Genomic DNA, 1,054,672 nt, shown 5'->3' with positions numbered 1-1,054,672 from the left:
CTTTGATCCCTTTTCTTTTCGACGCGATTTTTCCTATTTTCTAAACGACCATTTGTGCCGCCTCCCCGCCCCCCCCCCCCACCCCCATGCGAGCGCAAACCAGAGATTTATGAATCGGTACTTCGTCAACTGGATCAACAAATTCACGAAGATAGAACTGCGTATAAATTTCTGTTAACAAATCGCGATTGACTTTATTATTCATGAAAATCGCTACAGTCAACCAGTTCCCTCCAGTGTTAAAAGAGACAATTGATCCTTCGTCTACTCTTTTAACACTGAAGATACCGTGCACTCGGGGCAACTGGTGATTGACTGTAGCGTTTTTTTATTTATGATAATCGTGATTTATTAGGCGTACAAATTTATCCGCAGATCTTCGCGAATTTGTTGAATATTTATGGACAATGTACATTAGTTGGAAATCCTCTTCAAGTTCTGTGGATTTACTCCGTGTTATAAATAACTCGTGGACCTTCGATTTGTCAGATAAAAGAATTTGAAATAAATCTGAAAAATTCGAAAAACAGTGTTACCAGTACCTATTTCCGAAGCTGCTTGCGAGAAACTTAGACCCCATTTTTCGCTACAATTTTAACTTCTCCGTAAACGATGTTTATTATTTAAATGATCGAGTCTCGAAGCTTCTAACTATTTATTGCTTCAAAATTGATTGAACTTCAACTTAATGAGTACACAAGTTATTTGTATCGATGATCTTACAAAGAGGCAGTCGCGCAACATATAAAAAATGGTCAACTGTCCCTCGAGCTAAAAATTGAAAAAATAGATCATCTCAGAACGCTGTTGGGAATACGATTTAGCAATCATTTATCGCAGGCACCAGTTGCGAAAAAGGTTGACAGAAGCAACTCGCGACGGACGTTGCGACTTCAACTGTAAATCCGATTCACAGAATACGCAAATGGTACATCGACCCAGTTCGTGTTTCTTTCTTCATTTTTATCAGCTACTTCCACGAGACTATTCCCGATACAGAGATGCGTCGTTCCCACTTAATAAGTTTATTAAATGACAATCATCATTTTGGCCGCATTCCCGGAGTGCGACTTACTTTACAAAGCGTTAACCGTAATAGGCTACATTGACCCGCGTCTCTGCCTTCGTTAGAACCAACTATAAATCAGAGCTACCACTATTTCTAATAGTGTAACTGGGCCAATCTACTATGTTGCTTTTCTAACACTTTTTAAACAATCTCATCGAGCTCTAAAATTCGTTGACTTGGGGAAAATGCAACGTGCAACGCGCCATATGCATTACATGCTGACATTATGACCCTATTAAAATTAGTATAAGAGAAAAGCTCCATTTATGAACCGATTTCCTCTAGTAAAAATAAATAGAAATTATTATTAATTTTTGCTGTCATTCGCATTTTTATTGTGATCAACACACAATTTTGCGAATACTTAAGCGCGCAAAGTATAGTAATATGTGAGCAAAAAGGTCCGGTGCCATTTGAAGCACCGGAAACAATAATATACAATTATATATTATTGTTGTTGTTTGTTATATTTGCATTACAGAGAAACACAATCACGTTGCAATTTGCCGTACAATATTTGCTAATAATAGATAATTAACAATAAACCGCTGTTATTATACACATGGGTCATTCTTTAAGGGATGTCGCTTCGAAGATAATCGCAATGAAGTTTTAAGTATGTCTTAATGAGAGTTGCAGATCGAGGCATGGTCGTTACATCAGTTTAATCTCGACTGCAGTGTTAATTAAGGGATCTCATGCAGTTGGGAAAAATAGAGTGAACTTTGACAATTCTACGGGAGGGGGGATCATTTTTGGTCTGCGAATTGTGTAAGTTTGATGGATATATGTGGCAGCGAATTTGGCAAGGCAAACATTGTTAAAACAGTCTCAGCTATGAATGAAAAAATCTTTGCCAGTCATTTGGACTAAAAAATTTGATTCGAAACAAAATCTGAAGGAAATGTTTAAAACGTTTTTTTAGAAATAAACGAAAAATTAAATGGATGAATATTTTCGGAACTGAATAAGTTCGACAGAAAAATAAAAAGTGAATGAGATATATTTGAATAATCATTCTTGTGTTTTTTTCGTCATTCTTCTTTTATTAATTGTCATCCCTTTTTCGTCGCTTTTATACAAGTACAAAAATTAATCGATTTTCATTCTTTCTATCTACGATGTTACTTGCGTATTCGAGAAAAGTGGAAAACTTATGCACGCTGAGAACCACCATGAACAATAAGTGCACGTTTCTTGTGTGTAACAATCATAATTCTATATTTGATATAATTAAAAATATTTTGATTTATTTTTTTTTTTATTTATATTAATAATTTATTATAGAACTACAATTTCCTTCACAATGCCAAAGGCAACTTTTCCATTGTAAATTAAAAGTTAAAAATCCATAAAATTGTCGTTCACTAGTAATCAACATTATACAGAATAAAGTTAATATGCATTTCTTCAAAACAAACAATATGCTGAAGTGAATAGAATAGAAATAAAATAAAAATTAAATATATTACTTCAAATATATCTTGTTCGATTATTGTTTCTTTTTTTCTTTTTTGGTTACAGATGTCAGAAAGCAAATTATGAAAACATATCCATTTTGGTAGTTTGAAAACTACCCATAACACCTACTGTCTTTTTTTGTAAATTAAAAATTGCAATAAAAAAGAAGAAGCAATTGTAACAATTAATATTGAAATATATAAATATTAAATCTATAATATATTCATTAATTAATGTGCGTCGGATATACAGATAGATCGAGTGTTAATACTTTACTTTCTAAGCACTCGCCAACCTGAAATTTAAAACAGATTAGACAACGTTACTAAACATTGTACACTAAAAATGGTAAAATATACATGAACAAGTGCTCACATCAGGGCAAATACCAATCAACGCGTCAGCATGCGAATAAAACTCTTCCTTCAAAGATATAACAATGGTTTGCAAGGAGCTTGTCTTGTCACGTATGTAACTTGCAACTTTTCCTATATTCGTGTTGTCCAGCGCAGCATCAATCTCATCCAACACAAAAAATGGTGCCGGTTGGAAACTGTAAGCACAATACAATATCTCAATAATTATAATTCAAAACTACAAATTCTAACTTGAATACCTTAAAAAAATTAATAATTGCACAAATGGAATTACCTATGAATTGCAAACAATAAAGCCAACGCGGCAACTGTTTTCTCTCCTCCAGACAAATTAGACATTGGCTGAAATCGTTTTCCTGGGGCAACACAATTATAATTAATACCATCCAGGTATGGTTCTTCTGGATTTTCTGGACCAAGGAACGCCTGAGCAGACTGATTTTTTGCTAAACTCTAGAATACCAACAATTTTGATTTATTAATTTCATGTAAATAAAGAAAAAGGGTAATACAAGTTATTGACAAACAATAACCTTGTAAATCGGATCGATTTCGTTAGCCACGTGCTCAAAACATGACATGAATCTGTCGTGTCTCTCTTTTTTGATTTTCTCGAACTGTGTTTTTGCTTTCTTCGCCTTTTTTCGGGACTGCTCGAATTCTTCGTTTGTCTCTTGTAATTTCTCCTTGGCCAGATATAACTTTTGTATCGCCTGAAAACACCAGAAATATTTTTTGAATTCATCCTTCCGTTCCTAGTGCATTGCGAGAAATATTACCTTCATATTGGGAGCTTGAATTCTTTGAATGGTACTCTGCAAATCATTAATTGACTTCGTTAGTTTGTCGCTGGTTTTCTTGATATCGTCATCATCCACGTCCTTCAAATTTTCAGGGAGAAGACCGTAATCTATGGTGATTCGTCTTTCTCGTTCGTATTGCTGCTGAGTGATCAGAGATGAATCAATAGTGGTTTCTGTGTTGTTACTTCCACTCGTCTCGTTGGCAATGTCCTCCATATTCCCGTGGAGCATTGGGATTGCAATATCCTCCATCTAAATATTATTATTACTCTCATTAACATTTTCTTACAACTTACACAGCTACTTAAAAACTGCAATTGCATAAAATTAATTCCTGCCAGAGGTCTCTAAAGAATTACAGAAGACCTTCAACAAAATTTGAAAACTGTATATTTATTTTATTCCACGACATACCTTACACTGCATTAGTATAGCGTGACGGTCAGCTTTCTTTTGCTCAATTTTCGTTTCGATACCGTTCAACTGTTTTTGGGCAGCTTGTATGTCTTTCGCGATTGCTCCAACCTCGCGTCTCGCTTTGCCAATTTCGTCCTCCTTTTGGTCGACTTCCATTTTCTTCATGTTCCGTTCTGATTTCAATTGCTCCATTCGAGTCTCATCGTGATCTATCTCTATTTTCTGATTAGACTCAATCTGCCTTGCAGACTCGAGCTTATCTTCCGCATCTTGGACCGCTCGTTCCCAACGTAAAACGTTGCCTGACAAAAATAACGCACGAATAAATGCATAAAAATCCGCAGTCCAGTGAGAAATATCTTTTTTGTATGAATATTGTACAGAAATTTACTTACTCTCCGTGTCGCGTTGTTTTTCAAAATCTAATTGATTGTATATGCGGTTGCATTGGTTCTCAAATTCCATTCTCTTCTTTGCCCTTTCCTGTTGTGATCTATAATTCGATTACAACTCTTATTAACTTACTCATCGTGTATCATTTAGAAAATTATTATGAATAATACACACCTTAACTCTCTTTCTTCGTACTGACGAATATTAGACACGCCTATTTGTTCGCAAAAACTGGCGAATACGTCATCCTCGACATTATTCATCTTCTCTTTAATATTTTGTATTTCTTGGTCTCTTTCGGCCATCGTTTTCTCAATAGCAGTGATCGTCGGCTACACATACGAATTAGATGAATGCAATTGTTATGGCTCTAAACTTAAACGATACATAACAAATAACAAATACATTTATACTTACACCAAACATATTCAACTCATTCTGTAAACCATCTAATTCTATCACAAGTGTTGAAATTTGTTTTTGCTGTAATAAATATAACATTTAACAAAATAAACTCATTAACAAAATAAGGTAGCATCGCGTGACATTATATATTATTTTACTCACAGTTTCAAGGAAATCATTTTTGCTATACTTCAGCCGTGTTTCTAATCCACGTATTTGCGATTCAACTGTGTTCAACTCGGACTCTTTCCGAGACTTCTTCAAAGACTCGCGCAACTCTTCCGTTAATTTTTCCTAGAAAATGTTTGGAATATGTTATATTCTAATTCCGAGTGAAAAAGAAATATTTTTATAAAATCTTGCCTTCTGTGCTTTCAGTTGTGACATTTGTTTCTCGTCCCATCGTTTCGCTTTCTTTGCTAGATCTAAACTACCGCCAGATATAATTCCAGCCTTTTGATAAAACGTTCCGTCTAACGCAACACACTGTAATTGCAAATATACATGCATTGGTATCTCTAACTAAACTCATATTTCAAATAAATAAATAAGTAATGTTCATACATCGTATCTTGCTTTTTTATCCATTTCATAAGCTACTTTATTTGCATCCTCAGGCGTTTCACACACGAGAGCATTATTCGTAGCAAACAACACAGCCCTGTCAATGTCCTTCGGAGAAAAATGCAAGACATCATACAACAATTTCACATTTTTAGGTTCTTGAATGTTTCTGAAAAGAGAATATCATTCAGTACATTATATGATTTTCTTAAATAAACAAACTTAATTAGTTCAGACAAATACCTAAGCCTTTCTTTCAATGGTTTCGCTTGAATATAATCGAGGGGAAGAAATGTTTCTGGTTCAAGATACTGTTCTTTGAGGTACTGAATACACTGCCTAGCTGTTTTCTCAGTATCAACAACAATCGCCTCCATGTATTTACCAAGAACTTTAGTAATTGCGACATTGTATCTCTTATGAATAGGTTCGCACATATTATACATACGGTCGTACTAAAGAACAGTAATAATAGCAATTACAATAAAACACGTATGAGGAAAATTACACTGTCCAACAGCAATACAGTATTTGGTGCAATATTTACAATTAGCACATAAAAAATAATTAAATTTCTCAAAAACTGAGGGTAAACGCAAGATTAGTGTTGAACAGTGTTATAGAAACTTAATGTGGAATATTTCTTACCACTCCAGGGAACAAACGCTTAAAATTTTCTACAATTTCGGTTTTCTTTTTAGTTCTCGACACTTCGTGCTTATCAACCTTTGCGTCGCCCAATTGCTCAGAAATGCTTTCCAATTCGCGTTGAAGGTTCTGTATTTTATCTTTGGAAATACCAACGTCTGACTGTAAATCAGATCTTAACTTCTTTTGATCCTCCAAAGCAGCTTCTGACGTTCTAATATGTTCTTCTAATTTTTCTATTCTCTTCGTAGCTTCGTCACGCATGTGACCTTTCTGTTTGTGTTTATTCTCTATCTCGGTTTTCTTCCGTCCTTCGTTGTCGAGTCTGTCTTGGTCAGATTTTTGTTCGCGATTGATAGAATCAAGGAGTTGCAAATACCTTGCCGACTGTTTGCCTGCTTCCTCTTTCAAGCGATTGTACTCCTTGACCTTAGAATCATTTTATAATTATTGTAGCTACTACAGTTATTACAGGTGTGCGAGAACCCGAAAATATCGAGCATTCGAAGGTCAGGTGGGTTTGTCGAAAATTTCGGGATTCTCGAACATATTGGGATTATTTTCGAGTAATGGAATTTTGTTCAGAAAACGGGCTTCTCAATAAAATTCTCGACCCGACATTTTCGGGTTCTCGCACACCTCTAACATTTATATTGTAATTTCACCAATTCGATGGAAATTTATACCTGTTCGTCTTCAAGTTGTACGTCTCTTCCTTGCAGTTGCGATTGACCAGCAATACTTGCTTCATAGGCTGCTTTAGCTTCCTCCACTTGTTGCAACTCTTCCTGAAGCTCGTTTATATCTTTCTTATGAGCTTCATCCGCGATGCGAGCTTGAGCCAAGGACTTACGTGCGGATTCTACTTTCTTCTGCATATGCGCAACGCGTTCCTTTGCTTTGATAAACGTTGGTCTTTTTTTTGTTATGTCTACTTCCACCTCTCTGATGTCCTGTTCGATTTTAGCGAGGTCCCTTCCCAACTTTCCAGCATCTTTCTTCTTTTCTTTCAACAGTTCCTCTGCCTTCTCTTTCTTCTTTTCTATCTTCTCGATCTCGTGTTGTTTTTTCTTTTGTAACACTTCCAAACTCTCTGTGTTTTTCTCATTATGAAACAAACGAAACAACTGCAACTCAACTTGCTTCTCCACATATTCTTCCTTCAAGCGTTGATATTTCTCAGCCTCTTCCTTCTCGAGTTTTGCTTCTTTTCTTTCAGCGGCAATCCCCTTTTTCTTTTGATATGAAAACTGTGTTTCCTCTTCAGCCTTTAACATTTCTGTCCTCAATCTATAAGATGTACCAAGGCATGATAATTACACACATTCTATTACCTATTAACAATTACCTATAAATTCTATGTACCTTTCATACTCTGCCTTCAGTGCTCCCGAATTACTAATCTCTTCAAAAAGAGCAGTACGCTCTTTCGGATTTTTCATTGCAATCGACTCAACGGCTCCTTGGAATACAAGAAAATTTTTTGCTTTCACATTAATACCAAGGTGTTCCAATTCATTTAAGTATACCTGACTCGTGACAACCTATAATGAATACAATGAATACATCAATTATGTAAATAGTTCTTCCCTCGAAATAAACATATTCCAGTACGTTTACATAAAATCATATACAAACGTTATTATTTATTCTATGCTCGGAGGAAGATCCTTGTACAGAACGCATAAAACTTTTCTCACTGCCATCTTCCAGTTCAAACACTGCGGTTACAGACGCACTGTAAGGTAAAGTAATTCTTGCAATATAGTATATAAGGGAGACTCATTCAACTGTGCCACTCAAATTTACTAGCCACCCAAACTCCTATATAGTGCACTACCTATAGGAACCTAATAGGAACCTATAGTACACTAATTAATTTTTTTATAGTTTGCTTTTTTCTCATAATATGTAGGTGACCATGAATTTACGTTTTACATGCACATAATCACTGCATTGTTACAGTCTCATACAAGTTTACATTCTGGTGTACAGACATAGAAATACCTGCGAGCAACTGGCATTCCTATTGATGCTCCATGGATCAGCTCACTAAAGCGTTTTACACGTAAACTACTTGTTTTCTCCCCCATCACGAAACTGATTGCGTCCATAAAATTGGATTTTCCTATATGAAAAGAGTACGTGTAAAGTGTCTTCAATTAAAAGCTAAGAAATTGGTATTGGCACAATCAAAAACATAACCTACCAGATCCATTTGGCCCGATAACAGCGGTAAACGATTTCAATGGACCGACAATAAGTTTCCCTTTGTACGACTTAAAGTTATCTACTTCGATATGCTTTAAAAACGCCGGCATTTTTGCAGTTAATAAAAGAAATTTCACACGTAACAGCAAAATGGCATAATTGCCGCCATAAAGTTTTCAACACAAACAAGCACGATATATCAACAATTGGTTTTTTGATGCTACACTCTGAAATTGGTCACATAAACGTGCTGAAGAGTTCCCACATTTTTCAATATTTATGAACACGGAGCTTTTCTGGTATTTTAGAGATCATATTTTGTTACGTGTAAAAGTCGTCCATTTTATAAATATTAACAAAATGACGCCTGGTATAAATAATAAGTATGGCTTTTCATTGGTCGATCTTGTCCAGGGCAGGAGCGTATCCGTTCTTAATATAGTTGGGCGCGAAAGTATTTCATAATTTTTACTGCTAATGCACTTGCAACTATATTAATATGATTAATACATTTAACTAATACAAATACTAATTTCTAAAATATTTTATACCTCGCTGAAGCTTTTCCTTAAAACATAACGAAATAAGAAAGCGTTTGAAGAAATATTTGTATAATTATATACAATCTTTCAACACTATGCCAATTCTGTTTGTTTCATAAACACATTTTTCTACTTATATTATTCATTACAATTAATAGAAAATATAATATACAGAATAAAGATTTGAATTATCATTTAAAAATATTATTTAATATTGAATAAAATACATTGTAGTTGCAAGTTGCTAAGTTTATTACATATATGTTTGACAACAACATATCAGATCTGATAACTTAAGATGCTATGAAAATTATCATGATAAATCTACTACACAATTTTACTTTTTATACTTTAATATTTTCAGCCAAAGAACAGGTAAGTCCTGTGTTGTCTGGTTCAACGTTTAATTCTTTGACCACTCCATCCTCGAGTAACATAGAATATCGTTTGCTTCGCTTTCCACCCAATACAGCGAGATCTACGGATAGTCCTAATGCGTCTGAAAACTTGGCAGCAGGGTCTGCTAACATTCTCACCTAATTGAATGAGAGTATAATTAATAGCATCATTAATAAAAGGTTCTACATAAATACAACAAGAAATAATGTATAATTAATTCTGGATAGTACCTTGCCATCTGCCCCATGTTCTTTACCCCAAGCAGCCATAACGAAGGGATCATTTACAGATACGCAAAAGATTTCTGCAATTCCTTTATTTCTCAAGTCTGCTGATTTCTGTATATATCCTGGAAGATGTGTCTGAAATGATCAAAACTATGAACTTGTAAACTATGCACACCAAAAATTGTTTGGATCAATTGCAAGAAGCAGGAGTTAAGAAGCAACATTTAAATAATATTAGAAAATTAAAAATGTAAATTACCTTTGAACAACCTGGTGTAAAAGCTCCCGGCACTGCGAAAACTACAATCTTCTTGCCAGATGCAATTTTGGCAAGATTCACCTTGTTAGCTGGTGTGTCTTCGAAAAGGTCAACTTCAGGAAGCTTGTCACCGACCTTGAGACAAACAAGATTTGTATTAAAACAATTTTCTTTAGCACATTAGGATTCATATTAATATAAATTATGAAAATTTCGAACGAATTATGTAAATAGACCGAAACTCACAGCGATAACCATGTTTTGAGCAGATGTGCGAAATCCTTTCACGAGACAACTGAGCGACGATCGTTCGCCGACGAGGATTGCTTTGTTTATGAGCTGGTTCATCTGTTTATGTTTAGCGATCACGTAAAGCAATGCTGACCACTGTATGATCAATTTTTTTCAGCAAAATTTACGACGAATTCGGCTTGATTAAACTTGCTATCACTAGCCGGCGTGATCAACGGACCGTATTGCGCAATCTTTCGAACTCATTACATAAATATTGTTCAACCTGGAGCCTCACGCGAAATTTAGGGATATCAACTGAATTTCATTAATTCGCAAGGTGGTCGAGAGATGCTCTAGGAATTCCTTCCTTAGTGGGAGAATTGGTAGAATAGACGGTATTTGTTGAAGAAAGTCGCGAATTTAACGTTGACTCGACTTTGCATAACAGCGTCTCCATTTCCTCGGCGGTAGGTGTGAAGGTACCTATAATCCGACGAAGATGGTGTTTGACTGAGCGAACGGCTGCTTCTTGCATTCCTCCGTGATGCGGTGCGCCCGGTGGATAAAAAGACCAGTTGATCTTCAGGTCCGCACATCGGTCGCGTAGTTCCGGAGATTGGCAAGCCGTGACAAAGTCGCGCGCGAGTTCTCGAGCAGCTTCAACGAAATTCGTCCCGTTGTCGCTGGTGACTGTAGCTGGGATCCCGCGACGGGAAATGAATCTGTCGAAGGTTACCAAAAATCCTTCCGTCGAATAGGAATGGACGAGTTCAATGTGTATCGCATGAGTCGCAAAGCAAATGAAGACGGCGATATACGTCTTGTGAGCTCGTTTCCCTCGACCCACAGCTTCCCGAACTTGGTACGGTCCCGCGTAGTCCACGCCGACGTTCTCGAAGGGTCGCGATGGTCGGCATCGAGACGGTACAAGGTTCTGCATCAGCTGAGTTGCAGTTTTTGCTCGCCAACGCGCGCATTGGACGCATTTATGTATTAACCCTTTTAGTGCCGGAGGCCGATATATCGGCCCTTGCTGCACTGTCGAAAAGTGCCAGAGCCGATATATCGGCCCGCAGCTTGTAGCGCTTTACTATTCGCATTGCGAGAGAACACTATCTCAAAATAAATTTATAATACGTTATAAATGGTCTAATTTCATTACGAGAGAATTAAAATAAATAGTTTTTCGGTTTAACTTTCCCTTATATTCTATATGTTATATTACCTATAACAATTACTTGTTTCGGATGAGATAATCCGTCCGGCGCCTACCATGTACCTTGGAGTTATTCTTTATATTTGTTGTGCAATATTATTTATTTTGTTACAAAATATATTGGAAACGCAAAGTATATACTTTGTAATAAACGTTCTATATAAAGTTATGATAAAAAGATGACTTTTCGTATGTACAATTATGTTTTGAAAGAGAGAACTCAATTTTTCTTTTCTTTATGATCACTTGTACCTTTGTTATTTATGTAATTTTCAATGAATATAGAAAAATTAGCGTCACTGTTTTATTTTCTATTTCGTCCTTGATATACTGCTTTTTGAATTATGTAAATATTGCTTTTCGTTTGGTTTTTATGAGCCTTTTTCCAAACCCTAGTAAAATCGTGAAATTCGGCAGGTTATCTTCGCATAGGCACCTCTTTTTCGTCCGGCACTAAAAGGGTTAATTTTCGCGTGGTGTTTCGAATCCCGAGTATCCAGAATCGTTGACGTACGGTATGGATCGTAAGCTGCATGCCGCCATGCAACGTTGTGCGATGCGTATACGCGATTATTAGATCGGATACAATGGTCTTCGGTAAAATTATGGGATGTTTCGTATCCCACGCGAGGAAGGAATTTTGAAGCCTACCGCCCACTCGTAGAATCCCTTCTGCGTCGATAAAAGGGTTGAGCGGTAGGAGAGGGGAGCGCTTGTTAATGGGCTTACCCTTTAATAGCATGCTAATTTCCGCCGCGAAGAATTGGTTTTGTGTATAGCGAAATATAACTTGTTCCGCGTCTCTTAATTCTAACGCGGTAAGGTAAAAATGCACTGACCCGGGTTTCGAACGTAGTTTGTTTATAAACCGTTTGCAGTAAGCGATTACCCGTACTAGCTTGGTCCATCGCGAAATTCTCGAAAATACATCCCAAATTTCGACATTTGTGGCAACGTGAGACGCGCTCGACCTGTATTCCTCATTTGTGTTAACGATTTTTTGCACTGGCCAAAAAAATATCAATTATAAGAACAGGAACTTTTGAAAAGTTCGGAAGCAAATTTCAATTAGAAATTCAGAAAAAAGTTGATGGCGTTCATTGAATGAAACCCCGAGCAAGCGTAAAATAAATTCAGACACAATTCAATTAAATACACATGTTTTTATTATTAATCAGTCCTAAATTCTATTTCACAATGTAATCGCAAAATATAAATAAGCAGCTATTAGCTCGATATTATTCTCTATTTGTAAGATACTAGGCGTTCTTACAAATAGAGAATAATACCAATTGCCCAGGTCTCACCACGAGGAGGTTGCTGCACAAGAGACCCGAAAGGAAGCCAGAAGGAATTCAATACGCTTCCTTCTGACTCCCTTTCTTACAATGACGATTTACAATATTACAAACTCAATTTCGCAGGTCGCTAAATGGGAAAGATTACTTTTCCACAGGCGGAAAAGCTAGCTAAAGGTGGACCAAGGTCGGCCAGTGATGTCCAGTGTAGCTCTGGAAGATCCCTGGTCTACTGGAAGGTCGGCAAGAGTGGGCCGAGGTGGTCAGGGTGGGCCAGGGCAGTTCCAAGGTCCTTTGACCTTCTGGTCCCGGAGCACTTCCGTTCCCTTCTGAGTGCGCACCTCGACTGACTGACTGAGCGCGGCCGCCGAGACCAGTTGCGCGGTGCGCGTTGCGCCTTGAGTGGTGCGCGGTGCGCAACTCTCCCACCCCAATCAATTTCGGTAGATCTCGATCTCCGTGATAGTAATTATTGATAAATTTGTTATTTCTGGCTGTTTAATGTTTATAACAATTTCTTTTGGTAATGCTGTCGATAAGCACTCCCTTGACCATCTTGCCATCTAATTATTTGGTAAAAATAAATTATAGAAACCGAGATACAGAATAACTTTTAAGCCATGAATATTCGCACGCATTAATTTGTCGTACACGATTTACTGTTAAATTTATTACTTCTGGCTGTTTAATGTTTATAACAATTCCTTTCGTCAACTATGTCGACAAGCACTCCCTTGACCATCTTGCCATCCAATTTTTTAGTTAAAATAGATATTAAATCCCGAGTGCATTAATCTATTGGTCACAATACAATACACAACACAATAAATTTATTATCTCTGCTTGTTTAACGATTATAAGAGTTGCTTTTGCGAATGATTTATTTTATTTATTATTTTACCAATTCCTCTACCATATCGTGCGACACGAAACAGCGTAAAGTGATTGGCGTGCTTCTATATCTCGTTTGTGATATTAGTTCCACAATATTAGTTCCGACCGATACGGTAGGATGTGACACAGAAATGATAAGGAGGCTCTAGAGACCCGCGAACGTGAGACAAAAAATACATAGGGTGATTGACCTATTCTCACTCCTCGTCTGTGCTAACATTCCCGATTCATGAGTTATGTCGTTTTGTTTTGTGTGCTGTGACCTAGGTCACCAGTAGTTGGTTGTTCTGTTTGGGTAGAGTCGGTATTTCATATCGTGCGACACGACACTGGATAAGGTGACTGGCGATACGGTAGAATGTGACACAGAAGTGATAAAGGGACTCAGAGCTCCGCGGACGTGAGATAATAAAAAAATACATTCGGTGATTGTTCTATTCCTATACTTCGTCTGTGCTTAAACGAATGAACTATCGTAGATAAGTCAGTGCGCTGTTGGTAATGTTAGTTTGCCATAGATAGCGCTTTCAGTAGCAAATTCACACATGTACTTGCATGCGGCACTTTTTTATTTTATACGATTCTTTATATTTTAAATAATTATAAAATACATAGAACGCGTAGTATTATCACCAAAAAATAGCAATTAAAGGTAGAAGCGTGGTACATTGCAATGAGAAATACCAATTAAATATAAAAGTATGGTATATTATTCTAAAAAATAATCAAATTAAAGTTAAAAAAATGGCGTACATTACAAACATAGGAACAATCGTTTTATCTGTAAAAGAAATCGTGGAGGAATCATTGTGAAGGATTTAATGTGGGGTTCTTACTTTTGGTCGGTCGATGATTCAAAGAAAAAGAGAAATAAAAAGAAGGAAATAAAAGAGAAAAGCGAGTCGCAGACATCGGCGCCAGATCTCAAAGGTACGGTAATACGACACGGACTTTTAGGGGTGGATAGAAGGGGTCAAAGAATCGGGAGGAGAATTACCTTGAGATTACGAAAAGTACAGAGAGAGGGAGAGAGAAAGAGAGAGATGCAGGGAATTGAATACGACACTGCTAGGTGGAACCATTCGCATCCGGGTCATTAAAAGCGGTTCCTTCTGAACCCTACGGACACTGCCGTCACAATGCGCCGCAATGGGAATAATATACTCTATTTACAAATTAAAATATCCGATTTCAAAATATTCCGCGCGGTATTTTATCAATATTGGCCCCATCTGTGCCTCGCGCAGCCTTACCGCATTATGTATCCCCTTCTACGATTTCTCTAATTATTTCCTGGCGCTTGTGACGGTTAATTTTCTTCGGGAACCGGGCATTATTGCTAATTATTCTATCAACATTCCCGGAACATTTTTCTGAAACCTTCTCGAGCATTTCTTCAACATTTTCTGAACTCTTAGCGATTGTTAATCACTTACGTACATCGTAAATCACGTTCTACTGATTTGCTTAAGTTAACGAAAGTACAGGAATATATTAGACGAATTTCAATTAATTGAATATCAATTATTAAAAAATTGATTGAGAAACCAATAGTTGTGGAACCGGAACAGATTATTGGTTGCAAATTTCGGCTCTTGTTACAAAATCAATATTTCAACCATTTTTAAGCGTATGGGTGCCATCAATGATAAATCGAAAAGATTGGAGACTTTAATTTCGCATTGCCCAATCTTTTTATTTACGTTTCGGTAGTTCGATTACAGAAAATGGATCTAAATTTTTGCGAAAATAGCACTTCGCACGGTTAAAAAAGGTCTGGCCACTGCAACGAAAAAGGAAACTACGCGGAAGAAGGGTGTCGCTCGTTTTTTGCACGAATTTTTTCGGCCAACCTGTCGTAAAACTCCGTAAACGTGCAGTTTTTTCCGTTACTGTGACAACGCTAGCGAGACCGATTTTTTCCGTTAGAAAATATACCGTTAAAAAAAGCCATGGCCGAATAATTTACAACGTTATCGCTTTTTTTCCCTCCCCTCGGGCGACACCGAGAAAAACGATAGAAAACGAACCCTTTAGCAGGCAATTTTTGTGCGGTTCATTAGAAAAAAAATTAAAGCCAGAAAATAACAGCTAGGAAACAGTGCGCGCTCGAAAACAGACTGCCGTAAACCTAAAAAATCCGTTACTTGAAAAAAAGCTGACTTTCCGACTCCGTCCTCGGAAGTACAGTTTTTTGGCCTGCAGAAAAATACTCGTCGGAACATTTTTCGTGCTGGGATACCGTCAGTTTACGACACCCTTTTACCGTAAAAATTCTAACAGTTTTTTCGATGGAAAAACTGTCGGAAAAGGTTTAAAAAGGCACTCCAGCTTTCCGCATATTTTTCCAATCGCTCGGGCAAGAAATATGGCACGTTTTTCTTTCCTTTCTGGAAAAATTCGGTCCACAAATTCTGTCAATGGTTTTCTACAAAAACAACCCGTCGAACACGAAATAGCATATTAATAATTTTTATTGCCTGACGTTACACCACCTTCGTTTTATCAAACTATAAGACACATAGTACAGTACAATACAGCCTGACAAAAAAACAAAATGGATTTTCTAATTTTATTCGCTTCCGCCGGTCTCGTTAAGCGCAGTTCAAAATGTCCGCATCCTCTCCGTTTAACCACGCGCGTGCATTTTTCTCGCCACTTCCTGGTGCACATTATTTCCGGTTCCTCCTGGTAGAGCAGCAACGCGGGCTCCTTTAACGAGATTAGAATGTCGAGAGATCTCTTGTGTCGAGGCGGCTCTACAAATGTAATATGGAAACATTTGTATACAGAGAGGCGCAAACTGAAACGGTTGTTACCGGTTTCCACGGGTGTTCGCCGTCGGTTTCCAACGAGTACGTGAGCCCGGATACGCCCTTTGGGAACGGTACTTTCAATAAATCCCCCGGAAACTCAGAAATTTTCCGTTTATTATTTTAATTAGAGCCTTCGGGCCACGTTTAACGAGAGAGAGTCCCCGGCTCTGGCTGCGTTTACACTTTATGTATATACCCTGCAAGCCCGGCGAACCCGGCGTGACAATGGAACATGATATTATCGACTTTCGTGTAGCGTAATCCGCGGTACAATCGTGCAACAGAGAGCTCCCCGTATTTCTTATTATCCGTTCCCGGTAACAAGCGACCATTTTGCTTCTCTCTCTCTCTCTCTCTCTCTCTCTCTCTCTCTCTCTCTCTCTCTCTCTCTCTCTCGGAGAGAATTAATTGTACGCCCGGCACGCGAGGCTGAAATTCTCCCGTCTCTAAAATAAATTAGAAATATTTAAATTAGAAAGGCAAGATCGAGCCCGATCGATTGGAAAATATTTTCTGGTTTTTCTGACGGTGGAGTTGCAGCTTCTTTTAAAGCGATTATGGTTTTCCGGAAGACGTTGTCGAGGAGGAAAGACGCGGTCGGATGAAAATACTATTAAAGAGGAAATAAGGCCGAGAGAAACGTGGATAGAGACAGAGAGAAAGGGAGTGACAAAAGAGAAATAGAGGGAAGAGGGAGTAACCACGAAGAGGGGTTGGCGTTTTCATCGGAAAGGAAGGTCGGTTCTGGCGTCTCGTTACAGCGGTTGGTTGCTGAAAGCGTTGGATGACGCGGAGGTGGCGTGAGGCGGTAGATGAAAACTCCCGGAGGGTGAAGCGGTCCTGCCGTGTTTTTCGCCGATTGAATCAATTAAAGAGGAAAAACTCGCAGGGTAAAATATTCGAGACGTGTCCTTTCAGTCTTGTGCCGCGGGTATAACCATACGTGTGTGTGTATGCGTGTGCGCACGGGCTCGTGTGCTCGCGCATCCGTACCAATCGAGACGCGCGATGATGATGGCCGGCTTTCGAAATTGTCGGACTTTGTGGACCCCGGCCCGGAATTGGTTCCACCTTCGCCCCTGGGTCCGGCAAGAAATATTGCAGATATTATTGCTCGGCTGTTGCTAAATCCCTGCTAACGAGGTTACGGTAACCGGCGGCCAGGGAAACTCCTCGAATTAATTTATTAAGCGGGAGAACTCCGTCAATTTTCTCTAATCCACAATCATTTCTATCCGATCAAAAAATTTGTAAACTTGAGGATTTGACGATCGACCAGCAACCATAGAAATTCCATAAAGCGATTTATCGCTTGATAGAACTCCGAGAATTTTGTCTAATCTAGATTACTTTTATTCGAAGAAGTTATAAATTTTATCGCAGGATGCAATGTAAACTTTACCGACAAATGTCGATTTTTCCCTGGTTCGGCAAGATAAGCGGCGGCTTGAGAAAGATAGAACATGCAAAAAGGCGCGAGAGGAGAGGAGAGAGGGGCAGAGAAGTGTCAGGCAACAGGGTTTAATCTCTTAATTACCGAGGAATAGATTCCCGTGCAGTCGCTCTGAAGTCGTTGCAAAGATTAGCGGTAACACTACTCTGGTAAGCCCTTCATCCGGCTTGTTTGTTAAATAATATCATCGCTATCTTGATGCAGGAGTGCCATAATCTCTTCTGCTCTTGTACAAGGTGAACCGAACACTTTGCATCGACCATCTTTAGCTAGACGACGAGAATTTTTACTTGCTAAATTCCCTTTTGCCGTTTGCGTACTTTCAGCGTTCCCAGTAATACTTATAACATCACTAACTGGGCTTGCTGGGAAAAATTGTGTTATTGTTCTTAGGAGAACGATTATTATTTTCAATTCACTTTTATAAATTCTTGAATATTACTGCATACTTTCGATATGTCTGTTTATGTTAAGACTATTTTTAATCCGTCGAGTCATCGACACGCGCGCATAAGAAAGCATGAACACGAGGCACGTGTATTGTAACTCGACCTCGACGATCGGTTCGCTGCACGTACAGGTACGAGATATCTCGTGCCACTCGTCCTCGCGCGATGCGTTACTTCACACGAGCAAACAACTCGAACGACTCTATCTAATTGTAAATCATTCGCATAGTAGAAATTGTTTGTTCGACGCAGACACGGTTGTTTCGAAGATCCCGCAACAATTACGTCTGACATTTCGCGAACGCTATCGGAAGGATCGATTCAGCAGATATTGAAAGCGACCAACGGATTCCTAATTGACAGTTTCGCACGGTGCTGCGTCGTTTCGATGACACGTTCATAGTTCCGCTGTTTCTGGAACCGTTCGGCCAACTATAACTTCCGCGATACTACTCTTGACGACATACATACGGACCACTTGTCCACCGAACATCGCCCGACTTACAGCATCCTTAATTGCACAAATCCATTTCTGCTCTTCTTTTCATCTGGTTCGTTGAAACCACGAATTTTTGAGAAAAAAACAAATTTAAAAAATCGCAGCTCGGATATGTTACTGACTCACACGAATATTTCGCGAATACAGTTTTAATCCGATACAAGACGATAGCTCGGGACCGGCTTTCGTCGTATTTCGGATGGGGGTGCTTATGCGACTTTGCGGAGAAACTGTCTGTTTCGTCGAAATCGTGCAAACCTTACTGGCTTGAAAAATGTGGCATAATTAAACGACTCCACGGAAACAAATAAAAGTAATCTAGAGGGTTCACACTAATTGTACCAACCAGTAAAATATAAATCACGTCAGAAAAAGACATTCATTCATGGTCCCCGTTGAAAGGAAAGTACCAATATAAATAATGATGCCGTAATCCTGACCTCCATTCTCTACGATTGCGGGTTAGCGATTACCTCGCAACGAGTATCATCAAGTGGACCTAATTCAAGGAGTACAACACTGTATCAGGCCCTTTGTGACCCGGTCACAGTTCCTTTTCTTAATATCTCGACGTTCTTCCGGGAAGAACGACGGTTTGCAAACCAGATTAATGGAACAATGGCGGGGAATAGGCGACTCCTATTTTATTTTACGATTCCCGATATTCTAACGACGGCCACCATTATCTCGGTGAGACGCATGGTTCAACGAGGCCCCTGTGTTCCGTTGCAGGCCACGAGGTCGGTCAGTTTCGTGGAGGCTTCTGGGGTTTTAGGGTGAAACTCCACTGCTTTCGAATTTATTGTCGTCGGTAGTATTTCTGTCCCTCGGACTGACTCGACCATTCTCGAACCCCCTGGCCCAATTGTTGGGCCCGAGACCCACACTGGGTCAGACAGCTTCGGGGTAGACGAGCGAGTTTCGCGAAAAGGATTACTGCTGGCCGGATGTTATGGATATGGGTCGGTCGTCTATCGGGGGCACCGCTGCCATAATTCTGAAACACGAGCCACCGTATATTCTTCACATTTCGGAGAACGGCCGCGTAAAAATCGAAACATATTAATCAGCTTGTTGTTGGTCTATGAACATTGTCGCGAAACAGTAGTCAACGCTATTTACGCTTGAAACTTTGTGAAGGTTTCTTGGGAATATTTTTCGCAGAAACTGGAAAGCTTTATTTGAACTATATTCCATTCGTTAGCTTCACTTCCTTTACTTTTATCAACGTATCCATTAAATTTTTCTGATTAAAATGAGCCCAAACATGCCATAATTTGGATTATAGTCACTTGTTTAATCCGCGATACAGCGGAACCTCGATTATCCGAACTAACCGTAAGTTACGGTGTTGGATTAAATCTTAGTCCAATGAATCGTGTTTTACATGGATCGCTTTAGATCGGACTGTTTACATCGTCAACGAATTCAGACATCGTCCGTTCGGATAATCGAGGTTCTACTTCAATCCCGAACTGACCAACCAAATATGCTCCGAACTATGTCATGTTTGGACTCATTTTAACCAGAAGAACGCCAGGAACAACGCGAAAAAGTTTCACGAGACAATTAAAGCAAACGTAGCAATAAACAAAAGAGATCGATTTTCCTTGACTTGCTCCACAATTCGTCCCTAATTTACTTGTTACGCCAGACTACATTTTTAATACCTTGAGACATTGCAGCGGAGAAGAGGATAAAGAAGAAACCACTGGGTCCCCTCACAAATCATTCAGGGACGTCAAAATTTTCCGGGGCCACCGCCATATAACTTTTATAGGAGGCCAGAAATCGGCTACCGTGCCTTGTCTCTCCCGGTCGTTTCCTTTTTCCATTCTTCTATTCTCCATCTTTTTTTTTTTTGCCCTCTGCCCGAGCTTTTCGAGTTTCCTCCAAATTTTCGGGAACGTAAAAACTTTTATGACACATGCGGTAAGCCAAGAATCGTTTCGCCACTCACCGCAGCTACGGACCTGGACGACGGTTTTTTCGGGAGATCCCGAGAAAATTCCGAAACCTCCGGACCAGGACAGTAAATCATCTTCGACCTTTTTTTCAGCACTTTGTTTTTACTTTTATGGCAGGCAACGCTTTTATTCCGGCGACCGCTAGTCGGTTGCGATCCCGAATCGAGATCCCATCTCTGGTTTTGCATCAAAAGAGTTTCACTCCCATTCTTCTTTGTTTCGCCCTCTTTTTTTTTGTTGTTGTCATTTCCGTCTACAACCGAGACGCGCAGTTGCAGCTACACGTTGATTTCTCTGAAATTTTGAGAAAGTGGCTAAGAGCCAACCGGTATATACAACGTAAAAAAAACCGTGCCTCGATTATGAGAAACAGGTACCAAAATTTTTCTATCCTTCAATAATTTTGGCAAGATGAAAATAACAAATTCTCTTCAACTTTTCTCTATCTTCAATTGTACTGACACATTACTACCACAATACTGACAGGGGAAATAATAATCCATAGAGCAAAGGACCCAATTACTGTGCGGGATAGAAAAGAGATATATAACTGATTTTAGTGAAAAAATTCAATATCTCTTTCTTAACACTAGATTTACGGAGTACTAAAATCCAGTATTTTACATTACCTTATAAAAATAAGAAGAATGCGTCTATCCAAGTTTTTAGCCATTTTTTAAATAACACATACCTAAAGAAACAAATTTGTTGACTAACTCCACGTAGATGGATCTTCACAATCTCAATAATCGTAAATTAAAAATATTAGAACCCGTCATTTCGACGGGTCCCGTAAACCTAGTGTTAAGTAATTGGCACCCCCACAGTAATTGGGTCCCATACACCTTGAATGACTCACGCTTCAAGAATGTTATAAAATATAAAATTACTATTTCCACGCGACGTGGTAGTAAGGTCTCTGTCAGTGAAGCAATAAACTTGCAGGCTTAGTTTTCATTTAATATCGCTCTCGAATCAAAGGGCCCGAATGATGAAGAATTAAATAGTGGGAAAAGGGGGATCATGCGATAGATCTAGATGATAGTGCGATGTATAGAGGCGGTGTTGGACACGAGTTTCGTGCTTCTGGCTAACTTTACGTGTTATGACGTCGTGTAGACAAAAAAGGCTACGCTGGACGACGTAGGGGATAGAGGATCTTCTATGGTATCGCTGATGGTCCATGCATATGTAAAGATTTCTCGAAAGGGCTTCCTCTGTGGCAGTTCTGCTACAGAGATGCGAGAAGGGCTTCCCGTTCGCGTGTTCCCCGCATTTATTTTATGTAACCCGCGGCCGTGTCACACTGCTCCGGCATCGTTCACGATCATCCGGCAATGTTTTATATAAATTTTTAACTTGATTACACACAAGGAGCTCGCACACGCGAGGGCTCCTGTTCCCGTGCCGTTGAAAAGCTCGTTACCTCGACGATACTCCGTTCCTCGAAAATTATACGCGATACGAAAACATGTTTCAGACGAAAGTTACACAATACAGAAGGGAATACACGGTGGTCGTATTTGTTTGACATTGCAGTAACCTTGAGAAGCTCCGCAGAGATTACGATTGGAATTTTTCGCGGAAAACTATACAGTGAACTCTCGATATATGTCAACAACGCCTCTTGAGGCCTCTCGAGCTTCGTGCGGTGGTGGGGATAGTTCCGCGACGTTTATCATCGAGGACTTGGCGACATATATCGCGAATTCACCGTATTTTTGTATTAAATGTAATTTCAGCGGCAATATTTTAAAATTCCCGTTGATCGCAGGGGTGTGCCAAGGATTGTTCTCGCCCGGCGAAAGATTCGCGTCTAGGATGGATGTCCGTTTCGGAAGGGTTAAAAAGCGCAACAAAGACAGCACGGAAGTGAAAGGTGGACGAAGAAGGGAGGAAGCGAAGTGTCTTCTCGAAGGGAAGAAGGAAGGGATGTCGAGGATACGGAGGGTGGTAGCATAAGCAGCATGAATCCTGGTCCGCAGGCAAAGCGCGTGGCGAGACGCGTCCCGAACAGACCGGTACGTGTTTGGCTCGCTTTTAAGAGGGCACCGTAAATTTTGTGGCCCAACAGGGTCGTAAACTCGTACCCAACCGAACAAACGGCTCTCGCGAGGTAGGGGTGCCACCGACCCACAGGGGGTGCATTCGGTGCATCCTAGGCGCGCGCGAGCGCACGCCACGCCGTGCCCCGCCGCTTGGTGCATCTTTCTCGTGGTGCATCACGCCGCGCCGTCAACATGTCTGTCAACCTCTCTCCGGTTTCCTTGGAGAAAGTCCGCAATCGCCTTTTGTCGCCAGTAATCACGGTAATCTCCCAGTAGGGTGGAGAGTGGGGCTAAAAGTTCCGACTCGAAGTATCTTTGTTTATGGCCGGCCAAAGTTTGCCATATTATATCTCTACGTATTTAATTTTTGTTTATTCGATCGGCATACAACATGTCGAAGGCGTGCTCGCAGAAACTTGTTAACCCTTTGCACCTTAATTCTAAAACAAAATTTTTCTTCCGTCTTAGAATATTAACATTTTATTCATACGAAACTGATCCGATTTCCACATATATTATTTAAATGTTTAGTAGTCTATCAAATACAAATTTTGTAATGTAACAAATATTTTGTAATATTTTTTGTAATTTCTTTGAGATAGTGCCACAACAATTTTTAACGGCGCTTCAGAGTCGCCGCTCGAGTGCAAAGGGTTAAACCTGTTCCTCAAGACTGTGCGAACAGTGGCGAAATTAATATCGCTACAGATATAACAGTGTCGTAAAAGGATGTTAGAGCACAATGTGACAAAAATAAGCGTCCCATTGTCGGCGACACGTTCAAACTGTCTCATCCAATCTATGGAAATCTATGAAACACAAATTTTGTAATGTAACAAATATTCTGTAATATTCTTTTCAATTTCTTTGAAATAACAAGAATTTTTAGTGGTGCTTCAGAGTCGCCACTCGACTGCAAAGGGTTAATTACTTTGATCGCAATTTCATACGATGCATGAAGCTAAAGCTACGACAATGCTATATGCGTATATGGACAACTGCGCATTGCTTGCATGAGTCCGAAACATCTAACTGGAGGAGTATTTCCATGTATAGGAAAATTATATACATGCACAGGACATACACAGACGCACGTTGTTGATGAGCGAATAGGCGTCGAACATAACCGCAATCGACGCTTGCAGTTTCTTCCAATCTTCTGCGTCGACAGTCCTTCTACTTAGGCACCACCTGATGAGCTGCAGTTCAACTAAACTTGTCAGATTTTTTGCTCTATATTATCGATATCATGAATTGCGACGCTACAAAGCCATGCCGAAACGTGCTTCAAGTTTTTGCCTTTATTCCGCAGAGGATCAAGACAAAATATAGTTGAATTTGTAGCTGGAGATATTTTCTAGCGCGTGCTGCTGTCGATTTCATCCAGAAAACTCATCCAATGGCATAAAAATGCTTGGAATCCACGGCATGCACACACGTCAATTTTTGGCCTACTTCTGACGCTTATATTACCAAATATCTGCATAATCTCGACAGCTCCTGACCAGCGCGCGCTAGATTGACCTTCCTCTTTCGAACGAGCCCTTTACCGTTAAATAAAGTACCATTTACGTAAAACCATTTTTTGTCGGTAACGTAGTCACTCTACCTTAGGAAGACCTTGAAATCCCATGGACTCCACATATACTGGGTGTCCCATTCGGACTCCCTAAAAAAAACAACCTTTTTAACGTTGAACCGTACGAATCAAATTTTGTTTTGACAATCTAGAACAATTTTAGTTTACCACAACGACGTGAAACGAAATTGTGGATAATCGAGTCGCAAAATACATCTGTTAGTATTTTCTCCGCAATTCCGAGCAGTTGCAATTATCTAAAAATTTTATCCACTTCTCAAAAAAATTCGAGTCACGCATAAAATATTTATGGCAGGGTCCAACGAACAATACCAAACTGCAACGAATGAATCAGTTGTTTCATCTCTCTCGAACAAAGAGTCTCTTTCTCAGAGTATCGCTTTCCAAATGCACACTCTGCAAGTACACACACACACACACACACACACACACACACATACAGTCTCTCTGTTTGGTTAAACTGAGACGCAGCATGGTTACTCTACGTATGCTCAGTTCAATTGGTGTTGTCGACTGTGAAGCTTGTGAACTCCGAACGTAAGTGATCATTGAAGAAACTCGAAGAGAAAACCGGACATTTCTGACTCGATTCTGCGGCAGCGCACTATATTTAAATATTCACCGGAGGTGTACAGTTACTCGCAGAAGTCCACGTACGCCAGGTACAGTTGATAGATTCAGAATCGGAACGACGATTTTGCACAGTGCATCTACACAGGAAGTATCCGCGCATCGTACGCATCGTTCATGAGCGTAGCAGAGCATTAACCGACCTAGATTAGGAACAGTCGCGTTATCATCGTCCTTGGTGAATACTTACAACAGTTTTGATGCTGACAGTGTTTCAGAGTTCAGCAATGCATGTTAAACTATTTTCTCTCTGACGATACTATCATTTTTCTGATTAAAATCACTCGAAACGCGGCGCAATTTAGATCACATTTACTAGTTTGATTCGCGACGTAGTGGCACCTCGATTATCCGAACCAATCAGTATTCAGATAATAGAACAATCGTCTGGCAACAGTGCTAAATCGTCAGTGATTTGTACAGGGTGTCAAAAAATTATATGTCACGGCCACCATAGCGTGATTCTACACCTACGATTTGGTGGAAATTGACATAAAAAACTCCCCGCAAAATTGACCTTGACCTTGAAAATCAAGGTCAAGAAAACAAAAATTTTTTCTTATTTTAATCGTGTTCTACTGGTCATAACGATCGACTTTGTGAAAGAAACCATGGGTCGCATCTCAACCGTTGCCTTAAAAAATGATGTTGCATTTCTTATAATTTTTGCAGCTTCTTTATTTGTAAATTTTTTACATCCAGCACCAATATATAAGCAAATAGAGTACTATCATACAGCGGGTACCGTCAATAAGCTATCTCGTTGGGTATGAAATTATCATAATCATGATCCTCCTATTTCCCTAACTAGACTGAAAGAAAGAAGCTGCAAAAATTATAAGAACGGTTGAGATGCTACCCACGGTTTCTTTCACAAAGTTGATCCTTATGACCAGTAGAACACGATTAAAGTAAAAAATTTTTGTTTTCTTCACCTTGATTTTGAAGGTCAAGGTCAATTTTGCGGGGAGTTCTTTATGTCAATTTCCACCAAATCGTAGGTGTAGAATCACGCTATGGTGGCCGTGACATATAATTTTTTGACATCCTGTACAATGATTGTGGATCGTTCCAGAATTGAACCGTTCATATTCAGACACTAGAGAATTCGGTTACCGGTTCGGATAATGGAGGTCCCACTGTACCGCGTATTAAACTGGCGAACATGCTCCGACGCATATCGTGTTTGGACTCATTTCACTCAGAAAAGTGTCACAAACGTGTTGGTGGAAGGGAGATGCATAAAAAGTTATTAAAACAAATATGATAATAAAATAACTGAATTTTGCTGAAATATCGAGACACACGCGTTTTCCTAAAGTTCCTACGCAACTGCCGCAGAAAACCTCGGTTCCCGGCGAAGTGGTCAACCACCAATAGAGTTCGAAGTTTGAAACGCGAGGTGTGATTTGTTTTTTTTTTTTAGTAATGGAGGTGAGCAAGGGGAAAATCGATGAAAGCGTTGTGCGGGAGGCACTGCGAAATCAGTTGTCCGGCGAATCGGTGGAGATACTGAGCATCACGAACCAATCCTTCTCAGAGAAAGGATTGAACTTCCTCAGCGAGCTTCGAAAAGTGACTGTGAGGTACAGGGGAATTTCGAAAAACGGATCCTCGCCGGAGGAGCGTTCGACGGTCTTCGTTGTCAAATTGGAGCCGTCCGAGGAATATCCAAAAAGCATGGTTCACCAGCAGGATATGTTTCTCGTCGAAACGAGGTTTTTGCGAGACGTTCTGCCAGTGATAAGGGAGACGATCGATCATCCTGTAGGGCCACGATTATGGCACGGCTGCGACGATCGCCGCGTGCTGATAATGGAGAATTTAGACGAGCAGCAATTTTCAATGAAGGATCGCCAGAAAGGCTTGACCTTCGAACATTGCTGCCTAGTTTTGCGAACAATGGCGAAGCTTCACGCGGCCACCGTTGCCGTTCACGAAAAGGTTCTTATGCGTTCATATTTTTCAACAACGAAATATTGTTGTCGCAGTCTCTTGAGAGAGTTAGGGTCTCCAACGAATTGTTTAGGGTAACATTAGCCTGTTCGATCTTCGTAGAAGCCAGAACTGACGGAACCGTTCGGAGATGGTGGCATAGTATCGAAGAAATGTCCGGAAGTGTTCTTACGATTAATGGAAGTGAGTCTTCAGCGAATAGGCGAGCAGATAAAGGGTTGGTCGGACGAGAAATGCGTCAGGGCAGCGCCAAAGATAATCGAGATGGCAAAGTCGATCGGGGAGGAGTGCATCAAAGCGTATGAGCACGACCCTGATGAGTTTTGCGTGCTAAATCATGGGGACTGTTGGATCAACAACATTATGTTCAAGGAAAATGAGAGGGGCGAACCGGTTGACCTGCGTCTGGTAATATTCATTCTTAATGTAAAATTATCTAGACTTTGGCCCACGTGATGGAACATTTTCGCACAATCGAATTAACCAAATTAAACGCATTACTGCGGATTTGCATGCAGAATAAAAATTGTTTGCGTCGATTACAACGAGCAGGAGGACTTCAATCGTTTTCAGAAGCTGGGCCAAATACGTTGATCTTCTGCTTTAAATTGTATCCACTCATTCTTACCATAAATGCATAAAGTACGCAGCGTAATCATGACTGTAGAAAATTCATGCTTAGAGGAGGCAAAGGAAGCTATTGAATAACGAAACGGTAGAAAAAGCATAGTTTAACTTGCGCGCATAAAGTAATAAAAGTCTGCGAACGATGATCGTCGGCCGTCGAATCACATGATTTACAACCATAACGTTCCAGGTCGACTACCAAATGGCCGTCTACACTTCCCCGGCCATCGACTTGCTGTATTTTCTAAACATTTGCCCGGAATTCTCCATAATCTATGACAAAGACGACTATTTCGTCGAGCTGTACCTGAACACCTTGAAGGAGACCATGGAGAAAATTAATTGCGAAACGAGCCCGCCAACAATGCAGCAATTAAAACGAGCGCTGCACAAACGAAGAGCTTACGCAGTTTTCGCGGGTGTTTTTCTTCATTTGCGAATGATAGGGAATAAGGAGGACACGGAGAATTTCACTGAGGTGTTGCAGAAACTACGCGGTAATACTAGAATGGACGTTTTCAAAAATCCGGATGCTGTGAAGCTGACGATGAAAATGGTACCTGTGATGGACGAAAGGGGCTACTTCGATTGACCAACGAAAAGATTCATTATACATAAATTCCAAGAAACTGCTAAATATAGCTCGCTTTTATCTCTTGATAGTTGTAAGTTAAAAGAAAAAGGTTGTATCGACATTCCTATATTTCTTTTTTTTTGCTATTTCTTTTTAAATTTCTCTTATTCGTTTATTTTCAGGTATTCTGGAGGAAGTATTCCTGAGTAAGATAGTTTCATTATTGATTCTTTTAATGCAAAATAGTACGTTGCATTTTGCTAACAGAAGTATTGAGTATATCGAATACTTTTTAAAGTACAAGCACTAACCCAAGTATTAAATATATTAACACTGTCTCACAGTGAAAATAGCCACAGAGGCATTATATGTATCGAATGCATTTTTGAAGTAGAGATAGTCACAAAAGTATTAAATATATTGAATATATTTTTAAATACAAAATACTCGGTTAAACTTCACCTTGGCAACCCAGAGATTTGTAACTTTTTAGTATACAATTCTGTACATCTTGACGAGAAAATGCCGCAAATCGAAGTTTTCGAAAGTTCTGCGTCTTTAAAGTTCTTGACCCAGAACACAGAGAGTAATCGCTCGACTATAAACACGCATAACTTTTGAACCAGTGATTTCCCCGCCTTAAAACTTCGATTTTTGGAATTTTCTCGTCAAGATGTGCAGGAATATATAGCAAAAAGTTAAAACTTTCTGGCGTATACTGTCGTCCACGTTCCACGACTTTCGTCTGAAACCGTTTTCCGTGTGCTCTATAATTTTCGAGTAACGGAAATTCTGTCCGGCTTTTGAACGCCGTCCCTGCAGCATCCTGCTGGTCAAGGAAAACTGCCTGGCACCTAGCTCAGTTGATGAACTTTCGAAAAGCGTCTTCGAGGTCGAACGTGCGGATTCGGCGGTCTGCCGGTAGCAATTGATTTATTGTAGGGCAGTAAAGCACTAGGCTAAAAGGTCTCTGAAAGCTTCGTCTCGGTAACCTACATCGTGAACAGAGAAATTGTTGTGGCGAGCCTCGATGGGGAGGCTTTTGCGTCGGATCTTTCGTCTGTGAACGAAAAACAGGAACAACGACGTCTTACCCTCGTGAAAGAGAGAGATGGCAAGTCGGAAAGACAGAGAGCGAGAGAGAGAGAGAGATAGAGAAAGAGAGAGAAAGAGAGAGAGAGAGAGAACTCTATCTTCTGGTTCAAGGTATTCCCCGAGTTGCTCCAGCTACCCTCCTCTAGGTTTCTCACTCTTTTCATCTGTCGCTGCGAGACTCGCCCGGTTAACGACACCCTCTTTCTCTGCGAGGAAACGGAAGCTGACCTGGAGGATTCGTAAATCATAGTAGAAAGGCGAATACGAAAAATTCGGTAGTCGATCTAGCAACCTCGAGAAAGTCGGGTGCCGTGCAGAACAAGCGACGGAGAAACTGAGGAATAATAGAAAAAATAGTCGGCCCGTGAAGTATCCGGATTACTCGGTCGTCAGCGAGCGAAAATTCCGGTAGCAGACCGCGATTAGTCACGAATCCGCTCCGGGAAGACGTCCGCAGGGTGAAACTCGATTTTACTCGCCCCCATTCTGGCCCAGGCTCCGATCTCATGGTGGAGCGAGGCGGGGTGTGCTGTTGATTGCGATTATCCCTTCCCGAGGGCGACCTTGGACGTCGGGAGATTGATGTGTTAATTTTTTCATGCATTTAAAACGGAGTTTGTGGGCTGATTTTTCAGTATTTTGATTTTGGATGATTGCGAATTGTTACGTTGGTCCATGATCATGGGGAGTGGAATTTCATGAATTGCTTCTTCGATTAAAACTAAAAATAAAATGGTTCAGTTTTCAAAATTTGTATGGCTACGCTAGGATAAACCGCTCACAAAAGGTGACGATTGATTAAACGGAAATACTTTACCGAGCGATTCGAGCAGTAGAATTAATTTACAAGATAATAGTGGTGTGCTACAGATTCCATAACAGAGCGGAACGAAACGAAAGAATGACAGGATCACCGGGACCAAAGGACAGGATAAATCGTTCGAAATTCTTAAAGGGGTCACGAACTAATCCCACGATTTTTCAGGTGCTCCGGTTTAATATAGTTTTCACGACGAATTCGTCAATGTCTCGCACTCGAATAACGTCTGCTCTTTGTGCGGTTTGTCAAAGGCGATTCTGTGCCTGAGAAAATTCTTCGGGAGTCGTCAAACGCGGTTAATGAGCCTCCAAAAATTTTTATTCAAGCTGTGAATAATAAATGAACGTATGCCTTCGTCGCTGAAAAGATTTGAGCACTCCAAATAATTACAATTTACAAATTAAATTGTGAAGAAAAAGTTTGTTCGAGATGAAACTTTTTATACAAATAGTTCGTACCATGGTGTTTGCATGGTAAAAATGTAGAATGTTTCTATCAAGCCGTAGCATTGCAAAAAATACCCAGAAAATGACACTTTCCGAAGGCTGAAATAAAAGGACCTTTACAAATATATTTACAACTGTCGAACAAAAAATTTGTTCGGGATGAAACTTTTTATACAAACAGTCCATATTATGGTATTAACATACTAAAAAAATAGAAAGTTTCTATCAAGCCGTTGCATCGCAAAAATATCCGAAAAATGGCACTTTTCGAAGACTGAAATAAAAGGATTTTTACAAATGTATATACAACTGCCGAACAAGACATTTGTTCGAGATGAAACTTTTTATACAAATAGTCCATACCATGGTGTTTGCATGGTAAAAAAGTAGAATGTTTCTATCAAACCGTTGCATCGCAAAAAAATCCGAAAAATGGCACTTTTCGAAGACTGAAATAAAAGGATCTGTACAAATATATTTACAACTGCCGAACAAAAAATTTGTCCACGATGAAACCTTTCCAGCAAAATCTCCATACTATGCTATTGACATAAAAAAATTAGTTTATAAAGTTGGTACGAGGGATCCACAGTCCAAGAATAATTTGAGAATCTATTGTTGAAGAGTGAGAATTCCATGAATATTGTTGATACGGGGTAAATTGATTTGTCTGGAATCGATTAGGAAGATTCAGTAGCATGGCGTTCGGTTGGGATCTTTGTCGAAAGATCCCACGACCACCCGAACGAGGCCCGCATCTTGACATCCGCCGGTACACCATTTAGCAATAATTTACTCGAGGTCGCCACCGAATACCATCGAAAAATTCAGAACGGCGTGCGATGGTGTCGTTGACACCGAAATCGGGCTACAGATCCCACGGGTATATTGTTGTCCAATGACACGTTTGTATTTACACGTCCCGCGCCAAAATTGCATGTCCCGTCCCGGTGTAAATACGCCCGTATGCACCGCGAGCCCGGAGAATAATATTGATAAGTGGTTCCTCTTTTCTTCTTGCAGGCCGTCCTCGTTCGTGCAATACAATTCACCGGGCTGCACGATTTGTATTTCTCGGGTATCTCGATTGAATTCGATTCGAGATACGCCGCACGGAACAGGTTCACGAATTTCAATGAAACGGCCAGGGACCACTCGAGAGTGCATCGGAAAGATCAAATTCCACATGATTTATACACAATTAAGCTTTAATTCTGAATAGATATTCACTGTTTGCAAATGCAAATCATTTGGACAAATAAGCTGCAATTTTTAACAAAGATTTGCAGTCTGCAATTGCAAGTGATTTATGCACAAATAATCTTTAATTCTGAAGAAATATTCACTGTTTGCAGATGCAAATCATTTAGACAAATAAGCTGCAATTTTTAACAAAGATTTGCAGTCTGCAATTGCAAGTGATTTATGCACAAATAAGCTTTAATTCTGAAGAAATATTCACTGTTTGCAAATGCAAATCATTTGGACAAATAAGCTGCAATTTTGAACAAAGATTTGCAGTCTGCAATTGCAAGTGATTTATGCACAAATAAGCTTTAATTTTGAGTAAATATTTACGGTTTGGTAATTAGAATTGTGGAATAATCTAACATCGTACAAAATTTACTGGTTATTCTACACAAAAATGGTATTTATCAAGTACAGGAAGTTAATATATAAATATAAGGATATGATGCAACAAAAGTGTACACATACAATGAGAAAATGGTATGGAATATGGAAGCATCTGTCCGAGCAGATTTAAATGGAGCAGCTCGAGGTCTCGGGTTCTCGCAGGCGAGGAGCTTACCGTTTCCGTAAAAATTATGAAAAATTTATGGGGGCAATAGTGAAGCGTCCATGAGGATCGACCGTAGACTCGCAGTACGTAGAAACGAATATTGAGGAAGCGACGAGAATGCCGCGGTTCTACGATGTTTTGGACATTTGCGGCCGCGGTAGCATTGAAAGTCAACCGAATATTTCTCGACCGTGCTGTACATAAATCATGGTATACGGATTTATGGGTCAATTCGGTGTGGCCGGAAGGTAAAGTTGCCCATTCGGAGAGCTTTCTCCTTGGTCGGTGGCTCTTTCACAGCGTCTTTGACCAGTTTTCACGAGGACCTTGCACAAATTGCTCGCCAACGTGGTTGCAACACTATCCTTTCTCCCCAGCGGACAGATATTCGCCGGAAAATATGGCCAGGCCACCAGATGCGCTGCCGATTCATTGCTAGAACGCATAAACATTTTGCAACGCACAAACGCATCACTTTTCTGGTCTATCGCAGGAATTCTACAGTAGAAATTGGAATTTTTAAAAAATTTTTCGAACATAGAATCTGACGATATCGATCTATAAGCGATTTTCCAGATAATAAATTTAATAAAAACGTTTTTACATAGTACTATCTGTAATCAATGTAGTTTTATAGACTATCTCAGTCTGAAGCACAATTTCCATTTTCATAGCCTGTCTAATGAACAAATCTAAATTTTGTTCTAGAACATATATTTTTATTCGATTAAAAGTGCGTAAAAATCATAATATTTTCAATAAAATTTAGAGCTCCGTAATCAATTCCATGTAATCATTGTGCTATGAATCATGAAATAATTATTGTATCTATCAAATACATTACTGGATATAACGATACACAATTGAATAAAATTTTTCCACAATTAATTTCGCACGTACAATCGGACAATCGTTTACAAAAATGATATTGCAAATAATATTGAATAAAAATTAATCAAAAAATGATAATCTAAGAGGCGGACCATTTTTTCATTTATTTTACTTGGCAAACGAAACAAATTACACTTTGCTAAAAAATTATAAATTGAATGGAAACGGATGAAATTTCTGTAATTTTCGTCGGGAAAATGTATTATTATTTCAACGAATAATATCTGAATAAAATAAATACGTGTGTGCGTGTGCGCGCGCGCGCGCGCGTGAATTAGGTGAATTTTATCGGGGACGAGAGAATCGAAACGCAGAGATATCGTTTTTCCGTCGGTGAAAATAAAAATAATGAAGACAATTATAAACAATGGTCGACGTGTGCAGAGTCGATTTTTTGCCACCGCGAGCTGTTTCAACGTGTGTAGAAACGAGCCGGCGTAACGTGATTTGTGTGTTCGGACGTGATTTTTCTATGAAAGGCAGAAGCCAAACGCGATTATGATCGCTGGGGACATGAACAAGGGTGAGCGAATTATAACAAAACGAGAGCGCTGTTATAGTACTCACGTCGCGCGACACGTGGCGAATCGCGCTCTGATATTGTATCACTGTCTGCCACGTGACCATCACTTTATAAGTATACATATACACCGTATCACGCTCGGTTGGTGGTATCGAGGAACGGCTTTGAATCAAACATGACCCACGAGTATCACGGAACCCGAAACTTCGATCCAACGAGCCTTAAACAAATCACATCATCTCGATTTTCAATCATTTTCTAGTCGATATTCCTTCCACCTTTTTCCCACTTTCATACTGAAATAATTAGTAGGACTCTTCAAAAGTATTTCCTCATATTTTAATGTTCAAAAGCAATTTCCATTCCAGTGAATTAATTTAATACGGACACTGCTCATTTTATTCGGAAATGCGCCATTTTTCAGGGCATTCATATACTATGTATTAATGAAATATATTTTCATATAGTTTACTGTTTAAAGACAATTTCCAATTCAAAATTAATTTTTCGACACTGCTCATTTTATTCAGAAATGCGCCATTTTTCAGGGCATTCATATACTATGTATTAATGAAATATATTTTCATATAGTTTACTGTTTAAAGGCAATTTCCAATTCAAAATTAATTTTTTGACACTGCTCATTTTATTCAGAAATGCGCCATTTTTCAGGGCATTCATATACTATGTATTAATGAAATATATTTTCATATAGTTTACTGTTTAAAGGCAATTTCCAATTCAAAATTAATTTTTCGACACTGCTCATTTTATTTGGAAATGTGCCATTTTTCAGGGCATTCACATACTATGTATTAATGAAATATATTTTCATATAGTTTACTGTTTAAAGGCAATTTCCAATTCAAAATTAATTTTTCGACACTGCTCATTTTATTCAGAAATGCGCCATTTTTCAGGGCATTCATATACTATGTATTAATGAAATATATTTTCATATAGTTTACTGTTTAAAGGCGATTTCCAATTCAAAATTAATTTTTTTACACTGCCCATTTTATTTGGAAATGTGCCATTTTCGCTAATTTTTGGAAATCTATGGTCCACGGATTTTTTAATAGCTCCTTGAACAGCTCTAAATTCTTATTCGGTTTTCCTGCGTCCCGCAGTGGACGCGAACAATTTTTATTTTGCGTAAAGATCCGTAGTCCAGCGATCGCCGCAACAATTTCCATTTCTGTCGGAATAATCAAGTATTTGGTCAGTCGTTGGCCTAAAGTGTGTCCAGCAAAGTGTCCGTGTGTGCGGGTGGGTCGAAAGCATGCGCCATTTGGTCCTTAAATAACCGAGAAAAGTGGATCAACATGTTGAAATTGTGAAAACAGGCGAGTCACAGTGCCGACGTCGTACGTGTCTGTTAGGGGTGTCAATTTGTCCACTGGAAGTGTAGTTTGTCCCTGTTTGTTTCCAGGAGAGCTTTATTTGCAGCACACAAGGACCACGAACGACAGCGGCAGTTCAAGGGGACGGTGTGACGGGGTGTGAAGGGGGGAGAGAGAGACGGGGGTTGTACAGGGAGAGGGGGGTTTGCAGGGGTGGGCAAGAGGGTGAAGCCCATAGAGGACTGTGGAAAAGTGGACGCTTCGCGTTATAACGACGTCCTGATGCCAGCTTCTTGTTTCAGAACGGAGAAAAAAGATCGGTAACGAGGCGAGACTACGACAGAAACAGCTGTTTCACAAAAGCGCCGATCCGGGGAAACCGGGTCGCCTCGGACGACTTCGTTTCTTCGGGAAAATACCGGTCTGGACTTCATTTTTCAATGTTCTAATAAGCGGCAATTTCGAATGTTGAACATTTACATTTCGCTTCATCCACTGTTTTCTTTTTGTTTCAGCTCCGGCCAAAGTCGGGTTTACACAGCTGCAGGATGTACAGCGATATTTTTAAGTTGCATAATTGGCACGGAGTCTTACAAGTATATTTAGTCACATTTCAAGTCAGCATTTTTTGAAGAATTAATTGCTTACTCACTTTTTAACCTTGCCTTATAATGTCAAGTTGCTCAGTTTTCTACAGTTACAGCAATTTATTTCTAGCATTAATGGAATGCACAATTTTCTAAAATTACGGTGCCCGTTTAACCCTTTGACTGCCGAACTAGAAACCTCAAAAATTCCATAAAATGAAAGTAAGTTATTTAATGAAATAAAAATTGAAAACGTATGATATTGAGTAGTCCTCCAACTTTCTTGCATTTTACAGATCCTAAACAAATTTGGTACAACGAATATATTAACGTAAAAATGAATTTTAAAACTTGGACAAATAATTCTGCCACCCACGTATGGGTGACATGGCAGCCAACGGGTTAAGAAAACATTTGACCACCTTTTATTTCCTTCGGAGCTGAATAGAGCCATTAGAGGGGTCTCAATATTTTCCTTGAATCGGAACTCGACAGAATTAGCCCACAGAAATCAGTATTCGCGTATGCATCATCGGCGGCTAGTTATCGCCGGGCATAATGTGTACGCGTGACCGCAATTGCCCTTCGCAATGGTTAATTTCATTGTCGTCGAACAATGCTCGAGGATGACGAATAGTAATCATACGTGGATGAAGTTGTAACCAAAGTTGCTTTCGAAGCCGCAGGGACAAATCATTCGATGAAAGAGAGGGCCCGAGAATTGCAGGAGAGGAATAGAAAAGCCTGTTGGGGGAACGACAGCGGCGGAGCTGCCACGGGGTGGTAGTTGCCACTACCGATGCTAGGGGAATTATGCGCGTTTGACGCACGTGCGTCTGTTGCGCGCCGTATCGAGTGCAAACGGGGCACGAAACCCTAACAACAAGGGTGAGAACATGCCGCACAGACAAAATGTGACATCCGGATCGGTCAATTCCCAAGGTTTCCGAGAGAGCCATCGGATAGCCCCCTACCCCTCCACGTCCGACATCTTTGTCCGACGGAAATTGATTTTTCTTCCACAATTCTCGAAAAACCGCCCCTTGACTCTACGAGAAAAACGAGATCTAATTTTCCAAATATTTTACTTGGCTCTCTTTCGCTTCGACATATTATTATGCGACTTAAGATGGCTGCACTGATTCCCATAAATTTCCGAATTAAAACAAAAAGTGTTACAAAGCGAGGGGTTAAGGGGACACACAATTACAGTTGAAAAATTGAAAGAACGAATTTGTTTCTTTAAAAAGTTGGTAATGTGAGAGCAAGATTTAGAATTGAGGATGACAATTGGGGTTGAAGGGGGTAAACAGCGATCTCAGGCTCCGTAGGGAAAAATAATTAGAGAGGACTAATAAAAGATAGAAAAGTGGTGTAGGGGTGGAATGACGGAGCAAATGACGGAGCAAATGACGGAGTAAATGGCAAAGACGGGTAGCAGATTCGCAAGGTCCTCCATAGACGGTTACCATGGCGTTGTTTTCGTCGTGGAAAGGACAGGACAGAGAGTTTCACCGCGATTGCTGTAACAGCATCGCCGTGACGAGAGACGCGCGTATCGGTAATGTAACCAATCATCGGGGACGAGTCTGTCTGGTTTTAAAGCTTGGTAGCGTCGGTGTTGGGTCGTGTACCCTCGGCGCGAGGTTATACTCGGCGCGAGTTGGTTTAGGTTCGGCTCCCCGTAACGAGGAGTTTAATGACATCGTCGACGTCCACGTCGGACACGTGAATGTCAGGGGAAAGTTTCTCTCTCTTCTCTATTTTGATGTATCTGTGTCCATCGACGTACAAAATTTACCTCCGCCATACCGTGTTACCGTGCCCGTTCATTTTCGGAACAGGATTGCGCACACTGCTCGCCCTTATGTTCCCGTACATAATTTTTCCTTTTTTTTTTGTTGCAGGCTCCAGCGAAAGAACGAGGAAAAAAATACAATTATAGCAGCCGCGGGAGTTTTCGAGTAATGGCGACAGGTTTTTTCTAATTTTTTCACACAATTTTCACCAATATTCGGTTCACCTGCTGTTTTTCTTTCGCGTTTCTATTGTCCAGTGTTGTGTCCGTCGATTTTGTTACTTGTTCCAGTCAGGGAACGAGTAAAAAAATAGGCTTGAAATAAATTGTAAGAGATTTTCTTAATTCAATCATTTTTACAAAGAAGCAACGAGTATGAGAATATTTTTTCTATTGGGTGAAAGAACTTGTACAGTAAGGAGATCATAGTAAATTGAGGGGCATCGTAAATTTTCTTGAATTATGCTTGTTTGCTGGACAGATCAGCCTAGGCTGGACTAGTCTGTAATTCGAAAAGGATCGGTGCACGATCCAGAGATTTTTTTAAGGGCAACTGAAGTTTCCCCGTAGCTGCAAATTGGTTAGAGATACACGCAACGACATTGGTGTAGAGAAAGGGGCACGTGGCCGACGTAACAATATTCCGGACCCCCGCGGTTAAAACAGTAAAAAGATGGACGAGAGACACGCGGCTCTTACGCCAGTTAAAATAGGCACACGAGCCAAGTGACACGAGTAGAGGATGCGAACCAATGGTGCGTGCTTGTCCTAGTCGTTAACGTTCGCGAGTACCCCCTTATTTTTGTATTAAAATCACCTTCTCTCTCTCTCTTTGCACAGCATTCTTTATTACGGCCCTGACAACTGCGACGAGACTGTGACATTAAACCTGCAGTGTGATTTCCGCTGATAATTAAGTTTCATTTCTTGCATCTCCTCTTTGCTCCCTCTCAATTTTAATTAAATGGAATTTTAGTCCAGTTTGAATTTCTCTTTCACTCTTTCTCAATTTTAATGAAATAGAATTTTAGTGCAATTTGAATTTCCCTTTCACTCTTTCTTAATTTTAATGAAATAGAATTTTAGTGCAATTTGAATTTCCCATTCACGCTGTCTCAATTTTAATTGATCAGAATTTTAGTCCAATTTGAGTTTCCCTTTCACTCTTCCTCAATTTTAATTGAACAGAATTTTAAATCAATTTTAATCTCCTTTAAATAAAGATAAAAGCCTTGATGAATACTTGAAGCAATTTTGATATATGAGTAATGTGTCACACGTGTGCAATAATTAACTGGCAACTCTATCCTCGGTATTGGAATATTAGATTTCTTATGGGCATGCTTAAAAATCCTCTACGTTTTCTCGAATCGCTTTTACGACTCTACGCCCACCCACGCTTTAATGTTCGAGACAGTTTAATGGGAGTTTTAAAGGTCAATTTTGACAACATTCTTGACTGAGTAGAAGCGTGAAACGAGCATTTCTTTCAGCTGGGTGTGACCCTTTTCGAAAGACTTAGATTTTTATGAGCCTTAAATTAAAATGTAATAACAGCTCTATAAGTAGCATGTATAAATAAGTTTTTAAATACTCTGTATCGTGTTTTATGAGAACGAGCAGCAACGATTTCGAAATAATTGAAAAAAATGCTTTGGTCGTGTCTTTTTCCACGAAATCCAGAAAACCCGGAAAGTTCACATGGCTACCATAGTCGTTAAGGAATAGCGCACACAATGTCTTAATCTTCGAGCGTTTACGACGTGTTTTCTGTGACTTTCTTGGTTATTTACGAGCCGTTTTAAGCGTTCTTCCAGTTCCAATAAATCAACGTCGCTCCAGTTATTTTCAAGCTAGCAGGGAATCGATCGTAAAATTTGATCCGAGATTCGAAAACGACGGACATGCTCGCGGAAGCCCTGAAAATTCAGTGCACGTCACGAAATTCGATTTTATAGTTTCCCACACATAATCCTGTGCGCGGCTGCTGGTCGAACTGGAAACAGTTTCTTCCCCGACGTCAAAATTTTACAATAATTAATGCTGCCAAATCTTCAATTCTTCAACGAAACTTCCACAATATTAGCACAAAAGTACACGCTTTGAAACGTATATATCAAACTTTCGATAAAAAATAATTTACTCCAAAAAATTACCAAAACCCTAAAGCTGCGAAGGTGTTCCAGGAAACTAGTTTCACAAAGCTCTTTGCCAAATCGCCAATTCTCTAAACTTTTCAAACGAAACTTACACAACGTACAGTTGAAGTCACACACTTCAACATGTATATTCCAATTTTCTAACAAAAATTAATGTCCTCCCTGAAAAAATTATCAAAGTTCACCCTCGAAGTACCTGTCGAATCGTCAAATTTCTCTTCAAGATACCGACTTTCCATTAAAAAATAACTCCACCCTCCCGGGTAAAAAATAATCAAACTCCCTCTACCAGCGTGGTCCACACCGAACCAGTTCGCACTTACGGTGACCGGTCGCGTCCCGCGAAATAAAAATGGAGCAGCACCGGAGGCGCGCGAATTAGTCGAAAGTTAAACGAGCGACAAAGTGCGGGTTTGAACCGGGGGGAGGGGGAAAAAATATAATAAAAAAAAAGGTCGAACCCGCGGTCCTCCCGTAAGTCCGCAAAGTCACGTACGATCGGCTCGCCGAAAATGATATTCACTTTTATATTCAGCGGTGTTGGGGAAGAAACGGTTTTGCTCAAAGGCTCGTTAGTGGCGGGTCGGCCCGATGAGGATTGTTGTCGGACCGGGGGGCAGGTGAAAAAAAGTCCCATCCACACCGTAAAAGTCCGTTTGTTACAGATCGCTCAAAGTCCGTTTGTTACAGATCGCTCAAAGCCCCCGAACAGATTTGCGTTGCCCGCGTATAATAATGGGGCGTGCGCGCGCGTCCATTCTTGCCCATTCTTCGTTCTCCCACTCTGTTCTCTCCCTCTCTCTCTCTTTCTCTCTCTCGCACACACACTCTCTCCAGTTTCGGGTCTCTTCGTGTTCCCCTATTTTGCTTCTTTTAAGAAGCGTGCCCGAAATCGTGGACGGAAAACGCAAAGGACCTCGCACCCCGAGTTTTTAACACCGTCACCAATGACGTCTTAATAAACGACACCAGGTGATGCGCTTTTCCGGTCGCTTTCAACCGATTCCGACAATGCTCGCTCTCCCGGGTATTACTTTCGCGTTAGAGTGACCATTCAGGCCGATTTTGTCGGTCGAGGTTCCATTTTCGAGGTGTATAGCACTCCTTAAATAGTTCCTGATTTTGTCCATTGATTTTTCTATGTTTTACAGCTCTCTGCCTGGGTTTTTACGATACTTCGTGTCGACTTCGTTAACCCTTAAACCGTGAAGAGAAGACATTCGTGTCCGGACAATTTCGAGTAGCAAAATTCTCCTATTCCGTTTCATACTATCTATAACATAAAATATTTTCAAAATCGTTGCGATAATCTCAGTCTAGGACGTTCGAAGGTAATATATGAATTCTTTCAGATTTTCTTAAGAACTATTACTCACTAAAAACTGCATTGATTTGCAAGTTTTATAACATTGTTTGAACAGATTCAGATGTTTTTACTGTCGTTTTTGTATGTTGTGTTTGCTTTTAGAAAACAAAATGTATAAATATGGTGTCAGTTGCAAAAATATTAATGCAATACATGAAAATAGCAGGAGACTATCATGGTGTTTCAAGGTGAAGAGTAAACAGAGTAGCATTGTTTCCCCTGTTGGAACAATTATCGCGAAATTGTACGTATCACGCGCCTCGCCGGTAAGGGTCGAATCGTGTAAGGGCTGAAATCGAATTTGTAGGAGTGAAAATACGACTATACGGGGGAGGGGAAGTTAGGTATTTAGATGGTGGATTCACGTGGCGAGGCATCTGTCGGACAACTTAACAACTACCCTCCCTTTGTCAGCACTCTCTCCTTTACATCCCCTTTTTATATTGTAGCACTGCAGGGTGATACACGCTTGAGACGCCCCGCGGCTCTTTCTTTACCTTTTTCCCTTTTTAGTTTTTTTTTCTCTCTTTCCGCCGACAAATAAGGGCTACTGCATTAGTGTACATATTATTATGCTCCTAACGAGTCATGTAGCTACGATTCACAACCGTGCCGATGTTCCTCGCCGTCCATAGCATGCAATCTTTTTTATAGCAAATTTTTAATCGCGATTATGCGAACCCTTTCACGTTGTGAACTATAGTAATGCCAGGACAAACGTGGAGTTTAGCGGTTCATATGAAATGTAGACGCAGTATTGCATAGTGTAATAAAATAGAGTATTTTAGGAATTACTTTCCAGTAACAATTAAATAAAAATTTCATCATTAGACTGTGGATTTTTATAGAAAATTACTAGAGTCACACTATAAATTATTATTCATGCACTATGAATATCGAAAAACAATCTGTAATTCTCTACTGACGTACACAATAATTTTCTTAATCATACATTATTTTCGTTTAAAATGTACAGAGTCAAGTTATCACTAAGATAACATTTTTAAAAAATTGAAAATAGCCGTGGTTATTCTAACAAATGTATGTATTTCATGGATTAAGAAATGTGCTTTCAAAGTGTTCTAATGTTAGGCTGGTGGTTGGAATAGTTGGAAAATTGTTCGGAAAATGCTTTCCAGGCGGAGTTGGTGAAAAGGGAATTTTTTAAATTGAATCCCTGGTTGGTCGTCGTCGTCGGCGGGGGCTGGGGACGATTTCAGTGTATCTGTGAGATTCAGTGTCGCCGCAGGATTTCACCGGGCACTCTATTTAGCGCTTGTTAGCACCGACAATACGCTGCAGCTGATCCCCTTAACGAGACCGATGCTTACATTATGCGACGAGGGTGTAAGCTCACCACGTGGTCTCGCTCCTCCACGAGAAATGCGAGCACGCGACACTGACGTCCACTAAATCGTTACTTCTCATCGGTAGCTTCCTCGAAACTGCGATTCAGAAGCTGTTCCTCTTCAAGAATGCTTCTTTCACAGCTGGAAATCCTGTTTCATCCTTCCGCTTCACGCCTGCGACGCTCCTTAAATTATTATTAAAAATAGAAGCCAACAGGGCCGACCACTGCATGAACACCCGACGGCGAACGAGCATAATTCGCGATAAAACGAAAAAGTAACATTTACGATGCCCTCTTGAAATTTATACAAGTAACTCTTCAATAATTCCCTTAATTCATAAACTTTTCATGCAAGCTGTAACCGTCAAATATTCCTAGAATTGTGTAGTGTAAGTTAACAACGACACAGTTGAATTAGAATTTAATTCAATTATCCTAAAATTGAAATTATTTGGCACAGAAAACTACTAATTTGTGGAATCTGAAAATTTATAATATGCATCAAATACTTTGAAAAAGGTATTCAGTAAAATTATTTGACAGAGAATCCGAATTTTTTAGAATATTTTTGTTTGTCAGATGGGAGATCATGGCCCGATTATAGTTTTTAGAATGTACTGTCTGGAAACACGAAGCTATTATGAGATTAGGGGAATGTACCATGAACGACGAGCAAGTCATTTTCGAGCCTATTAAAATTGGTTTTAGCTGCCAATTAAACGAAAATAAATATGTAAACGAAAAGATTGAGACTCGTCGCATGGCGACGCTATTTTATTCGTCGCAGTGGACTTGTGTAAACTAATTAGTTTGCGTGAACAGACTGGAGTATTTATACCGAAAGTCACGTGTGCTTGAAGAAGCAACACCAACATTCCTGCATGGTCTTCTTGATTTTTCTTTCGTGTCTTTTATTTGATACTTTTCGTATGAGCATCCACACTTTCTGGCTCTTACGACACAAGACAAATATTCTGTACATCAATTTTCACTGTTGTATTGCAAAATAATTGGCAATATGAAAATATTCATATTAACTTTAAATATTAATTCTTACGGAGGTTTCAGACACATTTTAGTAATTCGTGAACTTTTAAAATAGGGACGCATAAAAATATCTGATAATTATTACAGTTCATTTCATTGCAGTTTAGAAGTGCTTCGGTGAGCTTTTACGAACTTTTTCGAATAAATTCTGAAATTTTATAGCTCGAGGAAATAGAGTACCGTTTCATGGTTAAGAGGTGCCCAAATTTTGCAAGCGTTCAGAATAGATACTTCGGGAGTGTCGAACGAGTTAGAAGAAATGTGCTACAAGAGCGTCGCAAGGCTCTAATAATAGTAGGAGAGGAATTAGTTGGAAGAGTTAGTGAACCCCCTGAAGAGGGAAAGTGTATCCGAACGGTTCTCTCGGAAGGATTAGCCTCGTCGGTGTATAATCGCCTCCTGGCAAGACTATTTGTAAAAACTGCTGTCGAACCGGGCGTCTCGTTTTCCACGCAAGGTGGAAAATGTCGTCCCAGTTACGGCTCGCTCGTAGATCTAAGGGATTTGTCGACGGTCCGACGAAACGTGAAACACATTTCGGGGAGGGTTGATTATATATCGGTTCCGGTTCAGTTTACTTTCAACAATAAGCCCAACGGAGACAAATTGGTCCTCCGTAATTTACCACGAATCGGCTGCTATCAGCTACACAAGTGCATATTTCCACAAAAAAAAAGTAAAACAAACAATCTTAAATGACGACACATTCCACTCCTCTTTGGGGAATTTTTACCACTTACTCATTGTCAATACTTCTGATGGTATTATATTTTTCACACGTGTACGGAACATGTAAAAATATGGTACAAATATGTTTACACTAGATTGTGGATTTTTGAAAAGTTGCCTAGTTACAAGACACCTGCGAAAATATAATAAAAATGGATTTCTTCTTGCAGGTTAAATTGTTTGAAACTGCTCGATACACAATTCTGTTTGATTAAAAATTACCAATTGATTGATCACAGAGATTCGGAAATTATGCAAGGTTGGGCAAAATCAGAGCAGGAACGAATAAACAGATTTCTCGAGACTTCGCTGTTCGAGATGATGGATCATCGAGTGATCCATAGAAGAAGGGCCTGTTCGAAAGAAAAAGTGGGCATTGTAAGGGTGATTTGCATGCGAGGCTGGCATGAATGCGATGTGATTGCCTTTGAATCGAAGAATGTCTCCATCCTGGGAACAATCTCCTGCAACTGGCTGGTTTCTCGAAATACTGTTGTCCTACGTACTACGGTGAATCTTTCATTCTTGATTTTCTGGCTGTTGTCATCTTCTGTGGGAGCGCTATACTCCTCCATTCAGCTTGCTTTCTGAATTGATTATACTGGGGGAACACAACCGGCGAAATCTTCCCATACTATTTCTTCGCTAAAATCCGTTAAAGTTATAAAAAAATAATTACACAAATAACTTCCATACACATCACTTTATAATCTTATTAATAAAAGTAAGAATATTCTATTTAATCGCATCTCCTCAACTGATGAAAAAGGGCTAATCTCCAGCTGTAGTTTTTTTTTAAAAAGGGACACAATAATGAATAAAATGTATAAAATGGATAATTTTTTAAGCATTTGCAGCAGCAACATTTTTGAAGGAAGATAAGGGTTGCGCCTTTTATGGTATGGTGTACTACCGATGGAAGGGTCGTGTCCTTGTCCATTTCCGGCAGTGCTCGCAGCAGGAAGAGTCGCCAGGATGCGATCGAGGCTGAAGCGTTTATGATGGTCATTGTGAGTGGGCGCGAGACGCTCATGTACCCTAAAATTGTGTATAACGCGACGCCTGAGGTTGGCCATTCGACTTTGCTCCCTTTGGTCCTGGTCCCTCCGGTTTCCCAGACTCCCGGCGCACCAGGATTCGCGCAGGACCAACTATAGGCAAGCTAGGAACGCCTCTTCCTGCGGACAGCTCGATTATTGCACTTGACACGCGCCTTTGACACGTCTTCCTCTGCCTCCCACCTGATCTGCGAATAGAACACATTCGTCATGCTGAATTTTTAGCACCTCGCTGTCTCAATCATCTTATCGAATTTATTTTGTTACAGGAAGCGACCGAAACGAAACGCATTTAAGCGGCAGTCTTCATAGATCGTTTTATCACATTGCTATTGCTGCAGAAAGGTCTCTTGGAACCGAATCAAAAAATAAAGTGAGTTTTTAAAGCTTCAGTTGTAGTCAGCTGAGCTCAACACAATTTTCACTAGAAAATATAATTCTACCAATAAAATTGACAATTGGTTCCAAATTAGTTTTCAGTGTTTTTCAATATATCATTTTTGACTTGAAACCATTTTTACCGTACAAAATAGTTCTACTAAAATTCGAGTAGGGGTTCCAAATTATGTCTTAGGAATTTTTAAAAAATTATTTTTCACTTAAATCCCTGGATACCTGTACCAAAAATTGACAAGTGGTTCCAAATTATTTTTCAGCAATTATCAAACCATCATTTTTGACTTGAAACAATTTTTATCGTGCAAGATAGTTCTACTAAAATTCGAGTATGGGTACTAAATTATGTCTTAGCAATTTTTAAAAAATTATGTTTCACTTAAATCCCTGGATACCTGTACCAAAAATTGACAAGTGGTTCTATAATTATTCCCCAGCGATTCTAAAAGCAATACAAAGGAAGAATCCAGTCTGGAACCGTCGCCGAAAGTAATTGTAACGGTAAAGGACCTCCGGGTCGCGTCCGACCCGGCGTTCGCACGCGAGTCTCGGAATTATCCCGGTGTTCATGAAGCAAGGATACGGTTCCAGTGGCGTACAATCGTAACACTGAGCTGCAAGGCTCGCACAGTTGCAAAGCAGTAACGACATTGGTTCCGCAGCGGCGTTTCAGGAAGTCCCATTGAAACTTATCATCGCCAGGTTCTTCCGGAACAAATTTTCGGCGACGGCTCGCACAGATGAAGCATCACGCTGAGCGGAATCGCCGGGATCTCTTGAACGTCGTCTGCGGAACACGCGTCTACGGACACGACTACATTTTCAACGCTCACCATGACCGATTAAGTCAAATAATCACTTGCCTTCTGGGAGCCTCACTTTTGTTGCGCACCGGGCTTTCTGGAGTTCCGGCCGGCCATTGCTGAACACCCGGTTCAGTATTCTTTCATTCGATGCCAAAAATCCTACTTGCCGGATTTCCGCGAACAACTACACTAAACACATACAAAAAATTATACTAATCACATGCTAACGAGGTACAAGTCCGACCGTGCAACCTCCTCGTGGTGTACCTCGGGTAGCACTAATGCCGGCGGCACGTTTTTTCAAAATTTTGGCTTTCCTGCATCCTCACACTTCTCTAAAGCTGGTTGCAATTTTCAATTCTTGGGTTTCCTCCAAAAAATGATAAAACACAAATTTTGTTTTATATATTTTATGGTATTCATAAAGATCGCTAATAAATACAATTCGTTCGTCCAAACTTAACCCTTTGCACTCGGCGCTATTTTTATTCTAAAACTAAATTTTTCTTCCGTCTTGGAATATTTTAATTGTATTCATACGAAACTGATCCGATTTCCACATATATTATTTAAATGTTTAGCGATCTATTAAATACAAATTTTGAAATGTAACAAATATTTAATGCCACAATAATTTCCAGTGGTGCTTCAGAGTCACCACTCGAGTGCAAAGGGTTAATAACATCCGAGGATATTATCCTTCTGGTGAACCCTCGGGTCACCGGAGACCCATCGATTTTGCCCAGCGCTGGATCAAACGCGCTCCAGAGCCGTGTTTAGCAACGCGGTGTCAAACAATCGCGCGAGAAATATTCACAACGCCCCGAATTTCCGTGTAAACGGGGATTTTCGCGCGAGCTGTTGGCGGCGTCGATTATATTCGTGGAATCGAACCCGTTCTAATTGTGTGATCCCGGCGTTGGAGGATCGGCGGGTTCGACTCGGCCGGCCTCGCCTACTGGATTTAATCAACGGCGAGGCTTCAAAGATCCGAACAAGTCGCCCCCTCGGCGTAGTTTGTTTATCGTCGGCTCTTGCTCGCGATCATTTCCCTTTTTTCTCGCTCGGAGAATTCGTCCGATCCAATAACTGCTCGGAGCTGTTTCCTGGAAGCTCGCCGGGCCGGTCTCTCTCTCCTCGCTCGCCTAACTGACAAGCACCAGCCCTCCTCTTCCGGGACAGCTTTTCTCGAAGCTTTTTTCGACACGACGCGGTGTCGGGCCCTTACGCACGCCTTTTCGGTAAACTTTACAGCGATTTACCGCACACTGGACCCGCTTCCCTCGTAAATCTGTTACACCGCGCCACCGTTTTCCCGAAAACTCGAGAAATTTATCGCCGCACGAACGTTTACGTCTGTCAATACTGTCAACGCTTTACGGTGACATTTGTCATTGATATACTTCCGATTTTTATATAATTTTCAATTTTTGCAAGCGAATTTTGAGAAAGTGGATTCGAATAAATTCTTATTTTCAGTAGTGGAAGACTTTGTGGGAATAAATAGAAATAGTACTGAATTCTATTGAATTTTATGTTGTAGCATTTTTTGAAACATTTTTGTAAATATGTGAATGAATTGACGCTACAGAAAGCTTGTCGATGGATTTTTTTTTAGAGGCGTTTTATGTTTTTCGTGGATGCTAAAATTGGTTTGGACGTTTGTGGCTGGTGTTTTGTGCTCACAAATAGGACATTGTTATTTGATAGGCCAAGAAATGGTAGGGACACGATGACGTTCGGCTGCAACGTTCCACGGTCCTGTGATAAAAAGATGCAAGAACTGTTGTTATTGCATCGGGAACCACTCGGATCTCCCGCGGCGGGCTTCTCGGTGCTGAGTAAACAGCAAATGGACGTCTAGTTAGTTTACACTTTGTTTTCGGAGATGTTAACAAAACACGCGGTTACTTTGAAGCGCCGCCACCAACCGCGAGTCACCAATGTAAACCTTGACGCCATTTTCTTCGCCGCGAACATCTTTTCGGTAGTCTTCGAAAAGATACAACTTGCACCCTCCTCCAATTCCTCCCGAATTATTCTGAAAGGCAGTTTTAATTTATTAAAATCAGAATGTCCACAATTCTATTTTGTCAATTAAATCGGATTCAGGTTCAATTTCGGTAAAGATTTTTGGTGTGACTAAAAATGGTAGAAATTGTCATTAGTCAATCTAAACTGAAATATAAAGGCCCTTTTTAAGCAAATTTATGAAAATAATCGGTTTAAAGAGTATAGGTACATAATATTTTTAATCACAGGCACAAAAAAAATTGAAAAAATACTGAACGTAAAAATATTTACTTACTGAACACTTCCTGAACGTAAAGTGGAATGAAAAATGGCGAAGTGGCGGCAGGATTGTATTTCCGTGTGAATTTCGAGCACGTTAAAATTGTGTGTTAATGAGCAAGGCATCGGGCAAAGAAACACTAGAAACATCGTTCGCGTAAGCACACGCTTCGATCAAATAAACCAGTGTCTATGGTTTATTTACACGTTGTTGGTCTAAAGTGGCCGCAGTCAGTAAAGTGATAGTCACCGACTGTTAGCCGAGCCAGATTTCGTAGAAGCAACGAGTCGACGGACGTAGATCTTATTCAACGGGATTAGAAGCCGAGTTATGAGTCGATTACGCACGGGACGATTAGTTGATTCAGCCATTCATTATTCTATTACAAGAAGCACGCTTACAAACACAGAATGCAAAGCGTCCTTTGACTTCTCTAAACATTGACGCGTTTCACTTTGCTCTGCTCCACATTCACATTTTTCACCGGAACCGGACCGCTAAAATCAATTTCAAATCACAATGAACTGTTCGAAACGCTCAATCATCGTATAGAATAATACTACATGGACATGGGAACATATCATGATCTAAAAATATTTTTTCCATTCAGAGTCGGCCACTGAAATTAATTTCCAATTACAATAAATGGATAGAAACGCTCGATAATCTTATATATATCCTAATGTTGTCCTATACTTTTAGCACATCTTTGGCACTCAAGGTCACCTGAAGGTCATGCCTTAAACATAGTCAAATGTATTTTTCCAGCCGCTACAAGATTAAATATAAAACGAAATACAAGTGTTCCTGACAGAAAATAACGATGACCTTGAAAAAACTGAAGAAATAGCCGAACGAGATCGGTAAAGATGGCACTGAGCAGTTCGCCAAAATCAATTTCAAATCACAATGAACTGTTCGAAACGCTCAATCATCGTATAGAATAATACTACATGGACATGGGAATATATCATGATCTAAAAATATTTTTTCCATTCAGAGTCGGCCACCGAAATTAAGTTCCAATTATAATAAATGGATAGAAACGCTCGAAAGCAGAAGTTACACGGTTTTAACGACTTCGTGTACCTAGGTGATTCCAGTTACGGTTTTGACGGAGCTATTCCCATTGAATACCGATCCGGTCTATTGTATTGGTTCGAGTGGAAAGTTTGTACCGTTTCTTCGGCGAATCGGTTGGCGAGGAACGACACGAACTTTCAACTCGACCCAATAAACGAAAAAAGAAGACACGGCTGCGTTTCCTTTTCTTTGTATCCGTGCCAGTATGCACGTGCACGGCCAATAATTCGCAGAGTGGGTCGCTGTAGCGGGTAAGCGCAAACGCTATGAAATTGTGCCGAAAGGTTTACCACTTTAACAAGTTATTCCCGTATTCACGTCTAATCTTAGCTTCCGCGGGTTCCTATGGCCCGTCTCTGTCCTTTACACCTAATGACAGCCACGCTGACAAGTAGAACAACGGGGACCATTGTAATTGGACATTTATCTACCTGGGCCTCGCAGGCTGCCACTTCGATTACCCTTCGTGCCGTATTGCACCTAGTTCCGAAGTTTCACAAATTTATATGACGGTCAGTCAAGTGAATTGGGCTTTGGAAAACTCAGTAAACATGTAGCATTGTTAGGCTGTATCTGTATTACGGATTATCCCACTTTTATTTTAGTTTTACCCTTAATTCAACCCTTCCACGACCGGTCTCCAGTGTACGACGGTTCGCCGAACCAGTAGTCGGTAGACTTCGTGTATACGTGAGCGTTCATCAAGTCCAGGCCGATTGTCAGCCGACTTTACCGAGCCATTACCATTTCGGGTCAAACTTCACCTTAACAACCCAGAAATTATTAACTTTTCACTATATAATCCTGTACACCTTGGCGAGAGAATGCCAAAATTCGAAGCTTCAAGGCTAGGAATTTATTGGTTCAAAAGTTATGCGTGTTTAAAGTTGAGCGATTATACTTTGTTCAAGGAGAAGAACTTCAAAAACGCGTCACTTTTAAACCAGTCAATTGCTCGCCTGAAAACTTCGCTTTGCGGCATCTTCTCGTCAAGATGCACAGGATTAAAAAGTTAAAAATCTCTGAGTTGTCAAGGTGAAGCCCAATTTGGATCAATTTTAATCCAATTTGGAATTAATTTCGAATCCTGAGAATCATGGGAAGATTTAAGTGCCCAGAATTGAATCTCGGGAAAGCTAGTGAAACGCCTAAATGCTTTACAGCTGACGGCGGCGTATAAACGTGGAAGCGTCTTGAACCGTGCAGGTACTGTTAACATAACGATCTTAAATCTGAGATTACGCGCGCATATATAGTTACCGAGGGCTTTCTTCTTCCCGTGGCGTCCTACTGTACCGGATCCGTGTGTAAGGAAATGATCGGATTACAGACAAAGATCCATTGTGCTCGGGATATGGAGAAAAACAGAACTGTATCTTCCGAGACATCGTCCACCGTTCGTACACGCGATATCGAATTACGAAACAGCCTGAGGATTTCCAGTGGCAATAACAAAAAAAAAAAGAAACAGTACCAATCTCAGACCAGCTCACGGACCCGGCTATAGGATACGCGTAGGACTGGAACCAAGATAACGGAGGAAAGTGCCCACAAGTGACGTCGCAAGGTAATTCAAAATTCTGTTCAGAACTATTTAAAATAATAAGGGTAAAGAACCGTGGAAGTAATAAAATATTACAGTTGCAATTTCCACAAATATTTACACAGAGTGAGACACTTTAGCTTCACGGTAGATCAACTATCCGTCGCAAAATTTACCTTCTTTTTATTCAAAACTAGTAAATTATTATTTAATTTTTTTTTTTATTACCTTAAAATTGTTTTTGTATTTTACAGTGTGACGTCATTCCTGCGTTCGCTCTGATCAGTTTGTTTCAGCTGTCAAAGACTTAAAGAATGTCGGTTTATTGTCTGGGGAATTGTATAAAATGATTATTATCACACTGGGGCGTGTTAGAGGACACTAACAGGATTAGGAAAGGAGCGTAACTGTAGACGTTTATGTTACCTCGGTACCAATAAACGGGTCGAGTATTTTGAGTGAATAGGTCAAAATTGACCGTACGCCGGCCTTAAGCCGGCAAGAAACCCCGAGATTATTATATGGAACAGAAAATCCGGTTAATAAGATTTGACTAATAGGATTAGAGTGGCTGAAACACTGAAACGGTTTACGATGTGTGCCATAAAAAGTTATGTCTCCAGCTGAATTGCCACCGGTTTATTGTTATACTGCATCGGGCATCCGCCACGGTAATGGACAGTGACCCTCGAAACTATTCTAATGATTGTTTTGGGGAAGAATATTTTATGGGATGGGGTTTCTATGTCAACAAATATCGTTTTTATTGGCAAAAGTAGACTGCAAACACTTGGAAGGTAACCCTAGTTCGTGGAAACATCAAACAGCTCTCTTTCAGTCGTAGTTCATTCGATATAAGGTCCGCTAAAAGTTCAATTTTTTGTTTAAAAGTACAATTTTATCAATTTGATTGCTACGAGTAGATACTAATGAGACGGGCCCTCATTTGTTATACTTTCTTCGCTGAGGAAAAGTAAATTTTAATCGAGCATTAGAATCGGTGTTCACATTAAAATTTAGAAATATTAAAATATTAAAACGCACCAGAGTTCACGTTATTAGCACCAGCTCGGAATAATTTTTTTTTCATCGGGATCGCCTAGGGTTCCCGGTGTTCCAATTAATCGGAGGAAAGTTATGTCAGCTTCTAACAGTTTATGCGACTCGTCCTACACATCCCCGGGAGTTCAGTAGCGGGTACGCGTATTGAGGAAAAGTGTCCGGTGTCGAGTCCGAAGCTGATCCGCGCGAGGATTAATGGCACGCTATAAATATTGACACCAGTTAGAAATGCGCCGATGTACATAGCCATAAATCCCGAAAAATATGCCACAGTATACTTTTATCGATGTAACCGAATGCCAATTATCGACGCCTCGAAGAAGAGAAAGGCGAAACCTTATAGCGCGAGGCATCGCGATCCGGATTCATGTTCGCATCCTAAGCGCAAAAACTCCGAGTCAGTCGCAATATTTCTATAGTATCGTATACGTTTTCCACCCTATACTTTATTTCCCCGAGGACCCCTATCTGCGAAACACATTCTAGGAAAACCAACCTCCCAATTATCGGAATCAGTTTGTTTGAGAAACGAGGAGCGAGCATAACTTGGCAATTTCTTCACCCTAAAATAATCTTACTCTCCATGAGTAAGGCATGTCTTGGGTCTCTCATGACCCGAGAAAGATAGGTCTGGTTAGATCAGTTTCGCATTTCCAATAATTATCTCGTAATTTTTGACTCTGCAATGGCTCGCTAGATATTTAAACATTTCAACTCACTCGGAGTTAAATTGCAAACGGAGGGAATGAAATAGCTAGAATATGAAATACTAGCATCCCCTAAATTGAGATTCCAAGTGAAAAGAATAAAATAACTGAAATTTTACGGTTCTGCAGACCCAGATTGCAGACGCCTAAATGAAATAAAATAACTATAAAATATTTCAACGTCTCTAGGATCTGCTTAGCAGTCAGATCGAGGAACCATGGATCTGTCCGATCAGTTTGTAGAAGAGTCAAGCGGATGATCTGTCGGAAGTCTCGACTTGCTGCGCGCGGAGCCTCGGAAGTCAGCAGATAAACTCGGTTCCGTGCAGCTTATGGTCTCGATAGCCGCGTGAAATACTGTTTCCATGGTTTCTCGATCCTCCGGTGAACAAGTCAAACGGATGATCTACCCCGGGAAACGGGCGAGCAGGACTTCCGAGCTTAAGCCAGCGGCGAAAACGCTGCGAGAGTCGGACACGTCTCAAGAATAAAAGACGGAAATGAGATAAAACCAGCTAATCTTTGACCGTTCCCGTGGACAAACCTTCACACGGAGATGATCCCTCCGACGAGCCGGTTCGGACCTCGAAAAAAGAGTTTTTCGAAAAAGTCAAGCCAGACTCGGAGTTCCGCGAAACCGAGGTGTGCGCTTAATGCGATTTGCCGAATTTAAAAAGTTAAGACCCCGCCCTGTCGAAAATAAACCGATCATCTGACACGTCCATCGCGGATCTCCGGTTGAAAAAAATTTACTTTCAGCTGACACCTGTAACGGATACCTTGCCCGAACCTTCGGGATCGCTGACAGTTTTTGGCGTGCCTTAATTATTATTTCGCGATGTCTGGAATATCTTACGATTTTTCTTGAGGGGTGACAGTCTTCGCAAAAATATTTTAAAATCACTGAAATTGAGAAAACCATTACAAAATTTTGAAGTTTCATGGTGCGTTTGTGCGCATCAGAAAATCAGAAAAATTCTGTGAAAAATATCAACACCTAAGAAGTCGCACAAATTGTTGAAACTGCTACAAAAATGTGAAGTCACCGAGTACTTATTTCTATTAAAGAAAATTCACAAAAATTGCCTATTTAGTTCTAGATAATATTTACAAATTCTGAATCGTGGATTTGCAAGTTTGCTAATTTTTTAGAGAAGCGAACCCAGGACCCACTAAATTTTCTAAACTATTAAAATAATATTGAGGTCGTAAAGTATTCAATTCTGTTGCACAAAATTCTAAATCGTGGATTTGCAAAATTGCAAATTTTTGCTTGAAAAGTGAACCAACGCCCAACAACTACCATAAAGATGATGAAGTGATTTATATATATATACATATATAATTTAATTGTTTAATGTTGCTTCAACATCAAAGGTCATTAGCAACATTTTCTTACAATATATTATATATATTTGTATCCTTGATATACTTGGCAATGAAGTGACTTGTTTCGATGAGAAAAATTTTGGAAAAATTGGCAGGCAACGTTCGCGAACGTTCCCGACTTTTCTGGGGAATTTCCAAGTTTTCTGCAAAGCAAACGCCGTAAGATGGCGGTCCCGATCCACTTCGTTCCGGTGTTCACCGGCTTTCGACTCGACTTTGAATGCGTTCGCTGGACCTCGGATTAGCGTAGTCGGTTCTAACCGTAATCGGGTTTGAGTTCAGCCAAGCGGAGGCCGCGGTCCAAGTGGTTTATAAAAATAATACGAGTCGAGGGTGGCGACCACGAGGAATTTCGTGAATGGCACGGGGGTGGTCTGTTGTCTGGTTGCTCCGGCTTGTCTCCTAAACACGGGGCGGCGTAGACTTTTGACAGAATTAGAGAACTTTTATATTCGGTCTCGTTTTCATCGCGACTCTTGGAAATCGCTTAGGGTCATGGGAACCCTGTGCAAACGAAACCCTTCCGTTCAGAACGAATCTGTAACGTATTCACCGTGGCCTCGGGATAAGCTGGTTAGAGTCAAAAAACCCGTTCAAGTCAGCACACTGACGTTTTCTCGTCTTTCACTATCACAACGACCGAGGGAATCGAAGGAAGCCATTGACGAGATTATTTTCACAGTCGCGACTCAATTTTCCTCTGATCTTTTCATTTCTGACAGATACTTCTCTTTTTTATTATCGAATGTTATCGCTGGATTGTTTCCGATTTTCGTGGACCAATTTTGAGAGATTGTTGATCAGAAATAATTAAAGACTTTATTAACACTAGATTTACGGAGCACTAAAAGTGGCCAGTTTGGATTACTTTATAAAAATACCAAGAATATATTCAGCCGGATTTTTAGCTGGCTTTTACTATAATATATGTTCCAAGGAATAAATGTGTGAAATAAATTTCCTATAAATGCATTTTTACAATCCCAATAATTGTAAATTAAAGAACATAAAACCCGTCGTTTTGACGGGTCCCGTAAATCTAGTGTTAAATTTTATATTTTATATTAGGTGCACTGGATCTGTGCCAGATACTTATTTATTCTCAACTGCAAAGTGTCTTTCGTCCCTTTCTCGTCAAGGATTTTTATAGTAAGCGGCAAGACCAGGTTCGCAAGCTATGCTGTCCAGCTTCCGGTGGTAACTCCGGGAAACTGCTGGCTCTATTGCGTGCATCGGTCACATATTTATGACGGATACAGAGTCCGTTCTGTGGTTTTTGGTGCGGCCGCTGGCAAACCAACCCTCGTAAAGAGAACTCCGAAATTTACGACGCTACTCTTCGGCTCGGGGATGAAAAATATTTATAAGCCCATCGACGCTCTCTCGCGGACCATTCTTCGCGATATTCCATTCTTCCTCGAGATATTTTTTCGAGTTTACCTGTTTTCGGGTAATGGCTCCGGCCACAAACGTCATCCGTCTTTCTCGTACCTTGTTGGCCTGAGTGCCGAAAAAATATTTCGAATTTTTCACGCCGGAGGCCACCATTTTACCCCCCAGTTTACTCGCCGACAAACGCTACCACAAAAATTAAAATTGCTTCATTGGTCAATTAATTCCAATCCTCCTGAAGCTCTTAGATACGAATTTTTCAAAAATTGGAGAACTGTGAAAAATTCTCTTTCCATAGATTATTGATTTTAGATCATCCTTTCAATAAAAAAGAAACTATTTCTACAAATAGTAATTTGTAAAAATTATTCAAATTTGCTACTAGAAAATTCAGGATTCAGAGTCTAAACGTTTGGAATTCCGGGTCAAAGTAGACCCATCAAAATTGACAGAACCAATATGAGAAGACGTGGAACAATGAACTCTGGCAATTTATTTTTTGAGACTGAAGAATCGCAAGCAATGTACAATAAAGATTATTTATGCGCAGAAAATTATTCAGAGAATATGTTAGATTGGCAAGAATGGTCGACGAGGGTTCGACTGTGAAGTGCGCTGCAAGAAAGTGATTTATGGTTGAAAAATGCGCTCGACGGAAGCGCATGCGTTAGGTGCAAGCGTAAACGTGTCGACAGATGAAACACGATGAATTGTTGAAATCAAAGGGACGCAAGAAAGGCAAGTGAACACGGACAAATACGATGTTGCCGGACGTTGAGCGAATTGAATCACTTAGTCGGACGACATTCTATGATCCATCTTTTGTGCGTGCAAATATTGGCTTTCTTTGGTCAAGCCGGTTGGCTGCATTAGAATCAATCGTTTTATAGCCTCAACGAGATTCGTTTTAAGTGCTTTGTCTGTCAATAGAGTTCATCAAGGCTAAGCGTCTAGTGTGGCCCACAGACTAAACTTCAACGGACCAAGGACCAATGGCTTCAGCTCTTTTTACTCGCTATGCTACTTCTTCTTCATCCTACTACTTGCAAACTATCGAGAATTTTTCTATGCAAACCTTATACCATGCAAAGGGGCTTCAATCATTTCGCTGATGGAGTAATTATAGACAATTATTGAAGACTGACAATTTTATTCGTCTTGCAATTCATGCGGCCAATTTGTATTCGGTTGTGGCATAAATAAGTTGAATTATGTTCAATCAATTTTGTTACTTCCAAATGAAAATTGCTTCTTCTCATCTACTCTATAAATGAATAAAATCCGCAGTTTAATAATCATAGCCAACAATACTAATTTATACTAATTTATAGAGCGGATTTTTACGAGAAATAAAAATTGCCTGCAGTGGATGCAAGATGCAGGAGCTACACATTTATGAAAATGGTAGAACTTTCTAAAATTCTTTAAATGCTTTTACTGTAAAATTAAATGTTTTTGTGGTAGTTCCAGTTACACGTTTGTACAATGCATGAAGACCCGCAGTCCATGAACTCGAATGACGAGTTGAGTCGTCGCCCGGTTGGAAGGTTGACGGGTCAGGATGTGCGAATTTGAGTGACTGCAGGACGGCTGCAAAAGCAGAGCATGGTGCAAGACTGGAACCCTGGGTCGAAGGGAGTGTGCCTGCGAAAGAACGCGCCGCAGAAAGAGGCACGTGACAGTCGTGGAAAAGGGACGGCCGCGGCGAGGATTTCCAAAAGGAGGCATCGGAAGAGAGGCAAAGTACGTTTTTCGGGTCGCCGGTGGGACATCTTTATACGGGCTGCTGGGCCCCCCGTCGCGAAGACGTCGTCACCCCGTGGCGAACCATAGATTTAGTTGCATCCTTGCTTGCGCCCACCTTCGCGGTGCACTCGTACTTTCCGTGGTCTTTCTAGAAATGGCTTTAAGCAGCTCGCGAAACGAACAAGCAATCGACAAGACACTGCACCCTCCCAACATTTTAATACAGTCTCCACAATTCTTAAATTCTCAGTTTTCTTTATTGAAAATCGCGAATAGAGGTCTCAGCGATGCCAAGAAATATTTATTTCACATGATTTTATGCGTATACGATCAGTACATCAAATACGAAACCTTTTGAAACACCTTTTCCCAATAATTGTATTAAACATTTATTTCAATTTTTTGGTATTGCAATATATATAAAATTTGTTTTAATGGATGACTAGGTGTTTTCAGAACAATTGGGGATTGGTGCAAGGGTAGGTTCGTTCGAAGCCGTCACTAGACGGGAAGTTCGGCACAGGTTCGGCAGGCGTATCAAATCGTAGTCCCAGAACGTTCATTACTTCATTATCATAGAAGAAATTCGCATTCGTCACAGTTTCGAAGACGAGGGCCGACTTTTTCTGTCCTCCCGAAAACTCGAGCCTACTATTTCCTCGAAATTCCTCAATAGTTGATACATCCACGCTATACTGGAACAGAATGGTTCAATTTAACCGTGGCAAATTGTTCGGTAAAAATGCAACAGACTAAACAATCGATTCCTTCGTTAAAAATACGACAGAATAAATAATAGTACAAAATATCCGTTTATTCCAACTCTATGCAAAACTCTTTCGTACATCGGTGCATAAATAATTTTTAAAAAATCTAAAACCAACAAATTACACTCAAAGAAGTTCCAAAAATTCCAAACAGCCGTTCCTCAACAACCTCAGCCTCCGAACAACGCTAAAAATCGCCAAGTAGATCACAATGTGGAGCCCAATGTCAGGAACAAAGCAATTGTTTAAACGATTCCCCGTAAAGAATTCGACTCCGGGCGAACGGTAACCGGAACTTCCGTGTCGAATCGGGGTAGTCCGAGCACTCATTGCGTCATTATTGGCAGAGTGCGCCGCGGTGGGTGCATAGTGCATTCTTGTCGCGGGTGCACCGGGGGTACGGCGACTTCCAGCCGCGTGTTCCGGGGGCCCCTGGGCCCGGGGTCCCTCTTTCACGGGGTTAGGAAATCGGTTTTCCGGAGCGTTCCCATTATTTCATCCTCTTGTCACGCAGCCGCCTTTGGCCGGGGGGCACGCAGGTACCAGGAGTGGACCAACAAACGAGTCTATTTGCTCAACAAAGCGGGGCCCTGGGCCTCGACGTCTCTCGCGAGTCACAGACTCGCACCTCGACGAATCGACGATTCCTACACGTGTCTGTCTGTCTGTCTGTGGTATATCGCAGGGAAATGCAAGCTGATCGATGAAAGTCGGCGGCTATTGTCAACCGACGCCTCCCCTTTACGCAGGGATGCACTTCTATGATGCTCGCACCGCTAACCGCGGCCGTGGATGCGACAAAATGACGGCAGTCGATGGCTGACAACCGTTTCCCGGAAACTGAACGACCCTGCGTCTCCATATTGCGGATTTTATGCGTTCACGGCAAATAGGAGAAGGCTTAACCCCTCGCCACTACTTATGCAAAAGTTTCCAGAGGGAGGAAATTGAGATTTAGGGGAGGGGAGTCGAAAGTAACAGGGGCGAAAGTGACATTGTAAATAATTCTAAATCTGTTACAGGTATCATTATGGATTTCTGATGTGCTGCGCCGGCGCGAGGCGGGTTCAGCCTCGGATTTTGATGACGTAATCGAAGACTTTGCAACGAACAAGGCCAGAAAAATTATATAATAATAGTCTACCATCCTACATAATACGTAATAATGTGTTCATAAGAAATAATTTATTTAGAAGTGTTTTTTTTTTTGGCTCGTACGATTTTTGAACCCGGCCCAGGGAAAGTTTACGCCGGCCCTGGTGATGAATAATTACAATTAAAAGAAGTCCGGGGAGTTTGACCACTGTTTAGAGAAATAGCATTGAGTGCATTGCTTTAGAAGAATGACAAGCTTGCATTTGATTTGACCATGTCAAGTGAGTTTTTAAAATTTCGACAATTTTGAAATAAAATATTTAGGATCGGTCATTTGACAGGCGTTTAGCGCGAACCTGAATTGCACAAATTTGAGATATCGCTCCGAAGGAAGCAGTGCTCGATTGGTTGTTAGTGGCTAATTAACAGTAAATTACCGTGTCGCGGAGCGCCTCAATGGCGGCGCAGCTCGTCGCTGCGATCGTTATTGTTTTGTCGTTAGGTCGTGGCGAGGCACCTTAAATTAACATTGGCGTTTAAAGCATCAATGTAGTCGCAGACAATCGCTTGCGTGGCTCAATTGAATCGTCTGGATGAGATAATAGCCACCTGTGAGTCAAATGCCCAGAGATGCGTTGAACCATAATGGTCGGCGCGTTTGATGTGTATGTGTATGCCATTTTACGGACGCGGTAGCACGCACGCTTTCAGGTCGGAGCTCGTTAATCCTCCGGAGGGAAAAAAAAGGTAGCGACGTCTCCTCTTTTGGGGAAATAGTGTCTTCTAGATCTCATCTATCGATGGGAGAATCTCCGGGGCCGAGCGCCAGGACACACAAGATGTTTCTTCTTCTTTTTCCGGGAGAGGGGCTCGGACGGAGCCACTAAAAATTTCCAAAAAGTCATCCCTAAGGATTCTTATAAAATTCAGCATCATTCTATACTCGAACGCTAAACCATTGCCGGTCCAATGACCCGTTTCCAGATTTTACAATTATTGAATTTATAAGAATGTTTCCATAATCGAGCACACAAGTGCACGTATTAATTTTTGTTACAAATGCATATCGGCTCCCTAACAACGATCAACATGGTAAATTTATGTTTCGATGGAATCAACTGAATAGATGTCTGCCTATATATGTACCTCATAAAACTCTTTTGAAAATTCTATGGGTACGGTAAACTGAGCCGGTTTAGGGTATGAAGGGTTAACCTTCGAATTCTCGACGTCACATGGGCCATAATAGGCTTCCGATCTCCGATACAATAAAGAGAATCGGTTTAACGAATACAGCAGGTAATTCGGGAATTACGGCAACGGTTCTTCTGTTTCTTGAAACGGTGAGCGCGCAAGATAGTTCTAGAAGGTCGATAATAATAAAGGGATGGAAGGGGAAGGGTGCAGGGGTTATCGCAGGTGGCAGAAACATCGAACGTCGTTTCAGTGTTGACGTATTAATCCTGTTAGGATACAATAGCGGGAAACAATGGCCATGGGCAAAGTTTATCCGATTTACCCTGGCGGGATTACCCCCTCACCTCCTCCGCCCCTGCCATAAACCACCGTCGGTGCTCGCTACCCTTACCGTTACCAATTATCCTTCCCAGGTCCGTTATTTACATGTTAATTGTGGGGAAGTCATTATTAGGGTCACTTAGACCTATTTCTTGGAACTGGCGGACCCGCTACAATATTGCTCGCCAACCTCTGGTATTGTTAATTGTTCGATGCGAGTTTCCTGAAACTGATACAATGCTAAGAACAATGCTGTTTCTCACAAGCGACATTTCTATTCCACGTTTTCACGAAGTACTTCATCCCTTGACCCCTTGCCCTGTGAGAACCTACCAAACAAGGTCAACCCTATTTCTGGTTAGCACGTATATTTAACGTAGAAAGTTAAATAATATATTAGTTATAGTAAAATTATTTTAAATTAGCTCAGTATTTTGCAGTAATGTGCTGCTCAGTAGATGGCAGCACATTAATAGAAATAAATTTAGTATGTCAGTCGTAAAGAATTACTGGTGTCGGAATAAACAAAGTGCAATTGCAAGTGAATTGTTTCAACGATTTAAGGAGAAAAAAAGTGATTGAACATCGGATGATATTTTTCGCAACAGTATCAACAATAAGAGAAGAATATCATAGTGAATTAATGACTACTAGTATAGTTAAAAGGGTAAATATTACGTTCTGAACTGAGAGTTCAACTATTTGCTTCTGTCAATATTTAGATTATGTTTAATGTGTTTACAGAAATAAATTGTTTCTGTAATGAAAGTTAGCAAGGAATTAGGTGAGTGGGGTCCTCAATGGACCCCATGTATGCATTCATGTTCCTAATATTTAGTTTACCTATGCACTTAAGGGATATTGTGAGATTGCAGTATCAGTTAGAACAGTCAAGTATTGAATAAACTAGAAAGATGTTTAGTATCTTGAAAAAGGAGTTGCCGCTTCATCCACAGATCCACAAAGTTTTTTGCGGTTATCTCGGAACCTAGCCGAGCGACGGGTACACGTGTAGGGAAAAGTTGTTAAAAATGATGCCCTTGAAATCAACAGGAATGCTGAGATCGAGAAAATAGAACATTTTCTAAAACTCCAAATCGACGCGAATCAGCGTCTGCCATTACCAGCGTTCGGAAACCGGAAGACGTCTTTCGGCGTCCCCCGTCCAGAGCGTGTCGCGCAATTCTGATAAAGTCTGAAAAGCCGAGGGCCTTATAAATAAGGCGCGTTTGCCCTAGAACAATTCGAAATCGCCCGGATCTTTACGGTTCGATCAAGTTCGGGCAAACAAGAGCGGTTAGAGCAGGAGCTAGCGTCAGCGGGAGCATCAACAAAGGGCATTTATCCCCTTTTGGTTCGCGTTCACATGTGAGCGAGCAAATCGATCCCCGCGGAGAGAGCGTCTCCGCGATCTAAGGGAGAGAAAGAGCGCTCTCTTCAGCTTGAAAGAGAGAAAAAGAGAGAGAGAGAGAGGGAGAGAGAGAAAGAGAGTCGTAAGAGGCGCAGAAATGCAGCAATCACGTTTGGATTTGTTTGTATACGCGGGCTCGCAGTTTCTCCGGGGATAGTTGCGGCTGCGCTCCCCACTGCCGCAGAATTCTCGATCGGCCACCTTCGAAATCCCTGCCCTCGCCTTAACCACGCGTTGTTTGCACTGTTTGCTGTCAAACATTGGCCGCAAAACATTATGGTGGGGGTCGCTCTCCCAGCCAGTGGAGAGCGTGCGATCTGCCTCGCGATTGGCCGGTGCCCCTCTACTCCGGCTCGTCGGTAGCCCGGTGGGCGTGACCCGAGCGCACGTATAAATACGGCGCGCGGCAGCGAGCACTGCACCTACGCGTCACGTCTTCGTCGGAGTAACATCTATCGTAGTTCGTGAGACACGCAAACCATCGTTTTTACGTGTGAGAGAGACAGAGAGAGAGAGAGAGAGAGAGAGGACTCTTGAACAGTTTTTTTTCTCTTTTCCGGCTCTTGTAAAGGTTCGTGAGAACACAGTGCTGTTGTGATTGCCGTGAACCATAACCTCTGTGAACAATTTCGATATCAGTGCTCATTCCCATCGTCACGCGCCTGGCAAAGCAATTTGCAAGGTTTCATAAACTGAAGTGACACGAAAAGCATGGTGAATATGGAAGGTTCCGGGGAGCAGCGGACGGTCGCAGCCTCGTCGCCGCCGGCGACTCCGTTGAACAGCAGCTTCAGCATCCGCAGCATCCTTCCCGAAGCGTACGCGTGCACTCCCGAACCGGCTGAAAGCGGATCGGCGTCGCCGCCGGTCAGCCACGCCGACGACAGCTCGGACTCGAGCGACCTCGACGTCACCGGCGACGGTGGCACCGAGACGCCGCCATTGGACTGCTCGACGACCGCGGCAGCCTCGGTGAACACGTCCACGGAATCCAAGGACTCGAAGGACTCGAAAGACCGCGAGAACGACGGCAAGAAGAAGAGCGAGAAGCCGCCGTACAGCTACAACGCGTTGATCATGATGGCGATCCGCCAGAGTCCCGAGAAACGGCTCACCCTGAACGGCATCTACGAGTACATCATGCGCCACTTCCCCTATTACGAGAACAACAAGCAAGGCTGGCAGAACTCGATCCGGCACAATCTCTCGTTGAACAAGTGCTTCGTCAAGGTGCCCCGCCACTACGACGACCCCGGCAAGGGCAACTACTGGATGCTGGACCCGAGCTCCGAGGATGTCTTCATCGGTGGAACCACCGGCAAGTTGCGCAGGAGGACAACGTCGAATCACCGAACCAGAATGGCCACCCTGAAGAGGAGCCTCGTGTTCGGAGGGTACCCGCCGTCGATTTCTGCAACGTCGTGGCAACCGTCGGCCTACACGATGTCGTATCTGCAGCGGGCTGCCGCCGGTTATTCCTCGTCCACTGGCGCGTACACCATCCCGACAGGCTACGCTCCCGGTCTGATATCCGGCGCTGGACCGAGCTCCTCGAGCAGCAGTCTGCCGTGCAAACCGCAACCGCTCCCAGCAACCGCGGCACCCTCGGCCCATGCCCACTACCCCATGGACAGGCTTCTGCAACCACCGATCGCGGGATACGCCACCGGCATACCCGTCTCCAGCCACTCGTACGACTTCTACGCGACCCTGAGATCGCTCGCGGCTCATCAGCAACATCACGCCACGGGGGTCATCTTCGCGCACAACCAGCACCTCAGATACCATCAGCCCACCCTCCTCGGACAGATGCCGTCCACTTCATCCCCCGGAAGCAGCCCCGAACGCATGTCTCCGCACTCGCCGCCCATCACGATATGCAACTCGCCGCAACAGCCCAGGCCCATGCAGCACTCCACTCCTCAGCTTCTGCTGAAGCCTATCACCGTGCTCACCGGCAGACATTGATTTGCCACGGTCCTGAACTGCTGCCCAGGTCCCCGGCCCGCCGAGGACCGAGTTCCAGAGGATGCTGGTGACCTCGAAGACTAGGACCTCCGGCAGTGTTGTCACGGACTCGTATCTGTCAGTGTTTTACAGACTTTGTTGTATCGTCAGTGTCTCATAACGCGGGACGCGCGCGACGGCACAAGGTGAGCGACCCGAAGTAGCGATACTATTGTGCGCCTAACCCCCGATTCTGAACAATCGAACGGTTTTTTATGTTATGAGACATCGACGACAATTGTGAGAGCGCTTGAGAATTCGTGCTAGTCATTACATCTCGGTAGCACCATAGATCGCGTGGATTTATTTGTAAGCTGAATTAACAATCGAGGATAGATAATTGACGATTCAGAGATCGAGGATATTGAGTATTTTGTTTTTTGTTAGGCCCGGTTTCCAGTGGGCTCGTCTTTGTAAATAGTAGCTTTAAGAGTTGATAGAGATTTCGAAACACTCAATACCCCGAAATGCGTACTGTGGAACGATGTGTGATTTATGCGATCATGGTAGAACAATATATATATATGTATGTGTATATATTGTTGTGTAAATATTTTGTCCATCTTAGATGATCTCTCCGGTCGCCGATCGAAGACCGCAAACTATTACAATTATAATGACGACGCCTGGTGTGTACTTGTGTAAACGCGCGATGCGAGTATCGCGAGGCTGATTTTTGTCGCGGTCCGGTGTCGTCGTCGGCTCCTTTATGCAATTCTTTACATTGGAGAAAGATTGTTATTCGTAAACGCATGGATTTCGTATATGTATATACTTATGTATATGTACATATGGAGAACGTGAATATGCGTAAGTGTACGAACGTCTAATAAATGTTCAGACCTTTCATAGAAAATTTCTGTACTCTGTTATTCAACACCATTTTCTTCGCACACCCTTCACATTCCTGGATTCTTCGTGGGCTTCAAGGTTTTGAGAAATTATATTTTTTTGGGGGCGATCTATGCGGGTTTCTTCTGTTTACTCAGCAAAAAAATTAAAATGTCACAGTTTTCAATTTTTCTTACGCCATTGCCTCCTTAATTTCTTCAAAGCGTTTCGTGCAATAACATTTCGATGATTCTCTTGCGAATATTTTTGATTCGTTGCTTGGGGATTTTCTCTGTGCAGTTTCTTCGGTTTTTATGTTTAAAAAATCGTATAGAAAAATTCTGTAAGAGCTTCTCTTCAACGTTTATGACGTCTTCGTTTCTTGGATGAGAAATTTATGTTCGAGTCAGTGTATTTTAATTTATTATTCGTCGGGCGGTTTCCTTCTGATCTTTCTTGTTCAAGTTTCTGAACCTGATTCGAGGAGATCGATCGGAGGAGATACAGATAGTTTTTGTGTAACAAAAATTGAAGTACGCTGTAGCCATCTCGATTTCTCTGCACGACTTCCTCAAACTTCTTGATTTACGAAGATCGATCACAGTGTTGCTGTTTCCGGTTTGAAAAGTTGAAGTAAACACACGCTTCAGTTAATGTTCTTCATTTCTTTCGTACGACTTCAATTTTTTCCGTATAGGAAGATAAAATAATATTTAGACAGAGAATTGAAATAATATTTAAATAGAAAATTGATCAAAGAACTTTTCCTCGCTCAGAAGATTCAAATATACTTTATTTGAATTACTATCTTGAATTCTCTTCACACGGAGGCCTTTTCTGATATTTTTTAAATCTAGTTTTCTTCGCGTGGTTTCTCAAAAAAAAAATTGATCCAATTTCAAGAACATTTGGACGATTCTCTAACCGAGCAAACTGCAGTAGAGTCACTGCTTGATTCGCTGGGATCCATCGAGCCTTGAAAAATATCTCCACAATCTTTTTTAATGAAAATCATCGAAGTGCCCGTCGAACCGCTGCTCCAAATTTTCGCCTCGCATAGTCTTCACAACGCGAACAAATTTTCATCACGCCTGTCCCTTATTCAACCAGATCGATCGAAAGCTGCCTCGACAGTTTTCTTGTTCGCAAAACTGAGATACGTTCGCTGTCCCCAATTTTCGTGCTTCATTCGAGTTTTTTTATTCAAGAAGATCGATTGGGGAACGTCTAGCCGGTTTTCTAGAGAAAATTGCTGCAATTTTCTCGATCTCGTGTTCTTCTTGGATATTTGAACCTTTCGATTAGGCCACCAAATCGACCTTCCAAGTTTCCCTCCATGCCTGAAACACTCTTTTCATGCTGAACTTTTTCCATTTGAAATAATCTCCCCTATTAACCCCCCTAATCGACGTTGAAAGAACTTTTAATATCCCCTGGAAATGTCAATAACTTTCTAAAATAGGTAGGCTCACGGTTACAACACTTTAGTCAATTTCTCAGCAGCAATACCCAATTCATTCGTGAGTCAATAAACTGCATCGAGGAGTGCTTATTCTTGAATAATTATTTTTTCCAAAATAAGATCTCCCAAATATGTATAAATGGGTTTGGTAAATGAGCAGCTCGTTTATGGTGGTCAATCGAACGTCTGATATTTTTTTTTTCTCGACAGCGATACGTATTGTTTCTGATCTTCAACGGCCGGGGCCTCGGACTCCGTCGGTGACAACATAATAAATTTCGTAAAACACGTAGCGCGAAGTCTTGTCCACGGCGATCGTAAAAGTAACAGGCAGAACCCGCCGGCTGTCAAAACACGGCCGAGAATAAAAGTTTCTCTCGGCGGAGTCAACGGATAATGGTGGACCGGAGCAGCGAGGTCGGGCCCTTCGAAATAGGAAATTGCTTTACTGCTCCAATATAACCATAAACCATCTTTCGGCGGCCTTCACGAGCATCCTCGTCCTTTGGTTTCACACAACCTTTTTCCAGTGCCTACACTCTCTGCCCCGTCGAATAAAACCGTCCTCGGTCCAGACGTCTCTCTTCGGCTTTCCGACGAAATAAACGTCCGGCGGTCGTCTTCATCTTTAACCCTACGATCGCTTCGAGATTCGGCAATCGGCGCGGACTGTGGATTTCGAAAAAAGTTAATATTATTCGGTGGTTAACCTCATTTTTAACACCGGGAAGACTCGACTTCGAGATTTGGTAAACCGTGTGGACTGCGGATTTTATCTTGTGGGGAACGGTGAGGGTTAACCCTTTGCACTCGAAGCTATTTTAACTCGAAAACGAAACATTTCTTCCGGCCTAGAATATTTCCCTTCTATATATTTATTTTCATATTATACATACGAAAATGGTGCAATTTACTCGTACAATACTGAAATGTTTAGTAATTTTTTAAGTAGAAATAAATTTAATAATGTAAAAAATATTTTGAATAATGATACAGCAATTTTTAGTGGCGCCTTACAACCGCCATTCGAGTGCTAAGGGTTAACTCCTGCGAGTTCTAGGCCTATGCCGGAGTCATCTCTGACCCACGCCGATATTCCACTACAGTTTTCATTCGATATAAGGCGATGGCTCGGGACCCGCTTTCGTCGTATTACGGATAAAGAAGAAAGAGAGAATATATTATTTATTATATCGGAATTAAATTGTACATATTGCCAGGAGCTCGCGACGGGTCACGAATGACTCCGGCCTAGCAGACCGAGGGTTGAGGGTGAATTAGAAAATTGAGATTTTCAAACAATTTTAACTGTTCCTAAACGAACAACAAATTTAACAGTAGATTTACGGGACCCGTCAAAATGACGGATTCTAATATTTTTAATTCACGAATATTGAGATTGCAAACATGGATCCATGAGGAATTATTCAACAAATTAATTTCTCCAGTTACATATTATTAAAAAATATGGCTACAGATTTTGATAGATATATTCTATTTATAAGGAAATGTAAAATAGTAATTTTTAGTGCTCCGTAAACCTAGTGTTAAGATCACGAATAATACGATAATTTTGATAGGAGGCTCCTGTGTGTCCGGAATTGCGGATCAGGTTTTTCTCGTGGGGGGTAAATGTTTGCACAGTTGGTGTATCGCCAGAAGGAACTAGGCGAGTTTTCACGTGGGCCGGAATACAAAAGTGCGCGTTGTTGCCTCGGTACGAGGCGGCCGCTTCGATATTGGTATGATGCATTGAGACAATGAGGCGTAAATAAGATAATGGCGCGCGCTCGCGTACGTCCAACGGGGGAATTTAAGCGTTTGAAGGGCCGAGAAAAGCACACGGCAGAGAGACAGAGAGGACAATACCGATTAGGATCGGTAGATGAGATTGTGACCCGCGCAGCCTCTCCACTGACAGACGCGTTTTGCATTCTTATATCTTTAACCAACATCGACGCTGCGCTTCAATCACACGGAATTGCCGCTACACCTCTTACACGCGCTGCTCTGCGCTAAATATTATAGTACGCTCCCTGTAACGTGATCAAAATCATGTTTGAAAACGCTGTGTACGCGTATTTTGCGTGGTTGCACGTGCACGGTATTTTTGAACAATTCTTTGTACATTTATTGCGCGTCTAATATTCTGAACAGTATTTGATCAATTCTCAACACTCCAATATTCTTTAAATTAAACTGTAGGCAATTTTACTTTAATTAAATATTGAATATTGACTTACAAGACTGAATTTTTCTATATATTTTTAATCCAGTAAAGGAAGCGATGCTTTTCTATTATAATCTGGACACCATTGTCATCCCCAAAGGATTGAATAAAGGTTTAAAAAGAAACTCTCTATTCTAAAATAAATAAATAAGTCCCTTTCTGGTTTCGTTTCGATTTTCATAATTTCTCTAATCATTTATACGACGGAATGGTACTTTTCCATTGTTTCTGGGTACCGTTGCTATTTCAGAAAAGTAATTAATTTCACAAATATATTCTCTAGTATGAAATGAATATATAAATTTCTTCTTCATTTAGTTTCAATTGAAAACGGTAATGGTTCGTTTGAATTGTCGCAATTTTGTCGACGATTTGTTTTCGACACTTTTCGACACGCATAAGGATCGCAAACAAGTGTTCCAAAGTGTGTCGAACGAGCGTGTTTCTTAATCGTAAGAATACGTCGGGCCCGCAGGCTACTGCGCGTTATCATCGTACCGATAACAGATGACAGCGATACATAAAGCAAAACTAAACGAATATTGCATAGCATCACGTAGTCGAAGGGGACAGTAAACACTTGCGTGGTCAATTGCTCCAAGTGGCAAGTGGTGCTATGTGCGTGTAACTTCGCCGTGCGTGATAGATATTCTTCTCTAGTTATGCCGAGAAATTGCCTTTCTCATTAAATTAGTCGCCTGACAAATCTATCGAATGTAGTTCACCTTGATCCCCTCGTAAAACTCGTGCAAAACCATCTTCGTGTCACCTCCACACATTTCGTGATCAATTAAACATTTTCCACAATCAGTAAAAAATCTTTCTCAAGACCAGTGCCCATTAATTAAAAAATTATTCTGCACTTTGCGAGCTGAGGGAACAATATTTCACGAGGGAGATTCGACGAATCAACTCTTGAAGTGTTGTAAACAATTTTTTAACTGAACCGCTTCTCTTGATTTCCAAGTTCAGTAAAAAAAAATCATTTTCTATGACAAAATTTAAACATCGTGGGAAATAACAGAGACAGAAATTGTTTATATCACTACAGGGGTTGATTCGTAATAAGATATTGTTTCCTTAACTTGAAGTGTGTAGTATAATAATCTTTCAAGTACTCACTGCACTGTTAACAAATAATAAGGGGTTTTGGTAAAGATTTGTCACTGGCTTTAAAGACGAGAATTGCCATAACTCTTCCAACTTTGAGTTTCTTTGAGGAAAAATCGACCTGTGACTCGAATGGCGGGTTAAACAGTCAGAATGGTTTTCACGATTTTGATAGCGTCGATGAAGGGTGGTTGTCTGCGGAGGTTAGCATGATCGTTTTTCAATATATCGGAGCACAGGGTCTGCGAAACGTGTAAAGATCGTAAGTGTTCCTAGCATTTTAGTAAGTAGTCGGTAACTCGCTGAATCACTTTGCGCTATTACATTATTGTCGATGTCGTCAGCGTTATTCGCAGAGTCGCTGACTAGGGTTGCCGTGATGTCTTTCAGAGCCCTTGTAATACCATTTCACTAATGCCGCATGATTGCCGGGTTATCTATAACGGTTACGCTTTAAAATCGTCGTGTTCTTGTATCGCGACCGTTGTCCTCTCTTCGAGATTCAACGTCAACATTAACCCTTCGCAGACCATGTCAAATCGTGTCTGACACGAAGACATTCATCGCAAATAATTCGCATAAACACTCGAACAACTTTCCTTTCCATTTCGTTCGGCAATAAAATAAGCTAATCAATTACACTGGCCGTCATTTACAATTATTTGAGCATGGAAAAAATGTGAATAAATGCGGAACGTATCTAAAATAAATTGTAAGTGTATCTTTACAATTCCCAAAAGGGAAATTATTTGAATCGCTTAATTACTTAGTACTTAATTTCGGCGTGGAGTTAATAACTCTAGTTTCCATTTTAAATGCCATTTTACATAGCACTGGTGCATTTCACAGAGAGACTTTAGTGCAATAGTTCCAACAACACAAAAATAGATAATTTTAAGTCCACAAATGTAACACAATTTGGGGAAACATTTTTGCAAATAATTCTGCTTTCCATTTCAAATACAATTTTGTCCCCACCACTGGTCCATGAGAGGTTAACATGTGCATGAAATCAATAGAATATTTCAGAAGTATTTCACCAGTATTTCCAGTATTAATAAAGAGAATTATTAAAAATTGACCAATGTAGGTAGTTAGGAGATAATTTTAGAAAATATTTTCCATTCCAATTCTACCTGGCCCTGATGCAGGAAGGTTCGACCGAGGACTTTGGGGTAAGGAAGCAGGATTGCTCTGAGAATGACGCGATGATTTCCACCATAGCTACGACCACCTCCATGCCGCAGACGTTGCAGGCCCGGTTGCATGCAGCTTCATCTGCCCCCTCTTTCATTTCTGCCCCTGCTCAGACGCGGACGTTTATGGAGAGAAAGGAATAGTCTGGTTTCGCTACCGAGCAGAGGGTTTCCTCTTACCACACAGGGGTAGATGTGCCCACGGAGAAGGAGAGGTGGCTACCAGGCGAATTTCTGGCCTATGGGGGAGCCCGCTCCAGCATCATGGTGGTTGATTTGCGGTTTATCCCGAGTACGTCCCGACATTTCGCTCGCTGTTCGCACCTCTTGCGAGCCACCGATTCAAAGCTGTTGATCACTTCAATTACTCGGAACGTTTAGCACTGGAACTACCTAAACGAAACCGATTCCTTTGTAGTAATAACGGGGATTAAATTTATTCAGATTTCGTAGGAATTCGTTCTCGAATCAAAAATTTCCATAGCTTCACGAATTGTAAAAGAAAAAATTCTGGAGTCCGTCGTCTTGGCTCGGTAGTTACTAGTGTTAATGCAACAGTTTCGCAACAGACATAGTGCAAACTAGTGCAAAAGACTGTGTGGATAAACATTTCTCTGGAGATCGCACCTCGTGCAGAGTACTGTGAATATTAAGAACAATTTACGTGAAATTTTGGAAACGATATCGTTTCATTTGCTTTGTTAATTCGAGGTTGTGGTATAATGGACGTTAATAGTGGTGGTGAATTATTATTTTGCGGGTGGATCGACTGAGATTGCTTGGGTTCCAAAAATGTCTTAATTTACAATTATTGACTCAATATATTCTTGTTATTTGTATAAAATAATCCAATAGGCCACTTTTAGTGCTCCGTAAACCTATTGATTATATACTCCAATAAGTTTTGAATAATTTTGATATTATGGGCCGGAATATTACTATTATTATTTCTCGGACATTTAGGAGCCCGTTGCAACGAGCAAGATGTTTCGTTCGCGAGCATTTGCGCGACGAATGGTACGAGTTCCTCGGTATTTAAAATTTGAAATAGTATGATAGTAGGCATCGGTAATGGCGCGTAGGGTATGTTGACGTGGCACTTTGATTGCGGCCAATTTCGTGGAAGATTCAAGGATAGCACGAGTATCAAAGCAGCAAAGTACGCTGTTGCTGTCGTCCACGCACACATGACGTAAGGCCCCGCGTACCTATAGTATGTAAGTAGCCGTATATACGTGCTGTCGTTCTGGATGACTCGGTTAATTTATTTAAGCGGGGAAGAAGGGTTACTCCAGAGAGAGAGAGAGAGAGAGAGAGAGAGAGAGAGGGAGGGAGAGAGAGAGAGAGAGAAGAGAAGACGCTCGGCCGCCAACAGTGCCATATTTCTCGCCACCTCCGCATAGTTGGTAGCAATTACGAGCTCGCGATTATTCGTCTGGAGTGAACCAGTTTGCGGGCTTTCAGTCGCGTCGCCTTTACTCGATGCGACGCCCACTTTTCGTCCAGCTACGTCTCGACGAACGTTTCTTCATCTCAATCGACGGGGATTACCTTCTCCGATCAAAACCTCGCCGTTCCATTCAATTCTTTCGGAATTATACTCTCCAAAAATACAAAAACACCGACTACCCCCGTGTTATACTACCTCTTTCACTCTACGAAAGCCAATGGTACCTCAAAGTACCATTTTTTAGCTCCTACTCCTCTGTAATTGTTTCTCGGCCTCGATCTAGACCAGTTATGATATCTAAACAATCAAAGAACTGATGGGTGTATCACACAAATGTACGGTACCTCAAAGTACCATTTTTTAGCTGCCACTCCTCTGTAATTGTTTCTCGGCCTCGATCTAGACCAGTTATGATATCTAAACAATCAAAGAACTGATGGGTGTATCACACAAATATACGGTACCTCAAAGTACCATTTTTTGGCTGCTACTCCTCTGTAATTATTAACCTGCTCTTAATCAAGGCGAATTATTGTATCTAAAAAATCAAAGAACTGATAAGTGGATTGCACAAATATACAGTAACCCAAAGTACCATTTTCTCCTTCAGTCTCGGTGAACAATTATTTTTTCCGATTAAAATCTTGTCGTTCCGTCTACTTCCTTCGAAATTGCACACTCTGAAAATGCAGAAGCAAGTTTCAACACTTTTTCATATTACTTCTTTGACGCTTTAGGAGCTAATGGTACCTCAAACCTTCATTTTTTAGCTGCTAGTCCTCTGTAATTGTTCCTGGTCTCGATTCAGAGGAGTGATCAGTTTTTTGATTTTGATTTTTTATATGTTACAGGTAACTCAAATAAGTATAGGGTAGCTGGAAAATACGAGAGGAATTTTTGTTTAGGAAGGGAACAATTGAGTATTGACTTTTTTTCCACGTGAATGGCCGCCGCCAGCATTTACTGCATCGCTCCACCAATTCGCTCATCTTTCCTCATTCCCTCCTTTCATTCTTTCCAGTCTGTCTTCCGTCCGTACAACAGTACACATAGTAGCCGCTCATTCATCCTACCATTCGATGACCGTACCATTCATTCATTCATTCGTTTAATACTTTTGTGTCACACGAAGATACGGGTCTTCTGTCGTGGCCGGCCCGCGCCATGGGAACCTTTTAACTGTTTTGCATAACGTGATTAATTCAATCTCGTCGCCCACTTTTCCTATAGGGCATGAATCATGTTTTGTTGAATCACATTTTCGGGCCAACGAAATATCTCGCTTTTAATTCCCAACGCTAATTGAACGGGCACATTCGTCGATATTAGTCGGAATGTTCAGCATAATGTTCATACATTAGGTGTCGCACAATGCAAATCCAACCTGGCTTTTTTTTTTAAAGAAGATAGTGCAAGAGGAAATTTATTTAATTACTGAGAAAGAAACTTTTGGGACGTAATAAATTTCTTATGTGATTTTCTATAACAAAAAAAAATTTTTTGGGACAGCCTAATAAAAATCCTACTGGGTCAATTAGACTGTCGCTGCTCTATAAACATTCACAGGCGCATCGAGAAGCTATAATCCGAATTTTTATGATCTCAAATGATTCATTCTTGGAAGGTGTCGTTCGGATAACAGAAGATCCAGAGAATAAGACTGCCAACTAGATTATTAGTATGATAGAACAATTGGACTGTTCTATAAGGTTGCATAAACATTGATGTCAGTACCGAGAAATTATAATCAGAATTGCTACTACAATTTCTTCTTGAAGAATATAGTTTGGACAACGAAAAGGGCCTACAAACCTTTGCACGAACATACAAGGTATTGCAACAAAAATGAATTTACCACCTTGACGGACTAATTCCAGAAAACTCATAACTTAATTACAGCGTTCGAGCAATTCCAGAGTGGCGAGCAGCATGAGACGGTAAATTAGCATAATGCCCATTGGCGGAGCGACGCGGAGCGACGACGTATCCATTGAAACGCAGAAAAGAGCAAACGATGCGCGTGATGAACGCGATAGACGGAAAACCGGGTTGCGGGGAGGAGGGAGGGGGGCACGGAGGAGGAGGAGACAAAAGGGAAGAGAAGAGAAGACAGAAGAGAGGAGCAGAGGAGACGGTGTTTTTAAAGGAGACGTGGAGGAAGGGATAAACGATACGGCCGGAAATGTGTCGTGTCGCAAAGGCCTAACGACAAAGACACGAGAAGACACACGAGGAAGATGTTCGTAGGCGCTTCATTCGGCTTTATTAGACGGTGGAAACGAGCAGTCCGCTCGTTTAGTTTACACACCAACGAAACCCGGCGAAACCGAGTTTACAGGGTTGCTGTACGCTCTCCTCTTCCCTCGCGTTCTCGTCCTGTGCCGTTCGTCTCCTCCGCGTCGCACCAGCTGACACCGACACGCTCGCCATGATCTTGAATGGCTTCAATTAGCTTCGTTTAGGTCGGCAATTGTTTCTTGAGAATTCCCGTAGAAAGCTTCTTCTAGCTGAACGCCGAGGAATTGCGAGAGGTTTGTTCGCCGACGGAGCGGGGGGTGGGATCGGGTGGGGCATGGGTCACGGTGGAGAAACTCTGGAATCAGGTGTAGCGAGCTTTGTTACGCTCCTGGGCTTTCTTTACGATTTTTACGGGAGCTTGGAAACACAGCATTCGCGGCAAAATCGAAAGAACAGTGGATCCTGGAACAGTGGAGAGGTTGTTGATCTTTGAACTCTTGTAACTTTGTGTACAAAGAAATCTTAGGGTATCTGGGCTCGTTTTGGAGGGTGAAGTCCTCTTGATACCCTTGAAGTGGACTTTTTCAGAGATTCTTTTCCGGATAAAAAACCAATTTGGTTCTATTCCCAATTTTATGAATTCGACTCTATGGAACTAGTACAATTTTTTTATATTTTAGTGTGATCTTATGAAGGGTGGTTTCCCCTTTAGAATGATCTCTTGGAAGTTGTCCTGTGATCTTTTTATTGTTCTCCTAATGAAAGATACGATTGTTGGTCCTTTTACTGATCGTTCATTATTGACCTGTTGAAACAGAGATGATTTACGACTCGATCGAATGATTTGAGAGAAAAGGAAGTCTCAGCGAGAAGAGGAATCCTGATCAAGACGGTGGGCAGGCAGTTAAATATTATGAGATTTAAGTAGTACTGAACGGGCTGGCCTAAATGGTCGGTCGTTAGAGGCGCGGGAGACAAAAAGGGAGAAAGTGAGAATACAAAGGCACACACCAGCCCTGATTGCACTTTAATTCACCTTCTCCTTTCTTCGTTGCCTGTGGTCTATTCCAGGGCTCGAGCACGAACGAGTCAGAGGTTTAAGCAGGAAGTTGTACCCTGAGGGAACGAGTCTCGGCTTTCATTGGCGAGAAAATTTTTTTTTTATTGTCTCGTTTGGTGCACTTAAATGTTCTACTACAGATTCAGCGTTCTCTCGTTAAGAGAAACGCATTGCGGGTCACAGGAAGACCTGTAATCTTAAACCGTTTTACTGGCCGTGGATTCCGCTGCCTTTTCAATAAGAATTAACCACGGCCTCGATACAATGGGCTAATTTGCCCGAGGATTTGTTGTCTGAAGCTGAATGTTCGTGTTACCACAATTGGGGGTTTAGTTCACCCACTTTTGCAATCGTGGATAACCAAAATTAGGTGAGCCCGGAATTTGAAAAATATGTGTAATTATAAAAATTGAATTGTAAGACAGTGATTTGATTATGGTCAACGGGTTCTGTTTGTTTCCTCTATAATTGGTAGATCGAAATAAAATATTAGCGGACGTTGAAGGATCAAATAAAATGAGATAGAACGGAAGCCTAACGCTGCGCAAACAGCTCTGCGTTGACCTATTGCGCCAAGTAATTAACCTCTCCCGCTTGGCGGCTCTTTTTAAGGTTTCCTCGTTTGAATGCTTGAATTGAAACACTTCCGACAACGCATGCAACGCGAAAGAAAACACGATGACTGTACGGGCTTTCAGCTTCAAGCTTCACGGACCACCGGCTCCAAAACTTCGATTTATCAGTTAAAATAAACGAAAACTTTCGGAGTAGGTGTATACATACTGGAAATTTACAAAAATATGTGAAAATATAGGTAATATATAAAACGGCTATTTAGGGGGTGGATACTGCACAAAAAGGAAAATTGGGAGGGGGAGGTACTATACAAAATGAGAATTTAGGGGGTAAAGAATAAATGAATAGGGGTAGGTACTATACACAATAAATGAAAATATAGGGTACTATACACAGTAGAAATGTAGGGGTACACACAACAAATGAAAATTTGGGGGGTAGGTGGGGGAAACCAAGTCGTACATATTTCAGTTTTCCATTTCCACATTTTTTGTTTCAATCGATTACTAGGCTAAAACTTTGGACTTATGGAATATATGGATGGAAACAAAATATTGGCGTAACAATATGTGGATTGTAAAATTAGGTCAGTGCACCGGAAATTCCAGGAGATCCGCAGCATTTTGTAGCAGCAATAATCCCGAACGCGGTAAGGGTGAAGTTTGCCGCGCGCGGTTCGGGGATGGGTCAAGGTAAAGGGGGGAGTCGGGAAAAATGGTCGTCGGAGAGAGAATGCAGTGGGTGGCACGCGCCCAATGCCGTTACTTCAATATATAAACGCTTAACAGGCTCGGCGTAACACGAGACACACCGGAAGGGACGTCAGCCGAGTGTCACTCAGTCATTCAGTCGGCTCCACTCGTTTCGTGCTTGCTCCGCGTTCCTTCTCTCTCTCCGGAGGCCCTCTCCTCTCTCGTTTCGCTCGTGCAAAGCGGCAAAGCAAGGCGAAATGCCCTCTGTTTGTATACGCGCGCATGTACGAGCATATTCGCGCGCGCAAGTAGGAGAACAGCGCACGCGTACGCGCACCCGCACACCCATAGATCCCGAAGGATGAGATCAAGTTCCGCGCAAACCATGATAAGAGGCCGAGGGGTCCAAGAACATGAGCCTTATCTATTCAACGCGACCCCTACTCGGCCGCTTTCTCTTAAACCAACCCCCACTTCGCGATTTTCATCCTGGATTCGGATAAGTGTCTCACCTGGTACCCTTCGGTACATCTAGTCTTCACGACTTGGAAACATTTTTCGGTAACATCTTCGGGTAACATTCCTCGGTGATGTTTCTGGTAACTTTGTCTAGTAACATACACAGTTCTCGATATATGTCAACAACACGGGTCTTGTCAGCGTCGTGTGTCGTCCAGGAGACATACGCGTGTTATGTTTACACTTCTCAGAGGCCCCTCACTATGCCCTGTGGTAGTGGGGGTAGTTCCGCGACGTTTATCGCCCAGGCCTTGGCGACATATATAGAGAAATCACAGTTTGTACCGGTTCAGCTCCGAGTTAGCTTGTTCCCCGGAATCAAACGCTAAAGTCACGGAGTCCTTAGTTCACAGGCGCTTCCTCCATAAACAGCTCCCGTCCAGTAGACAGGATCAGAAGGTTGCGGACGGCATTATTAACGCCACATTAGGCCAATTCAGTCGAGGTTCGTGTTTTCCAGAAACACAAACCGCCGAGGGGGGGGGGAAAGACCGGTCGATGCCGAGTGGGGAACAATGGATCGAATTAAAGTCACCATGGGAAAGTTAGGGGTTGGGACCTCTTTCGCTCTGATGCGTCCTGGACTATTTTATCTTCCTGCTCGTCATTACCGAAATCCTCGGTGCGTGACCCACACTGGACCACTTTCACGCGCATGCAACAATTTCGCACAGGAGAACGCTTCTTCGATCTGCGGCTTCGTGTCCTCGTATAACAAATTCAGAAAATAATAACCATTCAGGGACAATGGGACTGGGGTCCGCGGTGAGATCCGTGGATCCTGAGGTTCGCCGTGATCCTGGAGCTTGTTGGCGTTCGGAGGATAACGAAAGCAGAATTGGTAAATTTTCGCGAGCGAACGCGTGGCCGGTTCCAATTGAATCGGTCAATTCTGGAGAGAAAAACGGTGGCATCCGGCGCGCGCTGTGGGGTCAAGTAGACGACCTCGTATCCTGGGTCTTGGTTAGTCCCTTGCCTCATTGACGGCTGCGCCCACGGGTCAAACTCCTTGACTTGCGACCACTACCAGCTGCCCCCTAGACAACGTCCAACAATTATTCTTATCGCGGCTGCGTATGTAGTACGTGCGCCGTTCGCCAGCTTCATTCATGGATTCCGCGTTTCCGAGAATCACCGGCTTGACACCGAGTCCTCAATGAATGACGCTCTATGACTATCGCCCGTGCTCGCAAGCGAAAGGATTCACGGCGATGGAACGCTTCGACTGGCGAATCAGAGCCAATCTCCTTTCCCATACGATTCCTGTCCAAATAAGTCAACCAGCAAGTCAAAATAATTGTTTCTCTTAGTTCATTATCCCTACAGCTTGGAAAACGTACGAGGTACAAGTCCGACCGTGCAACCTCCGCGTGGTGTACCTTGGGTAATGCCAATGCCGGCGGCACTGTGTCCATTCGACGCTGTACAAAATGGCGAGGAAAAATCGTGGAGCAATTTTTAAGAGCTTGTTATAAAATAGAGACTTTGATCTTTAAATCCGTGGTGGTTTTAGCCCGGTGCAAAATCTGTCGGTGCCTGTAGAGTCGTTTAAACGTGAAAAATTGTAGACAAAGAAGCATCTCCAATTGTCTACCCTTCCACACGGTGGAGAATTTTTTAAAGAAAAATTCCCACACTGTCAGAAAAGCAGAGATTTCACGCTTTAAAATGAGCCTAGTACGATTGCTCCACGATTTTTTTTTCAGAAAGTTACAACAATTTTTGTTGCGAGAATGTAGAGCTGCTTGTTAACATGTGACCGGTCAATGTCCAAACGTGAGGTATGCTTGTGAAGTTGGCATGACCGATTACTCACGAGTGGAAAATGTATTCTTTGGGCTGCATTAACGGCTGATTTGCTACAGGGTCGTGTTCCGTGCAAAAGGGGTGCCGCGGCACGATCACGAAAAACGTGTCCGCGGCATAGTGAGCGTACGGTGAATGTGTTAACCCGTTGCCCATTTGAACAGCTTTTGTGACCCTTTAAAACAAACAGGACGTCGTACGCGGGAACAAAGACCGCGCGAGGGCACAAGCGGCGGAGAAATGAAAACGACAGAGAAAAAGACGGAGCGTGCAGGGCGAGAGAACGAAAAAGAGATTTATCGGGCTCAACCCTCTCTCCTCGATGCTCGATTTCGTATAAGTGGCGCGTATTATACATACAAGTGGAGCACAGCTGTGGAACAAAAAGACCCCTATTATTTTCAGGACTTACGCGACTCTTCACCGGAATTGTTCAAAAGGCCACGTTCTTGTTCGACGACAATTACGCGTGATTAGGCGAGCCTGTTGTTCCTCTCGCCAAATGAACAACTAATAAGCGGGGAACGATCGATACTGTCGCAATTCATTTCCGAAAGTGTGCTATACTTTCGACAGGAATCGGAGATCCTGTTTGTTATTATTAGACGAATTTTACGCATTTGGAATAGAAATTTTGGACTCTATTTTTTTCAAAAAATTGCCCAGTTTATACAGAAGATATTATTTTAGTAGAAATTAATTTTTCTAGAGGAACAGAGGAAAAGGAAACATTTTGAAAAATTGTCAGAAATTTTATAGATATTCCCGTAGAGAAACATTAATTTATAGCGACGGAGTGAACGCGGTAGTATTGTGGCTATTGTTTATCGGAAGACCCGCTGCGACCAGCAACGAATGACAAAGCCAGCTCGCGGATGAACGCGCGGTTAAGTTTCGATTCGAGTTAGGGGAGAGGGTGAAAGATCGACTGTGTCGTGATCGATCGGACACGGTACCCGCGTGAAGGAAGGGTGACTTTAAGTTTCGCCCGGGCAGATTACTTTAGGCATTAGTTCTGTGGCTGATCGTGAACAGAGCGACACACCCCCGCACGTGGTGGCCACTCGATTCACGGTGACCTCGAGTCTGCGAGGATCACGAACCATAACGACTTTGAATTACTTCCCCGTAGAACATTGTTGCCACTGTTTCCCTTCTTAAACAACAATTTACGCGATATCACATTGTGGCTGCAATTTGGAAGAATCGAAACGTTGTTGTAAGTATTAACGACTGTGGACGCAATATTTTTGACCTAATCAAATCTACTGTCCCTTTGGACAGATACGGGAAAATTGTTATTTTACACAATTTTTTATTTTGTCTTGTAGGGCAAAGCCAATGAGAATGTTTAACGAAGATTGAAAAGACTTCCCGACTCCGATTCATCTCGAATACAGAAACCAGCGACGAGAAAATCATGTCAATTAAGCGCCGTGAGTAATCGCATCGTTGATTCATCAATTAGACTTTCGTGACACACTGTACTCGGACCGTAGACGGTTATGGTAATTCGCGAGTTCTGACATTGATGTATGAAAAATGTAATTCGACGATTTAATACAACTCTTGTAGCAGTTACAACAACGTAAGCAGCAAATAACTGAACAGCGACAAAAATTAAATCCTACATGTGATCAAGCATTAAGGAGACAGGATATAAATAAGTAGAACAAATCACTGATTCGTCCACACAATTTTTTGAAGCAATTATTATTTCCAAAAACATAAAAGAAAAGTAAAAGAAAGAATATTCCACGTTCCAAAAATTGTTATAAATTGCTTCGTGAAATATTAAAACGATTATTGGAAGAAAATCAGGGATTCCTGGAGTATTATGCTGATATTATGATTGTCTTTAAGCATACTGTGAGATTGTGGACGTCACGTATCGGCGATGGTGTTAAAGGACAGTAGCACGTAAAAGTGCAAAAAGATCCTACTAATTTTTCTCCCAACAATTTTTGCAATTATTCTCGGTCCCGAAAAAAAAAAATGGAGAATGAGGATGGAAGTAAAAGGGAGAAGTTAGGGCAAGTAACGGCAGTGTCGCGCGTCTCGGGCACAGTATTCGAGCGCATTTAAACAAGCCACTTGTGCCGGTCCCTCATTCTCATGAGACGCGCGGGCGCACGTGGACAAACGTCGCGCCGTGCATATCGCGTGGTTATGCACCGACAACAACAACGACAACCGTCGATGACAACGACTTCGTGTAATCGTGTGCGTGTTACCGCTACCAGTGACGTCGTCGCGTGCGTCCTCTCCGTACGAGAGCAAGCATTGCTTGCTACAGCACACTATACATGCATATCCGTGTTTCCTGCGGCGGTGGCTCGCGAGTGGGCGCCCCTCCAGCAATTTCTGCGTACAAACAAAGCCTGCTGGGCCACCGTAAAATGCGTCTCCGCGCTTAAACGGCCGATCAACGGCACGCCGAGGAAATTTGTATGGCCTTCGTTCTTGTCAAATTCGTTAACGTTTCCCTTTGCCAGCGGCTCGCCCCTGCTTTCTACGCGCGTCGCCGCGCGTGCTGCGTTTCCGCTCGGCCATGCTCTCTTCCTCCGCGAACAGTGTCATCGGTGGAACAGTGTCTTGGACGTGGAATTACTCTGCGTGGTTGTAGGCATCGGTAGATTATGGTTTTTCAACTCTTTTGTAGTAGGATTGCTGATAAGGGCTGACAAAGTGGATTGTTATGCGAAATAAAATATATCTCGTTGAATAGTGAATTTTCTGAGCTGACAATTTTTGTATACATTCTTCAAAGCTTCATCTGTATATAGAAAAATCAGCACAAATTTACATTCAGCCGTTTCGCGATAAAAGATTTGCAAAATATATCTTCGTCTCTGTGAAGCAAGTTTATTTATCTAGAAAGAAGGCGTTCTCTAAAAATCGTATCTCATTGAAAATCTAATTTTCCGAGCTGAAGATTTTTATGTATATTCTTCAAAGCTATATCTACATGTAGAAAAATCGTCGCGAATTTATGTCCCCCCGTTTGAAAATAAAAAATTGGCAGAATAAGTATGTTCTCGTCTATGGGAAGTTAAATGTATTTAGAAAGAGGTTTTCAAAATATTGTATCTCGTTGAAAAACGAATTTTCTAGGCTGAAAATTTTTCTGTGTATTCTTCAAAGCTTCGTCTGAATGTAGAAAAATTACCAGCATTCTGCATTCAGTCCATTGGCAGTGAAAAATGGTTGGAACTATCAAAGATGGGTATCAGTAATATTGCAAAAATTACAATTGATGAGGGTTGTCATCGAAGCAATGGAGGGTTGTCACCACAGCGGGGTTAATGAATTTTTCTACGAATGCGGCAAAAGTGGAGATATGTGTTTCTCGGTAAGAAACGAAGGAATCCAATTGGCGGGTCGCCTCGCACAATGAACGGGGCTTAAAGGTAGAGGACTGAGCATTCACGGGAGGAATTAGCGGTTGCTTTGGAAGCGCGGACACCCCATGGTGCCATCAAAAGAGTTACAGGCCTTTCGCACCTCGACACGGGGGATTACATGCCATAAAATAAATCCTCCTGCACCCCCCGACGTCGCTGCTCTTGTGACCTTAGATTATAATGTTTTGCTCACGCATGCTTCAACGTCCATGAAGAATCTCCTTCCACTTTTTTCTGTCGCGGTCTTTTTACTAGCCGGGGAATCGAAAGCGAGCATTCGTAATGGAACTTTTCGAGTAGGTATCCTGCCTGGATGATCGATTATGATCGGTGGACTCCGGATTTTTATGCAAATACGCGTCTCCCTTTGTTTTCGACGACCGCGAACCATACCGCAAATTATTTTCTTCCGCCGAACTAAACGCGCATACAATTAGTGTCCCATGATATTTTTATTACATTGCTTTCAATTTGCACATGCTCAATCAAATGGGCACAGTCATCAAATGCATTTCATATTCTCTTATTTAATATTATTACTGTTAATATTATAACTGTGGACGTTTATGTAAAGAATACTAAAAAATTCGAATTCACTGTAAACAACAATTTCAAAAAATTGGAGTCATTCATCAGAGAAATAGAAAAATAGTCATAAAAATTCGTGCATGAAAATTGTTGTCGCTGAAAGATGAATGAATGTTGGTTAAAATTTGTATAAAAGAACGAAGCAGAAGTAATCAGTTTGTCAGTGGAGGAATCATGATTCTGCCGTTTGCGGGAAAAAGGGACAACGATGGCGGCCGGTGGCAACGGAATTCAGAGGGGGTCGTGACTTTTGTCGTTTTTAATTGATTAATCGCTCACGCTATTACGTGATTATCATGGCTTCTCGAGAAGTCTCCTAGAGGGGCCGGGGGTGGCGGCGAAGGGGGGCCGTTTTTCGGCGGACAGAAGACCGTCTTCCTGTCGCGTGGCCCCCACGTTATCTTGCTTTCTCGTCTCCCTTCGCTAGAATTAACCTCTACATTGGGATTAAAAAGCGGATATATTAATTTGTCCGTTTCTTTCTCGCTCTTCCTCGTAAAACGCCCGCGAGCTAGACCGTGTTCTTGAAGAATGCAAGCAAGAAGCCGGCTCTTCACGACAAAAAGAACATTCGCCTTTTCAAAAGGACATTTCTCTTAAAACATTTTATTGCAAATGATTATGATTTCACTCTAACCATTAAATTCTGCAAAATAAAAATCGTCTAAGTCACGTTAAATAAAAATGAATTTCTTCTTTTAAGAATTCTCATAATTTGTAAATACAGTGTAACATTTTTGAATTCATCTAATGTCTTCACAGTTTTTCATAGATGCATACAATCCACCGTCTAAACAATTCAGTCACAGATTAATAAATTTAGACATTGGGAGCTATTGTGTTTCTTCTTTGGACGGCGAAGGGAAACTTGTCAAATAAGTTTGGAATTTCGAAAATCACTGTCCATATTGAGTCATCTGTTTCCTAGTACATTCGACGTAGAAAATCACAACAGACTTTGAGACGGCGACAACTTCGAGATCAATCTCCATCGTTCCTCACAATGGAAGCGACACTTCTTCGAGCACGTTTGCGAGGGCACGGCTCACACGAGTCTAACGTGAATTTACATACGAATGTCTTCTCGTGATAAAGACAGAAAAGTTGGACGTCGTCCGTAACTAATCGTCCCGTTGCCTTCGGCTATTCGTCTCGACGAAGAACTCTTTCTTCGGCGTTTCTTCTTTCTTCAATATCGTTTCCCGTTATGCATTTGTTTCTGTTGGCGTCGCTCCGACACGAAATCGCTCTTCGCTTCAACATTCCCTTACAAACAGATAATTACATAACTGAAAACCCGAGTGCACAAAGGCATTCGATTAATTAGCGTTCGTCATCGATGAATTTAATTGCGTACTCCAATGAAAGGAATCGCGAATCTGATCAATAAAATTGACGTTAATTTTCAGTATGAAATATTTGCTAAATCTTTCCATAATTTTTGTAATTTTTCTGGTCATTATTCAAACGGGTTTCAGGGACGTCATTACTCAGAAAATGACGTGATAGGTATAGTCAACACACGTGTGTGACCTAGGTAAAAATAATAAAGTGAGATCACAACGTCCAGTAAATATTTTTCAATTTTATCTTCTTCTAAATTGAGAATGTGATAAGTGAAGAAATATTATTGAGTAGTCTGTGATTGTACGTTGTGGATGCTAGTTGCAAGAAAATGTCAGGATTAAGGTGCAATTAGCGGGAGCCTAGTAAATTAATCTCAGCCTAAGTTTCCCCGGATATTAACAGGGCGGATAAACGAAGAATGTTTGGAACCAGCTTGAGAATCGTGAATGGAGGTTGGTTCCCATTACGTGAATGGATCAACGAGGTCAGATCTCGTGGCATTTGACTTTTTCGTCGGGAGGTCGGCCCGGTCCGGGCTAAGAAAGTCATTTCTTCTGTCATTAATCGTTCCCCGAGAGCCCTTATCTAAATTGATTGAGTAACCACGAGACGAGAACCGTCAGTATTACATTACAATTTGCTACTGATTCTCATCAATCATTCTTGGCCCGATCGAATTAGTCGACGGCGACGACTTGCTACGTTTCGTCTGCCTTGGAATAAAGCTCGTCCATCTAAAAACAGGAAGTTCTTAAAAAATTATATTTCTTTGAAAAATGAAAATTATGTGCTGAAAATTTTTGCATGGATTCTTCAAAGCTTTATATGATTACACAAAAATCCCCACAAGTGTATATGCAGTTCAACAATGAAAACTTTTTTAAATAATACTTGTTTTATCTATGGGAAGCATGTTTGTCTAAATAGAAGAAGTCCTGTAAAAAATCATATCTCGTTGAAAAATTAATTTTCTGAGCTGAAAATTTTTGTGCGCGTTCTTTAGAGCTGTGTCTAAGTATAGGAAAATCGTCATGAGTTTAGATGTCACTGTTTGACAATAAAAAATTGCCAGAACAGACATGGAATAAAGAGGAAGCAGATTGGGCAATTTGCGAACGGTTCGAAGGAAACGGAGCGTCCGAGGTGTTCTCGAATGGCAGAGCGGGTCGAAACTGGCGAATCGAAAAGGTCGAAGGGAGAATTTCGAGACGAACGATTTGCTTCGAGGTGAAAGGAATCCTTGACCGCGGGAGCCACTTGTTGCACAGCACTAGATTCCTGTTGATTGCTCTCCGCGGGGCACGACTTACGCTACCGATTTCGAATGCCCTCGAGGACCGATTCCCTGTCGTCAAGCTGGGTACTGGCCTAATCGTCCCTTTATTCCTTGCCTAATCGATTCCACGACCGTTCGAATGGATCGCCCCGAAATGTCTATTTCCTAGAGAACACCGCTAAAGATCCTGTGAATCGGCCTCTGCTCGAATTCTCAATTCAACCCTGAACGGCGGCCATTTTTCGTTTCTCATACTAATCGGCCCTGTCGGATTTGACAAATCGGGATCAATGCGAAACAGGAGAACAGTTCTAAGCTAGCTCAGATATTTATTATTACCAGAAGTTTGGTCAGAGAATTTTTTAGAGTGAAGTGTCATGCAAAATAAATTTTTTATTACGAATGCAAAAGGTTAAAAAAAATTGTTTCGACTCAACTCACTCTTTTCCATCTCATACACTGTACGACGTGTTAAAGAATAGCAAAAAATGGTAAATAATTGCAAGGAATGTTAACAAAAGTAAAAAATGGCAAAGAATAGCGTAGAATCGTAGAGAATATGAAGGAGTTTTAAAGAATGTTGAGGAACGTCAGTGTATCTGCAGTTTTGATGCATCATGGGAGCAATGAAGTTACAAAATTGTCGGGAGACGTGTCTTTTTTTTATTTTCGAAAGAAATTCTACGGAAAAAAGGGCCTCCGTTTAAGAGACATAAATTGGCGTGAGGAAAACCAACATCGGTGGATCAAAGAAGCGGTGTGCACACACACACCGACGTTTATTAGCTTGATTTAATTCAATTTAGGTACCAATAATGACTGCGGCGTTTAATTGGTCCAGTAAAGATGTCACACGGTATTTTTTGGATCAGTGACATGTAATGGCTGGTTACAGCAGAGCATCGGTATCTGTTACTTAATTTACACGTCTGCTCGCCTCAAGGAGGGAGATCTGTTCGCCCATTAGAAGTGTCTACAATCTACGATAATTAATGCGATGCTATTTGTCGCGCTTAATTGGTAATGTAACGTTATTAGCTGTCGTTTGATGTGCCGTGTTACATGGGAGCTAGCTTGTAACTACTGTGTGCAGAGTAAATCGTTTCTTTATTGCTCTTAGAAAAATCTGATTGCTTAAAAACAATTTAATAAAAAATATGAATAGTTTAATTGAACATTACTTACCGGTATGCTCTTTCAGTTCCTCTGAATTTATTAAAATAAGGGACCTTTAGCATCCAGAGTAAAGAAAAGTATTGTTTAAAAAATTGTCGAAACGCGTCAACGATTTTTCCTTTACCCTCACACTCGATTGAAACGGTTGGCAGTCTCATGAAAAATTTATAAACGCAAACCATTAAACGTTTCCAGTCGGATGGATTTTCGAGATTGCGGTAACGGCTGTGAGAAAATCAGCGTCAACTGTTTTCCAACAATAAGGCGATCATGAACGGATGATTGGATATCAATGACGCCGGGGAATCGATCGAGAAACACATATCGATGTCGTGACTTCGTCAACTACCCTCCGCTCCCTTTTCAAAGAGCAAAGAGCCTCTCGACGAGCATCGATTAGAAATATTTTTTAACGATCATTTGCATTCTGCGCTTAACATTCGCACGTATCGAGTGTTTCGAAATTTCACCTTAGAAATCGTTGGCGAGGTCTTAATGTTTGTGGGAACTTGTCGAGAGAATGGCCTCATTCATTTTTTAATACCATTATTCTCTGTTGCCCTTAGTTGAAAATTTTTTAGTATATTCTTCAAAGCTATAACTAAACATGGAAAAATTTTCATAAATTTACACACTACCGTTCAACAATAAAATATTGGTAGAAAAGTGTTGTTCTTGTCTATCCGAAGCTAAATCCATCTAAAAATCCGAAGTCTTAAAAAAATCATATTTCATTGAAAAATGAATATTCGAAGCTGAAATTTTTCGTGTATATTCCTCAAAGCTACATCTAAACATACAAAAAATTGCACAAATCTGCATTCACTGGTTCGAGAATGAAAAATTTATAAAGTAGTACTGGTTTCGTCCGTGCGAACCAAGGTCTACCTAAAACAAGGAACTTTTCAAAAAATCCTGTCTCGTTATGAAACGAATTTTCCGAGTTGAAAATTTCCCGACATGATCCTCGAACCGCGATCTAACAGCGGTAAATTTTTCGAAAATTTGCAGTCGGCCACTTAGCGTCAAAAAAACCGCCGAGACAGGGCTGCTTTCGCATTCGCGGGACAAGATAACGATCGCGGGCGCGTCATTGGCAACAAAGAGGCAAGAACAACAGGCTCGAAGGCAAGAAGACCGAGAGAAGGAAGAGTGGCGGTACAGTCTCGGCTGTCAGCGTTGTTAAATAAAGTGGTCACCGTGGATCGTGCGCCGTGGACGCGACAGTTAACGGTAAACCGTGGACGAAGTTGGTTAACGCGACTCCGGCCGTGGATGGCTGGACGTCAGAGTAGAATAGACGTAGAGTACGAGAGGCTCGGGGCACGTTTCGTTAACAGAATAAAATCACAATAACCGGGATATGTATAGAGTTATTCGTTGTCTGGCGAACTTGACTCGGGATCGCCTCTTTGACGAGACACGCCGTGCCGCGCGGTGATCCATCTTAGCTGCCAACCCTTGCTTCGGTCTTGCTCCGGTCGCCATGGGACTGCAGCCAATGACTGCGATGCCACCGTCCGTTAGACCTGTCCTCCTCGATCATCTTTCGATCACACTGATTCCGCTCAGAGAATTTCCACTTGCCTCCTTCCCCATCGACACTGGCCTTCGACTCTCCTCCGATCGATTCGAATCGCAACCCTGTTCAAAATAAATGCTGCAATCACAGAGTACAAGTTGTTACAATTTTATTCGGAGATCAGCTTGATTTATTTCTAACTGACAAATATATTTTCTTCTCCCTTTCTCTTTCTGGAACTGATTCGAACTGATTGTCGAGGGATTGAAGACTTCGGTACAAAACCGGGCCAAAAGTCTAGGTTCTGAAGGCTGGAATGTTATTAAATAACAACGAAGGTAATGGACACGCCCAATTGTTTTCCTTACGGACAAAAGTCGGCGTCGAAGCTGAGCGGTCTAATCCAGGTGGTAATCGAACATTGTTGTTCTAAGTGATCGAGTACGAGAGGCAAGCTGGTGGCCAACAGTTTTTCCATAAAATAAAAATAACGGGGGTAACGGACACGCCCAGTTGTTTTCCTTACTGGTTCGACTGTGCTCCGTCGGTTTGCAAACTGACAAAAGTTGGCATCCCCATCGAAGCTGAACGGTCTAATCCAGGTCACTCATAATTAAACGTTATTATTCCAAGTGGTCGAGTATGGGGATCACGTATTCCGCGTCTTACAAGCTGGTGGCTATACAGCAGCCAGTACACTTCCGGTTCCACGAGAAAGCGAGCTCCCATAATAGCATCTGCTGGCTGAAAGAGGGAAAATCCGCTTGTCCGCGGACGTCCGAATGCGATTATGCGAAGGAAAACCTCTTTCCCGGGGGTAATTACGACAAATATTTAGCCAGCCGGTTAACCCTTCTTCCGACCGGTCGGCCACGCGAACCGGGAGATTAGAAAGAGAGGACATCCGAAAGAGAGAACCCATAGAGAGAGGAACGGAAAGGAGAAAGAGGTTCAGAACAGAATACCATAGTACAAATATGCTGGATAATATCTTTACCGGAATCTAATCGGTTCTAATGGTTGTCGACAGTTTATTGTACCGTGCAAATCCCATAAATATTTTTCTCTATATTTTGCGAAAACACTATTCCGAAGAGTCCTCGAGCTCAGAAAAGCGGTTTTGCTGCTGCTGCTGCTGCGTGTTTAATAGAGATTCTGCTGGCGGATTCAAAGGAAAATCGGTGAAAAGACTGCTTTCTGGACTGGAGAGGCGGCAAATAAACAGCGCGAGGCTTTGATGTGTGATTGGTCCAATCCTTGGGCCACCTTTATGCAAATTTAGGTTTTGCGGAGACCGATTCGAGGGGATTAGCGTTTTCCGGGAGAGAGAGAGAGCGTTGGGGAGAGTTTTGTTCGGTGGATTTTGTGTGCGAACGTTTGTTGTACATGTCGACAAATCCACTGATTATTTACGGTAGAAGAGATATTTTATTTTACATGGTTCTGGCGTTTCTTATTTTGTCGAAAATAGTGCTGTGTTCGGCAATTTTTTGCGAGGAAACAGATCGACATATCGAATTCAAACTTTCTGGGTTATATTCATAGACCTTTTTAGAGTATACAGGAATTTTTTGATAAGTGTGCGATGATCCTACCCAAAGTTATAGTGACTTTATCGAGATATGTCTTTTTTGTTTCACTTAGTTGAGGAGTTTCTGATCTCGTCTGTGGAAAATAGTGCTGCGTTCGGCAATTTTTTGTAACGAAACAGATCGACATATCGAATTAAAACTTTCTAGGTTGCATGTATGCATCTTTGGAGAGTATACAGGAATTTTCTGAAGCGTGTGCAATGATCCTACCCAAAGTTATAGTGACTTTATCGAGACCTGTCTTTCTTATATTACTCAGTTGAGGCGTTCCTTATGTCGTTTGTTGAAAATAGTGCTGCGTTCGGTAATTTTTTGTAACGAAACAGATTGTCATATCGAAATCAAACTTTCTGGGTTGCATTGATCCATTTTTGGAGACTATACAGAAATTTTCTGACGGGTGTATGATGATCCTACCTAAAGTTATAGTGACTTTATCGAGACCTGTCTTTCTTATTTTTCTTAGTTGAGGCGTTTCTGATCTCGTTTGTTGAAAATAGTGCTGCGTTCGGCAATTTTTTGTAACAAAACAGATTGTCATATCGAAATCAAACTTTCTGGGTTACGTTCATCCATCTTTGGAGAGTATACAGGAATTTTCTGACGCGTGTACGACGATCCTACGCAAAGTTACAGTGATTAGACCCGGTGCGAGTGTGTAGACTTAAAAATTTCGGGCTAAAGTTTCCAAACGACGATTAGTATATCGGATAGTGTCGGTGGTGCGGGACGGTATAGTGAAGCGAAAAAAGCGCATAGGCGGTTCGAAGAGATAAATGGTTCGGTGAAAAAGGAAGAAGGCGAGGGTGGTAGCGCGCGTGTCAAGGAGGCAAAAGACGATCATTAGCTGGTTACGACGAGATTTACTAATAGGCAGCGGGGGGAAGGAGATGTCGTGACTCTCTTGGGCCTGGTTCGATGATACGACCCGGTCCCAAAGGCGGCTCCTTTGATGGGCCCTGATGCCTCCTTCGTCCGCTTCGCGGAGCCGAAAGCCGGCGTTGCGACAGATACAGAGAAAATCTTGGCGACTTATTACTTACACCGTCCCCCGGATACATATTTATAATTCATCCGCCGAAGTATGCCTCGCCCGTTCGTGACACGCTCCCTGACAGCGGACAAACGATCCATATTATCGGCTTATGGCCGTTGCGAAACCACGGCGACGCTGTTTTGACGCGAATTTAGGAAGACGGTTCTTGAGGAAAGTTGCCTAATATGTGCAGGTACTTTTAAAATAGATCTACCTAAATGGAATAACAATTTGGAAATTCTGCATTTACTTCTTCTAAATGATTATGTTAGATTTTTACATTAATTTCTTGTGTACTGTTAAATAACCAAGAACCCTGCTCCCCGTGTTGGGATCAGGGTGTCCCCAATATGGGGGAGGTAAATGCTCTCAATTTGGGATAATGATTCGAATAGGATTTTTCTCTATTTGAAAATTTGTATTTTAAGTTTAGATTGACAGCATAGCCACCGTCATCTGGCCAGGATTCCATTTTCGTGGAAATGTATTAATAATGTTCTTCCTTCTTCTATTGTCTCCACTCGAAGACAGTTTAAATTACAATAGGGCTATTGAAACGCGGTTTAGGCGAGGACCGGACCAACGAAAGCGTATCAAAACGTAAGAACAGTGCAGCTAGATGATGCTTTCAGTTTCAGCTGATTACTATCGCGTTCTTCAGGGTATCGGTTTCGGAGTTCACAGGGACCTTTTGCTTACCCAAAGTTTTATCTTTTCGTGATCTGTGCCAGAGAGAGAAAGACAGAGAGAGAGAGAGAGAGAGAGAAAGAGAGAGAGACAGGTACCTGAAAGATCCATCAAGAATCAGGCGTATCGATGACAAAAACTAAACACACGTGTCGAGAAATTCCACAGGGAGTCCCATCGTTTTGACAGATCTTTCCTTTTAGGATCATTACGTGACAAACAACTCATCTTCGTCGGTATCGCCAGCTGCCGCGACACGTCCCCAGAGAAACGCCGAAATTGTTTCGAGACAATAGACTTGAAGAGAAACAACAAGACTGTAGATTCTTTCACTGTAAATTCCTCAAATAAATTCATGAAATTCTATAATACAATGTTTTCTGCCTAAAGGCTTCTCGATCACGTTAATAATACTTTAAATGAACATTCTGCTTAATTTTGGAAAAAGTACGAACAACATTAACAAAGTAAAAGTTTCATGCATTTAATTTCCTGAGCGAGATAAAAATTGTTTTCCTTTCTTCCTCAGAAGTCATTTATCGATACTCTTAAATTGTTTTTATCTCTCTTCCATTTCGAACCAGCTCATTTTTGTCATAAAAGTCTACTGACGATTATCATTGCGCACCTTCTTGCAGCACAATTGCGTTTTCGATGCAGTGAAGTGACTTCTAACTGGGTACTTGAAAACTAGTTAATGAAGACCCAAGTTTGGAAAGAGTGTGAAAAGTAGAAAACGGGATAGAGCAGAGATAATAGAAGCGAGGACAGAAACAGAAGAAAAGAGGAGGGAAAGGGGCTATCGGGGGACGTCGAAAAGAAGAAGAAGAAGAAGAAGAAGAGGGAGAGGAAGAACCCCCCGCGGTTGGTAAAGGGTTTACGGTCTGTCAGGTTCGCATACGCGCCGCTCGTTCTTCCTTCCACGTGAGCGTTTCAGCTGGTATCGGGCATGCAATCACACGGAGGATTAAAATGGAGGCGGCGTAAAAGAACGCTCGCTGGAGGAAAGGGGGAGAGCAGCCGCGTTCTCGCTCTCCTATATGCTCGCGTTTAGCTCCTCTCCGGCGTGGATCAGAGAGAGGAGACCCGCTGACGGATTATCCTTTCACGGCAAGTCGTGGACACGGACATTCTTCACGCACAAAAACCCTCCGACTCGGCTCCTCGGACGTGACAAAGAGGAGAAATTTGTTGTTTTCCGTTGGCGAGCGCGCCGCGCTGCCCCGGAAAACCATATGTCTTCATTATTATTGGACAGTCCGGGCAATTAGAACTCGACTGACACGGGATTATTGCATCGGCGAGGTGTTACAACCTCGAACCCGACTCCGTCCGTTGCAAGATAAAGTTTGTGGCCTTGACGGCTCATCTGCTCCCTTGCGCACCGGTTTGCCAAATTTCATCGAGCCGTGTCTCAATATGTCTTACAAACAATTCATTAGGGCCGTGTTCGTGCGGCTCCGCTGTTTGTCACTCGGCTGGAAAAACGAAGGGAATGAAATTTTTCGTCAAATTGCAAATTACACAAACTGCCCCAGCGTGACTGTTCCTTATAACTTCTTCTTGGGCTCCAAAAACATTTTATACGATCTCTGTTTGGGGGCCATTTACCCTCACGTTTATAAGAGGACCAAAAATCACTTGTTTTCATAATTTAATGAAATTATTTTTCCTTCGCTTCCAGCTTAAGCCACGCGTAACCGGTTTGTCCGCATATCGAGCAAAAATTGTAATGAGCTTAAGTTACGAATCGGGTTTTAGAAATATAGAACTGGGGGCCCAGGTTACCACATCTTCCTCGACGAATTCGAGCTCAAGATTTTACACAGACGTTTCCGAAGGGTTAAGCTGCAAGCTCCCACAAAAAAAAAAAAAAAAAAGAAAAGGAGACGATCTCCACGACGAAGAAAAAGGAATTAGTTAATTCTGTCAGAGAGATCCGGAGTCGAGTCACAAGTGTCCAAATACTTCTGGACGTCGGTGTAGAATGACTCGTTGGACAAGTGAGTCAAAGAGTACCGTCCCGATCGGGCCTGCTTATGAGGTACCGTAGGAAACACGCGATGCATACCAAGAGGACGCGACGTGTATTAAGCCCGGAGTATTGTGCGTCCCGAACAGGTTTTATCTGACAGTTTTATTGGAGCGTGAGCGAGTGTCACGCCCGTAATGGAGAGCATTGTAACGCCCGTGAACGAATAATGCTCTCCTCGAAGATCTACACGTGACGCAACCACCTCTCTCCTGAGGATTCCTCTCGTTTCGTTTCGTTTCGTTTCGTTTCGTTTAGTTCTGTTAGGCTCGTTTTCACTTGTGGCCCCCTCCCCGGCTCATAGTCCGATCGGGCATCCTCCACGTGCTCTCGCGGGCCCACAAAGAATGATGCGGGTGTCTGTCCCGTCTGATAATTCCATTAGCCTGATGTCGCTAACGCTGACAGAGCAGATTGATTCGGTATCGAGGCGATATCTCGTTCAGGGCCCCGAACAAGAAGTCGCACACTTTGGCTACGCAGGCCCCAGGTCCGAGAGGATCAATGCCTATTACGCCAATTTTCAAGGTGTCACGGCTCTTCGATAATATTGATTTCAGGCGAATCATCCCGTTCGATAAGTATCGTCGGGCTGCGGGTCTTTGTGCGAGATCAACATTTTCTGCATCGGTCGCTCAATGTAGAAATTAAAAGTCCGCTGACTGTAAAAATTTACGTCAAACATAGAGGACAGTTTCCAATTTTCCTTCCATATTCCTAGTAAAAATTCAGATAGCAAATTATCAAACTGAATATTACCAAAATTTTCTATTTTTCTTCAAATACAAATTAGTCCAAGAGCATAGAAATCCACAATAATTTTTCCATTTGTCAGCAAAGGTATTGAGGAAGGAAATTGTTACCGAAAGAAAAATTTCTAAATTTTTCAGCACTCCGCCGGCTGCGATAGATTGAAGCGGGGACTTATAAAATAAAAGTATAATTATATTAGAAGTCATTGAATCCTCCGGCTCGACAAAACCAGGAAATACTCGACGAGAATTCCAACAGGGACAGGAAAGAAAGGTTGTCTTCTGTGTACGCAGAAACTAACGTGAAACACTGGACCTGGATCCTTGACACTGACACGATCTACTCGATGCCGGCAGTAAATCGTAGCTACACGTCCAACAATTGTAAGTACAGTTATGGCAAGTCATTGGAACTTTTGTGCCTCTGCCAGTTGATCCTACAAGCCCATGGGCCGATCGTTTCTCATACAAACGTGCATTATATTGTCGACTCACCGTGCGAGTCGGTTCTAGTGGCTTCATCTGTTGATAAAACAGATAAATACGTCGGCATATTGAAGCCTACTTGAATTCAAAGTATACTCGTTGCACGCATCGACAATCACGGACGAGCTCGAATTTCGTTTCTTACAAATGTCTATTCAACTTTTCAGTCGTTCACACGTGACACAACAGTTGGAAAAAATGCTACCTCGATCGATTCAGAATTGATCTAACACCACCATCGCCAGCTCACAAGAATTTTCTCGAAAATTAAACTAATAAAAAATATAGTTCGCAATTTAAAAAACTGAAGTAAAAATTTCAATTGATGGACCGTAGATCTTTGCGCAAAATAAAAATGTCCAGAATCAATTGGGACAAAAATTGTGTGAATAGAAATTAGTATCTTCGCTGAAGGATTTGAACAAGACTAAAATAAAGTAGATTTAATCCTCCGGAATGGAGTCTACTGATTAGTATACTGATCGAATCGCTGATGTCGCCGGAGATTTTCGTAGAACGAGAGAAAAAGGAGTAGAAAGACTTGGCAAATAAAGTCACAAGCTGAACAGCAGGTGTCCCGACACAGTTTCCGGCGATCCGGCCTCGGGATCCCGAAATCACGAGGATCCATTGTACGGCGAAGCGAGAGCTGTCGTGGGATCTCTCTGTCGGCGTCTTTCATCTTTTCCAACCCCCTTTTGGACACCTTGGACGCCCTCTTGTGCACATTATGCGACAAGACACCCCCGGCTCGGTGATCAAGCGATCACTCTACGTCCTGGACGATCGGCAAGAAAAATATGTTGACAAGATACCCACGGCTACATTATCCACGGCCTTCAAATCGATCCCATTCATTCTCACGATCCTGCGCCGTTTCGATCATTATTAGCGGAAGACGGGATTCGAATCAAAGAGGGCGCAATTTCTATTTGACAAATTTTGCAAATAGCATGCAAACTTTACGGGGGAGCTAAGAGAGATCAATAGTGAGAGAATTATTATAGTTCACAAGTGCTTCTAATCAATTAGAAAAATAAGGTGGAAGTGAAATTTTGTCGAATCTTAAATTCTACCATTTTCTTTTTGGACTTTTGCTTCAGACTTCAAACGGAAGGCTACCAAAATTCGTAAAATATATAATTTAACAAGAAAATGTAACAGTACACAATTTTACACATAAATTCAAAGCAATTAGAATTAAAGAAACATTTCTAGTCTAGCTTAATAATGTGAATATAATTTTTTAAAGTTGATAAAGTTGATATAATTACTTACGGGACATATAACGAGTATTTTTCGAAGAGAACTACGTTTCTATTGTAGGTCGGGAAAGTGTGAAGCTGCACGGTGCGCAAGATTTCTCCGAGGAGAGAAAAAGTTGCGGTGTAGGAAACCTAAAGAGATGAAAACAGAATGGGGTGCTAAAATTTCCCGGCAAGCAAGAGTTCGCTCGAATAAACTTCTATAAGGTTGGGTGTCAAAGGCACCGATCCTCCACCACTCGGTTTTTTTCATAGTGATTCACGTGCACCGTCTCAAAGGACCGAGGTAGAATGCATCTTGAGAGACACGTACCGCGTTTTCTTGTGAAAATATCTTGTTCACACTCCGTTCATCACGTAGTCCATTGTATGGCACGCTATACATTTTTTTATACTGCACTGGCTCGGCGACAACTCATTTTTATCGCACTTTTGCCACTAAAAATGTGAAAGAGGAAAAGCATTGGAAAAACCAATATTTATTATTAGAAATTAATGTCTGGAGTGGGGGAAATTATAATCACGTGGACGGGCAAAATTCCGTTCTCTATTTAGATTTTTACTGCTGTACTAAATTAATTTTTATTGCATTTTTATTCGCCATTGAAATGGTGGAAAAGGAAAAGAGTTAAGCAGAGTAATTTTTATTATCATAAATTAATAACTGAGGTAGTGAAAATTAGAATGGCGCGATTAGGCGAGGTTCTATTTAAATTTAAATAAAAATCTGCATTCCTGTCGAAAACAAAATATAGAGTAACACAGAAACTGGCAGCAATTTGTAACAATTTCCACAAAAATTGTACAAGAATGGTAAAAATGGTACTGCCTCTTACAACTTCGGCACAAAATGGTTTCCTCATCCTCGAGACATTACAAGGGATCAGTGGATGATCTACATCTCCGGGAGAAGGCGTAGTGACACAGATACCAATACGGAACAGACCAAAATCAATATTAAACATCTGAACGACACCAAAATCTGATTCCAAGCGGCCATCTTTATCTCGACTCGAATCATAAATATTTCAGCTGCTAGTATCCCGATCTACCGATTAGTATGTCCGGAACAGTTCCCGTATATGGTCCGCGTAAGATTCGACCGAGTGACAAGTGCCGCGTTACTTTCTCCAGTCCGAGATCTCTCGCTACTTACATATGTAGATACCGTAGATCGTGTTCGTAGATCGTAGACAGCGGGTGGTGTCGCCGAGCCCCGATCTTCTTGTCGACATGTACGGAAAATGAATCTGTGAATTTATCGGCGGGCACAATCGCCTCTCGAGTGACTGATGATCGTTTCACGAGGGAACCGTTTTTGTCTGTCTCTGGCCAGAGAACACGGCCAGTTAGTATACCGTTTCTTCATCTTGATTGTTTCCCGAATGATCGATTTTTCCTTTGACACTTCTTTCGACTCCTCGACCGCTTCGTTCCTGTTCCTCGTGGACCGGCTAGACTTTTGGCCTTCGGACTAATTGCGTGCAACTCATTTGCATAGTTATTCATTTGTGACTGGGAGAATGTCTTTGCCGAAGAACAAGAACCAGTTATGAATATTAATACGGAACAGACCCGCAGTCTGCTTGTAATTTCAGCAAAATCAGGAATTAACTTACAGTTAGACATTTCAAGCCAGCAGAGAAATCATTAAAAAATGTTTTTAGGGCCCTCGGTCTGTGCTGCACTTTCCACCGATAAGTGCCAAGGAGGTTTTGGAGTTTCCAGAGCATCTGGATCCCACTGAAAGCCCTAATATTCCCCTCCTCGAACCTCAATTAGCGTGGACAATCCCGAAGGAAGTGCCGAGCAACCTGGCTGCAGTTTCGCAGCTCGGCGAACAAAAAAGTTCGAAAAAGGGGGAAAAAGAGGATAAAAAGACGGAGAAATAGAGCGGCATCCGAGCGAGGATCATTCGGCCGCAGGACACCGTGTCCTGGCTCTCTCTCTCTCTCTCTCTCTCTCTCTCTCTCTCTCTCTCTCTCTCTCTCTCTCTCTCTCTCTCTCTCATTGTCCCGTCGAACCTCCCGGAGAACTCGGGAACATTGTGCTGGCTAGAAGAGAAGTTCGCACGACGGTAACCTGATCGACTTATCAATAACCGCGTAATTATAGTACCAAAGAGTTGGTAGAGCTCAAAACAAGCCATAATAAGACGCAGGCATCTTTCCCACAAGTAACCTTATATCCCTGACGAAGGAGACCCGTGCCGCGCCCGACGTCTTTTCAGCTTTCAGCCTTCAGCTCCGAGAGGTTCTTCAAGAAGATGGAGGCTAGGCTCTTTCCTTTTTCCTCTATCGTCTCCCTCGCTCTTACAGACTATTTAGGTTGCTCTCTCTCTCTCTCTCTCTCTCTCTCTCTCTCTCTCTCTCTCTCTCTCTCTCTCTCTCTCTTGCTCTCTTCCATCGGAGTGGCTGTTCGGTCGAGATCGCAGTTTTGTGCCATTGAAGGTCCGTGACCCTGTTATTCCCCGTTGTTTTGGTCTCCGGGGGCTTTGTCTGCGAATTAATTTATTACGACCCAATTATCAGCGGCGTTAATTGTGTCGTACGGACCCGCGTCTCGCTCCTGCCCCATGCTGCACACGCGTTCAAATTACCGGAACCGGGGATAAATTCCGCTTAAAATCTCCTATGTTCGTGGAAAGACTGGAACTCGGGTCCGTGCTGCGACATACATCGTGCAGGGGCTAGTATTTGTTAAAAGGACAGCCCGGCCAAAGGCGCAGTACGTACCGTCGATTAACACTAGGTTTACGGAGCACTAAAAATGACTATTTTACATTACTTTATAAAAATAACACGAATGTGTCTATCAAAGTTTGTAGCCATTTTTTTAATAATATGTACCCGAAGAAATGAATTTGTTAAATAATTACTCATGGATATAATATTAGAAATTATTAGAATCCGTCATTTTGACGGGTCCCGTAAATCTAGTGTTAAACCAGTAAATACAGCTGAAATTGCCTCGTGTTTAGTGTCATTTTAATCAGAAAAACGCCACGAATAGGTTGGCGAAAGTCCCACAAAAATATAATGAAAAATAAAGAAGTTTTGTAATTGGATTAGTAGTGGTTCACACCGATATGCCCGACCCGGCTACGCAGCTTCAAGGCCCCTCGCGGGGTATGCTCCCCAGTGGAGGGGATAGGCGAACCGACTAAGATCGTGTAGGTCCGTTCGGCTTAGATCGAGACTTTACTGTAGTAGTTGATAATTATAATTTGTACAATAAAAAGGATGACTGCCGTTGTTCACACCTCCGGGCAATAGTTTTGCATTTCTCCCAACATAATGTTTTCCACCAGTGCCCGCGTACACTTTAATGAAAATGTTCGTTTTCCATAAAGATCCGGAGTCTCAGATTTGAATATGAAAATCATTCCGATTAGACGTCACGAGGGCCGCGTCGAATAAAATCTTGGGAACCGCACAGTTCGATGGTTCATCCTTGTAGAGCTTGAGTGACAACCCATGAGCCTTCGAGGCATGAGAAGACCCATCTTCGAGTCCCGCGGCACATCAAAGACGTTAATGCTTGTTGCTCTTTCTTTTTTCGTTTTGTCTCTTTTCACCTCGCGTCCTTTCCCTCTGGCACGCTGTTCCGCGGTCTTTCAGCTCCATTTAATATCCCCACCAGCATTCCTCGTCTCGCGTGCTGCTCCCCTCTACCCGATCGAATTTAGAACCGCATGCCGATATTTGCGATCTCCGATCGTACCCGATTAGACGGTACGCCTATGCGAACCGTCCTCGATTTCTAAGGATGAGTAATCCTCGAGGTGCGATTTAGAACAGTGAAAAGATTCAAAGACTTCAAGAATATTACATTGCTTTCACTGCATTTAAATCATTAGCGAAAAATATAAAATACTGGGTGATTCTGGGAACAGGGACAGGTTACTGCTATTTTTCTAGTAAAAGGTGATAGAGGACAAAATCATGTGGCATAATACCCCCTAACTTTCTATGACCTCACTTTTCAAGTGGATCCACCGATGCACACGCCAGGTGCAAATGCACTTTAGTCTTTAATGCGACCCGATTTTTTTATTGACCCAATTGATCCCTCTTATTATCCTGCGTGCAAAAGTACCAACCCAAGGTCATCGAAATGTCGATACTTCGCGAGATAATTGACATTTCTATTACTTAGCCCTTTGTACTCGAAGCCATTTTAACTCTAAAACGAAAGATTTCTTCCGACCTAGAATATTTCCCTTCTACATATATGTTTTAAAATGGTGCAATTTTCTCGCATAGTACTGAAAAGTTTAGTAATTTATTAAAAACAAACAAATTTAATAATGTAAAAAATATTTTGAATAATGATACAGGAATTTTTAGTGGCGCCATACAGTCGTCATTCGAGTGCTAAGGGTTAGTATAGCTCCTGTGTCTTGCGATTGATGCAGAAACTTTTTATTTTGCGTAACAACCCGAACTCTGGCAATGACCCAGCTTCGGCAGATTCGACTATTGTTTATTTAACAAATGAGATCAGTTCCCCGTGGCCCTATCAGTCTGTCTCGATCAAGTATTCGAAAAGACGTAATTTTCACGTACTTCGTGGCATGAAATTTTTTTAACAAATTGCACCTGTTTTACAGAGACGGGCCGCGAGTGTGCGGCGGTTCGACTTGTATAATGGAGGAAGCGGCGAGGAGGGAAACGTCGACAGTAAGAGAAACTGCTGGATAAGGGGGGAAAAAGAAGGAAGAAAATAGCGAACCGGGAGGAGCAGAACGGAGTAGCGGGACGGAAAGGCCATTTCTGTGAGAGCCAATTACGACGCGACTTGGCGTGTAAAGGGCAATCCTATTTGCATAACGCGTCGCGCGAGTTACCGCCGCGAGAGCACGATATCTCCATTAAACCCCGGTGTGTGTGCTCCGCTTCGTCCCTTTTTCCTTTTCTCTTTTTCCTTTTCTCATGATCTACCACTCGCCCCTTCCTCCTCTCCGGGCCTCTGTTGCCCGTAGATCAAGTCCCGCTGGGCTTTTCGACTCACCGGTTATTTATTGAAACCAGCCGAGCCGGGGTTAGGTCTACGCACGGTCTACTATTCCACGGCAGAATTTCTGCGAGGACACTTCGGGCCCTATTATAGCGTGGCAGGTGTTTTAAACAAATTTTTTGCAACAGTCATTAACGCTTTCGCACCGAGCGTTTTTACGTTCTTCGCGCTTCCGTGTTGGAAGAAACGGATAGAACGTTATATATTGTTCGATTTCTCTTTAGATATATTACGATTCGATCTTTATTGCGAAGTAAAAATTGTTGGGATCGATTGCGTGAAACAGTAACTATGTGGATTGATTTATTTCGGACCTTTAACACCGGTACACTTCCTTAAATCGCCGTTATCTTCGCTTCTCGAATATGCCAGCCTCGAATCAACCTTATGTAACAGTCGTTCCGAGCTCGCGTGATCGATCTGATTTTACTCGGGCCAACGATCGGATCGATCGCCGGCGTCGATAGCTACGAACAGGTATTCGTTTTGATAGAAACGCTCGGCTGTGTATTTCTTGGCATTTCAATTGCTCGCCGCTTTATTCACGATTTTCTGCTTTTTCGGAGAAATTGCTGGAAAATGGAGCAAGTCAATTTTTAACTTAATGTACAGTCTATTGAATAAAATTCTTCCTTCACGGAAACGCGTTTAAAATTTTGTCTAAAGAGTTCCGTTTATTCGCAAGTCTAATAATCACAGTGTTTAAACAGTAAAAACATTACAAGAATTTAAAAATATCAAGCTAATAAAACTGTTAGAAAAAGGATGTTGGTCCAATTTGTTGTAATTAAACTGCGGATTTTATGCATTTGTGATAAAACTGAGGTGAAACATAAAGCAGTTGAAAAACCAAGGAAATTGAAAATATATAATTACCAGTATCCAGTTACCAGTATATAATTACCAGTATATAATGTGGTCCGACAATTATAAAAATTGTATTCACATATAGTCTAATTGTGTTTTCTTCCCCGCCACCGAACAAGCAATCGAGTGTGCGAATATTTCACGGGGGGGTCGTAAATTTCGGCAGAATCGATAAGAAAATACGGAAGGATGGTCCCATAGCGGGAGAGGCCGTTCGCTAAAACGCTTTCTGAACTTTTGCGTCGAGTCGAGTACGTACATAGAACCGTATTAAATTCCATCAGATTCCCGGAGCCAATAAATCTGTTTGCAATTAGCGGGGATCTACACGCGAGCGTTGGTCGCTGGTACGGGGCTAAGGATCGAGAATAAATGACGTCATAAGAAATGGGGTCCTTGATGATCGCGACCGCCCGTCGCGAAGAACGGGCTCGAGAAAACGGATAAAAAATTCGAAAACGAGCAACGGAGTGGGAGTGCCTCGGATGACCACGTCTGTAAACAAAACTCTGCTCTGACCAATTTTCACTCACGCTTTTAACACGCTCCATATAGCCTTTTACGAATTATTACTAGATTACTAATCACTCGGCGGATTTTTATGCAAAACTGTCTCTGTTGCAAAATAGCCACTTTGAAACTGTCTTCTTTGTTTGATTATTTAAAATAATTTTCACTCCTCTCTTAATCTCTGCACTGTTTAAAACTGTAGCTACTCAATTTTGTTGTGAATACGCAAAATTCTATTGATTAACCAAGTAAAATAACTATGTATGCATATACGAATAATCTACTAATTACGTCAATTCTGTATAATAGAAAGTCATGGAAATTGACTAAGGGATCGCCGAACTGAAAAAGTAAAACCAGCATTGGTCTGCTCCAAAACAGAAAACTGAACAAAAACATTATTAGCTGAGCGAAGAGAGCAAATCAATGGTTTAATTTATTTCTAATTACTTGGCCGGGCGTGTCGATGCGTGATAGTTGGATTAGCATCTCGTATTTCTAGAAACCGATAGGGAATAGTGTCGATAATTCGCTCGGCCATTAATCGTCCGCGGAGGACCCGGCATAATTGCGTTCCCCGGGTTAATTGCGGCCCGCAGGAACTGCGGTGTGGATCACGCAGGAACTTGCAGCGTGTGCAACTGCAACGGCGGGCACGGTGCACCAGGCGGGAATCCGCACCGGATGCTGTTTCGTCCCCGAGAAAAATGTCCGGTGACCGCGGGAGCGAATCGGGATCCGCTAGTCATGCGTTCTAATTAAGATCTCACGGATCAAGCACACGCGATCCACCGCCTGATCCACCTTTGCCTCGCTACGTCACATTTCATCCCTGTTAATCATTATCCGCAGGAAGTATATCGCTATTCAGAACTCCGATACCAGAGTTTATCCGGCCGTTGTTTATAATTCTTGGATAATTACATCCGCGGCGAACAGAACCGGAAGTCGTTCTGCATACGGCTCCTTCGAGAAAATAGAAATTATCCTAGGCACGATTATCCTACGTTCGGCGTGCAATAAAAACGCGAGAAAAAATTGCAGATCGACTTTTGAGCAATCATTGTAAAGAGGAAGCTTCCTTTCACAAGACCACGTTGAAATAAATTTAGTAAAAAATTTTTTAAACTTTGTACAGTCGTTTAAATATCTATAAAATTGCTAAAGAAGGAAAGTAAGCAAGCAGCTTCAGTATTCTTTTATTTTTAAGTTAAAGTGCAATAAAACCGTGAGAAAAAATCGCAGATCAACTTTTGAGGGGCCATTGTAAAGAGGAAACTTCCTTTTACATGACCACGGTGAAATAAATTTCGTAAAAAATTTTTAAGCTCTAAAAAATCTTTAAAAATGGTAAGCAAGCAGCTTCGGTTCCTTTCAGTTTTGAACTCAAAAATTGAATTGTCGAAGTAAGAAGCGATTATTAACCTGTGTGAAATAATCAAATGTTCGAACCTCGGAGAATGAATTTAGCACGTGTCGTTCGATCAGGATGGCGTGAGGACACTACGGGACACCTTTGCACCTCGACGGTGACTCTTAATTACCTTTCCGAGACTTTTAATCGATCGTCCGATTCCACAGCGTTGAAAGAAGAAATTTTACGACGACCGAGAGGCTCATTACGTGACCAATCTCCCATTCGTACCCCGCGGCGTCTCGTGTGTGTTCACCGTTTGGCCAGGTGTCGGTCCTTGTTCACCATGGGGCCCCATGGGCTTCAACCATATCGCCTAGATTCTAGACTCGACACCGTTTCATTCCTGAGATTCTTTTTTCTTCATTTGTGCGACCGAGCCTATAAAGAATCAGACCGTATACATTAGCGCTCGCAATTATTCAAACTACTTTGACACGTTCTCTGCCATCGCTGGTCGCAACCCTTCAGTTTCAACCCCCTTTTAACCCTTAAGTACTCTAGGACGTGTGTGAGTGTGCTCAGCATTTTAATTCATATCTGTACCACTCCAATTTTAATTAATTCTCCCTCCAAATTTTACTTCAGTTTTATATCGTCCCATCTAACTAAAACGATCACTGAAAATTGTCACCGAAAGATTGAAGATTTTTCGAATTTGTTAACTCGGTGTAAAAACCTCGTACAGCATTTTTCCTCCCAATTTTGTTGCACTTTGAGCAAAAACTGTGCCGACTTTTTTCTGTTGCTATTTTATATATATTCAAATAACTGCACAGACTTTAAAAAATTTTTTCTCACATTTCTATCGATATGATCTTATAAAAGGAAGTTTTCCTTTTACAATAAGCCTTCAAAAACTGCTCTGCGATTTTCTATCGCGACTTTATAATATTTAAAAATTGTGCAGTGTCAACGTTGGCTTCATTTATTTTTATTTTCGGGACACATTCCGCCCACTTTAAAAATCGTGTAAAATATTGCACGCTCCATTTCGGACTATTTTCAATGTAACAACAACGGCGACATCTTTCTCCCACAGTTCTGAAAATCAATAGCACCCACTCGTCCATGTGATTTTTTCCAAACAGGACAGTGGGAGAACACGTGGTGTGTACGTGCTCCGAGTGCGTTTTCTTTTCGAGTATTTTGATAAGGCAGCCGACTCTTGGTCTCCGCTGGCATTGTCGTCCGCTCGCGTAACGACAGGATTTACATAATTAGTCCTGGCACTATTTGTTCAGACAACCGTCCGAAATGCCGGGATTTGCGCTCGGCACGTGTACAGTGAAAACACCTTTCGCTTTGGCGACACGTGTCGCCATGATTTTAAGTGACGGGACAACTAAACCAAACCTGTAAAATACACCAAAAATTCTGCTGATCGCGATTTAGCAAAAATAATTTCATTATAACTGAAAAAATAACTGAGAGTGTGGATTCCGAGGCATTTATAGCACATTCCAATTTTTAGAATACAAGGAAATATGTTTTATTTTATTTTATTTTTACCAATGAAGCAGTTTTTACGACACTAGAAAAAATTGTTTTTTTATCTCAATATACAATAGTTTCGCAACATAGTTTATACCAAGGTGGACACTACGACAAAATTGAGTGATTGTTTCTTGAATTAAGAAAAGGATATGGAAAATGTCTGAAAGGTTAACTTGTTATTCTCAATTAAATGTTTAACTATTATGAATTAGGCCTAACCGGGGTAGTGGTTTCCCCCCAGTCGCCAGAAACGTTGAATTCGCTCGAACATCCGCAGTGTGGTCTCGGAGAACAATAGTGTGCCATAGTGACACAGGATCCTTTATGATAAAACAAATCGAAGGGCACGCGAGAGAAAAGGAGAGAGAAAGAGAGAGAGAGAGAGAGCGATAGAGAGGAAGAGAGCTCCCTTGGTGTTCCTCGGAGGGAACTGTCAGCGTGGAGGAGCCATAACGGCATCATATTCGATCTCTGACGGTCTTTCATGCGACACCACGTGCCTAAGTGGTACCACGCCAACCTATACCCTCTTCAAGGTCCTCGTGGTTCACGTGCCAATCCGGAAACGGAAGCTGGCCCTCCTGAGGTGAGACGAGCGTGGAGGGACAAGAGGGATGCCCAAGGTATAATACCTACACGTATACGTATACTTAACCCTTCGAGACTGACAATGAAGAAGTCTAGGAGATAAAGGGAAAGCCAAACTGCCCTGGCCAGCCATATGTAGAATATATTCGACAATCACAAAGGCTCACACGTACCTGCTGAATCTCAATATTTTATTGCACTGTTATTTCTTTACTGGGGGTTCTCTATAATTTCAATTATTGCAAAATACAATCTATAAAATCGGTCTATTCGACTGGTAGTAGTAGGTTTAGTGTCCAAAGACTACCCCTAAAAAGATAAGAAATAATTCCGAAAGATCCCAAGCTCGGAGTAAATCAAATTCAAAATCTACAAAATTTGCTACACAAATGAATTTTTAACATTGCTTCAAAAAATCAGAAATAATTCCAGAAGACAATAATCGATGCAGCAACGATTAAAAATGAATTCCTCCTAAGCTCAGAATAAATCAAATTCAAAATCTACAAAATTTGCTACACAAATGAATTTTTAACATTGCTTCAAAAAATCAGAAATAATTCCAGAAGACAATAATCGATGTAGCAACGATTAAAAATGAATTCCTCCTAAGCTCAGAATAAATCAAATTCAAAATCTACAAAATTTGCTGTAGAAATGAATTTTTGAAATTGCTCCAAAAAGTAAGAAATAATTCCAGAGGACTATAACCGATCCAGCAATGATTAAAAATGAATGCCTCCTAAGCTCAGAGAGAATAAAATCCAGAATGCGCAAAATTTGCCAGAAATAAATTCAGAAGTTGCTCGAGAAAATAAGAAAAAATTTCAGAAGACAATGAACGGGACAAGAACGAAGAATGCATCCCGATGAAATTGATCGAAACATAGCTTGCGCAACGTCACGAGCTCGCGGAATTTTGTTCGCAAAGTTTGTCGGGCTCGATCAAGTGCGGTGGTAGTTTGTCAGTTGTTGCCTGGTCTCGAACAATACAATACACATAATTCCCAGTTAGCTGGTGAATACGTTGGCCACAGAACGTTGGTCGATGAAGGGTCGAACCGAAAGCGGATACACGTAATCGTTCTTTGCTCGACGTCAGCAGCTGTCACTGTTTGTTGGTTTGCGTCGGGGATTACTTGAAAATAGATCGCGGGGAGACCAGCCTGAAATCCAACACCAAACGTTATCCGTATTAATGATGACCCTCGATGCGTCCTGGATATGAGGAACGCGGATGAAAAAATATTTACCGAAATCTACGCGAGCCCGAAACGCATTAGCTGTTGACTCTCGTCTCGGGAATCGAGCGGAGACTTCAACGAGGAGAATTACTCGAATACCTGTCCGGGTGATCGATTAACCTGTTTATCAGGATCTCTGCAACAAGATCCATGGTGTACGACAATGATGTATACTATTCGAGGTGTGTACAGAAGCTGTGAATTTGGAAAGGAATTTTTATTAAATTTGAGATCCATTGCACCAAAATATGTTCTATCGAAATTAATTATTTATTCAATAGTGTACTTAAATAATACAGTTCATTTAGTTAGTCCATTATAAATGTGTGTCTGTACCTAATAAATGTTTTAAAAAATAATTATCGAAGCAAATGTAGGAGGAGATAGAACATTTCTCACGTTGAATAAAAATTAGATAGGTACGTGATAACGATCTACAAAAATTCGCTAAAGTGTCTGAACTATCCACGAATGTGCTTGCAGAATTTCACGAAGATATTTCACTCGGTTCATTAAAAAAAAAAAAACATTTTTCTAAACTATTCCTTCGAGACAGCCTAGGAAGTAAAGTAGCAGTAACCTGCTCAAAATGAAAATGGAAAAAATGGGTTTACAAATAAAGGTCCCTAAATTTTAAACAATTATCGAAAACCTTTCAAAATTGCACGTTCTCGGTGAAAAAATTGTTTTCTTCGATTGCTGAAGAGGAGCGAACTGTGGTCGCGTTCTATCGATTTTCGTCGACCGGATCGATCGAAAGATCGTGGATCCGGACAAGAAACGGCAAAAATAGGATTTCAGTTCCTCCCCCAAACCGACAATTACGTCAGTTAATCCTGATCCCGGCGACAGTTCCGACGTAACCTTTCAGAAAAGCCTCGACGGTAGCCGAAAAGCGTTTCTCCCGGGGAACAGAGGTTCCTGGAGGATTGTTGCGGTCGGCAGCAGCAATCCTTTTGATCCTGCGTCCAGAAACGTCGAAGGAGCGCGTTTCACGGGTTTTTGACTCGTTCGTTTTTTCACGTTCGTTAAATCGTTTTAGCTGTTGAACGCCGTGGATCAGCCGTGGCTCGGTGCTACCGCAGAGAAAGAAGGAGGATCCTTTGATGGCGCACCGAGAAACCACCTGGCCGGTGTTCGGCTTTAACGCGCAATAAGATCGCCCCCTAAGATTACTACGACTATTATCTCGTTAATCGGAAAAGAGTTTGACGGGGAAACCGGCTCCACGCTCCGAACCGGAACTGTGCTCTGATACGACAATATGGCCGACTTGCATTCGCAGTCGTGATCAATTAACACTTTGAACGCCCAACTAGAAACCTCAAAGATTCCATAAAATCGAAGTAAGTTATTTAATGAAATAAAAATGGCAAAAAATTGAACGTATGATACCGAGTAATCCTCCAACTTTCTTGCATGTTACAGATCCTAATCAAGTTTAGTGCAACGAATATATCAACGTAAAAATTCATCTTAAAACCTGCACAAATAATTCCGTCACTCAAATATGGGGGACGCGGCGCCGAACGTGTTAAAATGCATTCAAAACTGAGCGAAAATACAGAAGGGTGAAATACAAAAATTGCGAAGATATTACAAGAATTTTAACTTCCTTAGAGATTTATTAAAATCATTCTTACGTTTTCATCTGTCTTCTGCATTGCACGGTCAACTTTGAAAATTTGTATATCAATAACGACGGGAAGAATTGCACAAAAAAAAAATATATTTGTACTTCAAGGCTATCTGCTTGCATCCCCCAAAGGCCCGGTTCTATATATCCGATAGTTGTCCTAACAAAAATTCCTAAAAATCACTTGTTTTCACTGTGGTCGAATTCCCTCGCTCGGGAAGTTCTCGCGGTAAATTCGAAAATAAAATTCACCGCGCTGCCGTGGCAACGAAACCAAAAAGGTAGCCCGCAAGCTGCGTGAGAGGGTGCACGTCCGGGAACAGATGCCGGGAAGACACGTTCGTGTAGACGCACGAAGGAGGGGGGAGGGAGGGAAAAAATAGTAACAGGAAACGACGCGGGCCTCGGCGAGTGGGCTAATCTTACTAGCAAATATTTGGATTGTCGCATCGATGGCATTGATACATCGAGTGCCGCGTAGGTAGCCACGGTCACGCTCCGTAGAGGGAAGCCAAGGGAAACCTGAAAGGCCCCCGTATACACACCGGAGCCCCCGTGAACCTTGTGCCCCATGGACGTATGGGGAACCGGCGCGACGGCTAAACACGCGTGTTTACACGGCGTTTCATCCAGCGGAGATTCAATGCCGATCCGAGAATTCCGGTATTAAGATGTTCAGATAGAGTTGTGCCGATCGCGACGGCCGCCGGAGATAAGCTCCTTTCGAAATACCGATGATCAGCTAATGTGGCAGCGCCCCTCCCCCTCCCCCTCCCCGCGCCCCTGTTACACATGGCAGATGCAATTCCGAATGGGGAACTGGATCTGCGTGGTCGAATTTAACCCGTTCGCCCGACAAAGTGGTGTTCGATGATCCTTTGTTGCGCGGGGGGTGAACTCGGGTAATCCGAAGCGCCGTGCCTTACGACATAAGAACTCTACTTTAAGAACCAACAAATCAGTCACCTAATCTGGCAAAGTTATTTACTTCACACGATGGAGTACAGAGAACATTGACGAAGGATTTTACGAATTTATTTCGCAAATTAGTCGACGGAGCACAGTGTCTACTCGATGTATGTCCGAAACACGGGTCTAGCCAGGGACATACATCGGCCAGGAGATACTATTCTTTGTTCTCGATCTTCTTGACCCCTCACGGGGTATACCCCGCGGCATAGTTCTGGGACTTTTATCGGCTAGGCATTTCGGACATATACAGAGTAAACACTGTACAAAACAGAATTTCAAGAATGACATTCATACATTATCTTCAACGCGCTAATATTAAGAAGAGAGGAAATTAATTTCTGTTTTTGCAATCGATGCAATGTTTATTCTGCATAAAAATCCGCAGTGGACGTAGCATACTCATCGCAAATCGATGAAAATCCGAGACCAATCAGGGCCGATGGATACCGGGAGTAGTTCGCGGCAGAAAGTGCGGTGCGTGCGTTCACGAGATTGATCGAGATCGAGCATCGGTAAGAGGAAGTGTGTTCGATGACCGGTGGTTTGATGATCGAGGTTCCGTGACAAGGTTCCTTTACCTCCGGCAGCCGAGCTGGCTCTGAGAAAAACTGTCTGCCGATGTTACGGTTTCGTGACAATCGTGGCATCGGTCGTTCGTCTCCGGGATGAATCATTGATGAATTGGCGATGGGGTCGTGGGACTGTCGCAGCTGCGATCGGCGACTCTTCTATTGCAAGGTGCTCCTCAGGATGCCCCACCTTCATCCTCCCTACCACGAAACTTCTCTTTTCCCCGTGTGTAGAGCCTCTCTCTTTCTCCCCCACCTCCCTCCCTCACTCTCTCTCTCTCTCTCTCACTCTTTCTCTTTCGTCTGATCGCCTATGCAAAACACGAGAAAATTACAGCCCATTACAACAGAGAGTGTGCCGATATCCAATATTGTGCTTACGCGATGCATAGTCAGAAATCGTTTGCGATATCCACCACCACCGCTACCACTAGCCCACTATCATCGGCGAGCTGGCACGGACCGTGCTCTCCCGTGTGCCACGAGTTAATCGATACCTAACTATGGAGCAATGAAACGTTGACACTGCGCCCGAGCCGCTGTCGACGACAGGATAAATGTTTAATCGATCCGGCCCCCGTGGAAATTTATTTATTTCCAGCGAGGAAACGACTGCCTCCTCTTTTCAGGTGGTTTCACGAACAGGGCTCGGTTTTTGGAAATGGTTAAACACATTATTAACCTGGTAACCTGGGGTCGCGAGTGACCCCGACAATATTTCTCTACAAACCTACAAGTCTCCTTAACTTTATTTAATATTTTTAATTCAAAATTATTAAGATTCTAAGGATGCGTACACGAGAAATTATTTAGCAAATTTATTTCCCTATTATTTTAAAAATATTGCGAAAAATGTGGCTAGCACGTTCTTGTTATTTTTATAAAGTAATGCAAAATAGTCACTATCAGTAAACCTAGTGTTAAATTATTTGGAACATTCGAGCCAAATACAGAATGATTGAAACAGTGCTTACGATTCAGGAAATAATATATGTTTCAATAATATAACTGCACATTTTGTGGAGGACGCTGTTCAATATTATGGAGAAATATGGATGTATTAAAAATAGTGTTACATTGCTTCCTACCTGTGTAAAAATTTCCATTTCACTGAAGTTCTTCGCAGGCACAAAACGTTGTATTTTTCTCGAAACAAAGATTCAAAATTCAGTAATGAACTGGATTTTAGAAATGTAAAATTGATGGCCACGTTGGGTTCCTCTAGTTGCGAGAGTTCGGGGGCTGAATTCTTCTGCACCCTGTGGTCAGAGGGGGTGCACGTGTACTTCGACGGCAACAGACACCGAGAAAGTGTCCTGACCGAGGAACGTAGACACGAAATTAGTCGGTGACATAACCAATGAACCATTCGACCGGTTGATTCAATAAATCCGTGCTACGGAGCAGAGTTGCGCGTCGCGACCACGCTTACGATTAATTCGACTGAATTAATGTGAACCGCTGACACCGTGCCGGGAGGTTAAGTCGTTTGGTTAAAACCCTGCGGCTTAGATCAACCAGGGTTCCTCTTCGACGACCGTGACGCTTCGTCGTCTATTTCAGCGTCGTTCTGCCGAAAAATTCCACTCGGGAACCCGTTTGTTCTGCGATCGATCGATCGCGAAACGTTTTTCGAACCGCCGGGCGAGATTCGATCGTTTTTCCTCGGGTATGTCAGAAATGCCATAAACTCGTGACGATTGGCGTAGGCCGCGAGGTCACTTGATCGCTTATTGACCATTGTTGACTCGTGTTGACACCACAGACCTTAGGTAGATAAATACACCGTTAAGACGCGGGTCAAGTGGATATCTGCGCCGCGGTCGCCCACATCGGGTTCAAACTGACGCAGGACTCCATGCCCTTCGGAGATTAGGCTCGTAATGCGGTTAGGATAGCTTCCGAAAATTGATTAACGCTTCTGATTACGCTGAGCTCGGATACAGAGGCTCGGTGATGGTGTGCACGCTGAGGTTCAAGTGGATTAAGTGGATCGGATCAATTGGATCGACAAATTGGAAATCGGGGAAGCCATGTTTTTTTTCGGGGGAAAATCATTTTCCATAGAATCTAGACTCGGAATTTTATTTAGGTTTCTGTGATGAATATCAGTTTTGACGGAGAATTTTAATTTTTCAAAATTAGGACAACAGGAGAATTGTTTCAGTATAAATTTATTTCAATTCCGAAAGCTTCATATAAAATAATTTACGAACATGATTTAGTCAAAATAAAGTCTGACTCGTCTGATTCACATTTTAGGGATGAAACTATGCTTTTTCGACTTGCTATGACTGAACAGAACTATGAAATCGAAAATAATCTGCCCTCGTTAAATACTAATCTAGTAACAATGTTATTTATTATTCTGACGAAATTGTCCCCAATCTAAAGTTGCTTGGAAACTCGTGTGTTTCCTATTGAGAACATGACGTGAGTAATAATGATTTAATGACAGCAATGTTTGCTTCCCAGATGTCCCTTCGCCTACTCGAAACTACAAAAATATGTCACTCTGTTGCAATAAATTCAAGTACACTCTGAAGTATACTCATTTATGTTAATAACTCGCGGTGTTAGGGTAAATAAGAGCCAAGAAAGAGTTATGAATCAAGTGATCGCGACAGGGGCATGATAGTCTGCCATAAATATGCGCATTACTTGCACCGGTGAAATGACGAAACAGTATTTCCGATGAATTAAGAGAGATTATGCTTATTTGAATACTACTGGAGTCGCGATACTATCGTAAATTGTGTATAATCCACTATTTTGCTTCCAGCGAACCAAAAGTTAAATAAAAGAACATTCCGTTTTACTAAATTCATTTTGCAATTTGTTTTTAATTTTTCTGCACTCCATGCACTCGTTCATGCAATTTGTACGCAATGTATCTATCAGTGCATCTGATAGCAGTCGTCGGAAGATTAATCGCAGTGTACTGACATAAAATAACTATTCCAAAGATCGTAGATCGAATCATAGATCCGGTCGACGTGCAGACACCGTGCAAGACGCACGCGAGCGTGTCGTCGAAGTGTACGAAAGACCGAGCGAGCAAAAAAGCATCAATTTATTTGGATGCTTAGCAAAGAAGCAGCAGCAATTATGATATTTGTCCCCATTAGGTGAATTGGGGTGGCGACTTGCGTGACCCCAACTGATCGCGGCGGTTTGTTAACTCGCGCAATGGGCCCGGGGTCAAATAAGAGCGCTTCTCTCCTCTTCATTCACTTGATATTTTCCCTCTTCGGCAAACCCCACCTTCTTCTTCCTCTCCCGAGCCACGACCTCGGAAATCTTCGCGTTTTCCCGTGTCACACAAGCCCATTCGTCATGCCATAATCGCACGAGATTATGGTCTCCCTTGGGCGTCCACCGTGCACGTTTTCTCCCACTATTTTTCATTCTTGAAGCGAAAGGAATTTTGAAATTGGAGAATATGCATTCGCTTTTTATATTTTAAATCTTGAAATAAATAATGAGAATTTTCTTTTGCACTTTTCGAAATGTAAGAATAATTTGTACGAGGTTTCCCTAATTTTCTACGATTTATATTAGACTCAGGACCTTATGCATTAAACAATATTTTGCATCGAGAAAGGAGCCAAATAAAAAGTTCTTCTTCTCTTCAATAATTTCAATAAGTTGTGAATATTACATCAATCTTTCTAAATTCTCTTAATCTCAGTACTATCATACTGTCTCAGTCTAGTAAAAATTTCGGAAATTCGTTCCATTTTTAATCATACATATGAGCAGGTACATATTTAACCCAAACAAACAATTTCTTTATACCACGATATTAAAAATACAGAAAATTGGTAAGAAAGATTAGTTCCGAAGAAAAATTGCTCACAACGAAGCCTTGCATTAACGAAAATAAATAAATCGAGCAGAAGAAGCGAGCGGGGCGAATAAATTCGTCAGAATGGGGGTTAAATAAATTAACTGTAGGAGCAAACCTGTTGGAATCGTTCCCGGACACCTATACCGTGTCGAATTCATGCACAAGACACCCGTGGCGCTGCATAGCCCATTGATAAATTGGGTCAAACGAATTAACGAGTCGGTTAAGTGTGACGAAAGCAATCATTTAGACAGACAATTTTGAAAACACGTGGGACGTCATTAAACGCGGACACATAGTTGGTAACAATTACTATACTACTCGCGCCTCGTGTTCGCGCGGACCGCCGAGAAGTTTGCGCATACATACATACACTTTCGTATCGATTCACGGTTGTTATCGGACGACGGACTTTCTCTGCGGTGCAGTTCAACAACAGATGGGAACGTATACCTACGTAGACGAACACGCCACATGGCGGCAAAAACTTTTATAGTACCTGATAGCCTATTTATTACCTGCACTTCCAACTTTCTTAACCGTCATCTGCTCCCGGTGTGTCGATTTGCTATAAATGTGAAATGGCAGTATGTCATGGCGGTGTTTTATTCAACGACGATCACTGCGATCTTACATTGCACTATTCGAGGAGGCAAATTGCATGTACATAATTGCGCGACCCGCTGTCACAGTGTCCCGTGCAATCTTATGAATTTTTAGTAAACAAAAGTCTGCCACGGATTGCAGGATAAATAATTCAGTGCAGCTAATGTCGTGCAATCTTTCCCTTCGAATTATTTCGCGTGACTATTACTGGGGGTTCAAACCGAGATGTAAAATGCTTTTAACGCTAGGTTTACGGAGCATTAAAAGTGAGTATTTTACATTACTTTATGAGAGTAAGAAGAATTCGTCTATCCAAGTTTTCAGCCATTTTTTAAATAATATATACCTAAGGAAATAAGTTTGTTGCGTAATTCCACGTAGATGGATCTTCACAATCTCGACAATCGTAAATTAAAAATATTACGATCCGTCATTTTGACGGGTCCCGTAAACCTAGTGTTAATAACTGCTAAATGAATTAATATAACGCGGAATAGTTTATTTTAAGAAACGAAGAACAGCCCAGGTTGCAGAGGGAGGGTTAAATGAGAGTGTACCATCCCTTCCAATACTCTTAAAAAAAAAGTGAAAAATGACAAAAGGACATCCTCGAATTCCGTCTCTCCAGTTTCGCACTTGATCTACTGATTTCTCCAAAAAGTCCGCGATCTACTGATCCATGGTACAGTCCATGGTACCTATTCCGGTGGGTAGATTTTCTGTGACGAACGTAGACTTTTGTGGGGGATTGTACGTGGTCTGCGAGGTGTTTCGCAAAGTGCTGAGACCCGCGAACCGATAGCAACGCGCAGCAGTTCGCCTGCGGGTTTTCAAGATCGAGGAGGGAGCCGGCGCGAAAGACGCGGAGCAGGACTATAGTCGGAAGAGGAGATTGCCGAGGAGAGCCTGAAGAGAGGGAGAGAGGTGCATGTACAGAGAGCGAAAGAGAGAACGAGAGAGAGAGAGAGAGAGGGAGAGAGAGAGAGAGAGAGGCCGGAAGAAAAGAAGAGAAGGGTGGAAAGTGGTCCCGCCCGATTTGTGCACCTCGCCAGGGAGATACGCGTCTGATTCGTCGGTCGGAATTGACGGAGGCGGTGCAGACAGGTACCATATCCGGTATGGGTTGGGTTACCGTTGCTCTCCTGCTCACCCTCATCCTCTTCATTGTCTTCTTAACTCGGATAGAACCGTGCACGCATACACACGTGAACGTTTATTCGCTGCCCCCAGGTATTTCTCGGACGCCTCGCTCGCTCCAGATTAATTCGAGTTTCATTTGATCGAAGCCTGGCTGCGGCTTTCAGGGGTTTACGGTCTGCGGGATTTTTAAATTCTATGTACCCCGTGTCCCATTAATTTCGTCTCTGTTAGCACGTTAAACCATTGCGGACTTCATGCTGTTCAGAATTTTTTAAACTGTATGCGCTGACTGTCCCGTTCAATTTCCGTGCTTTTAGTTCTTTAATCTGCATAGTCGAAATACAAATCGGTACGCGGGACAGTTTATCATGTACTTCGTTAATTTTGTCTCTATTAGCACGTTAATGGATTTTAGTCCCAGTAGGTTCAGCATTTTTTAAATTGTATGTGCAACATTGTTGAAAGTAGAAATAGAAATTTCTGGGAGTAACACTTCTTTTCGTAAAAATTGCGCCAGACATATTATTAGAATGCTGAGCAATTTTGTGAGAACGCTAAGCAATTTGATGAAAGCACAAGCAATATTATACAATTCCTTGTACACCCACTGTACATTGACACGCGAGTCCCCCGAATCTAAAAAATTGTTTATAAATTGGACGGGGGTGCGAGCAGAAAGTAGAGGGGTGGAACAACAAATAGAAGAAAGTTGCCCGCAGTATCGCCAGCGAGTTTCGAGTAACTGCCAGTTCTTATTTGCGGTGTTTACGTGGCTAATCCCTTTAATGAGAAGAGATGGCGTGGTTGCTGGAAGGGTGAAGGGACCGTGGTGAACCATAGTCCGCCCTCTGCGCCTATTGAATAAGAATCAGGGCGGAGCAGCATTGTGGTTGCATACATTAGCGCCTGCGCGCACAACACTCATTAGCGGATTTATTACCCGTTTTCTCGTTAAAACCCCATTGACCGTGCGGCAGTAACCACGCCTTTCCCCGTCACCTGGGAAAATCTCTTTAACCATCGTGACCGGACAAGTTTTCCTCGAGGATCCTCGCCAGGAACCACTAGATAAACCGAATTATCCTTGATTCGTTCCATACCCGCTATTTCCGCATTCTCCTGCCTCCCTCAGAGCCTTAACAACTTTACACAACAACAACCGCATTGTTTGGACACATCTCCCGACGAGCTCACAAAATAACGACTAACTTTTGTGTTGTTGTGCTCGTTTGTTACTTTCTTTCGCGAAGTGTACGTCTCATATGTAATAATCATGCAATTTGCTTCCTTTAAAAAATACTCCAAAATTATTGAGTGGATGCCCCATTCGAGCACACGCTCGATCCTACAAATATTTAACTTTTGGGACAACCTAATATGTTTTAAGTAAGTACACTTTCAACCAAATGATTGGTTTTGATTTTCTATTTTGCAATCGGTGAAATTACAAAGCTAGTTCTGTTGGAAATTACTGAGTAAAATCCTTCATTCAAGCACACGGCCAACACACATTCGGCACACGCTAGATCCTACAAATATTTAACTTTTGGGACAACCTAGTATGTTTTAAGTAAGTACACTGTCAACCAAATGATTGGTTTTGATTTTCTATTTTGCAATCGGTGAAATTGCAAAGCTCTGTTGGAAATTATTGAGTAAATTCCTTCATTCAAGCACACGGCCAACACACATTCGGCACACACTCGATCCTACAAATATTTAACTTTTGGGACCAGCTAATATGTTTTAAACCAGTACACTGTCAATCAACTGATTGGTTTTGGTTTTTCATTTTATAATCAGTGAAATTGCAAAGCTCTGTTGGAAATTACTGAGTAAATTCCTTCATTCAAGCACACGGCCAACGCACATTCGGCACGCACTCCTACAAATATTAGTACATATTTTTTAATATAGTTCCTATGCACATCGCTTACTTTACAATTAGAGTTCATACATAAAATTCCAAAGAACGCTTTCCGAGCTCGCTTTTGTTGCTTTTTTGCAACAAGTTCCGAGCGACGCATACAGAAAACAAAAAGATAGTTCACAGTGCTCGAGTATGTGCTGTTCTCGTTTCGAAATGATTTTCGCTGTGTCGCAGTGAGTAACTGCATTGGCGTGGCGCGATCGATGGTTCACCTTAAAGGTGTCGGGGAAAGGAACCGTTACGGGGGTGAAGCGCTGTCAACGAAGGCAATAAATCTGCTTGCGGTTTCGAACGTCACACTTGTTTGCAAGAACGATGAAAAGCCTGTATCGCCGAGACGACGGGAGTCAGGAGGTCCTCGTAATCCGTCTAATTGGCAAACTCGCCGTATCTTCCGCCGTCGCTGGTCGTTGTTAGCGTTCACTGCCATCGCTTTCCCACCCCTCTCGTTCGACTGCCAATCCAGGCTGTCCGTTGTTCACGGAGCCGTGTATAATCGTGTATAGTTGTAATTTACGAGTGCGGTTTCCTGCGAAAGGATCTCGTTCAGTCTCCCCGGGACTTCCGGTCAAATCATAATTCGGATCCTTACGCCCACTAACCCGTTCTTCATTTTGTTTGCGGCTCTGCGGATTAGGCACGGTGCGAGGTCTTAATGTGCAAAATATTTTGGTTGGATTTTCCATTTGTTGGAGACAGTGCCTCTCAGAAACTTTTCATTTTCTTCTTAGATTCTTCTTCTAAACCATATATTTACATTAATTGTGGGAACATTTTCGTTACACGATCACGTGTTGCTTTGTTCAAAAGATAAATGAGAATAAAATATTTCAGCAGGATATACGTAAGAATAATAAAAATATTTTTAACCATTCTTTTCGAGTTTTGGAAATTTTCGTATATTGTTAAGACGACATAAGAATAAACGTTTATCATAGCATGTCTAAAATGTACGGGACCTCTTCAAGAGCGAAAGGTACGTTTCATCCCTCGTTGAGCCCATGAAGAATTCGTGTCCCGTCAAAAATTAAATGTCTGTCTCCTCGATCCCTCCAAGCATGTTTTCAAAGTAAAGATGTCATATCCGTGATTGTACAGTTGTCATTCCGGGGCAACGTAAATGACGAAGAAACCGATCGAAGGGATGGGTTCTCAGAATCGAAATCCAGGGCGGCGTTCTTCTACAATATTTCCACCCCTCGTATTCTCTACGCTATATTATTCGCCCCTGGCGCGGTATTATAAAATGCCGGTATTATGCTCTTAACGCTTCGTGTCGTTTTGCATTAGACACGCAAACGTCGTTTGCTAGAACTTTTTGCAAGTTCTTCAAAAAACTCTTCGAAAAAGTCTTGTGTTAATGCGCCACCAAACTCTTCTGCAGATTCTTCTAATTCTCTTGCAACTTGTACAAATTCCACAAATTTGTTCTACTAATTCTTTTGCAACTTTGCAGATCCCCTACTGAAAATTCTACTAATTTTTTGCTACTTTTAAAAATTCTACAAATTCAGCAGTTTCTTCTACTAATTCTTTTGCAAGTCCTGCAAATTCTGCAGATCCCCTACTGAAAATTCTGAAACTTCTACTAATTTTTTGCTACTTTTAAAAATTCTACAAATTCAGCAGTTTCTTCTACTAATTCTTTTGCAAGTCCTGCAAATTCTGCAGATCCCCTACTGAAAATTCTGGTAAAAAATATTCTTAATTCTGAAATTCCATTAATTTTTTGCTACTTTTAAAAATTCTACAAATTCAGCAGTTTCTTCTACTAATTCTTTTGCAACTTCTGCGAATCCTGCAGATTCTCCACCGAAAATTGCAGTTGTGTTCGACTATTTTTAATAACTTTCGAATGCCGCAATTAATGGGATACCAGCGAGTAATCCTCTGGGGTGCGTGTAATTCCATTAGAGTGATCTTGAGCAGCCAAGAGAGCGTGCGGTCCTCGGGGGGAAACGTTCCCGAAGCTGAAAAGAGAGATCTCGCGAGATTTGCTACCTGCGAACCCGAAAAGTCCCACGATCATGGCACTGCAGAAGCCAGGGCCCGTGAAGAATCGTTTCAGGTAACTAGCCCTGCGAGACTTGAAAACGCAGGCGAGCCATCAAGGTGTTAACACGGGGATAATTGATTAATTTGAATTCACCGCTGCGCGAGACGAAATTACGCGCGATTGAACGCGCGCCGCTTGTCAACGCCACGGAAAAACGTCCCCCGATTAAACTGTGAATTAGAAATCCCGTCTTGAATCGTAATCTTGCTGGAAACGCGTGAGCACCACTTGCGTGTACCCTCCTGTGCATCGAGTGCCTATAATAATTCCCTATTGTACTGGTGCTCGGTAAAATTGCAAAAGAAAAATTGAAGCAGCAGCATTCCTGTGCAGAAAACATTTTCAATTAAATTATATCAAACGGGAACAAAAGTTTTTCTAATGAACGAGGAGCGTAGAAATTTAATCACCTGTACTTTTGTGAAACTCTTTCCTGATCGACGTTGTACTTTTACGAAGTTAGGCTAGAAGGGCAAAATAGAAAATCGAGGGCACTTTTTCGTGACGGATGCGTTAGAGAAAAAGGTGGGAGGTTCTATTATATCTGCAAGGTGGCAGAAAATCTAGAGTTTCTCCTAAAAATCTGATCTTCCGAAAGTCTGAGTGAGTCAATTCAATGAGATTACATTGGTTAAACCTATTCTCTACGTGATCCTTTCACAAGGTTTCCAAGCACAATGCTAGTCGAAAAAAAAAAACTAAATCCATTATAGGAAAGAAAATGGCTGAAGCTAGTAAGGCGTGGAATTATATTTCTATGCGTTCCGTGCGACGTGTGTGTGTATATAACCCTTCAGGAAATCCGATTTATCAAAAATAAATACCATACACGTTTCGTATTACGAGGTTAACAGTGAAAATCTTTTGTGAAGAAGCTGCGAAGAAGCCTCTGTTCAAATAATCTTACGGTCCACATAAATTCATAGTAACATTGTTCTTTTTTTTTAGCATGAAATAGTAATCTTTTGGTACAGACAGAAAGGAGGATTGTGTTGTAACGAACTGTGCAAGTGCAGAAATAACAGTCTATTCTAGTGTCATTGTTGCTAAAATGAAAAACTATTACGGTTGATAGCACGTTGCACAGAAACTTCACACGGAAACTTCTGCGCGAAGCAATCATGAAATCGATATTAGAATCATGACATCCGGATGCGGAAGTTGACTACACAATCAAATATTCGCAGTACACTGCAGAAATGTTTGCGTTTATTTGACTTCGCAGCGCACTATTAACACAAATCCGTTGAAATTATTCATGAGAACAACCGACTAGAGTCGAAAAGTCATTTTGTTTCGATTTATGTTATTTTCTGGCAGTGAAAAGGGTGCTTAATTTAATAACAACGGTAGTATTAAAACAAAGCTAGCCCTCTCGGAACAGAATTGTCATCCAAATCATTTCAGCAATGCTTAACATCATAAAAATAATTTCAATATGTTCATATAAAAATATTGTCTCAGAACCGGAGCAACTAGGAATTACAATAATTTTCCAGTGAGTTTACAATTCAATTACGTCAAAGGGATATTCTACTATTCGTATACTTTGTAATCGTCAACTAAATTAAATCATTCAACCCCTGGGTGAATGCAGAAATCAAGTAATTCGTCTCAGCGAACCACCAAAGAATGCTATTAAAAGACAATAAAGAGTACAAACAATAAAAGTTATCGTACAAAAATATTCGTGCGCTCAGAACAGTAAGAGCTAGGGGTTGCAACAATTTCCGAATGAATATCTAATTTAATTACAGAGAAAGTCTCCGCGAGCGGCTGAAGAGGAAGAGGGACGGACGTATAAGTATAATAAAGCAGCAGCAGCTGCTCCCTCGGTGGCTCGCGTGTTGATAGCGTACAGTGCGAACCAGTCGGTGGTATAGCACCGCGGTATCATAACACCGAGCGTCTATTTGTTACACGATAAATATGTAACTGTAACACAATGTCCCTCGCCCCCGGTTCGAGGCTGCCGTGTCCCCCTCCCCTTGCCCCTGCGAGGCCCCCTTCGCCCCTGCGGGCACTCGGGGGGTTGCTCGCGAAGTGTTGGCTCCGACTATAGTGATGACTGGGAGGCGCGGCACGTAACATTAAATCATACACGCTTTTCGATGGCTGGTACACGTTTTCCACTGTGTCACATCGACGAGCCTCGTGTGTGTGTATCTATACGGGGTGTCTCGCCTAACTGCAGCGACCTGAACCATGAGAACTCTTTTAAATTAATTTCTTTATTATAATAATTCTTTTAAAATTAGTTCACGGTAACTTCCAATATTTGTACGAGCCCTGTGTCAATAACGAAAAATTTCTTTTGTTTTTCGATGATGTGCTTTACAGTTAATTTTCTTGTAGAAATGAAATTCGACTGTTTTTAAATTTGTCTCTACGAATCGAACATTTTCAGCGTCCGAAGCTTTAGGTGTGATGAAAATTGAGTGAAACATTTGGGATGCTTGATTCAGGTGAGACACCCTGTATATGTCTTTTAGATCAGGGTTTCAGGACCCACGGGGATGGGCAAGTGGGGACAGATGGCCTCCGCGAAGTCAAAAGCTCCCAAATAAGGGCCCGACTACGAAAACATCGGACAGGGATGCTGGAAATTGGCGAGCAATTGTTCTCAAGACGCTTCCGTTTCACCCTTCCGCCGGATTAGAATCCTTTTGTTTGATTCCTTTTTGCGTACCTAGCACTCCAGGCCGACCCTAATTTTGTAAACGATCGAGGGCTGGTTTTGCAAAAGTGTTTTCTTTGCTGATGGCACGAGGGAAATGTCGATGACCCCTCGGGACAACATTCGCATACGCAAAAACAGTTTCGTAAAAATATTTACGAAAATATTAGGAGCTGAGTTAATTATGTCACAGTAATATTATAAACTTTCGTAATATCCAGTTGAGATTTTCTATAATTGTTCTAGGGATGACATTAATCGGTAACAAAAATGGCACACGTTTTAAGTAATGTTCTGAAAATTTAATTAAACAGTTACATGAATGTTAATAATATGCAGCGGTGGTGCACGTCGGTGCATTTTATTTTAATAATGATTTGAAGTACTATCGAGAGTCACGAGGCAAACGGAATGTTTCATCGTGTTGCAGCATTAATCAATTCCTCCGGACAGTGACAGTTGTGTATACACATATGCATCTACTTCAATGCTATTGTTCTTATGCCTATTCTTACATCGCCCGTGAACTTTTTATTCACACCGTTACTATCGATCGATCGAAAAACTTCGCGTGCCAGCTATAGAAACTAAAGTGTCCGTACATAAAGGGATTTATGTACACGTATTGATTGTATAACAATTTGACAACAAAGGGAAGAGCAGCATCGAACCGACATAGCAGACACTTTATACTTTGTCATTACTATGCTTTCGAATACTGAACAGTACCATACCTTTCTGTCAAATGCATACTTATCTCGTCCCATGTATAATGCAATACTATAATAACTGAACGATATAAGCTTATGTACGCTATACTGCTTCAGAGAATTTATAGATTGTTACTCGTACCTTTTAAATAATCGTTACTTCAATCTTTAAAAATAGCAACTTTCTTCGGAAATGCTATTTGTGTTGCAAGTTGCAAGGAGACTTTTTTATCGAAATGAAATTACTGTGAATTACTTATGGTCACTGGATCTTTATGCATTCATGGCATTTTCCTGCGAACGTTCCGATAAATAATGCAAACAATTGCAGTGCAATCATACTTCAGTGTCCCTTCTCGTTTGTTCTCCGAAAATTGTATAATTTATAAATTTAATTTTCTTTCATTTTAAAGTAAAATCGAATGTCAAGGCGAATTTCTCGAAGAATTTTTAGAATTTCTAAAATTATGCCGAACTATTTTACAAGGTGTTCCAAAAATGCAGAACTTGAAAGGAGTGATTCCCGAGGTCATTCGAAGTAACTTTTTCCTTTGCGAAAATGTTCCCCGTGGCTTCAACAAAGAGTTATTAACGAAAACCACGGACCAATCAGAGCGCGGCCACCTGCTCATAGCCGCGCTCCGATTGGTCCGTGTTCTTCTACAATAACTCCTTAACAAATCCACGGAGAAGATTTTTGCAAAGGAAAAAGTTAGTTGAAATGACCTCGGGAATCGCCCTTTTCAAGGAAGAAAAAATCTGTGTAATAATTTCAAGTTGAACAAACAAATCGAACGGAAAACCGATCCATCGCGTGCCCGGTGAAAATAAATTGCACGTTCGAAAGTTCCAGCAAGTTGCGGATTCCCGAAACACCAACAGCTAGTTGCAATTTGCAACCCACGGTGCCGACAAGAAAATCAAAATGACAGTAATCTAGGGCCGAAAGAGTGCAAACAAACTTCCGTCGCGCACGACAGCCACGAGAACGCGCCCTGCAAAAATCTGCACGCCGATTTCTTTCGTTTTTTTTTTCTCTCTTTACCGCATATGGCGCACGGTGGTGCTTCACGGTGTATTCGTGACACAGGCTGTTACAGCTGTCAGAGCGGTATTTACAAAAGCGTCCGGTAGTTGTTTATTCGCGATCGATGGTGGAAGAAGAACTAAAGTTGAAGAAGCGTACCGTACATCAACGACACTGTTTCCGGTCTGTTATTTGATCGGCGATTGGCAAGAATTGCACCACGGTTTCGTGCAACATGGAGGCGGTGATCCCCGGCGTTCTGGCTGTGGGAAACACCCACCTGCACTCGCGGCTGAATCGTCCGTGTAATAACGACTTATCTTTAAACGCAACGTTACCGCCGTTATTCAGCCGGCTCGCATGATGTCACCGGAGTATGTAAATATCTAATACGATAATAGATCAACTACCCGCTGGTCACACCCTTCCGCATCACGATCGAGGGTGCACACCCTTAATTAACTCCCGCATGTCGACAGTTTTAAGGACTTTGTATTTAGCGGCTTGACGCAGAAATAAGTGCGGTTTTCTGACGCTTCGACCTGTGGCGCCTGCCTTGAAATCGTTTCTTGGGGATCCTTAATCATTTATGGCTTCTAAGAATGTTCACAGCATTCTAGAATATCAAATTCGCAAGAATTTTTCGCGATTTCTATTTTAAATCTCCAAAGGATACTACCAAATAATATTTTTAATTTGTCTAAAAAAATTGAAAATTATTTATGCTAATGGTTTCTGCTATCTTCGTGATGTGGTGTACAAAATTTCGTAATGTGTAATGCAATGGAACACAGAATGATCAAATATTCGCTCATATTGAGGGGTGAAAACAACCCCTAAATTTGAGGCTGAATATCTCGGAAACTATCGCAGCTAGAAAGATTATTAACCTAGCAAATTTGTTCATCTTTTAGTAAGGAATCTGGCTCTACAAGCCAATTTCCAATATCTCAATTTGTTTAAGAAATACATTGAAAAATAGCAGCCCAGATAAACGATTTTTCTGACATAAATTAGTACTTTAACTTTGAAAACACTTTAAACAAGCGGCTTCACAAAACAGCGTATATTTTCAACAAATTCCACAATCCTACAGCGAAAAAATAACCGATGTTCATCGAATGCGTACTTTCCAAGATCCAACAATTTTTCTAAAAAAAGAGCCACCCGTTTTCTCCCAAAAAATTCCCAAAATAACACACTTCGCCGTTCTTCGCAACACTGAAATATTGCGCGACAAACCGGTGAAACTATTCCATCCCGTGATTATGGTGTCGCGCGTGTTTCGCGGGGGCAAGGTAACGATGCGTATTCTTCGGCCAATGGGGGACTCCGGATAAAGACATCAATTACGAATTAATGGCCGAAAAGGGAAGGAGACAACGGACATTCTTCCCCCGGCCGCTTCATAAATCCAAGTTCGGGATTCGGCACGGTTCACGATCCCGGTCAGCCTTTCGGAGTTAATAACATCTCTATCAGACGGGGCCGCTAGAGCCCGGCGGTACCTTTGCATCATTTAATATTTAAAAACAAGCCATAAATATGTCGCCTCCGCGTGCTGGTCGTTTAAAACGCGACCGCTGGATTATAGGTGCGAACGGAAAGCAAGACGAATGCTATGTTGAAACCGGCGAGGTGTTAATGACATCGTTCTGTCCCCGAGGAGCCTGGACACAGACCTTGCGCCACCCCGTTGCGAAGTATGCGATTTTCCTCTTCCATTCCGAAAAATTCTGCAACTCCTTGTTCTATAAATTTCTAATCAAATTTTCCTGAAGAAAATATGCACGTTAATACATTTTAGAGTTATATGAATTTTCCCAACTCGGTTTTCTCATAAATATCGTTCCAATCTATGCTATTTTTTCTTCAGTAAAAATTGTGATCAACGTCCGAAAAATCGCAATTTAACCGTAACAATTAATTTTGTCCCAGACTTTATAGATTTTTTCGCATGCAAATTGGTCCCTTCTGCGCAAGTCTGGCACACAAGCGAGCTTCCATCTCGCCGAAAGAAGACATCAATTTGGTGGAAGGGGGTCAGCGAGAAAATAGGGTTCCTGCGACGTGCACCCCGCTCTACAAATGGTGGAATTATTTAGTGTTGGAAAACCGTGTATGGACTGTACCCACCGTGAAACCGCCCCGCCTAAACAGTGCGTTAACCGATGATTTACGAGGCGCTAGTTCCCTGGCCCTGGCCCTGGCCCTGTTTCTGCCACCCTTAAACCCGAACCTAGAACCCGGCGAAAAACCCTTTCTCGATCCGCTCCATATAGTAACGCGCCCATTGTTGGGATCGCCCCTGCTATCGTTCCACAGATGCCCCGTATTTATTAAAAGTCGACCTAGGCCAAGATTTCCCTGCAAATGATCGTAAATCGTCGCCAACTTCAACAGTGGGACTATCATTCCCGAACCGTACCTGCTCTTACCGTTAGCCTAACTGCAATTTTCGAGCTGGGAAGCTTTGCTGAGTTCGCAATTTTTCCCCTAGTAGAAGCATATTCGTACAAACCTCAAAAATTTTATTTGTTTACCGTCACTCCAATTGGAATTTTCGAACTGGGAGATTCAGGCGAGTTTATAATTTTTTAGAATTGGGGGCTGCAGTAATTTCATACAGACAAGTGTGTCATCACTTAATAAAAATTAAAAACATAAAGTTACATCACTGGTGGTTTTTGCTAGAGCCGAATTTGGCACTAAAAATTAAGTGCGATCGGTGAAGAGAGATCCTAATAGGGGAGGGACAAGGAAGAATAAAAGAAGGGGTGAGGAAAGGGGTGGGAAGGGGAAGGTTCGCGAGGGGGATGTGGCTGAGCACGACAATAAAAAGAAGGGCGGTAATAATATATTGTCACTGGGCAACGTCTTGATGCTGCGAGGAGAGGACGTATATATTATAGCAACCCGTAGATACGTGCGCCCCTATACTTGCATCTTATATGCAATTCTACGCTGCACATATCATCCGGTCTCCTCTGCTTTCTCGTTCTTCTCGCGCTCCGTTCTTCGCAAAGCTCTCTTACGGCCGATAATGCCACTCATAAGTCATAATGATGTATTTTTGTACGCGCCTCCGCGTGTAACGTTCTTTTATGGGGCCCATGCGAGCCCGCGCCACACCTGCACGGGCCTCCTCTTCTTTTACGCTACGATTCATAATTTTCTATCCAATCTTTTTGCCACTTTTTTTTTTCTCCTCACCTCCTACAAACTGATCATCGACGCCGCAATATTAATCACCGCGGAACCCTAGCGAGCATAAATTTCTAACAACTGCAAAAATGTTTGTTACGCTGCGAAATTGACAATTTCACCTAAACCGGCGCTGTTTCATTTTAGTTCGAATTTTTTTTTACAATTATAAAGTGGAGAATTTTATGAGACTCGATGGTGTTTTATTTTATAAGACTTCATAAATGTCAAAAGATGCATCCATTTTTTAAAAAATTATAAATTTTACAGAATTCAATGTTTTCCCATTTTTTTTACAAATTTAAAAATGGACACTATCGCAGAATTGAGTTTAACATTATTACTATTTAGAAAAAAACACTGTACCAAATTGTTTTAGAGGTCACACTGAACATACTGAAAGTCCTGACTTCGCTGTGCGGAATACTCTTATTAAACGATGCCTGCATTATTTTATTAATGCACCGAGCAATAATTCATTCGAGGCGGACACGAGATCAACAGCTGTTCCCCGTTCCATCATTGCGTATTCGCAAGCACGAGACAGGCCCCGGTGGGTTTCACAAAGGTACGAGATTATGGTACCTGTATTCGCGTAGCGTACACTTACGCGATAATAGAATAGATAGTAATCTAGATATCGGCAGGAAGCAAAGAAAAGAAGCGGGCAGAAGAGGGGAAAAGAATAAAAGTGCGCCCGTGAAAAGAGCAACGTTGAATCGCTCGAAACCAGGGTCCGATGCTCTAATCGGTTATTGTTACCATTATGCCGGCATTATAGTGTGCCTCGCATTATACCTGCAATTTTCAACCCTTATCTGAGGATCCGATCGCCTTAACTTGGAACTCGAGTCCTGTGAGAGGCGAACAACTTGCCATGACCGCCTATTATAAATACATAATGACCATTACAGGGACAGTTTTCCAAACGAGACACGCGGGCACTTTAAGTATAGTCCTTCTCGCTGGAAGTAGTTGAAGAAATTAGAAAATATCTAATTTCTAGTTAATTCATAACTTTCTGTCTCTGCTGTATCTCATCGAACTAATTAGACTTTTAGTACGCTATTATAGTCTCCGGAGATTGGCATTCGGTGCAAATATATTTTCTTTATTTTGTCCCAAAAATGTTCCATTTCCTTGAAGTGGATGGATTCCCGAGGTTATTCGAAGTAACTTTTTCCTTTGCGAAATTATTCCCCGCGGGTTCGTTAAGGAATTATTAACGAAAAACACGGACCAATCGGGACGCGACAAAAGCAGACGAATTCCGGCACGACGGCAGGTCCCGCAGATCCTTGCGTTGTCATTGGCCGAGGCGGGGTCCGTCCGCTGTAACCGCGTTCCTGATTGGTCCGTGGTTTTCGTTAATAACTCCTTAACAAAGCCGCGGAGAACATTTTTGCAAAGGAAAAAGTTTCTCCAAATGACCCCGGGAATCACCCCCTTCAAGGTGGCACAATGTTTTGGGACGCCCTGTATTTAAGCACAGAAATTTGACGTCTCTGATAGGAATAATAAAAATCAAGTAAAATTCGTCACAGTTTCTCTGTTCATCTTCCAGTTCTTTCTCACACTCTCAAATAAATTACGACTTCAACGACAGCAGGGTTAAAATAATGGAACTGTTTTATCGAAGAGGACTGAAAAGAGCAGGACAGGGTTAGTCTCGTGAATTGCTCGCAACAGCCCATAAAGAACAATTTCAAAAGACAGTTTCGAGAACGTCTGCCGAATTCTGTTCGGAGCAGTTAGGGTGTTCGGTGCCGATGTTTACCTGCCTGGAATTATGTGTTGCCCGACGCACACGCGGCCGTGTGGGAAAACAAAACGAAAGAACTGTCTGTTATTTGTTGCAGGATCTCGTAAAGCATCCCGGTATCAATGGACAGTTTGTTTTGCCGCGCGAGGAAAGCATAAAGTGCGTTCGTCGGCGCGCTCCGGAATCGACACTTCGGGATCTTCGGGGGACTTTCGGGATCGCTACCTTGGAAAAAGATACAGTTTACGACGCAGGGAACGGGAAAGCTATGTCGCATTATCCGGCACATTGCTCGCATTGTGCCGGCTTGCTTTACGAGACAGCCAGGAGCCGCGGAGAACTCGGCCTCGATTACTTCCAGCTCCTTGACCGCATTTAACGTTTGTTTCTGCTCGCGGTCTGACCTTGCCTACCTTCCGAACGAACGTCATCTCTTAGGGGATGCTGGCACAGGGGTGTCGACCGGGTTGTAGAACGCTGACAACTACCGGCGAGGCTGTGCGCCACTGCGTTTCCGGTTGACAGTGCTCGTTCACTGATAAAACCTTCGAAGTTCAATTCGACAGGTCTAACTGGCAGGCTTGTGTTCTGTGAACTCTCCTGAACAAGATGGTATAGTTTAACGTGGGATTACGAGTGGGGAAACGTATTTGAAAAATGATTAATGGGTAGGAGGACGCTGAAACTGCGAATATTCAGGTGGTTTTCAGTTTTCGGTTAAACTTCGCCTGGGCAACCCAGAAATTTTTAACTTTTTACCATGCAATTCTGTAGATCTTGACGAGAAAATGCCGAAAATCGAATTTTTAAGGCGAGGAATTCACTGGTGCAACAGTTACGCGTGTTTAAAATTGACTTTAACACTTCAAGCGCATATCGGTGGACATTCCGTTCACGCTGCAAGTAACTGGAAGTCGCGTTTTATCACGGGTCCGTTGCTATTGATCGGATAGAATTTTTTTCCAAGATGCAACTAATGCTCGTCTTCCGCTTGCGGTAGGCAGATAAAGCACAAGTTCTACAATGCGAGGGTACCAGTATCGACGAAGGGAAAGACATGTGTTAGACGTACGAGCACTCGACGGAGGGATGCGTTTGCACGCGCAGCGAGCGTAATCGAAAACGAGGTGTGTGCTCTATCTGTGTTTTATCTTTCCGCGTTGGAGCCTTGAGCAGAGGGAATGCATAAACGTTTGCATCGCGCATCGGCGAGATCATCTCTCGGATTGATTCGCATCGCGGCAGGCGTAGAAGACAAAAGACCCGAAAGACTTGTTCGCCAAAGAAACCGGGCCAGCATCTCAAGAGAATTCGCAGGAGTTCGTAGCATAATCTCCCCGGGGGATGAGCAAGCTCTCGCGGAGATAGGCGGTTCGGGATTCGGAGGAGACCAACCTCCGGATCCACAGTCCGCCATTGTGGCGAATTGTTCCGTATAAACGGCGCCGGACGTCACAAAAAGGACCGAGCTTGGCAATGATCGAGAGTGATGTATGGATCCGTGCCACGCGTTCAGCACCGAAACGCCGCGCACACCTCCTACTCCTCCCTCTTGTCCGGACTTGGCCGATATTCGAAATTTATAATTTCGATCGGGAGTAGAAGCATCGATCCCAAGGGGCGCATCGATCGAGACGCGACGTTCGAGGAATCGTGCGCTGCTGTTCGACTTGAAGAATGCGCGCACAGCTAGAGATTAGGAGATTCAACTGGAAACGACTGGCACACGTTTCTGTGGCGTTGCAGGGTTGCCTGAAAATTTGATTAGAAGTTTCTGTTCAAACTCTGACATTTTTTCGGGATTTGCACCCTTGTGCGCAAACTATAGTACTTTTTTCTTTTTTTTTTTTTTGTAGACGTTTATTTTAAAGTGGTCGCATTAACGGCTAGGTCATTGGCGACCACTTCAGTTACAATTGAATATAACAGAGAAGGTTACAGTTATTTTTACATTGTGGTGTGTTACAGCAAAAACAAATTTATAACATTTTATATATATCAATCGATTTAAAAAACAAAAGGACGTTTCCAATATTGTTCTCGTTTAAATTTGTCATGAGGTCATTTTCGATGGAAAATCTGGATCGTCGCGCTGATTTTAAGGAAATTTTATTCGTGATTTTGCTTATAATCTACATGCCCAAAGTGGGGTCAGCATCTTCGTATAGAAGGCGTGACAACAATTTTTAAATATTATTTTCCACGTGTTACACCAATTTTAACAACCCTATCAGATAGTCAAAAGCAATACGATATTGACATATAACACTAGTCACATTTCTCCCACATAATTTAAACTGAAAAATTGACGTCCAGGTCCCAGGTCTTCAAACGAATGGAAAAATTGTTAACCAGTGTCCCTAATATTTCTTGCAACTCTAAAAGTTAGTATTGTAAAAGGTTGGCTGAAATAAAAAGATGGCTGACCGGCGTCCTCGATTATTTCCCGACAGAAAGTATTGCTCGGCCAAACGAGAAGATGTTTGCACAACTCGCGGCCGTAACGAACCCTTTCTCGGCCATTTAATTAAGCAGCATTTCTCGTCCGGTTGAGTACCGTTCACAGTACAAACCGCTCGGTTGTCAGAAGTGTGACGCGGGAAACAAAAAGTGATGGTTCGAACGGATACGCGTGTCAGGATAATGAGACTCGGGCGGTTTCAATGTAGCCTGCCGGTTAATGCATGCGCGAGGCGAGGCGAGGCGAGGCGAGGCGAGGCGAGGCAAGGCGAGGAACTGGTCAGCATGGCCGCGTTTCCTGTACGCCTCTATTCAATTTCTAAGCAGGCAAAATGCCGGGTATTCCAGATCGAAGCGTAATCATTACCTGGCGGAGAAAGGGGACGAGTTAATTCCAGCCTGTCTTTCTGTCTGTCTCGAATTAAAAAAGGTAACACCTCCCCCCCACGCGACGGCCATGCTTTCGCTCGTCGCTGAAACACAGGAAGCCGTCCGCTAGCCACCATTCTTTCAGCACAATGAAAATAGGTGAGGCGATGGTAAACATGATGCACAACCATTCTACTTCCACGCTGTTTCGTCATCGTCATTTATCGCCCCCTTCTACTCACCTTTCCCGCGTGAAACTGTGACGCGAATATTTATACCTCACTCGCCAACAAATTTCGGTTTCCTCATCTTTGGAACATTATTGAATTCTTAACGAAGAGGACGAATTTTAATTTCAATTTGTATATCTTGCAATCTTTCAATTGTGAAGAGTTAACATTCTCAGCCCAGGCCATTTTCGAGTTTGATTTGTATTGGACAGGGCACAGAAATATGATTAAACAACAATTAAGGCAAAAAGATTTGAGAACTGAACGACTAGGAGGAAATTTGATTATGAGAAATGTTGATACTGATTGAAGCAATGTTAATTCGTTAAGCAGTGCTAACACTGTGCTACTTCTTTTCCAGCCGACTATAGCGACACACTGCTCGCGCGAGAAGGAGCGGCCGCAGATCCATCGATCATCGACGAGTTATTTCGATGGACAATACTGTCAAGGTTGTTTTGGCAGTGGCACCGTAGGCGGGTTCCACAATTGAATAGACACCGGCAAGACGGAGGTGTAACCAATCTTGTCTAGCAGGATAGCCCATTATGTTCCTCTAAGTGTGCATACACCAATCCCGCAGCTTCGCCAACCCCTTCGCTCGAAGATACCGGACACTTGATGGATCAGCGATCTGAATCTGTAGAACACGGATCTACGTGATCCGTGAGGAGGTCAACCGAAAAGAATGAGTGCAGAAGAATGGACCATCCGTCTTTGCAATTTCTACCTATTGATCGTTTAACGTAGCTTGTCGAACCTGCTGCAACAAATTTGTACAACAAATTTCCCCTTGCTCGACTTTCCAGGCTTCCGTGAAAAACATTTTAATCTCAAGCAGAAGAATTTAATTTGAAGTGGGAATTATTTTTGCTTCGAGCTAACTGCTCGAGTTCTGATTTTTAAGAGTGCCAGAATCCAGATGGATTTTACTATTCTCATAAAATTAATTTTAATCTGAAGCACGAGAAGTAAAGTTTAAAATCAAGGCCTCAAAACAGATGTTATTTTTGCATAATAAATTTCTTGGGTTTTCCTAGATTTTTAAGAGTGCCAGAATACAGGCGATGGTTAATAAAATTAATTTTAATATGGAGTACAGGAATTTAATTTTAAAATCTATGCTCCAAAACAGGAATTATTTTTGCACCGAGGCAATCAATTTTTTGGGTTTTCGTGGATTTTTAAGATCTGAAGCACATTTCAATTTTGAAATTGTCGTTTGAAAGTCGCATTTTTGCATCGATAAATGACTTCTCATGAATGTTTAAGAGAGCCAGCCTCGGTCAGCGAAGACAACAAGAAGAATAAAAGAACGTTGGGCCTGTCACTACGGGTGTCAAGACCCGGCCACGATTCGACGGAACTTTCATTTATGTTTGACAAGGCCTGAGATATTATCCGTGGGTATAATCCTGCAGGATGACAATATTTTTAATTCCGGGCAGGATGTAACAGGATCAGCGAAAGCCGGGGTAATGTTATATCGAACTTACCGCTAATCTACTTTGAGTCTCTCTCTCGGCGACGGCGAACGGGACATGGTTAACTTTTAATCTCCTTAAGTTTTAGGCATGAGAAGATGAACCATTTTGTCTTCTCCTCGAATTCGCGGGTAATACGTAATCCTCTTAGAGACGTCAGGTATCAAGTAATACCTACAGCCAGGTACGTTTCCTGAATTCTTTCGCAGCCGGCGGATATAATCCACACTGCACTTCGTTTTACAATATTTTTCATTAATTTATATGCGGGCCTATCGGAGACTATACCGCTTTACGTTCATAACTGTTTTAACTCCAAAACTCACGCATTAACCCTCATACGCTCCTCAGAAATGGGATGGCAATTTTTGCTTTTCACTTTAAACCTAAAAATTATGCTTTATTCATAACGTCGGTTTTTAAAGAAGTACAGTACATTATAAATCATTACATAATATGTAAAACTAGTGAATAGGTTCATTTTTACTCGAACGTACAAGGAACTCAGAAATTTCAAGCAAGGCAGAAGATTTTACAAAACATTTGCAATTCATTATGCACTTTTTTAAAATTATTCACAATTTTAAACTCAGAACTTCTGTGCGCCCCAGAAATTTTTACAAGGTATTTCTAATCTATTGTAGATTATGAATTTAAACCATATTTGCTGGATAGTGTAATTTTACCAAAATTCTAACAAAATCCGTTTATTTTCAGAAACCGAACCGAGCAAGACCGACGCAGACGAATCTCTTGAAATCAAAATTCTTTGGAAGGCGTCACCACATAAATCCTAAACGCGTGACGAACACTATATCCGAATGAAAAATCACAAATCGGTTGCTCGGTTTCCCTCTGTTTAGCAGAGTCGGTGCGTTTCGTATTGGATCGGCTGAAATATGAGAATCTTTAGTCGGAAGACTTAATCGTTGTCCGCGGCAAATAGATTCGACCGATGCCGGTGCAAACAAAAAACGAGAAGAGAGAGAGAGAGAGAGAGAGAGAGAGAGAGAGAGAGAAGAAGAGGAAGGATAGAGGGTGTTGGAGGTATGCAGGATAATCGATCGTCATTAGCGCCCCAGGGACATGCACGAATATACACACAAGGGAGCCGACTAAAAAACCACGCTTTCTTTCGTCGGCCTAAAAGAACCTACACTTTCGGCTTTCCCGTGTCGGGGAAGCATTAATCCAGGACAAACCGCTGACAAAATGGTCCGGGACCTGTCCGACCACCCGCACGATACAAATGTGGCAGTTGATGGCGAGGACCTTTGATGTTATGGATTTTCTCGATTGATCGCTGCTTTTTATCATTTTCTGGCTTCTATGCTGTTCCAGTTCCATCAAAAAGGTTTGAAACTTTATATTAATATAATTTTACCTGCAGAGCACTAAAAGTTATTATTAGAATACCTCTACTTTTATGACAAAAATGATTATGTTAACTATAACTATTAAAATGATTAAGTTAGAAAATTTGGTTTAACTCCCAGTTGTATACGAGGTAGAATACTTTTATTGTGCATAAAAATCTCCAGTCTAGTCACAATATTGTGTTTTCTTATAAAAATTATAAGATCGAATTCACGTGCTTGAATAATTCAGATAATTATAAAATTGAAAATCAGGAACCACTCCAATGAGTTAGTCAAATAGATGTGAAATAGAATTGTGAGATAGAAAATTAGAAATCTTTTAAATAGATTAATTGTAGTATTAGAGGCTATTAAAATTGAAGGTTTTGGTTTTGAAAGGACTATTAGAACATTGCAAAATTCGGAAAAATCCGAAACCAGTAGTTTAACCACCAACAGCATTTTCGAAGTAAAGTTAATGCCCCGTTGCACGTTTGGTAGGGGTTGAAAAATTTTTCCCCAGAAAAAATCCGTTTTCGAGCGACAGGTCAGGTAGCCGAACACAAGGGGTGGCCTTTTCGAAATTTATTATCGGAAAACGGTTCGACCTTCGACATCAATGGGTTGCCGAATCGATCATAAATGCGTTTTAGGTTCGCCAGGGAGCGAGATGCCCATAATTTCGTAGGTGAATTCGATTCAGCAGCTGCGTCAGGTAAACCGTATATCGGAATTACGTATTGTGCCCCAGAAAAAGATCGGGATCGCGGGGCCAGTCAGCCGTTTGATTACGCTTAATGATCGACATTCGATTCCGGGTTCCCTAGGTAACCTAGGACCACGACCTGTTCCACAGTTTTTTAACTGACGTAATTTTTCCGGACGATTTTTTCCTCCCCACCTATTCTGACCTTTCGAAAGTTTCGAGAACCGTCGCTGGTAACGACAAACTGCCGTATAAATCAGAACTACATTTTTTAATTGGGGAATACGCGACTCTGTTGCAAATGCCATTAACGGTTGCAGGCGGTGGATAATGAGACAGGAAAAGACCTTTCCCCGAAATGCAACAATTTTCGACTATTTGTTAAGAATTTATGTTGACAGACTAATGTCCAATGAGATTTAAACAATTTTAAATGTGTGAATCTTCAAGTTTATTTAGACAGTGATTCACAAAAGTGTTGTTTCTTAATCGTCTTGGTGACATAAAATTATCGACTTATTTAATGGGCATCTTGCCGTAATTGAAGTAATAGTGGAAACGAAGATGGCGTCGGGGATGCCAAGAAACCTAAGAGTGTTAGCCACTGCGTAAAAATTCAGAAATCGTCAGTTTAACTGAAAAAATTAGTAAACTACCCTAATTGTGGAAACGAAGATGGCGTCAGAGGGTGCCGAAGTGGTTTAGTAACATTATGCAGCCATTTTTCGAGCTGTAAACCTGCAAAAATCGTCAGCCCAACTGAAAAATTAGTAAACTACCCTAACTGTGGAAACGAAGACGGCGTCAGAGGGTGCGGAAGTGGTTTAATAATATTATGCAGCCGTTTTGCGAGCAGTAAAAACGCAGAGATCGTCAGTTTAATAGAAAAATTAGTGAAGTGTGCTGCTCGAGGAAACGAAGATGGCGTCGGAGGGTGACGAAGTGATTTAAGAAGTCGTTTCGAGGAACGGGGGCCGGTCTAGTTGACATTTTTCGAGAATCCACCGTATTCGGTAGCGCCCCGAGATTTTAAAGAACAATGGCGGCTCTGATGATGACAAACGTCTTGTAACACGATACAGGAACATATGTCGTCGGAAACTACCCTCCCAGTATTAATCGCGGGCGAACCCAATCTCTCCCTCTCCCTTTCTCTCTCTTTCTCTCTCTTTCTCTCTCTTTCTCTCTATGCGTGTACGCTATACAGAGGCATAGGCAAAGCTTGTGGAACCTTGCGGCCAATAACGAAACGAAACGAAACAACATGATCGAGCAACAAAAGAGGCCGTGGCCTGAAACCCTACGGCTCGATACAAATGTGCAGATATGCAGGGTTATAGAGTTACACAACGGGACCGAAGCCCTCGAGGGATGGAAAGGGCACGGCTTCTTGCGCACTGAACTTTTCCTAATCTCCATTCGGTTTTGTCGCATCGTAATTCAATTTCCGATGGGGCCCAAGCACCAGACATCGTGCTAATTGTTGATCGAATGGTCCTCGATGCAACACTGTTGTCACACTGCTGAAAATAAACATATTCGAGGGGGTGGACCAACCATTGACCATCTAAAAATGTGCTGTGTCTTCGAGAATTTTTTTCAAGGACAATTAACAAGTGAAAAATTCTGGGTTTCAAGGGATGTTAATACATTTTCCAATTCCCCTCCATTTTTTTCAGAACAAAATATTTAAAAATGGCAGAGTTTCCCATTACCAAGCACCACATGGAATAATAGAAGTTGAAATACGTTGAATATCATTTTTAATTTAATGAAATATTACAAGTTTTGTGCAGAAAATTGCCAGCGAAGAGGACAAACTTCGGCAGTACACTGTTCTTCAAATCTAACCCAGAAAAGTTTACTTAGAATTGAAGTTTTACCTGAACAATGAGTTGTTCTCGTTCCTCTTTTCTAGATTATGTTGAACAGTTGCTTGTCGACACAAGCTTCTATGGACATTGTCGTGTGTAGTCATTGATTTCCCGTGCACTGCATGGTTAAGTATAGATTAAACAAAGTTTCTGTTACGAGGACACTTAAATTGTTAGATGAGAATAAATTGTAATGCAAACTTTCTCTTCTGTCAGTGCACTCGCTGCGTTTGTTAAACAATTCATTGAATTCCCAAATGCCTAATTCAATGATGATTGAATTTCTTTAAATCTTTATTTAAGAATTTTAATTCTAACATTAACGCATAATCAACAGAATTTTTCATATCTATTCAAAAAATCTAGAATTTAAATGCTCCAATTTGAAACGGGTATACTAAAGTTTAATCGTTTTGCACCATTTCCGCGCAAACGTGCGTGTTATTAAAAATGTAATTACGTCACATACATATAGCATGAGCCATTAATTTACCATAACGATACGGGCACAGATGGGAAACGAAGTTGCTTAATCAGTATAAGGCTGCGCGGTGAATTAACAAGGCGAGAAGAAACCTTCGTGCTGATCAAGTTTTGACAGGTACGGTAAGTGTGCTCGAGTAAAAATACAATTTATTAATTACTGCGTCTGTCTGTCCGTCCGCTGTCAGGGTACAGTCCTTAACGATCCGATAATTACAGATTTCATGCGATCGAGCCGCCACAGCTGTTCAACGTTGAGCTGACAAGCTCGTTCCAAGGAATCTTCCTTTGGACAGCTTTATACTCGGCTTTGTGTGCTACCACTGCACGCGTCATCCTCTGCCGCTTGTGTTAGGAGCGCACTATGGCGATGGCCGCCTCTGTTAACATAATCCTCGCTAAATATTCTGCAGTTGGCGAAATTGGTAATTTTTCTGTTTTTTATTATCACGTTTCGTGCTGGAGTTCGGCGCCAAAACTCACTATTTAACGATTTCACTGATCTGACATTTTGCTGGGGCTAGTAGCTAGTGGTTAGTGCAAAAATCGCTATTTAGCAATTTGAAGGCAGAGTAAAACAAATTTTGCTGGGGCTAGTAGTTAGTAGTTAGAGCAATGATAATTTTTTTATTTTTTATTGCTACACTTTAAGCAGGAAATTGAGCAGAAATCTGCCATAGAAATTCCTTATTAATTTGATTGATATAAATGAACTGTGTATGAGTGAAAGTGAATCAGGTAAAATCGACCAATTAGCAGAATTCCGGATTTATTTTACTACTCTTTTGTTACGCAATTACGGGTGAAACTACGGGTTCCGTAAAACAAATAGACACGAGCGCATCGCCTGTAGCGAAACATTGCACTCGATTCAATTAGTATGGGTTCGCTTAACACAGTTCTTTGTGCTGAAACCTAAAATAACACGCGCAGCCTGTCGCATCTTGTTATTCGCTCGTTCGAAACTGTTCGAACGACCGGGTTTCGAACGGAATCGCATCATCACCGTTCTTAATAAAACACGCATTGTGATGAACAAAGCGATCCGGAAATTAGCAGTCTTTCGCCTGTTCGAACAACCGACTCCGAAAGATTTCACTGTAACACTCTCTTGAACCTTTTCTGTCTAGTGTTATTTTAAAAATTTCGTAACTGTGTGATTTAGAGTCTCTCACCCTTACAATCTCTTTTGTAGTTCCCCAAATTTCATTATTCCACTATTCATCTTCTTGCATAGATTCGACGATGCACGTGCCATTTACAGGTTGCCCATGAACTGTTCTAAATGCAGTTTCAACACTCACAAATTTCTTCATTATATTCTACAATTCCGAAAGGACCATTTTACACTAAAAAACTATACTTTATAATTGTATTTTAATATTCTTGAATCAATTCGACGGTGCACAAGCAGTTTGCAGCTTGCTCTCGTAAACTGCAGTTCTAGATGCACTTCCAGCACTCTCAAATTTTTCAATCTGACATCCCTATATTCTACAAAATTCAATTCATATTCAACAATTTAAAAATCAGCATTTTACACTAAAAAACTATATTTTACAACTTTCTTTTAATAGTCTTTATAAATTCGACGATACACAAGCAGTTTGCAGCTTGCTCTCGTAAATTGCAGTTCTAGATGCACTTCTAGCACTCACAAATTTTTCAAATTGACATCCCTATATTCTACAAAATTCAATTCATATTCTACAATTTAAAAATCAGCATTTTACACTAAAAAACTATATTTTACAATTTTCTTTTAATAGTCTTTATAAAATCGACGATGCACAAGCAGTTTGCAACTTGCTCTAAGCTGCACATCCCGTAGCAACCATAGCATTTTTCAATGTACAAACCACAGGAAAACATGCTCGTGAACACACTCTAACATGTTTCTCGCACATTTCTATTTCTGGCCGCAGCTCCTTTGGTCAGGAGAATGACCGTTTGGTCCTGGTTTTCGCGAAACAATCCATGAAAATGGGAATGCAGCTAGATAAACATGGCACCCCGTCGAGCCCGATGATGGTTGATTTATAGAGGAAGCATAGACGATCGTGGCCAGGCTCGCAAACAAATGTATCTGTTTCTCAACACTCGTTTATCCGCTGAAATACGATAGAAACGTATTCATCGCGAGATCTACGAGTCGCGCATAAATTTCCTTATAAGCGCGCAGCAGGAGCAACAGGACGCGCGGACTTAGCTTTAGATAGAGAGCTGGTTGCACCTCGGTGCAAGCCTTGCGCTGCGTAGCCCGTGTCGCCATATTGAATCGTGCGGCTCGGAAATCTTTGCCGATTGCGTTAATAACGACGTCCGGCGGATTCGTCGAGCTGTACCACGTCTTAGGACATGCATAACGTCGGGTCACCGTGACTAAAACGGCTAATCATGACAAATGCAACCGTTACTGCCTCCACAGAGGTCCGAGAAGACTTGGAAAGCGACTTCACCAACTCACGAACGACTTCGTTCCGAGGATCGGTCAGATTCGAAGCTCCTGGCGTCGATTTTGTACAGTAATGCCTCGACAGAGACTCACTATATCAATTATATTAATATAATCCTGATATATTAATTTTTTGTAAGGTCATTTTACTCGTTTTTAATCCCGTGCCAGACTTTGAACACGAATATGAGATTAAATAAGCTCCAGCGACCGTGTGTACAATTTTATTCCGATATAAGAAGCTTTTCATTTCGAAATAAGAAAATCGCTATCCCCTCTTCTTTCGCCTCATATCGGAAGAAAACTGTAGTGAAATAAATCGGCGTGGGTCAGAAGTTACCCCGACATAGGCCTAGAACTCGCAGGAGTCCGAGGGTTAATAGATTGCGGATCTTTATGCGAAATGACAATTTTCTGCACTGATTGCGAGAGGCAAAAAATAAATAGAAATACATTTCCACCGTTCTGGCGATGAGTTGCAACCCCTGCTGAAGGGAGAAACTTCTCTTCGGGTTCCTACCACGTTGAGCCGTGAACCAGACTCACTGGGCCTCCATTGTTTCCCTGAAAATTTCGTCTGACCTTCGAACCAGCAGGAGCAACAGATGACGATCCTGCCATCAGGCTATTTATTTTAACGTCCTTCCAAGGAGGTGCATCTGTGCTGAGAAATTCGATCCTAGCACGCTTTTGAAATTATGTTATTAGACTGCTGATGTTTATGCGAAATAAAAATTTGGTGCAGCGAGTAGAAATCTTTCTTCACTAATTTTAGTAATAATATCAATGTCTCAAAACTTAATCTTTTCCCTGTATTAAAATTGTACAAATTTTTATCCCAAATGCAGAAAATTCAGGATTGGTCACTTGCGAGGAAATGCGAGCATCTCTTTCGACGCTGCCATTGGCATAGCGCTCGAAAAGATCGAAAGAAAGTTCGTTGCTACTGTCGGGACCGGTTGTTTGCGAGAAACTGCCCTTATTGATTTGTTTTGTATTCCGTATTCATCGAAACAACCGGGAAACACGACACCTAGCCGCTTTGTGACGGCCCGTCCGCTCTTTCCGATTCTGAAAAGGCCAAGTCGCCCATTGTAACATTTTTCGAGCCACGGACAAAAATCGATCGCGACCAAAAAAGGAGCCAGAGAGTAAAAAATAGGAAGAGGGAACGTCGGGTCTTCATTATGAAATTACGCAACTGTAAATTGAGCAAATACAAACGGCCGTGTGCCCCTGCGCTCTCCCGTTCGGGTCTGCGCCTTTTTTTCTCTTCGTCTCCGGCTACCCTAATCTAGGTATCGTGTTACGAGCAACCAAAGTAACTGCTATCTGACGAGACATCTATCGGAACGAAAAGATTCGAATGGCCACTTTTTTTTTTCTTCTTTTCGACAAAGAAACGTCTTTCATTGCGCTAAATCAATCGGCTCGGACGTTGGAACGATTCCTGCAACTGTAATTATTGCGCTCCGAGCACGCATAACTTTTGAACCAATGAATCCCTCGCATTAAAACATCCATCTTTGGCATTTTCTCGTCAAGATGTGCAGGATTGTATAATGGAAAGTTTAAAATTTCTGGCTTGCCAAGGTGAAGTTTAAACACATTTTGGGCTGGCTATGGATATTCTCCAAAATTTGTGTTTCTTGTGTAAAATCTTGAGTTCGTATTATAATCAAACGTTTATTATATAATTAAACGTTTACTTTTGGAGACTCAGTGGTACTTATAAAACTTTTAATACGATTTTGGTATTAAAAAATTCGGTTTGGAAGAACTATACATTTTTAATATTTTACTAAGTATCAATGAGTCTCCAAAAACAAACGTTTCCACATGAAAGCCGAAAGAAAATTGCAGTCGTATGAAATAAAATACTTGGCTCGGAATTAATAACATTGTACAGAGAGTATGCAGAGAGATCGATGGCCGCACGTACCTGAAATCGAATAAATCGCGGCAATGAGTTATGGCAGGTAGAACAACAGTTCTGGAGGTTGTAAATTTTGTGCAAGTAATTGTTTATCGCATGTAATTCATCCATCTGGATAGGCACTCGAAAAGGCGTCCAGGAAGAGCCCAAAGTAGAACGTTTACACTTGAAATTCGCATCGTGCCGCGCCATTGAAGTCAGATTATCCTGATCCAGGATTACAGAGGCCCTGCCCTCGAAGGTGAAGGACATTGTCGGAGCGCTATCTAATTCTGCAAATCCACAATATCATCGACGCCCATGAATAACCGTACAATGCTCCATTTAAAGCTAGCAATATCCTCGATGCAGATAATCTCGCGGCCTTTCTGCGATTCTCTGCACAATTAATTCCGACGGTTCCGGTGAGTGCACTTTCACGGGATCTCGAGCGAAAAATTAGGGATTTCTTCATGGATCTCCTTCCATTTATTTATTTATTTATACATTATTCTGAAAACTATGGACACTTTTGGATATTTAATTTTCTCTTAAGGGAATAACTTTGATTTCCAATTTTAAAAAACGGAGACATTTTCCCCTTATTTAATGCGCGTGTAATTATATTTTTCATTGATTTTATTGAAGTTTAGATTCACTATGATTTGACCGAAAAATTCATGACGAATTTCCCTTTTTCATGAATTATTTTCCACCGTTTCACTAATATTTATTTCTTCTGAATTTGTCGTGAAGAATAAAGTCGGTACTTGATGAATATGAACTTTATAAAATAACGTTAGGATCGTTAAAAACGTGCAACAAATAATTCTGCATTTAGGAGAAAGCCTACAATAATCCAAAAATTGCAAAAATAATTGGAATAAAATTGCCGGGTGAATTAGTGCCTAGATATCCAATAAAAGCAAACAAATGTTATGAAATCGTTAAAAATATGCAAGAAATAGATATTAAAAAGAAGAGAGAAGCATGTGTATCGCTTAAAATGGAGAACAAGAAATAAAATGACCCGTTTAAAAAATCCTCGGCAGACCAGAGTCGAAAAATAATTGGATCGAAATCGGTGTATAAATAAAAATAGAAGGTTGCTAATAAAGTGGCTCTCGCACAAAGGAGGAATATACAATATCAAAGAACGGAAATCTGGAACGGGAGAGGCCGGTGGGGTTTCGTATGACAGCGTTTCTTTCGCCATTGTCCCCGTAACTAGGAATGACATGCGAACGCGTCCCCCAAGACTCGTCGCTGGACCCCGAGCGACTAATTTACCGAACGGCAGTGTAGGATAGCCTTATTGTTGGATACAATTGTCCTTCGTATTGTATCGGCACTGTGACGGGTGACAATTGAGCCGCGTCCCTTTGTTTGCTTGTTTGCGGCTTGTTCGGAGATCCGAGATCCAAACGTTCGCGCAATCTGTGAATGAAACCGGCAACGGGATACGTGTCGCGGTTGTTAAAGTCACTTGTTCATGCTAACATTCCTAATCCCGCCGTTTCAATTCCGTGCGAGGCTGCGAAACGCTCCGATTCAAAACTAGATCTCTCACCTTTCACCGAAATCGCTGGAGCTTCCTTTGATCCTCCGAATTGCGGTTGTGTTCGCGCTAACATGTAAAACACTTCGATTCGAAACTAGATTTTAACCCTCGGACTTACTGCGAGTTCCACGCCTGTGCCGGGGTCGTTTCTGACCCACGCCGATTTATTTCACTACAGCCTTCGATACAAGGTTCGGGACCGGCTTTCGCCGTATTTCGGGATAGCGATTTTCTTATTTCGAAATGAAAAGCGTCGTCTTATACCGGAATAAAATTGAAGGTTATCCCCACCGCGACGAGTTAACCCTTAGCACTCGAATGGCGACTGTAAGGCGCCACTAAAAATTGCTGTATCGTTATTCAAAATATTTTTCACATTATTGAATTTGTTTGTGTTCGAAAATTTACTGAACATTTCAGTATTGTACGAGTGAATCGCACCATTTTCGTATGCGTAACACGAAAAAAAGAAATACATAGAAGGGAAATGTTCTAGGTCGAAAGAAATGTTTCGTTTTGGAGTTAAAATGGCTTCGAGTGCAAAGGGTTAATAAGTCCCGATTATAATTTTTACAGTCCAATTACTCCCTCTCGTTAGAAGATAAAGTGATTTTTTTTTTTTTGTAGACGTTTATTTTAAAGTGGTCGCATTAACGGAAAGTGATTTTGTTGCTGAATAAAAATTGAGAATAAATCCACAGAAAGCGGTGGAGATTTTTTGGAGCAGTTGACAAAACGGAGGAACAGCTACGAGTTAAGTAATAAATAAAAAACCTAAGGAAATTTTCTGATTTGCACAGAGCAGATAAAAAAAAACAAAAAATTCTCAAAAAATCCTGTTGACACGTTGCAGCCGCGTAAATTTGCGTAACGTGACAGCGCGCCGTCGTTAATAGCGATCCGGAGGTATAAAAACGTGGGTTTATCGTCAGAAAATTGATTGTCAAAGCACAGAGCGTGGAATAGGGCTGGGATTAATTGATTCAGCGGCGCGATGCATCTTATTATCGACGCGGCTACCAGAAGAATGCGAAAAGCAATAAAAAGTGTGGCCGGCGGTGTTGAATGGAGACGTTGAACACCTCTGTGAACATGCTCGCCGGCATGGGCCGCCTCTAACTCAGGATTGCTGGTGAATGCCTCATTAATCACACGGTGGGTACCCGAGTCTCCGCCACGTCAAAGATGAAAGAGGGCAGAAATAAAGGCGGAAAGAGATCGTGGCGAGCGAGCGGCGGCAGCTAAAAGACGAGTTTCCGTGGCAAGGGCCACCATAATAGAGATGTAACCGTGAGGCGAGCTCTCCCGGCTAATGGCAATAATGTTAGAAGCTGTGTTGTAAACCGCACGACACGTCGCCGGACTGACAGAAAGGAGCCGCGTCTACTATCAACAGAATTCGAAGCTCGACGGTCGATGACTGTTTTCAATCGACCTTTCGGGAAATTCAAAATTCGAAGAAATCGCTCCCGGCAAATTCGGGACCCTGGTGGCAAAATCTGGCGAGTGCCGATCTTCGAATAAAATCGGCAAGGTGTTAAAATACGTAAAACCTCGACTCAATTTAACCTTTACGATACCCGAGTACGGTAAAGTCTTGATCTAAGCCGAACAGAGCTACACGATCTTAGTCCCTCCACTGGGAGGTCCTTTTCTACGCGGTCCCAAGAAAACGGTACACGATATGTGTCACAGCAAGGACCCGAGGACTTAGAAATTTTCTTAGCACAATACAACCCCTGACAAAGTATCCTTTGCCTCAGTTTTTCTGAGCAGGTCCTTAAAAATCTGTACTCGCATAAATCTCGACTAATGACTGAACGGCAACTGCAAAAATAATTCCTCCGTCTGAGAACCTTCTGCGGAGCCCCAAAGCAGGGCGAGAGGTGGTTGATAAACAGCGCGGATGGTGAAAATGAATTCGCAACGCCCGAACGGGGAGGAGAAGCATGAGAAGGGAGATCGGGAAGAACGGTGTCGATGGATCGAGACGTCCTGAAGGAGAAGTAATTCGGATTTATCGAACGATAGGCAGCGCGCGGTTGACAGAGGAGGAGGGCTGCCAGGTGTGAAGCCGGCCAGCCTCGACCTAATGGAGCCACAAATCAATGACACGATGGGCCATCATTACATTCGCTAACAGAACGTGTTTACCACACAGAAAACCGATGCCAGCCCGGGCAGACACTGATCCACCACTCATCCCCTCACGCTCAATCGCTCGTATTGTGCCGCCCCATGTAACGCCGAACAAAAATCATTTGGCGCTTTCTGTTTGCTCCTTCATGCTAATCGAACGAGACTAAAGCTGACCCCTGCTTTCTCCCATAGACGTGTCTGCGCGCGGTATCCACGAGAGCAGCGAATGCTAACGTTCCGGGAGCACAACGTCGAACAGCGAAAGGAACATTTCACCTTTCACATTTTCATGCTAATCTCGCGGGCGAACGTGTATGCGTGGCAAAGATTGTTCTTCGGAAATGGATCGGAGACAGGCACGCCAAATGACTCGGGAACCCTCGTCATTAACATCTAAATGCACGATTGAAACGATGTGCGTACCATTGTGCAGGATTCAAACGCTGCGGGACAATGTGCGATTAAAGCGATGCCGAATCGTGCACAATTAAAATTATGTACAAGAATGTTCGATAATGTAACGCAACACTTATGTGATATAAGCTACGTGTACAAATATTGTACAGTAAATTCTCGATATATGTCATCAACACTGGTCTTGACAGCGTCGTGTGTCGGCCAGGAGACGTACCCGAGTTGTGTTTACACTCCTCGGCGTCCGTGACCCCGCGGTAGTGGGGATAATTCCGCGACGTTTATCGTCCAGGCCTTGGCGACATATACAGAGAAATCGCTGTACTTGCTAAATAAACCACTTGGTTTAAAGCTACGATAAATAAATAAATATATATTATGATGAAATGGAATAATGTACGATTAAAATGATGTACATTAACGTACGATGGGAATTAAATACGATAATACACGATTAAGACGAGCTACAATTAGGTGCGATTAACATTGCACAATGATGTACGATAATACGCAATTTTTGGACAATACAGAAAAAGATGTAATTATTGCAGTGATTCAAACTAATTGTACCCAGGGCTCTCAGGGTGTTCAGAGAAGATCGGACCGCTTCGGCATAATGTTACACGACACAATGTCGTTAAAAGGAGAAGAAGGAGAAAAGGGACCAGATGCAGCTAATTTCAATGATTCACCGTGACAGAAAGCAACCTTCCGGGGATTTTTCCTTGAGTTCTTTGGATACGGTATTGAGCCTGCCATCAGGAGTCGGTCACACTTGTTACGTGGACGCGTTTCCAAGGAAAGCTTCATGCACGTTGTACGACAGAAACGTGTATTACAAAAGATTAGATTCAATACTGTACTCCTCGAACGCTAACACTTCGGTTTAGTCTTTGTAAATTGTACCGAGGAAATTTGATTTTGCATCAAGACCTTCTGATTCTCTATGTATAATAATAGTATGTTAGTTCTGTTCTGTTGAACAATTTTGGAAACATTTTTACAGTAGTGTTAGAATAGGAAAAATATAGGAATTTTGCAAGCATAATCCACGCTCCGATTCGCACATAGAAAAACTGCAGTTTTAGCATCCAGAGGCGAACCGAACGCTACCATAGTTTAGCTGGGACAACTGAACTAACAGGGATCAACACTGGATACAATGCATCCTCTTTGCTCAATGAAAACAAGCCCTTTCGACGGACCAACTTGGGATGACATGTGGTATTCAGACGTTTGACTACAAAGGAGCAAATACTTGGCCAAATACTTTGAATATTTATGATTTTGTTAGCTATTGAAGTGCACTAAATGAAACTGAAAGGGCCCGGCAGAAAGTTTGCATGAACATCCACAACATACCAACAATGGAGAAAGTCTTTTGCAACCTTCAGTCACCAGAAAATATCTTAAACAAATTTTATTCAAGAAAAATGGTCACCTAATCTAAAACTAAAATAACAAAACATTCACAGTGTAGTATTCAATATAAAATTCTAAAAAGAAATATTTTAAATACAGTAAATGTATAAAGAATTGTTTTAAAAAACTGTGCATATCACAAAAGATACATGCATAGTCTTTTTTAACACTTTGAATGTCACAATTTCCAGGAACAGAAGACAGGATTCATGACATAAAAATCGTGGAATAATTTACAAATTTTAATAACAATTCGGAAATTTTGTCCAGTACCTCCAGTACCATAAATCTAGAAATTCGTTACTTTGACTTTATGGAACTTGTTGAGGCTGCCAGTTCGGCACTGAAACTGTTAAACAATTTTTTTACCACGTGAAAACAGAAGTCCACCGCACTCCTACGAATCGAGAAATCGAGATTCGACAATTCGGCAGAGATAAAAAGAAGAATGGTGGCATCGAGACGCGAATAAACATGTCGGGGGGGTTCCGCTAAATGCCCATGGTGGTCCCCGGTGTCTTTTTTTCTCGGTCCCCGTGTCTCCGCGGACACCCCATAATCCGAAAATGGCCTCTACCTGCGCGTACAGGCTCCTGGCGGCAGCTGTTCTCTAATTGAATTATCTAGTTTCCAATTCGACGCGGAGATTCCGGGGCCCGAAAGGCCCGACGAAAAGTCATGATGACTAAATATTGAAAAACATGCCAGAGTATTGTCGGCGTTTGGCCCCCGGCTCCTTTCTTCTCGGGGGCGGGGCTGTCGATTTGTGAGCGCTATTGTTTGTGGTGGTCTCGGGCCCTTTATCCCGGATCCAGATGCTCGCTCTCGGAAAACCGGCGATCCCGATGACGGCGGCGATGATGATGACGGCACGGCGGCTGCGATGGCCCCACGCAGAATATTCGCGTCGGCCGTTCGACGCTTTTCAGGAAACGCACCGTGGAGAACAGGATGAGGAATGGCTTTTCACAGATTTCTTATTTAGGCTCGGATCGAAACGTTCTTGCGTGGAACGACTGGACGTTTCTGGTACGCTCGTTGACACGCCGACTGCCGCGTCGCTCATGTGCGAATCACGGTGACAACATTTTTGAAAAAATTTACAATCGGTCGGAATTACCAATTGTTGGAATGTGAGCTTTTCATACTCTGTACCGTGACAATAGCCAACGCGAAGGCGCCCACCGATTTCATTAATCGGTGTGCTCTCTTCGTTACTTTTTTGTTTTTGCGAGGCCACCGATGTTTCAGTTTAAACTCTGAACAGGCAACCGACACGACGTGTTGCTACTCTATTTAACATTTTTTTTTTTTGTGTGTAAAGCGGAAAATAAACCACATTATTAAAATATAAACGCGTTATTTTCAATACCAATTACACTTTGAAGGGATCAATTTCTAACACTAAAACTACCTACCCCGTCAAAAGAATTTCTTTCTCTCTCGCAATTCGTGAAGTTATAGAAATAGTTTCTTGGAAAATTGTTTAGTACACTTCTTGATTGAAGTGCCGTGAATTCTCGATATATGTCAACAACTCTTGCCAGCGTCATGTATCGTCCAGGAGACAACTTCGAGCTTCGTGGCCCCTCGCGGGGTACACCCCGCGGTAGTGGGGATAATTCCGCGACGTTTATCATCCAGGCCTTGGCGACATATATATAGAAATAACTGTACCATAAAAATCCTATGAAATCTGAATAAATACAACCCTGTTATTACCCTGAATACTGAAACTATTCTATTTCAATTTTCACAAACTGGAGCGAAATAGAAATTAATTTTCTTTCTTAATATATGTTGTATATTGCAGGTTTTACTCTAGTCTATATATATATATATATTGGACGTTACACTTCAGCACCGGACTAAGTAAACATAAACGACTTTCCTTGCACGCGTCTATACACAGAGTGAGGGATTCTCGGTTTCCTCGCGTACGCTTTGCTACATATATTGTTCCTTAATACGGAGACGGAGATGTCGCGATTACAATTACGATCGGTAACGCAGATTCCTGGTTTCCAACAATATATTTAATAGGTCGAAAATAGCGTAACAGTATTTTTAAATTCCTCTAATGTTTCCTCTGCTTTAAGTTGCGCCTCTCCATTTTTGTCAATAAACGCATAAAATCCGCAGTCCGATCATAAAGAAATTTAGGTATCGGTCTCATATGGCTCGGTAATTCCAGCGTTGAGTTTCGCAACGGCGCGTTGACGTCACAGGCACCGCTGCGCAGTAAACGCACGGAAGATCCCGAGCCAGCAAAGAAAAAATGCGGCGAAACGGTAAGTAACACGAAGCTGGAACGATCTTCGAATTTTCCCGAGGCGAGAGGGCAGCGGCGAGGATGCAACAAGGTCTCGCAAAGTGCATAGAACCGGAGACACACGGAAAAGTCGGAAGAAGTCGACGGGTGGTCAAAGACTGGGGTTGTAAATTACTGATGTTCATTGCGTCACGGTTAAACGTCCCGGATCTATGGAGGCTCGCTCTGGAAATGGAAGACTACCGGCTGCCGGGGGGGTGGGGGGTGGGGGGTGGCGAGACGCACAGTTTCCTGGCCCTTTGGAATATCCCGGGAACAATGGCGGACTAGATCAATAGCGATCTCTCTCGAGTAAACGACAAAGTCGCATTTTTTTGTTCACTCTCCCCCAGAAGAGTCGCATGGCCGGCAAACACCATGGAATCGTCGCGCGTATACCCGGGTCCCGGGCATTGCCGTGCAGACGGAAACGGATTTTGAGTGACGCCCGTGACGACACGGATAATGAAATGTCGTAAAACACTAATATCCTATCATGACGTGACTTTCTGCTCTCGGGATCTCCGTCCTCGGGAATTCCCATTGTCGGGCACAGCTACGGATCCCGTGTCCAATTTAACGATCCGTTGCAATTGCACGTAGGCAACCAGACGAAAATCTGTACCGGCGACGGCGGACGCTTTCGGGCGTTTCTCCTGCTTTCGCGACACAGAATTTCTTTGCGACGATATCACCAGCGTGTCCGCGACGTTTTTCCGGTTAAAATGACACCCAACACGATGCCTTTTCGATTTACGGTGCTTGTTTAATCCGCGATAGAGTGGCACCTCTGCTATCCGAACTGGCCAGTGGGGACGTTAGAGCGTTGCTCTATAGGTGCATTGCCTATTCTGAATATGAAGAATTTATTTGTGATACTTTTACCAGCATATCTGTGACATTTTTCTGCTTAAAATGGTGCTCAACGTGATCCGATTTTGCTATTTGTCTGTTTAGTATACAACAGAGTAGAGTGTTCAGATAATAGAACAGATATTTAGTCGGAGTTTTGGATCAAAATTTTGCTGACTTGTACAACGAATTGTGTTGCGCGTGGATTGTTTTAGATTGAGCCCTTCACGTATGAGTCACCGGAGATACTACCGGTTCGGATAATCGAGGTTCCACTGTATCGTGGATTATTGAAGTAATTGGAATCCGAATTGTATCGTGCTTGGTGTCATTTTAATCGGAAGAATGTCGCGGATATGATGGTAGAAGTTTCATGAAAGAATAGTTGAATACAATAGAGTTCTACCATGGAGTTAGTATTGAAACGGATCGGTATGCCAGCTTCCGCAGCTCCAACGTTAAAAAACAGTTCCACCAGCAGCTGAGGAAGCCTCTCAAGCTGTAAGAGCCACGATACACCAAGCGATTAGGTACGCCGCCGCCGTCGTTTTCTCGTTTGTTTAACGTTCAAGTGGTGATAATAACCAGAAGCACCGAGAGCCATAGAAGCGTTCTGTTTTCCAACAGTGGGAAATTCGGAAAGAAAATATTTGAGGACCCAGCTCACTCGGAGCTTCTTGGTGTTCTAGAAGAGAGAGAGAGGGGGGGAAGAGAGGGGAAGAGAGAGAGAGGGGAACAGAGAGAGGATACGTTCCCCGAAAGAGATCGGTGTCGGCGAAAAGGAAGAGGAGAGGAGTTTTGGTGGTCTGGGTGAGGGCTCGTCGGCGTTCTCTGTAGTTCGATCGTGGGCGGAGCGTCGCGGCGCGCGGCGTCGTGTGTGAAGCAGAAATTGTCAATGGACGGTATTGTTAGCGGGCCGGTGCGTGGCGGGAAATAATAAATGGCCGGGCTGCCATGTTCCGGGGGCCCGCCGTTAAAAACGCACGACATTGGGCGGCACCCTACCTTTTTTTCCCCCGTCGATACTGTTAATGGGCAAAATCTTTGCACCGGCGCGAGCCTCTCCCTTCTTTCCTGTCGGCCAACCTACCGACACCTCCGCATGCTCGATCAAAATGGAATCTATTCAACGGATCAGCCCGGGGAAAACCGATCTCGATCCTTTCGCGCGTCCTTTGAGCCCGCCCGAGCCCGACCAACACCCCTTCTCGATCCTTTGCCTCGACCACCGATAATTCGGCGTTGTTTCATAGGTAGCTGCACTCCCACTGACAACTTCTTTCTGTTCGCCTTTAAACACCTCTACAACAAATATTAACCCTTTGCATCGAAGGGCCATCCCCTCCCCAAACATGTTATCAACACTAAACCCACCACCGCCGGTCAAAATGGCCGGTTCCAGATTTTTCTGGAAATTATAAAGATGCACAAAATCCAAATACAGTGAATTCTCGATATATGTCAACCGCACGGGTCTTGCCAGCGGCGTGTATCGTCCAGGTGACATAACCCGAGCCGTGTTATGTTTGCACTCCTCGGCGTTCCCCTCGCTGGGTATACCCCGTGGTAGTGGGGATAATTCCGCGACGTTTGTCATCCAGGCCTCGGCGACATATACAGAGAAATCACTGTAGTTACTTTGACAGCTCGGTAGGTTTAGTGTTAATTTCCTTTCAACCGAAATAAAATTCTATTTTGTTGCAAATACGTAGATATATGTATAAACTTTCTTTCTTCGTCGTGCATACAGAGCGCTCGTCCTCTGGACCCTAATTGCGATTGTCTCTCGCATAAAGAGGGAGCCTAAGAGGGAACAGCCGTTCCCAAGTCGGAAATTCAGAGTCCAGGACTGAAGTATAGTGCGAAAGGCAAGACACCGGCCGGAAGAGACTGTCACCTTGCCACGGACATCGGCGCAGCCTCGGAAAATAAGCGCTCGTCGTAAATCACGAGCACGGTCCCGGTACTTTCACGGTATTCTCTTACCCGATCTCCGAGTCGCCTTCATGCATTGTGATCGTTTACGACTTGTTTGATGATAGGCGCATTGTCGAACCCGGTTAATGTATTTATTACTTTACGACGAGGCTAACGTAACGGGGCACCACGCGACACCTCCTTACAGAAAATACAACCTCGATGTTTTCACGTCAAACAAGCCTAATCTTCTCACTTCCTTCTCTCTCTCTCTCTCTCTCTCTCTCTCTCTCTCTCTCTCTCTCTCTCTCTCTCTTACTCGAGAATTACTCGGCTGTAAAGCTTAAAGGTCGACTCCTCTTTCAACCTGGCACTTCGTCCGTTCTGTTGTCGTAATGCCATGTAAGTGTTTACGGTCATTTCAGAAATCAATGGCTCCTTGAAACTACGAATGACTATGTCCCCGTCAGTCAAGGTTCAATATTAACGCGAGACTTTACTTGCCGGAGACCTGGCAATTACAGCGAAGTTGTTAACATTACTGCGTTCAACATTCAATAAACTATTCTACAGTTTGTTTCGAATTACGGTACGCGAAATCCTCTTTGCAACCCTCTTTAAATATATTTGTTCTTGTTGCAGGTACCCTTGGAACACCCCATTGATTATACAGGGTGTATTGTCTTTTTTTTCTGTATGGCAATTTTTAGAAATAAGCGTGAGTTCGTGAAGGTTTGAAATGTTTGTGGAATATTAGAAGAATAGGGGTGTTGAGGGTGGAATGTCTGAAAAGAGGGCGGATTTTCGCGATGTTTTATTTTATACTACTTAAACAACGATGTGCAGTGGTGTGGGGGGATGAAAGGTTTCGCGGAACACACGAAGAACCCTTGCACCTCGCTCGTGCTAAGGACAATGGCGCCATATTGTGAAAATATTGATTACGATTCGCCAACAATGGAGACAATGCCGTCGACTTCGCTGCCGTGGCGACACTTGAAAAAAGAGCTTCTCAAGTACGTCTTGTATGCCTCACGGCGTCGTGTTTCGCTGAAGTCGAATCGCCTCTACACTGAATATGTATGTACGTATAACAAACTATGTACAAGTTTAGTCCAGGTGGCGAAAATACTTACAATCACAAGCTTCGCGAATATACAAGCTTCGGAAATATTCCAACCTCCCCTTGGCAACTTTTAAACAACTCTGTGGCGATAAAAATTTCAACAACTATGTCACAAATTCTGCAGACCTTGGTAGTCCTCTTTAAGCAAATTTATTGCGACCAAAATTTGGAAATTTAAACACTTGGAAATTTGGAAACTTGAAAATTTTTTAAATTGTAAATTTGGAAATTTAAAAATTTGGAAATTTAGAAATTTGGGAATTTAGAAATTCGGAAATTTTTATATTTGGAAATTTGAGAATAAGAATATTTGTAATCTGATAGCTACAAGAGCGTGATTGAAGCTATAAACTGGCAATTAATTGAAATTGCACTTCTGTGGTAAATGGTTCAAAAAATTGGAAATTAAATGATTGAAGGTGTTGGATGTGTGACGAATAAATAAAGCGCCGAGGTTTAGATGCAAGGTGTGTGGAAACGCGTCGGCTATAAAGGAGCAGCGACAGCATTTAAATATTTTTCACTCTCGAGAGATCAAATAGATAGGTGGGCGATTCGCTTCGTGCCCGCCAATAAGCCGTTGAGGTACTTGAAGAATTGTTCACGTGGTTGTACGTGTCCAACTTAAAATTGCTGACGTGCCGGCGGGCATCCTTGAACGTTTAGAAAACGGGCAGCGAGATGCTGCGAAATTCCTCCTCAGTCAAACAGACAACAAAGTGAAAACGTTTAGACACCGTTCAATTCGTGCAAACCGCAGCTCCGCAAGTGCATTTCATGAAAAAGTGCTAAGATAAAAGTTATCTATTTATTGCAACGCCGCGTCTTAAGGGCTCAATTATTGCTTGCACTAGACCAGCGTAAAATTCTTCGATATTATTGTGTCTCAAAAGTCTCTGGTAAGTGTCCATGAAAACGTGTTTGCTAACAATTGTAAAATAAAGAATCTGGGATCACTTTGGCTGGCTTAGTAGCGTTCTAAGTTGAAAGGCATCCGGTGCAAGGCGAAGGATGATATCCGCGTGTTGTGCGTCCGTGTACGAAAAGTCTGACGAAGGCTAACCACCGGAAAATAAAGGCCCGGGGAATAATGGGTGACGAATGATGCATGCACGATTTTTTTACGGCGATTCTCTCGAATGAACGAGCCATTACGAAAACGGTCGGCCTCCTCTCCTCCCCAATGCCGACAACAAAACGCCTCTCCTGGGCTAGCGAAATGCTTCTGAATCGAGCGAATTTCGAGCGGTCCGTGCCCCGTGTATTCGCGAACCAACCACACGAGCATGAGCCGAGGCGAATGTTATATGCGCTCGCTCGAGAGACTAAATTGATCGAGGCCCCGGTTTTGTTTGTGGTCACTCTTAAAAACTCGAGCGACAAAGAGAATCCGTGCGCCCCTCGCGCCGATATGTTCGTTTTCGAGGCTTTCGATTTTTTTCTCTCGGCCCGCTGCGCTAGCTCCGGTCCCCACCCTTTTGTTAACTTGCCCACAACTCTTTCGCGCATTTCGAAAACCGGCGACCATTGTTCAACGATCCTTCTAGCCGCCGAACCATTTCTCTCTCCTTCAACGAGGCTCCGTGCGTTCCACATTCGACGTTTTATTATCTCAACCCTCGGACACCAGCGAGTTCTAAGCCTACGTCGGAGTCATTTCCGACTCGCACCGATATTTCAGCTCTATTCCGATATAAGACGATGCCTGGGGACCGGCTCTCGTCGTATTTCGGATGACTTAGATGCGGCTTGACTTAGTTGGCAATCCTTCAGCAATATTCATTCGTTCATGATATTTAATAATTGAAGAAGCTAGAGCGAACCCTCAGTAACGATACAACAACAATTTTCAATAAATTCAGTTTTCAATTAATCAGTTATTATTAATTCCCTGACACTACGCAATAAATGACATCAATTAACACAGCAGTGCTCCTATTTCCTATTTCCTATAATTCCCAAAGCATAATTGTGCACTTTTATGGTCGGAAAAAAAAATAGCCCGAATCTCGACGCACCGTCTCCTGTAATTTTAAAATAGAATTCGTGCGTAATTAATTAAATATTAACGATTTTCTAAATGTTTCATCGTTCCTATATATACGACCAATTAATCCGTGCCGCTCTTCCCATAAGACCCAATGTAAATTCCGGCAGGAATTATTTGCTCTTCCTAAACGTCCGTACAGCGCCAATCCGTGCAGCGGCAAAACGCTCAAACTGTTAGCCAAATGTTACCGACAGAGCAGAATTTTCTGCGATAGTGGCGCCACTAGTGGCCAAATCCGGAAGCTCTGTCAGTGGTCCGTACAGCGCCATTTCGTGCAGCGGCAAAACGCTGAAACTGGTGGCCAAATGTTAGTTCCAATTCTACCGCTAGATGGCGCTAACGGTAATTTCCCGTAGTTACCGACCGTGCACTTACCTGTCGGTAACATTTGGCTAACAGTTTGAGCGTTTTGCCGCTGCATGAAATGGCGCTGTACGGACGTTTAGGAAGAGCAAATAATTCGTGCCGGAATTTACATTGCGTCTTATGGAAAAAGTGGTAAGAATAATTTGCTACAGTAATAAATATTCAATACTCTTTATTTTGCAACAATAATTTGGCTTTGTCGGATAGGACGGACGCAGAGGATTCCCCAGTACAATCCCATGCTTCCAACTAATTTTTTTAGCCCTTGAATGACAATTTCAGTTAATATTTTACCGTTCACGTTCACCTGTCAATAACGCTTGTCTACTCGGTGTGCTTCATGAGAAAATGTATTCCTCTGATTTTGACAGTTGACGTAATGTGATGTATGTGTATTATAACATTCTTGAAGGTCGTATAAATATATGTAAATAACTTTTAAGCGTGGAAAGGGGCATATAATTAAATACTGAACCTGGGATGGCAGAAAAATCTGATTGTTCAATGAAACAAACCTCTGACATCGCCAATGAGGTTACAAAAGACAAAGAATCCGATATCAGTCGTTATTTCGAGAATGGATCGCGAACGATCTTCGATGAGATCGTTCCTTCAAAAAAGAATGATTTTTCTGACGTACAGGGAGGTGTATGCAGAATGCCGGAATTCGAATTAATGGGCGATCGTGCGAACGAGTTCCTAAAGACCAGCACACTGTTCGATAATGAATTGCTCGATCACAGTACAACAAATGATACTCATAGGGATATTTGGATACCTTCCGAAAAAACGAGGAAAGTGTTACGTAGTATTGCCACATCAACCACAGGAAGTAATTCCCTTGAAAGGGAAAACCTAACGATGCCAGGGTTGGCGATACAAGGAGATATGCAAGATTTAATAAAAAGTGCTGCCATTCGCTGCTTAGGAGAAGACGAAAATATTCACAGAAACGTGCGTACAGCTTCAGATGTAACACAAGACGAACGTGGCTTGAGGAGTTTAATACAAGCCGGTTGTTACAAAGCAGCGATAAATTTGTCAGGGAAACTTCTAGCAGTGTATGCCCAAGGGTATGGCAAGATAAACCAGCCTAGCAAACATACTCCACATTCTTTGCAGTTATGGTACACAAGGCTAGCTTTATTGGCCAAACTCAGGCAGATAGATGTTCTTGAGAACGAATCAAAGCCGTTTGGTAATCTGGATAAACCTGATATGTATTTCACATTTTATCCTGATTTATATGGTACCAGGCCAGGTTCTATGGCCTCATTTTCCTTTCGATTACTTTTAGCAGAGATACCGTTGTACTGCGGTAGACCCAAAGAGGCGTTGGATAATCTGTACAAAGTTCTAGCCACTGTACATCAGATAATAGCAAATTTTAATGCTGGTTACAGTGGAGATGGATCTCGCGTTACAGTGAATGCTACAGAACAAGAGGATGCTGTACGCTTATGGAAAGGAAGGAGGTCTAGAGTTTTAATATCCATTACCAATTGTGCAGTTAGCATGAAAAATTATGTACTGGCTATAGACATTTTAGAAAAATTATGCAATTCTCCAGATTGGACTCCTGAACAATTAGAAGCATTAAAGGCTAGCATAGGAAGATTACATCTGTTTTTGGGAGATGTTGCAACTGCAGAGAAGTTGCTTATCAACGAGCACAAGCAGAATGATAGTCTGACTGTTAGAGAATGGATGGATAGGGGTCTAATGGCTGTAGCAAACAATTCCTTTCAGGAAGCGTACAAATGCTTCCAAGCGGCAGCTATGTTGGATCCTTCCAACGTCGCGTTAATTAATAATATGGCTGTTTGTCTTTTGTACACAGGCCAGTTGAAGGAGGCCGTGCATTTATACGAAAGTGCAATTAAGAAGAATCCTGTAAAAAGCTTGCAGGAATCTATACTATTAAATATATGCAGCGCGTACGAACTGCATATGCATTGCGAACAACCGAAATTGCAACTTTTGAGTCAACTAAATAGGTATAAAGGGGATGCTGTGGACATACAGTGTCTGAAGCTTGATCTGTAAAATTAACGCTGATTTTATTCGTCCATGTGTAATGTGTGATAAGAGAATGGAGAGATTAAAACTTGTTATTTAATTACAATAACGATTGAATTGAGCAGCATGTAAAGTTTATTGAATAAAAACTAATTTCAATCGAGTTAAATAAATATAGTATTGCTTCAATATTTCACATTTTCTGAAACATCCACAACTCAACTGCGTAACTTAATGGTCGAAAAAGGTGGCCTGAATCTCGACGCATCTCCTCAGATAATTTAAAAATAAAATTCGTGCGTAATTAATTACATATTCACGACTTTCTAAATGTTGTATCGTTCCTACATATACGACCACTTAATTCGTACCGCTTTTCCCATAAGACGCAATGTAAATTCCGGCACGAATTATATGCTCTTCCTAAACGTCCGTACAGCGCCATTTCATGCAGCGGCAAAACGCTCAAACTGTTAGCCAAATTTTACCGACAGATAAGTGCACGGTCGGTAACTACTGAAAATCACCGTTAGCGCCATCTAGCGGTAGAATTGGAACTAACATTTGGCTACCAGTTTCAGCGTTTTGCCGCTGCACGAAATGGCGCTGTACGGACCCCTGACAGAGCTTCCCGATTTGGCCACTAGTGGCGCCACTATCGCAGAAATTTCTGCTTTATCGGTAACATTTGGCGAACAGTTTGAGCGTTTTGCCGCTGCACGGATTGGCGCTGTACGGACGTTTAGGAAGAACAAATAATACGTGCCGGAATTTACATTGGGTCTTATGGGTAGAGCGGCAAGAATTAATTGGTCGTATATATAGGAACGGTAAAACATTTAGAAAATCGTTAATATCTAATTAATTACGCACGAATTCTATTTTAAAATTACAGGAGACGGTGCGTCGAGATTCGGGCTATTTTTTTTTCCGACCATAAAAGTGCCCATTAAGTTATGGAAACTATAGAACATAAGAAATAATGCGAGCACTGTTCATTTATTTGATGTCACTGGTTGCATGCTATCAGGGAATGAATAATAACTAAGGGGTAGTAACTAATTAATTATTAAGGAGGCCAATGTGAAATTGTAGTGAGAAGATAACAAGCAGAAAATATCTGTTTATTTAGAGATTTTTATTTCGAGATTTATCTTGTAACCTTGTATAACTGTAAAATATACACAATTGAACACTTAAAATTTCTAGTCGGACAGGTAATGCGATTCTGAAATAAATTAAATGTCAATTAAGATTTTAATGTGGCGCGATCACTACAGAATCAATCTGTTAGTACACTATGTACACTCTGGAATAATATTTACGCAATACGATGGCTAAACGGAGATTACTTCTCAAGGAACTATTATTTTTCGATGAATAGCATTGTTGCTGGTATAATAATGACCAATACTTAAAACGATGGCACAATCTGTGTTATTAAATTACTCAATCGATTGCTGTGTATCGAAGATTGTTCAGTAGTTGACACTTTGTTTTTCACTGTAAATATACCCACACACAAGGATTATTTCATTTATTTAATGCAATTTAAAAAATAAATACTGAAGCTGTCGAATTCTAAAAGATTTAACGGCAAATAAAACCGCGCTCTCACTGAAAGCATTCACTTCTGAATTAATAATAGTAACATTAAATCTTGCACGCGTGTCGACTACTCAACAATCCGAGATACCTAACGCAACACCAACAATATAGTAAAAAAAGTGCTTAAAATATCGACTAAAAGTAGAATAAAAGTAAAAACAAAATGGGAACATAAAAGTTGTCATTCTGACTCTTTCGGGCGAAAATTACATTTAAAAAAAAAAGGATTTTTAAAATACGATAAGAGAGGATTCTTAAAATACATAAACATAATGGGAATACAAGTACTTCCGATATCACGAACTAGCAATAGTGGCAATTATGTTTGCTAATCCATTACAAGTTGATCCTATAGCGACATGGAATCATGCTTTTTCTTACGCTTTTCCTCTTCTCCGTCGCATGTTTTACTGTATGTAATTGTGTGAGAATGATGATTGATTGGAAGTAAGATCGTTCTTAATATTGTTCTTCGTACAACGCTTTTGGGTGGTTTGGTAACGACCAAAAATTCTGATCTTTTCCAAATTCCTCGCCTTGGTCGATGGTCTGAGGAAGATCGTGGCCGAGGGTTTCTGGCAGGAAAACAACAGACATGGCGCCCAAGAAGGCCACCGTGCTGATTATCAACATTGGGAAGCCTTCCCATACTTTTGCCTGTTAAACCGAACAATTAAACAAAATTATTTCTTATTTATATACCTATATCCCCTGTGGACATTTTCACGTACGAAAATTAACGATATTTTATAAATTGCTTACCGTGTCGATGATGTAAGGGGCCAAAGTATGTGCAACAATTCCGACAGTGTGAATCAGCGAGACTCCTTGCGATCTAACAGGCGTTGGCAGTAATTCGACAGCGTACTGGAGGCCAATATTGGCAGCCATATTGAGACAAAACCGTGCCATCACCGACATTGTTAACTTGACAATCGCTGCAAAATAAAATATAAAATAATTAGCAAACTATCGGAACCTAGGTTACCTAGTGATCAATGGCTTATGAAAGTAGAGGCTTCACGTTTTAGGATGGGGCAGATTTATCGTTGTACGATTCTTTTCCACGAAATTACAACGATATCAGGAATTTTCAAAAATCAGAAATGTAGTGTTACAATGCTTCTCGGAGTAACTTTACAACACTTACTGGAAGGTAGTATTAATTCAGCGATGCTTAGAAGACAGGTCACTGACAAACTCAGAAATCCGCAAAGTCTGCGACCCCATCGATCCAAGAGAAGTGTCAATAGCAACCCAGCCGGAAGTTCCGTGGCACATGCGAAGGAAAATGACACGAACACCGAGCTCTGGAGCAGCTTCAACGAATAAACGTGGCCGTCGAATGCGATCAGGGTGAAACACCTGCAAGACAATTCTTGATCAGTTAACTCTTAATTTTTTTTTCGGATGATTTTCCCATACTTGCCAAAACAGAACCAAAAGAATGGTGTTCTTCGCTAGTCTGGGCGATCTGAAGAGATCGAACACGGTTGCTGATTCGCGTTCTTTCGTTGCATCGATATTCGCCTGAAATAATTGTCACGTTTATACGGATTGGACCAGTAAAAAAAGTACAATGATTATTAAATATTATACTTACAATTCTAAAGGATTCGTAAATATGTGGATCCGGCTTCTTGCGATTTATCCTGGCTATCCTCTGCAGTTTCTCGATAACCTTGTCCATTCGTCCGTTCGAAACGTACCATCTTGAAAAAGAAATTAGGTGCTGGTATTTACTCGTCATAATTCAATTAACACTGTGATGTATAGGCCTAGAAGTCGCAGGAGTCCGAGGGTTAATATAAATAATTTACCGAGCACTCTCGGGAAGAATCCACGGCGTGATGAAGACAGACAACAACGGCAGCGCGCTCATATAAGCGAAAATCCTCCAGTTTGCAATATAATAAGCCATCCATGGCAAAATGGTGCTGGCTGCGGCGAAATATACACCGAACGCTACATTTACGACTATAGTGCGTTTCGATACTGCCATGTACTCGAGAACTGTAAAATAATAAACGTTGTATTTAAAAACTAAATAGACTGATTTCTCTATATATGTCGCCAAGGCCTGAATGATAAACGTCGCGGAATTATCTCCACTACCGCGGGGTCCCCTTGAGGGACCTCGAACGCCGAGGAGTGTAAACATAACACCACGGGTCGATTATGTCTCCTGGACGATACATGACGCTGGCAAGACCCGTGTTGTTGACATATATCGCGAGTTCACCGAGCCGTTCAAACCGAACGTGTTAAAGTAGACTCAAAAAAGTGCAACATCCTTTAAAGAAAACTGAAACAAAACCTTTCTGATCGTCCATGTATATTTTCAAAATAAAAATTGCCGCGGAGAGCTCTCATAAACGTAAAAGCTACGTCGACATTTCAATGAGTCTGCAAAAATGATGTAAACAACGATTAGCCGACGTGCGCATTGAACTCGAATTAATTTTAGCCGTTATCTCTTACGCAACCAGGCTGATTAATCATCGGTTGAACGTATTTGCGAGGCTGTTCGCCCCTTTCACGAGGATTTCATTCAAGCTCACCGATTATAAGCGGAATATCGATGCAGTTGTCGAAGGCCCATCCGGTGAAGAACCTGCTGGCTGCGAACGACCAAAAACTGTTAGCGTTTGCGGTGGCGATTGATCCGAAAAGGGCTAGGACGTTGCAAACCATCAGCGCAGGTATTCTCCCCTTGTGATCCGCTATCCATCCGATCACGAAACCGCCGCAGATCGATCCGCAGAAGAATATCGCCTGGGCTGTTGACACGAGGTATTCTCGCCCGCATACCCAATCAAGCTAATTACGAGGCGCGAGGAGTCATTGACGGAGAGAAGCACTGGACAATTATTGTCTATGGGTTCTTTGAACTCTGTGTCCCTCTCAACTTTCACTCTTTTTAATCTAACGATAGCTGGATCGGGGTGGAAGATCAATGATTCAGTTCTCGGGCTCAATTTCGCGAAGGAGCTTTCAACTTTTGAGAATTTTTTGCGCTACAACTATAGGAACGATGCGAACGTTTTTTACGGGGAATCATTCCGTAGAGTCTCCCAAGCAGAATGGTATTTTTTTTTTTTAATAATATTAGCACCGTTTGATGATGTTTAAATAATGTTTGAAACGTGTGGGCAGTGTCGCCAGATCAAGACTTGTTCCCCCACTCTAATTTCCCCTTCCACCGCGGCCCGGTCACGTGACGCGTTTCGTCCAGTACTGGCAGAGAGGGGGTAACCTTTTCCCCTCGATTCGTGCTCCCTCTCCTCATCCGTTGACGTACCGGTTTTGTCGGGTCACGGTGACCGACTCGAACATTATTTAAACGTTGATAACGCCATTGAAAAATATACCATTCTACTTGGGAAACTACGGAATCGTCTCACGCAGGAATTGTTTGCACAGCTTCTACGGTTGAAGCACAAAAAATTCTGAAAGCTGAAAATGTGACTTTACCTCTTTACGATTGTATTTCTCAGAAAATAATTATTATACGAGTAAATAAAAATATGTAAAAGGTACTTCACCTCGGTACCGATGCTGGGGTATGGAATCTGTGTGAAATTGTATTCCCAGCTGGAACATTCGACAGTTCGATTGTTCCATAGTTGATAGGACCGTGGGTCATCACCGGATTGCAATATTCTTGTGAAGTTTAGGTCCTTTCGATGACAACGATCGTAATAAGGGTACTCGTTCGACGATGGAATTGCTATTTGTACCCTGAACATTTCACATTGTATATGAAAAGAAAATAAATAATATTAGAACTATTAGAAATATAAAAAATATATATAGGTAAACAAGCTAATCTAATCTAAAGCTTGGTCAACCTGAGAAATTTTGTACCGTTTACTTTCCCTATCTGATAAACGATTAGAATGAATAAACATTTTCAATTTTACTAATGTCTTCTATTTTCAATAAAAATACGACATCAAAGGAGGGACAATGGTATTTCTATTTTTTAGACTAGTCAAACACTGAATAAAATTAATTTGAACCGACTAGTTCGGATAATCGAGGTTCTACTACTTCGTGGATTAAACAGGTAAATATGATCCAAATTGTGTCGTGTTTGGAGTCGTATTAATCGGAAAAGCATTGCGCATGTATCGATAAAAGTTGCATAAAAATTGGATCAACAATATTAATCCAATTATTGTCTTACTGTAGTTAGAGTTTCTTCAGAGATTGATCGTTTTAATGGAAAATCGTCGACTTAAGCAAATGGTTCGTATACCGCTGCAAACCGTTAAATAATTATCCTGTGTACCAAACGCGACCTATTTGTACATATCTCACCGATAGTAAATTCGATTAGGTGATATTTACCTGTCTTCCTGAGTGTAGTTCACAGTCAATAATTCGTCTATCTTGCACCAGTGCTCCGCGGGAATGATGCTTATGAAAAATTGCGAAAAGTACAGAAAAGCGTAGATAACAGCATAAGGCAGTAAAGCAAGCAAAAGCAGCCACTGGTATCTGCCATAATCTCCGACGTATGGCAACACGTGGTCGAAAGTCTTCAATTTCGGCCTCAGTGCGGTCATCTCGGTTGGTTCTGTAGAGTTGTTTAAATTCGTCGAATTCTTCATTTTTGTTTCTGAAAACATTAACAACTCAAGCGATTATTGCACCAAAAAATTGTTTACGAACGTGTATAAGAAGAACGATAGAATTTTTCCAAAATACAAAACAAAGGAAAAGGAATATAGAGAGAGTATGGAAAACTTTCTGAAAATTGACAGCGGCGTAAGACAGCACAAAGGCTGCCACAGTAGTGTTATTAATTCTGGAATCGAGAATCAATTAATGATATTTCGCTGTAACAATTATAGTCGCACAATGTGTAACGGTCGGACCAAATCTAGATCGGTTTATTGAACCAATAAAATAGATATGAGCACGCCTGTGCAGTGTTTCCAATGCAACATTGTAGGCTTTGAGCATAAATCTTCGTTGGACAAAATTAAATTGCTTTGAATTTATTCGTAGGCTGTTGCTGTTTAAATGGTACCTACTCATTTTTGCAACTTGTAGACACGAAATTGAATCTGTTTCTTATATTAATTTCCTACACGTATATTTATTTTCTATAATAATGTTTTATACGTATATGTCACGATATACGAATAAATTGTGTAATGTAATATATATTGTAATAATTACAGCAATAATAAGCGGATCGTCGATGTTTACTTGAACGCATTCAGCTCGAGAATACGAAACGAAATCGTTTGACGCGAACCAATTTGGTCAATTGTGCCTAACAAAGGATTAAACGTCCCTCGGCCAACACTGTATCTACAATTGTCAAGAAACCGCGAGTTTTCATGGAAAATAAAATCTGTGCACATCATTTCCAGGAATAGAAAGTTACACAGATTTCTTCTGTTGGCAATTTTTAGTTATTCTTATTGTTATTAAGAATATTAGAATTCTGTTACACAATAAATTACGTTTACATGTAGAGTGGCTAAACAAACCTCGAGAAATGATATAATTCAATTTGTCAACGATTCTTCTATTTCATATGGCAGAGAATTTTGTGTATACGATGTTCACAAATTTAGTGCACATTAGAGACGATGTCGAAAATTTAAAATGGAGGAGCTAAGTTGTTTTCCTTCTGAAAGTTACTAAATTAATTATGAAATGAAACAAACTTTCGATAAATTGGCACGTATTGAAAGACTAATAAATAATAATATTTTCCTGCTGTTAAGGCAATAAAATTACAAAAACCAATGTTTACAGAAACTCATTCAATTACCTTCGGACCAGGAAATCAGCCCCAGAAGTCAACGTAAGCACGCGTGTAACGTCCCGACCATGAATCCCGAACTATTTACACAAGTACGAAATAAAACTGTAACGGCGTTACAAAGCAGTGAACGAGCATGATCGAACAGACAGAAGCGAGAACTATGCCAGCTTCGACCGCCACCGTTCGGCAACCGGCACTGTTCGACTCTCACCGAAACGACTGGCATTCGACGATCGTAGACAAAGAGCCTAACCGTCCCGGCGGGAAGACGGGACCACGTGACACGCAGGTCAAGGCGAAGTACAAGAAAACATCGAAAAGCTGAATCCGAACCTGATCGAGGATCACAGAAACGCCACCGACGATCTTCCTCTGCGGTGCTGTCGAACGATTAGGCTTCCTCGGGCGTCGTTCGAAGCTCGATGGACACTGGATTACGTAACGAACGGCCGGGAAACATTCGCGATCGCGATCGTGCGCCGGCTTTCTTCGAAAGATGACAGCCGAGAAAGGCGTCGCTGACACAATATCGGTGTCAATTAGATCAACGAGAAAGGTCCTTCGGCGATCGGTTCCCGGTCGGTCGAGGCTCTCGTGGAATATTTCTTTCTCGGTCGGCCGTCCCTCATGCGGGACTCAAATTTGTCAGATAAGTCGGACGATAGGCTCGTTGTAAAAAAAAAAGAACAAAATTCACTAGGCGACTGTCACGAGGCCTTGCGCGGATATGAAAGGGAAAGCAGCTCGAGTATCGTTGAATATACGAGCCTGCTTCGGATACTCGATGACACGTGTTTGCAAATACAGAAGCCAGCCGGGAAAGACGGAACGACGAGAAATAGAGAATTAGAGAGAGAGAGAGAGAGAGAGAGAGAGAGAGAGAGAGATAGAGAGAGAGAGAGCGTATCTGGTTGGCCGACCGGCACGAGGAATTTCGCACGCTTCTCGTATCGCGACCCGCGAGGACACGTGCTTGCCAATGCCACCGTTCGATTCACTTCTATCCGACCAAATGTGCCTTATTTCTTTCTATTCATTCCTTTCCCACAGCCGTGATTGTTAAACAATAAAGGGATGAAATACCTCCAAAAAGCGGGGATCTGAAACTCTCAACGCTGCACAACAGGACTCATGAGCCACTTGTGGCTCTTTCTACCCTCCTTTTTCGACAACAACCCCCCCTATGACGTCTTCCGGCAAGCTAGATCGTCACAGGGGAAAGTGGGGTCGTAGGTCGTAGCTCATTCTGAATTCCTCGAACCGGTCGGCCCTTAGACCAAAGTTGGATGACCAATCCGTGATAATCGCCAACTCCGCGCTAGCCTAATGACTCAGATGTTTTCGAGCATTTTCACCACTGAATCCCCTCCGAACCCTGAATCACGACGGTCAGGGTTCAGCTCTAAGGCTTGGTCATCCTTGCCCTTTCCCTTCCGCTCTTCTAGGTACAAGTACGCGATCCCTAGAATTAGCTAGCTTTATTTTTCTACGACTCTTCTGCGTGAAGGTCTGTCATTTTGTTTCCGTGGAGTATCCAGAGCTGTACATCTGAAACGTCCGAAATATATTTGCAAGTGTACAAATCGGTCTCTACGTTTCTCACCTGGATCCCAACACCATATACAGTGACTGCCACTAATATTCGGACGCTCTTAAAAATCGCATGACTTTGTCAATACTCCATACTCGAGCTGTTTTCCCTTTCATATTCATGCGAGGCCTCGTGACAGTCGCGACGGGCCTCGTAAATTATTTTGCTCTTTTTTTATTTATTTTTCTTTCAACGCGCCTATCGTCCGACTATCTGTCTCAGTTACAGATAGAGGAGATATAGATTATACTTTGCACATATATTGAGAATACAGTGTACATTATTTACTCAATGTATGTCCAAAACACGGATCCAGTCAGGGACATATATCGGCCAGGAGATACTATTCTCTGATCCACGCGACCTTACACTCCTCGGCGACCGAGGTCTCTCGAGCTTCTCAGCCCCTCGCGGGCCCGCGCTAGTGGGGACAATCCCGCGACATTTATCGGCCATGCCTCGGCGACATATATAGAGAACTCACTGCATGTCCCCGCTGTGTCACTTGACTGCTACGTTCTGCCGAACATTGCAAATTATGCCGAGAAAACGCTAGATTTATCTTTCATCTAACGCTTTTGACCTGGGAAAAGTCCCATCTCCGCATTATTAACAAATGAGACCTGGAGTCCCTTGCAAATCTTGTGTACGTGTGATCTAGCGTGATCTAGCGGTGTGGTAGTAATCTTTTTCTTTTCAGAAAAATCGGCCACCCCCGACTGATCCTAGCGCAATGACAACGCACGGCTGGCTGAAAAGTGTAAACGAGAAAAAACCGATATAATCTGTTCAACTTTGATCCAAGATCAAAGCTCTTGGTCTTGATCTTCTTGGCGGCGATAAAAGTTTAGCGGCCGACGATACTGATAACGCAAGGACACGGTTACAGAACCGTTGCCGAGTATTATTTCAGCAAGTTTGGCTCCGATACTTGTGACATTGACGCGCGACTCAGATATACGATCACATTGTTCCGTGTCTATAAATAATTTTGCAACTAGATAGAACCGGAGCCACGCCGCGCTATTTTCATCGACGGTCCACGCGGCACCGAATTGTCGAAATCGGAGTATGCCGGTTCTATTTGGCACATTGACCTTTTCCGAAGCGGCCAATCTCGAGCGGCCATCTTGTCAATTATTAACTCTCATAAAGAAAATGTTGCTAACATCGAACAACCTTAACCTCGACACCTAGGTGTCCAGGTGCCTGCTTAAACAAATTTTTTAATTTCGTTAATCTTCTGAACGCTGTTTAGAAAAACTGTCTATCTCCTGTGGCAATAAACGCACAGTAAATGTACAAGACAGTTTGTTTCGTGCCAGTAAATAATTTTAGATATTTCTATTCTTAATGTGTTATTATATTTTGTATCCTCAGAAGGAGAGGATGTAGATTTTACGTCAATTTTGCAACATTTTAAGTTACTTTCTCGTAAACGCTGACGCTATTTCACACGCCATCTTGCACGATGTGTGGTTCACTTGCTTATGCTAATTTGTCTGTGCCTATTAGCAATGTATATTAATCATTTACGAATAGCATATTTACACTGTAAGGAGATATCGATACATTCACAAAGTTGGTCTTAATGATTAAGATATGCAAATACAAACGTCTAAAAATAAACTTCCAACGATTGAGATCGAATATTTAAGTCGAATTGTATTGGCAGTGGAAAAGCTGTCTAACAGTTTCAAATATAGTGTTTACAATGAATTCACAACACTTTCTTACCAGTTTCTGTGCACTTCCGGTTTGGGACAGGTGTCAGACAGATCGTTAGCAGCTCGAATGATTTTCGTCGCTTTTATTACAAAAATAGCCGCTAACGGCTTACAGTAACATGAAAAATACTCGAAATTACTACTCGGAGTTCGTGTACACTGAAACTTACTAACGTAAATCTAATAATGTTCACGGATATACATACATATGTACAAGATCTACGATCAAGATCAAGGGCTGAACGCGATCTCGATTCAGAATGTTTGTCCTTCAATTTACAGAAACTATCCTCGAGCTCGTCGAATATCATAAAAATGAACTAATGATCATGCGCACAGCCGATGCTTCATAATTACCGATTTTTTTACACGTGTAGAATGTATAATACTATAAACGATTAAATACAATACTCGTACAAAATCTACGAACACGCACTACCTAATATACAGGTAAACATCTTTATAATTCAATGAACGAACAGCAAAAACACATTCGTCTTCGACTTTACGAGACATCTTTATCAAAGACTTAAACTGACTATCACGTCTATGGCCTTTTAGAAAACAATTATCACCCGTCTTCTGTCTGTACAAACTTTACAAAGTGGAATGATCAATCGAAGGAGTTAACTATTAACGTTTCTGGTTAATTAGAAGAATGTTGTACTTCAATTGCGAGATATAAGAGACAGAAATTGATTTCTTAGATTAATTGGTACGGTACTCTTAAAAATTAGTACTGTGCTGACGAAAAGTCATTGGTCACTGCATCGTTAATACGTCAAACGTCGATTTACAATTTAGAAAACATTTTTCAGAGTATTATCGATCAATGTTAAAATAAATCAACTATTCTTCAACTGGCCACATAGGGTTGCTTCTCTCAATTTAATCAATCAAAATCAGCCATGAAAGTATCGTACAAGAACTAATCCAAACGAATTCATTGAATATCATCGATCTCGTAATTTCACGTCATTCACACGAGCTGCTCGCGCCTCGATGATTCGAACGACACCGGCTCCACGCGACTTTCGAAGGTAACGGATCTCCTGATCGGCACCATAGTGACTGAAACGTCACTGGCAACGTTTCGCTATAATCTTTCCACTTCCGCTCCCGGATTGGTGCTCTCCGTCCTCGATTTCACGCTTGACCTTCGAATCATGCTGCTTCTCAAGGTCTCACCGCGAAGAGACGCTCTCATCGAGTTCCTCACGCTGCCTCGGGAGAAGGTTTTGAAGGTCGGCGGTGCTTCCTCCACTTCCGGTTTCCTGAAAAACAAATTTCAAATTAATTTCACTCACTGTGCTTATTCAGATGACTTCACAGTAATCATTATTCTATTATATCACAGCGTACACTGTTTTCAGCTCTATAAAATTATTCAGACAAGAAATAAACGTCTACATAGCTTCTGCAACTTGCAATTGACAATTTTAAGATACTGCTGTACTGTTTTTAGCTCTAGAAAATTATTCAGACAAGAAATGAATGTCCGTGTAGCTCCTGTAGCTCGCAACTGATATAAACAATCTTTATTTTGTAATTTTCAATGTCCAATCTTACTACGTCCAATCTTCTATATATCTTCTATCTATCTTAGGCCCAATCATTGTTCCATCTCGACGGATGGGTAATCGATTACCTTCGTAGGCAAGGAACGTCCCACATTTTCTGATCCCTGCCAAAGTTCTCGCCATCCTGCAATGTTTGAGGAAGGTCCTTGTCCAGCGTTTCCGGTAGAAACAATGTCAGAAGTCCACCAGCGATTCCGATGATGCCTAACAGCAGAAGCGGCAGAACCGAAGAGACCACGTCGAGGTAGACGACGAAGGGAGCTAAAATACTAGCGACGTATCCCATAATGTGTATCAAGGCCACACCCTGCGCCCTGACCACCGTTGGCAGCACCTCTGCCGCGTACTGAAGCCCTATGTTGTACGATATGTTTATCCAAAATCGTCCGAGAATGGCCAATGAGGCTGAGTATATATCTGGCAAAAAGAAATGCTCAGTTGTAAATCGTAAACGTTCACGATCCATTTAATCATTAAAGTACATATGGATCGTTTTGGAGAATAGATATCAGATCGCATAACGGAGGTTCTACTACAACGTGAATTAAACGGGCACCTATGAACCAAACTGTGCAGTGTTCGGACTCGTTTTAATTAAAAAAATGTCTCCAACACGTCAATAAAGGTTTCATTCCAAAGTAATTAAAAATAAAAAGGTTGTCATTGGGTCAGTTACTGTTCGGTGCTGTGCCAAATAAATTTCTGATAGGAATTAGAAAAAAAGTAACGCAAGTTGGACACGAACTATTCGAGACAGCGCAAGCCCAGATGCTGAAGATCCCGGAAACGACCAGCGAGCCACACGCCAGCCATCTTCTGCCCCATCTGTCAAGGACGACAGTGAGAAATGTGTCAGCGGGTAGCTCTGTCGCTGCGGCGATCGTGAACGTGATGAAAACGTTCAAACCTAAATTATCAACGTTTCGCACGTGGCCATCGAACACCAAAGAGATCGCCATCCTGGAAACAAAATTATTGTTAAAAACTGTGCGTAGTCTGCGAGTCTTCATTTCAGTTTCTTACTGTGTTAGCAAGTAACATGTGAACCGAACGATGTTGCAACAATATTGAAAGTGAAAGTGATCACAATAGAATACGCTTCATTGAAGTTTCGTTTAGATCGAAGCCAGTTTAACCCTCCGTACGCTATGCCGGAGTCATTCGTGACCCGTAGCGGTGGGGATAACCTCGAGCGACCGTCAATATCTACAATTTTATTCCGAAATAAGACGACGCTTTTTATTTCAAAATAAGAAGATCGCCTCTTCTTCTTCTTCGTCCGAAACACGACGAAAGCCGGCCCCGAGCCATCGCCTTATATCGAAAGCAAAACCATAGTGAAATATCGGCGCGGGTCAGAAATGACTCCGGCACAGGCCTAGACTCGCAGGAGACCGAGGGTTAAATTGAATCAGCACTAAAATGTGTCAGAAATTGATTGCTTTAACATAGAATTTTTTCGGAAATATAAGTCAACAATAAGATAATCTACTTTAAACAAAATATCTGGGTATATACCATATAACGATAAACAGGATGGTGATGTTCCGTAGCCGTGGAGTTTTAAACAAATCCAGCACCGAGTACGTCCTCTCGGCTTCCTCTTCTTTGCATATCTTCGCGCAGGTTTCCTGTTGTACAGAAAATTATAGTGATATATTGTACTTTTTTAAGCGCGAGAAGTAATTGTTTACTCACCCTGAATCGTTTGTACACGTCGTCGGGCACCTTGGTACCGTTTATTCGCTCGAATTTTCCTAGGATAGTGATGGCCCTGTCGATTTGATTTTGACTGACGAGCCATCGAGCGCTCTCCGGTATCAACCATGGCGTCGCCACTGCCAAAATGAGAGGAACCGACGTTGCTATGCAGGTCATTCGCCAGTCTGCTAGGTAATATGCGATCCAGGGTAGCACACATGCGGCGAACGTGAAGAACATTGCTATGGACATGTTTGCGACGAATGTCCGCCATTTTGGTCCCACGTATTCGAGCACTGGCCAAAAAATACCAACATTGTATCAGTACATTACGTACTAGCTTATATTTTCATATAATATATTACATCCCAGTATGTTACATTAAAGTTGAAACGTTAATTGACAAAGGCTGACGCTGAGCGACAAAATGGCCGACGCCGAAGGCCAAAATCGCGCGATTAAACGTTTTAATAGCGATTGCAGATCGTCGAGTTATGCGATTCGCGTCAGGAATTCTTAATCATTTTCTCTCGATGACTGCGAAACGACCACTCAGCGACTATCATAGTAAGCGATTGACGACTATAAGCAATATTTCGTGTCTGAGGATCTTGATTTCAAGGCAAGGAGGCGCGTCACCTTCGATCCTTATTCCGGAAGGAAGCGAGGCCAAGACTGAGCATAAGCTTTTACGATAACCTCGAATGATTAAAAGTAATCGAGTGACTTTCACGTGGCGATACAAAGGGCACGTGACCATACCCCGCCTCGTGGTTTCAATTCGACGATTGTGTAATGCCGCGAGCGTTGTAGGAGACACAAAGAAATTTCGTGTCACGGAATTACACGTCTATTTATACTCCCCAGAAAATGGAGAATAATTGTTCTTAACGAAGCCGCAGTGTTGGACACTTAACGAAGCCTTGTTCTGTAATTCAGAATTACCTTTAATACGTCGTAAGTGCATCGTTCATTGGGAACATTGTTCCTCCCGTATCATGTAACAAACTTCGCGGTTTCTCTTCGGGAATTGAGCGGGATTAGGCGCATTAGAATGAGCTCGTCCACAGAATTCATTTTGTCATTTTTGTGGCGTTTGCGGCTTAAAAGATCATTACGATTCAAGAGACGATTCAAGAGTATTAAAATATTTAGCCAAGAAAACAAACTGGTATGTAAATTTATGAGAATGATAGTGTAGTATGCATTAGTACACTATGTACAGTATTTTTATATAATCGGTTAGAGAGTGAATTATTATGTAAATTCTTATCTCCAATGATTATTATGTAAAAGTCAGAAGGACGGAAAAATAACTTGTATCGGTGCATTATATAAAGTAATTATACATTGCAAAAAAGTACAAAGTAACGGTACAATTAAATCCATTTTTGTTAATTTACACTTTTCCTTGTGTCTCGCAAGCTTGCGTGCCATAAATGCACGAAGATAACGCCGCAGAGATAATGAAAAAAAGACATTTGAAGATTGCGGACGGGTTATTAAATATCGAAGCTCTCGAATAGTTTTAGCAATTTATTTGCCCGTCTTCTGCTCCATTCAACAACTTAAGTAATCATCAATATCAATTTGCTTTCTTGCGCACAATTAAATGTTCGATTAGAATTGGCCCATACATCATGTCCTGTCAACTGAAATGAATTCAACAACGCGTCACAAATGCAAATCCTTTTTGCACTGGTTTGCCCTGGTTTGCACTTGTTGAATTGAACTTTATTTCGAATCTTTACGATCCGAGGATTTTTATATCTTCCGTGAGCAATTTTATAAAAGATCAGTCGAAAAATTGGCTTCTCAATTTCCTGGATTAGATTTTTAATTATTTTAACACATTTTGTCCTGATTGTGTTTCGAGCGACTCGTTCGGGTTAATCATTGTTTAAACAAATATCCACCTGCATCATGTAAACTTACACTACATGGATATATTCCGGAGAGTTTATAGAACAATTTTATGTGAGAAAAGAACCACAGAATTCTTACTAACAAAGCGCAAAAAATTCTCGAACATGAAAATCTGTATTTTTGAAAAATCATTAAAACTATTTAGAAATCCGCGATAAATGCCATCAGAGATCAATCGTGACGATAGTAAGCCATAGATTGAAGAGCTAATTACCAAAGCCCTCGAGGAAATTAACGAAAATGGCTACCGTGATCGTTTCAAGGGTCTCCCAGTGGTTATAATTTTTCGAGAGAGGTGTTCTCTTAACGCGGTCATAGAAAAATAATAAACAACAGTCTCGTTGGAACGAACGGAGCACCTTCTCCCGTCGTTAGCTTGATTCATCGTTTGCTATCAAGGTTTATTGCCTCCGAGGCAATACGTAACTCTTTCAGAAGCAGGACTCGCTTTCCTCGCGGTCGTTTCCTTCGCCGTTCGCGGTGAATACTCCGCTGCGGGCGGCTTGTCCATCGGAGGAGCGTTTTTTAATCGATCATTTAGCAAGCCCGAGATTAACGCACACGGTCATAACAACGGGTTACGCCTTGTTAATAATATCCGTGGAACACAAAGCGAGCTCGATCGATCAACGTTCACGACGGGCGACGCAAGGACGCCGGTTTACGTTTCGAAATGATGTTACAATAAAGCTGCGTTGCCCACCCGACAGTAAAAATCGTAGCTCCAAAGTTCACGCTGTAGCCCCAGAGAAAATATTATGATATTTAGTGTTAGGCGAAAGCCACGTGGAGACGTTTCTAAAAGGCTCAAGAGATTTTTTGGGAATTTTTTTCTCGACAAATTTGAGACCTTGGTCGAAGATTATTTTTGGATTTGAAATGGTTTAGTTTAGAGAAGACCTCGTAATTTTTTTGTGTAAACATATATATCAGTTACGAAGTTATGGCTCTTTGCTTGGCTCTGGAGGTTCTTGTGGCAGACTGAGAAATAAGCAGTTTTTGGGAATTTTTTTCTCGAAAACCGAGAGGTCTTGCTCGAAGATTATTTATGTGTTTGAAATGGCATCTTTCAGAGAGGGTCTTGTAATTTTTTAATGTAAAAATATGTAACGGTTGCGAAGTTATGACTGACTTTTCCCGCTCTCGTTAATTTACGATTGTTTTTGATCTGCTAGTCCGCGTTTGTGGAAAATAAGGAAGGGAATAGTCGTGCCGCAGAAAAGCGATTAATTAGCAGAGATCAGGATGGAAGGAGAAGGTTGGGTAAATGGAAGTTCGAGGTTTGGAAACTCGTTTCCTTGATCCCGCGGCAAATTGGCTGGCGAACAACATTCCAGCAATGAAAAACGAAGCGAAACGCTCTCATGAACCGTGACTCGATGACTCAAATCGGAGACCCGGAAAAATCTATGACAGACTCGACTGATTCCAATGGGAACTGGGCCAAGTTGACGGTGGCCGCGTTAATTGTCAAGTACTCCGGTTTCTTAATTGTCAAGGTGACTCGTGCGAACGCGATCGATCGCCTGCTGTACGCCCTTCCCCTTGGAATCTGCGAAATTAGGCGAATTGCTAAAATCAAAAGATGGACGTCGCAGATTTTTGTAATGTTGTTAACAATTTACTGATATTTTCTAGCAATACTTCGAATTAAAATGTCAACGGCGTTTGCGAAGAATTTTTAAAGACAATTAAATTATTAGAAAAATTATTGGATCCAATAACGAGGTCTACGTATCTTGAAGTAAGCATAATCAAAAATATATCTAGAAAAGGAATAAGTGACTAAGCCCAGATTTTATCCATTGTTAACAATATCCTCGTGAATGCCTTTCAAGCGTTAAATGCACCCGATGTTAGCACAAACCTAAGAAATGGAAAGTTTGTAGAGCCATTTAGCAAGAAACTGAAAAACAGCATTACCTAATATGTACATCATGGTGAAGCAATTGTCGAAAGCGAATCCGACGAAGAAACGGCATAGTGTGAACTGCCAGAAACTTTGGGAAAATGCAGTTGCAACTCCAGCTAAAAATCCCATCATATTGGCTCCAATCAATGCTGGAATTCTGCCGTATTTGTCAGCTATCCAGCCAAAAATCAATCCTCCAAAGATGGCGCCGATGAAGAAGATACTCTGCGCTACGGTTGGCAGAGCACTGTACTCGCAGACCCATCCTAACTACAGAAAATACCATAATTGTCGAGCATCTTTACGGTGTGCAAAATATAAAACAGTCGTCCCACTTATTTACAAAAATTTTCAAAGGCTTACAAAATGACGCTCTAGACCAGTTATACGCCCCTCTTCATGGAACTATAACTCCCGCAATTTTGGGTATTTTGACTTTAAAAAATTCTATTGCATAGTTCAAGTAATAGAAAATATGTATGCAAAACCTCGATATAAACCACTCGTCCGATTTCCTTACACAAATAAGGCGTACAAAATGACGCTTCAGACCCCCTGAAGTTTCTTCGAGGACAGTTTTCCGTAAATCTTACAATCGAATTCTCTAATTAAATTGCGATTAAGAGGGAATATACTAATGTCTTGATGGACGTGAAAGAGATGCGCAGGGTATTTGTGAAAAATTTAGTCCCAACACGACAGGGAGAATCCCTCAAGGAGCCACGAGTATTAGCGTACCGGTGAGACAATAGTAATTCAATGGCATAACTTTTTTGTTTCCAATTATTTTTTTATAAAACCCTCGTCAATATAGTCGTGACACTTTTCCGATTAAAATGAGCCCCGACACGATGTACTTCGGAGCGTATTTGCCTGTGTAATACACGATTTACTGGGACCTCGATTATCCGAACCCCTTAAATTGATGCGTCGAAGGAAGTGCATCCAGTTTCTCACCTCGGTCGCCACGGTTGCATAAGGGATGTTGGAGTAATCAAATTCCCAGCCGTGCTGGCAGCTTTTCGTCGGCCACGAAGAATCAGCCACGTGGTTTCCATTTAGCAGGATCTGCGTGTAATTAACATCATACATGCTGCATCTCGAGTAACCTTCGGGGGTGATTGGCACTGCCAACGATCGTCTGAAATGTGAGAAAATGGGTTGGCAGGTGGACAATAATTAACTGTGAATCTCTATGCAAAACAAACATGTTCTGCGTCAATTTGAGGAAACAGACACCGAACAAAAACTTCATTGTTCTCTTCACAATTTTTCCTTTTCACAAACAAATTCTAACTAAAATTTTTAATATAAGTTTTTGCAAATAGTATATTGACAGTCTTGAATTTTTGTCATCCTTCTACTAGTCCAAACTAAGGATGAAAGATGAAGCCTATGAAGAAAATTATTTTCATAAAGAGAAATTCCATTATTGGATATATTTTAATTGAGGATTTGTGTGCTGTCGTGCGTTTTCGTTGTGCATTTCCGCTGCTGCGTGCAGGTGGCAACTGTTTATGTTAATTTAACATAAGGTCAGGAGTGATGTATGTGCATACTGATTTCTAGACAGTGTGTTTTACACGCGATTACATGCGCGATCACGAAAAGTGTATTTAAAGGTGCACAATAAATAAATAAATTCCTAAAAATCAGATACTTCTCAAATTTCGTAGAAATATACTATGAAGAACGTCATTAAACGGAAGATAGTGAAACTGCGGATCTTTATGCAAAATAGATATTTCCTATATTGATTGTAAGAAACAGAAGCTAAATAAAAATATATTTCTCCTTCTAACAATTTGTACGAGTCGAAAATAATGTAAAAATAGTTTTCAATTTTAATATCTACACAATTTCGTATCTCAGCTGTTCATCCTTATCAGGGACGCATAAAATCCCAAGTCTGCAGATAATCCCGCAAAGAGCTGCATTCCGTTGCACCATTGATAAATGAAACTGGTAGCTGCATAACTTTCATTCGATTTCCTAACGTCGATTAGCCTAGTTTATGCGGCGTTTACTTTTACACACGCTATTAATCATATTTCTTTCCACCGTTTATACTAAATTATCATACTGAAACAATTAATATCACCCGAGCCAGCAGATAATTAAATTGATTTCGCAACAATATACACACACACACACGCCCGGAATTTCCACAATAGTCGGAGCCGAATTCGCAATTCCGATCACGATGACTGATAATAAATATACTACGTGCTGAAACAGTCTTTATTACCGAGGAGTGTAATTAAGGTAATTATCAGCGGGAGATCATTATCCCGGTTTCAGGTGTATCCTTAATTTCAATGGAATAGCAAGGTGATGTCATGAAGATCGTCGCTGGCTGATTCGAACCGACTCAAACCACTTACGTTCTGCCGTAAAATTAAGAGAATGCTTTCTCGAGTTACACGCGTCTATGTTTTCGTCATTGCGCAATGAAAATGGAACGGGGTGGTATTAACGACAATAGCCGCGGCAACGTTTCCAACGAACGCAATTTCAAGCATCCGGCGCAAGTCAGATTCGCTTTCTGATATTGTTAATGTCGTCGCCGGTATTGCGTAAATTTATTTTTACAAAGACAACATACCAATATTTTATTTTATTCCGCCGGTTTCATTCGAGTAGTTCATTTACTTTCACGTCTTTCGTCTTTAGAAATTAGGCTTAATGACGTGTGTGAAGATCATGCATGTGTAACGTTAGGGAAAAAGTTAATAGACAGGGATATAATAGTATAAAAATCATTAATAAAAATTGTCTGTGTAGCGTCATCCACGAAATAAAAATTATCTGCATCAGCACCAAAGAACTAAAAGTAGAATTTTAATAAAATCGCGATTAGACTGCGAAGAAAGGAATTTCAATATGGCTCCCGTTTCTTACTCCTGCTCCTAATCATTCTCAAATTCTTCGAATGTTTCGCGATTGTGGCGGAACACCCTGTATTTCTTTATGGCAACAAGCTCGTGCAGGATCGAGTGTTACGAGCATAATTTTTCGCGTTCACGCTCTCATTATTTGTACGAAGGCTCCGCGCATAGGTTCGTTGCATATTTTCTGGTGAATGGCCGTGCTGCAGACGACAGCAAATATACTATCATGTAGAACGAACACTGTTGCGACATTCTACTGTTGAAGAGGAGGCGGAAGAATTTCCATTTCGAAATCTGGAACGGCTGTATCCGAAAGCTTCTCCATCACGAATTTTCGAAAATATCACGTAGAAATATATTTTTATGGAAAATAAAAATTGTCTGTATTAACTGCAAGGTACAATAGACATATAGGCATCTATTTCTTTATCTTAATTTAACTAGTTCGAGATAACACAACAGTATTTTAAATTCTTTAAATATTTTTACACTTTTCTACTTTACTCATTGTTATCGTGAACGCATAAAATACACGGTCAAATATTTTGCATGCAACTTTGCACCGGTTACCCTAATAAGGAAAATCGATAAGCATGAAAACAATCACCATAATGCTGACGAAAAATGCAGTTACATTGCGTCTGTCTCGGCAGACCAGTTCTGTTACATTCATGAATAAAATTGAATCAAATTACACAGTTGCAGCTGATTGTCAACGGATGTTCAAATTAAACGCAGTTCTTCTGTGTTAATTATCATACATTGTCTTCGCGAGTACACAAAATGAAATGAATAGGTGGAACACAAAACTGCGGAGCCATTAAAACAATTTGAGAACTTTATTATATTGTTTTCAAGGGAGAGCACATTTTCAATTAACGGTTCTGGTCCTCACGATGAATTTGGAAAGTTTTTATTCTGCACAAAAATTCGCAAACTAATGATGGCTCGTTTGATACTGATCAACAATAGGAGTAATGTTTTAATGGCAACATTTGCAAACTATGGAAAGGACATATGCATAAAAGATGGGAGTGAAAATGTTAACTGTTTTCAGGTTTATCCAGCGCGAATCTTTTCGAGTATCAGCAAAATTAATCTGCGGTATGTTATTCAGAAATTACATCATGTTTGAATACAAAAAACTTGGACAGTTTAATATGCAACCATCCGGTATTAACAATGTGATCTAACGGTGATACCATGTTGCCATACATTTTGTTGTTTTTTTTCTGGGAAAATCGGCAATTAGAAGAATTTGCGAATAGCGTGCAGGATATTTCTTCCTATTTTTTTTTATATGTGTGTATCACGTTTGTATCGCATAAATAGTACGAAATATTAATAATATTTATTATTAGCGATATTTATATATAAATCATGTAAGATTTAAAATACCCTTCAAACGTATCTATTTTCGACACAACAACCCCAATGCTACTTTGTTGATAACAAAGAAACGTATCGATCAATATATCAAAGAAGTTCATACTTTCCCTGCATACTCACGGAAGATTATAATCTTCCTTGAGAATGTAGCGATGACCTTGACACGTTACAAACGGCTGCACTTTCAGACGGATCGGATGATGCGCTATTCGAGACGAAAGTGTTCGATTCACTGCTCGAACAATTAATCTTCCCTAATGGAATATACTAATCCAACAACAAAACTGTTTTATTCTTTTTTTTTATGAAACTTTTATTTTTGTGACATTTCTCTGATTAAAATGAGACCAAACACGGTACAATTCGGAGGTAATTTGCTGATTGAAACCACGATATGGTAGAACCTCTACTATCCGAAACTAGTCAGTGGGAGTGGGGATAAATATCGGCGTGGGTCAGAAATGACTCCGGCATAGGCCTAGAACCCGCAGGTGTGCGAGGGTTGAACAAGCAATGGCGCCGATACTCGTTTGTTTACTCTCCTTTCGACCGAAAGGGTTCAGTTGGGAAAACAAGAGAAGCGCAAGGGTCGAAAGAAGATATATTTGTCCTTCGTGCATCGGAGGGTCGAGCACGTCCCGATTATGCGAGCACCCAGTATGCATAATCCGGAGAGACCGTTGTCGTTCGCGGCGCGGCGGTTTCGCAAACGAGCGAGCGCGCGGGCGCTGTCTTTCCCGCGCTTCCACGTTAATTTCCAGCGAAACCGTATCGATTGCATTGTTCTGCCAGGGCGAAACTGGCGCAAGAGGCATCGGCAAAAACGGACATCGCATCGGCGACTATCTGGGAAAGTTGTGGAAACACTGTGACGAAACGAAGGTGCAACCCGATTGCAGCTTCGCCGTTCGGTTACGCGCACTGTCGTAAGCCGCGGGTTAAGAACCTTGCTGTTATTCAAATAATGTTACACCTCGATCGAATAAAACGCGTTTCGCCGTAGCGGGTGCCACCGCTCGGTTCCTTTCCTTTTTCAATTTTTTCTTCCCCCCTCCCTCCTCGCCTCGGTCGAAATCTCCGCGTTGCGTAACGCGTTATAAATTATCGCCGCTCATTTTCGCGGGACGCGCGCCGTTTCAAAATGGCCGCTTCGCCACGGAAAATTAAATCTGCCGTTTTTTCGTTGCACAATCCTCCGAACGTGTTCTCCTTCTCGGTGGCAATTTTTAGGAATTTCTTTTCATTTCTTTTTCAATTTAGTATAGCATAGTATAGTATAGTATACAAATTGATTTTCACTTCTCAAACTCAACTTGGAAATCCACTGAACGATTAAAAAGGAAGTTGTTCCATAATATTTTATCATAATATTGATATAAAAATATCAATTATATCAATGTATGAATTATATCAATTACGATATTTTAAATTGATATAAAAAAGGTATTTTTGACATAAAGAGAAATATTTTTGTGAATCAATAAAGTTTAGGGTATTCGGCCCGCATAAAATTCGGAGCGTGACTAATGCTCATTTATTTCACTGGCAGGATTATACTGATCCGTCAACAGGAAAAACTTGAATCTCGCCGTTCGATGCTCATCCATATTCATTTCGAGTCGCAAAAAAAATCGTGCGTTCGTGGTAAGCATAAATCTCCAACACTTTCTTGTTAACGAACGTGGATTATTGTAATAAACTGGTCCAGAACTGGATGCAATTGCATTTTTCATTAGAATCTCAGCGACAGCGTTCGTGTATCTGTTCATTTCTCGATTTACGTGTGTGCGTTTATGAAAAAAATGGCGCGTAATGATTAATAGAGAGACAGACGTTCGTGTCTAGCCGTCTAAAAACTGAATGTTAAAGTGCAAATTGTTTAGTAACCGGCGGTGATGATTCACCGGTGATGATAGGAAGCAACAACAATGGCCCGCGTGTAATTAACAGCTGTAATTTAGTGAAACCTGGAAAATGTTTCCAAACGTATATTGCAACAAATCTACACTGTATCGACGATCCAAATAATATTTCTAACAGGTTCAATGATTTTGAAATGTGAATACAATAGACATACAATACACATCTTTAAATTAAATATATGCATCAATGACAGTTGAAGAAAATGGGAGCAAATATGAAGGATTAGAAGAATAAATTGCGACCAACGCTGTGATTCTCTACATGCGTCTTGACGTTTGATAAGCAGTCAGCTAAGTAGCCGAGTCTTTTTGTGCAAGTATGCGTTCTAAATCAGTAAATGTTTCAACATAGACAGTAATTACCGTTCAATTCACGCTGTTCTCTGTTTACCATGCGATTCAGATTGCTAAATCCGAAGTACAGGAAAGCGGCATTCCTTTTGCACTAACTTGGTAAAGGAATAATCAGTACGCGACCGCTACGTATAACTGTCATTGACGTCAGAAATAACTTTAAATTAAACAAAAACCGCTCGACTACCGGAACAAAAATCCCTCGAGCCCAACAATAAGATTGTTCGCGTCGCTAACGAGTATGTTCACTTGCTTCATTTGAAACATTGTTTAGAACAACAGGAATATTGCGCACGGACATCCGTGTTTCATCAACACGACCAATCTTTAGCTATTTAATATTGCACACTAATTTTAATTGGCAATTCTCGAAATAGACGCTCTGTAACATCCTGTATTAATTTTAATCGGCTCACAAACCTAATTGGTCAACAACGTAATAAAGATCGGTTGAAAAGAGTGATTTTCCCCGGGAGCCGGCTATTATTTCCGCGAACTACCGTGGTTGTTACTATTTATAAAAAAATATTTCTTTGCCCACGATTGGAAAAACTTTGACGACAGAAGAACCGAATGATGTTATTGTATTATCGTCGAATTCTTGAAAGAGTCAAAAGAAGAAATGCATTTTCATTTAACCTTTTCATTTTTTACTTACTTTTTCATTTAACTTTTTTATTTTTATTTCTGTTTTCGTTTTTTTATTTTCTATTTTATTCTTATTTTGTTTTATTTTTTATTTCTTTTTCTATTTTGCCTGCAAATCATTGCACCAACGACTCCAACAAAAGTGAATGGAATGCAGCAATTGGAAATGTAGCAGGTGTTCGTAGACTTTCGTGACCGACTCTGTATCTGCGGGAGCGATCACAATGAGAGATTTTTTCTTAGATCATTGCACACGATATACGTTGTTCTTTTATATCTAGTGCGAACTGGTATTCGATTATCTGCGTGCATCAAAGAAAAATACGAATCTTGACACTGATATTATTAGAAGTCCGTACTATTCTTGCAAGAGAAATTTTGAATTTTATTCTAACAGAGTAATTGCAATATTTTGTTGATAGATTTAACGCGGAGTGTTCCTACGAATTTTTAGCTAAATTTCATTTTGACGAATCAGACTTCATTTGATTTTAAACGATCTATTAAATATTAATTTTGTGCATACCAATACAAAATAAATATTTTCCTATCAGACAATCGATAGTAATATTAATACTTCCTATGCACAAACCTAAAAAAATATAAATTAAAAACTACAAATTTATTATTATTATTATTATTGGTAATTATTATTCATTATTACAATTACTCACTAATTTATCACTATTAAAATTGTTACTATTATTCGTTATTCTTTATTTGCTTTGCTCGATAATTCCAGTGGCAAATAGACTAATGTTGTGTTCAAAGCGATAATGTGAGCGCAATTAAAGATGCACAAAAACAGTTTTTCTTGATCACTATCGTAACAAACATGATGCACAACAATTTAACATCGGCGTAAATGTAAATCGTTGAAATGAGAGGATTCCAAACAAGTGGAGAGAAATATTAATTATCGCATATAACTTACGTGAAATTACATGTTAGAATTTAGGATTTAGATTTCTATATTTGATATAACAAAAGCATAAAAATATATTCAAAATTGTATTGAACAGGGGAGTCCTCGCCAAAGAGGCAAGGCGACATAATAAACAATAATAAATAGATTTTATGCGTTTACAAAAAAATCGCTCAGATGAAATTTAAAACATTTAAAACAATTTAAGAGCATCAATACCATTATCCATTAGTCCCTGTTTCTCGCAACCGACACAAAAGATTTCGATCTCGCATGAAGATCCGCGCTCTAACAAATAAAAATACCAACGAAAAATCGATCAAAAACATACCTCTGATCCACAGTAAGATTTTCGAGTTCGGGCACCCAGCACCAGTGTTCATCGGGTATCAGAGTGATGAAGATCTGGGAGAAGTAGACCCAGGCGACGAACGAGGCGAAGGGGATCATCAAAATGAAGAGGATCCTCTGATAGATCCCGAATTCGCCGACGTAGGGTAGCAGTTCGTCGAAGTCCATGTCCCTTCCTTCGTCCTTCTCCTTGTTGTCCTGCCCAGGGACCTCCAGGTTCATGGTACTTTGGCAAGCCGCCGCCGCCGCCGCACCCTCGCCCTTGTCCAGCTGGGTCTGGAACTTTTCCTGAGGAGGCATCTCGATCCTAGGCTCCAGGACTCGATCGCAACCGGCCAGAGAATCCTCCGAAGACCTCTTGGAACCTCTCGGTACCCAGACAGACCCTAACTTCCACTGTGCACGATCACTGTTCCTCTGCGAAGTCTATCGCGCGGCCGAGCATCGTCGAATGCATCGTCTTCGGGTTTCTTCAGAGCTAACGCGACGGGTTGTCACAGGTCTGTCTGTTGACGAACGCATTCGCCGCTCCTTATCTGATCGTCCTAAAGATCCAGAGATACCGATCTCTCGGCTGTTTACTCATGCGGACGTCATCGCGCGGAGACGCTAGAATCGGGAGAGCCGGAGTCTCGTGACCCGATATCGTTGTCCAGGGGTAAAACTGGACAAATATCCTAAGTGAGGACTTCGAAACTGAAACGATCGGCCCCGTAGCCGGCTATATAGCTACGGAGGCACTCCCTCTCTTTTCCTTTGCGTGCAGAATTCACCGGTCTGCGAGTGGCATTGAGCTGAGCGCGGATCGTGTCAATCATCTTCGTCACCCGTCCACGGCGAATTTCTTTCCGTACGACCGCTTCCCTTTCTCGAGTATGGTTGTTCGAACGATCCAGGGTTAATACAGTATGTACCTGTTGCCCAACGAAACGGTTATGGTGTACGACCGGAGGATACAAGCGTCGCTATGTCGCATTGGGCTTCGGAAGATCGCGCGCAGATCAGCCAGGTTTAAATTTAGCGCTAATCGATTGAGGGAAACGAGCTGTGCGATGAAGCACGGATCTGGTAGAGTGACGAATTCCGCAGTTTCTAGGAATTTTCCTGAACACGGAGTTGAATGGAACAGGAAGTCCGTGCAGACTCTCTGTTCCGTTTAGGTTCAACGGGGCTATTCTGGTTTTCGAGGCCGTTTTACCGCGAATTTTTAGGAATTTTTTTCGGGAAAACTGTCGAACCTTCCGCATTGGGATTTCGCACACGTGTTCAGCGGTATTTGAAGCACACGTGTGATTTTTTAGAAGCAGAAAAGTTGAAAATTGACCTCGAGAATCCGTCAAGCTCGCGCGCTTCACATTTGTAAGTAGAAACGGTAGGCAGTGGTCAGACGCGATTCCAACTGGATTTTCTCGAAAATAAAGCGTCGTGTGAGAAAATGTTATTCTACATTTTCGACTTATTTTTTCACGTGAAACCCTCTTGCAAACATATTTTTGAATGTGCTCGAAGAATTTGTGGAAGAATATCCCCTTAATTAATCTTTGGCGAGTTCTTGACATAAATCAGACGCGCGCGGGCAATGCCGAAGAATAAATCAATCGGGACTTTTTTTTCAAAATGACCTGGGGGAAATGATCGACAGAGAACGCGTCAACTTGTTTTTTTTCCCCCCCCCCCCCGTCATTGAAACTGAAACGATCCGGCTGATACTGACTTCCTGATCCTGTCAGTAATAAACCAAAACCTTTCTACATGACTTTGCAACTGAGCCGAGTCTCATTCTCTTTATTTTATGAACACACCTCGCGCACCGACGTTCAGTGTTAATTTATAATACGCCTCTTAAAAGCAGAAGATAATTGCGAACATTCCGATCTTCTGTGTAAAGACGATTAACTATCGAATTAGTTCGCTGGGAGCATGCAGTTATCTCGTGTACATATTTGTTGTGAATCCTATTGCGAGAACAATAACAATTCTACCATCGGTTGGTGCCGTAACTCTTGTCTCGAGGTGTGAAATGCTAACAATAATTTATGATCTTCCTTCTAAAAATGTTTAAATAAATGCAAATAAATGTTTCATGCAAACAGTTTTTCCGAGAGATCGACGGCTTTGAAAAAGTCTATGGAAAGTTTATTTTAACAAATGCTCGCGCACGAGCACCTTGTTTGTCGAATTATGCTTTTTAAAGAGTAACTTCCTTGAAGGTCATCTCAAGGTCAACGCCTCAAACCTAGTAGAATCTTTGTTTTCATCGGTTAACTAGGTACTTGCACTAATCAGGGCCCGCTTTAAAGAATGACCTTGAAATATCAGAAAGTGCGACCTTGAGGAAAAAAGTCCTTGTCAGAATAATTTCTCCAGTGAGACAAACACGTGTTTTTCATGACATTTTCTCGTGATGCTAAAAGCAACGGAGATACTTCAGGTGAAAATGTTAGGTGACTCACACCTACTCTCTTTACGCAAGGTATGCATGTTTTAAACAAAGTGGCGAACGTTGAAAAATTCCATTGACCGTTCATGAACAATAGATTAAAAGGCCACGCATTATGAAAAAGCGACGATGAGTTGTCCGATCGTTTGTTACATGTCTGCATTATAATCGATCGGAAAGATACTCTCGGTAACAATATACGTACGCCTGTTCCCTTCTCGTATGTGATTTATTTTGAATAATTTTTACTCTGACATTTTAACAATAGATTGATACATTTAACATTGCGTTACATTCCTATAATAACATGTACAATTTATATACTTAAAATTTACGAAGTTCCTTCAATGTACATAGTTGATAAACTGTGTTCTATGTATAGGTAGGTGCCCACTCGATCGTCAGGAGTGGAAGCATGAGAGATACGTTTTACATACGTAGCCAGTTTTGTTAACGTAACACAGACACATGCGTACCCTTCTTTTTTTTTCCTTCTCCTTTTATGCAACTTTATTCGTCTTGCCTAGTATACGAGCCGCGAACGATTATAATAGCAATTTCATTTTCCATAGGATACAACGTTCTGCCGTTGAAATCTATCCTGACATTTATTCTATCGAGTACTGTGTGTACGAGTCGAAATTAATATTAGTGATTATCGAAACGAATCGTGCGCTCGCATTTACGTTAGACAAAGTATACAAACGCCTCGAACACTCGGGACCCGCGGTTTCGTCGAAATAAATTCAATAAAAATAGTAAAATCTTAATTACAATTCAAGTGGAACGGTAATAATTATTGTTACCGGGTGGTATCGATTAATTAAATAATTACGTTTGTTTAGCCACGGCCACTTATTTCGGTACACGGACGCTACACGTTCTTCGATATTCAAGTATGAACAAATCATTGTGGAATACTGAAAACTTACGGTACCGTTCACAAAAGTATACTCCTTGCGATATAAATCTTAAGAAATGAAACAGTCATTGTTCGTGGTAAAAAACTTGCGAAATCGACTCGAGTTTTCTATTTAAATATACCTGACTGAACAACACCACGGTTAAACTATACTAGTAAACGAATTTTCAAATATCGATTGACTGACAAAAAGTCAGAACACCTGAAGAAAAGTTCATGTTCATCGGTCCGGTGATGATTTGTTGATTATATTAATCGTAAGTCCACGTAATTGAAGGCATTCAAGTCGTCGTATAGAACAGTAAGAGCACCAACTCGTGTGACTGTTTGGAAAAACATACGAACTCTTTTGCAGGATCATTTTCAATGTAAAATTGATTTCATAGTATAATTATACAAATTTATAAAATAGTTAGATCAGACTGTGGATCTTTATGCAAACTCCCATTTTCACACTTGGTTTGATGAAATAAGAAAAATATTTCTAGTAGTCTAAATATTATTAATTTTTATCAATATACACTTTTTCTTGTATCTTAGACATTTGAATATCCTAAAAATGCGTAAAGATTCGTAATGTTTAAATAAAAAAAGATATATAAAGTAACAATTAAAAAATGATAAGTAACATACACTAAAAGTTAAAAAAATGTGACATACAGTTCTTCTAAAACAAAATTACTATAAATCACTTTATTTTCAATCTGTTACACGAGTTGCTCCTCTTGGATTCATAGTCTATTTTTTGAAAGGAAAGGTCTGAGATACCACTGATAATCGCAGTCGGCAATCAATTGATAGTGATTGTGGGAGAGTACACAAACGTCGCGTCTCTTCTTTCGAAAAATAGGATATAATACCCGTGATCATTGTAGCTCGGTACATTTTTTCCAAACACTATTGAACGGTTCTGATTTCGCTACAGCTCATTCGTAAAACGACTCAGATAAAAAAGATTCGGAATACATTCGGTACGGTAACATCGTTGAAACTGATCAATTCACTTTCTGTGTTCGGATAATGGAAGTTCGGTAACAATAGATTTGATTGCAGCTTCCTACGTTTCAGTGTCGTTTTGATTACATTACGATCTAAATAACTTTTTTTACAATAGACTAATGTAATATACTGTACAGTACAGTCAATTATCTTCTACAACAGTTTTCCGTTACCTTATAGAATGAATGGGAAAGGTCCAAAATATTCGTGTTTGTAGTTCGTTCAAACTGCTTTTTATCCTTTGCGAGACGAGTTTCCAACTGGACAAGTATCGATAGCATTTTCTTGGAAACAAACCGACCTGTACATGCGCTACCACAAAACCTGCATTTCGGAACCTGATATTATAGAAAATAGTCGATCCATTTAATTTGAGTAATTTGTAACTATATCTGACTTAGCTTCGCTAATTAGGCTGAACACAGGTGTGCTTAGTTAATTGAATAGTCTCTCGATTTGTTAACTTAGTGGTGGCTGCGTCATACAGTTTCTCGTCTAATGATACATTCAGAAAATCACGCAAAACGCGATACTTACTGCTAACTCGACGCGTCGAGACGTTCCCCGACCGCGCTAATGTTCTTTTCTTTCAGTATAAAAATCAAGGGCATTTATCAGATATCTTCTCTTTGAAAAGGCATCTATGTCGTTTGTACAAAAAAAAAAACAAGTAAAAATAGTCCGTTTCTTTTTCTTTCTTTTTTCGCTCTTTTCTCTTTCTATTCGATTGCAAATACACTTGGTGAAGATAGTTTCTTTTCATTTTTATATAAATGTTGAGAGCGGAGTCGAATTATAGTTATTGATAACGGATTACAAAATTACGCTGCTTATAGTTAACGTACTGCTGAAAATAATTCTATGTAATACTACTGCATAATAGTGTATACGTAATATACATAGATATATTACATATTATATATATATATTACACAGTAGCATCACATAGCGTACTGACAAGAGTATGTGCTCAGTTTAGTTATACTTACTCTTTAGAATTTTTCTACGGTATTTGCTTATTTGTTCATTATGCTCCTTCGATTTCTGACCTGACTCTCGACAATTTTGTTTGTGTTATTAAAAGCCTGCTTTACCTATCCTTTAAGAGAAACTTCGGCGTTCAATTTCAAAATAGAAGAAACGAAATGCATTGTCTCGATACCAGAATCACCAACGAAAACCTCGTGAAATTTTTATAGATACACACATCCCTAGAATTATTCAGATACGCGTTCGTTAAAAAGCTCGTTTAATATAAAAACTTATGAAAATTTTACATAGCCTCGCAGGGAGCTTACTTATATATCAATATGTAGTGTTTAACAGTTTCAAAAATTATTAAAATACGTTCAGTGTATATAGACTTTATATTGATATAGCACCCAGTAGAATTGAATAACACATGGATAAAATACTTTTGTATGAATCTTATTAGTTCACGTTCTTTTCTTTCCCTTTCGTAACTGAAACAAATGATGCGCAATGTCGGCAATGGCTTCGAAAATTTCAGCAAGTAACATATCACCTTCTCGTTGTCACGCATAATAAAACAGCAGGATACGAAATGTCGAGAACACTCTTCGCTACATAAACTAACTCGTGAGATTGTTATCATTCGAAGCGCCATGACGCGACAAATCATCGAAAAGAACGAAATACAAAATTTGAATATTACAATAAACGCACAATGAACAAATCTAACGTGTCTTATGTACAATATTATCATTAATACCCACGAAATGGATACAAGGATAGAATAATGTTAAAACAAAAAACCTCGCCTACAGCTCCAGGAACTTAGTTCTGTTCAGTTATCGATATTTTTGATTATTCACAGTAAAATTGGATACACCAACATTCATAGTAGCGTCAGAGAAATGGTTTACCCATGGATAGGATATCTTAAAGTGTTGTTTTTTTTTCTTTTTAAAAAAAAAATGCGAATATTACCTGCTCGTATTTAAAAATGAAAATAGATGGGTAAAATCGACCTTAAACTATGCGGTAGCGGCAAGCTCCTTGGGTAGAAAAATTTCAATATCCACCCGACATATAGGACAGCGTTTGTTAGTGCGCAACCACTGATCGACGCAGTCTATGTGAAATAAATGCATGCATGGAAGCCTCCTGCGGAAAAAAAGATGGAAAAATATTTATAGAGATTTTGTAGTTTGCTTAAATAGCTTGTAACAAGATATTTCAGAACTGCTAGTACAGATCAGCAATTATTATGCAAGATCTTTTCCTACTTGAGCTGCTCAAATTAGGTGTAACATGTGTCTTCTTGTTAAACTAATTCTACACACGACAACGCTGTTCGATACATTCTGAAACATCATATCATCGTATAGAAAATATGTTGTACCTGACACATTCGCAGTCTTCAAATTCAGACAAACATATAGTACATTTTTCAAGAGCACTTTCGCCATTCTCAATTTTCTCAACCTGCAGACAAGAACCGGCAACCGATTAACAAAGATCACATAATAATATCAGATATAAAAGAGATTTTGTGGGAATATATTTGGCGGTAATCTCAGCATTACTAATCTTGGGAAACCTGTGTGCGCATATATTGAATGATTCATTACCCGTTTGTACTTGTGAGGGAATGTATGCCTTTCAATAGACTCCTGTGTCGCTCCGCAGCTAGTATGACTCATCCGTCGTAAATCAACGAGGCGTATGTAATCTTCAAGACCCGGTAATGGTGAAACCGGAGACATCAAAGGTGCCAATGGCATCAGCATATCGGGTGGAGCAAATCTTTCCTGGATGTTCAAATACACGTATGCATCACACAAACTATAAAAAAGCTAACAAACTATAAATAAAATAGCTTCGCTGAAAATATTCACGAAAATTTACCACATTCTGAAGACCGATATTAACATGATGCAGATCGTTGATGAGACGTTGCCGATCGTTGATCCTTTGCTGCTGGATGTGCTGCATTTCGTATACCGGATGATTCGATGGATGAAAAAACATCGACGGCATTTCTGGTCGTCTTGGTTCCACCACAGCAAGCTCCTAGAAAAAGGAAATTTAACGCTACTGCAATCAATATAATTAGAAGATGTATTTGTAGCAGGCTTGAAACGGTTCCGAAAATAACTGTTTAAAACTATTATATAAAGGTTTTTGATTGAAACAGTTATGAAGAACTGTTACAAAAAACTGAAACCGACATTATGACAGTTTTCATGCCCTGATTTGTAGGTTTCTGATGGAATAATTCAAGTACCATTGCTCGTAGCAAAGGGCAATTTGGGCGAGCTCCTGGGTCGTTATAAACGGTTCGTCGCGGCGACGTTGGTGCACGGTATGAAAAATATCGAGATGCCACACTTTCCGAAACGTTGCAGCGATTGTTTGGAGGATTGGCATTCCCGTTGTTGCATATGTGTTGTTGGTAGGCCGGCTGACGCATGTGCCGGCCGCACGGCATGGTGTTTCTAAAGATCATTACGAGAATTACAACATAATATAGACTGTTGAATTTTTATCATTATACTAACGCGTGATGCGATGAAGATCCTGCGTAAAAGTATCGCCTGTGCACCTCTTGTATGTCTTGTTGAATCCTCCATAGTTCTTCTTGTCGAGGATGCATGCGTCTTCTTCGTATCCCACTAATAGCTGCAACAAATATTTTTCGCGTAAACAAAACTACACAATGAAGCAGATACAGTATGACGAATCTAATTTAACAACTTAGGTCTTACGTAGCATTGGGCTATGTATTACAGGTATAACTGGTGGGCCGTGCATACAATAGAAGTTGTTCTCGCTAAAACAATTATTAAATGCAATTAATGGAAGAAAATATTCGGTAGGCGTGTATGCAATAAAATATTGTATTCCATACTTATGTACATAATCTGCTGGTCGTGGATTTACTACGGGAGTTGTTGATGTAGACGGAGCATGTTCCTCGTCAGACTCCACCGTCAAATCAACCACCGTTACAGGACGATTATTCTCTTCGTTATTTTGTACAGAATTCTGCTGAACGATCATAGTTTACATTGAATACTTAACGTATTAGATTGTTCTTATCTGATACAGGTTTATTATACATCATTTTAAGGTATAAAACTGATGACATTTTCTTACCTTATTACTGTGATTTACTGTTCCAAGAACCTCAACCGAACCATCTTCATCATCGCTACTAGAAAACCAATCTAATTGTAAGTCTGGCGCTGATGGTGCATCATCGTTACCTAATGAATAAAAATTAATTATGGTATATATTATTTTGAATTTGATTAAAATCAACTCTATGAAATAATGATTTTACTTATTGGGCGAGTAGAATATTGTTGAGGATTAATTGCGTTTGGCAAAATTTGATGATAATATGAGTTGGCTTCATTGGCACTATCATTTTCAATATTTTGTGGAACTCGATTAAAAATATTTCCGATGTTTGTTGTCGATCTAATTGTGCTAGAAAGGGAAAATAACATGAAAGAAAGTAGAAGTCATTGATTAAAATGCGATTCCCTTGTATCAATACTTCATACCTATTAGAAACAAAATCTGACAATCTAGATGGGCCAGCTATACTTAAACTATCACCATGTTGATCGCTTATTGACTTGTGCATCACACTACTGCATTTTGGTGAATTTGGTTTGTGTAAAAGTCTTCTATAACACTTTCCGCAACCTCTTCCACCATATATGTCTCTTAACTGTTGCTTAATAGGATTAATAGGATTAATGTCAGGATTAATAGGAGTTACTTCAGACTCTTCTATATCACTTTCTGCAAATAAATGTTCATACTCCATTTCATTTCCTGCAAAGAATAAAAATCATTGATTAGCATACTATTATATGGTGTTTCATTTCATTATATTCCATATAAATGGTATAAACCTGTACTAAATCTTGGCTGAGGAGACGGATCGACTGTAGATGTAAATGCTGTATCAAATATATCTGCTAAGGAAGTGGAGTTCGCTTCCATTGATTGCGTTGCAGATTCTCCAGGATACAAACCACTCTGCTCTTCCACTTTAGTCTTACACCAAACTTTTTCGGAGCTTGCACTTTCCTCCATCCTATTTAAAATAATTAATTACTCAATGATCTTGCTCAAACAGATGTAAACAGTATCTCCACACTGCAATTAGCAATGATTCTTAGACATGAATTCTCGTTTAATGAACTGATTATAATAGAAAGAAGTAAATATACAGTCGATTAGCGAGTAATTAATATATAGTGATAAACATATTACGATAAGAAAGTGTTACAAATATAGGATATTGGAGCAGGACGAAAACGAAGGAGAATATGTCCTAAATACATACAATGCACATATATGTATATCAGTACGTACATATCACGTAACGTATAATAATATATAGAAAAATTCTTTTTATCGCGCGAGTCAAATAACTCCGATTTCGAATCTTATAAAAATGTACATAACGATTGACGTTTCAGGGAAATGTTCTTGTTTCTTCCTCGAACACTTGATGCAATATTAAAATTAAGGGTTAAGAAAGTGTAAGTAGGTACTTACCTTGCAATTCCTTCGACGGTTTCGTAAAACGATAAAGCTTTCTTCACCACGTCATTTTTATCGAGATATTTATTTTCTATACATCACTGTCATTATGTAGCACTATCTATGCACGTCAATATTGGCTAAATAATCCTATCACTTGAAATTTTTACGAAGGTTTAATACATATAAAAATTTCGATATAATTAAATTCTTTTCTCAGTAATAAGAATAAAGTCGAAGAAGAATCTACGTAGACTTTCTTTCGGTAATCTACATTTGGCAACTATGATACCATCAATCGTAACTTTCATTAACTACGCTCAATTTTGGGCAGTCTCCGTTGATTATATAGTATGCTACCTTTCCGAGACACAGAACAATCGTTACGTTAGTTCCGAAATATTCTACTAACTGTGTAACACGCCTTCCTTCACAGAATCATTTTTATTCTTACACTGTATGCTTTTATTTATAAAATAAAAATTTTCTGAATGAAACTACGATACGTTTCATGTATACAGGGTGTCCCAAAAATATTGTACTTCCTTGAAACGGATCATTCCCGAGTTTTGTTAAGGAGTTATTAACGAAAAATACGGACCAATCAGAGCGCAGCTTCAACTAAACGCGGCATTGGCATTGGCCGAGCCGGAATCCGTCCGCTGTAACCGCGCTCTGATTAGTCCGTGTTTTTCGTTAATAACTCCTTACAAATCCGCAAAGAAAATTTTCACAAAAATTACTTCAACCAATGTTACCTCTATCAGTAGACCGGCCGTAAAACTCGGGAAACTGTTCACCAAACATTTTTACAATAAATATCCACAGAAACAACTAAGTGCATTTTGTACATTACCATTTAAACGTCTATAATTTACACTATAATGATTTTCACAATAATATACTGTACGTACAAGAGATACAGAGACCCGACTGACCCACTATTATTGGCAAAATTTAATAATTAATAATTTTAAATTAAAGACTGAACTACAAGTTTTGAAGTTATGAATTTTATTTCTGATATAGTATTTTATCTGCTAAAAATTTCTTGATATTCATTATTTTATGGTGCTTAAGATTATTATCTTAGATATCGACCTTTTGGATTAGGTCATCGAAGATAAACAAAATTGTAAATATTTTTTTTTAGCTTACAGAGATTTTTTAATGATTTATCAAGCTGTTACCGGCTGTTATTTAGTTTATTAAAAAGTGTCTTCATTGAGAACCGGATTGAAGGAAGAGGTTCACATTCTGTCCGACCAATCAGTTTCGTGCTCAATGTTCCTGTCACTTGATAAGTTCGTAACGAATTCGTAGAAACAGATCCTACATGCGATAACTGCACTTTGTCCGTGTATTTTCTGTCGGACTAAGCCTTCTCGTTAGTCCACAGAAGTTAGTCCTCTTAATGGTGGTCCTCCAGTAATTTAATATTATTCGTTAACAATTTTTAACTAATATATCAATTAAAACCATGGCTGTGGCTGTCAGAACATTTTCAAAATTCACAGGTAATATTCGAACGATTTTCTTGTGCCCTGCGACCTTAAGATTACGCCCCTCTTGATTTTTAAATCTATAAGTACGTGTTTGTGGAAATACTGTGAGATTTCACTACTGTACACGTGATTCCTGTCGTTATTTCAGAAACTAAAAATACACCTGATATCCCGCGTTTACGTTCATACTCCATTATATAAGGACACGAATAATTATTCGTAATTCATCTTCATAGGGAAGAGTGCTTTTAATTGATTAGCTTGTCAATGTAAACTCGTTCCAATTGAAAAATTAACGAATGATTCAACAATTTTCAATCGAAATCTTGCTCTTTCCGAACATCTATTACTGAAATACAAATTTGATTTTATATTACATTCACCCTTTTCTTCTTATTCAATCTTTACCATATGCATCATGTTCTTCTTGCAAATACTACTTTTTGTTCTTACATCGTATGCAATGTTTTACATGCATATTTCTGTGACAATTAATTTTTCCATCTGTCAAATCAAATGTCATACCGATCAATGAGACATCATTGGATGATGTATATTCAATGAACCTTGACCCAAAAGGAAAGATATTTGATAGTGTCGCTATAAATAACATCTGGCTTAAACAATACTTATGCGAAATATGTCTATGTCATAAAATAATATATTATTATAATACCCATTAAAATATATTTCAATGAAAGTTCCATACTTTATAATAAACTTGTGCACATTTCATCATAATGAATTATTTTCTTTTTCATTTTTAGTCAGAAATTGTGGAAACTTATTACGTACTCAAGTAAGATTCAATTATTCAGAAACTAGGAAAAATTTAAAAATCGATTCCAATACCAAAGTCATATGTCAAGGATTCACTGGTAAACAAGGAACATTTCATAGTCAACAGGCTATTGATTATGGTACCAAAGTAGTAGGAGGCGTTAATCCTAAAAAAGCTGGTACAGATCACCTTGGGAAGCCAGTCTTTAAATCTGTAAAAGAGGTTTGTTACCAATATTCTTTTGTACATGTAGATTTTTTGGATACTTTGTATATCATAACATGGAACAGTGGACGTAAAAATATCAATTATTGAAGAATTCAATTAAACTTATTCTTTAGGCTAAGGAAGCCACTGGAGCTACTGCAACAGTCATCTATGTGCCTCCACCAGGTGCGGCGGCAGCTATCATGGAGGCCATTGATGCTGAAATGCCCCTTATTGTATGTATCACAGAAGGTATTCCACAACATGATATGGTCAAAGTGAAAAGGCGACTTCTAGAGCAGAACAAGTGTCGACTTATTGGACCAAACTGTCCAGGAATAATAGCTCCTGAACAAGTACAGATATTTTAAATCCCTAGTAAACCTATACACGTACACAATTACTTCATTAATTGTTTTTTGTTATCCATTCTTTTAGTGTAAAATAGGTATTATGCCAGGGCATATACATCAGAAAGGAAAAGTTGGTATTGTGTCAAGATCTGGAACTTTGACATATGAAGCAGTGAATCAGACAACCCTTGTAAGTGAATAATATTTCCTCCGAATATAGACTGTTTTATAATTAATTTGAAATCCAGTTTACATTGAAACATGATGCACATAATAAAGAAACATATTATTTCCAGGCTGGTCTTGGGCAAACACTTTGTATTGGAATCGGTGGAGACCCGTTTAATGGGACTGACTTCATTGATTGCCTAGATGTATTTCTTAGAGATCCGGATTGTGATGGCATCATAATGATTGGCGAAATTGGTGGAAGCGCAGAAGAGAAAGCAGCAGAATATCTCATTGAAAAGAATACTGTTGGTTGCTCTTCCGAATTATTGGTACCTTGATCCCATCCTATCCTAATAACTAGAGGTGTGCAGGAACCCGTTAGGTCAAGAATTTTATTCGAGATCGGAGCGGGTTCTCGTACACCTCTACTAATAACCCGTCGTTGATCCTTTATCAATCCTAGTACTCCAAAAGAATCTACCAAACTCTTGAAAGTAAAAATTATGAAACTACTGACGGTTGTGCAAACATATTAACTATTCCATGTTATTTCAGGGAGCCAAAGTTAAACCAGTTGTATCATTCATTGCTGGTATTACTGCCCCACCTGGACGAAGAATGGGACATGCTGGTGCAATTATTTCGGGAGGAAAAGGTGGCGCGCAAGATAAAATCAATGCACTAGAAAAGGTACCTTTCTCATTTATTGTACTATACTGTATCGTCCGAATATTCTCGTTATCTTTTGTATTTTGATTATATTTGAGAATTTACTATTTTATGAGGAAAAAATTGATTTGCAGGCTGGTGTAATAGTGACGAAGAGTCCTGCACAAATGGGAAACGAGCTCTTAAAAGAAATGACTCGTCTTGGTTTGGTCTGTAATTAAAAACACATGCCACTATAAACATATGTAGTTTGCCTCATGTGCATGTATCTTCATAAAATAAATTGAAAGTATGATTAATTCATTAATAATCTAAAAAAAAAAACGAAATCAAATAATGCAGTAAAGCATACAAAGCTATTTGACCATTACAATGCCACTGCTTGTAAAAAATGCCAAGCTATTTTATTCCTGACGATCGAATTTAACAGGAAAACTCGCAAACATTGTTTTAAAGAAGTGAATTAATTTTAACACTGTACAGTGTTGATGAAATATCAATGTAGCTTTTATTTCAAGAGCAACAAATACCCAGAGATAACATAGAAAGGAAATGTTAACTGCCATCAATCTGTCACAATTTTCCTTTCCCTAAAATGATAAATTTTTCTATGCTATTACTACTTAATAGATCGGAAACCTCCTTTTAAGTTTTCATCAATAACTTGATATATCGCGTCCCTTCCTTGAATCTCTGTAGTTCCAACTGAAATAAAATAATTTGTCACTATTTTAACATATTTATTTAATTAATATCGTGTGGGTATTATACCGAAATTTATGAATGTAAACATGTATGTAGTAATCTTACTTCCAACGAGAGGCATAATATGGCTACTTGAAAGTTGAACACTTTGCATTGCACAAATAGATGAGAAACCACACAAATTGTAATCAAGTATATATATTTTTAATTTCAGGTTATTAGCTAAAAGACGATAATGTCAACATCATTGAAACTAACCGTGTACTACCACCATAGATGAAAGTTTATGAGATTACTTCAATGAGTAGTTCTTTAACTGACAGAGGAGAGGACGCTCTAATCATTTTTTGTAGGGGCCACGTGCGTTTCCGCACCTTGCCGCAGCGCTAGCGTCGCCGGCACTAGCCGCGTGCGAGCGGCAAGAGCGAGTCGCCCCTCTAGACTCTGCGTGTTCGACGAATGTTCAACTTTTACTTCAGCGTTATTGTTCATTTTAAACTGAACCACTGATTTAGTAAAATTCATTATTACCTTTAAGTAGTAACTGTTCATTTCGTTTGGTTTTCGTAGAAAAAGTGAAGTATAATCTATATTAAATTACTTGCTTTATTTAAATGAGTAGAAACGGATTTGTATATAAAATATATTATGCTCCTATAACTTTAAGTAATCGTATAATTAATAGTAAATATACCTAGGTCTGAAGGATTCAAAGCCATGGCCTCCACCCTCCATATGTGCGGCCTAGAATATTTAAATCGATTGCTTGATCCAGCAAGCAGTCGATCTAAAAATATCATTAATATAACAATTCAATAATGATAAAAATAATTTTGTATGAGGTGCCCACCTGTCCAGCCTTATTAAAATGATGGTTTTATAACAGATCCGAAAACTTTTTAATATCTTTTTCACAGTTAATAGGGATGAACAGGTGGACCCTCTTGTATAAAGATTTACCTGTTCCTCAGGACTGAGGCCATCATTCTTTATCGTCGCTCGGGGTCGTTTAACATCATCTTCTCCATTTAGTATAACGTAACATCGATCAAGATATTTTCCCTCGTGTTGCTCTTTCAATTGCTCCCAAATAATCCAAGACGGTTTGATCCCGTTCAATTTTTTGGTAACGGCTTTGATCTTTTTCTTGGGCATCCATTTAACATCTGCGACGTCATCTTCGTTTTCCTGTTGTTTCTTGTTGACGTGTTCGGTCCAATTCAGGGGCTCGTGAACGAAAACATCCATACAAGACAGGATAGGGCCTGACTCGTTTCTGAGTGCTCTTAACGTGTGCACCATTACCGCTCGTAGAAGATCCTTCTCGGTGAAAGGTTTAAGCAAGCCAAGAATTTGATTCGTTAAACGAAACGGCATCAATTCAGGAATTCTTAGATCAACACCGGCGTCAAAAGCTAACCCAAAATCGATGCCTAAACAACGACCCGATCCAACGGCGATCAGAAGATTGCCGAGATGACGATCACCAATACCCAAAATCCAATGAGCAATGCACATGGTGGCATAAGTGGTAACAAAGTTTCGTCGCATGACAACGAAGCTCTCTACGGACGGGCATAACACTGTGAACGTTTTGCGCAAACTATCCCAGCTAGTTTTACGCATAAACTCGCCCATTTTAGCGGTCACTTTCGCAGCGCTGTATTTCATTGTCGCCTCTTTGTATCTCTCGAATTGTTTCTTGGAGGGCGCAGCACTTTGAATCCACTGTTCATATTGTTCACCTATCGACCCCCAACGTTTCTCTTCTTCCTGAGATAATGTGAAGCGTATAAATTCCTGCAGAGACCTCGTGTTGTCTATCCATTGTATCAGCCCCACCGTTTTGGACAAAGGAATCACCTGTACAGAAGCATAATAATCATTTTTTATATTCTAACAAGGGAATATATTTCCCTAACAAGGGAAAAATTGCAATTGATCGCAGAATTGCAGAGAACTTTCCTTTGCAAACTCACCTGATAAGTGTCGATAGACAACTGTCTCTGCTTGCAAGCAGTGTCGATACGCAACGTCTTGTTCATAACAGTGAACAACTGTTGCAGTCTTTGGTCCTGTCTCAAATCTTCGCCGAATTTCACTAGGAAGGGATACTCCTTCGCGTCATTGCCAATCATAACCATTTGAATGGGTTTGCGCAGGGACTTGAGTACCTTCACTGAAGGTTCTATCTTCATGATCTTGGCATGATACTGTGGCATAGGCTTTCTGTCGCCTGTGTACTGTCCAGGTATCTCTATGTCCTTTTCAGAAAACCTGTGCAACCATGGACTGTAATCCTGCAAATGTAATTTATCTTTGCGACTCCCTAAGGCGTTCTTCAGTTTTTCGATAATCTTATACGCATCCTGCTTAATCTTTTCAGGCTTCCACGACTCCCATCTCTTTATCTGATTTTCATAGGCTCTAATCTCATTGAATATCGTCCCTGGTCTTAGATCCCGTTCGATCTCACCTTTATTTGGATATACTTTCTTCAGAAGCGTGCTCACAGCTGTGGCGGAGCCCAACGATAAGTTTTTCAAGAGTTCAAGCAGGTAATACTGTAAGTATAATTCTGGCTGGACGAGGTATTGCATTGCCAGTAGAAAATGATCGATTTCAGATCTCTGGTAAAGTATTTTCCGAATATCATAGGTTCTGGCCTCGTTGAGAAGAGCAGGGGTGGTTTCCACCGTCAAACGGAACGTATACATCACAGCATTTGGATAAGTTTCGACGATGCGTTTCAGGATTGGTATGATCAACGGTGCAATGGCGGTCCCTAGATGTGAGAACAGCTGGGCTTGCCAAGACAGGAACAACCAAGTTTGGATCCCCTCGCTCTCTTTCAAGAAAATATCCTTTGTCTCTGCGTCCTCGAAATATTCAGACTTCAGTAAGCAAGGGAAATAATGAGCTGCTTCGAGAGATCCGTAGCTCATCGCTTTCAACGTAGACCGCACGAATTGTTTACTTATTTCAGCATCATTGCTATCGCATGATAATTTGTCGTAACAATACTTTGAAAGAGTGTAGTAGCACTCCTTGATGCTCGGAGATGGCACAGTGCAACACTCTTTTAGTTGATTCAAGCAATAAGCATTCAATGACTCTTGAATAGCAGGTACATCGTCATTCGCAACACTAATCGCATCCAAGATCGCAGTGTTCCTCGTTAGCAAATCAGAGAACGTTGTATCTTTCTGACTCAGCTCTGCGATCTTCGAAGCTATTTTACTGATTTCATGCCGGACATGCACATTTATCATTGGATCGAGATCAGTCCTCTGCAGGAGATTGTGACAGTGTATCCAGGAACAAGCATAGTTGGACAGCTTCTTCTTCGTGTCTGTTTCAATCTCACCATTCAAGTACTTCGTCTTCGCAACAGCCAAGAGGAATTGGTGTTCCATGTGTACAGAATAATCTGACATATTTTTCTCCAACTGGTACAAGTATTTCTTCGATATGTATTTATTCTTCTGGCCCAATGCTGTCTCGATCATTTTCAGCCGCATGCTGAAAGCTGCTGTAGACAATTGTTGAGCAATCCCTGCTTCTTCCTCTCGGTCTGGTACGCTTTCTGAATCTTGTTGAGTTTCGTCCACGTTCCATTTCCCCAATTTGTTTCTTAGCGGCCCGATGACGAACTCAATTCTATAGGATGTTAGCTTCTCCCATGGGATGATGGCGTCTTGAACGGACGGTAGACTATTGTTCCAGAACTTCAAGATGTCTTGCAAGTCGTCCGGACTCTCCGCTGTTTTTAAAACTTTGATATACCAGTTTACGTCATTGATTATTCGCAATTTCTGCATCATGTTGACCCGCAACTGCGTAGAGAGTGGATAAAGTCTGATCCACTGTTCTCTCATCCCGTCCAATGTACTAAGCGTCAAGTCACGAGCAATTTCTACTTGATCGTACAGCCAGAACATGGCCAATTCACTGCCAAAGGATCGTTTAATATACTTCATTTTCGCATCGTCGCCTAACCAAGCCTCGATAAGCTCCTTCGTCTCGAAAAGTGAGTCATTAGCGTTCGCGTTTGTTAATCTTCTTACAAAAACCTCGAACAACCATGGGAGCATCCAATCTTTCCACGGATCGTCCCAAATCTTCTCTATGCTTCCATCTGATTTTTCTTTTATATGTTCGTCGATTTTGTCCCAGCGACACATATTGCTCAAACACTCGAACAAGCCTTGAAGACAGTGTTCTTTGACCAAGACTGAATCTGTTTCATAGGCTTTCTCGTAAGCCGCTTTCGCTTCAACCCAATTGGTAGCTGTTTGAGCAAACGATGCGTCCTGCAATTGAAAGCGCACTTTAAAATCATGTTCAGTCGTTTCCTTAATAGGATCAGATCCTATGAAGCAACTTAGCATGAAACAACTCAATTTTGGAAAAAATACAGCAGTTTTAAAACGGCTAAGTTACGCCCACCTGGTTAATTGTACACGTTAATTGAGACTACATAGTTCAATAAATGAGCACATACCCGTATATCCTCATTTGTAATATGATTCTGGAAGATGCTGAGGACCACGTCAACGTCATTGATGGACTCGTAAAGATTTGCTAATTGCAACCATTCTTTCTGCAGACACTGTTGCGTCGTTGTGTCCTGTGCATCACAGTTTCTCGCTCTCTTCTTAGGCGGTTCGACATCGTTTCTACGGTAAATTAAATTTTCTTCTATAACAAGTGGACCGAGGAAATTCAAACTATTTAATCTCGAGACCCTAGCGACGACCTCCGGCGAGCAATCAGTAACGCGAGTAGCCTGTAGTATCTCCAAACTCACAGCTACCATCGAATTGCTACCTCGTTCTCTTTCGACGATAAGTTTCAAGCTATCTACGACGTTCTTTACAAACTCGTTATCTCTGCAGTCTCTCAGAAACGCGCAGACAATAGAAACCGTTAAGTCCTTACAAATCTGCGAGTCTTTCTTCGCCAGCTGTTGCAACGGTTCGATCAACGCCGAGTGGAATATTTCGATGTCTGGAAAATCGCCTATTCTATATTTCCTGTACAATCTCACACTGCTTCTTTGGCGCACGGCGTCTTCTTTTATCATTTCAGCACGTTGTATATTCTTCTTGATCTCTTTTTGTCGAAAGTCCGACGAGACCTCGACAGAGCTGCTCAGGAATCGTTTCGATTTCTTATTGTGAGCAGGCTCCGGCACCGCCGGAATTTTAAACGTGTCGTCGAAGCTATAATGATCCAACATCGATGTGGGTTCTTCGTTGACGAAGGTCGGTTCGAATTCTGGATCTTGAGTGGCCTGAAGATCGAAATCGGTATTCGAGTACGGTCTCGTGTACGAAGAGTCAAACGTATCTGTAAGAGTAGCGGTCATTTGAGTGAACGTCTGATTCATTTTGCTGGCTAAAGACGGGACGAAAAGTGGCGCCTTCGATCCCAGATTCTTCGTTCGCCACGAAGGTGTTATCTTATAATCTCTGTAGGAGCACTCGTGCAACGGTTCGTCGAATATCTTCTGCATATAATTCTTCGACTTCTTAGTGAGGTCCAGGATCATGAGAAGCAGGAACGGTAGAAAGTTGTTGCAAGCACCAGGTTCGTACGCGTTCAAAGTTTCCAGCAATCTCTGTTCGCAAGTGCTCCTCAAGTGTGCACTTTGAGTCCAAAAGTCTAGAATCTTTTCTTGTACCTGTTCAGCAGGATCTAGTATGCCATTGAACAACATCTCTTTGCTAATGTGCATCAGCTTTCTCACGTCTTCATCGTCAGACGTATCCACGATATACTTCTTATAGATATCTATAAATATGTTATAGGCACATTCTCTGTATTCGGAAGAATCGTGTTTCGTGTACGGAGTCAGCAAAACGACCAGAGACAACAGATGCGACGGAGAGAGAATCGAGGCCAAAGTATGAATAATCTGTAACGCTATCTTCTCGTAAGGTAGCACTTTGTTTTTCAAGAGATCGCGAAATTTTATATATTCTAATTCCTTCAGCACTCGTTCTGTGTCGAACCTCGGTACACATTCCAAGAATATTTCCAAGCAATACGATTGCCCCATTCTGTCCACCCTGAACATGTTCGCGGTAACAAATTCGAAATAAATGATCCCGGCGTCCGGGTAGCTTTTGCAGAGCGCGCGGATGCATTTGATTTGTCTGGCCGCGAACGACGTTTGCATCTGCCTTAACACGCTTCTGATCAGCTCGATGATCTTCCCCTTTTTGTCCGAGGGACTGTCGTGCTCGTCCAAGTGCTTCAAAGTCAAACCGAAGCATTCGCAGCACTGCAAAACCGTCTCCTCGTCGTCCTTCCAGTTTCGCAGAGTTTTCTCGAGAAACTGAAAGACATCGTCCCTCTCGAGCATCTTGTCGATCATTCCGTTCACCATACAAATCAATATCAAGTATACCGTGGCCCCGGGCGCGTCTTCGATTTTGCTACCTAAATTCTGCGGCAACTCCAAGCAACCACGCCACATTTCGAGGATCACTTTTATCATGTACATGTTGTATTTATAAACAGCTTTGGTGATATCGTTCCTCTTGTTCACGACAGCTTTCTCGATCATGATTTCCCATAACTTTTGCGCGATCGCTTTCTCTTTGGTCGTAACAGGCCGGGCTACGTTCTGCCAGTCTATCAGCATCTCTATAACGTCAGCGATGACATAGTTCAACGGATTCCGTATTAAATATGAATAGGCGGCATGTATTATTACCTGCAGGCAATATTTTGCATACGGCTTGAACACGGTTTGCATGTTCAATATAATCTTCAGTTTGAACAGTCTGACATTGTCGTTGCCAGTCGGGCCGCAGAAGCATTCCAACCATTTTGGTATCATGATATCCTCATCAAGATTCCCATCAGGTGGTGTAGAGATATGTGTCGATATCATATGGTTCAACACACCGCAAATGGTCGCCATGCATTCGTGGTTATTCAGTTCGTCACTTTCGAGCAACACGCTCATGCTTTCTTCTTTGGTGTCAGCGTTGCTGCGGCTATCCCGCACAACGGCTTCGTTATAATCATAAGCGTGTATGTCTTCGTTCAAGGTGCAGTTGGACAGATCGTAGCTGTAAACGTAAGAGTTCTGCCCAGAGTTCGTCTGCTTTCTTATGCTTTTTCTTATGTTAACCAGCTTCTTATAGTACTTCGGATACTCTTTGAAAGTCTGCTCAAGATTGTACGGTCTCTGGCAATCCACGATGTTCTCCCAAATCAGCTGCTCGTTCTTTCGGTTCTCGGCGAAGATGCTCTTGTAGGTGTCTTCGTCCGTTTTCAAGGACACGATCGCTACGGAAAGATTGTACGCGGAGCAGTGCAACAGTCTCATCGTCTCTTTCTGTTCCGGATCAGGCGTCTTCAACCTACGTACCTGCAGCGTGCTCTTATACAAATTTCTTAGGAGTTCTTTGCCAGTTTCCACTTGGTCGATAGCATTTTTTGTGATGACGCTGTCGGGATTGTCGATTTCATTGATGTCCACCTTCGCGAACATGACCGCAACGAGATCGTAGCAGCCTATCTTCGATACCATCAGTTGACTCATGTCCGAACCGCTCCCAACTATTGCTTGCTCGATTATGGTGTATATCTCACGGATATTTCTCTCGAAAAATTTCCTGATTTCGGCAGTCTCGCAGAATTCGAACAACGGTAGAAGAAAACGCCGCAGTATGTCGAATCTCTCGTTTGTCGGCATGTTCAGGCTCAAGAACAACTTGTACGCCGCCTCCAAAGAAGCTAGAGCATTCGCAGGGCCGATAGAACTGAAGTATTTCTTTAGATTCTCTTCCGTTTTTACGTCCCACAAGTGTTCAGCGATCCCAGCAGCGAATAGAATGATGGACTTGAATACTACAATCGATTTAGTCACGGGTAGGAATGTTAACAGCGTTTGGAAACAGTTGATGACTTTCAAAGCTTTCACGTCCCTCTGAGAGAAATTGTTTGGACACAGGGATATCCTGTCGCTTCGCAGAGTACGTAGAATGGCAAGCAATTCTGGCTGAGAGTCGGATGTCTTGTCGGTCAAACATACGAGGAAATTCTGGAGAATCCTGATCTTGTGATTCACGTCATGGCTCTCCGTTAATTGATCGAGTATCCACGCGTGAAAGTCTTTGTTCAGAGACTGTACTTCGATCGGCCTTTCCTTCAAGTGCACGACGACCCCATAAATGCTTATTATCTTCTCTTTCCTATCCTCTTGATTGTTCACGACTCGTTCGAAAGCAGAGAATCTTCTAATCATAGCGTCCGCTAAAGATTCCCTTTTCTCGCGTAATTCATTTCGGTGTCGTTGCACAAACAGGAACAGTTGCTCGATCGTTGTTAACAAAAGAGACGCATTTGCTTGCAACAACGTGTCGAATACTTCCATAGTCTTCTCTGCGTCCTTCAGCATGTATTTAAATATCTTGTTTTTAAACAGACGTAGAAAGTACATGCCGTGTTCAATTTTCTTGAAGTCCCAGTCGATCATTGTATCGTTCCCAATTAATGTAACAAGTGTTCTCGTTGTCGATGTCTGCAAATAATTTTACGTTTCAACGGTTCAGTTCTTGATTCGCCAACCCTGATCATTTTCACGTAACGTACCTCGTAACGACTAAGGAGCAATTCCATCAGAATTTGCAAATACTCCATTACTGGCGTTTTTATGGTCACACAAACAAATTCGCCCATTCGTTCTCGTGCTAGAACACTAAAGACTCGCGTAATTTTTTCGTCCGGTTGATTAATCGTATAAATCCCCTTAAAAAAGAAGAAAACATAGCAATTAGTGTATCTAATGATCATTGATGCAGAATAATCGAAAAAATATTATCAACGAAGATTACATTGTACATCTGACTGAGAATATTATGTTGCTCCAGAAAACTTAAACCGCGAACATATTGTTTCAGTTCGCTGCAGCTACATGTGCTGGAAACAATCTCATCTAAATCAATGAAATTGTTTATATGTTTTTCCACGTGCACGGACAGTTCACGTTTTATAGAATCTAGCATGGCGTCATCGCCCTTTTGTATTATCGATTCCATTAGATCATGCAGAATCCGTGAAAGTGATTCGGTGCTTTCAAAATTGATTGTCTCGAATCCTACAGCTTGAGGACACATTATACATTTTGAGATTAGCTCGAATAGATCCTTACACAGAAAGAAATCCGGCACATAATTTTTCTGAAATTGAAATTGTTTTAGCACGACAATCTTAAGACGATATCAAGAAACAATTTACTCACCTCGGACTTGAGAAGAATTTGAGAGAAATTGAGTATAGTTACTATTAGCTTGCACTGTAAAATTTGTAATTCTTCTGACTCTTTCGACAGCATCACCATGCTGTCATCATCTGTTTCGTTTTTGATCTTGTGGACTACAAAAATGTAATTCTTCGCGCTATTGAAAAGTATTTCGTTCTCGGTATTCGAATTTGCAAATAAATACTCCATCGTTATCAGATCGTTTTTCATCAGCCAAATACAACAATCCAAACTCCTCAAGAGAGGCAAAATAATACTGCAAGTAAGACTCTCTATCTTCGAGTCTAGATCTTTAAATATTATTGCATTAAACTCTTTTTTTCCGTAGACAGTAATATAATTATTTATCATTGTTGCAGCCGAGTCGCAATTACTTATATGTTCAGAAACTTTAACCACTAGGTCCATGCACTTCGCCCTGCAAGAAGAGTTTACGGAACCGCATTGAGTGAGCAGCCAGTACACTGCATCCGTTAGAGTGGCTCCCTCGAATTCAGTTGGCAATCTACGTTTTTTGTGATTCGCATTCAACAAATTCTTCTTTGCGATTAGCACTCTTTCAACGTGATCGAGTGCAACGAAAATCGTGGGATCGTTGCAGCCATCTAAACTCTTGACGAAGCAATACAAAATTTCCAACCAGTATACGGAAACAATTGTTTCGTCTTCCCGTAAGATAGTGTAAAGATGATTGAAAGCTGTGGCGGCTGCTATTCGTTTATACGTAGACGGATGTACCGCAAAGTTCATCATTTTGTGTAGAACCTCGTCGATGTTCAATTGAGTTCCTCTGTCGTTGTTAGACTGCTTTATAGACCATTTAGTAAATTCGGCTAAACACGCTCCGGAAAATTCCCTGAGCGAAGAGTTCGAGTCATTGCTCAAAGCTTCGAATACTGAATCTATGAAGCACGTGGTCGCCAGAGATTTGAGCATGAATTTCGAGCTCAACCAATGCATCAGCTGCAGCATCAAAGGCTGAAAGATTTGCCTAGCTGCTTCATCGAAATCGCAGCCTAAGTTCAGCAAAGCTGGGCATATTATATTATACAGAGGTGTGAACTTATCCAGATTCGATTTCGACGTTTTTCCCAAGATCAACATTATCACAGAATGAAGTAATTCGCAGGCGATGATCTTCGTTCGCCTGTCCCCAGAGTTTCGCGCTAATTGGGTCAGCCTCGGCAGGATTTTGTCAAAATAAATATCCACTTCTGCATCGGACAAAGACAGTGAATACTTGAGTAAATCTTTCTTGTCCCAAGTGGCTCCTATGTTCATGGACTTTTTGTACACGAAACTCATTAACGCATCGGTGTCGAGCGATGCAACGAATAATAAAACTCTCATCTGAAATCTTTCCAATGTTTTCTCGTTGTCTCTGAGCACGATACGCTTGATAACTTTCCTCTCGGAATTAATTATATCCTGTGACATTTCGACGTTGCTCTCTCCGCTGTTTAAATACGGCTCCAAGAATGGTACAATCTCTAATAAAAATTTACTTTTTTGTTGACCGTTCGAACGGCTCGACCATCTCTCTAACGTGTTTAATGCGGTCCAAGCTACTTCGAAATCACTTAATCCCACAGTTAAAGCTATCTTGAACGTTGGAATCGAACTGTCCAGAATGCGCTCTATGTACATGTCTGGTACATTTAGAATTAGGGATAAACAAGTAGTCAACAATTCACCTGTGAACGTGGGCATCAAGTTCAATATGTTAATGAAGTATTTGTATAACAACTCCAGTGTTTCTGTTTCAATCTCGTCTTCAGTTAAATTGGAAATATGTTGGAACGTTGCGTAAACTAATTTATAAAATCCTGATACAAGAGGCCGCTTGTAAGACATATTGATGAATTTTAATAGGAATTTGTGCATAGTCCTCGTCAATAACGATGACTCTAATTCATTGATTATATCAACGTACAAGTCGACGATGTTGACGTACATTCGAAAGTCTGCCGCGTTCTCGGCAATTTGAGAAAAGCTCGCGTCCGAGAACACGTTATCATCGTTCACTCTCGTGTTCAGATTTAATTTCGTAATTAGCGTGATGCATACGTGTATCGCCGAATCAACCACGTCTTGTACAATGTACTCGTACTTGTGTTGTCTATACCGTTCTCGTTTCAAAAGTTGTGACCACAAAGGTAAATAATTTTTGTAGCACATCAGTCGCTCGTCGAGATGTTTCAATTCCCGTTCTAATTCTGCGTCGACGAATAAAGTGTGCGAACAGGTCCATATTATTCCGTTATAAACTAAATAAAAAGAGGAATGTTATTGTGTTTAAATAGATAGTTAGAAATCATATAAATATACGTACTTAAATTATACAGAAATTCTTCTAACAAGGCTTTGCTAACTGTCCCAATATTAACAATCGTTTTCGTCAGCGAAAAAATTGCAGAATTTCGATTAACTATTGGAAGTTCGGGAAACCTTTTCATTAAAATAATACTGAGCTTTGAAATTATGTTTATCTGATCGATCGACAGCTCCGACATGTGCAATATTATTTCAGACAAGGCTCCTAGATAATCGCAAATACTTTCCAGCTCTAATCGTTCTAAATTTTCTCTGCAAACATTGATGGCAGAAGTTTAATAAAGTTTGTAAATTATATTACTCAATTTATTAATGTATGAAATAACTGTTTAGAGGTGTTGTTAAGATTATTGAAGTATTAAATGTTTAGCTCGTACCTGGAACAAAGTGGCAAAGCACAATGCGCAACCAAAGAAAACATTTCTCTAACATCATTATGCGTGAGGTATCTTTTACATGGAGCAGCCATCTGACTGAAGCCATATACTACAAAACGTATATTTGCATTTACCTCTGCATTGTTTTTCAATTGTTCTTCGAAAAAGTTTTTAAAATACTAAAACATAAAGGCCACGATTATCACAATGATTCTATTCAATTAGAATATTGAGTATTTAAACGAAAATTTTAAATACAAAATTTACCAAAAATACAGTTTTGTCTTCCTCGGAAGTTTTGTCCTTCAACATGTTTCCAATAAATTTATAGAAGCTTTTCAAAGCACGTTGTCCACATTCACTGCATTGGGTATTTCTGCTTTGAGCAAGATCGATTAATAGTTTATACCAATAGTCATAATCAGAGTAAACGAATTCACGGAACAGTTCGATATGATGGGACAACAAGTTGACTGCAGATCTCATCACAACTCTCTTAAATTGATATCTCTCTGAATGACTGAAATCTTTAACCCAGCCGTACAGTTCTTTATAATGTTTTTTTTCCAGCACCTCTGAAAGTTCTGTCAATAAGTCCGAAAAAACATCCAAATATATTTGAAATATATCATTTGACTGCTGTGTGTTTTGTGGATTATACTAGAATCATAAATCCAAGAGTAAAAATTTATACGTTACAGTTATTCACTGGTATTGTATACCTGCTTTATAAAGTCGTTTCTTAATTGCCGGAAAATCGTAGTTGCATTTACTTGTATTTCTGGTTTATGCTTTATGATTTTGCCAATCACGCAAAACCATATACTTCTCTCTGGAATAATAAATGAATAACGTTTACATAAAGTTACTTATGCAATCAAATTCTTAAATTAAATTCGTATAATAAAATTAACTTGTTGAATAATATTCTTTTACCTTTTATATCTACTATAGTGAACGACGATACCAATTTTTCTATAGTTTCATCTAATCCCATTTCGTGTCCACTAAATAATTCGATTAACTTGTTAAAAGTACTGCAAGCTGCTTTTTTATTTAATGAAGCGCATTTTATTTCGAGCACCTTTTGACATATGTTCTGTAACAAACTAAATTTATAATGTATCCTAATTATATTGTTTAATATATAAAACATGATACAATACTTTAGTGTCAATGATGTATGGCAGATATATTTCAGAAAATTGTACTATAACAAATTCGAGAAGATGAAACGCTTCCTTAATTGCTGTATCAAAGCCTTTCTGTGGCTTTGATTTGTTAAATTCATTTTGAAGGAAAGAGAGGATACCATTCTGTTGATCGAAAAATATGGATAATGCCAATTCTAGAAAAGAATAATATAAAACATTATGAGACATTGACACACTATATTTTCGTTATAAATTTATTGTAAAATAAAATACAACAGGCAGGACATTATAATAGAGTAGAAGACAAGGTAGTATTAACGATTCATGCATACCGCTGTCATCCTTCGATAATTTTTGAAAATACGTTCTACTGTTCCTCAAAATTTCTATAAGATCGTTACTGTTTCTTTCTCTCACAGCTGTAGCAAAAATGTTCATAAACGTTCTAAACGAATCCATATTTTACAGATCTGTTAAATACAATATAAAAACACGTATAGATTTTATTAACTTGTGCATTACTTATTTGAGTACAAAAAATACAAACACAACCCTAGTGCAAAAATAATCAATGATTATTTAACAATATTTTCGATAGTATCGTTTGAACTATTGCCGACTTGTTTACAAAGTTGCAGCGCATCTTACTGCGGTGAACTTGACAAGAAACGAAACCCTGGCTGGTTTTTTGAAACTCAATTTCTCACAAAGCATTCCTGTCTTTTTTTTTTAATTATTGCATGTACCTTCTGTATATGCCTATACAAATGTATATATAGAACTATCCACGAATCTGGGACAATGACGAAAACAATTTTTAAAATAAAATTCAGTTTATCAAATTCTTTATTTCCCGCGTTTATAATTTTTGAATCTTTGCATACGACCACAGACAAAGTATAGGAGTAGACCAACTTTCGTTTCGTCTCTCACGATCTGAAATACCGACTTTCATGTCGTGCGACACGAAACAGCATAAGATGAGATGACTGAACTGGCCTATTCCTACATCTCGTTTGTGATATTAGTTCCGACCGATACGGTAGGATGTGACACAAAAATGGTAAGGGGGTTCTATATGGTTCTTTAGCCCCGCGGACGTGAGACAAAAAAATACATTGGGTGATTGGTCTACTCCTGTACCTCGTCTGTGGTGATCGACGTCACTCTCTGTTTTATCGATTGATCCATAGAATCCACAGACAGTAGTTGTCAAATTTCCCGATTGGCGAAAATCAATTTCTGTCAAAAGTTTTGCTTCTGATCAAATACTTACTCCGTGCCTAAAGTTTCTGTTTCTTGAGAAACAGATGATGAGGCATGTTTATGAACATTGGAGAGATAGGAAACATTTCATTATATTATTGCATGATCCAGATTTATCCGGTAGATGTATCACGTGTCAGAAGCCAGTAAAATAAGCTGTTTTCATAACCCGAAGATAAGACATTGCGGGGGGCATGTTATCAGCGCGTGGACACATCTCATTTCCTAACAACAACATTTTCCTTACACTGAAACCATAAACACTCAAATATGTAGATTTAGCGTAGAAAATAATGCGTTTCCTTTACTTTACGACATTATATATAATAGTAAAACAGGAAACAACAATGCGATCGCTATTCAATAATTTCTACCACCCAATTGATAATAGTCTTCGCGCGCATTATAATTTTAGCACTAGGTCTACGGAACCTGACAAAATGACGGGTTCTAATATTTTTAATTTATGATTATTGAGATTGTAAAGATGCATCCATGAGAAATTATTCAACAAATGGAACGAACGGATGGTAATTTAAGTAAATTTCGCAGCTTGATGACAGAATGATCTCATCGGACGACCAATCAATAATTCTGGTGCAAACCTGCTCAACAAGTGTCTTGTATCAAACAAAACAGATTGAAATAACATACCGAGCGGTTAGAGATTGGTATTCATCACGCGCGTGAGTGCTTTTTATTCTTTTCCCAGATAAATCACCGGTTACATAAAGAGATTATTAGCGAAGTAAAATTGGCGAGAGAAAGTGAAAGAGACGGTGAATGGGGGAAAATTTTTTCTGAAGCGGTCTACGATTAAATAGATCGTTTGGAAATCGCAATTTTTCGTGAACACGTTGCAACATGTATCAATAGAGGGGGAAGAATCTGTACAAGATAAAGTTGAAACATTCACAAAGAGATAACGAGACTTGAATTGGAAATCGGCTTCTCTACTAGATCTTTAGATCAGTCTCTTCGTGTCAGCCGCCGAGCACGGTAACAGCGTTTACGATGACCGATCAAGTCATGAACCCCGTCATTAATTACGGTGCCGGACCAGCCAAGCTTCCACATGAGGTACAGCGAATGATTTACTTTATTTACTAATTAATTTATCTTCTATAAAAAAGAAATGATAGTGGAATAATTATGAAAATATTTTTCAAATATATATAGAAACAAAGTAGCGTTAAATTACCCCGCTTTTTAAATATATACAAATTAAATTAAATTTATATAAATCTCCTATAAAAAAGAAATAATAGTATAATAATTATGAAAATATTATTGGAACATATAGAAGCAGAATAGTGTTAAATTACTCCGTTTTTTAAACGTATACAAATTTTATAATATATATATTAGAGAAGTGATACATTCTCAGAGTGGAAACGGTTTACGATTCGCCAGTTTCACGAAATATTAAGTATACTAACAGTGGATTAATGGCGCAGAGGTCAAACTCGTTAATTCAACCATCGCGTGCGTCACTTAATTAACAATAAATATTAAGGTAATTATATATATTTGTAGGTATTAAAAGAAGTACAGAGGGACCTTCTCGCGTATGGCAACACGCAAATCAGTATTTTGGAGTTGAGTCATCGATCGAACGATTTCAAAAATGTTGTCGAAAATGCTCAGGCGACTCTGCGGGAACTATTGTAAGTTAAGACGAAGAATAAGTTATTTAAAATAATTTAATTAAAAACCAAAATTGATTGTTTCAATTTTTCAGGCAAGTCCCCGATAATTACAAAATCTTGTTCATGCAAGGGGGTGGTACAGGACAATTTGCGGCCATTCCTTTAAACATGATGACTACCGGGACTGCAGACTATATAGTGACTGGTAAATTCCACAATTTTAGGGGATTCTCAATAATCGTAAAAAAAATCGAAAAGAAAGGATTAACTTATGTTACCGAGGCTAACTGCTAATGGATTTAAATAAATAAAAATAAAAAATAAAATTTAAATAAATTTTCAAGGATCATGGTCGGCTAAGGCAGCAAAGGAAGCAGCGAAGTATGGAAAAGTGAACTTAGTTCTGCCAAAAACAACGAAATACACCGAGGTGCCGGATCCATCTACTTGGAATTTAGATCCAAATGCATCATATGTTTATTATTGTGCCAACGAGACGATTCACGGTGAATCAACAATAATATGATTAGCATAGTACGTCTGGTTTATGATTTATTCATGCAAAATAATTGTTTCAGGAATCGAATTCAATTATGTTCCCGAGACGAATGGGGTACCCCTTGTTGCCGACATGTCGTCGAACATTCTATCGAGACCTGTCGATGTCTCAAAAGTATGTGTCTTTTAGAAAAACCTATTCTTTTTAATGGTTGGTTTTTTTGTCAGGGTGTGTAGCAATAATATTATATTTAGTTTGCAGTTATATTCGCTGGTGCCCAGAAGAACATTGGTCCGGCGGGTGTGACGCTCGTAATAGTGCGTGATGATGTTCTTAATCATGCCACGAAGGTCTGCCCAACAATACTGGATTACACTGTTATGGCAGCTGATAACTCCTTGCACAATACACCGCCAGTATTTCAGTAAGCATTCTCGATAAAACCACCTTATCAACAATATTTATGTCTAAGCAATGAAAAAATTATTTTGAATTGCTTAGAATATACACAGTTGGATTGGTATTCGAATGGGTCAAAGAGCACGGGGGTGTCGAGGGAATGGAGAAGCTGGCAATCATAAAAAGTCAGAAAATATACGAGGTGATCGATCAGTCTAAGGGATTCTATTCCTGCCCGATAAAGTATGATGTAAGGAGTAGGATGAATGTGCCTTTTAGAATAGGCAAAGATAATGAGGAGCTTGAGAAGAAATTCCTACAAGGTGCAAGCGCGCGCGGGATGCTTCAGCTGAAAGGTCACAGGTCAGTGTGACTTGAAAAATAATGCAACAATAAGGCCATTGATTGAATAAGACTCTCCTTTCGCTCTATCTCAACAAATTATATATCTGTTATTATTTATTGCAGATCTGTTGGCGGGATTCGAGCATCTTTGTACAATGCTATTACTTTGGAGGAGGCAGAGGAACTTGTGGCATACATGAAGTTGTTCCAGCAAGAGCATTGTAACAAAGATTAGGTATATCGTAGGAGACTTAACAGACATAGACTTTGTAAAAAATATTCTGTACATATGCATCAGGTACATAATATTCTTGCAAGCTTTATATGCAATCATTTTTTATATGATTTCCTTTTCATTTTTTTAAATGTCAGGAGAGTTGGTATTTAATGACGTTCATTATATTGTTGAGTATTATACAATACCAAATTGCTGTCAATACCCAGAAATATACGTTTTCTTTTTTATACTTATTAAATAAATCTTTGATGTATCAATTAACAGGCTAGGTAGTCTGACAGTGAAATTTTTTTACATCCACACATTTCCCTCTCTTTAGCTATTCGATTTGCATATATTAAATCTAATTCTCTTTCTAGATTAAAATTAGTCTTACGACATCCATCTATCACAGCTTTGGCCCACTGTAATTTAATATTTGGTACAAATTTGTTTAATAAATTTCATATCATTACAATACTAATGGAGATATTTACAGAGACTATTGTATATAAATTACCTTGTAATATTCTTTCACTCTTTCTGGTGTCCATCCTTTTGGTGTGGATTTCTCAAGATCTCTTAAATTATACAATTTATCTGCTAATTTAACTAGTTTAGCTTTGTAACTTGCGTTAGGAGCATTTTCTATTTGCAGCCGTTTACGTTCTGCTTTGGGCAAACTTTTGTCATCTGTTACTTCTTTAACAATGTCACAAACTTCTTTACCAAACTCAGCTTCTAATAGATCGAATGTTGTATCTGTGTCTTCCACAGTATCATGTAACAGAGCAGCCAAAATTACAGCCGGATCGTGGATATTACCCTCTTGAATCAAAATGTTTGCAACACCTACAGGAATTCCGAACATTTTTAAGATTAATTACAAAATTAGCCATCAAAGGACTTGAAAAAACGTGAAAATATTATCACATTTTTCTGCCGCATGTTTGCTATATGTATAATATATATATATTTATATATATTTCACGTTAAAGAAATAAAAGTCACGAAGTTTTAAATCAATTGTTCGAGAGACTAATAAGGGTTAAAGGGTTACGAACCTATAGGATGATTTATGTATGGCGTTTCTGCCGGATCCTTCCTTCTTTGATCCTTGTGTTTTATCGCTGCAAAATTTACGCATTTCACCAGCATAGTTATCAGTTCTGAATTTGGGATTTCTGCGACACATGATTTACAAGGCCCAGTTCGATTGAATAGGTTATCGTCAGAGATTTCCAAAATATTGTCTTCCATGACTAATTCATTCAGCGACACAAAACCCTGTGCGTACAATGAAAGATTTTTGTATTTTTTAATATCATGATAACAAGAAATGATAAGCGTATCAATTTAAATTATTCTAAACGAATAAATCATATTTTTATCAATTTTCAGCTGATACAGACGCTTATGCTGGTCCCAAAGTTTGAACGCAGAGTGCACAGCATTCGCATTGCATGCATGTATATATACAGGTACGGTTGGGTACGGTGCACCCAAAACATAACCTAAAAACAAAGAAGTGCATCTGTGATTTGAGAGTACAATTTGCGTCTCAAAATGTCACTCAAACGGAAACTAACGCAAGATGATTTGCGTAAAGCGATGAGCGAGCATAAAAAGAAATTGGGCGTTGTCAAGAAAATTGAATCGCCGTTAGCAAAATATCCTTTTCATTACTTTTTAAATATATTTTTAGGTTAAGAGCTACGTCTTTCTTTATGTCAGTACGGAAATTTATCAAGTATATTTAATAACTATTTCGAAATATTTCATGCAATTTTGTTAACTTTTCAATGGATAATCGACATGTCAAGTGTCAGTTAGAAATATGTACATAGTCTAAAAAATCCTTAACCATGGTAAACACATATACAGATGCAGGACAGCTAATGTGTATTTTATGTAAAGCTGCTGTGCGAAGCGAAACAGTTTGGCCAGTTCACTTGAACTCGAAGAGTCACAAAGAAAACATCGAGTTAGCAAAGAAGACTAAACTAGAAGCTGCAACAAAGTCTGCAACGCACACGTTCAAAAGGCCTGTCTCTCCTTCCCAGGAGTCTTCCGCGAATAAAAAAGTAAGGGGGATATTGAAGAACCCCCTACCACAGTCTGTACAAATAGCGTCAAGTTTGCCACCAGACTTCTTTGATAATCCTAAGCAATCCAATGGCTCTGCACCTACAAATGCATCGGTAACAACTCATAAGTCAGAGAACAAAGACACCGCCAATGACAAAGACATGAAACACACGGAAGCAGAAGAGGAGAAGGAAAAAGATAAGAATAAGGACACAAATCAAACTGTTCTACCAGAAGGATTCTTTGATGATCCAGTCTTAGATGCCAAAGTAATGAACCATTATGAAATAAGTCTAATAACTAATAATGGGCTTGATGTTTATAATCTTCCTGGTCTTAGGTTCGCAACGTCGAGTACAAAAATCCAATAGAAGAAGAATGGGAGAAGTTCCAGAAAGAAATCAAAGAAGAAACAGCACAGTCTGCACAGATCATTGCAGACGATCAGGAGGAAGCAACTACGGAGAGACAGTTGGATGAGATAGAAGAACAAATACGGCATTGGTCTAGGTAATTAAATACAAAATTAAGTTTTGCCTGGTATCGTTAACAAACATTTCATGTTTCAACAGGGTAATGGATCTCGTGAAACGTAAGGAACAAGTACAAGCAACAGATAGGAAACAAAAGAACACGGATGAGGATGTCTCGAGCGACGACGAGTCCGATTTCGACGAGTTCCTCGACTGGAGAGCTAAAAATTCTTACAAATAGGCCTAGATCTTACCGTGTACAGTATTTACAGACTGTAAATATTTAAAAGCCGTACGTTTAAGAGTATTTTACATTTAGAGTGTCGTTATGACGATTCATCCTTCACACAGAATTCTGAGTATTGTTTATATAAAATGGCAAAACGAGGAAACAGTGCTTGAATATTTATTTGATCCTCTTATTTCTGTGGCTCTAAGGCAAAGCGAAACGAATTTCATTATCGAGATATTGCTAATTAACGCTTTGTATCATTAATGTACGTTCAATATAAATGTACATAGAAAACGTAAGATTATTTATATTGGACCAATTTTCGTGTTAACTCTTTCACATAATATATTAAGTTTTCGAAATTACAGAAAAGTGTTTGCACACTGATGAAGTTGATCTAGTTTAATTTCATCGAGCTTCAAGTAAAAAACATAATTCGCCGATTTGACTATAATCACATTAAACTAGTAAACGGAGCATGGAAATTGAATTGGATAAATTTCATCGTGGGTTACTATATATTTATTTGCCCTACATGCAAGAAGTGAATCTACGATTTTCATTTCATCTCGCTCTTATTTTGAAAAACAAATCTGACGCATTTCCATTCAATAAATATAAAATATTTTAGAAAACTTACACTGTTTTACCTTACAGACATAGATATATCCTCTGTTCCCCTTCTCCCTGAAATTGGCGGAGGAAAATTGTACGACCAGCCGGTACAGTGTAATAAGTTTATTAAAATGAATTCGAAGAGTTAGAATATAATTAAGTTTCAAATACAATCGTAATAGATCATTAATTATCCGTTATAAGCTATAATATGAAATGTATAATATAAAGGTTACAAGGTAGGCTAAGCCGCTAATAAAATAGTGTGGGTAGTATATTGCTAAAAGTTCAATGATATTAATATATAACATACGTACCTATACGTGCCGTAAACAATACGATACGTATACGATACGTATCCACTTTCGTCGCATACCGGACACGTTATAAAATATTGAAAATTGAAAAAATGAGAGACTCGCATACAATTTTACCCGCACCCATCCACGCGATTATCTAGGATACTCTAATCGCTACGCGGTATCCTCGCGTTTGAAGTTTTCTCTAAATATGTTTGTCTCGATACATTATAATCTCTGAAAAGTATATATATATAATGTATGTATGTATATATATAATCTCCGTAGATTCCAAGTTGCTGGCTAAAAATCGTATCGTTAATAATAATAACAATAATAATAATAATAATAATAATCTTAAAAGTTATATATATATAATATCAACGTAGCGCAGTAATTGATAGAGCTTAATCCTTACGAAGTTACGCCTTAGAGTCGAAAGCGGGGCTACAGTTTTTCACGAATTGCATCATCGCAATCATTGCATTGCATTTCCGTGGTACATAATGTAATGCCTATGTGTGTTGTCTCCTGCAACTGTGTGTGTGAGAGAGAACCATTACGCATATCATAGATGTGTCGTCCCGAGTAGACGGCAATTTGTTAATATCATTTGACGCTATAGTCGAATCACAATGTTTCACCGACCCGCCAGTCGAATCAAAGAGGACGGATCGGAATTCCATAAAACAAGCGGAGTTACAACGGAGACTTACTATATTATACTAGTCCCCGGAGAATCCTATATATATATATATATATATAATTATTATATCTTCGAAGCCGTTCGAGTTATCATAGAAAGCAAGCGGCGTGAATGATTAAATAACAAACTCGTTATCCGATCTCGAAGATCGAAGGGGGACGATCTCACGGTGCTCGAGTCGAAGGGTTTGATACGGTGAGACACGCAGGATATATATACACACACAAAAAGGAAAAAAAAAACAAAGAAACAAACAAGAAATCTCGCGAAGCCCGTAGATCGCTGGATCGTCAGATCCACACGGGCTGTCGCGATCTACGTCGAGACTTGATCACCTCGAAAATTGTCTTGGAAAAGACGTTCTCGAAAGCGGCTTCGTATTCGTTACGGATCTACGTACTGTGTGTGTGGATCAAGGGAGATCGTTGGCGGGATCGACGACGGTAATCCAAACACTTCCCCATACTTGGATTACCATGTCGTGCGATCCACGGCTGTCCCCGAAGGATCGTTGGCGAAAGATTGAAAGATTCGTCGTGGTTCGACGGGACTTTGTCCTCGGCGACCTTGAGTAACTCTGCTCGCGAAACCCGCGAGAGGTGTCGTCGAATCGGAAATACAATGGCCGGAGAAAGATGATCATCCGACGAACCCTACGATCCCATTGGCGGGGCACGAAGGAAGGAGAGGTTCTACCGGAGAGAAAACAAAGGTCGAACATTACCTAGTCGCGGCTGACTTCCGGTATCACGCTACGAGAGGTATGTACCCGGCCATCTACGGCACGGCAGAGTATTTAGAGGCGTAGAAAAAGTGAACGAGCGTCTTTCTTTCGACGAAGACGAGGCACCCTGCTTGTTTCAATTGTGTGTGTGTGTGTGTGTGTTTTTTTTTTCTCGTATTTTCTTTGTCCTATTCGTAAGGGTGGAGGGAAACTAACGACACGAAGCGTCTTAAAAATCGACATGTTTACCTTCCTAGCGGCTTTTTGTAACGTTAACTCTATAGTTTTGTTTCTTTTAAAGCGGACGATTACTTTCCACGGCTGTGTGTGTGTGCGATGGTCGACGACCCGTTGCCGAGAACGAAGAATTCTGGACACCGGAAGGAACGTTCTATCCGAAAACGGAAACCTTCCCCGAATTTCGTTCGCGGATCAGACCGACTCCTTCGGGTTTCCTTCTTCTTCTTCTCTTTCTCTCTCTCTCTCTCTCTCTCTCTCTCTCTCTCTCTCTCCTGTTACGCTGGATCCTTAATAGAGCTAGAACCTTAGAGCTTTTACCTAGAGCTTAGGGTGATACATTCTTTAGCGTAATCGTTGAAAAAAGAAGGAGACTCGTCTCCCGAGTGCTATACAAAATCGGCCAGGTGCGAAGGGGTAGAGAGCGGGCTGACAATGTTCCGTCTCTGGTGCGGGACGATAGTAAACTAAGCGAGTCACGCTTATGCACGATCCTCGAACGCCTAAAATTACCCTATATATCGGTTAAGAATAGTAACAACGACGGTAGCAAGAAGAATGCTGTATTTTGTAGCTGTACGTTGCACATAGATCACAGAAGTGGATACGATCGCTAGGCGTTCTCGAGAAAAGTAATCCTACAAATAGTGCAAATAGTCTCGTGAGACCCTAGTTTGTCGTCATGTATATGCGTGTATATATATATTTATATACTGTATATATATATAATAGATTCCTCTTTTTTTTTTTGTATCTTTCTTGTACTGATAGTCATATATAAGATCTGCTCTTTATATTATGTACATACGTCTCGTCTCCGTTTACTTGCATAAAACGCTATACACGCGAGAGCGCGAGGCACTAAATTGCTGAGATACAATCGTACCGGAATATCGATGATCCTCCCTTTTCGTAACGTCCACGTGTCTGTCTGTCTGTGTGTGTATGCGTATGTTTGTGTTATACACGTATATATTACTCCCGTGAGACTCGAAGAGGATGAATTTCGATGTGTAATATATGTATATATATCGGTGCGCGGTATGAAGTGGTGTTGAGTCATATATAACAGAGATCGATCGAAGCTTTTGAATAAACGCGCGCGTGTGAGTGTGTCTGTGAGAGAGATCTTGTGCGATTCGATAAGAGAGCGCGTCTTCGACGCGGGTATCGTCAGCCTATCCGCTACGTCGGAGCATAGTCCGAGAACCTGTGTCCGACGTTAACAATGAGTCCACTAAGCGGAATCGCGTTCATCGACGTGGAGTCCGATGAGATCCTTGGAAAGAGAAAATCGTTCAAAGCGTCGGCGTCGGCGTCGTTTTCATCGGAGTATACACCCGAGGTGAGTGTCTCCGTAAGTGTATGTATGTAATAGCAAAACGAGAGCCTACGAGGAGGTTCATTATTCAAATGATCCCGTACGGTCGATCGCGAAGCGACAATGAAAAAACAGTCGATCTAACTAGCGAAGCTATCTCGTCACTCTTCCCGTTGCCTGGATTCGACGCGGCGGCTGTGTTACCAAATCGATCATCAATATCGTGTACCGTGGATAAATACAGATATAAAGCTACTTTGAACGGTGCTTAAGAAAAAACCGCGCGAGTTGGTCGCTACTCCCAGGATGTCGTCGGTTCAAACGCGTTTTTGTCGTCTGGTCCCTGTCGTGTTGGCTTCTCGGAAAAAGCGGCGCGGATCTATGAGAGAACGTGGATACGCGTGGATACAGGATCCATGTGCCGCGTATTCGATCGAACAGCAGAAGATTCTTTCCCGTTCCGCATTTGGCTCGCTATCAGACCTGCTGACGAGCTCGATTTTGATCATCCAATCGCACAGCTTCGGGGACCCTCTTCGAGGCCGGGAGCCCCTTTTCGCGAAGGTCCCTTCCGCTTCAAGCCAGCCCGGAGGCTTCCCGAACGATTTTTAACGCAACGGTTGCACAGGCAAACGCCGTTATCTTCGCCGGGCGTAGAACGACCGATTGAACTCGTCCGTGCGTCATATCGTTCGTTCGTTTCTTACGTACCTAGAAGAATCAGCGTTGAAGCGCCGCGCGATTTCGTTTTGGTCCGAAACCGTGTGTCGCGAACGATTGCCGAAGAAGTTTTTCGCTCGGGATCGTTCCCACGACGGAATTCCAGAACAGCGAACGAGAACGGTTCGAATAGATTTTTTACCTAACCTTCCTTTTCTTCTCTTTTTTTTTTGGTCGTAGAAAATTGTACGGGTTTTTCGTTTTTTTTTTCTCTTTCTAGAAGACAGAGGAATTCTGCGACGACCTACCGAGTTCAAGGTTCTCCTGGCACTCGAAAACACGCTCGAGTCGAGCTTCGATTTTGTATATAATTTCAAAATTACCGCGAGCTTCCGGCGCATCCTGATCCGTTGCTCTCCGTTTCAGTGGATCGGTTTGAAGAGTGATTATCTCGGTAAAGAATGATTATCTCTGGTGTGTGGTCTCCCTCCTGATTATCGTCCGATAATCATCGCGCGCAACGAAGCTCTATCGCGGGTCGCTGTACAGCATTTTGTTCGGAGTAGTTCGGAGGAGATTCGCGCGGTAGAACGATGAACCGGAAGCTAGAATAGAAAAGAAAGGAGCGCGCGGGTAGGTGAACGTTTTTTTTTTTTTATTATACGGAATAGAGAGCTTCCTGAACGGTCGGCTTCTTCGGACGAGGGGTCGGGTTTCTCTTTTCGCTTTCCCGTTAGCCTATCTCGGATCTACGCCTTCGCCTCGAGAATTTCCACGGTGACGTTATCCAAAACGGTTTCCGTCATGTTACTCGGCTGGTTGTTCGGCGGCGACTTGTTCGACTTTGTTGAGACGGCCGACGCGTTTCCGCTGCTGCCTCGACTCCCGCGTCGCGATCCTGTTCGTGACCCTGGCGACAGAGATTTTTTCGCTAAAGTATCGCGTGCTTTGGCTCGACAGCCAGTCGACATCACACGAAAAGCCAAAGTAAAACAGTTTTAGAAGCGTTGTAGAAACCGTTCTCGTGCCGAGCAGGCGCTTTGGTCGACGGTCCGAAACGTTGCAATGGCGGCCGCGATTCGGTTACCGATTATCTCGTTGTTTCTTACCGGTAGACTGCGGATCTTATCAACCGTAACAATAGAAAGTTCAAAGGAACTTGAGAATATCGAGAAAATACTTGCAACTCGTTAGAACTAACCAAAAGAGTAAGAAATTCGCCCCTGTGGATTTCCATAGACAGGAACAATTTTTAATTTGCACAAAAATTCGAAGTCTAATCCTCGGGTTAATTAAATATCTTATACGTATGATAAGTACTATTAAATGAAGGATATCTACTCGTTTGAACCCATTGAAATGCGTGAAACGCACCGGGGAAATCGTATTGAAATTAGGTAATATTTAAACTGTTGTAACTTTGAAACTATTGGAACTATTTTGACGAATCTTAGACTGTCGGAGAGCGCGAAGCCTGCTCTTTAAAATGGCTTTTGTTTCATTACGATAGGACGATTCGTTCCCGAGATATCGGCGTGTAAAGAGGAGGGTAATTTTTTAAAATTCGACTATCTCTTTCTCGTTTACACCGTGTGTCTTTCTCTCTCTCTCTCTCTCGTTCTGGTCACTGACCTACCCCTACGCACCGTAAGTTGAGGCAGGTCAGTGTTTACTATTACTATTACTTATTTATGAATGGGCCCCCCCACTCCAGTCGTCTTACGAAAACTTTGATCGCCTATATCTCGAGAACGGCTTGAGATATCGAGATGGGACAAAACGCATTGGAAAGAGCGTCGACTCTACTATCTCTCGCGTGTATCAACGACGATAATTTCTTTGTTCTTACGGTTGCGATATGGTGTGGGTCAGACAGTATTAACACAGGACAAAAATTTATTTCTCACCATTGTCATTCCCATTGGTCACCATGATACTCTCAAGAGGCCTTTCAAGCTAGTGGGGATAATTCCGCGACGTTTATCATCGAGGCCTTGGAGACATATATAGAGAAATCACTGTATTTCTCAAACCTACAAACACATGACTTTTCGTCCCCGGATAATTTCCGCGGCAGAAATAAAATGTAAATTAAAAAAAGAAAATAGAAATTGAATTACGAATTTATAAATTTTCTTATTGTAGCAATAATTGTCAAGCTCTTTCGCAAGACCCGTGTTAATTAAATAAAAAGACCCGTGCATCATTCCCGGCCACCATTGCGTGCGCGTGCATGCAGTCGACTAAATTGAAAAAGTGCTCGATGAGTGGGATTTCAAAGAGTGTATGAAATCCCGCTGGGTTCGCCGGGTTCTCCGGTAAAATTAACAAGTAAGAAGTACCAAGCCGCGCTTGTTTATCGAGCATATATATGCGAGACCGTGTATCGCTAAGTATTGCGTGGCATGCGGGGACCTTATTATTCATTTCCGGCGAACCCGATCGATAGTCTAGCTTACCGTGTAATCGAGTCAATTGGCCGAGTTGCATTCCATCGAGTGCAACCCGGCCCGTTTAGAAACTACTTCAGAACTCCGTGCGATAATGGAAATATGTACTCGAGTGTGCGTGTTATCCTTTCTCATCGCCGCAACTCGTGTCTCGGAACGCTAATTGCTAGTTGCTCATACTACGCGGAGGAAATAAAAAAATCCGCTCGGCCGTATCGCGTCGAACGGCAACTATTTTTCCGAGCTGTTCGCGAATCCTAGATCGTGTTGCGATCATCGACGCGATCGTTCGGATATCTGATCGTTTCGTCCGCCTTCGCGAATCCCAAGGTGCAAGCTTGCAACAAGTTTCTTTCATGTTCAAGCAGAGGAGATCGTGCAAGAGTAAATGATCCAGCTATCTGATTTTAATTGCAATAGTGTGTGTAGCAAGGGTCGATACGGTAATTTTAATAGTAGATGGTTGACTCGTGAAGTATACTGCAGACAAATGCATTTTTTCAATTATTTTTCTAATCAAATTTTCGAGAGAATGCTACGTTAAAACCTCCAGAGAATTCTTTTATTTTCGGCATTTTCTCGTCAAAATCGGGAGGATTGTATGAAAAAAGAGTGCGAAATTTTTGGTCCCAGAAAGTGAAGTTCAGCCAGCGAAAGAAAGCCCTTCTTGTGCTTTAATCATAATTCCGTATATTGTCAGAAATCTCACCTTCGACGAACGATTTCCAAACAAACTGACATTTACGAGCACACAGCCGTATCTACGAATAAAAAAATAAAAATTGGTTCTAGGATAGAGTCGAAGAGGGAGGATGGCCTGTTTATGATTGTTGATTTTTGCGCAAGTGGTTTTCGAAAGCGAAATTCAGCGAGGATGGCGTACAGACTGACGGAACGATCGGATAATAACTTTCTTATTCCCTCCTAGATTGATCTATCGAATTCATGTATGTAGGTTACGTTTCTATAGTCAGGACTGACTATGATTCGAACGCAATCTCTCTACGATAGAGACACAAGCAATGTTCTTTTACTGTAGCAAGCAACTATAGTCGTGATCCTCGAATACGCTGGGTTGGAGGAAACTCTCTGGTCTATAATATTCGACAAGAATATTCACAGGCTCGTATAAACAAAAAAATATATATATAAAGAAAAGAACGAACAACAGACCGACAAAACGTGAAACACTCGAAGTTCTGACGTATCCGAAAGAGGGTAAGTACCATCGGTGCTATGAACAATTAACAACACAACAGAACACGCTACACGATACACCGTAAATACATAATATTAATATTAATGTATATATAGAGTAAAAAGTGTCTGGTAAGTAGTTATACGAAACTTACCCTCTTCGAAGGACGCGTCAAGTTTGAAAAGTGTTTTTTTTTTGTTTTTATAATAGAGCACCTCATAGGTCCACAGTACAGTATGATAATCAAGATTTAACGGTCACAGACGGGATCATTAAACAGACTACTGCTATAGATGGTCGACTGCAAAGAGAGTCAAATTAATTGACTTAACCATTAAAAGAGAAACATGATTATGGCGAGAGGGATGCATCGTTCTGGCGATCCTTCGATCGAGATCCAATTAGCCGCGACATACCCTCGAAATTTTCATTCAATTGTCTACCCTATTGTTCAGAGAATCCCGTGATCGTTTATTTAAGATTAAATAATATTCCAAATTATTTAAAATTAAATAACACTTTGACGCTATTCGTGAGCTGTTCGCTGTGCGAGAGAACGTTTCAGATAAAGGTTGCTCGATATCAAGGAGGTCGCGTGATGAAACAATTGTTTATTATTCTCCAGTTTTAGATTTTTAATACAGTATCAAAAGCTGTGCAAAGTTAGCCTACGTCGTATAGTGTGAAAATGCTTTTCCAAAATTCTGATATTTAGGAAAATGTTGCAATAAATTTGCGGAGAAAGGGACGAATAGCTCCGCCATTTTGCAACATTCTGACCTAAAAAAAATTGGAAAGCAAAGCTACAAGTTACAGGTTCTCATGCCTAAAAAAGTCGGAATTTGTTAACTAAGAAATGTCCACTAAAAAAATTGTTCTATCTCGGTAACTCATTAATTTTCCAACTTCAACTCGGAAACGCTAAGCTAATACTAGCTTCGTATTTCTATAAAAACGACGAACGATAAAAAAAAACGAATAACCGTATCGCGTGACCAGCTCGATAGCGGGTAAAACTTTGTTTAAAACATTTTCCCGCGCAGCGAACGATCGCAAACAAACAATTCGAAGTGATCGCGTTAGGAGACTGTACACTGTTCTAACGATATTACTTGAGGGGGGGGATGGTTCGAGATAGTCATTCACTTACTAATTAACGCAAGGTGCAATTGGTATTTACATTTCTCCTGTTACAGGTATAATCTACTGGCCTTTACTATACAATGTTCCCCAATGAACTTACGGTTTCTGGGCGCGATACTTGATCCTGTAATTTCTGTTTCTGAAAAATCAACTGACTGTAGGAACAGCATTTTCCAATGTGAAACCGATTGTTTAAAACGAGTCTACGGATTTTACTATGGCGGGACGTTCGCCGAGTGCTACGGCACCGTGAAACTCTGTTCAGTCACAACGATGCATCCGAAAAATTGCAACACATCGATCTCGATGCACGCTCGCGTTGTATAGGATGTGTTAGCAGAATTGTTATATCTACCCTCTTGGCAGGCAATTGTGCATGCGAGAAATTCAGAAGGATTCTGCGCTGAACAGAAGGTCTAAAGTAAAGATAGCAAGAGTAGGTAAGTCACCTACTTTATGTACTCGGTATCTAGATTATTGTACATATATGGGATGTTCTACGGAAATCGATAGAATGGGAGACAGCTATTTTCGACGCCGGCTGATTAGAGGAATGGTTCGTCACCGTTAATCGACTTTAATCGACCACGGTTAGCTATCGAATAGAATCTGAAAATATTAATCGCAAGCATTGCCGTTAACGTTAACGTTATAATATCTACAATCTACTCGTTCGTTAAAACAGTCTATCGTTTACCCTGAGAAGTTACCCTGCGAACACTAATATCGAGGTTCAAAATGGCGAAAAGTATTCAACAAAGTCGAAAAATCGAACTGCACGAGGCATTGCGGATTATTGAAAGAAATTGAATGCATATTATTGCTTGTTTATGTCGAAAGAAAACTGAAATATGTGGGTCAGAAATGACTCGGGCAGGGGCCCAGAACTTGCGGGAGTCCGAGGGTTAGGCATAGTTTTCGTATTTTAAAAAGTCCAGGAGCTAGTAAAATTTCTCGTAAATGTTACTACCGATCGATTGAGTGTTTTTCCGTGATGTGTAATTGTTCGTGGATGTTTAATGCTCGAGTCCTTGTTCGAAGCAATTGTAACTACATCGAATTTAATTCGTGTATACTCTACGATCGATGATTCCGTCAAGTTCTACAGATACTTGTGACAAACAATATTCTCTATCCTACGCGCATTCAGATCATATTTTAATCATGCTCGTACAATACATTCATTTCAGGGATGTTCCTGGATACACATACAATTTCTCCAATAGACCACAATGCATTCTACACACTGCCTTAAAATCTTCGAACTACCCCTACTTCCGTTGCTCAAAAGCTGCTCCGACAAAAGGAACGGAAAGAAAAATACAATACTTTTAATTAGTCAATAAATATATATATGTGTAAGTAAAGATTAGCTATTAAAGAGATTGATTTATGGTCCCTTGATTATTGGCGGTGACGATGGGGGCGCCTCGATTTCCATCGAACACCCGATATACACCGGCTTGTAAAAGAGTTGCTTGTTTCGTTTTTCAACGGGACACTGTATAACAAGTTGCTTGCTTAGTAAGTGAATGAATAAAAACCCGTACGGCTCACTCTGTGCTGTGAGTGCTGAGAGTGTTTCGCACCTTGCGAGGCGTTCGGCGAGTAGGGGCGTAAGGAGGCCATCGAGGGTTGCCTCGAGGGAACCCGTACGCTCGACCTTGAACCACGTCTCTCTTGCGGGTGCAACAGTTTATTCTCCCTCAGCAACGAGACGTTCATCAGACGGGCGTTAGGCGTGTTGAAGATCGTACGATTGTCGCGCCAGCGAGCCCTGCAACAACAACAAAGAACATTTCGAAATCAACCCTATAATCGACACACCCTCCTTCGACGTCCCCTTCGGCTGCTAACCTCTTCTTCCAGCATGGGAACTACAGTAATCTCTCAAGAGGTTATGCACACTTCCAAATACTTGAATAATCGGGTTTTAACCATTTTTAGACAAAAAGAATCGTATATTTATTTCCAAACATTAACATACGGAAGAGCAACATTTGCAGCATATTTAGTAATTTTTTTAGGGATGTTCCCAGATGATAAGAAAGTAGTTTTTCAAAATTATTTAAAATTTCCTTGAATGATTCTATAGACTACCAAGTATGACAGTACGATTTTTTTTTTAGCACATTATGGACAGTTAGACACGTCCACACAAAATTCAAGAGACTCAAAATCTTAGAGCGAAATCTACCTCCGTAACACCTGTTAATATCTTAAATTAAGAAACATTAAATTATTTTCTTTGGACCTCCTCCTTTGGTGGACTTCTTAAATTGGACAGACAACATTGGAAACTCTATTGATAGTGATAGTGCCTCGTCTTAGCACTGTCAACGCAGGCGCAGGGGAAGCAATCGTCTGATTGGACGTCAATTCATTTTTTTCATCTGCTGTGACGGTGTGTCGCAATTATCGATCGAGAAAACGCAAATGTGAAAAGAAGAAAAATAGTAAAAAGGTCACTATGACAAGGTTTCTAGCGTACAGTATGTTATCCAGATATAGAACAGCTATTTCGTTCAACTGACAAATTATCGTTATATAAATCCGAATAAATTTGTTCGGATTGAAAGCGGCGCCATGGGATGTAACATCTCGCTTTTTGTTTTACCGCGCGTGGTACGAAAGGTGGAAACATTAAATTCACATTAGATACGCGACAGTGGGAGTCCATTTTCCGGTGGAAATGGTTTTCCCGGCGAAGTAGGTCGGCAAAGTTTCATCGTCGAGTTTTCAGGAATTGGTAAAGTTCAGAGTTACCGCGGTAAGGATAAGCAAACGAGTGACTTACTTGCTGAAAAGCCTAAGAACCACACAGATGATGATGAACATGAGGGCCATACCAACGAGGACGCCAATCATCGTCGCGTCGACGTATTGCAGATTGGGTTCCTCTCTCTGCTCGGCTGAAACAGTGTCACTTATTGTTAATTAGATAATTGGAACCGTCAGAAAAAACATGGAAAGTTCTACACTTTCCAAATTCCCACCATTCTGTAATATTTTTGGATTCCTAACGTTAAAACTTGCATTTTCGGGATTTTCTCGCCAAAATCTGCAGGATTACATAAAAAAAGTTAAAAATTCCAGGTTTCCCGAGATAAAGTTTAAACCGGTTTGCATCGATGCTTTCTATTGCTGAACATTAATATTTTCTCAGTTTCATCTTTTCGACACGAAAAGACAGATACATTCCCACAAATAACTGATAAGTTAACTGGTCGATTCTCTTCGACGCGAACAATATTTACAAGAGAATTAATATTGCAAAGAGGAATCGAAATTTTGCGACATCTAGGTAAAAATACTTGACACGACTAGTTCTATGATACATTGAAGTTCGAAGACATGAACTACATTCGGGAATGAGCCCTGGGACAAAGGGACCCTGGATGCGGCTCGTCAAGCAACTGACCTTATTCTAACTTCTTCCTTTATATTCTGAAGCATCTGAGTTTGAGCCTCGCGGAATAAAAAATACGGCGGATAGCTAGTAAAAGGGAGGCTTCAATCCCCGAGTCTACGGTAAATTCAGTCGTGAAAATAATATTCCACCATTGTTGCAGACGTTTTTATAGCTTGCTCGAGAGAAAACGGAACTGGGTAACTGAATTCCATCTACTGTATCGTGCGTAAAATTTTTAGAAAATAATAAACAATGCGCTATGAAAGTAGAGACTTCAGCCTTTAAAATGAGTTTAGGTTTATCGTTGTGCGATCCTTCTTGACGAAATTATAGCGGTTTAAATTTCATGTCCCAAAAATCGGAAATATGGTGTGTCAGTACTATTTGGAGACCTGTATTTCGATTTTTTTGGGGCCGAGGGAGCATTATCCGCTTGGCAAAACTCGGGGAAAACCGAGGCCGAATTTTCGCTTGAAATTCCGCGTGCCCCCTCCCCCACCATCGACGCGGCGGGTTTCGATTGTTTAATCGAATTCTGCAGTTCGAGCGGGCAAGTTCGCCGCGTGCGCGGCCGCTTTAATTGATCACAAGAGACAGCTGACGAAGTAATGAAGTCTGCGAAATTGTAGGCCGGAATTCCATTAACAGAGAACACGTCTCATTCTCGCGTCCCCTGGCACGTCGGTGGAATCTCATTAAAAAGTGCGCGCGGAACTCGCTGCAACCCCCCACCCCTTCTTGCTGCACTTTCCCTATCTCTCTATCCATGCCTGGTCTCTCATCCCTCTTTGTGTTTCACCCGCATCCTTACCGACGCATACTGTCACGCCGTCCGGCTGTGTCATCGGGATCTTCTCGAAGATGCAAATGCACCGGCCGTCCCTGCACTCGGTTTGGCTCACCTTCGCCTCGCATTGTTCGTTAAAAAAGCACGACTCGTTCACGTTCACCGCTGCGAAATAAAACAACCATTAACGGCGACTCGCCTCGCGCCGGAGCCAAACGATTTTACCGTTACGAGCATGCTCGCGGAATCACTATACTCCCAAATTATTCCGGGTTTACGAGCTTCCTAAGGGTTGGTCTCCCTTCGATGCTATTTTTCGCGGATGGTCTCCAATGCACATAGCGTATTGGGTCGGATCAATTTATTTTCGACTTTTGCATGATGGAACACCACAGTCAGAAATATTTATACATCCTGGAATCACTATAGCAATTTTTGGTTGGTGGTTTTACAAGTTTCAAGTGTACCGTGTCACGAGGTAAACTCTTTTGGATTTTTAGATGGTGGAGTACAAGAACATAGTCAGAAATATTTGTTTATATTTTAAGGGGTTTTTATTTTATTTTTTTAATTTTATTTTAGGTGCTTGCAAGTTTTGTAGTAATTATTAGGGTTTCGAGGCAAGTAACGCTTGTTTTCGTCTCTGTGAGAGAAAAAGGGAGAAACGCCCCTAAAGTGAGAGTAGCCCTTAAAATAGTGTTGCCTTATCGCAGACACGCGGAAGGTGTGTCATTGTTTGAGAGATCGTCGATATGCCAATCAATTATCGTGCGATGCCCCGATGCCCTACCATAACTTCAGCATTGTTTCGCATCGGGGTCACTTGTTATTTGATTAATACGAAAAAAGATTCTCTCCCTGTGTCAAGTTCATCCAACAACAACCCCGAAGACTTTCGACCACGTTCTTTGGTATTAACTTCGTCCGACAACATTCCTGATCCTCTGTGATCGATAACTTCCTGTTGTCACGAACTGTTCGAATGAACACCGCTAAAAATGTTTACTCACTATGACCCAGTTTCCAAAAATAGTATATTCAATGTTAGCTGTACAAATTAATTCGTCTCCCTCTCTTCGCGAATTTATTGATTAATTAAGAACAACTGAAATACGTTCTAAAACAATCTCTGTCTACGCATTTACCAAATCTTACAAGTAATTAATATAGTGGTTGGAAGACTCGAATTCAAAATTGTAATTGATTAATTATAACAGGGAAGCTACTAATTTATAATAATATAGAAAGATATTATTATAGTTTGCTCGTTTTTCGTTAAAATAATACGTTAAAAATCGACAAAATTTTAGAGGAGGAAGTAGAGCGAAGAATAAAATGTTTAAAATGTTTCTAAAGCATCGTTTAAGTGACGGGAAATTCCTCACAAAATGGGGTGACAGCCGTGAGCTTGTGGCCGACAGCGTGCAGCCAGTATTGGCATAGCGAGTCTGATCGACTGATTATACACCCGCACTGTCCTCAATATATCAACCACGAGCTTGCAATTAGGAGAGTGGCTTAATAGTGATCAGCCCTTAATCCTGGATCAAGTTTGCTCTAGCCGAGAGATTTTTCCCCTGTCGTTGACCGACAGGTACACCGTGTCAATAAATAACCGGCACCGTGAACAATTTCTAAAACCGACAAACTAACCAAGAGAGGCTGTCAGAAATGTAAAAAATAAATTTTTTTTATTAAAATAGACAACTTCTATGCAAGGACAGCCAGAAATCCGGAGAATAAAATTGTATTACTCCAACTGGCAACTTCTATGAGAAAAATCAAGCCATAAATTGCTGTAAAATTTTTTTGAAAAATTTTGGTAATTTCTACGTGGAAAACTGTGTCGAATCTATAGAATACAATTTTTCAATAGGAGGCTTCGTTTTCGAGAAAATCGAGCTGGAAGATTCATCGAACACGCACCAGTAGATACAGTAAGTCATGGTCAGACACATTCAATAGCACATACGTGCTTCACGAATTTTCGAACTTATTTCTCTCGAAAGCAGAGAATGAAGAAATTGTGTTCTATAGTTCGTGTTCACGTGTGTCTGAGCATGACCTACTGTTTCTACTTGCGATCGCTTGATGAATTTCCAAGTTCGAGTTTCTCTGAAACGAAGCCTCGTATCGAAAAATTGTGTAGTATATTTTTGCGGTAGTTCTTTGCGTAAAATCTAGTAAAATAATATGGAAAAATATGATTCCATTGTTAGACTGATTATACACAATTTTCGGGCGAAGAATCCAGAGGAATTGAACCGAGAGAAATTCGGTGAATTGCTTTGAACTTCCCTCGAAAGCGGAGCTTCATCAAAGAATTTCGTTCGAAACTTTCAACTTATTTTTCTTCCGTGAACTGTCCTCAAAGTGTCTGTTCACAATTCACTGCATCTACTTTCGCATGCTTGCCGAATTTCCAAACTCGATCTCCTCTAAAGCAAAGCTCCACATAAAAAGAATTTTCTCCTACGCTATCAACACATTTTTCTCCACAAGAATTGTCCTCTTTTGCAGAAAGTGTCCGTTCACGACTGACTGTATCTACTGCCGCGCGCTCGACGAATTTTCGAACTCGATTTCCTCGAAAACAGAGTGGAGAAAAGTTTAATTTCACGTTGCCGACTTATGTTTTCCGAAAGATTGCTTTTTTCTCGCGTGTATCGCGAATGCAGGTGTGCACACAGTATTCGCTCGAAACGGACCGAAAATGATGGCATGAATAATGAATCAGAGATAGTGGCACGTATAATTTGATTCATCGAACACTCCTCGGATCCCATTTATAATTTCTGACGATACCTTGGACCCATAAAGGCCGGGCCGTCGTTTAAATTCTGCGAGGAGATGCCATAAGCTGCGATCCTTCGGCTTCCATATCGCTCCGATCGTAAAACTCGTCTCGAAGGGAAAAACCTGGTGCCTCGGACGTGACTAGAACCGAATCGTTCAGGGCTACATAAAACTATCCGCGAACCTGCTATTTATAGTCGCACCATATCATCGACGTTGTCAATTTGCCTCACAATTATGATTGCTCTGGACGCTGCACTATGCAAACGAGCGATCATTCTAGGAGGGACGAGCTCACAAATCATCTTACGATACTCGTAATTACGTAGACAATTTTTATGCAAAATAAAAAAAAAAGGCAATGCATACAGGGTGCCCCAAATGTGCTTCCTCAAAAGGGTTAATCCCTAATCATTTGAAGTAACTTTTTATTTTTTTTTTATTTTTCTATTTAGACGCTGAATAAGTTGAACCTAAAAATGCAAGACCATAAGCCTTGCAGTAAATATTAGCAGCTAATTTTTACTCTGTGTCTACAGAGTTTACTCTCGGTGCCATGAAAGTTTCAAGGTGGCACTCTCTGGAACTTTGTAGTTACGCGAATTTAAAGTGGACTGCACGTCATAAAAAAAAGTTCAATTTAGAAGACCATCCGGAAACTATTATAAAAACATCGCTCACAAACTTCACGAAGAGCTCTTAAACTCTTGTTTGCATTAGTACCCTAATGAATAAAAATTAAACGGAAAGGTGCCCCTTGCTCGACTTCAATTTTGTTAAATAAATGCAAATTCAAGCCTGACTATTCTCAATAGACATTTCGGAAGATGCAGAGTCAATATTTCATCAGAGTCAGAAACAATAAGTAGTAGACACCCATTTGTTCGTATGGGACTGTTCCAGCTAGAATTCGTTTCAGTGCGCGTTGTACATTATTCCGTTTGGCTTCGGCGCGCTTGGAAGTATACTAACTTACGGTGTCCACACTTGTCGATATGATTCGTAGCCTCGAATTCCTCTTTGCACGTGCATTTGTTCTTCTTTGGCTCGCAATACGAGCCCGCGAATCCGCAATCGCGATCCTCCACGCATTGATCGCCGAATTTCTTCGGTCCCCTTCCGCTTAAATCTGGAACACAAATGCAGAACAATTTGTTAGATGAAGCAGGAAGTTGGTAGTCTATATACCAATAATAATAAATTAGCATTTTTGCACTCGTTCACGAATGAGACCAATTTTGCTCAGGCACGAAGCAGTAAAGGGTGATTTTCGGGAATTATTTTCTCCAAAACTGTAAGACTCACTAAAAAAATTTTTTCCACATTAAAAGTGGTGTATTACAGAGAGCCTCTCACAATTTTTTTATTCGAAAATGTTTGTCAACTACGAAGTTATGGCTGATCTAAGTTGTACCTTGTATTACTACTTATTGTGCACAAAGTTGTCGGAACAGCTTTTTTTCAAAGCTCAATAAAACGACCAAAAAAAATCGTACATCAAGTTTCAAAACGTCGTTGCAAAGAGGAAGCTTCAATCTTCAAATCTATGGTAGATTCATTCCGGAAAAAAATTTTTTAACGTTGCTACAGACGTTTGTAGCATGCTCGAGAGAAAGCTCATCTTCGGAGAGGAACTGGGGCACTGAATTCCATCTGCCGTAGCATGTAAAAATTTTTCAGAGAAAAATGAACAATGCACCCGGAAAGTAGAGGCTTCGAGCTTCAAAATGAGACAAGATTCACCGCCATACGATTTTTTTAAACGAAATTATAACAATTTGACTGCCATCGATCTTCTGTGGAACAGTTTGAACATCGAAGATCGGAATTGTTGGAATATTTTCTGGAGCGACTGTATATCGCCGTATAGTGTTTGACCAGAGCGAAGCGCTTCGTCATAGTGAACGCGGGAGGCTGAGGAGAAGGTGGTCGGACCCTCGTCAGATGATATATTTGCTTAGCGTAGGGGTGAATTACGGTCTGGTTACGGGATGTGAATCCGTCGCGAGCCCGGGTGTTCGATTAATCGCTCGGAATTCAATACTCGATTACGCCGTCTTCGGCTGGATCTAATCGCGTAAAACGAGCGGAAACCCGGCGTACGAGAGCGGAACAATCAGCTTTGTATCGGTAACTTCTCGATTTCCTCCGATACTAATTCCTTTTTCCAGTCTCTATTCGATTGCACCCTCGCTGCACAATTTCCTACGCGTTCGCAAAAATTACTCGCGAATATAGTTTCTTTATCGGCTACAATTTCTCAGGAAGAGAGAGCGTCCATGTTCGTTATTATGTCCACATTAATGAAACAAGACATTCATCCAGACATTTTTGCCATAAATGCAGTCCAATCATTAGACCGTGGTCCTTCATGCGAAATAAAAATTTCCTATCTGGATTGCAACAAACTGGTGTGAAATAGAAATTTATTTTCCTTCTTATTATTAGGCAGCTGATACTTATCCAAACTAACAATTGTTTACGTTCATTGTAAGGCGTAGGAACATTTTTAATCTTCCTACTGTTTGAAATCATAAAATCCGGAGTCTGCTAGTTACGTTTAGTAGGTGGAAAATAGTACAACACTATGCTCAAATTTTCCTGATACTTTTTCCCGTTTTAGATTACATCCAGTTTCGCCATAAACGCGTCAAATCCGCAGTCTGATCCCTGTACAGCGAAATTGAACGAGCCAATTGTCCAGAAAAATCATTATTTATATATTCGTGAGGACAGTGTCGCGAGAATTCCAAGGAGATTTGCATCTATCTCAGCTCGCCAGGGGCGTACGCTATAGCCTCCTTTCGTGTTTAAACGGAGAACGACCGGCAAGATAATTTAAAGCGCCGTATCGTAAATTCCTTTCTCTGAATTAAAGATCGAGGCGCACGGAAAGCGTTCTAGACAAGCCCCGGGGCACTCGATTTTTTCAATCGCTAAATTAACACCCGGCCGAAGCGCTGGGCTCTCGAAAGTTCAACAGACCGTCGTCGTCGTCGTCGTCGTCGTCGGGGCCGTTAAAGAATTTTGAGAGACGGCCATTCGCAAAGTCGCGGAAGCAATCCTTTTTCCTACAAGGCAAAGAGACCCGGCTTGATTACTGCATTGTCGTTGCATAATGGCCGTCTACTCGAATACGATCGTATTCATGCCCGGCGAAGACGAGCCACTGGGCTTTTCAATCTCGAACGAGCAGGGATGACGATCCGCGAAAGACACGGTTCCCCGGCTCGTTTTGCACGTTTGCCCGGACAAAACGGATCGCGAAAATAACGCGCTGAAATCAATTTCGAGAAGTGCAAAATAGGAGAGAGCAGCCGAACTTTGGACCGGCGCCTAATTTGCAAATCGTGGACAATTAGCGTCACCGGGGACGCTGTGTTTTCTTTCATACGGTGCCAGATAGGGTCCAGAATATTGTTTATAAATATTTTAGTTTACCGAGACCGTGGGTCCTTATGCGAAATAAAAATTGCTTCCATTGATCGCAGGACATGGGAACCAGTAGGAGTTTGTTCCCCTCTTTTTTTGGCTTTATTAACGCATTTTCTGCCGGAGATTGTTTCCTTATTGTTTTAAGTGTATGGTCCTTGAATGAGGATTTTTTCGATGGAATTTCGATGGTGAGCCTACGACACACACACACACAGTAATATAATCTAATAGTTTTGCTCAGGATTATCATGTGAAATATGATTTCAAAGCTTCCTTTTGGTACAGCAGAGTTATTGAAAATTCTATTAATAATTCTACTCCACGAGTCTACAGAACACGTTTTTTAAATTCTCGGTACAAATAAAAAAAATCTGTGAAAAGCAATTTTTCCATGAATTAAATATCATCTAGTAAACTAATGGACGTAGCATGGCAGAGAACCTGAAGTCCACTTGGTCCATTTATAAAAAAGTTATTCCGACTGAAAATGTGTGCCATCAACTGCGAGTGGACTGCGGATTTTTATGGCAAAGGCTCGGCGCAATTAAAAACAGTAAAAACATGAGCAGAGTAAAAAATACTGATAAAATAAAGTACTAATTTTCAATCATTTTCAACCTATCAAGAAAGAAAGTAAATTTCTATTTCACTGCAGTTTGCGGCAATTCCGGCCGGAAATCTTCACTCTTCGTAAAGCTGTCTAATTACGAGGCTGTGAAAGAAGTCGCAGGACAAGGGGTTGAAGCGTCTCCAGGCCCGGAGGTGAGAGGCGAGGCGTTTTCGAAAAACGTGGAAAGCGTTGAGAGGCAGAAGTAAACGTCCTCGAGAATCGAGTGGAGGGGGAGGGATGAGTAGATCGGTACACTCCGTGTGAAAATCCGGGGGGGAGCCCGAGTTTGCTACCCTGTCACGACGGCCCTGAAGATGGTTGCTGGTGTTCAGACTGCAGCAGGCGTGGGACGGCACGCACGTGAGATCGTTGGCAGAGTGCCATAGCAAAGTGACCCACTTTCGACGCGTAGATTGACCCAAGTGTCGCCATTTTTACTGTGAGCCACCGAGTAGCTAGAGTTTCTTGCTCGCGAGTAGCCTACGTGCGTTCGCCCCCTCTATTCCCCTCTCACCCCTGCGCTCGATCTTTCCTTTTTTATTCCCTCCGTCGTACCCTTCTTTTTTTCAGGTCGTCGCAAGGAGGACAGATCGTTAACTGACCACGCAATTATGCGCGAACAGCCGACCAGGCTTCTTTGAGGTTCGAGCTTTCGAGTTTGCCCGAGCGGCTCGCGCCGGCTCAAAGCGGAAATTGCGAGTCGCAGGCAACCCCTTTTACTCGCGCATAGTTTCCTACAGGACTTGTAGATTTTATTCCGTCGTCTAGCTCTCTCCAGGAACTTGATCAATTCCGCAGCCTTTTTACGCGGAATGGCACACTTCGCTGGCCGCGCTCGTACCTTTTTACTGTTCATGGGGTGCCGGGAAATACAACCCCTAGTTGTTAACGCTTTTACGAGAGCTCGGTACAAAAATAAAAATTAGTGGTAGTTCAGGGACTCGGTGCTCTTGATCACAATATTTAAACCTTCTAACTAATATACCGAGTGCTTCCTAGGTACAAGCGCCTGGGTGGTGATTCTACATGCGAAAACGCGTCGAAAAGAAGCAATAACATTTTTTCGTTTGACGCCCTGTTTTCGAGAAAAACGAGCTTGAAAATCCGCCGAGTTCCAGGATTTACGGGCAGTAGATCCGGTCAATCGTAGCCAGACGCGTCATCCAGTTCGTCTCTACTGGCGCGCCTACTCGAACTCGATTTACTCGAAAACGAAGCGTCGAACGAAAAATAGTTATTCTCTTTTTTCGATTTGTTTCTGCATGGAGAATCACCACGTATTTCGGAAACGCCCTGTGTAATATCGAAGTGGTAGATAGAAATGCAGTGAGATGGTGAAATTCCATCTAAATCCACAAATAATTATATTGGCCCTCGCAACCCTACGAGTTCTAGGCCTGTGCCGGAGTCATTTCTGACCCACACCGATATTTCACTTTTCCTTCGATATCAGACGTTGGCTCGGGACCGGCTTTCAACGTATTTCGGAAGAAAAGCGATTTTCTTATTTCGGAATAAAATTGTACAGACGGTCTCAGACATAACATACGAAGGATTAAATAATTATAAGAGTGGGGTTACTCAGGGATTAATAAAATTTTCAAAATCTGGATTTAGTGAAGATTTTCAAATACTTTGCCACCGTCGTAGACGCAGGGTTGGACTACAATAGTTTTCTAAAAATCGGAATTAATAGTTCGAATTCCTTTAAATCGGTGCGATGGCGTGGAAGTCAGTGGCGCGGAAGGCGAGAATGATTACGAATGGTCTCTGTAGATATAGATCAAGGTAGAACAGCCTTGGTGGCACTAGCGTCTGCAACGACGTATATGTTTCTCTCTATTTAACTGCAACGGGCGCCGTCTCCATTTCCGTGACAATTAACGAGCATAACTGAAAACTATCGCAGCGTCGTGGAAATCTCGGATGGTGATGGGTCACGTTTTCTGGCGTGGTTAACGAAGATAACCTGGCTAGCCTGAGTCGCACAGTTGACTTTTGCTCGACGAAAAATCGGTTCGTGATTCGGCTATCAAAGAGGCTTTCTCAGAAATAGCCTAACCGTCCGCGTTCTCTCGTACCAGCCGGGAAACCAGACGAACTGGAACTGATATCGATTTTGCCCGTGCATCCGCAATTTCTAATTATCGAGTGTATCTCGTTTAACGAAAACTTGAAGAAGCCCTATCCCCCCCGGCCGACGCCATTTTGCTAATCATGATTTCGCATGCCGGATAATACCGCATCAGCCGCCTTGATGTACAGTCTGGCCAGAAAGCTCGCAAGGCTCTGTCAGAATTAATATAAATCATAATCAAAATTGCCTGATCAAATATAAAACTGTGAAGACATTAATAGGCATTAAATAAATTATTTTCGTCTTCCCACAATTTTTAGAAGGGGAATACATTTTCATTTAATTTCTATTTCACATAAATAGTAATTTTTATTGAAATTATTACTGAATTAGACTAATTTAAATTTCTTTTTATTATCCGAAAAGTTGTCTCTTGAGTAAGAGAGTGTCAGAAAACATTCGTTCGAGAACTATTGTTGAAACAAAAATATTGTTTGAGCCACTCTTGAAACAACACAGTCATCGAAAATGTTCTGCGCTATTATTGCAATTTGCAGCGATTAATTTAACAAGCACCCAACATTATTCCAAATAGTATAAATGGGAAGCTGTATTGATTAACAAGAGAATACAACAATAAATCCACATCTCGATTCTGTCGACCGAAAATGTATTCACCCGAGGGTAATTAATATTAAACAAAACATTCGCTGTGGGTCAACGGAATAAATTATATCGCACGGAACGAGGAAGAATATTGCAAAGCATTTTCCATAACAAACAAGCCCAAGAAACCTTTTATTCTATGAAAATGAAAATGCATGACCCACTATTTCAATGAAAACACCAACAATCAGCTCGCTAAACAAATGAAAAATGCTGCTTTTGCATGCGTGGCTCGCTACATGTTTATCACGCCTCGGGAATAAAATTATTTCCACTCATAATTTAAAAAATTCACAGTCTCGAGATCACCTGAAAAAAGATAATAAAAAGAAACCAGACAATTATTTCGTATAATGAAATCTGCAGAAGCGAATTCATCGTCGTCGTTCTGCAATTGTCTTTCTCGGCCAATCAATGAGCACAACGAGACAAAGAGGCTTTGTTTCTCTGTCAATACCTCGCGTTTTGCCATAATTTGTATGGCAAGGCGGACAAAGACGAATCGAAAAGAAAACTTCCAAGGAAAGAACGCTTTTCGAGCACGGATTATTTTTAGATCGACAAGCTTTTTAATTACAAATTATGCGCTGTTCTTCTCGTCGGCGTTCCTTGTGTCCATTGTCTGCGGCGGGTCGATGTAATTGGAACAAAACACGAACCAATTACACGATTCCCTAGACTCCGATGGGACTTTTCGAGGACGGAATTCCAACGAGCCTCGTGGAACATTCTGATGCTTAAGTATAATACTGTGTCTTCGGTCATTTCAGCAGAAGTGTGTCGCGTGAGCAGCCACAATCTCTTTTATCTTCGCAAAGTTCTCGGAAACGGAGTCTCACATTTTACCTCGCCGGAATTGATTCCCGGATTTTTATTCGCCTTTTAAACGTTCGTGGAGCAGATCCTTCTTTCAGCGCCGCACGTAAACTTAAATAAACTGGCTCCACTGTAGCATAGTTCGTGCATTTGTGCGAACGATGCCTTTGTCTAAAGTTGCACCCCTTAACATCTTTCTTCACAAATTATTTACTTTTTAGATTTCCTTGTAGACAGTAATTTTTAACATTTTCTTAAAGTGCCCAAACTAATTGAGTATATTCAGGAGGAAATATTTCAAATTCTTTATAAATTTTCTTCCAGATAAATGTAAACATTATTCGTTTAAAAATATTCGTGGGGTGCCAGACACACTCTGTTCAGGCACTTGAGGTTTAACATACATGATAATTTAATGAATAATTTGCTGCAGCCATGAAATATTAAAAAAATTTCCGTTTTTGAACTGTTGTGATACAGAATAGCGATTTTTGCTTACATCTTTTATTAGTCCCGTAACTCATTAAAATTGTCGCAACAAATGATCAATACTGACTGTACACTACTGTTGTATTAACTGAACATTAATCATGAACAATACAAGGTGGTAGCACAAAATAAAAGCGCAAGAAAAATTAAAATAATTGTCAAGCGGCACGCATCGGTTCACATACCCGTTCGAGTCGACAGAAATAAGAAAATCAGGGATGTAGAACAGCCATAAACTATTTAAATCCGCGGTCATAGATACTTTCAGATGGCTCGATAGCTTCGATGCTTATCTGCGGCTCAAACGAAGACTTTATTGTATTCTTTCACGCGACGGAAATGGCCGCTATTTACGTCCGAAGCGGCCGTATGCTATTTCGTCAACAAGATTTGGGCTAATTTTGCAAATTGGATAGAATTTGTATTGACCTACTATCTTTCGAATAATTATAGTGGTAATTTCGATCTGTATAGCCCGAACGACGGAATTTCGAGATCCTTTTGCATCATCGACCCGAAACCCATGACGCATTTGCGACGATACGAAGAATTTCTGATTGAAATCATTCTAATAGCGGCGAAGATGTAGGCGCGATTATAAAGAGGTCGGCTAAGCGTGTTGCAGGAACGAGAATGCTATACATTTAACTGACGTATCGACCCAGTTGGAAATTCATTCTGCGGTTTATAGGTGCGAATGGCCACGGCTAAGCGACCGGAGGATCATCTTTCCACCCCTGGAATTTTCTTTCTCCCCGGGAGAGCAATAAATCATTATGGCGGCTGTTAGAGAGGCCATTTTCGAAGCAGAAAATACCGTATAAATTTCGCGTTTGACCCGCCTCGCCTAATTGCTCTATGGCCGATCGAAGTCGCCGCTGAACGGCGGATTTTTACGCGTTCGCGATGCACACGAGATTTGAAAATACTGGGACACCTGTTTAGATCAATGCGCAGACTAAATTTACTTCTAATGCTAGCTTCCAAAGTAGATATAAAAATTTGTCTGCAAAAAGAAAAGAAAGTTAATCGGTTGTAGCAGTTAAGGGTTGGAAATTGAAAGTTTTATGATTTAGAGAAACTGGTTTATTTTCTGGGTTAAGAATTCCAATTTTTTTAGAGAATTATTAGAATTTTTTTATAAGCAATAATTGTACATTTTATATAACGACAGAATCAATTTAATTTTCTCCACGTAAAATATGGTCATGGCTCTCATATGCGGAGGCTGCACGCGACCATTTTGTAAATGAATTTCCATGCGTGGAGCTTCAAAGACGAGTCGAGGAGAGATTATTATGTCGTTCCATTAAAAATAATACATTTACTATATAATAGTATATATGAACGCTAATTTAATAGCGGTTCTACGAACCATGTAGCAAAGTGGGAACATGGAGAGCGAAGTCTGTATAACATGTCAATATGGCGGCGTGGCAATATCGATCTATTATGTCTTCATGAGGATCCGACGTTAATTGATGAATGGAAGACTGTGGGTATCGACATATCTGTTTCGCGATATTAATAAATGATATAACAAAGTCGTAGGTATAATGGACGTAATACGGTTATAGTGTACAGGGTGTCGTAAACGGAAGTTCGATGCACCATGCGGAGATATAGTCGGAGAAGAATATGCATCATTATTAAAAATATAAATGCTACTTTTTTTATATAAATATTCAGAAAAAAGTCACTATAGTATTCGAATAGAAATTTTTATTTTATTGAATTTTTAACATAAGTCATTATTGGTGGATATTAATTCAATATAAAAATTGTTTACGTCAATTGAAAGAAACTGGAATAAAATCAAAATTTCTACCATTCTTTAACAATTTTAATAAGTTGGGAATAATGTACCAATATTCTCAAGTTCTTTTAACGTTTACACTGATTGGTTCAGTGCATTTTGTGCACAGTTTGATCATCACTAACAGTATAAAAGTGTAATCGAGTAACAGTAAACAGAAATATTCTCCAACTGATAAGTTAATGGAAGGCCAGGCGAAAGGACGAAAAAAAAACTAATCTGATAAAAAATAATGAAAAAATCTGATTAAAACCGTGCGCCGGTAGTTAATTCAGTTTCCCTCGCGAGGATTTAATTCCGTGCACCCACGATCCGATTGGTGAGAGCTAGTATTTTAAGAGGTCCCTCCTCCTATCTTTTGTACTGATAACGAATTTTCCCCGTCGATACGTCGAGTGCGACTCTTGTTTGATACTTGTGGCGAAGGGTGGCCGCGATACTATAATAGATAACGAAATGTCAGCCGGATGGCGCCGTTCTCCTTTTCTAAATTCCTCGACAGCATGAAACAAACATAAAGCGCGATAAAATAATAAAATAATCGATTCGGAAAGAACTGAGAAACACGAATAGCAACGGCGATTAACAATATTTATCTCTGCTAGAAGTTTTCCTACATTCCGAAGAAGATAAAAATCGAATTAAACATTTTTAATAATTTTTCTGTTCGTTATTTACACGATCAAAATTGCGTCGAGTGTGCCGATCTAATGTATGCTTGCACTATAAATAGATTGCAGATTTTTACAAGACTAACGATCACGTATAACAGCAAAAATTAGCAATATTTATTATTTTATCGTTGCCGGAGGGCTGCGAGGTATATTATCTTCGTTGAAACGTGACCTCGGCTCAGGTCGCCGCGCCGCTGTGGTTAATGATTGTAAAAAGTATCTGACGTCGTTGGAGTGGCCAGCCAGCGGACTGATTAACTCTTGTTATTTTTACGAACACACAGAGGAACAAGGTGTCGTGCTTAACGACGTTGGCGGTTTCATAAAGATCGATTTCCAACAGGGGTCGGCGCGGCGCGGTGGTTTTAACCCCGATCCACGATCGACGTGTTCCTCGCGTTCGTAGCGCAGCCAGCACACAGTCGCCCCCGGCAACTCGTGTGAAAAGTCGCATAATAACGATAATGGCGAAAAGTACAGCGGGCCGTTCACAACATTGCGTGAGGACGATAGGTATCGTCGCATGTCACCGTCGCCGTCACGGCACGCAACGACCACTCGCCCCCGAGAAACTACCCCCGGTCGCTGCCTTTCACCTGGAAAATACTTCCACCCCTCCACTTAGGCAAATGAAAACGCTTCCTAATATTTCTGAAACTTTCTTTAATCAATTCCTCGTGATTGGAATTTTACAAGCCCTTTTGGCCTTCAACCCCCTTCTCTTCACGCCGTCTTTCGGTTTGGAAAATATTTCCACCCCTCCACTTAGGCAAATGGATTTTTAATATTTCTAAAATTTTCTTTAATAAGTTCCTTATGATTGCAATTTTTAGACGCTTTGGGTCACTGCTTTACAACCCCTTTCTGCCTTCAACCCCCTTCTCTTGACGCTGTCTAGGGTTAGTAAAATTTTCTTTAATAAATTCCTTATGATTGCAATTTTTAGACGCTTTGGGTCACTGTTTTAAAACCCCTTTGGTTCCCAACCCCCTTATATACTGTTTTTTTCATTATTAATTGAAACTGTGAGCCACAATTTTAGAATCCTTTAAAGATTGCAACCCCCCTTTCAACCTTCTAACACTCCTGCAAGTTATATTATGTATAAATACTTCACTATTACATTCATTAAATCTGTAAGCCACGGTTTCACAATCTTTTAAGGGTTGCAACCCTCTTTTTAACCTTTCGATATATACACACAAGGAACATAATTAATATTTTTCCATTAACAGTCTTAACACAATTTTAAAATACGGTTTTCTTTTTTTTCGTTTCGCACACCCCCTCTTCAACCCTCTCGATGCACAAGGAATAAATGCCTTCTAAAAAGTGCAAATAAAGGAAATAAAATTGAAAAGTCTGCTGAGTACATTTTTCAACATTCATTTAATTTCCTTTTATATCAGAAAGGCTTGACATTTTATTTATTCAGCACAGTAAATTGACTTTGTTAGTATAGGAGTCGTAATTAGCACACAGTGAGTCACGAGAGTCTACCTACACTAATTGTGAATGCTTGAAAGAGGAATAAGGATTTTAAGCGTTTTATGAATGTTAATTAATTTTATTTTTTATTTACCAACGCTGAGGAAAATTCTAAAATAATTCTGAGATTTTTCACCTAATTTTAATGCCTTAATACCTAATTAAGATGTATCGCAATGACGCGTCTTTTCACTTAGACAATCTCCTTCGAACGATCTGAAAAACGGGGACGGATTTGTCCTTTTAACGAGAGCTCTTCGCAGATAGCTTTACGGACTATATGGTATTCGATTACTGTTAATGGATCCCAGCAGATAAGAAGATTTCGAACTCGAGTACTATCGATTATCTAAATAGAATGTCGCCGTAGTATATCTTCTCAGCTATAGAAAAATCGTTTTATAGACTCGCGACGTAGTGAAATACTCGTACGGCTCACCAAAGCAGTTCTTCTTCGAGTTTTCAGTTCGTCGTGTAATGGAAAACTTTACGTTTCAAAGTTGACACTAAACTTTTACTTGCTACTACGTAATTTGTTGTTCGACCGACTTATCTTTAAAATGGTATTCAGGTCGCCATTTGAATTAATGAAACCATGAAAGTGTATTAATAGAACTATCTACTCGAACTCCTTTTACTAAAGTAATTAGTAAAATTACTATCTGAACCCTTCCTTTCAAAATAATTAGTAGATTTACCAAAAGATCATAATTAATTTAACCTAAATGCAATAAATCATGCAATTTCACCAATTTATAATATAATCAATTATTGAGACAGAAAATGTTGCAGAGTTTATTATTACAAACAACCTGATCTCCTCAATAAACCAATCTTTATAAATTGATATGCATCCTGTCAAGAATTTACAGTAATGACATTGCAAAACTGAACACAATTTAGTATCCTTCGAACTCAATATATAAAAATCATCGTTAGTATTGAGCCAGACGTAAAACGAGAAATTCGCTTCGTGTTAAATTGCACAAACGCGCGGAATGCAAATCACATGCATCCTGTATGCATTCGGAGCGTGTTGCATCGTGCACAAGATTCGTAATTGATGAAAAATGACCGGCGCTGCGAGGCGGGTTTCATGATACTCGGGTGTTTCGCCGTTTGACAAATGACTTTTATCGGTGTATCTGCTTTTCATTTTTTACTCGATGGTTAAAACATCCCATTAAGCAGGAGGGTCGCGGGGAAATCTTATGCAACAGATAGTTGCGGTTGTTGCGGTGTGATCAGCGCGCACTCGTCCTCGTGGTTACATCGAAAGCCACGACGTCGAATAAATCGAAGCACGGTATCGCACTTGCGATTCGTAAGGGGGAGCTCTGGATGCAAATATCTTTTATGCAAAATTAAAATCGTCTGTACCATTCGCTAGAATAGTTCAATGTTTTTCCACAGGAAAAAATGTTAAATAATATCGTTCGATATCCTCTCCGGCTGAAAACCGGATTTCTATTTTCCAGTGGAATCTTCTTCGGCCAGTCGTTGAATATTTCAATGATTTCGTAGGCGAAGAGCAATGAGGTCATAAATTATTGATGTAATTATTTCGAGCAGCGGATTCGCACTCTGGAAGACCAGGACTACGTCCTGAATAATTCGCGCAACTCCGTTTCGTCTCGTTCCCGCAGAAACGTTTCATGTTGTTGTCGTTGGCAGAGATCTAGACTTCGATAGTACACGTTTCCGAGCCGCACAGCTCATTTATTTCTTTGGTACTAATTCCCCTGTATACTTGTTTCATTGTTCGTAGAAGTTTATTCTCTGTTGTTTCGACTGTGAAACTGTACTGTCATTTGTCAAAATGCTTCTAATACGAATATTTTCCCAGTACAACATTCGAGGTTGAACTTCACCACGGCAACCCAGAAATTTTTTATTTTTTACTATATAATCCCGTACATCTTGACGAGAAAATGCCAAAAATGGAAGTTTCGAGGCGAGGAATTCACTGGTTTAAAAGTTATGCGTGTTCAAAGTTGAACAGAATAGTTGTTAAGGCACAGTTTAAGTATTTTCTACTCAAGTAGAATTTTATTTAAATGAAGAAACAGGTACTCTAGTCACCAGTTATATCAGCCAGATAGATAACATTATTTGTTACTGTATTCAAATGTTTTAATGAACTCAAGTAAGAAATTATTCGGAGCCGATTCATATAAAATCAGATAAAAATTTGATACGGTCCCTTTTTGTTCCATCGAGACAAAAATTAATTATTTCAAGTTCGCCGGCGGAGCACGGTTTTGAAACATCACTGAAAGCAGTTCTATTTTTTCTTTCGGTACCCAGCGCCGCTTTGTATATCGCGTACAGCTCCCGCTGAATGCAATGATAGAACTTTCCCGGGGATCTCGCAGACTCGGATCAGAAATGAGTCCCGGTAATTCCATTTCCGCGTGCAATTCACTTATTAATAGCGAGACCGAGCGGTTTTCGTGTTAGTTTTCCGACTGGTTGCCTTTGTCCGCATTGTTATCAGATCCAATTGTTACGTCGGTACCGTGACTCGCGGATGCTCTATTTGCGAATGGAAATTAAATGATCCGCCGCGGATACGTTTGGCCATTTCTGCGACATCGGCAGAACTTCTGACAGAAGCGAAATAGAATTTTTTAAATCGGTGTTCACGTGTTACAGAATAACAAAAAACTCTAAGCAAGCTTTAACGACAAAAATATTTATTGGAGTCGATCTTTCTGAAACAAGTCGCACAGTTTGTTCACTATAACATGGTACAGTGTGGTACAGTGTGGCGATATCGCGATCACGATCTTTCTTCTCGTTTTTTTTTTGTTCTTCGAACGATCACGTTTTTCGATATAAATTGCCAGGGGATTGGCCTTAGCGTTGTTTCACACGATATAGGACGTCGAACGACCATAAGTTCCATGCCTACGGGAAATTGATTGCGAAATCTCGCAGGTACCAGTCGTGGCATGATGTATGGTGCCTGGCGGACCGGTTTCGAAAGAAGTTTAGTATAAATATTTTACGACTAGTGTTAGGAAACACGACGTTCCGTGTGGTGGGATATTTAATTGTTTTTTAACACGGCGATTGCCGTGTGACAAGCTAACTTCTATTGTCATTTTTACATGAACAAAGCTCTAGTTTTCCACTCGTGTGAACGTTGCTATTTTATTTAGTAAGATAATTTAGCCAAATTTGTAACATATTGAAAATATTGAAGAATTTTGTAATTTTATTGGCTGAAATAATTTTAGTGTGACCAAGCTGAAATGATTAAACCATTACTTCCAGTTAACACAAATGTTTCCTTTAGTTTGCCCAGTTTGCGCACGCCACAAGCACACGAAGATCCCCGGTATAATGATCAACACAACTTCATAACTTTCTGTAATGCAAAAACGGTATTTCCACCGTGGATAATTACTCTCGCGTTCGTTGTTATGGCAGTTAATCAAACGAAGCATTTACCGTGACTTGGGAATTAAAGACTGCGTGGAATTACGAAAAGAAAATTATCGTGCCACTTGAGTAATTGAAAGTGCCCGCCATATTTTCTCACAGAGAGGCAACAAGACGGTTCTCTCTCCCATAAAGGTGAAGGAAAACTTCACCTCCATTTTGTTGCGTCGCTTGCACCGAGCGCTCTTAAAAAAAGAAATTAATTTCGAGGATGACTAACGAACTGTTTCTAGATTAATTTACGGCGTCGTTGGTCCCGCTATTATATTCCGTGCAACAATGTCGCAAATCTGGTAAAGTGACGGTGTTACGCAAGAAACGCATTACATATTGATTACGTAATTTGGATCAAAGTGATTTCGTTATCCCTTGGAGGATAATGCACTTCCTATCAAAACCCAATTATTGCATCATGTTATATAATTTAAAAAAAGTTGGGCTCTAATGATTTGAACAGTTCGCATTTTTTTTTAATTACTTTAGAAGAAAGCAAAGGACTCGTTTAATCAACGCACAGTGCTTAAGTTTTAACGAACAGTGGTTACTGCAATTTTATTGGTCGACGAGGTGCATTCAATTCCGAGTTGCGATCGATGTTCAATTCCCTTCGAAAAGTTCAATCAACACGAGCACCAATTGTGCTCTTTCTGCGATGAATATTTAGGTATTTAAATCTGTGCCCTTTATGTGTGTACTGTAACCTGCCTTATTCATATTCATAAGTATTATTGTACCGATTGTTGACTCCCTTTATTTGTTAGATGAACTTACTGTGGGAGAGTATAAATCTTTTGTGCACACGGTGAATCTTACGCGAACTTGCAAGTATATGGTGTTTCCTATAATTTACAAGATCGCTTCGAAAATGTTATTTCAATTTAAAAATTGTTCCTTTGGAAATCCCTCCGTTAAATTTTCAGTTTTGTCCATTCTTTATACGAAGCTCTGATAAAAGTGTTCTGAGGTAAAAGGATTTTCCCACGTTTTAAAAGCTTTGTTTTGAACGTTATAAACGTCATCTAACTATGATTTAGAGATGCATACTGACCCAATATTCGAGGGAGCATGCTGTACCGGGAAAAATGAACCAAAAATGTAGAATAAAATTTTTTGATACGAGGTTTCGCTTCCGAGAAAAACTATGTTGAAAGTCTACTTTGTCTGATCATGACTTACCGTTTCTACTTACACTTAATGAATCTTTAAACTCGATTTTCTCGAAAACGAAGTGTCCCATAAAAAACTTTCATTTCTCATTTTTGACGGATATTCTGATGTAGAATCATCCCTCCTTCGCACCATAATAATTTAACACTGGGGTACCGTGTATTAAACAAAATTATTAAAACATGATTTTCTCAAGGACGAAGTCTCATTTTTATTCCATCATTTTTCACGCAATATCCATTACCTTCTGTACTAAACAAAATTGAACCTCGCATGATAATCTATTTCTATTTCCAATTAACTTCTACATTTTTTGTTGATTCTTTCAAGCAGAATCGTTTGAACAGAGTCGAATAATTGTTGCTGGAAACGGTAACTTTATCGACTCGTTCGCAGCCGGTTGCTATGCAGTGGCGAAAGTTTCTGTGATTATGTTGCAAGACTTCCAGGATGCCAGACAGTGGAAACATTTGGTCATTTTTGCGATGAAATCGTGCAACTTCTAATTGCATTCAAACAGACCCGTGAAACTTTCTTGATTTGACATTGAAACAAAAATCAATTTTGAACCAGATCTTTTCAAACAAGTTCTACTTTTAGTCAAAAGAATGATTCGAGAATTCTATTAAAACTATAATTTCTAATTTTAGAAAATCTAAACAGAACATTTTTTGTTACGTTAATTTTGTACTAAAAAATTATTCAGACAGAAAATAAGTTTCCTCGTGACTTCTATATTTAACAACTGCCTCGGAAAATTTCTATTTTACAGAAATACAGTTACGAGTATAACAAAGAAAGATTAATGCTCTTAAGCAGAAGTTCGCACAGCGTTGAAGGAGTTCAGTTCGATGCTCGGATGAAAGTAACAAGTTCTACGACAAACGTTTGCGTTAATTGAAGAATTCTTATCCGGGAGTGGCCGTTGAAGCGGCCCGCGGCCGCAGAAAAATGCATTTCTTTGTTATATTTGTCGGGCGAAGCGTTCGTTAGGATTTTCCGTCGGGTTTAATTTAGCGGAGCATGTCCGAAAACGCCGACTCTTGTTTGCTGCTTGTTACAGGGTGAACGATCCGTGCAACAGAGACGCGCATAAAGACACTGCAGTCTGCACTGCGGACTCACGTGCAGTTAACTTTCCGCCGAACTGTGGCTCTGGCTGCGCTGCTCGCCTGCACCTTTTCCGCAGACTTGAACTAGTTTTGAATTCCACGTGATAACAAACAACGACAGTCCGCAGCGCACTAGGAATCGTTCGGTCATTTTCATGGCACAATCGTCCAACTTCTGACGGAATTACGATACGCCGATGCAACTATTACTTCTTAATTAACGCGGCCCCTTCTCCTCCGTTTGTTTCACCCATCTACCTCTTTTAAATATTTTATCGATGCAACATAAAATATTAAAACAATTCAGCAGAAGAAAACTATTCTGAAGAAACATTTTCTGAATCAATTCCAACAACCTGGAGTCACTTATAATTATGTACTTCTTCAACGAATCGTTTTAATAATTTGAAAATGAAATATAAATGTCACAAATGCGTGAAATCCAATGTTTTAAAATTTGCACAAAGAAAATGCTAAATGAAACCTCTCTTCCACTGAGTTCATTCATTATTAAAGTAAAATGTAATTCTCTCTCTTCGAACCACATAAAAAGGGCATGTCCTGAAAATCACCATTTAACTTGACATTTTAATAATTGAGCTATTTAAATGTCTACATTCTGCACAGCTAAAATGACCTACTCCCATAAATTCTACAGGAAACGCAAATGCAGTGCTTTCAGCGAACACCGAAATCCCATTTTAAATGAAAAGATTCGTATCAAAACGACCTAACTGACTGTGTATAGACTAAATAACTAATGTTTATTTCTGTATACTATGCCGGAGCCGTTCGTGATTTTTATTTAAAAAAACTCTCATCCGAAATACGGCGTAAGCCGGTCCCGAGCTATCGCCTTATATCGAACGAAAATTGTAGTAAAATATCGGCTAGGGTCAGTAATGACTCCGGCACAGGCCTAGAACTCGCAGGAGTCCGAGGGTTAATTGATTTAATATAATGCACTCCTCGCAGGAGTCCGAGGGTTAATTGATTTAATATAATGGTTGCATCTGTTGCAACTGCAACGAGCTCGCCGGAATAGCTCACGCGATTGATTAGAGCTTGCGAAACTTTTCCGACCTATCAGCAGTTTCCAGATTAGGATAGCTGTCGACCGAACGTTTTACCGCTTCGCGATTTTACCATAACGGACGAAAATTTACTGGCCGACTTTCGATCATAAATTCAGTTCCGCACTCCGGAGCCGGAGTGTATTAAATTTCTTTTTTTTTTTACCTTTTTTAATAAATTTTACACGCTCTCCGATTTTCATTTCTCGCCCTCTTCCGGCGGCAGAAAATGTTTCATTCCGGATTGTTTGGTTTTTAATGCACCGGTGGAGAAATGTTATTCGTACTGTGAAAATGACATAAAGTCCGATTCCTATTTTATGTCGAAAAGCGACGATTTCATTTTTGAACAATAAAATTACGCGAGCAGACATCGACTTCGGTGCACGTGAAGTGGAATTGATTTATTGCGAAATTTTATCAAGTGCGGTGTTAAAGAATATTAGATTATTATAAACATCGTTTCCTTAATATCTTCATTGAGCACATAATTGGGCACAAGTTAATCATGCTGGTCTGCTGGCGAACTTCTTAAATGGTTCTTGATTAATTCTTCTTCGGACCTACTTTCACTCTTTTCACGTGATTAATAGACTGTGAATTTTGTGCAATTATGGCAAAAATGGTTGGACGAAATATGAAACTGCAGAGAACTGTTAGCGGAATATAAGAACACTGTTACATCATCATTAATAGTGGAAATACATTTTAATAATTAATATCTCTGATTTTGGTTAAACTTTACCACAGGAAACCAGAAATTTCTAACTTTTCTTTATGCAAGCCTGCAGATTTTTACGAGAAAATTCCGAAAATCCAAGTTTCAATCCTAGGTGATCACGTGCCAACATGGCGGCGCCCTTGCTTGTCAAAAACGCTGAAAATCGCACATCTTTACACACGTATAACTCCTGAGCTAGTGATCTCCTAGGATTGAAACTTGGATTTTCGGCATTCTCCCGCCAAAATCTACAGGATTCCACAAAAAACAGTTAAACATTTTTGGTTTCCCGAGGCAAAGTTAAGCCCCAATTTTTAATTTCTCTAATTGATCTTCAGTTTCTAAATGATTTTATAAAACTGATGGAAAATACGAAGCAGAATGTTCTCGTGTAAAATGAATTCCTTTGTGCTGCTCTTATCACAGATAACCCAGATTGGGAACGCATTCTGCATTGAAACAATATTCATACCTTACCAAGGCGAACCGAACGCATTTCGTATCGAAGCCATTGAAGTACGCGGAAAGTGCTTCCTATATTTATTCAACGGTATTGGGTTGACCCATAACTTCGTGCGGATCTCTCTACGCGAATGAAATACAATTTGTTTGTAATGAAAACAAATTTCATCCAACAACACACGTACATATTTGCCATCCTGTTCGACGAGATCTTCCACCGTTTCTCGCTTTATTATTTCTGTATGAACTGTATCTCGTATCGGAAATTGTATACCGGGTGTAACTGGTAACAAATGGGTAATTCTACATTAAAAAAAAAAGTAAAAAAACGTAGAATAGAATTTTTATACACGAAGCTTTGTTATCGAGAGAATCGAATTTGAAAGTTCAGCGAGCACGCGTGCCGTTGAATAGAAAAATCGTCTGACGCGTCTGGTCACGACCTACTGATTCTACTTAGAAATGCGAGAGACGCGATTCCAACGGGTTTTCGAAGTCGATTTTCTCCGAATCGAACGCGAAAATTCTATTCGACATTTTCGACACATTTTTTCATCCGGAATCATCCTCTTTTTCCACCCTCGGTTACACCCTGTGTAAATGGACAAAATAACTGTGCCATTCGTGGCACGGGTCAAATTTTCTTGTGAATTTTACTTTTCTTTTTAAAAATCTGCCCTAGCCATTTTCGATCTCATAAATCTTCTGAAGTTGACATGTTCTAAATGGAAATACTTAAGTCGGGGGGGGGGGGGTCGAAAATCGAGCGAGAGGAGGGCTCGCGATTCGCGCGAAACTGATAGGGCCGGCAATTACCGGGAGAATTTTGAAGAAGGTGCCGAAGCCCGGCGCACTATGCTCTCTTTATCGCTCATTGTCAGAACGGCAGCCTCGTCCACAGGGCCTTTGTCAGCCGAGGAACGCCGCCTCCGCTCCTCGATCGTAAGAGATTTATTTTCGGGCAAGGAACCCACGGCAAACGGGTCGCGGTACTTAATTACCCCGGATACAGGCTTTTGTGCAATATTCTATGTGTTGCGGGGCCACTCTTTTATCAAACGGCCCGCCGCGTAATTAGAACACACCCTAAGGCCGGCCCTCCCGCCCCACCCGTTTTACATTACACATGCAAACACCCTCGTGCGCTCTTATGCCCCCTATTCCCATCGGCGGATATTTGGGTTATGGTTAATGTTTGCTACGCGGAAATCGACATCGAGACCCCTGCCGACCGGTAATTAAAACAGCTATTTGACCCGACTGTCGTCAAGCTATGTACACACTGTAGCAACATCGGGCGACTTTTTGCCGCCTCTTGTTGCCCTCTGCTTCCTTTATTCGATAACGTGACGACTTTTTGCAGATACGCAATAATATCTTGGCACTCGTAAAAAGACGATAACTTTTTACTGCACGGCGTGGAAAAGAAATTTTTGACAAAAAATGCAATTCGTCGGAATTACAGGGAATATACTAAAAGTTTACAACTGGTTTAGGTGGACCTGAAAATTTAAAAAATACATTTTATTTACATCTGTGTCAACCAGAGAATTATAGGAACTGTATTTATTAAATGCTTCAAATATTTTCTCCGTTTTAATAATAAATCGAAGTAAAATTTCGATACAGGCCCGCCCGGATAGACAACTTTTAGTATTTTCTTTACAATTCCGACCAATTGCAATTTTTTCCAAATTCTTGTTCACGCCACGTAGTGTCCTGACTTCTCAAAAAATCCAAGTATGTTAAGAGTGTCTGGATAATGTTGCGAGCGACTACAAAATTGTCTCGTTGCTCGTTGTTGCCGCAGTGTGAACATAGCTTTATGGTTTATTTGGCTGCACGCGTTGTTTCCGGCTCTCAATCTTGCTCGATGGCTTTCTTACTGCTGCGTCCGATATCCGTAATGGGTTCCTCAATATCCATTATGAGAAAATGCGCCAAACATCCTGACGGTTGATGCAGCGTTAGCTGAGATCTGCGCGATTACATGACTTGGCATTATATGCGTACTGCAACTACGTTTCGTAGCTGTCTTGTGTCTGTGTGGACTGTAATTAATGGTGTTGTGGAACATACAATTTTTCCTTACTGTGTCTTTTAAATCGAAAATAATGTTATAGCATTTTCAAATTATTCTAATACTTTTACTGCTTTAAATGCACGAAATGAGCAGTCTAACACTGAGAATAAAAATAAAATAAAGTGTCCCAATATTTTATACTAAAACGCAAAATATTGAGAATACTGAGAATAAAAATCCTAAGCATATTTTATATCAAAATATGGAGAATAAAAATAAAATGTCCCAAGCATATTTTACGCTAAATTGCAAAATATTGGGTAACTTTGTTCGAAGTGTAAAAGAGAATCAGGCTAGTTTCGAGGTATGCAAACGGTCCAATTACCCGATGCAAATTTTCGACACGTTTCCAAGACGCGACAATGGAAGCCTAGGCATTTTCGGAGAGCGGAATACACAAAGGTATCGAGAGAGGGATTCACAAGGTCTGATATATGCCAATAAGAAAACCGAGGATACCTACGTTCACATGCGCAGCCTATCAAAGCCCGCGTCATTCGATCGCATCCCCATTTGCATTTTGCGGACCGACGCGAAATGGAGCGTGGAACATTCGACCATTTCTCAAGTTTAAAGCGTACAAAGTACAAAGAAACAAAACCGGCGGCCCCCGGATCGATCGATCGCCGGTACCATCGACATAATAATATACGACCCAATAATATGCAACCCAAAGTGTAGTCAATTGTTCAGAGACAGTTATAAATCGGTCCACCGGGGAACATGAAAATTGCTGTTCATTTGATACCGCGAAATCGGAGAGGCAGACGTTTAAGATCATTCCCTTGACATATTGAACGCGTCTGGCCAATTTGACTTGAGCAGTATCAAAACTCGCCTGGATCCATTTCTGGAATTTGTTGGAAATAAAATTAATTTTTTCTTCTTTTTTTTAGATTGAAACTAAAATTCATAAATATCTCAAAAATAGTTCGGGCGGGCATAGTCAGTTCTAGATCATCCACGTTGGATTTTCTTCCCTGGATATGTCTTAAAAATGTGAAATACTGTTTTCTCTCAGGTAGACTTAATCATTTTTTTTTTATTAGTTTCAATTAACTAATTTTTCTGAAACTCCGCCGCATTATTGCAACTGCTATTATCGAAAATAATTGACTAAAGCTTCAGCAGTTGAACTGAATCCTTGATTATTTCTTTTTTATTTTTTACTGAATGTTGATTTCACCGCCTACGATAATTTGTCAGAGCTCCTTTTCATAGTTTATTTATCAACTGGGCAGTGACCGTTTCGTCTGGCTCATGGGATATTACCCTCGATAAGAAGCGATGAATCACGTTTCACGATTATAAGTTAAGAATCATACTTCATGACGTGTTAAGGGTTCTGAGAATGCGATTCCGAGCTTGGAACAATGATCACGATACGGAGGTTGTTCATGAAAGATTGCGTCGCTTTATATTTTAGAGATACAGCCGCCGCCGGCGTCGCCGTCGTTCCCTCGTTGTAAGCACGTAGAATGGGCCCGGTCACGCGACTATAGTGAACGTTGGTCAGAATTACACGCTCGTTTCGTCGACTGTAAACTTTTACTTGATTTTTATGTGTTTTCTGCTCGTTTCGCCGAGATTCTTCCTCGTCGACGCGTCGGCGACACTGGCGACGATCTATTATGGTTGCCGCAGCAATCTACAGTGGATCCAACAAGCATTTAAACACTATATTCTACGCGTTATTCTTCAAGCACAATGAATATTTAAAAAAGAGATCTGTAACATAAATATTAACTGATTTCAATGAAACAAAAATTCAATATCTCTTTTTTAATATTTATTACGCTTTAAAAATAAGTGTAGTTAATATAGGCACAGTAATTGGGTCCCCTACCCTAGTGAACGCGATTTTTCTAGTGGATTTGCGAGAATATTTCGAAGTAGAAACCAAGTGAAAAGTAGTTGTTCAAGTGTTGGCAAAATGGCGAGCCCTCGAATTGTTTTCAGAGCAAACGAAAACACACGGAATGTACCTTCGACGTCGCATTATTTCCTCCCTCTGATAGCTCTATCCGATGCGCACATCATGATACTAAGAAGGTTATATCGATCGTGGAACGGAGAACGGTTTGTGCCCGTAACTGCCGTTCCCGGTTCTTGACTTTCTTTTTTTCGTTTTATCTTAACGGTCTATTTCGATCGATTAAAACGTTGAAAGCTTCTCCGAGCGAAATCAGGACTTGCAACAAGGACATTTTCAACGGGCGCTAACACTATTATACGAGATCGACGAAACCGAGCAATCCGAAGATCTTTATGCGTTTAGCACGTTTAGGATTCTCTGATACGCAATTTATTCGTATTTCATAAATTCCTGATAGGTGAGACATAACATTTTCTCTCGACTTTTATGTATTTTCTTTAGCGTTTTTAGCGCTTTCCAAAAGCGTTTTCTTTGAAAATAGATTCTTATCGGGGTCAAGTATTCCAGCATCTTCAGTTTTATCGCTTGCGAACAAAGTGGTGGATTTTACTTCGATAATTACGAGCGGAATTATCTCTTTAAATACGGTTCTTTTAATGTCTTAATTTTGGTAATTTCTGCACACGAGTTGGACGTGATTTTTACTGGAATAGTTACTATCAAAGTTTTATCTTGAAAGGTTCTCAATGTTTGTGTCATTACTTTCTGTGGGAGTCATTTTTACTACCATAATCATCGAAAAATTTAAAACGTTGTTACTACCTCCCACACGAAGGGAAAGGGACCCAATTACTGCGAGGGTACTAATTACGATGCCAATAGTAATTGATGATTTTAATGAGAGAAATTGAATATCTCTTTGTTAAAAATAAGTGTAATTAATAAAGGCACAGTGATTGGGTTCCTTACCACAGTTTACAAATAAATTTTCTGTCTTTCAATAATCAAAATAAAAATCGAGATTTAGCTCTACCTTAATAATTGCATTCGAAACTTCATCGCGAACAGTTTTGTTTTACTATCTCGGCTATATTGTTCCCCGTATATAATTTAGAAGCGAATCTTTCTTCAACAAATATATTTAAACTCGGTCGTGGAAACTTTTAATGAACCGAACTTCCATCATCAGTTTCCCAGGAAGAAAAATATAAATCTATCTCCGACTTTCTTCACATTCTTTACCGAACAATAGACAATTCTCAACCAATAAATTCGAAATTGCCATTTCAAGATGGTTTTTCATCATTTCTGGTTCAATTATTTGCACTTTCGCACAGAACAAACATTAATCAATACTTCAAACAAAGGTGAAGCACAGTGATTGAACGTTCCAATGATAGAATAATAATTTACGTATAATACGATTAATCCGACCGATTTGATTTCGCCGAAATTTGAAAATTGCTCCGGACAGTAATTTCGTGAAATTTCGCAACCGAGGCCACGATGGACCGAACACATTCGATAGAATTATATGAGATGTGCAGTTTCAATCAAAATATAGTTTCCTGTGTGTCCTGCTGTCGTACAATGGCTGCCATTACAGCGGGCGCGTGTCTGTATAGCAGTCTCTGTATAGCAACCGGTACATTTACAAATTGCGCGGGGATACAGAGGTTCGCAGTTACCGCCGCAGTGAAACGTTGAATTTTATTCGCTCCGCGGCCTAATGTTGCTAAGCTGTACAAACGAGATCCTTAATTAAATGCATGTAATCCCTTGGACTAATTGTTTCAGCCTCACCGGCAGCATTTGGGTCACGGAGAAAGTGTGTTTAGTCAGTCGTTATGCTAAATCATTCTTTTTCCCCCGTAATGCCCGCGCATTTATTGTCATTACTACGGTTCATTTAGACTTACGGTTGAATCACTGTGTAACGATCATTAACGGAAATAATGAATTATTGACGCGTATTGTGCAGTTCATTATTATGCACATTATTAATTTGCCCATCGTTGGCTGTGCAATAGATTGTCGAACACATATATCCAATGCTGTGTCTTTCCAATCAGCGTTTTAATTAATTCTCTGCTAAGCTAGCATGCGGAAAAATTTCGCGACGTAGTAGAATCGAGTAGGTCGCCGGATATAGGGGATAGTCCCGATGATTAAATTTTAACGAATGCACGATAAAGCTCTCGGTTAGGTTTTTGGCAAACGAAGACGTTCCCGAGTTATTACTTGTTTTTCTCTCGCGAGGAGTTACAGCTCTCTCGAATTTTCATGTGCCCCTGCAGTTGTGGCACATGAGGGTGGCTTCATGCCAAGTTACCCTAAACAAACCCTAAGCAACCTCGTATTGGCTGTTTCCTCAGGTATCGATGCAGAAGCATCAGGTAGCGAATACATATTCAACATCGCTTTATCAGTCGCAACGCCGAGCCCTGACTAATAAGAATTAGTCCAAGAATAATCATTCTTATTATTACAAGAATTATTATCAGCCCATCTTGTGAAGCTCTTTTTTACAATTTTATTCCGACAGAAGACGACATAAAATAACATAAACGTTTGCTGTATTTCTTGGTCACAATGTTAATTAGCATCGACGAAAATTGCACGAATTTTATGCATTTCAAAAATGGGCAGAAAACACACGAAATAAAATGATTAAGAAAGGAAATTTTTATATCACTCCTGAGGATTTCTAAATTCTGTAATTCATAATAATTGTGTTTGTAAAAATGCATTTACAGGGAATTTATTTAGCACATTTATTCGAAACATATATTATGGTGAAACCTGCTAAAAATCTGGCTGAATATGTTCTTCATATTTTTATAAAATAATCCAAACAATTTTAGTGGCCCGTAAGCCTAGCGTCAAACTGCACCGGGAAGCTGTGTTTCTAATAATTGAAAATAAATCTTCCGGTGAAGTTGGCCCGAAGGTGTACAGGTATAGCAAGCGAAAAATCATTAATCCTCCGGAAAACTACATCGAAGTATAGCAACAGCCGACGGCGGAGATTTCGCGCGGCGAACATCGCGGCGCAATTACACAGTCGGAGGGTTCGGAATATTAATTCCATCGCTGCCACAATTAACCGTGAAGGTATTGTGCGCGCAAGTACATGTTCACGGTGATCATTTTAACCGTAAAATCGCCGGTTCTGTTGCAATCGGATACACGTTTTCAATTATAATTGCACCGGAAACGCGACGCGCTAATCCCGACGCGAGCGTCGCCGTTGCTGGCGACGCCGGGCGTTACCGTTTTGACGGCGGGTGCGTGCCGGAACGATTGATCGCGTCGATTCTTGCCAACCCGCGGGGCAAGAATTCGCCTGATCAATAGAAAATTATGTTACGAACTGCGACAGTAGGGCACCCTTGAATTTCTGCGACGCAGTCGCGCGGTCAGCCGCCGCCGCCGCATTCAGAGTGCGTTTACCGCATCGGCGAATTAATTGCGAAGCTCATCCGCGTGTGCGGCTCTCGGCTCGTTACCATCTCGGCCCAGGGATTTCCCTCGTTTATTTATTTATTAGTTCCCGCAGTTTCGCACGGACGCCCTTGAACAGTTACCAAGGATTTTTAACCGTTTGATGTTCTTTTTCTGTTCTATAACCACCCAAATACTGTGGGGCTGCCAATTACTATATTAATAATACTTGGTTTTAAAGCATAATAAATACTAAAAAGGAGATATGAGATTTTTCAATATGTCATATATCTCTTTTTTAACACTAGGTTTACGGAGCACTAAAAATGACTATTTTACATTTCCTTATGAAAATAACATGAATATATCTATCAAAATCTGTAGCCATTTTTGTGAAATAATATATACCCAGAAATAGAAGATCAATTTGTTAAATAATTCCTCATGGATCCACGTTTGCAATCTCAATATTCGCGAATTAAAAATATTAGAATCCGTCATTTTGACGGGTCCCGTAAATCTAGTGTTAATATTTAGTACGCTTTAAAAATAAGTATAATTAATATAGTAATTGGGCCCCTTACGCTATTTAACCGTCCGGATGCTATGCCTGAGTCACTCGTGACCCGTCGCGGTGGGGATGACCTCTTCTTCTCCTTCATCCGAAATAGGACGAAAGCCGGTCCCGAGCCATCGCCTTGTATCGGAGTAAAACTGTATTAATCAAATATCGGCAGAACTCGCAGAAGCCCGAGGGTTAAACTATTATAACCTAGTATACCTAACACAATTTGTTCGAAACGATGTCACTCGTGCTCGTAACAAGACAAAGTTACAAATGACGGAGGGCAATGAACGAATTTCTACAGCTAGTAAAATTTCTTCCAAATTATGCCACTTCCGCTCGCAGTAAGACAAAGTTACGAATACCTCATTGAGTGACGGTCACGAATTAATCTGTACAGCTAATGCAATTTGTTACTCGGAAATTCCCAAAGCCGCGGCATTGAACGAGGATCGTTTCGCCGCGGCCAACAAAAGCGACAAAAGTAACAAGTTATGGCAGCCGTTTCTCATCGGGTAACGGGTTCGCAGTCAGATAAGCAATTGACCGAAGGGCGGGGATCGGAAACGACCATAGTACGTTTCCGTTTAAGCCATGCCAGCGACTATCGAAGAAGGGGGTGGGGGGAGTGGAGGTTAAAGGATTAACGCGGGATCGGCGAATCCTGGTTGTTGGTGTACTGTTGCTGCGTCTGAGGGGATGATTTGCTCGGAGATATTGTGCAACGATCGGAGAGAGAGAGAGACGGCTCGGGTTTCTTCTCCCTGGGAAATAAGGACGCAAATGAGAACAGAAAGTTGTTGGAAACCGGAGGAGGAAGGGGTAGGAGGTTGAGGGCGAAGAGGGAAAATAAAACGAGCCTCTTGAACGGTCGATTGGAGCCGCGAAATCTGAAGAGGAGCATTAAGCTCGGATGACAATCTACCCTGAAAATTCCACGGATGCCATGTCGACGGCCGACTTTCTTAAGACGTGAAAATGAAACGGCGGGAGCAGCGGGTAACGTCTGCGAAAGTTTGCCGAGTGTCTTTGAACCGTAGCGTCGCGACGCCGATACTGTGCTTGCACGTCCGTCAACGCAATTTTTCGAAGACGTCGCCACACCAGGTTTACGAGAACATAACCCTCGACCTCATGTCAATTCGACACAGTTTTCACCGGTACGGTGATTCTGTCGTTCGCCGAACCATTGATCTGAAACTTTGCGACTTTTACTTTTGTCAACGTGAAACATACTGGGAATAACAACTAAAGTTTTGCAAGCTGTTTCTCTCAGAATCTAATGAAGATATCCGACTCCATTCTTTTCAGTCGAATGGTTGAGAGGAGCTAATATTTTAGTGTGTATGAAATTGTTTTGGGGTAACTTTTAGTTTGTGCACTGTTACAGAGTTGCAGCGAAAAATTACTAGTACTGGTCGAGCATGTTTCCCGAAACGGACTCTATAAGAAAATATATTACTCGTGTGATTTTGATTATTTTTACTTGACAAAAATCACACGTGTACTTCGAATGCCAATAAACACGTATGCAAAATCCTGATGCGAAAGGTGTGCTAGTTTTTCTGAGAAAAATTAGTATCGTGGCAATCGTCGGCCCATGTTTTTCAAAACATGCTGTATAAATAAATATATAGCTCGTGTAATTTTGATTATTTTTACTTGAAAAAAATCACACGTGTGCATCAAATACCGATAAATATGCCTGCAAAATCCTAATGCAGAAGGTTCGATAGTTCTCCCGTAAAAAATTCCTGAAGTACGCAAAAACAGATTCGAAAACCGGAACACATAGACAAAGCATATCTAATCCTAAATAAATTAAAACCGCCTAATAGGTTTCCTAAAAAAAATAAAGGTCTATAGAACTTAAAGGAATTTTCCATTGGTAATTTTAATCTGGCAACAACGTAGCAAAGATTATTAAAACTTTTCCGTGACCATGAGCCCTTAGGGTGCCATAGCATGGAGAATGGAGGCCATGCCGAGGCTTAAAAAATTCATAGGAAAGTAGTGCATGAAAAATTGCGCTACCTTACAGCTCACCCTTTCGATCAGCACCGTTAGCACATTATGTTCGCATCTTGTCACATCGTGCGACGACGTACGTTACCCCGACGCCCGTGGGACCTCGCTGCCTAAACCCGACGCAAAACGACGTCTGTGCACGTTGATATCGATCGACGCCGCTTTTACGATGTCTGACATAACACGTCCGCCAAAACAAAGCAGACCGGGGTACAAAAAGAAAATAAATAAACGGAGAAAATATTGCCGGGACAGAAATCGGGCCCAGGTTCGATTCGATCCTGGACGCGCATCAGGGATTATCGGATCAGAGACACACGGTTTGAAAGGTCGTGACACGTACTGCGAATATGGGTCGACCGTAAATAAATAGCGCACTATTCGATCGCAGTGGAATCCTTTATTCGATGAGAGCGTATGCGTTTTTACTGGACCGGGATCATGCGGAAAATTGGGAATACCCTAACGCCGATCGATATCCTCGGTTCGAGAGCTCGGGGACTATGAAACTGCGGGTTTTATGCGCTTCTGGTTGTTCACGTTGCCGATTGTCTCCGCGTCGTAACTGTTCAATAACACGTTTAAACTTCGATCGGTAAATTAGACAATGTCGATTTTATGAAAACTTTGCAGAAACGACCCGCGGTTTTGAGTTGGAGAATTTTGCAGGTGGTTTGATTAGTGTCCTTTGGTGAAATTGTTCAACGTTAATCCTGGATTATTAAATTGCTCAAACAATGAAAGTCTGTTTTGTTCGAATGAAACATTAACGATTCTTCGCACACAGTTGTTCATAGGTTAGAAATGTTTCCTTGAAAGTTTTCCTGGGAGATTTACGGCGCAATGTTTACTCTTTTGTGCGAGAACATAACTTTTTTGCTCCCTTTCTTCCATTACAAGATGCTGCACAGAAAGGATTAAAATGTAGTTCCAGGGATGAGACACTTTGCAAAGAAGTTATCCACCCTGCGTGCTGCATGGCATTAGCATATTCCAAAGTTTGGACACATTCTATGCATACCTGAGCACAGCTAATCTCTCGGAAGTGCAAAATATTCCCTCAGTGGGCTATACGATTCGTTGATTACCGCGGAATGCAGTATCATATGAAACTTTGCGCGTCTGCGATTTTCAAAACAACATATTCCCAGACCTCCGTTTTTTAAAGTCTCTGTTCTTTAAAATTAATCATTTTTTGTAGCTTTAACAACAGAAATTTTATTCGAAGCCTCTATTTTAAGAATTGCAATTAAAAGTGCAATTCAAAGCAGAGAGATTAAAAGAATTTCAAAATGTGTAATTTCAAATGTGTTAGTTCGAGCCGATTGAAATGATTAAAGAAAGAATGAAATTTCCATTTGGCTCCTGTGTTTTGTAAAATTTATGCAATTTTTATTCTGCATAAACATCCGCGGTACACTATTACTCTTAGATGTTTTTGTCTGGGGAACTGAAACGTCTCAAAAACATTTTTCTTTTCTTCTGTGATTGAACCTAACATAGATTTGAAAATGGAAGCTTCCCCTTCACAAACACAACACCTTAAAATATGGTGTACAACTTGTTTTTGCCGTTTTATGGGACAAAAGAGGATGAGCATGATCGCCTGTAGCAAGCCCTCGTGGTGTGCCGTATACTATCGTAAAATTGGCTGTATACGTTTCACTGAAACCTCAATAAAACGACCCAAAAAAATTTGCATATCAAGTTTTATCGGGTTGTTGTGACGGGGAAGATTCAATCTTCGAATCTGTAGTAGATTCCCCCACGAAAAAAATTGTACAATGTTTCGAATAACAGCCTGCAATTATGGTACTGGCGAGCTTTAAAATTTCTGTTTCAATTCAACCATCAATGCTATTTAACAGACAGATGGCGGAATTACAAAAAGGATTCATTCTCGAAAAATGGTCGATATTTAAATTGCGATAATTTCGTAAAACCAAATAGTACGACCATAATCTTGGACTCATTTCAAAGCTTGAAGCCTCTACTTTCGCAATGCGGTGTTCATTTTCCTCCGAGATATTTTTGCATGATTGAACAGGTGGGAAACCGAGGACCCATTTTTCCTAAAAAAAATGCTGCAAATTCGAACGTCTCGAAAAACTTTTAAAAATTTTTCTCGTAAACGAGACTGACGTAGATTTGGAGATTGGAGTCTGCCCTTTACAACAACTCGGGGATTATTATTTCCATAAATGATGAACAAAAATAAATACATTCGAGTCGCCGATAGATGATGTAAGAAAATAATTCCAGTGCACAGAGTTACAAGCATTATTACGTTATTGAAACGTTACCTCTGAGCAGTGTTAGTATTCAACTAGAAAGGCTTTGGCATCAGACCGTGCTCCCGGATAAGCTGGCAACGAGTACGTAAGAAATGGACTGCGGATCTTCATGCAAAATAAAAATCGTGTGCACAGATTGCAAGAAACGGGGGCTACATGCATTTCTTTTCCTTCTTGACACATTTTACGCTGTTGCGTGCCTGAAATCCTAATTTCTACACGTCGTTGCAAATTGAGGAATAAAATAAAACTTTTAAAAAATGGATAAAACATTAATCTTCGTAATGTTGTCAATTTTTTTAATTAACTGTGGATGTTTATGCCAAAAATTGCCGCAGCCAATTGTGAAAACCCAAAGGTTCAGGAGAAATGTCGAAAATAATAATTATTCATTAAATTCTACCAACATCTTTCCAGTTTTATATTTTACCTATCCAGTTTTGTCGTAAACGTTTAAAATAACGCTTGGAGAACGGAAGACGTCAAGTGGCGTCCCTCACCAACAGCGTGTTAATAATTTTAATAAAAACAATATAATCGTATCTTCAAAATCATTCATATTCGCGCTTCTCCCGTAAACGCATAAAATGCAACAGCGTGGTAACAAACGTCCCAATATCCTGAAGAGTGCACAGGGGTGAAATACCGATCGCAGTTTCGAAAATTGGAAATTTCTATATGATCCCGAGGAACGATTGGAACTCATCAAGGTGAAAGGTGTGTTAAGGGAAGTCACCCTCGACGGTGGTGAGTCCTAAAGGGGTCGGTCTCGGTTAGGATATAATTAATTCAATTTTATTAGATTTCTGAGGAATGGTGAGAATTTTTCCGAATTGTGCACGGGGGTGAAATACCGAAATCAATTCCGAAAATTTTTGTAGGACCCGGAGGAACACTTGAAACTTTCCTGAAGGGTACACAGGGGTGACAATTGCGAAAATTTATGTAGGTTCCTCAGGAACAGTTGAAACTTTTCTGAAGGGTACACGGGGGTGAAAACAGAGGAAAAATTTCTAAAATTCGAATAGGTAGCCGAGGAAAAAGTGAACCTGTCCTGAAGAGTGCACAGGGGTGGAAATTTTGAAAATTCGTATGGGTACCCGAGGAACAAGAGAAACTGTCCTGAAGAGTGCACAGGGGTGAAAATGTCAAAAATTTGTACAGGTACCCGAGGAGCAAGAGAAACTGTCCTGAAGAGTGCACAGGGGTGGAAATGTCAAAAATTTGTACAGGTACCCGAGGAACAAGTGAACCTGCCCTGAAGAGTGCACAAGGGTGAAAATGTCAAAAATTTGTACAGGTACCCGAGGAACAAGTGAACCTGTCCTGAAGAGTGCACAGGGTTGAGAATTTCGAGAACCGAAAATAGATTCCCGAGGAACGATAAAACTCAACAAGGTGCTGTTTCAATAGAACTCACCCTCGAAGGTGGTGGTTTCCGGAGTGTCGGTCTGCCCGAGTGCCAGGTGGTCGTTGACGATGAGCCAGGACACGATGAAGACGCAGACGAGCCTGGCCACGGGGTTGGTCCTCCCCGATCCCTGAAGAAAGGTGGACGGCAGGTGTGTCGTCGCTTGGATCCCGTCGACGTGGTGCATCTTCACGGTTGGCCCTTCAACACGCGGCAGCACTTCACCTCTATCTCCTCCCTCTCTTCCTCTCTCTCTCTCTCTCTCTCTCTCTCTCTCTTTCTCTCTTTCTCTCTTTCCCTCGGCGGCTTTCACCCTACGTCGCGTGCACGTATGTACGGTGTGTGATGTACGCACCGTGTAGCACCTGCACGCAGGTCTGAGCCTGCCGTAGTTGCTTCCGGTATCACATATCCGAGGGATCAGGCCGCGTGATCGATAACACGGGCATGTTCCCGCTTCTCACGGGGGACAACGCGCACTGCTCTTCTCGCTCTCTCTCTCTCTCTCTCTCTCTCTCAAAACCAAACGCAGACGACGCAGACGACGAAGACGACGAATCGGCAGAAGAACAGGCGGGAGAGAGAGAGAATGAGAGAGAGAGAGAGGGGCAGAGAGAAAGAGTCAGAGTTTCCAGGTCGCGTCCTCTTCGACCCCTAGCCTCAGATTCGGTGGGGGTGGGCGAACGGAAGTAGGTTCATGGGAGACGATCGACCTGTCCTGCGGCAAGCAACCAGCAGCAACCACCCCCTCTCTGTTTCCCTCTCTCGTTCCTCCTCTCGCGAAGAACAATAGGGGATGTACCTGTGTGTGTGTGTGTGTGTCTGTTTGGTATGTAAGAAAGAGAGAGAGGGGGGAGAGGGAGGGAGAGAGAGAGAGAGGAAAACACGGTCTCTTCTCTGTTTTTCCTAACCGGAACCAGCACAGCAGCGTCGTAGATCCTCGGGGCGGTTTGTTGTTCACGGATCGACACCAGAACAGGTCAGAATCGATACGATTGGCGCAATGCACGCATATCTCGGCGATGCGTCCGCGAGGCACGACAAAAGCCGTTCATCGATGGTACCCCGTGAGACGATCGGGGGAGGGGGGAGGTTACAAAGGTTGAACACAGAACGAAGAGGCTAGAGACACCACTGGCCACGATTCTGGATGATGCTGTGTACACGCCGGCCCGAACCAACTTCACGATGTGGAGCCAGCAAACAACGACCGGATCGCAAAGGGGGTGGCCGCGACGCCAGGGCGCCGACGTCCTGCGCAATGCACGCGAGATACCCAGCACGCGTTGCACCCCCGACCTCCTCCTCGTCGACCCTCCTCAACGTTCAACGTCGTCGTCGCAGGGGCGCAGAGCTTCTGAGTCATTCCTCGCGAAACACCCGTCGACGTTCCGCACCGCCACGTAAATATGCATGATCCTCTCTACGTGAGGAACAACGTCGTCGCGCAATCCCACCCTTTCTGTCTCTCTCTCTCTCTCTTTCTCTTTCTCTCTCTCTCTCCCTCTCTCTCTCTCTGTACGCGATGCCTACGACCCCTCTACTCAGACTTGCCAGAGTTTTACCACCACCCCTGGCAGACCTCTGTCACGGCTGCGACGCATACGAACCTAACCCTCGCGGTGACTATGCCAGCGAGACAAGGCTGAACGAGAGCATCCGGTGTGGATCGAGATCGGAAGGGTGATCGAAGCCTGCCTCGATGGGGAGGGCAAGGTGCGGAGGGAATTCAGAGGGTTTACCCTCTTCGTGGTAAATTGTGTCGAGATGGATGAGGTTCGAGCTGGCGAGTTTTTGATAAGACAAGTTTTATTTGTTTGCTACCACCACCCCCCAACCGAACCCTATCACCACATACAAACCAACCCCTCGATAACTGTGTCACAGAATTGTTTCAGAATTTTTGACAATTATTAAGGCCACGGATTGTTTTATTTCTTGCTACCACCACGAACCAACCCTCCAACCCCACCGAATCGATGAAGAATTGTTTAAGAAATTGTTTCAGATGTTTAACACTAGGCTTGCGGAGCACTAAAAGTGACAAGTAACAAGAACGTGCTACGTGAATTCTCTATATATGTCGCTCAGGCGTGGCCGATAAATGTCGCGGGATTATCCCCCGCGGTGGAAGCTCGAGAGACCTCGGTCGCCGAGGAGTGTCCCGTGGGTCAAAGAATCTGCTGACCGATATATGTCCACGGCTAAACCCGTGTTTTGGACATACATCGTGTAAACGCTCATACCCAAAGAAATAAGTTTAATAAATAATTTCTCACGTATGCGTCCTTAGAATCTTAATAATTTTAAACAGAAAATATCAGAACCCGCCATTTTGCCGGCTAAACCTAGTGTTAAGGGAGAACGTTCTTTTGCCGTTGCCTTAGCGACACTTAAACGAAGGGAGAATCAATGGATCGCGATGGGTTAATTAATCGAAGGTTGTTTGAATGGGATGAATTTTATGAGGGTGGAGTGTTTACTGATGGTGAACTGTGTTGAGATGGATGGGATCTACGGGTAGAGAATCTTTTTATAGTGATTAAGAAGACAATTTCAATGTTTTTGCTATTACTACCCCTGACTGAACGCTGTCGCAGCTACAACGCGTACGAACCAACCCCTCGATGGCTCTACTAACGACGCAGCTAAGCGAACCGAGGATCGGGTATATGTGGATCAAGATCGGAGGGATGATCGAAGGTTGCTTCGACGGGGTGGGTTTTACGACGCGTATGAGGGTGGGAGGTGCGGAGGGTTTACTGATGATAAATTTGTTGAGATGGATGAGGTTTGAATTTTCTGCAATGATTATAGAAAGAGATTTTTTTTCGTTTCCAGCAAAAACCATCCCCAACCACCAACCCCTCAATGATTCTTTGAGCGACGCATCCAGGCGAACCGAGGATCGAGTATTTGTGGATCAAGATCAGACGATCGGAGGGATGACCGAAGGTTGCTGGGAAGGGTTTTATGGGGTGTAAGGTAGAGGGAGGTACGAAGGATTTATGGTTATTGAAAAGGTTCAGGTAAGGCAGCCCTAAGGTTGAAAATTTTTGATTATGATTAATGTCTTCATTTCTTGCTACCACTACCCCTTGATGACTGCACGAAAGAGTTGGGAAAAAACGATCTGATTAACTGACTGTCAGTGTTCGTAAATGTCACGCAAAATTAGAGCACACTTATTTGACCCTCGCATGACTGATCGTAGTTGCCGGTGTCTGGGTCTCGCGTGACCCACACCACTCAGAGATAAAAAGGTAGTCGAGATCCACACGCATGTCTTCTGCCACCGCAGACCCAGCCATCGTCATGCGAGCGTTAATAATAAACGAATAGGAAAGACAGGATTTACTACAGCTTTACTACCACTTTTGTAATCTTTTTAGATATCGTAGAGCATAAACAAGTTTGGTTTACTTAATAAATTGCAATAAAAATTAACTCTCAAGTTTAAGTTTAATTGAAATACTCAGGTCGTGTATTAAGTATAAAATTGTTAATATTACCAACTAGAAATATTTCCTAACATATCACCAGACAGTATCATGTCGAACAATCATCGTCCAATCGCGAGAGGAAGGCTGCTCGGATAAAGCATTGATACCTGTCGATCGAAACTCGCGATACGGGATCACGAACTTTTTATCAATGTTTGTCGAAGTATATTTCTACGCCGCCTCCAACCATAAATTCCCAATAAAGCCAGTCACAAAAAATCGTTCTATTTTCATCTTTACTTTTACTTGACGATCGAAAAACGAATCTATTGAACACACTCCCTTATTTAAAATTATGTTACAGCACTGCGTTGGCAGCACGTGCCATGCAAACTTGAAATATTGCTGTTATGTATTAAAAATATCACTTTAGATTAGTTGGAACTTTTTCTATTGAAACAGCTATTTTTATTTCTATTTCTACTTTTCACTTCAGAAATTCGATCCAATCTAGAACATTTTATAAACAGGAAAACGTGGAATTTAAAAAAATTTTTCACAATTTGTTCAGCACGAAAGGATTTAAAAAAGTGAAAATTGTTTCGAGTTGTATAATAGTATAGCAATTTTAGCTGTGAAGTTAGGTCTGACCTCTTTGGCACTTCAGGATCAAGTCAGCTTTTCTCAACTGTAAAATCGAAATAAAATGTTGAAAATACGCGGTCCAATCGAAAATGTTCCCATAACATAAATCCTGCTAAACACTTAAAGAAACAACTGAGAGAGAGAGAGAGCAAAATTACTATTTCAAAAAAGTCGAAAAGTCGAAGGGCTTAATATTTTCGCCATTTCACATTAATTCGTCCTAAGGGGTTCAAATCCCCGCGGCGATTAGGCTGCGCTAATGCCCGAACGAAAATGACCAAACCACCGTGAGAACACGTGTTTCCGCAACAGACACTGAATTATGGCACCGACGAAGCTCGTTTGACGTAATTGTCTATCGTCCCGCCCCGCAACGCCGCGAGCGTAAAACGTGACTCGCGAGCAAATATCGTCCAACCAGCTAGCTAACTAAACGAACCTTTTACTGGACGCGATAGCGACGACCCCCTAACTCAACAACTGACCGCCATGCTACACGATTGTAAGCTGCTGATAGTCATCCGATGACCCTTGTATTGTGGACGTCGACACTATTGCCTCCGAGAGCTAGGAAGCACCGGTATCATCAGCACGAGGACCATCCAGTCACTCGTAGATCCAATAGTCGTGTCAAAAAAGTATTGCATTATATTTTTTAAAAGTATTGTAAATGTATATTACAGTTTATTTGTAATAATTTTTGTAATCGTGACGTTTTTCTGATTGAAATGAGTCCAAACATGACACAATTTGGAGTACAAATACTTGCTTAATCCACCATGCGGTGGAACCTCTCCGAACAGTTCGGATAACAGAGGTTCACGACTATTTCTTTATGGGACTTTTACCAACATATCGGGGGCATTTTTCTGATTGAAATGAGTCCAAACACGACACAGTTTGGATTGTGGGTACTTGTTTAATCCACCACGCAGTGGAACCTCTCTGAACAGTTCGGATAACAGAGGTTCTCGACTATTTCTTTATGGGAATTTTACCAACATATCGGGGGCATTTTGCTGATTGAAATGAGTCCAAACACGACACAGTTTGGATTGTGGATACATGTTTAATCAACAATACAGTGATCACTCTCTGGTTCGTTCGGATAGCAGAGGTTCCACTAAATCGTGGATTAAACGAGTAAATATTATCCAAATAGTATCGTGTTTGGTATCATTTTAATCAGAAAAATGTCAGGAGTATGTTATTTCATGAAATATGCTAATATTTCTTCACCTATATGTTTTAGTTCTAAGCGATCAACTTTGGACCAGGAAGGATCAAACAAGCTCGCGTATCTATAATCATGGAAAAGGACAGTTAATAGGGCACCAGCTTTGAATCGCATTTTCTCTCGGTACATTTTCAGATAAACACACACAGGTGGCCAAGTGATCTAGAGTGAAAACCCAGGTTCGTGCTAAATATTTCTAACTGTTGCCTCTAAAAACGACAGGAAGGTTCAACGTCTGCAGGCCGGAGCACGGCCTCGGGGTACATTCGCAGGCTCTCCTTATCGTCTCCCGTAGTCGACAAAATGGAGGAATTTAATGTATCGGAAGGGAACCCGTTCGATCTCGGCTGGTGTTTAAGGAGCGCGATTACTGGTCCCATACTGGGACATGTCGACTGATACGGTAAAGGCGAGTCGCAGCATGCTCCCAAAGGAGGTTCCGACATTTCCTCACCGGATGCCGTTAATGGAACCCAGCACGCTTCTACAAGTGCAAAAGGATCGCGAGACAGGGTTACGTAAGTCCTCGCTATGCCTCGCTATGCCAAAACTGGGTCATTCTCATAAGGGAAGCTTTGGAATTTTCAAATCAACTCTTTCTCCGCACTGATCCGCGAGTCTGTCCGCGGAGAGGCGCTGTACTCCGCAATTCACTGGGTCGGTATTGTTTAAACAATCTGTTGGCCAATGTGTTCACAAATGATTGACAAAGGGTGTGGCCGGATAAGGAGAAAATACTTTGTGCCAATTTCCAACCCTCTGTGTCGATGTGGGGGGTAGCAATGGGGTGGGTTTTGCCGTAATTTCTCTTGCTCCCTTCAATTGAAAATTCTGAAAAAAGTCAGGCTTATTTTAGCTATTTGTATGCACATCTGTGAATTTTTTCAGAATTTTTAGCCTCGAAGCCGAATTTTAAAAAATAAAATAGTTTTGAAATGCTGATTTCTCGTAGAAATTACGAGATGCTGAGTTTATACTTTTACCATTTCACGAGGCTGAAATAAATCAAAATTTATTATGCTGTTTAGAAGCATCAATTTGAAAGACGGCTTAATCACGACTAGCGAAACCGAGGGCCATTCCTGAGTGCCATTCTCCGACTTGAGGACTGTCTCAAAGCTGAAGGAATCCCATTTTTACTTCCCCTTTGTTGTCAGCGAATACATTTCCTCCGTCTGCTTCCGGGCAAAGTTTCTGTTAATAATTAATGCACGGGGTTACCACGTGGATCCTAGTTACCTTGGCGCCGGAGTCCCTTAAGGATGCACCGGCGCATGTTTGATGAAACTGAACCGAGAAACTTTCGTATTGTCTGCCAGAATTTATCGTTGTTGGTACTCGAACATCGTGCTTGGATTTCAGTTCTTAAAATTGCCGTAACAATAATCATCAGTCAGCGCTATTCTAATTGGAATTATTCTAGATAGCATCATCTGGCTTCCCCAGTGATTAATTTTATGGTTGTGCATTAGGTGCAATGAGACGAACGAATCTCAATAAAATACCGTTAAGAACGTGTTTTAACAAACGTATGAACTGAAATTCAAATGAACGTTTGTAATTGAAATTGAAAATAAGAATTAACGTTTGCGATGTACAGAATGGAGCAGACCGTGAGCCATAATTAATTTAGAAAGAAACGTCCATCGCTCCGCACTCCATCTTTTCACTGGAATCGATCCCGGTCTACTTTTTCTTCATTAATATGCGAACAGTGAAACTTTTCACGTCCACCCCTCTCTCTCTCTCTCTCTCTCTCTCTCGCACGCTCTCCCAGCGGATCGAATATTACGCGATTATGGAATTAAAAGTTGCCTTAGGCGAAACGTATTGCCGTCGGTGAACAGGTCGCGTGTGATATATGCTCGAACGATCAATCGAGTGTTACGCAACTGCATCTGACAGATCGAAAACCTTCTCTCAACTATGCGAGAGCTATGCACGTTGAATGTAGAAAGTCACTTCAACGTGAACATGAATTTTTTCTTTTTTTTTTTCATTCGCAGGAACGTGAACCTGTGAAACTACAACGGGCCTTGGATCGTGGTTCGCTTGACTCACCTTTTGGCCCGCTCGAGCCATTCGGAAAGTAATGTATAGCAACTGAATCGAAGAATTATTAGAGCCACTATATTGCCGCATACGTGCGTTAGCAATTTCCAGACATGAACGCTGCATTCAAGAATCAGACGTCACTTCACTTATGCGATACAAATTGCCTTGTTCTTTAAATATTTTTTATTGTAACGTTATAAATGGGACCACAATATAAACTCAAAACTAGTGGGATATTTGTAATCGTGTTAAACATTAACGTTCGTTTACGTTTAAAATTATTGGGCTGTATAAAAATGTACATTAGATGTTAATCTCTACGGTTCATGGGTTTCTCGAAGGCACCGCCTCTTCTCGAAGATCTGCGAATCACAGTGTTCTGAGCCTTAGAAAACCTAGACTGAGAAATATCATTTTTAATTTAAACTTAAATGAAAATATCGTAGCGATACATTAAATGTAAATTGTACATTGAATTGAATTTAAATCACTGTGTTAAAATATAGTAGGAATAGATTATGGTAAATTTCAATCGTTAGCTAATAATTTTATAACGATACGTACATAGTTGCTTATTGCCTAGGTGTGGCTACCACGTGGGACCAGAAGGTGGCATACTCCTTCAAAATGGTACCGCTTCAAACAAAAAAAAACAAGCTTATTATTTCAGTTTAAATTAATTCAATTTATATGTGAATCTCCTATTGGCCTAATTTTTAAAATATTTACAATTCACACAATTCATCCTGAAAATATGATATTTTATTTTACCCCCACAGTAATAGGGTCCCTTACCCCATGTTTAATAGCTCCAAAATATTGTCACAGTATTTCTAAATTCTTCTAATGCTTCAATAAAATTCGCTGTCTGCTTATTATTTTCAGTCATAAAAGAAGAAATTAGAAATGAGCTCAATAAAAGAAAAAATAGAAATTAGAGACAAGTCATTTTGACCCATCCGGCAGTTCTGCTGTTGAAAATGGTACAAATGGAGTGAAAAAAATCGGACTTCTCGGTTGATACACGTGGCGATTTGGCCGTTCGAAGGATCTGCACTTGAACGACGGGATAACGCGATAAGATTAATTGTGCCGCGTCGGTCGACGGAAATAATTGCTCCTGCCGCACGATCGCTCGCGAATTGAACGCGCTCGCGGTAGGCTTGCTAATAAGCCAGCGAATTTCCCGAGAACATAATAGGTCAGAAAGTTCACGTGGCGGCCTGAAAGGAACCGGCTGAATTGCGGAATAGCTCGTTTGAATCGCGAGCCCGAACAGCAACTTTTTTTTTCCACGGAAAAGCCGACCGGACCTGTCTGCTAAATTTCCTCCTTTTTTTTTATCCCCCATTTTCGCCCATTCCGTATCCGTGTCACGCGTTTTGTAAATCCTCCGGAAAATCGTCGAACAGATTCAACTGCTATTTTTTTTTTTTTTTAGTACACTTGTCGGCGAAAATGTTGAAACAAGCCACGAGAATGTTAACAATTTATTCAGACCGAGGACAATTTGCACTGTAGTGTGTGACGAAGGAGGATTATTAAAAAATTTTGGTGACTTCGGTAATCGTAAATGATCAAATCAGAAGTAAATCATTTCGACAGGGAATTCCTTAGAATCTGAGAACGTCGATTATTTTTAATTTACCAGGGTCATTAAAGAAAAGAAAAAATGTGTCTATTGATGCAGAGAATTTATATTTTGCGTAACGATCCGCAGTGAAATTATGGGAGTGACTGTACGTGTGACGGAGGTAATGAACACGTGAATAAAAAATGAAATTTAGCCATGAAATCTTGACGGACCTCGTGCACGCCTAATCGCGGACAAAGAGGTTGTTACTTACGTGAAGTATACTCTTCCGTGCGCGTTCGGCGGTGCATTCCAAATAAGTGTTGCGTGCTGTTTTGCATGTGGATCGGCGTGTGTCACGGCGCTGCATTCAGGATGGGTGTTCGTGTTCTCGGTTTGAGCCCAGGAACCGATCCATTTGTCTGTCTCAGGGTCACGTGCCTGCAGGAAAAATCCTTTGAACGTCGAGCCGCTGATGGATACTGCAACGAAGAAAGAAATTCCGTTCTTCATTGTCAGTCTTCGCTACATCTTGGTGACTACGGAATGATGAAACACGCGAACACGTAACTTTCCGGCCGAAAAATAAAACCAGAAAATCCATACCGTTAAAATACCGGCCAAATCACTATTGGATACGTAACTGTCAGGTATAGTTATGTTAAACATTATTTTAAAATTGTTTCATCATTTTCAAAAATTTAATTATTACAACTATCAAGAGAGCTGTTGTAACAGACTGGAGTAAGATAATTTATTCCCTTTCTTAGGTAGAAAATAATAGAATGTCATTTTTGAGCTAAACTTTACTTCAGGGAACCAGGAATTTGTAACTGTTTTTTATGTAATTCTGTATATTTTTGCGAGAAAATGCCGAAAATCCAAGTTTCAATCCTAGGAGATCAGTAGTTCGAAAGTTATGCGTGCGTAAAGATGTGCTATTTTCGGGAAAAAATTCCTAGATATCACGTTTCTTTCGGATTTGCTTTTTGCAATGGAAAAATACTATTTTGCAGAAGGATCGGCCATCTTCTCTGAAGCAGACTCTCTCACCGACTCCCACAAAGTTGAATTACAACTTTCCCTTTCGCGATCTTCCAAGGAGTCTCATTTTTAAAGTAATTTTCCGAAAGCAGTTCCGAACAACACGCAACTTTCGATCGTTGTTGCCTTTTTATGCAAATAGCGAAAGAATGGCTAGAAGGTTCTCGCATAATTAAGTTCGAACCCCCGAGCAATTGAGTAACTTGAAGAAACTTCGTTCTTCGAAAGTTTCTCAAAAAAAAAAAAGGAATCAGGCGTTCAAGGTTGTTCTACCGCGTTATGTCACAGTCATTCTTAACCATGCGCGATTCAGATTAGTTTCATTTTATGACTGCTTTTACCGAAATGAATTCTGCGCTTAATTTCCATCTGAATTAGCCCAGCTATCGATTAACGATTAACGTTAAAGAAATTTTACTGTGCAACGATTGTCGTCAAATAAAATTTCCAAGGATTATTGTTAAATAAATATAATTATCTGCTTCAAGGATTGTAGGTCAATTTTTATTGTGCCTAATGATTGCCGTTAAATCAATTTTATTGTTCGATTATTATCTGATCAAGGATTATCGCCGAATAAATTTTATGACCAAGGATTATCGCGAAATAAATTTTACTATCAGAGACTGTCTGATCAAGAATTGCAGTTAAATAAATTTTATTGTCCAATAATCGTCGTTAAATAAACTTTATTATCTCTTCGATAATTTTTATTTACGAGTGAAGTTTAAAAAAAAAAAAAGTCTCCTTGCAAACTGCAAACAATATTGCATTTTTACAAAATATCGAGAGGGCTTAATTTAATCGAATAAAAATTGAAATAAAACAAATAAAATGAATTTAATCGAATCAAAGTTTAAATAAACAGAATTAAATAAAATGAATTTAATTGAATAAGAATTCAAATAAACAGAATTAAATGGAACAAGTAAAATTGGAACAACTAATTCGAAATTTTTGGTGTAGTAATTGATTATTAAGCTATTAATAATTTCGTTTGTATTTTTTGGGGAATTTCCCGGTGGCGTGTAACATCGTTAATTTCTTTATCTTTCTTTATAACGAGCTTTAATAAGCGAGCTTGTTTAATTAATGCTGGCGTGCTTATCTCGTGCAATATTGGTGTTCGAACGTGTTCCGCAGTGTTCGTACTGTGTTACATTTTCATTATAATTTCCGATCGATACGCAGCATTAGACTCGGTATACAAAAGCGACGTCCTAAAAAGAACATAAAGAGCATCGCCAAAAGGGAGACAGTCACAGTTCGATCCACGCTTCCTTTCGGGACACAAAATTTTCAATTTACGACCATAATATACCATAGTTTACGAAGTATCTATTCTGTCGCCACTGCCAATAATAAATTTCAGTCGCACAAATTTAATTCCGCGTCGCATATTATAGTAACAAAATTGTACATTTTGCTTTAACACTTCTGCACGATTTTGATCACAATAGTAAACAATAAATGAAAAAAATGATATTGCTGTCTTGTTAAAATTATTAACGATTCTATTAGTACTATGTTTAATATATTTTTGATTATTTTACTTTTATTGTTCAATTTTTAAGTGTAGATTATGGTAGTAGTATAGTAGTAGTAGTGTAGTAATGGTGTAGTACTGCAGATTAAATTAAGTGTACCATAGTAATAAATAATATTTATAATAGTAGATTATGAATGAAGAAATCTTTAATCAGTCACCTCCCAGTGAATTTAGTAAAAAGATTTGTTTCAAATATCAAGAAAAAAATGAAAACAATTGAAGTGCACAGTAAATGAAACTTTTTGTCGCAGGTTCTAAAATAATGCCATACTGCACTGTATTATAGTTTACGATACCGCACCGCTTACAGTTCTAACCATTGCAATATTCAAGGACCAGTTACACTTTCAAATTTTATTGTGTAATAAAATATTTTCTTACTTCGCGTAGCCAATTGCAACGCGAAACGTTAAAGTAAGGACAACTGTCTGATTGTGTATTTTATGTGCCCAGAAAACATGCACATTGACATATGAACTTTGAATAAAGGATTGCGTGGGTAGGCTACGCTGCGTAGTGGAACGCATTCTGCATTGTTAGATATAAATAGAGAATGCTAAGTTTGCCTTTCCCGTTTTAATTGGGACCGCAACGATGTTAATTTCGCTCGATCATTGTACAGCGTGCTTAAAAAAAGAGGGGAAAAAATTGCGAACGTCCAAAAACGCATTAAACTTGAAAAAAGATTTTACGAGAGCGTAATTATGAATAATTAGTCCGTGACGAATAATATAATTGGTCTCGCAACACCGAATAAAAAATATATATGCTGTACGATACAGGACAGACAGGAATGCAAGTTTACGTTCAACCAGAAGGAAAACACATTTTTAACTCGTAAATATGCAATAAAAATTTTATGTTACACCCATAAGGTACAGTACTTGAACTCAAAATTGCACTTAACACTGTGTTACGCGTACAATGTAAGACGAGGAAGGAATGCAATTTTATGTTCGAATGAAAGTACATTTCTCCGGATCTCTTAATTAAGATCAAAACTTTATGTATCACATTGCAAGGGCCTGAATCGACTAAGCGTTCTTTATTCCTCTCGACGAATCCTATTTTACAGTCTCGCACTTCTCTTAAGCGCCCTCGCAAGCAACTTCTTCAGCTTCAACCGCTCCCTTAAATGTATTCATCTACCAATTAATTTACAAGTGAAAAGGTTAAAAGGAAAATGGCTCGAAGAAGCTCGGCTAGCTTAAAATACGGAACACCGGGCTCGCAGAAACCCGAGTAGGTTGAATATCGTCTGATAAGAAGTCTCAGGACTGAGAATTTCGTGTACCTACACAATGACCTAGTACTCGTAGTATTACAACTGTAGTTTCAAAGAAAAACCAAATCTAGAATACATTTTAGACAGACATCTTGTCTGTTTAAAAATAATTTCCATTTCATCGAACCAATTTTCATGAAACGCAAGTTACAGAAATATATTAAAAATCGTCCGTGTTCAAGAACCGCAGAAAAATAATCGTGTAAAAAGAGACCGAACTGTATGGCTTATTTGTTTCTTATTCGTTTATTCATAATATTTATTTTTACCTGCGATACATGAGATTTCGTGGTCGAGTGAATAGAGTGAAATTTGTTCGTACATCGCCTTTGTTTTTCGAAAAAATGCTACTGAAAAGTCGCGAAGCAGGAGCGCCGTTGAATAGGCATTGTCTGACCATGGCTTGCTGTATCTACTGACGCGTGTTCGATGACTCTTCAACCCTCGTCCGTCCCACATCATTCAACCTTTTTTTCTCGAATTTTCTTGGCGATATAGTAGCAAATCAGACAAAAATAAATATAAAACCTGATATGATGAAATAAATATGAAACGATGGTTTTTAATATCTAGTAAAAATTATAAGAGCACGATTGTTGATACGAGTTTAATGATCACACACAGAATTGCCTTCGGATAATAATCACACACAGAATTGCCTTAGGATTTCAATAATTTATTTATTAGGGGATGGAATGTCTACTGTGCGTCTGATCACGACTTACTGTTTCTACTTGGACTCGCTTGGCGGCCATTCTCGAAGACAGAGCTTCGTATTAAAAAATTTTATTCCACATTTTTGACTCGGTTTTTTTCGCAGAATCTACTGTTTTGCCAGTCGCATCGTTCCTGCTGGAACGTCCAGTATAATAGTGCCTACCGAGACGTACGTACACGCGAACGGAATTCTTTCTACCGGCAAATCTCGCGCTCGCTATTATTCCGTCGATTGCACATGCAGAACCGAGCCCGCGAACCGCAGAATGCACGATTGTTAACGTTTCGGAACCGGGGTGCCATATTCCACCGTATCCACGCTGATTGGATCGATTGTTCCACGCCGACCTCGGAATGCGTTCTTCTTTTTCACGCCGATCATCCCGTCATACCGATAATTTCGCCACGGAGGATACAAAACGGGCTCGACTGACACGGAACACCTAATCACCTTTGCCGATCCATTGTCCAGGATTCGCTCCAGGCTCCGCGGACACCAAACTCCCTCTTCCAACTTACAAAATACTTTCGACAAGACAGTTGCAACACTATGCACCCCGGGGGGCAAAACTAAGTGGACAACCTTTAACTTTTTCCAAATGAACCACTTGAATTTTTTTCTAGATGTTAAAGGAATTATTTTGCCAGATGTGAAACATTTTTTGAAATTACTATTTGCTCGGAATTTCGAAGGAAAAGGTGAAGGTCGCGGTTTTTAATTTTTTTTTTTTTTTTTGATCTGTGCCTATAATGCAAAATTTAGAATGTATGCCTTTAAGTAGATATTAAGATTAAATGGTCTATATGAATGATTATTTATAAGTAAATTTGACCTACTGCTTATCTGAGAATTAGGACTGTATTGCGAGGCCGAAGCGGTGAACTCATAAGGGTTGGTGTCCAAGGGTTGCGACCTAGCTTGGCCGTGATTAGGCTCGTTAGGGCGAGTCGGTTTCACGCAGGTGTCCACAGGTGCTCCATCGGGGAAACAGTCAGCGAAAAGGGCCAAGGAAGCCGCGATTAGGCTGTAGATTGCTAAGCTTCTCGTAGTCAAACACATTCTTCTCGAGCACAAGATTTCCTCTAGAATGGGCGAAATTAATTAGGGGAGCACTTCCAAATTCAATTAAGAAGCTCAGAATTATACTATCTATCATCGTTTGAAAGAATCAGGTGGCTAACGTTGGGAAAATTCATTGTCAAAATTATACTAAAGGGGTCTCGGACTTCTTCACAAAAATCAGTTCAAAGGGATGATTATTATTATTTATTTATTGCTTTAAACTATATAAAGAAAAGGGATGATTAATTGTAAACGTTGGACGATTAATAAAATCTTTTTGCGATTCCTTTAATTGGAGTGTGGATGTGTGTTTGCTCTACGAGAACTTAGCACTCTCGTTGTTCGAGATTGTTGTTTCTTCAGCACTTACAGTAATCAAACTGATTTGAATAAAAAGAATTGACACTGAATTCGGAGCTGTCGCGCAGGACACAGTTTGAAAGAAACTGAAAGGATCACCAGAAAGCTAGTCAAACGTGGCGGGATCCCACCATGGAATCATAAAAGGCTAGTTCAATTCACTTTTGCTAATTGTCACTTTCACTCCAATCCCTTCGTCGATGGTTGAAGCAACGATTGCGTGTCGCGTTCTGATCTTTGCCATGTAACAGCTTGTTAGCTATGTCAATGTTACCAAATAGCCACGGTAAAAAAAAACTGGGAAACTCTACATTCTAATTACTAATTTTTTTTTTTAAAGGATCACTACTTCGACTATTTAATAAAATGAATTTTAACTGACAATGTTTTTATTTATTTGTCATCCTTAATTGCAAACATTCGTCGCCTAACTCTATCGCCACTATCTAGAATTGAAATAATGTTTCAAGTAAGTATGAGCTTTAACAATCATAATAAAAAAATCTTTCCAAAACTCTATTTTACCGTAAATTGATACCCCCTCCCTCTGTCGCGTTTAAAAAAAGAATGTATATCCATAATGGTTTCGAAGACAACATAAACAACAGTTATAAATGCATGTTCTCTAATAATTTATTAAATTATATTAGACTGTGAATTTTATGCATTAATTTCGAAAACAGGTAAGCGAAACGCTTCAGAATGATTGAACAATATCTCGTGTTAGATTTGTTAGAGCTAAGAATTATTTGTCGCATAAAGATCCGCAGTCTAACGACGATCAGCTGACTGTAATTAACAAATGCAGGTTCGTTAAAAAATAGATTAAGCTCGGGTTGCGTGTGATTCGCGTTCGAATGAAATGGATTCAGGGAACACAGGAATGTGCATGAATCACGCGTTACACGCCGGTAATTGTACGTCTGTACGAAAGCATGGTGTGTTACTTTTCACAGTGTTATTGATTTTCCACGAGCTTCCAGGGCGACGCAACATAAAGCAGAAAAGTTCACTGTAGCATGAACGGCTGGTACGCTGTTACCAGTGAGCCGTTCATTCGCCGATTACAAACTGTTGATAAAATCGCACGTGCTGATGGGGTTTTCGAGTGACCAATGTAATCATCGATCGGTAGACTATTGCAAATTCATTCTCTCCTCTTTTTCTCTACATGAATCCGAGAGGCGTGTATCATTCAATAAATATGTACAGTGGACTTAGTTCTATTTAAAATATATACACCCGCGAGTGTGTAATGAACACAACAGTCTCCGTCTAAATATACAAAAATATGAAAAGGTTTATTCGTTACACACACTCAAAGACGTAAGTTACACATCGAGTAGTAAAGATATATTAGGACCTCTTTCTTTGTGCTAATTCTTCTCGTTTTATGAAATTCCCGGTTTCTCGTTAGCACAATAAATATATACCGGCCGGTTAGTGCCTCGGCGTTTAATCTACGTAGAAGTTACCGCGCGTTTAAATTATTCAAACAAGTAGAAACACTCATCCGTAGCCAGAGGCTTGCATACAAAACGCTAGAGAAATATATCATCGTCCGTACAACGACAAATCTATAAATACGTGTTAAAACTCTACTTGTTCAGAAGGAATGTTTCAATTCGATTTCGCGGATGATGGAGAATACGCTTCGTTCTCGATCATCTCGATCGCACAGGTACGTGGAAACCAACCCTTCTGGCGTGGTTGCTTCTCCTTGTGGTCGTCCTCTTTCCTTTCCCCAAACAACCAATACCTGTAATTTTTTAAGAATTTTTTAGCACCCTTAACGTGTAATCTTCAATACGTATTCAATATGTTTTATTCGATTGAAGCCAATTTCACTTGATTTTATTTTATTCAATTGAGATAATAATATAATAATGTTGCATAAATTTCAGGTACGTACTTCCTCCACCGTGTTACAATTACAATGTCTCCGATACTAAGTTTAATTCGGGGTTCATCAGTGCAAGGTGGATGGAAAAACACTCCCCAGCCGTGTCTCCATGTTAATCGTGATCCAGAGAATTCTTCTACGACTCTATAAGATTTGGCTTTCTTCCGTTTGTCTTTCTTCTGAGCTAATTGTTCTTGCTGAAATATGAAGTCATCAAATTTTAAATCCACTATCACATTCGACAAATAATTCTACTTGTAATTATATAAACAGGAGAGTACCGTTAAGGTATATTGGTCACATCCTTCGATCACAGGCCAGTAAATTCCATTTCCGACTGGTGTGCAGTCCCATGTAAGAACTTGTCGAACATTGAAACGCCATCCTTTCGAATATGGGTAAATAAATTTATCTGTGCTTCCAAATCTGCGATAATGAGCCTTCTCGGTAATCCAAGCTTCGATTTCCGTTCGATTTTTAACGATAGCCAGCATCTGCGTGATTTTGATAAATGGTTATGTATTTGTTCAAATTAGATGGGAAAGATTCTATTCAAGTTTTACCTGAAAATAGAGTAACGTCCCAACAGCGAATACAACTCCAATCGACAGACCAATGCTGACGATTACTATTATTAGAACAAATACGGAAGGTGGAGGAAATGCTAGTGGTTTCAAAGATAACACGGTCATCACCCAAGAGATTAAAGTAAATGTGGAAACGCAGCAACCACTAACTGCACTCGCCAGAAAAGCTGTAAAATGCCCGTGATTAAGATGTCCTACACAATTGTTTATCCATGGACAGTGATGGTCCATTTTCATTACGCAACGACCACCTGAAAATCAGAAACTGAGTAAGCAGACTCGATTGCATTTGCGATAGATAGATTCGTGGTCTACAGAATCTCACACTTTCTGCAGTGATGAGATCTCGGTGCTTTGTAGCCTTCGCATACAGAACAGTACTGTAAAAATTGAATGTCTATAGCTTTTTCCTGAAAAGGAGCAATAAATTAATTTAATATACACATGTAATATTATGATATGGAGTAACATATATGACTATCATGGTTGCACACTACCGGCATCCATTTTATAGGGAGATAACCTGGCCCTTCATAAATAGAAGTGATGAAATGGAAGAGTGTAGATCCACTGAGACAAAAGAAAAGCATGAAATTAATTGTTCCAAACAAACTCTCCTGTGGTGGCCAGCATTGTCTACTACAATGTACCGTCATCAAAGTGATTATCTTTATAATCCCTGAAAAACATCAAGAATTATTAACGAAAGTAATTTACAAGTATCTACATACTATTGAAGCGTTTATAAAAATTTGAATTTCGCGCGCTCTTATCGTAATTTATACAAAACAAAATGGAAGCTGTCATCTAGCAAGTTTATGTAGGCGATACGATTCTGATTTATTTCTTCCAGGCACGAGAACGGGACTCGACCAAAGTGTTAACATTTCATTCGAAATCTTAACACTTCGCTGGGTCCATTTAAACGAGGATAGTCATTCATTATAAACGCAATAATACATCGAAGATTATATCTCGAATTCACCTACCGAGAGCAGTAAGCGGCCCCCAATGGCATATTTTCTTTAATGGATTAACACCCATGCCGTCACCATGAAACTATCGTAAATTAGCTCTTAATTTCTCGTAATCAGGTACCCAGTGTGATTGTTTCGAGCGAACAATTCTTTCGATTCTTTATTAAATCTGTATTTAGAAGTGTTGTCTCGGTGACACATTCCGTTACGATTCATATGCCTCAATGTTGGCACCAATGTCGAATATCCTTCGAACATTAACGATTTATTTATTCTCGTTCGATGGAATCATTTATGTGCGTTATTGGTTACATATTCAAGAATGTATGAATTTATTAAACGACATTCTTTTTAGTACAGACGAACCATGCGAGAGTGTTCAACCACAGACACGGTGCAGGATAGGCTACTCGTCGTGGAGTCTAAAAAATATTTTCAACGACCCATACATAGTACAGAGGATCTTTATCATGAGAAGATTCGACAAAGAAAAGGAAATAATATTATATCAAATCATTTATTAACTGTATAATGCCTAAAGGAAATAAATTAATAAAAATATAACGAGCGAATGGAATTCGAAATGATTCTTGCCGCGTTGGCCGTTGGATGCAATGCAAATTTCGGCAGAAATCATTTACTATATAAAATTTGCATTTAGCGCCATTCCTAGCAGCGGTAAAACGCTCAAACTGGTAGACAAATGTTATCGACAGACAAACGAACACCGCCACCTACCGATGACACCTGGAAGTAGGGAATGCAATAGTAAACTCAACAAGCCTTTAAAAAAAAATTAATAACTAATTAATCTGCCACGAATATGGTTCGAAAATATTAGGGGGGTATGCGCGAGAGTCTAAAGTACCTACGGCAATTGTCAAAGTACGCCAATCAATTGTAGAAAATTTATAAAAAATTAATTATTAGAAGACCGTCCACGGTGCGACCACAGCGCGACGGTGGCGCCATCTATGGTGGCGGATTTTGGAACTAATTTCCCTATCCCTGCAATGAGTAAGACAAGGACAGAGATAGTGTGCGACAAGGACAGCAGATGTCTCGCTCGTGGCCTTCCTTTCTGCCGCACTGCTAATACCAGGAGAGGTATCAGGAGCACATGACGAGCAAGGAGGTATCCGACAAGGATAGACATAGGGATTTACCGAGAGAGAGACAAGGACAGATATAGAGCTGCGGCGTAATCCGCCGAGCTGAGGGAAAATTAATGAATATCCTATTTGTTATTAAAGATTCATAAATATTTGCAATTGGAAAATATAGAATAGACCTTCCGCTACTTTCACATACAGTTTTTCATCAGATGTCATACAGAATTAAATAGTTATTAACAATTTTTCAAACACTTGTCCGAAAATAAGCTCGGTTAATTTGACAGGTCTCCCGTAAATAATTAATTTTATAACTTTAAGGACATAACGGATACATTTTTGTGGTCAAAGAATATAGAATGAAGTCGTGGCTATATTCCCCTGAGGTTTTGTGCGGGTCTGATGCTTAATTAATTAGTTATTAACAATTTCTGGAGTGGAGGTATTTCCTATGTCTCTGTCCTTGTCGCACACTCTGTCTCTCCTTGTCTTACACATGGCAGCCATTAGGTAAAGGAACGGGTCTTCGAAAAATTGTTAATAACTACTTAACGACAATCTAAATCAGTCTATAATTGTGGTAGGAATATTACTGGGGGTCCATTATGGTTTCTTTAATCGTAAAACAGCATTAATTATAACCGTAAAGTATGGAAATTAATTATTTATGGGAGACATGTCACACTGTTTGAGATTATAACAGAACATGCTTTTGAATAATCGTTAATAACTATTTAATTCGAACCCAAATTCCGATAAAACACTACATGTGAAAGTTGCTGAAGGTCCATGCTATATTTGTCGATTGCAAATGTTTCTGAATTATTCCTAATTAACAAGTTATTAACCATTTTTGGAAGGCCAGTTCCGTTACCTAATGCCGGCAATGTGTAAGACAAAGAGCGATAGAGTGTGCGACAAGGACAGAGACATAACATATACCTCCTCCCGAGAAATTGTTAATAACTATTTCATCACGCGTCAAACCTGCACAGAACCTCAACAAGAACGTTGCCAAGACTTCCTTCTAGATTCTTTGATCACCAAAGTGTATCAACTATGTCTTTAAAGTTGTAAAATTAATTATTCACGGGGGACCTGTCAAATTAACTTTGGTTATTTTCGGACAAGTGTTTGAAAAATTGTTAATAACTATTTAATTCGGAACGAAATCTGATGAAAAACTTTATGTGAAAGTAGCGGAAGGTCTATTCTATATTTTCTAATTGCAAATATTTATGAATCTTTAATAACAAATAAGATATTCATGAATTTTCTCTCTGCTTGGCAGGTTACGCCGAAGCTCTATATCTGTCCTTCTCTTTCTCTCGGTAAACCCCTATGTCTGTCCTTGTCGGATACCTCCTTGCTCGTCATGTGCTCCTAATACATCTCCTGATATTAGCAGCGCTTCAGAAAGAGAGGTGGTCGAGCGAGACATCTACTGTCCTTGTCGCACACTATCTCTGTCTTTGTCTTACTCATTACAGGGATAGGGAAATTAGTTCCAAAATCCGCCACCATAGATGGCGCCACCGTCGCGCTGCGGTCGCCGCGGAGGGTCTTCTAATAATTACTTTTTTTTTTAAAATTCTGCAATTGATTGGCGTACTTTGGCAATTGCAAAAGGTACTTTGGACTCTCGTGCATGTCTCCATAATATTTTCGAACCGAATTCGTAGCAAATTAATTAGTTATTAATTATTTTCGAAAGGCCTTTTCGTTGCATTGATAGTTGTAATATGTCTTTTAGTTTGGGCATTTCGCCGCTAGATGGCTATAGCGTTTCTGTGCCCGTTAGGAGGCTATTTTTGAAGAAATTATAATTAGCCATATATATGACAATCTATGGGATCAGTTCGAAGCGTACAATTATTAGAAATATTTTAAGCCTGAAAACATTAATTTTGAGCAACTAATTGCAGAGATATTACATTTTCCCGGTTGCATGTTTTCACTGGTTAGTCTAGCTCTATTTAGCATACCAACTTCCTATTTTTGCAAACTGCTAATTATACATGTATTTACTGGCTTGGTACTTGGTACTTCCCCTAACAGAGATCAGCAGAAATTACGTCACATTACGCTGTGTATATACGTAGTTCTTCGAATCATTTTCTGTTGTGTTTAGGTTATAGGCTAAGTAATGAATCAGTAAGCTATATAAATACATACGTTTAACGAGATGTTTCGGAATATTTATATTTAGATTGCCTGTAATAGAACTTTCATATATGTATAACCGAATTATGAATTCGTACAAAGCAATGTGATCGCGCAGGTTATATGTACTAATACGCTACACGCAATTAATCTCATTGAAATATAATATATCCATGCTAGTATTTATGTTTATACTCAACAAGTGATCTTTCCATAAAATAATATTCTTTAGTATTATGTTGCATAACAGTAGTATCACATAGTTAAGTTGTATAAGAAGTTCAAATTTTAAGAAATTCTACAAATTGATAATGTTAATAAAACTCTACGAAGATATTGTTACCGAAGTGTTCAATTAACGATATCGAAGACGTTGCAAACATGAATGATTTCGACGTATGTATATTTACGTAAATCGAAACAGTAGTTGATGATGAGTTTGAAATGGTTTATGGTTAATATTATTATTTAAGTAATTAGTATAAAGAGTTGCATGTCAGATATGTTGTTGTATGTGTTTGAAGTGTCACTAAAGAATAAATATTTAAATAATTGAATCTTTTCCAGCTTAATGCTTCAGTAGAGCTCTCTAAACCACCTGTTCCCAGAGCACGACAAGCTCTAAGAGAACATAATGTATCTTCAGAGAAAATTACTTACCGTTTGAATAACTCTGACGGTGCATTGATAACAAAAAGAATGCAAGACATTAAAGAGCAAACTAAACATTTCCTTGATCATGCTAATGATTACGATGAGTACACCGATGATGAGGATGATGACCAAGTCGAAAATAACGAATCATTTAGGCATTTCTCACGAAGCTTCACACCAGAATGTTCTTCTTCCAGTGCATGCAATTCATCTCTTACGACACAAGTGCGGGAACGAAGCTATCGAAGTCTGAATACAAGTCGATCTGTTAATACTACTAACAGTTCACAGTCTCAAACTCAGTTGCATATCCATCATAAAAAGTCTTGCATAAGCTTATGTAATTTCTTTGTCTTTAGTACCATTACTGCTATAATTCTGTGCACAATGTTCAATATAATACCTATCCATGAAACTACTCAGGAAAAGAACATATCAGAAGTTAATGAAACAAGCACTGTAGATTTAGTTGCAGTAGATAAATTATTAGATGAATCGATGCAGATTATTCGAGCACAATTTCATCACCAGAAACCTACTATCTGGAACGACATAGCATCTGGAATATATGATGTAGCTATGTATCCTCAGAAACCAACAATCATTATATTGTTTGGAAATGAAGCAGATACCTTGAATTGCATGGCACAGATGGTTGGTGAATTAAGCAGTACAGTTTTAGGAAGCAATGATTATTTAACTTTAACACCAGCAGATTTTCCAAACGATGTTGGAACAACTATTTACAATTTGAGGGGAAAGATTGCACAAAAGAAAGTAGTAGTGAGTATCTTGTTCAATGTAATGTGGATATTTATTTAAATTACAGTTGTGTTAGACAAAATTGTTATCGGTATTCTTTGTTTTAGATAGTGCAAGATTTACTGAACGTCAATGCAGAAGCAATGAAAGCATTTCATAATTTCTGTGATAGACAAAATCCATTGATTAAGAAAGCTATTTATATAATGACAATGATTGTCGATGGATACAAACCATTCCAAAATGAATTACGATTCGTTGACACGCAACTATCTAACAAATTGTCAGGCAAAATAGATAAAGATATTCTGCATCCTCTGATAACTAGGCTCACCGACGGAGTCATCATACCAGTATTGCCAGAGTCGGAAAAAAATTCGAATTCGGAATTCGGAATTCAGAATTCGGATAAAACAGTTTGTACACTATCTACACCTCCAAATAAAAGGCTGTGATTTTCTAAATGAGTGATGGAAAGGTGATTACAGCATTCTAATAACATTCGAAATCAAAATGAAATTAATTTATACTGATGAAATGAACAAATGTACAAATGGTTGTATGCTAAGTATAATTATGTATTACACGTCGAATAAACAAGATTGCGTATACATTAATATTCAACTTTATTTCGTTTCGTCAAATGACAGTACAGAAAATCAACATCTTTCGATAATGATACCCGATGGTGATTTAGCGATTTCTACAAATTTTCAAAAAATATAACAACAAGATCAATGCCTCTGGCATAGTTTTCAATTTACACTTTTGAACGACACGTGTCATTAGCTTTCAAATAAAATACAATGAGTGGTTTCACATCGTACGTTTCTGTTATTGCATAATACGTCGATCGGTAGTCAATCTGTTGTGAGCGTCTCAAATTGCCAATTTACAATGCGTCTCTGTCGTTAAACGGTAATCCCCGTCTTCATTTACACCGGTATATAGTTCAATCTGAAGGAAAAGAACTTCCAAAAAATTTCTTCAAGGGACTGGTGAGTTCCACAGCAAAACATTTGATCGAATAAATTACAAAGTCATCGCTTTTCATATAGAGATTCGAGAACATATCCGAAGTAACATTTGCGTACATGCAACAAAGGAAAATCCAGAGAATTCACGAATGCGATTTGTACAATTGAGTTCGATACACAGGGTGAAGCGCGAATATTAAAAATATAGTAAAACCCGTTTATATATAATATTATTTCGTTACCCTTTTTTCTGGACTTTAAAATTGCAGCATAGCTATTCAAATGTTTCCGTACCTAGCAAGTCGCCGTGTATAATAAAGGTTCCGGAGATAATTTTATCACATTTTATTTAAGAATAGCGTGCACAACATAAAATGACAAATTCGTTTCAAATATGCTTATAGTCTATTTTGGTAAGCATTTTATAAATTGGCAACAAGTACTCGTACGTACGCACCTTGCTAAAAATGGCGCGATTAGCAAAGTGGTCGATCACGGAATTCTTATAATACAGTCCTTCTCTGTCGTAGTAATTCAATTCAGTAACTAAAAGTAGGTAATATATATTTATATTATCTTGTATAATATAGTATGGTACCGTCAAACCTAAATAATAAATACATTTTATACAGTCACAGACCTTTTATACAGAATGTCCAAAATTTCGTGTGCTGTACAATCGTGGTACGATCAATCTATATTTTTTTATAATTTGCTCAATTTTTCGGTTTTAACAAGAGTAGAAATATATTTTCAAAAACAAAGGAAGAAAATATATATATATATATTGTGTGTGTACGTGTATATATATACGTATATATATATTTTTTGTACAAGCATGAGAAATGTCATCCGTTATCTCGTGAGCAAAATTGAGTACGATATCGTTAGAGATATTTTGTAATTTCGAATTTCAACGCAAGTCGAAACACGCTCAATTCTTGCAATACAATTTTTCATCAATTATAATACACTTGCCGATGTGTCCCGACAAGTTGTATTCTAATTTAATAAAAGAAAACGAGATTGGAAAAGAAGTGATAACCGATAATTCGACTTAATTGTTGCTTCGTTTCTTAAGGGCACTCTGTATAGAATAGCCTTAAAATTACAAGATACGTATTTACAGTAAAAAAGTTTAATTGGTCATGTTCCTACCTAGTGTAGTAAGGATGTAAGTACCGCGTTGCGTAATGTTGTCCGTGTTGGCTACGTAGTCGCGTACTTCAGTCGTTAGTTGTCTTGCTGGTTGTGCAAGTATTTTTCATTTCGTAATTCAGAGTCAGTCATAATGTCGTACGAGGCACGAGTCTACCCCGATAGTAGTAAATCGTCTTGATCACTGTTTCTGTACTTATCTGTTTCTACTTAAGCGCTAAAGATATTTGTTAGCTTTTTTTTTTGTTGTTGTTGTTGTCCTCAAAGATAAACTGAACATACTCCGTACTAAATACGTATTACGAGTTTTCTGAAACCGATAAACTGAGTGCTAATCTTGTGTCCGAATCGTCTTCAAAGCATGAATGAAAAGCATCGTTAGAAATTTGGCAATAGATTATTCGCATTCCGATAATGAACTTAACAACGTCGATCGCATGCGGTGTATAGATAAAGAGTAAAAAGAGAAAACCCATACTTAAAACAACTGTGTACAAAGATTTCTTTTTATACTGATTTCTCATCACCGAGAGCAGACAAAACGGATCACCTCGAGATATTTACTGATATTATTCCATTTCTTTTCTTTTCCTTTTTTTTTTTGCGGATACAAACGAATTCAATGTATATGTATAAATATACCACTCTTCGCGTCTGATGATCGATTCTGCAATTTCAAAGATTGTCCCGTTACGAGAACCGGTTGTAAACGCAACGAACGAAACAAGGATCGAATCCGGAAATACATTCGGAATTTCAATTAAAATCATCAATCGATTAAAAGTCGAAGCCTTCGAGTGGTAGCTGGGGCGAGTCGGATGCTTCGAACTGAAATTGTTGTCCCTGCGAGTCGATGTTCGGCACGATCCGCGCGTCCTCCTCCTCGGAACCGAAGTATCGTTCGATTATTTCGAAGGCCTTCTGATAAATTTCTATGTTCAGATGAGATTGCAAAAATTCTATTTTGTTTAGGCCTGAAACACATCGTAACGCAAACAAGAAATTTAGTTTTCACATTTCGGGCGGTTTCTCTGGACATGCTCCTCTAGTTTCAACCGCACACTCACCGAAACATTGCTCGATTAATACCGCGTACTGGTTGATACCACTCTGCAAAGCATCCTGTTCTCCGAGGCGAAGGATATTGTCTAAACCGTTTAATGCAACTTGGACGATCTTCGTGTCCATTACTGTCAATAAATCGCACAACGGAGGAATGCATTTTTGATCCACGAGGTAACGGATTTGCTCAGGTGTACCGCCGCTGGTAGCGTTTGTGATTGCCCATGCTGCCTCTTTTCGTGTCTTGAACTCGGCCTTCCCCAGAATGTCGATCAGAATTGGGAATATTTGGGCATCGATCACTGCCTGTTAATCAAGTATACTGTTAAACGTACAGTTTTGATCAAGAAATACTCCTACAGCCTGCAGGCTTATTATTAGACTGCGGATTTGATGCATTTATAACGATTCAATTCAGGACGATCAAATGAAATAAATGTGTCCTAAGCATCATCAATTTTACAGCTATAAAAAAAGGCCCAGTGTCCGATGTTTCTGTCAAGAATCATTTAATACGCAATAATCTAATATTTTCCTGCGGAGACACCCCACAAACCTGAACTTGAAGAGGATTTCCCGCTGTGATATTAGAAACTGTCCAGCAAGCTTCCTTACGGACTGGATCTCGAGGCGAGTTTAACAAATGCCGAAGACAGGGCAACACAGAACAGTTCAGAACGATTTGCGTTTGTACGTCGTCTCCCGTCACTATGTTTCCGACTGCTCGAAGCGCCGCGCTTACTACGTTGTTTTGCTGGTGCCTAACAATACAAATTTTCATCAAATAGTGTAAAAGAAGTATGAACTTGCTCGTAGAAAAGAACCATTTAGCAAATATTTTCATTTCGATTGTTCGGAGTTGCGTAATTGGAGCCGTATCGGATCAGACTTTCTCCGCCCTGTGTACGGTGATTTACGAGCGAAGAACTTACATAAGTAATTCTACCAAACGTCTGCATACACCCGCGTCTATAACAGCTTGAATCTTCTCGTTCGGACCGTCGCTCAAGTAAGACAGAGTCCAGCAAGCATCGGCGAGAACGTCGCCGTCCGTATGATTAAGAATATGTGCTATAACAGGTAGACACGGTGCGACTTTCTGGAAAATCGGCACCGGATTCTTGCCTCGACAAAGATTTGATAATGCCCATACTGCGTTACGTGTCATCGTCAAACGTGTTGGTTTCGAAAGTAGTCTACAAGACAAGCAGCAAGTTAGGTTGACAGAATAAAACAGAGAAAGAACATCGCAACTGTTACAAAATACTTACTGTAGGAGAGGAGCGAGAATTCCATTGTCTAATACATGGTCTCTACACTCGGGACTATCCCCTGCAATATTGCCCAATGCCCAAACAGCCTGTTCCTGAACGTCCTCGTATTCCGAGCTAAGTAATGATATAAAGGTGGGCACAGCACCTGCCTCTACCACTATACGTGTTTGCTGAGACGTTCCGCTGGCTATATTTGTTAAAGCCCAAGCAGCTTCAAACTGAAATCATCATTGCACAGTTTAGTATAGCACGCAGTACCATTAAACATTGCTGTGTAGCATCGTCTGAAGCTCGCACACCTGTAGAGTACAGTTTGAGTTGTTTTTTAACAGTTCAACGAATCTAGGTACAATTCCTGTTTCTACAACTTCCTCTATCGGCGGATTCGGTTCCCTCGATAACATTCTTCTAAACTTTTGAGTAGCGGCCAATTGTTTCTCAGGATCAGGACTGTATAATGCTTGCACTATTTCGTGTGTGATGGTGGAAGATTGCTGCAAATCGGGAAATTTCTACAGTTAATACGATTCTATATGGATTCGGAACGTTCTACTCGAGTATCTATATTTTTCCAGAAATTACCATCTGCGATGACGTAACTAAAGATTCATCCGTCGCAACATTGTCGTCGTCGGCGTCAATGTTGGGTACATTGCGCCTCTTCGACAACTGTTGCTCCCGTTTTTGTTTCCTTAACTGTACGCCTTCCTCCTCCCTACGTCGTCTTAGTTCTTGGGAGTCCAGCCCCGTATTTTTGTAACGGTATTTATGTGTAGTGGCAGTTGACATCTGAAAACACAGACGAATACATGTAGAAGCGTGAATAAAATACAAGGGTGCCTTCAATTTTTCAAATGGGATAAATATTGATCGAACGTTCAGAGTATTGTACTCATCGACAGAATTATATAAGATTCCAACTTTGCGAAACACTTTTCTGGCTAGTGTCTGCATTGTGTAAGAGTTTCCTAGTGCCATATACTAGGCACTTTGCTGTCCTTTCCATTCAGAAGGCGGCAAGCAATCAGCGCCGCACTTAAAGTATTAAGACAGTACGGTTGAATGTTTCAGCCAATAATAAGAGAATACTCTCAATTAGTGAATATCTTAGAAGCTGTTACGCTTGATACTCTATTGGAACTCGAGAAAAAGAGTACTGGGTATCCTATTTAAAAAACTGAAGGTGACCTTCCTATCTAAACTAGAATATAAAGTATCGGGGAACTGATTGTTCCTGTATCCTCCTTGGTACCGCATAATTTTTCGTTCGAAATACTTGTTCGCACAGTTAACGACTTATGAGTAAATCGAAGTCATCGAATTAGGTGTCTTGCTCTGTATAACACTCATAGTTCTGTAACATTAACAATCCTATAAAAATCAAATTCAAACTACCAACGGAATAACAATAAATATATACGTTACTATTATTATTCACTGCATAAAATCTAGAACATAGCTCAAGCACGCAAACAAACTCTCTGCGCTACATAATTTTAAGGAATTCACTGTCCATCCAACTATTAGACGCTGAATCATATATGCAAAGCCAGTCGACAAAGAACAGTATTCTAATCTATAAATACATTCAGCTTGTTACTGTACTGAAACAAATTTGCGGATACAACATAGGATACCATCAATGGATACATGGTACCAGTGAGATGAAGCAACATTAGTGTGGAAACGAGAGGACGAAATTTGACATGGTACAGGTTCGATCGGGCGAGTATATTCTGGGTTGTGTAACTGAATCGCGAGTAAACGCGTGAGCGTTTCCTGGGGTTGGTACACGGTTCCAAGAATACCTTGAAACTGCTTGACAATGGACTGTTGAGGGTTAGGTATTAATCGGCGACGATGGTTCGGGGGTGGGGTATATCTTCACGAAGACACAGGTCCCGGAGGAAGATACCGTGGGAACGGCATTGCCGAGCGATTCCGCGGATTTATTCGCGAGAGATTCGACCCTCCATAATAGATCAGCTAAGCTAGACGGTTCTTGGTGAAGACGAGGGAGAGAGCAGTGACGTTCGTCGGGGAATAATCTCGATCTTTCGGATCGCACGCAGCCAGTCGTACGATTCCCCGTGGGGGCGATCTAATGGCAGATAAATCGAGTTCCTACTTACGGCTGTAGAAGGAGTTCGTTCGTTAAATATAAGATTTCTCATAAAGAATAGCGAAGCGAGCACCGCCACACTTTTCACCTCCTCAAACTACGACAACCGATCGGAAAACCTTGGTCCGTACTCGAACGCGCAAGGAATCACGGGCCACGCTCGCGAAACGCTGATAGGTGCGTTCGAACAGTCATATTTATCCAAACTTTTCCAATTTCACTCGGCTAATTTCGCCGCGGTCTCGACTAGCTTTTAAATCGATTTCACCGTACCGTTCGCGTGAAATTATAACGGCGCAACGTTTCGATGGAGAACAGTTTCGAGAAATATGATATTTAATTCGTCGAATCCATCGAAATTCGCAAAACCTTTTTAATGGCGGTAGTCGAGTGCGTTCGAGAAACGCTCGATTTAATGCTCACCGCGCTTCTGATTGGTCGAGCCGCGCGAGTTCGAAGATACGCGAACCAGGAGACGAATCGATGCTTTCGCGAACGCTCGACCGACGAACTACTGCGTGATTCAACATGGCCACCGGAAGTCAAGTGGATTACTGAATTCAAATGATGTTGCGAAAAATAAATGAAAGGACAAAATATTTGGAAGCGATTGAGCTTCGGAAAACAAGGAAGAACTCCGATTTTCGTACATTTTTCTCTTATACGCTTTGTTGAAACGTGAATTTTTATTGGCATATGAAATTACTTGGCTCCTGTGACTTGTAATTGATGCAAATAATTTTATTTTGTACAAGAATTCATATTTTAATAATGAATTAGTAAGGTCCTCAATTTTAATATGTAAAATGTACTTTATTAGCAGATACTACTATTAGGAATACATAATATTCTTGATCTCCTAAATTTCGATAGAAAAAAATGTTTGGAAGAGCTTTAGTTTTAGTTTCTTTTTATCCTAAAACATTCTTATCCTAAATACTTGTTTAAACATGTAAAATAAACATAGTAAAAGACACAAATATCTGTAATTTATGTAGTTCTACCCCAATTTTTACCCTATTGATAGCAATGATTATTACATAATTATAATTATTTAAGTGTTTTTAGTATAATGCCAATTCTAATGATACTGGTCATGTTCACGAATTTCTGCGATTTTCCATTTTGACTCGCTCAAAAGCGCGTCGTGCTTGCGACTCATTATACCGTGTACAATTTAAAGTTCGAATGGTTTCAAACAGTTCGAAGTTTGAACCGTTTCACAGTTTGTCGGCGCAAAGTACACTACAACTTTGCCAATGTTTCGGATTACATTGGAACCAGAATAGCTTGAGAATATAATTTTGTTTCCAATCAATGAATTTGTGGAACCATTACTGTTCTCTGAGTTCTATTTCGAATCAATTTTACTGTACCTCCTGAGCTAATCAAAATGAAAATTATTTGCTTAACTATCTTCGAATACAGCTGTAAATACAGGTACACTCTTACAACCCTGCGGAAGAGCCCCATACAAATTTTCTTCAACATTAGAGTTTCCGAGTAATAAATGTGACTGATGTATATTGCTTCGTAACAATTGCAATACAATTTTTTCATTGTAATATATGCTTCAATTATACATTTTACAATGTAAAGCATAATTTTTGCCACATGTTAATATCTGCACGGCACTTGTGTGAACAGACTCAATGAACAATGTTATTGCACTGTTATTCCTATGTTTACATAACACATTTGTTTACTTTCATTTCTGGAACGCAATGGCGTCGTTCAGCGGGGAAAGCCTATGGCGTCCCATAAGTGATAGGGAAAACCTGATGGCGTCCATAGAACAGGCTGTTCGGTGGACATGATAACGGAGTTTTAAGCCGAAACAAGTGGACAGGTGGGTGGAGCTTCATGAACAGCGGGGACCAATGATTGCCGCACCTGTGCGATCATTCGCCTTCGTTTCCCTTTACCTGAGCCAGAGACAGGTGGTTTTGTGCGAACACAAAGAAACTCAAAGGTCCTGCCACGCAAAGTAAAAGACAACCCCTCGAGCTTCTACTCAATTGAGGTTCGACCCTCCGTCAAACCCAAGAAGTTGCACCCCTTGGTCACGGGGAAAAGACCAAACGCCAACATGGACCCAGAAATTTTCCAAAATTGTTCACTGCGGCACAGCGTTCTTTTGTTCGCCCCTTTTCAATGCAAACTAGGATTTAGGAGAGAGCAGACTCTATCCTGCTGGCTATCAGGTGCACCAATTAATAATTTGAAAGTCTTAAATGTATCTCGAATTTTGAGTTCTTCTAAAAATTGTTTCTAACTCTTTTGTTTTTAATAATTTGTGTACGAAACTTTTTCCAGCGTATGCGTGACACTTTTCTGGTTAAAATGATACCAAACACGATGCAATTTGGATCATGCGTGCCCGTTCAATCCACGATATAGTAGAACCTCGATTATCCGAACTGCTGATTGGACCAAGAGCGTTCGAACAGTAGAGCAGCTACGGTGCTAGATTAAATTGTTTATATGAATCATGGCTCTATATGGATCGTCTATCTTACTCATTTTTTTTTTTTAGTATAGAAATGCCTGCAGCTTTCGCGAAGGGGTTTTTTTCACGATGATTCGAGAACAGAGAGAAGTTCGACGAACACGGTACAAAGAACAGACGACGCGACGGTGAACCCGACAGAAAGTATTTAGCGCGCATCAAGGGGTGGACCCACGAAGGACGAAGAGGGTTGAAGAGCTATCGGCCGTGAATAATGCGCGGCGCCGTCCGTTCCTTAGTCCGTAGGTTCGATTCTGCCTCGGCTGGATGGATTGATAAAGATTAAAGGTAAAGGGAGGTGGCAGGGTCCAGGGGTGTTTTGGAGTTAGGCGACAGAAGTCAGCCAGCGAAACGAATCAGCCGCACACGTATGGAGGGGGATGATGTCATATAGGGGATCCCCCCCTTCGACGTAAATACATACAGATGCAAGCCGGACTGATGCATCAGGGCTTGGGTACAGTGACGTAGACCGAAGGATTTTCGGTGAATTTTGACTTTCGACGACCCTCGGTCCCTATCCTTCCACCACGAAGCGAGAGAATTGTATTTCGATGTTTAACCGCAAGAGGTAACATTCGTATTTAACATTCTCTGAAGGGTTACGAGTTGCGCCACCGGTAAATGTTTATATACACACATTGCTGTTATATATTTTCCAATTAAAAAATTATTACACGTTCCTCGAACGCGTGACAAATTGTCATAAAAATTTCGAGTAGAACCGCTTCATAGTTTCTTGAATAAAAATCGCAAGAGTTAGCCTAGTTTTCGCGTTCTGAGTGCAACATGATGAAATAATGTTGTTTTTAATTATTTCTCTATGAAACTTTTGTAGAATCATTTGTACATTTATTTGTACAATCCAGGATTTAGTAGAACCTCGATTATCCGAACGGATATCTGCCTTCTCTGAACAGTTCGATCTAAAGCGATAGTCTTCGAGGTTCAGCGCTGCGGGCGAGAGATCAGAAAACAGCAACTGTACACGGTACAAATGGGATTTCCAAATTTTCACGGGGCATTATAGTGTGTCTTATTCTTTGAGGGTGCCGTACCATCAGAATTGATGGCGATCGGCCGAAATTCCGTACAGACCGCCCGCATCCAGCATGTGTTCTGATGATTCCACGACGAATTAATTCGGGTCGAACGTCACCAGGTCCGAAGCCGTGTGACCGACTAAACGACGCTGCCAAAGACCGTCTTCTTGAGGGTCGTTGCTCGTTATGATCGGCAAGAACGCGGGCCAAAAACACGCTCGTCTCGGTGACACCGAGCGCTCCTTTATCCCTCGGTGAACAAAGGGGAATCGTTACGCGGACGCCGTGGCTCGCAATACCACGGGAAAAGCAACTCGACGAAACGACCATTTAAAATGAAATACAATTCCGCGCGGGAAGGACCGTGAACAGAGAAGAATGATCGACGCCCGGCGTCTTTCGCCGGAAAATGGAACAGCACCGCCGGCGAACGACTTTAAATTACGTACCGTAGTCGTAGAGACGATTGAAACACCGCCTTTTCTGCTTCCCCCGCGACGAATAGGAAACGACCGAGAGGTGTTTTCGACTTTGAAATGGGTGTCGGTTCTGCGCCAACTGCTCCTTCGATCGGTAATAGCGGATTTTCGAGCGGTAAACCTAATCTGCTTCGGCGGAGCCTGCATCACTTCGCAAAATCGAGGCTTTTTAATTCAACTGTGCCCTGTTCCTTTTCACTATTCGTCACATTCTTTTCAGTTAATCTATTGTATTACTTTTTATATCTTCATATTTCTTTATTTCTATATTTCTATGTTTTTATATTTTTATATTTCCATTTTTCTATATTTCTATATTTCTATTTTTCTATATTTCTATTTTTCTATATTTCTATATTTCTATATTTCTATATTTCTATATTTCTATTTTTCTATATTTCTATATTTCTATATTTCTATATTTCTATATTTCTATATTTCTATATTTCTATATTTCTATATTTCTATATTTCCATTTTTCTATATTTCTATTTTTCTATATATTTCTATATTTCTAATAGCATTAACTATTTCCAGCTAATGCTATCACTAATTCTCCACTATAACACAAAGACCAAATACAATATTAGAAAGACAGTCGAGTGCAAAAATTACAAAAATTCTGTCCCCATTTAGGGGTAGTGGTAATTTTGTCACAAACAAAATAAGCCACTTCATACTCCTTTTTCTCAGCAACCATTCGACCAGTCGAGTTGAAATTTCATATGCTTTCACTACTAAGGGTAACACACATTTCAGCCAAAGATTTTTTTTTAACAATACCTTGAAGGCAAGAACAAGTCCGCACACTGATTGTACAATTATTTCTATTCGGTATTTAAAAATTCTCATCGGCTAAAATGCGCACTTAGTACGATACTAGATGCTCCAAAAATTTAGAATCGCTAGCCATAGTAGATTCTGAGAGAAAAAATGCCCATCCCCCTTGAGGGATCAATATCGTAAATCTCAAGTTCCCGGTTTTCGTTTTATTAAATAAATTGCTGTGCGTCTATCTTATTTTTGCGAGTGGGCGGATAAAATGTTGAGAGCGACCAGGAATAAATGTGGCATAGAAATAAATTCGTTCGGAGGGTTGGTCTACGCCAATGCGTCGGTCGGATGACTCACGCGATCTCTCTCGCAGCTTCCTTTGCACGGTCCCGTATGGTAGTCGTGCACAATGGAGAATAGTAAACGCGGTAAAGGTAACTCCCAGAGAAGGATCAGGGGGTTGGTGGGTGCACGGGGCCAGCATCCCCCTGTGTGCGAGTACCCGCGAGTCACGTGCACGATTTTCACCCCCGTGCACGACTGATTGCCGGTTTGAGTGTGTATCTGGATCGCACCGACGCACACCGTGATATTCCCGCGATCCAGGGGCAAGATTGAATCCCGATTACGATCTAGACATTAGAAAATATTTTCTTATTATTTGACAATTATAAATCTATCGTCGAGCCTCCATCAGAAAATATATAGTCGCACGGAAAGATTCTTACACCGTTGCAATACTAGAAGGACGCTTTTGGCAATTTTATGGTAACCATACATTGCCTATATAGTTAGGCAGACTAAAGAAAATTTACTTTAATTTTACTTTAGAAAATTGACTTTAGAAAATTTCTCAATTATAAATCGATGGTCGAATATTCGTTTCGTCAGAGAATGTAAATGTTACAGTGCATAGACTGACGATTTAATAAGTCTGTTATATAAAAATGTATTTCTTCTTTTATTGATATTAATTTGTCCAAAGTAATGTAATGCTATTCCGGGATATTGTTAATATTTTGTCTCTTTTGTACGTTACCTATTCGTTTTCGTCAATATCCACAGCTCGGTAATAATATTAACCTTCGCATAAAGGATCGTACCTTGCCGGTGGCTGGGTCTCGCGTGACCCATACTAGCGATTACAATACGTATAGGTACTATTGTATGTTTGCTAGATCCTCAATAATGTTGTGGATCACCGCAGATTCAGTCATCGTGATGCGAGGGTTGATCTCGTTAAAAATGAAAGCTTTTTGAAAATGTCCGACGTAACGCGTTTAAAAATGTATCACGCGCGGGAGAACCTTTATGTAGAACAGAGGAATAAGACGAAGACGAAAGTAATAACGTTTTCACAGAGCGTTGACAATTCATGTGCCGCGTGTTTATGCATAACAACGCGGTTTTCGCTAATTGAGATCATCGTTACGATCTTCCTTAGTCTGGTACGCGTTTCGCTGTAATTTTCTCGCGTTTCTGGCTTCCACCGCAATGGAGTTATCATCGTTGCTTCCACGTTTGCTGCCAACGTGCTCTCCGAGCAAGTCATTTCGAATTTCTTGGTCGACGTTCATCCCACGAAGAATTTCCACCCGCAAACAATTCACTTATCAGACTGTTCTTTATCCTCGACCAACAAATATAAAACTAACATTCCCATGGCACTTGTATTAAATACGTGATACATAAATAAACAACAAATAAACAGCATGAAATTTTATATATTAACTAAATGGTACAGCTCCTGAAAAAGTACAGCTTGGTGAATTGAAAATGTAAATTATTCGATACAACTGTTTGCATTCGGAGCACAGTTTTTGTTTTCAAATAAATTTTGTCAGACAAGCCTAAATAACTTAATTCTAGATAACTCAGGATAGCTCGTTAACAAGAAAAATATTTTGATATTAATACTTCACACAGAAATGGGACGAATTACATTTAATATTGAATTTATGAAACCTCCAGTATTTTTAAAATAAATGGAGAACTGTCCAAGAAAATAATTGCATCAAAAATGTCTCGTTCTCTTTAATGCACCCTTTTCCTCGGATATTTTTCAATCAATATCTTTTTTTTTTGTAAAAATTAAACAGAGTGAAAAATTTCCTTCGAGAACAGTCAAGAAAATGTGGAAACCTTCGAGAAAATGCATGAACAGAGAAAGGTGGTTCGAAGGTAGAAAATTTTGAACGAAGACCAGCAGAAAGCTTCTCACGGTGAATTAGGCGTGAATTGACATTATCACGGATCTAAATTCGACGACCGGCCTCCCGTGAATTACAATTCCGTCGATTGAAAGTATTCTATGTGGGTCCACACGTGGGTACCTGATCGAACGGTTCACGCTGCTTTCATCCACCTTAATCGACGTCCACGTAGGTGCGCGGGAATCATTCTTAACGAGCATGCGGGCTCCACGCTGGAAATTCCGCTCGGTTTAGCAGTAATTGTTTAATTGAAGATCCTCGCCGAGACGCTGGACGAGTTAATTGGTGACGCGTACCGTGAACACACCACCGTTCAACCACGAAAAACGTCGAGGCACACATTTCCCTCAATTTTCTTCCTCTGTCACCTTGAAACCCTATATTCTCGAGCCTAACACGTTCTGCATACAGAATTAAACTAAATGTTTTCAGTTCGAGCACTTAAACCTTATCGTTCATTCTTCGGACAATGTTACCGAAAAATAAAAATTGTTTGAATTAATTGCAAGACACGGGGGACTACTTAACAATTTCAATAGATTGGAAATAACGCAATAGTACCTATACTCAGTTTAAGTATTTTTTCTTTTGCATCCGACCCACCCATTTTTGTCACAAATGCATTTGTTTTGTCACAAATGCTTTACAACTTTATTTTTGCGAATTTTTTTCCGCGAAACTATGAAGCGACTTTTCTTGAAATTTTTGTCGTCATTCATCTCGTGCTTAAGAAATATGTGCTAATTTTTTCATCGACAAAAATGTGTGGTAGTACATTTATAACGAATCGTACGAGCCAATCAATTTTTATATATTACTTGTCACGCAAAAAGGAAAAACCTGGTTTCAGTATTTCGCATTTATGCGATCCGCTCGTTTGGCGAATAATATTCAGCTGCAGCTTACCGCGGCCTTACCTTTGCCAGTTGCAAACTGTCGATAGCACTATCGTTTTCTGTCTTCTGTTTCCTTCCTCGACCGCAACATCCTTTCATCTGTTCCCTCAGGTTAACTTGGCTACACTAATACAGCGTCAGGTTTCGATAATAAACAAGGGAATGAGTCAATAAGGGAATGAGCTAATATATAAGGTGTACAACATTAGTTCGCGACCCTCGCAATAAATGGTAGCTCCTAGATTAAAATCCATCGAACTGAAGCAATTACTTCTCAGATTTTATACATTAATAAATTTACTGTTGCGTCCATCTCAGCTTATTACAATTATTCAAAAAATGGAAGTCTCTGTAGCTTCTGAAGCTTGAAATTGATGCAGACAATTTTCATTTTGCATAAGAATATATTTATCTACAACATAGAGTCAATTCGAGAAGAAAAGGCTACGGAATAAATTTGTACAGCTAGCAATATAATAATACTAAGTTAATTTTTTTAGGCCACGAAAAGGCAGTCGGTTTGCAATAATTTTTCCCTAACGTCCAACATAGCACGTCCCTTCCACACACGTCCTTCGAGCCCAAAATTCCAAGGTCAAAATAAACGAAATAAATCCTACTCCAATAGAATAAAAATAAATTTGTACAACTAACATATCCTCTTTATTTGCTTCGCAGCCGGGCAAGATTTCTCCGGACAATTTTTGCAAATTGAAGGACCATTCGTTTCTCCAGAAAGCGTACTAACAGGATGAAAAGGAACGATACATCAATCGATACCGTTAGGTACAAAAGTGTTCCAATGGAATACGGAAAGTGGAGCATGGTCGAAGCTCGCGTGCATTTGCGTCGGATACAAAATCTCAGAAGGTACAATAGATACAAACTCATCGCCCTCCCCCACCCCTCACACACCCCTTTTCGTACGCACTTAAATTTGCCGACAGATATTGATTTTCGTGAGGTCAAACGGGAGCCAATGGTGAATACGAGAACGCATCGAGACCAAGGGCTCTGCTCAAATTCTTTGCCGCGGTGGTCATTTATTATCGCGGAAGTCTGCCCGGTTGCAAATTAAATTCAGGCGGCCGCCGTTGTTGCTGCAAATCAATATTGCGTTTCCGCAATAACGTGCAACTCTGTTTTCAACAACAAGCGACAAGCCGAAGATTGATTGTCCGCCATTTTGTTCTGGGACAATGGAACTTTCTTTTATTCGAAATAGTAAATTCACGGATGCACTTTCTATGAAAACACTGCACGAAAACGAAATACGTATTCGTAAGTCGGGAAACTGGGATATAATTGAACATAATTGTTCAGAAACATTCACGACCAGGCTGTAGATTTTTGTGCAAAATAAAAATTGTCGATTGTAAATAGTGGAAATATAATGAAAATGAAGTTTCTCTTCGATTGATTCTAATCTTCCGGCGATTGTTCCATAATTTTTAAAAGTCTGCGTCGCTGGGAGTTCGTTGCAATTCAGGTAGAAAATTTTTATTTTGCATAAAGATCCGCCGTCTGTTTATAAGAAGAACGAACTGTTCAAAGGAGAATTTAGTCTCTACGTACAGGAAGGGTTGCAAAGTAATTTGTATTCCTAAAAATTGCCGGAGGCGTCCACGTTTGTACGAATAAATAAAAAAGAAATAGAAAGAGATAGAAACTAGTAAATTGACCATACCTGTAGGGCACAGGGTAGAAACCGCCGTGCGACGCGGCAGGGGGAGGGGGGTGGAATGGCAGTAGGGGTGGCAGACGATACTCTCCCAGTCAAACACGGAGAAAAAATACAGGGCAACCGAATGAATGAATGGCTTCCAATCTGTTCCATCCCTTTGTTGAAGAGCGGCTCGTGCCGCGTGTGCAAATCCACCCTCGTCCCTCTCTTTCTCTCTCTCTCTCTCTCTCTCCCTTTCTAGCCCCTCTGGCCTTTTTCTCCTCGGCCTGTCCACCCCCTGCGCACACGCCTCACACCTGAGCACAATGGGGACCCGATTTCACCCCTCGTGCACCACCTTCCCATCAAGCGTGTTTAAATACTGACGTGCGCCGTAATATGTGCGTCTGAGCATGCTCCGTCTCGCTCTCGGAACCCTTCGTACTCCCTTCTGCACCCCCTAAACGTACGAATCCCATCCCTCAACCTCCCCCTCAACCCCCTTTCGCGCCCTTTGTCAACCCCTCGTTCATCCGACTCTCCGATTTTACGTGACCGTAAACTGCCGAATGTGTGTCGGAATATGACTTTTCGCCGGTTCCGTGGATCCTCGTGGTTAACCTCCGCACGAACCCGATTTTTCGAAATCAATCAGGCGATTTCAACTCATTTTCTATCACGTCCGATCGGTTCGATCAATTGCGGGATAGCAAAATTCATTGGTCCAACAGTTACCAATTTTTCTGTCTATTCAAACACTATTTTCTAATCGAATTGACTCCGTAACCTCGTCAGGAACGATTCTGATTAAACGAACAGGATTAATAAAAATAATTGGATGGAATTTAAAACAGGAGATAGAACAAAAGAGTTTAAAGAGCACTCGTCCCACCGTACAAAAATTATTAAGCGAAGAAAGAAATTTCTGCTTGGCTCCTGTGGTTCGAATAATGGTCCGCAGTCTGGGTATAAATTAATTTCTATTAATTTGGCGCCGTTAAAATCACGCATTGTTGGGAAGAGAGAAATTCTGACATTTGTCGGCCTGCGAAATGGATTCGAATAATTATGAACGGTACTGTACAGATCAACGCACATACCATAACCACTCGGACTATGCCAGGAGGGTGAATCCAGCGGGGCTTCGAGCCCCGATTCCAAAGTACCCCGAATATAGTCGGTTACGTTAAAAGGCTTTTAATATGCGTGCTCGTTCACTTACTCGATTCTCCCTGGTTCGATCTGATCGCAGAATCGGAACCATTCCCGAGGGTTTCTCCTCCCGCAATCAAGAATATTCCGTGATCTCCGATCGACGCGATTCGATCGGAAGATTTGTTACGAACGCGTCCCACGTAAATTCCACATTTTCTCTCATTTATTTTACACGTTCACTGCCGAACAATCACTTCCCCCTTCCCCCCAAAACAATCCCACAAAATCGAGGGGATGACTCTAATTAAAACTGTAAAGTTACAGCGATTACTTGTCGAACCTTTTTGTTGCATTCTCCTCGCCATTATTAATTGAGGACCATATTTGTATGCAAGTGTGAATGCAAGCGTGTAAATATGTAATTGAATGCAGGCTGAAGTGATTAAATTAGTAAGGCAATTTTTACTTACTTTCACTAGATAACACTAACAAATCCCCACTGTGCAATTTTGCACATTCGCATAATTTACAGAAATGGAGCATCAGATTTTCTTATTATATTTATTCATATTGGTCGAGGAATTTACTGCAGTTCGTTTAAATTAATTCACGGTTTGACAATCTTTTTTTTTGCATTTTACTATATCTTGTAATGTTGCGTTGTACTATATCTATGACTGAATATCTTTTTTTGAGCTGCGCTGAAACGATTTTTGCACGCGGGGTGTGCAATTATGAACAGTGCTGTGTGCACCTACGTGTCCGAGGGTAGACACACGAAATCAGAGAGGGATAAAGAAACCATGGGGGAAGAGGGTGGCCGGGGTTATGTTCTTTCCGCCTGCATACCCATCTATTCAAGTTATTGCATTACTGGCTTAGCTTTGGCTACCCCGTAGCTCGTGCACGATGCGCATCCAGCCACCTCATGGTCTATATCCAATATCCATCGACAACACCGTCGCTGCATTTTGCAGTGCACACCTTTCCAGAAAGCGTAACCGCAATCCCTTTAAGGGCTGATTCTCGTATAACAGCTGCAAATGGGACTTTCGTGAATTTATTCCCGGAAAACCGCGGGCAATATACGAACGAACATTTTTGGGATGTGAAGACACATCCCTGAGCTACATGAAAATATTTTTTCCAGTTGCTTTTGTTCGTTAGTTTCTTGAACAATTGGACAAACGTATCGACCCGTTCGTTTACAGTAGACGCCTGCGTAAAGCGACAAAATATTTTATAAATTCGTTATTTGTGCAAATTTTGCCGTAAAATTTTGTGAGCATATTTTCGAAAAATTGTACCTTCGATTTATACAGGGAAAAAATCGATTGTTTAAACCTGTTAAACAAAAATCCTCCCACAGTCCATCCAAGAGAAACTAGCCTAGTCTACAAAAGTGAGGTGGTTTTTGCAAATTTTTTTCTAAGAAACTATGGAGCGATGCTTTCTGAAACTTCTGGCATAATTTGTTTCATGTTCAAGGAACATGTACAAATTTTCTCATTGAAAAATACGTGGTAGGAACGGATATATGTGTAAACATTTATGTAGATTTATGCAGCATTGCGATGCGCTTCGGCAAGCCTAGTTAATCTTGGCGATAAAGGATCGATCGATTTATCTGTGGAATCATTTTGACAAATGCGGATCATCGAAAAATCAGAGGGGCCGTTGCGGAACGGCTGCGTGCCGTGAAATACCCGATCGGGTAATAGAAATCGGTAATACAAATCATTTCTGCAAACAGTACGGCGCGCGTGTATGCGCACGCACGGCCCTCCCGTTTCATTACGCGAAAACCGTCTGGCATGCTGTGTATACCTGCGACGTGTGCGTTCTCAATGATGGGATTTTACGTTGCCGACGGGGAAATTTGGAATGAGCCAGATGCTTCAGATCCTTCGGAATTAATTGTTTAGTCTGGCCTTGGATAATGAAAGAATTGCAACAACCGTGCAATCTGTCGCAAATTCCCACACTAAAATCAAACGTTCCTTGCACATTTCATCACTTTTATCAATGTTCGTTAGAATCAACTATAGAATAAGAATTTTATGCGCTTATGACAGAAACAGATCACATGCAAACCGATAAAAACTATTCTACCGTTTTCTAATCAAAATTATTTACAGAACAAATAAAGTAGCTCCTATGTACCTTGCAAATTAATGCAGACAGTTTTTATTTTGCATAAAAAGTTGCAGTCTAGATATTATATTTATATTTTATTTAATATTGCGAATATTAAAAGAGTCTAGGAGTATCGATACATTAGTTTCTTACTAATTTGTTTCAGCCGATTACAAATTAGCTAACCAATTAAAATACTTGAAAGAGGATGGAAATTTCTCGAATTCAGTGCAGAAAGCTTTTATTGCGCAGGAGGACCCACAGTCTGCTGGCGATAAAATCTGAAAAGCGAGGTCGCCGAGGTGTGCAGCAGACTATTCTTCGGCAAACAGATCTTATTGGTGGACTCCGAGCACCGTGGGTGGAAATATGATAAAATTACCGCGGTAAAGCGATAAACCGTTACGTCAACGAAATCCAAGTTTATCGGGACACGCGTATGCCAACCGATTCGTCACGTATCACGGGGGAAATCTATTCTGCGATGGCTGTCGAACGCGATAAAACACGGCTCTTGTCCATTTTGACACGGCTAATGGGCAGATTTATGGCCGGTTCGCACCTCGTTTGAGCGCCCTTCCTATTATTACCGTTCCGAGCAGTTTTAATTACTGTAAAATCCGCCGGCACGGCGACTCCGTGACCGTCGGCCATCGCTTTCACTTCCTGAACGTCTTATTCGAACGGGAACGTCATTTCAAAATTCCTGTTTCACTGTGAAATGAAAACTAACTTACAGTAGGGACGGGATAATATCCTAGTCATTCAAAGTGAATTGTTTACTTGGAAATTGTTTAAAATTCTTTGGTAGATTTTGGCCGAAAATAGCTCGTTCGGTAGCCTACCAGGAGAGAAACCTTTCTGCCAAGTTTCATCCCTGTACCTCCCCCGTAAGGGTAGTTACAGAGGAAAAGGGAAAAACCAGTTTCTACCCCATTTTCCTTATTTCGTCACATCTAAAAATTCTAAAAAAATATGTGACACGTTTAACACATCGAACCACGTAATCGAGAATTTTTTCCGATTTTTCAGTTGCAAATTCTGGTCGTGAAAAATGGAGAACGCGGAGAAATTCGGACCCCTCTGGATATTAATTCAATAACAAGGTATCGCTATCAGGACAATAAACATTTGTAGTCTAATAATTACGAAGACTGTCTCTAACGACGCACAGTTGTCCACTGGTATTATTTTCGCAATAAAATATGGTCCAGTGGTTCTATTAACGTTCCAATGACGCAAGAATTTCGCGAGCTATTCGATTAGGTGCAACGGAAAATTCGCGAGCGCCCGCGGCATAATCCGCCGACAAAATGGCGCAACAGACCCGTATTCTTGCAAATTGAATGTCACAGGCCAGACGTGGCACGTTTATCACGAGAAAAGCTTGTTTCTCGGTAAAACGTTAAATTTCGAAGCGTCAACGTTAAAGCGTCGCAGCACCGATAAAACAGAATTAGCTAGCGCGAAACACGTTTCCCCGCGTGTCTCCACGTCCGCACAACCTTCCAATGGATGACCCGGATAATTTTGATATACTCCTGCATCGACGACGGAACAACCATTGCAAATGCGTTGCGGAAAAAAAAATAAAACCGGACCATTCTCGCGAAAACATCGATAACTCTTCAACGCACCCCGGGAACATGCACGATTTTATTCGGCGAATGGATAACGAGCGATGCACAATTGATGCGATCGAACGGCTGCGTTTACGGCCTGCATAGGTGCCGGTGCATCACGAATTATTGCCACATTTGGAATCTTGCGTTCAGACGATTAATTTTTAAATGGAAATTTACCCGTGCTCAGTTCGAATAATCTCAAAATAGTAAACTAGAATTCCAATAATTTCGACAAAACCTTATTCGAAAGCTTCATAAAAGAATCTTTCCTCACCGATTTTAGTGTTCCATTTACTCGCTGTTCTTTTCCATTTTGAACGCCAGCGGCAAGGTATCAAAGACTATAGTCTCTACACGATATAAGCAACATTTCAGACCCGAATTGTTCGCACGGATCGGGATACTGTTGCGGATATCGGCCGATGCAAATGCGAAGGAGGACGCGTAGGTCCAGGAGCGTATTCGGGAGGCTTCCTCGTGGGAACTGGGTGTACTCGAGGGTGCTGGTGTGCAGACGTGAGCCTGTAGTTGAATTTATCGATGAGTCAGACGCGTGCGATCTCGCGTCGCCACGTTTTTGCAGAATCGTTCTCCTGGAGGGGAATCCCGAGCGAGGCCAGCCCTTTGCACGTATACACGTACGCGTGTACCTAGGCCATAAAATCTGGCCCGCATAAGGGCGCCGGGGGAAAGACGAAGAGGACAGACAACGCGCGAGAGAGAGAGAGAGAGAGAGAGAGAGAGAGAGAGAGAGAGAGAGAGAGATGAAAAGGAGAGGAGAGGAAGGTGCGCGCTTGGGTTCTCTGGGCCCTCGGGCTGTCGCCCATATGGCGACCATCGCCGTTATTGCCACACCGAGCCATAGGTAAACTACGTTCACGGACACTTTTGTACTTTTTGTCTCAAGAGAGAACGCTCTGCGCTGTCCCACGTGTTCCGTCGGGTCCACCTTCCCCGTAGAACACGATCCCGCTCGCCATGGTCTGCCCTCGCACCATTACCTTCCCACCGATGCGCGATGGTCATTACACCGGCCTGTGTAATTCTTTTTGGATGGCTCCCGCAGCATGGTGCTCGCCAACTCGATTATTCCGGGTACTACCGGCAAAATGATAACGCACCCAGTAAATAAAAGGACTGCGCTGAAAGTACTGCTCCCCGTACCAACAAAATTTAATAATAAACTCCACAGATACACATACTGTTACTTTTGATTTAGTTGCGTCGCAAAGCGCATCACCTGGTGAGGCGAGGATGAGGTCCTGCATAAATGTTCAAATACACCCACTCCCACCTTCTATTCTTCAACGTAAAAATTCACACACCATCCTTGAATATCATCGAAGCTGTTCTAAAAATTTCAAACTTGTCCGCTTCATAGATTTTCAGGAAAAAATTCGCAAAGATCACACTTAGCCTGTACCTTTATCCAAATCAAGTTGCTGCCCTAAGCGTCTGTTTATTCAAATTCAAATCGATTTATTTTTTGCGCGTAAATCAAAAGTACAATACTTCGGGAATATACTCCCGAAGTTTCCCGGTCAAATTCGCTAAACTAACGAAGTTGTGTCCACTTTTCACTCGAAACCCAATTTTCCGAGTCTGCTGTTGTCTTATTATGACTTACGTTTTCAGGTAGTCATAATCGCGGGGTTCGACAGGGTCTCAACTGCAAGGTAAACACTCGTTCTGTTTCCGGTAGCACGGGAGCCCTGATTGGCCGTCCGAAATACGCGCAAGAGGATGGAACGGTAGCCCCCCCTCCCCCTGCACCGAGCTATCTTATTTTGCGACGGCACTCTCATGGCAAACAGAAATCCGAACGTAACAAATATTTGCCCGCTGGCCCCGTGATACATTATACGCCGATGCTTAACTTCGTTCGTGCCCGGACATACTAGCCACGACTTATCCGTGGCATGCATAAAAAAAAATCGTCCGCTTGTACCGCGACGATAACGCGTTATGCTAGTCGACCAAGTGAAGTTATCGATTGCGACGCGAGCTGATGGCGTTTCCTCGATACACGTTGCTTACAATTAGTAATCGCGCTAATCGCTGGACGATCGCTTACGGGATGTGCATGAACAACCATGGTCGATGGGAAATTCGATCGACGAACAGTGGACGAACTGTAACCGGTTGTTTATAGACTGATCTTTATGCAAAATGAAAAGAATTTCTCGGCCGATTGTCGGAAGCACGAATCCAGTAAAAATGCATTTTTCATGAATCCAATAAAAATATGATAATATTTAGACGTCGTAAAAATGTAAATTTTCCTGGTTGCAATGTTTATAAATGAACCCATTAAAAATTTCTATTTGTACAAACACTTGCAATTTCCCTGTAAATATTAATCTGTTCCTTTTATAAATTCTCTATATTTTTCGCTGCTCCACAAATTAAATTATACCACTACACGCTGTTTAAATTTACAAATTTAATTATTCATCTCCCTATTGTATTTATTTTTTATCGTGCCAAAAATGGGGGATTTTGTTCGTTCCCAATCTTTTTAGTTTGTATTGTAGATAATTGAAATAGAAGGAACTCGGTCGTTCTAAAAATTGTTCGAAAACGTCGCGTAGAATCGAATGAGTATTTTCCCCGTCGGAAGGAAAATTGATTTCTTTTTTAAAATTGATCATTCACATAAAACGGGGCAGGGGGAACGCAGGGATCGTATTTTAGCGCCTGTAATTCGAAGCCGGTGTACAGCAATTAGATCAGTTTTCATAAAGTTGCCCTTTTTGTTGCAGCATGGCCGTCCAGGTTACTCTGTAGAACATGCGAGCTCGTAAAAAGCGACACGTTAACTGCTCGACCACGGTACACGCCCAACCAGCTCCGTTTTGTTGCTTCCATTTCGGCAGCGTTACACACTTTCCTCATTTCTCCATCCTTTTTTTCCAGAACCACGGTAAACAATCACTGTTCCGTTTCTTTGCGGCGTTGTTCTTGGAAAATTCGAACTGTCCACGCTCAAACAAAAATAAAAACGACTCGAATCAATATAAACAATACTTTACAATTGCTAACGCCAAGCAGAGTACAACAATCTGAAATTTTTAATTCGTCCACGATTTAACACTTCGACTGCCAAACTAGAAACCTCAAACATTCCATAAAATCAAAGTAAGTTATTTGATGAAATAAGAATTGAAAAAAATTAAATGTATGGTATTGTGTAGTCCTCCAACTTTCTTGCATTTTACAGATACTAATAAAATTTGTTACGGTGAATATATTAACGTAAAAATTCATTTTATAACCTGGACAAATAATTCCGTCATCCACGTATGGGTGACGTGGCAGTCAACGTGTTAAAGAAGTGCATTTTGCAACAGGAATTTCGTTAAAGAAACGCGCATCATGCGGCACAATGAAGATCCCGCGAAAGAATGAACGTCTGAGGTGTGGTCCGAGGAACGAATAAATTAGTGAATGGAATAAATAAATCGTGGAACGTTCAGGTGGCGAGGTATCGAATTACAAAATCGACAGAGACAGCCGGCCGATCGATTCGAACGGTGTGCTCCCCTCGTGAGCGCGATCGTCGAAGATGAAAATCTCTTGTTACGTGGATCACCCTGTATATAGGTGTGGAGTATAGAGACACAGAGAAACTCGGCCGGATCTGTAAAACTGAAGGCTCGTGGACAAAAACCTGACCTCTCGAACAACTGTGCGCCATGTGTGCGCCACTTGCGCGCTCTCTTCTCCCCATTCTCTTTCTTTCCAACGGCCTTCTCTCTCTCCTCTCCCTGGCGATCTCCTCTCGTTTCTCCCTGAGCGCGTGTTCGCCTCGCAGCCATTTCTCTTTCACAAACTTCCCGATCGCGATTAATCAGGTAAAAGCGGGTACGCGTCTCGCCAATGGAATCCGACGCCGATGGAAAACGCCCTTCGTCCAGCATCCTGCGCGAGAGATTCCCCATGGAAACGCTCTTTCTGGGCCCGGAAGACCCATCTCGGCCAGCCCGTCCAGTCCCAAACAGTAAAATAAATAAAAACTGAATTTTCCAAACGGTAACTATTGTAAATACCTTTTATATCCGCGCGCAGGTCGTTTGGACACAGTAGACGCCCCCAAAATGCGATCAAAAAATTATTTAGGGGAGTTTGAGGGGGTTTGTTTTCGACAATAGTAATTTTTTTACAGCTATCAAACTTTTTGCATTACGATTTTTGTATCTACGGGTATTTATTTACGAGTTATATATTTTTGCGTAGAGATCCCGCTTTCAGGTTCTACTTCAAGGTCTCCAGTTTCAATGATTGTAAAATAAAATATATAAACTCGGCCGTTTGACCTCTGAACTCCACCGTTAACCCTCGCACGACGACGACCGGGTCCACGGTGATCCACAAAGCAGAAAATTATTACTTTTTGTAATACGATTAACAGGCTAAAAATAATAGAAATACATGCACAAGATCCGCAGTCTAATTATAAGTTTCAGGGAAAGAAACGGAGGCGATCGATGAGCCGAGCGAAAACATACTTTAATTATCGTCGGTCCGGTTGCTGGGCGCTGTAGATCGTAGATCGGGATCGTCTTTGCCGAACCGGGATTGGAAATACAAGTTCGGTAAACAGTCGTATGAATCATCCAACACGCAAGCGAGTTCGTTGGTTGGTTGCACGTATACACGGGACCAACAGGGACGCGCGGCGGTACCCATTCGTCCTGACAAATTGTCGAACGAACGCTGGCATTTTTCGACCGCTTTTGTATAGGTAGCCCGGGCTAAAGGTTGTAAGATACGGTGAAATTCGAGCGGACCCGGGGAAGAAAAAAAAACACCCGAGCTTTCCGGGAGAAACGATAAACCGTGTGTTGGAGACGATAAGTCGCCCTCTCATCGTGAACATCTAACCTATTTGAACGAACTTAAGGAAAAAAAAAACGGGAAGAAAAAGAGAAAAATAAAGCCCAAAGGGCACAGACACAGAAACGGTATGAATAATCAGGCTCAGAAGAAACGGAGCTGTGGATGCTGCGAGCTTGAAATATTAGTCGAGTTGAAGTCTAATCGGAAAATTGCTCCGGATTTATTACAATCTTTTTGTTTTTTTTTTTAGTGAAAATGATAAAATACTAAATATTAATACGTTGCTTTGAATTTTAAACACTCGCTGTATCTTCTTTTTAGATTAAACGTTTCGTGGCACAGCTTTGCAGAAACAATGGAGGAAATGTTTATCGTTTTAGCATTATTTTTAAGAAAATGCAAGAATCACTGGACGAGTATTTCCAATAAGTTACTAATTGCAGCAGAGAAAGTTAATCTGAAACTATACAGTAGAGAAATACAGTAGAGCCTCGCTTATCTAAACTAATCGGAGCGACGTGGGTGTTCGGATAATAGAACGGTCAGTTAGTCACAGTCCAAAACACACAAAGACATCTTTTGTTACCACAAATTATATTGTGTACCTAATTCTCTAGCTTGAACTGTTTACTTCTATTCAAGTATTCGAGTACAGACATTGGACGTTCGGATAATCGAGGTTCTCCTGTATAGTGGTTTAAACAGGAAAATACGATCCAAACGGTATCGTGTTTCGTCTCATTTCAATCAGAAAAACATCAGGAATACGCTAGTAAACCTTTCATTAATAAATAATTACAAACAAAAAATTTGTACGCGATTTTACCGTCAAGATCAATTGTGTGGCGTTCTGTGTTGGATTTTGTAGAAATACTTCCTGTTTAATTCCACTATAAACTGGTAAAAAATATTATAAACTGTACATAGATAATACCAAAACAGTCTAGACAATCTACTTCGCATACTTGTACTATTACACCTGTATTTTACCAACTCAAAGAACCGACGTGTCCTATTAGAATAACCAGTAGAGGAAGGATCGACAGTCTCCGAATTACGATCGATATACTAGCAGCTTCCCGGTTCTTGTGCCTAAGTCAAAAATCATTTTCCACGCCGAAGCGGCTCGACGGCTGTAAAAACGTGTACGGGTGGAATTGCGTCGAATTAGACCGCGGCGGTGAGGGAAAGGTCTGGACCACGCCAGACGTTTATTATACGTATCTCTGTTGATTAATATATAGTCGGAGATAAAGGCGGGTTCGGACGCGATTACGTTGTGCTCCGAGTCGGGGCACCAGTCTTTAGAACCCGATAAGTCAGATAAATTCCTTTCGAGTCAGATAAATTCCCCTTTCCCGAACTCTGGCCGAAAACCTGCGGGAACAACGGACCGTCACAAAACTGCTAGAATCCTTTCTATCCTCTCGGTCCTCTCACTCTATTGTCTCAGTCTATCGTACTTAGAGACCCCAATGTGAATTACTTTTTGCCCTCACCTGTGTGTTTACGGTCAATTTACATTTTGTGGCTGTGCAGGAAAATTTGTGCTCCTTCAACTGGTAGTACGTAAATTTATAATTCGGGGCTGATGCTTATTATTTTTATTTTCTCATCTAATAGAGAGATTAATATGGGTTTGCATATTTTACCGAATTTAGGGCAATTATTCCAGCAGTCGGTCTTACTAATTATTATTAATATATAGTCAATTTTATCAATATTAACCCCTTGCCATACTTTGACGAGTCTGAGAACTGATCATGAGAATTTCGAACCAAACGTAAACATTAACGAGTCTGACTCGCATTCAAAAGTTCGAACCAAACATGAATTGGCGCTTGGGCCCGAATTCTTCCGAGCTAGAAGGTACGGCAAGGGGTTAAATTACTTTTAATATGCTGTCTTCTAAATGTTTTATACGAGGACACGATTACTAAAATAATGTAAGCAGTAGAAGGAGCTAGGACCTAGCAAGGTATTAGTATAGATAATTATTGTATTATTAATCCTTTGCACTCGAGTGGTGACTCTGAAGCACCACTAGAAATTATTGTGGCATTATTTCAAAGAAATTGCAAAAAATATTACAAAATATTTGTTACATTACAAAATTTGTATTTAATAGATCACTAAACATTTAAATATTATATGCGGAAATCGGATCAGTTTCGTATGAATAAAATGAAAATATTCCAAGACGGAAGAAAAATTTAGTTTTAGAATGACAATAGCGCCGAGTGCAAAGGGTTAATAATGAGCAGTCGCGTTTCTCGACCGCGAGGTCGAAATTGAGTACAGAAACGTATACATATATTTTGGACAGGGGGGCAGTTATCGAGCGGAGGTCGTTTTCGAATAGGTGGCTCGGAATTCGGAAAAAAATCAGATCAATACAGAAGACGTAGATAAACATCCCCCGTGGACTCGCGTCTCTTTCAGATTTCATCTGGGTCCCGCCCCGGCCCGCTGGTCGTCTACAAGTCAAAAGACGAACGTGATCGAATGCGTGGCCAAAATCGGGATCACGTCGATTATCTGGCCGCGTACGTCGGAAACCCGTAGCTTTCGCGTACCTACGCCCGGTGATTCACTCTCCTATTGTCCGGATCCGTTTGCGAACGAACAAAAGAGAGAGATAGATAGCTAGAGAAACAGAGATAGATCGCGAGGGAGAGAGGGGAGGAAAGAGAGTGGAAATGGAGGGAGATGGAAAAACCAGGGTGGAAAGATAGGCAAGAACGTGTGCAGTCAGTCGTTCGTAGTCTAGTCGAGACTCGGCTACGCCGAAGATAAAGAAACACGGTTGCGAATCACGCCGCGGTGGCGCCTAATGGGCGGCAACAAAAAGGGACACGGTGTGGTCATCACGCCGCACCGGTGTCGGGGAATTCCCCTCCGTCGAAGACGCATCATCCCCACCATCGACCGCCCGAGACTCCCACTCGACAAGCCTCGGACGCGCTCGGACACGCTCGGTGATCTCCGCGTCATTGCTGGACCCGCCACGCCGGAGATCGAGCAGGACCGTATCTAGCACCGTTTGCCCCTTCGCTCGATCAAAAAAACATGGACACACTAAATTTACCTCTACTTTTAACCCTTAGCACTTTATTCGCTTTTTGCGAATTTTGCGACAATGTAAAGCACACCGAATGAGGCAGGACCAAAAATATTCTTCATTCTTTTTTTGTTTCACTACCGAGCCCTAAACGTGACTTAGACTTATCCCTTTCTAATAACAGCAAGATTGAATTTGCTCAGGTTTCATACGATTTTTATGGTAACATGTACTCCAAAGAAGAGATACATTAAAAAGTTTCTCGTGGAAACGTTTTCATAGTTTCAGTAATCGTGAAAGAAGAAATCGTCCACCAGTCATTTTGACTGGTTCGGTAGTTCTAGTGTTAAATAAGTTATTTTTCTTTAATGAAGCTTTTGAAGTTTCTGGGAAAGTCTGCACGATTTGTGATTGGTACATCCGGTTGATTGAAGTCTGATAAATGAACACAGAGAAAAATGACAAGCTTTCTTCATAGTATTTTTTGTCATAAATGTGCCAAGGGGACGGTACGGAGGCAACAGAAGGATATTCTTGCAGCGTCGAGCAAATTCGCGCCGTTTCCTAAATCGCAACACGGTACAATCGTATCTTTCCCAGGATACGTTCCCTAAATTATGCTGTTAGAAAAATGAGTAATAATCTGCGGCACAATACCCGCATACTGGAACCGTGCTGAATGTCCGACATCGCGTGTAACGACCAACACGGTTGCCATGGCGACAAGCAACGCTGCCAAAACGTTAATGCGAATGTATATCATTGTAAATATCATATATTTGATGTAAAGATACGCATAGCGGACAGTTATCGGATCTGATAACAGTTCGGACGCGAACATCCCTCTTTCATGCCATACAACCCTGACAAAAATATTTTCATTGACTATTAAGACAAATATAATGCTAAAACTTGTCGCATAGTATACAGAAAATGTTAATGTAAAATTAAAAATGACTGTGCTTGCTCTTCTGAAAGAAATAGGAGTTTAAACACTGATTTGAGGGTTCAATCAACCCTCAAGCGTCGAACATCCCTCATCATTCACAGTATCAAAAAATGTTAATCCTATTCTAAACTAGGTCATTAAGTTGTCTTGTGCTAAGACAAACGCAAGGATGGGTGCTCAACAAGTGTACATTTTTCCAAAGACAGCCTAACGAGCGGAAAAGTTCAGTTGCGAAACGGTCCAGTAAACCACAGAATGATCCACGGTGTAGAGACAAGCGTTCTCTTTCCACGATTTTTCTCATTCTCATCCCCCCTACCCCTGAAACAAGGAAAACGTTCAAGCTTCACTGATGACGCGTCAAGTGTTTCGATCGGGGAAGCGGGATCGTTGCTCTCTGTGCAACACAGTGGCACCGTGTAGCAAACTGTGGCAGCTAGCTGGACAAAGCCCAAATTTTCTGTTGGTACAAAAATTGCCCACGGCCACACCTACACGATCTCCATAAGCAAACGTCCAACAAATAACTTTACCCAATTTAATTCCAGAGCCCATTCGTTGATACAGTCCATTCGTTAAAAAAATCTTTCACTTGGTACAGAAAATAGTTAGCTCCAAGTGATACGTACGATCGTACCGAATTCCCTATAAAATGGCCATCCTCCGTAGGAATGCTTGAAGACGTCATCAGGGTAGCCTACTAACTTGCCCAGTTGCCATCACGTTTCGAGATACTTTCTTCGCGGTAATAGCGTTGCTACGAGAATATTCTTGACGCTAACTATTCCAGCAATTGTTGCGCCCAAGGGGACCCAGTAGAATTCTGCGTGGATGCCGCAGCACGAGGAAGGTTCAACTCGTGAGATACCAAGAAATTCAACACCTCGAGACGAGACCTTTAGGAGAGAGGGTCGCCATCTATTGGCTCTAATTGCCCGGTACTCGTTGAATGGAGATGGTCCCGGCTATGCTTTCGCTGGCATATAAGTCCGAGTTTAAATGATCGCAGCCCGACGCTTCTCGTTTAGTATACTTGTACACAAGAAAATTGTGTCCGCCGAACACCCTTTCGTTCTTGTTCGCACGATCCTCCGGTATCAACATCGTCTGCCTGCCACCCACCCAACAACAAAGTTACAATCTCCGACCCTTCAACCGCGACGGCCGGGTCAGGTTTGACCCTGAGCGTCGGAAGCCTGATGCTTTCCTATTTTTAGCAATTCTAGACGATTATTTGTGCCGAGTTAAAAGATCTGACAGGGTTAAACATTGACGCTACAGTCAACTCTCCTATAACACGGTCAGGTCTCGGTTAGTTAGGTTAATTCGGACCGTGTTGTATCGAAACAGTGTTCAGCTAAAATTGGAAGTAATACAAATGAGGAGAATTTTTGCAGCGTGTTATATCGAAAGAAAAATTAATCTCGCCGGCAATTTTCAGCAATCCAACGAAAGATTAGTTGGTCTGATCGATGAGTCGGCCGAGCGTTAAATGATTTTCAGTTCTGTAACCGAGCGTGCGAGACCGCGAGCTCGTGATAGATGACTTTTCAAAAATAATACATATCGCCGTCCGCGATAAATCCTTTCGCCACCTCGGCAAGCCTCGGTTCGCCTAACTGCGCGTTATTTTCCTGCGAGCATCGCGACGCAGTCGACCGATGCGACTTCCAGGTTCGATTGAACCTATCTCGCGAGATTAACGAGAACGAATTCGCACTAATTTACGAATCAACGTTGCTGTCGATACGAGGCTCGCATCGCAGCTTTCGTTTCGACGTGCACGCGCGCCTGGCCCTAAATAATCGGCTGATGTCTAGCGATGGCTGCCTGCGCCGTTCGAGCAAGGTTGCACGCATGCTGGGAGACTATGTGTATTCCGATTACACGTGTCCGGTCCGTCCGAAGTCTCTGTCTCTTCTGCGATGCGTTCGATCACGTAACATTCCATCTATAAAATCAAACATAGATCGGACGTGTTGTGTCTGCGAGTTTATTCTTCGAGAGGCGGTAATAGGTGAGACTCCGGTCAGAGGTAACGACTTTGGACTATGATCGCGCAAAGGTTATTGCGTTAACAACGCAACGCGTAGCTGTTTGGGCATTATCGGGCCGCAGGGGTTTCAACTTCGTTTGAACTTGTGCGCATGTGTGTTCGAGCGCGTTCGACCTGCTCGCTCGTGGCCTGATCACTGCCGCAGCCTCCGGTTGCAGCGCAGCTCCCGTCTCTTTCGGACATTGTTTCGAACCGGGCCCTTCCCTTTCATTCAGTAATTCGCAGGCAGCTGCACACTAATAATAGTATCGGACACTGCCGCCAGTGCTCTCGCCGTCTCTGCTTTCGTCGCGACCGTACGCACATTAACCGTCAATATCGTCGTTTCCGACGATAAGCTTACCTTGCCTCCCCCGCAACGTCTCTCTCGTTCCACGCTCTTCAAAACAACGGTGCTTACGAAAACGTTGCTTCATTCAAAAAAAGAAAAAGGCCCAGGCTTTAAAGTTTCTTCGAAATTATAACGATACTTAGGGGTTGCGAGAAGACTCAATCAGGGGTTGCTCGTTTTCGGAAGGTCCAGCTACCGCCCGCTCGTTCCCGTCGCTATTCCAGCCAGGAAACCGGCGATCGAATGGAAAATTTTACTGATATACACCGTCGGATCGTTCGCTGCACACATAGGTTGCACGTTGCATCGCGAATAAGAGCCGCTTGTCTACACCGAGAGCGTGTTACATACCTCATGGCGGTGAAAAGTCAAGGGAATCGAGCAAGATAACCGCACGCGCTACGGAACGTTATCTGGCTCCCCCTTCGTCCGCGAGGTACGCGGATCAAGTGTTTTGTTGCGGAATTACTCTCTCGTGATCTTTAAACACTCCGAAACGAGTCACTGTTCGTGGAATCCACGGGGCATTCGAAAACATTCAGCGGCAGCCCTGATTCCGCTAGCAGCAGCGCCGATCTTTAAGCTGTACTCCTTGTACAAGTAAAATGTATTTGTATCAGTGGTAATCAAAACTTTTCTAGTCCCTGCCAATCTGGATAACCGTCCCCTATAACGAGTGTACCAAAATTATCGTCTATTAGACCCTCCATACCCGAAACATTGACTACACAATAACTCGAAACAATTCTTACATAATTTAAAATAGACTGATCCTAGATCAAGATTAACCCTTAGCACTCGAATGACGACTGTGAGGCGCCACTAAAAATTGCTGTATCGTTATTCAAAATATTTTTGACATTATTACATTTGTTTGTATTTAACACTAGGTTTACGGAGCACTAGAAATGACTATTTGACATTACTTTATAAAAATAACACGAATGTATCGATCAAAGTTTGTAGCCATTTTTTAAATAATATATACCCAAAGAAATCAGTTTGTTAAATCATTGCTCATGGATGCATTTTTACAATCTCAATATTCGCAATTTAAAAATATTTGAATCCGTCATTTTGACGGGTCCCGTAAATCTAGTGTTAACAAATTACTAAACACGTCAGTATTCTACGAGTAAATTCCACCATTTTTCTATGCATAACCCGACAAAAGTGTATAGAAGGGAAGTATTCTAGGTCGGAAGAAATGTTTCGTTTTCGAGTTAAAATAGCTTCGAGTGCAAAGGGTTAATTCAAGGCCTGTCCGAAAGAGTTTCCCTAGGTCTGGGGTACTAGACCTAGTCTCTTGAATAGGTTCTGCTAGAACAGCAGACTTGGGATACACTTTAGGATAAGCAGACCTAGACTATAGCTTCGACCACGAGGGGTCACAGGATTGACTCCACCTGATCAACCGTTTGGATTCAATTTGAAACCAAAATTGGAGAAGCAGAGACTCCGGCAGCGGAGGATGTTTGTCGACCAGTCGGAAGGTGGCGGAGGCACGAACTCTCTTTTCAGGCAATTTCCAGCAATTAACGGAGGCCCGTAGAGCGGCCGGCAGAAGGGGGAAGCGGTCAAAATAAGTGCAATATCGGCGCAGCTCGCATCCTTCCTTTCGGCCAGATAAATAGCGGGGCAATCACGTTCGTGAGCTAATGGGTACGAAAGATACCGGGTTTCCGGTGAACGTATGCGTCACGATAAGAAGCTCCGCGATGGTCCACGAGCCATTGCTGCTGGAAACAACGGCGGCGCGGCGGCGGTCGTCTTCTCTCTCTCTCTCCCTCTCTCTCTCTCTCTCTCTCTCTATCTCGTTGTCCCTCTGTCCCCTTTGTGTAGCCGTCGCGGTGTGGCTTGGGAATCGATATACCGTGGGGCTCCCAGTTGGCCGGCTACGTTCCTGACCTTGATTGCGGCCGACGCACACGCCGAGATGCGACGCAGGTAGGGGATGTTGCGACGCATGGGCAGACGAATATATAGTACGCACCGAATCGCTCGAGGATAACATCTCTCGTATCCCAGGGAAGGCTAGCGCGCGGCGACTTGTGCCGATCGAGGGGTAGAGGGGAAGGGGTTACGGGCGAAAGAAGGGGGTTGCGAGGGGAGGGGGCGGTCGAGAGATTGGTGAGGAAGAGTGGGAGGGACAAGGGAAGCGGAGTTGGTCGCGGAGAGAAGAGGGGGAGCTCCAGCGTGTCCGTCATAATGCCTAGAGGGGAGAATAGGAGAACGGTTGGAACGGTTACGGGGTTACGGGGTGGGGGAACACACTGACGGCGGTTAGGTGGAGGGAGGAGGCAGAAGAGGTAGGAATAGGTGGTGGGGAGGGTCGAACAAGGCGAGGGAGATGAAGGAAGAGAGAAGAAGCATGGGGGCGGTGGCTGGTTCGCTACGGCCGCCATCACCATCCGTCCCATCCTATAGTAAACTCCGAAGCAGCAGTCCCCAATCTGTCTCCATGTGTGTTAGTTAGGACCGTGTTTTACCGGTGCTTGCTACTCCAAGCTGGTAGTAACACCGACATTTCTGCCTAGCCCGCTCTCTGCGATGCCCTAGCATCGGCTTCTTTCCCGACACCGTCGCGGCTCTCTTTCCCTTGTTCCTTTCTTCTCTTGTCCGTCTTCTATACTATTCCCGCTCTCTATATATTCTTTCCCGTTGTCCGGTGTGCTGCGTGTGTTCTCTTTGCTCTTTCTCTCTCTCTGTCTCTGTCTCGTCGGGTGTGTGTTTTGCCTTCCGAAGTGCGTGCGAGAAACGCGTGTACGCGAATGAAAAGAATCGGTCGAGAAGAAGGAGAAGGCGGCGACGGAGGCGGAGGTGGAGGAGGTGGTGACGGGAAAAGAAGAGGAGCAGCGTATCGCTTTCTGCACGGCCCGTTTCCAAGGATATAACCGGTGTGCCGAGACCCGTCTCTTCCTCCCTTTTTCGACTCGCTTCCCTTCTTTTATTCCCACCGGGTTTTCTCCACGACATCATCATCATAGTGTGTAGTGTGATTAGTTGGGTAGCCGCCAGTGCATCGCATCGTATAATAGGTTCCTTCGATATACGGTGGACGCCACGGATCACCGAGACAGCCCGAGAGAGATCCTTCGGTACACACGGACCGACAAGACAAGATAGCTAGAGAGAGAAAAGAAAGGAAAGGAAAGGAAGAAAGAAAGAAAAACGAAGCATCACGCACAGGGACCATCCGGAGAAGGAGAGCTCTTTGTGCATAGAGATCGCCTCTGCCCTCGAAGCGATCGCGAATCAAGCGGATGTACACGCGGAATAAAAACAGAAAGGAGAATAGAGTGTGCGTGTGTCTATCGTTACCGTTTGTCGTTCCTGAAGAGTCCACCGTCGGGAGTCCTCGCGATCCGCTAAATCTTCGGTGTGCCAGCAACGGACCTAACAGCAACGGATAGCCTAACCAGAGAGACGCGTCCCACCCGAACGGTCCTCTCGAATTATCGTCGCGGAGTCGTCACTTATCGGACGAGGGGAATGAAGGAACGGACGAACCATCCGTGGACCTCAGCGCTGCCGCCCGCTGGAATTCCTCCTGTCGTCGTCTGTACATAACCTCTCTCACTCTCTCTCTGTCCCTCGTCCCTGCCGTCGTCGGTCGCCTCCTATCCTCTCTCTCTCTCTTTCTCTCCTCCACGCACTCTCTTCTCTCTTGCTCTCCAACCCTGTTATCATTCTGTCTCTCCTTCTCCCTGTCCGTCGGCCACCGACACTTGGCTCGCTCTCCTCTATTTCGCATCGAAGAAGAAACGTGATCAACATTCCCGTGTTTCGTTGAACTCGACGTGCGCGCAAGTGACACACGGTTGCGTTTGGATGCTGGACACGCTGGAGCCGATCTACCGCGATCGAGGAACACGGTGATAAATTCTCTCGATCGTCCCCGTCGATCTTTGTTTGCACACCACGGCTACACTAACGATGATCAACCGAACACCGGAACGTCCACGGACCTGAGGGATCTCGGCTCCGGTTGGTCCACCGGAATAAGGAACGGTTTCGAAGGCGATCGAGAGGCGGATCTTTTTGGTGGAATTTCTCTTTCGGATCCGATGCCGGAACGAGCGACGTAACGGCGGCTAGTTATCGAACGGGGAAACGACGAGCAAGAGTGCAACCATGCGTCGCTGCACCGAGAAACGTCACAGATCACGCTGGACGAACTCTTGAGCGGGATCGCAAGACGTGTCGCAGCTGCGGGGACATTTCACCTGGCGTTATTTCAACGATTACCACGAGGAGCACACTGGGTCGTGCTCGAGTGAATATGAACATGACTCTCGTCCGAAATACGTTCAAAGGTGAGTCATTCTTTCTCTTGTTCTTTTTCTTGATCTCTCTCTCTCTCTTTCTACCTTTCGCTATCTTTCTCTCTCTCTCTTGTTCGCTCGCTCGCTCTCTCATAACCTGTACGCGTGTGCATCCGAAACGTTTCTTCGTTTCTCGCGGTACGCGCCACTCGCGCCTGCGCACTGCCCGACAGGGAATCGTTATTTCATTAAACGGTGTCTTATTTCGAGACTGCGGATTTTTCTGCGGTTTTATTGGGCCGAGATGATGTTCCTGGACTCATGGTTGTGTACCTGTCCGTACCGGAAATTCTTTCCATTCTGATCGAAGCATGATTGAGGGTTGGGGGATGAAGGGTTGGGATTTTAGTGGGGGCGGTATTTTTTCAAATGTGGAGCGGAAGTCTCACGTGCGCACCTTCGCTCGGTGGCGCGAACCGACGGATTTTTCGAAGTTTCGTGTCACCATTTTCGGATATATGCAAGAAGTAAACAGTTTTATTAGGAATTAGGCTTGAGAACTTTGTTGTTTCATCGATTTAGAGAAATTTGGTGACGGAGTTGTTTGGAAATGGTGAGGGTAGTACAATTTATAGTTTTTCTCGAGTTTTCTTTCACATAATTCGATTTCTGGGAATTCTGAGAAAGTATTCTGACCGTGGGCGTCCCGCAGTCAAGAGCGACAGAATTTTTTGTAAATGTACCAGACATATAAATAGTGTGTTTACTTGCTTTTAAATCTCATATGAAAACATGCTATTTTAAGGTCAGGTACTTTAAACTACACCTTGCACCTTTTTTTTTTATTATTTTTGATCGGTTATAAGTGCAATTATTGTAATAAATTCGTTTGATTTATAAACTGTTAATTTCGCCTTATATGAGGCCTTTTAGGACAAAAATAACATAAAAATGTGTAATACTTTTTGTTTGAACACTTTGTAAAGATAGTTTACGGTATCGTATGGAGTATATCCGTACTTTGCTACGTTTTTATCACTTATCAGCGGATTTATATGCATTTGTGAGATATGCAAATCTCTGAAATGCAGAGGGACGCGTATATTAATGATGATTAATGATACTCTTATTGTATTTAACCAGAAACCATTTTTTTTCCTTATTTCGGCTTCATAAAACTAACTTATCGCTGATGAATTATGACCACGCACCGGATGTAAAGTTACATTTTCTAAAACTGATGATTGAATGGAAACGTAATTTAAAAGTTACTACGTGTGAAAATTGAGTGCGTTATGTAACAAATTTAGGAAACAATATATTACTAGATAATTAATATATTAGCAATAACAGCCCGATTACTGGAATAATGATGCTATTCAAATTTTCATGGTCGAACCTGTCCAGGACCGTGTCTCGATCGTTTCTCTGTCTCGTGCGGAATCTCTCGATTATTGGACGGTGCACTTTGACCGCGCGGATCGCGTTTAAAAACGTAAATCCCGTGCATCACGATGACGCTGTCGGTTACTTACATATTGTACTTTATCGTTGTCGTCGTATCGTCGACGATAGAATTGTTCGTTTTTGGGCCCCGTTCTCTCGAGTCGCAGGCACCTACACGTGATTCCTGCGTGCTCTTCGTAAATACCTCTTCGTAAATACGCCACGCGATGCGCGCGAACTCGTTAGAGCACGCCCGAATACGCGTTGCATTTAACGCATGCGGTGGTTTCGAGCATGCGCCTCCACTTCGCGAAAATAGTTTTCCCCAGTTTTTAGCGAACCAACGTGCACCGAGCCGATCGTGCGAAATGCATTCGATCCTCTCCATCACGCTGTTTTATCGCGATTCGATGCGCTATCCGCATCCTGAGCGCTCGAAAACAATTTATATACAAAATAAAAATTTCTTGCATCGACAACGGGACACTGGATATTTAATTTGCGGATTTATAAGAAAACTGAATAGGTGCAATTTAAGGTAGTAGACGGATTGAAAGAATTTCAATAATCTCAGTGTCAATCATTTCTGTGAATTAGCAAACATTTGTAGGCATAGTCCTTAGAAAATTTTGTTCGGTTATAGTCAGATTGCGGATACTTATGCAGTTGCAGATTTCCTGCATAGTGCATTTTGCAGAAACTAAGGGGAACGTTTCATTAATATTTAGAACCTATTTTATAAAATTTTATATGCAACTGATATTTCTCTCAGTGGAAAGAATCCTGGCAGTAACAACGAAAATATCATTGATTTTTATTACTAGTATCCCTGCATTCTAGAAATTCGCGTAAGAGCCACGCACGCATAAAAATGTCCGCAGGTCGGTTAGAACTGATTCGGAGATCCGTTACCATAACTGAAATTGGCATTATCGATCGCAGCTTCCGGGTTGCAAGTTTATCCGAAAGAAGTTTTATCGCATCGTTTCGCCAGCGTTGCAACTGATCATCATTATCAGTATTCAGGCCAATGAGGAAGCGAAGCGCGTTAGTATGAAATTTGGACGGTAAAAGACGGAGCACTGAAACCGGCTATTTTGCATTACTTTATGAAAATAACAAGAACGTGCTACCTACATTTGTAGCAATATTTAAAAAATAATATATACCCAAAGAAATAAATTTGCTAAATAATTTCTCACATATGCGTCCTTAGAATCTTGACAATTTTAAATTAAAAATATTAGAACCCGTCATTTTGACGGATTCCGCAAACCTAGGATTAATAGACCGAGGATTTTTGTGCAAAATAAAAATTCTCTGCATTAATTGCAAGACACTTCCTTTCCCATAATTCAAGTAATACTTTTTTAGATTCTTTAAATATTTTCACATACATTTCTTTTATTTCGTCTAGTCATCTTGCACCGCCTTTATTTAGCACGATATTCGCAGTCTATTTACGACAATCGTTTGCGAGCAATTCGGCGGGAACGTTGAACGTGTTAACTCCGGCTCTGGCAATCTGTGCAGAAAATCTTTATTCTGCATAAAGATTCGCGGTTTAACGACGACCGGTGTACCAAGGGTGCGTCGTAAACCGTTCGCGGAACGCCTCAAACAGCGCGGCGGTTCGCGCACGTGCGCCGGTCGATCGCGGTGTTAGCCTCAAAAGTATTTTTTTACTCACCGCGGTTTATAGGGTCTCTCGCGATTTCCCGTCGATTGCGAGCACGCGTTTGTTCTTTATCGGCAGAACGTGTCGGCGCCGCGTCACCTAACAACGATCCCCGGACCCGTTTTCCGTGATTCACGGATCCGTACAGTCCGTCCCGATGAACTTTAGACTCGGTCCGCTCTGTTCCGCTTTCGTGTCTTCGAAAAGCAAATTCTCGAGCCGCGCGACCGGACTCCACGTTTCACACCGTTTCCGAGCGGAAAATCGCGGCTCGTTTCGATCCGGGACTGTACTCCTCCGTTGTGCGAAACAATGGAGCACCCGGACCTTGCTTTTGTCTCGGTTCGCAAACTTGTACGCCTTTCTCGAAGCAAATTCACGTTTTCCTGGATCGTTTCGATGGGAATCGGAAACGGAAAATAATTTGTTCAATGTATTAAGGTAGGGGACTGAATTATTGTGGGGGCACCAATTACTGTGCTTATATTAATTATTTTTAAAGCATTATTAATATGGGCACGGTAATTGGTACCCCCTTAGTAATTGGTGCCCGCAAATTAAATGATCCAAGCAAGGAATTTCTCAGAAAATAATGATCTAAAATTTCGTTCACCGTGTAATTCGGGCGAGGCCAAGATCAACCGTTTACACTCGAGTCAACAAAATGGAATACGGGTACACCAATGTCGGAGGCATTATCGAACAACGGGACACGGAGATCGTGCGAAAATATTTACCGATCGGACGTTTCCGAGCGGCGAAAACCGCCGGTTCTATTTTTGCGATATCAGGTGGGACGTCGCGACGCTCCCCTCCCTCCCTCCCTCCCTCTCTTCTCCTCCATTTTCGCGAAAGAATATCACGGAGGAGGATTCGCGACGGCCACTCGATCGGTTCGCAGCTCGCTGTGAATCGCGAGGCCGTAACTCAATCGCTCACGGCTTCTCTTTAATCGATTTTCCGGTAAATATTTACTCAACTGCTCGCTGACCGTTGTCCGGGGACTTGATCCTGTTAATGGACCGGAGTAGTACTGCAGGAATTCGAAAAAAAGTAGGGGAGTCCATTCCGATGATCGATATCGATCGGATAGCTATATTAATTAGGGGTGTTGATTGTTGGTTGATGTAACAGACCACGGCGTTCGGTTCTAACACCTCCGTGGGACTTTTTACTATTGGGAAATCGAGTGTGATCAGTCGCACTATATATTTTTAAATTCTTTTAAATTTTCTACTGCTTTTAATTCTCGATTTAACGATAATCACTGTGAAACTCATCGCTGTGAAATTCATTTGTACTTAGTCTGCGTACCGAGCAGAAATTTCTTTCTTCGGGTCTTCACTATATTAATTTCTTTTAATTTTACTGCCGTTTTAAGTTCCATTTATTTCCCCGAGGAGGGAAGGAGCAGAAGCCAAATAGAAATTTCATTCTTTGGAAAAGAAGAATCACCAGGTCACAAATAAACATAGTAAATTTAAAAATTAGCCATGTAAAAGAAATTACATTATTCCTATCCGAGTGAAATATAAAAAATATCGAATATTATTATAGTATAACAGTGAATTGCGACTTTTGTAGGAGGTAAAACTATACAAGTTTTTTTTTAGCAGAAACTGAGATCAGTCCAGGAGACTGCAATTTGGCTTGTCATTTAACAAATAAGATTAAACATAAATATGTGCCCTTTTCACCCTATCTCAATGAAGTATTAGCTCACGAAAAAAACCTAGCGTTAGCTTATTGTATGACACGAGAATTTTTTAATTGATTCCTACCTATTTGACGAAGACGGCCCACTGTGCGACGGTCAACTGCACGCTCCGCGGTTGGTACAGTGCCGTCTTTCATCTTTTCCGCGGAATCTTATCTGTCGAGGAAGAACAATATAGCCTCCTCGCGTATGTAGAATACGCTCTCGTAGTGCACAGGATGGATAAAAGAAGCCCACGAGTCGGGGCCAGGGAATTCGACGCGACCAAGGAGGAAAACGAGCGACGCACGGCGAAGATTTATTTCGAGACCGATGAATTTCGCAAACCAATCGATATACGATTCATAGGACTCTCGGGGACTTTCTTGGCACGGTCTTAAAACCGCCTGCGCGAATTCTGTCTAAATCGACGGAGCATTGAGCTTTGCGGAACCGGCTGCTTCGGAATGTTCTATTCTTCGGAGCTTGCTAAATTCGCTGTCGGAATATTTTTGTAGACTCCTGTCACCTGTAACAATGAAACCTCGCAAAAATGACTGTTTAACACTAGCTTTACAGAGCACTAAATGTGACTATTTTACATTTCAATTACTTGGGTACTTTATGCCCAAAGAAATACATTGTTGTTGAATAATTCCTCGTGGATGTATCTTTAGAATCTTAGTAATTGTGAATTAAAAATATTACACCCAGTCATTTTTACGGGTCCCGTGAACCTAGTGTTAAGATTGTTATGTAAAGGCACTGATAGAACAATTTTATCACACCGTTACTGAATTTTCTAGCCTCTCGATATTGTTTAACCCATTTTACAGAAACATATTGACTGCAAAATAAATATAATTGTCTGCAGATGTAGGAACCTAAAACTTGTCTGCATCAATTGCGATTTAATTTTTGAATAATTTCAACACGTTCGCGGTAACAAAGGTTCATTCTTCGATTATCTGAATTGTTGTTCCGTTTTAATTGAAGCAAGCTATTTCGTCGAGCCGAGCGCATTATTTTTCAGTATGGTAGCAGCTGGTCCCGTTTCCTCGTACCCGATCGCGAAAGATCTGTCCGCGTTAATTTCGTTGTTCCGCAACTGCTATACCCGGTGTCCTTAACATACACGTTCGCCTGTATTTGCGAAGTTCCCAAACACGACAGACGACAAAAGAGTAATTAACTGTGTTCGGCGGCACGCGGTCGCCCCCTGTAGCCCCGTGTGTTTGCTCGGCTGTTTCATTTTAGTTTGTACCCAGACGCGTTCCCGGCCTCCTGCGCTTCGCATTAACTTCCCACTTGTTTCTCCACCTCCCGGCCCGTAGAATTTGTTTAATTAAATAGTTTTTTAATATCTCCGACCAACTCATTATCCGAAATCGGCGACGCGTGATAACGCGCGCGAATTCATTAAAACTTTTGCTCGGCCGACTTTCGCCGTCCGACTGCGACGTATTCGCACGTTTTCGCGATGGCCGGCGGCTGGTTTATGCGAGCTGAACGCGAAATTGGTTCGATAAAAATGTGCGAAAGTTATATCGCGCCGTAGGAAAAACCGGTGGGGAAATTTTCGTTTCAGGGAGTATTTGTTTCTTTGGCTGCAAACTTTGCGATACTGAGCAATTAATGGCTTTAAAATTCTCCCTTATTTAATTTAAGTACTACACAAATTCACCGTGTTTTATTAAAATTGATTGGTAATGCGAAAAATTAACTAGGTATATTCAGTAAAATTCTTTAACAATATAAAATTTAACTGCTTCGAATTTTCCGTGAGATCAATTTTCAGAACTATACCAAACTTTATTGACCCTGAGACGGCGGGAGCTGGGTCAATTTTGTTCCAGCGTTATGAACGTTCCAAATTCTGCTTTTTCAGCAGTCTTCTGGAATTATTAGCTATTTATATTGAGTCCAAAAAGAAGATAAACCACCACCACCGCCATTTTTCCATGGAAAAAGATTGTTTTTTAGACGATTCTATAGTATTGTTCTAGGAGACGCGATTCGGTCAACTCTTGAATAGATAGCTCGACTAGAAAAATGCTGACGAAGCCAAAGACCTTCAGAATATTGCAGAAGACAGAGATCGTGTATTGAAAAGTCAGAACTTATTACACCAAGGAGGTTCCAGACAATAAAGACATATTAAACAGTTATTACGCTATTCGCGCGTATCTCAGAACACGTCCAAACACATAATCATACTAGTGTCTCGTAATTGTAGGCAATAAGCATTGTTTCTGGCAAGGAATCTTGCTCGATGAATCACCGGTGGCCCGGACTACGATTTCGAACGCTTTTCTCGGTTTCGATATCATCAGATCTCATTTAATCTTCAACTATTACTCAGTCTGGCGTTGAATTAAACATTTGACACATTAGTCAATGCCAACTATTTAATTTAAACGTAGTTGAGAAGTTACACAGTTGAGAGTTTCTTTAAAAATTATCCCGCGATAATGGCAATTTTAATGATGAACCAAAAAACCACAAAGATAGCAAATCATTTCTTTCGGGACGATTTTCGAAGAAAAGAATATCAAGTTCTGGGCATTAGAAATGGTTGGAATTTATATAGATTTATATTTTTATATCAATAATTGTAAAATAAGAAACTTGAAACATTTAAATGGCACGGTAGCAGGCCTATTGTCAAAAATTAGTTTTTGCACTGATAGAGTATACTGATGTTGTTGTCTTGTAAACATTATTTTGATTTTAGCTAGGGGGCTGGGGGTTAAAGGAGTAAAAAATTTGAATCGAGCTTCTTACGATTTTCGTGTACCGTGCGGTGTATTAGTAGGATACTGTTGCGCGCATAGTGTTTTCCTTAGTGTGAAACGAAGACGGGGTTTTCGAGCGTTTCTCTCGAATTAATCAACGAAGTTGATGCGACCGATTGCTCGGCATTTAGCCTGCGACCAATTGGCGCGCGCGTTCCATTGATTGGTTGGTGCTTGCGCATAATACCCGCGGAATAAAAGTGCCATTCGCGTTCAATCCCGAACATTGTCGAAGATTTACGTCGTTCGCTGCTTCTTCGACCGCGTCGTTTTCCGAATGATCTTTCCTCGTTGCCAGAACCGTAAAGGCTGCCTCGTCTTCGAACGATCCTAATCTGATGCCATAACCGAAAGGAACTCGCATCGAGAAGCAAAAGATAAATTACATCGACATTACGTCGAAGCACAATTTATTTTTCTGTTTTTGCCTCTTATCAATTATGAACACTTGCTGGACAATTATTACAAATAAACACAACTGTACGATGAAGAATGTAGGTTTCCAAATTTTTCAACACGCTTTGTACTTTGACACCAAACCTACCAAGCCGTAAATTTTTATAATTTCTGGAATTGTAAAATGAAAAATCTGGAACCGGTTACTTTCGATCGGCAAAAGTTTTGTACTCTGACACCAAACCTACAAAGCCTTAAATTTTTATAATTTCTGGAATTGTAAAATAAAAAATCTGGAACCGGTTACTTTCGATCGGCAAAAGTTTTGTACTCTGACGCCAAACCTACCAAGCCTTAAATTTTTATAATTTCTGGAATTGTAAAATAAAAAATCTGGAACCGGTTACTTTTGATCGGCGGTGGCAGGTTTAGTGTTAAGTGTCGAACAATACAGAGAAGGAGCGTGGCTCTCGCACGAGTCAGAATCTGACCGATTTATTAACACGCCTGGTTAACGAACACACAGTTTGCAGCAAGGGAAACAAATTACCGAGGTGATGATTTTTATTCGATCGAATTCCAGCGGCCGGTGTGTTCGCAACGATTGATCGATAACAAAAATAATTCGGCCGGCGTAAAGAACACAAAGAGTGGCCGGCTCGCAAACAAGAAAAATAACCCGTCGCGATTCTTCCGGCCGAGTGTTTCTGCTTTTCAACGGGGCGTACTTTCCTACCTTTCAGCAACGCGTACCGTTTTTCACCCGGTGTCTGGTGGGGATTATCGCGAATAAAAATAAAATACACGGCGGGTGTCGCTGCGATTCGCGCGCGACTCTTCGACGATACTATGAAAAACCCCTATTCAGTAGGAAAGTAGGTTCGACAAGACATAACGTCACCGTTCAAATTGTTTATCCGCGAATAGTCCCGGCACGCTATTTTGCATTTTTCCGATTTTTGCGACCACTCGGTTTTTCTTTCCTTAATTTATTCGAATCGATTTTCCCATTGGTCGTTTCATTATTCCAGTGAAACAATTTTTGATTTTATCTCGTTTTCTGTATAAATATACATTGGAATTGGAATTGTTTTGTCGATTGCTTTCGGACGAAAGTTTCTCTCGACGCTACATATCGTTGCGAAGTGAATTTCAAGAAGCAGTATACATATAGCGTATCAGAGCAGACGTTTCCTGAGATTATCGTATGAAATAATAGTGTGTCGATTGCCGCCGGAAAGTGGGCAGCCTTTAGGCACACGGAGATCTGGTCAATTGTCACGAGAGCTTCTAGGAAATCCGAGAAATCTCGGTTGCTTTCCAGGCGAGGTTCTTTGAATTTCAAACGGGTTCGTTTCCAGCCATTTTCACGAATCTAACGCGATTCCTCAACATTCAAAAGCCTGAGGGATCATTCCTTGCCCTAGAAAAATTTTCTACATAAATAAATAAATAACTGCCGAAAATCTCCTGGATTCCTTAAAATTCGCGACGACTTCCGCGATTTAGGTGAACCTTTTATGCAATGAATTTTGGAATACAGAAAATAATTATTGAACGATAAGAAGGAAAATTCATTTATCAAGCTTTTATATTTACTTTTAAGTGTATTTATCGCAAAGGAGCTTCTTTAACTTTTTAGAAATTTTCGAGTTCATAGGCGTAAGTAAAATATGCTTCGAGGCATTTTAGTAAATTTTTCGAGATATTTTTGCGTGTTCTAAACCCGAGAAAATTGATCTATTTTGACTCGATGTTTCTTATCTCAAAGGGACAATGCAACTTTGTAAGCAGATATACAAATAGAAAACAAGGAAGAAGAAGGGACGTCTCGGCGATCAAATTCCTCGTGATCAAAACACGAAACGTTTCATTGCCCCAGTGCCATATCATTATCTTATCGCGGCGTAGGAAGGATGTTGCAAAACACGCGAATACATACGCTGGCGATCCATTTTCGCGCGATCGTGAACGTTCGACACGCTATACGTCCCGCGTTATCCTGAGTGTCCTTTCAACATCCTCATTCTTTCACTTCCATTAACTCCTAAACAATCCTTGACTCGCACTTTATTAATTATATTTATCGCTCCACTCTTTTGCACACGAGCACACGATAATCGCATTAAACAGGATCAGTCAAACAATAAACATTTTGTCCCAGGTAATAATTGTCAAAATTACAAATTATAAAGCCAATCTTACAGGAAATAATCTTTCACAGTTGGATCAATAAAAATTCTAAAGGTTGCCAAATAGCTGAAAAATAAGAGTCATATCTACATAAGAATCACCCAAATAATTTTATCAGTTGAAGCGGAAAAAAATGGTGAAAAACCACCGTAAAAAAATAGTTAAAAACTTGACATCATTCGAAAGGGAAATTATTATTAGAAAGGGACTTTCAGGTACGTGTAGGGCGCATCAAGATCTACGAGAATCGCCTACCTATTATCAAAATTGAAAATTGATCCTAGTGGGGGGGGGGGGACGAGCGTCACAGTGCATTTACCCCGGCCAGGTTTCGGAACGGTTTAAAACGATTTTTCTTCGGCGAACGGTCGCGTGGGCGATGAAAATCAGCCCTTGGGGAGTCGCGTGGCAGTTTCATCGTTGCGGAAGATGGCGGCCGCGCCCTATCAAGCTCAATGACCTCCTCGACAAATCGTTTACTTCTCGCGCGGTACCAGCACGCTGCGGCGTCAGCCGGATCGCCCGGCTGCGTCGGCGTCGTATCTTCGGCGCCGTGCGAACAAGCCTTTATGGCTTGATCCACCGTTCCACAAGTGACGTAAGCTCGCTCATCTCTCTCTCTTTTTTTTTCCCATCTCCGGTCGTTGAAGGTACCGACCCACTGGCAATGGGATCAAGTTCACCACGTTACGTGCTCACCGGCCACCATTCACTGGCGTTTCGGTGGAATCGAACGAAAATGAACGAAAAAATCTGCTATGACGATCAGTATACCAGAGCATTGCAATTGCACCATTACGTGTACTCTAAGTCATCTTAGTCAGTGGTTTAGTCATCCGGGACGTAGACTACCGATTTCTCATGGGAAATACCGAAAACTGTACCTTGGTGAGCCTAGCTCCTCGAGATTAGTATGCCTGGTCTCTAACTCAGTATTTATAATTTTATAAACTGAGGATTGTAATGGTTGCAACGATTTGTTATAGTTTTGTTGACCCTCCTGGCAAGTTTGGTGTTATTACTAAAATTAAACATATTCTCACCCCTTCTTCGGACCCCGATTTTCATTTTTATTTTCCGGTACAGTGTTAAATTAATAGCGCCATTTTTTAACAAAAAAGTATATAGTTTACCCCCACATAAAAATTGCTATCACCGCTGCTTCTATGCTAGATAAGAGAGTGTACACCGGATTCCTTTTTTACGAATTTTTTAAGGCATCTGGTATCGTTTTAAAAATTCCGTCGAAGCGCTGTAAGTACAAAATGGACACCGGTTTTCTACTGGTCGTAGCTATGTAGAAACGCGGTTTAATCATGAACGACGACCAAGACGAGCGACGTAGCCACCACCGCGAACGAATTTCAGATTGCGTGATATCACTTGCAATTTGCTATGCTCGTTTCTGCATTCCACTGACGTCATTGGTGGCGCATCCCCTTCCCTCGAGGACAGCGCGAAAGATTCGCATCTGCACACAGCCTCCGTAACTTGGACGTTAACCTTTGCTCGAGATATTGTCCATTCTAGCCGAGGACCGATCCACCCTTCTCACAGATGCCGCTCTCTCGGTGACAAAGTGGATTTGATGCTGTGTTCCCGGTAGCCATAAGCGAATCTTTGCTGAAATCAGATCATCAACACGCGCCGCATTCTTATTCCAAACTGTCTTACTCGGAGCTTGCGTCCAATAAATCAAATCCGGGATTTTTGAGCTGGTTTTGCAGAATTTCCAACATACGATACTTTGCAAAAATGGGAGCACAATGAGTCCAGAGAAGTCTACCGAAGACTTAGGCGATTGCCTCAGATAGGCTTCTCGAAGATTTAGATGATAATTCTTAGACGATCATCCTGTTGTCTCTGAGGTGCATGAGCTCTGCAATTATTTATCTGAATCTAGAGATAATTCTGCTATGAACGTTCTTCTAAACAAATTGATTAAATTGTTCAATAATTGTTTACAATGAAAAGACCAAGGTATCTGGAAGCTGAAGTGTTCAACAACATGGTTCTGTAAAATTGGTAAACGGGGATTGAACCTAATCATCATGAACGGCGCAGTTATCGTGATCGTTCAATTCCTAAGGATTGAAAAGAGACACACAGGACTATTGTCAGCACATTGACTATCGTTCCAACATCCAACATCCAGAGATGAACGTTCGATGATCATTTTTACAATGATGGGGGGCGAGGATCGGCGAAGAAAGGCGTCCGAGGGGGAAAACCGACGAAAAGAAAATGGAAGTCGGTGCGCGCGGAGAAGCACACACATAATCAGCTCGTGCCGAGACTCGTGCACCACGAGGCGAACTTTGCTCGCGGTGTACTCCGATAAAACGTCGAAATGGGTCAGAGCCGTGACCTTTTCTGCCTTCCTACGTGCCGTGGCGAGGATGTATAGCCGTGTCATGGATCTACGTTGGTTTCGACGTTGCCTTTAAACGACGACATACTCGGCGATCGCCGCGCGACGATAATACGACGCTTTCGATCGCGTTGCGACGAACATTACGAAACCCTCGCGAGCAATTACGCGTGTACCGCTAATAAACCGACGGAAAACACGCTCGCGGAAGCTTGACGGACCTTCGAACATTTCGGCCATTAATGGTTCCATCCTCGTGAACATCATTTCGGCATAATTGACCCGCTGAAATCGCTTTTCTTATTTTGTATCCAGCAATCTGGAGATTGCGAATTTTTGTGGAAAATAATTTGTGTAAAATTGGAGCCAATCCTGCTTTAGCACTAGGTTTACGGGACCCGTCAAAATGGCGGGTTCTAATATTTTCAATTTAAAATTATTAAGATTCTAAGGATGCATACATGAGAAATTATTTCTAAAATATTGCTAAAAATATGGGTAGCACTTTATTTGTATAAAGTAGTGCAAAATAGTCACTTTTAGTGCTCCCCAAACCTAGTGTTAAATACTCATTTATGTCAAGTCCAATAAGAGGATTATCCTTACTCTCCAACAGAGTGTACGAAAATATGTAAAATAAAATTGATACTCGAGAATTTTAATAGATTTATGGTTGCTGCTATGAAATCGTCGAAAGTGCAATTTTTCGCTCGTTTCAATTTTGGAAAAGTACTCGTAGCTCGGGGAAAATGGGAATCTGCATGAAGATTCGCTGTTCAGATAGGACAGTGACTAGGAGACTGGCTAACACATGTCACCCTCGTGACCAACAGGGGGTTAACAGGTTTCTCTGGACCCGAAGAGACCGAACGTGAGAGATTAGGCTTCACGGTCGGTCAATTTGTTTTATGACCACCGGGTTTCTGCGACTCGGGCGTCCGGCACACGGGCACCACGTGTGCCAGGTCTACGAAACGACGTTTTCTTGGCTATAAATCTCTTCGGCAACCGAAACCCGAGACAATGGTGTAGATTTTTAGTCACAAAATTCCATCCGAACAAACCGGGACGCGGAACGCACATGGTCTCTTCCTGCCTAACGTAACGGTGTGGACAAAAATGGAAAAAACGCGAAGATTTCTGTGCGAACTGCATAATTAAAAATTTGGAAAAAGATTTTTGCTCGAGCGTCATAAATCATGCTTATATTTACCTCATACTGATGGTTCTTGGATTCACCAGATTGAGTCGTTGTTGCGTCAAAAGTATGTGTTATTTCGAATCCAAAATTTGCATAGATTATGCTCAGAGGTCGACAACGATATTGCGAAAAGATCGAAATTGTACAGTGTTATTTTCACTTTGAAGAAATTCGGGGAATTGTAGTTTCGCGGTTACGAAAACGCCGAATACCCTCTTGAAACAGCTCAGACGCTCGAACTCGAGAATCACTCGGTCTCCGCGATCCTTTACGGTCGAAGTGGAAGCGTTTCCTCTTAAAAGACGAACGCCACGTGTTCGGGAGACATGTGTTGCGGGACGGGTAGATATAAAAGGCGAAAACGCACGTCGTGGTGCAGAAATCTTCGACGGCGTGTGACTCACGACGAAATTTTATACTGTCCGGCGATTTGCCAAACGTCGAATCGTCGCTTTCCCTCGAGTTGAACGTTGCTTCTGCTTCTTCGATTCTTCAACCCCCTCTTCCCGGGCTTTTCTGTGTGTGGTTTCGCTCCAGTCTGAAATCCAGGTAGAAATTTTTTATTCTTGTCCTTTGATTCCTCCATTTTCTGTATTCCCTTACTAAAAATATATTTTTCTAGTATCTCTCTGAATGTCCTATCCACGTATTTGCTACGAAGTATTACAGAGGGAGGCTAGCGCTCGATCGAGCCGGTCTCCGCCAGCTGGAAATTCAATTTTTCAGCAATGTCGGGAAATTCGAGTTAGTGCGGTGTAAAATCCGTGTCAACGTTAACATGGCCAGTTAACCATGAGACAGGTTTCCAGCTCGAGGAGCTGGTTCGGTTTCGTATCGATTGCTCGTTACGAGCGGTGACTACGCGTGGCTGAGGTCGCCGCGTGTTTCGGTTCACAGAGGTGTGCGAATTCGCTCGTCCGAATCGTTCCGCGATACCGATTGGTTAACTAATTTCGTCTGATGCAATTCACCGGAGAGAGCGAGAGAGAATCCCGGACGACGATACACCAGATTCAGCGGAATCGTTTCCCCTGGCTGAGAGAGCATTCGAGAGAGAGAGAGAGAGAGAGAGAGAGAGAGAGAGGGGCCGCGATCTTGTTCCCGGTATCGAATCGCGTGCAACGAACACTGAGATTCCGTTGATCGGCCCGAGGATAAACGGCCGAAGAGGATTCACCTAAATTGAATAGTTACCCACGCTTATTTTCGGACGAAGCAAACCAACGAAATTGTTCGAGCCATTTCGCAGACGATTTTTCGGTGAACTCTCCTTCGCACACTGTTTTTTTACAGGATTTTCCGCGAAGGTTGTTAAAATTTTTGGGTTTCAGCAGTTTTGGGATGCTGTGGATTTTTTTTTTTTTTTTGAGGATTTAGACACGTTCTTGCGTTCATTTTTATGTTTTCATCGAGACTTTTACTGTTAAGGCGAAGTGTGAATTGTTATTTCAAGAATACAAGCACAGTCGTGAGCATATTGTTCCTGTTTTATCGAGGTTTTTATTATTGAAATGAAATGTGAATTTTTCGAGAGTACAAGCATATTTGCATTTTTCCAGTTCCATTTCTCAATTTTTATCGAGCTTCTTCTCCTCCCGAAGTGTGAATTTTTAACTTTGAGAATATTTTGCATTCTTCCTGTTCCATTTCTCAATTTTTATCGAGCTTCTTCTTCCCGGAGTGTGAATTTTTAACTTTGAGAATATTTTGCATTCCTCAATTTTTCCAGATTTCTAAATCTTCATAAAAAATAAATGAAACTTGTACCTAAGCTAAATTACACGAATCTTCCCGTACAAGGAGGAATTATTTGGTCAATTGCTGAAGAGTTTTGGCCAAATAAGAGACGTTCAGATAACAGAGGCATTGCTGTTGTATTTGCGCAGCGTGTTTGCACTCGAAAAATTTCTAGTCGATATTTTTCCGGGCTGTTTACTTCGCGAAGAGGAGTTCAGGCTCTTCGCAGTTGTATATTTACGAAAGTCCACTGAACGACGTGTGTAGACCGCGCGGACTGTAGTGGTTCTGTCTTCAATTGGGTTCATGTTCGTTCGCGAAGATATTCGCGTCCCACGTTTCGCGTTGATCGGATCTTAAAGCGGCTTACATTCTCTGCTTCGACGTCCTCGAAAATTTACTTTATTCCCTCCCGAGGTTTCGATCTCTTTCGCTGAAGCTTTTGTTCAACTGAAGAGTAACACCAGAAGAGTAACAGCCATTCGAAGCCTGCGATAGCCTACTCGCCACCAGTATATGTCCTAAGGGTTGTTATTATTAATTTCCTAAATCTACCTGATGGGGGCCGAAATAAGCCATACCCAATCAGTCTCCATAAAAATAACAGACTCTCTGCTAACAAACTCTTGCACATTTGAATGAGAATTGAAAATTGTAACAATATCATATCCTTATATAAAAATTCCTGAAATATTAACCCTTTGCACTCGAAGCTATTTTAACTCTAAAACGAAACATTTCTCCTAGAATATTTTCCTTCCATATATTTTTGTTCGTGTTATACACACGGGAATGGTGCAATTTCAAACACACAATTTTAAAACATATCTTGAATAATGATACAGCAATTTTTAATGGCGCCTTACAGTCGCCGATCGAGTGCTAAGGGTTACACTTAACACTAAGTTTACGGAGCCTTAAAAGTGAGTATTTTACATTACTTTATAAAAACAAGAAGAATGTGTCTATCCAAGTTTTCAGTCATTTTTTAAATAATATATACCCAAGGAAATAAGTTTGTTGAGTAATTCCACGTAGATGGATCTTCACGATCTCAATAATCCAAAATTAAAAATATCAGAACCCGTCGTTTTCACGGGTCCCGTAAACCTAGTGTTAAAGTCGGCTGACCACCGAACTAATTACCCTACTGAGTAGTAGGCGTAATCCTACCAGAAACCGGGTAAATAAATGACGCTGTGTGTACCCTGGGTCAAAATAGACCGGGTCTCCACTAATTACCCTACCGAGTAGTAGTCGGAATCCTACCAGAAACCGGGTAAATAAATGACGATGTGTGTACCCTGGGTCAAAGTAGACCGGGTCTCCGCAGTCGGAGGATTGAAAACGATTTAGTCGAATCGGTGGAAGAACGAGGATCGATCCGCGCTCTCGGTCATCCCCTGTCCCCATAAAATCATCGGTACGCTTGGTGTGCATGCAGCCGCGGACATAGAGCGCGGTCTGTTATTGCTGCGCTATGTATCTATAGCGAGAGGTGTGCGAGAGAGAAAGAAAGAGAGAGAGAGAGAGAGAGAGAGAGAGAGAGAGAGAGAGAGAGAGAGAGAGAGAGAGAGAGAGAGAGTAGAGGGAGCAGAAGGGCGGACAGAGGACGTTACGGAGGGAAAGGGGGACGCGCGGGGCAAAGGGGTTGGTGGCGAAAAAAAAGAGGGTAGACAGAGGCGACAAATAATGATGCACGTGTGGCCCGTGTTTCAGGTTGCAGCGAGGACGAGGCAGCAGGTGTCGTGAACGCGGAGGTGGGCGGAGGTTGCGCGGCCGGGGCGCCAACCACAGGAGGTGCTGTTGGAGGTGGTAGCGGGCCAGGTAGCGAGGCTGTCAGTGGCGGCGTCGGTGGTGGTGGTGGCAGTGGCAACGCGGGGGCGGGTGGTAGCGAGGGTGGATCGACGAAACAGGGTGGCGAGAGGTGTCCACAGTGCGGCATCCTCTGCCGGGACGTCCACGTTCTTCAGGTCCATCTCGAGGAGCACAAGACCACCTACGCCATCGACAAGAACGATCTCAACGCTCAGTTCCCCCAAGTGGTGAGTGAAACGAACGTCAAGGACGAGGGACACACCGAGACTCCATTGTTCTACCCGGCGTATTATCGATCATGCGCGACCTGCCTACTGTAGTCCCCCTCCCCTCCCCTCCCCCTTCCCTATCTTGTATTTACCTTTCTATCATCATCTTCTTCCTCTTTGCTCCTTCTTTGCCCTTCCACGACCACGTTGGCGGTTGTTTTAGGTGATTTTGTCGCTCTTCGCGCACAGGGTGGATTTGAGTGGCTTGGGGGTTGGGTGGAAAGTGGTTGAACACTTTGTGATTTTTGGTAAATTGTTGATACAGCATTGTTGTCTCGAAGAGATTCAACTTGAGAGAAACACGCCCGGCCAAATTTAGGATGCTGAAGAGGATACCGATTTTAATATTTAGTAATTTTAGTGATTTTGATATTTAACTCTTTTTAGTATTGACTGAGAGAGGGAACTTGAGAGGAACGTGCTGAGCTGAAATTTATGGTCCTGAAGAGAAATTTATAAATTATGATAAGATATAGATTCTAATGTTAGAATAATTTTCGGGTCCTAATATTAAAACAAAATAAGATTTTAATATTATTTAGAAGTCTATAAATTAGTATAGAGCAATCACTTTCCGCAAGTGCTCTTTCTTATATTTTTTAATAAAATGTGATTTTATATTTAAATGTGATATTAAATGGATACGTAGATAGTAATGGGTAGAAGAATATTTAGCAAAAATTTTATGACTGTGTGTACAGTAGACGCAACGCTGTTTTAATTGTTAATATCTTGTAAACAATGGCCAGCGGGAAATGATACTTGTGTACTCGGCATAACGAGTACCGAGACCCATCAAGAACTAATGAAAAGAAAACAAGGACGCAAATGATATTTAACAAGAGTTCATTTCTGGGTTAACCTTGACTTAACCTTTGTGTGCTGTTGTACTAATTATTACATTTAGTTACTGAATAACGCCGAGTTGAAATAAGACATGATTATGATTATGGTTGTTGTCTCTTCTCCGTTTTATTACAATATTTATATATAATAAAAAAGGAGTGAAGATAATTTTAAAATATTGATGTTCGGTTGAAGTTCGTTGAAGGTTACCTACAAGGACAAATAATTGACTTCAGCAGGCTATTCGAAAGTAAATAACAGGCAGAAAAAATTTTCATTCACAAACAGTCGAGTAGAGAAAATTCGTTTTCAATGTTTATAAAGTTTAACGCCTGTATTAGTCATTAAGCTCGAAGAGTCAGTTCACACAGGTAGTCAAGAATAGTGGCGATAGTATTCTAAGATTACTTTCAAATTTCAATCTCCTTTTGTTGCTTCACGTTGTTTACAGCTAGACCGGAACCGAAGCCACGTGGTGGTTGCGTGGGTGCTTCGAATAAAGTAGACTTTAGCATTTCCCGAGTGAAAAACGTGATTTTCCGATCGCTTCCGTGGTCGATGTCTTTATAAAAAGAAATTGTGATATACCTCGCATGAAATTGAGGCCAGTTTAAGTCATCACTTCACTGGTCACGAATTTGTTTTTAAAATCCAGTCCTTCGAACGTTTCAATTTCTGCCGATTTATCTTATTTTATTTCATAAACTTGCGTGACCTCTGACCGCTATAACTTTGACAAAAATGATTACTGTTTCTTAAAAAAATTTCGGTAGACTCTAAATGTTAGTTAACAAGCCTACCAAATTTCTTTTAAACAAATCACAAAAATTAGTTTATAATCACAGCGTTAATCTAGGGGCACTAAAAAAACTAAAAATCATTTTCTTAAGAAAGTTTGAGTGGGTTTTTCTTTCAAAAATAATTTCTAAAAATTACTTTATAACTCATAGCGTTGGGAACAACCCCCGAATGGTCACTCTGCGAAGTGATCGATTAAATGAACGATTAAAAACCGAATGAATTTGTTGTTCCAGTCCTGCAAGGTGTGCAACAAGACCTTTGCAAACGTCTACCGACTCCAGAGGCACATGATCAGCCATGATGAGAGTGCCGTGCTTCGTAAGTTTAAGTGTCCCAATTGCGAGAAAGCCTTCAAGTTTAAGCATCACCTCAAGGTACTACGAGTGCACCCTTATTTTTCATTTCTCATTCGTACATCGTTTCGTTGATTTCTCTTTCACGGTCTCTCTCTCTCTCTATCTCTCTTTCTATCTCTCTCACGCAGCACCGCCTGAATCGATTACACATTATAGTTTATCCTGTAACCGCTCGAACGATTTTCTTTTCAATAGAATTTACGTTCTTTCGTTTCGCTTTTCGAATATATACGAACATACACCCACGTTTGATTGTTGCACGCCAATGCTTTCTTCGAAATCATAATTCTCGAAACGTCATACCTTTAACGATCCGAGGAGAACGTGCTTTTTAGGAATTTTTTCTGGGAGAATTAATGGACTCTTTTTCGAAAAAAGGCACCTCATTTGAAAGCACGGGTATTGTACTGTTTGTAGCAATTTTTTATCTACGAAATATTAAAAAGTGTCGGTGTAATATTTCTATATAAGGTACTTCTCTAAAAAAGAAGTTTATTAATCTTTCCAGAAAAAATTCCTAAAGATCATGTTTCTTAGATTGTTAAGCAGGCATGACTACTTAAAGAAATTTTTATTTTAACATCGTTTGATCAATACTTCAGTTACGATTGCATTAAAAAATCACAATTTTCAGTTTCGAAGGCATCGAACATTAATTTTTCACTTTTCCTTCTCTATAGTTTGAAAGGATAGCAGTGCGATTATGAGATTAATGAAGCACGCCCCTCAATTTTATGACAGGAATCCGTGGGATCGAACGAAAATGTGTCCAGTTATTTATTTACAAATATTTACTAACTTTTGCGCATCGCGTGCAACAATCTGCGTAACGGTATGCATCGATTGATACACTTGCATCGAATGAGCTGGTCTGTTCGTTTTTTAGTTCTTAGACATTAGTTACGTTCACATACACACTGATACCCGTAAGTTTGGCACAACAACCACAAAATTGTCATCATTGTCCCGGTGTCCCCTAAATGAAATAAACAATATTCAAAAAGACAAAAAGCGAAGCACGCGTGCCAGACTTGCGGGGATCAGTGTACACACACGAACTCGATGACACATTGGCAAAAATACGATTGTTCTACGATGGTTCGTTTGTTGGTTGACGCAGGAGCACCTTCGCATCCACAGCGGTGAAAAGCCATTCCAATGCAACAATTGCGGCAAACGTTTCTCTCACTCTGGCTCGTACTCGAGTCACATGACGTCGAAGAAGTGCTTGATCGTGAACCTGAAGAAGTCGAGGCACGCGAACGTGACGAGCGTCGATCGCGGCCCGAAAAAAGCGCAACAGCCTCTGCCGCCTTTGAGACGCGAGGTCGATTTACTTGCCGCGAACAATAACACTTTCCTCCCCATTCTACCGAAGCTATCGCCCTCAGACTACCAGGAAATACAACGAGAAGGAGCAGGTGAGCACAACCCCCCAAAACTTTCCAAACCAACCCTCTCCCCATCCCCTTCATCCCCTAAGTCCGCAACTCTATCTCCCAGGTACGGCGCGCCTGGCCGCAACTCTGCCTCCCAGGGACGGCGCACCTGGCCGCGAAGGGCACCAAAGCCACTATAGTGGCGTTAGCGTTCAAATCGATGCTTTCCACGGAAACCACTATAGTGGCGTACCGTTCAAACCGATGCTTTCCACGGAAGCCACTATAGTACTTAGGAGGTTAAAAAGAAACAGCCCTTGGCACACCTAATATTTTTCAATTTTCTTCCCAACAACCCTATTATTTTGAGGGCTTGTTATTGCCTAAGGCGTCATCTTGTAGGCCTTGCTGACCAACCCCCATATTTGTTACCATTTTCTTTTCGGTGCTCGAGGTCGCACGAAGGTCGTGATCCTCAGTATAGTAGTTAGCGTTGCGACAAAGATTTAATAGAAGAACGGTGACTCCGTTGCAGGTATCTACGACATACCGACCCTTCTGCCTCGAATGATGGCCTTCGGCAGCTACTTCCTCCAGACGTCCCTGGGAAAAATGCTAAATCAGCTACATTCGAAGAGATTGGACGAGGTAGCCGAGCAATTCGAGTCTCATCGGGAGCTGATGAGCCCATCGACAGCGGATTCTGAAGGCACCGAGGGCACGGAGGGCACCGAAGGCAAAGAGTCCCCTGCGCCGACTGATTCTCAGGGGTTGGATGCGGTCCGACGGATCCTGGAAACGGTGAACACCTCGGTGACGAAACAGCTGCTGGAGGCGAACGTGCGGAAACTGTCGACTTCACCGGCTACCATGAAGAGGGAGTTCGAGGATGATTATCAAGTAAATCATCAGTTTTCTGTCAGATGACAACCCCTCAAACCTTGAACCACCTACTAACAACAACACAATACTCTTCTAAGCAGTCATAGACGTGATTAACTCTCTCGCAATTCCTCAGGGTGAAAGTTCGCCCATTTTCTGTTTCGTAAATACTGTAAAAATTCTGATTTGTTGTCAAGATAGGTCTCTTAGAATTGAACAGACATATAAAAATAATATAAAACTTCAAGGAGTACAATTTCGCTGAAAAGTGGACTCGCCTTGTCTTGGCCCGAGCTCCTCAATTACAGACCATAATTTGTTGTTCCAAAGTGTTGAGCAGAAATGGATTATCCTAGGATCAGCGGTATTATCCTAGGAAGCGATACAGTGTTATCCTAGGATCAGCTATTGTGCAACTATTCCTGAGGAATCAGTGAGGGTTAACGAACGTCCAAACGTCAGACTCGCGATTTGGAGAAGTTGTAGAGCAACCGTGAGGAACGTGATTTAACACAAGTGTTTTGTAACTGCTCAGGATCAAGATAGCGAAATGTCCAGCGAGATGGCTCACTACCCGGACTGGTCGACGGCGGATCAATATGATTCCCAGAGCGAAGGTTTAGCGGCGAAGCTCGAGGACGTAAATCAGCCGAGCGCGAAATCGAGCCGCAAGAGGAAAGCCGAAGACAGCTCGGAAGTGGACTCCGAGGACGAGGAGGATGCCACGCAGACACACAACGACAACGGGAGGAGGGTGAGGGCCAGATCGTTGATAGACGACGAGCAATTGGCCGTCCTGAAAGGGTACTACGCCATTAATCCTCGGCCTAAGAAGGAGGAGATCATCATGATCGCGAATTACATCAATTTCCCCACTCGAGTCGTACAGGTACCATCATGATACTCAAGTGCCAAGTACTCTTCCGTAAACTACCTTCCTCATTTCTACCCTATTGTTAAAAACTAAAAATCAATTTGTTGAATAATTCCTCATGGATGCATCTTCGCAATCTGAATGATCGTAAACCAAAAATTTTCACCGTAAACCTAGTGTGAAATACTAGGCAGGGCTATCCTCATGAATTACCTTGCCGGCCAAGTCGACATTCTGGGTCCCAATAGACCCGAGCGCCACTCCCCAAGGTTTACCGCCGTAAATTCGCCCCTCTATTAGTTTATAGCCTCCCGTGAGAGATTGGGTATGCTAACAGAAACTCGTGTCCAGGTATGGTTCCAAAATTCCCGAGCGAGGGATCGACGGGAATCGAAGATCCCAGCCCTCGTGCCGCTGACAAATCCAGCCAGTCAGACCGTCATCGAGCAACCCTTAGACCTGTCGAAGAAGGAGGCGCTCACGCAGTCAGCGTGCAAGGAGAACGACACCAGTTGGGTCAAGGTGGCGACTTCCTCACCCGAAGAGCCGAAGGTCGACAACCCCCCGTCGCATAATCCAGACGCGGACGACCTGGAGGACTCTCCTCTAGTCATAGACGAGGAGACCACCACCGACTCCGTGGAAGCGAAACGCGCGGCTCCAACTCCTGCTGGAGAAACTGTTCCGAAGGCAAGTGCATTGTCGCTGTTGCTACCACCGGCTTGACAGAAAGATGAATATTAACGACAATTGAACGGGTTCATAGTGAAGACGTGATTATTTATTGTTTTGTTCGAACAGACTCAACCTCAGGCGAACGTGAAGAACGAGAACGAAAACGCGAGTCAATCGGAGGCGACGCCAGCCGCTGAAGTCGAGCAGGGTGTCTTCTTCTGTGATCGGTGCGACAAAACATTTTCCAAACACAGTTCCCTAGCCAGACACAAATACGAACATTCCGGTAAGCATTCCACAGTCAACCTCTAGGGTTGAAAAAATTCTGAAGGTGATCTTTCCCAAAGCTGAGTCCCGGCCGCTGGTCGGAGACTTATCGATCGATGATCGACGTCCTAACGAAGTTCTGTACATTGTCCGCAGGGCAAAGGCCGTACAAATGTGTAGAGTGCACAAGGGCATTCAAGCACAAGCACCATCTGACCGAACACAAGCGACTGCACAGCGGCGAAAAGCCTTTCCAGTGCTCCAAGTGCCTAAAGCGCTTCTCTCACTCCGGCTCCTACAGCCAGCACATGAATCACCGTTACTCTTACTGCAAACCGTATAGAGAATAGAAGAACGCTATTTCCGTTAACCCGAAGAACACGAAGAAGAAGAAAAAGAAGAAGAAGAAGCAGAAGAAGCCAGACGAGAGGACGAAGTTTCCTCGCGGGTGTTAAGTTAAGTATGTACGGTCCTCTTCATTCCCATACCCGGGACTCGGCATTTAATTTTGCGAAACGAATACCAAATAGAAAGCAACAAAAAACAATGAAGGAGAAAAGAAGATAATAACGAAACACGTATACCTCGCGATTCGTCGCGCGTGAACATGATTAATAAGGGGTTGGGTTGGGTGGGGGGTTGGGGGATCGACGAGAAGATGTCGTGATTATGATACTACTGATACACGTGAAGAAAAAAGAAAAAAGAACTGCGTGAAACGCAGCCAGAGAACAATTTAGCGCGTTCGAGAGTAAATAGATATTTAGCCGAATAGACGATGCTAAAAGAGATAAAATGGATCACGGACGGATGAACGATACGGCCTCGAGGATGGCGGTCGAAAATGGCGGCCTCGAGCGGTGTTCTTGAGACGTCCTCGAGTCGCATGATCGGTCCCAGATGTTCTCGCCCGGGTTCCTCGGGATAACTGTTATACAGAGGGGGAAAAGAAAAATCAGGCGAATAAAGGATCCCGCGCGAACGCTTTTGGGTCGACGAGTGTGGAAAATGAAACCAAACAATACGCAACGGTACCAAAAATGCATAATGCAATAATCTATTATATATTATATATAATATACATAATATTTTAGTATTTTTATTAACAAGATTATTATATATACCATGACAATAATAAGGAAACTAATTAACGTACAAATTTGTTAGCCACGTTCGCAACGGGGCACGCGATATTCTGTCGCAAAATGGCGAAGGGATGAGCACGTTTTCGAGTAGTATGGTTTTCGCGCGTGTGCGATCGACGACATTCCTTTTTCGCGGTTTCGAGACTCGCACTGGCTCGAGTTCGATTCGGTTCTGCGAAGACTGCGGATTTTTTTCTGCGAATTCCGTTTCTGCTGGAGATTTCCTCGGATGAGCATTTCTTTTCGCCTTTGGGACAATAAAATGAAAATGTTGTGTTGGATTTCTTCGTGTCATAATTGCATGGAAATCCGCAGTCTATTATCAAGGTAAATGCCTCCATTACTACTATTTTATTTACTTCCTCTTCGTTTAATTCGGTAAAAAATTGCAACCCTCGTTGAAGCTAGAACCATCGAACACTAAACATGAAACTGGTCGACGTTGGTTTATAAAAATTGGCAGGACTGTGTTTGTTTACAGAATTTTTGCCTGAAAGAAGAAATATTCAGTCACATTTCTTAACCCTTGTGCCATGACATTTAAAGTTTTCTATAACGTTCAATGAAATTATACTTGCATATTGCGAATGCGTATTTTGATGCCTCAAATGTGATTCAATTTATAATTTATAATACAAGAAAGTAGCTGTCTATAACAATTTTTCCATCTATCAAAGAGATCATTGAGGAAATTATAAAAATTAATTGGGAGAAGGTAGCTAGACACCTTTAACAATTTAAATACTTTAGGTACTTTTCATAAGGGTTAAAAATGGTCAATAAGGGAGTGATTTGCCTTGATAACAAAAGAATTACGATTACGAATACGTCACATTCTTCACAAGTCAATCGTAATTCTTAATCGGTTGTCCCGAAAGGAAATACGATGTTTTTTATTTCTTGATGTTGAAAACACGATGGAACTAAAACAAGATGGACGATTGGCATTTCTGAAAGTCGGTGGCACGCGTGCAATTCGAAACCACGCGAGATGATCGAAGCACCGAGAGAATGGAGGATGCGTTTTGAAAAACCCGCTAAACAGAGAGCTTAATTGCGAATTCCGATATGCACCGCCGAGAACGAAACGAAACCGGAAGTAAATAGAATCTTCTCCTAGAACGATTCGCTCGTTTCTCAGGATCGAGCGGCTCCTTTGCTCGATCCGATCGAGATCCGACCGAATTATGATTACTACTGTAGCGTCGTTAATGTTTCTCTGGGCCTTACTTGTCGGTAATCGATGCCATAATCTTTCGATCATCGTGTACTTACTTCGAATTCCGAGTCATCGTGACGTCGGCGTTCGCGCTATGCAACGCGTGATACGTGAGAGATTCTGGATCATTATAAACAAATGAATAGGCAAGGTTCTACGCAGCACGTAATTTTATCGTGCTTATGTTAAATCAAATTATTTTAAATCGAATTATTTTAAATTAAATTATTTTAAATCATGTATTTTTGTATATTTTGTTAAATCGATTGCGAAGTTGAGTGACTTCTGACTTTTAAAGTTTGAACTTCGTCATTTTTAGTTTGTTAAGGAGAAACGATGCCAAATTTTTTTTCTAACGAATGGAAATATGTTTACATTATAATGCTTCCTTTGCAATTTTTGTGCAATTATTATTTCATAGAAGGGAAACGATGCCAAATTTATTGTGTAGTTAATAAAAACGCGTCCTTAGTAATTTTCTCATTTAAAATGATATTTAGGTTTTTGGAATGGGAAAGGAACAGTGTCTTTTGTAATTTTAATTTGCGTCAGAGAAGAACGACATCGAATTTATCGTATACTGAAGGAAAATTTGTCTATAATTGCTCAAAGTAAACAATTTTTGTATTTAAGGTGATAGTTGAGGTTCGAAGTGGCCGGAAAAAATTTCTTTGTAATTTTCGTGCAATTTTAATTTCATTGGGGAAGAACAATGCCAAAACAAATTGCAATTCTCCTCGTAATTTGTTTGGACCAATATGGAAGTTTTATGTACACATTTGATTTCCAATATTGTAACACTAGAACTACTAAGCGCTGAACGTGACTGTTAATAATAATTGATTAGTAATTAAATCGCACCATTTTTATTTCAATACGTGCTTGAACAGAACAATTTATTAAAAAATTTCTCACCAGAGTATTTTTATAATTTCAACAATTCCGGACGAAAAAATTAGAAACCTTTCGACCTGTCTGGTAGTCCTAGCGTTAAAAAATCCTCGTTCGCAAAGGTTAAAAAAATCCTCGCCTGCGAAGGGTTAAAAAATTAAATAATATTGATCGACCGAACGCTTCTGTGTACATTTTAATTTTCTAACTATAAACAAAATGAACCGAATCTCCACGTATCACCGTGTCCGAAGGCATAAACGAGTAAAAAAGATGTTGGTCTAAAAAGAAAGAAAGAAAGAAAGAGAAATGTAGGAAAAACAGTGACGCGTCCTAAAACAAAAAGTATGCCTTAGACATTCCGTGTGAGAGTAACGATAATATCGGTACCGGCGTTATCCGTGCCCCATTTATTTATCCGTTAGAAGAGAAGGCCTCTGGTACTTTCTGTGTCCGCGTGAATGGCATCGAGAACCTCGCAATAAACAAATTGAAACAGACACGAGCACGCACACGATTGAACAACAAAAAACCAAAAAAAAAAACAAGGAAATCCCAGACTCGAGAAAAACCGAGAGAGAAAAGAAAAACGAACAAATAACGTCATCTGTCGGAGATGAAATCCCTTCACCGAGATCCGGGCCCCGAATCGTAAACACTAAGTATAATATTAAAATGCTTCCAATAACTGTACTATTAAAATGGCGAAAAACAAAAAAATTGCAAAAGAAAAAATGATTATTACAACATTTTTATGATTTTATTCGTTCGGACGCGTAGGTAAGCGGTATGATATATGATATATATATTAATCTACAGATCGAATAATACTCGAAGAATGTATTTTATAACGGTTTACGCCTCTTTTTATTTACACGTACCACGAGTGACAAGTGATCTATATACATATATATATGTATATCTTATATGTATATGTATATGTATATTTACGTATGTGTACGTATAAATATGCATATATATATTATAATATATTATATATATTGTTATCGATAAAAAAAAAAAAGAAAGAAAGAAAGAAGAAAAGAATAAGACGAAGAGGATGAGCAAAAATACTAAAAACGACGACTTATATAAAACGGGGCGAATTAATTGCTGCGCCACGGCGAGTATATTATATAAATAAGCGTGTAAAGGGAATAATTAAGGAGCGGGAGAGAATGTTTATAAATGATTAATAATAATGATAATAATGATAATAACAAATGCGGCAAGTGCAGCGTCGCGTTGCATTTTTCCTCCGCGTCTAAGAAGCTCCGGTTATCCGCGACAGGCATCGTGTCCGTACTATTACGTGGGAAAAATGGGAATTGTGAATGGGAGAGAGGGAGAACACTCCAGAATATGATGCTTAATAATACTCATTTATTATAGTGTTAATAGTTAAGAAATATATTTTTATATTATTATAATATTACGACACGATATATAGTACTAAAATCGGTCGCGTTGCGGTACCGTGAACCCGCGACGAGTCTGTTCCTTGGCTCTTGGTACAGATACGGGAGATGAATTGAAAGACCTTTTATTTTACTATGTCTCCGGATTATGGCTGCTCTGTCACGAGAGAGACTATACGTTCCTGTGCAATCGCTTTCGTTACGTCGCCGTTGTTCCTTTTTCTGTTCCGGTTTCTCTGTTCCTTTCCTCTTCGAACGCTTTGGCTGCCGAAACATCCCCCCCCAAGAAAACCGTCTGTAATTTCAATTGTTCGCTTAGAGCAGCGATGGGCACGGTAGGGGCCCCTCTGACGCCTGCTTCTCCCACCAACCCCTCTCTTTCATACAGCGCGCACCTTCGCTCGCGCAGTGTCGCCATATGAGGGGTGGGAGAGCGAATCGAGGGGAAAAAGTTACCCTCTCTCCGCCAGTAGCGGATAGAGAACGCGTCACGTGACCCGGAAGTCTGGGGCATAGCGCGGTAGAAGGGGAAATTAGAGTGGGGGAGCAAGTCTTGATCTGGCGACACGGTAACGAAGCGTGCTAGAGAGGACAGTGGGCGCTGTGGTGGAGACGTCCCTGTCTCAATTAACACAAAAAGGCCCATCCCTGGCTCAGAGTGACCATTTCAAATGATTTTGTACGTGGAGTATTGTTTTCTAACTCACTCTACATTTTTAATTGTCTACACTGAATTTTAGAAAGCATTTTCTCTGGGTCTATTTTCACCCAGAACAACAAAATTTCCATTTCACCAATAGTTCTCTTAGAAGCAATAGAAAAATCACAGTGTCTGAGAAAAGTAATTTGATTAAAAAATGCGTTTGAAAAATTGCTAAATAAAGCTGTAGATTATTTTAAACATTGTCAACCACGTCATAAAGGTCCACTGTCCAAGGTTCGGTGACGCAAGAACAGGAAAATCAAGATTTACTACTGTGTCTATCCTCTAAAATTTTATTAATTTAATGCGTATATGTTAATTTTTATTCTGAGTAAAAAATGTTGTCAAAATGTTATTTGTGTGTGGGTGATGAGGCAGTCAATGTGTTAACACGTTCACTGTCAGAACATCTGTGCTGATATGTAGATAAACGTTCGATTTTGTGAATCACTTTTTAACAAACCGGGAAAAGTCACTCTTTTGGAAATTGCAAAATTAGAAGCAACAATGAGCATTTTACCGACAAGTTCGTTACTATTTTTCCTAGGTAACTAGATAAATATTTTCATAAATTGATTTTATAATTGACGATTGATAATGATTGATTCATAATTAATTTCATTCGAAATAGTTATCGACTTAATCTCTTTATTTCGAATCATCAGCACAAAGGACGGTAAACGTGTTAATTTTGTATTGTATTGTTCGCTCGCGATAAAGATAGACCAATTACCAGTGATATACTAACAATGATGAACCGACTGATCGAACCAGTATGTTTAAGTTTGATATACTCAATCAGAATTGTTAATTAATGCAATATTTTTACCTGTTGTAATAATAACTTCTTGAAAAGATTTAAACAAAAGAGTCGAACTAAAGAATCGCATTATTTTCAACCGATTGAAAGAGGTAAAATTTATATATATTATTTATTTAAAAAAGAGGTAAATATTTATGTAGCTCCAATATCTTGCAAATAATGCACACAATTTTTATTTCGTATAAAAATCCGTAGTCTAATTATATTTTGCACGACATACTTTTTGTTATTATCGAATTCCTTGTCTTTAATGAGCAATGCGATAATCGAGTAAAATTAATAAGAGATTAGGTAAAATTGGCACCGATTATGTTTGGTTGTTGCATAAATCCTCTTATGTTTCAATAACAATTTTACGCAAATCTGGATCTATCTTTAACGCTGGAACACTACATCACCAACAATTTCTCTCGTATGCAAACCATTCCCTTTTGCCACCAGCACACCTAAGCTCCAATCTCATAATTTCCTAACACGATTCTTCCGCAAATTCGAATTCGTTCTCCTCCTTTTCGTTTCCCACGTGGAAAAAGAAAAAAGAACCTCGATTCTGTACTTTCGAATAGTTTCACGACCAACGGGTTTTTTCGAACATCAGGAAGGAAAAGCAGGAAACTTTTACGAAGACAATACTACATACGTATAAGCGACTATAAATGAAGGATAAAAGAAAAATATATATATAAATATATATATATATACATAAATATAAATATAAAATATAAATATAGATATATTAAAGATTAGAGATATTTGCTCCGATTCGAGAGTATTCGCAACCTGCTCGCCTCGATGTATGTACGTATGTATAACTAACTAAGTAAACACAGACTACAAGCGTAATAAATAAATAAATTCTTGCCAGCTTTCGCGCCATCGGCACAACCAGTTATGTCTCCGATACTTCCTAAAGAAAAAATACGAAAAAATACACACTATTACACGAAAGCTAACGAAAAAAAAACGTAAACTAAAGAGAATAGGTTTTAAAAAAAAAAAGAAGAAAAGAAAAAAGGGTACTCGTGACGCAACGTACGAGACAAAACAATAACAACGGGTGTGGGGAAATGGAACAAAAAAGAAAAACGAAAGGTGTAGAAGATGAAAAGACGACAGCGAAAAATAGGGGAAAGAGAGCGAGAGAGTGAGAGAGAGAGAGAGAAAGAGCGACAGAGAGAAAACGAGAAATACGGAAAGGGAAATTGTTAATGATTGTTGATGCAACGATTTAATGAAAAATAAAAAAAAATATTGAGCACCGTACGATGCCTTCCGTGAACGACCGAGCTTGCCTAGTTAACCGAGAAAATAAAGTAGAAAATTCAACGATCCGATCTCGAGGTGAATTTTCTCGTCGAAAGTAAACGTTACCCCCGTGGATGCTACCATAGTCGCTCGTTTCCCCCGATGAACCTGACAATAATAATAATATAAACGCGAAATACGCTGCAAAATCCACGTCGCGCGAGTTTCACTCCGTAGCGTAGCGCGTGGGAGCGGCTTCCTATTGGCCGGCGGCTCGGCCACGCCCCGCGGGGCGGCGCCTAGACCGCGGGGCGGCGCGACCGGCGCGACCCTACGGAGGGAAAGCCGCGTGTCTCGTTCTGGAACGTGATCCCGTTCCGAGAATTCCAGACCAGTTTGTGATTCGATCCAGCTGGAAGCGACGCGGGGGTGATCATGTTCGCTTTAAGCTGTACTCGACGAACACCGGTGGTTTTGCCGTCGAGCTTTCCATGACTACATTATACATGAGCATCCGATTCGTGCGTGTGTGCGTGTAGAAGCTGCGGTATGCCTGTAACAACGTGCGCAAGGGAATTCAAAATACTCGGGACAAAGAAAGACAGAGAGAGAGAGAAAGAGAGAGAGAGAGAGAGAGAGGTAGGGAGGGAGCGAGCGAGAATAGAGAAAGAGAGGATTATGGCAGGACAATAACGAGAGCACCGTTTCTTTTAGAGGATATAGAGCGTAAGCATTATACAATAGTCTATACTACGTGATAAGTGTGACACACACGGAGACACGGAGATTTCGTGAACGAAAGGTTATGCACTCGCCTCGCGTTATGCGCGTGGAGTATGCACACGGCGCGCGCAATTTGTGTTGCGTGCGTGCGCTCGTGCATGCGTGCGTGTGTTTGTGTGTGTTTCTGTGTGGGTGGACGTGTGTGGGTGTACATAGGTAATACATTCGTAAGGTTACATTTAGAAGCCAGGAATAACGATGTGCTGTAACGAGACGTAACATTACCGCGGATATTCGGGGAGAAATTCGAGCACGGTGGAGGAAAATAAAATGGGAGAAGACCGGAAGTCGATGGCTGCGTAGTGGGGGCGCAGTGTGTGAGCTGGGGATGGATGATCTTGATCGCAGAAAGTTGATTCGGTGACGGGGTTTGGCATTTCTTTCGGTTAGAGTCGGTCGAGAACTTTCTTTCTTTCTTACCTTGAGGCAGCGATGGGCACGGTAGGGGCCCCTCGAACGCCTGCTTCCCCCACCAATCTCTCTTTCATGCAGCGCGCACATTCGTCGCGCAGTGTCGCCAGATGAGGGGAGGGAGCACGAATCGAGGGGCAAGAGTTACCCCTCTCACACGTCAGAGACGGAACGCGTCACGTGACCGGGCCGCGGCGGGAATAGCGCGGTAGAAGGGGAAGTTAGAGTGGGGGAACAAGTCTTGATCTGGCGACACTGGGACAGTGGGCGCTATGGTGGGGACGGTCCTGTCTCAATTGAGACAAAAATGCCCATCTCTGCTTTGAGGAATATATCCGCGAATCCGGCTCGTTTTATTGTGACGAAACTGGGAGTTTGACCCTTCGTGCTCGGTAAATGATCATGGAACTCAATCATTAGGACCTTTTCTATAACTATATCATTAACGATGCTGAACCAGTCGATACGAAATACTCTGTTTTTTTTTAAGAAGAAATCAGAATGCTTTGTATCGATTTTTGGCTTTTACTTGTACCTTTAGAAATTTATTTAACACAAACAAATTCAGTGGTAAAAGAATCGAACAGCACTTCGAGGTCACCATTCGAGTGCGAAGGGTTGACATCGATTATTTGACAACGTCGACGTTCGATTAACATTCATATTTCCTTCGATTGTAAATATTCACTGTTCAAGAAAGGAAGACGTTCCTTTGTGTCAGGCGTGGGCGACAAGCACAGATTTGCTCCTGGGAGCGCTCTGAGTTTGCCCCTGGGAGCACTAATTCGGAACAAACGTCGACAAACGAAAATAACGAGTGATATTGGTCTCTTTCCGTAAAGTGGGCGTGGCTTCGTCGCTCCCGTTCTGCCCCGAAGCCCAGCTCACTGGCCCGGAGGGCGATCCCTGCCCACGCCTGCTAATATGATTAGATCAGCTCTTAGTATTGTAAATGTAACGATTCTAGTAATGACGATCCTCTCGGAAATTCGATCGTTGAGAATGGGCATTCGACGTGGAAAGGAAATGAAGCGTTAAAACGCGTAAATGATTAAACGACTAAATAAATAACTATAATAGATAGATAGATATATATTTGGAGAGTTGTCGGCAGTGATCGAGCACTGCGCGCACTATGCAGCTGGCTTCCGCAATGCACGAAATCAGGTGAATTCGGCTCGGACGATGACATCGGTGACTCCGAGCCAGTGTCGCCAGATGAGGGGAGGGAGCACGAATCGAGGGGAATACACAGTTACCCTTTCTCCGCCAGTATCGGATTATGCAGAAGTAAGCGTGGGGGACTAGCGCGGTGGAAGGGGAAGTTAGAGTGGGGGAAAGAGTCTTGATCCGGCGACTGCGCATGCGCGACAGAGACGGAGAGCGTCACGTGACCGGCCCGTGGTGGTAGCGTGGGGGGAATGCCGCGGTAGAAGGGGAAATTAGAGTGGGGGAACAAGGACTTGATCTGGCGACACTGCTCCGAGCTGTTCCGAGGCAGTTTCCGGCAGCGGAAAGACACAGAAAAGAAAAGAAAAGGAAGGGAAAAGGTTAAGGGAATGGGAAAGGGAAAAGGAAAGGAAAGGAAAAAAATTAAAAATAATTGTATTGTGACGAAGTTCCATCCATAATAAATAAATGAAAATATTATACAGTTAGGCCGACTTTTCCGCCAGTTCGTGCCTTTTTTCTGCAGGGATAGAGAGTGCAGTTTTGGGATCGCGATCTGAATGTGTATGCTACATGTACCCGCTTATAGGTTGGAGAGAAAGAACGACGAGAACAAAAGGGGTTTCGACGGGCCTGAGACGTGTAGGTGGAAACGAATATACGGGCGGACGGGAAGAGGGATTAAGAATCGATTAGGCGAGCAGATCGGGCAAAGGTTTTGCAGTCGCGAAACGCAGATTCGCGAAAACAAGCGCCGATTTCTCGCGAGAGTGTGAACGGAGACGATACAGCGAAGGGAAGAAAAGAGGTGCGAGGCAAACTGTAAGCAGATCAACCGAGTGACACGTACGATGCAAGAATGTGTATATGTGTGTGCGTGCGTGCGTGTGTATATGGGTCTGTGTGTGTGTGTGGAAATGAGAAAGAGAGGGGGAAAGAGTGAGAGCGAATAGAAGAGTGCTTGTATACGTGAAAGTACGAACGAGTGAGCGAAAGAGAATTCTAGAAATTGTTGAACGTTCATTAAATTGTCCTCGTTTCACGATGTAATAAAGGCTATTTTACTTTGATATTGATGTTTCTTCTTCTGGTTGCGTTCCTTCATTCTTACAGATATAGAAGACAATGGCACGATTAATGGTATGTATAAAAACACGTTGATGTTTGTTTTTTAATGTTTTATTTAGCCATGATTTGTTAAGGAATGGTTTAAGGAATGGTCATGTAAGAATCAACAATGAATAAATAAAGACAACGTAATAAAAAAAACGAATCTGCGTATGTAATTATTGAAAACCCTCAATTATGCCCGAACGTCCGACTTGTCGTTGAGTTATACTACTGAATCTCGGAATTTTTCGAATTTTCGTGCCACCTCCTTCGATATTATATTATCCTAATACAAAGCTTGATTTTTCGAAAATTTTCGACTGCCTGACTTGTCGTTGACTTATATTACTGAATTTCGTGCAACCTCATTCGATATCATATTCTCCTAATACAACACTTAATTTTCTCTAATTTCAAAAATTTTGCTGTTCCCGAAATTACAAAATGTAACAGGCGCTCAGAATATTTTTTCGCGCATTAGATTTGCCATAATTAATGTTTTTCCTAACCCTTGTAGGTTCCTTATAGAAGGCGTTTAGTTCGGGCGTTTCACCGCTACGCGGCGCTAGTGTTTCAGACCCCGTAAACAGCCTATTTTTTTAAAAACCATAACCAGCCACGATTATGGTAAATCTGAGATATACGTTCGATGCGCATGATCATCACGATCAGTTTAAGATCAAGAACGTCAATTTTGAGCCACTGTTACCGGAGTTATTTGAACTTTTCTATTTCCTTAGTTCGGGCGTTTCACCGCTACGCGGCGCTAGTGTTTCGCACCCCGTAAACAGCCTATTTTTTGAAAAACCATAACCAGCCACGATTATGGCAATCTGGGATATACCTTCGATGCGCATGATCATCACGATCATTTTGAGATCAAGGACGTCGATTTTGAGCCACTATTACCGGAGTTATTTAAACTTTTTTATTTCTTTAGTTCGGGCATTTCACCGCTATGTGGCGCTAGTGTTTCGCACCCCGTAAAAAGCCTGTTTTTTGAAAAGCCATAACCAGCCACAATTATGGTAATCTAAGATATACGTTTTATGCGCAAGATTATTATGATCAATTTGAGACCAACAACGTCAAGTTTGAGCCACTAATTACGGAGTTATTTGAAGTTTTCTAATTATTTAGTTCCAAGTTTCACCGCTACGCGGCGCTAGTGTTTCGGACCCCGTAAACTGCTTATTTTTTGAAAAACCATAACCAGCCACAATTATGGCATTCTGAGATATACGTTCGATGCGCATGATCACCAGCATCATTTTGACATCCAGACCGCCAAGTTTGAGCCACTAATTACGGAGTTATTTAAACTTTTCTAATTATTTAGTACGGGCGTTTCACCGCTACGCGGCGCTAGTGTTTCAGAGTCCGTGGATGCGCTATTTTTGAAAAAATCAATACCAGCAAAAATGATGGAATTCTGAGATACACGTTCGATGCGCAAAATCATTAGGATCATTTTGAGACTAAGAACATCGATTTTGATCCATTGATTCTCAAGTTATTTAATTTTTCCTAATTCCTACTTCAATTAATATTTTCGTATATATTTGTTTATTACGCGGTTTTTACTATATTTCGTTGCATACTGTAGATATGTAAGAGCCTGAAGAATAATATACCACGTGCAAACTATCTTATTATTGCTTATTGATTTAATAAATGGTAATAACATGTCGCAAGATGTCTTCTGCCTCGGTAGATCAACACGTGAAAAAAAGTCATTCTTTACGTAATATCGTATTTATTAAACGAATCACATTATCGCAGATATCGTTACACAGATGTTCTGTACAGTAAACTAACTTTAAATAATTCACGTATATACAGAGATAAATGATGCCGGTGTGGTCTCGACCTCGATAATAAAACAATAGTTCGAACGGAGTCCCCGTTAGAATGGACACGTAGGGCTCGCTAAATCGTTAAGCTAGGATCATGTTTATAATACAACCGACGATAAAAAGAACTATATCATCGAGAAAAATAAGGAAGCTGCTAACGTCGGCGCGGCTGGCGCATCGTTCTCCGTCGCTTTCGTTCTCACAGTCGTTAATTAAGATATAAAAATAATAGCCATCCGCAGTCAGCGACTGCGCTCGCAACACGAGAACAATTAATTAATTCTGAGCATTTTTCCTTCATTCTCCGTCTCGCGCGTTCACTTTCGCCTAACGCACTGAACCGTTCTCCTTCGATTTTGGTTTCACGTTCGCGTTTAATTATATATTTCGACTCGCTAAAATAATAAGTAAAGTCCGTCAGTCCTATCAGTTCAGCTAAGTTAATCACATAGTTCGCGCGGTTATTCTTTTATACTAGGATCACAAGTTTAGCTCTGTGATTAAACGTACGCTCGATAGTTTTACAATTAATTCGCCGCATCCCTCTCTTTCTCTCTCTCTTTCTCGCTCGCATTCTCTCATCTTTTATTATAAATAACGAAATTGGTTGAAGCAAGGAACTGTATGGTACGTAGTAGTTTTCGTCGATTTACCGTACGCTTTACGATTCGACTAATGGAATCCGTAAAATGATCGACACTAACGTTTACAATAAAAATCGTGCACGCTTCTCGTAGTCTCCTTCCTTCAGTACAGAAACACGTTCTCTTTTCTTCGTTGAGTACGAGCTTGTTTTCCGATTGAAATGTATGTATATTAAGAAAGAATACATAAGATTATTTTTTCAATGCTTCGAGAGATTTTGCGGATCGGTTTTTTTGGAACTGGATTGTAAATTTTTTGTATTTACAACGTTCACCATTTTTTCAAGTATATAGAATTATTCACATAAATAAATGGTAGTTCATAGTATCCATGGTAGTTCTAATTTAGTTTTATTTTAAGGAAAGTTTAGACATTGCACATGTACATCACATTTGTATCAATTGCTCGATTTTGCTGTGAATTTGTTTAAACTTTAACAAGTAATATTTTGTTAATGATTTATATTTCGTACAATGCCTAATACTTTTGGTCAATTCTGTATACCGGACATCTCTGTGTCTTTTAATATACAGAAACGTTGAGAACAACGTCATCTATGCAATAAGAAATGCAATAATTTCAAAAATATGCACACAATGATTCACAAAAATACTTGTACACGATATCAAAGTTAGTTCAATCTAGTTTCATCAATTCCTCAATGATTCCAAATAGTTTAAAATAAAGTATCATATCGAATTTCCTCGACCGAGATCGTTACCATAAATAAATGCAGAAATATTGCACAATAATATTACAAAAAATTAACGAAAAGAGTTTGAATAAGCCTAAAACAAAAAGGCACGTAGTGCCAAATTATTTCCATTATAAATATCATTTTGACGCCTCTCGAAGATTTAAAAAATCCATTACAAACCAAAGTCTACCTTTCCAAAAATTTAGACGTTCAGCTTGACTCAATCGAGAAAAGATTTTACAGCTTATTATTGATTTTGCACAGTATATTTTTGCGTGGCGTTTAAGTATATTGTCAAAGACAGGTCACCACGCGTGATATGTGTTTCCGGAAAATGCTATTCGCATAATAGAGCAGCCTATTTTTTGCGTATCGTCCGCTATCGCGTGGCTCCTTGTGTCTTGTGTTCAGTATTCGTCGAGAAAATAACATTTTTTTTCTCCGAGTAATAATGAATGTCGCGTCGGTGTTCCTCGCTACGAACGTTCGATAATAGTCCCCACATTTCACACGCATACACAAATAAATAAATTCTATTAATTACAACGCAACGGTTGAACGAAAGGTACAAAAATTCTACATGGAATATGAGATTGTGGTTCACCGAATTCGCTGCATGGAATGTGCTATAAAAGATTCTCACTGTTTCGCAATTCCAAATTACAGAAACTACACAATACATTGACAACGCTTAACAAAATCGATCATTCATCATTGCGATTGAAACAGTTCAGTACAAATTGCACTTATGGATCAAATTTACAACTTAACTGACGTAGAATTGCAATTGTTTAAAATAAATATATAATCGTCAATTAAATTTTTTCATCACAAAATAAATAGTTGAATTTTAATTCAATATCCATTCAAAATTAACAAATAATACTTGTAATTGTATGATAAGATTATAATTATAACTGTATTTATAATATTATAATATCAATGCATAACAATCGACGATTAAAATTTATAATCAGCAATTGATAATTAATTTTATCAATCGATTAAATCAATTGCGATTTTTGACGATCAATCCTTTTCAATTAAATTGAAAATTTTTATCGATTAAATGCCCAACTCTGTATACAATTAATATGTTCAGTTGCACATGATTCTTCTTATGAACATTGAAAATAGATAAAAATGAAAAAGAATATTGCATTCCACTTTGCACAAAAAATTGCACTGATTAACTTCTAAAGTACATCGAAAAATCAAATGTTCTTCCAATATACATGAACAACAAAAACTCGAATTAACACCAGTACGAAAAGATTAATAAATTTCTGTGTCTACATCAGCATAAAGAATACAGTCTTAAGTTTGATGAACAGAATTATGCACGAAGTAGTCTATCGTACAAGTAAACATGATTGTTTAGTAGATACAAACTATAAAAGTGTGATACAAATGATACTTATGAGAAAAATACTAGAAATCTTGTACTCACTGAGTCAGGATTGAGTGAACGCTTCTTTCGAAATTCATTTTTAAAATCAATATTGATTAGCAGTAAACATGAATTAAAATTATGACACTCAATTCTAAAAAATAATAACAATATCATTCGATAGATTCTCTTGACATTTTGAGAGCATTATACATGAAAGTTGTTATACTGAAATAAAGATAATCAGGGATTCATACGTAACGGACATATACAAACCGATATCTCTTTCAATGAAATTTCATGTTCAATTCATTCCTGCATTTTATAAAAATCATTAAGCTTAGAGAAGCTGAAGTATTGGTTCCTCGTCACGTGAAAAGAAAACAATCAGATGTACGATCATCGATGATACATTAACCGTCGACAAGACGCGTGTCTGTCAAATCAATACAAAATTGCGTCAAACGGATTACAAGATAAGAAAATTTCATGTAAATCCTTCGAACACACATCGGTGAACCTTGTATAGTTTCAAATTTCAGCATTCGAAAACACGTCCCTTCCTGGCACAGCTCGATGACAATTAAGTTAACTAATCTGTTTGTTAATGACTGGGGATAATTGTGCAAAATAATTGCAAAGAATTAAGAGGGTCATTCTAGTGTGAGACATTTCACAAGAAAATTGCTTAACTGATTCTTCCGAAACTTCAATATTTTACAGGTCAGTTACTATTAACTGAATTATGATCGTTGATGAATACCAAAAACTTCGTTCTTAATTTTTCAACCGTCACAGTGGAATATACCCTTGAATAAAAATGTCTTTCGTCCCTAAATAACACGAATAATGTGTCGTCGATTCATGTTTGCCATAAATGCACAAAATCCGCAGTATAATTATGAAAGACAATTCCATAGTGCGCGAGATGCAAAGTACAGTCTGGTATCGCGTGGAATAAGTTTGCAAAAATGCAATCGGAAATGCAAAACGAATGAGTCTGGTGCAATGAGATGACACGATAGGCTACTGTAAAAATAACTCGCATACACACGGTTCTCTCCGGCCGTTGGTTTCTCTTTATGCGTATAAAAGAATGTCGGTACCTTGGATCATTCTCAATAACCCTCAAAATATCGATGCCTCGTTTCTAGCAAATATTTCAGGTTGTTTCGTTTGCAGCGTGAAATAATAAAATAAATGACTACGTCTTCCTCTAAAGAGAATATTCGACAAGACAAGTCCGTCTCAAAATATGAGTGATTTCCCTAGCGTTCTTTTATCGTGATGCTATAGTTACAATGCTTAATAGGCCATGCGTTGCTTAGTTTTACGCAATAAAATTAACCGAAGCACTGCGCGCACAGAATTATGCACAGTGTCTTGGAAACTGTGATGTAACTCACGAGGAAAGAATTTTCTACCGATTAACCCCTTGCCTTAGGATTTCTTTTATGGCTAGATGATTCGACTGATTAGACTTCCTTTGTTGTTTATAGATTCCTAGAAGCGAAAGCTAATTTATCAGATGCATGACTATATTTTTTTTACTGCCAAACATATGTTCATGACGGGAAAATAGAATTTTATTTGTGAAAAAAATAAGTAATATATTCATTTATAGAGTTTGATTTGATATGGTAAGGCAAGGAGTTAAATAAATGGAGAAAATAATTTCTAAGATGAAACTATTTTTTCTAAAACGCATGTAAATTATAAGAATATAATGCTAGAACGGTTGCAATAGAATGTTTTCTGTCTTTACTGCAATTAATTTTCTTAATAAAAAGTAAAAAATTGTTCTATAGGTTTTGAGTAAATGCTGACCTTCGGTTTCCAGAAGGAAAAACATTCTGTATATGTTTTACCATTGATGAAACCTCGTCAAAACTTCTAATTTTATAAAAGTGTGAATTGGAATAAACACCCGCAGCCTAGCGATGATCGCAGTACACAAAAGGCACTGATCAGGGTAATCATTCGAACCTAGTTTTCTCGTCTTTTCTAAAAGTCTTCGATAATACAGTTTTCCCTCGTTAGCGTCTCGCGTTTCATTTTAAAGTCTCCAATTTTACAGTGCTAACATTATGAAACATTTTAATCCGGCAATAATATTATATCTGCAGGTATGTTAACCATTATCATTCCAAGAATATTAAAGCACATTTGTCAGTTACACTGTTAATTTCAACGTGCTCTAAATTTTAGCAGAATATTATATTAAATAATTACACATTGAAATCTGTGCTCTAATACGTATAACGACTAAACTGCAGATTTTTATGTACAATAAATATTAATAAAAGAAGTATAATAAAATTAAACATAGTTTCCAGTTCGACAAAGTATTAGAAATAAATTGTCGACCAATTTCACCTTTCATAAATTCAATTTTGTATTAAGTTCCGCAGTTTAATAATCATGTACTGACAATAGTGCTACCGATTGGTGTAGAACACTAGATAACAGTTTACTGCCCAGCTGGTTGGAGTGATAACGATTAAATACCATTCGTAAAGCCCAGAATCCAATCCTGGAAGTTCAATCTGAATTCTTTTATTACATACTACATAAATTAAGATTTTTATTACAACGACCGATAAGAAACGATTGAACCTCGAGGATTACGTCAAACAATTTTATAATCTTCGCATTTCAAGGATTAAGATAAACAATTTTATCTCCTATAATCTTTTATCGCTTCGAAGCATTAAGTTAAACAATTTGATCTCTGTAATCCTTGCACAGTAAGGATTAGTTAGACGAATCAAACTTTCTTATATATTAATACTTTTCATAATTTTCCGTAACCAGTGGCTATTATAAACAGTGTCCATGCTCCAATAACGTCTCGTTAATCTACCAAGCCGCCAACCAGGGAAAAGCTGTAGCAAATCTTTGCTTCGTCTACGCAAAGAACAAAGAATCGTCACGGTTCGCAGTGAAATCATCGGTGATCAAGCTTTCCGGCATCGCGGTGGAGTCGATGCTGTCGAAATATCGATGCGGCCAGACAGAGCTCTGTCTGAATCTTCTCGTAGGCGATCCGATGATGAACTCCACCCTGGTGGACCCAGTAACCGATGAAGTTTCCTCGTTCAACGAGTCCGAGTACAAAGAGGAGTCGCTGTGCCGGAAGCTGCCGTTCGTCGAACACCAGGAACTCGGTGGCTCGGTGCAACTCTGAAAAAACACCGGTCTCGTTAGCGTTTTCTTGGACTTGGTCCTTCGCGGACAAGGAACTCTCTCCCTTTTGTCGATTGACTTGCAGCTTGGTACACGCGGCTGCGATTCAACCCCTCAGAGGCAAAGTACACAAACCAAACCCCACGATAGTCAGTGCTCGTATATACGGTCTTTTGATGCGCAGACTGTCGAGGAACTAATGGAAAACTAGAGCTCCGGCTCTCTGGGAAATGCTGGATTATAATGTTGGTTTATAACAATCTTCTTTTAATTTTAATTTTCTCAAAATTAATTTTCTTTTCTTTATTTTGTTTGTATCGTTTGGAGAATCCATAATATTCTCAGTACAATTATAACAAATGTATTAATGAATTTTATTCTGAAAAGAATTTTACTTTGAAAATTTTCTCAAAATTAATTTTCTTTTCTTTATTTTGTTATGTTTTTATCGTTTGGCGAATCCATAATATTCTCAGTATAATTCTAACAAATGCATCAATGAATTTTATTCTGAAAAGAATTTTACTTTGAAATTTTTCTTAATTTCATTTTGAGAATTAGGGTTCTTCCAAATATAGTGGAGAACAACCTCTAGCATAGATGTCCATTATTTCCTCGACATTCTGTACTGTGTATAGTGATAATGACTATACCTGCTGTGCCAGCAATTTATGAAAAATCAAAGATCAAAGGCGTCAGCATAATCTTATCGTAATGAATCACAATCACGGTTGGACGCATTTGCAATGGCGATAGAATGCTTGGTAATTATGCAGATTGGGAACTACGTGATTGGTCTCGATGACCTTGAGTCGTCGTACGACTTTCTATAGTGTGTAAACTCAAAACATTAAGTATATAAACACATTACACGATTTAAAACATGGTCTCATTTATAGAATGACATTTTTTTAACTGAAAAAGCGAAACTTTGAACAAAAATTTTCTACTTTTCACTCTCAACTTTAAGCAAAAATCATGCCAAACACGTTAATCGATTCTGAAATATCAACTTTCAACAGTTTCGGTAAAATACGTGATAAATAAAATTATCCGAGACATTGACCTTCACACTCTATATCAAGGTCATTGAAGTTGCAGTAGCTCCTGCTCTATATATAATCACCGAAGTTTCTTTTTAATTATTACTTCTTCTTTTCATAATTTTCAAAATTAAGCTTGCATTGAATATTTCAAGTGCCACGTTCTATCGCTTAACCCTCGGACATCGGTGTTTGGGTCTATCTTGACCCATATATTCAAGGTTCTAACTCCTCAGCTATTGCTTCTAGTTTTTTATTTTATTTTCTGTACTGTTTCTGTGAGAGAATAATCATGATTCTTTTTATCTATATTAACGATCTCGCTCAAAATCAAATACGACAAATACAGAGCTTCGAATTTGCAACTCTCCATTCTTTTTGAGACGATGAAATAAATTGTCTTACTAAATTCGACGTTAAGAAGACAAAGTTTAATAGTTGCTTTCAGTCTTTGACACTAACAATGGAACATTAGAAATGAGATTGTCAACACCTTCCGCGGGTTAATGCGTATCGACTGGACAGCTATCTTGTTTCTCCGAGTTTCTCCAATTTCCATCGCCATTTCTTGCTGATCTAATAGGTCAATTGAAACCATTTTTTTTTCTTTCTGGCCTAGAATCGTCTCGATTAATTGGAAAAGCGATTGTCAGTTCTGGCCGACACCGAAAACTATCACAGTCGGTGGCCGAGATCGTGCCGAAGAGACATTAGGCTTTCGACATCGTAAATCAACAGTTGATTCGGAGTAACACGCAGCACTGGACACGTGAGATGGATAATGAACCGCAAGGCTAAGCAGGTAAGCGTGTGGTCGATTCATTTTCCTTTGCATCAATCATATAAAGTGCGACTCCGAGCCACGCGTTTATGGCTCTCGAGGTTACACGTCCGCATACAAGCAACGCTAGCAAATAAGATCAAACTTGAGCAAATGAAAGAGCGAACAAACCGAAAGATTAATGGGAGGATCATACTCGAAAATAAAAACAAAAAAAAAAAATAGAGGAACAGGGGTGGCACTCTGCTGACTAGCAACGGTGTGACAATTTGCGGTCGAAATATATCATTCGTGTTTGGTGGTCGTGCGTGTTAAAGTCAATTGATCGGCATTTTCTTCTGTCCCGACCTTGGTATTTAATTATGGCAATCAGGAGGGAGGGGCGAGAGGATTGTCAAAGGGGTACATCACATCCCCCGTCATGTCCGATAAATTATGCGCGAATCCTGTGACTTTTATGAAGAAGGAGTAATCGTTCGATACAGGTTGTCCCATTTCAACTTTTACACATTTAAATTTTTTTTTTTTTTTGAGAATTACAATAATAATCAAATTTTAATATTTTACCTACTGATCTAGCACACTGTTAACCCCCTGTTAACATCCGTATACTAATCTCAAAAATTTTTGAAGACGGAAAGAAATTTCTGGAAAAGAAAACCAGTGAATTCACAAGATTCGTCGAAATTTAAACCAATCCGCATGCACTTGTCTCAAACATGTGTGACACTACCAAAGGTAGGAACAACAGAAATTGATTATTTCCACTATTGAGACGGAAGGAAATTTACCGGAAAAGGGTAAGTACTCAATAATGAAACTAACAATTCCGATTACACTAATCTCCCGTAACTCTACCAGTAACCGGGACACTCTCCTGCTACTCAAACTTCCATTAACCATTCTACAGGATCACTCCGAAAGACCAATACTGTGAGTTCACCTCGTTTCATCCACTCAAAGAACAACAATTAAAAATCAGCATGAAAATCCAGGATTAGAATCACCCATGAGGAACGCCACAGAATGATCTACTAAAAAAACAAAAAAAAAACAATAACAGTGAAAATGTCCCAAGAATTTAGTTGGTTTTCAGTGGGAAGCTGACTACGGGGTGCGTGCGCATGCCAAAAACTCTAAGGTGAGAGGATACAAAATTCCTACTACGTTTAAAAAAAAAAAAAAAAACAAAAAAACAAAAAAACCAAAACAAACAAAATACAGGGTACGACAAACCAGGATATAATAAACAAAAAAGATACAGGCTAATAGCTCACCACATCCAGGAAGAAGCATCGAAGCAAATGATAATAAAAGAAGCATAACTTACGAGAAAAACCGGCGGCACGCGAGAAGGGGCCACACATTTTCTTTATTGGACCGCCGCCGGGGACGGGCTCGAACGCACGCTCGCCTAAGCTCCAGAGATCATTTTCGGTAGTGGATCGTCGGGCGATTTTTTCGTCGTGTGTTTTAAGGCAATAGTTTTTTCTCTGTCGTTACGTCAGAGTTCGAACCACGTGTCGAAAACGGTTTTTGTTTTTGTTGCGAGAACGACCATCGTTCTCGCAGGCATCGATGCGTGTGTGTTTGTCTGTGCCATTGTTATTATTATTATTATTTTTTTTTGTCGTTTTCACGCGTAAACAGGAGCCCACGAGAGAGAACGCCGAGAAGAAGAGACGCAGGATGGGTCAAAGAGGAACTGATCGTGATTTTTTTTTCTTTTTTCTTTTCGTTTGTTTGTTTGTTCGTGGCGGTGAAATCGGAATTCGAAATTATCAGTCGTGATCGATCGGTTATACTTGGAGACCGATGCCAGGGGACTAGCTACCGATTTTCTCGCTGCTGACCGCAGCAGCCTCACTTCCGGTCTAGTTCGGCCGTCCTGTTTACCGGGAACACTCGGCTCTGAGCACATGTCCGAGCGCTGGGGGATTTTTCAGCGATCTAGCCGGGCAAAATTGAATTTCGCTGGATTAAGTCACATTAGAAAGCAATTACACCCATTTCATTAAACAATTTCAAAGTTAGTCGAAAGAACAGTATACAACCGGGTATCAACTCTTGCATGGCGGGGCTTGGGTTGATTTTGACCCGCGGTTTGAAAAGATCTATCCACGTTTCCATTTTCTAGCAGCCTGTTTAAGAGACTGGCTTTTTCGGTTGATGAACTAAAAATTTCAATGGATCCAGCATGTAGATTTTCTATGTTATCTACATTTTCTGAAATTTTAGAAACGAATTAATGTAATTTATATCAGATAATTGTTGATCTCGGAGGAATAAGCATCGTGGTTTCGATTTTCTATTCTATTTAAATATTTCAGAATTTTCTGAAACAGCTAGTTTGAATGATTCAATTTAATTCTATAGTAAATTCAATAAAAAAAAATCAACGTTGACCTCAGAAAAATATGATCCAGAATACGTATAAGAAAATTCATATGTAAAATTGATAAAATTGACGGTCCGCCTTGCAAGGGTTAATAGCATTTATACTTTTGAAAGAAGAAACCTGATGTACACTGATTGTCATAATAGCTGTCCACTATGTTCGTTTCAGTTCACATTTGTAATGGTTGGAATGGACAGCTATTATAATTACGAAAATATCTGATGTGTGTGCATCATTCCAGTGTTTAATACTGATATTCGTGTACGTGCATTGTTGTCTTCTATTATTCAAGATACGTTCACAATGATTCGATCTTTTTTTTTAAATCGATGTTTTACTAGCCTTTTAAATCTTCGTGACAATTAACGTGTAATTCAACTTCTACTTTAAACTATAATTAGATGTATATGTTGTACGAAGGTTCAAAGAGGCTAATTCGAATTATTGGAGGAACCAATTAATTGACTTAAATTCGACTGAAAATTATTTACATGACAGACTACGGTGACTTGCTACTCAGACTACATGTTAACCCTTTAGTACCCAGAGATAGGAAGTCTTTTATGTGTATTATCGTTAAAAGAAAATACACCTCTTGTAGCTTATGATGAAGTCAGCATTTCATCTCAAAACACTACTACAATAAAAAAAAAAGACACAAATTTATTCACGCTATTAACCAAAAAATGGTTAAATAAGTTAACATTCCCTTCACGGGTCTCACAGGCCCAATCAGTGCACTAGAGGGTTAAACAATTTCAAAAATGTACAGGAAGTTTCGTGTCGCATGATTCTATAAAACGAAGCCTTCATAATAAAATTGTCATTCTTTCCCCATTTCAGATCGTCCCGTTTAGGTTCCACCATAAATAAGCTCCTCATAATCAAGTCAGTTAAGACTGCGAATTTGATGCAAAATAAAAATGGTTACAACCAATTACGAGAACCAGATGACAGATCAAAATTTCATTTCCTCTTCAAATGACCTTATTAAATTGAAAATCGAGGTCCTCGGACTGTTTTGAATTGCACACAAGAAGCCACTTATACTCCTTTCAAAATTCAATTTCCAACAAAAACAAAAAGAACTTATTCACGTCAGAACCTCAAACAATCCTCCCTCAAAACATCTAACGCACCCTCGAAAAGGGTGATCTCACGCCCTGTACATCATTAGAACATAAAAATCAAACATCGAGTCTACAATAAAAATAAAGGAATCTCTAAAAACCGTAAAATAAAAGAGAATATCTATCCTTCCGCAACAACTTTGTCCAGCCAAATCGCCAAAAGTATCGCGCAGCGTCGAGACAGGAAAGGATGATGAAGGGGTTGTGGACTCGTGGGGACGCGTATCGAACGAGGTGTCCCTAACAGCGAGAATCGTCCGTCCAGGTGTGTCGGAGGTGTGTCTACTAGACGGGGCCGTTGGACAACGACGACTTCAGCCAGTTGCTCCAAAAGTATTGCTTTACGGGTCGTACCTTGCCGTTCTCAGAGTCAATGGACGTCGAGGCTCGGGCCAGGCTGTAGGAACGGCGTGCGGGGGCGGGCGGTCTTCGCGGAGGAGTCGTCCCCGGGGATGAGGACGTGCCGAGGTTGTTAGACGACTCCAGCGAGTCTCGGGCTCGGGACAGCGAGGAGGATTTGTTTAGGGAGTCTCGGCTGGAATTGTTACGCGGCAGGGACCTGTTCAGGGACTCCCTGTTCGTTTCCTTGCTGTTCCCGTTGGTTCCGGTGCTGGTCCCGCTGTTCCTCGTCAGGCTCTTGTTCCCGAGGGAGTCTCTGCTAGAGTCCCGAGCCTTCGACAGAGACTTGCCGCCGTGACTGTCACGACTAGAATCGCGGGGCGGTCTCGTCAACGACTTCAACGACTCCTTGCTGTCGTTACGACCGTGGCTCGGTGGACGAGGTGCTGCTGGTTTTGATGTGGATCCTGGTAGGGGTATACGACTAGGTCGCCGACGAGGTGACGGCTTCACCTCCACGGCTTGGTGGTGGTCGCGAGCGGACTCGGTGCTGCTGCCTGGCTCTAGGCCCGGTTGATCCCGAGGCTGGTCCCCGTTTCCGTCGGGGTCCAGCTCCGTCGGAGGACGTTGCTGCAATCTTTCCAGCACGCGGACTCGCGCCCGCGTGCCTTCCAGCTCGATGTTCCTCTCCTCCAGCTGGAATGGAAGTAATAGATTTTGGTTAGCGTGGTTGGAGATGACTGGTTGGAATCACTTGGTATTATAATTACCTGAAAACGTAGGTCATCGTTCTCCTCGCGCGCCTTATCTAACCGTTCGGAGAGGGTTTCCGTGCTTTTCTGTACTTCGTCTAACCTTCTCCGTAGGACCTGCAACATACCGACACAGATTCTGTTAGACAGATCAATAAAGTTTACATATCTTCTATCGTTATTAGTTTAGCACGGCTAGAGTCGTGTATCCTATAAATAGAGTATTCCCAGCTCACATATCTCTAAACTTTAAAAATTAGCATGTCAATGGCGACTCTGAGGCACCACTAAAATATTGTTTAGCTTATTAAATTTGTTACAGTAATCCTTTCAAGTTAGAATAGCTGACAACCGAAACTCAGAAAATCTGGTCGACCTCACCTGATTATGGACGGTAGTGGTGATTAAATGCCGCTGCAGCTCGAGGGGAGAGTGTTCGCGGAGAATGGCAGCAATTTTCGTCGATTCGACGTCCTTGACGTGGGCAACCCTGGTAGGCGACACAAGAACAGAGTCCAGAGCCCCTAGCCTCGCTCTTCTCTCTTTCACGCTCGCCTCGACATCGATATCCCTTAGCTCTTCGTTCCTGGCAGCGGTGACATCGAGGAGCACATTCTTTTCAATGGTCCTCGTCCTGAACCGGTTCTTGTGGGCCTTGGTGTTCGTCGCGACAGACGCGAACGCCGAGGACTTGCTCTTAATATTACTAACATTGTTGCTCTTCGGCGACGAGAGAACAGGTGCGATCGGTTGCAGCCGTTGAGCACCGGGCGTTAGGATGTCCGAGGACGAATCGGTCAGTCCTGCCCTCAGCCTATCCTCAAGTCCCGTCTTCAGGGCTGACAGAGCAGCCAATTCCGATTGCAGCTCCTGCGCCCTGGCACGGCTGGATATCGTCTCGGCCTCGAGTTCCGCGACCTTGTCCAACAGCTGTTCCTTTTCTCTTCTAAGCGCTATCACCTGGGAGTTCCTCTCCGAGTCCTCCGTGCCGTCTTCGAGGTCGACCGTTGTCCTGTCGCCGCCAAGGAACGTCACGTCCTTCACAGCGTCTAGGATATCCGTCGCGGCCAGATCCTCGGGCGCGACGCTCTCCAACCGACCCTGAAGACACTCTACCTCTTCTCTGAGCCTGATGCCCTTCCGGTGGATCACGTTCAACAGATTCCATAGCTCGTCCTCCGCCTCGTCCAGGATCGCAGGCCTAGGACTGTTAGGTCTAGGCGCTATCGCCGTCGAAGCGCTGTCTTTCGAGGACGTCTCCGTGCTGAAGCCAGAGTCCTGCACCGTGGCGCTGCAGTTGTTCTTCGTGCCACCGCTGTGCGAGTTGCTGCGACTTCTGGGCAACGACGAGGACGAGGACTCGCCGCCTTCCCTGGGTACCCGTCGACGGACCTTACCCGGCTCCCACTCGTTGATCCTCCGGGAGGACGGGCTCGACAGAGGTAGAGGGATGTGCGAGTTTTGCGCGCACGAGGAGGACATCACGGACGCTCCCGCGGACGCCGTCGCGGCCATCTTGTGTCGCAGGTTTGGGAACGTCTCCATGACGAGGTCCCGGAACTCGAGAAGGGCGCCGACCTCATTCTGCAGCTCCTGCAGGGCCACCAACGACTTGGCCTGCTCGCTTATCAGGTAGTGAAACGGGCCTGGACGAAGGGGCATGCAGTCCATGCCACCGCCGCTGCTGCTGCTGTTCACGCCGTTCACGCTACCGATCACACCCTCCGTGGAACCGGCCCCGCTGCCACACTGCCAACAGAAAGGACAAACGAGTCAGTCGGTGGAATCCTTGCAACGACCTTCAATCTTTATATGTCACTCTTTTTCGTCAAATAGAAATAAAATTGCCTTTGTCTCTATACAGGGTGCGCCGCGAATTAGTCCACACGGTTTCTCAGCACCTTCGGGTGGTCGGACAGAAAAGTGTTTCGTACCAAAGTTAGTATTTAACCGACGAGAAATTGCAATTTTTTACATAAAAAAAAATCAAGGTCGTTGTCATATCTTTTAATGGAACTGGTATTTTTAACTTCATAATATTGTAGACGACGTCGCGACGAATTCAACGACCTGCTATACGATGACTTTCAGATGACCTTGAAAGAAAATATTGCCAAAATATTTGAAATATTTCGACGGTACATAATAGCAACGCCTCGCATTTGGAGGTAAACAAATGAACGTAAACATTGCTTCAGAACTTAACTCACAAAAAACCAAATTTACTATTAGCGTACCGGTTCATTGTTATAAAGTATCTCACAATTTCATGTAATGAACTAACAGATCTTGCGACACAAACGTTGAGGAAATGAGCATTCACAATGTTTCAATTAAAAGATATGACAGCGACCTTGATTTCTTGTTGAAAATCGATTTTTTTAAAATTTAAAATATTGCAATTTCTTGTCGGTTAAACACTGATTAACTTTGGTAAGAAACATTTTTCTGTTCGACCATCCGAAGGGGCTGAAAAATCGTGGGGACTAATTTGCGCCGTACCCTGTATATGTCGCCAATGCCTGGACGATAAACGTCGCGGAGTTACCCCCACTACCGCGGAGTATACCCCCTGAGAGACGGTTTTATTTTTTGCAAGAAATTGCCGAAGACGAAGATACTCTAATTCATCGTAGCAGTGAAATATATATTATTGGACATATTATTTCTTCCTTTAATAATTGCAATCGGTCGAAAATATTATAACAATTTTTCTAAATATTTGTAATGTCTTTACATTTCTGTTTTTCCTATTCCCTCTTTCATAAAGTTTCGTTGACCACGAGATGGTGCTTGCGTAAATTAACCCTTAGCACTCGAGTGGTGACTCTGAAGCACCACTGGAAATTGTGGCATTATTTCAAAGAAATTACAGAAAATATTACAAAATATTTGTTCCATTACAAAATTTGTATATAATAGATCACGAAACGTTTCAATCTTATATGTGGAAATCGGATCAGTTTCGTATGAATAAAATGAAAATATTCTAAGACGGAAAAAAAATTTTATTTTTATTTTACAATTGAAGTTGGAAATTTTGTTAAGTTGCAGAAAAATCCGTCCGATTCTTGGAAGTTGAATGTTTCGTGCGCAACAAATGGATGCTGCGTCTGAAAAAAGTAGAATAAATCGCGTTGCACCGGATTCCGTGATGCAACGCGCGGATACGCGAAGCGGGCTGCGTCTGGCACATAATTACTGTGCGAAATAAAGTGTTTTCCGCGGAGTCACTTATCCGCTAATCTAGAAACGGCAGAAAACACACCGAGAGCGTTTCATCAGTTTTCGCTCTTTCTGCGAAAGAGAAGTCGGCACCGGGAGGAGAGATGCAACAGCTCTCGCGGCCGGATGCATCTGCGGCCAATTAATTAATCGCTAGAAAAATCGCTGCGGCCGTGTTTCACATTTATTGCACACTGGACCGAAACAAGCGGAAACCTCGCGCCGAGTTCAAATCCTCCATCTCTTTGAAAAATTATGCAATTGCGTGAGTGCTCGTGCGGTTTCGCTGTTCGCGACGAGAAAATACGCGAACAATTTTCAAGAAAAATTTAAAGCAACTTTGGTGATTGGCGAGTCCTCGAGAGGCTTGGTTAAAGTCGAAAAAGGAAAACTTCCGATTTCAATCGGCGCCGGTTCGAACGATACTGAAATCAATCTCCATTTCGGAGTCATCGAACTTGTCGAATAGGCGCTCGACACGTCATCAATTCCAGCGCATTATGCAGGAATTAATAATAATCCCCGGTTCCCGGCGTAATTTCCTCTTTCAATTTGTTATCCGCGGCCATAAAAATCGGCGAGACGCAAAAATCGTCGCGATTTGAAAGCCTCCAGACCAGCGGAAGCGGTTTGTTCGCCGCTCGCGAGAGAAACGGATATTAGGTCCTAATAACCTGATTCTCGTCGCTTCATTCTCATCTAGCGTGTACTCGGATACGTTTTTCAGCGTTCCGTAGGCACACGTGTTTGGAGGCCATCGCTCGTTCGCCTGATGCACTCCGATCCCGAACCATAAAAACCTCGACTAAATCCGTGGCGTCTCTTAACCATTGTACGCTCCTATATGCTTGCACAAAAGACACTAATATTAGGTTTTAATACGAATTCTACGTTTAACGATTTCATTTAGACCGCGGATCTTTAAGCAAAATACAAATTTGCGTCCACTGCAAGCCATAGGAGCCGAGCAGGAATTTATTCCTCTTTTTAATAGTATTATCAAGTTGCAGGAAATGCATTGACACTCTTAAATTAAAATACTCCCACCGATTTTATGCATTTTTCACAAAAATGCGTAATTTTAAACAACTCCTATTTGGTTCATATCGCCTGGAATTAATGAAAACGATTTTTAGATTAACACTAGAACTACCGAACCAATCAAAATGACTGGTGGAAACTATGAAAACGTTTTCACGAGAAATTTTTTAACATATCTCTTCTTTGGAGTACATGTTACCATAAAAATCGTATGAAACCTGAGCAAATTCAATCTTGCTGTTATCATAAAGGGATAAGTCTAAGTCACGTTTAGGCTCGGTAGAGTTCGTGTTAAACTTCACCTCGAGAAACCAGAAATTTGTAACTTTTTTAAAATGTAATCCCGTAGATTTTGGCGAGGAAATTCCGAAAACCCAAGTTTCAACTGTAGGAGGTCACTAGCTCAAAAGTTACGTGTATTTTCTGCGTTTTTGACAGGGTGATTAATATTTCTGGTTTCCCGAGGTAGAGTACTAAGTTACGAAATTATTTCTGATTTGTTATTTCTGACAAGTTATGTGTATTTTCTGCGTTTTCGACAGGGTGGTTAATATTTCTGCTTTCCTGAGGTAGAGTACTAAGTTACGAAATTATTTCTGATTAATTACCGAAAGAGGGAATAAATTTTTATGGAATCCCTGTTAGTGGAGCAATGAAGTTTGTTCGCACAAAAGACGAAGGACAGAGTCGATTGGCGGTGTCCCCGAAGCGGAAAGCGGACGTTTCACCGAGTACGGCATGAGTTTGCTTCCGTGTCGCGCACTCTTTCGAAAATAGTCGTCGGCGACGTAGCGCGTGCTGATCGTTTCCGTTAAAGGTTGCGGCATTGCGATGCGTGGCACGGCTAGCCGACCGATGAAGCAGGAAAGTAAGAGAAAACGAGGCTTTTGTGTCAAAGCGCCTCTTGTAATAATTCCCGTGACGAGTGCGGGCCAAGAAGAAACACGGGGACTCGATCGACTGTAAAAATCGACGGACCGGAGCCCTTTCTACAATAGTAATCTCGAATATCGTCCACGAAAAAACCCGAGTCCCCTTCCTCGTCCGCTACCGCTGTGACGGAAACATTCTAATCCAAAAAAAAATACCTTCATCGAGCACTATACTGTCCAAATCATTGCGTAAGTTTCGACATAACTGGAGCAAGAATAATCGGAGCTATTACAACAGTCTGTAAAAAGTGATTCTATATTTACGCTCTCTGGAAGCTGATAAAAATCTTTTTCTCGAGATCCTGCTGTAGACGGAGCTGCAATAAAGTGCAATAAAACAGCAACGGAAAATCGTGCAACAATGTTTAAGGGCTCGTTGCGAAGGGAAATCTTAAATCCTCGAGTCCGTAACAGTTTGATTCTCAAAAAAAAATTTTTAAGCTCCACAGAGGCGTTCGAAACAGAAAAATGTGAGATTTTGTCGGGAAACACTGTGTTCATCTTCTGGCCGATTGTCTTGTATGAAAATATTTTTAATAAAAATAAACGTTCGGACACGGTGAAAGTGGAGACTTCGCGGCGTGTAACGAGCGCAGGTACGTCGTTGTGGGATTTTTTATCGCGAAGTTACAGCAGATTAAATATCATATTCCATTAAACTTTCGGTGTTCTGTTGCTCCTCGAAAACTTTTACTTTAGCCGTGAACACCGCGACGAGCACCGGTCTAATAAGGACGCGCAGTGGTATCGCTGGTTCAATTAGCGAATCCTATCCCTGCGCGTACGCTCATTATAAAGTTCAATCTCGCGGCGATAAAAATCGTCGGAGTAATTGTTCAATTGCACATTACAAGATGAACACGGCCGGAGAAAATGTCGGGGAACTTTCACTGAGGTGAAACCCTACATCCAACAAACGTTGAAGGGCTGTGATTAAACTATTACTGCATTACCACTCGGCAATTACCCTATAATATATACGTTGACTATTCATTAGAGGAACGGCCGTAGAATTGTTTCACGTCGACTGCCCGGGGCTCGATGAATTACTACTGGAAAAGAAAAGGTTTTATATATATGTATATACGCTATAACCGGCAATTATATTGTTAAATTACAGCCTTCCGATAGACTTTCGCAACCATTTCGGTAACGCTCTCGATCCGAATTCTGTTGCTGCCTTTGATGCGGCGAAAGTGTCAGAGTTCGAGTATTATTTTTATTATAGCACAAATAAGCAGTGCTGAATGAAGCATTCTCTTTACTTAGACTACACTTAATCTGGATTGTTAACACTAGGTTCACGGGGCACTAAAAGTGGCCACTTTGGATTATCTTATAAAAATATTAACAATATACTCTGCCAGATTTTTAGCAGCTTTTACCATAATATATGTTCCAAGGAGTAAATGTGTTAAATAAATTTTCTAAATTATTTTACGTAATTAATTAAGTCGGTTGCACTGCCACTGCAACGTTGCGTCCTCGGGTGCAGCAAAGTGCGCAAGTTGGACTCTTATTTTTAATTATAGCAGAGGTGCTGGTATTAAAGTAAGAGTGAAATGATTGAGAGTCACTGGCTTATTGTCAGAGGCTTATAATGATCAAGAATGCAGTAGGACGACAAGGTTGATCGTAGGCAACTGATGTGCAACTTCCGTTTCGGTGACATTTCCTCCGACTTTCTACGTAAGATGATAATTAGTCGCTTCAGAACCTTCGCAATTAGACATCGGTCGAGTGAATCATCTTTGATTGCTTGTAAACAGCGTTTGTTATAAAATGTCTGAGTTCGGAACGAAGATCGACCATATTTTTATCGTATACAGTGTTCGCCGATCAAGGACGATCCACCAAAATTAATTAATCTCATTTGTCGACGAGAATAACGAGGCCCAGTTTGTGAAGTTTAAATCGAGTCAAAAGTTAATATTTTATTTATTTAAAAAGTACTCGACTTGTCAGAAATGACGGATTCAGACTTATTTGAGTTAGACAATGTTGGAACTTATAATTTTATGTACTCTGGATATTTTAGCAAATGTTGACAATAATTTTGAGTACAAAGAAGTCCTATCGACTGATTCATGAGAAATTTAATTATGCTTGTTGCATCCTATTGAGTCCCGTATGTCACACAAACAGGAAGTTCACAGTCTACTTATTACGTTTCCGGTATTCATAATTAGAATTAATGTACAATATGAATACAAAATGTTATACAAGATCATAATTTACAGTCTACTTGTAACGTTGTCAATATCGAAACATTACAATTGCAACGTAAATAGCAAAAATCATCGAAATATGAAGTTCACGATGTTTCCAATATTCTTTTAACCACATCATGAACAATGTTGTCCAAAGTGCTGCTAAAAGTGCATTTATAATTTTCAAGCATCACAGAAAAATAATTACAATTCAGTATGGCTGACCTTTCGTAGAAAAATTGTATCGTTTCCATATAAAATTACCAGTTGAGCAACTGGTGCTGTCTATTTTTACTGAAAAAAATTGTCAACCGAAGCAAGCGGTTCCAGGAGAGTTCAATCACCCGCCACAATTAATTAGAGGACGAACACAGGTGCAACTGGACGCGGCGCAACGCAGAGGTCGCTGGATCCCGTGTAGAAACGAAGATGGGTAAAAACAACGTGGCTCGTAACTTAAAGAACTGGAGGAACACTCGACCCTGAATGAGATCAACGATCGAGTTCAGTGTCAGATCGCTGGAAAAAGAAAACGGGCTGCGAGAGGAGAGGAGAGGAGAGCAGAGGACGGATACCGCCTAACCCGTCACGCGCGCCTGGAAATCAGAGTAGTTGCCTAGCCTCTTGCACTATAGCAACAAGGATTTCCTGATCCAAACCGAGCCTTGCACTTTTCTGCATCGAACACGGTCACTCGAACCGAGCCCTGAGCATCGCTCTATCCTCCAAATATTTCGGGAACGTCCTCCCAAAAATATTAATTTCTCTTCCACTATTTTTCAAAACGCATATTCTCGAGTGCACTGCGGATTTTAAGCATTTGAGACCAAAATAAAGCAACATTTATAAATATTCACGCTTTATTCGTGGTCTCAGCTTGTTTTTGTTGAAAGAGCAAAGGAATTTTTTAGTTGGCTTCTATTTTAATCGAGGCAAACAATTTTTATTTCGCATAAAAATATCTGTGAGTGTGCAAAAAATGTGAAATTTTATTGGATTTTTGTTTAACTTCTTCACAGAGAAATTAAATGAAATTTATGTGAGCAGAGACGGTATTTAGTATTGAGCTTATCACCTGTGTAATGCATCTGAAATGCATCCTTTCAGGTGTGCAAAAAATTCAAGGTTCTGAGATTAGATTGGGTTAATGTTGAATTTATTCGCATAGAAATTAAATGAAATTTATGTGAGCAAAAGACAGTATTTATTATTGAGCTTATCACCTGTGCGATGCATCTGAAATGCATCCTTCCGAGTGTGCAAAATACTCTTATTTAATTGAATCGTTATTCCAATTTTGAGTCTGTCGTTTCTGTGACTTATATAAAGGTCTTGGTGATAAAACAGCCAATGTTATGTGCACTTTCATAAGTTGAAGATCACAAAAGTCTGTTGAAAGTTATTGCAGTTCCACCGTCGAGGAAAGGATAAAAATACAAATGTTAACGTGTCACTCGACGTAAAACGCACCGCTTTGTGCGTTCCATCTGCACACAATGCAATCGTTCGAAACAGCGCAGCGCCGACGTCAGACATAAACACCGTCGTAAACTAAAACGAAGCCGCGCGCTATGTTCGCATAACGCATTCCCGATGGAACAGATAATCCGAAATTAGCATCCCGGCACAGTGCTTGTTGCATAATCCGACGAGCATCTCCAGATCATTTCTGCATAAATTCCGTATAATCGATCCAATTAAACAAGCAATCGTTCCGTGGCTGTTTGCGCGATGTTCGCGAATGTCGGAAAAGATTGCGCAATTAGCGTGTCCCCCGGACTGTGATCGTTCGCAAAATCACTGTAATTTGTCACTTGTTGTTCATTATTACCGGATAGTATGCACGACGAGCAACGTAATTGGATCGTCCTAAATATCTCATAACGAACAGCGAAAAATGTTCACAGGAAACATGCATCATCATTCAAAAAGTCACAGAAAATTAAAAATTAATCTTAGATCTGCTTAAAATGTTTCTTCCAATCCTGTTGTGTTGGTAACGAAGTTTCGATGCAAACTGATAACTCAAAAATGTGAAATAAAATAATTTTATAATTTTCGAGAAGATCACATTCGATAGCATTTTTCTCGGAAACGGTGCGTCACGAAAAAAATTGCATTCCACGTTTTTCGTTGGTTATTTCGCAAAGTATTGTCTCCTTGTTGGTGTTATTTTTTGGGGACACCCTGTACAGCAGAAAGTGGCAAAACGAGATTGTCAGTTACGTAAATTTGACCGATGGTTTACGGACAAGATCCGACCCGTCTTTTATTTGGAGTAATTGCAATCTTCGGATGACGGAAGAATCATTGTACTTTCACTGTGCCTTGGTGCGCATTGCCGGATACGTCGCGGAGCCAATAATAAATTGCAACACGCCTCATTCATGCCGGGTAGAAAAATCGAATAGACAACGAATGGTCAGTGATCTCGCATTCAACTCTCGTCCGCTCGATAAAACGGATGAGCGCCGCTGCGAAACCTCGGAAGTCATGATTTATATCGAGTATAGTAGTATTTTTACATTGCATTCCCGTTCTTCTATACCGTAACTCTTTCGCGGAGACGCGCGAAAGAAGCATTAGAAAATCGTTCTACTCTGCGGAGTAGAAAGCACGCGTTTTTCCGATTTTTAACTGTTTATACGGAAAACGATTTTTCTAGAGCAAAAACCCATTGGCGAAACGCTAACGATTCTCTGGAAAAACCATCTTCGAACATTAGCGGAACGAATCGATCCCATGCTGTGCGATTTCTCGCTTCGATTTTAATTAGGAACGTTTCTGCAATTTCAACGGACCCGATCGTGATCGAATTTTACGGTACAAATTGACCGTGTGAATCGCATTAGCAAAAATATCAATGTTAAACGGATTTTCCTCGTGTTTGTATTGTTGGAACATTTTTGCAATTTCTAATAAATACTGTGAAAAACCTATGTCCTGCAGCCTTACATTTAAAAACTCACAAAGATGTAGAATCATGAATTACACGATGAATTGAACAATTTTTAAAAGCATTATTGGCGAAGGAATGTTATCGAAAAATTTTCTGTGTGCAACTCAGTGTTAAAACTGTCCCCGAAAAAAATCTTGAAGAAAGACAAACACTGCAAGGATGTGAAAAAAATTATCTCTTTATTTAGCAAATTTATTTCTTTGTGTATATATTATTTTAAAAATGTGGGCAGCACGTTCTTGTTATTTTTACAAAGTAACGCAAAATAGTGATTTTTAATGCCCGGTAAACCTAGTGTTAAGCAACCTGTTAAATAACCAGACCTTCCAGGCAGTTGGTAGCTCGATGAGGAAAATAAAATCGAGCATGCGCAATTAACAGCGTGGCCAATGGGGGAATTTCATAGCGAAGCGAATGAGAATGAGAAAAGGAAATATTAAGGAACCTGATGGCCGATGATCGATCAAAATCACCGGTCACGTAACGCAACAAATTATCGAGCAAGACAGAGATGTCAGAGTTATTGGTAGCGTTAATAACGGTGAAGGAAACCGAGACACTGTCTGTCGAGAGAGACCGGCATGAATCATCGCACACCGGCAACGGTGGGATCCGTTTCCTCAACTGGGACGGATTATGCTTCCAGGGGAATTACAACACGGTTTAAATGCCGCAACCAGGTGACCGTGCTTGAGAAAAGACAAACGTTGCGCGATCACTGAATTCCGGTTGGTCATTTCGTTCGTCGGCTTTCCCAGGGAGTTCAAGGAACCTCGAAACGTTAGAGCCCGTCTAGGCTCTTGCGAAATGCTGGCTTATGCCTCCAATTGTACCATTGAATTCTTCAGTTTATTCTCAGAAACTCAATATGCATTTGAATTGTGCAATTACAGCGAGATCGCTTCGCTGAGTATCTCTTTTTAACTTAGCACACACAAAATATCTCTCACATACAGTAGAAGTTTCAAAGCACAGGAAAGTCTCGATCTAAGCCGAACGAAGCTACACGGTTTTAGTCGGTTCCCGCCACTGGTCTCCAAATAATCATATCTCGGTAAAAAATACAGTTATCGAGCTAAAATTTATTTTTTTTTTGTATCCTTTGCAGTATCCTCTACATGCAGTAAAAGTTACACGCTGTTACAAAATTTTGTACAGGTTACATAAAATATAATCTGCAGCCTAAATCAACGTCACCTGGTCAAGAAGGTCCAAGAACAAGTAACCATATCTCACTGACAAATGTACTTAGCAAGCTCAAAATTTTTGTATAGAACCTTCAAGTCACCCTCTAGATACAGTAAAATTTTTACAAGCGTACAGCCAACCACACAACAATTAAAAATTCTTGAGGACCAGCTTCCCCGTATAATTCAACCTATCAGGGAGGTAGGTATGAAGTTCCTAAAATTAAAAAATCTCTATTCTCTACTTCTCTGTGTGTATTAGTGGAGGAATTGCGGCGTATCGTTTGCCCGGCTTCCGCCAGGCAAACGATACGCCGATTCGCACCCGGGGTAAATCGGTTTCTCGACGAGATCGGTCGGCGCCACGAGCTGCGCATGAGATGGCCTCGTGTCTCAAGGACACCGGTTAACGCATCAAGGTTCTCGTCCCGTACGAATGTGTACTTGTTGTGTCCCGGTGAACGGTGCCAGACACGCAAACACCTGCAAATCCGCGGGTCGTTCGTTCCGATCCGGCGAGTTCTCTCCCTTTCGGAAGCCCTTTACGGGTCCCGACATTATAATATCGGCCCTGACGAGAGGAGATATAGCTACGTTTATGGTCGAGGGCAGGATGAATCGCGGCCGCTTTTAGCAACCCCGGGGAAAAATTTCATTAGCTCCCTTTGCCGCGCGCCGACCATTCTAATGGAAATACGCGGCACCCTGCGAATTAATGCGAACTACGTCCCGCGGATTCTTATGCGCGCTGACATGCCGGGAATGTTGCCTTATGCGGACGATTTTCTGCGGCCTGCGAGCAGAAACATGCGTGAGCTATGCTTTAAATTAGGGGAGCTCGATAACTGCTTCGTTATTGTGGAAGGTTGAGCGCGCTTTCGGTCGGGCAAGGTGATCTTGAAGAATTTCTCTCGCGGGGTATACTCCGCGGTAGTGGGGATAATTCCGCGACGTTTATGCCTTGGCGACATATATAGGGAAATCACTGTACCGATTCGAGGATCTTTCGGATGGGTGACGACATTGATTTCGGCTGCAGATAATGAGCAGTTGAACGTTTTGTAATACTGTGTACCTTCTGCTATTGTTAGATGTTTTGAAAAAATTATACAAAATTTTCCAGCTTAAAGAATTTACAGACATAACAGCGACTTCGATTTTGACTGCAGATCCGGTCTTAAATAAAAAACGGAAAATTGTGTGACCAAGCGTACAAGAAATTTGTGAGCTTTCATTTAATATATGTAACATATTTTTATATCTCTTTATTTCTGTATCGTTTCTTTTTAACACTAGGTATACGGAGCACTAAAAATGACTATTTTACATTTCCTTGTAAAAATAACATGAATATATCTATCAGAACCTGTAGCCATTTTTTAAATAATGTATACCCAGAAAAATCAATTTGTTAAATAATTCCTCATGGATCCATGTTTGCAATCTCCATATTCCTGAATTAAAAATTTTAGAAACCGTCATTTTGACGGGTCCCGTGAATCCAGTGTTAACGTTGAGACTCTTAAAAATCGTTTGCAATTGTAGAGTGAATATTTTATTCGCGGTAGATACCACATTTTGCACACCCTGTAGACCGCCCTCTGACCCGTCGATACCGCCATGAAATCCCCATTCAATTGCTAAGAAGCATCATTAACCGGACAAGATTTGAATGCCCGGAGAGGAAACGTTCCTACGCGCGCGTCCATAGTCTGTACCTACACACGTGCCGCGTCAAGTTCATGGCCCTTCGAAGGAAATTATCAGACAGACCATCTACAGTCGACAATATGTGGGTGCCAGCATGACGAATCAAGAGAGAAAGGCGGTGTTAAAGTTCACGCGAGGATTGCCTCGATGAACTTGTTTCCAGGCAACCTTAGACACACCTTCTAAGAACACTGTGGCCTAAATAGGCCACCATTTTAATACGTCTCCGCCGCTATTCCGCTTTCCTAAAATCCCACGAACTCCTGCGCAACGTCTACCAATTATTCACCGACACGTTGTCACGCAGAAATTAATTAACACCTCGAATTTTAAGAGGTAAGCAATTTTTACTCTGTATGTGAAGAAATCTGTGAGTCTCTGCAAATTGTGATAGTTGTTGAAACGAAAATTATTAACTTTAGGAAAATGAAGCCTCCAGAGTTGGAACGTTGGAATAGAATCTGTGAGTAATTTGTAGTAAACATTTGGTAGCTATGGGAAGTATTAAATTTGGAGAAAAAGGAAGCCTCCAGAGTTCAAAAATTGGAATAGAATCTATGAGTAACTTGTAATCAATATTTTGAAGCCCTGGGAAGTATTAAATATGCAAAAAGGAAGCCTCCAGAGTACAAAAATTGGAATAGAATCTGTGAGTAATTTGTAGTAAACATTTGGTAGCTATGGGAAGTATTTTTGGAAAAAGGAAGTCCCCAAACTTTAAAAATTGGAATAGAATCTGTAATTTGTAATAAATATTTTAAAGCTATGGGAAGTATTGAATAGATGCCTCCAAAGTTTAAAAATTGGAATAGAATCTGTAATTTGTAATAAATATTTTAAAGCCACGGGAAATATTGCATAGAAGCCCCCAAAGTTCAAAAATTCGAATAGAATCTGAATTAGCAACAAATATTTTGAAACCATGGAAAGCACTTTTGGAAAAAAGAAGTCTCCATGAGAAACAGAAATAGACTGAGACAAATGAATATGTAAACGAAGAAAAGTGGGATTGGTCTTGACAAGTCTAAGTTTAACTGACGTGGCCGTTTGATTATTCATTATCGGTAGGTAAAAATTAATGAAGCATGAAGTCGAGACAGAAATGTTAAGGTCGACGGTACGTTGACGTACAACGCGCATCCTTTTGTATTCCTTTCGTGACGAACGACAATTATCCGACTCAGCTTGCATTCAAAATGATCTCATTATCTTACACGAATCTCCTTAAAAGGATTAACAGCGTTACTAATAAATGCACACATCTTGTGCGTAGGTTTTCGCATTAGAAAGAACACGAACAATCGTCGTTCACCGTTGTATCCACGATTATATTTATCGATCCAAACGAGTGATTCATACCGCGGTATTATTACCCGTGTCTTATTGCGATAAGAAGGTTAGTTTTTAATTAGAGAGGGGGGAGAGGGGGGGGCAGAGAAAATACCTATGAGGGTCAAGGTGTCCGACCCGCGGAGCTTGGAAACTGATACCGTGAAAGACCTGCGAAAATTTCACTAAACTTTCCCATGCCATTGATTCCCATGCGCTTATCAGCGTCCCATAAATCGTTTGCTTCATGCATGTTTTATGAACTCGATGTCGGGGGCTCGTGTCACGGATTTTTTCAAACTGGAAGACAAATTCGTTGCCTCGTGAACGCAACAAGTAACCATAAGCTTCTCCGCGCGCACAGTGGTCTCAAACAGTATTTGAACGCTCGACACTTAGTTTATCATTTTTGCGCAACTATCTGGCATTTAAACTGTTACGTAAAAAACAGTCGTAGAATACTAAACTCGAAGTGTCTGCTTCCGTGTGCCATTGTGCGACATTTTCTGAAAATTCTTTTCCTCATACACTGCGTGGGAAAACTGGAGACAAGTTTTGCCGCGAAAATCGACACACGTTCATAATTTAGTATCACAAAACAGTTTCAAAAAATCGTACATCAGTGTTCAAGGACTCGTTGCAAAGAGGAAGCTTCAATCTTCAAATCCGTGCTAGATTCGTTCACGAAAAAAATTTTCCAACGATTTCACAGTCGTTTCAATTTGCGGAATTTTCGAGGAAAAGAACGTACATTTAATTTTCCCAGCGGCTATGTCATGCGAAAAAAAATTTTTAAATCAAGGGGAATAAGGAGCGGAAGAAATGAACTATGAACGGAAAAAGTAGAGGTTCCAAGCTTTAAGATGAGTCGAAGTTCACCGTCCCACGATTCTTTCTCACGGAGTTATAACAGTTCGAATGTCGACACTTTTGGAACCGACGGTATTCAATCATAAGTGTTTTTCATAAAAAAAAATGTGGCTATTGTTTACCGATACGATTCCGGGTATATCAATTAAGCAGCATATCCGCGGATATCGTGCAGCCAGATCGGCGATACGCAGCGGATCGCCGCGGGCGTTTAATTACACGGTCGCATTAATCACACCCACGTTGCGCAAAGTCTCGGGCCGCTGTCCGCGTCGATAACCGGGGATCCTCTGTTTTCCAATTACGCCACGACACTCGGTATAATAAGCTTAAGCAGATCGAGACAAATACCCCCGGCCGTCCATTAAGTTATTTCGCCTCGAAGCTCTTGACCTTCGACATTCGATGGAATGCTCTTCGCCGCAGGAGGACGATGATCCTGAAACCGCGCGCAGACCTTGACCCAAGCCGCTCGGACTTCACACGGAGTTCGTTTCATCGAACTTCTGATCAACTGGGGAGGACGGAGTCATCGAGCCGCGCGAGCTGTCGACGGAATCATCGAAAGTCCGCGAGATCATCCGCGGCGGAAAGCTTCCCACGCGACTTCCCTCCACGCTTAGACTTCCTGATTGGAAATTGATTGTGTGGATCGATACACGTTCGCTCCCAGTTTTATACAGGCTGTCCCGAAAAACATCTATCCACAGCTTCAACGATTATAACTTCAGTTTTTATTCACGTGTAATTAACCCTTAGCACTCGAACGGCGACTGTAAGGCGCCACTAAAAATTCCTGTATCATTGTTCAAAATATTTTTTACGAGTACGAGTAAATTGCGCCATTTTCATATGTAAAGCATGAAAAAATGTATATAGAAGGAAAATATTCTAAGTCGGCAGAAATGTTTCGTTTTAGAGTTAAAATGACTTCGAGTGCAAAGGGTTAATATCTAAATTGCAAGATAATCTACATTTTTGGGACACCCTGTATTTCACGTAAAGAGAATTGAAGTAATTTCGTGCATACTTGCGATTATTAGCTTAAATTAAGGTGTCAGAGGATTTAGCAATATCGACGTGTATTAGGTTTCAGCCTACTAAAATTGTATAATATATATACTATCGTATAACTTTTGAACAAGTGGACTCCGCGGTTTGAAACTTGCATTTTTTGGAATTTTCTCGTCAAAACCTACAGGGCTGTGTCAAAAAGAGTGCAACATTTTTGGTCCCAGAAAGTGAAGTTTAGCCATGTTTCTTTTTTTAACTTTATTTTGTGCTCGCAGGTCCAAGCGGCTTGTATAGAATTCATAAACGTCTTCCATAGGATAAAGGAACATTGTTTGTATCAGATAGGAAAAATGCCTATTAGTAGAAAAATATTTTTCAAGATGATAATATTTGAGGTGTTTGCAGAAAATCGTAGGAAAAACGCTTGACTTGCAGCAGAGAGTGCAACCGTTCCTGCAACGGATCGCCACTCCTTGGAACAGTTCCAGCAAATGGAAACGCTTTCCAACGGCGTTCTCAAAGAGCCGCTTAGGCGAACCCGATTTTGATCGAACAGAATCGAACAGAAGCAAAATAATGACGACTGATGGAACGCGCTTTCCTCAGCGCGCTTCCTTGCGCAGCTGCGATTCGTCTTATTCGCGCGTACGATCAAAAGGCGTTTACGATATTGACATATATTTGTCATAAATAACACTTTCTATGCATCTCATAAATTCGATCCGTCGGCGAACAGTTCGGTTTCTTCGATCGCGGACTTTCTACTCGTGCCGAGTCGAGTTTCCGACGGGTAAGATGATATCCAAAGAAATGTTAAAGAATCCGACTTTTTTCTCTTTCGAGTCGGCAAGATCGTTTTTTTTTTATCCTTTCAGTAGAAATCAATGTGCACTAATCTTCTTGTGTGCATCGTTGCATAATACCGAGAAAGTGAGCGTGTGGAAAATTTATTGCGGGCTGCGGCTCGTGCCGTTTTATTTTCTTATAAAACACACCGGGGCTTGCAGATATAATTTTATGCAAAATAATATTTTATCGTAGTCGAATTAAATGGTCGTTTTCTCGCGAAAATAAGGATCGCGTAATGCGCAGATTTCCGTGGAGAATAAAATTTTCTTGTAATTTAAGTGAACTGGAATTAAATGGTTATTTTCTCTAGCAATTATTTTCAATAAAAATTTTTCTTGCAGTCTAGGAGAACCGAGAATAAATAAGTGGTGATTTTCTGTGGCAATTATTTTGAATAAAAGTTTTTCTTGTAGGCCATTTTAATATGGCCTAAATTAATATTTTCTTGCAAACATTAGATCCTGTAATATGTGGACTGTGAATGATCCAGCGAAATAAAATTTTCTTACCGATCCAATGGAATTAGATAAACAGTCATTATCTACGGCAATTATCTGAATACATGATCGTGAAATTGGAACAATATTGAACACGATTATACTTTGATACTCTGTATGTTCTCTATGTCAGTACTCGATATACCCACGAATGTGCTCGCACACACGAATGAATTGTAGCCAATCAAATGTTATTGACAGTTTGATGGCCGTTTTATGGAAAACAATTATTCGCAGAGAAAGTAGTGTTCTTAATAAATCAATATACTTAAATTGTATGAATCGCATCCGTGTGTACAGGTTTCTGGGTCAATGTGTGCACATAAACGTCCACAGTATAGTACACACATACAAGATGAGATGTAGGATTTCTAATCGTTTGTAACTTGATCGTTCAGATGATTGATTAACTAGCGAAAAGTTGTATGTTTCTACGTGTTACCTTACAATTTATTCAATTTTCACCATCAATTGCTACTGCCACCTGTTTTCAATTATAAATACTTGTGAAAAGTTTACAATAATAGTGTCAAAGGAAAGCTGAAATTATTTACTGTTGTAAATTAAAGTGAAATTTTCAGTCGACGAAATTCGACGATTAAGAACGCGTGATAACAGCCTATAATTAAAGTACAGTCCAAAAGAATGAAACAGAATAAACGCTCTCCTCACGCATGAACACTTATCGACAACCATACAGTAAAGCTAAATAAAAATTCTAAGATATTCCACTACTTTCCAACTTTTTAAAAGAAAAATCGCACACGTGTTAATAAGCAGTGTTAACCTGTCTATCGTTGAATATCGAAATTATTTGTTCATCGTTTTCCCGAAAAAAAGTCTTAGAACCATGGCAATCGTCGATCCACATTTCTCAGAACATGCTCTATAAAAGAAATATATATCTCACGAAATTTTGATCATTTTTACTTAAAAAAAATCAGGCATGTATATCAAATACCAACAAACACCTGTGTAAAATCCTAATGCAAAATATTCAATAGTTCTTCGGGAGAAAATTCGTGCAAGGTACAAATTAGCTTCGATCCGTTATGGGGTCCAATTTATTAGCAGGTGGCTAATGGTTCGTCCATTAACGCGTACTAACATTTACGTCGGTAGATAACGATTGCTCGTTTTTCCCGGCTCTATCAATCTGTCGATAATTAGCGGACCGATCGATTCAGAAATCGGCGGCGCTTTAGCGTAATCAATGATTCATGGCGGCGGACTACTATTGTGAAAATGCGGAACCATTACTTTAATAACACAGGTGTACTTAATCAACGGCCTGCCTAATTGAGAGGCAACGGAACCACCGAGAAACGCCACGGGGAAAAAAGAGAACAACGGCCGAGCAACTTTCCACTTTGCTTTACTCGCTGTCTCTGCACGGTCCAGTGGCCTTAAGCACGGCCGATCCTCAAAAAATCATCAGAAAGAACGAAACTTCGGAGCCTCTGCTGGAAACTAGAGCGAAACAGATCGAGCCTGCGTCCTCCGACTTTTGCTTCTAAGATCGTTCAAAATAAATCGAGACAATCCCCGTGTTGCGATTAGGCGCCGAGCACAGCGACAGACGTAACTTTCTCTTAATATCTCGTGATGTTATTTCAAATTGGAACGATATCCTCCGGGACAGTGCTCTGAGAGACTCCTCGACGGATTTCAGTTTCGATTAGAACTCGCCGAACCGGATCGATCGACTGTTCGATACCTCGTTTCGCGTTTACCGCACTCTGCTCGGAATCGGCGACCGAACTCCTTCGGTGATAAAATTATTTTAAAAAATCGTAGATTAAGTTTTATAGTGTCGTTGTAAAGGGGAGGCTTAGAGCTTTGAATCTGTGGTGGTTTGGTTTACGAAACAAATTTTTTGGAATCTACAGAAATCTTTGAAGTTGGGAAGAAGAAAATTTGAATTTTCTGCATCCTCGCGTTGATTCCGAATTTTTTGGCCGGCATAATTTTTTTTTTTTTAATGGGACCTTCTGCACGTGAAAGTAGAGGTTTGGATCTTTAAAATGAGCCCACGGAGATCATTTTCCGATTTTTTTGCACGGAGTTATGTCACCTTGAATGCCAATAACTTCTGCACTCGGTGATTCTTTAATCGGGGGAGTGTTTGTTACAAAAAAAAAAAAATTATTTAGAAATGAATATTTTTATCTTCTACATACGTTCTGCGATAGATGCACTTAATCATCCTGTTTGTTTAGTATGGTAGGACTTTTACCTGAAACACATAAAAAGATCGCTATTATCAGAGGAGATAATTAAAGCACCTTTGAAAGGAAAGTAATTCCCAATCACGGATTCAAATCTAATTGCCAGTATTTAACGGATGTAATTTATTTTTCGGAGAACTATACTGCACGGTATAATTGCCGCAGCGTAACTTCCGGTTTTCTTTTGGATTTCCGTGGAAGATAATCGACTTTGTAGTGGCAAAAAGAAGAGCAGTAAACATGCTACTTAAGCTTAATAATTATTGCACCAGGAAAAGAGTGGCCAGCCTGTTTTGTAAAATAAAACAGGATAGTTTATACGATTCTAATTTTCTCTATACAATTCTCCATGATTTGGCAAATCTTTACGAAGTTGTGTTTAATATAATAGTTCGAATGACTCGAACGATTCCAGATAGAAATCACCGAGGTCCCCGGCGGGTGATCTAGCGAAGGATCGATCGGCTTGATCGCCGTCGAAAAATGAAGATCGAAGGCGAATCAGCAGCCGGTGATCGCGAAACTCGAATCTTGATGATTCGGTGACCCGATTGGCCAGTCCCCGAGGGTTTACATAATACTCTCGACCGTGTCCTGTTATGGAATCTATCGATCACTGCATCGATATAAGGAGATACGAGGACCAGTTGTCATCTCGTCTCTGATCCTGTCCCTGTTCTGACCATGGACCCGTTATTTAACCATGAACCCGATTCCACAACCCCCTTACATAACATTAATACGAACTTCATGCTCGACCAGCATCTTTTCGGGCAGATCGATCGTCTCCGTTGATCCTTTCGTTGCGGGAATGATTTCCGCGAGGTGCAGCTCGTTCCGAATCATTGCAATTCGCGATTTTCCAGTTTTCTGTCAAATTAACAGTCTGATAATTAGATCGCGGTTCTTCGTGCAAAATAAAAAATGGTTCGAGTCGATTGTAGGAAACTGAACGTTAATGGAAATCTATTTGCTTTTTTAACCATCTCAAAAAGTAAAAAAAAAAAATATATCAGTGGCCTTAAGTTCTTCTAGTATCGGTCCAATTTTTCAGTAAGTAAAATACATCAATAAATAAGTAAACTATATTTTTTACTGCTTATATGTAGAAATGTCTACGAAAAATGTCTGGCGAAAATATCCAGTAAAAATGTCTAATAAAAATATTCAGTAAAAATATCTAGGTAAAAATGTCTCGCAAAAATGTCTTGCCTAAACAAAATAAATGGCTTACTAAATTATTCAGTTCATTTTTGGTTCTCTCCTAAGAAGTTCGTCGTCGCCAGCGCCATTGTTAATTGTATAATCGTTCTCGCGCATTCTCGAAAGCAAACACCCTCCGCCGCCTCGACTCTAATGAAAGAAGAGGAAGCTCGGTCACGAATTCGCGATCTTCTAATTATCGAAGAACACGAAGCTTCTGGGTGCAGTCGCCCGGGACGTAAAAGCCACGCCTAAACGAGCACACGTTGGCGGCCCACAATTGCTTAGCCTCTAATTATTAATCGCGGTTTGCCTTGCATTTACCCAGTTTATTATCGGCCACCGGGTGTACCGGAATCGTGTACTATTTGCACGCTTTTCCTTCCTGCAGGCGTATCATGTTTCCACTGTTTACTTTTTCCGGTTGTTCGATGATAGTCTTTGCATTGCGCAGGAACACCGAGTATGCGAACAGTGTACGAATCCGGAATCGAAGGTACACTGGTTATTTATGGGATCGAGTGGATACAGTGTTTTCTCGATACATGTCAACGACACGGATCTTGCGGCGACATATATCGTCGAGGAGATACTATTCTTTGATCCACGCTGAACGTCGTACCCGACCCGTGTTATGTTTACGGTAGCGGGAATAGTTCTGCGACATTTACCAGCCAGGTAATTGCGGTATTTCTCGACATATATCGAGAAAATCGCTCTTCTTCTTTTTTGTACAATTTTATTTTCAAGACGACGCTTTTTATTTCGAAGTAAGAAAATCGCTATCCCCTCTTCTTCTTCGTCCGAAATACGACGAAATCCGGTCCCGAGCGATCGTCTTATATCGAACGAAAACTGTAAGTGACGTATAGGCGTGGGTCAGAGATGACTCCGGCACAGAACTGGCAGGAGTTCCTAGGGATAATATCGTGTTTGCAAAAGTCGTCGGCGACGCATCCGTTACGTAAACACGGTGCTGTCATAGTGAAATGAACGGCGAGCGGAAATGTTCCCTCCCACGTGCCACGATCGAGACTACGATTATTCCCCGTTAGAGGCGTTCCTTCCGCATGCGGTATTTAATTTATCGATTAATCGGATACCGTTCTGCTCCGGAAAGGAAGGAAACCATGGAAGCGCCGCGATAATTAGGTTCGTTCGAAACCGCCATTCGTTTCTTAAGAATTCACCGGGCGTCTCGGTGCGCCGAAGAAGAATCGTCTCGTCCGTTTGTCTTCAGCCTTTTCGCGCTACGCTTTTAATTCGCTTCCCCGTTAATTAGAGCCGCGATACACATGCAACCGGACCGTTATGGCAATTACCATTTCTTCATTGTGGTCAGCTATCTTTGCTTTCCGCCGATGCGTCGTTGAACCCACTGATTGCGGGGGATATCGCCGGGATGCTTTATTGGAAAGTAAAACGCACGTGCGAATCCTCGCTAAAAAATTCGTTGCCGGTGCACCTAAAACGTGCAATGTTTATCGAGAATGTTGAACCCCGAACTGGAGTCTATTTTGACTCGGATTTTGACAAATACTACACGCGGCCTTGCCCGGAGGGGCGTGGCTTCGTGCCCGGAGGGGCGTGGCTTCGTGCCCACAGAGGCGTGACTTCGTGCCTGCATTTCTGAATTTCTGCAATAACTTCCACAATTTTTAATCACATGGCGTGTAAAAATTCATGCTACTGCTTCCGATATATACGAACACATATGCAAAATTTTAGAATTCCAGGTTGAGTTGTTTCCTTAAAATTAATTCGTAAATACTGCACTAAAGGCTTGCATCTAGTCTAGAATACCTTTTTTAGGAATTTTTTGGAAAAGAATTCTAACAACGACCACTTGATTTTTCATTCTACAGAAAATAACGTTCCGATATCAAAGCACCGAGAGAAGCATAGAAGAAACCTGTAAGAGTCAACAAATCGTTCTCGAGAATTGTTGAAAAGAGGTTAACAAAACCTGAACCCGATTTTAGATCTTGCCACACAGTATGCAGCCGAGTTTTTTCCATAAAATAAATCAACTCCGCAGCTGTCGAGAACCGCAACGGCCGGTAATAATGAAATAAGCCCGTCTTTTCCCATTGCGTCCCGCATTACGGCGATCAAAAGGTATTTGAGCACCTCCAATTTTATTGTTTCTCGCCGGCGAAAGTGAAATTCTACGTCATGCCTACACGGCTCTGTACACGACGTCTTCATTTCAAAATAATCGTATTCGAGATGGCCAATTTCAGCAAGACTAAGTGGGCGATACCTCGAGCCGATCCCCGTAGCTTGACAGAAATTACGCTGATTTAAAACACGACTTTCGTCTGTGCGCGAGAGTAGGTGCTTGTACTCGGAATCGTGGAACGAGACGGAGGCCTCGATCTTAGGGGAACCGATAAGCCTACACTAAACGAAAATTGAAATTGTCTGGTCGTTTGTAGCGTTACATTAAAAATTCGAAGTCAACCAAAATTTCATTTCTTAACTGTGGATTTTTAACTTTTTGCCGACTCGATTTGTCACGAAAATTTCATAGTCGACAGTACATTCTCGATTTCTGCGAACCGTTCACTTCACCAGAATGCACTGCGGGTTCGAATGCGTTTATCGCACGCGCAAATTTATGAAGCGTACGCGAATTAACTTCGTACCGACAAAAACGAAGTTCGAGTTCATTATTAGGAGATCTTCTAATTGGAGAATGTTTTTGTCTACTTATCATTATGTAAATATTCTCTGGTACGAGTTACTTCAATTTGTGCATTCACCGTTTTGTTCACTCGACTTAGAAAAATTGTAATTTTGCATGGAGATTCGCGGGATAATTGTGAAGCACGTTACCGCGGCAGTAATGTAAGATGTTCGCATACGTTGACGCAACAGAAAGGAAATATTTCCAATGTTTAAGAAAATCCCGACGCAATTCGCAAAGGTACAGCGACCCGTGCACGTTTCCATATTTTTACATAATTGAGGAGTTACGCTCATATTGGGATTTTCTAATTCCTCCGTGAATTCCTCGGCGATGGTTTCTCAATGAACATGGATATAATCTTCGCGGCGCGACCATGAGAAAGTAAGAACACGTGAAAAGTGAAAGCAGTGCGGGTCGATGCCAAGACAAAAGGATATCGTGGTAATTAAGTATTTATTGCGGCTGAGCGTATGCGTCACCGTGATTTCAACCAACGAAAAATTAATAATGTCGTGCGAACAATCTCCTCCCCAGAAACGTTAACATTTGGGTCAGTGGTTAATTGGCAGTCGTACTACGATTTTAATTAGGCACCTGGTACACCGTGTTAGTACGTTTCAGTAATTTAAAAAATTCATTCAACGTAGACTTTCATGGGTTATTTTAATACCGTAAAAATAAACTACACCGAGCAATGGTAATTTTAAAACTGAATTAAGATAAGAAGTTTCCAACACGGGGAAACTTTCCTTCGCTGAATAAAAGATAAGAGTAACGTAATTTGCAGAATAACAAAAAAATATACGTTTCTTTGAAATAATTCTAAAGGCAACATAGCATGATACAAGGAGATAAGCAGGATCATTTTAAGATTATGTTCTCTACAATTGAATATATTTTTTAATGCACTGAACGATGCAGTTTGCGATTTTGCATTCTAAATCAACATGTGAATTAAAACTTGCCACCGGAGGAGGTCCTATAAATGTTTATGTATATAAATTTCTGCTACATATTTTTCTACGAAAAAATTCGTATATGTTCCTTAAACATGTGACAACTTGTCCTAAAAATTTCAAATAAGTCCGCCTCGTAGTTTCCTAAATAAAAATTACAGAAGTCAAGCTACTTATAGTAGTAACGAAAGTAGAGAGGCGAACTGACTAAGATAGTATAGCTCCGTTCGGCTTACATCGAGACATTACTGTACTATTTGTTTTTACGAAACGATCACAGTTCAAGTACAGGCAATTTTCGAGAATTTCTCCCACGCTTAAAGAACATGTACTAATTCTTTTAGCTAGCTGTGCCAATATTTTTGTTCATGCCCAGATTGCGAATTTTATGGGCCTGTAATAAAAGTGTGTAAATACGAAACTGTCGTTCAAAAATTGTCACAATTTGTTACAATGTGCTCGGTGAAACATAAGTAGGATAAAATTGTTAATAAAATGTTCCAGTATTATCTATAAAAGATGAAAGATTCCAGTCGGCGCTTTTAAAAAAATTATGTACAGGCGATATTAGGTGCGTTTACCCTACAACGAGCCCCTATAGTACTCGCTCGGCGACAGTCGAACGCAGCGTTGATACGAAATGTTTTATGCTGCAATAGGTCGCGAATTGGCAATCAGCTGCATCCTGCAATCTCGTTGGTCTCTTTCTGGACCGGTCGGCTCTGGCTCGCCCGCGATCGTGATAACAAACACTGAGTTATGATTTACTCTTATTCGAGGACGATGAGCCGGCTCCAATGAGAATTTATGTCGAGCGTCTGTCGTGATCGGTGGAACGATCGTTGTTGCTCCGCTCGCCGTCGACGTTTATTGATCTCCTCGATCCTCGGGCTCTTATCGATGCCGATTAAACGGCAGAGGAAATGGGACGACACGTTTTCCGCGATTTTCATTAACGGTACCGGAGCCTCGCGAACTATAATTTTCGAGCGAACCCGTCCCTGTCCCGACCAGGAAGATTAGCTTGTTCTCGAAATCATGGCGACGGATCCACGAACGGATGTTTATGCATGCCTGGAATTAGGGGCAGACTGCTGGCTGAAGTAACCAGTTATGCAAGTGATTAGATCCGAATTATCGCGGTTGGCGACCGTTTTGCGAATACATCGACTCGCTAATGAATTTTCACTGGACGTGGATTTATGTTATGTGTGCGTGGTTATGGTTTCTGGCTTCAAAGTTTGGTCGTTTGCTCTGACAACGTGTACAGTGTCGTGTTTTAATCAATTTGGGGCGTCTAGGGAACTGTTGGCGATGTGGAAACATTTTTTAATTCGCAAATTAACTCGCAAGTGAATTACTCTGGAGCCTTCCTCCTGAAATTTACTCTCATATCTACTTAATGTATTCAATGTATTCAATACAGGTATTCAATATATTCAATGTAGGTATACAATATATTCAATTTAGGTATTCAATGTAGGTACTCAATGTATTCGATGTAGGTACTCAATGTATTCAATTTAGATACTCAATGTATTCAATATATTCAATGTAGGTATTCAATATATTCAATTTAGGTATTCAATGTATTCAATGTAGACACTCAATGTATTCAATATATTCAATGTAAGTATTCAATGTACGCAATGTAGGTATTCAATGTATTCAATGTAGGTATTCAATGTATTCAATGTAGGTATTCAATGTATTCAATACAGGTACTCAGTGTATTCAATGTACCTAATGTATCTATTTGTGGATTTAAATGAAAAGTTACTATCTCGCTACGTTTCTATTCACCATTTCGATAGAGATGAATATGAAGTATAATTTAATTGGATCAACGCATTTTCAAGTAAATTTTGAAGGCCCATTTAATGATTAAGTAATGACTTAAATGAACCGCAAAACATTAGAAGTCTAGACAGAATACATTCGAGCGAAATCTACCAGTAAATAATTCACGTATTCCCGTACAATAATTTCAGAAAATTGCTACGCAGATGAATAAGTAAATGCTGCTCTTTATTAGACATTGTACGAGTTCCTTTCTCTCTAATTTGTCCTTTGAAATATTGAATACACGAGCATTCATTTCTCGTTACCACGCGGTGTCACGCGTACGTGTACATATAACAAAAGCAGAGTGGTTGTTCGTGTGCTGAGTAATTTAATAAAAAGATAGGACGAAAACATGAATAGCATGGTGTCAGTCCGTACCATTGCCGCTGTCATCGAAGTCGACCCATTTTTATTCCATCGGTGGCCAGCCATAAGTCTTCAGGCCTACAATGGCCTGTTCGAAAATGCCGTGACAAGAAATCGTTTCGGAGCACCCTTCGTGAACAAAGCGGCTTAGTCGATGCCGCAATTGTTACCGAAATAAGTAAGCTGATGGATCAAGCGACTGAGTAAGTCAGAAAACTTCTACCTCCAACAAAGCAGACGATTTTTTCATTGACGATCCATTCGAAATTTTTCTGTGAATTTTTCAAGCTTCTTAGTTCGATATTACAACTATCAAAAATTTCTATACTGGACGCAGGTTTCATGCATTTGCAGCAAAAACGAGTAAACGAAATTTAATTTTTCGAACACCAAAAGCAAAGGGAACATTCACCGAACCCCTTCGATCGCACGGTATACTGATCGCCGTTAGCGTAGACAGGCTTTGTTACGGCGGCGTTAATATTTTATTGAATCTTCTTGCCTCTATTCGCGTTTGTCCAATTGGCGAGTGTCGCGTCTCTTTCATCCTTTAATTAGCAAGACCGAGAGTTTCTCGGGCGAGGAAGAAGAAAAGAGACGGGGACCGTAATCTGCGAAACTAATTTCATGATCGAATAAACGTATGGTCACTGACAGCCAATCTCTCGAGGCAGTAAAAAGATAATGCTCGGACAACGAAACAAGAGGAGCCCGGGCACAGAGGAGCGATAAATAATTTTTCACGACACAATAAAACCATTTTTGTCCTGCGCTTGTGTTGGCAATTACACGAGGAATTGTTTTTTTTTTATGTTACTTAATTAGCTACTTAATTAGCGTAACGCGAACTCGGATTAATTCAGCTCCGAGCTGCATTCGAACTACATAATTCAATGGAGAAGAATTCATTCCTGTAGAATTTCTTTCTTGAAAAAATATCGAGTTCTGGCACTCGCACTTTTAACCATTTTCGTAAAATATTTTCATGAAATCATTATCGCTAGGCTTTGACGCATTTATGATAAAAATGAGTAGATAAAAACAGTGACAATATTTGAGGCGTTTTCAAATACTGTTGTATTATTTCCAACCCATTAAAATTATTAAGAAAATAAAAGTATCTGGCAATTAATAAATTTTTATTTTGCAGAAAAATTCGCAGATCTAAAACGAAACTTTCGATACTTATCGTACGCTTGTTGTTAGTTTACGAAACAATGTAATTGGCAAATTTTATGGTGCAATATTTTATGAATTTTAGAACGAAAAATGCGAAAGTACAGTGTTTAGTTCCACTGAATTCTGGGAGAGCTTTCTTCGTACGCGAACGTTACAGTTCCGAATTAATTTCAATCACTGCGGATTTATAATGAGAATTTATTAAAACAGCTAATTACGGTTTCCACGATTTTCATTATGTGCCACTTTCTTTCCACCACAATACAGCGTGCCACAGTTAGAATTATTGTTTAAAAATTATAATTTGAAGATTGTATCATCCTCGATGATAGACCTCTCTTCTATATTTTGTAAATTGTTCTTCTTGAAATTGTTCCCCTATTCTTATCATTTATTTAAAACATTTACACAGTTTCTTAACTGTTGCTATCCAAGCATGGAGCAGGTTTGAGATTGAAAATTTGCATGTCTATTTTATTCTGGAATTAATATTGTCGAGTACCCATCGGCGATGGTAGATAAAATTAATTAATAGGCCAGTGCCCGACGCATAAAAATGCACAAGTAACAGCTATTGAAAGTTGGAAATATGCGTTGAAGCATGTAAAACTCACGTTATCTCGGAAACCCGTACAATCTCGCGTGCTTCTCGTGAACTTCACGCTTATCGAACTGGAGCTTGCCGTCATTCATAAATGCCAGCTCGCGAAGTACGTTGACCTGAACGCGTAGCACAATCGCACGACAAATTTCCAGTGTTTCTATCACCTTATGGCTCATGCTGTCCCCGTCACGAATTTCGCAGTCGATAATAGAACGACCGTTGTCCGATCCAATAAGGATAACGCGTTGTGTCACATAACTTTGTACGTGATAAAATGTGGTAGGGTAAGGGACCCAATTACTGTGGGGGTACCAATTACCAAGGCACCGTATTAAGTATACTTATTTTTAAAGAATAATGAACATTAAGAAAGGGATATTAAATTTTAAATCTAAAAATAAATTTTTTTTTGTTTTATATATATCTTTTTTAATATTCATTATGCCTTAAAAATAAGTGTGATTAATATAGACACGGTAATTGGTACCCCCACAGTAATTGGGTCCTTTACCTTATGAAAAATTGTAGATACCTCACGCGTACGATGAAGCATGATCGAATGAAACGGGAGCCTAAATTCGCGAAGGTGTTGTTGTATTTTTAACGGGTATTTTAATAAAAATGAGATTGATAACGATTAGACAGAATATTGCAGACGTGATCGGAAAAGGCCTCGAGATAATTACCTAGACGATTTAATCAAATTGATATAAATGAAAGTCACAAGAGTATTGTCCGGGAATTTAGATGTTGAACGAGCTGAAGAATTTTTGATATTCTGTGGACATTAATTTATTTCTTAGATCCATTTAGTTTTTACGATTACGATTTACTCTGATATTCTAATATTAGAATAATATACAAATTAGTTTAACGGAACAAGTTAATTAAAGCGGAAATATTAATATTCATAACACACATGTTGGTGTAATATAAACTACAAAAAATGAACATTTCTTATTAATTTAATACTCGTTGTACACGAGATATGATAAATTTCTGAAAACACGATATACAGGACCTAATCAATCAATGATAACGCCTGATAGAGGCAACGGAAGCGATAACTAGGTGCATTAATAAAATGATTCCTGAATATTCCTGTTAGCTCATAAGAATAAATTCTAAAATTGTTTCATCATTTTCAGTTTCTTTCTCCCCCTTAAAAAAAAATTAAAATAAAATAAATTTATTTTTTCCATTTACCATAACGACAATATAAAATATTCTGAACAAAAAATAAATATTCATGTAAATTTTAATTTTTCTCTATTTCAGGTAATATTTGTTAAAATATTATTTGAAATGTTACAATACAGACATTCTATATTCTGCATACAATCGCTAATCATTAATATTGTCCTTTTCAGTCTCTTCCAAATTTCATTTTTTTAAATATTCTTTGATTTCATTTGGTGCTGTCATTTTTCTAATTTATAACAATTCTGTCGATTTTCCTTTATCTCAAACAACAGTGACTGCGAAATTGCTATCTCAATCACCTTTCTGGCTTCAATTGAAACATAGGATGCATGCACCACGAGGTAGAGATATTTTGAGAAACAAGTTTTTTTTTTAGAAATACAGTAATACCGAACAACTGCTGCGCAGTATCTAGAATGATCTCTCTTGATCTTCATGAAGTGCTACTTCGCTGAAATTAGATCCTCTCATCTGGCCCAAGTAGCAACCACTAAATTACTCCGATATATACCGTACACTCTGCGTTCTAAATCGAATTACTAACCCGTAGAAATTAATGTTGCCTCGCGATATCACTAATTGCAAATAACTGTTCCCGAAATTAGCAAGTGATTGTTTCATTATAACAGCAATTAGATAGGATTTTATACGAAAGCTCGGCTCGCTTTAATTGTACAGGTCGCTGGTGGGCAGTTGTTCGTGCACGATGCATCCATACTAAGTGCCATAATTCATTAACTCGTAACAAAAAAGGAACAGGATCTCCTTCTGTTTCCGCAAAATTTATCGTCAGACACTGAATTTACAGTGTGAATGCGTTATTCATAAAACTAGCATTGTTCATATATTCTTTGGCAATTTTAAGTAAATATTGATTCACAGAAGATATTTTATTCACATTAAACATTAATTCAATTTAAAGGCAATAGAATCGTTTGCATACTTTGCATAATGCATATTAAAACTGATTTGAATGAAAAAATTTAATGTCTCTCTTTTAATATTCATTATGCTTTAAAAATAAGTATAATTAAGATAGGCACAGTAATTGGTACCCCCACAGTAATTGGGTCCCTTGTCCTGGTTGAAAAGTGAACACTAACTTCAATTTAATAAATATTGATTACCTGTCAGTTCAACTGCGATATAAATATTTCTGACCTACTGCAATTAAATGCACAATTGTTCAGAGAACCGACAACCGGATCGTGCAAGAATAGTGTACTGTTATACACCCAATTAGTTTCCCCCCGTAATTTTCAACGTGCCACGACAACTTTAATATTCAACATTGTACCGTTCGCGTACAGATTGGAAAATAATATTTCACGATGAGGTTGCAACAATTAAAGAGAAGACGAACGATTAAATTCATCGATTAAATCTCTAAACCGCCTCCTCCGGCATTATTCCGTGATGAATAAAAAATCGGGTATCCTATCATAGTAGCTAATTAATAAAGGCACATTTCATACCTATACTTTTGTAAGAAATCCTGATCAACGGCGTATTGTGGTCACAGCTTGCAGCGCACATTACCATTTTCTTCTCATTACATAAAACGACGAGAACACTTGCAGATTCTGACGGGCAGGTGTTGCTACAGGGAAAGGTGGTTCGCAGCTTAATTAAAAATCGCACGATCCTCCCAATGCGAGCCGGTGATCGCACAGCGAATTACAAAATACAAATGGAATAAAGCTTGTACAAAACTGTTGAACAGCGTCCAGCATACATATAAATTTTCGTACAATTAACCCTTCCCAAAGAACCGAATTTTTAACAAATTTACAGACCTGATAATCAACCTTTATCAGCATGGAATTGGCACAAGAAAGACCAGAATTCTCCACGAATTTCAGAAGGGGTTCGACAAAAATTAAAATACAAATTTTACTATTAAAAATACAAATACAAATTTTAAATTAAAATACAAATTTTACTGTTATTAAACTAAAATTCTGAAGACTGTCCCACCATACTGAAGCTACAAATTTCCTTGAAAACCTGATAAATGATCTTGCATCTCGCCGAGCGAATATACGAACTGTTGCAGAACATATATCAATTAACAAACATTAAATGCAGACATTTCGCATACAGCAGCCTAATACGTTTCTTCTTATTTTTAACGTCTTCGTGGACTTTCTCCTCGTAAAGAATTCCGCGGTGCCCGCGCGTTACCATGCGCACAGTGATTGATTTTTTCCCCGATGGATGATTGACTCGAAACGCGGACAAATGTGACACACATTCGATGCATCCGATCATGCTTCGCGCGCTTATGATGGGAAATCGTCTGTTTATCGCGGCGGGGTACGCCACGGGAAACCCAGATTTCTTCTGAGGGTCGCGTTTCTATTATCGACGGGTTTCGACTTTTCACTTCACAATGAAAGCTGGAAAAATCGTTTCCAGCCGCGTTTCATCCAGAACGATCGTCCAAAGAGATTAGGCCGCGGATCTTATGCGCAAAAATTGCCCTCGTTAATTGCGGGACACTGAAGCCACCGTTTCAACAATTTAAATGAAAATTACATATATTCAGATTTTTCTAATCTCTGTTTTAAACTTCTGCCACTCAATTTTCTCATAATACTGTAGAAAAAATGGAGCCCGTGAAGATTAAAAATTGGAATAGAATCTATGATTTATAATAAATTTTGTTTGGAGCCATGCAGAGAATTAAATATGCAAAAAGGAAGCCCCCAAAGCTTAAAGATTGGAATAGAGGCTGTAATTTTTAATAAATATTTTGAAAACACGAAGAGAATTAAAATTTAAATGTAGATTTTTGGATTTTTGAGTTTAAAAATCTGAATAAAATCTGTAATTTGTAATCAATGTTTTAAGACCACGGAAAAAATTAAATCAGAATGATTTGTGTTTCGGCGAAGTTCGAAAATGTGTTTCCCCTTTCGAGAACCAGCGAATTGAGTTCGATCATCGAAGATGATTGTGCGTTCGGAGTGAAGAAGCGTAAATTCGCCTTTATCTATGGATTTCGACGCGATTTCACTCTGGCCTGATCGCGTTCCCATCATCCGCCATCTGCCACCTTCGCAGAACACCTGTTCGCCGGGAGTTTGTCCTCGCAAAACCGCTGCCAACGCGCTGCACTTCCTCATTAAATCGCTCGGAACCTGGAGCACTTGAACGGCGCATTGTGATTCACGCGAGATACGCACCCGTGCGGCATGCATAGCAATCGATTCGCTTTGTTTTATGTAATTGCGATTTCACTCGGTGCGCAAGCGATCATAATTGCTAGAACGACGGAGGGTCCGCGATTCACGCAGATCTTCTGCGCTGATTGTTCGATCAAAGCGATTCGGTTAATCGTCTGTGGGTCGTGCGCTTTGCAACCAACTTAATTTGTCCTTTGACGGCAAATTGACATGAAACCTTGCTACGATGGAATGCGAAATAATTCTGTATTTAGCTGTATTTTCCGAATACCTTGAAATCGCTCGACTGTACGTGCGTATAACTTTTGAACGAGCGAACTCCGCGCTATGCAACTTGCATTTTTCGAGTTTTCTCGTCGAAATCTACAGGACTGTATAAGAAAAAGTGCAAGATTTTTGGTCCCGGAAGGTGAAGTTTAACCGAAACATTTATATTCACTTTAATTTGCAGATTACATCCTCAAGTAAAATTGAAATAGATGTATGAATCCTCCATTTTTGGTTAAGAAATGTTTTTCGCGACAATGACACACAAATTGCACCGCAAACATAACAAAAACACACGCGTCGCGGAACAACTGGACGTTACAGGGCCCGCAATAACAAGCAGCGACGCCCGCGATTGCAACAATAATGACATTTTCGTCACCGTCATTACAACGCTCCCTGTACCGTGAATTTCGTCGAAACGGTCCGATCCGTTGCAAATAAAACGGCTGAAACGCGCGCACGCATCGCGCGCTGCACACGCGCTGCATCGCGGTGCATCGCGGCTCGGCATACGCATTTTCTCCGTTGATTTGTAGAGCGTGTCTAACGTTTTATCCATGGTTAGCCAGCGAGCAGCCGCTCGTTATTTGCAAGAGATCAAAGCAGTAAGGTCGTCAATTTGAATCAATTTCGTTAAATTTGAAACGGTAATGAGGGTTCCGGCGCCGATCTAAACACCTTCCCGCTTCTTGATGCACGGTTATTTACGATAACGTTCGGCTCGGTTTGACGAATTAAGCCTCCTTCGCTATCCTTGCCCCGAGGCCGAGAAAAGGCGTAACATATTCGGGTTTACCGGTGCGTGCACCCGTGATCGTTTCACAAGACGAAACGCGTGCGCGTTCGGAACGCCGAGCGCTACGATTTCGAACGGGTCCGAACGGCTTTGGCCGTTAATCGACGTTACGTGGCCAGTTAGGTCACGAAAACGTGATCGTATGCGCCTATTTGCACGAGAAATATGCGGAAGGCCGCTAAAATGATTTTCCGAGACACGTACGACCATTTTAATACGTATGCATTTAAAATGTGATTTTAACGTCAATATTTATTATTTTGATAGAATACCCATAATACGTCAGCCATATGTGGCTGACGGAATTATTTGTGCAGGTTTTAAAATGAATTTTTACGTTGATATGTTCATTGTACTAAACTTAATTAGGATCTGTAACATGCAAGAAAGTTGGAGGATTACTCCGTATCGTACATTTAATTTTTTGCAATTTTTATTTCATTAAATAACTTACTTTGATTTTATGGAATTTTTGGGGTTTCCAGTTTGGCGTTCAAAGTGTTAATTATATGACTCACGTGGACTGTGGTGCTTGTACGGGCATGGAAAAGGTACAAAAATAGCGGTTTTTAATTATTTTAACTATGTAACCCCCGTTTGAAAAATCTGAAAAAATTATATGTTAACCACCCTACAGAGATGCCAAAACTGTAAAAATATAAACTTCGTATCTCATAACTTCTACGAGAAATCGGCAGTTTAAGATTGTTTTTATTTTTTGAAATTCGGTTTCGAAACTGAAAATTCTGAAAAAATTAACAGGCGTACATTGTAATTGCTAAAATGTGCACGATTTTTTTCAGAATTTTCAGTTGAAGAGAACGAGAGGAATTACAGAGAAACCTGATTTTTTTTTCCTTGTCACCCCATTACTACCCTCCACGTCGGCAGGGTTGTAAATTGGCACAGAATATTTCCTTCGGATAAGCTATCGCACGGCCTACTGCAAATTCGATTTGCTGCACCCTCTTTCAGAATTAATCCGCGGAAAACGGCACAGGCCAGACGAAGACTCATGCATTATTTTCACGCGGACGCGCTATCTCGTATGAATACACGATTCCGCGCATTAATTTTAATTCGGCGTGATAAATTACCCCCCGGGGGGGGGGGGGAATGTTAGCACGCGCGTCGCTTTTCGTTTCGATCGGAATAAAAGTGATTTTCCGGCGCGGCACGAAACGCGAGTTCCAGCAGAATCGCATCTCCGGGCAGAAATTCGAGAAATGTATGAATGATTCATCGCTGTGTGCGAATCGGTGATTTAGATTAGTCGAATCGCGCGGATAGAACGTTCACGTTGCCGGTCTGATATTAGGCAAGAATAGCAGCACGCGCCAGATTAACCGTTTCCGGAGCGCAGTTCGATAAAACGCCGGAGAAAAGTGCATCGAGATACGGTATCTCGCCGCCTGGTAATTAAGTGCTTGCTACCGGTGCGAGAGCCACAAGACCGGAAATTCCAGTCTTCCGATGCATCCTTTAACCGGTACGCGATAATTATGGTGATGAAAAATCGCCTGGAAGATCGAGAGGCGCGCCCGATTTAGCCCGCGCGACTAAAAGTAAAAGTGCACCGGCGACGAGCTGATATCGCACGTGCAGTCGAATTAGAACCACGAAAAATTGTACTTTAATTAGAATTACAGTGAATTCTCGATATATGTCGACAACACGAGACATACTCGAGCCGTGTTATGTTTACGCGCCTCGGCGTCCGTGGCCCCCGAAGGGTATACCCCGCGGTAGTGGGGATAACTCCGCGACGTTTATCCTCCAGGCCTTGGCGACATATACAGAGAAATCACTGTATACTTTTTCTGTGTCCTTGGGGCGAACCTCAACTGCATCTAGAATCACTTGCAGGTGCAATCGATGCAGACAATTTTTATTTTGCGTGAAAAAATAGTTGGCACAATATTTAACAATTTATACGATCGTTAACACTGTGCAATTATTTCCTAATTTCATATTTTGGAACTTATATTTGATCATATACTATTACTATTATTTTAAATAGTGTTTAGGGATGAAAGAACTAGCAATTGATTATTGTAATGTAGAAGAATATTGAAAAATCGTAGCTAACGCATTAAAATGTGGAACGTGGAACTTTGGGTAACGATAAAATTGAAACACAGAAAGTCTCGCATGTAATTTGCTGTCCACCGCAAAAGAAAATTCAGATTGGTTTCTGGTCCGTTCGGCAAATAAGTTGCTCGCCGGTGCACTTTTCGCGAACAATTACAAAATCTCCGGACGGTCTGTTTAACGAACCGTCAAACGCGGCCGAAGCATGAAATTCATACCGCTGGCTAGAAGAATTGTCGCACGCGATGCGGAGAGCACCTTCTACGTTTGTTTCCGCAACCGCTCCGCAATTTCGATGCGAGAACACGGACCCCCGCGAACTATCGCGAATTTGACATCCTGACCGTGCAGAGAGTTGCGGGAACATGGCCCGCACGGAATCACGCGAGCTCTGCGTGAAAAATGGAAGCTCGTTCGAAACTGCTTCCGTTTAACTGCGGGCGTACAGTTGTAACTAGGATTCAATTACACCGCGATCCATCCATAGCCTGAATTAACATCTTATTCATTACTTGGAGCAGTCCACGAAAAATAAATTTTTTTATCAAAGTACAAAGTTGAATTTTCTACATAAATATGAAAACATAAAATTGATTCTTCTCCTATGTAAACATGAAAATATAAAACTGATTTTTCTCCTATATTAACATGAAAATATAAAATTGATTTTTCTCCTATATAAACATGAAAATATAAAATCGATTTTTCTCCTATATAAATATAGAAATACAAAATTGATTTTTCTATATAAATATAAAAATATAAAATTGATTTTTCTCCTATATAAATATAAAAACATAAAATTGATTTTTGGGGCACTAAATTGTCCTGCAACCTGCGCAACGTGCAGCTATGCAAAGCAAGGTGTGTGCCGCGTCGATCCGCGCAGCGAGCACGTGTGTGCACCGTGCGCCGGTGGATGTGCAGCATGGAGTTGCATCCTCGCAGTACTGCACGCGTGTAGCGCGTCGACGTTCCAGCGTGCTGTTGCACACGCGGTTTCTGCAGCATATACCGACCGGCTAACACGTGTTGACATTGTATCTGAAGTGCATCGCGGAACAGGGACGTTTCTCGGACTGGCTTCCTAATCCGGTTAAACGATGGCTGAGAGAGAGAGAGAGAGAGAGAGAGAGAGAGAGAGAGAGAGAGAGCAGCTCTCCGGCTGCGGCTCAATCATTCCTTTTCCACGAGAAGATGTTACGAGGCCGTTCAACCGACTCCGCGAGGAATGCACCCCGACTATCTGTACCCACTGATTTTGCACCGATTAGTGCTACTGCATCGCCGCGGCCCTTTAAATCCTGCATCTGACGTGTGTGCCCGGGCAGATGACGTGCCCGCATTCTGATCCTTCTTCGCGAAATTGCACTGAATTTCCTGCACACAGCGAACCATTCTTTTCGTTCTTGCACGTTCCACCAAGTCGAAGGTTCATCAATTTGTTTTTGTAAAATGTTTTTTAATTCCTCTGGTACTAAGTGTATATCATCTCAGCATCCTTCTATGCGAAATTGCACGGAATTTCTTGCACAGATACTTTTTAATTCGTCCTCCTTGGCATGAATTCTCTGGTTTTTATAAAATGATTATAACGTTTGTAACAATTTTTACTCGCAATTCGTAGATTAAGAAATTTAATATAATCCAGGAATCGACAGAAAAATTAATTTTTAGATCTGTACTAAAAAGTCTATCATGCTTTTAGACTAAATACTTTTTTAATATTTAAAAAGCTGTATATTCTATAGATGCAATCTGTTAAAATGACGAAACCGCAAATTATTTGATCAAAGTGAATAGATAATACGAAAGATGGAAGATCGGTTTTGCTGATCTAAATTCGCGCATACATATGCAGATATATTTAAACGAACCGAAATTGTAATGGTTGCATTAGTACGGTTTCGCTGAATCATTTGCTTTCCAGTACATTTGCATCGCATTAATGCAAATGAAAATTTCGGAAAGAAAGTTGTCCGAGTCTATGTGACGAATGAATAAAATATACGTCTTATTGCCAATCAAACTGCCAATCTCAACAAATTGTGCAACTCTATCGCGTCCGAAAAATTTCGGATTAGAAAGGTACCTAACAAAATGATTTAACAGAATTTACCTAACATGCTTGGACTCTTATCGGCAAATAAATTCATCCAAACAGAAAAGAAATAAAACAGTTTTCAGGAAATTCATGCGAATATCCTCGACCCCTATATTATCGAATAAAACGATCGAAACAGAAAGCAATGAAATAAAGTTTCGAGGAAATTGATGTGAACGTCCTGTCCTATTTTACGCGATAGAACAAACATAAAAAAAAGAGGTTTGAAGGAAGCGGTTTGAACATTTTACGCGATATAAGTATGAGTAATTGGAGCACGGTGCTCGGGATTTACGGAACAGGCATCGGAAATGGTGGATTCTCTCCGGTCGCTCCGAGATAGTAAGAAAACACAGTGTAGCTCGTCCTGAGCGGGCGTTTTGCCGTGGAATAATGTCAGCATTCGTAAAAAAAAATATAGGTTTCTTGTTTAACATGGAACGGTACCCGGAGAAGTTGCTTCGGTCTTAATAACGGCGAAAACGTAGTAAATTGTAAGATGGCTGGAGATTACTGTGCGATGCGTTATTCTTTCGTCGTAACGGGAGTTGAATTGCTGTGCTGCAGGTTGCGTGTCATTCTCATTCTGCTAATTCTGTTCCATTCACGGCGGAGGATCCGAGTTTCTTCGAGTTGTGCAACTTCGTTGGACTCTAATCAATTTTTCGTATCACTTCTCGACCAGACTACTTTCCACCGAACACTCGTTCATATCAATCGCGTTGCCAGACCACAGTTTGAATTAAGCTTTGTTGGGAGCATGGCCGTCGATAAATATTACGTATACTAAGTTCTCCCTTGAAAAATATCTATTAGAGACCTGTATACATAAAACCTTCGGTTAAACTTCACCTTCCGGGACCTACAATTTTTAACTCTTTTCATACAATCCTGTAGATCCCGACGAGAAAGTTCCAAAAGTCGATGTTTCAATGCTAGGAATTGGCGGGTTCAAAAGTTATGCGTGTTTAAAGTCGATTTTAGTGCAAACTTCGCCTTCTGGGACCTACAATTTTTAACTCTTTTCATACAATCCTGTAGATCCCGACGAGAAAGTTCCAAAAGTCGATGTTTCAATGCTAGGAATTGGCGGGTTCAAAAGTTATGCGTGTTTAAAGTCGATTTTAGTGCAAACTTCGCCTTCTGGGACCTACAATTTTTAACTCTTTTCATACAATCCTGTAGATCCCGACGAGAAAGTTCCAAAAGTCGATGTTTCAATGCGAGGAATTGACGGGTTCAAAAGTTACGCTTGTTTAAATTCGATTTTAGTGCAAAGGTTTACTTCCTCTAACTCCCATTGGGTGTTCGGATAATAATGAGTCACAGTGGGTGCCCGAATAATTTTTCGGGGCACTGTACCGCCGCGAATGTTTACCCGGAGGCGACCGAAATATCGCCGGTGAAAAAAAATCAATCGTTTACACGATTGCGTCGCGGTGCACCCCATGTGCGCCATGTGCTCGTGCCATATGCGCCGACTATACACCCGCGACGGAGCATAGTGGTTCGTTCACCACTTCCGCGGACAAGTTCATTTGCGTATCCGCGAGGCGAACGCGCGCGTTTGAACCTCGTCCCGCATTGTTCTATTCTCGTCTGCCCGGTTTTATTGTTGCACCGGGGCGGGGGTTTCGTTGAGGCAGCTGGCAGATAGGGTTGAGCACCGTTTTCGCGATGCGTCGACGTTTCATCAATTAATCGGACGCTCGAGTGGCCGCGATAGCCACCGGACAGTCCCGAGAAAAATCGTACAAGGGCTGAATCGTAATTGAAGGCGATCCGGGCGCTTGAACCGCGGTGACCTTTTCGTCTTCCGATCGATCGATCCTTCCGGCTCGCCTTTTCCGGTCCGCCGAAATATTCGATATTATACACACGGTTGTTGCCCCTACAGCTGTCCGCTCCGTTGCAAAGCGTTGCATCGTTCGATGCGATTTTTGCAGTGCTCCCGAAAATTTTAATATGCACGTTTTTGAGCTGAAGGGACACGCGTACATCCGGGTGGCCCTTATTTACTCTTGGAGAAAATTTTTTACGGCACCCCCAGGATTGCTCCAATTAGTAAAAAAAAATCTGTGCAAAGTTTGAAATCGGGAGAACGTGCCCTTTGGCCCTTAAAATAATTAATTAAATGCTCCAAACATTGTTTTTATCGAATATCTTCTGAATTAGTGACTGTATCGAAAAATATATTCGACAAAACCTGTAGATCTGAACAGACTGAGCCTTTTATGTCCTATTACATTTTTTTGAAAACAAATGGTTTCCGAAAAAATGGAGAAAAATGTTGGAACAAAATAAGACAAATTTTCTGATATTCGAAAAGTGAGCTTTGTGCTCAGTTTCTTTTTTTAACTTGCGGAACTTACTGATCCGCTAAAGACAAGAAAGAAAGACGGGCATTTTCAATTTCTCGTCGGGTCGAAAGAGAAAAGTGGTTAGAGCAAAGCCGTTTTCGAGGTCGTTAAACTGCATCCGTCGCGGGCGATGCTCGTAGACGGCTGCAAGTACATTTATGTAGTGCAACAAAATTCCATTATGCCACTTTTTACATCGATGTACCAATGCGCAGGTGGGGAAAGGAACAAGAGGAGTGGAAGGTTGAAGAGGTCAGCGAAGCGTGCCGGCGAGCATCCGCTTCCGCAGGATGTACGATTGTCATTTTCTTTTTTTAGGCTTCGACCACTGTGCGGACCATTGCGATTCATTCGGACTTCATTTTCCGAGTCCGGAGGAAATTAGGTTCGGCGAAAAACTGATCACTTGTCGCTCGAACGCAATTGTTGCTAGAAACACAATTTACTGAAATTACAAGTGGGCTACTTCCACGTTACTGTACGTTAAGTTCATAATTTGTAAAAATGAAAATTTAGTAAATTCTTATCTTAAGGGTTCTATTGTATCTATACTAATTTATGAATGTTTCTAATAGATCGTTGATGAGTTGCAATAATTTTTCAGAAACGTGCAATATATGCCTTTATTATAATTTTAATATGTATAATTTTTTTATAATTTTACTGAAATAATCCCGAGACATGCACCTTGCTTCCTTTTTATTGGAAGAACTGAACTCTTGTTTTAAAAAATATATATATTTTTCTATCGTCACCTGCCTTAATTAATTTTAATCAGTTTATACGTACTCAAGAGTTTCGATGATATGTCTTATCAAGATTTTCTCGCAACTGAATTAAATCTGTCGGAATGTAGCCATGCGAATCGTACTTTTCGAATGAAATTTATCTGTTTGTCTTTGAAGAAGGGCAATACGCATCGTTCCGAAGAACATGCAGAATGCAAAACGATACACGCGATCGAATTTCATCGGCAGTACACGATGCATGATTATCTTGTCGTAGTTCTAGATGTACACCATATCTAATTTACTGAGTATCAAACAAGTCAATTTAAGCGAACATTTCTTTGTGCGCACTGGGCTCTTAATTCTCGCAATACGTCACGTCATAATCGCTGCCATTGATCCATCATTTCCCTATTGTTTTGTGAGAATTAGGACATTTTGCTGCTTAATATTCATTATCCGGTCGAAGCGATAATGGCAAAGAATTTTTCAAGATACGCACAGGCAAGCTCCCGATAAGATAAGAAACTGAACTCATTAATTGAAAAATGAACTAAAATGATAAATTAGGCACTGTGTATTATTTTGCGTTACTGCTTATTATTGTAATTATAATCCACTGTTCTGTGAAATATTCGCCACTTGAACACTGTTCTTTTAAACTTAGTTATCCCCTTGAATACTGCTATTTTTTATATTTGTTAACCCTTTGAACACTGTTCTTTTCAAATTAAATAGACCTTTGAACACTGTTTTTTTTTTTAATTAGTTAGCCCTTTGGAAACTGTTCTTTCAAAATTAGTTATCCCTCTGAACACTGTTCTTTTAAAATTATCCCCTTGAATATTTTCGCTACATTATTAACTTACGTCAATCGATAAACGGTTACTACTGAATTGCAGATTTTATTCGCGATAAAAACAGGCAAAGAATATTTTAACGAATGAATTCTATTACGTGCAACTTACTGGTATTAAACGGAGATACAAATGTGCATGGAAGTTCCTATCTGGCGATCTCTGCAGAAAATTTTTAATATCCGCCTAGGTATTACCAACATCTGCGCGATCATCTACTCAACTTACAACCATTCTAATCACGCAGACCAAAAGACACAAACGACCCAATAAACAACGGAAAATTCCCAGAAAAATCCTCCTTTTTCCTCGTTCCCCACATATTCAAAATTTTACATTAGCGCAACGCAGAATCTATGCAAACCGGCCATACTAAACCGCAAGCTTAAGCAGCTTCCACTCGGCACTCGGGATCTCCGGGCATGCTATCAGCGGATAAATAAACCGCTTGAAATATAATGCGGGGAATTTCTTTAATTTTCACCGGGCTCTGTAAGGATACGAGCCTAACAAGCTGCGCTCGGTGCGAAACTCCTACGTGCGTTCCCTTCGGTGCAGTCTCGATGCAGTCGATGCAGTCTGCGAGGGTTCTCTCGCTTTGTGTCTTCTCTCTCTCTCTCTCTCTCTCTCTCTCTCTCTCTCTCTCTCTCTCTCTCTCTTTGTCTCTCATTAACGTTGAAATTACTCGGCGAGATGGCGGGCCTTGTAAAAGGCCGGTCAAAGCGTAGCGAAATGTCTGTCGCCTCGCTTTATTAGGCGATCACCGATCTACTAGCACAGTGTGAATGCAAACGAGCCTGCTCTCCCTTGCCTCCTCTCTCGCGTCTTCCTCCTATCTCGCGAGCCTAACTCGGGCCATGCTTGCGAAACTCGTTCCACCGTTCTACGACAACGCAGACACGGTTATCGCGACGCGACGCGAAGATAAAACGGAGAAAACGAGCCCGTGGCAACGGATCGGCACGAGACCAGACGAAACCAGACGGGACATGGTACTCCTCGACGTGAAAATATAGTAATCAGTCCATCCTCGTGTGCAACTCCAAAAATATTCACCCGAAAAAATTCCCGGTTGATTTATATTTCAATGTCCAGTGATATTCAATGTCGGAAGAGCGAGGCCGAACGAGACGGGAGGTTCTATAAATTTTCCACGCTGCCCTATCCGCGTATTTTTCAACGAAAAAATTCGAGCACGTTCCTCAAACATCAGCGAAATCGTCCTGAAAATTTCAAACAGCACCGTTTCATAGTTTCTTGGATAAAAATTGCAAAAGTCGTCTCGTTTGTAGCTAAAGTTCCAAATTCCATCAGGATCGGGACCCTCGAATAATTGTTTATATTTAAATTGCCGTAATTCCGTGAAAACAAATAGTACAATTATAAACATTCGCTTGTTTTACAGATTGAAACCTCTACTTTTGCGAGGCGGTGTTCGTTTTCCTCTAAGATTTTTTTACCGGACGTAGCAGGCGGAAAACTGGAGACACATTTCTCCTCCAAATGCTGCGTCTCCGAAACATTAAAAATTTTTTTCGCTAATACAACTGCCATTTATTGGAAAAATTGTTAATCGAATGTGGAAATTATTGTATGTCGAACGCATTAACGAACCAGGTGTTTAATCGCCTTCGTTCATAGGTACTGGATTTTTAACGGAAGCCTTGTACTCTGGATTTTCGTGTCAAAGGAATTCGAAATCGGATAGTAGCCTGCCCCGAATGAATTACTAATAAATTCCACTTTCCTTACAGGCGTCTAGGATACACTGTAATTACGTGGAACAATTAGTCCCGTGGCCTACATCACGGTGAACCGTGCTAACGAGGAAACATGTCAAGTATGAAGCGTACGAACTCGCATTGTACGCACCGTGAAAATTCGCGTCCCGCAAAACCGACGAAACCATAACGATCGCCGGTCTCTGATCGGTACTCGAAGACCGAAAGTGAGCCGGTTAATGGCGGTAGCTGTTCAATTATACACCAGCAGCTGTATTGACAGGAGCATGACAACCGCGAGCTGAAAGATGAAGGCATAACGAGAGACCATGTAGGTCGCCAGCTTTCTAGAATCTATTTTCGCACCAGTTTCCGAAAAAAAAGTCGCCACCGTTTACCCGTGAAAGTATTACGACAAGAAGAAGACTATTAGTGGAAATAATGAGAACGATTTATGCCCCTTTCGCGTACCGGTTGCCGGACAATTAGGAGCTAACGCGTAATTACGGGAGCCCGTAAATGAAACGCCGCGAATGAACAGTTAATCCGTCGACGGATCGGAGGTGATCGATTGTTGAACGCCATTATTCATGGTGCGATATTCAGTTAGGAGAGAAAAAAAATATCCCGGAATTGGAAGAATTTTATTCCCAGGGTTCGAACCGCATATTTAATAAAAAATAAAATTCGTACCAACTTGAAGACTGCGAGTCACTGCTGATGCCATAATTTTTGGGATTCCCCGTGCGAACATGATTGTATTAGGCAGCTGTGCGCGGACGTGCATGATTCACCGTGTGTCTGGCAAGTCTTGTGCAACCAACCTTGTGTCTCTGAGAAGTCTGCTCAGTAAATTGTAGCTCACGCGAATTTTTTGTTCAATTTAGAAACCGCCACGACGACGCAACAAAATGTAGAAACAGTGTACAATGCCGTTTCAATTTTGAAACAGTATTCACCTTTTATTTTCAGCGATAATCAGTTGACATCTACCGGTTATTTCATAATTTTTGGAAAGTTTACGGTCCATGCCTAATGACTTTTTAATAGGTCCTTTTTAGGGGCCCTCTCAGAAACCTAGTCTAATGATTTTGTTTGCAATTGTTATATGAAAGATCATTTTTAAGCTTCCTTTTACAGTAAAGCCTCGATTTAGGCCGAACGGAGCTACACGATTTTAGTCCCTCCACTGCTATAAGTAGGATGACTTTTGTAATTTTTATTTAAGAAACTATGAGGCGGTCCTGTTTGAAATTTTTAGGATAAATTGTCGTATGTTTAAGGAACATGTACGAATTTTTTCGGTTGAAAAAATATGCAGTAGAAATTTATATACGTAAACATTTATAGGACCTTCTCCGGTGGCAACCTATGTCAGATTAAGACTTTACTGTAATAAAATTCCATTACATAAAGTGTTAACTTACAATATATGGGTAGAGTAATCTAGGTCTTACCCACAGGTAGCACTGATTGAAAACATGTAATCCTGCTTACCTGAAACATACAAAATGAGTTGTATAATTAGATACGATTTTAAATGGGACAAAATAGTATTAGACATCTTTCAACGAACAGTTACGACTGATTTCCTTTATCTGTTGTAACTGTACATTAACGCTGTCTGTTACCGCTTCCAGTGCAATTAAACGCCGCTATAAAGTGTTCGGTGAAGACATCAAACGCGAAACACGGTGTGCAAACAATTTGCAATCGAATGTGAAATAACGCAGTAAACGCAGCATGCAATTCTCAGAACGTCTCTCTTAGTTACAGTCGAGATAAATATTAAACCTTGAAATTGAAAAACAGAGAACAGAAAATTTACCTGCATCAAAAGTTCTATGAAAATTAGATATAAAAAAAATCCTACGCTACAATTTAGGTTGAGAATAAAAAAAATTGTTCATTTCAGCTGTTTCAATTTTCGTCAGCGAAGGCGGCCATCCGGTACCAACAAAAGGCTGCCTCGAAAACAGGGAATAACTCTGTCAATGTTTAATATTTTCTTTTAAAAAAATATGGAGAATAAAGCTAAAAGTTGTGTTAACGTCACTGTAAAAAGCGGGAATTTTTCACTCTTTAGTGATCCTTAAAAAAATTCCCGAAAGTATCCAATATTTTCAAGCAGAATCACAAAAATTGAAAATGATCGGCAATTCATTTAGAAAATTTAAAAATCGCTAATGATCGATACCCTGCATAGGTACCAGTCATCGGACGATCGAGACTGAAGGCTGAATGGTTTGCAAAATGGCGGAGTCATCGCCTAGGAGTTCTCGAGAACAATGATTCGAAGCGCAACCGTGGGTCGAAAATTGACGAGTTTGACTTGGCATCGCGTTTCGGTCGCAGCCGAGATGATATAGGAGCCGCTCGCCAATTTATAATCCATATAAATCATTCGGGGTGGGCGTCGAGCGAGCACTTTCGAGAAGAATTTTCACCGCGAGCGGGTCAACGATCTAGAAACGAACGTCGATCCCTCTCGCCTCTGCGCGATCCTAACGAAACGCGGTCTCGATACGGAGGAGAACTTCCTAGATCCCACTCGCCTTTATTAATCCTCTTCGGGTCCGTGATAGTGCCGATTGTCGCTGATAACGTGTACGTGTACGCGATCAACGTGGCTTGTTCGGAACGGCCGCGTGATAAGTGTCTAGGAAATATTTTACATCGGCGAAAAGAAAGTTAGAAAGCGGGAACAAACGAAGACGCCGAAGAGAGAATGATAACGACGAAAAAAATGTGTGCAAAGCGGAATGGCCGTTGGGAAATCCCGTTTCTACGAACTCGCTATGAAGCATTTAGGACAACATAGAGTCAGTCCTTGTTTCGAGATTTCATCGAGGATCGAGATGAGACAATAGGTGGATTCTGATAACTGATCAATCGTTGATAAAATATGTTGTAACTCCGGGGAAAGAAATCGGAGAGTGTTCTAATTAGGCTCGTTTCGAAGGGCGAAGATCTTCTACTGCCATCACCCTGAAGATGAAAAGCAATGATGGACGAGAAGAAGGAGACGATGATTAAGCACCGGGAGATATCATCTGGCTAGAAAGATCGATACAGTTCTCGAGAGTGGCCAGCTGACACCGGGTGGTGCATCGGTGCAACACGTCTTTCCCGTTTTGCTTTGTTGCGAATTCTATCGTGGAGCTATGCAGTTCGTTTAAATCTCACGTGTTGATCTTGCAGGGCAGCTGAAACCGACATAGGTTTCCGTAACGATCGTTAGATAACACGATCTCGGAACGCGTTAGACGCCGGCTCGATTAATCACGCGGACGTAATCTAAGCGTGATTGTTCGCAACGCATCTTTAAGCGGAAAACGATTCGACTCGGCCCGTTCTTGCCCGCTGAAAGTGCGGAAGAACCAATCAGCCCGTGGCCGCGTGCTCTCGAGCTTTCCTTCCAAGTTTTGTCGGAAAACTCTCCTTGTGAACAGCAGCGAGCTGCAAAAGTGAAAATCTGATAACACTTTTCCAAAAAATTGCACATTTTTAGCGATATTTTTGCGACTAATACACGATTTCATTCCCATTTTTCGTTTTTGTCATTTTCTGTAAACTGCGGATTTACTGTCAAACTATGAAAAATTGATAGAAGAAAATATTTGGTCATTACATAAATATTGCGATTTTTAACATATTTTTGGGTACAACGCAGAAACACAATTCCTGGCAAAAACAAGTAAATCAAATATTAGGTCACTGCATAAATATTGCGGTTTTATCATATTTTTGGGAGGTACAGTACGAAAACATAATTTCTGAGAATAATAGACAAATATTAGGTCATTGCATAACTATTGCGACTTTTACCATATTTTTGGGTGAAACGCAGAATTTCTGGCAAAAATAAGTAAACCAAATATTAGGTCACTGCATAAATATTGCGGTTTTTATCATATTTTTGGGAGGCACTGTACGAAAACATAATTTCTGACAATAATAGACAAATATTAGGTCATTGCATATATAGGCGACTGTAGTAGTCAGAAACTCTTACCTAAAATTTCACAGACGTGAGATTCCCGGTACAATAAATTCCACGTCATTATAACTGAAAGATATTACGCGACACCCGCGGGAAAAAATTTGAGCTGGTATAAATTACTATGTAGAAAATGAGATTCCAGATTCTTCGTAAGATTATGATTCAAACTGACGAGGAAGAATAGAATGGCAATTGTACTATCGAATTGCAGTGTGACTGAGTTGCTTAGAGTGGCTGGTTGTTAACAAACATGGTGGAACCGTGAATGAAAGTCGATCATTATAGTGCGAGGATAGTTATCTATTGAGGAAGGCAACTGCATGGCACGCATTCGATAGCGATGCTCAAGTTGTTGCAACCAGGCGAGATTAAAATCGATTAAATGCTAACCATTTAATACCAAAAATACTCACCACCAATGATAAAATTAAAATAATAAATACCAATATTAAAATTGTAACATAAATCGTACAAAATTGGAACATACTTTAAATTTGGTCTTTCTAATCTAAAACATGAAATGGAGTACTTTAATCTTGAACAATTTTCTACATTTAAAATTCCACTTGCAATTAACAGGAAAATAATTTTAAAAAATCTCCAGACCGAAGGAATTCGACCATAATTTTTACACGAATCTGACGATAATTATAAAAAAAGAAATCGCATGGTTTTCATTGTCTGATCCAACTTTACAAGTCAGTGGTATACTCAGCTGTGTGCTGATGTCTTCGTAATGTCTTCATTCACGAGAGATGCGAGTTAAATCGCGTACCGGCGAATTTATAAGAAAAGGGGAAAGAGGTTTTTTGTTCGGAGGATCGGTCCTTAATTACGAAAAGGTAATTATCCAGATTGGGCGGTTACCACTGCCACTCGCGGAAAAGAAAGCAGCCGGAGCTCATTGAGGAAAAAGTAAAAGCACGTTAACGTGAAATTTTTCATCGTCGGACGGTGTTTCCTAGTACGCGAGCTATAATAAGAGGATACGTTAGGCTCGTATCGCGGTTTTCGATGAAACTGCTCGTTTCCGTTCTAATGCGTGCCGGCGGACTGGAAGTCGAATTATCCAGAGAGATTCTACATCCGTAAATTTATAGATTTTATGTTGTTGTTTGTAACTGTACCGGGGATCTTTACAATAAATTTCGTTTTAATCGTGACGCAGATGCGATCAGCACGACAAAAAAACTTGTTCTGTGTACTGTGCTCACGGTAAAATTAAAGCGATTAATTAAAAATTATTGATCAAAGCTCGAGTAAGTTTACATTTTATTATTTGGATTTTTACTTAGTATGGAATTCTTTTTATCTAGGTTATTCAGGTTATTTTGTATTGAGTTAAAAGTGTTTGTGATTTATATTTATTGCAACGTAATAAACGTAATTGTAACAGATCGAACGCTGACGTCGACACGTTTCGATCGGGCAAAAAAAGAAGAGTGTAGGTTAATCATCTAATAACAGGCTATAGTAATCGTTCGTCCTTCTGCGGCTTGTTTTCTGGCCTCTCGGTTTCGAAACTCGAAGTCAACGCAATGTTACGTAGAATTACAGGAAGAAAAAAAGGGCAATAAAGATGAAAAATTATGCAATCGACCTCTCGAGTCGCAGAAGAATTCCAGAACAATACTTGCAACAAAGGACCGTTGTCACCGGTAGGAAAACATAAACATTTCCGATCTTCCATACAAACGAAAAATGAAATCTGCATTTCATCGAAACTTTTACCGTTTCGAATTTTTAATAACTAGGATTCCGGAAATAAAAATCTGAGAAAATTCTGGGGTGTATATTCTAATGGCTGAAACGTGACAGAATTTTTTAAAAATATTCCCTGGGCAATTAAACTTGCAAAATGACCTAAAAACCTGTTAATTTGATTCTTTTTCTTGTAACAACCCCTCTGGTGAAAATAAATTATAGTAAATAATGTTATTGTTTGGCAATGGTACAGGTCAAGTTAAGAAGATTTAAAAAATGTTCGACTACCTCAACTTGCTATAAACATTAATTAATTTTGTTCTGGGTGCCTTTGTCTATGGAGTCTTTGCGAAATTTTTCCAGTCGTTTCTGATTGCAGCTCTTCTAAATCTTTTCGGCTCGCAGACCTCCATTCTTTGTTCGGCCGCCATAAATTCTCGGTTAAAAGGTTTCTCCGAAGATTCTAGCGGTCTTTAACTGCCGGTGAAATTGTTGTCCGTTGGTTTCGCAATCGCAATTGCGGTTCAGTCCGCCGCACGGTTTTGCCAGCCAGCTGCAGACATGTTCCCCGACCGATGGGATCAATCGCAATTATAAATCGACACGGTAGCTGTAATAAGAGATCGCTTCTTCGACGATTCGAAGAGATGAAGAGACCGTCGTCGCAATCGTTCATTTTATTCGACGATTTTTTCGACGATGCAGCGGGCAATAAACTAAACTCGTTCTTTCTCGAAAATGCTATGCATTCGAACGTCTCCAGAAACTCTGAAAAATTTGTTTCTTAACCGAAACCACCACAGATTTAAAGATCGAAGCTTCCTCTTTACACCGCCGTTTGAAAAATTGATGTACGATTTTTTTCAGTCGTTTTATCGAGCTTTGAATGAGAGGTGTACCGCGAACTTTACAACAGTATGAATCGAACTAGTTGCCCGTTTTTGTTTCATAAAATAGTGAAAAAAAATCATACATCAATTTTTCAAATGGCGTTGTAAAGAGGAGGCCCCAGTCTTCAAATCTGTGGAAGATTCATTTAGGAGAAAAATTTTTCATAGTTTTTGGAGGCGCTTGAATGTGTTACATTTTTGTAGAAAAATGGGTCTTCAGTTTCCCTCCTGATATATCTTGCAAAAATAGATAAAAAATAAATAAGAGAAAATGAACACTGCTTGGCGAAAGTACAGGCTTCAAGCTTTAAAATGAGCCCAGACTTATGGTTGTACTATTTGTTTTGCGGAATTATCACAGTTTGAACATTAACAATTTTTCCAGTATAGGAAATGATGTAAATACTTTTTGGACCGGAGTGTAGGCTCATAAATTCAATTTTAATTCCGAATATATTTAAATGGAGCTATTTTATTAGGACCTTTAGAATGCAAAAGGATTAAAGCACTCACTGTAACAAATTGAAACTTTCTACACCCGATATCGCTAATTGAACTGCTTCGATTTTCTATAAATTTATGGGACTGTTATCCGACACTTGAAGCGTTAACGAACCGTTCATCGCCACGCCTAATATTTCAACAGACCCGGCAAGAGAGCTACCGAGCTACGAGTCATCGAAGCAGCGTGTAACGATAAATAAAAATCATCGACGAACTCCTATAAACTACTCCCACGCGACTGTCGTCGCATCGAAAGGGGACGTCCGACGCTTCGTGCTGTACATGGGCCGTTCTTGTAACACAATGTGCAACATTTATAATGTGCATTATTCATGAGCCTATCGCCAACATTAGGAACGGAAGTAAGTTTTAGGGTATATTCTAAAAATGTGACTGAGAGACAATGGACACTGCTGTCAACTTCGTCAAGATTAAATGCGGTTTAGGTGAATGCATTTTCCGATCCGTATGAAGCGCAGCAAAATTGTAAAAATGCAACAAGGTTGCAACGAAATTGCAACAGACTCTGCCGAACGCGAAAACGCGTTATTAGAAATAATTAGGAATTGTTAAAATTGGAAATTGTTCATCAAATTCAGTACCTATTGCTATTATTAATCTCCGTTTGATCGCAAGCTGCGAGATTCAATTTCAGACAATTTTTCAGAACGTTTTGAGGACATTATTCTCCGATGGAGGACAAAATCTCGCATTAAAAAGACGCGCCAATGAAACAAGTAGATCGCGCGACCTACTTATGTCGAACCTTGTTAGCAAAGAGGACATGCTTGACTTATGCGTACGCTGCTACATTGTGCGGTGCATTCTAATTTATAAGAGCCGCGAAGTCTGATGGGCTCGCTCGGGAGGACGAGCGAATCGCCATTTTGTATCGGTGACATTTACAGAATCATCGATCCTCTCGTAACTCCGGCGAAACGTTTAATTCGACGGGTCGATTGTCATTCATGTATTCCGCGATCTCACATTTGGATCTCTGTTCCTAATGAATTCCTCGTTTATTCGTATGCATATTTTTTTAGTGAAAAAATTCTCAAATGTTGGTCAATACATGCGCATTCGGACCGTGCGTCCACCGAACCGAAACGAAATTTATGCGCGTCAGGAAATAATTCAGAAAGAATACAATTTCGGACTCTCGTGAATCATTTGAAACGCGCGAGACACATGACCGGAGAACCTAGCGGGCGTTGCCGGGAAGCTTGCTATACCTCCGCTATACCTGCGCAGACCGAGTCCGTGATACCTGACTGGCATACATTATCATAGTTCGCTCGCTGCTCTATCTTCGTCCACGACCTCCGTCTGCGCGGGGTCGCGTGGAACCGAGCTGGATTTCTTTCCGTGCAATTAAATCGGCGACCACTGAACCCTGTGCCACCTCGCCATTTGCATAATGCATATACGGGCTCTCGAATGATACTTATTATTTACACCGGTTACGCAAGTGTCGCCGGAACGAAGCCCGGCGGGGATAGATCGTCCGATACGGGCGACAACAGGAAACCGCGTCCTTCGAAACGGTTTTCGACTCCGAAAATGGCCGTCTTTTCGAGCGAGACCCTCGCTGTTTGGTCACTTTTTTAACATGAAAGCGTTCGGGCTGGGTCGTTGGATTTCGTTTTCAACAAATAAAATTGCGCCTTAGTGCCATTTTGTACCAATTAATGCCATTAGTGCCATTTAATGGCCAGGACTCTCCACAAGGATACGAGAAGTCTTTTGCACTCAATTTTATTGAGACATTTTTGTGTGTAATATTGTGTATTGAATATCGAGTCTGTTGGCAGATTTCTTTTTGACAAATAAAGTTGCCCCTTAGTGCCATTTAATGGCCATAAAGGTCTTATTTCTTTTGACATTCAATTTTAAAGAACAGCAAATTCTCCACTCGCATACAATGCACAATTAAATTATTTTATGCATAACGGGTATTGAATTAATTTATACATTTCAGCAACAAAAGGTCACAATTAAAAGTGTACCACGAATTGTCAAGAAAGAAAATTTGAATCCAGTTTTAAAATTCAGTTACCGAAACATTTTAAACAAAAGCTCGAGCTATAAGGAGTGTCCGGAGAAGTCGGAACAATCGAACAATGACAATTGCAATTAGAGGGAGCAGAGTAGATTCGCGTCTGCTGAGCAACCTCGAAATCCCAGCAATCGATCGATCGAGAACCTTGATCTTGCCGAGCGAAAACCAGTTTCGCAACACCACCAAAGGGGTTACGCCTTCGCACTTCCGTATTACCGATGCAGATTAGGCGTTCGCGAAAGATATCGTGTATGCCATCGCATAATCGCCAAACAAGGGAACACGGCCATTAATGACTGGGAGATTTCTTTGAAAATTGGCGCACGAGCAACTCGAAAACGATAAGAAAACACAATAGCAGTCGCTTAGCTCTGTTGTTTCCTGTGAGTCAGATTTGTATTGCGAATTTTTACGAACGCAAAAAACACACCAGAATATGTATACAATTCGATAACAGTTAATCCAATATTGTTCCCTAATTTGTTTACTTTAACAATGGAGAAGTGGTCGAGGATTAAGCAGAAATTTTCTTTTTTCTCGATCAAAATAATCTGTGGCATTTTTTATTAACAAAATGGTACGGTCAATTAGTTCTAAATTTTACACATGTGTGTAAATCTGATCTCACGAACAATTCCGGTTTTATAAAATTTGCAGTTCAATGTTGAGACAGTAGGAGACCTCGTAAATGTATACCTATAAACTATTTCTAGAAAATTTGTTTCGATAGTTTCGATATACAGGGTGTCCCAAAAATTTACTTCCTTGAAAGGGGTGATTCCTGAGGTGATTTAAAGAAACTTTTTCCTTTGCGGAAACGTTCTCCGGGGCTTCGTTAACGAGTTATTAAAGAAAAACACGGACCAATCAGGACGCGGCAACGGGGGACCCATTGCAGCTCAGCCGTAAGTCCCGCTGAGCGTGGCGTTGTCATTGGCCGAGCCGCAATCGGTCCGCTATTGCCGCGCCCCCATTGGTCCGCGTTTTTCGTTAATAACTCCTTAACGAAGCGGCGGAGAACATTTCCGCAAAGGAAAAAGTTACTTCAAATGACCTTAGGAATCACTCTTTTCAAGGAAGTACAACATTTTGGGACATCCTGTAATATTTACTATTAAAATATTCTGTTATAATATTATTTTAATCTATCCAATCATTCCTTCATTTTTCATACTTAAAATTGTTCGCATTATATCTGCAACAGGTGGCTGCACTTTTCCAACTCTTTGGAATGCACGGAATAAGTATAGCCGCAGAATCGTTTGTGCATTTTTCATACTTACAATTTTTGCATTATATTTGCAAGAGCTGGCCGGACTTTTCCAATTCTTTGGAATCCACGGAACAAGTAATAGACACGGTATCATTCGATTATAATTTCGGAAATGATTCGAGCATGCCGCGCGGATGCTTTCCGCGAATTCCTCGGCCGAGTGCATGCAAAAATTCAGCAAGATGTTTCAGTATACGAAACTATTTCTGTCCTCGCCTCGAGCCGCGCTGGTCGAAGGTAAAAACGATCTGACATTTGATTCGACAGGTAGCCAGGAGAACCGGATAGTGAGTCAGTGAGACTCCGAGCGAAGGTTATCGATAAAAATTACGCTTTTTCCTATCGAATTGACTGCGAAATGAAATCAAGGACGTTCAACGGGGCGTGGAATACCAGCCCGGAATCCGAAAAAATTCAAACGGCTTTAGTCGGGCTGAAAATTTCATACCGCCATGAACAATTTCAGATTTCTCGGCGTGTATCGACGTTAATCAGTACGTCGGATAAGATTGCCTCAATTATTTACACTGTTGTGTAACGTTGCATTGAATTATTCAACGTATCGTCGGCGCCACTGTGGCAGTAAGTACTTGCGTCGATATTTTCGGACTTCCAATTTTATTTATGGCAAAAATGCTTGTCACGAAAAACTGTAGACTTATTTATTTCTTTTTTCACTATTTTACTTTCGATTTATTAGAATTGTGGGAAGAAGATATTCAGACTAAATTTAAAATTAAAACAAACTGCAATAATTTACTGGAAAAATAGCTATTAAAAATCGCCTTTTTAAAACTTTCTAGCTTTTAGAATTTTTTGAAAACTAACGAAGATAATTTACAAATACATTACGTGGAAATTTGAGAAATGTTAGAAATATTAATTTTTTTGATAAATTATAATAGTTCTTTAATTGACTGTGTTTAATTTTCTTGCATTGAATTGCTGGTGTTGCAAAATTTGCAGTTGCATGCCTTTTATTGCTTACCCTCGAGCACAAAGAGGCCCAAGAAGTGTTTCCATCGTTATCACGTAAATTCCAATGTTTCCATAATGTTAGATAAGAAATTGCGAAACGAGAGTATGAATCACGTTAATCTCACTCATTGGTAGGTCATTCATTTCTCGAATACGACTTCCGGCTAACCATTTATTTGCTCTAGCTCGTATCCATGCCAGTCTAACAGAATTCCAGTGATTTTCGCGCAACTGCGAAACACAGAAAAGACTTTTCATTTTGATTTTCGCGAGGCATTAGCCAATTCTGCAGAAAAGCTTCACGCATCTTTCGCGTCTGAAGAGCCTGTGATTTGAAACTTAATTTCTGAATGCACAATAAAGATATCATCAAAAAATTACAGAATCTACAGAATTTGTAAACGAATGTTTCTTTTCGATTTTGTTACAGAATTTTATGAGAACAAAATGATGCAGCCGTAAGGTGCACGCGTTATGATGACCTGCCGAGCTGAGGTGCAAATTCGCGGTGTTTTGTCCGATAGAAATAGCCTTTTAACCAGATGAAAATGTCCGCGGGCTAAATTCGTTTCTACGATGTCTGCGGCCCGAATTCGTGGACCAAATAATGCATCCCTGACGAACTGTCCTCGATTATGGGATCGTTAAGGAAAGGAAACATTTCCTGCATCAATTCCAAAAAACAAGAACCGAACAGAAATTGAATCGTTTCCTCGGCAATTTTAACAATTCAAAAACAGTGCAAGACTATTTTTAAAGATCTTCTTTTATTTCCTGTTCCTCTCATTTGACCCTCCTATGCCGGGGTCATTCGTGACCCGTCGCGGCGGACATCAGCTCGAGCGATCGACAATATGTACAATTTTATTCCGACATAAAACGACGCCTTTTATTTCGAAATAAGGAAGTTAAAAAAATTGTTTCGCGGGTCTAACCACCGCAGATTTCAAGATTGCAGTATCCTCGGTACAATGACCCTGAGACGTGAGACCCTGAAAACTGAGACGTCTTCACAATAGTCGAAATCGGTGAAACAATTAAGGAAAAATTGCGTACGAATGTTCAACATCGTCTTGGAAAATGTAACAATCTAATGGAGTGAAAGTAGAAGCAGTTCAAAGTGAGACTGATTATTGTGTCGTACGATTTTTTCTCACGAAGTTGTAGCAGGCTGAATACGAACAATTTTCCTCGACCAACCACCTGATTATCAAGGCTGATTATGCTCGCGGAGAAGGTAAATTTCTGCACGTAAAAATTGAACAAGCGATTCGAAGATGTACACAAAACCGCGAAACGTTAAGCAGTTTCTTCTGCAACCTGTTTTCCGACTGGTTCGGCGATCTCTCGTCAAAGAATTGTGGTTCGGCATTTTTGCGTCCGGAAGTATGTCAAATATTGATAGGTTTTCATGTTGCTATTCGATGTCTCGGTAAGCGAGAAAGTGCAGAAACCGCAGATGTCTAGAACAGAATTTAATGTTCCGTTCTGTGGGCACTAATTTTCTATGTCCTCGAAAGGTCTTCTTAAAAATTCTTGCTACACCGATTCGGCGGAAATAGTGAAAGCTGACGATTCCTTTTTTGCCATATTTCCATATAAAATTCTTCTCAATTTATTCCTCACGAATGCAATAATTTAACTTTAACTTTCCCGTTTGCTCCAAATATTCATTTTCGAAGAATTCAAACTGCGTGTTTTCAATAAAATTAATAAAAACGGAATTGTTCACGAGAGCAATTTTAAAAAAATGGCATGCACACTTAATAGCATGCTCCACACACGTGCAAAATTTGAAATAAATCGACCGCGCCGTTTCGTTACTAAAAAATGCGAAAGTCGACCATTTTGGCTAAGAACGTTGCGTGATGTAAACACGCTCGGTCCTTCTTTCAATGTCGATGGTTAATTGAGAAATTAGGTAACAATACGAGATGCATTGCATGCCATTGCCGAATGCAGTGCTCTATCAGAAAAAGACAGAATAATGACCAGAGCTGACAGGCTTCGCTCAGAATTTCTATTGTTACGCGTGTGCACATTCACGATTTAATTTCGTTCCGCGCACGTGCATTCGCACCATAATAGCACTCTCTCTCGAACGTCCCACAAGTTTTAATGCACTAATAGAAAAACCAGGTCTCCTCGACAACCCCTTCAGGCCTCTATTATTTCGATTGAGAGCCTTTTAATTACCGTACGAGATTTCGATTCACCGATGCCTTCGGAACACTCGAGCGATCGTTCAGAGACGAAACCAAATCGAATTTGCTCTTCACAATACCGCCAGACTCAAAAGTTTAAACGCACTTAGTTTTCCTATCATACGAAACGAGTATGGTTAAAATTCACCTTCTGGGACCAAAAATTTTGCATTTTTTTTATACAATCCTGCAGATCTTGACAAGAAAACGCCAAAAATCGAAGTTTTAATACGAGGATTTCACCTGTCACAAACGCTTAAAATCGCTCAACTTCACACGCGTATAACTTTTGAACGAGTGAATTCCTCACATTAAAACTTGCATTTTTGGAATTTTCTGGTCATAATGTACAGGATTGTATAAAAAAAGGTGTGAAATTTTTGGACCGAGAAAGTAAAGTTCAGCCGAAAGTATATATAGTTCCCATTGAACAGTCTTAACTGCGGTATTTATTTTTCTTTTTGCTTTAACATCGCAACAATCATTAGCGACTACTTGGTTATTTTCATGAATTACAGTAAATCATTTTGCAGAGACGTTTTCGAAGGCATCGTTTAAGGAAACAGAATAAAAGAAATTGATTGTTGCTGAAATTATAGACCAGGATAGCTCCCCGTAACGGAACCGTGTACACAGTCTCGTCGTTGTCGGTGATTACAGAAAGATGACCAGGTTGAAAATGTTGAACTCGGCCGAAAAAAGAAAAACGCTAATGCGTCGGTTCGTTAATCTCGCAATAGACTTCCGTCTATTGAATCGTCAGTCATCGTTTAATGACAGCTGATGGCTAGCACACTTTCGAAAAATGAATTTCGCAACGCGCTACCCTAATGAGTTTGCGTAGACATTCAAGCAATAGAATGCTGGCCCGTGTGCGATTCAATTTCTACTTTCGAGCACCGCGTCGTTTCACCTGATTTAGTGTTGATAGCGGGTGCCGATGGTTTCAGTTAGGCGAACGCTAATTGATATTTTACATTACGCGTTCTCGTTCGCTTGATTTTCGCGCTGAAGCCTGAACAAACTGGGCACTTAGTAAATATTAATAAAACTTCGACGACAATAACAATCGAGGGACAATAACAATCTAACACGACGATACTTTTTTTATTGCTAAGGATTTTTCGATCAAACTTTCACCAACACATTCCTGACATTGTTCTGATTAAATCGATACCAAACACGACATAATTTGGGTAATGGGGAATTCAGTCATCATCGGTTCGGATAATCGAGGTTCTATTGTATCGTGGATTACGCAGCCATGCATGATCCGAAGTGCGTCGTGTTTGGTATCATTTTAATCGGAAAAGTGTCACGCATATGTTGATAACAATTTTATAAAAAAACTTGATACTTTGTAGGTCTTGTTCGGAGTAAAACTTTTGCTTTCTCTATCTGTTCTTATAGAGATGTCTGATGTTAGGACAATTTTTAAGTTGACACATTCTGGTTTGCAGGTCCACTTCAAGGTCAACTCCACGGTCAGGTTAGGCTTGTTCAATCTCCGTGACAGAGTTGTCGCACCTTGAAGTCCATTTAGAAGGTCCGTTTCGGGGTCAACAGAGAGCACGCCACCGCGGAACCGAGAAGAAACGCGAAAGTGGTAATTATCGGGGTAGCGATTAGGCGAAGTTTGACACGAATTCTCTCGCGGTGGGGGGTGGGGCGTGGGACTAACGGGAAAAGTAAAAGGTTCGGTCGCACGAGCGCGTGTCTAGACTCCAGAAACAGGGAGAAGATGCGTTGCGACGGAGACGCGTCCATGGCCAAGGACAAAGCCCGAAGATGATGGAAAGCGAAATGTCTCGGTAGCGATTCTTTGGACAGCGGTCGGCGGATCGGTCTCGGCGCTGAGTTTCACCAGTGAAATGCAAACCGTGAACCGCTGAAAGTGCCGGTGAAACCTCCTAGTCTTCCACCAATAAACACACTATGTAGCGCGCGCGTGTTCACGGTGCACACACTCGTCGTCGTCCTCCTCGTCAAGCAAACCAAATGTGTGTCGAAGGGTTGGTCCCCGGGACAGGATGTCTACTTTTCCTGTTGCACAAGGCAACGGAACTTTCTTCCCCGGTAACCCAGATTATTCATATTTATCGCCACCGAGTTTATTTACTCTTGTCTAATAACGTGGCGAAACTAGTTCCGACACGGCTAGAACGACAGAGGATTTCAGAGTTGCTCGCAAATTGTGCCGGGGCTTATCTCCCGACGGAAAGTAAACTAATCGAAGCGAGAGTTACTGCCACTATGTGTCCAGGCTGATGCAAAAATAATCGACGGCTCTGCACTGTCAATTTCGTGCCCGCAATGACTCTACGATTGCGTTTTGCATTCGTGCGGCGAGCATGATCGTTGCAGGGACCCCGGAGCGAAGTCTGTCGAAAGTCGGCGCTGATGTTGGTCATTGGAACGACCATTTGTGGCCGGAATCGAGACGCCATTGTGCGTGCAACTGGCGCACCCTTTATTTTGAATATAATTTTTAAAGGGTTGCTTCAAGGGTGAGTTCGCAATTACAAAATTCGTGCAGCGCTCAACGTGTTATTAACACTAGCTTTACTATTTTTAATTTACAATCACCGAGATTGTAAAGACGCATCCAAGAGAAATTATTCAATTTGTTTCTTTAGGTGCATAAGAAGCAATTGCTAAAACTTTCGACTAGATAAATTGCTGTTATTTTTATAAAATGATCCAGAATGGTAATTTTTAGTGGTCCGTGAACCCAATGTTAATTAAACCGTTGTCACTCATTAATCGAACGGTCCCATAAATGAAATGGTTGCAACTTGTACGCGAAATTTGTGGAGCACTCAACGCGTTATTTGTTATTAAATATCAGGAGCGCTATTTCGAGCCAAGGTGGATGCACCAAGCATTAACAAGGGGACCGCTTTGAAACATGGTCTTGCTATTTAAAGTTCCCCGAGCGAAGCTTAGGTTACCGAAAAACACCTGTACAAACATGCTCGCGACGATTTACGCGACTCCGCGCTCGCGAGAAGAGTTTTATGAGAAACGGGTCTCGCGTGTTGGACGATTTATCGATCACGGTGGTGGCGGTGGTGGTTGTAGATCGTAATTCGAGCGCGATTAAACTTGTACGTGTTTTCAAAGGTGCGAGACAAAAGGCTCGAGATCATTGCCGGCGAAACGAACTCGGCTGACCTTAGGCGAAGTTCCACTCGTGAACCATGGCGCGGCGTGACACGTGAACAGTTTTCAATGCCAACAACTCGTTTCCTGTGCGAACAATGCATACAACTACGCAACGGGCTGCACCCTATCCAATGCTCGACGTCATTCGGTTCTGTATCGTTGATTTTGTTTCGATGCGAAGAACGATCCTGCCGCGGGATAACGCCTTAATGACTCCTTCACAGCCTGGACGCTAACAGATCATTCAATTCTGCATTAGTCGTACATTCATTGGGTCATTCTGGAAATTCTTGTGATCCTAACTCGTTCGTTTCTAAACTTATAACAACTGCAAAAGAATAGTTTCAGTAAAAATAATTTTCACAATATTGGATATGCTTTACGCAGAGTTTAGATGCATTTATTTGAGTGCATCGGGCAATTATTATAAATTAAAATGTCAGCAGTGCAAATTGGGAAAATTGCAGACACTGAGCTCGTCTTTAAACCGTAAACGACACCGACGACAAATTAATTTTTTACTGAAATATTTGTTTGTAGCTTTTCCAAAAGGGATGGTATAAAACTGTGGAAATTTTGTTAAAGAAATGAACTCCAACTTCTAAGAGAGTAACTGAGCTATAACAATAAATAATCTCAAATATCTAGCATTTCTTTGGCTACATTTTACGAGAATACTTCGAAATTAATGAGTGGAAGCGTATTTGAAAAATTAGTGGAAGCAAGTGTTCGAGTAATAAATATTCAGCCACATAATTTCTAGTCTCCTATGCCGAGAAATATTACACAGCGTACATATGTTTGTAGCGTCCAAATAATAAATAAGAACAGCACCGTACACGGATAGAAATGTATAATAAATTAGAACGTACATACTACGAACATGATAGATTAACACATACACGTATAACGAATTGGAAAGCAGATCACAAAATTATTGGAGATACAACGCATCTTGCGAGACGTGTGAAATTGAGCGTGCAGATTCTAACGCGGTTGTAATTACATTTTAAACGAAATGATCGCGTCGAAAGTGCGGACTCATTAGAGCAATTATTACAAGAACCCCGAGAGAAATATCTAGGACTGCCATGAGTTCACACATTCGATCAATAGTAATGATTTCACACCGTCTACTCTAACGAGACACTTGGTCGACTAGGAGAAACGTGAAACAGAAGTGGTGCGCCCCGAACAATTAATTGAAAATTAATGAACAATAACCGAAACACAACACACACGAAATCGTACCTAAGCTCATTTTAAAGAGTGAAGTCTCTACTTTCACTTGCTCCGATTGTATTTATTTTAAACTACTTTTTTCTAGTAGCAAGGGTGCAGGGAAAGCGAAGGTGTACCCTTCGTGTACTATGCCGGAGTCATTGGTGACCCGTGGGGATTTTATTATTTAACGCTAGATTTACGGAGCATTAAAAGTGAGTATTTTACATTACTTTATAAAAATAAGAAGAATGTGTCTATCCAAGTTTTCAGCCTTTTTTTTAAATAATATATACCTAAGGAAATAAGTTTGTTGAGTAATTCCACGTAGATGGATCTTCACAATCTCTTTAATCGTAAATTAAAAATATTAGAACCCGTCATTTTGACGGGTCCCGTAAACCTAGTGTTAAGAAAATCCGACCGATCGCCTTATATCGGAATAAAACTGTGCCAGTATCGGCGTGGGGGTCAGAAATGACTCGGGCATAGGCCTAGAACTCGCAGAGTTGACTAATTTCTAATAACTGGTACGATAATTTTGCACTCTCGCGATAATTTTACGCGCGTGCGCTGTCTCCGCGCGGTTTTTAACGCCGCCAGACGCGACGATTCGAAAGGCGTCCTCTGAAAGTGCAAACAATAATCGAAATGCAAATACCGAGAGGCAAATTCGAGCCGGGTTCCTCGCTTGTGTCCTTAAAGGATTTGAATAGACGATGATTCGAAGCTGTTAGCCGGGGCAGTAAACTGAAAGTACGGACTCTCCAAGGTTGCCCGATGGTTTTCAAAGCTTCAGAGCCGGAGTCGGACGTAGGCGTGCATTGTCATAGTTCGCGCCTCCCGTTGTCCGAGTTTGAATGCAACATCGGTTCGACGATAACTCGCCGTTAATACGGCGAAACTTGGCGCGCGTTTCGCGGGTGTACGATATTCAAAACGACTCGCAGTCCCCGGCTCGAAGCCTGTTCCGCCATTGTCTTCGCCGGGCCTCGTCGAGTCGCTATTTTGTACTGTCCAGCGCAAACACAGCGCGTTAATTCGCGCCGACGGATTTTTGCGACACACGCGAGGCGAACGAGCTTCTTTCTTCGTCGCGAAACCGGACGAACTTGCTAATCAACTCTTTGACTGGCGAACTATTGCCTAGAAAGATTCTACTAATTTCAAGCCTCGATTTACGTGAAAATTTTTACACCGAAATCACTTATATCGTGTACAGAGGCTACTAAAAACAGCGATTTTTGTTAAAAACTTTTGTGTTCTTAATGATTCTTTTCTGTAACATTTACCAGTACATTCGTGACGTTTTTCCGATTAAAATGATACCCAACACGATACAGTTTGAACCATTTTTGCTCGTTTAGTACGCGATATAGTAGAACCTCGATTATCCGAACTCATCGCTGCAGTTTGTGGATAATACAGTTTTAATATTTCACCGATCGGAAGCCTATCAATAAGATTTTAAACTATGTGAAAAGGAAGTGATATGGGTTTTGTTTGAACCCTATCGTCGGTTCGGATAATCGAGGTTCCACTGATCCGTGAATTAAACAAACAAATATGATCCCAATTGTGTCGTGTTTGGACTCGTATAAATCAGAATAGTGTCGCAAATATGTTCACGGAAAAATGTTATCAATTCGAGATTTAATCCTCGCATAAATATTTAGTCATTCAATTTTAGAAAACTTCCGAAGTATTTCTCAATAGAATAACCGAAGATAAATCCCTAGTTGAAGGCGTGTAATTGTGATATTACAGGAAATAATAAATTTTACAAGAAACAAATTGACGGACTCACGAAGTCGGCATTAATTTACGAAATATTATTACGTAAGTTTCACAGGAACACAATGATCTTTATTGTAAGTACATGTGCACGTTTATGCAGTGTGAATTTCACACTTGTTTCTATTAATCCTCTTACGTGTTACTTCACACAGTTCCCGTTCGAGTATCAACTTGTCTCGATTTGTATATCAGGATGATTGTATATCATGAATAATTATTTGCTGCGTGCTGTTACCGGATTATAGCATTCGCGCAGCATCAGTTCTAAGAGAGAATTTAAATCATTGATTTTCCACCTGTTCATTGAATTTGAACCTTTGCTTCTAGTATCCAATGTTTGATCAAACGATTACTATTCGCAATTTTACCTATTCACGAACGAGGAACAATACCTACATTTTTAAACAATTTGATTTCTCTGCACTTGCAAAGTACTAAAATTAACTGTTAAATATGAAAAGAAGTTATGAAAATTATTTTCACTTTTATTAGAACAGATGCTACAGAAATAAAATTTATTCAATTTTCCATAAACGTGTTTTCACACGAAGAAAACGAAAAATCCGTAGGTGTCGAAGTTGAGGTTTATGCTAGCCATGATTGAGACGTACCCATAAATGGTCATTGCGCAAACGGCTCGCGGAAAGGCGCACGGAGAAAATTGAATTATCGCAGTCATCGCTCAGTATTGGTTGAATAATGGGAGATAAACAAAGGTTCATAATCGCGTAACACGCTTTCTAATACCTGTGTATGGTATCGTACGAACATCCATCCAGTCGCAGCCCGAAAGTGGGACACGTTCGACTAACGCTTTTTAACAGTTCTGACAATGGGTATAAGCGGGTTTATTGCATCGTTTACATTGAACATATTTTTTTTTTCCTTATGGGAACCTGAGTCATAGTTTCTTGGAAAATGGTGCTGCGCCTGAATACCACGGTAACGACTCCCCTGCGCTCGTAATTATTCAATATTCTCTCCTCTGTTGAATCAGCTTCGACGATCGCTAATCTATCTTCCAGGAAATGCAAAAACATGTGGACAATTTTATGGTAAAATAATTTCAGGAGCTCCGGAATTCTGCGTGCATTGCATCTCATTATTAAAACAATTTCGGTGATATTTGTTACACTTTTAGTGTTGACCAACCTCTATTTTTGCTTCCCCAAACTATTTTTTAAAAAATATTTCTGCATTAAATAGTGGAGCAAAAACTGAAGATTTTTCTTGAAAATTTACGAATTTAATTGTTTCTGTAGATCAGAGTTGTTGAGCGTCTGCCCGTGCGGGCACCGAAGCCACGCCCCTGCGGGACGAAGCCACGCCCCCGCGGGCAAGGCCGCATGTAAAACTGCGGTTGCATTGCATTATGGGTTTCTTGAACGCGCTATCGCTAAACAAAATAAGAAAGAAAAAGAAGAAAAACAAGCCAGTGGTCACGAATCAGATATTAAACATTATTGTACAAGAAAGTAAATTCTCGGGGGAAAAGCGCGGCAGTAAAACCGATGTTTAGGATACATCAACCCGGTGGATAATTACGAAATTAGCATAAATTAGAAAATCTGTTGTTCGCGGAATTTATGCGTGGCAAATTCCGTTTTACCGGCGCGATTCATGAAGAAACAATGCGCTATTAAAAGCGCGTCTTCGCGATGATAACGAGTAGGGCATCGCTAATTGCATGGATGCCTTTTCTTCGGTAACCAGCGATGGCGAACCATAGAGAAACCTTAAAACGCCCATCAAATGTTGCATGTGACTAATACCGCAAAAATGCTCGCGCAGAAACGAAGAAGAACGTTCTAATCAATATTTACAGAGATCTTACGGTGCTGTTAAAAGATGCAAATAAAAGTTGAAAATACAGAGGATGCTTTAACAACAATTAAATAAAAATTAAAATACGAATATTAAAAAATTTAATAAGCCAAAAATGTCGTCTCGTCTTTTTCCTTTGTCTTCGCATTTTTGTGTTTTGCACTTTACTCATAAAATCCGCAGTGCATTACCAAAGAAATTAATTATAAAATTCCAGAAGACAACTCGTCCATGAATACGTTCATCGAGCACATCAGATTTTAATATCACACGTTTTTTTCAGATTTACTGCTGCTTCCTGTTTTCCAGAAAGACGTAACGTATTGTTAGAAGATGGTTCAATAGTGTGAAAGGCATTTTTTTCTTGTTTGCCCGTATATAGCTCGCCGCTACTCATTAAGATGACGCGCATCTTCTTTCTTAAGTCTTCTTCCTGCTGAAAAGTAACTTCCGCTCGCATGTTCCTGCTCACGTTGCTAACACAAGCATCCCGCTTACCACGAATTAATTATAGCCATGCGCATCGAACCAGTTTAGTGGTAACAGTACTTCGTGGATCTGCTCAAACATGTTTATAAGCTGCATATGTTGTCTCGTATTTTTAACGGTGCGCCACGTGCCGGAAAACGAAATTTCGAAATCTGAGTTTCAATTTGAGAACAATTTCAAGTACGAACAGTCTCTTGTCATCGAAGTTAAAAGGATTTTGAGATTGGGACTGCCATAACCGCGATCGAACTCCTTAAAGTCACCCACCATGACTAGTTTCGCATTTTTTATTTTATAATTATTGAAATCATAATGATGCTTCCATTATAAATCATTAAGTGAATTGATTTAATACCTCTTATACAAGGGGAAGAATACGTGTTTCCCTGTAACAAATGAACAACTCTCCAAGTGAAATTGGAGCTCGGATGCCAAGAGCAATAATTAAGGACCTAACTGGCCCAATTAAAAATTAACTGCACCAAACAGCAGCAATTGGTTTTCCTTAATTTCTAATCTCATAGTTCTCATTAATATCTCTCTCACGCATATAATGTTACGGATTTTACAACTTCCCGTAGAAAATCGAACAAAGCATCACTTTCCGAGCGCGGCCATAAAAATTTGAAAAATCGCCCATTATAATCAGATCTTGAAGACGTAGGTTTCTAACGCTGTCGGATTAGCATCGGAATCATGGGAATCCAGGCCTGCGTTTTCGCCGTGTGAAAAAACGATGTATTTTCATTCAGAATATTAATTTCCCGGGTCGATTTCCGTGTTATACAATACCGACAACCCAGATCGCATAATATGAAATATAAGAAAATAATGATCGTCGCGAACTTACTCACGACCGTGTCGTAATGGCGGTGTAATTATGCCACTCGCCGAAGTCGTCGAAGTATACTGATGCAACATCTTCGTTTTCGTCTGGTTCGAATGTTACTGCGTTCCCGATGCTAATGACTCGGAAAGGATGATTTAATAGTGATCGTAACCGAGCATAAAATATGGTAGAGGTTGTTTTATAAAAATTACACGACTGAATTTGTTTCGATTTTTCTTGTAATTTTTATAGCAATACGTTCGAGAAATTTATTTAATAATTTCTAATGGAAGCACCTTTGATTAATTAATTATTTGAAATCGCATCATCGTTTAATGTGGCGTCCTCTAATGAAATTTCACTGCGAGCGTTTCGCGTCAAAGTGAACTGTGCGTTAAATAGAAATTATTTTTCCTTGGTATTTTTACACTCCGGCGATTTTGTAATTTGATCTATTATGCAGCACTTCTTCTGTGCAGGATTGCGTGGTACGCGTAGCTTACGAGACACGAGAGAAAATGCTGAAGCGAATAACAAATTAAGTATCAAATTGCTTAATTATATCGATATACCGGATGGTACGTTGCGTAACAAATATTTATTTCATCTTAGAGTACAGCGTGGTTTATTTGATCACCAGACTATGCTGCGAAACTAAATTAAATTATAAATATAGCTTGAACATTGGAATTTTCCTGCAACGGACTAATTAGCAATGTGAAATATTTGTTCAATATAAAGGTACCTTGACTATTGGTTTCTTAATGAACGTACTATATAATTGTCTGTTCGAACATTTCAGATTAGTACATTTTAATTTCTAACGTCCTGTGAGCAATTATTTATTGATACAATTAAGCACAACCTGTCAGACTGGAGCGACATGCGGTTAGGGGTCGTAGATTTATGGTGACTAATATATCGACGGTTCGTCATCCAGTCGAAAAAGCGGTTTGCGTGTTGTCATAATCCACGACATATCAAAAAGCAGCGGGGGGAGTGGGTCTTGTCCTACTCTTCGGCTTCGCGTTTGCGTTGACGACGGCTCGCTTTCGGATATGCTGCTAATTTCGCTCCTAATTTCAAAAAACTCTCATTACAATCTGTACAGCAATTTTTCACAATTATTCTAAGAACATCTAAACGAAGACAATATTAATTTAATGACAATACTTTTTTATTGTTAACTCTTTTTTTTTTATAAAACCATTGCCGACATACCCGTGACCTTCTCCTGATTAAAACGAGTCCAAACACGACATAATTCGGAGCACGCTTGCTCGTTAAATTGCCAATTTGGCAGAACCTCGATTATCCGAACCGACCATTGTACTCTCCATTTTCCAAAGATGTGAAACAATTTAATCTAAAACAATTCATCGATTCATCGTACAAAATTAGTAAAGATTCAATCTAGCACTGCAGCTATGCAATGCGTGTTTCAACGACGAGTTCGGATAACAGAGGTTCCACCATATCACGTATAAAACAGTTAAATACAATCCCAACTATATCGTGCTTGGCATCGTTTTAATCGGAAAAAGATGGCGAACGCGTTGGTAAAAGTTCCGCAGAAAAATAATCGAAAACAAAAGAGTGTCACCACTTTTTTTGCCTGTACACTATGTTAGTAAGATTGCGGTCCCGAATTTTTCACAGGTATTTAGGCATTAGAGTAGTTGTTTCACCAATTATGTAAAACCAACACGTGCCGTTGATATTTTCCAACAAACGGACTCAGAATCCGAGCACAATAGTTCGCTATCGTCGAACGAGAAAGTGTGGGCATTTCCACGAGAAGGAGATCACCGTCGGAGATAACGATTCAACGGGCCGATGATGAAGAAGAAGACGTTGACGGCGGGGATGCATGTGCCCACACACATCGCAGGGAAAAGGCTCGCAGGACGAGAACTTTTACTTTCCAAAGCGACGAGTATAAAACCGTGCGTGACCGCGGCTCTCGTAGACGCCATAGTGTGTTTACGCATCCCACTAAAGAAACCATACGCCGGCGACCCGTGTGATAAAAATTTAAAGAAAAATTCCTTATGCCCAGACACGCCTAAGCCCCCTGCACAACATCCTCGCGAGACTGAATTGAATGGTAATCCTGCTTGAAAATTCTATGCGGGAGTCCTAATGGGGAATTAAGCCTTTAATGCTCGCAGCGTGGGAGATGCGCGTGTTAACTATCATAGTGGCTTCCAGAGATGGTGAAATGAAAGATTCTAAGATACCTCGTTTAAAAAATTTTGCATCACGAATTATACTGAATTCTTGTGCTAATGCTCAGTGTAAGGAATTTGTTCCATTAACATCAAGGTCATTAGCGACCACATTCTCGTGTTCAATTACAGGTACGGTGTTTAACAAATTTTACCAGGATCTCCAAAGTGAAAATTTGGTAGGGTTTAATTTTTATTTCGTTAAATATTATTTGATTTCATGGGATTTCTGACGTTTCTGAGTTGACAAAGTGTTCAACGAACAAACTATTTACACACTTTTTGGATCGACTTTATATTTTAAATTTTAGTGTCGACAAGGTGCTTTAAATTAATACGGAATTGATGCCATAGAATTGAAAATTATGTTCGCGTCCGTGCTAAGCTGAAGGTGTTTAAAAATATATTTGAGTGAATATTATTTGCCACGATTTGGCGGAAAGGTCGCAACAATGGCGGCGACATTGACGCTGTTATTGCCGCGTGATTCATTTTATGGTACTAACATTTTTTCGCAGTTCTATCACAGGTGATGCGCCTTGGAAATCTCGTATCGCGTGTCTCGAGGTACGTGGACGTGTGCGTTTGAATTTATGATCGATCGCCAGGTGGGAATAATGGTAGAACGCCTTTGCAATTATGCCACGTTTGCCTAAGTTTCGATTAACGGTTGATTAACTATGCCTCGGATTAATGTTCGGCGCAAGTGATTCATTTGCGTAATTTATCAATCGAGTTTCCACGCGGAATGATCGATACCCGGAAAAATTGATTGTTCTATCCGACACCGTTAACACACTTTTACCGTGTCATTTGTTAATACGACGAACCCATTTATATCAACAAAATTGTATCGTTATCGGAAGAGAAATAGCAAAGCCACGTGCCTTTTCCAAGCACTACTCTGCCAGCGCTATGTTTGGTCAAGCACTATTATCCGAGGCGTTCAAGGTCAACGACAAGCTCCCTAGAAGGTAGCTTCTTCGTTTCATCTTCATCAGAGAAATAGGCTCTTGCCATTTCACGTTAACGTCCATTCGCATGAATATTCATTTACGAGCTGGCGTACCGTTCTCTACTGTCATGATTGATATCTCTTGTGTGACGAGGCAGCATGATGACTGCGGACAAACTCTTTCCCAAGTGATCAGTCCAAAAAACGTTGTTTGCCAGCCACTGTCGTGATTAACCTATTGGTTAACTCGCCATTCGTGTTAGTTACCTCGCCGACAAACAAATTCGTTTAATCATTTATAATGGTTACTCGATATATGTCCAAACCACGGAATCTAGGTACGGACATGTGTCGGCTAGGAGATACTATTCTTTGATCCACGCGACCTTACACTAGGTCTCTCAATCACTACCCCGCGGTAGTGAGGATAATTCCGCGACATTTATCATCGAGAGCTCGGCGACAGATATCGAGAATTCGTTGTATTTTAATAAAATTATCAGAGTTTAGTAAATTTTTCGAGTGCAGTGTTTATGTATGTTCCAAAAGCCTAGTCGATAAAAGTCCCTGAACAATCCCCACTGCCGCGGGGTATACTCCATGAGGGACCATGAACTGAGGCCTCTAGGTCAACGAATCTCCTGGAATCTCCTCGAATCTCAGTATCTCCTGGCCGATATATGTCCTGGCCAGACTCGTGTTTTGGACATATATCGAGTAAACGCTGCGTTGAAATACTTCTCGGATCCTACTTATCCCTTCGACCAACGAGAAAACAGTTCAAACAGCCTTAAAAAAAAAGAAGAAAAATAGCAGAAAACGACAAGGATAACGTCCAAAGGAATCGCATCGCATAAATCAATCCTCCCGTAGAAAGTTCGCCCGTCGAAACGTGGTTGCGATGGTATCAGCAAGTTCAGGAGCAAGCAGAGCGAGCGCGCGCGCGCGCGCGCACTGGCGTCTTGATAATCTAATTTTCCATTAAAGCTCTCCCCGTATCGTCGTGGTTCTTTTCCTGTACGCTCGTGACTGGTCCCGGGTTTCGTTTCGACCTCGTTGCAGTTCGTAAAATTCTTCGCGGACTTAATTGAGCCTCGCGGAATCACGAGACAGCGTCAGCGCGCGCGGTCGCCGCTGTTCCTCGCCGTGCTTAGTATAATGGAAATTTTGCGAACCTCACCGCCGGCACGCCACGGTTGCCCGCAACGACCAGACTACAATACCCTTTCGCGCCTATCCTCTATAACTGTACCAGAGAATCGACCGAACTCGCCGAATCCATATTCCGTGCCAGGATGCACCTGCCTACCTGACAAATCGTCAAAGTTATTCCGCCCCTCTTCACCTTCTACCCCTCCTCCTCCTCGCGGCCTCGCGCTTTCATTAGAACCGTGGAATCTCGGTAACAGGAAGTAGGTGGACGGAAGGAGAGGAGCTCTCCGCGACCCGGTCGCGTAACCGCAGGTTCGGGCTAACAAGAGAAATTTCTCCCCGTTTGCTCGAATTTCTGTCCACATAACCAACGGAGAAAGTGCACACTTTTTTTTCGCCAACGTTGCCCGGCATCGTTCCATCAAATCCGTCATTCCCGAGGCTCTTGCGCCGGGAATTATGCCGTTGTGCAAGATCAGATGAAATTTCTGGTTACGCCGAACACGCCCGAGGAGGATTTTAGGATTTCGTCGGAACGTGGGAAGAAAGAGAATATCTTTTCCTCGGGAGATCAGCTACGGTTTTCTCTCGGTAACTGTCGTAACTTCGGATCTGCCCAGCGACAGTTGTAGAGCAGGCGCTACATTTGTAGCGCGTCGAATGTAGAGAATGATAGAAATTGGTAAAGAAGGAGGGTGCGTGGCAGCTCGGTCTTCCAAATTCAAAAATTCCTTATTTTTGACTTTTCGTCAATGAAACTTTGATCGTCGTATTCGTCTCCTTTCCCCGATTAAAATGACACCAAACACGATACAATTGCGATCATCGCTTGCGTAACAAGGGATCAAAGTTTCGGACTTGACATTTACGGTAGAGGTGCACGTATTCTTAACTTCGCCTGTTACGGAAGTAATTGTGATCGTAACTGTACCGTGTTTGGTGTCATTCTCATTGGAGAAACGAGACGAACGCGATGGTACAAGTTTGATTCGTGGAAAACCAAAAATAAATAATTTTTGAATTTGAAAGGCTGAGCTCGCGCCAGTCTTACACGAGTAATTACATCGTGTTCTGTGTCATTATAAATCCGGTGTCATTATAAATCTGGTGTAATTATTCGGTTTGTGTCTATCGCTTTCGTCGAAATTTCGAGGTCATCTCTGATTCTTTTTAATCGAAACGTTTATTTTACCATTTTTACAGTACTCCATAGAAAAATATATAACTCGTGTGATTTTGATTATTTTTACTCGAAAAAAATCACACATGTACCTCAAATACCAATAAATATGTGTGCAAAATCCTAATGCAGAAGGTTCAGCAGTCTATCAGGAAAAAATTCCTAAAAGTTCATGTAAAAATGGCCCAGGAACCGGAATGCTCCCTTAAGGGTTGAAAAAAAGATGTTCATAAACAAATTGGACGGCTGAAATAGGAGGCTGAGAGGGCATCCGAACAAAACTGGAGAATAAACAATTGTAAACAATCGCGGTTGAAGATCCGCCGCATCCTATATATGGAGTCGTCTTTCGTGTCAGACACAATGGGCATTCCTCTCTCGGTATAGACAAAGAACGCTATAAATAACAGATGAAATTTATATTTCAATGTGCATTACCTCACCTCCACTTTCTCAAATGAGGTGATCGATAGATACAAACGTGCCCGCATACACGCGTGTTCGTACGAAACGAATGAGTCACGATCAGACGTAACCACTGCTCGGTAGAACGCAGGCCTGTAATCAAATAGGATCTCCGTACGATCCAGTGAGCAAGACGCACACTCGTGAAAGTCCCAGCACCTCGCGTTACGAGCAGAACTTGTTCAGTTACACTCGACCCCCTGAATATAATAAACCCAGACCTAACGCCGATGGAAGTTGCTGATCGGTCGCGAACCGTTGCGAATTGCAACATGCGAAATCGCGGAATTATCAGAAACGCGGATAACCGTCGATCACCGCTCGATACAATAATGCTCAGGGTATAGCCGGATACCGGGGTCAAATGTGACCCGAAATCAAATTGATCTCTCCTCGTACCGTCCGTTAGGGCCGTCCGGTACCCCTACCACAAGGGTAGCTTTACAAGGAGACCAGGATTTAATGAATTATGCTCGACTTCTCTCGTTCTGCTGAAAGAATAATTACGAAAAAATTCCTGAAGATTCCAGCCAACAGCACACGCGACTGTGAATTTTTCCGAATTTTTGACTGCGAAATCGATCTTTTAAAAATTCCAGAATCTTCCAAATCGCTGAATTGAAATTATCGGAATGATACATATATATTATATCAACGCATTTGCTACACAGATAACGATCCGAGACTATCAGACACATGTCAAGGCAAGAATCATAATTCCGTAAAGGTACATCGTCTCCCACAAAAACGAGTGTAATTGACACAGTCTACAAAACCCAGCGAGTTCAATTATAGGCGATAATTTTGCAAATAACGCTATCAATCCTCCAAGCCGCGCTAAATTTTGCAAGTAACAGTACATTTATTTCGGAGTCGCCATAATCACTCGAATCGCGGAAAAAGTGTCTAACAGTAATAGCCATTGGAATTGCCAGTGTCAGCTGGCGGCCCCGGGAGTTTCGACGGAAAAATAACTATAACGAGCCGGCTCGCGTTAATCCGAGGTGAAAAGAGCGGCGATGACCGCGCATTCTAATTGCTTTCTTCGGTATATTCGGAGGAAATGGATCGTAGAAACCTTTAACGAGAAAAGAAAAATATTGCGCGCGGAAACGTGCTCGGCGATTTCCAATGATTTTTCCAGCAACCACCGAGAAAGTTCGAGAGACACACACTGTTATTTCTCGCGAGCATGATTTCCTCCTTCCTGCGTCTTCGAAAGGGTTCGTCGTGGCTTTACTGTGCTCTGCTAGACGACCATAGTGTATTTATGTTCTTACGAGGAGCGGTTATCGGCGCTCCCGCTTCCTTATTGCAGTCGGAAACGCGTTAATTGCGGGACCGGCATTTTTACCGCACACTTCGCGGTCCATTCGATCGGTTGCGAAAAACGGCCACGCGATTTGTAACCGTTCGAACGCGCGGCGCGTTGCACGGGTGTACGCGAGTTTCGCGGGAGCACGGTTAGGCTTCTTGGCGCGGTGAAACGGTAGCCGAATTGATGCAACGTTTCGCGAGCGAAACGACCACGATCGATCATTTCACTTTGCCAAGGATACCCTCCTTTCTATTGCGCGCGTGTATCTGCCGAGGGTTTCGCGTTTTGCATTTTGGTCGAGTGACCAGCAATTGTTCCACACTGCTCATTCAGTGCTCCCGTCGATTACGTTTTCGAAAAAATACAGGGTGGCCCAAAAGTCGCCGTTCGAACCGCGAACTTAACATTTTTAAAATAATATATACCCAAAGAAATAGATTTGCTCAATAATTTCCCGCGTATGCGTCCTTAGAATCTTAATAACCTTAAATTTAAAATATTAGAACCCGCAACTTTGGCGGGTCCCGTGAACCTAGTGTTAATTATTAAAAAACAGCTAGATATGAAAAGGAAAAGTGTTATTATGTTTTAAAATGTTCTCTGTCGAGGGTGTCCACGTCAGCCTCTTGTCTAATTAAATATTTTGTCTACCAGCAAATATTTCCACGGTAACCTAAAACTGTTCCCGTGTCATTCGAACCCGGTGTCATTCTATCTCCAGCGACACCGTGTCTGATTCATGCACCGAAACAATTTTCTAGACCTTGCCCTACGTCGTAGCCCTTGCTTCTACACGGAAACCCTTCAAAAGCTTCGATAATTCCAACGAAGGGAGTGTTGGACGTGTAAACACTAATTTGTCTTGATTGTGAGCATTGCGTTTCGAGTGGACGCAACGCAAACGTGCATTAAAGCAGTGATTCAAAACGGAAGTACACACGTTGAACACAATGAAGATATTTAGAGGGTTGAATGTTGTAAATTTCTATGGCGAAATTAAATTCGGAAACATTTAAGTGGCCCTCAGTGGTTAATTCATAAGCGAATTTAAATACTATTAGATATGTTCGTAATTGTTTTAACGCCCGATATACTTCAGATCAGGGGTTTATTTGTGCGTGAAGAATAATATTTATACAACAGTGAGCTGAATGTTTGTAATTTCTAAATGTAAACCGAGCCTATCAGGAATAACATTCCTACGTTTTATCAGCACCCGTAGCTTGACCAGCTGTTTGCTGATACCGATAATCCTCACTATCAACGTCTCCTCGAACTTCTGATAAAGATGAATAACAAATGTTTATCGATCCCAGTACCGTGGTACTTGACACGGTCACGTAGGAGTTCACACAGCGTCAGACAAAATTCGTTCCTTTTCTCGTGACCCACGAAAATATTTTCTCCGGGTCTTAATAAGCGACCTACAATTTTGGAAAAATTACGTGAAATAAAGCTAACGTGCACTTATTATTTCCATTTTGATTCGTTTAGATACCCTGTAGAGGAGCCGGGAAACACCCTTGCAAAGTTAGGGGTTGCAAGCTAGGATTTCAGAAAGAATAGACGTCATATGCCAAATAAATTATTTTCTTCCACCCTTCACGAGTAAGCAAAAATTTTGAAAAAATGCATGAAGTAAAGCTAACGTGCGCTTATCATTTGCATTTTAATTTGTTTAAATATCTCGTATAGGCATCGAGAAACACCCTTGCAAAGTTAGGAGTTGCCAGCTGAAACTTTAGAAAAAGTAGTACTCAGATGTAAAAATAAAATATTTTTTCGCACCCTTCGCGAGTAAGTAAAAATTTTGAAAAAAATACACGAAGTAAACCTAACACGCGGTTACAATTTGCATTCTGATTCGTTCGGATATCTTGCACAGGAGTCGAGATAAACCCTCGCAAAGTAACACCAGTGTGATCCCCGAGGTACGGTACAGATCGTTCTTTCCAAAATCTGGCAAGCCTAATCGCCTCGTCGGCGAGCTTTCGCTCCGTTCCTGAAGAAGAAAGGTCCCCGGTCATGGTCGAACAATCCGCGTCGGAAGTTCAGTGGTCTGTGTCGCGCGCGCCATAATAAGGGTGAAGAGGATCAACCGTCCGAAACCGTTTCCGGCGTCGTCACCGAGAGTGTCTCTCGACGTCGGACGAATGTTACCGGCAACCGCAATGTAACGATACCGTTAGCGATTTTTTAGCGCGGTTAGCGCGCGAGTAGGTTTATCGAACGGAGCCGGCACAATGCGCCGCAATCTTCGGACTGGTTCGCGGCGGCTCTACGCAGTTGTACATTCGATATCTCCTCTGCGCGGAGTTGCGGGCACGAAGTGTGCTACGAGCGCGAAAGCCGGAGCTCGCCGAGTAAAACAGTACGCGTGCAACGACTCACCGCAAGTATTAAGTTGAGTAATCAGTTTTGAGGACGCACGTGCAACGGAATCGGACGCTGCGCCTACCGCCGCGGCAAAACTTGCGAACGGAACAATGTCTTGAACAATGCTAAACCTACCAAACTGAAATTGCAAAACGAACAACCACTTTGAGTCTCGTTTCATTCAGAACTTTTTCAACGATTCACCACAGTCGAGGTCTAGCCGGATAACAGGATCTCCAGAATAATTTATGATTAGAGAATCTCAGGTTTACCAACACCTGTGACCGCACAGGTCGCCCGATTGTCAGCCAGGTGGTTGATCAAATGGCGATTGGAATGAAATTGTAGTACAGTTCTCGAGACTGCAAGACGCTTACCCTATTGTACTCGATCTATTAAATCCGCTTTCACTGTTTACAGGGCCTTCGATATAAAACTGCTGACGATCTCCGCTCTGGATGTACACGAACGGGATGATCCGAGGATCTTCGTCACTAAATCTTTCCGTCTGCGTTCTAGAAGGATCAATTACCGTGACCTATCTCAATGAACGTTCGTGGACCTCTTAAAAATTTAATAAAAGCAATTCGGGAGTAAGAGTAAATTATAGACCCTCTTTAGACGGAAATGATAAGAATAAATAATCGCATTTTGGAGCCTATTAATAAGCTTTTCAACGACTAAAAAGCCTTTTAAGCCTTTTAAACCTTTAAAACCTTTTAAAAAATAATTTCTGTCCAAGTTGTTACACTATTCTGAAAATTAGTTGAATTACTAATGAAATTGCTTTTGAGCAATTTACCGAGAAATTCTCAACAGTTGATGTTTGGTGTTGAAAAGATTATTATGTTGACGAGTATTAAAATAGATACTAAGTCTCGCCGTTAGCCTCGTCACATATCGACTCGATTTTACCCTAACAGAGTCGACAGGGCTCCAGTGAATTCTAGAACGCTTCTCGTTACTGTAGCAGTCCGTGTTAGAACGTTCATGAAAAGTCCCTCGGTCGTCATTGTTTCGGACGTGTTCATGGAGTTCGAAATCGTTTCAGGCTCGGTTCCGGATACCGCAGAAGTTGCGACGTGGATAAGGCGATTCGCAGTCTGATCTTCACCTGCAAGGAAACCCGGCCTATGTAATTCGCGGTAAACAGTATGCATGTATACGTGCCATTATGCACTCGAGAATCGATGAACCTTCTTAGACTTTCTATTTGATGCGACGGCGCAAAAATAAACTAACTCCGTAAAATTAGAACCAGGTATCCCAGGGCTTATTTTTACCTCCCAGCAAAATCCGATTAACAACCAAAGCAAATCATTATTGATAAATACTGTACACTCAGTATATCTTCCAAACTTTATATTTTTCTCTAAAACATAATCCACAGTTTACTTGTTCCAGAAGAATAGACTGTTATCTTATCAAAAAAACGAATCTCCCAAGCTAAAGATTTTTCTATACTGTAGGAAACACTGTGCAAATTTTTGCTCAGCTAACTATTAACCCTTTGAACTCGACTGGTGACTCTGAAGCACTACTAGAAATTGTTGTGGCATTATTTCAAAGAAATTACAAAAAATATTACAACGTATTTGTTACATTACAAAATTTGTATTCAACAGATTACTAAACATTTAGATATTATATGTGGAAATCGGATCAGTTTCGTATCAATAAAATGAAAATATTCCAAGACGGAAGAAAAATTTAGTTTTTGCAAAGGGTTAAAAATTCCCAAAGAGGGGGCGGGGCTTATCCAGCGAATGATTGAACATGATCCCCGAGCCGAAATAAATAACGTAGCAAATTGCGAGTTAAACCAAGTCGCTCAACGAGCCCGCATAGAACAGTCGTTACCATCGGAGGCACCCTCATAATCAACGATTCATAGTGAGTGAGTATATTACCGTCTGCGTTCGAGGCGGAAGGTTCTTCAGACTCAAATACCGTGAAATCAATGGATGGGTTACAAGCGGCGTCGTACCACTCTGGTTCGACCATATGGTTTTCTATCCTTTCCCCGGAATCGTCTTCTTCCGATTGGTTTTGCGCGCCGATCGTTGTCGCTGACGAATAACATGTTGTCAACGGTTTCACCGTGAACGATCGCGTAAACACCGGAAGCTGTTTACACTTCGAAGGGTTTCGGATAGTGGGAGTAGGTATTGCGAAACATTACCACTGGCTGCATTCGATATGGAATGATTGATCAAGCTGTTCACGGCCTCGATGACCTCCGATGAACATCCGGTTGAGTCTTTCGAGCATCTAACATCCGACTTCGATCGCATTAATCGCTTCAGGAATGAGATACCCAGGATTCTTGATCTGAGCTGATCGTTGGAAAAACACATTTTCGTTGTTATGCCTCGCACGATGGAAGTTGGGTCTATGTTGACCCAGGGTATTGACACTGGGTTTACGGAGCACTAAAAGTGACTATTTTGCATTACTTTTGTAAAAATAACAAGAACGTGCTAGCCACTCTTTTAGCAATATTTTTAAAATAATGTATACCCAAAGAAATAAATTTGCTAAATAAATTCTCATGTATGCATCCTCAGAATCTTAATAATTTTAAATTGAAAATATTAATATTGTCAATTATCAATTGCAAACATTGAACAACTGCTGCTCAGTCGTAAACGATCGTTAGACTAATTGCAAGACAATAAGATAAATAACTGAACGCACAGCTTCGTCGCTAATTAATTAACTGCAAATGTTTACAGTGATCCATATATGCTGGCCTTGTAAACAATCGTTGCTATTTTGAAAATCGTCAAGAAGTGTTACAAATAACGTATATGCTGAAACTATAGCTACAAAATACCAACTAACCTGAACAAATAATTGTAAAAATTCAAATTCGTTCAGATAAATTTCCTTCTCGAAAAAATTCAAATTAAAATGAAAATTGAATAAAGATATCGACAGCACATTTTCGACCCTTCTCAAATATGCCAATCTGCATGTTATAAATATTCAAATTCGTTCAGATAAATTTCCTCCACGAAATTACTGTGGGGGTACCAATCACTGTGCCTATATTCATTATACTCATTTTTAAAGCATAGCGAATGTTAACACTAGGTTTACGGAGCACAAAAAGTTACTATTTTGCATTACTTTATAAAAATACCAAAAAAGTGCTACCCACATTTTTAACAATATCTTTTAAATAATCTATACCCAAAGAAATCAATTTTCTAAATTATTCCGTCATTTTGACGGGTCCCGTAAACCTAGTGTTAAAATGGGGATTTATAATATACGTATTACCTGACTTTAATGAAAAAAATTGTAAATCTCTTTTAATATTGCTTTAAAAGTCAGTGTTATTAATATAGGCACAGGTACGCCGGTATAATTGGGTCCCCGCCATAAAACTGAAAATAGAATGAAAATTGAATGAAAATATGGCCCACATGACCACGCCACAAAAAACCGTTGAAACCCCCCGTTCTTATTGCTGCCGGTACACGACCATAAAAATCCTTGTTTGCTCGAAGGGTCGAGAAGAATGTTACAATCTAACCTTCTTGGTTAAGCTACTCGCGGTGGATAGTTTCAGGCTGTTAGCGTCCCTATCTAGGGAGGCACTCGAGTTTAATGCCTCCTCGGTGTTCGTCGTAGGTATTTCATAGCTGGACACGTTACTCCTCGACGAGGATCCATCGTTACTCATCTCCACGGTTCGAATGTCCACGATACCCGAATATGCGAAAGCCCTTCGAGGTTACTTGTCAATTTTCACATTCTCGGAATTGACACGTTCGTCGCTCCCCGCCGACCGTCGCTTTTCCACTATTTCCGTTGTTTTTCCCCGTTAAAAAAACTCGAATACACACCGTCGCAATTCAACGGTACACTTTCCGTCGAATAAAAACAGTCATAGCTCGCCCAACAACGTGTCCTAACCTCTGCACATACTCGAAAAGTAAACACGACATTTAATCGGAGTTAATATTTATACGAGCGTATGACAACTGCGGTTACACGGTGACAACCGAGTTTATAAATTGACTAAATCGATCACGATTTTTGACGGTCATCGACCGATCATACATTATTCGTGTCTATCTTTGTTTAAAAAAATTGTCCACAATTTTCGCAGCAGCAAGTGTACATACCTTTCAAACTATTCATTTACAAAATACATGTACGGTCACCTTAAACAGTTTTTTGACCGCGTTTGACACGGAAGTCTATGCGTGAAGGTCGACTTGTACTGTCCGCACAGACGCGGAACGGTTCCGTTTCGGTGTAATACAATACTTTGATAATACGTTTTCTTAATATTGAGTTTCAAATGCGTTAAACAATATTTGTCTAATCGGTGCATAAATCTGAAACTGTTCGAATTACGAGATCACGTCGTGCAGTGGTACGCTTGTTCTTTTTTTTTTAAGCTGCGTCACACGTTCGTGTGCAACGCGGAAAAAAAAGAAATAACAAAAGCATTGTTACCGGAAGAAACTGACAATTCAGAGTGGTGGTTAGGAAGATGGAGGAGACAATGATTGCCGGGCGTGATCGCATGGCAGCGTATTCGCCGGCTAATTATCGTGTAATGATCGGCTTACCTGATAGGTGTACGGTGCACAGGAAACTAAAAATTCTCTGCTCATAATAGAGAGAACTGGTCGCGACGGTAAAATCCAGCTGACGGATCTTGGGCAAGTGTCAAAATGCCGGTGGCGCCATCTTGAACTCGGCTGGAGTCGAGGTCGTCAAGCTGTCACGAGGAAAACGTTTCCCGATTTCTCGGGAGAGCTCGATCGCTTATCCGTCGATTCTCCGACACGGTGAGGTCGGATATCACTCTCGATACATCGATAATGTGCGCTCCGTTCGAGCCTCGAAACGTCACGAGGATCGCGAACACATCCGCTGTCAAAGCACAGTACGAGTCACCATCACACAACACACTTTTCACGCTGCTATCGGGAAAGAATGATCCATCGGGTTAAATCACAAATGCTGTTGGCTGGACGGTATCGTTGCGAGTGCGCCGTTGGTCGACTATCGAACACTCGAACACTGGTCAGGTGTGCTTACACGGTGCGTTTATGCATGGGAATATATTACGGGTTACGGCATTCTACCACCTTGCTACGCCATTTTCAGTGGGCAGTTTTCAATCGAACTGCGATACGAACGAACCACCACTCGCGTCTACTGGCAAGTGCCGACTGCCGCCAATCACGATCACCAACCGGGTAATAATCATGGCCACCTGGTGTTTGGCGCCACTAGCGCCTCCGTTCGAATCGTTTGAATCCCTGCGCCGCTGCGGTCGGTAACGTCGGTCTCTCTATTTTACTGCTCGAATTTTCACTTCGACCACGCCGCACAGTGGGCAATTTGGACGAAATCGGATTCAAAATCAAAGAACTTTCGATAGAAATGAGGTAGAGCGATGACATTTTTTTTAATTAAAGCTGAAACTTTGTAGAATATGGGAAAAATAAGGAGATTATTAACATCCAATCATTTCAACGAAAAAATGAATTCATTAGTTTTTGAGAGTGAAAAAATCTATGGGAAATGATGTATAGCATGTTAAAAAAAATTTTTTTCCGCGCGTGGTATTGGAAAAACCAATTTTCTTCAAATTGTGCAAGTTTAACGAATTTTCTCAAGGTTAAAAAGCGTTCGTACCATAATCTCCCTATTTTTCCCATATTCTACAAAGTTTCAGCTTTAATTTAAAAAAAATTTCATCGCTCTACCTCATTTCTATCGAAAGTTCTTTGATTTTGAATCCGATTTCGTCCAAATTGCCCACTGTGCGCCGTTACTCCCCTCTGTCAACATTGATTGACAAAAATTATTTTAAACAACGAAACAGATTTTACACCGCAAAAATTCTTTTACCATCGAAACTGTACGAATATTTCTTACGTAAAACGATTTTATAAACCCTAAACCGGTACATCATTCTACATTATAAATATTTACGCATGTTTAATAAAAGCTGTGCGACCATACTTGCCAATTAAAAACAAAATCCCTTCTTTACGGTTTCCGAAAAAAGATTATTCTATCTCGTCATACTTTCAAACTTATGTTCAATTAAAGTAAATAGGAATGGCCCACTGGTTATCGAAACGCAAAATTGTGATGTTCGATAGTGTTCTTTTCCATAAACCACAAACGAGATATAGAAGTAGACTAATCACTCAATGTATTTTTTTGTTACGCTCACATGAGGATTTGGGGCCCAATTGCCATTCTTATGTCGGTCACGACATTACCGATAATTTAGGATACACCGCATGGTGATTGGTCTATTCTTATATTGTCTGTGCATTACGTTATAATGAAATAAATATTTGAAGTTGCCAAATACGTATTCTCTTAAAAATGAACAATGATCAGCAAAATAATATTGACGATCAGTAATTGCCAACTACAATTTCATCAATTGATTAAATCGTTCGCGATTTTCGATAATTCATTATTTTACTTGGAAGCATTAATTAGACAATCAGATGAAAAATTTCCGAGAAATACTCAACTACGTTTGTTGTAATAATTACTGTCGCAGCATGCAACGAAATACGTGTCGAACAACTTCGATCAGCTAAAAATAAACCTAATGAAAAAGATTCTGGACGACCTTGAAGATGTAAAGAGTTACGTAATCTGCATACTTCTTTTCAATTTCACTGTGTAAATATGTAAATACAGTTTCTAGCACGGGTTCCTTATATCGGGATCTGTATTTACGTGAGAAAATGCGATATAAATGTACCCGTCTCTTTTCATGAATAAAACATGTACATAACTTCAATATTACATTTCTCACCATTAGAAACGTATAAGATAAAAATTCTTCAAATGTCTTACATTAGTAGCTGTTTGTAATATTATATCTCTATAGAGATACGTCTATATCTCTAATGTTATCAAAACCGATCTATTTCCAAGAACCAGCCGATCTCGTTCCACTATCCGTTTTCTGACAACATCTTTTACATTTGGTGCACCCCATGCTTGCCAACCCTCGTGGCGGATACTTCGAGGACGGGTGCTTCTTCTTTTTCTGCGACTCGATCACTATGTTTTTAGGTATCAAGATATCGTCCCACGGGATTTCAACGTCATCGTCGGCGCAAGCTTCTTCCGACGACGGTTGTATATCCATTGGTTTCTCGAGCACGAGATCGTTCCACGGGATTTCTAACGTGGAGTCGCAATTTTCGGGATCGGCGGCAGTCGACTGTACGGTTTCCATGATTACCAAATCCTTCCACGGCAGTGCCATGGTGCCCATAGACTCCTCTTTCGTGGGCTCTGCTGCAACGTCGTCCTCGCCATCTCCTTCGTTGCCATTTAAAGGAGTTAGCGAAACATCTTGACGAATTTTCATGCCGGCTGCCGGTAACGCGATATCTCGCCACGGTAATTCGATTTTCGAATCGCACAACAGGGACACGTCCGAAAATTCCTTTCGCAATTCCCTCATGTACGGCTCGTGATACATTTCCTCCTCCGGATTGTACACCAACGTCTGCCTCTTTCGTTTGCACTGTTCCTTCTTCTTTTGTTGCTGTTTCTGAAATTTCTGCCGAATGCAGTAACATCCTTTCACCTTTCTTTTCTCCTCGGTCATGGTGGCCGGTTATTGTAATATGGGTTTATAGGGTAAATATACGTTACTGTGATACTTGGTAATTTTATGACGTTAACTAACCTTGTGCTGCAATTGGTTAGTTGCATTGTTTGTTTTGTTTTGACACACATATATGTATACGCACATACGTATCTATAAGATGTATGCTCTAACCGCCATTTTTCAGGTACCTTCGATAAGCGGAAAGAAAAATGTTTTCAATCAGAATTAGTCAGTCTCCTTTTAAATCATTCCCAAAAGAAATTTTTGGAATGAAAAGTCATTTTTATTCTTTTCTGAACGAAACTGTATGTTTTTGAGTTGTAACTGACGGCCGAACAAATTGAACAACCATACGACGACCTTCAGGTGACCTTGGATTAAAAAATTCGATCAACGGAAACGTTACGATAAAAAATTATGTTATTTCAGTCAATATGACTGAGACTTTTGATCTAATAAGTTCCTCAAACAAGTAAAAGTAGTAAATTCAATAGTAATAATTTCGTTTGTCATGATACGCCAAGTATAGTTACAAAATATGTGTTTCTCTTTTTAACGACTATACGCTTCGAACACATAAATATATGATTTCGTGACATAAAATTGATTGTAATTGTACAGGCATAACGAAGAATACAAGCTACATTCGAATCTCCATTAAATGAATAAATACAGTTCGATGATCTTGGGAATGTTTGAAATTCATTTAGTCATCGTTGAACTAACGAACGCATAGGTTCACGTATATACGTGGTGCAATCAAGTACAAATACAATGTGTTTCAATCACGCAATTGACGAATCGCTTTTATACTTTCCGTCGCGACATCTATCGACGAGCCGCGGTATAATGTCAAAAATTCACTAGTTGCCAATAAAAGGAAATCCGTAGTGACTCTGTCTTGATTTCACGATATAAGATTGAAGGAAATGTGCGAGTCCAGTCCGTTCGTCTCGTGTGTTCGCATTATAAAATTCAGCGTGTAAAATAACCGTGACCGGGATCGTGAAGTAACCAGCTTGACTGTCCGAACAACACCGAAGGAATCCTTTATGGTAGTTGGTTTGACGAGCGCAGTAGGACTACGTTTAGAAGGCAGCCATCTTGCAATCCCTAATCAAAGATCTTCGGCTAGCGGCTATCGCTGTCTGGTTTTCAGCCAGTTAATATCAACACACAGTTCATCAAATGGCTTTAAAACGAATTAACAAGGTACGTGGATGGTCGGCGGTGTTCGCTTTGTACAAAGACAGTCAGGTGTCGATGTGATGTGTGCCGAATGCGGTTGAACGCCCTTAACGATTTTGCAGTGAAGCAATGTGAGCCAGCATTGAAAATCATGTTGGCTTTTCACGATTTTTTTCCCATTCTCCGAGTGTGCTTTGATTTACCTCGCGTACGCGATTATCTCGAGACGGTGCATTGCGCACGCAGCACAGTGCCACTTTGTGCCAGTGGATGTATCTAAGGTGACAGTGAAATTCTAAAAAAAATTTTAAGTGGCTAACCGATAAATTACCGGAAGTAACGTAAAACCGTGCGTTACATAGATCTTTATATATCTATATGCATATGTATATACATATGTATCTATATATGCATATATATATATATATACATACATATATATACATACGTATATATATATATACTCATATATATATGTACATATATATACATATATGTATATATGCATATACACATGTATACGTCGAGCTATAGATAACTTAGAAATTACGAAAATTTCATTAGTGCACTCATAGTCCATTTATGGAAAGAGTTGGGGCTCCCCCCATTTTCTAAATGATCACTGGTATCTGCCTGAATGTGTAACGTGATTATCACCATGTGACTGTAAAACACGTTCACACGAGAGAACCAGTCGTTTAGGATCAATATATATTTGCATTTAATGCATGCTGGGGATCTTGCTCAGTTATATTATTCGTTAGTTTACACCGCCATTCATAGAGGAAAGACAAAAGAATTCGTTGCATCAAATGCAGCACCGCTCGAATGGGCACATTGTACAATAAAAACTGCTACATTCCGACTCTATTATAATGAAGCAGACAATGATACAAGCAGTTTGTATGTACCGGTGTATGATCTCAATGTATGCACTCGATTTCATTTACTTGAACCGCTTCTTATCATTGTTATCACCATTAACACGTTGACTGCGGTGTCACCGGTATACGGGTAACACAATTGTTTGTAGAGACTCAAAAATACATTTTTACAGTTCTTGTTTCTGCACTGAATGCGTTAACAATACTCCTTAAAGTGTAAGATTGGAGATTTCCTTATTATATACTTCTGAAGAGATAAGATTTCTATATTGCAATGCTACTTTACTCTAAGTAATAGCCTTATATGTTGTATGTTTGGATGAATCAGTTTGAGCTATGTTTTCATGTTGTATACTATAGAGAACATGGTAGAACTGCCTTCGATACATCTACTGTTACTACATGATAATATTGATACTTATATATTTTTCATGTATAGCTTTATTTACTACCTCTGTTATATATGCTTTATACACCAGCTAAATCTGTACCTCTGCAGAAATCATACTAATCTATGATGCAATACATGAAATAGGTGTTTAATTACTCCCATGAGTTCTTACTCGAAAGAAGACTCACGATACAAATTAAGAATACCGAGTAATACTAGTGACTCATACTCAAATTCTGGTAATAATTAGAACAGTACATTTGTTTTGATTTCATTCCGCTAGTACTGTTAGTGTGATCATGAACGAATGAGTTGATTTCTTAATTTGCCCCACTGGTGACTTACAGATTTCAGTAATGGTGAAAGAAAAAATGAATGATTATCACCCATGTGGTAGATCAAATATTAAAGATACATATGAATTCTCAAAAATTCAAACTTTTTTAATCGAATTTGTTTTCTTCTTTAGGAGTTACAGGATCTTGGGAGGGATCCTCCCGCCCAATGCTCCGCTGGTCCTGTAGGCGATGATTGTAAGTTTCCTCATCATATCTTTCATGCTCATTTGTGGTAATTAAACTACTGCAAAATTATGGTTTTTTTATCTTCGTTCCCATAATAAGAATGGTTGTTATTCATATATTTAGTTGTAACTCACTGTTATGTTTTATGCTTATAATATCACATAATGAAATATTATTTCTTGATTTAATTATACAATTGCTTTCAGTATTCCACTGGCAGGCAACTATTATGGGACCAGTGAGTATATATCAATTTTTAATCCGTGGTTCTCATGAATTAATGAACTTGGTATTTATAAGTTGGAAAACATAAGCTTCTTAAAAGTTTCATAGTAATATAAGTATAAATATAATTTGTGAGTATTATTTGCAAGTATTTTCACCTTTGCTCTGATCATTGAAGGTAATTTCCAAATAATGAACTATATGTTGTACTAACTACAATATGATTATTTCGAAAATGTGTGATAATGCATGTAGTATTTAATGCAATAATTACACGGAGATTTCACAAATATGTTCACCTCTGTTCGTGTGTACAATACTGTTATATTTCGCATATTTCATTATGGACACTTGTTTCTGCAGTTGCATTGTCTAATTATCTCTATCGACTACTTTTATCAGTATTATAAAGCAGTTTTTAAAATACAATGTAGATAGCATTGTTATCTTGTTGTAATAGTTAATGCAATGCGAAATATGACCTTTTTTTGTGAAAATTAGTCGAGAAAGTGTATTACTCTCGATATGATAGATATAAAATTGAATTAAAAATTCAGAAGCATATATTGTTTTCAGCCTGACAGTCCATATCAAGGAGGAGTATTTTTCCTTACAATTCACTTCCCCACAGATTACCCATTCAAACCACCTAAGGTACGTAAAATGATATTAGAAAAACATACCACTACGACAGTGTATACATAGCAAATTAATTCGATGATGCATGTTTATACAGGTTGCTTTTACAACTAGAATTTATCATCCAAATATTAACAGTAATGGAAGTATTTGTTTGGATATTTTAAGATCGCAATGGTCCCCAGCACTCACCATATCAAAGGGTATATAAATTTACGAATATAATATCATTGAAGTTACAAAAAAAAAAAAGAGAAAAGATGATCGAAGAATTTTAATAACAGAATAATATCTATGGGGTGGTTGTTTCATGCAATTTGTTTCTTTTTCAGTCTTACTATCAATATGCTCTTTGCTCTGCGATCCAAATCCAGATGACCCTCTGGTACCAGAGATAGCAAGGTTATACAAAACCGACAGGGAGAAGTACAATGAATTGGCACGTGAATGGACGCGCAAGTATGCCATGTGATGCGCCAACCTCCGTTGACTTCAACATCTAAAAACCACCAACAAGCAGCCCCAGCCTATTGCCACTTATGCATCAGCACCGATTGAAATTAGTTATGGCTCGTCTACTTTTAAACTTAAGCCAGTACTTGGGGTCGAAGTGTGCTCAGACAAACGTGGTCGATCTGAAATTCCCTTCGTCCTGAGAGGCCTGCGAATATTGAGACGTTGCCACCAATGGCAATTGAGGCAATTTAAAAAGGTGGTCACATTAACATTATATATATATAAATCAGGAAAAAACAGAAAAAAGAAATATGTCCGCTTTGATTTTCATAAATAAAAAAAAAAAGAACAACAAAATGGAAGTAAAATATAGGAGAGTGAAAGTAGGATTTGTATTTGAATTTAATAGTTTAATTTCTAATTATATATGCTTATGAAGTACCGTAATATTATGTACCTACTTTCTCAGTGGAAAACGAAAAAAATACCTTTGAACTGACAGCACACCAATTGTTAGTTTTAACGCAAGTGAGCAATGTTTGCCCGTCCCTTGGAACGATGCAGTCACTTTTTTGTAAGACTGGGCTATATATAAATACTACTGAAACTATACCTGTATGTTTTGTTCAATTATTAAAATTCCTTACCTATCTAACAAATTCTACGAGTAACTCGAAATTTTGTGGTTTGGTTCCTGTGTGTGTGTAGTAGTTTAATTATGCATATCGTTCATCGATAAACCGGACTACGAGAGAGGAGAGACAGGGAGAGAAATAAAGCTGGAAAACAAAATTCAACAATTATGCGACTAGTGGAAATTCGTTTTAGCGATTTCGTCCGCGATAAAAGCATCCTGGGCCTGTACTATGCTAACTAACGAAGTTAAATCACGATCTTTTACCACCCGAGAATCTCACGAGCCTCTCGGGCTTACGATTAGCAACTATGATGAAATGTAGTCGTCGACGTCGTCACTGTTTATCGATAAATGATGAGAGCGAATTACAATTTTGTTTGAATTCTCACGTAAAACGCGTTAGAAAGAAAAATAGAAGACGAATTGTTTCAACGAGCCGTGGGGCTTTGAAAACGGACGGATTTATAAAATCCATCCGACTTCATTTTATATTAATGCGTCATTTATATTATCAGCAAAGTCATGCGTCGTACCTTGCGAATTCACGATTCGCCTGTCGCTATATTTTATTTGAATCAATGCGTTTACTATTGTTTTGCGTGTAAATTTTTTTTCTCTAAGCGATAACTTTTTATTATTATTATTATTATTACTACTACTACGATTATTATTATTATTAATATTATTACGATTATTATTTAGAATTTGTCTTAAGTTTCCTTGTCAACCACAATATAAAAACAACTATACGTACCTAACACTATTACGATCTTTGCAAAGACCTCTATCACCGCGAGCAAAAAAGGACTAACCGTGTTTTACATTAGGTATAATACTTTTAGTCTCTCCGAGTATACCAAGATACGTTTTCTCAACGCTATATATTTTTCATATATATTGTGGCTGTAAAGGATATCGCAGTGAGATTTCAGGACTACACTGCCTAAATCTAAATACATTCTATGATTAACGAGATGATAGAGCGAAAGAGCGAGAGAGAAAGAGAGAGAGAGAGAGCGAGAGAAAGTACGTTGTCAACGTAGCAATGTATCCGTTCGTCGGTTAGTTCGTTTTAAAAGTAATTATTTAAATAAGCATGATGATTGCACCGTCGTCTCGGTGCTAGCGATGTTTTTCGGCTTCTAAATCTAGATAATCAAATAAACTAATTGAGATAACGACGCGCGGTCACTTAATTAGACAGTAAGCAAACAAAAAAAAAACAGAAAAGAAAATGGAGAAAGTTGAAGAACACAACAGAAGTTTTTGTCTTTTGCGAGCGCATTCTAACGATAAATTTTTCTCTGTAATCGGTGCTTATAAAGGGTACGGGCAAAGCTCGCGGAGCGAATAACGAAAAAGCCTAGAAAAGACAAATCGATTAGTATGTAAGACGGCGTATCACACTTGTTAATGTCGATTTTGTCTCGTACGAACCTGTATTCGCTGTGTAATTTAAAAACTTAACGAACAAAACGAAAAGCAGAATCGCCCGCGGCGGTAAAAAGGCAGGTATTCAAATTTTGCCACGACGCGTGAAAGGATGGAACAGAAACAAAATAAAAATGATAATAACAATCGATGATCGTTCGACTTCAATTAGGAAGGACAAAAGAGAAACTACTCATGTGTAATTAATTATTACTGTCGCAATAATGAACATTTTTAATAACGTATCTTGTGTACATTTTAGCAATTAGCCCTTTATATAATATATAATATATATATATATATATATATAAATTCCACGTGATGATAAGCGACTCGCCCGTGTCTCCAATCACTTGTAATCTACCGACAAATCATCGGCGCATTCATTTTGTACTTGGAACGATGCATTTTATTGAATTCGCTGGAAGCATTTTCTTAGACCGTTGTCCTCTCGTCCGCGGGTGTTCTTCAAATGTTCGAACTGGCTAAGTATTCGATCGTAGCAGCATTTTTATAATACAAGCGTGCGTTTACCCTAACCGTAGCCGTTCGGAGGAATGGGAGCTCGCGGCGAAGTAGAGTCATCGCCAGCCGGTTCGGTCGATTAGTTATGAGCGTGAACGTTTTATATCGAATCAATTCCAGGTAAAAGTAAAGAAACTTCGAATGACTGGCACCTAGGACTTGGGGTGTGCATGTCTTTGTTAGACTTTCACGAAGGACGACGGACTATAGTATCCCGCGTAGAGTCATAAGCCGAGTTGGAAATGACACACGGACCGGTGAAAGTGGCGAACGTCTTCCTCCCTTCGCCCTGGTTGCTCTTGACCGCTGTATTTTACCACGTTTATTAACGCTCGGTCCGAATCTGCTGAAAACAACGTGGCCAGCGACGGATACGAACGTACACCGAGTACCGAACAAGTCGCGCCACTTCTATAGAGGAGGTTTTTAGACAGAAGCCTAACTAGACGCTATCCGCATGTTTGAAGTCACTCGGACAACACGAGATTTCGATTTCACGTAGCTGTTTTTCACCCTGTTCGCATTGTTTTCACTTGTTAAGACGGTCACGATTCATCGATTAGGGGATCGTTAGTACTTAAAAGGCTAATCCGTAACGTCTCAGGAGATATATTTTCGTTATCCGGCCGGTGTCCTATGCTAAAGAAGGGACACTTGTATGGAGGTCGTCAACGACCGTTTAACCTACTTACGAAATTCCGTTGCAAAATGTATGACTTGCATCTTGTGTGATTGTAACGAATTCTTAATCTGCAGAAAGTAATAAAGGTTAATTTAAGATTGACGTTGGTTAATAATATGTTACATGGTTCATTACGAATTGGTAGTCCAAGGTTTCTCGAGTTTTTATGGAGTACGCGAGCATCGGGAGTGCCTACGCTTATCTCTGATCTTATAATGAAAGCAGTAGAAAGTTAGGCTAGTCTACGTGCTCGCATCCGGTTTTCAGGAATAGTCCTTAAACGCCCCGTTAAAACAATATTAACCGAGTCGGTTGTTGAGTCAACAATCATTCGGTTTAAACGTTTTTGGTCGTATGGAAATTAGGCGACCGATGATTTCTGCGCTCGGAGATCGCGGAGGACTCGAGAAGATCCGTGGAATTTGGCATACTTAGTTTTTGAGTACCGAAACTATTATTAGTACGAAAACAATCGGGTTTAAATTTATCCATCGGAATCAGATTATTTTTTAATTTTGACTGCTTTCGGCGGAGTACACGAATTAACATCAGTCGTAGAATAAATAAACTGTGACCCGCCATTTTGTCGGGTCTGGTGGTCCAGCGTTAACCATGCTGTACAATATACAATATTAAACAATTTTAATAGTATTGAAGAAATAAAATTACCTATGAACGGCTTGACAATGGGGCGACCATTTATTTTCAGGGTGAATTCAGCACAAAAATAGAAATTGTTAACGATTGTAAGCTAATATTTATGTGCAGTCCTTTAGCGCAAGCGAGAGAAAAAATTCAATTTAGATTGCCTACAATAATTTCCTAAAACTCCAGAAGACTGGTAATATATTAATTAACTCATATATTACGTTTGATAGTATCTGCAGAATAATTTTAGCATAACTTTTCCAAGGTACAGGTTCCGCAACCGGATGAGGTCCGAAATTATTAACATTTTTAACAGTAAACCTACCAGAGCCTTAAAGATAACTGGAATGTGTTTCCTTATATGCAATAACAAGATTGAATGAATTTATTCGATCATTTCTCTGTAAAATTTAGTGTTAATAAAAATGTCAAAACCAGTAATTTTCGTCTTACCCTTTCAAACATAGTATCAGTGGATTGTCGAGCTTCTTCTAATTAAAACGAGCCCAAACACGACACAAATAGGACTACTTTTAAACCTAATGTAAATAACAAAATGGAGGACATATGATTGCCAGGTACGAAGTCCATAAAAGTAGATCGATTCGCGTCATGCGTGGACTCATTTCGATCGGCAGAATCTCAGCAACCCCTTGGCTCCGCGTTTGAAAAGATCAGACAAAAATTACTCAATTTTAAATTTATTGTTCACTACACATAGACCCGTATTTTTATGCACCCGTGTGAGTAGATTCAAATTCAAGACAGTGGAAGAGCTTAGAAAGTCTTGCCCCCGACTTGTTCAAATTATCAAGGAAAATTTTATAACTCCTGTATCTTGACAGTTTTCATTTTGCACAAAAATCCGCGATCTAATTATATGTATTCTTCTGTCGGGCTGGAGTCAACTGGACGAGAGACGCTACCCTGTAACGCAAGCATTGATGATTCCAAACTGCAAAGCGAGTTGCTGCTGCGGCTGATTCGGACCGTTGCGGCTCGAACCCATCACTAGCCTGTAGTACGGGGACGTGTTTCGATCTATCGAGCGGCGCTTGGGACAGTCTGGTCGCGATGCGGCTTATTCAGTATCAGTACTGTTCTCGGCACGTCCGGCGATCGAGGACGTCAAGGTGGCCCGCTGGTGAATACGCGCGAAATACCGTCGCGAAAATGAGTCGATAGATCGCCGATCGACCAACTTCCTGTCCGTGCCGCGACCTTCTCAAAAAGCGTCTCGCGAAAATCCGCCCGGAACCCTTCGGAACCTTCGGCACCTACACGTCGCACCCGAGTGGTACGTAATGCTGCAAACTAAACATTGTCGACCACGTTGTCAGTCATTATTAATTTACCGCAACATGCCTTTCTGCTACATCGTACCGCTTCACCAAAAAACACCCTAAACCACCGTTCGGAGTTCAGTGACAGACGTGTCTCATCAATCTTGTACGATTATCTGGTCTTGACAACAAAGGAATTTTATCGAAATTCTGATAGAAACATTTTTCAAAAACAACCATCTCACGAGTTCTCTTGTTCGCCTGAAATTTATCTGTAGATCATTTCTCTGTCGTTTTCTTTTTAAATGAACGTTTAGGAGAACGTTTCTTTGGGAATCGGCATCGTTCGGAAATACTGTGCGTTTTCGATCGGGAAAATTATGTGTCCTTGGGATCCTGTTTTATGTGCTTCGTTCTTCTCTTTTCTGAAATAAAGAGCACTCGTTTAAGTCAGGAATTTGTATAGTTAATTTAGAGTTGCTGGCACGTTCGAAACCTGATATGTCCTGACGATCTCGTTTCATCCCTTTCGTTTCCTTTATTGTAATATATAAACTCTTTTTATATTGAAATTCGGACGATCTTGTTTAATATATTCTCTTCAAGAGCGGATTCTTTTCAGTCAGAAATATCTGTGTCGTTAATTATGAATTGCTCGAGATTTTTTCTCTTATTAAACGAAAAGTCAAGAACCTGAAGCATTAATTAGAAATTCGCTGTTCGTCGCGCATTGATAAAATGGAGAGTCGTTGAACTTCTTCTCTTCCTCTAAAAATTGCTGTTTAAAAAAACTATATGGCGACCTTGTTTGGCATTTTCTCCTCCTTTCTCCTTTCGAACGAAGAGCAGCCTCACGACGCAGTTGTCAGTGTAGTCAACTAAAAATTACCATTCATTGAACATTGAAAAATGATGTCTTAAGAATCCTTTCAAACGCGTTACCGCCGTTTCCAATTTGTTTGATCTTGACGCGGTATAAGTGTCGCTAGGAACAGGTGACAATTACGGCATAGTACAGTCTTTGCGCCGTCCCCCAGCTAATTCTTTCTCTCGCTTCTTCAATGGAGAACGTTCTTTTATATAAGAGTTAGCATTACGGACTGAGAATTATTATTCGCCGTACATTAAATATATAATAGTCTTAACGATTCTGTTTAGCACTTTCTCTTCCTGTTTCTTTGTAAACGAAGCGGTGTATACTGACGACTAATGATATGTTGAACGCGATGTTGGATGATGTATTGCGGACACCTCTCAGGTTTGGACTAACTTTCATGTTCAAAGTAGTTCCGAATTTCTGTAAATTGAAATGTTCTCCGCACGCTTTCCCTTGCGGGATTATGCAAGAATCATTTCCTGCTTCCTTTTACCCTGCAAATGATCGCGGTTCAAAGCAGTCGCCGATACTGAACATGATTTCCTGTGTAACACGATACGTATCCCGACAAATTCGAACAATATACTTGGTATAAAACAGGATACGGATTCATTGTCAATGTCCCCTTTGCCGCCCTTTTTTGTTATAAACTATAGCGACAAAAGAAGCACTATCTCGCATAATTGCATCGAAAGCGATGACATCAGGTTTTTAAGAATTCCATGAAAAATTTCGAGGTCCCGTTCGCTGCTTTTAACATTTAATCTGTATCTACGTCAGCAACAAAAAATTAAAAGCCTGTATATTTATGCAGAGCTGATAGTTAAACAAAAGTAGCATAGATATGGCCGCTGCTTTAAATTTTGAGTACCCATCTTTATCATAAATGCATAAAACTCGCAGTTATCACTCTTTTCACTAGCAATGGACACTGGTGATGTGACAAGCTTCTTAATTATGAATGATGAATAATTTCTAGTGACGGAGTAATAAGTTTGTCTACGTAGGGCTATGCAAAGTACCGTACCGCATTTCGACTGCAGATTTTATGCATTCGTAGCATACGTGAACTTTCTTGTTTTTCCTGTTTCTTACAGTAGTACGTTCGGAACGGTAAATATGCAATGACGTTTTGTGATCGTTTTTCGCGATAACATCGCGTATAATCATGTCGAAATATATTGCTCTTAATTTACCTCGCTAATTTCAGGAACGATCTGTTAGGTATTGCTTCTGTTAATGCATTTCCGCGATTACTTCCAAATTAATGCGACGTAGCACGTCACGTATGGAAAACTAACTTTATTTTAGTATTCAAAAAAGGGGAAACTGTTCAGTCCTCAATAACATAGAAAAATTGTCAATGTTCACGATGGACTCGGCCACGAAAAAAATTTTTCAAAGTTTTCGCAGACGTCTGAATAGGTAAAATTTTCGAGAAAAAACGCGTCTTTAGATTCTGAAAAATCTTGAACTTGGACTCATTTTAGAAGCTTCTAGTGCCATAATCCATCCGTTCATTTTATCCTCAGTCCAAATTTACCGTCGTACGATGATTTTGTACGAAATTGTCGCAGTATTCATTCGTAATAACAGTTTAAGAAAGATTGACCCTGCGTATGCTGTGACGCTTTTTGTTTCGAAATAAGAAAATCGCCGTCTTCTTCTTCGTACGAAATACGACGAAAACCGGTCCCGAGCCATCGCCTTGTATCGAAAGCAAAGCTGCAGCGAAATATCAGCGTGGATCAGAAATGACTCATAGGCCTAGAACTCGCAGGAGATTGCGAGGGTTAATAAAATCGAATTTTCCCGTGCAGAAAGATAGCAGTCGAAGCAGGAAGCAATTGCAATCGCGGTACAAGATCCGAATGGCATCTTGCGTGCGAAAAGCATCGGAACGGCGATACTCCTGCGTTTTCCCCGACGCATAAAAATCCGCGAACGGCAACCTGCTACAAGACGAGAGTAGAGAGCACGCTGGCAGACTTTTCTTCGCGAACACACGGCTCTTTAACAGGTTCCGAACAGCGGCTTCAACTTTCTCGTAGATTAAACGCGAAAGATCGTTCATCGCGCGGAGAGAGTGAACAGAACGGCAGAACGCGAGCCGAACGCCTGAAGTCATTATACCGTCCGTGAAAAAGCCATTTTTTTTTAATTGACGGCCCTCATGCCGCGGGTTTTCGAACCGAAGAATTTTTAACGTTTATCCCACAGTGACACTCGCATTCGTATTTTCTCCAATTTCTCTTTCAAAAGCACACTAAACGACCTGGATATTTTCGAGAAGTTTACTACACGATGCGGAAAAAGAAATTTTTGAAAAATTCCAATTTGTCCGAGTTGTGCGGAAAGTAGTAGAGTTTTCAGTTGAAGCCACAGCGATTAAACACACTCTCCGAAATAGAACACCTTTTTGAAAAATGGTAGAAAAGCTAGAAGAGCTAGAAAAGAAATTTTGAAAATTTTGCTGTTGGTTGAAATCGTGAAGGAAGTAGTCAAAGTTGTTTTTCAAAACTCTTTCGTGCGGGTTTAGTTATGTCGAGAATTTATACTAATTAGAACACAGTGAATCTAAAAATCAAAAGATCTTTCCACTCCCACTAATCAGAAAATAAAAACCCGTTGCCAGTATTTAATTTCTCGGTACTAGAACCAGCTGAATCGACGGTGAAAGGGTTGCAAATAGAGAATGATATTATCCCAACAAACGCACAGCTTCCTTGAGAAACGCACGGTTCGCGGAAACAGAGAGAAGCCGAAAAAAAGGTATAAAATCTGCAGCAGGTTTTTGTACGCAATGCGAAATTCATGCCGCGCGGAAGGAGCAGGTTAATCGCCGGGACTGCATAATGCAATGAGAAAATTACGCGGCCGCCGCGCCGCGCCTGTGTAAACAACATATTCTTTTGTTCTGTTCAATTGTTAGGTCGTCGCATAACTCGGAAGTGTTTTTCGCGTGGAAAGGGAAACTGATCGACCCCAACACACTTGTACACGGTGACATACCGTTGCTTGCTCTTTTAAGCGGCACAATGTTCACTCTGATTACGAAGTATCATGTTAGAGATTTTATAAAATTATGTATAAATTTTCTCAGGCACCATTACGGAATTTAGGAAGTTAAATGATACTTGCAATTATCGTAGAGCACAGTAGCGAAAGTTAGTGTACAGAAATTTCGTCGGGGTCATGGGTGACCCCGTTAATACTGCGGACTTTTATCCAAACGGAGATCTCCGCGACCTAATTCGTACAAATTGAAATGAAAGAAACATTTCTGTAATTTCTGTAATTTCTGTAATTTACTTTTTGAGAGTTCCATCACATTTCAGAGAGAGCGATAGTTTACGTCATCGAAAATTTCGCTGTATCGAGCGTAGAAATCTGCGAGCACCATAACCGCATAAAAATCCGCAGTCCGGTAATCGAAGATGAGGAATTGTGTCATTCTGCTGGTTCAAACCTGCGCAAAGAATGTGCTGACATACTCTGCCGCCCATAAGTACTCTAACCACGAAATATAGAAAATATTTCAGCGAAACAGTATTTTTCTAGTGATTTAGAGGAATTCTAACAATTTAATTTGAAACTTAATTTTCGGCAGATTTTCAAGTTTAATGTAATTGCAAAAGAATTTTCATAATCTCATGGGAGAAATTTAATCACGAGCTATCTAAGAAGCTTGATTTTGCAAAAATTGAAGAAAAACATCGTTCCTATAAAAAATCCGCAGAAACTCTTTTGTTCCAGTACATTTCACTTTTCTTTTCGGCACAAATGTGCCAAATCTCTCGGCCGGGAAACCGTGGCACAGATCTCACCTACATTCTAATTTCTTTGTTTGCAGACCCGACCCTGAAGAGTGACTAGTTTCTCCAATGATGAAATTACTGGCGGGCGTGGAAGAAGTGACCGAAAAGAAAGAAAAGCAGTCCGAGGATGACCAGCCGTGCAACAATAACCACGAGATACAGGCGACAGCCGAGTTCGCCCAGGAGACAATCAAACTGCTTACCGGCGAGGTAAATTATAGTAAAATCGGTGAACGAACCACCGGTTTCCGTTTTTCTTTCCTTTTTACCGGAAACGAAACCGTAGACCGTCGACTTTTCTCGGTCGACCTTTTTTGACGAAAATCATACGGCTCGGACTTTCACTCTGCGGCCACGCATAATTGCTGTTAGATCACACAGTTGACGTGCTCGGCGATTGTTCTCGCCGTGCTCCATTTATGCGTCTCGACTGTTTGTTCACCTTTCGGTAAAAATGATGCACTTGTGAGTATCTAGGTTGATCACCGACGTTTCCGTTTCTCTGTTTCTTGTCGATTTATTAAGGTTATGGAGATTTCTAATTTGAGAAATTTTTCTGGAATCTGTTCCGAAAGAAATTGGAGAATTTAATGATTAAAAATGAATCCGACGAGAAGTTACTGTCGCCTGGACACGTGCCACTCAATTGAGAATCAATGTTCTCGGTGTGAATCATGCAAGCGAAATGACAATTTCCGTGATTTAATTAAAGGTCTCGACTACACGTGCATGCAAATCCACGTGTATACGCGCGTCAAACGTAGCTGCTAAAATATTGCTATTTATAATTCCGCTATCGCGTTGCTTTTAAAATATTTTTAAACGGAATGAGAGACAAAAATAAATTGGAATTCAATTAGAAGTAAACACGGTGTTGCTGTAATGTTTTGTCTGCGGGGATTACGTGGCTCAGAGTTAGAGCAGAGGTAAATAGGTGGCTGTAGCTAGCGAACCGGAAGTGAAAAATTGATTTCGCTGGCGAAAGATGTGAAGGAGAAGAAGAAGAAAGCCCCGCCGTATAAACTTGACATACTGAGATGAAAGGCAAGTCCCGTTGTGCCCCACTTTAACAGCTTTCGTATCTCGAGATAGGTGTTACACCTTCACTGAAGCCTCTCGAGTGATAGCATTATAATTGACCTGATCAGCAAACCTGCTGCCTGCGGCTATACCAATCAGGTAGACCGTGCAAAATAAAATTTGGAAGGAACGCGGATTAAACGAAAATTTATTTCTTCCCTTAATAATTCGAATAAAACGGGAATATATTTTTCTATTTTATATTTCTGATATTTCATTTATAATTTTGCATGGTTTATTTTGTGTTCTGCGTCTCTGCTTATATTTTTCTAAGAATATTTTTATCGTTTTATATTTCTACTTGTATTTCTCAAACTCATTTTTGTCAAAAGTGAAAATACAGTTAATCTTTTAGTGATCGAAAAGTTAGGTAACTTTGTGAGGGTCGCTTGCGATAGAAGTTCCAAGGCAAGAGGTTAATGCATCAAAGCAATTTAGCATAATTTAGCATAAATATTACATTCCAACAGCATCGCTGTTGGCGTTGGTTGATGCTACGGTATAAATAAGTACCCTAATTTAGTCCCTCCCCTCCCAGCCCTATATTTTTAAACGCGTCTACACATGCCTATTGTTTACAAAATACAATCGTTCATTCTACACGAAAACAATAAACTAAAAACATATAACGAAGTTCGGTCACGAGGCTTTGTGTTTGAACAAGGGGATTTAAGAATTCGTAAGGTACACGTGCTATTGAATAAATATGAGCTAACGTGTCTGTTCATGAATTACTATATCCCCTTGCTTCAAAATGCTAATGCAGTGTACCGAGCGAACACTCCAACTCGATTTTCTCGAAAGTAAAGCGACTTAAAAATTAAATATTGATGACAGAAAAACGGTACTACAAACGTATCGTTTTCCCCAATTAAAAATAAAGTACTACTTCTCTAGTTATTCTTAGTTAAAGTTAAGATCAAATTTTACTTGTTCTGGATAACATAAGTAACATATTTATTGCAAATATATAGGGTTAGGGACCCAATTACTGTGCCTACATTAATTATACTTATTTTTAATGCATAATGAATATTAAAAAAGAGACTATACTATACTATAGATACGATACTATACTTTACTATAGATACGATACTAGACTATACTATAGATACGATACTATACTATACTATATTATAGATATTATACTATACTATACTAAAGATACTATACTATATTACCAAGATAAGATAAGATACTATACTAGGCACAGTAATTGGGTCCCTTACTCTACTCTGAAGATCAAATATTCATGAGAGTAAAGTTCAGTTGAAATCGTAGCGGTGCATGTGTGGCGCTGCTTGCGAACGAGTTAACAATAAAAGTAATTTATCCAGACCGAAGAATGAATTGAAAAATGAATAATTGAGATTCGCAATTTTGCGCACAGGTGTACCGGAGGGCCTCCAAGAAATTGGAAGAGTCGCCTATCAAAGGTAAAGTAACGTCGCACGATGAGGAGAAAATGCGACGTCTTCTTTGCTATGAGGAGGCACCAGAGTATCTTCAACATAATCCCTACATTCTGAGCGGATACCGGGGATACCTCACTACAAAATTATGCCTCGAAAGGTTTGTGCGTTGCCGTCATCGATTTCCTTCCGGTCATCGCCGATACTTTTGTTATTTTATTAGGTTGTTGCATATGAAATGTTCAACTTTAGAACGAAAATTGTTCTGAAGCGTTTTGCTCAAGAAATAATCTTACAATACAAGAATCAATTCGTTGACAAAATATGTTGACTTACTATGATCGGACATTTCATGTGCAATATACAGGCTGTCCCAAAAATGTTGTACTTTCTGTACGTGATTCCCAAGGTCATTTGAAGTAACTTTTTCCTTTGCGAAAATGTTCTCCGCGGCTTCGTTAAGGAGTTATTGAAGAAAAACACGAACCAATCAGGGCGCGGCTACAATTGACGGATTCCGGTTCAGCCAACACCGACGCTGCTCTCAGCTGTAGCCACGTTCTGATTGGTCCAGGGTTTTCGCTAACTCCTTAACCTTCAAATGACCTTAGGAATCGCACCCCTTTTAGGGAAGTGCATTTTTGGGACACCCTATATTACGTGTATACTTAAATCTTTTGTTGGAAAGCATTGAAACGTTGTTTATTTCAGTATATTTTGGTGGACGAATGAAACAGTGAATATATGGAGCCACATATTTGGCTGGATGTTATTCTTTGGTTTGACGCTATACGATCTTTGTCTATTGAACATCCATGCTCCGATGGGTGACAAAGTAATCGTAGCTCTTTTATTAATCTGTTTTCAGGTAAAAGCACATTGGCATAATTTTACTAGACTATGTAGTTTCTTGATTTAGAGAGTTCTTAGACGAGGCGAGATTATTTAAACGGAGCCTATCGACACATTCTAGAAGTCTTTAGATCTCTGATCACTACGCAAACTGGCGAATTAATAATTACAGTAAAGGCAAAATTTCATTGTTTTAGGCTTGTATGATACTGTCCTCGGTCTATCACACGTTCTCCTGTCGAAGCGAGAAGGATTACTGGTGTTTCCTTTCGTTCGATCTCTTTGGCATTGCTTTAAGTCTTCTGTCGATATACATGTCTGGAGTGTATTACGCGTTTTGGTGTCATAAGGTGAAAAACTCGCATATTCCTACCGTTTAATCAATACTGACAGCGTAAACCTCCTTAACGAACTGATTGTGATTCTCAAATCTCAAGGCTAGCGGTATAAGCGCGATTTATGAATATATGTCAATGATTCTATAGCGTTTGTTCTCAAGCAACCGTATTCTTAATGTGGCTTTAACATTTCAAATCCGGTATTCATATAAACTTCAGTTGCATTGAATTCTTATTATTTTGTAATGTAAAAAATATTAGAAAAACATTGCTACAAAATTAGACGCAGGGTTGAAAATCTATTGTTCATAGCTCTCCTAATTTTGTCACCCATTATACAGTCATAATTTGATCACTGGACTGCTAATCTTAATGCAAAATAAAAATTGTCTGTACTCATTGCAAGTAACAGAAGCTGAATAAAATAGTAATTTTTTCTTTAAAAATTTCAACAAGATGATAAATATTAAGTTCTTCTAATCTTAAAGTCCGCAGTCTGTTGATCAGAGTATGATTTGCGCTGTTTATTTCTTGTTAAAGTACTTTAAGACATTCCAGGGTACTTGTACGACGGATTTGAATAATTGATTTTTTAATACAGGAACTGCAAAGGTTCTACTTGATAACAGTGCTGGCAATTTTCGTGTTCGCGATGATACTTCAAATACCAAAGCTGAATGTTAATGGGAACGTGAAGCTAGTCGTATTTGTCGCTTGGGCGGCTTATGGAGTCCTGCCAACGCTGCATTGGAGTATCGCAATGGGCGGCATGGACAACCCGATCGTTAGAATGTTGCTTCCAAGGGTACTAGGAATGTATGTCATTAGTGGTGCCGCGTTTGTTATTTATTTGACCAAAATACCGGAACGATTTTACCCAGGTAATCACTCTACCGTCAATACCTATCGTTACACCCTTAGACCTCAAAACGTACCGTACGGCGAAAATATCGCCTTGGCGAGGACTCCCCTTTAATTTTATATAATAAATAAGAAAATCACACTATTTATTCATATTTTTGTAGATCTTAATTCCGAAGAGAAATTACTAGCTTCCAGATCCCGTTCTTTCACGAGAAATATTTTTGCCCCTAATTTTTACACGTCCAGCAACAGGTGGCATGATCTGCGCTTAGTACTGTATCTATGAGAAACCATCAAAATTATTATCAAACTCTGGGACTTTGGAATGAATTCCTAATAACTAACTACAATTTTGATAACTCGAGATTTTAAGTTTGTGAAATGAAGAATCCTAAACCTATCACCGCGCCGGTTCCAAATTGTTCATCTCATAATTATTGAAATGATAAAAATGTTTCTGTGGAAGTGTATATTATAATAAAAATCGGGCAAGATCTAAATAAATTACCTTATTATTTTGGTAAGGTAGCGCATAACAGCCACTTTTAATGCTCAGGATTTTCAGCGTTAATTGACTTTCACGACCTAGGGTTTCGCTTTATATCATTAGAAAGTCTACCATAAGACCACTGGAGCACCTTACGCAATTTCGCCGGTGAGAAATGACTATAATTCGTTGATGTTCAAGGGTGGGTGGATTACATCGGCTCCTCTCATCAATGGTGGCACGCGCTGGTGGTGTTGGCACTGTATTATTGGCACAACACCGGGATGCTTTACGTGGAATACAGAATGAACCATGGTTGCCCGAGCAACATCAAATTATTATGACAGACGGAGTCTGACGACCATTCAGGTATGAAAATCTGTGCCGTACAATCACCAAATTTTAATCCAAATTCGCATATTTACAAGAACTGTTCGACCGCTAAATAATTCTCGAGAAATTGCCTGCATTTAGACTGCGATAATTTCGTTATAAACGATCGTACGACAATAAATTTGGACTCGTTTTAAAGCTGGGAGCCTCTAAAAATTGATGTACGATTTTTTCCAAGTCGTTTTAACGAGCTTTGAATGAGAGGTGTGCCGCCATCTTTACAGTAGTATGAGTTACATGAGGGCATCACGCGACCGAGTTTCTTGTTGCTCCGTGTTTTGTTTACGTACGATGTTGTATCATAATTGAAATTTCAGCACCTGGTTTTCTCATGGAATGTGCTTGCGCTATGGAATTCAATGTTTGGTCGTCGGGATACCACAACAAGCCACCGTTTTATGCTACCGAGAGCAAAACAACTTGCGCAATGGACAATCCACTATGGGCGTATGTCCGCCAGCAAGTGATCTAGTTCAGGATAGCGTGTAACATAACGTGAAACTTACTTTAAACAAAAAAAAAAACAACATCCACGCGGTAGTTTGAAGATATTTGTTGTCCTGGCGTTCATGATTTTTATTTATTTTGTATTTATAAACTCTGAATAGATTTATTATATTTCCTACTCCCACTATCGTGTCTCCCGTTCTCCTATTCAGTCGAATCCTGCAAGCGTACGCTCTATTACCTTTTTCAAAATATCGCTATAGGAAGACGCCAGATTTAAAAATCTAGTTATTCCATTTTTCATAGTTGGACTGCGGATCTTTATGCAAAATAAAAATTGTATGCATCGATAGCGATATGCAACAGCTATTTTACTTTTTTTTATTATTAATTTTTTGATATATTGCAATACTGTTTTAAATTTGAACCAATTGTTGTTATATTTGCATAAAATCCGCAATCTACCCGTAATTTAGCGAGCGGTCAAGATTTGAAAAACGCACATGTACTATCCACCGAGTTTTCTGCACGTAAAAATTTCTTTTGAAATTATAGGTACTGATTTGTAAATAGCGTGACATGGTGTCTCAATTTTCTCCACCAATTTTATCAGACTGGTGCATATCGAATCTGAAAGAATAACTGTAGAAAAATATTGTTTCTAGGAACTGTTAAATAAAATCGATTCTTACAAGTCTGCCTCCATTCTCTCATTTTAGTGGTTTTGCAGCGATTTTATAATGCATTTCGTAGAAAAAATGCAGATATGACGACGCTCGTAAATATGGGGCGCATGAAATTGCGCCTCGGCATTAATTCTTCCGGTAGTATTCGATTTACATACAAACAGTGTTTGTTTAATAAATTTATTCGGTTGAAGCATCCCCTAAACTGCAACCATTTTGTCGAAGCTACCAGTAACTAGGTTTGCGAAGTTTTCGATATGATTTCGATTCTATCTGTAAACCTAAATGAATCTATCATTAAGAGCAATTTTCCACCGTTAATTCAAGCTCTCAAAAGTTCAAAAATTCCAGCGCGACCACATTCTAAAACCGCTTCGAACAGTCAACATTGTTAGGGTTCACATACGCCGCTTGGTGCAGCACTATACCTACGCACCAATACCCCGGCATGAACACTGCCATTTCCTCTTTGTTAATTTAAAAACGTTAGCAGAAACAATAACATTTTATTCTTGTTTTGATCCACTTTATCATAGTCATTATCTTATATCTTTTATTTGCATATCCTGGATGCGTATATTCTGCATAATTTGAAACGTTTCATTCGCTCGCATATTTGGACATATTTTCGCTGCATAAATATCTGCGTAAATTACTTACTAGATAAAGATGACCTCGGAAACTGCAATCATTAATGTACAACATCAAAAACAATCTCACGCAATTTAAATATTGTTTTTCTCATGGTTTTCGTTGCTTTCTCGCATTTTCCAGAATCCATTGCTAATCGTGGAATACAACATTACAAGAGAGTGTTCGCATTGTTGAATCTTGATGTTCCGAAGTTTGCTCGATCTGTTTCGGCCTAAATGAAATAATTCGCACCGACGAACGATGGATTGTATATTCAATTTTTAGCATCTTTGTATTTGCCGTTGCAATAAAATTATTGAAAAAGTAATGACGCTGGTCGTCATGTGATCAAAATGATCAGCGAGTGTGCAGGTCATCGTTCATGGTCTCTACCACAGATATCATTGTCTATGGCCACTCCATGAGGTGCAGAGTGCAGATTGTGCAAAACTCGTTTTTAGAGCATCGAAATTATTGTCTTTCGTTGTCAGAATCCTCTGTGTAATTACTGCCCGACTGTGATCTAGCAAATCAATATGCCGAAAAATAAGGGTTCGTAAACAATTCTATCTTATCGTGTTTTCCTGTATTTCCGAAAAGTGTAAATATCTATGTAGAAAGTAATGTAACTTTCAATGTGCAATGTGGTTAGTTGTCCTAACCTGTTAATGTCAACCTTGCTCCCGAAATAGTTTAACGCAGAGTAACAGAAGCCTGTTTTTTTTTTCGTTGTACGTTTGCCGCCCGATATTCTCGAAAATATTATGGTTTTAATTGTTTCTGACCAGGAAAGGGAGGTAAAAACAGGAGAAGGGGTAAGAACGAAAACGAAACGGAGAAACGAGAGTTGGTGTTCAAAGAAGACGGACAAGGTAAAAATTTCGCAACGAAATTTCGAAATGTTTGCACAAGGGGTGTTTCCAAGGTTCTTCCTCGTTTGTTCGAATCTCTTTGAAGTTAATAATACATTTCTTCATCACTATTGTGAAGCTCTGTTTACTTATTGATTAAATGACAAATTTCTGGATCCTTGGAAGTGTCCCACGTACATATATATATATACATATATATGTTGAATTTCGTATTTTTTACGATTTTCTTCAGAATATGCACAAGTTACAAAGATGCTTGGTAACGGGAGACTAGAAGCAATGTGCTTCGACGGTGTCAAACGACTGTGCCACATTCGAGGCAAGTTACGAAAAAAAGTATGGATTAATCAGGGTGACATTATATTAATTGGTTTGCGAGAGTATCAAAACGCGAAAGCCGATGTTATTTTGAAGTATACATCAGATGAAGCTCGTAACTTGAAAACGTATGGCGAATTCCCTGAGACTGGTAAGTTTAAATGACCAATGTTGTCGTTAAAATAGTGTGGACATTACACTCAATCGAATTTTTCTTGTTACAGTACGTATCAATGACACTGTCACCTTCGTCGAAGACGGTTTCGACGAAGATATTGAATTCGGTGATGAAATTAGCGATGATGATGAAGATGACGTTGACAATGTGAGTTCTTATTTTCGATATCATATGTTTTTGCATGCTGAGAAATGTCTTTAAAGAATTTTTTCGACTATTTAGCCGAATATAATAAAATAAGAATAAAATATTTTCCATGACTTACAGATCTGATGACCTTCAGTATAATCATACTTAAAAGGTATGGATAAAAAGTACATGGAAACACCTATTTGTTTTACAACGTGCTATCATTTATCAGGCAATTAAAATATTGAAATCTTTTGGAAGAAGTAGTCAATTTTTCTGTATCTATGAATAAATTTCGGATTGTGTGCATAATATTGTATTCCGGTCCAGCATTATTGGACGTTGAATTTCCAGAATTTGTAAATTCGATTAGACTAACAGTATTCGCTATACAAACTGTTGTTTACTGTCATGTGATTTCACGACGAACATCTCATTCTTCACATCGACATTTCTCTCCAAAAAATATGTTTTAAAGATTTCTAATCTCAAAAGAATTTTTAATAACGAAACTTTTATCGCAAAATCTCATTGCACATAGATAGTTAATATTGTTCATAGTATTACTCTATTGTCTTTATAAACAACTTTTTCTTTTGTATATTTTTTCGTTTCATATCGAACGATTATTGCTACAATTTTAAACGGGAAAAAAATATAGTGAGCACTATATATATCACGGTAATTCAGTATCTATTAAGACGATTCATTAAATCATCTGGTGTATAACATAATAATGCGACTACACAAAAGTTGTTTTTGTAATTGTATTTTATAGACAGCTGAGTATAATTTTAAGACCAGAATTATTAGTTATGGATATAAAAGCAATATATATATATATATATAACTAACAATACAAGTGTAATAAAATTCCATTTAGAAATACTCGTAAAAACGAAATAGCAGTTCTCCTAATTAGAGGATGAATAGGTTTCAGACTTAATTTTACTTTCTCGAATTGAATTATATTACATCTTTAATTCTCGAAAAAATTCATGAATACTACCCTTTTTATTTCAATAGATGGAACACGAAAAATTCAATGGAATATACAGATTACAACTGTTTTTTGTATAAAACAATGATTCCATGAATGTGTACTAAAGAAAATTAATGTCAACTGTTAATAATGAATAAAAATCTATAAAACACCGAAGTGTTATTTATTGGAGCATGTGTGCACACCAGTATAGAATGTTTGACGATTTGACGTTTGTTGTTAACTAATTTTTTTTAACGGCATCACCAACTAATCTCTTCATTATCAGTCAATTTGTAAAGCTCACAAGTAACAAAAATAATTGAAAAATAAATCGGGGAACGAGGTATAGATCCTTCCACGTCTCACTCCCTTTTTTGTTACAAGTATGTCGTGAATTGTAATGCAACAGTTTATTTATTACATTGTCGTTGATAACTCTATCACATAATAGTATATGGTAAAATCATACTTTTTTCCTTTCCTCTGTTAATTTTTGATATCGTACGCCATACAATGGCATTATAATTTTTTAACGTAACGTCGTGATATTTACGAAGGTTTTCAAGCATAGAGGAAAATTGGTAGCCGCATGGCGTGTACGCGTTAAATTCACAGAACAGACCAACACATTGTAGAAAAAATTACATTCAGAACTAGAAGCGTACTGATGCGATACTGAATGTTAAATACCTCTTAATTCGAACGCATGTGAATGAAACGACATTGAAATCATCACACACCATTTTCGTCTTTTTACAATAGTAATATAGCTAGCTGGAGGAAACGGTTGGCAAAGTCAGACATAATCGGAGACAACTATAGTACACGTCTCCAATCGATTATACATATTATTTCTGTTTAACAATTTTTAGCAATAAATAGCGTCTTTATGAAATTAGTAAAGATCAAATGTAAAACAAGTTAGATCTCTTAATGTGTTTTTATACAGTTCTCGTTATAGGAATCAATGAAAAACTTTCATTGGAGTATCGTTAGTAGAAAATTTAGCGTTAAGCGAGTAAAGAAATTATGGGCTCTCAGAGTTTTTCATTCATATTACATTTTACCGTCACAGAGAATTGAATAATATAGGTGTTATCGTGCTCTCGGACTGAAAAATACAGTAGCTGTTCGGAGAGAATTACAAAATGTATATTTTATTCAATGTAACGTTACTGGCTTCTAGCAAATATCACAAATAACGTAAAAAGATACAACAACCTTTAGATAGAAGAAGATACAAACTTCGTTATTCTGCATTGTACAAAAACTACCACTTAGCAGAATGTAACGAATTAATTTGGCTATGTACAATTTACTACAAAACGTTCACGAATCGAAATAAATAATTTCGTATAAATAAGGGCCAATATACATAATAAGATCTCCAATAAATAATACAAATAAATTCTCTGCAAATACAAAAAAAAATATATATTTTCGTTATCCTATTGGTCATCGTGCTTTTGTCAAATCGAACACCAACTACTAGTTAGCCAGTAAAGTTACCATGGTCGACTTTCAATATAGCTCGATTCGCGCGTCTCTTTATCAACGTACGCGACATAGTAAAGATAGTAGTGACTCGTAAAAAATGTTACTAACATACGGGACAGAAATGACGATGAATGAAAAAACCGTTTCGACTTTACAATGTCTTCTCTCGTCGTTATTACAAGTGGCTTGGCGGTTGTTACGTATCGTAGAAGGGGGGGGGGAAAAATATGTTTCTCGTTTCGTTTAAATACAAACCATTTGTTTCTTTTTTTTGTGTGTATTCGTAGCAGTCGGAATATTTAAATGCCAGTATCGCAACGCCTGCAATCGGTTCACAATAAACGTTATACGACAGTACATGGGAGCATAATGTTTTATTCGTTTTTTGATGCGTGCGTGATTGTGCCTTTGGTCCTTAGGTCAGATAGGCTCTAGGCAAAGTCTATTAAACATAGAATAACAGTCATTATAGATAATAATTTATAAACTTCAGATGCATAATCATATCATTCTTCAATATATTATACATTAATAGAATACCTTATTTAAAGTATATTTTGTTCTGCGTTGTGGGCTGAGCAATGACGTTCCTTCGAAGCAGCCTTCAAAGAGTGCTTTCTGCTACGCTCAGCTTTATACGTTCAATCAATTACAACTGAGACAGTTTAGATAAAATAATTTCAACATATTATTCGAGTAGAGGAAATTCGCTGGACAACAAAGTGTAGATTGACCGATTCTATAAAACTTCATTCGAGTTCTATAATTTAAACTCGCATAATATAAGACTGGTTCATTTTTTACCAGCAATCTTCGAGCAGGTCCTTACGCAGAAGTAGAAGTATAGGTCTTGGTACTTACTTATCGCTGAAAGATTAACTCGTAATGTTTATGTGTGAAGTTGAGCAAGATAGGAAGCATTCCTACGATGCAAATTGGAAGCACGACCATTGTTCAGTCCAGAACCATTCTGTATTCTGTTATTTTTTGTCTTCTTTCATTTAAATACATACTATATGATTCCTTTCTGTGCCGTTTTTAAAACTGTGTTATACACTGAAAGCTAATGCGGCTTAAACATTAAAACGTATTCTCTCGTAATCGTTTGAACGTCTCGAATAAACACACATTTTTTTCCCCTATAGTCGTCGCGTCGTGTTCGCCGATGATTCGTTAAATATTCTCGATTTATTTTTGTTATCTTTTTTTTTTCTTTTTGATCGTTCGCAGTGGTCGCAGTATAATTTACATGATCGCAACACACACGTTCGTCAAACGTTCCCCTCGATCCCACGATTTCGTTTGACTTGTCACTAACAATTTGTCCCGATGGTTGTCAGCTATATAAATAAAATATCCGTGTTATAATATTGCAATTATTACAATTGTATAATAGGTACATTTATATAGGTTACGCTAAGAAATTATTATATATACAATTAAAAATTGTTAGGAAATATTGTTGTTTCTTTTAAATAAGTTAAATTTACATATTGTATCCCGATTCATAAAAACGTTCGGTCCCACGTAGCGATCCGGTTCGCGAGTCTCTCGATCTTCCGGATCGCAACGAGGGATTCGCAGTTTTTCTTTTTAGAATCTCTTTCATATATCGTGTGTCTTCTCCCTCTGTGTGTGTGTGTATGTTCGTGTATATGTTTATCAGTGTGACTCAAGTGGTATTGCAGACCTATGAAGCGCGGATAGATATACAATCATCCTAAAGCTAAAAACGAACGACTCGGCCGATCGGCGGAGTTTCGCGGGTTCGTCCCGCGAGATCTATCGATCACGTTCGTTCCGCGGGTCGTTTACAAATCTAGATACCGGCGTGGAGTTGGTCGAGCCTGCATGTAGACGCGAACGAGCCCTAATTTCATCTTTCTGTTCGCGTTTTCCATACTGTTCCAGCGATTCTCATTCTCTCTTTCTCTCTCTCTCTCGCTTTCTCACTCTCTCTCTCTCTCTCTCTCTCTCTCGCTCTTTCGTTCTCTCTTTTCGCTTGTCGAACAACTCGAGAAAGGCGTTGTACATGGACGGGTTAGCTTGGCGAAGATTAGCGGATCACGCCATCGATCGGTGGATCGCGATTAGCTAGTCGATCGCAAGTGTTCGAACGTAAACGCGTTAAGGCAACAGAATCGTAACCGAAAAGGCAAGCAAATGTCGAAGCGTAGGCCATGAGTGTGATAGTAAAATTGTCGTGCATGCTTTCTTTCCATCTCTCTCTCGAATTCGGACGAAAACGCTGCAACGATTTCTCTGGTGATCGAAGAGATCGTTTCCCTTGATCTTCGGATCGAGAGGCGTGACCGGCTGGACGCTCGAGGACGCGTCCAGCTGGACTCGGCCGGCGCGCTTCGTTCTCGAATTAAGTGCTACGGAAATATTTCTTGAAATTGTCTCGCGGTTCTTCGTCTTCTTCTTCTTCTTCTTCTTCGTCTACTTCTAGCCGAAAGATCCGATTTCGTCGCTCCCGTGCTCGCCGGTTCACTGATCCCGCCTTTCCTCCATCATGAACTTCTGCATCACGTCCCGTAGATCTTCTGCGCCGCTTATGGCTCCGCTGGTCGTTGTGACTTGAGTTACTGGTCTCGTTATTCTGAAAAAGATATGTCGTTTGTATATTTTTTCTTTTCTTCAGTTGGAACAATGGAGTTTTGTCGATCGGTACACCGGGATCAGAAAAATTGTATAACAAATTTGTATATGCAATTTGTAACTTTTATGCTTGCACTATAATTAACCCTTAGCACTCGAATGGTGACTGTAATGCACCAGTAAAAATTGCTGTATCATTATTCAAAATATTTTTTACATTATCGAATTTGTTTGTATTCAATAAATTACTAAACATTTCGGTATTGCACGAGTAAGGTGCACTATTTTCGTATGTATAACATGAAAAATATATATATATAGGAGGGCAGTATTCTAGGTCGGAAGAAATGTTTCATTTTGGAATTAAAATAGCTTCGAGTGCAAAGGGTTAATCCTGTGAATTTCAACGCGCCGAAGCCGAATTTGAAAAGACAGTTTTACTCATCCTCGGTGTATTCAGAAAATTGCTTTCGATAGGAAACTCTCCGGGACGACAATCTAATTTCTGTCTGCGATTATGGGCGTTTCTGTTCGCGTTGTCTCTCGTTACCTTTCCTGCGTGTCAGGGTCCACCTCTGTCGTTGTCGTTTCCATGAAGGATGGCTCACTGTGTTGCAAAAAGTCAGATTCTGCGTAACAAACGATAAACTGGTCAAAATCCGTGCTCCTGAATCGGCGTGATGCGTTTACTCTTACTATTTTAGCGGTTCACATAGATACAAGTACCAATTGTATAGATCTCTCAATTTTACATCATGCCCAAAACAAGGGGTAATACTAGACACATATAAAAAAAGTAACAACATCACTATACATTTGACGATACAAAATATATATAATATATATATATATATATATATGTATAATACGCATTTTCACTCAATCAGCCAACTATGCAACCGCTTTTCTTACACTTCGCTTATCATTTCCCCGCGAGTTATCGCGAAATTCGTTCAGAAACAAAAAAAAAAAAAGAAATTCATAAAATTCTCGCGATTCTCACCACGATTGGACGAACAAACTGTACCGGCGATGAACACAATATCGAAACGTTCTATCGTTTGTTCATCGCGTGTAAGTGTTCTGTTCGAACGATTTGAATGTGATCTGAATTCGAATATCCGGCGAAATCGGGTAGAATTTTGAGTACTATGCACTAATAGCAGCGCTTGAGAGTCGCACTCGATCGTTCGAGAGTCATCATTACCGAGGCATGTTCGGAATCCTTGCGAGAATGATTTCGATCCACTCGGACGCTCTTATTAATGAAAATCGGTGCACTTTCGACGGTAATCAAACGGAAGACGAAAGAATGGAAATGTGACAAACTTATGCCCGTGTAATTGTAGTGGTGAAATGACCGGAGGTAACTCTATAAAATATATATAAATCCTCTATCAAGTTGCGACGAAGATAATTGATTTTCCGGAGGATTTAGAGACGAAATTCGAAAGAACATGGTGCCGCGTATGTTCGGCCCAATTACCACGAAAATGTCGAGATTCATTAACAGAAGACTGTCGAAGGAAACCGTCCTCGTAGGCGGGACTGTGCTGCACGCAGCGAGCTCGTGTGAAGCGCTGATAAAAGCTACTGAATAATAAAGCGTTTAGCAGTTAGTCGTTAGGTAATATTCTCCGATACAACAGAAGAGTATATTGTCTACGGTGAAAAACAGAAAGGGGGTTCCTTCGGTGGAAAACGAGTAAGGACGGCTCGGAGTCTAATCGCTAAAACAAAAAGAAAAAGAAAAAGAAACCCCAATAAAAATCAAACGAATCAAAACAAAAATGTCTATATACTCGAGGTCTCGCAAAATTGCTAAAACTACTCAAAAATGGGGGAATCGTTCGAACTTGCCGTTCAAAGAAGGAACAAAATTACGCTACTGGAACGTGTACGCTAGATTATTTTGATCATTCGACGAAACAATATGGTCGGTAAAGAAACCGCTAAAAAGAACAAGATCGACAAAAGTATTAATCGATTCCCAACGTCTATGAAAAACCAAAGAATTTTACGAGTTGCACAATGTTATGCATACGATACGGTCAAACGATCATTATATAGGTTCGAGATAGTTAATAATATCTGTTCTCGTGTCAACAGTTGCGTACTTACAATTTTCGACCGAGGAAAACTGTCTCTGGTTTTGACCGTAGAGCTCATTGAAACACCCTGTGTATTATAGTGGCAACAAGTTTAAAGGGGCGCGTACTAACTACCATCAGTTAGTGTTGTTAGACGAACGGTCAAGTATCGCTGAAGAATTATTAACTGCAGAGGTCGTCCGATTGTTATAATTGTTAGCTTGTGCTCCGAGGGAGGGAGAGGCCTGTCGTTTCTTCCGACTATACTATACAGCATGATTTCAGAGAAATTGTACAACAATTTATTGCGTGGTGGGTCCTTTCGAGGTTTCCCGGAAAATTCGGTACTTTAAACCACCTTTTTTCAGATTAGTATACATTTGTAAAATATTTATGTCCGTTCGAATAGTCTCTGAACCTAAGAGAAACAGTCCCTCACCCTTTTTATTTAAATAACCGCCTCATAAGTAGACTATGGATTTTAATAAATTATTGGCTTGTTGAGATTGTTGGAGAAAGAAACAAATTGTATTCGGTATATTCTGGAATATTATAACCAAGTCCATTTCAAGGCCGAGAAGGCTGAAATTAATAAAACTATTACCAGTACAGTGTCTACTCGATAATTGTCCAAAGCACGGGTCTGACCAGAGACAATTATCGGTTAGAAGATACTACTCTTCGAAAGGCCCCTGGGGATAGTTCTGGGATAATAGTATTTCAGAACCTCGAAAGGACAGAGATTTATAACAATTGTTCCGAAAAGACTCGATCGGAAGAAACAATTAATTATTCGCAACGCAGTGCAAACTTGCCGGACAATTTGACATAATTCATCCGCCAGCAAGTCTCTGCCGCCGGAAGTGATGGACAGAAGGAGCGCTTCTCTCGCCATGATCGACGAACAAACGATTAGAAAGAAAGGGGAACAATCAGGAAAAAAAACAACGCTGTCCTAAATTATGGCGTTTTGCATTGACAAGCTGCGAACGATTCGGTACCGTGGTACACGTACGTTCCGAAAGCGAATGAGAGGTATGATCGTGGTCGAGATATCGAATGCACAATCGTTTCGATCATTTTTGCATGGTGTGTATGGGCACAGGGTAATCTCGTGTCGACACGCAAAATGTATAAATAGAGATTAATAAGATAGCTACTTACATGACGATTCGCCTAACAATCCTAAACTGTCTAAAAATAATAAGATTTGTTGGTCCCTCTACACTTTAGCTTTATCTTGAGTTGCTTATTGTCAGAAGAGCTAGAAAGGGTAAAATAGTGAAAAACTAGAATGAAACCAAACGTGAGAAACGAGGAACTCTTCTCTCTCGGTTTTCTCATTTTTTGTTTTTTTTTCTTTTTTGAGGGGGTAAACGTGCATCAAGCGAGAAAAAAAAAACAGAAACGGTGGTTTTTGATCAGTCGAGGGAGGTAAGTAGAACGATGGAAGAATAGAAAAAAAAAAATGTAGACAGATCCAAAGAACGTAAACATCGTCGGCGTGTGAAAACGCTGCGGGAGACAACAACTTGAGACTTTGACAGACTATAGATGCAATTTTAGGGTCATGCAAGGTGTCGATTATATCAGTAAATCATGCAGCACATTCGCTATCACGGTGGGATCGATCGAACCTGTTTAGAAAAAGAAAGCTTGTATACGTGACGTCCGAACGGATCGGTTCCGATCGGTTCTTCGAGAATTCGGCAACCGATGTTGCTCCGAGATCCCCTCTCTATTTACACTGCCCTAACTCCGCGCAATTATTTGGTGTCTTGCCATAACAGACGCGGTAGAATTGACCGTCGATTTTCTGGGACACTGCATACCTTTGCGAACCTAAGACCGCTATTACACTAAGCCACCAGCATTGCTAGAAAACCAATTGACGTCAAACGACGACTTTGACAATTTAAACTAAAAGAAAATTTCGCAAAGAAACAATGAATAACATAATCCTTTCTCTTTTCTTGAAACTAGCATCGGATGTATATGCATTTTCCGATTCCCTCTCCTCCTCTCTTTCAATGACAAAGCAAGGAGGAGCAAAGTATCGTTTGATGCCATTTTCCTCGTGCAATAGCGCAGCATAGCGTTGCATCGATAACGGAAATAAACGCGTTTCCTGTTACGGTGGTACTACCAGTTTGCGCCACCAGTGGCCTAATCTAATAGCGGCCTAACTCATGTCGAGCATGTTTGCCTGAAATTTAGGATTCTCGAGTTGCGTTCAATTGGGGATTGTATAATACAGTGTGACGTGTGTTGAATATTCCTAAAATGTTTGTCGAAGTTCCTTCTACGTTTGAAGATCTTTCCTTAAGTTTTTAAGTTAAGCTCTTTTCGGTTTTGAGATTTTAGGAAATCAGTCCACCGGAAGGTGTACTTGCGTAAAAATTCACGGTCCGACGATCGTGATAGAATTTAGAATTGTTTAAAATTGTTTTAGACGCGCTAGCTTTCGTACCGCCCCATGTTAACGTACAGTCAAACATTTTCGGAACATTAAAAGTCGTCTGTGTCGAGTGATGTGTAAGTATCTGACTAGATAGCAAATTTTGGGCATGGGACGAGTGTTCAGAGCGTTACATGGTTGACCAAACGAAACAGCTTACGGCTTGTTTTCTCTTTGTCTAAAAAGAAATAAATAAAAATGAAGGGTAAATCGTACCCAGCTTGCCTCGGGTAATTGTTAGAGAGGGTGTAGATGGCACGTTGGAATGTTTGTGGCTCCAGGGTAAGAAAAATTGCTAGTAGGACCACCAACGTAGCGGCGGCTACGCTCATCCAACATGCGCAGCCTGCTCTACCGGAAGTCTTCGTCCTAGGCGTTCCCTCAACCGTGCTCGAGCAAACTGACCGTATCGAACTGTCTGTTTCTGTCACTTAAACATTACGCCTCCTATGAAACTATGCTCTATCCGGTTCGTGCCGTTTTTCAAGCTTTTCGCAAAATTTCTCACTGAACCGCGTTTGCCCACGCCGTGATTAGTATGAAGAGACCAGCGAGATACGTGGTCCGACTCACCCCTAATTGGTTTGCTTCCGTTCACATTAAACCCACCGAGCCTCGAATGTAATATTTAGAATATTAATACCGAATTTATTTACACCAAAAGTAACTGGTATATACTGTCTTCCAACATCTAATTTATTTAGCTTATAATCTTTATAATTTAAATACTTCTATGGTAAAAAATCTAGAACTAGTTATTTGACCGGCGTCGGTAGGTTTAGTGTTAAGCTGCCACTCTAACTGCCAGCAAATTTTCGTAAAGTAACAATTTATTTAATTAATTTATAGAATGAAATCGAAATTGAAAGGTTAAGGTGTACAATGCTGAGTACTCTTTCAACCTTCTTGCATTTGCAGATTATTCGCACAAAATTCAGTTGTATTGTTATAGCAGCTCCACTATAAACAGAACGAAGAACTATTTTGAAGCTTTTATCGTCACTCCGAATGATATTTTCATAGCTTTTATTGTAATTCTAAACTACCAATCCATCTTTTCCACGCTGTATTCTTTGCAACCAGACTGTTCTCAAACATTCTACAACATTTGCAATTTTTACGAATTTCATTAAAAGATTTATTTATCCTCCACAGCTATGCTTGCAATTTTTTATAAATTTTTGAACACATGTTTATAGATAACTGCGTGAGAAAATTTGCGATTAAAAAATGACGATACCCAAACCAAATTTTGTCACCCTTTGCACCTCATTAAAACGATAATAAAAATACTAGAATTATCTCAATTGATTATTAAATCTTCTCAGATTGACGAAGAAAAATGAATATGTGAATACTTCCTTAAATTTACTCAAATCAAAATGTTTACTTTTTGGGAAGTTTGCAGATAAAAATTGCAAGATACAGTGCGGAAAAGATTGTTGCAACTGCAGTCTCGTTAAGTATGAGTCGGACCACGTAAATGAAGAGAATAGCAGGTGTCGAGCCCCCGCTCGAATGACTTGCAGCGATGGCGACTGATTTTTGATAGTCCGAGACACATGACAGAGGCTTTCGTCCAGAATTTTGTGAATAGAACACATCGATAGCCCGAAAGCTGGGTAGCCTCATTACTCCTGATGTTATTCACGAGATTCATTACTCCGTGGGATTAATCATGGATAGTTTTGTGGATTAAGTTCAGCCCAGTATGAAGCTTCGCTTGGGACAGGGTTGTAGAACATGTAACATTATGAAGCCGAAATAATATTTCTCTTTTCTTTTTGATTGAGCACTCCTGAGGCTTTTGGAAAGGTTTTAGTGAGCTGTTACAAGTATTTGATAAATAATTATGTTATAGAAGTATAACCCATGTAATTTTGATGCGATTTTCGTCGAAATAATTATTTGTTTCTCACGGGTTTTTAGGGCCAGGGGATTTTCATTTGATCTTGAACGAAATGAAAGGATTAGGGTTAATCGAATCGTCTATGCGTGTAATCACATGTATTAATTGAGTTCCATTAGTCTCCTTTTAATATTGTCACCCCTATTACCTCATGATCTCTGCATGTGATACACATGTGTAATCATGAATGCTGTATGCGATATACCGGGTGTGTTTAAAAAGAAATATCATGCTTCCGTACCCTTATATCTGGAAAAATTGCTTTCAAACAATTTATTCCAACGTTCTTGAAATTCTAAATTATCTAAATAAAGATATTCCACTCCATGCAGCAGATTGTTAAAATAGAAGTACTTTATTTTATGCATGAAACTGTAGAAATAAAAATAGTTAATTTCGAAACTGTTAAAATAAAAAACACTATGTTATTTATTTCAAACGATGAAATCTTTGGAGGAAATATTTTGAGCATTACTCTTTGTAAATGGTACTTCTATAAGATAAATAATTATTGTCCCGACTATTTATTATAGGAAGAGAGGAGGAGGTATGCAGAGCAAAGATATTTCCTTTTGACCGCAGAGAATGTTTTACACGCCACATAAAATGTCTAACCATGGATGAACGTCAGTGAAAAAGTATGCTAGTCCCAGAAGCCCCTGATTCGCAATTTTATCCGTCCAACCAAGACCAAACGGGTAGGCAAAATAAATAAAAAAAAAAAAAATAGAAAAAAATAGGGGGAAGAAGAAAATCTTCCTTTCGAACGAAGCACATTGAACTCGATCACCAAATCACCCTATGAAAATGACAGAGATCTCATCCCCACGGTAAGTCCACGAAGAATCAGAAACCACACAGGTACGCAAATTTTACGAAACTGCCTGTCACAAGCTTTGTTTTTCTTTGCGAGTAGTTATCGTTTTATAAATATATATATTTTTTATTCAACATCCTTCCACCTTGTGCAGGCACACCCAGTGTCGCCAGATGAGGGGAGGGACCGCGAATCGAGGGGAATACAGTTACCCTCTCTCCGCCAGTAGCGGAGAAACGCGTCACGTGACCGGCCCGCGGCGGAAGTGGGGGCAACAAGTCTTGATCTGGCGACCCTGGATACACCTCAGAGTTATAGTTTTGTTATGCAAGCTTGAAGTCATGCAACGCCGTGTGCAAAGAATATGTAGAAATTAGGCCGAGACTGTACTATGGTTGTGATCCTGATCCAAGGAAATTAGGTTCGGTTCTTTTCTGCTGTTAAAAATTCATTTAGGGTATTTATCAAGAATTGTCTATTGTCTAAGCGAGGGTTAGTCGGAACAAGATTAGTAGAACGTTACAACACATATAGTGGGGAAGTTTTGATTCGTTATGATATATCGCATTCTATTTTGTCCAAATAGAATTTCAACCGAGAGACAATTTGTTTACCAGCAACTGTGCAACTGGAACTATCGATCACACTGTTCAACAAATTTCTATTTCTTTCTGTACCGTTTGTTCTACATGTATAAACTATTCAAGCAGTATATTATAACGACGTCATAAACAGTATCTTGGCTATACTCTATAAATTCTGTGCTGCGAACTCGAATTTGCAAGTTTTCCAAATTTGAAGATGCCTTGTGTTCTGATGGTAATAGTCACACAATTTTTATGTTCAACTATTCTGTACGCATTTCTGAACAAAACGATGGATACAGTTTAACACGACTGCGGATTTTCTGCCTTTATGATAAAAATGTTGTATCATTTTCACCCGACCACAATCAAAACAAACGTGTACAGAAAAATCCGCAGTCAATCAATATCGGTACAAAACAAGTTATGTTTCATAAAAATTGATGATTCTAGAGCACAGGATGCCACAAAATGGCTGCCAGACCTGGCGAAGGGTTCGCCACCACAAGCCACCGTCAAACTTGAAGCGCCATTGAACAGTGTCACGACTCTAATCACCAGATCGCTTCCTCCCGAAACCCAAGGGTGTCGCCGTGGGGGGTATGCTACGGCTAGGGGATAGAACAGAAACAATAAAACAGATGGACAAGGGTTCTACGTCATGCATAAGAAGCGAGATTGACGATGAACGCGTCTCGGAACGGCTGGCCTTTTAGTTCCTCGGTCTCTAACCGCCTCGAGTAAGAACGTTGGATAGCGGGATATGTACATTGCTTACTTAGAAGGTTAGCTGTGAGTGCGGTACCTTGGTCGTCCTCCAACGGGGACAGCTCCGCACCTTCGTGCAGTGCTACATCAGACCCGCTGGAACTGCCCAACGTACGCCTCTTGCTCGGCGATCTTCTCCTCGGCGGTGGCGAGCCGTCGCTCTCAGTGTCGCTTTGCAAATCGTGCCTCGAGCTACCGTTTTTCGGATAGGTGTCCCCGTTCCCGGACCCGGGGGACGTGTCCTGGGACAGCTGGCTGTCCCATAGCTCGGCTTTCTCATTCGAGCGATCGGCGATCTGCCGCCACGGCTCTGTCACCTCGGCCACCATCGCTCTGGCCTGATCGAGAACAATAGCGTCCTCGCCGGTGGCCACCGTTCGGATAATCTGCTCGACTTGCTCGGCACCGAGAGTCTCGCACCGTACAGTCGTCACAGTCTTCACCACGATCTCCTTCGACGTCAGCTCTTCCGTTCGTTCAGTCTTCGAGATCGTTGTTGTGCGAGTGGTCGTCTCGTTCGTCATCGGCGAACCGATCTCCAGGATTCTAGAACTACCCTCGATACAGTCTATCATTGGATCGCCGTCGATCACGTCACCGGGTACTATACTGTGCGTCATGGACAGCTCTAGCTTCGTCAGGTCAGTCTTCTCTCGGACATCGTCCATCGGCTCCTTCTCGGGAGTCCTTTCAACGAGATGATCGTGGTCGGGCGAGATCTTTGCGAGCGAGTCTAATCGTGCGTCCTCTTTGATAATGTTCTGCGTTTGATTGTCCAGGGACTTTTTCACTTTGACCGGGATCTTGCTCTTGGGGCTGGTCTTCTCCGAAGCGCGGTCCTCGTGTTGCAGCTTCGACTGGTCCGTGGTCTTATGTTTGGGACTGTACGGCGTGTACGAGGTGTCTTTCAGGTCTAGATGAAAGTCTGTTTTGATGGACGACCTGGTGGAGTGACGCGGGGCGGGAACAGGTTGCTTTGTTGGAGCAGAAGTAGCATGCCTCTCTACAGTCCCATCAATCTCAGCCGAATCATGCCCTGACCCATCCAAAAGGACATGGACAAGAACAGGAACAAGGACATAAAGCACATTGATACACACTAAGAATTTCGATCTCTAGCCCAGCTGCGACAGATGGACTCGAAAAAGATTCAGCGTGTCTGTCTCACATTACCGTAACCGCGGCGCGTGCACGCGACGACACATACACGGCGCAACGTCGTTGCGAATAGGCTAAATTGCGCGCGTGCACACGCCGGTTCTTCGTGTAGGGTTGGTATTCGTGTGTTTGGGCGTTTGACTGCGTGTCCGTTTACGTCAGCGGTGGGCACGGTAGGGGCCCCTCGGCTGCCTGCTTCCCCCACCCAACGTCTCTTTCGTGCAGCGCGCATCTTCGCTGCGCAGCGGTGCCTCGTGTGGATAGACAGCATAAGTCGCGCACAGGAGGCACCGCTGCGCAGCGAAGGTGCGCGCTGCGCGAAAGAGACGTTGGTGGGGGAAACGTTTCGCCTAAAGCGGACATACGTGTCCATCGCTGGTTTGCATGTTGGTCTCTTTCTGTGTGTGTGTGTGTGTGTATGTGTGTGCAGAACACTTTCTACATTCAGTATTTAGTTAGTATCAATACTGCAACAGGATTAGTTTGTTTATAAAAAGAAACACTCAGTTAAATGGTGTCTAATTCGTGGCGCCTGAGTCTTACTAAAACGTACCCTGCGCAGCGACAACGGTCGCGCAGTCGTCGATGGTCGTTCTCGTTTGCGGGGAACAATTCGAATAAGCGTGGCTCGGCGTGGCGATCGTCGTTCGAAGCGATTGAGATCGATCTTTACAGCGACAGAATGATTGCGGAGTATGATCGAAAGACGTATGCTACAGAACTAGGAGAGATAACAGAAGGACTAGGCTACGTCGATTCAACTAAAGTTTCCTTACGCGACACTATCCAAAAGTGCCATTGCTCCTTAGGTCCTCCGCGATGATGGGAGATTAGGTTTAACAACTTTGCTGACCAATTTTATCCGGCTCTGTAGATCGCAACGGGCGCTACCAGCGATTCAGTAGAATAAGAGACATAATTTTTAGCAGATATATTCAAAAAACTTTTCCACTTTTAGTTGGTCTTTTGTGAAACCTTTATCGACGCATTCGCCGCATTTTTCTGATTAATACGAGCCCAAACACGGCATGATTCGGAACATGTTTGTTTGCGCAGTGCACGATTTAGTGCAACCTCGATTATCCGAACCGACGATGTCTGGATCTAAACTGTTCTTTGAACAGGTCAATCTAGAGTGATTCATATGAGATTTATTGTACAAGACATAAAGATTTAATCCGGAATTGTGACGATATAACTGTCCCTTTATCTGAACGTTCATATTTTACTGTTCGGATAATCGAGGTCCCGCTCTATCGTGGATTAAACGAGTACCTGTAATCCAAATTGCGTCGTGTTTGGGGTCGTTTTAATCGGGAAAATGTCACGAACATGTTGGTGCAAGTTTCAAGAACAAATGATTAACAAAGAACAAAGATTTTACCAAATTCTACCAAACGGTTTGTAACTCGCGTTGAGACAATCGCAGAGGGATGAAATTTGGCAGAAGATCTGCAAAGTCATCGAACGTCATTTTCCACCGTTACGGAGAAATTGTCAGAGGTCGGTGTCTTTTCGATAGCGGCGCGTATTATGAAAATAGAAATGGATGTGAGAAGGTGTGTCGCGAGCGGTCGATATTATTGTACAAATGTAACGGCGCGTTTCTGACAGTCTCGCGTCAATGCCACAAACGAGGTATCTATTTAGTAAGAGACGTGCGCACAATTAATTAGTCAGTGTGAAAGCGTCGGCAGGTGCTAACTATGGAAGATAAAGCTAAATATAAATGAGGGCACCAAAATAGAATCTGCTAACGTATTGATCTTGGGCCTGTGATCTGTGTATACTGTGAACTTTTTCTTTTTTTTTTCTCTCTAGCTCTCGGCTGACCATACGTTACCTGCTTTCGACATCGTGTGGGCCTGGTCTGCCAATGTCCTCGCCCTTCTGGAGGCCTCGTCGATGACATCTGAAAAAGTCATCGAACAGGTACGTGAGCACAATATGGTAATCGCTTGGTGAACATTGAAAGCAATGAACTGACAAAGAGAGATTAGATGAATGATGGTTTTTCCCTGCATGGCATACCTCGGTTCATGCTTCGCTAGCCGTGGGTCTCCTGTTAATTCAATGAGATACAGTTTTCTTTTTTCACCGTACAAAAACAACAGATTAATCGTGTGTATGCGACGGTTCTATGGATAACGTTTACACGCTATAATTAACAAAGAAAAACGGATAAACGGGGAAATAAAGGTAGCCGGTTGCCTGTTCTTCACCGACGTGTTACAAACAATCGGATCTAATGTATACATATACATATACATATATGTATATACACATATATGTATATACGTATATCGAATGTTAAAAAATAGCGTAAAAAACCTGAAAACATGCATTAAAGAAATGTTAAGAGAAGTTAAGAACGCACAAACTGAAAAAATAAGAACAGCAAATAAATCGAAACCATGGGTTGTACTTTTTCTTTTTTTCTTTTTTCTTTTTTCTTTTTTCTTTTTTCTTTAACGTCGTTTCTACGCTAGACGTGTGAAAATACGTGTGTCCTACTCGCGTTGTTACACATTCAGAGATACATTTGTCATACTATAAAGTGAGACGTTCAAGATAGTACATGGATTCACTGTTATAGTAAGTGATTGAAACATAGACAATCTTCTGGAGTGGGGAGGGCTCTGTCCCCGAAAAATGTACAGAGATACAAGACAAAAGAAAAAAAAAAGGAAAGAAAACAACGCTTTGTAATTCCACTTTATAGTACGGTTCCGCGGTACGTCCTCGTCTCGCGAGAGACTGGCGAGAAGAAATTAGTTAGATACACTAAAGTAGTGAAACTGATAGATAGATCAGAAGTGTTAGGAATTATATTACGAATGACACAGTGCAGTATGTGGCCGGGCGTTATCCCGGCCACGTTGGTAAACGACTACCAATAAAACTTAAGTTACAGAAAAGCGTCAACTTAATTAATCATGTTACACACAGCTGGTATGTAATATGTATAACGCAATTGTTGCAAGATACCTTCGATTCTATTGTCAGTGTACTCGGCGAGACTGGGTGGTGGGGTCGCCGCCGTCCGCACAGACTTTCTTACGACTGTGGTGACGGTTTGCCGTGTGCGAGGCTCGAGGTGCTCTACATCGCTAGACGTCGTGGTTACCCTAACGGAGCTGTCCTGCGAACTACCCGGGCTAACTATCGTCTCTACCGAGCTAACTTTCTGCGGTATGCGGGACACTTTCGCCGGCTTGACCTCGGCCAATCGAACGTGCACCGAGTCGCCGGTCGCGGCCAACGGGTCGCTCGGCTGAGGGCTCGAGCTGACTACGGTCTGCGTGACAACAACCTTAGCTACCCTAGAGGGCTCGGCGCCCTGTAACCTCTGATTGTCTAACGAGAATTGGTCCAACGCGGCGTCGCGTCTCAGTTCATCCAAGAACAAGGTCGTGTCGCTTTTCGAATGGTCCACTACCCTCTGTCCAGCCGAGGACCCCATGTCCTTCGAAGGACCCACAGCCTTCACGGCTAATCTGTGCGTCCTCTCGACGGTCTCTTTCACTTCGTCCGAGGCTTCGTCGCCGGAGTGTTTGCCACCCTTGAACAGGCCCGAGAGGAACCCACTGCCCTTCTCCTTCGCCTTCTTGGCCTTGTCTTTCGCTTCTTCAGCACTGTCAGCCGCTACTTCCAGGCCCGCCGACAACTTCTGTTTCGTCGCATCGGCTCCGTCCTTCACCTCCTTCGACAGTTTATTTTTCTTCACCTGGACAGTCTCGGCTACTTCAAGGATAGCGACTTCAGCCTTGCCTTCAGCCTTCTTGGCACCCTCTGTTAGTTTCTCTGCTGCAGACTTGCCAGCTTCGGACGTCTTCTGCAAACCCGTGGTCACCTTCTCGCTGACCTTGCCTGCTGTATCCTTTACAGCTGCGGTGACCTTGTCTTTTGCCGCTTCGACGTCTTTCGCTTTCTCGGCAGCGGATTTCTCCAGCCTAGCTTCCTCCTCTTCTGCTTCCTTCTTGGTCTCGTCGAGGAAGTCTTTGACATCCTCGGTGACCTCCTCGGCAGCGTGCTTTGCACCCTTGATCAGCCCGGAGAAGAACCCTCCGCCCTTCTCCTTCGCCTTTTTAGCTTCCTTTGCAACCTTCTCCTTGGCTGCGTCAGCGCTTTCAGCGACCGCGCCAACTCCCGATGACACCTTCTCCTTTACCAAACCGGCGTCCTCTTTGATCTCCTTGGAGACTGCGTCTTTTGTCGCCTTGGCTTTGTCCTCGACCTGCTTGGCCCCCTCGGACACCTTCTCGGAGACGAGCTTTCCAGCGTCGGACGCTTTTTGGACTCCCTCGGCGACTGTCTCGCCGACTTTGTCCTTGGCGTGCTTCGCTGAAGAGGCAACCTTGCCTCCGGTTTCCTTCAGTTGGCCGACTGCTTTGTCCTTCGTTGCCTCGGCGTCTTTGATCTTCTCAGACCCTGCGTCACGGAGTTTAGCCTCCTCTTCGGCTGCCTCCTTCTTCGTCTCGTCGAGGAACTCTTTCATGTCTTCGGACACCTCTTCAGCAGCGTGCTTCGCTCCCTTGATCAGGCCAGAGAAGAAGCCGCCGGTCTTCTCTTTCGCTTTCTTCGCCTCCTTCGCTGCTTTGTCCTTCGCAGACTCTGCGCCTTCGGCAACCGCGGCGACTCCAGATGATATTTTCTGCTTCGCAGCATCTGCGTCCTCCTTCGCTTCTTTCGACACCTTCTCCTTCGCCGCCTTTACGCTCTCGGCCGCGTCTTTGGCTGTCGCAGCCGCTTTGGCTTCAGCTTGCTTGGCTCCGTCCTTCAGATGCTCCACCGCGGCTTTGCCAGTGTCTGCTACACCTTGCACCCCATCGGAGACTTTCTGCGCTACCTTATCCTTAACGTCCTTGACGCCAGATAAGGCTTGATCCTTAGCGGATTCTGTTTCCTTCAGTTTCTCCGCAGCTGCCGCGCGGGCTCTGGCTTCCTCCTCCGCTGCTTTCTTCTTGGTTTCGTCGAGGAAGTCCTTAACGTCTTCGGAGACTTCCTCGGCGGCGTGCTTGGCGCCCTTGATGAGGCCAGAGATCACTCCACCGCCCTTCTCTTTTGCTTTCTTAGCTTCCTTAGCAGCTTTGTCTTTCGCAGCCTCCGCGCCTTCTGCAACTTTCTCCACTCCCGAAGCTGCCTTATCTTTCACCAAGGCTGCATCCTTCTTGATCTCCTCGGACACCTTGCCTGCTGTTTCCTTCACTCCGTCTGCCAAGTCTTTGGCTGCTGCTTCCGACTTAGCTTCGGCCTGTTTAGCGCTGTCCACAGCTTTCTCAGCAACGGTTTTCCCAGCGTCGGACACCTTCTGCACTCCAGCAGCTGCTGTGTCACCGATCTTGTCCTTGACATCCTTCACAGCTGTGGTAACCTTGTCTTTAGCGTCGCTAAGCTCGCCAGCTGTCTTGTCCTTCATGGCTTCCATCTCTCTAGCTTTTTCCGCGGCCGCTTCGCGAGCTCTGGCTTGCTCTTCAGCCGCTTCTCTTCTCGTTTCCTCGAGGAACCCTTTGACATCGTCTGAGACATCATCAGCCGAGTGTTTTGCACCCTTGAACAGCCCAGAAAGGAAACCACTGCCCTTTTCCTTAGCTTTCTTGGCTTCCTTCGCTGCTTTGTCTTTCGCAGCCTCTGCGCTATCGGCAACTGTAACCACTCCAGACGCAACCTTGTCTTTCACGATGGTGGCATCTTCTTCGACTTCCTTCGAGACTGCGTCCTTCGCAGCCTTGGCTCCATCGACTACCTTCAGGGCTGCTGTTTCCGTCTTGTCTTTGACGTCCTTTGCTCCGTCAGCGATCTTCTCGCCAGCTGCTTTACCAGCGTCAGCCACTTTCTGCGCTCCATCATGAACTTTGTCGCTGACCTTGTCCTTAACGTCCTTCGCCGCGAGGACAACGGTGTCCTTTCCTTTCTTTGCATCGGCCAGGAGCTTGTCCTTCGCGGACTCAGCATCTTTCGCTTTCTCCGCTGCAGCTTCCTTCAATTTCGCTTCCTCTTCAGCAGCCTCCTTCTTCGTCTCGTCGAGGAACTCTTTCATGTCTTCGGACACCTCATCGGCTGCGTGTTTTGCTCCTTTGAACAACCCAGAAAGGAAACCACCAGTCTTCTCCTTCGCTTTTTTCGCCTCCTTTGCTGCTTTGTCCTTGGCAGCCTCTGCACCTTCAGCAACCGCATCCACTCCGGACGAGACCTTGCTTTTAACCGCCTCAGCGTCTTCCTTAACTTCCTTGGTAACCTTCTCCTTCGCTGTCTTGACATCAGCGGTCACCCCTTGCGCCGCAGTCTTTACTTTGTCTTCAGCCATTTTGGTCCCCTCAACTACCTTCTCGCCAACAGCTTTACCGGCATCAGCAACTGTTTGCACACCTCCTGCTACTTTGTCGCTGACCTTGTCCTTAACGTCCTTCGCCGTGGCGGCAATTTTGTCCTTGGCATCTGTGACATCCGTCACTGCCTTGTCCTTCGCTGTTTTAGCATCTTTCATTTTCTCCGCTGCAGCGTCTTTCAGTCTCGCTTCTTCCTCAGCAGCCTCTTTCTTCGTCTCGTCGAGGAATTCGCCGACGTCTTCAACAACTTCGTCGGCAGTGTGCTTTGCTCCTTTAAACAGACCAGAGAGGAAGCCACTGCTCTTCTCTTTAGCTTTCTTAGCTTCCTTGGCTGCTTTGTCTTTCGCAGACTCTGCACCATCAGCAACTGCAGCCACTCCAGACGCAACCTTCTCTTTCACGATGGTAGCATCTTCTTTGACTTCCTTCGTGACTGTGTCCTTCGCAGCCTTGGCTCCGTCAGCTACCTTCAGGGCTGCTGTTTCCGTCTTGCCTTTGACGTCTTTTGCTCCGTCAGCGATCTTCTCGCCAGCTGCTTTGCCAGCGTCAGACACCATCTGAACTCCACCAACGACCTTCTCGCTAACTTTATCCTTAGCGTCCTTGACAGTGCCAGCCACCTTATCGGCAGCAGACTTTCCTTCAGCTACAACCTTGTCTTTCGCTGCTTCAGCCTCTTTCGCCTTCTCGGCAGCTGCTTCTCGGAGTCTAGCTTCCTCTTCAGCTGCCTCTTTCTTCGTCTCATCTAGAAACTCTTTCATGTCCTCGGACACCTCGTCAGCGGCGTGTTTTGCGCCCTTGATCAGCCCAGAAAAGAATCCTCCGGTCTTCTCTTTCGCTTTCTTCGCCTCCTTCGCTGCTTTGTCCTTCGCAGTCTCCGCGCCATCAGCAACTGCACCGATGCCCGATGCAACCTTCTGTTTAACAGCGTCTGCGTCCTCTTTGACCTCTTTGGACACCTTGTCCTTTGCAGCCTTGACACCGGTAGCCACATCTTGCGCCACTTCCTTGGTTTTGTCCTCGACATGTTTGGCTCCCTTTGCTGCCTTATCTTTCGCAGCCTCCGCGCCATCGACAACTGCGTCCACTCCCGAGGAGATCTTCAGCTTCACCAATTCTGCGTCCTCTTTGACCTCCGTTGCCAATTTGTCTTTCGTCGATTTAGCGCCGTCGGTGGCGTCCTTGACAGCTTCCTTCACTTTAGCCTCCGTCTTCTCACCAGTCTCCGAGATCTTCTCGCCAACAGCCTTGCCAGCGTCCGTCACCTTGTCAACACCTTCGGACACCGTCTCGCTGATCTTGTCCTTGGTATGTTTCACCGCAGCTGCAGTTTTGTCCTTAGCCTGGCCCAGGTCCTCGACCACTTTATCTTTCGCGTGCTCCACGCCGTCAGCTACCTTTCCAGCAGCCATCTTCGCTTTGTCCTCCACAGACTTCCCAACCTCGGCTGCCTTCTGGACTCCGTCAGTCACTTTCTCGCTGACCTTGTCCTTGGCGTCCTTCGCGGCACCGGCAATCTTATCGGCAGTGTCTTTTGCGCCAGACACTGCTTTATCCTTCGCTTTTTCAACATCTTTCACTTTCTCAGCAGCCGCGTCTCGAAGTCTAGCTCGCTCTTCGGATGCTTCCCTCTTGGTCTCATCAAGGAAGTCTTTAACGTCGTCTGTGGCGTCCTCGACGGCATGCTTGGCTCCTCTGAACAACCCAGAGAAGAAGTTACCGCCTCTGTCCTTTGCTTTCTTCGCTTCCTTCGCGGTCGCGTCTACACCGTCCGCTGCTGCCTCCATTCCTGAAGAGATCTTCCTTTTCACGGCTCCAGCGTCCTCTTTGATCTCTTTCGACGCTTTGTCTTTAGCTTCCTTCAGGCTGTCGCTAACGCCTTTAGCGGTGGACTGCAGAGTGTCTTCAGCATGTTTAGCTCCTTCGGTAACCCTTTCGCCAACAGATTTACCAGCGTCTGCTACCTTCTGTGCTCCGTCACTCACTGTTTTAGCTACCTTGTCCTTGCCATCCTCTGCTGCGACGGTAATTTTATCTTTCACGTCTTTAACATCAGCTACTACTTTATCTTTCGCTTTTCCAAGGTCTTCCAGCTTCGCTGCGGCAGCTTCCTCGGCTGCAGTCTTCTCTTCTGATGCTTCCCGCTTCATCTCGTCGAGGAAGTCCTTCATGTCATCGGCAGCTTCGTCGGCGGAGTGTTTAGCTCCCTTGAACAGTCCAGAGAAGAAGCTAGTGCCTTTCTCTTTAGCCTTCTTTGCTTCCTTCGCTGCTTTGTCCACTGCAGCTTCAGCTCCATCAGCAACTGCGCCCACTCCTGAAGCAACCTTCTGTTTAACTGCGTCGGCGTCTTCTTTGACCTCTTTGGAGACCTTATCCTTCGCAGCCTTGACACCGGTAGCCACATCTTGCGCCACCTCCTTTGTCTTGTCTTCGACCTGCTTGGCTCCCTTCGCTGCTTTGTCTTTCGCTGCCTCTGCGCCATCAGCAACTGCTGCGACTCCAGATGCAACCTTGTCTTCCACGATGGTAGCGTCTTCCTTGATTTCCTTCGCAACTGCATCCTTCGCTGACTTGGCTCCGTCAGCTACCTTCTGAGCAGCTGACTCTGTCTTGTCTTTGACCTCTTCAGCTCCATCAGAGATCTTTTCGCCAACAGCTTTGCCAGTGTCGGCCGCCTTCTGCGCCCCATCCTGAACCGTCTCACTGACTTTGTCCTTGACGTCCTTTGCAGCGGTGGAAACCTTCTCCTTGACACCCTTAACCTCATCCACCACTTCGTCCTTCGCTGCTTTGACATCCTTCAGCTTTTTGGCGGCAGCTTCTCGTGCTTTCGCATCCTCTTCCGCTGCGTCCTTCTTGGTCTCATCGACAAACTCATGGATGTCCTCGGCTACCTCGTCAACAGCGTGCTTTGCACCTTTCAGCAGCCCGGAGAAGAAGCCCCCACTCTTTTCTTTGGCTTCCTTAGCTTCCTTCGCTGCCTTATCCTTCGCTGCGTCGACAGAGTCGGACACAGCTGCCACTCCGGATGAAACTTTACCTTTCACCACTTCAGCGTCCTTCTTCAACTCCTTCGACGCTTTATCTTTCGCAACTGCGACACCATCGGCCACGTCCTTAGCGGTTTCTTGAACTTTGGCTCCGGTCGCCTTCGCACCAGCTGCCACTGCCTCGCCAGCCGCCTTGCCAGCTTCTGACGCCTTCTGGACTCCGTCGGTCACCTTGTCAACGACAACATCCGAAGCTCCTTTGACAGCAGCAGCTGTCTTCTCTTTCGCAGCTTTGGCATCCGCAATTGCGGCGTCTTTTGCCTCTTGGGCCTTGTCTTTCACCTTCGCTGACTCTTTCTTGGTCTCATCAGCTAGTTCTTTGACATCCTCGGACACCTCATCAGCTGCGTGCTTTGCTCCTTTGAACAGTCCAGATAGAAAACCGCTGCCTTTCTCTTTAGCCTTCTTGGCTTCCTTGGCGGCTTTGTCTTTCGCAGACTCGGCGCCATCGGCAACTGCAGCCACTCCAGACGCAACCTTGTCCTTCACGATGGTGGCATCTTCTTTGACTTCCTTCGAGACTGTGTCCTTCGCAGCCTTCGCTCCATCGACCACCTTCAGAGCTGCAGTCTCCGTTTTATCTTTAACCTCTTTAGCTCCATCAGCGATCTTCTCGCCTGCAGCTTTGCCAGCGTCGGCCACCTTCTGCGCTCCATCGTGGACCTTGTCACTGACCTTGTCCTTAACGTCCTTCGCGGTAGCTACTACTTTGCCGGTACCAGATTTCACGTCGTCCACAATTTTGTCTTTCGCAGCTTCAGCATCCTTTGCTTTCTCCGCTGCAGCTGCCTTCAGCTTCGCCTCCTCATCAGCAGCCTCCTTCTTCGTCTCGTCGAGGAACTCTTTCATGTCTTCGGACACCTCATCGGCTGCGTGTTTGGCTCCCTTAAACAAACCAGAAAGGAAACCACCAGTCTTCTCCTTGGCTTTCTTCGCTTCCTTCGCTGCTTTGTCCTTGGCAGTCTCTGCGCCATCAGCAACTGCACCGATTCCTGACGCAACCTTCTGTTTAACTGCGTCGGCGTCTTCCTTGACCTCTTTGGACACCTTGTCCTTCGCAATCTTGACACCGGTAGCCGCGTCTCGCGCTACTCCCTTTGCTTTGTCTTCGACCTGTTTGGCTCCCTTCGCAGCTTTGTCCTTCGCTGCCTCTGCGCCATCGGCGACAGCTGCAACTCCAGCTGCAACCTTGTCTTTCACGATGGTAGCGTCTTCCTTGATTTCCGTCACAACTGCATCCTTCGCTGACTTAGCTCCGTCAGCTACCTTTTGCGCTGCAGCCCCTGTTTTATCTTTAACCTCTTTAGCACCATCAGTGATCTTTTCACCGACAGCTTTGCCAGTGTCGGCGACCTTCTGCGCTCCATCTTGGACTGTCTCACTGACCTTGTCCTTCGCGTCAGTTGCAGCTGATACGACCTTCTCCTTGGCCTGATCCAATCCCAATAGTGCCTTGTCTTTAGCTTGGGCTGCACCGTCGACAACGTCCTTGGCAGTCGTCTGGGCCTTCGCAGCGGTTTCCTTGGCAGTCTCGGTGACCTTCTGACCAACAGCTTTGCCATCGTCAGAGAGCTTCTGCATGGCATCAGAAGCTTCCCGAGTGACCCCGTCTTTCGCATCCTTCGCGGCGGACACCGCTTTGTCCTTGGCCTGTTTCGCGTCGGTTATCGCGCTGTCTTTCGCAGCCTCGATGTCCTTCACCTTCTTAGCGGCCATTTCGCGTGCTCGAGCTTCCTCCTCGGATGCCTCTTTCCTCGTTTCGTCAAGGAAATCTTTCACATCGTCGGAGACTTCCTCGGCAGCGTGTTTTGCTCCTTTGAACAGCCCAGTCAGGAAACCGCTGCCCTTTTCCTTCCCCTTCTTCGCCTCCTTCGCAGCTTTGTCTTTCGCAGCCTCTGCACCATCGGCGACAGCGTCTACTCCCGATGACACCTTGCCTTTCACTGCCTCGGCGTCCTCCTTGATCTCCTTCGACACTTTGTCCTTCGTGTCCTTGGCGCCGTCCACTAATTTCTGTGCTGTTGACTTTGTTTTGTCCTGGACCTCCTTGGCACCTTCAGAGATCTTCTCGCCAACTGCTTTGCCGGTATCCGACACCTTCTGGACTCCATCTTGGACTTTCTCACCGACCTTATCTTTTACGTCCTTGACACCAGTGACGACTTTGTCCTTAGCGTCCTTTGCTTCAGCTACTGCTTTGTCCTTAGCTACCTCGGCATCCTTTGTTTTATCGGCAATTGTGTCTCGCAGTCTGTCTTTCTCCTGAGACGCTTCCCTCTTCGTCTCCTCAAGGAACTCTTTAACGTCGTCGGATGCCTCATCAGCAGAATGTTTAGCTCCCTTGAACAGTCCAGAGAAGAAGCTAGTGCCTTTCTCTTTGGCCTTCTTAGCTTCTTTCGCGGCTTTCTCCTTCGCAGTTTCGGCCCCATCGACGACTGCTCCTATTCCTGATGCAACCTTCTGTTTGACAGCGTCGGCGTCTTCTTTGACCTCTTTGGACACCTTATCCTTCGCAGTCTTCGCACCGGTAGCCACATCTTGTGCCACCCCCTTGGCTTTGTCTTCGACCTGCTTGGCTCCCTTCGCTGCTTTGTCCTTTGCCGCCTCTGCGCCATCAGCAACTGCTGCGACCCCAGACGCTACCTTGTCTTTCACGATGGTGGCGTCTTCCTTGACTTCCGTCACAACTGCATCCTTTGCTGACTTAGCTCCGTCAGCTACCTTTTGCGCTGCAGCTCCTGTTTTATCTTTAACATCTTTAGCTCCGTCAGAGATCTTCTCACCAACAGCTTTGCCAGTGTCGGCCACCTTCTGCGCTCCATCTTGGACTGTCCCACTGACTTTGTCTTTGACGTCCTTTGCGCCAGCAACGACCTTGTCCTTACCAGCTTTCAGGTCGTCCACAAGCTTATCTTTAGCAGACTCAGCGTCCTTGGCTTTCTCCGCCGCGGCTGCTTTCAATTTCGCTTCCTCCTCAGCAGCTTCCCTCTTCGTTTCATCGAGGAAGTCGGTGACATCCTCGGTTACCTCTTCAGCTGCGTGCTTCGCTCCCTTGAACAATCCAGTGAGGAATCCACCGCCTTTCTCCTTCGCCTTCTTAGCTTCCTTGGCGGCTTTGTCCTTTGCACTCTCCGCACCATCAGCGACTGCGTCCACTGCGGACGACACCTTCTGCTTCGCCGCTTGAGTACCGTCCTTTATATCCTTCGACGCTTTCTCTGTCGCGTCCTTGACATCGCCAGCTGTCGTCCTTGCTTTATCTTCGGCCTGTTTCGCAGCCTCCGAGATCTTCTGTCCAGCAGCCTTGCCAGCATCGGAGACTTTCTGCGCTCCTTCGGACACTCCCTCGCCAATTTTAGTCGCAGAGTCCTTCGCCACTTCCGCGACCTTGTCTTTAGCATCTTTCAAGTCACCTGCTACCTTGTCCTTCCCGGCCTCCATTTGTTTCAACTTATCTTTCGCAGCTTGCTCGGCTTTAGCCTTGTCTTCCGCCGCTTCCCTCTTCATCTCGTCCAGGAAATCCTTGACATCATCGGTCGTCTCATCGACAGCGTGCTTGGAACCCTTGAACAGCCCAGAGAGGAAACCGCTGCCCTTTTCTTTGGCTTTCTTAGCCTCTTTTGCAGCCTTGTCCTTTGTAGCCTCTGCACCATCGACTACTGCATCCACTCCGGACGAAACCTTGCTCTTCGCTATCTCTGCGTCTTCTCTGATCTCCTTTGACACTTTGTCCTTCGTGTCCTTGGCGCCGTCCACTAATTTCTGGGCTGTTGACTTTGTTTTGTCCTGGACCTCCTTGGCACCTTCAGAGATCTTCTCGCCAACTGCTTTGCCGGTATCTGACACCTTCTGGACTCCATCTTCGACTTTCTCACCGACCTTATCTTTTACGTCCTTGACACCTGTGACCACTCTGTCTTTAGCGTCCTTTGCTTCAGCTACTGCCTTGTCCTTAGCTGCCTCGGCATCCTTTGTTTTATCGGCAATTGTGTCTCGCAGTCTGTCCCTCTCCTGAGACGCTTCCCTCTTCGTCTCCTCAAGGAACTCTTTAACGTCGTCTGTCACCTCATCAGCAGAATGTTTGGCACCCTTGAACAACCCAGACAGGAACCCACTGCCCTTCTCTTTGGCCTTCTTAGCTTCCTTGGCGGCTTTGTCCTTCGCAGCCTCGGCGCCATCAGCAACAGCGTCCACTCCAGTCGCAACCTTCTCCTTCACAGCTTCAGCGTCTTCCTTGATCTCCTTGGACACTCTATCCTTCGCAGTCTTTACACCATCGGCTACTCCTTTAGCTGCGGCCTTCGTCTTGTCCTCAACCTGAGCTGCTCCTTCGGCCAATCTCTCGCCAACTGCTTTGCCAGCGTCTGCTACTTTGTGAGCACCCTCAGCCACTTTCTTATCCACCTTGTCCTGAGTGTCCTTTGCCGCGTCTACCACTTTGTCTTTAGCATCTTTCACATCCGCTACGACCTTGTCTTTCGCCGATTTAGCATCCTTCGCTTTCTTAGAAGCTGCGTCCCGCAGTTTAGCTTCCTCGTCAGCTGCCTCCCTCTTTGTCTCATCAACGAACCCTTTAACGTCGTCCGAGACATCATCAGCCGAGTGTTTTGCACCCTTGAACAGCCCAGTAAGGAACCCACTGCTCTTTTCCTTAGCTTTCTTGGCTTCCTTCGCGGCTTTGTCTTTCGCAGCCTCTGCGCTTTCTGCAACTTTCTCCACTCCCGAAGCTGCCTTATCTTTCACCAAGGCTGCATCCTTCTTGATCTCCTCGGACACCTTGCCTGCTGTTTCCTTCACTCCGTCTGCCAAGTCTTTGGCTGCTGCTTCCGACTTAGCTTCGGCCTGTTTAGCGCTGTCCACAGCTTTCTCAGCAACGGTTTTCCCAGCGTCGGACACCTTCTGCACTCCAGCAGCTGCTGTGTCACCGATCTTGTCCTTGACATCCTTCACAGCTGAGGTAACCTTGTCTTTAGCGTCGCCAAGCTCGCCAGCTGTTTTGTCCTTCATGGCTTCCATCTCTCTAGCTTTTTCCGCGGCCGCTTCGCGAGCTCTGGCTTGCTCTTCAGCCGCTTCTCTTCTCGTTTCCTCGAGGAACCCTTTGACATCGTCTGAGACATCATCAGCCGAGTGTTTTGCACCCTTGAACAGCCCAGAAAGGAAACCACTGCCCTTTTCCTTAGCTTTCTTGGCCTCCTTCGCTGCTTTGTCTTTCGCAGCCTCTGCGCCATCGGCAACTGCAGCCGCTCCAGACGCAACCTTGTCCTTCACGATGGTGGCATCTTCTTTGACCTCCTTCGAGACTGCGTCCTTCGCAGCCTTGGCCCCATCGGCTACCTTCAGGGCTGCTGTTTCCGTCTTGTCTTTGACGTCCTTTGCTCCGTCAGCGATCTTCTCGCCAGCTGCTTTACCAGCGTCAGCCACTTTCTGCGCTCCGTCATGAACTTTGTCGCTGACCTTCTCCTTAACGTCCTTCGCCGCGAGGACAACGGTGTCCTTTCCTTTCTTTGCATCGGCCAGGAGCTTGTCCTTCGCGGACTCAGCATCTTTAGCTTTCTCCGCTGCTGCTTCCTTCAATTTCGCCTCCTCTTCGGCAGCCTCCTTCTTCGTCTCATCGACGAACTCTTTGACATCTTCGGACACCTCATCAGCTGCGTGCTTTACTCCTTTGAACAGTCCGGATAGAAAACCACTGCCTTTCTCTTTAGCCTTCTTGGCTTCCTTGGCGGCTTTGTCTTTCGCCGACTCGGCGCCATCGGCAACTGCAGCCACTCCAGACGCAACCTTGTCCTTCACGATGGTGGCATCTTCTTTGACTTCCTTCGAGACTGTGTCCTTCGCAGCCTTGGCTCCGTCGACCACCTTCAGAGCTGCTGTCTCTGTTTTATCCTTAACCTCTTTAGCTCCATCAGCGATCTTCTCGCCTGCAGCTTTGCCAGCGTCGGTCACCTTCTGCACTCCATCGTGGACCTTGTCACTGACCTTGTCCTTAACGTCCTTCGCGGTAGCTACTACTTTGCCCGTACCAGATTTCACATCGTCCACAATTTTATCTTTCGCAGCTTCGGCATCCGTTGCTTTCTCAGCTGCAGCTTCCTTCAGCTTCGCCTCCTCTTCAGCAGCCTCCTTCTTCGTCTCGTCGAGGAACTCTTTCATGTCTTCGGACACCTCATCGGCTGCGTGCTTTGCTCCTTTGAACAACCCAGAAAGGAAACCACCAGTCTTCTCCTTCGCTTTCTTCGCCTCCCTCGCTGCTTTGTCCTTGGCAGCCTCTGCACCTTCAGCAACCGCGTCCACTCCGGACGAGACCTTGCCTTTGACAGCCTCAGCGTCTTCCTTAACCTCTTTGGCGGCCTTATCCTTCGCTGCCTTTGCTCCGTCAACCACTTCTTGACTGGCTGCCACTGTTTTGTCCTTAACATCCTTGGCTCCATCAGAGATCTTCTCGCCAACAGCTTTGCCAGTGTCGGCCACCTTCTGCGCTCCGTCGTGGACCTTATCGCTGACTTTATCTTTGACGTCCTTGGCTGCAAGGACAACAGCATCCTTACCGTCCTTCACGTCAGCTAAAACCTTGTCCTTCTTCGTCTCGGCGTCCTTGACCTTCTCGCCAGCTTTCTCTCGAGCTTTAGCTTCCTCCTCTGCTGCCTCCTTCTTGGTCTCATCGAGGAACTCTTTCACGTCTTCAGACACCTCATCGGCGGCCTGTTTCGCTCCTTTGAACAACCCAGAGAGGAAACCAGTTCCCTTCTCTTTCGCCTTCTTGGCGTCGTCCTGAACCTCCTTGGACAATTTACCCGCCTCCGATTTCCCTTCTTCAGCAACGCCTCTCGCAGCTTTGCGACCTTCATCGGCAGTATCCAGAGCAACCTTCTGCGTGTCCTCCGCGAGCTTAGCACCGGTCTCCCGGAGAGCCTTGTCCACAGACTTCGGCTCTTCCAGGGGCGCACTCTTCTCCCTCGACCTGCTCCTGGACTCTCTGGACAGCTTCGGGCTCCTAAATATCCCTAGGATCCCACTGCCCTTGTCCTTGTCAGCGGGCTCCTCCTGAGACACCTTAGCAGGCCTCTGCGCGTCCTCCGCATGATCCAGAACCGCCGTGGTCGCGTGCCTCAACTCCTCGTCGCCGCTGTCGAAGGACGTGTCCTTGGAGGAGCTCTTCTCCCTCGATGCGCTCCTCTTCTTGCTCTTCAACTTCGGGCTCTTGAACATGCTGAAGAAACCACCTCCCTTGTCCTTCCCCTCTTCGTCCTTCAACCCTTCGCCCTCCTTCTGCGCATCGGATTTCCCGTTCATGTCCTTCCGAGGCGGCCGTTTGTCGATCTCCGACCTCTTCTGGATCTCTGCGATGTCGTACGAGTGTCCGTTCAGCCGGTCCCCGGGTGTGTCGTCGTACTGGACGTGCGAAGTGAAGGTGTGAACCTCGTCCTTGACCACGGACGACTTAGGGGCCGACTCGTCGACCTTGGAGGTCGTGCCCTCTATTTGTTTCCTCGCGTCGTCCAACAATTTCTCCGTGGCGATTTTCACCTCTTCGTCGCCGCTGTCGAACGAGGTCTCTTTCGACTTCTTCAGCTTCTTCTCCCTGGACCTGGGGCTCTTGAAAATGCCGAAGAACCCGCCCTTCTCCTTCTCCTGATCTTCAGTCGTTGCAACAGCATCGGGCGCGTCCGTGCTGATCGCTTTCGCCTCGTGCTTCGCGTCCCGCTGGTCATCGGGTTGCGCGACCGTCATTCTCCTCGCGTCATCCAGGAACATCATGGTGGCTAGTTTCGCGTCCGTGGCGGCGCTAGTAGTCTCGCCGATCGCGAAACCTGGTCGCGTGTCTTGCGACGCGACTGGCGCAGGCGCTTTGACCTCCTCGTCTCCGCTGTCGAAGGACGCGTCCTTCGAGCCTGTCTTGCTCTTCTTCTGCTTGGACCCTTTGAAGATCCCCGACAGTATACCGCCGCTCTTCTCCTTCGACTTCTTCGCTTCGTCCTCCGCTTTGTCTTCGGGTGCAGCGTACCGAGCGGTGTAAACGCCCTCGTACGCCGAGACTTGCTTCTCGCTGGGCTTAGGCTCTTTTGGAATGTGTTTCGGTTGCTCCTGATCGTCCTGCTTCGCTTCTTTCGCTCGTCCCGGTGACCCCTTGACACCGTCCTTCGAGGGACTCGTGGGCGAGGTCAACTTCTCGTCGATCTCCTTACCCTCCTCGGACATGAGCTCCTTCTTGCTAGCTACAGTCTGTTGTTTGCCGTTCGAGACCGTGATCCTCGGCATGGTCTGATCGACCTCCTTCACGGTGACCGTTTGCGTGATCACCGGCGGCTGACCCGTCTTACTGTCGATCACCGAAACCACGGTTTTCGATGCCACTATAGTCACCGCCGGGTCGCCCTTTCCGTCGCGCACGTAACGCTGTTTGATTATGGTCGGCTCAACCACCGGCACCCCCTGAACTTCCTCGGCAACGGGCTTGAACCTAATACTCTTATCTTTCCGCTCAGTGTCGCCTAACTGTTCCCTAACAAAACTCTCAACTACAGCACCTCTTGCCTCTTTACTGTCCCGCGCATCATCATCATCATCATCATAAACCACCGACCACCCTTCCTTCGCTAACTTCCCCATCTCTTTCTCCGCGTCTGCTATTACACCTGTTAATTAAGTATTACATATTTTAGGCATCTGTAAACGTGGCAAAATAAAAGGAACACATTTTGTATTTTTTTTTTTGTATTCAATTTTTTTTTTGCTTTGATTGATTGATTGATTGATTGATTGATTGCTAATAAAGTCATTTCGGTCATGATTAGTGTAAGCCAGCTTTCTCGGCATTGCTGTATAGTTTGTTTGAGAATTCAGCGGTTAGACTCTCGTGTGTGGTTTTGTGCGTCGAGTGTTTTTTTTTATTTTGTGCTGTGGAGCAGCTATCCAAGATGTTTGCTATCGTTTCGAGAATGGTTCTCGTGGAAAAGAAAAATTCGCGCGGTCGCACGGCGATTTGGAAATTCGATTGTTCATGGTTTTGTTAGCCCCGAGCGACCAGATTTGTAATTCCGAATTTTCAGAAAGAGAAACCAGCGAAACGGAGATGTTTAAGGGCTATTCTTCCTTGGAGGGGTTAGAATCGATTTTTCTACCGCATTTTCGATACAGAAATGCTTTTTTCGAAATTTTATGCTCGAGTTGAAAGACAAATATAGTGCAGGGACGGGCATTTTTAGGCGTTACCCTGGGGGAAACGAAGACGCAGGCCAGTGTTGCCAGAGGAGGGGAGGGAGCACGAATTGAGGGGAAAAAGTTACCCTCTCTCTCTGCCAGTACCCGAGTATGCAGAGACGGAACGCGTCACCGTGACGTAAGCGTGGGGAACAGCGCGGTGGAAGGGGAAATTAGAGTAGGGGAACAAGTCTTGATCTGGCAACACTGCGCGAGACACCAGAGAGGGGTTAGTGGGGGAAGCAGGCGTTTGAGGGGCCCCTACCTTGCCCATCACTGCTATGGTGGTTACCATAACTACATTCTATCAAATTTTCATATATCAAGTTTCTTTTATATATTTTTTAATCCGATTTCCCGAGTTCAATGTTCATCCTTTTTATTGAAACTAGATTATTAATTTTTAATTAAAATGATCTTTGATTTTTCTGTTTCAGATGAACACAACAATGAACTGCGGAAACCATCGTAACGATATAAACAACAACAAAAACAATTAGATACAAATTACGCCGAGTATTCCTGGAATATATTAAGTGACCCATAGTAATTTGATCTTTTCCTGTTTCAAAAATCGTGTTAAAACGATACCTCCACGGTAGAATATCCCTTAATTAAAAACGAAATTACCAATATTTCTGTACGAGACTCTAATCGTGAACAATTAGCGTGTTACTCCAATTCGTGAAACTTTGAGAGCTGTTCCGTGTGCCCGCACAGTTAGGCCACACATGTCGGCCGTTCATGCAACGCCAAAAAATTGCAGCGAAACCTTTATTGCTGAAACAAATTAATGGGACGAAGAGTGTCGAAGAAGTAGAAAAGGCTATTAGTGGGTCATTAAAAAAAAAAGAAATGAGAGACACAGAGAATCGCAATTATAATACAGTCCAGTATGAGTAGTCGCATTTTTTGTTTAAGGCGCAAAAATAAATAAGTAAGTAGTATCGTTACGCAATTAAAAATAAAAGCAAGCTGAATCGATTCGAAGAGATCCGCATCGGCGCTCCAGAACCTGTGAGTGAAAGATAGAATAGATGATATCAAAATGTAAAAAAAGAAAGTAAATGTTCTAGTGCCGACGATCCTCCATAAGCTAAGAACTTTTGAACGCTCGTGAATCGTGTCCAGAATCAGTTTGCTGTGCTATAGTTCTAAAGGAGACAATCATAGTTGAACGTAATGGGAACTACGCCTGTGAACCGTTGCCACTGTTGCTAATTACTACGTTGAAGGTTAAAGGGTAAAGTAGTATCGAGAGATACTACTACTGTATTGTTTAATATTGTCCTGTATTGTCCATTTAGCTGTACGGTACAATGTAAATATTGACAATAAACATCTGCTTCTTAAAATTTGAATTTCGCGCCAGTCTTCGTAACTTCGAAATGCTCAAACTAAAGGAAAATCCCCAAGTTACAAGAATAGGAAAACCTAAATAACTCAGAAACCAGTGGCTCATAATTGTCGTTCTTGGCCTTAAATTGATCATAATGATCTTGCGCATACAACGTATATCTCAGAATGCCATAATCGTGGCTAGTTATGGTTTTCCAAAAAATAGGCAGTTTACGGGGTGCGAAACACTAGCGCCGCGTAGCGGTGAAACACCCGAACTAAAGAAATAAAAAAGTTTAAATAACTCCGGTAATAGTGGCTCAAAATTGTCGTTCTTGATCTTAAACTGATCGTGATGATCATCCGCATCCAATGTATATCTCAGATTGCCATAATCGTGGCTGGTTATGGTTTTTCAAAAAACAGGCTGTTTACGGGGTGCGAAACACTAGCGCCGCGTAGCGGTGAAACACCCGAACTAAAGAAATAAAAAAGTTTAAATAACTCCGGTAATAGTGGCTCAAAATTGTCGTTCTTGATCTTAAACTGATCGTGATGATCATCCGCATCCAATGTATATCTCAGATTGCCATAATCGTGGCTGGTTATGGTTTTTCAAAAAACAGGCTGTTTACGGGGTGCGAAACACTAGCGCCGCGTAGCGGTGAAACACCCGAACTAAAGAAATAAAAAAGTTTAAATAACTCCGGTAATAGTGGCTCAAAATTCACGTTCTTGATCTTAAACTGATCGTGATGATCATGCGCATCGAACGTATATCTCAGATTGCCATAATTGTTGCTGGTTATGGCTTTTCAAGAAACAGGCATTTTACGGGGCGCGAAACACTAGCGCCGCGTAGCGGTGAAACGCCCGAACTAAACGGTTTTTATAAGGAACCTGCAAGGGTTAGGAAAAACATTAATTATGGCAAATGTAATGCGCGAAAAAATATTCTGACCGCCTAGAAATGTTGAGAAGACTCCCATGCATCGATTCCATGAAAGAACCATCCACTAGAATCACGCAATAAATAAATATTTAACAAAATACTGAATCCAGCGATAAAAAGTGAATCAAGAACTACAACACCAAATAATTCTTTCCGCTTTTTATATTGAATCTTATGGCTGAAGCGGCACGAATCATTTGTCACTGGAATCAATATTGAATATTCTGCAGTTTTGCAATAACAACTGGATTTGCTTGATTGGAATTGATGCAAGGGAGTCTCGTTAACATTTCTAGGCGGTCAGAATATTTTTTCGCGCATTAGTTTTGCTATAATTAATGTTTTTCCTAACGCTTGCAGGTTCCTTATAGAAGGCGTTTAGTTCGGGAGTTTCACCGCTACGCGGCGCTAGTATTTCGGACCCCGTAAACAGCCCATTTTTTGAAAAACCATAACCAGCCACGATTATGGCAATCTGGGATATACGTTCGATGCGCAAGATCATCGTGATCAATTTAAGACGAAGAACGTCAAGATTGAGCCACTAATTACGGAGTTATTTGAACTTTTCTAATTATTTAGTTCGGGAGTTTCACCGCTACGCGGCGCTAGTGTTTCGAACCCCGTAAACAGCATATTTTTTGAATAACCATAACCAGCCACGATTATGGCAATCTGGTATATACGTTCGATGCGCAAGATCATCGTGATCAATTTAAGACGAAGAACGTCAAGATTGAGCCACTAATTACGGAGTTATTTGAACTTTTCTAATTATTTAGTTCGGGCGTTTCACCGCTACGCGGCGCTAGTGTTTCGCACCCCGTAAACAGCCTATTTTTTGAAAAACCATAACCAGCCACGATTATGGCAATCTGGGATATACGTTCGATGTGCAAGATCATCATGATCAATTTAAGACGAAGAACGTCAAGATTGAGCCACTAATTACGGAGTTATTTGAACTTTTCTAATTATTTAGTTCGGGGGTTTCACCGCTACGCGGCGCTAGTGTTTCGAACCCCGTAAACAACCTATTTGTTGAAAAACCATAACCAGCCACGATTATGGCAATCTGGGATATACGTTCGATGTGCAAAATCATTATGATCATTTTGAGATCAAAAACGTCAATTTTGGGCCACTGGTTTCTGAGTTATTTAGATTTTTCTAATCTTGTAACTTGGGGATTCTCCTTCAGTTTGAGCATTTCGAGATTACAAAGACTGGCGCGAAATTCAAATTTTAAGGTAATACGCCCAGAATATTCTTTCCCCTTAATTTGTCAAATTTGACTTTATTAAATTGAGAGTTTCGCTACTAAGTAAAACTATGCTAAACTCAGATTGTCGAAAGCAGATGATTCTTGTCAGAATTTCTTTACTTTATTTAATTTTATTGCACACTACATATTCACGTTTTATTTGTCATTGCATATTATCAATGTTATTAATAACTTTTTTATAAATGTCGTTGCATACTCTTGCTTCCTTGTCTTTCACGTTAAAAGGATTGGTAAAACAGACAAGGTCTTCTAAAATATTTAATAATCAATCAACTGCAGCCCATTGCAATCTAGCATTTTACAAACAGGTTCACCAAGGTTCAGTCTAGCTCCCTCAATTATAAAATGGCAGTAATAAATTTTCTAAAAGAAACATTAAATATTAGAAGCCACTGACTTCACCACAAAATGTTTAACATTTAGGGCAAGTAGCAACAACTGTGATGCAAGAATATATAGAAAAAGGATCTGCAAAGTCATCAGTAACTTAATAAACTTACTTCTCATGAGTACTTCATAAACGTTTGCGGTCGAAGAGTGTGAAGCAGTAATACAGGCAACCACATCACACTTTTCATAACAATTCATACGTTGTATAGGCTCAAACTTTTATGAATAATTTCTCTCATTAGCCCTTGCAAACCGTCTAAAAAATGTCTTGCCAAGTGCAAAGTATGGAGACGCATTACTACTAAACTAGAAAAGAAAAACACAATTGAACATACGATGAACTATAACATAATGAACACGATGTCACTAGAAGCGAGATCTTGGATATAGAGCCATGTAGCACTAGGCGATTCAAATCTGATCGTCGAATGGTTAATAATAAGTCGTTGTCCTCGAACCAAGCGTGATGAATATTATCGCGTTAAGTTCGTCATGCTGCGTACTTCCGATGGTAAGAGCATGGTAAGACCGCTTGTATGGATGATTTAGATCGCTGCGCCCACCGAATTGATCTTTGCAGCTAGATATATTTGACAGTGCACAGCTCGTCGGAAGCGCGGCCCCTCAACCCACCATTTTTACTCAGCAAAGATGCGGAAAACCACTTACCGGAAACTATTTGGTTGGCTTGCGAGGCCACCCTTTGTCGTCTCTCGTCTTCGCGGTCTTCGTCGACCTCGTCGCGTGACTTTTTACTCATCACGTCTGCTACACGACATTTCTGTTCGAGAAACTCGGCCATTACGTCCCCAAGCTCTTTCTCGTCGCTCGCGTACTTATCTTTGATGGGGGTCGAGGTTCCGTTGAATGCAGTGCCGTTTGTGATCGTGACATGCTGTTTTGCTGTTCGGTGCAACAAACAAACAAGAAAACAGTGATTTAACACGCGTGATCCCAGCCAGCTTCCGACTCAATGTTGCCGCTCACCGGAATAACACGAACCGTCCGATAAGTAGCCGGCTATCACACACCTGAAATGTCCGACTTTTGCCAAATAAAATTACAAACGCAACGATAGTTTCCCATTGGGAGTTCTTTAAAATATTTAGAATACTTATCAACTTTTACTTTAACAGAGAAAAATATTGAATATTTCATATGTGGAAGTTCCATATGTGGAACAATGTCAGATAAAGTTCTAGTAATTCACTGACAGAAATATGTAAATTCTAATTACTTCGTTTACTAAAATTGATGTCTTTAAAAATAATCTCAGAAGTCGGACATTTCGAATGTAATGATCTAAGAGATCGTGATTCTATGCGTTTATGACACGTGCAGATTACAGTACAATGACGGAACAGAATTTTAGCTGCAATTTTTCATACTTCAAAAAATCATTTCGATTCGATAGAATCGTCTACGGAAAATGATAACAGAATTTCTGCTTTACTTCGAGGCAATGTACAAATCATGTGGCATGTATAGTTTGCATGTATCGAACGTGTAATATTATATGTACAGCTAACAGAAAATTATTTCAATATTTATACTACTGCATTTGAATTATGAATTCATATTTTCCTGTTGAAATTGAAATGAAAAAATATCGATGTGTATGAATGTCGCCTGATAAATGTCACAAAAACGCAAAATAGTGCACTGTCAGCAAATGATACTATTATGCGAGCAATCGCGGCAAATGTATTATACAAGGCGTTACAAGAAAGTGCTTTCGAAGAAATGTCAACTCGGTCTCTTATGATCTAACAGATTTTTCTTAGCAATGACAGGAAATAAGGCTGGCTTGTTATTCACAAGAATAATGCAAGCAGTGACGTCATATCCTTTATAGAAGTGTAGTCGTGTGTGTGTGTGTAGTCTTGAATGGTATTCCAATTGAAGGATAATCGTTTGCACATTGTTGATAAAGATCCAATAAAAACGAATAGTAAAAGTTGACGTGACAATAGGATGTACGTACTTGGTGTCTTGTGCTTAGTCCCGGTAATACTGAGGTCTTCCACGGATTCAGAATCCTAAAAAATAAAATTCACCAATTAACAAATGCTCGATATCATTAGGCATCATTGTTTTGTAAAAATATATGAATATTACAAACCTTAGTTCTATTGAGTTCGTAATCAGGATCCATCTTCGGATCCATTTTCGCGTCGCGTCGCAACGACGTGTCCCTTGAAGGTCCCAATTCTTCTTTCAAAGAATCGAATCCAGGTTGATCTAATCGAACTCTGGCAACTGCTTGCTCCACGTCGTCGGTCACCAATTCCACGTTAAATATACACTTTTTCACGATGTCCTCGCGGCCGATCTTATTCAACGCCTTCTCTATAGAATTTCCTGCACACACAAACATAATGTCACTTTTAAAATTATTCACAACAATCTGGAAACTGCAATTTTCTCATTAACCGACTCCTGCGGGATCTTTGCCGGAGTCATTTCTGATCCACGCCGATATTTCACTATTTCTTTCGATATAAGGCGATGGCTCCGGACCGGCTTTCGCCGTATTTCGGATGAAGAAGAAGAATTTTCTTATTTCGAAATAAAAAGCGTCGTCTTATATCGGAATAAAATTGTAAATACTGCGACGGGTCACGAATGACCCCGGAATACGGAGGGTTAATTATTTCTATCCCTCTAAAAATAATATTATATTTTTCTACGTAATTTTTATTCAAGAAAACTTGAGAAACGAGCTTGTTTAGCCACTCTTCGAAGAAGCTATGTGGAGCATTGTTTATCCACTCGGTTATCGCTGGTTTCATTAACCTTCTCGCCTCGAATTAAGCATCGTTAATTTTAAACGTCTTCTTCAATTAGTTTTGGAGATACTCGAATCAGACATTTCTAAAAAAAATTCCGTTTTTCGGAGATTACAGATTTTATCTCGGCCCGTTCGTAGACTTCGGCACGTTCACGACTAATTAAAAATGTCATACAATTTTAGAAACCTGATCACGCTTTTGCACTTCCTCTTCCACAAAAAAAAAAAGATATGTAGAATACATTTCAATAAGTTGTGGTCATCGTAAATTAGCTATTAAATTAATCTCTTCTGTGCAGTTCTTAAAGAAGAAAAAGAACATAAAGAAGAAGATAAAGATGCAGTTTATATGGCGTCTGCATTAAAAATGACAATGAAAAAGAATTTGTTACGAGTTCTACGATTGAATTTTGAAAAACATTGGAACAAATATTACGTGCTGGAACCAGTATGGAGAATAATTTCAAAATTTTTTAAAATTGCAAGGAATAATGATTTAAAAGAAATTGGTCAAACTTTTCAAAAATAGAACAGAACTGCTACAAGGAATAATTAGAAAATGTTTAAAAGTTCCAGAAAATATTGATTTAACAGAAACTGTTTAAAAATAGAACAGAACCACTACAAAGAATAATTTAAAATTCGTTAAAAATTCCAGAAAGTATCGAATTAAAAGAAACTGTTTAAAAATAGAACAGAACCGCTACAAATAATAATTTAAAAATCGTTAAATATTCCAGAAAATATCGAATTAAAAGAAACTGTTTAAAAATAGAACAGAACCACTACAAACAATAATATAAAAATCGTTAAAAATTCCAGAAAATATCGAATCAAAAGAAACTGTTTAAAAATAGAACAGAACCGGTACAAAGAATAATTAAAAATCGTTAAAAATTCCAGAAAGTATCGAATCAAAAGAAACTGTTTAAAAATAGAACAGAATCACTATAAAGAACAATTTAGAAAGTTTAAAAATGCCAGAAAATAATGATTTAAAAAAAAGATTTTATTTTAAATAAATCAATATCGCCGTAAGAAATGCCTTTCCAAAAAACTTAGAAAACCACAGTACAACAGAAAAATGGCTGAACTTCGCGTTGAAATAAAACAAACCCACTGAAAAATCGGTTAATTATCCACTTCCGGTGTACATACACCAAAACCGCAAATCTCACAATAATTTCCAAATTTCCTGGGACGCGTGCTAATCGCAAGACACTGGAATCACTCCAATAAGGCGAACATCGTCGAAAAGACGATAGCCTGGTTCGATAAGGAACGGATTGCTGTTGTCCGAGCGTGAAAATGATCACAACTTCGCAGAAGTATATCTACGAAACGACTGGAGCGAACTAGATGACCGATGTGTCCCTAATCAACAAGAAGCATTCCAAGTCATGTTCGCGCACACGCGTGATCCGATTAAACGATATACCAAATTCCTACAATTTCGTAAACAACCCTTGTGATGCAAGCGAGTGGAACATTACCACCAGAAAGAGCACACACAAAAACACACAAATATTTTTTTCGGATCGTCGAAAAATTATCCTCTCGACGATACGCACCTGAGCTCATCGAAACATGACATCTCCGAACAGGTGACCTCCTAAAAAGCAATGACAGCTCGCTGACGTAAGTGTTAGTCCTTTCGTTCTCGTATTCTTGGTACAAGGATATAAACATTCTCGCTGCCAAGGTCGAGCACGATTAAAGGAAATTGATTGAGACAATTAATTGGAGATAAACAAATCCACGGAAGACGCACGAGATGCACTGTCACTTTCACCGTGGTCACGACACGAATGCGACACCCAGTTCACTGTTTACTTTAAACGATTGCAGAACTGTACGCGCGCATTACTGTCCTGTGTCAGTGCCATTAGTATCGGGCAAAATGGAGGGGGAGAAAAGAGTCCATAGGTTTATGTCAGGCATAATAATGCGGGGATGAGATCACCAACTACGTTGCTCCTCAGATTCCACAGGTCTTAGTCAAACGCGCGCGTCTGATTAATTGACCTTGCCGAGAAACAGGTTTCTTTTTCGATTTTTCGCTATCTGCTACTACATCGAGCATTCTGACAGAGAAAAAAAAATTCTGCCAGGCGTCTGAACCGTGTTTTTAATTTTAGCGACGCGTGAGTCGCATACTAATGACCCCGAACGCACGACACTCGACTCTAGGGCGATCAACCCTCTGCGCCACGATTTTTATTTTTCATTTTTCTTACCCTATTCCCTATTATTTTAAGTGTTTTATCTCAAATGCATTCCGAAAGATGCGTCCTTGATTTTTGCTGATTTTAAACAATTCTAGAAAATTTAGGCAATTTAGGAAAATTGTTGGCTCATAGATTAGACTGCAAAGGGTGATTCATTTTCTATCCACATTTATTGAAATTAATATCAAAGTTCAATCAAAGTCGGAGTAATTAAATTAAATACAGTTAGTAGACTGCGGATTTTTATGCAATATAAAAATTGTCTGTGTTAATTCCAAGATGTATGTAGCAGATACTTGGGTATTGATTTATCTTCTTAATAATTATTGGACAGCGAATTTTGATGTAAATCAATTCTCTGAAATAATTCTGCAAAAGATTCTTAGTTAATATTCACCCGGTTTGGTTTTCTACTTTGATTCGAACAATTCTTTGTAATTTTATATTTTGAACAAATGCACCAACTTACAACGCAAAAATAGAGAAATAAAAAATTCGACAATATTTGAAAATGAGCACACTTTCACTCGAGGTGAGATTGTTGCAAGCTGTCGATTCATTTGATCGATTATGCTAATTGCAAGACGAAAGGGAACGTCGAATAACTGTTACTATTACCGCGGAACGTCTTATGCAAAATAGTAAATAGAAATGAATGTGTGCTTCGCGGAATTTCAAAGTCAGATGATCCACAAGCACACATGACGCGTCGCTACTCATTGATTCGATAGAATAGTGAGTAAAAGGCGAGAATACTATGCTTCATGGAATCGCTTCTGACTGTGTTCCGCGAGCGTATTTGCGACGCTGATATAATAAGCGCTAATAGTAGTGTAAACATGGTAGCATGTTTAATATTAGGCGTGATATGCAGGGAAAGTATATGTAAAAGTCTAGGCGTACGCGATTGCTGATTCGAGACACACGAGATTAATTTGCATTTTCTTCTCCTTCGCATTGTGTAATCATTTTTTACCTATTTGCATCATCGCTATCTCGAAGGATTTATTTTGAAGAAAGGCTTCAGGAAATTATTAATCATTGTAGGGTAAGGGACCCATTACTGTGGGGGTACCAATTACTGTGCCTAAAATCTCTTCATTAGTATTCATTACGCTTTAAAAATAAGTCTAATTAATATAGACACAGCAATTCCCTTACCCTAAGTCTTCTTCATTTTTTAATAATATTTTTTACGGATAACTCAGGATTCTAGCAGTTACGTAGAAGAATATAATAAATTTTCAATATGGGAAATTTTTAAAGATTCAATTTTTTTGCAAGATATTCCAGTATGCGAATTCTTTGAACAGGGAAGTATGTTGCACAAGAGTTATGTAAAGCATAATACACACCTGTAACTTTGTTCCCATCCTTCTGCCATATCTTCAGCATCGCCGCGGCTTGTTGGGCCGGTTTATTGGAATACTCTTCCTTAATGGAGGACACTTCATTAGGCGGAATATTTAATTCCTCCGCGAGCTTCTCCCAGTCCGAGCCCAACAGGTTCGCGATATCGGTTATTCTTATAGTTGCTCTGTGAATAGTGTCTGGACGACCTAAAGGAAGTAATTAACATTGGGAACAGTTCCACGGATTATCCGCGGAACGATCTGCCGCAGCGTTTCTCAACCTTTCGGCCGCCCAACATACTTATACTTTTAATACTACCAGCACTCCAATTACAATCTACATTTCTCAAAATTAATTCAAAGTTAATTCACTTCAGCATAGCTTCGCCATTTTGACATTTAAAAAATTGAAATACAGAGCTCAAAGTCTCGTTTATATGTCCCTAAGAGTTTAGAATTTTTCGTTTAGTATTGCTTACACAAAAAATTCGCGAACCTAAGCAACTCTATTTTTGATCGTTTTAGGGTAGCTCCCCCTTAAGTTCCTTCACAAGGGAAAATCTTCTGAAATTCAGAAAATTATGGAATTTTGAGAAAATTCACTCCAAGGGGTTGAAATTAACCCCTCACTGTTTCGACTACTTTTCGACTTTATTTTGCAACTTTGGAAACATTTTACTTCTTTTAATTACGTGTAGCAGATTGTAAAGGTTCCATAATTTTCAGAATATTCGAGAAACGGTTGAGAAACGCTGTCTCGGCCCAGGATGCGTACTTATGCCACCGTCGCGTAGAAAACTATAATTCTTCGAGAGCTCCAAAAGATCGACCTCCGATACTGCAGTGTCCGGTGATATCTTCTCTGGCAGTAGGATATTCAACGTGCAAATCGGTGTCTGGGGCAGTTCACCCTTAGGAACCTTGGGCTCGCTCATGAACATTATGCGACCCATCATGTCCGCCGCGTCCGGGTCTTTTACTCTCGCCGTGAACGGAACTCTGTTCTCCTTGAAGGCCCTAAACGGCAGCTGGAGTTGCTCTCCGCTCTTCAACACTGGCACAAGGTTGCCCGAAAACTCCATGTACTGCGTCTTTCCCTCCAACACCTGCAGCAATTAATTTCAACGCGAAAGTTGATCATTATACTGCCAATCACTCTGCTCAATAAAAAGTTTCTTAGGTCAACTACTGAGACGTTAAGTAAAATTGTATCAATTCGTTTAACCCCCTGCATTTTTTCACATTTGCAAAGTTACTATATTTTTTTCATGGCTATATCGATTATAAATCCTTTACTGTTAATAAATGGGTTCTGAATTTGAGAATTTTTGTGCACAACAAAAATTTTCTGCGTCGATTGCAAAAGATTGAGACCAAATAAAAAGTTAATTCTTTCTTTAACTTTTTTAATTTCTTGAAGGTTTTTCAATGTCTTCAGGTTTGTATTTCACGGACTATTCGCGAGAACGAGGTAATTACGTGGAATAATTTCAGCGTGTGAATCCGACTTCTAGAACTCCAGTTGCAGAATAATTATGCTGGTTATTATTACAGTGATTCAGCTCATTGAGATGCTTCAAGAGTCTATGATTCACGGCTTGAGATTTCTTAATCATTTTTCTAGTGGCAGTAGATAATTTTAATTGTGCGCTAAGAAGTTGTTCGGTTACGCAACCTAATGGGTCAGAAACTAAACAAATTCAGTGCTGTGTCCAATGTTTTCTTGTACTAGGAAAATACATTGCATTTTACATCTGAAAGTAGAAAACGAACGAATTTGATGAATTTTTACAACAGAGAATCGTACGAGGATTGACGAATAAAATAAGAAGGAACTACGGGAAGCATTTTTTAATCATTTTTTTACCGAGTTGAGTGTTCGATGAACGCAAGTGCGTACTAATTATGTTTCTGGACTCACCTCGACATCTCGACTCTTCGCAACCTCGGTGAAGTGTTCTTGATTCTCCAGAGTCTTGTCTTCTTTGTCATCGGTCATACAGAAGACACGCAGCCTCGCTTCCAATGGATCTACTCGCTTTGCAAATACTACAAATCTGCGGACGAAATGCTCCAATAATTTTTCATACTTAAGCAAGCTTGTAATCATGCAGGTAAAACTGCGGTTTGCAGCGAGGGATTCATGTATTCGGAAGTTTCGCATGTTACACGCAGACGTTGCTATTAATCTCGCCACTAGTCATCTCAACCCTTATACATCAATTCTGTAAACTTCGCAAAGTTAGTACAAAATATTGGACTAAACTTTACCTCGGGAAACCAGAAATTTTTAACCTTTTTTAACGCAATCCTGTAGATTCCGGCGAGAAAATGCCGAAAGTTCACGTTTCAATCCTAGGAGATCACCGGTTCAAAAGTTATGCGTGTAAAGCGTTGAACTAGTGGACTCCTAGGATTGAAACTTGGATTTTCGGCATTCTCTCGCCAGGATCTACAGGATTACATAAAAAAGGGTCAACAATTTCTGGTTTCCTGAGGTAAAGTTTAGCCAACTATTGAGTTTGGAATATAGCAGACAGTATTTCAGTTTAAAATGTGAAGAGGTCACAGTATGTATCTTTTTACAGTTATGTTAAGTAGAGGGTAGATGAAATTGAGAAAAGTTCTTTTGTTCTTTGGGAAGAGTTAGCCAAAATCTCCGTGTAATATGCGAGCGAAAATGTTCTACCTGCGATTACGTTCGGTAATTAGCACTCTGTACTTTTGATAGAATTTTTCGGAAATAAGAAATTGAAAGTGAGTGATGTCAAAAACGTACTTAGCCATGAAAGGTACGTGTGTCGCATGTGTGTATAGCTCTGTAGCCATTTTCGTGGCTTCGGATATATTCCGACAATCCATTAACCAGAAGCGAGCGGATACTGTGGTAGTAAAGGAAACGCAATCTTTGACGAACGTGAGCGGCGTCGAGCCTGTGACATCCTCCCAGACTGCCCGAGACTGACCCCCTGAACGACATATATACCAAGTCCAATAACATTATTAAAATATGTCCGTGTTACGAATACAAGAATCGGCAGAAGTGATTATGTGTGGGATTTGAATCCGATGCGACCGAGATTAATTACAAATTAGGACGACATTCGGCCCGCCCCCATTTCAGTTTTATCAGTCAACGTCCTTTCACTGCTTTCTGTCTTCAACGAAAACTACAGGGTGTCCCATCGAATTTCCATTACCCTTACGGTTTATGGAAAAATGTGTCGCGCAAAAAAATTCAGCTACATTCGCCTGTAAAAAAAGCTATACAATAGCGCAGAAAACGCATTTTTGGTAGCACTTTTTTCTATATTTTTCTTACTGGAGACACATAGAGAAAATGTGTAGATTACAAAATTTGTACAGTTGAATTTTTTTGCAACGTATTTTTTTTATAAAGATCCAGGAAAATTCGTGATAACGATGGACGTCCTGTATAATTCTCTGAAGCTATATATCTTGTAATATCGAAAGCTAAAAACGCTAAAAATATTTATACTATTAGAACAACATTGCCTATGAAATTTGAAGGTATTAAGTGTCTAGAAAATGGTTTAAAAAAGCTGGTAATTGTTAAAAGTTCACGTTAGATGATCACAATATTTAATACATTTAGATTTTAGGAAAAATAAGTTCATTTGATTCCAAGTATCAATTTCGAGAACAGCATACAGCTTCAATAATGATTTATTGTAAAACTGGACCGAAGTGATCATTTTGAGTAAGAAACGTTTGTAAGTTCGCACAATAAAAATATTTATCTATAGTATAGTTCAAGAGCAAGTAAATTCGGAAAATAATATTGCACAAAACAGCAAATCACTACTTGGCTACTTAATAAATTTTAATAAAGTCCTAAAAAATATTTGCGTATTCTAACAGGAGCACTACTGACGAGAGTAAAATGATCGAAAAATATTGTATAAAATTATTCCTGTCATGTCCTATGATTTTAGAAAATATTAACACTTCATTTTTATTAATTTACATTTCTCCTTCTATTGTTCATTAGTAACCACAGCTATGAAATACACTCGAATTAGTTTAAATATCAAAATTGTTTCAAGTGTAATTAATTGTTGACATTTTAAAATTTCAAGCAAATTTCTTGAGCCTGTTTCGTTGAAAAATTCATGTAATAAACAAGATCGATGAAGCCTGTATTTAATATCGGTCACCATAAGTGCGTTCATGTTACGTGCTGTATCGTGTGTGATCAATAACAAAACAAACGACGACCGAGTAATAATGCTTGCTAAATGAAGGAAAAGCGCCATTCAAAGTAATCGCGCGAAAGCAAATACGCGAGTCGTGTGATTATGCGATTGAAAGAAACAAGCGAGAACAAACTGAAAGTATGTGAAACAATACTAATTCCAATCGCGCTGTAGTACGTAAGTCGGGAACAAATCACAGTGAAGTCTTGATCTAAGCGCAATCCTCGGGTCCGTGCTGTGACATAGATCGTGTAGGACTATTATGTTCTTCTGACTATTATGTTCTTGGGTCAATTAAATACAGTTCAAATTATATAGTGTTTAGAGTCATTTTAATCAGAAAAATGCCACGAATAAGTTGATGAAAGTCCCATAACGAAATAATGAAGTTCCATAAAAAAATTAATGACTGAGGCAGTATGCCCCCCAGTGGAGGGGATAGGCGAACTGACTAAGATCGTGTAGATCCGTTCGGCTTAGATCAAGACGTTACCGTACTCGGTTCCGCGGGACAAAGAAAGAATCTTTAACAATAAACAGTCTTCAACTGGAAATTCACAAAACTAAACATAAACGATTTTTGTCGAGAAACAATTATACAGTATCCGAAAAACTCGGAACGAAATTTGTTGATTAAAATTTGGTGATATTGTTGATTGAATCGTAAACCGGTTAAAATACGAACAAAACACTGTACAGCATGGCTGCAACAAATTGTAATAGATTAAGTTGAACGACAATAATTGTTAGTATTCGTATCAGTAACGTGGCGTATGGATACATATCAGAATGATCTATTATAGATACACATATATATACATCTATATATGTATATATCGTATAGATCGTTAAAGTACACAAGGTTGGTAAATATTGTCATTGTATATATATTGTATATATAAATTACAAGCCTAATTATCGAAGCAGTTACCAGTCAAACGAATGTGCTGAAACAAAAACTCTGAAATTAACGCTTACGATGAGCTAGGTAATAAAACTTTATCTACGTTAATTAATAATCCATACCTAAATGACTCAATCCTAACAATATGCAAGCATTAACAATGAATCACAACAAGATATGTATACAACAATGGTACTCAACGAAATGTTTCTATGAAACATGCAGCTACCATCTCCCTTTTAAATCTCTATCCGAAGGTCTCCGGGACGTGGATACACAATTATTTCATTTTGCAATCGATCAGCTCATTCGATTTCGTCATTTTTCCGTTACATTACAACTGTGGGTGGTGTCTGTTCGAAAGCATCCTGCTCCTCCTATGATTTCTCAATTTTCTTTGAGTTATGCTACTCGACGCTCTTCGTGGCGCGTCGAACTCGACTTCAAAAATTTATAACTTTTAAAGGGTTGGAGCTAGATCAAAATTTCTTTGTGCCTTAAAGGGGGCAATGTTTCTTTTAACTTATAGACAAAAGGTTGTATGAAGACACGATTTGATTAAACATTGTGCACAATTATTGGAAAAGGTAACTTTGATTGTCAACTACGACGGTGATTCTAAAGACTATACCTTGGGACTAGGCTCATTTTGTAGGTAGAGCTGTAGGGAGTATGACCATATTTTTTAAACATTTTTATATCTTCTATCTTCAAGGTAAAATTTGTATATTTGTAATCGTAGCGTGCCTTTGCTTATGAAATTCATTATTATTTTAATAATGTAGCACTGTATTCTGTAAACGAACTTGAAATCAGCAAAATGATGACTTAAACTACCCCTACAATGTATCAACAAATTACAAAATTTTCTTTAAACTGCTTCCACTTGTAGAGATGTTCACAGACAAGCATGATTTTTTGCGTGGTAGTCTACGACGTATGATACTACAATACCAAGTTCACATCTGAACTGTAAAATGCAGTGTCCTCTTTTGGTAAATAAAACTACTTTTACTAATAAATTCTATCATATGGAAACTTCAATGATTTTACTAAAAAGCAAAAAGAAAATGTGAAATGTATCAAAGGAATTATTCAAGAATAAACTTGCCTACTGTATATAATTAATTCCCGATAAAACCTTGACTCAACAACAAACTTGTAGAAAACATTCTACACAATTGGAATTAAATCAGCAATACTTCGGTATGAAACTTAAAAGTTTAGTTATCATTTCGGTTAACGATTATACTCGTTCAGCATTGAGAAACAAATGTTCCGATTGAACTCCTCTGTCTCCAAGCGACTTAATTACTGGAGAAAAAAATATAAAACAATCGATGGCAACTGTGCGGCGGTGTAGTTAAACAATGCATCGTAAATCTGCAGTCCCGACGACCTGGGAACAGACGACAATGGCTACCGGGCCGGCGTCATGCCTGCTAAAACTACGGAATTGATCATCGAATGCGACAGTGATGATAGATCTGATCGTAGAGCAAAAATACGTGTAACGTAGATAATATAATAAATATGTATACACGAAAGGCGGTTTGGCGGCGTATAACAGACTCAGCGCTTATCGGTAAGAGATTCTCCAGTAAGACGGTACGCTGCTCTACAATGTTACGTGCAAGCATATATTACCAGTTATGCTGCACAGAAGTCGCAACGTCGGCGCGTCTCCTGAATACTGATTGATCATGCCTTTGTTGGCTGCCTGCGGCACTGGTATCGTTAAGGTTATCGGTTTGTGGAATTTCCTTCGTCTTGGTTCAACGGTTACGATCGGCGATACCGCCACTCTGTTCCCGAGGAGCTTCGCTACCAAATCGGCTGGTATCGGGTGTGCCTAAACGCAAATCATTATAGCTCGTTATCCGTTACACACTATTGTCTATCATTATTTCGGCACGCGGTAGGAAATGAGATCACTGTTAATGACTAATGACTAATCGAATTTGTAACAACCGAGATCCTTTGAAACGATATATATCACTGCTTCTTTTTTCTTTTAATTAATATACGTGACACCCATTATTTTTAGACTGCGGAGTAGGATCATTTTAGAGAATGATGGAACCTCTAGTTTAATTCCCTTGGATTGTTTTTTGTTGAAAATGTATTTTTCCAATGCACTTGATGATTTTGTTTCAGAAAATTTTACTTGTTTCAGACGTCTATGGGAAAAAGTCTTCCTCGATGTAGATTACAATGGATTTGAAGATTGAGATTTTCTTTCTTGGAAATTGCGTGCTAATTGCACAGGACTGACAGCCTGGTCGGTGTTGACGAAGGAAATGTGTGTACCTGGAGACCAACTCGGATTTTTTTGGTAAGGGCTGCCGGTGGAAAGACAGCTTGAACTTGCGGGACAGCCGAGGATGATACTGTGCCACCTTCTGGACCAACTGCATGAACCTCTTGCCTAATGCGAGACACTACCGCGAAGTAATGTGGGAAGTCGGCAGTTAGTATCCTTACGATTCGGGAAGTTTGGAGATCCTCGAGCTGGCTTAATTCTGCAAGAATAAAAATGTCACGCAAAATGTCCATATTAATCCCATTGATCAACCACATTTTCTAGGGCCTTCTACTATTAATTCACAACATAGCCAGCAAATTTTTATTTTCTCCTGGCTTTTTTAATATTGAAAGATTTTCTATCTTTTTAAATATAGGCTTTCAGAAGTATTGGCCATACCTTGCTAAATATTTCATTAATACTGTCAATGGCCAACGCGTGCTTTTTAAATATATTTTTGTAGAATACTCGTTGGTTGTCAATGTGTATCAGAATAGAGAAAACCCAGACGTTAATGTGTAATAAAAAGAGATCGTACCTTCTCCTTCAAAGCTCTCATTAAGCACATCCTGGACCGCCTCCTCGCTGGCTTCCAAGGTGTGCTCACGCCAAGTTTCTCCGTTGTCCGACCGAAGTATTACTATCTCTCGTTCTTTTCCTCGCAACGAAGCAAAATGAGGCACCTCTATAATCACGGGCCTGTTCAAACAAAAACATTTTACCCCTTTCAATCACACAAAGCAATCAACAACTGCCAAAGTAAAGCCACGCGACTAACTTGACAAACACATTTAATCAAACCTACACCTGACACATAGATCTCGAAAAATGATCTCCAACGATCCATAAAAATAATCAGCAAAAACTCAATACAATTCTCCACTAAAAATGGTCAGGATCTATTACAGGAAACAAAAGAACCATTAAAATTCCTTTTCTTCTTTAATGACCCTAATGAAAATAATACGTCCAATAAATAAGTAGTGGGTCCAATAAATATATAAGTAGAACATATTATATAATAATTACTGCCCGGGTACGCGAGATTTCAGGTTCGGGTGGGGCTCGGGCGGGTACCCGCATCATATGAATGCTCTGGTAGCTCGACATTTCCGGCAACCATAAATTCGGGAACCCGCACGCCCCCAATAATTACCCAACAACCAAATACAGTCTCTACTCGATATATGTCTGAAATATCTAGCAGATAGGAGTCCCAGAACTATCCCCACTCCCGCGGGGTACCGCGAGAGGCCGAGAAGCTTCGCTCTCCTTTTCTACGTTAGGTATCGAAGAATAGTATATATCTCCTAGTCGACATGTATCCTTGTTGCGGACATATATCGAGTAAACATTGCAGAGTAACGACGATGAACGTACCCTAAGAACTTGGCGCCCACAGGTCCGAGTTCAAGAATGCGGCTGGCCAGAGCCTCTCCTTCCATCAGAGGCGGCGGATTGGTCAATTTGTCCCTCCTCAGGTATCTGCAGGTGACTCTCATCGGCATCGCGGCCTTCCTAGGAGGAACGATTACGCGGACACCGCTGTGCCTGCACCCCCGCATTGCACCGCCTCGTGCATCCACCAAAAAGGAAACCAGGAAGCTGTCATTGTGCACAAGACAACATACTTTACAAACCCCGTCACATCGACATCGATCGCGACGAACGAAAATATTCGGCTTTAGCTTGGAGGACGTTATGGCAACGCCGACAGGCTCGGAAAATAAGAGCGTTCATTCCATAAAAGGGCTAAATCACTTAGAGACACGTATAATAATAATAATAATAATAAGAATAATAATAAGAATAACAATAGTAATAATAATAATAATAATAATTGTAGAAACAGTTTGTTCAAGACTATGACAATATATGAATGTATGTGCGCACACGGATATAGAAAATTATTCGGCCTTTTTGGGAGGTAACATGCCATTCGCTCGAAAGTAAAACCAATTAACAATCAAATAGAAATAAACGATGCCTCCGGCTGGTATATTTACAAATCTTGAGAAACTATGGCGGGGGATAGTCCCCCGGGAAATTATACACAGTGAAAGCTATTTCTACGTTCGACAGACTAATTTATTTCTGAATAGATAAAGGTACTTTTTTTCTTATTTTTAACTTCGTTCGGAAGGCTTACCGGAGAGTTAAAGTATTAAAAGCACGCCAAGCCGAAAAGCAATTTTTGTGGAAAAGATTTTCATACTAAAAGCGAGAACTCGTGGATTGCGGGAACAGTTTTCTTTTTCGGTTTTCTTTTTTCGGTTTCTCATAGTCTTTCCAACCCGGGTATTATTGACAATGGGCGGTTACACGTAATGCTCCGATCGTCGTTCAGGTTTGCGAAAATATTGTTCGCAGCGGCTCGTCGTACGATGGAGAAATGAAATTAATGCGAGAGGTATGTAGTCATGGTGCAAAGATAAATTACATGAGAGATGGAGCAAAATAAATTGTAAAATGGAACAACAATGGCCGGAGAAGACGGCCGGTGCCAGGGAGTTGCTGCTGCATGAACAGTTTACGGCTGCAAAGCGTGAGACTAATCGACACTTAGGTGTTATGACAACAAACGGTGGATCGACGCGATCCATCCCGAGTACATATTATTGACTGATCGAGGTGCCGATGGATCGATTCCCGCGTGAACCTGAGGATTATTCACAGAGAAGTTGCGTGTGATGCGTGCACAGTGAATATAAAATTGACGTACTCGAGCACGGAATCGAACGAGCTCGTTTTGCCGAGATCTGCTTAATTCGCCCGTTGTTGAATTGTAAAAATAACCGAGCGAGCAATAATAATCGATTGTTTTTTATCCCTGTACCGAACAGTCTAAAAATATCGATCACGAACAAATTCCGCGATGATTGCTCAACGAGGATGATGCAATGGCACCATTCATTGTTTGTCATGCGTTTAAAATACATTATTACTAGACTGTGAATATTTATACGGACACACACGGACAAATTCATGAGGCCGCCGGTAAACATTGCTTGTGCGAGAACGAGAATTCTTGAGCAAGTTTTTACGGTTGTAAAATGATCGTGCTTTAATTTGTTTTCGACGTGTGCAAATGGTCGAGTGATTTTCATTGCTGTGGAAAATTGTTTACACAAAACTGCAGTGGAAATTTCTTGTGTTTTTGCAGGATGTACCCAGAAATGGTCCATTCGGCATAGTAAATTTTGCTTCACGTTTCAAGACACTCGAAATAAATGGTATATGTAAAATTGCAAACAGTTGTGACGTTGTGTGTCAAAATGGACGTACATCAAGTCGAAAGTGATCGATCAGTATGTTTCCGGCGAGGTATATTCATTGTGCACAGTGTACTATCGATCTAACTATAATTGAGCGTCTACGGGCATTGTGCAGCTATACAGAAAGAATATAAAAAAAACAATATACAGAGAACATAAAAATCATAGTGAAGAGCGATACGGCGAGTAACAGAAGCTAAGATTCAAGAGAAGATCACTTACTTTCTCCATTGTGGAATTCTGCGAGTAGCGCAAATAAAATAACAGAGGATCGGGAACAAAATAAAAAACGCGTTAGTATCCATTCGTTCATAAGACATGATTGATGAGTGATGACGACATAAAGAAATGGTGTCGAGAATCTGAATCTAGCGCAACTTTTACAGATTTTCGAATACGTTGTCTTTTTCGTATAATGGTATTTCGAATATGCAGTTTTGATTATTTTTTTTTTTGTTTTGTTTGGTTTTACTATAGCACGTGGGCAACGGTGTTGCAATTTGCGAAAATTTTATTCTCCGAGTTTTGTCAAGTATGCTTCCGTGCCATGGAGAGGGTCGCTTTTTCCTTTGTTTCGGTTCTGGTATTTTTTGTTGTGTTTTTGGAACTTTCGAAAACCCGCAATCATCACACGCAAGCCACTTTTAATCTATTCGTACAAAACTACAAAACAGGATAACAATAATAATTATGTATTATAGTAGAGACGCAACGAGGGCACACCACTCACACTCTGCGGAAAAAAGATATACGTTAGGACAGCAACGGAAAGCAGACCGTATCGAAATCTGTTCGATTATTCATTAGTATGGCGCGTTTTATCATTGATAATCGACAAAGAAAAATTTAAGTGCTCAACCCTCTCGCTGTGTTCATTTCACTACTATTTGATTTTGCAAAACTGCGTCCGAGGTACAAAAATATTGTTGAAAAACTTTGTGATAGGTATACTCATCTACGTACAGTAGAAAATCCTTTCTCGTACAGACACGTAAATCTTTTGATGTGGTAACTGATTACTATATTTTTCTGTATCATAGAAAATTCTTGTCTTGTGTGCTAGAATGCAATTATAAATTAATAAACTTTTTCTATACATTGAAATTTAATCTCAAGTTGTTACAATTTTGTATACATATATTGCACATTTTCTTGGACATATTTTGGAATACAATTACAGATTGATATATTTTTTTACAGGTATTAGAATGCAATTACGGATTGATAAAATTGACTGTATATACATTAGAATGCAATTACAGATTGATACATTTTTTTACAGGTATTAGAATGCAATTACAGATTGATAAAATTGATTGTATATACATTAGAATGCGACAACAGGTTGATAAATTTGTTTACATATTAAAAGACTCTTTGCCATGTACAATAATGCAATTACAAGCTGATAAAATTTTGTACAAATTGAAAAACATATTTCTACATATTGGAAGGCAATTATAAGTTGATAAACATTTTCATACATCAAAAAATCTCTTTCTATATACAGCAAAATATGAAATTGACAAGTGTTCTACAAAATTTATTTACAAATACATTTCTGGTAAAGACTTGAATATACCTTATGGGGTTAAAATGACAAAAACAGTATGAAGTTTGAAACTTTTCTCAAACATAAACATTATTTCACAAATTTCGCATAAACATCTACAGCAGTGACAAATAACTTTCCCCTATCTCTGACGCGAAAGTTACAGCACAAACATAATTATCGACAGATTTCGGTACGTGTGCGAAAAACTTATGGCTTGAACTTATTACGTAACGGGGGTCAACCGAACGAGCAACAGCCACTATGAGGAAGACATGTGTGTTCAACATAATTAAACTGTCTAAAAAGACGAACGATTCCTTTCCCCGTATTTACACGAGCATGTTCGATAATCATCTTATATGTACACAGCTTATATTTACCGTCTTATCAGTGTGAGATAATTAATTTCAGGAGTTAGTGCTATCTGTAGTGTACTGTACTATATATGCACATATTAACTATAAATAAATGTGTCTTAACCTATCCAATGAAACATTGTCTCCTTTAAATGTTACTTTTCGGTGCTCAGAAAAATAATAAAACAAACAGAGAAACTAGAAAAATGTACACAGCTTGTGTTTACCTTGCAAGATAATTAATTTTATATAATAGCTAGTAGTATCTGTAATATGTCTTAATCTATCCAATGAAATATTTTATTATTTAACAGTGCTCAGAAAAACAATAAAACAAACAGAGAAACTAGAAAAATGTACACAGCTTGTGTTTACCTTGCAAGATAATTAATTTTATATAATGGCTAGTACTATCTGTAATCTGTCTTAACCTATCCAATGAAATATTTTATTATTTAACAGTGCTCAGAAAAACAATAAAACAAACAGAGAAACTAGAAAAATGTACACAGCTTGTGTTTACCTTGCAAGATAATTAATTTTATATAATGGCTAGTACTATCTGTAATCTGTCTTAACCTATCCAATGAAATATTTTATTATTTAACAGTGCTCAGAAAAACAATAAAACAAACAGAGAAACTAGAAAAATGTACACAGCTTGTGTTTACCTTGCAAGATAATTAATTTTATATAATAGCTAGAACTATCTGTAATCTGTCTTAACCTATTGAAATATTTTATTATTTATCAGAAAAATAATGGAACGAAAAAAGATAAGAAAAATCTATTCAGAGAATTTGATTTGAACAAGGAGACGCCTGCACACAGAAAGGGAAAATAATAAAAAGGGCATATGTTGTACCTGTCCCTCCACATTCCTTGTCCTTTCGACATGGTACCAAAAGCTGCCAGCGACGCGTTTAGGGACTCTAGGGACGGTCTAATCTCAGAACAAAATCTGGTATGATTATCGATAACAATTTCATATCATGCGCATGCTGTTTCGTATCATTTCGTGCACTTGATCACACAAACTCTCTATTTAGGTATCGTTCTCTCTCTCCCTTTCGCACTCGTTCGCTCTTTCCGTTTTCCAGGCTCTCTGGTTCTCTTCCTTTCACTATCGTTCGGCCCCGGAATGTTTTCTCAGGAAGCGTGCGCGCCTCGGAAAAACCGTAATACAATTTTAGATGCAAGCGGTTGCAAACACGTGGCGCTCTCGCACGAGGAAAACGTTTAAAGGCCACACGCCGAAAGATCTACTTCTTGCCAAGAAGGTACCACACGGTAGAAAGGTAGAACCCGATCGTTGTTCCTGCAGTACAATGAGTCTGTTATTATACCGAGACCGCGGGGAGGGGGATCCTTGTAAATAGATAACACAAGATCCCTGTTTTTACTAACAATAGTTCCCTTTTTTTTCGTCGAGGATTTACCAATGATCGATCCAGGCCAATCGATGGATTCTGAGTCGGCTGAGTTTGTTCAGTTTTCCATTTGAGCAACAATTTTGAATTTTTATTTACTTCCCCAGGAAGCTTTCTTCGAGAATTCCTTAAAGGTGTTTTCTGGGTTCGTGTAGTATAGAGAAACCTTGAAACTTTGCTTAAGGAAACCAGAAATTTTTAACTTTTTTTAATCTAGTCTTGTAGTTTTTGGCGAGAGAATTCCGAAAATCCAAGTTTCAACCCTAGGAGATCACTAGTTCAACGCACTACACACGTGTAACTATTGAACCGGTGATCTCCTAGGATTGAAAGTTGGATTTTCGGTATTTTCTCGCCAAAATCTACAAGATTAGACTAAAAAAAGTGAAAAATTTCCGGTTTCCTGAGGTGAAGTTCTGAGATGAAGATCATTGTACTGCAGACTCGAGGTCTCTCCGCGAGACAGCAATTGTTTGAATGGCTAGTGTTAGACAAGGCACCGGATGGGCTCGCATTCCGTCAAAGAATCGTTCATCCCAGCTATACGTCAATGAACAACATGCTTATCACTATGTAATCACTATGTAAAAACTGCTACGAGCAAATAGACGACGTAAACGTGGCGCCAAGCGATTGATTCTCGGTTTATCAGCCGGTCAACCGGTTACATAAAAAACGTCAAAGCTGTAACACGCATTCGGAGTATAATAGAATGAACAGGGGGAGGGGGGGGGAGGCAAAAAAAAGGAAACAAGAAATCGAAATAGCGTTGCTGTGAGAGAGAATCATGATGGACAACGGAAGACTGATTAGTACGGTAGTTACGGATTTGGTTCTCGTTGGCTCCCATTTAGGATCGTTTCATGCGACGCCTTCGTAACGGTAACAACGTAACCGTTGCGCTCCGCGTTAACGCGTTCGTTATGCAGATTACGTAACGCGCGGCGAATTATGCCGCTTATTGGGAAATGTAGTCTAACAACCTTTTGTCGGTCTCGACGGGGAAGTCCCCGCTATAAACAACATAGTTAGTGCGAGCGAGAGATGACTTCATCGAATATAATTAACCGCACACCGACGCAGATATCGTACTACCATCGAAATTTCAATTGTCTCACCGATGGAGTTAAGATTGTTAACTGCACAGCTGTGATCATGCTATCATCGGTATATTTATGCGGCTCTGTCGACCCTTTGTGTGTGCGCCAGTGGACAAAATTACTGAAAATTACTCGGACAAGAGATTCACGCTTCTTTCACAGGAAATGATTGACAATTGCAACACACTGGAACCAAATAAAAATTTGTTTCTGCCTTTAATAATTTTAATACGTCGATGACGAGTTTGTGAAACATGGTTTTTGTCAAGTTGCAGTATCATTATTTTGTCTTGGACACAATTTTCAGTGGTAATTTTGTATAATTTTGTTTAAATGAAGCTCTACTATCTTCTCTTAAATTAAAAGTGTCTTGGTGCTGGTTACAAATGGCTTTATATCTGATAAGTTATTGTTTGATACAGATGTACCATTGAAGCCCTCATCCTCATAATTTTTATGTTTTATAACATTGTCCACTGATGCACGAAGCCAATCAAACGTCAATTCGAAGGTCTGCACTTCGGGTTGCATTCCAGTATAAATTCAAAGCTGATTTTATGCAGCTCGTGTGAGTATCGATTCCCACGATCCAGTATCACGTTTCGATCGTTATTGTGTCAGCCAATAAATCTATGGGGTTAATCGTAGCAGGAGTCTTGCACACTGTGTCACACTATAATACACAATATTATTGTTCTCCGAACTTTTCATAAAATTTTACTCTCTTTTTTTTTCTTTTTGTTTGTTACGCTGTCACTGGCGTGCTTTGTGCTGTCACGTTGTCTGCCCCGTTAGTGCTCCTTTATCGAATCCGAAAAATTGTTCAGTAGCTACGTTCGATTGAAAATTTTGTACGAAATTGTCTCTTGAAAATTAAGTTCTTGTTGTCTTCATCAATTTCGAATGTTTTTACAATGTTTAATTACAACGTGGTCCTCTCGTCGTTGGCGAAGAGAATTTTAGTAATTATACAATGTTATACATGGTACAAAGTTGCATTTCAAAATACTCTGTGTTAGGAGTCCAATAAACTTCGTTCAGTAAGCGTGCAGTATCAACACATCGATAAACAGATTCACTTTACGATCGAGATTCTCATCGCAGCTGAAACTTTTGTTACACTGTGCGATTCGCATTGTACTCGACAGTTGCGTTCTGATCAAATCCCAAAAAAAAACAAACCATGCAAATTCGACGATACACAGTCTCTACTCGATAAATGTCCCTGGCCAGATCCGTTTTTCGGACAATTATCGAGTAGACGCTGTAATCCGAATTTCGCGCTCTTTCGATTCAATCCGTGGATCGACACAGTGCGGTGCAGCGGAGAATAATTTAGAATAATAATTTAGAAACGAGTATTCAATCTGCCGATTAGAACCGAATGCAATGTTTTCTGATGCACTGCAGATCGACTTTTCTTGGAAGAAGTATTTAGAACGCACAGATGTTTCCAATACTCTGAAATACGTGTTTGCGTGTGGTTGTAGGGTAAGTTGCACAATCTTCGCAGAGAGTTTGCAAATTTTGTTATAAACTCAAATTTCCAGCAAACGTTAATAATTAATTCGTTCAAGCTTAATTTGCTGTTTAATTTCATCAATTTTGCAGTGAAATTTCCAACGAAACTTACAATTAGCAATTAACCTGTTAACTCTTCTTTTTTATTTAGTCACTGATCTTGCAATTTACTATCTCAATGTCCATATTGATACAAATATAGTATAATAATTTTTGGAAGCGTTCAGAAATCATTGAGTTAACAGATCGGAAGTGTTGATGTGCAATTATGGTTAATGGTACAACCTACCCTAAATCATCGAACTTTCCGGCTACTCGGATGAATGAAGTTTGCAAAACAACAATAAGAATCCATTTGCGTACATACCCGACGTGCACTGGGTGCCTGTTAATGTCAACGTTGTCTGGCTTGAGATTGGCAGCGTTCGATCGGTGGTAATTCTCTTTCGTGATCATCTCGGTTATGGTCGGCGCTACAAAGGAGATCCGTACGCATTAATCTTCCGATAATCACGCGAATCACTTTAAATTGCTGCCATCAGTGTCGCGAGAAAATCGTAATGCAATTTTATCCAATATTATCCCGTTTATTGAAATTACTGACCGCGATGAAATTTTCGAAATTTGCTAAAATATAAATTTGCACGTGCTGAAAAAGAACCGAAGAAGAAATAGATGTTTAGGTTTTTGGAGAATCAGGATTCTAAAAATATTTCTAGACTGAAACAATGAACACAGCAATTTTTTGTGCACGAGAGAGGCAAAAATTCTGATTATGCAACAAATAAATATTCAATTTTCTCGGCTTGTTCCGTCGAGTCATTTGGCAGATCTAACGCAGATACGCGGCCCTAACTTCCACCAATTACTCTTATCGGCAAATGTCATCAGCTTGCAGCGAAGCAGGTCGCGAAAATGAACTCGGAACCGTTGTATTCTACGACTGGAAGATTACACGGCACCGCGTCGATGCTGACTTACGATTAACGCATGACTTTATGCTATTCCGAGTAACCTTTCATTAGACTTCGTTGAACCGAACAACCACTACTACCGTCCTGGCAATAAGGATAAAAAACCGGCACACTACTTATAGAGGAATTGAGACGGCCTTGACACCACTTCCGCGTTTCCTTGTGCAATTATTCCTTTACATCTTCCTTGGTTTGTTTAACTTTGCAGAAACACGCAATCATTTACGTATCACTTAAAAACCGGAGAAGCTAATGTATACCGTATACTAAATAGTGAATAATAGAACACATCATTTACTAAATGGGAATCGTAAAAATAAAATTAATTACGCGTTCACTGTTCGTTTAACTAAAATAATCTCTGGATCATTAAGAGTATCCTCTAACTAATTGATTTAGCTATTAGCCCAACCATTATTGACACACGGTGTCGAGATGTATCCTTGACGTGATCAAACACACATCGTCAAACAGAATTATGGCACTCTAAAAATCACCTAACTCGGAAATCTAATATTATCTTTGTATTAAACAGTGTTGCATGTGAAAGAATTTTCTATTTCTTTTAATTCTGTTCAATCTTTAATACTGAAGAGTTCTAGTACTATTTGAGAATAAAATTGTTAATTGATCACAATTTGTAAAAAAATTGATTTGCAAAATTCCTCCGGACTTCCACTTTCTTGAGCAATTATAAATAGATTTATATTTGGGGCACAGAAAGAAAATCTGTAATGCTGACAAAATGAAATTCCAGCATTAGGTAATTTTCCGAGTTCCCAAGAGCGTCTTCGAAGTTTGTGCAAGTCAGTCAAGGATTTATCGTGAATAAATTAAAAATCCATTAGCAGATGTGCTACGGTGTGCTTTACGAGCGGATCGCCTGAGAAGTGAGCATAAACGTGCAAACAATTTTAGAGCATGCGGGATAGATTGTTGCTCACCACCAGAATGTCGATTATCCCTCTCGTCGTCCGTCACGTTGACGCGCATCGAATCATCCCCCATGGACTTCATATCGTCAACAGTCATGTATCGATACTGCTGTTGGTCGCTGAGCATCGGATCTTCACCTGTGATCAATAGAAAATGCAACATTTCAATCACTGTAAATCAAACAAAAGAAAAAAAAACGGTGACGACGACGACGACGAAGACGACGACGACACGTACAATTATTGTAATAGTAATCAATTTTACGAGATTCAACGAGAGAATGAATGTAGAAATCTAAGAGTATAACTGTATAAGTTGAAGTTGCATGGGCAGAATGAACGTAGTGAAACGTTTTGTTATATGCACCAACGTAAACAAATGAGTAATGAGCTTTGCAAATCAAGAGAAAAATCATTGCCATTGAAATAATCGTCTCGATCAAGCCTGAAGAAGCGAGATAATATTAAGTGTCGTGTCGTTTATGTACTCGGATGTGTTCGGTTTCTTTTTTCGCTCTGGTTAGAGCTGTGTGCACTGACGAGCATGACGGGTCGATGATCGTTTCGTGACTCCAAGTCACCAGGAATTACGTTTTCAATCGAGCTTTATTGTTTTCGCTCCAAGCTTTCGGTCCGCGCTTTGAATTGCAGAGGAATTATTAATATGCGACCATAAGGAGAACTAGAATGCGCTCGGAAAGTTTGACGCGAAAAGATTCGGTATTAACGAAGTTATGGCAAGAAAGAGCCTGGATATCGCTAGTTTGGTTGAACTTCAGCTTGGCGACCCAGAAATTTTTCACTTTTTAATATATAATCCTGTACATCTCGACGAGAAAGTTCCAAAAATCGAAATTTCAAGGCGAGGAAATCACTGATTCGAAAGTTATGCGCGTTCAAACTTCAGCGATCACACTTTCGTTCCGGGACAAGCTGTCACCGAACACTAATTAAAATATACAGGTCGTTGGGAAAAATAACGCTCGGAAACCTCCTTTTCTTTCCCCCAGGAAAGAAGTCCAAATATCAAATTAGAGTCAGATGAATACCACTTTTGATAAAATAATAATAAAACCGATGAAACCAAAAACTCCAAAGCGAATTGACAATATTCAGACCCTCATCTTGAAGAATTAACTAGTGCGAAGTTCTGATTTTGAACTTCACTGAAAGCCTCACAGCGTAATTTTTCCATGACAACGTTCGTATCAGAAGACATTGAGAGCTTCTCTTACTGATAACGCGCACTATTATCGGCCAGGGCTGGAACGCGGAAGCGGATTCACTTTTTAACGAACTCCAGACTGTCGAAAACAACTGTCAACGCTAATTAAATGTTTCGCTGCGTCACTTTCGGATCACAGACCGATCGCGTGAAACCTCGCGAGGACGTCGCGAGAGGCGAACTGATTTGTTGGTAAATCGAAAACCGAGAGAGAGAGAGAGACACGATAACGTCTCAACATTCTTACCTGCTTCCGGCTATAATGACTACAGGTGATACACGTGCACGCGAGAGAGGGTCGCGGGAAATATTTGGTGAAACGTAGGAAACGAACGCGTGGACACGGTGTCGTGTTTTTCACGCGACTGACGAATCGACACGGTTATCCAATCAGCTTATTGAATCAGCCAACGCCGAACACGGCTTATCAGATATTCCAAGATTATAGAGTACAATTATTTAATAAGCGGCCGCGACGAACAGCGCCACGCCATAATATCACAAAATCACTTTGAATTCAATCCACTCTCCCATTACGCTTACGTTTCCTTATGGCACGTAAATGGCGCTTTGTCACCGACCAGATTAGGTTTCCTCGGCGCAGTTGCTTTGGGTAATTTCATGTTTATCCGGGGGCAATTATTATGCTGGGATTCCGTTTCATCGATCGGGAATTGCTCGGGATCGTAGATCGCTGTTTTCAGTAGCTGAATTGCGCTGATCGAGAAGTAAACGATTGCCAGACGGACGTGTTGTTTGCGAGTGGGAAAGATTATGGTTCTATTTTGCTTAGAGTGTCACTTAAGAATTCACTATTTTCTTGATCTTATTATTGTGACTAAGAACTTTTGGTTTCACGAATGAAATTGCTATCTCCGTTGACAAATGAATTACGAAATCCTTGACTGTTAATCTGCTGACCGAGCTCATTCAGCCTAAATACCTCAAACGATGTGACACAAGGTGAACAAAATTAAGGTAACACCGTTTTCGCCGCAATCGACGTGTGAATGCGATTGTAGTTCATGCCAATTTGGGTGCTATGTGACACAATGCATCAGCAAGTGACATACCGGGGTCATTCCGAAACTTCCAATTGCAGAGAAACACGTGAAATAAAGTTTGTAAGTGATAACAATTATTTCTCGAATTTACAGACGATCAAAATTCTGTTCCATTTTACGGTGAACGAGATTAAACTTCAGCTTGGCAACCCGGAAATTTTTAACTTTTTAATACATAATCCTGTACATCTTGGCGAGAACGTGCGAAAAATCGAAGTTTTAAGGCGAGGAATTCGCTGGTTTAAAAATTTGTAAGGATCTCTGACGCATCCGGGGGAAAATGCAGAAGGATTTAAAGGAAGAGCTCCAGGATCGTCAATATCGAAGTTCCAACAATCGAACGTTAGGAAATGAGCGATATATCGAGGGTAAGCTGTCGGACACCGGTTACGGATCTTTCTTCTCTATAAATAAACGACGGCGAGCGAGAATCGCAATTTTTCCGGCTTGTGCGCGCACAGGGGAATGATGTCATCGTTCTCGGAAGAGCCTCGGGATTAATGACATTAAAAATTCATATAAACAGAGAGGATGAACGGGCAGCGACGGCAACGCACGCATGGAGAGACTGTACCGCACCCGGCGTATGTGCTCGGATCCTCTAAATTTAGCGTGTGTTCAAGGACACGGTCCCGAAGCATTTCAGAAACCACCACGCTTCTAAGCTACCGTCTACGAATAGTTGACCTCATAGGCAGTGACCTATATCTCGGTCGAGAGCGAGCGCGTTCTACGAAAGCCGTGTAATCACGTCGAATATGCTCTCGTTGAATGTAGTTAAACCGTCGGGTCCCGGACACGTCACGGACTAGAATAGTACAGAAACTCGTCTCTCGTAATCAGAGAGTCGCTTAATTTGCTTCGCGCGCCGCATCGGCGCTAATCAAATTCCGCGTCTGTCAGCGCGGCTTCCGATCGCTGCCAACACAATTCAACACTGAACAACTATGGATCACGTGCGGGAACACCACTGTCCCGTGTGTGCTCAAACTTCCGCGGAAATTCTTTTTCTATTCTTTGCATTCTTTGCGACCCCTTCACAATTTAATTTCGAGGCTTCGGAATAATTTTGGGGTGACCCAAACAACATCATACAATTAAAGACTAGACGTCACTGGATCGTGTGCACTTGGTTGCACGCTCAAACTTCGGCACAAGTTCTTTCTCAAACCTTTGCACTCGAGGGTGTTTCAACCCCTTGCTTCGCAATTTAATTTCGAGGCTTCGGAATAATTTTGGGGTGACCCAAACAACATCATACAATTGAAGACTAGACGTCCCTGGATCGTGTGCACTTGGTTGCACGCGTGTTCCGTGTGCTCAAACTTCGGCACAAGTTCTTTCTCAAACCTTTGCACTCGAGGGTGTTTCAACCCTTTGCTTCACAATTTAATTTCGAGGCTTCGGAATAATTTTGGGGTGACCCAAACAACATCATACAATTGAAGACTAGACGTCCCTGGATCGTGTGCACTTGGTTGCACGCGTGTTCCGTGTGCTCAAACTTCGGCACAAATTCTTTCTCAAACCTTTGCACTCGAGGGTGTTTCAACCCCTTGCTGTACAATTTAATTTCAAGCTTTCAGAATAATTTTGCGGTGACCAATACAACACCATACAATTCCGTGTTCCGTGTGCTCAAACTTCAGTGCGTGTCGTTTTCTACCCCTCTGCACTTGAAGGTGTTACAACCCCTTGCTTCACAATTTAATTTAGAGCTTTCAGAATAATCTTGAGGCGACCAATACAGCACAATTCAACGCTAATGTTTCAAATCTAGATATGTCCTCTGGATCACATGTGTCCCGTGTGCCAAAACTTCAGTGCGAGTATCCTTTTCCACCCCATCGCACTTGAAGGTGTTTCAACCCCTGATTTTGCACTTTTCCCAATTCCTTACAATTGCCAAGATTTCGGGTCAAGTGTGACCATTGAATGAACAGAATTCTAAAGATCTTTGACGGATCTATCTCGCCTAAAAAATCTGGCGTAGTGTCAAACGAAAAATGCGCAAAACGAATAAATTTCTAATGGACGAAGAGAAGCACCCCAGTGAATGGTAATTACACAAAGAAAGTTATCGTAGGACTGCCTCAACGTACAAAGTGTTGATCTCTCGATAACAATACTTACTTTCAATTCGATGTCGTTCGATTAACTACTAAACAAATCAATGTCTAATAGGTTATAAAAACAGAAGATCTCTCTAGAGAGACATCTGTGAACTTGCAATAGAATTACTGTGTAAAATTTGAACACGAAGAGGGCATTCGCGAATGTTATGCTCTCGTTTAATGCGAATTATGTTCATTCAGTGGAAGATGTTCATTCACTGGATAGGTCATTATATACTATGTAATATACGTGGCGTTCAATGCGAGAACAACAAGCCACTATGTGGCTTAATGGGTCACTATAGTGTAGCGTCGTGCTAGAAGATGACGTCGACGGAAGATAGTATAGTGACGTGCATAGAGTGTCTGAAAGGTTGAATCCTTTCGTGTAGATGGAGTTGAATGTATTACTTGTACAGTTTGAATTGAATTTCTTTTTGACTTGAGTTATTAACAATTCCTTTAAAAGAAAGGCTCAACAATTTCCTTTTTAATAATAAATTCAGAGCTATATTAATTCTAAAAATTCGTCGAATGAAATTGCTGTCGCTTTCGAACAATTTGTGGAAGTGCACGATCGCGTGCCAACGCACGCGCAGTGATGCATCGTTGCAGGCACTTTTCGCGAGTCTAGCCAACGATAGGTCGTTTTTCTATGCTCAAAAAGGATTAGTATAGTTTTTGCCTGATCACTAAGAAGACACTCACCGGGAGAAAGCTCCCGAAAAGAACGTTCGAAGCGTATTCCGACGACTGATCATCATCGCCAGGCTTCGTCACTTTTAAACAGTTTTCGCGTGAACGCGTCATCCGATTTCTGTTTGCCCGCGGCGTCCCAGCGATTTGTAATTGTAATAAAGCTTTGATCGCCGAGCCACCCCTGCCACGAGGGGCGCACGTTAGTCCACCGGACGCTAAGAATAGCGGAAACACGAGAATTCGCGGAAAGAATCGGGAAAACCAGCGGAATCGCGAGTTTTCGATTCTGATTTCTTGTTTCGCTCGGTTTCGCTGGCTACCGAGAGCCTAGGAATGGCTTCGAACGTCTCGCGAGCTTTGAACAATTGTACAAGTCGAACTGTGACTTTTCTACCCAATTTCTGAAGTTATGACCTCTTCCTTTCAGTCATTCTTCTGTTGCGAGATTTTGGGAAATTGGGTAAGTCGAGTAGTGATGGCACGCTTCTTAAAATATCGATACTCTGTTAAATTTAATCGATATCTATAACGGAAAAATTTGTTTATGGAATCAGATATACATATCAATGGAATAAGTTTCAACGAGTCTTTGTACGACTCATACTTTGTTAAAAATAGCACCTAGTGTTCACCTTAACTAACAAAATACAACTGTAATTAATAATCACTGAGTCGATTGCGGAGCGCATTGTTTAAAACCTCTTGCGGAATTCTGAATGCTAAGGCTGTTTTTCAAAAACAGAGGAAATAATGTTCGTAATAGCGCTCCATCCCACTATGATTACTTCATACCCTTAACACTTTAACTACCGGAAGCCTGCTAATAGACTCTTCAATGACTGTGCCGTATTTAAAAGAAGCTTAATCATTTTCCTTCAAACGGGTCGCTCGTTTGCCGCATCGATTAATTATCCTGCGAAACTAAAAGCACAATTTGGATGATACTGTTCAAATCCACGGTTTAGTAGAACCTCGATTATCCGAACTCGTGATATTGATATCGACTCGTGACACACATTTACTGTACAAATCAGTAAAGATTTAATCCACAACTGAGCAACTGCTATTCGACCACTCATATTCCCCTGAACAGTTCGGATAACAGAGGTTCCACTTTATCGTCGATTAAACGACCAAACATGGTCCGAACTGTGTCGTGTTGGGTATCGTTTTAATCGGAAAAATGTGAGGAATGTATTGGTAAAAGTCTCATAAAAAAATAATCGTCCCTCCCTCCGCAAAAATATTTTTTCCGATGTCGTCTGCGTACCGGGTTTAAGTTCACGACTAATTTCTTTACTGTTCTGAGCTTTCAAAAAATCTGAAAAAATTCTGGAACACGTACTGAAGTCCCTATTTTAATATATAATTGTTGGAACGCCAAATGGTTGCCCACCGGGGAGGTTAAAAGTGAAAGGGTCACATGAAAATTGCATTTATCAGGATTTTTCCAGTGCAAATCGAGCCCGCAACAAGAATGACCATTGAAACCCAAGCAGCTCGGGACAGCCATTCTAGACCCGTGAAAGAAAACTAGCATGTTGCAACTGTCTCGGGAGCGCATATCGAACTTGATCCCATTGCTGGCGAACACACGAACCGGCCGTCCTTGATCGTTGCCCCTCCAAACAACGTGCGCGATATCATCGTTCGCCGCGCGTCTTATGTCATTGATTCCGTTCGTCTCATTGTTATGTCATAAACAGGGGGGGAAGGAGAAGGAGTTGGAGGTTCATAGTCACGTTTCTTGTGCCGCTCAATTAAGCGACCTGACCACAAAGGCTCGTCCCTATGCGTTCCACGGGCGTCCGACGTTCCTGATCCGGTCTCGCTTTCGACACGTCCACGAGCTGTTACGGCTGCATTAGGCTCCTGAGAAGATGATCGTCTCGATTCCGGCCCGTGGGTCGGGTTCGTCTCGCGACGCGAATAACCAATGCACTTCCTACGTTCGCCGGGTCACGCGCGAAAGAAAATCCTCTGCGCGGGAGAACGGAAACGTTCGTGACGAGACGCCGACAGATATGTAACGCGCGTGCTGTTGCGTCAACAAACGATAGCAGTCGCGGCCGAGAGCGGGTCTCGAACTGGCGAAACCACCGGTCAAACTGATTGGAACAATGGTGCGACGGCAACTGGCGAAACAGTTTCATGATGAGCCCGTTTGATCCAATGAAACTGCACGAACTGATTGAAATAATGAGCACGCTTGGATTCGCGGATCATCGTGCGTTTACGATTTAAGTGGGCCGCGAACTTTTCATGCGAAATCAAAATCGGCTCGTTGCCTGATACAGGAGCTACGTGGACATTTTTTTTTTTTTTTTTTTTTTGTTAATGTAAAGAGTGCATATTAATCACTATTTTATGATTATTCTCGGGATATTTTTGTGTCTTCGGTTTTTGAGAAAATAATGAATACGAGAAGCTGCGCGAAGGTCCTCGATAATTACCGAATTAATGGAGCAGTTTAATGATCCTGTACCGGCTATCGCGAGATCTCACGCTCCTATTGCGGTATTTAGGTTTAGTGCGCCGGAAATGGCGATGGAATTCGAGCGTTGCCTATATGGCCACGCAGTATTCGATCGAGTTCAAGGAAACGTTTCAGAATTCCAATGAGAAGCTTCTACGGAAGAGCAGACATTCTGCCAAGTCGTGATAGTCAAAGATCAGGGATGACTATACTATTTTATACAGTAGTCCATTTTATTCTAGGTCGCACGCAACATTAATTCCACGGATTTCTGGAACACTATTTTGAGACGGTAAACAATTCACTTGATTTTAGACTGTGTGCGCAACTTTGAAACTAAAATATTCTAATATATGCAAAGTGGTTTTAAAATAGATTAACACAAGAAAGAAACAATCTAAACGGCGGACATTTTTTAATAATATTGCTTTCGTCGTGTATAAACAATTATATTTGAACTAGAAATAAATTTAGTCTGTCAGATACCGTCTTCCTATACTGTAATCGCTTTAAAAAAACACTTTAAATATATATATTTAAAATAGATACAGCATTACGAGTCACTGTATGCATCAGGCTATTAAAATAAAAATATATTTATTGCATGCGTCAGCTGGTTAAAGATATTTCATTCATCGAAATGTTATTTATTATACCTCTGTACCTTGCACCTTAAATAGTATTTTCAGTATTGTGTCCTTCTAGCAAAGTGGAACATAAATTATTAGACTGCTAATTTTATGTATTTTACATAAATGTCCAATGTTCAACTTCAAACACTAGAATGATCGAAATAATGTAAAAATATCAATATACTACTCCCAACTTACTAATCTGATTGAAGAAAATAAGTTTTGACTTGGCTCCTGTTTTTTGCAATTAAAAGAAGTGATGTCAACGTTAAGTACACTTTTCATTCAGGAAATTAGAAACGTTGATTACTTCCAGAATATAAACGGAGCTTGATGATGTGTACTCGAACATCAAGCATAGTTCCGACGACGGGGACTAGTGACGTCAGACTCATTGCAATGAAAAATACTCGTCGTAAACACGACCGTTCCAAACGGGTTATTCCGGGAACAAAAACGTCTAAATGCGACGCTCAAATTTATAATTGCAAATTTTTCTGTTACTACTGCGTCTACGGCTATCCTAGACCGCTTATCACTTGGTATAACGATGCATACGCGATTTCTAGAGTTTCAGTTCACGGACGAAAAATTCTCCCATGGTTGTGAACATGGTTTTGCCCGGAACGAGACTAAAACGAATGTTTAACGCGAGTTAACACCTCGGAGCCTCGGGAAACAAAGTCGCGTGGCGAGTCTCTTATTATCACTTCGCAAGCATTCGTTATCGCTCCTAGGGTACGGTGATAATCACTATACAAAGACCGTTCTCTTTCGCGAGTTACCTCGTACATTTTTCCTACAAAACACTTTTTGTTCGACGAAATATTAAATTGTAAATTACAGATGTGATATAAACATGTTCTAAGTTTAAGAATTAGCTCATGATTTATTATAAATTTGTGCAACTGTGGCTAACAAGATTAGGTCGCCACTTGTAGACTTTCTCGCAAAAAGGTCCCCTTTAATGTGGAAAGAGATGACTAATTAACCCTCATTAGCTTCGCGTATAGTAACGGGTTAGGCTCGTGTTGAAGACTTCAAGCAGAGGCCATTTTGTTATCAATATTTAAACAGTGGGTAGGGGGCCCAATTACTGTACTAATTATACTTATTTTTAAAGCATAATGAATATTAAAAGGAGAGATATTACATTTTTGTATTAAAATTAGTTGTATATCTCTTTTTTAATTATGCTTTAAAAATAAGTAGAGTCAATATAGGCCCCCTGGGGTCTTACCCAATCGGGTCCCTTAACCTACAATAAATATCAATCTTCTGCGCCTACAAGTTCTGGTCATTGCAACTGCGAAAAGAGTAATAAATGGAGGGGTTAATAAAAGGAATATTATGTATGTTGCGACCTAATGAACTAGCCTGAGTGCATCGTTTAGTCAATTTTCTGAAGTGAATAATTGCTCTTGATTGGAAAATCGACTGCGAATTGATTAAAAGTGTGGTTATTGATCGTAAAAGAAATAATGAGAGATAAAAAAAGAGATCAATGTTCGTTCTGGAGGCACTAAAAATCTATTTCGATCTCACGGGGCCAGGAGTATACGGGAGCTGTTTTATGCTCTGTAATATGACGGGCATTAGAGCCACGTGACGAATATAACATTTGCCAAACATCTGGCCTTCCAGCAAACATTCTCAGGTAACTTCCCTGTAACGCTCGAGCGCCGTTGTACCATATGAATTAGGGTATGAATTTTTCCTCAAATATTTACAGCATTTCATATCAACAGTACTTTTGTATCGTATAAAGATCGTTATATGAATTATGCCAACTAATTTAGCTAGATTGCCAACCAACAAAAGTTCCATTCATTTGCCCTAGATCACAGAGCCATCGTTAGACAGTAGATCTCTATATAAATTGTCAGTTTTGTAAATCGCTTTTATAAAAATAGGAATAAGTCAAAAACGTTTTCCCGCCGAGCCGAAAGTTTGATATGATCAAAATAAAAGAGAAGTATTATTAACTTTTACGTATCTCTTATAATGCACAAACTTGCAGATGCCAAAATGCACAAAAGTCTAATTGATAATTAACTCTCTGAAAGCCTGACATAGTCGACTCGTCTGGTATCTACCGTTGATTTCTAAATTAACATTTTATCTGCCAGATAATTGACATTAATAGTCTTTTAATAGTCTTTTCGAAGATAAAAAAATGCGGGATTTCTAATGAATTGTTTCAGACTTTTAAATTAGTAAACTATCGCGAGTGATATCGTGTAACAATATATTTTAGAATTTCTGAACTAAACAAATTTATTGCACTTCCCTTGGAAATAACACAGTCATGGAGAGGCCTATTAACCCCAGATAACAGAACTATGATACGCAGAAGTAGCGTCAGTTAGGAACACAGATGTTACATTTGGTACTGAGTTTGTTAATTAAAAGATTTGCTGGACGAAAACCTCTGGAAATACACATATTTGTCGATGTGCACATAAAATAGGAAACATTCAAATTCCTAAAAAGAAACCAAGAAAAAACCCTCTCCTGGCGGAGACTGGGTCCATTCCGACCCAGAGTATTCAGTTTCTGAATTAATTAAACGAACAGCTGCGCTATTCGGAACGATAGAGAGATTAACGTATGCTACACAAGGTTGCTTCAAAAATATATTTTAAAAACTTAATAAATCAAGAATAATAATTATAATAATAGTTCGCCGTCTGAGGGTTAAACAGATCATTTAGATTCAAAGAGAAATGCGCAAAAGACTGCCGAAGCCACCCTCCCTAAAATCAGCCACCCTCCCACAATTAATTCCCCCAAAATCCTAAAAAAAACATTTCTGAAATAAGACCATAATTACACATAGTGTCGCTGTTCCTGCTGCTCGTACACCCGCAGCACGTCACCTTCTTCGATTCCTTCCGCTTGACTCGTCCCTTGGCCATGCTGGCAGACCTCCGCGCGGGAAACACACAATTCAAAAATCGCCTCTCTCCTTCTCCCTCTCCCCCTTTCACCTCCGAAAATACAATCTCAGTGAAAATCCAATCACGGATCAAAAGAAGCCCGGTCTCCTCGAGCAGTCACACCAGCGATCACACTGTTATCAGCCGCACGAAAAGTTTCGTTCACGGGTAGCTACTTTATCCTCGGCTCGGTGAACAGTACTGACGACGTACGGCTACCGTACACAGGACTAATTACATCACCGACTGAACGGACAGTAGACGATGTCTGCGCTGGTGGAGCTAGGTCGCACGAATTCCAATTAGCGCGAGTTATCGCTACGCGTTCATTGATGACTCGCCTTCAATCGCTCTGCGCTCTTCCTCCCTTTCGTCACCGAAAAACTCGAAACCTGCGCGGGTACTGGTCAGGTACCAGGTGCGGAATAGTGACGCAGATTAGAGTTGGTTTGGAAAATTGCAGTGCCCTGCCGAGTGCAATAATTGCTCCAGATTAGGGCCTCCTCTTCTCTCTTTTTCTTGACCAAAAAATTCCAGAAGGTACCGGTTTAGGTACTGCTAGGTACCTCCAGGTGTGGAATAGTGACGCAGGGCTGATTAGAGTTGGTTTGGAAAATTGCAGTGCCTAGCACTCGTCTTCAATTGCTCCAAATTAGGGCACTCTCTCCTCTCTTTTTCTTGACTAAAAAATTCCAAAAGTTACCGGTTCAGGTACTGCTTAGGTACCTCCAGGTGGGGAATAGTGACGCAGAGCTGATTAGAGTTGGTTTGGAAAATTGCAATGCCTAGCACTCGTTTTCAATTTCTCCAGATTAGAGCCCCCGTCTCCTCTTTCTTTCTCCACCAAAAAATTGCAAAAGCTACCAATTTAGGTACTGCTCGGGTACCTCCAGGAGCGGAATAGTGATGCAAGGCTGATTCGATTTTTCAAACAGCAATGCCCAGAGCACTCGTCTTCAAGTTCTCCTACTTAGTGCCCCCGTCTCCTCTTTTTTTTTCTCCACCAAAAAATTCCAAAAGCTGCCGGTTTAGGTACTGCTTAGGTACCTCCAGGTGCGGAATAGTGACGCAGAGCTGATCAGAGTTGGTTTGGAAAATTGCAATGCCCAGAGCACTCGTCTTCAAGTTCTCCAACTTAGTGCCCCCGTCTCCTCTTTCTTCCTCCACCAAAAAATTCCAAAAGCTACCAATTTGGGTACAGCTCAGGTACCTCCAGGTGCGCAATAGCGACGCAGGGCTGATTTTTCAAACAGCAATGCCCAGAGCACTCGTCCTCAAGTTCTCCAGCTCAGCGTCCCCTCTCCACCCTCTGTCTTCACAGAAATGATTCCCAGAGGAACCTCTTGTTCAGGTAGCTCCAGGTGCAAACTTGTTGCACCAGTTGTTGCTCGGTAGTCCGGCCGCAGGGATACGATTTGAGAAACCACATGGACAGGTTGCGTCTTCGTGGCTGCTCTTTCCCTCTTCGCCGAAAAGCTTGGGAAAGCAACCTGTTCGGTCAGCTCCAGACGCGAACTCGTTACGCAAGCAGCGGCTCGGTTAAGTCCGGCTGATTAGATTCGATTTGGCAAATTGCATTAACGAAGAGCGAGCACGACCGGGGAGGGAGCTTACGCTTTTCCCTTGTTCCGCGGCGTTTCGTCGCGTGCCAGCACCGGCGGGGTCAGGAACAGCGACTGAAGATTAATACACAAGTCCGAGGCGAGTTCTCCACCTAACAGCTAAACGTGACCTCATTCCGTGAATCACCGATTTTATAATAGTGTAGCCGGCGTCCAGCTTTTCCGCCGCCTTTATTTACATTTCGATCTGGCCGCGCGCCTACGTCCCTAGGATCCAACGCGGGGGGTGAAGGGGGTGGTTTCGATCTCGGTTTCAGAGATCGCGGAGATCCGATGGGTGTCACGGACATATACGTACGTACACGTGTAAATACGGCGCCGTAAAACTTTTACGTTCAAACGATTTCATTGGCCGGTCGCGGAAAACGGTTGTCGGCGTTTTTCCGATCGGCGCGTTTCCCGGGAAACTGGAGCACGCGCGCGCACGGTTTCCGATCGAGTATGCGAGTATCCGATAGGACGACGACGGGGAACGTGCCCTCCGAGCGGAGTGCACGTCCCATTTACGGTGTAACGTGATCAATTAACGTTAACTGGCGTCGTTAGTTGATCACCTTTTTTCTTCTTTTTTTTTTTCTTTTTTTACATATTCTTTTCCCCGCCCTTACGCGACGATCCGCGAAAAACACGGTGACAAATTTCGTGGAAGCGAATTGCGCACCGGCTCGCGAGGGAAAACGCCGAGGAAAATTGTTTAACAAGAGGCCGGGCGAATGGAAAAAAAAAAATATGCGCGTTATATAAATTGTGGTATTTTGGTCGTGAATCGTATTTGGCCGGGAGCCAGGCCTAGCACGGGGTTAGGCTAACTGCACGAATAATATGGTACAAGACGCACGCCGGCTGTTGCATAACGGTCGAGAACCGGAGTGCGTGTAGGTGCGGGAGAGGATGATACGTCAAAACAGAGCACACAAGCCCGCGTCTGTTCCTGCCGACTGGCGTAATGATCGCACAACTCGTTATTATGCAAATTGCATTAACAGTAGCTGCGCGCCGCCCTACTTCGCCGGCGCACCGTTTTCGCGATTTCGTGGACGAAACGCGCGCACCGGATCGAGGGATCTAGGGATTCCCGCGAGACGATTTTCGCATTTTCCTGCGTCCTTTGGATCAGGACTTTGTACAGGAAGTTAGGCACGGAAGCGATAGATACTCTGTCCGATTTTATAATGATCGTATCGAGCGTTTGATAAAGAAATGCGATTGTCTGCAGATGCATTTTGTGCCACTTCCGAGCCCAGAATTTAATTTTTGATTATGTCTCTTTCGGTCTTAGTCAACCTAATTTTTATGTACCATTCTTTTACGCTATGTCGGGTATTTTAACCATTAATATTGTAAAGATTTTGACAAAGAATTCCCAGAATTTAATTTTTGGTTTCGTTTCTTTCAGTCTTAGTCAACCCATAATTTTTATGTATCATTCTTGCGCACTGTGTCCGGTATTTTAACTATTAATATTGTAAACATTTTGACAAAGAATTCCCAGAATTTAATTTTTGCTTTCGTTTCTTTCAGTCTTAGTCAACCCCTAATTTTTATGTATCATTCTTGCGCACTGTGTCGGGTATTTTAACCATTAATATTGTAAAGCATTAGCACACTGACTTTAATCAAAGTTATTCAGTTAAGCAAAGTAAAGATTTAGAGTAGAATTAATGTTTAAAAATCCGTTTCGAGACTGATGGAATAACGGTGACTTGTTTGAAAAAGAAAAACTGCTTATTCTATAAATAAATATAACTGCCACCTTTAACCAAGTGGAGAAAAAGATAATTGTCACCTCTCCACCTGTTTCCTGCAAAAGTATCATCGAAAAGAAAAACAACTTACGTAAGCCAAATCGGAGATTTCACCGTTTAAAATCAGCCAATATAGACTGTTCTCTAATTTCTTTGACAAAGTTGCAATAAATTATCCAGGATGAAATTAAATAATAATTTTACTAGAATTTTTACAATACAAATTCCTTCTCGAGAACGACAAACCTTTGATAGAATTGTTGCTAAAATTGTCCTGTCGTTAGGGTCGACATGCTATAAATAATTCGTTCTTGGAACACCTAAAAATCGCAAAAAGAAAAGCAACTGCGATAAACAGATAAGATTCTTACAAATCTGCCAACTAACAGTACAGTGCAGTACTGTAGCAAAGCGCCGAGTCAGACATAATAAATGAACCTCGTATATTCAAGTCCGACGAGTAACGAATCGATGATAATGATCTCGTTGAATTACAAGTGGCAAGGATAACGCCACTTCTATATATATACACACCTACTGCGTATATTTGCGACGCGCGCGCATATCTGATTTGTAGCTGCTTTACCGAAACTCGTGACAACAAAAAAGGAAAGAAGAGATTCTCAACAATTTATTATTCTCCGTCGACTGCTTGCATAAAAACGAAACATGATTCGATCTTAATCTTAAAATTCTCATTTTCCGGATGAGATTTGCCGGTGGAAACTTTGACAGATTTTTTTCGTGACCGAAACCACCATGTGTTCAAAGATTGAAGCTTCCTCTTTACAACGACGCCTCAAAAATTGATGTACGATTTTTTTTAGTCGTTTTATCGAGCTCTGAACGAGAGGTGTGCCTCAACCTCACAGTAGTATAAGTTAGTCAGGCCCGGACAACTTCTTCCCCGCTGTCGCTTCACGACTCCCACTCAGTGTCTCCGGATGAGGGGAAAGGAGGGGAAATAATTGAGGGGAAAGAGAGTCACGTGACCAGGCCGTGGTGGAAGCGTGGGGGATAGCTCGGTAGAAGGGGAAGTTAGAGTGGGGACACAAGGCTTCCCCCACTATCAACCATTTCATACTCCACAGGAATGTGGTGGGGGGACCCAGGAGTAGGGAGAGAACCCCGAGGAGGAGAAGGAGGGGAGTACAGAGGAGTAGGGAGAAGAGTAGTGAGGAGGAGGTTCACGCGACCGAACTTGGTCCTCGTTTTTCCTCCATAAAACAGTTAAAAAAAATCGTGCGTCAATTTTTAAAGAGTCATTGTAAAGAGGAGGCTTCAATCTTCATATCAACGGCAGTTTCGTTTAGGAGAAAAATTGTTTAAAGCTCTCGCAGGCGTTTGAATTTGCAGTATTTTCTGTACCATGTGAAAATATTTCAGAGGCACACGAACACTGCTTTGCGGAGGTGGGGGCTTTAATATCAGTCCGGACTCATGGTTGTACTGTTTTCAGTATGTCTAGAGATTACTATGGTCGTGATCGAGAGTGTCGTTCGAAAACGAGCAACAGGTCCTGAACGAATATTCCCCAAACGAAGAGAGACGAGATGGATGATCCGCATCGCGCGTACGCAAGATTCGTTCACGTACCTTGAATGCGCTGACAGATGTATTTAGGGTATATATGTATGTATATATTCATATATATATATAAATATGTAGAGAGAGACAGACAGAGAGAATGTTCGCGCACGTGTGATATGTGAAAGAGTGACAGAAACAGAGTACAGACAACTTACGGGTGTAGGTCATTTGGCCCTGGTAGTAAGAAGGAAGGTACACGTGTTGCGCGTGTGGAGGCTGCCCGTACACATTCATGGCTGCCATGCCGATTTCATCACCACCTACATCGTACGCCGTCGAGTAAGGTAATTTTTCTGATCAAAATGCTAGTTTCGCACCATAAACACTGTTTCTAAATTTCGCTATCACTGGGTTGTTATACAGTTAGGCGGTCTACGTCGGCTCGGCCGGGTCTACAACTGTCGAACAACTTGCGGCCACTTAGGAGAACAATACAACACCGTAAATGGTCCCTGCTTGAGGACTAACAATTTTTTGGAATTTAATCGATTGACGAAAAGGATACATTTCCTTCGTTCGAATTTGGAATTTCAGCGGTGCTCTCGTGGGTGTACTTAAGCGCGTATAGCAAGCTCAATTTTTACTTTTTCTTTATGTAAAAATTTGTGGGTATTGTTAAGACAATAGTAAAAATTTACACGGAAGTCCCATATCGAAATAATTCATGGTTTCATGGTAAAAAAATCTTAAAAGTTTGGCTAGTCTCAGGAGTCCCCAAAAAATTGATAGGAAAGAGAATTGAAAATAAAATGTAAATTTTGGATTTCCGTTTGTCCAAAAATTCGTGGTCATTCCCAAACCGTGTACAAAGCTTTACACAAAAGTCCTACAACAAAAAGTCCTGTACACTTATAGTGAAATAATTTTTAAATCATTTTAAAGTCTATTCTAGTCTTAGGATGACCTCCTTACCAAGTTTGTGGAAAAATGACGAATAAAATGGAGGATAAATATATGAATGAATCCGTGAAAAAAGTGAAATACAAAATTCTCTCTGCTGAGACCGTTCCCTGCGAAAACCCACGTTTCCATTTTATTTTTAAGCATGCGGACAAGTTATCGGCGCTCGAGACGTATGAATTAAACATGTATCCTTTTCGATTTCTTCGGGCTGTTCGCATAAGCATTCGCTTGTATGATTTGACGGTTCGTTGGCTCCTTTGGTGCATACGTTATTCCCATAAAATTAAATCATCTTGATTTCAGGCGCGCCGTTATACTGATGTAGACCCGGCGCTTAACGTAGCGGATAAGATAAGCGTCGGTTTGTTCGCTTGCTTCTGATTTTTTGAGATCTGTGTACGATTAGTAAGCAATCTGAGATAGTCTAATTAAGTTTACACTTTCTCTGCGATTAACACAAGTGAAATTATCGATTAGCACAAATGACATTCTTTATGCCCTAATCAAAATTAAAATTAATTCGAGAAATAATACATCAATTGGAGCGCCTAAATTATCAGAAATCCAAATTCTTAATTTTTAGAGCTTTGTTTGAATTTTTGGTCTCCCATACACAAATTTATATATATTTTTCAAATTACGAGAACTGTATTTATTACAGTCACAGTGGTTGGTCTAATTATTATATCCGCTTTCAAAAATTTTAATTATTTCCATTTATTTTAGAGTTTTCAAGTTGTTCTCATTAATTTTATTTTTTAATTTAGCTCCGCTGGATTCCGATTATTTTCAAAAGACGCTCCAACTGACAATACTTCAACTCACAGTTCAACGAATGTATAATAAATTCTATTCAAAATTAATATTTATTTTCCTCTGATTTGCACTATTCAACGGAACAGAATTGTCGAAACAATTTCATTGGGCAAACAAACAAACCTGTGGAACGTATCTCTCATGGTAAGTAACCTCGACCCACCTAATTCAATGTAAACGGAGGAAGAATGCGTTCTACGGCGTATGTATATGTCTATACAAAAAATCTTACACAGATAACTCTAAAATACGAGACGAATATTACTCGAAAATAATATTTGCATCTGGGATCACTATTACCTGTGTAAGGAGGTGTCTACGTTACTGGCATGGCTGATTGTCATCCTAAATCATTGTTCTCTATCAACAACATTGTAACGCTAAACGTTCCAGATAGTTTTTGACCTGTGCTTTCTGTATACGTCTAAGAACTATGCGTCCAGATGGGAGAGTTCAAATATATTCCTCGACGTTAGCAACAACCCAGTGAACGTACTCTAAAACACATGCTCTTGCGAAATGAATGGAAACATAAATGCAACAAGACAAGCAAATAATATCACCATCTAGCACTTGGACTTTGGAGAATTTCGACAAGTATCTCTGCTCCCCGAAATGCAACGCGACAGTGTCTTCTTGAAATACTTATCGGAGCGTATATGTGTGTCTGCTGTCAGAAAGCCAGTAGTAGGAATCATTATGACTCCTTGTGTAGGATGCTAACACTAATTCGGTAAAACGACCGGTATAGTCATCGAACAGGTCTCAAACAAAACGATTCTCAACTGTTCGTGTGCAGCCATACCCTAACTGCGTGCAGTTTTAATCGCCATTCTAAAGTGTAATTACACGGACAGTGCCACTATAATGTTCATCATATTATTCGATAGCTCTCAGTGCAAACCGGACTGTGTAAAACTGCAGCTTTCCATGCAATAAACATTTCTTGAACGAAATGCTATCGAAACGTACAAGCTCGCGAGACTCTGATCAAATTTGTTATCGTCACAATGCTTCTTGGTAGCGTCAAAACGCAGGAATTTTTCAAAATATGTCACAATTTTGTACAGTAAGTGTTTTCAATATTCGTCTAAGTGCATTGGCTCGAAGTTAAAATTCTCATAAAACTGTTTCAATTCAAGTCTCATGCAAGAACTCCTAAACATCGATAAAATTCGGATAATCTAATCTAGGAACACTATGAGAGCGGTTACGACTATAAGAAGCGCATCACAACCATATCCGCAGGCTGCTACTCTGCCTATGAATGTTATGTCTAGTATCCTAATGAACGACTGCCTACGTTAGCAAATACTTCACCTTAAACGTAAGTATTATATAGAAAACATTAAGTTAGAAAACATACAATATAGAACAAAATATCGTGAAAGAGTCTGGTGAAGTTAGGCGAGCACTTACCGCCTTCGTCTTCGCTATCGCTCATGAACGTTTCTTGCATCGATTCCGGAGCCTGGACTTTGTATTTCTCTTCTATGGTGATCGTGTGGGTGGTTGTGATTACCGTTTCGGTGACTACTTTCAGAGTTTCGATGACGCTGATATAACCGAGCTTTTGTGCTATGTCCAACGCCGTCTGGCCGTTCTGTAAAAATATTTCGTGATGAGAATAGTTGTTCAAATTGTATAGAGAGAAGTCCAAAGTACAAGAAGAACGTCCATTATCTGAACCAATAAAGAGACAAACCTGACCATTCATTTTTTGTTTAGGAGAAACAAATTTGTGAGTATTGAATAGTGAAGAAAACTATTTTACTTGACTCCTGTGTCTTGCAATCAATGTAAACCTTTTTTTATTTTGCATAAAGACCCACAGTCCAGTCAAAAATTCAATGATTTAGAGCTTAACTTTGACTACATTAATAAAAGTAAATGAAACATGTTAGAAACTATGAAAATTAATTGCGCAAAAGAACTGCTATGTAAAAAGGGAGCCAGAGGTAGTCTGGATGCAAGACTCATTTTGCAGTATTATAAACAATTGGGATCGTCGGTGTCCAAATAATCAAGGTTTCCTTTGGGCGACGTTCAGATAATCGACGTTCTGTTGTGAATTGTTTTAGAAATTAGCTCACATTGGTTGTAGTGTTCGGTTTGGCTTTTCCCTCCAACAATAAATTAATTACTAGCGTGTGACCCTGCTGCGCAGCTTGGTGCAACGGTGTGTATCCTGCATTTGTACTACTATCAACGGCTGCACCAGATCGCAAGAGGAATCGGACCATAGCTGCTTGACCAAAATGAGCTGCCACGTGTAATGGAGTATAACCAGCCTGAAACGAGAACAAACCGATTTCCATCATAAAACAAAAATTTTAATTACAATACCGCGATACCGTTCATACTTAAAATATTATTTTCAGAAATAGACCGTGCAATCTAATCTCTTAAGCCACGAGAAAATTTATGACAGAGAACTGAACGTTTTGACGGAATAGAAGGTGTAGTTTCGAATACGTACTTTCGTTTTAGCATCGATCTGAGCACCATTTTTGACAAGGATCGAGGCAACATTGACTTTATCCTCTTGTGCGCACAGGTGAAGCGGCGTGAGGCCATTCTGCAATAAACAATTATTATTTAATAAGAATCAATTAACACATCGACTGCCGGGCGACACAATTATTCGTCTAGACTTCAAATTAACTTTTGTGTTGATATACGAGTATGAATTTTACATTAGAATTTCCGAAGAATGCACACTACTGTTCAATTAAAGCCTCTGAAAAATTTATTTCGCATAAAGATCTGCGATCTAATAATTACGAATCTTGACTTTCTAGCTTTTGTTTCGCTAAATAAATTGCTTTGGCTTTATGAACGTTCTGAGGTCGCATTTACCGACAGTCAAAGTGTAGAACGAATTGCAACGATACGGTTTGCAACGAGGTTATACTTTTGCTTTGTGATTTGTATCTGCTTTGTGCTCGATAAGAAGCGTTGACATATCGGTGTGGCCTTCTTGCGCGCTCAAATGTAGCGGCGTAAATCCTGCTTTTGACTCTGCGTTTGCCTTCGCTCCGTATTCTAACAGAGTGGTTGCAATATCCATCTGCGATCAAAGAGAACAACGCGTGTATTAGTATCTTGAAAAAATTTGATCTATTCGATGCCTTTATTTGGGCACCACTTACCTGATTCTTACGCGCGGCAATATGTAGCGGGGTGTGACCATTCTTGGCCATAGCATGAGGCGAGGCACCCTTATCGAGTAAAAGTAACGCTACATTCTGATGATCGTAATGAGATGCCACGTGAAGCGGAGTTACTCCATTCTGCGTTCGATTAACACGTTTAGTATTTTATTGAAGCCACGTCTGACGTTAACGCGCTACGTGCCTCGTGGATGTTTAATTAATATTGTTAACACACAACACATTGTGATGCATGATGACCAGACTGCGGATTTTATGCATTTATAACGAAATTGAGCGAGTGAAATAACAAGCAATAAAAAAATTAAGCGAATAAATAAATTTTTGTATGACTCCTGTATCATGCAATGTTTGCAGAAAAATTTTCTTTCGCACAAAGTTCCACAGTCTGATAATGATCCACGTGGCCTGAATAGAAAGTTAAATAATTAAATTTGGTCTCACCTTTCCTTGAGCGTCAACGGGTGCGTCCTTCTGCAATAATAATCTTGCTACGTTCATGTTACCATATTTAGCTGCCAAATGCAACGGAGTGAATCCTTTTTTGGTCGTCGCGGTAAGCGATGCTCCATTTTCCAATAACACCGATGCAACCTATAATTCGTTTTTAGAATTCTTGTAATTTGTGATCATTAGTTGTGGGCCAGTAAATAATGCTAAATAAGGTCCAAAGTGTTGGTAATGGCAGTCAGTCACAAAAGTTCGGAATGCTTGAAGAGAACAAATATTTTACATATTGTTTCTTTAACCAATAGACACTTCTGAATATTGATAATGTATTTAATTTGTGACTGCCACTAATGCCAAAAATTGGAATACGTGCCTCTTCTTGACCCTCTTTGGCAGCAATGTGAAGCGGTGTGTACAAATCTTTTGTGGTAGCATCAATATCTGCACCGTGTTGAAGTAATAGCATTACAATGTCAACATTACCCAATCGGGAAGCAACGTGTAGAGGTGTTTGTTCTTCCTGCAACGTTCACACAATTTTCAAACAAAATCCTAAGAATACAAGATTGCACGTAATACCGATAATTTGAGAAAATATATATTGTCATTATTATTCCGAATTGTTCTAATAAAGAAATCGAGAACAGAATGCAGAAAATATGAAATGTGTTGATCTTTACCCGTGCTCTCGCGTCAACTTGGGCACCATTTCTAAGAAGTATCCTGATAATATCAGTCTGATTCGCTCTGGCAGCTAAATGCAAAGGCGTTTCGCCCCTTACAGTTGGTATATCAGGACTAGCTGCATGTTGCAATAAATAAATCACTATGTTCATGCACCCCATAAAACTTGCTACGTGTAGGGGCGTCAATCCAGACTAAGCAATAAAATAAACCTGGTTATTACTAAGAAATCATAACATTATACTATTTATATAAAAAAATTCATTATTCTTAATTATGTCTCCCTCCTCTATGTGTACACTATATCGTTAAATCAACTCTAGAACCGCATACTGCCACAATCCTCGCAGAAATAGATTTATAACTACCTCAAAGTCAATCAATTTCACTTTTCTGATATTTAGATTGTAGAGGTATTCTAGCCTAAATCACATTGTAAGCTAACTTTGAAATTTTTTAATCACCAAATTATGAAACCTCTATGTAATTTATGTACGTTACAATCCAATAGGATCAGGATAATTTCTGTTCGGGGTCGAGGCAGTGTGCCGTTATAAAGCTAACAGTTTCGGCAGTGGCGAATATAGTGTGAACAACTATCAGCTTAATAATATCTATGACGTAACTTACTAAAGCTACTATAAGAGTGGAATGCGTAAACGCGTATAAATACCTCCGTAGTAGCCTCGATGCTAGCTTTGTGCTTTAAAAGGAGCTCAACGACCTTCAGTCTGTTCTTCTTACAGGCGATATGGAGTGGAGTGAAGCCGTTTAGAGCTCGTGCGTTTGGATCGGCATTTCTATCGAGCAGAAGTTTAGCGACTCGTACGTGTCCGCAATGGGCTGCCACGTGTAGCGCCGTCAAGTAATCTACCGTCACTTCGTCTACGGGTGCACGATGATACAATAATATCCGAGCAGCGTCAACATGATCTCCTTGGGAAGCCATGTGCAACGGAGCAAGACCGTTCTGTCAACAGAAAACAACGGGTCAAACCCGATACCGACAAGTCCTCCCCGGAAAACCCTTTTACCTGTTCCCGAGCGCAAAGTGCATTCCAAGAGGGGACATGCGCATCGTGCGTTGCCTTTGCGCGACTCACCTTTGTTTTCGAGCCGATCGGTGCACCCTTCTCTATCAAAATGTCCACTACCTCGTGGTGACCTGATCGCGCCGCGCAATGGAGGGGTGTAAGGCCGTCTCTCGTTTTCGCTTCGATATTCGCTCCCTTACTCATCAGAAGATTCACCATCTTGATTTTGCCCCATTTCGCCGCCACGTGCATCGGCGTAATATTGTGCTGTTAGGGAAAAAAGAAGGCACGGTCACATTGGCTCCAAGCAAAATACTAACTACTCTGGACCCAATTACCGTGAGGGTACTGGGTAACTGATTTAAATGATACAGTTTTTGGTACCCCCGCTGTAATTGGGTCCCTTACCCTACTGTTTCAAATAGTCTATTCTATTTGAAATCGTACGTGCACTTTTGAAAATTTCATTTGTTAGAAAACGTTCTAAAGAACAAATTTTAAGTAGTGTTTCTGCTACTATTAACGTCTTTCGTTCCAACCCAACATAATGTCAGGATCTTCTATGAAGATGCGTCACCTTTGCAGCAAAATTAACATCGGCGCCTCTGTCGTAAAGCAAGGAAGCAATTCGGTCGTTGCCATAGTGAGCAGCAATGTGTAGCGGCGTGAATCCGCTCTTCGATGTTACGTCGGGATTGTGATCGTTCTACAACAGAAAATCATGTTCAGAATGTCATAAGCATCTCCGATTCGCCGAGATTTCGTTCGCGCGATCGCCCGTCGGATTGAATGTAGGGCCACGGTAACAAATTATTGCGACATACTTGTAAAAGTAGGGCAGCCGCTTTGCAATCGTCTTTCTTGGCAGCAATGTGGAGGGCGGGCAATCGAACTTTACCACGAGTGTCATTTTCCAATAGAACTGCTACCACCTTGTCGTGGCCCTGTTGCATCGCTACTGCTAGTGGGGTGAAGCCGTCCTGCAAAACATTCGTTCAAACCTGTTATTATAGTATCTCACATTGGCAGAGTTTATTTCATTTCATGCTCGAACAGTTCAGTTGACTATTGTATGGTCTTTTCTCGCTCTGAGTTTGATTTTCCATGAATTTTTCTGTGAATTTTTCTATGAACTTCCATGAATTTTATTTTAATTTAATTTAATTATTCTCTGAAGTATACTACAATATTCGTTTACGTTGTTTGCGTACCTCGGTGGCCAATGTTTGATTAGCGCCTTTGCTCAAAAGGTACTTGACTACCGAATCATGGTTTTCCTGTGCAGCCATATACAGTGGCGTGAACCCATTTTGTGACTGTGCATTTACAGAAGCACCTCGTTGCACGAGCAACTGTACCACCTCCTCCTGTCCAGCTGCAACAAAATCCATAAACGTTATTTCAACCACTATATCCACGTAGCATGTAGCAATTATCTACTTTTTGTACCCTCAACTATAGAAATCTAGGTTTAACCTTCAGCGAGCCGGATTGGGTTAAATTAACTTCTCTTTAGTAGCAAATTTTTGTTTTATCTCAACGAGGAGATTAAGCAGGACTAATTATACGAATTAATTCGTGACCTCTCTTCATAAATAGTTCATTTACAAATAATTAAAACATATTTAAATCTCGACAATAACTCCCATCATTTTCTGCAGATTTACAACTTCTGACAACTGATGAACCCAATAAATTAAAATTGATTACTCCGGAGGATCAGGAATTAATTTAACAATACATTCAACTCGCTTGCAATTTAATTGCGCCTGCAACCGACGCAAAAAAAATTATTTCGCAGAAAGATACACAAGTGGAGTTGTTGCAGCATCCTTGCCCCACATGAACAAAGAATTGACGAACAAAAAGAGCCGTCCACTCACCAAGAGAAGCTATATGCAACGCCGTGTTTCCCTTTTTGGTAGCGGCGTCGACCACTGCGCCACGGTTAAGAAGTTCTCGGACGATTTCCAAATGTCCATCTTTAGCTGCCAGGTGTAAAGCGTTTAAGCCATTCTGCAATTAATGCATCATCACATCAGATATTTTCCACTCAGGAGGCCGTCATCAAGGTTACGCCGGTTCAGGAATAACGCGATTTAAGGTGCATCTTCGCGCAGCGAAATATATCGTGGACGATGAGCCGGTGTTCGATGACGTAAACAGGGAGAAAAAGCGGTTGCAGGAGAAAATTAGCATGGCGAGCAACACCATAGAGAGGACTCGACTATTTGTCCCGGGAACCGCTAGGAACGGGGACAAACGTTCATTCATCTGGCTAGGTTCACAGTTCAATAGTCCCTTTTCGCGTGGCCTGCGATTCGCAGCTGCCAGTTACCCTACTCTAGGGGAGCAGACGGGCGCAACCCCCGAATTTCTTAAATATATCATACGCTTCCTTTATCCCATTGTTAACTGTCGCCCGGAAGCGTTACCAGTTTCCCAAATATTTTTCGCTGCGGTAGCGACGACGAAAATTGCCGAGAAATATTTATTGCTTTGATTAAATTTATCCTAGATCAGGAAACATTGCTCAGAGCTATCACCAAACGCAACCCCAAAATTTCAATTCACTCAGTTTTCTCAAATATTTTTTCGTAGCGAAAGAAATATCGAATATGTTTTACAATATTTCAATTGAGAAATAAAATTTACAATTTCGGATGTATGAAACTGTGCTTTCACGTAGAGTAGCAACCCCCGAATTTGTGAAGTATTGTAAAGTATTTTTGGAAGGAGATCACTGGTCCTAAATATTTTTAAAAAGGGGAACCAAAAGTTGCAAATTAATATTTCTCCATGTTAGCTTGCCGAAACTAACAAAATTCAAAATTAGAAATTATTGCACGCGTAGAAACACGCTGCTTACGAGTTCGAGAATGTGTTTAAATTGTGCCAGAAATTAATCGTGACAGAAAATTTCTTCCGAGAAACGTTTTGCATAAATAGATTAATGGTTCGCCCCATGAGGTCACCCCGAGAAAAGTCTCGATGACGACAGACGTCATTTAAATAAATACAGGATAACGAGAGGTGCATTTCGAGCAGTAGAAAGCCGCATTTTGATGGCTCGTTAAAGTGATTAACTTACAGCATTCGAAGCGTTAATGTCCACTCCCGACTCAAGAAACTCCAAAACTTTCTCCAATTGTCCAGCACGAGCTGCTCTGAGAAACGCTGTACTTGGATCGCTCTGAAACAATCGAAAGCAAAAGAAAAAAGTGAAAAATCGTAGAATCGAACAAAGAGCTATTACAAAAACAATTAATCTCTTGGGAAATCGTTTAATTGCCGTGAAACTCGATCGAAGAGTCGTGTTTGATGGAATAAGAGATATGAATATGCATAAATGCAGCGAGGATTGCAGTAAAATCCCAGCTGGCGGTCGATTGGTAATAACAAAAAAAAAAAAAAATAGATGGCGGTTAATTGATATCGGCAGTCTGCTGTAATACACCTTCTCTCATGGTCACGTGTCGCAGGCATGTACGATCATTTCCTGCGGTTGCTTTGTTGCACATGAATCGGATGTGCTCAACCGAGCGAAAAATTTATGAACGCGAGAGAGGACACTTGTTACGGATTCGTTAGTGCAATTCCGAACAACATTCCCGACCACCGGGGCTGCCCAATCTGTTTAAAAAATACGGAAACCGAAAGTGCAACCGTGACGTAAGCCTGCATAAGACTGCAGTCAGCTGTTTTGATGCTCTAGTAACCGATTTCGAGCTAAAAGCACAATGTCTCGTAACGAAGCACTATTATAACAATGGCTGAGTCATGTGCCTCGCAAAACAACAATATTCGAATTCCTGCGAGTTCTGGGCCTGTGCCAGGGGCATTTCTGACCCACGATACTTCAGTTTTCCCCCGATATAAGGCGACGACTCGGGATCTGCTTTCGTCGTATTTCGGATGAAAATAAAATTATAATACTCCACAGATTTAATCCTGGGATTCGCAATTGACCCAGATTATTAATACAGAAAATAATATTGTTATTGAACCTCGGATTTTCTTTTGCTGGTGCGCATAAGGATCTCCGAAATAGCAGCTCGATTCTGAAAAATAGTAGAATCGTGTGTAGATCGCGAATTATTTATCTAAGCCCCGGATCAAATAAACGACGCTGCGGCATTGAACGTGTTAATCGGACTGGCCCGACCTTCATTGTGTCGCGTTGTCCTCGCCGCGATCGAACGCAATTGGGATTAATCTAAAAAAGTAGGTGCGTCACGCCATGCTGTTTATTTCGAATCAGACGGATAAGTAATTAATATAGAGAACGTGGGGCGCCGGACTGTCTGACGGAATGAGATGTCACAGTGCCTTTCTGTCCCGCGCGTTCTCCTTCACCCTATATTTTTCGATCAATCTCTCCGCCTCTCCTTCCATCACTTTGTCCTCCCACCCGCTCTGTGATTCCCAGTGGGGGAGAGACCGTTTGCCCGCTACGGATACAACTGGTTCTACAGGGTGTTCCGCGAAACCGGGACAAACATATCGAACACGAAAATATTTCATTCAGAACATGTTTGATCATTGCGGATTTGAATTGTGACAAAAATGGGTAGGTGCAATCCAAAACTTGTGAAAATTGGGAGAATTTAACAACACCAATTAGTCCCAACTTGTTAAAATTATTAGAGCAAAGAACTTCGTAGCTTCGATACGAAAAGCACACAAAAATTTCATCGGCAGAAATTAATTTTTTTCTATTAACACGTTCGGCGTCCAACTAGAAACTCAACCTAAGTTATTTAATGAAATCAAAATTGCAAAAAATTAAATGTACGATACTGAGTAATCCTCCTCCAACTCTCTTGCATGTTACAGATCCTAATCAATTTTACTACAATGAATATATCAACGTGAAAATTCATTTCAAAACCTGCACAAATAATTCCGTCACCCAAATGTGGGTGACGCGGCGCCGAACGTGTTAAAAGCGTAATACAATACCAATGCATTTAGGTCAAATGTTCGAATCCTTCCAAGGATTTCGGAACCATTATTATTTTAACTACACATTTCTTAACCGTATATTTTTGTGTACTGACAATTTTCTATAGCCTGTTTTAATTGTTTCGTTGAAAGAATAACGGAGTTTTCATTGGGGGATGTGTCCTAACGTGGGACACCCTGTATAACGACGAACCGTTGCATCTTCAGCCTACACACGAGCCAGCGACAACATAAATATGTCTGGGAAGGATATTGTTGAAGCTCGCGATAACTCCCAACTATTTTTACGAGTTATAGGCTGCCGTGGCGTATTTTTTCTGGCGTAGGATGAGCCATTTAAATGGAGACCACGGGACACCACGATTTTTCTTAACCATTAACTAGCTTGCAATATAGAAATTGCAGAAATGCATTTACTGGAATTTTTATTGTAATGTATACACGAAAAGTGTTTTTACGATTTGGATAAAAATACACAGCCGGTACTATTGTAAAGAAATAAATACGGTAAGTTGTAGAGACACATGGAAGCATTAGCACTCCGAGTTCCGAGGCTCCGGCATAGCAAATTAATTAGGTAATCGGTAAGAATCGGTAACGCGAGATGCGAAATCCCCTCTTTGTTTTGCACGGGCGCGGAACGTAACACGGTTCCGAGAGGTATTCAGCCGGTGTAAATGTAATTTCTCTCGAGCTGCACATGTAACCGTATCCCCCTGGCCATCTACGATGTATTTAAATCCGTCTGTATGTATCTTGTATGCAACCCGGGTGCAAAGAACCTCCTGTGCTTGCAAAGTCCTCCGTCATGCTTTAAATAATTCAGCGGACCGTTACTCCGACACGTGGATAGTCCCTTCTGTGTCTGTCTTCCCACCGTCCTCTTTCACTGTCTTAAACTACCTGCCTTCATCCCATTTTTCTTCAAGGTGCGCTGGCATCCTCCGTCCACGGAACGCCGACAAAAGCCCCGGAGACGAACGGTCAATGCACTCATCGCTTTTTCGCCATTAGAAAGTCGCTCGGCCCCGGAAATTTCTAAACGCCGAGCATTTTGCAACATGTTACCGCTTTTTTAATCGTATAACAGCTCCTCGGAGTGTAACACAAAATTGAGTAGATAAGCCATTTTAATTTTTTCGTATTTTCTTGATTTTACTATTATTAAGATTGTTTAGTACTTTTCTAAGTTAGTGGATGTGTTTCTAATTTATTTTGGATTTGTTACAGTCGAAATTGCAGTTTCACTATTTCTATAAAGCTTGCAAACTAGTTTTTTTTTATTTCTTGATCTTTTATTTCCTGCAGTCTCGTTCAATATTGAATAATCATCAATATTAAAAGATTTCTGATGAATTTGAACTTATTTAACCCTAAACTCATGACTATGTTTGAAAATAAATAATTTTATGTGAGTCATAATTGTTCAAAATTTTAATCTAATTGGAAACATTACTTGAACTTGAAGAACGTGTTTGAGAAATGAGTCCAGCTTATAGTTGAGCAGAATGTTTATACCCAGGTGCACAAACGAATAAAATTTTGAAGGAAATTACCCCAGAACATATTTAATTTTTTCTCATTTCATTCACTATGCGACCGTTTTAAGAATTAATTCGATACTTTTCCGTGTTTTTCCACGTAAGACAATGGAGACAGTGTTGCCGGACAACACCGCCGTCCTGAATATTCATACGCAGGAATTGTTATGTAAATGTATCGTTACTTGGCCAGATAAGACGCACTATTTGTCACGTTAATTTAAATATGTATATTCAGCGAGGCATCTGCATATGTAAATGATAATTAGAGGCGCGGAGATAAGGTTGTACTTGAACAAAGTAGCGCGAAGGGAAGTTCAAGCGATAGAGAGAACCAAGTTTTGGCAGGATCACAAGTGAAAATTCGAACTCAATTAAGAACACTTTTCTTTAACGTGGAAACAGCTAGTACCAACCAGGTCTTCAATTTACTTTTCCTCGCTCGAACTACTTGTCCCGGTGCAAGGGCTCGTTTCCAATTACGGGCATGTGAGTGTGGTGCGAGTGTGTCCGTGTATGTATGTATGTACGTCTGTGTCGCAGGCGTATTTTGCTTAAAAGGTTCACGTTAATTGGATACCTTCGTTTGCATGCGTAAAAGTGGCCATATCGACGCTCGTTATGAAAATAACTGGCGAAATGCGAGGAAATGAAACGGGTGTTCCCTAATCTTCTTTTTTTTTTTTGGCGAATGCACTTCGCCTATTTCTTTCAACTTTTTTTTTTTTGTCGAATCCACTTCGTCTACTTGTTGTACTTAAAAATCTTTCATCAAACGAACTCCTCCTTTTCCTTGTAGTTAATTTTCCTCGGCGAATTTACTTCGTCTAGTCATTATATTTAATTACGGGCAAACTTTGTTTTGTCTAGTCATATTTAATTTTGCTGGGTACATGCATTTTGTTTATTATTGTATTGAATTTTTGTGTGAGATGTAGTTGGTCTATTTGAATCCTGAGGTGATTTGAAGAAACTTTTTCCTTTGCGAAAATCTTCTTCGTCGCTTCGTTGAGGAGTTATTAGCGAAAAGCGGGGACCAATCAGAGCGCTGCTACGGCGAACAGATTCTGCTATAGCCGCGCTCTGATTGGTCCGTGTTTTTCGTTAATAACTCCTTAATAAAGCCGCGGAGAATATTTTCGCAAAGGAAAAAGTTTCTTCAAATGAACTCGGGAATCATTCCCTTCAAGAAAATACATTTTTGGGACACCCCGTATACCAAATGTACTTCTATCTATTTTTTGACAACAATCTTCGCTGATGCTGTACTCTTTTTTTTTAATTGTACATGTGCACATATGTAATTTACATGTGTTTCAATAAAGCAGTTGTTTTTTCTGGCGTCAAATGAACATACTTAATTGCAAAATAAACGGACTCGTGCAGCAATCATGTTTGCCGTCTAGACCAAAGATTAATTTATGAAGATTAACGTGATTATAAAGCTTGGGGAATATTGGGTTTCCTGGTGCAACGAACCGAAATTTCGTTCGGCATGAAAGACAGGCGTTTAGGTATTACATGCGATCTTTTCCCCCCCAGGGCGAAATAATTGATCCGTTCTAAGAAAACCGTCGCAGCTAATGACTTACACGCGGGTGAGTACCCTCCTCGTACTCACTGTCTGGCCAGTGGCGCTTTAAGGGTTTCTACAATCCCTTGGGGAAGATGAAAGGAGTCTAAACATAGAACGTCGGCGTTGTTTAAGCCGCGCTATCAAACCGGTTTCAAAATAATATATTATCATCCCACATTAATGTCGACGATAAAAAAAAACCCTTAATCGATACGCAATACCTATCGCGGAACCATCATCGAACCGATACTTCCGGCTGCTGAGCATCGTCGCGTACCATCACTCGCGTAATCGCAAACTACAGGCCCACGCGTTTTAACACTACATCCAGGCAACGCTAAACGTGACTATCTCGCATTAAAAATAGTTTAACTTTCGAACCAGTGAATTCCTCCCTTTGAGACTTCGATTTTCGGCATCTTCTCGTCAAGATGTACAGGTTTATGTAGTGGAAAGTTAAAAATTTCTGGGTTCCCAAGGTGAAGTTTAACCTATAAAAATAGCGGGAGCTTCGGGCAAGTATTTATTCAGCTTATTGGCCATTTTTATCACGCTTTGTAAAACCTACTATGTCCTCGCGTTTTACCTAGAAAGAAAAAATGAAAGAAATTTGCAACACATGCAAGATGACCTTCCATCGCCTAGTCCTTGCAGGAAGGACGTCAGAAGCGTAGATTCAAATGAAAACGGCATAATTTTCCGAGTGTTTTCGAATTTCCCCCAGTATTTGGACACTGATGGCGAGTTCCGTTGGAATTCGCGGCGTCGATGGTCTTCACGGTTCCAAAGTGTGTTATGACGGTGAGCATAATAGCTCCGCGCGCGTCTCGCTGCAATTTCTGGCCGTGTACCAAGCTAACTATAGCTATTCCCGTGCGTCGAAAGCCGACGTCTGTAGTCGTAGAGCGCGTACGAATGACCGGCGGCCGGGTTCACGTTGCGGAGCACCAACCGGAAATACAGGTTGACGCGGAATAATCTGTGCAGACGCCGATATTGCAAATTATTCGCGGCCGTGACCTCGCGAACTATGTTTAGCCGGTGACTTTCTTTGTTTACGTGTACGCAAGTAGGCGTGCCATCTGCATATTCATCGCGCAGATAAATTACCATCCGAACCGTAAACGGTCCAACCGAAATTTCAAACAATTCAACAATCATTTCCCATTGCTTCCACGACCTTGCTGCCATAATCGGGGTGACTTGAACTCGATTTGTAACAACGTGTTCGGGACGCAATGTTGACAGCCATTGTTGATTTAGGCGAAAAGTAAGGACGTAGGAGAATTCAAACATTTTTTGTGGACTTTGTTGCTATATACATATTTTTACTAATGAAGCTAAATATTCGGATATGTGTTCTTCCATTAATAATAATTTGGAGAAAATAGTTCAGTTCGATAGTTACGTGAAAATACAAATTTTTGGGTGAAATTGGAAAGAGGATAAAGATTAAAATTAAGTATTAGTTTCAGCTCATCATAGTTTAATTTAATTTTGCAAAAGGATTCGCAGTCGCGTGATAATTACGGCACGAATGGATTGTAGAAGATTGTGTAAACTCCGGGGTTGTGGAAAAATGAAAAAATAATTTTTCGACGGATGAGAATCCCGAAATTAAATTGTTAATATGTTTTCACTGAAATATTTCATGAATGTTCAACCAGCGGAAGAGAAACCTTTCACGTTTGCAGCCACTTGAAATATTGGAATTTTTGTCTACACGCGGTACAAGCATCGAATACCATTTCCATTATCCAATATTGACTGTGTATATCAATTTAAGACAAAATCAATAGACACAGTCTCAGCGGAAAAACTGGACATTTCATTTTTCGCGTCGGAAGTATGGTCAAATATTTATGGTTGGCAACGTGCACAGCGCATCTACTATTTCGGGAGGGTAGAACACGCGATTTAATCATTTATGGCGAGTACGCTGCGAGAGCGTGTATGTTAATGAGAATTCTACTCGGCTGGTCAAGGAAATATTTATTTATAATCACTGCGGTTATTCGTGCAGTACATGTGTTCGTTGATGAATTTGACAAATTAAATGGTTACCCTGGGGAATGGATTTGGGCAATAACCATCAGAATTTCTGATATTGCAACTTGATGGTACAAATAAATAAAATAAAACTGGTCTAATATTACAGTACACATATGGTATAAATTAATACAAAATTACGCCCTAATAAAAAGATATATCATCTGTATTAAATTAGAAACACTACACCAGTGTCGCCAGATAAGGGGAGGGAGCACGAGTCGAGGGGAAACAGTTACCCCCTCTTGGTCTGTGACACGGAACGCGTCACGTGACCGGCTCGTGGCCGGAGGGTGGGGGAACAGCGCGGTGGAAGGGGAAGTTAGAGTGGGGGGACAAGTCCTGATCTGGCGACCATACATCACTTTCCAAGTATGCAGAAACCCTCAATAAAACAACTCTTCGCCGGCAGAGAAAATTCAACTGCTCCAGAAAATCGCATTTTCTCTGCTCTCGAATTCCAGAAGCGCGCCACAGCGGTTTATGCGAATCTCCGCGAAACGGACGTTTCCGGAGCAGTGTGGAGAACCTGTTTTCCAAAACAGAAAAGATAGTGTTTCAAGCGGAGAATAATAATTTGTGGGTCAGGAGGGTACAGCGATACAAATAATTTTTCCGGTGAATAGGAAGAAGAACCGAGAGAGAGGGGGGGGGGGGGATTTCCGCCATTTCCGCGAACGAGAGACGTCGGCTCGGCTGAATGGAGTCCGCGAAAATTGAAGTCGGCAACGGCCGGGCCCGAAGGACACTAATCAGGACCGCGACAATGGAAAAAGGAGGCCGGGTTCGTTGACTGTGACGACAGTATACTCGGATAACAGGAAGCTGAAGAAAACGGGCGCAAACAAGAGACCTAGAGCGAAAACGAAGAAGAGGCGGGGAGGCTTCGTTCGAAGCGTAATCGAGTGAGCAGCCAATCAAGCTTGCAGCACGTCCGTGATCCGATCAATGATTTAATGTAACGGAGAATTGCTCGCGGTATCGACGAGGAAACATGTCGACGAGGAAAAAAATGATCGAAGCGATAAAAATATACCGGGGGTATTCGTTGATGAATGTAATTATGGCTGGCGATCGTTTTATACCGATTTCTCGTCGTTCGCGTTCGGTGGTTCCTCGGAGTCGGAGGACTTCCGGTTCAATGATGACGGTGAAAAATGGCCAATTGGAAAATAGTTTTAACGCTGTGATGGGCCCAGAAGTTGTTAATAGGATGCTTAGTGGTAATTTGTGGGGAAAATGGTTGATTATTCTCTGTTTAATTATTATTATTGAGAGAGATTAGTGGATTATGTTGTTCACGATTATTTGGGTGGTTTGTGGGCGAAATTGATGGACAAAAATTATGAATTAATTCAAGAAATTATGCTCCAGTGACGTTAACGTTGAGAATATTATTTGGAAACATAAAAATTGTCTGAATTAATTGCAACAGGCAGGGCCTGCGTTTACTTGTTATTGGGTTTTTCATTGAATTTGGTGTTTTATCTGGCAGATTTTGCTAAATAATATATTCTCGTGCCACTTAATCGATGCGAGGAGCGTACTATAGTCTTAATGATCGTGGTCATAGTAATGATGCTACCGCAGCCACCGTGTCAACAAACGAAGGGGTTTGGCAAGTTCATTGTTTGGCTCCGATAACTATTTCATGAAAGAGCTTGTCGGCCGTTGGCACCGGTTGTATAATTAGTAATGGTTGTAGTAGTCTTAATAGTGAAATGTCAGCGTGGCTAGTGGTGGTAACAAATCGCGAGTATGTATAACGTAGGAGGAAGAGCCTCGCATAGCCGCACATTAAAACAATAACTTCATTCAAACTGTTTTCGTGTGCGTGTGTGCGCGTGCGTGCGATGTGGGCTACAACTCTAAAAATACCACTAGTCTCGTCACAGTTCGTCGGCGCTAATTAACTATTGTAATTGGTGTCGGCGAAAACAAACAAAGCTTCTTCGATAGGCGTCACGAAAATATCAACGATTCAAAATAATGAAAAGTGCTCGATTTTCGAAAACAAAAAGAACCTCAACTCGTACCTCAAATCATCAAACTCGTATTTTTTGCAAAACAATGTAATTATTCCCACTTGTTAAGTAAATTAAGAAATCGTGAGAGCTCATTATACCCAAGTTTTAATAATTTGCTGTATGAATTAGGAATTCTATAATCATTTTCAGATTATTATTTATGTTCCTAGTATATTAGCCCTCGGACTCCCGCGAGTTCCTATGCCGGAGTCACATCTGACCCACACCGATATTTCGGTATAGTTTCCCTTTCCCTTTCGGCTTTCGCCGTATTTCGGATGAAGAGGAAAAAGAGGGGATAGCAATTTTTTATCCCCTATAGTTATCGCTTTAATAACCATAACTTCCGTGATGAGGATGCCCGAAGGAGGCAGTGGGCAAGAACAATTTCTCGCGACCACAGCAACTCTGAAGTTCCTCGAATTTTGACGATGGAATGTTTCCATAGTGTTTCAGAGATACGTCTACCGTATCTCCGTTCCCAAGGGCCGGCGCTCGTAATACGTTCCAAGCATTCCGTCTTCATTGATAAACAGCATTAACTCGCCGGAGATCATTGCCAAAGATATCGTTCGGCGAGCGGGGCTAGTCCCGTTCGTGGGAAGTTTTTCCCCATAGGATTCGCGGGAACACCGTGGCCTGGGGATTCTCAGCAACGCCGATTTCAATTTAATTAGAGCCGCGAGGGGTGCCCTTCACCATGAAAAAATAAAAAAGAAATTTCCACGCCTTATTTTCGACCCTGTGCATTCACTGAATTCTCGATATATGTCAACAGAATGGCCATGTTCACACTCCTCGGCGTCCGAGACCTCCCACGGGGTATACTCGGGCAGTGGGGATAACTCCGCGACGTTTATCACCCAGGCCTCGGCGACATATACAGAGAAACCACTGTACTATGATAGCTGTGGATTTATTCAGAGAAATTTTATTTCTTTTTAATTAATTGATAATATTCCGCTGGGATTTCAGCAACTGCAAAATAAAGCGGTGATCAAACCTTGTCGGATATAACGTGGAAGATAAATTGATGACGACTCGAGTAAACAGTGGATTACGACTCGGAGAGCGTCCTGCAGGACGATCATGCTCGGCAGAAACTAGAAGCTTGCAAACACTCGAAACGAGCAATTGAAAGGGCACCGCTAACCACGCTCGTCCAATTAAGCAAGTCTCTATCAAACGAATTCAACGAAGACCGGAGCTTCGCTTTCGGTTGTCCCGGTACGAATGCACGAGAGCCGCCTCTTGCATAATCGCGATACATTAGAGTGGACAAATGACATCACGTCACCGAGCGTTGAGGTCATCAGGTGCCGACCGCCTCGATATTACAGGTTTTTACGATGATTTCGCCTCGACCTCGCCTCGCAAGATGACGACATGTATATCTCTAGATTCCTGTCGTTTATGTGTTGCACCGTGCGCAACCGAGTCGGCCGATTTAGTGAAAAAGCTGATACTCCAGGCAACCGTTCGCAATCCTGTATAAAAGGCACGTTCCCTTCATATCCACGTGAGAGAGAGACCCCGATTACGCACTAACAACGCGCTATAAATAGAGTGCGAGACTGTGTCTGGAGAAATGTTCACGGATTCGCCGTTTATATCGAGCAGCCACGGCCACGGTTCACTCGAACATGTGCTCCGTTCGTTAGCGAGTTAGAATCAACAGAAGTTTGCCGACTGCTTCTGTGCTTCAAGTGGGAAACCTTCTCCTGCTACCGGATATACAAGAGTCTTCGTTAAAATGTGTGAAACTGTACGTGCTTCTGGGTCTTTCCTGTATTTCAAATTGTTTTGACCCTTGGTGGGGACGGGTTCGGGAAAAAATAAAATAAAATTCTATAAAATTGTAGAATTCTAAATTCTATACAATTCTATAAAATTCTAGAATTCTAAATTCTATAAAATTCTAGAATTCTAAGTTCTATAAAATTCTAGGATTCTAAATTCTATAAAATTCTAGAATTCTAAGTTCTATAAAAGTCTATAATTCTAAATTCTATAAAATTTTGTAACAACGATAATTTAAATTCGAGTATATCCGATACGTGATATACTATACGTCAGTACATAAAGCCGCCATAATATTTAATTTTAATGATTTACATTTAATATTTAGTATTAATTTACAAAAATGCAAAAACCGTTTACGTTTTTAATTTTGTGGATTCAACCATGAAGGAAACTATAGGAAAAAATAATTTATATCCTAAAAGCTTAGGTAGCATTTAGGAAATATCAATTTTTCGATTCCCTCTTAATCTTTCACAATTCAGAAAGCAGGATCACAAAAGTTAAGGTATAAAATCGCACATCGGAGTGGAAATAGCAATAGTAAAGGTGTCGAATTTAGCGTGCTGATAAAATCACTAAAATGACTCATTTGTCAATACGGTAACAGCTTTTGCACCGAAAAGAAGCGTGTATATTGTTCATTCGCTGCGCGTTAAATTATTCTGGCCAGAGCAAACATATCTCACGGTTTTAGCAGTTTCTTTCTGCCGGTGAATGTTTTTGCCCCACCCCCCGATAAAACATCGAATGCAAAATACGGAAAAGGCAGTGAATTACTCACCGCTGCACGCAATATTTTTAATCCGGCGAGCACAGTGTAATTACCCAGGACATCGAGCAGATATACCGCGATGTATTATAAAAAGCAATAACGTTCAGCTCGTAAAACACGTTCCATCCTTCCTAGCCTTAATAATAGGATGCTCAAGATTGTATCGTTACCGTTATAATAGTTCAAGCGCCGGATACGTTCGCTCAAGAAACACTCACTTCCTCGCTACCATCACTGACACACAGTCTACCACCGAAAATTTCGTATCCTCTACTTTTGATCTATGACCTATTATTGTGTTGTGGCACATATTCTTCTGTTACCGTGTTTAAAGCATAGCACAAAAAATTAGTGTGATGGTTCATGTGTTCAATATAGCATGAAATAAAAAATATAGCCATAATTGTGAATCATACTCGAGTGTATCGCAAAAAGGTTTTTGGTCCTACATTGTTCAGTTCTCTTGCAATAAATTGTTAAAGAGGACCTATTACTGTGTTCTGGCACATATTCTCCTGTTTCCGTGCTCAAAGCATGGCACACAAAATTAGTGTGATGGTTCATGTGTTCGACACATCATGAAATAAAAAATATAGCCATAATTTTGGATCGTGCTCGAATACATTGCAAAAAGTTTTTCAGTGCTACATCATTTAGTTTTCTTGCGATAAATTCCCAAAGATGACGATCTCCTGTGACGAAAGGGTACTTTTAAACGTGCAGGAATTATTTTTGTTTTCTATTGAAATCGTTGGTTAAAAAGCAGTTAAATGTTGTTTATCGGAGTCTGAAGGTTGGGTGAATTCCCAGATGATAAATGGTACGATTGTAGAGGATAAAATGGTATGATAAGAGCCGATCAATGATCAAGATGATGGTGCCCGTCTGTCCCATGCGAGCCGGGCGGAAGCACTCCCGTTAAAATGGTTAAATGTTTCCTCTGTCTCCTGCCGTTCGGTTCGAGGTGATTGTGATTGACGGAGATAGTAGCATAATCAGGCTCGCATTCACCCAAATATTCGGTTCTCCCGCGGCACGGCGTGAAGGTGAATTACGCCGACATGGTGCACGGTGCATCGGCGACGGTAACGTCGAGAATTGGGTCACGAATTGTTGTCTGCTCTTTGTCCCGTGTCCCAATTTGTTAACTTGTCCCCGTGCGCGATGTGTATGCAGCCATGAGTCATCCGGACGTCGCGTAGGATCGTCGGGGATGAAGAGATCTCGAAAATATCGCGCGACCATTTTCACCGCGCGAACGTTCCTTTTGGAATCGTGCGCCACCGCAAACGTGTCGATGTTTTCAACTGTAAATCGCATGAAAAAAATTTCGAAAATGCTCCTTTTCGTCGGGGAAGCTCGGTTACTCTTCTTTTCCATGGGACGAAGATAATTGCATTTATTTGTAAGCGTGTTCTCGTCGGCGACCTGTTTCCCGCTCGTGTTACTGAAAATTGCAAATGATCTCGCGAGCTGCAGGGATTTTTGCATTTTTATTGGCTTATTGCTGATTGTAAAAAGTACAACTCGCGGATTTCACATTCTGGCACACGTCCACGGAGATACTAATGAAGAGACTGCGGATTTCTGTGCGAAAGAAAAATTGCCTGCATTAATTGCAAGATATAGGAGCTACTCGTTTCACCTCTTAAACATTTGATTTAGTTAGAAACAATAGAACGTTTCAAATTCCATAAACGGTTCACTGTTTTGTGTTTGACTCATTTTTTAAATAAATACATTTGCGATAGTGGGCAGTTTTGCGGTAGGATAAATTGAAAGCGCGTGTTGAATAATCAATGAGTAAAAAATTTAAAAAATGCTGCAGAGTTTCCAAGGTCGATGATGCTTTAATCCGATTATTGCTCGTGATACCATAATTTGCCGAATAATCGCGTGCAACGTATCAGGTGAAAATGTGATTTACAATCTTTCGTAGAAAGTCTGCAGCAGCTAGTTGCAAAATAAGCATTTTCTACTTCGCTCTACGACGAAACGTGAAGTTATGAGACCGATGGGACGCTGATGTCAAACGATTGAACCATGAACCTGTTAGGTATATCGTTGTACGTATTACGCTGGAGGGCACTGTGTAACGGTGGTACACTCGATATAAAGCAGTTCACCATGCGGCACATCATTTATGTAACATAATTTATATTAGAAAAGCCTCGGGAGATTTAGCGCAACGTTCAAACGCCGGATTGTTTGGACTAACGGTGAATAATATTACTAATAACGTTAATAGTGACATTACAATAATAATGTAACGACCATTTAGAGATGAATGCTGGATCGTTTCAAACGGCATTAAACAATATTAATAATGTAATAATCGTTCCAGAAATTAAGCTGCAGCTATTTTAAGACATCTATTTGTAGTACGTTGCGTTATCTAGATTAATTGTTATCTAGTAATGCGTTATCTAGTATTAATTGTTAGAAACCAAAATCGTTTTATAGGAACCAAATGAAAAAAAAAATTTCTTTCCGTCTTTAATAGTTTTAGTAAGTTGCAAGCTATATGAAATTTAAGGAAATTATTTTCCGATTATTTTAAGGGTTCTGTTATTTGAAAAATCAAGAACGATGACAGGATTTTATAGAAGGGAATGATCGTCACTTTCCCAACTGTAACTAACCAGGACTAACAATCGGAAGAGGCAACGATTGTTCCGCAAGCGTCACGTTGAACGAGCAGCAATTAACAGGTGCATCGATTTCGATGCATTGTCGCCACCGCCTAATTTGGAGAAACAATACTGTTATAATCCGCCCTGCGAGACCTTGCGAGACACTCTCATTTCCCAGTTCTCGGATACGTTCCTTAATTAGGTCAAACTACCCCATGCTCGATTTTAGTCGACATAGAAATATCCAACTTGGTCAGGCAATAAAATGCAAGATATTAAAATATGAATTTTGCCACTGGGAATACAAAAAGAAACATTAACTTTCGCAACTGCGAAATACGAAGTAAAAATTGAAAATATGAAATTTATGGTATTCTGTGCTCTTTCGAGTTTCTTGCATTTTTGCAGATCCTGATCAAAGGTGACAAATTCATGTTTACTCATAACAAAAAACGAGATCAAATTCAAACAGTGAAAATATTTCGACTTTAAAATCAGTATTATTTTCGACTTACTGGGAACGATTAAGAGCAGAAATAATTGTCCAGTTCCTGTATCTCGTAATAAATTTTTATTTTGCACAAAAATCCGCGGACTACATATTACCAAATATTTACAGTCTCGAGCTGTAAGATTACGAATGAAAAACAATTGACAGAAAATCAAAATATTTAAAATATGAACGACAATTTGCTAAACAATTATCTGGGTATCTTTTACGCGGCTATTTCAGATCGCACGAGGATGAAACAATGGAAAGAAAATTCTGCAGGTGTGGCCGGAGGGCGGCTACAAACTGCAAAACGTAATTCCGAAGTAATCCGGATTTTCCTGTTGTTAGCATCCCCTAACGATCGCGGGGTTGAAGGTAGCCCAGAAAACGATTTCCCCTGGTAACCGAGGGAATTTTATCGATAGCCTATCGCGGATCCCATTTGGTTTAAGGGCACTTTTGACCCCATTACCCGCCGCAGCTACCTCCTTTTTCCCGCAACAATGGAGCGTCTTTCGCGCGACGAAGGAATCTGTTTTATTTCCGCGACTGGGACAATATATATATACATGTATACATATATACACATGTCAGTTGACTTTAGCCGGTAACGTAATCTGTTCATCGCCGTCGACACGTCCTTTTCATTGGGGCTTAATTAAATGTACGGTCGACACGCCGGAGGAAACGAGAACAGGAGAGCTCCATCTTTGACCGAGGGGGACCAATGAAGAGCGTGGATGAAAGGGTCGAGGTCGTGCGAGCTGCGCATGCGAATTTCAACAGAACGGGTGGATATTTCAGAATTTGTCGAACCAACCCAGGCCAGACGGTGTGTGCGTCGCAGAATTATTTTACACGGAATAGGTTCACTCGGAAATCTCCGTGTCGGGAGACAGGTTAAAATTAGGTTATTTCTCTAATAGGTTATTTCCAACCCTATATCGTACAAAATTTTAGAAGAGAAATTAGAGAAAATAGAAGGTTTAAATAGAGACCTTAGAGAAAATAGAATTTTAGAGAAAATGGAAGGTTTAAAATCAGTCCACGTTTATTGTTGTACTATTTTTAACGAAATTATTCAAATGCGCACAATTTTTGAAAAATGGGAGTACACTTTGCGGACCCGCTATGTTGACAAGATTTCAGTATGTACAGTGTTTATATATGTCCCAAATGACTGGGCGATAAGAGTCCCAGATGTCCTTATTTTTCACTATTTCCTATTTTCACTATCGCCCTTTTCTCCGTGCATCAAAGTATCTCCTATCAGATACATGTCCCTGCAAGACCCGTGTTTTGGACATATATCGAGTAAACCCTGTTTTGAAAGGACTCTTTGTCGCAATTTCAGTAAATGAAACGAGTCGAAAGGGTTTCGCGATTTGAATGCATTCGATGAATTAAAAGCAAATCCACTTCGACCGCTCAGTGGTTCCGTCGTTTCGCAACTACAGCATCGGTTTAAAATAATTCCTTTCCAATGTCCTCTGTTTCTAATTGGAAATCGTTGTTCCTGCAGTTTTGACCTACTTCGTCCGCCCCAATGCGATGATTCCCCATCTCTCTCCCCTGTCATTAATATTATCTCGCGGTTTTGGTTCCCCGACGATCCAACTACCGGGCGCATTGATTTTTCGCAACCTTGCGGAAACATCATTAAAATTCCTCATTTCATTAAACCCACCAGCACGAAATGATATCGCTCGGAATAATTCGACGAGGCTTCCAGGGGGGGAAACAAAAGGCGAAGATACAAATCAAATCGTGGATGGAATGCATAAATAAGTCCGCTGTATTCTTTCCTCTCTCTCTCTCTCTGTGTATGTATGTATGCGTGTTCGTTTTTTCCTTCGAAAGTAGGCTAAGTAAATAGGCGGTGTATAAAATTGACGAGCAGAGAGAACGATTTAGCTTCACCGTTAAGAACTTCAAAGCTCTTTCTCTCTTTCTCCCTCACTCGGTTCGAGATTCTGTTTTTAAAGTAGTATAATCCAGCCTGCGCGCCTCGCAAACAGTATATCTGTCTGCGGCGCGCTCGCAATTGCCGTACAGCGGAGGGTATCAAGGTAAAGTGTTGCATTAATCATTATATCGGCCGGTTGCGAGTCTTTACGAGCGACTCTTACGAAGGGTTGAGCATAATACGGACACGTCAGAATGCGAGAATTATCGTCGCCATTTGTCTTGGTAAATTCCGTTTCCGGTTTACCCTGTCAGGATCAATTATCCCGTGATCGATGACACGGTCGATGGTTCACTCGTTGGACACTTGGCCTCGGTGACCCTAACTTCGGGACCAAACGAGATTTAAACGACTATGCTCTGCCTTCTAGAAGCGCTAGAAACAGCGTCGCCAGATCAAGACTTGTTCCCCCACTCTGATTTCCCCCTCCACCGCGCTGTTACCCCCACGCTTCCCTCGTGGCCGGGTCACGTGACGCGTACTGGCAGAGAGAGGGGGGAACTTTTTCCCCTCGATTCGTGCTCCCTCCCCTCATCTGGCGACACTGGTGATTCTTTTGAGAACAGCGCCTAGTTGATATTGCTGTTTTGGTTTTTCAATTTTTGGGATTGCTCTAATTTCGCTCTCCACCGCGCTATTACCCCCACGCTTCCCCCGTGGCCGGGTCACGTGACGCGTTCCGTCTCCTGTAGTGCGTATCCCGATACTGGCAGAGAGGGGGTAACTTTTTCCCCTCGATTCGTGCTCCCTCCCCTCATCTGCCGACACTGGTGATTCTCTTGGGAACGGCGTCTAGTTGATATTGCTATTTTGGTTTTTCAATTTTTGGGATTGTTGGAGCACGGAAAATCTTCCGCATCGATTACGAGAATTATGATTTAAATAAATATTTGTTGCCTCGATCCTCGAAAATTTGTGCTTATGAAAATATTATTTAGCCGATATTGTGTGTCCCCCTTTGGTTTTTCAATTTCTGTAATTGTCAGGGAAAGATCGTTCTGTCCAGCCCCGCACTGAGGATTAACGCAAATTTTCTCTCGCTGTTCGAAAGTAATCCCCCGAATCATCCCCCTTTACAGCGAATTAGTTACTAATCCTTTAAGCCTCGACTGAGATGCTGAGGAGATCTGGCTGGGACTTCCAATTACTAGCTTTTTTTTTCTTTTTTGTTCGAATCTCTCGGGCTCCTGCGAAGCAATGCCAACGGAGACAGCATATTTAGGTGCAAAAAGCGGAAGTTCCACCATGTGTACGTGGCAGTGGCTTTTTCCTTTTGGCTGCGGTATAGTCTTGCTATTTGTAATTCTTGTGGAACGTCAATTTTTTCTTCTCGTACATCTTACATAAGCGGAACGGGTCACAGAAGTACTGTAAATTATTTGGCAGGTGCTTTTTACTGTAAATTACTTTACGTTTCGTTTTTCAGCTTCTTCTGCGTCTTACTTATCTTCCTGCAAGCATGTGTTTGTAATATTGAACGTATTTAGAATAGAAATTGTAACGATAATATATTACCGGCCTCGAAGGGTCCAAGATTTATTCATACGAGTGTCTATAGCAGTCTGTTGTTCCTCATGTACTAGTGTATTCCACGAACCTAAATATAACAAGCATTCTGGGGAATTCTGAGAGCGTGATTTATGAGTGCTATGAACTGTTATTCTAGTTACAGATTTTACAAATACAATATTCTCTTACACCCAGCGTTTCTTGTTCTCACTGCTGTGCGATCTGTAATTTTTAACAAAAGCTACGTTCAACAAAAATATCCACGTTTTCATCGTTAGATTCGCAATTTCAGTGCCTTGGGACTGAAAACTGAAAACTTCCTTCAGAGTAAAAAATATTCAATTCTGCGAAGATTAAAAAAGATCTACCGATCCACTGATCTACAGCGGCCGTATCCATTAGGGGAGCCTCCGGGTGCATTTATTTACAATTAGGTCGCTCCGCGGATAATAGTGTGTACACCAGCACCGTTTTTAGTTGTCACTCGCCGGCAGAACGTATCAACAAAAGTATCGATTGACGGGTTATCGTCCTTCCTGTTACATAACACGATCGAAGGGTTAAAAAAAGCCGGCGAACACAAGCGGCCGCGACCAGTTACAATTCGTTTTAATACGTTTCCGGTGGCCTCTCCCCCCCGCCCCCGGTGCTCTCGCAATTTTTACAATCCATTTCCATTCGCACAGATTTGCATAATAGTCCCCGGCGCTGCAAACAGCCATTTCCTTCATCATCGGACGCCTGCCTGTCTCTCTCCGAGGGCGATGCGATAAATATTGCATTCCGATGCACTCGATTATCGTCGACTCGCTATCGACCCGCGAATTTTATAGAAAACGTTCTGCGTCAATTTCAGACTCGACACTGATCAGACAAAATTTATGACAAATTTTATATTCCAATGGACTCGACAATTTTTTATCAAATTAGACGACGAATCTGAAAATAATATACTCAGAATCTCAAATTCTTTCAGTCTACTCTTTTTGAAACTGTATCTATTCAATTTAGCAGAAAATCCGCAGTCTAATTATTTTAAATTTATCAAAATTATTGCAAGGAACGCATCTCAGGAGAGTATTCATTTTGCAGGAAGATAGCAATAATGCAGGTTCTACAAATAAAAATTCCCGAGCCCGGTCGAAAAATGGCGTCGCCCATCACATGAATGCGGAGGCGAAGAGTATAAAATTAATTTGAGCGTCGAACGGTCTGCATTATTTCGATCCGCCGGTATCTGCCATAAGCGTCGAAGCAACGACGTCGCGACAGAGCGCGAACGCGGTGCGTCATCGCAGCGAGTAAGAAAAAAAAGGAACATGATTTCGCCTGAATCTAAGGTTTCTCGGCGCACCACAAGAGACACCTAGAAAGTCGGAAGTGTAATGTATTCCGGTTGGTATTCGCAGTCATCGGACGACGGGCTGGCGTTAGAAATCGGTGTATTGTATGTCGATTCCAGACGGTTGCAACGAGACACTTGCCCGGATAGCACAGAGAACTGGTGGCGGCACTTGGAAAGAGAAGAGAGAGAGAGAGAGAGAGAGAGAGAGAGAGAGAGAGAGAGAGAGAGAGAGAGAGTGAGAGAGAAAGGTAGAAAAGGGCCACGAGGGATAAAAGGCAAGAAAAAGCAGGCGAAAGAGGTGGAAAACACGGACAGAGAGGCGGCGGACAGGGTGTCTGTGTTTTCTATGTACGCGGCCGAGTAATAGGCGCTTGTATGTACGTATATACCCGCGGGTTACATGGGTATATGTGGGACAAGCAAGATGGAGCCTGGAGGTTTGGGTCGATATGAACGCGGCAGCGCTATTGCAGCAAACCGCCCCCTATTCCTGTCGTTCCGCTTACCTCCTTCTTCGCTCGACGTCCTTCCACATCCACGAACCCCCTTATCACCGTCGTCCGTCTATCGCTCAATCGCTATCGACACCCGTGGCTTAATTAATGCCCCTGATAGCGTTAATGACCGCGCGCCGCTTAGAAATCTGATTCTCCTGAAATTAACCCTTGCCGGAGAAACCTACTCGCAGTAGTCATCCGTCGCATTTTTCCGACTGGTTTATTGTCAAATAATTCGAGGAGTATGTGAGATTTTTTTATTAAATTTAGAAACACAGAAAGCGTTAATTAGTACGCACGCCGCTTAGAAATTCGATTCTCCTGAAATTAACCCTTGCCGAAGAAGCCTACTCGCAGTAGTCATCCGTCGCATTTTTCCGACTGATTTATTGTCAAATAATTCGAGGGATGTCTGAGGTTTTTTATTAATAATTTTAGAAACGCCCCTTTAGGTATTAGATTTATAAATGCCCCCGAAAGCATTAATTAGTACGCACGCCGCTTAGAAATTCGATTCTCCTGAAATTAACCCTTGCCGAAGAAGCCTACTCGCAGTAGTCACCCGTCGCATTTTTCCGACTGATTTATTGTCAAATAATTCGAGGGATGTCTGAGGTTTTTTATTAATAATTTTAGAAACGCCCCTTTCGGTATTAGATTTATAAATGCCCCCGAAAGCATTAATTAGTACGCGCGCCGCTTAGAAATCCGATTCTCTCGAAATTAACCTTTGCCGCGCGAAAAAACCTACTCTACAGAATTTAAGAACTTCAATTTACATTAGTCACGGTTTGTTAGAAAGAAACTTTTTTTAGAAGAAATTGCTGATCTCAAAGTCGAAACTTTGTTCGTTTTATCGGCCCAGATATCGGGAAAACGATTAAGTAGAATAGTCCTTGGTGCTGACTGATGGTCAGACATGTCTGCTTAAACTTCCACTTACAAGTAGATAGAAATCTGAATAAATGAGCGTTTTTGAATCTGTACGGAAATTTTGGTAAAACTGGAATGATCATTTTCCAGCAAATATTTTTCAAATTGTTGCTACGTTTGGTACTACAACTATAGTAAATGAAAGAATCCCCTATCTCTCGTACGTTTTCCTTTGAACATTTCTCGTTCACCTAGAATACTTGTTGCATTGTAATCAGCATTCTCGTTGGCCAAATAAATTTTAAATAAACAGGAGATTGCAAGGAAGCATTAGCAATGAGTCACGTTAATGGTGTTTCTATTTAATTTCCGTGACGAGGTTCTTTTCGTGGGACAAAATGAATTTTTCTCGTTTTCACGTGAAAATCTATGGAAATGAAAATCTCTAGCAGAAGGACCCGCCTGCTAATCGTTCCGCTTCGCGAAACGTGTCCGAATGCGAGATGAAAATATTTGTACTCCGTCTCTCGCATTTTTTGAAATAAAAATGCCTCGTCAGATTCGGTTTTAATATCTCGCAAACTCGCGGCCCCCGGGTAAATTTTCGCCGAAAAGACGTCACTGTGACATTTCGTCACTGTTAATAAAAATATTCTCTCGGCAGCCTCGATTTGCCAATGGCATTTATGCACGTTTTAGGCGGCACGAGAAATTCGTGAAATCGGAGAATCGTAGCCAGCGGTTTCCGCTTTCCGTTGTCTAATATAATAAACAAGCTTGGAGTCTCAGATAACAATAGATTAGCGGATTATACGGGCTACGGATATCTGCGGATCGATATCGTGTTTCAGAACGTCTGCACTGGTTTCGTTCCCGGGAACAATTACGCAGACTTGCGTGGAACGAATATGCAAAAGGTAAACAAAAACATTTTGCGTTTTGTTTCTGGGAAAAAAAAATTTAGATTGCAAGTTTGCGAAGCACATAAACAACCGATAACGAACGGCTAACGTGTCTGTCTATGGCTCGTTGTTTCTACTTGGTTTCTAATAGCACACGCCTGTTTGATGAGCTTTCCGTTTTTTTTTTTCAAAAATAAAGCTCCCTACCTTAATATTTTTTTTCTATTTTTAATTAATTCATATGGAAAATTACCAGCTTCTAAATTGTGTTTTCTGCATTTGTCTATTCATGAGCTTCAGAACTTCGTTTTTTTTTTGCCAAAAATGAAGCTCCCTATAAAAATATTTTTTCTCCTATTTTTATTGAATTTCTAAGGAGAATTAGCAGCATGAAAGTTGTGCTTTTGGTTTGCTCGTTCGAGGAGCTTTCAAAATATTGTTTTTCTATTTTCTGTTTAATATTTTGTGGAGAATTGTCAGTTTGTCTAGCCTGTATTTTATTGCAACATTGTTTAATTGTGAGAATAAGCGTCTCTATTTTTAAAGCGGTGGAGGAGCAACGCCACAGGACAAGAATTAATTAGTATAAACAGTCTTTGAACTTCTTTTTTTTTCTCAATTTTATCGATTTGAAAATTTGCTTCACGCTCCAATGGCGGGGGTTAATAACGCATTATCTCGATAATCTCCATTAAATACACTCATTGGATCGAAGAAAAATAGCCGATCTAAACTTCTACTCGATAATCGATGCAGGTTATTGCTCTAAGCGAGGTCTAACCTCACCTACGCCAATCAATCCAGGTTATTGAACAGACTAATGCGAACAAATCCACAACGATGCTTTCTTTCAATCCTAAGAGTATAATTTAGCCGCTGGCTTTACTAGCATTACTATTAAAATATTGAAATTTTATAGTCATTTCATCCTTAGCATTAATGTCAGTTTCTACTTTCTTTTAGAACACTGCAAATTAATAGCCCGCTTATCTCTACGAAAAATAAAAATTTTCTGCACATCAAGTGCAAGAATAGTTAAATAGAAATTGATTTCCTCGCTTAATAGTTTTAAAAAATTCAAAATAATCTATGTTGTATTTCACCTACTCACTTTCACAATCATGAAATCTAATAAACTATAGATTTCATACATTTCCAGCAAACATTAGTAAGCGTTCGAAACAGGGAATAATAAAATATTATTTTCAAAATTACCGAAGAAAGACAAAATTTTTTTATGTGAGTCCTGTTTGTCGCAATCGTTGCAGAAAATATTTATTTCGTATAAAGGTCCGCTAATATAATTAACAACGCAAGTTTCTATGTTTTACCACTCGCGCAATGTTTATTAAAATTTTTTATTAAAGGAGCACATAGTAACGCGCTGATGGAAAGGAAAATGAGCTGGAATGATTTCGAAGGTTTCGAGCACATTTGCTCTCTGAAACGCGAAACGAGGAACTGGAGCGACTATGATGGATTCTATCAAAACTGTTTTCTCTTTGTTTTCTCCGTGGCAGTCTTTTATCTCCGAACCGGCTGCATTCAACCTGCCATTGACGAATAGGCGGTGATGCCTGCCATTGACAAATTGTTGGTAAACGTTCAATGAAGATACTGAAAGCCACGTTACCGCGATCAATCACGCGACTCTGAAAAGATATCCACCGATGTCGTAATTTCTGCACCATTAACCGCGCCGGCGAAAAACTACGCTTTGTAGAATAAACAAATGCGCTCGGCCAGGCGACATTCTATTTAATTAAATGTCACTCGCGGGACGAGCCATTGCGAGCTGAAACGCGCCGCTGACTGCCATTGTCTTGCGGAAAAATCGCTGCTCCAGTAATCTTTGCCATTTCGCGACAAGCATGTCCACTAGACGCAGGGGATGATCAAATTATTGGCAGAAACTGCTAGCATAAGTTGATGAATTTTGCATTAATCAATTTTTCAATTGAAATTTACCTAGATACAATTTTTTTGTGAGGAATTGGTGTTTATTGCAAATGTGCATTTGGAAACGCTGTGTCTTCCCTATGTCTTCTCTATCAAAAATAATATCTTCGAATAGTAAAAATATTACTTTTTATAAATTAAACTGTCGACAACGAAAATACGACAATAAAAATTAATTGATTAGATCACCCACCGTAATGGAAAACTCCCGAGTAAAAATTCGAAGCTTTGTAAATTCCCGAAAATATTGAATTGCGAAATATAGAAATTTTCATTATCGATGTTTCGACGTTAATAAATTTCTCCGTATATCGAAAATAACATGGAATTGCACAAATGTCCCAGAAATTTAGCACAACTTTCACGAGCTGCATTTCAGCCAGGATCCGTATCCTTTCCGAACAGGTTACATTTTCTTTATGTTGCGATAAATTTGATAGTTCGACCACAAAAAAAAAAGAATCCCAATTGAATTCGCGTATTCTACGTCGAGAACTTAAAGAGCCGACTGATATAGTAAGTGGAAAGAATCTTTTAAATATGTGCTTCTGAAATGTATGGAAAAAGTCGGCGGAACAATTTCTCTTTCGGTACCATGTTTGTTTGAAACAAGTTCGGGATAGTTAACTTTCTCACACTTTTACTCATACTTTTCCCTCCGGGCGATGCGTTCTTATAATTAGATAAATCGAATCTATTTAATTTTTTAATGCTGTGTCGACTGACTTTTTTCTTTGCTAACAAATATCCCGTCAATTGCACATCCTTGTGCTGTTGAATTTTTCCGCATCGGAAAGAATTTTGCAATGTTTATAGAGCAAGGTCTCTTGATCTATGAACTATATTTGTTGTAACATTTTCAAAATATGAAAAGGTTCTGTTTCGGTAAGTAATTTTCCCTGTCATACATCTTGCATTCCGTTCAATTAAATTCGCCATTTAATCAACAATAATTACTGAGCCGTAACTTTCTTTTTCTCTTCCAAAATAAAAAATCTGTTAGTTCTCGGTTAAAATAATAATTCTAGCTAAAACGGCGGGGAATTGTCAGGGAACAAAAATTGAAGAAAAAAATATTCGCAGAGGCATGATCTCGTTTCTACCATGAAGAGCCCGGTCGGAAGAAATTCCTCGTCAATTTGGATTCTTTTTTTCTTTCGGCGATGAAATACTTGGGCGATTAAAGGCTCCGTAGGTGGGTAGCGTGTTCGTGTCGGACAATCAGCTGCGATGTGTCATGAGCATGGACTAATTTAATTATTAAATCGTGCCGGCCCCGATACGCTGTCTTCTTCAAGTAGCCGTTTAATAGAGCCGGCTCCGATGGAGCGTGACACTGTTCGCGATCATTCGCCGCACACAACCCTAAACCGCATGATCAAAAAGTGGTGCAGCGACCGGTTAAGGGGGTCTCTCCCGGTCGTTTTTCTTTTTCTCTCTTTTTCTTCTCGCCACTCAATACTTCCTCCTTTCGTTTCTTCTTTCTCTGTCGCGTTTGTCCGACCCGGTAACCCGACTGTCACCCTTTCTGCCGACACTGCCGCCGCTAAACTAGGGTTCATGACACCCCAGCGTCATTTAATTTAGTCTCGAGGGCTGGCAGAGGCGAGACACTCGTGGGGAGCTGCTCTCAAACGATTTTCGAATCCTCCCGCTTACCCCGCAATCGTTAGACCGCGGATCTTTGTGCAAAATCAAAATTTCGCTGGTGTAAGGGTGGTTTTTGAAGCAGTGTAATAATTCGACCGAGGATTTCTCTGCAAACAAGAGCTCGTTTCCCGCTTTTTTGTTGGTTTATTAAAAAAATATATCGACAGCGCCAAATTCTTTTAATCTACTCTTTCAAATCACAGCCGTCCATCCAGCGGATTTTTATTGCGAAATAAGAATCGTCTGATCTCGATAATCTGTAACAAATAATCCGAATATATTTTCAAATTCTTTAAATAATTTCCAAATCGCCTGACACAGCGTGAACGAACAAATGTAATAGCTTTCTATGAATAAATTTATGTGGCTTGCAAGCACGTACGGGAAAATAGATAATACCTTTCCGGAGAAGTGAGAAAGGTGTTCCTAGCTTCGGGGACTTCTTTCAAGTCCGAAGTGCGAAGATGAATTAAACATGACGGTGGAACGGGAACGCGGTACGAAAAGTTCGTACTATGCGCGTCACGGATAGCATTATCTACAGTATTACGAAATGTGTATGTGCAACTTGCAAATATCAATACCTCGTACAAGGTAACAAGAATTCAGCATGGAAATCAAAATAAAAATTAATTTCCCTTCCTAATATGTATGATATATTAATTCTTCTAATGCTTTTGTAATTCTTCACTGGAGCAAAATCCACTGGTCATTTAGGTCGGTTAAACTTCGCCTCAGGAAACCAGAAATTTTTCAATTTTATTCATGCAATCCTACAGATTCTGGCGATAAAATTCCAAAAATCCCAGTTTTAATGTCAGGAATTCACTGGTCCGAAAGTTATGCGATTTTAAGCGTTTTGGACACGCACGTTTCGATACTATACCACAGAGATATAGTTATAATTGTGCTCTCCCGTGTAAGATCCTCACAATAGCGCAGTCCTGTTGTATAAATAGCATCTAGGAGATTAAACAAGGATTTGCGAATTTCTACAGATTGAAGTGTCCCGCTATGGTACCTCGAATCACGGGGAAAAGGTGTTCCCAGCTCCGTGGGACTTTTTCGAATTCCCTGGGGAGGATGAATTAAACATGGCGGTGGAATGGGAACGGTTCCGGTCCAGTCGGGACCACGTGGACGCACGTGCGTGCAGCAATGTTCGTCGAGTGTAAACGGAGCTTTACGTGTCCTCCTGGCCAGGCTCGGGCTCTGTTGCCATAACTTGTCCGAGGCGGGAGCATTTATTTTCAGTCCACCTTCGCACCCCACGAAAGGAGGTTCGCAATAAGTTCGCATGCGGACCATCGGCATCGCGTGCGCGCCTGCGTCCACGCGTCCCTTTATGCGGTTTCGCAACCCAGTTCCGCGCGGCTGGGAATCGGCAAACAGAAAACGAAAAACGCCGCCTTCATGCCACTCCGTGAATCCGATTAGGTATACACCGGTGGATAAACGAACGGCCCCGACTAATTTAACGAGCGAGACACCCGCGCGCGCGCGTTCGCGTGTCCTCTTTGCGAGTCGTTTCTGCGGTTTTGCGCGTCTTTCGTTGCCGGGCTCACGGATGGCTCGTCATGGGGTCCCGTAAGTAAAGGGTACCGAGTCCTTGTATTTGCCATTCGGAGTGCCACTCCCGGAAACGCACCCTAAGTGCTCCAACCCCTCCGTTCCAGGCCTGTTCCGGAAATTGATTTATTTGAAGCGGTGCCTTGAAGTCGCGTATCTAGGATTTTGTTCGAGTAAATTCGCCGTTTAGTTAATGCAGAATAAAAATTGTTCTGTATCAGTTTCGAGTTATTAGAATAAAAGTTCGTTTCTTCCTTCAATAATTGTAGGACGTTGGTGGTGGTACAAGGGTAGTATTGATTGTAGTGGAATGCATTTTTCTTTCTTCCCTGGAGCTCTGTATTTTTCAGAATTAATAATCTTGAAAGGATCGCCGACTGTTGTTTTGTCGATCAATTTTTCACAGTTAAAAGTTGTGCTATGTTTGAAAGCATGGTGACTGGTTAATGACACATTAGGCTAACATTGCGGGTCAGGAAAGACTTCATACTCCAACGCATGCTTGTCGACTGTTAGTTAGAGAAACATGAGGTCCGGCGATGTCATGCGACAGCAGCACGCTATGCCAATTTAATAATGGTCACCTATTTATCTGGTTCTTTGCAACAATATAACACATTTGACCTATAATTATGGAAACCATTTACCAGCCAGCATTGATTATTAAAATCAATTTAATTATTCCTTGACTGAATTTGTCTTTAGGACTTTCTGCATCTTCTTGTTGAAGAATAAGTAAATTAACCATTAAATTGTCTGGCAAATTAAAACTTTCCGCGTGTTGTCGGAGAAAAGTTCAATTAGCGTTATAATTGTCTAGCACCATCGAGACAATTTGTCTTCGAAAGTTTTTGTATTTTCCATTTGAAAAATATCTAGATTAACAACATAACTCTCCGACACCGGCAGGAGGACACGCCCCGAAGGATTTCACGCAATTACGATCGTTTCGAGTGCTCCAGGACCTGAAGCCTTCATCTTAAGCCCCCGCGGAAGCGGTAGGGTGCAAGCCGCCATCAGGGATGAAGAAGTCAGATAAATTGCACCCTTATAACAGGTTCAGGCAGCTGGGGTGCCATAAAGATAGCCTCTTCAAACCGCAAGAATATTTACCCTCCCGAAACGCCGTCGGCTAAATGGATATGAAAAATGATTTATTCCGAACCCGCTTCAAGATGGTCAGTCCTTAGCTGAGAACTTGTACACAGTTCAGGGACGTCGTCCCCTTCGCATCGTTGACTTCCTGGCCGCCATGGGAAACGCGTTCTACCGGACAGGTCGATTATCTCGCGACAATCGGAGAACGGAAAACGAACATGCTCGAAATTAACCGGCGGTAGTAGGGGAACGGGTCATTTTTGATATTGCAACGAAGACGTTCAGCGCAGAACGAAGTGCGTCTACTGAATTTATTTGCAGGGAAACAAATTTACTCTTGCGAATTAACCCTCAGCACTCGAATGGCGACTGTAAGGCGCCACTAAAAATTGTATCATTATTCAAAATATTTTTTACATTATTAAATTTGCTTGTATTCAATAAAGTACTAAACATTTCAGTACTCTACGAGTATATTGCACCATTTTCGTATGTATAGTATGATAAAATATATATAAAAGGGAAATATTCTACATCGGAACACATGTTTCGTTTTAGAGCTAAAACGGCTGCGAGTGCAAAGGGGTAACATTGCATAATTTGCGGTACCCCCATAACGATGGGGGTACAAATACGATCTGGACGAATAAAATAATTTATATTTCAATATTATAAGTGCATATTGTTTAGGGGACTCACTTGTCGATGTCAAATGTTACGGAAAAGAGTTTTTAGGATTAGGAAGCCATATCTTACTTTTGTCAGAGGTGCAAAAATGACTTATTTCCCACATGTTAAATCCAATGAAATTATTTTTGTAACCTCGTTAGTTTGGCTACTTTTTAAGCAAAAATTCAACATTTTAGGAATACCAATATGGAGGGCACTACCACCTCTTTACCGCCATTACCTTCCTGTATAGCGAACAGAGATATGTGTCAAGATTACGGAGACACGTACGGAACATTGTTGTCCATTACGCAGCGTGCATACGCCGGTTTCATGCATCGGAATGCGATGATCGTGCGTCATTAACACGCCGCGGAGTGATCCATGCGCATGCGGGGAATCGATAGACATAATTGCCGTGTTTATTAGCTCGCCTCTGGAACCTGTATCTTACGTTTTCGAGTTTACACGACGAGGATACTTGAGAAATAGAAGCTGAATGATAGCCTCTCTCGATTAGGCTTATGATGTAACCGTCAGATGCAATTTCTAGGGTATCTTTAGCTTTGGAGCGTACGCTGTTTGCAAGAGTGCTCACTACCACACCATAGCCCTGGAGAACCTAATAAAATCGAAGTCATTTAGCCGGCGAGACGGAACATGCAATGTCAACAACAATTCTACAAATTACAATGAAATTAATTTTTGTAGCTAGATCGATTCTTCGTGGACTCTAATCTAGAAAATTCTTCAGTAGCAATTATATTCATAAACCAAAAAATTGTCTTGACTAATGCAATGTAACAGTTTCTTTTTAGATTTTTAAACAGAAATAATTAACCTTCTTTTAATAGGTTCTGGAGGATGAAAGACTTTTTCCCAGTAGCTGAAGAATTAATATTTCAATGGAATAAATTTATTTACATTGAATTTAATAGCAAAAATAATAACTTTCAGAAGTATCATTTAATCAGAACATCCAGGCCACTCGCGCCATTATCACTCTAATGATCTTACTTGGATGTTAGTTTAGAAGCATGTGCACGGTTCCCATTTTGTCTACTTCCTTTGTATAAAGAATTTCTCTTATTATAATTGCTCTTGTTATAGTTACTCTTATTATAATTTCTCTTATTACAAGGCGGAGCGATTAAATCTTTTACACGAAGGAATACAATGAATTTCACGGAACCTGAATTTCAGAGAAAAGTTGATCAAACGTACGCGTACTGTGAACCCTGCTCCTTCCAGGATGATCACACCAATTACGCTGCATGTTTCCTAATCAGTTTTAAGAACCGGATGAGAGGTAACATAAAAAACGTATGTACTCGCGACGAGTGTGGGCTTATGGTCGGCATAGTGTCGCATTGTAAGCAATCAGATGCGTCCCTCCGACTCATCCTTATGCGTTCGTGTTCATGACTTCACGTATCAGGAGACAATACGCGAATGAGGTCATTCATAAAAAATTTTAAGATTACGATGCACTGGCGAAGCGATTATCATACAAATTTGAATGTTCGTACATTATTTTATCGATGTCAAGGCGAACAAAAAATTTGTTTACTGTCCGTTATAAAATTTAATCAGTTCCAAATGATATGAGCAACCTTCGTTGCAAAATTCGCAACAGTATCATTCAATTATTTATTTAGAACAGTTGTGAAATACCGTGGGCTTTCATAGATTTTTATAGTTTCCTTTTCCTTAATTTTCTCTTCACATTTGGTTTGCAAAATTAACGACTAAAATTATTATTATTATACACGCTGTAATTATGCCTGTTACGGAGCAAATATGGCATAAATAAAGCAATTGTTAATAAAACAAAATGGAGTATCTGACCGTATTCAACCTAGGTCACGAGAGGGTAGCTAAAGTATGTCACGAATCGAAGCTAATTAATTAGGAAGCCTCGGAGGATCGTAATAATTCGTGGGCAGCTCGGATCCCAGTTAAACCGTTAAACAATCGTTTTGTAATCGAAAAGGGAATGTGGGAATCGATCGGTGACGCTGACGAATAAAAAGTTACGAAATGATTTGATGTAACGCGCGCACCTACGCGAAAGGCACGCTCTGTTACAGCTTTCACGGCGCCTGGATGTATCAGAAGCAACGAGACATAATTACATGACGCACACGAAATAAAACATCAATGACCTACATTCGCCGTGGTTAATGGCTGCATGGCCATTACGCTCTTTATCCTTCGGCGAAGCAAAATTGAATGTCAAGCGGCACGAAATTCATTCGATAACGAGCAAGGGGCAAGCATGCATTCATTCGCACACGTTTTCAATCGCTCCGACGAAGGGAGCGACGACAATGTTATGTATTGCATCCGTTCAGATTCATATTAACTCTCCGGTACGCTATGGGGGTCATTTCTGACCCGTACCCTAAGACGACGATTTCTTTTTCGAAATTTAAATACAGTGTTCTCTCGATATACACTGATTTCTCTGTATATGTCGCCGAGGCCTGGACGATAAACGTCGCGGAATTATCCCCACTACCGCGGGGTATACAACCGTGAAGGGTCATGAATCTCGAGACCTCAGACGCCGAGGAGGGGCCCCTCACGGGGTATACCCCGCGGTAGTGGGGATAGTTCTGTGACTTTTATCTGCTAGGTACTTGCGACATATATCGAGGAAAGACTGTATCGCTATCCCCTCTTCTTCTTCAATCCGAAATACGGTCCCGAGCCATCGCCTTATATCGAAAGAAAACTGAAATCGGCATGGGTCAGAAATGACTCGGCCTAGGAGTCTGAGGGTTAAGACTCCACTCGTGGCAATTGCGTGGCAATTTTTCGGGTTGTGTCCTAATAGTCCTGTGCAGTACTAATAAATTTTAAATTACGTGGCATGCTACTAAATTTTAGTTTTCGTACCTTCATCTGTAAAAAGTTGTATAAAGTGTGCCATACAGAATCATTCCACTGGAACTCATCTTTGTAACGGTATGTAGATAATTTTAATTAGCCTGATACAGGTTCTTCTAATTACAATGCAAGTATGCATAGGTTTCCACTACTAAATTGCAGTTTTCTTTTTTCACCTGACAAAGAGAGTTGAGATGCAGGAATAATTTCCTGTGCTTTTAGAATCGATGAAGATAAGTACGTATGTAAATGGATATAATTGTTTAATATATTATTGCTTATAGGATTTCGATGCAATCGTTCCCGTTGCTTCCGAAAAAGGTAGCCGCTCCGATTTCGCTTTTCTTTTCAGACACGTCTGCAGAGGACCGTTCCAAAAGCGACACGAGAGGACAACCATGGTCTCGTGGCACGAATCAAGGCCCATTTACGAGGATCCGTTTACAAGGTCCATTCCGATGTGGTCGTGACGTAATCTTACGTGAGCCGAAAGTGTGCATGCCGAGCAGATAAACGATGACACACGTTGGGACAAATCAGAGATGCTAAACGGTACGGTAATCAAAGTAAGTGACAACTATGCAGAACTGTTTAGCTGTACGGAGAATTCTTACTGGTATAGTTCGTCCGCGACTTGTCAAACGTAAAAACAAATTTGTTAAACCAACGCTTAGACTCAGGACTCGCGATCTTGCAAATTTGAAAAAATTTGGAAACAGTAAAAAGTCGCGAGGAATTTGAGTGTGTCGATATATTGTTAAAATTTAGAGAAAATATTTGTTTTTTTTTTAAATTAGCAAATAACAAAATATTTTATTTAGTTTGAAATTTCAAGCACAGTTTACGCAGAGAACTGGATAAAAACTAAGATGTTTAAATTATCTCTCTTTAATGTTAGATTTTAAAGTTCGAGCTCCCGCAGATAAAGATAGCAGAATTAATATTAAATTATGTTAAATTGTACAAATAGTATGCCACTAGCAGATAATACATTCAGAATGCTCGCTACAGCAGCACAGCAATTTATTACGCAAACAAAATACGAATTAAACATTAGTACGCGTTAGTTCACTTACACTTCGCTGATCCTACGCTTTCCGCTTTAAAGACTCTGTTAATAATATAAGCAGACTATAGATATTTTTTCTCGTATAGCCACGCTTATTAATAACATCTTCGGGTGCGATAAACCGCAGGATTTTATTTATACAGCAAAACATCAGACAACATCGACGGTGGAACAACCTTGAAAACAAAGTACAGTATCGAGAATTTAGCATTGTTTTCAAGTATCAATGTAAATATCCGCAACTCGGAGAGCCGGGACGAACATTTGGCAAGTATCCACAATCTGTTTCTTTTGCGTATTCGTAAGCAACAACTTTTTTCTGAAAATACACCTTGACTCCGTGTGAACGACGGGAATATATTGTAATGTACACTTATCAAACTGCGAATAACGAATGTCGATGCAGTTCTGTGTGCATCTTACTACCCTGTGGTAGTGCCAATAAATATATCCCACGGTTCGTGCAAAATTTGGTGAAAAATTTGGAGAATGGAAAATGTGGTGTAAAATTTAAAAAGACACTCGGAACATCAACAAACAAAAATTTGAAGAACACACGCTTGGACATCAACGAGTAAAATTACAAATTCACTGGAGCGTGAAATAATAAACGTGCCAATAAATACCTTAACAATTTAAAATTCAAACAGATGTGCTGCTAAATACCTCACCAGTTTGAAAAATAAAATTACTAATTCACTGGAAGGTAAAATTGATAATAAAATTAATTTACTGTCATATGCCTTAACGGGTTAAACAATAAAATTACAAATGCAATAGAACCATAAAATAAGAAAATAGACCTACTATCAAACACCTTAAGGATTTGAAAATATAAGTTTGCGAGTGCAGTGGAGCATGCAATAGTAAAACAGATGTGTTATTAAATAGCTATTTAGAAAATAGAATTACAAATACAATGAAATTTAAGGACTTGAATCAACAGATGTAATAGCTCGGCCACTTTTACGACTCACGTACCAGATTAGCCATGACCTTTGAGCCTGAAGAATCATTCAATAGCAAGGTAACCGTATGAAATGTTCTGCAACGGTCTCAATGGAGGCTGCTAGGTAGACAAGGGAACCATAAAATATCGAACACACATGCAACGATTTGTGTGGGCATTAGCGTAAGCTCGGCGTCATGAATAATTCATTTTTCCGAGTCCTTTTGCGACCTTCGTACAATAGTATGTTCGAAATAACTATATTAATTCCGATGTCGAGTTCATCGTCGATATTGCTAGCGTAGAGAACGGGACAACAGAATGAGTGACGCGGCACTAAAAATAAAGCGAAATGTTGATGCAACTCCTACTAATGGAACAATAAGAGGCATGCTAAACACGCTGACGCTAGTGATTAATGGCTGAAATTTAGGAAATCCGGGGAAAACAGTCCCTGGCTATAAAATATTTTCCATATTTTCACCCTAACAAATATGCATCGGGTAATTAATATTTTTCTAAATGGAACGCCCATTTGTTTCAAAATTGTGGGGATTTTGGTGGCAATTTTTCTGAGGATTCCCTACAAATCCTACAATAAAATAAAAATTGATTTGAGTTTTTGACCATTTAGAAAAATTATCTTCATTATCTTGCATTTTCTTCTTGTTTGTCAGAACTTTGTAAGAGCTTGAGCAACTCTCGAATAGTGAAAACTGTACAAAAGCTGTCCCAAAAATTACGAAATCTCTGTGGAACGTATTCCGTAATCAGGAAAAGAAAAGCTGCCTCAAACTGGTTAGGTGACTCTCGATGCATCCCAACTGGTTCCTACGTATTTCACGCGGTAACAATTTCAACATTATACTAAATCGTCTAAGATAACGCGACGACTATAAAGAAACGGGTAACGTTCACGTTTTATTTGCAACGCATATGGCCTAATAACAATAAATAAGCTTGCAGAGTAGAAGAGTGATCCTTCGAATCGCTTTCGATTATCCTTTCAGGTTGATTAAATTATATTTATAGTAGGTATTTGTTGTCTTCAACGACGCGTGACTTAGCTCGCTACTTAAAATCCTAATGACCAATATACGAGCTGTAAGCACGTTAATCATACAGGGTAAATCCCGCACGTAATAAACAAATTCAAACAAAAAAGAAACCTGACGAATCGGTTAATCTATTTTTCTGCATTCGGCTAGGAGTTCGCAACTGCAAGAGCATTTACATCGAGATTAAACCGTTACACGAAGATTATGCTGCACACGCGATCTCCAATTAGGACATGGTAATAAACAAGCGAACCAAAAAATCCGATTCATTGATTTAGAGGACGCGGGGATCAGTGAAAAGTAATCCCGACCAGTTATCTGCCTGTGAAGTGTATAAACGAGGCTCGCATTAGTGCACTTCTGAAAGTAGAGCATTATGCACGGATGGAGAGTATGCTGCATGGTGGTTCGGTTTGAATTACGAGTCACGGCATGAAATTGTCACGGATGGACGAGCGAATATACTATTAGGACCTGCGTATGCGAGTCCTGTTACTGTTACTGCACCGCGAATCGGTATCCATCGATTGTCACTGCAGTTAGATGCGCCGCGAGTGCGCCTATACCGGTGAACAAAATTATGAGCTAACCAATTTAATTCTCGTAAAAAGAGAAACGTAAGGGGGTACAGTATAGTGTGCACCGCACCGGTGGCAAACCAGATACACGTCTCCCCGAGTCGTCTTTCCCCCTTTCACGGATATTAAATTACCGCGTTTCATCAAAAACCCCCGCTTTTCTAATCTCTCTTTCGCGAGGCAAACTAAAGGAAGATGCCTGTCCGTCTCCCTTGGCGTACCGGGGCCGTTATGTAATACGAAACCGCGACGATGTGCCGTTAAAACAGCAGGAAAACAAGATACACGTGATTAACGCGTGTAATAAATACACTGCGCGCCGTGTCAACCTTCGGGCACAACAACGGGACACACGGACCTTTCGTAATTCCAATCGGACGGATTCTGGACACCGAGGAATATTTCGTGTGCTCATGAATTATTCATCGTTGCGCGACCGGCCGTTTGCCGTAAGTCAAAATTTCCGTGGGTTTCTGTGGACTTTAAAAATGACATCTCTGAATCCTGAGCGGCGGGGCCAGCGGCGGACCTAGGCGTGGGCTTTGTGGGCTGCAGCAACAAAATACGAACCATTTAAATCAGAAACTTAAGAAAAAATGAATTATACAAAAATTTTTGGTACTTCATTCAATTTGGGTAGGCCGCCAGCGTTAGCTCAGGACCTGGAAATTAACGGTGTGTGAGGGAACCTTCTGTGTGATCTATGGTATCCTTTACTGTTTACCTCATTTACACTCCCTTGAGGAAATGGGCTAATTTTCCGTCATGCGAACGGAGAAGGTAGACTATTTTTGGGACCGTTTTCTACATTCTCGACGATCACTCGTGGGGTTAAATTCATCCCTTGCTATCCTAACAAAAATTCAAAATTTCGCACCTCATAATTCATTAACTACATAGAAGCAAAAGTTCTAAAAATCGTAATCCATTTTCTGCAAATCAATTTTGCAGAATTCCTCGTCTGTATGTAAAACTAAGCATAAAATTGAAGCAACTGGTACCATTGCTTCTCAATGTGACAATAATAGCTCCAACACGTTCTGAAATGTTAGTGCGGCAGCCTGATGTAGTAGGTCGGGACAATCGATCTGTTGTTCATAAATCGACAGCAAAACCCTTCGAAAATATTCTTCAGAGAAATTCAGTGTGACAAAACGGTCCTAAAATGTCCAGAAGACTGGGTCAAGCGGTTGGTTACAATAAATTCCTAAAATTCGTCCATTGCAAAAAATATAATATTGAAATACTTCACTAGTGTGGCAAAGTAGACCTAAAATTTCAAAAAGACTGGTTCAAGACTGGTTAGAATGAATTCTGAAAATTTTGACTACATCAGGCTGCTGAAGAAAATCGGTAGTCAGACAAATTTACCTGTCTGCCAGAGCGCGGCAGCGTCTCCACGTTGGTACCGCCGACGACAGGCGCTTTTTCCGGTCCTCCATTCTGCTGGCTGACATTTATGTTGGCATTAACATTCGCGTGCACATTGGCGTTAAGATTGTTCGCGTTGTCGGCGACGTTGGTGTTGGTGTTGCCACCACCGGCAACCCCGCCGGTACCACCCCCGTATTTTCCTTCCTCGCCCGTCATCGCTTCTTCTCGGCTACCACCCTCCTCTCTTCTTCCCTCTTCTTTTCACCCTTTCGCGTTCCGCGCCCCCTTCGCTTCCTCTCCTCCTTCCGTTCACTGATCACCAATGTCGGTCCGCTGGCCAGAATCCGGATATCTGCTCGAACGAGATGACGAATTCGTCGATCAGCAGAAAACGGGTCAATCGACGGGATTACCGAGTCGACTCTCTGTCCAATTTCTAATATCGATGCTTCGACCACAGAAAGAATAACTTCCTCCTCGTTCCAAGGACCAACCCCATCTACGACCTTATTCTACAAACTGACTCTGCACCACTTGTCCTCGACACTTTGCGGCTCGGTCCAGGGTTCGTTGGAGATTCGAATCGATATCGACAAGAATCGAACGATAAAATGATACTCGATTAGCTACTCTATTCACTCCGTTACCTCTAATCGAATTTCCGCGCTATGGTTATACAGTAAACGTGGGACTAGTTAAACTTCGCAGGTTCAACTAGCCCCACCGAAGATTCGTATCGATTCACTCAAGTATCGATAATAATCGAACATAAAAATACTGCTCGCTTTGCTACTTTATTCGCTCCATCAACTCTAGCTGGATTTTGACCCTACTGTCGTACAGTAAATTCGAGTTTATCCAAACTGCGTTAGCCGATTTGACCTTATCGAACATTTGAATCGATTCGCTGGTATATCGACTTCGAAAATCGAATGATAAAAATGTTACTCGCTTAGCTAATCTACAATCTGTTAACCCTAGCTGATTATGTACTGCCATACATGATTCTTCGATATATCGATGAAAATCGAACGTAAACATACTACTCGCTTAGCTACTATATTCATTCCGTTAACTCTGAATAAATTTCACTATTCGAACTCCATTACTCTCGTACAACAATCTCGAGTCTCATCAAACTTCGCAAGACGATCTAACCTCCTCGAAGATTAGCATCGATCGACTGCTACACCGACGAAACTAAACGACAAAAATTCTATCAATTTAACCGCTCTATTATCCCCATTATCCATGGTTGAATTTACTATTCAAACTGCACAACTATCATACAGCAATTTCGAATCTCATCAAACTTCACAGACCGATCTAATCTCATTAAAGATTGAAATACGATTCGCTGACATATTGACAAAAATGATCAATCATTTAGCTACTCGTCTAACTTCATAAACTCTGATTGAATCAGTTATTAAACCTTTACTACTGTCACACAGCATATTCGAAATTCCCTCGAACTTCATAGATGGAACTAGTTTCACTGATGATTCAGAATCAATCACTGATATATTGGCAAAAATAGAACAAGCGAATGATAAAAATGTTGAATCAATTTTGTACAACACTAATCCTGTTAATTCCAGTTGAACGTAGTATTAAAACTTACTAGCGAAACCGCACTACTGTCACACGGCAAGAGCCTCCTTGAACTTCGCAGATCGATATCGAAGATTCGAATCGAGAGGCCGATATATCGACGAAAATTCAGAAAATACTCGACCGTTTAGCCACTCTATTAACCCTATTAACCCTGGTTCTGCTTACTACAATATTCTGAATATTTCTTATTTATTATTCATCGCATGCTAATCGTACTAAAAATCCAATAATTCGTACAACACGGAAAACAATACCGATACAAAAGATTTAATTGCGGAATAATGACATTGGCTTCCCAAATCAATTATATTCTCTGTGAAAAGAATATACTGGACACTTCTAACTGGCCGTACGGTAACTATGCATTGCAGTATCGAGAGAAAATATTTAAACGTCCTGAATAATGACGTTGGCATCCCAAATAAAGTATCTCGTCTAGAAAATACAGGACATTCTTCTAACTGGCGGCACGGCCATTGCATTAAAAATACCAAAGGGAATTACTTTCGTTCTGTTGTAGTCGCTATTTTTAGGCTTCTGGTCGCGCGATACGGGTGGTATAACGGTAAATGACGAGCTAGCTCGAGCACGTTGGAGGCAGACTTCGCGAAGCACATGCCGATCGGGAACTAATCAATTACAACTACAGTTTGCACTCGATGACTGGAGTCATCGTTGCAGTCTACGCGTTTCATCCTGCGAATGACATCCGCTTTGGACCGCCGGTTTAATTTTAGACGGTCTCACACGCCGCACAGTGGGCCAGAATCGCAAAAAGCCGGACAAAATTCTCTGTCTCTGTTAATCACACATTATCAATTACGAGCAGAACGGCTTTGGTGGTAGAAGCTAATTCTGACATTGAAATTATTAAATTGAAAACTGACTGGGAGGGACTTGCACCTGACTGTTATTTATTTAACAAGCGAGATTAGATATAAGTCGGCGTCCTTCTCAGTCTATCTCGATCGTGTATTAGCTTACGAAAAGGCCTGATTTCCACCTATTTTATTGAAACAGCCCCACTGCGCGCCGGTCTCGGACGTTGCCGAAGAAACAGGCTGTGTAACGAGCAAGCTGGTGTAAGATCGCGAAAAACAGTGGCGTCGGCAGAAACTGGGAGAATTGGTTTCCGGTGACCGCGAGGGCCTCGAGGAATCATGCATGTAGTATCGTCAGTAGTGGAACCAGGGAAAATCGATTCGGCCGTGCCCGTTTGAGCACTGCGCGCCTCTCAAGTGTGCGAACCGCCGCGGAACTCTGTGTTCCGAGATCCACAAGTTAAATGCACAATCCTCGGGAACAATGCTCGAAAGGGCCCCGGAGGCACGGCCACGGATTAAAGGCCACGATACCGAAATAAATATCGCGAAAAGCGCGCGACTCCCCCTCCTGCCCCTTCCCACCACCGGGGAGAACACACACGTAAATGTCATCCGACCGAAATATATCGTGTCTCGCATCCCCGAGGTAGAACTCGCATCGGAAACCGAGTGTCCTCCGTGCAAAATGCTGTGAACACGCCTTCCCTATGTGTCAGCCGAAATCAATTTGGGAAGCCTTTGAAACCGTCCTCCCCGACTCGAGCGAAAGGTGTCGGGAGTCGGGTTGGATCGATGATTTTGATCGGGACCACCGCTAAAAATAATGTAAACGGATTTAGTATGATAGCGGGTGGCCGATACACGTCGACCCTTTAAACTTCGAAGCGGAGCCTCTGGTCCGCAGGCTATTGCCCGAGTCACCGTGTATACATGTAGACTACACCGGTCTCAATTTTTTCCCAGCTAGAAAATGGGTTGTTACATTCAACGATGAACACTGCGAAGCCTTTTCTCTCATAGTCTCGTTTGAATCTGTCTTCATGGCGGAGTAAGCACAAACCTAAAATCTATCAATTCGCCGAACGAGTTAGGTGTAATCGAAACCTGATGCTCCGGAAAAATGACGCGACTAACCCGAATGAGAGAGAGAGAGAGAGAGAGAGAGAGAGAGAGAGAGAGAGAGAGAGAGAGAAAGACAGAACTATAGGGTGATGATACTTAGGATTCCCGAATACCAACCACAGGATACCGAGGCACTTTTTCCATCAAATGTTCCTTCACTGTCAAATCACACGACGTCCCGTCATTTTTTGTACGTTTGCTCTCGCGCGAACCGAACCATACACATATAGAAATATATAGGCGTATATATGAATATATATGTATGTTATTCGAAAGGATTCCCGTCCGTCTAAAAAAGTTCCGAGCTTAACGCGACCGCCCTCCTGGAAACTCCGTACGGCTTTGATCGGTTTTATAACATCGATGGCGACGGGTGCGCTCGGAGCGACACCTGGCGATCATGTTTTAGATGCTACCCCCCTCTTTTCAATCGAGCTTCGCGATTACCGCCACTCGGACCGCACCAGAAACTCGATCTTTTGTCAATAAAGCACCGTCCAGACAACAAATGATGAGCGAAACTGGGACCCCGTGAAACGCGGTCAGAACATTTGCTATACCGCTCCTGACTGCTCCCTTGCAACCGAAAAATGATTGCGTCAGAATTAACCCTTGCGTGGGCTACCAAAATATACAAATGATCTGTAACCCTCTGCGGAGAACAACCTTTTAAATTAAAAATATTTTTTGCTCAGAGCGTTTTGAGCACCATCCAGACAATTAATAACGTTGCCATTTCCCCTTGCAAGGCGACCGAAAAATTGTTACATCAAAATTAACCATTGCGTGGGTTACTTAAATTGAAAATATTCTCCTCAGAGAGCTGAATCATAAATACTGCGAGAAAGGTTAACGCTGCAAGTTTCTTTCCACAAATTTTTATTTTGGAATTATAAATCGATGTATATAGTCGTTCGTTTTGACAAAGAGTTACTTACATCTTATTAAAAATACTAACTAAATTGCTATTATACATATACTTTATGTTTTGGCTTGTTTTTAACCGATAACTAAAATGATAATACTATAATCTTACACGTACATAACTCCTATTCGTAATTAGAGAAATGGACTATCAAATAACATGATTTAAACTTAATAGGAAATAAATGAAAAATTTGTTCTTAACTGAAACTTCGCTTAAAATTTGTTCTTAACTGAAACTTCGCTTAAAATTTGTTCTTACCTGAAACTTCGCTTAAAATATGTTTTATGTTTTCCTTATGTCTGTATACAACGTTGATAGTTACAGTTTTATGTACACGTTAACTACGTTTAATTTGCATCTAAGTAAATTTATCTCCTACGTATGATACAAGAAACATCAATTCCATGTAAGAATGTACATAACAAACGAGTATTGTCCTTTGTCTGTCCAAAGAAAAAATTAGACAGATTATATTGTTGAACTCAAAAAGCTTAAGAAATGATTATAACTCTCCCATTTTGTTGTGTACATACTTTTCTTCAATTGAATTATTTCATACTTCTGGCTTAACATTGATTCGTCTACACTTGAAAAGCTCTCAAAGTATATCACGACGCCAGATTAGAATCACACGTTACCTTATTCAGTGAACGTCGAACAGGGTGAGTTTTTTGCATATGCTTATTAAAATACGATTTAGCAGAGTATGTTTTCTTACAAAGATGACAAGGATATCCAAGCCCATAATGGTATCCTTCGTGTCGAGTTTTCATTTTATCAGTATATGTCACATCACATATAGGGCATACGTATTTATCATGTTCGCTATTGATATGATTTTTTCGAACTGTAGTATTGCAAAAACGTTTATCACATTGAAAGCATAAATATGGTATTATAGGATTATAATGCTGTGTACGAACATGCTCGTCAAAAGCTGTGTAAGAACTGAATGTAGTTGTACAGAGATGACAATCTATTTCTAGAGGTATGTCAATAAACAATTTAGCTTTCTTATGATCACACTGATGGCTCTTCCACATATCAATATCAGGGAAAGTTGTATCGCAATATCCACATATTAATCGTGAATGTGCCTGATGCTTTAAAGTATGGACATCGAGAGCCTTCCGAGTGTCGAACAGAGTTCCACAAACACAAATATTTTGTTTTTCAATTATATGCGATTCGAGAAGACTTTTAGGTGAACCTTTTACATTAGAAGTTATTCGACTATATCTACTTCTTCTTGTGATTGGCTCACTTTCTTTTTCCTCAGACTGATTTATCAATTCATTCGTTAAAAGATTATCTCTATTATTATTTTTTTGATTACTATTACTAATAGTAGAACCGCTTTGTGAATTTTCTTCAATATCAACATCTATATCGCTGTCTTCATCGATTTTCGCAATTTTCAAAAATTTGTGCTCGTCACTGTACTTGGATGATCCTGTAATTTCATTGTTCTCTTGTTTATCATTTTCAACGTCCTGATCGCATGGATCTGTTAACGGATCGGTATCCTTGGCGGCATCTTCCAACTCTTCTGGTTTCTCACGCTCTCTACCAACAATCTCATAGGAATCATTCCTTTTCTTTATTTTTATGTTGATTTTCGCCAAAGAATTTTCAACTGTCTCTTTGGCACTCCCTATAGCATACTCTTCCATTTCATCATTTTGGAACTTACAACTTCTCTTATGTACGTACAATGTGTAGGGATTACGAAACGATCTTCCACAGGAACAAGTAGTATTGCCTTTACTATCATTTATCCTATAAAATTCGTTCCTCTTCCTAGGTATTCTTTTACCTTTTTTATTATTTTTAAATAAACTAGTTGAATTACTTTTATCTCTGTCCTCGAAACCACTAATATCTGAAGGGTCTGAATAATTATAATTAATCAAGTGGAAATTCTCTTTTGTTTCTCCACGATTACGATGACCTACCAAATGTCTCTTAATATGGTGCGGCCTGTACAACCCAGAACAAATTTCACATTGATAACTGTTTACTTTGGAGGTGTTATTGTCAATTTTAAATCTTTTTTCATGGCGTGTGTATGAAACATTCAATTTTCGTTTTTCATTTCTTTGAAACTGCTGCTTATTGTTACTGACAGGATCGTTTCTCAAAGAATTATTATTATTAGTATTACCAATATCGTTCTTCGACTTGTTCACTTTCAACACAGTAGATGTTTTTTCCAATTCTTTTAACATAAAATCAGTAGCTTGAATTTTATGATAATCAACTAAATGTTTTCTTAGATCCTTTACGAAGTATTTGCACAGGATGCATTCTTTGCAGGCACTTGAAAGTGTACTATTTTGACTTAATTCTTTACGAGATATTGCTTTCTTTTGATCCTTTTTTACATTTTCACTATTAATTAAGGTGTCTTTGGTGTGCATTGATATATTTGTCTTTTTTCCCTGAGACTGAGAACTTGAAACAGACTCCTGATTGGATTCGTTCGTATTTGATTTCGCAGATTTCGGTGAAGGATTAATTTGCTTGGTATGACTTCTCTTCAAATTGAGCTTTTTAACCATATTTTGTTCTGTTTCAGCAACACTAGTCTCTTTGTCTTTAGAAACACTTTGTTTTCCTGGTACGTTGTTTCTAGGCCTGTCTAATGACATAAAAATGCCATGTATTTTTGCTGAGTGGTGCCTTAAATCTCGTTTATGCAAATATGGCTTCCCACAAGTTGGGCATGGATACAGTCTTTGAGTACTTTTTACACACAATTTAAGATTCGGCAATGTAACATTGTTATTACCCAATACATTTGGTTGATATTTAATGTATGATTTATGATTTTCATTCTCCAATGATACTGAATTCAATGTATTAGTACTCTTGCTACTTTGCACATCTTTTATTAACTTTAATGTCTCCCATATTTTATCACACTTCTCGAGGAGAATAATGGGATCCTTAATTTTGTATGGCGTAATAAAAGGAATTGCTGATCCGATTAATTCATCCTAGAAATAAAAAGAAATATATATTCATTCCTAATATATATATATATATTCATATTATAGATACTGTATGTTGAAATAAAATTCATGCTTCCTCGCTGTTACATTTTATTAAGACTATTTATTACAATATAAGGAATATATACCCATAAAAATTAAGGTTAATAATGTATAGCTCATTAACATTGAAAAAGAAAAGAGTATAAAACTTATTCCATATTTTGAAACTTATATTACAGTATTTCGTCTATAACATGCTTAGTAACAAGAATAACATACTTTAACCTAAAAAAGAAATTTGAAATTCCCGCCAAAAAACAGGTAGGCAGCAATTGCCTTTTCTCACCAACTTTCACTAACAGACACATGTCACTTTGATAAATCGAAATAAATGTCGTCAGATAGCGTTGTTGAAATAAAACACACATAATACCATCAATAAATTTGCTTAAAAATTGTATGTTTACACGGAAAACGAAAAAAAAACAGCAAGTACATATAATATTTTGTTGTAAATGAAAGTTTAGCTGATTACCTCGAGTACTGAGAAAATATGTAAAATTAGGCAAACATTTAAATTGTTCAAAAATTATACTCACTGTGTTCAATAGATCTTCGTTCCAATCGGACACACTGTCATAACACGGTTCTACTTTCGGTATACACACAGTGACAGGAGATGGCATTCGCATACTGCATTCCGTTGCTTCGTCTTTATTAGTATCCGTGCATTCTTCATTTGTAAATCCATTCCCAACCATCGTAATTACAGACGTGGAAGACAAAGACCTGCATGCAAGTTCCTGATCAGTACGTTCTAAAGGTGGCGGTATGCACGCCGCTTGATCTGTAGTAGACATTTTGCTTTCCTTTCCACTATTTGGACGCTACTGCTACCTTCCCCCTCAACAAGTACTTGACGCGTCGGTAATTGACTACTGGAATTTGCTTGCCCTTTTACTATTGCAATTTGACTAATGTATACTTGAACTTAGATTGTAGTACTTAGTACTGTATTCTAGATTGCTTTATTCATAATATTATTTTTTAGCATGATAAGAAACTTACTTGACCACGGCAATCTTAAAATAAACTATACTTGGAGGGTTAGGACGTTAGGACATTCGAAGTTCAAAAGAGCATATGCTAATTTATAACCTCGAAAATGATGAATACATCATCGCTGTCGACAAGTTTATAATATTTTTTTTTCTACTTATTTATCTACCCTAACCTCTTTAGTCGATTTGTGTGCAGCGATAATTTAGAACTTAACCCTTTGCACTCGAAGCTACATAGTTGGACTCCAAAATCCGAACATTTCGTCTGATCTAGGTCATTTTGGTTACATACGACCTTTCTCGTTTTTTATTTATTACGCTTTAGGCCAGAACTGGCCTACCGCATTTGAACATTTAACAATTTATTAGAAACAAAGACATTCGGCATTGTAGGAATTGTTTTGAGTTATGGTATAATCATTTTTAGTGATACCTCAGAGATAAAGTCGAGTGCAAAAGAATAAAAGGAATAAAAAGATAATTTTAAACATCTAAAATCAATATTTGACGATTGAATTCTTTCTCAAATAATTGTAATAAAAATTTGCACACATCAACCATTATTAATCCATCCTACGGCGTCGTTTATTCGTAATGCTTGCATATAAAAAATTACCAAATATTTTATTCCTTATTGATTGCAATGAAAATTACATTTTCGAAATTGGTATATAAGAATTATATCAACGAATATAGCATTTTGAGGTTAGTTTTGTCTGGCGACTACAGTAAGTCTTTCTGACCAAGAATTTTAATCTTATGCTATAATTAAACATATGTTACAAGAACATTAAGAATTATTTTCATTCAAGAACATTTAAATTCTTGCACCCATATGGAAAAACATTATTGTATGTAAACACAATTAATTCCTACATGATAATCTAGATATGCAGTCTTTTACCAATTTCACCTAACAATCGATTAAATGTTTCATATGTCGTGATTTCGAAACAAAGCAATGTTTCTAAGCATGATATAAATTCATTTTGCAATATACATAATTCACGAAAAGGTAGTACACATTTGTACTTCGGTACGTATCATTATAGGCGTGTAGGTATACAACCAACAGTCCGAAATATACCGTAATTATTCAATTATTAAGGCAAAATAAGCAATTGTAGGATTTTTTCATTAACATTATACTTTTCTTTGAAATGAAATGATATATTTAATAATACACATGATTACACGATGTAGTTGCATGTCTTTTTCGAAATGAACATGGAGAAGGTAGTCCTACATCACGGTTCGTGACTGCACAAAATGAAAATGGAATTCTGAATAATTCATTTCGCAATAATTTCTTAAGCTATTCTTGATGTACTGTAACTGGGTGGGCTGTAATTAATGATTAAACTTGTATAATATTTATAGAATATGTAGAAAGAAAGCCACCCACAATAAGTAGGCTGACAATGAGTTACACCTAAATGCAGATATTTCAGGAAGTCCTTATTGTATCAACATTATTTTTAAACCATTACCACAAACAGGGAGCTTATTGCTAAGACATGGACATAAAATCACAATAAAAATGATTTTCATATATAAAATCCTTTGGATACAACTTCTACAAAAGGTTTAGGGTATCAAGGTTTTGCAACCACAGAAAGCTATTTGCAAGGTTAAACGATATTTAAACAAATACAATATTCTGAAAAGATCAGTGAATGAAGCAGGCTCAAGATCGCATAGCCACCAATAACACGGCCGAGAGAGTCCATGTTGAATGACGCAGAACATTTTTCGGGACTGCTTGACAACAAGTGATACTGCACAAATAAGATTCACTACGGGATATTTATAAAATGAAAGTTCAGAATGCAATATCATCGGATATGTCTCCCTTTCACCCATTCCCATGATTTTTGCGAAATATTAAGGTTACATTCGAGGTTACAAGCGTCTCACAAAAGCAGACATCTAACCTAACAAGCTACGCAAAGTGTTTCAGCCGAGAATATAAATTTCCCTAGCTTTAATAGTTGAAATTATTGATATACTGTTATTAGAATGACTTACGTAGGTACTTACTCTGATTGGATTTGTGAGGTCGACGATCGGACATCAACCCAAGTTAGCGGGCATGCTGACATGTCGGGGATGCATGCACAACAACAGGGGTTTCTGAGCTACTGTTAACGTTTCTTCGATCAAAAATCACTTGGAGACTTGCTTCGACTGAAATTTGAGCTCGGAATCTGTAGCAAGCTTGAGAAATTCCTGAGCGCGTGGCGTTGGACGACTGGTCTATTACATGTGGCCCAAGTTAGTGACCCGCCTGCTCCAAGCAGCCTCGATGCTGCGTCTGACAATGAGCCAGCTAGCTGCGAGCTTGCTCAATAATGTCGCGAATAATACCCAAAGAATCGTTGTCCCTATCATTTATTTATCGCTAATTACGGAATCGTCGCAAAGAAATTCTATTTTCATCCTAACAATCTCCCCGAATCATCGAAACATCGAAAATATTCAACTCATCAAATGAAATGCTAAAGGAGGCTTAGCTCCCATTTCGAGAAGGCTCAATCCTTTATGGGGCAGTACTTTTGCCTATAAAAATATGTGTTCTCAAAGGTTTTTCCGAATGAGGACAAAGGACCGTAACAAAATTGTTCACTCCGCATATTGTTTGTTAGCTCTAGAGTCCACTGTTGTGTTAAAGTTGATAGGTAATTGACTTTGGGTAGGAAAAATAGACTGTGGTCTGTAAAGTAGCCACAATCTGTAGAGGATTAATTGCATAGCCGAGTAAGGCTATGTTGCAACGACACAATAATCATTGCTCCGTACGAAATTAAATGAATTTGACGATCTACAGGGATTTACAACGTGGATAGCGACCAGCCAACTTCGACGCAACCAAAAGCTGTTTAATTATATAACAATCCCAGTATTTTCATATAAGGATTCAGGCTCGGGTAGGGTTTAGGTTGGGATCAATATATTTGTGCGACATATATTTCACAGTACGAAAATCCGCTGCTACGATGAGATTCTGTCTTTCAACTGAAGCATCACCATAACAGCAAATAAACTGTCTGATATTCCTTTGACCTATGGATATGTGTTTGGAAATAGTTAAAATCAATAGACTTTTGGGGATTCGGCTGATACGCGGGTAGCAAGCATAGCGATGTCATACATTTAGAGATTATGGTCGTGAATTCACTGTTGGGGTTTTAGGGACATTAATCCTTACAAAGAGGAGGTTTCATACTATATCTAACTGGGTCCATTTAGACTCCCATGTGTATTCTAGATATACTTTTAACCATCAGAAAACGGACGATTCTGACTACTGGCATGGTTGCTCATGCTCAGGTCCATCTACTAAATTTTTAAAACAATTTCCCCGTTGTATATTGCCCTATCGTCACAGATCGAGCAGTTTGACGATGGGTTTGAAAGGCTGGGTGAAAAACAGCGTTGCCAGTTTACAGACTGTACGCTTCTCTCTCCATCATCAAATTTCCCTCTCTGCACGGGGAAATTTCCCTCTCTCCGTATTAGTGACATGAGGAGATACATGACGTCACATTATTCCCACTACGAGGAGAATCAAGCCGCATTTAGTGGTAGCCATTTCAGGCTTTTCTCCAAATCTACCTTGCCCCTCCCACGAAGTCATTCCCCCATTCCCCGGCTGCGCGCATTCTTGCGCTTCCGCCACGGATTGGTCACGTGACGTGATGCGGGCACCTGATTCGCGTTGCGTCTGCGCCTGCGTCGTGACTAATCCGGTAATGGCCGAGAGAGGGTACCTGTATTCCCCCTCAATTTCCCCTATCTGACAACGCTGGTCAAAAATGAACCCGACTGAACAGTTGCACTGTTGGGCAAGGATTAACCAAGCTATTTGGAAATTGATGTCGATCCCCTATTAGATCTAAAGCAAATAACCCCAAACTTACGTCACGTGCTGAAAATCAGGGTTCTTAGGGCTAACCCCCAAAACGAACGTCCTCCATGATGACCCTGGGTCTGTTCGATCCTCTACCCTTATCTTATTCTGATTCACGCGAGGCTGCAAATTGAGACAGACCCTGAGGCTTGAATCAAAGCAGACCCAGTCACCGTTAGTTCGAAGGCTGGAGGATTTACCGTTCGAACGCTTACGCATCTTCGTTTTATCGTACCCGATGTCCATTAAAATGATCAATCATCTCAGACTATTGTCTAAGTCATCTCATAAGTTTTCTCGTTTGAAATCCGTATTGCACGCCAAATTTGTACTTAACAACGGCCTATTACCATCCTCATGTCCATTTACTATATAATAATCTCCTCGGAATGGAAACGGTCAAGGTCGTCGCTATTCAATAGGAGTATTGTACTGAATTTTCTTGATTCTTGATAAAATTGTTTTTCTAACGAGCATTCGTTTCCGGCAGAATATATATAAAGGCGAACATGCTTCCACGCAGATCAGTTCTGCGGCGGAAAAATGAGATTCCACATTGTTCTTTTGCTACTTGCTAGTTGTCAGCAAACGACGTTGGCAGGCATTTATGTTAGAGGTATTTCGTCGATTCGTTTTATTTATTAACAAACCCTGGGGGAAATGGGAACCAAGCAGTTTTCTAGCCATAGAACACTATGTAGCCTATCAGGATTGTGAATTATATTCGTTTACCACACAATTTCGCAAATTCGTTAAATTTCTGCATTTAATTTAGTACCGTGTCCGTTAATGTTTTTAAGCAACAGTTGGTAGTTTAAACGGTTCCGATTGTATTGCAGAACATAGTAGTTTGCGACCACTCGTTCAAGGTGACCATTTTTTCCGGGAAATCGGAGATTGGTTCGGTCGCCTGAAGGAACGAGTTTACGAGAAACTATTCGGACAACAAACATCCACAGAATCATCGGTGGACTCTTCCGTACCAGACGACGTATTGGATCTGGACGAGTTTCAATTGAGAAGGAAATTACGAAATCGTGAATGGCTTCGTGTAGACGTGTGTACGTAGAAAACCATAATATTTAACACGCTATTTACTGCACCATTTCATATCACTCGTACAGTAGTCAGTGTGGTAATATTAAAAATTTGCTGAACTTTTGTAACCTATTTTTCCTGTTACAAAATACAGCGACCCTATCTTTCGACCCTAACCGAGATTGGGGCTTTCGTGTTGGCAATTGGTACTTCATCCGAAAGGACTCCAAAAATGTACTCGAAAAGGATAACTCGGACGAGTCGGATGTTCAAAGACGAATTACCATTCGACCAACAGAATCATTTGGAACCGAAGGGACTCTGGATAACGTTGATCTAGAAAATGTGGACTCTTCATCAATCGCACCACCTACAATACCATTCACAACGGATACCGCGACGCAATCAATGACGCAACAAACAAGCACAGGCACACCAACGCAAACTAGCACGCAAAGCGGTTCATCTGAAAATCTCGCATCAACAATAGAAAAAAATATAGAAGACAACGAAGCTAATGACTATTTGCCGCGTAGAGGATCCGTAGAGGTCCTGATGGATTGATAATGTATTTGAAAAAATAATTACATCCACGCCACTTCTGTGAATCTTGTACATTTATTAAAACCTTCCGCACATTCTGGAAACATCCTCAACTTTCGGTACATTTGTTTATAAAATCGTTGCTTTCCTATTTAACATGAGGTGTGAAAAGAAATTCCGTTTGTTTATCAAGAAGAGTACACGTTTATTCCGTAAAACTTATCATAATCGTTATTTTGTAGCAATATATTATTATAATAATTTTTACGTCGATGTTGAACAAATCGTGGTCTTCATGATCTTGTGGTTTTACTGTAATAGAAAAAAGAAGAAAAAAATCGTCAGTAACGTAATTAACTCTTAATAATAGCCACTCTTGCACACGACATGCACAAATGCATCTTGCACCTAATAGCACACGAGAAACAGAAGATGGAGAATCTATGAAACCAGATGAAGTGAAAGAAATAAAGAATTTAATGTCTATAAAGAATTTCTTGAATGAAATACTTTGTTGAAACAGGCATGTATAGGTTGGGCTTAAGAGATATAGGACCTAGTGGAAGCAGACTATTTATGTTAGTCAATAGCCTAAGAAAATGTTAGGGCATATTTTTTATATACTCATTAGTTTATAGGATTAGAATTTTCTATATTACACACTGTTAATTGGTAGTAGCAATATGCGCTACACAACTGCACAATGTTTTCAAAGTCCTTACTTTCAATAAATAAACTATTCAACAATGTTAAGAAGCAATTAAGGTTTCTGTTAAATGAAGAGACTATACTGTTGGTTGTAAAGGTAGGAAAAATAAGGGAATTACAGAAAAGGGGTAAACGAAAATTAGAAGTTTACATGCTGACCATGTATGAACGTCATAATAAAGTTCCCTCTTGAGGCTTGTAGTACAAATGATGAGCATTTGTCTACTTCCTTCCCTAGAATAAAAAGCGTATACCACCATATACCATGCATATAGAAGAAAGAGTACGTCTTTGTGTTCTTGTTATAGAAAATGTGAATGACATTAATCATGCTACTTTGAAGTAAATGATAAAGTTTATGAATAAAATTTGAAAGTGAGAGAAAAGCTAAAAGTATTAAAGTTTGAATAAGTTTGCATTGCATGTACAATGTGGTTTTTAATTGGGTACAAAGATATAACATGTAATCAGTTGAAGATATGAAAAAATTGCCATAGAGGAGTACATTATCTACAGTAAATAGTTTGTTTGCAAACAAAATTGTAGAAGACATTTCAAGGCTAACTGAATCATATTAAAGACATACTAGCTCAGTCTTGGAGCATAGATAAACAACTAAAAAGACACATTATACATATAGTATAATATTAAAAAATATTTAGGTATAGCATGTTGAGTAAATAAACAAAAATAAAATATTTTAAATGATTAGAAACATAAATTTAGAGCTCAGCAATGATTTTTGTGATTATTAATCACACGTATTAAAATAAGCAGCATAATAAAGAATTTATAAAATGTAATTAAATATTTACTATTTATAAATAAATAATAAGTGTTCATGCAATGAACATTTCTCACTTTCTTAAGAATCATATTATAGAATTTGATATAGAGAAATGTGAGGAATACCAATTACCAGCAAATTTACACATAGATCACCACCAATGAAACATTTTGTGAAACAGGGATAGTATTGAGAAAAGAATGATTTGAAAGCTATCACATTTATCTACATCGTAAATTCAGAATCCCAGAATTATATACAGCTAATAATAGATTGAAAATTAAAATAATATTGTCATACCTTTTTAGATGCAGCTCCTACTTTACTCTTCTTCGTACCCCTAACTTTCTTCATTCTGTTCTTACGTTCTTTACGTTGTTTCCTTGTTTGTTTCTGTTTTTCGAAGAGTCCATGCCTTGCTAACCTGTATTTAGGTTCGAATTTCTTGGCATAGTCCAGTGTGTCGTAGACCAGTGCAAATCCAGTTGATTTGCCACCACCGAAGTTGGTTTGGAAACCAAATACAAAAACTACATCGGGTGTAACTTTGTACATCTTAGCTAACTTCTCGCGGATTTCTGTTTTGCGTACTGACGGATGGCCAGGGTGAAAAACATCTACGACCTATAACATAATAATAACGTATTAATCATCCAATCAGGTTTATAACCATGACCATAATTACTACCATTACATTATGACCATAATCATTTTAATGTAACTTAAATATTACAAATTTATTAATGTACTTACCATTTGTTTCCGACATAATAGCCGATTGCTCATGAACTTTCGAGTTCTGATCGTAACTGTACCTTCCGTCTGTAAATAACAACGATAACAAAGGTTAGATCTTATGTTTTGTTCAATGTATTGTTATCATAATTGTATTATATTCAATAGAAAAATGGTATATCAAGTAAAAATCATTTATCTCACGATTGAATCGTGGAATATAATAAAATAAGTATATATGCTACTGTACTGACATGTTAGCAGCATGTATACTCTTGGTTAGAAGATTCGTGTCAGAATAATGTAAGTTTTATATATTGACAAAAATATTATTTGCAAATTATATTCATAAAGGCCGAGCAATGGTGCATTTTTTAGAGGGTTTCAATTCAAAAAATCATTTTTTATTCAGTGATTATTTAACAGTTTTGGGATACAAAATACATACCATTTTGCTTGATTATGGTACCGCCAGCAAAAGGACATTTACGGAAACATGAAGCGCTATCTACAGTGAAAATCGGTACTATAGATGAAGTCCCTATGGTGTTATAATGAATTTTTATTCATTTCTAGCCGATACCACGTTAATATCGCAACTTCTATATTTACATAGCACTAAATATAATTATAGCAAATATTTACATACTTCACACGATACAAAACAGCTGTAATTTAGAACAAAATCGTTTCATACTTACTTCTTCCTAGGGACCTCATTCATGTAACCAGAAATTTTTTATGTTACCTGGTGTTATTTAAAGTTTAATGAAAAATTATATAGTTGTTTTAAAATAACATAATTTTTAAAATTCTTTGATCGAGTTTAAATTTATAAAATATATATTCTTCTAAATAAGGCAAACGCAAGAAACATTGATGAATACTTTTATTTTTGAAGTGAAATATTCTTAGAGATGATCGTACAGTATCGTTGTATGATTGTAAGTATAATTATAACTAATACCAAAAATAATATTTGACTACTTTTAGCTCCAGCTTATTTAGCTTTTCATCAATTACGTGTTCTCCTTCCGAAAATAATCTTTCTATTGAGACATATATTTCCACGTTGCACCATGACTTTGAATAAATAATGTAGACATCAATAATTAAATTCGTTGTAGAATTTCGATTTCCACAATATCTATTCTTTCTAATAGTGTAGTACTTTTAAGTACGTTTTCAAAATCGCCAATAGCTACTGTTCGTTGCTGTAAAGAAGGCATCTGTAAAGAATGTGGGTCTGATTGGTGATTAGGTACACATCATTTTGTTATTGGCCCAAGTGCCAATATCAACGAATCAAATTATGAACAGACAGGGTCCTTGCCCCTGTGCTATCAACAGTTTAATCATCAATTTCGATCGAATCTTTATTCATTCCGAATGACCTCAAATGTACATAAATCTCAATAACTGGAACCTCTCTACCTTGATGCATAAAATTTCCTTTTGTTCCGTTGTAAAAATCTCTACAAGTAAACAATTGTATTCGAAACTTGTTGAATAAAACTGAAATATGTGACAAATATATAACTTTTATGCAACGATCATTATCCTCTTTGTCTCTGGCAATGAAGGCAGCGCTGTCGTAGCAGCGAGTCGTCAGCCAACCAGAACAAAGACAATCTGTCCCTGATCTCCCTATCGTCGCGCTGGCCTCCTCCGGACTGCGCGACGTTAAAGGGGTAAAACGATATTATCAGCTGAGTGAAGGAGGAAGAACATCCGAAGTTCTGAGAAAGACCGTAATTATATTTAGCGCTGTTTGCAGCGTTCCGGCTATCTGATTGGTTCTCTGTCGAGTAACGTCCATTACTCTCCTAGGAAGTTTCGAGAACGGGTACGGGACGGTAATATTGGTGAGAGTTCTATGCGTTTACAACAGTTCGTCAAATACTATTACGTGGAGCAAAACGAGCGTTTACAGCACGCGGATATTTCTCACGAGCGGTTTTCTTTCTGCTAATACAGGTAAGGCGAAACCACCGTACAAGCGTTTTAAAGAATATATTTTAGAAAATGTGCGCAGACGGAATAGAATTTTCGTCATTGAATTATGTGATCGATCAGAGGGGCTCATGAATTTTCCCTGGGACAGGAATTCGCTGTAGCGTTAACACAGTCGAGCGACAACGTTAGAACATTTAAAGATATTGTTAAATATTAACGCGATTTTAACGCGGCTTTAACCGTTGTCGGATCCGAAGTGGACGTTTGAAGGTTGAATTATAGATCTATGTACGCTTTAGCATATTGAATATTACGAAATACGAGTCAATTAATTTTATCATAGCTGCCGAGCACTTGTGCTCACCCATGACTCGCACTTTAACGTTGAAAAATGGTGATTGTTCCAATTGCCTAACCCGTGTCACGACGAAACGCTGTTTGATATTGGAAATTCTCTGTCAATTAGAGGCTTAGAAAGTACGCTACAGATCCGTGTTTATTTTTGCTGCGTAGAGTCTAACGGAAGATGTACTTTTTACTCAGTAACAAATAAATTACTATGTATATGGCAGCTCGCGGATTTTCTTGCTCGATTTGCAACCGGTAGAGAAGCCTTCGACTTGTGTACAAGTATCGGTGTGTACGTATGTACGTTAACAGAAGCCTCTAGAAAGTGTGATGTTCTTTGTTCATAATACCGAATAGACGGTGCGTTATGCCGAAACCACGTCTTCATTTCCTGTTCCGTATCAATTAGTAGCATTTTGATATTTTAAAATGATTCTCGTCGCCATTTTGAAACCGAAGACGCACATGGATAGAATTTGCTGGAGATTTCTCAGAACGTACCAGTAATGCGCTTTGTACCTTCCTGTATTGATTATGGAATTTTCGTTTTACGTAGATTGACTTTTGTGTTCGCGACAGATCATCAATTTTATTGTACACACGCCGAAATCCATTGTATCGCAATTCAAATTAGAAATACGTGAAGTTCAAGGTCGTACCTTATAATTCCATTTTTGAATCTTGTGTTTGCGCATTTAAATACTCGATCTATTCTGACGTCGTATAGCGATACGAATGACAAATCAGTTTTTTTTTGTCATGTTATCTGATTTGTATAACGCAGCTTATGTATTGTATTTTGTTTAACTAACCGTATTTGTAGCGCGCACTTTGTTTAATAACAATTTATACGGGTACTATTGTTTTCATAAAGGATTCTGAAACGAATCTCCTTGTCCTTTATAATGAATTCATAAAATTTATATCCTGCTTATTACTAAGTGGACAATTGATTTATTTAATAGGCCAATTATATTTCAGCCTGTTTTATTCACAAGATGATTGCAATTTTTTGTGCTGTTTATCATTATACGTATAAAACATTTACAACATTTTATATGTATAGTTCACAATGTATTTTATTCATATTTATGTATACATTACTATGTAGCATGTGTTTTTAACATTAAATCTCACAAAAAGAAACAATATAGAACATAATGGTTTGAAAACAAAAATTCAGTCTTTTGTAATCTATTGTTAATGACTATTTTCTTTGTTTATTAGTAATATATGGTTCAGTACTTGCTGTTAATTTAAATGTAATTATTACCACATTTTTCTTATAATTTTGTTATTCGATTATGTACATGCCATGTTGATGACAACAAAATTCACGAATATCAACAGCGAGCCATCAACTTTAATCTAATCTTCATTTAATCTCAATGATCTCAAAATGTACATACACCCGAACTCAGTAAATTGAACATTTTTACAATGCAACAGTTATCTTAATTTCCTTCTGTTCTACTGTAAGATTCTGTATAAGTGAAAAGTAAAAAAATGTTAGCTCTTTCATCACTATTCGAGTTTGTTAAGACTGTAATTTAATATTCTGATGTATCAATTACTACTTAAGCTTATCTGATTAATTTTCGATGAGAATGCATGCATCATTTTCTGTTCGCTTAGTACAAAGCATAACTGTTCTGAAATTTATATGATTTGCTATGCATAGGCAAACTGAAATATATGAACTATAAATTTCGAAAAAAAAAACATAGCGCATTGTATTATCACACTTTTAACAAGTTTGTACGCATTTTGCTCAAAATACAGTTTGGTTCAAAGACCAGCTATAATAACAGTAACCCCTTAACTAAAAGTAACAGTACACTATGACTAACCGTGTACCTATGTCTCAGAGTGCTTCAATGTGAAAGAGTTCAGGAACCTTGGATTTTAATTTTCAAACAAATTAAAATCCAAATAATGTTTACATTGTATTTTTTTCTATTCAGCAGGGACAGTCCAATAATAACAGTAGCAGTCGGTCTCTTCTCTAAGAAATAGATTATAGTAAACATGGTGAAGGAAACATTATTCTATGATGTACTGGGCGTAAAGCCCGGATGTACTCGTGATGATCTGAAAAAGGCTTACAGGAAACTCGCTCTGAAGTATCATCCTGACAAGAATCCCAATGAAGGAGAAAGAGTTAGTAAAATATTGTGCGACTCTGCTTCAAATTCTTGTGATCGAAAAGTTCGTTTCATAAATCTTCTTCTTGTTACAGTTCAAGCAAATCTCACAAGCATATGAAGTATTGTCGAACCCCGAAAAGAAGAAAATTTACGATCAGGGTGGAGAGCAAGCTCTGAAAGAAGGTGGCGGAGGAAGCGGCATGTTCTCTTCACCCATGGACATCTTTGATATGTTCTTCGGGGGTAGTTTCACTGGTAGACCTGCTCGAAGAAGAGAGCGCAAAGGACAAGATGTTATACATCAGCTGTCTGTTTCACTGGAGGAGCTCTACAAGGGCACTGTACGCAAATTGGCTTTGCAGAAGAACGTTATCTGCGATAAGTGTGAAGGTAGATATCAATTGGCAATTGCCACATACAATATTTGGATCGGCACGAGATATAATCATGATTTCGTTTAGGGATCGGTGGTAAGAAGGGTTCTGTCGAGCAGTGCTCAACATGCCATGGATCAGGCATGCAAGTTACAATACAGCAGCTAGGACCGGGAATGCTGCAGCACCTGCAGAGTGTGTGCTCGGAGTGCAAAGGACAAGGAGAACGCATAAATCCACGAGATCGTTGTAAACAATGTGGTGGTAGGAAGACAATTAGAGATAGGAAAATTTTGGAAGTTCATGTTGATCCAGGAATGGTAGATGGACAAAACATCATATTCAGTGGGGAGGGAGATCAAGAACCCGATTACGAGCCAGGTGACATTGTTATTCTCCTTGAGGAGAAGAAACACGATGTTTTCAAGTTAGTATTTTAGCGATTATTATGGCTTAAAAGTAATACCAGGTGAGTCATCCAATGTGGCGACTTAAAAGTATTTACAAATTATACTATTTAATGAATTTTAATTCTTTTTTGCATTATAATCACAATAGCCGATTTTTATAGATTTTGCAGAAAGGTTTACCGTGGTTAAAGGCGTCTTGTTCTCTTTAAATATTGTTTGAACATGTTTAAATACAGTAGAACCTCGTTTATCTACTGTAGTTATAATGTTATGAAAAATTTACCGTTGTATATATGTTATTGATATAATGAGACAAAATATTTCAACTGATACTTAAACGAAATTCGGGACAAAGTATGGCTAACCAATTTAGGAAACTGAACTCATGTTAGATGACTCGACCTGTAGTTCGGAAGTAATGCGACGACACGTATTTATTAATCTATTGCTTTTAGGCGTTCACGTAACGATTTAATCATGAGGATGCAGTTAGAACTCGTAGAAGCCCTATGCGGATTCCAGAAAGTGATTCGCACTCTGGACGGAAGAGATTTGGTAGTGACATCACTTCCTGGAACCGTAACGAAGCACGGAGACTTGAAATGTATTATGAACGAAGGGATGCCGGTTTACAAGGATCCTTTCACACACGGCAGACTTATAATCCAACTAGTAGTTAATTTCCCAAAAACCATTGATATTGAGGATATTCCAATGCTTGAACGATGTTTGCCCATGAGGGAAGAAGTTATCATTCCAGAAGGCGCGGAAGAATGTATACTTCAGGACTTAGATCCAGAACGGGAACAACGACAGGCGTATGAAGAAGACGAAGGAGGTGCTCCTCGAGTCCAATGTGCCACACATTAATTTGATTACATCAATGTCACAATAAATATGGTCATTCTTTCATTTTAAACTTTTGTCCCATTCGCTCGATTCTGAATCGCATCTATTAACAGAGGAATGAAAAATGCGGACACAATAGAAAAAAAAATGCAAAGTTCTTCGAGACGAATGAAAAGAACTTGGGAGGAAAAAAATGTCTAGATATATGCACGACTATGAAAAAAAAAAAATAAACTGTAAGGAATCACCAACGATTCTTATGCAAAGATCATACTTAACACTCGATTGTATAGAGATACCGTTGACACTATTGACTATACATTTATCATCGCGCCTGAATTACAACTATAAATTTTGGTGAGAATTAGTAAACTGATTATGATTAGTTACTCGCTTGCTGTAGGAAAGTATTACGACAAAAAAAAAGATGTACTTATCATTAAACAGAGTGATAAGAAAAGGTGAACTTATTCAACATCTAACGTAACATTGTGTAACGTTGATAGTAAATACAAACATAATCACTTGTATCATGCAATAATGTTGAACATTCAAATTTCTTTCTGCGCCTTACGAGCATACTGATTGCTAGAAATAAAGTTAGACCGTCGAACGATACTACTTGATTTCTCTGTCTACATTTGTAATTCCCTAAGATTCTTTCAACAATTAACAATTGACTACACGAGCTTGTCGAACTCAACTCAATGTCTAATATTAGTGAACACGATATCAATTAAAATAGTAAGAAGTCTGTTGGTGGACGTACAACTCTGATGGAAAAAAAAGAACAAGTGAAGATTTAGTAAAGTGTTTCGTAGTTTGATTACAGATCTCTAAATCGCTTTTATTTTAATGGTACATTATTCCATTATATGTAGTCTAATCTTTTTAAGAGCTATGCTAGCGTATGACGATATTGACAAAATTATTTTAAAATTTGTTCAACAATAATACAATATAAGGAAAAAAGAAAAATGTGGTTCCTGTATGTGTGAGTGGACTGTTGTGCGTATTCAGAAACTATTATTTATTGCTACAAAAGGAAACAAACCATTCCAGGACTCGTTTACATTCACGATCCTGCGAAGCGAAAGTAAAAAAATTATAATTAATTTTTGGAATCAACTAATATACAATAAATAATCAAGAGGCTGCTTTGTATATCTTTTCGAAAGGAACGCATCGTTACCCCTATTATTCATTTGTAACTAAAACTTAGTAATGCGCATGAACAACTGCCCATTTTAATGATCATGAGTCTGTTATGTATTCAATTAAAATACGTCTTCGATACATTCGCATAATTTACTGTACACAAGGTCGCGTACTCGTCTGCAGTTACTATAGCAAATTTACATAGTAATGTATTGTAATCTTATTTATTATAGATAAATTGGTGATCAGTTAGTACTTTTTTGCGTCGTCAAATAAATTGAACAAAGTATAATGTGAAGTCGAGAATGTTTATTGAACCCTCGACCCTTTAGGATTCACATCATACTGAAATTTCCGTTATATACGTTCTCTATGTTTTCAAATGAAATCGATCAGGCTTGAATTCTTGCGATCGGGTAATTTTCATTGATACAAATATTTCGCTGTGAACAAATAGATGTTGACGGTGGTTGATTTTGTAAGGAAAGAGAAAAAGGTGCTGGAGGGGGGGAAAATTTATTGAAACAGGTATAAACTTGAACTAAATACGCGCACACATTCGTAATTGGGAGTCATTCATGAGCGGTAACAATGTTAATGTGCCTTCGAGTTACGTCGAATAGCCTAACGATGGCGATATAATCGCGGCCAGGGTCGATGTTTTTGTAATGTGCGTACACACAAGTGCCCGAAAGCCAGCAGTCGAGATGCCGCAAAGGTTTCTGGGTATGCGGAGGGAGCCATATTTTTCCAATATCAGTTATGCGAAAACAGCGTACGCATAGCATCCGCAGTATGGAATTTCGTTCGGTAGCCAGCGTTCTGTCCGTGTTGCACAAGAGGAATTGATATCGGGAAGCAGACGACAGCGGCTGACGACGGTGGACAGCGGAGACGATTCGTGCTGGCTAGAAAATAATAAGCGTGCATTTACACGTTGATCGACGGGGGAGCGAGGTTCGGTGAAAACGACGAGAGCGCGGGCCGCGCAGGTGTTCGAGTCGAGAAGAGGGTTAGTTAACTTAACCCGAGTTCGTAACCGCGACTGGTGGTAGTGGTGGCAGTACTAGTGGTGGTGGAGGCAGTGGTGGTGGTGGTGGTGGTGCTACTGCTGCTGTGACGATGACACAGCGTCATAACACGACGTACGTCCGTCCGTGCGATTTAACGCGAATTGTTATGGCATTATAAAGTGGTATTTTTGTTTTGTTTTTTCTTTTTTTATACCGGAGAGTGGATTCGCGCCATTACCGATCGAACCGAGTGTCGTGTCTCGGTCACGATTAACCCGTGCGGGAATCGTCGGTGTCCCGAGGTAAAACCGCGAGGGAGATGGCTTTCTTGTTTAGTGTGTGAACCCCCGGAGTTTCGCGAAGCTGCGTCAAGTATAATTTTTTCAGTGACAGTGGCACACGATGACATAATTCAGTTTCATTCATCGTTTATTCGTCGAAAAAGTGAGTGCGTATATGTGAAACGGAATAATCGGGGACTGGCCGACCGCGAACGAAACGAGACCGTGGCAATGACACGACCTCGACGCGTGGACTTTTTTTGAGAAAAAAGAAAACGTCGAAAATCGTCCAACCGGCCGATTCCGCAAGCTCTCGATAGTTTTTATTCTACGTGAAACGCGGCCAACGATATCCGTGGTAGCCGATGTTTACAAAGCGACGTTTGTTTGCGACGCTACTGCTGCTGCTGCTTCCTCGGCGTAGCGTGCACGCATTATGAATAACAGCATGCTCAACAGTCTAGGTTAGTTCGGTGCTTAGCCCCATTCTGTTGTTTCGACGCGGCCGAACCGGAGTGCCCAGACAAATGGGCGAGCTGTCGTTTCGCGGCGCGACAACCGAAACATAATTCCCGAGCAAACACACAGATACACACACACACACATACACACGATCACACTGATTCGCGGCGAAAATCGTGGACTGCTCTCTGTGACCTTGTGTTCTCTACGCCGAGAGATCTCGCGTCTCTTTCACCAAATCCGAAGAAGAGTATATATATATATGTATATCACGAGTAACAAATTTCCTAAATTCGAATTTATCTGTTCTAGAAAATGTATAGAATAATGTGAGAGAATCCCTGTCGAAGGAAGCGAACGAGAGAGAGAGAGAGAGAGCCTTAGCGAAATCGCAGTGCTATTTTCCTACGATTTTTTTGTCACCGTACGATTAATTCCCCGATGGATCGTGATACATCGAGGAACTCCGAGACGTCGTAGAGGTTAGACCGGGCATTGACCGGTGAAAATAGCGCGTGTCTGTCGTCCGTCGGCTGGTCGGCGGATTTTCGAATACTTGGCACCGGTTGTTGCCGTTTGAGATATCCGTCGGTCGTCCTTGGCGGCGTAAAAGAGAGAGAGCGCGCGCGCGCGCGCACAGTAGAGAAAGAGAGAGAGAGAGAGAGAGAGAGAGAGAGAGAGATAGCGAGTTTGTTTCTCCACGGAAGAGCAACGGGGAAAAGCGAGGAGGAGCAGTCTCTCGGTGAGACCCCGGGGTGATCAATTGGTTTGGCATGCCGCACGCGGTGGAGCCGAGGATGTCGAGCGGCGAGACCGTGCTGGACAGCTGCGAGATTCCAAGTTTCGGTGAACGCGCGTGGCCAGGAAGGAGGACCGTGAGAACGTAGTTGGTTATCGCCTGGTGTGCAAGGCACGATCGTCCCGGTCTCTGGAGGATGCGGCAGGACCTCGAGGTAGCTCGATGTAGGCGTGCTAGCAGCGTTCCAGTGATGTCGGTGTCGGGGTTACCTGCAGCGCTGCTGGACCTGGACCATGGCCGGCAAGCCTGAGCAGCCGTCCACACACCCTGCTCCCCCAAGTCACAGTCATCATCACCATCATCATCATCATCATCACCACCAGCAATCGCATCATCAGCCGGCGCAACAACAGCAACATCATCATCAGCCGCATCATCACCAGCCGCAGCATCACCATCAACAACCGCCGCCGCCTTCGCAACAAGATCAAACAGAACAGCAGCAGCAGCAGCAGCAGCAACAACAACAACAGCAGCAACAGCAACGTTTGCAACAAGCAGCGGCGCATGGGATCCAACAGAACAGCGTTTTAGTGTACGTCTCGGGGGAGAATTTCGCGTACGCGACGGCGGTCGGTCAGAATGCCGCCGCCGCCGCCGCTGCTGCTGCTACCGCAGTCGGCTATCAGTCCCCGCAGCAGGCGACGTACACCGGTATTCTGCCGCCGCAGGTGGCGACGGCGGCGGCGACGTTTCCCGCCAAAACCGCCATATACTGTAACGATAACGCCGTCGCCGCCAACAACTGTTGCCGACTGAAGCCGCTCGAGTACGTCACCGATGGGGACACGGGCAGCCGGTCCGTGCGTACCCTGTCCGCGGGTAACGTAGAAGACGAGGAGGATTACGGGACGATCGTTTCGAGCAACGGTCTCCTGTACAGACAGGCGAGTTTCGTTCAAGCGGTAACCAGCACCGCTGCCAGCACGACGATGACGTGCGTGGTGTCGGCGTGCGATAACAAGAACGCGGTTGTCGGCCGTGGCGTCGGCGGTGGTGGCGGTGGTGGCGGTGGTGGTGGAGGTGGTGGACAACTGGAGAACGACGGGGCCGTCAGCAACGAGGATAACCTTGCGGAACAACCGATCGGTAGGGTGAACGGCGTCGAGATGATGCCGAACAAGATGTTCCCGTCGAGATCTATGCACGCCGCGGAGATCTATCCAGGTCGATTGCAACCGGATGGTTCCTACAACGGTAGGATCGCGCAGGGGAATCTCGGGGAGGGTTGCGTCGGGCTTATGAGCGACGACGCGTGTGTCGCGTACGCGCGACAGGGAAACGAACCGACGCAAACGTCCGCGAGTGTGTTCCAAGCCGACAGCGTCGAGCAACGGGTCGACATGGACGAGAAGAGCCGGCAGCAGGACGCATTCCAGAACCAGGCCACCGGCTCGTCCATGTCGTCGTCGTCGTCGACGTCCTCGTCCTCGTCGTCGTCGTCGTCATCGTCATCGTCGAACGCGTCGGGCATCGGTGTCGGTGTCGGTGGTGCCGGTAGTGGTGTTGTTGTTCTTGTTGGTAATGGTAACGGCGGCGGTAGCAGCGGTGCGGTTAGCTGCGACTCTGTCCGCTCCGATACCGGCGAGTCGTCGACCTACAGCAGCTTGAGCAGCCCCGAAAGTCAAAGTCAATCGGCCCACGATGGTTTAGCGACCGGCGCAACGGTCAACGGCGGCGGCCCGTGCGCGCAGCAGGCTGCGCGTCAGGCCTCCTTGTCCTGTATCAACAACTCTAACAATAATGACAATACCGGCCAACAAAATGTAGTGCTTACGATGAACGGTAGTGCGATGGTTACGCAGCAGCAACAGCACCAGCAGCAGCATCAACAAGCGATTACAGTGCCACGTGGATGGAAAAGGATATGCACCAACGGCGTCATCATTTACATCAGGTGACTGTTGCTCATTCTTTTAACTCGTCGCCCGGCACGTTCGCCGGCCCGTTTATTATCGTTTTTTCACTTATTCGTTCTTTTTTTTTTATCAATGCCATTTATAGTTAATTTTTATACGCCCAGAATTTCAGTATTACGTTGTCAGTACAGTGAGGAGAAAATGCACTCCGTTTTTAAACATTTTTATATGTGTCTTTTTTGTGTTGGATGATGGGTGTAATATAGTATATTATACAGTAAATTGTTGTTGCAAGTTGATGCTGTTCATGTAACGTTGTGCAAGCATTGTACATACGACGTAATCGTTGTGTAAATATTATTGGTGCAACATATTTGTCGTGTAAATATCAATCAAGAAATAAGTTGTGAATATTTTGGGTTAATCTCTAAATTAATAAGTGGTATTATTCCACCGAACGTAATTTATTTGATGCAATCGTAGTTAGCAGTATTATGCATTTTATTATCTGCATCAGATTCTTCTTTGATTAGTTCGTCACATGCAGATGTGAGTTCGTTTGTTTTATCACTGCTTAAAAAATTGTGAAGGTAGTAAATTATTTCAATTTTCTGAAAACTAGGATTTTCTTCGTTCTTCGACACATGTTTTTAGATTTTATCCTACAGCTTCCATTCATGCATTTTTAGTAACAAATAGAATTAGAATTTTAGAAATTCACAATGAAAAATAATGCCATTCTTTGTTATATCCAAACAGAAACATTTGAAAATGTACAAAATTAACTTTATATTTCAGTAATTCGTACACAGTGTCGTTCTTATGGAATAATTACGCTTATAAATAACTGTTCACGTCAGTACACCGTGTTATCTAAGAAGGCAATGTGCTTTGGCAATAACAACAAGGAAAAATTGCGCGCGTATATCCGCTAACAATGCAAATGGTTTAGCAGTGAAATATTATTAGAGGAAAAGAATTTCTAGAAGTGCTCGTCGCAATGTTTCTTATCATACATTAACAATTGAACTTCCGAGAAACGTCCTGTTCGAAGGCCCCGCATAATAACGAATTTAAAGGCGGCTATGTTTATTGCAACTAAGCACGGCGCGATTGCCATGATAGTATCGACTCTCGCGGCCTTAACATTCGAACGCGTCGTAGCACGTGGAAAATCGATTTGTATTTTTTGCTAACGCGTTATTCGGAATCGACGTGTTCGCGTGGTTTATCTTGACGGTTTGCCGGGGGTGGCAGCCATCGATCCGCAGTTAAACGCTCTGCCGCTAGAACTTTAATTTCGCTAATGGAATTAAACTGCGTTCAGTCGAGGCAAATAAGATTAGCCAGCCTGGGAGGAGGGGTGAGACGGTAGGTAAATTAGGGTAAAGACTCTCGGGGACACACAACAGAGCGAGAGATTCTGCCACGTGGACGGTGGAAAAATTTTTTGGAAATGGTTACGACTGGCCGGCCCCGATAATAAAACCCAAGGGCGGAACAAGCACGAGAGGGTTTTCGTCGCCTGAGCATCAGACCGGGTCGGCCCGATTCCCGGAGATCTTAAAAAGGTTCTGTCCCCCTCGCGTCCTTTGTAATTTTTCCCGGTCGTGCTCGGCTAAAAAAGAGGAACACGAATTTTCTAGGCGAACACGTTGAAAGCCCATCCACCACGTGGAAAACGTAGGAGGGCGGGCTGCGACTAAACCCTCATTGTAGTTTTATAGCTCTTTTCAAAGTCCCTTTCGAGGGTCACTTTTGACTTGTCTACGGCGCCTTTTTTACGGCTGTCTTTGCCAAGATGCCACACGTTCCTCTGCCCTTCGAACGTAGGCACTTTCATCTTCCGAAGGGGGCCGTTTGTCTTCGCGGCGCGCTTACGGTAGAAATCGAAATCGATCGGATTTTACGACGCGATCGATGCATATTTTATGGGGACCTGCGAAGGGTTCGATAATTGCGGCAGATAAAGAGGACTGTGTCTAAAACTTAAATTTATTTTTCGGTGGGTGGCTGTCCCGTTGAATCACGCAGAAATATGTAATTTTTAGGATTTTTCCAAAGTTATTTTATAAAATTCGGAACCTCGTTACCTCGAGTGTAGGAGAAGAAATTCTGCTAAATTTTTCAGAAAAATTCGTGACGTAGTTCTCTTCCGAGAGGCAAAGCAACGCGCCCTATGTTTTTGCCCCCGACTGTAGCATCCAAACCGAGCACGAATTTTCCGTAGCAGCTGGCACGCCGAGTCGCATTCTCTATCTCTCGTTGACCGTAGGAAGTAGATTTCTGGAGGAGCTAGCAGGCTCAAAGGGCAACGCCTCGTGGCGTAATCGTGCCTGGCCAGAAGAGGCCTGACCTGGTCTGTCCCAAACCTCGTTAAAACGATCCCTTCTGGCCTGGCAAGAATCACGGCTTAAATGACGTTTAAAGGGCCTCGACAAACAATGCTGCTCCCCCAGTCAGCAACGACTGACCGCGTACCCTCGTGGTCCAGCACCTTTCCTTTTTCGAATCCACCGGGGGCGCATGCTGGTCATTCGCTATGCTTCTTTCTGCCCATGAATCCTGATTTCTATCACCGACCCTCAGATTCTGTGTTTAACTTCTGCGTAGGGGAGAAGAGCCAGAGTCAAAGAGAGTGCCGCATCAAATAAAGGAAATTTCAAACTCGATCATTTTTGTCCGACATTTTCAAAAATGGTGCCAACGGATTGTCGGGATTTTCCTGATTAAAACGAGCCCAAACTCGACCCAAATCGGACCAGTTTTATACTTAACATAAATAACAAAATGGAGGACACACGGACGATTTCCTTGCACGAAATCTACAAAAGTAGACCGATCTACGTCGTGTTTGTACTCGTTTCAATCGGAAGAATCTCGGCGATCCGTTGGCACCATTTTTGAAAAGGTCAGACAAAAATGATCGAATTCGAAATTTTCGAATCGCGTCTATTTTCACTTTCGCTCGATATATCTGTTAGTTCGTCGAGCTGTCGATACTTGGAAGAGAAATGCGCTGTTCCGTAATGGAGAAATTCGACTTCTGGATCGCAAACTTTGCAAATTTGAGCACTACGATTTATGGTCTCACGCGGATGCCTCATACGAAGGTTATTAGAGCTGAGAGAGGAGAGAGAAAAATCGTAGCGTGGGAGTGGACGTTGGCGTGATCTAACGGAGACCATATGGCAGGAAAAAGTCATGCTGTTTGATACGTGGCGGGAAGGGGGAGGGGGACGAGTTACATAAGTCAGGGGCAACGGAAACTTTGATACCGTGGACAAATAGTTTTTGTCGTCTCGGAGATAAATCTTTGATATATCTCGGCCAGGCCGTGGGCTCTAGGATTCCTTCAAAGATTCTTAAGGTTCGACATCCTCTGTCCGAGGGTACGTATGGGGGGGACAGATTCTTACATCGGCTCGCGTACAGGAAGCGCTGGTATGGGGAGGAACGAGCGAACGGGATGGGGGGGCATATACGGAGGGAAAAGGAATTTCGTTGAACCGCGCTGTTCGTGCGATCATTGATTTACGATGGTACGTCGTAAATACCATCGGTGATGTACGACCCTGCCCCCTCCCCCATACCCTCCCCGCTTTACTGCACACCGTACCTACCCCCCTCCCCCCTTTAGCTCTCTCGCCCCTACATACCTTCCCCTGTCTTTCTTCGCAAGTTTCTTCTTCACTCTTCTTTCGCCTCTGCGCCACCGACGTTCCTTTTACGGGCCTCTTCTTGATTTATAATACCCACAGGCCCGTTGTCTCTCTTCGTTTTCTCTCTCCTCGTACATACCTACTAGGTAGACGGACTTCGTTACCCTAACCTCCTCGGTCCAGGCCAACAACGTTGCGCCCTTCTATCAGACTAGACTCGGCTCATCTCGTCCCTTTATTTTGGGCTAGACGATTTTTCCTGTGGAAGGGCCGGGCTCTGGAGATCGTTCTTACAGTTTAGTTCATTTATTTTTACTCTGTGGAATACAATGATCCATGTAGAACATTTTTAATGTTTTTTTTTCTTTTTATTTGGATTCTGTTGGATACTCAATAATTTTGTTAATTTATTTTCATCAACCACAATGTTTTTAATTTCTCTTGGGATGAGTTTAGCTGAAGTTAGAAAAAAGTGTTCACAATTTTGTGGATTTATTTTTATTTCATTGGCCCACACTGAAATATTTTTAGCAATCCGTTTTAATGTGTAGAAATATAACTGTTTAAGGATGTTGGTAATCCTGTATTATCTGTTTCCAATGTGGCTTGGAAAAATTAATTTTTTCAAGTATAAACGTTTCTCCTTTTATAAATTCATTAATTCAAAAACACAATTTTTCCGTATTACTTTTACTGTAAAAAAGGTTAACCTAACCGTGAAACACATTTTTGGGATTATAATGGTCTTCAAATATTTACAAAAAAAGTGGTTGAAAAATGTTTGCCATTGCGACAGTTTGCAAAAATTAACTTCGAAAACGACTTACTTCTTCGTACGATTATAACTGTATAAATGATTGATTCAACGTAATCGGCGAGCCATCAAAGGAACACGCAAGGTCGATTATAATTTTGTTAGTATAATTTCAGTGAAAGCATATACATGTCAGAGTCCCGTGACAATTTACGACCCGTTAGATGGATGTTGCGTCGCGTTTATTTCTATTTAAATTGGCGCTGTCGCGATGTCGTCTGCGGGATTCATAGATACTCGGATTTGCAATTATTCGTGCCGGGGACACCTTGAATATTCATTAGAATACTTGCGTTGCGCGGTGCCAGTGTTAACTACCACCGTGAAATGTATAATTGTGTTAGGCTAAAGGATTACTTTATTCTGCTCCGAGATCTAGAAGCCGTTTCGAACGTTATCTCTTTACGATCGAATTTTGTTTTTATCTTTCGTTCCTGTCGGTGACTGTTCGTTCGATCGTAAATATGTCGTTTATGTTTCTGGGAAAGAGTGACTAACAGAAACGTGAATTCTAGCAGGTGTCTACATTGTGATGTAATGTAACAGATATTGTTCATAGTCCGTCAAGTTGAAGATTGTAATAAATGACTTCTTAAGTCGGGAGACAGACACATTATGTTATAAAAAAGAATGCTTTGAAATCATTTGAATTAACAAAGTTGATCAGGAAAAATTAATTTCCTGTAGAAAAATCATTTTGAAGACTGTACAGATTGTCGATAAAGTTAGATAATAAAACAAAGATTTTTACATCAAGAGATACATTTTTTTATTTTCTTGGATAAATTAATTTCACAATAGTAGATTCAAAAATAATTAATTTTGGGTCATTTTGAGTATTCGCCATTTTTGGTCACGGTGTTAAGAGGATTGAAAATACACGGGACTTGCTTGTCACTGAAATTCTTTTGTAGTAGCTATCTCCGGCTGTCTAATTAGATATTCAGTTTTAATAACATTGTCGAAATACGTGTCGAGTTTGAAGCGACACGGTGAGCACTCACCGGAAGCGCCGCGATGCCAAATAATCTCGAAGCGTAGTTGCATAATGGCATTGTAACAAATCATTAACCACGTAGACACTTTCGACGCAATGCTTCATCGTGCGCAAACAGAAGAGCGAACGTTTCCAGCAATTGTCATCGTTCGCTTTACGCGGACAAATGTGTCCCACGTTACATTTTGTTGCAAAATTATTCCAGCAAGAGTATTCCTCCGTTTTACCAAAAGGGGTAACAAAAACCTTAACACGAACTCGAGACAAACTGGTCCTAATAAACTACCGATCCATGTCAATTTATAGTAATCTTTATCTCAACGAAACTGAAATGCTTGTTTACTGCGCGCGACTTGAAATCTCATTTTGAGCAACATCAACTCGAAGATAACATCAGAGCTGCAACGTTGCACCTCGTAAAATTGTAACATATAATTTTCCACATCTCCCAATCTCTTCCACAACGTTTATCGTCGCATCTCACAGTCGTTTGCAATTATTTTACAAAAAAAAAAACCTCGAAGAACTAATTTTATCTATAACACCAACCCATCTATATCGATTTAAAGAACGCTATACCCTATCCTAATTGAACCGTGTAGGCCGGAAAGGTTTCAAAATCCCATTTTAAGCAAAATGGCAACACTTGCAACAGTTGCGCCTTATAAAATTGTAACATGTAATTTTCCACGCCTTAGGGATTATCAACAAATTGCAGAGGGATTTGCAATATAGGCAGCAGCGAGTTGGCCAGGAAAAGCAACTGTGTCGCGAGATCAATGAAAATCAATCGAAGGAGAACCGGCGGGTCGGAAAGTGGTGGTTGTGGGGGGGGGGGGCACGGCGGAGAAAAATTAAGGTTACCGGCACACAGACGATTAGGCTGCGGGTTCTGAAATGACAGAAAGGGGTTGAGGCGCGGGGTGGGGGTGGGGGGGTCGGATCAGGAGGAGCCGTTGGCCACGGGAAGTGTGGCGACGAGGGGTCATTGGGAGAGGAGACGAGAGGAGAGGACAGAATGAGCGATAGTTGCGCAACCACACCTCCACCGCCGTCGAGCGGCGATTACGCAAACGTGATAATTAATTGCCAGTGTTCTCTGTTTAATGACTCGTCAAGTCGTTTGCTAAACACGCCAAATCACCGGTACGTCACGAAAATCGCTATACAGGTGCATCGTTGCGTGTCGAAGCTGTTAATTCTGCGCCGCGGTTGCGCAACCCTCGCGGAGACAGATACCTAGTTCCTCTCTTTTTTTTTGTTTTTGTTTTTCTTATTCTTCTTGCTTGCGTTCCATGGTTCGCGACGCTCATCCTTCTTCGCTTTGTTGCCATTCTCGCGGGACGCTTCGATTAGGACGGCAATCTTCGACACGATCTTCGCGCAGCATAAACAATTTTCTGCATTGATCGTCTGAAACGGGTGTTCAATATGAAACGATCTCCCGATCGTTTTGATAAAGAATGATATGACACTGATGTGATATAAATTAATGAAACCAGCATTCGGTGACCTTGACTGACCTTGAGCAATTATTGTCACTGAATGAAGGAGACTATTATCGTAAGAACGGTATCAAAAAGGGATGGTTCCGTTTAGGAGACGGAAGGTGACCTTGAGATATTTAACAAACAGAACATGAAAGCAAATATTTTTACGGTACCGTGTGAACCCCAACTTTGCCCTTTGCAAAGATATTTGCGGTGCAAACGTTGGGCGACTCACTCTCTATACTATAATAAAAATCACGAGAAATCTGGAGGAATGAAATTAATTTTATTTTTATAATTTTTCATGCTGCATAAAACTAGTGTAAACCACGACGAATCGTAATCACCGGTCGACCCAGTAACCCAACAGTCAAAATAAGACCTGAACAGCCCGTAACGTCGGTAGCGTAACGGCAACCCTCGCCGACTACGAAACCGACGGTCGCGGGTTCGAATCCCTTCGGATTCTCTCGGCTCCTCGCAGTTTCTCAGAGTCCTCTGCGAAAAATCAAATTCGGTTTTTCGCCGACGATTCTCGACTCTCGCGATTCGACAACACTTCTAGCACTCGGGAAACCTGGAAAAAAATAAATTTCTGTCGTCAGAACTTCCAAAAAAAAAAAACTTCAAGGAAATCGCCCAATGATGAATTCGCAGAAAACAGTTGGCCGGAGTCAATCTAGCAGAGGGGGGTGTACGTGCTTAGGGTACTTGGTTACCGCGATGCTCCACCTCGGGAAGGTCTGAGACAAAGTCAGCTCTCCGAGAAGGTTTATAGAGGTTCTTCTCATACTCCTCTCTCGGAGAGGACGCTCTAGAAGGGCGATCCCGTAAATGGGATGCGAGGAAACCAGAAACAGCGGTTGAACCTAGCTTCTGTCGCCGTGGACGCCAGTGTTTTCCCTCCCTCGTTCCACTGTTTCCATCCCTTACTCTCATTCTCACGTCTCTTTCCCCTTTGTCTTGTCTGCCCCCTGATTCCTTACAGAAAGAGAGAGGGTCCAGAGGAAAACTGGCAGAGGTTTGCTCGGTCGTACCGATGGAAATTCCCGCGACTCGCAATTTCAGTACAATCTGCAAGCCGCCCCATCCACACGTATCCACGCCTGTATATTTCGTGTACGTCCGTGGCCGGGGCGGAACTCAATTCAGACTAATCTGACTCTGGCCCGTTTAATTAAACTGAGGGCGGTTTCTTTTGCAACCTTCCGACTCGCGACTACTTTTCCGCGTTCAATTTTCCTACTGTTTATCATTGCCGGGTTTCTCTGGTCCCGCGACACAGGCTCTGCGATTTTTGTCGTCTGGCTGCTGCGGGTAATTAGCAACTTGAAAAAATTAAGGGAATTAGGTAACGTGTTATCCTCGACTTATTACTGTTTTTTGAAATTAATGTACAATATTTTGCACGAAGTGCAGTGATTAGTTTTATTTTGTTTTGGTTTTACCTTCTTGTTTCATACTGTAGCTTTTGACATTAAGACAGAAATTTTATGTTTGTTGTCGCATACTTCATTTGACACTACAACCACCGAGCCCTAAACGTGACTTATCCCTTTATAATGACAGCAAGATTGAATTAGCTCAGGTTTCATACGATTTTTACGGTAACATGTACTCCAAAGAAGAGATATATTAAAAATGTCTCGTGAAAACATTTTCATAGTTTCAATAATCGTGAAAGAAGAAATCATCCACCAGTCATTCTGACTGGTTCGGTAGTTCTAGTGTTAATTTTAGTTGAACTTTTCAGTGAAAAATTTTGATTTTGAATATTTAATTGTATCACGGATTTATTTTGTCTTGCGGGAGATAGTTAAATGCCAACGAACAATTTTAGCACAATGAGTTAACTCGCGCATTCTCAGAATCTCGTGCTGGAATTTGTTTCGCGAAAATTCCGAAGTGTGTGCCAATGTATTTTGATTGGCGAACAGTATAACGATTGAATCTCGGATCACAAGCGTCACATTGTCTTCGTTCGGCCGATCATTTTCCCGAGACGACCCAATCGAACGTTATCCGTCAGTCTGATCGAAGTTTCGTGGAATAACAAACGGAGGAGCCAGTCGCGGCCCTATTTTCGTCAAGGTCTGCTGCCACTTTCGACGCATTTTGTATTGAGTAATGGGCTAATTATAGTTTTCGCTTGTTTAGAAACTCTAGTTGGCATCGATCCGTCGTATACCCGCCGAGAACTTATCGAGTTTTGCGAAGTTCTAACATTATTTCTCGCTTTGATCGCCGGTCGAATCGCGCGTTGATCGTTGGCCGAGCTCGACTCGCAATCTGTTGCGTAACGTAAACAAAATTTTTCCGAGCGCGAAAATAACGTAACCAAGCAGAAATATACCACAATTCTAATTTCTGTTACGCAATTTACCCTAAACTCAAATTGCAGGTCACCGTGCCCCGTGATCAATTGCTGAATCGAGCTCGACTAGTACTTCTCATTTTCATGTCCGTATATAAATCGTAATTTCAATCGACGCTCGCTTCAAAATTGTTTAAACATTGAATTCAGGCCCAACAGCGTTTCCATTTTAGACTTTCACAGGATCTAATATTTATTTTCGACTCCTCGTTAAGTACAAACGAACTACAATTTAAATTTACATTGCAATCTATGTTAAGTTTAAATTAGGATCGATGTCTAAATATCGATGAATAATTCATTTCCTAGATTAACACCTGCCATAAATCCCGTCATAGTTACGCCGAACTGGGTCGACCAGTCTTTCCATTCTAGTATATCTAACTAGACGTAAACAAAGTATAATTCTAACGCGCGCTATAATATGCTTTCTGTCTAAAGTACAATTTAGCAATTAGTTCTCTTATTAAATTTCAAAGTCCTTAATGGACGCTGTTGCTGGAACGTTAACTGTTGAAATTCGGATGAAAATAGGTCTCGCATTACCAAAAGTTCGTAACGAACAGTTAGATGAATCAAGATAATTAATAGATTAGAGTGAATGGTGTGTGTTTATCAGGGTACGTCAATTTTTTGTTATCGACGAGAGGGATTCCCGTAGATGTAGACTTGCGTCAGCTGTGTTCTTTCTTTGAGCTCGTTTTTCGGTTTGCTTCCTGTCGCGGAAGATCTACGCGTAAGAACGCACGATGCTTGTAATTTATAGCCACGCTGATTGTACGCACTAAGGCGCCGCGTGGCGTGTTTCTCAGTCGATAAGCATCGGGAATACTCACCCGGTTGTATGCCTGATGCGTGTAATCGCGTTGCCAACGTTTCGCTTTTATTAAACAAAGATACATTGTAAACCTTGTTGCGATAAGTCCACGTTAAACACTTGCAAAACCTCCGTTTGCTCGCGATTAACGGCAAAAATCATTTTCACACCATTCAACCTCCTCCAACACTGTTCCTTTTACGTCGTTCTGCTTCATTTGCCTGACATTGGAATCATTAAATTTGCCTAAGTGGCTAATTACGGTTTTCGGGTCGTGGAATTAGCGAAATCCTCGAGATATTCTTCGGGACAATTGCTGCAATTTTTATAAGACATCACAAAACTCCGGTTACCAGGCGCTGCGCCATTTCTGTAATTTTTCATAAGGCAGTGTAAAATTCCTGCAATTTCAGAAGCCATTACAGAACGTTTAAAATTTTCGTAAGGCACTACAAAATTCCTGTAATTTTTATGGGCCCCCGTGAAGCGGAAATTTTTATAAGGTACTCTACAGCTTCTGTAATTTTTATAGGGCATTACAAAATTCCTGTAACTTTTATAGGGCATTACAGAACGTTTAGAATTTTTATGAGGCACTAACAAAATTCCTGTAATTTTTACAGGGCATTATAAAAGGTTTAGAATTTTTGCGAGGCACTGACAAAATTCCTGTAAGTTTTACAGGGCATTACAAAAATCCTGTAACTTTTACAGGGCATTGCAAAGCGTTTACAATTTTTATGAGGCACCAACAAAATTCCTGTAATTTGTTTGAAAGAACAACGAAGCGAAAAAATTCTGTAACTTTTATACCACTGCGTAGAGCTACACGAATTTCTGTAACGAGGTTCCCACAATTTTGATCATTCTTTTCCAGAAAACCAACAAAATTGACTCCTCAAAAAATGTTCGAGGTGCCTCGTCGAACGATCGAAGTATCAAAAATATTTTCGCTTCGAAGAAAAAGATATCCGTCAGAATAAAAATATTTGCTCGCCGATTGATCTCGGATCGTTATCACCGATCCCGGGCAATTACGGCCGTCACGTGAGCATTATTGTTGCACACTTGGAACTACATTAAACGCGTAGGAGCAAAAGGTAATTTACGCTGATAATGAATCACCCACACAAGCGCGGTCTCGCTCGGAAACAGAGGCCCGGCGCTCGAATAGTTTGCGGGCCCGTGATCGTTTCTTAATTGCATTACTGATTGCTCGACCATACTCGAAATTTTACGTCCACATAGAGGTTCAGGTGTTCCAACGGAATCCTAAAAGTAAACCTGCCTATTAATCAAACTCAAGATAATGAGCTTACGTTTTTCTGAATGATAACGAAACTGGTTTCCTATCTATAATTTATCACTTACAGGTTCGCTGGCGGGCTAGTTTTATACTGATTGGAACACACGTTGAGTGGTAACGATTTTAAAAATAATCGTTTCCGACACCATTTAAATCAATTAAGAGGCATTATGTACGAGGTACGAGTGCACTGGGGATCTTGCGCGTTTATGACGGACTGTAGGGAACAAACAAGAAAATTAAATCATCGAAAGACTCCCAATCGAAATTAAAATTTTTTATTATTATTAATTATTTTTCTATTAGACTTTGACCAATATATTGGAGGACTTTTTCTGATCAAAACGATACCAAATACTCCTCGGCGACCGAGGCCTCTCGAGCTTTGGGACCCCTGGGTTATACCCCGCGGTGGTGGGGATAGTTCTGGGACAATTATATGCGAGATGTTCGGGACATTTATCGAGTAGAGACGGTAAAATTAAAATTTAGTATTTTCGCCCGGCTAAGCCAGCATTAGCTCCTTATCTAAATATTTAGTAATATTTGTAATGTGTTTATAATATTAGGAATAATTCATAATATTGGGAATATTTCATAAATTTTGATCGGCGTGAACTGATCGGGGTTTACGGCGAAGATGGCGGGGCGGTCCGCGTCGGTTATTGTAAACATCGATTAGTCGGGTTTATACGGCTGGTTTTAGACGCGCAACAGGGATTATTCGGACCTCATCCCTCCCGGAAATTAATATCCTCCGACCACGAATAACCCGTATTACCGATTATCATCGCCTCTAACTACGTTTGCTCCGTGGCCGGATATATGTTCGCGGGATTAATTTTAAACGGCGTACAACGCCGAGATCTTTGATATATCCGAACTATTTATAGGGGTATCAGCTGGCCTCGTAAAACTTGTATGAGCTCCGCTTTAACCGAAGTTCAGATAATGTCGCTTTTAATTTTAAAGCGCTTTTAGTGCGACGGTAAAACGTTGCGCATCGCGCGCACGCGCTCGACACGATTTACACCGTCGAATCTTTTACGTTTACTTTGTAATGCCCGACGATTTTATGTCCGATTTATCTTCCCGGTTATGCGAATCGCGACGTGACGTCACCGCTGCCTCCCGTTGTTCCCCGGTTCTCTCTTCTTTATCGTTCTCTAGATGTTCGATTTTCTTCGTGGCTATGGAAATTAGGATCCCTTTGGAATTCATTTTCTTAATGGTACCGCCAGACGAGTAAACACATTTCTGTCTCGGGATTATTCGGATCGTAAAGACAGCGAATGATTGATGTCATTTTTCCCGAGGTACCGTTTTCTGTTAATTTTGCAACGTGCAATTTTTTATGTGGGATTTTATGTAACAATGCGTACGCGCACGCGCCGCTGCACCGCGTTTGTTCTATGTATGTTTCGCCGGTTGTTTTTCCCTTATTATTCTCCGTTGATTAAATATGTAGCAGATAACGCGCCGACGAAATCTCGCGTTCGCGAAACAATACGCGAACCGTGTATAATTGGGATCATTTTAGCCGGTGAAACGTTGCTAATTCGGAGGCGCGTCGCAGGTGGGGCGTAATTGATAGCGCTGCCACAGTGATGATAATTTGCAGCGAATAGAGACTCCATAGTGATCGAAGAAGGGCTTGCTGTAATAAGGACCTTCGCAAGTTCGCGCTTCGACTATGGACCATTTTTGTAGCATATAATTGACGATGGGACTTGGGACCTTTCACAGATTTATTAATTTTTTTAAATATATTTTTAAAGATATTTCGTGTCCGTTAGTCTCCTCGATGGCGCCAATGCCATTGCTTTAAACGAACCCTCGGAGTTCTAGGCCTGTGTCATTTCTGACCCCCGTCGATATTGACATTTATTTCTATTTATTTCTATAATTTTATAAAATTGAAAAAATTGTTTCTAAATTTTTCGAACGTTTTTACCGGTTTGCATTTGATCTGCTCAGTGTTTTAGTGTTAAAATGTGTTCTGTTTTCAATAAACGTTCGTATAACTCTTTCGATAATAATGGTATTCATGCTATTCACGATTTTGATCGAATATTTTCTGCCAGGTGTACACGGAAAATATATTTTGTGCGAAATCATGTGGAACTACTTCGAAAATAGCATATTTTATTCGAAATCATGCGTGCAACTTTGAAACTGAAATATTCTATCTGAAATCGAGCGTGCGGCTTTGAAAATACAATATTTTATCTGAAATCGTGTGTACAATTCCGAGAACCCTTTTATTCGAAATCATGTAAATACGTTTTTAAAAAAATATTTCTACTGAATGCAGAAAAATTGTAAACACGCACAACCATGCATAAATTCGTATGATTTGTAACATTTTCCTCGAAATTTTATTCACCTCTGTAGAAAACGGAAACTGTTAATTAATTACCAACATGTGCTATTATATCAGATGTTGATTCGCGATACATACGAAGTGTCAGAGAAATAGTTGCATAATCTTGTTTCAATGAATAGTTGCATTTACAACATCATGTTCTTTATTTTACCATTGTTGCTGATGTATGAATTGTAATTGACATTTTAAAATTGATTTTTTATTGCTGTCACAGAGCCCTTAAAATTGAGGGTCGATTTTTCGTCGCACTCCGAAATTAATTTACCATAAAAATTGTATACTTTCTGAAAATAAATTTAAGTAATTTACTTAAAAAAATATACGAGAAACAGTTAAGTCTTTATAAACTGTTTCAATAAATTGTTAAGGTACGGGTATTTTCGAAATACCTGTTTCAATTAATATTCGTTAAACAAGTAAAATTTCTGTGGAATGGGTCACGGAGCGGTAAATGCATAAAATATTTGTTTAGGAATATTCGAGCACGCGTAAGCATTATTTTCGGAGGGGGTCACAGCCCTAATCACATTTCGTTCCGACGATGTTAATAGATCTCGGTTAATTTATGGGTCTAACGGGTATAAAAGCCAACGAGAGAGGGCGAAGCGGTTTTTATCAGGAGATAAAGCACGATGTATCCTGCTAGCTTTCTACTTCCACGATTAACGTGGGCCCCCGGTAACCGATGACAATCTTTTTAATTTGTTTTCTCAGAAAAACGAGCACCTTACGTCACCGTAGCGTGGAAAGTCGCATTAGCAAGAACACGGAATAAACCGTTCAATTACCGGCATTATGGCCGCGAGATATCGACGCGAACTTGCCTTTGAAGTTTCGGATTACACGGTTTCCCTGATGCAATCGGACAATCTCGTCGTTTCGAAATCCTACGGAATTTTAGAAAATTCCGAAAATCAGACACTGGCTCGAAAATATTTCACAAACACCGGAACAATATTCAACGAAATATCTGACGATTATTCTCTCTATATTTCCGTAGGTTCACAATTTTTACTTCAATTATACTGAGATATTATGTTCTGGAAAAGGGAAAAAATTTAGAAAGAACTGTGCTTTTTAAAAAATCTCACAAGTCTTCTCTTTATATTTTTAACTTTTTTTATTTCAATCATACTAGTGGTATTATTAAATATCATGTTTTGGACAAATTAAATACTGAAACACTGTTTTATTTATTATATTTTTATCGATTAACTTGTGTAAATTCTGCAATAAAGATTCGGAGCCTAAATGAGTCGAGAATATTTTCTAAGATAATTTTCCAATTATTGGGAATTTTAAGGAATTCGTGAACGACGTAGAAATTAATTGAAAAAGCTCGAATTGATCACGAGCCAAGCACACAGGCGAATTACACTGAGAAAACACACTCGGTGACCTATCGTTTAGGTTGACTCCGAGATCCTTTTGTTACATCCCATAATTCCTCTGGGTAAGAACGAAGTTGTTAGCTACCTTCGGACAACATATCGTATTTCTGTTTACCAGAGGGAGCCCAGAAGTATTTAGGTAATAGATTCAGGGGATTAGTCCTTACCTGTTCCCGAGTCCCACCTTCGCAACCCGTAAAAGTGTTTGCAGTGGTCCGTGCTCAAACAGTTGCTCAGTCTCCTTTGTCCGATGACTTTTATTTTATTTGGGACCCTGTACAGTATATGGAAATACCGAGTTTAAATTGTCCAGTATACTTTCACCGGAATCGTACGTTGATAATTTCGAGCATTTTTAATCAAATCGACAGGTTGGTTACCACGAATATTTTTAATTTATCGCGACAATAAATTTCGTACTTAGTGTCACGGACGCGTTCCACTGAAATTATTTCAACAAACAAAAAGTACACAGAGTTCTTAAACGTTTCATACCTGTTTCTTTAACAAATGATCAACTGTAAATTAATAGTAATAATTCAGGACGTAAATACATAGGTACTGTGAAATAATTTTCCAGAGAATAAAATATTTCGTTGCCATGATATAAAATAAAATAGTTTGATATTTCTGAGATTTTCAGCTTAATTTCGTTTGTAAAATTACTGGACGCACTCGTACCTTAAGAATTTCTGCAACTCGTATTATTTCAACAATTTCAAAAAGTAAGAATAATAATTTAGAATTAAATTAAAAAAAAAAAATGGGCAGACAAAGAATTCAGTGGAAGAATGGATGGGAAATCACTTTGAAAACGTTTGGTATTTTATGTGAAGGGTTACAAGCTTGATATGAAACGAAATAAAATAAAGTGGACTGTCCAGAGCTAGTGTATTTGCTGGCGGAAGTAGTATATTTCACCCGGTCATTTTTCCAGTGGCATACACGGGATTCAACGTTATTTGTCTTGCATTTGGAATACCGAATAACGGATTCCCATGGTGTCTACGGAGAATTGACTTTAATAGCGCGGGGAATGGAAGAGAAATATTCGGTGACGACAGGGAACACGGATTTATTCTTTCGGAGGACAGTTTTTACCGGTGCCGAGCGAGGATTTATTCCGTTGTTGACGCATAAATTCGTTCGTTTACGTAGTCGCGTTCCACGGCTATACAAATTGAAGGGTTTACTACAATAAGGCAGCTCCACTTCCTATACATTTTTTTTTGTTGGGTACAGATCTCGTTCCATTAAAAAAATTTCATCTCTCACTCGACGCACAATGGAGCCCAGCTACGGTTAATAAATATGCTGGTTTCGCAAAAAATTACAGCGGGTACTTGCGACGCGGCTTTTTACGGAGACGCGCATTAGCGCAGTCGCGAAGTGCGTTTACATATTTCGAAAAGCATCGGGGTTTTCGAAATTGTGTCCTAACACTTTTCTCATTCAGAACAGAATGTTAAAAAATGGCTGAGATGGGGACAATAATTTAGAAAGTAGACCGCCTTGACTGAAAATGTATACTTTCTGAATTTTTTTAAAGACAATTAGTCAGTGTAAAATTCCGGTTCTTTGCGGTGATGTTGTAACTGTTAATTTTATTCCCCATTTTTTCGAGAACAAAATATCAAAAAATGGCAGAGTTAGGGACAATAGTTTGTAAAGTAGACCGCCCTGACTGTCTAAAAATGTACACTTTGAGAATTTTTTTAAAAGACAATTAATGAGTGCAAAATTCCGGTTTTTTGCAGTGATGTTGTTATAACTATTAACTGTATTCCCCATTTTTTCGAGAACAAAATATCAAAAAATGGAAGAAATAGAAGGAATAATTTATAAAGTAGACCGCCTCGACTGTCTAAAAATGTATGCTTTGAGAATTTTTTTAAAGGCAATTAGTAAGTGCAAAATTCCGGTTCTTTGCAGTGACGTTGTCGTAACTGTTAACTCTATTCTCCATTTTTTTCGGAACAAAATATTAAAAAATGGCAGAGCTATTCGCCTTTTGTTGATACATTTTTAAATATGTTTGCGATATATTTGGAAATTGACGATTGCAATGCAGGCGTTTTTAGCACTGTCATAACAGAATTGTTTTCACAAGCGATCATCGAATCCCGTCGCGCGAAAGTTGGACGGACGACACACTCTCGTCTCCATCTTGGTTTCTTCTGGCCGGGCGAATTCAATTTCGTTTCAATTGCCGCAAAGTACCTCCGCATTTCTCTTCCACTGTTCCGATTACCGTACGCTCAAATTGGAGTGGACTGCACACTGGTTTGCACGGGACGGAATTTTACGCAATTTAGATTTTCGTGTGCCACCCCCTCCACCCCCGTCATTCCTTTATGCACGATCTCCGGCGGACCGGTATTTAATTATATTATCAAACCGAATGCCATCATTGTGTCCCGCTAAATGCTATTCTATTAGCAGTTCTGTAACAATTAGAGAACGTCAAGGGAGTTTTTCCAGGGTCCAGGCGAGCCGGAATTAATGAAAATATTCTTCGAGCGGGGAATTTGCTAAATTAGAAATCGGCCAGGAACTTTCTTAATTTGACAAATTTGCAATTTGGGGAGCGAACAAATGTTTCGCCGCTGTGGCGTAATTAAAACTTACAAATATAAATTTTGATCTGCAGATTTATGGATAAAGGTAATAACAAAGAAATTTATTTACCTTAATCAGGGGTTTAAATACAAAATTTTATTTCTCTTGAAATCGAAATAATTTTCGACAACGTTGACAACTTGAAATCGGTGCTGAGAATAAGAAATATTCACAATTTTCAACAGTCTTTTGTGATAAAAAATATCGTAGTCATCGCGCTACACATTTGAATAATTCAGAAATACAAATGATCGCCGAGAGAAGAAGCATACCTTTATTTTCCCGTTTCGAATTCTCGAGAAACTATCGTGGACGATACAGACATCATAAAACAACATTTTTTATTGAATCACCGAAATAACAGAAGATCTCGTCGAAGAAAAAACTTGCATGATATTCAGATGCCTATAATAGTTTCCGAAGGTGAAGTATTTTTTGAATTTTCAGATCGAAAGATTTAAATAAAGAAAGATTTAACAGCTTGTTAATTCTATTTTTATACACTCGCCTTTGGACAGCTCAATTAATTACAGAAATATTTTGAACGGGTAATATTAAAATTGTTTTTAGTGCGGTGAAAAGTTCAATAACGATAAAGCATATTGCTAGTTTACTCGACAACAAAATAATTATATTTTACTATTAGTAATGCGATATTTATGCATGAAGATGGAAAGTTATCGCTCGCGCATTTCCTTCGAAGCAACGTCATCCGATGTTAAAAACAAATTAGTCGCAGGCCATTAAAAATTGGTCATCAAATTTATCTAACAGTTTATATAACTTATGCTGTATACCAGGGTCGAAAAGGTCGCACACAATTGCACGACAGAAAGTAATGTTGTTTACGACGGTTATTTTAATCTGCTGTTTCAGGAAGGAGACATTTTTCACGCCGAACTGATAGCGATTAGCATTCAACGGGGCTTTAAATATTTTACTGTCGACCCACGCGGTGACACACTAGATTTCTTAATCTTCCGCTTCATTAACAGCCCATTTAAAAACTGACAGATTTTTCAGAGCTTCCAAAAATGAAATCTTTCAAACCTTTTAAGCGACAATATAATAACACAAATTTCATCAAGTCAAATTCAATTGGTGATCGAATTAATGTTTTTAATAAGCTAAGAAAAATCCTTAATGCAACTTAAAAATGTTAAAAAATTCCAAATCCAAAGCTCCAATAATTAAATTAGTTTTACAGCTGAAATTAATTTCCAGGGATCTTTATAAATAACAAAGCACAGCAAAAATGTTGTAAATTTTCACAAATGTATAAAACCGAAAAAATGAATAAATGGCAAGATAGAAATAATTGAATGAAATATTCCTCGTGGAAACAATAAACTAAACATCATTGACACCAATGTTTCCTTGTATTTTGCCAATTTTCGAACACCGTAAATGCGCAAAATGGTATTGGATAGTCGGTTGGGTGCCAGAAATAAATAAATGGAGAACAAATAAACAGCAGTCGATTTGTCGCGTAACTTTTACGAGCACATTCGGTCCAGATATTCCCGGACAGTATTTGCCGAAGGTTATACCGGAGGGTCGTGTTATTTAATAACCGGAAATAACTATGTAAAACTTGAGCATGGCAGTCCGCCTGTCGGGGCTCACCCTCGCGGCAACTTCCGACTTCTCACCCTCGTACCTACGGCCGCGCTTTTTTCTTCGAAGCAGTTTCCTGGGAACTTTCGACGATCGTGACATTTTCAAACGGCGCAAACAAACTTTGCTCGCGGAGAATGGTCTCGGAATGACGCCACTTGCGAGTATGCATTACCCTCGGAGAGTATTGATCGTTCCGCGATGGAAAACTTGGAAATATTGAAATTACAAATAACATTCACCCGATCCGAGGGGGTTCGGAAAGCGATTCGATAAAAACGAACGATCACCAACTCCTGTTATCCGAGCAATCCCTATTTATTGCGCATTAGTCCGTGGAAGCAAGAATTTCTCATTTTTCGAAGGGGGTGAAAACTACCCCTAACGTTCTCAACTAATACCTCGGAAACTAGACGGTGTGGGAACAAAATCTTTTTTTCAGACAGCGTGATTTGAAGTCTGGAATTCGATAGTGTTCAAAATTGGAGTAGAAAAAAGCATTTGTTTAAGCAACACATTAAAAATTCGAACCATCTCCTCATTAAGTGGCAATCCACTCGCGAGAGTTGTCTTTAGATTAAAATAGAGGGAGTATGAAAGATGGAGAGTTTCTGAAATTTATTATTTCATCTCTGATCGACTACCATTATTAAATAAATTTTTCCCCTAGCATTTTATGCTAAAAATTAATAGCTATTGAATATTCAGGTGATTCCCATTTCTTCGTAGCTTCCAGTCGAATTTAAATTTTTATTGCAACCAAGTTCAAACTTTGGGCTGAAATATCAATTAGAGTCTGTGATAAACACTAAAATAATAAGAGATTATGCCAGGAACTGAAGCACAACATTATTGAGAAATCGGCGGTGGGTTACAAAATAAAATCGAGGAATAATTAGGCGCAGCGGAAAGTGTAACGAACGTTAATCCGTGTCCAATATTTTCGTTCTGCAACGCAACGATCGTCATTTACCGGTGGGGCATTGTTCGACAGGGAGCGGCGCGGGCGCCGATTAAATTCGCCGCGATTATTATCGGGTGAAAATTGCGATTCGGAATGCGCCGCGTTCTAAGACTTAATTTATACTGTACACGGTGTTGCGGTACAGTCGCGGTCCATTCATAGTCCCTTCGAATCCCCGTGTAATTTGCTGGAACGTGATGGGAGTGTGAAAGCCGCGTTAACATTCGAATCGTGTGGTTAAAACCGGCGGCGATACACGCGAAGCACACAATTTTCGCAATAACCGGCGGGGGCAAAGTAACGACGCCGTCGCACTCGGTGTCCAGTCGGTTTCAGCGCGATTCGGTTAAATTAATAGTTGAAACGGGCCGCGGTTCGGTTCGCGATCGACGAAACCCGATCGATGATTTGAGCACGGAAGCGGGCTCGTGCCGGGGCAATTCCACTTTCACGTTGCACCGTGAGAAAACGCTAACCTTCCCGCTAATAATCAACATTGTACAAGCGAGAACGAGGGAGGGGACAGAATTACTGGACCCGGGGAATAATAGCAAACCCACCGGTAAAATTAGTATCGCGACGTATGTAATCGATCCGGGAAATCGATCGTTCGAAACGGTTACCGAGCAAAACGGATTCGAACTAATTGGACCGCGTGATTGTTGATTTATCGGGAAAGCTAGAAATTAAATCTTCATTGTTAGATTTCTGTATAAAAATTGCATCAATTGCAAGGTACAGGGAGCTACATCTGTATTTATGTGTTGTACAAGGTTTATTTCAATTTTTATTTTAAAGGGAATTTTTAAGAACAATGTACAGTGATTTCTTTATATATGTCGCCAAGGTGTTCTGGACATATATCGAATAAACACTGGGTATATAACAAGTCATCGGTCTTAAGGGTGAATCTACATCTCTGGATCGGTGGACATTTGTCGACTGCCGCAAAATTGTCTACACGAAGAAAATTGTTGTTAAAGTTTTTCTTTACATCAACACCGGCAAGCTTCTTCGACAAATGTCCACCGATCCAGGAGTGTACCCCTAGGACGAATGACCATTACTTTCTATACATCCTGTGTACAGTGCTTACTCGATCTATGTCCAAAACACGGGTCTAGCAAGTGACATGTATCGGGGAGGAGAAACTGTTCTTCGATGCACGTCACGGGGTACACTCCGCGGTATATTTCGCGGGATATTTCGACGTCGTGTCTGCGCACGATATAAGTCGCGTTTAGGTTTAGAAATGTCGGTCATAGAGGCGGGGATCGAACAACAAGCTCCGGTTGAACGATCGAAGTAAAATCCGCGAAATTACCGGGTAGGATCTTTCGCGTTGAATGAACGCCGGGTGAACAAATGCCTCGGCACGCTATAGCGCAGCACCCTCGGCTAACCAAGAGGAATTCCATTCGCGGAGGATCGGGTAGAAGCCACGCGAACACGCTCTTCTTCGGCGTTTTAACGCTGGCAGACCGTAAAGTGGTCAAATCGCGCGACACCCGACGAGCACCACCCTTCACGGCACGTGTGTGTGTGTTCGTGTGTACGGTGCGCGCACGGCGTCAATGCGCATCTAGCGTACAGGTGTACAGAGGCATCAGGTACGCGTGTGAACCCGCGTAGGTGTGCACGTGAGATACAAGCCAGCCGACCTTGCACCCACCCTCGCCCACCGACAAAGCCGGTCTGCCTATTGATTGCGGGGGCACACGCTTGCCAATTTATCCGTAGGCAGAAAACAACACGCGAGCAAGCCTGTACGTGACAATGGGAAAGCAGGAAACCCCGATTTCATGCAATCAATGAGCACCGGCGACGCCGAGACCGGCACGGATTAATCTGGCTTTACGACGGATTTTTTGTTCCCTCTATCTCGTGCTCCTCTTTCGGATCCAACCCCCTCCTCCTCCCCTTCCCACCTCCCTCCGCCTCTCGCTCCTCCACCCCTTCTCCGCACCCCTGCAGAACGCTGCGAACCACCCTCCCCGCGGACTGATCGCGTCCGCTTCAATTTTCTCGCTGCCTCTACAACCCCCCGCTGCCGTTCCGTCACCCCCTGATAGCGCGGGCTCTGCATCGAAATACCGCAGCGCATTAAGACCGTCTTATTTCTCTTTTTACGTCGCTGCATTTATTTTTTAATGGCTCGTCTGCTCGCGCTTCTTCGTGTCTTTTTAGAAGTTTCCTTCCGTCGCCGGCGATTACTTTACCTGGGGGGTAGTAACCGGGCCCCGCTATTTCTCTAATTCCTGAAATCTGATTGAGAGTTTTAATCTAGACGAATTTTTGCTTAAAATATGGGAAAATTAATAATTTCATTGAATTTTGTGTGTGTCAATGGATGCTGTGCATTTGTGACAAATATGGGTGGACGTAATTTCGAATAATAAAGGGATTGCTAGAATTTAAGAGCATCAGTACCGTTTCTTGCAACTTAATAAAACCATTAAAGAGGGGAATTAGTTTCTATTTTAGTTTCCAGGTTTTGCAATTAATGCAGACGATTTTTATTTTCCATGAAGATCCCATGTTTAGCGATCAGTAAACTGCGGATTTTTAAGAGAAATAAAATATTGTAAGAAACTGAGATTAAATAAAATTATATTTTCCCTTTTACTGATCTGAAAAAATCTTAATATCTTCGATTTTGTATTTGTCGAACTCACTCTAGCCACAACTGCATAAAGATCCGGTCTAGCGAATTATCCATACTTGCGACTACCACACGTGCGAGAACAAAGCATTTGATTCTCGACGAGAGCATCCTAATTTTGTCGATAACGTAATAAAAATCCGCGGCAATCGAGCATATCAACGAGAAACCGAATTTTTCTTTCCGTTCCGTGACCATGCGAACACTCGGTGCATCCCGGACGAGCATGTGTGCCATCAGCATAGTCTGCCACGCACATCACGCTTGCGCTCGTGTGTGCAGTCTCGGAATCACGTGTACACGGGACACAAATCACCGCGCAATCGCGTCGCGTGCGAACGTAATGCTCCGACGTAATCGCCGCGACTAAAGATCCGCGCGCCGATCTTTGCAGGGCCTCCTCTCACGAAGGGAAAGGATTAATCGAGAGCCTGGAACTCGAATCCTTCGGTGTATGATTGCCTTCGCGCGCGCTCGCGGGAAATTGATCTGTCCGAAACGAAACGCTTCGATGCAGTACACGATCCCCGGAGATTTTTCATCGACCAGTTATTTATTGCGACAGAGCCGCCGTACCTTGTCTCGGGGCGAGCATTACATTATTCAACCGTTGCCAATTTTCGTATCGCCTGACGGTCTCTTCAAGTTTGTGGCAAAATCGGCGAAAGAAAATAGCACAATCGAAAATGACAAAAATTGGAAACCAGAAAATCAATGGTAGCGCCAAGAGTAGTTTAGAGGCTACACCGTGGAAGCTTAAAATTGCAGTGAATTCTCGATATATGTCGTCATCTCGATATATGTCTTGCCAGCGTCGTGTATCGTACAAGTGACATACCCGATCCGTTTCATGTTCACACTTCGCGGCGTCCGAGGCCTTCCATGGGGTATACCCCGCGGTAGTGGGGATAATTCTGCGACGTTTATCGTCCAGGTCTTGGCGACGTATATAGAAAAATCACAGTACTTTGTTAAAATTAAAAATTTAGTTCTCAGTAATTGTTAGAGATAAAATGAAAATATCTTTTTAGGGGATATTTGGCTTTACTTCACTTGCATATTTTTTTTACTATTTAAAATTACAAAATGGCGATGTTATAGATAGAAATTTTGTGCATCAATAGTAAGCTATAGGGACCAGAAAATCCTTTCTTTCTTTAATAACTTCGTCAAGGTAAAAATAACACATTGATCTCTTCTTAACCTATTCACTATTTTAAATTGTATCTACCCATTTTTGCCATAAACGCACAAGATCTGTTTAATCATGTTTGTCCTTCTTAACACTTTGACTGCCAAACTATAAACCTAAAAAATTCCATGAAACCAAAGCAAGTTATTTAATGAAATAAAAATTGAAAAAATTAAGTGTATGATACTTTCTTGCATTTTATAGATACTACTCAAATTCAGTACAATGAATATATTAACGTAAAAATTCCTTTTAAAACCAGGACAAATAATTCTGTCACCCACATATGGGTGACATGGCAGTCAACGTGTTAAATGGCGCCTGGGACCAAAAGCTATTGAAACATGGAAGTCAAAACCTTTTAAATTTGATCAAGAATAAATATTTTTCAACGAACCGTACGATTTTTCAACAATTCAAAACAGTAAGAAAATGGCTTCGAAGAATGCAATCTTTTCCCTTAAGAATAACTCAGTGTAGATATTCCAAAAAATTTTCCAAAAGAACATATCCAAAAGATATCGACCCCATTTCTAGTTCCATTTTGCCGGACCTTAGTTCCAAGAAAATTCCGCCGAACTTCCAGTAAGAATTTCCAGAATTTCGCAGGAAAATTCCACCGAGCTTTCGCTAAATTTCGAATTTCGTGTCGTCGAGCACAAACAACCGTTCCGAGTGGCCTAATCATCCGCCGAACAAACTTCCATTCCCCTCGCTCGTTCAAACAGAAATTCGCTGTAACAACGTCGAACACTGTCTCTCGGCGGACGGAGATACGCGGCGCGGTCTGTTTCGAACAGAAAAATGCGGATGCACGATATGATAAGTGTAACGTTATCAGCATTGGCAGTCTTCGAAAGCGGACGGTTGGAGGACGGATCCGATTCGCCGCATAAAAATTCGCAGCCCTGTGGCACACGGTATCGGGGATTCTCCGGGCGAGTAAACGCGACTAGGATGTCTCTGTGAAAAAAAAGCAAAAGAGAGAAAGTGAGAGAGAGAGGGAGAGAGAGAGGTGGTAGCAGTTCAGATGCATCGGCCCGTTGATTACACGCGATCCCCGAAAATCTGGAGCGCGCAGCGTGTGCATCTGCAATGTTGCGGCGCGGAGCCGAACGGGGAAAAAAGAGCGGATGATCAATGTCCGCGGCTGCGAGATGCACACAACTGCATCCTCCCCGTCGACCGCACGCGGTTCTCTCTCACCCTTTGTAAAGTTTTCCCGATCCATCGTTTCTAGCCGGTTTTCGCGGCGGGTATCGCCCGACAACCCCGCCTAACCGAAACGTGACGGCTACACGTGATGTAAATACGCGGTGTACGCAGCCGAGCGCGTCCACCGACTCTCTGTATGCACGCCTGCATGTGCATACACGTCCCCTTCCCCCCACCCGCCGCCCCTTCTCTCCCCACGTGCAACGCGTACCTCGTACATCACCGCCCGAGTTTCAAAGTTCAGAAATTAAACTACGAAAATCTGAGCATCTAACCGCGATTTACTATTCGCGTTTAGAACAACGTGCATCCCCCGAAAAATTGCTTTGCTATTATCGGGACCGGCGATCTTTGCGCGTTCGTGCATTGGCGAGACCGCGTCTGGCAGGCCAATTTTCCGGTTTTGGATTTTTAATGAACTACGTGGACTAAATTGTCATGGTTATAGTAATTGGTAAGACATACGAATGTCTGATTACAGTTGACTTAATGTGGTAACTAGACTGCGGATTTTGTGCATTTATGACAAATATGGGTAAGCACAATTTAAAGCAGTAGAGATATTAACCCTTTGCACTCGAGTAGTGACTCCGAAGCACCACTAGCAATTATTGTGGCATTATTTCGAAGAAATTGCAAAAAATATTACAAAATATTTGTTACATTACAAAATTTGTATTTAATAGATTACTACACATTTAAATATTATATGTAGAAATCGGATCGGTTTCGTGCGAATAACATGAAAATATTGCAAGACTGAAGAAAAATTTAGTTTTAGATTGAAAATAGTGCCGAGTGCAAAGGGTTAAAAAGATTTAAGGGCACCAGCGTATTGGTGTTAGCTTGATGAAATGATTAAAAGAAGAAAGAAATTTTTATTTCGCTCGTGCATGAAGATCCGCGGTCTAGTGATAACAATCGAGGTATTTAATGGTATTTTTAATACATTCCGTGCTGGTCAACCAGCCGCATGGTCGGGGCAGGTAGACTACAGGCACGAAGAGTACGGTAATGTCTTGATGTAAGACGCACGGAGCTACATGATCTTAGAGGGTTCGCCTATCCCCTCCACCGGGGGACCGAGAAGCTTGGAGCCGAGCATAGTGAACATGCCGCGTAGCAGGGCCGGGTATATCGGTGTGAACCACTACTAATCCAGCTACAAAACTTGTTTATTTTTCATTATTTTTTAACAAGACTTTCGCCAACTTATTCGTGAAATTTTTCTGAATCAAATGACACTAAATTTGAACGACATAATTTGAACACTCGCTGGCCTTTTCTACATTCGGCGCGATCGACAATAAAATAGTAGTCCTACACGATCTAGGACGGATCTACACGGTCTAAATATCGTTTCAATTTCTTCCATCAATATCTCTCCTCAGTTTACCCTGTAAAAATCGATAAAATTCCAACCTCTTCTCGAATAGGAAAATATATTTTCTGAAAATGCTTCAGCGTCGAGTTTCGCGGTGTTTAGCAACAATCAGTGGGTGGGGGGTGGGGGGATTTAACCGTCCCGAGGAATAGCGAGGAGACGAGAAAGCCCGGTAACGGGCGAAAAAGCACGGCGGCGGCCGTAAAAGTTCTAACAACAAATTTCTCTCGGGCGACAAGACGCGGTCGATCCCGGGCCATATTTTAACGTCGCGGTGGCGTGAGAGCGTGTTTTCATCGGCGTCGGCGGTAATGCGAGGCATTTCTAAAAGTAAATGTCGCCGTTGCTCTACCGGGCCGCATAAAGATCATATAAACGCGTGCCTCCGGAATGAAAAATATTTCCGCGACCGGTGCCAAGTCTTCAATAACCGAGCGTCGCGTAAATTTCTCACGTTTATCGTTGCCGAGCATTTCGCGAAATTTATTTGCTCGCGAAAGAACCCCGGTGCTATCCCTCCCCTCCGCGTTCCCGCGGCTCCCGATTCCCGACTGCTTTTGTTGATCTTTCTGGACGACTTTCGTCGCCGATCGCCTCGTCACGCGACATCGGCTGCGTGATGCGACTGAATATTTCACATCCCCGTGGAAGCAATTTCAGTCGGCAAACTGTTACAACGGAATTCCTCTTATTTTATCAACCGCCGCGTGTCCCGCGCCAGATAAATCGAAAACTATCGCCGGCCACCGTGGCCTTCCGCCTGAAATTTCTTATCGCTCTTAGGCGAACGTGGGAATCCTGATTCCCTAGATCGGGAGTCGGTTTTTGTACTACGTTGCTCGCAATTGACAGTGGAAACATAGTCGAGGACCCAAAGTACACCCTACTTTTATTATGTACAGGTAGCCCTCCTACAACACGGTTTCGCTATAACACGATTCATAAATTGCGGGAACCCTCCTACAACACGGCTACAATTAAATTAAAGTTGCGTTAAATTAAAATAATATTTTTTGTTTTGTATTGTACATACATTTATATTTTTAGTAAAAATTAAGTTGTTCATGTAGGATTAAAAAAAATATTTGTTTTTAATGTTTTCGGATCGTGACCCCCCTTTTTGTACTGGCTCTGGGTCTCATACAACATGGCATTTTCTAGGAACCTGTCTATCGTGTTATAGGAGGGCTACTTGTATATACAGTGTTTTCTCTGTATATGTCGCCGAGGCCTGGACGATAAACGTCGCGGAATTATCCCCACTACCGCGGGGTATACCTCGGGAGAGGCCTCGAGGTGTGTAAACATAACTCGGGTATGTCTCCTGGACGATATATGACGCTGGCGAGACATATATCGAGAAAACACTGTACAGTGGATCCAAAAAGTGTTCGAGCACTAAACTTCTCAGTTCCGAGAAATTGAAAAATTTGATTTTCCGTTGAAATTTTCTTTTGGCGAATAAAATTGATTTGTGATTATACTTTCTTTACGGGCTCGAATAAAAAGAGTTTAGAAAGTGCCCTTTTAATTTTCTCATGTACTACTTAAAATTTTCTAGAAATCTCTTTCGCCCGTCATTTAGCGAACCAAATATGCTTCTAATTGCTCTAATCAGGTCGTTTGGTGCAATTGTGAAACATTTATTCCGTTTTAAAGAGCGTTTTTACTGTGTATATACTACACATCGCCAAAATTTTTTGAGTTTCCGGGTTCGGGATCGTCGCTGGTTAGCCACCCACCCGTCAATTCCGTCAGCGGTAATCCCGGAGCATTGTTTAAAAACTGACACGCAGATTCGCGGTGTAATTTGATAATTCAGCGCTCCTCCATTTTCCGCGGGGTAGCGTCGCGCAGAAATTCGCAGACACGGTGTCTCGGGTTCTTTCAGCGGAAGCATTTACATAAGCCCGGAGCGTGATCCCCTAGATAAGATCCGCATGAAACTCATCGTCGGGGACTTTGAAGCGCGCCGTTGACTCCCAGTGTTTTTTAAATTCACTGCATTTCTCAGTCTGCGGAGCTGTGTTTTTCTTCTCTCTCTTGCTCTCTCTCGCTCTCTCTTCCCTAGTGTTAGTGGCGGCGGTGCGGTGTCGTCGATGCACTCGACCGGGTGCAGGCGTTGCACACGTATATCTCGAAATAAATGTAACGTTTCGACACGCGTTCCCGTCAAAGTGCATTCATGCGCGCCGGCCGGAATCCATCATGCCCGGCCATTGAATCCAAATCCGCGCTTTCGCGCCGACACGTCGATGGAACAAAACCGTCCCCGGGTCCCTTTTAATTATAAATAATACAGTCCTGCTACGAGCGGGATTTTTCACTCGGTTTTTCCGCTCGCGCTCGCGTGCCAATGGCAAAGCTCCCTCTCCCTCTCTCTTTCTCTCTCTCTCTGTCTCTCTCCCTCTCGGTGTACAATATCGGAAACGCAGCCGGTTTTTCCGAATTTTCGAAATGGAGCTCACGCGCTGCCATACGCGCGACGAATTTACCGTAAATTATTGTCTTGCGCTGCCACGCCGGTCCATGCAAAAAATTGCGAGCGCATCGACCGTGCAAAACACCGGGACTCTCCCCGATGCGTCTATATTTTCCGCGTTGTTCGCTCGCGCAGCGGTTAATCAAATTATTATACTCTGCTCTTTTTCAGAGGGGGAACACGGCAAAAGTCGTAATTGCTGTACAGAGCAGTCTTTTATGCAAGTCCAATTTCGAAAAATATTAGGTGCGCGAATTAACCCTCCGTGGGCCGAATTTTTGTTAGAGGGGAAAAACAGCTCTGTATGGTATATAAAAGTGTCTCATTTTTGTAAATTATACATATTTTCTTTATGCCTAAATTACATATTTTATTTCCATGAATTACATATTTTCTGTGTATAAATTACACATTTTATTTTTGCATAAATTACATATTTTATTTCTACAAATGACGTATTTTCTTTGTATAAATTACGTGGTTTATGTGTATGGTATTTACGTGCCGGTGATTATGAAAGTAGTGAAAGTGAATATACCAGATAGATTTTTCTGCTTGTTATGTCTTACGTTATTTGATTTTTACCACTAATTATAAAGTGAAAAATTATATATTATGCATTATGTATTATCACGAATGTAAAATATTTTTTTACCGAATCGGACAACGACAGACGTCCATCAAGCACACGCACAAAGCCACCTGATAATTCAATCGAACTCGAAACACTATTTCATTTCCGGGATCGTCTGCCCCGAAATTGATCTACGTGTCAATATTAATCGGTTTTTTTTTTGGGTGTCGAGTCACGCGTTTTCTCCCTAGTGTTGTACACACATAGTCGCGCTCTAATCATTCGAGTTGTTGGTAAGGATATTACACCGGGAGCAATTAACATGCACCTAATGGTCTCGTTCCCAGTAATTCCGCGCAAAGGAATGTTTCCAATCCAATCATGGAAGAAAACGATTAAACGGCTTAACATCGCTTTTATGGTGTAGCAATTCAATTATTTGGCTTTTACGATACGCTCTCGCCGATTTGATAAAATTAATTCGCGGGTAATCAAAATCTAGATAATTCCCTAACGACCGTGCGCCGATTCTTTACTGACTTTTCCGTCGTTTTGTTTGTTCCAGGTAATGTTCCGACAATGTTTATTGTTATTCCGACAGTTTACTGCGACAGCTAAGGATACTGGCATTTTGGTGCTGTTATCACTTCGATAATGGTGAGATGCACTTTTCCTATTGTTCTCTATATGTGGACATGCACTTTGTGCATTTTTTAGCAAAAATATTATTGTAACCTGGATATTCGGCTCACATGAATTCGACGAAAACGATAAAATAGATGAATTAGAAATTTCAATTATTATCGAAATAATGAATCGCAAAATTCAATCATTGTTGATAGGATAAATCAGAGATTTAGTGGACGAATTAGAAAAATTCAATTATTATTGGAAGGATGAAGTAGGAATAGAGCAGATGCAGCGTCAACGTGTATATTTTACAAGTCAATAATTTTCTTCACTTTGTGCCAAAATGGCAGCTACAAGTTGAACTTCCAACTTCAATTTTCACAAACAAGGCACACAAGAATAAGCAACCGCACAAAGCAGTTTACATTTGGCTAAATAGGGGGCTAGATAAATAAATACACCAGCTCATTGTGCAAGAGTTAAATTGTATATTTCTTCAAATTAATAATTTTTCTCACTTTGCCACAAAGTGACATCTACAAATTAAACTTCCTACTTGAATCTCCTCAAACTGGCACACGCGAATAAGCGTCCGCACAAAAATTGGCATTCTATGCCTTGCTAAATGAGGAGCCAGACAAATAAATACACCAGCTCATAGCGCAATAGTCAAATGGTATATTTCACGAATTAATAATTTTCTTCAGATTGGTCCAATTTGAATCTCCACAAACTGGCACACTCGAAAAAGCATCCGCGCAAAGATTAGCAGTCCGTGCCCGGCCGAACGAGAAGCTGAGTAAATAAATGCAACGGTAGGATAGAATGCAATTCTGGGAGAGTTGAACTATGCATACAGAGAGAGATCAGCCGGTTTTTAGCGCGGGCAGAGTCGTGTTTGCCGTCGTAACGGGCAAAAAGGCAGAGAATTTGCATGTCGGCTCCTAGAGAAGGACGCCGGGGGTACAAATAACACGTCCCCGAGCACGATTATATTGTCTCGATGAGAACGCGTTCTCGGTGGAGGGATAAGCCGCTGAATTACCAGCGAAGGACCTTTCAATAGGGGATCGTTCCTTGCGAATGCACGTACCGTCGGCGACCTTTCAATGCGATCGGGCCCGCGCGCGTGTCGGCCGAACGAAACACGATCTTTCAGCCTATGTACACTGGTGTAATGCGATTCTCGTCGGGAAGATCGTGCAACGAGATGCACCGCGTCTCGTCGTCGCATCGGGTCCCGTCTCGTCCCGTCCCGTTGCATCCCGGGTTCGAACCACGGAAATGGAATACGGTCATTAGCGTGGCGACGAGGGCGAAATCCAATTAGTCCCTTACACCGAGGTTTCGCGTGGATGCCAAGGAGCCGAAGGGCCGGCCCTCTGTTCCCAGAGATAGCTGCTCAATCGACAAAACTGTGCGGTAATGTCTCGATAGATGCCCAAACGAATCGAAATTTCACTTTTATCGTGCAGGGACGTTAATTATTCTCTAACGAGACGTTCATCTGTGTATTCGTCACGTTCTTACGATTCAAACGAGCACAAACACGATGCACTTCGGATCGCCTTGGCCAGTTTAATTCACGATTTAGCGGAACCTCGATTATCCGAACTGGGGACGTTCGAATCCGTTTTAACCCCTTAACTTGTACGCTCGAGTTAATTCGTGCGCGCTAAACAGGCCGAACTGTGCACACTCGAGATCATTCGAGCAGCGATGTATTTTACGCTGCTATAATTTTTCACACTCGAATATAATCGAGAATTGAAAATAACAATGTGAAAGCGAAGAGAAAAAATCGTTTTATTGATGTTTATCATTTACATGGGATTGTAAGCTGTAACACTCATTTATTCAAGAATAAAATATAGCCTTTTTCCATGGAACAAAAGCGCAGTATATCAAAAATTGATTTTTTTTGTATGGTTTTTAAAAAAAAAACTGTGCGTTAAGGGGTTAATAGCTTCAGAGGGCCGAGTGAGATTTCGTTCGTTGACGACTCAATTTTTAAGGATTACTAGGGTGTAGGAAAAAATTGTATAAATATGTTCTAATTGCACAATATACAGGGTGGACATTTTCCCGTGACTGCACTGGTAACGACGTGATCGGATTTTATGGATTTATTAGAAAAATGAGTAACCACGGTGTTGACCGAAGAAAGACATTTCTGAGCGGCTTCTGTTCTGACACAGAAAAATCCGTGGTTAATTTATAAACTGAAAAAATCGCGTGGACCAAACGAGTTAGCGGAGCTTGAAACGGTAGAAAAGAGAATGATCCGGCGTCAAGCAGCGTCATCATCCCCTCGCGATTATGCGAGCGCATTCCGGCGCGCATAGTGGCGAGCTTGTCGGTCGCGCAGGCGCTCGGCAATAAATATTTATCGACGTAAGACGAGACTCGGGGAATGATAATAAAAGGTGTGTGTGTGTGTGTGTGTGTGTGTGTGTTTCTATCTGTTTCGCTTGTTCGCGATCGGCTCTCTCTCCCGTTGCACTTTCTGCATGCACCCCCGCCACAGTGTCTCTCTCTCTCTCTTTCTCTCTCTCGTTGCACCCCCGATGCATCCGCCCCGTTGTCGAGCCGGGGTCTGCACGTGCGCGCGCATCCTATGTACGTGTTTATTGATGTAACTCGAGACGGTCGCACGCAAGTTAACAGCCCGTAAACAGAGAGAATGCACCGGGAATATACGAGTGTTTTTCGTGCTTGCCTCTGGGCGCATCCCACTCGGCGAGCCGAGGAGAGAGAGAGAGAGAGAGAGAGAGAGAGAGAGAGAGAGAGAGAGAGAGAGAGAGAGAGAGAGAGAGAGAGAGAGAGAGAGAGAGAGAGAGAGAGGAGAGCGCCGCTCTCGAGATTTCTTTATAGCATTAATCCTGAAACGTGTATCCCGAGCGCCGCCGCGATGAGCCGCGCAGAGCCGCGCCGAGCTTCTTCGCCTCGTTGCAGAACCTCGTTGCAACGCGTTGCAACCGCGCGTCGCGCCGCTCCTTTTTTCCCCGCACAGTCTCTCCCTCCCCCCTCTCTCTCTCTAGCCTGATATTGAATCGGGTGAATTATTTAGCCACGCGCCACGGCTAAAAGCCCCCCGGAATATTTTCCTTACGGCAACTTTTAATAAACTGCTCCTCCAGATAAGAATTACCGGCTCGTTGGCTCGTTAAAGTGGCCGATACCCGTCGAGAAGCTGCGAGAAATATTTCCCGGCGCCTGCACCCAGGGTGAATAAACGTTCGCGAATTTACCAGAGGGGTGGGGAGGCAGAAGCAGCCGTTGTCTTCGTTAAATCTTACCTCGCGGAGTTTCGAGCTGATCGCACGCGAAATGAATAAACCCGCCGCCACGCGTTTTAGTGTCAGGGGCTATTTCGATACCGGCTGGAATAGAACGGATTCTCAGGTTCGCACCAGCGTCTGAGAGGTTTAAGAGCTTCGGGATTTATTGACACGGTTCCCGGCAAAAGTGACCGCACCTAACACCTGATTTCGCCTCAATGAAACATCGCGGAGACACGACAGAATTCATTGACGTCTGTTCATTATGCGAACGTTTAACCCTTCACGGTCCGGAGGTATTTCAAGTTTACTTTCAGGTCCAAGCTATTTTGCTTACGAAGAGAAACTGACTCGACATTTTTATCTCGAGTATAGAAAGGAAAGTATCTATATTTTTTTTCATTTTTGCCGCGGCATTGGACCCAGTAATTAAAAGTGCCATGCCGCTTATGTGGCGGCATCGGTCCGCTAAGGGTTAACACTAGAACTACCGAGTAATAAATGTGACTGATGTGTATCAAACGCCATACCATTTTTATTGCAGCGTGTGCTCAAATAAAGAAGCTCATTCAAACATTTCTGGTGAAAACATTTTTATAATTTCAGTAACTGTGAAAGACAAAATTAGGAACTAGTCATCCTGACTGGTTCGGTAGTTCTAGTGTTAAGTAGCTGGAAGTTATGGTAAAAAAATGTTGAAGAAGGCCCGGACCAGGCGCGATAGAATCGTTTCCGAATGTCTTTGCACTGTAGGGGACCGAGCTTGTTTGTAGCATGATCACATATACAGTTCTTGGAACATGTTTTCAGTATTGTGCTGTTCTCGCTTGTTTCTGGTGGAAGAAAAATAAGTGCTGGGCCCCCCCTGTGAGATTCGTCAGATGAGCTGTGAAATAGTTCATCAACTTGAAAATTTAATAATAAAAGGGGAGAAATTGCAGGGGGAAATCATGTTAGATTCTTAGGCTGGATAAATTGCTCTTTACAAATAAGAGCTGTATGCAGTCCTTTTAACAGGAATAAAATAAAACAAAGTTGGTAAATTGAATTTGTTCCCCATCTTGGTTTTGTGAAAATATCAGTCGACTTATTAAAATGATTGAAAGTAGAAATAAATTTTTCGGTTCTAACAGCTTGCAATATCGATTGCATCAATTGCAGTCTAATAGTATGTCTGCATTCAAATATTGATAATAGAGAGATCAAATTTGATTTCGACGACACTGTCAGCACCATTTTGTTTGGGGACGATTCTGCAGGAAAGTTGAGCCGAACAAAGATGTGCAGGGGTTCTTGGGGCGCGAGCACAATGGCCGCGATGTGAACGGTAGCCGCGGGTATAAACGAGTGATTTAACACCAGCTTAAGCACCGTTCACCCCTTTTCACCCCTGGCAAATATTCTTGTTTTGTCTATTCGCCGGTGGATCCGCGTTTACGCGTGTATCCCGTTCGTTCCCCGGCTGCTCCGGGGGGTTCACTGATTCGGATACGCATTGCAAATTCACATATGCCGTTCACGAGGCTTGTGACGTGACGCGTGCATTGCGTACGCGGTGATCTTCACGCGACATGAGCGAAACTTTGCGTAATGGGTGGCTGCGAAACGTCATCACTGCGCTGCCAGTGTGCACGCAATTATTTGTCCTTGTGGCCCAACATTCGGACGCTGAAACCTCCTACAAATTAGTTCCCCTAATTAAGTATATACTAAATATTAAATCTATTAAATATATTAAATATGTATTAAATATATTATCACTAAAATTTTTCTGTTGGAACCAAATCAAAACTTCTACTTTCAACAATTTAGAAATTTCTACTGTTCTGTATTTCCAGCTAACCATTTCTTTCATGAATGTTACACTACATTTTATTACTACTGAAATAAGTGAACTGTATAAATTTATTTTACAAATTAAATTAAAATTGGTTTTCAGAACGCGGAGTCGAATCCAAAAACCTAAAAACACACTCGTGTAAGAATTAGCGAGGAAATGTAATGCAATTTTAATATGACTATGGAACGCGTTAATTTTTCCCGGGATTAGCATGAAATGACACGGAATGGTGCACATCTTCGTCGGTACCGCGATCGGTCGCCGCGGGCTCGCATTATCGGTGGCTAATTGCAAATTGCGCGGGAACACAGTGTTGCATAATTATTCGGGTATTTACAATCGTGCCGGAGGAGCTGCAATTTCGCGTTTCCCCGGGTAAGTTCATTATTGAATGTTATCGATACATACGGCGTGCATTAGCAACTCGCATGGCGGATCGGCCGCTATGAAATTTATCGTGATTCGAGGGAAAACGGCGAGCAGAGCGGAGCGGAGCGGAGCGGAGCGCGAGGGGATCGGCGGGTGTTGTTGAAAACGAGCAACTTCTCGACGAGATCAATCGCGGTAGCTAACTTCAAAGCTCGGTTAATTGGCAAAGTGACTGCGCCTCTACATCATAGCTATCTCTATGAGCACGCTATACCCAGGCGGCCGGTTCTCATAGGTCACGGAGAGTACGATTGACCTCGACATTACCAGTAGTACACTTCTGCGTTCTAACTTCGCTCGGGTTCAGTCGAAGTCGCTCGATCGAGGCCTCTGCGATCGCCAATTATGCGGGCGGTTATGCGGCCAATTCTCGTTTTAACACCTCGTTTTATTCAGTTTTCCGGTTGCAACTTATCGGAGACTTTATAGCCTTTCACCGGTCACAGATTGACAGTAGCAATTTTACTTGCAAATTTACAATCTTGACACGTTCTTGGGGATTTTTATTTTATTGGAAAATTCACAAATCATCTTGGGAAGCTTGGCGTGTTCTTACGGGGATACTTATTGCAGTTTTAAAAGACAATAGCAATTTTATTCCCAAGTTTGACCTAGTTGTCTCAAGAAATATAACTTGTTTACTTATTTTCGGAATTTTTTGTACGTTTTCAATGCCAATTTCGTTTTTTGCACATCAACGAACTATTTTCAGGTAGATTGTCAATTTATTTTGGGATTTTCAACACATTTTTAAATAGCAATAGAAACAAACTATCATGAAGAGCATATTATTAATTCATTTTGGGTCTCTTCGAATACATTTTTAAATGGTAATAGTTCTTAAATGGTACTTCAGTGCAACATATCTTTCCATAAAAGTTTGTAAAGTACAAGTACGAATGTTTCCTGAAAGCAACAGATAAGTGTCCGTTCCAACTCCCCACGCGGATATCCGAGCCCAGAAATTGCTCGAATCGCGCGTCCAGTTGCCCGGAACACGAAAAAATGAATTAATCGACGCGATAGTACGCGTTCGGTCCGATCGGTATCTGCAGAAAGGTAGATTAAACAGGGAACCGAGCCGACGCGCAGATAAGAATAAGCGTTTGATTTATGCCTCGATAAACGCATAGACAGTGCGCGACGAGCAGACACACGGCAACGGTAGAACATACGAGGCGGCGCTTTATTGAGCGTAATACGTTCTAGAAATCGCGGCGTTGCGCTGGATACATTGTGAGTCGGCCCACGTACGACCATGTTATTTTCTAACGAGGAAAGACAGTTTCACGCATCGATCCGAGTTGTAAAACAGCTCTATCGCTTAGGACTCCTTCATTCCGGCGGCAATGAAAGGCCATTCATCGCAATTATTATCGCAGAAACCGCGGAGGTAATTTCACGGGGAACTCTCGACGCGCGGTTTAAGTCTCCGCGAGCGTTGAAGGAGATTTCCATGCGTTCGGAGAAAATTGCCACTTACATCAGATAACCGGCCGAGAGAGGAGTTCGAGAGCCGAATGTATTTTTATGCTCGGCATTAATTCGAGCACCGGATGGAAATCGCATTCGAAGACTTTCGAAACTTCGCGAAACTACGACGACGCGCGGTATTATTAGAGCTGGTTTTACAATGTGGTAATAAGATCCCGTGCGCGCCACTTAATTAGCCGATTCCGTTCGCCGAAGTACGTTAATCGCGCGCGGAGGAAAAAAAACGAAGGTACAAATTGACGAAGTAGAAAGTACCGATACGCTCGATCGTGTTTTCCAGTTCCCAGTGTCGCCAGATTAGGGGAGGGAGCACGAATCGAGGGGAAAGAGTTACCCCCACTCTGCCTGTAACGGGCTAGTCACGTGACATTGTGACGCAGAGACGGAACGCGTCACGTGACCGCGCGGTGGAAGGGGAAGTTAGAGTGGGGGAACAAGTCTTGATCTGGCGACACTAGGTAGGTCACCACCTTTGTATTAAACTAAATCCGTGAAGCCTATGTTTGCGAAAATTTGTTAGTTCTTCAAGAAACAGGGAATTCATATTTTTCTGATTGTAAAATGAGAGTTTCTGCGACAGTCACAATAGTGAAAGGAAAAATAGAGAATTAGAAGAATTTTAATTCAAATTTAAATATTTAAATTTTGTTGACACTTGTTTTATTGGCTGTGCGTGGAAGAAACTATAGCAGAGCAACTTACTGTATGTTCACAGTAATTTACTGCACATCGGTCTCTTTTTAAGTTGAGAAACCGTTTGTCATTAATATAAGATCTATCGTGCAGCTGGGACGTACCAGGAACACGAGAAAGTTGTGAAAGTACTTTAAACATTAGCAAGAATGCACTGCAACGAGAACGTTTTGTTTCCTGGCTCTCTTCGAGTGTTTTTATTGAGAAGGAAGTCATTCCACTCGGCGCATTTTGTTATATAATTTTTCTTATAAACGAACCGAAACCATTCTCGTCCCTCGCTTGTTTCTATCAATGTTTACGTAATTTCGCATTTTATCAGTCGGATGCATCTTTATTTTTACAAGTCGTTCGAAATGTTTGCGTTCGGAGCTATTTTCAGTGTGTAATTCGACAACTTTGTTGAATCAGCTATTGCATAAAACATTTTATTTTCAATCGAGAAATAGTGAAATCGTTTCTTACATCACGCTTAAGTTTTTAGAAATTTCGTAATACCAGAAATGCGAAAACCGTTACGGTCAAGTAATTTTTTGGTTCCCAGGTATCGCAAAAAAAAAAAATGGAAATTGTTTTCTCAGACAGTACTTCAATTTTTAACAATGTATTACAATACAACCGAATTTAGTACCGAATTTAGATTTTAAACGCATTTCCTTATATCGCAATCGAATTTTTATCAATTTATTCCATATAAATAAATTTAGCGATGTGATTACTGCTTCACATAACGATCAAATAATTTTTAATAGCGCCTAAAGGACAGCAAAAAAATGAAATGCAGGCCACTTTCTCGTGCAACATTGAAATTTTCTATCATTTCGTCAATGCGGACAAATTTAACGACGTGAAAATTGCTTTAAATAATGATCGAGTAATTTTTAATGGTGCCCGAGGGTCACCAATTAATGAAAAAAAAAAAAAAACGAGTTGAAGCGTGCGAGCAAAATGTTTCTGAATTTATTACAGACAAATATTGATGCGAACGCTGCTTCAAATAATGACCGAGTAATTTTTAACATCTCCCAAAAAATCAAAGAAATGTCCATCAATAGAAACAAACGTAATGATGTGAAAATTCCTTGGAAATTCATACAGTAAAACAATGTTTACTACGCCCCAGGTTGTTCACCGAACTACAAACAAAAATTAAACCGACGAGAAAAAGTTAACACTGCGTCGTTCACCGGTGCAACTTCTACACATTTTCACTTCATCGTTCGCTTCCATTGCGTAACGCAGAAGTTACACGAAACGCGCGGAATCACATTGCAAATTCGCGTTTCTATAAACCCGCGAGAGTTTTATTTCCATCGGTAACGGTGAATTTCAATTTCAGTTAGGTTCCCGCGTCGATATTATGAATTCTGGCCCGTACGCTTATCCTTCCCGACGCCATATTTTATTTTCCTCTCGCCCCTTGCGAAGTCGAAGCCAGAAGCCGCTATTAAACGATTCGCTAAATGTTAGGAAAATGTTATCGCTGCACGCATGAGAATAACCATTCAACCAAGTGGCCGGGATCGTTCGACGCGCTTTTCCACCCCCGCGACGCTTCCCTCAACCCCTTTGTACCACAAGCCCCGTTTGCGCCTGTCGTTTCTGCATATTTCTCCGCAATAACCGAGAAAACTTAGGAAGCCGCATTCCGCATCCGCGGATTTTCGCGTTTTTCATCCCCCCGGTAGTATCTCTTCCCACGTTCTTTCATTCTCAACCGGAAATTAGGAAGACTTGCACCACCCCCCGATTTTATTTTCCTCTCGGCTTTGCTTCACGCAGAACACTGGATTCCGCCAGTTTTATTTATGCGACCGGCTCGCTTATATCGTCACTGCGTGTAGAAATAATTGTTTCAAACATGTCCGGAGCAACGACCCTTGCGGAGGGTTAAGGGTTCCTTTTCTCTGGAAGTATAAGGGGTGTCTTGAAAAAATTTTCTTTAGTGCTCTTGGTTCCTAGCACACTTGAACCGATGGGTTTTAACAAATTTTTCGAATCTTTGCAAATTTTCGGTCCTAAGATTGTGACGAAATTTTCAGAATATTTAAAAAAGCTCCAAACAACTTTTTTTTAGTATTGTCGCCGTAATTCCGGCCAATTGAAATTCTTCCAAAATTTGTCTTCGCGTCTAAGAAAAGATCAAGGTGGTATGGACCACTATAAGAAAAGCTGTAGTCCTTTTAACACTCTGATCGCCAAACTAGAAACCCGAAGAATTCCATAAAATCAAAGTAAGTTATTGAATGAAATCAAAATTGCAAAAAATTAAATGTACGATACTGAGTAGACCTCCAACTTTCTTGTATGTTACAAATCCCAATAAAATTTGGTACAATGAATATATCAACGTAAAAACTCATTTTAAAACCTGCACAAATAATTCCGTCATCCACATATGGGTGGAGTCAACGTGTCAAAAGTGTCATTGACTGTTCATACTCATGCCAGTATCCTCGAAGAGTTTAAGCAAACCCACCCCGGATAGCAGACCAAGGAAAAGAAAAATGCAACAGTGTCCTGCGGAGAAACCGAAGGCCACGCTCCGTTTGGAGCGCGTTGGCACCGAAGCGGGCGTCTTCGAGACAATCGATAGAACGGACGACAAACAAAAGACGGGGAGAGAACGAGCCGAAGAAGAAGAAGAAGCAGGAGGGGTAGGAGAATAGCCCAGGTAGTAGGAGAAGGAGAGGGTAGGAGGTGAGGAGTAAAGAGCGCCGGGGAGTAAGAAAAACTATCCCCGTTATGTATCCGCGGCTTGCTTGCCTGCGAAAATAAAATTCGTTTCCCTCTTTTCCCTGGTTTTCCGCCGGTCTCATCTCCCATCCCCCTGGCGCTGCCCCATTCCTCCGCGTCCCATCTCATCTCATCTCAGCTCATCTCATCTGGAGGCTGCGCGCTTGTTGATATTCATTTCGAACGTCACTTCTACCGCGGTAACCAGCCGGTACTTGCAGAGAGGCTGCGTTTGGCGGCAACGATTCAGTCTTTCTCTCCTCTCCCACCCCCTCTCGGCCGTTTCTCCTTCATCCCCAATCCGCTCCTCGGTTGCCGCTTCTCTACGACAAGCGCAGCCGTAATGCCGGCGGCCAATGCTCGCGAAAGGCTGACTCAGGCACCGCCGTATGGCCGGGGACGGTGCATCGATCGCTGCACCTCCTTGCACCCCCTCCCCCCTCCCCCTCCCTTCCTCACTCTTTCCCTCAGACACCCCCGCGAGAGCTTGTTCTTCCTCTCTTTTCCCGGCTACCTCCGCCACTTTTCTTCTTCGCTCTCTCTGTTTCTTCCCTGTCGTCTTTACCTACAGCCGCCTCTACATCCCCCTTCCCCCCTCCCCACCCACCACCACCTTGAGTTTGTCAATAGCTCGCCGCACTATTTATTGGAAAGATACACCCCTTCGCGGCAGCGTTAGGCAATATTCTATTCGGATAACGAATCAAATTGTGGTCCTCGCTGTCGGATAAATGTTCAATCAAAGTGGAATTTGTTCGGATAAGAATTTATCCAGTTCGTGTGTTAATTTATAATATTGTGCCCGCCTTCTAGAACTTCCGGGCTTTATTTAAAAAAGAAAGAAAGGCCCTTCTGTTTGGCTCATGCCTACAGAAAATCTCCATTTCGCATAATGTATTGATACAGTGTTTACTATATATATGTCCCAACTGTCTAGCCGATAAAGGTCACAGAACTATCCCCACTCCCGCGGGGTATACCCCGTGAGGGGCCATGAACCAAGGCCTCTAGAGGCGTGGATCAGATAGTGGTATCTCCTGACCGATATATGTCCTTGGCTAGACCCATGTTTTGGGCGTGCATCGAGTAAACACTGTACTCTTAAATTCCGTTAATTGTTTTTCCGTTTGAAATTGCAAATACCCAATTTTCTCATAAATATTACTACAGTTTTCCTTCGATATGAGACGATTACTCGGGACCGGCTTTCGTCTTATTTCGGACGAAGGAGAAAAAGAGGGGATAGCTATTTCCTTATTTCGAACTGAAGAGCGTCGTCTTATATCTGAGCAAAATTGTACATACTGTCGAGCTTATCCCCACCGCCGAGGGGTCACCAATGACCCCGGCATGCTCCTTACGATTAACTTGAACAATACAGGGTGTCCCAGAAAAATGTATACACTGTTCAACGGGTCATAAATTTCTGATTTTTCTTTCTTCACAGGGTGTAATTAAGTGAACTAATGGTACTATTGTTATACATTTTTTGGGACACCTGTACACGCATGAAGATCCTCCACAAAGTGTAATCGCGATCAAACTTTCTCAGCGTGCCACCGCCGCTTATGTACCGAATCGTCGGTAAAAGCGAGTTTAAACGCCGTCAGCTCTGAATGCGACTTCGCTAGTCCGGCTCCTTTGATTGGCCAGAAGCGCGCAAGGCCGCGTGGATATCGCGTCGTTTCAATTACGGACGCGGGTCACGAATTTCCCCGCATCGTATCGGTAGCGCTTGCGACGGGTATCAAACGGCGGGTATTGAGCTCGTTTTACGGGCGCGCAGTTGCCAAAACACGGTTCCCAATATCGCGTTGGTTCCGGGGTGGTCGCCGGGGAGGCAAGGGGGTGGCTTTCGCGATCGATTCGACTCTTTCAATTCCGCGGATCCGGCCGCACACGCCCCGGCTTTCTCAATTACACCGGTGTTCTAACCTCTATTGTGCCCGGGCACTAATATCGGGTCGTTGCAAAAGTCTTGGTACGATTTTGCAGTACATAACCCTTACGGCTCGGGGGGCGACTCTGGGGTGCCACCGAAAATTACTATGTCAATATATTTTTTGCGTCAGTTTCGTATGCACAAAATGAAAAAATATCAGGTAGCTGGAAATATATATGGTTTTCGAGTTAAAATCGTTCCGAGTGCAAAGGGTCAATTTCTCTGAATTTTTCTCCGTTAAACTATCGAACCTTTTGCATTGGGATTTTGCACACGTATTTATTGGTATTTTCCGCGCATCTGAGATTTTTTTCAAGTAAAAATAATCAAAATTACGCGAGTTATATATTTTTTTATGGAGCATGTTTGGAAAAACATGGGTCGAAAGCTGTCAGGATTCTACTCTCTGTATTGCTCCGAAATTAAAAAATGTTTGTTAATAAGTATTACTGTGGTTGTGGTCCGAAGCAAGAGAAATTAAAAATCTTGTTCGTTTAATAATCGTATTTGTTTAAACATCTTGTTTTGCTTTTGAAGTCAAATCAGAGACTGTTTCACATTTTCGGGCTTTAGTGCGATGAAAAGAAAAAGAAAAATCACCGTGCGTTGAACGACATCCGCGGATGTTCGAGCGATATCCGGACGTATCGGCGGCGGCTGGTTGCGAGCGTGACGGCCCCGCTCCCGGCCTCCTAATTGCATCGGGATAGCGCATCGGGGGAAAAGCTGTAGCTCGAGTTCTCCGGTTCGATCTCCGCTGCTCTCGGTTGCAATTGGTCCAGAAGGGCTCCGGAAAGGAAACGGTAGAAAGGAAAGGTGGATGGAACGGTGTGGAAGGTGGCGGGCCAGCCGGCTGGAATGGGAACGGGGATGGGAACGAGGAAGAGAATGAGAAAGAGAGAGAGAGAGAGTGAGAGAGAGAGAGAGAGTGAGAGAGAGAGAATCGTACGAGAGTTTCGAGCGTGGTCGAAGCGGGAAGAGCTCCGGGCTCGGCGAGGAAGAGGCGCGGGTGGGTGGAGGGGGGCAAGCCAATTAATTTTACGATGGCAAACAGTGAGACTGTCGCAACGCCGTTTCTGCAGTTCACCGAAGTAATTAAAGTTTAAATTGTTTTGAAGAACAATAACGCCCTCCCTCCCTCCGCCGATGCCTTTCCATCGGTTTCACCGGCTGTCTCTTCGGCGCGCATCTACCCACGTCTACGACGTTCAAAGAGAGAGAGAGAGAGAGAGAGAGAGAGAGAGAGAGAGAGGGAGAGAGAGAGAGAGGAGAGAATAGGAGACGAATGGCTCGGGAACCGGGGCGTGATGCCTCTGCGATTGAGACGCAAACCGGAAGTTTGGGACGCGGCCATTCTGCTCTTCCTCTTGTTCCTCGATACGTGGTGCGCTTCAGGGTTTCCTGGACCTAGCTAACATACCCGTTTCAACTCTTCCCCACTGCTCAGGAGATTTGGGACATTTGTATCTTCAAAATTAAATTTAGATACGCTTTTGACTTTTAACTGAGAATAGGTATCTTCAAAACTACCTATTACAGTGAGTTCTCGATATATGTCAAAAACACTCCTCGGTTATGTTTACACTCTTCGGCGTCCTCGCGGTAGTGGGGATAATCCCGCGACGTTTATAATTCAGGCCTTGGCGACATAGAGAAATCACAGTACTTCCTAATTTTCCGGAAACAGTTTTCCATTTTCATACATAAATTAAACGAAAATTGAAGAAAAAGAAAAGATAAGTTACAGAGAAGATATACGCAAAGAAATCGTGTGCAAAATAGCTCTAATATTCTATTGTATCGGCCACAAGGGATCTCCTCAGGGTCGTAAAGTGACTGACGGAGAAAGAGAGAGAGAGAGAGAGAGAGAGAGAGAGAGAGAGAGAGAGAGAGAGAGAGAGAGAGAGAGAGAGAGAGAGAGAGAGAGAGAGAGGTAGAGCAGTGTACTAATTGCAATTCTATTGATTATCGGGGCGCATTCGTGAATATTCGATCGGAGTATATCGTCGCAGAAAATTGAGCACGTTGTGGGCGACACGTCGACAAGAGTCTCCCCGCGGCTCTAATACTTTTCTGCAAGAATAAAAGTACGACGTAAACATGTTTGCCGCGACCGTTCACGGTAATAGCTCGGCTTTTATTTTGTCGATGAACCCTAGCCCGGCATCGATTAGCTCAGCGTCGGCCTGGCTGGCGATAATATCGGCTCTGCTTCGTCCATTACACGCCATCGCTCTAATTATTACCCCGTTGGAGATCGAGTTCTCATCGATTCGTTGCGCCCGCGGAGCAGAGGGTGATTGAGGTTCAAATGAATGTGACGAATCGCGAGAAATCAAGATTAATCGGCGCGCACGGAGAACGAGAAAGCGCGCGCGCGCGAGAGAGAGAGAGAGAGAGAGAGAGAGAGAGAGAGAGAGAGAGAGAGAGAGAGTGAGAGAGAGAGAGAGAGAGAGAGAAGTGGACCTATTAAATCGAGGAAGTTTTTTTCCCCCATTCGACAAATAAAAGGAACCGTACGGGTTACTTCGGTGTTTAATTGTCCGAAGTCGCGCGAGCCTGGAGCTGCAATTCTAATGTAATAAAACGTTTGGAAACGAGCGCCGAACGCGTGCTCGATTAGGGATCGCTGTAATCAAGATCCCGACGGTATTATAGTAATTAAGCTTTTCTTCTCCAATTAAAAAAATCTCTAATTAAGATCGAGCTGCTGCTGCTGCTGCTGCTGCTGCTGCTGTTGGTTCTCCGGTTGCTGCTTGAACGGTAATTGAATGTTGCTTTTGGAATTGCTTTGAAACGGATGTGAACACTGGAATTACGCTTTCGGGGGGAGGACAGGCGTTTCTTTCGGTGCGGAATCGCTCGTTGGCGGAATCGGCATCCTGTCGTACCGTTTTACAAGCTCGTTCGCAAAATGGTTAATTTTTAATTCGTACCCGAGCCCTTTTAGACTCAAAGATTTCCGCAGATAGTCGTAATTTCAAGTCAATTATAGTATTCTATTTTCTATTGTTATTCCTCTTTCAAATTCGGCCTTAGAATAGGAAACAGTCCAGGAATGACCTAAAATTGTTAAAAAAAATTTAATCCAGAAGTTCAACAATTTTAAAATACCATTACACTTCGCAAGAGACCAATGGAAAGATTAATCTGGGTATTCCGTCGTGTCACGAGATCCCTGGATCGCCAGAATTGTCAGAAACTCTAGATCTTCAATTTTTGGAGTAAAATTCATATCAAAATCGCAGCTCGCAGTAATTCCGAAATTACTCGAAAGTCGTTAAAAAAAATGAGGCGCACCAGATGAACACCTGCAGCCATTGCATATTTCGCATCATCGAGCAGAAACGATCGTGACCGCGTCGTTCTCGTAAACTGCACCGTGAAATGCAGCTAATGGTGCAACTGGTACCAGGAGCTCGAGAAAACGGTCGGAAAATAGAGAACCAGAGAGAGGGAGAGAGAGAGAAAGAGAGAGTGAAGTAACTATGACGAAAACCGATACCGAAAAAGCTGACGGGAAGACTATGTCTATTCAAGATGTCCCTAATTACCAATGTCGGCTTGCGGGGGACTAGCTCGGCAGTGTAAGCCGGCTCGCGTGCTCTCATTAACAATTACCTGTACAAGGAGAGTTAATGCGCGGCATGATTACGGTTATAATTAGTGTCGACAGACGCGAGACGAGAGGAGGACAGGGGGAGGTCGGTGGAAGGGACGGTGAAAGGGATAGGGTAGGGCTCGGTACAAGCCTCGGATAATGAGTTTGCGAGAGCAACGGGCCTAGCCAACTACTGATTCTCCGCTGCAGCATAAGCCCCCGACAACCTCGATCAACCGGTCTTCCGCTCCTTTAGTCGCGTCAATGCCGATAATTAGTCATAGTGCGGTTTACCAGCCGCGTTGCCTCGCTTAGACCAAAGGAGACACCTGCGCTCGATTTTTACTACTCCAGCTTGCACTCGAGCCGATCTCGCTCCGCTCTATCGCTGCCTGGTTGCTAGGGTGCTCTAATCGATAATCGGTGGACCACAGACTATATACGTTTATGTCAAAAATGATCAAGTACCAAACTCTGAAGCCGTCAGAAAAATTCAAAGCTGTTGATGACATATCCCCCACTTAATAAATCTATTAAAAGAAGGACACCTGCCCTAGATTTTTGCCCCATCGCTGCCTAGATGGCTGACCACAGTAAAGCCTCGATCTAAGCCGAACGGAGCTACACGATTTTAGTAGGTTTGCCTATCCCCTCCACTGGGGGCAGCGAGGGGCGCCGAGCAGTGTACACATACAGCATAACCGGGCCGGGTATATCGGTGTGAGCCACCACTAATCCAACTACAAAACTTCTTTATTTTTCACTATTTTTTAACAAGACTTTCGCAGACTTATTCGTGGCATTTTTCTGAATCAAATGACACCAAACACGATATCATTTGTTTTTAGAGTTTAAGGTCACAAGAAAATAGTAGCCCTACACGATATATGTCACGAACCGGAGGATTGGGGTTAGATGAAAAAATTGCTGTAGTTGGTTGGTTGCAGACTCCCGTGCATTTGTGACAAAAATGGTGAAGCACCAGGCTTGTTATTATTTTATTCCCAATTTAATAAATCTATTGAAAGAGGAAATTGAAGGGACACCTGCGCTAGATCGTTGCACCTCCAGGTTGCACTCGTACCGATCTCACTGCGCTGCCTAAATGACCGACTAGTTGGTTAGCCGGTTGCTACGGTGCTCAAGCCGCTGGGAAAATTACAGTGCCTGACTCACCGCATCCAGACGCCAGATACTCGAACAGATACGATAGACGTACAAACGAGTACAACTTAATTAAATACAATTGAATGGAAACGCGAAGATCCAACCGACCAACAATACCCGCTTCTGCCAGCTCGCGCCGTTTAGCCGGAAAACATAATGACACGAACGCGATGCGAACAATTATTTTTCGCTTTCCCACAGGCACCGGCGGATCGCGGATGTTTATGCAAATGCTCGGCTTTTTGTCGAACGCCGTTTTGCTACTTTCCATTAACCCTTTAGACTCGAAACATAGACGTCTGACCTAGAATATTTTCTTTTGCAAAGTATCTTCTGTTTTGCAACGTGCCAATTTTTGGCGATTTATTAAGTACCATTTATTGGCAATTTATTTATTTGGATTGTCTTCAATTGCTATGTCATCAGTAGAGATATAGATACAGATTTTATTATAGATTTAGAAAAATAGAAATAGAAAAACGATTTGCACTCCCCAAAAGAATGCAACTGTTATAGAATCCTGACTTATTTTATTATAGATTTAGAAAAATAGAAATAGAAAATCGATTTGCACTCCTCAAAAGAATGCAACTGTTATAGAATACTGACTTTAAAAATTAGAAAATTGTAAAATTCATTTTATAAAATTCGTGCTCTAATAATAACACAATATGAAATGGGAAAATTGACAAAAAAGGACAAACAGTAATAAATTGAAGTAATCTGGAGAAGAACCAGTGACAAATAATTTGTTAACTATTTTTAGAGCAAGTTCTCAACGATGTAGCACCGATCTCCTCAAGTTCGGAGGTATGCCTGTGTTGCAGGAGATTAGGCTCGGGAATAGTCGCGAGCAGACATTTTCGTTTGCGAAGCCGATCTCGTCGAGAAAGTTGTCTAAAACGTTGCCGTGTCGAAAAGTTCGGAAGATAAAAGTTTGACCTACTGGCTGGTGTTCTTTTGTATCGATTGTACATAGTTCCTCGGTGTAGTCGCGTGATCAATGCGAGCGATGCCAAACGTTTGGCACGCCGTGATTTCAGTTGCTCTATCGGGTTTCTCCTTGACCCAAATCTAATCGTGCCGATACATTGTTCGTCGAGCCGAATAACAGTGACCTCTGCGAACTCGTTCTTCTGCGGTTCGCGGATAGAGTCATCCGAGGATCATTAATTTTCGCGAATCCGCTCTTGGACTTGCATTGTCCTAGGTTGCATCAGCAAAAATCAGGTGTGCAACACTGAACACAATATTATCAATTTTGGACCTTGTATTAACAATATTTGAAATTTTAATTATACCCTACTCTAAATCACTGTATTCTTGAAATCTCTCTATTTATTTTTACCTCTTTTAATTGTTAATTTTAGTCGAACTAGGTCCCAATTTTTTGTATTTATTACAGTATATATATATAGTAATAAATAGACTCTGAATTTTTATGCAAAATAAAAGTATTATTATACTCTTCTTTGACTTTCAGTTTGTAAGTAAGAAAATTTTATTTCAGAATAAATATTGACATATTTTGCATTTACAACAATAATATACATACAGTAATAAGTAGACATAAATAATGATGATAAAATAAATGGACCTTTATCGATATGAGACGTAACATTCTGATTGGATAATGAAAATATTTTCCCCGCAGTTTCCAAGTTAGAACAACCGAGAATCGTTTCGATTGTTCAGCTGAGGAAAACAGACGCTGCGATTCGAACAGTGAAGCAAGACATAGTAACACAAAGAAAAACAATTTGCATATTTGATTGCCGTAAATACGTGTATTTACAGACCAACGCTGGCCGCGTTACATCATCAGCTCTTTTTTCAAAGTATAGTGTGCTCGATCTAAGATCCAATTCCAACCATCTGTTGTTCATCGTGTCGGGTTGCACGAGTCTGTAACGTGAATCTGCTTCGCGCTGATAAATTGTTACGACCTTGTTACGGTCATTAATTAGATCCACTTAAGTACCTTCTTTAATCTGATCTCGTTTAGAGATCGATTCGAACGCTGCACGCAGTTTCTGTACATTTTTCCTCGTTCACAAAAATGCTTACTCTCGTTTCATTGCGAAATTAAAGAATTCATTTTGCCAAGGATAATCAACTAAAAAAAAAATATCCTGAGATTGACGGCTGTTCGTTTAATTTCTTCTACGTGAAAATTATTCAGAGTGCGCATGTACCACCCCCGCATTGACATTTGCTCTATAACGAGGAAAAGAGTGATCGTGACAGAGTCCGATCATGCTAAACTCTGCATCGATGACGCACGAATGACGCGCGAGCAAAATACCATTAAGTTATACATATCCAGTCCCACGGAATTACTCGTCCTATCTTGCTTCGATTTCCCACCCACCGTTCACCTAATTCGTTGTTGATCAACAATCCCGGAATACCTTTCGAAATATTTAATTTCTTACCAAACTCTTCCTTCAATTTTATTTTTACACCAAGTATTTGCACTTGAATTTGAACAAAATTTACACATTTGTACATTTTACAGTAGAATGAGAATAGCTTAAGTTTCTAGGTTCAGCATTTAGAATAATTTTATAGCTTCAGTATTCGCCCGCGGGCGCCCGTGCGGGCACAGCTACGGGCAAGTGACTTGGCGGAGTGGGGGTAGACCGTAGTACAGTCTTAGTTTGCCGCGAAGCTGTGGCAATGCGTGCGACAAATACATGCAGCCTGGAGCGCAGGGGGCGTGGCTTCGTGGCCGCAGGGGCGTGGTTTCCTTGCCCGCGCGGGCAGACCCTGAACAGCTGATCAGCGTTTCGAGGGGACGTCGCGTTGAAATCGCGACGGGGTCGAAACTTGCGAGCATGATCGCGTATAATTTCGACCTTTGCCCTCTCCGGATGCTCCTCGGGCGATCCGGGATGCGGGACCAAGAAAGAACAGTGAGTGAGAAATGCTGGTATGTGCTCGATTCTAATATTAGCGGCCGTATGGGCCGTCCGATCAGAAAATTTCAGCGTCATGGCTTTTAGTACAGAGAGCAGGTCTACTGCACACGCCAACACGACGATAATCAGCGCTAACTTGGCTCTAACTATTCATAGCACGCGCGCAATGTTGTGCCCGGCACGTTGCCCGGATCAGGCGTCAACTCGTAATGCAGTCTCTGATATCTCTCTCTCTCTCTCTCTCTCTCTCTCTCCCCGTTTGGGTACACGTATCTACAGAATGACGCATAGTGGTGCACGCATCGGCGGTGCATTATCGCGTCGATCGTTGCAACGAGATCCGTCCGGACGGGATTTTACTTCCCGAATACTTATCGGTAGCTACGTCGAGCCGACCGGGGTGTCGTTAATTACAGGTTGTTAGAGAGGCGACGTTCACGGGATCTGATTTCATTAATTTTGCCGGGACCGATCCGAATCGGCGACGATTGATATTAAACTGCACCGTCGCGCCACCGTGTCGGTGCATCGCGCGTTATGCAACCGGGCGCGTTGTTTGCGAAAACGATGCGAACGGTGATCTTGCTAATTACCGGTCGTCCGATGAAACGGTGACTGGCCAAGTTTCTAATCTCCCTGTAACGAGTATTCTTGACAAACATCTCGTCTATTGTCATACTTCTACCCAGGTTTTGCTGCCATTGATCCGATCATTTTCTGTCTGCCGGTGAAATCTTGTCTAATAGAGAATCACTAGCTAACGATTATTGCATCATTCGACTATCATCTTTGGATAGTTATGGGTACGTTTTATGCATTTATGGTATATATCACGGATTTTCTCATACGTTTTATGGGCATTGATTTTCATTTTTTATGGGCTAATTTAAATAAAATAATGCGGATTTTATGCATTTCAAATAAATACGACATTAAAGAATGAAATACAAAATTTTAAAAATTTCTGTCTAGTATTAATATTAATATAAAACAGGTATAGGATGACTAGACTGCGAATTGTGCACTAATGACAAAACTGAACAAGCAACATTTATATATAAGCAATATTACAATAATAATAAAGCAAAGATTGAAACTATAATATACTAAAATATAATACTATTAGATTAACTATACTATCAGATTAATATTAGACTATAAGAGCTTTAACAAATTATTTTCAACTCGGAATCTTCCACGAATTGCTCGCAATTTCCGCAGAAAATTTATACTTCGCGCAAACATGACAACTTCACCGACCAACGGTGTATCTGCTCGATCTTCTCGATCACATTCGCGATCCCACGTCGATCGGATCACGGGTACGCCAGGTCAGACCTTGTAGATCGTCGTAGAACCGCGAGGCGTTAAGTCGTGCCGCGATAACGGAAAAAACAAAGAAGAAGACGAAGAGGAAGAAGGTGAAGAAGAAGAGGAGGATGGTGAAGAACAGGGTAGACGAGGATGAGATACGTGACGCGTCGGTGCAACGCTGCAGCGAGCAGGCCAATTTATTTAATGATGACGCGTTTAACAATAATAAGAGTGCCGGGAGCCCCGTGGATGTTTTGCCGCGTGTGCAACGGGCCTCGCAAGTGCTACCACGTGTGCAACACGTGTGCCCGTCGGGCCAGCACAGTGTGCTACGTGCGCGTAAACTCATGGTTAGAGTGGCATGCGCATCAAGGTGAGCAAATTGCGCTGACCGGGGAGAGTCGCGATGAAAACGCGCCTGTTTCTGTCGAGATAAAACAGAAACGGCCGCGGAAATAAAAAAGGCAGACGACCGTACAGGACTCGTCTCTCGAGATCCTGTGTCCTGTCCAAGGACGATCGAAAGGGTACGGTAATGCCTCCGTAGATGTGCGAAAGATACGCGCGATATTTGTGCAAAATTCACGTGTGCACCTAGACACTCGATTGCCAAGTTTACGATAATTCGATAATAGACGCGGGTAATTTATTGACGATAACTTTTTTGTTTTTAATCGTTTTGTTGTAAAATGTTCACTAGCATGTTCGTCACACTTTTCTGCGTAAAACGATACCAAACACGACGCAGTTTGGACTGTACATACTTGTTTAATCCGCGATAGAGTAGAACCTCTATTATCCGAACGTATCAGAGCGATTCCGTGCTCCATTCTCGTATAAATTCGAAATTAATTCTTATTCCACTTTCACTAGGAGGAATCTTCCAGGAAATGAGATACTCCTTTATTTTCAAGAAAAAAAACTTAAAAAAGGAAATAAAAATTTACTTAGTCTACTGGTTTCATGGAACATATAATAGAAGACTTACCTACTTACAGTGCTAAATTGTACAATAAATAGAGTTTCGTACGAATCGCTTGAACGCTTCGGATATCATCGGTTCGGATAGTAGAGGTTTCGTGGATTAAACGAGTAAACGCGACCGGAAGTGCGTCGTGTTTGGACTCATTTTAATCAGAAAAGTGTGACGCACGCGTTGGCGGAGGTTTCAACGTCGACAGATAAAGTTTTATCGGTATTGTTTCGCCGCGTGGTTCTTTCGCTACGTAGCAGGCTGGCGATTAAAGAATATTATCTGCGCACGATGCGAGTGACATTCGGGTGTGAAATTCGCCGGTTTCGAAGCATTACGGTGCAGGAAAATTCGCTGAACGGCACCACTAGTCGCTGGAGCAACGCGTGATTTACCGTCGTTCTCAAGGCGAGCAAATTGCTTTCGCCGCGAGCCGGCGCGAGTTTCTCGAAGACAGGATAATGCTCCTTTTTCCAGGGGCCTTGGCAGTGAGATTGATCCGGTCTAGTCGCCGCGTTATTAATTCGTACGGTGAAGATTTATCAGCTCTCTGTCCGGAGAATAGGTAATGGCATCGGGGGATTAATGACGGGAGCCGCCGCGCCGCGGACAACGCACTTTTATTTCCGTTTCTGCGGACGATAAATTATCGAGCGCTCCCGAACGGCTCCGGCTACGGGAATCGTATTAGTTCGTGATACCTTATATCGTTACGCGTAATGAGAAATTGCTGTTTTATTTTTCGCACGGCGATTCAGCCGCACCGATTTTTTCCCCTCCGGATCGAAACTGGTTCGATCGAGCGGCCCGAAGAGGGCGTGGCTACCGTTTGCCCCGTGGAGCGCTGGCCTGGCCCCGGGAGCCACTAGGCTCCGCCCACGCGGCCCGTTCACTGAAGTTCATTTATCCCTCGGAACTTTTTGAAGAACAAGTCTATAACAAAAGTGTACTATAAAAACGGCTGTGTAGATAAATGTTGAAACATTAAATCCGTGTTCAGGCAAGCAAAAAGTTGGAAAATCCCGTTCTAAATATCATCGGTCGTGTCTGCTCTATCAGATTACATTTGATCGAGCGAGCACGCATCTGCTCGATCCCAGATCTAGCAGATCGGCCCGCGAAATCCTGGATTTGCATAAGCACATGCAATCTAGCGATTACTCTGTCGGGTGTTGATGCGGGCCGCATTAACGAGGAGAGCCCCGGATTGAGCAACCAGTTGAATTTGACGCGGGTATAATAAACGCGCGCGGCGCGCATAATTTAATTTGAGGATCGGAGGAGCCGGAGCTAACGACGCGGAGGTGCTTAAGCAACGGATACTACATCGTTGCGTGAAGACCGGATAAAAACCCGGGGACCGGGGGTTTAATAAGATCCGCGGACCGATAGTTATCGTTCGAGCACGTAGCATAACGACGATGCTGTGCGTGTAAGACCCCCGGCATTATCCTACAAAGTGTCGATTAGCCGTGACAACGATATCGCGCACGGAGTTAACCGTTCGCCAGCTCGCAAGATGTTTGCCCAGCGGGCGGCTCGCGGGCACCGCGGGGGAGGAAAGGAGCGTAAGCGCACCACGTGACCCCGCGCGACACGTATTCGCCCTTTGACAGTTTTCGCCACGGGCCGAGAACGCTTTTGCACTTTCGAATGCCCGGGGACCCGATCGAACGATGATACGCGCAATCTGATTTCTCGGGATCGGGTTTATCGAGGACCTCGTCGGGCTTATGGCTTTGTCCCTCCGACCAGTCGGACAGCATAATGCTGGTCATTATAGGCACCACGGTGAACTCTCGATATTTGTCAACAACGTCGTCCGAGGCCTCCAGAGCTTCTGGGCTCCTCACGGAGTAATGCGGTAGTGGGGATAATTCCGCGACGTTTATCATCCACGGCGACATATATGGAGAAGTCACTGTATATAGATCTCCGCAAGAGATCAGAATTTTGTCGAGCTCTCTCGCACCCGATTCTATGGGAATACAATTTTTCGATTCCGTTCCATCTTTAGCACCCCAAATTCACCCTTGCATAAAATCCACCCTTTTGTAATTCGGTTACACACAGGTTTCACTGTGTTTCGCAGAAATTTATAAGTCCATAAATCTCGGATGAAAAACTCCAAGGAGGATAATATGGGAAGTGGGGGAAGGTTAGGGGAAAACTTGCGGAATCGAAGTAATTCGCGTGGCGGGTGCGGAAACCACTCAAGAATCTGCGAGGACCCACGTAGAGTTATGCTAACGAGGCCGGCGATTTGCGTTCCAGTCTGTTTATCGTGGTGTTGCAGCCCCCTCCACCCCCCCTCTCCCCCTCACCCCTTGAGCAGTCGACGCGCGATTGGCAGAACGAGATTAGAGCGCTCGCGAGCCGTCACGATAAGCCCATTGTTGCCCGGTTCTCGTTCGCTTTTAACGGCGGCGCTCAAAAGTGCGCACGATCGTGTGCCGCCGCGCCGCGCACCGCTTTTGCGTGCGTTCTCGCGCGGATTCCTCGGCGCAGACGCTGCAGAAAACACCGAGCCACAGTCTCCTTTGTCCTTCGCGGCTTTTCACCGATTTTCTGCGGGACCGTTTAATGACGCACGTTATCAGTTAACCGAGCTCCGGCGAGCTCGTGTGCGACATTTATCGAGCAACCGTAGCAACTTGTTAAGTGACTCAGTCTCTCACAATGCTTTTTTATCTCCTCTTGGACTGAACTATGTTTGTCGAAATTTGTAATTACAGTTGAGAGGTCCTGTCTAAGAAACACGCGATTTTTGCGATTTAAAAAAAAAAAGCTAATGGAGTTTTGGGGAAAAGAAGTCTCTTATTTGAACATACGTATATTGTACAATTTTTAGGAATTTTTGTCGCAAAATCTTCGAGAAGATAAAAATATAAAAAATTCAGGAAAATGATGTTACTACGTAATTCTATTTAGTAGATGGACAAAAGGGTTTATTTATTTTTTGATGTTTAAATTTTTCTCGCGAGTTACAAAAAGAGTTTTCATTAAAAATCCATTCCTTCTTTCACGGGTTCTTTCCTTCTTTTTGTTAATTTTTGCAGTCTTGGTAAATTATTGATTTTAAATATCACCAATTTTTGAACATTTGTGCTGTTTCCATGTAAATCAAAATCCGCTCAACACACTGTCGGCCAAATTTTAAAAAACCCTATTTTCCAGCACGTATAATATAGAATAATGTCAATTATCCGACGCAAACTAGAAAAGATGAACCGGAAAGAGGAAATGTAATATATTAAATATGTGTAAAGTGTTAGAAAATTGATTGAAAATAGAGCATCGAAATTTTCACGTTTCTTGGACTTTTCTGGCTGCCGTTAAACACGCTTTCGAACGTTCGGTGTTATTTACTTGTGACGGATACTTTTTGTCGCCGCCGGTATACACGAGCCGCATGCAATTATCTAGGTTTCTGTCGAATGGTGTCATGGTTCGTTGACAAACGTGAATGAAAAGATGTGAAAGCGCACGGTGACCCGATTGTAGGTATAAATATGATTGCCACATCCACGAGTGCTTCCTGACAACGAGAAGTATTCGAAAGTTAACCGGCGGTCTCCCTGATCGATTCAGATCAATTCTTTGTTCGCAGGAATTATTCGAACTAGAATTATTCGAAATAGAAATTAACCAACCAACGAACTAAAATAATATGAGAATTAAAGATAGTTGGTGGTGCGAGCGTATTTATTTGCGAAAAAACGAAGAAAGCCTGAAATTTTTGAAAGTGTCACGGCAGACCGAGTCCGAGTCCAGTTACAAACTTCGCGATGCATATGTATTTACCTACTTTATCATTTGCCGGCGCATACCGTGCGCCGCTCTTATCACCGTTTTACAGCCAGAAAAGACAGCTAGAATAGTACCGGCTAGAATGAAACGTGTTGTACAACAATAAACGCACCTTTGTGTTTAAATTTAGCTATTAAGGTTAAGTTTTATAGCCTGAATGTTATAGGCGCCAGTAACTCGAAATAACTACATTCACGCGCATATATTATTACGGCCGCTATAAATATACTGCTCTCAATAGACGGTCGCTAACTTCTATTATCCCCGGTGGGACGTTCAATGCAACAAAAATATTTAACCGTTACGAAACGGTATGAAATTGTAAATGCGAATTGGTGAAGTTGGCCAAGTGAAATGGTTACGAAATTGTAGGAATTCATTCCACTTATACAACATTTTTCTACTAATTCAGAGGATGGCAAAATTCACTATATAATTTTCTTCCTTTCTTCTACGGCTGCTGTGTTCGCTTTGAAACAAATATTTATTGAAGATATTTTGCCTATTGAAACAATCAAGAGCTCGATATTTGATTAACATCTACACTGTTTACTTTATCTATACAACCTGACCTGAACTAACTGTTCCAAAAAAGTGTACATTGAAGCACAACACAGTGTCTACTCGATATATGTCCAGAACCGGTCTTTTGTTTTGCTCGCCTAAGCGCTGGTGTCACCGATACTCGAGTCCTCGCTGGTCCCAAGGGGAAGTTCCCCAGTGGAGGGGATGAAACTTGGACAGTTACGGTAGAGACCGCCTCGACAGTTACGGAGACAATGACGTAGTTGGATTGGGGAGAAATTTTGTCGGATGTTTACGAGCGCGAGGCAATTTCCTTGGGGGCGTGGGGCAAATATTTTCTTTGTTATCAATCGGCCGGTGGCATCAATCTTGTTTTCCCGCGTGTCCCGGCGCGCCAGAAGGAAACGTACGATTCCGTTTTTGCGGTCTAGCTAATGGTTTCCGCGATACGATCGAAGGGATCGGCCCCGAGGTCGTATCTTTATAGCGCGTGCAATGACTCCTTTACCCTGTACACAGTGCACCGGCATGCAACTGCCCTCATAAATCCGTCAACCAAACATCATTAACTCGGTGTTATTGGTGCTTGGCCGCGACTGGCGCAGCAGTCTTGCCCAGTTGCAAACAGTCCTCGCTATTCTCGACCAGCACGAGCGTGTACGAGTACCCGCTGATGAATCAAGACGGATCCTCTCGGGTACGCTTGAAAACCCGCGATTCCATCGTAGGCGAGAGCAACGCTCGATCTAGGCGATATATAGTGTTCGTAATTCACTGTAAACACGGAACAACGGGGATACACCTTTGATACGAGGCTGGGTGCACCTTGATCGATGTCCCTGTGCGTGCACCTCGACCTTTTCACTGATGTTTACAATAAACTCGACGTATTTTTGCTCCGCAATTTTTCGAATTTATTGCACGAATTTAACCCTTAACGGTCCGGAAGAATTTCAAGGTTACTTCCCACCGGGTCCAAGCTCTTTTTCATAGGAAGAGAAATTTTTATATCAAGTATAGAAAGGAAAATATTTATATTTTGTATATATTTATATTTTTTTTTTATTCTTGCCATATACGCGGCATTGGTCCGTTAAGGGTTAATGAACCTCCTGTGGAAATTCTTCTCAAACTAGTGAAAACATTTAAAGAATTTAAAAAGTATTGTTGTACTATTCTCAACTCGATAACATTACTAAAAGAGGAAACAAATGTCTATGCAGCTCTCGTGTCTTGTGAATAACACAATTTTCATGTTGCACAAAGATCCGCGGCCCAGATCTGCAATTAACCCTTTGCACTCGGCGCTATTTTCATTCTAAAACTCAATTTCCCTTCCGTCTTAGAATATTTTCATTTTAATCATACGAAACTGATCCGATTTCCACGTGTAGTATTTAAATGTTTAGCAGTCTATTAAATACGAATTTTGTAATGTAACAAATATTTTGTAATATTTTTTGTAATTTCTTTGAAATAATGCCACAACAATTTCCAGTGGTGCTTCAGAGTCACCACTCGAGTGCTAAGGGTTAATAACAACGTAAAAGAGTTCATACTAGAATGACAATCAATTGAAACCTCGATATACTCATTTTCCTTATCGATACATGACCAAACAAAGATTATCTTTCAGTTAAGTTTTGTTTGAAATTGGTGGGTACTTTGTAGCATGTACAGTTTATCTTGAAAGTACAAGATTATATAAAATTACGTATCGTATTATGTCATATCACGTTACCTAACATTGCATAAGAGCGAAGAGGATTTTCCTAATTTATGTAATAAAGTGGAGCCACTTTGATTTGCTCGATGCTTCCAGTGTTAATTGATTTTGGTTCGGGCATTCGTTTCGAGAGGATCGCTCGATCTAGCATAACCGATCTCTTGTGCATAATTCACCGTAAACACAGGACGCCGCGCGGATACCTTTGATACGCAACGATGCTATAATCACGACCATACACTTTGATCGATGTCCCCGTGCCTGCAGCTCGTCATTCATACTGATTTCCTCTCTTTTCTGCTTTCAGGTAAGCACCGAGTCGATCATACACACGGAGATCCGTGTGTGGACGCTTTGTGACGACGGATGAAAGTCCACCGAGTACGTATGTACGCTAAATTATCATTATACCGTGCATCATTGTGCTCATTGTCGTTCTCGTCGAGTATTTCATAGAAATCCGCGTGGACTAGCTGGAATTAAATTAATATTTTAACGCTATGTACAGCAGAATAATTTTTTTAAGATCGGACCAAATGAGGCGAACTTTTTTGGGAAGTTAAAAAAATTAGACGACAATTTATTGAAATTTTTAGCAAATTTCTGTCTGGAGGAATTGTGGAGAAAATAGAAGTAGGTGCTTTTTACAATTTTATCTCGGCCGTAAAAAAATATATATATTGAAAATGTATATAAGTATATATATAAAAAAATATAATTTTTACAAAGTATATATTGTTAAAATTATATTAACCCCTTGCACTACAATTTATTTTACGATTACAATGATTAGAACTATTTTGGTGCCTACAATCTACTAGGAAAAATAGAAAATTTATATTTTTTCTGTGATGGCAATTTAAAGGGAAATAATATTATACATATTTACAAAATTCTGTTCGAAGCCTTCGTCACTGATTCGATATTACAGTGCAAGGGGTTAAAAAAATAAATATATATCGTAAAAATTTTATTTTTTAAAATTTTTATATGTAAAATATATATATATATTTTTTATGTATACGACGGGTGCGTTTTTCGACGTCACACTACATGTCTAACACGCAAGCACAAGTGCTCAAGTTTGCCAAAGTACACGGAGATTCGTGTCGAAAGGCTCGGCTGGACAATTGACTGGACGACAGCTGAAAATATATCCTCGGCGTATCGATTTCGAAAAATGGCAGGTTCCAGCGGTCGGTATCGTGAGCCGGACGGTGTGAAAAAATGGCAAAGGACACGTACTCGCGGCGTAACAGGCGCGTTTGTGGGAAAGTTAGCCGCGGTCGGCGGCGTCGCAGGAAATTGTAATTCACGGTAATCGATATCCGGACGAGGGGAGTACGCCGCGACAATAAACCCGGCCACGGCGTAATCTCTGCCGTTGGCGAATTATTTTAATGGGGGACTTGTATATTCCGTTTCGATCCCCGGATGAGTTTCAGCTGCTCATTATCGGATCGCGTAAAATACCTCGGTCGTTTAGAAATTAATACCCATCCCGCTTAAAAGATTGCCGCGTCCTTCTTTGCCCTCGAAATTGGTCCGCAGAAAATGTCAAATTCAAAACCCCAACCGGGTTAAACTTCACCTCGCAAACCCAGAAATTTTTAACTTTTTAAAATACAATTCTGTACATCTCGACCAGAAGGTGCCAAAAATCGAAGTTTCAAGCGGAGGAATTCGCCGGTTCGAAAGCTACGCGTGTCTGAAGTTCAGCGATTTGCTTGTCAACAATTTTCTACCTCGTAGTGGTGTACTCGCGACAGCTGTGTCTGAGCTACTCTGACTGAAAGAATAAAATTATTCACGAGCGGTAAAGGGGGCCGTTTCAAACAAAAGAGAGAAAATATGCTTGTTCTAACAAGCTCGGTGATGTCGTGGCCGCCAACTCGGTTGGCTGTCAACGGCCGGAGAATCAGTTGACATGTTACGATCGGTGATAAAACCGCAGATAAAGTCAGCGGACGTCTCCGGGCGAAATCGCGAATGGAAGTCAAACACCGTTGGACATTTTACGGTTCCAGAAGGCGTTCTCGAAACGCGCGTGTCACGATGATGCACCGCCTCGCTGACAGTTACGCCGCTCTCACCTTACGCGTATGCGTCGGTGAATGCACCATTTCTGTACCCGTCATTGCAGCTTCTACGAGCCAGATGCGCGCGCGTTTAACATTTTAGTGCCCCGAGAGCCTCAGGTATCCGCTGCGTCGCTCATGCTCGAGAGCGCAGGTTACACGGGGGGGGGGACTCCTCTCTGTGTACTCGAGAAGGTGTTGGGTATTTGCCGATCACGATAGCGACAGTCACCGGTTACGTCTGTATTTCCCGAACAATTTTTATTTCACCTCGTCCAGCTGAATCATGCGAACGGCTGGCAGCCCGACGCGCTTCGAACCCGACGTGGGAAGATTTCGATGCGAGCATGAGAAAACCGGGTTTTCGAACTGCAGTTTACACATGGCTTTGCTATTTTTATCAGGCTCTCCTCTCGGCTGATACGCGCCTAGTGAGTATTTCAGGTATTTCTGAATTTGCCAATATTTACGGGGGGTATATTTGAACATATTCTCCGCGAAGCGTCGTAATAATTGATGGGAATGAGTAGGGGAAATTAAAAGCTGTAGCATCTCTGATTTAGCAAGATTAGAGTTAACTTTAACTGAGGAAATCAGAAATTTTTGACTCTTTTTTATGTAGTCCTGTAGATTCTGGCGAGAAAATGCCGAAAATCCAAGTTACAATACTAGGAGATCGCTAGTACAACGCATTGCGTACTCATAAGTTCTGAACTAGTGATCTCCTGGGATTGAAACTTGAATTCTCGAAATTTTCTCGCCAGAATCTGCAGGATTGCGCAAGAAAAAGTTGAAAATTTCTGGTTTCTGGAGGTGAAGTTTAAGCTTTTAGCTCTCTGGCTTCTTGCAATTGCTGCAAAGTGTTTTACCGCATTGATCTCTGTTCGTGTTCCTCGTCGAGCGTAGTATCTGCGAATAATAATTTTGTGACACGCGTGCCTTATTACAGAGAGAATATTCATTTCGTTCGTTCAGAAAAAAGCTATCGAAAAAAGGAGTATCGCCGTGTCGAAGTATGCTAGGCCCGTCGATCGGCGCTACCGAGAATTTGCCTCTCTAATAAGCGGCTATCGAGTGGAAACCGGGATAACTCGTGTGAGTGAAAGCTAATGATTCGTTCCGAAGGAGAAAGTCGGAACTCGGGGACCGGCCGGCCAATGACACGCGTCTCTTGTCAGGTCGGTTCGGTCTTGTTGCACGTTTCTGCAGTGAAAAATCGTGTCGCGTGACTCACGATCCGAACGCCTCGCAATCGCGAATCGTTCGCCGATTCTATGAAATCTGCGGCACCGACGAGCGATAACGCTCAACATTTTCCATTGTCGGCGACGCCTTCTTATCTAGCTTCGATAACAAACAACCGGGAACAATATCTTTATTCCTGGTAGAACCGGACTTTTTGTGGGACACGTTTGTTGTCGCTGCTTTCTCACGATATACATGGCTTTGCAGATTCGAGTATTGATCCCAGGGGAAATGATTAATATCGGTTCGAACAATTTCCATAAAATTCTGCGGACTGCGAATCTTTATGCGAAATAAAATAATGGTAGGTTGCAAGACACAGGAGCCAAATAAAAATTTCTTTTAATTATTTTATTTTTATTTTATGTCTGCTGCTTTTATTGTACGTATCCAGTTTCGTTATAAATAAAATCCGCTGTCTAGTAATGACTACACTAATTACAGTGAATTCTCGATATATGTCAACAACGCGGGACTGGCCAGGGTCTTGTATCGTCCAGGAGACACACCCCTAACCGTGTTATGTTTACACTCCTCGGCGTTCGAGGCCTCTCGAGCTTCGAGGCCGCTCACGAGGTGTACCCCGCGACGTTTATCATCCAGGCGTTGGCGACATATACAGAGAAATGACTGTACCAGGTAAATAAAATAGTCAAGGGTTGAACAGCTTTTGCGTCCTCACGAGTCTCTTCCAAAAAGCAGAAAAGAATACTAAATAAATACCTGCAACATGAATTCAAAATTCTGAATAGAAAAAAGTCAGGTTTTGAATTTTGTAGTAGAGTTTCTGGTGGAAAATGGAGGAGGTTGCAAACGACTTCAGCAGAACGCAGCGTGAACGCGCTCGAACAAGCGGCCCTTGATAAGCGTTTGTTCTCCGGCGGATTTTTTCGCCGGAATTATACCGGCCGGTAATTTTCAGTGGTGCTCACGATAATAACATCGTTACCGGTACAGCCTGTAACAGCATAAATGTCACTCGCGCCGCGTGACGCGCGGTGTTACCGTTGTTCGTTCGTTGGTCGGTTCGTTCCGCAGCTATATTTAATACGGTGATTAAAATGAACCGGGTGTTCATTAACACCGCATTCAGCCCTCGAATTTTTTGCTTCATTATCAATTTCCACTCGGCCGGGCGTCGTTCGTTTCCCCGGGCTAGCGGTATCTCGCGGTTTTCGAATAGAAACGCGACACAATTCCCGTGATTTGTTGCTCGATTAATGGAACCATGCACGCTCGTTCAATCGATCCAATATTCGCACGCTCTCCACGCCCTCCGGTTTCCCCTCTTTCACTCCCGTCGCTCTCTTTCTCTCTCTCTCTCTCTCCTCTCTCGATTTTCACCGGTGCTCTCTCTCTCTTCTCGCTCTTCGTCGTTTTATCACTGTCTCGCTCGCTTTTAGTTCCTGCTCTCCTCTCTCGATCTTTCCTATCCTCTTTATTCTCTTTCTCCTTTTTCTCTCTTCTCACTTTCCTCTGGCCGGCATTTTCTCCCTCGCGCTGATTTTTCTTTCTCTTTCTGCTCTCCTCTTTCTCCCCTATCACTTTCTTCAAGCCTATAAAAATATAGGAAACATAAAAATTTCTTGCGAGATGTGAAAAGAATATTAGAAACGAACTTTACTTAGACATAAAATTGTAGGCGAGACCCTAGAGATCAGCTCTGTACCTTGAAATGACGTATAAGGTGTGACGTATGAAGGTATAGATTGTAATAGTACCACCTCTCCTATAACTGTCGCTCGACAGACCCGGAAGTACGACAGTTACGGAGAGAATACTGTAACGTTAGTGTTCCACTCAACTGAAAAGAGCACAGTGAATTCTCGATATATGTCAACATCGTATGTCTTGTATCGTCCAGGAGATACAGTCGTGTTATGTTTACACTCCTCGGTGTCCGAGGCCTCTCGTGCTTCGTAGTGGGGATAACTCCGCGACGTTTATCATCCAGGCCTTGGCGACATATATAGAGAAATCACTGTATTCCACAAACGCGTTGACTGACATTAAAACAAACTGAAGAAAATTGAAGGTGAGACTCTAAGCAGCTTTGTGTCTTGAAATTATGCATAATGAATCTATAGAAACGCTGCATAATATTTTCATTCTAAAATCGGACGTTTTAGAACACGTTAATTACAAGTTGATAGCTTTTCTCTTTCCCTGCTAGCTCGACTATCTTCAGCCTATTTTCCACCTAATTTTTCTCTCTATTTTCCCTTCGTTCCAGCTTACCCCTTCTATCTCTTTTTCCCCTCATTTCTCCAACTCTGCTCTCTCATTCTCTTCGTCTCTCTGCCCTCTCTCTCCTCTCTCGGTCTCTCGGTTCGGTTCGCGTTCTCCGCGTGGCCCTCGACGTCGAATACGATATCATCGCTAATAGCAGCGACGTCGTTGCTGGCGGCGACGCGGAGATCGCTTACGATATTTTCTCCGGAAGGTTGTAAGCGAGTCGCAGCCGAGGCTGCGCGGATCGATCGCCGGATAAACCGGCCGATAGACACAAAGCATTGTGGGTAGGACGATGCAACGGCATCCGAGAACGGCGGCTCCGGCTCTCGGTTCGCTTGCTCGCATTCACCAATACCTTCTCAAGGCAAACAAAACGACGAACAAATGCTCGATACCATACCGATCCGCCGCGCCAGGGACGCGCCTAGTTCCTTGCCTACTTGTCCCGCTTCTTCCTGGACCCTTTCACTCTCTCTCCCCGAAGAGACGACTCTCTCCTCTCGCCGAACTGTCTCCGATTGATACCGATTCGATTTCCAGAAACGGCGACGCCAGACGCGGACAAATTTTCCTGTCCTTAAAATTCTACGGAAAAATTCTCACAATTTCAAATGGAATGAATTTTACCCTTTGCGCTCGAGTGGCCATTGCGATTAAAAATTTCTATTTTGTACCCCGTTGAATCTGAAAATAAATGACCGCAACCCCCCCCCCTGGAAAATGTGTTTCTATTTCTTTATTTAGAAGATCAGTTCTACGGGAAAATTCTGACAATTTCAAATGGAATGATTTTACCCCTTTTACCATTGGCCATTGTGAGTAAAAATTTCTACGTTGAACTCCCTGGAATCTACAAATAAATTCCTGCATCCCCCCGGGAAAATGGGTTTCTATTTCCTTATTTGGAAGATCACGTCTACGGGAAAATTCTGACAATTTCAAATGGAATGAATTTTACCCCTTTTACCCTTGGCCATTGTGATTAAAAATTTCTACGCTGAACTCCCTGGAATCTACAAATAAATTCCTGCATCCCCCTGGGAAAATGTGTTTCTATTTCTTTATTTAGAAGATCAAATCCATTGGAAGGTAATGTCTTTATTGAAAAATAAATTTTTCCCATCGAAAATTTAGAAACTCCTGCCGCACCCCCAGGGGTGCACGCGCCCCAGGTTAAGAGCCGCCGCTCCTGACGTCTTGAAACACAATAAAATTCCGATAAGGAACATTTTAGTCGTGTTTTAGCGGCCACTATGAGCAGTCAGCGTGAACCCCAGGCGAAAGTTGACAACTATGAAAGGCGTTGGTACATGTCGAGCGCGACGAGTACAGGGAATAATTCAGTACACTTTTGGGACAAGTATTGCGGCTTCTGCGGTCATGTAATAAGTGACGGAAGCACATTAGAGGCTCGCAGACCGCAGGGATGTCACGCACCGCTGCTTTTAAGAGTTTAGTGTACTCCTCCCATATGTGTTCGTCGCGTTAATAAACGGCGAGCGCGCCGGGAACACAGCTCGAGTTGAAATTATACTTTTAAGAAGGGTCGCGGATAGAAAAAAGAAAAAAAAAAATGATTCACGACCAGCTGCTGCCCCCGGAAGGGCAATCAGCGTGGTTCAGAAATAGCCGATAGAGAATTAAACTTATCGATCACCCGTGCGCCGTGCGATTAACTGTCACTCATCCCCCTGTCAGCAGAAATTGTACGGAACCCGAGCATATTAATGTAACATCACTGTCAGGTTGGACTGGTCGTGCGTTTCTCATGCTAACGTGCAGAATGACGAGACCGGCTCGCGCCTTTTGTATTCGAATACCGTTTGGCGGTGATAAATTTCCTGAAATTTGTCCGGTTTCGGGACTACCGGGACCCCGAACTCCATTGTGGCTCTGCCACGTAATAGTTGCGTCACAACTTGACTGCGGGTCTTTCTGCAAAACACATTTTACGAAACTAGGACGAAATAAAAACTTTATTCCTTCTCCATTTTAACAAATTGGAAATGGTTCCTATATTCTCCTTTATACTGTTAATATATTGCATTAATAATATATATTAATAATATTTTAAATTGTGCGTATCCGGTTTTGTCACAAATAAAGAAACTCCAAGCAACTTCGATAAAAGGGCCCACAGTATACAGTATAGTATAGTATAGTATAGTATAGTATAGTATAGTATAGTATATAGTCCAGTACAGTATAGTAAAGTATAGTATAGTATAGTATAGTATAGTATAGTACAGTACAGTACAGTACAGTACAGTACAGCACAGTATGGTCAAGTATAGTATAGTATAGTATAGTATAGTACAGTACAGTACAGTATAGTATAGTCCAGTATAGTATAGTCCCGTATAGCATAGTCCAGTATAGTATAGTGTAGTACAGTACAGCACAGTATGGTCAAGTATAGTATAGTATAGTACAGTACAGTATAGTATAGTCCAGTATAGCATAGTCCAGTATAGTATAGTGTAGTACAGTGCAGTATAGTATAGTATAATATAGTGTTGTACAGTACAGAACAGTGTAGTATAGTATAGTATAGTGTAGTAAAGTGGCGTTTCGCGTGATCAATAATTTTGTACTGCAAAACGGCCCATAAATTTGATTTTTTAGAAATTTCAGCGTTGCCTGAACAAATGATTGCACAGGTTATAGTGAATCGTTGTGCAGCAGGCGCAAAGGTAGCTAATGATGGAAATTCACAGAAAACTTAATGAAAAGGAGGAATTCTTTTATAGCAATGACATAAGTGCTGAGGACAAACCGTGTTTGATGGGCAAACAGTCATAAAAATAGAAGATAAAGGGAACAGTATTATGCTTATCACTCTTGAATCATGATGGCGTGAATCAGTGAGATCGAGCACGTTTGTACAACGCAGCTATTAAATCGAACGCAATGTTTACTATACTGGACATAGACATTGCGTCATCATGCTGTTACAATATTGTTGCATCAGATTATGTAAAACCGTGACAATCTTCTCCGAATGAAAATCGAAACGTTCAAAAATTATTTAGGATTTTCCGGACTGTAATTAAAATGCCGGATTCGAGTGAGTTTTTTCAAAGAATTTTCTAATTCAGGATTCTCGGACTGCAAGTTCAATTGAAATTCAGTCAAATATTTTTAGACCAAATCCGAAGCCATTTGTTTTAGGACGTCGTTTACTATTTGCACCTATTATTAATAGTATTTTCAAGTGATGTGCGTGACATTTGGCTTTGCTCTAAAAATAGCCAAGCACTACAAGCGTCACGTGAATGTCACGTGGTGGGATTTAGAGCTATGATAATTATTGGATTAGGCGGTAGTCCAAGAAACAGAAACGTATTTCGAAATAATTCCAATAAGTTGGAGACAATATACATCTTGTAGTATTTCCAAAGCTTATAAATTTATGCACACTCGAAATTTCTAAATTATTGTTCGACCACAAAATACACATAAAAATCAATTTACAGTTCCGCAAAGTCAGTTCAATTATTACCTGTCAGTGATAGAACAAAATGGCGAGTCCCGATGCATGGAGGAGAGACAGTTCCTCAATATTTTCTACTATTCCGTAAGTGTGAAAAAGCTGAAGGTTTCTAAATTAGATTCCAAACACGAGAAATGAACAATTCAATTATTACCAGTCAATGGTAGAACAAAATGGCGAGTCCCGATACATGGATACTATTCCCATTCCGTAATTGTAAAAAAAGCTGAAGGTTTCTAAATTAGCTTCCAAACACGAAAAATGAACAGAATTCCTCGATTTACAATTTCGTGCGATTACAAACTGAATCAAATGCAAACAGAAAGAGCGGTCGGACTGTACATTTTATCGAATCACATTTATCGAAAACGCAAAAACTCCGCGGTTCAATTATTCCCAATTATTAATGCGAAAAACCATGGTCGTAATCGATAGACGGAGGGGGTGGATGGATCGAGTTGCGATATGATCCGAGACGTGTATATGCAAGCTGCAATCAGTAATTCAGCAGCGCGGAGGAAATCGCGGAGCACTTTGACCGATCCGTTCCTGCAATAGAGTCCACCTCGATACCGGTGCACGGAGTGCATCGTGCATCTCTCCTCCCTTCTCCCTGTCTGCCGCAAAACCCGACTCGTCCCATCCCCCCTCTCTCTCCCTCACCCCGTCCCGCTTCCTCTCTTTCTGGTCGGTCTCTTCGTTCTATTCGTTCTATTCCAGAGCTCGTTATTGAATTTGTGCGTCGGGCGAACGAACCGACGATATCGCCTTTCAATATCGCTTCATTTGGCTCACGTTCATTCGATTTGCGGGAATATCTCTGACTGCACCCTCGCCAGCCCCCCTCCCCACCATCAGCCACCCGGAGCCTAGCCGGTCGTGGCTCTCTTCAGCAACGAGAGAACCCTCTCCAGAGCTCCTCTCTTGTCATCGTACACCTCAGACTAATCCTTTTTAAATATTCCAATCGGAATCAAGCGGAAATTAATCGGATCTTCGGGCTCGTCTCTGCCGGTTTCGCCCGCGGCCCCTCCTTCCCTTAAGCTTTGTTCACCGGGTCCAATTTGCTCGGACTGGAAAGCGATGCCGATGTACGTTCATTGAATCGTCAGTTAATTAAACGGCTTGTTACCGATCAGCGATACGTTCCTCGCTGATAGAAGCGAATTAGATTCCTTCCTTTCCCCCCACCCCCGTAGTACCCGAAACGAGACGCGACCGTGTCGGCCAGTTAATAACTGTTAATTGTCGCGAAGTCACAGGGAACTTTTGCCCCTCCGCTGTGCAAATTTTACTGGGGAAACATCGGGCAATGTTGGTTTGCTCTTTGGGAACGTCAATTTAATCGTAGCGTTCGATAACCTGATAAATGTACATGCTATGACTCTTTATTTTTGCAAATTTCTCAGTTTGTGACGATGCTTTTACGAAGCTCTTATCAGCAGAATGTTCGCGACATTTTTCTGGTTAAAATGATACCAAACACGACCCAATTCGGATTATATTTACCGGTTTTATCCACGATGTTGTGGGACCTCGATTATCCGAACTACTCGCCGGTCAATTTTGGTTTTGAGCATGCGCTTCGAACTGTGTCGTGCGGGGGCTCGTTTTAATCGGAAAATTGTCAGGAATGTGTTGGTGAAGGTCTCATGGACGTCAGTGTTCGGATAATAGAACAGAGTCTTGCTACGTTGTTGGGTTAAATCATTTATCCAATGAATCGATTTAGATTGCAGGATAGTAAGGAATTTGGAGATACCATCGATTCGGATGATCGAGGTTCTACTATAATTAAACAAGCGGGACCTGTGAAAGAAAAAATAATGAAAGCAGCTTGTTTCGCCCGGTTACTCTACGTTAACAGTCCCTAAACGATACCGCGAAGCTTCGAACGATCAAAAATCGTGTAAGAAGATCGTAAACCATTTAAAACGTAATAACAGGTGTTCGTTTCGCCCAGCTCACTCTATTTCGTCGTGGTTAGCTCCGGTACAACAGCGTTGAAAGTAGAATCCCATAAAGTTTTGACGACAAATTGGATCCGAGATAATAAAACTGGTTACACAGGCTACAATTTCGACAGTGCGCGCCCGCGATCGCGCGCACAATGCCGAAGGCATTAGGCATCGCGGAGATGTTGTTGCAAAGCAAGAGGCGCATCATGCCGCGGCATCGTCAGCACGCCGATATGTAATTAAGATAGGAGATCGTCAGGTCCGAGATAAAATAACGTCGGAGTCGTAAACCGTGTTCTATATCTTTCGAGGCATTTGAAATGCGTTCGGCCAGGTGCAACTCTCACGCAACTCGTCGGAGATTCGAGTGTCTTCCTCGAGCTCCGCCATTGTCTTCGGCAACTTTCCCGTGTGCCAATCGTTGTCTCCGACGCCGATACTCTGCGATACAGCGAACAACACTTGCTATAGCTTTATTATAATCCCGCCTTTCCACCTGTTACCCCAATCAGCTTCAACTGTCTTCTCAGAACAATTTTTGACGTTGCAATTCGATTGAAAATTTCATTCAGACTTGCGAATTTTTATGCGAAATAAAAATTGTGAAAACAGTGTCAGTATTTTTAATTTTTTTTTTCGTAAATAAATAAAATCCGCAGTACATGTTACAGAAAATCAGCATTAATTGCACGACGACTTTCTCAAAAACTGGTATGTAGAAATTTTGAAGTGATTATAGTGAATTTTCGATATATGTCAACAACACGGGTCTTCCCAGGAGGACTCTCGAGCTTCGTGGCGCCTCACGGGGTATAGTCTGCGGTAGTGGGGATAATTCCGCGACATTTATCATCCAGGCCTTGACGACATATATACAGAAATTACTGTATTAGCAGATTTTACGCACTTCTGAGAAAAAACCTTTTCAGAGCGGGAGTCAGTAAAATTTTCCGGAGAGTTTAAAAATTTATGAGAATCGATTCCTGCATTTCGCAGCATCCTCGGGAAATCTAGATCCCGCGCAAAGATTGGCAGTCCACTTATTACCAATCAGACCCGCATTCCTCCGCCCAGTCATCGTCCCGTCTCCGGCATAGCACTCGCGCCGGAGACCTGCGCCTGAATAAAGACAGCGGAGCGGCTTTGATTAGCCTCGGACAACGTTTGATTGTCGTCGATCTATTAGATTTTACGTTATTACTTCCCCCGTTATCTCGGATCGCTGATACGCCGTGTTGGATTAATGCATCCTGCGAATCGAACGGCTACGATCGGATTTGCTCTCTTTAAGGAGGCATCATAATTTCGGGAGAAAGTAGGCCGCTCTGTCGAAGGGACTTAGAGGAGGTCACGGTTCACACAGAAGACAAGGTGGGAACCCGGACGGCGGAAACCTTCACTCGGAAATATGAATGCTATACTTGTGCGCTGCATCGGGATCGGGAATTCATTGACCTAATTAAGTGGCCACGGTGCTAATTAGGTCGCTGGCTACTGCGAATTAGATATTCCCTTCCTCGAAAACCGTCGGCTCTATTAAGTTCGAGGATTGGACAACCTAAGTGCAGAACAATTCTTTAAACAAAACTTCAAAAATTGATTAATGATATAGATTAGTACTCTACTCGCCGGATCAGGGGAATTGAGGGGAAAAAGTGATCCCCTCTCTCTCGGCACCGGATTAGTCACGCGACATTGTGAAACTGGGTGCGTCACGTGACCGGGCAATGGCGGAAGGAGAATAGCGTCGTAGAAGGGGAAGGTAGAGTGGGGGGACTAGTCTCAATCTGGCCACTTGCTTGGTCAAAATTCAAAGCTGAACATTTACAAAGCTGAATAAATAATCCTCTCATTTCTGGGAGACGTGGGACTCGGGAAATCTCTAAACGGCTTCTATAATTGCAATAAAATAATGGAACCAGCGAGTTCCTCGCCTTAAAGCTTCAACTTTTGGCATTTTCTCGTCAAGACGTACAGGATTACATAACAAAAACTAAAAAATAACTGGGTTGCCAAAGTGAACTTTATCCGAATAGCTTCTGTACGCTCCAAGCAGGTTGCGCAACTAAAACAAAATTTTCCAATAATAATTCCTTGTGGCATTTTTAAGGGGATTCTTAAGGGGGTGTGGCATTTTTAAGGGTATTCATTTATGAGTTTACACAAATGATTCCTTGTGGCATTTCTAAGGCGAATCAGAGTGTTAATTGAGCGTTCGGACGCGCAACTCGCGGCTCTGTCGCTCTCGCAACGGAGTCGCCAATTACCCCGCGACAAAGGAGATTCGCACGCATATGGCCGGACTCGAAGCCGCGGAGGATAATGAGAAAAGCCCGTGGCATATTTCGCGCAAACGTCGCCGGCCATATCCGGAGGTAATGGGGACCGTAAAAAGTCAGGGAGCGGTTGTTTACGATCGGGAAGACAACGTTCGCGTTTGCCAACTTGGAGCCAGGCGATCGTCGGACAAATCGTCGGACAAATCGGGGAACGCATCGACGAATTTAGGGGCCAGTAAAAGGACAATAGGCGGCCGGGAAAAGCTCGAGGAACGTGGAAAAGTTTGGAAAGCCTGTTCCACGGGGGGCAGAGCGAAGAGCTCGCAAGCTGTCCACGCTGCTCGGACATAAACGACCGAGCGTAAGCTTTCTCCGCGGCTGTCAGTCCGTGATTTCACCCGTGATCGTACGATCGTGATCACCGCGTATTTCATACCTACGCTGGCATAAGCTGTCCGTCAGTGGGTAAGATGCGAATATGAATTACAGTGCCGTGCAGCGAACGATTCTTCCGTGGATTTATTGATCGGTTGCGGTCGAAATGCAGTTTACCGTTCAAAATGATTTTATGAATCAGCGATGAATTAATCAGATGCAGAATCAATTTTATTCTCACAGTATTACAATTATTACAGCACAACTTTCCCCCGTTTGTTTCTTTAAAAATTACGAAATAAACAAATTTTGTTCTGTCTTGAACCTCGTACAGCAATTTTCCACTATTACCGTCAACGGATGAAACGTTTATTAAAATAGTCGATTTCAGAATTTTAATCGATACAACGCTTAACGGACTATTCTATCATCAATAATTTCAATACTGTGTGTGTATGTCGATATGCATGTAGAATGCAACGCTCTCGTGCATCAGTTTCCAAAAAACGTGGCGGAACAATTGAAGTGCACTTGTTGAATCCTGCTTCGTCCAATTTGTTCGCTTCGGGATTCCCAATGAATTATTCGAACCGCTGGATGGGAAATATTTTAAGCGTCGCTACAATTAGTCTGTTATTTTTGGGTTGTGCATGTCTAAATGGAAAATGTATTTTCCTCTTCGATGGAGCGTAATGAATTATTCGTGACGGGCAAGTGAAAGTTTGAATGAACTCCTTTGGTCGTGCTATAATTATCTCGTTAATATACGAGGCTCTTCTTTTGCTTCGTTTTATAGATTGATTAGCGGTGATCGAACATTTTTATTGCTCGGGTAATGGCGAGACGTAAATCAATAGGTTGATAATGAAAGTTATTAAACTTGAACGAAATTAATTATTATGTTACTAGTATTGTAATCAACATTTCAGCGAATTTATCGAGAAGATTTATTGAAATCTTTCAGTGAAGCTGTGTTGATGATCAAATTTCTTTTATTGAAATTGTCCATCAGAATTTTCTAGTGTTTATTAAAAAATTTTATTCAAACCATTAGCATAAGGAGTACATTTTAATTCACTTTAGAATGCCTCCTGTTAAGTAGCGTGCTATACTGTGTGTACAGATTTTAAAGTAAAACGAATCGGATTACACTAATTGCTATCCGCAATTTCAATTTTCCACAGAGTTCTAGTTCGTTATTAGGAATTAACCAAATCCCAACGAAATAGTTAAGTATCTGTTCGGTCGGCTGGAAAACTTGGAAATAGTTTAAAGTCATCGACGGAGCCTCGCGTGATATTTACGTTGGCAGCGTAATTAAGAAAACACGTGGTAATTAGTAGCCGGCGATAAAGCGAAAAAAGTGTCGGCTAAGAAAATCGGTGGAATTATGCAAGCGTTCAAGCATTCCACCCGCGGAAAGATTGCCGGTTTTTTCCGTGGAATTATTGGAAAGGTAGGGGAGGGGGATTGTGGGTGGCGGAAGGGGGAGAGGTTAGGCAAGAAATCGTATTGCGATGGGAGCGCATCGATGTATCTATCGGCGGAGTGCATTCGTTAAATAATTGCGCTCGCTCGATGAAGCTTGAACGTTGGGAACGCGAGTCGCAAACTCGGGAAGCCGTGTACGCGCGTCCCTTAATACGTTCGAATCCAATTTATCGGGGATATACTGCGTAATGGAAATAGCAGTTACGCGATTCTTGTTCGATCGCAAATGTCAGGCAAATGTAAAAGCACATGTCGACCGTGCACGCCTGACACGAACGTCCTGGGAAACCACGCGCGCGCGCATCTCGTCAGATGTTCTTACATCGTTCCCGAATTTGCATTTAACATGCTTCGATTGTATCGCGTGCCTTACCAGTCATCCCCGAAACCGATCGATCTACCCGCTTAATATCCCTTGTCGAACCATCTTCTCGCATTTCGTAACCGTCACCATTTTTCCTGTTCAAATGCCAGTCCGTTCCAACTTGGAAGCCTTCATTGCTTTATCATTTCTGCCAATATTTTAGTGGAACATAATCCCCACCCCAGGAAAACTAGTTACAGATTTTCTAAAAAATTTTAGCTATCCTTTTATATTGTGTTAGTTTTATTTTGAATAATGTTAGTTTTACATATTGGATACATATAAAGAAAAATAAATACGCGCGCGTCGTACAAGAGACAAACGAAAAAGACACACACTCTCTGAATACAGCGGTCAAAAACAAAAGAAACTAGAACGAAAGAAGGTCCACGAATTTTCTGGAATGGCGCATAATTTGAACATTCCAACACTCCCCCTAATTCGTGGGCCGACGCAGAATAATTCTATTCGCAAGGTACATGTCTTACAAATAAGCTTTAAGCTCTCAATTACATAGTTTCAACAATTCAACGCATTTTACATGTTTCAGTTTTGGCAGTGATTTCGTCAGTATATCAGCTGCCATGTCATTCGTAGGTTTATATTCAACCTTAATATGCCCTTGTTCCTGGGCCTCTCTAGAAAAATGAAATCGTATGTCGATGTGTTTACTTCTAGCATGATATATATTATTCGTACACAACGCGATTGCACTTTGATTGTCGCAATATACTTGTGTCTCTTTGGAAACAAATTTGGACTGCTTCATATGCTTCAATAACTCTCGCAAGTATACAATCTCTTTCGTTACTTCCGAGAGGGCTATGTATTCCGATTCCATGGTGGAAAGCGCGACACATTTTTGCTTTTTCGTCGCCCAGCTTATCGGTGCTCCACCCAAAAACGTCACAAATCCGGAACTCGAATGTCTATCCTCAAGATTTCCACCCCAATCAGAATCTACATACGCTTGTAATAACTTATTTGTCTTTTCGTACTTAATACTATAATCACATGTCCCTCGCAGATATCTTAATACGTGCTTTGCCATTTTCCAGTGTATAATTCTTGAGTTTTCGCAAAAACGACATAGAAAATTTACCGCAAACATTATATCTGGTCTAGTTGTATTTGCTAAATACAATAAGCTTCCCACTAATTGCCGATATGGTTTTTCCTTCATTTCGTCGATTTCCGAATCTGTTGGTGGTTTCAAATCTTTTACCTGTTGGTTCACATTAGCTTCTAGAGGTGTATTCGCAGTTTTACAATTTTTCATATTAAATCGCTCAAGTAAATCTTCTATATACAAACTTTGATTTAACTTTATCTTACCCTTTTGACCTTGTCTTTCAACGCGAATGCCTAAGATATTTGATACTGGCCCTAAATCATTCATGGCGAATTGCTTCTTTAGTAAGTCTTTTACAACTTTTAACTTCTTAAAATCAGCAGAGGCTATTAGCAAGTCGTCTACGTAGATTATTATTATAACATCACTTCCATTTGAGTTATCAACGTATACACACGGATTTATTTCGGACTTAATAAAGTTAATACTTATCATATACTTATTTAATTTACTATACCATTCGCGACCTGCCTGTTTTAATCCATACAATGATTTCTGTAACTTACATACTTTATCTTCTTGTCCTTTCCTTACAAATAATATTGGCTGTTCCATGTATATCTCATCGGACAACTCAGCCTGCGTATAGGCCGAAACGACATCCATATGATGGACAAACATTTCATTTTCAACACTTATAGCCAAAAGTGCTCTCAACATCTCAAATCTTGCTACAGGCGCAAACGTCTCGTCATAATCCTGTCCTGGTATTTGTTGGTCTCCGCGTGCAACTAACCTGGCTTTAAATTTTTGAATACTTCCATCCTGGTTTCGCTTTATCCTGTAAACCCATTTATTCTTTATAACCTTTTTATTCGACGGTCTACTTACCAAACTCCAGGTATTGTTGCCCTTTAGAGTGTTGAACTCAGACTCCATAGCTTCTAGTCAGAATGATTTTTCTGACGAGCGCATCGCCTCCTCAACCGTTTTCGGTACTTTGCATTCGTGACATTTTGCAACATTAGCGCTATGATACAATTTTCGCGGTCTACCACGCCGTCCGGTTCTTTCCAATTTCGGTCGTCCGCAACCTCTGTTTCGTGGGGTAGGTTCCAACATTTGATTAATTTCCTGTTCTTCTCTTGCTGTTTCTTCCTCTTCTTCTTGAGAATCTTCAGGATCATCTTTATAGTTGTCTTCATTTATCATTTCATGCTGCTCTTCTTCCTTGTCCAGGTCCTCATACATGGGCTCTTTCGAATTCTCAATCATATCGTAGGTCAAATGTTCCAGTTCAGATTCTGGTTGCTTCTCCTTTTCGAAGTTCGTTGATTCTGGAATTTCTTCTATGAAACGTACATCTCTTCGTTTCACTACTTGGTTTGTTCCCTTTTTCCATAATCTATAAGCTTTTGCTTCCTGAGAATATCCGACTAAAATGTATTCTTCTCCTCTTGCTGCGAACTTGTTTCCTCTGTTATTTTTATTGAGTGCAATAGTTCGGCTTCCGAATGTTCTAAAATATCCTACGTATGGCTTCCTTTTGGTCCATATTTCAATAGGAGTTGCATCGTTTAACGCCTTGGTTGGGCATCTATTCCTAATGTATGCGGCTGCGCACACCGCCTCAGCCCACAACTCGTATGGTAAATTAGATTGCAACAACATACAACGCGCCATTTCTACTAGCGTCTGATTTGCGCGCTCAGCCACGCCGTTTTGTTGCGGTGTGTATTCCACACTCAACTCTCTTTGAATACCTTCTTGTTTTAAAAACTCATTGAAATTGCGAGATAGGTATTCTTTGGCATTGTCACTTCGAATCTTCTTTATTTGACGCCCTGTCTGCTTTTCAACGCGAGCTTTATACTCTTTAAATGCTTCGAAGATGTCAGACTTTTTCTTCAAAATTGCTACCTCAATGTATCTACTTTTGTCGTCAATAAAGGTTGCAAAGTATTTCGCTCCCCCTAGCGAACAGGTTTTAAATGGCCCACAAATATCGGTATGTATTAAATCTAAGACGTCGTTTTCTCTTCTTGTTGATTGCCTGAAAGGTTGCTGATGAATTTTTGCCTTCATGCATACTTCACATACTGGGTTTTCATTTTTCAAACACAATTCGTCTCTCAGTCCATCTACAATTTCTTTCTTTTTAAGTTTTCTTAAATCCTCGAAATTCAAGTGGCCCATTCTTTGATGCCATTTCATTAGATTCTTATTGCACTGTTGAGAGATCATAGCCGATTGCACTTGCTGTTCTTTTATCACATACAAGCCATCTTCCATCGTTGCTTTCATTACTGTTGATCCATCTTTGCGTCTCACGAGTGCATGATTTTCATAAAACACCACAGAATATCCATTGCTTGTAATACTCGACACAGATAATAAGTTGCTTTTAAATTCTGGAACATACATTGCTTGCTGTAATTTGATACTTTTTGTTTCTTTGGGAGTTTTTATATTTATGTTTATTTCTCCCTGTCCCTGCGAATTAATGCTATCTTCTGCTGCTGTATAAATTCTCGTTTTCTCATTGTTGTCCAGATTGTGGAACTTCTTTTCATCGTAGCACATATGTGTACTTGCTCCGCTATCCAAGCACCAAACTCCTGCTCTTCGTGTGGTAGTGCTGAAAGCAGTGGCTGTAAATGCATCCTGTGTCATTCTCTTATTTCCTAATTTTGCTTTTGATCTGCAATTTCTAGCAATGTGTCCTACTTTACCACATGTAAAACACTTAACTTCAAACTTCTTTCCTTGTTCATTGTGTGTAGTGCTTTTGTGTGTACCTTTCTTATATGAATTACCTCTACTCGACAGTAGTGCTTCTTCTGCGCCTCCTTCGTGTTCCCTTGTATTCTCAGCTCGTCTTGACTCCTCTTCGAGTATCTTGTTTCTTAATTCTTCTAAGGGTGGCATTTGCTCTCTTGATTCAATTGCTATACACAAAGTTTCATATTCATGAGGCAATGAATTCAACAACCAAATAGATAATAGATTTTCTGGCAATTTTAGCTCACATTCCTCTAGTTGTTCCGCTATGTTCATAAATTCATTTATGAACTGTGTCATGCTTTGATTTGAAGCTTTCTTTAGACGGTACAACTGCTTAAACAAAACGCATTGCCTCATTGGGCTTTTAGATTCATATTTTTCTTTCAATACTTGCCATGCATCTGCAGAGGTTTCTGCCCTTTTGACATAGTTGTATTGGTCAGGTTGTACGCTGAGGATAATCGAATCCAGAGCTTTCTCATCGTTTATAGTCCATGCCTGGTAGTTCTCTGCAGGTTTTGTAACGCTTCCATCTACGTACCCCCATAATCCATTGTAGCGAAGTATGCTCTTCATTTGGATTTTCCATGTATCGTAATTTGCAGAATTTAATTTCTGAACTTGGTCTACCTTAGCAATATTCATTTTCGATTCTTTTTGTCGAACACGTGGCACGTAGGATAACCTTACTTTTTTTTTCGGTCACTATTCGCACATTTAATTACTCATATGTACTACCTGACTTTGAGTCTTCAGGGTCTCCTGGGCCCATAACCTGTTAGTTTTATTTTGAATAATGTTAGTTTTACATATTGGATACATATAAAGAAAAATAAATACGCGCGCGTCGTACAAGAGACAAACGAAAAAGACACACACTCTCTGAATACAGCGGTCAAAAACAAAAGAAACTAGAACGAAAGAAGGTCCACGAATTTTCTGGAATGGCGCATAATTTGAACATTCCAACATATTGAAATATTAATTTTTGGGACGTGGAGAAGCACTTTCTTAATTATTTTGGGAGATATTTCAGTGGAGGATTTTTGGCTCAAGGTCTGCAATCACTGCAATTTTTTAAATATGTAACTCTAGCTGCCTTTTTATATTGGAGTAGTAAATATTTTGTTAGACCACTTTGTACCCTAAAAATTGAGTTAGAGAAATTTCTAATAAGTTTAAAGTATCCTTCCATATTAAAATATTGAATTTCTGGGGAGTTTAATATTAAAGCATTTTTTAAATTATTTTGGGAAATATTTCAGTGGTGGATTTTTGGCTCAAAGTCCGCAATCACTGCAATTTTTTACATATGTAACTCTAGCTGCCTTTTTATAGTAGAGTAGTAAATATTTCGTTAGACCACTTTCTACCCTAAGAATTGAGTTAGAGAAATTTCTAATAAGTTTGAAGTATCCTTCCATATTAAAATATTGAATTTCTGGGGTTTAATATTAAAGCATTTTTTAAATTATGTTGGGAAATATTATACTGGAGGATTTTTGGCTCAAGGTCTGCAATCACTGCAATTTTTTAAATATGCAACTCTAGCTGCCTTTTTATATTACAGTAATAAATATTTTCTTAGACCACTTTCTACCCTAAACATTGAGTTAGAGAAATGTCTAATAAATTTGAAGTATCCTTCCATATTAAATTATTAAATTTCTTAGAAATTTAATATTAAAGTCTTTTTTATTATTATTTTGGAAAATATTATAGAGGAGGATTTTTGGCTCAAGCTCAACTCTAGTTCCCTTTCTATATTACAGTATCAAGTAATATAAAATACTAGTAATAAAATAAAATATTGCCTGATATTGGCAAAAATTCGTTGAATTTGCCAAGCTTTTTGTTTCATGTAGAGACAACTTCCCACTAAAGTCCTTATTGTAAAAGTAATGTTAAGCTATTGTAAATTTGAAGCTTGCTGCGTTCCCGCGAGGCGTTCAGTGTTTGCACGGCATTCTTTCCCGCAATTTATAGGACGTAGCGCAGTTAAATCGTTTAATTTGCAGACACCCTTTAGACTGTAGGTGCAACGGCTCTGCTCCATAAAGCGATACACCGTGTGCATGCACTCTGCTCGGAAACGCGACACGCGCCAATAAAACGTTTTCTAATCGCGGTCGGTTACGTCAGCCATCGAAAACTATCGAGAACCGCGGCACAGGGCAGAGTTAATGATTTTGCGAAATAACGCAAGCAACCGCCGCCGTCGCCGGGATCCATGCGCAGCAGTAATTGCCATGAAACACGAAAGTTATTAAGCGGCAGATTTTTCCTGCTCGCGTATACCCACTACGTTGATAACTTAATAAAATACGAGCCGGAATAATTTGTTGTTTTGTTCATCGTTTTGCCCCTCGTATAATTTTTCACGATTTTCCCCCAGGATCTGTTATGTTCAGTTTATGAATCGAACCTAATTGCCACTCGGGCGAATGCTAGAAAATTACACGTATCTTGATGCAATTCGAAAATTTATAGAGTGTTTAGTATCAGATAATCGCGGGTATTTCCTTCGGCAGTTTTAATTAATTTTAACGACCAGAATTTTCTGCAACGAGCAATTGAAAAATTAGAAATCTTTAATCATGTCCCATGTTCGACTCTTTGCTATAAATATTTCAGTCAAATAAGTTTAGTATTGATTTTTCAAGTTTTATTGTCTTGTACAAAAGCCTAGAAAAATTAATTGCGGTAGATCAATCGTGTTTGATTATTATTTGAAAAAACTGAGCGCATTGCAACATCATGGAATTTATAGATCGCGTGAAAGGTGGATTGCAGATTTTCATGCAAAATATCCGTTCGATTTGAACGTAGTTTTATGGAAAAGTGCAAGTGCAATACGGCATTTAATCGCGTTTTATATTCCATTGCGCCCGTAACAAAAACGGTGTGTACGAAGAACGAAGTATAATTAGAAAGTTTGCCACTCGGACAGCGTGTTGGTATTTAACTATCACATTCATGCATCTTGATTGGCACTACTGTGTTTAACGCCGGAATTATCGAGCTCTGAGCACGGTCGGTTTATGTTTTCTGTAAATAATAAAATTCTTATAAATAACGAGTTTTATTGTGATTTACGGTCGAATAAAGAAATTTGTTGATCTCTTGCAACAGCATTTTCACAATCCGAGCAGTTGCGTAGTAAAAGGTCTCTGGGCCACCATTTTGGAAACATTCACGGTTGGACGATTTCCTACAATTTAACTGACAGATATTTCAAAAACTATTTACACTAAAAAATTAAAAATTCTACAGAAATCAACTTTTTAATGAACAACTTAATTTGAAGAATAACAAATGGCTGCGCGGAAAATTGTTCGCAGTTCCATTGCGATTTTCGCGGAATCGTTCCGGGAAGTGCTCGTTTACCTCGAGCAGCGTTTGCGGTTGTCATTAATTTCCTGTACGCGCGAGAGTTAACAAATTTTTTCCTCCGGCGAGTTGACGGAGTGCCAGATTGTTTGTCTCGTTCCGGAGACACCCAGTATATCGGCGAAAGTGGGCCAGAGTTATGCCCGGTTCTTTGACGTCGCGTCGCCGCTCGGAATCGTTAGAACGATTAATTCGATACGCCGTTGAAAAAACGATCATCGCCGGGGCTGAAATACACGAGGAGAGGCTCGGAGCCCGACGTTCGACCTTCGATTTTATTTTTAAGCCGGCCGACGGATCCGATGGATCGCTTCGAGAACCGTTTTAGCGATGAAATCCGCCGTCGAAGATTCCTCGCGGACTGGATTCGCCCGATAGCTGAAAGATTATCTTCGCAGCGTGCCACGCGATTTGTTAACCGTGAACCGTAACTTGTTCCGCGATGCTCTGCAACATACCGCGCATTTTTCCCTTTTAAACAAGCCTCGCTAGTCGCGCATTTTTATTTGCGAAACGAGTGTATTAATACAGTTGCGTTTGACGCGGAAATATTAACCCTTTGCACTCGAAGCCATTTTAACTCCAAAACGAAACATTTCTTCCGACCTAGAATATTTCCCTTCTATATATATTTTTTCATGCTATACATACGAAAATGGTGCAATTTACTCGTGCGGTACTGAAACGCTTAGTAATTTATTAAATACATACAAATTTAATAATGTAAAAAATATTTTGAATAATAATACAGCAATTTTTAGTGGCGCCTTATAGTCGCCATTCGAGTGCTAAGGATTAATACCTACACCATCTTCTTGAATAACTATTTATATACAACCGGAATGCAGCCCACTCTCCAAAATATATGCATTTGTATGCATTTACTATGCCTTGAAAGAATTAATTTTATTCACTTATATTTTCATAATGCGCAAATATTCCAATAAAGTGGCGTTGGATGTGGAAATATTAATTCGTACAGCATCTTCTTGAATAATTATTTATATACAACCGAAATGCAGCACACCCTCCAAAATATATGCATTTATATGCATTTACTATGCCTCGGAAGAATTAATTTTATTCACTTATATTTTCATAATGCGCGAATATTCCAATAAAGTTGCGTTGGATGTGGAAATATTAATACCTACACCATCTTCTTGAATAATTATTTATATACAACCGAAATGCAACACACTCTCCAAAATATATGCACTTATATGCATTTACTATGCCTCGGAAGAATTAATTTTATTCACTTATATTTTCATAATGCGCGAATATTCCAATAAAGTTGCGTTGGATGTGGAAATATTAATTCGTATACCATCTTCTTGAGCAATTATGTATATACAACCGAAATGCAGCCCAAAATATATGCATTTACTATGCCTTGAAAAAATTAATTTTATTCACTTATATTTTCACAGTGCGCAAATATTCCAGACAAAAAGATGAATTATAGAGAAAAGTAGAGGCTTAGAGCTTTGGAACGAGTCGAAATTTATTAGTGTACTTTTTAACGGAATTGTGACGTGTTAATTTCCCGAAGAATTGAAAAGCTGAGATACGTTTTGGGCCCGGTGTAGAATTATTTTCCGACCGTAAAATATCCTGACAAATGAAAAAGTGTGCGGCTAAAAATGGGGACGGGAGAGGGAAGTTTTAATGCAGAAAGTGGAGAAATGAAATCCCCCCTCCCCGGGGGTGGCAGAAGTTACCGGGTAATTCGAACAATGCATTTTCGGATCTGGGAATGGTTAACTTTCCGGAGTATTTTCATCTGTTTCGTGGGCAGAGAGGCGGCGGCGGCGGCAGCTACGCGTAATTTCATATTTCATTATGGATACACACGCAGGCGCGGGGGAAAGTTTCGCAAGCTCTGCGGAGCTCTCGGAAGCATCTCTCTCTCTCTCTCTCTCTCTCTCTCTCTCTCTCATTTGGATGCTAGCGGCGGAGCCCGTTTATTTTAGAATTTCGTAATTCGGGACGAAGACGAATTTATTCGATTGCTGAAACACGTAGTACGCTCCCGGCTTGTACGTGTCGTGATAATGCAAGATTTGTTACGCCAATAAAACTCTTAATTTACAACCGGGGGTCCGGCGACGTTTGTATCGAGCTTCGCTTTATTTAACGCGACGCGAATAGTGCGCCGTTATCGGCCGCGACAGGTTTAAATAAACCCGATCTTGTTTAACATACAACTGACCGTGGAGACAGAGAGACGCTTCGTGAATGAACTCGTCTACTCTGTGACGGGATCCGATCCGCGTGAACATTCCTCCGGCGGAAGTAACCACGTCACTTCTCCTCCGACGGTGACTGCAATTTCTTTTACGATTCGATGCTAAAAATTCATCAGAACTCCGTGGCAAACACGTAGAATTGCATTATTTAGTTGTACCAACCACCAAAGAGTCTACAATCTTTCCGGAATTAAAAGCGCGCCTGAACTTGACTTCGGGAAACCGGGAATTTTCCACTTTTTTTAACGTAATCCTGTAGACTTTGTCGAGAACATGCCGACAATCCAAGTTTCAGTCCTAGGGGATCACTGGTTCAAATGTTATGGGTGTGTAGTGCGGTGGACTAGTGATCTCCTAGAATTGAAACTTCGATTTTCGGAATTTTCTCACCAAACTCTACAAGATCAAATTGAAAAAAGTTGAAAATTTCTGGTTTCCCAAGGTGAAGTTCAACCAAAAACACTGGAAATAGTTGAAATTGGATTGATGGTTAGATAAGGCTCACGTTTAAAATTCGTGTAATAAAGTCGACATTCTCTAGTCGCACAGCGAAAGGCGGAACTGCGATGAATTATAAATTTAACATCATCATTTGCGCAACCGAATAAAATCCGCGGCCCGTCAGTCAGCCTGGTCAATTCGATCCGCGACGCGCCGCTGTCAAAGTCGTCGTCGGAGCGGTTGGAAAGCTTTTCTTTGTACTTTCTCGGATGAAACCCGCGAGAGCGCGCACGCGGGCAGCGTGTGTGTTTTCGCGCAAATGTCAGTCTCTGTTCTCGGCGTTGTTGCGTGGCTCTCAGGGCGCATCGTATCGGTGCGCATAGTGCACACAGCGGTTGCACAAGCCGCGCTCGCGAACGAAGCGAACGGGGAGACGACGGGGGACGTGAATGCAACGCGCGCTGATTGACTCGCGGTTTCCTCCTTTTGTAATTACGATTTCTCCGCGCGAGCGATACGAATCGGGCCCGCGTTTCACGGGAAAATTAACTCGTTAATAGGAACGTTTATCTGTCCCGCGATTCGCCAGAGGAAGCCGCTCTTCTTCGCAAACATGATCGAAACTGAAGAAACAATTATCTCTCCTGCGAGACGCAACCATAGTGCACGTGGAGAGCGAGAGCAGCTGTGAAATGGAGACATTTTTGTGTGACGAGTAATATATATTTTTAATTATTTTTATAGTAGACGAGGATGCATTCGGCTGTGAAATAAATATGGAAGTCGCTTTTCTTGCCATACATGTTCATCGAGTGCATACAAATTTTTATTAACACGTTAACTGCCACGTCAGTCACATATGACTGACAGTGATTTTTGACTAGGTTTAGAAATTCATTTTTATTGTGACATATCCAGATAAACCGAATTTTATTAGGATCCTTAGAATTCAAAAGGGTTAAGACATCATCCCCTATAATACATTTTAAATTTCTAGTTTCGGTTTCATTAATTAAATTACACTGATTTTGTGAGATTCTCTGGGATCGATTTTTGGCGCATAACGTGTTAAGGAAAGAAAAAGAAATGGAAAAATGAGAAAAAGAAAAATGTTACTGTTGAGAGGCAGAAGGGGTGAATATCGCGAACGGGGTGGAAAGAATTAAGGGCTGGTCCACAGAGGGTTAATGAAATACCGAAAATAAAATGGACGCAACCCGTTAAAATTGCGCCCTAATAAATCCTCTTCCATAACGCGACAAGTAAAGGGATGATGCCACGAGCAATTAGTAACGGCGCGGAGGAGGACAATCTCTCAGGTGTCCCCGAACAAAAGCGACTCATCCCTTGTCCGGAGAGAAGCCTCGAAAACCGGACGTTTTAGCGTCGGCTGGGAAAGCATCGGCGTCAGTTCCGGTGCCGCGCGAGGGGAACGGAAAAGTATTCACGCGCAGAACTTTGTTTATGGATCACTGGCTCGGTGTAGATCCACTCGACCGTGATAGACGTCGATCCCCGATGTAGCCAGCGCGCAGACCGGAGCCATAGAGCAAAGGGTAGATCGGGCTTGCTCACCTTGCCCTCGGTGTGTTTCCATTATGCGAGCGAATCCGTCATGCGGGGGCGCGAAAGGGTGCTGGCGCCAAGAAGGGCAACAATGCTGTCAGAAGCCTCCCCTCGGCTCTCCACCCCTGCACCGGTTCATCCCTTCTGTCTTCACGCGTCCCCCCCCCCACAACGTTTCATTTCTCTTTCTGTTGCACGCGGTGCTGATAAACCGCGTATCTTGTTAAAAAATCAATTTTTCAAGCTGAAAATTTTTCCACGTACTCCTCGAAGCATCATTCAGATACAGTGAAACTTGCAAAAATGTACATTCAGCCGTTTAGTAGTTAAAAATGTCTAAAGACGCGCGATCTTCACGACAATTAGATTGAAGATTGAAGACGTGTATGGAAGGCAATTATTTCACAAAAATTGCAACCGAGAAAATTATTATCCCTCCCATTGGGGTTCCCATAATACTCAAAAGAATATAAAAATCGCAATAAATTTTTTAAAACATTTTACCATACCGGGGATCTATAAGTTCTCCATACAAAAATTAAGAAAGATGAATGTACGTTGATAATAGATTCAAAAATTAATTTTTGTACAACTGCTTTGCAGTAATCCGTGTGTATGCTGTTGGCATTTATCATGTTCCGTCAAAGCGTCGTTCTCGGATCACACTGCGGCGCCGGGAAGAAGGGCACGTCGCCTCCATCAGAAACCACCCTTCACTGCACGGTGGCATTCATCCTTTCTGTCTTCGCAGGCGTTTTTTTCTTCTGACCGTTTGATTTCTCTCTCTGTCGCACGCGCCCCCGGTTCAGCAACCCCCGTTGTTTTTCCTATCCCCAATGGTAAACTGCACCCTGCTTGCCGGTTCGCGTCAGTATCGCTATAGTCGTTGTTCCGTTCAGAGCCCTCCTTCTCGCAGAACAAGCAGGAAAGTACGCGTATCGGGCGCCCCTTTCGCGTGCCACTCGAGCACAAAGTTTTTTCAACAACAACGGCACGCGTGAAAAATGCCAGCGATCATGCACACAGCTCGACAATGCTTCCTCTCTCTCTCTCTCTCTCTCTCTCTCTCTCTCTCTCTCTCTCTCTCTCTCTCTCTCTCTCTCTCTCTCTCTCTCTCTCTCTCTCTCTCTCTCTCTCCGCGCCATGCTCGCAGCCAGCTCGTGGAACAACGGGGACCGAAACGTACATTGTACGAGGACGTTCGAGCGAGAGAGGAGAGATTGGATGAACGAAAACGTCCGAGGAAAGTGATATTCCTCGAACGCTCGGCTCTGTGCTCTCTTTCTTCCCGATTCCACCAGCCGATCCAACCCCTCGCTTTTTATTGTTGCGTAAACCGGGCCCTTTGACAACGACCCTTTCCCCACCTCACCAGCTACCATTCTCCCAGACAGACGATTCTTGCCAGAGTCAACTTTTACTCCCCTTTCTACGCGAACTCTTCTTTTCGAGCACCGTTGCAGGTGGAGACGCGCGTTTGCGCGAAAGTAACGACGAGGATGGCTCGAACTGCCTTTCGGTGGATGCTGGATGGTCAAACGATGCTGCTCGATGCGTTCCGAAAACCCTTTGTGCTGCTTTTCGGGTGGAATAATGGGTTCATAGTAAACGAGGTTCAATTATTTAGAAATTTCGGAGCACTGTGATGGGACACAGTTTGGAAACTTTGATTGGCTTATTCCTGACGTTTTTCTGGTTAAAATGAGCCCAAACACGGTACAGTTCGGTTCGTATTTGCCTGTTTGATCCACGATACTGTGGAACCTCGATTATACGAACCGACGATGGTCGAATTTTGATTTATTCGTTGTTGGCTACAGTGTTACATTAAATCGTTACCGATTGGTACAGTAAATCAGGTTATATACAAATCACTTCGGATTAAACTGAAGAATTTCAAAGTCAGTTCGGATAAGCGAGGTTCTACTGTACCTTGTATTCAAACAGAGATACATAATCGAAATCGTATCGTGTTTGGTATCGTTTTAATCAGGAAAATGCCACAAATGTACTGGTGAATATTTCATAAAGAACACAAATTTTTATGTTTATCTTAATGAACAAAATACACGTAGGAGTAAATATATTAAGAGTAAAAATATACAGAGAACATTAAAAAAATATATATATATACTTTAGGAACATCCTCAAAAATAATGGATCTTGTTCGGATTCGCAGTTTCTCCAATATCCGAACGTTACCGTTTCCGAATCCGTCGATTCTGAAGAGTACAAAGTATTTTTTTGCGGGTGAAAACTATAGGAAAAAATTGTAAGGATTCACGAATCGAGAGTTTCTGTGTCGGATGCATTGTTTCTTTGATTTTGACGCGAGCGTGCCAGTCCGGCCAATAACAATAAAGCCATTTCAATTGGCACATATTACACATGTGTGCGCTCCTGCGCGCGCGCGCGCGGTTGAATATACACACAGACGACGGTTTAACGTGTGTGGTCACGGTTGGTTGTACGCGATCTCATTGTCCGCGGCATGATTAGCGAAACCGGGTCACTAGCAGCGCTGCACAATACAATCATTTCGCATGCAAACTAATCTTCCTACCACCCACACACTTATCCTGCACGTTCGACTGGATCTACTTGTGTCATCGTCGCGGGGGTGCTTTTTGATACTGTGTATTAATCTTGCGAATACACTGGCGAATCGATACGCGTCTGTGCGCGTGTACATGTGTGATGAATTGTTCCCAGTTATCGCTATTCCAACGCTATGACACTGATTTTGACGAAGAAGTATTAGCAATCTGTGCTGAAGACAGAAAACATTTCCTTTTGAAAGTTTTTAAACAAGTTTTCAAATTTTTTAAACGAGTCCTCGTAACATGATTATATCTTGTTAAAAAATGATTCTTCCAAGCTGAAACTTTTTTTACGAACTATCCGAGGCATCGTTCAAATATGGTAAAATTTAAAAATTTTTACATTCGGCCATTTAATAATTAAAAATTTCCAAAGAAGCACGATTTTTATGGTGATGAAGACTAGAGGTCTTCGTGCAGATGTGATTCATGGATTATTTTGGAGGTGCTCGTAAAATGATTATATCTTATTAAAAAATGATTCTTCCAAGCTGAAACTTTTTCTGCAAACTCTTCAAAGCATCACTGAAATATAGCACAATTTAAAAAAAAATTACATTCGGTCATTTAATAATTAAAAATTTCTAAAGAAGCACGATTTTTATGGCGATGAAGACTGGACGTCTTCGTGCAGATGTGATTCATGGATTATTTTGGAGGTGCTCGTAAAATGATTATATCTTATTAAAAAATGATTTTTCCAAGCTGAAACTTTTTCTGCAAACTCTTCAAAGCATCACTGAAATGTAGTAAAATTTTCAACAATTTACATTCGGCCATTTATTATTAAAAATTTCTAAAGAAGCACCATTTTCAGAGTGACAAGATTGCAGACATACACGTTCAGAAGAATTATTTTACAAAAATTGGACCCGAGAAAGTTATTATTCCTTATACTCGAGGTTATGCAATATCCCTTAGAATATATAAAAAAAAAGGAAATTTTTTTAAACATTCTACCACATCGAATTAGAGAGTATCTCAAATATACAAAATAAAGCATACAGTCCTTAGTCTAGAGATTCCGAATAAGAAGCTAAACTAACTATACTACAATTTTGCGCATTCTACGGATCCGAGGCTGGCATGAGCCGCAGAGGGTAGCTATCACGGAATCAATTTCAATCATATCTATCCGATAGCGAAGAAAGGGAGGCATGCCGTACCGCTATTAGGTTATTTCCCTTTTCGCGGGTTCCCTACGGTTGACGTTTACTCAACACGCATACATATACGTATATGTACATCCCCGTGCTCGGAGCCCTCTGTTATTTTTTCCGGGCTTTGGTAGGAAGCTCGTAAAGCGTTATCAGCCGGCGGAGTAAGCGTCAAAGATACGTCCGAACGTCCACGATGGATAGAGGACGTCTGTCGGGGCGGGGGACGTTGCGGGGATAGCTTGGAAGAAGGTTACACGCAATCTTATTCGAAACGGGGAACCAACCTCTCTCGGGGATGAAGATAAGACACGAAGCGCCACGTAGGTAGGTGTCGGGGCTTATTTGCATACAGAAGAACGAAAACCCCGGGATAGAGACAAGGAAAGCACGAGCTGCGTGTACCCGGGCCAGATGCACGGGGAACCGTTCTCACAGAAAAGCTCATTAGATTCCGCCATTGTAAACGCCCTTGCGATAAAACGACGAGTATATGGTAATACGTAATTGGAAGATTTTTCGCCGAGACCCCGCGAAATTATTTTACAAACTTATCTTTCAGTCGGTGCTCCCCAAATCCCCGGTCTCCCGGTATCGTGTAAAAGTGCCAATAAACTTTCACATGGGCTCTCCGGTCTTTCGAACTTGCCGTAGCAAAATCTTTCTCGGCGTTCAGCAAACTTTCCAGTTTCTTCGGAGTGTGTTATGGATGTACCCGATTCGGCATTTTTAATTATTTCTTTCGGAAATTTGATTATTAAATCTAAAACGCGGTTCATTGTATGAGCGACATTTTCCCGATTAAAACGAGTCCCCACACGACACACTTCCGAGTACGTTTGCCGGCGCAATCCACGATTTGGTGTAACCTCGATTATGCGAACCGATGTCGTCCGAAATCTAAATTGCACGTGTTTCGAAAGCGATTTATACGCAACGGGATTCACCATTGATTCAAGATTGATTCAATCTTCCACTAAGCAACTGTTCTATTAGATCACGTGTCACTGGGTAGTTCGGATAAGCGAGGTTCCATTATACCGTGAATTCAACGAGCACACATAAACCGAATTGTATCGTGTTTGGACTCGTTTTAATCAGAAAAATGTCACGAACATGTCCACAAGAGTTTCATGAAAATATAATTAAAATTACAAACTTATAAACATTGTATCGACTGGATGTTCCGTGCGCACGATGCCATTTCGGAAATTTCCCAATCAGTCCAGCCTCGTAATTAATATAATGAACTGTTAATGCTTGTTAGTTTCGCCGCTAATCTTCCCAATTAAAATAAAAGACTTCTCTCGAGCCTCGTCATGAAAGGAACAAAATCTGTGGTTAACCACGATCGTTGTCACTTCGCGAGTGCAGTTATGGCTTTTCACGAGCACGAAGCATGACGCGGGGTATGAAATCGGCGGCAGGGAGAGGGGGGAGAGGGTTCAGGCATCTAACGTTGGAAGAAACAGTTGCGTCGTCGGTAATTGCGCGGGGCTTTAATTAACAAAGCACAATGGAGGGAACATACCCATTGCCACCCTCATTGTCTTTGCGTTAGGTCCGTCCTAGGTGTGTATAGACGACGTGTCCCCCCAACCCCCCCTGGTATGTATATATATATATATATATATATATATATATATATATATATATATATATATATTTTCTATATACAATCCAGAGAGACAGCTATATAAAACGCATACACACGAGAAGCCTCGTCTCCCGTGCGATTATGTGTGCGCACGTAAACGCGCACTTAGGGTCTGTACACACGTACTCATTGTACAGGGTGGCGGTTTATCCCGGAGCCTCTCTCGGTCTTTCCGAGCGACGCGGTCGATTATTTAACGCAATTACCCCGTCGTTCCATCGTGAACTGCTCGCGGTGTTCTCCGTCTTCAGGGTTCTCCCCCACGTTCCGGGGGATGGGTGGGGGGAAGGGGTGCGGCCGCCATTGTTTCTTCCCGGTCGTATCGATTCGAGATACTGGTTCGACTGGTTTCCTATCCTTTCGGGACGAAAAGCGGCCGCGGCGCGAAACCGAACAGGGAAAACGGTGTTGCACGCGGCACGATCTTTTCTCCCCAAGGTGAATTTACGACCCGGCACGATCGATTAACAGGGGTAGATCCCGGGCGTCTTCAACGCGATCCACTGTGAAAGCGTTTCGGTGTTCCACTGATCACCGATCCGATCCCCGCCCTCGTTGACGCACCGAAAGGAAGAGAAGGCGGAGAAATGATCGAGGAGACCGCTTTCTCCGCGAGACGATCGAGAGATCGCGATGTGATCCTGCGATCTTGCTTCTGTGCCGCTTGCTCGCGGCTGCTGGTTCTCTTCACAGTACGGGTTTGTCTTTAATTTAAAATAATTAGGATTCTACGGGTGCGTACGTGAGAAATTATTTAGCAAATTTGTTTCTTTGGGTGTATATTAGTTTTTAAATGATGCTATCAGTGGGGGTAGCACGGTCTTGTTAGGTTTATGAAGTATTGAAAAATAGTCAGTTTTAGTGCTGAGTAAAGCTGGTGTCGAAGAATCGTGTGCCGGGCTGAGGAGACGATTTTTAACACTACGCGTTGTTGATTAATAATGGATTTATGGCGAGAAATTAGTAGGTCCACCGGGGAATAGAAGAAAATTATTAAGAGAATAAATCAATTTTTGTGGAACTCCCCTTTCGGATAGGGGACGCAGACAATTTTTATTTTGCGCAAAAATGCTCAGTCTAATAATCATAATTGCAAGATACGGGGTTTATGGAGACACCCATCTCCTTTCTCAACAATATTAATGGGTTAGCAGTAGAAGCTTTAAATATTTTCTCTGTTCCGTGTCTGATCTACCCCTCTCTATCATAAAATCCACAGTCTAGTTACAAATCTCAATTAATCGACCCAAAAAAAGAAAAATGGCGCATCAAGTTTCAAGGGGGTGTTGAAAGAACTTGAACCTGTGCTTCGACCATTAAATCCATGGGTGGTTTCAACCACGAAAAAGAGTTTCACCAATTTCCTTAAGAATGAATCCGGCTATTATGAAATTGTTCGAGTCGCCCACATTTTGCAAGGGTTAACCTAAACGTCCTCTCCGTCGGAAAAAAAGGACGATTCTCCTTCCGTTCTTGGCACAGTAGAAGTCAGAACGCTTAGCATCTGAAATTTTCACCGGAATCTCAGGTTCGTCCCCCGAATTGCCAGGTCCGCTTGGGAATAACCGCGTCAGGGACGGAGAAGAAGAAGGGGTCGCCGGATTCGCTTCATGATTGTTATTCACTTAGATGGGGTTGTTTTAAAGTTCCCGGGCACAGAAGGACTCGCCGTATTCCCCCGTGATTCCCGGGTTGTGGATAAAGGAAACCTGCAAATTGTTGTTGCTGGAATCGAGGACACTCAGCCGCAGATTCTCCTGACAGGGGATGACGGTAATAGCATTAGGGTTAGTGGCGTATCTCGAGTGGTTCGAGTTGCCGCCGCGCCGCGCCCCGTGAGAAACCCAAGTCCGAGACCCGATTGCTATAAAGAACCGGGGAAACAAAAGTCAAACGGCAAACTACAATAAAACTGGAAACCGAGTCTCATGTGAGACAACCCCCACCCCTTCCACATCGTTGATGTACGCTCTGCAGCAACACCTCGGGTCGTTCCAGCTCCTAGATTCGTTTTGAAAAATCGTACAACTTTTCTGAACTCGTTAGAAAGACGAGACTTCGATTTACAAATCGGCAGAATTGTTTTTGCTGTATTGGACATGTTTGAAGTCAGAAGGAAATTTTAGTGAAATTTTCGAGATAAATTCTTATCTTTTATCGGGTCGCTGGTATAACGGCAGACTGGGGGATTTAGGGGGATGAAAAGTAGAGTCACTGTGCTCTTTAACATGAGCCCAAGTAATTTGTTTTAATCAGTTTTTTTTTGGGAAGTTACAAGGGGTTGAATGTGTGTCCTGGGGTTTTTATAGACTTAGCAATTTACGGATTTTCTTATTGATATTATTCGCAATGTATCAGAACTGTTTAAAAATAGAGGAGCGCATTTGCAGTTAACTCCTGTTGAGTATAAATTATTGTAGACTGCTGGTTCTTAACCTGGGGTGCGTCCACCCCTGGGGGTGCGAGAGAAGTTCTACATTTTCCACGGAAAATTTATTTTTCAATCAATGAATGAAATAAAGAAATGGAAACACATTTCTCAAGGGGGTGCGAGAACTTAATTTTAGTATTCGAGGGGGTGCTGATTTAACATTAAACCTACCTGGTATCTGGTAAATATTGCCTTATAAAAATGGCAACCCTAAATTTTGGACAAGGAAACTTATTCCACAATTCTCCATAAATAATTTTTCATAGTTTCAATAACTCTAAAATATAAAACCGGTCATTTCGACCGTGGTAAGTTCAGTGTCAAAGGTTAATCACTGACGCAGACAAACAGACGATGTGTTTTCGTTAAGGCGGGTCTTTCGGGACAGCAAATTTACGAATTTGGATTTAGCGGGAACGATGTCAGGTTTGTTGGATCCTCCGTAACGTCTGGGAATCGACGTCGGATTAATTCGGTCGGGATTTAAGTGGCCATCGTCGGAAGCACGGTCCATTAAAAATGATAATATTTAGACGGCCGATTACTCTGGTTGGATCGTTCCGGCCACTCGATTTTTCCCCTGTAAATTAGATTTCCCGGGGTGGAGAAGTCGCCGGCGCCGGGTCGGCCAGTGGCGCGATAAGAGAAATCTTATTGACCTTAAAATTGGATCACGGGGAGAGAGAGAGTATACTTTCACGGGGGGGGGGGGGGGGGGGAGAAAAAAATTGCCGGCAATTCCATCGCTGACCCTGGCCCGATTTTTATTCGGTTCGGTAATAATTCGCGGCGATGCTATCGGCGCCGTTTAATGGCGGAAGTTTCCGCGGGCTTGTATCCGATCCACGGGAGAATTTTACGAGGTTCGTTATAGTGTAACGCGCCGCTCCGCTTCTTCTTCTTCTTCTTCGTCTTCTTCCTCTTCTTCCTCTTCTTCTTCTTCTTCGGGCCGAGAATTGAATTTTATTGCGGTCGGGCTTGTTATTACGGTGAAAGAGGTTCAACGGAATCTTAAAATTGAATTTCTTCTCTTACATCGGGAAACTCGCTAAACCTTACACCGCTCGAGTTATTACGTTAGATTGGATGGGAGGAATATCGGGACGGAAATCTCTCTTGCCTCCTAATTGCCCGCGGGTTTATTTCGCTTGGAGAGCACACCCCGTGCGCCTCGCCGGGAGGAGAAAACGGCCCCGTTCGTTAAAAATCATAATGCCTCGCGGTGTATCCACGGTTACCTCCTTTCGGAAATTGCAAGCTTAGCTTTTCTTTCGCAAATCAAATTTCAAGGGTAATGGGATTACGCCGAGCGCGGATCAGGGGCCCTGCTTATCGCGAAATTACAGTTCCTCGCCGTTCGCCGCAGCAATATCGCCGGAAAGTTCCCTGCAAAAATAATCGCGGCGCTATTGCTCCTCAATTTTTAGTGTGTACGCATTTTTTCCGGTATTCGTCAATTTTAACTGCGCACCCAGTCGCCGTTTTATCATCGATTTGTGGCTCTTTTACGACCTCTCGAGATAGTATAATCAAAGTAAAATCATTTCCTTTATGGATTGTTGAAAATTTTGAAACTTTCGGTAAGAGAATTCATAATTTTGTAGTTTTTCTTTTTCGATTTCAATAAACTCACGAAGGAAGAGCGCAGCGAATCAACCTTTCGCACTCGGAGCCATTTTAACTCCGAAACATTTCTTCCGACCTAGAATATTTCCCTTCTATATATTTCTTTTTCAATATTATACACACGAAAATGGTGCAATTTACTCGTACACTACTGAAATGTTTAGTAATTTATTAAACACAAATTCAATGTTGTAAAAAATATTTTAAATACAGCAATTTTTAGTGGCGTCCAAGGGTTAACCCTTTGCACTAGAAACCATTTTAATATTTCCCTTCTATATATTTCTTTTTCATGCTGTACCTACGAAAATGGTGCAATTTGCTCGTACACTACTGAAATGTTTAGCAATTTATTAAACACAAATTTAATCTTTTAAAAAATATTTTAAATACTGCAAGTTTTAGTGGCGCCCAAGGGTTAACCTTTCGCACTCGAAGCCATTTTAACTCCAAAAGGAAACATTTCTTCCGACCTAGAATATTCCCCTTCTATATATTTCTTTTTCAATATTATACACACGAAAATGGTTCAATTTGCTCGTACAATACTGAAACGTTTAGTAACTTACTAAGTGCAAACAAATTTAATATTGTAAAAAATACTTTGAATACAGCCACTTTTAGTGTCGCCTTACAGTCGCCATTCGAGCGCCAAGGGGGGTCAATTTCCCTAATAAAATTACCTGCATGGGAACAACCCCCTTCAAATCGCTTCGCTTCGAAATTTTAGGGTTGGCGCTCGGCTTAACCAAATGAAGGTGAACCGGTCGATTTTCACCGGCGATCGTGCCGAACGAATTTTCCCGTTGACCAGGTGGATCTTCGATCCGCGGGCGGAGCCGTCGATATGAGATCTTAAAATTGAAATTCTTTCCTTTCATCCGGAACAAAGGAGATCTCCGGGAGAAATTACGGTCGTTCCCGGGGACGCGTCGCTTCGTCTCGCGCGATATTACGCGGCCGGTCCGATAGGCGACGCGTCGCGATGAAAATCTCTTCCATGATCGTTTCCTATCCGTGAGAGAAAGAGAGAGAGAGAGAGAGGGTGGCTGTAAACAGGACGAGCTTATCTTTCCCTTCGGCCGAAGGGCGGACCCTTTAACCGAAACCAAGCAACCTCGTCGATAAACCTTAAGTTCCGGGAGGGAGAGGGTTGCTGGTGCGCGGCGCTCCCGAGGTAAAACGAGAACAGGAAGGAGACTACACGCGTGCGTGTGTCTCCCTTTTTCGGCCCCGCGTTTAGGGGAAGAATACTCCGTGGCCTAACTGTACTCGAAGTATGAGTCAACGCGTGGACTGACTCTCTCTCGCTCTCTTAATCTACCCGGCCCCATAACTCAATGCAAAGCTGTTCCCAAAGCAGCCCGTACACGGCGCGCGATTTATTGTACGAGTCCCAACCGATTACTCCGGCCGAGTTGCGCGGCAGTTTTCGCCATATTTGTAACGAAATGCTGCTCAATGAATCGTACCGGAACGCGCTAGACTTCGGGCCCTCGAATAGACTCTGTCGCTATCGATAGCAACGTCCGGGGAGCTATTCTCGCCGTTTCTACCCATTTTTGGGGACCATTCGGCTGGCCTCCACGGCCAATTTTGCGGCCATTGCTATGGATCGTGGGCGATTTATGGCTGATTTGATTGGGACGTTTGCGTCGCGTCGTGTGGGAGCAATATACCGATGCTTCTCTTCTCTGTTGACTCAATGGAATTAGGAGGAAGTACTTGGTATTTTTATTGACTATTATTGGTTTGTCTTGAGAAATTAATTTTTCTCGTAATAGGGTGGTGGAAATCAGAGTCCAGTGGGATTTATGCGATCTGAAAGGGTTCCGGAAGCAATCACTGTGACTACTAGGCCCTGAGCCATGGGGCCCTAGGCCGCTCTCTGCTAGTCTATGATTTTAAGTAGAATATTATTATTATTAGTTTGATTTTGAGGGATGCAAGGAAATTTTTCGTAACAGAAGTCAAAAACAAAAATCGCAGTGCAGAGGGTTGACTCCATAGTCAAGCATCGCATATCAAGGAACAGAACAAAATTGTTTAAAATCAGCACTGTCCAAGGAACTTTTAAGGTAGATTCTAAAAAACAAAAAACCATGTAGAATGGCAGGAAATTGTTGGTAAGAAAAATTGTGCAGAGGGTTGACTCCGTAGTCAAGGATCGCATTTTAAGAAACGAAAAAATTGTTTAAAATCGGCTCTGCTGAAGGAACTTTTAAGGTACATTCTAAAAAAGAAGAAACCACGTAAAATGACAGGAAGTGGTTGGTAACAAAAATTGGAAACAAAAATTGGGAACAAAAATTGTGCAGAGGGTTGACTCCATAGTCAAGGATCGCATTTTAAGAAAAGGAAAATTGTTTAAAATCGGCTCTGCTGAAGAAACTTTTAAGGTACATTCTAAAAAAGAAGAAACCACGTAGAATGGCACGAAATTGTTGGTAACAAAAATTGGAAACAAAAATTGTGCAAAGGGATGTCCCAGTAGTCAAGGATCGCAGATTAAGGAACACGAAAAAATTGTTCAAAATCGGCTCTGCTGAAGGAACTTTTCAGGTACATTCTAAACAAGAAAAAACCACTTGAAATGAGCGGAAATTGTTGGTAACAAAAATCGTAGTGCAAAGGGTCGAAAAGCATCTAAGGATCGGTACCGAAACCTCCCAGTGTAAATCCCGTTATCTCGCCATAGCAGGTTCTTGTGGACGAAGGAGCAGCTCGGGCAGCAGAATCAGAACAGTTCGTGGCAAATGGGGTAAGGTTGTCGTTCTCCAAACAGAATAAAAATTCGCCCCATCGAATCAAGAAAACTATTTGCCCTGGCTCGGCGGCTGTAGGGCATGATTGCCGGTTAAACATTTGCTTCTCGGAACGGCGACCGGAGAAAAAGCGAAAGAGAGAACCGGAGCGAAATGGGGCGGCCCCGAGAGTGCGACAGAAAGAGAGAGAGAGAGAGAGAGAGAGAAGCAGGGAGAGAAGGTTAGAAGCGTGCCGCAATTTTAGCCTTTTACCCTTTTATGAATTCTAGAACTACCCCGACGGGACCGGGGTCCGAGTTATGCGGTTATGCAAAAGCTGAGTCAAGCGCGATCGGAATTACGCGCGGCGGCGTCGGCGGCCGGCGATAAAGGTATACAGAAATTGCAGTTTCTGAAAGTTCCCCGACGTGATAGGAGCTGCACGGGGGAGGAAGGGGGTCGGGCACGGGGGTGCGCGCGGAGGTCGAAGCCTGCGGGGTAGGAGGACAAGGGTTTAGTCACCGGCTGCGACCCGGGGCTCGTCTGCGGGCTTTCTTTGTGCAAGCTTATACGCTTCGCCGGTAAAAGACTCCGGAAATGCGACTGCGAGGCTCGAAGGGCTGCAGGGCGAGCCTGGGCGAACTTCGAAACCGGAGGGCTGACTCTCCTCTCTCGGTGTTTTTGTATTCCAACATCGATCTCGATACTGAAACGCCTCCCCTCCTCCCTCCGTTAGGTTTGTTCGAGGGAGGGTCTCCAAGCGAAACTTCACGGGGGATGAAAGATTCGACAGGAATCCCTGATTTCGCGAATCGTGCTAAGTGATTCAGAAAACGAGACGCCTCGCCGGCGAACTGCCAATCCGCGTGTATCCCTGGCACGCTTGCTGTAATTTAATAAATATTCACACCCTACTGGCAATTTGCGATCGTCGCGACACCTTGCCTTGTCATTTTTTCGGACGAATGCAAATTTTTTCGCCGAGCTATTACTTGCAGCGCAAGGGGTTGGATTAACGGTCCGGAAGTATTCCAAGTTTACTTCCCACCAGGTCCAAACTATTTTTCATGCGTAGAGAAACTGTCGACTCAACATTTTTATATGAAGTGTAGAAGGGAAAATATTTATATTTTAGTGAAAATTTATTAATATATATTCGGAGTAATAGTAGGATATCAAGATGATTTAAATTTGATTTTTGCCAAACATATACGCGTCATTGGGCCCAGTAAATAAAAGTACCATGCTGCTTATATGGCGGCATTAAGGGTCCGTAAGGGTTAACGCTAAACCTGCCACGGTCAAAATGGCCGATTTTCTATTTCACAATAGTTGAAAATATAAAAACGTTTTCATAGAAAATTACCTGACTTCTTTATCTAAGCGCAAAATCGTACAAAGTCTAAGTAGATGCAATCTTCTCCATTCTATAAGACGTTTCATTTTCATATGTTTTGTGCCTGGTAGGTTTAGCGTTAAAGAAGAAGAGGGCTCGTTTAGCGAGAATTTTCGTACCGATACAACGTCGCAAACGGTTAAAATCATGATCTACATACGGGAGAACCGAAAGGGAGAAAGGGCTCGAGCTCCCCCGTTTGATCCGATCTTATCCCTTCATGGTTCCTTCGCGCACCTCAGAAAATCACGCGGCGACGATCCCCATTAAAAAGAAGAAGATCTGACACGACACACATTGACCGGCTCGGTGTGTCGCGAGATGTTCGCGAGATGCCAGTCATCCCCTCGGACGTTTTATAGGGTTATAGGTAGGGCCTTTGGTTAGGGGCGGAAGAACGAGAGGGTGACTCTGTCGCGAGGAGTTATTGATTCCCTAGGCTTGGGTCTGGAGAGAGAGAGAGAGAGAGAGAGAGAGAGAGAGAGAGAGAGAGAGAGAGAGAGCTCGAGAAGAAGAGATGAGGAGCCGAGAAGCGTATGCGAACCTGGCCTTAGTTCGTTGCAGTTTCACTCTCTCCCTCACCCCTTTCTCCCCCTCTCTCTCTCTCTTTCTCTCCGGTCTGTCTGCCAACCTTCTAAGAAAATGAGTAGACGAGAAAGATTCGGCCGGGATGTACATTCCGAAATTGCCGGCCGGACTTCCGGAAATAAAAAGAGGACTCCGGGCAGCCTCGGTATCGACGGACGATCCCGTGATCCAGGATAGGATCGTTCACGGAGAGCCCGAGACCGTTCTGAATCACTTTCACTCGGTGAATCAGCTCCGTGATGGAATGAATCACGATACCGGAGTTTTTGCGCGATGCTTTCACGCTGATCTCCGAGGCTAATGAAATTCTGCTTTGACGTATCTAACAAGAAGCTGTGGATTTTACGACGTCAGCCAGACTCCCGTGCGACCAAAAAATTGTTTAACACTAACCGAGCCTTAAAACTAACTGAAACACGTTGTCTTACAAAAATGACGAGAGTGAATTTATTTCGATTTTGTGCGGTTCGTGTTATAAGCATCTTTATAATTTCAGTAATTGTAAAATAAAAACTCTGAAACACGTTGTCTTATAAAAATGCCAAGAGTGAATTTATTTCGATTTTGTGCGGTTCGTGTTATAAGCATCTTTATAATGTCAGTAATTGTAAAATAAAAACTCTGGAACCGGTCATTTTGACCGGTGGTGCACTGTTAAAACGACTGCACACACGTGCATCTTCTGTGGCAGGAAGTGTCCAGTCGTTTCAAACAAATTTTCACACATTTTTCACACGAAATAAATCAAGAGACTTTAATCTATGCCCTCGGGTCCGTGCTGTGACATGTATCGTGTAGGGCCATTGTTCTCCTGTGAGAAAAGCAAAAATGGAAAAAATAAATGGCGGAAACAGCGGCCGTTCGTTTAATTAGTTCCATGCAGAATTCCCGGGCGAAAGAGTTCCGTTGTCGTTCTGTTAAGAAAGTTTCGAGGCGGTATCGCGGAGTCGGATTCGCATCGAGCCTAATAAATTACACGGCGGAACGGCCGTAACTAACGCGAATATTCTATTCTCTAGAGAGCCCGGGTCGCGGATAGCTATCGCCCGGTAATTTATAGCGAATCAACGGTATCGTAAAACACAGAACGGTGACCGTGATACCACCAGCACTGTGCAGCGACCAGGGCCGTAGGGGGGCAGGGTGGAGAGGGGCGCACTCGGTTTGCACGAGAGACAGAGAGAGAGAGAGAGAGAGAGAGAGAGAGAGAGAGAGCGCACGCTCGCTCCGCGAAAATGGAGTTACACAGGCGAGCGAGTAACATCGCTAATTTATTAGATTCTGGAATGCGCGCTCGTAATCGCATCGATCGATGTATTTGTCCAGCCGAGTGCACCCGTTAATCTTGCGCAAATGAAATAATGGTTTCAAGCTTTATCGACGGATAATGAATTTTAAATCGGATCAGTTCGACGGCATTAATTCCGCGTTCGCCGCGCGTGATCCGAGACTGGATTGCAAATTAGATTATCTATCTCGGTCCTCTGTCTCCCCCCTCTCTCTCCGTCTTTCCGTGCCCCGTTTCTTTTCCCTCCCGGTCCGTTTCCTCTCCCTTTATTTATCCTCCTTTTTTCCCCACCGGATAGACACATATCTGCCCGCGACTCGTAGCTAAATGGCACGATAGCACGGAATAAAGGCGCGGCCGACGCGCCTCATCTGCATAATAAAAGTAGAAACCGCCAGATACCGAATCTTAAACAAACCTAACGTGCGCGTCTTTCAATCGCCGCGAGGAATCTCGAGCCCCGTTCACACGTCCGAAACAGGAACTACGTCGGCAGTGCCAGAGCATTTTAACATTGGAATTATTGAGAACCGTGATCTCTCTCTATATATGTCGCCAAGGTCTCGATGATAAACGTCGCGGAACTGTCCCCACCACCGGCGCGGTATACCCCGTGAGGGACCACGAAGAGAGGCCTCGGAAGCCGAGGTGTGTAAACATAAGTCGGGTATGTCTCCTGTACGATACAAGACGCTGGCAAGACCCGTGTTGTTGACAAGTATCGAGAAGTAACTCGGGCCCCAAAACTTTTCACACTTATCGTGGCGCAGACGCGATTTGGGGACATCTAAGACTGGGAAATGTAATACAATACGAGTTAGGTGTATCGGTGAGCCAACGCTAATGCAGTGAGAAAACATTTTTGTTTTTTATTATATTTTCTAGAAAACTTTCACCAACATTAATAATTAGACTGCGGGTTTTGTGCATTTATGACGAAAATGGGTACGCGTAATTTAAGTAGTGGTCATATTAAAGAGATTTAAGGACGTCGGTGTATCAGCTTCAGTTGAATAAGATAATTAAGACAAGAAAAGATTTTTTATTTGACTCCTGTGTCTTGCAATCGATGCAAACATTTTTTATTTCCGCAGTCTACTAATAATAAGTAATTTCGATCATATTAACTTGTTCACTTCTTTGGAACATTTTGGATTTTCCATCTTAAGGTCTCATCAAATTTTTTCGGATTTTTGGGAAGGTCTCCTGATACTTCCTAGTCTGAATTATAGTGACACCACTCCGGGGTTAAGAGAGACAATTTTTGTGTTACCTTTTAAAAGTCGACGAAGTTTTTAAAATAACTTTAGTGTTCCAATAATTCAATCTCTTCTGAAATAAGCGTATACATTTCTGTTTGCGGTACAAGCCAGCGATAGGGAGGGTGTCTTTTGTCGCAAAAAAGAGAACTATCGGGGATCGTTACAAGTCGCAGGGGGAAAATCGTTCGGCGAACCGTGGCCCGGCACGGTGTCGTCGGATATTCACGGGAAGGGACGCGAACAGGAGACAGTTTTCATCATAGAATGGAAATCCTAGACGTCGTATATTCGATTTCGCGCGATACAGATATTACGAGGGGTGGGGGTGGGGGGTAGGGGGGCCGTTAGGATTCCATATCGCGACGCTTGACACAGCTTTCGTGCTTTACGGCCCAGCAATTTTGCGCGCCGCGATCCCCGGGTAATGCGAATTTACGTAGCTGTCTGGCACCCCTCGTAAGTCTGCCGTTATCTTTTTCTCCCTCCGCGTTACGTCCACCGACAAATTGTTCGCACCTAACGATTGTTTAAGAGGCTTCGGAATTCCTTTCACATGCAATCGGAAAGACGCGTCCTCCATCGGGCTCCATCACGCCGGTTCTTCTTACGAAAGATTCATAACAGTATAATCAAATACCACGGTATTTTTCACAATTTTTTTTTACTATCTGTTTCTTGCTTTCATTGGTTTCTGTCATGTCCCTGATTTACAGTATAGTTTCTGCGAATATCAATTTTTATGGGGTAATTATCCTATTAGAAAGTTTATTGTACTCCAAAGGAGACAAAAAGTGTCAAACATTTTTGTTTGACCAGGTTTGAAGAAGTCTTCTGTCTACTATTATTTTTTGTGTATAGCTTGCGGTTATTTCTACAAATATAAATTTTGATGGGCTAATTCGAAGGACATAAAAATTTAATTAAACTTCGTCAAACATTTTGTGTGACGAGGTTTGAAGAAGTCTCCACTCTACTGTACCGTACCATTTCGTTATATTTTATTTGTACATTCTTCCGCTCTGTTGAAACGTTTACAAGAAACATAAAAATCTAATTAAACTTCGTCAAACATTCTGTGTGACGAGGTTTGAAGAAGTCTCCACTCTACTGTACCGTACCATTTCGTTATATTTTATTTGTACATTCTTCCGCTCTGTTGAAACGTTCACAAGAAACATAAAAATCTAATTAAACTATGTCAAACATTTTGTGTGTCGAGGTTTGAAGAAATTTCTAGTCACAGACTGTTTCACCGTTCTTTACACAAGGAAAAACCTAGTTCCAGTTCCTCGAAACCTGTACAGAAAATTTTTATTAAAATTAAAATAATTTAAGAATACGAGCAGATGAAAATGAAGGGAATGTCTACGTAGTAGCGATTCGTTGCAACCGGTGTGGAAAATTTTTCTTTCGCACAAAGATTCACAGTCCGTTGATAGCAGACATTGCTCGATCTCGTCGGGGAACACGGGCGTCTTTGTGCGTCTAGTCGAGCTCCGGAGAGTCTACCTAACGAGAGAATTATTGCGTTCGGCCTGTTGATGGGTTTAATCGAAGATGTCGAAACCCCGAGCAGCTGTAATGCGTTTAGCGGCGGCTAAGTTTCGATTGGCAGCCGCAGCGTCGGGCGTAGTTGCTTGGATTCGTATTGTGAGACGGGCGAATTGACGGTAAGTGGAATGGTAAGAGGATAGAAGAGGATGAACGGGTCACGTTAACCCAGTTTCTGTCCGAGTGATCGATACAGCCCACAGTTTGCGCGCCGTTCTAGCCATTTATTCGTCTTGAAAAGTTCAACGTTATTTGCTCTCTCCGCGGACAGATAAATGTTATTTCGTTTACGCCCCGGAGAGAAACGGGGACCGAACTCCGTTGCCACGTTGTTTTCGTTCGGTCTCGAGCAGTCGTTTTCCACCCCATTATCATAATAATTGCCGGCAGTTCTTAATTGCCTTTGTCAATATCGAGCGCCGAGTCTGCGTTCGACGTCTTTGCGGGAAAACGGGGCTGAAACACGTTTGCGCTCTCCAGTTTGACGAAGCTTGCGATGATGTTTTCGGTGGGACAAGGTGCGCGATCACTATGATAAACATTGCTTTATTCCGACCCCCTTTCACGTATTTTTCATTAATTTTAGATACTGCATTTTGTGGCAGCTTTGAGTATTTTTAAGTGATGACCTTCGGGTGACCTTGAGTATCAAAAATGTGATAAAATTGTAGATAAAGAGATTGTAGTAAAGGAGATATTTAGGTGGCCCCCTTTAACTGAGACACCCTGTATAATACCAGTTTCTTTACACAAAAGATAATATAATAATAATTTTTTTTTAATATTTTTTAAAAATTGAATTTTGTAATAAGGCATAAATGCAAGATTTGCAGTCCAATAGTGACAGACAGAAATCAAGAAAAAAATTCAGCCGAGCATCTGATATTTCTTAATTGAACTTCCACCAACATCACGGGCCGTAATTAAGCATTCATTCTAATCGTTTTCGTCTTTTCTGTTACAGGTACGTACACAGCGCCGGTCGATTAATCATTTCCGCAGAGTAAACGGAGGTGAGTGTTTCCATTATTTGTGTGCCGGGCTGAAATTAAATTAATCGGTTTTTTTCCTTCCCGAGACCCTAGAAGCAAGAGGTATTACCGCCATACATCATATTGTCGTAATAGAATTCTCAACTGTTCTCGCGAGTCATTGGGAAACCGGTTACGGCTCGCTACACCGAATTTATTTTTTATCGTCCGCCCGATCGTGAACCGTTACCGGGAACAACTTATTTGGTAACACACCGACAGTTTAGATTCTTCGAGATCTTCGGCTTCGATGATTAGGGGAGTCACCGAGGTGGAAAGAGAGGATTTGCATGTGTAGTTTCGAGAGATATTTGTGGAATTAATAGGGTTTTGGGAAGAGTGTTTATGGGACACCGGGAGATGCTGTTATGGGAAGTTGTTGACACAGGGGGAACCATTTTGTAACTCGTTGAATCGATTTAATGCTATTTACGTTGCCGTTGTAATTGTTCACAATTATATTGTAGGAGATAATCCGAATCGAAAAATTTAAATCTCTCCGGCGCCCGGGTCTGCCTTGACCCAGAGTATCAGAATTCTCATTGGAGATCTCGATTCCTGACGATTAAATTAAATAAATGGTTGTTACATTGGATACACTAATAGGAAGTACAGGTCATTGATATGTAGCTTCAAAAATTTGTTACAAAAAAATTTATAAATGAAGTTGTGGATGGTCTTGAACATCCTCGATTGTATAGTTGTGAAATAGAACCTCCGTACAAGGGTTAACAAAAATATTCAGTTCAGAGGACCGCTAAAGATCACCAAATACAATTATAAAAAATATTGTATTAGGGGATGATATGTTAAAATCAGGACAAAGGACAAAGGATCCTATTGGGGTTATTCAAGAAGGAGCTAAGCAAGAGATTTTCATTGTCCCCCAGAATTATCAAAACGTTGTATCACTTAGGGGATGATTTCCAAAATTCGAGGAATTTAGTCCCTACCAAAGATGTCCTAGGAGCTAGGTGATAAAATAAAATAATTAAAAATCCACTAAATTCCCCAAGAAACAATCTCAACCAATCGAGAACCCGCTTCACCCCCCACTACCAATCTAACCATGACTATCCTAAGAAAAGGTCCGCCATCGAGCATCGCTATCCCCAGTTTCCCGGCAGCCAATGCTCGCGAGCTCGAAACAATAACCATAATCCGGCGCGCGTCGTTCAGGCGTGCCATTGAAAATTATTCCGCGTAAAGTGGGAAACATTATAAAGAAAGGAGAACAGAGTGCGGAAAAGCGGGCGGCGTTTGTGCGTTCGCGACGACGAGCATTGACGCGAGCGGAGAGGAGCAGAGCGGAGCAGAGCGGAGCGGAACAGAGCCGCAATAACAGTAAAACGGCAATATTGTTTCCCCGGCGAGAGTGTTCGCGCGGAATGCATGCTCCGCGGCGTGAATCGCCGCGCATACATCACGCCGAGCGGTTACACGCTCCGAGCGAACGCTGCGCAGCGAAATCACACCCCCGCCCCCCCTCTCTATCTCTCTGCGGTGCAGTTATCGGCGTCACGCGCAACTGCGTTATCCTTTATTTGTTCGTCGAAGGAAACCTCCCCGACAGCCGGAAGGGTTTCGCTCCTTTTTTTTTTATTCCTCCTGAATGGGCGCCTACGCGGGTGAAATAAAGGCCCCCGCGCGTTTACCGCGGTTTGCTATGGTTTGCTATGGCTTGCTGTGGCGTGACGAGTCTTGAAACGACGCCCCGTAAACTGGAGATGTGGTCACGAATTATTGAGACGCTGTTGGTGTCTCATTGACACGTACGGAGTACTTGTAGTCAGAGTGTGTAATTTTAACGAAGATGCTTCCGGCAATTCTCAGATTTGTTCGTTTGTGGCTATATAAGTATGTTCAGAAAGTGATTGGGGTTCTCGAGACAAAGGCACAGTGGTTTTTCTCTATATATGTCGCCAGGGCCTGGGAGATAAAAGTCGCGGAATTGTCCCCACTACCGCGGGGTATACCCCGAGAGAGTCCTCGGACGGCGAGGAGTGTAAACAAGACCCGTATTGCTGACATATATCGAGAATTCATTGTGTTGTGGAAACACAATTACGGAGAAGTAGTATTGCTTCGGGCATGGTGCACTAAAATTCTAAAAAATGATAACGTTGATCATCGGTGGTCTAAGTAAGGGTTGCGACAGGGTCGACGCAAAAACGGACACGTGTCGAATCACCAAAAAGCGCAAACGTACGAATTGATTAACGGTAATAATTCTGATACGACGAAGGAGTTCCTCGAAACGCGGGGAACTTTGATCTCGAGGTACGGTCTCTTTGCAAAATTGCTAGCTAGTTAATAGCACGGAGGTTGGTATAATCCTCGGCGCGGTTGGCGCTGTTCTTCCACCACGGCTCCATCTAATCTGCCTTTGACTCTCAATGACGGGTCACGACTCGCCGGGTTTCCAGCCGGCTCCGTACGAAGCGGGGCAATCATTTTCTCATGATCTCTCCGGTGTCCGGTACAAGACCGATCACCATCGTGCGCGCATCTAGATGCGCACGAACACGCGTGTTCCCGTGGAACTCCTCTATTTCGCCGGGCGCACGTTCGACAGCCGTTGCATATTAACGCCTCCTTATGGCAGGATCCATGGCCTCCATGGGCCCTCTACGTTCACCGTGATCAACGCCGCGCCGGCCGGGATACGCCGCCGTGACAAGCGGAATAAAGGCGAGCCAGAAAATTGCCCTTTCGATTTGCTAAACAGATAATTAATTAATGTGATTGACGGACCGTGTAACCGGCACGGTCGTATCGCGACGTCGACAAGTGGCTCGAATCCTCGATCACAGCTGCCATAATAACGGCGAAATATGCTGGCGATGGTGTGCCGGTTATCGTCGCCTTTCCTCGAACCTACAGAAATTTTCAACTCGCACGATAAATCGAAATTCTAATCAAATTTGAGAATTGAATCGGAAAAGGTACCATTTTGTTCGGGGTTATTGCAGAAATTTTTGGGCACGCATGACAAATTGAAATTGTAATCTTTGAGAATTGAATCGGAAAAGGTACCATTTTGTTCGTGGTTATTACAGAAATTTTTGTAAATTCAAATTGTAATCAAATTTGAGAATCGAATCTGAAGAGGTACCATTTGTTCGTGGATAGGACACTGTGAAGTATTCTCGTGACGTATTTAGGACGATACAACGATCAGTAATTTTGTTAGAATGTTCTTCCACCTTTCGCAATCACCGGTAACATCGCTAATGACCAGATAATACCTGAATTCTAGATACCGTGTAATCTATCTTCCCAAATCTATCATTGAGGGATTGAACAGCACAATTCCAAGGTGGGCGTCCTATGTAAGGCAAGCAGGGCTGAATCAAGCCTAATTACTGTCAGACGCAGGCATGTCAGGCCTAGTCGTAACCAAGCAACATCATCGGGTTACAAGTTGCCGACACTGTGAGCCAATTGTGTCTGCTAACTGAGCAGTGGTTGGTCACTTAGTATGTAGCACACTGTATCCCTTAAAAGTGTTCTATAAAATGCCAAATTTTGGAAGAATTGACGCTAGGATTAGATCTGTTCAACACAATAGATGTAGAAGAAACGCTTTTTGACGGGGAAAATATTGTTAGACTACCTTTAGGAGACTAACACGTAGACCAGAGCTGCTCTGCTAGATCAGAGCTTGCCTACTAGCGGGCAAGGGCGCCCGCCCATGCCCGTGGGCACAGCTATGGGCCAGAGACTTAACGGAGTGGGGGTAGGCCCTACACAGCCGGAGTTGGCCACGTAGCTGTGGCAATGCGTGTGAGAAATACATGCGGCCTTACCCGTGGGGGCGTGGCTTCATCCCGTAGGGGCGTGGCTTCCCTGCCCGTGTATCATTAATTGCTAGACATTATTAAAAGAATTTAAGAATACTGTTATTAAGAAAGAAACTCAATTTCTGTTCCACTTCGATTAGTTGCAATTGAGATAGAAAATTTTTATTTTCCCCAAAGCTGTCTGTCAATTACAGTAATGCCTGTAGTGCATTAAGAGAAACTTTTCCAAAAATAAGTCCGACAGACCGCTAAACCAAAATGTCAAAGCCAGTACAGATTACTATGAACGACCCACCGTAATTCGCCACCTAATCGACCAGAAGCAGTTCCCCCGGATCCATCTTCCGTTCAGCAAGAAAAACGCACGAACGTGACTGCGGTCAGCAATGACTATTGATCTATCAGTTCGACAGCGGGATGGTCGCGTTCGTGAATGACTGTGGCGCCGTAGTACGTGCACGCGTGCACCGGGTCGGGCCGGGCCGGGCCGGGCCGAGCCAAGCCGGCTGCTTAAGCGAAGAGACTCGTGTGTGCGCTTAGGTTGCAATAGGAGGACACCGACGTGCATGCGCCCGTTGCACCGAGGATAGGTGCACACGTCCTCGGCCGAACGCGCTGAAGCCAATTAACTGTAACCCGCGGGATCTGCTTGCCAAGTCGGGCTTACCAGAGTAATGCCCTACGAAGCCCTTCGTCGGGCACGGGGGGGACCTTGCCAGATGAAACGGCCAGACAAGAAAGCGCGCGTATGGTTTACCTTTGTAACGCGGTAAACGCGATATATCCAGGTAACACCGTCAGCATCGGGCCGGGCACCGTGAATTTCATTAAAATGCACCGCAACCACAGATACCACCGACGACCCCTGAGCTGATCACCGGCTCAGGCAGGATCAAGCTGCGGCCTCCGCGGTATTATAATTGCCATGAGCGCTCGGGCCCTTTCACGTGAATCATCCGAAAAGTGATTTTCATGAATTTTTTCCCGGAAGACGATCGATGATACAGAACTTATATTTTGGGGGATGTATGGCACACCCTTAATCTACAGGAAAATATTTTTCTAAGCTGCATTTGGTTAATTGTTTATTGCAGAGAATATATTGATTTGTGTCCTCGTGTGACAGCTATAAAAGTGATTTTTATGAATTTTTTCCCAGATGACAATTGATGATACAGGAATTATATTTTGTGGGATGTATGGCACACCCGTAATCTATAGGAAAATATTTTTCTAAGCTGCATTTGCTTATTTGTTTATTGGAGAAAATATAATTATGTGTGCCCTTGTGTAACAGCTAGGAAAGTGATTTTTATGAATTTTTTTCCCAGAATACAATTGGTGATACAGGAATTAAATTTTGCGGGATGTATGGCACACCCTTAATCTACAGGAAAATATTTTTCTAAGCTGCATTTGGTTATTTGTTTATCAGAGAAAATATATTTATTTGTGCCCTCGTGTGACAACTAGGAACGTGATATTTAAGAATTTTTTCCCAGATGACAATTGATGATACAGGAATTAAATTTAATCTACATGAAAATATTTTTGTAAGCTGCATTTGCTCATTTGTTTATTTAAAAAAAAAATACAGTCATGTGGTAACACGTTCATTGTGTCGAGCGTAAACGCTGAATCGGTGATGGATCGGACACGGAAAGTTGTACGATTAAAACAATTTTCCAATTGCGTTTAAATCCCCAGTTACAACAAATACGCAGTAATCGTACATGATGATACCATTTTAGCAAATAAAGAATGAGATACTGGAAGGAAATGAGCGAAAAGATGGTTAATATACATGATCCCGAGTCCCGCATCGACGCAAGCGACGATCCGATGCAGAACTGCATACATTGCCATGGGTATTGCAGGGCTGAGTCTCCGATGCATGTTTTGATGCGTCCGGGGGGTTTAAGGGGCCCCATGGGAATGTTTCTCGGGCGGATTAACGTCGAAGCAGAATCCTGAAGAAACGGGCTAGTATTTGAACGGGCGTTTACACGGTGCTTCGCCGCGGCTGTTGCTGCGCCCCGGCTCTTCACGCGCGTTTATCACAATTTAATTGAATCCGTGGCAACACTTACAAGGCTTAATCCGGAGCGCAACGTTTAATTTTCCGGTTAACCAACCAGTGTAAACTTCGGCGCACCGCCCCGGCAAGATCATTGCGCGGTCTCTCTAATATTTGTCGAGCAATCGAATGGGCGCACCGTCGGCCAACACTGCCGCACGATTATATCAACCGATAACATACGCACACGTTGCCTCGAGCAAAACGCACTTTTTATGCAAATTAATTGGCAACGTTTTAGAATAGTCGCACACAAATCGGTAAGATTATACTGCACGTATTTACGTAGATTGAAATCTCGTCTGCAATATAATCTCGTTTTCAATTTCGATAGAATCATAAAAATGTACGCGAAGATTTAAAATTATCACCGCAATCTCGAAACTTATATTGCAGATATTTATACAAATTTTAATTTGGTTAATTCAAGTATAACTTGAAAAATTGGCCCTCAGAGTTCCCACCTAAATCTTCGAGCTTAAATTGCTATTACTAAAATTGTGAATATTGACTTAAACACTCCCTAAAAAAAAAAGTTAAAATTGCGGATATTTCCGTCGCCCGGAATCTGGTACAATCAATTCGCAATTGAGATAATGAAACAGCAACCGATAACTAGCAAATCAGCGTTGGAACGCAGCCGAGCTCTTTTAATCTGTATTTTAATATTTCATAGTGTAACCAAGATTATGATACCAGTGTACCGAGAGTAGCATTAATAGACGGTATTAATCCGGCAATTGAGCGTGTTGCCGCACGCGCTGCCCTTTTCCATCGCATCTCGTCGTAATTGTCAGGCAAACACAGAGGCCCGCCGCCTCTGCATGCCAAGCCGAAGTTTGCATTGGTTGGTTAACTGGAAAATTAGACGTTGCACTTTCGGTTAAGCATCTTGGGCACACAAGTGCGCGCGTGCAATTACGGCAGTGGGCAACTATGAAGCGAGTGCTAGCCGGCTATCCGTTCGCTATCTACCCTATATGTGTGTATATACATATATGAACCTCGGTCAGGATATCGCGTGCGGACAATGATCGCGAATTAGTGATTGCAAATTATTAACCGAACCACCCAGCAAGACGTGATCCTCGGTAAAGTCATCGTCACTTAACTGCGTTCAGGTTCAGGAGCAACTGCAAATTGCTGACCATTACACGTGGCAGAGATTGTTGTACCACTCTTGTCGGCAAATTGCAATAATCGTGCAAAAATTCTCGTCCTTAAACCCCCACCCAAAAATCCAGAAACTATAATTATAACATGAAAATATAAACTCGATAGTATAATATCGGTGTAGAAATTGATTTGTAGCCTTCACATATGAATTTGTGGTGATTTTGTTTTATATTCGAACTTTTCACTGGGTTCATCGGACACGTGGAATAATGCACAGAATGTGCAGGGAATTGTTTTTAAGGATTTGTTTAGATCGTTTGTAGACGAGTGACGAGATAAAGGCGCCTTTTATTTCGAAATAGGAAAGTTCCCGTTTCTTCTTCTTCATCCGAAATAAGACGAAAGTAGGTCCCGAGCCATCGCCTTATATCAGAACGCTTCCCCCACCAACGCCTCTTTCTTGTAGCGCGCACCTTAGCTGCGCAGCGGAGCCTCCTTATGCTGTCTATCCACATCCACGAGGCACTGCTGCGCAGCGAAGATGCGCGCTGCACGAAAGAGACGGTGGTGGGGGAAGCAAGCAGCTCAGTGGCCCCTGGGCCACCACTGTCTTATATAGAAATAAAGCTGTAGTGACATATATATGTCAGCGTGGGTCAGAAATGACTCGGGCATAGGCCTAGAACTCGCAGAAATTGGAGGGTTAATTCTTACACCTAATTCTACCCAAATGAAAAATTTCAACATTTGCCATTTTTTCAAAAGTTTAAAATGGACCTACACCAGACTAATACAATTTTTTGATATTTTTTCTGCCGGAAGAAAGTGCAATTCCACTTGCTTAATTTTGAAACGTGTCGGTAAAAATTCTGAATAGAGGCAGTCAGGCCTATAGCAACCCGAATGGCGTAGAGTGACGTTCCCACAGAGGGATGAGTCAGACAGCAAAAGCAAACATATTCATTAACGAATCACGGCGGGAGCATCGCAGTTTATTGTGATCGAGGCGGCCGACGCTGGTTCGCCTGATCACGGCCGGTCTTTCGGCCTCGTTAGAAAGGGAATTATTTTATTCGCAGAACGACGCCGCAAATACAATCGTGGTAATGGACAGTGAACGATCAAAGTGCACGGTCGCAATGCACGCGGCACGGTACAAAGCGACGCGAGAGAACGTTCGCGCGCGAGAACCCCTTGGAATTCCTCTCTGATGTCTGTCAGTCACTCTTAATTTACGACGATAGCGGAACGCCGCGGTTAGACGGGCCACAGGTAACCCTATCGAGGTGCAACGATGTCACGACTGAATATCTCTCTCTCTCTCTCTCTCTCTCTCTCTCTCTCTCTCTCTCTTTTTCTCTCTTTTTCTCCCCTTTGGATGAAACGCTAAGTACCGCGGGGAGAACAGCATCGAAGGGGACACCCGCGTGAACCGCATCGCTAATCTGCAAAACTCTTGGTATCCCCGCGATCAGAACGCGGCAACAATCGACGTTAATTAACCGTCGCATTCCGCCACTCGGGAATCGGCCCTGATTACCAACAGACGACTCGCGCCGTAATCTACCGCGAAACAAGAGATCCTTCGCGCATGCGCGCTAATGTACCGTGCACGATCAATTTATCAGGCTACCGATACGAAAAGTACGTTCGCAGTACGATGCCTTGCGCGCCATTTACAGCAACATATTTTTGTAACGTACTTTACGTCGTAATTATTTCTTTATGGAACTTCGATCAGCATGTCCGTCACATTTTTCTGGTTAAAATGAGCCCAAACACGACACAGTTTAGGTCGCATTTACGCGTTTAATGCGCGATATAGTGGAACCTCGATTATCCGAACCGACGCTGCGTTCTCCGTTACCCAGTCTGAAAGAGTCCGAATTCGATATACAAACCAGTGAAGATTTCACCTAACACTGTAGCTCTATAACTGTCCTATTGTCCGAGCATTTGTTTTCTACGGCCAGTTCGGATAATCGAGGTTTCATTCTATCGTGGATTAAACGGGTAAATATGATCCAATCCGTGTCGTGTTTGGACTCGTTCTAATCAGGAAAATGTCTAGAATATGTCGACAGAGGTTTTACAATAAAAATCGACTAGGATTAGGAACAAGAAAATGTTGGTAACAATGTTGGTGCACGGTGGTAACATATAGTTTATTTTTGCAAATTCCAAGAGTTAAAATATGATATCTTCGCTGTCCGAAATGAAATAATGTTAAATAAAATTATATAAAATCCGTGGTGATTGTTCTCCTAGTACTATTCATTCAGTAAAAATTGAGAGTAAAGGTTTGAAAAAGGTGAAAAGCCTGAAAAATCGAAAAACTCGGGGAAACAGATCGGTCAGTGACTCTATCGGCGTGTACGTACATACATGTGTGCGCTAAGGTAAAGCGATCGGAATAGATCTACAGCTAAGAGACCGGTAAATCGCGTTTGATGTTCCCCGGTCGGTTTCACCGATCACCATTCCGGATACTTTCTTCCCGTCTATTGGTCAATGGCTCTGATATTTATTTCGAGCAAAGAAAGCGGATCGGCGCTGAGGTTCGCGCGTGTGTGTATGTGTATGTGTGTGTGTGTGTGTACGAATCAGTCCGGTGAGATCGAGTGGGACGGCGAGAGACGGCGGAGAAGAGTAAGAGGCCACGTAAGGTCGCAAACGGCCATTATGCAGCAACAATAGCCTCATTGTCCACTGTTTGCAATGTGACATGCCTAAGAGCCTAGCTAGGCATCTCAGATCGTATCGCGCGATAATATTGTCCTGTATACTGCTCACTGCCAGCTCTCCTTCCTAACCTTCCGGCTATATTCCTTTCCCATACAGAGAGGGGGAGGAGTGGAAGAGGGGAAGAGGGGAGGGGAGGGGAAGAGGCGTCCTCCTGTCTCTTCCTCCTGTGTTTCTTCGGGGTCTTTCCTCACTTCCACAACCACGTGAAATATTTTATGGAGGCCCGTTGCTTCGGAACGTGCCGGATATCTTGCCACCACCAACCGCCTTTCCTTTACGGTTCTTTATTTCTGTCTTTTTTCCTTTTTTTTCGACCGAGTAAATTGTTCCCCGAGCGCAACCGCCCGGAATTCTGTTACGCCTCAATCGAACCTCTTTCGAACCACGATTTTTTGGCACTTAACCCATTTAGGCACCGCCGTGTACGGTTACTATGTTCGTTGCACAACCGGTGTGCTCGCAGACTTCGAATATGCATCAGTCCGCGCGAATGCATCGCGATGGACTGCGGATTTTTATGCAAAATAACATTTACAGTGTTCACTCGATATTTGTCCAAAAGACGGTTCCAGCCAGAGACATGTAACGACCAGGAGATCCTTTTATCGTTCTGGGACTTTTATCGCGTAGGCATTTGGGACATATATGGAGCCAACAGCGTACTTCTCTTTTTAATAATTCTGACGAGTTGGAAATTGTGCGTTTTAAAATTCCTCCTAATGTCTTTGCCATTTTGTATTTAAGCCACTCATTTTTGTCATCGTTGCATCACGATGCGGAATTTGGTGCAAAATAACAATTCTCCGCATTAATTAGAGGACGCAGGAGCCCCATAGACATTTGTTTCTTTTCTTAATAATTTGAACCATTCGGAAATACAGTGAATTCTCGATATATGTCAAGAACACGGGTCTACTCCTCGTCCGAGGCCTCGCGGTAGTGGGGATAATTCCGCGACATTTACAGTCCAGGCCTCGGCGACATATATAGAGAGATCGCCGTGACGAGTTTTAAAATTCCTCCTGGTGTGTTCGCTGTTTCGTATTTGAGCCACCCGTTTCTGCCGTAAACGCATAAAATCAGTAGCCTAACGATGGCTGACCGGTTGGTGAACATGACGACGTGTCTGTATCGTTTAAGACCGGCGTTCCGTCGCGCTTACACGCGACGATCCACGCATTAGCGCGTACTTAGCCGGGTATATCAGTTGCCGATAAGACTCGGAACGATTTCGCGTCAATCAGAGCGACTTCCGGCTCGAAAGCATTGGAAGGGTCGTTGATCGGTCACTTCCTGTACGGACTGCATTCCGATCGGACTCCTTTCGCCCGGCTCTATGCGCTCCGGAGTTATTAACCGCCGGTTGGGGGAGGGGCTCGGATCGGCGGAGATGGAGATTGCCGAGTTTCTCGGCTACTAAACGAGATCTAGATTTTCCTGCGCCTCGGCACAACTGTCACGTAGGAATGCCATTTCGCGGAACTGCAGCCTTTAGATCCCCTTGATATTCTATCCTCGAGGATTATTCGCCAGCTCGCGCGCGCGCGCTCTCTCGAAATCGTCAGCGTGCGCGATCCTACCGGACTGTTCCGCTGAAAATCCTCGGGGAAAAAAGCAACCATCCCCACGGGACATTAGTAATTCCAATTGGAGCCTGCAAAGTGATCTCTGATTCGACCGTTTAACCTCGTTTGGCCATTAATTTTGCACAATAGAAAAATTCCTAAAATTTATTGGAGTCTAAAAGAATGTTTATTTTCATATTGAGCAGCCTCTTCAAACCCAGCAAATAAAAAATGTGAATGTTTCTTTCGTTTTACAAAATTATTTATCGTGTCTTCAAATAACAAACAATATTCGGTTTAATTTTGCTAGCCACCCGAGCGAGAAGCTCCTCGAACCCACCGAATGGGAAATAAGTAATAAATAGACTGCGGATCTGTGTGCAAAATAAAATTTTTATACATCCATTGCAATCTATAGGAGCTAACTAAAAATTTATTTTGCTGATTGATAATTTTTATAAAAATGGTGTATCGACATTGTTACATTCCTTTAATCTTTTTACGGGTTTGAATTACATCTACCAATTTCTGTCATGAATGCATAAAATCCGCAGTCTAGTACCAGATTGTACATTCAGTGAACATTATTATTTATTTACATTCAAACGTCCAAAGCTACCAAGCACAAAGCATACAAAAGTGAAACGTCTTTTCAAAGGGGGAAGATTGAATTTACTTAAACTTTGCACGATTTTCATTATAATACTATCTTAAATGAAGAAGTCGATTCAGTAATTTCCTATGCAAACGTTTCTATCATTTCGATACTTCTGAAACAGAAAACCGGTTATTTTTTGTCGTGGTAGGTTTAGCGTTAAATCAAACCGGAAATATTAAAATGAAACGGTACATCTGTCCGGTTTAATTTCGCTGAGATTTCGCCGGCAAGCTTGAAATTACCAGCGAGGTTGCAAATCCTGCGAGATTGAAAGTAGCCGGTGTAAATTTCGGCGTGGTTTCGCGCGGCCGTGGGTGTGGGTGCGAAAATGTCCACGCGGAAAGAGCGCAGTCGTCCGGGGATCGGTTGTAATTTACCGTTAAGGCTGCCGTGTGAAACGGCACGCAGCGAAAAGCATCGTTGCCTCCCGCTTTATCTGATCGTTGTCGCGCGCTAAAAAAAAAAAAAGGAAAAAAGAAAAAAAAACATTGCCATTTGCAACGACTCTCTGTTCGTGCCGATTCCCGGGAATACATTTTTTATGGGGACGATTGTTCCGCGTTTTTTATGGAAATTGCCGCCGTGTTTCGAACGGTTCGCCGGGTTCTAGCCTAGATTTCGCTGTTACGATGCCTGTCGACCTTCTCTTTCTGCCTACTTCTTTGGATAGCGATCGTCGTTCGTCTCGGCGGCTGTATCGAGCCGGGATCGTAATCAAACTCTCCGGCGTTCGCTTCATTTGCTTTCGAACACGAACACTGGCTCGCGTTTCCATCCATAATAATGTCTCCCCGCTACACCGAGAAAATATTCTACCATTTACCGTTCCGCTGTGTCTTCAATCATTTCTTAACCCTTCCCGCCGGTCCTACACACCGATATTTCACTGATACAATTTTCCTCCGATATAAGACGATCGTTCGGGACCGCCTTTCGCCCTATTTCGAACGCAGCTAGCGACGCAATCCCTCAGCGACATCTCTCGATGGGAAATAATAGATCGTGACCTAACCTCTCGGTCTGGAATTTATGTTTACTTCGAAATAACTTCTTTCCAAATTGTTCGTTGGACACCCGTTAGATTGTGACGTAACCTCTCGTTCTGGAATTTAAGGGGTGTCCAGCGAACAATTTGGAAAGAAAAAGAGGGGATTTTCTTATTTCGAAGTAACCAGCGCCGTCTTATACCGGAAGAAAACTGTACATATTGACGGTCGCTCGAGCTTGTCCCCCGTAGCGGTCTACGGGTCACGAATGACCCCGGCGAAGCATACTGTCGGTTGAATATACATAATTATGCACTTTACTGTATACTTTGGTGTACTTTTAGTGTACTTTTTTTGTCGATCGTTCATTTAATTTTTGCGATCGCGTCTGGCATATGGTATTGGAAAGATCGTTAGTAAGTAGATCACCCTAACTGCACTGTAACTGCACTGCAATTTTTTTGCTATAGCAACGGGACTTCGGAATATCAAACTTAAATGTACAAACGATGATAAATAATTTTTTGAGAATTTTTCGCCCAAGAGAAACAGTCCCAATTTAACCCTTTGCACTCGAAGCTATTTTGACTCCAAAACATTTCTTCCGACCTAGAATACTGCCCTTCTATATATTTTTGTTTTCGTATTATTAATGGTGCAACTTACTCGTGCAACACCGAAATGTTTAGTAATTTATTAAATACAAACAAATTTAACAATGGAAAAAATATTTCGAATAATGCTACAGCAATTGTCAGTGGCGCCTTACAGTCCCCATTCGAGTGTTAAGTGTTCAGAAAGAAAATAAATTTCTGCTGCACTCCAGTTTGTTGCAATTCAGGTAGAAAATTTTGCCTATGGTTCGAGGAGCCCTTCCCCTTTGGGAGTGGTTGATGCCGAGTGATCGATCAACAGGAAGACAATTAGAGACGCGTTTTTTGATTTTGATGATCGATTTCGAGCAGAAAGGCTTCACGGTATCCACAGAGAAAGTCACTTGTCACACCGTGGCGGATCGCCTGATCGATAGATGCAGGTATATAGGTGTCTAGAGGTGTATCAGGCGGGACCTGTAAAGGTCTTCGGAACGGCCCATCGAGGGAAAGGAAGAAGGCGAGCGATTGCACCGGCGTCGGTTGCAGCATTGTGCAGGGCCCGCGTGTGCGCGCCGGATCGAGCTGATCGGACGGCTGTTGGTGGGCGATACGCTATTCTAAATAAGTTTAGCTAGCTGGGTTATTGCCCTCCGGTGAACCTAACGGCATGGCCGGCCGGCTAGCATTTGTGACATTGTGATTGCTGGTGCACCGACGAAGCCGCCGCGAATGCATTGCGGTCGCACCGCGGCACTTCGCGGTCTTCCACCGGTGCACCGCTCACACCTATCGAGTGCTACTCGCGATTCACGGTTTCCTGGACTCCTCGCCACGGTTTTCATAACCGTCCACTGATTCCTGGCTGCGATGCTCGAAATAACGCGACGTTCGCACCATAAACGCCAGAGCGATCACCGCCTCCAGCCCCCGTCGATGCGAAAATCGAATTTCGAGGAAAATCCTGTGAGAACTCCGCTGGTTTCGACCTGCGCACTATTTTCTAAAAGAACAGAAAAATTAGTGTTCATTCTCTAATGGACTCCTCTAGTTATATGTCGACTCCTGTACTTTCGACGCGGTCAAAAATATTTTTAAAACTGTTGCGCACAATGTTCACTGTACATGCATCTTCTGTGGCAATCTTTCCAATACAGAAAATTCGAAAATATTTGAAAAATAATGAACGAAGGAGAAAATTATTTTATCATGATAAATCTTAAAAATTATGTACATTTTCACACGCACACATTTTTTATTTATCGATTTGCGTTTCAGCTGCATTTTACAGCAACGTCACAAAACGTGAATGAGCTATGAGTAGATTGTAACGAGAAAATTATTCATCAATTGCCTATAAAAATGTATTGATGTACCTGGACATTCTTTGGAGCGCTTACTATAATAAAACAATTTTTCCTGCATTAATCTCTCCGCGTAAAACGGCTAATAAAATTAGGAGGCGTGCACAGTAAAGACGGTAATATTGGAAGCGAAGAGTTGGAGTTTCGGCGCGCTGCAGTTAGGCGACCGGACACGGGTCCGGGGATTTCTGGCCGATTTAATAACGGATTAGGTGAACGTATCCGCGTGCGATTTAATAAACCATATACCGGTTTCCCGCGCGCATCGGTTTTCGATAATTAAGACTCGGGTGCACCGTAAGTGGGCGCATCGCCGGTTCGCATAGACGCGTCCGGTGAATTCAGGGTTCTCGGCGACCTCGATCGACCGCAAGAAATACCGCAGCAACGGCCGAGCGCGTCCGGTAACGCCAGGAAATTAGCACCAGCCCGATAATAAACACAATTATACGACAAAGCAAAGGTGCGCGCGCCGGCAAACACTAATTTGCGCCGCAAACAGATCTCCTCGTCATAAGACCCCGGGATAAACGCCGACTTCCACCGGCCTTATCCGAGTTAATAACTATTACGTATCAGTTCGCGAGTTGCTCGGCTCTTACAATACCAAAACTGTTTCCCTTCGTGCGCTGCTGCGCTTCCTCGCCGAATAAATACCGAACTTAACTGTATCGTTCGTAACGCCGAGATTGCGCTAACGTATACGCTAAATTCGCGTTTTTTCCGGCTAACACGCAGCCACAATACTAATCCATTACGTGGAGATTCAGTCTGTGCACGCGTCTCTCTATGCTCTGTTTCTGTTTGTTGTAATTCAATCAATTTAGTCAGCAGTTGCGTTTCAAGCAAATACATTCTATCTTTTCTCAGAGGCAGTGATACTAAATTTTTTTTAAACGTTCCTCGCTTTATTCTGTATTTTTAGTTATTGTATATTAGAGCAGCAACTTCGTAGTTTATGGTGATATTTTTATTTTCGCGTATCAATGAGCTATATTTAAATCACCACAGAAAATCAAGTGGCAAGATTTATCTCGTGAATGTGTCTACTGGTAGGGTATATTATTTAATTTTTTTTCTGGCGTTGTGCACACTATTTTATATTTTTAGCAATTCTACATTAGAATACAAACTTCGCAGAATATCGGAGTATTTTTATTTTTGGGTATCAACAACGAGAAATATATCTAAATCACTACAAGAAATCCGGTAGCAATATTCATCAATGTACGTGTCGTAAAAGATAGTGTTCCATAATTTTATTAATTTTGTGTCCGGGTGTCAGCATCATAAAGCACAGTACAGTAAAGTCTTGATCTAAGTCCAACCCTCTGGTCTGTCCTGTGACAAGGATCGTGTAGGGCTGCTATTTCCTTGCGACAGTGGAAAAGTAAACTCTAAATGCTCTGTTCGAATTATTATGAAAGTTCAGGTGGTCTCGTCGACCTCCAACGACTAGCGCAATAATCCGCGCGCGCGTAAAAACTGGCAATTTACAAGTAAAACCGAGCATGCAATAAATATCGCAGAGCCGATACATCGGAATTCCGGCGGAGCAGCTCAAAATTGCATTCAGCGAACAGCTCGGCCAAGAAATGAGGACAAAACCGAGCGACTGTTCCGTTGCATTCAAACTATGAAAAGCAAAAATAATTCGCAACGGGCCGTTTCCGACGGAGCTCGGCGCGGTCGTGTCGCGGAATGTTTTTTAGCGGGGACGATTTATGCGAAGGAATTTTCGCGACTCGTATTCGCGTGGCTCCAATCGGGCAAATTGGGGGAGCCCCGGTTGATGGAACTTACGAAGAGGCCAGGAAAGGCGCAAACAAAAGCCGCGCTCGCGCGCGCGCTGCCCTCTCTCGGTGTAACGAGTGTGTGCGAATGAGACGGCAGAAAAGTGGCCTGAAAATGGGCCAACGAATTCGCCTGCTAGTAAACCCAGATTGCGAACGTGCATTTATTACACCGGCGCCCCGGAGAGGTTTCGCGGGGGCGGGGGAGAAAGGTGACGGGACAATAGGGAACCGGAGTTGCCTCGGTCCCGGCCGCTTTTCAGTATCGAGGTGACAATGTCATGTTGCAGATTACCCATCCAACTATGCTCCCCCTCTCTCGGGTGTCCCACAAACGATGCGAGACGATTCCCTAGACGATTCGAAGTAACTTTTTCCTTTGCGAAAATGTCCCCCGCGGCTTTGTGAAGGAGTTATTAACGAAAAACGCGCATACCTTTCGAACCAGTGAATTCCTGGCTTCGAAGCTTCGATTTATGGCATTTTCTAGCCGAGATGTGCAGGATTGTATTTGAAAAAGTTAAAAATTTCTGGGTTGCCATGGTGAAGTTTAACCGATTTTAGCGCTCGGTAGTATGTTCGGCGGTAGAATTGCGTCGGGGCACGCACCGTGGATTCGTCGAGTGTCGAGGATCGCGTACCGGTTTAGGGTCTTTGTATCGAGCTCTAACGAGATCCCTTAAACAACGAGTCTGCGACGCGATCGCTGCAAAACAAAGCAAAGCGGTCCGCGTAAAATCCTGCGGTTGCACATCAGCCGGTTGGAACGGTAATTGAAAGTGACCGTGCTCGTACGGTCGAGCGCGTATCAGCCAGACAACCACAGAGAGAAAGAGAGAGAGAGAAGGAAGGCATCAGAAAACGGCTTCTTTCGCGTCAAATAAAATCCTTGCGGTTTTCATGCCGATTTCACCCGGGGCGCTCGATGAACCGCGGTGCCGCACTTCCGCATTCCCGCGTTTATCTGGCCGCGTCGCGTCTCGAAAAAAGAAATTTACGGCCTCACCTGGCTCGCCTGGTTCACCTGGCTAGATTAGCCGGCTATTAACATTGTTGTCCGGCTGCGAGACCGGTAATGATATATTCCGGCCTCTTTTTCTCCCATCGTTTCTTCGGGAGAAGCGCTTTCACCATGGACCGAGTGGCCCACCCAAGAAAAGCCCCATAGAGATTTGATCGTAATTTATGGGACTCTCTGGCCGCGGCGAGGCGGTAGCCCGGACGATGGCTACCAGGCGGCTCTTTGTAGCGGCTCCAGTGCCGGGAATCCTGTCGATTGTTTTTCGTCAATAGAAACTGTTAGGCTAAGTAGAAAATTGATACAGTTGTACAGAGACTCCGGAAATATTTTTCTACGAATTTTTCTATCTTTAACTTTTTTCGTTTTGGGCCACTGAACTGCTACAGGGTGGGGGACCCTATTACTGTGCGGGTACCAATCACTGTAGAGGTCCCAATTACTGTGCCTGTATCAATTTTACTTATTTTTAAAGTACGGTGAACATTAAAAAAGAGAGATGTATATATAACGTATTAACTGATTTTAATGGAACAATTTTTATATCTCTTTTTTAGTATTCATTATGCTTTAAAAATAAAATATAAAAATATAAGGGGCACATATATATATTTTTTAAAATATACGCACAATAATTGGGACCCCACAGTAATTGGGTCCCTTATGAGGCTTATGGAAAAAATTTAATATCTCCTTTTTAATATTCACTATGCTTTAAATATAAAATATGATAATATAAAGCACATATATATATTTTACTTTAAATTACAGGCACAATAATTGGGACCCCCACAGTAATCGGGTCCCCTATGCGGCTCATGGACAAAATTTAATATCTCCTTTTTAATATTCACTATGCTCTACATATAAAATATAAAAATACAAAGCACATAAATATATATATTTTTTTAATTCTAGGCACAATAATTGGGACCCGCACAGTAATTGGGTCCCCTATTTGGCTCCTGTAAAATTGTGTCTGAATCAACATCCCTTAGCTCCTTTCGTGTTAATTTTTGTTTCCTAATAATTTTAGTAAATTACAACGGTATCCACTCTTTTCTCTATATCGAATTTGATCAATTGATATTGATTTGTTGCCGCAATCAAATCCGCAATCCAGTGATCGCACACGGTGTCGCGTCACCTAAAAGTCGAGCCAACAGATGCAAGACGCGATGCCAGGCAACATCGCACGATCTAAAAACCATAAGGCCCGTATCCGCGTTGTAAGACAGGATCATTACCGATCGTCAGCCTCGATCCGAAGCAGGAAGTCGGTTCGAAACCTTTCGAAACCTCGGCACAAGGGAACCGCGGCGGGATAACCGTGCTCTTTCTACTTCCGCGACAAGGGAAATCGACTCGAGCCCGAAGATTATGAGTTTCGTGGGAGATGAAACGATGATCGGACAGCTGCGCGCGGTGCCGGGATCGCGAAAACCATTCCTGATACGATTGAGGGATACGATCGTTGCACGATCATCCGCGATGGTGATCATTATTTTCAACACATCCCAAAATAGTCTCCTTTATCTACAAAAATTCCACTCGAGGGTTCAGGCCAGTGTTCGGGATTTTTTTACTGGGAAACTATGAGAGCTTTCGTTATGGGACTTCCTGGGACAGTTTTGGCACTCTTTCGGTAACACGCAGGAATTTTTTGACCCGCGAAAAGTCAAAATTGAACGAGCCATGGGCGATTGAGGACGCCCCTGACGCGGGGCATAATAATAATATCGCTTGAATTGACTTGTGGGATGGTTGATAGCCGTGTGTGTTACACGACACTCTAACTCTAGTGTCTTTGCCATAAATAAATAAATTTATTATTACCAGGCCCGTGGCCGGATATGGTTATCTAGGGCCGAAAACACGCGAACGGAAACCCGAGAGTGGCGAGAAACTTGATCGGCGCGAATGACAGTGATCTCGGCCGATTTATGCGCCGCTAAAACCGAGACAGAGCTCTCCGATTGTCAGTGAAACTGGGCTCCCTCCCACCAGATGACATTGGATCGAAGGTCCCAATCGTGGCCCTCGTGTCGTTCGTTTCCCTCGGCCCACAGACCGAATTCAGGTCATGGTGCGAAGCGATACGCATTATTCCACGCTTTCCATAAGGCCGCGCCAAACCGCTATCTTTGCCATTCTCCGCGATAAAGGTGCCGGTCCTCCTCATTATCCAGAGACGCTAACCGTTGCCCCAATACACACCCACCTAACCTGATCAAAAAGTTGTTTGAGTAAAAGAAATACTGCATACAGTGAATTCTCGATATATGTCAACAACACAGGCCCTGCCGATGTCATATATCGTCCAGGAGACATACCCGAGCCGTGTTATGATCTCTCGGGGTATACGGTAGTGGGGATAATTCCGCGACTTTTATCATTCAGGCCTTGGCGACATATACAGAGAAATCACTGTGTATATATCTTTTATTGGAGAGTGTCTTTTTAAACAATTTAAACAATATTGTCGCACGAAATATATTATTATGAACACTTCAGAGATCAGCAATTGCGTCAATTTTGATCTAGAATTAAATTAAAAATACATTTTCTTCTCCGTTATGAAATATATGGGTGGCCTGTGAATGGACACTTAAGCTGCAGGGCGGTTGAAACCAGTATTCTGCAAATTATTATTTAATTTCCCCATTTCCATAAGAAGGCATTGTCAATAACTTTGCTACAGCTTGTGTCAGAAATTCTGTCGATTATTCCTAAATAAATTCTCATATTTATATTTTATTTTTTAATATTGACCCGTAGCAGTGAAGATTATTTTCCCTCATCCGAAATAAGACGAAAGCCGGTCCCGAGGCATCGCCTTATATCGAAAGAAAACAGAAATATCGGCGCGGGTCAGAAATGACTCCGGCACAGGTCTAGGACACGTCGAAGTCCTGATGATCAATGTGATTGGAATATTATTTAAACACAATGAAAGTCTTTAATTGTTAGAGACCACGCATCTACCGTCGCAGTAATTCACGATCTGACACTGACTCGTTCAAGGCATGTCCATTGTTTGACTGCACAGGGGATTCACTATGAAATCAATTGTCCGATTGAATTATTTATCGGCGTGGCTTTGGTTGTCAAATACCTTAACCGGCTGAACAGTGAATTTACAATGTTGTCCGTGCGCTTACTTAGATTTGCTTCGAGCACGATCAAGAATTAACAGCTCTGTAACCGTGTCTGTGCCGGCTATAGGTGTTATTATCGTTGTTGGTGTTGAAGCAGAGGTAAGTTATAGCCGTAGATAAACAGTACTGCTATCTGAATACGCGAAAGACAATTGCTGTTACCGTGCACTGTGGAGTAGTTGATTGGTACATTCACTTAACAACGTAACATGTTCATTGGCCGGTGTAGGCTTATTATTTATTCGCGCTCGGGCAAACTGCCCGCCAGTGGAAATTGGAGTTCGTGAAAAATTACGCTGAACAATTGTTAAACTATAGATCAGGGGCTCCTGGAGCTTTCGAGATAATTTGCAAGTGTGCACAGGTGATTTTTCCAAGCCAACATTTTGCTATTTAGTTCTATCGGTCGTGATGCAATAAATATATCATACAAGAAAATTGCATTAGTTAACTCGAACGAATTGTTTATATTAAACTGTGGTTCATGGACTCCTGGGACTCGAGAGGATAAACAAGTGTTCACAGGTAATTTTTCGAAATTTGATTTGCCATCTAATTTTACTATGACTAATGCAATAAATATTCGTGGACAACTTGGGACTTCGGAGGAAGTCATTTCAGAGTGTAGGTAATTTTTTTTTAATTTATATTTCAGTTGTTTCATTTTATTATGAGAAATACATACAGTAGCATGCGAGAATATTTAATATAGAAAACTTAAATGTTATTATTTATACCAGTAATTATTAAACTGTAGTCTGTGGACCTTTGGGGAATCGAGATTTAATATTATAGTGTCTTAAAAGAATTTTTCCAAACTGAAAATTGTTAGCATAATAAGTGTCTTTACACCTTTAACTCAATTGTTGAAGAAGAGTAATCCGAGAATTGTTTAGCAACGGGTAAAAATCCGCAAGTAATGTCTCAAATTACAATTTCACGTGTCATCTAATTGTATTAGAGAAAAAAGCACCGTAAACAACGTGTCACGCGATTCAGCGTAACTCTCGATTCAATTTAATAGCCGCTCGTAAAGTCCAAGAAGCCATTAATTTGCACGATAAATCATACTTGATTTACACGCTTCTCGCATTGCAGCGATTATCATAAAGAACAAAATGCTTTGAAATTGATAATCTAATCGGTATATATATTTTGCTTTTGAATCCGTAAGTGATTCGAACGTCTCACGTGCCGCGTAATGATTGATGGCTCTCAAGTTCAGCGTGTCAATAACTAATAGATAGCCTCAAACTGGAGATATCTTGTTTAGATACGAACAGATCAAACACATTTCCAACGCCCGTAGTTTGTTCAAAGTCGTTATTATTAACTCCGACGTTCGATTCTACGTCGAATCAGACGGATTATTTGCAAAATTAAATAGTTAAATAATTTTCGACATATAAACCCCTAAAATAATTGAAATTATAAAGAAAATATTTAGAAGAAACCCTTTGCAATAGAAATAAATTCTCAATTCTGTGATTCTCAGTCATTTTCAGAGCTCAGTAGATTTAGTACACAGTGCAAACTACTGTCTCAGTATCAGATGAGGGGAGGGAGCACGAATCGAGGGGTAAAAGCTACCCTCTCTCTGCCAGTACCGGACTATGCAGAAGTAGACGTGGGGGGCTAGCGCGGTGGAGGGGGAAGTTAGAGTGGGGGAACGAGTCTGGATCCGGCGACTGCGCATGCCCGACGGAGACTGAACGCGTCACGTGACCGGGGCGGAAGAGTGGGAACTAGCGCGGTGGAAGGGGAAATTAGAGTGGGGGAACGAATCTGGATCCGGCGACTGCGCATGCCCGACGGAGACTGAACGCGTCACGTGACCGGGGCGGAAGAGTGAGGACTATCGCGGTGGAGGGGGAAGTTAGAGTGGGGGAACGAGTCTAGATCTGGCGGCACTGGTGATCCTAACGAGATACACTTCTGTACTTTCCGAGCTTGGCCAAGCGAAGAAATATCGCGGACTTTTGCGAGCGACTGTACTCAAAGAGATAATAGTTGGTTCAGATAGCGTTCCGATGTAGTCATAGTGGCGCGGAAACCTGCACAATGTCGCGAGCGCAAGACGCTGATGCGAGTCGTAGACGCTCGAGAGGGAGAGAGAAACGGAGCACACGTCTCTTTCGATATTTATAACTTGTTTAGAGAAGCATGCACCGAGCTGAAGTCCTCGCGGAGAGTCAACGTACGAGCCACGGCGTCGCCGTGAAAATATAATGAACGATTGTCTTCCTCGAGCCGCCTCAAGGATCGCCGTATAGTCGCGCGCTCGCCAAGTCGTCTCGAATCTAGAGTAGAATCGTAGAACGCCAGGGCGCTTAGGCCAGCGTGCTTCTATGTGTTTGCCGAGGTTTCTTCGTCCCCCTGTACCCGTTGAGTTTTGCCGGTCGGATAAACGGTATGGAAATAATATGCAAATGGACTACAATGTTGTCTCGGACAATGTTTTATGGACCAAAACACAGTCGTTGCATATTGTCCTCGACGCCGGAAAACTGCGCATGATTTCCCCGGTATACTCTCCGTGCTTGTGTACGTGTGTGTTGTGCACGCCGGTCGCGTTAGTTTGCTTGTAACTATGGCGAGCGTACTCGCGTAATGTATCACCGTTTCGTGTGCACAGCGATGCTGCTCGCAATCAGTTTTGCTTTGCAACAGGACGCTGAAGGCCATCTTCTTCTTTGGGGACGACTAAGTATGATCTTCCGAGTGTATAGCTAGTGATTACCAGGCTCCATTTAGGGAAATTTGTTTTCTGCTTTTTCGGAAGGGGAGTATTATTTTTGTAAAAGATGCTTCAAATAATTTGTCTTCAATCGTTTTGAAGGATTTATTCACCTGGCACCAGGTTGCTTGATTTTTAAAAATTTATTTTGCATTACATTTTTCAACTTTAATTCTTCTTTTGAAGCATTTACTAATCCCAAAGTTTCTAGTATCCTAGCATATTATAGTCGGTAGAAATATTATGAGTAGTTGTGGTAATAATATTTTAGTTACGGCATTAATATTTATTCTAGAGAGATGTTTCCTCCCTCTAGAAAAAATTACATCCCCTGCAAATTTGATTAAAATCGATGTACAACGCCCGAGTAAGGTCAATTAGCAGGGCCTGCAGTGGCAGAGCGTATAATTAGATATTAAATTTGAGGGGATACTGAACGACCGGGGAATAATCTAGGAATGATCTAGGAGCGATCTAGAAATTTTTAGTAGGCGATTACAGGGTTCCACGGTGGAGAAATGAGCCCATTCAGCCGTGTCGGAGCAGAAAATTGAATTTATCACGAACAGCGAGGCGCGATCGACGCGGGAACCTCGCGAAATTGGCGAATTGGACTTTAATGGCGCCAGTTAGAATCTCTGAATTCGCATTCTGGGTCACGTGTGTGTCGTACTCGCGGAGGTGAAAAGGGCTCGAGAGAGACTTGATCGTATAGCTCTATTAGAAGCACGCGATCACCCCGGGTCTCTCTTCCTCTAAACGAGAGTGAGCGAAAGAGAGCGATCGCCGAAGCGGGAGTGAGAGAGGGAGAGAGAGAGAGAGAGAGAGAGTGAGAGAGGGAGTTGGAGAGGGGAAGAGAGGGAAAAGTGGCAAGAGAATTAGGCCGCTGAGATCGTTGGGTATGTTGTCGGACGGGTTATCTTACAAATGTTCGGTCGAAAACCTGCCCGGGTAGGTTACAAACGTGTTCTGTAATGTCGAGCCACGAATTCCTGCCTCACACGCCGACGTATCTTTCTGCCCTTAGAGGGACAATCGAGACTTGTCGAGTGTGTGCGTGATACGGGACCTAAACACACCGCTGGAGTAGCCTACTGAACCATTGTTGCATTTTTTCGCGTCCCAGTGACATTATTCTTCTCACCTTTTGCAGATCTATTCTGTTTACTGCTTCCTCGCCAGCTGTTATATTTATTTTCATCATTATTTTTCCATTACATCCACCGACTCCTCCAGTTGTTCCATTCATTATTTTTGTATTCGTTCTAATAGTAACTATTTATGTATTCACTCTATCAACTATTTTCTTGGCTGTCTTCTTTCTTTTAATATATCATTTATTTTTGGTTTAGTCTATCCACTATTTTTGTGTTTATTCCGTTTACTATTTTTCTATTTATTCTATTTACCATCTTTTTTGAACCTATTGTACAAACTGTTTGTGTACTCATTCCATACATATTTTGACGTCTACTTTATTACTTATTTTTCTATTCGTTCCATTCGCCATCTCTTTTTGAATTTATTGTATTATTTTTTCTTTTTAATTGTATTAATCTCTTCCCTCGTGCATATCAAAACCGGTTTCCTTTCGTAATATTAATAAACATATCGAGCAGTTAAACTGACCGGATTTGATTGTGTAAAAAGAGTTATACAAAATAGCATTTATTTAGATTCAATAAATCTGTACCATAAAAATTTCAAAAATGTAGGTTACATTAGTTTACATTTAGCGAGTCAATCTATGCAATATTTTATCGTACAAATTACATGTATTCAGGCTTAACGAAGCCACATGTCGAATAAATTCGCACAAAGTTAGCTTTTCGCCTCGAACACCGAACCAAGCACTATAAGAAGATGGTTCCCGCGGGAAACGATTGAATAAATGTCTGGTTTCGTGGAAAATCCGTTCCGAATTGAATTTCGTAATTTTTCTACATGCCTCCGGATAGATTTATCGCGGAGCTAGAAACGTCGGGCTGTCCAGGGCGCGCTCTGGTCGTTAATTTTTGTTGAAGAGTGAATTAGTACACCTGTTCCGAGCGTTTCGAATAAATAGATTGTAGAACGGCCGATGCACACCGCTGATAAATGAATGTTAACGCGGAGATTAAATTCCTCGGCGCAGATTGAATCTGCGGCCGCGAGTTAAACGTTCACGTCAGTAAAGCAGCTCAACGCTCGAATTAAGCTTTAACGATGATCCGACGACCTCGGAATTCGTAGACTGTGACGCCCGTTGCGTTTCAGCTATGAAAGAGCTCGATTCTCGGTTTCCTCTGTTCCATTAGAACGCGATTACAGGAATCCGTAAAAAGAGGAAGACGAATAGGGAAATGGATTCTGCCTCGAACACGCCGGCCTGTACCCGCCGCCCGAAGCACAGAAATACCGTTTAATTATGCCAAAGAGAATCTCATGCTTCGCGTTGCGTCATGCGATCCTCACGGCCGGATCCTAATAAATTTCCACCGAGACCGAATTCTCAACAATTTCGTGAATCGTCGAAGAATTTCATTTCCTAACCGGGAGATCCTATTCTGCTAATTTTCTCCATTTTTGTTCTGTCATAACTGCGGATCTCATTGTCATAAGTACGGAACCCGGTCAAATAATTTATGAACGTTGCCGCACTGTTCTCGGCTCGTCCGAATTACTCAAACAGGAAATATATATATTTGATTTGTGTTCCTTACAGTTGAAATTTTTATTTTCTACCTCGATTGCAAGAAACTATTTATTTTCTTTCTCAACCCTTCACCTACCTGGTAGCCTAGTAACAGATTTTTCAATAATTTGGCTGCACCATAAGGAAGCTTAAAAATTTTAAATTCAAATTAAATTAAAATTTAATGGCTCAAATTTCTCAGTCACAGGCTTCCAAAAATTACCGATAGGTCGAAACTAACATATTTTAAAATTCCTCTAATATTTTTAAATACCGTTTTAAATTGCACCAACGAGAAAAAGTCATGAAATACTCTCCCAAAAATCCTGTGTTTCCATATTTCGACTTTCACTATCGGCACGAAATTCGGCCCCTCGATCGAGCCCGGTCCGTTGAGATTCCCCGTCGCTTTATTAGGCTACCAGTGATTATGGTAATGCTGTTCGATCGACGAAAAAAAGCCGCGTGGAAGAAGAAGAAGAAGAAGAAGAAGAAGAAGAAGAACTGGTCGATCCTGTCGGTGCAGCGTCAGGCTCGATATTCAAATCTCGGTGTGGATAGCATCGATACGTCGAGAGGGATGCGTAGATCGATACCGTCGATAGACCCGGGGATCGGACTCGGTCGATTTGCGATAAGAACGTGAGCGGCGCGAACCTCTCGGAGTCATAAGTAATTTCGAATGCTCGCCGCCGCGGCGAATTGGCGAGCCGACCGGGGATCTCGAAAATTGCACGGTTAAATGCTTGCACGAGTAATTTTCCGTCCATCTCTCGACGCGATTCGGAAGGATTCCTCTCCTCTCGCGGTTTTCAACCGAGCTAACGACCTGACGTCGTCGTCTGCGCTTCGAAATGGAAATGGAATGCAAATCGGATTCATTGCATTTGGAAATTGATGAGTTTCTAGCCTTCCCTGAAAGGGGACCGGGCCGTTCCGTGCTCTCGGCGAATTAATAGGAACAAGCAGCGTTATTAATAGAGATACTTTGCGCCGCTGCGCCTGCCCTCCATTACATAATTTCGAGGAACGATATCTTGATTCATGAACCAGACGGCGGAGCTGATCTGCTTCGTTTCCTGAACCACTGCTACGTACATTTTTCGAATTTATTAACCCCTTACGATTTATTTTATAGCGATTACTACTTCTTCGTCGTCCACTATTCCTGGACAGCGAAACAATGTGGCATAAATATCGGTATAATTTTTTGCGAAAGCAATGTATCTACGATCTTCAAGAGGCATCCGAAAGTAGAGATTCCACGCTTTCGAACGACTTTTTAACCGTGCCAACATGATCATTTCCTACGAAGTTATGGCTCCTGCAAGATAGGTCCAATTTTCGTGTTCATAGAAGCAACTTTCACAAAATAATAAGAATTTCGTAATCTGTATAACTTCGCCTAAAAATTTGAACTTTGCAGGTTTAAAGTGCACGGTTGAAGCAATTTTCCCAAATTTTTTCGGAATTTTCCAAAAGCCCCATCGCGTCCAAATTTCAAGAGAACCCGGTGCGCTTCTGCGGGATGGAAAATCGAAAGATCGAAGTAGTCTAGAAAACACTGTCATATAAATATTATTATAACTTTTCGGAAAAGCAATATATCTACGCTCTCGAAGACGCATCTGAAAGTAGAGATACCACGCTTTCGAACGACTTTTTAACCGTGCCAACATGATCATTTCCTACGAAGTTATGGCTCCTGCAAGACAGGTATAATTTTCGTGTTGATGGTAGCAAATTTCCCCAAATAATAGCAAATACGCAATCGGTATAATTTTTCCTGAACATTTGAACTTCGTAGGCTTGAAGTGCACGGTTGAAGCAATTTTCCCAAATTTTTTCGTAATTTTCCAAAAAGCCTATCGCGAACAATCGATAATCGATGGGCAGCCGGGGTACCGGCGCGCAGGTACACTTTCATCGTTCGCGTATCATCGTAAACCGAGAGAGTCGACGACACAGGGGAACCAGTAGAACCGGAAACTGGTTTTGCCGGCGGACGATCAACGTCCAAGGTCCTGTCAGGACGCCGGGACGCCGGGACGCCGCCCGTTAAACGAAACTCGCACGCGAATTCGTGGTCGTTTTATAGTCGCGGCCGGGATCGATCGAGAAACCCTAACGGAGAGAGAGAGAGAGAGAGAAAGCTCCCGTGAATCCGAGAGATACTCCCGGCTCCCGGGATCGGGAGGAAACGATCGTGCGACATCCTCGAAATATTTCGCAGCCGGCGGACACGCGCGACTCCTTTTTTCCCCTTTCTCGTCGATCGGGACGATAATTTACCTCGTGGCAATTACTCGGAAATTGGAGCGAACGCGATAAGATTTACACTTGTTTGACTTCCTCGGAGAGGTAACCGATTACGCTTTAACGCTGCCCCGGCTCTCTCTCTCTCTCTCTCTCTCTCTCTCTCTCTCTCTCTCTTTCTCTCTCGTTGGTTGTGCTTCGTCGGGAATTGCCGACGGAAGAGACCCCGACGAGCAGATGCTTGTTGCCTTTGATGGAGCGATTATCGCGTGCAGCCTGCAATTAGCACCTTTTCGAGTCGGGCAGAATTCGATTTAATTGGGTTTATCAATTTTAACGGAACGTGTTCTTTCGAATTCGTCTCTTCGGGGTTCCGTTTAATGATCGGGGGGTCCGCGGGCGATTATGGCTTGTTAAAATTTTATGAAGCCCGGAATGTCTTCTCGCGCGCTTCGCTGTTTCCGGGTGAAATTCGACGTGGTTCAACAAACTCGGCTTTGTTCATTTCTTCCCGTGTCCTACAAGCTCCTGGATGAAAAGTGCAGCTAGCAGAAAAATCTGGAAATTTGCAAGCGTCTCCGGCCGCAGGGAAACTTCTGGAGACAGCGTGGGTTCGCCTAACGTTCTTCTTCGTTAGGGAAAACCGCGCTGGGAGGGGATACGGTACGAAACAATTAAGAAACCCCGATAATGAACAGAATTGCCGAGCGGTCCGCGGATCGTTTCGCATGTAACCGAAAGGAAAACAGGATAAAGCGGGTGCTAAATGGGCCAATTATACGCGGGAACGGCAAGGGTGCGAAAAGTGGACTTCGCCATGGTCGGTAATGCCCGCGACCCTGGCCAAGACGAGGCTACGGTTTCTCCTCGGAATAGCCCCGTGGCCTAGGGGTGGAGAGGTTTCTTGGCGAGCTTTCCGACCCGAAAAGTTTTCCCCGTCGCCGTTTACCACGCGTCGCGGGTCGCGTCGACGTCGACGGGAATCGCCTAACTCGATTTCCAGGCCCTTTCCGAACCCTGCTCGTGTAAATACGAAACTTCACCGGGCGAGCACGGCGCTATTTTAATTACCAAGTTGTCGGACCGGCATGCCCCGAGACCTTCGCAACGCGACTTGCGTTATTAACCGCTTCTCGAGCGATTTAACAGTCGCGAGGCTTGCGGTGGATCGATTTCGATCCTGACGCTGAAGGTTTACTTCGCGATGTGTATATTTCACTCGTTATACTATTTGCAATCTTTAAACCTTGCTCTCACATCGAGCGAAATCCAGATTGTAGCAGTTATACATTTTTCTCCGGGATTTTACGAGTTTGGGTTAAACTTTACTTCGGGAAACCAGAAATTTCTAACCCTTCTTAACGCAATCCTGCAGATTTTGGCGAGAGAATGCTGAAAATCCAAGTTTCAATTCTAGTAGATCACCAGTTCAAAAGTTACGCCTGTGTAAAGGGGAGCGATTTTAAGCATCGTCGTGTTCCCAAAATTTGTCAACATTAACCGCATTCGAGAAATGGATAAAGTGCAAGCGAACCATGTCTGATGCAGTCTGTCGAGCGGAATGCGCGCCTGAAACAAGCGAGCCGAACTGCGGAACGGTAGAAGAAAACCAGCATGGATTTAATTTACTTAGGTAACCAAGTTTTATTGCATCGATCGCAAGAAATAGTCTCTCATACGGTTGATTGGTCACCAATTAACGAATTACACGAATCCCCCGCTATTTGCATGTATTTCCCAGCTATGTTTTCTTGCTACTCTCAAGGTTCCCCGCTGTACTTACAGGCCGCCAATTAAATGTTTTTGTCGCTTTCTTCTCGTCGCGAAACTGGTATCAATCTACTTCTTACCAATTAAGGCGACTGAAAGTAGCGAAATACGGACATGCATCTGCCACGGCCGTTGTAATAACCCTCGGCTGCACCCTGCAATTCTCCTGTACGGTTGAGACAATAATCAATAGCGAGCGAAACCGGGTATCGGTAACATTCTCCCGATCTTTCTTAACCGCTGCAACGTTGCAGTTAGACGCGGATATTTTCATGACTAATCAACTGGAACGTCGTCTTGAAATACACTCACAGGTTAAACTTTGCCTCGGGAAACCAGAGATTTTCAACATTTTTTAACGTAATCCTGCAGCTTTTGGCGAGAAGATGCCGAAAATCCAAATTTCAATTGTAGGAGATCAGCGGTTGAAAAGTTATGCGTGTGCTCAGATGTGCGGAGTTAAAAATTCCTTCGAGGTAAAGCTAAGCCCACTCGTGTGTTCCTCATAGTGTACAAAACCGTGCAAAGAAGTTCTTTCCTAATGGTATAAAAAAAAAACTTAAAAATACAAAACTGGTAATATTTTTATATTCTCTTTTGTAACCTTCTTTTTAACCGCGTGATGCAATATTTCAAATCTGAAGGGTTTAACATAATTTTAGCACGGTCTCCGTTATCTGTAAGGTATAGAATATAATTTATTCTGCAAGTGAATAGGGGACTGCAGCTGCGAGTGGAAAGCGCAGAGGTTTGGAGAGCCGTGTTCGAAAAGTGTGATAAAAATTAGTTTCAGTTTCGCAAGACCGTGTTCCGCGGCTGAGAAGGATTCAACGACCCCGAAGAACGCGAAACAGGCAACGATTCGCTTGCCGATCGGTTCGGTTCGGTTCGGTTCGGTTCGAGCGAAAGTGGTTCGGCGTCGGTTTCCAGACAATTGACGCGGTTTAACAAGCCAGAACTCACCGACGTTCTTCGTTCTTTCATTTTTCGAGAGCGCGCCGCGGCGCATGCGCCGTAAAAATGTTAATTCGCGAGTTAAGCTCGCACGGGCACGCATCGGGTTCGAAGGCAGTTTCATTTACCGGCGGCGAGTCTTGGCCGGCCAACAGGATACAATGTAATATGGTAATTTTATATCTCGTTACGGCGCGCGGTATATCTTCACATTGTAAATTAATTACAGTGCATAGGTGGCGGCTCATCGACGTCGGGTCCGTCGTTTCTCGATCACAGGGGCGCGGCAGTCTTTTTCTTTTTTTTTTCTTTTGTCTTTCGCTGGGAAAGATCGTTTTATCTCTCCTCTCGTTTCCGCGCGAGCTTCCCCGATCATTCGCGAAGGGACGAATACTAATCAACCGAGAGAGGGGCAGAAGAAGAAGAAAAAAAAATGGCCACGCACCTGCCTGGGGGACGTGTCTCCGACGATTATCCGCGATATAGCAATTTGTCGAATTTTTTGTTGTTCTTTTCTTTTTTGTTGTTGTTGTTGCTTAATTCCGCCGTTACGGGAGTTTTACGAGCCGGCTTCGGGAAAACGAGCGACTCGCCGTAAACGAAAGTGGACGGCGCGGAGTCCCGAGTGCGCGAGGAAAAGGTAATGGCCACGCAAACGAGCCCATTCGACGAGAATTCTCCTCTCGAGCCGGTCGAACAGAACCGGGGAAACGCCGCCGCATAATCTCTCGCAACAACTGGGAAACGCGTTCTAATAACTTAATTGAGCCCGGATGGGAAACGCTGCTCTGCTCCCTCGGCTTTCCAAGAGGCGCCGACACGGAAACGCTCGGGGAGCTGCGCAACGATTAAATAAAGCGTTACACGGAGATGAAAGATTGCTCGCTTGTTGTTTCCATCGTTTTGCGAATTTGTTCGACACACGTGCGAAAAAATCGGCACCGAAGTGTCGCTTGCGTCGCGTACAGCCACGGTTCCTTTCACGTGGCAAAACCGCCTCGGTGTTAATTATTTCATTACGACACTTTCGCCAACGTATCCGCTACATTTTCCCGATTAAAACGATACCCAACACGACACTAGTTGAACCAGGTTTGCTCGTATAATCCACGATATAGTGGAACCTCGATTATCCGAACTGGTCAAAGGCACATAAATTCTCGAATAATAGTCGCCAGATCAGGGGAATTGACTCGAATTGAGGGGAAAAAGGGTTCTCTCTGCTTGCACCGGGATTAGTCACGTGACCGGGCGGAAGCGTGGGGGAACAGCACCGTGGAAGGGGAAAGTAGAGTGGGGAGACTTAATATTGGCGACTCAACGTGTAGGACAGAGAGGAAACGCGTCACGTGATAGGGCCGCAGCGGAAGCGTGGGGGAACGGCGCCGTGGAAGGGGAAGGTAGAGTGGGGGGACTTAATATTGGCGACTCAACGTGTAGGTCAGAGAGGAAACGCGTCACGTGATAGGTCCGCGGCGGAAGCGTGGGGGAACAGCGCCGTGGAAGGGGAAAGTAGAGTGGGGGGACTTAATATTGGTGACTCAACGTGCAGGTCAGAGAGGAAACGCGTCCCGTGATAGGTCCGCGGCGGAAGCGTGGGGGAACAGCGCCGTGGAAGGGGAAAGTAGAGTGGGGGGAATTAATATTGGTTACTCGGCGTGCAGGACAGAGAGGAAACGCGTCACGTGATAGGTCCGCGGCGGAAGCGTGGGGGAACAGCGCCGGGGAAGGGGAAGGCAGAGAGGGGGACGAGGGAAACAGTGAGAGGAGGGGAGGGGTAGATGACTTAATCTGGTGACTCCTGCTGTCGGAGCCCAGAGGGAATACCGTAGTAGAAAGCTATTGAAAGATTGGTTTCCGGTGATTTCGACGGATGGTTCCGCCGTGAAGCAAAGCGAAGACGACGAGGATCTCTCGCCGGCAATTAACTCGCCGCGGATTATTACGATTGAGAGGGAATCGGTGTCTATCTCGCAGCTATAGGCTGTCCCGGCACCGGTAACTGTCTCGCCGGCAGATTAATTATTATCTGCTCGGATTATTACGGTGCTCCGATGGGTGGTCGGCCCGTACTGTGGCACGAACATGGCTCACGCGTTGTTCGACACCATTAACGACGGCGAGCACGCTGCCGCCGTTATCGATTCGACCGGGGGCCCAGGGGCAGGTGAACCGAGTCCAAAAACCGCGCGGGCTCTAGTACACGCTCCGATCCGATCCGCTCGGCTCGGCTCGGCTCGTGCGTGCAGAAAACGCGTGTGTGCTCACGCGTGCGTGCGTGGCTGCGTGCGTGCCGCGAACGCGCGCAAACGATCCGCGGCAAAAAACTTTTTACGACGCCGCCCAATAAGTGAAACTTCCCAACTAATAATAAGATATGCTAATGAGCCCGGCCCTGAAATTACGTCGCGCACCTTGTTCGACCTGGGCTTTTTTTTTTACATTTTTTCTTTCCACGGGCGACCCTTCGTAAACAATTTCATGGGCACCGCGACAACGCGAAATTGCCGACCGGGGAATGCGACGGTTGTAATGATCGAGTGTCTTCGAACAATCGACGTGGTCCTATTTTGCGCGAGGATGATCCTTCGTTCGACGAGCTGTGTGGCTCTTTGGTTTTTCGTTTAATTAGGGCACGGTGAATCTGACTTGTCGGTGGTTACTGGCGACTGTATTAATGACTGCGGATCTTTGTGCAAAATTAAAATTTTTTACTGTGACAACGAGTCTCCTAGATTGTAAAAGAATTTTAAATTTAAATTGATTTTGTTAATATTTTCATGAAGTATCAAAAATAACTTGCACAATTCTTAGCATTTAAAGTATGATAAAAGTGTCAAAAATAAGTGGACAGCTCAAAGTATTTTATACAGCACGATACTTTGTAAAATTTAAACTTATAAAAATATTGCTAAAATTAAGGGAAAATTTTCTTTTACAGATTTCTTGTAGCAGGAAAAAAGGGTGCACTTTATCAAAATATTAATCGAATTATTGGAAAGTTTTTACAGTTTTTACAATTTTTCTAATTGTACAGATAACGTAAAATCGAATTCAATTATCGAGCCCTTAACAACCGCGTAAAGCGATCAAAACATATTTTTAGTTTAATTATCCTGTAGAAAGAAATACTGTTTCTTTCTCCAATTAAATGGTTTCAGATTGCACCCAGCCTCTCGAAGGTTATTAGCAGCCTCATCACAGCACCGGGAAATATTCTTTGTGCTTAATTTAATTATGTCAGGTCGCATCAACTTTCCCACTGGCCATTAGCAGCAACGTGCCCGCATAAATACGTTTTTCTCTCGGTTTAATTACTCCAGATTGCATCGACCCGCTCCATCGGTCATTAATAACTGTCTAATAGCACGAGGAAATAATCTTGTCCCGAAGATTCGAACCGGGGGTTTCTCTTTATCGCAACACTTCCTGGGAACTGGGAATCTTGTGGAATGTGTTCTTCAAGTTTTCAGATGGAGTTCGCGAACTGGTCGAAAAGAAAGTTTAAGAAACGCGATGTTTATCCCGCGTTTCGACCGCACGAAATCCCGCGAACTTCGAATATTTCTGTTCATTGCGATATGCTAAATTCGTGCTGGCTGGAATTTCGCGATCATGCCCTCGTATCGCGGAAATTCTTTTCGCACAAGCTTTTGTGGCGGAAAGTACAGAATGCTTCTAAATTAGGTTTGTTCGCCGTGCGATAAAGCGTATTCTATATTTTTTCCTGTGTGGACAAAACGTGGTAAAATTCAGTTAGCAAAAATGGTGCAAGTCGAAACAAATCATTGGAAAACTAAATTCAGTTAAAGTTCTATAAAACACAATATAATATCGAGGGATGTTACCTTTGCCTTATACAGGCTATGTTCAATCTACAAAATCGTCCATAGCACAAACTATATATGCTCCGAACTATGCCATGTTTGTACTCATTTTACTCAGAAAAAGTTCACGAATACTTTACGACGACAACACACAAATAATTCTTTACATTTTACTAAATAAATAAACAAACTGAAGCCAGCGTCAGCAGGATTAGTTTCCCGAATGAATCTCGATGTCTCCGAGCGAAGAAAACAGTGTATTTCGATTTTTCGAGATGTACGGATTAAATGTCACCGGTTCGGATAACAGAGGTCCCACTAAATCGTCAATTGCGCAAACAAATGGGCTCCAAACCCCGTCGTGTTTGTACTCGTCTTACTCGGAGAAATGTCCCGAACAATCTGCACTATAAATGCGTAAATAATTCTTTACGTTTCACCGAATAAACAGGTTGCCATTAAAAATCGATTCTCGGAAGAGGATACATTGCTGCGAGCGAAGCGCAACAATGGAGAGTGCGGTTTCCTGAGATGAACACATTAAAAATCATGTCTGGTCGAATCTCCGACACCGCCCGAGGTAGTATCGATGAACACTGTCAGCCAGAGCGAAAAACAGTGACGAGGATGGGAGGGGTGGGGGAGGGAGGCAGTTGGCGAGGAAGTGCTCACCGGTAGGAGGAAAAAAAAAAAGATGCGCATCTGCCGACTGCCGGCTCTCATAATGGCCACGGGTGTGATTACGTGCAATTACCGTGGAGAGGCCTCGGAGATCGATGAACGCCGTTTGGCGGAAGAACAAGAGACGTGTTCTCCCGGCTTCGAAAGATGCAGGTGAACGGAGCAGAACCGGCGAGAGGAGAAAAAGGTGCCGAGAAGAAGAGCAGTCGGCCGAAAGGTGGATATTTGCGCGATGCGATATCCGAGAGTGGCCGTGTCTGCTGTCAAGACCGTGACGGTTGAAACATTTTAAGCCCATTGACCTTAATAACAGGTCTACGGGCACCGGTGATTCGGCTACCTACCAATAGCAGTCCTCGCACGCAGTTTTCTGCTGGCTCTCCTTTGTTTTCTCTTTCCCTCTCTTCTTCTTCCTCTTCTTCTTTCTCGATGTAACTCTCCGTCTTTTTCCTGGGATACTTCGAGCGCTGATTATCTCTTTCGGCGCCGAGCGCTTTCGACAAGTGGTCCCCGCATGTTCAAATTCGAGAGTATTGAATTTGTACATGAATAATGGAAACCTGGCGATTCTTGCTGGATGCCGCTTGCTCCAGATTCGATCACGTGCGCCGTGGCACGGAGAATTGTTTTTTTAACGAGACCAATGGCACTGGGGAAAGTGAGTATGTTAAGCTGCAAACCTACAAACAATTTCCGAACCTACGAAACGACGCTCGAGACTAGCTAAGTGCGTCTAGACTAGTCACATGCCTCTATTCAAGGAACTATAGCTCCTACAATTTTGAGTATTTTGACTCGAAAAAATTCTACTACGTGGTCCACATAATGGAAAATATCTGCACAAAACCTCGATACAAAATAGTGATTTTATTTCTGTACAAAAATTTCTAAATCTGCAAAATACCCCTCTTGACCAGAAGACCCCTTTATATACTCCCTCTAAAAATAACTATAACTCCTGCGATTTTGAGCATTTTGACTTGAACAAATTCTATCGTCTGGTCCACATAATGGAAAATATCTGCACAAAACCTCGATACAAAATAGTGATTTTATTTCTGTACAAAAATTTCTAAATCTGCAAAATACCCCTCTTGACCAGAAGACCCCTTTATATACTCCCTCTAAAAATAACTATAACTCCTGCAATTTTGAGTATTTTCACTTGAAAAAATTCTACTGTATGGTCCAAATACTGGAAAATACATACGCAAAACCGCGATAGGAAACTGTGATTTGATTTCTGTAGAAAAATTTCTAAAATGACGACTTCTTACTTTACTGGTATATTTTCTAAAAATCTATAAAAATAATAATAAAAACTATAAAACCAGTCATGGTTAGTATGGAAATTGGTGCTTTCCAAGAGGCCTAATACAATCCCACAAAAATAACTAAAACAATTGCCTAAAGACAAGTACAAATCTCCACAATTCAAAAACAGCATACTCGTCTGAAATGGACGATAGATGAGCATTGAACCATTGACCTCTGATACGTCCGGCAACGTTTCCTCGTTCGGAGAAGATAACAATACGAGCATCCAGAATCCGAGCATTACAACCGTCGGATTCCCACAGTGGAGTTATGATGACTCGACGGGGAATATCGTAAACCGTTTATCGGTAATAAGAAGTCTACCGATAAAACCCGAAGAACGACGACGCGAGCTTAATTCAATTTCCTAGTAGCGCTCGATTTAAATGATCGCCTCGGTCCACCGAGAGACCGGAGGAGGATCGTTGGCCGATTATGTATGCGGTTTGATCGTCCCGGGGATCGCATTATACCGGACGATTATTTTGACGGTTCGTTTTCCTCGGCGGCGCGGCGAGGGAGCGCCGGCATTAAAATGGCTACCAGTTCTTCTCGAGTGGCTCCTCTCGAGGAGCGGAACATCTGTCGGAGTGGCTTCTTTTGGCCCCTTCGAACGTGTTCACGAATCACGCGGACGCCCTGTGACAAGCTACAGGATTGAAGGGCACGAAAAGGGATTGAGGTTTCCTGTCGTTCACGAGCGAAGATTAAAGTCCGCCCCCGCGCTCCCTCGATTTCGCAGGATCCTCTTCCTCGCCCTATCTGAAAAATTCAGTTCCGGGGATCGCCTACACCACGATCCTGGGAATATCTGTTTCTCGGGGGGGGGGGGGGGGGGAGTCGCTTTTGTCGACAAGATTCGCTCGTTTATAAATAATGCATTCCGATACCGTAAACTGGGGACTGTCGGCGAGCTCTTCGGGAATTTTGACGGGTTATTGGAGAATTAAAATTCCTCTTTGAGGAACTATAACTCCTACAATTTTCAGTGTTTTGTCTTGAAAAAATTCTGTAATGTGGTTTAAATGATACGGAATATGTGTGCTAAACCTCGATACAAGACGGCGACTTGATTTCTTTTAAAAAATTCCCAAATCTACGAAATGACGCTGTGGAGCAGAAGACCCCCTTATATACCCCCTCTAGAAATAACTATAACTCCTAGAATTTTGAGTTTTTCGACTTGAAAAAATTCTATCGCATGGGCCAAATAATGGGAAATATGTATGCAAAACCTCGACGCATAACAGCGATTTGATTTCTTTCAAAAAATTCCCCAACCTATTTACGAAATGAGGCTCTAGACCAGAGGACCCCCTATATATATCCCCTCTACAAATAACTATAACTCCTACAATTATGAGTATTTCGACTTGAAAAAATTCTATCGTATGGTCCAAATAATGGGAAATATGTATGCAAAACTTCGATACAAAACAGCGATTTGATTTCTTTCAAAAAATTCCCGAATCTACGAAATGACGCTGTAGACCAGAGGACCCCCTATATATACCCCCTCTACAAATAACTATAACTCTTACAATTTTCAGTATTTTGACTTGAAAAAATTCTATCGTACGGTCCAAATACTGGAAAATATCTACGCAAAACCTCGATACAGTACAGTCGTCCGATCTCTTTGAAAAAATTTCCAAAATGACCTCTCGAAGCGGATCTAGAGAAGACTAGAGAAAAGTGAAGGACTACCTGATTCGTTCCCCTCCCGTGAGATCGATCACTGGCTTAATGTCCTGATAGGAGATCAAGGACATAATGACACCCAGCGGACAGGATGATAAGACGCCTGTGCTGCCCGAGCTTCCAAGCAGCTCCACACGATTACCGGGTTTTTGTTGCCGGAGGTTGGATCGGGGATAGCTAATCCTATTGTAGGGGGTATAATTGGATCGGTTCACCCCCGTTCGCCTGTCCACTTCATTCGTTTCCCCGTGTAACCAGCACCGGGGACAATATAGTCCGATGGAAACTCGTCTTTCGGCGGCGATGCGCTAACTGCCTCCTCGTCTGAGACCTCGACAGCCTTGCTAACTTTGTTAGACGACCTTTCGGGATCGTTCGCGTATCACAATTGAACGAGGGCGGCGGTCATTGGTTAATCAATTTCCAGGGGAGGTTAGACTGGTCCCTCCCTTTATCTTCTTTTTTGTCCCGCAGACAATGAATGATTAACTGCACAGAAGGAAATTTAATTTGAAATGTTAGCGGTACCCACAAGCAAGGTCGTTCCTTCATATTTGTATAAAATTTTCTTTCACTTCGCGTTTAGTACAGATTAATTAATCACAGATCAATGCGACAATACGCTTAATCAGGTGCTAAAAAACGACATTACTTATACCACCAAGTAAGTAAAAATAGTAAGAAATAAAATTGTTTGCACTAACTTCAGGATACAGGAGCTGGATATACATTAACCGTGTTTACTCTATATATGTCCCAAATGCTTAGCCGATAAGAGTCCCCCACTTCCGCGGGGTGTACTCTATGAGGGGCTAAAAAACTCCAGTGACCTCGGTCGGATTGAAGAATAGTATCTCTCCTTGTCGATATATGTCGCTGGCTAGGCCCGCGTTTTGGACAAATATCGAGGTACCCCTGTATTTCCTTTTTTAGCATCTCCATTCAATTGAGACTAGTACAACAATATTTTTTAATATTTTACCCATTCTTATTGTCATAATGTATTATGACACCCCTTGTAGAATACAGATTCCCCCACTCACGCGCAAGTAGTATTAATCTTAACAAAAGTTGTAACAGATCCAAGCAGAAATTCGCAAAACGCGACCGTACCGAATCGGTCGGCCGAGCGTGATGCTCGCGAGCGCCAAAACGATCGCAATAATAGCGATTTCGGGCGGCGTGTCCGGCCAGTAATAGCCTAACTTAATAACAAATTCCGCGGGCAATTAATCTGGTTACTCTCTCGAATCTATTCCGGATCGTTTCGGCGACGTTCAAACAACACGGCGGCGACTGCATTAACAAAATAAAGCGGCTGATCGATAGCGCGGTAGATGTAATACCGCTGAAAGATAGCATTCGACATTAATTACACATTACGGGTATTAGTGCTTGAACCGGAATGGATACTCCGTTATTAATCTTGTTAACCGATCTGGCCGCGTCCCGGGCTGTATCGGGCCGCGCGCGCGCTCGCTCGCTCGCGTAATTCATAAACTAAATCTCGTATAACGAACGGGAACCATAGTCAAAGCGGAGCAAAGCGGCGCGGAGCAGAGCGGAGCGGAGCCGAGCGGAGCGGAGAGCCGTTTTACAACGTCGTCCCACTATAACGAGCCACGGTTTAACTATAAACACCGTTAGATAAGTTATTCTCTATGCTCCCTGACCCGAATGCTTGATTACGGTCTCGTTACGCGCTACTGTCGTCGTAAAAGCGAAACGAATGTAACCCAATGTCGCAATAAATCGTAACGGACCGACTGTTACACGATCCCCGCGCGACCACTATAGTAAATCCGCGCCACGGAATTATCTCTTATTCCGCCGGCGATTCGGAGGAATTCAATTCGAGCGATATTTTTAATCGGCGCCGGACGATCGATCGATCGGATCCCCACGGGACTGCGAAATCCAGGTCGTTCCTGTGTTTATTGTTCGATGCGGGAGAGTCAGCCTTTGGAAGACTGTGTTATTCGATACTATAGCTCGGTCTTCAACCATTACACCGCTCGATGCCGCACGAATTGTATGCGTTTAACGCGAGCTTCAACTGTTTCGAATCGACGGAGTCTCGTATTTTTAATGCACAGTAAAGCCTCGATCTAAGCCGCACGGAGCTACACGATTTTAGTAGGCTCGCTTATCCCCTCCACTGGGGGGCCCGCGAGGGGACGAGCAGTGTAAACATGCAACATAACCGGGTCGGGTATATCGGTGTGGACCACTACTAACTCAGTTACAAAACTTCTTTATTTTTAATTATTTCTTTATGGGACTCTCGCCAACTTATTCGTGGCGTTTATCCGATTAAAATGACACTAAACACGGTATAATTTGACCTGTATTTGGGGGCAGCTTCTCGGCCCCGTGGAGGGGATAGGCGTTTTGCTTAAACCGTGCCGTTTCGGTGTGCTTAGATCGAATCTTTACCGTACTAACGGTAAACTCCGTTTACGGAGCGCTAAAAGTGACTATTTTGCTGAAAGTAATATAATATATACCCAAGGAAATAAATTTGTTGAATAATTTCTCTATGCATCCTTAGAATGTCAATAATTTTGAATTAAAAATATCAGAACCCGTCAATTTGACCCAGTGTTAATAAACGATACAGTTTCGGACCAGATCCGGTCTCCTGCTTGAACAACGCGTGCTGACGAAATTATTTTTGAACGTGGATATTTGTTGCTAAAAAAATGGCATTCGCGTTGAGGGGAAAATTACCGGCGAACGATCCCGCGACAAATTCGCAGGTTTTTCGCCGCGCTATTCGCGCGCCGTTTACAGAGCCGATTACGAGGTCCTCGTCAGCCCGGGCCGCTCGTATTTTATCGTTTGCCGAAAATGGTGTGCCGTCGATCGATCCAAATAATATCTGATTATCATACCGATGCCGGGGCATAACCGTGGCTCGATTAGCTCCGGGCGACGCGTTTACGTATAAATTATTCGTCACTGCCGTAATTATTTCTCCCGTGATCGTGCGTGTCGCTTCCATGAACGGGGGCTGATTTGAATATTTCGAAAGTGGTCTTTCGTTTAGACGACCGACACGTAGTTATTAAAGTTATATACCCACCCCTTCGTCCCCCTCATCCCTCATCTCACCTGCACACCGATGTACCAACAGAGAGAGAGAGAGAGAGAGAGAGAGAGAGAGAGAGAGAGAGAAAAAAGGGATCGCACGGGAATAAATTACAGAGTACAAGGGCGCGGATCCTTGACGCAGGCATCCGAAGAATGTAAATTGTTCAATTGCGTTTTGCAATCGAACGCGTATCGGGAGAGAGACTGTCAACCTATCAACGAACCCGGTTAACTATGACGGACGCAATCCGCTACGGGCACTCGGAAATTACTTAAGCGTGATTAACCCATTAACACGTTTGCTCGAAGCGACCGGCAATCTCTGATCGCGTTTAGAAATTCATTTTTCTGATTTGCCCTTCCTGGAAAAACAAACTCGCATTATTTATGAGTAGGTTATACTTATTACCAGCGGATTTTAGGCATGTATGAGAAAAATGGGTAGGCAGAATTTAAAAATACGAGTTTGAAGAATTCAAGAACACCAGTGCATTGTTTTCAACTTACCAGAATTATTAAAATGGAATTTTTCATTAGCACCAGTTTCTTAAAATCCACAGTTTTATTTTGCACGAAGATCCGCAGTCTACTCATGAGCAAACTGTGCGCAGTTCGGTTAAAATGAATTTGTTAATTTTTTGTTTGCACCTTTTTACTTTGTTCTTTTCTTAAACACGATTATTTTATTCTGAGATTTGCAAATATTCTTTAGTTTCTTTGTTATAGAAATTCTTTGGATAGATGAGACAGAAAAATGTGCGAACATATAAAAATCGTGGAATATTAATATTTTCTCCGACTCATAGAGATTACAAAAAGAAGAAAAGCATTGTGACCCCTGCGTCTCACATTTAGGCAATTTTTGATTGAACACGAAGATCCGCGTTCCAGTTATTTTTTTTTTAACAAATTTGCAAACGTGCAGCGCGTATGAAAGTTCAGAGAAACGCGTTAATAAAGTGAATAAATACCGGTCCGCGTCGAGGTTAATTATGCGGGAATTCCTTAATTAGATTATTCCCAACACCGCTTCATTCCTTTCCAGATTGTCCATTCTCGGGGACCGCCTATGGCGACTACCATAATTGATGGACCGGAAGGGAACTATTTAATAAGGTTGCTTAGGCTAAACGAGCAGCAGTAGTAGTGGTGGTAGTAGTAGTAGTCGGTTTCACATTCCGTAGAGGTTTCCCAAGACGCTTTCCTTGTGTCGTATCTTTCAGTATCCTCTCGGCGAATGGTTCCACGCTTTTGTCAAGATTTACTATGACGTATATTATTTACTAATTCTCTCACATACAAAATTGTATACTGCGGACGTTACCTCCAAACAACAATTCATTTTTACGGTCCCTTCTTGGTTTAGACACTTTCTGAAAATGGGGTTTGCGCAGTGGATCGTTTTCTAGACTGTGCTCGTTATGCGACTTTTAGGATCATAAATCATTGGTCAGTTTCGCTTAATTTTCATATTGCTTCCTCGTGCACGTCGTGTATACAGTAAATAATTTCCTCAATAACATCAGTCGATAAAAATTTGCTTTCAGAAAATAAAAATGTACGTCTTATGCATTTATGGAAAAATGAGTAGGTAAAATTTACAAATTTTTTACAATTCAAGAATCTCGGTAAATCGTTATTGACTCTAGAACATTTTTAAAGGGAGACATTTTTGTTTGGCTTCTGTAACACTGAGAAGAAATAAAATAAAAAATATAAATATTTCTAAAGCAACGGGCAAAATGCAAAAGGGGACAAACCAATTAACAAATTCGTCTCGAAGAAACTGCCTTTGATAAAAATCGAATATTTCGTCATGCATTCACCGAGCCCGTAATTAAACGCAACATTTAACATTTCTGTTCGATCTGTGCGATTCCGTAGAAGAAATTTAAATGTAAATTTGCATAAACATTCTCGGCTCGCTATCGGACATATTTTTTCCCGACGTATCTGGCAAGCGCCTAATCAAGATCGTCGGCGAAGCGTAGGCGGCCGGCAGTGGAAAAGCTTTTCGAGTTTCGCACGGTTGGAAAATGGTTGTAATTGTTGGCCGATCGAGTTTTCATGTAACACGCGAACGGAAAGAGCGGGATCGTTGTTCGTGTCACGACCCGAAGCCCGTGTTCCGCGTCGATAAACCCGGCCCGGTTAAAAGCGCATTATGCTAATTTTCATTTTACATTCTGTTAATTAATTGAACGTTCGCTTTCGTCGAAACGCCGCGGTTATTTACACGCTCGCGCCGCGAATGTTTTTACCCCCCCCCCCCCCCCCCACTCCCCTTACCCGGTCGATCTCTATGCTAAAATTTGTTGTTTGATAAAATCAACCGATCGGTTTCATCAGCGTCGTTTAATGGAATTGTACCCGGCACGCCGGTCGTCCCAGTAATTTTCTCGCGAAACGCCCATCTGCGTGTAGAATCGTTTAATACTTTCGTATTAATTACATTGACCATGGCCAGTATTTCCGGAATTAATTGCGCCGACGTTTGCCCGCTTGCGTAGAACGCTTCCGCTATTTTTGTTGATTTTTTACGGGAGAACTAGTGGAAGGAAAATATATAGAACGCGTTTAATAAACATTTGCGAAGAATACGATTATTTACGCATAATTTAATCTAAAATAGAAGGTACCAATATAAAATTTTTGCTGCGAAATAAAATGCAAAATATAGCAAATGTAAAATACCTAATACCAAATAAAATATTCGGGTCCGTGCTGTGACATATATCGTGTAGGGCTTTTCTCGTGACCGCTACTATTTCCTTGTGCTATTCGAGTAAAGATTTCCAGTGATAAATTCTTATGATTCATGCTGTTTGCCCGACATAATTGTTTGGCCAGTCGCAAGGAGTCTGTTCACCTATTACGCACTGCCACAACCGCATAATTTTTCCATATACACGACTGTCGGACAAAACTCGCTTGTAGCAGTCTACTAGATACGTATCTACGCTGGTGAAGGCAGTCATTTGTATTAATTAGCCGAGTACTCGATTTCCTAACTCGACCTTGATTGCCATTAAACGATACGTGTTAACTGTCACCGGTGGTCTAAGTGACAGACTGGAGATTTCCAGTTTTTGTGGTAATTAAAATATATATGTCGATACAGAATGTTTTGAAGCAGCGATAAAACTGGCTTTTGGTTGCACAAAAAGTGACAAGCGAAGAAACGTATTCCATTTTATAACATGATATTATTTGCATTTATTTTAATATAGCACAACTCTGTGCTATATGATTGTGTATTGTGCCTTTATCAACAACATCATTTTATTCTAATAGTTGTACTAAATTTATTTCTATTCAATCAATGCACATTCGTGTTTAAACAATTTCAGTTTTACTTTCGATCCATTGTGTTCAGACAATTTTATTAATATTTTAGTCAATCCGTTTACATCGCACATAAAATATTTACCCGGTACTACAATCATTATGCACAAACCTCCACAACCAAGGAACTCGATTAGCACCGAATAAAAAGAGCTAAATAATAATTGATGGATGAAGTACCAAAAAAATTCTCGCAGGTGCACAAGCACATGCGTCGCGAGCGTACAGGTGAAATTGTCGTTGGAAAGAAAAAAAAAACTCATAAATAGAGACGTGTTTCTGCACGATTCCGAAAGATTTGATTACTCGTATCGAGTATTAATCAATGTATGTAATTACGTCGGCGTGGAGTATCTACTAGCAACCGTTCGTTTATTATTACTGTTATTTGTTCGTCCGGTCTCGGCTCGTAGCCCTGAAGGATTAAATTCAGGTTGCCTTCTGATTCGCAAGGTCAGTCTCATTCCGTGCTGTCACTCAGTTATCCATTTATATCCGTCCAATCATCCAGAGGTTCTCACTGTTTCACGTTCCCCGTCGCACCACGCGAACACATCTCAATCAAGCCCCGGCTCTCGGCATTAGTATTTCTGGTGGCTTTGTTATTAATAGTGTCCTTATTAAGACAGTGGTACACCTTGATCGCGACGAATGCCGTCTAGGCCGATGGCGCTCGATCCCTCCAAGGGTTTCCCCTTGTTCGCTTCATTTCATACTCAACTGCATTATTCTGAAGCTTTTCGAAAATTTAGGGGTATTCATATGCTGTTTTAAATATTAAAATTCGAAAGTGGTTCATCTCGTTCCACGAAATTTGGAGAAAAAGGTTCAATTTTATTTCCCAGGAGCGTACAGGTGTTAGGCAAGTATTAAAAATCCCTGAGCATCGACAGAAAACCGATTCCCCCTCTATTTTTCAATATTTTAAAAAATACCTGGTTAATGCGATTTTCATAAATTCGTTTCCCAAATTCCCACGATAATGTGTCCCACGGTGAATCAATATTAGACCAGAATATTATAATAGATTCGCATCGATATTTCGCTAATACAATTTTATTCCGATACAAGACGACAGCTCGGGGCCGGCTTCCGTCGTATTTCGGACGAAGAAGAAGAAGCGTCGTCTTATAGCGGAATAAAATGGTACACGTCGACAGTCCCTCGAGCATTATCCCCACCGCTATGACTCCCGGGTAGCATAGCAGGGTTAAGAATAAAATCATCCGAAAGGAGCATAACGTGTCCACGCTCTTCCCACCGGCGAAGCAACGAACAAAACGCAGCGAGATCTGGAGAGACACGTTCCCGGAGCAGGTAAAAACTGTGAAAGAGACGGCAGCGACAGGAAACCGCTCTGGAAAAATGCCGCGCGCTATAGCAACGCAAAAGTAACCGGCGGCTCGTATGCAGAACACGCGACAAACAGTCCGGCGATCATCCTTGGCGGATTCTCCATCGAGGTTCCCGCGAAGCCGCCAAGGCCGATGGATCTCTCGAGTTACCGGCGATTTTCCGCCATTACGGCGGACCTCCAAAGTAAATAGCGGCATAATTGCAGTCATTATTAAACGGCCGAGAGGCGAACGAAATCGGGGGGCGGAGAGGGGAGGGGAGGGGAGGGAAAAGATGGAGGACGAGGAGGTGTGCTGCAGGGGCCGAAGCTCGTTTAAAGTTTCTCTTTCGTTGTCAGCGAGCCGACGATCACCGGCGTTGTCGCCTCGTCCGAGATGAAGAACCGGGCGAGGGGAGGGGAAGGGAGGGGGGTTTAAGGTGTACACACGCTCCGACCGAGAACGATGCAATTACCCGGGTAATGAAGGAACTTTCTTGGGAAGGTTATCTTTCGCCGAGTCACGGCTGCCAACCCCGAGCGTGCCGAGGACGATGACAAAAGGGGGGCCATTCGAAGTTTCACGCCTTATCGGCGACAAGTATCTTCGCTCCGACACTGACAACCTTTATTTCGCGCGCGGAAACCATCCTTACCTTATCTCATCCCCTACCACCCCCCTGGAAACCCCGTTCGCTGATCTAGGGGACGGTTACTCTTTTTTCTGCCGAAAATGACCGATTTTTGCTCGGTTTTCCCAAGTGTGTAAAAATTGTAGAAATTTTTAAATAATTCATTGACAACATAGAAGTTATTGACCACCCTCTGGAAACCCCATTGACAGATCCAGGGGACGGTTACTCTTTTTTCTGCCGAAAATGATCAATTTTTGACCGTTTTTCCCAAGTGTGGAAAAATTGTAGAAATTTTTAAATAATTCATTGACAACATAGAAGTTATTGACCACCCTCTGGAAACCCCATTGACAGATCCAGGGGACAGTTACTCTTTTTTCTGACGAAAATGATCGATTTTTGCCATTTTTCATCAAATGGATAGCTGGATATGGAAAATTAATGGATTAAAAATTGTGTCAATTTTTAAACAATTCAATAACAATGTGAAACTTCTTAACCACCCCCTGGAAACCTTGTTGACTGATTTTTTAGCAATTTTTTGAAACTGCATAGTTGTAGCAAGCTTTCTCCTTCAAGATGTTTACAAATATGTTTCTGGATTTGTAAAAGTAGAATTATCAACGATTACAATGCAAAAAAATTTGTTCGGTCAATCAAGAAGCCGGTATATTTAAAATAAAGTGATATCAATTTTGTACCCGCATGTTATTGCGAGGTACCGTGTGCTTAAGCAAATTAAAACGAGAGTTCGACCGTATAAACAAGTTGATAATTGGTGTTATCGCCGAGGCGATACTCGTGCATCCTTTATTAGCCGCGAGCTATTTTTGATCGAGCGTATTTCGCCTAAACGCCGAGTGATCCGTATCGCGGAGTTAATCGAGGCTCTCTCATAATTCGATAGGAGTTCAATTAAATCTATAATGCGATGCGTCTGTATTTTATAAACGCGGATAGTTAATGCTCGAGATACCGGGAAACCGGTAATAAATCGGAAAAATCTGCATCTCATTCTGCTGTTCAAATTTTTATTATTTCGCTGCAACATTTTCTTGGGAAATGATGTTATTAACTATATCTAGATTGCAGATCTTTTCCTGAATTTACAATTTTGTGGGCTCGTAAAAACTAAATTATAGCTTAATGATGGAACTAGGAAAATTAAGACTGCATTATCTTGCTAAAAATTTGATTTTAATTCCACTTAGTATTACACTTATGTGAAACAGTGGCAACACATTTTTAAAACTTGTTGAAACAAAGTTGCATACAAGTGCAATTTTCTGCTAAAACGCTTTGCAGTTTTTGTCCCAAATTATGCACAATTTATCAAATTGTTGAAACCAGTTCTATAAGTATATAATAAAAATTCTGTTCAAAATTAATGTTGCATTAATGGAAAGAAATACTGTAATGAATTTTAAATTTAAAAATTAAATGTACGAGTAGTTGTATAAATTGGATTGTTGCAAGATTATGTAAAGACTGTAATGAATTTTGAACTTTATTTGAAATGAAATTAGTGAGGGGTTAAATAATTCAATGTGAATTAAAATGATTTGAATACCAGCGTGTTAAAGAAACTTGTTTATGTAATTTTCGTGCAGTTTAATCTGACAAGTTCGGAAAATATAAATGGCTCGTTTCAGAAAAAAATTGCACCCACGTATAGTCGCAGTTTTTAGAATAGTAAACGACCTATTTGCAGCACATGCAGATATCGATGGTCGAGGCTAGTATGCAGCATACATTTAACAGCGCGTTTCCATGCAACTGGTTCAGGTTTCATCTTCTCGAAGCTATTGCAGAAAATGATATGCATATCGTATCGGTCAGAAAAACTGGTATACGATCGGACGGAGCAGGTATGCTATACAAGGTGTCAATCGCAATTAGACAGCATCGCGACTGGATCCGTCCGATAAAAAGTTGCAAATTAAACGGGTTTTATGTTCTACACCGTGTTTGTATTCTATTTTTGTCGTTGGACGTCGTTATCCTAAATATAGTAATTGGAGAATTTACCATCCTACTTAACGGTTCGATTTACGTGGAATGCTTAACACATCCACTGGCTATATAAAACTGTGGCATAAATACTATTTAAAATTAAATATACTCTAAATGAATTCTCTTCGAATTTCCGAATTCATTTAAGGCCGAAAAAAGGGTTCTCTGGGATAGTGGGTACACTTTCGTCTATTATCAGCATCTTCTAATTATAAAATTAGAACAGTTGCTGGAAAGTATGGCCTTTCATATGCGGAAGGAACTGTCGTGAAATATTTGCAGGCTTTTTAAAAAAAAATTCGCGAAGATCACGTTTCATATATTGTTATACAATCCAGCTCTTAATAGTGGGATAACAGCAAGTCTAAGATAAATCATATCTTTGTCAATTATTAATATCTGTTAATGCAAAAATCGGGGTAGTTTCTTAAATGTATAGTCTTTCGTATAGAAAAGGATTTATTTGGAAAATTTTACAAGGTTTCTTAAAAAAAATTCACAAAAATCACGTTCCTAGACTTCTGGATTCATACAATCTGTTATAACTCCCCAAGAAGGTAACCTCCTCTGGAGTATTGAGTATATCTTCGTCAATTGCTAATATATGTTAAAGTAAAAATTCGTATAGACACTTGAAAGTATGGTCTTTTACATAGAAAAGCAACTATTCCGCTAAATGCATAAGTTTCCTAAAAAAAAAATTCCCAAAAATCAGAAGTTACGTTATCCAGCTCCCCGAGACAGAGATCTTTGGAAAATTGTGTACATCTCAATTGTCAGTATATTCGAAAGAAAAAATTCGTACAGTTGCCCGAAAGCGCAATCTTTCATATAAAAAATTATTTATCGTAGAAAGTGTACAAGAATTAAAAAAAAAAAAAATTCATAAAGACGATATTTTCCTCTCGGTGACCGAGCGTGATCTAAAAAAAATTGTGCACGGTTAAAAGAGCAAATATCGGGGCACCAGCTACAGTTTCTCGAACGAGAGCGATTCTATCGGCAGCGTAGTCGAGCGCGTTAAAACGAGGCATTCGAGCTTTCCGCGGTGTTCAAAGGAATCGCTTTAGCAGAGAGCGATAGAGAGGTTAGTGTCCCGGTGTTCGCGCAGATCGTGCGGATCTCGGATCCGTCGATCCAGTGATCCCCCGAACTCGCTATCCTTCTGGCTCGATCAATCGGCAATGGCCGTTTGAAAACCCCGGGTTGGCGTAGAGCAGCAGTCCGCAAGGATCCGTGAACACCTCTTGGCCAAGGATTTGGAGCGAAGCCAGAAAGCGATACCTGGAAATCTGTCGGACAACTCGATTTCGTCGAGAGCACGCCAGAGAAACTTGTTTACCGGTCTGATAATGGTATTCTGTCGGTTGCACCGACGGCCCTCTCGTGTTTCTGCGGCGCTGTTAATGGACTTACGACGAATCGCCAGGATTTACACCGGATTACAAACGCATTTACGACTAATCTCTTCGCGTGTGACCAGCCTGTCCCTCTGATGCCCTCTTTCTTTGCTCACCGTATCCCCCCTCTCATTCTCTGTCTCACATATTTTCTCTGTCTTCTTCGTTTTCGCTCCTTCTATGCTTCCCTTATTTTCAATCTTTCTGTTCCAGTCTCCTTCATTTCTTTCCGCTGTGTGCCACTCGTTTCGACCTCTTCCGTTCTTTAATTTTCCGCTTTATTTATTTTCAACTCGGTATTTCCCCCTTTCTAGCTCTTCTAACTTTTAACTCTGCTTCTACACTTCCCTTATTTTGACTAGCCAGTCGCTCGAAGAGCAATTAGTATTTTATAACGTTTTATAGACGTCAGGGAACGTTTATTTCACTGTTCGAAATTGTCTCGAGCAACGGGAATCTAGAAACAATGAGACACATACCTTCAATGTATGTTTAATACTGAACCAATACATCTGTGTGCTTTCTCGGTTTAAAGAGTTAGCAATCGACCCAATATATCTGCTCTCCGAGGGGCAAATCAAAATGAAAACCGTACGACAATAATTGCCAGGAAAAAAATGAGCTAACCATAGCCGAAGGTGTCCACCGAGAGGATAAACAATTTAATTGCACCCGAGACGAAACTCGCTCGTTCCTGAAGTCCGATTCGAAGTCCCACGGGTGGAATCGAAGAACGGCGTGGGTCAGCGAAGCGTAATTAATGGGGATAATATCAGGCTCGCGAAAAAGTGATGGAACCCGAGCGTAAGAGCGTGATTCTATAATTGCAGTGTTTCGAGTCTGTTCGCCACCCAACGCGTTCCCAGCAATAGCCCGCAATTATCCCCAATTAAGATTCGTTTCAGACGAGCCGGGGCGCGATGCATCGCCGATGCAACTGGGGGGGTTGCTCGTCTCAATTCTCATCCTGCACCGGGCTTCTAGCTTCAAAATCAATCCAAATTTATCGGTCTTACCATCATTTCTTCTTTCACAAATAGATGCAGTTTGAAAGAGTGCAAAGATTGACAGAATTTAAGGGTCTCGGTATGTAGACAACTTTATGTTGACAACACCAGAGTCATCAAATTGTATAGATTGCCCCGAAAATATGATTCCCGAGGTGATTTGAAGTAACTTTTTCCTTTGCGAAAATCTCCTCCGAGGCTTTGCTGAGGAGTTATCAACGAAAAACGCGGACCAATCAGAGCGCGGCTACCGCGGACGGGTTCCGGCTCGGCCAATGCCAACGCCGCGCTCAGCGCGACCTCTGTCGACGGGGCGGAACCCGCTCGCTGTAGCTACGCCCCGATTGGCCCGTGTTTTTCGTTGATAACTCCTTAACGAAGCGGTGTAGAAGATTTTCGCAAAGGAAAAAGTGACTTCATATCACCTCAGCAATCACCCCCTCCAAGGAAGTAAATTTTTGCGACACTCTATATACAAATAACGAAGAACTAAATCCAGTTCTCCATTTTCTAAGTCCGCGAACGACACAATTAAAAACGCGAGGCATAATTGTTCCGCGTCGAAGGCAACGATCGCGGCCACGAGGAAGTGAAAGATCGTTTCTCCAGCGAGCAAAAAACATTTGCATTATTACCGGGGTGATTACAGGTTGGCAGCGCGCGCTCGATTCGATACACCTATCGATCGTGGGCCGGCAACGAAACTTTCACGAGCGGAGAGCCACACGACTCGAACAGCGTTTTCCGCTTAATTTCTTCATCTCGATCGCCGCCCGATAAGACTGTCCGCTTCTGGTGCCCGGTTAAATGCAGTTAACCGCTTCCGTAACCGTGCAGGTTGCAGGAGTTGCCGGCCGGTTTGCATTATCAACGACTCATTGTGCAGGTTCCGAGCGCCGACAGAAAGATCCGCGAGCGGGAATATTCAATCGACCCGTTGTACACACGGACACGTTCCACCTGACCGACAGCGACTTCCTCGACAATGTTTACGGTCGACGCTGCGTTTCCCCAAGGTTTCGCACTACAAATTCATCCCTTTGCAACTCAAGTTTTTCTACGAATTTGTTTCCTCAAGCTGCTTCAACAACAAAAATATCCGACGTAAAGATATTCCCAGTAAGCAGTTTGCTCCGGATCTGCTATAAATCTGCCGACAAAACTTGTCGACAAATCCGTGCCAAATCCATGCCAAACCTTGTCGTCGCGCCGACCTTGCTCCAAGAGTAAATATCGACCAGAGTTTGTCGACAAGTTCTGGCGGCAGATTCGTAGCAAACAGGGACCAAGTTCTGCTGCCAGCATGGTCTTGCCACCAAAATGACCGCCTTTTTGACTATGACCGTACAAGTGCACGGATTGAATGACAAAAACCGACGAAATGACATTGTATTATTTCCCTTTCGAGTGACAAGACGAGTGTGATTTGCGACAAACGTAATTTTCTCACAGGAGTCTACCCGGGGGGCCGATCAATTTCCAGAGTATAGCATATGGTGTATTCGATCGTGGTCTCGTACCACGTCGCACCGAATTATCGTTAATAGCCGGTATAACTCGGACGAAGGTTCTCAACCGAGACTAGTGCGTGGGAGCCGCGCGTGGGCGTCGCATTATGCAAGCAAATTGCCTGATCGCAGAAACTACCGCTTCTGGTGATACAACAAGGCTGGATGGCTTTACCATCGAATAAACGTCGCGACAAAGTCGCCGGCTGACCGTTTCGGCACCGTGCCCGAGCCCGAGTCAGAGCCCGAACAATTTATGAACAGTGTCGTTGAACACTTAACACTGGATCTTTATGCAAAAGAAAAATTGTCTACCCGAATTGCAACAAACTGGGGTGAAATAGAAATTCATTTTGTTTCTTAAGATGTTTAATTGGCTGGAAATATTCTTTAAAGTCTTCTAATGTTTTTAGTGTCTTGTTTGGTAGTAGTGATGTTTTTAAAATTTCATATTTTAACCACTCATTTCTGCTATTTAGAATTCAGGAATTATGAATTAAAAGTTATGATTTTGAGGTTTCACTTTCTCAGATGTTATACCAATTACCACCATAATGAATTTTAAGCATATATAATAATTCTAAAACTACTATGATAAAATATTTCAGAGCATTAAATAAGATTTTTATCTCCCCCAGATACTTTACAAAGTATAATAAACTAACTCCTTTTTTTCCTATTCCAATTCTTCAAGAAGATAAGAAAACGTCTAGTGAAAAAGTTTCTGAATGAAAAAGTTTAATATAATCATAGTATAAATATACATTTTGAATATCAGATTAATCTGAATTAAATTTCGAAAAACACGAGAGCAACAGCACAAGAATATATTATATGCGCTCGAGGTTTCAACAGGACGATTATTATAAATATTCAATCTGAATATCTCATTAAATTTATTCAGCGCTAATTAAGCAATTACCTACGTCGAGATTCTCTAAAATACCATTTACATTATCTTATATAATGTGTACATAAGTAATGCTATTAGATGGGGAGAGATAAAGATCAGCCGATTGAATTGTTGGGCCGGGATTCGAACCCGGATGCTACATTCGCCGCATGACTACTCACGCTAATTGAGCTAACTACTTTGTTCACGGAGGCCTTTAGACGCAGCTTCTTTATTTTCTGGACTAGCTCTCTATCTTCTAGAGTTACCTAGTTATAATGTACCGAACACGATTACACCGCTTCCTTTCAGGAAACTCGTTTCCTTTTTTAGCTAACATTACTTTCCAGAACAATTTAATTGCAATACACACGTTCGTTCCGTCCCGTGGCGTTTTCTTTGAGAAAACACTTATTGGGAATGCAAGAATATGAATCTTACATTTGTTACAGTTTTTAGAGAGTATTATATTTTTTTCAGCAAATCTCCATTTTTGTTATCTCCAATGGTTTCAATTTTTAAAGCCTACTTATGTAAAAATATGAAAAAATCTGCCATTTTGTGAAATTTTGCAGCGAGAAAAATTACTGCAGGTTCTCCAATGTGTGTACTTTTAAGGAAGGTATTTGTTAAAGAAAAATGTCAATTGATTGGTTCAGAAAAAATTGCTAAAAATCAGATTTTTGGAAAAAACTCCTGGCAAAAAAGTGGCTTCTGGCAAACCACTTTTGGAAAAGAAGCTTTCACTCCACCATTTTGCAAGATTTTACAGCGAAAAAATTACTGCAGGTTCTCCAATGTATGTACTTTCGTATAAGGCGTTTGTTAACAAAAAAATGTCAATAGGTTTTTTCCGAAAAAATTCCTAAAAATACCGTTTTTGGACGCTATTGTCTAGAAAAACATCTTTTGGAAAAGAAGCTTTTACTCCGCTATTTTGTAAGATTTTGCAGCGAAAAAATTACTGCAGGTTCTCCAATGTATGTACTTTCGAATAAGAAATTTGTTAAAAAAAAATGTCAATAGGTTTTCTCAGAAAAAATTCCTAAAAATCACGTTTTCGAAGGCTTCGGGGAAACCTTGACACCCGGACGGAACAACCGCGTGAATCAGCGAACAATAAACCTCCGCGTCACCACGTGATTTCTCGATAGAATACTGTGTAAATGCCAAACTTCATAAAGCGTTTATTGCAATCCGTGACCATTAAGAAAGAGGTTGATCGGTTTTCGCAAAGTGGCATGAAAAATAAAAGGATAATTTACGACGACGAGCAAGCGAGGGTCCGATCGGGAGGGGGGCCAAAAAATGTCGCGTTTCTTTGTGCAGGCGGTAAAAGATGGATGGGTTATAAAGTCGAGATTGAATCTCGCGACGAATGGGAGCCGCATTCCGCCCGGACGCCAGCTAGTCAGCTTCCTGGTATATTTCAAAGGATTCGCGTCGCGAGGCGACAATAGAGAAAAAAGCGCACGCACACCTTTTGTGCGTCGTGTCTATTATATAATCCCTGGGTATTCAAACAAACCGGGCCGAGCAAGAGGGAGCCCCGGCACGCCGGAGGAATTGCAAAACACCGATCGTCAGAAAGGGCTCGCCGCGGCGGCTGGTTATATTCCCAGCGCGAGAACACGCATCTCGTTAAGTGGGAACAAGCGGCGCGAAGAGCTACGCGGCGTACCTACAATTCGCCTTACGACCTTCGACGATGAAGCCCTAAACGAGTTAAGGGGGTCCGTGTCTGGCCTGACCGGCCCGCGCAAGAACCTGATTTTTGCCAATTTTTCCGGTGGAAATTTATGGGCCTCTTCCTTCGACGATTACCTTCTTCGAAAGTGCAGGTAGCGCAGAATTTGTTGTAACTTTTTTTCCCCGTACAAAATGCTTCATTTAACCCTTTAACTCGTATGGTGGCTATAAGGCGCCACGAAAAATTGCTATATCATTATTCAAATTAAATTTTAATGAATTACTGAAAATTTCAATATTGTACGAGTAAATTCCACCATTTTCGTAGGTACAACATGAAAAAAAATGTATAGAAGGAAAATATTTTAGGTCGGAAGAAATGTTTAGTTTTGGAGTTGAAATAACTTCGAGTGTAAAGGGTTAATAAGCCTAGCCTTGTTAGGGACGAGAATCATTTCCATGATAAATCTTATCAAACAAACAGCATCCTTTAACTCTCGGACTAGTTTTCCTTCGATATAAGGCGATGGCTGGGGACCGGCTTTCGCCGTATTTCGGAAGAAGAGGGAATAGCGATTTTCTTATTTCGAATTGAAAAGAGTCGTTTCATATCGGAATAAAATTGCGTTTGAGTTTATCCCAACCGCGACGGGTCATGTTAATTCCCAAATTGTCAAATTACTCGCTATCTCTATATCACTTTCAAATTCCAGATATTGCACGGGATGCACTTTCCATCGACGGGACAATAAGTAAATATATAAAGAGTAATAAATAAAGAGTCGCGTCTCGTGCACGGCTCGCGTCATTTATCGTGGATTTCTATTTTCTATACCGGCGAATACCGGTTACCGTCCGAAACAATTCGTTCTCTCCTCTTTCTTTCCGGCGGGATCAACAATGTTACACCCGCTCGAACATAGATGTCTATCGCTTTATGGTTCGGACGGGGCCTCGATGAAAGGTGAATTACTTTGACTCTTTGATCTTTATTGCTACAAGTATCGCTTGTGCGTCAGATTTCACCTTTGTGAATTAGAAAGCGGTCGAGAGGTATCAACGCGCCGCGCGGTGCCATACTTTGATTCACTTCAACGCTCCGCTGCCGGAAATTCATGCGCGCCAATCAATAACGTGACACAGTCCTCGATCGCAAGCATTTTGTTTCCTCATTCCACCGGCAATTAGCAACACCTGAAATTGGAAATACTCGAGACTGTAATCACTCTTCCGAAGGATTGGTTCGAACATTTTTTTATTTCCTAAATGGGTACAGCGCGAGCGCAATATTTAATAACAAATTAATTTCTAATAAGCTAAACAACTTTAATTTCTTTCCGAGCAGAAGTTTCTTTTTTGGGAGATACCGGAATTTGGGAGTTACCGGAATTCGGGAGTTACCGGAATTGGGGAGTTACAAAAATTCGGGAATTACCGAAATTCGGGAGTTACCGAAATTTGAGAGTTACCGGAATTCGGGAGTTACCGAAATTTGGGAGTTACCGAAATTTGGGAGTTACCGGAATTCGGGAGTTACCGGAATTCGGGAAAAAACATAGGGCACCCCACTCAAAAAACTGAAGGCCCCCCAAATAAAGGAGCAAAGTAACAAAACACAGATTGCAGCACTCTCCCCCGTGGGACCGATGTTTGTTTGCAAAATTGGCTGGTAGAAAAAACAACTGGTGAGGTAATGGAGGTGGTCGTGTTGCGAGACTTGGTCTGTACATATTCGATTCTAAACGCAACATGGTAACAGCGACGTTTCGCGGCAGCGTTAAAGGGTTAAGCTGCCCGGCACGCTATTAATAGTCTTCCGGTAGGCAGAGCGTTAAAATATGAATGGACAATCGATCATGGTGCCTCGTTGATAAAAATAGAATGGGAATTAAAGGGTTGTTGAAAGCGTGAAAGAATATAGGGGTCCTCGGGCCGGCCTGTCATCCCCCTAACCTCGGGTGCTCGAGGTAACAGAGAGTCGATGTTGCGTTTATCGCTCATTCCACGGCCTAACTTTGAATATTCAGTGGCTGGCCGGGGCGGAGAGAAAGAGAGAGAGAGAGATAAAGAGAGAGAGAGAGAGAGAGAGAGGAGTGGGAATGGAAATGAGAACGAGAAAGGGCCGCGGCGAAGGAAACCCAGAGGGGGATAAGCCGGCTCTAGAATCTGGTGTACATCCCCGTTTAGCAATTAGCATCTTGTATTTCAAAGCCAGCGTTTCCTCCCGGACACAGAGTGCCGCAGGAAGAAAGCGGGCTGAGTCACACGGAGAGCCGGGGAGGGAGCCCCTTTTGCTTTCCTGCCAGCCAGCCGTCGGAATATTGTTAGCTTCGGTGAATTTGATTCAGTGCTCGTAATTTAGAGCGCATTAGCGATGTTCCGCGTCGAAATTCCCCGGACTCCCACGCTCCTCCGCGATCCGTTCCTCCTCCTCGACTTTCCTCACCCCCGGCGCGACTTCCTCCGACATGTAACAGTGGACTGCACACCGATCCCTTCGAGAGTGATAACACCTCGGGGCTCCGGAGTATCAATAGTCGCGTGGACACTATTTCAAGTTTTGCCGAACAGAAGGTCAGCGTCGACGACGAAGAGACTCCGAAGAGGCAGCTTGCACAGTTTAAAAAGACGTGATGCAAATGGTCAAGTTTTCTTTATTTTTTATTCTTTCTTTACACAACTTCTACCGACGTATTTCTGTGATTTTTCTGATTAAAATGGGGCTAAACACGGCACAACTTTGATCACGTTCAGTTATTTAACTAGTGATCATAACGTCGCTATGATGTAAATAAATTATGACACGACTTTTACCAACGTATTTCTGTGATTTTTCTGATTAAAATGAGTCTAAACACGGCACAACTTTGATCACGTTCATTTATTTAACTAGTAATCATAACGTTGCTATGGTGTAAATAAATTACGACACGACTTTTACCAACGCATTTCTGTGACTTTTCTGATTAAAATGAGTCTAAACACGGCACAACTTCGATCACATTCATTTATTTAACTAGTGATCATAATTCGCTATGATATATGTGAATATAATTAAAATTCTATCGAGTTTGATTTCCTTCCAATCAGAAAAATCTCGCAAAGTGTCGTACAAATAGATCTAAAAACAAAGACATAACATTACCATTTTTCCGATGATCACTCCCGGGACAGTAGAAGCGAATTTTGACCGCTGTCGGCGACGAAGGTCGTTCACTAGGTCTTTAGATAGACTATGTCTAAGTTATGTTTACATCGTTCACTTCTGGAGCAGTAGAAGCGACATCGCGTGAGTTGATGAAGAGCTGGACTTTCTCTTGTAACATTTCAAGAATTTTCTGTGTTTGGTTGGAAAATCGTACAAAATTTCGAATATCGACACCGAGGGTGAAATGGATATTTTTTGCGAATTATGAAATCCCTTCGCAACCCTTGGGGTGGTTGTCGATCAGCCGGGGTAAACGAAGCCGCAGCTTCTCCTGCGTGGAAATTTATTTTGTCCCGGCAGCGAGACCAGACGAAAGAACGCCGAACCTTCTGCCACCCTCTACCTTTCAACCCCTTTTTTCCATCCCGAACGGCAGGTCACGGCAAAGTGGAAAATCTCTTTTGTAAGCCGGAGCATGTTTCCGCTTCTCCCGCTCGTTTATTTTAATATTTGAACGGGCCCGAACAGCTCTTCAGCAACGGGGAAAAGCGTTGAAAGCGACGCTAAAAGCGACGCTTTCAACGTCGCGGAGCGTAGCGAGCGTGTACACTACACCGTTTCCCGTTGCGCGAGAGTATCGTTGTATCGCTAATCAAACGCTCGCCGATTCGATTATATCATCTCATCCACGTCGGCGTGTTTCATACTCTGCCTCGGAGCCGCCGGTATTTGCCTCCGGGGAGCTAAGGGACCGACAATTCGAACGCTTTTTCCAAAAAGGTATACTTTTCTTATGGTTCTTCAGGCTCAACTTCACCTTGGCAACCCGGAAATTTCTAACTTTTCACGCATAACTTTCGATCCGGTGAATTCCTCGCCTCAAAACCCCGATTTTTGGCATGTTCTCCTCAAGATGTACAGGATTATGTAATGAAAAGTTACAAATTTCTGGGTTGCCAAGCTGAAGTTCAGCCCCGATTCGTTTTCCTTTTTCTGTCGATGAAAAATTCGTCTGTACGAAATTTATTTTACGAAGCACTCCAGGACCACACTGAAACCGTCAAAGTCAAAAGTGTAGTTTCAATAAAAATTCGGACTAAATTCATAATAATTCAGAAGCGATTATGACGCATAGTAGCACCGCCCGAGGCAAACTACGAGTGACACGTCAGACACGACTCTGCCATACAAAAGCGCACGATGATTAAATCACTCGGACACTTGATTCAGAGAGGGCACACCGACGTACACGCACACCGTTCGCACACACGTCTCCGGAATCATCGTCTCCCTGGCCGGACAAGGTGTGCGCACGCGCGCGTGTGCGACATCGGCACGTGTAATTCACAATTCATGGAAAAACGGGGTCGTGGGGATGGAAAGCTCCCTCGATCGGCCTTTCCCGCCGGTATAGTGGTGCCGGTATAGTGACCGGAGGGAAAAAGCGCGTTCCAACCGCAAAATCGATTCCACGTGACAGACCAAATGTCGCGTTTCTTTCCGTGGCTGTTCGGCCGCGTCGCATCAAGGGGTTGAAAAAGTGGTCAAAGGGTAACGAGATTTTCCGCGTTCGTTATCAAACTGGAAACGGTCTCGCCAGCCATTTCTCCACTAATCACCGGCAATTCTACACCGTTCACATCTTTGCGCTTGATAATACTCCCTCGAAACAATGCCTGTAATCGATGCACAAACCTCCGTCGCGATCATTCACCCCCCGAGCACCATGATCGACCTTCTGCAAACGGGTTTGTCCTCGAAATCATTTTTAATCCATCTTTCTGCTCGATTTCATTTATCAGTATTTTTAACATGGATAAGAAAGGTTTTCTGTAATCAGGAAATAATTTATATTTTATTGGGACGATCGTGCTAGGAAATAATTTAATTTCTTTTGTAGTTAAGGAGGACGGGATAGAAATTCTATTAAAAAATTTGGGTACCCTCGTCTTCAATAAACGGAGAATTTATATTTTATTGTGTGATTATTGTTGCATTTAGTTTTATTTTCTTTGATAAGTGAGAGGCAAAGAATTAAAATTCTGTTTTTAAACGATCGCTTTGTAAAATCTGAATGAAAATTAAGAGGATTAAAATTGTTTGGATTGTTAAAACCTGGGGCCGGTTCAGACTGAAATGTTCGGTAACGATCTTTTAAAAATTTTCCAGGAATTGTATAAATAGATATGTGGTGGAACTTGTAGGCTTGTAAAAGAGTACGCGGAAAATTTTGCCGGCTAACGCACGCGGAAAGAATGTCTCGATCGCTGGGCAACACGTGCTGGTTCTATTTTAAAAGCCGATCGCCGCGTCGATCCCAGCGTTTTGCGTCATTTTATATTTGAATTAACGATTCGTAGAACGATGCAGCCCCGTAAACTGGTTTCCACGGAACGTCAACACGTTCGAACGATTCGATGATATTTCCGTTTTCCCTCTTACTCAAACAACCTTTCGGAGGATAAGTAAATCTGCCTCTTTGATGTGCAATTCGCATGCGAACACGCCGAGCGGCCGGATCATTTTTGTTTGTTTGTAACACAATTTGCGTGTCTTTCCTGGCGGATAACTCTCCGCGACATAAACAGACCGCGGAGTGGGTAATTTATTTGTAGGCAGCCTGAAAGACGATCGAACTCCAAATAATTACTTCGAGTTCTATAATTTTTACTTTAAATATAAAGATTTTAATATGACCATTATTATTTGCCTTAAACAAAGTTAAAAATAATTTCTTTTCGTAAACTGTTTTATAGACAAACTGGAGAAACATCTCTTCCGTCGGTGAACAAATTTCTCGTTGCAGAAGCACAGTGAATATAAATGTATTTCATTCTAAAATTCAAGTTAACATAAAACTGATGAAAATTCTAAAGACCTCGCAAACGGATCTTAATTGAAACTAACGTGCACGTAGAATTTACACATAATTAAGAAATGTAATTTAAGATGTATCTTCGGTAAACCGTGTACAGCTGCGCGAGCCTCGCTTACAGGTTCAACAGGCTTAAATAAATCTACTTAATTAAGAAAAAGCTACTTCGCGGGGAGCGAAAGAGATGTTCTAAAGAAATTAAGAGGCGAGGCTAATTATAAAAGCGGGGATAAAACCGGCTCATTAGCGCTTTGAAAAAAGGAGTCCAACGTCCATTCAGCCCGGGCAACGCTCATTGTCTATGAAACTGTAAAGACCACGCCGCTGTCGCAAAAATGCACACCGTCGGAAACACCGGGCGGTGCACGTTGCAGCGCGCGGTGCATATTCCGCTCGGATAACGAATCGCGTCTCATTTGTGAAACGGATCGTCATCGGGGCCCCGGGGATAATAATATTAAAATATCACGTGTACCCGGTCCCGGTTAACGATAGAGTCATATTTAACGTTTCTTCTCTTTTGTGTTGCAGGTACGTTCGACGCATTTCTCAGCGGCTCGGAGCTCGGCGATCGTGCTATTCTCACTGCGATCACGTATGTATCTTTGCACACGTGTGCAGCGTGTCGATATTAATAATGAATGAAGCGCTGTTGCATATACAGTTCGTCTCGTTCGTTCGAAATTCGCGCATGATTTTACCCTTCCCCTCCCCTCCCCGCCGTCGGTCGGCTGTTGCCGCCGTCATAGCCGCCGATCCTTCTCTCCCGTTCGCGATTATTATGTGCATATTTCATTCGTTCAACCATGCCATGGAAAAGTATCGTTCCCATGCCCGGGATAACGCAATTACGACCATTGATACGATTTCCCGGTCCCGCCAGAACCTTCTTCTTCCAGCAAATACGTCCGGACACGGATTATGCAAAATTCACGATTTTTCCACCGTTTTCGCGACACGGTTCACCATTTCTCCACGATCGAGTTACCATCGACGTTTCTTTCGATAAACGAGAACATTTTTTTTTTTTGTACTCGGTTCACCGGGTTGTCCGATTCAAATGACAATTAACCCTTACACGTCAACCCACGCTGTTACACGCGCTGCCCAGCGACAAATGCAGGCAAGTAGAATACATTTTGAGAGAAAATCGAAAGTGTCTGGGTACTTTGGAAATTTAAGTGGTTTTTGGTAGATGATTAGACGTGATAGAAATTTTTCACAAAATTGCTTAAATACAAGATTTCGAGAATTTTGGGGTGTAGTAGGATGAAGAACCACTTTATTACCTAGTAATAGTACTTTTAATAAAACTGCTCAAATAGTAGAAGGTCCTGTAGAATTTTTTTATAGTATTTTTAATCGTGTCACTCAGAAAATGGATGATTTAAAAAATTCTCAGGAACTAATAGTACTTTTATATAGTACTTTTAATAAAATTGCTCAAAGAGTAGATGGTCCTGCAGAATTTTTAGTACAGCCTTTTTAATCGTGTCACTCAGAAAATAAATAGTTTAAAAAATTCTCAGGAACTAATAGGATGAAGAGTGGTCACCTTATAGCAATAATAGTACTTCTAATCAAATTGCCCAGAGTATGGATTAGGATTTTTAGTATATAATGGTATATTTCGAATCGTGTCGCTCAAAAAACACATGATTTTTGGAACTCTCGCGTAGAGCTGTTTCTTGGAGAAAAGAGAAATGCCCAGGGATCAATTTGCATGCAAGTCTCTCAGGTGAGCAGCGACCCCTTATTTTCGCAGAATTCGATTCCCTTATCAGTTTTATCCGGTTACGCGACGCAGAAAATCAAGATGAAACGAAAACCGAGGAAAGGGAAATCGCTGTGCGGTGATTTAAAACGATAGGGGGGAGGTTGGCGAGAGGTGTGAGAGAGAGAGAGAGAGAGAGAGAGAGAGAGAGAGAGAGAGAGAGAGGGAAGGAGATTATAAGTGTCTCGTTCCATTCACCACTCTCTCCTCCAGCTTTATCCAAAGAGGTTTTTACGCTCGACTCGAGCTCCGCTCCGGGCAATATCCATAACAGAATCCGTCGGTCCTCCTTGTCTGCTCATTTTCGCAGGGACCCGTTAAATAAATCGGCCGTGAAAGAAAGAAGCAGTTTAGCTTAAATTCGAGGCAAATTGCCGGAAAAAAACTGCACCCCTGTCGACGCCTTTACATTAAATATCGCTTAGAAGAACTTTGCGCGGTTTCCCTTTCAAGTTCCTGCGAGCATCTTTCGCGTTCAGTAGCTCTCAGGCCAGAAGACGGGGAAGAAGGCTGTCAGCAGTCTTCAGGTATTAAGATCGATCCTCGGGAAGAGAAGAAATACTCTTCAACACTACACTTGGTACCTGCTACAATCACCTGCACACTATCACTCGACCTGCACACGAAACGGCCCTTACCATGCTACATTTTAGTCCTATTTTGTTCTATTTTGTACAAGTTTTATAGTGTAATTTATTTGGTAAGAAATAAAGGATATTGGTTGCAACAGTTAACGTGTGCTACTTGACCCATCCTGAACATGAACATTGAATTTTAGAATTAAATTAATGTCTTCGAAAATTTCGGAATCAGCAAAATGGTTGAAATTAGAGAAAATTAAGTGTTGTATCAGGAGAATATGATAGTAAAAGAGGTGGCACGAAATTTGGTGCCACCTCTTTTGCTGTCATGTTCTCCTAGTAGAAATCCGAAAATTCCGAAAATGAAACTTTGTATTAGGAGAATATAATATCTAAGGAGGTGGCACGAAATTTCGTGCCACCTCTTTTGCGATCATGTTCTCCTAGTAGAAATCCGGAAATTTCGAAAATCGCGAAAAAGGAACTTTGTATTAGGAGAACATGATATCGAAGGAGGTGGCACGAAATTCAGTAGTACAAGTCAACAACAAGCCAGGCGGTCGAAATTTGTCTAAATTTTTCGTAAAATCGAAATTTGTATCAGGAGAATATGATATCGAAGGAGGTGGCGCGAAATTCAGTAGTACAACTCAACGACAAGTCAGACGGTAGAAATTTTCCGATATTTTTCCAAATTTTTCGAAAAATCGAACCTTGTATCAGGAGAATATGATACCGAAGGAGGTGGCACGAAAATTCAGTAGTACAAGTCAACGACAAGTCGGACCGGCGAAATTTTCCGAAATTTTTCCAAATTTTTCGAAAAAATCGAACCTTGTATCAGGAGAATATGATATCGAAGGAGGTGGCACGAAATTCAGTAGTGCAAGTCAACGACAAGTCGGACCGGTGAAATTTTCCGAAATTTTTCCAAATTTTTCGAAAGCTCTTACTTTGTATCAGGAGAATATGATATCGAAGGAGGTGGCACGAAATTCAGTAGTGCAAGTCAACGACAAGTCAGACCGTCGAAATTTTCTCAAATTTTTCGAAAAATAGAGATTTGTATCAGGAGAATATGATAGTAAAAGAGGTGGCACGAAAATTCGCAATTCAGTAGTATAACTCAACGACATGTAGGACGTTCGTGAAGAATTGAGGGTTTAATAATTAAATACGCAGACACGTCTTTTCATTTCATTGTCTTTATTTATTCATCGTCGATTTTTACATAAAATGATTGTGTTAAAATACAATACAAATGTTTACACGTGCCACCAGCGAAATGATGACAAACTACCCTTAATAATCTACGTGCTGTATTGTACAGCATTTTGAGCAAGTTTCTGGAACGTTGACTGCCAAAAACTGATGAAGTTCTCGTGGAAAGGCGACGATATAGATTTCCAGAGCGAAGGTTCGCATTTTCCGTGGAGGGTTCATCGGCAAACGTATCGCCGCGCACATTTGTTTGTTTTCCCTGCGCGGACACGTAGCCGGCAAACATCTAAATTGTCTAAGTAAACGTCCGGAACAAAAACTGGCTTGTTCTCCGCGGGTATTATCCGGGGGATGATCAAAGCACGCGTCCGGCTTCCTCCCGGAGCCCTTTTCGGAATGGTTTTATCTCGTCGGTCTGTCGCTGGAATCGGGCAACCAGTAGCAGCAGCCTTGATCCGTATTTGTCCTGGCTGTTCCTGTACGTGGTAGTGGCTTCCACCAGTCAGCCGGAGGTGGTAATGCACCTCGGTGGTGGCTCGAGGGTGGCCGTTCCGTCGATCTTCTCCAGGGGGGTGAAAGTGGACGGCTGGCAAAGCTTTTACGAGGGCGTCTCTGTTTTTCTGTTTACGCGGAACGAGAACCGCTCGAAGGAGCCGAGGGTCGCGCAGGATACACCCTCCGTATCTGCTGCGGTAAATACCGAGCTTATCTAGCCTCTTCCGAGGACGTTTGTGTTGTTCGCTGCCGTTGATCAGCCACGCGAGACTCCCCTTTCGACGCTGCCACCATCCTCGCTCAGTTGTGCACACAATCCTCCACAACTTTTGCGCGTCTTTTCCCAAACGTAAGTTCGTCGGTTTTGGCGCCGATGATTGTTATCCTTCGTGTGAAGTGGCTGGGTCAGTGTGCGAGCAACTAGGATATCTATATTGCGCAGATAACATAGTGTATTATATAGTGCAGACAGAGGGTCAACCAATTAATTTAACGACGAGAAAGTTAAATGGTACTCTTCATCAAATCGATCAGTTTTTGCAGTTAACAACAAAGGATTTTGTTCTAAATACAGTACAACTTAGTACATGCATAATTAGGGGTAGTTTAAGTCATGATTTTGCTGATCTCAACATTGTTTAGACAATACAGATTTTACAATTTTTGCTGATTTCCGTGAAAGTTTTTATTAGAATCATTTCGCGTCAAATCGGTCAGTTCTTGCAGTTAACAACAAAGGATTTTCTTCAAAATGCAATATAACGTAGTACACACATAATTAGGGGCAGTTTAACTCATGATTTTGCTGCTCTCGAATTTGTTTATAAAATATGGACCATTGAATCTTTCAATTTTCACCCCCTTGCACGAAAACGTGCCTATACATTTTTATCTCGAGAACTATTAGCCAGACCGAGTTAAACTTTTTTCTATTTTAATACCGAAGATGTGGCCTGTAATCATTTTATTTTTAATCTACAAAATTATTTATTCTGGGTTACGAGAAATAAAATCAAAAATCTTTTGTGGTATTTGTAACATACTGAAACTCACCTTTGCGCAAGAACATCTTTCGTCCCTCGATGGCAGCCACCGTCCAAATATGATCCAGCACGATCAAGCGATCGACGGATTCGGCTCTCGAGTGAAGTTCTTCCGTCTCTGGATCACAGGTGTCGCCTGGGCGTGTAGGTAGCCGGTCGAAACGTGGCGGTATGAAAAAAGTTCGCGATGATGTAAGGTGGTCTTCTGGTGGGTGGAGGGGGGGAGGGGAGTCCTGATAGAACGTTAAGTGCATTTGGCCAGGTTCCAACCGAACGACGACTTGCACGGCTTTCCTGGGCGTGAAATCACCGTGGCACACACCCTCCCCTCCCCCCCCCGCCCCCGGACCCCACCCACCTGTCTCCTTTCTTTCTTCGATCCCTCCGGCACGTCTGTCACGATCCTGCCGCCGCGTCCAATCCCTTCGAACTTTTCTCGAAACCTTTTTCAACAGTGTCTCGCCTACTTGAATTCCCCTCTACCGCCCGGTCGTCGCTTCCTCGTGGCGATATTCCCTGTCGCGGCCCCGGGGGTGGCTCACCCTTCTCCGAGATGATCAAGGGATTCCCCGTGAAATTCTGTATCGGGGAAAAAAACGAATCGATGCCTCGGATCCACGACATCCCGAAGCCTCCCTTCTCGGCAAACAGTGTGATCCTCGAACAGGACCTCGTATTCCGTGTGTAGAAACACGTTTGAGGATTGAGGGGTTGATTTTGTACATCTTTTTCTGCTGTCGTCAGTTCTTAAATAATGGAGCAGCTTCCGATGCCTTTCTCGACGGTTTTCGAGAAAATTTATTTGTTCAGCAAACCCTTGTTTTATTATTGAAAGCTGAGGAATAAAGTTGGACGTGTGATAAAAATTTCGATTAACAAGGGAAATAGAATGTACGGAATGCAGGACGAGTACGCGCGTCTCCAGAAACGTCTGGTGATTACCTCCTGATTTTTCCGGGTCGCGGGACGTGCTCAATTTCCTCGGTGAGCACGAGGACGCAAATTGGGGATCTTTGAACGAACCTTGTTCACCGAGGCGCGTTCGTACCAACGCTCATTCATCAACGTGTCTTATCCCGCGACTTCTTTCATGTGTCTCCGTGACGAGGTCGTCTAACGAATCGTCCGTCAGGGCTCCTCCGTCGGGGGACACTGTGGCAACGTCAAAGCCGCTTCCCGTTCGTTTGCTTTGAATCATCGCGAGACTCGTTGGCAGTCGTGCCTGGTCGGCAGTCTGCGGAAACACCCGACGGTGTGCGCTCTGCTCCGGATCAAAAGAATTTTTGGCACGTTTCGCCGAAAAGTCCGCTTCTTCGAAACTGTGTCGATTGCACCTAAAAATAAAGAACACTATTCTTTCTGGATAATGCCCTTGTTCCTCACCTCGAATATTCCAAGTGAGAAAGTACTGACTGCAATGTAGAAGATGGGGACAGTAAAGTAATAATAATATGAGAATGAATGAGACTTTAATTTTATTAAGAAATGGAAAACAATTGAGGCTAGAAAGAAGAGACCTCCCTTCAGGTCTAGTAGAGTATTACTTACCCTCGGATAAGTGTCGAGTTCGGAGAACCAAAAAGAAAATGTTCCACGCGAAAAGGTATTGGCAGTAATGTAGAAGATGGGGACAGTAAAGTAATAATAATGTGAGAATGAATGAGACTTTAATTTTATTAAGAAATGGAAAACAATTGAGGCTAGAAAGAAGAGACCCCCCTTCAGGTCTCGTAGAGTATTACTTACCCTCGGATAAGTGTCGAGTTCGGAGAACCAAAAAGAAAATGTTCCACGCGAAAAGGTACTGGTAGTAATGTAGAAGATGGGGACAGAAAGTAAAAATAATACGCGAACGAATGACACATTAATTTCATTAAGAAACGGAAAACAATTGAGGCTAGAAAAGAGACCCTTCAGGTCTAGTAGAGTATTACTCACCCTCGGATAAGTGTCGAGTTCGGAGAACCAAAAAGAAAATGTTCCACACGAAAAGATGCCGACTGCAATGTAGACAATATTTATTAGTATTCGGATTAAATATTAATTTTACTTTTACTTTTTAATTCAGAGACCCAAAGTACTGTGAGCTTGAGCTAGCTCCAGATAAGTGTCGAGTCCTGAGACCCGAGAAGAAAATGCTCGAAACGTAGATGTAGACCGTGAAGTAAATACTCGAATGAATAAAACATTAATAAATAAATCGTCTGTAAAAAGCATAGTGCCTTCAGACCTGCCACGGTATTTTGAGCTCGGGTTAGCCGCAGATAAATGTCGCGTTTCAGTGCGCCAAGGAGAGAGAATGTCCGAAATAAAAAGCTACAAATAGCGATGGAGACGAAGGGGACAGTTATCCGTGCCCCCGTTTCCCTCCGAGGTTCCGGCAGCAGTGTACCACGTTTGGTCAGAGTACACCGAGCAGAAGGGTCGAGCATTGTAAGAAGAATTCGTGTGACGGAACGCGAAGGTGCGCCGCGAAGGGATGCGAAAAAGCTTGCCGAGACACATTAGTCTCGGCGGGGGTCAACGAGTGAAAATAAATGGGCCATTACTTCGCCGAGAGAAAGAGCAAAGAAGGGGGTGTTGGTGGTGGTTGGACTATAATACAATGTCCTGTGTGTGTGTGTATATCGTCGGTCGCTTTCGTTCCTGTTGGAATTTCACGGGGCAACGATATATACGAGAGCCCCGGGCCCCGCAGAGAATAATAGAACGTAAATACTGCGATGAAACGATAGAACCTGTTACGCCGTTATTATCGGCCCTCGCGGGTTCCTTGTTCCGGCTGGCAAGGGCAACCCGATCGATGACCATTCCTTCTGCCCCTTTCCATTTTCGTCCTACCGGCCGGATCCCACCCACCATTCGAACGATTCAATTGGGAAATACGTGACTCATTGTTTGATCATTTTCTTAGTTCTCCACGGCCCCGCCGAGACCGAGTCTTTGCACTTAGGAAATGATACGCGTACGCCAACCCCCCTAATCTACCGATGCCTCGCGAAACGACACTGATCGATGGCCCCTTATTGGTTTTCAAATGTTTGCTCGGTGGGGGCTACCGACCGGTGATTGTTTTCTCATTATTTTGTAATTCCCGAGGATTTCTCTGTACATGTCGCCGAGGCCTGCAGGATAAACGTCGCGGAGTTGTCCCCACTACGAAGAGTGTAAACATGAAACGGCTTGGGCGTGTTTCCTGGACAATACACGACGCTGTGTTGTTGACATATATCGAGAAGTCACTGTATATCCCCTCGTAGTGGGGACAATTACGCTGGAAAGTGTTGTTGACTTATATCGAGAGTTTACTGTACTGACGTGTCTTTAACATTAAGTTTACGGAGCCCTAAAAATGACTGTTTTACATTACTTTATAAAAATAACACGAATGTATCGATCCAAGTTTGTAGCCATTTATAAAAAATATTATATACCCAAAGAAATCAATTTGTTAAATAATTGCTCATGGATGCATTTTTACAATCTGAATATTCGCAATTTAAAAATATTAGAATCCGTCATTTTGACGAGTCCCGTGAATCTAGCGTTAAATTATTTTTGATTTTATTGTAGGATTAATTCTATTTCGTTTTCTAATCTCATTTGTTAGATTACTGTTTGCGTATCAGGAGCGAGGAAGAAGTAATTGAGACCGTAGATTATTTTACGTTATTTTTACGAAGTCCTCGGATTCTCTGAAAAGGCCCAGCCGCGGACAGGTTTAACCGAGCGACGGCTAAAAATCGACGAGCTTGTCGTTTCGTCTTTCCAGTGGCAGTGAAATTAATCGGCGAGGCTGTCTGACGCGTGCCCGGAATCACTTTCGCGATTCTTTTTGTCCCGGGAACCAGTCCCGATCGGAATCGCAGCGCTCGCCACGGGGATCCTTTCGAATTCTGGTTCCGATCCGACGGAGGACAAAAGTCCTTCGCGATCGTTCTCTCCCCCCCCCCCCTTCCTCGGATCCTGCGGAGTGTTTAGGATCGACCGACTCGGATTCCTGCGATTCCCCTGAATCGTGAGCAAGCAGAATCGGACATCACAATAGAACGACCGGGAGAAAACCGTATGGGGCTGTGGGTCGTTTATGGGACTCGCGTCTAAAGATGGATATTCGACGCTGCACCTCGCTGAGTTTCTAACAACTCAATCGTTATGCCGCATACCAGTTCATTTTTACACACGCATAACTTTCGAACTGGTGATCTCCTGGGATTGAAACTTGGATTTTCGGCACTCTCTCGGCAAAATCTGCAGAATTACCTTAAAAAAACTGGAAAATTTCTGGTTTCCTGAAGTAAACTTTAGCCCTCTTCTTCTGTTTCAAGCTGTAGCTGCTCATTTTCGTCATAAATGCATAAAACTCTTTAGTGTTCGAATACTTTCTGGATTACGTACCACACTAAGTTTCTCGCGCAATCTCCCAAAAGCTCGAAGATAAAAAAAAATACTTTTTAATCACCGGGGGGGGGGGTGGACGGACGGAAATTTATCTGCTAAGTTGCTCTCGTTCGTACGTTATTGAACGATTTATTTTCAGATTGAATTGATGATTGGATTCGAAATTGAACAAATTGTCGGGGGACGCAATTAAGGGAATCGATGCTACCGGAGTAATTAATTAGACAGGCAATTCATCGGCGGTAGATTTCCCGGGGTAAAAAGAAGAAAAGAAAATTCGATCCTCGACGGACGGGGCCTCGGTAAATTAAAATACGAAAGAGAGAGAGAGAGAGAGAGAGACAGAGAGAAAGAGAGAGAGAGAGAGAGAGGAAGAGAGGAGTTGGTTCCGGCTGCCCGAGGTTCGGAGTTATTTATTACCGTCAATTACATAAACGTTCCTGCGCGAAGATAGCCGAGAATCTTTTTATATCGGTGAATGGAGGCCCGTCCTTTTAATAACGACGCCGTGTATCGGCGCGTGATTGACGTCTCGCCGATGCGATGCCTTGAATGAAAAGCGAGGAAAATCGTGGGGGGGGGGGGGGGGGGAAGAGCCGCGCACCTCGGCTACAGACCACGCGTTTACTTCCGACAAGCATTCGTTAACACCTTGCAACGGCGCGCCGCATTAACGTCCGCGGAAAACAAGACCGCGCCTACGTGTGTTTGCTATACATTTTTCAAACGCCGCCGTACCGGTGGATCGAAAGTTCCGACACACTGGCTTCGTCGTTTTGCAATTATTCAGAATTCTACGCTCCGAAACTTCATCTCCTCGGCTTCGAGAAATTCATTCACCGTCGTGCGCGCACTGCTCCTAAATATTGTACAGTTTCTAATTTCGCTCCGACCATTGGGTTGGAACGAAAGTTCGTAGCATTTTTAAATTAAATTCGACACAAATCAGCTTCATAGGAGGGTTTATTAGTACAGCCCTTATTTTCAAAATTCTAATTTTTCTTGCGCTGACCTCAAGATTGTCCCAATTAATGAACAAAAGTCTGTGCAGAGTTTCAGCTGAAAATCAACGAAATCGTTTCCGTCGAATATTTCCTACATTATTTCGAAAACCGTTTGTTCTACGAGAAAAAGTAATACCACATGAAAGTCGCAACCTGTCCGGATCTACAAGTTTTGTTTAACATATTTTTCGATCCAGTCAATATTTCCGAAGATATATTTATAATGACCCTTAAGAGCTCACAAATCTTTTTTTCCGTTATCCAGTTATTTTTCATTTTTATTTATTAATTCGAACAATCCTGGGTGGTGCCGCAAAAAATATCGTCTTCAGGCTTAACAGGCTACCTGTTGTAATTAATTGATTCTGCCATTTCCCAGGACATTTTTCCGGCCCCGCTAATAGAATAAGAAAGCCGGACACTTAACTGCGGCGAGTTTAGTATTAAAGCAGCCGAGCAGCAGTCATCCGGGCGCATTCGAAGGCAGTTTCTGGTGCAGCGGAAATTAAGAAACTTGAAGAGGCCCGGCGCATTGTCCGAGCCGTTAAATGAAAGAAAAGTTTCTTGTCCGTGAGTTTCGGGGAACAGCGATCGCGGGTGCTGGGGATGAGAAGAAATTCAGGCGTCGCGGCGTCGTCGGCGTCGCCGCCTTAATTACGTTAGTCACATTATGCGACGTTTCTCCCTTGTTTCTGCGTCGTCGCCATGAGATCCCCGGTAAACGACGCCGGGCATCGATGTCGGTATTGCGCCAGCTCAGCGTCGTCGTCTCGCTGCCACTATGCGAGAACGTCGGATCGACCTGTCGTCGCTGATCCCCTCCCCTCCCCTCTCCTCCTATGCACCTATTGCAACGGACGCCCCTGTGTGTGCAGCTTTCGAGCCGTCCGCGTTTCTTCCCTTTGTTCGGCGAGGCGTTCATTTTCATTCGGCCGGGTGCAACATTAATTTTAAAGCCCGCGACGCTGTTTTATTAACCGACGAATCGACATTTAACACTCCACCTATGCGTGTTGTACGACACATTATAAACATTTCAATTTTCCTAAGCAATATTTAAAGGGAGCGCGATGTCTTTGGGCTGCAAATTGTCGAAGTCGACAGATCAGGGGAATTGACTCGAATCGAGGGGAAAAATTTACGCCCCTCCCACTCCCAGTGCCAGATCAGTCACGTGACCGGGCCGCGGCGGAAGGGGAAAAGAGACGGAGCGCGTCACGTGACCGGGCCGTGACGGAGGGGGAACAGCGGAAGGGGAAGGTAGAGTGGGGATGCGTTCTTAATCTAAGGACACTGCTGCCACGGTGTTCCTATTTTAACACTAGGTTTACGGGACCCGTCAAAATGACTACGTGGAATTATTCAACACATTTTTTCCTTTAGGTACATATTATTTAAAAAATGGCTACAATCTTGTACAGAAGTGTTCTTCTTATTTTTACAAAGTAATGTAAAATACTCACTTTTAGTGCTCCGTAAACCTAGTGTTGAGATATCAAGCTGAAACGTTCTGCAGATACTATTCAAACGCACATATTCAAAATTATTTTATAAATAAAAAAAATTGCTTACCAACCGCTGAAGAGTGTTCGGTCGCCGTCTAGATTCAAGCTCCCCGCACAGCTGCATAGGGCCGCATACAAATCCGCACAAGCTCGACGAGGGCACCACCTGCGCCTTAATCATCTCCTGGATCATCGGATCCGACGTCGTCCGTTATAATCGCGCGGACCCGTCGAAATTTCCGTGAAGTCTCGAGACAGTCGAGAATCGAGAATCAGTCGTCGCGTCGCTTCGTGTCCCCCGGCGGTTTTTATCGAGCACGGGGTTGTCGCTATTGATTTTTTCCCGTCGGTTTCACACGGACAGGACAAACACCGTGTGTTGCCCGGATGTATCTCGGCTGATCGGGGGCACGGAGACCTTATCTTGTCCCGGGTCTTGATCTCTTTTTATCAGAGCGCGGCCACGAAGAACGACGTTCGACACGGGGAACCTAAGGGCCCGGGTTAGGGACGGTTCGGCGAAGGGCGGAGGGGAAGAAAAGAGGAGGAGGAGGACCGGCTTGCGTGTAAGTAGGTAACGCTCCGTGCATGCCAATCGTAGGTCGTATATCTCGCGGTACTTAGGCTTGATCGTATCTCGGACGACAGAGGGCGCGCTTGTTCAGCTGCGCCGGGCGAAGGACTCCGCTCGTAGCCTTGGAACAGAATGCATGGGCTCCATGGTCGCGGAGTATCATATCGTCGGGATACAAATTGCGCCTTCAGTTCGCGATGATCAACTACCGGGCCCCCCGATCTGTAATCCCAATGTTTCGGTGGGGATTCCAGCTTCCATTCAACAGGCTGACCGGAGATCCGCTCGGTTAGCCTCCTTTGAAACGTTCACCCCGATTGCTTAGGGCATATCTGCGAGGAATCGAATTGTTGGACAGTTCGTGTCATTGTTTGCCGAGAAAATTTGGTGGTTGATGGAATTTTATGGTCATTTGTAGTTTCCTTGGTTTCTGTAGAAGCTGTAACTTTTGAACCAGTGAATTCCTCGCCTTAAAACATCGATTTCCGGCATGCTCTCCTCGAGATGTACAGGATTATATGATAAAAAGTTAAAAATTTCTGGGTTGCCGAGGTGAAGTTTAGCCCGGATTGCAAACCATGCACCTTAAGAAGGTTTTACAGTAGAATTCTACTGATAGATTCTACGATATTACCTTTGTAAGATCATATACAGATAGAACGTTCACGAATTTTCGCGTTGAAGAAACTGTAAAAAAATCAGATTGTCATATACGGTGAACCGAAACCGAGGAACGACCAAAAAACTTAAGTGACCCGGCGCGAAACGAGCAAGACCGCAGGCTTGCGGGCAAGGGGACGGAATCATACCAGATTGTAGTGGGCTTTAATTAACGATTATAGACCGTCGTTGGGTCATAACTCAAAGCACGGACCGATGAGTGTCCAGCAGCATCGTTTACCCCTTTCCATGGCCAACCGTGCGGTCACTTTAGCTTCCCCATGAACGTCCTTTTCCTTGCGGCCGCCGTTTGTTCTTCCGCGATGGTTTTCATGCTGCGGTCACACCTGCAACAAAATGTTGATCAGTACAACGCACAGTAACCCTTTCGTCCAAAAATAATTTATCGAAATAATTGAATTTCACGATTTCCAACTACAGTGAATTCTCGATGTATGTCAGCAACACGGGCCCTGCCAGCGTCGTGTATCGTCCAGGAGACATACCCCTAACCGTGTCATGTTTACACTCCTCGGCGTCCGAGGCCTTTCGAGCTTCTAGACCACGAGGTATACCCCGCGGTAGTGGGGATAATTCCGCGACGTTTATCATCCAGGCCTTGGCGACATGTATAGAGAAATATGCGACTTGTAACTGGTGCGGACAATTTTTATTCCCTCAGTCTAATGATCATTACGAGTTTAAAATCTCACCAAGTGCAGTTCCAATTAAATTTTTATGAAGTTTTTATTTCGAAAAATCGAAAAGAATTATAGAAAAGATTATAGAATTGACCAGTGCGCGGCGGTTTCATTCGTTCGGCGACCATAAACGCGAGGTTCGGGCCGGGTCGGGCCGGGCCGGCGCTGATAAATTAACCGAGAATCCGAAAGATTAAAAATGAATTTATTATGGTGGAAATTCCCGGGAACAAGGCCGGCAGAGAGAGAGAGGACGGCCCTTTTCTCTCTCTCTCTCTCTCTCGGGTGGGTGGGCACGTACGCGCGATCATTTTTGTTCGCCGCGGACGGAGATTTATCGCGGCGAAATTAACGTAAGAGTGGCATGATTAATGCGGGACGGGCCGCGTTCGGGCCGATGAACGGCTTCGCGGAAAAACCGACGGACGCGCACCGGCCAACAGCACGCACGACTCCCCGCGTATCGGAGTCCCGCATCGGTCTCGCGTGCACTCGAGTTTGTAAAACACACCGGGCACACCGACCCGATCGAGCGAACTCTTAATTACATTACAAAGAGAAAAACCCGGGGAGAGACGGCCGTGACTCTTTCATTTACTTGTCTAGCCTGTACCGGGTCTCCGGAGACCCCTATCCTGAACTCAGTCTCTGACAGGTCTTGCTTAACGGTCCGAAAAGAAAACGCGATATTTAGGAATTCCTTTCCGGAGGGGAAAATTTATCGATCCCTCTTTTTTAACCCTTCAGTGCACAGGTAAACTAAATATTAGGAACATGAACGCATACATGGGGTCCGTTGAGGTCCCCACTTACCCAATTCCTTGCTAACTTTGATTACAGCAACAATTTATTTCTGTAAACACATTAACCATAACCTAAATATTGACAGAAGCAAATAGCTGAACTCTCAGTTCACAAATGGCGCGGCTAAAAATGTTAACACAAAATCCACCACTAAGGGTTAACCAGTTAACTGTGTTTGACGAGTATACTCGTCATGAAGAAATGGCAATATTTTGTGTCATGACGAGTATACACGTCGAAACAGCTATAATTCAAACAGCGGTTAATTTTTGCGACGCAACTTAGGTACACATTTTTCAAAGAGGCGGCAACAGCTAACTGGTTAAACAAGTAGCTTATTTAAAATTACATGTTCTGCTTGCAGTAACTTCCATTCCGCGAAATTTTGAAAATTGCCTGATTGACAATGTTCTACTTTTGTCAGGTTCATTTTTGGTCAACGATCTGAAAAGGACGTGATTTTCAGGAATTTTTCCTAGCAAAAAGAATGTATCTCTTTTTCTGGTCTTGTTTGAGAAACATTGTAGGATCTGCAACAATCGTTTAAATACAAAACCTTGAAAAATGCCCAAGCCACAATATCTTTAGAATAACAATACACAACGTGTTATAACCTCGTCAATTTCTGCAGCAATTAAAATTTACAGGATACCAACCAAAAAAAAAGAGCGCATAATCAAATAAATCGCTTAACACGTTGAACGCCACGTCAGCCATACGTGGCTGACGGAATTATTTGTGCAGGTTCTAAAATGAATTTTTACGTTGATATATTCATTGTGCTAAACTTAATTAGGATCTGTAACATGCAAGAAAGTTGGAGGATTACTCAGTATCGTACATTTAACTTTTTGCAATTTTTATTTCATTAAATAACTTACTTTGATTTTATGGAATTTTTTGGGGTTTCTAGTTTGGCGTTCAAAGTGTTAATTGAAAAACCGGCCTGATCATTTGGAAGTCGTTTTCGCCCAGGGACAGTGCAATGATCACAAGTGCCGATGGAAGCCGCGCTGCTCGTGCGACGCGATCTATCAAAACGAGATCAGGGGGATCCAGGGGGGATCGGGGTGGTCTGGGAGAGTTGGGGAGGGGGGAGGGGTAGGGGGTCGGGTTAATTTATTCGCGACAAGTGACGGCGGGTCGTCTGGAGGTTGAATTGCGTCGCGTTCCGTCGCGACGTGTCGGTGCTGGCTGAGAGAGAGATGGGCTCGTGCGAGCCGTGGCGGTTCGCAGACATAAAATGCGGGTCCCCGATGTCGGGAGTCAAGGGTACCGGGTGTGTACCGTGTACACGGGGTATACAGCGACGTGCGCCAAGAGTGTCTTCGCAAGGCCTGCTCGTGTTCGGGCCGCGATGTGCTCGCGGGCCGTTTCACCTTGAACGATTCGCGGAGTTTATGGGTTACGAGCCACGCGTCAGGGCTCTCTTTCTCGGACGCGTGGGAGTCGGCCGGCAATCGGTGAGAGATCTCCCAAGGTCCGTTCTCGGAAATCATTCTTTTCGAAAGAGTCGCAGCATACGCGAAGGCCTGCCGGGGCCCACGTACCCGGAGAACGCCGAGAAAACAGCCGGTGTGTGTGCCCCGCGGAACGATTTATGAATTCCACCGCGGCCACGGAAAGATCAAGATTTATTCGGACCCCGCCATTGTTTCGCTTTCACGCTGCACCGGGACAAGTATTAATTAATTTGACGGCGCGCTGTGGGCTTGCCTTTCCATGGGAATCGAATACCCCGTATCGCTAATGGAGGCCCCGATCGCGGGCCCCGCGTCCGACTGGACCCAATTAGATCTTTCTTCCGACCGACAATTATGTTGTCACAACTATATTCGTTATCCTCAAAAAATAAAAAAGAATATTCCTACTGATTCTACAATGTATGTACTCTTGCACAACCCATTTGTTGAAAACCACAGGCTCCTAATTTTCACAAGAAAAATTCCCAAAAATTACGTTTCTCCTAGGTCGTGAAGCATGCACGACTACTTAACAAATCTAAAAAAATTGTTACTGAGGTATTTGGTAAGAGTTGGCAACAAAAATATTCCTGCTAATTCTACGATATATGTACTTTTATACAACCCATTTGTTAAAAACCACAGGCTCCTAATTTTCCCAAGAAAAATTCTCAAAAATCACGTTTCGCCCATATCGTGAACCATGCACTTAACAAATCTAAAAAAATTGTCACTCAGGCATTTGGTAAGCTTAGGTAACAAAAATATTCCCACTAATTCTTCAACATATGTACTTTCAAACAGCCCATTTGTTAAAAAATATAGGCTCTTAATTTCCCCGAGGAAAATTCTTAAAAATCACACGTTTCTCCTATATCGTGAACCATGCACTTAACAAATCTAAAAAATTGTCACTCAGGCATTTGGTAAGCTTAGGCAACAAAAATATTCTCACCAATTCTATAACATATGTACTTTCAAACAGCCCATTTGTTAAAAACCACAGGCTCCTAATTTTCCCAAGAAAGATTCTCAAAAATCACGTTTCTCCCAGATCGTGAACCATGCACGACCACTTAACAAATCTAAAAAAATTGTCACTCAGGCATTTTGTAAGATATGGCAACAAAAATATTCCCACTAATTCTTCAACATATGTACTTTCAAACAGCCCATTTGTTACAAATTATAGGCTCTCAATTTCCCCGAGAAAAATTCTCAAAAATCACGTTTTCCCCAGATCGTGACCCCCGACGCCTAACAAACGCAAAAGATATGAATCCTCTTGGCGGTTAAAAGTTTTCTGCCGGCAAGAACAGACAATCCAAGGGCCAAGGGGCTCGGTTATGGCAACGTTCGCGATGGAACGGTACCGTGGCTCTCTCAGACCGGATGTCGCCACGGTCTGGCCGTCGCCCTCGGCCGAAAATGAATTTCGAACGATAAAATTCACGGGTAAAGAAATTCCGGGTCTCCTATCCGGGCGATGATAAATTCGCGGTCCGGGTCGGCCCGAAGCGTAGAAGAAAGAAAGAAAGAGGGGTTCTGCGAGGGAGTATGAGGAGGTGGAGGAGGAGGAGGAGGAGGAGGGGCGGGCTCCCCGGCGAAATCGAGGGAATAAAAATGTGGGAAACGAATCGCCGTCCGGGGAGAATCAGACCGTGAACGAGTACGGACGGGATACACGAAGAAGCAGGCACATTTGGCCGTCGTGGGTACTGACATTGCCGAGCCAGCGGACCAGCACAACCATCTGATAGACACGACACACCGTGCTCCGTCTGGAGGTTAAACCGTGTGGCGAACCAGGGACGATGGCGACCAGCGGGAGAGGCCTCACGGACACGGACACGGACACGGACACGGAACACAGTTGGGTCAAGGATTCCTTGAATTTTCATGAGAATCGGCACACAACAGACCCGAGGAATCCCTCTCCGGAACGGGCCGAACGAATGCACGAATTGATACGCTTCTGGCAAATTTATTACCGGCTCCTTGATACACTAGAATGGGTCGTTGATCGTCCGAGATAGAGGATCCTGCAATCTTCCATATTGCGGAGTCGCGTTTCCTGCTTTTAACAGTCTTTCGTGGCGCCGTTTCACCCTGCTGTGCTTATTTCCTTCAGTCATTCTTATTTTCAACAGTTAATCAAATATTTGCGATTTTTCCATCAGAACGACGATACACTGAGACAGCTTTTATTACGCTTTGTCATGTTGTAGAGCTCTGTTTCCCCATTTTGTAATATTTCTTTTGTGGTTCATTTTAATCCTGCTACACTCCTCCGGGTCTATTTGACCCATCCCTTTTTTTGTCTCTTCAAGGAGCAAGAAGGACGATACACCGAGATAGCTTTTATTACACTTTGTCATATCGTGGAGCTCTGTCTCCCCATTTTGTAATATTTTTTTCGGTCCGTTTTAATCCTGCTGCACTCCTCCGGGTCTTTTGACTCATCCCTTTCTCTCTTCAAGGAGCAAGAAGGACGATACACCGAGATAGCTTTTATTACACTTTGTCATGTCGTGGAGCTCTGTTTCCCCATTTTGTAATATTTTTTTCGGTTCATTTTAATCCTGCTGCTCCCATTTCTCTTTTCGATTCTCAGCCAAAAACGCGACTTTTCATAGTTCCTTTGGAAGCAAATGAAACTTGCAATCGACACAGCAATTTCGACCCCAAATAAAAATCCACAATCCATTTGCGACATTTGCACTACGCGAGAAGACACAAGAAACATGTGCTGATGGAACGCATTCTTCTGCCAACAAACGACGAACGATTGAAAATAAAAGAGAGCTCGCCGTTCTGACCAGAAATTCTCCCCGAAACATTTGTCACGTTCCGCAGTGATTAATCGCGTCGACGATGGAAATCCGCCGAGGGAAATGCTAGAAAAACCGCGAGCATAATATCCGTAACTCGTCCGGCGCGCATTCATCGATCTTCATTCGGCGGTGCGGCCGGCGAGGCTCGTCACTCATTATCATAATATTAGCATCGACGAATTCGTGGAAGCCGGTGATTTACATTTCTAGCCCGGCACACGTTCCAGCCGTACATCTCCATCGAAGCCCCGGCGAGTTTCGCTGACTATTCAAGGTCAGCCAGAACTTGCCACGTGGCGGGGACACGCGCGTTTACACGCCCGGGCCGAGAGGGCCGGAGCCGAAGAGGAGACCACCTCTCCGTCGCGAATCCTGTGCGTCATCTTCGCGCGCCGTTCCCATATAAAAGATTTTTCTCGCCGGTTTTTTGCTCGCGGCCGCCTCGTGTGCGCGACGATCGAATCGCTACGAGCAGCTATGAAAGTCTCATGCTCTCCGTGTGCCCGGCCTTCGAGTCGTCTTCAATATTTCCAGCTTGACGATCGAAGTTTCCTGCGAGAATACCGAAACATGCATAATCAAAGAATCACTGAATTTTAAGTGCAGAGTTGTGCGCGTTCAAATTGTTGTAACTTGGAGACAAAAAATCGTACGGCAATGAACCGGAGCTCGTTCGATAGCGCGAAGACTCTGTTTTTACCGCCTCGAGGTGATTTTTGGCGGAAATATTTTTTCCTGATCTTGTAGCGGGTGTGAACGTGAAGATACCCTTCTATTTTGGAATAATGGAACTTTACCGCTTCAAACTTTTCTGCGGATTGGAAAACGTTTTTTTCGTGAGTGAAACCACCGCGGACTTCAAAGTTAAAGCTTTCTGTTTACAACGAGCTTTTTAAAATTGTTGTACGATTTTTTTTCACGATGCTGTGAACGTTTTTCGTTGATGCCAATTTTTCATCGGACCGTTTAGATTAGAATAGGTAGGATAAATTTTGAATAGACGATTTACGATCATTGCAGAATGAACGATTCGCAAGTCGAAAATTGTCTGTAATTCAAGGTTGGAGATTTGTTTGCAATTCGAAAGGGAAGACAGTGTTTTCTGTCTGGAATCGCGTAGCAGGAAAACACGAATCTTTGTTCAAGATAATTCGGACGGTCCATGGCATTAAGGAGCTGCGAAAGCTTGTCGCTTAACTTTTATCACTTGTGTGCGCTGTAAATATTAGCTACTTGCATTTAGATAGAGCGAATCTACAGACCGTAATTATCCGAACGATAGTGATTTCACATTTTGATTTGCATTTGAGAGGTTCGCGTTAAAAATTTTGCAGTGGATGCTTATAGTACATCATTTCTTAAACGACCATTTCTGACCAGATCTATCAATTTTTGTAATACTACACTGACGTATCATGCAGTATACGCGGAATTGAGGGGGGTTTAAGTCATCATTTCACTGGTTTCGAATTTGTTTGTAAACTACGATGCCTTTAAACATCACAATTTTTACCCATCTTCGTGGACATCTATACAAGACTATTCTACGAGAAATCGATCAAGTTTTCTGGGACGACGTCGGGCAATTTCATTCAAAATCCACTATAATATAGTTCATATGAAATTAGGGACAGTTTAAGTCATCATTTTGCAATGATCAAATTTGTTTACAAACTACGAGCTTCCGAATCTTGCAATCTACAACCATTTTCATGGGAACGAGCAGTACCAATGAATTTTTATCTCGAAAACTATTTGTCGGATCAAGTGAAACTTTTTTTTATCTTAATCCCGAAGATGTATTCTACAATAATCTCATTTTTAATTGAACCAATGACTGTTGCCTTATTATTAAAAACAAAGTCAAAAGAAAATAGTCCTTTTCCCCGTTCCCGTTTCTACGAAATAATTCCTCGAAACCGGGGTTCGCACGAAGATCCCGCGGTCTAATAATAAGATAAGAAAAATCTGAGTCGGAAAGTTCACGAACGGTTGGCATCATACCATTACTCCATCAATTTCGGGAGTCGGCGAGTGTCTGCGGATCCGTGTGTACCCATCCTCATTCGGGGAAGTTTAATCTGCCTCTTTTTCCCTTAAATCTGTCGGTTTATTCATCCGCAAGCACGTCGAATATACCGTCTGGGATTCCTCTGATCGATCGTAACTCCCGCATGCATTTACCGATGGATGAACTTATAAAAGTTTCCGTAGGGCCAGCGCCGCTCGATCGTAAACTCAATCGCGATAGGCGGACGAGTTTCTGCCGGATTGTACCGGCGAGCGAAAATTGCCAGTTAGTTCGAAACGTGCGATTGCGCCCGACGTTTCGCAAAATATCCGTCTCTCGCGACCGCTCTTTGTCGGGAGAAATCATGCGCTTTTTCCCCGGGAAACTATCAATCGGCTCGGAACGGTTCCAGATTTTCTAGATTACATTTTACTACAGAAAGTACTTTACTATCAAAAATTCCATATTTCTCACAAGTTGACTAGTTCCCTCAAACAAGCAGCTCCTGAAAAAAAAAAAACAAAACAGTAATACTTTATGCTAGTTTTCCCGCAATCGGCTCGGAACGGTTCCAGATTTTCTGAATTACATTTTACTAAAAAAAAGTACTTTACTATCAAAAATTCTATATTTTTCACAAGTTGACTAGTTCCCTCAAACAAGCAGAAGAAAAAAACAGTAATACTTTATGCTAGTTTTCCCGCAAACGACATCCTAATTGGCAATTAGCATAAATATGTGTGGTCCAGCAATTACACCCAATTGAAGCGATCGCGAGAGAGTAATTGCTACAAACCGGTGCAAATTGATGATGAACCGTCGGCGATTAGAACCACGGCAAAAAATAGATTAGCATTCGGCGCGGAGCAGTGAAATCCGGGAATAATTGAAATATCTCGCGTTTCGTCAGGTCGTCGGTACGAAATTAGTCGGGATCTTTTATCGATTCAGCGTCGAGAGCCGAGGAGGGACTATTAAATTGACGCAAAGACGAGCGACGTGGAAAATGGATGAGACGCTGTCTACGTGGCTCAATGTCAAGCGTCAATCAGCTACTGATTGCAAGCCTGCTCCGGCAGAGATCCAGATGACGAGATCCGCGGCGCTCGTGGATCCTCGTGCTCGTCGAAGTGAGATGTCGTTACCTCGGGAGTGATCAAATTAATTAAACTGCTTCGGATACGTAAACTGAATTTCGTCTCCCTGTTTTATTTGGAGCAGGCCGATCGAAAATTACGTTTCCCGTGATTGATTCGAGCCTTCGCACCGAATCTATAGACATTGATGTCGAGTTGGACATTGAGTTGGATAAAATAACATTTTAAATCGTAGTCTAGAGAAACAATTTGTAAAAGCTATTTTTATAGCTGGCACACAAGAGTCACACCAATGCACACAGAAATAACTGCACCGAACTAATAACTAAACAAATACAACTAAAAAAAATATTTTCTCGTACTTCAAGGATGTACCCATAAATCCCCAAAAAGTTTATCTCCGTAGCACCGGTAGTTTTCTAGAAAAAAATTCGTAAAAATCTCTCCTCTTCGAAGCTGTTGCGCAAGAGTTGCATCAATACAATTAAAAAGAAATAATTCCACCGAACTGAGAACTAAATAATATCGACTAAAAAAAATATTTTCTCGTACTTCAAGGATGTAGCCATAAATCCCCAAAAAGTTTATCTCCCTAGCACCGGTAGTTTTCTAGAAAAAAATTCGTAAAAGTCTCTCGTTTTCGAAGCTGTTGCACAAGAGTTACCCCAGTGCAACTAAAAAGAAATAATTGCACCGATCTGATAACGAAACAAATGCAGCTGGAACAAAGTATGTTCTTGTAGTTCAAGAATGTGTCTACACATCCCAAGAAAGTGTGTTCCCATAACGTCAATAGTTTCCTCAAGAAAAATTCGTAAACAAAGGATAGTGAAGGTGCACCAAGCGAGATAATTTTCTCGAGAACAAAGAGACTGACGGATCCGAGGCTACCTTCTCTGCGGATTCATTCGAACACGAAGAAGTTGCATAAGACGAAGAAGATCGCGCTCGTCTAACGCTAAAGGGGCGCACTTACGACGACATTATTCTCAGTCACGGTTCCTGCAGTCATTCCCAATAAAAGAAACAGTTATCGTCCTGTGGATCCGGAATTAATTAGAATTCCAGACGCGATGTGCGTGTTCGTTTCGCCAAATGGAGATGGAGGGGGGAGGGAGGGTGGGGTATAAAAAGAGATAAAAAGAGGGGAAAATAAGCGAGCTGCGCCCTGTCGCACAATATAACTCGTCGAATGCTATTTTCGTCGATCCTAACGCGATTCTGTCCACGAAGAAAGGGAAAGGGGTGACTCATTATTACCGCAGAGGTCACGGGGAAGACAGTATAGACGAATTATGCTCTCCGAGAACCGTGGAACCGTCTTTCGAATAACCTCGTCGCTCTGCCAGAGGTGTCCGCAGAAGAACGTTCTTTTATGTCGTCACGCTAAGAACCACCTCTTCTTCAAAATATTAATTATTCCTCGCCTTGAAACTTCGATTTTTGGCATCTTCTTGTCAAGCTGTACAGGATTATATAATAAAAAGCTGAAAATTTCTGGGTTGCCAAGGTGAAGTTTAATCAACTTTTGCGATACGATCTCGTCACACATAAGTTAAGAGCCAGATCTTTTTCAAAATATTAATTACCTCTCGATTTAATTCTGAAACTATAAATTTCCAGAACATTGCACGATTAAGGAAGAACTTTCCTTCATCTTCACAATTTTGAATGCTTTTTCGCGCATAAATTAACGTTCTCAAACCACGTGAATTCATTTTCGAGGAACAGACCCATTCGCAAGTGATTTACTGCACTCATTGATCCATAACCCGTGCGTTGATCACACGACGTTGATTTCGCCTTGGAAGTTTGTAAATCACGTGTGACTAAAGACCGCGAATACTATCCGCATAATTAATCTAAATAAACGCGGCCTGATCCGGAGGAATGTAGATTTATCGCGGGCCATGTCGGTACACGTGTAGTTGTGGTACACGAATACTGGAGCATAATGTCGAAAATCATTATTTTTGCGTCAACGATCCCGCGCGAGTTATCGCCAGCGAACGCATTCATAATTTTTGTTTGACTTTCCGCGCTGCTACGTTCGTCAGTTGCATAATTATGCTAATAGAAAAACATTAGCAGCTCCTTAACGTCGTTCCGCGGACAGTGCTGTCTATATATACCGACATTCCCCGGAATCATTATATTACTGTCAAAGTCACAGCGTTAAAGTCTAATCAATAAAACCGTGAGCGTTCGTGCGAAAGCGTACTGCAACAAGGTACGTATGTGACTAGCACACTAATTAAATAGGAATTTACTTCTTCCACGGCCGATTTCACTTCATGGGAACTACCATAAACGTGTGCTTAAACTTCGATAAAACCTTTTATCTCGCTAGGCTTTGCATATTCGCATACTTCGCAGTCACATAAAATCTGTTTACACGTTCACTTTCTCTGCACGGCTGTTCTGAAAATTTACAAATGATTTTGTTCAACTACAAAATAGAATTGTGGCGTGTCAAATCTTCCAGTATTAAATAAAAAAAAATTTAAGTCGATTCGCTAAACAATTCCTGAAATAGTGATTCGTGAATACGTGTTCTATTGTCTGTTTGGGACATGACAGAGTTTGGGGGTCTGTATTTTATAAAGAAATTGAAAACTAGCAAAATGGTGACTTAAACTCCCCCTAATTTCACATGTACTACATTATAGTGCAGTTTGAATAAAATCGTCCGACGCTAACCGAGGAAACCTAATCAATTCGTCGTAGAATAGTCTCATACAGACTTTCAGGAAAACAGATAAAAATTGTGATGTTTCAACGCCCCGTATTTTATAAACAAATTCAACGGGAGCAAAATGATGACTTAAACTCCCCCTAATTAAGCAAGTACTACAAGATAGATTGCTTCCTCGTCGCAAAAGTTAATTAACTCCGCGTGAAATGTCTGTTAACAAAAATTCATGTGTTCCGAGAAAATGGAACGAGCAAAAATGGTGATATTCAGGGGTCCGTATTTCATAAACAAATTCGAAGCCAGCGAAGCGATGACATAAACTGCCCCTAATTTGCCGTGTACAACATGATCTATCGCTTCGTTATCGCGAAAGTTAATTAATTAGCCGCGGAACGACCTTTACGTAACGCGAAAGTATGACGTACGAACTTCTATTGTGCGAACTAATTTAGCCGGTACAGCACGAGAGAGCGGGCGAGCGGGCAGAAAATAACATTCGCAAACACGCGCAGCGTAAACGAAAGAATAATATGATTAGCATGCTATCACGTACACAATGTACACAAGGTAATTCACGCAACGGGGATGGGTTATAAATCTTACCGCTGCTGCGCAGACAGGAAAAATGATGGTAGAAAGCGGTTGCGGGCGCTTCAAACCCGTGGGTGCCTTTCCACGGGACGCACTTTTATTTTTTTTTTTTTTAAGCGCGTCCACATGTTTTCCCGATGCTAATAAATCTTCGCGATTATTTCCCGCGCGAAAGCGTTTAGCTAATGGGAAACTAAACTGTTGTATTGAAATGCAACCGGTTCCAGCTCCATGAATCAATGCGCGCGTAACGTAAATATTGCTCGAAAGTAGACAGCGGATTTTATGCACTTATTAACTGCTGACCGAACTGTACAGTGGAATAAAACCTTTGGGAAAACCGTCGGCGCAGCATTTTTAATACGCGATCGGCGGCTACATGTTTTAGTGTTCATAAATTTATTATTATATTGGCCGAGCCGTTTAAATTGACGCAAATTCTATATAGCGCTTCGACGTGTTCAAACATTGTAAGCACACTTTGAGGAGGAACGATGATATTCGATGGATGTTTATACACTTCGGTGTACCCCACTGCACTTCGATGCACTTCATTATGCACTTTTCAATTACGTTTTTATTTTGTTTGACATTTAACACAGCCACTGGCGGAGAAAACACCGTTCTGCTTGACAGTTGTCTTTCTCAAATTGACATACCGACGGCACCCCACTCGGTGCACACCTAACCGTACAGAAACCCCCGTTTTCAATTACGTTTCCATTTTTGTTTAAAATTTAATGCAAGCTTTGCTAGAGAAAACACAGTTGTGCCTGACAGCTGTCTTTTTAATATCGACATGCTAACAGCACCCCATCCAAACACATGCTCAGTGTACACCTAACCGTACAGACACCCCCCTTTGCAATTACGTTTCCATTTTGTTCAAAATTTAATGCAAGTACTGGTACAGAAAACAGCGTTGCTCGATATCCTTTTCTTAAAATTGGCATACCGAAACAGCACCCCCCATCCCTCCACCCTGTGCCCAATATTCAAATTTCTCGTCGTCATACTAAATCCCCCGGAACCAATCAGTTTTTCGTCCCCGCGGGCTCATGATCAGCCGTGCTGCTCGCAGGATCGCCTAACCGGCTCGGTATCGCGTCGAGGAGATCCCGTGTTGCGCGAGTTCGCGTCGTCGTAAAGCAAAAGGCGGCGCGGCCCGACGGATTAAACGACGGCCCGATAAGAATTTAATTAACGCGTTATATATTTGCGAGCGGGCACACACGAGCCCGGCCCGCTTGTAACCGCTTAGAGAAAAGATATAGAGATTCTGCGGGGCGCACAACACTAGCGGTTCGTGCTCTCATGCGCAATATCACGTGCTCTCGCCTTTCTGCGTGTGGTTCCCCTTTCAGGGCCCCCCTCATCATCATCAAAACCCCCCTGGCCCCTTCTTTTTTTCCCGTCGGCTTATCGCGGTAAAGATATCGCGCCGTTGGCATTACCATATTATCTCGAGTTCACACCTCGCCTACGGAGAGAGAGACGCCGGTAGCCGGAACCGATACCGATCGGGCCAGCACAAGAAGCATTTATAATCGGCCGGGCAATTAAAGCGGTTTTCTTAGATCCCCCCTCCTCTGCCCCCGGTTCGTTTACGGCGTCGCGCCGCGTTACTTTATGTACCCGACCGGTCACTCAATTATGCTCTCCCGGAACACCACAGGACGATGTCATCCGGACGACGCGGTTCGAACATCCACGAATCCTTGTACCAGGATCGTGTTCCGCTACTCCCTAACAGCAGTCTTCTCTTCATTTTTTAACCGAGAGACACGCTCGACCGGGCCACGGGTTCGACGTAAATACGAGCGGCTAATTGGATGAACGGGCCCGTAGTATTTTGGGTATTATAGCGGCCTAGAGATCCCTAGGTTCCATTGGATCGGTGATACTGACTTGTGCCGTAATTATCGTGGATTAGTGATGGCTGTTTCACCGTCTGTGGGCCTGGGAAATTTTTGTTTGATTTCTCGACGATACTCGTACCCTCCGAAAAGGAATTTTTCTGTGATAGCTACGGGGAGATTTTTGCGATTTTTTTCTGCGGAAAGTATCGACGCTACGGAGACAAACTTTTTTTAGATTTATAGGCACATCCTTGAAGTACAAGAATATATTTTTTTTTGGTTGAATTTGTTTAGTTATTAGTTCGGTGCAATTATTCTTGTGTAGTTGCTCTGGTATGTCTCATGTGTAACAGCTTCGAAAGTAAGAGATTTTTATGAATTTTTTTCCAGAAAACGGTCTATGTTACGGAGACAAACTTTTTTTAGATTTATAGGCACATCCTTGAAGTACAAGAATATATTTTTTTTTAGTTGAATTTGTTTAGTTATTAGTTCGGTGCAATTATTCTTGTTTAGTGGCATTGGTATGTCCCATGTGTAGCGGCTTCAAAAATAAGAGATTTTTACGAATTTTTTCCCAGAAAACTGTCGATGCTACAGTGACAAACTTTCTTGGAATTTATAGGTACATTCTTGAACTATAAGCAACTATTTTTTTTTATTTCCGTTGGTTCAGTTGTTAGTTCGGTGCAGTTATTTTTGTGTACTGATATACTTTGTTTAGTGACTTTGTTTTTCCAATTTGAGGTTAGAGTATGTACAAATTTAGGATTGGAGTAGGCAGAAATTTTTCTTTCATTTTCCGGGAGACAGTGCAGGATAAAATGGAGCGGTCGTTTGTATTCCAACGAAGGAATTTTCTTTGCAAACAGAGCCGACAGAGGTCGGTAGTAATTTCAACAAGATTCCAGACGTTTAGAAATGCTGAAACCCGTCAAGCTTGATACAGGAATGCAACAACGGTTCTTGGATGTTGCAGTGACTGGATAGCTGCTGAGATGAATTACTGTTGCTACCGTTACCCTGCAACTGTGTGAACTGGTCTCGCCGGACGAAGAATGCCGAATCACTTCCTTTCTTTCAAAGAACACCGTCGTTACTTTCAGTCGCGTAGAAATATAACCGGCTCGAAAGAAAAAAAAAACTCCGATACTTAAAAATTTCTCAACAACAATCTTCCACATTTATCGCTTTTATCTCAGGCATTTCTAAAAAGAATAATTTAGTTTCACAGCGACAATATTTTTACTCGTTATTTTGCATCCGAATCACTCAACAGCAATAATATCCTTATTTCTGATTTTTATTTTAAACATCCACGAGGAATTTAAGTTCTAGTAAGATGCAATTATATTACTCTGTAACTTATGTTACCTCTAAATTACTCAAGAACATTAATATTCCTATTCGTCGTTTTTATTTCGCACAGAGGACAATTGTAACAATTAATTTCTCATGGACTGCTGAATCACGATAAACGAGGCTCCAGCGAGCTGCGATTAAACTGCACACAAATTATCCAACGATTGCCAACGCAGCAGCAACATGTCGCAACCAACAAACAACTACATCTTCATTTACTAATTTCATTTTAAACAGTCGCTAAGGGATCCTCTCAACCGCCAATTAATCCCACATAAACAACTCAATAGCGCTCAACGAGACGCTAATATCCGCCAACCGGGTTACTCAACATCGGCAATCTTCGCGCGACTTTAACTCGGAACAGGCGCAATGACTATAATTCAAGCGGGATCCAGCCCCCACATCAATGGCTGCCAATGATACCGGTGTGTGTACACGTCGCACCTAAATTACCCGGCTAGCGCCAATATTTTCGCTGATTATAATTTTAAGCAGGCACGGGGGAGACAATTTAAGTAACAATTAAAGCCCACACACACACACATACACACACACCGTTCGCCGAACAACAACAACATTGCAATGGGAAAACAGAGAGTCGCGTTGCAACAGAGTGGTGCAATTTGCGCCGGTCGCGTATAATTGATGTCCCGGGAAGGGATTAAACGGTTTCGATAAATTATTTACGTGCAAATAAGCACCGGGGCGTAGGAAAAGCGAATGGGAAGGTGCTGTCGCGGAGAAGAGAAAGAGAATTGCGGTGGACAAATTTTTACCGGTCGCCGGGCAGCCAATTCGATTCGCGGATTAAATAAGGCGGCGTATTGTTCTCTCCCCCCCCTCCCCCTCTGTCGGTTGCCACCCACTAAACGGATCTTTCCATCCCGGTTTTCCAGAAAAAAATACGCCGCCCACGCGATACTAAAAGACTCCGGGGTGCTAATCGACCACGGTCTTGTGACAAGCCGACCGCAAACCGGCCACTTAGCGAACCGTCTTTGCGGCCAAAGCAGTTTTACATCGGCCTCTAAAAAGCGCTCGTTGCGCATAATCCACCCGGGGAAGCTGTCGCGGTGGCTCCGTAACGAATCCGTTTCGGAAAGCCTAATAGAGTTCATTATAACGGGTTTCTCTTCGACGGCACCATCCAAACGGTGGAATTTACTGCTCGCGAAGAAACTTCCCGGCTTAACTTCACCTTGGCAACCCAGAAATTTTTAACTTTGTGCTATACAATCCTGTACGTCTTGACGAGAACATTCCCAAAATCGAAGTTTCGAGGCGAGGAATTCACCGGTTCAAAAGTTACGCGCGTTTAAAGTAGAACGGCTCTTCGCCCCCAGATGACCTGATACCAATCCCCTCTCTTCGAGATCCCGTGTACGATTTCCTATACTATAATCACAGTTCCATGACAGCTTGTCCCAGTATAAAGTATAGTCGCTCAACTGTAAACAGGTATAACTTTTGAACCAGTGAATTCCTCGCTTCAAAACTTCGATTTCTGGCACTTTCTCGTCAGGATATACAGGATGACATAATAAAAAGTTAAACATTCCTGGGTTCCTAAGGTGAAGTTTACCCAACTTTTGCGACAAGCTCGGGAATGCTACTTCTCTATTAACGTCTCGAAGCAGTTTATTCAGCAGATATCGTTACGTCAACGAAACTGCAGAACCACCGCACAGAAAGTCGCTTCTAATTCCGCTGGTCATTGCGTGTGCATTGTGACCGTTAAAGCGACCGGTGTCCGTGAGCGGGCCGGGTATATGGAATTGATTAGAATGTCGTTGGATGGCAAACGCACGAGGCAATCGTAAAACATTAACGTCTTGGTAACTTGTCTCCCACATTCTCGAGTCGGGCTTGCTCGGCCGCGTTGCCGGCAACACGTGCGTTTCATTGTCAGTGTTAAGGTAACAGAGGAAGAGAGAGAGAGAGAGAGAAAGAGAGCGATCAACGTTAGTAATACAGTCCTCCAGGGTTGGCGGTGTGTGCCCACGCCGGTCGAACCTTAGAAATATTCGGACCGCGATCCTTCGAAGGTTATTTTATGGAAGCGAAACGAGCGACGCCCACGCTCCGAACGTCGGTTTGCTCGGCATAGCGTGCGATGTGCCAGATGATACTGACGCCGGTAATACCTACGTCTATCCATCCACGTTCGGCCGCCGGTATATATCTTCCCATTAGTCTCTGCCCACGTCGGGCCAGCTTCTCTCTCTCTCTCTCTCTCTCTCTCTCTCTCTCTCTCTCTCTCTCTCGGCGGCACGTGGGTCGTTGACTTTGACTGACTCGCCTGCTACACGCTCTCCATTCCTATCTTTCATTGTCTTTCCTGCTCGTTTCGCTCCTCTTCTTTTTTTTTTTTTACCATTCCTCGCCTGCCCTTCGTTATTGCCTTCCGACGAGCGGAGACCCGCTACGAAACCTCTTGGCTCCGATCTTTTTGCGGACGATCGACCGGAGAGCCGGAGTTCCCGCGGCCTCGATCTCGAAGATCCACTGGTCTCTGGAATACCATGGATCGCCGCTCGGAGGCATTTTCTAGCTCTGATCGGACGCTTCGGCTCCGTCGCAGAGTTGCCTGATGAGGGGAGGGAACCCGAATCGAGGGGAAGAAGGTACCCCCTCTCTGAGTGACCCCCTCTGAAGAGTGGGGGAACAGCGCGGCGGAAGGGGAAGTTAGAGTGGGGGAACAAGTCTCGATCTGGCGACACTGCGTCGGGGACGCAACATTTTCGAGATTTAGGACTCGACATCAGTGCAGTTTTCTTTCGATACAAGACATTTCCATGTATGACGATCAGACTGCGGATTTTGTGCATTTATGGCAGAAATTAGTAGGTGTAATTTTAAGCGGCAGAGATATTAGAAAAATTTAAACATACTGTTATATTATTTTCCATCTGCTGAACGTAATAAGAAAGAAAATAAATGTCTAGTTCACTTCAGTTCGTTGCAAGTCGGGTAAAAATTTTTGCATAAAGATCCGCAGTCTAATGACGGTATATAAACTGTTTCCCCCCTCTTTTGAAGTCCTTAACCGTTTGACTGCTACGCGGCGCAAAAGCGCTGCGTTCATTTGTCTCGAAAACCGCGACGCAGTTTCGGATCAATAAACTGCGAGTTTCAGATCAATAAACTTTAAGTTATCTTTTTATAAATTTTAATTTTCAAAGAAAAAAAACAATTTAATGTTTATTTTTTCTTATTCACGATCACAATTAATATTGTTTCTTTATAATACGAAAAGAATTATTAAAATTGATCGACGTTTGTCTAAATGAGAGTGTTTTATTTGACAACATCGAGTCAAAATGTGTCCCGCAGTTTTCGTGCGTTCTTGCAAGAATTGCTTAGCAGTCAAACGGTTAATACCAGAACGATACTCCTCCCCATCGTCTTACATCGAAAGAAAACTATGTGTCGTACTGACCGAGGAATATTTCAAAATTTTGTACAGGTCAGATTATTATGACCTTCGAGAAGTCTTTGTAACGCCTATGGTAGTTGAACATTTGCACGGTGCAGATAATAAATAGAAATAATTTGGAGGGGAAACGTCCTCGAAGCGAACGGTTCGAAGGGAAACGTGATTGTTGCCGGTGAGGAACAGTTGCAAAATGAAACGCGAGCTTTCTATTATCCGCACGTGTTCCCTCGGAAAGTCCTTCCCACTCGTTCCCCAGTCGCATTACTCCTCCTAAAACGTACGAGCCGTGCATTCTCGAAAACGTTCGAGGAAAGCGAACGCACAGGCGCGTTCGGACGCAAATTGCAACTAAATGCAGATTAAAACTGAAATAAACCGTGGCTCGGGCATTCCGTTCAGCGCGAGGGACGCAAATTGCTACTCGCGGCGAACAAACGACGGTTCCACGGACATGTTCGTAACGGTTCAACGTCGACGCGATGCCGACCGAAGAGATATCCTTAAACACTCGACGGACGTAGGCTAGCAAACTATGCTCGAACTGAAAATGGTCACTCGAGATCGAAACGATCGCTCGAGGAGGATTTCATGCATTTATGACTAAAATGAGTAGATCAATTGCTAAATAATAGACATTTAACACGTTAAGCGCCGAACATCAACCACGGAGACTCTTACAAAATCAGAGCAGTTTAATTAATGAAACCTAAACTAGAAATTTAAAATGTATTACAGTGGACGTTGTCTTTGAAAAATTCCAATAAAATTCAGTTTATCTGGATTTCACATAATAAAAATCAATTTCTAGACCCAGTCAAAAATCACTGTCATAGACATTTAAGGAATTTGAAAATACTGCTGGCAATGTGCATAATAAGCAAGATAAAAATTGTCCACGCCAATTGCAAGAAACCGAAGTTAAATGAAAATTTTCTTTTTAAATCGTTTAAAAAACTCTAATATTTATTTATTTCTTGTGTCATATTAATTACAATGCAAACGAGAGATCTTTCACTCTGGGAGTTTCCAATTAGAATCTCTATGTAAAATAGAGAAATTGTCAATCTATTTTCCAAATTTGAAATTAAAACTGTATTTTCTCTTTAAATTGTCACAAAAATTCGAAAATGATGGAACATGGTGGTTCGTCGAGGTTCGTCGGAAGTTTCTCAATGTACTTGTTTCCCCGTCGAATAATTTTGCAGCCCGAAGAATGTTAATACACGTTTTTCGTATCGTCCTGCCCCCGGTACTCTCCCCCCTCCCCTCGGGCCGCGGCAATTTCTTTCGGGGGCCGACGAGAGGAGAAACTTATCGATGCGGCCGGCATTAATTACGTCGGCGCGCGGACCCGTTCGGGGGAACTTATTTCGCGGCCGAGACTTTACGTCCTCCCGCCGTTGTAAAACTGTACGTATGACGGCGCGAGGGGGTGCTCGCCGGACGTCGGTAATTTATGCGCCGGATTTAACTCCCGCTCCCGCTCCCGCTCTGCCCGTATACGAGGAACTCAAATGAGTTTCACGTACTCCCAGGAAATCGTCGAAGATCGTTATCGCCGTGATCTAGCCTGCCGCAGTGCTTTCGCGATGGACGAAAATCGTTAAACGTTTGACCAGACGATAGCCCTCGTTAAGGGGGACAATTTTTCTCCGAAAACTTTTTCCCTATCTCTTATATAGGGGCCCACGGAGATCACCGACACCATTCCTGATCGATATCAAACCATTGACACAGTTTGCTCTCGATATAAGACGACGGTGTTTTGTTCGCAATAAGAAAATCCCCCTTCTTTTGACATTGTCCGCTCGACGCAAATACAGTGATTTCTCTATATATGTCGCCGAAGCCTGGGCGATAAACGTCGCGGAATTATCCCCACTACCCCGGGGACGCCGAGGAGTGTAAACATAACACGGCTCGGGTATTTTTCCTGGACTATACACGACGCTGTGTTGTTGACATATATCGAGAAGTCACTCGTAGTGGGGATAGTTCCGCGACGTTTATCGCCCAGGCCTTGGCGACATATATAGAGAAATCGCTGCTGAGCCGACCACTTTATGATTAGCCAGTCACGTAACGTAGTGGGACAGATTGTTTATTTATTTGGAAATTAACTAATGCAATTTAATTTAAATATCATGTAATATCGTACAAAGACGTGGCAATGTACATATGCATACACATTTCCCATTTTGTTATCGGTTGACTCCACGCGTTAATGGTTGTCCCCCCAAATTACGATCGAATTAGCAATGAAAAAATAGGTTCGCACAACAAAAGTCATCTGAGGCTTCTATTTTGCGAACGTCGCAGTCAATGAGCTGTCCTTCGCGGCCCCGACACCGATGGGCCGAACTAATTTCGACAAACACCGTCCGATAATGAGTTTCATCGGTATTGGACGATCGAACGAAGCTGTCTCGATCGAATTGGATCCGTCGCGGTAAAAAGGAGCAACGTTCGATCACGGAGGACATGGGAAGGAAAAGAGGAGGAGGAGGAGAGGGGGCGATGACTATACCGTGGCGTGCTCGATCCACGTATACGCATAACAAGATACAGCCAGGAGGTGAACCAGAGAAGCCGAGCAATAATTTATCACGTAAAAGGCATCGCCTTCGGGTCCCGATAAATGCTCGCCGATAGGTCACGCCTGTCCCAATGAGAGGCGAAACACGGCGGCGCATACAGCGCGCGCGCGCGATCGCCTAACAGCGCGAGCGCGACGCTTAAACAGACCCGTCGGAGACACGTGAAAACGTTGCCGATCAAACTCTTCGGAGAACTGGTATTTCTGCTCGTTACGGATTATGCGCCGATTATGGCGCACCGCGGACGACCCGTCTTTTGTTACGTCGAATTACACGTTTCGCGAGGCGGTTATTCGCATAACCGCGAGTCGCGAAAGGTCGACAAACTCATCCCGCTTCGTGAAATTATTGAGCTGCAAGCATTCTCGCATGTTTTATCCCGTTCTCGCGTTGGCGAACAAATTGTTGGGCACCGTTCACATTTATGGACGATGTCGCGTTGCTTCTTTTAGCGACCAGCGACAAATAGGGAATAGCAGAGACGCCACTTTACCAACTCATCTTTTTTTTCTAATTTTATCTAACAGAAATGAACATTGTTTTTGCTTCTTAAAGTATGTGGTTGGTACCACTGTACTATCGTACATTGTACTATTCGATATATGTCAACAACATCGGTCCCACCAGCGTCGTGCATCGTGCAGGAGACGTACCCCTAACCGTGTCATGATTCCTCGGCGTCCGAGGCCCCTCGCGGGGTATACCCCGCGGTGGGGATAATTCCGCGACGTTTATCGTCCAGGCTTCGGCGACATATACAGAGAAATCACTGTAAAACGTTCCACAATAACAGAACTCATCTCCAAGATCACCACCACGGTGAATCTCGCAGCTTCGTCCAGAAATATTGTTTATTCGCCCAACAACCAAAAGCGATCGAGCAACAAATAAATAGTAATCGGCGCGCGTGCTCGGGTGGACAGCACGAACGGATTTAAAATAAACGAAATGCCGAGGGTAAACTCAAATATTCACCCTCAATTAAGCAGACATAGTTGCTCTATAAACCGGAATCGGCCGCGCACGATAAAACTTTAAATACGAGCGCGCGAACGGGTAATCCGATTCCGAAGGGCTACTTTTCGATACGAGTTCGGGAACCTTTCACCGTGGGATTATAGATATATGCTAATGGTACAAATGCTAATCGCGCCGCACTTCGGACGGTAATGCAAATGTCCCCGCTGCTCCCCGGGAAAAAGAGAGAGAGAGATAGAGACTTAATTAGACAGATGTAAATCGACATTTGATAACGTTCCGCAGTCGCTAATTACCCGGACTTGCCCGACAAGTTCGGCCATCGAAAATCAACCTCGCGCACCATGTAATATTTGATCCGGAGTATGCGAGCCGCCCGCTTCGGGCCCCGAGTTATGTCAAATATCCTGTCTTTTTACATTCCGTGGCTGCTCGAGACAGAAAATTATCCTGTTCCACTCGGGAACCGGGACGATTATCTCTTTTTGCGCGGCGTTTAAATTGGCACAGATTTAAGCAGCTGCTTTAAAATAATAAGAGGCAATTTGTATTTAGAAAATGTCGATAATACGAAATTATCCACTTACGAGAAAACCCGGCAGGTGTAATTCAAGTTTGCAGACGGATTAAACGGGTTTGAGAATATCAACAGAATCTCGATTTGGCTCGAGTCTCTCGCAATCGATGCGGTTTCGGTTAAACTTCACCATGGCAACCCAGACATTTTTATCTTTTCGTTACGCAATCCTGTAGATCTCGACGAGAAAATGCTAAAAATCCAAGTTTTAAGGCGAGGAGATCAGGCTGTGCACAAAAATTACCAGAAATTCTGTGCCATAAATCCTCGCGTCGGAGCGTCGCGGCGTAAACGTTGACAATTAGGGCCCGCTTGCGTCCGACACCGTTGACCCAGTGGAACAAAAGAGTTTTCCCGAGCGAGCCTAACAGCGATCGGCAACTCCACTTATCCCGGGTTCGAGAACCACCGGGTTTCATTGTCCGTCGCTCGCTCAAAGGTTCCCGTAGCTATGCTGATTATTCGCGGATCAGGTAATCCCATCGGACAGGCCGTGAAAGGAGCAATTTGTTCGTCGTTCGCCGATTACTATCTCGTGTTACCTCTTTTTCTTTTCCCGTGGAACAGCAACGCTGTGACACCGAAAACCACTAAATGCCGCTTAAGTCATTCGATGTACAAGCTAGCCGCGGAGGGCCACCGGCCCCGTAATTGCACGACATTCCTCTCTTCAGGAACGGGCGGAGGGGAAGGGGGCAAGGGGGCACCGTCATTATACAGGTGGGGCACGGCAATTCGCCGTCGCAGCGCCTCCTGCGACCGCCTTTTTCCCCTTTTTATCGGTTTCGCGATCCTTTCTTCGCGATCCGGCGCATTCTGCCGATAAAACTCCGTGATTCTTGCCCGTTCCCTTTGGGACCAAAGGTGTAATTGGGATTCGGAGGCCTCTCCCTCTCCCTGCCCCCATCCCCCTAGATCTCCCCTGGATCTCCACCTTCGATCCCCCCACCGCCAACCGCCCTTCGATTTCGAAGTTTACGCCGATGAGTTTTCAGAATTTCACCGACCATCGCGCCGCAACTTTTTGCTACAGTATGTGTTAACGGATACCATTCGATTCTTCCCCTTTGCGTCCACGATCGAGCAATTGAAACTCGATCGATCGAACTTTATCCTTCTGGGCGTTTTGAGGCGGTGCACAATGCACTCCGACGCCCGTTTTCTCGACGAAATTTATTACTACTTTTTTACTTACTCACCGCTTAGTAAAACAGTTCTTGGAAAGAAGTTATTCTTTAGTGACAATCAAGTGTGCTCGTATAAACTGAAACGTGGAAGAGTTTGTTTAAAGTTCGTAGAATAATTGCATTTTATATAACACATTTAAAAAGAGAACTCGACAATTCAAGAAAATTTCTGTTTCACTACCAGATTTCTCTTTCTTTTACATTTTATTGGAAATACGATAACGTGTACCGTTTTTAAAAATTTTCCCTTATTAAAATCCCTTCAATCTTAATTCCCTTAATTTCCTTTATTTTTACTTTCGACAAATAATTGCACGCACACTCGTCGCAAACATTTTCCCTGTACTCTACAGGATCGAATAAGATTTTTGTCCTGTGCTTTGCAGGATCGAACAAGATTTTTGTTTGCGACACTGTTACAAAAATCGAGTTAGAATGGCTGGATAATGGCCGCGGCGCCCCTAACTCGTTCTCCTCGCGTTGCCGGGAACAATTAAGATCGCCGAGCGAAATCTGCCGGCTAACGAGCATTCTCCGTTCGCGTTCGCCCGTGGCTCGTTATTGTTGTGTACTTTGCTCTTTTAACGACGCGGATTTATCCCGCGATAATCGATCAAGAGGAACACAATGGAGTCGATTTGCTGCAGTCGGCGCGGACCATCGTTGCGTGCCCCGGTGTGTCCAACATCGGCTCGTTATTGCGTTATGCTCGTCTGTTATCCTTTCCTATTTTGCATTGCCGCCATCTTTCAAAGAAAAATCGAACCTTTATACGGCTTACACAACGTGCCTCTGCAAGCGAGAACAATACAGTATTCCGTGGAAAAATGAATCAAAGCTGTCCCAAGTATTTTCGCTTGCAAATGAGTTTGTCTCGGCAACGAACAATTTAATAGTTAAATAAATTTTGATCATTATTCTCTTTAAAATTAAATACAACACTTCCTACACGGAGAGATACTGTACCTAGGAATTTATTTTCAGACTTTATCACGCATTAATTATGTTTGATAAAAGAGAAATTGTACGAAAGGAAAAATAACAAAGCGGTTCTTTTAATCTTTCGAAGCTCCCAATCCGCGAAATAAAAATCCAAAGAATAATTTTATCTTCATAAATAACAGAGGCTTCAAAAATCGACAGGCAGTAATGTAATTTGAAAAGAAATTCCCAGAAGCAGCATCTCCTTTTAAGGGAAGTATTATGATCGATTGGCTGACGTTAAAGAATGCACCCGAATTGCATTTCTTTGCCGGATAAGTCTCGGAGGGTTCGTCATTTATTTAGCGAAACAAACAACGTCGTCGGGTCCGCGGAGTCTTGATTACGAAACTGATTAATCAAATGTTTGATCATTCGGTCCGCGCGTCATCCAATTAGTTCGGATAATCGAGATCCAACGTTTCGCCCGTGACGTTCCGTGTGCACTCGCGTTAATTATTGCGCCGGTGTATTATATAAAGCTGCACGTCCGCGCGGAATGGATCTCGTACGTGGCTAGAAGCGCGCGTCGCAAAGTAAACTTTACACGATTAGGAAACAGAGTGTATTATGCGTCGGCCACGCTTATTACGTTGCCTTTGTGTGCCGGAAAATCGATGTTAATTGCATACACGTCCCATAATTCGCAATTTCGTGTACAATTCTATTAAACATTTACGGCCCCGCCGTACTTGCCACTCCATTTCCGGAGCGCCATTTCGCTACGCCGCCGTTTCGTCCGACGAATATCGAAAAGTGCAATTCTATTTTGAAATGCATTTCGGCACAAGGTGTCTCACACCGATAGGTTCACTTTGGGATTTTTTTTTGGCACGAAACTACGCGAGCTTTCGCTACGGGACCTTCTCGGGTGATTTTGGCGCTGTTTCAGGAATATTCGCAAATTTTTTCGCATAAGAAAATTCAAAATTGAACGTGCTACCAACTCCCGACTCGAGCATAGTGCACGCGGTACTTTCAGTGTGAAAAATTATTATTCAACGCGGTGAAAAAAATTGGTGAAGCAAGTTTCCGAAAGAATTCTCGGAAATTCGTAGGTTCGGCGTTATTTACAGTCGCCCGGTTCGAATAACACGTATTAATTTCGTGTTCATTACAGGGCGTGCGCGAGGTACGCTAAGGTCACGCTATCGCCTAGGTTGCATCAATGAGCGGCAACGTGTTATTTGCATTATCTCGCAGGAAAAGCGTGTACCGTGTAAGGTATAATAATTTTCCTTCGCCGAGACGAGTCGAGTCGAGTCGAGTCGAGCCGGAGCGAACGATATTCGCACGTGCGCCCGTTTGCACGCAGCCGATGCATGCAGATGCACCGGCGGCAACAACAGCCGCGCACGGCCGTGATTCACGGCTCCTGGGCTTTGCACCCTGTGCATGCGCCGCGAGCATTAATGCCATGTTAGCGGTGCACTTTTCCCCGGAGTTAATGCACCAGCAAATTCGCATTTAAAGTATCCATTCACCGGTGCCGATGTCGACGTCCGTTCAAGCTTGAACGCTGTTTAACGACGTCGTCCGCGTCGATGTTCCGACGCAAAACAATAGAAATACCCCGCGGCTGTTCTTCGCCGGGGGAACCGGCTTCAGAAGTATGCCCGGAACCTCTGCCATCCGAATTACCGGCGAAACAATCGCGTTTCGGATGCTAGATGCCGCGCAATTTTATCGAGAGCTCGTCCAACCGGAAGAAATTGAAAACTAAAAATCTCACACTGAACGCACCCACAGTAATGTTATAATTATCAGCAATTTTATTCCGAGAACCACTGTTAATTTAATAGTGCAGCCATGCGAATATTACGAAAGCAACTTTACACAGCAGTGGAAAGCATTAGACAATTTTTTAATACTTTGGAGAATGAAGATAACCGTGCTTGGGGCTGATTGAGCTCTTCTTTAAATCATTGCACAACTTTCTTATTTCATGTCGTATTAAAAAATTAACGTACTTATTTTTATATTGAGATTTTCTTTATATAGGGCAAGTTTTATGCCTGCATTTGTTAAATATTGTTAATGACGTCGAATAACATCAGCAAATTGTTGGAACAACCTGTACGCATTGACGCATCAATATGTAAACAGAAATTGATCAGTGTATGGCAGTCAGCGTTGTATAATCTTATTGAAAATTCAGTATGATATAGCACATGCAATATTAGGGGGAGTCTAAGTCATCATTTTGCTGACTTCAAGCTTGTTTATGAATTACAATGCTTTAAACTCGACAATTTTTGCTTATTTTTGCTTTTCCTTTTTGAAGGAATTTCTTTTCCTAGGTGAAAAGATCAACCTTTTTGTTACAAAATTTTATGTCTAAATTCTTCAGAAACGTGTCCACGTTAAAATTCATATTTTCGAATTTATTATGAAAAGTGCGATCAATTATTTTAGTAGAATAAAGTATACCAATTCGAACGGTAACACCTTCACTAACAAAACCTTTTTTCTCTGATTGCAGGTGAGTCTCGCTATCGAGATGGGCAGGAGGACTGCGCAATGGTTGAAAGTTCATCCCGGAGGAAGTTCCCGGAAAGGTTATCAAAAACTTATCGATCGGCGAGCCGTTTCAAAAGCTCGGGCACGGTCAACTTTCCGAGCATACTCTCGCAATGATTGAATCACCATAGCGTGCTCCTCGGGCGATCGCCGGGGGCCACGGTTGTTTCCGAAACAAGGATTTTCCGCGTTCATGGTGTCCCGTCGGCCATTAAAGGGATTTCGATCGTGCCCGTCAACGTACCCGCCCCTCTCCCCATAAATCGAACCGCAGACGCGACGTCGGCGCGTTCGTAAAAATATCGTTATTACCGAACCAGGAACCACCCCCCGGGGTGAACTTGCGGGGGGTAGGGGTGGGTTCTACGATATCGCCCAGAGGGTTGTCACGTAACAGTTTTAATTACGGTTGTCGGCACTAATGTGCTTACCCAAGCGACGCGAGCTGTTGTCGCTTGCTGCGGTGCACGCGACACACCTAGCACCAGCTGTCTTCCGCTTTTCCCACCTACCGCCCTCTTTTTTTCTGCCTTCCGTCAACAGCGACACGTAAACCGGCCTTTTTAACGATCCAACGAACTATTAAACACCTACTATAGCGCCGGATGATCGGCGTGATTAATCGCCGCGACGCGGACGCTCGAATAGACCGTTTTTCTCCACAAAAATTACATTACTTTAAAGTTTTATTAGGTACTAGCACACGAAATGATCGATTTTAATGTTAGTCTACAAGTTTATTGTATAGGGTGTCTCCAAAAATTACTTTCTTCAGGCAGGTGATTCCTGAGGTGATTTGAAGCAACTTTTTCCTTTGCGAAAATGTTCTACGTGGCTTCGTTGAGGAGTTATTAGCGAAAAACACGGACCAATCAGGGCGCGGCACCAGTGACAGGCCCCGCGACTGGGCCTGCTGAGCGTAGCGTCGGCATTGGCCGAGCCGGAGTCGGTCCCCAGTAGCCGCGCACCGATTGGTCCGTGTTTTCGGTTAATAACTCCTGAACGAAGCGACGGAGAACATTTTCGCAAAGGAAAAACTTGCTTCAAATCACCTCGGTAATTTTTTGGAGAGCCTGTAGATCACTTTGAGGTACGAAGCTGATTCTCAAGGTTCAATCTTCTTAGAATCTTACGATCTCCATGCGAAGCACGAACGATCGCTAATTGCAAAAATAATTCAGAATCCATATTAGCGACCGGGCGAGTCGCACGGACGAGAAACACATTTTCCATAGCGTTCTACTAATTTGATTCGCGTCCACTTGTAAAAAGCGGTGCCTCGGCAAGCCCAACAATACAATGACGGTGCAGGCTAGTTACGGGGACGAATCACGGAGTCAAGGGGTTAATCCGCCACGGTCGCGAAATGACAGTAATCAAAAGCGAGTCTAAGGGAGCGTATAACGATCGTGCCAGTTCGGCGTGGTTGCGTCGCTCGAAATTGAAAAAGAAAAGAAAAAAAGAAAAAATTAAACGCACTGAAGAAAGACAGCGACAGCGCAATTTGTCTTGTCATTATATCGTTTGTTCGCGTATCTCGGCCCGGTTATTTGCTTGTGGCCGTTGCGCAAATTACCGAAGGGAACTAGTTTTTCGTCCAGGCTGGCAGGCCAGGCAAAAGCAGACCGGGCGAATTGCGCGAGGAGGACAATTTATAACGCGTGCCGATTCGACGCTCGGCGTCGGCGACGATAAGCGGTGCCGACGGCACTGATACAGCCCCGCAAGCCTGATCGCCGCTGATAAGAATTGACGCGGCCACGCGCGTTCGAATGCAGCCGGCAATGCGTCACGATAACTCACCCCCTGTTTTGTCGCCGTTGCACTCCGCGACGACCGGCCATTACGCTCCTGCTGCTGTTGCTGCTGTCGCGTGAAACTTTATTTTTCATCGCGATACCACCGAGCCTCGAAGCGAAAGTTAAGCAACACTCACCGAACCCACCCGGCTCTGTTAATTCACTCGGCCAAGTTGACCAACTCATTACCGAACTGCGAATCTTTCCGCGCAATCTGGTTTATTCGCCTAACCTCTCGCTTTTCCTCGAAACGGTTACCGACCCTCCAACCACCGACCATTCTTCCAACTATACTGGGTGTCTAGGTGGTACAGGTGCCAGACATCACTTTTATGCCAGATATTACTGTTTGTTTCGTCGGTGGACGCGTCAAGGACTTATGAAGGTCAACTCGGATTTTTTTAATGCGATAATCCATGCAGTTTCTTATTCTGTATAGAAAAGAAAAAGGATTGTTTTATTAGCTCTTTTTGTGGATGGACGCGTCAAGGACTTATGAAGGTCAACTCGGTTTTTTTTAATGCGATAATCCATGCTGTTTCTTATTCTGTATAGAAAAGAAAAAGGATTGTGTTGTTGGTTCTTTTTGTGAATGGACGCGTTAAGGACTTATGAAGGTCAACTCGGATTTTTTAAGAGCACTATTCCATGTAGTTTCTTATTCTGTATAAGAAAAATTATTGTGTTGTTAATTTCGTTTTGTGGACGGACGCCTCAAGGACTTCTGAAGGTCAACTCGGATTTTTTTAAGAGCACTATTCCATCCAGTTTCTTATTCTGTATTAATAAAATATTGTGTTATTAGTTCTTTTTGTGGATGGACACGTCAAGGACTTTTGAAGGTCAACTCGGATTTTTCAAATGCCCCAAGCGATGCAGCTTTTTATCCTCTATTAAAGAGTATTGGAACCGTGTATGTCGAGAAATAACTAAAATATCAGGAGATATTTAAATTTAAATATTGCTTCTGGCTAATTCTGCAGCATTAAATTGTTAACTTCGAAGAAATTTTCGGAAAACTTTCCAAGTGTTCAAAATTGAGCGTATCATGAATGTGAATTACACTTTCTGCACTGTAAATGCAAATTAATATTTTTTTAAATTATTGAAAAGAGCGTGGTTTCCGTGTCTCAGTTTAAATTTTGCACGAAAGTCAGTCCAATTATAATACGACGGGTGTGGCCTAAGCTTCGGTGGTGGTGGGGGGTTATTTGTCCGAAAGAGACAAGGAGTGAGCTTCGTTTTGTTCCGCTTTGCGCCCATTTAACAATCGACGGAACGATTTTCTACGACGCCGAGGGTTCGAAAGAGGAAAAGAGGGTAGCGGTGCGCGAGGGCGGCGGCGGAGTTGCTCGGCCGTAGTGAAATTTAGCAGCTCGCGTTAATTGGAATTCAAAGGGCATTAGCAGTATTTGTTTACGTGGCAGGAGCTCCGTTTTGGGGCGCAGCAGACTGCGGCTACGAGCCGAGAATAATTTGCCTGTTGGCTGTTCGTCATTGATATCTACGCGGTCGGGCTTTATCTTTTCAATGTATTAATTAGCTTCGGGCGCGGCGTGCCGGTTGACGATTAACGCTTAGCTGGCCCGTGTAATAGACTGGGATTTCGCTGAATTTCGGGCTACGCAAATAGATATCTCGACGCGCGGCCGCCGCTGCGAATCGGCGAAATGTAATGCGTCGGCCATTAACTTTTCAATGCGCGGATTCAATCACGTTTCGAACGTGCATCGACCGTTCCCTGTTGCGTCGATTTTAAGTGGTCTAAATTTACGCGGGTTCGTCGTTCACATGTTATTGAATTCTTCTGCCAAATGCTAACAATTGGATTATTATCACAGTTCAATTTATGTAGGCAGGTCATATAAATATTTTCTTTCACGTTTACTTACGTTTACTAACATGTAAAATTGAAACGTCTTATAGAATGGAGAAGATTCAATTTACCTAAATTTTGTAGGCTTTTTATTATAATATGTGCTTAAGTCAAGAAGTGAACTCACCGATTTCTTATGAAAACGTTTTTATAATGTCAATAATTGTGAAATAGAAAGCCGGTCATTTTGACCGTGGTAGGTTTAGTGTTGAAAATATTTTACCAATTCTCCTCTACTAGATGCTGATAATTAGTCATTGCTATTCTATCAAAATATTTCAACTCTATCATTGTGGTTGTACAATACTTTTTCAATTATTGGACGACTTAATCTGCACTTTGTCAGCTCTCTGTGACCGCGATTTACAAAATCATACTAATTATTCTTTCTTATTTTATATTTAAAATATAGTTACGGAAATGGAGCATTCATTTAAGTTCGATACCTTCGTTCTGTATAGTGTTACAATGTTGGCTTAATTTTCAGTATTACTTTATTATTTATTTTCGAACTGCATGCAGTATATAAACCCGGGAGCGTTTAAAATTAGCACGACGAATGACACAAATAACACACCCCTCGGACAGAAAACACCCCCTTGACAAATTACTTCCTAGTGACTGATTTTTTTATCGTAACGTAAACTAGGACATCGATAGCCGCTGTTTTACGTAAATAAAGTTCAACGTCTCTCTCTTGCAATACCACGAAAAACTTTACCCTTTAATTAAAATCTAACAAATTCAGCTAGATGTTCGCAAGAAGTTGCGCAAGATATAATATCACTTTAGACAGAGGTTCGAAAATGAGATTTACAGTTGAGAAATATGCGAGTATGGCAACCAATGCCCCTCTCCCTTCTGAAATCGACAGTTCCAGTGATTCATAGTGTTCTCCGGGTCGCGCCGCGAACGCGGTCAGTCGTATTAAAGGAAAGTTTAAAAAGAGGGTGACTCCCCTTCCGACGTATCAATTGTTTAGGGAGGAACCGGCGGAGTTTCTGTTCCTACAGAACCCTCGAGACGCGCTCTCTACATACTAAAACTTTCACCCGAGGAAATCGGGAGGGTTCCGCGTTACAAAAAGGACAAGATTCCTTCTCCTCGGTCCACATGGGACAGATTCCTCCTGTACATAAAGCATGTTCCTATAATATAGATCCGACGTTTATCTTCCCCGGCTTCTCCGCGTTCGAATATGGATGTCGTCCTTCCGAAAAAGTGACTTCATTTATTTCTTACCCCATATTTCACCCGTGGAACCTTTTGTCGCCTCTATTCGACAATTCCAGCTACTTTTGGCAAACAACACTAATTTCCTTCTCCACTCGACCCTCGAGAAACGAACTCCCAAGAAGCGAGAAACGAGCAATTATCAAAAAAGAAATGAGAACAGTTGAGAAATTCATTTTCAAATTGGATAAGATTCACAAGAGATGAGAAATGGGCAACTGAAAAATAAGAAATTCATCATTTTATTTACAAATAAAAATACGATTTAAAATAATTACCTTGTGCATCAGGCCCCCAATAAAATACTGCAGCTTCTCGAGAAATGACAAATCGGCAATTGAAAAATAAGAAATTAATCTTATTTACAAATAAAAATACGATTTAAAATAATTACCTTGTGCATCGGGCCCCCAATAAAATACTGCAGCTTCTCGGGAAATGAGAAATGAGCAATTGAAAGATAAGAAATTAATTTTATTTACAAATAAAAATACGATTTAAAATAATTACTTTGTGCATCAGGCCCCCAATAAAATACTGCAGCTTCTCGAGAAATGAGAAATGGGCAATTAAAAGATAAGAAATTAATTTTATTTACAAATGAAAATACGATTTAAAATAATTACCTTGTGCATAAGGCCCTCAACAAAATACTGCAGCTTCTCGAGAAATGAGAACAATTGAGAAATTCATTTTCAAGGACAGACAAGCCTTATCATAATTCTCTGGCACACGAGTGGCCTCGAAGAATGGCGCACCCTTTCCGGGAACGAGTTAGAAAATCTCTTATGGAGCTGCTAAATGCAATAAACGTACGTCTGGAGAAATAATTTGCGAGCAGCGGTCCACCAGAACGAATCCATCGAGATCGTAATGCCCGGAGCAGCGACGAAAGAAAATACACCTGTCCCATAACGAGCAAAACCGTCAAATTACACGACCGAGTCCGACAGAGGGTGCGGCGAAAAAACGGGAATATCAAACCGTATTTCGGGGTAAAAAGTACAAGATTATCGAATAGAGAGAACGGTCGCACGGAGGGTCGGGAGCCCAGTGACAGCTCGCAAAAAAAGGGCCAACTGTTTCTTTGAAGACGAATCGTTCGAGACACTTGTCGAGTAGAACCCGGCCCGGTCTCCTCTCCCGTGAGATTAAACCTTGCTTCTCCACCTCCTTCTTGTCCCGTCGACGCCTCGTTTCGAATAAAGGGAGGGAAACTCGTCTCGTCTCGGGCTGCGATAATGGTCCGGCGCATCTCGCCGATAAATCTCATTGTATTAAGGCCTCCGGCTCGGCCAAAGTGTCTTCAACCCTCCGCGACCTTCTCCTCTCCTTAGTACGTGTCTCGAAGCTGCAGTCTCGAGTCCGCTCGAGTTATCGCACATATGTTACGGCCGCGGCCAACTCGCTCGCCTTATCGCCGAACATCGGATTTATCGGCTTCATGACTCTCCCCCGGACGGTAGCCGCATCGATACTCTCTCATTTTATAGGGGCAATTAGCTGCCACCTAACCGTTACTCAAAATTTGTCCGGCAGACCCACAGTGGTGGAGCGATCCGGCCCAGTAGTCGGACACTTAAACGGCTATACTATAAAAAATGCCGTTTCGGAATTTTTTCTGAGTGAATTGAGAAGTGGAAAATTCTGGACTTTCACGGTGTTATTAACGGAACTCTTAACTGTATTCTCAATTTTTTTCAAAACAAAATAATTAAAAATGGCAGAGTTGTACGCTGTTTTATAAACGGCTTTTAAGGGGGTAGATCACCTTGACTATTTGGAAATGAGCGGTTTTCGGGAATTTTTTCGAGGACAATTAATAAGTGGAAAATTCTGGCATTTCACGGTGTCATTAACATATCTCCCAACTATATTCTCAATTTTTGCCAAAACAAAATATTGACAAATGGCAGAGTTATTCGTCGTTTTCGAAACGGCCTTTAAGGGGGTAGCCAACTTTGACTTTCCAAAGATGAGCTGTCTTCCAGAATTTGTTCAAGGACAATTAATAAGTGAGAAATTCTGACTTCTCACAGTGTTACTAACATATCTCTAAACTATACTCTCAATTTTTCCCAAAACAAAATATTGACAAATGGCAGAGTTATTCGTCGTTTTCGAATCGGCCTTTAAGGGGTGGCTCACCTAGACTATCCAAAGATGAGCTGTCTTCCAGAATTTTTTCAAGGACAATTAATAAGTGAGAAATTATAACTTTTCACAGTGTTATTAACATATCTCTCAACTATATTCTCAATTTTTCCCAAAACAAAATATTGACAAATGGCAGAGTTATTCGTCGTTTTCTAATCGGCCTTTAAGGGGTGGCTCACCTTGACTATCCAAAGATGAGCTGTCTTCCAGAATTTTTTCAAGGACAATTAATAAGTGAAAAATTCTGACTTTTCACAGTGTTATTAACATATCTCTCAACTATATTCTCAATTTTTCCCAATACAAAATATTGACAAATGGCAGAGTTATTCGTCGTTTTCGAAAGGGCCTTTAAGGGGGTAGCCAACTTTGACTATCCAAAGAAGAGCTGTCTTCCAGAATTTTTTCAAGTACAATTAATAAGTGAAAAATTCTGGTCTTTCACAGTCTTATTAACATAACTCTAAACTGTGTTCTCAATTTTTCTCAAAACGAAATGCTAAAAGAAAAAAGAGTTCCGGATAAATCTACCCGGGTGTCGAACGCGTGTAGCAGTCCTCTTATTTTCTCCCGACAAGGCGAACGTTATTCTGCCGCATAAATTCCGCTCGCTTTAAATCTTTCGATTAACGTGTAACCGTCCGCGAGAGCCGCGGCCATTTACAACGGTCATTTACGTCGCTTACGATGGGGAATCCTTCGGAAAATAAAGGCGGCATTGTTCGCGAAATTGCCGGTCGACTAAAACGACCGCGGATTCTCTCGCGCGGCGGAACAATAACGATCTTTGGCTTGTTGTTTGCACACGTGTCTCGAAAATTCCACCGGGGGCTCCGCGGAGCTCTTGACACGCGAGCCTTCACAGAGGCCATCGAGGGATTTATTTTCGTTTCGTCTGCTATCGCTGTCGCTGTTACACCGACTGACAGTGCCACTGGCGCCGAGGATCCACACTCGACGACGCCGTCACGACGACAAGGGGCTTCGCGAGATTTTACTAAAAATAACCTCCGAACGAATTATCAACCTGGTGACTAATGTTCGGACTCCTTTTCCCTCTCGCTTTTCGATTCGTCAGTGACCAGCGACGAAAACGCTCATGAATTATGGCTGGAACGCGGCGGGCCTTACCAGTTCCGGGATGGTTTGAGTCATTGCTGGACTCTGAGTCATTATGCAAATTATTTTATTTCAGGAGGCAGTTCTTTTTTCCGTGGGGATCAGAATCTATTCCCTCGACAAGAATCTTGGGCCTCCTTGCATTTAATTGTCACTAGACTGACGGTAATTCTTTCCATAGGTAATTTTATGCAAATCAGAACGAGGGAAAATTTATATGAAAGCTATTTTTCAGTGTTCAAAAAGGCTTCTGTGTTGCACATTCTTGCACAAAAATCATGTGATACTGCTCCAATAAAATTGCTGCTTTTGAAGACATTTTCTGAATAGTTTCTGGCAAAAGGAAAAATAATCAAAAGCCATTATTTTATTACCTAGTGTTGGGACTTTAGTATTGACATTAACTTAAAAATCGTGGGTGTTTCAAGATAGATATAATGAAAAAGAGTGACAGATGCCAAAATCGAGATTCAGCAGATTTCAATCATCCCTGTCACATCGAATATTGCAACGAATCGATGCCAGCCTGTTCGATAAGCGGTACGATTTAATCATCGGTCGGTGACACATGTTCCCGGAAATTTTATTAATTTATGCATGTTCGAACCGCGGGGACAGTCATTAATACACGACCCGTATTAATGCTTCGCGCGGCGCGTTTGTGCGAGTGTCATTCACGCGAGATAAAAGCGGGCAAACGGTTGCTCTGCCTGTTATAAATTAGAAAGTTATCTGGTAAACCAGTCGATGCTACAATTCTATACGTACCTGGTTTAATGCAATTTTATACGTTTAAACCCGTGCCGATTTATCGGGGTAAATGAGCTTACTCTGCTCTACCGGTAATTGAGAGAAACTGCTCTCCCAAGTATCCAGGAAGCATTTAATTCTGATAAAATAGGAGAAAGTCCCGCTGCGCCATTTTTTACTCGGAACAATACTCGGGGAAACGCCGTGAGTAAAATGCGAGCTGTTTAGAAAACAATTTATATTGTGAACGCAATAAATACGTGAATCAATTATCGATTCATGAATCATTCAGCAATTTACATTTACCGTTGACTTTCAAGAAATACTGTCTGTGAGATCACATTGTATTTTAAATTCATTTAACGAAATTATTTCAATAGTAATTGCGTTCGAAGGATGCGTCCGATTTTTCAAAGAGAAAGTAGCGAGTTAAGGGAGTAAGGAGAAAATTATATATTGAAAAATTATTGAAATTATTTGCAGGAGAATTTTCAGTAGAAAATATCACAGAATTGTTGAAACAGAATATCGACATTAAAAATTATTTCCATAAGAGCTTCACTTAAAATGATAATACAAAAATTTTTAACAAGTTTTTAAGAAAAAATATTCAAATATCGAACTAAATAGAAGTTTGTTTTCTAGGAATTATTAAAAATTAATTCCACTTTCAATTTCCACTTTCAATCCATAAAATTAGGGACTGAAATGAGTGTCTTCAGTTCCCCGGTCGCAGATCGTGCAAAAATCTCCTAGACAAAAATGATCGAATGGGCGTCAAAAGTAGAGGCTTCGAGCTTTGAAACGATTCCAGGTATAATATTCTACTATTTTTCTTAACGAAATTATGACAGTTCTAATATCGAAGAAATTTGCATAACGCAATATTCCGACAGAAATCGTTTCGCCGTGGGGTAGTAGGTATTACGGGCCCCGTGTAAGCGATTCCGGGGCCCGGTGTCCCGGGGCCCGTCGTCGAAGTTGGCGAAAAAGTCGAGCGGTTTATTGGCGGGCATCGGGCCGTATCGCGTGCTGCGAACGGTCGTCCTGAAAGTGACTGCAGGAAGACCGTAGGAGAGGCTCATTAGCCGCGGACAATTGACAGAACAAAGCTGAATTGTTCTTTCCCCCCTTCTGCCCCTCCCCCCGTTGATCCCGAGGTATCAGGCTTTAGTCCGGCCGTCATCTGCCGTCGGCGAATTAAGGATCGACGGTTTCGATGTCAACCGGCAATCCAAACCAGGTAAGCGACATTGTCATCATCGTCCGCTACCGATGTTCCTCAATCGTCCTTTCTCTCCTCTTGTCCGCAACCTGCTTCTCTTTTTCGTCCAATCCTGCATACGCGAGTGTGTGTACGTGTGTATGGTTTCCAGGAGACGGCCTTTCACGCACAAAAATAGCAGCAGCTTTGTTCCGCGCTCGCCACTGCTTGCTAGCACGACCTTTTTCCGTTCCTCCGGGTTGCTCCGAGGTCTTCGTGTTCTCGTTGCTCTTGTTGCCTCGGTCTTAACTCTTTCAACGAACGCTCGATCCTCCTCGAATGCGATCTTTATGGGACACGCAGAATACCTTCGGAAGGACACGTTAACTGCTTCGGGATCTTTGGGACTGACGATCTTCAAACGAGGTGGACATTTCTCGTTTCTCTAAACGCTCTGTTTTAGTTCTTCAAAATTGACTTCTGTTAAGAATTTCCAATTAATCGGAGATCGAAAGAGTTATGTAATTTTTTAATGGGCTCGATTTGAGGTGTATACAGGACTCACTTTAAGAAACTTTAATCCTCCGTATACAGTGATTTCTCGGTACATGTCGCCAAGGCCTGGGTGATAAACGTCGCGGTATTATCCCCACTGCCGTGGGATATACTACGTGAGTGGATGCGAAGTTCGACAGGCCTAGGACGCCCAGGATTGTAAACATAATACGGCTCGCGGGTATGTCTCCTCGGCGATATATGTCGCTGGCAAGACCCGTGTTGTTGACATATATCGAGAATTCACTGTACCGAGTCATTCGGGACCTGTCGCGGTAGCGGCAGTGTCGCCGGACCGAGGAAATTGAGGGGAATACGGTTGCCCCCTCTCTGCCGCTACTGGTTTAGTCACGTGACATTGTGGCACATGCGCGACAGAGACGGATCGCGTCACGTGACCGTGGCGGAAGCGTGGGGATGCTCGCCGCCGGAGAATGGGGAAATGGCGTCGTAGAAGGGATAGAGTGGGGGGAAAGTCTCGATCCGGTGACACCGGGCAGTGGTGGGGATAACCTTGAGCGACTAATATTAGTGAAATATCAGCGTGGGTTAGAAAAGACACCTGCATAGGCGTAGAGCTCCTAGGAGTCCGAGGGTGAAAAGAAACATGAAAGAGAACTCTTTTTAACCCTTAGCACTCGAATGGTGACTGTAAGGCACCACTAAAAGTTGCTGTATTATTATTCAAAATATGTTTCGCATTATTCAATTTGGTTGTATTGAATAAATTGCTAAACATTTCAATACTGTACGTGTCAATCGCACCATTTTCGTATGTGTACAATAAAAAAGATATACAGAAGGGAAATATTCTAGGTCGGAAGAAATGTTTCCTTTCGGAGTTAAAATAGCTTCGAGTGCGATGGGTTAATAATTGGCGCAGTGTAAGGAACGGTATAAAAATAGCGTGTAAATGAAATATTCGTTTCGCACGCCCACGAATTTCCGCGCGGAATATTCGCGAGGATCGAAAGGCCCCGTCTCGGGAACCGGTTCGCGCGATATATCGGCAGTTCTCTCGAGCACGCAAATCGCGAAACTAGCTGCCGGCAGCAGGCGTTAACAACCGATTCAGCTGCAAATAGGCGTAATAACTCTGCGGACTTGTTTATCCATTAAACCCCGGCGAAGAAATAATTAAACGGACAGGCAGTCCTGGGCGGACAGAGAACGCGGCGCGACACGAGCCGAGGGGGTGAGAACACGTGTTTGCACGGTCCGCGTGTGCGCTCGAAAAATAAAAAGGGGGTAGAAGTGTTTCGGGAAATAAATATAAGCGTCGTGTGGTCGTCGAGCCAGGAAGTGATCGGCACCGACGATAACGAACGGAACGAAACCGTAATATTGGGAAAGGAAAAAATGTAAAGCAGCGTCGTAGTCGTAGTCGTCGTCGTCGTTGGCAGCGGGGTTGGCAACGAGGATTCGCGAAGAGATCGGGGGGTCGCCGGACACGAGGCGATCGCGTGAGATTAGGCCCTTTCATGTGTGACTCATGTGCCCAGGGAAAGTAAATGAGTGCGACTGCACTGCCGATACCTCTTTCTTTTTTTTCCTCTTTTTTTTTTTTTTTTGTTCCGACGGTCTCTTTCTTCTCCTTCCATCGGCGCCGACACCCGTTGACTACCCTCTCTCTCTCTTCCCCTCACCCCCCCTGCCATAGTACTACCTTTCACTCTCTTCACGTGCGGCAATCGCGGCACTAACTTATCGCCGGTCACACGCACGAGGTTTCGTATCGGGGGGGAACGCGAACTTATTCTTTCTTTTTTCTTTTTTCTTTTTTTTCACTTTTTCTGAACTCCGGTTCGCCCCCTTGCGTTCGCACCAGGCGCGGAACGACGTCTGTTCGGAGCAGAGACGTCTGCTCGCTGAGACATTTTATTTTTCCACCGATGCCCGTGCCGAGTTCGACACGTTATTTGACACCTTAACATCTCCGAATTTGATGATCGTAGAATTTGATTTTTCCAAATTTGTTTATTTTTACTAATTTTTACCGAGCTTTCCTTACTGATCTTCACCGGTCTGTACAGTAAATAATATTGTACACGCGTCAGATGGAACTTCAGGTGGAACCGGTTTGGATTCAGAAATCGTCGGTTCGGATAATCGAGGTTCCACTGAATCGTGCACCGCGCGGGCAAATACGAACCAAACTGTGCCGTGTTTGGTATCGTTTTAATCAGAAGAGCATCGCCAATGTGCCAGTGAAAGCTTCACGAGAAAATCATTCGAAACAAAAGAGCCCCATCGCTGAATTAATATTGTCTCGCCGCAACGTTGGTGTCGACGGTGTGCTTCCCCGCTATTTCCACATTTATGTGTCCACTTCCCTACGAGGAAGGGATTATGGGATAGTGTCTGACCACCGTATAATTGACACTGCGGTCCCAAAATTTCCACGTACATCGACCAATTACCAAAATAAAAATGTGCCACGCGTTTCCCTCGCAAAACGCAACGGCTCGAGCCGAGACGAATCGAATCACCGTCAACGTTCGAATTATTAGCAACCCCGGTGCAGAGTGTCCCAAAATCGACGAGGAGCAAATCACATCCACGATTTGCTCCAAAACCAGTGGTGGGGTGGGAGGAGGGGAGGGATGGGAAATGGTACGAGCGAAACGGATCGAGCCGCGCTCGGAACCAATAATTTCCTGTATCGATTCGCGTCGATCCGGCCCAGGCATGAAATCGAAAGGATTGCCCTAACCGTGGGGAACCACCGCGGCTAAATGAAAACGGTGGCCACCGGCTCGTCCCGTCTTTCGGCGGTGTGCGCCTAAATTACCGGTTGATACACCACGGATCTCGAAACTGGGAGAAAGAGGGGAGGGGACCGCGCTCAAAAAACAGACCGCGAAGCATTAATTATGTGACTTCCGCGCCGTAACTCTCCGGGTAGCCGGGCTCCCCGGACCTCGATAACTCGAATATGCACCGAAGGGATACGCATAAATTTGCCAGCCCGGCGAAACGAGCACGCACACACAGCCCCCATCGATTTTCCACTCCTTGTACGCATCGAACGATTCGCGAAATTGATATACAATTACTCGCCGCGCCGCCAGCCCGAGCGTGTCGCTAACGGTGTGTATTTAATTAAAACGCGAGCCGCCGCGCAGCGCCGCGCCGCGCCGCTCGAATTCGAGATACGAGATTTCACATCTTTTGCATATGCACACGCCGCCCGGCCTTTGTTCGTTCGTACCTACTCCACGTGTCGATAGGGTAATCGGCGTTTCGTCGAGGGCGGTGTTTCGCTTTTAGACGGAACGCAGCGAATATTTATCAGCTCGTAGCAACGCGAAAAAGGCAAGAAGAATCGGACGTCGGAAGAATTTTCTGAAATTACATTTTTACACTGCCCTTTCGATCTGCTGATTCTCTGTTTAGAAGGAAAATCAATTTCCAAACTCCTGCTTGTCGAAAGTAACACAGTCCACAATTAGCTTCTTTCTGCTTTTGGTTAAACTTCAGTTTGCAAACCCAGAAATTTTTAGCTCTTCGATATATAATCCCCTCTATCTTGACGAGAAAATCAATTTCTAAATTCCTGCTTGTCGAAAGTAACACGGTCCACAATTAGTTTCTTTCTGCTTTTGGTTAAACTTCAGTTTGCAAACCCAGAAATTTTTAGCTCTTCGATATATAATCCCCTCTATCTCGACGAGAGAATGTCATAAATCGGAATTTTAAGGTGAGGAATTCACCGGTTCAGAAGTTACGCGTGTCCAAGTTAATTTTTGCTTGTAAATCGTTCGAAACAATTTGCCAAACCGGAACTTTTCCTTTTAAATTATAAATCGAAACAATTTGCCAAACCCCAACGTTTGCTTTTAAATTATAAATACGTTCGAAACAATTTGCCAAGCCCAATCGTTGCTTCTAAAATACATTTCAACCCCCTTTCGACGAACCCCATCATTTTCGCCGATTAGACCGCGCATTAACTATCCCTTTGTTTCTCTGTTTCAGGTAAGAACGGAATCGCAGGTGCACGGAGGGCACGGGGGCCCGGGATTATTGTTTATTCCGCGGGGTAAGGTAATCGAGTGTAATTACTCGGCTCCGGTTAACCGGGGAAAATTGCTCGTTACAGCTGGCCCGCGTTACACGATCGTTTTCGGTCTAAACAAGGCGGATTCGATCCTGAAATTTCACTCTTGTCGATCGAACGATTACGCCTCGCGGGAGTTGCCCTTTGACGATGCAGTTCAAGGGCCCCTGTCTCCGGTAAACGCTGCAAAATTTAACAATTTTCACGCAATCCCTTTCAGCGCGATCTTTACAATTTTTATCCGTAATTGTCTCAGCTACACTCTAATTAAAACGGTATAGAAATAATTTGTTCAAATTGTTTCTCGATCGGTAGACAACGGTTTCGTGCATTCATGAGAAAAATGACCTAGGTGCAACATAAAGTACTAAAAGAATTTCAAAATAATATTGTATTATTTTCAACCTATTAACCCTTAGCACTCGAATGGCGATTGTAAGGCGCCATTAAAAATTGCTGTATCTTTATTCCTAATATACTTGACTTTATTAAATTTGTTTGTATTTAATAAATTACTAAACACTTCAGTACTGTACGAGTAAATTGCACCATTTTTGTACGTATAACCTGAAAAAAAAATCTGTAGAAGGGAAATATTCTAGATGGGAAGAAATGTTTCGTTTTGGAGTTAAAATGGCTTCGAGTGCAAAGGGTGAAATATATTGAAAAAGAAATTTAATTTCTATTTCACTGGAGTTAATTGGAATTCAGGTAGCACATTTTTATTTTCCGCATAATGGATCCGCAATTCAAGTCAAAATAGAAATTTTCTAAATTTGCAAGAAACAGTGCAAACAAACAGCACAGAGAACCAAATAGTGCAGAGAATTTTTATTCCACAGTCTGCTGCCTGTTTCCAGTCTAAAATTTTGGAAAATTATTTCTAAGATATTTCTAAAATCTGCAATAACAAAATTATATTTTTGTGATCGATCTGCGCGAGACTGGCCGCTTAATCCTTGCCTAATATTAATCGAGGATTTATGGCAGCGCGAGACGCGGCCACGCTCCTACGGTAATTGATTAATCGCGAACCGATGGGAAATTCGTGTATTCCGAGCGACTCCGGGAAAATCTGATTTGTATTTGCGAGTCGCCGAACACTGTTAATATCTAGATGAATTATTGCTAACCGCTCCGGTGGCGAATATTTAATTTCCCGTCGATGCGATGTCTGCCCCCACCCCCCATCCCCTCTCCGCCGATCGATTCTCGATTAGCTGCCTCCGGATTTCGGGGTTCATATTTGTTGCACGAAATTTCCGGATTATCCCGCAAGGTTGCTAAGTGGTGTCAGAAATGATAAACAATGGCTCCATTCACCAGTCCGATTGTAATTGTTACCAGCGATATCGGAACACGGTTTGATTGGCGAACGCTTCGCTTTTTGCGACTGTGTTCGATCATTCTCCTCATTGTCGATTTTGTGAAACTCGTCGATACTCGTTTCCGATGAATCGCGTATGTTTAACGTGCTATTAAACGTTTATGTCAATGCATAGAATTAATGGATTATTTCAATATGAATTTTTGCCCGATTCTACTCGCGAGCATCGATAGCGATGCATTTTGTGTATTTATGTGACCGCTAGGACCGTGGATTTTTATGTAGTAATCAACGGATTATTACGATATTTATTTAACTCGTGCTTCCCACAGTCGACGCAGAACAGAAATATTTGCAGTACACTGATTGTAATAATAATGTTTTAGGATTTAATCAGTCGCTCGCATTGATCTGTTAATTGAGCGAGTTTAGTTAACTCGATACGTGTGCTCGATTATTTAACTAATAGGTCGCATATTTGCTCGTGCTACGGTTCTAATATTGACATATTGTGCACCTCCGTGGTCACCGTAGGCTATCAAATTGTTTAGAAACTCCGGTGACAGAATTGCAATGAAAATCACTGGAATAACGAGACATTTGTCTCTGTCGCGCATGCGTCCCAGTGTCACGTGACTTACCGGCAGAGAGAGAGGGGGTAACATCTTCCCCTCAATTCCCCTGATCTGGCGATTCTGGGGAAAAACTCGAGACGCAGTTTTCTGGAAATGATATCTCAAGAACTACTGCACCAATCGATCCCAAATTTTGCACACGTGTTCAGCACATGTGTGACTATCGTTACTATCACAATCGAGGCAAAACAAATTTTTTCCTGTTTGTTATATTCTCTTAAACACAGAAATACGTCGACAAAAATCGAAACTCTATATTCAAAGTGGCCCGATTTAAAAAATGATTAACAGATACCGTGGAAGCAGCTTTCACGGCCGAAGTGTCGAGATACAATTGATCGGAGGTGTATGTCACTGTTTATTGCATCATAATCGGCATCGAAACGATTCGACGAAAGGGACCGGCTCGGAGGAGGGGGACAGGGAAAGGGAAAGGGAATGTGTACACATTGTGTATCGAAAGGTTTCTATCAGCGGCCTCTATCAACGGGCGTCGATGAGACAGCCAGCATGTCTCTTTCGATACGGTAACACCTGTAGTGGCAGTAATAGCGGCGATAATAGTAACGCTGTCGACGCGTCGCGTCGTGTGGCGTCGGCCTGGTCCCGGCGAGGCGGGGGTATGTTTCCTGTCCATTTTAATTGGGTTATTAACGGGTGCGAGCGTTTCCTGCCTCCTATGACAAACCCGGGCCCTCTCTCTCGCAGCTGCCACCCCGTCGGAAACCAATCTGTTCCGTTTGTCTTTCGTTCCTTGCCCCGTTTCGGCCGCCGCGACATAAATATGCATCGCGCTACTTAAATATTGCACGGTGACGGCGTACCCGCTGCGCCCCGTGTCTCCTCGACCGTGTCTAGCGATGGGATTGAACACCTCGCGAGCAAATTTTGTTCCAACACTGTTTTCTTCGCGGGAAACTTTTTGAACAATTTCTCCCGCGACCGAAACCACTGTTCGAAGATCAAAGCTCCCTCTTTACGACACAGGCTAGGCTTATGGCTGTACTACTTGTTTTTATGAAATTATCTCGATTTATATATCGACAACTTTTCGGGGATGGGAAATGTGCTGGACTTTCTGACTTTTTGCGGCCATTGTGTGTGCAATTTTAATTGAATTTGTTGAGATGTGTATGACCGACATTAACTTCCAAAAGTTACCTTTTTTTAATTTTATATGTGTTATTGGGATAACGAGCATTGCGTGTGCGATTTTAATAAAATTTTTTGAGACGTGTATGACTCAGATAAACTTGCAAAAGTTACTTTCTTTATTGGGATAACGAGCATTGTATGTGAAATTTTAATGAAATTTTTTGAGACGTGTATGACTGACATGAACTGGCGAAACCTATTTTTTTTTTTTTTAATTGTGTATGTATGTTCTTGGGGAAAAACGAGCATTGTGTATGCAATTTTCGAGATATGCGTAGCTGACATAATCTGTAAAAGCTATTTTTTAAATAATTCTATACACTTGGAAAAAACGAGCAGTGCATATGCAATTTTAATGAAGTTTTCGAGATATGTATGACTGACATGAACTGGCGAAACCTATTTTTCTTTTTTAAATTGTGTATGTATGTTCTTGGGGAAAAACGAGCATTGTGTATGCAATTTTCGAGATATGCGTAACTGACATAATCTGTAAAAGCTATTTTTTAAATAATTCTACACTCTTGGAAAAAACGAGCAGTGTATATGCAATTTTAATGAAGTTTTCCAGATGGACGTGTCTAACTGATATAAACCGGGTAAATTTATTTTTGAAGTTGTACACGTATGTTCTTGGGGGAAAAACAATAAGCTTTACTAGCGCATAGAATGGCGCGCAGCGAACTGCATATTCAGCAGTATTTGCATTCCATCTTGGCAAAACTGTGACTGAAGCCAGCGAAATGATTTATGCTGCCTACGGTGCAGGAACTGATAGCTCGTTCGTCTGAAATGCATTTCTATTGAATTCTCATTCCGTGCTATTGATGCGGAAAATTATTTTGCTAATAGACCCGCAGTCCGCTAATGAGTAATGGCTTCCTGAATGACAGTGCAAGGAAAGTTGTTCGTCCAGTTCTATTAATAATAAAGAAGGCTGATTATTTAACGCTGTGTGTGTGTGTGTGTGTGTGTGTCTGTGTGTGTGGGTACGAGTCATTGAATTACTAAGTGGGTAAACTTCGTACAATTTGAAATTTAAAAAAAAGAGACAAACAATTTATTCAACATTTACTCTAGTGCAATGAGTGCATTACTTACTCGTTATCAAATATTTATGCATTATTATTCGACTGCGTGTCTTTATGCAAAATAAAAATTGTCCGAAACCGAAGTTAATTTGAAAATAAATTCCTCGAATTCTTCTAATGTTCTTTCAGTTTTTCGTTGTATTCATTCTTGTCATAAATACCATTTTATATTAATTATTATATTCGCGTAAAATTTGAGAATATCTAAAAAATATAAATTAGATATAAAATATTCGCATAGTTTTCAAAGACGAGCTTGTCAGGTCACAAAATTGCATGATTGTGCATTTACAGTGTCGGTGCCTAATTTCTAAATAATTCTGTTTTTTAATAGAGTAATGATACTGTGCATAAACTCGCGGTTAGAGTTGCGCATGCAAACGACGACGACGCGACGTCGAAGAATGCGCGGAGAGCAACAAATAAGCGTGTTGTTTTTAATTTTTCATTTCGAAACGATTAGTTTATCGGACACATGTTTACCAGTTGGTTAGCCATCTATTTTTATAGACCGCGATACATATGCAAACGGTATGCATGTGTATACATCATCCTACGAAGATAGCTCTTGGAATAATTATACCTCGTTCCGCGTTACATAAAAAAAATGTCGCCGTATACACACACAGACACAGACACACACACACAGTGAAGTCACATGGTCCGAGAACGGAATCATAATTAATTATTCGAAATGCCACTTTTATCCGTCTGTTTATCGACGGCCGCGAGGTTATCGCAGCAAAAATTATATTAATGGAATTCGTAATTTTTTTGTTCCTCCTTTTTTGTTTTATGCCCGCATAGAATTCGATACAACAACGATCCGGGGGGAAACAGTTTTCAGTGTTTGTTCGAGTGTAATATAAATGCAAATATAAAATGTAAACTGGCGGCGATACGTACGGTGCTTTATTGCTTGGCGAAACAATCATTTCATAAAACCAGATGCGCGAGGAAACACTGTTTAATTCAACTACGTACTTCGTCGACAAACGAAATCGTTCCGGATTATCGATTCGTTCGCAAATTAATTTTCTACCGTCCACTTTATTTTTTGTAACGCGGTAAATTAACTCCGGGGGGAGCGGAGACAATTTTTTTTTCTTTATGTTTCAGCTGTACGGTTTCGCCGTTTAATTGAAAATTAATAACAATTTGTCCGGGTACGCGAGGAACAGTCTTTCCTGTTATTTTTACTTTCTTAACAGACAGCGTGCAGTAACACGCAAATAAAAATGTATTAAATACGTTGGGCAATATAGTAACTCGATAATAAGTACTAAAAACGAGATATTAAATATTTTCCATTAAAATCAGTTAATATGTATGTTATGCATACCCCCACAGTAATTGGGTCTCTTACCCTAGGTTGTGAATCTTCTTGTAAAATGAAAACTTTCTGAAGCAATTATGAAGAACAAATATAAATAAATTTCATAAGAAAAAATATGTAGCCATTTCAAATTTTCTGTAATAATTTTAACAAGTTAGAAATAATATCTTAAATTATTTTAGTCTTCCTGCAGTTTTAAATTACATGCACTCATTTTTACCACGAATGCATAAAATCTAAAAATGACAGTATTATTAAATTTTTTAAAAATATACACTGTTCTAAATCTTTTCAAATTTAATTTAAACTCCCCATTTTAAGTACTTGTTCTACATGTAAAGTTCATTAATGAGTTCATTCGAGAGGTATTCACTGTTGCACATATGCAAATACGGTTTTCAAATATGATTAAGTTGTATGAAACAAGTTTTGAAGAACAGCTTATAGCCCGAAGATGATTTCAGAGCCAATAGCAATCGATGATCAAAAACTGGGAAATATGGATGCACAAGTATCGGTATGAAACGTTAATTCGCTCTTGAATAGTATCGAGTATCAACTCGTTCAACGTCGAGCGCAAACGGGTATTAAAAGTATCGAAGATAATCGAGCGCACGGTATCAGATTTTTGCTATCTCGCATCGAAAATATCTCCGGCGCATAATCCAATAAATGCACTGCAATTCGCAGCGTCGTTAAATAACGGTTGAAAAATTATATTGGACAGTGCAATTCCTCTTTCCATCGTCGATAATACTTTTCTTTTTTTGTAACAATACGAAAAATAGTTCCTCGGCATCCTGTTTTAATTAAACCTGTATCGCAAACGTAAAACTATTTTTAACGAGCGGAGAGCTTGGAGCAAAAAAGAAATGTACAGGCTAAAGAAAAAATAGAAAACACCATAATATTAAAATAAATACTTAAAAGGGTAAAACAAAGTATTTGGGAAAGGTGGCAAGGTTAACATGTTCTACAGATACTTGACAAAAAATTACAGAAAAAATTCGTCAACATTCTACCTAATGGCACACACGTCTGTAAATTTTTTCCAAATTTGGCAAAATCTCCAAAGCCATGTTCAGAATTTTTTTCTGATTATTTCACAGAGTGCGTTAATGAAATAAAAAATAGTTTCCGATGTTTTCTTACTTTTTTGCAGGTAGGCACAGTGTTTACTCTATATATGTCACAAATGCCTAGCCGATAAAAGTCTCAGAATTATCCCCACTGCCGCGGGGTACACCTCGTGCGGGGTCAAGAAGGTCGAGAGACCTCGGTCGGAGTGTATCAAAGAATAGTATCTCCTGGCCGATATATGTCCTTGGCTAGACCCGTGTTTAGGACAAATATCGAGTAAACACTGTATACTATATTGAGCACTTCTATCGCGTTATTTGGGACCTGGCAATAAATAATAAATTAAAAAGAAAATGGAATCTCGAATGTGGTCACAATAAGGGGAACGGAAAGGTTAATAACGGATTCGCGAGCATGATTGCATCGTCGGACCATAAGCGATCGGGCGTTTCCCGAACTTGGTCCGCGACGCTCATTTTCCTTCCAGCCGCTTATTAATTGCGCTCCCCCACCCCCCGGCCTTTCGTTTTTTCTTCGAAGACTTTCTCGATTGGCGAGCAGTGCGCGCGCCTTTCACCCTGTTTCTCCTCCCGTTGTCTGGAGATTAATTAAGGGTAAACACTCTCCTCTCGCTTCCGCGAGCACCGGCGACGTTCAAGTTAAATTTAATTACATTGATGGTAGGGAGGCGCGGACGGGGGGGGGGGTTCGTTCGGTTTCTTTTTCGTTTCGCTGACGTGCCGGCAAAGGCAACGATAATGTCGATTACCCGGGGCCCCGATACGAAGAAAAAGTAAACGAAAGTGGCTGCGGAATGCATTGTCCTTTGAACGCGGCTGCTCGGAAAATGGCAGGCTGCTTCGGCGGAGTTGAATCGAACGTCGGAAGTGAAAGGAATATGCGTTTCATTTATCCGATTCGGTTCGAGCCATTATTAATCGGTGCAGAAATTAATTCGTGCCGCTTTATTCGCGAGGTGTATTGTTCCGTTACAGAGAAACACGTTCGAGCCTTGAAAATAACTATTTTCCACACATTCAGTGCAGATGGATTAGACCGATGCAGAATGATTAATGATTAGACCGCGGACTGCAAAACAGCGAAATAAAAATTTCTTTCTTCTCTTGATTATCTTACTGAGCTGGTATCAACACACTGATATCATCAAATCTTTTTAATATGTCCACTGTTTCACTCATTTTTGTCCGAAATTCATAAAATCTGTCTATTGATAATTAGTTGCGAGGACTTTGAATTTGTGCATCTAATAATTGCTTACTTGCACGTTTCAGGTGCTTGCAAAATTTGTTGTTTTTCTTCCAAAGAAATTTTCAGGATGAACATAATAATTAATTTTCTGTCGATTAATTCGTCTGCATCGACTGTAAGAAAAAGTCCCGATCGAAGCAGTCATATTTTCTATAATAATTGCAAAAAATTCTTTTGCACGTTTAAAATATTACCTGTGTGCTCGATGTTGTCCTGAAATCTGCTGCAGTCTGTCAATAAATAACACAGAGTGTCCAGTAACACAAAGCAGGCTTTCACTTTCGCGGAAACAGCTCGGCGCCCCGGTAAATTTCGCGGCCATTAATTGTCGCCGAAACAATTTCTCCGGGTCACGTGGTCAGTTTTCAGGTCGCGTGAACGCATTTTCATTTCCCCGGCGATCTATTTCCATCTCGTCGAGTTATTTCGACTCGTTCATAAATGATTCATGCTCGCCGGTATTAATATCGTCGGTAGATACAAACGAAAAGAACGAACGCGACGATAATGGGGGGGGGGGGTGCGGGTGCGGGGGTTGTAGAAAAAAAGAGGGAAAGAGTCGACTCATTCCACCGCATTCGTTGTTTATCTATAAAGCGAGTCTCGATCGAGGAGAACACCTCGGCGGCCAACGTCTCTCTCTCTCTCCTCTCTCTCTCCTCTCTCTCTCCCCCCACCCTCCCGACGGCAAGAACAAAAGAAGCAATTGGCCACGTCGGCATCCTCGCGTCGAATTCCCATGCATATGGATTAAGACGCTCCACATCTCGCCGAGCCAAGGTGCAGGATACGTAATCCTGCTGGCGCGCAAGCAAATCATGTTTATTCAGGAACGTATACATAGTAATCGAGGGGAGACGTTTCTCTGTATGCGTGCTCTCTCTCTCTCTCTCCCTCTCTCTCTCTGTCTATCTTGAGTGTATGCATGCACCGACTCGGAGGGAAGATATCGCGCGGGATGAGAGTTCGAATATTCACTTACAGCTCGGACGATGATGAGGCTCAAGGTCGACGATTGCTACTCCGAAATATTAATCTTTCAAGCTGTGTATGTACCGCGCCGTGCAAAAGCTGTGGCCCGTTCTTTGTGCAGTGCTCCGTTTCTGCCTCTTGTTGCTTACCGAATTGGATATAGTCGGGTCGGTTAAACTTCGCCTTGGCGACCCAGAAATTTTTAACTTTTTATTATACAATCCTGTGCGCCTTGGCGAGAAAATGCCAAAAATCGAAGTTTCAAGGTGAGGAATCAACCGAGTCGAAAGTTAGGCGTGTTTAAAGCGCATCCTCGCTGTGTTAACACTGAACGCCAAACTAGAAACCCCAAAAATTCCATAAAATCAAAGTAAGTTATTTACTGAAATAAAAGTGGCAAAAAATTAAATGTACGATACTGAGTAATCCTCCAACTTTCTTGCATGTTACAGATCCTAATTAACTTTAGTACAATGAATATATCAACGTAAAAATTCATTTTAAAACCTGCACCAATAATTCCGTCAGCCACATATGGTTGACGTGGTGTTTAACGTGTTAACCCTTTCACGGTTTACTAAATTCAGAACGTACAGTCGAAAGAGAGAGAGAGAGAGAGAGAGTTAGCGTGATGTAGTGTACTCAGTAAGTAGATCCGGTCAGCCATGATCAGACTCTCTGAATTTTCAATCTCCATTCTCTCGAAAACGAAGCCTCAAACGAGAAAACATTACTCCTTCTTTTCGACTGATATCTTCATGTAGATCGACCTCCTTGCGTCCTCGCATTTTTAATTTCACGTTTTACGATTTTGGGGCAAAATCAACTTTATTTAGTATAATTGCGAAACGTGAAAGGAGTAACGCTGAAAGTGCGCCCTCTGGAACGTTTGCTCGGCGAGCATCGAGCGACAAAAGCGTTTTAACGAGTGCGTCGAGTGGCCTCGCGAATTCTCCTTTCGCCCTTCCCCCCACCCCGGATCATTAATTAGCTCGACCGAATCGAGAAAGAAAAGAAAAAGCGAGGCGAGGACGGAGCAGCGCGCAGGGCTCTCTCTCTATTCGTGGCCCGCGATCGACAATAATAAAGCGGGGCAATTAGCCACTTTTAATAACATCGTCGGAACGGACTTGTTTGTACTTTCTTCGTTTTATACATCGGCAGCCTTGGACCCCCGTCAATTTTCTTTCGCAGACCGCCGCGGCCGGTCGCTTCTTCTCGTTTTGGACGCGAGCATCCTAATGATTTCGCGCACGTGTCGCCGCGCCGCGGTAATTGCCGCTTAATTGACCTAATTTTCGCGTACGTGTGCGGTAAAAGGACAGGCTGAAGTTCGCGGGCCAGAGCGACTCCAGGAATTGTTGCAATACCGTTTCTGCGATTAATTGGTGGAACGACGACGCGCGATGCGAATTGAAAGACGCGTTTCGAACACGGCGGACAGGTTGCTCGGAAACTTGCACGTAATTCGTGTCTTCGTTAGTCGCTGAGAAATGCTGCCCGATGTGGCCAAGTCCTTTTTAATTGATCGATACACACGGCGAATTAATATTCGACGCTCTTGAAAAGACTACTTTTTCAATACTGGGGACCGTATGACTTCAATCTTTTTTTAGAAGCTAGAAGGATTGGTAATCTAGAGGCTAGGAAAAGAAATTTTGGAAAAATTGCAATTGGTCGGAATTGCAGAGAAAATTCTAGAAGGTGTATTTTACTAATTTTTTATGTGGGCCTTTATTCGGAAAATTTAAAAACTACGATTTGTAGAGCTGTATCAATTATACATATTCTGAAAATTTCATTAAAATCTAGAGTCGTTTTTGTAATTTTAAAAATTCCCAAGTGGGGGAAAACTGAGTCCAACCGAGTCCCCCAGTGTGTGAGTGGTCAGTACCAAAAACAGGACGTTGAAAAATGGAATTTGGAGGTGTGAAAGTAAATTTGGGTGCAGAGAAAATACTAGAAGTATTAATTATACATATTCTGAAAATTTCCTAAAAATCTACAGTCACCCTTATAATTTTAAAAATTCCCAAATGGGGGAAAACTGAGTCCAACCGAGTCCACCAGTGTGTGAGTGGTCAGTATCAAAAGTGACACTTTGAAAGATTGAATTTTGGGGAGTTTAAGTACTCGGCCTTCAAAACGAACAAAGGCGGAACATTTTTCCGCCGAAAGTTGCAGGATTGACAGATGAAAGATGGACAATTTTTCGCTTACAACTCGTGCACACAGGACACAGCACAGAGGCTACAAACAGAGAGCATTTTTTTGGCAATTTCGTCTACGTTTCCGGGCAAATTGACCGCCGTGCAAACACACCACCTGTCCCCTCCTGCCATTGTTCCCTTCGTCGCCGTCGCACGCACCTACACCTGCGGCAATCCCTGTCTGTCTCCTGTACCTTTGTCTACTATCGATGTCCCCCACCCCCACCCCCCGGGTTTCGCACCGTGCGGTCCTCCGGTCTGCATTTTCTAGCTGCGAGCCTACACAACTTTTCCCTCCCGCCGTTAGGCGAAACTTTCCTGCCAGCCGGAAACTGCTGCGACAGCTTTTCGCATAACTCTGTCTTCGACCCCCTCGGCTTTGCCCCGAAGCGATTCGTGCGACGCATCGAATGTGTTTAACGAATGGATTAAACTTTAATCTGGCGTGTAGGCGAGCGCCTAACTCCCAGGCACCTGGCGACGTTGATAGCTCGCGTTCGTGCCATAGTTCTCCTTTCCGGTGCGTGGATCCTCCCTTCGGTGCTCCTAGAAGAATCCCCCATTTTTTAATTCTCCGAACAGGACAATCACACCGAATCAATGTTTATTTATCGACAGAACTGTTTTGTACTCAGCACGCTACATACCGGGGATCGTTTCCTAATTTTTGGAAGTCTGAGGATCTTTTGTGGTAGCTATACAACAATTTCAATAGTGAACCTACAACACACGTAACGTAATTTAATAGTTTTCCTCAGGGTTATTGCAGAAAATGTGATTTTTAAGCCTCCTAACAGACTTCCGGTGGCTAGAGTGTCGATTATTTCTCTATGAAACTTTCGCCGTCATCTTCCTGACATTTTTCCAATTAAAATGATACCCAACACGACACAGTTTGGATTGCATTTGCTCGTTTAATTAGCGGAACCTCTATTATCCGAATCAGTGCTACAATTTAGCTACAGTGTAATACTCAGTCCTCATTGATTTGTGCAACGAGTATGCACCGCTCGCGATTGCATACTAGACGCGTATACATCCAGATATCCTCGGTTCGGATAATCGAGGTTCCACTGAATCGTGGATTGCACAGCCAAATACGCTCGGAGGTATATCGTGTTGGTACTCGTTGTAACCGCAAAACTCTTCCGCGTGTACTGACAACAATTTCACGAGAAAATAATGAAGAGCAAAATAGTTCTGAGCGTTTAAAGGAGTATACCTCGGCGTATCGGAGGAAAAATTGTTCAGAAATATCGCGCGGATCTCTCTCGCATGTATCGAGACATTACCGGTAACAGTTCGTCGATGTGTTAGCAGCGTCCCCGGTGCGTTGTACGAGCAATTACGAGACACCTTGTATATTTGGAAGTTATTATCGCGGCGCAGGAGAATATACACGGATATCGGGGACACGAGGCTCGCAATCACGCTTGGACGCGGGGTAGGAAAAGGGGCCTAATTGTCGGCGAGTTATCGATGATCGATGATAACGGGTCGTGTTTCCCTTATCGGGGTCGGCCGATGTTCCGCGTAACAGGAGTCCTCGCGTGCAACGTTAAGCCGCTTACATCGTTGCGTTACGTGTTTGGAAATTTTGAGAGGCCTCTGCCTCTCTCTCTCTCTCTTTCTCTGGCATTGGCGAATAATCACGCATCAGGCTCGACGTCGCTTGGTCGTCTATATTTTACGATCATGCTACAACCTGTACGCAAACTGTCCGCTTTCGGGATAACGATATGCGCTCGTCACGCTACCACGTAACTCGATTACACGCGCTGCCTGCTAATATTCCACTCGAGGCTCGTCGGCCGTGTAAAACAGCCACCTCGCCACGAAAGGCAAATTTATCTTTTGCACCGGTGGAAATTGAGACGAGAAAACTTGGCTGTCGCCGCCGTTGAGAATGCTCTCGCCAGCCAATGGGATTGATTTAGGCGATTAGTATCCTCGTCGCGATTAGACCGGCGAAACGTGTGGCCGGTATCGATGAACGCGTCTCCCAAGAGAAACGATCATTGGGAACGTTCCTAGCAAATATTCTTTATACCTGTCGCTCGCGATTGCCTCGTTAGACTGTCCCGAACGACCACCGAGGACTCATGTCTTTGGAATCATGCGCGTGTTCTGAACATTTCTAAAGATTCTCTAATTTTCTAAAATTAAATTTTACTCACGAATTTTTATCGTCGTCTGCCGATTTTATGGATTTGTGACAGGATTGGGTACACGAAATTCGAAACAGTGAGAATTTTAATTCGGTAAAATTGTTTTAAGAAAGACAGAATTTTCCATTTCGAGTTTGTTCGGCGCGAACCGACGTTTGTTTTTTTAAAAAGGACTAATCGTACCAGGCACAAATTTCCATACGTAACATTAATATTCCCGCGATCCGAGTCACCGAAACGATTACGGGATTGAGCAATAAATATATCCCAAACGCATTTTTGCTCCCAGCGTGTAATTCCACTGGGCGATTTCGCAAAAGGTAACGATCGCGGGGCAATAAATCGCGGTAATTTAAGATTGCGAGGATATTGGCAAAAGCGAAAGTAAAATCTCTCCGGAATCATGGCGGCCGCTCGTGTTAATAATATTTGCAGGGGGGTCCGAGTCGATGATAATGAACGCGCGAACCGGGCAATATTTTTGAAACTCATTTCGACCCCGAATCAATTATCCTGGCCGAGACCACGCGTTAATATCTCTTCACGCGAGCATCGTGATTAAAGGTGCACTTTATCGGACTCCCAACGAGCTCTCACCCCCCACAGAGAGTTAATTACCACAATCCATATCAATAAGACCGCGAGGAGGAAGATGAGGGACGACCGGCGACTTGGGACAATTTGGAAAGGAAGTTTTTAACGGCGTTATCGCTAATAAAATTTTCAACGAGCGGCAACGTCAAAAAGGAGCCGCCGCGTAATTACAACGATGGCCCCGCCGTTGAACAGTTTTTAAATCTTATTAAAGCGGTCACGCAGAAGGAGGATGCGCTGCCCTGTTAAACTGACAGTGTCCCGCCGCACGACCGGATTAAATCACTATGTTACCTCCGAGTTCCATCCACTAATTTCTTAGCCGCGCTGTCGTGAGAAAGTCGCCGATTGTGAGTTACGCTTAACGGGGGCCATCTTGGTTATCCGAAAATGTGTCTCGGGACACATTAAATTTTGTTTCGGGAGGGGGCCAAAAATCATGTTGGAAATTACTGAATATATATGTGGCTATCTATGTAGATTGTGGACAAATTTTTCTATGCAGAAATGGCGACGCAGCACGAAGTTATAGCGAATTAAGCGGAGCTATACTCTCATCACAGAAAATAGAGAAATTACAGACTTTTCGGGAATTTTTTCAAAATGAATGCAAAATTCGGATCAATTTGAAATTTGATGGACGTGTATTAGCAATCTTTATGGATTGTCGACAAATTTTTCTATGCAAAAATAGCGACGTTGTACGGAGTTACAGCGAATCGACCATAGGCAGTTTCACTAAACAGAGAAATTAGACTTTTCGGGAATTTTTTCAAAATGGGAGCGAAGATCAGATCAACTTGAAACTTACTGGATGTGTGTAGCAATCTTTGTGGATTGTGGACAAGTTTTTCTATGCAAAAATGGCGACGTAGTACGAAGTTATAGCGAATGAGTCGAAGCTATACTCTCATTACAGAAACTAGAGAAATTCCAGACTTTTCGGGAATTTTTTCAGAATGGATGCTAAATTCGGATCAATTTGAAATTTGCTGGATGTGTATAGCAATCTTTGTGGATTGCGGACAAATTTTTCTATGCAAAAATGGCGACGTTGTACGGAGTTATAGCGAATGGACCGTAGACAGTTTCACTAAATAGAGAAATTAGAGACTCTCTGGGAATTTTTTCGGAGACAAAAATTCTGATTAGAACATGTATGCGGAGAAATTCTTGCACGTAAAAAATGGCGACGTTCTACAGTGGTACGAATGTATATTAGAAAGGGAATAGTCTTGTTCCCGACGAAGCCGGAAGACCGGAAGGCGAAAGGTATCGGCTCCCTTTCGCCTTCCGATTCATCAAGCGGCCGTTTAACAAAATTGTCGGGCTTTTGTTCGTTTTTAATCGACCGCGGGATTATATCCCAGACAGATCAAACATTTGAACGGGACCAACGTTCCTAATGAAATTTCGCATCCCGCAAACGGTCGCCGCTGCAGCCGGGCTTTCTCTCTCTATCCGCGCGGTGGGGAACTTTCATCGTAGCTTTTAATGTTTACAGAACTAATAGTTTAACATGCTCCTCTCGACGGCGGCCGGAATTTTCAGCGCCGCCTGGGAACCCTTCGAGGGATCCAATAAAATTTCTCATTTAGCGGGAGCCGCGGTGTTGACTTTCTCCGCAGCTTTCGCCTAACGAGAGAGATGCGTCTGTTCGACAGTATCGCCAAGGCCGGCGCGCGTCTCTCCTCGTCTACCGGAACGACAATTCGCTCGTTAATTAACGGTCAAACAAACTCTGCCTCCGTCTGTCTCGCCCCGGGACAAACGGACTCGTCATATTTCCTCTCGGCTGTCCGAGGAAATGACCCTCCGTCGTCCCGAATCTGGATTTAGGCGGCTCTCAGAACGATCATAAGTTTCACAAAAGCGGAGGTGTCCAAATGTTTGTCACTAATTTTTCACGATTTAACGCGAAGCAGAAAATTAAAGAATATCCCCAGTAGACTTCCAGATCTCGATTTCTCCATTTTCTTTAACGAGAAAATTTGCTACTCCATACATGTCCGAACACGGGTCTTGCCAGGGACATATATCGGGCAGGAGATACTATTCTTTGAGCTACGCTGAACGTAGAAAAGAACAGACCTCGGACCCTCACGGAATACAACCCTCGGCAGTGGGGATGGCTCTGGGACTTTTATCGGCCAGGCGTTTGGGACATATATAGAGTAAACACTGTATCGGGCGATATTGCGACGCATAGGTTCAATACTTCAAGAATACTTCATAAATAAAAGAAAATTTTCGAATTTTGCTTCGAAATTATGCTTACACGATATATGTCCAAAACACGGGTCTAGCCAAGGACATGTATCGTCCAGGACATCTTCTTTCGGTTCGTGGCGCCTCACGGGGTATATCCCGCGGCAGTGGGGATAGTTCTGGGACTTTTACCGACTAGGCATTTGAAAACAATGTCCAAAAACCTTTAATTTCTCTATTTTCTCTGGTTCACAGAGATTGCCCCGATTAACTTGCTACAACTTTGTACAATATTGCGGCATGTTCGTGTAAAAAATTTGTTCGCGATCCGAAAAGAGTGCTGTGTACGTCCAGCAAGTTTTCGGGTGGCTGCGATGTTCCCCTTCCGTGTGCAAAAAAATACACACCCGAAAAGTCGCGCCCCGTGTTTCGTCAATCGTCAAAGTAGAAAAGCCCTCAAAGCGCGCCGACGGGAAACGAGACACATAACGTTGTGTAGGCGCGTATGCACCACGAATAATGCATGTTCATGAAGCGTCGTGCATATTTACGAGCGAATGTTCGCCGGGATCCGTGTCACAACTTTACAACACTTTCGGTGTGCCGTTCTCTCCCACAAAGGTGAGCCCTGCGCTTCCTGTTCGCGTAGCCTTTCCCGAATCTAGGACCAGCTGCGTAGCTAAATCGGCCTTGCTAATTAAGGAGAATCTCTCCAAATAGTTATTCAATACTAAATAAGAGAAAAACTAAAAAAGACAAATAGGAAAATTAACAATTATCGAATATTAATAAAAATGTACGCGTATATTTCAGCATATAGCTATCTGCAAATCGAGATCAAGCATCCATCTTTTTCTTTTTTAATGAAAAAAATGGCCTAAATTATGATTATTTTTTTATGATCCGAGGAATTTTTCTTTGAACAGTGATTAATAATACAACTACGGTAAAATAACTACAAATCTATAATTTTTATGAAAAATAGCTTACTAACAATAATTGTCAGAGTGTTTGTAAAAATGTTTGAAAATTCTAAATTGAGAAAATTGATAATTTTAAAAGCGTTTGATCCTCAGTCTTTTGCCCTGTAAAGTGAGAAGCCGGTCGGAGTGGTTTCATCAGGGTAATTTTTTATCCTAATTAAAAATTGATTAAACAATGTCCTATATATCAAGAAATCTGTAAGATTGGTCTGTGATGGCGTACTAGCGTTGTCGCGGGTTTTGTGATCGTTTTCGTGCGAATTGACCGGCGTTCGGCGTCGCAGTGGCGTGTGCAATGATAATTCGTCAAGCAGAGTTCTCCTAAAAATTACACAAAGTGGCAGCCGAGCTGGTCGGCCTTGAGAGCCCGGCAATTACGTGTCTGCCGCGTATAAGCGGAGACGAGGCATGACATCACGGTTTTGTGCGTTCGCACTGTACACACGTCGAGGGACCGCGCGTCACGCGCGCGTCCCCTCGTCTGGAATTCATGCGATCCGGATCGTGGATGCGAATCCGATGACACGGTTCCTGCGAAAGTTTGTTGTAAAGACAGTCCGGTGCTCAGGGTGACGCGTAATTGCACCGGCAAGAGCATAATTGCCGTGTGGAAAGTCGAGCGTGACGCGCCAGCCACCGTAATGGGCCACGAAAGTGTTTGTGGAACGATGTTTATTTACATTTCAATTTTGTTGACGCTTTAATCTACCGTTCTTATCTTGAATACTTCATTTCCAATTTTATTCCAGTTATTGAACGCCACGAAACAGGTTCGAAAAGAGAATTTTTAGAACTCGTCCAATAGGCATTCCTATTCGAGATCAGTAGAAACGGCAAGCAATGCGCAGACCGACTACTATCGAATAGTATGAAAACCTAATTGAATCTCGAGCTCAATGTTTTCAACAGCGAACCACGGTAACGTCTTGATCTAAGCCGAACGGAGCCACATGATCTTAGTAGGCTCGTCTATCCCCTCCACTGGGGGGATCCCCCCCGAGCCGAGCAGTGCAGTCGGGCTTATCGGTGAGAACCACTACTAATCCAATGACAAAACTTCTTTATTTTTCGTTATTTTTTTACGGGACCTTCGCCAACTTATTCGTGGAATTTTTCTGATTAATCTGACACTAAACACGATATAATTTGAACTATACTTAGTGGTTTAGTGGACGGTACGTAGTGCTGACGAAGACTTTACCGTATTATACAAATATTAATTCTCTTTTATAAGAGGATTGGAATAATGCCAATTATACTTAATCTATCAGTATTGTTAACAATAGATTTACGGGACCCGTCAAAATGACGGGTTTTATGTTCTTTAATTTACAATTATTGTGATTGTAAAAATGCATTTGTAGGAAATTTATTTAACACATTTATTCCTTGGAACATATATTATAGTAAAAGCCTGCTAAAAATCTGGCTGAATATATTCTTGGTATTTTTATAAAATAATCCAAACTGGCCACTTTTAGTGCTCCGTAAATCTAGTGTTAAAGGACCAAAAATTGATATTTTGCTCCTTAAAATTGCTGCACAAATATTTTATTTTGCGATAATCCGTGTATATTTAGTTTCGGAAATTTTCCAAAATGTTTGCACCGTTTCTAACTTTTGATCTGGGTGGAAAAAGGCGATTTTCATTGAACGGAAACCTCGATGGTATAAACGCGGAGTGCCGTTATATAGTTAGCGCGCAATATCCGAAATTGTTTGCCGGAAACAAATGTCCCGGACACGTGTACTCACTCTCCCGAGCAAATATCATCAAGGGATTCAATTTCGTCAAGAAATTGAAAACGACCGTCGAATTTCGATCCTTCGGGCCGAAAGAAAACGCCCGGGATTTCCATCAAAGCTTCCATCGGCTCAATACCAGCCGGCAAACAAATTACGTAACTGCAGTTGCAACAAAAGCACGAAGAGCACGGTTCGAGTCGTGTGACAGAAAGGAGAAACGTAATAAAATCGGCTCGAGGCCGACTCTATTCAGCGGACGATCAATGAAATTACAGAACTAATGTACCGGCGTGCACCGTTCGCGAAAATAAATAGAAAACACGTGCACTTTCCACCTTGCGTTTCGAAAGAAAATTCGCATTGTCTGCGTGAATGTTTGTAGACATAGTGCAGTCGTTACTGTCGTTTTCTTCCTGTATCTCGTTGATCTTACATAAACTTTACTCGGTACGCTAGCACAAAAATTAATTTCTCAATTTAGACGGATGCATTACTCGTGTACATTTAGCAACTAATGTTGCTGCAATCAGAAAAAAAAGACGTTCGATAATCGCACCACTCATTTCGCAAACAATGTTGACGCAGTTATCTATTTTTTGTCATGATCTCGAGTGAAATAAACTTAAAGTGCGATCTTCCAACGTCTGTTTGCGGACTTAGAAGTTGATAAATTTTGTCGGAGTACATTTCTAAATTGATTTGAAGTAACCTCGTAAAATCTGATCATTTTGTCCATGCTACCAATTGGGATTTATCGATTTTCCCAGACGATTTAGAATTTTTCTCTGAAACCTAAATGAGTCTATCACAAAGTACAATTCTCCAGCTTTAATGTGAGCCCTTGAAAGTTTAAAAATTCCCACGGGAATTAATTTTAAAATAGATTTGAAGTGACCTCGTAAAATCTGATTATTTTTGTCCATGCTACCAATTGGGATTTATCAATTTTCCTACACGATTTAGAATTTTTCTCTGAAGCCTAAACGAGTGTATCACAAAGTTCAATTTCCCAGCTTTAATTTGAGCCCTTGAAAGTTTAAAATTTCTCACGGGAATACATTTTAAAATAGATTTGAAGTGACCTCGTAAAATCTGATTATTTTTGTCCATGCTACCAATTGGGATTTATCAATTTTCCTAGACGATTTAGAATTTTTCTCTGAAACCTAAACGAGTGTATCACAAAGTACAATTTCGCAGCTTTAATTTGAGCCCTTGAAAGTTAAAAAATTCCCACGGAAATACATTTTAAAATCGATTTGGATTAATCTTCTCCGACCGACACTCTCGCATTTATCGCGTCTCGAGCGCAAACACAGTCTAATTTGCAGCGCATCATCGGTACAGAGCATCGTTGCAACAAAGCATCGCCGGGGCAGACAAGAAATCCATTGCGGGCTCCATTAATTTCATCATCAATTACATTTCGATCGCAAATTGCGAGCGTCCGGCAACAAATTGAAGGGCGACGATAAACCATTGCGCTGAAACGCATTCCACTTGTCCTCGGCGTGTGCATCCGTCGCCAAATGCATAGAGCGAGATAGAGAGCGACCGAGAGAAAGATAGAGAGAGAGAGAGAGAGAGAGAGAGAAAGAGAGAGAGAGAGAGAGAGAGAGAGATTCACGTGCGCCGCCGAAACGCAAAGGAATTCCGCGCCGATTCCTCTTGTCAGCTCCATCGACGGCTACATTTCGATTTAACAGCGAGCTGTCGCGGGGCAAATTGTCGCTCGCGAAACGGCCCGATAACGTTCTGCCCGTTAATAAATTAAACGACACTGATAAACCGGTAGCGCCTCCGAAGCAGTCGCTTTCGCGATCATGCGACCGGAGCAAAAACCTGTTCCCTCCTTCGAACGCTGCTTATCTGAATCGGTGGTATCATAACTGGAATCCCCGTGTGCGTGTCCCTGTGCAAAATGAATTTTCCATTAACCGAACCCGTGAGCTGATTCACGAGCTGTACACGCCTGCTCGCGTCAAATCGCGTGAGCGCTGACGCCGACTATGCTTACGCGGGGCACATTAACAAGCCGTGGTAGAACACAGTAGTTTTTTTTTTCAATTAAACCTAACTCGATTTTTTGAAAAGCTGGAAGAATCATCCCGATTTTATATAATTAGTATTTATTTAATTAGTAATGGATTGGTCAAATAGAAAGCTATGGAAACAGAAGAGTTTAATGATATGGTTATTGTCGAGTTATTAAAATTATTAATAAAGGAATTTTAAAGCCATTCGAATTTTATTTTTGTTTCTTACAATTCTCTTGGTTTCCTTTCATTTTGCATAAAGACCCCCAAAGGTTAAAGGTTTTCAATCCGGGATAAATATCCAAAAAACTGTATTCTTAAATTGTAATATTTACTTCAACAAAATATAATTTTAAACGGTGATATTTAATTTAAGAAAATATAATTTTAAATTGTAATGTTCCTCAAGTTTTTTAAAATATGGGGATTGCTTGTCTCACGCGATAACGTTCCGCCATCTTGCAGCGCGTTTGCTTATTTCCAATTCAGTACAATTCATTAATTACAGCGGCTCAGGGATAATGCATTCCGTCAATTTCTCACAGTGATTGTTGCAACCCGTTACACTAAAATAAATGCCTTTTTTGCCGAGATCTAACTGCACGACAATTATGCAACGTCCCATGAGCTGCTCATTTCGTTCGACACGTAACCTCAAGATATCGAACACCCACCATTCATCACAATAATGCATAGCACTTCCGAACATGTTAGTCTTGATTCATTCATCGCTCGAGTCTATACAGTAAATCGATCCTGTATCAATGAGGTACTAGATCGCGCGATCGTTCAACAATTTATTGGCGCAGATGGTCGACTGAGTGCACTGTTGCAACAAGGTGCGACACGTTGAACGTATCACTTAATAATAACGATCTTGGAGTGATGTATTACCTTGCTCTTGAGTTCGACAATGGATTTATTGGTTTCCTTAATTGTTCTGCTTGAGCATTCGCCTGAGCAATCGAAATTTTAGAAAAAATATTTCACCGTGTTTAGCTATTGCTCCGTATTTCAATGTTCTCACAAATCATTTCAATCTTTCGCACTTTGAAACTCGGGGACCCTAGTCTTTCAATTTCAAATTTGAGAATCTCGAATTTAGAGGATTGGAAATTTAAAAAATTGCAAGTTTAACGCGTCGACTAGACAGCTCAATTCTTTACCTATTTCTTTAGGGATTTGACCTTTTATTTATATTTTTTGAACAATATAAATTTAACTAAGCGGCCGAAAAAAGTAAACTTTTCCCAACCTTTCATAAATAGACCATGAAGCAGTGATGGGCACGGTAGGGGCCCCTCAAACGCCTGCTTCCCCCACCACGGCTGGTGGTCTTACGTCATCGTTCACTGGGAGGAGTCTCGATTCAGACAAAAATTCCCTGCCATAAAGCATCTAACATTAACACTAAATTCACGGAGCACTAAAAATGACTCTTTCGCATTACTTTATAAAAATAACAAGAGCGTGCTACCCGCATTTTCAGCAATATTTTAAAAATAATATACACCAAAAGAAATAAATTTGCTCAATAATTTCTCATGTATGCATCCTTAGAATCTTAATAATTTTAAATTGATAATATTAAAACCCGTCATTTTTACGGGTTCTGTCTTCTATATCATACAGTAAATAATAATAACAATTTAACTGAAAAAAGAAGCACTTCAAGACAATTACATCCCAAAAAGTCCTAGTCCCATATGTCCAACAATTGTATTGAACAAAAATTGTAAAAATCACCTGTTCCATTTGCTTTCACGAGAAGCCATAAGTGTTCGCTATTTCTCGACCTAACCAAAAGGAGGGTATAGGGCGTGCAAGAAATCGCGATCGCAATAATAATTTCTCAGCGCAAACACGAGACCCGGTCGGCACAAATCGGCCGGGGTGAAAAGTATTTTTTTCTTCTTTTCTTTTTTCTTTTTGGTGAATGCGCTCGATACGGTTTCTCATAGGAAAGCGGTATTAAGCCGAGTCACCTCCCGGTAGCTGGTGCGCTATCACGAGAGTTCGCGATTCAGAGGTAGAAACGGTTTGTTGCCCGAAGAGAGAACAATCGTCGGCCGGGCGATATAGGAGAACGGTTCGCCGGTTCGCCGGAGTTAATGGGGATCTCGTCCCAATTCCGATACAATGTGCTCCGTCGAGCAAAGAGGCCAAACTCCGATCATGCGAAACGTACCGGATTCTTTTCGCAATCTGCTCGGATTGGTTAAAAGAAAATCGGAAATACGGGAGAACTTCCGATGAAACGGCCCGGACTGAATGCAAACGGAAATAATTGATCGCATTCGGTGCGCGCGATCCCGTTCATCGATCTCTCTCGTCCACCTTTTCACCGTTCGATCGCGAACGTTTAGGCAGACGTGACATGTACACCAAAAAAAAAAAAAAAAAAAGAATTCACATTCAAATATTTGTCGCGATAATAGCTGAAACACAATAATATGAAAGAAGTATTTTATCGAAGTGAGTGCACAATTTTTGACTGGCGATTGCGCACGACTCCTACCAATTACTCGCGAACATTAATTTTTTAAGCTGACAATTTTTTATTATAACATACAAAAATTCTTACGCTGTTATTACACAGCCCACCGAACCAAGCGGTACAGTTCTTACTCGATGTATGTCCAAAACACGGGTCCAGCCACCGACATATATCGGCCAGGAGATAAGTAAAATGATTAATAAAGGAATTTTAAAAGCATTGGAATTTTATTTTTGTTTCTTACAATTCCGCCAGTCTGTTGGCAATGCAGTAACGATCCTAGAAATTGTTAAAAAATACTCTTGACAAACCTGTTCCGAGGTTAAAGGTTGTCAAAATATTCAAAAAATAAAATACTAATATAATATAATACACCGTTGCAGTTGCACACGGCAGAGTCCATTCATGAAAACGGCTCGTCAGCGTATAATTTCCGTTTGAAAGTAAAAGTAATCGCCGAGTAAGAATCGTCGACACGCAATTAAATTCCTTGGTGTCGTGAATCTGTCACTTTCCGGTTCGAGTCCCGGTCAACGACAGGTTTCGATATAAATTGACTCGGCTAACTTTATAGTTACGTGACAGTCCAATTACTGTATGATAATATTTTGTAATAACCGTATTCTCGCGGCGTCGGACTCGCGAGGCGCCGGCCATTTAACTCGCAGGGAACCTCGACGAGGTTGCATAATGAAGGCGACTAGGATACAGCGTAATGAATATAAACCTTAAACACTGTAATATTTTTCAATGTAACACGCCTCGAGATACATAATTTCAGATAGTCGAAGGACGGCTGTTTCCAGCTAGTAGAGCTGTTTCCCGAAGACCTTGATTGTCCCCTCATCTTTCGCTCTAATCGTGTTACGCGTTCTTAATCTTGCCCCGCGCTCCGACGCGGCAGGTGCAACAAACTGACAATAAGGCGATACATAATGTAGATAATGGCAACTAATGTTTTCTCGTATCTCGCGTAGAAGAAAAAATAACAGCCACAGTGAAATATTACTGTCCCTGGAAAAAAAACCTTTACTCATTTTTGGTTTATAATCGCACCTCTTTCTACACGTTTCTGATCGTATCTTCTTGCTTTACCGTGGCACGCTTTTTTATTACATTTTTCATTAACTTTTTAACGGTACTCTGCACATTAGCTACATTATTTCACCTCGAGTGTTGCTTGCGAAACGTTATTCATTTTTTCATTTATCTTGAAATCGTTTTTCTTACGCTTGGTAAGCAGTGAAATTTATTCGAATAATTATTTGAGAAGACTAAGCGCGTTCAGCCCGTCACTTATTAGAATAACTATTTTCTTGCAGTAAGGAAGATATTTATAATGCGGTTTCCAATAGATACAATTTATAGTTATTTCATAAAATATAAGCTAATATAAAATATATTCACGAAAAGATGTTCAGTAATTTTTTTAGTAATTCACCGGAGAAATTAATAGATCCAATGCAGCGCGTATGTTGCATAGCTGCAATACTTGCACAGGAAACTGCACAGCATCACAAAAACCCGATTATCTCGGTGTAACACGAGCAGCAATGATAGTAGCAATGATAATAACGATAGAATCGCATTATTGTGGTAATCGCGAAACCGTTTAATACGCAAAATGACGATGTAACAATAATCCGACGGGCCAATATTATTTTCGCGCAATAATATCGTTGTTTAATGATCCAACGAGAATTATTATTCAATACGCAGAGCTAGTCTCTCTTCATCCCTCTTCCGTCTCTGCCCTAACCCCGCGAGAGTGTCATCAATACAAAAACTATAGTGCACCAGCACAAACGAATACAGTTAACCCCGATTTAGCTCGCGCGTGCGCGCTCATCGACTATTAAATAATAAATCAATAATGCAAGCTAATAATACGCGGATTTGCCAAGACTCGCAAATGAAGGATACACCCAAACAATGGGTTAATTAGCTGGTATCATGTTCTGGATCCAAATTTGGATTCGTTAATTTTTTAAAAATTATATTGCTTTATGATAGAGAAAAAAAATAAAACAAAATAAATAGATTAAGACTGCCTTATATGGTTTAAAGCAATAAATAAATAAATAATATATTAAGAGTGTTCCATATTTGTATCCCTTTTTAGTAGAAAAGTGAAACTCAACACGCTATAATGTTAATCACCGAATTTCGCAGTTCAACAAACGCGAACGGCTAAATGGTTTCGTATAAACAATACCGGATCGCCAGATGAAAAAGCTGCTCCGCAAAGAATAAAAGTCTGCGGCCGGTTCCGTGCATCACGCAAATTGATCGAGTCTATATTTTTTCAAATAACAACCGCCCAGAGAGAGAGAGAAAAGGGATCAAAAGAGAGGAGAAAGTTGCCGGTTAATTAATATCCCGCGGTCCGTTTGCAACGGGTAATGATATATCCCTGCGCTTTTTTCTGGCGGCGGTCGCATTTTTCATCGGTGCATAATCACCGCGGCCGACGAAGCTCCAGATAAAGGGAAAGAAGAAGGCCGGGGTTATATCCCGGTGAACGCGGTTGCTGGAAATTACGCGAAATCAGCGAACTGCCGATATTTCACGAACGATTATCGCTTTTTCCCCAGGCCGGATATTACCGAACTGCTGATTCATGAATCGGCGCGCTCTGTGTATCATTAATGCGAAACAACAGATGCCGACCGACCGATTTATATTCACGAGGATGCCTCCGCCGACCGGACCGAACGTAACGGAATAGAACCGCTGCAATTTCCTGTTTCCTTTCCTCTAATTGATTTAATTAATGCGCCTCTGCTCGGAATGTTTCTAGCAACAAGGACCGCCGCAGAACACCTCCCCTCCACCGAGGAATCGAACGACTATCGGTAACCGGTTCGATTCCTAAATCGGATATATTTTCCTCTTTTTGTTTCTTCATTCGGTAACTTTGTCGAGAATAACTTTGACTTTGTTGAAAATTAAACCGGGGAGAATTTTGAAAAAAATTTAATTTTGAAGCTTCGAGACGCTTTTCTGGTCCAAAACGTTACGGAATTGAAACGTCGGTGAAAAAACGTCCGGTACATTTGCACGAAATTATTGAGTGAATCGCTAAAGTCGTGTCGTGTCTTAATTTACACAGTTTTATCATTCTCGAAGGAAATTATATACCTGTTACACTTTATCTAGTCTACAAATTATGGCACAGTTTTAAGTATAGGTGCTAAACAAGCAAGTTGCAATTTATGCAAAAAGGGGCGTCACACGTAAAGTGTTAGTTTTACAATTGTTTCAGTGTACCGTATGCGATTACTTTATAAAGTGTATAATAGTGGACATGTTCCGAGAATTTTCAAATACTGCTGTACCATTCAAGACCTTTCACGGGACGTAGATCGCGTAGGGCTGCTGTATCAGAGTACTACAATAGACTACTACTATTTTTAACACTAGAACTACCGAGCAATGAATGCGAATGACGTATATTGCTTTGTAACAGTGACAAGACTGTGCCCATTCAGACTTCATACAACTTTTATTGTAATATGTGCTTAAATGCAGAGGTTCAATAAAAAATGTCCGATGAAAAAATTTTTACAATTTCAGTAATTGTGAAAGAAAAAATTAGGAACCAGTCATTTTGACTGGTCCGGTGGTTCTAGTGTTAAACCGCTAAATACAGTTCAAACTATATCGTGTTTAGTGTCGTTTTGATCAGAAAAGTGCAACGAATAAGTTGGCGAAGGTCCCATAAAAAAATAATTAAAAATAAAGAAGTTTCGTAATTGGATCGGTAGTGGTTCACACCGATATACCGAGCTTCTGGGCCCCTCGCGGGGGGCCCCGAGTGGAGGGGACAGGCCGAACCTACTAAGATCGTGTCGCTCCGTTCGGCTTAGATCGAGGCTTTACTGTAAAATGATTAGGGAAAGCACCGAGTGTCCTCCTGCAATTAACGGCAGACAAGTTTTATCATTAAAATCCTCGTTAATTACTCATTCCTAGCCAGTGGATCTGTACGCAAAATAAAAATTGTTTACCTCGATTGCGCGTAGCAGGAAGCAGAATTCTTTTCTCTCTTCAATTCCTTAACAAGCTGGAAATAATACGTTCTCAAACGGTCTTCAGTCTTTCCATTCTTTGCACCTGTCCATTTCCATCACAAGTGCATCAAAATCCGGTAGTCCATTACAATGATATCGCACACCTGTCTGTCTTCGCCCTCCTCGTTCTTCCTCCCACCACTTCCTCGACTCTAACTTCTCCATTTGCTTGCCGTGAATACTAAACAGATTAAGAATCAAGATACTACGTTCGAAGAAGGATACACATTAAGACGTGCCGCAAACGACAATTACTACACCCTTCCGTAAATTCCACGGCGTAATTATACATCGCCCATCAGACGATTCGCCGCGGATCCATAAAATTTGTCCCGCTTGCCAAGAAGATGAATTTTCTGTTTCACTGTTCAATCATTTCGATTTGGTGGGAATTTTTCGAATATTCTATTCAGTCGCAGACTCCACTCCACCTTATATTTTGTCTCGATTCTCTGCGAAATAAAGCCAAAAACTTGAAGCACGTTTCTGGCGTCAGAATTCATAATATCGATAATACAGAGGAAAAAATGTGACAAGTTTAATCACAGACTTAAGACCGGTCGGATCAATACCAAGACGGATCTTAAGTCCGTGTCTGGAGGCTGTGAATGAAAATTATACAGCAGTTACCGACCTGCTGACTCTGAAAAATTCACGTGACTGTAAGAAATCAAAGGAGGCGAGCACGGTGTCGATAAATAACCGTAATGATACTGAATTTCTCAGCGTGGTTTCCCACATCGGCTGTTAAACGGTTCTCGCTGCGGATCCATAAAATTTGTCACGGGGCGGGCGAGGGAGAGAGAGAGATGACGGGGCGTCCGGTTAAATTCGTGGCTAATTTGCAGGATCGTTTGTTGTAATTCGAGGCGAGCACGGTGGTTTGCATCCCGAGCGATTGATAAGCTCCTTTGGTACAAGAGGCTGACGCATGGAGTGGTTCAAGCACCTGTGCCCCGGCAGTCGTAAAGTTGGCAGTAAGCCTTGTTTATTGGCTACGCCGCTGGCAGAAATCTCTTTTATTTGAAGCACGCCGCGCGTTCCCTCCCTTCTGCTCCCCCCCTCTACCGCTTTCCTCCGCCGCCAGTGTTTTCCAACCCTCGCCGCACGCGCGCGGGGGGTGGCACGCAGGGAAATTCCATTTGCGGCGAGTAAATAAAGCCCTAAATTTTCGCGGGAATTATGCCGTTTTCACGCTTAAGCAACTCCGCCTTCCGTTCGCCAGAGAATTATGTCGGCTGGGGTGCCAGCCGGCCCGTGGCGTGCTGTAATTGAATCTCTCGAATAAAATACGACACCGTCGCGCTCTCGCGTGTCCTGAAATTAGTTTAATCGCGTGTCGCGAAACGATCGCTGATTCGTGTTACCGGCGCGCCTCTCTGCCCCGTAAAAATCACTGGAAACGCCGTCGACCTACAAATCGAAACTTGCTTCCGAGAACGATTCCACCGAGAACGCTTCCTGGTTAAACTTCGCCTTCGAAACCCAGAAATTTTTCGATTTCTGTTACGTACTACTGTACGTATGGACCAGACGATTCCAAAAATCGAAGTATCTAGGCGAGGAATTCACTGGTTCGGAAGTTATTCGGGCGAAATAAAAATTATTTGAATTAATTGCAAGTCGTAGGAATCAAATGGGAGTTTATTTCTGTCTCTAATGGTCTTATTAAGTTCTAAATAATGATTCTACCTTCGTAAACTCTCTCGGTCCTTCCAACATTTGAAAACACGCTCATTTTTGCTCTAAATGCACAAAGTTCCGCAGTCTGGTAACTATTTTATGGAATATCGGTCGTGTACTGTTTTGTGAGAAACGTCAGTAGCGTAAAGTTTTTCGAAAAATAGGAAAATCGTCGGAAAGAGTATATCTGGTGATAAGGTGATCATTTTCTGGAATATCGGTCGTGTACTATTAGGGGTAGCCATAAGTAATCAATTATTTGCAAAGAATTTGTTTCGCCTTTGGTTCTGTATTGAAAATTTGCAGGAAACATGGCAAACTGTCCTTGATAATGATGGAGATGATATAATAAATACAGAAATAAAAACTCGAATTTACTACAAAGTTTATTTCAGATTTCAAAATAATTGACTACTGGGTCCCTCTAATATTTTGCACGAAACGTCGGTGGCGTAAAATTGTCCAAAAAATAGGAAAATCGTCAGAAAGAGTATATCTGGTGATAAGGTGATAATTTTCTGGAATATCGGTCGTGTACTATAGGAGTACCCATAAGTAATCAATTATTTGCAAAGAATTTGTTTCGCCTTTGGTTCTGTATTGAAAATTTGCAGAAAACATGGCAAACTGTCCTTGATAATGATGGAGATGATATAATAAATACAGAAATAAAAACTCGAATTTACTACAAAGTTTATTTTAGATTTCAAAATAATTGATTACTGGGTCCCTCGAATATTTTGCACGAAACATGAGTGGCGTAAAATTGTTCGAAAAATAGGAAAATCGTCAGAAAGAGTATATCTGGTGATAAGGTGATAATTATCGGGGAATATCGGTCGTGTACTATTAGGGGTACCCATAAGTGATCAATTATTTGCAAAGAATTTGTTTTGCCTTTGGTTCTGTATTGAAAATTTGCAGGAAACATGGCAAACTGTCCTTGATAATGATGGAGATGATATAATAAATACAGAAATAAAAACTCGAATTTACTACAAAGTTTATTTCAGATTTCAAAATAATTGATTACTGGGTCCCTCTAATATTTTGCACGAAACGTCGGTGGCGTAAAATTGTCCAAAAAATAGGAAAATCGTCGGAAAGAGTATATCTGGTGATAAGGTGATAATTTTCTGGAATATCGGTGGTGTACTATTAGGGGTAGCCATAAGTAATCAATTATTTGCAAAGAATTTGTTTCGCCTTTGGTTCTGTGTTGAAAATTTGCAGGAAACATGGCAAACTGTCCTTGATAATGATGGAGATGATATAATAAATACAGAAATAAAAACTCGAATTTACTACAAAGTTTATTTCAGATTTCAAAATAATTGATTACTGGGTCCCTCGAATATTTTGCACGAAACATGAGTGGCGTAAAATTGTTCGAAAAATAGGAAAATCGTCAGGAAGAGTATTTTGCCAACTGCAATCAAGTTGGGAGACCAGGTTTGAATGAAAAGTCGTTCGTCGGTTGACGAGTGCGGTCCCAGCGACGTTACAGACCGTGGAAAAACAGGCGCAGAGGAATTCAAGCGAGTTTCACCGAGAGTCGTTCGATGCGTCGTTCTCCCTGCAGCTCGTTGCAATTTGCGGTTTGCCCGATCGGCTCGCGTGATCGTTTGTTAAGAGAGACCGCCGCGCCGTTTCGCAGTCGCGGCCGCGTCTCTACGGCTGTCGTCGAACGATTCCGTGAAGTGACGTTGCCTTTTTGCGAGGGTATCGGTTGATCATCTTATACCGATACTTTGTAAGGCGTAACTCTCCGTACACGGGCCGCCGTTTACGCTTGTACTTGCAAATCGTTCCCGCTATAAAACGTTCATTCGAATGGCAAATCGAGCGGAGTGTTTCCACGGTGAAATTGCCCCATCGAATTTTATCCCGATTCCTTTACACAGCTCGTACCGTGCTGCAAAAAACATTTCATTCGACCGATATTTATTGACTTTTGTGCAAGACAAATTTTATTTTGAGTTCTATCGAGTTTCTCTTTATTTTAAATTTGAAAAAATATATATATATACTAAATTATATTGCCGTGTTGTTAACAACAACGTGACTGTACAGACGTTCCAGTATTATAAAATTGAGTTTACTGCCTACACAAAAAATTTTATTTATTTATTTAGCTAGTAATATTTTCTGTAATTTTGTCCCACTGAGTATATGCTTTCGCGATTCATTCTGCGATGCTGGAATTTACGAACCTATTTATTCTGATAATATCTCTGACAAGAAAATTAATTTTTTTTTCTCTGAAATTAATTATTTTTAAAATTTTGCATTCAATTTCGAGCACAGGTTGTTTTAATCGGTCGCAGCTGTTTGTCGAAGTACGAATCGATGTGGAAAGTTGCGATTAAATCGCGAAACGGTCGATTTGGAAGCGAGGTGTGTTAATATCGGGAGGAAGCATTTTGTTGATGATAATTCATCGTCTCTTTTGTCGGCAATCGATATGTAAACAACCGAGAGAGTGTCCCTTATAGCATCGCGTTTTATCTGATGTTTAACATTTTCGCCGGGGCGAACAACACGCGTTTTATTGTCGGAACGATACTATACTTTTTCTCAGGGCGCTTGTTTATCCGATTATTGTAATAAATTGCTCGACACGCTTGTTCCCCGAAATTCGTTGTGTATTTTCATTAATTTTAATTATAAACGTCCCGGATAAAATAAATAACGCACGTGAAAGTTCGCTTTTGAACAACACCGCGTCACGTTTATTTGTGCAAATCGCTCTCCGGCGGGGGGTGGGGGGGAGGAGGAGGAGGAGCAGAGAAGGGAGGAATGGTTAATTGCTCTTCTATCTCTGTAAATAATTACTTAACGCCGACGTTTGTTATTCACGTTTCCCTGAGCGAAGTCCGCGTTCGCACACGGAACTATGCAAATTTATGATCGATCACCATTATAACTAACATTTTCCATGCAAATGTTAAAGCTACAAAACGGACGCAGCCATTAAAAACTATTACCCGCTCTCTACCGTACACGTATCCTTCTCGGTTAATCGTTATTATTATCTCGATCTTAAGTGCTTCGAGTCGCGCGAGCACGAAGACGCAATTTTTTAAAATTATTACCTTATAGAAAAATTATCGCGCACTTGTTCGGCTCACCGGTCGTTTTTCTTTATTTTCGGAGAAACGAAAAACTCGTAAGTGTTCCCCGTTTATCTGCTCGATTATAGTCGACGCACTTTTATTTTTCAGTGTTACCAGTTTATTACGATACAGGAGTAAGTGCTGCGAATAAATAAATACAATGGGAAGCTGTCGAGCTAAATGGGCAAGATATGAAAATTTAATTTAGTCGGGGGAAACGGAGCAAGAAAGGAAAAACAATTTTTGAGCAATCCGAGATCCTAATTTTTGCTTCAGACGCAGAATAAAATAATCAGAAATGTTTTGGACCATTTCCCCCATTTTTATTCAATTTTCTGGTCACTCTGATATCTCAATTTTTCTTTTAGGGACAAGGTGAGAGTTTTAGAAATTTTTAGAATCGCTTCTCCTAGTTTTATTTAATTTTCTGGTCAACCTAACGCCTTAATTTTTATTTCATATATAAAATGAAACGTTTAGAAATTTTTAGGATCGCTTCTCTAATTTTTATTTAATTTTTTTACCACCCTGGCATATTGATTTTTCTTTTAGATACAAAATGGAAGTTCTAAAAATTTTTGTGATCGCCTCTCTAATTTTTATTTAATTTTTTTACCACCATATTGATTTTTCTTTTAAATGCCAAATTATATTACCAAAAATTTTTGTGACGGTTTGTCCAATTTTTATTTAATTTTCTGGTCGACTTAATTGTTCTTCTAGATATAAATGTGTTAGAAATTGCTGGTACGTGTTCCACCATCTTGAATTAATTGTTCCCAAGTCTTGATAGAGGGAAAAGACGTTCATGCTAGCTCAGCATGCACATGGCTCCACTTGACTCATTGTTTCATTGTTACCCGATCGGCAGCGAGGCGTACAAGGGACGTGCATAACCTATGCCTACGTCGAACAAGAATTCTTGCTATGCAGTTTTATCAACGAGGCTCGAAACGTAAACCCGATAATCTTATCAGTTAATGCGTACATTGTCGTTGGCAGTCGTGGCTCGCTCGTTGCAAAAAGTCACAGGCGATATCGTGGCCGCAGAGGAAGCGAACGCGCTGACTATCGTAAATTGCTGTGCGAACGTTTGCAGATTTTAATTATTTGTTTGTATCTCTGCCTGGCGAGAATCACGCAAACCTGTTTCTAATATTCCTCAATCGGATTCGCGACGATCTCTTTTATTTCTGCCCAAAGATTTGCAATTTCTATTCAAATTTTTATTGCCCCACCATCAGCATTCGTCAATTTTTATAATTACGTGTTTGTAATTAGTAATACACTTTTATTCAAATTTTGATATTTAGCATTAAGCGACGATTTTATAGAATTTAATAAAGCAATCAAAGGAGAACAAGTTGAGGAAATATTTTCTCTTTCGTTTACGGCTCCAACAAATTAGAAATCAAATGGTATTTTATAATATTCCAGAATATTTTTGTAAACGCATAAACATCAGCAGTTTCATTAACTCTTCGTTAAAGTAGTGTAATCGAGGAAGTAGATATTCGTATTTGGTTAAGAATTGAACAAACAAATCAAAATTATTGCTCAATATTTGACCTCACTGGTAAAACGCGTTTAAGATTATAATAAATGCCAAATACATCAAGTAAACGTTCACATAATACAACAGCGTCGTCTTCCTGTTTCTGACAGTTTATGTGCCTGCACGACACATGAAATTAATGAAGCGGCAAACATTAATTTGCATTCTTTCTTGCTAAAACATTCATGCAAACGGAAACGTAAAAATATGTGCATTAATTCCGCCAGTCGAACTAACCTTTGAATAGCAAATGTATAATACCAATTAACCGTATTCGAGGCTATTCGAAGACTTCAGGAATTTACTAAAATTTTCCACAATAATAAATACACAGTGGCGAACAATAATCTGTTTGTTGTTCATTATTTTCGATATTTTCAAGGACAAATTCTTTACATTTTTCCGATTAAAATGAGTCCAAACACGACACAATTTCGACCATATTTACTTGTCCAATTCACGGTATAGTGGAACCTCGATTATCCGAACCAACCATATCCAAATTTTTCATTATCCGAGTGCTTGTTCGCATGCAAACAGTTCAATCCAAATAAATTTATCATACAAATCAGTAAAGGTTTAGCCTAGTCATCAGAACACTTAGCGATGTTAGTTCGGATAATCGAGGTTCCACTATATCGCGAATTAAACAAGTAACCATGATCCAAAGTTTGTCATGTTTGTACTCGTTTTAATCGGAAAAACGCGAGGATTATTTTAGTAACGGTTATACAAGAAAAAAAATTAAATAACAGTAAAAAAAAAATGAAAAACAGCAAGTTTACTCGCTGGATTAGTAATGTCTCAGCGAAGTTATCGCGCCGTATCTCTCGGAACTGTTGAATAATAAAATTCGTTGGACAGCCGGGTAAATTGTTTGCTTTTAAATGGTAAAATAATCGATGACGTACACCGCGCGGGCAATCCGCAGGGCGAGACGCGATGATTCAATTCGTGCCGATAATCGCGCCGAAATATTGTCGAAGTAGCCGATCGCGGCCGGCCGGTTCGGGCGCAGGTTCGCATAATTGCGCGAGCAAACAATCGCGCGTAGGTGAGTCGAAGTGAGAGTGCAGTTGGCCGCAAATCGAGCGTGCGCGAGCGCCAGGGAATCGCGGATAGAACCGAAACGAAGATCACGGGGGTGATAAATCGTCGAAGGCAGGTCACAACGCTGGAGATATACCGAGGCGTACCAATTCGAATTGGCTCGTAATTCGCGGCCATTCCGACGGATGGCTTCGCCCCGATAATTACCGCTCCGCGATAAATTTATGACAGCAATAATTTACGCGGAAACTGCGGCCGACTGGCTCGATAAAGACCGATTAACTATAAAACGAAGCCACGTCGGCCGATGCTCCGAAGCGGTACACCGCGACAAGCGCCTGTCTCTCGTTTATACGCGATCAAACTTTAAATCGTTCTCGCTGCTTCCATAAACTGGCACACCGGCGCATCGATCGATTAGGTCAACGGCGAAATTTTTATTCCACCCCCCTGCACCTCATTTGAATTATTACCAGCACAAATTAATTCGTGCCTTCACTTTCTCAGCAAGCTTATCCATTATTTGGATCAATATACAGTGTTTACTCTGTATATGTCGTCAAGGCCTGGACAATAAACGTCGCTGAATTATCCCCACTACCGCGGGGTATCGCGAGAGACCAAGGTCGCCGAGAGGAGTGTGTTTAAATAATCTCCTGGCCGATGTATGTCACTAGACCCGTCTTTTGGACATGTATCGAGTAAACGCTCACAGTTCGAGAGTACCGTAAAAATGTTTACAGTAGAAGGATTAAATAAAAATGAAAAGTTAATCGCCCCCTTCAAGAAAATTCAAAACTTTTTCTATACTCCAGTATAAAATCGTGGAGGGTGAGCTAAGCCTGCGGGGCACAGAGGACGTTTTTCTCGACGAAAGGTCATTCTGTCATTCGCAAGACAGTAATCGAAAACAGAAATTCGTATCGGCTTATCAGTGGGACCCGACCGACCGGCCACGGCAGGAAATTAGCACGGAGCCGCGTAAATCAATAATCCCATTCGCGAGATCGTTCGTGCTCGATCAATTTCAGTGTCCATTACACCTCGAAGAGAGCGGTCTCTATTCCGAAGCCAGCCGCCTGTGGTCCGATTTAATGACGGGCCGGGGAGAGTAGACGAAGCGGTGGAGGAACGGCCGAGAAGCGGTATATGGCCGAGCTCGAATAATTTTCGACTACGAAAAGTGAAACGTTAACGGCGGCCGATCACGAACCGCTCGTTTCCTTCGGGTGTTTTGCACTTTTGTGCATGCGAGTCTCGATCGGCGCGAGAGGTAGAGAAGGAGAGAGAGAGAGGGAGAGAGAGGGAGAGAGCACGGCAGCAGCGAGGCGATCGTCGAAAAAAGGAAGAAGAGGACCGTGGAACGATTTCGCGAGTTGGATCAAGCGCAGATTGCAGTCATTTGCCGACATAAATTGCACGGCCGGTGTGCGTCTCGCGCGCGAAACAACGAGAGAGCCGTTCCGCACGTCGAAAACGCCCTGGATCGAGCAAAGATCCCTGTACCCCCTTCCCTACCCCTCCCTCCGGAGGAATAGCGTTTTCATTGTCTTTTTTACCGTGCAAGAGCCTGGCTGTGGGCCGCGGATCACCTGCGGGAGAGATCCCGATCGATGCCTTTTTGTGTGTCAAGCTTCAGCTCGATTCAGCGATCATCATTTTCAGCAACTCTGAAGACTGCGGAGTTTGGGTCTATCTCGATCTGGAACATGAAAAAATTGACATTTAATCACTCGGCGTCTGGCGACTGAATTAAATGGACACCCGTTACATTAGGGACAAAAGGAAGACCAAGGTGTCTACGAGAAGTACGACATATGTTTCCAAAAGTTGACAAATAAAGCAGTGAATATAGTCATGAACGTGACACATCAATTTTTTCTTTGTGAAGAACTTGATCTAAATTGATCCATAACGATCTCCTTATTTTTTAACAATATGTAGGTACTACGTACGTGGGTTTGAATTTCTAGATTTGTAAAAATATCCCACGGGAAAATGAACAATGCTGTGCGTAAAAATATGTGGTGCCATATAAAAAGCCATCTATGACCTCCAAAAGACCTTGAAGCCCTCTTTAACATTTTCTTCTACCTAACGGGGAAATATTCAGGTGTCCCGTTTCTTGTGAATCACCCGGTATACATTGAAGTGTCTCATTAAATTTTTACTCCTCAGTTTCAATTTTAAACTTTAATTAAAATTTTTAAAAAATTTTAATTTTCAATTTAGTTCACGGTATTGGTGTTTCAAAACACAATTCACCAATCCCGTTTATCGTCCACGCGTTACAATTTTGTCTCGTGGGGCACTGTCGAACGGAATTCGCTCCTCGCGAGGAGTTCCTGAGGAAGATCGAGCACGCTGATTTAGGGAACAGGTGGGCCGCTTAGGTTCGGGAAACAAGAACGATCGCGCGACCTCGCCGGGAAAGGGGTGGGGGGCAGACGAGGGGCGGGAAGACGCCCCGTAAAAGCCTGATGTCGGTTTCGTCGCCGGCAGATTTGCTTTACGAGGACAAGCAGCTTAGCCAGGCCCCCTCCAGAACCGATATAATTCATCCGACGTGTCTCTTTGCTCTGCGAAACACGCTCCCGACGCGCTTCGCGTGCTCGCAATGGAAGAAACTCTCTCTCTCTCTATCTCTCTCTCTCTCTCTCTCTCTCTCTCTCTCTCTCTCTCTCACACGACCCTTATTTATGGAATCACAGCTGCAAGCTGGACCTGGTGACGTCCTGACGCTGTCGGGCGAGCTCCGCGAAGCTTTCCTCGAAATCAATCGCGCGAACACGAACCGAGTCTCGTACAATCGCAAGTCACCACATCTTTATGCAAAATAAAAACTCCACGGTAGCAAGTACTAAATTATATTACGTAGGACGTTTTTAATGAAACAGCAAGGCCGAAAGCAAAATAAAAATTCAATAAAACTGGAGATACTGAAATATGTATACTTCCTTGAAAGGGGCGATTCCTCAGGTCATTTCAAGAAACTTTCTCCTTTGCGAAAATCTTCTCCGGAGCTTCGTTACGGAGTTATTAACGAAAAACGTGGACCAATCAGAGCGCGGTGACAGCGACAGGCCCCGCGACAGGCCCCGATGAGCGTGACGCTGGCATTGGCCGAGCCGGAATCCGTCCCCAGTAGCCGCGTTCCGATTGGTCCGCGTTTTTCGCTGATAACTCCTCGACCATGCCGAGGAGAACATTTTCGCAAAGGAAAAAGTTGCTTCAAATCACCCCAGGAATCACCCCGTTCAACGAAATACTTTTGCTTCGCTCCTGTTTCCTACAATCGATGCAGAAGATTCTGCATAAAAGTCCAATATTATTAGGACAGAATTGTTTAATCTGCAAGAAGCCATTAAAATTTCTTGGCCAAACGACAAAACCAAGATCAAAATAAAAATATCTACCGAATCATAATAAGTCAAGTAGAATTCGATACATTGAATAAGCTTATCAATTTTTTAGCGGAGCAACGATTCGCTGAAAGAATAAGAGATAAGAAGAGAACCTGTTACACTTTCAACAGAAATTTCATATTTCCGCTCGCGAAGCCGGGAATCGCGTCAGAGGCTCCCTTCGCATCTTTTTTCCCACCACCCTTTTATCGGGACCTCGAAATGCAAAATCCTTGGCGATGTATCAACATTCGCGGAGCCATAGAGCCCCCATAGTCTGCCAGCCGGTTCGCGGGGGAGAGAAAAGAAAAAATAAGAATTCGAGGGTGGTGGTTGGTGCTCGCATACTCCCGGTTTAGGGGGTGGAGGGTCGTCCCGCGGTCGTAGATAATGCCGCAACATTTTCGGTGGAGACGCGCCGAAGAAGAAAAAAAAAACCAACCGCGGCCGAATGTGAAAACATGCATGCCATTCGATAAATAATGTAGGCGAGGCGAAAGCTTGCGTGGGCTGAATGTTTTGAAGGGACGATACGCACGGCTCCTTGGGAAAAAATATTTATGCGAACTACGAACGGGGACGCTTCCGGCTGTGGGAGCAAGAGGAATTGCTATGGCTTCGTTCCCGGCAGTTTCGACGAGCCCCATAACAGTAAATGTTAAATTTTGTTATTCGGGTGCCAGGTGTATCAACTTTTTCACGTCCCTCTTTTTGACACCCTATTTTCAATTTCACCTTTTTGTTACAATAAATGTACAAGTTGTAGTGTGCCTGTTTGATCAAACGCAAGACCGAGAACCATGAATTCATGATGTACCACGAGGTTGCATATGTTACTATAAATTATTTATTAGTGCAGTTAATCTCCTGCTTTGCGATACCGAGTCATGCTTACGATAAGGATTTCGAACAGACCCTAGTTAATGCTATTCATTTATTTATTTGTTGCTTTAGACTATATAAGGTTAGATATAACTGCAAATACATTATTTGGCAAATGCAATATTGTTAGACGTAAATTCTTTATAAATTCTTAGGGAACATCGTTTATGAAAATTGGAAATTATTTTCAGGTCTTTCGTATCAGAATTCATTTATTTTAGGTCGTAGTAAAATTGCTAAATATTCCAAAAATGATTTCATTTTTTATTTCTATCATTATTGAACATAACAAGAGTTCATCTCGATAACGTATCGATCGTTTTTATCGCATCAAATTAAAGTGAGGCGAGAATTCATTTCAAAATGGGCGAATTCAAAGTAAATTAACATTGGTTGCAAATTGATCTTAGCCGTAGAGAAAGCAGCTATCCGAAAATTTAGGTAGTTGATCAACCCACGCTCTTAATTACCGTTAGCAACTAGTACTCGCACAGATAACTGATAGCAACAGAAGCTCGTGTTTCGCCTCCGCATCGCATCTCTCGATGGTGTTTAATTTATAATGGAATTATGCATACAGCCAGTTATAAATTCCCGACTAGTACTGGAACATTGCTTTTCCCTGCTACGCAACGCTAATAACATCGAAAATGTAATTCGAAGTGGAACGAAGCCGGGGATAATTTATTGAACATTAACTACGGGAAGTCTTGTTCTTGAAAAAGAATTACAGCACGTGTTCCGGAAATAAACTGCTCCCATTAATAATGCAAACGTTCAAAGACGAAATACGCGTATCGCCGACAAAAGACATTTTACCGATAACGGTGTCCAATAAATTATAAAATTTTTCTGTTATGCAAAATGATAGCTGAGTCATACTTATACGATGTACAGTCTTGCTCGTACAACCGTGAACATAAATATCGGTCATTATTTCAGAATATCAGTCATTTACTGCTGTATTTAATTATTCATCGAATATATATATTAGCTCTTTTTTTTTTTTAATTATTTTCAGCAGCTGATCTGTGCAGTTCAGTCTCTGCAGTAATATCTACAGATAGATTTTAAGAGTAATGTGTTAGCTTCGGTAATATATTTACAATTTTCTGCCGATCCAAACTACAGTAATGTCTCGATCTAAGCCGGACGGAGCTACACGATCTTAGTCAGTTCGGTGTGAACTACTAATCCAACTATAAAACTTTATTCTTTATTTTTTCGTGGCTTTTTTCTGATTAAAATTACACTAAACACGATATAAAAAAAAATTGTAATAAATTGGGGCTTTCATGCATTTACGACAAAAATGGAAACACGTCTTGTGACATAACTTTCTAGGACAATCCAAGGAGAGGTAGCATTTTTAATGTCGAATTTGTAAAATGTACTGGTACAATTTCCATTTTGCATAAAGAGTCGAGTAAATTCGCCGAGTGAAAGATCTCGCTCGTTTGCATCATAATTAACACATTCCTCGCGGTAACGAAGGTAACTGATGAAGGAGAGCGTTCTTTCCGGTGCGGCGCAATTTCTCGCGATTTCCTTTGTAAAACAAATGTTTAACAGCATTAACACCGTCATTTGCCATCGAGGGCAGGTTCCCTCGAACCTCCTCCCCTCCTCTGTGAACGTTGCTAATAATCCGCGGCTAACGCGCGACGAAGTGGAAATATGTATTTCATAATTCACGACGGGTGCTCACAAAGGGAGGAAAAGGGGAAAGAGAGAGAGGGAGGGAGAGAGAGAGAGAGGGAGATAGAGAGTTATGGGGTGAGATGGCACCGCGGCGAACAAATCGAATCCGGCGCAAATTAGCGCGAACGCGCCGGTACACGAATTCGTCTTGTTGTCATGAGAAATAATTGCCGGGAGAATTCCTATGGACCCGGGGTCGGGACGGGAAAGGCGAGCCTTCCCTCGGGGTTATAATGCCGGGATGAAGCGCCCGAGGTTATTAGTTTAGGAAGCTGCAAAGTACCCCGAAACAAAGTCTCTCTGTCTCTCTATAGGGTAATCAATATACAAGCACCGACCCTGCCGCCGTTTCACCTCGTTGATTCAACCTGAATCGCCAGGCACGAAGATCCCTCCCTCGAATTAGTTGCTGGTTGCTGGTTGCTGGTTCCTGGTTCCTGGCAAAGCATCGCTGTCGGTTAGTCGACGTCGGAGAGCGATAGGTGATAAACTGTCATCGCGCCGGTCCTAACTCTCCTCCCTCTTCCCCCCTCTCTCTTCCCATCCCCCTCCCTCTCCGTCTGGCGTTCCAACCGTGTTTCAGATTAATTACGAAATTTCAATTATTGCCCGCAACTTGCCAAATAGAAGGCTACGGACATGAAAGGTGCAACTGGAAAGACAACAACGCGTTCTAAGCAATATGTCAGGATTATTAATTAACCCTTTGCACTCGAGTGATGACTCTGAAGCACCACTAGAAATTGTTGTGGCATTATTTCGAAGAAATTACAAAAAATATTACGAAATATTTGTTGCATTACAAAATTTGTATTTAATAGATTACTAAACATTTAAATATTATATGTAGAGATCGGATCAGTTTCGTATGAATAAAATTAAAATACTGTAAGACTGAAGGAAAATTTAGTTTTGGATTGAAAATAGCGCCGAGTGCAAAGGGTTAACTGTAGCAGAGAGTCCTTAAGAGAGAAATTTACCTCCGAGGATGTTTCTGTCCTGAATCTTTTCAAATTAATTATTTCAAAGCGAATCAGAAGTTATTGAGTTTTTTTGTTCGGTCGAGCGAACGACAGGGATGATTGAAGAGGGTAAAAAATGGATTAACTTGGAAAAATAGTGTCGAGTTTTGTGGTAAAATTGTTAGCAAAGTTTATTATTAAGGCCGCTTCTGTTTCACGTCGTATGCATTTTTCAAACTGGGAAATTATTGTTGAACCTTTTGTTCGATTAAGTGAAAGGGATTGCGAAGGACTGTGAGAGAATTTCTTAAAGTTTACAAACAATGAGAAATAATTAAGCTCAGAGGGATTATTGGAGCGGATGAATTTTAATGCCTTTGGTTAATTAAAAGAATTGATATGAGAGAAAATAAATTTAACGTTGCACTAGTGTGAATAAGACACTGAATGAGTATAAAAATGTACAGTTTCGCGATTTTACGAAACCCGTTTCCGCTAATAGTAGCCGCATTAAATGAGCAATTTAATCGCCCACAAAACGTGCCATAATGCGCACGATAATTTCAGAAACGTGTAATAAAATTTGCTTGTGGAAAAGCCGCGAGTCAGGGGGAGTCACGTTCCAAGGGGTTAATAGTTAATAATTTTGTTACAGTCCAAGCAGTACAGCGCTGGGTTCGCTGGATCAGCTGAAGGAGTACCTGACGACAGTGGGAACCTGCAAATGCGGACTCGAATGTCCGCTAAAACCTGAACAGGTCTTCAACTTCGACCCCAAGGTATGTTCGCGGTCATTTTTATCACGGCCTGGTCACGATCGTTTCGTGTATTTCGTGTCTAGGAAAATTACCGTAATTACGGCGTGTATATATATATATGTACACGAGTGCATATTGAATATTTGTATAATACTCGCAAAGAAGTATTACCAGGGGGGAGATTAACTATCTCCGGAGAGTTGCAATCATGGATAGGTATGGTCACGATACGTATCCCCCAACTTCCCCGCAAATGAATATTTATTTAAAACGTACAGGCTTTTCCTCTTGAAAAACACGCTGCTTTGGAAATCCGTGCTGCGTTGGGAATTCGAGGCAATTATTTCGCTTTTTAAGTCACTTCGCGGCGATACTACCGAGATTATGGCGAGAACGGCAGATTAGTGTGGTAATGTGTGCTTGTGAGCTACATGTTTTAATTAGCGAAAGCATAGGATTGCATGTTCGGGATATTATATAGATGTTACTTATTGTAATATTTCATTTCAAATGTGTGAATCCGGAATTCGAGCGATTTTTACAATTTTTAGGCATTCTATTTTCAGACATGTAAGTTTTCAGATTTTCTCTGCAGGTCCGTCTAATTTCGATATTTCCAAAATTTTCTTCCCGTCTTGAAGTATACAATAAATAATAAGAATTTCTCTAAGAGAAAAAATACATTTGTAGTTCCATACTATCTGCTTACATCCCGACTAGTCGCAGTCCCGTATTTGCGACGGTTCTCCTGAGAAAAATTCTTTAAAAACACCTGTTGTGCATTAAACAAGAACCCCGTTAAATTCGTTCCTGCCTCCAATTTCCATCGTTATGTTCAATTATCCTGTCGCATTGAAGCGCCCATTTTTCTCTAGAAAAATTACATTTCTAGTTCGACACAATCTGCTTATATCCCGATTAGTCCCAGTCCCGTATATGCGACAGTTACTCTGAGAAAAATTCTTTAAAAACAGCTGTTTTCCATGAAACAAGGAGCCCCTCCTTAGTTTTGTCTCTGCCTCAAATTTCCCTCATTACGTTCAATTACCCTGTCGCATTGAGGCGCCCACTTTTCTCTAGAAAAATTACATCTCTAGTTCGACACTATCTGCTTACATCCCGATTAGTCCCAGTCCCGTATTTGCGACGGTTCTCCTGAGAAAAATTCTTTAAAAACACCTGTTTTTCATGAAACAAGGAGCCCCTCCTTAGTTTCGTCTCTGCCTCAAATTTCCATCATTACGTTCAATTATCCTGTCGCACTGAGGCGCCCACTTTTCTCTAGAAAAATTACATTTGTGGTTCCATACTATCTGTTTACATCCCGATTAGTCCCAGTCCCGTATATGCGACGGTTCTCCTGAGAAAAATTCTTTAAAAACACCTGTTTTTCATGAAACAAGGAGCCCCTCCTTAGTTTCGTCTCTGCCTTCAAATTTCCATCATTACGTTCAATTATCCTGTCGCATTGAGGCGCCTACTTTTCTCTAGAAAAATTACATCTCTAGTTCGACACTGTCTGCTTACATCCCGATTAGTCCCAGTCCCGTATTTGCGACGGTTCTCCGGAGAAAAATTCTTTAAAAACAGCTGTTTTCCATGAAACGAGGATCCACCCCTTAAATTTGTCCCTGCCTCGAGTTTCCATCGGCAATTTCCATCTTTACGTTCAATTATTCTGTCGCATCGATGCGACCACAGGCTGAAAGTACGAACAACGATTCTCGCGTTCGTCGGGAAAGGCCTACGCAAACAAAAACCGAAGGTTGAAATGTTTTAGCGCTGGCCGTGTCCGCGGATTTATTCCAATAGGAAGAGAGTTTGTCCGTAGGCTCCTCGAGAGGAGCATACAAACGTCTATAAGAAGACAATCGGGGATTTAAAGCCATCCGGCTGCGGGCAGGACGATTTAAATAAATCTCCCGCATAGTTCCCCGGTACAAGAACTCTGAATCGGGGAATCGAGGCTCGTAAAAACCTTTCGGAGGTTTGCGCGTCGCGTCGCGTCGCGTCGCGTCGCGTCGCGTCGTCGCGGCCGCTCCGCGAGTAAATTGTTGGCCGTGTAGCAAAACGACGAGCGCGTGTTCCTGTCGTAATCTGCCCGGAGAAATCTCCGGTGTGTCGGCCGTGCCTCGTGCAATGAGTCAATACTCTTTTGAGCATTTCACTCATACCATCGCCGCGTCGCCGTCCCGGTGCTCTATGTGGCACGAGCGCGCGACGACGCTGAGAAAACGCATGCATCGGGCCCCGGAGCGTGCACAGCGTGCACAGCGTGCGCAGCTCGCGCATGATGCGTTTCCCATTTTTCTGCGAGACACCCGTGATCCCACGACGCTGTCTACCTCTCTCCGCCCGGTGAAAGTTCACCGGATGGATGATCCCCCTGTGAACCGGCACGTCTAATTACGATTATTAGCCGAACGACCGTTCCTTATCGATTGTCCTCGACTTCGCGAGTCCTCCGTCCGCGAGACCGCAATTACTGCTGATACGGCGAATTTGCATTTTTGTTACGGAGAAAATTTGCACCAACAGAAAGGACAATATGAACAGTTTCGTGTTGTTTAGTATAAATTACTTTGGGAGAGCTTGTATTACTCAACAATGGGACTGAGGGATCTGTATTGTATCTATACTATATCTCCTAGGTTCGAAGGATTCCCGAGGTCATTTCAAGCAACTTTTTCCTTTACGAAAATCTTCTCCGCCTGTTCGTTCAGGAGTTATTCACGAAAAACGCGGACCAATCAGGGCGCGGCTACTGGGGACGGGTTCCGGCTCGGCCAATGCCAGCGCCACGCTCAGCGGGGCCTGTCGCGGGGCCCGTCGCTGTTGGCACGCTCTGATTGGTCCGCGTTTTTCGTTAATAACTTCTGAACGAAGCCCCGGAGAACATGTTCGCAAAGGGAAAAGTTACTCGAAATGACCCGAGGAACCCCTTTCAAGCTTCTCCGAAATTTTTGGGAAATTTCTATTTTGCACAAAGATTCTACTTCGACGAATAGAACGAATAGACGTTTAGTTGGTTGCGCGGCGGTCCTTCAACAGCTCCTCGGACAGCAGCATTGTCGGAGCCGGCCGGGTTCGAAAAAAGGACGCCTCGGACACGAAGAACGAGCCCGGCGAGCCCCGGGCCCGCCAACAAACGATTACTCCGCGGCGAGTTAACCGGTTAACCGAGCGTAATTATCATTGACGCGCCAATAAGCCCGGCGGAACGCGCAGGTTCGGCATTAACAACGTTAATTTGGAGGGTGCACGCGGCGGCGCATCGGCGCGCAAATTAAAAATTCACGAAACCGCCGAGAGAGACCCGGCCGGAAAGAGAAAAAGAGAGTGAGAGAAAGCGACTATCCATCCAGGCCGAAGCGAGAGCGCACCGCTCATCAGTTTTGCTTAATTATTCCGGTAGCATGCGACGATATAGGAGGAAAACGTATAATTATCCGTGCACCTGCTCGCTAACCGCTCACTCAGCCCCGCCGCTGCCTCTGCTTGTCCGACGCGTTTCTATCCGCGGTGCGTTAATGCGATCCTTAATTAAACTTTATCATCGGGCATCGGTCTACGAGAATTCATGGCGGCCATCGATCCCCCCGGATCGTCGGCGACGACAACGCTCGACGTGATAATAATTAATAATCATTTGCATAACGTACACCACGGCGGCCGGGACCCACTTACAATATAATCTCCGGGCACGCCGGTTTATCGTTTCATCGGCCAATTATCAACGGCTCGGAGTCATTGTCTCCGTGACGATTTCGGCCGGTCGAGCATTATCATCGGATCTGCGCGAGAGGATTAATTTCGCCTCGATTAAACGCGATTGTCGAACGTGTTCCGATTAACGTGTGATCGATCGAGGTGGCAATATTTTTCAAAATTTCGGACGTTGCTCACTACTTTTTTATTGATATTCATGTATGTTTTGCTTTTGCTGTGTCCGGCTCGCAACGGTTCGCTTAATTAATGAGAGCCTTATGAGGAAATCTGAGATGTTCAAGACGGTTGTTTTTCGGCCGCTTTATTCCAAGAGAAAGTTTATCGAGTCTGTTAACAGTATATATTTCGCCCCTGGTGCATGCGAATGAGTTTTTGGTATAACGATTCTCTCGCGAACCATAAATTCGGTGTTCTCAAGTGATTCGTTATATTTGTGAAAGTCATACTGTCGGTTTAAATCGAAACTGCGAAGGAGTTTGAACGAGTGTCTCGCAACAAATTTATGTCACGTTGGAGTTACGCGATCTGTGCAAACATTATGAATAATGTCCGGTTTCAATGCAATCGTTTCCGTCCATTTATGGGAAAGTTATTCTGATTTAACGGTAGAACTACCGGACGAGTCAAAACGACTTAATTTTTTCTTTTAGATATATTGAAATTATAAATATGTTTCCATGAGAAAATTTTTTGATACATTTCTCTATCGAGAAAGAATTTTGTTGTTATTACAAGGCAATGTATGCTAGTTGCGTTTAGTGCTCGGTAGTTCTTGCGTCAAAGCGTGCGCCATTAATTGTGACTACTCAAAACGACTTAATTTTTTCTTTTAAATATATTGAAATTGTAAAGATGTTTCCATGAGAAAATTTTTTGATACATTTCTCTATCGAGAAAGAATTTTGTTGTTATTACAAGGCAACGTATGCCAGTTGCGTTTAGTGCTCGGTAGTTCTAGCGTCAAAGTGTGCGCCATTAATTGTGAAACGGACTGTACATCCACTCCAGAAAATTCCGCCACGAACAACAAAAATCCCAGGCCACCGTGCGATTAACAAAATAACACGGTCCGACAAGAGCCGTCAACCAATACTGGAAGTTCCCCAATAAATAAATTATCCGATATTTATGGCGGAGCCGAGGGCCGAGCGGTCGCATTAAAATTGTTCGCGGGACTCTCGGTACACAAATGAGTGATGATCACGGTGCCCCCGGCCGACAAGAAACCATCATAAATTACAGTCATCGATATATTTCTCCCGGTCGTGCCGCGGACGTTTCGCGAGAGAAGTATTCGCGTCGCGTACCCGCCCCGTATAACCAAGATGTCTCCTCGCTTCTGGCAACAGTCCGTCGTCCGCCGATCGTATCAGCCAAACGAATCTGCAATGCAAACTGCCTATCTAGCCGCGCGGACAATGAGGCTGCCGGTCTGGACATCGCGCGATTTCAACGAGGGGTTGGGGGGTTGGGGTGGGGGGAAGAAGAAGAAGCGCTGGAGGCCGGAAGGAGAATAAGAAAACGGTGTACGTGGAGCGAAATCGGCAGAGAACCGAAGCCAGGATGGCATCGTCTCGAGTGGGCCGGGGTCGATATTGAATAACCGAGGGATTAGCATAATCGAGGCCGAAGTTCCTAGATCGCGAAAACCACTGCCACTTGAAACGCGCCCTGGGCGTCGAAGGGCGACCTTTCGCGTGAAAAGTGATTTCTAAGAATTTTTTTTTACAATAACTATCGGACTTACGGGAGTAGGCCCTTTGTGGGGTGTAAACGGGTAGTCTTGAAGTACAAGTGTGTTTTTTTTTAGTTAAATTCTACCCGTTATTTACTGAATAATGTCGCATAATAGACGTCTCAACAGTTATGGCAGTGTAAGCGTTGCGAGCAACACTCACAATTGTTTTTTGAAACGGAGAAAGTGAGAAATTTTCCTAGTAGAGGGACGGGAACACTAAGTGTAGCGTCAAGGACAACTATAGGCATTGATCAGTGTTGCCGGATCAGGACTTGTCCCCCCACTCTAGCTTCCCCTTCCACCGCGCTGTTCCCCCACGCCTCCTCCACGGGCCAGTCACGTGACGCTTTCCGTCTCCGTCGCGCATGCGTTGGAATGTCACGTGACTAATCCGGCACCAATAGAGGGAGGGTAACTTCTTCCCCTCGATTCCCCTAATCTGGCGACTCTGTATTCTTCTAATGTCTATAGATTTATCTTCGATTCCATTTTTGTTATAAACGCATAAAATTCTCTGTTGATTATATTCCCAGAAAACTAACTCCTCAGTAAAAAATTTAAACAGTCCACTACCGGAAACTACCCTATTCTAAAGGGTGTGTAAACATTTTGTTCACTGCCCATGTATATTAAACTGTTTCAAAATCGACTACACGTCTCCAATATCACGTCAGCATGATGCACAAGCTCCCCAGTTCGGACAGAGGCGTGTGCCTAATTTATCAATAATTTGTCGCGTGTATCAAGCCCTCGCATCTCCGTTCTCAGCGTGAACAACGTGATTCCAGCGAATTCCGAACTTCCTCGAGCGGGAAAAAGAGAGAAACATAGAACGATAGTCCTGGAACGAAAGAGAGAGAGAGAGAGAGAGAGGGAGAGAGAGAGAGAGAGAGAGAGAGAGAGAGAGAGAGAGAGAGAGAGAGAGAGAGAGAGAGAGAGAGGGAGACAGAGAGACTGGAGGGGTTTCCCTCGTAGTTCTACGGGAAACAGAGAAATCGCTCTCCGTGGCTCGATGATTCCGTACGGTGTGCACGCAACAATAGGCGGAAACGTCGAGCGTTACAAAAGGAGCGCCGCGCGCGAGGTAGAGAAACGCCGGACACAGGAACACCCGCGGTCCGATAAAGAATCGGTGCCCCGAATCAAATGGTTCCCGGGGGAAAACGGTTCGGGGTTCTCTGTCTCCTCCGCGTTTATGGCACTCCGAAGATCGTCGCGGGATAGTTACGGTGTCTGGCCATTGTAATTGGCCTACACACACTGTGCGAAACCTGTTGCCCCGCTCTCCCGGATCGATTCGATTTTTCGATCCGCGTGGCACGCACGGCTTCGCTCCCGGCACTCGCAAAAATTTCCAAGTCTTTATTCCCGTTCGACGCGCCCCGTTTTAATTGCATCGACTCACTGCTCTCGTAAATGGACACGGCACACGACTAATTGGATACGGACACGGACACGGGCTGCCTTGATTAACGCCCGGAATCCTCTTTCGGCGAGCTCTTTTTTTCCCCTGCTCTGCACCTCGCGCCCGAAACGATCAACGAATTTCGCGACTATGGTCGTTCATTTTGTAATCGCTGTTTCCCATCGATAATTTTGTTACAACGCTATTGTTGTCTCCAGGAGAGAAAAAAGCACGGTGATATTAAGTGGCCAGGGGTGGGGGTCGAGAAGCGATGGCGGGGAAGAAGTTCCCCCTCTACGTCGGAGGTTTGCAAGGATAGAGACGATCTAATGCAGGCCTGGGCAACTCGTGGCCCGCGAGCCACGAGCGAGTCTTCTTCCCACTCTTGAGACACCCCCACCATGCTCCTATGGATTGTGGGAGAGGGGGACGCCGGGCTAGGAACCTATACAGGAGGTTGTCGTCTCCAGGAGAGATAAGATCACGGTAATATGAAGTGGTGGGGGATCCTTTACACTAGTGGTGGGGGTCGAGAAGCGATGGCGGGGAAGAAGTTCCCCCACTACGTTGTAGGTTAGTAAGGATAGAGACGATCTAATGCAGGCCTGGGCAACTGGAGGCTCGCGAGCCACGAGCGAGTCCTCTTCCCACTCTTGAGACCCCCCACCATGCTCCTATGGAGTGTGGGAGAGGGGGACGCTGGGCTAGGAACCTATACAGGAGGTTGTCATCTCCAGGAGAGATAAGATCACGGTAATATGAAGTGGTGGGGGATCCTTTACACTAGTGGTGGGGGTCGAGAAGCGACGGCGGGGAAGATGTTGGCCAGGGCTGATCTAATGATTGTGCTAGCGGGGAAATCACATTCGAAGCGGGTAACAAGTTCAATTTGTGGCCGTTTGGGTTCGCGGCTCGCGAATATTCGCAACGGGACATATTTACACCGGCCTGGGAGAACAGTCGTAAAATTCCCGGGTACTATTATCAAAGTCGAACGACGTCGCGATGTCTGGCCGGTGATCTTCATCCGAGACCGTTTGCCGATTACAAAAGGGATCCGCCGGCTGCGGAAACCGTCGGCCACCAACCCCGAGGCCGTTCTTTTCCTCGGCGGAAACTTTGTGGCTCGCCGACCGAATCCTTTTCCACCGAGACACCGTACAAGATTACTTTCTTTGTAGAAGCGAAGTTCGTTTCCCTGCCGATGGCTCCGGTCGATTACAAAGACCGCCGTTCGAAAGGCCGGTCTCCCTTTTGTGTCGCGGTTTCGTCTATCCGCGAAAGTCCTGCCTCCTCTCGTCCCCGCAGTTCCTCGACCACTTTCTTCTTCCCCTCTTTCTGTCCTTCTCCTTCTCTTCCCCTCGTCGCCGATCGGAATTAATCCCGCGCTCGATTGGAAATTAAGAATCGAAGGGCGGGACAAAGTTTCGAATCGTTCCTCAACCCATTGCCTTGGATCTTAATTATTATTTAATTACAGAATTTAAAATTCTTTTTATCTTGGATCTACCAAGCCTGTACCCATTAAAACTAGAATTTTATTTCACGACACTTAAAATTTGTCCGTAAAAATTGGAATTTGCATAGACGGTTAAACTTCACCTTGGCAACCCAGAAATTAAAAAATTTTTTAAATATAATTCTGAAGATCTTGACGAGAAAATGCTAAAGATCGAAGTTTCAAGGCGAGGAATTCACTGGTGCAAAAGTTATGCGATTTTAAGCGTCCTTGACAGGCAGGGGCGACATAAATCCGAGCTCGTTCGAAGAAGCGATTCTCGAATAGGAGACATAGCGGGCGACGAAGGCCCGACGATGCGAATTCATTAAAGCAAATTACTTAGGCTTGGGTTTAAACAAGAAGGGCTCGATGTAATAAAAGGGTGCTCGGTTACCCTTTGTTAACGTCATGGTGCAACTCGTACGTTCGCTTAAGCAGTCGCTAATACATCCGCCGAGACAGAGAGAGAGCGAGCGAGAGAGAGAGCCGAGACCATTCGGTGATAATGAATAGCGACAACTCCATAAACTAACTTCTCTCGAGAGGCGCTGCGCGTGTGCACTATGTGTGCACCGTGTGTGCACCGTGTGTGCAGCGTCGAGCGCGAAACGTCGAGTTTTCGACGCGGCAATGACGAGGCACGGTGCACAACGGTTGCATCGCCCGCGAAACTGTGAGATTAGAACTGAACGGCGGCGTTTACATTCCGGCCAACTACAATGACTGCACAGAAATGCAATTCCCCGCCGACAATGGGAGTACGCGATCCGGATAAGCGACTTTTCATCGGGCCTGCAGGATCCCGGAAACTACTCGCGAAAATAATCTAATGACGTGCGTACATCGCGATACCAGCACGCTCGGAACTCGCAGAATTTCTGCGGGAATTCAATTCTCGTGATTCCCCATGCTCCGGAAATGTTATTTTCAGGGGATCTCTAATAGCGCGTGCACAATTTTTTAAATACGCGTGTACGAACACTAATCAAATCTCTATGCTCGTCGTTAGGAATTTTCTAGTTCGCAAATTGTAACTGTTCCGCATAGTGGAGCTGAAATAAGGGTTGTTACCCCTTGAATTGAAAACAGGCGTGCTCCTGGGATGATATCGCTGGTAATATTTGTTACTGATATTAAACAATATTTTTACGCGCCTAATAATATAAAGCAATGTATGAAGTATCGTAGACGGGGTTAAATCTAGGGATTAAATAGAAATACAATAGGGGTATCAAGGGGTTGAATAGAAATACAGACGAATATATTTGTATATCAAGGGGTTGAATAGAAATATAGACGAATATATTTGTACATCAAGGGGTTAACTAGAAATTAAGTTTTCGCTTGACAATTTTCCCAAAAAGCGTGAACATATGACAACTGAAAATTTCGTTCTAGCCCCGTTTGGAATATAAATTTGATTCTATTAAAATTGATTAAAATCGTCGGACAGAAAATAATTCCAGGGGCGTGGAATATTTTTATCGGGCTCAACATGGTCGACAACTCTTCAACCACCACCACCACCACCACCACTTGGCATACTGTACACACGGTGTACAGATATCCCGTATTCTCGATAATTCTGTGGATAATTCGATTTTCTCCGAATTGCCGGGCTCGCGCCGCTGCAATTGAATTTCTATTAATAAAAACGGATATTGGTCGCTCGTGTATATACCCGGGCTATACCCCACCCCCTTACCTTCTCACCCTCAGTTCACCCTCTGTTCACCCTTTCCGTACCAATATTTCCGCTTCCTTCTTAATTTCTGCAAGCTCCCCTACCAACGCTATTTTTATTTTCCTTTCCAATTATCGTTACTTGTTACCTCTTCGCCAATCGAGCTTCTATTTCCTCCATTTCCACACCCCACCCCCACCCCTCCGAGGTTTTCTCACGGTCTCTCGTTTTTTCGCGTACAATTCTTAAACATCTTTGTGCCTCATCGTTCTAACCCCTCGTTTCTTTTTAATCCGGAACTTCCCGGCCAAAATAACTCGTTTCATTTTCAATTACTTCTTCTTGTTGCCTTTTCTACGTTCATCTTTTGTTCCTGGCCGCACACGTTCCTGTACAATCGCGAACAGAACGTATTGGGATATTATCGAGAGATCAAGGAGATCTGTACTAGCCTTAAAAGTGATCTTTTACAGTGATTTATAGTGATTTACAGTGATTTACAGTGATTTTTCTATATATGTCGCCGAGGCCTGGATGATAAACGTCGCGGAATTGTCCCCACTACCGCGGGGTATATCTCGTGGGGGGCCACGAGCTCGAGTGGCCTTGGACGCCGAGAAATGTAAACATAACACGGCTCAGGTGTATCTCCCAGATGACATACGACGCTACTGACATACATCGCTGCTGACATATATCGAGAATTCACTGAATTTGAACTGTGAAAATTCTGCTAAAAAAAAAAAATAGTAAAATATAGCTGAGCTCATTCTAACACTACCAAGCATTAACAGTAACTGGTAAATATTGTCTTACAAAAATGGCAACCCTAAATTTATTGAGATTTTACAGTTTCCATCATTCTGAAATATAAAACCGGTCATTCTGACCATGGCAAATTTGCCACTAGTAACAACCCGTTGAAACTATTAAGAAAAGAAACGAATATCTAGGCTAAGGGACCCAAGTAACTGTCGCTGTGGTGCCAATTACTGTGCCCATATTAATTATATTTTATTTTTGAAGCATAACGGATGTTAAAAAAGAGATATCAAATTTTTGTCCATTAAAATCAGTGTTATATCTCTTTCTTAAATATTCGTTACTCTTTAAAAATCGTGTAATTAATGTAGGCACGGTAATTGGTGCCCCCGAGGTAATTGGGTCCCTAACTCCTATGTAGCTCCCCCGTGTGCTGCAATTAATGCAACGTCCGTTTTGCAGAAAAATCGACGGTACACCGACAAGTCGCTGTGTAAACAGCTTGTCCGCTCGTAAATTCTCCGGCAGATTTTCATAATAAATAAGTTTGATAACACGCAGCCCGGCATGCGAATGGCTCGATTAATTGATCACGGCGGGACGTGTCCGGCTCGTTCTTTTTCGATAATCGGTGCCAGTTCGAATGTCAGTTTTGCCGTGGGTATGATTGAGATCAATCCCTTATTGGAAAATTGTTGGTGGAGATCGACAGCTGTGGAACCGGTGGAACTAGTCGGCTGACAAATCACCTTGTTACCATCGTGGAACCCGATAGTTTGTTTTTCGGAGCAGCGGGAAGGGGGAGGGAGGACTCTAATTGGTTTATTATACTCGACTCTAACGTGCTCGGTTTTTCTCAATTTTTTTTTCTTTTTAAATGAAATGATTTCAGCGTAATTGCTGGCTACAATTTCGCGCGTAATTTTGTACGATTCGATATTGTTACCGTTTCCATAATTAATTATAGGAACGACGGAAACAATGGTGAATTTAATACCGTTCGGAGCGAGAGAGTATTGTGTTGTGCCCCTGGAAAGCTTAATACGGGTGATTAAACAGGTACATGATGGTAATTAGCGTGTGCATATGAATAGATACACGTGCTAACGTCTAAACTGTCTTAATGGAGCCAGCCATTGGTTAAACTAGTTATTCGACGTGCTTTCGTAAATGGATATTACAAATTTCTGCGATTAGTGGGGCCCGTCGGCAAATTTGCATAAACTAATTTCGAGGTAGTCGAATTTATCGATATATTGTTTCCCGTACCAACAGTTACGTCGATGAAAAATTGTTGTCGAGTTTCGTGTTTTATCGTTTTCCGAAGATCGTGTTTTGTTCGCTGTGTGCGTGCAATGCACTGTAATTTCGTTAATTGTTTTCTAGTCGTGATAACAACGATGATTGCCACGGCGGTATTAAACTCGGAATAGGCGGCCGTGGTGGGCAAAAACCTGCCGAGATCTTTTATTAACCCCTTCTTCCCGCAAATTAGCCACCATCTTGTTTCCCTAACTTAAAGCAAAGTTTGATAGCTACGTGGCAGCGCTTCCTGAAACGAAATGAACCGTGACGGAATCGTTTATTACCGCTCCAACTGAAAACCACTCAGCTCGACGGTTTTTCTGCGATGAGTAATTTCCTAATGACTTTCCTAATCATCTGGCCTGCTGGATCTCAATTTCATTAAAAAGAATTGAATTATATTATTATTTTTACATAACATATAGCATAATATAATATCATATTATATGTTATATTATAATACATTATTATTTATATAATTATTCTTAATATAATGTAAACATAAATATGATCATGAATATATCAATATAATATGTTTAATATAAACATGAATATAATATAAAATATAATATACGCCTACATATAATATATCATATTACATATTATATTATATATTATATTATAATATATACTATTGCTTATATAATTATCTTTCGTTAAATAAAATATTCTCTAACATTATTTCCGTACAAAATCGTACATTATTAATTCGGTAAAAATTGCCAAAAAATTGATTCCTGACCTACCAAGAGCAGTCCAATTAGACCCAAAAAAAAAAAATAATAATAATAATAAGCCCACAATAAAAGATGTTCGCGTCGCAATTCACCTGCAGGCGGAATATTCGTGGTATCAGGAAAGAGGGTAGAAGAGCCGTGCAGAGACGAAACGCGTAAAACGAGACAATAAGAATCCGGTCGTGGAAAAAGTACTGGCGGCGGGTGTCTCGTATGTCTGAGGACACGAACGCCGCCGCGGAGCTAGCATAACCGGCGTAGCTTATGCAGCATGTGTGTAGAATCGGCCCAAGGCGATATTCCCAGCTCGTCTTCCTCGGATCTCGCTCGTCAGATGGGATTTCCTCGGCGGAACGTCGCCGTGGCGGCTCTGCTCGCATCGCGTGAGCGCGGTTTTATTCACCGCGGCCGCATTAACGTTCATAAACTTTGAGCGTACCCGATGCCATATTTCAAGTTAATGAGCGCAATAAATTTATACGTCGCGGTAGACTGGCAGGGAGACAGGGAGATTGAACGGCGAGAACAGGGTGGCTGGGTTGACCCGGGGAAAGAAGGAAAAGGAGAGAGAGAGAGAGAGAGAGAGTGAGAGAGGGGGGAGAGGGAGAGAGAGAGAGAGAACGTCGACTGCGCGCTGCAAGTGGGCGTCCCGAGAAAAAGGAGGAAATCAGGAGACGAGAGCCAGATAGGAACCGGGTGGAGTGCAGGAAAACGCCGGGGCATAAAGATCTTAACAAAGAATAGAGGGGAACAAGGACGGGTACAACCCGGCGCAGAAGTACCGCCGCTACTACCTCGCGAAACGCTGACGTTCCTCTGCAATTCCGTCACTCGAGTCAATTTGCATACAGTCGCCTCGGAAAGCAAGTTGACCCTCGAACGGCAGATCTCTTTTTTCAATACTGCCCAATTAGCGATGCTTAGAACCGTAACTTTAATTACATTCGTTTCTAAACTACGGTGATTTCTCGATATATGTCGCCGAGACTTGGATGATAAATGTCGCGGAATTAGCCCCACTACCGCGGGGTATACCCCATGGAAGGCCAATAAGCTTGAGAGACCTCGGACGCCTCTAGAGCTTCGCTGTCCTTTTCTACGTTCGACGTGGATCAAAGAATAGTCTCCTGGACGATATATGTCCCTGGCTAGACCCGTGTTTTGGTGTATTCAGTAAACACTGTGTTTCCAATGATTAGCCCGATTTCCAAGGATTTACCATTGTATTTACAAGGGTACCGATTTCTTCCGAAATAAGACGATGTTTCTCTCGAAACAAGCAAATCTCTATCCCCTCTTCTTCTTTCGAAGTTCCCGCTCTCGACGCTGCGCGGCCGACCACTTCATGGTCTTCCGCTCTCTGTCGGTCCGCTCGAGGACAAAGTCAAGTCGCACGGGGGTACCCTCATCCGAAATACGACGAAAGCCGTCCCCGAGCCATTTTCTTATATCGAAAGGAAAACTCTACACGTCTTATAGACACATTAGTCTGTCTACTGTTCCCGATACAACACCTTTTCGGTCAGCTTCACTACCAGAATTCTAGTTCGCTATTACGGTCAGCAAAAATTGGGGGGTGTAGTTTGAAACAATAAAAAGATCGCAAGAATTCCAGAGAAAATCAGTACATTACTCGCAACCTAATGAAACCATTAGAGAGAGGAATGAATCCCTCTCTTCGGTTCCTATGTGTTATAATTTTAATCCCCCGCTCCCCTAAAGAAACGGGACAGGGGGGCCTAAAGAGAACGGCGTGCGAAGGCGGTGGCAGCGAGAGAGTGACCCGCGCCGCGATCATTAATGCGATTGCAGTTCCGTCGGGTTATCTCGTGGCGGGGGTGGTTTGCAGTTGCGCGGGGGAGAGAGGGGTGTGAGAGAGAGAGAGAGAGAGAGAGAGAGGGTGGTTTCGCAGCGGCGCGACAGCAGCCTGCGGCTGCACCGCGAGGCGCTGCACGTCGCGGCGCATTGAGAGAGCACGAGTAGTAGAGACGCGACGAGGGGCGGGGGTGGGGGGGAGAGGGTACAGCCGGGGACACTTGAGGTGAATGTTTTGCGAATGGTCGGTAGATGTCTGGTTTGCTCGAGGCTGATATCGACCTGGGTCTCGGAGTCCGGAGCCGCCGCCTTCGACCCCCTCCAACACGTTGGTAGCCCCGGCATCGAGCCGGCCCGTTGGTGCACCATCACCGATCCACACCACCAGAGAACAGACTGACTCCGGCCGCACACCACCATCGCCGAAAACCACCACCACCACCACCACCACCGGCACGGACATCAAGAGGCTTGTTCTTGCGCCCCGCTCAAAGTTCATGTCCGTTTCATATGTCTCACCTCTCGCTCCTTCACGGATTCTTACCCCCGCTTCACCGACGATCTGCACCCCTCACCCCCCGTCGCTCCCTTCTTCCTACGATCCTCAACCGCCACCCCTCCCTTCCTCCCCCGTCCACATTCCCTGTCCCTCTTCTCGCGGCTTTCCTTCATCCCCGACGTTCCGCTCTCTCGCGTACACCGTCTGCTCCACGTCGCTCCTCTAAACTCCCCGGGACTTGCTTAGGCTACCAACCCCGGCTTATCGCCCCCTACCACGGACACCTAAACCTCGGGGGCTGGCCTGCTCGATTTATCCCACTGTTCCGCGGGCCCGGGGTGCGGAAACCAAGTCGATACTGCGAGGCTGCACCAACGGGTTCTTGGATGACGGACTCTCGGGAGGAAAGATGCGTCCAGGTGGTCAGGGGGGGGGGATGGTCGGAGGGTTCTTCGGGAGTGGGACGGGGTAGCTAGCTAGGAGTTTAGTCGGCCGGTTCGGACACATTGATTTTCGAGATGCTGAGCTAGTTTAATTGGGAAGCCCGGTCTCCGGATCATTAGTCCCGGAGAGTGTCGATATCGGAAACTGAACCGGGCGGTTGGCAAGCTGTGGAAGATGCTTGTCTGTGAACCGAGTTGCCAATGGACCTTGCACGTGTGTCCTTTTTGGTAGCGAAGCGGACCATAATGGCGCGCCCTTATAGTCCCACCAGAGTGACATCGACACTTTGTGGACGCGTCAGAGAGCGGGAAGAGGGTATGGATTTAAATTGACGTTAGGGATAATTGAGTAACGAGGCACCGAATCTATTTCCACACCTAAATAGTCAAGTCTGATCTAGTTGCACCCCCTAGATAAGAAAAAGTCCCAAACCGCCTTGGAGTCCTAAACGTCTACAACTACCCCGGTGGTTACTTAGTTTAATTTTTGGTACTGAAGCAGATCATAATGACGCGCCCTTATGACGTCACCCACCAGAGTGACATCAAAACTTTGTGTCGCCGTGGACGTGCCAAAGAGCAGAAAGAGAGTATGAGTTTAAACTAACTTTGGGACCAATTGAGTAACAAGGCACCGAGTTTATTTGCACACCCAAATAGTCAAGCCTGATGTAGTTGCACCCCCTAGATAAGAAAAAGTCCCAAACCGCCTTGGAGTCCTAAACGTCTACAACTACCCCGGTGGTTACTTAGTTTAATTTTTGGTACTGAAGCAGATCATAATGAACGCCCTTATGACGTCACCCACCAGAGTGACATCAAAACTTTGTGTCGCCGTGGACGTGCCAAAGAGCGGGAAGAGAGTATGAATTTAAACTGACGTTAGGAACAATTGAATAACATTTATTTTCAAATTTATTTTCAATCTATTTTCAAACCTAAATAGTCAAGCCTGAACAGTGTGGACCCCCCAGATAAGAAAAAGTCCCAAACCACCTCGGAACCCTGAACGTCTACACCCCGGTGGTTACTTAGTTTAATAGCTCCTCGAGTAAGCAATCGATTAATAGAATCGCCCCGTCGGACCAACGTTTCATCCCTAAGACGGTGTTTAACCGGATCGCTGGCAATCTATTCACCTAGGCGAGTCAACAGAACCGAGTCGGCGAGTCGATCGAGCGATGAGCAGGTACGAAGAAGGAACGTTGGACCCGGGTGAACAAACCGGGACACAGGGTGGAAAGTTACGGTCTGGTATAGGATACTGGTAAATCCTGTCGGTGGCCCCCGGCTCGTCCGTGTAATTTATGAGCCCGAGACCAGACCGAACGGGAAACAGAGAGACGAACCCGTAAGAGGGTGCGAGTGAGATCCCGGGCCAGGATGGAGGACGAGAGACAGCAACAGTAACAGTCTGCTTCCTTCCGTGAAATATAATTCCCGGGCACATTCACGGTTGGATAATCCACGTTCGCTTTGCATGAAAACTTATTACGCCGCCGGTAGCTCCGCTAGGACCGAGCCCATTGTCCAGGCTTTCCCTCCTGCGGCTCTCTCTGCTCTTCAGCGTCGAGCATGACAAGAGCAATTACACTTTTAAATTACGTTACACGATATTAAGCGCTTCCTTTTCTTTTCCTTCCATCCCTTACCCCGTTCCCGGCTCCCGCGTTTCCACGTGGTCCGCTTCCTCCACCCTCCCACCCCCCGCCGGTTTATTTCTGCCTAGTTTATTCGACTTCCTAAATTCTCGAAGCTAACCCGACAGCATCCCCCCCCTATTATTCCCTCACGAAGATTTGTACAGCGCCCGACGGCTTTATCCCGATTCACTCCCGCGGGATCAGCCCCGCTTCCCACCCGTCGACACATTTTCGCGCGCCGGTTCGCTGAGTTTTCCCTCATCTTTGCCCCACCGTCTTGTTCACATCCTTGGTGTTGTTTCTCTGATCTCTGTGTTTCTTTTAATCGTCGGAGGTTTAATTATTTTTGCGGCGGAATTGACGTTTTGGAATTTTAGGCGCCTTTCGAATGCGTGGAAAAAGGACCTACCGTATAAACTAATTATATCTTTGAGAATAGTCGTTATTTCTTTATGAGAAAATTGTGAAGATTACTCGGCAATATGGTGTTCCAGATGCGAAAAGATTTGTCCTGTAAAGTTTATTAGTTTCAATTTTAAAAATTCCCAAATTTACCATTTCCCCATTTCTAATCTACTCTAGTAAGTTACTCCAGTAAAAGGACCTCCATTGAAATTGCCACATCTCCGAGAATAATTAATATTTCTTCACGGAAAAAATGTGAGAATTTCCCGACAGTATGTTGTTTCAGAGGCAAAAAGATTTATCCCGAAAAGTTTATTAGTTTCAATTTTAAAAATTGCCAAATTTACCATTTCCCCATTTCTAATCTACTCTAGTAAGTTACTCCAGTAAAAGGACCTCCATTGAAATTGCCACATCTCCGAGAATAATTAATATTTCTTCACGGAAAAAATGTGAGAATTTCCCGACAATATGTTGTTTCAGAGGCAAAAAGATTTATCCCGAAAAGTTTATTACTTTCAATTTAAAAAATTGCCAAATTTACCATTTCCCCATTTCTAATCTACTCTAGTAAGTTACTCCAGTAAAAGGACCTCCATTGAAATTGCCACATCTCCGAGAATAATTAATATTTCTTCACGGAAAAAATGTGAGAATTTCCCGACAGTATGTTGTTTCAGAGGCAAAAAGATTCATCCCGAAAAGTTTATTAGTTTCAATTTAAAAAATTGCCAAATTTACCATTTCCCCATTTCTAATCTACTCTAGTAAGTTACTCCAGTAAAAGGACCTCCATTGAAATTGCCACATCTCCGAGAATAATTAATATTTCTTCACGGAAAAAATGTGAGAATTTCCCGACAATATGTTGTTTCAGAGGCAAAAAGATTCATCCCGAAAAGTTTATTATTTTTAATTTAAAAAATGTCCAAAGTCACCCTTACACCACGTTGCCTAACCTTCGAAACGGCGATTTCTGAGTCTCGCTTTTGGAAGATTTCGTGTTTGCACCTGGCGATAGTTTTCTCGCGTGATCGCGACATGTTGAAAGCGCCACCGCCGGAGCATTAATTACCCTTGTACCTCCCACGAACATCTTCCCCAGGACCTAGGGTCCTCGAGGTTTCACGCAGGACACTGTTCCCTTTTCTTGAACTCAGCAACGTTTTCCGCCGGTCCCGTCCCCTCGGCCTGACAGACGGAATAATAATTACCTTTTCGCTGGCGACGCGAAGCGCTATGAGAAAGGGACGTTTTAATTATTTTATCGCGTGACCGCCGACCGCAGCCTTTCCTCTCTCGCCTTCTCTGCGTCCCTTGTTGTTCGAACAGCCTCGCGGAATTGGATATTACGATACGCAAATGTGACTGACGTTTCATTAATATCGCCACATCGACGTCTTTTTCATTTTAATTACAAACCGAAACGACGTCGGAGGCACCGACCGACCGCTCCGCGCGGAAACTGCGGATCGAGATTTTTCAACGGAAGGGACAAACAAACGAGCTGCGAATTCGATTTCCGCTCCCTAGAGGAACCCTGCTCGCCAAGAATTCGAAGCAATTTCACTCTGTTTCCTCCGCATTGTTCGCGCGACCTTCAGTGACCTTGGAATTGGTGCTAGAGGACTCTGAATTTGTCATCGTAATTGCTACTGCACGGAAATTAATTAGACGAAGTTGCCCTTCCTCATTTATTCACCTGTCGTAGCCACATAGAAAATATTTCAACTAGGCAAACAGTGAATGAAAATAAATATTTTTGCAGCTAAAACTACATATTTTGTCAGGCAATTCTCACACAATTTTTTCCATAAAGAAATATTCATTATTCTCGGGGATGTGGTAATTTCAATGGAGGTCCTTTTACCAGAATAACTCTGCGATGAGAAACGGGGAAATGGTAAATTTGGGAATTTTTTAAACTGAAACGAATCAACTTTTCAGACCAAATCTTTTCGCATTTGAAAGAAAAAAATATTAATTATTCCCAGAGATATGGTCATTTTAATGGAGGTCCTTCCGTATAGTTGCTTTGTGACTCGGACGTCCATAAAGACTTAGTGCTTTAAATGGATTAGTTTGTAAAATTATTAAATTACGTTACTGGGAGTGACATGTTGGTTTACTATCGAAATCATTATTGCTGTCGAAGGATGTATTTAAAGATCGTTAGTAGACCCTGTATAGACTGTATGGACGATAAACCTATAGAACACTTTTAATTGCAAAGGGCTGAAGAACCACGGATTTTTCACGATCGACGAGGCTCCGAAAAAATGCATGGATCTCGTCCAGAATCGAAGGTTCGAATTTCCACATTTTCGCAAAAGAATCGGCAAAATCGGCACGGGTGGTTTGCCAGCGACGATGGCAGACAGGGAGGAGGATAGTGAGAGCGGGTTGCAGGGTTTCTTTGACGCTCCCGGCCCTAATAAATCAGGGAGAGATCGAGCTGGATACACGAGGGATGCATGCAACGGGTTATTCGTTGGCTCGTTCCGCCGGTATTTCCGCTAGCTATTCAATTTGCGGCCGTTTCGCGCCCCGGCGACCCCTTCGTCCTCGACAAATGATTTCACGCTGGAGTTGCTCCCTCTACGGGTCGTAGATGTGCCGCGTTTCGGGTAAATTTTGAATGAAATAGTTGGGAGAGCCTCGGGGACACGCGTCTAATGATTGATCCTGCTCAAGGACGCCATTGAACCTGCTGATTCCGATTTAACGACTGCGAAGAGTTACTTAGAGCGGTTAGGGGTAAACTAACCGAGTCCTTTGGTAGTCAGGCAAGGCCCGGTGTGATCCTCTTCTGTGATCCTTGAATGGGAGTTTCTTGAATGGGAACCCCAATTTCTGTTTCTATTTTTTTTTTTTTTATAAAGCTGATTTCAATTTTTTAACTATTACAGAAAATTATTGAGTGTTCTCGGAGTCCTTTGATAGTTGGGGTGAGCTGACGGGTGTGTAAAATTAATTCTGGGCCTCTAGATGGAATCCCTGCAAGCTCTTATGCGATCCTTTAACCAATTTCTGTTTATATTTTCTGGATACAGCTGATTTTAATTGTTAACTATTACAGAAAATTATTAATAGCGTTTTCAGAGTCCTTTGATAGTTGGGGGTGAGCTGACGGGGGTGTAAAATTAATTCTGGGCCTCTAGATTCAATTTTTGTAAGCTTTTATATGATCCTTGAGTAGGAATTTAATCAATTTCTGTTTTTTTTTTTTTGATAAAGCTGATTTTTAACTGTTACAGAAAATTACTAATATTGTTTTCAGAGTCGTTTAACGAATCTGGTCCGGAAAGTCGCAGAATTAATTTACACGTCAAATGTATGCATCCCTCTTTTTGGAATTATCTTCCTACAAGGAACCTAAATTTGCAACACGTTGTTAAGGGCTCTCGTAACTCTTTCGAAATTTAATCGGTGCAAGATTTGGGGCAGGATAGCACGCGAGAACTGTTCGGCCAAAATTTATTGTACCGTGTGCCGGTCGAGTTGCTATACTTCGCCTGGAGCTTGAAATACATAACTGTGGTTCACTTATTGGATTATAACCAAATTGGTGATAAGTAGGCTTTTAAAATTTATTGCTTGGGGCCTATATTGTAACAAAAATTCCTCGAAATGTAAAATTAAAATTATATAAAATTCTTATAAATATAAATGCGCATTTTTCTTATTTTTGTAAAGCGAAGAAAAAGTCTTTCGGTGATTTTAGTAATATTAACAATTAGGAGACAGACTGTTATCTTTGCGGGTAAACTGTGAACCGTGACTAAAAAATTAGCGCTACCGAGGACTGCATCGCGGTTGCATACTGCATACACTTTTTCAGAAGTAACTTTTTAAAATCACAATTTCTTTCAATTTGAGCCGCGAGGGCCGGGAGGATCCGCAGTAATTGTTCGCGGAAGGAGGTTAATCGTAAAAAACTGTGCATGGCGCACAGGTGACAGGAAAAAACGCGTCCGCTGGCACGAGGACAAATAGTGTTCCGGTGTTCGCAAGAAAACGCAATTTGTACACGGAGAGGGGGGGGGGGTCGCGTTTCATCCGCGCGGTAAATACGAAAGGCTTGTCGCCCGTGAAATCGGCGATATTTGTCATATCGATGCGGATGAAAGGCGACAATCCGGTGATCCATTATGAACACGATTTCTAAAGATCGCTTTGTCCGAGAAGTGTCGATGTGTCGTACTCGCCGAGAGCGACGATTTATAATCCAATGATATATCGATCATTCGAGCTGGACACTACCAGACGGCTCTGCAACTCTACAGGATTCGATGAAACGCGCTCCGCACCGTTTTCTGTAGAAATCACGTTTTTGGATGTCCAAAAATGTTGTACTCGAGAAGGGTGATTGCTGAGGTAATTTGAAACAACTTTTTCCTTTACGAAAATCTTCTGCGTGGCTTCGTTCTGGAGTTATCAACGAAAAACGCGGACCAATCGGAGCGCGGCTACCGGGGACCGACTCCGGCTCGGCCAATGCCAGCGCCACGCTCAGCGGGGCCTGTCGCTGTTGCCACGCTCTGATTGGTCCGCGTTTTTCGTTAATAACTCCTTAACGAAGCGGCGGAGAAGATTTTCGCAAAGGAAAAAGTTGCTTCAAATCACCTCGGGAATCGCCCCTTCGAAGTAAATAAATTTTTGAGACCAATCTGTATTATCTAAGTATTGCTACATTGTAGCCAATTAGAAATTTCTTTCTTCCTTTAATAATTTTAATCGGCTCAAACTGACATTTTAAAATTCTCATTTTCGTCATAGATGCATAGTTTTTGGTTCCAGTACCTTGCAACAAATGCGGACAATTTTTATTTTGGGGGACACACGTCTGTGAAGGTTTTGTACATGAAAGTTGATTTTTCGATTTTTGTCCATTGTTAACGCGCTGTCGTCGGTACCGGAATATTTTCCATTGGAAAACGTCGCGCCGGAATATTCCATTAATCCGACCGTAATGAAATTTAATAGACGAGAACACGCCCCGGTTTTGTATCGCACAATTTGTGCCCGGCGTATTTGCGCTGTCACGCCAGAGGAATTATCTGGCCATAGACACATTCGTGTTACATTAATGACAGCTTATTAAGGACGAGCGCGTGTTCCGTGGCACGTTCGCGGGCTGTTTTTAGTTCTGCCATTCTATTTGAGCTTCTTTCACACGATTACCTATACCCGCGGCTTCCCACATTATCGTTACAATGTGTAGTTAGCCGTACATTAGCGGAATTACCGATGCAATCTTGCGGATAGATCCGAAGCCTGTTACCGGTGATCAATCAAGCCGGTTCAAGGATTTTTCAATGCGGGAACAATTATGGAACTTGGCTTCTCTCTGTTCTGGGAAAAAAAAACTATTTGCTTCTTCTTCTTAATGCTAAACGTGTTACAAATTTAGCATCCCCGTGGAAAAACGATTCCGAAATTAATTCTAACTAGTCGGTTAATTAAAATTAAGTTTTACTAATATAAGTAAATTAATTCTGTGACTTTCCGCAAGTAATTTTAAATTGATTTTCAAGTTTCTCAGTGATACAGAATTTTTATTGCACAGCCACGACACGGTTCTAAGTAGTCTAACCCCTTTTAGTCAGACTGGACGTACATTGGGCATCATTCTCTTTGTATTTATGGCATCCCAAAATGTAAGGAAAATTGTTAACAAAAATTAACTTCCGTTTCTATTTTCAGTTGATTTTTACTACGGAACAAAATTGTTGTAATTTTAATTTTTATAAGATAAATTGTGAAAGCAGAAATTCGCATAAAAGACCATTCACGAGTATAGGGTTCTTCTTCCTCGTAGAAATTGAAAAAATCCATCACTACAAAGATTTACTGTAGATTTCGAAGAGCCTAAAAACACTGTTATATTATTTCCAACTGATTAAAATTAAAAAATAAAGGAATAAATGCACCTCCTGAATCCTGAAATTACCGCAATTTTCTTAATTTACACAAAAAATTCGCAAATAACGTTCTGCAACGAATATCGCATAAAATACGTACGCTTTTTACAAACAATAAAGCACAACATAAATTGAAAATTCCATTTATCTGGACACAATTGCACACGATTGTATTCCAGAGCAATGTCTCCAAATTTCTATCAATTGTTTTTTCCGAGCAGTGAAACACAGTTGCCCGAACCGAAGTTGAAACAAAACAATTTTTTCGAGCGTGCCAACAGGACGTAGAATCAAACAACAAACCGCATAGATATCTGCCACGGGAATCCCCATTTTTATCGCGCTTGTTTACACAGCGCGCATCTTTCGTCGCTCACGTTTTCGCATTGATCCGGGGGAAAAAAATGCGTTCGAAACGAGAATTTATTTATTTATTTACTTTTTCAACTCGAGAAAAATATCTGGTCGAACTGACCCGCGCGAATAACAATGGAAATCCGCCGAAAGGACTGCTAAACGGAAAGAGTGTCGTAATTATTATGAATTCCCGCGGAACACCGCGAGACAAAGATCCCCGGCGAATTAAACCGCGATAAACGGTTCGATTAAACAATGACACAACACGCTCTCCCCGTTTCGTCCTGCTCCTCTTGCCGGCGGAGTACAACTTATTAAACGCGGAGGGGGGATTCGACCGACGGTTTTTAATTAAAATCGCGTTCACCCGGTGTCGCCGCCGCCGCAATTGTCGCGCGGATAAGACAATGTGCGTTTTGCTTTGTGCCCGGGCATAAAGTAGGACTTTCTACGCGTTTCATTCCATTGAACCATTCCCGCTTGTGGCTCTCCCCCACTTTTTTCTTTCTTTTTTTGGTAGATATTTCCCGGGCTCGAGTGCGCCATTCTTTCTCTTTCGAATCGAATTCGCCGCGTTTCCACGAATTCGTTTTGTTTCTCGGATTGAATGCAGATCGTCGGACGCGCGACGATCGGCCGGAAAGATTGGCGCACCGGGTCCTATTCCCCCTCCCCTCCAGCTCACGTAAAAAAGATTATTGCGTCGTCGCGTAATAGGGAAGCTGTGGCGAAAACGGGAAAAGCGAAATAAAGTCGCGGACGGGATTGCTCGGCCCACTGTAATCCGTTCTGTAAACCCGGAAAGGTCGTTGGAAAAATGCATAAATTACCCAGCAGGATAATTTTGTGGCCGCGCGAATTTATGCGAGGCTGCAAGCACAGCAAATTCCGAATTTTGTTCCTTTGGAACGAAATCGAATTTTCTCTCGCGAATTCTCTTTCTGCGGGTTTCTTTCGCGTTGGAAAATAAAATACACGAATTTGTGTGCACTCTTTTCACAAATCGAAATTTTCTGCATGTTTTGACAAATTAAATTTTTCTGCATGTAAGACACAGGATATTAAGATTAAGAAACGTTTGGTCGACTCAAATTCCGTATACTTTGCACGGAAAATGTATACTTGTCTTTATCTGCACAAAAATCCAGTCACAATATCGCTCAATACATAATTTCAAAATTCCAAATTTTGTTCCTTCGGAAATGCAAATTTTCTTTCGGGAATTCTCTTTCCGCGGTTTTCTTTCGCGTTGGAAAATAAAATACACGAATTTTTGTGCACTCTTTTCACAAATCGAATTTTTGTGCACTCTTTTGACAAATTGAATTTTTCTGCATTTAAGACACAGGATATTAAAATTAAGAAACGTTTGTTCGACGCGAATTCCGTACACTTGGCACAGAAAGTTTACACTCTGCACAAAAATCCGCAGTCACAATATCGCCCAATACATAGCTTCGAAGCAAAATTTAAAAATTTTCTTATATTTAGGGAACAGTTATTACGTTCGACACAGAAAAATTTGTGTATCATATATTTACAGTTGCAAAATATGAAAGAAACCCTTGTATCCAATGTTACACATACGAATGCCAATTCCAGAATATAAAATACTAATTAAAGCACACTTACAAATTTTTCAGAGTCATCTGTTCCTCCGTCGGATCCTCAGAAGACTATTATTGACTCATTATTGACTCATACGTCCGAGTAACTCTGTCCGCCTTTCGGAGCCAATTTTCCAAGCAGGAACAACCACACTTCTACACAACTACTAAACCACGCACAACGTACTTTATGAAATCGTGACAGCGAAGGAGAAGAACTTTCCCCGACCACGTTCAAAATAATACTGCGATTTTAACCGCTCCCACGGACGTGTTAGGGTCAGATTACACTATGGAGGTCAGACGCGGAGGGTGTATAAACGCTACACAAAAACAGGGTAACCAAATTCAGCCGAGGCAGAATTTGTTTACCCTGTTTTTCTATCCAGCATTCGTATCCCTCGCGTCTGACCTGCGTAACATAATCGGACCCTTACCTCGCGACGCCCGTACTGTTTGTGTAAGGTCACAGGCGTGTCATTCCCGCGAATAAATAATAGTCTGCTGTGGATCCGACGGAGAAAATTCTGAAAAATTTGTAAGTATTGCATTAGTATTTTATATTGTAGAATTAGTATTCGTACGTGTAACATTGGATACAAGGTTTTCGTTTCATGTTTTGTAACTCCAGTATTTTATGATCTAGGATTATTAATGGTACGTATAACATTGGACACAAAGTTCTCGTTCATATTTTGTACCTTCAAACGTCGTTTGTCTCGCGACACGCACACACTTAACACTTTGAACGCCAAACTAGAAACCCCACAAATTTCATAAAATCAAAGTAAGTTATTTAATGAAATAAACTCCAACTTTCTTGGATGTTACAGATCCTAATTAAGTTTAGTACAATGAATACATCAACGTAAAAATTCATTTTAAAACCTGCACAAATAATTCCGTCAGCCACATATGGCTGACGTGGCGTTTTAATTTTCTTTTATTCATGCAGAACCTATGATCAATCAACCAGTTAACTGCGAGGTTTAAAAATCCCTCGCTGGGCGCGGAATTAGAATCAAGCAATGACGAGTATACACGTCGAACGCGCTTAACCGGTTAAAAACCACCTCCCCAATTTTATTGGGGGTAACTGTTACACGTTGCCAATGTTCCCGATCAATTTTTATTCATCTTGGTAACCGGTATTCCCAATATGCCGGCACTTCCGTCGTCCTTTCAGGGGCCGTACCTCGAATTAAAAATCAGTTGCCGGTAGTTGGGAAACGGAGTCGCGTGGAAAATCCAATTCCGTCCTCCCGCGGTCGAGCGGAGGGAACAATTTTATCTCCGTTGCACGCCCATTGGGCGGGCCGAGAGACTTTTTATCGGCGATCCGCTTTCTGCCTCTCTAACGTCCCTCTCCGGGGGTCTCTAGCCGTTCGAGCGGCGGCGGCGAGGAGATCGTAAAGGCCCCATAATCGGAAACTGGCTTCGGAAACGGGGGCTGTCGTATCTCGGGGAAAAATAGTGCATCGTATCGCGAGCGTCGAGCAAGCGCGAAAGGCCCCCCAAAAAATAAAGAGTGTCAACGAACGGAATGAAAAAGCGGGCGAGAAAGAGACCATCAAACAGAGAGAGAGAGAGAGAGAGAGAGAGAGAGAGAGAGAGACACACGTAACTGCTCCGTTCGCTCTCGCCCGCTTTTCCCATTCGTTCACCTTTTTTCGTTCTCGTTTTGTCTCGCGCGAGCTTCGCGTGTTGTCGAGCGCCGCACAAACGTCGTTCGCGAATGTCTTTCGCGCGCCGTATGGGACACGCGCGCGCGCGCTCACGGAAAAGCGCTGGAGACCGTTTGCATACATTTCCCCCTCCACCTCCCCGTTTTCCCCGTTCTCGGAATATCTCCGAGGGAAATAGATACGGCGACCGTGATTTTCCGAGCGGAGTCGCATCGACGCGATGCAGTCCCCGTCCCCCGTGCACCGGGTCGCTGCAATCGGGTCGAATCATTCGAGATTGTCCCCGGTCTCGAAAAGGAGGATCCGTAAATTATTCGAACGCTAATTTTCCGATTGACAACATTTTTTTCCATTTTTTTTTACGGACCAGAAGCCCTCGGCGGTGTACCCTTATGCCACCGTAAAGTACACCTCTCATTCGAAGCTCGGTAAAACCATTAGAAAAAATCGTACTTCAATTTTTGTGACGTCGTCGCAAAGAGGAAGCTTCGTTCTTCAAATCTGTGGAAGATTCAGTCGCGAGAATTGTTTTTTAAGGCTTTTACAGACCCGTGAACTTGTACCATTTTGTCGTAATATTACGTCGTCGGTTTTTCGTTTGCTGTAACGTGGAAAAAAATCTCAGCTGAAAATGAATAGCACGCTGCGAAAGTAGAGTCTTCAGGCTTTAAAATGAGCCCAGGTTTGTTGCGGTGCTATGTTTTTTAACGGAGCTAGAGCGGTTTAAACATCGACAACTTTTCACAAATCGGAAAGTCAGAAAAGGCAACCTGATTGTACCTACTATTTCTAAAAATGCATTATTGCAATTTTAATAAATTGCACCGACTAACATTGGAATGAGAAACATTGAAAATCTGACTAGCCTCCTTTTATTTAATAAATACTGTAAAACGTAATTTTTTCCTAGTGAACATGAAATCTAGAAATTACCGCATTTCCAGCTGGCATACCATCTCGTTCAGAAAATACTATGCTCGTTTATATCTACGCCTGCTATTGTAAGTTTCTTATCGACCGATTCACATCAATCAAATCAACTAATGACGCGTTTGACGTGTGCGCCGGAGATAGGAGACCAGTTGTTGTTTTAATTCTCTCCGGGATCGTTTGTTGATATACAATCTTGCTTTTGATATTTGTTACTCCGGAGGAAAAAAAAAAAGAGTGTGCGTGACAAGAGCTTTGATGCTTCAGCTGAAGAGGCCCCGCATCGATAAGTGTTAAGTACCAAGAATTTTACAACCATTTTATCTACCCTTACAAATCACTGTCGGGAGTTACGGCTCGTAAAATGGGTTTCTTCTTTCAAATACGTGCTTCAAGAGCACGAGATATTTCTCACGTGAGTAAAGCGAGTTTCCACTTAATTTTTTATAGTGAAACGCTAATGAATCGTGCTTTTTACTGGGAATCCTCTGAGTGCAATTTTACAAAGCGTTTCTTCTTGTTCGATTGCTGTACAACATTAGAAAAGAAATTATTTCACTCAGACGTTTTTAAAGATTACACCTTGACGAAATTTTCACGAATTGTACAGTCACTAAGGTGCTCCTTAAAACTTAAAGTCAATCCATTTTTTCGAAAAGAATTCCGTAAAAATCTACCAGATAAAATAGTGTATATTACCGTGTCCTTGGAGAAACGCTGTACCTCAGACAATTTTCAAAGATCATCCCGTAAAAAAATTCTTATATATTGTACAGTGTATGCAGTTAACGTACCCGCTGAAAAGAAAAGTCAGCTTAACTTCAGCTTGGCAACCCAGAAATGTTTAACTTTTTACCACATAATCCTGTACATCTCGACGACAAAATGCGAGAAATCGAAGTTTCAAGGCGAGGAAACCATGCTTGCGGTCCACGAGAACCGACACGCATAACTTTCGAACCAGTGAATTCCTCGCCTCGAAACTACGATCCTTGACATTTTCCGGTTAAGCTGTACAGGATCATCCAGTAAGAAGTTGAAAATTTCTGGGTTTCCAAGCTGAAGTTTAACCGAAAAGTCTGCTGTCGATGCGATGCTTAGCGCGTTTTCAACAGAAGAGGGAAGCACTGCCGAGGCCGCAGTAGAAATTTCATAAAAACGTCGTCTATCGAAGAGCAAAGAACTTTATCGGGCGAGGGATTGGCGAGAGTCGGGTAAAATGAATTCGAAATGCAATTCCGGCGGCAGCCGTGTAATATCAAGTTATTCGGAAGAGGAATATCAGGGCTTTTTCATTGGATCGTGCGGTGCCCGCGCGCGCTCTCAGTGAAAAGCAGCCGGCAATCCCTCCGCAGTATTTCGCAGTATTTGCCGAAAGCTGGATAGACTGGGGAGTATTTCAATATGTTTGTATGTTGACTAGTTCATTGTATCGGAAATATTGCCAGGGCTTGAGACGGGAATAGGGGAAGTGGGGGTTCGTCGGAACCCGTCGGTGAACGGCACAGTGCCGTATCACTGTTTCCGATGCCTGCGGCCAGTCATCAGTCTTTGTTCGCCGTTTCCTCTTCGCGAGCGATCGGCTAATGGCACTTTAAACGGCCCCGACACCGCGTGCTATCGCTCTCCGAACCACCGGAGAAAATTTTATCACTTCTGGCCTGGCCGGCCGGCGACCGTGGACGTCTTTCGGCGTCAACCCTTTCGATCCTCCTTCTTCCGGGGAATTAATATTACCTTCTCAGCAGTGAGTTCGCATAGAAAATATAGGCACTACTATTTCTGCACGATTTTGAAATAACGCAAAAAATATCAATTTAATACATTTGTTTTGGCGACCACGCGAAGGGGGTGCAATCGGGTCGTTGATTGCTTCCGAATTCTCCGGAGCAAAGATCCGGGGGAATGCGCGGTGCGAAAAACATTTCGTCGCGGAGAGAGTGTGTTTTCGCGGGTCCAGGGGTGGCTTTTCATCCCCCGTTGCCACCCCCGCGGTTCCGCTGCACGCGACGGGTATTATTAATCTCGGGGAGGACAATGTTACATTGTGTCCCAACACCGCTGCTACAGTTCAATTAATTCGAAATGTACGTGAATGCCGGATCGCGGGGTGGCCGAGGGGGAAGGGGAGGGGAACCGACGACAAAGGGGATGGCGAGAGCGAAAGTTGCAAAAACACGGAATGCGACCATTCGAAGCTGCCGGGGACAGACCGGAGGAGGACCACCGTTTTCCATAACGCTGGAGTTCGACTCCTGTCTCGTGACTTTTTGTTGATCACTGGTTTCGACAGACCTCGAGAAGTTTGACGTAAATCGGCCGCTAGGGGGCGGGGCAAAGCGTTCGCCGAAACGCTCTCGTTGCGAAAGTCGCTGGTTGGTCGAAAAAGTGAATTTTCTCAACTGCAATCGAAAATGTGCCCTCAAACTTCTTTGAAATTTTTATGGAATACTTTTTGGATGAATCATATGATAGATCGTCGATTGACCCTCTCTGCCCCCAACAACCTGATTCCAACTAGCTTGGGTTATACCTTCTCTTAGAGATCCCGTCTCGTCCAAGTACAAAGTGTACTTGAAACACGCATAACCTTCGAACCAGTGAATTCCTCGCCTTAAAACTTCGATTTTTCGGATTCTCTCGTCAAAATGTACAGGAATATACAGCAAAAAGTGAAAAATATCTGGGTTCCCAAGCTGAAGTTTACCCGTTTAGAAGAATGAGGGTAAAAATGGTTTCTCCCTTCATTGACTTTGATAAGCTGGAAATAATACATCGAGCTGTGTTTAATCATCGAAAATCCCTCGAGAGGGACAATCGATCATCGGCCTGCCCTCCCACCGAAAAAATCCCGGCAGAAGGTTTTTAACGAAGTGCTCGCCGAGAAATCGATTACATCCGCGAGTGGCCGGACGACAGCAGAAAAAGCGGGCACCATAATGCGATTGAATTGCATCATCGAAAACAATCGAGCCCCGGTCGCCGATGGGAGAAGAAGTCAACGGGGGGACCAGAAGAAGAAAAAGAAGAAGAAGAAGAAGCAGAAGAAGAAGAGGAAAGAACCAGCCGGAGAAGAGGGTGGGGAAGAGAGAAAAAAAATGAAAAGAAAAGAGGAACGAAGAAATTCGCGATCCAGCACCAAGCGCAAGACTCACCGAGGCCGACTCGTTGCACTTTACAGCCCGAGAGAGCTTGACCACGACACGAGAAAAACGTCTCAGGGCCGACCGGTCTCCCTTTCCCTCGAACCTTGTCGTCCCTTACGGACTTCTCCTCTCCGCCACTCTTTCCTTTTCTTGAATGAGCATTTATTATCGGGGCAAGACTGTGTGGCAGCCTGCCAGGGCGCACTTGATCTTACTCCGTGCGCCTTGTAAAACACCACTTTCATACCTCCGCAAAGCAATTTAATTCAACGGCTCCCCTCGGCCCTCCTCCTCTCAGTCGCCCTTCCCTCCCTCCTCTCGGCTCTTCAGCTTCTCTTTTGCGCGGCCAGCGCGCTCCTCTTCGGCCACCGCCGCCGGCCGCTTATATTCCTCCCGGAGCGTATCCGCGCAGATTCGTATCGCCGGCGAGCAGCGCGGCGTTATCAGCGCGGATCTGAAGCCCGTTTTAATCCCCGCTTTTCCATCATTCCTTCGCACAACGATTCGCCAACGATTCGGACCGGCCACCGGCTTTTATTGAAATGTTAATTCCAACCACCGATCGCGCTCGACCAACCTGATCGCCGCATACTAAGCGCGCCGAGCCCTTCGCGCTGCCCGCCGAGGTCGAAACTACCAGGAGGACGTGCAGTAGATTTTTTGAAATTTTTCCTCGTCGTCAATTTTTCCTCTCGTTCTTCAGCGCTGTAGGAAATGACGTGAATAATTTTTACATTCGAGCTACTATTATTATTTATTCATTGCGGTATTGTGGGAATTTTCGGGACTAATATTTGAACGTGTTCAATGATATTTTTAAATATTGTAGACGGTGCAGATTGTTCGAAGAAAATTACCAACTCGCTTTGGGGTTGTTGGAAGGGGCTGTCAAGCTGTGATCTCGATCCTGCGAATTCAAAAAATTTTGGAACTTTGGGGACATGTACGGTGTTTACTTTAAATATGTCTCAAATACCCAGCCGATAACAATTCCAGAATTATCCCCACTTGCCGAAGAGTCCAAGGTCGCGTGGATCAGAGAATAATATCTCCTAGCCGATCTATGTCCGTGTTCAGACCCGTGCTTTGGACATGTATCGAGTAAACCCTGTAGTTCCACACGTGGTTATGTCAAATTCACTTTGAGGGGGCGAAATCGACTCGCGAATACGTTGCGCGTTCCAAAACAAAAATAGCCGAATTTTCTAAGGGTAGATTTCACCCCCCAGAAATTCATTTTGGCATCAATAAAGATTCGCGTAATGCATATTAAAAAGTTTAATAATTTTATACAACTCCCGGGTTCGGCAATCATCCCCTGTCGGTATTATTTAACTTTTCTATTTCCATTTCGTTGAATTTGATTTTATCGGAATTATCAGGGTTGTTGAAGTGTGTAAAATTGAACAATAGAGAGTTGAAATTCGATTTTCGCCGGAAAATTTTCCTCGGATCGACTGCGGCCATGCTCTCGGGCCGGTCCGGCGAGCGATTCGCTTAATTACGACTGGAGGGGTGAATTTTGCGACACGCGATTAACAAGCGTCGTCCCGGAAATTGTCCGGCAGCGAAATAATATATTTGTTGGAAGCGTTTAGGCACAGCGCAGGGGCGTTCAACTTTCGTATTTGGCTTTTCGCGGCACCCGAGCTGTTTGCGATGCCCAATTTGGGGAGCCATGAATATTTAATGGGGCCGCCTTGTTCGTTGTTTCTTCGCCGGGCGATATTGAATTCGCCGGTGCCGCTCGTGTTATAATTGCCTGCGCGTTAATTCCATTCGTAACGGATATAACAAAAATATTCGCCGCCTCGCTCTGCTCGCTTTCGCGACACTCGCAAAAAGAACGTTCCGACGGCGAACGAGGATTAAAATATTTTAAGCGTCGTGCATGCTTCCGACGGAAGCCGAACTTTTGCGTCGAATGGGTTATTCACGCTCGAGACACCGGGCGAAATCATTTTGCGCGAATTTATAATTTTTTTGCCGCGCGTTTAAAATATTAGGAGCCGTGCGGTACGGGGTCGTGTTTCAAACGAAATAAATTAATTCACTAAAACGAATGAAAAGCAGAATTTCGGGAAATTAAATATTCGCTCGTTCGGGGGGGGGGGGGAACGACTTATTAGCAGACTGCGGATTTTATACTGAAATAAATAGGGGACTGCATTTATGGCAAAAATAAATAGGGCAAACAGAAAACTGTTATGCGGTAGAATTTTTAAGAGAAGAAATTTTTATTCCGCCTCAGTTTTTATTTCGCATAATCGAAAACAAATTGTCCCTCAAATGAAAATTACATAGGATTCATTTGCTCAAAACTGTTATTTATTATCTTTGCTTCCAACGAAACGTGCAGTATTTACGTTCTAAAAATCCATTGCCACAGGACATGCTATTTCATTTCCATAACCGCAGTTGAAAAATTGAATAAATTAGTATTTGCTCTCTGAAGTAATGTTCAAAAAATTCCGTAAAATGTTAGAACGAATAACAGTTCGATTTGTTGCACGCACACAGGGATTTCGTTCCGAAAACGGACAAAACAGCAGGCGAAAGGTAGCCGAAAGTGAAAAACGGAGCTCGCGGACCGAACTAACGCGCTCGGTTTCCCCGGTTCATTAAAGTTAGGCGAGCTGTCCAAAGAGAGGAACGCGATTCGGCCCGTAACAAGCGTAAAAGCAAAACTCCTTGCGGGAGAGGAAAAAAAAAGAGTCTGCAACAAATTGCCCAACAAAACGTACGATCGACTTTAAATCTATCGAACCGGCGAACGTGTTAAATAAGGATTGGTTCGCCGTAACAGGAGCGTCTTCACGCTTCGATTCGTGCTGCGTCGAGTTCCTTTTTCGGTTCGAGACCTGGTCGTCTATTGAGGAGTTATGTCTGATTAACAATCCGAAGAGAACGCAATTTTTACGATTTTTCTTCCCGGAAAAATAATCCCATACTCTCCTTCCTAGCGATTAATTAAATGGTACATATATTGTACCTCTCCTAGTAATACTTTCACTGGAGGATCTGGGACATGTAATATTTTATTTAATTAAATGTAAATATTTCCCTCGCGAGACGATAATATATGATTTTATCAGAGAGATTTCTTTTTCCAAGAAAAATTGGTTTTAATTCGTAAGAAAAAGTTCAGCCTTTGAAAAATTCCATTTTTACGTTAACAGTTGATCGTATATTAATAATATAATATTTTCATGGATCTTTTGTTTCCGACGATGATCCAGCTCCGATGAAGCAAGTTGCACGATATAAGTACATTTAACTGGGACATTTGTTTACCAAAGAAACTCATTAGTTCTTTGAGAAAAAATTCCTTTCTTTCAGATTGTTAATTTTCTTGGACGAGCGACGTGGTGGTGTTCGCATTAAAATGAAAATGAACAGAAGGGTGTCCCGTTATCGAAGGTTAATCAACAAACCGGCAGGATTCGGAGGTAATAACATTCCCAGCAGGCACGGTAGCGTAACGATTGTCGGTTTTTCTCATGGGTGTTAATTCCACCCCCATCGCACGCGAGCCCCACCGGCAATTTCTGCCTCGATTCGTTTTCTCGGCGGCGCAATTGTTTCCGATGCGCCGATTTAACGAGCTTCCGATACTCTCTCCTCTCCTCCCTTATCCCATTCCCCGGGACCGTGAAATCGACGGGGAAAAGAACGGTAAGGAACACGGGCGCCATGCTCGAATTAATGAATTTACCTGGCCGATCATTTAATTTCCTCTCCTACGGTCAAACGGTCAAAATTGCTGGATTCGGTCCGGCCACCCTTTTTCCCCGTCGTTCCCTAACCGCCCGCGTTCTTTCTCGCTTGCGGTTGCTCGATAAATCGATTCGACGATTCCCGGCGTGTGTCGTTCACGCGCCTCTCGTTCCGTCGCGTGAAATCGATCAGAACCGATCGAGTTTTCGAGACCTCGCGACTAGTTAACGATCTGAAAGAATTTTTTCGAAATTTCCTCGGGAAACAATCAACAGACGTTTACGAGTAACAGGCGTTGTTAAACGTGCCGTGCATCGTGCAACTGCAGTAATTTTTCTGTGACACAATTTTTAAAAATCTCTAAGCAACAATGTGTCTCCCACAAGACAACAGAATTTTTGGAATTATTTCTAAAAAAAAACTGAATGGATTTCTTGTTTCAACGAGTATCCTAATGAAAAATACATGGATTATAGAACCTGTAGTAATTGTTCTATGACACAATGTTTAAAAAACGTCGTGAGTAACAACGTGTCTACCACAAGACAATACTTCATGAACTTTTGGAATTATTTCTAAAACACTGAATGGATTTCTCGTTTCAAGGAGTATCCTAATGAAAAGTGCATAGATTATAGAACGTACAGTAATTTTTCCATGGCACAATGTTTGAAAAGGTCGGAGTAACAATTTCCTGAAATAGAAGCCGCTGCGCTGTGCGGTGAACGCAATTTTGAAAAAATGTTTTACACAAAATTTGTTCAACAATTTATACTAAATAGCAATAGAAAGAAACTAGGAAAGAAGGTTCCCAATCGGTAAAACAATAGAGACCACGTCAATTGTCATTTTTTCTTCTTTCATTAATCGACACAGCGAGTTCTCGACATACGTCAACAACGCAGCTCTTGCCAGCGACATATATCGTCCAAGAGACATTCCCGAGCCGCGTTATGTTTACTCTCGATCATCTTGGCCCCTCACGGGGTATACTCCGCGTTAGTGGGGGTAATCCCCCGACGTTTATCATCCAAGCCTTGGCGACATATACAGGGTGAGTCACCAAACGTTAGCACCTCAAATATCTTTGTTGTTTCTAAAGATACGTAAAATATGGTAAGGACAAAGTTGAATGGTACAATGGGGCTGACACGATGCAAAAAGAAATTTTGTTTTTATGTCATTTTTCTGGAGATATCAAGGTCACCTTAACTTTTTCAAATGGAACCACCCTTTTTTAAACACCTACAATGATAGTCCCTTTCATTAGGAATTCAGTGACTATAATTAGTCCAAGGTCAATCAAGGTCAAGGACAGAAGAAACGTATAAAACTAAAATATGGAAGCAGCCTCTATATAGATACCTTCGTGTCCCCTTTAACAAAGTACGAGGGGTCAACAGCGGAGAATCGGATTCGTTTAAAAAGTCGTTAAAATTGCTGACTGCCATAAGAGTCCGAACATTGTACGCGGCGCGGCGGGGGCAATTTTCATACCGATTCGGCCGATTAGGGTTAGGGTTCGGGTCGGCTTTCCGACGGAAATTACGAGGAACGAGCATGTACCGGGCTGCTATCAGATACTGTCTTGATAAAGTCAGTCGCCGGCGGGTTCGGTAGCATCAAGAGAGAGAGAGAGAGAGAGAGAGAGAGAGAGAGAGAGAGAGAGAGAGAGAGAGAGAGAGGGAGAGAGAGAGGGAGAGAGGGGGGGGCATGACGAGCCGATTCGTAGCTGTTTATGCTTGTACGAGCGATCACCTGCGAGCTCGAATTGATTGGTGGAAGAACGGAGGAATCGGATCGATCGGTCGTCTGTCCTGGCCGTCGGCCGGTCATCCGCCCTCTCGGCCGCCCACGCATCAATTCGTCTGTCCATCCGTTTGTCCGTCGTTCTATCGGACGATCGGGTCTATATCCCTGGCAACGTCGGTGGTCCATCCGGCTCCCAGGACAATTTTCACCGACAATTAGATCACCGCCGTCCCCGTGTTTCGCCGCGATGTACACAGGAAAATTTATCGCTCGATGCGGACGCTCCTGCTGCTGCCATCGCGAGAGAGAGAGAGGGAGAGAGAGAGAGAGAGAGAGAGAGATCGCCGGGGTCTTAGCTGAACGATTCGACGGGAATTTGGCGACATAAACGATCGCCGAATTCGGTGGGCTACACGGCCGAGGACGAAATTAAATGGACACCCCGTACAATCACCTGGATCGCGAATCTAATATCCTCCGATATTCTTTCTCTGTGATTCGGACCAATTGTAATTTTCTTTTCGCAATTTTTCCACGTCACGTGGTAAAATAATTGTCCCAAAAAAAAAAGATCGTACGTTTCAACGTTTTAAAAGTTGACATTTAAAGTATTAAAAGCCTGCCGGAGATCGTTCGAATGTTAATAAGACTCGCCCCGTACGCCGCGAAGGCGCCACCTACTGCACCCGCAGATTTGATCGTTACGGTTTTACGAGTCGAAGGGAAATAAACCGGCGCGTATAAAATTTCAAAGCTGTCTCCCAATTAATATGAATTTTTACGACGCTTCGGGGGCGTTTATTCATCGGGAGATCCAACAGACAAAGATTACGATCGCACGATGAAATTTCACACTGGATAATAATCCAAGCCTTATCCGTCGCCTGCTCATAGATCCACCGTTGGAGAGGGTGCGCGTGTGCGTGTGCGTGTGTGCGTGAGTGTGCGGAGAAATCGCGCGAAATCATCCCGCGAGATTAATAGGACGCGCAATTATCCGGTACTATTTCACCGTGTAATCGAGCGAGTGCCATAGAAAAATCTCTGCATTAATTATCGGACGTTTCAGCGACCGATTACCGGGGCGTCCCGGCGTCGGTTTTGCGAAACGGCGTTCTACGTGTCTGCGAGAGATGCGCAAACTCATGTGTGCGACGCGAGGGGCGGGGGAGGCGCGGGGTGGTTTCAGGGGGATGGGGATGGACAGCGGAGGCCGGGATCCATCCGGTCAGTCCGCATTTAATTAAACTTGCACGATATATCGCGAATATTCGATTATAGACAAATTAGTTTAGTCCCTCGAGCGCGGTTAATTTCACGCGAGACGAGACGTGAGCGGATTGCCGTACACACGAAATTGACAGGAAAGTCGGACGGGAAAAGTTCTCGTCGAACGCTTCTTACTCGACGTTCCCATGGGGGCACATGGAAATACAGAACCGCTCCGCCTGACGTCATCAGCGTTCTCCGAAAATTCCCGAATGTTTGCCGATCTTTACAGACGATTTCGGACACGATTTAAAATTTTTTAACACTCTGGGGTAACGATGAACCCTCCAGCTTAATGATTTCTCTCGCAATGTCTGCATTGAGGAACTTTTTATTCATATTTTCTGGGGCATTTGTACTTACATAAATAGTTTAGTTACTAATTGAAATAATGAAGATAGTATTTTCACTTTTTATTTATTTATCTATGTTTTCTTCACAGGTAAAGACACAATTTTGAGAGAGAATTTAATCTTCTCCGGGCTTCAAAATAAAAAGGTGTGTTGTATCTTCGGTTCGGTTTTGCATTGTAAAATGATATTTAGACTGCGGCTCTTTATGCAAAAATATGTTCCCCTATTAAAATTGCAGACTGCTACGACCGAATCAGATTTTATTTCCTCCTTTGTCGATTTAATTTTCTTTTGATGTTCCTGCGTTTCTATATATTTTACACTTTTCTGCTGCAAATGTAGAAACTCTTGGGGGTATAATTAACGCGTAATATGTCAAATTGAAACGCGTTCGAACGATCACCGACCTCAAGGTGCGATCCCACGAACGCGATCTTATTGTTCCCGGGGTACCCTCTTCATTTGCAACCGTCGATCCCTCCCTCCCCCCGGGCTTCGAACAACCCGTTTTCTTCCCCAGGACCAATTAATCTTCACTCAATTGCACGGTTAATTAATTACACTGTAACATCCCCGCAACCCCCGTCCGCCACTTAGCTTATTGTCTTTCCGGAGAAATTATTCGGCAACTATGAATCACTTTCTTGCGCCCTCGACTCGCCTTATCCTCTCTCCCCTCCCCCTCTCCCACTCGATTCCATTATTGGAGGCACGTATAATGACCGGCGGATTAAGTTCACCATTGCTCACGGCCCTGTTCCGACGACCCGGTTTATTAAGCGCCGCTTTGATTGAGCTCGATATTGTTCGGCCCCCGAAGTGACGGATATGCGATGCTTGCCGCGTTTCGAGCGCACAACCGTGCCGGGGCACCGGTGATGCACTTAAAGCGAACATAACACGGAAACATAATCGCGTACGAGATTGAAAATTTCGAAACCCCCCGTTACACCGCTCGACCAAATGGAAGCTTTTTAACTAGAAAATGTAATTTCTAAAGGGTGTAGCCGGAAACCAAATTGAATTTGCCATAATTCGATAGCTTATCCGAAGAAAATACTTCGTGCCAATTTTCAACCCTGTATGTCGATATGGGGGGTAGTAAAAGGGTCACAAGCAAAATTAGGGTTTTCCGTAATTTCTCTCATCCTCTTCAATTGAAAATTTTGAAAAAAATCAGGCGAATTTTAGCTATTATAATGCACACCTATGAATTTTCTCAGAATTTTTAGCTTCGAAACCGATTTTTAAAAAGTAAAAGAAAACTTTGAAATACCGATTTCTTGTAGAAGTTATGAGATATTATATTTTTACAGTTTTAGCATCTCGTTATCGTTAATTTTTTCAGATTTTTCGAAGCGGGGGCCCATTATCTTTTTCAGGAAAAATTCCCCCGAAAAATCGCGTTCTTTTTGGATTGTTAACTGGGGACGGCGAAATGGCGAAAAATATGGCATTTTGGAATAGAATACTGTTGATCATCCTCGACAGCGGGTCCGCGCAATTTCTCTCGGAAATGGTGGTCGCGTGTTTCAATGAATTAATTTGATGGAGCTCTCGGGGCGAGCTAAATTGCGATTTCGATGCCGATGCTGCCTTTAAACAACCGTTTCATTATTCGCCGGGAAACAGGGAAAATATGATTTCGTCGCGGACAGTTGAAACGATGAGACAGAGAGAGAGAGGGAGAGAGAGAGAGAGAGGGGGGGTGGTTCTGGCCAGACCACATAGAAAAAGAGGGGCGGCCGTAATTATAAAGAACATTATGCACGCTCGGAAGCTGGAGTTGAATAATAATAATCGCTCCAGTTTATGGATTTTCAACGATGTATACTTTCGTGCTTATTTTTAATCCTTCTAATGAAATTGCAACGCGAGACGCGTGCGCCTCGCCGCGCTTTTGCACGTTGCGGAAATTTTTCTTGCCACGCTCGCGAAATTTTCTGCAGTTTCCGGATTTTCTGCTCGCCCGGGAAAATAACCGTGCGAGCCGAAACGATACTGCGAGCGATACTCTTGCAGGAAAATTACTTTGTAATTGCCGGCGGGAGTAATTATTCTCCATTCATTTTTTAAGATTTTTTAGGACAGGAATATCTCGTTCGAGCAACCGAAATGTGTTTCTAATTATGCGCAAACCTTTTCGAAGGTGTGCAGAAATTACACAAGAACGATGATTTTATTAATATGCAAGATACAAGTATAGTGGGTGTAATCCAAAGTAGTAATAACATTAGAATTTTAAAATTCATATCACATCCAGCCTGTTAAACATATCACGACAGAAATTCAATTTCTACTTTGGGTTCTAATTCGGGAAAATTTTTATCTTTGCAAAAAGATCTACCTATGAAATAATAACTATAGCCCAGAAAAATAAAATAAGAATACGTGCCAATAGAAAGACTGTCGAATAACAAGACAAAATAATTTACAATACATTTACATTTTATAATCTTCTTCTTTCAATGATCTGTAAAATAGAAAAAGAAATACAGAATCAAAAATTTTATGTTACCCTTGAAAAAGGAAAAAGAAAATGGTGACTGCCAGAAAAATGTTCCCAAGGCTAAGCAGAGCACCTCCATCGCCCACGAATGATAGTTCGCTATCGAATGATCTCGGCGTATCCAGCAATCGTCATCTCGCAGCACGCACGAGGGTGTGCCTCGTAGGTAGCAAAGTGTTGCGGCCGTCAGACAAGTTCAATGCTGACGACGTTGATGATGTATATGTATATGTTGCACGGCGGTTTTTATCCGTCCGACATGGCGGAGAATATGTAGCGTCGAAAGGTATAGCCAGTGATTGATCAGACGTAGTTAGGGTAGAATGCGTGGCTGCAGGTATGATATTACGTGTTGCTGATGCGGCCGGTTATCGGGATTGAGTGCGAGCCCGATCTCGGCCCGCGTTTGGTCCTCTGGAAACGCATCCACCGTTGCAGCAGCATCTGCCCTTGATGCATGTAATCTTCGGGTTGCATCCGTCGTGCAACGATGGTTGATGCTGGCTGCAGTTTTTTTTATTGTGGTCAATATTCTCCGTTTGGCTGCGCTCTCCCATTTGTGGGCTATGCAGATCATGGTACCGGGCGACATCTAATTTTTTTCCCCCCAAAAAGAAATTTGCCACATCCCTAATTGCAATTCGTAATTTCCATCCCTGCGACGTTATTTGTTCTATCAGAACTGTGAAAAATGAGGAAGCTGTTTTTTAGAGAATATTTTCATAAAATTCACTTTTGTTTAATTAAACAGGTTACTTGCCCCTCTTTTTGTCATAAATATACAGGGTGACCCAAAACATGTATACACAGTTTGAATCTTGGTCCACTCATAATTTCCAATTAATTACGCCCTGAGAACATGTGCACATTTTCTTGGGACACCCTGTATGTAAATCCTAGACATTTCGACAGATTTCCATTTGTGTCAATTATTTGAAAAAAATGTATTTATATATTTCTGAGGACCCCTATGACGGAAATAAAGTACAGAGGTCGTTAAATTACGAATCTCCACGAATTAAGATGATCATTGAAAATTCGAAACAGGCAGCGGTTAAGTGTCAACGAAGTGCGTTGTGTTTCGACGAGATAAAAGAATTGGAAATTGTTAAGGGTAGATTGAAGCGTGAACGAAATGGTACAGCGTATTAATTATTTGAATTTTGTTGTTGCAGGTGAGTGTGGCGGACGGTTCTCTATCGGACACAGTTTTACAAAGGTATTGTGCACACACGATGGAGAAGCTTGAAGGGTAATTCCTAAGGGGAGACAATGAAATCCCTAGTAGGATTGGAGGGTTAGTGGCGCCGGGGTTGCAAGGCTCACTCGAGGACCAAAAGCACAAGTGGCTTTCCCTCCGCTGCCACCCCCTTCGCCCTTTTTTTCCCTACGGTTCTTTACTTCGCGAGCCGAGACGATTAGGCCTCATGCGTACACTTCACTTGGAATTTTCATCCCTTTGTCTACTTTCGAGGGCGTCCCTCCCGGGGGGCTTTGCTTATCATTAATCCCTTACACTTCCAGACCGAGAGCTTATTTTGTCTCCTGCTCCCGCTGATTTCTTGACTTGCTTGCCTGTTCCACGGCAAACGAGGTAACGGAACTTTGACTCTCGTTCGACGCCTAATTTTCCACACTGTCGAGCCTCCTGTAAATTTTTATGTTTCCGGAAAAAATATAATAGTTGAAAAACCGAGAAATTTATTACCCATGCGTGATGAATAGTTAAAGGGTTTTCGAGAATTTTTTTTCCGTAAACCGAGTAACATAAATTTTTTAAATTTCGCAGACTTGTTTATGCATGTTTAAGCTACGTTCATGAATTTTTATAGTTTGTTATCATCGATATTGTAACAGGTATACATCAAAGAACAGACAGGTTCGAAACAATTAAAAAGACGTACGTGCTCGTATTTTTCAACAGTGTTACAGTTCCGATAGGAACCTATAAAAATTCATGAATATAGTTTAAACGTATATAAACAAGTCTGTAAATTTTCACGAAGACAGGCTATTCGCTCGAGCCAAATCAAATTCGCAAAGTATGTATACCCTGAAAATGGACTGTAATGGACCTTGAGGAAACCATTTGTGCGGTTCAGGATTATGCAGTTTAGTCTCTAACACACCATCGTACAGAACGTTGTAGTTGCATGGTTAGCACTCTGTAATTTTCCTGTTTGCATTACTCTTTAGCGATGATTAATAATTCATTTATATTGTGATACGTTTCATAATGGACACAATTTCTATTTCGATATATAGTCGTTGAAGTAGACATGAAGTTTCTGAGTTGTTAAATTAGTGGTTATCTATGCTATACTAATATCCTGTTAGAACGCTACGTTAGAGATATCATTGCAAACTGGTAGAACACACGCGTCACGTATCGTACACATGTCAAATTGCAAAGAATATTTTGTTGAAAGAACTGCGAGCATTGTGTGGACATTCATTCGTCGTTAATCACGTTAGATATTGAGCAACAAACTGTGGCAATGTTTGTAATAATTAACAAACAATAGCAGCACCAAAGGATCTGAATATAGTTATCACAGATATACTAAAACGTGTGCAATTTATTATCATAAAAATGCCCATAATAATAATTAATAAATCAATACAAATAAATTTTCAAATAAATTTTGCAAAGGTAACATAATCCAGCATACAAAATAAACAATTATTGACTAGACCTTGCAGATTTTTACGCAGAATAAAAATATCTAACGAAATTATGACATCTGAAATATTGATAATTCCTGGAGAATCGGAAATTCAGAGTCCAAATATTTTTTGGTCCCACTGTACAGCGATAAATCCATAAAGTCCACAGTGCATTAATTAATATCACCTAATGTGTATTATCGAAAACATTTTCAAATCTCTGCCACACTGCGTTGCTCTAGAATCTTGTTCACAGGCTTTCCGGTGGACCCAAGCCAACAACCATAACAGAGTTTCGTGCACGCGGCACAATTGGCACCCGCGCGCTTCTCCTCCCCATCTTTCAATGCATTTGAAGCGTATCAGGTGTGCGCAGACTTTCCCGAGCGGACCGTGCGCTCCCAGGAGCCCGAAAAAAGAGCACGTCGGCGCAGAAGCCACAAATCTTCTCCATAAACATGAAACAGGATGCAATTCCGTTCGCCGCGTATTTTCGACGGTGGTCCCGGCGCGGCGGGCGCGAGCGCTTCGATGCAACGCGGTGTCGAAGCGGCCGGCGCTAATAGAAATTCATTGAAACGCATACAAACGTTTATATTCGCCGGTAGACTCGCGTACTTGCAACCGTAGCCGGAACGGATCCGCATCGGAGACGAACCCCGAGGAGTATGGGCGGGGATGCAGTCGGAAAAGCTTGCCGTTTGCGCAGCAATACGCGTGCGTGTACGCATATATGCGTGTCTCGATAATAAAATTACGCCCGGGCCCGTGCTTCTCTGCACGGAATAATGTCGATAATAAAATCTCGTTTTGCGGCCGCGAGTGCATTGCGGGCTCGTCAAGGGTAAGTTGGCCGCGGAAACGCATCGAATTTATATCGTCGAGCGGGCAATTATTGGCAGTTAGTAACGCTTCATTGTCGTGGATTGATGCAAATCGTGCAGCGGCATGCGTCGCCGCGCATTACGTTTGTCCCCGAACGTGTTCCGGCCCGGGGTTCTTGATTTTCGGGGCTTTTATTGCGATCGCTAAGTAACGATCCACCGGTTTTCGGCATTTTAAACTGCGCGGCGGAACACGAACGTAGAAATCTTTTCAAATATTCCTCAGAATTTTAGCGGAAAATGAGATTTCTTAGGTTCGGTTAAACTTCACCTCGGGAAACCAGAAATTTTTGACTCTTCTTTACGTAACCCTCTAGATTTTTGCGAGAAAATGCGGGAAATCCAAGTTTCAATCATAGGAGATCGCTAGTTGAAAAGTTATGTGTGTGTGTGCGCGCAGGTTGCATAGGGTGCACGGGTTCAATCAACAGAATCGAGTTTCGCGAAGTATACAGTTCGCAGAAGCCGCACTGGATTCTGATTAACAAGACGTATCGGCGAGAGAGCGGGGGTTCGAGTAAATCAATCGAATAGTAATTAACCGGCAAACGGCGCGGCGCAACTCCCGGCGCGGCGCGGTGGCTCACGGGTCTCGAGTTTCGAACGCAATAGCGCAGCGCGCCGCGCCGGCAGACAACGAACGGGATTTCGATAGAAATCATATGCCTCGGTTTCTGATTCGTCGTTGCGGCAATTGTCGTTCGTTAATCAGCGATTAATTGTAACGGCGAACGTGACCGGGTTTCGCGTTCCCGTTGTTGTTTCAATTAAACGATAATTATCGCGCGACGCCGCGCCGTTAGTGTCGCGAATTTTAAATCGCGCGCGAACACCCGAAACGATCTCGCAATTTGTCTCTCGCTGTGCCGCGATTGTGTCGCCGCGAGCTCGAAATATATTATTTAACTTTCATCGAGTGCCGTTGCATTATTGCCGGTTTTATTGCTCGCGATCAATTTTAATGCCACTCCGATTTCGAACGATTTGCTGCGAGCAGAGGCTGTTTAAAAATTCGTAATTTAAATTATTGCGCGGAGTTGAAGTAGATTGATCCGATCGGCGACGAATTGTTCCAGCAGTAATTCTGTTCGCAGATTTGTTATAATAAATGTAACAATGATATTGGATGTTGTTGTGTAGGTAGTAATATATTTATGTATTTCAATTTTATAAAATCGACATTGTATTGGTAAAATACTAATCGAGGGATCGAAATTTATCAACAAATTGCTTTGGGTATATATTGTAAAAAGATTAATAAAAATTCGGATAGACCTTGTTGACCTTTATAAAGTAATCAGTAGTAGTCACTTTTAGTGTTTCCTAAGTGTTGGAGAAGTTCCTGATGGTGGCATTTCTCACCATAAAAATTCCATGGGGACAGATATTTTTCAAAATGAAACTGTTCGTCTCGATCTCTGCATAATACTAATCCAGTAAAGTCTTGATCTAAAAGTCCAATCCTAGAGCCCGTGACATACATCGTGTAGGGCTACTATTTTCTATACCGAACATAGAAAAGGACAGCTCCCAAAACAATTTTTGGATACGAAGGGAAACTGTTGGTCTCGATCTCTGGATAATACTAATACAGTAAAATCTTGATCTAAAGGTCCAATCCTCGAGTCCGTGACATACATCGTGTAGGACTACTATTTTCTATACCAAAACAATTTTTGGAAACGAAGGGAACTGTTGGTCTCGATCTCTCGATAATACTAATACAGTAAAATCTTGATCTAAAGGTCCAATCCTCGAGTCCGTGACATACATCGTGTAGGACTACTATTTTCTATACCAAAACAATTTTTGGAAACGAAGGGAACTGTTGGTCTCGATCTCTGGATAATACTAATACAGTAAAGTCTCGATTTAAGCCCAGTCCTCGGGTCCGTGCCGTGACATATATCGTGTAGGGCTACTATTTTCTATACCGAGCATAGAAAAGGACAGCTCCGAAAGTGTGTTAGCCCAGGGGGGCCCAAAATTAACGGTCCGCCGGTGAGTCGAGCGATTTCCCGAAAAATCCAAGGGATTTTCTCTGCGGCACGAGACAAAAATCCGAAATCCGATTGAAAGGATGCAGCGAATTGTAACCGTCGGTCCGTGGAAAAGGACAAATCTCGAATAAAAGTCTGGCTGGTATCAAGCCGGTCTTTTTCGTTCCTGGAAATGCAGCTTATAAAAAACACCGTAGACGTTTGCTTTTGTCCTGTCGCTGCCTCGGGCTCGCTCCGGAGACCGATGAATAATAAAAGCACTTTGCCGCATTACGCGCAAGCTCTCTTCTCCCTCCCCCTCTCTCTCTCTCGGAAACGTCGAGATCCGAATCTGCATAATTTTGGGATCAGATTTTCGCCTTTTTCCCTCCCGTCTACGAAAATGGATTTTTGTTCGGGCTTTGTTGGTCGTCTCTCGGGGTCATTCGTTATTCCGCGGCCGCAACGTTGCTCGGGGAAACCGGAAGTCGCAAACTGGAGCCGCGAATTATTTTTTTTTTTTTGCACGCGCGCACGACGATTCGAAACGACTTTTTTTCGAATTTAGTATCCGCTCAACGGTCCCGTTGCTCTTTTGTGCGGAGAAATGCTGCCGGTATCGAAGCCATTCGTGGCGAGACAATTTTTTTGCAATTAACTAAACGAGCTTTTCGTTACCTCACAAATTGTCACGATCTGCAGGTCTGTATTTAATTTAATAAAATCCACCGCGTTGTCCACAAAATAAAGTTACAGTTTCTTCGCGTGATTGTGGACAGCACAATAATATTTCTACAATGAAATATGCACGCGAAGCTAAATTGTGCAAAAATTGCCATGAATGTGAAAAATTATAATATGGATGACGAAGCAAATCGCATAACCTCGCACAAATTATCATGAGATGTGCAGGCTAAAAATTATTTAACTTAATAAAATCCACAGTCCACAAAATAAAATTACACAGTTCCCTTATACACCTTTCAAGATCACAATAAAATTGCACAGCGTAAAGTATGCATATTAAACTGAACTTTTCGTTTTCTGTATCCCCGTGAATGTGCAAATATATAATACGGTTTAGTATGAACTGTGACCTTCGCACAGTCCCGTGCCAAATACCTAAGTTGTTGCGAAGTGCAGCGGAACTAATTACGCGCGCGCGGATAAAACCAGTTAATTATCAGCGGGTGGATTCCCGCGGACGAAATCAATGAACTTCGACTGAAAGTACCGATGGTAGGTTAATGGGGTAGTCACGACAGCGTGCCCTTTTCCTATCGCGGCTGTATCCTCAACACTTCCAACTCCGGTTCCGCTTAGATTATGACTCCGAACCGGGAATGTAAAGCTCGCCTTTCGAGCGGCAATCACGAGCGGAGGAACTCGTGATTCTGCAAATTGCATCGCGAATTATATCGTTACTACCGTCCCAGCAGTATTTTCCGTCTACGTTCTCGGAATAAATGACAGGCGGTTTCTCTTTAACGAGCGTTATTTTTATTACTGACGTAAACTGAAAACTCGGAGAATGTAGATCTCGGCCAATGAAACGCATTACTGCCGCCTACTTGTTCCCCGTTGCTGTTCAGCTTCCGTTGTTATTCCGCCTTACTATTCGGTATTCCATTAATAATAAAAAGAAAAAAGAACCTTGCCGTTCCAGTATTATAGGAATCACTTTTATTGGTAGCCTCGCCGTTAATATCACCGCGATCACGAGAATTGATAATAAAATAAACAGAACGTGTATTTCAAATAATATTACAGAAATGACTTTTATTATTAGAGTAGTGACACAAACGAAATTAATCTGCACAGTTTCCAGGAGTGTTGCTGGCCGACCGAGGCCTCTAGAGCTTCGCTGTCCTTTTTTACGTAGTATAGTGTTTAGTCTATATATGTCCCAGGTACCTAGCAGATAAAAGTCCCAGAACTATCCCCACTACCGTGGGGAATACCCCTGCGAGTTTGAGATCGCGTGGGGAAGAGAATAGTATCTCCTATCCGATATATGTCAGTGCCAAGACCCGTGTTTTGGACAAGTATCGAGTAACCGCTGTGTTCCATTTTTTATGGATGTTTAGAGCGCCATGTTTTGATCCGAGGTCTTGATAAATGGGATTGTGTGGGGGGTTGATGTTGCGTGGCTATTTATATAAAACTGAATGGTGGTCGTCCTGTTCTCATTACGCTCGCGAAATTCTTGCCGGGCGTTTAATTGCTGGAGCCAGACTGCGTCGAAGCCGCGGCGGGGCCCGTTCCCGGAAGACTAATTTCGTCCGGTGGTCTCTTAGAGTCAAGTCTTAATTATATCGACGCAGTTGGCCGGGCGTGCATAGAGGCAGGTCACGATTACTCGGATACAGGGAGAGAGAGACGACAGGACCGACGAGACATGATTGGAAACTGCGGTCCGCCATTGTGATCCCATTTACGTGGGTATTAGTACGGTGTCAGGCTGCAACGGCGTGCGAAATTAATCTTGGCCGGCGACAGAACCCGGCGATCCCTCTCTCTCTCTCTCTCTCTCTCTCTCTCTCTCTCTCTCCTCTCTCATTCTCTGTGTCCGTGGGGACAATCTCTGCTTCTACCGGCTGTAACAATGCGCCACAGGTTACCACCAGTTTGGAATCCCGCTATGAATTCTCGCCCACGCGCGGATTAGATTTCCACCGACGACAGACTCTCCGGCTCTCTCTGACCCCTGCGAGAGACTTCATGGTTTTTCGAATCGCGGAACTCCTCCTCCTCCTCCGTCACCCTTTTCACTTTTCTCCGCTCCCATCCGTCCAGCGTGTAACCCTTCGCCTTTAACCCTTCGCGCCCCGTATTTTTCCGCCATTCCGTGTTCCCTTTAGCGATTTTACTCGAAACGTACGGCGTGTATAAAAAGTAATGGCCGTCCGTCCTGAGGTCGATCTCCTTACGAAACATTTATCGACATATTCGCGACGCTTTTCCGATTAAAACGACACCAAACACGATACCATTCGGATTATATTTGCCCGTTTAATTCACGATATAGCGGAACCTCGCTTATCCGAACTAGTCGGTGAATCAGTGGATAGTGGAACCTAGGTACCTAGTTCCAGATTAAGTCCCCACCGATTCGTTCAACAAGTCGTATTATAGATCTATGTCTGCTTTCGGCGCAAGTACCGTCGGTTCGGATAATCGAGGTTCCACTATGTCGTGGATTAAACCGGCACGCCTGAACGATGTCGTGCTTGGGCTCATTTTAACCGGAAAAGTGTCGCGAATAAGTCGATAAACGTTCCATAAAGAAACGATTAAAAACAGAGGAGCTATCATCGAATTAGTATCGTTTCTCCGGCACGCTGGTGCTGTTGCTCTTTTCTACGTTCGACGTCAGCTGCAGAGGATCACGGAATAGTCTCCGTACATGATACAAGTCACCCTGCTCGGTCCGAAAAATTTCCAAATACTTGTCGCACATAGCTAGAAAATGATACACAAGAAAGAATCGTCTTTCGGTATAAGGCCTGCGCGTTCGAACGTTGCAGTTTCGGCTGAAAAATTCGAGATTCAGTTTCGAGACAAACAGAACGCGCGACAGGATGACGGCATCGACAGCGAACTGCTCTCGAATAAGATTCGACGGATATACAGGGAGGAACGGAAACGATTTGCCTGCCAGGCAGAGAGAACTCCCCCTTTCCACGTCAGGGAAATCGATTACCAGCCTTTCTTCTCCTCCGGGCTGTTTCAAGCCTGTTTCTCCTCCTCCTCCTCCTCCTCCTACTCCTCCTCTCCCCGCGGATAGATTGGCATCGAGTTCTGTCGCATAAATAGATAAGGTATCGATACATTATTCGCGAGCGGTGGCTGGCTCTCTCGCTCGGCCGTAATACCGGTGACGGGGAAAGAATGAGATTTCCCAGCCAGCCCCCGAAGATACACCCGAAGACGTCTTCCCGAGGAGCCCCGGCCGCCGCTCGTGTGGGAATTTATGAAAGGCAAATCGATGTTTCGCTTCTGCACTCGCGATCCCGCGCCGAACGCTACAACGGAAATAGCTTCCGCGCTCCGAATACAATTACCGGCGGGATTTTATTATTGAAGCGCGCCCGTGCCGGCCGGAAAGCTTTTCCTCGCTGCATTCGGGTACCCAACCGGTGTCGCTTTTCCGAACGTGCCTGTGACGTCAGCTTAACCATTCATCGGTCGGCTGTTCCAGGATCAAACCCGAATTCCAGATCGTTACCTATGCATGCGCGGATACCTTGATATCTTGCTGCCAGCGAATCGTCCACCGGACACCGTACTCTCTAACAATTTATTTGCGAAACAATTGTCAACTTATTCGTCACGTATTTCCGGTTAAAACGACACCAAACACGGCAGAATTCCGGTCACGTTCACTCGTTTAATTCGCGATACTGCGGAACCTCTGCTATCCGAACTAATCGGTAGAACCGAGGCTAGTCTGACGTGTACTAAACTAGTACAGTGAATGCTCGATATATGTCAACAACACGGGTCTTGACAGCGTCGCGTATCGTCCAGGAGACGTATAATTCCGTAGTGCGTATAATTCTGCGACGTTTATCGTCGAGGCCCTGGCGACATATATAGAGAAATCACTGTAAATATGCTCCGAATTATGTCATGTTTGGACTCGTTTTAATCGGAAAGATCTCGCGAATACGATAATAACAATTTTCTGGAGAAACAATTCAAAATGGAAGGTTCACTTTTAGAAAAACTGACCTCAGAACATCCACACACACGCACTGTATACGGCGTCTCACAGATTCGTGCGGCTGCAAAGCTGTGCCGTATTTATTTGTTCGGAACGAGTGTGCGTTAATAATTTCTTTTAGAAAATATTTATTTTGGCCACGGTTTCGCCTATTTCCGTCCCCCGATAGTCTTTCCTCCGACGGCATAATATTTGTCGAGGCAACCGATCACTATCGCCGGGAAAACACGGGACGAATCATGCTTCGAACGCTGATGCATTCCCGTTTTTTTTGCAATTCAAGAACTGCGATCAGACAGTCTCCACTCTCTCTCTCTTTCTCTCTCTCTCTTCTCTTTCTCTGTACATCGGTACACTCGAAACATCACGATCTTTTGATTCCGTTCCATTGTTCGCCGGAATTCTTTCGATGCACGCGCGCGTCCACGTATGGCTTCGATCGATTTTAACGGACGACGATGAAAAGCCATGAAACACAATTGGTCCCGGAGAATGGCTGTCGTCGAGTTTCACTGTGTGTTGCACCGTGGTATGATTGTATCGGCTGACTCGGGAAGAAATATTGGGAAATTGTTTTCGCGTTGCGTCACCAACAGAACGTGTGCACCGGCGACGCGGTCCTCGCGATAATTGCCACTGAATTCTGCATATTCAGATCAATTTATAATGCTGTTGACTCGTCGATTTTTCTTTGCAATTTCTATCGTTCGCTTCAATCCTGATCCACGGGTTCCAGCTGATTAAAAAACGTATGAATTTAGTTTTCGCTTTAAAACAGCAATGCGTCTCAAAGAACGCGACGTAATTAAATTCGTATTTTTACATCAGTAACAATTTTCAATATACAGTTGCGCTGGAATAAAAACCTTGATGCAAATAATATAATATTTATGGCTTACAAAAATGTCCAACTTTGAGGGACCAAGAATTTAAAATGTGAAACTGTATTATAGGAATTTTATTCTACCGGAATCTTTAAACAATAAAATAGTAAGACTATTTAACTCTAATTTTTTAAAAATGTTTCTACTAAAATTTCAATTGGTACAGACATCCGAATATTCACACAATAGTAGTTACTTTATCGGGACTCTCATTTCACCGCACTTTTGAAACATGCTGTAAATATATGACTGGTTTGCAATTTTAATATTTCTTTTAAGAATAGTTCCACAGAAAATGATAAGGAAACTAATTGCTGAGATTGTTCACGGTTCCTCCAGTGTCCTACGCGTGATCTTAATGTCATGGTGTCCCGTGTGGAACTGGGACACAACGAAACGAATTCAAAGCCGATGAGCGATCAGGCTAATGAGCGGAATGTTTTATTCGCGAGGTTTCCGCGCGGGAAGCACGTGTGAATTAAAGAGGCGAGTTGAGCGCCACTACGACGACATTCCATGGTGCTGTTAGCCCCATCGTGTGCATCTATGGTGTGCAACCATAGTGCCCGTGCACGTGCACGAAGGATTCCGTGTACCGAGTCGAAATCCCGCGGACGCATAAATGCTTGTGTATTTACTGAATTCTTGCGTTCTGAGCGTTCAATTGTCCATAATTAATTTTTGACTGGTCAGGTGGTCAACGAAGTGTATAGGTCATAGACCTATTTTTCAATCTACCTATTTTTTTTTTTGGGTCACTATTTTTCACACTTCTCATTTTAATATTTTTACTAGTTCACGTAGATACGTAGAACTTTACATCTGTGTACAAATAATTGATTCAAGTACAATATAAACACAATATAAATCTGGAATAAATAATACAAGTATAATATAAATCTGAAATGAATATAAAATAAATAATCTAAATATGATATAAATATAAAGTTTAATATACTATTCAAAAATATTTTAAATTGTGAACTAAGAAACTGTGACTGTAGCTATTTCTTAAAAATGTTTCACTGTTCACTGGTTATCAAATTTTGATAAAACGGAGGGTTAAGGTATACTAATCCTAAATTATGAGCTGAGGAACGGTGGGAAAAATTGCATGTAAAAGTAGGCGTAACCAGAAAATGGAGTTTGGAGTGCTGACGCGAGCCAGACGAAAGAATAGCGTCTTGCATAATTGCTAAACGATCATTTCCGATTAACAAACCCAGCCCATTCGTCGTCTCGTCAAGGAACAACATCCGCTGATGTATCGACTATTTATTCAACTGAATAGAATTCATTTCTCCGTCATTTTTTGCCCGGAGCACCGCGGCGCGGCGCGGCGCGGCCAAGCATAATTGAACTTTGTATATGTTTGCCGCGGGAAGGATGAATAAGCATTGTTGTATAGAACGAGAGTATCGTTCGAGACGGGTAGGAATAACGTGTGTATGGGTTGACACACAGGTGTCCGTGTGTAAGTTCAAGGATAAATCATGCCTTGAAAACCAGTTGTCTCTTATAATGGTCTCACAGTTTAACTCTCCGCGGCGACCTTGCGCGAGGTACAAAGTGGCCATTGAAGAATATACCTTATTCATAAGGCGACCTTTCGAAATCAATAAAAATTGTCAGACACTGCCGGAGCTGTGTGCGGCGTTTCTTTTTATTTTTTCCTCTCTCATCCGCACGAAGCCGCACTCTTTTGTCGAAGAATGATGGCGGTCCCGGCCGATTGCGTGAAACCATCGGCCACGGGCAATCTGCACATTTTTATGGCACATCGGCCATGAATTATTCAGCCTATTTCGCGAATAACGATTACATTGTTATAGATTAATGGAGACATTAATACGGTGCACAGGTGTCGCCGAAATAAATTAAAACGACGCTTCGGGCTCGTTTACGACATCTAAACTTTTCCGTGCTTCCAAGTTTCGCTACCGAGTCGCGAAATAATTGCAAAATGCGAAATTCCGTGGACCCCTTTGCGATTTTATTACTGGACTGCGGATAAATAAAAATTATACAAAACAGGATTCTTGATTTAACGATTTCAATCGGCTCGAACTAGCGCACTGACATTTTTAAATTCTTTTAATCTGTCCATTGCATTCAATGGGGTGAAACTTCACCTTGGAAAACCAGAAATTTTTACCTTTTTAGTATATAATCCTGCACATCCTGACGAGAAATTGCGAAAAATCGAAATTTCAGGGCGAGGAATTTACTGTGGTTCAAAAGTTATGAGATTTTAATACGTTAAGCGCGGAGCTGGTGTCTATTAAGCCTTTTATTGCACTTACTCATAAATAATAACGTATATTTCGACGTGCTTTAGTCAATTTTTATTGAATTTTTGGAACGACCTCCCTGTGGCATTTTTTGTCCTCAAACTGAAATAATAAATATGAGATAATTTGATCTTAAGAATTTCTCGTTCACATTGTTTTATATTTGTTCAAGAGAGAGACCTCTTCCTTGTTAAATCCAGTTTAATTATTCAGCGATAAGGAGCTTCCAAGGAATTAAACTCTAATTTTCAGTTTGGAACGCTAACGGAATAACAACGTTGCGAGTAAAAACTGTGTTAATCCATTAGTTCGCAGTTTTCCGAGGCATTCTTAACAATGTTTTCCATCTATTTATCGCGGGCAAAGTAACACGCGGATATTCTCGGAGGGAGCAGGAATTCTTGAACTTTTTCGAGCGTTAATTAGAGTTGCCACGTTCAGTAGTCTGTCCGAGGAAAGAAGATAATGAGAAGTTGAAGCGGCGAGATTATGTCCGGTAACTTTAATCGCGCCGAGGAGAGCGCGCGTTCAATTACTATAGCGACGGATATTTAGTCAACTCGGATTAGAAGCCGCGCGTTTCACGTGGACGTCGTTAAGTGTCTATTGAATTATGTTCAATGAATGCCACTTAGGTTTTTACACGTAATCCTCTTGCGTCGACTAAATGAACGCTTCTTCTGTCCGATCAAATTTTACTATCGTCGACAAATTTATTTACATGCTTTCCTGAGCACATTTCTAGCAATTGTTGAGAGTGGAGATTCGAGGCTCATGAAATTGTCAATTTAACAATTGGAGAATCGTCAAATTTTTAAATTGCAATCTCATAAAATTTAAATTTCATGAAATCTAAGATTTTGAGTTTGGAGACTCGGAGAATTCCAAATTTTAAAATTGAAATCTCCTAAAATCTAAAATTTTGAGATTGAAGACTCGGAGAATTCCAAATTTTTAAATTGAAGTCTCCTAGAATCTAAAATTTTGAGATTGAAGACTCGGAGAATTCCAAATTTTAAAATTGAAATCTCCTAAAATCTAAAATTTTGAGATTGAAGACTCGGAGAATTCCAAATTTTTAAATTGAAGTCTCCTAGAATCTAAAATTTTGTGATTGAAGACTCGGAGAATTCCAAATTTTTTAATTGAAATCTCATAAAATTCCAAATTTAAAAATTGGAATCTCCTAAAATCAAAAATTTTGAGATTGCAGACTCGTCAAATTTGGAACATCAGATTCACATATTTATTTATTTTAGTACGCAATCAATCAGGAAACTTGGTGTACACAATTTCATATGCTTGCTACGCATATACAAATTCGCAAAATGCAGTTCGAGCAATGCACTTTGATGCATCTCGAAGTTCTCGAGACATGTCCGAGCAATGCGAATCGGGCCCGAATCGAATGAAATATTCCGACGTGTCGAATTTAATGTGTACAAGTGTCCGGTGGATCAGGCGACAGCAAAGTGTGCATCTCCGGCCGGATTCGTCGAAAGCGAGTCGCCGGCGGGAAAACATGATTCACCGTGGATCTCCGAAGAGGAGATTCAGCCTGTTTCGAGCCTCCTCTCTCTTTCGATCGGGTCCTCGCCGAGGTGTCCGGGGTCTTCCTCTTTTTCTACCGTTGTCAGTGGGGACTGGTTTTGCACGCTTCCAGCCAATGGACTCTCGATTTCGAACGAAGACCGGACGCGAAATAGAAGAAGCCTGTCGAGAAAACCAGCCGGCCAACAACCGGCACTTGTTATGAGCGTGTCACGTGCACACACCGTAGTAAGGATCACTTCGTGCTATCAACAGTGATAGCCTATCAATTCCGTGTTTTACTACTTCTTGCTCCGCGGATAACACCGATCCCTCTCCCGAGGGAGAGCAGGATTTAATAACACGGTGCACGCATAACCGTTCGATAAACCTGTGATATATTTTCCGAGAATCTGCACCACGCACTCCGGACAATTTGCTTTTGTTTTTCGACATGATCTCGATGAGCATTAGGCCTCGCCGTATCTGAAATCACCGTTTTCATGGGCCGATTTAAGTGCAATATATTCCACGAGATAATGATCTTTATGGAAATGCGTATCGTATGCGCACGCTTGGCCGTTGATTTTTAAGTGGAAACAGTATCAAGATAAATTGTGGTTAACGGTGTAGCCATTTCGGTTTTAAAGTGTCAGCCGCGTTTCGTGGAGTATCACGATTTTTATGTAAATTGCAAGATTTGTGAACGTGTGATTCGAGCTATAAAAATTGCAAATTTTAAAGAGGTCCGATCTAATGTTGTATTCCACGCTAGGCTCGGTATTATAAATATTGGGGAATCGGTATTCGTGCTCAGTGTCGCCAGAACTGACTCGAATCGAGGGGAATACGGTTACCCTCTCTCTGCCAGTACCGGATTAGTCACGTGACATGGTGCACACGTGCGTGACAGAGACGAGACGCGTCACGTGACCGGCTCATGGCGCAGGCGCGAGGGAATAGCACCGTGGAAGGGGAAGGTAGAGTGGGGGGAAAGTCTCAATCTGGCGACAAAGGGCGTGTTCGTGCTCAAAGGGTTAACCCTTCTACTTTAAACATTTTTACGGTACCCTCAAATTGTAAAGATGGGTCTTCCCTGAAGCAATTGATACTGGGAAATAATTTTTATAAAAAATTCAGGAAAAATCACATTTTGACAAATAACTTGTCGAAGTATTTTGTATTGTAAATAACATCGCGGATCGTATTTATCGGAATGCCCGCCCTTTTGCGGTTTGAAGATGAAAATGCTGTCCGAACGGATAATTGTAAAACGATTTCCCACGAGTGCGGTTCCGCAGCGCGCCTAATCGCAGTCGAAGAAGTATCCTGTAATCCCAACGTTGGATCATTCGTGTTCTCCCCAGCGCCGAATGAAGTTGTAGATCGTTGTTTGCCGGTTGTGCAGCGAAGATTTCCCGGATCGTCGGCTAATCCGTGAAGCCGTTCGTGACTTATTGTTAGTCCGCGATGAAGAAAGGTACCCGGCGTGCCCCGTAGGTGTGCGGGAGCTGATTGGGATTACGTTTGGCTTCTCGTTTTATAAGGGAATGCCAGTGACAGCGGTGTTCCCCAGCGTTCCCCGCCGCTTGAATAATTCATTGCCCCTTTGTAATCCCGCGATATGAAAAATGCGTCCCCTCCCCTCCTCACCCCCACCCACCCCTCCCGAGGAACACGCGGTCGCCTAAGAAGAACTTTACGATTCTTCGGTTTCAAACTCGTCCCCGGGCTCACGGCGCGTTCTCGTGCTACGCGCGCGAGCCGACACAGCGATCTCGTGTTTCCGCGTTTATTATTTTCTCGGCGTAATCAACGTCGTCCGACGTAAAAACCCGAACGCGCGAAAACACGGTCGACGAAATTTTTGCGGGAGAACACGGTTCTGAAAATATTTGCCACACCCGGAAAATCGTATCGATAGTAATTCCAATAATAGAATTTTCAAAAAATACGTTAATATTTCTCCCGTATAAATTATAGTGACTATATTTAGACACGTCCACCGTGTTTGTGATGTTATTCCGATTAAAATGATACGAAACACGACACAATTTGGATCGTGCCTGCTCGTTTAATCTACGATATTGTAGAACCTCGATTATCCGAACCGATGATACACATATTCTGCATTATCCAGTTCGATTAAAAACTGTTCAGATAGAATATAATTTATTGCACAAAGCAGGGAACTTTCGCTGTTCTATTATCCGAACGTTTTACACTGAGTAGTTCGGATAATCGAGGCTCCGCTTGTATCCTGGATTAAGCAAGCAAATACGAGGCAAACCGTGTCGTGTTTGGACTCGTTTCGCTCGGAAAAATATCACGAGTTTGTTGTTAAATGATTCAACGGTACGAGAGGCATTAATATTCCTTCATAAATCATAGCGTTCTTTTTCGTCGACTGTACCCTACCGGGGCCGGAAAAAGCCGGCGGCTCGTTCGGCTGAGTTATGTTCGCGCGATCTCCGGAGATCTTATTCCGCAAAAAGCAACCCGGCGATCCTGAATGGAGAACTGACCGACCGACCGACCGACCAACCGACCGGCTGAGTGATATAAAGTAACTGTTTCGAGCGAAACCTTCTCTCTCTCTCTCTCTCTCTCTCTCTCTCTCTCTCTCTGCCCCTCTCTCCTCCTCTCTCCCGCGACTCGTAAATCCCGAATTGCTCGGTCGGCGTAACCGGAGCTCCGTTCCTACGGCGAACAAATAAATGTCGAATCGCGATAAAAGGCATGAGCCACGGCGTATATATCCGAGACGCGTTCCACATTACGGTGCAACGAAGCGTGCCGGATCCATGGACCGCCGTTTAAATATTCGCGGTTCACGCGGCTACAAACGACGCTCCGACACGATCGAACCTGCGGGACACTGTGTGCGACTCGGACTCGTACAGGCTGCAACAAAACTGGTGGTCCGTCATTTTTTTCCCCGGTCAATTTGCTCCTCCGGATCGGCAGAAGACCTTGGAAAATCGTTCGCAGAAATCAAACTGTCGGAGGTCTTCGCGCGAAGTCAAATTAGTGGATTAATGTCAGCTTTGTCTGGACACGAGTGGAAACTTTTTTATGTAACTTGTTGGTATTTGATTATTTTTTTTTGTGGCACTATTACCGGCGCATCGGTGACAATTTTCCGAGTAAAACGATACCAGACACGATACCATTCGGATTACATTTGCTCGTTTAATCCACGATATTGTGGAACCTCGCTTATCCGAACTAATCAAGGAAACAGAGTTTTGGGCGGCACGGTGGATATGTAAGGTGAGTCGCTTTAGATTGAACTGTTTACACGTGTAATACGTATTTGAGTAATGGTTTTACATCGGTTCGGATAACCGAGGTTCTACTAAATCGTTAATTAGTATTCGTAAATATGCTTCGTACTATGTCATGCGGGGACTCGTTTTAATCAGAAAAGTGTCACGGATATGTTGGTGATGGTCTCGGTGAAGACATAACTAAAAACGGAAAGGGTGAAGAAAATGGAATCAAGTAAAATCTTCTTTTCCGTGGTAGTAGCCTAAGTAAACTTTCAAACTTCCAAAATGTCACAGTACAGTAATCACCGTGTTAAAATCTTTAACTTCTCAGTCCCGGTTTTGTTAATTAAATTACTTTGATTTTGTGGGAAGCTTGGAATTCTCACGTGTCGTTGAGTATTCTGAAAAGGGTTTTCTCCAAGTTACCATTGAATTCATTGGAATCATGGGATTCACTGTGGAATCATGGTCCCCCAGTTTTGGAGCAGGCGGTACCCGTCCGCAGCCGATCAAACAGCCACAAACACGACGAAACGCCGGCGAACGTACACAGGCGCTGCCGGTGGAGTGAGTACACACGAGTATACTTGCGCGGGTTAGTTAGGCTCTGCCGCCATAAAATTCTCCTCCCTCTTCAACATCCTTTTCAGCCCCCTCTGTTTGGTCTCTTTATACCCTCTCCTCCTGTTTCTCTCTTTCTCCCTTCGCTTTTTCATCTCGTTCGGTTCGTACTACTCGCGGTGTGTTCTGTACCCCAGCTGCTGCCATTTCTTCCCGTTCTTCACCTTTCTCCTCTTCTGCGTTTCCTTCAACTTCGTCCTCGTTCCTTCCTCCCTCTGTTCAGCCGTTCTTTTTGCCTGACACTCAAACGGCTGCTCCGTCGTGCGTGACTCAAGGTCACCGACACATGCGCCGTGCATCAGCACCGCCGATGCTGCAGCGACTGCATCCACGGTGCGCGTCGCCGATGGAAAATTCACGCGTGTGTTCAACCGAGGGTACCGATTATGCGATCGCCGATCGGAGCGCATGATAGGACCCGCGCGTAGAACAGTGGGACTGCATTCATCCCGATTCGTCATTGTCAGAGTCCTCAAGTTATGGAGCTCAAAATTTTGGAAAAAATGCAGGATGCGGAGCCGATGCAGACTCATCATTTCCTTTTCGATTCGTTCGCATACTGACGGAGAAATAAACAAAGCCTCCCACAAGACTAGAGGTTGCAAATTAGTAAGACTCTGAACTATTTTCGGAGGAACGATCGCTGGGGGTTGAAACAAATAATTTTTTACCGCCCTTGAAACAAGACCCAAAATTTCGAAAAAAATACCAGAAATAAAGTAAATGTAGACTTATCATCCCCTTCTTGTTTCATACGAATATCTTACATATTAGTAGAGATATACACCTGCAAAGTTAGGGGTTGTAAGCTGGGACTTCGGATGGACCGAACGCTAGGCGTTGAAACGAATAATTTTTTTCGGCCTTGAAACGAGACCCAAAATTTCGAAAAAATACCAGAAATAAAGTAAATGTAGACTTATCATCCCCTTCTTGTTTCATCCGAATATCTTACATATTAGCAGAGATATACACCTGCAAAGTTAGGGGTTGTAAGCTGGGACTTCCGAAGGACCGAACGCTAGGCGTTGAAACGAATAAATTTTCTCCGCCCTTGAAACGTGACCCAAAATTTCGAAAAAATACCAGAAATAAAGTAAATGTAGACTTATCATCCCCTTCTTGTTTCATCCGAATATCTTACATATTAGCAGAGATATATACCTACAAAGTTAGGGGTTGTAAGCTGGGACTTCCGAAGGACCGAACGCTAGGCATTGTAATAAATAAATTTTCTCCGCCCTTGAAACGAGACGCAAAATTTCGAAAAAAATACCAGAAATGAAGTGAACATAGACTTATCATCCACCGCTAGATTCATCCGGATATCTCGCATACAAATGAAAAAACAGGCTCGCAAAGATTCCGTCCAGCAGTCTCGCAAGACTCTTCCGGACGTAAAACGTTTCCGAACGACATTTCGGACAGAAGAGCATAACTTAGGAACGGCAACCATTAAAGTTAGTTGTCCGCCCAGTTATCAACATGCACGGGCATCGCCATCCTTTACAAGTTTAGATGCACGATATCGAATTGCTCGCGCCCGAGGCGTGATAAAGGATAACCGGTTCGAATAAACAGCCAGCGCTCGACGATGCTCGCGATGCGAGATCGTTTAGGGAGCGAATGACGGCGGAGTCAGTGACACGTGGTCGATTGATCGGGTGGCATATACGGGGCCCGGCTATTAGCAGAATCGCCAACGACATCCGTCGATAAAGCAGTAGTCTTGTTGGCGGGGCCCCGCGGTATGCGTGGCTCGCGTTTTCTCAAGTTAACAAGTCGGACTCGTTAGACGCGCCGATAAGATAACGTGGAAATTAATGCGCAGCTCGGTTCGCCCATGGCGATGGTTAATGTGAAATATAACAGCGGCCGCGTATCTTGTAGCCATTAAACGGTTCAATGGTAATGTCGTGGCCTGGCGGAATGTACGATCCTCTCTGTTTCAAGCGCGGGAGGGGGCGGAGGGGGTGGAGGGGGGGGAGGCTTCCTTTCGAGTCGCGAAACGATCGCCTCCGAACCGAGCCGAACGCCGTTTTATTTAACCGCGCGAACTGCTTAACTTAACGGCGAAACCGGTCGAACAATGAATTTTCATTCGGCAACCGCGGTAATTAAGCAGCCGGCGCACGCGCACCGTAGGCCAGGCCTGTTAATTATTTGTAACAGGTGGCACCGGCCGGCGATCGCTTTTCTTCGAGTCCCGCTGCCATTGTAAATGAAACGCCGCCGATCTAATGACTTCGGCCGCGATGACCGTGAGCGATAACGAACCCCCGACGATGATATACGAATGCAAAGCGAGCATAAATATCTGCTGCATTGTAATTAGCGTTGTTTGAATTGTATAAACAGCTTTTGATTTTAATAAATTACCGGGTATCTGATCTCTCGCGTTGTTTATGTCTTCAAGGCTAATCTCTTTTATTTCGTTGGTACAATCTTTTTAAACGCGCTCTTCAAGGCGCGGGGATGTGCACGTTGAAAACGCTTTTCCTGGTGTAGGTGTTCGTTGAGTTCGCCAAGCGAAACGTTGCTGTTGAAACAATTCATTTTGTCGGTGGACTAGAAAACAATCGCGGGCGATAAACTTCACCTCGGCGACCCAGAGATTTTTAATCTTTTCAGTATATAATCCTGTACATCTTGACGAGAACATGCGAAAAATCGAAGTTTCAAGGCGAGGAATTGGCTGGTTCAAAAGTTATGCGAGTTTAAAGTTGACCGATTTTAACAGGTTAAACGCCTAACGGCCGGCCCTCTCTCTGCCCCCCCCCCTCCCACGACCTAATCCTAACCAACTTGGATTACTGTTCAGCTCGTCCCAGAACAAAATGTAATCAACTCAACTTTAAGCACGCATAACTTTTGAGCCAGTGAGTTCCTCGCCTTGAAACTTCGATTTTTCGAATTATCTCGTCGGGATGTACAGGATTGTGAAGTGAAAAGTGAAAAATTTCTGGGTTGCCAAGGTGAAGTTAGGCCGAATCTCGGTAGTTAATTGACACATCCAGCCCGACCGACCACGGGACGAAACTGCGCGCAGAATATTATCCTGGGTTCCGTTTGGACCGTTCAGCGAGCATATCCGTCCCATAAACCACCGCCGGTAGGAGAGTGGACCGGGTGAAAAATTACCGTTAAAGAAATTTATTTTGCCTGTAGAAAACTGGGAAACAATTGTGGCAGCGGATGGAAATCTCGTTCGAGTGCCGGGATTAAAAACGTACACGCGATAAATCAATTTGGAGGACGTTGTGCGCCGGAGTGAACTCGCCGAAAACAACACCGGAGTTTCCCACACGTGTGTTAACATGGAAAACGCTGGTCGCGGCGGGAGAAGCGTCACGAATTAGAGGGCCAGAGTGCACGGGCTGTTTTATTAGATTCATCACGCCCTCGTAATTCTTCACGATACCGTTGTTGGCTCAACGCCGTGCCAAATAAATCAGCCGGTTAGGAAAGGTTATGCCCGTCGCGGTGCAATCTGCGGCGCGCCGTTTAAATGTCATTATAACGGGCCCGCTTGTAAAATACAGTCGGAAACCGGGCGACACGTTCCGCGGGACTTGGCTTCCCGCGATCCCGTGGCGATTCCCGACCCTTCCGCGTTCACTCAATTCAACAATAGACAGCCGGGAGAACCCTAACAGTGACCAACACTGTCTCACGAAAATGCCAAAGTCGACTCTTTTTCGGACTTGAGCCGTTCATTGCACAAATCGATTAACTCCATCAAACAAAAAGGTGAGAAATGCGATGAAATAATGTACATTGTTTTTTAAAATTCCCTTTATAATATAAATCCAAATAAATATTGTAGAATGCATAAATACAGATGTAGCTTTCATGTAACGGTATGTAAAATTAATAAGAAAGAATAGTCAAAAAATAATCGTCAGTAATGTTACAATTTTTATGTGACTGGTGGAGAGTTAATCGATTTGGCAAGTGAAAAAAGTAATAAAGTTAAATTCAGTGTTTAAATTTTTAAGTTTTTTATTACAGAAAAAGTTAATGATTATATATTTTTATTACAGATTTTCCATAAAAATGGATATTAACAGTTCTGTTATAATATATTATTTTTGATTAATTCATCAGCAATATAAATGGTCTTCTTCGTCAGCTGTATGTGAGGACTCGTCATTTCGATTTGTTGTCAAGTGTTTATAGTAATCATGTTTAACAGGAGGAATGAATTTTAGCAAGTCCATCATGTCTCTCATTTTTCCCCTTGTCACAGTTCTACCTTTAGGATATAATAAAGGCTGATCTACATTTTTCTAACTTTGTGGTCTACCTGCCACAGATTTCCTTATATTAATGGCATTCAATTCTGAATCTTCATTATAGTCACATTTGAATTGTATAAGGTGAGGTTTGGACCTTTCTAACTATTCAGCGCTTGCTAGTGCATTTTAATTGCATTATTGCAACGATTTACATTAGAGTACGGAGTTAATCAAAATGGCCTCTGAAATAAATTATTTATTGTTCAATGGCCAAAAAAATGTTGTCGTTTAATGGTGTTAATCTTTATTATTCAAGAAAGTTATCACAAATATAAAAAGTTATGCTAATACCGTGTGCTTTGACACTTAAATTTAAGATTTTTCAAAAAGTGGAGTTAATCGATTTGTGCAGTGAACGGCTCATTTCACAAAATCGCGAGAAGACACAGAATTTCATTTGGAAAAGTCGTCACTCGAAACAGAACAGATTTGATTTAGAAAACCTTTTCGAGTAAAGTATAAACTTAAGGGGGTGGTTGCACGGTTAAATTTTTAACGAGACACCCCGTATAAAACGACTCGAAACTTCTCTGAATAGAGCACATCTCATAATCGAATTGCAGCAGTTCCAGTCATCGAAACTGTTCGGGGAAACAAGAGGCTTCGGATAACTGTCCGCCAATACCCCCGTTCTGTATTTTCTCTTAATACCGCGAGAACGAGGGTTTACAAAGAGATTCTTTTTTTGTAAAATTATATTAAAGTGAAGAATCAAGCGACGCTTCAATTCGAGTATGAAAAATTGAATAATTGTTCCGTTTTTTTTTTCCCCCCGATCGGTTGATGCGACTATCTCGCGCGTGCGTTGGGTTTTCGTGTCGGGCACAGCCGGGGGGCGGAGCTGAACGGTGCAAATGATCGCGATGTTATTTAAGCATTAATATTTAAACGGGAGAATTTATGAACCTCGTGAATATTCATCCGCGAGGCGTGTAAAGACACGACGTTAATCGACTTTAATGAGCCACGCGAATTCTGCTGATCCAATAATTGAACTCGGGTTATCAGATCGAAACCAGCTTCGTCGCCTCCAGTTACACAGCCTCTGAATTTCTCTGAGTTCGCTCTCGTTTTATCGTTCGCCCGGGTGAAATGTTCACGGTATATTGAACGCGTGCCGAGAGTGTCTGTACCTCGCGCGACGGAAAAATCATTTCATTAAAATTCACTTCTTCCCGAGATTTTAACGGGCCGACCAATAATCTCGCCGACGCCATTTACTTATTGACCACCTTGTCCCCTTTCCATAAACACATATATATTTCTTCCGTATCTCTCGGAAATTCAATTTACAGATTTCGTAAGCTGCTGTGCGCTGGGAATGACATACGGATCGTCAGGCCGCATTATTCAATTAAAAAACTAATTAGTTTTCAACATGTATTTGCCGGCGTACGCGATACTAGTAAATTTATAAATTGCCGAAGCTAATTGAACTTTTTTAAGCTCTTTCGCATTCCGCGACCGGGGAGAGTAAATTGTTTTCACGTTGGAGTATCGTGTGGTTATTTAATTGTTGGGCAGTTGTCGGTGAACATCTTATTTGTGCAATTTTTACACAGTAATTTCACTTGTTTGTGAAATTTTTATATCTCACTCTCTTCGAACCTGTTTTACAAGGTAAAAGATTTTAATTAGAATGCCGAGCAGTTCTGTGATTATTGCAACGGTCTAAAATCTTTCTCGTAAACGAAGCCCCCTCTTTACAACGTTCTTAAAAATTAATGTACAATCGTTTTTCACTGCTTCATGGAATAAAAATGAGCAACAAATTCGGCCGGTGTCAACTCCTCATGGGTGACTTATACTACTGTAAAGTTTGACGGAACACCTCTCGTTCGAAGGTCGATAAAACGACTAGAAAAAATCGTACGTCAATTTTTTAGGTGTCGTTGTAAAGACTAAGCTTCGATCTTCAAATCCATTGTGGTTTCAGTGGCGAAAGAAAATTTTCAAGATTTTCACAGACGTTTGAACGTACAGCATTTTCGTCAGGAAACATGTCTTCGGTTTCTCGGCTTCTACGTTATGGAAACAAATGGTAAAATAAAATGAACAACGGATTATGAAAGTGGAAGCTTCTAGCTGTAAAATGAGCCGAAGTTTATTGTCGTATGATCATTTTTTGCGAAATTCTCACAGTTTGAGTACATTTTTCGAGGGTCGGGTGTTTAGCGTTCAAACAGTTCTTGGATCCAGTGTAATACTAATCAGTCGAGATCAGCCTAACGAGGCTAATGCGATCTGGACGAAACTAAAACACCGGAAAATCGCTGTACGACCGTGGCCTGTTTTGAAAGGGAAATTTCAGTTTGGCCTCAGCCAGCATCCGTTTAATTGCCGATTAAGCGATATCAATCGTGAATACGCTTGACAGCGAGGCGCGGGAGATTATTCGACGTAATAACTTAATTATCCGCGAAGTGTCTGATCGCGTATGTGCATCTGTTTTATTGGGCAATTAGGCGTCAAGGAGGACGGCCAAGTTTAACCCCGGGAAGGGGTCGTGGATTATCTGATAAGGGCGTGGGAGATCTTTTATTTTTGTGAATATTGTCTTGATCCTGATTAGTTGGATTTTAAATGCTCCGTAGATCGGATGCGTTTCGAGAATTGAATAACTCAGTTTTAACGCTTCGTATGGCGATGAATTAGGCTACTACTTTTTGTGAGATCGCAAAAAAATTGTGGGGGTGTAGACCACCGCCTTGACCATCTGAAAATATGCTGTTTCCAAACATTATTTTAGGGATAATTAATGAGCGAAAAATTCCAGTCTTTTACGCTGTTATTAACATAACTCTTAATTATATTCTACATTTTTTCTCGAACCAAATATTAAAAAGTCGCAGAGTTATTCGTAAAAATATTATTTATAAGTAAGAAAAAATATTGGATATGAAAAAAAAAACGTACATTTTATAGTGCAGCTGTGTAATTATTTGAAACGAACGATGACAAAAGTGATCACCCAACCGCTAATTATTTACCCACACAAATAAATGAGTCTTCATAAATTAATCCGCTGAAGTAAAAGTTTGTTTTGCGGCCATTGCTAAATCGTAATTAAATTGTCAAGTGCAAATTGGTTTCTCGAAGCGGAAGCCTTCGTTATTTATTTAAAATTGAGCATCCTCTCGGATTGAAGTTAGTTGGCATGATCCGTCATCGCCCGAGTAAAAGTGGCTCGCCGCTTCGAGAATATTAATTAAATATTTTATTAGCGCATAATGGAAAGTACCAGACGATGCAGTTTAATTACCGGCCGTGCTCGAGGTAACAATTATTAAGTTCAATTTATATCTCGGAATGGTCTAGGGAAGAGACACGGGAAAATTAAGATTTTCATAGTTTCACTCGAATAACCGCGCTGACTGTTCAAGGTTGGAGTAATTATTCTATTTATGGAGATACCGAGCGAGCAATGTCCGTGACGCCATTTTATTTCGCTCGTAAGTGGAACGTCTGAATCGCGAACACAACGAGAGACTCGAACTGCACATCTGTTTATTACTTTCGAAACGGAAGAGGTTTCAATAAATGATCGAGATAAACATTCGCATCGATAATTCATCAAACACTAAATAATCTGTACCAGTCTCGGCAAGTAGCTTGTTCAATTAAAATCCCATCAGAGATCGTTCAATTATAAATGTGAAAATAAAATATTTAGAAATCTCCGAATATGGAATTTTGCGACAGATATACGCAAAGCAAACAAAAATTATTACCTTCCTCTATCGGCTGTGCTTGATATTAGTTATTCAAATAAAGCGAAGGGCCCCGACTATGTTCAGGATACGCGAACAATATTTTTACCGACTCGCGGCAACAAAGTGTTTGAAATATGCATTATCGCGAGCGTGCGTTGCCTTGCTCAACTTTTAAACTGGGCCGATATAAAAATACGTTGCACGCTTCTTTCATTTTTCATCGAAAAACGGGTTCCCCGGTTTTATGTAAACTTCGTTCTGCACTTGATGCATCTCGCTTGTTATTCGCGTGTGCTGAAAAATTCATGGAAACACCGGACTGATGAGTTTTAAATACTTTTATGATCGCCGACATTGTTCGATAAATGTATTTGTTTGGACGTGTATTATTATTGAGATCACCTATAAATTTCAATAAATATACATGCAATAAAGAGACATAAATGATTTTGTCTATGTCTTGTATCCTGAATAAATACTAAATAATCTTACGCAAACGATAAGCTCAAGAAATAAGTGTGATGAAATTTTGTCAAAATTTGAAACAGGTGTCAAAAGGCTGAAGTAAAAAAAAATGAATTTATTCATTTATTTATTTGTTTGGACGTGTACTATTATTGAAATCACCTATAAATTTCAATAAATGTATATATTGTATCCTGAATAAATAATAAATAATCTTACGCAAACGATAAGCTCAGGAAATAAGTGAAATTTTGTCAAAATTTGAAACAAATGTCAAAGGCTGCAGCGACAAAATTAAATTTTCAATTCGACTCGCTTTTCCTGCAATTGACGCAGGCAAATGTCATTTTAAAATCCTTAGACTATCGGTAACCGTTCCGACCGAGCACTGATTATAAATATGAACCCGGAAAATAGCATAAATTCTCGCAAAAGGAAAAAAGAAAGAAAAGCGCGCGACACAAGCGTATCGAAGAGCCCGGAGGGATCACAATGGAAAGTGGCATTTAAATTGAAATGTTCCCCCCGGACGGAACGCGAAATGGCAGCGATGCGGATCGGGCCCCCGTAGGCGTGTTAATAAACGCAATGCTAAAAAAACGCGCGGGTCATTCTCCTGACCTCCGCGAAACGGAGATGATCGCGGGGACGTTCAAGAGCAGGCCAGTTATTGCATTCGTGACAGGAAGATATTAAATGCATCGTTTATTTTAATCTGCGACGCCGTAATATCACCCTGTGCACATCGCGCGGATCTCTCGGCGTGCATACGACCGACTCTCTCTCTCTCTCTCTCTCTCCCTCTCTCTCTCTCACTCTCTCTCTCTCTCTCGATCGAGCATCTAGCAGCGGGGTGCATTGCATCGTAATGCATAATCGCGCGAAAGGACATTCGCTGAAAGTGCGAAATGCATTGTCGGATATTTCTATTAAACGGACGAGCCTCCTCCGCTATCCATTGTTTAACCCTCCGTACGCTGTGCCGGAGTCATTCGTGACCCGTGGGGATAAGCTCGACCGTATGAACAATTTCATTCCGATGCTTTTCATTTCGAAATAGGAAAATTTTCTTCTTCATCCGAAATACGACGAAAGCCGGTCCCGAGCAATCGCCTTGTATCGAAGGAAAACTGAAATATCGGCGTGGGTCAGAAACGACCCCGGCACAGGCCTAGAACTCGCAGGAGTCCGGAGGGTTCTGCCCTCCTGTTGCAATTTCATCGATTGCAAGTTTCTCACCTGACGAGTTTATTGGAACAAACGCAGTTATTTCATATAATTGTCGTAGTATAGTATTATACGTGTATGTCATAGTAATCATGGTATCATGTTTACACTCCTCGGCGTCCGAGGCCTCTCGAACTTCGCGGCCCCTCACGAGGTACACGCCGCGGTAGTGGGGATAGCTCCGCGACATTTATCACCCAGGCATTTGCGACATATACAGAGAAATAGATATTTTCTCATTCTCTTATTTATCGCTTTTCAATATATGGATAATATTAAGCGAACTGATCGCAATGATAAAACGGAAGCGCGTGTAACAACGATGATAAAACATAAATTCTTTGTTAATAATTCTTCGTATTTGTTTTTGATTGTTTGAAAAAGGTAAATTGCCGGATAAATATCTCAGTAGGATCGCGGAGTGCCGCGCTCGGTGCAATGGAAGATGCATTGGAATTCCATCGACAGACGAAGTGTTGAATCATGCTCCGCCGCGTAAACAAACTCTGCGACTACCGCGGCTCGTCGAAAAATCAGGGGGAGTCGGTCAATAAAGTGCAGCGTGTTCCCGTTTCTTCGTTTTTTTTTTTTTAGTTCAACTTTTTCGCATTCGTGACGGTGCAAGCCAGAGAAAGAGAGAGACACAGAGAGAGAGAAAGAGAGACAGAGAGCGGGAGCTTTACGCGGCGCGTCCGGAGTAAAACAAACGGTGCAATAAATATCCATCCGACACATCTATAAGCCCAATAATTGCACCGGCCTTGACGGTCCGAGCGACTCGCGGAACGACTGCAACCATCGAAACGTCAAATTTATCCTCGACGAGCTGAAAAACGAAACGAGCCGCTGCTCGCAGTTGCGAACGTCTGTCCTGACTCTGTTTTTTCGACGTACGAACAGCGGTCCCTTTGAGAAATAAACATTTAGAACAGTGGAACACTCTCCGAGCTAATCGAGCATAAAATGCCACCCTTTTGTCCATTTTTCTTGGTCCATTTATTTTTATTGCCCTTACCGGGAATTATCTGTGAAGATCCCTCTGATGGTCCCTTCAAGTCAAGATTTATTCTGATAGAGCTCTACCGTAATTGTCACTCGATCAAGGATCGAGGCTCTACTGCGATCGCTAGACTGCGGGTCTAAAAATTGTTTTTGGACACGCGGGAATCGAGCAGAAATTTATTTCTCCCTTTCGAGGGCTGTCAATATCGGACAATTTACGACGTCAAAAATTATTATATTATCAACAATTATAGTCCACGTGTTTCAAAATTGCGTATACCAAATTATTGTATGATAGAAACAGCACTCTTCATACAGGTATCGTATAACGTAGAGATACCTTCATCCTGTGAACTAGAATGACGCACAAAAAAAAACAATTTTTAACACTAGGTTTACGGGACCCGTGAAAATGACGGGTTCTAATATTTTTCATTTACGATTATTGAGATTGTGAAGATCCATCTACGTGGAATTACTCAACAAACTTATTTCCTTAGGTATATATTATTGAAAAAATGGCTGAAAACTTGGATAGACACATTCTTCTTATTTTCATAAAGTAATGTAAAATACTCACTTTTAATGCTCCGTAAACCTAGTGTTAACAAAATGGGCTACATTAAAAATTCGGTGTACATTTCTCTTAAAAACTGACTGTTCCGACAGAAACAATATCTGCAGCTAATCATTCGATTACCCTCGGTAGAATCAAAGCCTCTTGAAAGAAACTTTTACAAACCAGTGACTGCAGGGGAGTTAGGGGGTGCTGTTGGGGGTCAGCAAGGACCCGGGATGTTAGCGGGGACCAAAGGTACGAGCAGCATAAATATCGACGATGCATGTACTGCGGTACGGCCGCAATTAGAGACAGAGACGCGAGTGGAGAAGCCTTGGACGAGCGAGGCTGAAGGGGGAGGGGGTGAGGGGTGGGGGGTAAGAAGTCGACGATGAGCTGAATAGTACCAGCAAGTCGTGACCCATGGTCGGAATATAGTTATCGGCTATGGACCGGCTGCTGGAAAGCCATCCCGCGGCAGCGTGGATCTCGAAGGCGTAAATTGGTCGAGGGGGTCGTTTTATTACAAGAGGGGGATGCTCCAATGGGGAGGGGGGCGGGGAGGAGGAACGGTCTCCGGACATGAACTGGACGGTCACTGTGTTGCCTTCTCCTTAGCCTCTGTCTTTCTGCACAGCTTCCTCCATCCCTTTCACCCCCCCCTCCCCCTCCCCCAACCCCCTCGGAATCCGCGTTTTATTTGTCGTGTTCAGCGCGCGGACGAGGAGATGCCAGGACACCGTTGTGCTGTACCATGGTACACCATGGCAAACCGTAGCAAACCGCGCCGCTCTCTGTGCCCCGTGCCCGTGGAATCTCGCTCGCTGTCCAGGGGTTCTCATGGCACACGAAAGTGAAATTGTTTTCGCTTTCCGCGTGCGACTTTGCAAGAATTTATTTAAACGCCTCGTGGAACTTCAAATCATATTCGGGACGCCTCTGCGATTAAAATGATACCAAACACGACGCGGTTCGGATTATTTTTACTCGTTCAATCCACGGTATTGCGGAACCTCGATTATCCGAACTGATCAGGGGACCAGTAGCGTGCTCGGGTAACAGGACAGTTGCTCAGTTTGACTGCTCGATTAATTTTTACCGATACCATGCGCACAACGAAACGCAATTGAGAATGTAAATATCATCGGTTCGGATAATCGAGGTTCCACTGAATCGCGAATTAGACGAGCAGACGTGCTCCGACTCGTGTCTTGTTTGGGCTCATTTTAATCGGGAGAATGTCACGAGTATGCTACAATTATTAATATGCTAAATTATTCATTCTTTTGTAAAAAAGTTTGCCACTTGAGGGTATAACCTGAAACGGGTGAAAATCGAGTTATCGGTGGACCGTGGATTTAACGCATTTACGACAAATAAAGAGGATTTAAGAGTGTCAGAATATCATTATCAGTTAAGAAGAGTTATTAAAGGAGGAAATAAATTTTTATCCAATTCCAGGACCTCGGAATTGACGCAGAAAATGCTTTTTTTGTATTTACAGTAATTATGCAAACTCCTCCAGCAGCGAAAATTCCCATCTTCCGAACATTGAAGATTTTAATAAGCATCAACAATAACAATTCAGAAGGGGAATCGACTGGGTTAATTGTCATGATTGCGTCTCATAGCCTGCGGACAGACTCTATGGAAATCGGCGTTCGCCTGTGGGATCGGTTTTCTATAATGCGACTAATAATTCTCGTGTTAATCAGAGTCGCCCATTGTGCGAGACAAATGTGCGTCGGCCGATGATTGGCCGCCGTTAAACGACGGACAATTAAACCCGTCGTGTTCCGTGTCAATCCATCGATATTAATAAATAATATCGTCGGGAATCTTCTAGTCATCGGTGACGAGTCGGTGGGGTCCACCGGTTCTCGATGAGCCGGGCGCGAGCGCTCGGCTCGATCATTGATCGAGATTAATGGACGACGGGTTAGAGCGCTATTCATTGTTCGCGGGCTGACCTTGGATCATGCCGCGGTGGAACAACCAGGATCGTACGTGCGCGCATTCTACCGCGAGGAGGTTCACGGCTGCGCTTCGTGTCCCATAAATATTCCCGCGAATGCAACAGCCCCGTTCGTTACTGCTTATCGGGACCCGACTTCGACGATTAACCGCGTTTAACAAACGAAATTATACGAGTATCCACCGAGCGGCTTCGGTGCGAGCCACGGTTACAGTGGTGCACACTTAAGTGTCCACTGGCACCCCCAATTAAAAAAAGAGAAAAAAATCGATTAAAACTTGGCACGGATACGTGTGCCGAGTATTATCTTATTCACGCACATCCTCTCTCTCTCTCGTTTGAGTTGAAATACCGTAGAAGTCCCACTTAAGTGTCCGCGTTCGGTCCCGGACCGGGACGACCGATTTACCGGCAAGTCATTCCATCAAACACAGTGCATTTACTCTCGATCCAGAAACAATCAACATGATATTAATCCAGCAATTACCGTGACAACGCTCGGACATATCACTCAACGAATTCTGCCAGTCACTATAGCGAACCAGACTATGAAGCAGCGTAGCGAGACTCTCGCGTAGCGAGTAACAGAGGCGCGACGCGACGCAGAAACGAGTGTCTTCATTTACAGGAATTATTTAACCATTTAGCAGAGTGCTAACGGAAAATCCAGGCGGTGACAGCGGGGAGCTCGGGCGCGCGTTTAACGAAATTAATTTCGCCTCCGGGAACAGGCCGTAGGATTGCGCTAACGGAATGCAATTTGCGGAATGTCCAAATAAGCGGCGCGGAAGCGAGGGCACGCTCCTCTCTCGTCGCGATATCGTCTCTCGTCGCGAAACGTTGAAATCATTCGACACAGGCGCGTAAACGCGACAAAAGGGTCCCGCCGCTTCTCGCGGCCCCCATAAATATTCGCCGGGTTTCGCACCGGTACAGAGCAGAAACGCCGGTCGCCGATGCACGCATCGCTGAATCCCAGTTATGTGCAGACGTGCTAATAACGAGCCGATTCTGCTCCGTCGCGAATTCCAGGCTTCCATTGCACGACACCCCGGCCGCCCCACGATTTATACACGACGCGGCCCGTCCTCTGAATCATGCTACCGACCGACCAGATGTACTGGTTCGGACGAATCTCCGACGAGACGTATCGGTTCGGCAATATTCTAAGTATATTTCTGAAGGCACCTCTCGCACAGTTCCCCGGATTTTTATGAAAAATGAAAAGTTCCTGCATCCGTTGCAAATGCAGTTCCCCGATCGGAGCGAACAATTTACTTTTACAAAGCGGAAAAAGTTTCTTAACCGTTAGCACTCGAGTGGTGACTCCGAAGCACCACTAGAAATTGTTGTGGCAATATTTCAAGGAAATTACAAAACATATTACAAAATATTTGTTACATTACAAAATTTCTATTCAATAGATTGCTAAACATTTAAATATTATATGTGGAAATCGAATCAGTTTCGTGTGAATAAAATGAAAATATTCTAAGACGGAAGAAAAATTTAGTTTTAGAATGAAAATAGCGCCGAGTGCAAAGGGTTAATCTCGAACAATCTAATGGTGGCTTGCATGGTCGTCAGGTGAGGGGAGGTAGCACGAATCGAGGGGAACAAGTTACCCTCTCTCTCTCCGCCAGGGGAAGGGGAAATTAGAGTGGGGGAATAAGTGTTGATTCGGCGACTGTGGCTTCTGAGGAATGCGCGTGCAATCCCCACCGCTAATACCAGCAGCTCGAACGTCCCTCGTGGTGGGAGGCGCAACGAGCGAGTATCGCGTGCATCGAGGTTGCTACCGGCGAGGTTGTACCGTACTGTTTCCAGCGGTCGGTAACAGCGCGGTTTTCGCAGCGTGGAAGGAAGCCGCTTAGGCGAATCGTTGGTCGCGAAACGGGCCGATAAAAACGCGCGGGGTCAGCAGATTTTGACCCCAGGAGAATAACGATTTGACTTCGGTCCCGTGGGAGGAGCCGAAGCGGTTTGCCATCCGGCGTCGGTGGCGTTGATGGGCCCGGAGTAAAATATAAGAATTCTTTTTTTTTTCTGCCCAGCGCACGCCTCCCCGGGCCGAACAATTACCAAAGCACGTTCAAAGCGGTTTTTACGAGAGTGCCGGTGCACACGGCCGGGGCCAACAATGCGCTCTCTCCGGTCCAGCGGCTGTAACGTTTGCGCCGGAACAGCGTACACTCTTGCACACACCGGCGCGCCACGGTAATCGTAATATAGATCGTACGGAGAGCACACCGTGCTTTCCAAGTATTCTATAAAGTCGGCTAACTGCCGAGCCAAAGGTTCCGTGCAAACGACGCCGAGTAAATTGATCTTGGAACTATCCCGCTCGAGACGCGCGGAGAACGGAAGCGACGCTCGGCACCGATATATACGCCTCGCGTTCCGCTTCTGCTATTGCTCTCTATTTACTCGAACACGATTGAGTAACAGAATTAGATTTACCCGGAACCTTTACGGTCCTCCGGCTCTTCTTTTATCGCCGGCTTCGATCCCCGATTTCGATGCCGAGCGAACCAGACGGTCACACCGGTTTCGAGAAGCCATCTTTAGCATTTTCGACAGAATTCCGAAATTTCTTTCGCATTTGCATCTAGTAAAATATCTCTTCTTGCTGCTCGAATCGATTTCAATTTGGTCATTTTTCAGTTGAGTTTGATAATATTCTTTACTATTTCCCGTGTACAGATTTTTCTCGATATATGTCAACAACACGGGTCTTGCCAGCGACATATATCGTCCAGGAGATACTATTCTTTGCGACCGAAACTTTCATCGTTCGTTACGCATGTAAAAATTCCACGAATATGTTGGTGAAAGTCCCACAAAAAAATAATTAATAACAAAGAAGTTTTGTTATTGCATTAGTAGTAGTCTCCTGGTTTTATAGTTTTATTAGTTGTATTATGCTTACACTCCTCGGTACACCCCGCAGTAGTGGGGACAGGTCTGCGACTCTTATCAGTCAGGTATTTCCGATATATATCGAGAAAAGACTGTATTCAAAGATCTGAAGGTCATCTCGAATTTTGTAAACGGGACCACCTACTATGACAATTGCTCGAGGTCATTCCACAAAAGGCGACCTTGTAATTTCTAAAAAAAAAAAAATAGTTCTATGGCATTGTTCTCACAATTAATTTAGAAAGTTTTTATTTTGCACAATGATCCACAGACTAGTTAGCTAGCTGGTTAGACTAGTATAATGAATTTGAACTCGCATGTGTTGGTTTGGTTTCGCAGAATTTCTGCGTTCGGACAGTGAACGCGCGTCAGTCAGAATTTTCGGTTCGTTACGAATGTTTAACAACATGATTTTGACAGACCGGTACAGACAATTCCTGGTTTCGACCATTACCGAGTTAGTTTATGTCATAACTACCGCGAGGTCAAAGTAATTCATTCGACATCGAAATTGAATAGCAGCTCGTAATAATTACTGCTGCGCAGTTAGGGAAATCGATAACGAAGTGTAATTACCATAGTTAAGCGGGGCGTGGGATCTATTGTAATCGGTATTGACGTAGAATGAATAGTTGCGCGAGAGCATTACGATATGTAATTAAATACTTTGCGACTTCCTTCCAGTACCTAAACACTCGTGAAAATGCAACTCGAAAAATAGTATAATTCATAATTATAAATAATATATTTTTTATTTTATTATAGTTTAGTTTGGTTTTCGCGTTTAGTGCAGGATACTGCGAATGCTCGAAGAACGTACTTCGGCGAACCAATAACCTATAACATAGCTGCTCTTCCCGGAAGTGACACCATGTTCTCGGTATATTCACCCACAATTCCATAAAATATTTATCTTCCGCAAGAAGCACTGTTATTATAGTTAGAAGAAGCCGTTCTATCGATTGGCAAAGTTAATTGAATTCGTGGAACGATTAAACGAAGACAAGGACCGCGAAGAAAAATTATAATTTACAATTAAATTTCACCAATTTAAATTTATTTATAATTATACCAATATAATTAAATTTATTTATAATTTATAAGCTAGTACACATTCATGCTTTAAGTACCTCAAATATTAAAACAAAGTTATATTTGACCCTTGACTGGCTTGACCCAAGGGTCTATTTTGACCCAGAGTGACAAAAGTACTATCTAAATTTTAATTGTCCCGTATTTAAAATGCAATAAAAGGTCTTAGTTGATTTCCAAGGAGCGTATTGAAAACTATACAAAACAGTTAAGTGAAAATTTATTGATTCCATAACTGTTATAAAGAATTATACCGATTAATTGTAAATAACGAACAGGCAATTCTCTAGAGACATTTGGAACAATTTCTACGCGGTCTGCGCAAGCTCGTGAACAACGAAAAATGTTCTATCGATGTCTAAACAGTGCGGAAGGCAATTATTTGCGTTGGTATGTTTAAATGTTTGATTTTAATGGAATCGCGGGAAAAAATGTGTATCAGCGTGTCTCGGCTCGAGGAATTTCTTGCGGCGCGGTTGATCGGCACGAGATAGGTTCGTTGGTCGCAAGCCTACAAATGCTTGTGTCGCCTTAGCTGCCATAACTCGCAGAAAAACTCGTCCATACATGTGGCATCCACAATTTCGACCGCAGTCAAAGGGGGAGAGACGATTTTATCTGTTGAGCAGTAACTAATACCGGTTTTTCGTTCACATGGGGTGGCTGTTGGATTTCTTGCCAATCAGCGGCCTGGTTCATGGTTCGACCTTCTATTTGGAATCGATTAAACCCACGGATAAATAAACCATGCCCCCCCTGATGCCGGCTGATTTATTTTTCGCATTACCAAACCGGATAGAGAGGATGCTCTCAATTGTTAAGGATCTTAGAAACACGGTAGCTTGAATCGCTTTATGATTTGCTCGTCTCTCGTGACAGCTTTTTCCATTTTCATCCGTTCGTTAAAACCGGAGAGAAGTGGATTCAGTTCGTTTAGTAACTTCTTCGAACGTTTACGTGAATTTCTTCTTGATAATATCGATAATTAATGATACAGTTTTATTGCATGGAAGACTCTACATTGCACCGATCAGTTTCAAGCATTTCAGACAGGGGAGATATAAATAAAATTCTATCCATCTATCCATCGGAAGAAATTGAAAAATTAAAGGAATTGAAGAGTACCTATATATTACTCTCGACCAATTAAGATTATTATCTTATAAGAAATTTCTGGTTGAACTAAATAAAAAAGAAGATTATTCTAGCAAAAAAGAAATTCCCGTTTGTTGCAGCAAAAATTGCAAATTCTGTATGATCTACACATTGAAAAACTCTGCTGTTTATAATTATTTCTTTATGAAACTTACTACCAACGCATTCGTGGCATTTTCCCGATTCAAACGAGCCCCCACATGATACAATTGGGAGCATACTTAGTTGTGCAAATCCCGATTTAGTACAACCTCGATTATCCGAACCGATGTTATCCAAATTCTCCATTACTCGAATACATGTTTTCGGGACGATCCATATACAATATGACTCACTGTACAAATCATCAAAAATTTCGTGCTTGCAGTTAGTCAACTCTCACGATCCACTGATTAGTTCGGATAATCGAGGCACCGCAATATCGCGGATTAAACGAGTAAAAATCATTCGAATCGCATCGTGTTTGGTATCATTTCATTCGCAAAAACGTCACGAATATCATCGTAACGGTTTCGTGCAAAACTAATGAAAAACAACAAAGTTCTACAATTTAAAAAAAATGGAGAAAAAGTGTCTCTCGATATAAGCGACATATCAGTCCCGAAACTTTGACATACGTCGAGACACTACTGTACCTGCACCGTTCGCATTTAATGATTGGTGTTTCCACTGTTAATTCGTGCCGGAGAGTGCACTCACTATACTTTGAATCACTCTGTACGCTATACATAGCGGAGCGTGACGGCCATTCATCACGTTTGACGAATGGCGAAATTGAGTTGCAGCAATAAATTTGAAATTCTGAGTCGGCGTTAAACGCGGCACACCCGGTATACAAAGAGGTATGCGGGCCGTTTCGCATAGTTGCTAGAAGATTTAATCGTCGTGTATCGGCGCGGAATAGTTACACAATTGCTGGCATCCCGCGACCGTATAGAGTCACGTGTGCCAGTTATGCGAGGGATCCGCGTTTTTGCCAGATCCGGGGAGTTCTGGTCTCCGTTGATTTTCTTGCTCGGCTCTTTTCAACCGATCCGAACCGATCGTCGGAAGTTCCGCGCGCCGATCGGTAATTGATTTTAGGTTTAATTGAATACAGGACCGGCATGTTTCTGCTAGTCACGATTTATAGTAATAACGAGATATTTCTTGCACAGGCTCCCTTCTCGCGCACCGATGAATTAGATCGGTCCTATCGTCGTTCATGCTACGATGGATTACGCCCGAGCAGTTTTTGCGCCCGGAAATAACAGTTCGGCCGGCTTCGTTCTGAAATAAGAGTCGCTCGAAATATCCCGCGTGACAATTAAATAAATCGTGCCCGGGTACTATTGGAAATCCGGTCGGTGAAATGAATTTTTATTGGCCGTTGAGGGTTTATTGGATTAATAATGTAAATGCTGATGACACTAAAAACAAAAAAAAAAAAAAAGAAAACAGTCACTAATTAAAAACAGTTCAATAGATACTCTTTACCGACCATTCTTCACGCTACCAACCACTAACCTATTGTAATCACATGATTAATTAAGCAATTAACCCGTTAACCCGCAATATTCGTTTTTTTTTCGAGATCCCCGCGTGTAATTATATGCTAAACAAATTGTAATCGCATTCGCAGTCGGCTAAATCGCGTCTAGATCGCCAGGTATCCTCGATCAAGAAATCAGCCGATCGATTGGTCGCTAATTCCAGTCATCAAATCCACGCGGCATAGCTTACTCGAGATGAAAAAGCGGGACAGATGATCGCGTCGGATGAGAGTGGCAGGCTAACTAGCAAGCTATCGTACACTCGCGGACAAAAATGATTGCTACCTCTAATTTCTTGAAGACTACGTCGAATTTTTCAACGAAGCACATCGCAGTCGTTACGAAAGAGAACTAGGAAAGGAAACTGCAGGATTTCCATTTTTCTTCTTGCTCGAAAAGCGAGGTTTTCGGTTTATTAATAGGTAGCCTGCATTAGCTTTACTTCGGGAAACCAGAAGTTTTTACCCTTTTCTTATGTAGTCCAGTAGATTTTTGTGAGAGAATACCGAAAATCCAAGTGTTCACTCTAGGGGATCAGTAGTTCAAAGGTATGCGTGTGTAAAGATGTGCGGTTTTCATCGTTTTTGACAGGCAAGGGCGCCGCCATATTGATATGTCCTCGGACATCGTCCAATCAGCTGACTCGCGTTACGTTACGACATCACCACGTGCTTGCGCTGCCATCTAGCGGCTCCGCTCGTTAGACGACGCGCGACGCACATCCCAACATGGCGGCGCCCTTACGCGTCAAAAACGCTTGAAATCGCTCAACTTTGAACACGCATAACTTTCAAACCAGTGAACTCCTAACACTAAAACTTGGATTTTGGCGTTTTTTCGCCAAAATCTACAGGACTACATAAAAGAAAAGTGAAAAATTTCTGGTTTCCCGAGGCAAAGTGTAACCCCGCGCGCTTCGTTCGGAAGCTTCGAGAAATTGAAGATAGCAACCCTATCATTTTGTCCGGGAGTGTATCGGTTGTGTTGAACGAGCCGGATCATGCTCGGTTGGAAATCCGTATCGCGGATAGTCCTGCTAAATAGCTCTATAAAAAGCACTCGGAGAGATCCCACGCTAACCTTCTGGCCTAACGACCACGAACTCGCCTCGGCAGCTCCAACACACATGCATACAGGCATGAACACCACCGGGAACATGATCGGACACCGATGTCCGGGGCACACGCATAGTTACTGGAAGATTTAATCGTCGACCATCGGCTCGGAATACTTACATAATTGCTGGCGTCCCGTAACCGGTATATGGGCTCACGTGCGTTGCTTTACGAGGATTTATGTTTTTGCCGCGGCAGCCAACTATCTTTGCCTCGGCCTCTCTCTCTCTCTCTCTCTCTCTCTCTCTCTCTCCCCCTCTCTCCCTCTGTGTGTGTGAGTGTGTTTGCAGTTTCGTTCGACTCCGTCTATCCGCGATTAGACGCTCGCACGGAAGCGACATACACGTCGGTAATTGATTTTAGATTTAATTTAATTAACCGGCGATGCGCCGGCTTTCAACGCATTTGCTTGGCTTTTAGCGTCTGAACCGGCGAACGCTCGTCAACGGTTTTATTGGCGTTCGACTCCCAGGAATCCGTAATCGCGTCGGGATGTCATAAAACTGTTTACAGAGAGCTCGGGCCCGGATTTTTCCCGACCGATCGCATCGATTCCCTATCGAGATCCGCTGCGATTCGCCATCGAGATTCGCGGCGATTGCTGGCGCAGGATATCAAATAAACTGTATTTGTTGCAAAGAGGAAGCTTCAATCTTCGACTCTAGAACACATTGATTCGCGAGAAACATTTTTTGAAAGTTTTCGGGGACCTCTGAATTTGCAGCATTTTTTTTAGGAAAAATAGGTCTTCGGGTTTCCACCTCTTATTCGAAAGTAGAGGCTTCAAGGTTTGAAATGAGCCCGGGCTTATGGTTGTACTGTTGGTTTTTACGAAGTTATCGCAATTTAAGTATCGACAATTTCTTGAGAGTCGGAAGTGGAATGTTTCAGTATTTTTTGGATCAGTACTCGAATTTTCTGATACTTTCAATATTTTTAACCTCTTAACCTTTTAGAAATGACGAGCTAATTTTTATTCGAGTTCGCTGTCAGCTTTCAGAGACATTTTCCTTTAATTCGAGGAATACGAGGTTGTGTCGTAGTGTCGATATTGGTGTGTTTATTCATATACAGGGCAATCGATAATTTATGGTACAAAAGTGGGTGATTCTACATAAAAAAATGAGCCGAAAATGTGGAATAAAAGTTTTTCGTACGAGGCTTCGTTTTCGAGAAAATCGAGTCTGAAGATCCAAGTTTGCGTGCTTAGCATTCGTAAGTAGAATCGGTCGGTCGTGATCAGACACGTCAGACGACGCGTGTCGGCCGAATTTAAAAACTCGATTTTCTCGAAAACAGAGCCGTATATGAAAAAGTTTCATTCTACATTTTCGATTTATTTTGTTATGTAGAATCACCCCCCGGTTCACCCCCCACTTCAGTTGTCTCCTGTATAATATTACTATATTATTTCTAGGCTGCCGATCTTTATCCAAAATAAAAATTGCCTGCCACAATTCCAACAAACAGGGGCAAAATAAAAATTGTCTTCCTCAATTGCAACAAACTGGAGCAAAATAAAAATTGTCTGCCTCGATTTCAACAAACTAGAATAAAATAAAAATTCATTTGCCTCGTCAATAGGTACAACAAGTTGAACATAATGCAACAGTTTCGTGTTTTTATCTTAAATGCATCAACTCCACAGTCTAATTATTATTATAAGTCACCCCGTTGAAAGGCTAAAATTGTCTCTATGTCCCTGTTGAAAAGTAACAGCAACAGATTTCTACTTCCTCGGATAATTATTCTACTTCCTCGGATACAATTTTATTGTACACCGTTATCACTTCTGGCTAGTAATAGCTTTCTCGCAGGAGTTACTCATTGTCCAATAAGAGCGAAAGGCAGACGTAGAGATATGCATAAATAATACGCTTTTCATCGATTCGGTTTCCGTACTACTTACGACCAGGCTATAGAGCCTTCTACACCTGCGTAACAAGCATAATAGATAATGCAGAGCTGCTGCATCGAAGGAGTTAACGCGCGTGCATGCCAAGGAGCAATTGACATTTTTGTTGCAACACCTTGTAATTTCACACTGAAGATAAAACACGATCCTTCACAGTGTTCACACGTGCGTTGATCCATTCTTCGCAACACTAAATTGTACAATAGAATTGTTCTATTCTAATCATACAAATTTTTTACATTGTTAATATTATTGGAAATGTTTTGTCTTCCGTTGATTAGAAATTAATTCTTTCAGTTCAAAATAATACAAAATATGCAGATATGAAAAAATAAGTAATTTCTAGTTTCACTTGAACATTGAATTTCAATTCTCCGATTGTTAGGAGAGGTCGGTGTTTAGCGAAACAGAAATTGCACGAGGTCGCGTAAAGGTCCGTAGCCTGGATCTTGGCGAGTGTCACGCACTGCAGGACAGCCTTATGCATTTTTAGCATCGGATAAACGCTAGGCGGTGCACCGTTAGGAAGGAACGTTCGCAAATTGCAACCCCGGCGACGGCAATTTATTTCAGGCCGATTGTGTTTGATGCAGCAACGGTGCCGCGGTAACGTTCGGAAACGATCGGCAAAACACACATCTCGATCGGCGTGTAATTCCACGGCGCAACGACAATAGCCTGTACGGTGTGCAGTGTATTACGCCCAGTTTTATCATTCGTATTACGCTGTCAGCGCATAAACCATATTGAACCCGTTGCACCGCCGCCGCCCGGAGGTGAGCCATGCATTACCGTTCGCCCATTATCGATTACTCTGACTTTCTGTCCACGTACGCCCGTGACAAGACTACTTTCTGCTCGCGAACAGAACTGAAACTCTAAGTGTTTCCGTTCGGTGTTACGCTTGCGCCATTAGAACTGCGTTTCGGAGTTTGGCAAACGGGCGACGGGCTACAGACTGTGCCATCGTGACCATTTTGACGTTCTCTCGAGCATTTGAAAGAATTCGAGAATCGAAAAGAATTAATTAGAGAATTGAAGAATTAAAAAGAATTTCTTAAAGAATTCAGAATTTATTAAAGACTTAGTCTAAGAAAATAAATTTCAAATAGTGAAGAAATTAAGTCTTTAATAAATTCTGAATTCTTTAATAAATTCTTTTTAATTCTTTAATTAATTCTTTACACTTTTATCCATCTTTTATTTTCAATTGATGTCCGAACACAAAATAAACTGCCATCATTTTTATTATATTAATAATCGAAATTGGGGGATGAATTGGCACCATGAATAATTCTACCATTATTATCCCAACGATTTCAATCCTATGGGTTTTCAATTTTATTTTCTAAGATTGAAAATTTTTGGTTCATCCTCAACAGAAAAATGGATTATCATTTGCGTTGCTGGTATTAATAATTGAGATTGTTTTGACAGACGGTATAAAATTCGACGATTTTCCCCAAGGATTTTAATAGTTTGCTATTGAAAATATATTCTCTGAGATTACCATATTTGTTAATTTTATATTTGACTTTTTCGTAGCTGTTTGAACGAAGAATAAATTGTGTCATTCGAAATGCAACATTTTGCGAAGACAATTAACATGTAAATTTTCTTCTTTGTTGCCTGAATGTTCCTTAGTTGAATGCGGATATTGATAATTAAATTGTATCGATTCCTGGGTTGCTATGTTAATACTTATGTCACACTCCGCATAATAAATTACCGGTAATATCAATAATTTGAATAATTGAAGTGGATCGATTCCGGAACGTCAGCTCTTAGTTGTGTAACTAACATTATAACTCACTGTGCGGCGCAGTTAATTACAAGAGAAAGTTTTTTTGCAATGGATTGTAAAATTACTATGTGTATTCTGAGCTTGCTGAACGAGTTTACACTAAATTACACGCTAGCAACTTTTTCTATATCGATCTTATTAATGAGATCTATGCATGTGCCTATATCTCGCAAAAATAACTTACGTTGCGCAATCTGTGCTCCACTTTTTATGTTTGTTCTTTTCTGCTGTGTCTTTCAATCATCAATCTTTACGCTGAATGAGCACAGAAGAAAAAAATACACCATAATTGAAATTTATTGCTTTAAAAGTGCAGCTATTGATATTTATATGCAGCATTTTTGATATAACGTTACCACTACCCATCGCAATATAAAAATTGTTGTCCACTGAAATATTCCTTATGATTAAAATATAACAGAGATATAATTTTATATAAGAGTATAATTTTTAAAAGAGTGAACAATATCTTTTCTGTTTTAAAAAATCATTTCTCCTCTACCCCCTCTATTTTGGTAACAAAGTATGTTTCAGTTTAACATTTTGAAAAACATTAAAGCCGATGTGTTTTTACCTGGCAGTTTCTCATAAATAAATTAAGTAAATTCATGCAGACCGCAGATTTGAACGCATTGAAAAATCGGCCAAACATGCAATCCATTCAACTTCGTGCAATACTAATCAGCAACACACTGAAATAATTAATGTCGACGTGTTATTTCATAAAATAATAATCGGAGATAAAGTCCATGCTTAGCAGTCGGTTAAAAATAAAAGTTACCGGGAATACACGCCGGTGAAAATAGCGTCCGTTGCTCGGCGGCGTCGGCGGTGTCGGCCCGTTCGAAAATTGATTTTCCCGCGACATTTATCGTAAATCAATGCAACATTCCAGCCGCGGTGAGCTGCAAAAGTGTCCATAAAATTCGGGCGTTCAGCCAGATCGGATCGGTCGGGACGGTGAAACGGGCAGCAGTTTCAACCGATATACATTATTTCTTGATGCCAAAGCCGCTCGAGATGTAAGGGGCTCGAAAATAGTGAATCACTAGGGAACTCGATTCCATTATACTCGAAAACACTCGGCGTCCCTCGCGGCGCATCTTCCTGCGAAAACAGATCACTTGCATTCCTAGGGACGGCAGATATAGCCTTCCAAAAATATTATACATTATAAACGCTATTTACGACGCTATTAAATACGAAACGTGCAATTCACGGTCAAACTTCACCTCGACAACCCAGAAATTTTTAACTTCTCAACCTATAATCCTATACATCTTCACGAAAACGTGCCAAAAATCGAAGTTTCAAGGCGAGGAATTCACTGGTTCAAGAGTTATGCGTGTTTACGGTTCGTTCTGGGACAAGCTGTCATTGAACAGTAACCCAAGTTGGTTATAAGAAAAATGAGGTATAGAAACGCGTTGCGGTTGAGAAAATCTTAATTTCAAGATGAAAAATATTTTTAGAAATGTCCCGAATATTTCGGAACGGTGATTCAGACAGCTGTTTGCAAATGATCGCAATTAGCAGATCGGCAGGAGGGAATCGCGTCCCCGGGAAAATGAATCCGGGAGAAGCTTAATCTGCCGGCGAAATCGCGATTTCCGGCGAGGTCCGGGACAAGGAGCGATCTTTATGGAGGGCTGGAGAGGCGGAGGACAATCGCGGGCCGTTTCTTCAGGGTTCGTTGAACGGCCAGGATCGAAAGGAGGATGCCGCTGGGTCGGAGGAAGACGGAAAAATGTTGAAGGCTGGAGTAGAACGGGGGCCATTTTTCCTGGCCGTGCATGACTTACGGCCCGTATTATCGTTACGATCTTTTTTCTGGACGAGAAAGAGGGGAAGTCGGGGGAAGGGGGGAGAGGAGGGGGAGCGCCGTTCGATAGCGTCATGAAAGTGAACACCGACTTGGCTCGGCCGTCTTTTATTGAATTCGCCGGGAAACCGCTCTTCTTCGCTCGGTTTTACAAACGAGCCTCAAAAGAATCGCCTTCGAAACGAACCCATTATAACCGGCGCCCCTCGGGGGACCGTTTTATATGGAAACTCGATCATTCGAGCGACGATTAACGCCTTTCAATTATCACCCTCGGACCCTTTAATTGGCTTTCCCTAATTACTTGTTTACCGGCTAATCTTGCCCACTATTTTTATCTTTCCGAGTCGTATAGTCCGACTAACCTTTACAGATCGACGTCATTTACTAATTACGTAAGTCAACAACGTCGGTAGATCGACGTCATTTACTAGAGAATATTATACAAGGACATTGGAACATATTACAGGGAATGTTATAAATTATTATACATTTATTTTCAAAAACGTTGTACTTCCTTGAAAGAGGAGATTCTTCAGTTCATTCGAAGTAACTCTTTCCTTTGCGAAAATCTTCTCCGTGGCTTTGTTGAGGAGTTATCAACGAAAAACGCGGACCAATCGGAGCGCGGCTACGTGAGAGGTCTCCGCCAGTGTTGCTGGATCGAGACTTGTTCCCCCACTCTAATTTCCCCTTCTACCGCGCTGTTCCCCACCCTTCCGCCGCGGCCGGGTCACGTGACGCCGTCCCTGCCGCGCATGCTCCGCTACTGACAGAGAGAGAGGGGGGGATTTTTTCCCCTCGATTCGTGCTCTCACCCCTCATCCCGCGCCGCTGGGTTCCACCGAGCGTGGCGTTGTCATTGGTCGAGCCGGGATCTCTCCGCTGTAGCCGCGCTCCGATTGGTCCGCGTTTTTCGTGAATAACTCCTTAACAAAGCGGCGCACGGCATTTTCGCAAAGGAAAAAGTTGCTTCGAATGAACTGAGGAATCACCTCTGATTCATTACGGAAAGATTGAACTAAAAACATTGATGTACTGATCACATAAAGGGGCCCAGCGCTGAGAGTAACACTATTTAAAAATTGAGGAAATCCGATAAAAATTGCCAATAATAAATTTCTTCGAATGAACTCAGAAATCACCCCTGACTCGTTACAGAAAGATTGAACTAAAAATATTGATATACTGATCACATAAAGGGGCTCAGCGCTGAGAGTAACACTATTTAAAAATTGAAGAAATCCGATAAAAATTGCCAATAACAAGTTGCTTTGAATGAACTCAGGAATCATCCCTGACTCATTACAGAAATATTGAACTAAAAATATTGATGTACTGATCACATAAAGGGGCCCAGCGCTGAAAGTAACACTATTTAAAAATTGAGGAAATCCGATAAAAATTGCCAATAATAAATTTCTTCGAATGAACTCAGAAATCACCCCTGACTCGTTACAGAAATATTGAACTAAAAACATTGATGTACTGATCACATAAAGGGGCCCAGCGCTGAAAGTAACACTATTTAAAAATTGAGGAAATCCGATAAAAATTGCCAATAATAAATTTCTTCGAATGAACTCAGAAATCACCCCTGACTCGTTACAGAAAGATTGAACTAAAAGTATTGATATACTGATCACATAAAGGGGCCCAGCGCTGAGAGTAACACTATTTAAAAATTGAGGAAATCCGATAAAAATTGCCAATAATAAATTTCTTCGAATGAACTCAGAAATCACCCCTGACTCGTTACAGAAAGATTGAACTAAAAGTATTGATATACTGATCACATAAAGGGGCCCAGCGCTGAGAGTAACACTATTTAAAAATTGAGGAAATCCGATAAAAATTGCCAATAATAAATTTCTTCGAATGAACTCAGAAATCACCCCTGACTCGTTACAGAAAGATTGAACTAAAAGTATTGATATACTGATCACATAAAGGGGCCCAGCGCTGAGAGTAACACTATTTAAAAATTCAGAAAATCCGATAAAAATTGCCAATAACAAGTTGCTTCGAATGAACTCAGGAATCATCCCTGACTCATTACAGAAATATTGAACTAAAAATATTGATGTACTGATCACATAAAGGGGCCCAGCGCTGAAAGTAACACTATTTAAAAATTGAGGAAATCCGATAAAAATTGCCAATAATAAATTTCTTCGAATGAACTCAGAAATCACCCCTGACTCGTTACAGAAAGATTGAACTAAAAATATTGATATACTGATCACATAAAGGGGCCCAGCGCTGAGAGTAACACTATTTAAAAATTCAGAAAATCCGATAAAAATTGCCAATAGTAAAATATTATTAGGAAATAAAATTCGGTGTCGCAGCAAAACTTTCTCACGAGCGCGGCAGACGACCGGCGCATAATTGCGAACTGTATATCCGGGGATAGACCGTGCCAGGTTAACAAGACGAACCGCGAGCTCTAGCAAGTATGATTTCTCTGAGCTGTCAGCCATATAAGTATAACCGAAAAAACCCGTCTTATTTTCATTAGCCGTTCGTGTGCCGAACGAGTTCCAGCCGCGGCCGTAGTACTGGTGGCAGTCGGCAGTTAGGCTTGATATTTGAAATTGCGCGAACCTGCGCAAAAAGGGAGGTTGGCGTAAATAGGCGAGGGATGGCGTGCCTCGCGTTCAAAAAATCATGTCGAACGACCGGACGCTTAAGGTCTCAATTTGCAAGGTGCGCACGTCGGTCCAAGAAGGGAAGAACGGGAAGTCGCGATAAATTCCAGGTACGAGAATTAATGTTCGAAGACGGGGGGTGGGGACAGGGGGCGGAGAAAAGAGAGAAAGAGAGGGAGAGAGAGAGACATTTGGTCAGGGGGCGACTGCATCCCCTATTCTACGACGGGGTGAATACGCACTGCATACTGAGCGGAACATTACCGACGTTATAAATGAGAATCGTAAAATATTATGTCACGTTCCTCCCTTCTTCTATTCCTCCTTTTCTACTCGCGCTGTCCTACCACTGCTTGCGCGATTTTCTGCGAGATGGAATTTCCGTGACGAACACACCTGGCCAGATGAATTTTCTAGCTGGCCCTCCTAGTGTGTATTTTTAAGTTTTTAATTAGATTTCTTAGGGGTAAGCGGCGGGGTTGGAGCTAGACGCGTGGCGAGGCAATATTTGAGAATTCATTTTGAGAAAACGGTCGGAGATAGTGAGATGGAATTTTGTGGGCGTGTTTGTACATGTTTGGAGTGATAGTGTGAATTTTTGCGAGACCTGCAACTGTGTTAGTATGCTTAAAATTATTATTTTTCGGAAGACTGTTTCGCCGTCTCTGAGGGTAGTAAAATTGAATTATTGGGGCCCGGCGTTAATTGGTCGAAGGAGTAGGTAAATTAGCCCACAGGTGATTTTGCACGGAGGTATTCGTTAATAGTCGATCAATTATAGTCGACTCGATGGTGACAGGTTTGGTAATTTTATTCGAACGCATGGCTTTGGTATGTCAAAGCGAATCGGTCCGAGTTAATTATTGATGACCGTGTGTTCCGGGTGGTAATAAATCGTTGATTGCTGATGTTTAGCGAACAATTTACTGTGATATTTTATACCCTATTTTACGACTATACTCATTTTATTAACATAGAGCGAGTAGCTACCACCGTAGCGTACCGTTTTGGAAATTATTCTTATTAATAATTTAATCTCTGGACGTGATCATTTTAATCATTTGGACACTTGGTTGGACTCTGGTTGGACATTTTATGAAATATTTCCGATAATATTCTGTGTTTTACGATTGTCTTACATGTGTCATATGTCGAGTCCATAAAAGAATTATTATAATAGCGGTGTCAGTTTATGGCCTCACTTAACGTAGATTAATTGTAAATTAGGGATAGGACACTAAAAAGAATATATTCGGCAATTGGAATTTATATTTCCGTAGGCGAAAATATTGTGACAACCTTTTTGCTGTACTCCTCATTCGGGAGTTCTCAATTTTTCGAAAATGATTCCGAATTTTTCTACAAACCTAAATAGGCTTGTCCTAAAGGGCAAGCTTCCAGCTTTCAATTCGGTTTTTAAAATTCCAAAAATTCCAACGGGAACACATTTTAAAATTGATTCGAAATGGGCCATTAAAATCGAATAATTTTGCAATGTTATCGGTCGGGAGTTTTCAATTTTTCGGAAACGGTTTCGAATTTTCTTACAAACCTAAATGAGCTTGTCCTAAAGAGCCAGCTTCAAGCTTTCATTTGAGCCCTTAAAGGCTAAAAAATTCCCGCAGGAATACAAGTTTTTTCAATGACATGACAGTTAAGAGATTGCGTATTTCGCACACACAGTTACTGAATTGTATACAAGAGGAACAACGTGGCCCTAAAATTGTAAAAACTCGTCACTCGCAATCAGGATCAAGAGAAATCGGATCTTTTTACCGAAGAGTGTCCGGTGCGCCAGTTTCGGCCGGTTTAAATCGGCATCGTTAGTGCACGCGACTGGCAACGTCGTCGTGAAAATATTATGACACCCTTTTTGCTGTTCTCCTTCTTCGTCTGTCGGGCCCTTCCAGCTCGCGGATAAAATTACATCGCCCACGCGGTGACTTCTGAATTATGGTTTCTCCTCGCAATTCCCGCGATCTTCTCCTCTCCCCTCCCTCCCTTTCGGTGCACACACATACGCACACGCACATACACACACCGGTTGTTTCGCCCGTGGCTTTCCACCGTGTCCGTATTGTGTTCGACGGTACGATTCGCAACCGGGTCGAAGGCAGACATAATTAACGAGCGTAACAGCGACGACCTTAAGAGTTTCGCGCTCGTCCCGCGCCGATATTTATGTTATTCGTTAGCGAGCGCAATTTAGGCAGCCCCGGTGAAATTAATTACACGCCGGGAGGATCGTGCACGAGGAAAGAAAACGAGTGAGAAAGAATGAAAGAAAGAGAGAAAGAGAAAATGGTGGAACGAGGAGAAGGTTGCCGGTCAATCATGCTCTCTCGGATGCGTGTATATCGGCGAGGGACACAACGGTGATCCGGCGTTCGCGGACACGTGAAACGTGGGATTGACTGTTGCGGACGGTTAACTTATGGCTCGATAATTGGTATAATAAGTTGTGGGTGAAGCTCGAGAGCCCGGCGGCTCGTTAGTCGTAATTCCTTTCGGCGGCGGCGATTATTTATCGTCGCCGATTCCGATTGTATCATCGCAGTGGGCTTGGTAGCTGTTATTGATAGCTGGCCAGAGAGAGAGAGAGAGAGAGAGAGAGAGAGAGAGAGAGCGCTTGATGCAAATAGTCGGCGCTCCAGCGAGCGTAAAAAGCCCGATCGATTGCTCCCTGCCGGTGACGGCAGTTATACTGAATCAATGGCCGCGGCGCCCTAAGACGAAACGCTGCGATCATGCGTTCCGCCGATTTTAATTGCAGCCGGATACAGTGCACCGGGCTCTGGACATTTTATTTACTGCCTCTTGTATTTCAGAATTGCTCTTCGTCCGATACCGGGCTGCTTGGCACTGTCGAAAAGGTAGAAAACAGATGTGGTGAAATCTTCACCTTGGCAACCCAGAAGTTTTTAACAATTTACCATATAATCCTGTACACCTTGACGCGGAAATGCCAAAAATCGAGGTTTCAAGGCGAGTAATTGGCTGGTTCAAAAGTTATGCGTGTTTAAAGTTGACGGATTTTATGAACGCTCAGTTACGATTACGTGGCACAAAAAATAATTTATATCTGATGTAAAAAAAGAATGTAAACGTGACGATAGTCCATACACAAGAAAAAATTTAGAAATTGGCGGCAATCAGTGTAATGCTTGTTCATTCAGTTCTTGGCATCGCAAATTTATGGAGCAATTACGCAATTAGAAATTAACTTCTGTTAACTCTTCCTACCATTACAGACAATAATTGCGGCAGAATGTTGGAGCTAATTAGCGCAGGATTTAATAGCCTCGGTGGTTACGTGTTAAATCTAAATTGAGCATAGATAAGATGAAGATTTTTTAAAAATTTTGCAAAGTTATTCCATGCGTAACATTAAATTTGTTAGGATTCAGATTGTCACGGGGAGATCAATACAGAAATAACAAACTGCAGACAACGGAAAACGGTTTAATAACGAGAGAACATCACCGTGAATGCAATATGGAGAAATAATTTTCTGTCATTGAGCGCGATTAATGATCCCCTTTCGAACCGCGCTCGTGCCGCTAAATTTATTCATGCGTCCAAATAATTAAATACCGTTTCGCTTAAATCGATCATGGTGGAAGTTAGAGATGGAATTAATGGTCCGATAGCACTTCAACAATTTCGCGTTAAAATGCTTAATGAGAAGAATGGAAACCGATCAAATTTCCAGTCGCCAAATGCCCGTTAACGTTTTATATCAACACGTTCGCCCGTTGATATCAATAATAACCGGCCTGGGAACGGATAACGCGATTGTTCGAATTCATAATAAATATAATACGCGCGTATTACGTATTGAAACTCCTGACCAAAAATGAATTCCTCGTTCCGCTTTCCCCTGTCAACGAAATCAATTTTCTATGTCAAAAGTGGTTCACAGAAATCATTAAAATCAGAAAATTATTGAAAATAACTTTTTAATCCTAAAATTTTTATTTTCCATAAAAATCCGCGGTCTAGTTAGAACCATTAATCACTTACTGCGAATTTTACGCATGTACCATAGAAATTGAGTAAGGAAAACATAAAACAGTAGAAAAATTAAAAAAGAATTATCACCGTAGTACTTGATCAAATTTATAAACAAGAAGAGAAAAGAATATTTTGCCCCTGGTGCTCTACAATTAATGCAGGAAATTTTTATTTTGCATAAAGATCCGCAGTCTATAATCTAATCTCGAAAATGTAGCAATCGAAGGACCAGTAAAATTCAATTTCCACCATATAAAATATTGTACTTGCTAAATGAACCACTTGATTTAAAGCAATGATAAATAAAGAAATAAATAAATAATAAAATCAATGAACTCATTCACGTCGATTACTTGGACAGTGCTTGCTTGGACAGTTTAGTTAGAGAAAAGTTGTTTAACGTTACCGTTCAATTTCGTCCGTAACAGACTATGCGAGAACCCACCAGAAAATCCCATAACACTTCCGAGCCTCGTTCTAAACCGATCCATGGGGTATTCGCGCGAGTAGAATGCGCCGACCATAGCCGGACACAGAAAGAGCACGGACACGGGTAAATATCGCCGGCTATTTTCGCAGAAGGACAACCGGAGTCGCATGCGAAATTTCCCACGGCGTTGCGCTCGGCGCTCACCGTTCACAGCGCTCGCAGCGCGACCACGGTGCAGCGCGCTCGGCGCAGCGCTGTGCAATTGAATCGCGGGGCCGGCCCTGTTACGTAATGCGGAGCCTCGTTCGAACTCGAAAAACAATCGGTACGCGAACGAACACTCAATCAACATGTGACCCGTCGAAACGTTCTTTGCAATCGAGCATACACGGGTTTAATTGGCTGCAGGACCGACCTGCACGTACGAAACGCCCCCCTGCACCCCCACCGCTGCACCATTGTGCACGGACGGTCCAATTTGCGACGCGGATTCTCGCTCTGATCGGCTGTCACAATTAAAGTCGTAAAATCGCGGACTAATGGTCTCGTTACATTAATTCCAGCCGGCGTTGCGCCCCCCAGGGACGGCGGAAAAAAAAATCGAACGAAACACACAGGAAACGCGTGAAACGCCCCCGATAGTTTGAACCCGCGAAATACGCTACGGCAGTCATGGTTGTTCACCGATTTACGAATTTTCGTTGCGGTTGGAAACCATTTTGGGATGAGGATCTTTGTTTTTGAATATTCAACATATTTTTCGCAGACAACTGCATTGTGCATCTGTGGGTGATACTGATGGGGCTAGGTAATTAAATTGGGTATTTGTTCGGATCCGAGTTTTCCTGGAATTCTAAATGAACCTATCGCAATGTGCAGTTTTACAGCTTCAATTTGAGCCCTCGAAAGTTCAAAAATTCCCGCGGGAATAGATTCTAGGATCGATTTGATGTAACTCCTTGAACTCGAGTGATTCTTCTCCCTGCCATCGGTTGGGGGTTTTCAATTTTTTGAAAATGATTTCGAATTTTCCGATGAACCTAAACGAATGTGTCGTAAAGCGCAAACTTCAAGCTTCAATTTGAGCCCTCGAAAGTCCCGAAATTCCTACGGAAACATATCTTAAAATTGATTCGAAGTAACCCTAGAAACCGAATAATTTTTTCCGAAATACCAATGTTGGAATTTATCGATTTTTCAAAACGATTTCGAAGTTTTCTGCAAACCTAAACGAATGTGTCGCAAAGTACAAACTTCGAGCTTCAATTCGAGCCCTCAAAAGTTCAAAAATTTCCGCGGGAATAGATTCTACAATCGATTTGAAGTAACTCTTTGAACTCGATTGATTTTTCTCCGTGCTATCAGTCGAGGGTTTTCAATTTTTCGGAAATGATTACGAATTTTTCTGGCACACATAAATGGATCTTCAAGCTCCAATTTGAGCCCTCAAAAGTCCAAAAATTCCTACTAGAAATCAAGTTACATTAATTACATGTTACGTTCCAATTAAGAGTGCGTTTCCTATAGACTCTTGCTACGATAGTATAAAAATATAAGGAGAAATATAGCGATCAGTAGAGCTAACAAATTATCACAGATAAACGATGCCGACGTCGCATTGCGACCAGACAATTGTCAAGAGCCCGCGGTAGCCTAACGCGAGCAATCGAAATAATTCAGTGGCCAAAGAACACGGTCTATAAATCCGTCGGCTCTAGATCCAATTTCCATTAAAATTTATGCAAATCGCGGACAGAAATCTGCGGGCAAAGAAATCTGGCTGATTTGTATGCCGCTCCATCGGAGTCACGTCATCGAGATACAGCCAGATGTCAACGTATAATTTCGCATCGATCGCGACGCGACGAGACGCGACGACGGTGTCTCCTCGTGTCTTTTCTTACCGTCCCGGCATACAATGCGAGAGACCCGGAGGAAACTGTTTAACTTTGATCAGTTTCCGTTCTCGCCGGTTATATCGTAATGTCCCCGACCTATTTCGAAGCGAGCTCGTTAAAACAGAATTTATGTCGCCCCGAAAATGTCTGGCGTCTTGCACTTGCACCGGGTAATAATGCGCTCGATCGAACGCGGTCACCGTGCATTATTCTGTTCCTCCGATAAAGTATCATACTTAACGCACGGGCTCTCATACGTATGTATATCTATCATCGCGTTATTAATTTTTCGTTTATCCTCTCCTCGTTTCCGTTTATTAAATCTCGGGGCGTGGGGAGGAGGCGAAGCAGAACGAATTTATGGTCCCCGACGAAAAAGAAAAAAAAAAAGAAAGAAAGGAACAACAGCAAATGCAACAAGCTTGCAGATAATTCCAGTTTTATGTGTCGAAATTAACCCCCTTTTCGGCTCGCAGAGCTCATGTTATATATTTAACAAAATTACGTTTCAATCGCTGGCATTGATTAATGCGCTGTTATTATTGCATGAAATGCTGAATTTATGAAAATTGGATGATCGAGGAAGTTGTAAAGCGAATGGGAAAGTAAATTGATCGGGCTGACGCTTTTATCGGGAACTTCCAATCTTTTTTTTCTTTTTTCTTTATTACTATGGTCCATTATTATTATGTTCTACACTGTGTTTAATATGTATCATTCAATTTAATCGAACAAACTTCTTCCAACTTCTTTGATTCTTTTTTTCACTTTTTCGTTAATTGCTTAATTTTCTTCGAGTTAATTGATTTTTCAATGTAGTTGTTCTAAACTCGTCCATAATTGAAAGTTTCTCCATTTCGAATTTTTTTTTTGAACAAAACTAATACATATAAAAATTTAAAATTTTCGTGGCTTTATTTGTCGATCTGTAAAGAATATTCAGAAAATGTTCTGTGCATAGACAATCACTATGTTCGAAGTCATGGTTCCAGGTCCGATTTCCTCATTTTCATGTGTTTAAAGAATAAAATCAAAAAGTAATTGATTGTATCATTCTAAAATTGTTCTCCCAGTCCGCGAGAACTTGAAACAAAAATACATAAAACGCAAATTGAGTAGAAAACAAATGAGAGGAGCAGAAGGATAACACTGTGACGAGAGAATGAAGGTTTAAAAAACGGAAATAATGACCGGGCGACAGCGAAGTCAAATGTTATTTTAAGAAAACCTTCGACGACCGTGTCGTGTCGCTTTCTTTTCGCGCGAATCGGTCCATGAAACCGTGAATTTGCATTAACATCCGCGGTGTCCCTCTCTCTCTCTCTCTCTCTCTCTTTTTCCCTCTCTGTCTCTCTTAAAAATTCCGTTTCTCGTGTTACTTCGACGTCGTTCCACGAGACGCGCGAAAGTGGCGATAAGCATAAGAGGCGTCCGCGTCAAGTCCCGGGCAGAAACGGTTAACAACGTTACGTCAATTAACGTCCGCGGAGAGAGCCCGTCATGGAATTAAAGGAGCCCGTTTTACATGATAATTCCGTGCGTTTCGCGTTCGATACCCGAGCCGGGCAGAACGCGCGCGTACACTTCTCGTAACTATTACTCTTCCGCTTGAGCGTTCGTTGAACTGTGTCAGGCTTCACGCTTTTAAATTGTTACACCAAATTTTCGCATCACTTCACGAAAATGACAAACTAAAATAGCATGAAAATCGTATATAATACAAGATATATAAAATTGTTAATGTTCTACTAATCACAAATACGGAGTGCATCAAACGCTCACCGAGAACATCTAGACCCGTAGCTCCCCCATAAAAAAATGTAATCCCCGTTTTCGGCTTACAGTTTTCCCATAGATCGTCTCCTCTATCCTATCCTATGAATCAGAGTCACCAGATCGAGACTTGCCCCCCACTCCACCTTCCCCTTCCACGCCGCTATTCCCCCACGCCACGAGCCGGTCACGTGACGCGTTACGTCTCCGTCTCCGGTACTGGCAGAGAGAGGATATTCCCCTCGATTCGTGCTCCCTCCCCTAATCTGGCGACTCTGGTCAGAACCTATGAACCTGTCTCCCCCACTCTACCTTCCCCTTCCACGACGCTATTCCGACTGATTCGCGTCGTTGTCACAACGTCACGTGACTGATCCGGCAGAGAGAGAGAGAGGGGGTAAATGTGAATTCCCCTGATCAGCGGCAACTCTGCCACGAACACCAAAGAACACGGGGCGATCGTTTCATGTTCCCATCGGTTACCAGGGTTCTTTAATTAGCCGTTCTTTGTTCGTCGCGGATCAACCGTCAAAGGACCGATTGCGTTTCGTTGTGCAACAACGACGTCTTGCATCTCGCCTCTCAATTATTCGGCCGCGCCATAAATGGCCGAAACAGGAAAAACACAAGGGGGGTCGGTGGGATGGGTAGAATAAAAAGGAACCGGCGTTTGTCCCTCCGCGGCCGGAGAGGTCGGGCAAAAGCCGAGGTTGCGAGGCATCAAGGTCAGCGTTCCTGTCTAGAAGCGACGTCTAGTTGCCCGGTAAAAAGGATTAAATGGCGGCTCCGCCACCGTCATGGCAGCGATCCCGTCGGTCCCCGCGAACGGCCGGGCAAACGAGATATAATTCCACGGGAAAACGAACCGTACCGCCTTGCCCCCGGGATTCTCTGTTAATGATTATCTAGTCTGCCCGTCATTCGAGATTATGCTACGAACACAGCCCACACGCTACGTACACGTAGATACACACGCGTGCGCGAGCGCGCGCGCGTCGAACTTTAATCGCGGTCGCCAACTCGAATGCTTTCGACCTCGGTTTCTCGCGCTTTGATGGTTTTCATTTCCAACGGTGCGTGCCCCGAGCCGAAGTTAATTAAAACAAAAATCGATCGGACGTTAATAATTGGACGGGACGAAGCGCGCGCGATCGCCCGCGCTCTGACTCCGGCTTTTTCTTTCTCCCGCTCTTGATCGAGATCGTTCAAAGAATTTCTAATGCTTCTCTGATCGAGAAAACAAAAATCGAGCGCATCGGTGGAACCGACTCGCCGATCGGACGAATTGGAAATTATATTAACCGGCATCGTCCGGGATCGGTTCCAGTCGGAAGGGAATCGGTCGGAAGTTTTGAATTTTTCCAAAATGATTTGGAATTTTCCCGGAAACCTAAACGCACGTATCATAAAGCGCAATCTCCCAGCTTCAATTTGAGCGCTCAAAAGTTTAAATATTCCTACTGGAATAAATTTTAAAATCGATTCGAGTTCCCTCGAAATCAAATAATTTTCCTCCTAGCTGTCGGTGAGGAGTTTTGAATTTTTCCAAAATAATTTGGAAGTTTCCCGAAAACCTAATCACACGTATCATAAAGCGCAATCTTTCAGCTTCAATTTGGGCGCACAAAAGTTCCTATATTCCCACTGGAACAAATTTTAAAATCGATTCGATTTCCCTCGAAATCAAATAATTTTCCTCCTAGCTGCCGGTGAGGAGTTTTGAATTTTCCTAAAATGATTTGGAATTTTTCCGAAGACCTAATCACACGTATCATAAAGCGCAATCTTTCAGCTTCAATTTGGACGCTCAAAAGTTCCAATACTCCCACTGGAATAAATTTTAAAATCGATTCGATCTCCCTCGAAATCAAATAATTTTCCTCCTAGCTGTCGGTGAGGAGTTTTGAATTTTTCCAAAATGATTTGGAACTTTCCCGAAGACCTAATCACACGTATCATAAAGCGCAATCTTTCAGCTTCAATTTGAGCGCTCAAAAGTTCCAATACTCCCACTGGAATAAATTTTAAAATCGATTCGATCTCCCTCAAAATCAAATAATTTTCCTCCTAGCTGTCGGTGAGGAGTTTTGAATTTTTCCAAAATGATTTGGAACTTTCCCGAAGACCTAATCACACGTGTCATAAAGTACAATCTTCCAGCTTCAATTTGAGTTGTAGAAAGTGAAAAAATTCCCGCTCGAGATCTCGATTATATTGTTCCCAATCGACAGCAAAGTCCTGTAATGGAACGAGCTGCGAATCACGCGAGAGGATCGCGATCAAATAAAAACCGATCGGTTATCCGATCGGAGACAATGACGGTCGGTCAGAGCCGTCGATGAGCTGCGACGAAACAAGTCGCAGCGTGGCATCGGAGCACTGGCAGGTTAATTAAGAACGACCTGAATACGACGTCGAGATTGTACGTATTCGCAGCAGCAGCCGGCCTTGGCGTCGCGAGTCGACGAGTCGGCGTATAATGACGTATGCCGGCGGTTAACTCAATCAGAACGTGTTCCGTCCGACCGGTCTATTATTCATTCTCCTTCTGGCGAGCCGCTCATCAACGATGATCACCTTAAACGCTATTCTTGTTCACTTATGCGACACGCCGCGCTACGATATTGAATAAAATTGCGCGCCGGAGCACCGCGATCGTGGTCCTCCCCTCCCCCTCTCGGCTCCCCTCTCCTCAACGGTGTTTTCTTTGAAAAAACCGTGTCGGCCGAACCGACGATTGCTCGCTCCGGCAATCATTGGGACCGGCTTGTACGAATATCGAATCGCTAATGCTGAAATTTATTGCTATCCTTGGGCGCAGTCTGCGACCCCCTGAGACGCGTGTCCTACAAACGCGTTCTTGGTGGCGATTACTCCGCAGAAAATGCAATGCGGGTTCGATACTGTACCGTCAACGTTAATGTTCTGCTATTTAATAAACAACCGAGAAGTTAACAGAATGGCAAAATGCATTTTCAGATGACAGTAGAAATTATTTTGGTGTCCCAAAATGTACTTCCTTGAAGAGGGCGATTCTTGACGCCATTTGAAGTAACTTTCTCCTTTGCGAAAATGTTCTACGAGGCTTCGTTGAGGAGTTATTAACGAAAAACACAGGCCAATCGGAGCGCGGATACAGCAGGCGCACTCTGACTCAGCCAATGCCAACGCTGCGCTCAGCAGGAGCTGTCGCCGGGGCGTGTTCCCTCCGCTATAGCCGCGCTCTGATTGGTCCGTGTTTTTCGCTGATAACTCCTTAACAAAGCCACGGAGAACATTTTCGCAAAGGAAAAAGTTGCTGCAAATGATCTCGGGAATTATCCTTTTCAAGGAAGCACAAAATTTTTGGGAAATAATCTCTTTCTTACTAATACAAATTTATGATTTGTGCTTTGTCAAGACTGGTATTACTTTTCCATCAATTTCCAATAGGAAACAATTTTACTATAAAGCTCAATTAACTTCAATAAAATTTAGTAATAAACGTATATTTGGCCCAGTCTTCGAGAATTCGTATTCGCACAAAAATCAGCACTCGAATTTTTATTGAGCTTTTTTTAACTTTTCCAGAATTTTTCTAAAGTATTTAAATAAAAAGTTTGAATTTTCACGAAGGCCTAATTTATTTCATGTTCATTCTGTTTTAATTTAACTGGGAATATAGACAATGGTAATTTCCCGGTACAGTTGACTGAAATTCTTGTTCCTTTCATTTTCACAGTGTGCATACATCGCGTGAACGAAGATTGAATTTTAGCAGAAAAATGAAGTACGTCTTTGTCGCATATATTTTCTCGCATAAAGAGGCCGTGGGTATTTACAGCGAATTTAAAGTGTTACAAGTTTGCACGTCGCAGATTTTTCCCTCGACCGTTCAATCTCCGCGCGTAAGTAATTGCACGTTATTCACTTCGACGATGGCGTAACGTTTTTGCAACAGAGTAATTCATCGTGCCCGGGTATCATGGACGAAGAAAGAATTCATAAATTTTCTTCCGGCGCGCTGGCACTCTCGGAGCCTGTTAAATGAATTATGCAAAATCTTTGATCACCCGAGATATATATATGTATATAGGTATATACGATGACGGTGCAAGGCTTTATCAAATTATTATCGCAAATACCTCCGGGGCAGACTTCTGTTTTTGACGTTGATCAGATTAAGATAATTAGAATTTATGAAATATTGGGCATCCTTGAGAATTTCAATGAAAACGACCACCTAGGTCGAGAGCCGATTTGCATGGGATACTTAATTTCGCTCGGTTCCTGGTTGCACGCGCTTTCCAATCATCGATAAAACATCTCCCCAATTGTATTCGCACGGCAACAATTTAACAACGTCGAAAACAATTTTTCTCGAGCGGTGCGAAATTAATGTGCACAATTTATTCCGATTTTTATTGCCATTGACGATTCTACAAATTAATATTCTTAATAACTGTTCATTCTTCTTTTCAATCGCTATTCCCAATCACTATTCCTACTCATAAATTCCCAAAATTTGATTTACTTAATCCTATACTATTCAAATGTTTTAAAAGATTACTTGATCTATCCTACAGTCTCTTCAACAATATTTTATGTTCACGGCGAAGCATTATAAAACTGGTCTGAACGCCTAAATTTTAACATTTTTCAAGAGAAATCTGCAAAAGTGTGCTACGCTTTTAAAATGAATTAACACAATCTGAAATTAATTGGTAGAATGGAAAATGAGTCGACACGATTCATAGTGAATTAAAGCGATTCAAAATGAACGAGTACGCTTTAAAACGAGTTCACGCAATTTGTGACGGATTAAAACAATTTAAAACGAACGAACACAATTTAAAATTCTATGTGGATTAAAACAATCCGAAACGAATGAATGCAATTTAAAGTTCGAGTCGATACAATTTGAGATGTGTTAATAAATTAATTTTATACCCCGTTAACACTTTATCCACACCTGAATCCTATTAATAGGGGTTTCAGTAATTGTACCAAAATCTTCTTCTTTTACATTCTAATCTGGAACGACATTTTTAGATGATGTGTCGCAGGGGATGAAATTGCAATTGTTCGGCCTGTTGGAAGATGCACCGAAAAAACTCTTTAGCCAAGGACTTTTAAAAATTATGAAATAATCGTCGCCGGGGAGGCAAAAGCGTTGAAAAGCGGCGATTTCGAATTCCGAACGGCGGTAAAAGTTCGCATCCCCCTTGGCCGGGCCTGTTTCACCGTTGGCCCCGTTCGTTGGCCCTTTTCGACATTCCGACTCGCGTTTGCGTAACGGCGTTCGCCAATTATGGCCAGACAGCCGCGGCAGCGAAATCTCGCCGGGCAAACGAGCAGATTATCTGGAGTTTTAGCCAGCCCGAAGGTGGTCCCAGGCTTTTGGAGGCGCTTGCGTAACAAGCGTCCCCCCTCTCCCCCTCTCTTTCTCTCTCTCTCTCTTTCACTCTCGCAAAGATACGGCGACGAGACCACCGTTTGTCCCGAGGATTGCGAGATCCTTTGCGGACGCGCCTTTATTGGCCGGCCTCGAGGATCGTCGATGCAACGACACAACGACAACAGGAACGAAAACCAGGAGAATAAAGCGTCGGGGGTGGTGCGGATTTGCATAACCTGTCCGATTGCGGGGCGATAACGCGGAACCCGGCCCCCAGGCCGGTATTGATATTTTGATGCGAGCCCGGCTAGTTTATATTCACGCTCTTACAACCGTCTAATCACGAGAAATGTATCTTTAACCGGCTACCACGCTTCACTGCGCGATAACTTTCTGTCAAAACACGCCACCTTTTATCGCACACCGTGCGCCACTGTGGAGTTTGTCAGCGTCGCGTTCGATTATGCTTGTCCGATCTTTATTGTGCCTTTGTTATAAAGGAAGTTCTAAAAAGGATGAAAAGGTTGACAATTCCCACGGAAATATATTCTAAACTTTTTTTTTTTTTTTTTTTTTTTTTTATCGTGAGGAAATGTTTTATACATACCCCGACTCCCTGGGGGAAGCCGGGGTTATGTGGGATTCTCTCCGGGGGGCGGAGCCCCCGGAGACTACCCACTAAAACCTCACGCCCACCTAAGCTACATGGGAGGTGCCTGGATCACGCGAGTACTCAACAGGACACCTCCCAGCTAATACATGCCACCCCGGGGGAGGGGGTTAGCCTCCCCCACTGCCTACGCTATAAGACCCCGGGCGGAGGGACCCGCCCGGTGTCCCCATCCCTGGAACCTTCGGATTGGGCTTCCCGAGCCCCAGCTCGGTCCACCCACAGCTCCCGGAGTCCTCGTGCCCCGCTCGGGGCCAGTGTCCCGAAGGAACCAGCCCCGGCCAGAGCAAGAGGACGCCGCCACCGGAAGGAAGGGCCGTCGGAGGCGCGATCCGGCACGCCCCGACCCTTCCTTTCCCCAAAAACCCCCCACGGTCCCCCTCCCCTATCGGGGGGAGGGGGGACCGACACCCCCCACTAACCGGGAAACTATCCCGGGGGGTGTCGGCCAATCACGGGGGGAGCTACGCTCCCCCCCGGGGGCCCGGGTCAGCTCGCACCCCGGGCCCCCAAATTCAGCGCCCCCACAGGTGGGGGCGAAACAGGGCGCGGGGATACTCCCCGCGCCAAACCCCCTCCGCCCCCCACTCCCGGGGGCAATGGTTGACGCGGGGGAGACCCCCGCGCCCTCCCATCCCTCACCGCCCCCCTCGTGGGGGGCACACGCCGGCGCGGGGGTCGTCCCCGCGCCCACACCCTCCTCGCGGAGCCCGGGTCCCGTTCCCGGGCCCGCAATATATTCTAAACTCGATTCGAAGTAACCCCTTGAAATCAAGTTATTTTCCTGCGAGCTGTCGGTCGCCAGTTTCCAATCTTTCGAAAATAGATTCGATTTCTCCGGCAAACCTAAGTAAACCCATAGTAAAGCGCAAACTTCAAGCTTCAATTTGAGCACTCAAAAGTTTGAAAATTCCCACGGAAACATGTTGTAAAGTCGATTCGAAGTAATCCCTTGAAATCAAGTTGTTTTTTGCGAGCTCTCGGTCGACAGTTTCCAATTTTTCGAAAATAAAATTTATTTTAGATTTTTCTAGCAAACCTAAATAAACCCATCGTAAATCGCAAATTTCAAGCTTCAATTTTAGCCCTCAAAAGTTTGAAAATTCCCACGGAAACATTTTCTAAACTCGATTCGAAGTAACCCCTTGAAATCAAGTTGTTTTTCTGCGAGCTCTCGGTCGACAGTTTCCAATTTTTCGAAAATAAAATTTATTTTAGATTTTTCTAGCAAACCTAAATAAACCCATCGTAAATCGCAAATTTCAAGCTTCAATTTTAGCCCTCAAAAGTTTGAAAATTCCCACGGAAACATTTTCTAAACTCGATTCGAAGTAACCCCTTGAAATCAAGTTATTTTCCTGCGAGCTGTCGGTCGCCAGTTTCCAATTTTTCGAAAATAGATTCGATTTCTCCGGCAAACCTAAGTAAACCCATAGTAAAGCGCTAACTTCAAGCTTCAATTTGAGCACTCAAAAGTTTGAAAATTCCCACGGGAACATATTCTAAACTCGATCCAAAATAACCCCCTAAAATCGAATAATTTTCCTGCGAGCTGTCGGTCGGCAGTTTCCAATTTTTCGAAAATAGATTCGACATTTTCAGCAAACCTAAATAAACCCATCCTAGAGCGTAAACTTCAAGCTTCAATTTGAGCACTCAAAAGTTTGAAAATTCCCGCGGGAACATATTCTAAACTCGATCCAAAATAACCCCCTGAAATCGAATAACTTTCCTGCGAGCTGTCGGTCGGCAGTTTCCAATTTTTCGAAAATAGATTCGACATTTTCAGCAAACCTAAATAAACCCATCCTAGAGCGCAAACTTCAAGCTCCAATTTGAGCACTCAAAAGTCTAAAAATTCCCACGAGAACACGTACTGAAATCGATTCGAATCACCTCAGCGCATAAGACCATTCACTAAATGGGCAAATGATCTTTTCCCAATAAACACACCGCCGCGTTTTCAATCTCACGAATTCCCCAATGAAACTCTCACAGTTTACATATAAAAGTACGTACTTTCAGACGTCAGTACCAACATTTCAGTGAAAAATGTTGTCTCGTAAAGAAAAATTGTTCGGAGCCCTATAGTCTGTCCGCATGGTCCGCGGTAACAAGTAAGCAAATGTTGCAAAGTGCTCCGGCCGGGCATCGCATGCAACAAAGTGGCTGTCTAACGGCGCTGTCTTTCAGACAGTGTCGCCGGAGTGTCCCGTGAAAGGGGGCTGGGATAAAAACTGCCATCGGTGGGACAGGAATTAACGACGTCCACGCACGACGTCGGACGCTAAAAAGTCCGGGGCTGTCCCCGGTATAAGGCTGTCTCCGCGTGTCAGAGCCCGGCGTCGGCGTCGTCATATTAACGGGTTTTCGTAATGGCACTATGTACGCAGTCGTAAATTGCTGCGGAACGTCTCACGGGCTGACACGTAACACGGTTGAAGCCCGGGACGACCATAACCGGGCATCAGCCCGCGGCCTTCCAACTTGGGCACGCTCGAACCGTGCACACGAGCATATATCGATCAAGAGATGCATCGTACCACCCCCTCGCTCACCCTAGCCCCCTGCACTCTGTATCGCACCGGCCCGGGGGTTGCAGTCGTTCCAAAAATAACTGTTAATAACTGTTACATAAAGATTCCGGGGAGAAACAGTTACGAAGAAACCGAAATGATGTAATAACGGAGCCACCCGCTGCTTCTTTCGCTATCGGTTATGGCCCCGCAATCTGTTCTCCTATCGATTCCGTGTCGCATCCGCTCTACACAGACACCCCTACGACGATTTCACTTCGATTGGTACTGAGAGTTCCGAAACAGGGAAATGAAACTTTTTTTTCATCATTTTTTGACGCTCAATGCTCGAGGAAAATTTTTATTCGCGTGTACCAGGTGTAATTTTGACATCACAATTTTATTTTTCAGCTTTTAGATAGCAATAGTGTCGCTACAGATTACGTGCATTTATGAGAAAAATACGCAGATCGAAAGCAAAACTATATTTCTTGAGAAAGGACGATTTGTCCATTTGCTGTATGGTCTCGTGCACTGAGGGTACAGAAAAATGAACTTCTGTAATTTTTTCTTGACAGAAAATTTGTTTGCATCGAAAAATCAATATACACGTCTGAATGTGCATACTCTTAAGTATAACTTGTGTAAGTTTCATTGAAAAATTGATGAAATTCAAGACGTGACAGTATATTCATTCGGAAAAGACAAGTGATCCATTTCTTAAATGGTCTCGTGCACTGAAGACGTGGAAAAATGAACTTCTATCAATTTTTCTTCACAGAAAATCTTTTTCTATCGAAAAGTCAATATATACATCCGAAAGTGCATACTTTCATGCGTGAACTGTGTAATTTTCATTGAAAAATTGATGAAATTAAAGACGTGACAGTATATTCATTCGGAAAAGACAATTTGTCCGTTCATTAAATCGTCTCGTACACTGAAGAAAAAATGGCATGGCAAAATGCGATTGAAAAATTCTCTTTACTCATGATTTCCTTCGAATTTGACCATAAATTCGTCAGTTCAAAAAATTTCGAAATATACTCTTGGAAAGATATTTTTTAAATCCTATTCATGAAGAAAATGCTAACGAAGTACAGATCGTGTTCGAACCTCTAATGTGAAATACTGTTTCAAGCCAATTCAAATTCACGGGGACAATAGGCCGAACAAAAACGAGTTTCTCTATTCTCTAGAGGGTGTGATGGACGCTGTATAAAATGAACGGCGTGCTCAGAATTTTCATGGACCGTCGATTGAATTGTCAAAGGTTGGATTCGGTGTCGGGTACGTAAGAAACAGGCGTGACACGTTCCGTGGGTAGTTTCGGGGATACAAAGCGCAAAGTTTACAGAGGAAATAACCTTTGGCATTTGTTCAAGCGATCCCGGGGTACAACCCCTGAGACACGGATAATGGAGATTGACTGTACGACCGCGGGACATTGAAATAAAGAGGCGGAATCACGTAATGAAACGAATATTCTGTCTGCAACCTACTTTCGCGGCACGAAACGGACACACACACACACACACACACATACACACAAGCGGTTGCTCGCTCGCGTGCTACCGTGCGTATCCATTGCATTAAAGCGACGCCACTGCATTATGCACAGAACGCTTAAATTCCGGTTATTGGAACAATTTGCCGAACGCTTCGATAATTAACCAATCACGTATAATTGTAGCCGCACACGTGCGCCACTTTGTACACAAATAATTCGATTTTGCAAACAGCTTTACGCCGCAGCCTATGCGAATCGGATCGCTATTCGGAAGACAGTTAACTGAGTTTTCACGAACGCGAAAATATTACTTCTGCTACACAGAAAATGCTAGAAAAAGTTTCGAAAAGTTTCTCTCTAGAGGATACGTCACAGACGTGTAACAGTAGAGTCTTTAATTTCATCAATTTTTCAGTGAAACTTTCACAGTCTATGCATGAAAGTATACACTCTCGGATGTGTCTATTGATTTTTCGATAGGAAAAAATTTTCTGTCAAGAAAAAATTATAGACCGTTAATAAAAATTAGAGACCGTTCAATAAAAGGAGAAATCGTCTTTTTCGAATTAATGTACTGTCACGTCTTTAATTTTATCAATTTCTCAACGAAACTTACACAAGTTATACTTAATAGTATGTACATTCAGATGTGTATATTGATTTTTCGATGAAAAGAAATTTTCTGTCAAGAAAAAATTACGGAAATACCGTTTCTCCATATTCTGAGTCCAACTTGTTTCCATACGGCAGAAGGACGAATTCTGCCGGGCTTTTTGAAAATTTCCGGACTTTTAATGCGTCGAATTGAAGCTTGAAGATCGTACACAAAACGTATGCGTGAGCTTGCAGAAAAATTTGAGATCATTTTAAAAAATCGGTATCTCAAAAACATGAGAAAACTCTTTCCCGTAAATACAAATATGTTGACAGGTTAAGAATGCATAATTTAGGCTAAGAAACCGTGCGTTGGATCATGCGGTCAGCTTCTCGCGTGTGTGCCGTTTAAAATTGCCGGAGGCTCCGATGCGAATCGATCCTCTTTCGACGGTGATACGCTGGGACGTATAACGAATGCTACGCGTTCTTGTTTCAGGTTGCGACACGACCTTGGAGCCCGGATCAGGGCAAGACGCGGGAGATGACCAAGCTTTGCAACCATAAGAGGAAACTTTTGCTGCCAATAACGGCGGCCAGCAGTCCTGTTGCATCCTGCACGCAGGCGGTCTCCTCGTCGACTTTATCCTCTGGACCGACTGTAACCGCGATTCACGTGAACGCAGACTCGCCCACCTCGCCGGACAAGGCCAGGAAAGGTAAGAACGCGACCTTGCCAACCATACTCTCCTCTGCGACTTCGTTAATTTCGTTCATTGTGCTATTCGCTCCGTACACAATGACATTGCACCCCCCATCCCCCTCGCGGATGCGCAAACAGTATTTCGTAGATTCTTTCTTCCCGTGTCATTCGGTGTACGCAGAGTATGCTTATTGCTGACGTGAATACTAAAAGGCACTTTATGGTACTCCATAAAAATAGTTATCGGAAGAGTCCAATTTACTTGAGATTTTTTAGTGGAAATAATTATCGGAAGTATCGAATCCAATTTAGTTGAGATTTTTTTATGAAACTAATTATCGAAAGTATCGAAACCAATTTGTTTGAGATTTTCATTACACGCGCCCCAGGAAGCAAATTTATTGTACCATTTTTGTGACCTTAATAATCGCAAATTTAAACGTTTCAAATCCGTTTTTGACGGGACCCGCAATCTTGGAACATATTCCCGACATTTTTCTGATTAAAATTACATCAACACATAATTTGAATGGTGCTCGTTCAATTCAAGCATGTCGTGAATGAAACGAGCAAATAGGGTCGAAATTGTATAGCGTTTGGTGTCGTTTTCATCAGAACAATGTCGATAATGGTTCACGGTATATAGTAGAACTTCGATTGTGTCCTTCGATATCCGGGCTTGTTTGTTATGCCAGTACGTTTAAGTTAATTTACTGGTTGCACGTCCACGTGTACTGGAGCAGCACACCGATAAAACGAACCCCCGAAGGATGAAAGATCAACCCCTGACACGATACGTTCACACGTGGTTGACCCCCAAAAACCGTGAAAACTAATCCTCCCTCAGTTGCGAGGCTCGAGACAGAACCGTATCGTCTTAATTAGAAAACATATTCTCCTCCCCCTCGGGGTAATCTCGCTACGTGAAATCGCTCGGAAGGAATTTTTCCACCGAGGAGAGTCTCCAATCGATCAAAATCAGAACTCCCCTCCGGGGAAAAGTTTCTTGCCGTTCTGAAACGAGCCACGAATTCGTCGAACCCGATCGCATTATACATACTCGCCAATCAATCTCACGTACACGTTCCCGGCCGCGGGCGCCCACGCACTCACCCACACCCGTACAAACACATAGAAACACGCGCGCACAGAGCGCACACATACAGCTTTGTCCGAAAGAAGTTTTCCCATCGATCCGTCGTATTAACAAAGTTCCGACGGTAGCCGGAGCGGCGCGCCATAATCGCCCGGGAACGTTTATTCGACGTCCTACCAGAAAACACGCGGCCGGAAACTTTTATTGGAAGACGACCAAAAGTTTTTCCTGTTTGCGGGGCTGGTTTTGTCGAGGGCACGGTCCTGGTCGCGATCATTAGACCGGGAGAGAAAAATACCAACGAATAAAATGCTCCAGACTATGGGAACGATCATGATTTACGAGGACAATGCGTTTCATGCATCCGAATCGTTCACCAACACACTCGTCACGTTTTTCCGATTAAAACGAGCCCAAACACGACGCAGTTCGGTCCACGTTTGTTTGTTTAAATCCGGGATATAGTAGAACCTCGACTATCCGAACTGACCACTGCAATCGGAGCTGTTAGCTAGTTAGTGTTGTCTAGATTGAATCGTTACCGATTTGCGCAACGAATCATGAATCCTTTTCGATCGGAAAATGGATTCATAATTCGTTGCATTTTGAATCGGATATAATGGATGTCGGTGGTGTTCGGATAATCGAGGTTCCATTGTATCGCGAATTAAACGAGCAAATACGACTCGAATTGCATCGTGTTTGGTATCATTTTAATCGGGACGATGTCGCCGATACGGCGAACTATATTTTGCATAAGAACGCTATGATTTGTTCCAATATTTATAATCAAATTACTTAGTATTTCCGATCGGGAACGGTTGTTTTGCCACCCCCTCAAGAGGAAGAAGGGATGATGGGAAGGGGGAATGATGTATCACCGGTGTCGGCTAATCTCTCCGTCCGGATTTCATTACTAAAATCCTATAACCGTCTTTTTTTTGCTCTTTTTCTTCCGCTTTTTCCCCGGCGCTCGTTTCTTCGCCTTTCTTCATCGAGCCGCTAATTAAACGGGCTGTTATGCCGAGCGAGCTGTTATTCCTCCCCCGCTTATGGTTCCGGGTGTTGGGGAGGCGGGGGTTGGCGGAAACAATGGCCCGGCGACGGTGAATTGAAATTCGCCGGAGTGTATTTCGGTCCACCGGGCTTTACGATTTAAAGAACAATCTTGCTTACCTTCGGTTACCTACTTGGCAAGTTTTTAACTGCGGCCCGAGTGTCACCCGCCGCGATTTCTAGTTATTTACGGGGCTGCGCTCGCCGAGCGACTTCAGGTTAATAGTTGCCGTATACATCCGCCGAGTGAAATACGGATCAGGTGTTTTAATTGCTCTTCTTAATAACGGCCTGGGTGGTATAAATCGTTTTTAATCGGTGGCTGTAAAACGGCTCCGCGTTCTGCAGCGTGGATCAGAGTTCGTTCGGGGATGCTCTGGTAAACGGATGCTGAACTATGACAACCTAGGAGTCGTGATCTTTGAACTCCTGTGACCCCGACAGGGGGTGAAACGGCACACCGATATATTCTGATTCGTTTTAAAATTTTATCTTTCTTCTTATTATCAAAATTCCACACAATCTAGTACCATTTTTATAAGATTCTATTTTATTCCACTTTCTCATAAAATCTGTCCACAAAAATTGAAACATCCGCGGTCCGCGATCATGCTCGGTTAACTCTTTGCACTCGAAGCTATTTTAACTCCAATACAAAACATTTATTCCAGCCTAGAAAATTACCCTTCTATAAATTTATTCGTGCAATACTGAAATGTTTAGTAATTTATTAAATACGCATAAATTTAATAATGTAAAAAATATTTTGAATACACCAATTTTTAGTGGCGCCTTACAGTCGCCATTCGAGTGCTGAGGGTTAAATTTACATCGATTCGAGAGCATCGCGAGAGAATAGTAGCCTTGTGGAAATTTAACCGTGCAGATTTCAGTTGAATTTCACCGAGGCACCGTTGGCGCTGATAATTCCCCGAAAAAAGTGAGTGGCGCTGAAACGAGTCACCCGGTATATGCCGCCGGTGTCGCCAGTGTTTCTGCGGGGCTTTATAGGGCCGTTTTAACATCGACGCAAGCGTTCGCGCTCACGGGCGTCGCTTCGATTCCAATTTTCCGGTGATATAAAACGACGTAGCCCGAGAAAACGTCGTCGCCGCTATTTCTCTTCTCCCCCTATTTCCCCACCCCTGCCCCCCTCCCCCCTGCGATTTCCCTCTTTCTCGGGCATTTCAACGGCACGCGGAGAGGTAATACGTTCGCGTGCTGTGCAAACACACACCCCCGCCGAATCCGTGGCAGGGGGCGGCGGTGGTGGCTGTGGCCGGGGAGGCTGCGGGGTCGGGGGTGGTTGGGGAAATAAAAAGAATAATCCACTGGCGGGACGAGGGGAATCGAATGAATCTTTATCGTCGTCGCTGTTCCACAAATACGAATCTCAATAACGAAAGTCGATTTCATTTTTCCACCCCCGCCGGTTCTTTTCGGTTTTACTCGATCCGGCGCGACGGGGGATGGGAGATGGAAGTTTTATATGTCACCGCTCGCCAAGAAGGAACCTCCCACGGCCCGACAGTCGAGAAGCGAGACCCGATCGACGCCATTGATGGAGGTCCAACGGTTCGTTACTCGCGTCTGAATTTACTCCCGCTTGGTCGATATGAACGCGCAAATAACGTTTCCGGAATTTATTTCGCGATTCCGCGGCCGGGCTTTGTTGACTGCCGGTCGCGGGGCGCGCCACCCCTCCACCGTGTATCAACCCTTCGCACTCGGAGCTGTTTTCCGTCTGCGGACGCGGAAATTAATACAAAGGATTAGAAATTACTGAAATTATTAATATGAATTCATATTAATTAGTGTCCTCCTTTAGTATCTTGCAAACTTTTTACTCTGCACGAAGATCCGCATTCTAGACTATTTTCGACATATTGAAATTATTAAATGTAGAACTACACACCGTGTCGTTTAGCTTGTGATCCTTACAATTGATATAGAAAATTTTTATTTTCCATTAGGATTCGTAAAAAAAACTTACACAAGTATGTACTCAAAAGTATGTACATTCAGATGTATGTATTGATTTTTCGATATAAAAAAATTTTCTGTCAAGAAAAAATTATAGAAGTACATTTTTCTATACCCTCAGTCCACGAGACCGTTTAAGAAAAGGACAAATTGTCTTTTCCGAATGAATATACTGTCACGTCTTTAATTTCATCAATTTTTTAATGAAACTTACACAAGTTGTACTTAATAGTATGTACATTCAGATGTATGTATTCAGTTTTCGATAGAAAAAAATTTTCTGTCAAGAAAAAATTACGGAAGTCCATTTTTCTATACCCTCAGTCCACGAGACCGTTTACGAAAAGGACAAATTGTCTTTTCCGAAAGAATATACTGTCACGTCTTTAATTTTATCAATTTTTTAGTGAAACTTACACAAGTTGTACTTAATAGTATGTACATTCAGATGTATGTATTGATTTTTCGATAGAAAAAACTTTTCTGTGAAGAAAAATTCATAGAAGTTCACTTTTCCACGTCTTTTCCGAATGAATATACTGTCACTCCTTTAATTTCATCAATTTTTCAACGAAACTTTCACCGTTTATGCATGAAAGTCTGCGCTTTCGGATGTATATATTGATTTTTCGGTAGAAAAAAATTTTTATTTTCCATGAGGAAGCGCAAAAAAATAAATCTGAGAATTGTATCAAATTGTGGAAGGGTAGTTTTCTCGTCTTGTCATTAGAGCGCAAAGGGGCGGTAAATCTCGTGTATTCTTGATCGTTCTGCCGAGTACTTTTTCTTGTGCCGAAGAATTTTCCGCGATGAGCAAATTCCCCGTGATTCTATCGATCATGGCGTTGCGGTGGCGCTCGCCCGTACGCCCCGCGACGCTGATACTCCCGAGAAAACAATTTCACAGGGATTGCACCTCTATCCACCGTACCGGGGCGAATACCCGCAGCTGCGCTTTTATCGTCTTCTCGCGCGCGCTCCGAGCTTTTTCGTAACTTCGAACCGGGTTTGCCGATAAACTGTGCTACACGAAATTCTCCGAACTTTCGAAACTGCGGTGCAAACATTTTCCTGAACGCCTTTCGCAATTTTAAAACTGTAAGAAAGCGATAAATACGAATTTATTCTGCGACGGCAACGCTTTATAGAACAACGTAGCCGTTCGTAAATAAACAAAGTACTACTTTCTAAATTCAGCTAAATCTAATCTAGGCAGACTTGTATCACAATTTTCGCACCGTGTTCTATCGAAACCGTGTCTCCTACGTGTCGGAAGCGTGTCGAAGGTTAAACTTCCGCTCGGGGGACCAAAAATTCTCGACTTTTCCGAACGTAACATTACTCAATTCGACGGAAAAACGATAGAACTTGACATTCCAGTGCGCGGAATCCAAGTTTCGGTATGCAGAGTTCAGTTATGCCGACCTAAGCAACGCCCAGGAAAAATCAAAGAACAGTGTCGTGCTTGTGCTCCACCTCGCTCAACAGTTAATCACGGCCCGTAATAAAACCTATTCAACCACCACCACCACCGACATTGCGACAATCCGAAAATTGACATTTACCATCCGCAGTCTCAATCATCCTTGACGGGGGCAGGTTGTCGGGGATTGGGGGTAGCATAGTCCGCGAGATGTCCGAAAGAGGAACCAATCGGCCGGGTCGTGTCTTCTTATCGTGTCGGCGCGATCAATAAGTCCCGGGAGGAGGAAAGAATCCGCTCACGATTCGCTACCAGCGACGTCAACGCGACGACGGCAAGTTTCGAGGGTGGTGGGGCATAGGGGAATAAAGACCGCGATGGTGGTGGCAGACGTATAGTTGATAAGGGTTAATTTCGCAGGAAGGAGCAGCAGCCAAGCTCTCTCTCTCTCTCTCTCCCTCTCTCTCTCTCTCTCTCTCTCTCTCTCTCTCTCTCTCTATCTCTCGCTTCTCTCTCTCTTGTGTGTCCGGCTGTGATTCTTGCGCCTGCCCCGAGTGATGTTCACCCCCGCCGACACTGTTTCAAGCCACCTCCGTTCAAGCTCGTCCTCAACGAACGTCCTCTTATGGTCGCGCACGCGCATTCCGGCCCGTTTCCTTTTAGTTCGCATCAACGGCTCGACCAGGTCGTAACGTTCGCTCTCCGCGGGTATCTCGTCCTCATCCTCTTCGAGGCTCGCTCGCGAAGAGAGTATCCCTCGACGGTCCCCGCCTCTGAAACGAGTCCCGAAGCGTTCACAGATCACTATAATTACGGTCATCGGCTCACCAGGACCCCGGTCCTCGTATCGACACCTGCTCTCTTCAGCTATCTTCGGTCTATCGTTTCAGGATATTGAACCATGGGAACCATTTTCGGTTAGCGCTCGATTTCGGTTATTCTGTGATTCTCGGTTCGGATTAGCGAGGCGCTACGATAGCCAGACTTTGTGAACAATTTTTGTTCAACTCCTTTGTTGTTTATGCGTGCGTACCTCACGGTTGACGCGGAAAATTTTTATTCACACAGATCTGCAACTTGCGATTTGATGATTATTACGGAATTATTGCTCGGCAGTCGTGACGTTGAACAATTTTTTAAATAATTTTCTCCCGTATCGGAAATACGTGTGTAGACTTCTTGAACAATTTTTTCAATCGTTCCGGAGTCTACGAGAAATCAAGGAATGCATTGTTAGAAATATAAAATATTAAAGGAATATGTTTATCCGACGATTAAACGATCGCCCCCCCCCCCCGCCGTTTAGAGCGATCAAACTCGAAGTACCCTAACCGCGAACCATATTCTACCGTTTTCTTCGTCATCGTCCGGTTTAACGAGGGTAACGTTTATGACCGGCGGGCGGCCATTGACTCCAGATTTTTGGGGTGGTAGAGGGGGGATGCGAATTTTACGCGTTCAACGGAACTTCCCCCACCCCCATTCCCGGAAGTCACAGAATGGTCGGGAAGATTTTACGCGAATCTTCCTGGACCCTCTGCCACCCCCTGGAAAATCGGGTTAAACTATTGTCATTGCAGACAAGTTGCCTTGCTCCTGGGTGGATTCGTTATTATCTCCTCCTTCCCCTTTTCTCTCTCTCTCTCCCTTTCTCTCTGTCTGATCCTTTCTCCCACCCTTCCCCGGTTCTCTTCATTTTCCATCTCCCACTTCCGAATTATCTTTCCCCATTGAAACTGTGGAGAATAATTATCCGCTGTAGGCTTACGGATAAAAGACAGCCCATTGAAAACCATCCCCCTTCGGTACCCTTTTACCATCTTGCTTTTTGTTATCCTCGTAAATCAAGGTAATCTCATAGTGCGAACGCCTGTTACGGTCGCTGCAGGGCCATTATTTTCAAGGTCTCGCCGCGGTTTTAACCCACCCTAGTATAAAATCGTTACCGTTCGTTGAATTGTAAAAACAACGCCGCAATAATACCCGAAAAATGATAAAACGTTTGGGAGCAATGAATTTCCAATCATTTTTTCCCTGTTCCTATTTTTTTTTTTAAATCAAACAATGCGCATTGAGCTGTTTTTATTCCCAACTATTTTTTACACACACATACACACACTAAACTGAGTTTCGATGCAATGGGTCCAAATTGATTGGCAAACACAGACGAAGTTACACAAAATAAAGCTCGATTTTTATGAGCAGACTGTGGGCCTTTGCGTAAAATAAAAATTTTCTGCAACAAAAAATAGGAGCCGAATAAAATACGGTTTTGCTTTAATAATTTCAATAAGTTGGAAATAATAGGAAAAATTGACGATCCTATATTCCTGTATAATATGGTTTTACCGTTTTTTAAGTTCACAGTTTATTTATGTTGTACAGGGTGTGGTCGAAAAATCATATTTATTCTTTCGTAAAGAAATTCGAATTTTATCGATTTATTTATAAATAATGACAATTTCTCTGTGAATTTTCGAAGCAAAACTTGTTTTTCAATGAAACCAAACTATTTAACTTTGACATTCGATGACCTGTCTGGTCTCACGATTCCAAGATGCAATTATGTACAGCGAAATACTCGCCCGGGAGTTAATTGCGTTAAGTCAGATAATTAGCGAATAACGGAGCATGAACGAACCCAGGAAATGGTCTCTAAATAGGGCTTAACCTTTGGGCGAAGCTTCGAATGAAACGCTCGTCCCTAAAGAATCCGAGAGCCGTTGAAATAATGAACAGAGGATCAAAATTACAATTAACAGAACGAGTTCTGCTCGAATTTTCTACGATATAATTTGTCTATATTTTCATTTTCACATAAAATGTACGAAACGGAAAAAATATCACTGTGCTCTCTTAGATTTCACTGGTCAAAATGATAATCGAATTGTTTCGTTAATGTTTATGTTGTTCAATGTTGCAGATGGCCTGAACAAAAAGAAGAAGAGAAAATTAGGCGGAATAGGAAGCATTTTTTCCGGGGTTTCCGTTTCGCAACTTATGGCACAACGGGAAAGGGCTATTGTTGCGGCATCTGGAGTTCAAGGTTCATCGGTGCCAAATGGATCGCAGGTAATGCAATGATACTGTACATTAAGTTTCAACGAAATCTTACTTCCCAGCGACTCAGAACGCTTTGCTTTAGCTGTGTTGTTAAATTGTTGACGTGTGAGGGATTCCACACATCTAGCAAGATTAAAAAATATATCATAACAAAATTCACAAAATGATATCATCCCCTAATCTCTTCTTTCCTAAAATTTTGATCTAAAACACGAATCTAAATTTTGTACAGTTTTTGTGATGCACAAATTAGCACACTTTTTTTATATTTAGCAATTATCGAATAAAATTTTCAGCGTATACAGTCGAACTATATTTTATAGTGCTAACACCTAAATTGCAGATTTGATACATTTATAGCATTTTTGGGACTTTGAAAAGTCGATTTGATGAACATTTTTATTTGCTTATTAAGTTTTCATAATAACCAAATTTGCTTATTGCAACAAAATGCACGCTGCGCCCACGCAATTTTGTTTATATATAAAGCTGACATCGTAAATATTTCCGTTGCAGGTATGGCCGATCGCAATTCCGAATTTGCAAGTCCAGCAGAGCAATCAGCAGATCTGCCACCAGACACTAAACTCGACCTCGCAAAACCAAGATGTGAACGGCTGTGCAACAAGAAATCCCCAGCAAAGGTTAGGTCAGCACAATATGTCGGGGATGCTAATGGGTAACCCGCTGATCATGAATCAGCCAGCTGCAAATTTCAACAACATGACTCAGCAACAGCAGCAGCTGCTACAACAACAGCATCAACAGCTCATATTACAACAACAACAGCAGCAGCAGCAGCAACAACAACAGCAACAACAACAACAACAACAACAACAACAACAACAACAACAGCAGCAGCAATTGATGCAACAGCAGCAGCAGCAGCAACAACCACAATTACTGCCGCATCATCAACAAATGCAACACATGCAGATCTTACAGCAGCAAGAGCAACCTCAGCATCAGAACACTATTGTGAATCAACTGACCCAACAACAGGCTCCCCACTATCTGAATCAATTAAACCAGCAATCGTTGCACGTGATGCAGCAGCAACAAGAGCACATAAATCAACAGCAGCAGCAGCAACAACAACAACAGCAACAGCAACAACAGTTGCACATGCAGCAGCAGCTACAGAAGCACAATATGCAGCAGCAACAGCAACAGCAACAGCACTTGCCACAGGAAGTCGACCAGCAATCAGGAAACTTCAATCCTCAGCACCAGTCTGAGAACTATGTGCATCACATGCAAACTGCACAAGTATCATCCCAGCCCGCGCTGCATCCTCAACTGCATCAGCTCCATCCGCATCAGATGCAGCAACAGGCGCAGCAGCATCAGCCTAATCAACACGTGATGCAAGTCCAGCCAGCGGATCCCTTCCAGATGCAGATACAGCAGCTACAGCAGCAGCAGCAGCAGCAGCAACAACAACAAGTACCTCAGGTGTGCGTCCAGCCCCAGTATCCTAATCAGCAGCTAAGCCACCACTCCATGGACGTCATGCAACAACAGAACCCGGGTTCGGTGATGAACACGATGAACACCGCCGAGATCCAAACCAGGCACAACCGTACGCCGTCCGTGACGGACGAAGACATGAACGCCAAGCAGATGCAGCAGCAACAACAACAGCAGCAGCAGCAGCAGCAACAACAACAACAACAACAACAACAACAACAACAGCAACAGTTGTTGTTACAGAATCATCCAATGCAACGGCATCATGTTGTTCAGAACGGGAACATGTCGACCAACTCGCACGAGAACGTCCAGCGGATGTACGCTCAGAGCCAGGTGCAGTACCCAGCGAAGAACTTCGACGCGTCGAAGGGGAACGCGGCCGACGTGAAGCATCAGCAACAGTACGCGCTGTCCAACGTGGCGGGAAGGAGCCCGAACACCAATCACGAAGCACAATCCGGTATGGGACCAAATGGGCAGCCCGGCAACATGCATTTCACCTCGAGGACGCCACCCTGGCAGCAGAACCGGCCAACGTCTGGCTCCCACCAGCCTCCTCTGGTCACGGTGCAGAACATCACCTGTAACGCCTTCGACCGCGTACCACCTCTGCATCATCACATTCCACAGGCGACCACCTGGACCGACGAGGTGGCGCGGAAGAAGGCGAAGCCTAGCAAGGTGGTGGTGAAGAAGCAACGCCAGCACAGCGTCACCGAAGTCAGGAGCAACAGCCTGGACCAATCCGCGCCGAGTCCGATCGACGAGTTCAACGACAAGTCGCACCAGAACAGTAATCAGATCGGCTCCACGGTGAACAGCAGTGGACCGTCGTTCTTGGAGGATCCTAGCGGCTACCTGGCCCAGCAGACGGCTCTGTTGAACAGCACGATATCGCGGCAGACAGGGGTCAGCAGTTCCCAAGTGGGTCTGGTGGTGAACAACTCGAAGACTAGCCATAACTCGCACCTGGCGAACAACGCCTATCTTCCACAACCAAAGCCTTCCTCCAGTGTCAGCCCGACGAGCACGTCGACCTTCAACTCGGTGAAGAATCACGCGACCTCGCCGGTCGTCGTGCACAGCAGCATGACGCCCACGTCGAGCAACGGTGGTCCCGATTCGGAGAGCAGTCCTTGCCAAGGTTGCGTGACCAGCGCCGACACACAGTCGTTCGTGCAGGACCAATACAAGCAGCAGATTCAACGACAGTACCTGATGCACTCGGATCAACGCGAGGACCCCGTCACGTCGTCCACGCTTGGGGAACAGTATCAGAACAACCAGGCCGACTCGAGGCCCATCCAAGGCGGCACCGTGAGCACTAGTCATGGATCCCCGATCGGTACGAACAGTCCAGCGAACTCGGACACACCAGCCTCGTCCACGCCAGGAATCTCGCAGCCTGCCACGCCGCAGAGTCTCATCTCGTCGCAGCCATCGACCCCGCACAGCTACTCGCAACCGCCCACACCTCATTCGCACGCCACGTCAGGCCAGGTGCCATCCCAACCGCTAACACCTCAGGCTCAGCAGCCGTCACAGTCTTCGATGAGCACTGGTGTTCAGGAGCAACGCTCCGAGACACCATGCTCCGCAGCGAACAGCTCCAGCGGGGTCACTGTTTGCAATTCCTCGATGCAGACGTCCTCGTCCATGACGGATAACATCGCGCCCCAGGTGGTCAAAAGGCAGACCATGAGGCAGACGTCGTTGGATGGCTACCAGCCGCATCCTCATACCGTGAACGCCGTTACCAGGGTACCCATGAGCCACTTTACAGGAACCTCTTCAGTGATCACTACCATGGCCAGTGGACACACCGTCAGTAGCAACACCATCACTTCTGTGCTTGCTGGGAGAGCCAACACTGCTACGGTTTCTATCAACACACCTTCCGGCATACCGAACCCCGCGATACCAGACATCCTCTCCAACAAAGCTCAACATCAAACGTCCCCTACTTTAACAAATGTCCCGGTGACTTCTGTGACCTCTCATACCTCTCTACCAAGCAGCCAGCCGTCGATAGCGATTAGTGTAACAAAGTCGCCGCTGGAGATGGTCCAAAGCGTCGTCAGCAGCATACAAGTACCTCAGGCCAGCACCAGTTCGCCGGTGCAGCCGCAGAATCAGCCGCATCAGCAGCATCAAACGCAGCAGCATCCTCAGTCCAACGTTCAAGTCCACAATGTTCTCACTTCGGGCGGAATGCTGAAGCATCCGGCAGGGTCCACGTTACCGCCTGGTCATATCCTCGTGTCCAGCGGTGGCCAGTTGATCATGGCTAGCACTGGCTCGGGTATCAATGGCGTGATGGCTCCACCTCCGCCGAAGATCATCTCGAATTCCAGCTCTATGCCACCGTTATCGGTTTCGCCGATGGTCACGAGCGTAACCGGAGCAGTCAGCCAGGTGATCCCAGCTGTCGGCGTGGCTCAGCAGGTGATAGGTCAGCCAACGGTCCTGGTGAACACCATTCAGACGCCTGTACTTATTCAGCCTGGTGTGATGACGATGGACAGCATAGGCCAGAACGTTCAGATCCCTCATCTGACGGTTGCAACCGGAAACGTGATACAGAACGCGCAGTCGATCATCGACGCGAATCAGGACGTCACCAGAAACGTGAACGCGAACCAGGGTATGGTGAATCGGCAGCCGGCTCTGCTCTCTCCTGAGTCGATGAGCAAGAAGAAGGCGTACAAGAAGCGAAAGGGCAACCCGCAGACTGTGGCGTCCATGTTGCACATCGCCTCGTCGCAGCAGAACGCAGGAATGCTGATGCAGTCGCAGTCGAACTTCGCGCAGCAGAACTTCCAGACCCAGAGCATAGGTGGTCCCATGCTTCAAGCGTTGACCATTGTCCCGGGGAAAGGAGGTGCGCCAGCACAATTGGTTATGAACGGACAGGCTGGCACCACGTCGGCGCAGTTCAACGCCCAGCAGATCATCACGAATCCTCAACCAGCTCAGCAGATCAATCTTCTCCAGCCGGTGAACTTGTTGAACGGCGCGGCTGGGATGGTGCAGAACTTCCCGACCATCCAGCAGTTCATTGTCCCTGGTATCGGCAGCATGGTCATGTCTGCCGACGGGACCGCGACCTTGCTTCAAGACACCGGGAACATTGGCATGCAGCTGCAGATACAGAACGTGAACGGTCAGAACGTGTTGACCCCGGTGCAAAGTCATAGCGGAATATTCAATCCCAGTCAGAGTATCTTGGCAGCTGGTCCTGCGGGGATGGTGATCCGAGCACCGCAGGCCACCGGTGGGAAAATCATCCAGCAGCACAGTCCAGGCGCACAATTCCTCTCGCCTAACAGCGGTCAGTTCCTGGTGAACGGCACCACCTCGTTCGGCAACCAGCTCAGTCCCATCGTGGCGAACGTCAGTCCCAATCAACAGGTGACCTTCAACACCTCGCAGGTCAGGCCATCGAACATGCAGGGCCAGCAGGAGTTCATACAAATGAACGGGCAGACCTTGATGGTACCCTGCGGAACCGCGCAGAACATTGCCGTCTCCTCAGCTTCGAATCAGCAGAATACAACGTTTGTGCAGCAGAACACCACCATCGTTCAACAGCAGACCACCATGGTGTCGAACAATCAGATACCGAACTTTCAGTCGGCGGCTCCCAACGGGACGGCCGTTGATCCTTCGTTGAACATCGATCACAATCAAAGTTATATCTTGAGCTCCGGCATGATCCAAGGGAAGGCGCCAACCTCGCCGAAGAGTAGCGTAAACTCGCCGTCTGCGGATCAGAATGTCGAGCAGCAACAGTACGTTCTTGCTACCAGTAGCACGACCGTCGTTGAGAAGGCTGCGCAACAGAGCGAGCAACATAGCCCGCTGATGGCGAGACATTCGGTGTCCACGCAGACGGCTGGCAACCAGGCGAACATGGCACAGTCTGCGATGATGAGGCAGGGCTCGCCTCCGGACACCACCACGCTCAGTCCTGGGAACAGTCAGAGATCCAACAGCCCTGCTGTCGACACCACCACGCACGGAGCCGCTTCGCCTGCACCGCCGATCACTGCTAGACATCATTCATCGTCCACGGTAATGCTTCAGATTTGAATATTCTTTGATCCTCTTCGATGTCCTCGTGACCACCGTGTCTTAGTGTGTCCCCAAAGCTAGCTAAGTGTCTTGCAGCTAGCTTCATCAGGGGGGTCGAGGACCCAATGAGAAAGGGTGTGCTCAACCCCCTGACGAAGCTAGTTTAGCTAAAACCTGAAAGCCTCAACAGTGTTGAGACATATGGAGTCCCATGACAGCCTCGAATCCTTTGCCTAGAGCAATTGATATTAAAATGACCACGCGTAGAATTAGAAAAGTAGAAGAGGACAATTGTTTGATGATTGATGTATTGGTTTCCAGCCGATGGTTCATTGCGTGTCGAGCAGCGAACCGGACTCGGGCGACGTTCCGGTGGCGTCCGAGGACTGGAGGATTCAGGGTATCACTACGAAGGAGATAACGCTTAGCCAACCGGGTCTCCACGGGAAGACGTACGTGGAGTCGACGGTGACTACTGGGATCCAGGTTGGTACCCATGTAGATCAGGTCAACCGTCATCTAACTCTAACAGACATGCACCAGCCAGCCGATACGACACACCCTGAAAACACATACGCTGACTCACAGGAGCATATGGACACATCATCACCAAATCATTCCATATATTCAGACACAATGGACCACTCCCCCTTGGAAGATCAGATGACCGTCGATAACAAAGACATGACGGATCTCTCTTACACAGAGATGGACGTCAGCGCGTTACCGGTTGTAGGTCACGGTCACTATCAGCCGATCCTCTATCATAGCCAGCACTACGTTCCAAACGCGAACGTTTATCGACAGCAAGCTTTAGTGCCAGACCACGCGCATTACACGATGCTACCTCAGAAATTAGACGACAAGCATAACGTCGAACAGAGCCAAATTGACTCGCAGATCATGCAGCATATCGTAGACCAAGACGTCAACGCGCACACTTCCGAAGAGAAGTCGTTGGACGAGCAAACCGTCGGCGTCTCTTATTGTCCCGAGAACGAGAACTATCAAAAATTTGTAAGCGTCGGCATCGCCACGCCACCCGGCCTCTATCCACACTTGTACAACTATAGGTCTGATCCTAATGGCATTGCTGTCGTTAATTACTCGCCCAACAAACAACAGGCCTATATAAACCCATACATTTACAATCCGTTCGTCTATGCGCAAGAGGTCGACGACGGTGATGACACCGACGCGTCGTCGGATGATTAGGATCATATTTTTACTTTATTTCCGTTACGGGTTGATCGATGCCGATCTTAATTTTGTACATTTTCAAATCGTGTGGCATTACTTGACATGGCATTAACATTACGCGTTTTTATCAATTTTTATATATATATACTTATATATATATATATACTTATTAAGTTTGTAATTAGTTTGTATTTAACGTTATCAAACTTTTCGCTTGCAGACTCTTTTTTTTTTTCTTGTGGGGCCAAGTTTACCCGAGGCTCGCGTTTTTCTTTTTAGCGTTATTATTTAATATGTACATTGCAATAATGTAACTTTGTACGCTCGTCCGTGTGTCGAAACGAGATGCCAACGAAGAAACGAGACGAAAAAAAAAATGAAAAAAAAATTGCAAAAAATAAGCACCCAACAGGCATAGGGAAAAAATCGTCGTGATTCTTTTATAAATGGCAAACAGAGAAAATAATAAATTTTTGCTGAACAATATCTTTCTGTTTGAAAGTCGTCTGGTATTACAATTATTCCTGAAACAATTGGCAAAAGATTACCTTGAGATGAGCATGCGTAATCAGAGTTTGGATTTCTCGTCTATCTTGGTACCACTTTTCTCGTTTGCATGCCGCGAAGAATGTCCAATTTTTTTTACAACGCGAACAGAATTTCTCGGGTCGGCCGTCGGTTGCGCGGGGGGCGCGCGAGTTTCACGGTATTCCCTCGATCGATGATCACATTTTTGTAAAAGATTAAAATTATTCGAGAACACCGACGTATCGTTCTCAGCTTGTTAATATTATCAGATTACGAATGAAACATGGCTCCTATCTCTTGCAATAGTTGGGGCAATTTTGATTGTTTAGTCTATTTATTGCATTAGTGAAATAAATAGACTGCAAATTTTTACAAAGAATAAAAATTGTCTCTACGTCTTGCAAGAGATACGAGCCATATATTTTACTTAATTTTAGTGTTCCCTGTAGCCTTAATACAAAATTCAGAAACTATGCGAAGATTTTATTTTAGTTTGTGGTAATTGAATCGTTAATATTATTAGATTAAGAATCAAGTATGGTTCCTATCTCTTGCAATAGGTAGACACAATTGTTATTCTTTAGTCTATTTATTGCATTAGTGAAATGAATAGACTGCAAACTTTTATACAGAATAAAAATTGTCTCTACCCATTGCAAGAGATAGGAGCCATATATTTTACTTACTTTTAGTGTTCCCTGTAGCCTCAATACAAAATTCAGAAACTATGCGAAGATTTTATTTTAGTTTGTGGTAATTGAATCGTTAATATTATTAGATTAAGAATCAAGTATGGTTCCTATCTCTTGCAATAGGTAGAGACAATTGTTATTCTTTAGTCTATTTATTGCATTAGTGAAATGAATAGACTGCAAACTTTTATACAGAATAAAAATTGTCTCTACCCATTGCAAGAGATAGGAGCCATATATTTTACTTACTTTTAGTGTTCCCTGTAGCCTCAATACAAAATTCAGAAACTATGCGAAGATTTTATTTTAGTTTGTGATAATTGAATCATTACTTTTATTTTTATTATATTATAAACTCCGGAAAAATCGAGCCGAAAAAAATTCTAGAGAATCGCATAAAGTCTGTGTTTTCTCGAGTTTCTCCAGTTTTCATTGATAGAGAAATTATGTTTGTTTGGGGACCGGTTTGCTCGCGCTCGCCCACGCACGGTCGACGTAGAATGATGAGGATCTCGCTGGAAGTATGATATTAGAGGGGTCTTTTGAGTCGACACAGATACGATTTCGGCGGTCGTTAGATTGAATTGATATAAGCATGCGATTGGTAGGCTTGTGCCTGAGTTGATCGAGTTGTATTTGACAGATCTATACGACAGAGACGTTGAAGCAGACGGAAGGTGTGGTGAGCACAGTGAGGTGCGAGGGCAGGGAACATGCCCTCGGCCGCGGAATCAAACGAAAACTGGACTCCATCCATTCCATGCATTCTACCCTGCATGAAGACCAAGATGGTCAGTATTGTATGGTATACTTAGACGTTTATCGTGCACTAGTCGCATAAGTAGCTCAGCTAAACGACATTTCTGCCGACCAAAATCAAAATCCAATTTAATCGCAGTCTAAAAAGCTTTTCAAATCATTTTTTGCAAGTAATATCCACTTGAAATTGTTGTCGACGTTATTTCGACGAAAAGCAATGGCGAGACAGATGGCTGTAGCAAATTTTAACCATTTTGTGGAAAGAATTATCTCGCATTGCTGTTCGTCACGTACGGAATTGTCGTCGTTAAGAGTGCTTCTGGCTCTAGCAGATCGTTAGAAATAGCAATACTTGAAGGGAAAAAGAAAACACCGTTGCCATTGACTAGATTTTTCCTATTGTTTTCCGTAAAATTGTCGAAGCATGTACATTGTGTGTCAGCTCGTTAATTTAAGTTCGCGTGCGTCGTCTGCATGGTTATTCTTTGTTTTCATTTGCTGCTGCATGTACATAAACTGGCACACGGTTGCGTATTACCGCTTGTTGCATGCTGATTGCTTTGGTAATGCTTTTTACATGAGCGCCGCGGAGTTACGTAAAACGCGACTGTTTCTGCGCGGTGTACCCTCGAGCTTCGAAACGCCTTCGTTCGAAACGAACGTGATCGAAAATTACTTTTGCAAAAAGGAATCGAGGGGAGAAACATTTTGTTCGCATCCTTTCTCCAAATGTGGAACAATTGTTTACGGTGCGGAAGAGCAAGCAGAGCATCGACGAGTCACCGGGGTATTTGTTCGTTCAGTCTTTTGGTAATAATTTTATACAGGGGACTGTTCAATTAATACTAAAATTTGTATATTTTATTATAGAGAAAAATGATCTAGTGAGAAAATGTGACATATTTCTTGTTTTATACTCAATCCATTAGATTTTACACAGTGATGCAGTAAAAATAAATAAATAAATCTCTTGCAAGTGGGTTTTTTTATGGCATTTTCACGTAACAAGACTTAGTATAGGGAAATGTTTAAAGAAAGATAACATTTTCATTGGACTAAAGTCAGCAACAAAGTAAAAAAATTCATTTCGATGCCTTTTCTCTGTAAAATTCCCCACAAAAATTTATGTTTGCATAAAACTCTTTATTCACGAAAATAAATGGAAAAATAAATAATTGTTTGCTATTAAATGCTTTTGTCACGCTGACTGAGAGTACCAAAATCATTTTCGACAGCATTACAAGCTACCACAATTTTTAAGTGATTTCATTATTCTCCATAAAGAACTGCCAAGAAAAAAAAACCGAAGCTATTCTGTTAGACAAAATTATTATCAAAGAATCGAATGTACAAATACTCGGTTAGATCCGTTGTAGCTCTCTCGAAACAACGTTCGAAGCTCTCCAAGCAAAATCCTTTTCCGCAACCGGAACGAAACTCTCAACCATCTCGCGTAATTGGTTTCCCATCAATCGTTTAAAAAAACAAAAAAAAAAAAAATCCGAAAGACCGATGTGTCGAAGAGCGATCACTTACAATATATCCCCGAGGTGTTCTCAGCAGGTAAGTGATGTCAGTAAGCATACTAAACGTTTTCCATTGGCTGAACCAAAAGAGGAGACTCGATGCTTGTTACGAAAGCAGGTGTTAACGACTGACTCGTAAACTGGCGAATTATTCCGAAGAGGATTTGTTGCGTTTTGTTTTTCCTACTAATTGGCTGTCAGGTTTGTTAATATCATTGTCCACGTGCAGTCGTCGCACACGAATCATCGAGAGAAAGAGTGTGCGTGTGTATGAGAGAGAGAGAGAGAGAGAGAGAGAGAGAGAGAGAGAAAGAGAGGGGGCTGGAGAGGGCTTCGCAAGTCATCGGATCATTTTCGGCGCGGGTGTGGCTCACCGGTTTATTCACTGATACTGCGGAACGGCTACCTGCAATGATTTTTGTACACGTTGTAAATCTGAACACTTTGAACAACTTTTTCAGAAAATTATATGTATCGTGTTTGGTATCATTTCAATCAGAAAAATTCCACAAATATCTTGGTGAAAGTCTCGTAGAAAAATAATTGATAATAAAAAAGTTTCAATTTTGAGTTAACACTAGATCTACGGGACACGTCAAAATGACGGATTCTAATATTTTTAGATTGCGAATATTGAGATTGTAAGAGTGCATCCATGAGTAATTATTTAACAAATTGATTTCTTCGGGTACATATTATTTAAAAAATGGCTACAAACTTTGATAGATACATTCATGTTATTTTTATAAAGTAACGTAAAATAGTCATTTTTAGTGCTCCGTAAACCTAGTGTTAAAGCCCGAGCTCTCACGCTTAGTAGTGTGAGAGTATTCTCCACGGAAGTGGGGATAGTTCTTGGACTTTTATCGGCTAGATACTCGGGACATATATCGAGAGAAGACCGTATCTCGGGAAACGAGGCCGCCGTTGATACGCGAAGGAAAAAGTTGTTGAAAATACCGGTTTCTACAACGTGTCCAAAAAATAATCGAATTCGGAGGGTAGCTGTCCCGTGCAGCATTTTCTTGTACATAATCACCCTCGCGTTTCGCCCTCGCATGTGTATAATCTTCGGGGGGGATCGTTGTTCCGGGTGCGCCGAACCCGTTGACCTAAGCCGCGTACGCGCGATAATTTGTCGCGTAAATCTGCGAGTTTATTGCCGTCCGTAATTTCGCGGTTCGAAACGAGTGTCCGGAAATTTACGTCTCGGTCGCCACGCGAATCCGTCGAATGCCACGGGAAAATTATGACGAGAGAGACCTCCGCCCGGTCGGTTTACGACCCCCGGTGTATTTATATCAATCGGTTAAACGAAGCGCGACGTATTTTTCGCGGAACATGCCGCGATCGGAATTATATGACGCGCGGAGCAACACGCCCGCGAACGCGCGCTGAGAAATCGGTCATGACGACGAGTCATTGCATGTGCTCGACTCACATCCGATATATATTTCATTTTGCCACTGATCTCGCCTACCACCATTTGAATGAAGCTACTAATCATTTATTTAACGAGCACACGCGCGAGCAAGAAGCACAGTTGGAAAAAACTACGGTTCGATGACAGCGGTCAGACGACCTTGGCGGAAACTGTTCGATCGAAACTATGGCGGCTCGAGTGTAGCACGCAAGGTGTCTTGTCATTGGCTGGTGAAACCGGGAAAAAATGTGTGAGAATGTAATGGATTGGATAATGCAATTTTTTAGAATTTTTTAAAAAATACTTTTCCGCACGAAAATCCAATTGTTTCATGAGCCTTGAGATTTATTTTTTTCGATTTTACCACCACGCACATAACACCCTAAACGAATACAGAAAAATTAGTATGACGCACTAGCAAATAAAAATTGTACAATATTTTTTAGCCTTGCAACTAAATATTGTCGATGCATTCATGCAATCTTGAATTTCTTTCTGGAAATGTTAATTTCCAAATTAGATTTGAAGATTTAAACATTTTAGTTTGCACTTCCTAAAGAGTTCCTAACGAGTTCCGTTTCGAGTTCCTTTTTGGACGTACATTTGTTTCCGACGTGGTTATGTTTGTCCCTAAAGATGGTTAATTTTGTTCGATCGAATACTTTCAGTCGGAGGAAGTAGTTAAACAAATGAACTGTTTCGAGGACCGTTCCATTCGCAAAGCACGCACCAACAGCATACAGCATTTCCGTCGTTACGCGTTGCACCTATTGGCCAAAGTTAACACACAATTTCATAACAGACGGAGGCTCGTGGGATCGTAAAACAATGCTTTTGTCTCTAATCGCTGCGGTACGAAACATTCGTCAAGACAATTGTGACATTCTCCTGATTAAAACGAGCCCGAACACGATACAAATCGCACCACATTTGCTCGTTTAATCCGCGATTTAGTGGAACCTCGATTATCCGAACCGTCGATGAATTCTTCATTATCCGAATGCTTGCGTGTGTCACATGAAAGCATCGTGACGTGTATGGATCGCCTTTGTGTTCTAATACAATCCATATATACGTCGTACACGTCACGATTCAATCTAACACTGCTTGAACAATTGTTCTATCGTAATGTTCCCCTCACTAGTTCGGATAATCGAGGTTCCACTAAATCGCGGATTAAACGAGCAAACACGGTCCGAATTGTATCGTGTCTGGTATCGTTTTGTTCGCAAAACTGTCACGAATATGCCGGCGAAAGTTTCATGGAAAAATAATGAACAACAACAAAGCTATGTTAGTTTAAACGATCAGGAAATAGCGTTTTTACACGATTTAAGCGACATTTCTCGTTTTCCCATACATGAAAATACTGTCTGGCAAGAGGTTAAGAACATTTAACCCGTAAAATTAAACAAACTACTGAAAAGAAACGAGGGAAAATTTTGAAACCACGATCTCACGAGCTCGTCGTGCTTGCCGGCCCGAGCTCCGGACCATTAAAAATCACGCTGACTCGCCACCATGTTTCGGGCCCTGAGTTCATTAAAAAAAAATCCCAGCGAATCGAGAGAAAGAGAGAGAGAGAGAGAGAGAGAGAGAAAGCGAGACGAAATCGAAAGAAAATCTCGTGTGTTTGGACCGTTTAGTAACCAAGGCGAAATCAGAGGAGAAGAGCCAGAGGAAACTGGAAGTGGGTGAGCTAGTGTGGGGCGCCGCAAGAGGAAGTCCGGCATGGCCGGGCAAGGTCGAGTCTTTAGGCCCCCCGGGGTCTATGACAGTCTGTGTCCGTTGGTACGGGGGCGGGGGCGGTCGGAGCCAGGTCGAGGTCAAGGCTCTCAAGTCCCTCTCCGAAGGCCTCGAGGCGCACCACCGTGCGCGAAAAAAGTTTAGGAAGTGAGTCGCACCACCCTCGTTTCGCGAATTAACCAGTCCACGTTGCTAACGAGTTCTCGATCACACTTACGGGTGATACGCACTCGGGGACCAACGATAGTAACAAAAACAACCCCAGCATACTACCGCAAACATCCCTCCAGGTGTGTCAGTTCCAACGTGACCTTGACAGACCTTGATCTTTCACTCTTTCGCTACTACCGGTGTCCACACTGCGATTTTTCAGATTTCCTTGCAATCTCAGCACTCAACCCTTGGTTTAACAATAGTCCTTATTTTTCTATGCAGAAACAGATTTTTATCTTTTTATCACCACCCTTTTCGGTTGTACAGATCATCTCTTATATTCAAAGAAACAGATTTATCGAATAATCAGTAATTAGGAATAATTAATTAATTTCCCTTCAATCTTCGTAGTCTCAATCAATTTCTATTATAAATTTTGATAGGTATTTTGCCAGCTTTGAGAAAGATTATTTCCTATTTGAGTTCCCTTAAAATTAAGTATGAGAATTTTTTTAAAAATTTGCAATCCCTTTAGGAATACAAAAGAATCTTTTTTTTTTATCTTCTTTAATCTCCGATTTTATAATTTTTAATTTCCACACTCGAAAGGCTTAGCGAAAGGGTGAAACTTGGGAACAGTTTTGAAAGCAAAGTTATTAAGCTTCATGGACGAAGGTTAAAATCAACTTTTTAGTTTCTGAAATTTGATTAACGTCAGCCAAAATATGATACAATTGTGTAATGCAATTCTGTTTATTATTTTACTATCGTTTGTCCGCGTCTGAGACCTTGTGATAGTTTTTAAAAAGTCTAAAATGAAAGAAGAAATTTTTGACAAATTTGATTCAGGAAAATGCATACGCCTTATTGCATTATGCGTTCGAAGGTCGATACTTTTGTATTTGTACGAGTATTGTACAGCATACGGGTAACAAACCAGCAGCCAATGATATCGAGTCTCTGTTACATTTAACAAACGTCTCGCGTAGCTGCGATTTTTGTATCCTGCGAGCATTAATTTCTTAATGTAGAACGCTTCTTTTTTTTGAAACTATTCTTTTAAAAGCCTTTTCTCGAAAGACGCTTTTACTCTAATTCTGTAATCGCAGTTGCGCGTATTAGGCGTGTTTTTTTTTAATCTACACTCTATATAGATATGCGCAATCTTTTATTCTGCTTAGTATTGCTGTTTAAATAGAGCTATTATTCTGTCTTTAGTAACATGTTCTTTGTAGTATAATATTCGTAGAACGTATTACAACGTGGAATTTCATTGACGTCGACAAAATGGCAATCCTTTGTTCGATGCAATCAATGTACACAAGTAAAAATTAAAAAAAAAGCATACAAATTATATTTATACTAAAGAATTATACTCTCATATAATTAATATCTTTTAATTGGAAGTATCTGACGGAACTAAATTTTTCCAAAAGCGATAAACTAGTCGGGTGTACTGATCGATATACTGGTGAATCAATTAATTATTTTTAATGAGAGTTTGGGAAAATATTTGTTCAAAATGAAGTCATTAGTTTTTTCAAGAATTATGATGAACTTAGTGGAAATCGATAGAAGTAACGAGCAATCGAGACTTTTATATCAGTTTTACAATACATCACTAGCACTGAGATCAATTTATTGGTATTGAAATTGCTGAAGATTATTCACAAAAGTGGCAACAGAAAAAAAAACAAATTCATATTGTTCATTGGAACTTTGTGTACATCAATCGATCAAGGAACGTTTCAAGAGACTCGACAATATTTCTATGTAATTTACATCGTAAAACTGCAGATTTTTATGCAAATATCAATTTTCCTGCAGTGCTGTATGCAACCTAGAAAAATCAATATTACGTGTACCTCGGGTATCAATCAGTCGAAAAAATTAAAAAATTAAATGAAAATCTTGTTAACCCTCATTTGTCTCTCACTTTGAAATCAATATTTAGTACTATTAGTTGTTCAAAGTCACTGAAAAAAATATATCAAATTGATACAGATGAGGGTTAAAATTCAGTACACATTTCTTTAACCCTTATGTCAATACTTAATCAACACTGTGTTGTCGATACTGTTGTTCTTGACAAGTAGCAAAATCGTTTCTATTATCTCAGAAGTTTGTAGTTGTGCAGGGTTGTTCGACGAAAATATGCGCCGAGTGAATTAACATTGAATAAACCTGTAAAGTTTGTGTAATTTAACCAGTGTATATTTAATCAGCCCCGCGGAACTACAAAATTCTGACGACCTTGAACAATTTATAATTATTCACAATTCTATAATTTCATGCGGCACAGTAAATATTAAAAACACAAAGTACAACGATACTAAACGCCGCAGAAAGTCACATTTCTCGACATAAGGGTTAGCCATAGCATACGTTGCATACACTCTGGCACCGAAAACGCATAAAATCCGCAACGGAACCCCGTGCCTCCAGAATCAATTTTGCGTTTCTGAATCTCCCAAAGAGAAAAAAGATCCAGCAATCTCCAGAGACCCAAAACCGATTCTGGTCGGTGGAACGACGTTCCTCGAGCCTAACTTCGCCAAGTAGTGTAGCGTATCGCATCCTAGACGTATCACGGCTTCGCTGTTACCCTCTTGAGCCTGTCCAAAAAAAAAAAAAAATCAAGTAGCCCTCGCCGGAGTTCACCCAGAGGACTAACGCCACGATTTTCTCGTGTCCCCCCGTTTCTTCTTCTAGAAGTCGTAAATTGAATATGCAGCTGGAAAACGCGATACAGGAGGCGATGGCTGAGCTGGACAAGGTGCCAGAGCCGGGCAAGGACAAGAAGACAGCGGGCGGCGGCAAGCCCTGCAGGGCGCAGGGCCCGAAGGAGCCCGGCGGTTCGAGGTCCGAGGGCAAGAAGTCGTCGAAGAAGTCCGTCGGTGCGTCGAACCCTGTCTCGTCCGAGCAGAAGCAGTGTCGATGACCTTCGAACAACCCGTCTGCTTAGGCCAACACTACATCTTCTAACCTGAAAACAGCCCGTGTAAAAACAACAGGTGTTTCGACGACGAACGGCTCTCCGGTGTTACTCGCGCGTTCGTTAGCATCCTGTGATCAAAGGTCGACTTCGTTCTACCTTCTTTTTCGCTACCCTAATCTACATGATACGATTGGCGATGGAACAATTTTTTACAAAACCTTCACCCTGTCACCTGTTGACGGTACGAAAACGACGTAGAACGAGAGCCGAACGAACCGTTCGCATACGTCTCTCTCTCTCGTCGAGAGACAACCAAAAGAGGAACTTCCAGTATTAGAGGTACAATGGAAAAAAAAAACGGTTCTTTCGATTCGTTGTTATAGAAGACGGTTTATCCTATCTGACGACGATTCCCTGTAAATACCGACGATTTCTTTCGCGTTTCTCCTGGCGTCGCGATTCATTTCTCCTGTGTATATAAGTCAACGAAAATTATGCTCCGAGTTTCTACAGACCAGAGGTCGCCAACACCTGGCACGTTGCGACCGATTTCCTAGAGCCACGCCCCCTTCTTCGCTGGCCACGCCTCCGGGTACGCCCCCCGCGTATCAAATGCGCGTGGCGTATCAGGGCGACGCCCATGTCAATAAATTTCCACATTACCGAGGAGGTACTGTCGACAATGTGTTTTTTTGTTGTCAGTGGTACCTCCTTTGTAGGCCTATTTTACTATGTCGAGAAGATAAATTTGGAAAATAGCTTTCAATTTCGTCGCCAATATTTTATTTAGATATGGAAAAACGTTTTCGCGTGGATTTCTGCAAAACGATTGGAAGGAGAAATCCTGTTCGAACTTTCGCGCTCCGAAAGTTATATTCCAAATTTATTTTCTATATTTCTTTTCCGAGATTATCATGCCACGTGGTGGAGTAGGCTTACAGGGAACACCACTGAGAAAAATAGAATGCATTGACAATAGTACCCCCCTCGGTAATGTGGAAACCTATTGATACAGGTGTCGCCCTAATGGGCGTGGCGCAGTTGATACGGGTACGCGCCTGAGGTGGCTCGAGAACTATGACGTAGCAGGGGGGCGTGGCCCGCGAGAGTCGGTCGAAATGGGCTCGCTGTTGCCGACCTCGGCTATAGACGGTACAGATCGGAAAATGTTTCGATCGAGGGCTGATGGAATTACGGGGACCTTGAAGAGTCTGTCCGGCTCGAGACGTTCCTTCGGTTCGTTGGATAATTCGTCGTTATTCACGGTAATTCGTCTCTGCTACGTAGGCGTGTACAGTTTTAGAGCGGAAAGCGATTTTTCCTATTGGTGTTCGAGCGTCTCGACTAACCGCAGAATTAACCTAATCGTATTTAAATGATCGCGGGAGGCGTGTACGATCCGGTTGTATATTCTTAATTTGTTAAGAATATTTTACAAAAAAAAAAAAAGAAAAAAAAGTTTACTCGACGCGTTTCTGAAACGATTATTGTTGGATTGTCGTTGCGTGCAGACACCGATGTGCACGAAAATATTTTTCTTTAGAGCGAGGACCGCGCGAGAATGAGAAAAAGATTTGTAAAAAAACAAAAAGAAACTTTGTTGTATCGAGCCTTCGTGCGCTATAGCGCGCTATAGTCGCCCGCGGGACCTTGAAGTTAATCTGTTCGACGCACGGCAAATTTGTACAGCATTGTTTTCGCGTTCCTTGAGAAAATTATAAATCGTCGGATATCTTGTAATCTTCGGAGACAATTGTTAAAGTTGGCTGATTGTTTCCCAGCGAGGGCTGGTTCTACGAAAAATTTCATTCGAGTTCGTTTAATTCGTTTAAAGAGCAGGTGGGCGGGGTCTCGGCTAGAAACGCGTTTTCGTTGGAGGGTGGGTGGGGGGGGGGGTAAGTTTTTTATTGTGAGGACGAAACTTTAACAATTTCTTCCGAGGGGGCAAACAACTTTTTCCTGCTCGCGAAGGACTAAGATCAACGACGAGTTGGGAAAGTTTCTTCTTGTGAAAAACGAAAAAAGGGGAACGGTTAAGTGTCTCGATTAACGAGTTTCTGTTGAGCGTAGTTTTTAGCGAAGGCGTACTTACATCGCGACTCTTTCGAGCAACAAGCGTCTCTCGAGTGTTACATTAACATTCACGGACATACGCGGCCGTGAGACGTCGAAAAAGCGTATCTCGAAGATGAAGAAGTAGATGAAGACGAAGATGATGACGATGAAGAAGAAGGAAGAAGAAGGTGCCCGGTGAACTATACTAATCCGGGCGTGTTCCATTTTGAAACACAGTTTTACGCGACCCTGAATTTCTTTTTTAAAATGTCGACGATGCACGAGAATTAGTATCCGCGACGGAACAGAGAAGTAACAAAAGAACAAAACACACACACACACACACACGTACACACGCATCCACACAAAAGACCGAGAACGAGCGCAGGTAGTTTTTAAAAACGATATTTTTGCGAATGAATCAACGTCACTGTACCTACAGAGAGATACTATTCTCAATCAATCATTTTTTAGATGGCTATACATAAATATACAAGGTGTAATTCTTTTACCGGGACGTCATCGTGTTGGATCGCGAGGATATCGAGTAGAAACTCGACACGCGTTGGGATCCTTTTTAAACACGGCCGGCGACCGGGTCGGCGTTTTTTGAAAACCCGCGTAAAACCAACTTTTGTAAACGTTATTCCGTAGACGATAAATGAATACGATGAGTACGACGATATTATAGCGTATTCGATGCGCCGCGGACACGCGAAACCGAATGGGGTTTTTTGTACATAAGACAGGCCAGATTGATTCAGAATTGGAAGTCTCTGCGAGGTGTCTTGTCCGGGCTTCGATCGACACACGCTGGGATCCACTTTCAACGAGATTTGGGGCTTTCGGGTAGCTTGAAGTAACGTTTCTTTAAAAAATCATCGGAAAACCGCGAGAGAAAAAAAAAGAATCACGTAGACCGGGGTACGGGCAACGTTTCGGTGGAAACGAACTCGAATACAGCAGAAGAAAGTTACTATAATGTCCAGAAAAACGATAGTTATCTGGATATTACTGTATCTACAGCGATCGTTCGATAAGCGTCCGAGTTCGGGGCTTCAGGCGTTCCCAGGCCCCGCCTCTTCGCTGAACGACTAACCGCGCGCGAGCTCTCCCCACCGCTGCGTCAGCTGTGGGGCGAGGAGCGCATGCGCGTAAGCGGGGAGGCAGTCCTAACCGCCTCCCGAGCCCCGAAGCTCACCGAGCGTCCGCTGGGCGGAGTGTAAAGAGCCCCAGTGGGCGTGGTTTAGTCACCAGCGCCCTTCACAGGGCAGTTCTCTGCCCGTATCCGGAATAGACCGTCGAAGGAGATTCGAGAGATGCTGCTCCGCCTTGTTTCAGGTGATCTCGCTACGATAAGGAGGAGTACCTCGTCCTTATTTTTTTATCGAAGGAAAAACAAATTCAAAACGACACAACACCATCGTCGCACAACTTTAGCCCCAAGACACGAGAAATGTTCCTTTGCATGCACCACGCATAAAACATGTACAAAACTTACAGAGTAAATCTTTAAAAGTTAGTAGTATAGTAAAGGACATCTTGCTCCGAGTATCTCGGTCCCGGGGAAAGCTTTCGATTCGTTGCTTTGTTATTCGTGAACATACTTCTTCTCTTTTTTTTTCCCCGTTTACATACTTGTAAATTCTGTATACTCTTGGACTCTACACCCCTGGGAAGCAATTGTATTTAAATAACGATAACGAATGAAGCTTTCAGTAGATCTGAACATACACTCTAGACAGACAATAAAGAACAAGTATCAAAAAAAGAAAAAAGAAGAGAGAAATCGAAGAGGATCGCGCGAATTCGTTCGTTGTGCAGCACATGTACGCTCTCCTGTACTCGTCAATTTGCGAACCGTTGATTATTCGTTGCTACGTGAAACCGCCGAGAACACGGGGGACGCTCTGGGGGTACGCTTTAAGGGATCTCTTACTGTAACTCGTAACGATTAAAATATCAAAAAAAAAAGGCACACAGTGGACCAACACGTCACTTTCAGTGGACCGTCATTTCACGAAATACTTTCGACACAATGAAATTTCTTCAATTTCTTTCTATTCGCTTCCGCGTTAGTTGCACATCGGTAACAGTTTAGAGCACGCTGTCGATGGTTTTCGAACGAGAACAAACTTGAACGGTGCGCGGTCGTCAACGTTGATCTACCATCCGTTGAACCAAATACGTAGTCGCATCGAGTTCAATCATTCAGATCAAACGTAAAATTCTAAATGCGAGGACCACTATTTACGGTAAATGCGCGAGCGCGTTGAACAGTTACCGTTTCACGCAGCTGTAGCAACGAGTAATCGCCCCATGGCCGCGATGGCTGTCGATCATCTGCACGACAGTGGTGCACAAGTGTCGCCAGATCAGGGGAGGGAGCACGGATCGAGGGGAAACAGCTACCCACTCTACCGGTACCGGATTACGCACAGAGGCGGAGCGCGAGTGGCCCGTGGGCGGAGCGTGAGGGTATAATGCGGTAGAAGGCGGAGTTAGAGGCGGGGTCACGAGTCCCGATCTGGCGACACTGACTATGCAACATGTAGTGGACTCAGTGTCGCCGGATGAGGGGAAAGAGTTACCCTCTCGCTCTGCCGGTGCCGTAGTACGCCCAGTGGCGGAGCGCGAGTGGCCCGTGGGCGGAGCGTGGGGGAATAATGCGGTAGAAGGCGGAGTTAGAGGCGGGGACACGAGTCCCGATCTGGCGACACTGACTATGCAACATGTAGTGGACTCAGTGTCGCCGGATGAGGGGAAACAGCTACCCTCTCTCCCGGTACCGGAGTACGCACAGAGGCGGGGCGCGAGTGGCCCGTGGGCGGAGCGTGGGGGAATAGCGCGGTAGAAGGCGGAGTTAGAGGCGGGGACACGAGTCCTGATCTGGCGACACTGGTGGCGTCACGGAGTCGGACTAGCTTTTCAGTGTTTTTGTTTTCTTTGTTCGCGAATCACGCGCCTCTCATGTACGACTTTCACATCAAAGCAAATCAAAAAGAAGCTCGAGAGAAAGAACACGGACGTGTCGACGGGTCTCTCCTCGTACTTATAGTGAAAAATTTCAAAAAAAAAAAAAAGAAGAATGAAGTCTCGCTTCCTTCCGCGACACGACGGGAAACACACACGGACACGTTCGGGAACGCGGCGTGTTCGTGTCGCAGATTCGTAGATTTCCGTTATTCAAATGAATGCGTGGCGAAAGACATATCACCATGTGCACGGCGATTTCCGAAACTGAGCCCTTCCGGTGGCAAAACACAGAGAGAGAGAGAGAGAGAGAGAGATAGAGAGAGAGAAGAAAATAAAGTAACCGAAAGAGAACGAAAGACGAACGACCGCCGAGGTTCGTGCGAAGGATAAAGCAGAAAAAGAAAATGGGCGAAACGGCTGGCATCGCTGTATACAAAATGGGACCGTTTAAAGATAAGACAATTCTAATTTTATCCGCTCGATATCCTTCGAATAATAAACTACTAGGCCCTTCCTCGCCTAGTTTCGCGTGAGATCTATATAGATCTATAGATCGATCGCCGGAGGGAAGCGTTTTTTTTTTGTCCTTTCTCCGCGGAAGGAGAAGCGAATTCGTGAAACAGTAAAGACTTACCTCAGTAAATGTAATGTACGCAAGAATCAAACGAGAGTACGTATATTATACTGTAGTGCTGACGTCCTTTGTATATTTTCCGTACTGTACATAACTATACATACGCCTTAACGATAATTATTGCTGTACGATAACCGTCGACGTGCGCGTTATTTAATATTTATGCGAATCTTGGGACGAGGGTCGCGAGGCGAGCTCGCGGGGAAAGCGACGCCCGTCGGAACTGTAACTGTAATTAATATACTAATCTTTCAATCACCGGAGAAACTTGCTATCAATTGTACAGGGTTCGCTCCTTAATTTTAATGTATATTTTTAATCATCGACGTGGCGTTCTCAAAGTGTATATTTATTTTTGTAGCACCTTTTTATTCGGGATCGTTTTCTTAGTGGCAAGTTGTGTTTTGATCGTTCACCTGTGGATTTTCCTTTGTGTAATGAAATTCTTTAGAAAATCGAGTTGACGGACGAATAAAGTAGAGTCGACACGTGCGTTCTATGGATTTTCTTTTTTCGTTTTCTTTCTTGATCGGAGAGAATTTGCGTTTCAGAAATCGCGTGGACGGAGGAACGAAGATGGCGTCGACCGGCGCGTCGCTTTCTCGCGCGGGATCGACGAATTGCGGAGAGAATTGCGTGCACGTTAAATGTCTGCTATCTCGGACCGTGAAGAGGCCTATGTTAGTCGACAGTTTGTTGCGCATCGTTCGTTCTTTTCCTTTCGCGAGTACGATGCGTTTAGGCGCGGCCGGGAAGAAGCATGGTCGACGACGCGTTCGGCCGAGGGGCGCGAATGATCGGGAGGGGCAAACAAATTTTTTTCGAGGACTAATTATTAAACAGGTCTAGTTATCGGGGTGTGACTGAGGGAAGCGCGAGTTTCTACGGCAGATATTTATTAACCTATTATTATTTATCGAAATCGGGGGGGGGGGGGGGGGAAGAAAAAATGAGAAAAGAAGCGTAGTTATATTTAACGGAGCGTTTCGTTCGCTTGTTATGTTTTGAGAGAGATATAAATTAAACAAATTGTGCGCGAGGCGACTTTTGCTCTTTGTCGCGAAACTGTACAGCGAGAATGCGAGAGTGTGACTGTGTGCGTATGCGTGTGTGCGAGAGAGAGTGTGTGTGAGAGAGAGAGAGAGAGAGAGAGAGAGAGAGAGAGAGAGAAGAATGATTGAAAAGCAAAAGGTAAAGGGAGAACGAGAACCAGATGGAAAGAAAAGATACAAAAAAAAAAACGAAAATGCAAATTCCGACGGACTAATAATGTAGTTTTATGAGGCACCAAAAATGAAAGAAAACTGATTAACTCCGTAAGAGAAACGATTCAACCGTGATCACGTGAACTATACCGAGTCAAACAAATTTAGGAAAACAGCGACCGAATGCACTTTTTGGTGTACAATATGGATATTAATGCAGATAAAATAGCTATATACATAATTAATTACATCAACTGTCAGTGGTATTACAATAAGAGATGATAATTTTATATTTACAAGATAGAGAATCGTTGAATCTAAATGAGTGTAATATACGTCTGTATTATGAAAAAAGAACCCACACATATACCATACGCATACTCTCCACTCACGATTTACCCCTTATGTGACCCACGAACCACCATTTTCTTCACCCCCTACCCCCTCCCCACCAAGAAATTCCGAGTTAGGACGAGAAAAAACTAGAAAAGCTAGCTTATTTAATATTTGGCATAATATTCGTATATATAATATATTATATTATATTATTATATTAATACATATATAATATCATATATTATATATATAAACAATTATAAATATGATTATAAATATGAATATAAATAAAAGTATAAATACAAGATATAAATATATATATATATAAATATAAATACATATATCTATATATATATATACAACCCACAAACGCAGAAACACACACAGACACATACACACATACACACACATACACGAGAGATAGAGCATAAAGTAAACAAAAAAATGAAATAGGCTCGGGCGGCAATATTTGCATGGCCGAGGAAAAGTATGAAGCTATGTGATCCACTACTACTAGTAGCTTTTAGCTGTAAAGACTTATACTTTATTTTGTAAATTTTGTTTATACAATGTTTGATCGTTCACGCATAATACTATTGTATGTGAAAATAAGTTAATAAATCATTAACATGTGAAGTTACATGATGTCGTACATTGATTTCTTGTGCCCTTTTACTACTGCACTCCAGACAAATGATATACTTATTGTATTAATTTTATTGTTGCGCATATATACAAAATATTAAATGTTTGTTCCGAGCGTGAGACCTCTCTGCTCCTAATATTTATAACTCGAACAAAAGATTCTTGCCGAGTCTTCCATAAGGCGCTGTGTAAATAGTGGCACGAATCATCTGCTGCGTAAAATCTCCAAATAGCGCCACTCTACGTAGCGGTAAAACGCTCAAACTGGTCGACAAAATTACCGGCGGTCGATAAAACCCACTTGTTTCTAGATGGCGCCACCAGTGGTATCCTAAGTGATTATCGACCGTCGGTAAATGTGTCTATCAATTTGAGTGTTCTAACACAGACGAGGTATAGGAGTAGACCAATCACCATATGGGGTTTCGTGTCTCACGATCTGAAATACCGACAGCGTTAACAACAACTAGATTTCTTACGCCCTCTACTCTGACGAACGATAAATCTTGTAACTAGATCGACGAGAACTTTAGCCCATATACCTATGATAAATGATGAAGATACGACTCTGAACCCAATACACGACCGTTCACGCACACGGGTGAAAACAGGTGTAAATCTAACCCGCTGAGGACAGCAAACCTAACACTAACCTAACACTTGCTCAACAGGGACAAGCTAACCCATTTTCATTGAATAGAAAGGTATTCAGAAACAAAAACAGCGTGTTTCGATTAATAATTGAAAGAGAGCTGCCTCGAAGGTGAAGATGGGCCAAGAGTAAACAAGGAGTGCATTGAAGGACCTTCGGCTCATCCCGAGGTAGCCTAAAGTAAATTCAGACACAATTCAATTAAATACACAAGTTTTTATTATTAGTACGTCTTAAATTTTATTTTAAAATGTTATCGCAAAGTTATAAATAAGCAGCTATTAGCTCGATATTATTCCCTATTTGTAAGATTACTAGAAGTTCTTACAAATAGAGAATAATACCGATTGCCCGGGTCTCACCACGAGGAGGTTGCTGCACAAGAGACCCGAAAGGAAGCCAGAAGGAATTCAATACGCTTCCTTCTGACTCCCTTTCTTACAACGACGCTTTCGAGTTTTACAAACTAAATTTCGCAGAGTATGTCGAGTAATTATTGCGGATAAAAAATGTGTGAGTCGGAGAAGAAGTCTCCGATCCACGGTGGGTGAAAAACGAATCAGGCAGAAGGCTCTGATTCTTTCGAAGAGAGAAACAAAACCGAACCAGAGCAGAAGGCTCTGGATCGAGGGTGACGCGACGCGTACAATGCTTGCAGAACCAACTCCAGCCAGCACCGATACCCGACGTGTCATCACGAAGAGCGATGGCCGAGAGAAGCGTTCAAACGATACCCATTTCCCCCACCCACCTGTCGCCAGGCAACGACTAGCGTTGAGGCGACTCGGGTGGCCTTACAGCAGAGAGGATTTTACACGAGTGAACAGGTCTCTCGAACATCCCTCTCAATGGATCTACGCCGAGCACCGGTACCAACCGGTCTGGTACATACAAGCAAGGTCCGACACAGCATAAGGCTGTGTCGGAATCAAAAATCGAACCGAGCAAAGTGAAGTTACGGCAATAATTACTCGACATTTATACAATACTAATAAACAAGCTTAATAACTAACGCGCGCACTCGAATCGAGCAATTATTGTGAGCCAAATAAAAACTAAATCTGACAAGTCTCTGAACAATTCCAGAGAAAATAAAAATGGAGCAGAAGGCTCAGATTTGCGAGAAAAAAAAATGAAAGAAGCGAACCAGAGTAGTAGCCTCTGGTTCGAGGGTGACGCTACCAACTGGTCACAGCAGAAGGCTGTGACCCAAATCAACAAGCGAAACTAACAAAGTGAATCTAACACAATAATTGCTCGAGAACTAATACGAACTTATAAATACTGTGAAGTCTTCTTACTATTCGTTGTCTTCGTTCGACGATGATCATGCTGAACTGTTGTGATTTAACTGAAACAGACTAATAATAATTAGACACAAAATGGAGGAACACAGAAGTAATCGAAGAAGAAACGAGTCTTCGTACGATGCGTTGTCTTCGTTCGATGATAAATTTCTGCAACTGTTGTACTCAATCTGAAACAGATTAGTAATGATTAAACACAAAACAATGGAGGAACAACGAAGTATAAGAAGACGATGAAATAAAGACAAAACGATGACCCCGTACACGAGTACGGCCTACCTAATATGCACACGAGTGCAAATCTACCAGCTCACGAGAGCCAAACTAACCCCGTACACGAGTACGGCCTACCTAACATGCACACGAGTGCAAATTTACCAGCTCACGAGAGCCGAACTAACCCCGTACACGAGTACGGCCTACCTAACATGCACAAGAGTGCAAATCTAACGGCTCACGAGAGCCAAACAAACCCCGTACACAAGTACGGCCTACCCGACAAGAAACTAAGAGTAGATGAAGACAGAACTTCAATCTACTGAGGTGGCGCTTCGGGGCGCCCCGGGTTCGCCAATACCCGTACTCACCCACAGCAGTGAGTCCCTGAGGGACCTCCGTTCGGAGGAATACCAATTTAAAACCAGACATATAAATTTTAGAATAAGAACTTTTGAAAGTTCAGAAATAAATTTCAATTGGAAAGATGAACAATTCCAATCGAAAATAAATCAAACGAAATTGGGACGCAACGACATAAAGGCTGGGGTCACAGCAGTTTTAAGAAACGGAACTTTTAAAAAGTTCAGAATCAAATTTCAATTAGAAATCCAGAAAAAATGTACGATGTATATTGAATGAAAAAGTATTCCGAAACAAGAAGTGTGTGCTTCGGTTAATAATTAAAAGGAGCTGCCAAGAAGGCGTAGGTGGGCCAAGGGTAAACAAGGAAAGCGAGAAGGAAGGCAGGAAGGACCCTTGGCCCATCCCATGCAAGTTTAAAATAAATTCAGACACAATTCAATTAAATACACAAGTTTTTATTATCAGTCCGTCTTAAATTTTATATCACAATGTTATCGCAAATTACAAATGAGCAGCCATTAGCTCGATTTTATTCATTATTTGTAAGATAATAGAAGATCTAACAAATAGAGAATATTATCGATTGCCCGGGTCTCACCACGAGGAGGTTGCTGCACAAGAGACCCGAAAGGAAGCCAGAAGGAATTCAATACGCTTCCTTCTGACTCCCTTTCTTACAACGACGCTTTCGAGTTTTACAAACTAAATTTCGCAGCGTATGTCGAGTAATTATTGCGGAGAAAAAGGTGTGAGTCGGAGAAGAAGTCTCCGATTCACGGGAGATTAAAAACGAATCAGGCAGAAGGCTCTGATTCTTTCAAAGAGAGAAACAAAACCGAACCAGAGCAGAAGGCTCTGGATCGAGGGTGACGCGACGCGTACAATGCTTGCAGCCCAACTCCAGCCAGCATCGATACCCGACGTGTCCTCACGAAGAGCGATGGTCGAGAGAAGCGTTCAAACGATACCCTAAGTTTCCCCCACCCACCTGTCGCCAGGCAACGACTAGCGTTGAGGCGACTCGGGTGGACTTACGGCAGGGAGGATTTTACACGAGTGAACAGGTCTCTCGAACATCCCTCTCAATGGATCTACGCCGAGCACCGGTACCAACCGGTCTGGTACATACAAGCAAGGTCCGACACAGCAGAAGGCTGTGTCGGAATCAAAAATCGAACCGAGCAAAGTGAAGTTACGGCAATAATTACTCGACATTTATACAATATTAATAAACAAGCTTAATAACTAACGCACGCACTCGAATCGAGCAATTATTGTGAGCCAAATAAAAACTAAATCTGACAAGTCTCTGAACAATTCCAGAGAAAATAAAAATGGAGCAGAAGGCTCAGATTTGCGAGAAAGAAAAATGAAAGAAGCGAACCAGAGTAGCAGCCTCTGGTTCGAGGGTGACGCTACCAACTGGTCACAGCAGAAGGCTGTGACCCAAATCAACAAGCGAAACTAACAAAGTGAATCTAACACAATAATTGCTCGAGAAGTAATACGAACTTATAAATACTGTGAAGTCTTCTTACTATTCGTTGTCTTCGTTCGACGATGATCATGCTGAACTGTTGTGATTTAACTGAAACAGACTAATAATAATTAGACACAAAATGGAAGAACACAGAAGTAATCGAAGAAGAAACGAGTCTTCGTACGATGCGTTGTCTTCGTTCGATGATAAATTTCTGCAACTGTTGTACTCAATCTGAAACAGATTAGTAATGATTAGATACAAAACAATGGAGGAACAACGAAGTATAAGAAGACGATGAAATAAAGACAAAACGATGACCCCGTACACGAGTACGGCCTACCTAACATGCACACGAGTGCAAATCTACCAGCTCACGAGAGCCGAACTAACCCCGTACACGAGTACGGCCTACCTAATATGCACAAGAGTGCGAATCTAACCGGCTCACGAGAGCCAAACTAACCCCGTACACGAGTACGGCCTACCTAACATGCACAAGAGTGCAAATCTAACAGGCTCACGAGAGCCAAACAAACCCCGTACACAAGTACGGCCTACCCGACAAGAAACTAAGAGTAGATGAAGTCAGAACTTCCATCTACTGAGGTGGCGCTTCGGGGCGCCCCGGGTTCGCCAATACCCGTACTCACCCACAGCAGTGAGTCCCTGAGGGACCTCCGTTCGGAGGAATACCAACTTAAAACCAGATATATAAATTTTAGAATAAGAACTTTTGAAAGTTCAGAAATAAATTTCAATTGGAAACATGAACAATTCCAATAGGAAATAAATCAAACGAAATGGGGACGCAACGACATAAAGGTCAGGGTCATAGCAATTTTAAGAAACAGAACTTTTAAAAAGTTCAGAAATAAATTTCAATTAGAAATCCAGAAAAAATGTACGATGTTTATTGAATGAAAAAGTATTCCGAAACAAGAAGTGTGTGTTTCGATTAATAATTAATAGGAGGTGCCAAGAAGGCGTAGGTGGGCCAAAGGTAAACAAGGAAAGCGCGAAGGAAAGCAGGAAGGACCCTTGGCCCACCCCATGCAGGTTTAAAATAAATTCAGACACACAATTCAATTAAACACACAAGTTTTTATTATCAGTACGTCTTAAATTTTATTTCACAATGTTATCGCAAATTATAAATGAGCAGCCATTAGCTCGATATTATTCTTTATTTGCAAGATAATAGAAGATCTAACAAATAGAGAATATTATCGATTGCCCGGGTCTCACCACGAGGAGGTTGCTGCACGAGAGACCCGAAAGGAAGCCAGAAGGAATTCAATACGCTTCCTTCTGACTCCCTTTCTTACAACGACGCTTTCGAGTTTTACAAACTAAATTTCGCAACGTATGTCGAGTAATTATTGCGGATAAAAAATGTGTGAGTCGGAGAAGAAGTCTCCGATCCACGGTGGGTGAAAAACGAATCAGGCAGAAGGCTCTGATTCTTTCGAAGAGAGAAACAAAACCGAACCAGAGCAGAAGGCTCTGGATCGAGGGTGACGCGACGCGTACAATGCTTGCAGAACCAACTCCAGCCAGCACCGATACCCGACGTGTCATCACGAAGAGCGATGGCCGAGAGAAGCGTTCAAACGATACCCATTTCCCCCACCCACCTGTCGCCAGGCAACGACTAGCGTTGAGGCGACTCGGGTGGCCTTACAGCAGAGAGGATTTTACACGAGTGAACAGGTCTCTCAACCATCCCTCTCAATGGATCTACGCCGAGCACCGGCACCAACCGGTCTGGTACATACAAGCAAGGTCCGACACAGCATAAGGCTGTGTCGGAATCAAAAATCGAACCGAGCAAACTGAAGTTACGGCAATAATTACTCGACATTTATACAATACTGATAAACAAGCTTAATAACTAACGCACGCAATCGAATCGAGCAATTATTGTGAGCCAAATAAAAACTAAATCTGACAAGTCTCTGAACAATTCCAGAGAAAATAAAAATGGAGCAGAAGGCTCAGATTTGCGAGAAAGAAAAATGAAAGAAGCGAACCAGAGTAGCAGCCTCTGGTTCGAGGGTGACGCTACCAACTGGTCACAGCAGAAGGCTGTGACCCAAATCAACAAGCGAAACTAACAAAATAAATCGAACACAATAATTGCTCGACAACTAATACTAACTTATTAATAACGAGGAGTCTTCATACGATTCCTTTTTTTCGTTCGACGATGAACATGCTGAACTGTTGTAATTCAACTAAAACAGACTAATAATAATTAGACACAAAATGAAGGAACACCGAAGTATTCGATGAAGAAATGATGACCCCGTACACGAGTACGGCCTACCTAATATGCACAAGAGTGCGAATCTACCAGCTCACGAGAGCCAACCTAACACCAGCTCACGAGAGCCAAACTAACCCCGTACACGAGTACGGCCTACCTACATGCACAAGAGTGCAAATCTAACCGGCTCACGAGAGCCAAGCTAACCCCGCACACGAGTGCGGCCTACCTAACATGCACAAGAGTGCGAATCTACCAGCTCACGAGAGCCAACCTAACACCAGCTCACGAGAGCCAAGCTAACCCCGTACACGAGTGCGGCCTACCTAACATGCACAGGAGTGCGAATCTACCCGGCTCAGGAGAGTCAAACTAACCCCGTACACGAGTACGGCCTACCTAACATGCACAAGAGTGCAAATCTAACAGGCTCACGAGAGCCAAACAAACCCCGTACACAAGTACGGCCTACCCGACAAGAAACTAAGAGTAGATGAAGTCAGAACTTCCATCTACTGAGGTGGCGCTTCGGGGCGCCCCGGGTTCGCCAATACCCGTACTCACCCACAGCAGTGAGTCCCTGAGGGACCTCCATTCGGAGGAATAACAATTTTAAATCAGATACATAAATTTTAGAATAGGAACTTTTGAAAGTTCAGAAATAAATTTCAATTGGAAAGATGAACAATTCCAATCGAAAACAAATCAAACGAAATTGGGACGCAACGACATAAAGGCAAGGAGCGCCCGGGTTCGCAAATAACCGTACTCACCCACGGGACCCACCCGTGAGTGAGTCCCTGGGGGACCTCCGATCGGAGGAATACCAATTGTAAGTCAAACATAGCAATTTTAAGAAAAGGAACTTTTGGAAAGTTCAGAAGCAAATTTCAACTAGAAATCCGGAAAAAAATTGACGATGCAATAAACATGAAAAGGTATTCCGAAACAAAAAGTGTGTGTTTCGATTCGCAACACAAGAAGATGAAGGTGGGCCAAGGGTAAACAAGGAAAGCAGGAAGGACCCTTGGCCCACCCCGAGCAAGTTTAAATTAAATTCAGACACAATTCAATTAAATACACAAGTTTTTATTGTTAGTCAGTCTTAAATTCTATTTCACAATGTAATCGCAAATTATAAATAAGCAGCTATTAGCTCGATATTATTCTCTATTTGTAAGATTACAAGAAGTTCTTACAAATAGAGAATAACACCGATTGCCCGGGTCTCACCACGAGGAGGTTGCTGCACAAGAGACCCGAAAGGAAGCCAGAAGGAATTCAACACGCTTCCTTCTGACTCCCTTTCTTACAACGGCGATGTACGATCTTATAAACTAAATTTCGCAGATCGCTAAATGGGAAAGATTACTTTTCCACAGACGGAAAAGGTCACTTTACCATTTAGCGTATGTCGAGTAATTGTTGCGGGGCAAAAGGTGTGAATCGGAGAAGAAGTCTCCGATCCACAAGGTATCAAAAGCGAATCAGGCAGAAGGCTCTGATTCTTTCAAAAAGAGAAACTGGGTGACGCGACGCGTACAATGCTTGCAGAACCAACTCCAGCCAGCACCGATACCCGACGTGTCCTCACGAAGAGCGATGGCCGAGAGAAGCGTTCAAACGATACCCTAAGTTTCCCCCACCCACCTGTCGCCAGGCAACGACTAGCGTTGAGGCGACTCGGGTGGACTTACGGCAGGGAGGATTTTACACGAGTGAACAGGTCTCTCGAACATCCCTCTCAATGGATCTACGCCGAGCACCGGTACCAACCGGTCTGGTACATACAAGCAAGGTCCGACACAGCATAAGGCTGTGTCGGAGTCAAAAATCGAGCCGAGCAAAGTGAAGTTATGGCAAAAATTACTCGACATAATTACAACGACGATACATAAATCTTAATAACTAACGCACGCACGCAAGTCGAGCAATTATTGTGGACAAAAAACAAAGGAAACTAAATCAGACAAGTCTCTGAACAATGTGAGACAAAATGAAAGTAGAGCAGAAGGCTACGAGTCGCGAGGCGACAATGAAACAAT

The 1,054,672-nt window shown here is 41.8% G+C and overlaps 30 protein-coding genes and 6 long non-coding RNA genes across 74 annotated transcripts; 19 read left to right on the top strand and 17 right to left on the bottom strand.

Annotated features, from left to right (window-relative positions):
- Positions 1–2,088: 2,088 nt before the first annotated feature.
- Positions 2,089–8,728, bottom strand: LOC143360288 (structural maintenance of chromosomes protein 1A-like). Its single transcript, XM_076799002.1, has 19 exons — positions 8,347–8,728; positions 8,145–8,265; positions 7,776–7,875; positions 7,503–7,681; positions 6,824–7,427; positions 6,138–6,566; positions 5,733–5,944; positions 5,490–5,658; positions 5,289–5,411; positions 5,088–5,219; positions 4,938–5,003; positions 4,695–4,852; positions 4,523–4,620; positions 4,125–4,429; positions 3,687–3,962; positions 3,441–3,620; positions 3,182–3,360; positions 2,906–3,083; positions 2,089–2,825 (listed from the first exon to the last, which is right to left on the bottom strand). The coding sequence occupies exons 1-19, from the start codon at positions 8,456–8,458 to the stop codon at positions 2,757–2,759; spliced, it is 3,690 nt and encodes a 1,229-aa protein (XP_076655117.1). The 5' UTR covers positions 8,459–8,728; the 3' UTR covers positions 2,089–2,756.
- A 350-nt stretch (positions 8,729–9,078) lies between these two features.
- On the bottom strand, positions 9,079–10,263 carry Prx5 (Peroxiredoxin 5). Its single transcript, XM_076799010.1, has 4 exons — positions 10,022–10,263; positions 9,776–9,910; positions 9,520–9,651; positions 9,079–9,426 (listed from the first exon to the last, which is right to left on the bottom strand). The coding sequence occupies exons 1-4, from the start codon at positions 10,121–10,123 to the stop codon at positions 9,235–9,237; spliced, it is 561 nt and encodes a 186-aa protein (XP_076655125.1). The 5' UTR covers positions 10,124–10,263; the 3' UTR covers positions 9,079–9,234.
- A 14,436-nt stretch (positions 10,264–24,699) lies between these two features.
- LOC143360182 (uncharacterized) lies at positions 24,700–28,403 on the top strand. Of its 3 annotated transcripts, none has more exons than XM_076798793.1 (5): positions 24,700–24,786; positions 26,306–26,823; positions 26,938–27,243; positions 27,653–28,127; positions 28,219–28,403. In XM_076798793.1, the coding sequence occupies exons 2-4, from the start codon at positions 26,308–26,310 to the stop codon at positions 28,052–28,054; spliced, it is 1,224 nt and encodes a 407-aa protein (XP_076654908.1). In that variant the 5' UTR covers positions 24,700–24,786; positions 26,306–26,307; the 3' UTR covers positions 28,055–28,127; positions 28,219–28,403. The 3 variants fall into 3 exon arrangements, with proteins under 3 accessions (XP_076654908.1, XP_076654906.1, XP_076654907.1); XM_076798791.1 differs by having other exon boundaries at positions 24,780–24,911; XM_076798792.1 differs by having other exon boundaries at positions 24,780–24,911; positions 27,653–28,145.
- Positions 28,404–50,916: 22,513 nt separating this feature from the next.
- LOC143360444 (uncharacterized) lies at positions 50,917–59,435 on the top strand. The gene is made up of 3 exons (XR_013083275.1): positions 50,917–51,195; positions 57,186–57,464; positions 59,257–59,435. It is a non-coding gene; the product is annotated as an uncharacterized LOC143360444 (long non-coding RNA).
- Positions 59,436–61,935: 2,500 nt separating this feature from the next.
- Positions 61,936–65,121, top strand: LOC143360281 (uncharacterized). The gene has a single exon (XM_076798990.1). It carries the CDS (start codon positions 62,970–62,972, stop codon positions 64,224–64,226), a length of 1,257 nt encoding a protein of 418 aa, XP_076655105.1. The 5' UTR covers positions 61,936–62,969; the 3' UTR covers positions 64,227–65,121.
- A 26,797-nt stretch (positions 65,122–91,918) lies between these two features.
- On the top strand, positions 91,919–364,673 carry LOC143360565 (uncharacterized). Its single transcript, XR_013083302.1, has 2 exons — positions 91,919–92,157; positions 361,904–364,673. It is a non-coding gene; the product is annotated as an uncharacterized LOC143360565 (long non-coding RNA).
- On the top strand, positions 134,349–154,038 carry LOC143360568 (uncharacterized). The gene is made up of 4 exons (XR_013083306.1): positions 134,349–134,603; positions 138,833–138,963; positions 139,060–139,265; positions 153,660–154,038. It is a non-coding gene; the product is annotated as an uncharacterized LOC143360568 (long non-coding RNA).
- Positions 157,556–159,560, top strand: LOC143360260 (trafficking protein particle complex subunit 12). The gene has a single exon (XM_076798954.1). It carries the CDS (start codon positions 157,849–157,851, stop codon positions 159,412–159,414), a length of 1,566 nt encoding a protein of 521 aa, XP_076655069.1. The 5' UTR covers positions 157,556–157,848; the 3' UTR covers positions 159,415–159,560.
- LOC143360252 (carcinine transporter-like) lies at positions 160,514–167,428 on the bottom strand. 2 transcript variants are annotated; one of them, XM_076798941.1, is made up of 10 exons: positions 167,117–167,428; positions 165,349–165,619; positions 164,541–164,736; positions 163,557–163,815; positions 162,816–163,008; positions 162,599–162,707; positions 162,425–162,525; positions 162,146–162,360; positions 161,758–161,933; positions 160,514–161,652 (listed from the first exon to the last, which is right to left on the bottom strand). In XM_076798941.1, the coding sequence occupies exons 2-10, from the start codon at positions 165,609–165,611 to the stop codon at positions 161,455–161,457; spliced, it is 1,710 nt and encodes a 569-aa protein (XP_076655056.1). In that variant the 5' UTR covers positions 165,612–165,619; positions 167,117–167,428; the 3' UTR covers positions 160,514–161,454. The 2 variants fall into 2 exon arrangements, with proteins under 2 accessions (XP_076655056.1, XP_076655055.1); XM_076798940.1 differs by lacking the exon at positions 167,117–167,428 and adding an exon at positions 166,790–167,090.
- Positions 170,163–186,606, bottom strand: LOC143360734 (organic cation transporter protein-like). Its single transcript, XM_076799849.1, has 8 exons — positions 185,681–186,606; positions 178,178–178,361; positions 177,232–177,490; positions 173,380–173,678; positions 173,200–173,312; positions 172,427–172,641; positions 171,750–172,098; positions 170,163–171,375 (listed from the first exon to the last, which is right to left on the bottom strand). Exons 1-8 carry the CDS (start codon positions 185,998–186,000, stop codon positions 171,198–171,200), a joined length of 1,917 nt encoding a protein of 638 aa, XP_076655964.1. The 5' UTR covers positions 186,001–186,606; the 3' UTR covers positions 170,163–171,197.
- LOC143360735 (uncharacterized) lies at positions 182,997–185,669 on the bottom strand. Its single transcript, XR_013083336.1, has 2 exons — positions 184,448–185,669; positions 182,997–184,415 (listed from the first exon to the last, which is right to left on the bottom strand). It is a non-coding gene; the product is annotated as an uncharacterized LOC143360735 (long non-coding RNA).
- On the bottom strand, positions 191,993–196,140 carry LOC143360733 (uncharacterized). Of its 2 annotated transcripts, none has more exons than XM_076799846.1 (13): positions 195,606–196,140; positions 194,954–195,138; positions 194,597–194,873; positions 194,371–194,519; positions 194,184–194,293; positions 193,936–194,075; positions 193,793–193,857; positions 193,586–193,706; positions 193,312–193,522; positions 192,933–193,097; positions 192,656–192,835; positions 192,427–192,509; positions 191,993–192,188 (listed from the first exon to the last, which is right to left on the bottom strand). In XM_076799846.1, the coding sequence occupies exons 2-13, from the start codon at positions 195,135–195,137 to the stop codon at positions 192,059–192,061; spliced, it is 1,815 nt and encodes a 604-aa protein (XP_076655961.1). In that variant the 5' UTR covers position 195,138; positions 195,606–196,140; the 3' UTR covers positions 191,993–192,058. The 2 variants fall into 2 exon arrangements, with proteins under 2 accessions (XP_076655961.1, XP_076655962.1); XM_076799847.1 differs by having other exon boundaries at positions 193,936–194,072; positions 195,606–196,139.
- Scsalpha1 (Succinyl-coenzyme A synthetase alpha subunit 1) lies at positions 196,882–199,605 on the top strand. 2 transcript variants are annotated; one of them, XM_076799524.1, is made up of 7 exons: positions 196,882–197,107; positions 197,863–198,098; positions 198,218–198,439; positions 198,522–198,626; positions 198,733–198,936; positions 199,163–199,297; positions 199,411–199,605. In XM_076799524.1, the coding sequence occupies exons 1-7, from the start codon at positions 197,071–197,073 to the stop codon at positions 199,495–199,497; spliced, it is 1,026 nt and encodes a 341-aa protein (XP_076655639.1). In that variant the 5' UTR covers positions 196,882–197,070; the 3' UTR covers positions 199,498–199,605. The 2 variants fall into 2 exon arrangements, with proteins under 2 accessions (XP_076655639.1, XP_076655640.1); XM_076799525.1 differs by having other exon boundaries at positions 196,888–197,107; positions 198,733–198,912.
- Positions 200,428–213,768, bottom strand: LOC143360550 (DNA-dependent protein kinase catalytic subunit). The gene is made up of 14 exons (XM_076799505.1): positions 213,462–213,768; positions 213,142–213,323; positions 212,912–213,074; positions 212,698–212,807; positions 212,243–212,635; positions 211,976–212,154; positions 211,597–211,850; positions 209,244–211,531; positions 208,837–209,181; positions 208,595–208,750; positions 204,486–208,523; positions 201,961–204,294; positions 200,942–201,844; positions 200,428–200,768 (listed from the first exon to the last, which is right to left on the bottom strand). The coding sequence occupies exons 1-14, from the start codon at positions 213,586–213,588 to the stop codon at positions 200,691–200,693; spliced, it is 11,550 nt and encodes a 3,849-aa protein (XP_076655620.1). The 5' UTR covers positions 213,589–213,768; the 3' UTR covers positions 200,428–200,690.
- Positions 214,882–217,786, top strand: LOC143360556 (phosphoserine aminotransferase). Its single transcript, XM_076799521.1, has 8 exons — positions 214,882–215,475; positions 215,932–216,062; positions 216,137–216,249; positions 216,389–216,550; positions 216,623–216,717; positions 216,798–216,967; positions 217,045–217,305; positions 217,411–217,786. Exons 1-8 carry the CDS (start codon positions 215,410–215,412, stop codon positions 217,520–217,522), a joined length of 1,110 nt encoding a protein of 369 aa, XP_076655636.1. The 5' UTR covers positions 214,882–215,409; the 3' UTR covers positions 217,523–217,786.
- On the bottom strand, positions 217,770–219,057 carry Mesh1 (Metazoan SpoT homolog-1). Its single transcript, XM_076799537.1, has 4 exons — positions 218,917–219,057; positions 218,569–218,791; positions 218,025–218,356; positions 217,770–217,929 (listed from the first exon to the last, which is right to left on the bottom strand). Exons 1-4 carry the CDS (start codon positions 219,013–219,015, stop codon positions 217,783–217,785), a joined length of 801 nt encoding a protein of 266 aa, XP_076655652.1. The 5' UTR covers positions 219,016–219,057; the 3' UTR covers positions 217,770–217,782.
- LOC143360560 (zinc finger protein 830) lies at positions 219,070–220,669 on the top strand. Of its 2 annotated transcripts, none has more exons than XM_076799535.1 (4): positions 219,070–219,174; positions 219,381–219,861; positions 219,933–220,102; positions 220,165–220,669. In XM_076799535.1, exons 1-4 carry the CDS (start codon positions 219,071–219,073, stop codon positions 220,304–220,306), a joined length of 897 nt encoding a protein of 298 aa, XP_076655650.1. In that variant the 5' UTR covers position 219,070; the 3' UTR covers positions 220,307–220,669. The 2 variants fall into 2 exon arrangements, with proteins under 2 accessions (XP_076655650.1, XP_076655649.1); XM_076799534.1 differs by lacking the exon at positions 219,070–219,174 and having other exon boundaries at positions 219,306–219,861; positions 220,165–220,340; positions 220,417–220,669.
- Positions 220,746–222,178, top strand: LOC143360567 (uncharacterized). Its single transcript, XR_013083305.1, has 2 exons — positions 220,746–220,803; positions 220,955–222,178. It is a non-coding gene; the product is annotated as an uncharacterized LOC143360567 (long non-coding RNA).
- Jus (EB domain-containing julius seizure protein) lies at positions 223,110–271,797 on the bottom strand. Of its 8 annotated transcripts, none has more exons than XM_076799529.1 (8): positions 271,311–271,797; positions 270,409–270,600; positions 237,622–237,774; positions 233,874–234,014; positions 232,448–232,562; positions 231,201–231,427; positions 229,751–229,789; positions 223,110–225,769 (listed from the first exon to the last, which is right to left on the bottom strand). In XM_076799529.1, exons 2-8 carry the CDS (start codon positions 270,584–270,586, stop codon positions 225,609–225,611), a joined length of 1,014 nt encoding a protein of 337 aa, XP_076655644.1. In that variant the 5' UTR covers positions 270,587–270,600; positions 271,311–271,797; the 3' UTR covers positions 223,110–225,608. The 8 variants fall into 8 exon arrangements, 7 of the variants coding, with proteins under 7 accessions (XP_076655644.1, XP_076655643.1, XP_076655642.1 ...); XM_076799528.1 differs by having other exon boundaries at positions 270,409–271,201; positions 271,311–271,796; XM_076799527.1 differs by lacking the exon at positions 271,311–271,797 and having other exon boundaries at positions 270,409–271,260.
- LOC143360250 (putative defense protein 3) lies at positions 277,757–285,874 on the bottom strand. 3 transcript variants are annotated; one of them, XM_076798936.1, is made up of 5 exons: positions 285,470–285,874; positions 284,785–285,030; positions 279,627–279,834; positions 278,344–278,415; positions 277,757–278,179 (listed from the first exon to the last, which is right to left on the bottom strand). In XM_076798936.1, exons 2-4 carry the CDS (start codon positions 285,005–285,007, stop codon positions 278,352–278,354), a joined length of 495 nt encoding a protein of 164 aa, XP_076655051.1. In that variant the 5' UTR covers positions 285,008–285,030; positions 285,470–285,874; the 3' UTR covers positions 277,757–278,179; positions 278,344–278,351. The 3 variants fall into 3 exon arrangements, with proteins under 3 accessions (XP_076655051.1, XP_076655050.1, XP_076655052.1); XM_076798935.1 differs by lacking the exon at positions 285,470–285,874 and adding an exon at positions 285,381–285,458; XM_076798937.1 differs by lacking the exon at positions 285,470–285,874 and adding an exon at positions 285,381–285,458 and having other exon boundaries at positions 277,757–278,174.
- LOC143360249 (palmitoyltransferase ZDHHC6) lies at positions 286,005–289,229 on the bottom strand. Its single transcript, XM_076798933.1, has 7 exons — positions 288,850–289,229; positions 288,358–288,539; positions 288,186–288,270; positions 287,837–288,111; positions 287,555–287,767; positions 287,283–287,470; positions 286,005–287,129 (listed from the first exon to the last, which is right to left on the bottom strand). Exons 1-7 carry the CDS (start codon positions 288,902–288,904, stop codon positions 286,991–286,993), a joined length of 1,137 nt encoding a protein of 378 aa, XP_076655048.1. The 5' UTR covers positions 288,905–289,229; the 3' UTR covers positions 286,005–286,990.
- On the top strand, positions 292,377–294,139 carry Torip (Torsin interacting protein). The gene is made up of 3 exons (XM_076799520.1): positions 292,377–292,508; positions 292,680–293,549; positions 293,636–294,139. Exons 1-3 carry the CDS (start codon positions 292,494–292,496, stop codon positions 293,981–293,983), a joined length of 1,233 nt encoding a protein of 410 aa, XP_076655635.1. The 5' UTR covers positions 292,377–292,493; the 3' UTR covers positions 293,984–294,139.
- Positions 294,138–335,162, bottom strand: Kap-alpha1 (karyopherin alpha1). 5 transcript variants are annotated; one of them, XM_076799516.1, is made up of 8 exons: positions 335,021–335,162; positions 298,582–298,788; positions 298,299–298,493; positions 297,997–298,217; positions 297,658–297,921; positions 297,282–297,486; positions 296,731–297,031; positions 294,138–296,637 (listed from the first exon to the last, which is right to left on the bottom strand). In XM_076799516.1, exons 2-8 carry the CDS (start codon positions 298,786–298,788, stop codon positions 296,441–296,443), a joined length of 1,590 nt encoding a protein of 529 aa, XP_076655631.1. In that variant the 5' UTR covers positions 335,021–335,162; the 3' UTR covers positions 294,138–296,440. The 5 variants fall into 5 exon arrangements, with proteins under 5 accessions (XP_076655631.1, XP_076655633.1, XP_076655634.1 ...); XM_076799518.1 differs by lacking the exon at positions 335,021–335,162 and adding an exon at positions 333,252–333,270; XM_076799519.1 differs by lacking the exon at positions 335,021–335,162 and adding an exon at positions 320,585–320,588.
- On the top strand, positions 328,195–364,673 carry Zfh1 (Zn finger homeodomain 1). The gene is made up of 10 exons (XM_076799513.1): positions 328,195–330,166; positions 347,348–347,673; positions 349,596–349,736; positions 350,839–351,139; positions 351,633–351,997; positions 352,515–352,868; positions 353,205–353,543; positions 353,655–353,814; positions 353,952–361,878; positions 361,910–364,673. Exons 1-9 carry the CDS (start codon positions 330,133–330,135, stop codon positions 354,143–354,145), a joined length of 2,214 nt encoding a protein of 737 aa, XP_076655628.1. The 5' UTR covers positions 328,195–330,132; the 3' UTR covers positions 354,146–361,878; positions 361,910–364,673.
- A 6,225-nt stretch (positions 364,674–370,898) lies between these two features.
- Jvl (javelin-like) lies at positions 370,899–461,001 on the bottom strand. Of its 3 annotated transcripts, none has more exons than XM_076799510.1 (6): positions 460,873–461,001; positions 460,348–460,804; positions 379,312–380,679; positions 378,949–379,047; positions 378,194–378,874; positions 370,899–372,484 (listed from the first exon to the last, which is right to left on the bottom strand). In XM_076799510.1, exons 2-6 carry the CDS (start codon positions 460,390–460,392, stop codon positions 372,209–372,211), a joined length of 2,469 nt encoding a protein of 822 aa, XP_076655625.1. In that variant the 5' UTR covers positions 460,393–460,804; positions 460,873–461,001; the 3' UTR covers positions 370,899–372,208. The 3 variants fall into 3 exon arrangements, with proteins under 3 accessions (XP_076655625.1, XP_076655626.1, XP_076655627.1); XM_076799511.1 differs by lacking the exon at positions 460,873–461,001 and adding an exon at positions 398,934–398,989 and having other exon boundaries at positions 460,348–460,843; XM_076799512.1 differs by lacking the exons at positions 370,899–372,484; positions 460,873–461,001 and adding an exon at positions 375,845–376,261 and having other exon boundaries at positions 460,348–460,843.
- LOC143360562 (uncharacterized) lies at positions 445,601–457,022 on the bottom strand. The gene is made up of 3 exons (XM_076799538.1): positions 456,674–457,022; positions 456,136–456,273; positions 445,601–447,160 (listed from the first exon to the last, which is right to left on the bottom strand). The coding sequence occupies exons 1-3, from the start codon at positions 456,916–456,918 to the stop codon at positions 446,998–447,000; spliced, it is 546 nt and encodes a 181-aa protein (XP_076655653.1). The 5' UTR covers positions 456,919–457,022; the 3' UTR covers positions 445,601–446,997.
- Positions 461,002–464,258: 3,257 nt separating the features above from the next.
- Positions 464,259–468,304, top strand: Eff (ubiquitin-conjugating enzyme E2 eff). Its single transcript, XM_076799541.1, has 6 exons — positions 464,259–464,597; positions 466,318–466,381; positions 466,579–466,610; positions 467,174–467,251; positions 467,334–467,439; positions 467,569–468,304. Exons 1-6 carry the CDS (start codon positions 464,574–464,576, stop codon positions 467,706–467,708), a joined length of 444 nt encoding a protein of 147 aa, XP_076655656.1. The 5' UTR covers positions 464,259–464,573; the 3' UTR covers positions 467,709–468,304.
- Positions 468,305–472,694: 4,390 nt separating this feature from the next.
- Positions 472,695–484,160, top strand: LOC143360557 (progestin and adipoQ receptor family member 3). Of its 2 annotated transcripts, none has more exons than XM_076799522.1 (8): positions 472,695–472,912; positions 477,629–477,803; positions 480,064–480,245; positions 480,797–480,953; positions 481,135–481,287; positions 481,877–482,156; positions 482,828–482,995; positions 483,337–484,160. In XM_076799522.1, exons 2-7 carry the CDS (start codon positions 477,660–477,662, stop codon positions 482,968–482,970), a joined length of 1,059 nt encoding a protein of 352 aa, XP_076655637.1. In that variant the 5' UTR covers positions 472,695–472,912; positions 477,629–477,659; the 3' UTR covers positions 482,971–482,995; positions 483,337–484,160. The 2 variants fall into 2 exon arrangements, with proteins under 2 accessions (XP_076655637.1, XP_076655638.1); XM_076799523.1 differs by lacking the exon at positions 472,695–472,912 and adding an exon at positions 476,920–476,942.
- A 1,018-nt stretch (positions 484,161–485,178) lies between these two features.
- On the top strand, positions 485,179–488,982 carry Eif1a (eukaryotic translation initiation factor 1A). 2 transcript variants are annotated; one of them, XM_076799540.1, is made up of 6 exons: positions 485,179–485,337; positions 485,574–485,657; positions 485,890–486,126; positions 486,200–486,300; positions 486,421–486,454; positions 487,309–488,982. In XM_076799540.1, exons 1-5 carry the CDS (start codon positions 485,322–485,324, stop codon positions 486,424–486,426), a joined length of 444 nt encoding a protein of 147 aa, XP_076655655.1. In that variant the 5' UTR covers positions 485,179–485,321; the 3' UTR covers positions 486,427–486,454; positions 487,309–488,982. The 2 variants fall into 2 exon arrangements, with proteins under 2 accessions (XP_076655655.1, XP_076655654.1); XM_076799539.1 differs by having other exon boundaries at positions 486,421–488,982.
- A 969-nt stretch (positions 488,983–489,951) lies between these two features.
- On the bottom strand, positions 489,952–615,536 carry LOC143360548 (uncharacterized). 7 transcript variants are annotated; one of them, XM_076799504.1, is made up of 37 exons: positions 615,300–615,536; positions 611,617–611,971; positions 574,895–574,996; positions 573,687–573,819; positions 573,015–573,178; positions 572,628–572,783; positions 572,381–572,509; positions 571,873–572,070; positions 571,443–571,739; positions 570,766–570,963; positions 570,459–570,605; positions 570,080–570,229; positions 569,615–569,755; positions 569,377–569,532; positions 568,942–569,040; positions 568,556–568,753; positions 567,882–568,065; positions 564,899–565,003; positions 548,647–548,775; positions 547,096–547,201; positions 543,543–543,620; positions 538,872–539,096; positions 538,030–538,190; positions 537,497–537,708; positions 536,834–537,038; positions 532,845–533,034; positions 531,987–532,122; positions 530,841–531,171; positions 530,069–530,272; positions 525,817–526,055; positions 525,679–525,733; positions 524,364–524,597; positions 504,138–519,164; positions 502,993–503,061; positions 500,029–501,027; positions 491,916–491,994; positions 489,952–491,366 (listed from the first exon to the last, which is right to left on the bottom strand). In XM_076799504.1, exons 2-37 carry the CDS (start codon positions 611,833–611,835, stop codon positions 491,255–491,257), a joined length of 21,567 nt encoding a protein of 7,188 aa, XP_076655619.1. In that variant the 5' UTR covers positions 611,836–611,971; positions 615,300–615,536; the 3' UTR covers positions 489,952–491,254. The 7 variants fall into 7 exon arrangements, 1 of the variants encoding a protein (XP_076655619.1); XR_013083293.1 differs by lacking the exons at positions 543,543–543,620; positions 564,899–565,003; positions 567,882–568,065; ... (14 more) ...; positions 611,617–611,971; positions 615,300–615,536 and adding exons at positions 496,130–496,343; positions 540,989–541,006; positions 559,681–559,963 and having other exon boundaries at positions 491,210–491,366; positions 500,002–501,027; XR_013083297.1 differs by lacking the exons at positions 543,543–543,620; positions 564,899–565,003; positions 567,882–568,065; ... (14 more) ...; positions 611,617–611,971; positions 615,300–615,536 and adding exons at positions 496,130–496,343; positions 540,989–541,006; positions 555,514–555,532 and having other exon boundaries at positions 491,210–491,366; positions 500,002–501,027.
- A 519-nt stretch (positions 615,537–616,055) lies between these two features.
- LOC143360608 (uncharacterized) lies at positions 616,056–622,952 on the bottom strand. Of its 2 annotated transcripts, XR_013083312.1 has the most exons (4): positions 622,208–622,952; positions 619,706–619,895; positions 616,369–619,109; positions 616,264–616,310 (listed from the first exon to the last, which is right to left on the bottom strand). XR_013083312.1 is itself a non-coding variant. In XM_076799623.1 (3 exons), exons 1-3 carry the CDS (start codon positions 622,267–622,269, stop codon positions 616,719–616,721), a joined length of 2,643 nt encoding a protein of 880 aa, XP_076655738.1. In that variant the 5' UTR covers positions 622,270–622,952; the 3' UTR covers positions 616,056–616,718. The 2 variants fall into 2 exon arrangements, 1 of the variants encoding a protein (XP_076655738.1); XM_076799623.1 differs by having other exon boundaries at positions 616,056–619,109.
- Positions 619,470–625,719, top strand: LOC143360610 (uncharacterized). 2 transcript variants are annotated; one of them, XM_076799624.1, is made up of 4 exons: positions 619,470–619,671; positions 624,568–624,693; positions 624,917–625,138; positions 625,270–625,719. In XM_076799624.1, exons 2-4 carry the CDS (start codon positions 624,621–624,623, stop codon positions 625,677–625,679), a joined length of 705 nt encoding a protein of 234 aa, XP_076655739.1. In that variant the 5' UTR covers positions 619,470–619,671; positions 624,568–624,620; the 3' UTR covers positions 625,680–625,719. The 2 variants fall into 2 exon arrangements, with proteins under 2 accessions (XP_076655739.1, XP_076655740.1); XM_076799625.1 differs by lacking the exon at positions 619,470–619,671 and adding an exon at positions 619,797–619,916.
- A 119-nt stretch (positions 625,720–625,838) lies between these two features.
- On the bottom strand, positions 625,839–628,410 carry Rps24 (ribosomal protein S24). Of its 2 annotated transcripts, XM_076799626.1 has the most exons (5): positions 628,337–628,410; positions 627,907–627,975; positions 627,454–627,777; positions 626,526–626,600; positions 625,839–625,970 (listed from the first exon to the last, which is right to left on the bottom strand). In XM_076799626.1, exons 1-4 carry the CDS (start codon positions 628,337–628,339, stop codon positions 626,589–626,591), a joined length of 408 nt encoding a protein of 135 aa, XP_076655741.1. In that variant the 5' UTR covers positions 628,340–628,410; the 3' UTR covers positions 625,839–625,970; positions 626,526–626,588. The 2 variants fall into 2 exon arrangements, with proteins under 2 accessions (XP_076655741.1, XP_076655743.1); XM_076799628.1 differs by lacking the exon at positions 626,526–626,600.
- Positions 628,411–629,701: 1,291 nt separating this feature from the next.
- Positions 629,702–635,136, top strand: Droj2 (DnaJ heat shock protein family (Hsp40) member A4-like). Of its 2 annotated transcripts, none has more exons than XM_076799549.1 (5): positions 629,702–629,865; positions 632,160–632,352; positions 632,432–632,729; positions 632,801–633,140; positions 633,579–635,136. In XM_076799549.1, the coding sequence occupies exons 2-5, from the start codon at positions 632,221–632,223 to the stop codon at positions 633,991–633,993; spliced, it is 1,185 nt and encodes a 394-aa protein (XP_076655664.1). In that variant the 5' UTR covers positions 629,702–629,865; positions 632,160–632,220; the 3' UTR covers positions 633,994–635,136. The 2 variants fall into 2 exon arrangements, with proteins under 2 accessions (XP_076655664.1, XP_076655663.1); XM_076799548.1 differs by having other exon boundaries at positions 629,703–629,865; positions 632,157–632,352.
- Positions 635,137–637,553: 2,417 nt separating this feature from the next.
- Positions 637,554–1,045,082, top strand: LOC143360551 (uncharacterized). Of its 5 annotated transcripts, none has more exons than XR_013083300.1 (10): positions 637,559–639,582; positions 904,753–904,876; positions 1,013,150–1,013,369; positions 1,021,835–1,021,983; positions 1,022,491–1,027,521; positions 1,027,843–1,028,007; positions 1,030,585–1,030,732; positions 1,035,296–1,035,542; positions 1,038,261–1,042,964; positions 1,043,336–1,045,082. XR_013083300.1 is itself a non-coding variant. In XM_076799507.1 (9 exons), the coding sequence occupies exons 1-9, from the start codon at positions 637,919–637,921 to the stop codon at positions 1,038,487–1,038,489; spliced, it is 7,977 nt and encodes a 2,658-aa protein (XP_076655622.1). In that variant the 5' UTR covers positions 637,559–637,918; the 3' UTR covers positions 1,038,490–1,045,082. The 5 variants fall into 5 exon arrangements, 3 of the variants coding, with proteins under 3 accessions (XP_076655621.1, XP_076655624.1, XP_076655622.1); XR_013083299.1 differs by having other exon boundaries at positions 1,043,157–1,045,082; XM_076799507.1 differs by having other exon boundaries at positions 1,038,261–1,045,082.
- LOC143360566 (uncharacterized) lies at positions 768,395–862,311 on the top strand. Of its 2 annotated transcripts, none has more exons than XR_013083304.1 (3): positions 768,395–768,509; positions 807,189–807,252; positions 862,283–862,311. It is a non-coding gene; the product is annotated as an uncharacterized LOC143360566 (long non-coding RNA). The 2 variants fall into 2 exon arrangements; XR_013083303.1 differs by lacking the exon at positions 862,283–862,311 and adding an exon at positions 847,574–847,824.
- Positions 1,045,083–1,054,672: the final 9,590 nt, after the last annotated feature.

This window comes from Halictus rubicundus, chromosome 13, assembly GCF_050948215.1.
Source record: "Halictus rubicundus isolate RS-2024b chromosome 13, iyHalRubi1_principal, whole genome shotgun sequence".
NCBI lineage: Eukaryota > Metazoa > Arthropoda > Insecta > Hymenoptera > Halictidae > Halictus > Halictus rubicundus.
Note: the sequence above shows the minus strand (reverse complement) of the source record. Positions and strands in the feature narration are given on the sequence as shown.

Coding starts and splice junctions, on each gene's coding strand:
- LOC143360288 (XM_076799002.1), bottom strand. CDS start 8,458: ATGCCGGCGTTTTTAAAGCATATCGAAGTAGATAACTTTAAGTCGTAC. Junction 4,430..4,522: donor AAAACAACGCGACACGGAGA/GTAAGTAAATTT, acceptor TATTTTTGTCAG/GCAACGTTTTACGTTGGGAA. Junction 3,361..3,440: donor AAATCGATCCGATTTACAAG/GTTATTGTTTGT, acceptor TTGGTATTCTAG/AGTTTAGCAAAAAATCAGTC.
- Prx5 (XM_076799010.1), bottom strand. CDS start 10,123: ATGAACCAGCTCATAAACAAAGCAATCCTCGTCGGCGAACGATCGTCG. Junction 9,911..10,021: donor CTCAAAACATGGTTATCGCT/GTGAGTTTCGGT, acceptor GTTTGTCTCAAG/GTCGGTGACAAGCTTCCTGA. Junction 9,427..9,519: donor AACATGGGGCAGATGGCAAG/GTACTATCCAGA, acceptor TCATTCAATTAG/GTGAGAATGTTAGCAGACCC.
- LOC143360182 (XM_076798793.1), top strand. CDS start 26,308: ATGGAGGTGAGCAAGGGGAAAATCGATGAAAGCGTTGTGCGGGAGGCA. Junction 26,824..26,937: donor CCGTTGCCGTTCACGAAAAG/GTTCTTATGCGT, acceptor CGATCTTCGTAG/AAGCCAGAACTGACGGAACC. Junction 27,244..27,652: donor AACCGGTTGACCTGCGTCTG/GTAATATTCATT, acceptor ATAACGTTCCAG/GTCGACTACCAAATGGCCGT.
- LOC143360281 (XM_076798990.1), top strand. CDS start 62,970: ATGGTGAATATGGAAGGTTCCGGGGAGCAGCGGACGGTCGCAGCCTCG.
- LOC143360260 (XM_076798954.1), top strand. CDS start 157,849: ATGGCAGAAAAATCTGATTGTTCAATGAAACAAACCTCTGACATCGCC.
- LOC143360252 (XM_076798941.1), bottom strand. CDS start 165,611: ATGAAGAATTCGACGAATTTAAACAACTCTACAGAACCAACCGAGATG. Junction 162,708..162,815: donor ATTCTTCCCGAGAGTGCTCG/GTAAATTATTTA, acceptor TTCTTTTTCAAG/ATGGTACGTTTCGAACGGAC. Junction 161,653..161,757: donor CCCCTTACATCATCGACACG/GTAAGCAATTTA, acceptor TCGGTTTAACAG/GCAAAAGTATGGGAAGGCTT.
- LOC143360734 (XM_076799849.1), bottom strand. CDS start 186,000: ATGCCTCCTCAGGAAAAGTTCCAGACCCAGCTGGACAAGGGCGAGGGT. Junction 177,491..178,177: donor ATGCAACCGTGGCGACCGAG/GTGAGAAACTGG, acceptor TATTTTCTGTAG/TTAGGATGGGTCTGCGAGTA. Junction 172,642..173,199: donor ATCCTGTTTATCGTTATATG/GTATATACCCAG, acceptor TTTTGTTTCCAG/GATGGCGATCTCTTTGGTGT.
- LOC143360733 (XM_076799846.1), bottom strand. CDS start 195,137: ATGGAGGAAAGTGCAAGCTCCGAAAAAGTTTGGTGTAAGACTAAAGTG. Junction 193,523..193,585: donor GGATCTTCATCGCATCACGC/GTTAGTATAATG, acceptor AATGATCTTTAG/AAACACCATGCCGTGCGGCC. Junction 192,510..192,655: donor TCCCTCACAAGTACAAACGG/GTAATGAATCAT, acceptor TCTTGTCTGCAG/GTTGAGAAAATTGAGAATGG.
- Scsalpha1 (XM_076799524.1), top strand. CDS start 197,071: ATGGCTGTGGCTGTCAGAACATTTTCAAAATTCACAG. Junction 197,108..197,862: donor AACATTTTCAAAATTCACAG/GTAATATTCGAA, acceptor TTTCATTTTTAG/TCAGAAATTGTGGAAACTTA. Junction 198,937..199,162: donor GTTGCTCTTCCGAATTATTG/GTACCTTGATCC, acceptor ATGTTATTTCAG/GGAGCCAAAGTTAAACCAGT.
- LOC143360550 (XM_076799505.1), bottom strand. CDS start 213,588: ATGGATTCGTTTAGAACGTTTATGAACATTTTTGCTACAGCTGTGAGA. Junction 211,851..211,975: donor GCTTTGCCACTTTGTTCCAG/GTACGAGCTAAA, acceptor CAATGTTTGCAG/AGAAAATTTAGAACGATTAG. Junction 201,845..201,960: donor TGTCTATCGACACTTATCAG/GTGAGTTTGCAA, acceptor GCTTCTGTACAG/GTGATTCCTTTGTCCAAAAC.
- LOC143360556 (XM_076799521.1), top strand. CDS start 215,410: ATGACCGATCAAGTCATGAACCCCGTCATTAATTACGGTGCCGGACCA. Junction 216,063..216,136: donor GCGACTCTGCGGGAACTATT/GTAAGTTAAGAC, acceptor TCAATTTTTCAG/GCAAGTCCCCGATAATTACA. Junction 216,968..217,044: donor AATACACCGCCAGTATTTCA/GTAAGCATTCTC, acceptor TGAATTGCTTAG/AATATACACAGTTGGATTGG.
- Mesh1 (XM_076799537.1), bottom strand. CDS start 219,015: ATGTTTTGGGTGCACCGTACCCAACCGTACCTGTATATATACATGCAT. Junction 218,792..218,916: donor ACTTTGGGACCAGCATAAGC/GTCTGTATCAGC, acceptor TTGTACGCACAG/GGTTTTGTGTCGCTGAATGA. Junction 217,930..218,024: donor GAGTGAAAGAATATTACAAG/GTAATTTATATA, acceptor ATTAAATTACAG/TGGGCCAAAGCTGTGATAGA.
- LOC143360560 (XM_076799535.1), top strand. CDS start 219,071: ATGTCACTCAAACGGAAACTAACGCAAGATGATTTGCGTAAAGCGATG. Junction 219,862..219,932: donor ATCCAGTCTTAGATGCCAAA/GTAATGAACCAT, acceptor TCCTGGTCTTAG/GTTCGCAACGTCGAGTACAA. Junction 220,103..220,164: donor CAAATACGGCATTGGTCTAG/GTAATTAAATAC, acceptor ATGTTTCAACAG/GGTAATGGATCTCGTGAAAC.
- Jus (XM_076799529.1), bottom strand. CDS start 270,586: ATGCACCACGTCGACGGGATCCAAGCGACGACACACCTGCCGTCCACC. Junction 234,015..237,621: donor TATCGACAAGTGTGGACACC/GTAAGTTAGTAT, acceptor TTTATTTCGCAG/CGGTGAACGTGAACGAGTCG. Junction 225,770..229,750: donor AAGTATCGCGCCCAGAAACC/GTAAGTTCATTG, acceptor CTCTGTCGCCAG/GGTCACGAACAGGATCGCGA.
- LOC143360250 (XM_076798936.1), bottom strand. CDS start 285,007: ATGTGTTTGACTACGAGAAGCTTAGCAATCTACAGCCTAATCGCGGCT. Junction 279,835..284,784: donor TCCTAATTCTCAGATAAGCA/GTAGGTCAAATT, acceptor TCTTCGTTGCAG/TATCCATCAGCGGCTCGACG. Junction 278,416..279,626: donor CACGGAAGAGTATACTTCAC/GTAAGTAACAAC, acceptor TTTTGTTTGAAG/CGGTACCATTTTGAAGGAGT.
- LOC143360249 (XM_076798933.1), bottom strand. CDS start 288,904: ATGGGTGTTAATCCATTAAAGAAAATATGCCATTGGGGGCCGCTTACT. Junction 288,271..288,357: donor TCCCTATAAAATGGATGCCG/GTAGTGTGCAAC, acceptor GCTCCTTTTCAG/GAAAAAGCTATAGACATTCA. Junction 288,112..288,185: donor ATCTCATCACTGCAGAAAGT/GTGAGATTCTGT, acceptor TCTGATTTTCAG/GTGGTCGTTGCGTAATGAAA.
- Torip (XM_076799520.1), top strand. Junction 293,550..293,635: donor TTGCACAAAAGAAAGTAGTA/GTGAGTATCTTG, acceptor TCTTTGTTTTAG/ATAGTGCAAGATTTACTGAA.
- Kap-alpha1 (XM_076799514.1), bottom strand. CDS start 308,134: ATGAAAGGATGTTGCGGTCGAGGAAGGAAACAGAAGACAGAAAACGAT. Junction 297,487..297,657: donor CGTTTGGTAGAATTACTTAT/GTAAGTTCTTCG, acceptor TTGTATTGTTAG/GCACCAGCAAAACAACGTAG. Junction 296,638..296,730: donor ATTAATCGAGCAATGTTTCG/GTGAGTGTGCGG, acceptor GATGTGTTTCAG/GCCTAAACAAAATAGAATTT.
- Zfh1 (XM_076799513.1), top strand. CDS start 330,133: ATGAACATGACTCTCGTCCGAAATACGTTCAAAG. Junction 330,167..347,347: donor CGTCCGAAATACGTTCAAAG/GTGAGTCATTCT, acceptor CCCGTGTTTCAG/GTTGCAGCGAGGACGAGGCA. Junction 352,869..353,204: donor TCCCCACTCGAGTCGTACAG/GTACCATCATGA, acceptor ACTCGTGTCCAG/GTATGGTTCCAAAATTCCCG.
- LOC143360562 (XM_076799538.1), bottom strand. CDS start 456,918: ATGCATACTGTTTACCGCGAATTACATAGGCCGGGTTTCCTTGCAGGT. Junction 456,274..456,673: donor GCCCTGTCGACTCTGTTAGG/GTAAAATCGAGT, acceptor TGATCCTTCTAG/AACGCAGACGGAAAGATTTA. Junction 447,161..456,135: donor AATAGATCGAGTACAATAGG/GTAAGCGTCTTG, acceptor TTTTGAAATTAG/GAGCGAAATTAGCAGCATAT.
- Jvl (XM_076799510.1), bottom strand. CDS start 460,392: ATGAGCAGAGAATTTTTAGTTTCCTGTGCACCGTACACCTATCAG. Junction 379,048..379,311: donor CCACTACCGTCCATAATCAG/GTGAGGTCGACC, acceptor GGTATGTTGCAG/GTCCTACGGAGAAGGTTAGA. Junction 372,485..378,193: donor TTGACTCTGAGAACGGCAAG/GTACGACCCGTA, acceptor GTGTTTTTTCAG/AGTTGCACCGAGCCACCGAG.
- Eff (XM_076799541.1), top strand. CDS start 464,574: ATGGCTTTAAAACGAATTAACAAG. Junction 467,252..467,333: donor ACCCATTCAAACCACCTAAG/GTACGTAAAATG, acceptor ATGTTTATACAG/GTTGCTTTTACAACTAGAAT. Junction 467,440..467,568: donor AGCACTCACCATATCAAAGG/GTATATAAATTT, acceptor TTTCTTTTTCAG/TCTTACTATCAATATGCTCT.
- LOC143360557 (XM_076799522.1), top strand. CDS start 477,660: ATGATGAAATTACTGGCGGGCGTGGAAGAAGTGACCGAAAAGAAAGAA. Junction 477,804..480,063: donor TCAAACTGCTTACCGGCGAG/GTAAATTATAGT, acceptor TTTTGCGCACAG/GTGTACCGGAGGGCCTCCAA. Junction 481,288..481,876: donor ACGCGTTTTGGTGTCATAAG/GTGAAAAACTCG, acceptor TTTTTAATACAG/GAACTGCAAAGGTTCTACTT.
- Eif1a (XM_076799540.1), top strand. Junction 485,658..485,889: donor GTTCAAAGAAGACGGACAAG/GTAAAAATTTCG, acceptor GATTTTCTTCAG/AATATGCACAAGTTACAAAG. Junction 486,127..486,199: donor TGGCGAATTCCCTGAGACTG/GTAAGTTTAAAT, acceptor TTCTTGTTACAG/TACGTATCAATGACACTGTC.
- LOC143360548 (XM_076799504.1), bottom strand. CDS start 611,835: ATGACGGGCGAGGAAGGAAAATACGGGGGTGGTACCGGCGGGGTTGCC. Junction 573,820..574,894: donor ACATTAACGCTTCGAATGCT/GTAAGTTAATCA, acceptor CATTAATTGCAG/AATGGCTTAAACGCTTTACA. Junction 569,041..569,376: donor ATACAAATCACAAAGCAAAA/GTATAACCTCGT, acceptor TGTTTATTGCAG/AATGGCCTCACGCCGCTTCA.
- LOC143360608 (XM_076799623.1), bottom strand. CDS start 622,269: ATGTCAGCATGCCCGCTAACTTGGGTTGATGTCCGATCGTCGACCTCA. Junction 619,896..622,207: donor ACCTCACAAATCCAATCAGA/GTAAGTACCTAC, acceptor ACTTGCATGCAG/GTCTTTGTCTTCCACGTCTG. Junction 619,110..619,705: donor ACGAAGATCTATTGAACACA/GTGAGTATAATT, acceptor TTTTATTTCTAG/GATGAATTAATCGGATCAGC.
- LOC143360610 (XM_076799624.1), top strand. CDS start 624,621: ATGAGATTCCACATTGTTCTTTTGCTACTTGCTAGTTGTCAGCAAACG. Junction 624,694..624,916: donor GGCAGGCATTTATGTTAGAG/GTATTTCGTCGA, acceptor ATTGTATTGCAG/AACATAGTAGTTTGCGACCA. Junction 625,139..625,269: donor ATGGCTTCGTGTAGACGTGT/GTACGTAGAAAA, acceptor TACAAAATACAG/CGACCCTATCTTTCGACCCT.
- Rps24 (XM_076799626.1), bottom strand. Junction 627,778..627,906: donor TATTATGTCGGAAACAAATG/GTAAGTACATTA, acceptor ATTATGTTATAG/GTCGTAGATGTTTTTCACCC.
- Droj2 (XM_076799549.1), top strand. CDS start 632,221: ATGGTGAAGGAAACATTATTCTATGATGTACTGGGCGTAAAGCCCGGA. Junction 632,353..632,431: donor ATCCCAATGAAGGAGAAAGA/GTTAGTAAAATA, acceptor TTCTTGTTACAG/TTCAAGCAAATCTCACAAGC. Junction 632,730..632,800: donor TATCTGCGATAAGTGTGAAG/GTAGATATCAAT, acceptor GATTTCGTTTAG/GGATCGGTGGTAAGAAGGGT.
- LOC143360551 (XM_076799506.1), top strand. CDS start 637,919: ATGGCCGGCAAGCCTGAGCAGCCGTCCACACACCCTGCTCCCCCAAGT. Junction 639,583..904,752: donor GGCGTCATCATTTACATCAG/GTGACTGTTGCT, acceptor ATTTTGTTACAG/TCCAAGCAGTACAGCGCTGG. Junction 1,021,984..1,022,490: donor CGGTGCCAAATGGATCGCAG/GTAATGCAATGA, acceptor TTTCCGTTGCAG/GTATGGCCGATCGCAATTCC.